General features: G+C 39.2%; 1 protein-coding gene and 1 non-coding gene across 5 annotated transcripts; one reads left to right on the forward strand and one right to left on the reverse strand.

Annotated features, from left to right (window-relative positions):
* Positions 1 to 309,103: 309,103 nt before the first annotated feature.
* Positions 309,104 to 814,785, reverse strand: SORCS1 (sortilin related VPS10 domain containing receptor 1). Of its 4 annotated transcripts, none has more exons than XM_047072706.1 (27): positions 814,210 to 814,767; positions 627,770 to 627,837; positions 544,567 to 544,666; positions 496,530 to 496,688; positions 480,192 to 480,265; positions 449,597 to 449,661; positions 434,338 to 434,456; positions 431,683 to 431,772; positions 425,121 to 425,300; positions 415,166 to 415,312; positions 406,765 to 406,867; positions 406,420 to 406,496; positions 404,348 to 404,439; positions 402,957 to 403,064; positions 401,421 to 401,538; positions 399,447 to 399,577; positions 396,221 to 396,334; positions 383,255 to 383,426; positions 361,153 to 361,339; positions 352,835 to 352,968; positions 350,816 to 350,939; positions 343,395 to 343,507; positions 340,562 to 340,693; positions 330,218 to 330,317; positions 314,294 to 314,399; positions 314,011 to 314,171; positions 309,104 to 309,183 (listed from the first exon to the last, which is right to left on the reverse strand). In XM_047072706.1, exons 1-27 carry the CDS (start codon positions 814,765 to 814,767, stop codon positions 309,104 to 309,106), a joined length of 3,612 nt encoding a protein of 1,203 aa, XP_046928662.1. The 4 variants fall into 4 exon arrangements, with proteins under 4 accessions (XP_046928662.1, XP_046928663.1, XP_046928664.1 ...); XM_047072707.1 differs by lacking the exon at positions 309,104 to 309,183 and adding an exon at positions 312,133 to 312,197; XM_047072708.1 differs by lacking the exons at positions 309,104 to 309,183; positions 314,011 to 314,171 and adding an exon at positions 312,176 to 312,197.
* LOC124507319 (U4 spliceosomal RNA) lies at positions 591,008 to 591,144 on the forward strand. The gene has a single exon (XR_006960976.1). It is a non-coding gene; the product is annotated as a U4 spliceosomal RNA (small nuclear RNA).
* Positions 814,786 to 1,153,433: the final 338,648 nt, after the last annotated feature.

A 1,153,433-nucleotide genomic window follows, 5' to 3' on the forward strand; every position in this document is an offset into this window, starting at 1 on the left:
CATTATTTTCTCTTCATTTATCATCCCTATTGCTCTTCCCCTCCGTTTTAAAGGTACTCACACTAGTGTTTTTAATATATATCTTTCCAATATCCCTTCTGTGTACCTATTTAGATATATGTGTATCTTTCAAAAATATATGGTGTTAACGTGCAGTTTTAATTTGCATAAATGGTGCTATAAATCTTATTCTCGCTTTCTTTTCTTATTAACATGTTTGTGAGATGTAGCCTAATTGCAATAAATCTGGCTCTTTGCTTCTGACTCTGCATCATATTTTGTTTTATGCATATACCATATTTTATTTAATCATTCCCCTGGGAATGGGCATGTAGGTTGCTTTCCACTACTCACAACCACCGTCAAAAAAGAAAGTTGCTGTGAAAGTTTTTGTACATGTCTTTTTGTAAATTTGCACAGGCTTATTTCGGATAGAAACCTGGGAATAAAAGTTCTTGATCTTAATGAAATGATTATATATATATATATATATATATATATATATATACAGCCAGTCTGTTCTTCACAAGGAATAGACAGCTTAATCACCTACCAGCTATTCACAAGAGCTTATATAGTCTCAGCTGTACGCCAACATTTGCCAACTTTGTGATTTTGTCATTTCTAGAGTCAAAGGAATTGTCTTTTGTTCGAAATTGTCTATTTTTATCAGAGTCATATAACACATGATCATATTTAGGCACATTTTGAGATTTCTGCAGATTTTCTGTGTATTTCTCACCTGTAGTTCATTATTAACTATGGTTCTATTTTTCTAGTGTTAAAACATGATTACATTTCTGGAAAAAAAAACTATTCATTGATGACGTATTATTTTCAACATATTATTTCTTCAACTGAATTAATTTTGAATTTTTATATCTATACTTAAAAATGAAGTCGGCCTTGGGGCGCCTGGGTGGCTCAGTCGGTTAAGCGTGCGACTTCAGCTCAGGTCACGATCTCACGGTCCGTGAGTTCGAGCCCCACGTCGGGCTCTGGGCTGATGGCTCAGAGCCTGGAGCCTGCTTCCGATTCTGTGTCTCCCTCTCTCTCTGCCCCTCCCCCGTTCATGCTCTGTCTCTCTCTGTCTCAAAAATAAATAAACGTTAAAAAAAAAAAATGAAGTCGGCCTACGGTTTCTGTTCTTGTACTACCTTTAACTAATTTGGATATCAAGACTATTGTTAATCTTATGAAAAATTAAATTACTTCCTTCTTTACTTATTTTACTTTTCAAAACCTCTTATTAAGATTGGGATTATTTATTTCTTGAAAACTTAGTGTAACTCATCTTTCAGCCCGATTTGGGCTTTTTGATGAAAATGGAGTCAGAAGTTTCATTACTAATTAATGTTTTTGTTGTTTTTATCATGTTATTCATGTTTATTCTGTATTTAGCCAATTTTGGCATTTTATGTTTCTTGAAATGTATCAAATTCACCTAGATTTCCATGTTTATTGATACTATGTAAATTAATAAAAGTACTATTTTATTTTAAAAGTTTATATTATAAACTTCTTATAAAAGAAGAAAATGCAAATATACAGAAAAAAAGGAGAAATTAATGAAGGACTGTATATTCCCATGTATGTTGACTGTAAAGTTCTAGCACATGATTTTCAAATCTCCTACGTGTTTACTTATTTGTCTTTGCTTGATCTATCACTTTTAGAAGATGGTATTTTTAATTATCGGACTAGAATTGTTCATTCATTTTTATTCTCATATAGTTCTTTCAACTATGAATTTTAAAATATTGTTCAATACATATACATTATTTTTAACTCTTTTATTTTTCTCTTTTACCTACTCTTATATTAAATTTTGTTTGCTATTAAAATTTCTAGCCTGTATTTTTGGGGGCTTATACATTATTTTCAAATAAATTAAAATATTTTCTTTATTTTTAATTATTTTTCATCACTTTTAATTATTTTTAATTATTTTTAATTTTCATACATATTTGAGAAAGAGAGAGAGAGCGCAAGTCAGGGAGGGGAAGAGAGAGAGGGAGACACAGAACCAAAGCAGGCTCCAGGCTCTGAGCTGTCAGCAAAGAGCCCCACACAGGCCTCAAACTCACAAGCTGTGAGATCATGAACTGAGCTGAAGTTAGACACTTAACCAAATGAGCCACGCAAGTGCCCCAAATAATTGTTTTAAATGAAACTTTTGTATAACTATTCACTTAGAAGTCTACCATTTGACCAATGAGTTGAGCCTATTTATAATTTTATAATTACTGATATATTTGGACTTATTTCTGAATCTTATTTTGCATTTCCCACTTGCATTAATTATCCTTTTCTATCTTTCCAAATCTGTCCCTTCTCTACCTTTTAAAAATAGACATAGGGGCACCTGGGTGGCGCAGTCGGTTAAGCGTCCGACTTCAGCCAGGTCACGATCTCGCGGTCCGTGAGTTCGAGCCCCGCGTCGGACTCTGGGCTGATGGCTCAGAGCCTGGAGCCTGTTTCCGATTCTGTGTCTCCCTCTCTCTGCCCCTCCCCCGTTCATGCTCTGTCTCTCTCTGTCCCAAAAATAAATAAACGTTGAAAAAAAAAATTAAAAAAAAAATAGACATAAATATTTTTTTCTGCAGATATGTTACTCTTCAATTATTTTTCTTTAGGTGATTCCTCTTACAAACAACAAAAAAATGTTCCTTATTAATGTTCTAAGCTCAAAAATATTTGTTTCCAAACTATAATTATAACCACGACCCTAACATACTCACCCCTCTCATTCTTTCATCCCTAATACCTTCTCCCCACAACACCACATATAGAACTTTAGTAAAATGTGATCTGTTATGCATTGAATTGTTCCTCCCTGCCATTAGAGGTGGTCCTACCAATTATGAGGCATGTGAATTTGGACCAGAAAATTAAATGTACCAGGCTGAGTGTCATCATTTGTAAAGTGTAACATTTTACTGATGTATCAACCTCATAAGACTTTTTGGTGAATCATAAGATGCCAAAGGAGGGAAGAGGATTTGTGTACAGTAATACACCATATGCAGGTAGGGTTTGATGCCCAAGGCCATGTGTTAGCTGGTAATATGGATTGACCAACTAGCTTCTGCAAGAAGAGAACAGTCACTTGCCACACACAGCAAAAAATATATTTGATGACTATGCTTGGCACTTTAACCCTAGAGCGCTACTCTAGAAGGGAAGGGTTTGATCCGGCCGTTGTGGCTGTGGAAGGCGATTGGGCCCTTTGAGTTTGGACAGCACCAAAAAGTTCACCTAGTTCACATTTTTTCCATAACGAACATATTAGCTTTTCATTATACTTTAAACATACCATGAAAACAAAAACATGATATCTGAGAGCCTCTAAATCTTTGTAGACTTGTCATACTTTATGATACCAGATAATTCTAAATAGACTGCTCTAGACATTTGAGGAGTGCTAAAAACCAAGAGCATACATGAATTGTTCTCACACTCCTCCTTCACCCCAGACCTAGCTGGCAGGTATACAGACCCATCTACATGGCCAGGTTCCATTCACACATGCCCTAGGGTCAGTGGTTATGCTCACTAACTGGGCACTCTGCCCACTACAAGACAGACTTGACAAGAGGTCCTCAAAGCGCTTGCAACAGACCAGAGACAGGTTGAGCTGAGAAATTTTTGGATCCCAGGTGATGGAACATGGTCTAGATGGGAGCATACATGCATACATTATTGGCAGACATATCTTATTAGCTGTGTGGAATCCTCATCTCAGAGAAGGGAGTGGGGCACAGCTAGGGAAGGGCAAGAGCAGATACTATAAAGCATGGTGGCCAAGACAGGTACCCCCATATCTCAGATGTAAGGGTATTATTCATCTTATGTTTCCCTGGTGTCATATTAGTCAGTAACTCCAAGAGGAATCCTCTCCAAAATCATTAAGGTTTTATTGCCTGTGAGGTAGCTTAGTGAAGCAGCTCCCATGTGTAGCATAAGAGAATAACCTAAGGTGTTTTGTTTTGTTCATTTGTTGGTACATGATTTTTTTTTTTGACATGATGTCTGAAAATTTTGATTCACTGGTTCTTACAGTTGGATACATATATTTTTAAAATCTCGTAGAGTGTTCTTCCTTTAAAAAAATAAAAACCTGTATTGACGAGATTGCCACACCAAAAAGCTGTACATATTTAATGCATAAAACTGATGAGCATGAAGATAAGTATACACCCATGAAATCATCACCTTAAACTATGACATAAAATATCCAGCACCACTAAAAGTTTCCTCTTGCCTTATTTATTGATGATAAGAACACTTAACATATGATGTACCACCTTAGGAATTTGTAGTATACAATACAGTATTGTTAAAGGAGACTCCAATTTTCTAAAGGAGATGTTAGTTGGATACTTAAAGATTCATTAAGAGGGTAGATTTCATGGTAAGTGTTCCTTTCACACACACACACACACACACACACACACACACAAGAGAATGGACACAAGCGATCTTTTGGAGGTGGTAAATATGGTTGTTTCTTTGATTGTGGCGATGGTGTTATAGATGTATGCATAGATAACTCATCAAAATTAAATATGGACAACTCATCAAAATATGTACACTGAGTATGTGCAAATTGTGTATTTTATGTATACCTCAATAAAGTTAAAAAAATTATAATAAGAGCATATGGCTACCCTCAAAGGCTAATTCAATCATCAACAAATTTTTAAATGATTACAGGTGGTCAGAAAGGTAGTACACATCATGGAACTCAGTACCTCATCAGATTAGCACATGTAAACTTATAAATTGTGGGGAGCCATATAATATTACATAGGTTTAAAAAAAGCCAGTAGTTTATGTTGACAGTGAGATTAAGTGCAAAGACAAAAGGATATTGAACCAAGGGTCAGAAGTTTCAAACGAGATTCTAGCCAGAAAATAACTTCTAGCTTTTGGCTTTTCTAGGGAGCTCAACACACTTTCTGCACCAACTTCCTTCTGTAAAATGAGAGATTACAATTAGATCATCATTCTTCTTTTATTTCTAAAATCTATATAATGAGTGAATAAAAGTCTGCAATCCATATCAAATCAAAGGCAAGTGCCCATTCTTTTTTTTTTTTTAATTTTTTTTTCAACGTTTTTTATTTATTTTTGGGACAGAGAGAGACAGAGCATGAACGGGGGAGGGGCAGAGAGAGAGGGAGACACAGAATCGGAAACAGGCTCCAGGCTCTGAGCCATCAGCCCAGAGCCCGACGCGGGGCTCGAACTCACAGATAGCGAGATCATGACCTGGCTGAAGTCGGACGCTTAACCGACTGCGCCACCCAGGCGCCCCACAAGTGCCCATTCTTAAGCCATCCAGCCAATTGCTGGAATCTGCACCTAGGTTATGACAAAAAAAAAAGAAAAGAAAAAAAGAAAAAAAAAAAGACATCACCTTCAAGTAGTCTACTTGATGGGACTGAAAAGGAGTAAAAACTAGTCTCAAACATGGGATTTTCCAAGGGAGAAAGTCTAATTATATTTTAATTGATCTGTGAACCACCTCAAATATATGTTTTTTTAATTTTTTTTAACATTTATTTATTATTGAGAGACAGAGAGACACAGCATGAGCAGGGGAGGGGTAGAGAGAGGGGGAGACACAGAATCTGAAGTAGGCTCCAGGCTCTGAGCTGTCAGCACAGAGCCCTACGCGGGGCTCGAACTCACCAACTGTGAGATCATAACCTGGGCCGAAGTCAGTCACCCAACCAACTGAGCCACCCAGGCGCCCCTCAGTTATGTGTGTTTAAAGTCAACAGACACCAAGAAGCACACATGTAGGAATTTCGGCACACTGTCCCACTCCAGTGTCTTCAAGTAGAATTCCATTAGAATTCTGAATTGGACTTTGGATTTCACAAGGAAAGATGGAGTCGTGAAAATGACACCTGTGAGTCAGGAGGCTTGGCTTACACCTGTTCCTTGCTGCTTGGTGGACAAAGGAAGTTACTCTGTCTAGGCTTCTGTGTCCTGTGTTGAAGGAAATAATGGCAATCATATTTGTAAGAAAAGAGGTCCTCACAGAAGATGTAATGATAAATAAAGAGAAAATGGTTTTAAATTATTTTTTAAAGCTATAGATATTTATGCACTAATGATGTCATTTTGAAACCTGGGGATAGTGATGCTTTAAACCATCCTGGGCTGTCTGGGTGAGGTCTTGCACACATGTCTGTAGGGAAAGGAGTGTAGGAAGAGCAGAAAGAGAAACAATATGATGGTGCTCATTATAGCTAACAGGCAGACTGTAGAAAGAAGTCATCATGATTTAAAAAATAGAGGCATGAGATCATGAATGGGCTGTTTTTACGTGTTTCTAAACCATCTCTGTTTTCTTTTCTACCTTTTTCAGTCATTAAATATGATGCTTTCTCTCCTTTCATTTCTATGAAGCTCTACTCCAATAGAGTACTACTGCATGTATAAAGCAAAAGGATTCATGTTACTATGCAATTTAGATAACATTAACCAGTTTTATATAATATATATAATCGGTAATATATTACATAAAACTGCACATTTTATATAATATATAATAGGCAATATATTATATAAAATTGCATATATATATAAAACACACATACAATAATTGATAGCACATTAAATCAAAATTAAATCTGAGTCACATGAAAGTAAAATTCTAACAACAAGAAAATTAGAGGTATAGAACAGGCATGTGTTTTAAATATAAATGCACTGTGAGGGATGGAGAGAAAAATATTTTTCTTTAATTTATTTTTTGAGAGACAGAGAAACAGAGACAGAGAATGAGCAGGGGAGGGGGGGGCAGAGAGGGAGGGAGACACAGAATCTGAAACCGGCTCCCAGGCTCTGAGCTGTCAGCACAGAGCCTGATGTGGGGCTTGAACTCTTGAGCCCTGAGATCATGATCTGAACCAAAGTCAGACATTTAACCTACTGAGCCACCCAGGTGCCTCAAGAGAAAAATAATTGTTGTTAAACATTTGCTATTTGGGGCAGCTGGGTGCCTCAGTCAGTTAAGCATCGGACTCTTGATTTCAGCTTAGGTCATGATCTCACGTTTCTTGAGATCGAGCCCCATGTTGGTTTCTGCACTCACAGTGCAGAGACTGCTTGTGATTCGCTCTGTCTCCCTCTCTTCTGCCCCTCCCCCCCTCAAAATAAATAGATACACTTAAAAAATTACTATTTAGTAATCACTAAATCACTATGCCTGATGCATTTTATACATTATTCCATTTTATCCTGCCAACAAATATATATTTCTAGATGATTCTTAGATGGGCTTAAGGTCACAGGACTATTCTACTGCATTCTACTACATCTGAGATTTGAATCCGAGTTCATCTGAAGTCGAGGGTCAGAATTTTTTTATCCTGCTATGTTGCACAAACTATATGCCAGTTATCTTCAGTTGTTGATGGCCACACAGCCTCCCTTTGCCTTTTCCTCAACCATCTCTAAGGAGAGGGTATTGAGGAAGAACGTTGTCCATTCCAGTTAACTCCCTTTACACACATTTTGATCTTTACCCTTTAATTTACCATGATGTTTATCACCACAGACAAGTGATTTGCCCATGTTTCTGCTTCTTGTCATCATAAGTAGAAAATTTTTGTGACAATTAGGACATTAAGCCACCGAACTTTCATTCCCTGTGAATCATACATTAATTAGTGTCAGACTGGATACAAATTGTCAGAGTAACCAGATGAATTGCACAGATACCAAGGCTAATCAACACCTTATTTTACCCACAATCTATTGAACAATGAGATTAACCATGTGCCGTCAAAATTTACTAGATTGAGAAATGTACCTATTTAACGTAGCTGTTGAACCTGTCATCTCATATTCTAAAGAAAGGCATTCTTCATCTTTCCGAAAACATTTATGCTTCAAATGAGCAATAGGAGTGGGCACCCCTCTTTCCCCTTCATATTAGACACAGTTCATAAAGCTATATGGGGCACCTGGTGACTCAGTCGGTTGAGCATCCGACTTCAGCTCAGGTCATGATCTTGCGGTCTGTGAGTCCAAGCCCCGTGTTGGGCTCTGTGCTGACAGCTCAGAGCCTGGAGGCTGCTTTGGATTCTGTGCCTCCCTATCTCTCTGCCCCTCCCCCACTCATTCTCTCTCTCTCTCTCTCTCTCTCTCTCTCTCTGTCAAAAATAAATAAACATCAAAAAAAATTTTTTTAAGTTATATCTTTTGGCTCTGGGTACTTTGTTGAAGGACGTCTCTGTTCTGATTATCTAGACCAAGAGCTCTGGATTCTATTCTATATCAGAGCCATTAGGTAGATGAATTTTTCCCAGAATTATGAAAAGTATGAAAAAATCACCTCACTGACAGCTATAAAACAACTTTTTTTACAAAAGTAGAAAATAGTACCACTCTCAGAACATGTTGTTCTTTCTCTTTTTCTCAATAACCTGGTAAATGCAAGTCAAATAATTAACTCTTCATTTAAACATGTAAGTATACACATTTTTACCCCATATATCAAATTAGACTAAAGAAAATGGATATGCAGTGGACATTCACGGGCAATTATGAGATTCCCTCAAAGTTAAGACTCTAGGTTGGGGATACATATTGATTGTGGATAAAATGGATCTTACTTGGGAGCAATGAGATGAAATTGACTTGCATTACAAAAGGATGTCTTATAATGCAGATTTAGGGGGAAAAACTGCCACGACCCCACCTGTCAAAACAGAATGGCAATGTGAGAGAGCCACTTCACACATTTTCCCATTTGGGGTGACAGCTGATTTCTTCTACAGATGGCAATACTTCCTTCATGTATAAAGTCATCAGCCACTCTTGCTACAAGGGAGGCACCTGCCATTTTTTTTCTAGTAGCACTGACTTCTCCATATGCTGCAGAAAAGAATTCACAGACTTTCTTCTTGTGGCCCAGTGGCTCCCTAGCCTGATGAAGGCAGGGAGTTAAGCAGCTGAAGTTGACACAAAGTTGATGTCATCATAAGAGGAACTGGCAGGGGGCGTGGGGGAGAGAGGGAGCCAGTGGAATCAAAACAGGTATAAGGTAAAAAAAAAAAAAAAGGTTATACTTTTTATTCTACACTTCCATTTCCAATATCAACATTTGTCAAAAACAACTTTATGAAACAATAATTCCAGAAGATACTCAGTTAGAAAACAATTAACTAAACTTGTAGCTATGGAGAACACTCAAAATATATAGTTCTTTTGTGAACAAATTCACATGACACTCTAGCCTATTAAAGGTACTGAGAATTCCAGAGATTTAAGAAAAAAATCTGTTTAAATTTTGCTACCACTCATTAAATGTTTTTGAACACAGGACTTAAAAAAAAGCCTGTAGAATCATTTTCTACCAAAGACAGTTGAAGAAATTGTCCCATACAATACAAGTATTATAAATTATTTCCATATAAAAATCTCACATTATTCATGTGAGGACATTTGATCCTAACTTAATTGTATAGATACGTTGTTTTCAAATAAGCTCCATGATAACAGAGATTTCTGTGAGTTTTTTTCTTTCTCTATTCATTCTATCTTTAATGCCTAGTGGAATTTCCAACACATCATAGGCACATCACAAACATTTATTGAATGCATTTATTGAATCCATTTTATCCATAACCAATATGTATCCCCAACCTAGAGTCTTAACTTTGAGGGAATCTCATAATGCATTCAATTGGTCTTCTATTGCCATTGGTTCTATTTATTCTCATCCCTTTTATCTTCCTCTTCAACATCTAAAGTGCTCTTGGTCTAAGTCAATTTGCCTGGCTCTTAGCTCTCTCACTTGCCTGAGTTTACTTTGGGGTCTTCTCTGTAAGTCATCTAATGGATGCTGACCCACTGTTTGCCCTGACTCTATTCTGACCCACTGCCTTACCCAATTCATGTTCTATTCTGACCCCTGAAACCTGTGCCATCTCTCTGCATCCTGCATCTTGTGTTGTAGTTCTGACTTCTGTCTTGATATCTCCCTCCCTGTCAGTTGTGAATACACCTAACAGTGTGAAAGTCAGCACAAGAATAAAGCCAACCCAAAGAAGATGGGCCAGATGGACTGGGAGACACAGCTAGGCGTGCTGTGGATCAGAAATTTCCCGAGCAGTGCGCAGTTTAGGAGCAACAACTGGGGCTTACTGAGCAGTGGGTCAAGCACCGGAATTAAACGAATGTCAATGTGCAAGGAGTATGAACATAAGATAATACTTAAGATAGGAAACATATCCAGAGAAAAGAAACTAATTTCAATTGAAATGAAAATTAGCTTTTACCTACCACGTGTAAACTTGTTAGGAGAGCCTACGTGAGTAACAAAGGGGCACAGGTATGGAGATAATGTATCGCTTAAGCTTGGAAGTGTCGAAGGATTGCTCCTTTCAGAACAGGAAAAATCTCTTATCATGTAGCAGTTTGTTGGCCTGGATGTATAGCTCTAGCACCTTAACTCAATCAAGTAGAAAAGCCTGACAGGCCTCTTTGTTCTTTTAATTTTCTTTTTTTTAAATTTTCTTTTCACAAGAAGAAAATCCATTTACCAAAAATCCACAGGGGCCCCACTCTATTCCCAGCATACCCACAGAGACTCTCAGTGTAAGCCAGTGCCAGCTACTACTGCAGGTAACAGTGTGTTTACAGAAACATGCTGGACCACTGCTAGGAGAAGGACGTGCAGTCAGGGTAGGATAGAGCCTTGATAGCTTTTCTATCCTTCTATAATTCAGGCAAACTAGATGGTGAAACATAATTAAGGTTCAGCCTCATTTCTGTTCCCTTACAGAATTGAGCTGCAATGAGAGACATAGAAGCAAGAATAGAAAGGATGATTGGTACCCTGAGGTGACATGAATATAATGAATTACTTTCCCCACAGCATTCTTATGACTAAATGTGCCACGCTGAATGTGGTGAGTCTGCGAACAAATGCCAGTCATTCTACTGCCGCCCCAGCTCTTTCATTATGTTTAAAATAGAGTAACTCCCATGTGCACAAAGACATATGTATGAGGATGTTGATTGCTTTATTGGCTTTAGTAGCAAAGGATCACAAACAACCTAAACGTGTAGCAGTAGACGATAGGTAAATGAACAATGGTACATAAACAGAATACTCTGCAATATTAAGCATCATTGAGGACATCTGTGATATAGTGTTACTGAGAGAGAAAAAAGGGAAGGCATAGCACAGTCTGCAAAATGTGCAAGTGTTTTTGTATTTTTAGTGTATACCTGTGTGTATAATACATATGCATATATATAAACATATATTTATGCATGGATAGTGTTATCTCTTGGCATATACAAAAGAAACTGAAAGTTGTAACCTCTGAGAGAAGGCGAATTTTCTCTGTATAACCTTTGGTACCTTCCTGTATTAAGAAAAATAACCCACCCTATTTAGACACCAACATGAACATTCCCTCTCAAAACCAAGAGAAAGAGGAGAAAGAAGGACCATACGTCACACTTCCATTATAGAATGTCTAATGTTTGCTATCATTATAATGAATCCATTTTATATTCTACAGAGTGGGAGTCCTAAGCCTGGAGTGCAGGCCAACAAAGGATTCGTGAAAACTAAGTGAAAAAGAATTGAGTGTCTCTGCTTATATCCATTTTTTCTCAGGAGAGGGTTTTTAGCTTTCATCACATTCTCCAAAGAATCTAAGAACTAAAAAAATGTTAAATACTGGTCACCTTAGGCAGGCTTTAAAGAAGGCTTTCGTCCATTTCTGTCAAATTTTGCCAATTCTTTAAATTTCATATGATGCTATTTGATAAAACAGCCATGTGGCACCTTTTCTTGAGAGTGTGATAAATCTTCATCTATTTTAATGAATACTATTTGTTGTAATTCGATCCCACAGTTCTGGAATATGCATTTATAGCAATGCTACCTTGCTCTGTGCTTTTTAAAGGAGAAATCACAGATCTCTATGGTACTTGCCAGCTGGCTAGAGATTCCTTGAGGCCACAGAACAAATAGAATGCCCTTTTGGGCAGCATCCATTCTACTCGGGAATTATGAAATTTTATTTTATAGAACAACACTGTTAGATTGATTATGTAATATTTAATCCTATTATTAAGATAACACTTGAGATTAAAACCATTTATGTACCAGGGGAAGAGTACAATTCTTGGCTGTAGCCTCTACACTCCTAGAATTTGTGTTCCTCTGCAGTAGTTTGATGAAAGCATTTGAGAAGGCCTGCCTTACATTTATTAATGTCTTACTGTTTACAGGGCATTTATATTCCTTTAATTCTGTCCTTCCTTTCATCATTTGACCCTTGGGTTGATGCCAGCCACAAACATACAAAGTTTTTGCCTTCTTGAAGCTACTATTCTAATCTAGACATATCATTTCCTTGTAGCAACCATACAAAGTACATTAGAGTAAATCTTTCAATAACTGTCCTCACCTAAACAGTAATTGAAAATAAACAAAAGACAAAACTTGGTCAATTTTTACTGGTCTGTAACCTAATAAGGCCTGAGACATGCTATTCCTATATTTATTGGAATTTATAATTTCTTAAATTGTATTCTTCTGATTGTTCCTTTAACCTCATTAATCAAAATGTTAGGAGGAGAGGAAGAATTCCAGCCCAGCATGTTAGAAGTCACTGCTATATCCTAACAACAAGAGCTTAACAAACTGAAGTATCAACAGCTCTTCATAGATCCACCAGAGAAGCAAGGTCACAGGGCAAACCGATGCCCCCGAAACTAAGGAGACACAGTTGCACACAGAGAATCACAACATAACCACAGTAGAAATCCACAGACAGAAATCCTTCTGGGAATAAATGCTGAGATAAGAAAACCTAACTATAATTGACAAATTGCTGGAGGTTCAATGTGGACAATTCTGAAAGTTAAAAACTCCAGGGGGAACCAGTCACATGGGATGTGGGGGGGGGGGTGGCTCACAGTTTTGTGAGTTTTACTTCCAGGAGCTACCAGGTCCTAAAAGCAAAATCAGACAAAAATCTCCGTATGCTTCTGGCAAGGGGGAATAAAAAGGAACCATATTGTAATAGGCCAGAGAATTCTATTTTTCTAATAAGGCCTGACCTCAAACAAAATGAAATAAAATAAAATACAAAACTGAACAAAAGAAATGGAAACAACAAAATCCCACTGTATTATTAGATACTAACCCATTATCACTTACATTAGCATTTATTGTACTAAATACTTAGGTACAAATCTTAAAACATGCACAAGATCTATATGAGGAAAACTGTAAAACTTTGATGAACAATACCAATGAATAACTAAATAAATGGAGATAGTCCAGGCTCATGATGAAGAAAACAGTATTGTCAAGATGTCAGTCTTTCCCAGCTTGATCTAGATTCAGTGCAATCCCAATTAGAATCCCCTCAAGTTATTTCTTGCATATTTAAAAATTGATTCTAAAGTTACATGGGGAGGCAAAAGATCCAGAATAACTAAAGCAACACCAAAGGAGAAGAACAAGTTGGAGGACTTATGCCACCCAACTTCAAGACTTAGTATGAAGCTGCATTAACTAAGATGGTGTGGTATCAGTGGAAGAAGAGACACATAGATCAATGGAACAACATAGAGATCCAAGAAATAGACTCACGTAAATAAAGTCAACTGATTCTTGACAAAGGCAACAGAATAAAGATAGTCTTTTCACCAAATGGTGCTGGAACAACTAGACATCCTATCCTTAGGTGAAAGACGGAGAGAGGAAGGAAGGAAGGAAGGAAGGAAGGAAGGAAGGAAGGAAGGAAGGAAGGAAAGAAACCTTATATCCTTCACAGAAACTAATTCAGACTAGATCACAGAACTAAATATAACACATAAAACTCCTAGAAGATGACATGGGAGAAAACCTGCATTTATACAACCTTGTGTATGGTGATGACTTTTTAGATCCACCACCAAAGGCAAGATCCATGAAAGAAAACTTGATAAGCTGTACTTGATTGAAATTAAAAACTTCTGCTCTACAAAAGACAATGTTAAGAGAATGAGAAGACAGGCCACAAACTGGGAGAAATTATTTGCAAAGATATGTATGATAAGGGACTGTTATCCAAAATATATAAGGAACTCTTAAAAATAATAAAACAAGTACTCAATTTAAAACATGGGCAATTGCCCTGAACAGATATCTCACCAAGGAAGATATACAGATGGAAAATAAGTGTATGAAAAGATGTTCAACATCATATATCATCAGGGAATTGCAAATTAAAACAACAATGAGATACCACCACACATTATTAGAATGAACAAAATCTAAAACACTGACAGCTTCAAATACTGGCAAGGATGTAGAGCAATAGGAAAACTCTCATTTATTGCTGGTAGAAATGCAAAATAGTACAGCCGTTTTGAAGACAGTTTGGCTGTTTCTTGCAAAACTAAATACAGTCATACACTAAGATCCAGCAATTACTGCTTGCTATTTACCCAAATGAATTGAAAACTTATGTCCACACAAAAACCTGCACATGGATGTTTATAGCAATTTTATTCATATTTACCCAAACTGGGAAGCAACCAAGTTTTCCTTCAGTAGGTGTATGGATAAATAAATGGTGGTATGCAGACAATGGCATATTATTCAGGGCTAAAGATATATGACATCTCAAGCTATGAAAGGACACAGAGGGACCTCAACACATATTATTAAGTGGAAGAAGCCAATATGAAAAGACTACATACTGTATTATTACAACTATATGACATTCTGGAAAAGGCAAAACTATGGACATGGTAAAAAAAAAAAAAATAGAAGTTTCCAGGGGTGGGGGCATAGAGGGATAAATAGGCAGAGCAAAGAGGATTTTAAGGCAGTGACTATATTGTATACTATACTACCATAGTAGATACATGTTATTATTCATTTGCCCCAATGCATAGAATGCATAACATCCAGTGAACTCTAATTTGAACTATGACTTTGGGTGATAATAATGTATCAGTGTAGCTCATCAACTATAACAAATACATCATTCTGATGTGGGATGTTGATAATGGGGGAGGTTGTACTTGTGTGAGAACAGGGGACATGTGACAACTTTGTACTTTACACTGTTTTGCTGTGAACCTAAGAAAGGTTATTAATTTTTAAAGATGAAATATGGAAACTGCTCTCAAGTAGGAGCCCAACCAGAGCACCTGGGTGGCTTAGTCGGTTGGGGGACCGACTTCGGCCCAGGTCATGATCTCACAGTTTGTGAGTTCGAGCCCCGCCTTGGGCTCTGTGCTGACAGTTCAGAGCCTGGAGCCTGCTTCGGATTCTGTGTCTCCACCTATCTCTGCCCCTCCCCTGCTCATGCTCTGTCTCACTCTGTCTCTCAATAGTAAATAAAACATTAAAAAAAAATTTAAAAAAAAAGGAGCCCAACCAATTTTTACATGGGTATATCTGATTTTAATTGATAGACAGATAAAATAGCCCTTTCAATCAAAGAGTTTCTAGTGGAACAAAAACATTTGGTTAATCATATACAACTTGGTCAAAAGTACATTCATTGGTACAAAGTTTTTACTGCTTGCTATAAACACAGAGAATCTAGTTAATTATATGCAAATAAGCCTCACTAACAAACACCTAAATAACTCAGCCTTGTCTTCATTAAGCTAGAAGATATAGTACATTTCTCAGGAAATTAGACAAGGAATATTAATCAAAGATGCTTGTAAGTGCTAATGAGTTTATTGATTGTTGACCTTGATGCTACCACCAGAGGCAGAAATCTAAATGACAAGTTCTTTAAGTAAGCAAATCTGATCTTCAAAATTTAGAATAAAATTTGTGGTTCATATTTGTGATATCCTGCCCAACACTTTTTATGCAAACTTTCCTTGTGGAGAGAAAACCTGCATTTAACGTTGTCCCTGTCCGCTTTATACCAAAAATCATGAGCAATTTCTATTTTGCAGCAATCTGGAGAGTGTTTGTGGCTAGGAGAGCTGGAAGTTACTCCGTGTGCTAAGGGCAGAGAAAAAGGTCAGGCAGCAAATAAAAGGCAAAGGACTGAGAAGCAAAACTGAACTTCTTCATTGCTAGCAGTTGACCTTGAAGCTGACTTCTCCCTTACTCCTGTATTCTCAGAATTCAATAGCTTCTTTTCACTTCCCCTTGGCTAAGTGGGTAGAGAGTATATCCTGTCACTAATTGGGCTTAATGTTAGCTAAGTGCTTCCAACACCGACAGCAGCTCCTGAAACATGGTGGCCTTTCTGTACAGTAGTTGCTTGGTTACTTTTCTGTAATAAAACACTCTGTTCTCTACCAGCTGATGACTTGATCGAAAGTTTTAAAGCGTACTTTAGCCCTTGTTATCTTCCATTTTGAATTTCTCCAATTACGCCTTTATCCCATTCCTTGATACTATTGATTCATCTCAATTAAGACTCCCCAAGTTCAAGCACCACAATTAGCTGCTGTTGCTATTGATTCCCAACCCCAGGTATTTGTACATGGTTTCAAAGTTGACCACTGACAGTTTAGCACTGGTCCATTAAAGCTGAATGGACAAAAAGAAAAAGAAAAAAAAAAAAAGCTGAATGAAAAGTGAAGGCAACGAGAATCTTCTAGCAAAGAACTTGTTAAAAGTAGTGTTAAAAGTAGCAGCTATGGAAAAAGTGTTTATACTGTAGTGGACATTATTCTGTGAACTTTTATATATGTTAACTGTTTTTATTCTCACAATAATCTAGTAAGAAGTTACTCTCATTTTCCTCATTCTGCCAGGAAGGAAACTGTAAAAAGGTCAACTGCTAATTAATGGATACAGTAAGTGATAGAGCCAGGATCGAAACCAAAGTTATCTGGCCTTAGAATTTCTATTTTTTACCAGTACAATCTATAGCTCCTATAGTTATATTGGATGTATGACAACATTATGATTAAAAATGGCTGTCTTTCCTGATAAAATAAGCTTGTTTCATAGGTATCTCCTGGCACTACAATTCTATGGTTCTTTATTTGTTCCAAGCTTTGAAAGTGAACTGACTGGTGGCGATCATATATGTAGTAAATGGGAGAATCAGAACCAGAACTCAGATTCTCTTTGTGCTTTTCTCAATGTTCTTTCTACTGCGTCACTCTTACTGGGCATGTAGAGGTTGAACTATGATGCTATTTGACTATTCTTGGTCTCCATGACAGTAATTTTCTTATGATTCAATCTAATGTGACGATGACGGTAGAGTAGCTCTTTTTTTCCCTGTAAAGAGATGACATTCGCTGTCAAAAGAATAAGGAATGACTCATTTGGAATAAACGTTCCTTTGAGGAGTTACCATCTTGGGCAAAGGAAAACTCCACATCATCAAACTTCTTACAAAACATGTCACATGCAGTGTGTGAATGCCAGAAACTATAGATCTGAACCTGCTCGTGCAGCTCAAACCTACAGCACACCAGTCCAGAGGCAAAGGTGCTATCTTTCTAAGTTATTGACTTCTTAAATAATACACTCTCCATGGGACTAACTGGTCACCAGGTAGTCACAAGGGGTTTGTTTTTATAATTGCCAACCCACATAATGAAGCAATGTGATGTAGATCTATGTGCCGCAGCTCAACCAATGTTTACAAGACAGTTGTAGGACGGAGTTTATGGCAGGCAGCTCTCACCCCCGCTTCCCCAACTCACAACCAGTTCTTCCCCTGATTTCTCTTAGTGTCATCTTTTACCACCACCACCCCCAACCACGCACTCCTTTTCAAATTCTTTCTTTTCTATGTATGTGGTTTTCTGACACCCTCATAGCCTCTCAATCTGCACTGTGGCTGTAGCCTGCCAACTGTTCCTGTGCAGCCCAACACTCAACGATTCTCCACTGATTCCCAATGCAAATGACATTCAGGCCCATCTATTCTCTAGTCACTACCTTCTTCCCACTTTCATTTCCCTTAATTGCCTACATGGACCAGATTGCTCATTGTAGCCCTGGTGTGCCTGTACTTCCTCGTCTCTATGATTTTGCTCATGCTTCTGTCCTAACCTATTGACATTATACTTACTTTGCAAGGCTTCCGTCAAGCGCTGTGTGCCAAAGCGTTAAGAAAGCCATCCACTTGACCTCTTGCTTGGGAGTGATTATCCCCTCCTCTGAAATCCATGCATCCTACCCCTCTGTTTCAGAAGTTCTCACACTTTTTATAACTTCCACATGTCTGAATTTTCTTAAAAAGACTGACTGTGCCATTAATCTTGGAATTCCCACGTGTAGGGGATGACACACAGTTGACAACAATAAATAGCATGAGATGGAGTGTGCACAGGCATAGTCACCCCAATAAAGTTTCAAGCCTCCTTTAAGAACTCCTATGCTATGGGTCTTCCTTTCTGAATTTTTCGAAGTTTTCATACTAAACACTATAATACATGAGATTCAGCTGTGTTCACTATATTGCCAAGAGAAACCACAGTAATGGAATATTCACATTAAAGATTGGGCTCCAAGCAGTGAATACCTGTTTTTAGTTTACACTCAAAATGGTTTGGCCATCTCTTTAGTTAGTACGAAAATGAGGACTTAAATTCAGGATGGAGGATGAGTATAAAACTGGCTAGTCTTGGGGTGCCTGGGTGGCTCAGTTGGATGAACGTCCAACTTCGGCTCAGGTCATGATCTCATTGCTCATGAGTTCAAGCCTCACGTTGGGCTCTGTGCTGACAGGTCAGAGCCTGGAGCCTGCTTCGGATTCTCCCTCTCTCTTTACCTCTCTCCTGCTCACGCTCTGTCTCTCAAAAATAAATAAACATTCAAAAAAATTTAAAAAAAAAAGAAAAGATAAGACTGACTGGTGTTGTCCTCAGAGCAAATCCCTGAGCCAAGTAAGAGGAAGGCTTTCACTTAAAAAGGCATTACATCTTTACTTGGTTAAATGCAACTGGAATTTTCCGTAACCAAACATGACAGAAAACCCATGTGATGTGTCCAAAATGTTGAAAGATTCATCACAACATGGGTAAACAAAATGCTGGGAGTAAAAGTTGATATCTTTTCATATATTGACTTGCTAGGACACTGTGATCAAACATGGCCAAACATTTATGCCCAATTTCTAAGAAATATTAACATGTTTAGTTTATTAAATAATATAATATAAACCAATATTCTGACATATGTAAGAGCAATTGTGAGCATCTCTCTCACAGGGCAAACACAGAATACCTTCCTGTCTTTTTCAATTCCTACTTTAACTTTTGAAGGAGGGCAAACACATAATTGCTCCCTGAAAGTTTATGCGATGAATAATAATTTATTAAAACTCACTTGGCAGAAGTGTTACAGGGTGGATTTTATGAGCTATTTTTAAAACCCATACTCATTTTTTTTTGTGCTTTTCAGCTCTGCATAAAAGGCTTACAGTAACTCCACAAACCTTGTCTTCTGTCTACAATAAAAGTGGTTGCTATTGAGAAGGTCAAAGTTACAGTGGCATTTGAGACTGTTTTGCAGAAAAACTTCTTTTAGAGATACGGGCATGTTTTGCTTTTATTCATCTGTTTTTTGTGCTCCTTACTCATATCCATAAAATATAAATATATATATAATATATATTTATATATTTGAAATATATATACAATATATATTTATATATTTGAAAGATATATTTATATATTTGAAAGATATATATTATATATAATTATGATTATATATATGTTATATATATATGTGTATATATATGTATATATGTGTGTGTGTGTGTATATATATATATATATATATATATATATATATCTTTCAAATTCAGGCCAAAGACTATTGGTAACTGCAGGTCTAAAAGTGAAAGAGAGAGCAATATGCTGTTTCCTCAAGAGAATAACTACCTGAATACTCTCTTTACCAGGTCATTATCTACCAACATGGTACATATAGCAGAGGGATTATAAATTTCAATTTGCCAGTTATGACCTCTTAAGTTTCAAGTCATGTTTATTATTCCTTAAACTAAATGTTTAAATGTTTAGTAAAGAAACCTATAATTTTTTACTTCTTTAATTTGGCTAGAATTTTTCTGCATTTCATAAAGGAAACACAGGATAGATTAAAGGGCCAAATACCTTGAGAACAAAAATGAAGATGGTTGCTTCTGTTTTGGTGAAAAGGGTATAGAACAGTGATGATGACGGGCCCCATGGTCAGATTCACCCTGATTTCAAGTCCTAGTCATTGGGCTTAATCCATTGAGACACTGGGAAGAACGTCAAAATCTCCTAAGCCTCTGTAGAAAGAGGGTAATGACAGTATCTACCTCAGTGTGGCCATGCAGTTCAAATGATGCAGCCCTTGTAAAGTGTTTAGCAGAGTGCCTGGCACAAAAGAAATGATCAACAGATGTTAACAACCATTATGTTACCTGACTACTAGGTAAGAGTGCACACATCAGGCCAGAAATAATGGTGTTCTCATCACTCTTAATAACCTCAGGGGAATGAAAGAACTTCGACCATATTCCATCTTCCATTCCTATGGGTCAATTTGCCCATCTCGTCCTCCACAGCCTTCTCAGTTGCATGACAGCCAACACTCAAGATGCTCCAAGTCACACTCATGTTTCTGATTTACTCTTCAATGTTTTAATGGATCATGCCAGATGCATCGTTAGAATAACCGATCATTATATGTTTAACATATATTCCGTATGCTGTTAAAATTTTCACACATACAGCTGCACTTAGTCTTAAGAACATTTTAAAATTAAACAGTATTAATCTCATTTCACAGATGAGGAAATTAATGTGTAAAATGCTTAAGTATTTGCCTCAGGCCACAGAGCAAGTACATGGACTTCTAATACAGTTCTATGTTGTAACGACATTGAATTTAGCACTATCTTTGAGTCCTTACAAACATCAGCTTCTTTGGAAATATTACCCAAACTTATTGGAAGAATTCCTCAATTAATCTGGAAATTAGTATATAATATCAACAAGCATTTAAAAGCCGAATAGTCTGAAGGCAGAATGTTAAAGATTTAAATACAATGAAGGCAGCATGTCTATCCCAAGAGACTCTTATTCTTTTACATTCATTATTTAACATACATGTAATTTTTAAAAAAAAATTAATGAGAATGGAATACATAGTCTGTGTATTATAACAGGGGATTATAACATTGCTGATAACATTGGGATTATTATTAATAATCACCAACCTTTTATAATATCTCCTATAAATTAAATTCTTTACAAAAATTATGCCATGCCATGCAATTCCCGCACCTAACCTATCTTACTGAGTAGACACTATTACCATCTCTTTTTTATAATTAAAAAAATCATCATGAGGGCTTCAATATGCTAAGAAACTTGCCTAAGGTCCTACAGTTAATAGGTAGCAAAATCAAGAGTTCAGGGTGATACATGGAGTTTTAATTACAAGCTTATATTGCATTGAATTAAAATCCTAACAGAACTTAAATGCTTTAGGACCCAGATCACGATGTATTTTTATTTGTACTTCCACATCTCCCAGTATAGTATGTTATACATTACAAACATTCAACAAGTATTTGTTGGAAGAACAATGAGTAACAATAAACTGATCTCTGATGACCACAGGGTGAATTCTGAGAAAGCTGTGGAACAAATAAACCATCTGTGTCACTGAAAAATAATTTAATTGAAAACAAATCAAGGGATTTAATGGGCAATGAATGATAATATAGCATGATAGAACTTTTCACAAATCCTCAAGCCGACTATATGTTTATAAGTTTATAAACTGTAGTGATAAATTGCCCATAATTATCAATCATCAACCCATACCTTTCATTTGTGGAATCAAACGTCTATGTCCTCCATTTAACCGGAAACAATGGTAGATGTAAGATGTTTTTTATCCCAAGAAGCATGCTATTGCTACATTTCACATTCGTCCTTGAAAAAGAGACACGCTTCCTCAGAAAAAAATTAACACAATCTATCCCAACGTAGGATTACATGACTGTACCCAGCATACGCTGGCACAACCCAATTCAGTTGAGAACAGCATAGCCTACACCAGCTGAGCCTATCCCAGGCCACTCACAGCACAGAATGGCCCAACCCACCTCAATCACAGGACTGGACACCCCCTTCTAACTCCATCCAAGAAGAACACTGGCAATACTAATATCACAGTATCCATGATTCCCATAGCGAGTATATTCCCCACCCCACCACCAAATTAAATCAAGTGCCAGTTCAGCTGAAGGATATGCCATGTGAAATCTGGGCTTTTGAAATCTAAAATCATGAACTAATCTAAAATCTGATCAGGATAAGATTCCATCATATGATACATCTTCCTTCTCTCGTTCAGGGTGAAGTTAAATAACAATAGCCAAACTTGGACTCCTCTCCTTTGACAATGATAGGAAAGTCATCCTGAAATTCTCAGCAAACTTGCCTTTTGATTCCATCTAAAAATTCCAAAAATGGCCATGTTGGTGGCAGCAGGCTGCATACAGAAGAGGGGACAAGAGAGGTTATCTCTAGGAGCTGCATCTGAAAGCCTTCTAACCCTTCTGCGTCCCAACCCATTTAAAGGGAGTGAGCTGGTGGTCATATAGCCACTTGGTATTCGCAATGTCCTTGTTGAGAGTTTTGAAAAATGACAGGTTATATAAATTTATATGAAAGAACATAGTGTGTGTGTGTGTGTGTGTGTGTGTGTGGCTGCCTACCCATTTGGTGTAATTCAGAAGTTGAGCCTGACATTGAGTTGAAAGAACTAGCATTGTTAATAAAAGACAGTTAAAGTATGAAAAAAAAATTCTATTGCTTGGTATTCTATGATGTTGATGATTCAGGGAAGTAGACAAAAACCCAAAGAGGGAATTTCTATACCTGTGTTGTTATATGGTGAATGCTGCAGGTAACAAATAAGGACTGGCTGTTAGCCCACCTGTAACCTGAAGAAATGCGCGCGCGCGCACACACACACACAAAACAAACAAACAACCAAAAACCTAAAACACCAATTACTAGGAGTCCTAATGCACAAATGAATGGAACTCCTGCAGGGAGATATTACTGGTGAGGGACTGACTCCCTCTGGTGTGTTTGCATGTCATTCTTACATATGGATCCAGGGCTTAAATGGTGAAGGTTTCCTAGTGCTACTATGTTTGGCCTCTTTTGTGTACAGGGAGGTGTTGGGAGGGTAGCCTCACCTGAAGACAAAGATCACTCTTGGGTGCAGTCAACCTGGAAGACAGAGCCCTAAGGTACCTGGATGATTGAACCTACTCTCTTTTCTGCTTGGGAACACTGAAAGCGTCCCCATATGGGGAAAGTCTGCCACATAGTGTGAAATAAGATGCTGAATCCTTTCATGGAAAAATCTGACAAGCTGAGAGGGGGTGGGGTCTAGGAAGATGTCCAATGTACCAGCCATTTGGTAGCAAATAGTGTGGTGGAAGGCAAAGGATCTGGCCTGAGCCTTACTGTCACAAAATCCTTCTAAGATTTATGCTTTTGATCCTACCTTCATAAGACACGGATATTTATAAAAAGTGCCAACTTCCTGAACGTAAAATTGGTTCAGTGGAAAATGTAAAGCATCAATGTATTAACTGGGAAATTTAAAAACACCTCAAGTTGCATACACTTTTCTCATCTTATAACGTGACAGAAGATTAAAAAACAAAACAAAACAAAAAAAAAACCAGAAAGTCTGCACCTTGGTTTATCTTGACCAGGAGATGGTGACTGTAGGATTTGTCAACGTCCTTTGCAAACTTGTATCAGCTGTCTCTATTTTCTGTAAATGCTTTTCTCAATGGTGAACAAAATTCTTTCCTAATGCCAGTATCTCAGGGTTTCTGAAGACAATTGGCTCAAAGATTCCCATTCATTCTTAGGCTAGCAAGTCGGGATTGGTGCCAGTGAGAGGGAGAACCAAAGAACCAGGATGTGTCAATCACAGGATCAAATGTGGGGACACTCCCAACAGCGCCTTTGCCAACTCAAATTTAGGTGACCCTGCGTGTCTGCTGCCATGAGGAAGGCTGCTACCGTATAGCTTCATCCTCCCACAGCTCTGCCTCGACAAGACTAAATCCAGCCGTTCCACCTGGCAGATAACACTGTATCTAAGCCATCCCCGCTTCGGGTTGACCATAGGGAGCTCAAGCCAGGGTTGCAACCTGCTCTGTGTTCCTCTGGCTGCCTTGCAATTAGATAACCTAAAAATCTCCTCAATCCACTCATAGGCAAGTAGGAAAAGCAGCGCAATTTTCTATTTCCCTTCTCTTGGCCTGTCACAGAACCACGGCACTGGAAAAAGACCGAATCTGCATAATATCACACCTATTACTTGGTACCTCCAAAGAAAGTTTGCAAAGAGTGTTTCTTTTAGAGGGCCCCTAAAAGGTATACGCTCATTGACATCTGGAGGAGATGGGCTGCATCAGTAAAGAGATGCAGCCTGGCTTTGGGGAGACATTTGTCACAGACAACACCACTGGAACTAAAGCTTACACGCTGATCCTCTGACAAGCCAAGCAAGGAGAAGCTCCCTATCTCTACACCTACCCCGCAGACTAGCTTTCTGGCATAAAACACGAGGCTCTTACTGCTTCAGGATAAAGCAGATCAGATGCTAATGCTTCTTGTCTGTGCACAGTGTCTCAGAGCATGTTCCTACAGAAGGGAGGCAGCTTTCAGCTCAGAGAAATCCGGCTTTATCTGCTCGGCTGCAGAGTGCCATTAAGTAAGTGTCCTTACTAAGGTTCCGAAGGAGGGAGGTGAGGAAGAGAGGGGGTAGAAGAGATGCAAACTGATGAATGAACACTGAGCTCTCAGACTCAGTACGCAGAACCTGCCTATAGTCAAATGAGGTTTTAAGAGTAGGAAGGACAGGCAGCAGCCCACTGGGATAAATCCTTTAGGAGGATAAACAACTCTTCACCCCCAAGCCGTCACTGACAGTTAAAAGACTCTCAAATATGTACAGGTGATCCTTGAACAACGCCGATTTGAAAAGTACAATTCCATTTATATGTGGTTTTTATTCAATAAATATAATAGTGTTGTAAATACATTTTCTCTTATGATTTGAATAACATTTTCTTTTCTCTAGCTTACTATATTGTGAGAATACAATATATAATCCATACAACATACACAATATACGTTAAATGACTTTATCTGTAAGGCCTCTGGTCCACAGTAGGCTATTACTAATTAAGTTTTGGTGGGAGTCTAAAGTTATATTGGATGTGGATTTTTGACTATATAGGGGGCTAAAGTCCCAGTCCTGCCATGTCACCCAAGGGTCAACTGTATTTGAAAGGATCTGAACTCAACTCTTTAATATTTATTGAGGGATTGCGGATTCCTTAATTCAGCTGCCTTTAAAATCAGTATATTTGAAATGAACACTCCTAGATGAACAACTCCACCAGAACTACCTGGACTTTAATTCAGCTATACAAATCATAATCTCTGGGGTAGAGCCCATACTTAAGCCCCCCTACCCAGGCACCCAGTCCTGGGGGATTAGACATTCTAATGCTGGAGATCTATTGCCCAAGAACTTCCAGAAAGGGGATTTATCCCTAAAAAACTATTTGGATTCTCCCTCATCTTTTGCCATTCATACCTTGCATTCTCCCTAGTTCCCTATCACCTGGTATCATTTCCATAATTTTTGTATCTTGAAAATGCTTATTTAGATATGAGTATTTTCTTTTTTCCTGATGTTTTCCACCCTGTGTTTCCAACTGCATCGTTAACTCCAAGGTTACCAGATAAGTTTCAGGTCTATCCTCATGGTGTCCAGGCCACACTCCATAGGAGCTCTAAATAGGATTATGTTCACAGCCTGCCTGACTTGGCACTATTATTCCTTTCAGCCTTAAAAGAAGTTTCAGTATCAAGAGTACCTCTATTCCTACTAGAAAGACATTCTTGGGCACCTGGGGGGCTCAGTCAGTTAAGCATCCAACTTCAGCTCAGGTCATGATCTCATGGTTCGTGAGTTCAAGCCCCACGTTGGGCTCTGTGCAGAAAACTCAGAGCCTGGAGTCTTCTTCAGATTCTGTGTCTCCCTCTCTCTCTGCCCCTCCCCACTTGCACTCTGTCTCTGTCTCTCTCAAAGATAAATAAATAAATAATAATAATAAAATTTTATTAATATTTAAATGCCTTTGCCATGTAATATGAGGTACAATTTTTTTAAGCAATGTTAAATCTGATCATTTAGTTTGGGTTCTCTGACTTTTGTTCCCAAAGTTAACTGTGTCTTTGAAAAATGAGAGTAACAGGGGCACCTGGGTAGCTCAGTCAATTAAGCCTCTGACTCTTGATTTTGGCTCAGATCACAATCTCACAATCCTGAGACTGAGCTCCACGTAGAGCTCTGTGCTGACAGTGAGGAGGCTGCTGGGGTTTCCCTCTCTGTCTCTCTCTCTCTTCCTCCACCCCTCCTCCACTCATGCATGTTCTCTCTCTCTCTCTCTCTCTCTCTCTCTCTCTCTCAAAAATAAATAAATAAAAAAAAATTAAAAATAAATAAATAAATAAATAAACTTTAAAAAATGAGAATAAGAGAAACTGAGGGGGAAAAAAGGAAGGAAGGAGAAAGAGAAAAAGAAAAGAAAGAAAAAAACATTAAAATTTAGAATGGGCGGTGGGAAGAAGAAAAGAGAGCAAAGAACTAAAACTAAATAAATGAAACCATTAAAAAATAAAGTAGGTAGAATATGATTCCAAAAGTTCATTAAACAGGATGTCACTCAGCCCCCACCAGCCGGCTCCAGAACGTTCTAACCTAGGCATAATTCATCAGGGACTCAGTGAAATCACTGGCCTACCTACTGGCCATGAAAGAGCTCTAAACTGTCAGCATTGACAAAGGCAGTGGAATTTTAGAAAAGAAATTCTAAAAAAAGAAAAAAAAAGATAAGGCAATAATGCAGTTTTTGGTTCTTGCCAAATAAAAGCAGGCTTTCCCCTGACCAAACACCCTGGTGTAAACATGGCTGCAGGAGATAAATTAGATAAATAACTCTAGAGAATCCATCTATGAAAATGAGTCTTAGACCACAAATAGAGAGATACAAAAAATAGAACATTCTTTAATTTTCTGTATTGCACTAAATTTCTATTTCAACCCCTCCTCTGCCAAGGTATAGGAATACTAGATCTATTTCAATTTATCTGCCCTTCACAGCTTTTTCTCTGTACACTGACTCTGAATACCAAGTCATGAGGCCTCATCATGCTGTTAGTTCAGCTTGTCATTGTTAAGTCATCTTTTGTGCCCATCCACAAAGCCCCTTTATATTAACCAGCTCTTTCTATTAATTTTGTGTCATTCATGGGTACAAAGGAATCTTCCAGACACTTCTGGGTCTTGCTAAGTCCTGGAAATATCTGCACGACTGCCTAAAGCCCCATTTGTCTAGGCATATCACATAGCAATTCCCTTTTTATGGTATCTTACAACCTCTTGGTAAATTCTTTTCTTTCCTATATCCATGAATTTGCAGTGTAACTTTATCTTTCAGTCCCTCGATTCTGGCCTCATAATGTGTTATAGCCGACATATATGTGGCAAACAAGATATAAGGAGAGACTTGGAAAATGCTTGTGCCCTGAGCCTTGTGTCTGTTACTTTACTTGGATGCTTGAGACTATCACGAGGACAAAATAATCGTGGGCTAGTTTTCTGGAGACATGTGTCCCCTTTACTGTTCACCTCAGAGGCTGGTGTGGACATGTTAATTAATGGAATAGAAAGAGAAGCGATATTCGACAAAAGGTGTTAAGGAAAGTCAATGAATGGTCTTTTCAACAAAGATGCTAGTACAATTGTTTAGCCACATTCAAAGAGAAAAAGAAAAACAACCTTAGACCGCTGTGACAAATAACTCAATAACTCAAAGACTTAGTATAAGAGCTAAAAACATAACAGTTACACAAGAAAACATAGAACAAATTTTGCACTTTACTTCATCAAAATTTTAAAAATTTGCCCTTCAACAACCATTTGAAATGAGAAGATAAGCCACAGACAAGAACACTTTTGTGGATCATAGAATCCGTGTTAACTCTACCATAGTAAAACAAAAACCCAATTTAAAAAATATTGACACAGGATTTAAATAGACATTTCACCAAAGAAGATGTACCAATGGCTCATAAGCACAAGAAGAGAAACTCAACATCATTAGTCATGAGGGCAATGCAAATTAAAATCATGGTGAGACACTACAAGAGTGGAGACTGTGGTGATAGCTCCCTGTAGTTTTGATTTGCATTTCAACACACTGACAGTACTATGTGTCAGTGAGAGCATGGAGTACAGGAAATTCTCCTACACTGCAATTTTGGGAAAGTATGGTAGTTCCCTAAGAAAAGGAAACATGTACTTCCCATACTGCATGACCACAATTCCACCCCTACATCTCTTTTCAAAGATATGAAGGCCTATGTTTGCACAAACGTTCATAGTAATGATTTGTAATCACTAAAAACCAAACTTCGAAAAATGCTTGTCAATAAATCAATAAATAACATGTAGGACAGCGTCATAAGGAAATAGTAGTGAAAAAAGAACTCCCTATTTGTACAAGCAACAGGAATGTGTCTGCAAAAATGTTCTGTAAAGTGAAAGAAGCCAGATGATATGATGTGATTCTGGTCATGTGAAATTTCTTGAAAAGGCAAAACTAGAGGAACAAATAGCATATTCATTTTTCCTTGGGGCTGGGAGTGGGTGAGGAAATGACCTCAGACACATGAGGGGGAACTCTTGGGTAATGAAACTCCTTAAGCAAACAAACCAACAAACAAACAACAAAGCATGTACAATTAACATAAGTGTACCAAAATTAAATTATCTGTACACTTACAATGTATAAATAATTTAGATAAAATGGACAAATTTTTAGGAAGACCCAACCTACTTAAACTAACTCAAAGACAGAGAAAATTTGAATAGATCTGTAAGAAATAAAGTGCCTGAATTAGTATACAAAAGAAAAAAAAAATTCTCCAAAGAAAAACCCAGAAACAGATAGTATCACTGGCAGACTCTATCAAATGTTTAATTAATGAATTAATTAACACCAATACTTTACAAATTCTTCCATAAAGCAATATAGGGAACTCTTCCTAATTCATTCTCTGAGGCCAAGTATTACCCTGATGTAAAATCCAGGCAAAAACATCATAAGAAAATAAAAGAGATCAATATTCCTATGATTGTTAATTTTATGTGTCAACTTGGCTAAGACGTGGTACCCAGATATTTAGTCAAACACTATTCTAGAAAGTGTTTCACTATTTTTGTGAAAGTATTTTTTACCCAAACTTAACATCTAAATCAGCAGGCTTTGAGTAAAGCAAATTGCCCTCCATAAAGTGAATGGGTCTATCCAATCAGTTGTAGGCCTCCCCTGAAGAAGAGGAAATTCTGCCAGCAGAATGCCTTCAGATTTAAATGTCAAGTCTTGCCTGAGTCTCCAGCGTGCTTTTGCAGTTTGGACTCACCAGCCTCACAATTATGTGAGCCAAATCCTTAAATCAATCTCTCTCTCTCATACACATCATATATATATATATATATATATATATATATATGTGTGTGTGTGTGTGTGTGGTGTGTGTGTGTGTGTGTATACACATACGCACATACATACACAGATACACGATATATTTATATACACACATACATAATAGTATAAGTACATTTGTTTGTACATGTATTTATCCTATCATCTCTTTTTCTGAAAAACCTTGAGTAACACAATCCCTTGTGAATGTAGATGCAAAAATCCCCAACAAGTGCTAGCTAAATAGATCCAGCTATATATAAAATGTTTACATAGCATGACCAAGTTGAATTTATCCTAGGAATGCAAGGTTGGTTCAATATATGTAGATCAATCAATGTAATACACCATATTAAAAAAGGAGAAAAACCCACAATCATCTCAACAGATGTAAAAAAAAAAATAATTTCACAAAAATCAATACTCTTTCATTATAAATACACTCAACAAACTAAAAGTAGGAGAGAACTTCCTCAACACAATAAAGAACATGTATGAATAAATCCATAATTTACCTATTTAATGGTTTAATGAAAGCTTTTTCCATAAGATCGGGAGTAAGAATGAGAATAAGATCGGGAATAAGAATTTAATGGTTTAATGAAACCTTTTTCCATAAGATCAGGAATCTCACCATTTCTGTTCAACACTGTCATGGAGCACTGTTAGTATCCAGACAGAAAATAAAGAGGTAAAATTGTGTCTATTCACAGACGATGTGATATTGTATATGGAAAATCCTGAAGACACTACACACAAAAGAAGCTATTCAAGCTAATAAATGCATTCAGCAAGGCTGTAGGTTAACGTAGAGAGAGAGACAGACTGGAAAAAGTGATGCTGCAAGGGCGCCAAGGGGTAGTAGCAGGAATGAAGTTGTTGGGTAAACCAGAAGCAATGGAACTTAGAGCCTGAGTGTCAGATCTGGCAGGTGACGGCAGCGGAGATATTCCACACGTGGCAATGAGAAGGAATGCCAAGAGTGTGAATGTGGTTGCACATACGTTGGTAGATTTGATGGTGGAAGACTATGTTTCTCATTCTTCACAACATCACTGTAAGTGCAATGTTCTCGTGGAAGATACAAGATTGGAAGAAAGAAGACAAGTAAAACATTCTGGAAAGAGGGAAAGTGATCTGACTAGGGAAATTTAGAAGAGTATTTGGACACTTCTGAAAAGTTCTGAGTCCTCGCTTTAGGTTTGCTATTACAAATTTAAATTAAATCTTAGCAGTACAGTTACGTGAATTCTCTAGACACTGCTTTGCAGGTGCAAGAACAGAGAAGGGAGAGTGTTAGGTTTAAGAAAAATTGAACTTTTGTGAGATTTATGGTGGTGGTAGGGAGGGGTGCAAGGGAATTGAAAGTATGTTAAAAACAAGTGACAATGACGATAGACTATGGAACCTAAGGTGGGTAAGAGGGGGAAATTAGTACATACATCAGGAGAGAGTGGAAAAATGGTATGAAAAAGATGGGTTAGGAGCTCACATGGAGTCAAGCCATTGTCATGGAAGGAATGAAATAAATGAGCATAAAATATAGGAGGCTGTGGTCAGAGACTTTTGAAAATTTTAAGAGGGTACAGTTATTACCAGTGATGTATAAGCAATGAATATAGGACTGGATAGCCAAAGTAGAGTGTAAAAATATAAGAGCCCAGGGCATACAACAGATCATCCCATTACTGTTAATGTCACCAAGAATTATTCCAAATTAGGAAAAAAAAAAAAAAAACAGTGAGTCTGGTGCTAAAATTGGAATGTTGGTAAATGACAGTAATGAGAAGGAACAGTAGGTAGTCAAGTGTGATGTCAAGTCCTTTAAAGAAACAGGAGTTTTTGAAGGAGAAAGGTCTGGAAATGACAATGACAATCAGAAGCAATCCTATATGTGGGACTTGTGGTGCAAGAAGTATACATGCAAAAATACAATGACAACTGCATAGAGCTGCAAGCGAAGCCGTGGTTTCAGGACAGGGACATCGTCTCATTCACAACAAGAAAATGAGACAATAACTGAAGAAGTTAAAGAGGTGGAGGGTCTCCATGCTGACAGATTATGAGATGTTGAGGGTTTTGAGTGTTTGGGAGAAATAAGGTAAAGTGTGCAATGGGATCAAATTGGGGCATGTACATATTCATAAGGGAAATAATCTATCTACATGTCGGAACAGGGAGTTTTAGACTTTCAGTGGTGACTGATGCAAGCAAGGATATTTAAAAAAAATGGATTATTTCCAAATAATTTACCAGAGAAAGATGGAAATGTTCTAATGATAGCCTCTCCTACAGATTAGCTGAAATAATGAATCACAGTCCCTGTGGCATGGCATGGATTAGTGGTTTACCAAGAAGAAGAACTAAGGAAATACCTTGTTTCTTACTAAATGATAGATGATATCCAGGAAGAACAGGTGGAGTTTTAAAGCTCCTGTTTAAATTTAGAATCTATTTGTTTTCAGTAAATCACCTTCTGTTGGCCTTTCAGAAGTGAATCTGTGGCCATTGTAGTTACAAAACCACCTTGGATTTTGCAGAAGAACTCCGAGTCTTGATGATTTGATCAGCAGTCCCTTAATTGGGAAAGACTTGGTTTTACTCCTTCTCCATTTTTTGATGAGTCTTTTCCCTTGCATCTGGGTATTGCAGAAGGAACAAACTGAACATTAGCACAGCTTTTTAGCAAAACAGTTCTGGTGTGCTTAGGGCAGTCTATGAAATTTAAAGAGGACCTAGGTAATTGGGCTGTGGAGTCCAAACATTTCCTCCTCTTCTCCTACTGTAACACATTCATTTTCAAATGTCAATGTTAATACTTTTCCACTTGAAGCCAATGGTGCAGGAGGATTATAACCTTATCAATAAAGTCAGAATAAACACACACACACACACACACACACACACACACACACACTGCAAGATTTAATTTTCAGATTCCATGAATTTCTATTGATTTGAGAGTACACAGTCAAGAGTAGTGAGAAAGTAATCTGCAATTTGTATCAAGGATGCCTATTTCAAATGCTTTTGTGTTCTCAAGCTGTTACATTGCAGAAAAATGGTAACCCTGCTGATGGGAAAACTCATGAGAATCTTCCTAGATATTGTGTTTTCCTAAAATTAGTTTTAAATGTGAGAATAAGAGGTAGTGATAGCCTAGTAATGCTATAAATACATATATATTTTTTAAAACTGTAAGTGAAGCTGTGAAGATTAAAAAAAAATCACATTCAAAATGACCTTACAAGAAAACTTACATGAGGGGGAAAGGTTTTCTTGTAATTTTATCTTAGAATTCACCCTTCAGGCTTGAAAACAGCCAATTATTAGAATTAAATAAAAACAACTAAAAAAACATAACCACCAAAAAAAAAAAAAAAAGAATTTTGCCTACAGATATGGCATTGTTTATTTTCACATGTGTCTGATTTTTCAAGTTGAACTAGAATAAAAGCAGATGAGTAAATTTAGAGAATCAAACAAGTGAAAATCACACAAATAGTTGCTTCAAACATAGTGTTTACTCAGCTTCCTTTACAATATCTAATTTGGGCACTTTTCCTTTTAGATCAAGGGTAAGTAGAACAAAGGGTGGAAGCAAGTGAACACTCATGCTTTCTTCCTCATGAGATTCACACATTGGGAAGAACACACAGGCAGCAAAAACATGGTATCTGCCAGCAGAGCACTTATCCTCCACCTGCAGAGACAACTTATGTAAAATGTATATACAGAAATCTAAAAGTTGCTCAGAAGAGTTCTTAGAGTTTAATACTGCTCAGGGTGCATTGGAAGAGGCTGTGGTCTAGAAGAGAGTGAACAAGTGAAGGGGCATGGTCTAGAGAGGAGGTCGTTTTGAATGTAAGAATTTGGAGAAAGCACAACCAGATAATGAAAACCCCAAGTACATAGGATATATCCCTGGGTTTGCTCAAACAACAGGTTTACCTCAAATTATACAATGGTATGCCTGGATTTGACAAAATGGAAACATGTTCTTGCTGATTTAATAAATTAGTTTGAAAACATAATGTTATTTATTTATTTTTTCATTTCAGTTGCTACATCATACTAAGGAAATCAACACTTCTCTGGAATCTCTCCTAAAAAAAAATAACGTCTATAAATTTTTTGTTCTGACAACTTTTTGGTTTATAGAGTCCTTTGATCTCCAAAATGCAAAAACACACACATCCAAAATGAATTTTGCCTACATTTCTGGACAGTTATGGATTCCCCAAATTGTTCTTGGATCAATACCCCAGGTTAAAAGTCTGTATGCTGCTACTCTGTAGTACATAGTTTCTATAAAAAATGAAAGCAAATATTCACAATGAAATACACAATTTTCTCTCTCTAAAAACATGTTAGGTTTTATGAAGGAATATTTATATTGATTAATATATTGGTTTTTCCTCTAGTATTTTCCAAGTATCTTTTATAAAGAATGTGAAACAAATACAAAAATATATTATATATGAACACCCATACACGCTTCACCCAGCTTCAGCAGTTATGAACTCGTGAACTCATCGTGAACTATGTTGAATCGATGCCCCATCTATTATATCATCTCCCATATTATGTTGAAGCAAATTTCATCTACTATACACAATTTCATTCATAAATATTTCACCACACATCTCTAAAAGATAAGGACCATTTTCAGATCTAAGAACAATACCACTGTCAACACCAAAAATAATTTATTATTTCTTAATATAATCAAAGTACAAGTAGGGCTCAAATTTCCAGTTATCTTACAGAAACCTTACTTATTTTTACCATTTATTGGAATCAGCATTCAAATAATACCCACACATTGGGATTAGTTGAAATATGTTTCAAATCTTTTTTACTCCAGATTTTCTTTCCCTTTTCTCTGTCTCTGTCCTACAATTTATTAATCAAATAACAGAGTCATTTTTTCTGTGGAGTATTATAAAATTAAGATTTTGTTGACTACACTCCCTGGTATAGTTCATCCTGCTCCTTCATTATCTGTATTTCTTACAAATTGGAAATTGCATCTAGAAGCTTGATCAAATTTAGATGAGATTTTACGTCTTTTTTAAGACTACTTTATAAATGAGGTATTTTTCCATCAGAGAGCAGAAAAATATCTGGTTCTCTCCCTCTCTCTCTCATTCTTTTGATGTAGGCAGTCTTTGATGTTGAATGTCTCGACTCATTTCTTGATGAGAGGTTGAAAATGATGGTATTTTAACATTAATATTCCTTTTTGTTCATTACTTCTCTTCATCTGTTTGGTTTCTCAATTACACAATAGTATAGCAAAAGCAGAATCAACACTTGACTCTCTTCCTTTATTTAGCAATTTCCAAAAATTAACTGGTTTCTACTGTCCTTTAGTGATAGTAATTTTTACAATTAACATCTTCTATTTAATCATCAGGGAAATGCATATCAAAACCACAATAAGATAACACCTTATACCTTTCAGAATGGCTAGTATCAAAAATGCAAGAAATAGCAAGTGTTGGTAAGAATGGGGAGAAACAGGAACCCTTGTGCACCTTGGATGGGTATGTAAATTGGTACAACCAATTTGAGGAAAACAGAGTTTCCTCAAAAAACTAAAAATAAAAATATCCTATAAACCAGTAATTCCAGTACTGGATATTTACCCAAAGAAACCAAAACCCTAACTGAAAAAGATAAATTCACTTTTCTGTTTATTGCAGGTTTATTGACAATAGCCAGGATATGGAAGCAACCTAAAGTGTCCAGTGATAGATAAATAGGTAAAGAAGATGTGGTATAGACATGCAATGGAATATTACTCAGCTATAAAAAAAGAATGAGATCTTGCTATTTGCAACAACATAGATTGCCTTTTACTAAGTGAAATAAGTCAGAGAAAAACAAATACCATATAATTTCACTTACATGTGGATTCAAAAAACAAAACAAATGAATAAACAAAACAAGTGAACAAACAAAGAGAATTATGAATATAGAGAACTAGTGTTTCCCAGAGTGGAGGGGACTGGGGCAATGGGAAATCTAATAAAGAAGCTTTAGAGGTATAAATTTCCAGTAATACAATAAATAAGCCATAGGGATGAAAGATACAGCATGGAATATAGGTAATAATATTGTACGAACATTATACAGTGACAGATGGTATCTATACTTATGGTGAGCATAGCATAATGTGTAGAACTCTCCACTCACTATACCATACACCTGAAACTAACATAGTATGTCAACTATATACTTCAATTAAAAGAAGGAGATTTCAGTTTAAACACATTTGGTATGCTTTAATTTATTTCTGTTATTGTCTTTATATATTTCTTAAATTTTTTAAATGTTTATTTATTTTGAAAGAGAGACAGAGAGTGAGCAGGTGAGGGGCAGAGAGAGGGAGACACAGAATCTGAAGCACGCTCTGGTCTCTGAGCTGTCAGCACAGAGCCCAATGCAGGGCTCAAACTCATGGACCCTGAGATCATGACCTGAGCCAAAGTTGGACACTTAACTGACTGAGCCACCCAGATGTCCCTCTGTTATTGTCTTTATACATGACCACATCATCAGCGAGTGAGGGTGTTTTTAAGTTGACTTCTGGGTGATTGTAACTTGATTCTTGCTAGTTAGTATAAAAATATTTTCACATAATAGGAACCTAATGAATAAACAAAGAAACGAAAGCTAGTCATCAATCAGTAGTCACTAATTGACACTACTTGTAAGCTTAAATTTAAGGACATTATAGAAGAATATGAAGACATAGTCCTTGACACTTCGAATGGAAAATAATTGTGGAAACAAAACATACATACATGGATTATATAAAAGATGATGCCTGCTTGAACTGAAAGATCAGTGCCCATGAGAGGCACAGATACCATGAACTCAAATACAGAGAAAGTTTCCAAAGCACTAGAGTACAGAGATGTTGTTGAGGTTCAAACTATATCCAAAACAATCAAGGAGCCACTTGACAGGATGATAAATGTGAGGTTCAGCTTTTGCTGAGAACTTCTTTCCTACTTGGTTAAAGTCCAACTCTGTGTATGATTTCTGTGATCAAAGAATATAAAATATGTAGCAATTTCCTCCCTGTTTCATCTCATTCTCTACAAGGTTTTGTTCCCCTGTATATGTTCCCTGAACCTATGACTTTGTATGCTATCTAGTAATTAACAATGGTTCATTTCTCTTCTGTAGTAATAGATTCCACCTCTGATTAAGCAATGTTTATTCCAGAAAGGCTCAAGCCAATCGATGTTGCCAACTCAAATGACAGTAGAAATATGCCAGTATGGGAGAGAGAACTACTGATCTAATATTATTAAATAATATATGTTTTAATGCAGCAGGAATTTAAAACGAGACTCTGTCTCATCTTTGGCTGATTACCCAAAGGCCTAGACTAATACAATAAATGTTAATCATCCTTGTGTGGAGAAATCAGGTGCTAGACCTGCTAGTCAGGACATAGAAAGAGATTATGTAAAAATGTCCACACAGCCTTTACTTTATATCCACCTCAAGAGTATAAAAGGCTTCAGGTGAGAAGGCTAGAAGGGAAAGGATAGTGTTTGAAGAAAGGCGTTAATGTTAACTTACTCTGTGTTCTTTTTCTCCATAGAGGAGGGGATTGGAGGGCTTTTCAAACACCCCGTGTCCACCCAGACAGGCTTCAAAGGGAGTCTTCAGAGCATTTGCTGAAATTCCTCTGGAGTATGGGGATCAGTGGCTTGGATTCTGATGTTCTCCTGACAGCTGTGGAGGCGACAGCCTAGCCAATAGGAACAGAAAGATGGAGAGAGGATTCATTTAGATAGAGCAGTCACTATGTTATTTATATTGCCAACCATGAAGAAAAGTAGACACAGGTTTCCTCAATTCAAATTAAGACAGATGGATTGCAGAGGACCATTCAGTGATCCTGAGAGATATCATCTAGAATATAAGGACCACGGTTACTAGCATTTACCTCACACTTGAGTGTCTAAAGGTGATAGTCTATGGCTACAAGTGCCCCTGCCTGAACTGTGGAGTATGGAGGGCTATGCTGAAAGTCAAAAGCAGCCTTTTCCCTCCACATTTTGTAAGTTAAAACCTGCATAGTTTCTGGAATTTGATGGAGATCACTAGAAAGTGGAGCGAGGTCTTCTTAAATTCCTGTGGAGAAGACCACAGAGAGAGACAAAGGGACTCTAATTATAGTAAGTTGAAGGTGAGGCGTAACTGACCACCTAAAGGAGAAGCAACACCCAGGCGAAGAAATCTTCAACCTACAAGATATTTAGAGACCCTTCAAAAAAAAAAAAATGTCCCTGAAGAAAAGTCATCTTTGGTCAACTCATGCCTAGACAACACTGATACCAGACTTCATCTGTGCTACCATTCTCCTCCTAATCTCTGCCTCCCAGGCCCAATCCTGGAGGGGTACAGATCAGCAGCTAGCCAATGGGAGAGGTGGTGAATGAGGAAAGGAAAGAAACCAACCAAGACCCCTTTCTTCACTACAGTCCTCCAATTTTGAAGCAGGCTGGATTATGGAGAGGAGGAAAGCTTTAACTGTGAATGATTTTATTCAAATTTTTTTCTTCCAATATTTTATTTAAAGTCAGGTTAGTTACCATATAGTGTAGTATTGGTTTCAGGAGGAGAATTTATTGATTCATCACTTACATATAACACCCAGTGCTCATCCCAACAAGTGTCCCCCTTAATGTCCATCACCCATTTAGCCCACCCCCATACCCACCACCCCTCCAGCAACCCTCCGTTTGTTATCCAGAGTTATGAGTCTCTTATGGTTTGCTTCCGTCTCTGTTTTTATCTTGTTTTATAGTTCCTTCCCTTCCCCTATGATCATCTGTTTTGTTCGATGTGGATGGAACTAGAGTGTATTATGCTAAAAGAAAAAATACAGGATGATTTCACTCATGGGTGGAATTAAGTAACTTTGAGTGGTTTTAGAGTTGTGACATCACATCACTAATGCTTGAACACGAACAAAGTTCTTTTTATTGTCTCACAATAACTGCGATAGCCAAGTGGTCTGCCTGAGATTAATCCAGGTATTGAGGAAAAGAGGAAATATAAGGCAAGTTGCGTGGGAAAAGGTGAGAAAGAGTAATGTTTTCAGATGGCAACTTATTAAGTTTAGCTCTTTCCAAAATCTGGATATGTTCAACTATTTTACCAAACGGGTGAAGAATAGAAGATGAGCCCATGGAGAAAACATAGGGCCTAGTATATGGCACTAACTGTTCCCAGAAATTCCTAATTTAGGCCACTTGTAGCATTGATAATTTATTAGACATATAATCATTCAAACTTTGATCATCTACTGTGTGCCAGGTACTGCTTTGAGATCTGGGGATATGACAATAAATAAGACAGACAGGCCTCTCTTTTAATAAAGCTTAAATCTTAGGAAGTGGAAATATAATAAATTTAAAAACAATCAAAAATTATGAATTTTAAATTGTGGTAAATGTTACGGAAAAATAACACAAAGAAATGAGACAGAGAGTGATGGTATGCGTTTGTGGGGAGAGAGGCTAAATAGGGCTAATCATGGAAAATCTCTCAGTTGAATACTGAGAAAAATCAGACACAGAAAATCTGGAGGATGGGGGCTTCTGGTAAAAATAATGTCAGATGCACAAGGCCCCAAGACAGGGAAAAACAGAATATGTTCAAGGGGTGAAAAGAAACCAATAAGGCTGGAGCAGAGGAATTAGAAGGACAGTGAAATAAGATTGAGAAAGGCAAAAACGTACATAAGATCTCGGAGACCACAGTAATGCTACACTGAGTACTTTTGAGATGTCAGAGTTAGGGTCATTGGGCAGCCCAGTTATAGAGATTAAAATTGCTTCAAATCACAAGATGGCACCACACTTGTGTCAGCCTTTTTTGAATTAGAATTGACCATGAAACATGCTCTAGTAAATCTATGAAGAAACAATTGCTTGTTGCACCAAGCACCATGTGACTCAAAATGCTCCCATTTTTATGCTATAATTACCACTGAACACAATTCAAAGCACATCACCATGCATCTATGTGTCACGGGCTTGTTGAAGCATGAACTCCAACTAGAAAGAAAACCATCTATCTTAGACATACTCTCCCCTTCTGTCACACAAGTTAATTTCTGACTGTAGCTGTGAGGAGATGAGTTTCCAAGGTATCGCAGACTAGCTACTGGATATAGTTGTCTAGACAATGAGGGCTGATGAGGTTCTAAAGCAGTCAAAGCAGCCTCTCCATCTAAGCAAGATAATTGCTCTGTTTAAGAGCATTGCCTCCCTATCAGAGCTTTTTGCTGGGGCTGTTTTAAATGATCTGTCATGGAAGGATACAATATTATTTTATTTTACATAATCTCAGATTCCATGCATCTTAATTGCAAAGTAAATATTTTTTAAAAAATTTTCAATAATATTCAAAATCTCTCTCATTTATAAGTACCTATATGATATATGTGTATGTATATATATTTTTATTAATTGTATATATTTCTATAAAATATGTTGTATATACTTATATATACATTGCCCTTGCACAACTACAAAATGCTCTTCAAAGCTCATTATGGGAAAGAATCAAGATTGACCTTACTATGTCTTACCTTAGGCAGACATACAGGATCTGCCCTACTCTGTAAATCTCTATTGAAGGATGAAATGCAAAAAGACCATACAGCATTAGCTGGGAATGGCAATATGCCTTCTAAGAAAAAAAGGTTAAGATTGAAAATAAACCACGATGAAGAAGTAAGCAAAATTCTCCTAAAGCCCAGACTGGTGTTTGACAAGGTTAGTGGTTAGAAAGGTCTTTGGACTCAGTCTATTGTATTTCACACAGAAGTAGCCTCAAGGGATCTAGAGATCTCTCTTGTAACATCTCAACTTACTTGAAAACTTAATCCCCCATCCTCACCCAAGTCCCAATAAATTTCCTAGGAGAGTCAGCCAGGGGAAAAAAATCTTTTGGAATGTAGACTTCTTTAATACTAGAACCTTATACCCCAAACTCCTCAAATTTTACAGTGACCAGTCCATAATAGCTCAAGAAATGTACAGAACCTAATGCCATGGATCCCTTTACAAAGAATGGTGAGGGATCATTTCAAGTTTACTACGTATGAAATCTGTGTGGGCAAGTTCACCAGTTGTTTGTTTATTTTAACATCCTCTTAATTCTTTGTTTTCTTTTTGGCATTCACTAAAATCCCATCAGTGCAGGAGACTGTATGGACATTTGCATATCCAGGTGGTAGTCCGTGGGTGCTTTTCAGTAGCCAGTGAAGATGATTCTATTCTTGTTTTTCCAAGCAAGCTAATTGAGCCCATGGCCCCCTAGGACCAGGGAGATGCATGAGTGCATTGTGAATCGTGCCGGTTCTCACCAATTTCCTCTGTGACCTTATCCTTGGTTTCCTTTTGTGTAAAATAAGGAGTACAGAGAGTAGATGCTCATTGAAAGTGTGTCTCCTCCCCCTTTCCTGAGATCTTTCTACTTCTGGGAGTTTCTGATTAGAATGCCAAGATGGGCACTAGTGAGGGACTGGTGCTGATGGCTACACTTACAACTGGGGGCAGATTTGCTATGGGAAGGAGTCAGCAGCTTTGCACATGCCTGCATGGTAGTTACTCCATCACTACCTACTGAGGAAACACATGAGCGGAGTATTTAGACTGTTGGTACCATTTTACACACACAGTACTTTCTAGCAAAATATATAATCCTCTGGATGTGTGCTTCAAAATTAAAATTACACATCAAATGTTTAATGAATCCAACTCAACAAGCATTCGTTAAATGAACAGAGATATTGTAAGCCACAGATAAGACCTAAGTGTAACTCTCACAGAATCCGAAGCTATGTCAGGAGATAGAAGTGTAAATAAAATGTGTAATGTGGTAGGATGCACACCACTATAGAGATGGAACAGTAGCAGAATGAAGAGGGAAATTTCAGCTTGTGAGGCTCAGGGAAGAAAGGGGTAAGTATCCAACAGGCAGATCAATGTTGGGGCAAAGGCACTGTGGTCATAGGGAATGCATGTGTCAAAGCACAGAGGCATGCCAGTATGACACATTTGAAGATTCTAAGTAGTTTACTATGAGTGGAAGAACTGAGAGGCATTGTTTTCTTTATTTTTAATGAAGATGAAAAAATAGAGGCTAGGACATAAAGTTCCTTACATAAAGAGTTTGGAGTTTATCTTAGAGAAAATGAGGGACCGTTGAAGGTTTTTTAAGCTGGACTAAGACATTGCTAGATTTGGGGTTTACAAAGATAATCTGGTAACTAAATATACATTAGAGGTGGTTAGACAGGAGTTTGAGAAATTAGTTGCAAAACTATGGGTGAGCTTAGGGTAATATATAAACTTGTCAAATCACTAAGTTGTATACCTAAAATTATACAGGGTGGCTCAGTCAGTTAAGTGTCTTGACTCTTAATCTCAGTTTGAGATTAAGTCTCTAATCAAGACTCTTCATCTCAGCTCAGGTCATGACCTCAAGGTTCTTGAGATCCAGCCCTATGTTGGGCTCTGAGTTGACAGCATGGAGCCTACATGGGATTCTCTCTCTCCTTTTCTCCCTCTCTCTCTGCCTGTCTCCCACTTGTGCGTGCACTCTTTCTCTCTCTCTTTCTCTTAAAATAAATAAATAGACTTAAAAAAAAACTTGGGAGGGGGGAGGCACCTGAGTGGCTCAACCAGTTAAGCGTCCCACTTTGGCTCAGGCCATGATCTTGCAGTTCCTGAGTTCAAGCCCCGTGTTTGGTTCTGTGCCGACAGTGCAGAGCCTGGAGCCTGCTTCAGATTCTGTGTCTCCCCCTCTCTCTGACCTTTCCCCATTCACTCTGTCTCTGCCTCTTTTTCAAAAATAAATAAACATTAAATTTTTAAATTTTTTTTAACTATATGGGATGTAATTATTTTAGTGCAACTTCACCTAAAACACTTTTTATTTTTTGTATATGTTGCCATATAATTTATAATCCTAGAGGATGCTTTTCAGAGTGAAATCGGGTGCCATTAGTAATAATTCCAAGAAAAACAGAAATAAACCAGAATTGTCCCAACAAACCGGGACATGCGGTGATCTTAAATTTAGAGTCCCTCAGGTACTCAAATGACAGCTTTTCTTGATGGTACATATTCCCATATTTTTCATGTATTGCTTTTCTTGTCTATATCCCTTACTTAACTCTATGATCACTAAAGACAGAGTCTCTTTCATTTCATTTCTAGTCCCTAACACTGTACCAGCCAATGGGAGGCTCCCAATAAATTTGATTGAAGATGACTGACAATGAATGAATTAGAATTCATTTCTAACTGGAATTAGAAGAGTTGATATTGGATTGCATCAGACTGAAAGAATTTTTCATATTAGGTTATTTACATCCTTACTTTTGACTACAACATCTATTCAATAAATGGCCTTAACTTCTCTGAGACATTAGTTTCTAGTCTGTGAAATTATGATAGGTATTTCTGACGTTCCATGTAATGCAGAATATTAGATAAGACAACAGATGGGAGAATGCTTTGTACATATGAGGGTTAAGTAGTTTTTTGCATCCACTATGTTCTTAGAATGTTGTTTCTTTGTTCTACTCTCCATAGCCATTTGCACAAATGTAGCAATGACTTAAAATTTTAAAAAGTCAGAAAAGACTTGGGAACTTTTTCCTCAAATTTGTCTTTCAGCCACCTATCAATTTTATACTTTGCTAACATAGCCAGGATGTCTCCAATTTTCTTAAAGCTTTGGAAAACATTAATTCTAAAAACTCCAGCAGCTGAGTTTTCCTTCCATCAGCATCTATTCAACCCAAACTACAAACTAGCAGCCGTTATTGCTTTGTCTCACCAGAATTCTGCATAGACTTTTCCTTCTCAAATAAAGTGTTTGATTTGCAAGGAAGACTACACATGCTAATTCTGCTGTGTTCTCATATGTTAGGAAACAAGGGTCCCTTGGGGTGGCTGGGTGGCTCATGCAGTTAAGTGTCTGACTCTTGATTTTGGCTCAGGTCATGATCTCATGGCTCTTAAGATGGAGTCTTGTGTCAGGCTCTTTGCTGATAGCACAAAGCCTACTTAGGATTCTCTCTCTCTCTCTCTCTCTCTCTCTCTCTCTCTCTCTCCCCCCCCCCCCCCTCTCTCTCTCGGTCTGTTTAAAATAAATAAACATTAAAAAATTTTTAAAAAGAAACAAGGGTCCCTAATTAAGCCAGCTAGTTATTTATTCTTTAAGAGAACAAAGAACATTTTTTTTTGTTTTATGTTAGTTTGAGGCTATAACAAGATCCATAAAACCCTAATGCAGCTTGAATTGGATGGGCTTGACAATATTAGTTTTAATTTTAAAACTGTTCCATACAGGGCTGGAGAGGAAAAGAAAGAAAGAAAGAAAGTCTGTATTCACTTAAAGAACAACACCAATACAGAAATTAGAGTTACCTTTTAAAATATCTCCATTTGATTTTTTTTTTTATCATGGCCTAAGATTATTTTAGGTAATAGGTTTTCCTACCATATTTGAAAATCTTCAATGATAGATATTTTGCTTATTTTTTGTGATTAAATTTCTTTAAATGGCCATCCATGCATTCACATTTTATGAGTCAATGAATGATGTCCTCAAAACTGGAAAAAAAAAATTCTTTCGGTGATGTTAATTCTTTTCAATAATAGCTTTTCCTATTTGCTTAGATTTTGGCCTCTGTTCATATTTAGGAACTAACTACATTTTCAATCTAGTTTGACCAGATGAAAATGATACCCCAACAATATTATACCCCTATATTATACTCCTTCTTTCACATGATCATGCTTGTGTTGTGATGGAATTGGAGAAGAATTGGTCAGGTACCCCTAGAAAAGCAAAAAAAAAATAATAATGTTTAATAGGAAAGAGATGAAGTTGGAGATCCTGTCCAATTTTTTTTTTTAATGACAACAAAATTGTCTTGAGATTATTGCCAATTAGATTACTAGCTCTTAACATCCAAATACTGCTGTTCTGCCAAGCTGTTACTTAACTGAAGACAAAAGGTTGGCTCAAAGAAGTTTTATAAACTTAAAGACAAGACTGATCTCTGCCTGGTTGGTTTTACAGCACTGGAGATGAGAGTTAGGTCCTCAAACCTGCCTCCACTCACAGAACCAAAATTAGTAAAAATGCCAAAATCCTCTGACATCTCACAGTAAGGATGGGGAGAGGAAAAGAAAAGGAGTGAGGGACAATTTCAAAAGCATCCCCTCAAAAGTAAATTTAAACCCCACCACTCAGATGTTCTCTTCCAAGCACTATCATTTCTTTCCCATTATCTTATGGGCAGGGGTTATAAGGGAGGGTGGTAGAAACTCCAGTCCTCAGGAACTGATGTCCTTCCTCACTGAACAGCAAGGTCTGAACATCCATAGTGAAGGAAGCCTTGTACTATCTGGGAAGAATCATATGAGATGAAATACTCATCTCTAACCTCATAAAGTTTATGATAATTTGGAAGAAGCACATATAAACATTTAAGACTTGTATAAGCCATGGGGCCTGGGTGGCTCAGTTGGTTGAGTGGTTGCCTCTTGATTTCAGCTCAAATCATGATCCCAGGGTGGTATGATTGAACCCCACATCGGGTGTAGGCTGGGCATGGAGCTGCTTAAGATTCTCTCCCCCCTGCCCCTCTCCCTCATGCATGCTCTCTTTGCATTCTCCCTCTATAAGATAGACAGATAGATAGATAGATAGATAAACAAATGAACAAACAAATAAATAAGTAGGCTTTTGTAAACCTCTACTTTGTTAAAGGCAGAAATTAATTCATGATCAGTTGTTTTATATTTAAATTATTTGCATTAACTGGGGTATAAGTGGGGAAAATCACTACTTTTTCCAGCTAGCAAAGCCACTAACAATGATAGGTGCTAATTCCAAATGTGGGGATGCAAACTGATTTTGAAATATATTGACACAGAAGACTGAGATCCCGGAGATCTTGATTCTAGTCTGGGCTTTGTCCCAAAAGAGCAGCGTGACCTTGAACCAAGCCACTTCTCTCCCTTGGCCCAAGATGATCTCCTACAGAGATACAGATTACAATTTACTTTTTCGAATTCCAAAAGTCTGTGATTTGTGGTGCCAGATGACAGTGAGCATCAGTCAATATCCAGGCTACGACATCTCGTTAAGGTCCTTTCAGGCCATTGATACACTACTTGCCCACATCAGGGTTGTTTGCACAAGGTAGACTCCTCAACAGTTCAGATACAATTTAGGATCCCCTTGTGTTACACAATACTCCTGGGTGATTAAATTTTAATTAATGTTAATGTATAAAATTCTAGGTGTCAGAATAATAGGACAAATATATAAAATTTAGTCCTCATTACTTCTTTAGGCGAATCATAGGTAAGAGGTCCCAAAGGAACAGCTGACCTTCAACTTCATCTCTGCATATACAACATTTCAATATTTTGAATATATCCAAAATGCCAGCAGAAAGAGTATTTTCATCTTCCATTACTATGTGTGAAACCAGACACCTCTTTAAATAGAAAAACTACTTTGGAATTCTGTTTGCTGGCTGTGGATACTGATTAGCTCTCTGTGGAAGAATTTTTGTTTCAAGCATAAGAAGAAAAACGTTTGCAGTCGCTAATGAGTGCTCCCATATGGGAATGATAAAAATCCCTATTACATTTGTTGCATAGGCTGCCCAAAGTCTGGGCTATGTCCTCTGAAGTTTGAGGCTGAGATCCCAGGCTGAGGCCTGTGGTAATTTAGACAAAGCATTGGAAATGATCTCAGCCATGCTAATACAAATGGATTTAATTGAAACATTTGGTTTAAGGGCCAAAGCAAATCAAATATTGCGAGATGTTTCTATTATAGTGATTGGTTCTCTTGAAAGAAAGGTTTCATATGCAATAATTTCATTCTATGTTCCATTTGCTTCTCTGAGCTCTTAGGAAACCCATTCGATGGCAAGTTTCCTTGCTATCATGATGGGTAATTAGATCTTACTGTGGTGTGGATGACAAGTACCATTTTACTGCAGCACATTTACCTGAGTTATGCATGTGGGCAGTGGCACTAATTTTGTCTTCAACCTGAGTTGTGCAAGATAGTTCACTGGAGAAAATATTAAAATGTATTAGTGCAGTATTTATTGTTGATCAAAAAATAAAAAGGTAAGTTTTACTAGTATTTATATTCCTTCTGTGGTTGCTGTTTTGGTTACTGTTGTGCTTACTCAGCGTATGTAGTAAGAGATGTCCTGATAGGAAAGGTGACTTAAAGTCAAAAGGTCTAAACTACTGAGTATTTACCCAAAGAATGCAAAAACACAAATTCCAACAGACATATATACCCCTGTGTTTATTGCAGCACTATTAACAATAGCCAAATTACGGAACCAGCTCCAGTGTCCAGCAATATATGCATGGAGAAAGAAGATGTAGTGTGGATACACGATGGAGTATTTTCAGCCATAAAAAAGAATGAAATCTTGCCATTTGCAACAACACGGATGGGTCTAGAAAGCATAACGCTAAGTGAAATAAGTTAGAATGTGGAATTTCAGAAACAAAACAAATGAGCAAAGGGGGAGAAAAAGAGAGAGAGGTAAACCAAGAAACGGACTCTTAACTTTAGAGAACAAACTGATGGTTACCAGAGGGGAGGAGGGTGGTTATAATGAGCAGTGAGTAACGTATAGAATTGTTGAATCACTATATTGTACACCTGAAACTAACATAACGCTGTATGTTAACTCTACTGTAATTTAAAAAAAAAGTCAAAGGATTTAATAAAGACACTCTTAAATCCTTGTTTATTTTCAGCATTTGCAACTTAATTCATTTATGCTTTTCCAGTTGAGACAAATAAGAGAGAAATTAACTAATTTACTAACTCTCACAAAAATGTTAATGTGGCTTGAAAAATTCATAGAAAGGCAATGCAGATTACATAAAATGTTTATAGTGTAAGCACAAGCAGACAAGAAAATGGCAAAGGACACTTCTCTTAGAATTAATGTAAGTCCCTTCCCCTCCACTTCTGTATTTGTACCTAAGTCTGAAAAACTTTACCTTATTCTCTACTATTCCAAATCAAAATTGTCTTTGACACCCACTTCAAGTTCCGTTCTGTCCATGATGTCTAAACTTCTGATTACAGATGTCCATGGACTGACATCAGCTCAGCTGAACTTAGGGCAGAAACCGTCATTCTTATGCCTTTGACAATTAAATATGCATGACCTTATGATTGCTCTTCTATTAATTAACATCAAGTATTTGTGTCTTCTTTCTCCAGTTGCTATGGAGGATATAAGTTTTATTTTCTTAATGGAGGACTTTCTGTCTAATAAAACTTTCTGCAATGAGCAAATGTTTTAAGTCTGCACTGTCCTATGTAGTCACCACTGGTCACAGGTGGCTTACTGAACTTGAAAAATCATTAGTGCAACTGACCTTTTATTTTATTTAATTTTAAATAATTTCAGTGTAAATAGACTCATTTGTCTAGTACCTATCACATTAGATACTCTAGCTCTAAAACATCTGACATCTTCCGAATATATTAAGTGTTAATTTCTACTCCTTTGCTCCAAAGACATGAAAAGACTCACCCAGTTGCTCCAAGTCACTGAGAGTTTAGGAACCAGTCTTCATTTGTCATAAAGACTCTACCACATTTAGCTATCCATTTTTCAATATATAAAGGATTCGTGAGAAAACAGTTAATTCTAAACTCTCCCTTCACTCTTAATCTTGACCTGGCCTTTTTCATATATTACCCCTGCAAAAACATTTTAATATCTACCTCATTAAAATGCTTAATTGGAAATAAAAATGTGGATCAGCTACACGCACACAGTATTTCTTATTATGTCATGACTCAGTTCAGAATATTTGTGCCTTTTCTCAGAATAAAAATGACTGCTACATTAACATTCCCATACCAACTGACTATTATCAAACTATAAGTTCACATACCAGTGAAATGAGATAGTAAAGAGAAAGACCTCAAGCAAGAGGAGGTAAAAAGGAACTTAATATCTTATCATTTTTTCAAAAAGTGAAAACACAGATACATATATCTCGACACAGGAAAATCTGGAAGTATATAAATGAAAATGTTAATGGTGGTTTTATGTGGAGGGTAGAATTTCAGTGGTTCTTTTAAAATGGTCATGTATTTCAAGTGTACCAACTTAGAAAAATTGAACATATCTTTCATGTGTAATGAAAACACTAAAAAAATTAAATAATGTATGTATACACATTTTGTAGTCTGGTATTTAGAGTATATATCAACATACCAGAAATTGAGTTATCTGATACTTGGCATTTTATTCTCTGATTTCAGAGGTCCTATCTCTGGACATATACTTCCATCGACCTCAGGGAAGCTCACACACATGTTCACAACACATCTGCGTTGGCCTTCTGATTTGAGCGTATTGGTAAAGCAGCCGTGTCCGCCACTGCTTTTTGCTGTATGACAGAGTCACCGTTTTCTAAACCCTACACTAAACTCTACTAGCCTCGCAAGTCTTTGAATCTCGGTCTCTGGTCACTCATCTCAAACAGTTTTCTCTACACCTGTGCCTTGTATTCAATCACTTAGCCCCACATTGTCAACTGCTTGACCTTCTGCGGTCCTTCATTTGGTCTCCTAGGCATCTCGTTCATTAGCAGGGAGGACTGAAAGAAAACCACAATCCAAGACAGGGAAACTAGGGATTCTGAGTGCTGGTACCAGCTATGCCATTACCACATTCATTCATGAGGTCATCCCCTACGGTACTGTCTACAAAGTACATGTTATGTACCAGGCATATGCTCCGTCCATACCTGCGGTGTGATAGTGAGAGGGAAAGATCATGTCTCTGCCCCACTGTTTGATACTGAGTAAGCCATTTCACTTCTCTCCATTCGTGCTCTTTCTTCTATTATGTAGGGCTTGGGAGGGTCTCAAAGTTCCTCTTCAGCTCTATATCCTGTGGATTTAGAGCTTCTTTCCTCTCCAATAACTCAGAAACAGAAGACTATGCTCCTGCCCACCCTAAAACAAACACACAGGATTTTGGAGAAAAGAGAAAGGGAAGAGGAATGTGAATTGAGAAGTTTTCAGTACTGCAGTGTGCCCTGTGAGTCCTCCATCTTCTCTAGAAATAAATGCAGCAATGGTAATGACATTTTCTGTTAATAACCTCGTAAATACTTTTACTACCTTGTCTTGAAATCCTAGCCATTATTGAGTCAAGTTAAAAGAAAATGAAATCATCACATGCTATTTGGTGTCTAGCTAGGATAATGGCCAATGGTGTCTAAGACCATGACCACTTGCAATGTACTGCTTTTGTGTACCCTTGTATTCTAGAGTACAATGGCTTCAGTACAACGCAGACACCTAAAACTGTGTATCTTTTGTTCACACACTTAGATACAGCCTTCAATTTCTATTGCTCAGAATGTCTATGTGATTGAAAGTATGGTTCCCACATAGGTCATTAAATGAATTTCTCCTTGCTGAGGATATCATTAACAGACCTACATTGCCAGTGTGGCAGTGCTAAAAAGTTCATGGTCATGTACATATATCTCAAGGGATCAGGTTAATGATCTGAGATGTTATGGCATTGAGCAAGGTGAGAAATGAGGGGTTTGAATCACAAAAAACAAAACAAAACAAAACAAAAAAACCCAAAACCAAAACCAAACCAAAAACAAAAACAAAAACAAAAAAAAAAAGAGAAAGAGAAATATTGAATATTCTATGGTCAGGCAATCTATTCTCCTTAAAAATAAACTATAGTAAGTACACATTCATATTTGGAAATGCATTGAGGAAAATCTCCCTATGCCTCATCTGTAATTAACTGGTGGGTGACACTTTCATGCAGTGTGGAAAGTATTGAAGGACCTGCCATCTCTAAACAGTGTGATTATCAGAGCCTGGTCTGCGGACTGGGGTCTTTAGTTAGCAGAATCACACCTTACTTACAAGGCAGCTGTTTCATGGTGGACATAACTTTAGGGATGTTACTGCATACAAAGGATTTTCAAGACATTTTGCTTTGTGCTGTGTTGTATAATTGCTCTTTGATACCCCCTTAAGAAAATCTTCAGTAAAGATGTATATGATTTTTTCAAACCTTTGGAAGTTGTTATGTGGCCATTTGTTTAGATTGCTGTGCTGAGACCAGCCTGTTTTTATGTTGAGAGCAGAATGAGCCAGTTTTATTTAGATTACCCATTAATGTTGGTGAGGTAGAACAATGAGGTAGAAATTGCAGTATTGACTTTTAAGTCTAATATGCAAAACTTACAAAATATCTTTTCTATGGCCCTCTGAACAGTAATGATTTCTGATCTGAAATTATATGCAAACAATTCAAAAGACTGATTTTATTATTACCATCTGTTCCTATAGTGTACTGGAGACTCTTTCTGTGCTCCAAATCCAAGGATTTCAAATCATTCCTGACCACCTTACATGTTCCTTTCCTCTCCAATCCATGGAGGGTCAAAGTGTTATTATTATTATTATTATTGCTGCTATTGTTGTTATGGTTATTATTAATTTTAATAGCATGAAATTAAAATGAAATTAATGTAAAGGATAGCAATTAAGAATGTTTAATTTTAAGGAAAGGCAAATCTATTTCAATTTTGATAAAATGACTTAAGCATTTGATGTTTCAGACTTCCTTTCTCTATTAAGTACATCATTCTTTTTGACTCATTGAAAATTGATTTTTCAAAATTATTTTTTGAAGTGATCTGCTTTATGGCCCTTCATATCAAATGTCTTTTACCTGGAAACTTCTGACAGACTACCCATCAAAACTTGTGTCTGAGGAAGATATGACATAATGGAAAGTGGCCTTTGGAGTTTTAGAGACCTGAGTTTGAATTCTGATTTTAATTTTAAAATATCAATCTCCTTATCTTTTTAACTATGTGAATCAAGGCATGCTGCTTAACTTCTCTGAGTTCCACTTATCTATAAAATAATATTTGGAGAGTATTAAGTATATAAATTTACATGTCTGTCTAGACGTATTTCTCAAAAATAGTTTTTTGCTTCTAAGATCACATTTTAAAATTCTAAGTACTTCTTGTTTATAGAAAATATAATTTTGATTCACTCTTTACCTGCTTTTTTGACAGCATTGCTCTAATCAAATGATCTTCTTTACAATTTGGGTAGTATTTTTCTTTTAATTAAGAAGAATTTGGGGGAATTTTTTTCTTTTGTGAAAAAACTGTTATCCTCTCTGGGGTGCCTGGGTGGCTCAGTCGGTTAAGCATCCGACTTCCACTCAAGTCATGATCTCAAGGTCTGTGAGTTGGAGCCCCGCGTTGGGCTCCCCGCGTTGGGCTCTGTGAGACAGCTCAGAGCCTGGAGCCTGCTTCCGATTCTGTGTCTCCCTCTCTCTCTGCCCCTCCCCTGCTCACGCTCTGTCTCTCTCTGTCTCAAAAATAAATAAAAACGTTAATTTTTTTTTTAAATGTTATCCTCTCAAATAGGAGACTGCATTGATTTTGATAATCCTATACTTTACATTAGCCAATATCCTCTATTCTGAATTAGCAGTTGAGTTACTCTCAATTTTTATTTAGCTCAAGATGAAGTTGCCTGTAATTTTGTGGAGCCACTTTCCACAGTAACATAAAAATGTATATTCACGGGGCGCCTGGGTGGCGCAGTCGGTTAAGCGTCCGACTTCAGCCAGGTCACGATCTCGCGGTCCGTGAGTTCGAGCCCCGCGTCAGGCTCTGGGCTGATGGCTCGGAGCCTGGAGCCTGTTTCCGATTCTGTGTCTCCCTCTCTCTCTGCCCCTCCCCCGTTCATGCTCTGTCTCTCGCTGTCCCAAAAATAAATAAACGTTGAAAAAAATTAAAAAAAAAATGTATATTCACTAACTGTATGCACTTGAGGCTCTGAGCATGCGCCTAATCTTTCCTTGGGGGCATTTTACGATTGTATTATTTAATTGATCCAGGGTCAACATACACCATGATCAGTAAATGAGATGATGTTACAAATGTCTGTTCCCCCTATTCATACAATGTGGGGGTTCCTAGTCCATAATAATCTGGATCTGAGTAACGAATAGTTAAAGTAAGGATGGGAGGAGGGAAGCAAGTGAAGAGGTAAGCCATGAGAGTGAGAAAATGAAAGTAACTTATGATACCTTGGAAGCAAGGGCTGGAAGAAATGGAGAATAAGATAAATTCCCCGAGGCAAACAGTTTCATATTTATGATGGCTTTTATTTCACAGATGTCTATAATCTTGTAGTCTCATAAAAAAATTTAAAGAACCTTCATGAAACACATATAGACATGACAGAGCAAAGGGGTCCCTTCCAACCTCCTCATGATATTCACCAAGCACGCCTTCTTTCCAAGTCTACTTACTGCACATGACTGCGGGTCTCTTTTCTTAGCAAAGCTAGACCCAGTAACATAAACACACTTATATATCCACTTCACCAGAGTATGCAGGGGACCACTAACTGCTTTGAAAGAAAAGCCACAATACAATCAGTCTGAGATTATGAAGAAACCATCTCTCTTCACAACACAGGGTGTAAAAATGTAGTGCAGTGATGGAGCCTTGCTCCATGGAACTCTTGAGATAAAATAAGTCTCCTATGCCTTTTAGATAAAGATGACAAATTAGGTAGCTCAGCCACAGAGCAGGTCACAGGGGGTGCCTCAGATCACCCCAGGCCATAATCTTTTTTTTTCCATGTTTTATAATGGTTTTTTTTTTTTACTTTTGAGAGAAAGAGAGAGAGAGAGACAGAGTACAAGTGGGGGAGGGGCAGAGAGAGAAGGAGACACAGAATCTGAAGCAGGCTCCAGGTTCCAAGCTGTCAGCACTGAGCCCCATGCGGGGCTTGAACCCACGGACCGCGACATCATGACCTGAGCCGAAGTCGCTCAACCATCTGAGCCTCCCAGGCGCCCCCTTCCCAGGCTATATTCTTAAAGTCAAAAAAGATATGTCAATCAGATCTTTGTTCCTGGCCTGCCTAAAAACAACTGGTTAAGTGCTTTCTTTAGAAGTCTTAAACTGCTTCCTCTGACTTTTTACTTTGTAAACTCAACAATGAAAATATCTCATGTATTTTCCAAAACAATTTGGGTCTACATAGATGCAAGTGTAGTAATTATTCCCCTTGCTTCTAGAGGGACTAAGGGAGAAAACTTTAGAAAGCAGATAATCAAACATAAATAAATAATTCTAGGGGTCCCAGGGTGGCTCAGTTGGTTAAGCAGTTAAGCTGTCCGACTTTGGCTCAGGTCATGATCTCACAGTTGGTGAGTTCAAGCCCTGCATCAGGCTTTCTATGACAGCTCAGGGCCTGGAGCAGGTTCAGATTGTGTGTCTCCCTCTCTCTCTGCTCCTCCTTCACTCATGCTCTGCCCCTCTCTCTCCTTCAAAAATAATAAATATTAAAAAAAATTTTTTTAAATGATGTTTGTATTAAAAAGACAATAGTGGTGTTCATGGTATAAATTACAGAAAGTAAAATTTAACAAAATGTGTATGGCTGGGGAAAGAGGCAGATTTTACTTTTCCCTGCTAGATGGTGAAGGATTATATCATAATCTGGAGGAAAGCAGAGTTCTTTTTCACCTTGAGGTAGATTGGATTAAGAACATAATCCTGTTACAGGGTAGCAAGGAGGAGAAGAATGTTTGCTTGTTGTTTAGTAACCCAGTGATAAGCATGCAAGTCTCAAGAAAGTACAAATGTTTGTCTGGTGAAGATATGGCCTCTGGACTCCACCATTAAATTAAAACCACACTCAGGGCATCATCTGAGAAGCTACCGGCTTCTTATGAGGCTTTAGCTAATTGGGCGACAGTTCTTTCTTCCATCAATGAATCACCCTGGATAAAAAAAAAAAGAAGAGCCAAAGGTAATTTTTAGACTGCCAGAGAGTGAATTTTAGTCGTTGTAGAGGTTTTGCTTTAGGATTTAAGAACTCCTTCTCTGCTGAATGGTGTGCTTGAGCTTGTTAGCGTCAAAGAGGCTGATGGACAGCCCACGTGTTTGGTACCTTTCACCTGGCTTTATCGTTACACCTGTCTTATTCCAACCACTACCAGATAACAAATGAACAGTGCTCAAACTTCTAATATCTTATTATTTTTCTAGAAGATGAAGATAACAATGCCTTCCTCAAAGATATGTAATCGGACATGTAGCAAGAGGACTTCAACTGCTTCCATTTTGACCTCAGTCTGTACTTCTAATTAAGTTCTTCTTTCCAGTTTATCTCTTAATTTAGGCCAAAGCCCCTGTGGGCAAAGCATCTCCTGATGGGTACTAAAACTACTCCTTCGAGCAATAAAAACTTTAGCCAGCAAGACTCTGCCCAGGATTGACTTCAAGAAGATGGATGATCAACTTGACCTTCGCTACCTACCTGCTATACCTACTGACCTTCGTCCCACATTTTCCTTATATAAACCTAGAAGTATTTTTGGTACCTCAGAGATAGTATTTGAGATGCCAGTCGGCTGCCTTCCCGGTGTTGGCCTCACTGAATAAATGCCTTTCTTATTTCACAGCACCCATCTCTCTGCCTTTGGATTTTGTCAGGGGCAAGTGGCTGACTCTAGTCTGTTTGGGACCCCAGGAGCTAGGGGCTCATCCACCCTTGTGCCCCAGTTAACAATGTGATAGCAAATGTAACTTTGTCCATCTAGAAAATGGCTTGCTACATTCCAACAGCTAAATGTGTTCCCTAGTATTGCATTTAAACAACTCTTGTAGACTAAAAATATGTTAATTGGTTTTAAGAATACCTATTTAGACCAGAGACACTAAGGATTGAAGATATGGCCGGGGGGGGGGGGGGGGGGTGGAGAACTAGCTGGACAAACCAATGATGTCAGTTTTTATCATTTTTTGGTTGATGTTTTTTAAGCTACCTGGACAAAGAACAAAATTCAAACTTACATGGGGTTTTAGGCCAAAACAATAAATTTTGAAAAGATTCTGTTTATGATAAGTTTTGGAGAAAGAGAACTCATTTGGGCAACAGCCAGGAGAACTGCAGTAGAAATTCAAAGAAAGTAGAAGCAGAGAAATAGAAACTAAAGAATTTAAATTTTACAAAGAAACAGAGCGAGAAGAATAGCAGAATAACAATAAACGGCATAGCTAAAAAATAGGTTTTATCAAACATTTAAAAAGGTGACTTTTGAGTTAAAACAATAACAAATAGATTCATCTAAATTTCTGGGAGCTTTTCCAAGCTACTGTGCAATTCAGAATTGGTGGCATTTTACTCCTTACACACTTTTTTTAATAAGTTGTTAGTAATGAAGATAATATGTTATCGTTATTTTTAATCTCAAAGTGAGTCACTTAGAATTAGTTCTCCAAAAATAGGTTCTATTGCCTCACATTAAACAAACTCTGACAGTTATTATTTTGAGAACCTACATGCGCTCTTGTACTGGCTGTTCTGTTACAGAAAAAAAATATATATATATTTAAATTTAGGATATGAAATAATTTTTTTTGGAACCAGGTGGCTTCTCGTATAAAAATGAAACCAGTGTCCAATGCCGCTTGGAGAATTACAGAAGAGAAACACAGGATGTTACTTTATTTTATTTATTTTTCAATGTTTATTTTTGAGACAATGCGAGAGACAGAGTACAAGTGGCAGAAGGGCAGAGGGAGACACAGAATCTGAAGTGGGCTCCAGGCTCTGAGGGGTCAGCACAGAGCACCACAGGGGGCTTTAACTCATGACCCGTCAGGTCATGATCCATGAGATTATGACCCCTGAGATCATGATCCAAGCCGAAGTAGGAGGCTTAACCCACTGAGCCACTGAGGCGCCCCAACAGGATGTTAGTTTAAAAGAGATCTTGGTCACCTGTGTTTTACAGATGAGGTCACTGAGGCCCAAAGAGATCAACTGTCTTCCAATAGGGGTACTTAGAAAAAAAGAGAGTAGCGAAGTAATTGCTAATCAATTTCAAGAAAACAAATTTGAATCAAAGACAAAGCAGAGACCAGAAGGGAACTGTCAAAATTATTAACAAAATCAGCCTTTAGAAGTCAGAACCATATCTATGCAAATATGTGGCTGAGTAAGGGTGGTGGGCATTATAGATTGAGTAGAAATATTAGCTTCTCTGCATGGCTCCAAGCAGAAATGAAAGAAACACAGATTTTTTTCCATAAGTGTAGAATATGTTTGACTAATCTCTGATTGCTATTTTGCCCCCATGGTCCTACTTACTATTAAGTTTCCTGGCAAATCAGATTCTTTCATTTGCCGTAGCTATAATCATATGAATTATAGGTTTCATTTAGATTCATTTCACCTCTCCCAGTGGGAAATATCCTTCTGTCATTTTCACCAGACAAAAATAACATTTGCCAATATGAATAAGGAATCAAATACGCTCAATTACACAGTCGATCTTTGTGAACATCCGAGAACCTTGTGCCTTACCCAGAGCTGTGTCCTGATGGAAAAATGTCTGATGCATATTTATCTCTAGAATGTCCTTTTGGGTAATACACACTTTGATAGTTATCAAGACCTGTTATAACCTGTATTCTGTCTGTTATCAGAAACTACACCTTTGCCTCCCTAGGCTATTAATCTTCCTGAGACCTCAAAATTGCTCAACAGTGTTCAAACTTGAAAATAGACTATTGGTTTTGCAAGAAGTTTCATTTCCCATTTATTCTGACATTTCCATTTCAACCCTGCATTCTAAATGTCTACACAAGAAGCTTAAGGAAAATGCTTTTAGAAACTAGCCAGAAAGGTGAACACACCTGTACAGGTATAGGACATACCTGTTAAATCATTGTGAGGATGAAGAGGAGAGAGGGAAATTGACCCTCTCTGTACATTGCTCTGTACAATATATGATCAGGTGGGTCTTAATGCCATTTTAACAGGTGAAGTATTTCAGTGACTTGTCTGAAGCCCTATAAATTAGGACCCTACTTATGTATCACCTCCTCCAAAACAGTCTCCCAAATACTTTATTTATATCCTTAAGCTGCAAACTAGATTGGGTGCTTCTGTTGTTACCTGTTCTTTCCTAAAAATAATATTAAAATTATATTGTGAAAGAAAAGAGTTCATCTATAATGAGCACGTTTCACCTCTCATCTTATATATTCCATAGAGCACACTATCAAAATTGTGTGTTGCCTCCGTTTATATATGAGGAAGGTGAGGTGTTGAGAAGTAGTATTCCCAAGATCACAAAACTAGAAAATTACATATTTTTTCAAAGCAGAGCCTCCCTCCCACCTATTTGTGTATTGTTCAGAGCCTGCGAAAAGACTGTCCCCTATCATGTGCTTAAAGAAATGTTTGTTTTCCACACCACACACCTTCTAAAATAGGCTTTAGAGTAAACTTTCAAAATGTAAAGTTCTATTTAAAAATAATAAAGTAGATGCTCTTGGGTTGGGTTATATTTGAAACTTTTCCTTTCTGTATCACCACAGAAAAGTCAAATTCTAAATAATTATTTAAGGGACAGAGCTCTAAGGATGGCTGCTCCATATGTAGCAGATTAGGCAAAAAGAAGTATGTATTTTCTTAAAAGAAAGAAATGTTTTATTTATTTTTTTAATCATCTCTATATCGGGGTGCCTGGGTGGCTCAGTTGGTTGAGTGTCCGATTTCGGCTCAGGTCATGATCTCACAGCTCATGAGTTTGAGCCCTGCGTCAGGCTCTGTGCTGACAGCTCAGGGCCTGGAGCCTGCTTCGGATTCTTTGTCTCCCACTCTCTCTGCCCCTAAACCACTCACATTCTCTGTCTCTCTAAAAAATAAATAAACATTAAAAAAAAATTAAATAATCTCTACATCCAACATGGGGCTTAAACTCATTACCATGAGATCAAGAGTTGCACACTCTATGCACTGAGCCAGCCAGGTGCCCCCATAAGAAACACTTGGAGTAGGGTAGTGGTAGAAGGGAAAGTATCGTGGGTGAAAAAATGATACTTCAGAAACTAGGAATAAGGTAGCTTCTTCTCGTTATGCAAGCTACTGCTTATTTTATTAAATGTGTGTGTTCTATAATATGAAGTAGCTCACACAAGTTTTTAAATAGCCCAAGGATTTAAACATTTAATGACAGAGAATTGTTAACCTAAGCCATAATCTAAAACCAAAGAGAATGGTTCCTTTCACTTCTAAGAATTTGGAAGCAGTGAGAGCTGAACCCTACAGGAAAGTAATGAGGTTCACATTTTGTGCATGTATTTTTACAGATATCCGTAAGGCATGAGAATTTATCCTTTCACCAGAGACTATAATTAATATTTCAAGGCTGAATTAGATCTGCTCACCAAAGATGGAACAGAAGACCCCAAGGAAAACACTGTCGGGAGAAGGGTATATAAAAAAGGCAAGATACTGTCTGAAAATGTACCTTAAAAAAGTATGGGAAACTTCAACCAGAAAGGAAAATGCTGCCAACTTTTTCCTGAGAAAACATAATAGAAATTTCTGTCCAGGTCCCTTCTGCCTTAGGTAAATATTTAAAATCTAGATGCAGTATATTCCTTTTGGAGATGGACTATCAAATCACTTGAGAGTCTTTGAATATAAAACACAGAACCAAACAAACCAAAGAATAATTTAAAACACAGTCTTCCTCTACAGCCCAAGTTAGTCTTCCCAGACCTCCTACTTAACCTAATTCCCCAGCCCATAAATAGAAAATCAGATGTCCAAATACTGATTCACAAGGAGAAAAATCAACCCCCTATAGGCCAATTCTACCCTGAAGATAGTTGATTCTTGAATAGAGTTCTTATATTTAATAATCACTTCAGAAATACCTTCAGATAGAGAAAGATCCAATTAGAACCCAGGCATCTAGGAATAAGGATAACCTTCTCATTTAAAATTGAGTATAGTGAAACTAACCTAAGTCTTGCTTAAGCCCTTTTCATTGGCACCGATATATTTGGCTCTAAGCTCGTGGCACTTCTATAAGTGGCAGACTATGACCCACAGGCCAGATCTGGCCTGCTGACTGCTTTTGTGTGACCCATGAATGAAAGATGGTTTTCACATCTTTAAATGGTGGATAAATATTTAAAAGAAGAATACTATTTTACAGCAAGTGAAAATTATGAGAAATTCAAATAGTATACCTAAATAAAGTTTTATTGAAACAGTCATGCTCGTTCATTTATATATTATGCATGATTGCTTCACCCCTACAATAGCCAAGCTGAGTAGTTGTAACGAAGAGTGTATGACCCACATAGCCTACTGTAGTTGCTATCTTGCCCTTCACAAAAAGTTTGATGATCCTTGATCTATAATTCTCATCTTCTAGAACAGAACTAATTTTCAATGTTATCTTCTTTGTGAATGCATGTGTCCTAATTGTTTCATGAAACATGTGCTAACTATAAATCTTCATCTGAATAGTATGAAATGATTTGACTCTCAAAATAATCAAATATATGACATTAAGTAGGCACTCAGAATGGGAGTTTATTATTCCCTGAGTCCTTATATCATATTTATCTAACACCAAATGGCCAGGAATCATTCATAGTACAACATCCCTAGGGATGACATGGGAGACAATTCATTCAACAGCTTTATACCTGATGTGAGCCAACGGCTGTGTTTAGGAAGTCATCCAGGTTCATATAAGTGTATGACTTTAGTAATCCAGAGAAGAATATGACTGTTTCTACAATCAAAAAACTTCCAACGTGTAGAAGAACACGTAAGGTGAGAAATCACAAGATGTGTCTGGGGAATAAACTGACTCTATGGTTTATACACCATTAAGGGAGTTCTTTACAGGTTGTTGCCCAAATGAGGAAAGCAAGCACATGATTGTGTTTTATGAAAACAGGTGGGTCCAATTTAAAAACAGCCATTTATTCCAAATTTGTAAACTTTATAATTTTTTAAACTTAAAAGTCTTTATTTTATGAAATAATGAAGATAGAATTACAGTAGTTGGTATTTTTACTTTTTGTTAATCTTCTATGTTATAATTTTATATATTAAGGGTATGTCCAAAGCCCAAAATCAAAATAGTAATTATAATAACAATAATATAAAAATCCATGAAATCCCAAAGTCTGGAAACTACTGGTCTAGTTGGCAAGACTAGAGCATCCAGGTAGTGGAACAGTTTGGTTCAAAAGTGAGGTTGGTGCATTCAAATTACCCAGAATCATGATAGCCAAATAGAAAACTTAACATTTAGTTTAGGATCCAAAAGGAAGGCATTCACTTTTTGCACTAGAGAATGACATAATGAGAGCTGTGCTTCAGGGTGATGAATTTGGCAGCAGGGAGGATGGGTGAGGAAGAAACTGGAAGCAGAGAATCACTTAGGAGAAGCCTGTCCAAATGAGATGTACTGAAGTCCTGAAACTGATAGTGACCATGGAGTAGAAAGAGAAGAACAGATGGAAGATACTTGTAGAGTCAGACTTGACAGGACCTTGAGACTAACTGGAGAGAGGAAATGAAATAAAAAAGTCAAAGAAGGTACAATGGTTTAGGGTTAAGCAACTGGCAGACTTGGGTGCCATCATTAGAAACAGAAAATGGTAAAAAAAAAAAAAAAAAGTAACAGATTTGGGAGAAACTGCAAACACAATAGAGATTCTACAATGAAGGACAAAAGCTAGTCTCGATTTAAGTCTTGATTTAAGGCAAATCTATTATTTATTGACTAAATAAATGCTGCAACATGGTTGTGACTTGTTCATTATAATTTCTGCCACAGGAACAGAAACCTGTATTTCCAGAAGACTATGGCATTTACAAATTTAAGTAAACAAATACAATGAAGGCTCTTCCTCCTTAATTGATAAAGTACCCTAGAGGAAAAGTAGATCATGAAAATTGAACATCTTTACATTTTCCTTAGTGTTCCAGACATGATAACAGCTCTTTAAATTCCCACAAGAAACCAGCACTTTCTGTGTATATGCTGCCTGGCTTCATCAGCTATCCATTTGGCTCAGGGAAACAGTCAGTGTGCTGCGGTGTAAAATTATCACTCCCAGTGCCTAGTTACCAGCACCTAAGACCACGGATCATAAATAATTCTAACAATTCTAAACTTCAAGAATGTAATGAATTATGAGCTTTTCATCAGAAGACACGAGGATCAATAGAAGCAGAAGGTTTCTAGATAAGCACATTCCATAATTACTGCTTAGGACTGAATAAATCAATTTAACACCACACTTCAGAAAAGTTTTCAAAATGTATTTTCCCCCAGATTTATTAGAGTAATGGTGTGTTGGTTCATGGTTCCATCCCGTCTCCTTAATATAACCTTTTAAGGAAATTTAATTTCTACTTCAAAAGGAGTTACATAAAACATCAATTCTCTGTAACTGGATTTGACACATTTCTGTTTTATATATTTTTTCCCCTGGAGGAGATGAATCAATCATCCACTTACCTCTCAATTTATCTTATTTTTTTCAGTGTGCCGCTAACTTAAATTTATCAGGCTTATTTAGCAATTAGATAATAAATAGGTATTTAAATATTCTTTACTTACGATCTAATCACCCAGGTAATGAGGCTGAAATAGATTGCATGATGCATGACAGGCTAGCCACTTCTTTTACATTTCATAAACCTTTTGTAGAATAATTAAAAATGCATACTTGCTGATCACCTAAACAGTCTACAAAACTGTAAATAATTGAACATTTTAATGCTCAGTGCCAATAGCTGTAAAAAAATCATTTGGGTTATTATTTCTGTCATAAGAAGCACATTAAAGATGAATAGGGACCATACTACATATGTATTTATTTGTTTTTGGGGTGTGTGTGTGTGTGTGTGTGTGTGTGTGTGTGTATTATAATATATACCATTAAAAATTCACTGGTCTTCTAAAGAATTGTCTGTGGTACCTAAAATAGGATTGTTTAACAGCTCAACACTGCAAAATGCTGCAAAGTCTAGATAACTGATGAAGTTTTCAAAGTGAAAAAAATGATAAAACTAGTGCCATCTAAATCTTCAAGGCTTTCTTATTGTTCTTGTCAAATGAATATTGTATTCATTAGTTTTAAGTGTGCACAAGTTTTTAAAAAAATATTCTATAAGAAAATAAACCTATGTCTATACAAAAAAAAATAATAAATAAATAAATCAGGGTGAATATCAGCAAGCTCTTACAGAAGAGATTTTAGATGTAAAATCAAGTTGTCAATAAGGCCCACAGAAGTTTTTTGCTATTGAATTAGAAAGTAAAGGTCTATTAGCCAAAGAAGGTCAAGAATTCACAGTGAAAAGGAAAAATAACAGACCATGGTAGTCATGAAAACTCCTTCTTCTTACCCGAAGATGTGAAAAGGAAGGAGGGGCAAGCTAAGGTCCTCTCTGCCCTCCTCCCTTAAGTCAAAGGGCCCCAAAGAGGGACACCTGGGTAGCTCATTCAGTTAAGTGACCAACTATTGCTATAGGCTCAGGTCATGATCTCATCACAGGTGGTGAGATCTACTTCTGCTGTCAGTGCAGAGCCTGCTTGGGATATTCTCTCTCTCTCTCTCAAAATAAATAAATAAACTTTAAAAAATCTTTCTTTTCTAAATCATATACTGAATAAAATAGGACCCTGGAATTGGAGTGTGATTCTTCATTTTTTATGAAATATTTCTAATAAACAGAGAATTTGGTATCAAGAATACGTCCTGGGGTGCCTGACTGATTCAGTGGGAAGAGCATGACTCTTGATCTCAGGGTTGTTGAGTTCAAGTCCCACTTTGTGTGTAGAGCTTACTAAAAACATATATATATAATATATATATAATATATAATATATATATTATATATACATATATACATATATATACATATATTATATATACATATACATATATAATGTATAATATTATTTATATTTATAATATAATAATATATATAAATAAAATATATATATTTATAATATAAAATATATATTATATATATATTTATATATATATAAACTTAAAAAAAGAAAAAAGGTCCTTGAGCAAAGCCAAGTCACAGAATAAGAATTTGGTCTAACCTTGGAAGTATTAGCCAAAATCCTGAATTTTGCTTGATACAAAAAAACAGGTTAGTCCCCCAAAGCACTTTACATATGACTTTAGAAATAACTTGAATTAAACAATTAGTTACTCATAGAAGTTCTAACCACAAAGTAGCAGATCCATATACATTCCAGTATTCAGTCTCTCTCTTTAATATTAAATATTAGAGGAGCACCGGGGTGGCTCAGTTAGTTAAGCGACCGACATTTGATTTTGGCCCAGGTCACGGTATTGTGGTTTGTGGGTTTGAAACCTGAGTGGGCCTCTACTCTCATGTTTCAGAATCTTCTTGAGATTCTCTCTCTCTCCCTCTCTCTCTGCCCCTCTCCTGCCCTTCCTCTTTCTCAAAATAATAAATAAATAAACTTGAAAATATATATATATTGAACATTAAATGTGATGATTATGTTAATTTCTGAGAATGACACTTAGGAAAATACCTGAGGGCAAACAAATAGAAAAAGATGGCTTTGAATTATCAATGTTCCAGTGATTAAGGTTGTAACTGGAGTTAAGGACTAATTTCTACCTTGAAACACTTACTAAAATTATTTGCTTGTCTTGAAAATGCTTCAAAGCATGAATGAAACTGGAGGTTTCTTTTTCAGAGACTCGGTTGGCATATTGAGTTTCCCTCCCCTTGTCTAGGCTCTTCTACCAAAGCATAGTTATTTCAGGATGACTTTTCCGGCAATGTTACAAGTGCAACTAATCTTACCAAAGGAAAGATTTCTGTGAAACCTTTTCACTAAATCAGGTGTCTCTACCTACAACATCCTTCTCAGCCATAGTAAACAATCTTCCCAAGGATAGGGAAGGCAGAGATAGAAACAGGAACATCGTAGAGGATGGTTCCTGCACTGTAGACACGCAGGTCCTTGTGCGTGGCTGCTTCTGACTGTGCACTTCATTTAAGACCTCTGGAGGAGTCAGGGTGATGAAAGCTCAGTACACAAGGCAGCCCAGTAAATGAAACACGTTGTAACTGGTAAACACGAAAAGCTTTATAAATAGTAAACACTTAAAGAGACAAACAGGAAGACAATACATTCTGAATTCCAGACACCATGATGAATTTACCTCTGGTATATCAAAAGTAGAATCACACCCCTTTAGGGAACAAACTATAACTTGAATAATCCTTGTTTGGAAAGGATACCTACAATATCTCTGATTATGAAAGAAGAAAGAGAGAAAGAAGAGAAAAGAAAAGAAGAGAAGAGAAAAGAAAAGAAAAGAAAAGAAAAGAAAAGAAAAGAAAAGAAAAGAAAAAAGAAAAATGGAAAGAAAGGAAGGAATGAAGGAAGGAAAGAAGGGGAAAGGTGGGAGGGCAGGAGAGAAGAGAGGAGGTAGATTCCAAAGAAGGCACACAGGTCAAAAAAATTTCAAATGATTAACACACAGAATATTCTTTCTTAAGTAGGTTTTAGGATACTGTCAATGGAAAATGCCAATCTGACCATAATAGCACCCAAATGCATTTTATCTTGTACTCAATATATATTTGGATGTCAGGTTCTACAAAAACAAACAAATTTAAATGAGTCTGAATTGTTCTAATTATTTTATAGAAAAAGTATTACTTTATGATATTTTCTGTTATCTGTGATATCAAACACAGTCATATACTTTGTGTTCCTTTTCTACATAGTCTTACCACTACTTTAATGAGGAAGGGAAGTGCAGTGCAATAATTAAAAGTATTACCTTTAAAGCCAGAAAAGCATCAGTTTGATGACCAAATCTCCTATTTCTGGATATGCAATCTTAGGAAGACATCTTAGGAAGGCTTTTTTATGTCTCAGTTTTCTCATTTATAAAATGATAGTAATAACAGCTATCTAAAAAATAAAAAACATTGTGTGTATTAAGTGAGATAATGCAGATACTTCCTGAAATGGATGTGTCCACTGATACTTGTAATTCTTATTATGATATTGATACGATTTTTATTGTTGAAAACTTTTTATGTTACCCATAAGAAGTTGATCTACTCCCTAGGGTAAGTATATTATACTATCTAAAGAAAATAGAGATATCTTTAGCTTCAGGCTCACACACCATAATGATCTTAATATTTTCCTCTTCCATCTTGGTTAAAAAAGGGAATACTGGCATTTGGGGAGAGAATTTCTGTACTATGACTGCCTTTCCTTATCTGCATCAGAGCACTTTTAATTATATCTTTCAGTGAAATGGAAGAATAAAATGAAGAATATTCAAATTAAATTCATCAGGGAGAGGATTAGTGAAAAACTCTCAGACCAAGTGATATCAACTGCAAACATGTGAGTGGCAACTTGACCTTCTTGAGACAGGAACGAGTGAGAGAAAAACAAAAGGCTCATTTTAAATAAAATGCTGTGAGATCTCAGTAAGTAGTCTCTTTACAAACAGTGCATTTCTGCTTGTACTACAAAAAAATATTTTATTCATAGTGCAAAGGCACCATAAAAATCAAAAATCCTCAAATCTGAGAAGGTCTTTGTCCAACCTTGAAAGGACATTAAGAATAAATCAATGTCTGTTCTTACAATTTTATTTAAATTGCAAATTCAAATCTCTCTTCACTATGGGGTTTTTCTTCTATTTGTTAATGTTATCCTTGCTCTAGAAGGAGAATTCATGACTCAAAACGCTCTACCTGACAGGTAGACAGACCTCTCCAGAGGTTACTTGAAACAGAGGCAGTGCAGAATAAATCTGGAAGCAATCCACTTGTGGAAAAGATCTGGAGAAACATCTAAAGATTTAGTGTTTGCATGGTCAAGTTCAGATCACTTCCATTTCAAAGCTTGTGCTTGATTGGCAGGGTAGCTACCTCTAAACATTTTCATCTCAGAAAGGATAAGTGACCTTAAGGAATCCATCAAGGCTGCAGTTACTATTCGCACTGCAGAACGGGAGACCTGAATAAGTTTCAAGCAGTAAATCCCAAGTGTTGCAGAAGAGACCCATCTACTACTCTTCAGTTCTGCCAGTCAAGTCCACGGTGCAGAGGCAAAAGAATCTATAGCCCATCACAGACACTGAGAGCTTTAATTTCTCCCCAATCTCATTTGGTAGATTAGGTAACAGCAGAGAGAAATGGACCACAAAGGACTTCTTCTTTTTTTTTTTTTTTTAATTTTTTTTTTAACGTTTTATTTATTTTTGAGACAGGGAGAGACAGAGCATGAACAGGGGAGGGCCAGAGAGAGGGAGACACAGAATCTGAAACAGGCTCCAGGCTCTGAGCTGTCAGCACAGAGCCCGACGCAGGGCTCCAACTCACAGACCGAGAGATCTTGACCTGAGCCAAAGTCCACCGCTTAATCGACTGAGCCATCCAGGCGCCCCACACAAAGGACTTCTTAATGATACACAAGAGGAATTGAAATACAGTCATTCAGTTCTCCCCAACCCACCTAACATTTATTGAAGACATACGACATATACGGCACCCACAGAGTTTATAATCTACTAGAAGACAGACTTATAAACATCCAATTATAAAGTAAGAAAGGTTTTTGGAAGTGTGGTTATTAATTGCTGCCTAGGGCTGTGGTGATGGCTTCTAATAAAAAAATTACATTCACATTCACACCAAAAACAATAAAAATAAGGTACCTAGGAATAAACCTAACAAAAAATGCACAAGCTTTTACACAGAAAATTGGAAAATATTAAAGTTACTTTCCTAATTAAATTATTTAATTAAATCAATGCAAATTATATTAAAATCAAAATAGGGTATTTCATGTATCTTGATGAATCTATCTATCCAGTGACCTATTTACCTGACTATCTAGCACCACAAGACCAATAATGATAAAGGCAATTTTGAAGAATAAGGGTGGAGGAGAAAATTTACTATATATCAGCACTTAGAACATCATTTTATTTTATTTTTTTATTTCAAAATGAAAAGTTTATTTTTTAAATGTTTTATTATATATATTCTCTTTTTTAATGGTGAATGATTTTTTTAAATACAAAATTTATTGTCAAATTGGTTTCCATATAACACCCAGTGCTCATCCCAACAGGTGCCCTCATCAATACCCATCACCCACTGTCCCCTCCCTCCCACCCCCCATAAACCCTCAGTTTGTTCTCAGTTTTTAAGAGTCTCTTATGCTTTGGCTCCCTCCCTCTCTAAACTTTTTTTTTTTTTTTTGCTTCCCCTCCCCCATGGGTTTCTGTTAAGTTTCTCAGGATCCACATAGGAGTGAAAACACATGGTATCTGTCTTTCTCTGTATGACTTATTTCACTTAGCATAACACTCTCCAGTTCCATCCACATTGCTACAAAAGGCCATATTTCATTCTTTCTCATTGCCACGTAGTACTCCATTGTGTATATAAACCGCAATTTCTTTATCCATTCATCAGTTGATGGACATTTAGGCTCTTTCCATAATTTGGCTATTGTTGAAAGTGCTGCTATAAACATTGGGGTACAAGTGCCCCTATGCATCAGCACTCCTGTATCCCTTTGGTAAATTCTTTTTTTTTATTATTTTTTAAAATTTACATCCAAATTAGTTAGCATATAGTAAAACAATGATTTCATTTTAATTAAAATACAAAATGATATTAGCAGAGAGACAAATTGACCAGTAACTAGACTAGCAATCACAGAAAAGAAAACCTCAAGAATGTGTTAGCAATATTTTTATTTGATATTTTCTTAATATAATATAATATAATATAATATAATATAATATAATATTTAATTATTATTGAGAGGCAGCACTATTTAATAAATGATGCTGGCATAATTACTCATATGGATCTGTACTCTTATTTTATTAAAAGATTTTGTTAATGTTTATTTATTTTTGAGAGAGACAGAGACAGAGCACAAGAGGGGGAGAGGAAGAGAGAGGCAGAGAAGACACAGAATCTGAAACAGGCTTCAGGTTCTCAGCTGTCAGCACAGAGGCTGATGCAGAGCTTGAACCCATGAGCTACGAGATCATGACCTGAGCCAAAGTCGGCCACTTAACCAACTGAGCCATTCAGGTGCCTCAGGGTCTGTACTCTAAATGGTACACAAAATAATTTCCAGACATATTAAACATCTACAGGTAATAACAAAAAAATTATTTTCAAAGGAAAATATAGGAACACATTTAATGGCCAGAACATTGAGAATGACTTAGAAAGACATAAAAAGTATAAACTACAGGAGTAAAGATTGATACACTAAAAATAAGTATGCAAAAATAAAACTTGTATATAATAAATAAAAAAAACTATAATCAGTTTTGAGATAATATCAGCAATACACAAGACTGACATTGTTTTCTGTTTAAAATATACAAACTTCACTCTCCATCATAGCCTATAAATCAATAATAAATAAATAAAATAGGCAAAGAATATCAATAGACAATTCACATAGGAGAAAACACAAATGACCAAGAAAAATGAACATACACTCTATTTCACTAGAAGTCTAAGAAATAAAAATATAAATAATATATCATGAACAAACGTCTTCCAGTTTTTTTTCTTAAATCTGAAAATGCCAAGTGTTGCCCAAAACAGAGGAACTTGAATTCTCATTCTCTCCTGGGGAGGAGTATAAATTGGTATAACTATTACTAAAAAGTATTCTAGCAATATTATGTAGAGCAGAAGATACAGAACTTCCATCTACAGGCAATTCCTTTCTTCTTTTTTTAAAATATAATTTATTGTCAAATTGGTTTCCATACAACACCCAGTGCTTATCCCAATAGATGCCCTCCTCCCTGTTCATCACCTGCTTTCCCCTGTCCCCCACCCCCCATCCACTCTTAGTTTGTTCTCATTCCCTAAGAGTCTCTTATGGTTTGCCTCCCTCCCTCTCTGTAACTTTTTTTTCCCCTTCCCCTCCCCCATGGTCTTCTGTTAAGTTTCTCAAGATCCACATATGAGTGAAAACATAGGGTATCTGTCTTTCCCTGCCTGGCTTATTTCACTTAGCATAATACCCTCCAGTTCCATCCACACTGCTGCCAATGGCCAGATTTCATTCTTTCTCATTGCCGAGTAGTATTCCATTGTATATATAAACCACATCTTTATCCATTCATCAGTTGATGGACATTTAGGCTCTTTCCATAATTTAGCTATTGTTGATAGTGCTGCTATTAACTTTGGGGTACATGTGCCCCTGTGCATCAGCACTCCTGTATCCTTTGGTGGTGCAGCCACTCTGGAAAACAGTGTGGAGTTTCCTCAAAAAAGTAAAAACAGGCAATTCCTTTCTTAAGCATGAACTCCTGAAAAAATCCAAGAAGAGTCAGGAAGATGTATGAAAAATATTTTTCACATCATTGTTTTTAATAGTGAAAAATTAGAAAAAGCCCAAATATCCATCACAGGAAAATGGATAAATATGTTGTGATAAAGCCTTACAATGGAGTACCATAAACATCAATGCAAATGACCTAAATCTTTATTGATACCTCCACCTACCTATATCATTACCTACTGGCCTAGATAAGTCTTAAAAAAGCAGTTTTAAGTAAATAAAGGTGTAGATTGAAAATATTCTGTGATACTATTCAAAGAAAGTGTAATAATGTGGAGAATGTATTATTATACTACACATTTTATATAATAAGTATTAAAATGTTTATATATTTTGTTCCAAATGATAAAATGATAAAAATATTTGTGAAGAAGATAAACAACAAATCCAAAACAGTGACTACCTTTGGAGTAAAAAAGAAAACATTGGGAAAACACACAAAGACAGAACCAACTGTAGCTATAAAGAGAGAACAAGAATAAAAAGCAAATGTGAAAGCTAAATTTAAAATGGCAAAATATAAGATTTGTTAAAAATTGGGTGATAGGCACAGGTGCTGGTAATATTCTCCATAATTTTCCTTATATTTGAGATAATTCACTAAAATTATTTAAACAGCTGACTCAAAATTATTAAGAACTTCCAGCGAAAATATTTAACTGGAACTACTTAATGCAAAACTCATGAAGGTTTTTAAATTATAGAGTAGCTAAATAAAGACCCCAATTTCCTCAGCTTAGCAGTAGAAAGTTTTCACTTCCTGCAAATAATTATGATCAGCCCTGACCTATTTTCTGAACTCACATATAGAACTGTATTCTTTACATCTGTACCTGCATGTTCTACCCAAATGTCCCAGATAGGGTTCCTGGACTTCCTTCTAAATTGTGATGCTTCTATAGTCTTCTCATATTCAAATAATGGCAATTCCACCTTTTTTTTTATTTTTGGGACAGAGAGAGACACAGCATGAACGGGGGAGGGGCAGAGAGAGAGGGCGACACAGAATCGGAAACAGGCTCCAGGCTCCGAGCCATCAGCCCAGAGCCTGACGCGGGGCTCGAACTCATGGACCGCGAGATCGTGACCTGGCTGAAGTCGGACGCTTAACCGACTGCACCACCCAGGCGCCCCGGCAATTCCACCATTTGAGTTGCTTTATAAGCCTTGGAATTATCCATCACACTTCCGTTCATTTGCCCTATCTTCAAATTCTACTGGTTCTACATCAAAATATGCTTGGTTTCTTACCATTTCTTAGCATTTCTATTATCTCTCTTGCCCTGATTATTGTAATGACCTCTACAGGTGTCCCTCTATTTCTATTCCTAATGTCTTATATATTAATACAGATCCAGAATGAGGCTTATGAGAAAAGTAAGTTAATTTCAACACTTTGTTCAAAAAATCACCAATACCTCCCTGAACTGAATGCCAAAGGTGTCACTCAGATATCTATTCTCATGCAATAAAAGGACACTTATTTCCCCAGTTGCTGGGAATGTGGGCTGCTAAGAACTTATTGGCTGAGTGTCTTTCCAGTAATTGTCCTTGGCCAAAGCAAGTAGCCTCTCCCAAGATTGGACTCCCTTCCCAGAAGCAGCTCCAATCTAATGGCTGGTTAATGCTTGAGTACAAAGGTGTAGCCTCCTTGCCTCAATTTGCAACAACTCTGAAGGATCCACTCATCCCCAAACCTCCTCACATGATTTTCAGAGTTTCTATTGCAATTAGTTACATCATGGTTCCACTTCTTCCTTTGCTAAATCCTACTTCTCTCACTTCCTTCAGGTTTTGTTCCTCAGAACACTCCCTAGTCAACCTCCTGTTCATCTCTGCCTTTAAATCCCTACACTATTTGCTTTCCTTCTACCCCCTTACTTCTTTTCTTTTACTCTCTCCCTCGCTCCTGCTCCAGACCACTGGTCTCCTGGCTGTTTCTGAGAGGTACAAGGCACATTCTTACCTCAGAACATTTCCACTCAGGCTTATGTTTGCCAGGAATACTTCCAAAATACATTTCTCTTCCCTTATTTTTCAGCTCCATGTGTTTAAAATGTACCCTTTTCTACGCATGTAATTTAATAATTGTAATCCTCCTCCACTGCCCCACTCCCACATCCTGTGGCCATTACTTTGCTTGATTTTTTGTCTACATTGCACTCATCTCCATCTTATATCAATATATCTTATTTAATGTCTATGTTCTACACCTGGAACAAAGCTCCATGAAGGCAGGGGATTTTGTTGTTGCTCTATTTTCTAGGGCATAGAACATGACCTAACACACACTGGATGAACCAATGGATTAAAGTGCATTCAGGACCAAATTAAAGAAGATAATTTCCATTCCAGAGAAACTTCCAAAGGATTTTATTCCCTGTCCCAAATGTCTCCATTCCTCCTCAAATGAATGGTTCTCTGAAGTAATACCCTTACCCCAAGGTAAACTAATGCTCTTGCCAAGACATTAATTGGCACCCACCTGGTCAAATGTAAGTAAATTTTCAGCAATCATCGATTCTCAAATGGGATTTTTCACTTTCTTTAACCTGAATTTTCGTAATAAATAAGAGTATTCCCCTTACCTCCCCAAATAAGGGGTTGGGGTAGGGGAGAGGCAGAGGGAGGGTTGATTTTAAAAGAGGTCCCAGATTACAGCCTTAGGGACAAGGACTGAAGCAAAAGATGGCAGAAGTTTCAAGGCTGTAAAAGTGTAAGGAAAGCAGATATCCAAACTTGCTCCCTAATAATGTATGGCTTATAGGACACAAGGTCATGAAAACTTACATTGCTTACCTAGCATTGATTTATATATTCCTTAGAAGAAAAAAAATATATATATCCCCAGAGACTCTTTGGTAATATTAGTATTCTGCATTTTGAATACATTTAATACATGTCTACAATGATTTTATATCCATTATCTCATGTCATTTTCACACAAAGCCACTAGCGAAATCAATACGACCAACCAACCTTATTCCCATGTGGCATAAAAGGACAGTCAAACACAAAAGCTTCGTTAAATGTTTAAGATCACACTAAATTCATCAAGGACTTTGAATCTTTCTACTAAATATATTGCTCCTTACTGTTTCCTGTTAGAAACTGCTGAGCTTTGAAAAGGGGACTAAGAAGCTTCAATAGATAATTACGAATCTGAGATCAAAAGGTGTTTTCAGGTTTGTGTCAGAAAAGATCTGTTAAGAAAATGCAAACTATAAAGACATTAAAGAACCACATAAGAAAAACCATAAGCTCACAGTAGGAAGGAAAAAAAAAAAAAGGACTTTCTTGAAAGGAGATAATTTAGTACAAGTAAAATTGTAGTTTATTGCACATTAAAAAAACATATCCCCTTTGTTTTGTTTCCAAATTACAAGTAACATCAATCACTCAGGAGAAAAGAAGCAAGACAGAGTATCTAAAATCCCCTAGGTTCAATAAAATCCTTAATTGGTATAATTCAGAGTACCCTCCCCTTAGATTTCTTAGAATCTCATTTTATTATAATTGAAATTTAATCAATATGCAGTTCAGATTACTTATACTCGTGAACAAGTTATTAAGACAGTGCTTACAGGATACCATAACTACCAGTTGATTAAGTAAAGGGGGGAAAAAAGGCAAACTCAGTGCTCTGGAGACAAAAATAACAGTGGATTGATTCAGAATTTCATTTTTAATGACTGTGTGTAGGTAGAGTTTAAATCATTTCTCAATTATCTTCACTCATCTGCCTAAGATATAAAAAGCTATAATTTCTTTGCCCTAAATGCACTCCACCAAACGAGTGTAAGTTTGTGAAATAGTGTGTAGCATGAGCCAGATTAACAGTGAAAGATACCTAGTACTATCTCACCAAATAGTCCATGATTCTTGTTACCGTCATTATGATTGTATATGTGTTTGGCAGGCCCCTAAGTTCTTGAATAATTAGATTTTTAATGTTTATTTACTTTCGAGAGAGAGACAGAGAAAGCTCATGAACAGAGGAGGGGCAGAAGACAGAAGGAGACAGAGACTCCCAAGGAGGCTCCACACTGTCAGTGCAGAGCCCCACGCAGGGTTTGAACTCACGTCCCAAAATCAAGACCTGAGCTAAAAACAAGAGCCAGACACTTAACCAACGGAGCCGTCGGGGCACCTCTTGAATAATTAATTTTTAAAAATTAAGAAACACCGTTAACAGTCCACCCTGTGTACATATAGACATTCTGTATAAAAATAAAACAAACACTGTAAAGAGAGAAGAAAAAAAATATGATGGACAAGGGCAGGCTAGACTTTAGCTGTGCCACTGTGGCTTTTAAACACAGGCTACCACATTCTTGACCTACTGGGAAATTAGTATGCAAGTGGGTCCCTAATTTCTACCTCTAGTCTCAAGCCATTTATGGTAAAGGAAAATGGTTCCTTTGTCTTCCCTTTCAAATCCACCACTGATGGATATTTTTGTAAAACACAGTAAATACAGATTACTAGAAAAATGAAATAAAAAGCTAGAAGCGTGTAAAACATAGCCCTTTGTCATTGGATTCAATAGACACAAAATTACTCTGGCAAAGTGCCATAAAATTATTTAAGTGCTTACTCTCAATTTTGGTACTTCTCATGGACTAGTAACAGTTTGAAGACTGACAACCATCTGAGGAACACCTACCAAATGACTTTATAGGTCATGATGAGAATGTTAACGGAGATGGTTAAGGATCATGAAAGTCTCACTGTATGTGAGGCATCGTCGCTGAATTATTTCTATACATTATCTTATTTAGTCCTCACAGAATTCCTGTGAATTCTTTATTTCTTTTTGATCAAATTTAATTATTTATTTTGAGAGAGCCAGCCTGAGCAGAGGAGGGGCAGAGAAAGAGGGAGGGAGGGAATCCCAAGCAGGCTCCGCATAGTGCAGAGCCTGATGGGGAGCTCAGACTCACAAACCGGGAGATCATGACCTAAGCCAAAATCAAGAGTTGGCTGCCTAACTGAATGAGCCACCTAGGTGCCCCCCTATAAAGTCTTTCTACATTTTAGCTTCATTTTACACATGAATAAACTGAGGCTCAGTCTTTAAGTTTTTACTGAAATTCCAGTTAACATACAGTGTAATATTAGTTTCAGGTGTGCAGTATAGTGATTCCACACTTCCATACAACAACCGGTGCTCATCAGAGTAAGTGCCCTCTTAACCCCCATCACCTATTTCTCCCATCTCCCCTCCCACCTGCCCTCTGGTGACTATCAGTTTGTTCTCTGCAGTCAAGAGTCTGTTCCTTGGTTTACCTCTCTTTTTCTCTTTGCTCATTTGTTTTGGTTCTTAAGTTCCACGTATGTGAAATCACATGGTATTTGTGTTTCTCTGACTTATTTCACTTGGCATTTTACTCTCTAGCTCCATTCATATCCCTGCAAATGGCAAGATTTCATTCTTTTTTATAACTGAGTAATATACCATTACACACACACACATTTTATATATATATATATACACACACACACACACACACACACACACACACACACCACCTCTTCTTTATCCATTCATCAGTTGACGGACACTTCCACACTTCCACAGTTGGGCTATTGTAGATAACGCTCCAATAAACATAGGAGTGCCTCTATCTTTTCAGAATTAATGTTTTTGTCTCACCCTCACCTTTGATGTCTAAATCCTTAGCCTACTTTTAGCAAGAATCTTGTTCAATTCAGAAAGTATCCTCCCAAGCTTAAGTTCTCCTCTTAGTCATTTTCCATCCACTGAGCCTCTCACCCTGCTGTCTATAAGCTCCCAGCTGTCTTCCTGTTATCCGGATTTGAGCCTGATCTCTCCCCCGTATTGTGATAGATTTGAACAAAGTCTTCCTTACCGTTTTAACAAGTGTCACATGATTTTTTTCTTTAAATGTAGGCAAACCCTTCTTATTCATAAAACCCAACAAACAGTCTTGGAAGGAAGAACTACAGAATGTGTATCTTAAGTGAACCACAGAAGAAACCATTTACATAACTCATGTAATTGTTTCTGACAATCAGGGACCATTTTCTTAATTCTAGGAAGTAGACCATAGCGGTTAAGAGCATGAGCATTGAAGAAAACTTTTGTTTGGATCCTGGCTCTTCCATTTACTGGCTGTAGGACTTTGGGCAATTATATACAGAGAGCACCTCTACTCTTCAATCATCAGTAAAACTGGAGTGTGGCACTCCATAACACTATTAGACGTTAATATGTATAAAATGCGTTTAAGATTGCCTATCACAGAGTAAATATTTCAGAGTTAATTATTTTTATTCTTGTCATACTCCTACTCCATACTCATACTCCAGTAAGGGTTTTAGATATCAGATATGAAACGTGATATTCTTGAAAAGCTTGGGTTTTTTTAGTTGTGTAAAATCTTGTCCCATCCCAGGTGGATTAATAATTGGGTTCACTCAACTGGATTAGGATAAAATAGCAACATTTTTTGAATGTCCAGCATCCTATTGGTATAGTTCATGAAAGGAGCTTTTCGGATTATCATGATAACAAAATGATGTAGTTATCACAACTAACACCTTTAAAGTGGCTCAAAGTCTTTCCCCCACTTCTCATTATCCAAGAACGTGACTGATGAATTCTCAGGTGCTCTAAAGATCACCAATGATGCTTTATCATTTATTTCAGGGCTTGGCTAAGGACATTGGATTTTTAACCGATTCTTGATTTTTTTTTACTAGGTATAAACTCAGACATTTTCCCTTTTGCTGTATTCCCATAAAGAAAACCAAGTATCAGAAAATAAAGCTTGCTTCAAATCATTATAATATGATGGTCCTTGAAATATGTCATAGTACATTTTAGTTTTTGGCAACATCGCTTAATTTTCTGACTAGAAGGGTAATTTGCAAACTTCAAATCCCTGTCAGTTATGGGTGAGAGGAAAATATACCACATAATTACCACTGACCATGAAATAAATTAATTCACACAAATAAGCAACTTATATGTATTTTTATTCTTTGTCATTACAGAATCACATGAGTACTAAAGTTGTAATGGTCAAAAAGGAAAGCGTCTCTACCCATAAATCTCCCAGGATATTATCTGAGATCCTGCAATAGATGCTAACTACCCTTTTAGAGAAAGAAAGAGTGTCAAGAAGTTTGTCAAGCTTCCGTGGCCACTGAACCAGATGAATGTATGACACAGTCTATCATTTGGGCAGCCAGAGGCATCTCATGAGGTCCAGGTGTAAATAGAGATATCTTAACCACACTTGGTACCTTTTGTGAGTGGGAAATAGAGACCTATTTTTCATGGGACTTGTTCCTTCCTTCCTTAAGAGATTTTTGGCACAGAGAAGAAACTAGTTTCACTCTGAGAAAGTCTTCATGGGACCAGTACCACAAATTCATGTACATAGCATTACGCTTTCTGACTCATCCTCCAGTATACAGACTCATTTTTGTACCTCTAGTAATGAATTGATCAGGGCAAGCCTTATTTCAGAATTAATTATGTCTTCAGCATTTTCTAAATGATACTTATTTCCAGGATGGCAGAAATAAACTTTCCTTTAGCTGTGCATCAACCACATTATCAAATCCTGATGCTTTGTGCCTAGAGGTATTATTTTCCTTCTTTCTTTCTTTCTTTCTTTCTTTCTTTCTTTCTTTCTTTCTATTAATTTAGCTGATTATTGTTCATCTCTATAGCTAGAAATAATGTGTTTATTTAGGGAAAAGAGGGCTTTAATGACTTAAAATCCTGAGATAAAATGTTATTTTGTTATTCCAGTCATCATGGCTCTGTGAATACAGTTACACAGAGATAGAGTTAACATAATCAAGGACAAGACATAATTGTCTTAATCCAAAATGCCAACATTTTGCAAATTATGTCAAAAAACTCACCATAGAAGAATGTTTGTGTTTTTTTTTTTCCTCCAAGAGCAATTTAAAGGAGGAAGAATACTGTTCACTTTCAATAATGAAAGTGGGTAGAATTTGTCCTTAAAAGTCATGCTGGAATTGTTTTTAAGGTTTGCGTGACTGTAATTACCCTGGGGCTGAATGTGGTAAATACAACCTATAAAACAAACAGACAAACAAAAAGGAAATAAAATTAGCCTCACTCCTTAAATGATTATGGCTTCTGATCATAGGGGGGAGGAGAGCATTATTTTTAAAAAGTACATTCTTCTTTGGATTGCTGAAGAGAATAGGTCATTAGAAGTACTTCTAAACAGCAATATGAACATCTTTGGGTGGCTTCCTATTTAAACAAAATAAACATTGAAAATACATAATTCAATGAATTTTTAAAGTGCTGATCAGAGAAAGAAAATTAAAATATTGAGTTCCTAATACATTTTCTGTGATATTTAAGATTTAACCCATTATCAAAAATAAATAAACAAAAATAATAAGGTTTAACCCATATCCAAATGATTTGCTTTTGCTAAGGCTTTCTGTATGTATATATGTACCATAAGTCACCACCAACAAAGCATGTCTTTGTGCTATCAACTGTGTGAGAGAAACGATGGACTCTACTGAGCTAACCAAATAGCCTACCAGTCCTCACTCTCACCTTATGAGACCATCTTCATGAATCTTAGCAACTCTGACCCATGCAAAGTTGGGCTAGTTTCTGGTTATGCTACTATAGCACACAAGTAGGCTAAGTCACAGGTACCTATGGAAATGGAGAGGACTTTGCCCTCCTCAAAACAGAGGTCAGAAACCAGAGTCTAATACCAGCAGTGGATTTGAGTGAAGCGATCCTACCTCACCCAAAGATCTTGGAAATATCATTACATACTGATGAGAGTTAGGGAAGACATACTGGCACAGAAATGATAAAGTAAATGATTTTGTTTTCTGTGGGCAGCGGATACAAATGGTTAAAAATGCTATGCCAGTACCAGAAGTTCTAAAATCTATTGTCCTAGGCAACTTAGCCCAACCTCATAGTCCTCCTATCCACCCACTCCCATATGTATATCAATTCTATTATATTCAACCATCATCTTATAAATATTTATTGTGCACCTACTCTTTACCAGACACTGTGAATCACAGAGAAAATGGTCTTCACTCAGAATCTAATGGTAACATATCTAAGAAAAATAATTGTAGTAATAAAAAAATTTATAATAGAGGCATACATAAGTGAGTAGCAATTCTTCACTGAAAGCCCATGGAAGACTTCCAACAGTCAATCAATCAAACAATGTATATATTTATAACTTGAAGAAGAGAAGAAGGAGGGTTTGTGAAACTTAAGAGTGTAACTCTCCAGCTTTAAGCCATCCATGGCTTCCCACTGCTCTGAGGACTGACTTTAAAGTCTGCCAGTAAGATCTTTATGGTCCATAGGATTTGTCTTCTCACTGGATTTTGTCCACTATAGTTTAAGAATACGCACTGGCAAGTATTTATTATGCTTCCACAATGACCCAGGCATTGTGTTAGGCTCTGGGAGCACAATTATGAATCAAAGAGACATACTGATAGAATGGCATTTAAAGTCTAGTGGGGAGGGCAGCTCACTTGGTCGAGTGTCCAATTTCAGCTCAGGTCATGATCTCACAGTTCTTGAGTTTGAGCCCTGCATCAGGCTGTCTGCTCAATGTAGAGCCCACTTCGGATTCTCTGTCCCCGCCCCCCTCTCTACACCTCCTAAGCTCATTCATTCTCTCTCAAAAATAAGCAAACATTAAAAAAATAAAATAATAAAGTTGAGTGGCAAAAATATAATAAGTGAGTACCCGAATAAAACCATGGCATATAGTAGGTGAGACAGAATGAAGAAGGTGTGGCAACAGAATGATGAAGTGGGAGTTAGGCCAGGGAAAGGAATAGGTCTCATTGAGTAAATGATACTTAAGGGGAGATTTGAAGTTTAAGAAGAAACCTGCCTTGCAAGAGCCTGAAAAATATTTTTTCCAGGCCTAGGGAACTGTTAATACAAAGGTCATGAGATAGAAATTAGTTTGTTGTATCAAAAAAAAAAAAAGTAATATTAGTCAAGGAGGGGTGAGCTCAATGACACAGAGCTTTGTAAGTCCCTAACAGCATGGGTTTTATTCAACGCACAAAATAGTATGCACCGTATTTTTTTTTAATTTTTTTTTTAACGTTTATTTATTTTTGAGACAGTGAAAGACAAAGCATGAACGGGGGAGGGTCAGAGAGAGGGAGACACAGAATCTGGAACAGGCTCCAGGCTCTGAGCCATCAGCACAGAGCCTGATGCGGGGCTCGAACTCATGGACCGTGAGATCGTGACCTGAGCCAAAGTCGGCCGCTTAACGGACTGAGCCACCCAGGCGCCCCATATGCACTGTATTTCTTACTCACACCATATGTGGTCCCCTCTACCTGATCTGATCTCCCCCTACCTTCTTTACCTACTGTTAGTCCCTAATATCAGAAACCACGTCTGAATTCATTTTTGCTTCTTCAAAGCTGGTTTATAATAGCTGTTTGATGACTGAAGAATGGAAATATGGAAAACATTCTCTTGCTTAATAAGACTTTTGTAACATTGTAGAAAAATCTCTTCAGAATTTCACTGAGAACATAGTAAATGATATTAAGATCTGATGGAATAGGAGGGGATTAACTCAAGTTTGAGGAAGAAATCCATCTGCCATCTTTGAAGAATATACACATAGTATATATTCTTTATCTTTGAATTAGGAAAGTCTAATTTGGTACCTTTTGCACTTGGTATTTTAAAATCAATATTTTCATCCTGATTTATCCCATCCCTTTTGCAAATATATATAGATATAGGTATATTTTAGTTTTATAATGTGAAAATAAAGAACACTTTTTCATGAAGTCACCAAGCATATTGAAGAACACCAATGAAGATAGTTATAGTGAACACTCAGGCCTTCTCTCCTTTGTGAAAATGATTTTTTAAATTATTAATGGGTCATTGGTTATTACAGAGTGTAGTCTATAGGATGCATGTTACCAACTAATGATACTTCTAATGATGCTATCATGGATCTCATGGATCTCAAAGATACACTGAGAATGTATCTAACAGTGCTGTTGTTGTCAAGGATATCTTTAACACATTCCACAAGGAATTTCTTAGCTCAAGGGTCATCTTCAAAGAGCAAATTTCCAGTAATAACTGGTGACCAGAAGCATCGCCCTTTTTCAATGCAGATAGCTCCTGTTGTGCAAAGTGAAAAAGAACCAGTTGCCACGAATAATTAGGACTAATTAGGAAAATTTTGACAAGGGTATAATTTCAATTCGTGATTCTCAGCACTGAGATAATTTCATGCTTTGTGAAAACCATTTGGTGAAAAGTTAATTCAAATCTAAACTTTAGTTTTGCAGGAATTCAGTGAAATTGATTTGACATTGGCTCATGGTTTTATAACAAGCAATCAAGATGAGAGGCCTTTAGGGAAAAATTTTTAAATCCCCCTTTTTCTTGGTTGGCCTCCCTTTTTCCACTATGATTGTTTGATTCTTAATAAGAGAAAACAAACTGATAGTGACTGGGGGGGGGGAGGGCGGGGTGATGGGCTAAATGGGTGATGGGGATTAAGGAGTGCACTTGTCCTGATGAGCACCAGCTGTTGTATGGAAGAATGGAGTCACTAAATTGTACACCTGAACTCACATTTCACTGTATGTTAACTGGAATTACGTAAAAACTTAAAATAATAACCCTCTTTTTCCCCTATGTCCTATGCGCTATCTTGGCAGTATAAGAAAGATTTTAGCTGCTATCAATGTATGGAAAAGTATATAACTCAATCTTGGCTAGGTGGGTGTGGGAAAAAGAAGCGTGTACATTTATTCACTGCTCCACAAGCAGCACACCTGTAGACATTCATTTGATTTAACTTATGTATTTTAACATCTCAATTTGCCATATTTAAGACTGTCTTTGAATCCCAAAGTGTGAAATAGATGGACCTCTTTACAAAATTTGGCATCCAAAAGTTAGTATCAAATTCTATACAAATTCTTTGCTTGAGATATTTGAAGGGAATTGTACCTTCAAAAATTGGTCCAGCTAATGTAATTCTTCTTCCCTTTGTAGCATCTATTTTCAATGTCAAACATATCATTTAAAATCCTTTGATGCAATGAGGATTGTGTTGAACATTAAAAAATTTCACAATTCCACAATATGATTCATATTCTATGTTGTAAAATAAATACCCTGTAATAAGTGTTCTAATCAATTAAGTAAAGAAATACTGTAAGATCTATTCATGTCCTAGTGGAGCAGGAATCAGCAAACATATTCCATAAATGGCTGGAAAGTAAAGATTTCAGACATTGTGGGCCATACAGTCTCCATCATAACTATTCAATGCTGCAATTAGAGTTCCATGCAACCACAGATAATATGTAAAGTGGTGTGTCTGTGTTTTAATAAAACTTTATTTACAAAAACAGGACACGAGCTGAATTTGACTCATGGGCCAAAATTTACCAACGTCTACTCTACAGGAGTAAGAGGTAGTTCGTATTAAAATGTTTTCAAGGCTGTTTTCTAAATCATGTGGAAACTGACAGTTTTTATTCAAGCTTCAGAAAGGGCCAAATACTAAATGATATTTCATAGAAATATTTCATATATTTATGAAAGCAAGTGTCAAAGAAATTAGTGTACTCTGTAGCCATTTGTGCTAACACACAGTAAAAATATTTCTTTAAAGTTATTCCATATTTGGGAAATTTAATAATTTAGACCATTCCTTGTGCACCATAACCCAGATGCACTGCCAAATCCCATAAATTCTACTTTCTCATTTAAATCTATTCACTCATCTCTATCCCTGCACCTGCTCATGTCAGCATCATCTCTTTTCTTGACCACAGCAACAGCTTCCTAACTTATATCCCTGAAGTCAGTTACCCATCTTGTTCCACAAGCCCCTGTCCAAATCTCCATTTAGTTGTAAGAATGATCTGTGATAAAGGAAAATCTACTCATATCCTCTTCTCTCTTCTGTTTAAACCTTCCAAACTTCTATGCTTAGGATAAAATCTAATCTTAATGTGACCTGCAAAGTCTTGGCTTGATTTTGCCTGTCCACTTCTGTACTGCTATTCTCTCTTTAAACTTATTGTGTGCTTTTGCTTAAAGACATGTGCACATATGATTTGCTTTGCCTGGAATTCATTGGTAAACAATTATCTCCCCACCAGGTTCCATGAGGGGAAGTGTGATAATGTATATTTCAGCATTTGACCCAGGGTTGACATAGAATAGATAGCTGATATAATAGGTGCTCAAGAAATATGTGTAAGGCATGAATAACTGAATGAATTGGTCTCCTAGATGTATTTAGATATTTGTTGAAAATACATCATGTTCCAGGGACGGAAATGGGACAAAGCCATTCATATTGCTTTTATCAGTGTTTAACTATATGTATACTTATATGTATAGCTATATGTATAGCTTTCTAGTTTGTAATGTTTTCTTCTATAAAGCCCTGTAAGAGTTCTTCCCTGCGTACCACCCACCCCCGCTGCCCATATAATATTTCAATCAGCTTTCACCAAATCCAATTGAGATTTTGTAACCTTTTTTTTCAGATCACTAATACTAATTATCAAGTAGGATCTTTCATTCCCTTAAAGCATTCCCAATCTGAGACCCCTGCAGAGATTTCAGAATAACGGAGAGCTGGAAACATTCCCAGGTCTTACATTCAACTCGCTGACAGGTTAAGGTTATAAACTATTCAGAGAAGCAAAGCTGTTAGATCAATTTGTCTTGTGGAAGTTCTAAGACAGTTGGTTCATGAACACTTTCTGATATGTTCAGCAGTCTACAGTTCTTCTGCTGAGTTGACAAGAGACGTGACTTCCCAGATGTTAAAACAGCTGTCATACCCCTAAGGGATCACAACAATTGCTAAATTTTTTGTTTTTTTGTTTTTATTTTTCCTTCTGGATAAAATTGGCAAAATGTTTGAAACTTTGTCCTGTGCTGCTACAAAGCCTTCTATGCATTTGTGAGCTGTGCAGGTGCGGGACCAGCTGTGGAATGAGAGTAGAAAGGTCATAAAGGAACTTGGGATAGGATTTGTAGGGGTGACGCTTATTTCTTGATGCAGTAGACTGAAGAGTATCTTCATTTCAAAACTCAGTTAAAAGGCCCATTGTTTAAAGAAAGTTCACTGGGGCAGGTGGCTGGCTCAGTCAGTGGAACATATGATTTTTTTAATCTCAGGATTGTGAGTTCAAGCCTCACATTGGTGTAGAGATTACTTAAAAATAATTTTTTTTAAAGTAAGTAAATAAAGAAGGCCCACTGGAAAGAAACATGAAGTACCAGAAAGATACCAACATGTATTTGGCTCAATGTATCCCCAAAACCCTATGAATTTTCTGAATATATGCAATTACAAGTTAAATATTCTTGATTAGGAATCTAAATGCATTCAATTATTTTTAATGGCTTTTAACAGCATTTTTTATAAGAGGAGAGGAAAACTAATTCAAAGACACACCAATTCATAGTAGTTATATGTATTTTGTGTGTGTGTGTGTGTTTGTGTGTGTGTGTGTATGCATATACATGTTCAAAAATCTTTTTGGAGAAATCAGAAATCATATCATCAAAATACCTTATTCTGTAGATAAACAACCTAAATAAAAACATGAAATGTTAAATCACTTGCCCAATATCACAGAAATAGTGGCACAATATAAACTAGCATCTAAATATGCAAGATATTTTCCATTACATCATACAGATTGTTGTTTTAAAAGAAAAAAAACCCCTCAATCCTATCATTCTACAAATAAATTTCTAGTTTAATTAAGATTCATGAGGATTTATTTTTTTACTGTACTTTAAAATTTACAACTCTAGGGGCGCCTGGGTGGCGCAGTCGGTTAAGCGTCCGACTTCAGCCAGGTCACGATCTCGCGGTCCGGGAGTTCGAGCCCCGCGTCAGGCTCTGGGCTGATGGCTCAGAGCCTGGAGCCTGTTCCCGATTCTGTGTCTCCCTCTCTCTCTGCCCCTCCCCCGTTCATGCTCTGTCTCTCTCTGTCCCAAAAAAAATAAATAAACGTTGAAAAAAAAAATTAAAATTTACAACTCTAAATCTCATGCAACTAAGACTTTCCCCCTCTCGTCTTAAGAAACTGAATAAGATTCACACATCAACTTATACTAATTAGGTGCATTTGACATCCAAAGGAATAGAAGCTTTCAAGAAATAAAGAAAATAAGAAAACAAGAAAAAGAATTCTACATACTTAAAGAACATTCATATATTCTTTTCAGAAAGATTTTTGTGCTAAACCAGAGTTGAACAAATTGCAAAATAACAGCCTGAGGCTTATTTACTATAACTAATACTTTATCTTCAAATGCGGTTTGAGCCATTCCTGCCTTCTGCTCTCCTCAAATTAGGATGGGTTACTTACAGTAAACCACCTGGATAGTTCCAAAAGCCCCCGCCCTTTTCTTTATATGTATAAGGTAAGCATAAACTCCCCCCTTGGATATTGAAAAAAGAACATTATTTTCTGGTAAAGATTTAAAGCGACAAATGAACATCAGCAAGTTTTACATACATAAAGGAGAAAGGTTTTAACATAAGCGGCGGGGGGCGGGGGAGGGTGACATCATCCCTCCTGCTAGCAATTGTAGTAATAACACTAGTACTTCTGGTAAGCGTGGCTACAGTGTTTTCCATTTTGCCCTAAACAGAAAGAAGTCTTGATAGATCTACTTGTTTGTTACACCGCTTCTGTGCAATGAAGTAGCTGGAGAGGATCCTTGACCTAAAGGGGGATGTGTATTATACTTTGCCACACAATTATGCAGTCGTACCGATTCACACCCTGAGCCAGAGGAAGTCAACTACAGACACAACATTAGCTTATGAAATCTCCTGGGATAAGAACTCAATCCAAAAGAGCATTCAGGATTGCATACTGAGCACTTAACCCCACCCTGTTAAGAGCTGCCTCTTAGGGCATGTGAAGTCAAGATGGCAGAGTTGTTCACAAAGCTCAGGACATGGTAACTGGTACAGAATGAATACTAATCATAAAACTTGTATTCTGAGTTGCTATAGGATCAGCCTAAGGGAGAAGACAAGCTGAATGATGAGAATGACTCATTGTTAGAGCTGCTTATGGGTTATAGGGACGTTCTGCATGAAAAGTTGTCTCTCTGATGACTTACTGAGGTCACCTCCTGAGCTTTCAGACCTCCTTTATTTCTGAAAAATTAGTCCCACCTCCTTAGTTGATCTCTGTTCTCACCACCTCAAAGAGCCTACCTGTGTAGAAGGTACCTTGAATGCATTATCATATGTCAGAGAAGACATTTAAAATGCTTGGAAAGAGCGAATATTATTATGCTGTCAACTTTCTGTCCCTTAATCTTACTTAGTGAACATGTAAGTCACTTTGATAGAAGTAAATGGACTTTTCTTCATAAATGTCTAATATTCCGAAGTATACCTTGTTTAAGGAGTCAGTATAGCCTCATGAACCTGCCACTTTTCCAGTTTGTCTGAATTGCCAAGAAATATTTTGAGAGAAAACTCAAGACTTAAGAAACATGAAAACTCAAAACTTTACAAACTGATTGGTTCTTTAAGGATGTACTTAGAAATGACTGTTGTTGCATTGTTTTGTTTTGTTTTTTCTTTTGATATTTGTGGACAAAGCTGAAAGGAATAATTAGTTATGGTCAATGCATCATCCTGTGCCAATAGTTCCTGTAATTGAGAAAAGCAGCATAATACCATTTGAAGGCAGTACCATATTATAAAATGTATCCAAACTGCAGAATGTCATAACAGCATCAGAGAAGAGCACCGCATTGTGATTCTTATCTTTGATAATAGTATGAAGACAACAGAATATCTGCTTTCTTTTTACCTTGAAAAAAAGTTGGACTAGAAAAGATCTAGGAACATAAAACAATCCATAAATCTGGATACAACACTTATAATGAAGAGGTTTCAAGTAGAAACTCTAAGGAGGGGAAAGAGCTAGGACAGACTTAATTGAGGGATTTAACCTTGTGAAGGTCACAAACTAAAATGGTTTCTATGTATGCTTACTCTCCCTCTCTCACTCTCTGATTCTACAAACCCATGGACTAAAAATTACTCTCTCAAATTAAAATCCTAACATTCAGGGAAGCTGAACTGAAGAATTTCTGTAAGCAGTATGTATTTCAGAGTTAGTTTTGGTAGATGACCTTGGGGATATGGTAGATATTCAGTAAGTATTTCCTGATTTGCAATGCTTAATTTTAGAACCTGAAGGGACTTCAGATAATTATCATTTATCAAGCACAGATGATGAGCTAGGCATTTTATTTAGATTATTTCATTTTATCCTCACATCAACCCCCAAGTAGGGACTATTATTATTTCTATTTTAAGGACAAGATATACAAGGTTTGGAGAGGTCAAGTGATTTATTCAAGAAAATATCAGTGACTGGTGGAATTGAACTCCACATTGAGGCTTCAAAGCCTGCACTTCTAGCTTTAAGTATCACTTATTCTAATGTCTATTCTTTCCACCAGGAACAAAAACAATTTTTTTCTTTCAAAACTGAGATTTTGAAAGACTAAGTAAATGACTAAGGTGATATGACAAGTTCATGACAGAGTTGAAGTGGAAATTAGTCTCAGTGCTATTAGTTCAGAACTCTATCCTTCTAGTCACTCGATGTTATGGCTGTAGTTTAAAGAATGCTGATGCTGGCCCGGAGGTCACGTGGCAAAAGTCTGCAACTTGCTAGGTGATCTTAGATAAGTAATTTCATCTTTCTGTGTCCCATTTACTTCATGTTTAGTATGAGGACATTATGCTATCAACCAAGACTCTTTTCATTTCTAAAATGTGATACTTCTATGTTTCTGTAGCCTATGATGCTATTGTCAATCTATTTAGCAAATACCTCAGCTATAATTTCAATTTGTTTTTTGATCAAGATGTTCAGGATAGTGTGATTTCTGAGACAATAGTCATGATCTAAGGAACCCAAAAACCTAGGTTTGAAACCCAGAACTGTTGTCTAATTATGAGAACTTGGGGAATTTCCTTAACAGTTCTGAATCTCTCAGATCTCTCCTTTGTAAAACAAAATATAATATCATCCCTACCTTAGAGGGTGGTAATGATAAATGAGATGTCTGGCATAAATTCTGAAGAACTGCCACCCAACAAGTAGCCAATGATGATCTAATGATTGGGACAATAACGGCAATGAGGTTGGTGGCATTGGGATGTGTCCTATGGTTACAAGGCTTTCAAATCTGTTTTTGTGCTGTTAAGTGCAACATAAATATCTTCCCAGTATGGACATAATCTTTGGTAGTATATTACAAAAAGACAAATAGAACAAAAATTATAGATGGGGATGTATGATTGCAGTTATAATTAAGGCCCATAAAGCCAGAAGTCACAGCACAAATAGGACTAGTTTCTTTGTCTCCGCCCCCCATATCTCTCCCTTCCTCCATATCCTGTCTTTTCTCTACCTTCCTCCCTTCTTTGTTCTCTGACTTAAATGGATGATTTCCCTAACAAGATAATAGTAATAAATTTATAAGGATATAAAATTACATATAGGATATGTAAAATTATTACAAAATATGTAAATTACATACACACTTATGAATATATATACATATGTATTCATTTGCATAAAAATTCCCTCAAATGTTAACATATATGGATTGTGGAATTATTGGTGATTTGAACTTTTTTCTCTACAAATTTCTGCCTTTCACAAATAAGTGTGCATTACTCCTAGTTTAAGAGGGAGACTTTAAGTCAATAAAAGAGCAAACAAGACCATAAGGAATCAAAGTCTCTTAACAAAGGCTATTTCTAGGTGGCAGGTTTAAAGGTGGTGTTCATTTTACTCTCTCATCTACTATTTTGTAAATTTTCTAATTGAGTGTACATCCTTTCAAAATTGCTTTTAAAGTGTTTAAAACCACATATAAATACTCTATAATGATATGGTAGAGAAGTTTCTACCAGTATCGAACCACTCGATTTATGAGCTGAAAGAGCTCCCCCCGTACACAGGTACATCTTCACACCTCAAAAGGTCTCCACTCATTTGACAGTAAGCAAATTATGTATGTCTCCCTTTCTCTTCCTGGGTAATGGAAGACAAACACATCCCTTTCAGAGTGATCACGAGGATTAACTGGGAAAGTATACATGGAGTGCTTGTAACAATGCTTGTCACTTAACCAACCGCAAAGCATCATCACTGCGCCTGATCCAGCATGCTCTCTGACCCCTGCTGATGTCTGCAGAAAGAAGATGGAGGCCTCCTGCCCAACAAATCACTGAACTCAACCTTCCCTGGAGTCTCTGGTACATCCCTGCACTCCCATCCCATTGTAAACTGTTAAGAGTTCTGCAGAAGATTATAACCATCAGGGTGACACCACATAATCGAAGAATTACTATGTAATTTAACAAAGCTGGTGTAAATGTCTTCAAAAGGAACAAATACAGGGTTGAATTATGATCCTGAAGCAAAGAATTGTTTACCATAGTGCTTGTTTCCAGGCTTAAGTGCAGGACAATTTGTCCACTCAGAGTGGTCTCAATGCAGTTTTTCTCATCAGCACTGGTGCCCTTCAGTGATGTGGGTTTGAAAAGAATTGCTTTGGATTAAAAAAACATCACTTCAATTCACCATGAATTTAAATCTCCTGTTGTGTTTTCACAGCCTCTGCCACACACATTCTACCACTCCATGTTTACTGACAAACCAAACAGCAGAATAAACTTAGAGGAAACTTAGAGTTAGCTCCTCAGTGTGAGCTAACCTTGAGATGCGGGGAGTGTCATCTCACATGGATGCCAGTGTCTGTCTGATCAGAGAAGATGCAGGTTTATCACACACTTCTTGCTGGCAAAGATAGTGTTACTAAATCAGGAACTGCAGTAATTATTTTGCTGGGCCAAAGGCAAAACAGACCGTTTCCCCATGGCCGATTATCATGGGCTGTATGAGAGGTCCTGGTACATAGTAGGCATTTGATAAGTGTTTATTTGGATGCGTCAGAAAATACACAAATAATTAATAGCGACTTAAATCTCATTTGGATTTTAGTTTCTTGAATAGTGAACATAAGTATTATTAACCATCTACTTTATCAAACATCTGAGCTTGATATCCTTAAATCCATAGTTCCTATTTAGGTGGAAGTGAGGCTGGGTGCATGGGGTGCTGCAGAGAAGTACAAAACCCATAGTACAAAACCCAGTCATAATGGAAAAAATCTGAATTGAGGAAGTATTTTCAAGAACAATGTATTAAATCTGCAATGTACTGTTTATTATAAATTGAGCATTTTAGTATTTTATTATTTCATTTAGTCTTCCCACACAATTGTCTTCCATTTATGACTACTGTTTCCATTCTGCACATGATGGAACAGTTTTTTGTTGCTAAACAAACTATTCTGATATTCAGTGGCTTGAAACTATAACCATTTTATTGTTCATTATATATTTTATCATTTACGGGAATGGCTTTTCTTGGCTATGATATCTAGGATCTCTTCTGGGAAGGTTCAAAAGCTGCATGATTCAACAGTTGGAAGACAGAATGATCTGGGGTCTCCTTCATTCTCAAGTCAGGTTCCACGATGACTTAGAAACCAAGACTGCTGAGTGGCTTGTCCTCCTTAAAGCATGTCATATTCATGTTGACAGACTCCTCTCCTGGTGGCTAAGGGCTTCAAGCCAAGTGTTCCAGACATCAAGGCAGAAGCTGCATCATCTTTTATGACTAAGCTTTGGGAGCCACACAGAGCCTTTGCTTTTGGTTGAAGAATCACAAGCCACCCAGAGCCAACGGGAAGATACATAGTCCCTGCAACTTGGTGGAAGAAGGGTTAAAGAATTTGGAAGCTGTAAGACTTAAAGGGATGAAGAAATGTGACAAGGTTTCAGACCTAGAATTGGGACCTAGGTCTTTTGAATTCAATGCACAGGCCATTATGTCTCTTATTCAGACGGCCAATTAAGGTTTTCATGGAGGACATTTTTGGGGGATCAGTTTCAACAACAAACAGAAAAAGTAGGGGGAATGTTGCAATCAACTTAATTTATCATTCAAGAGGGTTTAGTTTATAAGGTAAAATATTCCCCTATAAACTTTCTTTTATTATGTACATCTTCCAACAAATTCTTACAGAAAAACAAACAAACCAACCAACAATAATGGTATATTACAGCCCAGTCAGCCTGAATTATAACAAATATCAAGTTAATGAGGTCTGAACTAATCAAATTTAATGCAGCAATAATTGTGCAGTCCCAGTGAGAGAAAGGAGAATGGTTATTTAGGCTTTATTTGGCTTTAGAAGAATAGATTCTAGCTTTCAAGGTACTTGCTAAGTGACTGAGCATGTGCACATGCAAACCTCTCAATCCAGTGTTTGTCAGGAATATAAATGTGTCATATTCTGGAAGACTTTCACTGACGAATTGCACAGACCAGAGCTCTAATTAATATAAGAATCCATTCAAGACTTGTGGGTTATTTTAATTGCTGAGAGACCTAGTCCAGGGTAGGCAATTTTGTTTTATAATGGATGAATAGCAAATATTTTTCACTTTATGAGACATCTAGTCTCTGTTGCAACTACATAACTCACCTGTCATCACCCAAAAGCTGCCACAGACAATCCATAAATGAACAGGCATGTCTGCATTTAGTAACACTTTATTTACCAAGACTTGCAATAAGCCAGATTTGGCCTCTGGGCTATAAGTTTCTGACCTTTGTCCAAACCTTTCAGTTTATAAGCAAGAAGACTGAGGCCCAAAGAGCACAGTTTATTTTTCCATGTGAACCTTACAACAACGCGATGAAACATAAAAGATCTAGAAAAAATCCAATAACATAAACACATATGTTGGATATCCCCTGATTTTCATCATCATCAATGAATATTTATTGAATATCCCCTGAGTGTAAAGTTCTTTACATCGCTTTTGGCTTCTCAAGTGTCTCTTTAGCTAGGTTACATTCACTGTACTGTTTTGTTTTTTTTTTTTCTGTTTTCTTGCCAAAGATATTCAAAACCTCTCCAAATTTCATCAGTTTCAGTATGCATGTTTGAATGTATTCAGTTTTATTTTACTGAAGCTTCAAACATTCTTTGAATTTCTCCATCTATGCTTTATTAGAGGGCTCAAACAATGATAGCAGCCTATTAATGATGTCTTATCTCCTAGCTAAGAGCAGTTAATATTTTTCTGCTCCTATCAAGCATCAAACATCTCCATCTGAGCAACTAAAAGATAAATATGTTTGCACTGGCCATGGAATGGGCATCTATTTCAGCGCTCTGGCCAATGCCTGTTCGCCTAAGAATCAACATGTCAAAACACAACAACCTTCCAGGTGCATGGGATACTCTGCGCAAGTGAACCTCACAGAAGAGGGGATGACGTGTAGTTTTGCATCAACTCATAAGGAAATATATCTATCCCAGCTAATTGGTGAAAAAAAAAGATAACTACATAGAAGAATGTGGCAAAGATGACATACAGATGATCAACAGACCCATGAAAAGATGCTCAACAACATCACTCATCATCAGGGAAATGCAGATCAAAACTACAATGAGGTATCACCTCACATTGGTTAGAATGGCTAAAATTAAAAACCCAAGAAAAAACAAGTGTTGGTGAGAATATGAAAAAAAAAAAAAAGAAAAAAGAAAAGAAACCTTCATGTACTGTTGGTAAGAATAAAAACTGGTGCAACCAATGTGGAAAACACTGTGGAGGTTCTTCAAACAATTAAAAATAGCACTACCGGGGCACCTAGGTGGCTCAGTCAGTTAAGCTTCCAACTTTGGCTCAGGTCATGATTTCACAGTTGTTGAGTCTGAGCCCTGCATCAGGTTCTCCACTCTCAGCATGGAGCCCACTTCAGATCTTCTGATCTGAACTACCGCAAGACCCAATAATTCCACTGCTAGCTGTTTACTACCCCCCAAAAAAAACACACTAATTTGAAACAATCTATGCACTCCTGTGTTTATTGCCAATATGGAAGCAACCCAACTATCCATTGATAGATGAATAGATAAAGAAGACGTGGTAGAGATATACATTGAAATATTACTCAGCCATAAAAAAGAATGGCATCCTCCCATTTGCAACAATGTGAGTGGATCTAAAGTGTGTACTGCTAAGTGAAGTCAGCTAGAGAAAAATATCATATGATTTAATTCACATGTGGAATTTAAGGAGCAAAACAAATGAACAAAGACAAAAAGATATAAATGAAAAATAGATTCTTAAATACAGAGAACAAAGTGATGGTTGACAGAGAGGGTGGGGCAGGGATGGGTGAAGTAAGTTAAAGGGTTTAAGAGTACACTTATGGTGATGAGGGCTGAATAATATATAGAATTGTTGAATCATGATATTGTACACCTGAAACTAATATAATACTCTATGCTAATTACACTTGAATAAATAGAATGTGACACTTTAGAGTAAGTCATCTTTTTCCATCTTCAGGGATATATTGCCTTTCTTAAGTCTGGCTGAGATGCATAGAAAATTTTATCTGTAAGATATAATTGAATGAATGCCTGCACCATGTTATGGAGGCTCTGGGGCCAAAGAGGACATATGCATCTGCAGATTAATTGCTATTACTTCTGATAACCTACTTATATCCCATCTACTGAAAAGAGGAAATGACGAAAACTCATCGATTTGGCATTCAAGGTACCCAACATTTTTACTTTAGTCTCTCTTCTCAGCCTTATTATTTCCAATTTTCCTTTGTCAATTCTACATGTAACATAAGCTTTATACCCAAGCAGCTTTTTCAGCTTCAATGTACCATTTCCCTTGTCTGTAATTCTGTTCCTCCCTGCCCAATACCCCTTAAACTTTTACCCTTCCTGGAGGATCATCCAAATATCTATTTCATCATGGCATCCTTCTTAATGCATCCAGCTAACTTCTTACATATTTAACTCAGAAATCATATAAATAACTATCTTTGTTATGACATTCAGCATCTGCTGTTTCATATTGTAATTGTTTATACATACCCTTCTTCAAGATTTTTGTTTTATGTACCTCTGCATCTTATTCAACACAAACAGGTTTCCCCCCCCTCATGTAGACATTTATGAATTGGTTAAGGACCCTGGATTATAATTTATATTCTATAAAAATGTGTTCAGTCATGCCTAATGACAAAAAATTAAATTTTAATGAATTTTATCTTTTTCCTTTCACACAACATATCATCCTATTTACTCCTTTTTCTTTTTTATATGGTCAACTTTAAATACACTCAAATTCCTTGAGAAACTGGTTCATTTATAATAATAAATAATACTGTTTCTCTCATTATTTAGAAATAATATTTTGAAGATATTTTATATCTGATCTAGTAGAATCCATGTATTTTTATTAAGGCCAACCAAATACTGTTTAAATTTGTTGGAGTTCAACTAGATTTCAATGGCCATGTCACCACATAATATCTTCTTCTTGTCCTTAACCAAAGCTAAGTCCATGTCATTATCAGCCTTGGATATTCTTTAATTTTTTTTTCAGTGTTTATTTAGTTTTGAGAGGCAGACAGAGTCCAAGCAGGGGAGGGGCAGACAGAGAGGGAAACACAAAATCTGAAGCAGGTTCCAGGCTCTGAGCTGTCAGCACAGAGCCTGACACGGGGCTCAAACTCACAAACCATGAGATCATGACCTGAGCTGAAGTCAGATCCTCAACTTAATGAGCCAACCAGGCACCCCTCAGCTTTGGGTATTCTTAAATACCAGAAGGAAGTTTAGTTTTAATGCCCACAAATTGTAAATTACTCTGAATCCACCTGTCCCCAAGGAAGTTTACAATACGAATTTTGTTTTTTATTACTAATCAAGAGAATTGAGAATGTCAGGGTATAAAAAATCATGGGTCTTTTATGTTGAAGACAATTAGAAAAGTTCAAAAACTGTAAGAGAGAAGACAAATGCAAGCATCCTTGGAAACAAATTCTTGCTAAAGAAGCTTGGATTTTGGAGGCAGTTTTGTCTGAATGATGTACAGGGTATTAGCTGACTATTGGCTAGTGAAATGGAGAATACTCTTTATTTTTTATACTAAATAATGATGGTAAGTAGACACATTCTCAGATTGTCTGCCAGAGCCACAGCCCCCTTCTATGTAAACTGTCTCTTCCACAGCTACCATTTTTTCTTTGCAAAAATCTATGCACAGGCTGTATGACCCTGTCATATACCCAAGGATGATGGGATTCTAGGACAGTAATACTCCACAACAGTAAACTTTCAGGTTGGCCAGTTGAAGTGTTACAGCCTGAAAAAATAATGGACTGGATCAAATAGGATCTCAAGAATTCAAGCAAAAAACATAATAAAAAAAATAAGAAAATTAGCTGAATCAAAGGGTGCCCTAAAACAGAATTTGATCCATAAAAGTCCTCATATGTCAAAGCTGTGAGTGAACCCAAGTTATAAGCAGCATCGTAAAGGGAAAAATGATCGACAGGATATAGAAAGGGAAAAATACCAAAAAAGGAGAGAGCTCAAATATTTAAATGGTCCCAGAATTTCTGAGTTTCCTTCCCTCTGGTTGGTCTGGCTTATCAGTTGTGTCACATTGTACTCAGAGTTTAGATTCTATAGTGACTGCATACAACAGACATTGAAGATAGTCATCATTTCCCTTGAAAATCCTTTGGGAAAATGTCACTACAGAAACTAAAGTATCTTTTTTCCCCCTTCTTTTCCTTCTAGCTTCGGAGCAAATCATGGTTTCTTTCATTGAGTACCAGATGAAGTGACTGTCTTGCTTTCGGGAGAAATTTTAAGCGAAAAATATGCTTCTTTAAACATTATAATCTCCTTAGGGTTTCCTGTGATGTTCTTGCTATGACAGAAATGCCCATCTTCCAGCTCATGCTCATTCCTGGTTGTATATTTATTAAATGAAATAGTCAGAGGAATGCCCCACACATTTTAAGTGTTCCACTCCTCTTCCCTTTCAGAAAAGCAAGTACGGTGGAAATTGCACAAATTAACAATGCCTACCTTAAGATGTGCCCTGGGTTATAATACATGTGTAACTTCCTAAAAAAAAAAAAATCCTGGTGCTTTAAGTCAGTGAGAAAGCCTCAGTCCCTTGCAACCAAAAGAATTCAATAGAATGGGAAAACCATGGTTTTTTATCACTTTATCTTCTTACAGAGAAATATTCAATCAAAATACATAAATTTAGACCAGTTCAAAAATCAAGGAGATTTGGAAAATATGTAGCCTACAAAAATGTTATACTTCTGAGCTGTAAAATCGATAAGTTAGCTCATGGTTTTATTAAAAATAACCCCTTCTTGGGTGGCTCAGTCGGTTAGGCGTCCGACTTCGGCTCAGGTCACGATCTCGCGGTCCGTGAGTTCGAGCCCCGCGTCGGCTCTGGGCTGATGGCCCAGAGCCTGGAGCCTGCTTCCGATTCTGTGTCTCCCTCTCTCTTTGCCCCTCCCCCGTTCATGCTCTGTCTCTCTCTGTCTCAAAAATAAATAAACTTTAAAAAAATAAAAATTAAAAAAAAAATAACCCCTTCTTAGGGCACCTGGCTGGCTCCATCAGTTAAACGTCCAACTCTTGATTTCAGCTCAGGTCATGATCTCACGGTTTGTGGGATTGAGTCCCCTGCCATTGGGATCTGCACTGAAAGCACTGAGTCTGCTTGGGATTCTCTCTCTCCCTCTCTCTTAGCCTCTCTCTCTCTCTCTCTCTCTCTCTCTCAATAAGTAAATACATAAACTTAAAAAAAATAACCCCTTCTTTCCAAGATGGATTTGCCCATTATTTCATAGACACCTCTCTTCCACTTCACTTAGCCTACTTTATCAAACACACCATGTGCTCCCCAAAACCATCCCTTGGTCCACTTTTTATTCCAGCCACTGCTGTAGCAACCAGACTCTTACAGATGTAACTGAAGAGCATCTCACACGGAGTGTCATTGCTCTGACTCTGTGCCATTCTACCTCTCTGGCTTTGCAATGCTGGTGCTATTGGATAGCTTCTGGAAACCAACTAGCACTCACACATATGCAGACCAGAAGGGAGAAGGAGTTAACAACCCAATTAGGAGGGGTGGAGCAAAGTGCCCAAAGATCAATTCCCCTTACTTCTGTTCTTCTGGTGAGTAATCTCGAGGCACATTCAATGTGTTCCCCAGGCCACATCTGAACAAAAGCTTTCCCTCTTTTCCTAATTCCCTCTCTCCGGCCTTCTGCTCCTGTTTCCTGAGATCACTCCCAAAATACACGACCCACGTGCAAGCTCTTGGTGAAGCTTTGTTATCCAAGAGTCTTCAAAGTAAGACATACTGCAAAGTAAGAGAGAGGACCCTGAAGACAACTGCTATTGACTGAAAATATTCTATTCCCGGGGTTCTCTGCATGTATTATTTCATGTAATCTTCCTCCAAACCTTATTAGTTGGCTCTAGGACTCATTTGTTTCACCTGAGACAGCTTTGATTCTCAAAGGTAATGGGATTTGTGGAGGTCACAGAGTTAATTAGAGATAAAAGAAGGACTTCAAATCCTTATCTATGATTCCAAACTCAAATTCTTTCCACCATATATTGTTATGTTAGATAAAGCAGTTATGTAAATGAGCCAGGGTTGACCTCTGTGTATTTGCCTATTCATGGTTTAATGCCTTGGTGGACTGAGACCAAACAGTTCAACAGCCTGCAAGCACCAAACTCCTTTTTAAATATATTGTTGTTTTAAATATAAGCCAAAGAAGCAGATTTTTAGGTATTTAGAGCCTGCCTACTTTGCATACCTATGAAGCTCTGCTTAAAGTGTGCTAGCTATAGATAAGCCCTAGGGCTGTGCATACCTCAAGCTGCTGTCGCCCTTTGCAGCTCTGTGACCCAGAGACTTCCCACTGTGCTGCTAAGCAATATCACCTAGGTATTAGGCCTCTTCTCTGATCCTCCTCTTCCTGGGAGTTCCCTACCCTCTTTCCCTTCTCAGTGGTGTTCCCTTCTCCTGTAACTTCTATGTGTCCTCAGGCTATAAGGGATTTCTTCACCTGCAAACCTGTCACAGGGTCGCCAAAATAAACCTTGTGTGGGCTATTGCCACCTAGTGGCCATATCTTTTTCTTTGTTCAGTTTCCAAATCCCTCAACCCCCGTACTCTGTGCTCTCCAGCTTGACTACTCTTTCAGTTCCTGTGACACTATGATAAAAGTTCTTCCTTAAAGTCAAGAGAATTGTGGGCTGATAACAGCAACACTTATTTGAGAGAAAAAGGAATAAATCTACAAAATGTATTACCACAAGAGGCGACCCACACTGAAAACATAAACCTATATCAAGAAAAATTAAAAGATGACAAGACAGTATTGGCTTATTAAGACTGTGATTGCCATATACTCTTAATCTCTGAGACTTAATGAGGCTAAAAAGTTGAAAAAGAGGGACTTTTATTACACAGGCTTTCTCCATACCTACCTAGCACAATTCTTAGTAACAATACTTAATGGATGCTCATTAAGAAAAAACCAATGATTTTTCACAGCCCATTCTTCAGTGTTTCTACCAGAGAAAGATTCTGATTCTGTGACTAGAGGCACTTGAGGCTGGACCAGTGGGACAATTTTAAGATTTTGGGGTCCAATTTTGGTCCAAATCTAAAGCATTTGATTCTATGTAATGTATTTTACTAATTTTCATAAGGCTTATGTGCTATCCAAGAATTAACCCATTCAATTCAAGGACATCAGCTGAAACAATTTAAGATCTTCAATACTTTAATCGCTATCAAATTGTCCAAAGTATGCTGACATGCTCTAAAATTTTTATGACGTGACTTGAGTCACGATAATCCCCAAATTACTTATAACAATTACTTAATAACAATGATTAATATATGGATTTAGAATAGGGGGCATTAAGGAAGTTTGGAGTATGTTTTGGTTTATCACAATGAATGGGGTTATGACTGGAATCCAGTGGTTGAGTGGCAGAGATGCTAAATGTCCTACAATGCATGATTGTATCACCCAATAAAGAATTTTTCTACATCTTGCATGACTTTTAGATACAACTTACTTGAAAAGACTTAATGCTTTCTCATTTCTCCACTTCTAGATTTTCTAATTTCTCCTTGCATGTTATCCCTATTTCACATAAGCATTATCTTTCCTTATCTTTCCTTATTGTGCTCTACTCAAATCTAGTTGACTCATACTTAATCTGACATTAGTTTTTCTTCTAGTGTCTGCTCATATAATTTTATTTCAAATTCCTGAGTGTGTTGTATAGAAAAGCTTGTGATCTTTTACATCTAAATTAATTGATTACAGGTGGGTGCTACTTTTAGAATTATAATTTAATACAATCGTGCACAAGTATTTATATATAAACACATTTTTCTCTTATATTCTTTCCTCTTATTTTTTCTTCATATTACAGGGTTTTATATGAATTGTTTTATTATGTATTTAAGTAGGTTATTTATGAGTATCATCTTGTGACACTAGATGAGACATAAAAATATTTGTAACAAAAAAGGAAGTGGCTAGGTCTGACAGGTCTGAAAACCACTTTTAGAGTCTGTTAGAAAAAAGATCATCTTACCTCTTATGACTGTTGCTTAATGACTATGCGCTCTATATGTTAGGTTTGATCCCTTAATCTTAGATTTTTTTTAAAGATTACTTATTTATTTTGAGAGAGAGCAAAACTGTGCACAAGTGGGGGGAGGGTCAGAGAGCTAGGCAGAGAGTGAATTCCAAGCAGGCTCCATGTTGAGCTTGTGGACCTTGATCCCACAACCATGAGATCATGACTTGAACCAAAATCAAGAGTCGGACTCTCAACTGACTGAGCCATCCACGTGCCCCTTATCTTAGATTTTGTATATGTAAAAATAAAATCATGATACCTGCCTTATCAGAATAAGTTTAGGCTGAAATGAAATAATACATTCCAGAGTCCCTGGAACATAGAGATCATCCTTCCTACACTGCAGTCTCAAATTCTACATTAAAGAAGATATTTCCTCCAAAATAAGAACACAAATGACTCAATTTTTAAAAACAGTCAAGAGATCTAAACACATATCTTACCAAAGAAGATACACAAATGGGAAGTAAGCATATAAGAAGATTCTCAACATTACTTGTCATTAGGGAAATCAAATTAAAAAATGACAGATCACTGTAGACCTATTAGAATGGCTCAAATAAAAACAAAGACAAATTCCTAGCAGTGCTATTGCTGGGTCATAAGGTAGGTCTATTTTTAATTTTCTGAGGAACCTCCACACTGCTTTCCAGAGCAGCTGCACCAATTTGCATTCCCACCAACAGTGCAAGAGGGTTCCCGTTTCTCCACATCCTCTCCAGCATCTATTGTCTCCTGATTTGTTCATTTTGGCCACTCTGACTGGCGTGAGGTGATACCTGAGTGTGGTTTTGATTTGTATTTCCCTGATAAGGAGCGATGCTGAACATCTTTTCATGTGCCTGTTGGCCATCTGGATGTCTTCTTTAGAGAAGTGTCTATTCATGTTTTCTGCCCATTTCTTCACTGGGTTATTTGTTTTTCGGGTGTGGAGTTTGGTGAGCTCTTTATAGATTTTAGATACTAGCCCTTTGTCCGATATGTCATTTGCAAATATCTTTTCCCATTCCAAGGGATACAGGAGTACTGATGCATAGGGGCACTTGTACCCCAATGTTCATAGCAGCACTCTCAACAATAGCCAAATTATGGAAAGAGCCTAAATGTCCATCAACTGATGAATGGATAAAGAAATTGTGGTTTATATACACAATGGAATACTACGTGGCAATGAGAAAAAATGAAATATGGCCTTTTGTAGCAACGTGGATGGAACTGGAGAGTGTGATGCTAAGTGAAATAAGCCATACAGAGAAAGACAGATACCATATGGTTTCACTCTTATGTGGATCCTGAGAAACTTAACAGGAACCCATGGGGGAGGGGAAGGGAAAAAAAAAAAAAAAAAAGAGGTTAGAGTGGGAGAGAGCCAAAGCATAAGAGACTGTTAAAAACTGAGAACAAACTGAGGGTTGATGGGGGGTGGGAGGGAGGGGCGGGCGGGTGATGGGTATTGAGGAGGGCACCTTTTGGGATGAGCACTGGGTGTTGTATGGAAACCAATTTGTCAATAAATTTCATATATATATAAAAAAAAAAACAAAGACAAAAACAAAAAACTGACACCACCAACTGCTGCTGATGATGCTGAGCAATGGGAACTTTCCTTTATTGGTGGTGGGAATGCAAAATGGTACATCCTCTTTGGAGAACATCTTGACAGACAGTTTCTTACAAAGCTCAACATGATCTTACCTTATAACCCAGCAATTGTAGTTATAATTATTTACCTAATTTGAACCTGTAGCCACACAAATATCTGCAGGGGTTTAAAACTTACAGAAGCTTTGGGGCGCCTGGGTGGCGCAGTCGGTTAAGCGTCCGACTTCAGCCAGGTCACGATCTCGCGGTCCGTGAGTTCGAGCCCCGCGTCAGGCTCTGGGCTGATGGCTCAGAGCCTGGAGCCTGTTTCCGATTCTGTGTCTCCCTCTCTCTCTGCCCCTCGCCCGTTCATGCTCTGTCTCTCTCTGTCCCAAAAATAAATAAACGTTGAAAAAAAAAAATTTTAAAAAAAAAAAAAACTTACAGAAGCTTAATTCAAAATTACCTAAACTGGAAGCAACCACAAGATGTCCTTTGATAGGTGAATGGATAAGCAAATAGCAGTACATCCACTCAATGGAATATTATTAAATTAATAGAAGAGTTCTCAAGCTACCAAACACATGGATGAAACTCAAAAGCACATCGCTAAACAGAAGCAGCTGGGAGGAAAGGACTTCATCGTTTGATTTCATTTAGATGACACTCTGGAAAAGGCAAAATTATAGAGACAATAAGCAGATCAGTAGTTGACAGGCATTGGATGGGAGAAGTTTGAAGACAGGTTGTTTTTTTGAGGAGGTGAAACGATTCTGGATGATACTGTAGTGGTGGGACATAACATTATGCCCAGTCCAAGACCTACAGAACTTTACAGCACAAAGAGTAAACTTTAATTTATGAAAATTAAAAAAAATTATTTAAGAAGGCAGGGGATCTGAGATCTTGATCTCAGTTCATGAGTTCAAGCCCCACATCAGGCTCTGCACTGACAGCATGAAGCTGCTTGGGATTCTCTCTCAGCCCCTTCCCTACTCTTTCTCTCTCAAAATAAATAAACTTAAAAAAAAAAAGTCAGAATGCAGAATATGAAAAAAATCTAACTGTATTGGAAACGTATGAAACAATGTCATTGAAGAGGATGGAAGGAAAAATGTTGATATATTTGGGAAATGAGAGGACTCTGTAAGACTAAAGACAAAAGAAATTGTACATAAGAACTGTACTCCAGTTGAAAAGTTGTTTCCAGTGGGGATATAGGCTAACAATTCTGAAACTGCTGTTGTAAATGGGTTGAACTATATCCCTCCAAATAAGTTCTGTTGAAGTTCTAGCCCCCAGTACCTGTGCATATGACTTTATGTGGAAACACAGTTGCTACAGATGGAATCAAGTTAAGATGAGGTCATTTGAATGGGCCTTAATCCAGTATGACCAGGGTACCCATAAGAAGAGATGAGACAGGGAGAAGAAAGTGAAGGGAGCCTCATGAAGAAAGAAGCAGAGATTGGAGCTATGCTGTCCCAAACCAAAGAATACTTGAGAGACAAGAAAGGATCCTCCCCTAGAGGCTTTCAAAAGAGTATGTTCTTGTCAACATCTGGATTTCAGACTTGCAGCAACAAAGTAGTAATAGATTACAACCCAATGTGTAAAATAAATATCCATGAACATATACTAATATAAATAAATACATAGAGGAAACAATGAAGAGACAAATTTCCCATGAAGAAGAATTCCAAATAATTTATCTAGATAATTAATTTGGATACTTTATCCAAATAATGTATCCATCCTTAAGGAGGTGTAGTGTAACTCCCCATTCTAGAAGTGTGGGCTATCATAGTAACATTAAAGAAAACCTTAGGAGGAGCGCCTGCGTGGCTTGGTCACTTGAGTGTCCAACTTTGGCTCAGGTCATGAGCTCACAGTCTTTGATTTTGAGCCCACATCAGGCTCTGTGCTGACAGCTCAGAGCCTGGAGTCTGCTCTGGATTCTGTGTCTTCCTCTCGCTCTGCCTTTCCCCCACTCATGCTCTGTCTCTCTCTTTCTCTCTCTCAAAAATAAACAAACATTAAAAAATTTTAAAAAAAGAAAACAGTAGGAAACCTGAAAATAGGATGGAATGAATAGTAATGTTTCAATATTGATTAATAGTGAATACAACTTAGTAACGTAAAATAATAATAGGGGAATCTTGGTGTGGGGTATATGGGAAATCTATTACTTATTATTGTAAAATTAAAGTATACTACAAAAATAAACTGTTGTTTAACTCTCAGTTTAAATCTTGTTCCAGCCCTTCTTTATATGTGATAGGCAAGAGTTCAGTTTTGTATCTTTAATATGCTATGATCCCTAAGCTATCAGACTGGTAAGGATTAATAAATTAACCAATATGAAGGGTCTACCTGCTAAATTCTAACATAATGCCTTGAAGGATTCTTAAACATTTAAATATCATTTTTCTTTTGTCTTTCTAAATATATTTTCAGACCTAGAGAAGCCAATTAATTAGTAGGAAAGGGCGATAATATAAAAAAATAGTTAATTGTGATTTCAAAGCTAGGCATCCCAAACTATGTTTCAGTTTGATGTGAATTTGGTCACACATGAATTTCTTGTTGGTTTAAGTAGGAGTCTACTGGAAGTTGAATTCCTCTTGGATGAAACACAAGGTCGAGCTGTCTCCTACATCTTGGCTACTGGCTGCCCTTCGTCAATGTTTGTGGCTTAAAGTGATGATATCATGAGGCCTACAGATGAAATGAAAATGTCTTCTCACAGAACGTTCAAGTCACTTAAGAGTAAAGATGGAATTGTACTCCAAATCTAAACTTACTGAAGAGCTATTATCCAGTAAAATGGTATTAGCAATCAATATTTCCCACACAGAACCTCTTACAAACAATCTATATATAATCCTCAAAATAATAGAGAAAGGTTTTGTTTAAACCAGCTAGCCCAACTCGATAGTTGTGTAGACAAACATCAATTAATGTAATAGAAGTCTTGTCCTTATTTATCATCATCTCTGCCTACCCACATGGGTAATTATAACAGCATTATTTCAGTTTGAAAGAATTGTGCAATATGGAAAAAAAATCAAAGAGTCATTATGAGTCTGTGTACTTTTGTTTCCAATACTATCTGGACAAGCTCTAATAATGAACATTTTCAAACTATGTAGTCTCCAAAATACATACCATCATCAATGCCCTTAAGTGTACAATAACATAACCAAACAAAAGTTAGTAATATATGAGTGCTTCAAGTTCTCCCTTCCTTTGTCCATTAAAAATAATTTCGGCTTGGCTCTCTCACTGTCCTTCTTCATGTCCCTATCCCTAACATTTCAAGAATGGGGGTGGGGATAAATATAGGAGACTGACTCGTGGGATGGGCTTTGGGAAATTATCATTGCAGTACAGATTCTCTCACATGGTACTCCAAAACCCAAGGTAAGAACTTGAGTCATGTTCATATTATCCTTGGTTTATAAATTGTTTTATTTTGAAACCCTTGCATCACTGAGAAGGATCTAAGTAGCCAAGATGAGACCTTTACTGGGTAGCAGACTCTCAGTTTCACGTGTCACTGGTTACAAAGCCTGCCCTACTTCCACTACATTAAACATTATGGTGAGCTCATGTTGGAACTCACCTGACAGTATTTGGTTCCCAGCCCTTTCACTACTTGGGATTTAGATCCCAACTTTCTGGCCCTTGGTGAAATTGTTTCACATCTCATTATCTCACATTCCTCTAGTGTAAAATGGAGAGAAGAGTAGTGCATAGCTGGTAGGATTAGTAGTAAGAAGTAAACCTTATAACCAGTGTAGAAACAACATAACAGAGATGGAATAGTAAGTACTCAAGAAATGTTAGCCAAGGTTACATTTTCCTTTGTATCACTTCTCCCTGACTATCTCCATCTTGTTGTTTTGTTAAAGCTTTTTAATTTTAAAGAAATAAGATATTTACATTAAACAGATATGTATTAATTTTCATTTTGTTGGGATTAATTTTCATTTATTGGGACAGCTAAGTTTTAAAAGTGTAGTTAAGACGTGCAACCCGGTGACTGTGTGATTTTGTTCATTCCTGCTCCTGAATATTTTGTATTCAGTGAACGTAAAATGTAAAATAACCAATTTTCTGAGCACCACAATTTTTTTAATGTTTATTTATTTTTGAGAGTGCAAACAAGGGAGGAGTAGATACAAGAGGGAGACATAGAATCCAAAGCAGACTCCAGGCTCCGAACTGTCAGCACACAGCCAGACACAGGGCTCAAACCCACGAACCTTGAGATCATGTCCTAAGCTGAAGTTGGACGCCTAACTGAGTCACCCAGGGGCCCCCTGAGTACCACCATTTTAAGAGATGTGTCTTAATTTAAAAAAAGTGCTTTCTAATTTTCCAGGCTTTGATGAATGGTGCCCCTATCAAGTTGAACTATGATACTTAGTCTTTCTGATGCAGGTTGGCCATTGACACAAAAAGAAAATCAGCCACAATGGAGCTATCGCAAATGGTTCACCCAGCAGCAAGAATACTTTATGAGCTGAAAAATCAGCCAATAGGGAAAACATACAACAACAATAAAAAGATCTCTCATCATTTAGATCTTTTTAAAAAAGTATTAACTTTACAGAAGCAGCTGAACCACATTTTACACCCAATTGCTGACACTTTTTGCTAACCACATTGAGAATCCTTTCTCCCCAAGATACGTTTTTGCATCTTAATGCTTTTGGGAACCAATGGACTAAAAACAATATTATTTATGTTAATTTTGCTGTGAACTGCATTAATAAAAGAGTTTTAAAAACATTTGTGATATTATGCATTTAAATTCTGTCTGTATCTTCACCCTTCGGTGACAGCAGCATTTGCACAAATGGTAGAGGACTGAAAATAAATTCATTTTTTGTGACAAGCTTGCAAATATGAAGGCAAATATTAATGGCAAGGCATGGACAAATGGAAAGCACTGAATTTTCACAAAAGAGAATTTTGAGTTGCAGTGCACCCAAGAACAGAGTTTAAGGGTAAACAACTCATTCGTGTGAATTCCTATAAATCAGGACTATGGTAATACACCTGCCCTTGCTAAAATCAAGGGACATACTGAATGTTACTAAGGAGATCAACTATCAATCTCTTCTTAACTCAAATAAAGAGATAAAGATTCAAAAGCTCTAAGTGAAGAATCTGTCTAAGGTGGATGTATAATTAATGGTAGGTCACAGGGAGTAGAGGAGAACTCATTAACACTTCATATTTCCACTTAAATAGCTACCATATTATAGTTGTTATTGGCTTCCATGTACTAGGTGTGATAGTTATTAATTAAAATGATATCAATTTAATCTTATAATAATCCATTATGTAAGAAGGGCAAATATTACCTTTCTGGAGATGAGGAAACAGAACAAAGAAGTTGTGACTTGAGCAAGTTGAAAGGCAACTATTGTTCTGCATTCATACAATCAACTTTGTGAGAACAAACTCTTTCAGAGAAATGCATAGATACTGCTAAATCAACTTTCAGGTTGAATTTTTAGTCTTCCATGCATTTACTGACTGGTAACATTTAATCTGTTTGAACAGCGATCCTTTCTGCCATACAAAGTACATTTTTGGCATCGTCACTGTTGTATTGATCTAATCTTGCATAACATTATCACCACAAACTTAGAGGTTAAAAAAACACACATTCACTATCTCCCAGTGTCTGTGTGTCAAGAATCTGAATATGGCTAAGCTGGATCTTCTGTGTACAGTCTCACAAAGGCTGCAATAAAGGCTAATTTGTCAGGGGTTGATCCCCAGGATCAACTGGGGAAGTTTCTGCTTTCCAAGCTCACTCATGCTGTTGGAAGAATTCAATCTCTTGCAATTATAGAATTGAGGGCTTCAATTTCTTGCTGACTATTGACTAGAGACATTCTCAGCTCCTAGAGGTCACCCACAATTCCTTGCCATGTAGGACTCCCCAGGTAGGACCACTTACTTCCTCAAAGCAAGCAAGAGATGGAAAAACTCTAGCAAGAAGAGCATTACAAGCTTGTGTAAATCATGTAATCATATATGAATAATCATGCACATCCTATTACCATATTCTAATATAAAAAAATCATAGGTGTGGTCCATATTCAGGATCCCCACATAGGGGATCACATATCAGTATGAATAGCAGGAAATAGGAATCATTAGGGCTACCTTAAGAGCCTATTTGCCACGATCACTATCAACTTATGCAATGATATGAATAATACATTGTATTTTGCCCTTATGAAAAGATTAAAGAAATATATATGTGCACTGATGTTACTGATAACGACTATTAGGTTTATCAGTTCAATATAAAGCTAGAAATTGTTACATAAAAATTTAGGGGGCGCCTGGATGGCTCAGTCGGTTGGGCGGCCGACTTCGGCTCAGGTCATGATCTCGCGGTCCGTGAGTTCAAGCCCCGCATCGGGCTCTGTGCTGACAGCTCAGATCCTGGAGCCTGTTTCAGATTCTGTGTCTCCCTCTCTCTGACCCTCCCCCGTTCATGCTCTGTCTCTCTCTGTCTCAAAAAATAAAATAAAATAAAATAAAAAATAAACGTTAAAAAAAATTTAGTCTGACAGATGCTATAATTCAAATTGAAATGAAGAAAAAAAGAAATTAAATAACATGTACAAAATTCTAAATATATATTGACATAGTAACTGAAAGAAAACTGGTAAATTTATCATTTGTTGAAGCTCTTTTAGAACTGTTCTTATGAGGTGTAAGGACACAGTTTAATTTTTGCACAAATTTTATACAACTACACATACATTCACTGGATATGAAAGCATTGCCCCTAGTTAATAAGTGGCCAAGAACTCAAAAGTAGATTCTATAATACTTACTGGAGTTTTCATCTAAAAGTTTACCTGTCACAGATTAGATCTAATTATGGCAACAGTGTTTAAAATTGTCCAAAAGCTTTCTGTTGCACATAAAATAAAAATCCTTAACAGGGCCACAAAGAAATGTGATTTGGTTTCTGCTCACCCTTCCAAGCACTCTCCCTACACTCTTACCTCAACGCTGTTGGCTTCTCATATCCTTTGTATATACCACTCTGGCAGCAATGAATGTTCCTTCATCACTCTCTTCTTCATTTATCACTTTACTAAGCCAAGTTATTACTTTCTTGTTTAAGAATGATGCTCCTTTCCTTCATACAGTTTACTCAGTTCATAATTATGTGTTCATTTAAAAAATATAATGGCTTTATATTGCCTATGATATATGCCTATGATGAATGCCTTTCTAGCCATTGGTAAAGGCAAACTTCACCAAGTCAAATAATGTGCACTATTGTTTGCTTAGTGCTTGGGACCATGCTCAGGACATAGATGATCAGTAACTATGTTCAAAGATGAATCAACATCCAAATGAGCAATCAATGACTACCGGTGTTTTTACCCCTTCCCATCTCTTAATTCAATCTCTTTAATTTTTTGCCCCCTTTAAATCATTGATTCTTCTATGTACTTTTAGAAGTAAACCATATCCATTTTCAATAGGTAGAGTTAAACAGGATTTTTTTTTTAATTTGGAGATCAAAGGATGCAACTGTAACTTCTGAGAATAAAAAGGGGCTTTAGATTTTTCTTTGCTGTATTTTCAATGAAGATAATGGCATTAAGCTTCTACAATGAGTAGTGGCCTTTCTAGTATTAGTTTCATCATGGGCAAGTGGGACCTAATCGCTCTCATGTAGCTTCCAAGAAAGAACTGCTGGAATCAGGAGGTGGATTTTGTTTAGATTCTTTATTTTCTTTTCCATTTTTTGAATTGCAGTGAAGTAACAAAATACGTTGGTTCTTTTGTTTTTTTGTTTTTTTTAAGAAATAAAGGAAATTTCCTGAAAACTAAATATAGGAAGCAGTCCTCATGGAAGCTAAATGACCAAAGAGAATCCATTTTTAAACTAAAAAGCTAAAAGGCAAGTAAAAGGTTTTTTTTTTTTTAATCATGGTCTCATATTTAATCAGCAATTATGTTCGATATCAGAGAGAATAAAGAAGTTCACAGTGATTCTGGGTATGCATGATTTACCCATTGTTATTTCATGCCAGGTTTGACATGGAGTTAAATTTTATGTAATTCTCTTAGCATAAAAGCTGATTGTAAACAAATCTTGGGTAACTGCCCCCTTCCTCCTACATTATATAACTATTTCAGCTAAGAAGTTTTCCACTTGCTGGCTCTATAAGTGAACTGTATAGGTTCTGCCATTGCAAACTCTTTTGTTGGCCAGACTTAATCAAATATGTATTAAAATCAAGTGAGTATATCACATGTGAATTTTTGTATATCCCCTATAACTTTTAAGGAAATTCTGCAGAGACAATTTGGTTAAACTATCTCCATTAACACCAGAGTAGTGGATGTTGGAATCAAAATCACAGAGTAAACACATCTGCTATATAAAGGAAGCAATAGTATCTGGAATCAGCTATCCTTTTCTCCTACTTCTGCTGCACAGAAAACTAGAGCAAGACACACTTTTCCCCAAAGCATTAATGCTACATTTAATCCAAAGAAAGAAGGCTCTTAAAACTTCAAATTGATTTTAACATTTCCTCTACACATAGCATCTCTGCTAAATTCCCCCCATTGTAACAAGATATTTGAGTGCCTCAAACCATTTTTTATATAATTGTTCAAATCTTAGATTATCGGTGTTATTTGAAGTGAATGCCTAGATTTTAATGGGAAATGATGCAATTATGGCTGAGGTTTTTAATATTTTTGTAAGTAGTTGAGGTTTAAAGAAATCTAGATACTTTTCATGAGGAAACAGAAGATTTGTCTTCAGAGAGATCAATAGGGCACAGTTTTCAAGCTCCCTCTAGTTAGGAAACAGAAAGAAGCATGAAGGCCATTTATCCCTAGCATTTGTTCCAAGCTGGGTCAATCAAGCCCCAAGCACCTGTTTTCTCTATTAGCGCACACAGTGCCTGAATTACCCTGATTATTGTCTCAATTCTTCCTTTTACCTTGCCTGTGGGGACAGTCTGCCAACATTCAGGGCTTCAACCAAGAATGACAAAAACCCACAGGAGGCTCCATTTGGCTCTTGCTAGCCAAGAAGAGAACTAGAGCAGAAATAGGAGGTACTCCTTTGATTTTCCCAGTTGATTTCAGCCTTTGTTTGTCCTTCTAAAAATAACAGAAGGTATTTTTCAAATGTATATTATAGATCAGATCACATCCTTCACTTGGGGCTCTCTCTCTATCCCCTCTTTCGCTCGGACTATTTTAAATGGCACCCAAATTTCCAAGCAAATGAGGATTTGTTGAATCAAAGTTGCCAAATCTATCAATAAGGTGTTGCCAGTTTGAGGATGGAAAAGATCAATTGAGCCTCAACAAGACGTGCATCATCAGACCTGTTTTGGTAGATTCCAAAGAATCTGAGTGTGGGCTGAGGAATGCTGGGGCTGAATACTGCACAGTTCAACAACATCACTTCCATTTCTATATCCAAGTGGTTAAGAAGAGCCCATTCTACCCAAGGAGTAGAAGAGGCACTGCCGAAGACAGGACATACCTGGCTGGCTCAGTCAGTAGAACATGTGACTCTTGATCTCAGGATTGTGTGTGTGAGCTCCATGTTGGGTGTAGCTTTACTTAAAAAATAAAATCTCTTTGGGGCACCTGGGTGGCTCAGTCGGTTAAGCGTCTGACTTCGTCTCAGGTCATGATCTCACGGTTCGTGAGTTTGAGCCCCACGTCAGGCTCTGTGCTGATAGCTCAGAGCCAGGAGCTTGCTTTGGATTCTGTGTCTCCCTCTCTCTCTGCCCCTCCCTGCTCATGCTCTGTCTCTGTCTCAAAAATAAATAAAACATTAAAAAAAATTAAAAAATAAAATCTCTTTTAAAAAAAGACATAAAAAAGGCATTAATGACTTTATTTCTGCTCCTGTCTCCAACCTAGAAGAATATAATTTGATTATGAAAGGAAGGGTACATATACAATTGCTAAGTAAAGGATTGACTAAAAAGAAGTTCTAAAAGCAGATCAAGGAAAATGGTTTACATATGGAAGGAAGAAGAGAACATTTCTGACGATGTCATGTGGCAAAGTAAGAAATCAAAAAGATTTCAGAGAAATAAGTATATGCTTGAAGAATAAATTAGAAAGAAAAAGGGGACACATCATGAGCAAGGTCTTCAAAAAATCTGCACATCTTTGAACGTGATCATCTTTATTTGGTTATAGTAACTCAAATAAGTAATTTTTTAAGAAAAGCCTGTACTTAGTCAATACAAGGAATTTGGCATTCTTAAAGGATGCAATCCTGCACCAACAAAACGAGGATCTTTGCACAAGAATAGAGTGATTACATTTAATCACTGTGGGAAAGACTAAGTAGGACAAAGTCAAGAAAGAACAAATGTCTGAACTCCAAAGAACTGATACACTCATTTCCTTATGCTGTTTAACAAGTTATCACAAAGCTAGTAGCTTCAAACAACACATATGCATTTTATTACAGTGTTAGGAATCCGGGTTCCATGTAAATGGGTTCTCAGCTCAGTGTATTTATTATAAGTCTGTAATGATGGTGTCAACTAGTCTGTGATCTTTTTTAAAGCTAGGGGTCATCTTCCAAGTTCATGTACTCATTGGCAAAATTTAGTTCCTTATGGTTGTAGGACTGAGATGTTCTCAAGGGTTTACCCAGTTCCTTGCCATGTGCACATCTCCATAGGTAATTAACACAGCAGTTTGCTTCTTCAAGACTAGCAGAACAATCTCTCTGTCCAACTTCCCAAGATTGAGTCTTATGCAAGCATTCCATCATCTTTGACATACAACCAATGATGTCCAATTATCTTTGCAATGTTCTATTGGTTAGAGGTAAATTACAGATCCCATCCATACTCAAGGAGAGAGCTTTATGCCCCTTGGAGGGGGGCACCTTAAGATATACCCAATCCTACAAATGGAAATAACATAAATGGAATAATGGGGGAAAGTTCGTCCATGATAGTGAGCAAGATGTACAAATTGGGCACTTGTCTTTGCCTAAGTATGGACTACCATAATTCATTTTATCTTCCTTTGTGTATATAAAAGAATAAAATTTACACACAATAACAACCTTAGACTCAGGCAACTGGGCCACTGTCCTGGGTCTTACGCTGTTGAGTTCCCTGCTATAGCACTCTTCTAGCTGTATCCCTCCATGTAGGAAAAGGGCTTTGTGAGGCCAAAAAAATAAAAAAATAAAAAATAAGCCCAACTTGAGCCCACATACCTACTTTATGCTGCCCTCTGGATACTGAAGTCTGCAGAACTCCCTATCTGAATAACCCCAAGCCTGCTTCCTGCAGCATATAGTTCTTTCCCTCAGCCTGTACTCCTAAATGCAGAGCATGACAATGAAGTACCTTTAAATCCTAGGAGTCAAGAGGCAGCTCTTTTCAAGAAGGCACTGAATGACAGAACTGGGACTTATGGTCTGAGGTCTTCACAAACATGCTCCTGGCTCTCCAAAGTACAGCCTGGAATGAGGGAAGATAATTGAAAATGTAGGCACTAGATGAAACACTCTCCATTTGTCCTCTTTCCCCAAGCCTCACAAGTGGTATCAGTGGGCCTGTCTACCTACAGAAAGCAGAAATCCCACTTTAAGTATGTAATTTCATTCATGCTCATGATGTGAACTGACAGCCGACTTACATATTTTCACTCTTTGCTGAGTGAAGAATGGTCTCTTGAGAAGTTAGAATAAAAATGGTACCTCATCAATAAAAGCAAACACATGGAAAACAAACAAAACTTCACAACCATTTGGCAGGTGGGGAAATTCCCATAGGGTAAATGATACTTACATGTTTTATACTATGCATATTTTTTAAGGAGGCAAAAGGATGTGTGAGGATTAGTTTAGACTCTCATCATATAAGGCATGAGAGATACAATAAAATATTGAATGTAAAACTCAAAAGAGATATTGGGGAAAAAGAAATTTCTCACAAAAACACATTAATTGGAAATACTGTTCAGAGTTGAAAAAGACATCTCCGACTTGGGGTTTTAGTACTGAGCATACGTGCTTTTGTGCATCCTCTATTACTAGAAGAACATAAGAGAATCAGGTATTAATGCTACCCCTTGGAGGCTGTCCTGCCTGTTTACAATATGGTATTGGAGAGGTTTTAGAACTCAATAGCTCCCTTCCAAGTTTTCAGCTTCCAACTTCATGGCCATTCCAGATAAACATCTGTGCTTCATATCGTGTGCTGGGCACATTGCTACTGATGCGATATCAAATAGCTTTCCCTCCATCTGTTGCCTGCTGATATAACACTTGATTAAAGATTTTTTAAAAGCAGTTGAGTCAGATCTGCGCTTCCACCACGTTTGACCCCTAAGAGGTCAGAAAATCTGAACAAGAACACATTTAACACCAATAGCAAAACAAATTTGCATAGATTGGACTTACTGTAAGTTATTATCATTTAAGCGTCTTGGAAGGTACATATCACAATTGGCCATGGTTTTCACTTAGCGTATGCATCATCATGCTTAAACTTTCGTGGCAGAAAATATGTTTGATAATAAGGCCACAGGAGTAGTGTGGGTGTGTATGGATGATGTTACACAGAGTTATTAATTCACTCTCCTTGGTCTAGACCCATTTTTTTCTTTTACCATAAGCATCTTCTTGGAATATAGCTGGGTCACACCGAAAGTATACTGATAGTCAAGAAGATAAAGTCCAACGATGTTTAATTTTCCACTTTAGTTGCATCAGTACTGACTTCACTACCAGTTCAGCTTGCCAAACAATTTTTTTTTTATTTTTAAACTATTTTACTTTATTTTTTTAAATTTACATCCAGATTAGTTAGCATAGAGTACAACAATGATTTCAGGAGTAGATTCTTTAATGCCTCTAGCCCATTTAGCCCATCCCCCTCCCACAACCCCTTTGGTAACCTTCTGTTTGTTCTCATATTTAAGCGTCTCTTATGTTTTGTCGCCCCTCCCTGTTTTTATATTATTTTTGTCTCCCTTCCCTTATGTTCATCTGTTTTGTCTCTTAAAGTCCTTATATGAGTGAAATCATATATTTGTCTTTCTCTAATTTTGCTTAGCATAAGATCTTCCAGTTCCATCCACGCAGCTGCAAATGGCAAGATTTCATTCTTTGTGATTGCTGAGTAATACTCCATTGTGAATATATACGACATCTTCTTTATCCATTCATTCATTCATCCATGGACATTTGGCTCTTTCCATACTTTGGCTATTGTTGATAGTACTGCTATCAACATTGGGGTGAATATGTCCCTTCAAAACAGCACACCTGTATCCCTTGGATAAATACCTAGTAGTGCAATTGCTGGGTCGTAGGGTAGTTCTATTTTTAATTTTTTGAGGAATCTCCGTACTGTTTTCCAGAGTGGCTACACTAGCTTGCATTCCCTGCAACAACACAAAAGAGATCCTCTTTCTCTGCATCCTCGCCAACATCTGTTGTTGCCTGAGTTGTTAACGTTAGCCATTCTGACAGGAGTGAGGTGGTATCTCATTGTGGTTTTGATTTGTATTTCCCTGATGATGAGTGATGTGGAGCATTTTTTCATGCATTGGTTGACCATCTGGATGCCTTCTTTGGAGAAGTGTCTATTCATGTCTTTTGCCCATTTCTTCACTGGATGATTTGTTGTTTGGGTGTTGAATTCAATAAGTTCTTTATATATTTTGGATATTGACCCTTTATGTGATATGTATTTGCAAATATCTTCTCCCACTCTGTCAGTTATCTTTTAGTTTTGCTGATGGTTTCCTTCACTCTGCAGAAGCGTTTTATTTTGATGAGGTCCCAGTAGTTCATTTTTGCTTGTTTCCCTTGCCTCCAGAGATGTGTTGAATAAGAAATTGCTGCAGCTGAGGTCAAAGCGGTTTTTTCCTACTTTCTCCTTGAGGATTTTGATGGCTTCCTGTCTGACACTTAGGTCTTTCATCCATTTTGAGTTTATTTTTGTGTATGGTGTAAGAAAGTGGTCCAGGTTCATTTTTCTGCATGTCGCTGTCCGGTTTTCCCAGCACCACTTGCTGAAGAGACTGTCTTTATTCCACTGGGAATTCTTTCCTGCTTTGTCAAAGATTAGTTGGCCGTATGTTTGTGGTTCCATTGCTAGGTTCTCTACTCTGTTCCATTGATCTAAGTGTCTGTTCTTGTGCCGGTACCATACTGTCTTGATGATTACAGCTTTGTAGTATAGCCTGAAGTCTGGGATTGTGATACCTCCTGCTTTGGTTTTCTTTTTCAAGATTGCTTTGGCTATTCGGGGTCTTTTCTGGTTCCATACAAATTTTAGGATTATTTGTTCTAGCTCTGTGAAGAATGCTGGTGTTATTTTGATAGGGATTGCATTGAATATGTAGATTGCTTTGGGTAGTATCGACATTTTAACAATATTTGTTCTTCCTATCCAGGAGCATGGAATCTTTTCCCATTTTTTTGTGTCTTCAATTTCTTTCATAAGCTTTCTCTAGTTTTCAGTGTATAGATTTTTCACCTCTTTGGTTAGATTTATTCCTAGATATTTTATGGTTTTTGGTGCAATTGTAAATGGGATCAATACCTTGATTTCTCTTTCTGTTGCTTCACTGTTGGTGAATAGGAATGCAACCGATTTCTGTGCATTGATTTTATATCCTGCAACTTTGCTGAATTCATGAATAAGTTCTAGCAGTTTTTTGGTGGAATCTTTTGGTTTTCCATATAGAGTATCATGACATCTGAAAAGAGTGAAAGTTTGACCTCCTCCTGGCTGATTTGGATGTCTTTTATTTCTTTGTGTTGCCTGATTGTAGAGGCTAAGACTTCCAAAATTATGTTGAATAACAGTGGTGAGAGTGGACATCCCTGTCTTGTTCCTGACCTTTGGGGGAAAGCCTGTTTTTCCCCATCGAGGATGATATTAGTGTTGGGTTGTCATATATGGCTTTTATGACCTCGAAGTATGATCCTTCTATCCATACTTTCTTGAGGGTTTTTATCAAGAAAGGATGCTGAATTTTGTCAAATGCTTTCTCTGCATCCATTGAAAGGATCATATGGTTCTTGTCCTTTCTTTTATTGATGTGATGAATCACGTTAATTGTTTTATGGATATTGAACCAGCCCTCCATCCCAGATATAAATCCCACTTGGTCGTGGTGAATAATTTTTTTAATGTATTGTTGGAGCCAGTTGGCTAATATCTTGTTGAGGATTTTTGCATCCATGTTCATCAGGGAAATAGGTCTATAGTTCTCCTTTTTAGTTGGGTCTCTGTCTGGTTTTGGAATCAAGGTAATGCTGGCTTCATAGAAAGAGTTTGGAAGTTTTCCTTCCATTTCTATTTTTTGGAACAACTTCAAGAGAATAGGTGTTAAGTCTTCCTTAAATGTTTGCTAGAATTCCCCTGGAAAGCCATCTGGCCCTGGACTCTTGTTTTTTGGCAGATTTTTTATTACTAATTTGATTTCCTTACTGGTTATGGGTCTGTTCAAATTTTCTATTTCTTCCTGTTTCAGTTTTGGTAGTGTATATGTTTCTAGGAATTTGTCCATTTCTTCCAGATTGTCCATTTTATTGGCATGTAATTGCTTATAATATTTTCTTATTATTGTTTTTATTTCTGCTGTGTTGGTTGTGATCTCTCCTCTTTCACTCTTGATTTTATTTATTTGGGTCCTTTCCTTTTTCTTTTTGATCAAACTGGCTAATCAATTTTGTTAATTCTTTCAAAGAACCCGCTTCTGGTTTCATTGATCTGTTCTACTGTTTTTTTTTTTTGTTTGTTGGTTGGTTGGTTTGTTTGTTTTGATAGCATTAACTTCTGCTCTAATCTTTATTATTTCCTGTCTTCTGCTGGTTTGGGGTTTTATTTGCTTCTCTTTTTCCAGCACTTTAAGGCATAAGGTTAGGTTGTGTATCTGAGATCTTTCTTCCCTCTTTAGGAAGGTCTGGATTGCTAAATACTTTCCTCTTATGACCATGTTTTCTGTGTCCCAGAGGTTTTGGGTTGTGGTGTTATCATTTTCATTGTCTTCCATGTATTTTTTTAATTTCCTCTTTAACTTTTTGGTTAGCCCATTCATTCTTTAGTAGGATGTTCTTTAGTCTCCAGTTACCTTTAGTAACTCTTTAGTTACCTTTCCAAATTTTTTTTGTGGTTGATTTTGAGTTTCATGGTGTTGTGGTCTGAAAATATGCACGGTATGATCTCGATCTTTTCACACTTGCTGAGAGCTTATTTGTGTCCCAGTATGTGGTCTCTTCTGGAGAACGTTCCATGTGCACTGGAGAAGAATATGTATTCTGCTGCTTTAGGATGAAATGTTCTGAATATATCTGTTAAGTCTATCTGTTCCAGTGTGTCATTCAAGCCATTGTTTCCTTATTGATTTTTTTATATCTGTCCATTGCTGTGAGTGGGGTGTTGAGGTCTCCTACTATTATGGTATTACTATCAATGAGTTTCTTTATGTTTGCGATTAATTGATTTATATATTTGGGTGCTTCCACATTTGGCACATACATGTGTACAACTGTTATGTCTTCTTGATGGACAGACCCCTTAATTATGATATAATGCCCTTCTTCATGTCTTGATAGAGCTTTATTTTAAAGTCTAGATTGTGTGATAAGTATGGCTACGCCAGCTTTCTTTTGTTGGCTATTAGCCTGATAGATGGTTTTCCATCCCCTTACTTACAATCTGAAGGTGTCTTTAGGTCTAAAGTGGGTGTCTTGTAAATGGCATATAGATGGATCTTGTTTTCTTATCCATTGTTACCCTATGTCTTTTTTTTGGAGCATTGAGTCCATTGATGGTAAGAGTGAGTACTGAAAGATATGAATTTATTGCCATTATGTTGCTTGTAGAGTTGGAGTTTCTGGTGCTGTTCTCTGATCCTATCTAATCTTTGCTGCTTTCATATTTATTTATTTATTTATTTATTTATTTATTCATCTTTTCTCCCCTCAGAGAGTCCCCCTTAAAATTTCTTGCAGGGCTAGTTTAGTGTCATGAACTCCTTTAATTTTTGTTTGAGAAACTTTTTATCTCTCCTTCTATTTTGAATGACAGCGTTGCTGGATGAAGAATTATTGGATTCATATTTTTCTGATTCAGCACATTGAATATATTCTGCCACTCCTTTTTGGCCTGTCAAGTTTCTGTGGATAGGTCTACTACAAACCTGATCTGTTTTCCCTTGTGGGTTAAGGACTTTTTTTTCCCTTGCTGCTTTCATGATTCTCTCTTTGCCTGAGTATTTTGTGAATTTGACTATGATATGCCTTGTTGATGGTTGGTTTTTGTTGAATCTAATGGGAGTCCTTTGTGCTTCTTGGATTTTGAGGTCTGTGTCTTTCCCCAGGTTAGGAAAGTTTTCTGCTATGATTTGCTCCCATAACCCTTCTACCCCTATTTCTCTCTCTTCCTCTTCTGGGACCCCTAAGATTCTGATGTTGTTCTTTTTTAATGAGTCACTGATTTCTCTAATTCTTTTTTTTAATTTTTTTTAAGTTTATTCATTTTTCAGAGACAGTGAGACAAAGCATGAGTGGAGGAGGGGCAGAGAGAGAGGGAGACACGGAATCTGAAACAGGCTTCAGGCTCTGAGCTGTCAGCACAGAGCACAGTGCGGGGATCAAACTCACGAACCATGAGGTCATGACCTGAGCCCAAGGCAGATGCCCAACCGACTGAGACACCCAGGTGCCCCAGCATTTATTTATTCTTAATATCTCCATTGTTTATTACAAAGGCATATGTATTGCTAATCAACACGATTCATATGTATGAAATAATCACTGGTGACTGGAATCAAGGAAAAGAGAGAACAAAATTATTTGTCTTTCAATTATCCATATCTTAGATTTTGAAATATGTAAGAGACAATCAACTCTTGTCAATCTTGGATCAAAGATTAGGAAGAGCATCCAATTCTAAGAGTTTCATCACTGTGAAATAAAGAAAATTAAACAATGTAGTGAGTTTTTCATTCTATCACATGTCTACTTTAAGACTTTAGCATGAACACAATATCTATTGTGATATGATATTCTTTCCACTTCTGCTAACAACATTGTTTTCTTATTAACTAATGTTGATAGCAAAGCTTTTTTGTCTCCTCCTTTTTCTTCCCTCCCACTCCCACTTTACTACTGCTGGACTCTGGTGTCTATTCTTAGCTCAAATTCTTCATAGATAATTTAATTAACCAACTTATGAATTGATGCCAACCCTAAATCAGCTGTCCATTTATGTTCCAATCAGTAATGGCCACTGAAGAGAAGATCACATGTCACATACATGTTTCCTGTATGCCATTACAATTTTTTAAGCAAGTTGCAAAAATCACATGTTAAGAATACAAATCAGTGTGGACGTAATGATCACTGCTTTTTAAACAAATAGAATTGTAGAATAAATTAGGAGAGAAAGGAGCCCCATCCTTGCATCACCCACAAGAGAAAGGTAGCTTCTGACCTCCTTGAGTCTAGTTCCAGGGTACTAGGCAGTCACTAAGATGAATAAAAATTGATTAACACTTGACAATTTACTATAATTGTAGACACTGCTCTTGCCTAATGTCATGCTATAGCATCAATCCTTCAGTATTCTGACACTAGTCTTTACTGGTGGTTTGAGCTCTGCAGAGGTATGTGTTGGAAAAGGGTTAACAGGGGAAATCAAGCATGAGAAGGACCAAAAGGACAATATTTGTTGTCTAAGCTTAAAAAAAAAAAAAAAAAAAAAAAGAGGTTAGAGTGGAAGAGAGCCAAAGCATAAGAGACTCTTAAAAACTGAGAACAAACTGAGGGTTGATGGGGGGTGGGAGGGAGGGGAGGGTGGGTGATGGGTATTGAGGAGGGCACCTTTTGGGATGAGCACTGGGTGTTGTATGGAAACCAATTTGACAATAAACTTCATATATTGGAAAAAATAAAAAATTAAAAAAATAAAAAATAAAGGCAAAATTTGTAACTGATTTGTATAAGAAAGAGTTTTATGTTAATCTAACATCAAAGAGCCAGTTATCATACATTCAGAAATGAACACAATTCTCCATTATATATCCCTGGCTCCTTTGTCATAATCAATCAAATATATATGGGTATATTTCTGGGTTTTCTATTCTGTTTTATTGGTCTACATGTGTATTTTTATGCCAGTACCACACTGTTTTGATTACTATAGATTTGTAATATAGTCTCAAACAGGATATGTGCTGACTCCAGCTTTGCTCTTCTGACTCAAAATGGCTTTGGGTATTTTGTATCTTCATGGTTCCATATAAATTCTAGGATTTTTTTTTAAATATCTGTGAAGAATGCCATTGGAATTTTGATAGCAATTGAATTGAATCTGTAGATCACTTTTGGTTGTATTGGCATTTTGACAAAATGAATTCTCCCAATACATGAACACAGGGTATCTTCACATTTATTTTGTCTTTTTTCAATTTAATTCATAGTTTTTGGTGTACTCCTTGGGTAAGTTTATGCCTAAGTATTTTATTATTTTTGATGCTTTTGTAAATTAGACTGTTGTGGGTTTTTTTGCATAGTTTTTTCTGTTATAAAAATGCAACTGATGTTTGTATATTGACTTGGTGTCCTGAAAATTTATTTAGTTTATTAGTTCTAATAGTTTTTTTTTTTTTTTTTTTGGTAGAGTCCATAGGACTTTTTATACACAAAATGTCATCTGCAGAGACAATTTACTTTTCTGATTTGGATGTCTTTCATATTTTCTTGACTAATTGTTCTAGTTAGAATTTCCAGTACTATGTTTAATAGAAGTGGTGAGAGTGGGCATATGTGTCTTTTTACTGATCCTTATGAAAAAGGTTTCAGCTTTTTACCACTGAGTATGAGGTTAAATCTTGGCTTGTCATTCATGGCCTTTATTATGTTTATGTACATCCCTTATTTTTTTAATCAGAATATTTCAAAAGTTAACACGTTAGAAAAAATAATCTCAAGTATCAAGAACTAATCATATAATAAGAGACAGTTACAAAATTAAGCAACTCAAGGTACATCATTCTCTGAATTTGATTATTCTCTATTACAAACCTAGTCTTTAAAATATCATCTATTGGGCGACTTTAAATAATATTTTTTAAAAGAAAAGAAGAAAGTTTATTTTGCACCTGTGATATTGAGGCATATTCAATCTATCTTTAACTAGCTCCAGAGCAATCTTTAAATCAGTGCAAGTGAGGTCAATAGATTGCATGTTACATATGATAGAAACAATTATTCCCTTTGGGGGAACCTTGTTATTTATAAGTTCTACACCCATTCTTCATGAAGGACTGGCAGCACACTACTGATACCCACTTAACCTTTGGCATGTAAGCCAACACTCATGTTGTTGGAGGGATCCAGTTCCTTGTACTTGTCAGAAACACCTCCACGGGTTGCTGGCAATTCCTTATTATGTAAGATTCCCCAAAATAGCCACTTGCTTCCTCACAGTCAGGGTGAGAAATATTTCAGCAAGAGAGACACTACCATTTTGTGAGATATGATTATGTATATCCCATTCCCTTTGCTATATTCTATTGTTAAGAAGCAAGTCACAGGTTCTTCCTACATGGAAGCACACGAGATCATGTAATAGTGTGACCACCAGGAAGTGAGGACGATGGAGACCACCTCAATTTCTGTCTGTCACCTAGGGACAGAGCAAATGTTTGTTGAAGTGAATAAATGGTCCCCCAAAATACTCTGCCATTACCAATTAGTCCTCCAATGCAAAATCAAAATGGGGTAAGAAGTGTTCTAGACATTACATGCAAAGTTAGGGGTGAGGAGAGGATGAAAACATTCAACAAAACATGTAATTATAACTTAGGTTTGATCTGTTTAAAATAATATATTCTCTTATGTAACTATCTGCATGATACACATGGCTTAATTCAAAGGAAAAAAAAACAGAAAGTGAAAAATAAATAACTGAGGTAGTTTGTACGGATTTGCGAAGATCTGCTTCAGTCCTTATTTTCTTTGAGCTCATCTGTCAACATTCCCTATTTCTTTAAGATGAGCTAGAGAGACCTCTGACATTTCAAATGCATCACCCCAATCAAAACCTTATTCTCCAGAATGATTTCAGAGAATGTATGCAGGCCTAAGGAAAGTTCTGAATGCCTAAGATTTCAAGCACAATAGACCAACTTGGAAAAAAGAGACAGGGAGGGAAAAAGGAGGCCAGGGGTTTTAAAACAGGTGCCTTCACATTCCTCATGATAGAAGCAGGAAATTGTCCATATGTGCTTTGTAGCAAATGAAAGCATATATCTATACAGACACATAACATTAACTCTTTGAGTGATGTATTTTAGGTTTTGCTATTTGTAATGCCAAGCCAAAAGCTGTCCAGGTCAAGGGTGAAGCTTTGTGCATAAAACTTTCATTGGTTAGAAGATATGTGCCACATGTCTTCCTACACACCAAATGGTCATATCACAATGACTGGACTGCAGTTTTAGGCTGACAACACCTACTCTATTAAATATGACTTTGGGAAAATATTTTAACTCCTTTGGAACCTAACTTCACTCTGTGAAATGAGGATACATGTCTGCCATTTCCATAGTCAGCCCACTGATCTTTGGAGACATTGTTTGGGGAGCTTATTTAAAAACACAGAATCACCAATCTCTCCCTGGAAAGTCTGATAGAGCAGGTTGGGCTGGTCTGAGAATATGCATTTTTTAAAAAAATTCTCCCTCCAGAGATTACAATGCAGGTTTAGAAACTGCGTATCATTAAGTATATTTTGTAACCAATACTCCATGATTCTCCTATCAGCAGACTACCAGGTCTTGTAAGTCAGGGAGAAATGCTAATCATGAAAGTGTGAGCTCTAGGTTAACTTGATTTGGAAAAGTAAGTTACTGACTCTTACTGCAAGAATAATCAGAGGATTTCTCACTGAGGCAGACTTTGCTTCAATTTTAAACTCTTGTTACATATTGTAGGTTGTGATTGCTCTCTTTTATTTATGCATGCTATAGACTGTGTGGCCCTCCCCACCCCCAAATTCCTATGTTGAAACCTAATCTTCAATGCAATGTTATTTGGAGGTATGGTCTTTGGAGGGGCTTATTAGGTCATGAGGGTGGAACCCTTATGAATGGGATTAATTAGTGCATTTATAAAACAGATCCCAAACAGCTCCCTCACCCCTTTTTCTGTGTGAGGTCACAGCACAAATGATGGCTGCCTATGAACTAGGAAGTGGACACTCACCAGACTCCAAATCTGCTGGCACCTTGATCTTGGACTTCCCAACCTCTAGAACTGTGAAAAACTCACTATGTTGTTTAATAAGCTATCCAGTGTAGGATAATCTGTTACAGCAGCCTGTAAGGACTAAGACAACCCATTTCATTTCATTACCTTAACCTCCAGTCAGTCGTCATCATTTTTCTGGAGAAATGTTTCATCTTAGCTTCTGTTTTATCCCATGGCTACATGTTCCTTGTGACTTGGAGCTGATATATTTGTTCCAGGCATGCCTCTCACTATTCCATCCCTGGCTTATTTTCCTTCCACTTTGATTTACAGCACATCAACAAGGAGGATGCCAAAAGTCCCACTATATAATTTGATGTTCATAGGATCCAGGTTGCATTGCAACTGGAAGCATGGATACAGAGGGATCAAATGGGCAATACAGAAATGTTAGAACAAAAGGAGAAATAAAAACTGAAGCCTACTAAAGTGATAGAAACATACTTTCACATATGTAATAACGATATGAGTTTATGAAACTTGATTCCCCTTCAATGGCTCCTCCTTCTCTATGGACATAAGGCATTACCCCTTAGCAATTATTCAAGGATCTTTACATTTAGTCATTTTATCTGGTAGGTAGAATAATACCCCTCTCCCAAAGATGCCCACTCTCATCCTAATTCTAGAAGCTGTAAATATGTTACTTAATATGCAAAAGGGACTTTGTAGCTATGGTTAAGTTAAAGACCCTGGAATAAATAAATTTTAGTGGATTACCCTGGTATGCCCAATCTAATCACACGGTTCTTTAAAATCAGAGTACTTTGGCTGCAATTAGAGAACCAGAGAGATAGCAGAATAAGCAAGACCTGGCCTGTTGTTGTTGGCTTTGAGGATGAAGGAAGGTGGCCATAAACCAAGGTATGCAAGACCTCCAGAACCTAGAATAGTCATGGAAACAGATTCTCTCCTAGAGCTCCATGGAACTATGTGGACCTGTCAATTTCTTTGTTTTAGTCCAAGGAGGATTTCTAACCTACAAAATTGTAAACACATAAATTTGAGTTATTTTAAGCCTCTAACTTTGAGGAAATTTGTTTAGCAGCCAAAGACAATCTACCACCCAGGAAAATGCTCACCATTTCCCTTGAACCACTCTTCTTCAGTTGAGCTAGTAAAGTGAGCAAACGTCCCCCAGATACTTAGCTTTCTGGAGTTTTGCAACTTTTGTTCACCAATAGTTTAGCCATTTGTGATTTTGCTACATTCTCTGTCTCTCCATTTGATCCTATATTTCCTTTAAAATCCAAAGTCCTACCTTCTTTATTAAACTTTCTCCTATTATATCAAGTGTTGTATATGTTATTCAAACTTTCATAGCAGTTTATTCACCATTCAGTACATCTTTATTTTTAAGCTTATATTGTTAGTGAGTACTTTTGTCATTTTTTAACTCTTTAAAAAAAAAAACTCTGTATCTTTTAAAAGGCAAATCTATCTCATAACAATTTCAAATCCCAATTATGCCTCAAAGGGAGGTAGAATAGCTCTGAATTTCAGTACTATAAACATTTACTATAAAATCCATTCACCTGAGGGCAGATGTCTAATTTAAAAAAAGGTATTTAAAGATAAAAGATAAAAGGAAAAAAATATTTTATGATAGTTTCTTAAGCAGAAGGCGGAAATGGATGAATTACTGTTACCAAAACTCGCTAGTCAAAGAAATGAAGTATGCTTGAGAATTGGTAAAGCAAATGACAGGACCTTGACTGGAAATTCCATCTTCTAGAGAGCAAAGCAATCTAGTAGAGCAGTGGTTCTCAACCAGGGTAACTTAACCACTAACAAGACAGGTGACAAGGTCTGGAGAAACCAGGGACACTGCCAAACAACATGGAACGCACAGGATAGCACCTAACAAGAAAGAATTATCCAGCCTAAAATTCAGTAATGGTGAAGTTGAGAGATTTTGATGTCAGGAAACTGACTTTGGCCTAAAAAAAAGAATATTGACTGGTGAAATAAAAGTGACCTACTTTTAATGGACTTCAAAACAACAGGTAACTGTGAATAAAATTAACAATTTTACTTGTTCACCTCTGGTATATGTAGTTGTGAAGCCTGGCTATCAAATGACTAGCATGGATTTTTAAGAAGCCAACTTTTTACATGTTCCAGTTACAGATGCAAATCCACAGCATTTCACTCTGGAAGGATGATGGCTTGAGGGGATTTTGAGGTTCTAACAAACGTAATTTGAAATCACAGGTATAAAAGGTACCAGCATAGGGAATGTAGTCAATGGCATAATAACTTTCTATGGTGACAGGTGGTCGCTACACTTGTGGTGAGCGTAGCCTACTGGATAGAGTTATTGAATCACTCTGCTGTACACCTGAAACTAATACAATTTGTGCCAATTATATTTCAGTTAAAAAAATTAAGACATATCATTCTGACCATGCATTTGTAAAGTACCTCAGTGAGACAGAAAAAAGGAAACGGGGTGGTTGTGTAACGAAACCTGTGATAAGCTTCAATGAGTGAGGAAATATAGAGATAATGTAAAGAAGGATATCATGACAAACCAGAATGATGATTGTCAGTAAAACTAAAACTGCTTTGTAAACACTATTAATGAAATGAGAAAAAAACAAATAAACAAAAACAACTGTTTCAATGCTGGCGATCGACCGAGATACACTTGAGCTATTCAATATCTACATTGTCTGCCCCTTCTCTGAAGAAGAAAATTATATGCAAGTAATTGGGAAGTCTAAAGGGAGTGAGGAGATTGAGTGAGATTATAACAATTCCAGGCTGAGCTTTAGAAGGATACCCTGGGATACTGACGGGACATGTGAGTTATGTGACATACAATCAGGTTCTTGGAAGACTCCGAAAAATGGGAAAGATGCAAAGAAATTGGAGATGGACATATGTCTTTTAAGACAGAATAAAACAGGCAGAGTTTCAGATTTCTGACAGGCAAGTTTATGTAATTTCCCGGAAAACTTTGAGAAAGATGTTATAATGGAATGGTGTGTGAGCACTGGGAGACAAATGGGTTTGTTAAATACATGAGTAATTGAAAATGAGCACTATCAAACTAATCACATTCCATTTTCCATAGAGTTGAAAGATAGTTAAGTTAGAGAATATACACATGGGATGGCTGGGTTGCAGTAAAGCTTTTGAAGATCCTTCCTTGATATCTATATGTAATGCATAAAAATGAGTTTGAAACTAGGAAAATTTAGAAGATTCATAATTGATTAAAGTACCATGTTTAAAGAGTAGCAACTTAAGAATTGATTTCCCACTGGGCTTGTTCCCTAGTCTATTTGGATCAATATTTGGTCAGTGATATTGCTGAAGTTGTTAGAGACATTATTTATCAAATTTGCAGTGGCATCAGCCTGAGACTGTCATGACTTCAATAATAAAAAGAACTGGAATCTTAAATTAACTAGGTGGAACCATAGGAAAAAAAAAAAAGGCTGATTGTCTCAAGCACTTATGTAAACTTTAGTAATTTATAGCAGTAGCAAATACAGCAGAAACAAATTATCAAAGTCAAAATACCTACTGAATACTATTCTGCATTGGTAAAGCTCTATTTGTTGATGACAGAGGCAACTAATTCCAGATTTCTTCCTCTTAGTTTCACTACATTTAAAAAGTGTAATATAGCTCTTTATAGACACTATAAAGAAAAATCAGTCTCTCTGTACACCGAGGCTTTGTTTTTGAAAAAATGATTCACAAGAGACTAAACATATAAAGAATGCATTTATAAGGCAAACAGATGTGCTAGAAGTAAAACAAGAAAACAAAACTTTATTGTAAGCAAAGCTTATAGAAATAAAAATACACTTTGAGATTCTGGGTTCCTGGGTAATGTGTTGGCCTAAGAACTTGCTGTCACTACCAAATAACATCAGATCAGATGAGGGGTTTAATTACTTTGGGTCAATGTCTGTCATGCTGCTCAATAATGCAAAAAAACAAAAGTCATATATGGGCATCATAAGGACAAGGGACAGCATTTCTGACAGCCTCACTTAGAGGAAATGGATGACACTTTTACAGCTATCCCAAAGAATCTCAAATCCAAAAAACTCAGCCTATGAACCCACAGGGTTGGAATAGAAAGCTCCTGCTGCTACTCAGAGGACTAAGATTGGAAAGAATTACATGTTAACAATGGTGACTCTATCTGCTGATATAATTAAATGTTACAACTTCATGAGTATCAGACATTTTTCTTCCTATCCTCATTCAACAAATTTTGGTGAGTGTTTACCACATGTCAGGTACAGTGGTAAGTGCTGGAGATACAAAGATGAATGGAATTCAGCCCTCACACCTAAAGCTTTAGTCCTTTAGGAGACATACAAATCTCCAACAAAATTGTGCAACAAAGCATGACACATCCTGGAAGAATCACAACTATTAGGTAAATAGTGATCTGAGAGAAGAAGGGATAAGCAGATCAACGGAGTAAGAAAAGGATTTACTAAAGGAAAATCAGCACAAAACCAGTCATTAATAATCTCGGAAACTTCTGACTTTTATAGAAATCTCTGCTCAGAACAAGCAAAGTTGACATTTGTCATAATACCAGGGTATTGTTAGTATTACCTGAGCTTGTATTAGATGGAACCATAGCCATAGAATCTAGGAATCCCCAACCAAGTCCTATGCCAGAATGCATCTCCACTCCCAATTTTCTCGAGACAACTGTATAAACAATAAACAGTGGTATCACAAAGTATAATAGGACAAATTCCAAGTATAGTTCCAACCCCACATAAGAGGCCTCCTTCCCCCAGTGAGCTGAAACATGAATCTCAGATATTGTTGAACTCCAGCTACACACGTGGGTGGATAATCACAGAAGGAGAAAGACAACGTAATGAAGGTCAGGTCCATACCCAGGCTGAATCCTCCTAGCACTCAAGCCATGTAGAATACAGAGCCTGAGAGAGTCAGCTACAACCATGCATAATAATCAAAGTCAAGCAAAAATCAGACCAATGTATAGCAACTCCTCCTTGTAAAATCTAGGTGAGGATGAGGACAAGCGTGAAACTAGAGGAGGTATTCCTGAAAACCCTTCCCTCAAGGGGAACATTGACCAACAGGAGAGTGGCACTCTTCCTAAGTTGTCAGTTCAAAATGTGACTTGGAAGCAGTTCATTAATCCTTTGTCCTACAGTATTGCTTGCGTATTAGAGTCTACAGAGGAGAAATACCTAAGTCTCAATCTATTTTATAGTTCTGATCATCTAGAGCAGCATCCTATAAAATAGAAGTTTGGGGGCTTTTGTCATTTACAGACTTTTTTTTTTTTTTGGAATTGTATCAAGCATAAAGACATTGGCTTTTAAAAAGTTTTCAGGTAAGTGCGTTAATAAAACAAAAAACAGCAACAATAACAGACCTCAACAAGTACCGTCATGATATGCCCTAAGTAAATACTTTTAATGTCAAAAAAGTAGAAAAGAGAAAGACAAAAGAACCACTGGAAATTAATGGCAATAGCATTAAGAGTTGACAGCATTCTCACTTTGTGACACACCAGTGAAAGTAGCACCATAGAATTATAAGGGGCCAGTGATGGGCATCTGGAGAAAATTGCTCTCTAATCTTCATACCCCACCTACTCATCATCATACTGTTTAGAAAAAGCATCTTAAATATTTTGGAAATTATACCCTAATATATTGGACATAGGAGACCTTAGCATCTCATCCTTTCTTTGACAGAGGGAACTGTTCATTAAAAATCACTATTTTGGGGCACCTGGGTGGTTCAGTCAGTTAAGCACCCGACTCTTGGTTTCAGCTCAAGTCATGATCTCACAGTTCGTGAGGTCGAGCCCCACATCGGGCTGTGTGTGGACAGTGCAGGGTCTGCTTGAGAGTCTCTCTTTCCCTCTCTCTCTGCCTCTCCCGTGTTTGCGCTGTCTCTATCTCTCTCAAAGTAAATAAATAAACATCTTATTTAAAAAAAATCACTATGGTCACTCACATTGTGTATATTTGAAACAATTCTTGAATTGGTAGATTGACACCTCCACCACCATACAAATTTAAATCTCTTCAAACCTTACCTTCTCAGTCCTCAATGTGAGTGACATGGTTGGCAGGCAAGGACACTGACTTAGTGTCTGAGGGAGATTTGCAAGAATGTGGTTCTCTTCAAAGCCCCTTAGAACCATTTCAGTTATGAGAGATTATTTTGTTTTTGTCAGCGTTTAAATGTTTTCCATGGTAAGAGAATGGGGAATGGCATATTAGCTACAGAAATAGGAGTTTTGCCCAGAATAATCAAACTCAAAACAGGCTTAAAATTCTAAAAAAAGTTTTATGTTATAAGTATATGGCACACAACTGTCAAAATAAGAATAATTTCTGGGGGGGGAGGGGAAGGAAAAGAAAAAAAAAAAAACACAACGAGTCCCTTTAAGAATTTGCTACAAATCTATGTAGCAAATTGCATAATTCAAAGCAAGGCTCTCAAGAGCCAGTGTCCCCAAAGTATGAGCTGAATTAGTTTCCTAGTCAGAGCATCAGTTGGGAATTCACTTCATCAGCATGACTTTATGTGTAATTAAAACACGATAGCTTATGAATAACCACTTACACAAAGGGACTGGTGATCCTTTATTACATTAAAGACCTGTACCAGGAAGGAATTGCCAATGTACATCCAATCTGGATGCCACTGCAGGGGTTGTATTTATAAAGAATTCTATAGACAGAGCCGATCATATTTCATAAAATTCCTCTTCCAAAAAATATAAGACTCTCCCATAGAGAAGCCCCTTGTCACACATCATTCTTTTCAAGCTAAGTTCTAAATATATTTGCTATCTGCAGAAGGAAAGTAACTGGATTTTGGCCACTCAGCAGGACATAAGGCCCTAGTTGCACAACACTGACTCAGTAAACAGAGTCAAGTAAGTCTCAGCTGGATTTAAAAGTTGAAGTTACTGTTCACATGAAATTAAACAAGGCTTGATTAAGTACATATATATATGTACTTATATATACATATATAATACATACATATTTGTATTTGTATTTGTATAAGTACATACATATATGTACTTATATATACATATATAATACATATATATTTCCGGCCTTCATGCTCAATGTCTGTGTGTGGTAATGAACCGTCTTTCCTTATAACAGACCTTCTGTATCCCTTGCTACATTTTTAAAATACACAAGTGGATTCTGGAATCTGTTATGGTCTAAATGTTTACCTTGTATGACTAGAAATTATCACCCCTGTGCTGTATTTATGTGACACATTTTATTTCCCTCAAAAAGCACATTACTTCATTTCAATCTGCTGAAGTCATTAACTAGTAATCATTAACCCCACATCTGTACTCAACTCGCGTAAACAACTTGTCCATAACACTAAACAAAAAACTTCCTGGGAACCTCTACTTAGTGATGAAGACAGCATACTTCTTTCCTGCAAGTAAGGTCTTTCCAAGCATGTTGAGTGCCTCTACAGTCACGCCCATGCAATTCTGCCTGACAGAGTGAGCTGCTTTTCATGCATCATTCTAATCCATGTCATTTTAGGGAAAACAGCTTAGACTTCTTTGAATCCCTAATATATGCTGTAACATATTTGGCTTAAAAAGTAGCAATACTAATCCTGCCAAAATATGTCTATTTATTGCTGTTAGACAAGTAGCTGTCTAACTGCTGGAAAATGCAAAATGGGAACTCTTCTTTTAGTTCATGTTAAGATCCCAAACTTGAAGTGACTCTTCCTTTCAGAGTCAAGAAAACTCTCTGATTGGTAAGTATTGACGTCCTAAGTCATATGGCAGTCCTGCTCCAAGTTCGTTCAGAAATAGGACAGACACTTAGATGTGATGGATTCTATGAGTGAAAGAATCACACAAAAGAATGTAAACAATATGATTCTATGTGTATAAAGTTAAAAAAAATGTAAACAAATCTGTGGTGTCAGAAATCAGGATGGTGACTGTCTTTGGGAAGAAGCTTAGAAAAGGATGATTCGGAGAGGCTTCTAGAATGCATCGGTGTTCTGTCTCAACCTTTGTGGTGGTTATATGGGTGTGTTCATTTCACGATAATTCATTAAGCCTTCTGCCTGTAATTTGTGAAGGTTAGATTTCATTACAAAACTTAATATGCACAATTCCTACTAAGCCTACTTCCAAACAGTTCAATCAGAATCTCTAAAGTTGGAGCCCTAGCACTGGTAATTTTTCAAAGCTCAGAGCACTGATAATGCTTCATTTGCTTCCCCACTCCTGGCCATTCTCAGATTTGTACTGTGGCAGGCTAACAGCCAACAACTGCCCCCATGTTCACCCAGCCCCCATGCCCTCTGCACTCCCAATAGATTTGGAGGAAGGGGGAATTTGGAGAAGGGGAAGGATGTTGGAGGATGAGGTTCTTCCATGATGCTGTCCCCCTGCCTGTGATTCTGAGGGTGGCACTGATTCTGAGGGTGGCTCCAGTGATCATGACAATGACTTTCACCGGCCTCAAATTACACTCCTCCCTTATTTTCGCCTCTTCCAGTCTGGTAAAATAATGCCACCGGAGAAGTCTGGCTCTGGTTAAAAACCTACGTGTGAATTTTCAGCCCTGACTGTAGGCAATTACAGATGCTTTACCTAGATGGGCTTCATGGGGGAAAGTTGTACGGTTCACACTTGCCTTGGTGCACAACCAATACATTCCACTCCATGATGGGAGTTGAAGGCAAGGGCTCAGGTTTCTCTGGCTGGACATACTCTGATAGTTTACATTTCCACACTTTGTGACTTCGTTTGTAGGTCTTTATATCTGAGGCCTTGAGCAGGGGTCTTCTTCAAGTGCCTCTGCTGAGACCTCTTTATCAGGGAAAGGCAGGGAAACCTTGAGATGTTTTTCCACCCTACCTCAATACCTAACTCTTTTCATTCCTAGCTCTTCCCCCACTGCCACCCTTTCCCCACTACTCCCCAACTCAAGGGTCCATTAAACCGCCACAGGCTCTTGCTTGGGGATCCCTCAACATTGAGATGACCCCCACATCTGTGCTAATACATTTGACCCTTGACTGATGTGCCCTTCCATGGGGAACAATGGAACACTGAGCGTCTAGACTCTCTCTGGTTATAGACTCTTGCTTGTTTTACAATTTCCGCCAGTGATTAAAGGCTTAACTCTCGTTTTTGGCTTGTTGCTTAAATTGGCTACTTCAACATCTGGCAGTTCAGCTCTCCTTCTCCCAGCTCAAGGGAGTTCCTGACAGCATCTTGCTGCTGACACTGCTAGAGGCTTCACCATTATTTGGTTGTTCTCATAACCCTAGCTACACCTCTGTAAATAATAAGTTTATTAAATTCTCTTCAGTTACTCCCACGGAGCATGCCATGTGTCCTGAGAGCCTAAATGATACACTACCTAAATGGTTCTAGTATGCAGGCAGTGTTGAACAGTACTGACACAAACCTTATGAGCCGTTAGAAAGAATAAGCACTTGACCTTTACACTTGTTTCCCAAGTTTGCCGTAACAAGGTATTACAAAGTAGGTGGTATAAACAAAGTAAATGTACTGTGTCACAGTTCTCAAGGCTCAGAGTCCGAAAATCAAGATGCTGGCAGGGTCACGTTCTAACCGCAGGTGCTAGGGAAGGATCTGATCCAGGCCTCTCTCCTAGCCTCTGGTAGCTCCCTGGGTTGTAGCACAGTAGCCCCGGTTTTTAAATGATGTTCATTGTGCTTGGATGTCCAAATTTCCCATTTTCATAAGGCCACTAGTCACATTGGATTAGGGGCCCAACATTCTCCAGTATTGTCTCACCTAAACTAATCCTATCTGCAATGATACTATTTCTAGAGGAGGCCAAATTCTGAGGTAGGAGAGGGTAGGACATCAATATATACATTTTGTGGGGGGTATGTTTCAACCCACAACACCACTGTAGGGGAATGACTTCACCATGAACTTCTGTTTTGCTGTTTGTTTCTATTTTTTACTTCTCCCTTTGGGAAACGGATCTTAGCAGATGTGGTTCAAATGGTGCCGACACCATTCATTGGCTCCATGTGGAACAATGGCCCAAATCTGACTACTCCGAATATGCCATCTGAGGGACTACATTGATTGTTAGTTCAGGGATGGCAATTGATTCAAGAGAGGCTAAGGACAGTAATCCCCCTCATACTCTCAAGCAATCAGGAAGGGGAAAAATAATGTCCATGAGAACTTTCTAATCCTAGAATTGCCAGTGCCCTTCTTTATATATAAAGAAGCTACCTATAAATAAAATAGCCTTGAGGAAAACAGATCCAAGAGCTCAAGAAAAGCACTGCTATGACAACATTTGAATACTAGTAGAGTAAGTTTACCTGTGACTTCTTGGTTTAAACGCATTTGAGTTCCTGACTCCTGCAAAGAGCACAGTCACAATATAGGAGCCCAGGATGACACAAATAGGTATCAACTTTAAGGTACTGATTTTCAAACTTTAGCGAACACCAAGCTTACGTGGAAGGCTTGACAAAAAGATTCCTGGCTCCCATCCTCAAAGTTTCTGACTCCAGAGATTTGGGGACCATGTTGAGAATTTCATTTCTAACAAGTTCACCAGTTATGATGCTAAAGTACCCGATGCTGGTGATCCAGGAGCTGCATTTGGAGAACGACTGTTTTGGAGAGAACACGTAGCTGGTCGTTTGGTGGATGGAAAAGTTTAAGCCAGCAGAACAGAGAATTATACTAGTTTTATTGTTCCTATCAGTTTTAAAATTATAACTGATTTGACAAAAATGTTACTTGGTATCTGGCATCATGCAAGTGTTTCTCTTTTTCAGTGATGTCCAAAACAAAATCAGGTCCCAAGTTCCAGGGCTTCGTCTAATTTCCATGCAAATGACTGGATCCGTGGGTTGTTTTCTTGATATCAGAAATCATTTGCACACCTTTTTCAGAGGAGTACTTCATTGCTACTAAACTGATGAGATTTTCCACGGCAGAACTCAAGCTGCGACAAATCCCTTGAGGCTAAAAGGAATTTATCATTACCTAGCATCAACGCCAACCAAAAAATGTAATCACATGCTGCCTGTTCATGTATGATGGATCAATTCTGACACCAGGCATTCACCTATGACCTCTCTAATGTGAAATCATTCCTCCAGGGATATTCATTTGGATGACAACCTTTCTCGAGCCTTAATAAGGTCAAAGTGTGTGATCAGTGAATACATTTCTGGATTCAAAGTGCACAGGCTGTCAGGGAAGACAGAGGAGAGGATGTTATGGCAAAGACTCCAAATTCTCAAAGCCTCAACACTCAGTAGCATGGTCCAAAGGATCTAAGATCTAGGAACGTAACACTGGCTGAGGAATCTAGACACTCACTTTCAGAATGGTTTTAGCAAAACTGGGATGGATTACCTTGGAGAGTTACTTAACTTCTCTGAACTAATCTGAACAGACGATAAATTAAGAATAATTGAATTCTACATTTGCTTTCATCACTTCATGTTCTGCCTGTTGGTAGTTTTGACCCCAGATGAAGAGAGGACATTCTGACTTGGTATCCCATTTGATAAAGGGAAAGTGGGGTGAGGGAGCTCAGAGAAAACCAAATCAGGTCTGGATTCAAACTCAATTAGCTCTGAATCCTGGTTCTGCCACACGACTGTATAATCCTAGATAAATTTACCAAATCACTCTGAGTTACAAATTCCTCATCAGTAAAACTGAAGTAAAAATACTTACCTTGAGGGTTCTTGTGAGGATCAGAGATAATATATGCAAAGCACCATGCATCAGTTTTCAATCAAGGGTCGTATAAATCACTTGGCAACATAAAGAATTTCTGGAAGTAGAAGCTTCTGAATGTTGAACACATTTTTTTTTTCTAAGTGAAAATAAAATCCATCAGCATCAGGACCCAGTCCCACAGAGTGTTTTCTTTGCTCCTGAGGAAGCGTCTGACGTGTGCTGGGTTTGACCCACACTGGCTTTCTAGCTTCTGAATTGCCCTGAATTACTCTTACTCCTCAGCTTTAGCTTTACTGTGGCTTTATTTCTACTTCCCTGTTATGGCTAGCGCCTGGCTCTGCTCTCTCCAGCTTTGGACTTCTTTGAATGAATGAGAACCTTGATGCCTGATTCTGGCTTCCAACATGGTTGTTACATCCCTGGATACTGCCTCAGCCTTAATTCTAGTATATTTATACTGATATAGGTTTGTGTAACCAGTATTCTTAATAAAAATGAACTAAAATGAAACACTATGTTTGCAGTTTACTGCTTCTGAATGTAAAAGGGGAAAATGTTGCCATGGCAGAAGCAACAGATCATGGAAATAATCAGAAAATCAACACAAGACTCAAAGGGAGCTTTACAATTAGGCAAAGGCACTAATGCCAACACAGGATAGCACTGTGGGCCAGTTCTCCATTTCTATATTTAAATGTGAGAGAGAGAGAGACATAGATCTCCAGGGTAAAGATTATCTCCTATAATAAATAACAAGAGACTGGTAACCAAGACAAGGACAGGTTCTGCAAAATAACTCTAAAGCTGGTAAGACTATGAACATCTGAATGTAGCAGTCACTCTGGAATCACCAAAGCTAATGTTGCATTTCTGGTAGCTATAAACAAACTGGAATTATTCAGCAGGGCAGTCCAAATGTCTGAGCCACTCCTAAATCGGCCTAGAGGTAGGAAGATGATCTTAATGATGTATGACAAGACTTGCATTACACAATCATTTCAATGACTGGACACGTTAAAAAGCCACTTCGCAGCTGTTAGAAAAATTTACAAATAGACTTTAAATGCATGTAATGCAGAACAGGCTCTAGCCTTCCTGTTCCAACTCTAATTTCACTCTAACCTGCAGAAACAAGCTGGAGAATGGATCCAGCAATGAAGACAGGGTGCTCCCAGAGAGACTGGGATGAAACTGAGGCAAAGAAAGCCTTCCTCCAAATGAGAAGATACTTTCTCGACACATCATGGACCAGATGAAGATGTCTCGTTATATATGTTGTTTCCAATTGCACCAAAAGCCTAACTCAACTTAAATCTTCACTGTATGGGCAACTAAAAAACTTCTTAGAGACCCTTCCAGAGAATTCTCACTGGAGTACTCAACTCTCTCTGAACTGCCTCCACTTCACCAGTGCCATCTTCAAAAGTGCAAGCTCTGTATTAAGCCAGGAGTTGTATTTATTTTACTTATTATTGTGCCCTGTAAACCAGATAATTTAGGCATGTTACGGAACTGCATAAAACCTAATTTTCTGGATTGTACACTGGAAATAAATCCTTCTCTGAAAGTTTGTTTTGAGATTTGACAAAACCACATTCTTCAAATGACTGATTTGGCACATTATAGTAAGACTAGCCCATATTATTAAGGGACATTATGAGCTCCAATCCCATTGGCTTATTGTCCTCCAAAGACCCCAAGGTTTTGCTATTTGCTCCTCACCAAAAGTAAGGTCTTGAATCTTCTCCAACCACACACTGCCTATCTAAGCTTTAAGATCTAATTCAAGTCTCTAATCCTCCATGAATCCTCTACATACCCAAACCATATTGATCTGTCATTCTCTGAAGCATGAAATTCGATGGTTCTTCTCATTTTGACAACTATGGAAAGCAGTTTACCCCATGCAACTGCTTCACAAAAGCAATCCTATCTTTCCAAACGGAAATGAAAATTGGTATGACAAGATGTTTTGTGTGTTGCATGTGTTTTCTTCTTATTATTATTTTAATAGAGTTGGCACACAATGTTATTTTAGTCTTATGTGTAAAACTTAGTGATTTGACCTTTTACTAAATCTATTTACTTATTGAGAGAGAGAGAGAGAGGGAGCACAAGAAGGGGAGGGGGAGAGGGAGAGGCAGAGAGAGACTCTCAAGTAGGCTCCGTGCCCAGAGCAGAGCCCAACATGGGGCTTGATCTCATGACCATGAGATCACGACCTGAGCTGAAATCAAGAGTCAGGTGCTAAACCAACTAAGCCACCCAGGCACCCCCTGACCTGGTTTTCAAACCTCTTTGTTACTCCCTTCAAGTGCCAATGCCATGAGATCCACAAACTAGTGTAAAAAGGTAATTCTCAATAATGTATCTATGCTTAATAAGTATTTTCTCACCACAAAGACAACCATAAATACAACTTAAAAGCCAATACAAGTTAATTTATATTGTAGCATAAAAATGAACAGAACATTAAGTCTGTCTTCCTCAATTGCAATTTATGAGTTTCCATAACTAAGAAAGCCAGGAATACATACAGCAGAATGTCACAACTTGGTCTCTCTCTGTCCACTGGGCCCGTTCAGCTGAACTCTGACACTCTTTGAGTTACACTATGGAGTAGAGATACAGGCCCTAGTCTATCGTGATGAAGATGGCAAAACCAGAAAAGAGTGTTTTCTCCTAGTAATCCCAATAAAAGTCTTATTCATGGTATTGACTCTGATTATCTGCCTATCACTGAACCAAGTACTTCGGCCAAGGGCATGTGGTGTTCTCATTGGCCAGACTAAGAAATATACCCACTCTTGGAGCTGGCAACTTAGTGACTCCCCAGACAACCTGCAACCCCAAAGTGAGATAACAGGGTGGTTCCCCCCAGGAAATCTGAACCACTCTTAGTAGAAAAGTGATCAGTTTCTGGGTGATATAAACAATACAAGTCTCTGCCCTATATACAAAATTAATAGCTAGTTGATACTTAAATCTATAGATATGAAAATCTTCTACATCTCCCACCTCATACTTTTTTTTTTTTTTTTTGATTCATGAAGAAAACATCCATGAACACATGGCATAAAATTAAGAATAATTCTTTGGAGAACCACAGTTTACTCTCTGAGCTTTCTCAATTATGTGACCTGTTAACTTCCCCAGACCACTCAGTGGTATGACTAAAATTCCCCAAGTCGATCTGCCTGGACTAAAATTAGGGTCAGACGTGAGATGAAAGTACCAGTCTCGTTTAAATCTTCCCATAAAGAATATACCACAGAGCTTTGGAAAGTCATGATTAATGAGGGAGCATGAGGCAGGCTGAGGGGCAAAACACAAGCTAGCACCCCACACACACCCCAGGTGGGATCTGTGTGATATCCCTTGGAATACTTCCAGCTCACCAAGAATAAAGGAAAGAGGTTTAAGTTCTTGCCATGGTAATGTGGGAAACTAAGGCAAATGAAAAATTAAATTCCCTTACTCCCTATAGCCCATTAACAAATCCTTGAGACCAGCAGAGTGACCTCCCTCTGGGAGCTCAGCTGCCTCAAACATGACACTTTGCTGGGGGCGGAAGAGAACCTTAGCTTAATATTATCCCAAACTTGAGGATCCTGCAAGTCAACTTCCTTTATCTCAACTGCCCCAAGATATATGCTGGCAATCATACTCCAAGCTTATGGCCCTTCGATTTACACCTAAAGGGTCTCGTGACTGAGGTTTTCTAAATGGTAGTAAATGTTGTTTCCCTAGCAACACCTAGCCCCTCAAGGTCCTGGAAATCTTGCTTCCAAAATTCTTTAGAGACATACTCTATCCCTAACCCCCCTCCCTATATAAGGACACCAGTGCAGCTCTTCCTGCCTGTGGGTCTTGCCCCATGCTTTAATAAAATCACCTTTTTGCACCAATGACATCATCAAAAATTCCTTCTTGGCCACTAGCTCCAGACCACCACACCATCACCCCAAAACTTCATCAATGATCAGTACAAGAAAGATAAAGGTAATCTTCAGTAGATTGTTTTTTCTTTCCACTAAGATGTAAAAACAGGATGCTAAGAACTACAATCATTATGGATTCTCATCCCCACCCCATCTTCTGACAAACAGATTTCCATTTTGGTTAATTGCATGCTGCTCTGAAAATATTCAATGTAGGGTTCAGTTTTCTTGCTTTATTTTCAGTCACACTTTTGTACTCTGTCTTATTTATTCTAATTCAAATCAAATTAGATGTTCTTGTTTGTTCAAAAAACAAAATCAACGCATGCCACAAAATGTCAAAATGTTGTGGAAAAACATCAACAGCTAATATTTATGGAGAACATACCATAAGGCAGATACTGTTGCAGTCTCAAAAGGTAAGGGTTCTGCAGGGAATGAAAACAGAGCGACAAGGTAGAAAGAGACCTGATGATGGCCAAAGGAAACTTTGTTTTTTTTTTTTTCAAGAGGCAATAGTAATGTTGAAATCTCAATGCCAAGAAAGGTAGAAAGCCCAAATAAAGGGAACAAGCATTCCAAAGAACCTACTGCAAAAACCCTGAGTATGTGTCCTCCCTAAATTCCCAAGTTAAAACTCTATGTTTAAAACCCTATGTAAAAATCCTATGTTAAAATTCATTGTAATGGTATTTGGAGATGACCCATCGTGATACTATTTGGGAGATAATTAGGTCATGGGGTTGGGCTCTCATGAATGGGATTAATACTCTTATAAGAGGCCAGAGAGCTAGCTCTCTTTCCCTCATGTGAGAACATAGAGAGGATTCAGCTATCTACAAACCAGGAAGTAGGCTCTCATCAGACACCCTATCTGCCGTTACCTTGATTTTGATTTTTTCAGCTTCCAATACTCTAAGAAATTATTTAAGCTACTTAGTCTCTGGTGTTTTGTTATAGCAGCTGAAACTGACTAAGACCTTGAAAGGTGAGCAAGGTTAGTGTGTTGAAGAAATAAAGAAGCCATTTGAATGTGTGCAACTTTTGTTTTCTTCTTCTTGATTACGATATACTTGGGGAAGGTTACTATGAAATGAATTCAGAGACTGGTCAGAAGCTTGGTCTGGTAGAATTCTTTAAGTAAGAATAAGGGGTTAGAGTGAGATTCCAAATTCCTCTGGAGGGTTTTATTTTCAGCAAGAGGAGTCAAGTTATCTGTAAGTTTTTAAGAAAAATTTATCATAGAAGCAAATAGACAAAGGGTTGCAGGGAAAAAATTGAAAGCCATGTATTTATTCAAGATATATAAGCAAGATGGGCTGATGATTGGATGAGAGCTATAGCAATACAGAGACAGAAGTGGGTCAATAATTGAGTCAGTAGTAAAGTAAAAAAAAATGGTAGTGGATTTCATACGGTAAAAAGAGGGAAAAGTAAGGCTGAAGATTATTAACATAAGCAACTTAGTGGGTGATTGTAAGGTTTACTTGCATGGGAAAGAATACAGGATGAGTAGAACGAGGATAGGCAGCAATCAAGAATTCTGGTTGATAACTTTTAAGTTTGAGATGTCTGTTGAATATCTAAGCAGTATGGTAAGTAGATAGGTACATATACTGGTGTAGCATTGTGGGTGTAACTCATGCTGTGACTAGTTAATTCAAAGGTGCAGGGCAAATCGATGCTATTTATAGGCAGGAGGCTGAGTTCATCTAGGAAGACTGAGTAGTTACACAAACGAGGATCCATTACTGAACCCTGGGGCAAGGCAACATTACAAGTTGAAGAGGAGCAGTTAGTAAGGTGGGTCAAGAACAAGACGACACCAAAGTAGAAGAAAGCTGGGAAAATGTTCTGTCATGGAAAGCAAGGGGAAAGAGTTTGAAGAGTAGTGTAATCACCAGCCATGGCTAGCACTTATGAAAGTTTCAGATAAAGACAGAGAAGTAATTATTGAGTTAGCAACCTAAATGTCATTGATAGCTTTGAAATAACGGTCTCAGTGGAGTGGCTGGAATAAGAAAACAATCATAATGGGTTGATAAAAGGATGAAAGATGATCAAGTAAAAACGGAAACCATATACCACACATTTAGGAATCTCATAACAAAGAAGAATAAAAACAATAGGGTATTGGTAAGAAATCTGGTAAAGTCCACAGAATGCATTTTAAAAGCAGAAATATTTGAACATGCTTTAATAATGATATGGGGAACTAACCAATGGAGAGGGATAAAATGATGTTCAAGATAATGGGTATAAATCAGTATTGAGACCCTTGAGCAGGAGAGGATAGATTTAGGGGTCAGCCTTCCTTAGGAGCAAGAAAAATTCCAGTCATTGTAAGATAAGGGCTGTCAGAATGAGCAGAAATGCGAGTCATTGGTATATTTGATGTTGGAAAGATGAGGAAGTATCTATTGATTTATAAGGTTAATAAATTATGAAGGAAGTTATTAGCTGAAGGAAAAGAATTAGTAAAATGGAGGACACTTGAGGAAAGCCAATAAGGTTATATATAGTTGTCTGGAGAGTGGGAAAAGATATATAGTTGACCTATATAGTAGGATTGCTAGAGACTAGTATGTCTGCAATTGAGAGAAAATCAGCAGAATAAACAAAATCACCATTTGACTATTCTCTACCAATCCTGGCCATCTGCCTATAAGCAGAGAAAAAAGGAATCTTTTGAGGTAAGTCTATTATTTCTGTAACAAGAGGTATTAGTCATGAACAACCAAGGAATGTTTGTTCAGTAAAGGATAAAAAGGTGTAAATATTGACCATACAGAGCCAGAAGATACTTATAAAGGAACACAGCAGAGAGAACGGTAGGAAGCTGCATTGTACACAAAAAGCAAAGCCTTTCCCCAGTTAAGTAACTAACAACATGCAGGACTAGAGATTAATATACCAAAGGTGAGTAAAGCTCCTTGCAAATCACCCGAGAGACAAGTGTACTAGCAACGTGCACATTTTGCAGTGCCTGCCCATGCCACCAATGCCTGTCTGCGATATTCTTCGCTGCCCATCTTGAGGAATGGGACCCTGCAGCCCCTTTGCCCTAGTGAGGTTTCCATGGTCCTTGCTGATATGGGTATCTCATCCAAGGTGGTAAATCCACTTTGTCTTGGTTATTTGAATCAGGATTAATTGCTGCCTATCAGTTCTGGTTCATCATTTGGGCTACATCTATAAACTCAGGACCTAAAGAATGAAGGAGATATGCTGAAAAAAAAAAAAAAAGAAGAAGTGATGAAACTGGGTCTAGAAAGGGAATCATTCTTTCAGTATGCTTTGATTCTTGAGAGCTGTACAACCCCAAGCTTCAGAACCCCCACTCAGACTTGATTTCAGTCCCTGAACTCGGGTTCTGGGACAAAGTCCTATATCCTTACTATCAAGTCTGTTCTGTGGCTAAGCATTTTGAATGGATTTTTCTTATGTGTAACAAAGAGATTCCTAAGGCTAAAAATGAACTTTAAGTACATGTAATGATGAGAATTTCCTGAAAATTATTAGATATGATGAGGAAATAAAAACTTAAGGTGGACTGCCATGTGCTTAGTCATAGGACATGAAGCAGAAATGAAGTAGAAATGCAGGTTCTATCAAAACAGACTCTTTCCTCAGCCATGCCCAGCTGAGAGATTTCACCTGATACTATATTGGGAAAAATAAGGGGCACCTGGGTGGCTCAGTGGGTTAAGCAGTTAAGCATAGGACTTAGATCTAGGTTATCATCTCACAGCTCTGCTCCTGAGTTTGAACCCCATGTTCGGCTGACAGCTCAGAGCCTGGAGCCTGCTTTGGACTCTGGGCCTCCTCTCTCTCTCTCTCTCTCTCTCTCTCTCTCTCTCTCTCTCTCTCTCTCTCTCTCTCTCTCTCTCTCTCTCTGCCCTTTCCCTGCTCACACTTTTTCTCTCTCTCTCCCTCTCAAAAATTAATAGATATTTTAAAAATGTAAGTAAATAATTAATAAAAATGCAATATTCGTCTCTCTAACATCAGAGTTGCCTTAATCAAACTAATATAAAATATATAGCACAGTATATATACTTATTCAACAATGTGGATTCATACAGTTTCAATCTTTCAGCTGTTTTCATGAAGTTCTAAAACATCAAATGTCTTCTAGAAGATGTTAGAGAAAAATAACTCAATGGAACAGACATACTCTACCGGGCTATTTTATAGATAGGTTTCTTGTGGTCAGAGTTGGTAAAATACCAGTGTGTCTGAAAAACATGTTGCTTTAACCACAAACATCAATTTAGGTGCATTAGGAGTTACATCGCAACTAAATATTGCAATAAATCCTGGGCCTTGGAAGAGACACGGGATCAACAGGACTGATGTAATTGTCATTGCTGCCAAAATCTGCTATTAACTGAAACTTGCTCTTTGATTTCAGCATGGATGTCCCGAGGAACGCACAGGATCCACAGTATTTTCACTACCGGGTTTACCAACCCCTAGCATGCCACCTTCCCGATCGAGAACAAAAGACAAGACAGACTCATGGACAAAGTCCAAAAACATATATCAGAAAAATAAAATCTTTTTATTCCAACATGGCCAATGCTCCATCATTTTGGCTTCTAGCCATGGAGTCTGTAAGAACTTGGGGAGTTCTGTTAGTTTCTCCCAGCTACTAAGTAGATTTAGTTAATCTCTAGTAATCATTTGTGCTTTTACAGTTTATGACACTAAAAGTCAATGCAGAATTTCAATTTCCTCAACTCAAATTTGGCAATAAAAATATTTACTCAATATCGAGCTTAAAGATCTGTTACATATATGTGTAAGCTACCAGAGTGTATCTTCCAAGCAAGGATTGGCATTTAACTGAAAGCAGGGAGCTAAACCTGTATTTCTATTTTAACTGTTTTAATGCTTTGCATGAGCCCTCAAAGATGGACTGTTTAATCTTTTAGTCAATTTAAAAATCTATACAAGCAAATGAGTAATAAATGTGAAGGGCACTGTATTGATTCAATTCAATTTGACATACATTTATTGAGTAATTATTATACGCTGATCTGTGCAATAGGTACAGACTGCGACACGGTTCCAGATCATGAGGTATTCATAATCTTGAAGGGAAAGAGTTTTACAAGGAACATATACTAAGGATATATACCAAGGAACTCATATAAGTTAGAATATAGATATGTGTTGACATGTATGAATATACGTGTATGTAATTTCAGGTGAAGATAAAGAATGGCTAAAAGTAGAAGGGTAATGGGAAGAGAAGGTGGGTGTTCCATCTGTGTCAGTCAGATGAGAATTCTGAGGAGGAAACATTTTAAAAAGATATACATGAAGTGAGGGGGTAAGCCTTAGGAAAAGGTAGTAGAAGAGTTGGCCAGGCAATAGAATAGCATGCTGCTGAGATACAAACAAGTCGGCGTGCCCAGGAAACCATGAAATGGCCAGTGTGGCTAACGCAACACGAATGGGGAAGAGGGTAGAAATGTGGTCAAGGAGGTAATCCATGGCTAATCAGAGAGAGTCTTATTCAGTCACAGTAAGAATTTTATTCTGAGTATGATGGGAAACCACTGAATGGTTCTGAGCAGATTAGTGCACTGGTGTGGGGTTTTTTAATGTCACCGTAGTTAATGCGTGGAAAATTGATGTAAAAAGGACCAGGTGAAAATGCAGGAGACCAGATTAGAGACCAACAGAGTCTTCCAGGTCAGAGAGAATGTCGGCTTGGATCAGGGTGCTAATAATATGAGTGTTCAGACTGGGGATAGGTTTTGAAAATACAGCTCATGAAACCTGCTCACTGGATCTACGTGTGACGAATCCAGGATGGCACGCGGGCTTTTTACTTTAACAAGTTGTTGGAAAGTAGAGCTTGAAATTAACAGAAAGAGAAAATTTTTAAGAAAATTAGTGAAGTATGTTTGTCGAGGAGGTATCAGAAGTTCGGTTTAAGACATTCTGCTATCAAGATGCCTATCAGATATTCAATATAAGAAGCTGAATAACTCTATGTTTGTGTATGGAGCTCAAGGGAGATGGCAGAAATAGAAATTAAATTTGAGAGTCATCAGAAATAGGCGACACTGAAAGTCCTAAGACTGAATGAGATCACCTTGGGAGCAAGGATAGAATAAAAATAAAGAATAATGAGTAACTAAGATTAAATGACATGATATATGTAAAACAAAGATAGAGCTCAGTCAAAAATGACTTTAGGAGTTTTGTCATAGACAAAGGTATATAAATGATGGACAGTATACACACATGCGCACCAAAATTCCCTATAACCTCACCGGTACAAAATAGTTATTACTTTTGTATTGTCCTTTACTATCTTGTTTTTTTTTTTTTTTGCATACCTTTATTCTTTCTGCTAGAACTATAATAATACTTTACACAACCTTCTATTACTCAAGCATGTATCATAAGCATGTGACCCACACTGAATGAAGGGCACCAGAGTGTCATTTCCACATGATGGAAGAAACTACAGCAAAGAGCTCAATAGATATTTGCTGAAATAGAGAATGAGTAGGTGTACTCCATACCCAGTCTCCAAATCAGAAGTTATATTTATGGATCACTAAGGACAAAAAGGTCAGAATTGATCCTGTACTCATTCAAGCTCCTCAAGAGTATTATTGGAATACTTTTTCTCTTTCTTTAGGCAAATGTGCCACAGAGTCACATAAAGCAAGAAGGTTGTGCATTGTCTTACCAGGTTCCGCAGGCTTACTTCATTTAACTAAAAACCTAGCATTTTAATGGAACTTCCTCAATATTTTATTGCTTGACACTGAATAATCGAGAATCAGTTTCAGTATAGATCTGCCATGAAGGATAAGAAGGCACTTTCCTTATTCTGTGATTTCCAAAAGGATCATTCTATAAAAGGAACAGTAAACTTGAAGGACTTAGGGAAGGATGGAGCAGACTCATTCATGTTAATGGTAGAAGTCCTGCTGACCAGGTCCTACTTCACCCACCAGCTAATTCCATTTCTTTATCTTAGTTCTGTGGAAGAAGGGAGCTACATTTCACATGGTGTTTTCCTTACTATAACCAGGATAGACCCACATAAATTCCCTTTACTAATAATGATGTAACGGTAACTACCATTTAATAAGTATCTACTATGCACTCAGTTTAAAACAGGCTTAACACAGCATCTCATTTAATACACATGGCAATCCTATAATGTAATTTATATGAAAAACATATACATGTGTGTGTATATGTGTGCACACCCAAGGTCATAGAGGTTATAGGTGGCAGAGCTCATACTTGAACTGAGATCTGTCTGATGCAAAAGTTGCAATCCTAAGTACAAACGTTATACAAAAGTTCCCTTTTGGCAGAGGGCACTGGCGAAGGCAGTGGTACGGTAGAAGATGCGTGGATTTCAGAACCAAATAGTCCTGAATTAAAATGCCAGATACTAAACCTCTTTGAGACTCTCATTGCTCATGTGTAAAAACCGAAATAATAATTTCTTTCTTTCAGGACTGTTACGAGGATTAAATGAGAAAACTGATGCCAAGTCACATATTATTCATCTGAGATTACTGGATTCCCATCTCCTTAAAAGCCTCTAGATGCTTGTATTCTGAGCTCCTAGCCCTGTATCTGTGAAAAAAGTCTAAATACATGCATGTTGAGTCGTACACAGTAGCTGATCTACATAATAACTGCCCTCGTTTGCCTCAGGAATCAGCAAAACGGTCTGTGAAGGTCTCTCTGCCTTTGATAAGAGAGAGACATAAGAAAGGTAAGAGTTTTCACCGTTGTAACTATCAAAGTACAGCCTTCTAATTCAGGTATTTTGCTTTGTATTCCATCCCTGGGTGATTCCTAAGAAGATCACAAGTGCATCAGAGTCATAGAGATCAGCCTAGGCTGAAGCATTTTCCAGGCAGTAGATTAACATACTTGGCACACAGCCTTACCAACATTGCTTACGGTAAGTTGCTTTTAGTAGGGAAAATTAAGTAGGACTCTCCTGGGAGCACTATTTTAGATGAAGATATCCCCTGAGCCCTGAGGACACTTATAGAAATCTGTGGTGCTGGGACTAACTGATGTCATTCCATTTGGATAATAGATAATTTTCTCAGGAAACCCAAAGCAGAAAGACTCTGTGTGTGTGTGTGTGTGTGTGTGTGTGTGTGTGTGTGTGTGTAATACAGTTGATACAAATCACAAGAATGAGAAACCAGAATGGCAAGGACAACACTCAAACGACCTCCCAATTTGGTAGAATCTCAGATCTGACAACAAAGCGGGGGAGTCATAGGGACACTAGTTATAGTCAGAAAGCAATGAATGGAGACAATAATGTGGAGAAAAGGGACTTGCCACACTTGCCACAATGAACATATGTTAGGAGCGAATCCATTGACAGAAGACAGGGAACCAAAAGCCCAGCCAGAACAGACAAGATAGAGGCCAATGTTTTCATGAAGTCTCAGTCATTTAGATCATGAGAGTCAGACAGACATGGGCTTGAGTCCAGCTCTTTTATTTACCACTTGAATGACCTTGGGCAAGCAATTTCTAAGTTTCAGCTTCCTCATCTATAAATGGGAATGGTAAAAATGCTCAGCTTATAGGGCTGTTAGGTGGTTTATAATCACAATGCAAGCCTAACACTAGGCATTTATTAAAAACTTAATAAATGTTGGTGGAAGCAGTGATAGCAGGCAGCACTCAATAAATGTTATTATCATCTAAGAGCTGGGATAAATGCATTTAATCCTACCAATAACCTTAAGAAGTAAATACAGCTACTTTCCTCCTGTAACAAATGAAAAGACTGAGGCAAAGAAGCCTAAGTAATTTAACTGTGGATCTACGGCTTGTGTGAGGTATAGTGAGAACTGAAGGTAAGGCCAGATGGCTCTAGTGTCTGGGCTCCTAACAGCTAGGGCATGACAATGGCAGTGGTAGACCATAGAAGAGTAGTAGTTTATTAAAAGACATTAACATCACCCTTCTTTAATAATGCTTTCAATAATTCATTCGTTTACCCTACAATATAAAATTCCTACGATACAAAATTCCTACAATACAAAAATTCCTACAATAAAAATACAATATAAGTATTTTCTTCCTGTCAGATGTTCAGTGACATTTACAAAGCAGTAACTAGCTTCATGGGAGCTTGCCAAAAAATCCAGAGAGCATACAGACTCTGGGATTTGAATTCAAGCCCTGCTAGTGTGTGTGACATGAGTAATGTTGCTTAACTTTTTTAGCTTCCATTTCCTCTTTGGTGAAACTTCAAAGCATTGCTATGAAGATTAAATTAAAGAGGATGATCATATAATGCACCCAGCACATCATAGAGCAGGTGATAAATGTGAAACCTGCTGTCCTCTCTCTTTCCTGTAAACCAGCGGGGTAGATTTTTATTTACATCTGAAAAGTTAAGCCAAACAGTGGAAGTTTAGGAACACCTAAACATAATGCATGCAGAAACATTTTTCTTTCTTCCTTTGGTCTTTCCTTCTGCCCATCTTTCTTCCTCCACGGGACACCATATAACCATTGCATATAACCATGGATATAACCATTGCATGCCATGCTTTGTGCATAGCACCAAGGATATAACAGACAAGAAATATATGATTAAGTGCCACACTTAGTGTTCCAGAGGGAGAGATCACTCTGTGCTGAAGTGACCAGGGACAGTCTCACACATAAGATGAAACTTGATTTTGCCCTTGAGGATGAAGGATCTGGATAGGGAATAATAATGTAGGATAGGGGGAAAAGACAGAAAAAAAATGTAAAAAGCCAGTTTGTGTGAGATATTTGCTGGCCAGTCAAGAGGCATCTTTGATGAAATAAATAGTTCATAGAGAGCAACCAGTATAATTAAATAGTATAATAAACCAGTATAATAAAGCCAATATAATTAAAACACCTATGGAAACTTATTTTCAACAATAACCTTGCAGTGAAACCCAATGCATAAGCCAGATAAAGCTGAGGTATTCTAAGTGAAGTTGGGGAAAGAAGTCCAGAGATCTTTCCAGGACCATGTCTTTTGCTCCTGGGCATCTACAAACATCCCTTATCACGTTTTGGAATAAAATGTAAAGAAAAACAAAATCTCCCTTAAGAGAATAATGAAAGTTTAAAAATTCATGTGAGAACAACCTAGGAGAATTTTGAATACAAGTCTGATTAAGCCTGTACACAACAGAAATTGAATCACAAATGTGAACAGGAAAACAATATAAGGAAAGTCACGTTGAAGAAAAATAACCCGACTTAGATGAACAGTTTGATTTGGGTTACTAAAAGACTGCCTGCAAGGTGACTAAATAGATATTACTCCAGTCTAGTTTTAATGTGTTCCCAAGATTCAGGTAGAGAAATCAAAATGGCCTGAGAAGCAATAAGGATCTAACCACAAATTTATATAAAACTGTCCTTCAAAAAGGAAAAGGGAGCCCTCCAACTCTCTCTCCATTTTTGAAGCATGAACCCTTTTGTATATGAAATCAAGTGCATGAAACTGTTCTTCCACAATGATTTCCTCAGATCCACGACAACGTGAACCTCCATCAGCAGTTTATGTCTTTACCCATAAATCCAGAATACCAAATTCAGGCAAAATTGTGCTCAGTAAGTAAGAATTTGATTTACTCAAAACACATATTCCTGAACAATCTTAATATTCTGTTGCTTTAGAGGAATGATGCTGATTGGTTTACTTCTTGAGGAATTCAAATAAAGCCTCTGAGGTATTTTCCCAACTTATTTTTATTCTCTGTATGGACCATGTAGCAGGTGGAATAAGAAGCCCCATGTTCTAATAAGATAACCATGTTCTAATCCCTGGAGCCTGGGAATAGGTGACCTCATATAACAAAAGGGACATTTTCATTATGACTAAGATAAAAATCTTGAGGTAGGAAGTTGTCTGGATTATCTGATAGGCCCAAGGCAATTATAAGAGTCCTTCTAAGTACAAGAAGGAAGAAGAGTTAGAGAGAGAGAGAAGACTGAAAGCTACAGCCACAGTTATGCCACCTGAGAAGGACTCCGTGGCTATTGCTGCTTCAGAAGATGGCAGAGAGATCTCCAGTCAAGGAAGGAATGGCCTCTAGAAGCTGGAAAAAGAAAGGCAATAGATCCTCTTCTAGTCTCCAGAAGAACACGACCCTGTCAACACTTCCATTTTAGCCTAGTGAAAAACCCATTTTTTCTTCTGTTATTCAGAACCATAACATAAACAATGTGTGGTGTTTTAAGCTACCAAGCATGTGGTAACTTGTAGCAGCGACAGGAGATTAATACAGAACAATCCCAATACCTAACTTCAAAGGTAGGTAACTAGACAGAATATCTTGAGGTCAAAGAGGCTCATTGACTTGTTCCTAGACTTAATTTTAGAACCTCTCTTTTCTGGCCATCTTATATTTCTTTAAAATTTCCAGTGACGGGGCGCCTGGGTGGCGCAGTCGGTTGAGCGTCCGACTTCAGCCAGGTCACCATCTCGCGGTCCGGGAGTTCGAGCCCCGCGTCAGGCTCTGGGCTGATGGCTCAGAGCATGGAGCCTGTTTCCGATTCTGTGTCTCCCTCTCTCTCTGCCCCTCCCCCGTTCATGCTCTGTCTCTCTCTGTCCCAAAAATAAATAAACGTTGAAAAAAAAAAATTTAAAAAAAATAAAAAATAAAAAAAATAAAATTTCCAGTGACTAATTATGTCCTCAAGTATTCAAACTACCTGGAAAACAATACTCTAAGACACTCATCAGTTGTGTGTTTATGGGAAAGTAGTAATCTTTTCTAGATTTCAATTTAAATTTCTTAAAAGAAGGTCAGTAAAAGCACTTACTTCCTAGGTTTTTCTAGGGAGGAGGGGGACTGAAAAACAAGAATTGTATAGCTTAATGTATTAATTTTAAAAATGTGTACACAGGAAACAAAATTACTCTATACTAACCATTTTGTTCAACTTAAACAACACAGCCAAGGCCTCTACTTCAATGACCTTACATACAGTCTTACACATTGCAGGTGCTCTGTAAATATTGGCCCTACAGTGTTGGCATAGAGTAAGTGCTTATAACAATGACATGTAGTCAACTTTTTATGATTCTGGAGACAGTGAATGTCAGCAGATGTTTACCAGCATTGTTAGTGAATATATGTTTAGCTAATAAAGACATGGTGGGTCCCTCAATACTATCACACAGTAACTAATTATCTTATACACAAGCAAGAATGGTATATAAATGTACAAATATTTTCTCCATGACTGTACACAACTCAACTGACTAATTATTGAAAGTTTACTAAAATATGGCCTGTGTCATGTTGCTAGTGAATCCCACCATGATAGTTATTCTCTGCTTAAAGTCCGTTGCAAAAAATCTTTTGTAGTTGTGGTATACTATGAATGGTCTTTTCTGGTCCATGGTGTTATGCAGAAGTATGAATGTATCATCAATGCACTAATGCTCAAATTAATGAGCTGTAACAACTTGCCCTATATGTCAAATTGACATGAGGCATTTAGCAAATACAAGGGAATTTCTAAGCAAAAGGGAGATTCTTTACTCACCTCCTGATTTTTTCCGATGTTCAGGTCTCCCCAGTAACACGCACTCCATAGAAGGTGCCAAATGAAAACAGGACTACAAATAGATTGGTACCCTGTCACTTAAGTAAATCACACCAGCCTTGAAGGCTGGGGAAGGTGGCAGGGCAAGCTGGACTTTCGTGAAGATAAGATTAAAGTGCAGTTCAGGAGAAAGTCACTGAAATGAATACTTCATATTCGAAGGCAACATATATTTACAGAAAATGAAATCTTGGTTAAAACATTTTTGAATCATGTCTAAGTGTTCCCTATAAACTAGAAAGATTTTGCTTGATTTACTTGGTTCAATTTCTAGGCTTTTTCCCCCTCTGTGCTAATGGCAAGCTATCAATCATCAAAGCTGTAATCAGATTTTGCAGAAGGCCACCGGCATCATTTTCAATCATTTAAACTTTGCCAGCCTGCCTCCCTTCTTTGTGAATCACAGAGATTAATGTGAAAGGATTTTTAAATGCATTTTGGAAAAATTAGCAAATTATGATTGTTCTTTAACTCACAGCTCACCATTTCACCAGGCATTATGCATAGTCTTTATTGTGGTTCCTAACAGCTTTATTGCTGGGAGGAAGAAAAATAGAGAAGGCATTCTATACTAAACACTGGGATGGCTCTTTGGACAGATAATCCATGTATTCAAAATATAAAGCTTTAGATAAATGTGCTTTTGTGGTTATATTTTTCCTCCAAGTTATTTTCCTGAAAAAAAAAAAAAAAAAACCTCCCAAAGTAGACTATGGTTTAAATACCAACTTTTTTTTTCAATTATGTATTTTTTTTTCCTTTAGTTTCCTTTAGGTCAAAATTCACCATTTGAAATCCATAAGCCCTTCAGGTGTAAGATTAAATTGTTTCAAGTTAAAAAAGAACATTTTTAGATTTCAACCATAAATATTTTCTTTCAAAAAGTTTTTCCAATCCATTAAAATCAGATTTATTATGTTTTCCTGTTAAGTTTATTTATTTATTTATTTATTTTTTTTGAGAGTCAGAGAGGTGGGGGAGGGACAGCGAAGAGGCACAAGAGAGAAAATCCCAAGCAGGCTCTGCAATGTCATCACAGAGCCCAGTGTGGGCTCAAATTCACAAACCATGAGATCGTAACCTGAGCAGAAACCAAGAGTCAGAGGCTTAACCAACTGAGCCACCCAGGTGCCCGTTTTCCTGTTCGTGTAAACATTGCATGCTCATTTTAAAATAGGAAATGAGGGAATAAAGTATAACAATAAATTTAAAATGACCTAAAATCCTATTAGCCTGAGATACCATCCATTAATTTTAAGATTATTAGATCTACATATATTTCATTCTTCATTGTTCCTTCTCTTTCTCATTCTCTTTTTCTTATATATTTTCCCTTTTGTCCTCATACTTCAATACCCTTCATCTCTTTGTTCATCTTACTTGAAACCAAAGTTAGCAACTTGATGGATTCCTTCATATTTTCCTCATATTTAAATAAAACATACAGATGATTATGTAAAATATACACATACATATGCACACATGTAGCAGACAAAAAGTAAGGACATAGTGGAACTCAACAATAACAGCAATCAATTGCATATAATTGATATCTATGGACTAATTCATCTAACAACAGCAGAATGCACATTCTTCTCAAACTAATATTAAATATCTACCAAGATAGACCACATTCTGGGTCACAGAACACACCATAATTAAAAGAAATCATGCAATGTATTTTTTTTTCATACAACAATGGAATTAAACTAGAAATCAGTAACAGAAATCCCAAAGAGAAAATCCCATGAGAAAATCCCACAGTATGCAAAGAGTAAAAAACACAATTCTGAATAACACAAGAGTCAAAGAAGGAGTCACAAGAGAAATTAAACATTTTTAATTAAATGGAAATGAAAATGCAACTTATCAAAATTATTTGAATGCAGCAATAGCAGTGCATAGAGGGAAATTTATAGCACTGAAGGTACCTTTTAGAAAGAAAGAAAGATCTAAAATCAAGCATGTAAGTATCCATGTTGGGAGACCAGGAAGAGCAAATCACATGGCAAGTAAGCAGAAGAAAATAAGAACAGAAATCAATAGATTCTTAAGAAACAGAAAGAAATGAAACTAAAAGCTGGTACTTCCAGAAGATTAATAACTTTGATAAGCCTTTAGCAAAGTTAACTAGAAAAAGAGAATATACAGATTACTAATATCAAAAACGAGAGTGCGAATATCACTGCAAATTCTACAGACATTAAGGGAATAAAGAAACAAACAAACAAACAACAACAAAAAAAAACAAAACTCTAGGCTCACAAATTTGATAGCTTAAATGAAATGGACCAATTTCTTGAAAGACACCACTTCCCAAAACTCACAAAAAAAGAAACAGACAATATACCTGTATCCAATAAATAAATTTAATCAATGATTAATAACTTCCTAAAATAGAAAACACTAGACCCTGATGGGTTCACTGGCGAATTCTACCAAACATTCAAGGAAGAAATTGTATCAATTTTCTAAAATCTCTTAAGGAGAATAGAAGCAGAGAGAATATTTCCCAACTCATTCTGAGGGCAGCATTACCTTTATATCAAAACCAGAAAAAAAAAACTGACAAGAAAACTACACATCAATATATCTCGTGAACATAGATGCAAAAATCCTCAACAAAACATTAACAAACCAAATCCAACAATGAATAAAGTTAATTATACACTATCATTAAGTGGGTTTTAATCCAGGTAATACAAAGCTGTTTCAACATTTGAAAATCAATTAAGGTAACTTATCACATATACAGACTAACAGAAAAAAATCACATGATCTTATAAAAAAATGCAGTAAATCATTTGACAAAATCCAACACCCATGCGTGATAACAACTTGAGGTAAGCTAGGAGTAGAGGGGAAATTTCTCAACTTGATGGATAATATTAAAAAATTTATAGCTAACATTAAATTTGATGGTAAGAAACTTGCACTTTCCAGCTAAGGTCAGAAACAAGGCAAGGATGTCTCCTCTCACCACTTGTTTTCAACACCATACTGGAGTAAAAATAATGCAAAAAAAGAAAGATGAAAAAACATTCATATTGGAAAAACAAAGACATAAAACTGTATTTGTTTTTAGATGACATGACCACCTATATAGAAAATCTGAAAGAAGTAACAGTAAAACTCCAGGTACCAATAAGCAATGATAGCAAGGTTATAGAGTATAGATTAATACAGAGAAGGCAATTGCTTTCCTGTATACCAGCAATGAAGAAGTGGAATTTAATTAGAAATTGAAAACATAACATTTATATTTACATCTCAAAAAATAAAGTACTTAGGTATAGAACTAATAATATATATAATACCTGTATGAGGAACACTGTAAAACTCTGATGAATGAAATCAAAGACCTAAATAAATGTAGAGATAATCTATGCCCATGGAGAGTAAGGCTCCATATTATCAAGATATCAGTTCTTTCCTACTTGATCTATAGATTCAATACACTTCTAATAAAAATACCAGCAGGTTATTTTTGGTATATCAACAATCTGATTCTAAAGTGTATATGGAGAGGCAAAGGACCCAGAATAGGCAATACAATATTGAAGAAGAACGAAGTGGGAGGAGTGATGCCACCTGACTTTGAGGCTTACTATAATGACACAGTAATCAAGACAGTATGATATTAGTGAAAAAGTAGACAAGTAGATTGATGTAACAAAAACAGATAACCCTACAATACACTCCCATAAATACAGTAAACTCATATTTGACAAAGGAATAAGGTCAATACGATAGAGCAAATGTGTTCTTTTCACCAAATCGTGCTAGAACAACTGGGCATCTACATGTAAGAACCTGAATCAGACACAGACCTTATATCCTTCACAAAAATTAATTCGAAATGGATCACAGGCTTGAATGTAAAATGCATAACTATAAATCTCCTAGGAGATAACATAGGAGAAACCTATATGACCTTGGGTTTGGCAAAGACTTTTTAGGTATATCATTGATGGCAAGATCTATGAAAGAAATAACTGAGAAGCTGAATTTCATTAACATGATAAACTTCTGCTCTGTGAAAGACAGTCAAGAGAATGAAAATACAAGCCACAGAATGGAAGAAAATATTTACAAGACACATGGGATAAAGGACTGTTACAAAAAAAAAAAAAAGACAAAAAACAAAGCTCAGCAGTAAGAAAATAAACCAGATTAAATAATAGGCCAATGATCTTAACAGACACCTAATCAACAATATACATATGACAAACACATGAAAAGGTGTTCCACATTATACATCATCAGGGAAATGCAAATTAAGGTAACAATGAGATGCCAGTACGTATCTATTATAATAAGTCAAATCTGGAACCCTGAAAACACCAAATGCTGGTAAGGATTTGGAGCAAGAATAACTCTCTTCATTGCCAGTAGGAATGGAAAAATTGTACTGCCACACTGAAATACAGTTTAGCAGTTTCTTACAACCAAACCTACCCTTACCATATGACCCAGCAAGTGTGTTCCTTGGTATATACCCAAAAGAGTTGATTACTTATGTCTACACAAAAATCCGCACTTGAGATTTATAGCAGCTTTATCTATATTTGTCAAAATTTGGAAACAACCAAGATGTCCTTCAATAAGTGAAAGGATAAATAAACTATGGTACATCTAGACAGTGGAGTATCTTTCAGTACTAAAAATAAATGAGCTATTCCACCATGAAATGACATGGGGGAACATTAAATGCATACTATTAAGTGGAAGAAGCAATTTCAAGAGGCTACATACTATATGATTCCAACTACATGACATTCTGGAAAAAGCACAACTATGGAGACAATATAAAAATGAGTAGTTGCCAATGTTTGGGAGAGTGAAGGAGAAAAGATTAGGAAGAGCCTGGAGGAATTTTAGGGCAGTGACGTAATCTTTATGATGCTACAATGATAGACACATGCTGTGTCCAAACCCACAAAACACACAACACCAAGAATGAACCCTAATGTAAACTTTGGAGAATCATGTTGTGCCAATGTAAGCTCGACAACTGTAACAATTGTATAACTCTGATAGACTGATGTTGTTAATAGCGAAGATTACGAGTGTGTGTAAGGGTGGGTGTATTTGGGTAATCTCTCCACATGAAAGTGCTTTTAAGTAATAGTCCTTTCAAAATTTTTTCAAGGGTAATTTTGAATCTATGCACAAAAGGATTTCATTGGCTTTTGTATATGTAGTAAGGCCAGAGGCCCACTGTCTTAATTCAGTGTTTGAATTTGTTTATTCAAAGCTTTGTTTCATTCCTTTTAGAGGGCTTTCAATTTCCAGTTTACTTTTATTCGCCAGATGTGGCACACTGGGGATCAAAGCCTACTTTGCATACTTGTGTTCCTCCTCCTTGGTGGACCATGAATTGTGATATTTTGTTCCCCTAGACATTGTGAGATTATTTAAAGCTCTGCTAAGTTTCTCAGTCATGAGGTTTACTTTCAGAAATAGCAGGGATAGGGCGCCTGGGTGGCTCAGTCGGTTAAGCATCCAACTCCTGCTCAGGTCATGATCTTGAATTTCATCAGTTGGAGCCCTGTGGTGGGCTCTGTGCTGACAGCTCAGAGCCTGGACCCTGTTTCAGATTCTGTGTCCCCCTCTCTCTCCGCCCCACCCCTACTTGTGCTCTGCATCTCTCTGTCTTTCAAAAATGAATAAACATAAATTTAAAAAAAAGAAATAAATAGCAGGGATAGCCAGCATTTAGAAATGATCTGAAGGGGAAAACAGCATCAAACAAATGTCAACTTTTTTTTTTTTTTCAACGTTTTTTATTTTTGGGACAGAGAGAGACAGAGCATGAACGGGGGAGGGGCAGAGAGAGAGGGAGACACAGAATCGGAAACAGGCTCCAGGCTCTGAGCCATCAGCCCAGAGCCTGACGCGGGGCTCGAACTCATGGACCGTGAGATCGTGACCTGGCTGAAGTCGGACGCTTAACCGGCTGCGCCACCCAGGCGCCCCACAAATGTCAACTTTTTAAATCTTCTTGTCTTCTAAATTTACCCAGTAAATTATCAGTGTTTTTGGTAAGTCTCTCATTCCTTCAAAGAAATTCCTATTTAATACTTTATTTAGTTTAATACTGCTTAGTGGGAAAGCTATCTGAAACAAACAATACTCTGGACGCACCATCCTTTTGTAAATTTCTTAGCCATTTCCTTCTTCATTTTTTTTTTTTTTTTGCTTTTGGATCATTTGCCTTGTAAAATAAATTTTAATTAATATTGCATAATTTTGCATATTATAATTTTATTTTTTTTTCTTTTATATATATATATATATATATATATATATATATATATGAAATTTATTGACAAATTGGTTTCCATACAACACCCAGTGCTCATCCCAAAAGGTGCCCTCCTCAATACCCATCACCCACCCGCCCCTCCCTCCCACTCCCCATCAACCCTCAGTTTGTTCTCAGTTTTTAACAGTCTCTTATGCTTTGGCTCTCTCCCACTCTAACGTCCTTTTTTTTTTTTTTTTTTTTTTCCTTCCCCTCCCCCATGGGTTCCTGTTAAGTTTCTCAGGATCCACATAAGAGTGAAACCATATGGTATCTGTCTTTCTCTGTATGGCTTATTTCACTTAGCATCACACTCTCCAGTTCCATCCACGTTGCTACAAAAGGCCATATTTCATTTTTTCTCATTGCCACGTAGTATTCCATTGTGTATATAAACCACAATTTCTTTATCCATTCATCAGTTGATGGACATTTAGGCTCTTTCCATAATTTGGCTATTGTTGAGAGTGCTGCTATGAACATTGGGGTACAAGTGCCCCTATGCATCAGTACTCCTGTATCCCTTGGATAAATTCCTAGCAGTGCTATTGCTGGGTCATAGGGTAGGTCTATTTTTAATTTTCTGAGGAACCTCCACACTGCTTTCCAGAGCGGCTGCACCAATTTGCATTCCCACCAACAGTGCAAGAGGGTTCCCGTTTCTCCACATCCTCTCCAGCATCTATAGTCTCCTGATTTGTTCATTTTGGCCACTCTGACTGGCGTGAGGTGATACCTGAGTGTGGTTTTGATTTGTATTTCCCTGATAAGGAGCGACGCTGAACATCTTTTCATGTGCCTGTTGGCCATCTGGATGTCTTCTTTAGAGAAGTGTCTATTCATGTTTTCTGCCCATTTCTTCACTGGGTTATTTGTTTTTCGGGTGTGGAGTTTGGTGAGCTCTTTATAGATTTTAGATACTAGCCCTTTGTCCGATATGTCATTTGCAAATATCTTTTCCCATTCCGTTGGTTGCCTTTTAGTTTTGTTGGTTGTTTCCTTTGCTGTGCAGAAGCTTTTTATCTTCATAAGGTCCCAGTAATTCACTTTTGCTTTTAATTCCCTTGCCTTTGGGGATGTGTCGAGTAAGAGATTGCTACGGCTGAGGTCAGAGAGGTCTTTTCCTGCTTTCTCCTCTAAGGTTCTGATGGTTTCCTGTCTCACATTTAGGTCCTTTATCCATTTTGAGTTTATTTTTGTGAATGGTGTGAGAAAGTGGTCTAGTTTCAACCTTCTGCATGTTGCTGTCCAGTTCTCCCAGCACCATTTGTTAAAGAGGCTGTCTTTTTTCCATTGGATGTTCTTTCCTGCTTTGTCAAAGATGAGTTGGCCATACGTTTGTGGGTCTAGTCCTGGGGTTTCTATTCTATTCCATTTGTCTATGTGTTATAATTTTAATAAGTTAGTATCAATAACTATACCTTTCAAAGATGAAAACTTTTCTTTCCTTTTAATTTTTTAACCAAAAAAGATTAAATGATTTCATATTTGTGAAATACTACACCAGCTGCTAGGAATACAATGAACAAGGGAGTGACAGGTCCTGTGTTTATGCAACCTCATGTCTAGTGGGAGAGAAAGAAAACCAATGTTAGCCTAAACATTTAAAATAGAACTAGTACTATGAAGAAAATGCATGGTGTGCAGAGAGGAATCTTGCATAGACAGAGCAGTCAGGAAAAGTTCTGAAGAAGTTACTTTGAAGAGAAATGAAAATAGCTTTATCTGGGCAATGGAAGAAGATAAATGCATATGCAAAGGCTTTGAGGTGGCAAGGAGCAGGGTGGGTTCCAGGAACCAAATAAAGAACAGCTAGGTAGAAGCTGTGGGTGTCAGGAGGAGTGTGCCGAAAGATGAGCCTCAAGGAGCAGATAAAAGAGAGAGAATTTGGGTCTTATAGGACGTGGGTTATTCATAGGTCACAGAATAACCAACTGCTTAACACTTAACACTTTAAAACAATAAACATCCATCATCTCATATAATTTCTGTGGGGAAGAAAGCTAGGACTGAGTTCACTTGGTGATGCTTGTTCAGATAGGTCATGAGGTTACAGACAGCTAAAGATTCTACTGGGGCTATAGCATCCACTCCCATGAGACCAGGCACAGGTGGCATTGTTGACACAGGAAAATGATTTTTAGTACCAATGTCCTAATCTTTTCTTTCTTAATATATTCTGCAATCCCACAGTTGCCAGGATATAGAAATCCTTTCCTCAGACAATATCTCCATTAAATTAATTGTGTGTATACTTATCCACATACATACATGTATATTTATATATGTATATGTGTATGTATATGTATATGTATATGTATACGTATATGTATATGTATACACACATGCACACACACATACATATATATATAAAGTAGAAAATGCATAACCCTTATTCATATTTTAGCCAGCTAGTTCCTGGCCTGTAATGTGCCTTTTCATGACTTATATCCTCCCTAGATTTACAAAGCTCTCTTCTGAAGTACTATTTCTTGAGCATCAAGACTTAACTTGTCAGTAAAATTACCACAGAGCAGCTAAATAAACCTTACATGTTTGAGGGTCTTTGATTTATTGTTGGTTTTTTTTTTTTTCAGTTTCAAGGGGCTTCTCAAAGGGCATTTTAAATTTGGTTATTAGAATGAAGACTGCCTTTGGAAAAGTAACTTTTATCCACAGATGTACCATTTGTCCTTGTTCTGAAGCAATATCGTATAAGCATAAAATAATCTTCACTGAGTTCTCTTAGACTATATAACATCCTGGACAACTGGAAAGACTCTTTCCTGGAATTAGATATGGAACACCACAGAACATTTCTGGCTCTCTTTGGTTGCAGGGGTACATTATGTACTAGGGCCAACACTTTTATGGCTCAAGAAAGTCATGATCTGAATCATCTGGAGTTCAGAAACTTGTTTAAATATTTCAGAGAAGAAATAAATTGTAGGCAGGATGTGATATGAAGGTTAGTGTGCAGGAGCTTATCTAAGACACTGATAGCCTCTCATCTCATTTGTTTTAAGGATAAATCTATTACAAATAGAAATCCAATGCTTTTAACGGAGCAGATGCTGACAATCTAAAACTAAGTAGAACAAACCACCTCCAATAAATTCATCAGTCAGTGATCATTATTCTTTCATTTTATCATATTCCCAGAAATAAACTTGAATTTAATTCATGGAACTTCAGGAATCAGCTATTAGCAGAGTAAGAGCAGCAAGAATCTGGTCTTACAGGTACATTATTCACTGCTATAAAATGAGTTATTCGATAACCAAACCTTGAATTTCATCTCAAACTAGGCACTTGATGAATTTAAAAAAGAAAAAAAAAATGAAGGATAGTGTCTTCGTTTATGTATTTACTATTTTAAAAAATAAAAAAGAGAAAATATTTGCAAATAATTTTTAAATGCTGTTTTGGGTAGAGTTTTAAATTGGGGAGTATTATTTTGAAGGCTAGAATTCACCTGGTTGAAGTTTTGGAGTCACGCAGAATTCTTACCTTCTTTTTAATCTGGAAAAGTTGCCCAGAAACCAGAGGATTTTAGGTGAGCTAAGAGCCATATGTGGGAGAACCAGAAGGATTTTTCCACCATGTCCACTTCAGCAAATTGCCACATTCTCTAAAAATTACGAAGGATAAGAAAGTAACCCCAAATAGGTTGACTCCTGTCCAGGCCTCTTAACACCCTCACATCCTCAAATGAAAGTTAGTTCATCCAAATAGCACAATTATTTTAAAATGAGTCAATCAGAGGGTGAGTATTTTGGGAATTTAATCAATCTTGTGATAAGGTAGCATGGAAAATAGGCCATCAATGTCATTCAGGCAACCCAATTGTTTTGTTTATAAAAAGCCTGAGGCCCACATTTGAAAAGTCATATGGTTAGTGATCTAATTAGAGAGAAAAACTTGGTTCCTTTATTGTTAAACCAGAACCCTTTCTACCCCCCAGCGCAAAAGCTTGCTAGCTTAAGCTGGACCTGATGAAAATTTACACGCTGTGTCTTCCGTTACATGTTGTACATTCACAAATCTGATCTGATCTGGAGAAACTATGCTGTTTCTAGAGATTTTTATAAGTAAATAAAGATATAAACAGATTAAGTGATTTTGCCTGAATGTCTTATTGTGATATTTCTCCTAAAACCTGTTTCTTTTTATCACCATTACATTCAAATATAGTTACAATTTCCAGAAATTACTTATTTGGGGATCCTCTGGGTTTACTTGATGAACTGGGATTCTGAGGGCTCAGGAGGAATAGCCTTTATTTGTTCATTTAAAAAAATTGTTTAATGTTTATTTTTGAGGGAGAGAGAGAGAGAGAAAGAGGCAAGGGCAGAGAGAGAGAGAGAGAGAGAGAGAGAGAGAGAGAGAGACAGAATCTGAAGCAGGCTGCAGGCTCTGAGCTGTTAGCACAGAACCCAATGCAGGGCTCCAACTCACGGACTGCAAGATGATGAACTGAGCCAAAGTTGGATGCTTAACCGACTGAGTGCCCCAGGTGCCCCAGGAGGAATAGACTTTAGATAGCCATATTCCTCATGGCATCATTTATTTACCTGACTTATAATTTAATATGTTTAAATAAGAGCCATTATGAATTGTTCAATATACCAAAGAATAGTTAAGCAGTCCATGTGATATGTCAGCATATTTGGGAGGGAAGTGAGATGGGATCATATATACCATATTCTTGGGGAAAATTATTTCACAATTTCTATTCATTTTCATGCAATTTTTTAATTGTGCCAGAGGCCAAAAAAAAGAAAAAAAAAAGGACAATGTGAGAAAAAGTAATCAGATATGAGCTACTCTTCAGAGAATAAAACCTATGGAAGATTTTTAATAATCATGAGATGGTATGAACATTCCTACTCTATAAAAGCAACAGAGCTCTTTTCTCTTTGATCTTTCACCTAAATTTTATTAAAAAAAAAAAAGAAAACAAAACTTCTGAGGTTAAAGTAGAATTTATAATTTGTCCTTTCCTTTTTCCTCAATAGTAGACAATGGTCTAAATACTGAGTCCAATTCCACAGTTTTGAAATATACAGATATGGCTCTCACTTTAAGTTAGCAGGAAGAAATTTAACTAAAAAACCTAGGTATCCCAAATGATTGTACATTATTCTCCATTCAAGAACAGACACTTGTTGTGATGAACACTGGGTAGTGTATATAAGTGATGAATCACTAAATTCTATTCCTATTCCTATTTCTATTCCTATTCCTATTAATTAATTAATTAATTAAAATCACCAAATGCATATTGAGTCTCTGCCATGCCCCAGACACTATTCTTTCCATATTTTAGTAGGAAGAGACAAAATATAGACCAAAAATATATCAGGTGGTAGCACATAAAAACAAAGCAGTAAAGGGGACATGGAGAGTGAGGCATCATGTGGGTGCTATTTTATATGCAGTCATGGGGAGAGAACTCTCTACTAAGGTGGTATTTGTATAGAAATTGGAAGCCAATGGGGGAGTGAATCAAGTCTATATATGGAAGAAGAGCATTGTAGAAAAGAAAAAGTCAAGTGCAAAGGCCTTGAAAGGAGTGTGTGCTTAGCATGTTAGAGGAAAAACAATGGAGACCAAGGTAGCTGAAGAGGAATGACTGAGGGGTCAAGTGGCAGGGGATGAAGTGGGAGAGATGATAGGGTTTAAGTCATATGGGACTTTGACTTTTCCTCTGAGATAGAAAACCATCCCACTGGTTTTGGAGGGTGTTTAGCATAGGGTTAAGGAAAAGTGGCTGATGGGTGGAGAATAAACTAACAGGATACAAGTGGATACAGGAAACCAAGTTAGGAATCTACTATAATGATCCACTTGAGAAATATGGCAGCTTGTATTAAGTAATAACAAATGAATATGTGGTTTATTCTTTCTCAGGAGGCCTTTTCTCACCTGGCTGAGGCTACCTACCCAAGCAGCCTGCTCTCTGCTAAATCTGCCATAGAGAACTCCTGGAGATTGCCACCTTGTCTTTCTCCCCTCTGGCCTGGCCTGTCACCACTACTGTGATGAGCACTGAGTCAGACTCTCAACTCTATTCAAATATTTGGAGACCTAGGTAGGGTCACAAGTGCAAACCATTAAATTCATTCTGTTCTCACTATGGACACCCCTCCCCTCTCAGCTCTGCTTGGGTCTCATGTTATTAGGTTTCTCCCAGAATATGGGAGAAAGCACCTGTGCTACTTGCTTTCCCCTCCAACCATCCCTAGATGTAGACAAGGGTACATGTGTGAACAACTCTTCCCCCACCCCTTCCTTTTAATCCCTTCTGGGATAAAAGGGCTAACTTTCCTTTATTGGCCTTTAGGGCATATTACTGTAGTGTTTAAGCAGCAAGAGTTTGCCTGAGTGTAATAGAGATACTTTTTCTGAGAGGAGAAATAGCAAGGCCTGAGTCTGGGCTGTGTTCTTCACAGATATTTGGGAAAGTTTCTGTTGCCTTGTTAATGACTACTAAGTGCTTTACTGTAGAAGTCAGGTACTTACTTTCTCATTATTTGGGACAAAACACATCATGGTTCAAACCTGTTAGCTAGGTTTGAAATACTGAGATACTATTATTGACAATATCTTAACAGTCCAAGAATGTTATGCTATTGTCACCAACTGAAAATAAAGAGATCACAAGTGTTATTCGAGAATTTGGTGAAAGCTAATACACATTAACACATCTCTCCCCCAGTCTCTCAAAACTATCATCTCTAAATATGTTGTAATCACCTAATACAATTTGTGGAAAAGCCATAAGCATCTTGTGAAACCTTACATAAAAACATTCATGGGGCGCCTGGGTGGCGCAGTCGGTTAAGCGTCCGACTTCAGCCAGGTCATGATCTCGCGGTCCGTGAGTTCGGGCCCCGCGTCGGGCTCTGGGCTGATGGCTCAGAGCCTGGAGCCTGTTTCCGATTCTGTGTCTCCCTCTCTCTCTGCCCCTCCCCTATTCATGCTCTGTCTCTCTCTGTCCCAAAAATAAATAAACGTTAAAAAAAAAAAAATAAAATAAAATAAAAAAAAACATTCATACAATGATGCAGATTTTTGCAGTCAGGAAAAAGGGTGGAGTAAGGACTAAATTTGAAACAAATCATCTCCATAAAAGCAAAAAGAACACCATCAAAAAAAGAATCAAAACTTTTTTTAGAACTCTGGAAATTAACCAAAGGTTTGCGGCAATCTGGGGAATGCTTAGTCAAGAAAAACAGCTGACTCTCTGTAAGAACTCCAAGGTTTGTGGCAATTTAACTTGCACTATTCCCAGGTCTCCCTCCCGATATCCGCGGTATCCTTGAAAACCGATATTCCACAGTCACAGTAAAAAAAAAAAACAAAAAACAAAAAACAAAAACCAACCTGGGAAAGACAAAACAGTGTTAGAGCGACTTCAAAGCTCGATTCCCAGGGAATTTTCTTTATTTGACCTGTCTTTTGGCTTCCTGGGATATCAGGTTTGCAAGAGTGACTTTATTTGACTTGACTCAGCGCACACAATATAAAAAGCCTTTTGCCTCTAGGCATTTATTGAAAAATCACACCTAATCGTTAAATTTAGTGGCTGCTTAAAGTTCTGTTTAACAGGGCAAACAACTAGCTAGCCAAAAAGCTTAATAAGAAGAGCTGGGGAATGAAATGTCCATAAGTGAATTTGAAAAGCTCAAAAATATTTCCAGGAAACTAGCAGATCGCACACATATACAGGACAGTGCATATGCTGAGGAAAGACCTAGGAAGGCCCTAAACTCTTACTTCTAGCTAATCTTGAGGCTCTGTGCAAATAGAAATTAAAGGTTAGTATGGAGCTATAAACTGCCTGGCTGAATGCAAACACCCAACACACACATGGATCCTCAACAAAGACTAAGGGACTAATTGACTGTAGGTATCAAAGGAAATAACTGTCTAATCATTGACGGTTGAATTAACTGAGCAAAGGCTTTAATGGCCTTAGATGATTAAGAATTCAGACTTCACATAATTCAAAAAAGTCACTAACGAAACAATAACAACAACAGTAGGAAATGTAAAAACTCGAGAATTGTCGCGTTGTCATTTAAAATGCCCATTTTCGGGGCGCCCGGGTGGCTCACGTGGTTGAGCATCTGACTTTGGCTCAGGTCATGATCTCACAGCTTGTGAGTTCAAGCCCCGCATCAGGCTCTGTGCTGACGGGTCAGAGCCTGGAGCCTCTTCAGATTCTGTCTTTCTCTCTCTCTGCCCCTCCTCCGTTCACACTCTGTCTCTGTCCCTCAAAAATAAGTAAACATTAAAAAACTTTTTTTAAATGTCCATTTTCAACAACAACAACAAACAGCAAGTCTTGCAAAGGAATAAGAAAGAATGCCCCATAGAGACAAAAATAAAGCAATCAATAGAAACAGAACTTGAGGAAGTCCAGACATTGATTTTAATGACAAAGATTTTAAATCAGGTATATTAAACATATTTAAAGTCCTAAAGAAAACCATGCCTAAAGAAATAAAGAGAAATACAAAAATACCATCTAACCAAATAAACAATATCAAAAAATATATAGAAGTCATGTAAAAAAATATATAGAAGTCATTTAAAAAACAAATATAAATTATGGAGTTTAAAAATATAATAAGAAATGAAAAAAAAAATGACTACAGGGGCTTAACAGCAGATTTTAACAAGCAGAAGAAAGTATCAGCAAAATAAAGACAGTCAGTTGAGATGATCCAGACTGAAAAAAAGAATGAGAAAACTGAAGAGAGGCTCAGAGACCTGTGAGACATTGTCAAGTACCAATATATGCATATGCATTCTGGAGGAATCCCAGAACAGAAGAGAAAAAAGAATCTGAAAAAGAATTTAAAGAAATAATGGCTAAGATATACCAAATTGGATGAATAATATTAATCTATGTTTCCAAGAAGCTGAACAAATTCCAAGTAGGATAACTCAAAGATATCTACACCTAGAAATGTCATAATCAAACTGTCAGAGACAACAAATCTTGAAAGTAGCAGAGGGACATTTCCCCATGCACAAGGGCTTCTCAGTAAGATGAACACTGATTTAGTATGGAAACTTGCAGAGGCCAGAAGACAGTGAGGTGAGATTCAAATGGCTAAAAAAACAAAAACTGTCAACCAAGAATTCTATATCAAACTGAATTACCCTTTAATTATGAAAGTAAAATTAAGACAACATATTCAGGAAGGAGGTAAGATGGTGGAGGAGTAGGGAGACCCTAAGTTTGCTTTTTTCCCTCAAACACAGTTAAATATCACATCATTTTGAACACCCAAGAAATCAATCTGAGGACTGAAAGAGCAAAACTGCACAACCGGAAGTAGGAAAACAGATACATCATGGAAGGTAGGAGCTGCAGAGAGTAGATTTGGGGGAGGTAAGAAGTCCAAGTGCTGTGAAGTGGAGGGAGCCCTGGTTACAGAGATAGAAGAGAGAGCGAGAGAGGGAGAAAGAATGAAAACGTGCGCAACGAACTGCACCACAAAAACACTTCCCCAAAACAACGAACTGGGAAAAGGAGAGGACCTGACTGCCTCAAGCTATTATAAGCAGCGGAGCACAAAGTCTGAAGATTTAGAAGTGCATGGCATTGCCGGGGTCATGCCTGTCAGGCTTAGCAGTGTTTCTGTGAGGAGGAAAGGCAGAGACCTGGGAAGAGGCTACATGGTGTGAGGACCCCCAGGGTCACATGGGGACAAAGAGCTCCCATGCCTGGAGTGCATTTGGGAGTGGCTGCCTGGCCTCTCCAGGGACAACAAGAACCAGCAGTCCCAATATGCTGCTCTGTTCCCTAGCATAGGAACAAAGACATCGGCTGAGGGCAGCAAAATTTGACACAGGCTTTGTGCTGCACTCAACCATAAATTTTGAACCACTGCATGGTCACGCAACCACTTTTTTGGGACAAACCAGCAGACGGAAAAAGTATGGTGAGACCCTCCCCCAGAGGATCGGTGCAGGTCCCTAAAATTTGGAGTTTGGAGTTTTGAAACCCAGCTGTGTGTGTAAAATAAAACACAGGAATCCTTCACTCCCTAGCAGGCAGTCACCTCAGATGCAGGCAAGGTGAAGGCCAGGACCCGGTAGAAGGTGGGGACACAAGAGAGCTGATTGTTGGCTCTTCTGTGAGGGCTCACTGAAAAGTGGCATGCACAAACTCTTCTCTTTGGGGAAAGAGAGAGCAGGGCAATGCAATTCCCCTGTGGGTGCATCTCTACCAGGCAAGTCCCCCTAAGAACCAGCACAGAAATCCCCCCCCCCCGACACACACACAAGACCAGCACAAACCCCTTGCTTGCACCAAGTCTACTGATCATAGAGTGCTGCAAGGCTTCAGCTTTAAGAGAAATAGGATCTAGCCATCACCACCACCACTACCACCTCCCCCCCACCACCGCCTTTTTGCCCTCCTCTTAATATAGCCATTACTCTTAGAAGCAAGAATACAACAGACTTTTCTATTACACACAATAAAAAATAGTGACTGAGGAATTCACCCCAAAACAAAGAACAGGAAGAAGTCATGGACAGGTATGTAATCAATACAGATACAAGTAAGAGGTCTGAACTGGAATTTAAAACAAAAGCCATGAGGATAGTAGCTGGCTTTGAGAAAAGCATAGAGGACACCAGGGAGTCCCTTACCACAAAGATAAAAGACCCAAAAACTAGTCAGACAAAAATTTTTTTAAAAATGTTGTAACTGAGATGCAAAACCAAATAAAGGTGATGACAATGAGGATAGATGAAACTAGAGTGAATCAGTGATATAGACGATAAAATTATGGAAAATAAAGAAGCTGAAAAAGAAAGAAAGGTATTGGATTACTAATGTACAAGTTGGGAACTCCGTGACTCCTTCAAGCATAATAACATTCATGTCATAGAAATCCCAGAAGAAGAAGAGAAAGAAAATGAAACAGATGGTTTATTTAAGCAAATTATAGCTGAAAACTTACCTAATCTGGGGAAGGTCACAGACATTGAAATCCAAGAAGCACAGAGAACCCCCATTAAATTCAGCAAAAGCTGGCCGTCACCAAGACATAGATAGCATAGAGAAATTTACAGAATGAACAAACAAGGAAAGACTCTTGTAAGCAGCAAGGTGGGGGAGAGGAAGGGGAGAGTATTTAACCTGCAAAGGAAGACAGATCAGGTTCACAGCAGATCTGCACACAAAAATGTGGCAGGCCAGAAGGGAGTGGCAGAATTTATTAAAAATGCTGAGTGGGAAAAATAGGCAGCCAAGAATATTTTATCCAACAAAGCTATCATTCAGAATAGAAGAAGAGAGAAAAAGAGTTTCCCAGATGAACAACAACTAAAGGTGTTTGTGACCACTAAACCAGCTCTGCAAGAAATATTAACGGGGACTCTTTCAGTGGGGGGTGGGGGGAAGACCAACAAAGACTAGAAAGAAACAGAGAACATCATTAGAAACACCCACTTTACACTCTGAATGTAAATGGACTAAATACTCAAATCAAAAGACATATGGTATCAGAATGGATTAAAAAAAAAAAAACAACAAGACGCATCTATATGCTGCCTACAAGAAACTCATTTTAGACGTAAGGACACCTACAGATTCAAAGTGAGGGAATGGGGAAAGATCTATCATACTAATGGTGGACCTCAAAACAAAGGCAGAGTAGCCATACTTATATCAGACAAACTAGATTTTAAAACAAAGACTGTAATAAGAGATTAAGAAGGTCATTATATCATAATCTATAATTTATCATAATTTATCAATATGCTAAATTTATCTATAAAAACCCATAGTAACTTCATACTAAATGTTGACAAACTGAAAGCTTTTCCTCTAAGATCAGGAATAAGGGATAGATGTCCATTCTCACCACTATTATTCAACATCATACTGAAGTTCAAAAAATTAGGGAAGAAAAAACAAAAGCTATTTTGGAAAGACAAATGGAAAATTATTACTATTTTCAAATGACATGAATTTACACATAGGAAAGTCTAAGCATTCCCTCAAAAAAACAAAAACTATTAGAATAAACGAGTATAGGAAGGTGAAGGATAATAGATGCATGCACAAAATTCAATTGTTATTCTAAATATTAGTAGCTGACAGTATGAAAATGAAATTTAAATAATGACCTCTGATATACCATCGCCAATAACAAAATACTTATAAAATTTAACTCATTCCTGCAAAATAGGAGAAGTGCAAGACTTGCACACTGAAAACTATAAAACATGGCTGAAATAAAATAATGAAGGGCTACATAAATGGAAAGACATCCTGGCTTTATGATTGAAAGACTTAACATTGTTAAAATGGTAATGAGATTGTCAAATTTTCAGTTGCCTTTTCTTCTTCTTTTTTTTTCTTCTTCTTCTTTTTGTAAATTGCCTTTTATTTTAAAATGGAAAAATTGATCCTAAAAGTCATTTGGAAGTGCCATGGACCCAAAATAGCCACAACTTGAAAAAGAATAAGATTGGAGGACTCACTCTACCCGATTTCAACAGTTTCTATCTACAAAGCTATAGTAATCCAAATAATAGTGGTACTGGCATCAGGACAGATATATCGATAAATGGAATAAAATTGAGAGTTGACAAACAGGTAGATAAACAGGGAAGTAGACAGATAGATATCCACACATCCCTTATCTCACACATCCATTTGTATATATGTGCTAGTAATGTGTAGTGTAGTAAATTTTTTAACATACAGTTTGCCCTTGCACAATACAGGGGTTAGGGGTGTTGACCCTGCAGATAGTTGAAAATCCAAATACAACTTTGACTCCCCCAAAACTTACCTACTAGCCTACTGTTGACTGGAAACCTTGTCAATAACATTGATGAATGTATATTTTGTATGTTATAATGTATTACATACTATATTCTTACAATAAAGCTTGGAGAATGATGTTAAGAAAATCATGAGAAAATACATTTACAGTAGTGTATTTATAAAAAAAATAAAAAAGGCGATGTATACGTAGACCTGTGCAGTTCAAACCCGGATTGTTCAAGGGTCTATTATATTATTTTTGAAATACGGATTTAGGCTATGACTGAGGAACAATGGCCACCTGGTAAAAGTATATCTAAATTTCAATAGACATATTTTATATAAAAAGAAAGCTGCTTTCTTTTTATATAAAACCAGCAGAGGGGCGCCTGGGTGGCGCAGTCGGTTAAGCGTCCGACTTCAGCCAGGTCACGATCTCGCGGTCCGTGAGTTCGAGCCCCGCGTCGGGCTCTGGGCTGATGGCTCGGAGCCTGGAGCCTGTTTCCGATTCTGTGTCTCCCTCTCTCTCTGCCCCTCCCCCATTCATGCTCTGTCTCTCTCTGTCCCAAAAATAAATAAACGTTGAAAAAAAAATTTTTTTTAAATAAAAAAATAAAAAAATAAAACCAGCAGAGTGGCACAGTTAAGTGTCAGACTCTTGATTATGGCTCAGGTAATGATCTCAAGGTTCATGAGATTGTGCCTTTCATCAGGCTCTGGATTGACAGCATGGAGCCTGCTTGGGATTCATATTCATTCTCATTCTCATTCTCTCTCTCTCTCTCTCAAAATAAACATTAAAAAAAAAAAAGACTAAAAAAATAAAACAATCCTGCCAAAGAATATAAGTGCTTTTATGCAAAAAATAAACCTACATGTTGATCCAATTAGACTTATGAAAGTACTTTTTTTTTTTTTCTGTCTTGGTATCCTCTCACAGTCTTAAATGTTACTTTATTAACTTTTCTGCAGTTACAGTCCAGATGATTGCAGAAAATAAAGTTAGCAGTATCCTAGTAAATATACAAAGAAAAAAATTATATTTTTAAGAGTGGCAAAATAAATATGACTAGACAGATAAAGCCATGGAGTCATGTCTCTCTGACAACTGGGCAATCTATCCATATGCAATAATGCAGAACGTCTTCTTTCATAATCAATGTGCCTAATTGGCTCTACATTATGTAGGCTCCAACCCTCCCTCTATCCACTGATTGGAAATATATTACATCATTGTCCTACTTTAAAGATCGAGACACCTACCTGCCTTGAGCTCTAACAACTGAATAGTGAATAACAAGGCAAATAAATTATCAAGCCCCAGAAGCCTGGCTTCTGTAACGAAGTCTTTTGTTACTTTTCACAAGTAATCCTTGGGGTATGCAGAATGGCAAACAGCACGTTCATTGATGAAAAATGAAGATTATTCTCTCTTTCCTATGATGAAAATTTCTGAGAACAAAGAGCACAAAGGAATTGCATAATGCCAACGTGTTAACAGAAACATTTGGTCCCCTCACCCCCAAAGTATGGTGTCTAGTAGGAATGAGTGAAAGTTCTTCATTTTCATAAAGCCCACTGCCAATCCAGAAGATTAAGATGATATTGCAGATTTAAGTTGCTACCTCTTAATTACACGGCTCATGTAATTAAATAATTAATGCCAACTGGGATTATTTATTAGTTTAAAAGCCCCCCCCAAGGTTTTTTCTTATTTTATTCTTATATCACTGCATAATGAGTTAGCACAAATTTAGTGGCTTAAAACAAAACACGTTTTCACAGTTTCCGTAGGCCCAAAGTCTGGATATTGCTTAGCTCAGGCCTTTGCTCTGGGTCTTAAAAGGCTATCACCGAGTCCGTTGGGCTCATTCTCATCTGAAGGGTCGACTTGGAAAGAATTAGTTTCAAACTCATTCTAGTTGTTGGCAAAACCCTTTCCTTAAGGTTGTATGACTGATGAGTCCAAGCTTTTGTTATTGGCCAGAAACCATCCTTTAGCTCCTAGAGGCCATGCACAGTTCCTAATGGCTCCCTCTAGTTTCTTACCACACAGACTTCTGTAACATGGCTACTTAGGTCATAAAAACCACAGAGTCTCAATCTGCCAAGATGGAGTCTCACATAACAAAATGTAACATCCCATCATCTTTGCCATATAACATAAACTGATTAGTAGGAGAGTGAGATCCCACATTTTTGTTATATTGGTTAGAAAAAAACAAGCCCAAGTCGGACCTACACTCAAGGGGATCACACAAGCATATATACATCAAAAGACAGGGATGAGTATGATTCTAGTCTGTCTACCACACTGCTCTTTGGCTACTTCCAAACTCAAAAACTTATTCCAAAAACCTAGAGGGTTAAAAATCTATCCTTCAAATAAGGCAGACATTCCCGTGACTCATTTTATGCTTCAATAACTAATGGGCATTTCTTCCTTCAGGAATATTGCTGCAATAACCACCAGTTAATTGGTGCCAACATGCTGGAACTCTAATTTCCTCATCAACACCTCCATTGGTTAAATCCATGAACCTTGCATCAAAACTACAGTGATAGGAATACAAATACAACTCTTAGATGGGGGCCAATTTAAAAGATAGCAACCACAAGCTGCATTGTAATCTCCCATGGGAGGATGATGTGTGCATCCTTATGCCTTTGTATTCTGGGCATAACTTTCTTTTGCTTCTGAAACTAGAAGGCTCAGCTCTTGATGCCTTGAGGACCCAATTAATCAAAGGCCAAAATAGAACATTCCCTCCCAATTTCTTTTTTTTTTTTCAACTGCAATTATCTGAAGCTGAAAACACATGCACCTGTGGTATATCCTAGGGATGAGTGGAACCATACCTGTCACCTGTACATATCTATAAGGAGGCAAACTCCAGAAATCCACCCAGATGCTTAGCTCACTTTAAGCAGTATATATGTATACATACTATGTTCTCTTTCATTTTGAGAAACTAAATTATGCATCAGATTTCTGCTTCAAATGGATGACAGACTGATTCAAACACAAGCACTCATTGCTGCTTTGACTTAGCACTGAATCATTTCCAAAGCAAATTTCAATTCTGGCAAAAGTGATAAATTCTCAGGGAAAAAAAAGGCATGAAGATCTCAGGTGGGAAAAAGGCAGTTGCAGATTGAGGGGGAAACAGGCAACATATCAGTATTTGTTTTTCTTTCTAATTCTTGAAACTAATGCTCTATGCTGATTTATTTGAGACAAAGAATTAGTTCCCACTACCATTTAAGCACAGGCCATTATCTTGTTAATATAAGGCATTTTCAAAGATTCCCCCCCTCCCCCTTGCTCATTAAGAAGATAGAGAATGGTAAAATCATGCTATAAATACCTCCTAACCTACTCCTCTCCCCCTGCAATCAGCTTTCAGAGGTGAACTCAGCGAGCTACTATGCATTTTCATCAAACACAGATTCTTAAAAACAATGTGGTGGTGGAAAATGGCGGGGTAACTCCACAAAAGAAGAAAGCACCTCCTGGTTTGGGTGGGAGGAAGAGTGGAATAAGAGAGGGGAAAGAAAAAGCATGGTAAATGGCTGAGAGGCCACAGTGATATATTTCCAGCAGTTTTAATGAATTGAATTTTAAAAGGTGTAGATTCCAGTAGTTCTCAATCCTGGCTGCACATTAGAACTGCCTGGGGAGCTTTTAAAAATGCTAATACCAGGGCCTAATCTAGACTAATTATACCAGCATCTTTAAAGGTGAGACCCTGGCATCAGCTTGATTTGAAAGCATCCCAGGTGGTTATAATGTGCAGCTATGGTGGTAAGCCTTTGCTTAACAGAAAATACCAGTTGCATTTGAACACACATGCCTTCCTCAGGGCTAACTCTCTTGGGCTACACTTGCAAATTCTGGGGTACATCCACAAATCCACACCCGATTCTCTGAGGTGGTGCTCTGAATACTTTTTTTTAAGCTCTCACAATTATGATGCAACCCTCTTGGCTGATCCATGATTCACAGGCTTTTAGAAAGCAATTCTCTAGACTGATCATCTTGCTTCTTTTTTTTATATTAGCCAATAATCATTTGGGGTTTAGGATAAAACAATGTCCTGGAAAAACTGTCATTTACTAGACCCACAAATGTTCGTATCACATCAACTTTGGGCTCTCATATACAAAGATACATAATACTTGGTTCTTGTGGACATATTGCCAGCAATCTGGAAAGCCTCCCATTTGTGGTATGAGTTATTGCTCGAGGGATTCAGGAAAAGGAAGTTGTCATGGGGCAGTTTGTGAAGGTAGAGAAATCTGCATAAGGGGTACACATAAAAGGTAGCTAGGATTAGAGCTACCAGTGAAAGAAGTATGGAGAGGTGTTTAAAGAACATAAAAAGAGGTGGGGCTCTTGGATGCCTCAGTCAGTTGAGTGTCTGACTTCAGCTCAGGTCATGATCTCATGGTTCTTGAGTTTGAGCCCCACATTGGTCCCTCTGCTGCTGTCAGCGCAGAACCAGCTTTGGATTCTGTTCGCCTCTCACTGTTGCTCCCCTGCTCACACTCTCTTTCAAAAATAAACAAACATTAAAAAAAGAACAAAGAGAGGAATAAAGATTAAGACATATTTCAGAAATAGTAAACATGGCTTATGCCAAGCAATAGGATTAGAGGATACTGACAATGGATCCCCAAGGAGGACTGAAACCAGCACCTAGGGTTTTATCCTAGAGACAACAGATTATGGTATTTGATAAGTTTATGAAGATGTTTTCATGTTTATTAAGGTGCACAACAACTCTAACCACAAACAGGCACAGGTTGTGACTAATTACTGATGAAGACGTTAGCCAAAGGTGAAATGGTTATCTACAGACTTTGTGTAAGCTTGACATTTTTTCAGGGTGCAGATTTTGTCTATTTACTAGCATTTTCATCTGCCTGTCCTATTTTTGCAAAGCAAATACACATACATATATGCCTACACATGAACACACATAAAACTCCATGTGAAATGAAAAAAATAAATTCTACATGTGGCTCATCCTCTGGAGAGGATCATGCCAAGAGGGTGCAGTAAAGATATTAAGAACTCAGAGACACTGAGATTGGGTGGAAAGATTATCAAGATTTTCATTTCTTTCTGGTAGTAGTAAGTAGCGTCACTTGAGGAAAACTTCCAGATCAAGGAGTAAATTTCTACACACAGAGAGAAAGGGCGAGGGTGTGGGAAGTAGAGAGGGGGAGAGACAATGACAGAGAAAGTCCTTCACATTGCTAGAATTATACAGCATAAATGTTTTTATATGTAGTAGATGTACTTGGGCCCTTTCCAGTGAATAAACCTTACCTTCTGACAACATGAAGATGATAAAATATCTATTATCGAATGAGTTATTAGAATACATGTGGAATCAACTGGCTGACATCACGATTATTTGCAGTTTGCCAAAAACTCAGCCTTTACCCTCACTACGGCCACATCCTAACACTCTGCAAAACATAGGTGCATAAATAAATAAATAAATAAATAAATAAATAAATAAATAAATAAATAAATAAAACCAACTAGTCATAATTCATCACAGCACATCTGTACAGCAGTCTCGCCCTACTTCCAAATTAAAACCAAGCGATTTTCACCATATTTAAGGACTTGTATGGATTTACTATGGGTTTAAGCAGATGTTACCATCTTTCAAAACTGCACAAAGTTAAGTGATTGCTTACCACAGTGAAATTTCTAGAGAACTTTTTTTTTTCAATTCCACTATAATTATTATACAGTGTTATGTAGGTTCAGGTGTACAATATACCGATTCAACAATTCTATACATTACTCAGTGCTCATCATGGTAAGTGTAATCCCCATCACCTACTTTACCCATCCTGCCACCCACCCTCCTCCCCTCCTCCCCTCTGGTGACCATGTTTGTTTTCTATATTTAAAAGTCTGTTTGTCTCATTTTTTCTATTGTTTTGTTTCTTAAATTCCATATTTAAGTGGAATCATATCTTATTTTTCTTTATCTTATTTCATTTAGCAGAATACCCTCTAGATCCATCCATGTTGTTGCAAATGGCAAGATTTCATTCTTTTTTATTGTTGAGTAATATTCCTGGTGTGTGTGTGTGTGTGTGTGTGTGTGTGTGTGTGTGTGTGTCTACACTTCTTTATCCATTTTTCTGTAGACACTTACAGGCTGTAAATAATTGTAAATAATGCTGCAACAAACATAGGGATGCATATATCCTTTTGAATTAGCATTTTTGTATTCTTAGGTAAATACCCAGTAGTGAAATTACTGGATCATATGGGAATTCTTTTGTTTTTATTTATTTTATTTATTTATTTATTTTTTTTTTGTGGAACCTCCATACCATTTCCCACAGTGGCTGTACCAGTTTGAATTCCCACCAACAGTATATAAGCATTCTTTTTCACAAAGAACAACTTGTATTCCACATACAGATATAAAAAGATGTTTAAGCAGAGGAGGATAAGAAAGTTAAAAGTAACCAAAAAGAAGTGATGTCTGCATTTGAAGAAATAACATCAGGCTCATTGATGAAACAAAAACTTGTACTGCATCCATTTTCATGAACTTTTTCAATGGATTATAAATCAGTTGGTAGACCAGTGCTACAGATGAGTTTGAGACAAAAACTCTTTTGATGAAATGGCTCAAAACTAGTCAAATCAAACATTTTCCAGAGACTAACCTTCCCTTTGCCCTTGGAAATCATCCTAAATGTGAGCAGTACATTTCTTTCTAGACATCTAAAGCCATTTAGAACATCAACTTTCTCTAAGTTGGATAGAGTTAAGAATAAAACTCAGAATATACTTGTGCCACACCCCCTGCAACCCATGACGGTGGCTTTCCAGGTTTCCTGCTAATTCTTCCTTCATTTTCTTGAACATACATGTTTCTCAATCTTAAAAAAAAAATTCTAAAATATTTAAAATACAGGAGAATATGGCAATGAACTCCCAATACGTATTACCGACTTTCAACAATTAACACATGACCAATCTTGTTTTATGCAAACTTCCTACATTCCCCTCCCTCCTTCCTAGCTGACTTAATAGGTCATTTCCTCTCTGAACACTTCTCTATCTCTAAAAATATTTTTTATTAAGTCATTAAACTATTAGCATGCCTAAAATAATTCAAAATTATTGGCATCAAATATCCAATCACTATTGAAATGTCCTCTTTTTTTCTTTTGTATAGTTGGATTCTTTGTATCACAATCCAGAGGTACCACATATTTAGTATAATTATCTCTTTTCTTAATTTTTAAATATTTAGTAAAATTTATTTTTAATTCTTTTAGAATATAGAGAAAATTTGAAAAAAATAGTACAAAATTCCTATATATGTCTCTTTCTCCTATTATTAAAAATCCTACATTACTGTCGTACATTTGTTTTGATTAACAAACCATAACTGATATATTATGAGCTAGAGTCCATGCTTAGAGGCCTTAGATTTTTCCTAAGGTCTTTTCTTGTTCTAGGACCCCATTCAATTACATTATGTTTAGTTATTATGTCTTCTTTGGCTCCTCTTGGCTGTAAAAACTTTTCACTTCCCTTTGTTATTGATGACCATGGTAGTTTAGAGGAGTCCTGGCCATGTATTTTGTAGACTGTCCCTCCACTGGGATCAAATGAGGTTATGAATTTTAGGGGGAAGATCAGAGAGATCCAGTGCCATTTTCATCACCTATCAGAAGCATACACTATCCACATGACTTAAATTACTGTTATGGTTAACCCCAACCACCTTGCTGAGGTAGTGCTTGTCGGGTCTCCATTGTAAAATTACACTCCCTGTCACCACCATTTTTTCACACTGCACTCTTTGCAGTGAAGACCCTCCAGGCAGCACACACTTACATCATGAACAATGACGCTCCATCTTCTTGAGGACAGAGCATCTACAGAACTATCTGAAATTTCCTTGTATGGCATACTTTCACAACTTTCCACTTACGGATTCATTCAACTTCTTAATTATATCAGTATGGACTCACAAATATTTTACACTTGGAGTTCCAATGTATTTTGCTTTATGCTTCCATTCCAATACTACTTTCTTTTGTTACTCAAAATGTTATAGGTATGGCCCTTGGGCCTTCCTTCAGGAGACTTCTCATCATCACAGGATTTTGTTTTTAAACACTTCCCTACTTTCAGGCACTACAACAGGCTCTAGCTTCACCCTGTACATTTCCCAGAGCAGTCCTACCATCAGCCGTTTCTCTAAGGATTTTAGTTCCTTTTAATGGAGGATGGTATTAGCAATCAAATTCTGGGCACTAGGGGTACTCATTGTTACTGAGGTATCATTTTGTTTAGGCCCTCTTAGCTGATGGAGCAGAGAACCATATATGTAGTTATTAGCCCATGTACATACCTCTACCTATATAGATGTGTTTCTATGTAGCCATCTGCATATTGAGCTACATGTAAGTTCATACTCTTGTCTCCAACTCTAATTTATTACAAGAATTACTCCATTCACCCCCTCTCATCTATAAATTCTCACTCTAGTGGTGAAAAACCTGGTTCACATCATCTGCTATCTATTTATTTAGCTATTCAATTCCATTGTATATGTACTGTAGTATCAGATTCATCAACTTACATCCCTCTGGGAAATTTTATCAAATGGCATATAGTACTGAGTACTATGGGTAGAGTTTCTTTTGCTTTGTCTTTACAAACCTCATTTCCAAAGTTATTTGTGTTAGCACTTTTCCCATTGCTTCAGTGAGTTCTTCCATATTTTTATAATACAGATTGTTTTGTTCCATTTTGCATTTCATCATGAAATCCCCCCACTTTCTATATGCTTTTGTTTGTTTGTTTGTATACATTAAGGTTTACTCTCTGTCATTAAGCTCAATTTTGACAAATGCATACAGTCATATACTTACACATGGTATCACAGAATAGTTTAAGCACCCTGAAAGCCCCCTGTGTGTCACATAGTTAACACTACTCTGTCCTCCCAAATTCCTGACAACCACTGATTTTTCTTAACTGTCTCCAGTTTTGTTTTTTCCAGGACATTAGCTAATTGGAATCATATGGTATATAACCTCTCGTGCTGCCGTCTTTTATTTAGAAATATGCATCTAATATCCATCCATGTCATTTCATGACTTGATAGCTCATTTATTTTTATCACGGAGTGCTCTGTTGTAAGGATATACCAATTTGCTTATGCATTCACCTATTGAAGGACATCTTGATTGCTTTTAGTTTTTAGCCATTATGAATAAGGCTGCTATGTGCACAGAAACTTGCATGCAATGTTAAGAAGTTTTCAGATCAGTTGTGTAAATACCTAGGAGCGAGAGCACTGCATTGTTATAAGACTTCACTGAGCTTTAAAAGAAAATGACTGTCTTCCAAAATGGTTGTAACATTTTGAACTCCACCAGCAACAAACCAGAGTTCCTGGTGCTTCACATTCTTGCTAGCAAGTAGTATTTTCCTTTTAAATTCTCTTTTATTCAATATGCTCCTCTTTCTTTCTTTTGTTGCAATTAATATGTTAAGGAAACTGGATTGTTCTTCTCTAATATTTTAGAGATTTTAATGATTTGTCTCCCAATATTTGTCTGTCCCCTATATTGCTTACAATTGAATGTTACATCTCGAAGTATCACCAGATTTACATTTGATTCTTTTGCTAAAAACACTTCTTAAGTTGTTTAGTATGTTACCTACTGCAACCCAACTGGTGACACATCATTTTTGGTTGACAATTTTTGTGACCTCAAGCCCGATCAATAAGCTAAGGTGTAGTCATTCTAACACACGTGTATAATAGCCCTTATCAGTTTATTTTTTAATTGCCTCGATCCATTATTAAGTTTGCCTCCCATTTGTAACCAGTGACCCAATGGAAATTATTCTGACTTCAGTATTTTCACACCTGTTCTCAGGATTGTTTCAACTTCTCTTGTTATTGCAAAGCAATAGCATTCTACCAAGTATTAATTTTAAAATTCCAAATACTTGTTTTCAAACCATATGGCACTCATTAGGTTCAGATATCACTCTCTGATGGGATTTTTTTTCCACGCGCCACTGTCCCATGACAATTCAATATCTTCCACCAATTTTACCTGCTCTGTACTCTTTAAATGATTGTGTCATTTTATGTCCTTACTTTCTCTCTTTTGGACCACATTTATTCCTGACAGAACTCTCTATAAACTGTCTCACATCATAAATTACCACCTGAAGCTTTTCATCTGTCTTCTCTTTTCTAAACTGCCTCTTATTTATTCATTTGGTAGCTTTTAATCAATGTGTTACCCCAAACTCAAACCATGATGCAAAGGGACAATTAAAGTTGACATCAATCTCAAAAGATTGTCTTAAAGACTGAAGGAAATAATATACATAAAGTTCCCATTTTAACACAATATTTAATAGCTTGCTTTGATGTTCCCCAATTTTATGACTTCTCTCAAAAAAACTTCACTGGTACATATAAAAATCTGTATTTTTTTCAGGAGGGTGTTTAATACTATATTGCTATTTCATCACAGAAAATTTGAAAAAGTCATATATATATATATATATAAAACTCCCAATCTTAACCTGCAATAATAAAAATGATTGCAGTTTCAACTTATCTCCTTCACTTTTTTCTGCATATTGTTTACATGGCCGAGCACATGTTTTATATACAATTTTGCATTCTGATTTTTCATTTAATAATTGGTCTTACAATTTTATAATGTTTTAACATACTTGGTAAATATCATACTTAATGCTATATCTTTTATGCAATACATTTTACACAGTGCTGTCTCAGTTACAATTTTTCATGCCTATGGTCTGATTTCACCTTCTCTCCCAACCCAATCCCTAACTTTTTTTTTTTTCATTTTTTAACGTTTATTTATTTTTGAGACAGAGAGAGACAGAGCATGAACGGGGGAGGGGCAGAGAGAGAGGGGGACACAGAATCGGAAGCAGGCTCCCGGCTCTGAGCCATTAGCCCAGAGCCCGACACGGGGCTTGAACTCACGGACCACGAGATGGTGACCCGAGCTGAAGTCGGACGCTTAATCGACTGAGCCACCCAGGCGCTCCTCAATCCCTAACTTGTATCAATACAATTCATCTCCTTTCAAACTTAAACTTTTTTCTCTATTGGATCAAATATTCCCAAGGCAACTTCTCTTAAGAATCAAATATACCTTAGAACTAGGAAATGTCTTTTAAAATATCTTTCTTTTAATAAATGAAAAACTAAAACATCAGAGAGCCTCTTAAACCAAATACAGCTTTCAGAGCTAAATTAAAGCCCAGGTCCAAATGTTTTGTTGTACTTTTAGCTACTAGATCACTTTACTTCCAAATTTTATCACATTCCTACTTCCCTTAAAAATAAATAAATAAAGGCAAGAGGAAAAGGACCATTATGTACAGGTCTCATTGGCATGCACTTTTGTGTTACATTTTTCATTCTTCTAAACTGATAAGATTTCTAGTAACAAAACTGTCTCTTTAAGATCTCACATGAAGTAATAAAATTCAGCTTCTCTCAAAACTGGGAAAAAAATTACTTTCACTTTAAACCCAAATGAATCAGAATAGCATAATCTTTCCCAAACGATATAATTTACTCCCCCCCTTTTTTCTTTTTTTCTCTTTCTTTCCTCATTTTTTTTTTTTTTTTTTTTTTTTTTTTTTTTTTTTTTTACTGTTTGAGAACTTAAGCAGTTTTTCACCTACAGGCACTACTCACTACTCATTTTCCAGAAAATTTGAATTGATATAAATTTCACTAGAGACTATCATGTATAATAAAATAAAAACATATTACAATCACTTCCTTTCCATAGTCTATTAATTTGGTAATCCTATCAAAAAGTTATTAAATTCCATCTGTCACAATTTTTTTTATAAACCAATTCTATTTATTGTTCGTGATTTTGTTACCTTCGAGAGGTTTTTACAGGTTCTTCCTTTTAATAGTTGTCCCATTATTGAAGGATTTAAGTTACATTCACTGAACCATAATTACTATAATAGCAGTTCTTTCTACCCTGGAAAATTGATACAGTGTTGGCATTCAGTTCTGTCATTTCCCAGTTCTCACTAAATTTTCATAAATAACCATCAGCAGTGGTTCAGTAAGTTTTTCAACAAAATCCATTAACACCTTAGATGGTAGATCATTCAGACCTTCCACGCTTATTTTGCCCAAGTGCATCCTTACCTGCTTTTAATCAACAGCTATTTTTAAAAGCATTATGTTACATTATAATCCTAGAGTAAGAATAATGATTTTGTGTAAAGCAATTTATTTGCGTGAAATAGAATTCTCATATTTGTCCTGCACAGTAAGAGTGGCAATATTCTAAGGAGATACACAGGTAGGCTTATAACGAACAGTTTGAGGTTTGCGTTTAGAGAGTATCTCCTCCCTGGATATCAATGTTCCAACTTATATCTTTCCCTCTAGATTCCATGAAACACATCCTGTTCATACCCCCAAGGCATCCTTAGTTTCTGAATGTGGAAATGAACCACACTTATCTGAATATATAATGGACATTTTAGGTTGGATAGCAAACCCCAAAAGAGAGATGCTCGTGCCCTTACCTCCAAAATCTGTGAATTGATCTTGTTTGGAAATTGCAGATGTTTTTAAGTTAAGGATCTTAGGATGAGATTTTTATTTAAGTGTTCTTATGTAAGAAAGGTAGGGTTGGGGGGACTTGGACAGGAATACATAGAGGGCAAGATCATCTGAAGAGTGAGGTAGAGATTAGTGTTATGTTGCTATAGCCAAGGGATGCCAAAGATAGCTGGCCACCAGAACCTCACATAGAAGCATTGAATGACAGTCCCTCTGAGCCTCCAGAAATAACTAATCCTACGGATACTTTGATCCTGAACTTCTAGCCTCCAAAACTTTGAAAGAATACATTTCTGTTCTTTTTAAGCTATCCAGTTTGTAAATTCTTACAACAGCCATAGGAAAACTGGTACAGATCTTTTGGGGAGAAATGATAATACTGGGGTCAATAATATTTAAATATACAAATCTATTTTTAATCAATTTGTGTTTAAGTTAAAGTTTAAAGTTTTATTTTCCCTATAATCTGATATTGTTTGTGTTGATAGTTTCTAATGTATATTTATTTTCCAGATTCCTACTCTTCTACCCACAAGTCAACAGATTTACCTTAAGGGGTAAATTGGAAAAGTGGATCCTTCCCCAGAAATGGCTAACATTATTGGTGCTCAGAGTCCATTACTTTAGCCACCGAAAAGTAGGATTAGTGAGGAATTTCAGAGTTCAAGTATTTGTTGCCCTCACTAGATATTGACACGATTCTCATTTCTAGCCTATGGACTTTAAGAGGGGTTGACTACAAATGAATACTTGTAAAACTTTAAAAGTGATTGATGGGGAAAAAATGAAGGCCTCAGTTGAATGTAATTGTTCTATGAAGAAACTAAAATATTCATAAGATGCACATATTTCACTACAAAGTAATAAAATAACTCATCCAAAACTATTTTTCTAGGTCTTTAAAACATCGTGGATACAATCTAGTGCTCTTGATTCATCACAATTCATTTGGAGCAACATAACAGGTACAGTCATCTAACTGGATTCCAAGTCAAGGTACTTCCTTTGAGCAACACCTTTCTCTCTCACTAATGAATGAGAATCTAGAAAAACATGTCCAAACTAGTATAGAATATTAAATAAACCAAATATTTAATATTTAATATTAAATAAATAAAATAAAATTTTAACATTCATTGATGGCAAAGGCACAAGGATACTCCCAGATAGAGAATGGAGATGAAAGGGGAAATGGCAGAGCTAAGTAAGAGAATAAGGACTATTTTAAAGCGATCTATGATGAAAAGCTCATTTTTGTGGACAAGACATCAGACCACCATTCATAAATAGGTTCAGTGAAGAGAATCAAAGAAAAACTCTAAAGATAGTCAATAAAATCTATAGACATAAGTGCATAAAGTAGTGATGTCTACCACCATGACACGTGAAACATACTAAAAATAAAGATATGGAAAAAATACCATAAGGCTGTAATTGGAATTAGGTTTAGGTAGGTAACAGAAAACCTACAACAATAATACTTACGCAAAATAAAAATCTGCATTACAAATATACTTGTAAATTGGGGTTGGTCATTCCAGGCCTGGTGTGTATGACATTGTTCCACCAAATTTTCAGGAACCCACATTTCCTTTGGTTTTCTATTCCAGTATCATAAAGGACTGACCCACATTCTTAATATCTAAGATGGAATTTGGATGATAAAATGATCAGTAATATTATATTCCAAGCTTTACAAAGGAAAATAGGCCAATAATGCCTGACATCTACCTCTTCACGAAGTTCCTCAAGACTGATAGATACAGCTACATGGAGGATGAACATATTGTCCTTATTCTAAGGAACAATGGGCCAATTAAAAAGTTATATTATAGAAGGGATTAATGGGCAGTTTGTAGTGTCTGACATATATACAAATCTTGAAATAAGAGAAAATATTGTTTCAAGTATGTATCATACATATACTAAAATTGACTACACACTGATCAAAAAATGAAATAGACTGTCTAAAATAGAAATAGAAATAGCATTCTAAAAAATTGTATTCAATACAGTTAAAACTTACTATCAAATGATAGAAAACAGTATTTTTTCCAACTTTAAGGCTAAAGGAAAATTATATCCAAAATAATGCAAATCTATCTCTGAGCAGATAAAGCAGAGATCAATGAAATAAATTACAGCCTTCATTATTTACATTGTAAACAATAAGTGATGAGAAAAAATTAAAGGGTAACATTTAAAGCAAGGAGACAGCTGGACTGGCTATACTAATAGCAGACAAAGGAAAGGGTAGAACAAAGGAAATTAAATAGGAAAAGGAGAAACATCGCATAATGGCAAAATATCAGCTTTCCAAAAATAGGTAACAATATCAAATGTATATCTACCTAATAACAGAGTTTCAAAATACATGAAGCTGAAATAAAAGATCTGAAGGGAGAAATGGACAAATCTATAATTATAGTTGGAGACTTCAACATTTCTCTCCCAATTACCAAGACCATGAGATAGAAAAATAGCAAAACTATCAAACTGAACAACATCAACTAATAAGATTTAATTGACATTTATAGAACATTCAACAGAAGCAGAATACACATTTTTTTCCCAAGTACCCATGAAATAGCCACCAAAATAAGGCCATATTTGGGGCCATAAACTTTACTAAGTATAAAAAACTTGACATCATACAAAGTATGTTTTCTGAGCATATGGAATTAATCTAGAGTAAATTACAAAAAGAAAACAAATCTGAAAATAATTTGGACATTATGCAACACACACCTAAATAATCTATGGGTCAATGAGTCTCGTGGGATATTAGAAAATATTTTTAACTAAAATAATATGGAAGTACAGCATGTCAAATTTTGTGGAAAGCTCCTAAAGCAGTAAATAGGAAGAGCTTGATAGCAACAAAACTCTCGTCAGAAAAAAGAGGGTGGAGGAAATGGGAATATATTGGTCAAAGTGCACAGAGTTTCAGTTACCCAAGATAAATTAATTCTGGAGATCTAATTTAGAACATGGTGACTATAGTTAACAATATTGTATACTTGGAGTTTGAAAGTAACATCAATATTAAGTGCTCTCATACAAGAAAAAATAGGTAACTACTTAAGGTGATGGATATTTTAACAGCTTAATTGTGGTTATCATTTCACAATGTATACATTTATCAGAATATCAAGTTGTACAACTTAAGTATATACCATTTATATTTTTTAATTATGCCCCAATAAAGCTGGGGCATGGGGTTTCAAAGTTAGCTCATTTTTTTTTCTTTCAAGTTTTTATTTAAATTCCAGTTCATTAAGCTACACTATAATACTAGTTTCATGTATAGAATCTAGTGATTCATCATTTGCAAACAACACCCAGCAAGTGCCCTCCTTAATACCTATCATCTATTTAACCCATTGCCCCCTCCACCATCCTTCCGGTAACCCTCAGTTTGTTCTCTGTCATTAAAAGCCCGTTTCCTCGTTTGACTCTCTCTCCCCCCCCCATATTCATATTTGTTTGTTAAATTTCACATATGAATGAAATCATATGGTATTAGCCCTTCTCTAACTGCCCTATTTCACTTAGCTCTATCATGTCATTGCAAATGGCAAGATTTTATTCTTTTTGATTGCTAAGTCATATTCCACACCTTTATCCATTCATCAGTCAATGGACATTTAGACTGTTTATATAATTTGGCTATTGTAGACAATGCTGCTATAAACATTGGGGTGCATATACCCCTTCAAATAAGTATTTTTGTATAATTTGGGTAAATACCTAGTAGTACAATTGCTTGATTGTAAGGTAGTTTAGTTTGTGTTTTGAAGAACCTCCATACTGCTTTTCATAGTGGCTGTACTAATGCATTCTCACCAAATAGGGTAGGAGGGTATCTCTTTCTCCATATCCTCCCCAACATCTGTTGTTCCCTGTTGTTAATTTTAGCCATTCAGACTGGTGTGAGGTGATATCTCATTGTGTTATGGATTTGCATTTCCCTAATGATAAGTTATGTTTAGTGCCTTTTCATGTGTCTGTTGGCCATCTGTAGGTCTTTTCTGAAAACATGTTTATTCATGTCTTCTGCCCATTTTTTATTTGGACTGTTTTTATTTTTATGTGTTAAGTTTTATAAGTTCTTTATATATTTTGCATACTAACCCTTTATCAGATATGTGATTTGCAAATATCTTCTCCAATTCCTAAGACTGCCTTTTAGTTTTGTTGATTGTTTCATTTGCTGTGCAGAATCATTTTTATGAAATCCCAATACGTTATATTTGCTTTTGTTTCCCTTACCTTAGGAGACATATATAGTCCGAAGTAGTTACAACAGATATCAAAGAGGTTACTGCCTGTGGTCTCCTCTAGGATTTTGCAGGTTTCCCATCTCACAATTCACTCTTTCCTCCATTTCGAATGTATTTTGTGTATGGTGTAAGAAAGTGGTCCAGTTTAATTCTTCCAAATGTTGCTGTCCAGTTTTCCCAACACCAATTGTTGAAGAGACTTGTTGCCCCCCCCCCCCCCGCCCCTCCACTGGATATTCTTTCCTGCTTTGTCAAAGATGAGTTGACCATATAGTTGTGGGTCTATCCCAGGGTTTTCTACTCTTTACATTGATCTATGTGTCTGTCTTTGTGCTAGTACCATGCTGCCTTGATCACTATGATTTTGCAATATAACTTCAAGTCGAATTGGGATACCTCCAGCTTTGCTTTGCTTTTTCAAGATTGCTTTGATTTTTCTTTTGTAGTTCCATCTACATTTTGGATTGTTTGGTCTAGCTCTGTGAAAAAATGCTGGTATTCTGATGGGGAATGCATTAAATGTGTAGATTATTTGGGGTAGGATAGACATTTTAATAGTATTTGTTCCTTTAATCCATAAGCATGGAATGTTTTTCCTTTGCATCATCTTTAGTATCTTTCATCATTGTTTTATAGTTTTCAGAGTACAGATCTTTTACCTCTTTGGTTAGGTTTATTCCTGGGTATCTTATGGGATTTGGCACAAGTGTCAATGGGATTGATTCCTTGATTTCTCTTTCTGCTGCTTGATTTTTGGTGTATAGAAATGCAACAGACTTCTGTACTTTGATTTTGTATCCTGTGTTTTAATGAATTCATGCATCAGTTGTAGAAATTTTCTGGTGCAGCCTGTTCGGTTTTCTATATAGAGTATCATGTCATCTACAAATAGTGAAAATTTGACTTCTTCCTTGCCCATTTGGATACCTTTTATTTTTTTTTCTTTTTGTTGTCTGATTGCTGAGTCTAGGACTTCCAGTACTATATTAAATTATAGCACTCTTAACATTGTTGAGAGTGGACATTCCTGTCTTGATCCTGATTCTAGAGGAATAGCTCTCAGTTCTTCCCCATTCAGGATGATATTAGTTGTGGTTCTTTCATATGTGGCCTTTATGATGTTGATGAATGTTCCTTCTATGCCTACTTTGTTGGGAGTTTTTATCAAGAATGAATGTTGTACTTTTTCAAATGCTTTCTCTGCATCTATTGAAAGGATCATATGATTCTTATCCTTTCATTAATGTGATGTATCACATTGATTGATTTGCAAATACTGAATCACTCTTGCAGCCCAGGAATAAATCCCACTTGATTATGGTGAAGGATTCTTTTAATGTAAAGTTGGATTCAATTTGCTATTATTTTGTTGAGAATTTTTACATCCATATTCATCAGGGATATTTGTCTATAGTTATCTTTTTTAGTGGAGACTTAGTCTGGTTTTGGAATCAGGTTAATGCTGGCCTTGTAGAATGAGTTTGGAAGTTTTCATTCCATTTCTATATTTTGGATAGTTTGAGTAGAATAGGTATTAACTCTTATTTAAATGTCTGGTAGAATTCCCTGGGACACCATTTGGACCTGGACTTTTGTTTGCTGGGAGATTTTTGATTACTGATTCAATTTCTTTGCTGGCTAACAGTCTGTTAAAGTTTTCTATGTCTTCCTATTTCAGTTTTGGTAGTTTACAGGTTTCTAGAAATGTATCTATTTCTTTCAGATTGTCCCATTTGTTGGCATATAATTTTTCATAATATTCTCTTATAATTGTTTGTATTTCTGTGGTACTGATTATTCTTTCTCCTCTCTCATTTGTGATTTTATTTATTTGGGTCCTTCCTCTTTTCTTTTTGATAAGTCCAGCTGGGCATTTATCAATTTTATTAATTCTTTCAAAGAACCAGCTCCTGGTTTCACTGATCTGTCCTACTGTGTTTTCGTTTGTTTCTTTATCATTTATTTGTGCTCTAATCTTTATTATTTCCTTTCTTCCGCTGGCTTTAGGCTTTCTTTGTTACTATTTTTCTAGCTTCTTTAGGTATAAGGTTGGCTTGTTTAATATTTTTCTTCCTTCTTGAGATAGTCTTATATTGCTATGTCCTCTTATGACCACTTTTGCTGAATACCAAAGGTTTTGGACCACCATGTTTTCATTTTCACTTGTTTCCATGGATTTTTTAAATTTCTTCTTTAATTTCCTGGTTGACCCATTCTTTCTTATTAGGATATTCTTAACCTCCATGTAATCATCGTCTTTCCAAATTCTTTCTTGGTTGACTTTAAGTTTCATATTGTTGTGGTCTGAAAATATGAATGATACAATCTGAATGTTTTTGTCCTGGAGGCCTGGTTTGTAACCCATTACATGATCTATCCTAGAGAATGCTTAATGTGTACTTAATAACAATATGTATTCTGATGCTTCAGGGTGAAATATTCTGAGTATATCTGTTAAGTTCATCTGATCCAGTCTGTCATTCAAAGCCATTATTTCCTTGTTGATTTTCTGCTTAAATGATCTGTCCATTGTTGTTCTAACTGGGGTGTTAAAGCCCCTACTATTATTATTACCAATGAGTTTAAGTTTGTTATTAATTGATTTATATATTTGAGTGCTGCCAAGTTGAGGATGTAAATATTTATAGTTGTTAGATCTTGTTGGATAGTCCTCTTTATTATGATATAATGCCCTACTTTGTTTCTTGTTACAGTATTTGGTTTAAAATCTAGCTTATCTGATACAAGTATTGCTACTCTGGCTTTCTTTTCACATTCATTGCATGAGAAATGTTTCTCCATCCCTTCACTTCCAATCTGCAGGTGTCTTTAGGTCTAAAATGAGTCCCTTGTAGGCAGCTTATAGGTGTTTTCTTTTTTTCTTTTTTTTTATTACTATCCATTCATACACCCTATGTCTTTTAAAATATTTTTTCAGACAGAGAAAGAGAGAGGGATCGAGAGAGAGAGAGAGAGAGAGAGAGAGAGAGAGAGAGAGAGATGAGAGAGAGTGTGAGAGACAGAGAAAGGACAAATGGGGTAGGGACAGAGGGAGAGAGAGAAAAAGAATTTTAAGCTTTTCCATGCCCAACTTGGGCTTGATCTCATGACTGTGTGATCATGACCTGAGCTGAAATCAAGAGTCAGATGCTTAAACAATTGAGCCACCCAGGTGCCCCATGACATCCTACATCTTTTGATTAGACTATTTAGTCCCTTCACATTCAGAGTAATTATTGATAGATATGTATTTAGTTCCATTTTATTAATTGTTTTGTCATGGTTTCTGGAGATTTTCTCTGTTCTTTCTAGTCTTTGTCACTTTTGGTTTTTCCTTCCCATTCAAAGAATCCCTTTAATATTCTTGTAGAGCCAGTTTAGTTTTTGTCTGGGAAACTCTTCATCTCTCCTATTTTGACTGATAGCCCTGCTGGATAGAGTATTATTGGCTTCAGATTTTTCCCATTCAGCATGTTGAATAAATCATGCAACTCCCTTTTGATTTGCCAAGTTCCTGTGGAGAGATACGCTAGTAGCTTTATGGGTTTTCCCTTGTAACTTAGGGATTTTTGCCTTGATGCTTTTAGGATTTTTTTTTATGTGTGTATTTTGCAAATTTAACTACAATATGTGTTGGTGTTGGCCTGCTTCTGTTGATTTTAATGGGAGTTCTCTGTGCCTCCTGGATTTGGCTGTCTGTTTCCTTCTCCAGATTAGAGAAGTTTTTAGCCATGGTTTCCCCAAATAAACCTTCTTTCCTCTCTTCTCTCTGGTCTTCTTCTGGGACTCCTATGATTTGATGGAGTCAATGAGTTCTCTATGTCTACTCTCATGATTATTCTTTCTTTCATTCAGCTTCATTATTTTCCATAATTCTATTTTCTATGTCACTTATTCATTTCTCTGATTCTTCCATCCTTGTGGTCATTACATCAGTCAGTTTCAAATCTCAATTATTCCATTATTCATTTCTGCCTGATTGTTTTTTAGCTGTTTTATCTCTGCAGTAAGGTTTCCATGTTTTACATGCTTTTCTCAAGCCCAGTGCATATCCTTATGATTCTTTTTTCTTTTCAAATTTTAATTTAAATTCTAATTAGTTAACAAACAATACAATATTGGTCTCAGGAGTAGAATCCATCCCTTACATACAACACCAACTGCTCATCATAACAAATGCCCCCCCAATACCCATCAACTATCTAGCCTATGCCCCACTCGCCTACTTCTATAACTCCTCAGTTTGTTGTCTATCTTTAAGAGTTTCTTATGGTTTGTGTCCCTTTTTTTCCTCTTTCTTCTCTCTTATATGTGTTCATCTATTTCTTTTCTTAAATTCCACATAAGTGAAATCATATGGTATTTGTTTTCTCTGATTGACTTATTTTGCTTCGCAAAATACATTCTAATTCCATCAGTGTGACTGCAAATTTTGGAATGAATTCCTCCATCTTGGCATTTTGTCTAGGTCTTTGTCTATGTGTGTTAGAGAAGCCTGTTAATTTTCCTGCTCCTGAGAGTAACGGCTTTATGAAGAAGAGGTTCTCTAATTTCCAGGGCCTGGCACTCAGGGAGTGTCTCTGGTATGTGCTACATGCACTCCATTGCTGTGTTTTGGGTGCACCTTTAGGTCAGTTGTTTGCAGAGGTTCTCCTTGCCAGCAGTGGGCAGTGTTTGTACCTTGGCCAGATTGTGGAGGTTTTAACTAGGTTTGCTCTGGTCTGCTTGTTAAAAGAGACTTGATTCTATTTCCACTAGAACTAAAGCATTGCGGAATTCTATGGTCAGTAGACATTGCATGTGTGGAGGGTTGTGCTGGTCTTCTCAGGAAGGGGCCCACTGCACTGGTCCTCAGGAATACTTGCCTGATAAAAGCAGTACCAGTGGAGTACAGGGGTGGGGCTTGGTATAAGCAGGTTAGGCATCCCGTGTTGGCAGTGTGCTGTTTAGCGAAGTTGGTTTATACTGAGGGGTGGGTAAGTGAAATGATGCCAGCCAGTTCCTTTGTCTCAGGAGATAGGAGTCTATGCTTGCTACTCTCAGGGAAGCCCTCCCAGAGGAGCAAATGATTTCCCCTAGTCTGTCCTAGGCATTTTTTAGATCAGTGTTTTCACACTGTCTGTCTCCGGATTGCTTGCCTGCCTGGAGCAGTGCAGTGCACTCTGACCTCTATCCAGCCAAGTCTGATGACTTTTATAACACCAAACTTTAGAGGTACCTGGTGTGGTGGGGAGCTGTGCTGCTCTTCTGGGGAGAGTCTCACTGAGCTGGGACTGAGGCAGGTTTACACCAGAAAGGCCAGGGCACAGAGGCATGGGATTTGGAGCAAAGCAAGGCTAAATAGTCAGTGTCTGGGTTAGCTGCCCTCAGCAGGTGTCTGTGCCTACCAGAACAATAATCTCAGATTTCACCTTAAGAAATAAGAAAAAGTAGAGCTAAATAAATCTAAAGCAAGCAGAATAAAACAATGAAGAGTAGAAACCAGTGAAGTTGTAAAATGAAAAATAGAGAGTCTTAAGAACACCAATAAAATTGATAAACTTGAAGCAAGGCTTACCAAAGTAAATACACACAAATTATTCATATTAGGATTGAAATCAAACTATTGCTACAGAAGCTGAAAATATTAAAACTGTAACGAAAGAGTACTCTAATAACTCTATGTACATTTAATGATTTATATGAAATGGTCCAATGCCCTGAAAGCCACAAATTGCCCAAACCCACTCAGGAGACACTAGATAACCTGAATTGTCCTGTAATTATTAAATATATTAAAATAATAGTTAAAATCCTAAAATAAGACTGCTCGGGCCCAGACCGTTTCACTGATGAATTCCACCAATCACTAAATAAGAAATAGAAGTTCTACATGCACTTTTCCAAAAAGTGTTAAAGAAGGAAATACTCCCTTCTCATAAAATGAGGCCAAAATTAGTGATACCAAAACCAGACAAAAGTGTACAATAAAATACTACAGGTGAATGTATCCTATGAAAAGATTCCAAACACATCCACCAAATACAAGTGAATCAAATTAAGCAACATATAAAAATAATATATGACAATCAAGTAGAGTTTATCCAAGAATGCAAGACTAGCACAACATTCAAAAATCAATGTAATCTACCATATTAACAGTCTAAGAGGAGCAAAACTGTATCATCATATCAGGTGATCATAAAAAAAAAAACTTTTGATAATTCAACATCTTTTGGTGATAAAAAATTTTCAGCAAACCATAATTGCTAAAAAACAAAAACAAAAAAAAAACAAAAAAAACCACAAAAACACAAATCATCAAGAGCATCCATGCAAAAACAAAACCTATAGCTACCATCATCCTTTGTTGTACAAGACTGAACATTTTTCTTCTAATATCAGTATCAAGGCAAGGTTGTCTAATTCCCACTATTCCTAATCAATTTTTTTAAATTTATTTTGAGAGACAGAGAGAGAGTGTGCGCATTAGGATGTGCACATCAAGCAGTGAGTGTAGAGCATGGCATGGGGCTCAATCTCAGCATGAGATGAAATCAATAGTCAGAACCTTAACCTACTTAGCTACCCAGGTGCCTCCCCGACAATAACTTTTCTATGACAAGTCCCAACCTAACAATGAGTCAAAAAAGAAAAAGAAAAAACAGAAGAAATATAGATTTGAAGAAATAGGTATCTCTATTTACAGATGACATTGTCTCTTTGAAAGTTTCAACAAATCTACCAAAAAGAAACTTTTAGAACTTATCTGAGTTAAAAGGTCACAAGATACAAGGTCAACAATTCATCATATGTCTATATACTATTAATTTATAAGTATGAACTGATATATAGTAAATAATCTCATCTAAAATAGTTTCAAAATATTTTGTTATAAATCTAAGAAAACATGCACAGGATCTATACGCTGAAAACTACAAAAGACTGATAAAAGAAATCAAAGAAGATCAAAATTAATAAAAGGATATACTATGTTGGTGGATTTGAAGATTCAACAAGGTTCAGTATCTTGTGGAAATCTATGAATGGGTCTAGATAACTGAAGCTCAGTTTCTCATATTCTCCTTTCTGCCTTCAGTCCAAATTCAAGTCCTGATTATGCAAAAAAGGCAAGAGAAAAGGAAAAGTCAGCCTCAGTAAAATGTTCTGCAACTGCTTGTGATCACTGACAAATGTAAAATGGTTGCTTTTGGTTGGATAAGGTCAAGTTAAGAGCTTTGGAAGCATTTGTGAAACAAGAAAATCAATAGTTTTGTGTATTTAATGTCTCCTCTGCAAGCAGTCACAGAACAAAAACAATGCCACTTTGTATGTAGTGTTCTACAAGAGATAAATCCTTTCGAATGATCTAGCTGGAGGTATACATTATCTGAGAATTGGCAATTTAGCATGAGCTGATAAATCATTTCATTTGACCTAAAAACGTGTAGAGAAGATGTGATAAAATGGCACACAAGGCACACTCTCCTGACATGCATATTTTATGTGGATGACTGATGACTTTTTTCACTCCTTCTCTGTAACATAAATTTAATGTACTATTTCAGATATGCGAAGCAATTTTTTTTTACTCACAAATCAACTGCATTGAAATTATTTAATGTCAACGTTTGTTGTTGCTGTTGGTTTTCAGTTACTAACAGTAATGCTTTGCTCATGTGGTTGTCCCACATCCAAGTGGAATGTCCCCACAATTCACTCTAGTATTTATTTCAACATGCAAGTGTAGATCCAAAATATGTATCTGCAAGTGAGAGTAATTCACAAATCCTTATACAGTCTCCCTTTACCATATATCTCACATTCATTATGCCCTTTACATTCTAACCCTTACTATCTTAACTCAGGTCTGACATGTTCCTGTCTTATCCTAATACTAGCCCTTCGATGTTCCCAGTTTATATTTTCCCAACTCCAGTGCAACCTACACATAAATGCCAGGTTTTTCTTTAAAACACCATTCTATTAACAGTCTTCCTTCTTGGTGTGCTTGGGTGACTCAGATGGTTATGTATCCAACTCTTGATTTTGGCTCAGATCATGATCTCACAGTTCATGAGATTGAGTCCCATGACAGTCTCTGTGCTGATGACACAGAGCCTTCTTGGGACTCTCTCTCTCCCTCTCTTTCTGCCTCTCCCCCAAACACACATGCACGCACTCTCCCAAAATAAATAAACAACAAAAAAAAACCCACCCCAGACTTCTTTTATTATTTTGTTATTTAAAATAATTATTCTTCATTATTCTTTTAATCACCCCCAATGCATACATTCAAAACCCTCTGTAATCTGGTGAAAATCTGTCCCATACATATGTACACTCCAAACTCAGCCACACAGAACTGTTTTTCATTTCCTGAACATAGTTGGTTCATTTTCATGTTACTGCTATACACAAAGTTCTCATCCTTCTAATATAATCCATATCTACTTAAATGCTTCCTATCATTAAGACATATTTCTTAAAAAATCTTTTTAAATGTTTATTTTATTTTAGAGAGAAAGAGAGAGAGAGAGAGAGAGAGAGAGAGTGCAGGGGAGGGGCAGAAAGAGAGGGAGGGAGGGAGACAGAATCACGCTCCAGGCTCTGAGGTCTCAGCACAGAGTCTGATGCAGGCCTCAGCCTCACAAACCAGGAGATCGTGACCTGGGCCGAAGTCAGATGCTTAACCCAATGAGCTACCCAGGCACCCCCATGAAGACATATTTCTAATGCACCTTCCCCCATGAAGCCTTCTGTAATCATATCACAGATAAAGGTGATCTTCCAGGTGTTATTAATTCCATAACACTTTCCATTTAAATTCTGTGATAACCACTAGCCAAACACTGAACACAATCAGATTCTTGCCCATTTTCTATCTTTAGTGATTACAAAGGGCACAGTCTCCTTTCTAGAATCTAGGGATGTTTAGTTCATATCTGGTACACAGAAGTGTTCGATAAAAACATGTGGAAAGATGGAATATGAAATCAGCCATGATCTGCCCAGTTTTATGATTTCTTCCTAACATATAAGATATTTAAATTAACATCTACATCTTTGTTTTAAGAAGTTTTCTCTCACAGAAAGCCCATTTTAAAATATAGATCTTTCTGGGAGGGGAAAAAGATTAAGGTCCTGATATTTTATATTTATCAGATTCCTGTTTTTGATAAAAATTGAGTTTCTTCATAGGAGAGCTCTTTAGAGGTATATGAAGGGGATCAGAACTGACGTCAACCCAGTAAAGGGCAGTCCCTGAAGACAAAGGTCTTCTGGCTTCAACACTAATGAGAGGTGTAGTATAATACTAAACAGACATTATACAAAATGAGTGAGGAGAGCTAGAGAAGGATAGAATGTTAACCCATGAAGGAAAGTAATAGCACAAGTAAACCTTCAATTCTTTTTTTTTTTTTAAGCCTTCAATTCTAAGAATGGCCCATGATGGGAGTATGTCCAAAATTGCCTTTGTGCATTTGAAACAAGTGGTCTTTCCCAAATAGTAGGAAACTGGAATTTAAAGAGAGCTAATGTTTACCAAGTTCCAACCGTATACCATTAACTTGTATCTATTGTCCTATTTGGTCGCCATGGTATATAGCCATCATTACCCTCCTTGTACAAAGACAAGTAGTGATGTTGATGTACTTTCTAAAGTACATGCAGTTAGAATGGATGTAACGGAGTTTGAAGTCAATTCTGTCTGATTGTCATTCTATGCTCATTTCAGTACATCATGTTGATCTAGCAGTCATTTCTCCAAGACAGTTTACTTAAGACATGACCAAATTTGGGCACATTAGGGTTAGGAGGGGGTAACTATGTATAGTAGACATTAATCGTTGATCATAGTACTACAAGTCAAGATTATGCATCAGCATTCTTAACACAGTATTCTGAGAGACCACTAAAAATAAGAGTTCTTTGTATAATTTAAACTTATTTAACATTCTTAGTGCCAGTGAATCTTCTAGAAGCAATGAAATGATCACTGTGATCTTTGACAATCTCTCTGGCCTAGAGATTATAACAACAGTAACACCAACTCGCTAACCTAACAAAACTTCAAACTCATTTATGATTAAATACCATTTTTTTAAACATGTACATCTGGAGAAATCTATTATGGAGGCAATTTTTTTTCTTACACACTTCAAAACTAGTTCACTACAAAACTCATTATGAGAGTTTACAATAATAACTATCAATTACTCAACACATTTTAAAGGCTGAGCACTATACCAGACTTTTAAAATATGTCACTGCTATTAAGTCTTGTTACATCTGCCACTCCCTGATGTCCAGATTGGGATGGTTCATTTGAGAGATCATTCTGACCACAAAAGTGTTCCCTTTTTCCCAAGTTTGTCTCTTTATATTTTCTTCAAAATCTGCACAAGTGTTTGAAGAGGGCCTTCCCAAATAGAAAATATTCTGCTGTGAAAGCTACAGGCTATCCCCTGGAAATTCCCATATGGTTTCCTCAAGTCTATTTGCAAGAAATCTAAGTAGCAGCCCCATGGCAGCTTGTATACACACTTGAATCAACTAAGACACCATCCCAGAATTGTTATTTGGCAGTTACAGAATATATGGCATTTGAAAATTGGTCCCATTTGTTGACTAATCAGTCTCCCCTTTATTGTTCGTCTCTTTGGGGTATAAATAAAATTTATCAATTCGCATTGCTTAAAATATTTCCATGTACTCCTTGTTTTGTCAGAAGATCTAAAATACAAAATGTCTTCCTGATCTAGCATTAGCCTGCTTCTTCCAGCTTATCTCCACCATTCTTCCCTTTGCTCACAATGCCCTCATTTTGTTCAATCCCTGCTGCCATCACTTTCACTGTGTATCTTCACTTCTTATTCCCTTTGCCTAGAATACTTTTTCCTTGTTTCTTCTCAAGGCTGACTTAGTCTTTCCCTTGTAGGCCTCAGAAAAAAATGACATCAGCATGCCTAATGACTAGTCTACCTTATGGCCCCGCTTACTGCCTTCAGAGACTGTATTACAATGTCTATGTTGTATTCCTAGATTATTGTATTTCTCACCATACTAACATACTATATTTGTCTCAAAATAGCATTATCTTTGATTACATCATTATTGAGCACTCATTATCTGTCAGGCACTGTTTTAAGTATTGGGCATGTGGGAGCAAACACCAAATCCTTGCTCATAAGTTTCTATCTTGGAGGTGAGGGTGGGGTCAAACAAAGAAACAAAATTCAATCAATTCTCATTATTAAGCAGTAATTACATTCTATAAAGTCACCACAAATACTGAATTAATGAAACCACTGCTCCTAAGGGGAAAAAGGTTAGGTACCTGCAACCCTCTGGTCACAACATTTTCATCAAGCAATCAATACATAACCTTTTCTTTATGTATGTTTCTGTTTAGAAACACCTTACTTAATATATATTATTAATTCATTTACATTGAACTCACGGCCAGCAGCACTAACTCATGCCTGAACAAAGCTTATCTAATAAAAGTATTTTCTCTTTCAGGAACACTATAGAGACACAGACCCCAAAATGAGAAAAATCTGGCACTAACAGATTACAAGAACAACAGTTGTTTACAGTTTGAGAACTGAAGTAAGCAGAACATCAGTTGTCTGACCTCAGCTAGGACATGCATTCATCAGGCACTCCAATTTTTCACCACTTTGCATATATCTGTGAATGGCCATGAAAATGTTCCAAGTATCGATTTGGGGGTTACAAATGCATTTTAGCAAGTAGGAGAATTGGTAAATATGGAATCTGCGAATAATGGAGGCTCAACTATAAGAACAGATGATTGGACGGATAAAAAATACTAAGAACAATTTAAAGGCAGAGTAAGGAGGATACATGTGTAGTCCAGAAGGCTTGGTCAGGGAAGGCCACTCAGAGAAAGTAAAATTTAAGTAGTTAAATAAAATGAAAGACAAGTTATACAGGTATTTATGGTGAAGTACATACCAAGCAAAGTGAAGCCCAAGTGAAAAATCTGGTGGGAGAGATTTGTTTGGAGTTGGAGGTGAACACAGAAGTGGTAGGTGAGAGGATAGTTTGGGGGAATGTGATCAGACCATGTGTGAGGCCATTATTGGGACTTTGATTGTTACCTAGAATAAAATAAAAAAATCCCAAGAGTGTTTTGACCAAGGTTATACCAAATTCTTAATTTGTTTTTAAATGTCCTTGCTGGGTGCTTTATGGAAAATAGACTATAAGGATCAACATTGGAAGCTGAGACCAATTGGGATGAAGTACAGTTTCTTATATTCCAGGTAAGAAAACTTGATGCCTTAACATAGCATAAGAGAAGAGACAATAGGGGCTCCTGAGTGGCTCAGTCAGTTGGGCATCCGACTTAGGCTCAGGTCATGATCTCACAGTTTGCGAATTTGAGCCCCGCATCGGGCTCTGTGCTGACAGCTCAGAACCTGGAGCCTGCTTCGGATTCTGTGTCTCATTCTCTCTCTGCCCCTCCCCCACTTGTGCTCTGTCTCTCAAAAATAAATAAAAAATGTAAAAAAAAAATTAAAAAAGAGTAGAGACAATATTTGGAAGCCATAGAAATGGAAATAGACTTCAGATTTACCATTAACAGAATATACTGTCAATTGGATTTAGGAAAATACAGTGAGAGAAAATGAGGGAAGGAAGGAAGGAGGGTGATTACAGACGACTGCAAACTTTTTAGCCAGATCAAACAGAATGAAGCTCACATCCTGTGGGTGGAGAAGGGAAGAGGAAAAATAGACTGGCAAAGACATGGACAGTAAGAGGGAAAAAGTTCCATTTTTGACAGTTAATTCAAAGTACCAAATCATCAGCCCCTTCAAGATGTTGTCATCACAGAGTTGGATGGAGATATATATATATACATATACATATATATGTATATGTATACATATACATACATACATATATACGTATACATATACATATATGTATGTGTGTGTGTATATATGTATATGTATGTATATGTATGTGTATATATATATATATATATATATATATATATCTGACGTTAAAAGTAACAGGTCGACGTCAAAGTAATTTGAGAGGCAACGGTTTACGCTTGATATTAAGGCCCTGAGGTGGAGGACATTGACTAGGGAGTAGCAAAGTGGCAGAGGTAAAGAGGTCAGAGGACAATGGGTTGCAAGTTTCAAGAGGGAAGGGATCTTATCTGTCCTCTGACCCTTAAAACCTATTATCACTTTCAGTGTCTACCCAAAAATATCCTCAGTAAATGACGTTCAATTATTTGAACATAATTAATACTTCATACCAATAAAAAACATAAAGCAGATTTTATTTTGCTTGTTTCATATATCTGGTAAATATGTTTTCCATAGGTCTATGGACCCAGAAAGAATAATTCTGCAGTAGCGTAGTACTTTGGAATAGGTTTTTCCCCTTAATTTTCTTTTATTTTAACAGAATTTATATATTCTTGGGCCTTGCTTATGATTTTTCAGAGAGAGATGGATTCTATAAATCTAGGTTGAGGATCAGGGTAAAAAAAAATGCCTCCAAAAATGTCACTAGGATAGAGAAGGTTTATTCTCTTGTTTGACTTTCCACACCCACTTTGAAACTAACAGCTTTCTGAAATAACAATGATAATTACTGTTGTTGTTACCAATGTTGTGAGCTGGTACAGAAGCAATTTGAAAATGTTAATTCCTATGTTGGCTCATCAGCATTTCATCTTTCTTTCTCAAAGGTTATCGTATCCTCCTAATTGAGCAGCCTTCTCAGGAGAATGAGCCCATCTGACTCATCATTAGAATACAGCCTGAAAGGCATCAAAAGGAAAAATACAAGAGACAAGGCAGCACATGGCCCTGCTGTAGGCTTTTCCCTTGTTGCATTGTACATATCAGAGATCTAAAATTTCCAAAAAAAGAACTAAATGTTGCCCTGAAGACTTTGAACCAAAATTGCAAGGATCAATCTCCCTGCCCTGGTGTCTAAATTGTCTTGGGCAGCTGGGCACCTTTCAACATAACCCAGACTTGTACTTAATTACTGTGTTTCCAACTCAGAACTCCAGACTAAATTACTTTCCCTGGCTTACTCACTTTGAAGAAAGGTTCCCATTCAGGGCTGGAGACGGAGAGTTAGTCTAAAGTTATACCACTTTATCTGGAGCTGTAGAAAAGCAGGGGTTTTTGTTGTTGTTGTTTTGTTTTGTTTTAAATCAAGTATAGTTACTGAATTTGGTCCACTTACAAGCTCTTAATGAGTAGTATTTTACTCTTCTATCCCTAAAGCTCTTGACAAAGCACTCTTAAAATGTTTGTCAAATGAATGTATGTTTAAACCAACTATATCATCATTTCACTTTGACAGTTCTGTTTTCTCCAACAAAGTAGCCTAGTTCCTGTTATCCAATAATCCCTAATCAGTCATTTCTCATGAGATTACAACAACTAAGGTAACAACTTGAGACAGGTGGGCATCATAATTACTTATTCTCAAGGAGTTCTTGAAATAGTGCCATGGCAAGGCAAAGTTACTTTTCCTGATGTCAGACAGAAGATAAGTAAGATATCACATAGGTCTTCCTAGATATCAGTATTCTGAGACACAGGTGCCTCTGAATGACTCACAATTACTGTAATTCTTCATTCTTCAATAAATATCAGTTGAACTATGCATGTGCCTTAAAGGTATATGTGCAAATGTTTTGTCATAGACATTATTTCATGGTGAAGTTATCTCTGACCTGTGGCACTATCATTAGGAAGGATTTAACAAAGGCCCTTTATTTCTTAGAGTGAATAGAGAGCATCAGCAGAACTGAAATATTAATCTATCCTTCCAAATTAGCTAAGGATAAAGGTGTTCCTCTGAGTAAGAAACCCAAGTAGGACTGAAGGAGTCTGGGTAGGGCATCAAGGTGACCTTAGATGTTTGCAGCCAAATGAGTTAGAGGTAAAATGAACAATTGATAAACTTCTAGGTGCAGGAAATAAGCTATGAGCTGTCTCACAGAGAAATTTACTAAGAGGGAAAGAAATCCAAGAATGTCCATGTAAAGCTGTTCTAAACCTAAACTCTAAATTGTGTTTACAGTAGCAGCAGGACCTTGTGCTGCATAACCTTAACTAACTGAATGACTCTTATCTTATGTCCTTTCTATTGTTGCTTAGCATTTAAAATGATACTTTTTAAAAATGTTAGCCTCTCCTGGACTTGTTAGTAGAAGGATAAAAGAGAGGCTGGGTATAGTGATGGCAACAAAAATTAAGGGGAGGGAAATCCCGTGCCTACCTGGGTGGCTTGTTACAAATTCCTATTATTGGCCCTTCCCTCCAGACCTACTAAATCTGAATGCATGAATAAGATAACCCAGAAATGATTTTTAAAAAGCATCCTGAATCTCCAGGTCATTAAATCTTGATCCTTGTACCTGAGACGAGGTTACGATTCAGCTTCCCTTTCTACCCAGCTTATTACAGATTTTCCTCTGCCTAATATTCTAGGCTTAATGTTTTCTTTACATAGGTTTTTTTCTCTTATGAGTTTTTTAATGGATCTTAATTTTACCACATTTCTATAAATAGTAAGAATTCTAAGCTTCTAAAGAAGTAAATTTGCCCAACTCTTTACCTAGCCAACATCCACCTATCGTTTGAGACTCAACTCAGATCTCAGAAACTTTCCGTATCTCCCACCTCCATCACAGTCTAAATTAGGTATCCCTCCTCTATATTCCTAGAATACTCTGTATTTACTACTGAGACACTCGGGTAGAATCATCTATTTACTTGTCTGTTTCCTAAAGATCCTTCATATCAGATTTTGCATAATTTGTCATCATGTTTTTACTTTCAGCTTCTCAACCAGCACCCAGAACACGGTAAGTACTCAGTAAGTGTTGGCTGAAAACAAACATGCATGCATGCATGCATGAAAGCATCAAAGTCTGATTCTGAAAGAAGCACCAAAATAAGTAAGCTTGAAGCTGCAATTTTAGGAACTAGAGCTCCAATTTCTATTTGACACTTAAGGACATAGAATTATCTGGGAAACAGATCAGATTATTGGGATTCTAGGACCTTGAGGAAATCAAACCTAATAGTTAACTTGCCACAGCATCTATTTCACAAACCAACTGAAGGAAACAGCCAAACCCATTATTCTTTGTGGTGGATGCAAGATAACTAATGTCTTGGGTGTTTTACTAACAGTGCTTTCATACTAATTTTTTTTTTTCCTATTTGTCATGAAGTATGCAGACTGGAAAATATAATTAACCAACTAACAGCTATAGAGTAATCAAAGAGGAACCAAAGACACTAGTAGGAGAAACTTTAAAATATTAGACTTCCACAGGCCCCTTATGCTCTGGCCAAGATGGAGATTTTCCCAATCAAGGCAAAACAAATGTCATGGCTGCATACATATATAGTGAAGCAGTACATTTAACTTTACAAAGCACAGACAATTAAGAAAAACAAAGTATTTTCCTTAGTATTAAAGGGTTTTGTTTTTTACATGGTATGGGGTTACATTATACTAGCAGAGTAAGTTTTCAGTGGAGGGCAACTTTCTCAGCTCATTTCCAGCGGATGGCCTCAGAGTCACCAGCTCCAACACTAATGAGCTGCCATCTAGTTGCTTCCCTACAAATCACCAATTAAAGGCAGCCTCTTGTCAGTCCAGGTACAGCAGAGAAAACAACACAAGTTTCCCAGCACCCGTCTGCTGAAATTAAGTGGGATATAGATTGACTCATGGTGGCTTCTAAAATAAACCCATAAATAAAGGATGTTTATAGAAGATCAAGATGAGAAGAATGGCCTAAGTTAGCCACCTAGCTAAGGATTGCCCCTTCAAGACTAATTTTTCTGCCCTAATTTAACACTAAAAAATTTAACTTTATCCAGCACATAACATTAACATTTTCAAACCATCTATAATGATTCTTGTTTTGTTTGTTGGTTGTTTAATGTCAACAAATCAAGATTAAAGAGAATTCTTTTTTGGTTACGTCTTTCTTTGGAGGAACAAAACTTGTACACTATTGGCTCTAAAGCACACATTCCTCTTATGTGATCTCCCCCCCTTCAACTGAAAAGTTTTACTCAAGTACACAACTCTCCGTAGGAAAGCATAGGGCCAGGAAATCTCATTTTAGTGGAGAATCTCTGGGGCACTTGGAGGACCATTCTCTAAACTCCAGTCTGGTAACATGAAAATGGGTGCCCTGGCAAAACTACAGGTCATTAGAAGATTAGGAAACCATGGAGATGAACCAACATTAACCATGCATGTAAACCACACCATACAAAGTGTGGTTTATCTTTCCCCAAAATTGCAAGCAGCGAAGTGACACAAATAGCATAACTTAAAATTCTAACACCCCATTCTTTCACTCATTTTTCATCCATTCCATAATTATATTGAAAGCCAAAGGAAACCCCCTTTCTTAATAATCATCACAGTCAATGTTTTAGAGAGCTTTTTAACTGTGAGGCCAATGGTAACTTACATATAATCTCAATTACACATTGCAGGACAGGAACTCATACTTTCATTTCTATTTTTGTTTTTCATTGAAAAAAGTACACATAGGGGCGCCTGGGTGGCACAGTCGGTTAAGCGTCCGACTTCAGCCAGGTCACGATCTCGCGGTCCGTGAGTTCGAGCCCCGCGTCGGGCTCTGGGCTGATGGCTCAGAGCCTGGAGCCTGTTTCCGACTCTGTGTCTCCCTCTCTCTCTGCCCCTCCCCCGTTCATGCTCTGTCTCTCTCTGTCCCAAAAATAAATAAACGTTGAAAAAAAATTAAAAAAAAAAAAGAGTACACAAATGATAAAATTTTAAATGTAACAAAGAAAAATACAGTACAATGTGATTCCTTTTACTTATGTCTATGGTGTCCCAGACAACGTCCATAGAGGAATGACTATAATCATTTTTTTATTCTGCCACAGATATGAAAGAAAATGTATCATTTTTCATGCAAATGGGAAGACATTGTACACTGCCTCTTACAGTTTGCTTTTTTGCATTTCACTGTTGACTTTGAACACCCTGCCTTTTTGGCACATGAGGCTCTACCAGATTCTTTTTGATGGCATCACACATTAGGTGTACCATCTCAATAGATGCCCAACACAATAAAAACACAAGGATAAAAACAAGATAGTGGTTTTGCATATTAGCAAATTTAATCCCCATAATAATTTAAGGAGATGGGGGCTATTAATTTCATTATAGAGATGAAGAAACAATCTTGAGAGGTCAATTACCCTAAGTCACAGAACTAGAATCTAGGCACTTAATCATGGTGCCTATCTTTTTTTTTTTCTTTATATCCCCTTTTTATTGCTTTTTCTTCATCACTTGTCCTCACTCCTCTATCACACACACATACTTGCATTTATTTTCTCTGCCTTCTCTTACCATGGTTGGTCAGGTGTGTAGGCAAAGCCCAGTTAAATATTAAGTCCAGAGTTAATGGACTCACAAATCTTACCACAAGAGCCCCTCAAGAATAAATTGCACTGATATAGGTTCCATCACACCTTCCTGAGGAATTCTGCCAACTGTCTCATTCACAGTGGAAATGATCACCACCTATAGGCTGGGCTCCTTAACACATACCTCTTTCCCCTCCTCCCCCCTCCCTTCTTCTATTCTGTCTATATTCCTCCTTCTTGCAAATGTCTTCAGTTGTAGTCAATCCCATATAAAAATAAGATACTTTTGATTCAGGAATAAATAAAGATACACAACCATGGAAGCAGACCTTTATCTTACCAATACATGCTCAGTTTCCACTTTGTCCACAATCAAGTCTTTGTTTTGTGTTTTGTTGATTCATTTGTTAGTTGGCTTTCCTGAAGATGTCAGTCTAGACTATTAATCTCTAAAGCCCTTGCTCTTCTCTGCTGGTCTGTCATGTCACCATTCCAAACCTGCCTTGGACTGGTCAATAACTGGTTCTAGTATTTCCTGAATGACCCTGATTTATACACATATCTTTGCGGTACCTGTGCATCACACATTGCATTGTACTTCTGGCTTTCCTCCTCTTAACTCCTAGAACAAGGCCCACTCACCAAATGACCAATGTCAGGTAAGGCAGAGTGAGTAGCAAGCCAGGGCTGTGACAAAACAGTATTAACATCAATAAGGAAAACTAGTAATAATTGAGAACTTATGAGTCAGGCAGATTATGCATATGTATTAGTTCGCTAAGGCTGCTGTAATGAAATGCCACAAACTAGATGGCTAAAAACCATCTAGTATGGCTTCAGAGTTCTGGAAGCTAGAAGTCTAAGATCAAGATGTCAGCAGGATTGGTTTCCTCTGAGGGCTGTGAGGGACAATCTGTTCCATCCCTCTTTCTTAGCATCTGGAAGTTTGCTGGCAATCTTTGGTGTTGGTTAGCTTGGAGATACATGACCCCAATCTCTACCTTCATGTTCAGAAGCTGTTCTCCCTATGTACCTGTCTCTATGTCCAAACTCCCCCTTTGTATTAGGACACCAATCATATTGGATAAGAGTCTTCCCTAATGAATTTATTTAAACTTGATTACCTCTGTCCAGACTATTTCCAAATCAGGTCACAATCTAAGGTGATACCTTCTTAGGGGTTAACGCTTCAATATATTTGGTGGGGGGTTGGGGGCGCACAATTTAACTCCTAACAATATATTATCTAATGTTAACTATTCTTGAGAAGTGTGTTACCATCCACACTTAAAAAAAGAAAAAAAGAATACAGAGACTTAGATTACGTCATTTACCAAAGGTCACAAAAATAGAACATGACAGGGCTCAGACTTAACCCAGGGCACCAGAATCTACATCCTGAGTCCCTAACCATCATGCTCTATTGTCTCTATGGATAATAGAGTTCCTCTAATGTGTAGACTGAGCTATGCTGATATATATTCTCTGAAGTAGCATCACCTGTGCATGCTAGGATATCTTTACTCCAAAAGCATAAAGCTTCAGCTCAGGTAAACATTACCCATTAATCTTATCTATTGATTTCAGAGAGGAGACTGAGTTCTTACAGCCAAAGGCGGTTTCACTGTCATCCACAAAAGAACCAAGAATTATGTTTTATTCCTTAAACTGCAAACTGATTTGATGGGCAAACATCTCCACCACTTGATACTATTACATTTTAATTATATGCCATCTCTGGCCTGAGTACATTTAAAACAAATCCTTTTGTCAACCTTCCCTTTGTTTTCAGTACAAAGTCTGCAGTCCTAAGTATGAAATCCAAAGGTCTGCTTTTTTTTTTATCTAGACTTATCTTCAGAATCACCTAATATGTGTTATCTCCAAAAACCTCACTTTGCCAGAAATGACACTCCCCATCCCATCCTGCTTTCTCATCTTCCCAAATGCCCCTGTCCTAAAGGCTGCTCACCACTTTAGAATCCTCTGTCTTTTTATCTCCTTCAGAATTTATTTCCTGACGCTCCCCACATCCCTGATGCTAGGCTAGATATTCTTCCTCAGGGCCCACGGTAAGTACTTTTCACATGTTACTGGTCAGACATAGGTATCTATTAGCTTCTCTCTATTTTTTACCCAACCATGAGCATCTTGAAGGCAGGACCCCCAGGACTTTCAGGACCAGATAGTCTTCATGTGGCAGGCGATCACTACTAAATAAATATTATAACAACTAGACTCAACTCAAGTTCCTACTAACTGCATCAGCTCTGAACATTGGGGAGTAAGTTTATTTTCAAAGAGGTAAAAAATACCACCACTAACCAAACATCTGTACATCGAAAACTACAGGACATTGATGAAAGAAATTGAAGACAAATGAATGGAAAGGTAACTGGTGTTCATGAATTGAAAGAACAGTTAAAATGCCCCTATTATCTAATGCAGTCTACAGATCCAGTGCAATCCCTGTCAAAATTCCAATGTCATTTTTCACAGTAATAAAATTAACAATCCTAAAATTCATACGAAACAAAACACCGTGAACAGCCAACACAATCTTGAACCAGAGGAACAAAGCTAGAGGCACCACACTTTCTCATTTCCAATTATATTACAAAGCTGTAGTAATCAAAACAGTATAGTATTGGCATTAAAACAGACATGGAGACCAGTGGTGCAGAATAAAGAACCTAGAAAATGGACCCACACATACACTGTCAACTAGTCTTTAAGCAAAGGTGCAACAAAACAAAACAAAAAATACACAACAGGGAAAGGATGGTCCTTTCAACAGTGGTATTGGAGAAACTGGATATCTAATATGCTTAAGAATGAAATTAGACTCACATCTTATACCACTGACAAAAATTAATTTGGGGGCGCCTGGGTGGCGCAGTCGGTTAAGCGTCCGACTTCAGCCAGGTCACGATCTCGCGGTCCGTGAGTTCGAGCCCCGTGTCGGGCTCTGGGCTGATGGCTCGGAGCCTGGAGCCTGTTTCCGATTCTGTGTCTCCCTCTCTCTCTGCCCCTCCCCCGTTCATGCTCTGTCTCTCTCTGTCCCAAAAATAAATAAACGTTGGAAAAAAAAAAAAATTAAAAAAAAAAATTAATTTGAAGTGAATTAGAGACTTAAATTTCAGACCTAAAACTATAAAATTCCCTGAAATAAACATAGGGAGAAAGCCTTTTGACACTGTTTTTGGCAGAAGATTTTTGGATATGACCCCAAAACACAGGCAACAAAGTAAGACTGTTGAAAAGTTTCTGTACAGCAAATCAATCAACGAAATAAAAAGTCAACATACAGAATGGGAGAAAATATTTGCACACCAAATATCTGATAAGGGGTTAATGTCCAAAATATGCAAGGAACTCAAACACTTTAATAGCAAACAAAAACAAAAATTAAACAAATCTGATTAAAAGTTGAACAATGCACCTGAACAGAAATATTTCCAAAGATGATATACAAGTGGCAAAGAGGTGTATTAAAATGTGCTCAATATCATGAATCATCAGAAATATTCAAATCAAAATCACAATGAGATATTAGTTCACAATTCTTAGGATGGCTTTGATAAAAATAAAAAGGCAACAGATTAAAAAGTGTTGAAGTCAAAGGGGATCCCTTGTATACTGTTGCACAGAAACGTAAATTGGTACAACCATTATGGGAAAGAGTATGGAGGTTCCTAAAAAATTCAAAGTAGAACTGCCAGATGGTCCAACAATCCTACTTCTGAGTATATATCCAAAGGAATTGAAGTCAGGATCTTGGAGAGATAGCTGCCCACCTATTTTCATTGCAGCATTATTTGTAATAGCCAAGATATGGACACAACCTAAGGGTATGTCAATGGATGAATGGATAAAAATGTGAGAGGACAGATTATAGATAATGGAATATTACTCAACCAAAAAGGGTAAGGTCTCACCATTTGCGAGAACATGTACGAAACTAAGAAGTATTAAGCTAAATGAATTAAGTCAAAGAGACAAACACCACATGATTTCACTTACATGCAGAATCTAAAAAACAAAACAAATGAAAAAACAAAAACAGATTCATAAACACAGAGAAAAACTGGTGATTGCCAGTGGGGAGGTGAGTGGGGAGGGGATGGGCAACATAGGTCAAGGACATTAAGACATACAAACTTCCGGTTATAAAATAGTCATAGACTTGAAAAATATAGTACAAGGAATATAGCCAATAATACTGCAATAACATTGTAGGATTACATATGATGACTATAGTTATCATGGTAAGAATTGTGTAATGTACAGAATTGTTGAATCACTATGTTGTACACTTAAAGCTAATATGACATTGTATGTCAATTATGTTGCAATAATAAAAAAATTAAGTTTTTAGAAGATGTGGTACACACACACACACACACACACACACACACACACACACACGATACACAGGAATATTAGCCAGGATAAAGAAGGTAACTGTACCTTTTGCAATGCCAATAAACCTGGAAGGCATTACGCTAAATAAGCCAGACAGAGAAAGACAAATACTGAATACGCTCACTTCTATGTGGCATATAAAAAAAGGGGGGGAAATCTCCCAGAAAGAGCTAAGAATGGTGTTTATCAGAGGCTGAGGAGGGAAGGAAATGGAGATGCTTTTCAAAGGGTACAATCCCGCAGCTGTAACATGAACAAGTTGTGGGGATCTCCTGTACAGCACGGTGAATGCAGTTATTAACACTCTACTGTCTACCTTCAATCTTCTGAGAGGAGCGTAAGCATCCTCATCATACACGCAAACAGGTAGCTCTGTGAGGTGATCAGAGTGTTCATCCACCTGCTTGTGGTAATCATTTCACGATGTACACATATCAAATTATCACATTGTACACTTTGAATATATGTAAGTTTATCTGTCACTTTTACCTCAACAAAGCCCAGGGGAGAAAAATGGGCAGGGACTTGACTGGGTTAGAAATTTAGCAAAGGCAAATGAGATATCAAGGCAAAAATGAGGCAAATGGGGGGCTACTTCATGCCAGCTAATCTCAAACTTCATTGCACATAAGCTTCAGATTCCTCCTTTAGCAGTTCTTAGGTGGGACAAAGAAATTTGCCATTTTAATAGGCATCAAGAGGGACTATTATAAACACTAAACTCAGAATAACTGCCGTGGGCCTTACTATAGAGTCAATAACAACAACAAAAAAGCAACACAAGTTCTGGCTTTTTTTCATTTTTTTTTTTTTTACTCCTTTTCTAGGTATAATGTTATAATTTAAAACCACAGCAGGTTCATTAGTCATTCTGGCTACACGATTTTCTCCCTGTCACACATCTCCACTTTTCTTTGTGCAAAGCCTGGTTAAGTCATCTCTCCTACTTCTAATTCAACACAAATCCCTTCCTAAAAATCTGAGCTTCATTACTTAATTACATGTCATGGGGGCTCTGATTGAGAAATTCATCCGAAGACGTTTTATTAAGTTGTCTTGAAATAAAGCAGAGCTATAGCTGAAGACAGGAGTTTGTGAAAAATCAGGTAATGAATGCAGGCTAATACCTCCCATCTCTAAATAGCATAGTATAAAAGCTTCCTTCTTAAAGATGATCATGGAATTTTTTAAATGTAAATTTATCCCTGGCCTCGATAAAAAAAAAGAACCACAAACAAAGATGTAAGAGCATTTGTTCAAATAGTTCTGTCTCAGAGAAAACAAGAAACCTGACCTTGTGTTAGCAAACTATCCAAGCATCCACCTCTCAAATAGCCTACAAATTCTCTATCTTTAAGGGTGTTAAAATAATCAAACCTATTCCCTGGATGAAAGATATTGCCATAAACTACAAGTGCTGTGAGAAATCACAGGCCTCAGAAGGCTACCCTGTCTACTATGGTTTACTAGTTTTATCATGCTAACAAATCACATAGTACTTACTCCAGGTCAGTGATATTGTGTGAAAGGAATTTCACATCCAGAGATTTAAGAGAATTAGGAACTGTAACAACCTCTCTGGCTATACGTCCAAAGTAAAGTTAATCATCTTTCAGGAACTGGAAGTGACTTTAAGAATAAATATAACCCTGATGGAAGATTAAAGCCTATCAAAAGAACATGTTGGCTCTATACCCAAAGACTTCACAACTGCTTCAAGAATTTTTGCCAGGCTATACCGAAGCAAGCTGGCCCTTCTGACTTTCCAAGAGGTGTACTTAATTTCTTGATATAGAATGCTGGAGAGCTCTCCAGAGGGGATTTGTGGACTCCTATCCACTTAGGATGGAAAGGTCATCAAGATTGCTAAGATTTAGGCTTTGATGATTTGAACGAGTCTAAAGATGTGCATGTTGCCTATTTTTTAAAAAAAGAAAAAAATATGAGTTAGCTGAGAAGAGTAAGCTAAGGAATTTCTTAATAATAAACTCAATTACAAGAGCCATTTAAAGATATTGAATATTAAGTGTCAGGGACTGTTCTTTGTGTGGATCAACTTTGTTAACCGTCCTGACAACTCTAGGAAGTGGCATTATCTCCAATCTGAATTTGCTCTGAGGTGAACAGGGGTTGAGCAACCTGTCCAAGATCCTACTACCAGTATTAGCAGAACAGAAATTCCAGCGAGGCAGCCTGGTTTTAAAGCCCAAACACTTAAGCACTGTGTATACTGCCTCTACCTACTTCGATGGGTGCCTCGTTGTCCCCATCTCCTTCATGGTAGAAGAATGAAAAGTTAGGCTTCATGATGATGAGATTTTACAGATATTGCCAACTATTTCATTTACAAAGCACCCTGAATAGGCTTGAGTTAGGAATAGATTTATAAACTCCTGTGCCAAAGTCAATGTGAGCTATTTTGAGCTTCAAAATCATTTACACTCTTGAAGTTTTCCCTCGCCTCCTATCTTCAGAGCAGTATTTGTAGTTCTGAGTTTTGACAGAAACCCAATGAGCCAAAATTCAGTTGGAGCAGCTGTTGTTGAAGTATTTCTAGATTGACTGGAACCAGGAGACATTGAATACACCCTATTTATTCATAAGCATTAAAAATGGAGGCTTTTTGTTTAAAATCACCAGTGACAGTTCATCAAAATTTACCAGTGTGATATATGCGGATGACAGATTTCTACCCTTTTAAATGTGTTTCCTTGAATTATACTTTATCCAGAGGCCATCCCAAACACTAAAAGTAGTTAGTGAATTTTTTAGTATATAATAAATACACTACAAAAAAAGTGAGTATTTGTTGTTATCATGTGTACCAGAAGAATGCTAATACTCTTTATTCCAGATGTTGAGATGTATTTATTAAACTGTAATAGTCTCCTTTGATAATCTGGCATACAGACTAGCATTATACAGATGACAGGTTTTTCTGGCCACTGTGTTAGTGGGTAAATGAAATCCCAAGCTTGCTGGTACTGCATCAGCGTTTCAAATTATGATCTTCCCTTTAGGTATTTTAAATTCATATTGAATATGTATTTTATAATTATTTGAATGAACTTTTTTTCCCATTAGAATTTTGGTGAATGCTTTGCTCAAAACATTCAAGGGCTATTAAATTCACATTTAACCTATTTCTGCCAAACGTATCTTGCTTCATACCAGAATTTCTCAGACAAAATTAAAGCCCTCTGTGTTCTAGTTTGGTCACTAGGTGTTCTGAGGAAGACTGCACATTCAAAGGCATATAAGCTTTTCTCTACAAAATATTCAGATAGAATAAATCAGAATTCTATAACCTAAAGAAATATAAAAACACATCTAGTTCAGAGCTTTTCAAATCATGTCTGGTGGAATTCTGCTGGTTTTGTAAAGTAGCTACAATGCAAAGCCAACTTCTCAAGGAATGCAGAACCAAACTCTGGAAAGAACCTGAATCTCAAAGGATGCCATGGAACTTGTCCTAGGACAGCTTATCTCTGTATTTCTTGTCCATTTTGAGTTGCTTCTTCCGTGACCCATCAAAAGCATGCTAATTGATATTCCCTCTAAATCTATATTGTCCAATATAGTAGCCCCACCTCCTGAATGTGAATATGATGTCGTGACCAAAGCTGAATATACACTTGAAACTAGGCCTCAAGAGGAACACTTCTCCTTGATATTTAGCAGTGCAAATGCACACACACATCAGAGATTCAACTTCTTTATTCCATGCTTTCAACAAGTGATTAACTCAGCCTTTAAAGGGAAAGAGATTCTGAGTTCTGAACCTTAACATAAGGACTGTCAAATTAAAAGAAAATTAAACTGAAGCAATGTGAAGTGTTCTCCATTCATCAAGCTGGTGTAAGAATCGGTTATTCGTGCTTTTAACTTGCATCCTGGTGTCAATGTTGTATTGGGTTTTCTTTGTGCTTTCTTTTTCTAGAGAAAAATATTTTCCTTACTATTAAGGAAAATAACTCCTAAGAAAACACAAGGTAGGGCAGCTCCAATGTAAATGACTCATTAGTTCAACATCAAGGACACATGTATCCCCTCTCTTTTCCCTTAACCATTTTCAGTTTGTTGGCTTGGTCTTGAGGGTCATCAAATGGCTTCCATATATATATAGCTTTTAGACATCGAGATTTCCAACAGAATAGGACAAGGTCTTTGTGTCTGTTATTACAAATAGAGCATACTTTCCAAGAAGGATCTACCTTGCCTGCTATTGGCCAGAATTCTATCATGCACCTATTTCCAAACACAGGGAGAGGAGAAGGAGATTCCTGGGACTGGCTTAGTATGATGTAGAACCATGCTTAGAAGAGTGAATTACTAAGAAAAAGTATTGTTTTATTAGAATCTATTGGAGAAGCAACTGGCCATAGCTTCATGTCCATTGAGGTATGGAAGGGTAAAGCTGGTTACTTTGCTTTTACTAAATAGCCCAGAATTCATGTTTGATTGCAAACTTCAGCAAAAAAAAACAAAAAATAAGACAAAACACACACACACACACACACACACACACACACACACACCGCACAAAACACCAGAAAAAGTTTACTAATTTTTTAAATCTCTCAGAGTAACTACTTGACTAGCAGAAGATAAGGCCAGTCTAAAGAAGGGGAGGCAGTAAATTCATTTTAGATATGGCAGGGTTGTAGTCAGTATTTTCTTAATGCTTCTAGGAGTCAAATCTCAATAAAGATGCCAAACACCCAGAACCACTCTAAGAAAGAGGCAGCAGGCAGAAGCTTACCTGTGATTCAAGGGGCTCTGCAAGTCTTCTCCAAAGCAAACACGGTTCCCCAAATCCTGATCATCAGGGACTCCAGATTCTGAAAAAAATGCAAATATGGTCTCTTTAAAAGTAAGTAGTAGCAGGTTGAGAATTAAACCTCACCTTTTACCTCTATTTACATTTTAATGGGCCCTGCTCCTAAATAACTTTTCAACATAATTTTTAATGTAATACTAAAGTACAAGGAAGAAAATGTAGTTTCCATAAATATCATGGAACCATCTAAGGTATGCTTGCTGTATTGGGATTTATTAGTTCCTCAACAATGTACAGTTTTTATAATGATGAAAAATGAAAGCACAAATCTATCATCCCAGATAGATAATGACCACCATCATACCTACATATTGTGTGGATACCTAATACTCCTGGTTTTATGGTTATTCCTAAGGCTGCCATCAGCCAAGGGATTCTGGGAAAACTCAAGCAATGCAAAAATACACTTTTCCCCTTTCTGGAATTTTCCTCATGTATAAGAGAGGCAAGAACCTAATGATCTGTTACATAACAGGAGCCCTCTCCTAGCCTTCCCCTCCATTCAATTTGACTTCTGAATTACTAGAAACAATTTATTGAAAGAATGTGTGAGTTAAGGGAGAAATTGTGGGAGGACTAAACTTTTTTTTTTTTTTTTTTTGGAAATTCAAGAGTAGTTTTTTTTTTTGCTTTGTTTTGTTTTTAAATATCTAGGTGGTCTTTAGTGGATCATGAGCAAACTGGGTAGAGTTGACAAATCCTTTTGGAGTTCAATCTGAAGTCCATTTTTTCAAAGAGCTCAAAGTCCTGTCTGAGGAGAAGAGTTTTAGCTAGACCAAAAGAATCCTCAAATTCTGCTATTAATCATTCTCCAGGCACAACTCAGACTAGCTCATAAGAGCACATTTTTTAATTTCTAATTTCATTAACATCCTAAGTATTATTGATTTTCCTACTGTTTGCTAAACCAGATTTTTTTTTTTTTTTTTTTTTTTTTTTTTTTTGCTTTCCCAACAGATTCTTAGGGCAGAAGGCAACTCTGAGGCACTTAGCCCGTTTCTCAATTCTATTGAACTTCACTCTATTCCTAAATCCCCACTAAAAGTGAATTTTCCAGCTAAATCTCCACATCACTGAGTCTTCTAACTGCTACAACCTTATCAATTAGATAAAACCAGAGTCCCTTTTTATTTCGGAAACAGACCACCAAAATCCATTATCAGATGTCAGATAAATGCTGCCCAACTGTTTTAATTAAATCAGCCAAATGAATTAGTTCCGTGGGTGTCCAATGGATCTGGTCACACGATAGGAAGGTGATCCACTGTGATATTCCTGTGTTGATGTACAGAACGACTCCACTCAGTTTAAGGTCCCAGGGAGATTATTATTAACTCTCAAATGCAGACACCCCAGCTCAGTCAGTTAAGCATCTGACTTCAGCTCACATCATGATCTCCGAGTTTCTGGGTTTGAGGCCTACTTTGGGCTGACAGCTCAGAGCCTGGAGCCTGCCTTGGATTCTCTGTCTCCTTCTCTCTCTGTCCCTCTCTCCTCACACTCTCTCTCTCAAAATAAACATTCACATTTTTTTAATTGGTTTTCCCAAGGTCATGGAAATAATTCCGAATAGTGAAGATAAAGAAATTATCAAAATTGTCTTCAGCAAGGCTTCTTTCGTTGACTTTCTATGAGCCCCAAGAGACCACGGTCACTGTGCACATGTACTACAAACAGAAAGAGCAGTAACTTTTACAGAGTTCTTTACAGTTTTACCAAGTACTTCCATGCCCGTTGCATTATTGGACTCTCACATAAACCTGCGAAGTAAATGGTTTTATGCTTCCCAATTTACAGGTAAGTAAACTTGACTCAGCTAAAAGAAATAATTTACTCAAGCTTTAATGCTCGTACCTTGAAAGCAGGGTTGAAGATTTTGCCACTGCAGCACATTTAGAACATCAAAGATTATCCCTGAACCTCACTGTGATGGCAAAGACTGTGTACAGCCCTTTCCGTAGTCTGGGTGCCATTATTTCTCCGATGACTTCTTTGTCTCGTTTGCCAAGCTGTTATGCAACTGAGAGAGAGGGCATTTTTCAACACTGTCTCACCATCAAATAATGCAGACTAGGTCTCTAGTTTCTAGTATGTTTGTGTCTCAGTAGGGTTTTTCTTTTTTTTCCCGTTCCATGTAATTACAATACAGTTTTTATTTGAAGTTTTAACAGAGTATTAGAGGGGGTCCCTGGGTGGCTCATCATCTCATCATTAGTGGGATCAAAGCCCTCATCGGGCTCTGTGCTGACAGTGCAGAGCCTACTTGGGATTCCCTCTCTCCTTCTCTCTCTGCCCCTCCCCCTTGCTCTCTCTCTTGCTCTCAAAATAAAGTTATTAAAAAAAAAAGAGTATTAGATTTCTTTACTACTGTGTTCTCCAGTTTATTACAAGTATATGGAAAAACTACATATTTTCATATATTTGCAGTTAATTGTTTTAATGAAATAACTGCTTGTTCTTATCAGTTTTCATTTTTTACATCTTATTTCACATCTTTTATTCTATTGTTTAACAACAAAATTAAACCTACTTGTTATAAAATAAATCCATGCCCATTTTAGATGAAAAATACTGAAAACAGGAAAGGAAAGCAAATTTTAATCCCATCATTCTGAAAAAGGTCATTTTGAGAAGTATGTGGGTACATCATGATATAAAAAGTTTTCCACTTTGTTTTTATGTGTGTTTGTGGGATATTTTTTTTTCCTTTTTAAAATTTCTTTCTACAAAAGTGGAATTTTAGACCATATACCATTCTATCTTCCTGTTTACTCAATATTCTTGAGGTAATTTTCTCATACCATCTAAATGTGATTTCAATGACTTTATTCCAACAAATGGATACACGAGAACTTAATAGCTGGAATGAGTTCAACAGTGGTCCTCAAAAAAGATTCATTCATATCAGAAAACCTGAAATCTGAGAATATTACCTTATTTAGAAAAGGGGTCTTTTTGCAGATGTTACTAAGTTTAGGAGATCTTGAGAGTAGGGCATCATCCTCGATTACCTAGTTGGGCCCTAAATCCAATGACAAGTGTCCTTAGAAGGTCAGTATAGAGGGGCACCTGGGTGGCTCAGTTGATTGAGCGTCTGACTTCAGTTCAGGTCGTGATCTCATGGTTCATGAGTTCGAGCCACGCGTCGGGCTCTGTGCTGACAGCTCACGGAGCCTGGAGCCTGCTTAGGAATCTGTGACTCCCCCTTTATCTCTGTCCCCTCCCTAGCCCATGCTCTGTCTCTGTCTCTCAAAAAATAAATAAACATTAATTTTTTTTTTAAAAGAAGGTCGGTATAGAGAAAGGAGGCACCATGACCATGAAGGCAGAGACTGAAATGATGCAAGCACAATTCAAGGATTTCCATCAGCCACCAGAAGATAGAAGATGCAAAAACCAAATTCTCCCCTAGAGCCTTGGCAACACTTTAACTTCACTCTCCTAGCCTACAATTTGAGAGATTTCTGTTTTTGTAAGCCACCAGGTTTGTGGTATTTTGTTCAAGTATGGACTCAACAAAAACAATGGCCAATGTAATATTTTTAAGTGTTGACATTAGTTTCAATTTGGAACATTATAAATAACACTATAGTTTGTGTTCATCTGATTTTGCACTAGATACGTAATTACTAGGTGAAAGGATATGAACAGGTCAAAAATCAATTCCAGCAAAGTTGTACTCACAACAAATAGCATTTCCAAAAGCAATAGAGGATGGTACCTATTTTGCTGTAACCTTGCCTATAATGTAATTTTGCATGTTTGAGGACAAATCCTTTGATATTTTAATTTGAAATACTCCAATTATTGGCATATTTGCATCTATTTTCATCAGCTTATGAGCTCTATCTCTTCTTTGATTTATTGTTATGCAAAATTATTTACTTTTGGGTTGTTTATAAAAAAAGTCTATATATTAATATACTAATACTTTGCCTTGTAAATATTGCCAATTTCATTTTACTGATATTCTCTTTTGTCTTTCAATTTTATCTTAACTTATGCAAGAAAACCTTTTTTTTCCTTTTGAAGGATTCAGTATTATGTTATTTTCCCCATTTTTTAGACATGGATACAGATGCATATTTCACACTTTTATGATCATATCTTACCATCAGAGATACCTTGATTCAAAAAATGAAATTGCATAATATCCCACCAATACGTTAATGGGTTGAAATAAGTTCTGTGATAAGTTTTGGTTTGGTCTGAAAAAGGGAGGGAGTTTACAGGCACCTGGGAGCTGTATGGCAAACTGATTAACAGCATGGTGTTATTCAGCTATTTTTAGCTGGCTGAACTCAGTCTTTGAGCCCTGTGAAGCAAAGAACTGCAGATACCAGCTTCAAGACAGGATTCATGTTTTGAGGGATGCCAACACAAGTGTGACAGCCTCTGGAAAAGAGATAGTCTCCATTTTCTGTATGGAACCTCACAGCCTCTGACACAGTGAGCCAATAGCTTAGGCCATCAGGAGGCAGTCCTGGGGGCAGGTGTGTTGGGGTCTCACAGGAGAAAGCAGAAAGAGTGGCACTGCTGCATCATGTTCCAGAGGCTTCTTGGTCATCAGGCATCATTTGAGGGGGAGGGGTACCTACATAGGAGAAGAATAAAACTGGATTCTCCATGGCATGTGCAACTAACCAAAGGGTCTGTGAACACATATCCACTCAGGTTTGGGCAAGGCTTTTTAGGAGCTGAAAGTCCTATGGGGACTGGGGGGGGGGGGGGAGGGGGGATTGGAAGCACCAAGAGCCAGCCAAGTTTGAGTTGGTTTCACCCAACTGAACCCAATTAGTGAGTCGTAGGGAAATTTAACCAATATGAACATCATTCCTCCATGGAGCCCTCTCAGACCCCAATGAAGTGGCAAGAACAAGAGTTTCTCCTATATTGGCCAAGAGTCTCCAATGTTGACTAAATAAATGTTTATTGAATTGCTAAGATCTCTCACTCTCCCTACCAAAAATAAGGGACTATAAAAGATCCAAGTATGGGAAGCTGAGGTCCTGCCATAAATATTTACACAAATCAATATTATGTCAATTAATGGAATCTCTTGGGGGTGAGGTAGAGACAATATACGATACTAGAACAATTCTACAATAAAAAAACATACAAGCTTAAATTAGACATATATGAATCTGGGTGTTTTTCCCCTCTATAATCACTAGCCACATTTCTTCAATTTTTACTTTTATTCAGGAGCACATTTGATTTGAGGGTGGGTAGGTGGTACTTCTGCACTTTATACAATTTAGGAGAGGGGTTGTGTGCATTCTCATTGGTCAGGAGTAACCTGACCAAATACAAACGAATAATCATTTGTATTTTTTTTTCTTTTTAACATCAGAAATAATTGCCAAACACTAACCTGTGACATGATGAAAACAGGCCACTCTATTCTGAAAGTGTTCTCTCCAGGGAAAAGATCATGGCCTCCCTTTTTCTGGCAACTAAAAGGATATTTTTTTTTTTAAGGAAACCTCTGTCCCATAGAAGCCAAGGAAAAGGAGAGTAAATTTTCTTTCTTTGCCATTTCCTGAATGATCTATGTATTTGAAGCCAAGAAATTTTTGTTTATTGGGGACTTTTGGTGGGCGTCAGTTAGGAGATTTTTGCAAATGAAAGACACAGTTAAAAACACAGTTATACGTGTGTGTACCACAATGTTGAGATCATCATGTGCTTACTGGAGATCTTTTTCCCATCTGTTAGAGCGAACTGGTTTCTGGTCAACTTCTAATGCTTGCAAAGACGGGAATAAACTAATTTTTCTGCACTTTACATCACCAATCATTTCCTTCTTAAATTCTCTCTACCTCTTTGGCACTGGATTTTCCTTCTCTCTTTTCTAGGACTTTGGCTGCCCTTTCTCAGTTTCCATCACTAGATTCTGTTTGTATCTCTCCTCACAACATGTAGCCATTTTTCAAAGTTTTGTTCTCAGCCTCTCCTTGTGTTCCCTCCCCACCCTCTCTCCAGTCGCTCACTGGTCTTATGTGCCCCCAAACTTTGGCATTTGTCTCATGGAGGATAGCTTCAGGGTCTCTAGCCCAGATTATATCCCAACTGCCTGTGGAGTAGCTTCTCTCCGAAACTGTCCACACAAACTTTAACCTTCTTCATGTGCATTTCACTCCGTGTTTCAGGTACAGCACTACCTTCTTTCCAACCACTGGTGCTTGAAATCACAGTGAATTCTGATCCTCCCCACTTCCCTCAGTTTCCAGCCCATGACTCAGCATGCAAAATCTTTTACATTTGGCCCTGGTGGGCTTTCCTATCTATCCCTCTTGCTGTATTTACTACTAAAAGAATTACAGGGGCACCTGGGTGGCTCAGTCATTTAAGTGTCTGACTCTTGATTTTGGCTCAGGTCATGATCTCACATGATCATGGGATGAAGCCCACATGAGGCTCTGTGCTCAGTACGGAGCCTGCTGGGGATTCACCTCCCCTCTCTCTCTGCCACTCTCTGCCCCTGCTCATGCTATCTCTCTGTCTCTAAATAAACTTAAAAATTTACATCTTATTAAAATTACCATGACAATTACAATAACCTGTCAACTGGAACTTGTATCTTCTCCTGAACAAAATGGGCTGATGTTCTGTAAAATTCTACATTTTTACACAGTATACAAAGGAAGTTGTTGCCCAATAAGCCCTTGTATAATGTATAAAAATGTGGAGTTCTGATTTTTTGACAGCTCTACACAAGAACTTTCCATTGCTCTCTATCACCTCCATCCTGGCATATAAAGCTTTCTAGTCTCAAGCTCTAATCTATCTGTCCAGGCTTATGTCTCTGTACTCTCTTAACTATTGCCTCAATTTTATTCAGATAAGACTAATTTTCACATATATCCCCTGTGGTAGAGTTCTAAAGAAGTCCCCTACCTCCCACCTCAGACTTCTGTCCTCTGGTTATTCAATGAAACACTAATCTAGGTACTTCTGAAAAACTTTGCAGGTGGAAATTACCAACTGGTAATTACCAATCAGCTGATCTGAAAATAGGAAGACTATCCCACATTATCCAGTTGGGTACAGTGTAATTATATGAGCCCTTAAAAGCAGAATGGGGAAGCCAAAGAGTCTGCTGGAGAGGGAGGAGGAGAAGACAAACTCCCCCCCGCCACCAACCACCCCAGCAGGAGGGAGGTCTCATGCAGTCAGAGAGGAAGCAAGCAGCTGATCAGTCCCCAGCTGACAGCCAGCAAGGATGTGAGGACCTCAGTCCTACAACTACAAGGAATTGGGTCTGGCCAATAAAATGAGCGTGCCTGGTAGTGGATATATGTCCAGAGCCTCCAGAAAAGAACACAGCTCTGCTTCCCTTGCTATAGCCTTGGGAGACTCCAAGCAGAGAGCCTAGCTAAATGAGGTTGCACCCAGACTTCTGGCCTGCACCACTAGATGATAGATGGGTATCGTTTGAAACCACTAACTCTGGGGTAAAGTGTTATAGCAGCAATGGAAATCAAATACATCATCCCATGCAAATACTGCTTTCTTTCTCAATGAATTCTGCCCTCCAAACTGAAATATTGTTTTGTGCCCTGGCCTCAGCCCTTCCACAGTGATGTTATTGGCTAGAAATGCCTGGGGGCACTCACCTAGGCCCAAGGAGAACCCTCACACATATGTCCCCTTGTTGTGGCCGGACCAACCCTTGTGCTGTTTATTATGATTGCAAGACTCACCTCAGCCACAACCATCAAATAAATTAGGGAAAAAGAAAAAAAACAAAACAAAACAAAAAAAAAAACAAGTCTTACTACTCACCAGTCCTGGAGAGTGCATCGTAGGCTGGGCTCACACAGCAAGGGTGCCATGCACACAGGCCTGGCATTCTGCTTTTATGGGGGGCGGAAGGGGGGGTCCTCAGGGTTTCTTCTCAGGGTGCACTCTGTATTGGTGAATGTAAAACATATGAGTGGGAAGGGAAAACAAGCAATCAAATGGTCAGTTACTAAGTCAACCAGAGAGCTCTCAAAGACACTTCGGCACAGGCAGCCTGGTTGTTTTTCTAGGCCAGTATCTGGCAAAGTGTTTATGGAGGACAGCTGTTTTTGAAGTGGATGCCTCATCGAAGCAATCAAAAGCTTCATGTCAGGCACTTGGGTTACCAAAAAAAAAAAAAAAAAAAAGCAACTTTTAGGTATTGTCAGATACTTTCTCCTTGCTTCCCTTTTCTCCCCACAATCTGATCAAATCTTATCCTTCCTTTAAGAGTATGCTATCATTTTCATGAAATCTTTGTAAACAATAGGCCTCTTACCTCTCCTGTGAACTCTCTTCCCCACAATACTTTATACTTCTTTCAAGACACTTATCCTACTTATTGAATAGTATAGTCATTTGATAGTATAGATATTTAAATCAGCCATTATTTCCCCTCTAGATTAAAATTCTTGTGAGGGCCACCTTAATTTCTATTTTCTGTTTTTCTCAGTGTGCTTTTGCTGTGTAGCCAAAACTCCAATATCTTAGTAGCTTATACAAAACATGTATTCTCCTTCTCTCGATCAGGTTAAAAATAAATTAGCTGAGCTCCAAAGAGCTCTGCTGGTGAGTTGTGCTTTTGCATAATGGGGTCCAGCTGTTCTAGTGTTGGGCATGGATCTGCTCCATGGATTTTCTTTTTCAGATCTGGGAAGAGGGGGAAATATTTCAGCAACGTGCTTTATATGGCAGACCTAAAGACACAAGAGCAAGCCCAACTAGACCAGCACATGCCAAGCTTCTGCTCCCATCACATCCATTAACAACTTATCTGCCAAAGGAAGTCACATGGCCACGACCAAGGTGAAAGGAAGTATACAACCCCACTACATACCAGTTCTGAGTGTAGATGTAGAATTCTATCATAGGAAAGTGAAAAATCAGGACCTTCCATTCAATTTACCTAGGTATTCCTCACAATGATATCCTTATTCTTCCCCCATCCAACATAAACAAAATGTTTAGCACATAACCTTTTTTATGTTAGATGGTCAGGAAGGAATTGATTTAATCTCTCCTGCTAAACCCACTTCTTTCCTCCATAGTTCCCTTCCTGATCACTCAAAACATGCATTCTCTTCACCATCCATAGTCATGCACTTGCCTATGTTGAATTTAAGCATTCAGTTAATTCATGATCTTTTAAAATGTTTATTTATTTTTTTTAGAGAGAGAGCTCAAGCAGGGGAGGGGCAGAGAGAGAGGGAGGCACAGAATCCGAGGCAGGCTCCTGGCTCTGAGCTGCCAGCACAGAGCCTGATGCGAGGCTTGAACTCATGAATTGTGAGATCATGACCTGAGCTGAAGTTGGATGTTTAACCCACTGAGCCACTCGGGCGCCACAGTTAATTCACGACTTAAAAAAATTATTTCCAGAATATATGCTTTACCTTCCCAGAGAAGTGATGAACTCCTAAAAGACAACTCTGCTTCATTTACTTATTGTAAGGTTCTCGCACAGTGTCTAGCCAGGGGCTGAATAAAGTGGATACCCAATACATTTCTGATGACTGCTATTGCACACTAAAAATGATGGCTCTTCTTCTTTGGGAATTTTCAGAATGTGTTCCCTGCCTTACTATACAGAAAACATCAATGGTGTTCATCTCATTACAAACCTGAGTGTCAGTTTTAGCTGTATTTTATTTAAAGGTGAATAATGATATATAAAAGCTTCACAGACCCTTGAGAAGCTGATGTGTGACATTTCCTGCCAATCAGAGCTGGTTCTGTCAGGGTAACTGACACCACTATGGAAATTCCCCCCTGATAGAGAGCACACCTGTACTGTTGGAGAATTACAGGAATTCTTCCTTGTAACAAGCTATTGGTGATAATCTAATGCTACTTTTTGATTGCTGGGCACTGGTGTTGGTTGTTGAGGGAATGCAAAGGAGCAAGGCAGGAAGCACAGGGGTTGGAAGAGTGTGGCTGCTGCATTTGATTACATTCTACAGAATGGAAGTGAGAGCAGGAAAAGCTCTTCAACACTCCCTTTATGCTGCAAGGTAATATCATCTCCTGGTTTCATTATTATTCAAAGATATGCTTCTGACAGGTTAATAAACCATCGCAAAAGGCTCTGGCACTGTAATCCACGCTATTAGGAAGAACCATGACATTAGAAGTTAAGCTGAACACGTTTCTTAAAGACCCCCGGCTATTTTATCCCACAGCAGGTGACTGAGTCAGGCTCTGGCTCCGTCACAAGATCAGCTGACACCAGAAGTATCGGCACAGAAATCACTTTGGCAGAATGTATATGAAAATGAGTGGCTCTCCATAAACCAGAAGAGCAGAATCACATGGGTGTAATGCTCTCAGCAATACATCAAGGTCGCATGTTTAAACTGACTTAAGTAGACTATAATATGATAACATTATGTAGGCTTGCAGCTACTATGGAATCAGAGAGAGAGAGAGAGAAATTTAATGAGTGGCTGCCTGCCCACTAACTTCAAAGCTTCAACTAGACAGAAACTCTATAAGTATCCTTATATTTGGGGAGATTCTAGAAATCGTCCTACAAACTGTACAGGAGTTTATGCCACAAACATTCGCATTGAAGTCATGGTGTTACAAAGACTTTGGGAGAGTCAGTTAATCTCTCTGAGCCTCCGCTGTCTCATCCATAAAATGAAAAACAGTCTTACCTGTGCCCTCTACCTCCTAATATTGTTTGAAGGTTGCATGATGTCATTTTTTAAACATGTTTATTTTTGATAGAGAAAGCATGAGCAGGGGAGGGGGCAGAGAGAGAGAGAGAGAGAGAGAGAGAGAGAGATACAGGCAGACAGAGAGAGGGAATCCAAAGCAGGCTCTGCACTGACAGCAGAGAGCCTGACATGGGGCTCCATCTCACAAATCATGAGATCATGACCTGGGCCGAAGTCAGGCACCTAACTGTCATATGTCATATTTTGAAAGGATTCTGTAAACTAAAAATAATCATGTATAAAGACCAATGGTGCAAAGTTGTCATTTATAAGAGAGGCAACTAGAATTCAGAGAAACTGACTTTTCCAAAGCAAATAATTTTTGGTATCTTTGCATACTTATGGGATAAAAATAATAGTAATAATAAATAGCTAGCATTTAGTGGAAATTTACTATGTGACAGACACTCTTAAGCATACTATGATATATTAACATATTTAATCTTCTCAGAAACAAAGTATGAATTAGCTACTGTTATTATTCCCAATTTTCCAGGTGCAGAATCTCAGAGATTTTAAGTAACTTGTCTAAAGTTATACAATTAGCAGATGATGGGGTCAGTATTTGAGCCAAAAAGTTTAGGTTCAAAGTCTCTTCTTGCAGAATGAATTACAGTAATATTGTTTTTACAGATATGCAAGATCTGCTTTAATTAATTGGTAAGAGTTTCCTGAATCTCTGTTATGAATGTTAGAATAGTGCTTTCTACTTTCCAGAAGTCCTATTTGGTGGTGATGAGTTTGTTTTGTTTTGTTGTTTTGTTTTGCTTTCCTCATGGCTCTGTCAATCAGTTTGCTGAGTATTATATCTGAGCAATAAACAAACTGATTGATCAATCAGCTGAATGTGAGCTAATTCATACGGTCTGTGAATCAGCCACATGGAACCCTGACTTCTCATGCCAAAAGCACCTTAGAAATGAAAGACATTTCAGTCCTAACATGGAATTAATTACCAGGCTCAACTACGTTACAGCTCTAGTACCTTCCCTAGATTAAAAATGTGTATGAGGGGCGCCTGGGTGGCTCAGTCAGTTGGGCGTCTGACTTCGGCTCAGGTCATGATCTCGCGGTCCGTGGGTTCAAGCCCCACATTGGGCTCTGTGCTGACAGCTCAGAGCCTGGAGCCTGCTTCATATTCTGTGTCTCCTTCACTCTCTGCCCCTCCTCCACTTGCACTCTGTCTTCCTCTCTCTCAAAAGTAAATAAACATTAAAAACAATTTTTTTAAAAATGTGTATGGATTTCTATCCAAGTCTTAGTGACTACCCGACCCTGCTAAAACAGCATTTAATCCTTTTTATTTATTTTTTTTTAAGTTTATTTCTTTTGAGAGACACAGTGCATGCATGAGTGGGAGAGGTTCAGAGAGGGAGGGAGAGAGAGAAGCCAGAGTAGACTCCATGTTGTCAGCGCAGAGCCAGATGTGGGGCTCGATCTCATGAACCACAAGATCACGACCTGAGCCAAAATCAAGAGTCAGGCCACCAGGCCACCCCAATTTAGTCCTTTTTAAATGAAATACCTCTCCCGGTCTCCTCCTCACTCTGTCTCTGTCTCCCTGTCTCTCTCTCACACACACATAGGGAATTTCTTGAAGTGTCTTGCTTTTTGACTAAAAGAATTAGGCTTAATCTTAGAGACCAAACTCTCGCTTAGTTATTAAATATTTGAAATATAACATGCTTTTTGGTGGGAGGAAAGTTCTCATAATTTAGCTCATGCCTGTACACTGCCAAAACAAATGAGAGAAGACATAAGGCTAGAGAGAAATAGTTCTGCAGAGTTGCTTATAAAGCTGAAGATTGCCGGGAAGGGTTAGAAGACATTGAATCTCTTCTGTAGACACATGGATTAGGTCAGTTACAAAAAGTCAGCTGCACCTTAATGACTTCCCCTACTACTACATCGCATCCTGAGCTCCTGAAATATGTGTTAGATAAGTATATAGAGAGAATTATGTTATATAACTATAACTGTTAATATTTTATTTCTGTTTGACAAAGAATGAAAATACATATATCAAAGTGACACCAAGTGGTTACTTTGCAGATTAGCCATACGAATTACTGGCATAGAGCTGCATTTCCATGTATATGCAAATCTGTAATTTTCTCATATATTTTGTTTTTGTGGAAATTCTAAGTGTGCTAAGCTTTCTAGGTAAGTATAATACCTATAGTAGTAAATCACCGTTGTCTGGGTAAAGACCTACCCAACATTTCTCTCCTGTTTTGGACCAGGATCAGAGATTTTATCTGAGGAATCACCTTTCTTCCAGTATATATGCTGTTGTAGGACGTCCAGTCAGGTGACGTGGCATGCCCTTTTGTTGTTTTGTTTTGTTTTGTTTTGTTTTGTTTTGTTTTGAATATAAAATTTATTGTCCAATTGGTTTCCATACAACACCCACTGCTCATTCCAACAGATGCCCTCCTGAATGCGCATCTCCCACTTTCCCCTTCCTCCCACCCCCCATCAACCCTCAGTTTAGTCTCAGTTTTTAAGAGTCTCTTATGGTTTGGCATGCCCTTTTGTGACTTGAGTCAGACAAGACTGACTCTCTGTCCCTGGAATTCATCTCTTGAGAGGAATAATATAAGGGCAAGACATGGATGGAGCTCATCAGTCCCAACTCTGGAGATCTAAATCAACTTTCCATGAAATCTGGTTACTTCTACCTAGTTTGTCCTTTTCTATGATCTATTTATTCAGTTAAGTCTTTGAACTGCTCCATATCTTCTGTTGACTTTCTCTACAAGTTTTTGTCAAATCAAAAAAAAAAATTAAAAACTAAAAATCTGGACTTAGGAGAGACTTCATTCAAAAGGACTAGTGTAAGGCATTGGAGATAGTGAAGGGACTGTTACAATAAGGAGAATGCTCAGACCATAATATATGCAAGTGTTCCCAAATATTGGGCAACAAAGTTTTCTTTTAAAGAGAGGAGTAAACAAGTTTAGAAAGAATAAACAGGGGCTCCTTGGTGGCTTAGTTGGTTAAGCAGCCAACTTCGACTCAGGTCATGATCTCACGGTTTATGGGTTCAAACCCCGTGTCGGGCTCTGTGCTGACAGCTCAGAGCCTGAAGCCTGCTTCGGATTCTGTCTCCCTCTCTCTCTGCCCCTCCCCTACTTGCGCTCTGTCTCTCTCTCTCTTTCTCAAAAATTAAACAAACATTTAAAAAAAAAGAAAAAGAATCAGCCATAGGAAAGTGGAGGGAAAGGCTGGGTTGATGGACAGCAGGTTAGAGAATGTTTTACCCTGAGAGCAGCCTATTCTCTGAGGGCTGTAAAGGAGATGCTGTCTGAAGCTCAAGCTGAGGATAGGTCAAAGTTCAGGGACTTGGAGAAGAAAGCAAGTTAGCCAAATTTGACAAATGAGCATTTTGTTCCAGTTGATCAGTGGCGACAAACATTTCAGCTGATCGTTCAGGAGGGAAAAAGAATAGGAATTTGGAGTGTCTGTGTCTGGTCTTATCATAAGTAAACAAGAGGGACATCCATGGGTCTATTTAAGTCCTATGGGGAGGAGTCATTCTTTAACCTGGTTCCCAGAACATAAAAGGGTTGGAGGATTTCCTAAAATTCACTGTTTTTCAGAATCTCAGAATGCCCAAGAAGTTCAATATTGTTAGTTTCCATTGCCTACCAAAAAAAAAAAAAAAAGAATACAAATAACACACTACCTAAATCCCCAGATTATTTGATCTACAGTTGCCATTAATCTGGTTCAGGAAGGAAGGAAGGGAGAGAGGAAGGAAGGTAGAAGGAAAGAAGACAAGCATGCTAACTTTAACCACATGAGGCAAACTGGAGAGAGTGACTCCCCCCCCAGAGCTCATATAAGAAAAATGTGTACTCCTCACAATCTGCAAAAATATGCCAACCTGCAAGGCAAACAGAGACCCAGCTTACTACTCTACATGTTTTATCCAGCTGGGGACACCGTTGGGCACATTCTGACCATTCTCTGTAGTACATCTCAGAAGTAGCTGCCAGAAGTCTGCCTTATGCATTCATTCTGGTGTAAGAACAACACACATAATGTAATGAACTTCCCCAAATGGCTCATCCTCCAAAATAAGAAAAGAAAGGACATGAGGTGTGAGATACACTGATAATAAAAAGAGCTTTACTCTTGAGTTCATTTTCTAGTCTCTGCTCCCAAGCCTTGCACGGAAGCCACCGTAAATTTTTCAGTATCATTCCAAATAGGATTGTATGCTAAGATAATCATTTAGAAAACCTGAGGAGCCCATTGCATGATGATCCATAACCACTCTAGAAACAGAACAAAGAACAATTTAACACACCTTCTGTCTTGAAATAGAGCATACCATAGTGCAGTATCTTCTTGAAAAAGATACAAATATGATAATCTCATCCTCACTGCTACGACCATCATTGTAGATGTCCTAACTATGGAAATTGATCAGCAACAGGAAAACTTGGTAAGAATATTCAAAGAACCCTGTAACATCAATATGTTTCTTTAAGAAAGGGAAAATAATCATACTTGGCTTGAAATACCTATAAATTTCTCATTAAGATCTCAAAAGTACATTATATATTCCCATGTCTCTGAGGACATGACTCAATTGTTCCTGGCTTCTAACTGTTCATCATCTCCTTATGCCTATTTTAACCTCTTTATGCCTATTTTATGGAGTCCCATCATGAACAACAATCTGCTTCTCTTAATAGCACCTCTTTCATGGAGCACATCATTTCCATTTATCTGCTCTTGGACTGTGTGTTAAATCCAACTAAATCAATTTTAACAAGCCCCTTCTTCAATTGTGAAGAAGCAATTAGCACCCAGTGATGTCACCCAAATTCCGGTAATTGTGAAGCAAATGTCTTCCATCTTTTCTCACAGGTTTTAAAATTCTGACAACTTGGCATTACTGATCCATTTGCAAATGGGATTTAATTTGTCTCTTAAAAAAAAAGTCTCATTTTCCTTAAGAAGTGTGAGTTACATAAGAAAAAGAAAATATCCTGACACCCAGTGAAATATCTAGGAAATATCTTGGCTTTTTGACACTCTAGGCTCAGAGGCATTCTTTGTATTAAAGATGGGGACCGATTCTAAGAGAATATAGAATCTGATGGGCAGCTCTTCTCTCTCCTTTCGTTCGTGCCTACCCTGATCTGAGTTGCCTAAGTGAAGAATCTTCGTTACTCTCTTTACAGTTTTCTGGTTCCTTAATTCCGGTCTCATTACGTTATGCTAATCCTCATCTTGCTGAATTTGTTGCCTATTAGACCACATGCTGAAATAATCAAAACCCTTCAGTGCTTCAGTGTCATGGTCTTTTTATCTTCCCTTTTACTGAACCCTTCCAATATAATTTTAGGCTGCAATCTTTCCGGTGACTGGAAGTCTCCCTTCTCATCCCAGCATCTCCTGTATCAAATGTCATGGCAATGACAGTGAGCTTTTTGAAGATGTGATGCCTTTGATTATTTAAGAGTGACCCTGTTCACAAAGTTCCCATTATTTCGAAGAGCAGTTAAATTTGGTTTCAAGTTGTCTCAACTCCACCTCTAGAGAAAATGGCCCAGGGTATAAAAGCACATCCCTTGCTTGCACCTACTTTCATTGGAAGCTTCCAATTTTTAAATCATAGAAATATAACCATGACTTTCTATTTGGAGGAGGAAAAGCCATGCTTTCTTTTATTTGAAAAACAATTGAAATGGTACTTTTTAACGTGTTGGCCCTTAGAAGGGAAGTAGAAAACATGCATTACACCCTTGAAGACTATTCGATATTGAACACTTAATGCCAGGTAAGCCTGGAAAATGGAGTGAAGGGTAAAGGAACACAAAGGTGAGTTCACACTGCCCCCCTTTGCTGGCACTAATACTCCAATAGGAAGACAGAGAGAGAGAATGAGAGAGAACTTTAGAAATGACAGAGATTTCTTGAAAAACCTTAAGAGTGTTTAGAGATTCTTTGGGTGAAGCAATGAAGGGCCAGCACAGCTAGCTTGTGAATAGCCTCCTGAGAAAGGTTAGTCTGCATGCTTTCTGCACCTCTGAACTTTAAAAGATCTTCTCTCTGTATTACGTCTATTTGTTCACTTATCCTCAAGCCATCTGAAATTCCACTCATTCAATATACTTTGGAATTAAATAATTTTTGAATAGAAGTGCATAGGGAGTGTTGTCACTCTAGCAGCAGTTCTGAAGTTAGTGTAAATTAGGCTTTTTGTTTGTTTGTTTGTTTGTTTGTTTTTTACTTTTCCTTTACAAATAGGTTAGACCAGAAGTACTGTGGAGATAGAACATGAGAGGGATATATACTCCTGGTGCCTAAAGTACCTTGAGGTGGAAACTAGGCAAGGGTTTAGAGATATAAAAGGCTGGGGTGATAAATAGAAGGAGAAAGAGCTAGAGAGACACAGAATGCTTCCAGAACAACTCTTCTTACTCAACTTTCTTGGGGTGAGCCATCTACTCTGGAATTGGAGAGACGTTGCATTCCCTTCTTTTTATAATTTCTGCCTTTGTGTGCTTTGTTTATTTGCTTTCTATTTTCTTTCTCCATGTCCAACTCATCCTCTCCTCTCTTTCTCTTCTTCTCCTGCCTTGATTCTTTGGTTCAGAGATTCACAAACCAAGCCAGTGTCATGTGTATTCAATTGCATTATAAGTTAAATCAGTTTGGGGTCCTGGCTTGACATAAAAACAAACAAACAAACAAACAAAAAACATAAGTCTGTAGGAAAACTATTAAGAATTTTCAATAGCCAATTCACAACTACATTTTGGAACAAAAACAGTGTGGAAATTGGGTCCTGAATTCTTTTGTACTCTAAGACACAGACCATTCATCTGATTATACCAATCCTGATGGAATAGTTTTTGCAAACATAGCTGACCCTTGATGGCATGGTCCTGGCTAGTGCCTCAGACCCACAACAAACATGCTAGAAAAAAATTTTGAAATATAAGAAATCAAACACATTTTTTCCTCCCCAAAATTACCATGGCTTTGACCGTTTCTGTTGACTATAATCATCAGATGTAATCACATTGGTATAACTGTATCATAACTACTTCCCTGTTTTTGTTTCATTGAATTTGTTTGGAATCACTCCAAAATACTTTCTATTCTTGATCACTTCATTGAAACCACAAAAGAACATTCTCAATGCTTAAATGCTTTGCCCTGAGATTTTATGCATGAATGTTATGATCCCATAGGTTGGCCAGAGATGAAAGAAATAGACTTTACCCCTATAAAGAAGCTAATTCAGTGAAACAGAATTTTCCTCTCTGAACATAACATTTCTATGAGTTGTTGGTTACTTCAAGGGTGTGTGGCCATTTTTGACTTTGTCACATGACATCAGTTAAACAATAACTGATGACTACCCATTAGCTTATCAAGGTTCAAATACCTATCATGTAAGCCACACTACTTGACACAAAAGTATAAAAACTCCCAAACTCTAGAGCTACAGTAAAGTTCTGCACACTAGTGGTTTGATAAAGAGTTCCAGATGTGGGTCCCTCTTGTAGAGCTACCATCCCCATTATAATGCATTAGGCCCAAATCCTGACATTAAGCAGCTTTTTTCTTCTCATCGTTGCTCAGTCTTTCCCACTGCCATTGCATTTTCACCTCCAATCACAGAGAAATACACATAAATCCATGATTTCATTTGGGTCATTTGACTCTTCTGACTCCCATCATAAATTGGCATTAAGTGAAACAGTAGACAAAAGATGGTATTGCTCAGGAAGAGGGATTAGAGCACAAGAGAATGATAAAACAATGTCTGTAGTTTATTCAATGTGGTAAATATTAATTGTGAATTAAAATAAAAATAAAATAAATTTACCACCATTTAAGAACAAAGTCAGCCCTCAAAGAGCTGGCAGATGATCAAGCTTGGATTTTTAGGTCTCAGTATCATCTTGTTAATTCTTCTAGGTCCTTCTTGATGCCCTCTCACCTACTCATTTATGTATGCACGATTCATCCCACCCACAAGATGCTTTTGGAAGCACTACTTAGAGGGCAGCATGAATTTACACAAACCAATGAGCCAAGAGAATACAGAATTCACTTTTAGCCTTAGCTACAGAGGTCTATTTATCTCTAATCTCTGGCAGTCTGATTACTAGACTTCCCTGCAGACTGACCCCATAAAGCTGAACCAAAGCTCAATTCCTCAAATGCCAAAAGAGCTTTTCCCGTTTAGAGTTCTACCACTGGACTACTCTTCAAACTTCACTCCTACTTAGGCAGGTCAGTTTATTCATTAAAAAAAAATATTTTAATGTTTATTTATTTTTGAGAGAGAAACAGAGACAGAGAGACAGAGACAAAGAGTGAGTGGGGGAGGAGCAGATAGAAAGGGAGACAGAATCTGAAGCAGGCTCGAGGCTCTGAGCTGTCAGCACAGAGCCCAACACAGGGCTTGAACCCATGAACCATGAGATTGTGACCTGAGCCAAAGTCGGAAGCTTAACTGACTGAGCTACCCAGGCACCCCTAGGCAGGTCAGTTTGAATGCCCCTTCCTGGACTAATTTAGATCCTATGGACTAATGATGAACTCTCAAAAGCATCTTCAATGTTTCCTGATAACAACTACACACATTATAAGAAATTCAGTTCATGTAACAGTACAAATGGTTGGAAGATACGATATTATTAGGCTGACTTCTACAATTAGATAACTGCCCTCAGAGGGTCTCTGAGTTTAGTTAAGTGTGGCAGCCTGCCAACTGGCACTGTCTTTGAACATTCTGTGGCCACTATGAAGTTCCCCAATCATTCTGTGACATATTCCCAAGTGTGGCCCTTAATGTTGATGGAGATATGGGAGAAAGAATTTCACCCAAAAGTGGAGTTAAGTTCCAAGGTGGACTAGGCACATTAAAGGAATTCAGCCTTGAAGGAGAGAAGCAAAGAAAATCACCACGTATATAGACATTGATGGTACAGAAATGAACGGGTTGAATCACAGGGCCAAAAGGGGATAGTGATTCCAAATATGGTGTGCGACTGTCTCACCGCCTCCTTAACCCAGGCTCCACTTCTATCCATGGAGGCTCATGGGACAAATGTCTCATGATAATGCGATTCATTCATTCTGAGGACTTTCATTCACAACATATACTATCTTGGCAGAAGATAGTAAATATATTATCAGGTATGTCACAAAAGGCGGTTACTTCTGCTCTGTCACATTTGATATCATCTCTTAAGTACCCATTCAGTTATCTGCTTTTGTTTTCATTTTTTTCAAGGAATTTACTGGTCACTAAATAATTGTGCTAATCAGCCTATTCTTAACTTGAGACTTCTGGAAACATGCCAGGAGCAAGTTCTACATTTTTTTGGTTGTAGTTTCCATTTTGATCTCCGTCTACGTGGCTTTCTCTTGACTATTAAAGACTCATTTCTGGTCCTGATCATCATCAACTATTGCAAGGACATAAAAAATTCCTAGCCAAGGCTCCTAATCCCACATTCATTAATGTATTCATTTTATGATATCACACAACATTCTGTCAGGAAACTTTTCTCCCAAATAATAACATTTATTGAGACTTTACTATGGAAACAGCACCATTTTAAGCACTTTCTACATATTCAGTGATTTGATCTTTGTAGCAACTTTGGTGAAAGCAATCTGTACTCTATAAATGATGATACTGAGGCACAAATGCAGCTAGTAAGTGGTAGAATAGGATTCAAACCCCAGTCTAGTTTCAGAGCCCAAATCCTAGCTTCATCATTTTAATAAAATTTAAGTATCCTTTAAATACATGCCAGCTCTATCACCAGATACTTACAGCAGAATAGCACCTCAAACAAAGTTAAGATTCAAATATAAAGTTTGTGTTAAAATCACTTAATTATCAATTTAAACTTCTGAAATATAAATTGGACTACAATAGATCTTAGTGGGAAGTCTTTGTTTCATTCTTCAGGGACAGTAATTATAGTCACCAACAGGATGGCACCTAGAAGATAAAAAAACAGAGGCAAAGATTTCTATTGATGATTGATGTTGTGGAATGACTGCTGTATTTAGTGTCTTTAGTGGATTTAATTTTATCTCCAACACTTGCTACCTGTATGATCTCTAAAAGTTTACTTTTCTAATACTCTGTTTCCTCATGGTTCTGGAAACTAATGTTGTGCTGATTATCTACTAAATGCCAGGCTCCCTGCTGGTCCTGTACGTGCATTACTTCATTCAATTGTCAGATCTGTTGGGTGTTTAATGTAATCTACATTATCTAGGTTGGGAACCTGAAAGTCAAAGACATTATGTAACTTGACCAAAGACAATAGTTATTCAATAGCATCGTTAGAATTTGAATCTAATTCTACTTTGACTTCAAGATCTCTGGTTGGTACCATGCCAGTTTGGAGAAATAATATATGAGGGCTGCCTCAGAGAATTTTGAGGTTTGAACACCAAAGTGTATAGGAAAAGTAACTAATATTATAACTGATACCTACTAATCAACCAAAGAGGGATATCGATTTGACTGTACAAACAGATCTCCAAGTTTTGTATATTGCTTCTTTAAAGCAGAGACTTGGTATATTAATTAAACTTAATTTAAAATCATATTAGTCATATAAACAGATAGCTTTCAGGGGATCTCAATGCCAGAACTTCTAAAGCCTGTTTCACTTGAGGGGTTCAATGCCCACTACACAATTGACCCTAATAAAGCTTTCATGTCCAGCTCTAGAGCACTGTTAAGCCCTTTACATAACACTTACCCTTTTCTATTTCAGTACATATGGGCTACAATTTCAACTTCCAGCACATGAATAATGTTGCTATCCATTCCTGGCTATGGCTCCAGAACCTTCTGCCATACTGCAGGCCTGAAGTGTCAGAGAATCAATGCTCTTCAGGAGCAGCTCCCAAATCATAACTGATGGAAGGTGTTGTATAAATGGCCCAAGTCTCTCACATCTTGGTTGGGGTAGCCCTAGTCTGTTTCCAAAGTTCCCCAGCTGGATAAATGTCAAGTTGATCATCATGGACACTGGCTTAATAACATGTCCTTTACCCACCTCCCTCCCTTTCCCTACTAAATTATATGCTCTCTAATCTTCACTCAGGGTCAACCTCTGTGAGACTATAAAATGAGACAGATCCTTTTAGGCAATCCCACTGAGGGAGTTTGAGGATGCCAAATAAAAAGCTCCCCTGTTTCTAGCAGAGTTCTGAACCAATTGAAAGTTGTTATACGAAACTCAATTTAAAAAAAAAAAAGTTATGGGGTGCCTGGGTGGCTCGGTCAGTTAAGCGTCCAACTTTAGCTCAGGTCATGATCTCACAGTTCATGAGTTCAAGCCCTGCATCAGGCTCTGTGCTGACAACCTGGAGCCTGGAGCCTGCTTCAGATTTGTGTCTCCCTCTCTCTCTGCCCCTCCCCCCACTCATGCTCGCGCGCTCTCTCTCTCTCTCTCTTTCTCAAAAAGTAATAATAAACATTAAAAAAAATTTAATTAAAAAAAGTTGTTATAAGAGAACAAAGGTAGGGACCATAAATATTTTTATTACTGATGAATCTGGTCAATATCTTGCAAACAACTAACCACATCTAACTATACCTGGGCCTCCTAACAATGACCTCCAGGTAGCCACTTAGTCTCAGGTATCCCTGGACATGGTTTGTCTTGCGTCTCTCTGGTCAGAGGTAACCCTGATAGGAGATATGGCATGGAGAGCAAAAGAGAAAGCGCAAAACTTTAGGTATATCATCTGGATAGAGGGAAGAGAAAGGTGTGGGGGAAAACATACCAAGCTTTCTTCAGCCTCACAAGTCAGTGTCTCTGTCTCCTGGGAGGAAAGTGAGTCAAGAGGCAAAAAGAAGTGAGGAGTATACTAACTGCCAACCACCCATATGGAGAGAAACAGGGGAAACCATGTTTCTAAGTATGTGTTCCAAAAGTTTAGAGCCCATCAATATGCAAGACAACACTTTAAACTTTGATGCCAGCATCCCTTTTAAAAAATGCTTGATTAAAATTTTTATCTAATGTCACTCAAAAAACAATTAGATTCAAAGTACAACTTTTCCATTTCCTGTATTTCTTGAACTGCCCTGAGAAAATGATCAAGAATATAGAGAGATTACCTGATCTCTTGTTAGCGTTAGATTCTACAGGTGCCAACCAAATCAAGTTTTATAATCTCAGTACAAATACTAAGCTGGTAACATGTCTCAAAATCTGCCTCTTTAAAAAACTGGGCAAACATTATATGTATAAGTTACATTATAATGCAAAATGCCCATCTATGTCTTAAACACTCACCCCAATATTTAAAATTGTATTTAAAAAACTTCAGATAACTATTATCATTTAAAATAATGTATTCCTGGTAGAGCACATAAAAGTTAAGAATAGTTTAATGATGGGCCGCCTGGGTGATTCAGTTGCTTAAGTGTCCAACTCTTGATTATGGCTTAGGTCATGATCTTATGGTTCATGAGATCGAGCCTGACGTTGGGCTCTGTGCTGACAGTATGCAGCCTGCTTGGGATTCTCTCTCCCTCTCGCTCTGCCCCTCCTTCTCTCTCTCTCTCTCAAAATAAATAAATAAACTTAAAAAAAGAGAACAGTTTAATGATGGTTTGTGATTTCATAATTAGCAACTTAGGAAGTTTCGAGATATCTTAAGATATTGTTCAGTGATAAATTAGAGTGGAACAGGAGATTTTAACACTTGTTAAATTAAAAATTTTTAAATGCATTTAGTAGATCTTCTCCAAAGAGCAAATGACCATTGTCAAATAATTTTAATTTTACTTGAGAGAGAACTAATGGTCGTCAACGTCTTGCTAAAAGGCACAGCATGATTCAGGGATTTCAACACCAGATGTTCTACTGGAAACCACACAGACCCCCCTCGCATAACCTCCACCCAGCTTTTGCCCACCAGTAAACCCTTATAGGGTCCCTTTGACCTAAGTCAAAAGTCAGCTGTCCATTGATCCCCAACACAGCCACCAGAGACTCTTGAAACCACCGTCATCACTGTATATGACAAACTCTATTATATCAGCACCCTGTACCGTATTTTCAGGTCTCTGATGACAATTACTATGTATTACTCATCACCTGAATGAAAATTTATTATCAATACATTTTTTTCAATGATCATATAAGCCCCCTAAATACATTCATACAGTTGACACATCTAGTTTGAAACACATACCATTAACACTGTCATGTATGAACTATCTTTCCTAAATCAAATACCACAAAATTCTGGGAGTCCTAACTGAATATTTACCCAGGAAAATTTAAATGTAGTATTTTGATTCTCCTATTTCTTTAGTCAATCAAGAATATAAATAGAATATATGTGTAGAATATAAACTTATTCTGTCTAAACATGTGATATTCTAAAGTATGTGCCTTTCTCTTTAATCAAAATTGAAGAATTTAGGGCACTTAACACATTTATCAGACATGTGTATCACAAATTTACTGTGATCCTTTCTTTGCAACATTTAATGCAAAGCTTAGGGAATTACCATCCAATTTTTCAGCCTTCTTTTTCTCCACCGTGTTATGATATAATGTTTTAAGGTAATTATTATATTATTTAAAGACTATTCCTTTATCTTTTGAAAATTCTAGGCAAAAAGATTATTACCTATTGAATTTTGTATGGGAATTAATACAATAGTATATCCAAGAATACAAGGTCATTGCCAATGTAAATACCACTAATTCAGAATTTAAAATAGCCATGACCAGAAGTCGATTTGTAGTTTATCTTTACAAACATTATATAATCACACACATAGATATACACGCATACACACACATACACATTCAACAGGGTAATTATTGATAAAATTATATTTGAGTAAATATGAGTAATACAAAACCAAACTTTCCCCCTTTGGATTTTTCTAAAACCTGCCCTTTTTTCTAACTACATGAGAGAATATATCTGGGGTAGAAAATTAGGAAATGAAGAAATGTCATCTGTTTTCACCTTGAGACAGATTTGATGGTTGGTATTTTAGTCTATATCACTAACATACATATTTAGCTGAGTTCTTTCCAGCCATCTCTAACATCACAATATATTTTTCCCTTTGATTTCTTGTGTTGCACACTTTTTCAATATGCCATACATTAACCAAGCATCTATATAATTGTTCTCAAGAACTGCAGAGGAATAGAAGGTAAGTTATGGTATTTTAATGTAGTTGACTAGAGAGGATATAAAAACACATAAAGTGGTGTTAAAATAGCAAGAAAGGATGTTATTAACACATTTAATAAACAGGCAATGATCTATAAAGACCAGGGTGCCTGAGAAAGACTTCATGGAGGAGATGACATGAGGTTTCCCTTATTGATTTAATAAATCAATACAATCTTAGAAAATGAACAGTAAAAGTAAAAACCCTTTATACAATCTTCTCAGAGGAAGGAAAACCAGAACTTGAAGTGAGGGGGTAAAAAAGGCAACTAAAGTTCAATAGTTTAAATAGATGAGAACGAACTATGAAACCACTTGTACCATTTTTATTGAGACTCTACTATGGAGACAGTGTTGGAGGTTATACAAGATAAAAAAGGACTTTTTCTCTGCCTTCTTGGATCTCACATTTCTATAGAAGAGAAAATGTCTAAGGAAATAGTAATGTCAATGATCATTATGTGGCAGTATAAAAAAAGGCTATGGTCAAAACACCTATGAGTGCCATGAAAATGCCAAGTGGTAAAAGATTTGTTCTGCCCAAGGACTGAAAAGAGAAACACTGGTTAAAGCATTTCAAAAGCTGGTAGATTTTTTTGACATTATTTGTATGTGTCTCTCATCCATTCACCCATATACCAATAATTGTACCCATAAAGTATTAACTGAAATAATATGTTTTTCCAATGGAAAACCATCCTTCTTCTACCTCTATCCCAAGCTTTGACAAATGACCCATGTCTGGTCAATTAAACACCCTCCATGACATCTAGTTGGAGTAACTGAGTCAGACATGGGCCTGGGATCCAAGCCAATGAAAGGCAGGCATGGAATTGCTGATTATGCTCAGCTAATGAGACAAAAGCCTCGAGCTGCGAACACCATCATAAAGTGGAAACCCGCTTAAGAATACAGCCCAAGAGGGGCACCTGGGTAGCTCAGTCTGTTAAGCATCCAACTTCAGCTCAGGTCATGATCTCACAGTCTGTGAGTCCAAGCCCCGTGTCAGGCTCTGTGCTGATGGCTCAGAGCCTGGAGCCTGCTTCAGATTCTGTGTCTCCCTCTCTCTGCCCCTCCCCTGCTTATGCTCTGTCTTTCTCTGTCTCAAAAATAAATAAAAATATTAACAAAATTAAAAAAAAAAGAATACAGCCCAAGAGAAGGATAAACTGACAAATGGAGACAAATAGACTAAACTCTAATCACATTACTCAAGGTCTGGAATATAGTTGTGAATAGAACAAACTCCAAACTGGGCTTTTCAGTGATGCAATTCTGAGAAGAGAGGGTGTGTGAGAAACTTCCTTTTGCTTAACCCCCTTTGAGTTGGGTTGCCTTCAGTTCAGAGTGGACAATGTTGAGTGTTGAGTGTTATAAGGAATTAATGATGAACAGGTTATTCTCAGTGAGGAGTCAAATACATATATGTATGTACGTATATATAACAACGTTAGCCTGCGTGAACAAAGAAAGAAATTTTCTGAGACAACCTATCATTTCAAAGTACTGTCACCAGCAATGCTTGGCATGGGGTCGTGTATTTTGCTTTAAGATACACCTACCAAGAACCAGAAGCTCTCTATCACTAATTCCGTGAATCATTATCACCAAACGGACACTGTTGTGCTGATAAAAAAATGCTCTTAGAGCCCTTCCTTTGTTTGTTTTGTTTCAGACATAGGTGTTTTTTATCCTCCGTGCAATTTTTCTTTTCATTGATGTGCCAGTGGTGTTAGAGACAGATTGGTGTGATTCCATTCATTGGCACCTCCTGAAATGAAGGCTGCCACAAAGTAATTACTGGTGAGAAGGTGCCTGGTTTTAGAGTCATCGCCAGTTCTAACAAAAATAGAAATGAATTTTACTTAATCTGCCTCTCAGGAGGCAATTGTCTCATCATAGAATCTGGAAGCTACTTTTTTTTTTTTTTTTTTTTTTTTTAAGGCAACAGGATAAAGACACAGTGAAGATCTGCATGTTTTCAATGAGTGTAGGACTAGAAATTGTTACTGAACTGGAAAATGACTCTAATAATACCAGTAAAAAAAAAAAAAAATGAGTGAAGATAATAAAAGGTATTTGTCACTATCAAATGCAATGGTTTTCTTCAACTTGTTTGTAAATCCCCATTAGGGAATAAAAAAAGTGCCTTTAGCTACCACCATCATGGGGTTAGTTCAATGAAACAACTGATTATTTTAAAAGTAACTAGGTCAATGGCCACTGTTAAAGGGACACTAGAGGGGCGCCTGGGTGGCTCAGTCAGTTGAGTGTCCGAGACTTCGGCTCAGGTCATGATCTCGTGGTCCGTGAGTTCGAGCCCCGCGTCGGGCTCCGTGCTGACAGCTCAGAGCCTGGAGCCTGCTTCCGATTCTGTGTCTCCCTCTCTCTCTGACCCTCCCCCGTTCATGCTCTGTCTCTCCCTGTCTCAAAGATAAATAAACGTTAAAAAAAATTTTTTTTAATAAATAAATAAATAAATAAATAAATAAATAAATAAATAAAGGGACGCTAGAAAAAGCCATGACTGTGGTAGATTATGGGGACAATTATTCTCACATTATTCCCTAGGATCTTTCAAAAGGGCTAGAGAATGAAACCAAATTGAGAAGAACTGTAGAAAAGAAATGATTATATCAGCATCAGTTTCATTAACACAATTCAGAAATGTGCTCACTGTAAATAAGGGCTACCCAAATGCCAAGTACGAATACCCTCTGAATGCATTCCAACAACTGATTACTAACTACTTGTGTAAAACTGATTGTATAGGAATTCATGACTTCAACTGCTTTCTTGTATGTTTTGCTTTTGTCTTTTTGGGGGGGGGGGAGGTGGAGGTGGGTGGTTGCGGGGTTGTCGCCACATAACAATGGAGGGTTTAGTTTTGCCACCCTAAATAAAAGATCATGGTGAGGAGGACCATCTGACAGTTAATTTAACCACAGTCTATTGTTAGTATCCCTTAAATTGCCTAGTGGGAAACTAGACTTATACCCTTATACCACTATTCTATATGCCACCACTACTTGTGGGTATCGGACAAAGGTTAGCAAAAAAATAAAAATAGATTTTTTGGGGCACCTGGGTGGCTCAGTCGGTTAAGCGTCCGACTTCAGCTCAGGTTATGATCTCACGGTCTGTGAGTTCGAGCCCCGCGTTGGGCTCTGGGCTGATGGCTCAGAGCCTGGAGCCTGCTTCCGATTCTGTGTCTCCCTCTCTCTCTATCCCTCCCCCATTCATGCTCTGTCTCTCTCTGTCTCAAAAATAAATAAACGTTAAAAAAAAAATAAAAATAGATTTTTATAAGTGTAGCTTTCCCAAAGCAGAAGTACACATTTTTTAATGAAGCAGGAAAGTAAAATGAAAAGGGTTGGCCTGGGGATATTTTGAGAGAGAAGCAAAGCCTATACCTTTCTTGAATTACTAAGTGAAATCAGCAGACGTTTGTTTGGAAAAAAATGACAAGTACGTTGTAGTTAGTCTTGAATTATCTGAAAGGAGAAATCAAAATCAACCAGCCAACCAAACAAACAAAAAACACAGAGGGAGCCCTCAAACATTAGGAGATGGTGTATACATTGAAGAGAGAGCCCACACTTTTCTAGTAGCTTCCCATCCCTTGAACGTACACAATCCCGTGTCCGGTCCTTGGTGACTTTGAGGCAGTGACCCACCACGTATGGATCAGTCTTTTGTCATCACACTTCCTAGAAGCTTGAATCAGGAAATGGGCCTGGAATCCACTGGTGGGTCAGTGGGTATGTGGGCAAAACGAAAACCTCTCCTCCTTCTGCTCAATTCCAACCCAAAGAGTCACCCACGCCCTCTTCTTTCCCTAACCTTCACCTCACACACATCTCACCTTTCTTTAAAGGTCCTTAACAGATAATCTAACTTTCATGTTCAAAGTCCTCCCTGCTCCAGAACGAGGAACAAAGCCACATCTTCTCCTACCAGCTTTCCTGACCTGTTTAATTGAACTAACATTCTTCAGCCATTCAAGCTTGAAAAATATGGTGGCCTTTGATGCATGTTTCTCACCCTCCTTTCCTTTCAACTAGTCATTTGCTAAACATTATCAATTCTACTTCTCTGGTGTCTTTCATATACTTTGCCACTATTCACTTCAAGAGCTTCCTAACTCACCTCTTTCCTTGTCAACTTGGCTGCTATACTAGTCTACATCAAACACCTGAAGGAATCTGATTGTGCACATGTTCATCTAAGAAACTTTTCCTGATTCCCAGCTACCCTCAAATGTTACTCCAACTCCTTCAGCCTTCTCTTATCTACACGGTTTCTTACAAGACCTTCATTCAACACTGTTCAACTCTAAGTCCACAGAACCCTAGGAAAAGGTGCAGAGAGCTGTGTGGGCTTTTTGCATACTTTCCCATTTTAAAATTTAATATTTGACTTCTTCACATTTTTGGCATCCATTCACCTTGAGTAAATAAAAGAAGTATATCAAATGTATCCACCATGAAATGAGAAAACAAAACAGAACAAAATTAACTAGCTTTCTATGGCACATGGATCTGCTCTGAGAAGTATTATGTAAAACATGCCCCTTAATGCACACAGGTAGAGAAAATCATCTTACCTTGGCATACAGTTAGAATAGATTAGTGATTTCCTACAGTGAAGTTGGCTTCTTGCACAATCAAGTATGTCCTTTGAATTTCCTTGACTTGACCAAATCTTGAGCCAACAGGAAAGGAAAAGGTGGTAGGATATCTCTGCAGGGAAACTTGCTCATGGTTTCTCACAGTTACCCAATTCATGGAATTGCAGGATTCCCACTTGGTTTTGATTAATTTTCACATTTCCAACTACCTGCAGGATAGCTCTGCTCTGAATACCTCCAAGAGAACATGGTCGAAAGAAATCGACCACAAATCGACCACAGCTTCGCCACTAATCACCTCCTCCTTGAGACCTCCCGACTTTTGTTAACGACTCCACTGTTTAGAAAACACTGATGTAGACTTTTTATTTCTTGCCATTTAGCCATCCTCTGCTTCGCCATGGTGTTGAACTTATCGAGGCTCTTAAATCTGAGTTCTCCTTTGTACGTCTGATACCATCACTGTGGTTAAAATTCTCACAGCTTCTTAGCTGGAAAGCTTAACTGAGCTCTGGTTTCCTGTCTCCTATTTGAATCTATCCAATGTTCCACGGCTGCACTTCCAGGCACTTGGTCTTGCCTAAGCTCAAAACCTCCTATGGTTAGTTTGCAAAGGCAGTGGGCCCAAGTTAAACAGTTTGTGGACAGGCTTAGTAATGCACTAGCATGACACTGACAGGCTTGCCCCCACCTCTTTTGCCCTATTTTCAAGCATTAGCATTTTTGTGCCCTTAACATCAGTACAGAATGTATGATGCAAATACATCTATGATTGTCTTTTAGAGCTATGTTGCACTAGACAAATCAAAAAAAAAAAAGATACTTGTTTAAAGGTTAGATAATGGTTTCATATCATTTATGGAACAATGACAATTCCTGTACAGTTCTCACCCTTTGCCAGACACTGCTCTAAGAGCTCTACTCTATTAACTCATTTAATCATCACAACAACTCTATGAAATGAGTAGAAGGAACAATACCACAATTCCCTCCCCCCACTGTCAGATTCATTCTTCTAAATCACAGCTCAAAATATAGCATCACCTCTACAATCCTCAAATATTTCTCTGTTGATTTATAATAGGTTCCACTATGTAACCTGGGAATCTGATTCCTGCACGTTGTGACTCTAAGCTGCAGTAACACTTTCTGTTCCACTAGCACAAGGGCGAATGAAGCCTTCCTCCCTAAACACATTTCCTGCTTCCCCACTTCCCCATCTTTGTCCAACTTCCTTCCACTACTCCTAGACCTGCAAGGTGAAATTACACCCAGCCTTCAGGCACCAGTCTTACTACCAGCTGTTTCCCTGAAGACTTTTTTTTAATACTTTTTTGGGAGGGGGGAAGGGGGAGGACAGAGGATCCAAAGCAGGCTCTGTGATGACAGTAGACAGCCCGATTTGGGGCTCAAACTCGTGAACCGTGAGATCATAACCTGAGCCAAAATGCGATGCTCAACTGAGTGAGCTACCCAGGGGCCCCATTTTCTGAAGATTTTAATTAACACACCTGAATGTGATTCTCCCTCCCTAATACCTAGTATATCGCAGCAAATCTTTTAGCAAGGACCAGTTTACCACGTTCTGAAATAAATTCCTGAAATGTAGCAGTTTATGAATATACATATTTTTCTCCACTGTGGTGGAAATTCAGTGAAGACAAGTCCGTGTCATTTTTATCTTTGTCTTTCCCCACAGGAGAATGAAATAAGTTGATGAATAGAAATGATTAGAACAGCACTTACTATATGGTAAATGCGCAATAAAGTATTATTTGCTAGGGAAACTACTGAATTTTCCTGAGAAATTCAGCAGCACCATGGTCCCTTTGTCACCAGGTAGAACCCAAGACCTGACCTTTACTGCCCATATGCTCTACCCTTTGCCCCAGGAGTTTTGTTAAGCATTTCTTTCCAGTTTATCTCTTAACTCAGGCAAATGGAAAGCAAAACTGCCCCTCGAGGGGGTATCAAGTGCCCTGACAAGACCTCCAGCCAGGCCAGACCATCCAGACCACTGGGAGCTTACGGTCTAGGTCACTCCACGGTCCATCTGCAGGGGCGCGAGTCTGCCGGGGTGCGAGTCAGGGCCTAAGCTCAGCCTCGTTTGCATAACATACAGTGTGCGTAGGCATGTTTCCTCAAGGCGCATGCGCCACCTTTTGCTCAGTCACAGTATCAGATGACAAGGCTTTCCTGTCTAAATCTTCACCCTAACCCTGAACAGAAGGAACCCCCCTTCACCCTTTCTCGGAGTCACAGCTTTGGAAGCCATTCCCTGTGGTCTCCTATGTGCTGCAAATAAAGTTTTCTTTGTGCGACAACTCCACCTGGAACAGTTTCTGACGCACCAAGGAGCGAACCGAACTCTCCTTGATTCGGTTACACCCTGACGTCCTAGCCTTATTCCTATTTTAGAAGTGAAGACGCTGTGTCTCACATATGCTGAATGCTCACATATTCTCATTTTTATGCAGCAAATCGTGGCAGTGTAAGCAAGGTTTCGAACCCAGATACTTTTTTACTTTAAAGCTGTCACCAGCTAGACCCCAAGACCTGACCTTTACTACTCATCTGTTTATACTCGCTGACATTTGTCTCACATTTTTCCTTAAGCTTTTCTGTCCAGCTTATCTCTTAACTCAGAAAAAGGACCCTGTGGGGGTAACACCCCATGAAGGAAACCGAAACTACCCCTCAAGCAAGAATGACTGCCCACAGGAAGACCAGTTTGAACATAACCCCAGACTCACACCTGCACAGATGGACCCTGCAGTGACCTCTGGAATAAACTGCCTTTACCTCATTGTGATTCTAGAATCTCCGCCCAAGGAGGAGCACAAACCTCATTTACATAACAGACAATGTGTGTGTTAGGCACATTTCCTAAAGATGCACGGCCTTCTGCCCACCTCTACAAACAAGGACAAGGCTCTCCTTTCTAAATATTCACCTTAAGTCTAAATAAAAGGAACTCATTCACCCTTGCTCTCCGAGTTACAGCTTTGGAAATGATTCCCTGTGATCTCTTTATTTGCTGCAAACAAAGTTCACTTTGTGCAACAGCTCACCTAGTGCATCTGTGACTTGCCAAGGAGTCAGGTCACGTTGGTTCGGTTACAAAGCTAATGCTCTCTTTAGTATATTCTGCTGTCAGCACATCATGATGGACGACCATTTATTAAATTAATCACTGATTCTGAGGCGAAAATTAGTATTGAATCCAAATCCTTAATCTCAGACCACGTACATTTTAACATTGTTCGTGTTAAAAAGAAAAGCATAGGTCCAAAATGAGTCATTTAGGCCAAATCACCAAACCGGGGCTTAGTACTTAACCTACTCAATAGTTCAACCTCCCCCAGAAAGGCTTGTTCCAGAATTTCCTCATCCACACCAAAGAGGCAGTTCGTCACAGGGGTCCTCTCCAATACCCACCTCAACAGATGAGGTCATCTGCAAGGTAAGAGCCCTGCTAAGGGTAAGAGCCCTAAGGGAAAGCAACCTTGTCGGAAACAATCCTTTCTTTTCTTTGGTTAATTATTTCCTTGCCCCACCCTCTTTCCTATAAAAACCTCGCATTTTGTACAACTCCTTGGTGCCTCTCTCTGCTTGACAGATGGGATGCTGCTTGATTAATGAAATCAATTAATAAAGCCAATTAGACTTTTAAAATCTAGTCAGCTGAATTTTAACACTGCCTTTGGTTACTGAAAGGATTATGGAACCTAATAACAACTTGTGTGTGCATGGGAGGAGGCCCCATATCAAGCGATTTTCTGACATAAGCTGGGGGTCCTACAATTCAATTCAATGCTGATACTCTTCGCCCAGAGGCAGCATCAGATTCTATGGGTTATGTGCTCAGCCCCACAAGACCTCCCCTCCCTTCCCACTTTAAATGCCAGTCACAGTCTCAGGTCCTTACCTATGCTTCTGACCCACCAGCTATAGATTGAGGGTCCAACGACCCCCTCCTTGGGGTTGATTAATTTGCTAGAGGGACAGAACTCAGAAGAACATTTTATTTACTAGATCATGGTTTCTTATAAAAGGATGTAAATCAGAAACAGCCAGATGGGAGAGAAGCCTCAGGCTATATGTGGAGAAAAGGCACAGAGCTTCCAGGGGTCCAAGCGTGGCACCCCCCAGATCTCATTTTCATGAATCCAGAAGCTCTCCAAACCCATCCCTTTGGGATTTTATGGAGGCTTCATTACATAGGCACAAGTGATTAAATGTAGGCCATTGGTGACTGATTCAACCTCCAGGCCCTGACTTCTCCCCAGATGTCTGGCATCCTTAAGTACATTCAGAAAGTCACTTGATTTATATAACAAAAAACACCCTCATCATTTAGAAAATTCCAAAAGTTTCAGGAGCTCTGGGACAGAAATGAGGACAAAGACCAAATATTTCTTATTATAAATCACAATTTCACAGTTGCATATAGAGTTTTACCAGGATGCAGCCATACCCCTTTGTTTACATATTGTTTATGGCTGCTGGATGGCAGTTACTTAGTTATTACAGAATTGTGTGGTTGTGATAGGGCCTAAAATATTTCCCATCTGGGCTTTACAGGAAAAAAAAAAAAAATGAGAAAGCTGACCTTTGGTCTCCGTCAGTGATTCTCAACTCTGGTGTATATTATAATCACCTGCCACGGGGTCCTCCTACCTCTAGAGACTCATTACATTACTCTGGGGTGGAAATGTGGGCATTTATGGTTTTTAAAAACCTCTCAGGTGATTCTAATGTGCAGCCATGCATAAGAATCAATGACTAGGAAATGATTTTACAAGCTGATTGTGATAACAATCAAAACCACTGGAGACAAAATTGGAAAATACGACCAAGTCACAATTCAGAATTTTGTAATATGCCTGGTTGGTAAAGATACTGGTATGATTTACTCAGTGATTGCATGGCACTCACAGTGTATAAGCACTAATTTTGTGGCTCTGATGATAAAGCCACTGGAAAGCAAAGAGAGGAGCCCTGTAATAAAGTCTGGGATGAGTCTGACACCTACTTGATTTCCCTAAACAAAACTACATTTTATTCCAGAGGATCAGACAAAAGGCAGTTAATTAGAAGATCATTTGTGCCTTGATTAGAAGCCTCACTCTGTGAACAGTACAGAATGCCACTTGTATTAAACACAATTGAAACAAAAGGAACACAACCACAGTACGCTTGTGTTGTCAATTATCTACCTAATCGGCTTATAATTGTAGCTGCTGCTGTCATCTGTATCTCATAATAAAGAATAATTCTTTATAAAGAATAGCCCCCCTCCACACACGCATGTAAACTCCAGTTCACATTTATGTAGAAAGGCTTATAAATCATTCAATCACAATTTTTTGGCTGTATGTGTGGTGTGTGTGTGTGTGTGTGTGTGGGCGTGTGTGTGTGTGTGTGTGAGAGAGAGAGAGAGAGAGAGAGAGAGAGAGAGGGAGGGAGGAGAGAGTGAGAGAGAGGACAACCTAAGCACTACTAAGATTAAATTCTGTAGCTTGTGCCCTTCTAATTTAATAGAAATGTGGCTGTTATTGTGAACTACAAAAAGAGATCCAAAGAGGAATCAGTGTGTGAAGGGAATTTCGCTAGAGTTTTCATACTCACCCATCCCATAAAAGATGCTTTCATGCAATACTTCCTACAGAGTTTGAGGAGCTCCTACAGATGTAAACTAGTAGGAAGGATATTCAGAGTATGACACAACCAGGGTCCAGAATTTACTATCCAGTGTCATTAGAATGAGTTCCGGTAGCCAGAGAGAAATCGTGTCCAAAGCTCCCACCAGGTGCTACTCACTGTGAAATTATCTGCCGACTTGCCGTCACTGAGCCTGTGCCCCTAAGATCCTCACAGAGAGTTGAATCCTTTGCCACTGAAAGAGAAGGGATGATAACGGAGACGATAATATTTATAGAAACCATTTCCTTCCCCTTCACTCTTGCCAACCTGTATACAAGGAACTTCTAATACTCAGAGAGAATGGGGAAAAAGAATCTACCCCTCTTCCCTCTCTCCCTGTTGGCAGAGGGATCATTTATTTGATTGGTTAGACCACTGAAGTTACTACTGTCAATTGTCCTTACTTCTCTCTCAGGCAGGGCTAATATGGTAAATGCTGATTGTGCTGCTTGGATCTCGGGATCTTGCCCTTTCTACGCTTGATAAGGTGGGGGGTTGTCTGTCACCTTCCATATATCCAGCCAGGTGAGTGTGTGCTCTGCAAATGCAGCCTGCCATCCCACCTGCTTTTTACGTTTAGAGAGGAGAAAGGATCTGTTAGGAAACCTAAATTCATGTTTCTGCTATGTTGTTGTTGTTTTAATGTTTATTTATTTTTGAGAGGAAGACGGAGACAGAGCACAAGAAGCAGAGGGGCAGAGAGAGAGAGAGAGGGAGACACAGAATCCGAACCAGGCTCCAGGCTCCGAGCTGTCAGCACAGAGCCCGACGTGGGGCTCAGACTCACAAACTGAGAGACTGTGACCTGAACTGAAGTCAGATGCTCAACCAATTGAGGCACCCGGATGCCCCGTCCTTCTAGGTTTTTTAATCAAAATAGGCAGAAATAAAGCTGGCCCACTGATTCAGAATGTGGAGAGGAAAGGCATGTGATGAACTAGTAGCTTCAAATTCACAACAACACTCTTTGATGTATTTATCACTATTCTTCCTATGATTCAGAGCACAGGCTCTTCATACTAACCCGATGAGGTCACTGAAATAGGTATTTGTTTCAGATCACTTTTGAACCCTTCTGGCTATCCCTTCTTATTGTGTTCATTCATCTGCTAAAGGATCTACTGCAATGTATTCCTCTCTCTGTCCATCCTTCCACCACACCTCCAACAAATTCTTTCTTTTTTTAATGTTTATTTATTTTGAGAGATAGAGCAAGCAACAGAGAGCACACTAGCAGGGGGAGGGGTGGAGAGAAAGGGAAAGAGAGAATCCCAAGCAGGCTCAATGCCATCAGTGCAGAGACTGATGCGGGGATTGATCCCATGAACTGTTAGATCATGACCTGAGTGGAGAGTAAGAGTCAGACGCTTAACCAACTGAGCCCCCCAGATGCCCAGCATTTATTTATTTTTGACAACACCCATTGTCCCAAACGTTGGTGTTCCTTCTCCAACAAACTCTACCAAGCAGACCGGTTATTCCTCCTAAGAAGATTTTTCAGTCCTTTAAATAAGCATAAGGAGTCACAAATTGCTGGTAAGAATACACTTAGGTGTAGAGAGGGGAAGAAAGTGAGATTGTCAGTTTCATTCTCTAAATAAAAATTCTTGACTCCTACTATGTGCTAGAGCACTGGAGATACTAATGCAAAACACCTGTGGTCTCTACTTTCAGAGGGATCATATTCTGTTGGCTAGTTTAGTGGTACAACGGAGCCTGGATGGTTCAGTGGGTTAAGCATCAGGCTCTTGCTTCCAGCTCATGATCTGTGGTTAATGAGTTTGAGCCCCACACTCACAGTGAGGAGCCTGTTGGGATCCTCACTCTCTCTCCCTTTCTCTCTGCCCCTCCCCCACTCGCACTCTCACTCTTTTTCAAAATAAATAAATAAACTATGAAGTTTAGTGGTACATTACCTTGGCCAACCATTGGATCCTCTACAGGCCCCATTTTGTGCCTTTGTTGCCCCATGACTGTGCTGCCCCAGGACAGTACATGTGGTACTGTGGAAAGAAGGAAATGCTGATAATAACACAGCTACAGAGAAGAAAGGCAAGGGCAAAAGCCATTTGGGGAACCATCAACAGGAGTTCTATTTCTTGTACCTTTTCTTCTTTGCCTCATTCTAAGTAAGGACATGAAGGGGATTTTGTGAAATCTGTTCCCCTTCTTCCCCAAATCACAGAACCAGAAAAGTAGCCATCAGATAGAACAAAGCAGCTCTCATCCTCATGGCAACTAGGGATAAAGACAGAAAGAAAAAAAAAATTACAACCTCAAGTAGAAATAGGGTACTATCATTTAATAAACTTTTATTTATTTATGCTTTTAATTTTAATGTTTTTATTTATTTTTGAAGGAGAGAGAGAGAGAGAGAGAGACATAGCATGAGCAGGGGAGGAGCAGAGAGAGAGGGAGACACAGAATTCGAAGCAGGCTCCAGACTCTAAGCTGTCAGCACAGAGCCCAACGGGGGGCTCGAACCCACAAACTGTGAGATCATGACCTGAGCCGAAGCGGGACGCTCAACTGACTGAGCCACCCAGGTGCCCCCCATTTAATAAACTTTTAAAAGCAAAAATTATTTCTCTATTCAACTGTCTTCTGGAAGAATTACCTAAAAATTAAAAAGTAAATAAATAATGAATATGAACAAGACTGAATGTAGTAAATAGCCAGAATTGTTTCAAATTACTGCTGAACATTTTTGTAGAGATGGCCCTGAAGCATCAAAGACTCTTAATGATGCAGCAATCAAATAAATGCAATTTGCACAACACTCTACATTATTATTATTTCAGTAATGAGGAGCACTTCTCAGAGATTGGTTCTACATTAACATACTGGAAGGCAGATGGCCATCATAATTTTAAGAACATCATGAGTTAATCTTGGCCTTGGCTTCCTTCAAACATTACAAATCATGCAACTTTAAAATCTGTCAGTTTGAGTGCAAATTGTATCTTTTATGTTCTTTTTTTTTTTAATAAGCTCTAAAATTTTCTTCTTGAGAGGATTCATCAGTCTCTCATGGATTGTGGAGAGAGCAGGGAATCTCGAAGAAGTCAGCTCAGTTTGGATAATTGCAACAAACACTGTAATCTTTACTAACTGACTCATAAACGTTAATCTGATTTTTGAAATGAACTAGAAGACAGCCATCAAATTAGGTAGGTCCACAGTTTGTTGGCATGTTAACAATATATTAGTGCAATTTTTTTAAATTTCTGGTCGTTGTTTCCTTTTACATACGTTTCCTTCTATAACTTTTATCACGACATTCTCTTTATGGTTTTTAAAAATCAAGTCTGAAATCACCAATGGTCCTCCTCTAAGAGCACACAAAAAGGTAGAAAAATCTGTTTTGAAATACTAATGCTGCTGTTTCTCAGCTGAATGTCTTTGGAAAAGTTATATAGCTTCTCTGAAGATTTCTTGTCTGTAAAATAGGAATAATAGTACCTACCCTCAAGGTTAGCATCAAGAATAAAGAAATTTTACAATATTCTCACTTCTGCAAGGCAACCCACATGAACCTAATCTCCACATATATTCATTCATTCATATAGTCAACATTTTCCCAATTATTCTGCTCTGATATATGTATCAGTTCTCATGCAAAAAAAATATATAATTTTGCTGAAAGGTATTTGAACCCTGAGAAAAATGCTAAAAACCAAATTATTCATGGTTCTCCTGCTGAGTTCAGGTTTTAGACTTGAGATGTGAGTTTTGGCACTGGCGTGGGAATGGTTAATGGCTGCCAACAAATGCTGCTGGCCTCTAAATATATTATCGTTTGCCCATGTGAATTATCTCCTCATGTTTTCTGAGAGAACAGTGCTTACCTGAAATGCTGCAGTATCATAAAATCATTCTTCAATAATACATTCTGGGTGAAGGGGGGATATATCAGTCAGACAAGATTCTCAGGCCACAAGATTTAAGTAATCAAGTCAAGTAATCAATGGGTTTTATAGCTCATAATGGACAAATTCATCTTTCACTTAAATAACCTGAGTAGCTAAAAGCTTTTGGTAATTTTCTCATTATAAAATTCAGTTGTTTAAAGACAAACTGTTTTTCTAAAATCGACCAGGCATATTCTGTAAATCACAGTTCTGGCACCTTGCTCTTACAACCCCCTATAAATACCTTCCTTTCTGAAGTAGATTTCGGATTCATAGAATATTCATTTGTGTGCCTGGACACTCCATCAAACAAAAAAAAAAACTCTGCATGATTAAACAGAATATATTATTCTGCCTCTGTATTTGCATAATAAATCAGACCTACACTGTGGGTCACTGAGTGCTAGTTACAGCATCTAACAAGTTGTACCTTCAACTAGCTCTCAATTTTTAAATGAAAATAATTTTAAAGGAATACAAAGTTTCCATAATTATTGAATTGCAAATGGGTATTCAAGAATATGTGAGCTATTTTAATATGAACATTGCAGCTATGTGATGCCAAAGCAAATAATTCTGTCCATTGTACAGATCAGGGTTTGACCTATCATACAATGGCTCATACACCTACTTTTGCGATTGAATACTGTGTCAGGGTATCATAGATATAAAATTCTTTCATAGTCCAGGCTCAAGTATCAACAATGGGATGTCTTTGCTTATATCACTCTGTGTTCTCCCTATTGCCTGTTCAGGTAAAAAGATATTAACCATAATATCCTCAATGGAGGGATATACAAAGATAACCGGACTCAAGTCATAAAACATCCAACCATTAAATGTTTAAATTGTTAAAATATTAAAATTGAAAGTAACAATGATCCAAAACGATCCTTGGGGTCCCCCGGGTGGCTCAATAGGTTAAGCGGCTGACTCTTGATCTCGGGCTCACATCATGATCTCATGATTGGTGGGATAGAGCCCTGCATTGGTTGGGCTCTGCACTGACAAGTGGAGCCTGCTTGGGATTTTCGATTTCCCTCTCTGCTCCTAATCTGCTTACGTGCATTTGCACTCTCTCTCAAAATAAACATTAAAACAAAACAAAACAAAACAGATCCTCATTCTGTTCATAATTAGCTATATAAATGCCTTATACATGAAAAAATGTTATTCAGAGTCTCTGTGATGATATGACAATTTTTATTTGTGTTTTTTTTTACATGTGGATACTTGTAAACAATGGAAAAATATATTGAATGTAAAATACACAAACTAATAACAGTGCACATATATATTAGAGTGGATGTTTCCAAGCAGGAAGCTAAATTATATTCTCTCAATGTTTTAGATTTATCTGATCACGTCTGAAGATGGGTGAGGCAGGCCCTCCAGAAGACTGTTTATATAATGGATCCAGTAACCTTCTGAGAAATATCTTATCTCAAGAGAAAAGAGAGTTGAGCAGTACTAAATTGGTCCAAGAACGATAAATTAATGCCAAAGAGCAAGAGTGGTCTTGAGGAGAGAAGAGTATTGATCATTTATAATCCAATCTTCATGAATTTATGTCTGACAGTTGAGTAGATTGGCTAATTTTTTTTTTTTAAATCAGTAAAATAAAAGAACTGTCTTAGTGAACTCTGTAAAAACATAGAGGAAATGAAGTAGTTCTACTTTGTACCTGGCAAACAGAATAAATCAAAAGTAGGGGAATGAACTACCATCTCTCTAGGTCTTATGTATGTGAATATGAAATATGAAAGTTCGTGTGAGCAAAGATATAGACCAGAGAAAGAAGGAAATAACATAGAATATCCATAGCCTCAACAGAAGACAATGGAATAGAGCAGAAACAAACAAACAAAAACAAAAACAAAAACGGCATATAAGATGCCCCCTGGAGAGTGTGATAACTATTTGGGTTGAACTACATGTTTGTAACTTTTCTCCCTCTGATTTTATCATATATGAACAGTACAGGAAAAAAGAATAGAAAAGGCACAAATTATAGCAAAAATAATTCACTTTTGACCTTACCAAATCAGGAAGAATTAGAGGAAAATGGAGTTCTTGCAGGTGAACACAACCAACAATAACCACAACAAAATTCTACTACTGTTATTGTGATCTTCTGTTTACTCTTAACTGGGATAATCTTATTAATTTCCTATGTTCCCATTAGAATACTGTAGTTTCCCTAAGTATAATACTCCTTGTGTTACGGAACCTGGTCTGGACCACCTGGCAGAAGAACCAAGCAGCACTTGGAGCTCTTGGAAGGCAGGAAGTTTATTTTACTTTGGTGGGCTCAGAAGAGATCACTCTCCAGAGGTCTGAATCCCGTAAGCAGAGGGAACAGTTTATAGTCTGTTACTTCTGCATTCGCATTAGAGCAGCGAGTGGAGTGGGAAGAAAAGCCTGGAAAGGGAGTCTTTGGTTGGGGGCTGGAATTTTCCTATCAGTCCTGTTGGCCATCTTATAACAGATTTTTCCCTATCATTCCCCTCTTTGATGTCCCTTTAGACAGATCTAGGCTGTATTAGAGGGCATCATCTTCATTTATTACGGGCTCGTCCTTTCCCTTAGTTCCCTGACTTTGGTTGTGACCATTCCTGACTACTTTACAAAGTAACAGCATTGTTCTCCAAGGAAGATGTTGGTGTCCCCTTTCCTGGCAACAAAAGTGCCTGTCTGTTTTGGAGGGCAACTCCTGCCAGGGAACTTATTTGACTCTGTAGGGACACTAGGGAGTCGGCCACTCGTTAGTCCCACAGAAGAGCCTATGCCCCTTATGTCAGTCCCTATCCCCATGGCTATCCCTGCCCCTGGGAGGACAGGTAGCAACACTCCTCATTTAGCCTGGGCCTTAAGGCTGAAGGTTAATCTAAGCACCAACTTTTATCTTGAGAATCATTTAATCTCTTTTTCCTGAAGCTTGAGGCACATACATCAGTGAAAACACTTTCCCAAAATGGCATTAGTAACCTTCTTACTGGCAGGCAAACCAGCAGACCGATAGAGGTTTACACATTTAAGCTTTTCAACCCCTCAGATTCTTCCACTGAAGACACCCTGCTCTTACAAATGGGGCCCAGATCAGAGGCAATCAATACCAACAAAACATCCTATCCATAAGAGGAAGGTGAGTGCGAGCAGGAACCTCTCGCTGTTTCCCCAGCTTTCTGGGGCAACCTCTGCCAATCCGATGGCAAGGAGTAAGGACAGTCTATTCATTTCATCGGACCAGTGATTCCTCAAGCTTCTGCCGTGGGTAGACCAGCCAGCTTCCAGCGTGTGGCTGGAGCAGGGCTGAGATTGGATTTGGGCAGTCTTTCAATTCTGGGGCTCCTCAGGATTGGCACTCTTGACTCTGGAGTGGTGGACCCATGGAGTGATACTTGTGACCTTGAGGGCAGTAGGGGTGGTCGGAATAACAGTATGAGGCCCAGTCCACCACGTTTGAGAGGGTCTTTTTTCCAGCCTTTGACCTAGACCGAGTCCCCTGGTGAGAAGGGGCGTACAGGGGATCCTAAAGAGATTGGGGCCCTCTCAATGGTATATCGTTGTGTTCTCTTACTCCCTTATCCCCTATTTGGTGCAGGTTCCCTGGGAGGCTCCCTAGACATGGAGGGGGCCTCCCATATATTAGTTTAAAATGGGAGAAACCTTGAGTTCCTGATGTGTAACGGACACGCAGGAGGGCCAGGGGCAACAGGTCCGGCCATGGGAGGTCTGTTTCCTGACATAACTTGGCTAAGGTTCCTTTGAGTATGCAATTCATCTGCTCTACTTTCCCTGAGCTTTGAGGCTGGTTTGTATAATGTCAGCCAGGAACATAGGCCTGTTATCCCTGTGGATTGTGGCTGGCAAGCAGAACCGGGGACAGGGGACAATTTCTTCTTTGAACTCCTGGTGGGGGTCTCAGTGCAGATAAGGGAGGGAGCTATGTCTACCTCCTTATTAGCTGCTATCTTGGCTGCTTTGTCTGCTAGACAATTTCCTCATGCTGTAGGGTTGTTCCGCTCCTGGTGTCCTTTGCAGCGTAGAACTGTAACTTCTTTTGGACGCCAGAAGTCCTCAAGGAGCATTAGTATTTTCTCCTTGTTTCTGTTGGTCTCTACCGCGGTGAGGAGGCCCCTCTCTTTGTGGATTGCCCCACGTATGTGTCTGGTAGCAAAGGCGTACCGGGAGTTGTTGACGAGCTTGTCTTTACTAGAGCTGAGCGCTTGGATTAAGACATGTCACTGCATACCGTCACTTGAATGCCCTCTGTGATGAAACTGCTACCATCACTGAACAAAGTGAGGTCTGGGTTCTGTAGGGCCTGGTCAAGCAGATCTGGGCAGCTTGTGAATACCTTATCTGTCACCGCAGAGCAGTCATGATCTGATGTCCTTCAGAAGGTAGGAAAGTTGCAGGGTTCAGTGTCCATACTGTTTTAAGAGTGACCCGTGGATTCTCACAGAGGATTCCTGGTATTGTGTTAGCCAAGAGTTAGAGAGGCATGAGAGACAAAACAGCATGAGGAACCTTGACATTTAGTTCTTGTCAGGGTGAGTTTATCTGCCTCCTTAATGAGCAGAACTGTGGCTGCTAGCTAGTGCCCTAAGGCACAGTGGCCATCCTGCCACCATCGGGTCCAGCCTCTACAATAGGTATGCTGTTGCCATGGCCAAGGGCCAACAGTCTGTGTGAGAACCCTGAGGATGACCTTTACCTTCTCATGCACAAAGAGATTAAAAGGCTTTTTATATTTGGCAGGCCAAGGGCTGGTGTCTGCCCCAAGGCGGACTTTATCTCTAGGAATGTGGCTTCAGCCTCCTCTTTCCAGACAGGGGTTTCTCAATCCGGCCCTACCAAGAGATTATAGAGGGGTATTGCCAGTGCTGAGAATCTGGGAATCCGGATTCGGCAGAATCCCGCAGCCCCTAGGAATTTTCATAGCCCCTTCTTAGTTTGGCGCTGGGGTAGGGAGGTCTCTGGCCCTAGTGCTCATTTTCCTTGGGTAAGGAGGAAGCCTAAGTATCGGACTTGCTCTTGGCAGATCTGTGCCTTTTTTCATGAGACCCGATACTCTGAGTCTGACAGGAGTTGGTGGAGGGCCCTTCTGCCCTCTGTACAATTCTCTCAGATATTGCTGGCAAGGAGGAGGTCATGCACATACTGGAGAAGGGTGCAGTGTGTGGCCTCCCTTGGAAAGCCAGCAGTCTCCAGCCAGTGCCTCCCCAAAAAGGGTGAGGTGAGTTTTTAAACCCCTGTGGGAGGCACATCCAACTCAGTTGCATCTGATGCCCTGTGTCTGGTTCAGTCCATTCAAAGGCAAACAAAGGTTGGATCCGTGGGGGGAGGGGGGTGCCAAGAGAAGGCAGAAGAAGGCATCCTTTAAGTCTAGGCAGGTAAACCATCTGGAAGAGCCTGGGATCTGGGTGAGGAGGGTGTACAGGTTCGGGACCACCAGGTGCAAGGAGCTTGAACTGGTTGGTACTTTCCTACCGGCTTCTTTACTGGCAAAAGCAGGGTGTTCCAGGGTGATTGGGACTCAACCAGAATGCCTGCTTCTTTGAGTCTGGTCAGGTGTTCTTGGATGCCTGCCCTTGTCTCTTGTGGGAGGGGGTATTGCCGCTGTCTCTGTGGTTGAGCCCCTGGGATTAACTCTACAATGACTGGGGCCTGGTTGTGGGCAAGTCCGGTGGGGGAGGGGAGGGTTGTCCTTGGTCCATACAGTGGGAAAGGCAGTCCTGAATTCGGGCGGGCCGCTTGGTTGGGCTTGGGTGCAGAATAGCCTCCCTTTGGGTCCAATTGGAGGCTGGTGCATCCCATTGGCTCAAAGGTTATTTGGGCCCCCAGTTTTGAGAGTATATCCTGGCCGAGGAGAGGGATAGGGCACTCAGGTAGGTAGAGGAATTCATGCCGTACCGTGTGGCCCCCAAATTCACATAAAAGTCATAGTATGGCCCCCTACTTTTATTTTGACATGGGTTCATGGGGGCCAAGAAGTAGTGAGCCTGGTCCCCCTCAATATGAATCTATTCCTGCTAGGCCTATGAGGTCTTTTTTGCAGGGTTCTTGTGCATATCAGCTGGGTTTCTGGGACTTTCCCCAGTTGGAATATTTATTCTTTTAATGTCCTTTCTCCTTGTAGTAGGAGATCCCTTGCTAAAGAGGTTTGGGGCCTCCCCACATTTGACGGCTGGACCTTCCCTGTCCTTTTGTCGTGTCTCTCTTCTGCCTCGGATCAGACAGGGTATAAGCCTCGAAGAGACCCTCAAAATAATCCCCGGGATTCCCCTTGCTGCAGGGCATATTCATGGGCTTCTTAGCCCCTGCTCAGATGCCCTGGAGGACAGCCTCTTGGTACCAGCAGGTGTGGACCAGCATCTGGAGGATGCCTGAATCAGGCCGAGGGCAGAATTTGGCCACTGATCTGGGGGGGAGAGAGGATCTGCTGAGTCCGGAGGTGGTGGGGAGACTGAAGCTGGCGGAGTATTGGGATACCGGGGGGTTCATATAGCGGGGTAAGATTGGTTCTTCCTCTGGATCACCAGCAAGAATTTGTGGAGGTCAGGACTTCTGTTGACCTTCCTTGGACCACTTTGTCGAGGCCACTAAGACACTAGCATGTCCCTGTTTGTTGCAGGTAACTCACACCCAAGGGGGAAGGGTTTGTGCAATCTCTAACCAGGTGTCGATATAAGGGAACTGATCAGGATAACCTGGGTCTCTGTCAACAACATGCCAGATGCGGTGCACCATTGGGACACCTAAGGTTCCCTCCGAAGGCCATCCTACACCAAAAGTAGGCCATTCCAACTCGCATAGGGTCCTTACTTGCCGGGTGTCATCTTAATTCCATAGTCTCCCAAAAACCCCTTCTTTGCTCTGTCCTGACCCTGCAATGTTCCGTGGGATGGAGTCAAAAAGACAGACAGACGGGTAGGGGTGACCCCTCTAATGAGGAGATCAGTCAGATGCCCATCTGGCTGTGTCCCAAAGGAACCTAGATGACACTTAGCCATAGCGGTCTCAGCTTTGTGACTTACCACCGGAAACTATTCCGATGCCGCCATAGACTGTATGCCATTCACCACAGAATCACAGACAGGCCCACTCAGACTCCATGGGCTTCTGGGGACCTTAAGGGTGCCCGCCCATGGAGCCACAGAATCGAACCTGGCAGGCAAGCCAGACCCAGTCGCATATTCACTCACATACACACCAGAGGTTATGACATTCCTTCCCACGGAATTTCTACCTGTGAGACCTCTCAAGTCTCCAGGGAGTGATCAGGACCCCCTTCTGCCCCTATGGGTGGGCCAGACTGAACTGGGGCCCCAGGCCTTACCTGTATCCGACGTCGGGTCCAGATCCTCCAGGGCCAAGTCTCCTCCAGTCCAGTGGGAACGGCAGACAGACTGGGGCCGGCCTGAGGCCACCGAGAGGGAGACTGCCGAAATTCAGGCAGGGCGCGCCTTCTCGGTTGCGATTCCTCGTTCCGTCACCGCCTCGCCATTTTCCCAAACCGGTGGCAACAATGGGCCAGCACGGTTTCCCGGTCAGGAAACCAAATGTTACGGAACCTGGTCTGGATCACCTGGCAGAAGAGTCAAGCGGCACTCGGAGATCTTGGAAGGCAAGATTATTTCACACTGGCAGGTCAGAGGAGATCACTCTCCAGAGGTCTGAGCCCAGGCATAAGCAGAGGGAACAATTTATAGTCGGTCACTTCCGCATTCCGTTATTAGTAGTCATTTGGCGCATGCGGGGAGCGGGGTGGGAAGAAGAACCCGGAAGGGGAGTCTTCCTGTGGGGACTGGAATTCCCCTGTCAGTCCTGCTGGCCATATTGTAACAGATTTTTCCCTATCAATTGTACTCACTGACTCATTCCTTGAATAAACCATTTTGCACGAATTACTTAGAAGTCAGCTTTTCCTGTCATGTCTATATTTGCAAATATAGGCAATGGCATCCCTAGAAGCATAGGTCATGAAACCAACACAGTATCTAGATAGTCGCATATATTTGTTCTTCTCTTTGTTGCGTGCTGATGATCTGGGCTTACTTTTTTCCCCCTTGATTTTTTTTTCTTTTTTTTTTTTTTTTTCTTTTTAATACATACTACAGCGGTCTACCTCCTCCGGAAGAAATCAACACAATGATGAATACTGACCCTTGGGGCATAATTTCATGTCATTAGCACAGTGAAACCAATGGCAGTAGCAAAATGATGCATTTTTTTAAGGCTCTCTGCCCCGTCCCATTTCTGTGGTTTTTAATATGCTATTAAAAGTCAAGGTTTGTCATTTTCTCAGAAAACTGAATGTCTGGGACGATAATTGCTTTCATTTATTATTGCTTCAACAAATGTTCATGTCCACAATGTCATCAGACAGAACCCTTAAAATTGCACCATGACAATATAACACAACTGAGTTGTGGGTTGTGGTATAAAAGACATCAACCCAAGGCATTACAAAAGGAAGCATCTTTTGTTCAAAAACTTCATACATAAAATTACTTAGGGATTTAAACTGAACATTTTGAGGCACAGTGTTTCAGCTCCATATCTTTAACCAGTTTCTAAACATTTGTATCCCCACAAATTGCATATTCCCTGACATGTGACAGATTTTTAAAAAAATATGTATTGAATAAACGAATGAAGAAATCCTTCAAATTTGAGAGTGTCACAGAGTTGCAAATACCTACTTTCATTAGACTAAAGAGCGTTTGTAAGATGGACCATAGATGGTACTGCCAGAATACCAGAAGTCATTATGTCACTGCCTGATTGCTGGCACCAGTCACATGGGATCTGTCTGGTTGGTTTTCCTGTTCAGTCTGCCCCTACGTGTCTATCCAACTCCATTCTTGGTCATTGCCTCTTCTGTCTCACTCCTCTGACCAAAGCTCTTCATTCCCTATTGCGGTACCTGTGAATTATAATTTTTTATACTGACTTTTAAAGATTTCCATGATTTGTGCCTTATTGAACCCCATTTTCTATCCATCTCTTTCCTGTGAATTACGCTTTCCTTGTCCTAGTGCTCTGGCCTTACTGATCTGTGGCCATTCAACAACCATTCCTACCTCTGTGATTTGCATCATCAAGTTCTCCATTGCTACAAATACTCTGCTCCTTTCTGTCCTTTCAAATGCTAATCAGTCTTCAATAGTTAGTTAGAGGGCTTCTGTGAAGTCTTTTCAAACTCATTGATATCTCATTGATCTTTCAATCATTCACTGCTCATTTACTACGTGCTGAGATGCAAAGTTACCAGCTGCCAACAATGCATATACTAGTATAATTCAGGTCCAAGTTTTGGAATTCTTATATTCTAGTGGGAAAGATGAACGTGTAAATAAATAATTACAACGTAGAGAGATAAGCACAAATCTGAATATATACATATGGCTACAAGAGTACATTTACAATCCTTAAATATCTTTCACATATTTGAGAACACATTGTATATTTATTGCCCTGTTGTTTTTGATGTTGTACATGCATTCAGTATGGTTTTCAGGACATGCAACTTGAGGACAAAAACAATTTTGGATTGCATTATGTGTGTGTGTTCTTCACACAGCCTAACATAGGGATTCTTATTAGTTGATTTTTCCTTTCTCCCTGGGCTTACCTCAATTTATAGAAAAAAAATTAGCAAATGAAAAAACATTATTTTTTGACATTATTCTTCAATATGTTCTCTTTTAAATTTTTTTTTGACTTATTCAAAGGGAATAAGCAGATAATTCATACAAAGAGAATAAAAGTAGGAGAATAAAAGTATAGAAGGATATTCAACCATACAAACTATTAAAGCTTTCTAAAAAAAAATTGACAAGAGACCATTTGATAAAACATTTTATAGCTTTAGAATATTCTGGGTTATATAGCATATAAATTACACTATATTCTTTGGTAAATAACTGACCACCTGAGTAAAAGCCATTTATTTATTTATTTATTTATTTATTTTTAAATGTTTATTTATTTATGTTGAGAGAGAGAGCACAAGTGGGTGAGGGGCAAAGAGAGAGGGAGAGAAAATCCCAAGCAGGTTCCACTCTGTCACACAGAGCCTGACATGGGGCTCAAACCTACAGTGAGACCATGACCTAGGCCAAAATCAAGAGTCAGAGGCTTAACTGGCTGAGCCACCCAGGCACCCTGTTAAAAGCCATTTAAATACTAAGGGTTTCTAAGAAATCTAGTAACAGGTATAGCATCTCAACAATGTTGTCAAAGAGTCATTCATTCATTTATCCCCCTGGGGATTCAGCAGTAAACACAATAATTGTTATCCTCTTAAACTATTATTCTAGCTCTATTTGGGTTGGAAGTAAGAGACAAATGGAAATAGTAGACAGGTAAGCAGGTAGATAGATGACTGATGGATAGATAGATTTGCAGATGAGAGATGTGTTTGTATGAACACACACACACACAAACACACATAAGCACACACATGCAAATTAGAGCATATAGTGATAACTATTAAGAATAATAAAGCAAGGTAAGATAGATAGTTTGGGGCTTTTGACTTTCTCGGCTTCCATATTAGTTAGCAATATCTCTGTTCCATATTAGCAATATCTCTGTTCATGTTCACAGGATGGCTACAGCAATATTGTTCACTACAGTAGAGGCAATGACCACACATGGGAGTTGGACAGGCAGGTAGGGATGGAAAGAACAGGAAAACCAACCAGAGTGACATAATGACTTCCTATAGCCTTTAGCAGAGAGAGAATAAGAATCAAGCGATTCTTTTCTTGAAGCTTTCTGTTTTCATGGGATGTAAAATATTTCCCAGAATTCACTTAGCCAACATGCCCCTATTTCTTGTTGGGCAGCAGTGAGTCACATGCCCTCCCTGACACTGACTGACTGAAAATGGTGGGATTATCATGAATGGCATAAAAACGATTCGTCCTCTAGAGCCACACAAGGAGTTTCCCTTCCCACCAAGCACGTTACCCAGTTTGACACAGAAGCCAAATCAGTCCTCTGTTACCAGGGAAAGAAGGAAGCAGATGGCTTTAGGGGAACTCAACCAACATTGTCGGTCCACAAGGTTAACTTAAGAAGTTAAACTGGCTGTCCATAGTCACAGGGCTATTAATTTGCAGAGCTCTGACTGCAACCCGAGTCTTTTGACTCAGGTCTTTGCTTTTTCACTGCTGAGCAGACTGTAGCCTCCAGTTGTTTTGTTCCAGGCACAAGGCAAGCATAGTCACAGAGTAGATGTGTATGGAAGGAATGGGTGAAGGCACAGAATACACTAAATAAAAACACTAACATGTTTCTCCAGAATGTGTTTGGGTTTTTTTAAACGCATTCCAGTTTTTCAACTCCCTTCTTAAAATGTGTACACAGAGCTGAAAACACTGCTGAATTTCAGTTCTTTTATTATAAAACAAAGGGCTAAACCTTATGATTTCAATGGCCTCTCAGCTTTATGTCTCCCAAGTGAAGATGTATTCTTACTTTATCCAGTAAATAAATTCTTATTCCTAATCCATAGACCTCTAAGGACCTTAATATTTATTTAAAATGCATCATTTCAAAATCATTATAAATTATTAAATAACTTGATTTTCAAAGGGACATAGCATTATAGGAGCTTGTACCCCATAACAGGCACACATGTTGATGTATAGAGAAAATACACATCTCATCCATGGACATTTTTTTCAGCTAATCCCATCCATACTGATTTCCCCTTGGCTTTGGGTTGACTTTCTCTATGTGTAAGAGATTTTCTAGAAGAGTGGGTAGACCTTGAGCTCTTGATAGTCACTGTCCCACCTCTACCACTAACTTGGCAAGTGGTCTTAAAAACCATGTGATCAGGGGCGCCTGGGTGGCGCAGTCGGTTAAGCGTCCGACTTCAGCCGGGTCACGATCTCGCGGTCCGTGAGTTCGAGCCCCGCGTCGGGCTCTGGGCTGATGGCTCAGAGCCTGGAGCCTGTTTCCGATTCTGTGTCTCCCTCTCTCTCTGACCCTCCCCCATTCATGCTCTGTCTCTCTCTGTCCCAAAAATAAATAAAAACGTGGAAAAAAAAATTAAAAAAAAAAAAACCATGTGATCATTTATAATCTCTATTTCTTTCCTTTAGAAAGAAACTAGTTGCATCTTCCTTGTTGAATTTTGGTAATGATCATATGTGATTTTCATATGTGATAATAAATGCACAGTGCCTGACACATAGCTATCATTTATTGATAACTCTTGCTTGTTTGGTTTTTTTCAATGTTTTATTTATTTTTGAGAGGGACAGTGTGAGTGGCTGGGGGGCGGTAGAGACAGAGGGAGACAGAGGATCTACAGCGAGCTCTGCACTGACAGAAGCGAGCCCGATGTGGGGCTCAAACTCATGAACCGTGAGATCATGACCTGAGCTGAAGTTGGTGCTTAACCGACTGAGCCACCCAGGTGACCCAACTCTTGTTTTTAATAATACGTTGCACCATTTCCATCTATAATTTTGTTTTATTCCTTAGTAACTTAGTTTTACCTGTTAATCATGTCTTATTGGACCATCTCTAAGAGCTTAGGAGGCAAGAAAAACAACAAATTATTTCTTTACTATGTTTACTCTTCAGATTTCTCAATGCATAGTAATTAATAATAAATATATATCAAGTGAATCTATCTATGTATCTATCTATCATCTATCATTAATCTATCTGAATATAGTGCTTGCTGTGGACATTCCATAAAGAAATGTTGAATAAGTAACATTGAAACTCAAAAATCTTATGATTTGGTGGTCCTAAAATAATAGACTTTGACTTCCTGTGAATCTGATAAATTGTATAGAAAGCCCTGAAAATAATTTATTTTCTTCTCTTAAAGCCAAAATAGGGATAAATAAGCAAAATAACATGAAGTATGTTCTCAATCTGCGAAGACTGAGGTTAGCTAGTATAACTTCAAAGAGGTTAGCTAGTATAACCCCTCATGAAGTATTGGACAGGAAAGGAAACTATCAGATTTAGCCAAGGTATTTGAAATTAAGTCTGGTGTGAAGTAAGGGGAAGTGCATTAATCCGGTTAAGTCTTCTCTTATTTTATCCTGGAAGAATAAAAATTATTTTTATCAAAAGCATCCTTTGATGTTGATGCTGATGTCAGTTCAATTGCCCTTTCAAAGCAGAAGTTCAGAGCAGGGGCCCAGAAGTTTGTATTTCCCATTCAATTATCTCCAAGGAAGATATATGAAGCATATATTTGCATGAGTCTGAAACACCAGCCTAAGGGAAAGAAACTGAAGCCTATCTGCTTGTGAACAATGGACTTCATTTCATGCTTTGTTCTAGCGGGCAATGGACTTTATTCAATCACTGAGGAACAGTAGCTAATTTTCCCTTCTAGTCCCCAGGGCACACTTGGTATTAAATGAAAGCAGTAAACTGGCATATGGAAAGCATTCAATAAATGGTGGATAACGTCTTATCTAACCTTTGGATCAGTCCTTTTGAAGTAGGCTTTATTATTCTCATTTTGTAGATAATGAAATGGAAGCTCAGATACATTATATACATTTGGCATCCAACAGCCCTGGATTTGAATCACAGTTCTGCCAAATTCTAACCCTGTATCCTTGGGCAAAGTCTGTCCTATCTTTACTAAGCCATAAGAAGTCCATTTCCCCCTCTAACAGCCAGTCGACTTCAATGGAAGTCATATTTTGTGGACCTTGCACATCTATCACCTGAACTTTACTTGGGGTTGTACAGACTGGGTACAGACCTGCACTGTGCTCTCTGCGGATTTACCCCCGTCACATCAGGATGCACACCCTTGCTCTTACATTGTTAGTGCTGAGGGAACTCAGAGCTTATTGTTCTGCTTATGCAAAGCTTAAACTTATGAGCTAGGGAATTGTTTCAGCTTTTCATAAATGATTTGTCTTTTTGATAAAATTTCATTTGATAATTCATTAAAAAATGACGAAAGGCCATCACTACAGGGCACCTTGGGTAGATCAGAGCCTAATATCACAGAAACCTTTCCCCAATCTTTTTAGATCATCAAGCTAAATAATGGATCTGAAGTTTCCCGATGTCTTTTCTGCCATGAAGTTTAAATTAGATGTGGTCTCCCTTGGGTACCATTCAAAAGAGTTCTAATGACAGTGTAAAAATATTGAAAGTAGCTAAACGAGATTCTTTTATTTAAATATACATAACTATATATGTACTAACTTCACTTGATTGAAACGAAAAGGAAAGAGCTAACTTCAGTATTAATATCATTCCTTCATTGCTCGACTTTATATATAAATGCCAATAATTCTGAGGTTTTGCAAGATGGATATTTATAATTACTGCAGATTTCATTAGCTAAAAAGCCAGAATTAGAAGGTAAAAATTAGATTTTAATGAACAATTCTTTGGAAGGATGTCATGAATTGGTATCTGGAGGATATAAGCACAACTTAAAAATCAAGCAGATTAAGTGAGTGTGAGTCCAGAAAGGACTGGATAGAATAAAGATTAAAATAACTTCAAAGACAGGTCCCTCTTGAACCACTTTTCCCACCCCCTGAGGAAAATGACATAGTATGCAAAGAAATAAGGAAGAATATGAAATGCATGCTTGAAAAGGTAATTTGTGTTTTAAGGCTTCATATTTGATGGGGAAATTTTCAGTTGACAATTTTTACAGTTGTGATTTAACACAGCAAATTAAAGGCTTTGGCAGCAAATAAATAGATTCACAATGATTGGTGCTGAAACTCAATGGCCTCCACGGGATATTGTTCAAACTCTGCCTTGTCAGACCTCATGAATCCAGCAGCATCTCGGGCGAGGTTAATGATCAAAATAAATTTAGGGTATGGGTTTTCCAATCCAGCCTGGGAGGAGATCTTCTGCTGAGGATGATAGAAATAATAACAAGTAATATTATTATCATAGCCAAATGCACAGAGCAGTTTTCTATGCCATGCACAGTGCGAACATTTTATATACCTAAAACACGTTTACTTGAAGGTATGATTTAACAAGGAGATCGAAGAGACAAAAATAAGGAGAACTTTTGCCTTGCAGTCTTGGTTTATTTCTGTTAAGTAGTGTGTATTGGAAAACAGTTTCATATCAGTTAGACTTATAATGGCATTTATATTTTTAAAATAATAAAGTGTTTTTAAAAATTTCCCTTAATGTTTATTTTTGAGAGAGACAGAGCATGAGTGGGGGAGGGGCAGAAAGAGAGGGAGACACAGAAACCGAAGCAGGCGGCAGGCTCCGAGCTGTCAGCACAGAGCCTGATGTGGGGCTCGAACTCACAAACCATGAGATCATGACCTGAGCCAAAGTCGGATACTCAGCCGACTGAGCCACACAGGCACCCCAAGTTTTTTTTAATATAAGAAAAGGGAATAGAACCACTTTTATTTATATAATGGTATTCATTACACATGAACACTTTATTCTGGGAGCCAACACTTACTTACAAGAAGTTATGGAATCACTATGACCGCCTAACAGTATTGTGCTTGGCAATAGATTACAGCAAGTGTGTGTTACTCCGGCAGAGGACTGAGAATTATAATTCAGTCTAGGTAGTGGGCCAGTAATTCTCAGCTCACATCCATGGCCATTCATAATCTCCTTCCCTTTTGCTAAAATATATCTTCCTTTCTGTGGACTCATTCTGAAATATCTCTATCTCCTATGATTTTTATTTTATAAACGAAGCAAGGAAAGGAGATTCTTTATGGCTCTTTGATTGTTCACAATTCTATTGTGGGGCACTAATAGCAAATCATTTCAAAAACTGACCTTGCTCACTTGTCTGAAATATTTTGGCCCTTCTGGAAACTTCATGTTAGTTTGGTGTTGTTATTGTTTTTGTGAAATTGTGTGTGTGTTTGTGTGTGTGTGTGTGCATGCGTGCTCATGTGATGATTAGGGAATGGACTTAGAATTACAACAGGGGGAAAACAGAACACATTAGCATCCCTATTTAGCCTTCAAATGTCTTTCCACCTTCTTCTATTCCTCTGTGAATCCTCCTAATTCTAGAATACCTGGAATAACTGGGCTAGTCCTGGCATTTTCTACAATGTAGTCTCTTCTGCCACAAAATCTCTGCTTACACAGACACCTAGTACTTTCATATGTGCCTACTGAAATGTAACCTATTTGGGGGATGTGTAGGTTAAAATGTCACCATATTTGTCAAGTTACCCATTAACTGCTAGTCAAAGCTTCCATTCTAATACCAAAAACCTTTAGAAACATCCTATGGAACTCATCTCTGTATTATGATGCTTTGCTAGTCACACACTTCCTCTTACTAACTAAAAGAACCTTGAAGACAGCAATCCATGACTTATATATCTTTATTCTTGTCACTGCTTCTTATTTAGGGATCTGCATTTTGAACGTGTTCAGTAAATGTTAGTGAATGATGTATGCCTAAAATAAAATTGAAGTCCTATAGAATTTCGTCCTTCAAGACTCCATTACAACTTTTTTTTCCTTTTTTAAGTGTTTATGTATTTATTTTGAGAGAGAGAGAAAGAGAGAGAGCGAGCATGTGGGAGGGGTAGAGAGAGAGGGAGACAGAGAATCCCAAGCTGGCTCCGTGCTGTCTACACAGAGCCCAATGTGGGGCTCCAACTCAGGAACCGTGAGATCATGACCTGAGCCAAAACCAAGAATCAGACACTTAACCGAATGAGCCACCTGGGTGCCCCCACCCTTGCCCTACAATGGTTTCTATAATTAAGAATTTCTTAATTCATTCTGCAAACCCCAGGTCAAACGCAAAAACTTTGCCATGAGAATACCTACCTCCAAATCTTAGTTCTGTTGCTAAATCTGTGTGAGTTACCTAACTTCTGTTATTATACACAATATGTTTTAGTGTGCTTCCAACATGTAAAGGAGGATATTTTACATTAACTCCAGTTTCCTGGGTTTTCTTGGGAAATCATGGAAGGTTTGGTTAACAAGAAACCTTTATTTACTCAATGAAAATAACTAGCTGGAAGCAAATAGTCCTGCCCTGTGTAGACACCATAGGTGTTCTCCAGTGTTCTGGGCTCCACAGCTGTGTGCTGCCTCCCTGACCAGGATCCTGAATACCACCTGCCACTCCTCAAATCACACCTGATCTGGGACATGTTCAAGTTATCTAGCTGGAATGTGTAGGCACTGGATTTAAAACACTCCAAAACTTAAAAAATAATAATTTGTGAATAAGGGACTTATGGTCACCCCTAGCAAAATGACAAGAGCTGGATGTGTAAATATTACAATTGCAATAACTATGACCTTGACTGCCTGTCCTATTACTTGTCCATGTTTATTGAATACACATTATTTACCAGGCACTGTAATAGATGCTTTACATAAATCACTTCTGTTGCTTATGAGACACTTGCGAGGTAGGTGTTATTAGTTTACTTATTTTACAAATGAGGGAATGGAGGCTCAGTAAAATACAGCCACTTGCCCAAGGTCAGTGATGGTGTCAGCAAGAAAACACAGGACTACCAGGCTCCAAACCCAATGCTTTTCCACCATACTAACCTACCTTCCTCTTGTCAATCTTTCCAGTTTCTCTCACACAATATTTATCTACCTCCTGAGGAAGACTGAAAAAGGATGATTTTAGCTTTACTGTATATAGGAAGAATGAAAGTACAGACTCTTAAGGAAGAGAGTGACAGAAGTGAGTCACCATTGTCCTAGGACAAATGCAGACATGGTTTCTCTATTAGAAATATTAGGAAAATTAACTCAGGAAAAAATCTTGCCCCCATCCATAGTAGAGCCTCTTCCAATTGAATCCTCTGAGGTGAGACAAAAGACTTTAAAGATATAATTTTCCAACTGCTGATGCTCAGCCTTATTTTAGAAAATATAAAACTTCTGTTTTGGAAGCATAACAACCCCTTTCTAATGAGGCAAAGAAATAATGCATTTCCATTAACATTACAAACTGAGAAGCGTATTTCAAACCAGGGAAAACTCACTATACGTATAAATAGTGAATTAGGTATCCATTATTCATTCTCATTAGGACACACAACAAATATTTTCATAATTTTACTAAGACTAATCTTTAGTTCCTTTTAATTTTTGTTTATAGTTTTATTGAGCTCCTTGGAGCTCAAATGTTTATTGTTCTGCCAGATCATTTGTAAGATTACTAAAAATTATACTTTACGATGTCTGCTGGGGACAGAGGATCCATATTTTTACAAATCCTGACTAAATTTCTGATTCTCCAAAAAGCAAAGTACTCAATGCAATGCTTTAGTTTCAGAATAAATTACTCAAGATGCCCTGAAATTCTGCTTTCTTTTCTTCTCTCTCTGGAAAAATAAGAAAGCAAGGCTATATTGCCACAGTAATTGTATGGCAGCTCTGATATTCAGTTATCAAATCATATTTATGATAGGGATTAATTAGTAATATTTTTCCAAAGATAACATTAAATGTAGATGAGCTGGATAATAATATTTAGGAGAAAAGAAACAAACAAACAAAACATTGAAATATTGCACGGAAATCACTTAGAGACCAATTCCTGAAAGCCTCGGAATAATTGTATCCAGACAGTTCAAGAGCTCTGGAATGCTGATGGGCATTTCACCATGACAATCACTAAATAAATTCACCCAAATTATTTACAGATAAATGAGCTTTTCATTCAGAAAGGGGAAAAACTATATATCCCAATTTTTTTTTTATATTTGTTCTAATTTCCAAGCTTGCTCTGCTCCAAGAAGGCATAAAAGGAAGGAAAATCCTAATAAGTAACATAGAGGAAGAATCCCTTTATTTCCACTTATATGACAATGAGAATTGATAGCCTTAAGCAAATAAGCAAAGAAGCTCTGGGTTCTACTGGAATTCACTCTGATTTTACCAACCCATTGTATGGTAATTGAAAATGCCACAAAAATAATGCTCCCCCCCCATAGTGTGAAATTAAGCAATTACTGTAAATAAGGAATAATCAAGTTCAACTATTTTAACAATAAATTGTCACAATGCTGTCTTTAATCCATATGTACAAAATAATTTATCATTTATATAGCACCTTCTCCCTTGAATATGTCAACACATCAATCTGGCTTTCTGTCTCCTGCAAGTTCTCAATCATCTTTACATGAGCAAACAGTAACATTCTAAGAGAAGCAAACATCCTAATATATTCAGGCTATTATTGTTCCTTGGAAGAGATCCAGAGCCTCAATAAGGCAGTGATTGGAAATGCACAAAGTATTTTAATATCCTAATTATTTTGATTTAACTTCCTCTAATAGTTTAAATTGATACTGAATTTATTTAGAACCCATTAGGTTTTTTTTTTCTTTTTTTCCAACAGATCATAAACACAGACTGAACTTAATCTCAAGACAAAATTAATTATTCATGCTTCAAATTGCCGATACACTTTTCCAAAAACCTGCCACCCCCTTCTGCATTCAGCCTTTTATTTTAATTCCTTTTCCATTTTAGGAAAGTAATTACTGGCAATGTATATGTCATTCTGAAGAGAAGTGAAGCTTTCTACTCACTGATCTGAACACAAAACCGATACTTGGAGCCACAAGGAGAGAAGTCATTAGGTGTCATCAATTCAGGCTTATTATTGCAGCCTACCATCATCCCCTTGAAGCTGCGCTACCCTGGTGAAAAGGACAAAAGTTACAAGAACCATCTCTCCTGCATTAGTAACAGGAGAATCAATTATTAAATTATCTCACACACTGCAGAAGACTCAAGGCTGTGTTTTCAATGAACACAGTACACTTCTGTATAAATTAACCCTCACCTTTTGGTTGTTTTGCTCAGTTCAAATGGCTGTTTTCAAGAGGAGTAGGTGCGTGATTCAATGGGAGCATTACATATTCAAACTTGTTAATAACCAACGATGGCACTGCAAGTCTTTTTCACTCCTGCCTTCTCAAACATGAGTAGTTAGATATTCACAGCTACGATGAACCAGAAACCTACTAATACCACAAATGGTGATAAGCATTTCACATGTATTAATCTCCTTCAGTTCTCGGAGAATCTTATAAGATTAAGTTCTATTAGTATCTCCATCTTACAAAGGAAAAAAAAACAAATCTAAAAAATCAGAAAGGTGAAGTAACTTGCTCAAAACTCTACAAACAGCAAAAAACAGAGCCAGGTCTGTTTACCTTTTAACTACATCATGCCGCCTCTCCACTTCGGGGACACATATACATTTTTTACACTTAAGCAGGGCATCCTTGTGTAGGACCCTGGTATATGCCAGGGGCTGTGAAAAATATGAAGATGGTTAAGACATGACCCCAATGCTCAAGAAACCCCTAATGCAAGAAAAAAGAAATACTTAACAAATATATATTTTGATTGTAAGGAATGAAAGTAGTCATTTTGAAGAAAATTTATTTTTTCCTTAAAATAAGAGACAGCCAATAATGTAAGTGGAAGAAAGTTGAGAGTAAGGGCATAAACCATCTAGTTAGATCCTGCAGAATCTAGACCTGTGGTCCTGCTTAGCTCTGTCACTCACATCAGCATCATCCTGGCAAAGTTTTTGACTCTCTTGGCCCAGATTCCTCAACTGTGAAGAGGAATTACTGGATCACAGTAAGAAAATATATCTAAAACCACACAGAAAAAGAATAAAACATGATCCAATCATGAGATGACATGATCTTAGTTTCAGTGGTATAATTCATTTCATCTCTGTCGTCTATTGAACACTACAAGAATTGCTTTAAAAAAACTGCAAAGCTGATTCGTTTTGTGTTGTTTTTCAGGCAAAGAGCATCTTTACTGAAGGCAAGATCTAATTTTTTTTTGTCTTTTTTTTTTTTTTTGTCTCTCTCCAGGCTGATTTTGCTGACGTGGAGAGAGTCTGACCAGTGATATTACCTACAGCCCAGGGAAGAGAAAATGATGAAGTAAAAGACAAAGAACAGGATGATTCAAACAGGCTTTTCTTTTGTTCTAGTGGAGGTAGCAATGGAGGAGTGACTCCATAGGCCGTCTGTCTTGATATGGGATGTAATCAAATTCTGTGTTTCCGGTCCAAATTATTCCAAACCACTGCCCTGTGGGACAGTGCTCGAATACACAACCAGCCTATCCATGATATGATCCCAATAGATGTGACTTTGGCATAAACTACAAGTTCCCTGAATCATTGAGTTCTCTGGCCCTTCTTCTTCCCTCCAGTGATGGACCCTTCTCTTCAATCCCCATCTACTCAAATCACAAACAGCCTCTGGTTCACTTCATGCCGTCCATGCAGGCTTCCTTGCTCAGAGTTTGGCTATTAATTAAATTCCCTGAGGCTGACTTTCGGCACTGACACTTCATAACTGCCGTAAGTTGGGACTAGTTACTTAAAACTAACCAAAGTTTAGTACCTTCGTCTCTAACAGGGGAAATATATAGTCCATTGTAAGAATTTAAATAAGCTAACAATAACTTTTTTTTTTTTTTGAAGTGTGCCTTCTAGAATTCAGGTGTGGCTTTCTAATTCAATTCTGAAGATAAAATATATGAGCTATGTATTTCTGCATTCTCCAGAATATCTAATAGATTGCATTCAAATAAGAGGTGCTCAGTGATATTTTTTTGTATGAATAAATGAATAAAAATGTGGTTCACTTGGCTCCTGGAGTATGACCAGTGGCTAAGCTTCCTCTGAATATTGTACTTGTTGGTTCTTCCACCCCCACAAGAGTCTGATATTTGGATTATCTCCCAGCCTGTGAACAGTTCCTTCCCTTTTCATATTCCACTGTGTGCACTACTCTGCCAGTATTCAATTCTTGCTCCACTGTGGCCCATTAAGAGAGGACAAAATTCATACTGGGAGTGCTCAGGCCATTAGACTCCAGGACATACAGCAAAGCAGGAGTCTGGACATTTGGTTGATTGACAAGAGAATACATTAAAATTTCAAGAGTAACTTTGAGGCAAGTGTGCAAAATAATGTAGTCACCAAACATTTAAGATATTCTTTCTAGAGGGAGCAAAGCAAGCAGTCTTTTCTTGCATATAGAAGAGGCCTGTCATGCAAATCATCCTGGCCGGAAGGTGAAAGCTACAAAGACTAGAATTCCTGAGAGGCTTTCTGTGAGCTTTGGGAAGTGACTTCTCTCTCTCTCTGCAGCTCAGCTTCCCTCGCAAAAAGGAAGGTAAACCAGATGTCCTCTCAGATTCTTTCAAAATGTACAGTTGTATGAACATAAAATGTATAACGCAGAGTAATGCATAACATAATAAACCAAAAATGTATGAAGAAGGGGGTGGTTAAAAATAGGGGTGCCTAACTGGCTCAGTCAGGGCAGCACGCGACTCTCGATCTCAGGGTTGTGAGTTCAAGCCCCATGTTGGGTGTAGAGATTATTTAAAAATAAAATCTTGGGGCGCCTGTGTGGCTCAGTCGGTTGAGCGTCTGACTTCAGCTCAGCTCGTGATCTCATGGTTTGTGGGTTCGAGCCCCATGTCAGGCTCTGTGCTGACAGCTCAGAGCCTGGAGCCTGCTTCGGATTCTGTGTCTCCTCTCTCTGCCCCTCCCCCACTTGTGCCTTGTCTCTGTCTCTCAAAAATAAATAAATGTCCAAAAAAAATTTAAAAAAAATAAAAAATAAATAAATAAGAAAAGTATGTTCTTACTTTTTCTAACTTACAGTAAGTCTACTGTAAGTTAACTTGGTTTTTGATTAAAAAAAAAAGTTTAGCAAGCTAAAAAAAAATCTTTTACCTTGGAGAAACAATGTGCAGTTTTTCTTACAGGTTTTTGGATAGAGCAAGTAATGAAAAAAGGCTGATTTTTTTTAAATCATTTCTGTCTCAAGGAATGTGAATTCAGGTGTAGGGATCTGAATTTAAGAAGTTCCTATTGTTTCAAATCTGGGAGCTGAAAATCCTTCGTGTGAAATGCAAATAGAAACAATCTAACAATTTTCCACAGTCACCCCAGGCCCCTTTGATGCCTAGCATCTGCCCCACCCCCTCCAACACCCACAGAGATCCCATAATCCCTGTCTCTCCCAAGGGAGATGCTCTGGGGGACAGGGGAGGAGAAGGCGGTGGAGGAAGCTATTTGCCATTCGTAACAATTTCCCAACAACCTGCAAATGTTCCAAGTTGCTTGGCAGCATGCTGCATTTAAAATTAAATTTGAAGTGCTAATTTGGCACAATTTTTTATTCATAACACCAATTCTCAACATTAATTTTGACATGTCCTTTTTTTGTGTTTTTTTTGTGTGGTTTTTTTTTTTTGTTTTTTGTTTTTTAATTCTCAACTGGAACTGAAAAATCTCTTGGCGAAAGAAGTATTTGGTAAGAAGTGTGATGATACCTTTGCTTTCTGGCTGTAGGTGAGCTGTGTTCCCTGCCCCACCTGGGTAGGTGGGAGCTATTTCTTTATCAGGCTTAGGAGCCAGCTCTTCAATGGCTTGCCATTGACTCCAGAAAGCTGATAAATGGCATTTATTTCCTACTCATGACCTAGTTTGTAAGCTCATAAATCACCAGGAACACACTGAAACTCATTTGCTGGAGCCGCCTCTTGATAAACCAGAGTTAGGTACCTATGAGAGCTGAGGGGATCTGCTCAGAGATCTGGGCTCCATTCCTGAAACCCGTTAGGTTCAGGAGTCAGTCATTTCCTTCCTTAGACTTTACCATTGGAAGTGTGTGTATGCACAGCTGTCACCAAGGAGAGGGTTTGTTAGTGCTTGGAGCACGGAGGGAGGAAGGGCGGAGCAGAGGGTGACTGTATAATGTAACGCTAAAAATCAGAGTTATGTAATAAACCCTAGCTTGTGTCTTAAAGTAGTTTCCCCCACCCACAAAATGCATTTCCATATCACCTTGCCAATTGTGCTTACTGAGTTTGGAGCAAGACCAGTGTGCTGTGCAGGAAAGTAGCTTGATGGTGTCCTTTTAGCTCATATCATAAGAAACCCTGCAAAAATGGGAGCTTTATGCTGCATACAGAGCACAGGTGGAACGTAGGTGGCTCAAACTCAGCTTTAACTCTGGGAAAAGTCAGTGCTCTTGCTCTAGGGTTAGAGAGGAAAAGAGGAATATTCCTGAAAGTCCTAGAGGCTACTAGGCCATATGTTGAACTTTACTACAAAGACTTGGATGGCCTTTAGTTACATGAAGCAGAACATCTCTGACCTTAACTATTTTTTAAACTGGATTCTGTTTTGATTTGTAAAAAAACAACTTTACTGATTTAAAATTTAATGAAAGCTTGTATCATCTGCATTGTAATATGTATACTGTAACAGAAATTATATGCAATAAAATGTATCCATTTAAGTGTATAATCAGGAGTCCAAGCTATATATTTGTGAAACTAACACCACAATCGAGATAAAAAATATCAATACCACCAACTTTATCTCCCTAGCAGCACTTCTCTGTGGATTTATATTTTAAATGGTTTTATTGTAGATAGTTTACAGTTGGAACTCCCTTTTGTCCAGTCAGAAAAACTTCTGCCTTTCAAACGGAGTTGTCTATATCATTCAAATCATGATTTTCAAATATGAATAGGATCCAATCTATAATCTTGTTTCTTATTTATCATGGCAGTGTCTGTTCTTTTTCTCTTTTCCCTTGCCTTTTATTGGATTGATTTATTCTATTCCGTTCAACTTCCTCTGTTAGTTTAGTCAGGCCTCACAGTTTGCAATATGTATCCAAAATGTAAAAATGTATAAGCCTTACAGGAATATTCTTTAATTTTCCTCCGCTTGTCCTTTGTGATATTCTTGTCAGACATTTTTCTACATATATTATAAACCCCACGATGCATTGTTGTTGTTATTTGAAATGGTCAATTTCCTCTGAAAGACTGAAAAAAATGAGGTAAAATGATTTTTGTACTTCCCATTGGTGGTGATCTTCATTTACTTAAACCCAGGTGTCCCTTGCGTGTGACTTCCTTCCACCTGAAGAACTTTAAAAGTATTCTCCATAGTATGAATCTGCTGCCTTGAAATTCTTTCAGCATTTGTGGTCAGAAAATTACTCATTTCACCTTAATTTTTGGAGATTTTTTTTTCTTGGCTGGAGATACAATTGTAGGTTATCAGATCTTCCCCACAGACACTCGCCAGATTTGCTCCACTCTCTGCTGACGTGCATATTCTATAGGAAACCTTCAGTGATTCTTACCCTTGTTCTGCACTTGCTCTATCCTTTTCTCCATGGTAATTCTGACCTTTGTTCCTCAGAATTTCAAATGTCTCTTAATAGCCTGGTGCCTTTATGTTATTTTTATTTCATCACTATTTTTTATCCATTTGATAATGATGTCCCTTGGTATGTTTTTCTATAACCTGTGTGTTTATAGTTTGCATCAAATATGGAAAAAAATGGTCATTATTTTTTCAATGCTTTTCTGCCCCTCTTCCTATTTTCGGAGACTCAAATTATATGCATGTTATACCAATTGGTATTGTTCCAAAGGTCACTGAGACAATGTTCTTCCTGCAGTGTTTCTTTTTGTATCTGTGTTTCAGTTTGGATAAATGCTAGAGTTCCTTGTTGAAGTTAGATCATATTTTCTTTTGCAATCTCCCATCTTGTATTAATTCCATGCTGTGAATTTTTCAATTCAGATATATTATTTTTTATTTCTAGATATGCCACTGGTCCTTTTATATATCATTTTTTTTTCCTCATGCTAATCTTTAAAAACATTTACATATCCATAAAAGCTACTTTGACATCCTACTGAGTTACTTCTGTTATCTCTGTCATTTCTGGATTTTTAAAAATTCAGAGTTCAGTTTTCATAGCAGCTTTAGGTTCACAGCACAACTAAGAGGAAGTCACAGAGATTTTCCATATACCTTTTGCCACTACACATGCGTGGCCTGCCTCACCATTAACATTCTGCTCCAGAGTGGTACATTTGTTACGATTGGTGAACCTATATTGACACATCATTATCACCTGAAGTCCATAGTTTATATTACAGTTCACTCTTGGTATTGTACATCTGTGGATTTAATGGCTGGCATGTATCTATCATTATAGAACCATACAGAATATTTTCATTACCCTAAAAATCCTCTTGCTCGATCTATTCATCTTCCTTACCCCGAGCCTTTTGCAACTACTGATTTTTTTATGGTCTCCATAGTTTTGCATTTTCCAGAATGTCATATAGTTAACAATCATATAGGGTGTAGCCTTTTCAGATTGGCTTCTTTCACTTGATAATATACCTTTAAGATTCCTTCATGTCTTTTCATGGTTTTGACAGTTCATTTCTTTTTATCACTGAGTAATATTTCATTGACTGGATGTACCATAGTTTATTTATCCATTCAACTATTGAAGGGCATCGTGGGTGCTTGCTGATTTTGACAAAGATGCAAAATGCTGGTATGAACATCTTGTGCGTTTTTTTGTGCAGACATAGGTTTTTAACTCCTTTAGATAAATACCAAGGACGGTGATTGCCGAATCACATGGTAAGAGTATGTTCAGTTTTGTAAGAAACTGCCAAATTGTCTTCTAAAGTGGCTGCACCATTTTGCATCCCCATCAGCAATGAATGAAAGTTCCTGTTGCTCCACATTTCTCCAGCATTTGCTGTTGATAGCGTTCAATATTTTGGCCATTCTAATTAATGTGTAGTGAAATCTTGTTGTTTTTATTTGCATTTTCCTGTTGACATATGATGTGGAACATCTATTTAAAAATTTTTTTTAATCTTTATTTTTGAGAGAGAGACAGAGTGTGAGCAGGGGCGGAGCAGACAAGAGAGGGAGACACAGAATCCAAAGCAGGCTCCAGGCTCTGAGCTGTCAAAACAGAGCCCAACATGGGGCTTGAACTTATGAACCACGAGATCATGACCTGAGTCGAAGTCGGGTACTCAACCAGCTTAGCCACCCAGGCGCCCCTGATGTGTAACATCTTTTTATTAACTCATTTGTCATCTGTGTATCTTCTTTGGTGAAGTGTCTGTTGAGGTCTCTGGCCCATTTTTTAATTGGGTTGTTTGCTTTCTTATACTTGAGTTTTAAGCACTCTTTTGTGTATTTTCGGATAAGAGTCCTTTATCAGATGTGTCTTTTGCAAATATTTTCTCCTATTCTGTGGCTTGTGTTTTCATTCTTTTGGTATTGTCTTTCCCAGAGCACAAGTTTTTAATATTAATGTGGTGCAGCTTATCACTTTTTTAATGGATCATGTCTTTGGTATTGTATCTAAAAATTCATTGCTGTACCCAACTAGGTTTTCTTTTAAGTTATCTTCTAGGAGTTTATAGTTTTGTGTTTGCATTTAGGCCTATGTCCATTGTGAATTAATTTTTGTGGAGGGTATATGGTCTGTGTCTAGAATCATGTTTTTGCATATGGATCCAGTTGTTTAGTACCATTTTTTTTTTGAAAAGGTTATCCTTACTCCATTTTCTTATTTTCTTGTCCTTGCTCCTTTGTCAAAGATGAGTTTATGTTATGACTATATTTATGACTATGGTAGGTTTCTATTCTATTCTATTGATCTATTTGCCTATTTCTTTACCAATATCACAATGTCTTGATTACTGTAGCTTTATAGTACGTCTTGAAGCCAGGACTTCCTACTTTGTTTTATCCATCAATATTGGGTTGGCCATTCTGGATCTTTTGCCTTTCCATATAAACTTTAGAATAACTTTGTCAATATTCATAAAAGAACTTGTTGAGATTTTTATTGTGATTGCTTTGAATCTATAGATCAAGTTGGTAATAACAGATATATTGATAATATTGAACATGGACTATCCCTCCATTTATTTAGTTCTTCTTTGATGAGTCTGTTTTTAATGGCAGATCTTTTTCCTTGGTTGCAGAATGCCTTTACCTGCTTTTTGACGTATTTGGTACTAGCTCAATGTTGAGTGTCAAGAATTAAAGAACACTTGTTGATACATATGATTTATTCATGGTGTGATTTAAGCTTTTTTTTTTTTTTTTTTTTTTTTTTTTTTTTAGGTGGGTCTAGAGCTAGAGTAGTTCTCATTCCAGGATAGTTCAGCCTTACTCCTACAACACGAAATTTTGGGAATTAATTCACTGCTCTGGGACTTCACAAAGGACTTTCCATTCTGGCTGTTTGAAGCCTGGATATCTCTTTACCCTCTGTGAGATTTGCCCTATGATCACCTTACTGCTCTGTGATCCTTATTTGTTCATCTGGTTTTTTCCACCCTATAGAAGGGTAGCTTGTTACTTAGCAATTACTCAAGAGAACCCTTATGTAGATTTCTAGAATTCTTTTTTTCACATTACTCTATCTTTTCAGAGTTCTACTCACATTTCCAGAGGCCTCAGCCTCCTTCTATATTGACCTCTCTGTCTTTCATTCAGCAAGTTCCTCAGGCCCTGTTTATCTGCCCTTCCCTGCACCATGGTTCAAGAACTGTCCTTAGACATTTATCTAGGTAAATTGTAGTACTCAATTCATTTATTTCCCTTCTCTCAGGCATTATATTCCAGCATTTCCTAGTGTCCAATGTATGAATGCAGTCAGTTAATATATTTTGCCCAGTTTTATAGTTGTTTATGGTGCTCTGTGTTTTTTAATTTTTTTTAAATATGAAATTTATTGTCAAATTGGTCTCCATACAACACCCAGTGCTCATCCCAACAGGTGCCCTCCTCAATACCCATCACCCACCCTCCCCTCCCTTCCACCCCCCATCAACCCTCAGTTTGTTCTCAGGTTTTAAGAGTCTCTTATGCTTTGGCTCCCTCCTTCTCTAACCTCTTTTTTTTTTCTTCCCCTCCCCCATGGTCTTCTGTTAAGTTTCTCAGGATCCACATAAGAGTGAAAACATATGGTATCTGTCTTTCTCTGTATGACTTATTTCACTTAGCATAACGCTCTCCAGTTCCATCCACATTGCTACAAAAGGCCATATTTCATTCTTTCTCATTGCCACATAGTATTTCATTGTGTGTATAAACCACAATCTTTATCCATTCATCAGTTGATGGACATTTAGGCTCTTTCCTATAATTTGGCTATTGTTGAGCTATTGTTGAGAGTGCTGCTATGAACATTGGGTTACAAGTGCCCCTATGCATCAGTACTCCTGTATCCCTTGGGTAAATTCCTAGCAGTGCTATTGCTGGGCCATAGGGTAGATATATTTTTAATTTTTTGAGGAACCTCCAGAGCGGCTGCACCAGTTTGCACTCCCACCAACCGTGCAAGAGGGTTCCCATTTCTCCACATCCTCACCAGCATCTATAGTCTCCTGATTTGTTCATTTTAGCCACTCTGACTGGTGTGAGGTGGTATCTCAGTGTGGTTTTGATTTGTATTTCCCTGATGAGGAGGGACGTTGAGCATCTTTTCATGTGCCTGTTGGCCATCTGGATGTCTTCTTTAGAGAAGTGTCTATTCATGTGTTCTGTGTGCGTGTATGTGTGTGTGTGTGTGTGTGTGTGTGTGTGTTTTAATACTCCATTATAGCCAAGAATGGAAGAAATCCCTTTACCTCCCGTATGTACTTTAAATTTTGATAAAGTATACTGTGGTTGAGTATGTTCACAAGGTAAGGTAGTTTGAATTTTCAACTTTCTGGATCTCCTATAAAACACTGAATTTTGTATTTATGTCATGCCAAGTAACTAATAAACCATAGTCTTTATCTTTTCCAAAGCCACAGAGAAATTTTACTGCTAGGAGAGAATAAAGGGAACATTTAAGTTAATCTTTGCATGATGCCTGGATGACCTTCTATCAAATTCTTCTGTTTTATTAGGAGCTTATATTTGAGCATTTGTAATGTTGTGAAACTCCATTCTCCCAGAGGAATCATATCACATGGTAAGACAGCTCTGTTACAAAGTGCCTCCTTAAGTGGGTCTAACTTCTTCCCTCTGGTACTTCCCAATATCTGACCCTTATGCCAGACCCTGGAATCATCCGTAATGTAATATTTTTAATCATTCATATCCTACTTGCTTCCAAGTCAGATTTGAAGCAGTCTATTCAGAAGATATGCATGGCAGATATTTGATGCATGACAATAGCTCTCAGGTCCCTTAGGCTTTAAGTGTTGCTGGTACCTCAATTATTTATCATATGAATAGGGATTAGGGCCCTTTTAAGAGACATCAGAGAGTAGAATGGTGGTTGCCAGAAGCTAGGGGGTAGGGTAAAAGGGAAAAACACAGTTTTTGTTCAGTGGATATAGAGTTTCAGTTTTGCAAGATAAAAAAGTTATAGAAAGCTGTTACACAACTGTACTGTGGACTTAAAAATGGTTAAGATGGTAAATACTATGTTATTTTTTTTTTTACCAAAATTAAAAAAAAATGACAATGGATCTATGTAATAAAGGCAGTTGAAGAAATATGCAAAAATAGAAGTCTCTTCCAAAGCTCATGAGGATGTTTTCATTCTGTAGGCATCAACGGTAGATCTTATCATTGGACATTGTCAACTTGAATTTTGTTTTAGAACTCTGTTGAGTGGGAGACAGGAAAGAAAAACGGAATTCAGACCATGGTAGGGGCTCCAAAAATGAGGCAATCAGTTAAGGCAGCTAGGTCTGCAGAACCAAAATTATAAGCCCTACTGTTGCTACTATAGTGACCAGAGACTTAAGTGTTTTTATAATGGATAAAAATCAACACCTTGACTTGAAGTTGGAAGCTGACCGAGACCCAGTTTATATTAAAAAGTTAACGTTGTTGGCTGGGAGTCAGTCAACTAGCTCTGGGATAAGTAAGCTGCACCCCAGACTCATCCCAAAGAAAGCCTCTATGTCATCCACAAAGTGGGCTTGCCTTTGAGGCTATTAGTGTGACAAGCCTGAAGGTCACCGAATCGGGCCACTGTAATACACCATGGTTCTGCGGTCATACGGGAAGATTATGTTGTTCTGCCCATGCAGCATCCATTTCTCCCTCAACTATTGAGAGCATCTGATTTTCATTTTAATTCCCAATCTTAATGCATGAATGATGCTAAATCTACTCCAATACTCAGCTAGACAAACAACCTTGGCCTTGTCAATCAGAGAATTTCTTCTTACTGGCCACAGAGATAGATTCAGGGATTGCACATAATCCAAGCAAGAACTCCAAAACTCAAATTTTCTGGAATTACTGAAAAACAATTCCTTCAGCTACAGTTAGTAAGCTAAAAGAAGATAAGGTTCTAAAAGCCATTCTAGAGACACAGAGTGAAGTAGAACCATGAGACAGGTAAATTTCAGGTGACGTTTGTGAGCCTCTCTATTTGGCTGGCCCAAGTCCAAGGGTTCAAAATTCCCTTTTGTGCCTAAGTCAGTTTGTGCTGGTATTCTGTCATTTATAACAAAAAGTGATCTGAAAACAGTACCATACCAAGGTAAATTATTCCACGGATCTTTCTCCTCATAGATATATACCTATACCTCATGCCTCAACTGGTTTGTAAATGCCCAGAGCTCCAACAGAAGGACTTGTTCTCCTCTGTTATTTATCATAATGCATATATAATCCCTGGAACATGATAGATACTCAATAAATAATTGGTGATTAAGCTCTTTTTTCCCCTCACCATCCTCAGGTTAATTGCATTATTCCTGAGTTTGAAAGCTCAAGGTTTTAAGTGGAGTGCATTCTACTCGTAGTGTCTAGGTATTTTATTTATTTGTTTCTTCGATTTCTGTTTGTTTACTTTCTCACGAAAGTGAAACTCTAAGTGTGTGTTTTTAGAAGATGTTTTAGAAGTTGTTTTTCTTTTGTATCAAAACCAACTCCAGGGTGCCTGGGGGGCTCAGTCAGTGAAGTGCCAGACTTCAGCTCAGGTCATGATCTCACGGTGTGTGGGTTCAAGCCCCATATCGGGCTCTGTGCTGATAACTCTGAGCCTGAAGACTACTTTGGGCTGTGTCTCCCTCTCTCTCTGCCCCTCCCCCACTCATGCTCTGTCACTCTCTGTCTCACAAAAATGAATAAACATTAAAAAAAAAAAAACTCCCCCCCCCCCACCAAGGAAAAACAAGCAAACAAACACAAGAATAAAATCAATCTCTTTGGACATCTCTGTATCTTGGTACACTTTCTCTCTGTCAAAACCTCAGATCATATGTTCTAGAACTTCTATTGTAGACATGACCTAAACACTGTGTTCCATATTAAGAATTCAAGGAATCCTAACCATGAGTATACAAAGTCTGGTAATTACCTTTTAACTGTGCTGCATGTTTCCATTAAATGCTTTGAATATTTGAGATAACATGCTTTACTTTCTTATATCTCTAGGAATAAGTAGGAGGTGATAAATTGATATTTTAATGTCAAAAGGAAAGAGTAGATTGCCTAGGGCATAACTTGAATCTATCTATTGGCTGTGATGGGTGAAAGAAAGAAAGAAAGAAAAGAAAAGAAAAAAAAAGAAAAAGAAGGAAGGAAGGAAGGAAGGAAGGAAGGAAGGAAAGAAGGAAGGAAGGAAAGAAGGAAGGGAAAGAAAGATTACAAAAGACATGGTGGTTGTCTTAAGTAGTGAAGTGATTTAAGCAGGAAGGGTATGTCTGGTCCTATTCTATTCTGGTGATGGGATTGGGAGTGTTAAATTGTAAGCTGCTAGGGTTTGAATCATCACTGATTAGCTGTATCACTTTGAGTGAAGTATGTCACCTCTCTGTCACTTTGTATCCTCATATGTAAAATACATTCATAATAGAATCTACCTCACTGGATTATTATGAGTATCAAGTAAGCCACTACATATAAAACTTCTAAAACAGTGCAAAAAGTAGGCTTTCAATAAATGTAAGCTTTACGTTGTAGAGGAATGTAAGGATGAGTAAAGGCTCTTTGTACAGGGCAAGAAAATCCTCCTGAATGAAAGATGAATAAAACAAGGGAAGCAAACAAAAACAAACAAAAAAAAATTCTCTCATTTCCTCTAAATCATTCATTCCTTTTTTCCCTCACTGTGTGGAGAAAGGAAAGTTCTAAAACCTAATGAGCAAGAGATGTGTTTATGTGGGTAACTTCTACATACATCTTCCCTAGTTGCTAAGAACTTCAATGCTGATGCCCCACATTGGGGAAAATCATTTCATGTCTATCCTGATGTGCCAAGTTTATCTTCTCTGTTGATATCTTAAAAGAATGGTAAAAGTCAATACTGATGGAAACTGTATACATTTTTCTCATTGCTTGGCTAGTAAAATGCTACTCACAAGAGGGTAGAGTAAGTTGGATTCTTTTACTTTGAGTGTGAGGGACGAGTGGGACACGTATGAAAATAGGCAACCCATTTAGGCAGAAGAGTACCTTCATCAGTGCCAGCTCCATGGTGCCAACAAACTAGGAAAAAGCCTATGTGTACAAATTGGTCATTGAGTGGATGTGACTGCCGGTTGACCAGTAAGCCAACTGTGCCACTCTGGAACTTTACTCACTCATAAGAACTGACTGAAAATTTATAGAGGTTGTTGGGGGGGGAGCTTTGCTGTTCAGCCTCCAACTCGCCACTAAGGAGTCAATCTCTGCCCTTTTCAGAGCTGAGTCCATCAGGCCCATCAACAGTACTGCCTCTTCATTTGTCCACAAACTTGAACTTTGCTGCTCCAACGCTTATTTACAAAGCCAGTGTTTTCATTCCCTGTCTCTATTGTTTCCTTTTCTGTTTTACTGGGGGCAAATCACAAGAAAAAAAAATAATGGAGAAAGAAAAAGTTTTTCTATGAGAGAGCATAGTGTAGATTAGTTGTATCCAAATTTAAGTTTAAAATGAGTCACTTTTTTATAAAAGACACACACACACACACACACACACACAGAAAAACATTTCTTCCAAGTCATTGAGATTCAGCTCATATCTCAACATGAGAATCAACAATAGGAGGAAGAAGGAAAGGGCACAGGAATTATCGGCTTCAAAATCAACAGCTGGATTCTCTTGAACCCCTACATGGTTTTTTAAAACTTGTACACATTAAGGTTCACTTTTTGTTCATTAAAGTGCAATGGTTTTGAAAGATGCATAAGGTATGTATTCACAATTGCAGTATCTTCTATAAGAGTTTCACCTCCCTATTCAACCCTCCCTCCTCTTCCCTAGAATCCCTCGCACCCAGTTTTTTATAATTATGAATCAAGCTGCTACAAACATTTGTGTGCTGGTTTTTGTGTGGACGTTAAGTTTTCAACTCATTTGGGTAAATACCTAGGAGCCTTATTGTTGGACATATGGTAAGGCTATGTTGAGCTGAATAAAAACTGACAAACTGTCTTCCAAATGGCTGTACTATTTTGCATTCCACTAGCAATGAATGGGAGTCCCTGCTGCTTTGAATCTTTACCAGAGTTAGGCATGGTCCGATTTTGGGGGATTTAGGTATTCTAATAGGTATGAGGCCATATCTCCTTGCTTACTTTGCACTTTCCTCATGGCATCTGATGTTAAACATCTTTTCACATGCTTATTTCCCATTTGTTTATTTTCTTTGGTGAGAAGCCTTTTCAGGTCCAAGGTCTCTGTTGTCTGTCTTTGGGTTTTCCTAAGAAGTCTTCCTTAGACAGGGTCTGTGTTTGCAGTTCTCTTAGCTGCAATCCCCTGGTATTATGCTGCTGCAGGGGTTAGTTGTCGGAGTGGGAAGCATTCTACAATCTTTTGTTTCAGACTTTTCGTGGAACTGTGTCCCTGGGCTGTGTGACCTGAACCATGTTGCTTTTTCCCCCTTAGATGAACAGGAAAGCTAGAGGTGTCTTAAGTGACCCCTAAACCTAAGTCACTTAGGGTGCTGGTAAAGTACTTTCCTCCTGAGAGCCAGCCTTTGTTACAAAGGTTCTGGGTGCGTTCACAAGGATTACTTTTCTCCTACCCCCGGCAGAGCCATGAGAGTATCTTTCTTAGTTCTTGACCATGAGAACCCGGTGTATGTCCTGGAGGTCAAACTCACAAAACTTTGGGGGCCCCCAAAACTCAGCACCTCATGAGTCACTCATTTGCAAGTGAATCCATGCTCATCCTCAATGATTCATCACGATTACCAGTGAAGTGCTCCTCCCGCTTCATGGCTCTAGTGGATTCTTCTCCAAGTAAGCCTGTTTCAGCTGTGACTCTTGGAGTTCATCTGTCTCATCAAGTTTGGGAAGGGCAGTTTGCCTGTGACTTCAGTTCTCTGATGGGTTGAAGAAAAGTCACCTTTTATTCCACCGTGTCCAGTTTTCTATTGTTGTTGTAAGGATGGGAGTGACAATGTCCAATCTCTTTACATGTCAGAGCTAGAAACAGATGACTCACTTTCATTTACTACATTCTTAGAAAAGCCCTTTTATATAGTTTTCCCCATTCCTACTTACCTCTAAGGAAGAGCGGTTTTGACCAGGGCAGCTGATGGACTCGTAAGCATTTAAGAGCAATTCCCACACCCAGGATTCAGGGTTCTAGCCCAGTGTTCTTTGTGGCACACCATCATCTTCCTCAATACCCCTTGCAAAACAGGTTAATCATTTATCTTTTCTTTCAACAAATATTATTGTGTATCTAGCGTCCACCATTGTTTTCCATGCTGTGCTTCGGCAGTGAACAAAAAGACAAACGTCTCTGCAATGGGGCTCACATCCTAATGAAGGAGACAGATGATGTATTTTACTTATCTTATGTTTATTTTCATTGATGTTGCTTAGAGAGCTATAAGTCATAAGAAAGATAAAGCAGGGAAGGATTTTAGGAAAATTTGTAGAGTATTGGGTATCCTTCCAATGGAAAACTGGGTTTTATCTGGTGGAGTGTCTAGGTATTATAGGATTCTAAAGGAATCTGAGCCTTTGATTGACCTTGACTGTATGAGGGATAGACTGTAAGGTGCACCCACCGATCCATCCCTCTGGTATTCATGCCTTTCTATAACCCCCTCCTCTTGAGTGTGACTGGACTCTGTAACAAGGTAACAGAGTGTCACTTCCAAGATTATGTTCTATAAATCTCTGTCTTGCTAGCAGACTTGCTCTAGAGACTCTCTCTGCTGGCTTGATGAGATAAGTGGCCATATTGTTGAAACCCACATGGAAGAGAACTAGAGCCAGTCTCTAGGAACTATAGGTGGCCTTGAGGAACTGAGGGAGGACAGGCAAGAAGTCGGGGTCCTCAGTCGCACGACCACAGGAAAATAATTCTGCCGACAATCTGAATGAGCTTAAACATGGCTTCTTCCCCAGTTAATATTCCGTATGATGATCTAGCCCTGGCCAATGTCTTGACTGCAGCCTGGTGAGACAGTAAGCAGACAACCCAGACAAGCCATACCCAGGTTCCTGACTCATAGAAACCATGAGTGTAATTTAAGTTAGAAGCTGTCTTCACATCTTACTGGTTCACTCATTAAAATTGATGAGTTAAATAAAATATTTGATATTTGTTAATTTGGTGTTGTATTACTCTGGGCTCTCCCAAAAAATAGAACCAGTAGGATACACACACACACACACACACACACACACACACAGATTGGGAGAGAGAGAAAAAAAGAGAGAGAGAGAAACAGAGAAATTATAAGGAATCGACTCACATAGTAATGAAGGATTTCATGTTCAAAACCTGCAGTGTGGGCCAGCAGACTGGAACACAGGAGAGTGGGTGGTACAGTTCCAGTCTGAAGGTCAGCAGCCTGGAGCTCTACAGATGCTGGTTCAGTTCCAGTCTAAAAGATGGCAGCTTGGAGAGCCAGGAGAGTGGGAAGTGCAGTTCTGGTCTGACAGCAGTCTGCTGGAGAATTCTCTCTTTCTTGGTCTTTTTCAAAACTTCAACTGATTGGATGAGGCCCACCCACACCATGGAAGGGAACCTGCTAACTTGAAGTTCACCAATTTAAATGATAATCTTTCCCAAAACACCTTCCAAGTTAACACATTAAGATTACTATCACATATGTTTATATGAGACTTAAAATTTTAAATAAATTGTCTCATATTAAGAAGGATAGGAAGGGCCAGCTGTAGTGAAGTGATGAAATTTCAGAACACCTCACAGATTTAAGCCCTGGAGAAAATCAGGGGAAGAGCACTGCAAGAATAGCTACCAGTGAGTGCAGAAGGCTAGTGTAGAAGTTTATTTTTCAAGGAACAGGGGATAGGTCAGTGTGGCCGGAAGAGCAAGAACACAGGAAAGGGGAGCGGGAACCGAGGTCAGAATGGCAATACAGAGTCAGATCACAGACCATGGAAAGGACATGGGGTTTGAATCTGAGTGAAATAGCAAGCCATTCCATGGTGGGAGCAGAGAAATAACGTAAGTTAATTTTATAACATGCTTTTATTGATATTATTTCAAGTAAAATAGTCCTAAATGGCAGAAAGGTAGGCACTGTTTCAGGCATGTCTCAGACTGATGTCATTTGAACTAACACTAAGCATTTAAGTGAACTATTAAAGGTCACAAAGCTAGCAAGTGAGAGCCAGATCTGATTCTATTTTCTCTGTTGTAATATGCTGATGTCTGGGTCACTCTGCACCTTCTAATGACCTGTAGGGCCTCCAGGTCATTATTTGGTGATTTGGGGTAATGCTTGTTAGATCCATAATTTAGAATTTTCAGGAAGAAGAACCAAATTAGTCCAAACATGAAATGATCCAAATCCTCTTTTCTTTTTTTTTCTTTCTTTTCTTTTCTTTTTTTTTTTTTGTGAGCTCAAAACGAGGATTTATATGCAGTTATGGAAACCATGCCTACCTTCTACTAATGTCCTCTGCTTAAAAATGTCAGCCTGTTCATTTCCCCAGATTTCAATCTACTTAGTGGTATAAAGAAACATATATTTTCCCCTTTCCTCTAGTCAGAAGGGTAAGAAATATTTCCCTGGATGATGCTATTACAATATTCAACAGCAGCTCCCTGGAGAGAAAGGATAATTCAAAATCTTAAATAAGATATTCAATTTGAGATTAGTTAAGTGGTTATTTGGCTAAAAGGGATTTGACAAACAAGAAACACTTCTATATCTTCAGGTAAAGGAAATATTCAGTTGGATTTAATTAGCAGTGGGATTTTTTTGGCACCTCTCCATTAGGAACCTTCAAGCATTGAAAGGATAATTACAATTTCTGCAGGTTAATAATCACAATAAAGTTTCATTTTAAAAAATGAGGATTCTAAACTCAAATGCAAAACACTGGTGTGAGATTCCCAAGTGTATTTCCTCTGAGATCATAGTTAATATACAGACTGTAGTCATGCATTTTATTAACAGTTGTGGTCTTGATCAATTTGCTTTAAACTCACACAGCTTTCAAGTCCTGTAATTTTAGGCTTGGAAGAACATACATCATGAATAAATGTTGGCACTGAGTTTCTTCTGAATTCTCCAATAAGCACATTATCCTCTGGCACAGGAGAAACACTTACAGTTTAGAAGAGCACCCTTTTCTTTGTATTGTCTTTGTTGGGATTCCTTTGTGGAGAGGTGGTGGCTCAGGACCAAGAATGCCTTTGTCCAAACTCCCAATAATCATGAGAAATGTGAGTGTTCTCGCAGAGAAGTACTGGGTAGCTAGTCTTCCACCACGAGATCTCACGTTCTATATTCTGATGTCCTTCCTCTTTTGTCCCTTTATCCCTCACTGTTCTTATCCCTGGTCGGGGAGAAGGCTTTAAGCATGCCATATCAAAAATCTACTGAGAGATGACACATATTAGAAAGTTTTTTTTTTTTTTTTGGTACTTCATCCATGAAGAATGTGAGCATTCAATGCAAAGGACTTGTACTGAAGAACTGTATGTGAGCTGCTGTGAGATGAAGTCAGCCCGAGGGGGAGAGTGATGGAAAGGAAGGAGGGAGAGACACTAAGGACAAAGGAGCTGTAGGTGGACATGTGACACCAACAGCTAGGGACACATACAGTGGAGGAAAAAAAATTCCTCTGTCCTTCCTCCCTCTGGATATTGTGAAGTTTTCTGGGATTATGCCATGCCTTTCCATAGTTAGAAGGGATGGGTGTAAGTTACCATACCTATTTCCAAAATGTTCAAAAAGAATACCTAACATACACCCATTCCTCTTTTAGTCCTCCAGTGATATTCTGCAACTTGCTCATATAGACTCATGAGAATCAACTGTCAAATTCTCAGGAATTTTGTGAGTCAACTGTTAAAGCGTTGATAGCTTATAATTGGCTATAATGGAAATGTTGACACCATGAAGTCCAACGCATGCTACAAGTCAGGCCCTCCCCCCACCCCCCACCCCCAGAAAGCCAGTTGAAACCTTTTTCAGCACATCACTGAAGTCTTGCACTCACTACTTGATGCCATACCATGTGGGTTTTGCCTCACATTCCATCCCACTTATAGTCCTCCCTTAGATGCCACAGAAGACATAATTTCCAAATACAGTGTCCCACAGAGTCTACATCCTTCCTGACTTCTCAGCATTTGAGAGTATAAGCTGACTCTGTCCTCCCACAGCACTGGTATCTCTTGGGGCCCATGCAGTTCTAAACTCTCTTCTTGGGCAATTTCACCAGCTCTCCTTCCTTCCCTTAAATATAGCTATTTCTCATGAGTCTGAACTTGGCCTTCTTCGCTCTTTCAACTCATACATTGCCTGGTTTATGTTCCTGCTCAGTGCAGATGATGGCCACATCCACCCTTACTTCTCAGGCTCAACATTCCATTCCAGATTAGTATTTCAACGGCCTGCTAGTGTTTGCACATGGGAGGCCAACTGATCACCCAAACTCAGCCTTTCCAAAAGCAAAAACATTATCTCCCCATCTTTCCTCAGCTCATTCTCAGACTTCATTTATTCAATGGCATCATCATCAGACCAGTCTAGTCTATCATATCTGATGATCACGGGTAATTAAAATTGTAAATATTTAATTTATAAATTAAAAATATTTTGGATATCGTTTGTTCTTCCTTCCTGCTTATGAAATTTACTACATGTCTTCCTAAAATCTTCCTTCATAATGTACCTCACATGTGCTGCCTCTAACATTTCTCTTACCACCACATTGTGTTAGCTAAGATCTGCTCATTTGGTGTTCCTTCACCTCTGTACTAGCCTTCTGATGTTGGGATGGGATGGGTGGCACCAGATGTAACGTAGAAAATCTCTAGAATGTCCTGATGCTAAGCTACCTTTATTATTATTTTAATTTGGGTCCTTAAATTCTTTGCTATTTCTCTAAGAAATGGAGACTAATTTCCCTCCCCTTGAGTGTAGGCTGGACACAGTGACCTGCTTCTAATGAATGAACCAGAGCAGAGGTAGCAGCGGGAGACTTCAGAGACTGGATCTCAGAATCTCCAGGCTTCCTCCTCACTCAGGTTCTTTTGGGTCATCCATGCTAGGGGAAGTCTGTCATTACGTCATGCAGACAAGGCATTTAGGTAGTCTTGTAGAGAGGTATACGTGATGAGAATCTAAGGATTCTTGTGAGAGCCATGAGTTTGAACTACCTCTGTGTATCTTCCAGCCCACTCAAGTCCTCATATGGTTATAGTCCTGGCCAACACCTTGACTGCAAACTCATGAAGAAGCCTGAGTCAGAACTCTCTAGCTAACTCACTCCTGGATTCTTGTCCTTTGGGAATTATGAGATAATAGATGTTTGTCATTTTAAACTGGGAAATTTGGGGATAACGTCTTATGCAGCAATAGATAACTAAGAGAACTTCTATCTTTAAACCTGCTTCAATGTAAATTTTATAAGTAGAAGTATAACTATGCCATTTTAATACTGAAAAATTCCAAAGGCTTTGGAGATGAAATTTCTACTAAACACAAGTCCTGTCATTTTAGTCTGGTATTCAAGGCTCTCCACAACACATCACCAACCCATCTCTTCAGTTTTATATCCCAAAAAACTCACTGTTGGAGTCCATGTTCCAACCAATCTGGAAGATTATCCATTCTCTGTACGTACAATGGGCTCTGTATTTCCTCTCCCATTCCTATTCCTAAAGAGGGATGCCGTGGCTGTGTGATGGTGATTGCAGAGACTTTCAGCTTCACCATCTTTTCAAACTCTCCTCCTTGAGGAAATCCAGATATTAATGCTTCTCTTAAGCACAGCGGAAGGACAGAACTTTGAAGGAAGACGAGGACTAGAATAGACTTCAGGCCATCTGTCTTTTCGCATGTGAAAACACTGGATCATTCTGGTTTGATTGCTCAGGAGTGTGACTCTGTCTTCTTTCTCCGCTTTTATCCTCTGCTGCCTATGACTTGGGCCCAGTTCTCTAGAGCTGCTGCTTTCTGCAGTCTCCTGTCTAAATGACCACTGCCCTGGCTCCTGCTTGGTCATGGCAGTTCATTCCAACCTCCCAAATATTAGAGAATTGCTCCATTCCCAGTTTGACAGTAGGAATGACTACCTTTTGTTTCCTTTAATGCCATTCTCTAATTCCAAGGCTCCTCTACTTAGACTTCTAATACATTCAGTTTAGCATCTTAATTTCTTAGAAAGCAAAATATGCAACACGCACTCCCTCCTTCTCAGAGGGTCTTCCAACCACCTCCACCCTGCCTGGAGGTTCAAAGAACGCTCCACCCCTCACCGCACACGGAGTGATGACTTGGTGGTTTGATGACAATTATTGCACGTGTCATCTGCCTAGAAACATTTCTTTATGCTCCCTTTCTTTCTCCCCTTCTCCTTTTCCGTGTTCTTGTGTTATTCTTTATTCTCTATCTTTTCCTTCTCTCCTGCTCGAGTGTCATTCTTCATGTTTGCAGCCTGTGGAAAACGTGAAAAACTGTTCATATTTTTTAAATTTAGGGAAAACAATACAACAGTAGTTCAGTCCTTGTGGCCCAGCAGCTGCTGTTGCAAGGGCTGAGCTTTGAGCTCCCCTGCCTGCTGCCTTTGGGTTTATGATGGGAACGTCTCCGGTCCTGATGTGCACTGCCCCCTGGGCCATCTTAATTTATTTGTAGGAATGAATTAAGGCCTATTTTTACTCAACGCTCCCTTGAGAACAGAGTTGTCAGGTGTGAGCTAGCCATCTGGATACATCCTTAAAGTGGGCAGTGGCTTGCCAATACTTCTAACCTCCTGAAGGACCCAACTTTACTCATTTTCTAGCTGGAAGAGTAAAAAGGCTATATTTACTTGTTCAAGACTATTACATATGTGCGTGACATTTTTTACACAAGACAATCCCTAGAAAGGGGCATGAAAAAATTGGAAAAATACTCTACGGGAGAAAACTGAGGCTCAGAGAAGTGGCTTGACTAAGGAGACTATAGAGGAAAGGAGAATGGCAGGGAAAAGTACAGTACCTAATTGCCAGACCAGTTCATAGTCCAGGGAATTATGCTGCTGACATGCGATGATTAATTTTATGTGTCAATTTGGCTAATGTGCTCAATTGTTTGTTTAAAAACAGTCCCAATTGCTCTGTGAAAGTTATTTTTTTAGACAGGATTAACATTTAAATCAGTAGACTTTGACTAAAGCAGACCGCTGTCCATAATGTGGGTGGGCCTCATCCAATCAGTTCAAAGCATTAAGAGGAAAGACTGAGCTCCCCAGAGAAGAAAAGGATTGTGCCCCCAGATTGCCTTATGAGTCAAGACTGTAACCTCAGCTCACTAGAATTTCCAGCCTGCTGGTCTGCCTTGCAAATATCAGACTTGTCAGCCCCAAGAATTGCATAAGCCAATTTAAAATCTATGTACATATCTCATTGATTCTTCTATTTCTCTGAAGAACGTTGATTAATATATGGCAGTACTACATTTAAGCCATGCTTATCATCCATGACCTTAAACAACCAGATACAGGAACATCTGGAACATTGTATTACTATTAGTACGACTTACTACTACTAGAGTTCCTGGCCAGCACTTATAGAGTTCTTACTATATGCCAGACTGTGCACTAAATGTTTTCCATAGATTATATTTCTAAACCATGCATTAATCATTTGAAGTTGTTGGATATCTTATTTTGTACAACTGAGCTTAAAGAGAAAAATAATAAAGGAAAAGAAATGAGAGTAGAGGAAAGGCAAGGGAAGAAATGAAACACCTGCCATGCCACATAGTCAGTAAGGGAAAGATCCAGGACATTAATTCAGATTAACTCCAAATTCACATTGAGACCAGTGCACTGAACTTGAGGGCAGGAAAATCCATTAATAACTTGTGAAGTGAAGCTCTGATACCAGGGACTCCGAGCACACTGATAGAAATCCACTTTACTAATCCTATTTACTAGCATTACTATGGCAATGTCTAAGTAGCCAGCGCTGGTGAAAAATGGGTTACACCTGAAATGAAAAAAATAAGGATGAACAGTCTTTACCAAAAGACAGTTATGGCTCAAATGTCCAGATTTGCTGGTTTCTTGAGAATAATTGAAACACTCAAGTGTCACCCCCATTTAGTTTATTTATGTGGCAACTTTAGGGCATCGGGAGTTTTGCCTAAGTGAGGTTTTCTTATTTTCCTTTTAAAATAACTGAACCGTATCACTGTAAATGCCAAACTATTTTTTAACAATTGTCAGTGGATTTTTCTAAAATATGCTATACTTGCCACCCACTTCCTCCGTAAAGAGACTCTGAATAATACAAATGCATCTTTCTGACGTAGATCACCATTACGACTATACGCCTTTGTTCGGAGAAGTACCTTCCAGAACTAAGTAATGATGTACTTAGGATTTTTTCCCTGCACTAAAGAGCCCTGGATGTCTAGGTTTTTATATTTTTTCTACTTCTTATGTTCCAACATCCTTATACTATCTGCTGGAACTGCTCAGCACTGCTGTCAGTGGGTCCTTACCACCTCTTGTATGCAATGTATCTAAATCTGAAATCATTAGCTTTGCCAAGATCCTCTCTTTCAAAGAGCATTATTATTCTCCAAGTTCCAAATTTGGCATTACTGTTTAACACCACTTTATCTCTTGTTTTTGATGTTTGACATGTTGCCAAATCACATTGGATCTACTTCCTCCTATTAATACATACAATTCTCAGGCAAGATTTATGGAAGCATAAAGGTTCCCTCTCTTCCTCTCATCCACCTATCTAAAATACATCATTTGGAAGGCAGAATCAAGTGCACAGGGAGAGATCTGGCCAGGGACTGGATTTTAGCAGCAATCTGAGTTGATTTACACCACAAAGAGCCTGGAGGGGGGATACAAGCCAGAATGGAGGGTACAGAAAAAGTTACCCAGAGTTCCGTTTTTGCTGTGAGAAACTCCAAAGCAATCAGGAGAAGGAGAAAATTGGGACAACTCAAAAGTGTTTTTGAAAATTGTTGCTAGGCTTATGAATCATTTTCCCAATAATGGTCCTTGAAAGATGCAAGCAAAGGTTAGAATTGCTTTTTAAAAAATTACTGGTTGATGACTTGGCTGCTGCTTTAGAAGCCATCCACCTCAGAGACTGTCTTGTGGTTCAGTAGTTATTCAGATTGTTTGCTGAATAAATAAATGAATAAACAAATGCTTTATTTTTCATGGAGTGAGGACCATGCCACACCCTCAAAGCTGGGGTTAGAGGGTAATCATTTTTCTCACATTTACTGGATCCTGTTCTATTCATTCCAAGGATCCTGGCTGTGTTCTACATAACTGAAGACGGGAGAAAGTATCACAGAGAAAAGAACAGATGAATCTTTGCTCTGCTGCTAACTTGCTATGTGTCCATGAGAAAATAGCTGGATCTCAAGCAAATGAGGTAATTGGTCAAGCTGATAGTCTAACATGATGCAGAGGACTTAATCAGTGCTTAAGAAATAGTTAGAGAATGATTTTTTAAGTTCCCTTCCAGCTCTAGAATTCTATGATTCTAGCAAAGCATTTTTGGCAAACTTGGACTCTTGACAGAGATATCCTCTGAGTGCCAAAAATATTGGACGCAGGTTGAGTTTTGTGCCTCTGCTTCCCATGAGTGGATGGATAGCAGTCCCATGTGTAGTGCCTCTGATATTATGCACAGCAGGCCACTGTAATATGCTTAATAAACCATCCTGGTGTCGCCTTGGTTTTGTTCCTAAAAACTGCCTACCACGCATTATACCAAAAAGAGTGCATCTGCATATACAGAATAAACAAATGTGCTTGTTCACTAAAAAACTTTCCCTGAGAAAGAGTTGAAGGTGAGTTGATTACATGTTCACTGACTTTATTTGTTGTCTCCTAAAACTACACAGACATGGGCCCCATCTCAGTGCTGATGGTAAAGAGAGGCAAATAGTGTGAACGTGGTAGGGAAGAGGGGGAGAAAGTGCAGACGAAATCTACTTGAACCTGACAACAAATGGGTAGTTATTTTCATTCACTTAGCTCTTCTTTCACGACAATTTTTGGGAAATTGTCAAAGAATCCCAGAAATAACCAGAGAATCCATTCCCAGAAGGTTTGGAGAAAATGGAGTCCATTTTGCCCCAGAACCAAGGCTACTGGGATTGAACAATATAGAAGTTTCCAGCCCACTTCCTCAGTCTGAGAGAAAACGTCAATGCCTTTAGCTGTGGGTCCAGTGTGCTTGGGATTAGCTTTTAATTCTTAATGTTTTCATGAATCCCCACTATTCTCTGGTCCACCACATGGCTATGCCTAGGTATTTAGCCTTTGGCCTCAGTTTTTTCTTAGACTCCAGATGCCCTGCTCTGTCCTGCTAATAGCCCACTGAAATGGAACCCAGATGCTCTGATTTGTTCCTGCCATTCTGTCCATCAGGTTTAGACCTTGTTGACCTCCCAAAGCCAGGTGCCTCAGGACAGTCTTACTCATCATAGACTAACACTGATGACTGAGGACATGTAGGGGCCACTGGGATCATGGCCGCCAGCCTGCCTTCTGGTATAATCACTGAGTGGAATCTTCAGGTACATGTTTCACCTATAGGATTGTGCCTAACACAACCTAAAATTTTTATACCTCTTTGGATACCACCTTATATTCGAGAAAGAGCCATTCAGCTGGGTCAGTCCTGTCTCACCAGTGTCCTTTCCAGTCTTGTTTTCTTTGTCCTTCCCACTCATATCTCATGATGACTACTCAGGACATCCCAACCAACTAGTTTTTTTTTTTTTTTTTTTTTTTTTTTTCCTATTTGCAGTAGTACTGTGGATTCTCATCAGTTAAAAAAACAAAACCCAAAACCACATTTGGTCAAATGTGTTCATGTATAATAGAGCCACGAGGCTTCATTGTGAGTTATTACAAGAAATGTCTCACTCCATGGGCCACAGCGGGGAAAGAAGGTCTTGCCCTGCAGTGAGGCTGTGACAGGAAACCTCATGCAGAAGCATGAAGATCACAGTAAAAAGCCCAATCCCCAATGGGCTAAGCGATGTCTATGGTTTACTCTCAGTGCTGTATGAGCTCCTGGGTTTCAGATTTCTTAGTGTTGGTATTTGGAAAACACTTCCTCTATATCCATTTGTTTGCCCAAGTTAGCAGCAAATATCACTTCTTTCCTCCGGGAGAGCTTAGATGGCCTGTCTTCCCTATGTACCACATCAAGTAAGGTCAAAAGGAATAAGTCTTCATTTGTGTAACTCAGTAGCAAGGGCTGAGAGATTTGAGGTGTGCTTTCAAAGGAAGGATAACTCTTTTCCTTGTGTAAACTCTTCCCCACAAGTACATTTGGAGCAGGGAGCTGCATGAACAGTTGCTGTTTTAAACCATCTCCTGTTTGCACCTTGCCTGTGGCAAGATTGTAGGGGAGGTGGGGTCGGATGGAAGGAGGAGTGGGCATGTCCTTTAGGAGTCTTGGGTTGAAATTCTGACTTTACTACTTTGCCAGTTTTGCAACCTTGGATGTGCAATTTAAACTTTCCAGACAGAGGTTTCTGCATTATTAGATGAACCTACTACCTTAAAGCATCATCATTTTTTTTCCTTTTCATTTTAGAGAGAGAGAAGGGGGAGCAGCGAGAGGGAGAGAGAGAATAACAAGCAGACTCCATGCTCAGTGCAAAGCCCAAGGCAGGACTCAATCCCACAACCCTGGGATCATGACCTGAGCTGAAATCAAGAGCTGGGTGCTCAGCTGACTGAGCCACCTAGGAACCCTGCATTTTCACGTTTTAAATCATTTATTCCTTATAACATAGCAAATGTACCATGCATCACCACTTTTTTCCCTTCTCCTTTTATACCTTATTGCCCCCTCCTGTCCCAAAGCCCCAACACCCTTGTATATGTTGCATGAAATTAAGTGGCTAAAAAGAAGAAATAATACATATAACACATTTGGAAATACATCTAGAAATTGGTAATGATACACTCGGCAGAACAAAGAACTGATTTGTTTGTCTGCCATATTAAAAAAAAAAATCAGTAATAGTTCTCTGCCCTTCTAGATTTCCTGGAAGCATTTTCACATTATTTCTATCAGAAAACTCTTATGTTAATTATTTCCCTTGTTCTCACTAGTGTAGCAATTCACCGCCCTCTCCAAAGTAAAATGCACATGTGTGATAGAGATCCATTTTACCAACTTATGTCCACCTTCCCTCCCTGGATGCCCAGTGATTTGATCCCATAAATCCCCAGGGACATCTATCTGATCCCAACCAGGAGAAAAGCTCTGCAGTGCTAGAAGGAAGAACTGAATCTTTCTGGGCATTCCTCCAGACTGCAGCTTGGCCAGGCATGACACTGAGGATGACCGTGTCTGCCTTGTTTTGAGCCATCTGAAATGCGGTGCACTGCAGGGTTCAGAAAACAGTCCTCATTGCATGGAGCAGCTTTCTTTTCTTTAATCCAGCGCATGTGAGGGCTTTGATTTAGAACAGATCTGGGAGCATTTCTAAGCTTCCCGAGCCCCAGGCCTGTCTGGTCTTTGAGTCTCGACTTACCCTTTGGGTCAACCCAGACCACCAATTACCCAGCCACCTACTAACCACAGAAATGAGTCTAAAACATTGCTCATCTTGTAGGAAGCACAGCACAGAAGGAAAAGTGAATGTTTTGATGTCATACAGACCTGCTATCCTGTGATCGCAAGTGAGTCATTTTACTTTTCTGAGCCCTGTTTTCACCAAATGTAAAAGAAGAAAACCTTTCTTACTTAAGAACTTGTGTGGATAAAATGAGACAATGACTATACAGTGCATTATGTAACGATACATAAATAATGTTGCAAAATGGCAGCTGCTTTATTACTGACATTAATCCATTTTCCATTCACAACTTCCTCATTCTATACTTTGGTTCCATTCATATCTTTTATTTTTATGTAACTGAACTCTTGGCTTAGGAATTAAAATCATGATAGCCTTTGGCCCTTTGGACTTAGTGTTCATATATATTCACATCAGTGCTTGGACCTAGACTTACACTATGAATTTGGTTTGCTTATACCTCTGGCTGGCAGTGTTGCCTCTGTGCCCTACCCTTGGCCAATGAGAACATCCTGCGCGGTTATTTAGGGAACACTTGGCTAAACCAGTCCCTGCCATTCGTCGTGTGTGTGTGTGTGTGTGTGTGTGTGTGTGTGTGTGATATTCTCTGCTGGTGCTATTACTGGGTATGGTTGGCACCTTCTTGTGGCCACAAGATGGCAGGGAGAGTGAACAACTGCTGGTTGAACAATTAACAATGCAACTACATAAACTAAGTCAGGGTATCCTCCAGAAGCTTCCAGATGTTTTTCCTCCAGAAGTAATTCTTCTGTTTACACATACCCTCCTCAGTGTAGTTCAGGTGCTGACCGTGAGTACCTAAGAGTGTGAAACATTCTTCAGAGAGCGCTGGCTTGCGATACTCAACACACAATCTAATTTTATGAATTAGAAATAGGGAGTGTTACTATATTTCAATCTCTCTGTCCCTATATGTTTTCTGTATAAATTGTTTTCATACTATGTAAAGTCTTAAATTCTGCATCCTTTTAACATCACAGGAGAATGTTCTCATGCCACTAAGTATTCTTTAGAAAAATAGTTTTAGTGGAAGCATTCTATTTTATTCTATGGCTATATAATATTTATCACTAATTAGTTTATAAATACTGTTTATTGCATCCCTTTTCTGTATCTGCAAGCTGTATAATGCTTCTGTTGGCAGGAAGATTTCATGGAGATATCTCTACGTGCATATATTGAAATATCTTGCTCAGGATTGTTCATAAAGTGTTTTCATGATCTAGATAGCTTAAGCTTATTTTTGAATATATTTTAAAACTTCCAGTTTCACTTTTCATGGGATATTTATAAATGCCTTTTCATACTATCTTATTCTTTAACAAAGAGATTTGACCACAATTTAACATTCTTGGGGCCAAAGACACATTTCTTTTTTTTTTTTTTCTTTTTAATTTTTGTTTTTGTTTTTGAGAGAGAGAGAGAGAGAGAGAGAGGGAGTTCTGCATGCGAGCAGGAGAGAGGGGCAAAGGGAGAGACAGAATCCCAAGCAGGCTCCACACTCAGCACTGTGCCTGATGTGGGGCTTGATCCCACGACCCTGGGATCATGACCTGAGCTGAAATCAAGAATCAGACACTTAACTGACTGAGCCACCAGACGCCCCACAAATATATATTTCTAAACATGAGTTGTTGAGGTTGGTGGAAATTGAGTGGTACTCTGAGGTTTGTGCTATGGGCAGGCTGCTGGTCTCACACTAAAAATGCTCAGGGTGAGAGTGATGATGATGAGGACTGCCTCGATCTTCTTCTATTTCCCCTCTGCAGTCAAGTTAGACTTCTTCCTTCTATCAGTGTATCCAAATTACTTTTAAACTAACATCAGAATTACTGTTAATTCTGTGATAAAAATTTTTTGAAGATGTACATTTGTTCTAATGGGGTATATTAGAGAAAAAATTGAAGATAACGCAAATTTTGTATTTATGTGTGATTTTCCCTATAAGAAACATTAGGTGAAGAGACAAAACTATACCTAGCTGAATTCAGCTGTGTAACAACACAACACACACACACACACACACACACACACACAATCCTCCAGCATCTACCAGTTACCTCCATTTGCCTCATGTGATCCAAGCCACAGCATCCATCTGGTTTTAATAACTTTCTGTCAGATTTCAGGTAACTCTCCTTCTTTATGATAATTCACTTTACAATAACTCATGTCACAATAACTCACTTTGCAATAACTCAATAACAATAACTCAATTACAATAACAATAATTCTATAAGCACTCTAATGCCCTCTTTCACAAGCCAACCTCAGGTCTTTTCAAGGTGTTTTATCTGTGTATTTCTTTTTTTTTTAAATTTTTTTTTAACGTTTTATTTATTTTTGAGACAGGGAGAGACAGAGCATGAACAGGGGAGGGTCAGCGAGAGGGAGACACAGAATCTGAAACAGGGTCCAGGCTCTGAGCTGTCAGCACAGAGCCCGACGCGGGGCTCGAACTCACGGACCGCGAGATCATGACCTGAGCTGAAGTCGGCCGCTTAACCGACTGAGCCACCCAGGCGCCCCTTATCTGTGTATTTCTTAGCCATTTAATACACATAAAACTGTGCTACCATTTTTACTAGGTTTTGCTGTGGTCTGATTGTGTATATCTCCTCCCAAACTCTTATATCCAAAACCTCACGCCCACTGTGATGGTATTAGAGGGTGGGGCCTTTGGGAAGTGATTACTGCTTTTGCAGAAAAGATGCGGGACAGTTTCCTGCCCGATGAGGACCCAGTGAGAGGGTGCCACTTACGAGACAGAAAACAGGTCTCTGAATCTGCTGGCACCTTGATCTTGGATTTCTAAGCCTCCAGAACCCCGAGAAATAAATTTGTGTTAATTATAAGCCACCCAGTATCTGGTATTGTGTTATAAAAGAACAGGCTGAGAAAGGTTTGTATCTTTTATTAATGTGTCACAGACACATTACACATTAAGCTGACACATGGGAAAGTTTGTGTATGTTGTGTATTGTGTCCTGGTCCCATTTCTTTTTCTAAGCCTTGTGTTTTTATTGCATTATTTAGCATCATGAGGTGATATTTTAGGAACTCATATGTCACATAACAGAACGGACTGTATATACAGCTCCCTGGGAAGATTCGTACGCATGACCATTGTGAAAGCTGCTTTTTCTTAATCTCAGAACCATTTCTAATTGCTGTGCTGAAGTCCAAAATTTTGTTTTCTGGTTGAGGTTTATCTGAGATAGACATTGAACAAGTTCAGACAATGTATATGTCTCCCAATGACTGGTTCCTTTTCAACTTTCATTTTATTTTTTTTTAATGTTTATTCTTGAGAGAGAGACCGAGACAGAGAGTGGGGGGAGGGGCAGAGAGAGGGGGAGACACAGAATCTGAAGCAGGTTCCAGGCTCTGAGCTGTCAGCAGAGTTGGACGCGGGGCTTGAACTCACGGACCGCCAGATCATGACCTGAGCCGAAGGCAGACACCACCCAGGAGCCTTTTAAAGTATTTTATTTATTTATTTTATTTTATTATTTTATTTTTATTGTATTTTTATTGTATTTTTATTTTATTTTATTTTATTTTATTTTATTTTATTTTATTTTATTTTATTTTAATGTTCCTTTTCAGCTTTCAGATCCCAGGGAAGCCAGGGACCAACTCCCATTCTCCCATCCCCATCCCTGGTCATTCTGCTCTCTGCTGTGTTTATTTAATTTTTACTTATCAAATTTATCTTATAGGTATTATAGCATTGTATATGTTACATTACATTTTATTTGTTCATGTTCCTTTTAGAAATATATGCTCATAAAGCCAGATAGCTTATCTGCCTTGTTCACAGTTGTATCGTCAAATGTGCAGACCTAAAGAAGTCTGCAACACATAGGGATTAACAAATATTTGTATTTTTTCAACAGAAGATTACTTTTCTGGTATTTAACATGAAAACTATAATGCCTACTTCCTTTATGTGTTCATCTAGAATTATTTTGGGATTTTCCCTACTACAAAAGCATCAGCCTCACATGCATTTTCAAAACACTATTAACTCCTGAGAACTAGGTAAACACATAATGATTCAGAAACCAAACTTAGGCCTTTGTTTCTCACACTATTTTCTAACCTTTTTTTTCTTTTTCTAAACTACAATGATTTCACTTAAATTAATATGTAAGAATAGGTCTGTGAATACAGCAGCTTGAGTGGTAAGAGAGATGAAGGGCAAGGATTTGTTGGTTCTTGACAAGCACCAATTTAACACGTAATTAGAAATGCTGGGTAAGGGGAGTCTGACAGATTGCGATTCAGCTTGTTGATCGCGACAGGGAGCTGAAAAATCCAGGTTGAGTTTCAGCAAACATTTATCTAGTGCCCCCTGATGGCGATGTCCAGCGCTAGAGGCTGAAGCAATGAAATGAAAGAAAAAAATAAAGATCCTCTCCTACAGGACTGTAGAATTCGGTGAGAAAGGTGTAAAAAGTGGTGCACAAAAACATATTGCTAAGTTTTAAATACGTGCTGTTCAAAGGGAAGTATGTGAAAGAGGATCACAGGGCAAGGAGCACCTACTATTTAACTAATTGCCTTTCAACTGTGGGACAGTTTGGAGTTGAGGTGGTCTGAACTTAAAAGAGGTGCTGTGCCAGTCACTTGCCTGTGTTTTCTCAAGTTCATTCCCCTTCCCCCTATTCTGCTTTGTACTTCAGGAAACTACATTTCCCAGGGTCCACTGCCCACTGGCTCATGGATGGGTTTGGCCAATGGGAAGCTTCGGCTGAAGATGGGAAGGCCAGCACAAGGGGAGTAAGTGTCCTCTCTCCATCTTCTTTGCTTGCGCTATGGCTGTGGCTCCTCTGTGTTTCCAGAAAGTGCCAGCCATGTCCTCCATGACTTCAGTGTCAAGCTGGTGGTCCTGGTCCTGGGCTGTAGGAATCCCTGTGTCCTTCCAGCCTAGGCAAGGTAGAGGCTTCCTATTGATGCTAATCTTGGCCTTGCCTTGCTTTCCCCTATTTGGCATCTTGGCTCTTCAGTTACTCATGCAAACAAATTTCCTGTCCTCAGTTTGAAATCTCCAGGGGTGATTTTTGTATGACTGCCTGTACGCTCGGGGAAACAGGAGATAAACTCCTGATCGGGAAGGACAGCACAGGCTCTGGCCTGGAAAAGAATGAAGGGGCCGGTGGAAGATTAGCTTGTGGGAAAAGAAAGGTTAAAGGCCACCTAAAAACAACAGGGATTCTCAGGCGTGTTGAGGACAATGCTGTTGAGGCAACATCATTCTGAGCCTGGTGGGTCTTTGGAAGGTTAAGAAAGGTTCTGTCTATACAAAATATAAGGGCAAAATGTTGCCTAAGAAGAGATGCCACCCAAGTAAGTAAGCCACAAGGCTGGAGGATTTGGGATCCAGTCCACCTCGTTGTTTTCCATCAGGTTTAAATCAGCTGTCGAGGCCTCTCAGGAATGACTCACCCACTGACAATACCAAAACTGGAAGTTATCTTCTTCCTTCAGATTACATGCATGGGGACGCTGAAGCTTTCGTATGTGAAAGTCTTTGATCAAGGTCACACAGCTGGCATAGCCAGAAGGAGAGCTCCACTCTCCTAATTTCAGGGTGGGAGCCTCTTTTATGCTGTCATCTGGGTCTCTACCACTCCCCGGGTTTTTCAGGTCATTGTATCACATGGAGGTTCGCTCCTTCAGTAACTACAAGATTTTAAACAATTTGAATGGGTTTGTCCCACATTAATAAGTTCTAATTTTGAACTGAATATAATGAGCATGTTACGCATTCCAAAGTAACCAGTTTGGAGTGATTTTTAAGTAGAATCATGTACTTTAATAAAGCAACAACACTATATAGTCCACTAGAATACAGGTAGAATTTAGGTATTTGTACTCTCCTTCGTTAGCAAAAACGAAAACCAAGCAAGCAAGCAAGCAAGCAAACAAACAGAAAAACCCTTGGAGACTGTGGTATTTAGTCTATTGTCACGTCATTAGCCTTAATAAAAATCCTATAGCTGCATCACTTGTGTATCAAGACTGAATGTCACAGTTGGGTTCGAGATAAAATACACTCCTTGAGGCCAAGACTTTAGAGACATTATCTGTTTAATAAATATGATTGTAAAAGCAATAAACAAGAGCAATTATACATTACACTACATAGTATTTAACAAAAAAATACATCAAAAAAGTCATTTGAAAATTAGAAGTAGTTCCGATACTATAAGAAAACTTTCTTTTTTTTTTTTTTTTTAAATTGGCTTCCTATAAAAATAAGTTGGCAAATGAGGGATTTCAATGCTCAGTTGGAATCCTGGAAAACACAGAACAGCTGCCAAACACCCCATTGCTCTCAAAGTTGCTGTTTGGAACTTCTGAAAAAAAAAGCAAGGCAAACCTCTGCATTTTGGACAGTGAATCCAATTAGGAATAAGGCGAAGGAGAAAATGTTGGCTGGGTATTTCAGGGTAGAGCATGCACAGTTTGCCCTCTGGGAGTTTTGGAAAACATCACAATATCAGATTTTTAGCTTGCCCTGAATTTTCCCTTCCACGCCCATCCCTCGCCACTCACTCCTCTGGCCCACCAAACTCCTCACTGTGTTTGCACCTGCTGTTAGTGAGTAGGTAGGCACTTGGGTCCCTCCCATTTGTAGGCTCTCATTACTACGTTCTCTTTGGGATTGAGCTGGAATGGCAGGGTGCAGTGGTTCCCAAACTTCTGTGTGCATCACAGTAACCTGAAGGGCTGGTAAAAACAGACTACTGGGCCCCTAGCCCCCCGGAGTTTCTGATTCAGTAGGACTTCAGTAGGGGGACCCCAAATTTCTAATAAGTCTGAGGTGATGCTGATTCTCCTGGTCCAGGTACCACACTTTGAGAACCATAGAGCTAGATTGTAAGAACAATGAGGTCCCCTCTGAGCAGTACCTAGCCTCACTAATCTCCTACAGGTGGGAGGGAGCTTGGAGGAGAGGCACATGAGGACTGGAGATGCTCACTAGAGAGCTGGCCATCTGTGATCACTTTCCAAAATGCCAGGTATCTCATGTCTACCTCGAGTTTTAGGACTTGCAAGCCCATCCTTCCCTATGTTTTCTCACGTAGTCTTTTCATGTATCCCTTCAACGAGTGGTTTTCTTAATACCTACTCTAGGCAAGGCACTGTGCTAGATTCAGAGGGTTTTTCCATTTCTCATAATTTTCCGATTAAAATTACTTGAACTGCAACTCCAAGGACCCCCTGTGCTGTTTTGAGGGAGCCTCTTTTGGTTTCCCAACATTTTGTCTTCCAGATTAAACTTGGGCGGCTCCAACTGAAGCGGATCGATGAGGATGTGTCCTATGGGATAGGAAGCCTGGCAGGTTGGGGATCAATTGAGTTCTACAAACAGATGGTTGCCGCAGGCATAATCCATTTCCCAGATCCACACTGGGCATCCTCAATCACAAAAACTTCTGCTTGGTTAACTTCTGACTGCAGCTTTGTCACTCTTCTCCTGCCCAGCTACATAAGGGCAGGGCTCCTCAAGACCTTTGGGACACCCCCATTATCACTGGGACCCTGTTATAAACTGTTACTGGCCTGGGAACATGGCCAAGAAGGAGGCTGCTCCCTCTGAGTGGTTTTTCAAAACTGCTTTCTACTATATTTTAGAGTGGGCTTTACCCAACTCATAATCCTCCAAGGGCTTCTGCTGGACATGCTTCTGTGTCATTCTTTCTCTGGTGCTTCTTTCATTATTGCCCTGGGCAAACAGGGATTTTTCATGCCTTGAGTCATTCTGTTTTAGTTAGACATCTACCTCCTCCCCTTGAAGCTTATTAATTTTTCCTTTGCCAATACTACGATACTCAGAGATCAGAGATCACACATGTGAAACGTCTGGGTTCCTTCATAACCAAAATTGCATCCTTATGTAAGACAAGACCTCCATATGTTCTCAGACTTTTTGACACTCTTCAATATTAAATCCATTAACCTGCTTCTTCTTCTCGTTAAAATCAGTTTTATTTTACAAATAGTTTTACTCTACGGTGAGAGAACAAATACTGGGTAATAGCAACCATTACAGAAGGAAACTGCCCTGCCACACAGTAACATGTCAAAACATTTCTCGCGAGAATATTCTGGAATCTGCACACGAGAGATTTTTATTAAGGTGTGAGAATACCACTACGCATCTGTCTGCTTTCTTTTCCAGTGTACATGGCCAGGTCTGAATTGTTTTGCATGTATCAACTCTTTCACACACATTGCACGTTTCCAGGTGAGAAAAGGCAAGGCTATTTGCAAGAGGCAGGTTCTCCAGGAGGAGACAAAGGGTACATGGAGCTGAACCCTGCAGGGCAGGACAGCCTGGTCAGTGTGTAGGGAAGCTGGCATGCTGACGGATCAGAAATTTGAATGTGACAAGGGCAAGGTTGGCAGGCACCAGGCCAGTATTTAGGAAATACCGAGGTTCATGTCCAGAATCTTGCAACATGTTTGGGAAGAAAAAAGTAGGGGGACTTGAAAGACCACTTGGAAACTGGAAGGAAGAGGTACAAAGACATCAAGAGGTCATGATCGCACATGGATAGCAAACACATGGGGAGGCCAGACGACGGGTAACTGGGATTCTCTTTTCTATGTTGGTTGGGGTGAGAGTAGGGAAGCTGCAAGGGAAAGCCTGGGTGAGGGAAAGGTCCATTTCTCACATGCCTGCCCCCTGCCTGCCTGCATCACTCTGCCTGAGTATATGGAACTTCAACTCGCTTCTTCATCCCTGTGGCCATACAGAATGCAAAAAAGCAGCCCTGTGGTCACCGCTGGCCAACGGAGCTACCAGAGATAACTGAGAACAGAAAAATGGCAGTAAGGAAAGTGGAACAGAGAAACAGCTCAGGGTTTCACACTCCTGTGCATGTCTTTGTGTCTTATGAAAGGGGCTGGGGTGGCTAATCCACCCGTCAGCCCGTAGAGCTAAAATAGCTGTTAAATCTAGAGCCAAGAATATTTCCAAAAACACATGCAGATTTCCTTGGCCTCTATATGTTATGAATGTTCTACAAACACGACCGATCAGAAAAAAGAGAGAGAGGGAGAAAGGGGGAGGGGAGTGTTTTTTTCCATTAAAATAGAGCACCTGTACACTGCCCCTCCAAGCATGTTCTCAAGGTATTGTCCACATGCACAGGCTTAAAGCTAAAAACCCTTGTTGTCTGTGTCTGAAGAATTAAAAAGTCCCGATGCAGTGAGTGTTTGTTTGTTTGTTTGTTTGGATTTTGATTGTTTTTATTTTATTTTTTTTGTTTGTTTTTGTTTTTACTGGCGTCCTCCATTCAAACATTTACATAGGTAGGGATTTCTTTTGTGCTTTGATTCTCAGCAACTATGGAAATACTTCCTGGCAAAATAGGAAACAGAACAACAAAGGAAAGAAAAAAAAAAACATAAAGTTAGTGGTCATGAAGGATGGTGCACTTGACAAGAGCGAAATTCTTTCCTGATCAGCAGGTCGCCTGTAGCCTTTGGGGGTTTTCCTTAAATTGCAAATTGCGCCCCAGCAGATCCCCGCTTTGGCGTTGAAGGCGGAGTGGCGTGTCTTGCTCTTTGCAATCGGAGAGATGAGTCACCAGGTTGAGTAGAAGGGGAGGGAGGGGAGGGTAAAGCTACTCTCCTAAGAGAAAACGTGTAACACTTACTCACTTAATGACACTGGAAATGGGAAGGTGTCAGAGACTGTGCAGTGTGCTGCCGGACGCTCCTGGCGAAGGAGGGATCGCCACTTTAATAAAGTCAACGGCGCTGTGCTTCATACCCCGTGGAAATGGGATTGAAAACCAAATGACCCACAAAAATGCGCTTACAAGCTTTAGAAGTAAATAGACAGGGTGAATGCTTCTCTGGACTTAAAGACAGAAAAGCCTTTTTCTCCTGAACCTAAAGCAATTACACACTTATCACCCTGTCTCCCCAAATAAAAGAAAGCACGCTCTGAAAACTGGACCCCAGTTGTGGCTACAGTTGTTATTATTACTTCTGATACAAGCCAGTCACTGCACTGAAATTTTCCCCAATACAGCCAAGAACTTTTCCCCCATCCATTTAAAGAGAGGGCTATGTTTCCACTTAGGTGCTCATTTCGTTTTCTAAGTAGCAGATACAAAATCCTAGGCAATGAATGGCCTTCTAGAAGGTTTGGTATTCTGACATTAGAGAGAGGCATGAATGGTTAAATAATAATTTATCCACCCTGGGCAACAATACAGGATCTAGATGGCAATATTACAACGTCAACTCCTGATTCCTGATGCCAACTCCTGATTCCTGGCAAGCCATGGATCCCAATGGCGGTTCCATGGGTTTGTCGACCTCCCTTGGCAAGTTTCCTCTGCCACAAATAGTCGGGTTCTACACCTAGCTGTTGGGATTCCCATGCTTAATTCATAGGCAGAGAGACAGAGCTCTACTGATATAGAGTAAGGTCCATTTTAAGACTTCTGATAGGGGACAGGTATAAATGAGGAAAAAATCTGCTGATCTGCTCTGTAACAGTCTAGCCCTCCAGTGGTCTCTTTCAGGAAACGTCACTCCTGGAATGTTCTACAAATTTTATGCCTCTTGTCCTCAGAATTCCCAGGTTCCGTGTTTCCTGGAGGACAGTTTTTAGATGACTGCCAAATTAAAAAGAAAAAAAAAAACCAAACAAACAAAAACCCAGGGTCATCAGCCCGGTCCTCCTCTATCATGTCACTTCTCTACAAGTATTTTGGAGTAATTTCTCCTCCTTAGAGTTGTCTCTAGGTGAGGCTGTCCTGTCTTACCCTGTCACTCCATAGCCTGCTCCTCATAAGCTGCCTGGCCCTCCAGATGACCAGATCCAGCCTCTGAGGCCCGTACTTCTTGTACATTGTTAGAAAAAATGCTTTGCTCTTTGCCCATGAACATTTTTGGAGCCCCATATTTAAAGGAAAAGTTTTTGCAAAAAGAAGAATAAAGTCACAAGAGAGGGAGGGAAAAAAACTACATAGGAGCAAGAAGGCTTTTTTTCTTTTTCTTATTCCAATGGGAGGAAGCAGGGAAAAAGACATCTTAGCTGTTTCTCTCAGGAATGTTAGAGCAGAAGAAAGTGGTTACGTCAAGCCAGAAAGGGGTTAGGCAGAGTCAGCCATTAACTACCCAGGCTGAACAGCTGAGGGCTACTGGGAGTCATTTACCTATGAGCTGGGAATCCACCTTCTCATCTATCAGTTGGCCAGGCCTCCTGAGTTCAGTCTGAGGGATATGGGGCCTGCTTTCAGTGGGACTGACTCGACTGACCATCTCTCGTTCTTTCTCATTTTGCATCTGGGCATAAACATTAATCCCCGGGATCTTCCTAAAACATTAACAGACAGCATCATGGCTATGCATGGGAGACGTACATCGCGGCATTTCATGCTTCTGAACCTGTCGGGGAGAAGGACAGGGGAGGGGAGACATGGACGGAAGGACACGTACCTTTTAAACTTGTAGATGACGAACACGGCCAGCCCCACAAACACCACTGAGAGCAGCATCAGCATGGCAGACCCACTGTGAGTTGGAGTGAGGTCCACCAGCGGGGCTAGGGGAGAATACAAGGCATGGTCACCGGCAGAGATGGGGGCATGCCTGGCTCTGTAAGAGGCTCACAACTCTCCCCACAGAGGCATGGTGAGTGCCAGGAAACCAGGTGGAGTCTGCACACAGATGGATGTCACACAGCTGACACGTGAGGGGGGCATCGGAGCCTGTCCTAGCCCCTAGGATGTTCCAGCTGGCCTATTTAAGAAGTGCAGTGGATGACTGGAAACACAGACCCTGGAGCCAGACTTCGGGGATTCCAGGCTGCTCTCCCACGTGCTGGCTATGGGATTCTAGGCACGTTATTTCACTCAACAGGCTTACGTGGTGAGATGAGAACAGCAGTACATGTCTCACCAGGTTTTTGTAGGGACCGGTTGAATTAATGTACGTAAAGCACTGATAACAGTACTAGACGTGTATTAAGTCTTCTGTAAGTTCCACAGTTTATTACTACTGCTGCTATTATTTTTAATCAACACCTATAAGACTATAATTACTATACTTTCCTATACTCTCGAATGCAAGCTTTCCTCGCGCTAAGCAATGCACATCCCCAGAAAAACCAACAGGGAGATTTTTATGAATTATCCCTACCCCCCTCTGTCTCTGCAACCATCATGTGAGACAAAGAACTAGAGAGTAATGGAGCATCCTTATCTCTTCTGCACACAGGAAACTGATGGCTAAGTGAGTATTTCACAAAATCAGCCACTGTCATGCAGGCAGAGGGGTGTATGATTCAGGGTCGTCTGTAGAACTTCCCAAAGCCCTGACAGCTCATACCAGGAAAGACCAGCCTCTCAGATGCAGTGAGTTCTCCTCTTGGACCAAACAGATGCATTTGCATCCATAAAAGTCCTCCAGCCCTGAGTTTGCTCTCAGAGCGTAGCATCTCTCTCTCCACCTCCAAGTCCTCTGCAATCTTAGGGTCAAATCTGTTCGTGCTTTAAGGGCTTTGTTTGCAATTAATTTTCAATCTCTCAAAAACTGACATTTTGCAAATATAGCGTAGCTCAAGCATAAAAGCCAAACCACATGCACACCTTAGAAGCCTGGATGCTGACCTTTATCTTCCATCATTTAAGTCAAGTCTGGTGGTCAGAAATGTGGGTGACCTTCAAGCACCATTTCCCGTGGCTTTTCTCTGTTGGGAGCCAAGAAGGCAACCTTCTCATCACCCGGGTACAAAGGTTCAGGAATGGGGACTGTATACTGACATTCTCCAACAAGACCCGAGGAAGCCTCTGCTCTGTCTGGTTATTGTACGATTGAGTTCCAGCCACTCAGCGCTACTGAAAAGCCATGTTCCGGACACCAAATCGTTTTGGTGGGAAACACAGGTCAAGCCCTCTTTCTCAGAAAACAGGTTTAGTTGTTGTAGTAGAATCAGCTTTTAGAAAGCAGGCAAATTAAGCAACCCCTGTGATTCTCTCTCCTGTGTAAGTTGAGCAGCGCATGTGCTTGTGGTGCCCGTGGGTGAGTCTGTGTGTGAGGAGGCTGTGGTGAGACAGCCAAGGCCAAGGTGCTTCCGGGTCAAAATGAGAACATGAAAGTGTCTTTCATTCACTGAGGCAAACACAGTGCCATCAGCAAAGGAGTCCAGAAACACTTGGGAACACACACCAGAATTGGCAGGCTGTCCCTGGAGAAGAGGCCACCTTTTGTTTTTCATGGACATTATCACGACTGACTCGCACAAATGTAAGGCGGGGGCAGTGTGACCTCTGCTGAACAGAAAAGAACAGTGAGGCTCTCACTGGTTCATGTCGTTCCAAAGGACACAGAACCAGGAAGTGGAAGTACTAAGCCTTAAACCCGAGCCCCATCCCAAACACACACCTGGGGCAAATTTCAGCAGAAGATACCAGAAATTTAAAAACATACTTCTGTCTATATACCAAGAAATGTATCTTCTATATATCTATGGAAGAACTACAGTGTGAGAAGCAAATTAAGTGGCTCCAGCTAAAATATTATCAAGCCTTAACAGGACCAATTAGAATCACAGAGCATGCACTCTTACACTTGGGTGACATCTATATGTTCATACATATGGTATGTGTGTGCACGCGTGCATGGTACATGTGCATAGAGAAACGCGCCCAGCACCTGGCTTCAACACACACCAATCCACAGACAACATTATTTTATTTTGCCCCATCTAGTCCCGACAACCTCAACTGTTGGGTTCTTCTGAAGCAAATCTTAGCTATCATATAATTCCATCTGTAACTCTCAAAGAGAAGGTCTTGCTCTGTCTTGACATTATCACAATCGTGTCATCACACACAAGGAAATAAAAGTGGGAAGATACTTTATAGGTAATCCTCTAATGCAAACCCTTAGCTTGACAGGGAACACATGCAGGTTCAGGGAGGGGCCTCTGTTTAAGACGGTGTAGAGGCAGGTTAGCTGTATGAGGAAACTTCTCCTTCCTAGCTGCATGCTTTTTCAAAAGCAGCAGAGATCAGTGCTATGCAGTTACCAGGAAGGATACTGGTAACTGCTTGAAAGGGCTGGCATTTGGAATAAATGGAAAAGTAAAGAGAGGAAATTGCTTCGGCCAGGCTCTCGCTAGCAGAGAAAGTGTGCGTGCGCACACACACATGCATACACACACACGCGCGCGCGCGTGCACTCCCGTCCCTTCCTCATCCTCTATCTCCACATCACAGGCTTAAATCATTCAATTCCAAATCATTCCTCATTAAATCATCATTCGTAAATAAGCAGCAATAGCACTGGTAAGTAATTAGCAAAGTATTTTGGGAAAATGAACTTCTGTAATCTGAGTTCTAAAGCGCACGCTGTCTGCTGCCCCCATCTCTGCCTCACTTAGCAGCATGCGGGTGGTGGTGGGGGGCAGCAGCAGGCAGAGCAGGGAGAGACTGGACGCCACTGCCCTCTGTGTTCCGTGGCGCTCCTTGCTGACCTGGCCCGGGATATAAACGGGCCTATTACCGCCGCACAACAGCAGCTGCATTATCGTAGTTTGCCTAACACTTAGGTGCGTGTGTGTGTGTTCTGCTGAGGAATGAAAACTTGTGATAAATGGGTTTTAGTTTGTTGTGTGGAATTAGCATAAATTAATCCCTCTCCAGTTGCAGCCTAAACAAGGTAGAAAAGGGAAAGAACGTGCTGAGCAGTTTATTTGCCATTATCCACACACAGAGTAAAAGCAGGGACATGTCCGTTCTGTAAGTGAGTCCACATTTTCTAAGCCTGGGTGCTGGCTCACATTGTTTCTGAAATCCTGCGAGGACTCAGAAGTGCACTGAATTATGTTCTATTCATGAGGACCTAGGCTGATTATAGTAATGGCATTGCTTATGAGGATAACAAGTCTTCCTGTGAAAAGTGAATGATGTATATAGGGTGTGCTGAATAAATGGTCATGGCCTGTGTGCATGAAAGCAATTTCAAAACTCCATGTCTGGGGTGAAGACATTGATTATAGTCCCTTTTTGGTACCAGGTTCTGAGTCTGCCACTTCTGGGCTTAAGTGACTTACCCTGAACCTCAATGCCATCATCTACATAATGGAGCTAAAACTAAGTGCTTGTTTTAGAAAGTTGTGAGGATAAACCAAGACGGAATTTTTATAGCACTTGGCATAATACCCAGCACATAGTACACGCTCAATGTGTGTAACACTGTCCTGTCTTTGCTATTGTATCCCGAAAGGGTCTTCTATAGAAAACAAGCCCCGATGGATGATGGAATTAACCATGCTAGATAATTTTGAAAATTCCCCATCTTAGAAATTTGCAATGCTCATCAGTAATTAAACTTTCACAGCAGTCCTGCAGGAAAGAAACTCATTGGACTCTACCATAGTGTTTCCCAAAATCATATGGCCAAAGACCCTTTGCAGACCTAGGTCCCATGCAACATACTTGAGGAAGAGCTTCATACTGGGCACCACCTCCCCCTTTGCTACAGGCTTGCCCCTTTGTTTGGTCTATTTCCATGTTGTAAATATGGTGGCATCAGCCAGTGAAGCAGTGCTAGAAATCCATAGTGCTGTCTGTACTCTCGTCCTAGCAAAGGGACTTTCTTGGAGAACTCCTACCTGCACTCTGACCCTGAAACCCTGAACTACATTTCAAATTCATTTGTACATTTCTAATGCAGGACTTAGTGCTGTCAAGAAACTCACAAAAGCAAGTTTGCCAAGCTTTGATTTTCTTTTTGACTCTCCTGCCTCCAAAGCAGACCTGAGCTGGGCTTTAGTAACATGCCCGGATATCATGAAATCCACGTGATCTGAAATCTCTTTTCCAGAAATTAAGGTGATATGGAAATGGTACAAAGATAATCTAGAATGCAGAAAGAGCAACAGGTTTTCATTTACAAAAACACTTTTTGTTTCTGTCAGTTCAAATCCAAACCCAATCATGAGAGCCATAAGGACTGCCATACTGTAATGAGATAAAGCCACAATCCTGGAGGCCTAATGGCCAGATTGTGTGAGAATTCCAGGGAAGGCACTAATGCCTTCACAATGTGAAGCATTGCTACTATTTTTAAATTGAAGATAGTCTTCAGGAACGTCCAGCCATAGAGTTTAGGTCACTTGGACACGTAAGGATAACTATGGGTGACTCAAAGACAAAACTTATCACTGTAGTTGACAGAAAAGAAGAGAAAGGTGTATTTTCATTTTCTAGGGTTGAAAGTTCCAGGGTTGAAAATCTTGCTTACTTTGTAAAGTGTTTCTCAAAGTATAAATTTATAGACTACCCGAATCAGAATCACCTGGAGAATGTGTGAAAATTCAGTGCCCTAGGCTTCACCTGAGAAAAGAAAAATCCGTATGTCTTTGAGAATCGATCTCAGAAAACTATATGCAACATGCTACACAGGTCACTGTTGTGCACAACAGTTTGAGAATACTGCATGCAAGGTCCCACCTACTATCACTCATAAAACATCCAGTCCTTATCTTTAGACTGTGCCTGACCTTTACATTCTCTGGGTCACTAAAATAAGACAACATAAAAGACATACCCCTTGATTGCTAAAAGTAGCTTAACCTCATTGTAACTTTGGGAGAGCTTGTTAAACTACCTAAAAGCATTTCCAATCTCCCCTAAGAGAGTGGGCAGCCTTGTGGAGATTGACTGTATTACTGGATAAATTCTCTACCCATCTTTGTATCCAAGCCCTCTGCAATTTGAGCTTGAAGCTTTTCATAACAAGAGGTGAAATCTGTTTCCTCACCCCTTGAATCGGGGCTAGTACTCCAACATGATATGGCCATGGAATGAAATGGGAGTGAAAGTGTGTCAATGTGAGCTTCAAGGCCCCTGCACTTTTCCTCTATCTCTTGGAATCCTGTCATTGTCATGTATAAACACACCTAGAGTAGCCTGATGAAGCATGACAGTTCACATTGATGAGAACTTAGTTCTAGAGCAGCCTACAGCCAGCAGACCTGGCACATGGGGCAGCCCAGCTAAGACCAGTAGAACTCCCTCCCCAATGATCTGTAGCTGATTGCAGACACACAATGAGTAGAGACAAAACCAGGACCACCAAAATGATCCGCAGACTCAACAGCAATAATAGATGCTCACTGTTAAACAGCCACTGAATTTCTGGGTGATTTGTTACGCAGCAATAGCTTACTAATACCTTCTCTCTTCAAAATTCCTCTCTACTGGTTAAACACCCAATTAGTAATTCTTTTTTTTTTTTAATTTTAATGTTTATTTATGTTTGAGAGACAGAGAGAGACAGAGTGTGAACGGGTGAGGGGCAGAGAGAGAGGGAGACACAGAATCTGAAGCAGGCTCCAGGCTCCAAGCTGTCAGCACAGAGCCCGATGCGGGGCTCGAACTCACAAACTGTGAGATCATGACCTGAGCGAAGTCAGACGCTTAACTGACTGAGCCACCCAGGCGCCCCACCAATTAGCAATTCTTATGTTTGGGCTCTACATTACCCAATTCTTGCCATGGAACTCTGCTCCCACGGGCAGACTGGCGGGACATAAGTAAGATAACCATAACTATTCTCTTCTAAACCAGAACACTTTACTGATGAAAAGGAGTGCTCTTAAAGCTTATGCACACACTACAGATACAACCCAGAGTACTCCTGTTCACCTCTAGGTAGAAGAAACTTAGTGTCTAAAAGGTAGCTTGTCCTAAGTCTGGTGTCTTCTCTGTATTTTATATGTGTTCTCCTGCCTTCCATCTCATGCCAATCTCTCTGGACTATGTGCCTTGCCTTCTCTTTGGGGAACTGTGTCTCCTGCATCCTAACTATCATTTCTATTTCCAGCCTGATGCATATTTGTACCCTGTATCTGAACTGTTCGTATGATCCCTCCTCCTGACAATTTTCCACCTAAGAGTTTCTAGAAACATCCTCAGGCCAGGCCAACTTAGGCCAGTTACCATGTAGACATTTAAGGCTTTTTTCTTTTTCTTTCTTTCTTCTTCTTCTTCTTCTTTTTTTTTTTATGGGGCCAGAAACATCTCAGGAAAATATGGTGAAGAAAGAATCTATTAGAAGCTAAAGAGCAACCTCAATGCTGGCCTCTGATATATTTATGAAAATAACACATTCATGCGATCACATTGGGGAAAGGAGTATGTTTAGATATGCTGGCACCCGTTATTACCTGCCATAAAGCCACAGTGGCTTAATAGTTGTCAAAAGCCACTGAATCCACACGACGGTGAAAAAGCCTAAATATTTGCAGAGGACAAAAAGCGTTTATTTGGGGGAAAAATAGAAGAAGGGAAAAATACTACTGGGATGACTTTACTCACAAAGATTTGTGAATGATAACTGTGTAGATAACAAGGCAACCGGAGACTAAAGGGATGGATGAATTTATTGGCTGTGGAAGAATTTCACTAGTACTAATTTCATCCTAAATGGAAAATGTTATTGCAACAATTTATTTCACTTTACAGTTCAGAGCCCCACAACTCCACAATATGGCATCTGCATCCATAATGATGTCACTTAGATGATATTGTACTTTCTAAAGCTTCTCAACTGATGCTAATTCCACCTTCAAGTGGAAAGTCTCTTTCTCAATGTGAAAGTGTTGCACACAATTCACGATGTATCCTGACCTAGGCTGAAGTTCTGGTTCCTTACCCCCTCCCATATTTACTCATAACATATCCAAGGGTAGCAACTGAAGCCCGGAAATATTAATTCTCTAATATCTCTGTGATAGTTATCTTTTTATTACACCTAAAAAAGAAATTGAACCAGTCAGCAGCAACGATGGAGGCCAAGATAACACAAGATAACAGTTTTATTAAAAACCCACACATATCCTTGACAAAGGACAGCTTTCCTAAACCTAAACAGCTTCAACAAGGCAACTGCTAGACAGACAGGATGGGGTGGGAGTAGTTTGTATTTAAAAAAAAAAAAAAAAAATATATATATATATATATATATATATATATATTTAACCTGGAATTTGAGGTTCTTCCTTTGAGCAATATTAACCTTTCACATTTTTTATCATCTGCATCCAAAACTCTGGAAGAGCAGTGACCCCGCTGGAAAGCTGAGGGTAGAAGATCACCCTGGTTCTCTAACGCATGCAAAAAATACAGTGAAATGCAGAGGCATCATTTTCTGCTCCCACTAGCACATTAATAGCATCTAGATAATACAATTTGTTCAACTTTCATAAAACTCATGGCTATTCAATTACATCTGCCACCAAGATTCTAGTTCACACTTTAATCATTTTTCAACTGCCTCTCGGCCACAGCTCTTGGCTGGCCTTTGCCATTCATCTAGATAACGGATATAGTAGATCTCAGATTCACAGACATGTTTCATTTTTCCCCCCTTCCTCCCACTGCCATCTACCCATTCTGCCAATTAGGTTGGCTCCAGATATGCGGAAAAATTAGATTTTAATGTTTATTACTAATTTCCTCCTACACTTAATATCACAGGCCTTTCTTTTTTAATGCGTGCTTCTGTTTTAGTGGATGCCCTGAGCTATAAATCAGATTTATTGCTGGCGACAGACACGCACATTCCCTTGTTATACAGATGGAGTTGTGTCTGTAAAATGCTCTATGGGAGTGGTTGGTGAGCCTGGGGAAAGACCTGGCTGTATACACATCATTTGGGGAACTTGTTAAAAATGCACATTACCAGTATCACTCCTTGGGATTTGATTTATGTGCAGGAAGACCTGAAAAATCTCTACTTTTGTGAAGCTGTCTAAATAATCAGAAAGCAGAGTTGGGTCAAGAACAGATGCTTTATAACTGGGTTCGTCTACACTGGCTTATACAGAGTCTTTCCAACCATACATGTTTCCAGGGAAGGATCAGTTCCAGCACTTCTAGCTCTTGTAGGTCCTCTGTGTGGCAGCCACACCACGTAAGTTTCAGTTTATTTGTCCAATAAGTCATTCCTGTGAGATGCAAATCATCCCCGTGGTGCTGTTGTTTGTAATGTAGTGTGAATCAATCTAGTTAGGTTTTCTGTTCTCAAATAAAATAGTACCCCTTGCTTGTTCAGCCTTTAACTTCCATTCTCACGCAGAACCTCATCTCTTCTACCTTGAAAGAATCAACACATTTTTAAGCTGTTTTCCCCCACTTGCATGGCCAAATCACTGAATTTACTCATGACTGTGAGTTCTCACCGCAACAAAGATACAGAGTTTGAAATAGCTTAGAAGATTTGTACCAGCAATTAGGGCTTTGATCTATCCACTGTCAGCAGACCCCTCCTACCCAGGAATCAGCTATAAGGTGGTACATTCTAGCTCTGAATTGAATGCGCAGTCTGCTCCTGGTCTCACCAGGGTATCAACCTTCTATTTCCAGCTACCAGGTAGAGTTTTCCTCTCATCTGCTTTATGATATCAAACCCGACATGAACCACTGATCTTTGGCAACCAAAAAAGAGGCTCCTACTTCTAGGGCTCCGTCTCTATCAGATAAGTTACCATCTCTTGCCTCGTGGGTTGAAAACATCTTCTAAAATGTGTAAAAAAATGTTGTTAAAAAGAGAAAGCTTATTGACTGTTGCCCAAACTTATTATTTAAAAAAATCCTTCTTCCATCTGCCCCTTCTTTCCTTTTCCATATGCATCATACTTTGCAATTTCAAGGATGCATTATTGAGGGTTTTCTCACTAGCAAGCATGGGTGATGAACAACAAAGGTTGTAACATAAATGGAGTATCAAATAATGGCAGATTTGATTTCCCTGAATGTATCCCTCTCTCTTGCCTCTGCTCATAATTTTACCTTCAGTAGATATATCAATTAAGGATATTTAAGGATATATATCTAGATACCCCAAACCACATCAAATTATGCATCACTTTATACATAAACCACACAAAGTCACCTTGCTCTGCCTCTGCTCAACACAGCCCCTCAACCTGGCATGCTTATTTTCTCTTTGTTTTGGTGAGTCCGTATTCAACCTTAAAGCTCATCTTTATTGAACCTGGCTGCTGCATGGAATATTTTTCATCTTCTTTATTTAGAATTAGTAAAGCTTCCTGCAAATCACTGTTGTGCCTCAGGTTCAGCCAGTGTGGACTGAGTGAGGCTCCTAGCTCATCTCACATCACCAGATGAACCAAAGGTTTAAAGGACTAATTGCAAAGGAAGGCACAGTGTCTCGCGAGGAATAAGGTGATAAATCTGAAATGGACCTCGCCCTTGAGTAAATTCCAAGTACGAGGGGCAATGAGAAAAACCGCTGGCATTTTAAGGATATCTTCTTAACAGCTTAACTTTGTCTTTTCATAAGCACCAACAGAGATCAAATGCTCTGCATCTGATTTGAAGCCTTCCTGTGAGTCATACTGGAAAAACTCTCCCTGGGATGACATCGTAGCTCTTAAGATGTGAAAGAATGTAGGTAAATAAAAATAATACCAAGGAATAATAGAAGGCCAGGGTAAAACCATGGATGAGAGAGAGCTCAAGGGAGATGTCACAAAAGATGTGAAGAAGGTCTGGTTTGACAAGGTCAAGATAGTGCAATCTAACGTGTTGACCCTGAGCTCTGCCATGAAGTGAGGCACAGTGTGACCTGGGAAACACTCCTGCCAGTGACCAGGGCAGGGAAATAGGGCTGCTACGTATACTTGGTGCAGTCTCCTTCTGGAACAGCTCTCCTGCCAGTCCTTCTCCTCCTCTCTAGGTTTCCTTAATATGGGACACAGAACTCTAATTTTTCTTCAACTTTCTTATTTCCCACAACGTGGATATAAACAATTATAATGCCTCTTGAAGGGACATGTGACATAAGAAAAACACAAAGATGTGCTTTCCGCAGACGCTTATTGGAGAAGAGAAGGCCAGGTCTACCTCACCAGTTATTTGTTAAGAGGCAGGATGTCATGGAACAGATTCACAATCCAGTAGACTGAAGCTAAAGGTTCACTGAGGGAATGGGATATTGAATATATCTCTAGTGGTTATAAATTATTTACACATCTAATTATTTATAAAGGCAATAGTTATTGAGTACCTGATATGTGCAAGTTCTCTGCTAGATACAATGGTTACCATCATCACTAGACAAATATAGATTTAAAAAGTCCATGTGAGTTGAGAGAAGGAATAGATGATATCCTGGGTAAAAAGTCTCTAGAAAGACAACCATGCAAATGTTGGCATTGATTTAAGTCTTAAAAATCAAACAGACTTAGGAGATGCAGAGAGGTGGCGAAGGTGTAGATATATTCTAGTTGAGAACAGCATGAACAAAGGTACACTTCAGTCAAAACACCGGCGTTCTACTCCGGTACCTGGCTTGATCGATTTCTACTCCTTTTTCCCACTCTCTGAGTTGTTGCGGAACATCATGGCCTTTGTCCACTAAACACGGCTGCTTTCATGTCTCAAAAGCCAAAGAGAGCCACTCTGGCCACGGCCCTCCCTCAACTTCTTGTTAATAGTCTCATTCTCTCCCTACTCACATGCAATTTCAAATCCCTTTTTTCCACAAAGAGAATTTCAGAAACCTAGCTGTCATGAGTGGCTGAGCTCTCAAGAGGAAGTGAAAAGAAACGGAGAAGCACAGGAGTGGCTAAGAACAAAACACGGACGGCGTTCAAAGTTTAGCTCAGTGTAGATACCAAAGCTAATGAATTCCCAGGTAGAACATGTAGGGGGAAACAGCCTAAATCCAGTCTCTAATGACATCCAGACCTAGAAGTGCTTACCTTGTGTTCCCATAAAAGCAAACAGGGAACTGAATTTGAAAAACAAAATAAGGCCAGTAAATTCCTGAAAGGAGACAGTTCTTTTTCCTTGGAGACAAACCATATTATGCACTGCCTCTCTCACCAGCAACATACTCTGGCTCAAACATTTTTAAAAGAAGCCTGCTGAACATCTGCTGGGCAATTAATGGAATGCAGCAGTGTGCTGGAATGGTCCCTAAGAAGGTATTAGCAATCCTGCTTAGGAGACATGAAATGTTGCAAACAGTGGTCCTTTTTCCTTTTTCTTTTTTCTTCTTTTTCAATTTTTATTTCCTCCTGCCTGCAGGGGGGATGAAAGGCAGGGAAAGGGAGTGAGGTAGACATTCTACCTCAAATACTCTTCCTCACTGTTTTGCTCTTTCCCCCAGGGACCTTCGGCCTTCTCTTCCTAGCCACCCAAACAGGAGTGTGCTAATTTCAACTTAAAGAAAGTCTTGGCAGACACAATCTGCTACTCTGTTCGAACAGTTTACAACATCGAATGGCTAGGGCTAATTTAGGAGCAATCTCCAATGGGAAACTGATCCATCACACATTTCACTTCCTGGTCACAGTCATTAAAGAGAGCACACTTTAACCTAAATCTTGTCTTTTGCAGTCAAAGTGAGGCCAAGAGTGATGTTGCACCAGTTCTAATGCAGTGATGGGGAACATGGCCACATTCAACACAGCAAGTCTCCAACTCCGTTATTCCATCAGCCCTTGACATCCTCTTCCTTTACTCTTCAAACTGGAGCTGATTATCTACATAGAAGTCTACATCTACTCCAGTCACTGGGCCAGTCATAATTGATCAATAATGCCACTTGATCAATGTCTGGAAGTCATCCTGTCAAAAGGCCCTACTCTCCAATCTAACAGAGAAGAACCCTGAATAAGCCACAGTGGTTGGAAGTCAAAGACTTCTTCACTCTCTTCCAACTACCTAGTCTAACATTGGGGTTTTGCCTTGAACTACATTTTTCTTTTTCTTTTTTTTAATTTTTTTTAACGTTTATTTATTTTTGAGACAGAGAGAGACAGAGCATGAACAGGAGAGGGGCAGAGAGAAAGGGAGACACAGAATCTGAAACAGGCTCCAGGCTCTGAGCTGTCAGCACAGAGCCCGACGCAGGGCTCGAACCCACGGACCGTGAGATCATGACCTGAACCGAAGTTGGACGCTTAACAGACCAAGCCACCCAGGCGCCCCGAACTTCATTTTTATTTTATTCTCTTAGTAATCTTGCATCATATAGATCTACATTGCAGGAAGTTCTTCTTCAAATGTCAGTGCGCTTACCTGAGCACCGGTAACATACCTTCCTTTTGCCACCACTTCTTCCCAGAGATCCGCCCCCCAAATTCCCAGTGGTGGAACGAACTATAAACATTAATTGGATAAATTTTCCAGATCCTCCCAACTTTGCATTATTCCTTGCCTGCTGGAACTTACACTAGTGTAATTAACCCTCGTGGTTATCAGGAATGGACTTTCTTTCCTATCTGCAACTATGAATCCCACACGGATGCTTTTGGATGCCTTTGCCATATAGGTTTCCCTTGGCCAAGCTGTGGCCAAACCAGTTTCAGCTAATCGCCCATTTCTTTGATCCCTATTTTTCAGCCTGATCCCAGCTCTACCAGTTGTCATTACAGGAAAGCCTCCTCAGGTAACATTTAAAATAAGATTTCGAATTTAGCAAAATATTCTGAACCATCTCTGGAGTGTGATGTGATAATCAGTTAAATAAAAGTCGGGCACATAAAATAACTGCTAGAGTAGAAGCATGGGAGGAAGCAAAGGTGGAAAATGTAGGTGGCCTCCAGAGCTGAAGGAGTGGGGTTAGTTCTCTGCCTCATTTAACCGAGGACAGTCCCCTTACCAACAGAGGTCCCAGGTAAACAGTAAGGGAGGTTTTTTTTCTAATAAATGAAGCTACTCCACAGAAAAATATGTTGCTTGAAGATAGTGTTCGTTTAGAATCTGAGTAGCTGTAAAGCAAATTTTGCACTATGGGGGATGGGCTAGTTGGCCACATCCCTTCAAACCCAGAGTTCAGTGTGGAGTATGGCTCAGTTGTCTTTAACCTCTAAACCAAAAGGGAACAAGGAACTCTAGCTGTCATAGGAGAGGATGGTAAGGTTCAGTCTGCCACCTAAACAAGCTGGACTGTCTAATTAGATTGATTGGTTAATCTATTTATTTATTTTTATTAAAAAAATAATGTTTATGCCTTTTGAGAGAGAGAGAGAGAGAGAGAGCACAAATGGGGGAGGGGCAGAGAGAGAAGGAGACACAGAATCTGAAGCAGGCTCCAGGCTCTGAGCTGTCAGCACAGAGTTCCATGAGGGGCTTGAACTCTCGAATCATGAGATCACGACCTGAGCTCAAGTCAGTAGCTTAACCGACTGAGTCACCCAGGTGCCCCAATTGGTAAATCTATTGAAAACAATTTGAAGTTGTTACGTTTCAGTCATTTGAAAAATGTGTCAATGGCGTGGCTATGATGCCACATGGGAATGAGTGCAACTGATATCCTTGTACTTTGTTTTCCAGTACAACCAGCCATGTGTAACTGCCCTGTGTCACCACCATTCACCAAAGACCACAGGTCAACCTTTTGGGAGGAAACAGCTCATCTAGATTATCAAATGCCCTGGGATAAGTTGGCAGCTTTCTTTCCTGCCTGAGGCTTAACAGTTGCTCTCACAGGTGTTACTTAATTGTTCTCGATGTTCTCACACTTTCTCATTTTCTTCATGGCATTTTCATGAGCAACACAACTCAAAAAGGGGCATTTGTTAATTTGTTCCTTGTGTGGCTTTCTCCAGTGATGGAAGCTTCATGAAGGCACAGACTCTGTCCTATGCTGAGGACATTGCTTGGATCAGAGTTGGGAGGTACTCGGTACATGCCTGTTCAATGGATGAATTAGGATGACAAGCTGGAGAATAGAAAATCAGCCCTCCTCAATCCTTCTTGCTCTGAAGGGTCATCTGAAGTGATACTCTGACTCGGTTATGTCTCCATTCAATCACCTTGATGGCTTCCCAGAGCCCACCAAAGTAAGTACAAATGGCAGCCTGGCATATTTCCATACTCTACTTCCATATCTCATCCTCACAACAGTGACTTTTAAGTATTTTTTAAGGCAGTGGGATTTTTTTTTCCTAAATAAAATAGTTCATGAAACCCTAATAAAGAATAAAAAAAATAGAATCCAAGGAGAAAACAGGCCAGTGGCCAACCTCATTGGCCTTCCTCTAGACCTAGGCACACCTCCAGAATCTCCAGACAACCAGAGAAGGGAGGTGGAAGTTGCTGTTTTATGTCCCCACTTATTCAGCATCTCCCAAACCCTGGAGACTTTCATGATCCTTCCTTGGGGCTTTGGTGCTTGAAATGATCTCTGGAGGTCAATCCTTCCTATCCATCGAGGTTCTTCCCAAAGACTACTTTCTCCGTGATGCCTTCCTGTATCATTCTGACTACACACCATTTCTTTCTGTTTTACATTTCCTATACAACTTTGATTGTTAACAATAAAAAAAAATAGAGAAACAATGGCTTACTATTATTAGTGCCAGGCACTACTCTAAGTACGTTACCCGAATTAACTTAATCCTCACACAATCCCATGGACACAGGTAAGAGTGCCACCTCTAAGCCTCAGAGATGTTAAGTCTCTTCTCAAGGTCTATATGGCAAGGAAGTGAGGGAGCCAAGATTGCAACCTATGATCTGGCTGCAAATTTGCAAAATCTAGTGCTTAAGTACACCAAGTCTCTATTTAAGCATTTATGCATTTTACTCATTGAGATACCCCGTTACTGCCCATTTCCCAACCCCACGGCACCATCACCATTGCTGCCACCAAATTTTGTCACACCTCAATCAGATTATATGTTTTTTGAGGACAAAGACCATTTCCTATTGGCCTTTGTATTCCATGGTATACCAGAACTATACTCTGTAAAAATACGTACTCGGTAAATATTAATTTATTATTAATGTAACACAAAAATATGTATTTATATACACTTGGAATTACCTGAATTATCACTGAGATTTCTATATAGACTTAGCAGGAGGATCCCCCAACCACCTTTTGCAGGTGAATAGACAGAAGCTCAAGGATACTGAGATCATGCATGACCAACTTAGGGTTGATCTTGGCTATGGCCCTGTACAGCTCTTAAGTCCCGGTTATTTCTACTCACTATCCCAAAACTGAAAGAAAGAAAACTCTTGGTAACGTAAATAACTGAAAATAAAGTTTTGCAACAAGATCAGAAAAAAGGTTATTTGTAAGGTTAACTTTATTTCTGAGACTCCTGCTGAGACAGAGCGTGTCATCATTTGAGGAGTGTGTATCCAGGTGATTCCCTGACAGTTTTTGCTGGTGCCTAAGTAGAAAAGTCACCTTACTCTTACAGGTCCTCATTAGGGCAAAAATGCCAGGCAAGGGAACCTCCAAAGACTGATGCCCTATTTCTCGTTAGCAGTGGTAACACCTCGTCTTGCTAAGATGAAAAGACAGACTGGGATCCCCCTTTGCTAGAGCCACTAGCCCGAAGCCAGGGACCTGTAAACTGACCTGCTGTTAAGTGAGCCGCATGGACAAGGATTTGGACCCCAGGCTTCAGCTCAAAGTGCACCGAGTTTTGATTGAGCTTGTGGATCAGCAGTTCTGATATCTGAAAGAAGAAGTGTCAAAATGAGTGCCACCAAAACTGTCATACCAACTACATGTTGAGAGATATTTACTGTAGTTACCAAGGCATCCCATGAGTTATATAAATGAGTCTTGTATGATTCTGAATTTTTATTCCAGAATACGCAGACATAACGGTGTTTTAAGCATGATCGGAATTTACATCCAACAAAATAGGACAAATAGTAAATATAAAAATTTCTGTTCTTAAAACATTATCCTGTATTATCCTAGAAAAAGCCATGCCCAGTTTTTTGAAAGAGCATTTGTTAAACATAAAAACTTAAGTGGTTTTGTACAATTTACATATTCTGGTGAGGTTTGTATTCATTTATTTTACTTTTGATAGTAGACTCCATCTCATCTGTGCTCCCTTCTCCTTCCCCCAACTGTATACTGTGGCTTCCACAGAATACTTTATGAATATGTATTGAATGGTAAATATAGTTCTGCTTAAATAATACAAAGCACAATCTAGGTAATGCATTGGCTGATCCTTGTTTCATGCTTATGGACATCAGCTAAACAACTCCCCAGGCTGACACAGGTGTACTGGGCAGACTCATGGAATTCTGGACCACAAAATATTTAACCCTAAAAAGAGGCAAAGGACCATGTTTCAGTAGGAATAGCAGAAGGACAGTTTTATAGACAAGGCAGCACTGTTCACTTGTTCAAAGTAGAAAACCCAGCTCAATTTTCTTCTTCTTTCGAACAATTTCTGAAAAGATATTAGGGAAAACCACACCCCTGTTATTTTTATCTGGACTCCTTGCCTTACTTTTAACATTCTAATCATCAATTTAATATTTTACTTAGTATGCTATTTAAGTCCAATTAGATGCTTTCTGACCCACCATTTTTTTCCATTTTATATTTGTTGAGTTTTATGGAGTCCACCGATTTGCCAAAATGACACCTTTGATTGATCCTTTTATCAATTAAGCAGGGGCTCATGGCTTTGTTTTGAAGCAGAGAGTTCCTGGCAGAAGCCCCTGATGGGTAATGGAACTGAACTGCCCTGCACATGAACTTCTTTGCTTAACAACGGGAACTTGGGAGGACTGTCAGTGACCCGCGGTTCAACACCTGGGATCCAGTGCAAGCTCAGCGTCTCAAATGCTTTCATTTGGCAAACCATGCAGAAAAACAAGTCTGTGATACAATTATGGTGAAAACAACTTTATCCTCTATATTAGGCTACTCTTTTTCCTGGACACGAAGGATCTTCCAGAATGCTCCAGGTTTATAGGAACAGATTTTTAACACAGACTATATAAGATGTTTTTCCTCTGTGATCTCTAAAGTGTTGCAATGTATATGTTCCTATCGTATCTTATAATTCAATTGGTAAGGTTGTTATGGGACTCTGACAGAGCATTTTTAGTAGAGGTCAATCAGAAAAGTTTTGGTTATGAAACAGACACACAGACACAGAGAGAAATGTGTACAAATATGTGTGAAATATATGTGTTTATATACATATGCATATATGTGCATATATGTGTGTGTGTGTGTATATATATATATATATATATATTTTTTTTTTTACATTTGTAGTAAATTATTTTAACTCAAATAGGAAAGACTTGTCAGAAGTAATTGAAGAGCTGCCTTATTTTGCAGAGTCTATCTTGTGGCCAAAAGGGAAACATTTATTTGCAAGAGAAAGACTTCCCTCTTTCAACCAGTTGAAGTGATATTTATTTCTTATTCCCGAAGATGTTTTTTCCTCAAGTGAGAGATGCAAATAACTAAACCAGAAAATAGAGTTCATCAGAACAACAAATTTCTAATTTATAATCTCCAGGAGAGTTCCTTGTGAGATAATTAACTTCCAAGATTTGTTTTGGTTTATAACATTACTTCATTGGATTTATCTGTATCATTTACAAAATTAAGCAGGCTATGCCAAAATAATCTGGTAGCAGAAAGTAAGTTTCATGTAGTTAACTTGCATCAAAGGACATGCAATAAAGAACACATATCTGTGGGAAAGAAATTATGCACAGAAACAAAACTAAATGAAATGTACATTGCACACAAGAATAATCTCAATCATAACCATGCAATTCTCTATTCAAATAAATTAGTATGAAACTGTTGACAGATTTGGACAATATTTAAAATTTTTTCATGCCGCTTGCACAATTATTTACCCTATATTTTTCATCAGATCCTAAGCTAAATACTTTTTATTTATATAATACACAGATACATAATATACCATACAATTCATATGCATGGAACACTTTATAGTGGCAGAGTTGTATATTTGTTACTATCTTTCTAACACAGCCTGCTGGTGTCTCCACGGAAAGGACCATGGATCTCACCGGACATACCTAAGTTTACCCAGTTAACAGTTGAAGAGTTGACACCTGACTTCGGTTTTGTTTGACTCCTAATCCTGGGGCATTTTCATTAAAAATGTTTTCCTCGAACCAGGTGACAAAAAGAGAGAGCAAAAGATACCTGGAAAGAGGTCTGGCTGATCAGGTGTAGGAAATTAAAACAAAACAAAACAAACCAAACTGTAGCATTTCAGTAATTATGCTGCCATCTCTTATTCATCTGTGAGGTGCACGGCTTGTGACAGCAGTCCCATGTCAGCTGACCAGTATAAGCTGTGCGGACAGGCAATTGCCAACCCTCTCCTCTGGTCTGCCACATCCTGTTCACCAGTTAATACAATTTGTAATGTTTGGAAGAGACTTCGGCTACAAAAGGAGTGGAATAAGCTGGAATCCATAGGGATTGGCATATCCATAGGGAATCCATAGTGGCAGCAGCCTGAATGAGAAACACAAAACCTGGCATGATACAAACTAAGTGGAATAATGTGTGGCTGCTGGGACACTGAACCTGCTGAAGCCAGTTCCATATATTTATTTTTCTCTTACTGTCCAAAGTGTGTTGTCTTAGCAAATTTCATGTATCCTTTGTGCTGTGATCCCTCTCCTGCTGCTCTCCTACACAGTCCATTTTCTATTCTCCTTCAGCTAAATAATCACGATCAAAGAAACAACATATTATTCTTGGTATCCGCCTCGTGGCGGACTACGCGTGTGATTCAAGTTTCACTTGAAGTACCAGCTAAAAACACAGTGGGGACGCGATAAAAATGCTGGGAAAGCTGCCATCAGAAGAGCATAGTGGGAGGGACCTGCTACAGAGAGAATGCCAATTCTCTTCCTTATCTTCTTCACAACATATAACATTAAGTATAGCAATCAGAATAGGCTAGGTTAGGCAGAGGGAACAGTGTTCGAATCTCAGAGGCTTCAAACAATGAAGGCATATTTCTGGCTTACATTTCCTACCCCTTGCACGTAGGCAGTGGTACTCATTATGGTTACATAGGGACACAGCCTGGTGGATGCTTCTATCCACAGCACTACAGGAGGGAAAAGAGCCCTCAAGGGTCTACAACTGGCATTTGAATACTTCAGCTTGGATGTGACACAAATCATTTCTCCTCCCAGCGCATTGGCCAGAATGAGTCACACGGTTCTGCCCGCAGGAGAGACTCCAAGGTACAACCCTATCATGTATCCAGAAGGCAGGGAACTAGAAATATGTTTTTTAATGTTGATTTATTTATTTTGGAGAGAGTGAGGGCAGGGCAGAGAGAGAGAGGGAAAAAGTGACCTGCAAGCAGGCTCCGCGCTGTCGACACAGAGCATGACGCCAGGCTTGATCCCACAAACCATGAGATCATGACCTGAGCTGAAATCAAGAATCAGATACTTTAACCAACTGAGCCACCCAAGTGCCCTGAGCTGGACATATTCAGTCTACAGAAGTGATGGTTACCACACAAAGAACACATTTAACATACAAACAATTTTAAATGAAACCAACAGGGGAAAACACACTCTCAGGTTGTAATGGAAGTGTCAAACACTGAAACACGAAAAAAGAGAAATTTAAGGACAGAGAAGTTGGTAAATCTATGAAATTTATAAGCCAAAGAAATGGTACAAGGTCAAACTACAGACGCAAAATGGTCTTTGGCAGATGTATCAATGATAAAGCTACACTGGGCCAAAATGTTAATGTTTATCTCTGAAGTTGGCAGGAGGAATGCAAAGCCTACTGAACGTAGACAGCATTCTGGTGCCATGTTCAGTGATACTTGCCTGTATTGACCTTGGAGCTGACCCAAGTAGATCACTCCTGATCCTGTTACATTATTAAGGTCCTTTCAAATAGCAGTTGAAAAATCATCTTTTTGGAGTCAACAAAGAAGGATCTCTTTGAGGGATCCCTCAACAAAGAGGGAGACCTTTCCACTTCACCCAGCATAATTTTTGGATTATATCATGGAGAGGGCAATGGAACCAAACACTAATTCTATCTAACACCAGCATACTCCATTCCCTTCCTTCTTAGCCCAAAAGAATCAGCTTGATTAAAATGCCTGAGAAGTTTCCTGCATGATATAATGAAGAAACATTGGTTATACATATTTCCTTCCCTTGTATTCCCCATCACCAGCTCTAAGTTTCTGTCTCCCTTTGCCATACTCCTTCTGGTCCAACTCTTACCTAATCAACTTTCAATTAGAGTTTCCTGCCTTAATGCTCTTCTTCGTAAACTCCAGAGTATCTCTATAATTCATCTCCCCATGTTAAAAAAATCTGGACAGGGCAGATTATGCAGGTAATAGTCTGAGATTATCAATTATATTTCATAATGAATCTTTAATTCCTTAAAATGCTGCTAGTAGACTGTTCCATTTCCAGAGACACCTTTCCTTTCTCTGGATTTTGAATTTTTTTTTTAACACTTATTCATTTTTGAGAGACAGAGAGAGATGGAGTGCAAATGGGGGAGGGGCAGAGAGAGAGGGAGACAAGGAATCTGAAGCAGGCTCCAGGCTCCCAGCTGTCAGCCGAGAGCCTGATGCAGGGCCCAAAGCCACCAACTGTGAGATCATGACCTGAGCTGAAGTCAGAAGCTTAACCAACTGAGCCACAGGTACCCCTAGATGGTGGATTCTGCATCTGTCAAAGGTATATGGTAAGAGAGACAGTTAAGGAGAAAATTCATTGTTGATGGTTGACATTTTTTTCCATAATCGTTTTGTTTCTTCTAAATGTTTTCATGCCCTTTAAGATTCTGCAAGACAACATGTAGGCTCCCTATCTCCCCAGCACAGCATCACAAACAACCCTGGCAGAACATGATGGTCTTTCCTCCTTCCAGGAGAGCCAGATACAAATCAGTTCGCTTCCAAGGACTCAGAAGCAAGGGAGTACAGGGTGGGGGGCGGGGGGAAGGTTGCTCCATACCTGAGAAGCTGAGGAAGCAGGATGTGTTATCCCTGATGAGGCCAGCTAAGGGCAAGTGAGCCTTTTCTTACTCCCCAGAGATCTGAAGTAAAGACTGGTAGAACCCTCCCAGACAGAGGTCACTTGATTAACCCTGCCCACGTTATCCTGATAACAAGGTCAAGTACTTCTCACTGTGAGGAATTTTCAATTTATTTCACAGACAAGATAGCTTGATCTGAGCCAGCATCGCCGTTCCCCCGGGGAAGCTAAGGGAGGAGAGCCAAGAGCCCTTTGCTGGGGCCTCACCCTTACAATCTTCTGGGTCCATCTGGCCAGGGTCCCACTTCTTCCCCTGCTGGGAGATCTGTGCTGTATATTTACAAGAAAGCAGCTGGAGCATTAAGAGAGGGGTAAGGTCAGCCCTTCCCAAGTTCCATCTGGGATTTGAGTGCCAGACTTCAGGGCGCAGTGGGGAGGGGCGGGCGTTCCTTCCTGTTATTTGGATCTGCTTTGCATTCATTTAAAATTTCTGTGGAATTTATTACAAAGGGAGTCACTTGCATGTGTCTCCCTGGTGTTACTTCTCTCTCCCTATTTTTCTTTGAGGAACCATGTCCTTCCCCATCTCTGTCCAGTGGATTCTGGAGAGGCTTTCTGAACCCCTGATCCAGGCAACATATCAAACCTCTGAGTTGTCGGAGGCAGCACTCTGTCTGTCCGACTATAGGGACTTGTAAGAGATGCCTACTTCACCCAGGCTAAGCCAGTGCAGACTCCTGTGGCGCTACTGGGTGAGAGGCAGTGCTTCCTGAATGGGGCTGACCGGCCAGCTGAATCGAGGCTGGAGATTCCTGTGGCCACCCTTGCCTTCCTGCCCATTGGCTTCGTTCTCATATGGTAGCAAAGAGATGGGGAAATGAGGGAAGGAGGAGCGTGTTTGGTGACATTTTTGAGTGGCTCTGAATTCATCCATGTGGGCACTGTATCCTTGGACCTTCCAGTTAAATAAGCTCATAATGTCACTGTTTTTCCTTAAACTGGTTTAAACTGGTTATCTGTCAGTCGCAATCAGAAATAAAAAGAAAAAAGATCCCCAAACTCAAAACAAAACAGAACACTTCTCATTCATTTGGTGCAACAGCCTTGGTATTTTCAGGCCCATGGAGCAGAGTGGTATCTGATCCACGTCTGCAGCAGGGCCGTGTGGGGGACAGCGGGCTTGAGTTCCTTGTAGAAACAGAAGCTGTGTCACCTCAGGCAAGTCACTGACTTCTCTGTGTTGGGACCTCAAATTCCTTTATTTTAAAGGGACTGAGTCAGAGAGAAGCGTCCAAGCAGCCTCTTAGGGTTGAAAACTACAGGTTTCTAACGGCAGCCCATGTCATGGCATCTTGACCCAAGGCTCAGTTTTATGTGTTGATTTTGTTACTGGACTTTTTAAATCAGGATGAGGACATTCCCTAATATAAGGACACTGATTTCCCATGTGCTGGGTTTGATATTTGCTTGCTTTGAGTCCTAGATAAGCTGGATACACTTGTAGTTTCCTTAAACAGACTGACAATTGCTAGCCTGCTAGTCTGATTCCGTTCTTGATACAAACCCACTTGAAAACTCTGATGGGTCTTCCTTACTCCTGCATAGTTACTCATGTGCACGCTTTCTATCTCTGCCTGTCCTCCTTCTCTTCTTGATTTTGTGTGATTTCATTCATTTCTCTTTTTCTCACTCCCACCAGCATCTTTCTTCAATACATGCCCTTGACCAAGCCCAATAGTCTCTTTCACAAGCTTAAACTTTCCTTTTGGGGGCATCTGGGTGGTTAAGTTGGCTAAGTGCCTGACTCTTGGTTTCAGCTCAGGTCATGATCTCGGGATTTTGTGAGTTCAAGCCCCACGTCGGGCTCGGCACTGGCAGTGTGGAGCCTGCTTGGGATTCTGTCTCTCCTTCTTTCTCTGCCCCTCCCCCACTCACACTGCTTCTGTCTCTCTCTCAAAGAAAACACAAAAAACAAAAAACAAAACTTCCCTTTTGCATTTCCATATATTCTCTTGTTATCATAAGATGACCACACATGTATCCATCATTTACCTACCATTTAATGAGCATTTATTATAAAGCCAAGTACTTTGCATATCATTTCTTTTTTTTTTTAAGTTTATTTACTTTTGAGAGAGAAAGAGAGAGCATAAGCAGGGGAGGGGCAAAGAGAGAAGGAGAGAGAGAGAGAGAGAATCCCAGGCAGACTCTGTGCTGCCAGCCAGCTCAGAGCCCAGACGTGGGGCTCGAACCCACCAACCAACCGTGAGATTGTGGCCTGAGCCAAGACCAAGAGTCTGACGCCCAACTCACTGTGCCACCCAGGCGCCCTGCGTATCATTTCTTTAATGTTCTCTCAAATACCCTACAAAATGGGTATTACAGTTTGTGTGACTTTGGGGAACTTGCTTAACTTTCCTTATCCTAAATTACTTCATCTATAAATAATGAAAATAATGGGTATCAGAGCTGAAACTAGAAACGTGGTTTACATGTTTCCACTCCCATGTGTTCTAATAAAATGGCTAATTTCCCCACAATGTGTGCCAAATGCTAAGTCACACAGCTTTCAAACAAGCCAGCTGCCTTGAGACCTCTGATTCGATGGTTCATCGGTGACACCAGGCTGCCTCAGGGACAACCACTCATCTCTCAGAATGTCTCTCTCAGACGAGAGAGAGAAAAAACAAAACAAGAACTCCAGAGAAAAGAGTCAAAACAAGATACATTCATAAACAAGCAAAAGAAGCTTCATAGAACGTACCCCTCTTCTGTCCACATTTCTCATCGAGAAAATAGGATCCTTTTAGGAAAAAAAAGAAAAGCGTGAGAAAGAGAGATGCACAGATGATGTGATAGGAAATTAGCTGGCTCTAAATCTGGACTCTCTTCCATACCTGAAAACATGAGAATCTGGATTTCATGGAGAACTGGTAAGATTTCCAGAGGAGGAACAAATGTACGCGTTTCTACCTAAAGGCTGTGGACACTGATGTACCTCCCGCCCAGCTTCTCAGCAGTGCTGGCAGAAGAGGCAATCCGTTTCTTGCTCCCACCAAGTCACAAGTGCAGATGATAACTTGTGGAAAATAATGGGAAACTGAGTGCCAGGGCTGAGCGGGGTCAGAAGCAAATCTGATGGACTCCCCCCACCCCCCTACCCCGCCCCACCTGCTCTTCAATTGCAGTTCTCTAGGAAATGGACTTCAACAGGGCTCTCCAGGACAGCTTTGTTCTTCCCTACTTGTACAAGGAGGAAATTACAGAGGTGAGCCTTCTGCCAAGTGAGAAAGCAGGGTCAAAAGGAGGGTGTGTGCTGGGAGGTGGGCCTGGCTGTAATGTGGGGTTGTTGTTATAAGGCTGTTATAGGAGATTCTCTAGTCAGCCTGGCAGACTACAGATCATGGGACTAGATTATGGGCTCATTCTTTTTATTATTTAGTTAATTTAATTTATTTTTTTTTTAAATTTACATCCAAATTAGTTAGCATATAGTGCAACAATGATTTCAGGAGTAGATTCCTTGAGCCCCTTACCCGTTTAGCCCATCCCCCCTCCCACACCCCCTCCAGTAATCCTCTGTTTGTTCACCATATTTAAGAGTCTCTTCTGTTTTGTCCCCCTCCCTGTTTTTGTATTATTTTTGTTTCCTTTCGATTATGGGCTCATTCTAAGCAAACTGAAAAACTCCACGTGCTCGAGGGGACAAAGCCAGTATTTATTCAGAGCCTGGGAAGAATCCTATTTTTAATCTTTCTGCCAGAAAGAACTGAGAAACCAGAATCGTGCAGTCTCTAATGAGGTAACCAGCTCCAGACTGATCATTTTATCTCAACAGATGATGAAGAAGGGGAGCAGGGGGAAGGGGAAGGAGAGGGAGAATAGGAAGAAGAAGAGGAAGTAGAGAAAGGAGAACAACAGCATAATAATAATAATAATCCTCACAACACAGATTAAAGAATCTTTTGAAGTTAAAAGGAAGAGAGGGAGAGACCAAAGATCAAAGGGGGCAGGAAAAAGAAACACACACACACACACACACCAGTCTAATACTGCAGGAGATGGTGGACATGAGGAAAAAAATGGACCCCACGGACCACTAGAGATTATCTGGAGCTAATATTACTTCATTTATTACAAACACAAATAAGTTAATTTCACATAGTGGGGGTACAGAGGATTGACGATTTGTATACAAGTCATACCTTTTAAAAAAGACATCATGGGGGCACCTGGGTGGCTCAGTCGGTTCAGCATCTGACTTCGGCTCAGGTCATGATCTCTCGGTCCATGGGTTCGAGCCCCGTGTCGGGCTCTGTGCTGCCAGCTCAGAGCCTGGAGCCTGCTTTAGATTCTGTGTCTTTCTCTCTCTCTGACCCTCCCCCACTCACACTCTGTCTCTCTCTCTCTCTCTCTCCCAAAAACATAAATAAATAAACATTTAAAAAAATTAAAAAAATAAAAAATAAAAAAGACATCACGTGTGTCACGCCATTTGATTCTCGCGACGCGCTCGTGATAAAAGTAAGAAACAAAAGGGGTAAATGGGTTCAACCTCCATGCATTATTCAGCCACTTCCTTTTTCCCCCACTTAGTATCTTGGACAATTTGTCACACAGATTTATCTAATTCATTGTAAATACCGTGTTCTCTAGTGTGGAGATATATCCCGAATGGTTTAGCCACTGCCTACAGTCACCACTCCTGCGTGGGTTTTGTGGTGATGCTGTAGTTAGGATCACCAGATCACGGATGAGACACAGAGGACCACAATGTTGAAGACTCCACAAGCAGCCAGTGTGCTCCCTCTCAGGTCCAGCGCCCTGAGAGCTGCTGTGCTGGTGATCGGTACCAGCAGGGGTGTGGCTCAGACTGCTGCGGAACCTGAATGTCACCTGGGGGACTCACCTGCTCCAGGTCTTCCGCTGACCTTTTGCTTTCTCCAGTTGGATCCTGATAGGGCAAGACAAAGAGTTCAGCTGCGGTGGGCAAGCCAGGGAGCACTGCCACCAAGATGTGCTCGCCTGGGACCCCTGTGGCCTGAGGGAGAGACAGAAGCTCCGATAAGTCCCATAGGAAAAGGTGGTGAGAAGCATGGAAAAGCACGGAGTACTCTGAGAGGGTGGGGGGTGCAGGCAGGCAAGAAGGACGTGAGCTTTCTGGAAAGGACCTGACATGGTGCAAGGCCGCTGAAGCCCGTGCCAATGACACTCCCAGGGGCGAAGTTAGCGATCTGTCCTCAAGGGATGTGGGTGCTGCATCTCTATTTCTGCCACAGGACACGTGGCAGGTAGAAGAAGGTTAAACAGTGGCCCAAGGCCACCCAGGCAGTGTATGGTGATGCTGAGTTTGGAACTGTGGTCTGACCACGAAGCCCGTGTTCTCAAGCACGGCTGTACTGCCTCCCTTCGCCTGACGCTTACATGCAGGAGCCCCTATCCCAGCTAACGTCCTCTTTTAGGGCCTTCCTCGATTTGAAACTCAGACATTATATCTGAATCATCCTCATTATATGCAAAAATGTTGACTGAATGACGTTTGCTTAAAGATTTCACTGTGAAGTGTCAAGAGAAAAATCCCATTTGATGAGATCGAGGGAACTGGTTTTTAGATAATATTCTGTTACATAGTAAATTGGAAGAAAAATGCCAAAAAAAGTTGACCCCAAGTTGTATCTCTTATAGGGTTTATTAGAGTCCAATTGATAGTACGGTACCTTAGGGCTTAAGGAATTAGCCAAGTGTAACTACCCATCTCAAAGACAGGGTGGGATGCTAGGAACCAGGGGCTGGGTCAGCTGCCTCCTGAGATTGGGTAGTCAAGGAGTCTTTGAAATTGGAAGGGATTGGCCCCTCCACCCTACAACACCCTGTCCTGAGAGATGTTGAGTCAACATGTTTATTCTGTATTTAGCTGATTATGCTATGCGGCAGCCTGGAAATATTGATGAGCAGGAGTTTCTAGCCTTCTGGACAGCTGGTGGAAAGGTAGACGCCCAGGGGATGTGATCCCTAGACTATAAATGTGAAGACAAAGCAGCCTGGAAGACTGGTCACTGCCGGGCTAATGCCTAGTTGATAAATCACCTGGGGGAGTCGGGCAGCTACCTGGGAGGCCTATAGGGATATGGATCCCCAGAATGCTACAGATGGAAGGAAGGTATCTGTGGACTCATTATGGGGTGTGAGTCATCTCTCTTGGACAGCGGAGGAGAGAAACCAGTTGTCACCCCAGGGACAAACAGCTCCAAGGGCAGAAGGATCCATTCCAGGGGGCCTGTAGTCTAGTCGCTGCGCCCCCTGGTGGCCATGATATTTAGCCACCACCAAGGTCTCGGACGCTGAGTCATGAAGACAAAGGTGAGGTGGCATTTACACAGAGGCACATGAAGGTAGTCCTTCTCCACCCCACTGTTCCATGTATTCCTGTTTCTCCATGTAATAAAGCAAAGGATGGCCATCGAATGGAGTGGTTGGGATCCCACGAGGGTGGTCTGATTCGAGTCTGATTTTTAACAGTTTGGCCTTGGGCAGGATACCTAAGGTCTCTATTTCAGTTTCCTCAGCTGTAAAATGGGAATTATCAGAGTACCTACATCAGAAGCTAGTTCTTTTGTGACTAACAAAGGAAAAGCACTGAGAAGAGTTTTTGGAATACTGTTAAGTTCTACATAAATATCAACACAGACAATGGCATGAATGAGGACAAGGCCGGCCCTTTGTCAAAAGGCTGGACATGAGATCTGTTTTCTGAGCAGGGGTTATCTGAATGCCTTTAGCCCATCAGCTTCTTTATGTCACAAGGCATGATGTTCCTGGGTCCAGGAAACAATGGCTAAAACACCCTCAACTGATTTTCCTTTTCAGACTAAGAAGATCCCCTGGGGAAAGACAGCTCATCTCTGATTTTCTGGGTTTGTGCAATAAATCCAAGCAGCTCCATGAGATGATATCCCCATTCCTCTGCTTACTCACGAAAATGGCGTATGCAGGGGAAGATGTGCCTAAAGAGACTGTTTTCCCAAATTATCAGTGATACTCAGACAGGGATAAACCACACCATCTTGGTATTCTCCCAGAAAACTTAGGGGGTTGTGTTTCATGTGTACAAACCCAGACATTGGACTCAGACCCTTCACTTCAATGCAGGAGCTTCATCACTTATTAGCTGTGAGACCTAAACAAGTTATTTAAAGTCTCTGAAACTCAGCTGTTTTGCCGGCAAAATGAGGACAATAATACCCTCCCATTGGGGTGGTTGCAGGAAAGAAATGCCTTTAAAAGAACTGAGACACAGAGAGACGGCTGACCATCACGTGCCGAGGGCTCACTGCCTGTGGGGCTGGAGGCCAGGGTTGCTCTCACTAATCGTATTCATGCTGTGTCCCTTCAGTGTTGAGCAGGTGGCTGATCTTACACTTACTAATGACCTGATCATGAACCCTGCCGTATGAATATGATGGTCATAAATTTCCATGTTTCTCTTCTCTAAGCAGAAAAAAAGTTTCACAAGGCGGAAGGACCATGTGTTTGTTCCCAGTCTCATCCCCCTAACCCAAGCGACTGTGCTGTGTCTGCCTGCATGGGGATCCACTACGCAGAAAGCAGGTGTTTAGCCAGACCTCCCACGGGCTCTAGCTCGTGCGCTGTCAGCTCTCTGCACAAGAGGCCCTCACCATGCAGCTCTTGGAAGACAGAGAGAAAAACGTGTCGGGACAAGAGAAGGAACTGTCTGCACTCACTTCCACCAGGGACTTTTTGATGACTCGGCTGATGTCCCTCCTCCACTCGGGGATATCAGGGTTGTAGTCGTCCAGGTTCGGAGAGAAGGACAGGCGAAGGGACCGGAATTCCTCTGGGGATACAACAGTAGGGTGATCACCGTAAGTCCATGAGTTTTCTCAAAAGTGTGCTGTACTTTATGTTTTATGCAAAGCCTTCGTAATGTGTCTTTTTCCTCCACACTTGCCAGAGAGCCTTCTGGGAGGAAAATCTGCTATTCCCGTTCTAAGCCTGCTACCTCTCCCAGCCTTCGTTTTCTAAACCAAAGCCCTAGGTCTGGCCCATGCCTTGCTCTGCAGCCTTTGCCCACGGTTCCTAGTTCTGGACTGTGCATTCCCAGACACGAAAGGCCCGGCATGCCCTGAATGCATGGCAGGTTTCTGACCCTGAGCTTCTGCATTTACTGTCTGTCCCTTCCAAGGAGCACCCCATCCTTTCTATTGTCCACACACACAGTATTCAAGCTCTAGTTCGAGCACTTACCGATTGAATCCTTTCCCCACCATGTTTCATTGTCTTTTTTAAGGGCACTACTGTGAGTAGCACCTATCCCCATTATCATTATATGATTGTATTATTATTATTATTATTTGATTACATGATTATAATTATTATTATTGTCATTCTGTTGCTATGTTTTGTGTGTATGGAACTGTCATTTGATGGAATTTTAAGCTCCTTAACCCAAATAATTTGTTCATTCTCTCTGTAGCTCCTGAGTTCATCGTGATCCTCAAGATAGGATGGGATGACAAAAGCAAGGGTCTGATGGGGAGAATACGGGAAGCCAGAGGAACTCGGAGAGCCACAGCATCAAGACAGACGCATATGTGACATTTATGGAAGAGAGGGGGCAAGGCTTGCTGACCACCCTGCAGTGTGAAGAAGGTTCAGCAGGACCGTCAGGGAGTCTCCGAAGGCACATCAGTGATGAAGGAGTACCCTGCACCCTGGGAATGGGTCTGCTTTAATATCCCTGTCACACTCTGTCATTAGCTGGGATTGGCACATGGGAGGCGTGGCCTTGGCCCAAGCACAGTGACGGGTTTCAGAGCCCAGCCCTGGATAACTTAGCTGAGTACAAGTCAGGTCATGTCGCTGCCCTAAAACCTGCTAGTGGCCCCACATGGTGATTAGAATAAAAATTCAGCTTTTTAAAAAAATTTTTTTAATGTTTATTTATTTTTGAGAGACAGAAACAGAACACGAGCGGGGGAGGGGCAGACACAGAGAGGGAGACACAGAATCCAAAGCAGACTCCAGGCTCTGAGCTGTCAGCACAGAGCCCCATGCGAGTCTCGAACCCACAAACCGTGAGATCATGACCAGAGCCAAAGGTGGTGTGTAACCGACTGAGTCACCCAGGTGCCCCTAAAAATTCAGCTTCTTAACCATGTCCTTCATAGCCCCACATAACCCGGTACAGGCTTTCTCTCCTGCCTCACGTCCACAGGCTTCCCTGTGCTCCAGGACCCTGTCTTCCCCCTGCTCCTGCATGCTGTCATGCTCCTTCCCACATTAGCACTCTTCCACTTCCCCAGAGACAGCACAGGTGGCTCCTTCTCATCATGCAGTCTCTCCTGGGAGAAGCCTTTGCCACTCGCAACCTGAGTTATCCTCTCTTCTGCAGCCTCAGACACCTTTCATCATATGACCCTATTTGTCATCTTCAGACTTCTGGCCACTTAAAGTATTTTGTTTTTACTGTCTGTCTCCCATACTGAAATACTAGGTCAATGAGGACGGAAACTCTGTGTTCCTGGTCCTGTGGGATGGTGCCCTGCACATGGTAGGTTTTTCTAGTCATTTAATTAATAAATTTTTATTCAGTGAATGAATGCGTAAACTTCTCTAGAGGCTCCCTGTAATCCGTGCATGTGCTCCATTTCTTTCTTGTTTTAAGCATGTCCTCATGTTTCAGTAGTGGCTCAGTGACATCAGCAATGCCAATTACACATTCAGAAAACATAAGAGCCCACTTCTGCATTTCCTAACAATGCTAAAGACTTATCAGACACAGGCTTTGAAGATTCTTAAATTATAAGGTGTGTATTTCGGTGGTTAGCCTGTTCCAAAGTCCTATTTTTCAAAGCTTGTCCATTTTATGAGACACTGGTCACCTATATGAGTATCACCACTTCAGTTCTGATGGAGAATAACGAAATGCATCTTAATTAGCAGCATGGAAAATGGAAGCCCCAAGGAATCACTCACTGAACCCTAACTTTTCACTTTAAAGATGTAAGGTAGGGGCGCCTGGGTGGCTCAGTCGGTTCAGCGTCTGGCTTTGGCTCAGGTCATGATCTCGCGGTCCATGATTCCGAGCCCCACGTCGGGCTCTGTGCTGACAGCTCAGAGCCTGTAGCCTGTTTCAGATTCTGTGTCTCTCTTTCTGGCCCTCCCCCACTCATGCTCTGTCTCTCTCTGTCTCAAAAATAAATAAACGTTAAAAAATATTAAAAAAAAAGATGTAAGTTGATTTTTTTTCATTTTCCCTGAACCTCTTACCAAACCATAGAAACCAAATCTATAAGGGAAGATGTTTATCTTAATAAAAAGACACAAACAGAAAAATGATACAGCTCTCTCTGTAATAACTTAGCGTGCCCACTAGCAGGGGACAGGAGTTGCACACTTTAGTTTACTCAACAAGCAGGGGGTGCATGTGGGAGCAGTGGAAAGCATAAGTAGCTGAAATACATACATACATACATACATACATACATACATACATACAGTTAAGCCTTGAACAATGTGTGGGTTAGGATGCCCTCCCTCACCCTGGTACACAAAAACCGACATTTAATTTTTGACTCCCCAGAAGCTTAACTATTCATTTAAAAAATGTTTTGTTTTGTTTTGCTTTGCTTTGCTTTTGACAGAGAGAGACAGAGTATGAGCAGGGAAGGGGCAGAAATTGAAGGAGACACAGAATCTGAAGCAGGATCCAGGCTCTGAGCCGTCAGCACAGAGCCTGACGCAGGGCTCGAACTCACGAACCACGAGATCATGACCTGAGATGAAGTCGGATGCTTAATGGACTGAGCCACCCTGGTGTCCCAAAGCTTAACTATTAATAGTGTATTGTTGACCAGGAGACTTACTGATAACAGAAATAGTCGATGACCACATATTTTGTATGTTATGTTTCATATACAGTATTCTTACAATAAAGTAAGCTGGAGAAAAGAAAATGTTATTAAGAAAATCATAAGGAAGAGAAAATACATTATAGTCCTGTACTGTATTTATCAGAAAAATCTGTATATAAGTGGATCTGTGCAAACCCGTGTTGTTCATAGGCCACCTGTGGGGTGTGTGTGTGTGTGTGTGTGTGTGTGTGTGCGCGCACATGTGTTTGCAGCATATTTACATTTTTTTAAAGCAAACCTGTGCCCTGAAGCAAATTAAGGAAAACAATACAAATTAGATTTTCTTTCCTACAGTCTATTTTGTGGCTTTGGGTGGACAATCTTTTCCTGGTCCATTTCCCAAATATAATGCTTCCTTCAGTCTGACCATGATGGCCTTAATGTTCCCCTCAGCTTGACTAAATTTAGGCAAATTTCTTCCTGACCACAGCCACTGACCTCCCTTTTCCTAGAGCATTTACTACTTTCGAAAACTTGCAATTGTAGATTCCTCCTCTGCTCTTTTGAGATGCACATCTTCTCCAACCCAGGAATGTCTTTCTTAAGGACTTGGGAACCATATCTTTGAAATGCAACCATCAAGAAAGATAGAAAAATAGTATGGGGTTCCTCAAAAAATTAAAAATAGAATGACCAGATGATTTAGGAATTCTACTTCTGTGTATTTACCTGAAGGAAACAAAAACACTAACTGGAAACGATATCTGCACCCCCATATTCACCACAGCATTATTTACAATAGCCAAGATATGGAGATAACCTACTCTCCGTAGAAAGATGAATGGATACAGAAAGTGTGGAATGTATATGTGGAATGTAGAAAAAACAAAAACAAAACAAAACCTCAGATACAGAGGACAGATTTGTAGTTGACAGAGGCAAGAGTGGGAAGGTGGGCAAAATGGGTGAGGGTAAAGAGGTACAGCTTCTAAGCATAAAATAAATAAGTCACGGGGATATAATATAGGGCATGGTAATCATAATTATTAATGCTGCATTGAATGTTGAAAATTGCTAAAACAGTTAAAGTTAAAAGTTGTCATCATGAGGGAAAAAAGAATTGTAACTACATACACTGCTAGAGGTTCACTAGACTTGTGGGGATTAATTCACAATATATACAAATACTCAATCATTATGTTGTATACCTGAGACTGATAAAATGTTATATGTCAATTGTATCTCAGTACAAAAATAAGATTGACATACTCTTGCCATGTGTACCAGGGAAGGAAGGAAGGAAGGAAGGAAGGAAGGAAGGAAGGAAGGAAGGCAGGCACAATGGACCTCTGTCCATGACACGGAAGGAGCCTACCTTTCATGAGCACCATTTAGCAAACACAGTCAGCCTAATGACGGTGATAATCCCTCACCTCTGAATTCCTCCACTAGTTCATCCCCGGGTTTAAAAATATTCCTGACTTTTATTTTAGGTGAGTTCAATCTTGCCTGTTTAACTCTGTGTGATATAATGTATCTTTAATAGATCACACACTTCATTAAGATTTTCTAGTAATACAGGGGCGCTTGGGTGGCTCAGTTGGTTGGGCGCCTGACTTCGGCTCAGGTCATGATCTCACTGCTTGTGAGTTTGATCCCTGCATTGGGCTCTGTGCTGACAGCTCAGAGCCTGGAGCCTGCTTCAAGATTCTGTTTTCATCTCTCTGCCCCTCCCCTGCTCATGCTCTCTCTCTCTCTCTCAAATATAAAATAAAACATAAAACAATTAAAAACAAGATTTTCTAGTAATATGCCTGAAACTCTGACACTTGATCTAACTTAAGATAAATGAAGGATATTTGCTCAGAAATTTGGTTAGAGGAGGGAAGACCACTTCCTTGCTCAAGCTTTTGATAAAGAGATGATTTTAGTGAAGGTTGCTCATTTGATGGAGGGCGATCCACTCTTGGATGACACCTTTAAAGACATTTTAGGGAGAAAGATAACTAAGCCGGGCAAGTGGGTGGAAAGTGGTTAGAAACATTTCCTCTGGATTCAGATTCCTAGGCTCTATCTGTTTATTATACTTAGCTCATATTTCTACATTTGAAAAATAGGAGTAAATATAGCCTATTGTTCATAAGTCTGCTCAGAGAATTCAGTAAAACATCGTATGTATCAGGTGCTTTGAACAGATGTTGGTAAGGGCTTTGTCAATGTTAATTTTTACCACTATCATCCCCATTATTATTATTACTGGAGCTGTCACTGAAGAGCAGAATGACTCAAAGCCAGTAATTTCCCATTTCTGGGCTACGATTTCCTCTCTGCGAAATGATGGCATGAGCCAGGTCAGGCCAAAGACCTTCTAGGTTTAACGTTCTCTCTGTGGTTCTGATGAGGTTGCTGATAGGCTTAACCAAGAGAACATCTGTTGGGAGTCATGGGTCAGTGCCCATTAGTGTCACCTATGACATCCAGGAAGGAAAGAGAGGAAAGGGAGTCTCAGATGGAAAAGACATGAAAGCTATTTAGTGGGGGTAATTTCAGAGCATGGGCCCTGGGTCTAGGTGGGCAGGGTTAGAAGCCCAGATCCACAACATACTAGCTGGGGCAAGTTATCTGTCCCGCTGAAGTAATGAGAGTATTAACATCACCTACTATATGCTAGGTTGTCATGAGGATTCAGTGCATTCACTGAGCATAGAAAAGAGATGAAGAAGGAAAGAGAGGCAAAGGCACTCCCCCATTTTGGCCACCTGGCTAAGAGGTTGCCTCACTGACGGGACCTTGTTAGGAAAACCACAGCCCTGGTTTGCTCTCACTGTTTGGGCTTAATCAAGCTACTTTCAGGGGCCTGTGGGGGTGGGGGAGGGGAGGGGAGGAGGGAGGACACATTATGACTCTTAACACCCAGCCATGCGAGGCATAATGTCCTCAGACTTGTTCAAAAATGCTTATAAATTGCTTTTTGAATTTGAAGGTCAAGTTCGCAAGATGAGAAATGAAAGCAGTACCTGCATCAGAGCCAATTAATTCTGGGACTGGGGCAATTGATAATATTTGGACCACTAGCTAGTTTCTCTTTGTCTCTCTCTTTCTGTCTCACTCCTGGTCTCACCCCCCCTCCCTTCATCCCTGTCTTTGGTTCTCTCTCTCTCTCTCTCTCTCTCTCTCCACAGCATTTACCTTTCCTATCTACTTTTAAATTTTAATTTTTCATGATGCATATATACCACTTTCATATTAACAATAATTTTCACATTTTTATCATCCACCTATAACACTCAGTGCATACCTATCTATCTTTTGGTGCAGAAAAAAAAAATTACCAAAATGAGATCGATATGTATAAACTGTCTTTAATCCCCCATTTGAAGTCAGTGATCCTATCTTTCCATTTCAGTATATTTTCATTCTGTGCAATACTCTGACTACATTCAACTTCCCCAACTGATTAGCAGACTGTTCTGTATCATTGCTTGTTCAACCAATATCCAATCTATGATGATACATGACATCTGCATGGTATTGCTTTTAATTTAATCAGAGTATTTTTTTTTTAATGATATGTATTTCTGGAAGAGATCTTCAGAATATTTACATATTGGTAGATTCTTCTTAATAATCAAGACTCTTAAAGTTAAACTTTAAATTGTTTGAAATTTATTGTGTGTGTGTGTGTGTGTGAGAGAGAGAGAGAGAGAGAGAGAGAGAGAGCACATGAGTAGGATAGGGGCAGAGAGAGAGGGAGAGAGAGGATCCCAAGCAGGCTCCACATTCAGCGCAGAGCCTGATGTGGGACTCAAACTCATGAACTGTGAGATCATGACCTGAGCTGAAATCAGCTGTCAGATGCTTAACTGGCAGAGCCACCCAGGCACCCCTTAAAGTTGAACAAAAGCCTAAATATTATCTATTTTCTTTTATAATGGGGGTTTTAGTTATTCAAACACCACCAGAATACCAAATGGAATGGATCAGCTTTATACATAATGAAACTCATTCCACCCCACCCAGGTGAATGGGTGTAGAGTTGCCCTTTGTGCCCCAGAGCCACTTTCAGGAAACAGTCCAATAAGCGCCCCCAGGGTCTTATGACAGCAACTATGCTGGGGAACCACCTCTCCCAAAAGGAGGAGATCAGACTTGACTCAGCTCTTTCTCTACCACTACGCTCTTTTCCCTGGTTAGAGGTCATGAGCCAGGGTGGCCAGTGGGACAAAAGCACCAGGCTAGTTCATCTGAGCTTGGGCCCAGCGACGGGTTAGCGTAGACAGGGCACTCACCATACACCGCGATGCTCTTTGTGTCTTGCAGGATGGCATTCCCAGCAGAGACCTGGACTGTGATGGTGTTCATCCCTTCAGAAGTAAACTTGAATGATATGCTTCCCTCCAAGGTGATCAGAGGCTAAAATGGGTAAAGGCCTAGAGTCAGGGGACACTTGCTCAATTACAGATGAGACAGCCACTAGCTCTGATCCACCAACAAGCCACTTAAGTCAGCATAGGCTCTTCCTGGTGTGGCCCTGGGTGACCGGCTCCACGTATGCCTCCCCATCATCTTAAGTCCAGGCTAGAAAGGAGCTACGAGAACCACGACCCTAAGTGACTCTGCCCATTCCTTGTGAATACGACACCTCTCTTCCGGTATCTTTACACAGCAGTCTGGGGACACTGGTAGGTCTTGCTGGTTGGTGGGATATAGCTCTCTATCTGTAACCTGCTCAGAGCAGGCAGATCCCTTAACACAAAGAAATACTCAAATCAGACCAAAACAGGCAGTTCATATTAATCCAGATTTAAGCAGTAGTCATTGAAAATCTGTAAGCTTCCAGTTGTTCATCTCCAGGGTGTACCATTTATAGAAAATTACAATGGAACACAGTGACCGTGGACACCAAAACTGTACTATTTAGACTGGAGTGGCCTTGTGTGGCTTGGTTCCTCCGAGAAGCCCTATCAGCAGTTTTTGGAAGTAGCTGCTATGGAAACAAGTACTAATTGGATAGTGGTTTGAGGACTGAAAAAAAGAAAAAGAGAAAAAAAAAAGGATTTGGAGTAGTGCCTGTAATATAATCAGATGCTGGGGTCCTGGAGGAAAAGATTATTAGCTTACTGACCTCCCTCAACTCACTCCTCACAAACATTTTTCTTTCCTGTCTTTTCTTAATTAATGTTAAAATCTAAATTCATGTTCCTCCCTGTATGGCAGAGGGAAGACCAAAGCCCGGCGTAAGAAGTCTACTCGACACAATCTGTGGAGAATTTGTTTTTTGCTGATGAGAGCCAACATGAAGCTCTGGGGTAGAAACAGATTTGTATTGGAATAAGTTGCACTATATTTGAAGAGCAAAGCCCCCCCAGTGCAAGAAAACGACTCTGCTGGAGGAAGATGAAGGGTTCTAGTCCCACCAGCTCATCCCTGCGCCCCCTGGGGAGGCCTGAGGCTGGCTGCCTGCACGGACATCTGGAAGCCAATTTGAATCTCTGAGAATGGAGTCAGTTCAAAACGGAGCTTGCAGCCTAGTATGAGGGGAAAACAATTCCCGTGGGCACGGGGAGGCCTTGGATCTGGCCTCTGGTGAAGCCGCTGAATGAGGCGGGGAAACCACCTCCTGTGTGTCCTCCTCATTTTTTTCTGGAAAATGAAGGGCTTACAGTAAGTGAGGTTTATGGTCTCTATGGAGTTTAAAGGTGCTGCTGACTTCTGGTCACAGGCCATGGTTTTTCACAGGGAAAACATAAAGGGTAAAGCTGTGGCTACGTCTGATTAGGCCATTTGGGGGCTGGGTTGTAGTAAGTATTTGTTGCTTCAGACTCTCTGTTATCCATTGGCTTTTTTTTTCTTTTTGTGGACCGTTTTCTGCCCTCTCTTGGACCATGTGGTTCCAAGGAGACTGATTTCATCACCTCTTTTTCCATTCCCACCACTGGGAAGGCTTGGTCAATAATACTCCATTCTGGGACATCTGTAAGAACTTCTATGAAAGACAGTTCATTTTCCCTGCTAGGTGGTGACAGTTAAATAGCTCAGGTTGCTGCAAAGGGTCTTTGCAAAGGCAAATCTCACTGGAGAAGAAGGCCAATGTGGAGGAAGATAAGGGGTAGGGGTGGTGCAGTGAGAGACAGACAGAGAGACAAAGGCAACAAACTGTTGAGATGACTGGTGTACTAAGAGCCTGCTCTCCCCGAAACGAGGACTACCCTAGACCCTTGAGTTACAGAAGCCATTTCATTTCCTCTTTTCCCTTCAGCCAGTGTGAGCTGAGCTGCCATTAGATGCCGCGTGGAAGGCTGACCCACCTCTGTGTTGTTTCCATACCACCATACGTAAGTGAGGGTGCCCACTTGGCTGGGCCACAGCACTGCAGTTGCGTTGACCTCTTTGTTCTTTGTGGTGACAAAGGGAAGAGACAGGTGTACATGCTCCAGGGGACCTGAGACACAAGAGAAAAGACGAGTCATGGAGAAGGAAGACCTTTCTTGGCTTCACCTTTCCCTGCTCTGAAGAGAATACGTATTAGTTCTGGAAGTCTCCAAAACGTGACAGTCGTATTCCCTGAGGAAAGTGCCAGGGGTTGCCCCTGCTTTGGAGAAAAATATATATCGTGACCCATTGTATCTCAATATTTTCCACTTACTGGTCTTTCTTCCAGGCCTAAAACCTGAGTTATGCATGTGTAAAACTTTAGAAATTTACAAGTAATGTATGAAGTCCTTAAAAGAAGAGCCATGATACGAGACTTCATAGGAAGATGCAAAGTCTTTCCAAGAGGTCATATCTGTGGCGGTAAACAAGGATGAAGGAAACCTCACGGAGTCCAGGTGGGTGGCAGGGGGAGCTGGTGGTGGTGGTGACTTCACAAATCCCCAAACCATTTTAGATGTGATGATTCTTTACTCTTTGTTAGATTTTAAAGATCTGTGTATGTGTAGACACATATGTGTATGTGTGTGTATGTGTGTGTGTGTGTGTGTGTGTGTCGCTGCCCGAGCATATGTAACACCACATGTTTGGTGTTAAGGTCAGCTTGTCTAGGACAAAGCGTGCATGAGCAGGTAGAGACAGCCCTGTGGTTCTCAGGTTCTCAGGATGTGCTCAACTGAAGAAAAAAATGGGGGGGGGGCACGATTCTAACTATGGAGGCCCGCTAGATGGACAATATCATCCACATCCTGACCTTCAACTAATAAAGTTCATGCTTAGAACTCAAAAATCACCGACTTGACTCTGGACTCCATTAGGAGCCAAATGTTCCTAAGAAATTCATCATTTCCTACACGCCCCCCACCCCTTCTGTAATCTCCATATCTTAATGAAAAAAAAAAAAAAAAAAAAAAAAAACAACGTATATCCAGGGCACCAACCCAGAAGCATAAAGTCAATGTAGATTCCTTATTCCTTGCCACTCATTCTATGTTAGAAACCACGGATCTGGTTTCATAAATACCTTTCGGTTAGAGTTCCTCTCACCATCCCCAATCCTTCCCTGGCTCATACACCTAGACTGTCACGCTCCATACAGATCTTCTGGCTTCCAACCTGCTCCCATGCTAATCCACCCTCCCGCTCTGTGTGTTCGCTGCCTGCCTGCCTCAGTAATAGACAACCTGCACCAAGTGCCACGGTGCCCAGAACAAAACATATGCTCCAGGGTGAAGGTAGAGCAAGTGTAAAGATCCTGAGGAAGAACTGGATCTCCATGTTTGTGGAATAGCAAGAAAGTTCAAGTGGCTGCAGTGAGAGGTGGAGGGAAAGAGTGGAAGCCATTGAGACCTAAGAGGTATTTGTACATATAGCATGTCAGTCCGTGGGCTCTGAACTATGCATATGTGGGTTGTATGAGTTCATTCTTGCATGTATACAATTTATATGTTCATACAATGTATGGCAATGACTACGTACCTCTCACCCTACAAACTGTTGTGAGAGTGATTTTTCTAGAAAGCCAAGTTGATCTTGCTTACTCACTTGTTCAAAACTAAATTTCACACTCCCTAATTATAATGATGATGATAGTTAAGAACTATTGATCTAACATTTGTGAGACAGAGAACACAGGCTGCAAACTTTTGGAAGGTAAGAGTCTTTCATATTTACCTTTATACATAAAGGCTAGCATAGTTCCTGAGATGTAGCAGATAACCGAGTGTTTTGCTGGGTAAATAAACAGACAATGCAATTTCTTGTTTCTGCTTTTGTCTATGCTTCTCTCTCTTTATAGAATTAGAGTCTTGGTGACCAGAATATAGGCAAGAATTGATTTCCTGGTTTATAAGCCATATGATAAGAAGTAGTTGTTCATAAGTCAGAACGGTTCAATACAATAATAAAAGGGCAGCATTCACTGAGTGATAACTATGTGCTACGTATTCTGCTAATGACCCTTTTGAGTCTCATTTGCTCCTCTCCACAGCCTTATGGAGTAGGCGATACTATCACATCTGCTTAGAGATGAACCAACAGAGGAAAGTGACTTTCCCAAGGTCACGCAGCCAGGAAACATCCATTCTGGGGTGTGGACCAAAGAAGTTTGATCTTAGAGCTCATGCTCTAGCCAGCTGACAAATGCTCAAAAGACCTTTCCCTTTTTAACAAATTAGCTATTAAGAGTCAGCATCCACTGATTACTTAAATACATTCCAGGCACTGGCAAATGCACTTTATACATGTTACCATTTCTTACACGGCTCTTGCTGTTTTGCTCCAGCAGGCTAGGCCCTGTTCTGCCCTGAGGCCTTGGCTTAGACACCCCTCTCGAGGCACCTGCCAGTCTTCAAGTCTCAGTTCCAGGAACCACTCTTCTGGAATGCTCTTCCTGACTCCCCTGATCTGAGTTAAATGACTCAGCTAGAAGACAAGGACTAGATGAGCTTTGTTAGACATGCCAGTTCCATTCTAACGGGGTTCATTGTCTTTGTCTCTCTCACATATGAGTACTTAATATATTTTTATTTTTTTATTTTTTAAAAAAATTTTTTTAATGTTTATTTATTTTTGAGACAGAGAGAGACAGAGCATGAACGGGGGAGGGTCAGAGAGAGGGAGACACAGAATCTGAAACAGGCTCCAGGCTCTGAGCTGTCAGCACAGAGCCCGACGCAGGGCTTGAACTCACTGACCGCGAGATCATGACCTGAGCCGAAGTCAGCCGCTCAACCGACTGAGCCACCCAGGTGCCCCATTAATATATTTTTTAAGTCAGAATATCAAAGTGAGGATGGTGCCTGTGTCCTCTTAATGGCAACAGTTGAATCTTCTTAGTGAAAAATGGTCACTAATTCATTCAATAGTTTTAGAGTGCTGCCATATGTCAGACATTATTCTAGGTGCTGGGGACACCTGGTACTTGGTGAGGCTTATGTATTATTGAGGGAGGCAGGCACTGAACCCACAAAGCAGGGGTACGTGATAGAGTGCTAGTTTTGTGTCTCAGAAGAAATGACATTGGAGCAGTGACCTGAATAAAGTGAAGGCGTGCACTATTTGTGATGCATCGGGGTGAGGGTAGAGCAAGTGCAAAATCTTGAGGAGGAAGTTTGCTCGCCATGTTTGGGGACTAGCAAGAAAGCCCAAGTGGCTGCAGGGGAGAAATGGAGGGAAAGAGTGGAAGCCAAGGAGACCTAGGATTCAGGACGCATAGCATGTTGGCTTGTAGGCCATGAAGTACCCATATGTTTGCATGGTTCATTCAAATGTGTGCAATTTACCTTTCATATTCCCACCTTGTCCTCTTGTATTCATTTACTTTTTTTTTTAAATTTTTTTTCAACATTTCTTTATTTTTGGGATAGAGAGAGACAGAGCATGAACGGGGGAGGGGCAGAGAGAGAGGGAGACACAGAATCGGAAACAGGCTCCAGGCTCTGAGCCATCAGCCCAGAGCCCGACGCGGGGCTCGAACTCCCGGACCGCGAGATCGTGACCTGGCTGAAGTCGGACGCTTAACCGACTGCGCCACCCAGGCGCCCCTTATTCATTTACTTTTTGTGCATTTGACATACCTAGTTTCTGCTGCCCCAAACCTAGCTTTTAAGCATCTCTTCTATGTACAGAGGGTGCAGTCTGAGCTAGGGGAGCCGTGGAAGCGAAACTCCAGTCCCTGGAGGCCCCCAGCTGGCTGGCTGCTCTAAATCCAGAGCTGAACAAGCTGGCAGAGGTAGCTCCATGGCAAACGTGCCTGTGGTGCCGAAGAAGGGCGGCAGGTGGCACTGCATCACTCCATATGAATCTTTGCTGCAAGGTGGTTGAGGGAAATGGGAAATTGTGTGAATCGGGTTTCCCTTCTCTTTTCTTGTTTAGTCCTAATGTGCTGCAGGAAGCAGCTGACGCCTGTGAAGCTGGACATTGTGCACGTGTGTGTGTGTGTGTGTGTACATGTGCAATTACACACACAATGATCGTTTGGGACTGACTCTACCATTTGTCCTGGAGACCTCTGACTGTAGAATTGAATATTGTGTATGCATTACATTGATGTTTGTCTGAAATGTAAAAAATGCTCTAGGAGAAACTAAAGTAGTTCAAAGTATAAAGATGAAATCCTAAAACAGAGTCCCTTAAACTGCAATGTGCATACGGATTATACTAATCTGTTCAAGGCAGATTATGGGCACGTTTCTAGAAATTCCAATACAGCAGGTCTGGAATGAACACTGCATTATTATCATGCAGTTCTGGGGTGGGTGACTCATTCAACCACGCTTTACAAAACTCAAGTCTAACATTTGCCAGCCAAGATAACAATCATGTGAAAAGTTGCAAAACTACATAGGTTTTCAACAAACTGATCACTTCACCCTAAGGTAAAGAGCAGAAAGGCATCTGTAAATGGTACCTATGTTAGGAGATAATTGCAGAGAGATCTAGAAATCTGGCTCAACTACTTATTTTTAACCTTTCATTCTGCTAATCTGCACAGTATTCGGTGACTTTTTTCCTGCAAATCTGGCTGAGATGGGGCAGCTTTCTGAGCAGAAATGTGCGTGTCCTCTAAATTCTACCCGCTCCCACCAGCTGAGGCCAACACTGGCTGCACCACCACGTGTCCCGTTAGTTTGCAGACTAGCAGAGCACAGTAAATACTATCCCCAAGAACTTTCTGTCAGGCTACCACAGATTACCCAACCTCCCAGTGGGAATGGCTCACCCACTCCTGGAAACTTTACAGCAGGCACATCCTCTCCACTTGTTTCTGATGACTTCTGCAAACCCGTATTAAAAACTAAAACAAGAACAAAACCAAAACTCTCTGATTTGGACTCAAATCACCTTTCCGACTTGAAGGGTAGAGAGAATCTTTCTTCAAGACAGGAAATGGGGGAGAATTCTGGGCAAAGGGGAGGGTGTTAGAGAAGCAGAGGGTAGGCTTGGCGAAATGACCTAAGGGTTGCTGCTCAGAACCCACTAAGTAGAAACGCACGTGCTACTTTGTGATGATGGGAAATCAAGCTTTGCTAGTTGACAGGTCACAGCATATTTTGCTTGAAAGAACCTTTGAGAAACAAGATGTGCATTCCTCACATGACAGCAGAAAATCTAGGCTCAGAGAAATGGAGTGACTTGGCCGGGAGTTTGGGCCAACTCCCAACTCAGTCCAGTGTTTGGGTTTCGTTTTTTCTACAAAGACCACCCCCAGCCCTGCCCCCATACCCTGGTACTGTGGCCCAAAATGGCCAAGAGACCCTTCAGGTTTGAGATTTGGGGGAATGTTAATCAATTACGGTCTTGTTCTGACTTCGTCTTAGTATACAATGGTGTCAAAGCACTTCTCCCATCTTCGTTTGCTCCATCTGCAAGAAAGGGCCGATGTTGCCTGTCATGGTACAAGTGTCAGGAGAAGCAAAGGAGGGCATGTGCCTTTGCACAGTGACATGAACTTTAGGAGAGAAGTGGTGACGTGAGCAAATATGTCAGACCTGCTGAAACTGCTTATGATGGGGGTTTTAGATGTATGTGAGTTAAAGAAAGTTTAGAAAAAAATCCTGTTTTGATGCAGTTAGTAAAAAAGAGTTCATTCTTATCCCCAAGGCCAGGCTTAGAAAGGGTTCCATTACATGAAGTATGCTTATCCAACCACTTAACCCAAGATAAGCCTAACAAAATTGCGATCAGAACACAAAACTTTCCAGGGGCGCCTGGGTGGCTCAGTCAGTTAAGCATCCGACTTCAGCTCAGGTCATGGTCTTGTGATTTGTGAATTCGAGCCCCGCGTGGGGCTCTGTGCTGACAGCTCAGAGCCTGGTGCCTGCTTCAGATTCTGTGTCTCCTTCTCTCTCTGCCCTGCCCCAACTTGTGCTCTGTCTCTCTCTATCAAAAATAAATAAATGTAAAAAACAAAAAATTAAAAAAAAAAAAAAGAAGAACACAAAATTTTCCATTACTAACCATCTGCCATTAAGGTGAAAGTCAAAGTACTGAGCCACTCACTCAACTAGGCTAATGCGAAAAAAAAAAAAAAAAAAGCCACTGAACAAAGCAGTACATTTCTTCTAGAAGCCATGGCTTCAGCAACCTTTAATCTCTGTGCTGTTTTCCTTCCCAGGGTTGAGTAAGGTTGGGAGAAAACCAGGTTAGGGAGCTAGCTCTCAGAGGATCTGATCATGTTTAAGGGGTGAGGAAGAATCCACAGGGTGACCAAGAGACCAAGGTGTGGATGATCTATGGGAGACCCTGAGAAACTGCGACACAAAGCTAGTGCTGAACTTGAACTCGGTATTTACACATGGTTAGCATGTGGTAGATGTTTCATACATAGGCGAGATATGGAATAAAATCACTGTAATTCTTCAGGAGAGCCTGAATGGCTGTAAGGATAAAATCCCCCTTACAGAATAAGCCATGGAAACATGACAGGTTGCTAGGTAGGTGGCCATTTTCAGCAAAGGTACCAGCATTTGTGTGGCAAGTTAGTTTTGCTACTAATAACCAATGTTGGTGAGGTACTTCTGAGAGAGTTTCTGATTATTCCTTAGTAAGAAAGATTATTTCTTAGCGAGAGGCAACTCCAGAAAGTCCATACAGGACAGCCTGGGGTGGGGCAGTCATGGAGTCAGCAGGAAGGGAGCCTATGGAAGGCACCTTGAACCTATGTAGTGGTACAGCAAGGAGTTCATGTTCCTTCGGGACAATCTGTGAAGGAGTGGAGGGGATAAGGGTTGGTGGAGACAAGCTGCATCACTGACAAGACTGACCTCAGTGATCAAGAGCTGGCACTCCTGAGTCTGCAGCCTGGCTTTGCCAGATAGTAGGTCTACAAATGCATTACTCAAATTCCCCGACACCCACAGCTCTTTGTAAGTAGGGTTTCTAATAGTGCCTACTTCCTCAGGTCATTTTGAGATGTGAGACCATACATGCAAAGAGCTTGCTTAGCACAAAAGTGGGCACATAGTAATTGCTTCATAAACTTTAGCTGAAAAGAGGCAGGAGGAGTGGGCACACTGGGAATCTTGTACAACTTTGCTTCAACCCAAAGGAGGGAGGATGCGTTTCTTCAAAGCCCTTTTGTCATGAGTGTACAGGAGAGAAAGATCAAGAATTACTGGTACTGCTGAAATCCTCAGTAATTAACAATCACTTGGGGAATCCCTGGATACTCTTGTCCTCCCACTAGACCAAAGAAGCTTAAGAAAAAAAGATTCCAGTTGGTATGTTCTATACTCAGTTTAGTTTCATGGGCCAGGGGCAGGTGGGAGGCATGGGATACTGCCTGGCCTTAATATTCTTCGCTTAGAATTTGGAATTAGTTTGGACCAGGCTGTCCATAAAAGGAGCTTTCATTTTAGGAGGCCAGTGCCTTCTCCATTAGGCCACCAGGGCTTCACATAGCTACTTCCATTCTAAAGCAAAGCATTCTGTAGCAATCCAAAGATGTCCTAAGCCTGTTTGGGGATGCCCCCACCCCTGCCACAAGGGGCCTTCATGGCGCACGTTTGTACTACACGCAGCTTAGCAGCAGTCATGATGTCGTCAGACTTAACACATCTTTAGATTCCTCCGTGGGGCAAGCGCTTCGACACCTCTTGGAACTGCTTCGTAATGCAGCTTCCACAACACTGTTTACACTCTTCCCCTCTCTTGACACCAACTTCTCTCTAGCACCGAATCATCACGGATAAAAGCCCAGGAAATACACTTTCAAAACAGGAGCACGAGTCTAAAAGAGTTATCAACAGTGAGGTGTATCATGGGAAGAGAAGAATAATGAGATGGGGAGAAATCCCATCACTAGTGCTAATTCTCAATGCAGTAGACTGAGCCATACATGGGAGTTGTTTTCAAACGTTTCTCGCTTAAAAAAAAAAAAGACAAATCCATATTCAGTCAAATAGCTCAGCAAATTGCTTAGGCCCAGCCGTAGACACAGGTGTTTGATCTCAGAAGCATCTGGAAGAGGCACAGGAAGTGCCATGAGACCAATTTCAGGCAACGCAAATTCTAGGATTCTTCAAATTCTGTCCCCTGCTTTTATTTTCTCCCCATTTGGCTCTCTTATTCTCCTCTCCCCTTCTACTCAAAGATAACTTGTGAGCTGCTTCTAGATACGACATTTGAGGTTATATGTTAAAAGGACACAGCATTTAAAATATGTCATAAACCAACAACAGTAATAACATACAAGTTACATGTAAGTACAGGACGGCGCTGTCCGACCCCAGACCGTTGTCCACCTGCACCGTCACTCGGAAAATGCCCACGTTGTGATAGACATGTTTGATGCCATCTTCCATGGAGCTGAGGTTGACGTAAGACACTGCCACGCCATCACCAAAGTCCACTTGGATGAGTGTCCTCTGGACGTCACCCTGAAAAACAGCCCAACATCAGGAAAGGGGAGTTGGTACTTGCTGCCTCCGCTCTAGGGGCTTCTCCTGGTTCCTGGCTCCGGGAAAATGGCAGACTCTGGCTCCCTCCTACAGCTGGGAGCATCTGTCTGTGTTTGACAGAATCCCTGTGACATTCCCTAGCAGATAGGAGCTTACCAAGATGGACGGTCTCCAAATTTGAAGGGCACTGATGACCGAAAGTTTCAAGGTTTGGAAAAATTCAGTGTTCGTTAATCAGCTCTAATTTGATATTCAATTTCTCAGAGGGATTTGTTTATGCTCTTAGCATCCACGTGAATAAAAGGTATACACACACAGCTTTAAAAATTCAGCCTACCCCACATGGTCACAGACCTCTTCCATGTGTTCGGAACCCCTGGGCCCCTTATTTCTGGTTCCCTAACCATACAGGGAGAAGCATAAAAGACATCTTGCCTCGCACCTGATATGACATTGGACTCAGCCCTGTTATTAAGATAATAAAGGTTAATGCTTTCATACTTCAGCATTTTGTGCTATCAGAATGATAACATTTTATTCTTCACAGAATCTTAGTTGGGAGAGAAAAAACAGGCCAATATTTGTCCATTTTACAGGTGGGGAAGCTGAACGTTTTAATTATCTGTTCAAGGTTAACATGGCTAATTAGCAGCAGACCTAGATTTGAGCCCATCTCCCTGGATTTGCATCTCATTCATTACAGGCGGGTAGAACACTGATGGCTCCCTGTGCTTGGATCTCAGTGTGCCAGTAACAGGCTGCATGACTTTATGCATTCAGCCTCCTTGGGTGTCCATTACCTCATCTATGAAATGGGCATAAGAATACCTTACTTTCTTAACTTGAAAGGTTGTTCTAAGACACATGAGTTAATCAGTCATCTGTAAAACTCTGCTTCAAAATAAATTACTGTCAAAACAACGCAGCTGTAAAGGACCTGCCATAACCCTTTTTACGGCTGGATTGGAATCCTATCATTCTAATATTCCCACCGGTAGGCCAGGAGAGGGAGGATCAGGTCTGCTTTATGAAATCCGGGACCTGTAAGAAAATTGCCTTTTGGAATAACAGCAGAGATTATTTAGGAACAAAGTTGCTTAGACCTTAACCACAAAAAACAGCTTCCTTCCCATGCAGCCCATCCTTTATCAAGTTTCAAGTTTTCTGTTTGTTTTCTTAGCGTTTCGCATTTTAACTGGGAGAAAAAAAAACCTAAAAACAAACAAACAAACAAACACCTTTTAAATAAAAAAATATTTTCGATTAAGTAAGGTTCATCTGGTATCATATTTTTTTTGAAAACGCCAAGTTTAAAATGCTGACATTTAAAAGGCTAATTCACAAGGAAAGGAAAAGCCGTTCAAATCCTATGAATCTCCATGACCTACTGTTCTGTTCTATGCCCAGCCAAGCACTGTGTGGGGGGCACACTAGCTAACTCTCAGTAGGGCATGGGCAAGAACTCTCCCCTAGGGTGGGAGAAAGAAACTCCATTCAGAACTACAAGACAGATTAGCCACAAGCCCAGACATGGTGCAGTTACCTGAATTCCCTTCACTAATAAATATAAATGTCAACCATTCTTGCTGACTTGTCCTTCATTTGCACAAGTCAGACTGATCAATTTCTCATGCTGTTTCTGCTCATTTCTCTCATGTTTTCTGGATTTTCAACAGAGTTGCTGCCAGACAACCATAGGTATGGGCACAGAAGAAGAAACCACCTTAAGATCTCACATCATTTGGGACAAGTGTCCCGGGAATTATCAGGAATAGCTAGGGTTAACTGGGTTAACCGAGGAACAAGACAGGCAATATAATTTCTGAGAGGGCAAGAGGGAGCTAGCAGGAGAGCTCAAGCAAACTAGTGCGCAGGCACTTGAGTAGGAGGGAGGGGCAGGAAGGGAGAAAAGGAGAGACTGAGAGGGACAGTGAGGGAGGGGGAGAGAGAGGGGAAGGGGTGAAAGAGAGGGAGGGAAGGAGGGAGCCAGGGAGGGAGGGAGGGAGGGAGTTTGAGACAGAGACTGAGAAAGAAAGAGAAGTTTAGGAGCACCTGGGTGGCCAGTCAATTAAGCATCAGACTTTTTTTTTTTTTTTAATGTTTATTTATTTTTGAGAGAGAGAGTGAGACAGAGTGTGAGCAGGGGAGGGCCAGAGAGAGAGGGAGACACAGAATCTGAAGCAGGCTTCGGGCTCTGAGCTGTCAGCACAGAGCCCAATATGGGGCCTGAACTCCAGAGGTGCGAGATCATGACCTGAGCTGAAGTCGGACACTTAACCCACTGAGCCAGTCAGGCGCCCCAAGTGTCCAACTCTTGTTATCAGCTTAGGTCATGATCTTGCGATCAGGAGATCGGCCCCCCATGTGGGAGCATGGAGCCTGCTTAGGTTTTTCTCTCTCTCCCTCCCTCCTTGCCCCTCCCCCACTCACAAGCTCGCTCTCTCTCTCTCTCTCTCTCTCAAATAAACATTTAAAAAATGTTAAAAAAAAAAAAAAGAAAGTGAGCTAAAGGGTTGGTTCTTTGTGGAGACAGAATGGACATCAGGTAACAGTCACCATTTGCAAGAACACAGAGGGGAGATTCACAGCTCAGCTGATTCTACCTTAGCCCCCATGCAACTGGGAAAAGTACAACCTTGGCTGCCCCTGCTGGAGTCTACCTGCCTTGCCCTTCCTGGCTGGTATTCACCGCTCTGCTTTTGTGGGCCTGGATTTAAACCTCTTTCAGCACTTAAAACTCTTCCCAAGTTCTGTCTGGATGACTACTGTCTGTCATGTTAGCCTTCTGGCCTGACAGCATTCTTAATTATCCAGTCACGACAATGCTCCCCATGCATTTAATAGACGAAAGAAGAGAGCCATGGTGTTGGGTCTAATGTATCAGCAGGGCTGACTTCACAGGGGAATCATGCTTTTAGGGTATTAGGTCAGGTATTAGGAAGATCTTTCTCTCTCTCTCTCCCTCCCTCCCTCTGACACGAGTGCAGGCCCCCGGGCTTGGTACTCTCCACCGGGAACCAAGAACTCTGAGGGGCCAAGGTAGCAGATTTTATTCCTGCTGTTGCAGCTTTGCCCACTCAAGCGGATCAAACCAGATGCCACACTTTTGCCCTCAGAGGCTCTCAGGTGCTTCTCAAGCCTAACACAGCTGTACCTGGTTCTCTTTGGGGCTCATCAGTCATCAGCCTCTGACTTCCTTGGGCTGAAATTACCATCTGAGACAGAGCTGCCAAGTCGTTTAAGAGAATGAGAAACAGGGCAAGGGCAAGAGAGCCTAAGTCCTCTATCACCATTTGATTAGGCATACTCCCCTACTTTGACTGGCTTTCTGGTCATTCATTCAACCAACCAATGAACCAACCAACCAACCAACTAACAAACCAACCAACCAACCAACCAACCAACCAACCAACCAACCAATTGAATGGTTGCTTACTGAATGTCTATCTTGTGTCAGGCATGAAATGGGAAAATGATGGCAAGTAAATTACAACAAACCAAGCAGAACAGATGTGGCCTATCGTTTCAGTGAGACAGATTAAATAATCAAACCTAAGTAAAAAGTTATTACAGGGAATGACATCGTGTTGCAAGTTGTACAGTCGGGAAAGGTGGAGAGCTAAAAATTGGATCGAATTGAAAATTTCCAGGAAAGCTTCCCAGATAAAGTTATATCTGAGCTGTGATGACCTGAAGGGAAGAAATAACTTATCTAAACAAAGGACACCAGTGACTGACATGGAGGTGAGGAGTCCAGGCAAGGGTGACAGAGGGAACCAGATGTGCAAACGCCCTGCAGCAGAAGGGGGGTGGTATAATCAAAGGAAGTTAAAGACACAGGAGGGACACATTATTAAATCAGACTGAAGGGGAGAAAAATTACATTTGGGAACTTGGGGCCTAGTTTCTGATTTTTATTTTGAGCAATGGGAAGCCATTAAAGTGAGGTTTAGTGGAAGACGGCATGATGATGGTTTAAATTCAAAAAGATCACTCTGGTTACAATATGGAGGGTGAATTGGAAGGAGGCCCAGGTATTCTGGGAAGCTAATTAGGGGGTAGCTCAGGGTAGATGATGGGAGATTGAGATATGAGTTGCAACAGGAAATTACATGTACCTTTCTGTCAAAATTAACTCCCATCATTTATTGGTTTTGAAAGCAGTGAATCTCAGATTTTGCTATCAGCATCTCTTGTAGAAATTAAAAGAAAAAATGCTGATGCCCAGTTACCACTCAAGACCCCTCCCCTCTTGGCTCGGGGCCTCTGGGGAAGATGCTCAGTGCTGCTGGGGTCCGAGAAGGTCCAAAGAGGATGTTGGGCTGTGCCGAAGGTTGAGGCCCGTGGGATCGGATGGTTGAATAGTAGGTTTTCTTGTCACTTAATCCATCTGCAGATGAATACAGCATGGCACCAGCTGATGCTATTCTCCTTCCATCTTGGCATGGTGGCAAAGCCTTCCCAGGATGTCCTCGAGGTCTAAGTGTGAAAGGTGCACCAACAAGGCCAGGAATGAAAGAACCGCACTTGTTGTTCAGTGTCTGGTGCACAATTACGTGCAAAAATTCCACACTATCTGTGGCGAAGATTAGTTAACTTCTGGAGGAAAACGAGTTGCTGGCTAATCCATAAGTAGTTGGTATGAACTCCTCGGTGCTGAGATGTGTCCTTACTGGCTGTGCCCTCAGTGCCTGATGCAGGGCCTGCAGATCATTCTTTTAATTCAACAAATTTGGACTACTGTCCATTTGTTTGTTCTCTGGAGTGCTTCCTTATATATTATCTCGGTTGGCTGTCAGGAGTCCAGGGAGATAGCAAGGGAAGATGTTCTTTTGCTCTGCTACACCAGGAGGACTGGGGCACAGACGGGTTAAATAAGATGCCTGAAATCCCACAGCCAGTGAGACTTAAGGGTTTAAGATTATCTGTGGTTGAACTTTATCCACGCAGTTCAGTCCTTGGTGAACTTCCTTAATTGAAAGTTACTTGTAATAGTTTCCAGCGACAGAGAAAGACGATAACAAAGGCAAGGCATCACTTTCTTTTCCTGTTAGACTCCATCCCTGGCTTTGGCTCCCCACCCCCCCTCACCCTGACAACAGCTTTGTTTAGAAGGGGAAATATGGATCGACGTGAACACCATACTACATTCTTATGTCTTCCTTCTGGTGAAGCAGTGTCACGTTGAAGCCATAAAGAGAATAGACAATATGGGGAACAAGAGGTACTCATAATTCAGCAGTCAGGAAAATGTGTGTATAATTGAGAGTTACCTCAATTCAATAAACCACAAATCATCATTCCTGAAATGGAACCTAGGCTGGCAAATATCTAGGCTACCAGATAACGTTTTTTAGACCTGCTGCCCTTTCGTCATGTGCCCTGATATAGATATAGAACTATTAGCTCAAAAGATGTGCCCAAGAAAAGCACAAAAGCCACATGAAATCCATATGGGGATTCTACAAGGGCATCACTGACTTCTGTAATAGAAAAACAAATATATCAAATGGCCACTAAGGAGCCGAGATTAACCTGAGGAATGGAAGGTGTATGAACCTATCAGTTCCTGCAACATGGCTTGAGAGGAAAATGGGAAAACAAATGCTATAGTAACTCAACACTGACAGCCTCGTCCCAAGATGAGATTCCAAGACACTCCTGAAGGCATTATAGACTCACTGCAGATAGAAACGGGGCTCATATGTCAGAGTCTGGCCCCTGCAAAGCTCCAGCTTGCCTCAGCCTTCACGAAAATTCAGTTTTGAAAGGGAGCTTAAAGTTCATGTGGCAAAAAGTACGATGCGGAGAATTGACTTGAGTATAACCCATTGTTGTCACAAACAGAAACACAACAGATAACAGTATACGTACTATATGCGTGTGTTCTTACGAGCATAAAGGTGATGGTAAATGCAGTGCAGTCTGTTAACACTGACTCCATGGGGGGCAAAGAGATGTGAGGTGCAGACAGAGACCAGCATTTAGGATTAAGAGAGGGAGGGAGTAAAGAAGAGAAAGTAAAGACTTCACCAAATTTCAAAGGCGGGGGGTGGAGTATGGTACGACACAAGAAATACCACAAAACACACCATTCTATTTCTACCATTAATGTAAATGTTTAAATATTGAATAGGTATATGAGAAACAACCAGAAGGGGACACAGATTGATCATAGATTGATGAGGGAGTACAGCCAACTTTGGTCTTAGATTTCTGTTCTTTCTAATGCTCTTTGGATGACAAAGTACAATAAAAAAATCATCAGACGACATTGAATGACAGAAACAAAAATAAGATACTTCAGCCCTTTCTAATACTAAAAATGTTTAGCAGAGTGGGGAGCACAAAGTAAAAGTAACCCACCTGTGCGTTGCATAGCCTACTCCCGGTAGGTTTAGTCAGACTCAGGTTAACAGAATCTCAACAAGAAACAGGAAAAGAGATCACTATGGTACACTGAGTCCTGGCTATCAAACAGAAGGTTTCTTCAGCTGGTGGAAATAAGTTCATGGGAGCAGTGCTATCCACCTTGTGCTTATTCAGTAAGAGTGAGCTCTGGCAGGTGACTTCTTATATAAAATATGCAAGTAAGACTATTCTAGAACATCTCCTGGTAGTAGCTAAGAGAAAAGACAGCATTTCTTGAAAGTTCACTGTGGCAGAAATAATAACTGCTCTCTGTATAGTATCTCATTTAATCTTCAACCCCAAAAGACTGTTAAGATTTGCTTTGAGTCCCAAGACTAGTTTGAACCAAACTCTCTCTTCTTAACTCCAAGTCCAGCACTCCTACTACTGGTTCACAACTGAAACTATTTTATTGTGCTCATTCCCAGTGGGTGCTCTTGAAGAAAGGATTCACTCATATGTGAAACCAGAAAGCTTTTGTAAGTTCCAGTAGCTAAAACCCTCTAACGGAATGCCAACATGGATCAAATTCTTCATTAAATAGCAATGTAAGAGGAGCTCAGTATGATATGCAGGTTCTGTAAAATACCATGGAAGCTGCAAAACTTCTTTGTGAACACCCTGCTGATGTGAGTGCTCAACAGAGTGAGAAGAACTCTAAACAAGAATCAACTGACATGACTGTGTTGAGCCTGCCCTTTTATAATGGTAAACTGAGTCCTTCCAGCACAGGATAACACTAGTCTATAAGAAAAGACAGTTGCAAATGCCCTATCTTCTGTTCCTAAGCAAGTCTTGGTTCTCTCCGGTATCCTTTTCAAGAGATGCTAGCATTACTGAAAGCTGAGACTGCCTCACTAGATCTGCTGGGAAAGTGTTTCCTGAATATGTGGTTCAATTCATGCTCTCTGGGTTTCTCTTCAGCTTAAAAACTGAGCTCTGGACACAATCTCAAGATACTTCCATAGTGGCATGATTGCATAATTATAGAGTCAGCTCCTCCCCTTGTCTACTCAGAGATGGTTTTCTCTGGCACAGGTGCCTCCCCAAATGTGCAGACCCCCACACCTCTTTCAAGAAAAGGTAGCAGCAGTAAACTTGTACGCTCTGACCCAGAGGGAGAATATTCACACAAGGGAGGAGGGCAGTGAATATGGGGTTTTACATTTCACCGGAGAACTCAGGTCCAACAAGGTCAGTGATGCCAGAAGACCAGACTACGGATCCACCAAATCATTTGACTGGATACATATTTCACGTTCCCTAGGATGAAATACAGATGGCTGGGCCCTTCACTGAGGACTCTGATCCTTGGGATTTGCCTAGCTAAGTATCCAAACACTTCGGGATCTAATGCTCAGACCAAGAATTTCCAACTGGAACATTACAAAATGGTTTAATCCTTCATTTCCAAATGAGCCATAGCACCATGTGTTTGAAACGAACAGCAAATTTCCACATTCTCTTTTTATGTCTTCTGTACTTGGTGTCTGGCTTAGAATGGAACAGAATACCATAAGGCAGGAGGGACATTTGGCTTGTGTAAGCAGATCAATAACTATAAGCCAAGGTCCGCTTACGGCATCTAGACACTGTGGTAGATAGAGCTCATACTTGTGACCCATTATGTTTTAAAAACACTTTTTAGGTAATATAGGACATCAGTACATTATTACCACTACATGGTGGCTTTAGGAATCAACACAGCAAGCTTTGGTAGGAAAACTAGGGTGCCACCAAATGACAAAAATCATGTAAATATTTTTAAATAATTTTAAAAAATCAGCCTAAGCATTCAGGTATGGGATAAGAGCAAAATGGTGCTTAAAAAAGGAGTAGGGAGATTCCTTTAGGAATAAACTTATGCAATGAATTTTTCCAACGTATTTTTATGTAGTAAAATATACAATAGAAATATGTTAGGTTTGGGGCACCTGGGTGGCACAATCTTTTAAGCATCCGACTCTTGATTTCAGCTCAGGTCATGATCTCATAGTTCATGAGATCGTTCTCCATATCAGGCTCTGTGCTAACACTGTGGAGCCTGCTTGGAATTCTCTCTGTCCTCTCTCTGCCCCTCCCTTGCATGTGCGTTCTCTCTCTCTCTCTCTCTCTCTCTCTCTCTCTCTCAAAATGAAAAAAACTTAGAAAATACTTTATAGAAATATGTTAGCTTAATTAGAAGAAAGAAGAAAAAAGAGAAAGTCATGGAAAATTCATAAAGAAAATGTAGGAAACACATCAAATGAGGAAAAAGAAAATTCAAATTGCTCATAATTGTATCACCCAGAGATGACATTGTTAGATTGGTAGAATGTTATAGTAACCAATGAGAAGCACTTGAACATGTGCAAATGCATAGACACACACACACACACACACACACACACACACAATCCTGGAATCATTGTACTGTTTTATGTTATGCTTTCAAAATTTCTAAATAGCGTTCAAAACTTTTTTATCTAGCATCACTTGCTAGACTTAACCAAAATCATAAGATCTTATCTCTGAAATGGATATATGATTTCTTGCCCCAGATGCTTACTTCCTCACTTTTCCAAATTATTAGGTTCTTGAGAGATCTAAGTGACTTTATAGAGGTCTACAGAGTACTGTATGAAGAAGAAGTGCCCTACAGAGTCAGCTGGTAACTTGGGAGTTGGAAGACTCTGGTTACATGCCCTTTGAAATGCAATTTACATTTGAACCTCAATTTCTTTACTTATAAAAATAGGCAGAATGACCATGAGCCAAATCATCAAATTTAGGGTAGGTGACCTGTTATTTTTCATAATTGTATTATTCTTGTTATGGGCATTAGTGAAGATCCACTCATATTCCAACACCCCTTCAGGCTGCTAAAATGATCTCAGCTCTTAGGTGAAGATGCATAGTTCATTCAAGTGCTACTGGTCACAAGGTGGAGACTGTCCACGCACACAAACGGTGGATCACACTAGGGGCGCCTGGGTGGCTCAGCTGGTTGAGCGTCCGACTTCGGCTCAGGTCATGATCTCACAGTTTGTGGGTTCGGGCCGCACATCGGGCTCTGTGCTGAGAGCTCGGAGCCTGGAGCCTGCTTTCGATTCTGTCTCCCTCCCCCTCTGTCCCTCCCCCACACGTGCTCTGTCTCTCCGTGCCTCTTATAAATAAATAAAACTAATAGAAAAAATTAAAATTAAAAAAAAGTGGTGGATTACACTAAGGAAGGAGCTGATAAGACAAAGTCATGGAATAATAAATGACAAAGTGCAAAGCCAGAAACCTGAGGAAGCTGCACACTTGGGCAAACCTTGCATGGTTGGGTGAAGTTCTCCTTCAGGGGTAGTGGCCAGCCGTGTGAATGAAATGGGGCACTGGTGTTGTAGGGCCTAAAGCAGACAGGCTGAGAGACTGAAACGCTCGGTAATGAGCCAGGTGTCGCTCTTTGCTTGTCAAGGCAAAGTGCTTTGCAAACACTGATTCCCTGAAACCCTAAAGAATAGCAACACCCCAATGTATGTGGACCAGTATTGAGGGAAGGAAAAGTGGAGCCTTAGAAAGAGCTGCTAAAAGGGGCAACTGGGTGGCTCAGTCGGTTAAGCATCCGACTTTGGCTCAGGTCATGGTTTGCGGGTTTGAGCCCCACGTCGGGCTCTGTGCTGATGGCCCAGAGCCTGGAGCCTGCTTCAGACTGTGTGTGTGTGTGTGTGTGTGTGTGTGTGTGTCCCTCCCCCAATCACGCTCTGTCTCTCTCTCTCTCACTCAAAAATAAACAAACATTAAAAAAAAAAAGAGCTGGTAACCAAGTCAACCTGAACTTCAGATGCTAGGCCTCTGGCTAGAGACAACCTATATTGCCCGCCTCATTTCCCTCTTTCTTTTTTAACTTGAAGCAGCAAGGGAGAAGAAATCAAGTGGCTCAGTTACCTTGCTAGAGTCAAAGAGAATAAAGCTGAATAGAGTATGGGATAATACATGAGAAAGCCTCTTAAGTCCCCACGGCTCATTGAAATCAGCTCCTGTTCCTTTGTGTGAAAGGAGAAAACAGCCGACGCTTCTGAGTCCGCCCTGGGCTGGCTTAGACACTGATACCTGTCTAGACTGAACACTGCCTACTAACTCTTTGTGCCACTTCTAAAGGCCCCAATTTTCCCCCAGATGAAAAAGTAGGTCAAATTCCTTTACGACTTCAACAAATGAGGTTCTCACAGAAAATTTTATCAAGAGTCATGTTCTCTATCATCCGACGGCTGGGAGCATCCTGCAATATTTATGAAGTGTTATTACACTGTGGTTACTTTTATGCTGCCATAAGTCTTTCAATGTATGTGAAATTACAGATCATTGAAATCCATTTAATGAGGACACAGCCTTCATGTTTTGAAGTTAAATCTCACCGAAGAAGTTATAATCATGAATTTTCCTTATTAAGTTCCAGTCTTTGTATGTAAATTGAAGTATTAAGACAATGAGATACAGATCAAAGTTTTAATTTTAGTCCCTTGCCTCAGATTTAATTTAAAAGTCTTAAATTATGCAGCGAATTGCATCTCCTTATTCTTACAGCTGTTTAAAACAGATTTAATTATCTTCTGTAACAGACAGACACCATTTCTGCCTATAGTCCTCTCCAATGAATGCCTTCCAAATAGGTTTTGTTGAGTTCTTAAGACTGATTAGGCTCTCTGCCATCCATCCTATGCCTTCAGGTTCTTGCATTGGATTTCTCCAGGAAGCCGAGTTATTGCACTGAGAAGTCTATAGGCTTATTAGGTGCTCATTAGTGGTCCAGAGAACATCCATCTTAAACAAGTCTCCAGACAGAGGGATGCCACCTGTCATTGGATACTTGGATCTCAGGGCAAAACACCTTTGATAGGCTCCCTTAAATTCAGGTGTGGTTGGAAAATGTTTGGCTAGTCAGATATAACTTTATGGACAGTTTCTCTCCCCTTTTGGTTGGTCTCTGGATTAACTATTCTTTGTCCCCAAGGAAACAGTGATGCATAAATGCAGAGTGTATATGTATATGTGTTCTTTAAAATTTGTTTTTAACACTTATTCATTTTTGAGAGTGAGAGAGACAGAGCATGAGCAGGCGAGAGGCAGAGGGAGTGGGAGACACAGAATCCGAAGCAGGCTCCAGGCTCCGAGCTGTCAGCAAGGAGCCTGACGCGGGTCTTGAACTCACAGACCGCGAGATCATGACCTGAGCTGAAGTTGGATGCTCACACGACTGAGCCACCCAGGCGCCCCTGTGTGTTCTTGTATTAGCCACAATGAGGGAGTCTGCAGTGGAAGAAATATTGTCTCCTTTGCCTTGTTGCTTCTGGTGAAGGATCCTTCATTAGAGTACTTTGGGAGAGAACATGAAAATGGCAGTGACGGAGTTTCTGACAATAGGGGCTTTTCCTCAACTTTAACAGACTTATGTGGTTCTCTGAGTAACAGGTGGGAGAGCCAAGCTTTGGGAGTTTGAACCAGCTGTGTTACACAGCCCTTTCTGTCACCTAGATGTGGAGGGTGGCCCCACATGCTATTTGAAGGACACCTTCCATTTCTTGCACATGTCAAGTCTGCACAATTTTTACTCCGACACATACAAGCCAGCATCAGTGTACCTAGCCTTTGAGAATCTTCCATCACTAAGACGTTCTCTTCTTCGCTCTGATGTTAGCAAGGTTTTCATTGATATTCTTATGTTAGAATTAGGACAAGCATTAGTACAGAACAAAGGACGGGATTTAGATTTCAGATGAACAGTTAAACATGTTTTGGATGTGATGGAAAATTTAAGAGTCTTTTCCTTTTAAGTTTGGGCTTCATCTCTATACTCCTTGGGGAAGCCTATCCAAATCCACACACGCTGACTGAGTTCTATCCATGTGTTAGACGCAGTGAGAAGAGATGTTGGGCCTACAACCAAGCATGGCATGATTCACACCTTAACGGCATTTATTGTGTGGTGGGGGCTGCCAAGAATATTATTACAATATAATGCAGTAAACTAAATTGTATGTTTGTTTTCAATGAATATAAAATGTTTACTATTTTATATTTCATGTGGTTAGATTGTTATTTGAAACTTGATACGGCAGAGACCCTTGTTCACCAAAAACACGGATCTCTACAAAATGAAATAGGTCTACTCATAAATGAAAAGTACATGCTGTAAACTTGGAACTTAGTAAAATATGTGTTGGAGAACCAATAAATACACACGATAACTATTTGGTGGCACAGTTGATTCCTCAGGCCATTCAAACTTCACTTGATATGTACAGGAGGTGGAGCCTACATGGAGGGGCTTGTATGTAAATAACTGGGGGCAAAGAACAGGGCATGATATCAGTCTCTAGACCTACCCAGTCCAATAGACAGAAGACAAGCCTATAGGAGAAAACTGAATTATGAGTAAGCCAGGAGACACATAGGCCTAATCCGTGGTGTCCAAATGACAAAATATCATACCAAACTGGAGAGTCTCATGCCTATTTCTGCATTAATCACACTGTCGTGTAATTATCAGAATGTAGTGGGGACTTCTTGGCCCCTTTGGTAACTTGAGGATTTGTTACTTTAGAAGCATCAGAAGCTTGGCAGAAATGTCCCTACTGTTGTGAAAAATTGGCACTAGGTATGGTGGCAAGAGCCTAATACTGTATTTAAAGCGAATTTAGGAGTGTCAAATTCAAATGAGAAGCGGATTCAGAGACTTTGAGGGGGATAATACAGACCGCGTGTGGTGCCAGTGGCATATGTCAGGGGTTTTGTTTGTTTCTGTTTTGGATTTGATTAAATAATTCTTCTAATCTAATTCATACCCAAGACTCTGGAGAAGTTGGGCATACATGGAGGACAAACTCTCTGAGTCCTGCATTCATGTCCTATATTTCCAATATTCTTTAGAATGGATAAAGCAATACCAGATACATAGAAGCCATTCAATACAGATAGACTTTTACAAAGAGAAGGAAACCTAGAAAGGATTTGGGATCTCTGGTTGCTAAAATGGTCTTCAACAAATTGATCGCAAGCCATAATAGTCTCAGAAAATCCAGGAGGAAAATTTGGCTTTATATATGACGAGTGTGTAAGAATATAGCAGCAGCCATAAGCCAGACTGGCTAGGGCATAGAAAATTTTGCCTATTTTTTCTACTTCTTGGTCTTTGTTACCATGTGTCTCCAGGGAAGTATTTCTAGGGAACATTAGGAACTACATGAGGTCCGTTCCCAGAACTTGGCGCTTTCCACCAGAGAGAAGTAATAAAAAGGCCAGATACCATACAGCCTGGATCCGACTCCTGACTCTATGTGTAAGTAGCTGTGGGATCTCAGGTAAGTTACTTTGCCTTTCTGTGCTTTAACTGGGCTATCTATAAAATGCAATGAGGAGGGTAACACCTACTCCCCTAGGGTTGCTGTGGGATCTAAATGAAATAATACAAGAAAACATTCACAAACTGGACTACACTCAGTGTTCATTAAAGGCTGGATATCCAAATTGTTGTCACTGTGTTACATTTATCAATGCTCCCCAGCTTCTCAGCGACACTACTTTCCTTTACTTTGTATGCCTGATCATGTGCATCACCCAAGCCTATGTATATAACCCAGAGATTAATAGAGAAACCGGGTGTTTCTGTAAGGACAGTTTGTGAACATCAGCACAGAATCTCACAGCTGCATTTGAGGTCCCCAGGGCCTCTTGATGTGGGGACAGCCTTTTTGGCTTGTACTTTGCACTCGGAGACAAGAGCATCAAGGGGCCAGGTCTGACAGCTGAAGATAGCAGATTTCTTTCTCGCTGCTGTAGCTTTGCCCACTCAAGTGGAATGAACTAACTTGTTATTTTTTTTCCCCTTCGTGCGCCCAGAAGGCATGAATTTACACATCTTAGAACCAGATTCCCCAATCTGTTCTCACATCACTCAGCCAAGTCTGAGATGCCTGATGATCTTTGTTACATAGAAAGCAAAGGTGAATGGATGAGAGCCTGGCCTCTGTCCCTGGAGGGTGTACAAAGGCCAGAGCCGACCAGGCGTGAGTTCTTGTTTCAGACCTTGCGCTATTGTGCTCTTAGAAATGGAACAAAACTCTGAATTCTGAAGCCTGCTTCCACACAAACATCTGCTGCTTCAAAAGATCATGTCCTTCTAAGTCATCATAACCAGGTTCCTTATATCTCTGGGAAAGATGACTTCATGCTCACTATACAGGGAAGTATAGAATATAGGATTGACCCAGGAAGTACATCCTTTCCTAAATGTCCCCAAAGTTTTCTTTCCGTTTTCTTTTTTTTTCCCTAAAGACCTAAATACAAAATGTACAGACAAATGCTATTTGAATTTCTCAAATGATTTTTAAGTAAGCTGTTTGTCGAGCATTAAAAGACATAAAGAAAAAATAAGTAAATCAAATATACGACTTGATTTTTTTTTACAGAATGAATGTATCCATTAATCAATGAAAAAAATTGAAAATTTCCAGTACCCCCAAATCCCACCCCCCCACCACCTCCTCTCCAAGGGTAACTGTCACTGTCACTTCTGTTACCATAAATTAGCTTTGCCTACTTTTGCAGCTTAATTAAACAGAATCACATGATACATACATATATATATATGTATACATATATGTATTTTTTTTTCTCAGTCTGATTTCTTTACTGTAATAGTGGATATGAGATTCATCCAAGTTTATGTAGGGAGGAATAGTTTGTTCTTTTTCATTGTTGTACCGCATTCCATTTTATAAGTATAATGTAACTTATTTCTTGATGACACTGTTGATACATGTTTGTTTCCAGTTTGACCTCTTATGAGTAAGTCCGCCATGTATATTATTTTCCACATATTCTGGTGCATATTTGTATGCATTCTGATGAGTGTACACTTAGGAGTAGAAATCCTGGGTTATAGCCTGCACATATATTTACAGAACAGCACAGTGATTAGTAGTTAACGTCAAACAGATCTCTAAAACTGTAACAATCCATGCTCCAAGCACTATTGTATGAATGACCAGTTACTCCAACAATAATACTTGGTATTATTAGTGTTTGAAAATGTTAATCTTCTGATAGGTAGATAGTAATATCTTATTTTAGTTTTCAGGTGTGTTCCTGATGAGCAGTGATGTTGAGAATTTTTTCATATGCTTATCACCTATTTGGTTGTCCTCTTTGAGAAGTCCATTTAAGTCATTTGTGCATTTTCTAGCTAGTTGCCAGAATTTTTGTAGAATTGATTGTAGAATTCATTTATAATTTTCTGGGCATGAGTCCTTTATTGAACTTATGTATTGCAAATAACTTCTTACCCTCCAGGGCTTACCTTTTTATTTTCTAAATAGTGTATTTTCAAGAAAAGAAATTCCTAATTTTAATATAGTCTAATCAAACCATATTATTCTGTATATTTAGTACATTTCATTTCCCGTTTTAAAACAATCTCTGCTAACAATCTTCTGCATTTTCTTTAAACACTTTAGTTTTATCTTTCAAAATGAGATGGACAACCCAGTTGGAATTATTTTTGTGTTAAGAGAAATCAAGATTCACGTATTCCCACGTGGACTTTGATGGCACTGCACTGTGTATTGAAAAGATAATTTATCTACTCTACTACAGTGTATCATTTGTCACAAAGAGTATGATGTGTGTATATACACACACACACACACACACACACACACACATGCATATATATGTATGCGTGTATTTCTTGACTCACTATTCCCTCTCTTGATCAGCTTGGATATATAGGATATATATAAATATATATATATATATATATACACACACACACACATATACATACATACATACATATATACATATACATATATGTATATACACACCACATATACACACATATATATGTATATATGTGTGTACATATATGTGTGTATATATGTATACATATATATATCTTGACATGTTCTTAATTACTATAGCTTTATAATAAATTTTGATATCTGTAATGTAAACCATCTAGTTCTGTGAGTCATCTTTAAGATTATCTTTGCTATTCTTGAGCCCTTGCTTCTTCATATAAGTTTTGTGATCATGCAATTTTTACCCACAAATATATTCTGGGACTTCAGTGAAATCGCCTTGAATATAAGACCAATGAGGGGGAAATTGGCATCTTTTCATAACCTTGCATGTTTCAATTCACAATCATGGTATATTTCACTACAAATTTTATGTTTTTAAAAATTTTTTCCAAATGTGTTGTAGTGTTCTGGGTAGATATATTGAAAATAAGGTGTTAGTTTTGTTTGTAGGTATGCATTATATTTTAATGTCATTCATTCCTTTATTCATTCATTCGTTAATTTAAATTCAAGTTGGTTAACATATAGTGTAGTATTGGTGTCAGGAGTACAATTTAGTGATTCATCACTTACATATAACACCCAGTGCTCATCCCAACAAATGCTCTCCTTAATGCCCATCACCCATTTAACCCATCCTCCCACCCAAAACCCCTCCAGCAACCCTTAGTTTGTTCTCTATGTTTAAGAATCTGTTATGGTTTGTCTCCCTGTCTGTTTTTTATCTTATTTTTCCTTCCCTTCCACTATGTTCATATGTTTTGTTTCTTAAATTTTTATAAAGTATATTATATATAATTATATATAATATATGATTTTTAATTGGTTCAGAGGATTTATATGCCCAATTATCAAGACTTACTCTAAATCTAGAGTACTTAAAATGTGTTTGAATGATCAATTAACACAGGTTTGAAAATCAAAACCAATGGAACACAGTATTTAGAAACAAATCCACAGAGGTACATTTAATTGATTTATGACAAAGGCTCACGGCAATTCAGCATGAGAAGAACTGTCTTTCAGTGGTGCTGGATCAATGGATATGCAAAGAGAAAAACCTGTTTCTACCTTGGTTTTATTCAAGATGGTATAGACTTACATGTGGGAACTAAAGAAAAACTGTGGCATGATTTCACAACCTTGGGTTAGACACAGACTTCTTAAGCAAGCCACAAAAATCACTATTTATTTTATGTAATTAATGATAATATTTGGGTTTATACCTACTATTTCTGTATCTGTTCTATTTGTCTTGACTGTAAGAATGTTTCCTCAGGGGCGCCTGGGTGGCGCAGTCGGTTAAGCATCCGACTTCAGCCAGGTCACGATCTCGCGGTCCGTGAGTTCGAGCCCCGCGTCGGGCTCTGGGCTGATGGCTCAGAGCCTGGAGCCTGTTTCCGATTCTGTGTCTCCCTCTCTCTCTGCCCCTCCCCCGTTCATACTCTGTCTCTCTCTGTCCCAAAAATAAAAAAAATAATAAAAAAAAATGTTTAAAAAAAAAAAGAATGTTTCCTCTCCTCTCTTTCTTTTCTTTTGGATTAATGAGGTGCATTTAATATTATTCCAGTTCCTCTGTCAATAACTTGATAGTTTAATGTCTCTGACTATTCTTTTAGCTGTTTCTCTAGATATTAAAGCACATATTCTGGACTTGCTGGTGTCTAATATAAATTAGTACTTTTACTTCTTTACAGACATTTCATGGAACTGAAAACACTTTAATGCCATTTAATACACACTGAATTATTGTTGTCATGTATTTAAATTCTACATATATTTTAAACCCATAGCTGATCATTATTGGCCTGCAAAGTTATTATTAATTGCAATTTACCCCCGAATATGCCTTCTTTCTTTCTCTTCACTCTTTCCATTATTGTACTTTTATCTGGCATCATTTTCTTTATGCCTGAAGAATTACCTTTAGTATTTCTTTTTATAGAAATCAGCTTATACAACTCATCTCGGTTTCTGTCTGAGAAATGTCTTTATTTTACCTTCACATTTGTTTTTCCTCCAGAACTTCAAAAATGTCATTCCATTTTCTCCTGGGCTGCTTTAAAAAATTTTCCTCTGTGTTTTTAGATTTCAGTAGTTTGAATATGATACCTACATGATTTTTGTTTTCTTTGTATATCTCCTGCTTGGGGTTTGTGGATTCTCTCCCATCTATGTTGATATGCTCACACCTTTTGTCAGTTTCAGAATATTATTAGACATTATCTCTTCAAAAATGATTCTGACTCTATATCTTTCTTCTCTCCTCTGGGTCTCCACTTACATTTATGGTAGTCTTTCATCATTTTCCCTTATTATTCTTTTTTTTTAAGTTTACTTATTTTGAATTTTTTTTAAAGTTTATTCATTATTGAGAGACAAAGGGAGACAGAGCATGAGCATGGGAGGGACAGAGAGAGGGGAAGACACAGAATCTCAAGCAGGCTCCAGGCTCTGAGCTGTTAGCACAGAGCCTGTCTCCGGGCTCAAACTCACAAGCCACAAGATCACGACCTGAGCCAAACTCGGATGCCCAACTGCCTGAGCCACCCAGGCGCCCCTAAGTTTACTTGTTTTGAGAGATAGAGAGAGAGAGAGAGAGAGAGAGTGAGTATGTGTGTGAGCAGAGAAGGGGGACGTGAGAGGGAGAGAGAGTATCCCAAGCAGGCTCTGCACTGTGGGCAAGCCCAACAGCAAGCCCAGTGCGGGGCTTTAACTCACCAACCATGAGATCAGAAGCTGAGCCAAAACCAAGAGTCGGAGGCTTAACCAACTGGCCACCCAGGTGCCCCTTCCCTTCCTATTTTCTCTATTTTCTATCCTTCCTCTCTTATGCCAAATGCTAAAGTTCCAATTGTCCTTTCTCCCAGTTAACTGATCCTCTATCTATATGGGTTCAGTCGGCTGTAAATCCATCTAACTTCTTAATATCAGTTATTACATCTTTATTTCTACAACTTCCATTTGTTGACTGCCTCCTACTGATTGCTGCTGGTGGGTTACATTTTCTATCTTAACCCATATTCATGAACATATTAAATATATCTCAGACAACTGTTCTTTTTTCTGATGCTTTTTTTCCTCCTCATGGTCCTCTTTCTGGATATATATGTAATATTTTAAATTAAATGTTCAATATTTTATATGAAAAACAAATATGATGGAGTTTTCTAGAAGTCTCAAGAACCCAGTGTTGTATTGCTCACCAGAGCTTCCTTCCCTGATAGTCCCTGAACTCTAATTTTTGTTTCCTCAAAATATAATCCTTCTAAAAACTATGCTTGACTTCTCATCCTTTTTGTGACTGCGTTCTATTTTTTCTGTATCACATAGATGCTGCCAAACAACTCAGAGAGGGACAAAAATGCACAGAATTGTGCTACTTTTCTATGTTTCTCTTCTCTCTGGGATTTGACCTGAAGTCAACTTTTATCTTCCCAGCCTTGTGAGCCAACTCTTTAGCCAACACTTTCTGTTCGACCTTCTAACTGGGAATCTGAAATCTGACCTCCTCTACATGTGACGTATGAACTGGCAAAGTTCTTGAGAGGAATTCAGCATGAACTGTTGGACTCATGGCAATGAATGTCCTATCTATGAACAAAAGAATTTTGTTTTCCTAAATCCTCTTGACAATTCTGTCACAGTCTTCTTCCCCCTCATCTCTCTCTCAGAATCTTATTCTGGCTCTCTCTTTCTCTCTCTCTCTATATATATAAATTTATTTGCTGTGAGCTAATACGTCATAGCCTCAGGCACTGGTCCCAGTTCTGTGAAATGCAAGCAACTCCAATTGGCCTAAATTGGTCTGCATCTTTCTAGATCCAACTGAAAAATTTGGGAAAACCTTAGTATCTAGGCGATTAGGTATGGTTGAAAGGCACTTATTAAGGAGATACCAGAAAGGAGTATTAGGTTACAAGAACGGTTCTCTAAGTGGTCCTTGGACCAGAAGCCTCAGCACCACCCTGAGCTGGAGTTTCAAACTCATTAATTCACAGTTGTTTTTCCTACAGGAATTAAAATACCAATGATTTTGATCAATCCTGACAAAGCAATCCTAATTGCTTCATCTTTCCCCCTTCAAGTCACACTCCAGAGCCTGTCAGGCTACACTATCCCCTTTGACTTTGCCCTTGTTTTGTTGCTTATTCTTTTTTTTTTTTAAGTTTACTTATTTACTTTGAGAGTGTGTGCGTGTGTGTGTGTGCATGAGTAGGGGAGGGGCAGAGAGAGAGTAAGAGAGAGAGAATCCCAAGCTTGACGTGGGCTTGAACTCAAGAACAGTGAGATCATGACCTGAGCTGAAACCAAGAGTCAGATACTTAACCAACTAAGCCACCTAGGTGCCCCTGTTTATCTCAAAGCACAATGCATAACCTATGATCCTGTTATAAATGTATATTCTTAGCCCCTGCCCCCCCAACTTACTCAGTCAGAACCTTTGGAGAAATGGCCTGGGAAAACTGTTTTGACATGTTCACCAGGTAATTTTTCTTCATATTACAGATTGAAAGCCACTGAGCTGTCAGAAGTTGATGGAAGTCAATGATGATGATCTTAATCCTGGTGTTGTTATTAACTTTTTAAAAAAGTTTATTTATTTCAAGACAGAGAGAGTACACATGCACGTGCAGGGGTTGGAGTAGAGAGAGAAAGGGTGAGAGAGAGAGAGAGAGAGAGAGAGAGAGAGAGAGAGAGAATCCCAAGCAGGCTCTGCACTGTCAGCAGACAGCCCAATGCAGGGCTCAATTTCACGAACCCTGAGATCATGATCTGAGCCAAGATGAAGAGTTGGACGCTTAACCGACTGAGCCACCCAGGCGCCCCTCATTATTAACTTTTTAAATCCCTTTGTGTTCACAAGGCCTAGCACAGTGCTTCCCATATTTTAGCACTCAGAAAACACGGCTAGATATGGCACTGCCTGGCTTCATAATTGAGATCATTTAATGAAATTATTTCTCCTTTAAAGAACATCTTCCTCATTTGCAAGATGAGAAAAATGCCTGTGTGTATTTCAAAAAACACAGTATAAGTTTCATTTTATCTAGTCTACATTTTCAGAAATCTCAGGTAACCATAATTTGTCAAATAGTAATTGATCCTCATAGTGATATTGCAGAGGTGCTACAAAAATACAAACTCTCAATTGCCGAAGACAGTATACTTAATTATATTCAGATTAGCCTTTGTGTTCCATGTATGGCCAGCAGTCTGCCTTCGGAAAAGAAAAGCCAAGACTTCGGGTTGAGAGAGGAAGACAGCAGTAATACCTTTTAGGCTGAACATGTGTGTGTGCTTAATTATTTTAGGAATACCATTAATGTATTCTGAGGAACCTTTTTGCCGGAAGTGCCAGTAAGGCACAATTAACTCCAAAAAGAATTCCCAAGAAGTGATAGATTAGGTCAGCATGAAGAACAACTTGCACTGAAATGAAAATAATTGAGGAAATGTGTCAGAGAAGGCGAAGTCGCAGCAGCAACAACCACAAACCAAAGACCTAAAGGTACAAAAACATAAAAAGTTTCAACGACGTGTAAAAAAAAAAAAAAAAAAAACAAACAAACAAAACAAAAGCACACCAAACCTGATTTCCTAGGAAAAAATCACTGGCCCTAGAAGACAAAAGGGATTCGGGCTTTGGTCCTACCTCTTCCAGCTGCACCATGAGAGTAACGTTGTGCCCCTGTTCTGCCGTCAACTTCCCATCAGCAGTGACGATCCGCAGCCCCCGCGGGGCCTTCCCAGGACACTTCTGCGGTTTGGCAGTGTACTGTTCTCTTACTCCATCGGTGCAGTTATTGGAAACCACTTTCCTATACCTAAAACGAGAGAAGCTCACGTTGTAATCCGGCTCATTACCATTCAAATCACTCCCAATTTTTTAAAGCCAGACCTACCTACCACTGTGTAGCCCTGAGGGCTATCAATAACTACACAGCATGGTTCTCTGAGGATTAGAGCTAATTCCTATAAAGCACCCACCAGAAAGACAAATCATCAGAGGAACATACTGTACATATTATTAGCACTTTAATATCATTCTTTTATTCTGTCAATGAATCATTTCACTTCAGAGCTACGGGGAGTGCGCAGCAATAGAAGCCATGCTTCTTGCCCTCACCATGTTTATAATCTTGAAGATACATCTGTCAGTAGTCTAGGAGATACTTTAAAGGCTATATGATTGAGGGTTAGAATGAGTAATGCATATTGCAAGGGAATTTGCAATTCAGGCAAAGAATAGATTGTTATAGATTATGTGACTTAACATTAAACCCCGTAGAGGATGCTATGGTAATGGTGTAGTACAGAAAGTTCGCTAAATGTGATCGTTTCTACTTGATATTTTATGAAGAGATATACTGGCTAATTATTGAAAACTCATAATAAGGAGACCAGTATGCAGACTGAGTAAATCTTCCCTCTTCTTTCGCTTCTTTCTTCTTATTTTCACTTTAATAGAGGAAAAAAAAGGATTATTCCACAAATTGGTCCTATGCAGTTTATCAGATTCATAATTAATTAGAATCTGTGCTTTTAGGACAATTCACCTTTAAGACTTTGAGCTTCAGTGTTATCTGTTCATCATCTTTTTGGGTGGGGGCCATAGTAACCACTTTATGAATTCATATAATAGACTTCCCAAGCCCACTTACCTAGAATGAGTGGTGGAGCTCAGAGTGGAAGCAAAGTCTAAGGTCTTTCCACTCTTCTAGACCAGAAGTGGAGACACTTTTAACACAAAGAGCTAGATAGGAAATATTCTTGCTTTGCCAACTATCTGCTGTTTGTCACAAGTACTCAACTCTTTGATTGCAGCATGAAAGCAGACACAGGTAATGCATAAAAGAATGGAGACAGCTGGCTTTCAGTAAAACCTTATTTCCCGATGCTGGCAGTATGCCAGCTATGACTCGCAGGCCATAGTTTTCCTACTCCTTCAAATCTAGCCCATGTCCTTTCCTGTGCTTTGAGTCTCAGGACTGACTGCTTAAGATCATGGTTGAGAAAGTCAAATTAAACACTGTCTGGGAAAGTACTCTGAACACCACGGATCACTCTAAGGTCAGTTATTAGTATGTAATTCACCTCACAAGGTAGTTGTACAAATTAAATGGATTGATGTACACAGAGTATTTAAAACCGCCCTGATGATTAGCAAGTGCTTATGAAAGGTTACCAGTTATTTTTACTTAATATTATTATTTCTGTGACCTGTTCATAATCTTCACAGCTTCCAAATGTCCTTAGGATAAGCCATAAATCCTGTCATCTTGTGCATGAAGCCCTCCGCAAGCTCACTTCACTACGTCTCTGAATTCTTTCTCACCAAAAAGCTCCTTCTGCCCTAGCCAAACCTCTATTTTCAATCCTTTTGAGAGTACTTATTTTCTTTTGCTCATTCTGCTTCTCTGTCTTCGTGCATGCTCTCTCAGCTGCCTAAAACTTACACTTTAAGCAACAAATCCTTTCATCTGTCTTTTCCTGACAAGGATAGTAAAATAAGAAGTGAGATAATAAAAAGTTCATATAGAGAGAGTGCTAATTATACTTGTCATTGTGCTAAGTTCTTTACATGACTTTTGCCATTTATCTTAAAAATACCCTGAACTGTTCTGCTTAAGGAAAGCATTATTCTCAATATATAGATGAAGAAGCTAAGATTCATGGAAGTTAACCAGTTTTCTCATGATCACATAGTCAAGACCCCAGAAAATGTGTCTCTAGAACACTTCCTCTCTTTACCACGACTGTACTGACTCTTTAAATAGAAGGAGATTGTCCCTCCTCTGAACTCTTAAAGGAATCCTTATGATTTGCCTGATAGGAACCCATTTATGCCTTGTCTGACTGTCTTCCTGTGTGACTTGAAGTTTAAGTTCCTTGAGGGCATCCTTGTCCCGGGGCACTTACAAAGCTGATAGCAGATTCACACTGGGATGACTGTACTGTGTGTGTGTGTGTGTGTGTGTGTGTGTGTGTGTGTATGTTTTAATTTAAATGTTCATTTGCTTATTTTTGAGAGAAACAGCATGAGTGGGGAAGGGGCAGAGAAAGAGGGAGACAGAGAATCCCAAGCAGGCTCTGCACTTCCAGCACAGAGCCCGATGTGAGGCTCGAACTCATGAGAACTGTGAGACCAAGACCTGAGGTGAAACCAAAAGTCGACACTTAACCGACTGAGCCACCCAGGAGCCCCTGACTGTACCATTTCAAATGCTAAAATATCTGCATAGCAGTTGGTTAGGACCACTGCCCCAAACCCTTCAAGCACCTCACTCACCAGCCCAGCTGTGACCAATTCCTATCTTTGAAGTCCCTGCTTCTCCTTACAATCCAGAAACTAAGGGGTTAACACCTAGCCCCTCAGGCAGCCTCCAAATCTCTGCTGCTGCACTAGGATCCTTACCCATTCTGATTGGTCATTATCTTGGGTGAGCATTTTTAACATCACTCCATTTGATATTTAAGAAAATCCACTGTGCTTCAGTGCATACTGATTAAAAGAGAAAATGATGGTAGATGGGAGAAAGAGAGAGAGAGAAAAAAAATGCACTAGCATTGCAGAATGGTGACATTCTGGTACCAGCAAAGGTAGCAAGAAAATGACCAGTGATGTCACACGGTAATTATGCCATCCCAGTGAGTTTGTGCATCAGAAACTCCCTGCACGTTTCACTGAAGGCAGGTTATGATTTTTAATCACTTAGCATCCAAGCACACCTGTGACTCTGTCTTGGCGAGCAGCTATAAAGACATGGGCTCACCATCACCACTGGCATCATCAGCTAGAGTACATTCCTTTGTTTGCCGCCGTTCTGACCAATCATTGCCCCAGGCTTTCCTGAATCCAGCAGCAACAGTTCTGCTTAAATCCAAAGCACGAATCCATCCCCCCTGGGATTCTGCCACCGAGAAGACTGTTGGTAATTTTTTTTAAATGCTCATTAAAAACCATTCTGAAACCATTTTATTTCCTGGATGAAAATGGCATCACATTAGCCCTACCAGACCTGTCCCTGAAATTTAGAAGAAAATTGTGCAGAAATATAGAGTTCATTTACTCAAGTAAGCACACACCTGCTTTTTGCATTAGAGAATGGTTCTATTTTCATCCCAGCAGCTGTCCCTGGGTCTGAGTTACATAAATGAATAATGCATTTAATATGTTATTAAGTGGGGCTGCTACCTCCATAATAACAAGGCAACTTATGATTATGTTGGACCTAAGCTCTGAATATTACTGGGATGCATTTAGTTGGTAAAGCATTCTTCAATCCGCCAAGAAGAAAAGTGCTTTGTAATGGCAAGGGAGTCTTTGTACAATTACTGAAAAGGAAACATTCTGCAAATGTGCCTTTGATATTACCGACCGCTCATCAGTAGATAGTGTCTTATTACTTCAACAGCCCCGACTTCAACCATTCTCTTCCTTCCCACCTTGAAACCCCTTTGTCACCTTTTCCTTTTTACCCTTACCTCCTTTGATTTTTCTTCGTTGCTGCCTGCCAGTCTTAAAACAGATGAAGGCCATAGCTTTTCTCTGAGAGTAAAACTGGAAAAAAAGCCATTAAAGTCCTCATTTTCTGTGATTTTACTATTTCGTAGTTTGTTTCTTTTCTTGCGATTTTAGGGTGGTGGTAGAATATGGATGTTTATAACTATTCCCTGTATGTTAAGGTGACACTGTAGTCTTGCTCAGTAGACTGCAACTCTGTCTGTCCTTTAGAATCACTTGCCAGCACTTTTAAAATAGATGCCAAGACCCTGTTCCCAGGGGTCTTGATTTCATTGAGAATTGATTAAATTGCGATTTAACTGAGAATTCTGGGCATTAGGGTGGTTTTGTTTTTGATTTAAGTTCCCCTGGTGATTCTTGTGTGCATCCAGAACTAAAGACCACTTCCCTGGGGTTAAAACTAGTGTTGCAGAACCAAAGCGCCTGAGTTTAAATCTGGGCACTTACTGTATGAACCTGGTCAGTTACCCAACCTTTCTCTAACGCTTGGATTCTCCACCTGTCAATTAGGGAGGGATAATTACAGCATCTTTCTTTTCAATGACGTTCTTGAGAAGATTAAATAAGATACTGCATTCAAGAGGGCTTAGTTTAGACTCTGATGCCTTGTTAGGACTTAATAAATACTAAAATATCAGTAGTTAGTTAAAAAGTTAGCATTTAAAGTATTAAACACGAACTTGCTATTACACAGCAAGTTTCCAGAAAACAGAAATTGCACTCTCATGATCTTAAAATCCAATCGGACTATGTCAATTTCTTTCTTAGACTCATTCAAAACTTCCTGTAGGCTTGTTCATAAAGGATCCCACTGAAGTTTTAAGTGCAGTCCCCAATCTATCCTCAGGGGACTTTTGTAGCTTCAGCCCTTTTCAATGTGCTTCTTGAGCCCAGGCCACGCTGAAGGCTACATGCCTTCTTTCTCCCTGTGCTCTTCATTCTTCCTGGGCTGCTCTTTCCTCCTGTCAACCTTTCACTCATTCTGTAAAAATCAGCTTAGAAATCATGTCTCTCTGTGGCGTGTGGTGTTGTCTCTTGCCTTTTAAAGGGTAGTCATCACACGTCATGACCAAGGCAGAGTTGTAACTGTAGGTCTTCTTATAGTCTAGGCAAGGCTTATGGTCACTGAGCTATGGTATCCCTCGTTTGTGCTCACAATGAGACTTTAAATGATTTATTTTCTTGGATCATACTATGTGCCTTTGCTTTCAAGGGAAAACGGCCTTGTTACAACACTCAACAAAACAAAGGGCAGTGTGAGTCTTAGGGAGAAGGCAGCTAGCTGTGAGTACAGTGCATGACTAAGACTTAAAACCTTCCTAGACCCATGTTCCCATGTTTCAACACAAAACCTATGTAGTAGCCATAACATCAACATTCAGGAAGAATGGGGTTCTGTGGCTGACTGAGCAGGTTTCTCCAAGTTTCTCCCCCTCAAAGGAACAGTTCTCAGGACTTTTCCTTTAAACTGGGTAAGCAAGCTTGGGATTAGGAGACCAGGAGGAGGAGGAGGCTAGCTGATGGAAAACAAAAACAAAAACAAAAACAAAAAAGCAAAACAACTTTCCTTGCACTAAGCAGTAATTTATTTTGACTAGTAAATGGAATGTGACTTTATTTTGAATGTCAACGTGATGAAATGTTACATATGGCCCGGTTAAATGACTAAAAATCAAGAATCATGAGAACGACTCGTAGAATCCATGATCTGAGCCAATGAGTTGTACAACTAATTTATATAAAGAAATTTCCCCTTTTTTTGAGCACCTGGAGTTCTAGGAATCCTAATACTGATCATTTCAAATTGGTCATGGACATGTCAGAGTCTGAAGGGATCTCAAATATCATAAGTAAAAGCGATACAGTTCCGAGTTCTCCAAGGTCACATGGGAAGCGGTTAACAGCTCCGGGTCTCTAGACTAAGTTTACTGTCTCCTGCCACCGTGCAAGACAACCTGGATAAGAATCATTAATGCCAATACCACTGACGTGGGCAAGAATAGCTATATGAGGACCTAGGTCTCCACACAGCGACATTCACCCTCTTCATTTCTCAACCCCAATGTCATCCCATAAAAACGTGGAAAACTATATCCTAGCAAAGGTACGTACTCTAAAGAGTCAACTTCATGGCAACAAACAATTATTGAGTATCTGCTGTGAGACTGCACAGCTCTGCTAGACAACAGCTACACAGCCCCCTGTAGTGTTCAGTCTGTAAACTATGCAAGTGATCTCCTTTCTGTGGACTTTAAACACATGCACCACTTTTAGGACTGCTTATTCTCCATGGTGCACACTGACAAATCTTGCTGAGGAGATCACACTGAATATCAAAATCCCCTCCAAGCCCAGGAGTGGGGTCACTTGGGAGAAGACCACAGCCCTCAAAGCCCCTGGAAATAGTAACTCCAGGGCAATGGCAGGTTAGCCAGGGTCTAAGTGTTCTTATGGCTTATGTAGAAAGGAATATGTTTCTAGAAAGAATTTTTAAAACATTCCAAATGTGTGTTGATAGTATGGAGATTGCTATTTTGCTAGAATTTATGTGTGTGTGTGTATGTGTTTGTGTATTTGCCAGACACATTAAATGTTCTTACATAGATACTGAATTAATGTTAAAAATTAATGCTAAAAATCTATTTAGGCCCCTTGAGTAAATATCCTCATTGCATATATTAACAAACTAACCCTGAGGGACAGTAAGAACTATTATTGTACATTCTTTCAGAAGGGATTAATGGCTTCTCAAAAGAAGCTCCACAGACAGAAATTTCTATACACAAACTTTTTTTTTTTAACACATCTAGAAATATCTCTAGCTTAATAGCAAGAAGAAATCTGTCCCGTGAGAAGATTATCTTGGTTTCTTATAATAAACCAATCCAATGCCCACTTTATTTTATATTTACAGAATCTTTTACGGTTGGCATGAAACAAGCGATGTCCTAGTTAATTTAGCAACTTGAATTTGCAGCATGTTCCCTGGATCCAAAATCGTATAAACAAGATTTAACCGTATAGAAGTACAACTAGAGACTATGTTTGTGTATGTGTAAACTGAGATATTTATAGACACAGATGGAGAAACAAAAAGAAACAAATTTAGGGTAATTTCAGTACGAAAATGCAGGAAAATATACAAATGAATACTGATTTCATTCTATTTGAAAAAAAGGAACTTGTTCACTAATCAGGTAAAGGTGTTATCTGCCTTGAGTGGTAGAGAGAAAGAGACATGTGTTTTGATGCCTAGTAATCCTGTAACTTTATGAGTGTATACAGGTGATTATTTGTTTTACAGATGAAAAAACAGGGGCTTAGATTAAACATGTCCTAGGTCACAGTAGTTGATACTATTAAGTATCAAATAAATGCCTGGGGCTTTAGATACACCATGAAAGGATGTCTCCCCTCTTTTTTTCCTTCACTCCAGAGTAGCCCTTAGATGCTGACTATCGGTGATAGGCATATGCATTTTGCAAAGTGACCATTATCTGCTAGGCATTGTGCTACATGCTTTTTATATAGTGCTGCATTTAAGTCAAACCCCAAAAGCAAATAGCACAATCTTATAGGTTAAGAGGCTAAGGCTCAAAGAAAGGAAGCCCCTTGCTAAGATAATAGTAAATGGCAGAAGTCATTTAAAACCCTTACTTGTTTCATTCTAAAATAACTCCCTTTTAGAACATCCCCCATTACATTTCACTCTCTATCCATAATGCCTGAGGCCTTGGTCCAGCCTCCTGGCTTTCCATGGAATGGCTTGGGGAAGGTGTGAGGGCAAAGGATGAAAAGAGGCAGGGGGCTTACCATGGAGAACATGGTGGAACTTTGCTTACATGAGGTTCCATGATGTGAACCTTAGAAATTGGACACCACTGGATCAAGAACTAAGGACAGGTAGCGCCAGCCACCTGAGGGACATTTTTCACCCATTTCCGCTCTTATTCCAATTATCTTTTCTCAGATGTAGCTAATTGCTAAAACAAAAATTGTTCACGTTTCTACAGTGAAGCTGATAAAAATGTCGGCATCTCCTAAAAATAGTAATTCTGTTAGGCATAATCATAACTGATCCTAGACTGTTTCCATCCTGGTGAAGTAAGCAAACCCACGAACACTGCTATATATACAGGGTAATAAGCTGACTCTGAAGGCAACCATAACCATTTGTAAGGGTGAAGCAAAATAAAAGGAAGAGGAAGGTTTATCTGCATGCTTTAAACCAAACTCTCAGAAGGTGCTGCTAGGAGATTTCCTTGTCAAACCCGACTGACAAGGGGCAGTCATTCAGTAGACCCTTTCAGTTCAAGTTCTGACTGTGTGTCTGCACCGTGGGCTCTGCTGGAAGGGGTGCCGTGATGCGGGCAGGGCACCTGGCCAGTACAACTGATGGAGTTGTCTCTCTTACCCACAGGCTGCCCTTTCCCTTGTGATTCCTCTGTATTTCATGCCTGCCTGATGCCAACACGGAATCCAGACTGACAGAGCACGGGTGCCCATGGATAGCTAAGACCAACTTGGGAGAGGCTTAGGATGCACTGTGGCTCCTTGGTCTGTCATCAACTTCCAGGCATTGGCATCACGTGACCCTTTCAGCCTGGTCATCTCTTATTCTTTTTGCCTGAAGTGACCTTCCTCCCCTAGTGAACTTGGGAAATCCCATTCGGCCTTCCTCTCAGCGTTCCCTTAGATAAGCCATTGGCATTTTTATTTTAAAAGAAGAGGACAGTTAATACAAATGAATCTCTAACACGTGGGACTCCCGGTAGTGTGTGAGCAGGAAGCTAGTGTCTTAACCCATATGGGGCAATATTTGGCATGGACTTGGCAATATTAGACCTGGATCTGCAGGTCTAAGAAGCAAGCAGTTGGCTGAATGGGATTTGCTTTACAAGTCAGCAGAAACACTTCCAATTGCCAAAAGAGAATCTAATTATCTTTGGGTATTTTTATAACAATTATTACGGTACGAGCTTGTTAATTCCAACATTGACTATAGTGGCAGAAAATAGAAAATAACCCCAATGTCCATGAAAAGGCACGGTGAAACAATACCAGGTACTTTAATATTCTGGAATTAAAAGAAATTGTATGGAAGGGAGACCTACATATTCTGTCTTGGAAAGTTGTTTAAGATCTACCTCTGAATGAAAAGGAAAAACAGAATAATAATATCTCCAATAGGAAATGACATATAAGAACAACCTCTCAGATGAACTTTGTACATTCTTTCTTGGCATAATTATTTGCTGGCAAATGCAAAGTGTTCAGAAGCATGAATACCAAACAGATCGCAGTTGTGTGGGAAAAGGGGGCAGGAGAGCGGTGACGATCTGAATTGTTTTTTTAAACACAGAAAAACATATGTATATATTTCTTTTGCAATTAAATACTTTTAAGTGAAAAGCTAAATTGTTAATGGCGGCCCTGTAGTGGCTTACATCAAATACTGAATCTGTGTTTATAAATTCCAGTGACTCAACACAAAGCCAGGACAGTTCCAAGGTGAGGGGCTGGAGGGACATTTCATTCTTTTTCAATTTCATCTATTCTTTACCACTTGCCAACTTCTGAGCTGGCTCCAGATACAGCAAATGGGAATTTGATGGGAGGAGGCTTTCTACGAAGATGATTTCAGGCACCTGCTCCAGCTAAGGATCTTCTTGTTCTTAATGCAGAATGTACAGACAGCCAATACGCCAATCAGCAGGGTGACTATTCATACCCTTCCTCCTGACTGTAGCCCACAGGGCCCTGTGAGGGTGGTCACTCCTCCACCTGAGAGCACCTTGCTTTTGAGAGCAAGATGCTTATGGTACCAGCCGATGGCTGGCATTTATCACATCTCCTCTTTACACAAGCCCATTCGCTGATGTGGATGCTTTTCTGGAGAAAGTCTGCATGGAACAGAGGAAACTGGTAGACGTGGTAACTTTTTTTAAAAATTTTTTTTAACCTTTATTTATTTTTGAGACAGAGACAGAGCATGAACGGGGGAGGGGCAGAGAGAGAGGGAGACACAGAATCGGAAGCAGACTCCAGGCTCTGAGCCATCAGCCCAGAGCCCGAAGCGGGGCTCGAACTCACGGACCAGACCGAGAGATTGTGACCTGAGCTGAAGTCGGACGCTTAACCGACTGAGCCACCCAGGCGCCCTGGTAGATGTGGTAACTGAACAAAAATCTTTTTGGGTCAGATGCGATCATGCAATACTCACGTGAACAAAGCTCTGAGAGAGCAGGTAAGTTGTAGGCAGTAATGTCTGTGATTCTGTGATTAATAAACACAACTGCATTGACTAACATTTATATACCTGGACACTTACTGCTGAGTAACATTTTTAATTGACATTTTAATTTTATAAGATATAGATGAAAAATACTATTGAACAGACTCTTTATTATGATTCAATCATCTCTGAGGTTTTCTTTGATAGGGGTCAGGGTTTATTTGAATTTTACATATTAACTTTACCAAAGAGAGGGTGCAACCTATTTAGGGATAGCCTAAAATATGTGTGTGTGTGTGTGTGTGTGTGTGTGTGTGTGTGTGTGTATTCTCAATAACCTGAAGAGTGAGGGTCATCGCCTACACTTAGTCTTATTCCAGTGACTTGAATAGTGTCTGGAACAATTTAGACCCTGTGTACTGGGACCTCCCCTCATCAATACCAAAGGGAAAATGATATAACTTCCTTGACTGAGTTAGTGAGAAAAAAATCAATTCTGAAATTAGCTTTAGGGGTTTCCGATGCCCTTTACAATGTCTAAACATGCTGGTACATGCACGTAATAAAACTCTTTTCTTGGGCGTTCCTTCACTGGTAAGTGTGGATATGTCAGCAGCCCTCTGCAGTTTTCCACGCTGTGCACGCTGACGGCCTCACTGACCCCCTGCTGTAAAAATGTCATTTGTATTTTCCTCAGGTTTTATGCTATGCTTCGAATAAATCACAGCTTATCCCTGTTTTCCAAAGTTCTAGGAATCCCTAACATCAGAGATAAGAGTATCTGAGGGTACAAGTCCATGTTGTTTCCTTCCTTTAAAAGAAAAATGTAGGCTGTTTTGGTAATTCTTGTTCTTAATTAAAACACGTTGTTACAATCTCAAATACGGAAGGGCTCAAATGGAAATGTGGAAGTCCTCACCTGTGTACTGCAGCTGGCATGAGAGGAGAAGAGGAACTTTCACGTGGATCTGGCCCTGCTGGTGAGGCATCCCTCTCCCTCTCTCTCCCTCCCTCCCTCTCTTTTTCACATTTTAAGATCAGGATATTCAAACATGCACAAATGAGATGGAAGGGTATAATGAATAGCCATGCCCTTCATTAACTCACTTTCAAAAAATTTCAATACGTATCTGTTTTTTAACATTTTATAACACATTTCGGGATACCTGGGTGGCTCAGTGGGTTAAACATCTGACTCTTGATTTCGGCTCAGGTCACAATCTCATGGTTTGTGAGATTGAGACCCGCTTCAGGCTCTGTGCTGACAGCGTGGAACCTGCTTGGGATTCTCTCTCTCTCTCTTGTATCTCTGCCCTTCCCTTGCTTGGACTGTCTCTATCTCTCTCTCTCTCAAGATAAATAAAGTTAAAAAAAAATGTCACACATCGTATATCCTTAAAGCATAAGGTTTCTTTTTTTTAAGTCAAACCAAAATACCATTGTCACACCTAAATAAGTAGCTATATTTAGTTAACACAATAAAAGTAATAAGAATATTTATATTTAGAAATAATCTAATACCACCTTGATAGTTAATTTTATGCCTCAATTTGACTGGGCCATGGGGTGCTCAGATATTTGGTTAAATATTATTGTGGGTGTTTCTGTGAGGGCTGTTTTTGATGAGATTAACATTTTAAATAGTAGATAGAGTAAAGCAGGTTGCTCTCCCAATGTGGGAAGGCCTTGTCCAATCAGGTAAAGGCCTGAATAGAACAAAAAGGTTGACCTTTTCCTGAGTAAGAGGGAATTCTTCCTGCCTGCCTTCAAACTGGAAATTCGCTTTTTTTTTTTTTCTGCCTTCACATTCAGGCTGAAACACTGGCTTCTCCTGGGTTTTGAGCCTTCTGGCCTTTAGTAGCAGCTACACCATTGGCTTCCCTGTTCTCATGCCTTCAGACTTGGACTCAAACAAACCATCAGCTCTTGTCAGTGTCCAGCTTGCAAAGTCACCCTGCAGATCTTGGGGACTTAGACTTGCGATCCAATTCCTACACACACACACACACACACACGTACATATATGTACATGTATATACATGTGTATATATATAGATGCACATAAAAATGTATGTAATTTCCTATTTGTTCTGTTTCTCTGTCCCTGATGAATATATCACCTTATCACCAGTCCATATTCAATTTCTCCAAATGGCTGAAAGATGTTTTTATACATAATGTTTGCAGTAGAATCCAAATAAGTTCCATATACTATTTTTAAAGTCCATACACATCAACTACACTTGTGGAAAAGTCATGAAATATTTTCTTTTATGGTATTTCTTAGATGATATTGGATAAGCCCCACAACACAGAACATTAAACACAAACTTTTAGAATGTAATTCCAGATTTACAAAGATCAGGATGCATGCCTTAAATGTGTCAAGACTGGACACAGAAAGAAAAAGAAAGACACTTCCACGAACAGCTTTATACTTGTGATAAGTCACTGAGCTTCTTTGTTCGCTCTATGTTCCACATCGATAAAACAGGAAGTGCACCTATGAAATATTTACTTGGCCTTCTTCACAGAGATGCAATGAGAGTAAAGGGTAGTTTCACAGAAATAGTTCTGAAATGAAGTATCATAAAATGAAGAAACTTATTATAATCATCATCATCTTCTCCATCCAAGGAACCCATTTTGTTTCTTTATTTGCAAGTGGGGTCTCATTCTCAGACGAAATTTGTACTATTCACACAAATCTGTGCGACATTACTAAAAGGACGAAAAACAAATAAATCGTGCTGTAAAGCAAAAGCCCTGGTCTTCAAGCAGGAGTAATTCTGCACGTTTCACACAGGCTGAAAAACAGCAGAGATTGACCTCTCAAGGTCATCACTTCAGAAACTCACCCGGTACTGTTGAGATAACTCTGTCCTAAGCTGCAATCCTTTGACAGAGAAGACGGATTGAACCAAAATGCTGGCAGACACTGACCATTGCTGTGTCGCTCATAACCGTAGTCACTGTGGGGGGAAGGGCCAAAAGAAACCTGTCAGTAGGTGGCAAAATTACTGAAAATGGTTTCATGGTAGTCCACAGCCAACTTCTACTCTAGCCAAGTGGTCAACAAACAAGAGTTCACCAAATCAATACCTTTCCAAAAATGGAAGTGTTTTTCCCCTGTGGAATATCTGTCAATTACCCAGGCTAATGCCGGAAGAGATAACTTGAAAGCAACAGAGATGCTTGTGTAGAGATGAAGACTCAATGACCAATAGTTCCAATTAAACGGCTTTAAGCTGAGAGAGCAGATTATGTTCTCATTAGGAGAATACATAACACTGATGGTGGCTGGGCCCCAAGACAGCTACAAAGAGAAAACACACAGTGGTGGGAGCTCAACCCTCAGTGTCAACATCAGTGATACAAACACAGCCACATGTGGTACGATTCCCATTACTGGTGATGTCTTTGGGGTGCTTTTCCAAGACATCTGGATCTACCAAATAGAGCTGAGCCAGGTCTCTCTGTGCACAAGCCATATGCTTCAAAGTCACAGCAGAAAAGGAAATGTCCTTCAGGAATGTCATGAGCATTTCTCTGAGGAAAATTTTGTCCAGTCAGTTAGCATTGTCAGTGGAGACTGACGGCTTGAAAGCCTCTCTCTTGCTTGGCAAGAGTCAAAGATTTTTCTCCCAGCCTCCTCTGTTTCTTGGTTCCAGAGCCCTCTGTGTGGCCTGATATTCTTGGCTTCTGGAGGATGAACTTGGGCACAGAGATTGACAACAAATTGACCTCCACATGCACAGACAAATCACAGGCAGTCACCAGCAAGCATTAGTATGAATCGGCCCATCTGTGTGATGGAGGTGAGATGTTGGCACACAAGGGTCGGGAAGGGAGAAACAGGCTTAGCCATGGGGCCTGTCACCAGGCAGCTGGCACTTAGAATCCTGCACATATCAGCTGGATTTGGTGCTGTTTCAACACAGCATGGAGAGGAAGACTTCAGAATGCTGCCTGCAGGATACCCGGTGTTCATTTCAGGGAATTATTTTACAAGTGCTGGGGATGGCAGGCAAGGTCATCTGGGGGAACGTCCAGGGGAGAGCCAAGCCGAGAGGGAACATTTAGTGACAACCACCTTTTATTATGCTATAGTCAAGTGGACTCATTGAGGCTTTGGCTACTGGTAGAAACTCAACAAAGTCATGGTGAGTCTTCCAAAATATTTTTAGAAATCATGCAGTAACAAAACCCCCTTTTTTTTTGACCAGAAAACCTTGCAATGGCCTCGTTTATGATTCATTGACCACTTCTCAGAATACATTTCAGTTAGAGGTAGATTCCAGTCACAAATGAATATAAGAATTGGGCCAACACTGTAGGGGAGGCAGAGATACGGGAAGGGCAAAGCCTAATTGCCTTCCTCACCCTGTGTTCCTTTTACTCTAGATTAGCTTAAAATGGAAGAAGAAAAACAACACATGACAATAACAAAAGACTCATTTACTGTGGAACCTTGTGGAAAAGACTGCCCCAAAACCCACACCTCCAGGAGACATCAGGGAATCAAGACATCTCATCTCATTTTTTCTCTTTGGTTTTCTACTAGAATACATTTGCTCTTTACAAAGGAATGACTATTTGGTAAGGCCAAAGCTAAATGACTAAGATAAAATGTCATCCTTTACAAATCCTCTTTGAATAGAGGGGATAAAGGAGAAACAGTTGGAAAGAAGGATGGGATAAATGACTTTAAAATTCCATGGAAGTTTTCCTTATGAATGCATTTCAGGGTGTCAGTCCTGAAAGGTGGGGCAGGAAAAATATATTTTTTATCATTGTAATAATGTTGCATTGGCTACAATGGAAGTTACAGCTGGGGAGGCCCCGGCAGAATTCCTTGTGAGCTCCAATGTAACTGAAGTTCTCTTGTCCTCTGGCTGAGCCCGAGAGATCTAGCACTGGCTCTTGGCTTGCCTTGTCTACCAAAAGAGGGAAACAGCCCTGGGTTATTGGTCTGAGACCTGGTGGCCAATTTTGGCAGGCCTGCACAGAACTATTCACTCAGAGGATGTTTCCAGAGGTCTACCATGAGAGAAGACTTCCATTTTCTAAAGCTATATAATGTGTATGTGCACAGTATCTCAGCCCAGCACTGATATTTTGACGGTCAGATAAGTGATCTATGATTGCTACATAGGTAGATATCCAATGTTAAAGGAATAACTTTGGTTCCGTATGCACGTCAAGTTTTAATCACTTAACATTGACATATATATTTAACAATTGTTTCCTCTAAACCGAAACATATAAATAAATTTAAGGAAAAAGGAAAAAAAAGAAGAAAGGAAAAAGGAACAGAAAATGAGATGGATATGATGAAGGGAGTTACCACCTACTCATCCTTAATAATTTCCAACCTCATTTGAATGCCAACACTGACCTGGAACAAAGTAAGGGCATTGCTGACAACACAGGCTAGCTTTCTGCTTATCAAATGCTTCAGGAAGAATGCTATCGTGCTCAAATATCTCAGTACTTTTCTGGTTTATACTAGCTTAATCCTGGTAAAGGGAGAGGTCTCCCATACCACCACATCCACAGAGCCATAGACTGCCAATGCCACTGAATCCTTGCCTTGAAATCAGAAAAGTCTTCCACAGCTTGCATACACAATCATCAGCTAACTAACCACTGACTGAAAACTCCCAGTGACAGCAAACTTACTTTGCTTTATAAGCTCATTGTTCCACTAGTAGGAACCTAGATTCTAGGAAGTTTTTACCTTGAGCACAAATATGTCTGCTCTCTGAAAAGTCAACTTACTGTTTTAAGTGCTGTGGTATGAAGCAACTCAAGGGGGGGATCTGGTCTCCCTTTTTGTCCTGAGATCTAGCAAACATGTGGGGATAGCTACAAGACATCTTCTGAATCCTCTTTCAGTCCAAAGAAATTCCTAGTTTTTTTCATATACACATGCACATAACCAATAAATGTTGTCCTCCAAAGGTAATTTCATAAGAATACGAGGCTTGTCGCTTAGCTCTGTATATGTCACTATTATTTCAAACCTCAGCTTTCATTAAGACTCACACAGATTTGATACACTGAGTATCAGCACAAGCTTACCAGTCAAAATCGGCCTCCGTGCAGACACAAGGTTCAGATTCCATAGCTCCTGCATATTTTCCTTGCATACACTTCCTCTCTGATTTTCGCTTCTTATATACCCTTTTTGCTCCCATGATGCATGCTTCCCCCTGTAAGGAGACAAGGATCTCACTCAGTTGGGCACATCACTTGGACCTTCCCTACTGCAATTCAGGACATTCAGAGAGATGTTCTCAAACCTTAGTGTAATGTGGACATAGGTCACCTACTTTGTACTAATGGCATTTTCTTTTTGATGTCGAAAACTCTGGTGTAGAATGCAACTATAAATGCAATCCTAAGAAGCAGTGAGGGTGTGTCAAAAACCATCCTTCACTCCTGATGTATTCAGCAAACCTTTACCTGGCGAGGTTTGAGGTCCAGTGCTATGAGGGACACACAGATAGCCAAGACTCGGCTTATAACAAATGTATTGCCAAGAAATCTCTGGTAATTAAGTTTAATTCTTCTGTAATAAAAGATTTATGCATTTGGTCATTTATGAGCATATGAAAGAAGGGTATTCCTAAGAAGTATAAAGATCCATTTGTCCCAATTTATTATGCCTCTGCCCACACAGCTTTATGGCACTGATTTTATGTCCAACTACCAGACAAGTGAGAGAAGTAAACTCAGTATTTCTCCACAAAATAAATAAAAGCTTTGAATAGCATAGTGATTGCACATCTCAAAAGGGAAAGTAACAGCAATGTACGTAATACTTTTATTATTGAGTCTGCGAAGAGTATATGATGCTAACTGATGCAGCCCTTACTGTCAAACGCAGCTTTCTTTGTGTCTCAAGGACAGAAAAAAGTTTTGTCCAGGCTAGTATACACTGTGTTTCTTGAGCAAATTCACTTTAACTGGCTCCACGACACATCTATATGTAAATATATTACTTTGACCCTTGAACAACACAGGAGTGAGAGGTGCTAACCATCTCGCACAGTAAAAAATCCATATGTGACTTTTGACTCCCCCAAAACTTAATTATCAATAGCTTACTGTTGACTGAAAGCCTTACTGATTACATAAGTAGTTGAATAACACATCTTTTGTATGTTATGTGTATTGTATATGGTGTTTTTACAATAAAGTAAGCCAGAGAAAAGAAAACGTTATGAAGAAAATCGTAAGAGAAAAATACACTTAAAGCATTGTACTGTATTTATTGAAAAAAAGTCTGCTTGTCAGTGGACCTGCACATTTCAAACCCCTGTTGTTCAAGGGTCAAGTGTACTTAGTCTCGGTTTGGGGAGACGATGGGTTCCTCCCTGAGTATGGCGGTGGCTGTGCAGTGAGAACCTCTGCCATGTCCTCAGAGAGACCTGTAGAATGACTTCCACCTTGGGAAATCAACAGAAAAATGCTTTTGGCCAAGCATTCTGATACGAGCTGATCAGGGGAGGGGCCAGAATGAAGGAAAGTTTCGTATTAATAATTCTGCCCCCTTGTACCGAGAGTACCTTTGGAGGAGGCAAGAGGCACTACCCAATCCCAGGGAATCACAGGGCAACAGGAGAGGATTTTACTGGCACTGCTCACCGTGCATAATTTTATTATTTTACATCTCTGCATTGCTAGATAAAACTGAAGATCCTTTTGTCACCCCTGCCCCTACCCTGCAACCATATGACATGCTCAGATAAATTATGTTTGGATCTGCATGCTGAGTTGGTATTTCATTTTGAGTTGTAAGTCTAAGCCAAGCACATTTGAATTTTATCTCATTATCTCCTAGGACAATAAAGAAAAAAAAAAGAAATTACTTCACCACAAGCTATAAATGTTGAGTTTGCTCACCGCTGTGGAACACAAAACATGCAAGAAAGCGGTAGATGGGCACTGTAACCTAGAGAACCCCCTATTCCTACATTTTAATGGCCAGCTTTCCCCCAACATGACCCATGCCTCCCACCCAGGACTTAACCTCAGCTGTCCTCGTCCTACCTGGCTGTGCAGCTGCCAGGGTCGGTAGTCCTCCTCGGCACACCGTCTATCAAAAATGGACTTGTAGTCCACCTTGACCAGCTGCCATTCGGAGCGGTGGCTGAAGTGTCCAAACACTCTACAGAATTCAAAATGATAAAAATAATCACAAGAGTAACAGGGCCCATAGCTAGCGTTTGCCGGGTGTTTGCTATGAACTTAGCATGATGCTAAACACGTTACATTGATCATATCAGTCAATCCTCAAAGCACATGTATGAGGAGGGTTACTATTATTGGCTCCCTATCACATCTGAGTAATTTCAGGCTCAGAGAGTATTGTTAATATGCAAAGAAACAACTAAGACCTGGCTGATTCAGAACACAGGGTGTCTGACTTAAAAACCCACTTCCGCATATCGTACCACAAGAATGGTTGGTTGACAGAAAAGAAAATAAGAAAAACATTACAAATGCTGCATTCTACGTGGTCCAAGATTACACTTGTAGGTTCTCTTGCTAATATACCTGGTTCCCATGGTTTCCATGCTATTTTACCTTCCCACCAGTCCCTAGGGAATGTGGTCAATGGGGCCAACTAGTTAGAACTGCTTCCTACACTGTGCACTCCACTCTCCTTATTCAGAGAAATTCGGGTATATAATGAGGCATTTGAATCACCAACCATAGATATCCACGGATAAAAGCCACAAAGTAGCCTTTTCAGTCAGCGTTTTTTCATCCGAGTTTTGCAAATATGAAAACTGAATAAAGATAAATTATGGAACAAATTGCTAATTGAGCTATGTATACCAGGGGCAAAGGGTAGCTATTAGGCATATTAAATTTATGTTGATCTTTTCTATCATTAAAAAAGGGGAAGAAAAAATTAGAAAATGTACCAACTATTCACTATGATTTTTTATCACAAGGTCGACTACTTTAAAACCTTCTCTCTGTTTTCCATGTCTAATTTTCCAGGGGAAGAAAAAAAACTCACCGTTTCATATTTCAAATTCAAAGCTCATGTTTTGAAACCCTTAAGCAGGCAACTCATTAATCAAGTCTTTCACAAATTAATGATCGTCACTTTCCAGACAAGAATGAGTGCAAATGCAATTTCACAAGAACAGGTTGTTCTCACAGTTTTCCTAATACGCCTCACAATTGGGTTAGGTAAAGAGCCAGGGAAAAATAAAATCCTTTGTGGGGTTTTGATCAAGCTCTGCGTTCTGCCTTAAAGTGAAATCATTCTTATATGCCTGTGATTTTCTACATATTGAGTTTATTATTAAAGTTTTAAATTTATAGTTTTATTTTCTGTTGAAATAATAATTTCTAATTTCCCTAAACCCATTCAGCATAGGAAAAAATAGACTGTGCCCTTGTGCTGCCAGTCCTCAGTATGGGTCTCCTAATTAGTAAAGAGCCAAGAAATTGGCCACGCCCACATTTTTCTTTCCCCTTTGCGGAGGAATCATGAAGTCAGGTGTACTGACCTTGCTAGCAATTTCAAATATAAGAGTAGCAAAGTGAATAAGCTTTGCTAAAACTTACGTCATGATTAGAGTCTCTTCCCCAGGCTCGCCCAAAACCCCATCCACAAAGAGTGGAATAGATGTGAAACTGTATTTGCTCCAAGATCTCCCTTCATCAAAACTCAACCTAATGAAAGAAAAAAATAACAGGCATCAGATCTCAAAAGAAAAAGAAATCCTTTCAGAGGAAAAATACTATCAGCCAGGGAAGAATACATTTTAAAAGTACTGGGGACACTGTCAAAGTGAGCCTTTTATGTGAATACGTACTCTTAATTACATCAGAAGGTAGAAATACAGTTAGCCAAGCGATTCAGGACCCAGATGTATTATAACAGCCATAAGGGGAGAGCTGCATGAAATGGGAATGATAATAAGTCTTTGATAGAATTTTTTTTTAATTTGGATATTTTATTAGATCTTAGATCTCAATGTGACTCTCTCCAAAACCTCAGTGCAATCTAGCAGCAAGTCTTACTGGTGATTCTGAAGAGCAATGGCCTTGTAAGACCTACTTAGATGGACTTGAACCAGCTGCCTCCAAGAGATCAAACCCTTAGTGACTTCCCTCTTAACACTGTTTTGCATCCTGGCTGACTCCTTGAGTGAATGGGTACAGGACTGGCTCTTGCGAGTAAGAGAAGTCTGCAACTCTGAAGGTCACCCAGGATGTTTCCTTTGTTCTGTGTTTCCCTGCGGATGCCTTCCCCCACGCTAAGCCTCCATTTCTCTTATTTCCACAGTTTTCTCTTCAGTCTCCTAAGTAACTCACACCAGGAGGAAAATCAGGCTTTTGGTTTTGAACAAGCTTGTGCTGTGGAGAGAGCCCTTTTCAGAAACAGAGATGAAGGAGTCTACTAGAAACCATTCTGGAAGTTAGGCCTTAAATGTCCATCTGGGCAAGACCTACCGGTAGAGGTGCAGACTGGTAACCTCCTTCCCCCAATCGAATCAGGGGGAAATGAGATAGGGACAGATTTGCCCTGAACTGCTGATCTCTGTGCAGAACACACATAACGGACACACGTTAAGCCTCTCTTGACTTCTACCTATTTTACCTGACACACCACTGTACCCACAAGTGTGCTCAAAGAGTAAGGTACTGGGGAGGGCACTGTCATATTTGAAAACCATAATGCAGCTCTTCTCTCAGGGGTAGAATCTCGGTCTTTCTCAATATCGTTCCCTCCAGCCCTACCCCCACCTCCTTCCCTCCTTCTCTCTGTCTCCTTTCCTCCTCTTGTGAAACTGCTGGCGATGCCTTATTTTAATAGAGCAAAGGCATAAATGCTGTTCTAGTAGACTTTGACATTTTATTGTAAACACCGTCACCAACTGATAGCCTGACTCCTCAACTGGTCTTAGCAGTATGGAACCATCGGGTGCATGACTCATGATCAGTGCCGTTACCAGAGATGTCGAATCGGGAGAGACGTGTGCTTCATAGCAACCAGGACTCCACCTTGATCCAGATACAAAACGCTGTGCTCTTCTTCAAAGATCTGCAAGAGGAAAACATCCACATGGACACACACCCAGAGTTCAGAGAATTAGCCTTCATAAGAGGAGGAAAAGTCCTTCCCATGATACACCAAGGTGTCCCCACCTCTTTGGAAAGACACTTATAAATAATGCTTCCCAAGGTGGGCTGCGTATACCAATGGCACTGCACAAAATGATTTTAGGTGTGCCACAAATGAACCTGAAGAATTAATAGTTATGTATTCATGCTTCTATTCCCATATTTTTATGGCAAGTTCTGTTGATTCCCACTTAGGACCCACTTCTCAGAATGCAGGGTAACCATCATATTGTGTAACATCTTTGGATGGAAGAAGCCTTAGAGATACTTTACCCCAGCATTCTCGTTTCTACAGATGAGAAAACTAAGGTTTAGAGAGATGTGGTGACTTACCCAAGACCATGTGTGTAGTAATTCACGGGTCCGAGACCTGCGGAGTTATAGGGCCCTTTCCAGATGTAATTATTTCAAGTTTTCCAAGTATTTCAGAGGAAAGCTGTTCTGGTTCAATTCATAGATTCTCTAGCAAGCCATATAGGAGTTCTGATCCAAATGGAATCATCTTTGGGTACATGTGTCATTTAGGTTTTTCTCCAAAAGTGGAGAAACCAATTTGAAGTCAAATGGAGATGGGCTACAAACAAGTTTCGTGTCCTCACTATATGAGATATGCGCTGTTTTTTCATAATTGCTTTGTTGGTGTCACCTTGTCTGCAGTTACACTACAGACATGATTGTTTTTCCCTTTGTTTATTTCTTATATCTAAGATTTACCCCAGGATTACAGATGTAAAAAGTCCTTTTCTTTGTTTGGGGTGTTGGAAGACACAAAATGGGATCCTGGCTTTCAAGCTGTTCTCCAGAGGAAGCTTAACAGTCCATGTTCCTACATACCTCCAAGATCACTAGCCCTGGGGATTCTTTTTATTTTTTAAAATTTTGTTAATGTTTATTTATTTTTGACAGAGAGAGACAGAGCATGAGTGGGGGAGGGGCAGAGACAGGGGGAGACACAGGATCTGAAGCAGGCTCCAGCAATAGCCCTGGGGATTCTTAAGCAAACATCTTCCTGCCTTGCTCTCCTCAAACCATGTGAATCATACAGAGGGTCCATAAGGGGTCAGAAGCTAGGCAATGGTAACTTGGACTGTAACATGGGCATCTCTATCTAAAACATAAAGCAGGGAGTTCTCACTTCTGTGTGATTACCTGTGCATTAGATTTCAATTTACGGGGCTAGTTACTGTATGATAATTAAACGTCAGTAGGTTATTAAAACATATTTATTGAAGTGTAACAACCGTGCATTAGGCACATATCTTGTTATGATTGCTAAATCTCATTAAATGCCTGTTTTATAAGCTATGGGTATCTAATTTTCATTTAGAAGAAAGAGAGGAAGCATTTAAGCTAAACATGTTGGTTTACAGTGATTCCATTTCTACTTTTCCTAACATATGCACCCTGATGGTTATGACTCTGTCTTCTGCACATAACATATAGACATTTCAGAACACCACCTGGGTAATGGCTATTTCAGAATCATTGCTTTCCTCTATATTCTGACTCTGAGGCAAGGGGAATTTATGGGGGCAGCTCAGTGCTGGGTATACAATCTACCCTCCAGCTTCCATGTTCCCAATATGATAAACTCTTTAGGATCCTGGTTTCCTTTTATGGAAAAAAAATCTGTCAGATCCGATTTGGTTTCATTGTCACTTATAAGCTTTCTTACATAGAGACTCTGAAAAAGGGTCATTTTTACTGAATGACAAAACAAACAAACAAATTGTACAAATATTTGCTAAACTTTAAGACTCTCATAAAACAAAACAGGAAAATAACACATTGACAAGCTTTAGGATTTATGCACAGCTGAATGAGTTCTCAGAATTTAACCCAGTTGAACAATTTTTATGTCATTTAAACTGCAGCAACTTGACCCAGGATACTTTCTCACCTGCCTCCAGGTGTTCCCTGCATCTGAAGAGACAAACATGCTGATGTCGCTGTCTGACAATTCGGAACCTATGTTACCTAGAAAGAGCACATCATCAGTAGTGAAAGGAGCTTTTCACAAAAGCTAACAATAGGCTGTAATGGCCGTTTCCACTGCTCGAGATAGACTTACACTGTAAACACTATATCTGAGCAGGGTTTTTCTGCAGAGTTGCTTCGGGGTCAATGGCTTTAGGTTGACTTTCAAAATATCTTTTTGCTTACTCATTAAGTTTCCAGCACAGATATCTAGCTTCTGAAAATAAATGCAATCTTCCACAGCAAGCCAACCAGGCAAGCTTCTTACCGGAAGCCACTATGATGCTGGGGGCTGTGTCTCTGCTGGCGATGATCCCTGAGGTGTAGGGGTTCTCAGAGACCTTCAGGTGAAGGTGCAGTGAGCAGTAGGGCTGAGAAGAGGAGAAATGAGTGTCATGAAAGCATATGATCAAAAAGGTCATCTAAAGTCCAGTTTCAGGGCATCCATCCATCCCATTCATCCATTCATCCATGCACGCACCTTTCATTCCACAGATACCTGGGGTCCACTAAGTATAAGACAGCTGCCAAATTGGTGAAGGTGGGGGCCCCTTTGATTTAGGCCTATTCTACTGCCTTGATTGCCATTTGGTCATTCAAGAAATATTTCAGTACTCTATCTGAAAAACACGAGATGTAGCTTATGAAAGACTTACACTGACTAAATTTTGGTCTTTGCCATTATGAGATATATAGCTTAAGATCTTTCTATTGATTACCATAAAGAGAGACTATTTTAACAGTCATAAGATCAATACAGACGGAATATGAAGTTTGAGAGGCTGACACAACTATGTTCAACGCTGGATCAGAAAAAGGCTTTGGGGAGAAAATGGTGCCTGAGGCAATGATGTGTAGCATATGAACAGCAGGTGAGATGTTCAGGAGGATGAAGGATAGTTCAGGCCTAAGTGATATCAATAACAAAGAAAAGAAGCAGAATGAGTTTAGCTATAATACAGTAGGCAGCCAGGTTACAGTGAGGAGGAAGGATGGATATGAAGTCTGAAAAGAAGGTTTGGTCAGACTGGGAGGGTTCTGAAGAAGTCAGATGGCACCTCCCGGCCACCCTCCATGGGAGAACTTGGTCTCTGTTGTACAGAAGAAGCTGCGTGTGAAACTGTCCTAACATCTATCAGATGACTGACATAGTATCCATGTCAGAGAATTATCAGGATCAGTATTATTCAATATAAAAGTCATACCTGTAGACAAAATGTACTGGTAATAACAAGTTAAATGAAAATTTAAGGGACTTGATGTCTGTGTGTAACAATCTCGATCAAATTCTCTGATGAAGCTATCAACAGTTTTCAAATACAGGATAATAAATCTTACACGAATTTCATTCAAAATAGTTCTGGTACTGAGTTGTCAAAAACTACAAGTTTGTGTCTGAACCCACATCTCTTTTCATCTCTCAAAAAGATTATTTTCTAATCTTATCGACTTGAGTTTTTGGAATCACCAATGTATCTCTGTTATTACTTTCATTCTGCTCCGTAAGTCTCAGCCAGCAGATATTCAGAAAGCTACAGAGATACAGTGATTAAATTTATATAGGATAGAGTAAATGACAAACAACAAATGAATCTCAGGAAGAAAAGCAGCCCAAATACTGGTGAAATAAAACCGTGGGTCACAACAGGGCCTTCCTCACGGCCAACACAGAAGGTAAACTCTCAAGGGAGAAAGATAATAATAAAGACCAGTTTTGCATGGAGATTTCATAGAAAGTTTTCACAAAAGGAATTTTTACTTTATAATGTTCCGTAAGACGAAGGAGGGCTTCCCTTATAAAAAGAGTCAGTGGCACGAGGTGGGGGGGGGGGGGCGCGCCTGGGTGTCTCAGTCAGTTAAGTGTCTGACTTTGGCTCATCCTATAGTTTGTGAGTTTGAGCCTCACATGGGGCTCTATGCTGACAGCTCAGAGCCTGGAGCCTGCTTCGGAATCTGTGTCTCCTCTCTCTGCCCCTCTCCTGCTTGTGCTCTTTCTCTCTCTCTCTCTCTCAAAAATAAATAAATATGAAAAAAAAATTAAAAATACAAATAAAAAGAATCAGTGGGAACTAAATGCTTGGCTTCCTTTTGCCCAAGAAGAAGACGAGGACGGGTACTGCTACATGTTCCAGAAGTTCCAGGACAGTGTTGCGTTGCACTCAGATAGATGCTAAGACAGGATAAAGAAGAGATATCAAACCATTTTTCCATGAAAGTTTTCCTGACAACTACAGCCTATCAGGTTCCCCTCCTTCTCTGATTTACAGCTGTTTAACTTGACCACTTGCAATCTTGTCTTATCTGTCTGAGGTACCTACAGTTTTATCTCCCTAAGAGATAAACTCAACAAATAAAAAGAAACCACCTCCCTAAGAGAGAAACTCTACAAACGAAGAGAAAACTTTAAGTGCTACTTTGAGTCTTCTGTGGAACCCAGCACAGAATCTAAAAAAGGCAGTCAATAAATGCTCAAAACATGAAGCAATGCTTTACGTTAGGTCTTGAAAGACCTTTTGAAAACAGGTCTAGGAACAATTCCTAGGAATTGACCTAGGAACAATGCCAGAAGTATCTTGGGTTTATTTATAAACCACATAATCAGATTAATGTGACTATCGCCATAGCATTCCAAGACATGCCTAACTCTTAGGGGATTAGCCTAGTCCCATGGGCTTTATGGAGGGACTTTTATGTCCCCCACAGAGGGAACATCCCTGGCTAAGGGAGCACCTGGTTTGTAATCTTGAACCAGATGCTTGCCACCTACTTCACCACCCAACAGTCTAGAAGATTGTGATGCTTCCTCTCCACCCGGCCTGATCAAGGATTATTTGATATCTGGTCCTGGCTGTTCCAAAGAATAGAGGGTATTCTGGCTTGGTCACCTCAGCACTGCTCTGTTGCTATGGCTTTCAGAGCCCCGAGATAAATTAATTTGAGAAGAAAAGACACCAGTTCAGGCGGTAGCAGCAACATTAGACGCGCTCTTTCTGGTGCACTTTTTCCTCCACTCTCACATTTGCAGTACTGGATTGCCCCCAGCTGGTGTGAGGAGAATATTCTGTGGCTTTTCTTTTTTCCTTCTTCCATTTGTGCAAGGAAGTTATAGAGCCTACATCAATGCTCAAAGAAAAACAATGTTAAGTGGTTTATCTTTACTTTTTTAAGTTAAACTTTTCTACCTGACCAGCTTTGAACATCTGTCAAAGTCAAATCACCAAAACTTAATAGAGAGGTTTATTATAATGCCACTGCCAATTCCTGCAGGACACAGGACAGGGCTCGCTAACTGTTATGCACATTTTGCCCAGGCAGGGGCACTTTGTCTACCTCTCCCTTCCTTCCTTCTTTCCAGCCTTCTTCCCTTCTTTTCTCCCATTACCTACCATGTCAGAAATACCGGAGTATCTTTGCAGAGTTATCTCCAATTCGGAAGAGTCAAAGTACAGTTTGTCACAAAGGCATCTATTTTCCTTATCTTTCCACATTAAGAAAACACAGAACTGTACCTTGAAACCACCAAGGCCTAGCAGCTGACTTACAGACAATGAAGGGTGCAGCATACATGTTTGGAAACCATCCTTTGTGTATTTACTCACACACAGTCACAGGGCATGGCATATCATCAACTGGTCAATACTAGGAGCAACTAGATCTCTCGTCTTTAATCTCTTCAGGAACAGGTTCAGATTTTGAGCATCTGAGGCAAGTTAAGGACTCTATCCCAAGGAAAATTACACAAAGGCATATGCACACAGAGTTTAATGTTCAATTTTAGGGAATTCACAGATTCCCGAAGCCCATTGTGGACCTCTAGCTCCAAGTTACCTTTCTCTTGTCTTATTCTTATATTTCTTATTTTAACCAACAAAATCCTTTGGCCATTGTAAGTGTTCAATAAATGTCTGTTGGATTTAACCGATCCATTAACCAGCTACTATCTTCTGAGCATTGTGGTTGACCAATGGAAAATTACTAAATGACAGGAGATATGCCCCCCACCATGAATTAAATCAACTAAAAAACTGTGAGATTATTTAAGAGTCAACCAGCATCTCATTCTACCTCTTCTATTCCCCATCCTCTGCACTGACAGCCTTTGGGTCTCATCTTCATGGTACCCTTATCCCTAGGGTCCCTAATCTGAGTATTGTACTGAAAAGCCAAATCAGACCTTTTATCAATAAGGCAGCAGCTAAGGTCTTAAACAGTATCCTCCAAATCCACACCTGAACTCACACATTTGTGCTATGTATGACCCTGAACTGGAGCTAGAAATCCATTAGATTCTTAGTAAAGAGTCAACAGCCTGGGAGAGAGAGGGCTCTGCACCAACAGGCTGACTCTGGGGGCATTGAGCTGCACTCCAATCCAGCACAGCGTGGGGAGTCACGGCCAGTGCAAAGGAGCAGAAAGCAGAGTCAAGAATCTCTTGGGGGTAGCTGGCTTCTTAGCTCCACTAGAGAACTGTCAACTGAATCCATAAAGAAGTCACAGCCTCTCTCTACAGAACACTCTGCTTTCCCTAGGGACCCAGGATTTGTCACAGGCTCAGCTCACATCTCGCCTCTTGGGAACCCAATTCTGAGGCTTTGGTGGCAGGTGGACCATGACCTGTAATACCCCATCTAAGTGTACAATGCACTCTTCAGAGAAAAGAAATCCTAGCTGAGCCCTCCAGGCAATCAGTCTAAAAGTCCCAAAAATACAGCCCCAAATTACTCTGGATGTCTTATTTCTATAGAATACATTTTACCAGGAACATTCCGTTTGGGGCTGTAATTCTGAACCTGTTCCACTCCACATTTGTAACAGCCCTGCTGGAAAATCTCCTTTCTAATCACTAGGCTGTACTTTTGGTGACACTGTCACTTTCCAAGTACTCACAATCTAAAATCACTTTTTATCTCCTCTCTGCCACCAGCTCCCAAGCATAAAGAAGGTTCTTAACAGTCTGGGTCTCCTGTAGCTCAAAGATTTTCTTTTCTATTTTGTGCCTTCGGCAGATTTTTATAAGTGATTTTGGTCCCTGCTCCCCACTCCCTTTGCCATTGCCTTTCCTCAGCATGTTTTCTAAAACTCAGATTGAAACTACATCAGAGAGTTAATGAGGGAGGCAGGCCAAAGACTCCTGGGTGCCATACATTTAGAGCCCATTAATTCATCTCTCCTGGATCTTAATGAGCCTACTGATTTTCTTAACTGTGGGGTCAACCTAGGCCTCTTAGTTTCAGGGATGGATATTATGAATCGCTCTGTGTGGCTGTCAGTGGCAAGGGAAAGTTTCCACTCAAGTTGAAATGTGAAACTCAACCAACACCTGTCAGTGGAACATCGACTTCAGACAAACAACACCCATAACAACACATGCTGAACACCTACCACGTGGCAGGTAAGATTCTTGAGCTTATTCTTTGGAGTGGCCAAAAGACAGCTCAGTTCCTATACTCGAGCTCATATTTGAGCAGGGGAAGGTAGGCAAGACAGTCAACAAACATATGTGCTAATTTCAGAGAACGAGAAGGATCATGGATAAAAAAGAGTTGAGTCAACTCTTAGAGAAAACTTAAGAAGCCTCTTAGATTAAGGTAATCCGGCAAGGATCTGAATGCCAAGAAAAAGCCAGACGAGGGAAAAGGCATTTTAAGAGAAATAATGGTGAATGCAGAGCCTAAGACATAAATGAGCAGGGTGAGTTAAAGGTATGCAAAAAAGTGCTGTCCTCCCCCACAATGGACTATATAGAGAAGGAGAGAGAGAGGCGGGAGAACAAGCAGAAGAAGAAAACAGGGGCCAGACCATACTAGACTTGGCAGGCCATGGTAATGTACTTGAACTTTATTCTACCTGAATTAGAAAGTCATTAGAAACCTTAAGAACAAGATCCGAATTTTTAAAGCTCAAGTTGATCTCACTGACATAAAATTTGAGAAAAGAGAAATCTAATCTACAGTAAATGAAAGTAGATTTGTGATTGCCTAGGACCGGGGGCGTGAAAACTCACTGCAAAGGGACACAAAGGAAGTTTTGAGTGATGAAAATATTCTATCTTGACTGTGGTAGTGGTTACATAGGTCCATAACATTTGTCAACATTCGTCAAACTATACTCTGAAAGTGGGTATTTTCTTTTTTTTTTAAATTTTTTAACGTTTATTTATTTTTGAGACAGAGAGACAGAGCATGAACAGGGGAGGGGCAGAGAGAGAGGGAGACACAGAATCGGAAACAGGCTCCAGGCTCTGAGCTGTCAGCACAGAGCCCGACGTGGGGCTCGAACTCACGGACCGTGAGATCATGACCTGAGCCGAAGTCGGACGCTTAACCGACCGAGCCACCCAGGCGCCCCGAAAGTGGGTATTTTCCATGTATGTTTTACCTCAGTAAAGTTGGATTGAAAAAGAAAAGATCATGCTGGTTGCTGTGTGGAGAAGAGACTGCCAGGTAGAGACGGGAGGACCAGTTAGGAGCCTCTCATTCCAGGGCAGGTGAGAAATGATGGCAGCTTAGATTGGAACAGTCCCAGTAGAGATGGGTAAACAAGTTGATACTGCGTTTATATTTTGGAGGCATGGCAATAAGACTTCCTAAAACCGGGCTGAAGTTGTAACAGGGGGCCCTTCACTAAGTGCTTTGTGTCAGAGGCATTTCCACCCACGCATTTATGATGCCACAGCGGTCACAGGCGAGCCTCGTCAGGTGATGTGGTGAATTCGCTCTCATGGGCATTTTATCTCCAAAATGCACGGTGGGATGGAGGGCCATGTTGAAGCACTGGTGCATCCCATGCTTCTTTGGCTAAATACCACAATGCCCCGACTTGGAATAGCTAAACTTGGAAGGTGGCTCTGGTTTTTTAAAAAGCTACTGGAGGGGCGCCTGGGTGGCGCAGTCGGTTAAGCGTCCGACTTCAGCCAGGTCACGATCTCACGGTCCGTGGGTTCGAGCCCCGCGTTGGGCTCTGGGCTGATGGCCCAGGGCCTGGAGCCTGTTTCTGATTCTGTGTCTCCCTCTCTCTCTGCCCCTCCCCCGTTCATGCTCTGTCTCGCTCTGTCCCAAAAATAAATAAAAAACGTTGAAAAAAAAAATTAAAAAAAAAAAAAAAGCTACTGGACAATGAATACCCTGTATACAGTGGGTATTCAATAAATAAGTGTTACATTTACTTACTGTCACTGGCTTTGTGCACTTACTACCCCCCCCCCGTAAGTTGCCAGTAATAAGGATGGTAGCTGAGTGGGAGGCTGAATTTTAACCCGCTTTCCTGATGCACAGTGACAACTGTGATATCCTTTGCAACTAATAAGGTCAAGCTATGGCTGCTGGCATCTTCTCGAGTGCAAGGGTGACCCGCCTATAGCTGTATGAGATGAACCTGCAAAGTGACTGTTCAGACTTCCTGGGACAAAGCAAGCTGAGTGTGGATAACATCAAAGTGAGAATTGTATGAAGACTGCAAACACTGATATGTGCATGTGTGTGTGTGTGTGTGTGTGTGTGTGTGTGTGTATACAAAACTTTCTTACTAAAACTAAGAAGTCTCCCCTCTAGGTTTACATACTGATCTCTCCTTTTTATAAATTGTTTCACAGAAATTAGCACTAAATTATACTTTGTTTTGCAATTAATCTCATCCTCCCCTCCTTCTGCATTCACTCAGTATCTATCCATGTATCAAGCACAGGGCAGCCCCAAAACCACTATGAAGAGTGAGATGTGACCCTCTACTCTCTCATTTATTAATCGAGTGTCTTTCAAGTGGACTGCAAACTCCCTGAAGGCAAGACTCAGCTCTGATCCTTCTCTTGGACACCTTCATATAATCAAATATAGAAATAAATTCATGCGGATCTATCTACACAGTGTCAAATGTTAGGCAACTAAAATAAAGCTTTACTTCAAAGCAGGGTACAGTAAACTTTCTTTCTTTTTTCCTTAAGGGCCAGATAGTAAATACTATAGGCTTTATGGACCACATAGTCCCTGACACAACTATTCAATTCTGTCATTTAGAGCAAAATCAGCCAGAGTCAATTTATAAATAAACATGACTGTGTCCCAGTGAAACTTTATTCAGAAAAACAATTGGTGGGCCATATTTGCCCCACAGGCCATGGTTTACCAATCCCAGCTATACAGAATGAGACATAGATGAATGGAACACATTACAAAGGGTACAAGTGAGGGTTTAAATCAGTGGTTCTTACCCCTTGTTTGAGGCATAAACTCCTCTGAAAATATGATTAAACATCTCTGTTGGAAAATACACCTATACATTCTGCTGTCAGTTCATCAATTTTGCAGCTGAACTTATGCATCATTGGATATGTAACAAATCATTCATGCAAAAGTAAGGGTGTATCTTCCCACCATAGATGGAAAGGATCACATTCTCCCTTAAACTACAATTTGAGGTCTTCATCAGAACCTGGTCACAACTCAAAATCCTTGAAATGAGCAAGGAACTTACTCAAGTCCTCTTATCTCTTTGGCTTATCACACAAGGCAGCACAGCGCCCCTTTTCTACATACTCTGCCTTCACTCCCAGCCCTGTCCCCTTTTGTTCACCAGTTAAGCAACAAGCCCTGGAACGATCTTCATCTGCTTATTTAATATCCAGTTCCAGCCCTTCACTGTGCGGAACATTCCTCTCCAATGTGAACACTCACCAGTAAGCAGTGCACGGGGTCCCCCCTTAGATCTGTGTCAGGTGCCTGCAGCAAACGCCAGTCTCGGCCTTTGTTATACGTGATGAAAGTCTTCACTTGGTTGTCAATCTTCTTGTTAGCCAAGAACATTCCCTTTATCCCTGCTACCTGGGAAAAATTGACATGGCTGAAAAATACATCAATTTGAGATGGGATATATTTATTTACTTTACAAAAAAAAAAAAAAGCAGATTGTCCAATTCAGCTGTGAGCACTTGTGGAGGAAGGAGAGGGTGGGGATAGTGGAGAGGTGGTAATCCTCAAGCAGAATGATTCCCTGAACTGTGGGACACACGGCAATAGGTCTATGCCCCTTATGGTATGGCTATTGTATTGTAAATTTGATAGAAGCTTCTTGTTTCCTCTCAGGTAAGTTGGTGGTATCTTACAGTTGCCTAGAGTTAAAATCTGGTGCTTTCATTTGTGGTGCTTGGTAAATGATACATAAATAGGACTACTTTAAGTTTATGTTAGGCATAGCACCCATGGTCTTAAATACTTTATCTCATTTAAACCTCTTGGCTAAGTATCACTTATTCTGTTTCATATAAGAGGAAACTGAAGCTTATCCAGGTAAGGTGACTTCTCCAAGGTCATGCTACCTAAGGTCACACAGATAGTAAGTGGCAGACCTGGAAATTTAACTCTACTTACGGCTCCACAGACCATGCTCTTAACAACTGTCTAAACCATTGAGCTATTTACAGCCTTAGGCAATTGGAAAAGGTCAGTTAAAGCCCATGATCCAAATTCTATTGCTTTTTCTCTCCCTTTTTTTTCTGTAAAAAGATCACTCTATTAAGTCACTGAAGTACACTGAACAAAAAAGAACAGCTTTTAAATATAAAGACACAGTGATTTCCCTAAACTGTCAAATCATTCCCTCCTGCATTCCTATAGCACCTTGTTCCCACTAGAAACAGTCCTTGTTAATTCCTTGGCTCTGACAATATGATTGCCTTCTCTCTTCCATACTTTAGGAAAGAGGTAATAATTGGTAAGTCGACAAACTGCAATAACAAATCATTAGTGTGTACCGTATTTTTCAAGTGTTTTAGAATGTATTAAATCCACTTATACTTCTTTTATATTCTACTTGGAATTATGACAACCCAGGGAGAGTGGTGGCCAATGGGAGAAAGGTCTGAATGTGTGGAACAGCACATTCCAGGGCTGTGCACAAGCCACCTCCCTTAATGTTTGCAGTAACCATGAGATAGAGTTATCGGCAGCCATATCTTGAGGATAAGGAAACAGGAACCCAATGAGTGGCTTTGTGAAGCACAGACTGGGCACTATGCCCAGTGCATAGTGTTTTCATATATAAAATGTAGTATTTATACATAAAACATAGTGTTTTATATATAAAACATCCGACACTCACTACAAACCTGCCTAACAGCTAGGACCTGGGTTCTATGGATGAGGAAATTGAGGTGTAGGCAAATTTTAATTGCTTATGATGACAGAGTTGGGGTTCGCATGTAGATCTGACTTCCAACGCCCTTTTAACAAATACAGCTCTGAATTTCTCAACTTAAAGATGTTGGGTTTCAATCAACAGAATATGTACATTTTTACCTTGGCTTTTGACACAGTCAAACCCCATTAGTTTGTACCTGCTGATGTGGCATCTGGGGTAATTTAGAGTTGGGCCAACTTCGTACTCCTTTGGAACGACAAGTTTGTTAAGCAAATAAATGGTATAAATGAGTAGCTGGGAGGAATACTTTGAACTACTTAGGAAAACAAGCCTCATTTCGAGAGCAAGCAGACAATTTCTTCTGCATTGTTGATTCTCGACAAATGCGGAAGACATAAATTCCAGGAGCACTGTACCTCCCGACAATGGTACGTCAATTACAAATAATATTTAGTTATTCACTATCCTAGCTCTACAAGGACTGCTCGCCAGGGAACCCCATATTGGTTTTGCATATATTCCAGAGGCTGTTACATGTTTAAATATGACTAAACTGCCAGTTCTTTAGAAATTAGATTTCATAAATCAGAATTTTCACCAAGTCCTATTTTCTCTCCACAGCATACTCACACATGAGAAGCAATGCTGTCTTAACCACGCGACACTCTAGGTTACAATAAGTACGGAAAGAATAAAACGATTACCTATTCCAGTAGTTTCATTGCCCATTTGCCTTCCTGCCCTCTCCCTTTTTTGGCAAGAGTGTCAGAACAGGGTTATATGTGTTTAGGAGCTGGTTCATTTGATTTGCAGAAGCGGTGACTTTATTGGCCCCCGACTGCGTGGCATTATCAAATGCCACTTGAGCAGAGAGCTGCGTTTTGTAATTCATCTTTGGCAGCTTGGCCTTCAGGTTTATCTTGGGGAATAAAAACGTGCCAAGGCAGAGGCAACGTGTGGCAATAAGGGACGGATCTGGAGTGGGTCTGCTGATTTTCCTCTTGTGGCCAGGGCGCTTTATCTGTACAAATCCCATTTGTGGTGTCTTTTTCATTTGTCTTGCTTCTTTGGTCTGCAGAGATGGTCACCCCTGCTCTTAAGTTTCTTGTGCTCATCCACTGCTCCTTTTGCTCCGAGCCTGAGAAGCCCATCTCTGTGTGTGTCCAATGCGTGACACGCTTTCCTCAAGGGCTCTTTCGTGAGGTCTCACGCTATGGTTCTTGCAACCGCTACCCTCTTACTTTGGCTATCACTTTGGAAATCAAGGGAGTGGTGTTAGTGCCCAAAATATGGAATGTGTGTGTAGTTGTACGTACAACAGTGCGTCTGGGGTTCCACTGAGGATGGGGGTACATGTTTATGTTGTGAGAAAACCTCCCTCAGTATTTACAGTATGTGCTGCTTTGGAATGAGGTGGGGCTGAAGGATGGAACAGGACAGGAAAAAGTAATAGTCCCGAGGAAGACATGCCTTCACATGGATACGGTTTCTGAGGAAGATGTTCCCCTGTGGGAATGACACAGCTCACTGTTGGGAGTTCGTCTTCCTTTGGGGAAAGACCTGTTACGTTTTCTACCTTTCTGAATTCTGCACAAAAATGCTGAGTGTATTGAGAAGCCACTTATCTTTCTTTGCCTTGCATATGGGGAATTTGATACCAGAAGTCTCAAAGGTAATCAGTTATTATTTCTTCTTCTCTAATATCATATGAGCCCAAATACCATTTTGATTAGACTTTAAACATGAAGTGTTACAGCTCAAACCTCAAGCCGACACAAAGCACATTGGCACATTCATTGTGCCCTAGGATGATAGCTTTGGAGGGCCACCCTCCCTTCTCTTATTTTACTCTCCTTGTTCACATAGGCTGTCCCCAACTCCCTTGGATAATATCCAGAAATGTCTCTACCCAGGCATACCTCAAAACCCAGCTCCATAAGCTCTTTTCCCAGAAACAGAACTCCTAACTGTCCCCAACTCTTCCTCTCTTACCTCCATTTTGTCCCCCAGATGACATCATGGCTCTCAACAACTGTGTAGGTTTTTAAGAGCATCAGTCTTCCCACAAACTTCTCCAGGGATCCTTACATTCCTTACCATTGTATAGTCATCAGCACTTCTCCTGACAGATCTCACACTACAGTCTCCCACTCTAATGTAACTTTTGGATTATCATTCACTCCACCATACTCCCTCACGAAAATGAATATTAGAAGAGTCACTTTGTATAAGACTTATTTTGCTTTTAATAAAATAGGTAGTAAGAATTCTGCATTAGAAGATAGGACAGCAATAACACTATCCCATATTTACTGAGTACTTATGAAGCCTGAGGCACTATACGAAAGGTTTTGTAAGCATGAGCACATTAATCTCTCATGCACTCGAAATGGCAGAGTCAATGATGTCCTCATTTTACACGCATGCAAACCAAAGTTTGGATGGGGTCAGTTACTTCCCTAAGATCATTCCCCAGAGAACCTTATAGCTGGACTCCACTTCAATCTGTCTAACTCGAGAGCCCACACACTTAATGCTTTGGGCCCTACTATTTCTTCAAATTTCTCAGTCATCCTAGAGTATTCTGAGAGAAATGTCAGGGATGGGATGTCATACTTACTTGAGGCTACCTTTTATTCGTTCTTCAGTACGTTTCCTTAATAGTTATCCCATAAATATTGTTTGAGTATCAACTATTTATCATGCATTCTTCCAAGCACTGACGATAAAGCACCTAGAATGTCTAAGTAACTATACGTTCATTGAACAGATTGTTTTTGACAGTGGGAATGTGTTCAGTGCTGGGACTTGGGTTTCTTTGGTGATTTTAATGAAGAACCCTATATTCTTCCTTTGTTTTTTTAATATGCATCTCTAGAGGGTGCTCTTCTCTCCCAAACTTTCTTTCACATGTTGCATGTGGAGGCTAAGCTAGGAAAACCCTTGCACGGGAGTTTTTGCTTGTTTCTGACTCTACTGAGGATTGGGAGATGATTCCTCCTACCCTCTCTGTCTCAGACATTAATTACAAATCCAAAGTGTCAAAATTTGGAAAGAATAAAAAAAATATGAATCAACAAGTGTAGCTAGAAAGAGAACATATCTGTGACCATAATTTCTTTAGGCTTTGGAGACAGAATATTTTTCTGTTCTAAAGAGAGAACTGCAGCCAGGAGAGACACATACTCAGGGAGAGCAGGGTCAGGGGTAACTCTGAAATCAAAGAGCCCACTCCCCCCGAAATGTCCAAGTGTTCTTTTCTTCCCTATTGCCTTAACCAGGCAACACTACCCTACTAAGGAGAGAGTAAGTAACCTTAAATACAATTAGATGGTACATTCTGTGCCCAGTAAGAAATATATCTTGGATAGGAAAGCATTTTTCTTCTCTAATTCCTATGTCAGTTATAAGAGGCAGCCTTTCCCTAAGAAGTCAAGGTGTCAGTACATCATCGCAACTGTTCGGCTTTCTCTCTTAAAGAGGTGCACTCATAGTGTGAAGAAGACACTATGTGTGCAATAGAACATGCGCTGCTCATTGGTTATGTCTTCCATCATGCCCACTGTGCCCACTCATGTATGCACACATTCTGTGCATCCCCAATTTGCCAGCCAGGTGGCTTGACTCCCAACACAGCCCTTTCCACTTGGCTGGGATAAACTGTCATTGCCCATTAAGCCAAAGTGCTCTTCATCATCATTAATTAATATTCCCTTCCCACAGGAGGATGGATATTGTCCAAAGCTGTCAGACCCCCTCTCATCATCCACACCAGACGGATACACTAGGAATCACACGTCTCAGACACACTCGTCATGTCTTTTTTGCTCTGGCCACCGTCAGGCATGCGGTCCTCTCTTACCCATCCCCACGTGATGCCCCTGGAGGGTTTGTGCTATTCAGGAATGACAGAATTTTAGAACACTTGTTTCTAGGCTTCTCTGAAAGAAACACATCCACCAGACAAAATTGGAAGGGACATGACAGTGCTGCCTGAATTTAGCTCTAACTACAGACTAAGGTGGTTCAGAAGGTGGTGAATAGGTCCAGAGAGATCATTTGCAGATCCTGAGTTGGCCTTTCTCCAAGACTGTTTTCTTTTTTCCGTCTGGTTTCTTCTACTTCTAGGTAAAGTCTAGTACTATTTATCCTACCTTTCAATGTCTTTTCTTAGGGATATTGCTGGGCCACAACCAAATACAAGCCCAAATCTTTCTAGAGACACAAATAGTTTGTTGTTAAGAGTTTGCATACTCTAGGGACACCTGGGTGGCTCAGTCAGTTAAGTGTCCGACATTGGCTCAGGTCATGATCTCATGGTTTGTGGGTTCGAGCCCCACATCGGGCTCTGTGCTGACAGCTCAGAGCCTGGATCCTGCCTTAAATTCTGTGTCTTCCTCTCTCTCTGCCCTCCGCCATTCATGTTCTGTCTCTCTTTCTCTCAAAAATAAATAAACATTAAAAAAGTTTAAGGGGCACCTGGGTGGCGCAGTCGGTTAAGTGTCCGACTTCAGCCAGGTCACGATCTTGCGGTCCGTGAGTTCGAGCCCCGCGTCAGGCTCTGGGCTGATGGCTCAGAGCCTGGAGCCTGTTTCTGATTCTGTGTCTCCCTCTCTCTCTGCCCCTCCCCCGTTCATGCTCTGTCTCTCTCTGTCCCAAAAATAAATAAACGTTGAAAAAAAAATTAAAAAAAAAAGTTTAAAAAAAGAGTTGCATACTCTAGGATTTAGATCTTAATTCTGCCACTAGCTTTGTAATCTTGCAAAGATGATTGCATTCTTTCTGCCTCTATTTACTCATGTTTAAAATGGGAGTAATTATAGTCCTAGTATCATAAAGTTAATGTATGGATTGAATGAGATAATAATGGGAGGTTCTTTACACAGTACCTGGCACATACTGGCCCCTAAAATATTATCCATTGTTATTATGAACCTTCATCAACAAAAATCCTTATCTAGCATTTTTGCTCTGTGGACAACTCTCCTGGTTCACATTTCTTGACTCTTTCAAATGTGGTACACGTTCAATGGCCAACTGACACTGAGGGAACATTCTAGCATTGCAGTGATTAAACCACGTAAGATGGTCACCCAACACTTGGTCCCCAGCACTCCCTACGTCATCACATACACACATGTGCTTCTAGGGCAGAAAGGGCCACATTTGTTGTAAGGTTCTAATGTGTGTATATGAACATAATGATTGATTTTAATGAGACATGCGCTTCCTTTTGCATTTCCCACAAAGACTCATCAACAGTACATTTCCTTGATACACGGACTCCTATTGTTACACATTACACAGTTGGCCTCTGCTGAAACAGCTTAAAGAGCAAACAGCAATGGCAGGTAGTTGGCATGCAGAAGCATACAAGCAACGGACTCATGCCGTCCTCCTCAGTCACCCCCAAATGTGAGCAGACGTGCACTCCATATATTCTGTCTTTGTTACCCCTACCTCATATGTTGCTCATCTCTGCTCCTTATTAATTCATTTACGGATTTGCTTACTTTTCATTTACCTCTAAGCACTCATCATTCACTGCAATTCTACTGGGAAATTCATGCTGGATGGCTTTCAGCTTTCTGCTAGCCAGAACAATCAGAGTTAAGGAACATTTGTGCCAGGTTCCACGTCAGCCAATATTCTTTCTATCTAGGTAATCAGCAGATACGGCACCGCCGTTCTGATCACATCAAGTTCAATTCAAGTTGCTGTGAACTGTCAGGCTAATAAAACCAAAGACTCTTCTTCCCCGGCCCCAGGACGCAGAACACCTTTACATAATGCAGTCACACCACCGCTCAAAGTGATGATAATAAGAGCCAGCAGTTTCCCTACAGACAGTCAACTGCAAGAGAGACACAAAGGGGAAACACAAGGATTAACCAAGAAATGGTTTGCCGTGTCCCGAAGACACCCTGTTTCCTTTTCGCATTCCGTACCTGTTAGCAATGTTTGAATTCAGAAAATCATTCATGAAAACAAGTGTGAATCACAGAACATTGCAAAGTCATTTCTGTCCAAAGCTGTCATCTTTTCCATCATCAAGGGACCAATTAAAATGGTCTCTGTTTTGGCAGAAGACAAAATTTATCCAAAAACAAAACAAAACAAAAAAACCCAAAAAACAAAACAAAACAGAACAACAACAACAAACTATTCCACAGTAGATTGAAAAGAGGGGAGCAGTTAATCAGAAAGGGAAAAAAAATGCAATCTGAAAACCAGAAAATATTTTCGGGAGAACAGGACAGAATCAAGACCAGGGAAACAAATTGGGTGATTGATCTGGGGCAGCTGCTTTGACTTCTTATGAGACTCTTGAAGCAAGCTATTTCCATCGTAAGTGCTGGATCAAGGCATGAAAATGAATGACATTTCCACAAAACACATTTAAAGTTTAAATGTTTGTACAGCATTTAGAAGTGAGGAAAGAAATGTGGCAATTTACGCTTGTTTATAAGAAGACAAGTAGTTGGTGTTCAAGAATTACTATGGCCATGCTAAGTGCAATATGGGAAGCAAGAGAGATCCAAAATAGTAGAAATGTGTTGGGTATTTAAACAATATGGGTAGATTTTAAGACTATAAGAATATAGACTTTAAGACTATAAGAATAGTCTTAAAGCTTAAGTCTTATAGCTTAAACTCATTGGACTATAATATTAATTATGCTATCTATAATTTGTTGAGCATTGATGTATTTCTGGAACCATTTTACAGTACGTTAAGATTAACACAAGTAATCCTCAGAGAAATCCTATCAAGTAGATACTATGTATATCTCCATATTTTAAACAAGGAAACTAAGGCTTGGAAATTATTGGCTTTGTCTCTAGAATACATACACATGGGTATAGCTAGGATTTAAATCCAGTCAACCTGACTCCAAAATTTATACTTTAAATCACAAATTTTATCCAACACAAATTTGAAACTAAATCACCAGAATATGTAAATATTTTCCAGAATACATTTTCAGATTGAGACTGAGATATATGATACTATATTTATCTGGAACATGGGCAGGAAACAAGTGGAAAAAAACTTGTGAATGTGTAAAAAAGTTTGCAGTGCATTTTTCTAAATATATACACACAAACTATGTCCCATACTAGTCTGCACTCTGAATGGGACATACAGTTTGTTAATGCGCATTTATACATACAGAGAACTTTAGATACTAGAAGAAAATCCCCAAGAGCCCCTAAAGGAAAAGAGAGGTAGACAGCATTAAAAAGAATTACAACAGTGGGTTTAAATTTCTTAAGTGAAATTGGATCCTTTCTTTGATATACTGGATATTATTCCCTTGCTTCTTGTTATTTAAGCAACTTCTTGACTTTCTGAAACTCATACTCAACCAAAAGATAGCATCATTATGACTGTACATATTTGAATCCATTCTAGATTTTTTTTCAGATAGGATATAGGTATATGATACAGACACTTCCCAAATTCTGAATACACTTTGTAATGGCTCATTATAACCCATTATAAATCTTTCATAGTGGAAGGTAAGACTGACAAATGGCTAAAATCCATCCCCAAACAGCAGCTTTCTTTCTACCTAGCTGTGCTGTAAATGGCAATTCAAGTGTTGGCATTTGTCATGAAAGCTAAGTGATCCAACATGTATGATTTTATTTTGTACCTTGGTCATTTTGAGAAGCAAAAGGCCGTAGTTCTCTTAGGGAATTATGGTAAACTTTGTTTTTTGTCTTTCCTCTCCCCTCCCATTTAGGAGAGTAAGACCTACATGTTTGTCTCACTCACTGTCCCTCTGAGAGGATGACAATTAGCCAATGGAAGTTATCTAATGAAAAAGGTATTCAGGTCCAGGGCACCTGGGTGGCTCAATTGGTTAAGCATCTGAGTCTTGATTCGACTCAGGTCTTGATTGACTCTCACGGTTCATGAGATAAATCCCCAAGTTGGCCTCTGTGCTGACAGTGCAGAGTCTGCTTGGGACTCTCTCTCTCCCTCTCTCTGCCCCTCCCACCCCCTTTCCAAACAAATAAATAAATATTAAAAAAAAAAAAAAAGGTATTCAAATCCAATGGGAGCATCTTCTGATCCAATGCAGAGTTGCCTCTTTCTTTCTTCAAAGAAGGAGGGAACATGCCCACTACCCCTTTGCTCACATTGGGACACCGTGTCTGTCCTTCAAGATTATTTTCAAAATTCACATTAGGATCACTCTTGTTCAAACCTTTCAATTGTTTGACTGCTTCTCCAGATACTCTCTCTAGGTCTCTGGGACTACATGGCCTGTGGACTTCATGAAAAAATAATTTTTCCCACAGGTGTTCTGTAGATTAAAAATTAACAAACAAAAATGCTCTACAAATCCCTTCTTCTCCCGAATGACATGAGGCCACGTAAGGAACTAATAATTAAGATGATCAAGGCAACAGCCAATGGTAGGTCTTTACCTCCAGTCCAGGCACTACAGGGGCTCAGGACTGCACATGCCTCGTGACATACCTCATAGAGGTCAATCATGATGTTTCCCTCAGGACCTCTGCTGCTCTGAACATTCTCCAAGGCCAGCGTGAAATAGACCCCACGGGTGTCTGAGATATAGAGGTTATAGGTGTCATTTTGGTTCCATTCTTGCACCGCTGCAAACACTTGATTCTCATCTGTGCTGATGACGTGCATGTCCTGAAGAAAGATACAGAGGATGAAGAGGTTCGAACATTAACATGGCATGTGTCCGAAGAGAGTGGAATCTAATGAAGACCAACAGGATAGGCACTTAGGCACTGTAGTGGAAGATAGAAATTTTCCTTGTGTATATTTGTGAACTAAGAATTGATTAGGTTAGCATTAACCATGTATTTCCTTTGTCATTTGTGAAGTTAAGCAGTAAGGCCATGAGAAAATAGGGCAGAGAAATGCTTGGTAGCTCACTTATAATTTAATTACTTCATTAGATAAATGAAGAATACCTTCTCAAATATGTATGACTTTGGAGAATCAGTCATCTTGATATACTTGCCAGGCACAGACATGGTACATGTTCAGAAGGCTTATGTGGGGTAAATGTGAGGAAAAGTCAGAGACAGCGAGAAAATAGACAAGCCCTGTATCTCTCAGTGTGGTTCATGGGTCACCAGCATGGGGGCATCACCTGCAAGCTTGTCGGGCACACAGAATCTCAGGCCCACCTATTGAATAAAAAATCTGCATTTAAATAAAATCTTTCACTGATTCAGAGTTCTGTTAAAGTTAGAGTTAAAGTTCGTTAAACTTTAACTGTTAACATGTGAAAGTTTGAGAAACACTGCCCAAGGCTCAGCAACTCCCAGAAGCCCACGAGGAAAACGTTCACCTGAGAACCCCAAAGCACTAGCTGTCATGTCAAGGAGGGCTCAAGCATTTGGTGGTTTATCTAAACCTTTACTCTGAGAAGTTCATTGGAAAACCTTAAGTGAGAGAGGGAAAAAAGTAGACTGCTTAACTGATGACACTTTCAGACTCTGATAGTTCTGGAAGATAAAAATAAGGCAAAGATAGTATGGAGGCAGTGAGTAGATGTCCCTGGGGTGGGAATTCCAAATCCTTTCTTCCCCATTCAGAACTCCAGAGTAGCGAATATTCAGGGAGAGGCTGACATAAACCAAGGCTTGCTGTCTCCTGCGCACAAGCTCTTGGAGGCCTTTCACCCTTTGCCCAAGGCAGCAGACACTGGTATAACTTTCAAAAACCAAAAACAGAAACAAAACGAAACCAAAGCCAGAATTATATAGAAGCACAAAGACAGAAGAACAATAAGGAAATATTCTTGGCCTTTGTGCAGCTTAATACTCAAATCTTTCCAGATGGATCATCCTCCATTCTTGAAAAGCTTCGGGAGATTGTTCAATGCTTTTTGGCAAGAATATCAGTGCTAGAAAATTCTACCTAACTTCTATCCTAAAGTTCTCCTTGTATACACTGACGTTCTTTCAATCAAACAAAGGCAATTCAGCTTGGATTCTGCTCTAATGTATAGGAACAAGTCTTTCTCCCCATTACCGGGATCACAGTGAATTCCTATGACCCCAGAAGGAAGAGATCCTCATGCAGACAGCTTCATATTCCTTCACCCCTACTAGGTACCACATGCCATACTCCAGAATTTGATAACGTTTTTATAAAAAGAATACAGAGTAGGAGGCCAAAAATGAATCCTTCCCATTAATTCACTGCAGGTCAATAATGCAGACTTATGTTTTGTATGGAAGTTGGCCATTGCTTATATCAGCCAAATGTCTATTTCCATTTCTTCAGCTAACTGTAGCTTGATGTTCTTTGACGAACACCCTCATTGCTCTCCGAGAAATTTCCTCCCTGTACTCAGTCTTTGCTACTTTCTTCTACCCTCAGCACCAGAAATGAGCATGTTGAATATGCAATGTCCCTGACCACAGTGGTTGGATCAGTGATGGTATGTAACAAAAAGCCAGTAAGACAGAATTATAGGATGACTGCGGCATTATTAGAAAAAAAAAAAATATATATATATACACACATACATATATATATCTTACTATTAGTTTATAAGCAGTAAGAATAAATAAAATAATAAAAAATAAAATAAAATAAAATAAAATAAAATAAAATAAAATAAAATAAAATAAAATAAAATAAAATAAAATTCTAGATCTGATGGAGACATATCTTAGGGGCAGGAGATGAAGACAGTCCTGAAGAAAATAGGCTCAAAAGAAAGAGAGGCCACATTCTGTGAATGTCTTTGAGTCTTTGATTGTGGACAGCTAAGAAGCCTGCCCCACCTGTAAACCTTTCAGCTAGAGAGAACACTAGGGAAAAAAAAAAAAAAAAAGGTTAAAAGAATGGACTTTCAAGTAAAACTACTTGAGTTCAGATCTTCCCTCTGTAACTTAGCTGTGTGAACTAAACTCTGTGCCTCAGCATTTCTACCTGTAAAACAGAGATAACAGTGTGCCCTCCATGGAGTTGTAAGGATTAAATCAGTTACTAAGTGTTACACATTTATAGTGCCTGGCATGTAGCATTTGTTTCATACGGGCTAGCTATTTTCAGTGACACATGCCCTTAAATCTCTTCTGTTGACTAAGCAAGGTTGATTTGGCCTTTCTTTTCACCACAAATGTTGGAGTGTTAACCAGTATACTTAATAAAAAGTAGTTCATGCAAGTATTTTGCTTCTTTTGAATGGAGGGGATTAGGTATGGAAATTAGCTCAAAGGCCATTCAACCACTGAGGGCAAACTTTCTATGGCTCCCCATTTCCTAAATTAGGACAAAGACCCAAATCCTTATTGTAGCATTTAGAATCCTCAAAGAACTACTCCTAATTCATGTTCACTCATCAGCAGGATGCAGTATTTTTCTTGAATTCATGTTATGATATTTAAACACAGATCTGGCCCCTCCATAACTACTTCCTACCTCTGTGCCTTGGAGTGAATTTGTGCACTGGTGAACCCCTGAAGTCTGGGTCACCACACACATCTCCTTAATAAATGCTAGGGACTAGATAGAGTACATTAACTGTACTATCCCACTCAGACAAATCTTTATTTTGTAGATTCAGAACTAAAACACAGTGCCTCAAGGTCACATAGAGAACCAGTCACATAACAATAACAAATTCAAATGGCTACCTCTAGATAAGGGCCAAGATCAGCTCTCTCTCTCTCCATATAATCCAATTACAGTGAAGAGACTTAAAAAATGATGTTGGCCTTAGGTATTTGAATTGAAGGACCTGACATATTTCAATGGTATCTTTCTTTTTAATTCATGCCTATATTCTCCTCTATCAGGTAAATATGCTTTTTCTACCAGAATGGCACTTTATATTGAATGCTTTTACTGACACACAAACTTTTAGAACAAGAAGTAGCCTTTTAGATCTTCTACGAGAGTGTTTTCCCAAGTCTGTTCCATAGCACACCAGCAATGTTGGACTTTTAATAGAATTTTTTTTTTTAAGTGGATCTCTTTGGGAATGTTTGATCAGTGATGAATTATATAGTTTTCTTGCTCAAAGGACATCCTAGAAACTTCGACACCAGTGACCTACCATTACTCTCAAGGCAAAGAACATAGAATGAAATTTAGGTTTCTTCTTAAACTCATTTGATCATAGAGCCAAATTTTCATGAGGTATCTCTAAGGATATTTGATTCAGAGTAACATTTATTTTATTTTAAAAATGTAAAAACAAAACAAAACAAAGCAAAAAACCCAAAACAACAAACAAACAAAAAACAGAAAGAAATTGATAAGCCAGTCCATGGTTCCACAGCAAGTTAGTGACCTATGTAGGTCTGGAATCCAGGCCTCCTTCTGTGAATCAAACAGTCTCTGCACCGCCCATGCCCTGGGTGCCATCGATCTCCCACCACACAGACAACGAGATCTATACTGATAATAATATTACCTTGCTTTTATAGAGTATCTGTCCTCCAAAGTGCTTGAAGCACTTTCATATGTATTGCCTCGTTTATCTCTCTTGAGGGGCTCAGAATAAGCTCCAAGTAAGTTAAGGGAAGGAAACCTTCACTGTGTCTCCTGGTCTAGGGCTTTCATGCTTTTAATAGCAGCAGCAACATTAAAGTCTCCCCATCCCCCTCTCTGGTCATCATTACCATTATATTATTATTATTATTATTATTATTATTATTATTATTATTAACTTTTTTTAAACACAGTTCAGGGTAACCATAGTCTTTCAAGAGCTGATACAAAGGCAGTGGATGATTACAGAAAATTTGACATCAAAGTGCTGGTTTGTCTTGATTCCTTTGTTGCGCATGAAGCTTTGTTCCTTTCCAGCCAAGGCAGCCCTGGCTTTGATAGAAGGCCACGAAATACATGTGCCTTTCCCACAAATCACTCCACCCAAGCTGGGGCTTCTCTTTGAAGGTGTAATGGGTTGTAATGAGGCATCTCATTGCCTTAAGTAAACATCTCCTTGGACTACATAATACATTCATTTGCTGTACTGACTCCTATTTTTCCAGGGAAAAGCTAAATTAATCCTTGCATTCTACCCTCCTATCTCACATCAAGCTAGTAATGGAGCGTGCTCATCTGGGATAGCAAGGGGAGAGGACAGACAGCAGATTCAGGTTCAAAGTACAACTGGCTAGATGTCACTGGGGGCAACTGTCAACAGCAATCTATGTGATGGCCATGAAGAAGCAATGCAAAGTACGTGTTTTTCCTAACACTCCAGTGCCAGGTCTGATGCTCCTTTGGTTTTAAACTACCATTTCTGGGCTCCTTGGTCCATGTTTTTTTTTCTTTTGATGGCCCTCCAGTATATCAAAATTTGTGGGGGATCTGCTATCTTATAATAGTAAACTATTCAATTATTTCAAGAGAAGAAAGGTATAAAGGATCCTAGTTTGGGAGCTCAGGGGAGTTCAGTGCTGGCCTCAGTCCTGCTGTAGACAGCATTTGGTTTGGCCCAGGCTTATTCCACTCAAAGAGTATATTCCCAGGAGCTAGAACAAGATGATTGACTCACATCTGCTGCTCCTGATTTGGTCTCAATTCCCACATGCCTCTTGAGCAAGGGCATCTCCCTGCATTGACTTTAACTCTTGTTTTTAAAGGTGTAAATCTTGCAAGCTAACTACTGCATTTGCTGATCAATCAAAGAAATAGCAATTCATTTCAGCACTTGAAGGGGGAAAAAAACCCAAAACGGCTCCATTGGACTTACTGAGGAGGCATGATCATATCCCTCCTGGGCCTTTCCAAAAGATTATCCAAGGTACTTTTAACAGCACTCAGATTTAGTTTTACATATGGACTCTCCCCATGTCTCATCCAAGGCACAACTCCAAAGTTGTAGCTTGTCCTTTTGTAAAACACGTTAAACCGAATCAAGACCAAGGAGCAGTTAAATGTATACAAGCACAGAAATAGTTCTGGGCAATTACCACTGTCATTAATTTCTTAGCTGCTGGAAATATTAGTAAATACTAACATGGATATTGTTCATGGAGTCAACAGGGAGATTTAATGTGTGTTATTATCCCAAATGTGTTGATGTCTCAGCCCACCTTACTCCTGTTAGGCTTAGAGCCAAAATGATGGCCCAGAAGGAGAATTCTGCCTGGAGAAGCCACAGCAACTGGCTACCATTTACTTTCCTGGAAGAAGAGATCTGCAATGACCTTGTGCTGTGTCTATCACACGATTCCCTGGCAGCTAGCTGGTGTTGGGCCACGATAACATACTACAAAGTCATGGACAAAAACACAAGATAAAGAGTCATGAAAACTCAGTCGAAAAAAGTTCTCTACGTTCTTTGCCCAACCCAAAGGTTTCAAAACTGAGCTACAACTATATTTAAACCTACGCTTCCCCCTTCCTACAGTCATACATACCTCCCTTGCTCTAAGATCAAGGCACAATGCGTTAGTTACTTCAGACCACAAATCCACAGCTTGGAGCGCCCAAGTCAGTTTGACCTCCACTAGGTGGTGCTCCATATCAACACAGTTCTTCAGTGTTTCTGGAAAGAGCCCAGGGAATGTCAGCAGTTGAGGGTCTTTAACTTCTGTCTGTCATTATTTCCAAAGGAGTAACGTCTTTGGGAAAGTCCAAAAAATTTAGCTGTGCCTCAGAACTCTAAAGACAGCCAGTATCGTAAGTTCTATTGAGAGAGAAAGCAAAGGTTGGATGCCGTATAGATGTACCCCCTCTCAAAAATTAATCACAGTAGAATGGGATAGAAATGTGTCACCCCCGTCGTACTGACATAATATCCAAAGCATGTTTTATGTTTTGCTAGAATACCAGTACATATTTCTTGAAAAGTAAAAGCAAATCAGTTGACAATTTATTTAGATGCTCCTATAACAAGAATTCCAGAGAGAGAGACAGAAAGAGAGAGAGAGAGAGAGAAAGAGAGAGAGAACGTGAAAAGCAGTCATGAGGGATGAGAAGAGATAAATGAATACGAAAGACTGAAAGGGTCCTTGGGAAAGGGGTGAGGTCAAGAATATGTGAATTGAAGAAAATACTAAAATGAAGAAATCCATTCAGCTCATACCTTGGGCAAAGCATATTTGGGCAGCTTCATTTGGGCAAACGCATTCCTTCGGTAGGACACGTAGTAATGCGGCCGTCCTCCTGATGTCAGCTGGATCATAAACACAAGAGTTGTAAGAAGAGCTCCTATAATAGTTCCAGGCCCTCGAACAACAGCCATGAATGGAAGGGGGTAGCTGCCAACCCAACAGTGTGAATGACTATGGTGGACAAGTGTGAGAAACTAGAGCTCCATTCAAAAACGACTCATACAGTGTATGTGAACTGGTCTGAGGCCCAACCTAGCCCACTGGGTGAACATAAAATTCTTGGATTTGCCCTGTAGCTCAGAAACAAGGAAAAATTTTCATTTCCTTTTTATTTTTCTTCTCTTTTGTGTTTCTAACGAGAGAAGCCTTAGGGTATATTGGCTTAACGTCCATCAGCCGTCCCCAGCTATCCAGCCCAAGACTATGACCACGCAAACAGGTCCCCATGCCATATCAGAAGGAAACAGCCCGGGTGAAACAGCGGCAGAGCTGGAGCCTCTCATCTCTGAGCGCTGAGTTCCGTTCGATGCTGTACCCTAGATGAATGCGAGTATGTCTCACATACAGCCGCGCTGCTGACACATTAGACAGAAAACTGGCCAGGATCATAGCCCAAAATCATTATAGATCTCTATCTTCCAGAAGAGAACTCTGAGCTACTTCCTCCAAGTCTGTCCAGCACACACAGCCCAGTGAACCCTGTGGGTGCGAGGGAGGGCAAGAAGGGGTGCAGTCTCCACCCCAGCACGAGCACTGTTTCGTGGAGTGGCAACGGCTCTACTGTCAGTCTCCCTCTCCTTTGTAGCCACTGTTTTTTTTTTTTCCCAGTTTGGTTGAGATGTTCACATATAAGATAGGTAACTTTAAAGTGTACAATGTGATGATTTGATAAATGCATATACTGCAAAATGATGATCATAATAAGGTTAGTTGACACCTCTATCCCCTCATTTAATTATGATATTTTGTGTGTACTGAAATCATTTAAAATCTACTGTCTTCATAACTGTTGAGTATATAATACAATATTGGTAATTATAGTCACTATGCTATACATTAGATCCTCAGAACTTATTCATCTAATAGCTGGAAATTTGTACCCTTTGACCAACGTCTCCCCACCCCCTAACCCGTAGCAAGGACCATCTAGTCTGTATTTCTATGAGTTGGTGGAGTCACTCTTAATCCATATAAATATCTGGAGTTGGAACATCAGTTGGAGTTTGCATACTCAGATTGTGTCAACAAATGCTGTGGGTGAAGGTCCATCAGACACGTACGAGAGTGACTGACAAGTTATCTTGTCCACCATGATTGGGCCAGATCACCTCCTAATTCTAGGGATGGGTTATGTTCACAGTGTTCACAGGATCATGTTCACAGCGGTATGGGTAGAAAATACATAACATTTAAAAGGCATAATTGATTCTCATTGGTTAGTCACATATGTGGATTATAAATCATTATTAGAAAACAGAAAAGGTTCCTGGCAGAAACAGTGATTGAGAAATGAATTATAGATACAACCAATACGTGTAACCATTTTAATGTCACTTGATAATTTGATGCTGAAGTTATCAGAGTACTCATTATTCATTTCCCCAACAAAGAAATGAAGTGTATGTGTATGTATAATCATTTGCAAAACATTTTAAGAGTACAGAGGTTGATTTTGTGCATTTTGAACATTTGCTTCCTTAAAACATGGGATTGAATATTCTGAATTATGATTTCTTGTCCAAATAAATATATTAGTGTTAAGAATGTGTCTCAATCATAGTGAAATTGTGTGTGTATGTATATATATATAATGTGTGTAAAAATGAATATATGTAATAAATATATGTCAATATATTCAATGTATACACACACACACACACACACACACACACAGAACTATTCAGCAATTGTACCTTTGTCACTCTTACCATGGGAAGCAATAAGTGAAGTCTGTCTAAACTTACCTAACAACTAAGTAAATCACTGTTCAAACAAACCTAAAACTTTCCTGAAATGCTGAAAAGCAGCAAAGCATACTTGCTCCCTGTCTCTTCTAACCACTTTACCTCAAAAGGTTTCCCACTCTCTTTAGGAGAGAAAAACCCGACTGCATACATCTTCACTTCTCATCCTAATCATAGTCAGAGCATGACAATAATGGCTGATTACTCTCCACCTCGCCTCTGCCTCCCACTACCTCCAGTCACCCCGCAGCTTCCTGTTGCCATCTGTTTCTCTATTTTTAAGGTAAGTATTGAGGAACAGGCTGATTGGCTGACTCTTCTGATAGGAAGAGAGTGACATATCCACTCAGTCTCACTGAAGGCAGAGGAAGGGTGAACAAAAGTGCGCATCATTCTGGAGACAACCTTCATACTCTAAGCGGTGCCTCCGTGACCACGTGTTGATAAGGTCCTCCAGACGCTGCTCAAAGGAGCTAATTAATATTCCGTGAGCATAGAAGCTTCGACACTTGGCAATGTTCCTTTTGTCAAGAAGATAATGATTTTATTTTTCTTCCTTTTTTTACCCTCAAGGGAGTGTAAGCAGGCAAAGGAGGCTGCATTAGGGACGGAAGCAGGGAAGAGAACTGTCTGAGACAATCAACAGAAGTGGATCTTTCATACCTGAACAAACACATAATCATCCTGGACAATCAAAGAGTCTGGGTCAATGTAGCCTGGGAAGGGTTTATTCCTGTTGGCCTCTGTGCAGTTCTGCATTCGGCAAGTTAGGTACTGTGAATCTGAAAGAAAAAAAAAAAAAAAAAGGTAGGGGGAAGGTATACACACTGAGTATTACACTCAGAGTCGACCTTTTTTCTTTCCCTTGCTATCTCCAATTCTTGAAACAAATCTCACATTCTTTAGCTGCATTATTTTTACCATTATTATCGTTCAAAGTGGTATCATTATTATTTTACTCATTCTTTTTTTGAGAGAGCACAAATGGCAGAGAGGGGCAGAGGGAGAGACAATCTTAAGCAGGCCTATGCTCAGCGCAGAACCTGACACAGGGTTTGACCCCACCCCCTGGGATCATGACCTGAGCCGAAATCAAGAGTCGGACACTCAACCGACTGAGCCATCCAGGCACCCCATTATTTTACTCACTTTCTGTCAACACCATCACCAGCATGCCCCCTCACCTCCACCAAACCTTGCATCCTGGAATACTAAATCCTCATTAATTAATTTTCCTCTCCCAAACCTAAATGAAAATATTTTTAAAAACTGGCAATAATATTTACGATTTCCTAATTATTTTTTTGCATTTGTAGGCTCTTCCTCCACACTCTGACCTTTGACCAACAAGCAGGGAAACATGGATATAACATGCATTTACCAGCCATCTCATGCAAGAAGTTATAAACATTGTTATAAGCAGTAAAATTCCATGTCAAGACAAAGGACTTTCTGCTAATAATTTTAAGTGAAATAGAATAGAGAGGAGTTTCCTTGGGTCCAATAATTTGCTCTTGGGTCAATTGCTCCTTGGGTCAATAATTCTACAGATGAGAAAACCAAGACCCTGATCTTACCTGAGACTTGACAGCAGATGGTAAACCTATCAGTTAAATTAACTCTTCTATACATTTGCTATCTATGGCTGGAAGTGCAATGTATCAGGGTGGCTGCCTTGGTTTTTCAACCACAGCTATTCTGCTCTCCCTACTAATCAGACGTCATTTCATACTTAAAACTCCTTTTGCCTCCTTGTATTTAAAATAAATTCAAATCTTCTACCACCCACCACTCCAATGTCCCCACATGTTAATCTCTTCTTCTCTCTGTGAGTCTTCTAATCTGGCTTCCTTTACATGCAGAAGTTTGGCTAAACTTTCTACTACTTACGAGACTTTTTGCTTGTATTCCCTCTGCCTAAAATGCTTTTCCCCTGGTTGTTCACAAAGAAAGTTCTAGATTTCAGCCTACTATTATTTCTGAGGGTCTTCCATGATTACTCTGGATCACACACCATTTTGTTAATTCCCCCCCATGGAATTCATTTCTGTCTGTCTCTATTAGAATATAAGCTACTTGAAGATAGTGACTCCTTTTTCTTGTTGTTCACTGATGTACCCTCAGGTTCTAATACTGTTCCAGGGACATATTGGCCAATGAGTAAATATTTACTAGAATGTGCCTTTTTATTGTAATATATCTTTTTCAATGAAGAAGAAAGTCATTTTACCTTTTTTTTTTCTTGATGCTTAATAAATGGATGTTTGATTTTAGGATATCAGGGATGTATAAAGAAATCCACTATTCCAAATTAAAACAAAATAAGGAGATGAAGATTTACATTTAAATGGGGGTAGGCAATAGTATAGCATTGGATGCAAGGATTCACTAATGACTTCTCTCAAGGACATTTCCAGGACCATCTTTACCTATGGAAATTGGGTAAAATCTGTATTCTACAAGGAGGACCACAAGGGGGCGGCATGCATATTTGCTCCATCTGACCAAGGACATGTAATTGCTGATAAGCTCTTATGAGACTGGAGGTGAACTTTATTCACAATATTCCTTCATGCCTCTGCCGTCTGTGGGGATGGGATGGCTCTGAAGTTCTTTAAGCCATCTGGTTGTAGTGAAACCATCTCGTAGATGAACTAAAGAAGAGCCATCTACTCACTCTTACTTACCACCTTCTTCAAACATTCTTTATCATTCCATCTTAGGGCATAACTCAAGGTCTTTCTCCTTGAAGACAATTTCTGGGAGTCAGTCCTTCCCAGAATCGTCCCCCTTCCCACCACAGCACACAAAATCTTCACCTCACAGTTTCACACTCCACCAGATTCTTCCACATCTTTTAAACGACTTTTATTTTTCCAAAGGTAGCTTGGGGTCACAGCAATGGACACTGGTAACTATGAGACCGGGGCTTGAGTTCTTATTTGGTCACTTACTAGCTACATAGTTCAAAAGAAATTTCAATCTCCTGAGCCTTGCCACCCTCATCCATTAAATGTGAATGCCAATGTCAACTCTCTTGAATTTTGGCTCTAAGGATTAACTATAATAGCATATATGCTGAATGTTTTAAAACTCAAATGTGTACAGATACGAGCTGTTATCAATAATGATAACATTCCTATTTTCTCTTTTGCTACCTTTCACAATAATTGGATCAGTTTGGGGGCCTTTTAAAGGCTAGTTAAACTGAATTTGAGTACTCCAGTTATGTTTCTGTATCAGCTATGTTTCTTTTGGTGACCTGCCCGATACCCATTCCTCCCGGCCTCTTTGATGGAAAAGCCAATACTGGATCGGTTGACTTATCCTTCCTCCTGCATGACTAAGAAGTGCCCACATGCAAGGATTAATCCTCTTGGGTCTATGCCCGCAAAAGGTCTTCTGACTCCCCTTGCCATTGGTTGGTTCAGGAAAGAGCATTAAAACTGAGTTCTAGTAAATGAGAAGAGAGGGCAGTCTTGTAAGGGGCTACAGGGGAGAGACCAGGAAATACAGCAGAAGACCCTGTTCTGCCTCTCTAGAATAATGTGATGCTGAGAACTGCTCTAGCCTTCTTTTTACATAGAGGAGCCAGTAAGCTTACAGTTAAGCTTACCTAATGAGTATGCAAAGAGATGAAAAGGACCTATTTCCTGATGACACTGAGTTACTGATTATACTGAACTTACAGCTGCTCTTTTTCTGCACTTCTTATGTGAGATAATGAACAAAAACAATGATTAACCAAACTAAATCAAAGATTCCTGATTAGGAGGTCTTGGCCTTCAAATTACAAATACAACTTCCAATCAGAATTTCTTGGACAGTCACCTGATGAGAACTTTTGATAAATACACAGTGCTTGTTTTCTTTGTATGGGGTCTCAGAGTTTAAAGCTTTCTTAAGACTTGAACCTCCTCTTCAAAGGTTCCTGAACAAGTATAAGACGGAAAATATAAAGATACACTTCTCATATTTATAACTCAGCTATTGAGAAACTATGAAGCTGAGGGATTTGGGAAGAAAATAAAAGAGCAGGGAAACTAACAATTGTTGAATACCAATGTGCCAGGTTCACATTTATTTCATACATTTAATCTTGATAATACTACAAAGTACAATATATCGACTATTTTTTTAGATAAAGAGAATGAAGCTCAAATACGTAATGTTTTACAGAAATAGCATTATGGGTTTCAAACTTGGTTGGCTCCAAAGCTGGTTTATTTCCACTACTCTGTATTGTGTGAAGAATGCTGGTAAGTTTGGGGCCAACTTCTGTTAATTATATTTCGTCTTTGATCTAAGTAGCAATGCATACACCCAGATACAAAAAGAAAGACAAGTAAATTTATATTTTGTGTGGAGTAATTTGGCAATAGGATCAAGATCCTTGAAAATACTCTCTTTGACCTCACATTTATTTCTGAGAATTCTAACCAAGGGAATAAGTAATGATCTATGCAAAGATTTAGGTACTTCAATTTTCATCAGTGTTGTTTATAACAAAACTAAATAGAAAAATGGTCAAACATAGAGGAATAACTTTTTAAAACCTCAGAACATGCATAGTTTGTTATTAAAATCCTGATTCTAAAGAGTATATGAAGATTTACGGAAGTGGTTAATGCATTTCATATAATAAAAATAGGTTTCTAATTAATAATTTGTATCAATGCTTTAATTTCTTAGTTTTAAAAAACAGACCTTGGTTATTTAAGAAGTTAACATCGGGGAGAGCTAGTAAAGCTGTACTATCTTGGTAACTTTTCTGTTTACCTAAAACTATCCCAAAATAAGTAGGTTACCAAAATATGTGCATATCAACCCGATTTTCTGCAAGTTGTATATATAGATATCTACATATGTATGCTTACACTGGAAAAATGAATAAAAGATATACATGAGATGTCAACAATAGTATACAGGTAGTGATATGAGAGAAGGAGACAACTGTGTGCAGAGCCCTGGAAAGCATGTCTCAGCCAGGAGGTGGAGGGGGCGTGTGAGATCTGTCCCACAAAAATCAGAGAAGCTTCTCTAATTCCTCTGCTTCTCCCACTCCCCATGACACATACTGAGGCAGAGCACCACGAACAATATGTGTAATGAGCCCGTCTTTGGGCTAAGAAATACCAAAGGTTCCATTGGGCGACACAAGCAAAGTCCCAGGAAGAGGCTTTGAAACCACTGCTTGCTTAGAGAGGCTCAAAGTGAAATTTGCAAGCTGAAGGGGAAATGAACAATTTTGAGCTGCCTGCCCCTGGTAAAGGGCTCCTGGTTTGTTCTCTTTCTCCTCCTAATGGAAACAGAGAGAAATTGGCTGCACTTCATAATGAGGGACCAATCACTCTTATTCCCCTTGGGGCTTACTATAATAGCATTAAGTATGATGAACTCTTTCCATATTCAATTCTAGTCAGTGTATGATGCGATTCCATAGGAAGTATCTTGTAATTTGGCATTAATTAACGTCAATTAATGCATGCAACTGCTAGACTTTAGAATTAATTTCATTACTTTTCCCACACAGATGTTTTCCTTGCCATAGGTAATTAGGGCCCTGTGCTGCTCTTCTCAGGCATCCTCACTCTGTATAACAGCTGCCGCTTGGCATAATGCAATTCCCACCCCTGCAGAATCTGTGATGTAGACAAAGGCTGCCTTTCGAAGGCCAGGCTTTGAGCAGAGGAACAGGGCTTTAAATGCAGGTTCAAGGCCTGCTAGCTTTGTAAACGTAAGCAACCGCTTCACCTCTCTGCACGCTGATCTGTAAAATGGAAAAGATGGGAGCCATCTTGCCGGTGGTTGTGATGTCCAAAGACTTCAGTCATGAAATGTGTTCAGTCTAGGGCTGGGCTAGACCGTGCTCCAATAACAGGAGCAGTGATTGCTACTGAAGTCCTCTCTCTTGAATCACCAGTACCATCCACTGTGTCTCAACTGTAAAGTACTCCAGACATCTCTACCTGACACATCTTTCTTCATATTTGATGTTTGGTTTCAATTAAAGATTTTTTAAAGTCTTTTTCAAAGCACCATGAAAAGTATTCTCCTTGTATAATTAATAGGTGTTTGTGTGAGTCAGTGGGCAGTGGGAAGAAATGGAAGATAACCAGGGGTATGAAGAGGACATGAGAGTTGGCTGGGTGCCCAGCACACGGGGCCTGTCAGCCTGCAGCCACATTGCTTTGCAAATGCTTCCTCCTGTTGGGAATGATGTTCTAGGTCCTAGCTCTATCTCCAACATGCTGCATGACTCTGAGAAGGTCACTTACCAAGCCAGGTTTCAGACTTTTTCTCTTTGTAATGAAGATTATTAGAACTTTAGAACTATAGGGCGCCTGAGTGGCTCAGTTGGTTAAGCATCCAACTTCGGCTCAGGTCATGATCTCACGGTTTGTGGGTTCGAGTCCCCCCCATCGGGCTCTGTGCTGACAGCTCAGAGCCTGGAGCCTGCTTCAGATTCCGTGTCTCCCTCTCTCTCTGCTCCTCCCCTGCTCCACTCTGTCTCATTCTCTCAAAAATAAGCATTAAAAAGAAAAAAAAGAGAGAACTTTAGAACTAAAAAAGGACATTAAGAATCAGACTATTACTTTAAGATCTGACAGGTCTTCACTATACTTTACCCATTGAAACCTGTCTCCTCCCACCCCTGCCTGAAGAAACGAAGCTCCGTGATGTTGCTGGTTAAGTCTACGTTTTCAGGACTTCTGCTATTTCTAAACAAAACGTTCATTCCTGGCTGACACCTGTGTCCATTCAGGCAGTTACTCGGGTTTGAATTTCCTTTTCCTTGCCTGTTACCCTGCCCAAATACTTGCTGGGCTTTCTTCTGTGGGGTTTTGCCTGAGGCTCAGGCTGACCTCTCCTTTCCCAGAATCTCTCCAATGATAGCAGCAGCAGCAGCAGCAGCATTAACCTCCAGAATTACCACAGTGACCTCTTCTCTGGGTCAGGAACCATGCTAAGTGGATCGCATGCTTTTTCTTTTTTAAACTTTGTAAAAAAAAATTCAGAAAGAGGTACTTTTTACAGATGAAGAACTCCAGACTTAGAGACGAGATTTGTCTAAGCTCACATGCTAGTAAATGACACAGCAAGAAAAACATCATAGATCTCTAGAACTCTACCAGTGATTCTATTATTCAAAAAATATTTAGCACCAAATCCTTTTGTATGCCTTAATATTACAAAAGTTTCATTTTAGACAAAACCATAAACTCTGTAGGCAGTCAGTCATGAGCACTTTAAAACTCACCCTAAACTCCATTAATTTTCAACCTTAAAACAGGGAAGTTTTTAAAGCCCATGCATCTGCATATAAATCTTTCTTTTGTCCTTTATATTGTTCCATTATTTGTTTGAGAACTTTCATCTTAAATGTTCCCACCTAACACACGCACACACACACACGCACACACACACACACGTACACACACACCTGTCGAGCCCACATGCTTGTGCTTATATAACCTTCAGTACCATCAGGGTTCTAGAGCCCTCTGTGGCATGTACCAGTCAGAAATTGGCATCTGCAAAAATGAGACTCTAGCCATGGCCCCTGAAAATACTATGCAGAGTTCAAAAAATTTCCATGAAAATTATAAACTTAGATCAAATGTTCTCCCTTGGCATAACAAGATTGTGGCATTGTTTTCTTCTATGAAATCTCTTGATTTGGGTCCAGTATGACTTTCTAAATGTTGTCCTCAGGAGGTCATGACTACTCCAGGAAAAGTTCTGAGATCATACCTTTTTTTTTTTGCAAAGTACAGGACTAGGAAATAGGGCCATGAGACAGAACATAGAGACTTAATAATTTAATAGAAATGCAAAAAAAAAAATAACTTGCCAACTATAATGCGGTATGGTAAGTGCATCCCAGGAAGGATCAGGTGCTGGGAGCCCACAGGTGAGGGTCACCCAAATTTATACCTCTCCACAGATGGTCTTCTTTGTGCCAGAAATTGTCCTGTGACAGCATTTATTTTAGTTTGCATCACACAGAACTGTGGACCTGTTATGCCCACCTGGCCAGCAGATTTTTGGGGATAGAGACTATTTCACTATTCACTCAAATATGACATCTCCCCTAACTACAAGGTAAAGTCGAGGAGAGTGAGGCCTTTGCAAGGTTCCCTTCCATCTCTCCTTTGCGTCTGGGACAGCACCTGGCACAGCATTCAGGTCCAATGATATCTGTTGAATGAAAGAATAGTATGTCTGAGATGAAGCAAACCTGGCTTCATATTCTAGCCCTGAGGCAATGGTGAAAACATTTAATCCTTGAAAGCCTTGTTTTCCTCAAAGTTAAAATGAGAAAGATAACAACAGAGCCTATTTCCGAGAACTGATGTAAGGGTGCAGCGAAAGATTAGCAGGAAGTGCCTTAGTGCCTGGCCAATGATATTGGAATATAATCCATGACACCAGCACCATTGTTGCTCGAGAACATAGAGGACAAAGGAAGGGAATGTAGGAGTCAGTGCCAAGATCTTTAGAACACTTTTTTTTTTTTTAAGCAGGAGTCAGAAGCACTAGGAATTTTCCAGATGGCTGGAAATTGTCACACATTATATGGACTAGTGCTGCTGTGTCCTGGGGGATCCTAAACACCCAGTAGAAACCCAGACCTCTGTCGTAGAGTTAAAGCCTGGGGATAATAGGTTTCTCTTGCGTACCTCTGTCCTCTCCTCCTGAGGATGGGAAGTCAGGGCACAGACCTTCCCACTGCGGCTGGGCATACAGGACACAGGGGAAGTAACACATAGCTGGTACAAAGAGCACACTTTGAAAGCTGCCCAGCTGAGCCTGTGGCTGTGTGTCACTGTCAGGTGTTCACTGCTGTGTGGGGAAGCCTGTGTTATCATGTTTCACGCTTTTCTGGTTAGTTTTCAGGGCTGTCTTTAAGGCTACTAACTCAGAGAGGCCGAGCTGAAATCACAAGTAGTTGAAATGAAGTGGCTTTTGCAGTACGAACAATGGGATCAGAACGAAACAGCCAGGAAAAAAAGCCAACGGCAAGGTGCCGCCATGCCGCCTAATGCCTGACGCCTGCTGTGGGGACAGGAAAAGAAGGTAAATGAAGATTATAAAACATGGCGTCTAATAATGCCAGTTGGTGTGCTAGTGTTGGGACCTTAGCTGGAGGGAGGGTGGCGAGGCTGATCCTTTTTTAGATTTATTTATTTATTTATTTATTTATTTATTTATTTATTTATTTTTGATCCTTTTTTAGATTTATATACACACGCCAAAGTGTGAATCTTCCCTAGAACATTAAAGAGATTTGGTATCTTTTGAAGGTTCCTTGATGAGGAAATACAAATAGCCAATAAATAAATGAATGAATAAATAAATAATCTTGATCTCGTTCATAATTAAATCGATGCAAATTAAGACAACAGGGCATGGCTCTTTGCTCATCAGATGGGTTATTATCGAAAGATCTCTGATAATGCCCTGGACTACTGAGGGCTTACAAACACAGGCAGGCATCCTCATAGTGAGTGAGTGTGCACGACACAAGCACCTCAGGGGACAACGTAACAAGGTCTGCTGAAATGCTAAATGTATATACTTGCAGACCCAGGGATCTGCTTGCAGTTATTAAATTTCTCTTTTCAGCAGTGCTTGCTGCCTGCACAAGGGTGAGTGCTTACTAACCAAGTAAGTAACGTGTGTGCATGTGGATGTATGTATTGGCACCGCTTGAAAGGGCCAAATACCTACACGTCTGTCAATGAGAGAATGGCAAACTAGCTTACAGCTGCCTGCACGGTAGGGTTTTTTGTAGTGATCGGTCATGAAGTGACTACATTTATATGTGCCGATGTGGAAAAATTTAACTGGCTATGGTATTCACCAACAGTGAATTTGGCATAACGGTTTTACAACGTGAACATTTCTGAGTGTGTATGTATGTGTATGCGCATACGTATTCACCGGTATGGGCCCAAACGATTTCTGAAGAAATGCAGGATAAATATTAAAAAAAAAATTACCACCTCTGGGGAATGGGAAGGGAGGTCAGGAAGTGGGTTTTACTTTTCACTTGATGCACCTGAGTGTGGCTTATCCTTTTTTTTTTTTTATTGTCATGGCTGCTACTTTTGTTGTTATAAAAGTCATCTATTTTTATAGGAAGAACTGAAAGCGCCCCGCAGATAACATCCTGAGGACTGATGAGAACCGAGGTCTCCATCACGACCCCAGAGCATTGCGGCCGTGCTTCCTCTCTCCAGACACTGCTAGGCATGCTATTCAATATGGAAATCAATTGGAGCGCTGGAGAATAGGAAATGGAAAGGGGATGTCCAGTTCTCACCAACGACCAGAATTTGTGGTATGGTGGTTATATAAAGTTGTGAGTCTCCTTTGATTTTTATTTCACCTTGGAAAATGCTGGTCTGTGGTTCATTTCAGCAAGAGTTTTTGGGCATTTTCACAGTTGGTTGAAGGGCCAAGGTTGTTTTTCCCCAGTGAAAGAGATTAGTCCTTATGCAAGTTGTTACAAGGTTACTTACTCATGCAAATAGACAACGAGCCCAGTAATTGTCCCCTGTCCCTTGTCCATGGTAGCACGGATCACCACCAGTACGGAAACACTCATGTCACTGGCGAGGCTGTTCATTTCAGAAGTGAAAGGGAGGAGCAATAAAGTTTAAACTAGGTATTACAGGTTTCCTTCCAAGGTCATGTTTGCAGATGTGTATGAAAATAGAACTATGCATCCCTGCATAATTGGTGTGTGAAGAATTCTGGTAACAGTTCTGTTCTTTTCTTCCACAATCACATAGACAAACACACGGCATACAATTACAGGGAGTTGGACAGGTTCTCACATGCCCCCATTAGCCCTCCAGGCCTCTGCTGACCCTCCAGGACTCTGCAGGCCCTTAAAGCCCTTCTTTAAGAAGACGTGCTTAACGTGGATGGAACTGGAGAGTGTTATGTTAAGTGAAATAAGCCATACAGAGAAAGACAGATACGATATGTTTTCACTCTTATGTGGATCCTGAGAAACTTAACAGAAACCCATGGGGGAGGGGAAGGAAAAAAAAGAAAAAAAGAGGTTAGAGTGGGAGAGAGAGCGAAAGCATAAGAGACTCTTAAAAACTGAGAACAAACTGAGGGTTGATGGGGGGGTGGGAGGGAGGGGAGGGGAGGTGATGGGCATTGAAGAGGGCATCTTTTGGGTGAGCACTGGGTGTTGTATGGAAACTAATTTGACAATAAATTTCATATAATAAAAATAAATAAATAAATTAAATAAATAAAGAAAGAAAGAATAAAAAAAGAAGACATGCTTATACAGATAAGGACATTTATTAAGTCAACAGATGGGTCAGTTTCTGAGCTTTGTTTTGTACACAGAACCAAAATAAAATAGGATATGGCTTTTCACAAAGCTTTCAATCCAATGGTTTAGTTAACATTTTCTAACCCCATGCATTACATTCACAAATGCATTTATATTAGGTGAATCAGTAGAATATAGGTTTCATTTTTATTATTTTAGTGCACTGGGTGCATATAATGCATGTGTGAAAGCACATTCTCTCTCTCTCTCTCTCTCTCTCTGGCTCTCTGGCTCTCTCTCTCTCTCTCTCTCTCTCACACACACACACACACACACACACACACACACACACACGAGATATTTAAACAGCAAAATCTTTATACCTGGGGTGAGGACCTGTCAATTTGTTCCGAGTTAGATGCAAGGGCCAATAACAAATGCCACATCCAATAAATACATTCAAAATTTTCCAGTAATAATTCCTGTGATTGATTGTAATTGAGGTTGCCTCCCAAGGTAGAGAGGTAAGGCAAGGAATAATAGCAACGTTGTCACAGTGTAAACCGTAAGACATCCAGATTCTAGAGCCCAGTGGCAGAAATGTCTATGCTAGTCATAGACCATAACAGAGCAAATGCTTTCCAGAGCTTACTTGTCCTCAACTGTGGAGACTTCGGTTGAAACAGAAATAAATTATAAAATGTAACCTAGGGAAATTTGAAATGAGACTAAAACCAAACTTTGAATATCAAACCCAGATAAGTATTTGTAAGCCTCCCTGTGGGGAGGAGACACATAAACTAGTATAGGATTTTTCCTGTGTCAAAACTACAAAATTCCTGAATCCATTAACATCAGAAAGAAAGTACTTATTCAAAGTAAAAAATATCGTATTGATTTGGTATACAGCCTACAAGACGCATGACCTGGAATATAAACAATGGGTTCCACATACTTAAATTGTGTCCTAAACAACCTTGAAGGCACAGAAAAACAAGAAGGATCTCCATCAGAGAATAGGGAGAGAGGTAACATCAGACATTGGAATTTCTAGAGCCACTGACCAGCCTGGAACCTGAGTTTAATAAATACACTCTCCATAAAATAAATAAATAAATAAATAAATAAAAAATAAATACACTCTCCACTATATTTGTTAATAATACCTTACTACTCTGATCTCTCTGTGGTCTTTCCTACTCCCCTCTTCCTCTCTGTTTCTTTGACCTGAAGTAGGTACCTTAAGGAAGAGGAAGAGAGAAAGAGTGCAAAAGGGGTAGGAGGTAGAGAGCGAGAGTGAGAGCGAGAGAGAGAGAGAGAGAGAGAGACTGAATATGATATTGAGAAAATCTCATTTTTTTATACCCAGTCAGGTCAGGCATTATGCTTAGATCCTTTATTTCAATTGGTAGGTAATTTCTTTTTTCCTGTTTTGTTTTGACAGGGATAACTTTTCAAATTAAATCCCTTTATTGAATTTTCACTCTTGGGTAGTTTCTGAAGATGCTGCCTTTGCAAAAAAAAAAGTAAAATAAAATAAATAAAATTAGAACTGATCTATTTCATGCCATGTGAAAGCTGAGCCTGAGATGACAGCCTGGCGTTATCAACATTCATGGCTGCAGGGAGCATAGGAATAATGTTGGGTGAAAGAAAACGTGCAGATCAGGGAAAGCGACAGCCTTATTGTTTTCAGGATAGGGGGTTATGTGCATTAGATGCCACAAGCCAGAAGCAGTATTATCCCCAAAAGCTTGAAAATTAAAGCAATCTGGGATGTTACCAATTCTATCTGTGGCTTTCTAAACAAGAGGTGCAGTCATGGGAGACAGACCCTAAAGCTCTTTCATTAGGTTTTCGTTATGGGACTTTGTTACTCTAAACATGTTTCACTGACCAGCAGCATTGGCTTCGCCTGGGAGCTTATTAGGAATGCAGTCTTTGGGCCCGTATTGAATCAGAATCCACGTTTTAACAAGATCCCTAGTTGGGTCAGGTTATGTCCAAGCTTGAGATGCAATGCCCTAAAATTTTCCGACAACTTAGTAAGTGACTTGGTAACCCTGACAATGGGTCAACTGTGTGTATTCATTCATTCAACAAATATGTATTAAGCTCTATCTACATGTTGACACTGAGGCATGTGCTGAAGACACAATATTGAACAAAGATACACACGGCCCCTTCACTCCTAGAACGTCAAGACTGGTAAAGGAAAGATACTGTAATCAAATAATCATGGAAAAGGAATGTAAATAGATTGAGTAACGTCAAGCTGAGATGAGCACAATAAAGACAAAGAAGAGTTTTGAACGAAAGCAAATAAAATAAGACACTGGTTTAGACTGGAAGTTTTGATATTATTCTGTGGTTACACTGGTGCTCATCTTTGAGGGAAGCCAGGTGCAAGGTGCAGGGCAACTCTCTGTACTAGTTTTTGCAACTTTTATGTGAGCCTAAAATTATTTCAAACTAAAAAGTTAAAATAAAAAAGAAATATTTACATCTGAAACATCCCTACTGATTAATTACAACGAATGGGTCAGGGAAGGCAGAAGGGAAGTAGATATTCCAAGCAGAGGAATCAGCAGGCCTCAGAGCCTTGTGGTGACACATAGGACCCTGCACATTCCAAGAACTCACAGCAAGCCCACAGGCCTGCAGACAAGGAGTGAAGAGAAGACACAGGGAGACGAGCTAAGGAAATGGGCAGGTACCAGATTACACTGGAACTGTAGGTCAAGGTCAGGTGTCCTGAATCATTCTACCTGAGGGAAAGATTATTCTGGCTCTTGTGTAGTAAAAACTGGACCTTGCCATCCAAGACAACCTAATCAGTTCTACAGCAATGGGGGAGGGGGGGCGGGGGTCGTGACCAGAGAGAGCCCACTGAAGAGATAGGAAGAAAGCTCTAAACTGCTGAGTTCATTCTGTGTCAGGCATAGTGCTGGACATATTACATGTGGCAGTCCTGCTTGAATTTATAAAGGAGGAAGGTGATAGCTTGGACCCTGAACTGTGCCCCCGCTGATTCTGCCAAGGAATATATTGATTCCCCAAAGGGGAAGTGGAACCGCTGGAGATGAAAAAGCTCATGCTGTGTGCACAGTAATGAAGTAGGTGTGGTTTCTGGAGAGTCTGGAGTGCAGGGGTGACCCGCTTCTTTTAGCTGTAAGCTAGTGAAGTACAGCTACCTTCCGCTTTTGTGTTCAGACAAGCTAAGGGCAAGTGGACAGGTACAGGAGACAGTGATGATGAAGTTTTTGAATTGCGAGGGGTAGGTCTCAATACTTAGATCATCACCCTCTGGCTCTGGGCTGGGCAACCTCATTGCTCTGCAGTAACTGCGGATATCAGTTTGCCTTTTCTTCTCTCTACTTGAGACTAGCTTCTTTCTTCCCCCCATCCTTTCTTACTTCACCTGTTCTTCTTCTTCTTTTCTCCTTCTTTGATCCCTTTAACCTGTGGTGCCCTATCGTAGGCCTGGTGGTACTCCTCCACTCCTTAGACCTTCTGGAGATCCTCTGGACCAAAGAAGGGAGAGGAAACTTAGGTTATTGCTGTTTAAATATATTACTTAAACCAGCTATGCCTTGGTTTCCTCGTCTGTAAAATTAGGATAATAACCTACAAGTTCTTGTGGGGATTACTTGTGATAAAATATATGCAGTGATTAGCATAGTTCCTGGTACAGGGTACGTGCTCAGTGAATGTTAGCTAGTACAAGAATTGTTATTATTTTTTAAATATTTTTTTAATGTTTATTTATTTTTGAAGGAGAGAGAGAGAGAGTGTGTGTGAGCGGGGGAGGGACAGAGAGAGAGGGAGACACAGAATCTGAAGCGTGCTCCAGGCTCTGTGCTGTCAGCACAGAGGCCGATGCGGGGCTCAAACCCACCAACCATGAGATCACGGCCTGAGCCGAAGTTAGACACTTAACCGACTGAGCCACCCAGGTGCCCCAAGAATCATTATTATTATTTCATTTACAGATGAAGAAGCTGAGGCATAAAGAACTTAAGCAGCTTTTTCAAGTTATTAATTTTTCATAACTAGTGAGTGAACTTTTGAGTCATTGAGATATGGGTGTAGATCCTGGACTGCAATTTTCTTTTTCGGTTTCATGTACTCAAAGCCCCAGTCTCTACACAAAGCATAGTCTCTCCTTGCAGCCGGCCTAACTGGGTTGCTAAACATTACCAATACGCCAGCAAACGAACTCGATCGGTGTGTCCTTCAACCTGTTTATGATGAGGGACACACAGAATGGTTCTCTTGTCCCTGTCATTTCCAAGTGCTTTGTGACTTCCCAGACAAAACATTGAAATATTGCCTAGGTGGTATCTGATAAAATAAGGAAACTGGAAAAACAAACGAAAACAAAACAGCAGCAATAACATAATAATGACAATAACTACAAAAACTTCAGAAGTAAGATACTGGGGAACTTTCCCATAACCGGGAAAGAAAAACACCTTGATTGGATGAGAGACACCAGAAGTGATTAAGACAATTCTGGATTATGAAGGACTTGGATTATTGCCACTGTGATTTCCCTAAAACATAGACTCGGCTCATGGTAGGTTGATAACATCATGGAGGAGTTGAATTACTTACGACCATCTATAGTTCTGGCCTCGAGATGCACAAGATCTGGTTCCTTGTTTGATCCCATCACAGACCTAAAACATGGAGAAAGAGGAAAAGGAACACCAACATGAATGACTTCATATGTGTCTTCGAGAAACTCAGCTGAGCCCACAGACTATTAATGTCCACAGGATTTAAACACCACAAGCCTTGGAATATGTCTACTATGTTTATTTATACAACCTGACAGTGAAATTCCCACTTCAAATAAAAACTATAATGAAACCTTTATTTGACGAAGGCCGGGCTTAACTCTGGCAAAGATGCTGTATGTTATTAGCTCAGACTTGCAAATAAGTCCTACACATGGCATATGTGTCTTCCTGTGGGCTCAGCTAGTGACAATCTCACTGACAGTATATTAAACTTTCAAGACTTATCAGGCAGATGCCAAGTAAGCTGCTTGCTTTAGTTGGGTCATTTGAATGGTGATTTACATTGCTGAGTGATCTAATTAATTTTTTCATTTGAAATGAGCAAAACTACGTCCTACTGTCCTGTGAACTAGGAACAAACCATGTGATTGAACCGATGCAGTGGCCCGTATGGCACAGAGCGACCATTCTCTGTATATTGAACCAGGGTGAGAGGAAAATGCAGATGTACCTCACTTTAGGAAGGGTGCCTGAAACCATATGTGTAAGTAAAATAAAATAAAAAGTAAAATAAAAGTCTATTTAAAGTGCCTTGGAGGCGTATATTATTTAGTGTAATCTTGCAGTGAGCCATACTAAATAGAAAATAATTATTCTGTTACCTGAGCTATAACAGATAGTCAAAAGTTGAATGAAAGAAGGAAGGAAATGAGAGGAGGGAGGGAGAAAGGAAGGGAGGATATAACAGTATGTGAGCTCTTTGAAATAAGTAAATTAATCACTATCCTAAGGGCATTCCCAGAGCTTTTTCTTATTTGAACTCATTTTCTCAGCTCAAAGACTCTGAAGCATAGCTAGCTTAGTCTCTCTTCTTCTTAAGAAAAGGAGTCTCCTGGGGCGCCTGGGTGGCGCAGTCGGTTGGGCGTCCGACTTCAGCCAGGTCACGATCTCGCGGTCCGTGGGTTCGAGCCCCGCGTCGGGCTCTGGGCTGATGGCTCGGAGCCTGGAGCCTGTTTCCGATTCTGTGTCTCCCTCTCTCTCTGCCCCTCCCCCGTTCATGCTCTGTCTCTCTCTGTCCCAAAAATAAATTAAAAAAAAAAAAAAAAAAACGTTGAAAAAAAAGAAAAGGAGTCTCCTAACGGCCCTATTATCACTGTCAGTAAGTTTTCTCTGATTGATACATGGTCTGAAATTCAGAGTCTATGCTCACAACATTAAACCCTGCTTTCTTCTCTCCGGAAGCAGAAATGTCCTCATAAGGGTTTTACGATTTCCCCCAAAGAGACAGGGGACACACACTTGGACGCTTCCCATCAGTGCAATCTGAATACAGGCAGTCGGTGACATCCTGACCATCATTTCAGTTAAATGCTAGAGCTCATAGGGACGGTGGCTCTCTACTTCCCACACTGAAGGGCTGACGGGATCCACAGGTGACCTCTTCTGACAAGGCCACAGTCCTGAGGCTGAAAAAGAAAACAAGCTCCCTAAAAACCTTCCAACTAGAAATCTCAGCAGTTAACTGCTGAGTTTTTGCAAATTATTAGCAGGCAGCTGCACGCTGCTCACCTCCCACCTTGCCTGCTGCCCTGAGTTCCTTCCTTGACGTGACTAGCTCTTCTTATTCCCAGGAGAAGGCTGGCATCCCAGAAACACATTGTGAAAGCTAGCATGCAGACCTATCTGCTCGGCTAATGGTGAATGTCAACGGGAGACGAAATAATTACCCTGCATCCAGTTGCAACTTTCCATGTGCTCATAGCCCCAAATCGATAACAGCAGTTTTCTTTTAAGATCTTTTATACCACATCTAAAGGCAGGAGCTGTTGTGTCAAGTGATGGGTCCCCTCTTATCAATTCACAGAAAGAGACAGGGACAAAACAGAATCATTTGTTTCCGCAAAGTCTCCTGTGGCTAACCAGCTCCTCTTACCCTGCCTGTTTTTTTCCCTACCTGTAGGAAAACAACTGCAACAAGAAAATAAAACTTTAAAGTCAAACTGCAATGTTTCCAACAACTTTTATTTGCTGATAGGCTCGCCCCTTTTCCTGGGAGTCTAGGAGTACCTCCAGATCTGCAGTCACAGATTATAAAGAATTATTGCTGCTTTTACTTTGTGGTCCCGGTACATTCTCAAAAGCTGAAGCCAAACAAGGCTAAATGTCTGCAGACGTGCTGGTTTTAACGGTCCTGTCACTGACCAGACACCTTGCACAAGCACATCACTGCAGTTGACCACCAAGCACTGTTGCCTAGCACATTTATACATTTTACTTGTAACTGTGGGGTTTGATGCTTATTTGTGTATAGTAAGACCAATTATTGTGCTTAATAATGGTGGCAATAATAATAATGGGGGGTTGCCAGGGGTTGTGGGGGAGACAGGGATGGTAAAAGGATACCAAGTTTCAGTTATAAGATGAATAAAGTTTGAGGATGTAATGTACAACATGACTACAGTCCATGACACTGTATTATATAAATGAAATTTGTTGAGAGTGGAACTTAAATGTATTCACAAAGAAGAAAAGAGAATAAAAGAAAGGAAAGGAAAGGAAAGGAAAGGAAAGGAAAGGAGAAAGGAGAAAGGAGAAAGGAGAAAGGAGAAAGGAGAAAGGAGAAAGGAGAAAGGAGAAAGGAGAAAGGGGAAGGGGAGGAAAAGAAAGAAGGGTAAATATATGAGGTGATAGATATGTTAACTCAGTGTGGAAATCCTTTTACACTGTATATGTTTCTCAAATCATCACACTGTATACTTTAAATATATTTTAATTTTATTTGTCAATTATACCTCAATAAGTCTCAAAAATAGTAGCAAATCAAAAACAGCATAAACATAAAATTTAACCTAAAATATTCCCTTGATGATTTCCTTTTCAGAGTGAGATCTCAAGAATGGCTTCAAGTATCACTATCCATCATGATAGTAAGTATGACTTCTGGTATTAGGCATAAAGGGTTGGGCACCCTTGTTTTATGCTTCCAGACCACCCTGTACATAACCTGTCATGGTTCATAATGGTTTGCTAGATCTCTTTATATAAATGCCTCTCTTACTTCATTGAGCTCTCATGAGGCAAGTCTTCTGTTTTCTTTATCACTGAGCTCTCTGCGTTCACTAGAGCATAGAGAAGAATGTTTCCTCAGTAAGTATATAGACAACATTTTCACACTGGTCAATATCTGCTGTAATATCTGATATACTACTGGGTTGTTCAGTTCTGGGGCTCAAAAAGAACCTCTCTGGAAATGTGAGATAAAAATGTTTGATCCAGGATCCTTTAATTATACAAAGAGGCAATAAGCGGCTGTATCTAATAAATCTTTATATTGTCTCTCTCTCTATATATATATATTTGGGAAAATGAATTCCCTTCTTGAAATGAATTTCACAGAAGGGCGGGGAAACTTCATGCCTTTGCATGTATGGGGGGGGGGTCTCTGTCTGGAATTCCCTCTTATTCTTCTGCCTTAACTCTGTTTTTAATTAATTTTTATTTTTAAAGATTTTTTAAAATGCTTATTTATTTTCAGAGAGTCAGAGAGACAGCGAGAGAGGGAGAGAGCAAGCATGAGTGGGGGAGGGGCAGAGAGAGAGAGAAAGAGAGAGAGAGAGGGAGAAAGAGAATCCCAAGCAGGCTCTGTGCCATCAGTGAACTATGAGATCATGAACTGTGAGATCCTGACCTGAGCCAAAATCAAGAGTCAGACACTTAACTAACTGAGCTACCCAGGTGCCTCTTAACTCTTAAAAATACACACACACACACACACACACACACACACACACACACACACACATACATATTTAGTTTGAATATAATATTTCAACAGTCATATACATTGCTCAGTGCTCATCAAGGTAAGTGTACTCTTAATCTTCTTTATCTATTTTACCCATTACCCCACCCACCTGCCTCTGGCAAACAGCAGTTTGTTCTCTGCATTTAATAGTATTTTTTGTTTGTTTCTTTTTTTGTTGCTGTTCATTTGTTTCTTAAATTCTATACATGAGTGAAATCATATGGTATTTGTCTTTCTCTGACTGACATTTAATTTAGCATAATACTCTCTAGACCCACCCATGTTGTTGCAAGTGGCAAGATTTCATTTCTTTCTTTTTTTAGGGCTGAGTAATATTCCACATTATACATACACCACATATTTACCCATTCATCTATCAATGGACACTTGTGTTGCTTCCATATCTTGGCTATTATACATAATGATGCAGTAAACTTTACAACTATCAGCATGTTTAAAATAATTGAAAAAAAACATAAGAAATAATCAAGTGTTGGCAAGGGTGTGGAAAAAAAAAGAACCATTGTACAATGTTGGGAGAATCCAGATTGGTGCAGCCACTATAGAAAACAGAATGAAGTTTCCACAAAAAATTAAAAATAGAATTATCATATGATCTAGTGTTCCATTACTGGGTATTTACCCTAAGGAAAAAAACCCACTAATTCTAAAACATATATGCACCCCAGACCTTCTTAACTCTTATAGTCTGTGCACTTTTATAGGCTCAGCAGCAGATACATGAAGTTGAAAATAGACTTTCCAGTGAAGATGCCACCTATGCTAAGTTGGTTGCCCTTCCAGAAACTTCCAGAACGATGCACATACTTTGGCATAGTATAAATTAGCCTATGCTTCAACTGGTGACTTCACTGTCTATCCTTATTAACTCACAAACTCAAACCTTTCTGTATTTCCATGCCGGGTACCATGCATGCCATGTATAGATAGTCAATAAATGTTTACTGAGAGCTTTTAGAAAAGCAGAAGTATAAACCAACATGCAAACATTTATCAATGTATTTATTTATTTATTTTTTTCTTATTTTTTTAATGTTTCTTTTTAAGAAAGAGAGAGAGTGCGAGCAGGGGACAGGCAGAGAGAGTGGGAGACACAGAATCGGAAGCAGGCTCCAGGCTCTGTGCTGTTAGTACACAGCCCAACTGGGGCCTGAACCTGTGAACTGTGAGATCATGACCTGAGCCAAAGTCAGACGCTTAGCTGACGGAGATTCCAGATACCCCTATCGATGTACTCGTATATACGAAATTTAGCAAGTTACTTAACGTCTCTGTACTTTTACTATTTTTATTGATAAAACGAGGCTAAAATAGGTTTTCCTAGAATATATATCTTAAAGCACTTAGCAGCTTCCTTGTACATAGCAAGGGCTCTGAAATGCAGCTGAATTCTTCACTTTTTTTCCCCCTTTCTTATTTTGGTAAGTAGGTGGGGAATGTAAACATCCATCTGAAAATTAAAACTAATGTTGGTAATAAAAGTTTCTTGAGATTTCATGGGTACCCCATTAGCAAAAATTATTTATTAAAATTATTTATCATCAATATCATATATCAATCATATATCATATATTTATCATCATATATCATCATATATCAATATCATCATATATCACCAAAAAAAGAGTCAACAGCTCAGAGATCAACTATATGAACAAATAAAATCCATTTTTTATTTAGTGAAACATTCTAAGAATAAGGGCTAAAAATTCCCTGTTCTCAAGAGCTTTAGAGCTAAAGAGGAGAGAGTCACCCCATGTAACAAGATACTCAGGGTGCTAGCTAAGGACGTAAGAGGAGTGACCTTTTACTTGCAGATGGGAACCTGTGGGAGAAGGAAGGTCTGAGAACTCTGTAGAGTAAATGAATTAAATCTTCAAGGATATGCAGTAATATGATCAATGGACAGAAGAGGTGGAAGAACATTCTTTTTAGAGATAATAGCAGATAAAAAGGCCCAGGGTCAGAGAGAATGGCCCATACAGGCATCTACTAGCAAGTAAACAGATCCGTTTGCAGAGTAGAGAAGTAGGAAGTAAAATCAAAAGTTAGCCAGGGGTCCATTCATGAAGCACCCTGTGCTTTTTAGTCGATCCCAAAAGCCATGGAATGCCAATGAAGTGAGTTAAGTGGGCAAGGCTGTAAATAGCTAAAAAGAACTTCCATCCCAGTCTATCTATGTGTGGGTCTCCCCGTGCAGGCAAAGTATAAGGTTAAGGCCCTCAGGCCATGCTAGATCCAGCTCTGTTGTTGAAAACAAGACAAAGCCAGCCTCTCACACCTATGCTTCTAGTATCTTAAAGTGGTGTTCACATGCAGAAATCATTTCTGAATAAAAATCTAAGGGTAACTAAAGCCAAGAATGCAAATAAAACAATCAGTCCCTGATATAGTGCAACGTCAGCCTTCTGAAATGCAATCAGCCAAATGCAGCCTTTGCAGACATTTTCTACAGAGAAACTCAGAAATGTCACTAGTTTATCACTCGCTTGGCATTTTGTCTGAGTTTATACCAGTTTAATATAGTGCTCAATAAATGCTGCAGAGCCACAAAATGTCCTGATATGGGTAACCGCAGAGCAAGTATTAAAAAATAAACACCATGATGGGATAGCACCTATTTATTCAGATTTAGAATTGCAGTTAATGGCATAAGGAGGAAGGAATAGGGATCTGCAGAGTAACAGAGGCTGGGGAGTTGGAAACCCCTGCTTGCTTTTTGTTTTGCAAGAGCATTCATGTTCCCACAGGCTCTCTCCATCAACAAAGCCCATAGAAGCAAGTGATTCTACCTTTCAGGGAGAAGAAACAAATTGCTGGCAGGTATTAGTGGCTGGATCCCCTGACTTCCTCTTCTGTAGCCAAGGGTTCCCTCTTCTGCTACCCTCACAGCTTGCTCTCAAGACAAAGGTCATCAGGAGAGTCCTGGCTAATGCGATAACTTTTATTCTAGAACAAAGCAGCTTATCCTGAGGTCTCATCTCCTGCCCCTCTGGAGAAAATGGGCTAGGAAAAAGTAAATAAAAAGCATCCTAAACGCGTCATTTTAGCCTCTCTCTGAATCCTAAGACACATGCTTGCTTGCTTTCTTCTGTCTTCCACACTGTCACACTCATTTCCCAAAACCAAATATAGTTGCTACAAATAACAAATAAATAGAAAGACAGACAAAAATAAGTGCTTAGTTTTTTAAATGCATAATGGCTACCATGAATCAACATGGCCAACATCCTTAGCCCCATCAAATTCTGCATTTTGCCATCCTTACTCCCCCCACCTGGAAGCCCAACCGTTGAGTTATGTGATATCTGCAACAAATGTGTGTGTGTGCATGTGCTTGTGTATGTGTTTACAGAAGCAAAGTGAGGAATGGAGAGGGTATCTGACTCAGTTAAGAGATACATAAAGCTCAGGAAGGCAGTAGGGGGATGAGGATGTTTGTTAAACAAAGTGCATGGTAGAAACAAAGCCGAACACAGAAAGCAATACTGAGCAACTAGCACTATGTCTCTCTAGTCATTGAAACAACCAGATCTAAATTGGTCAGGAAAATCCATCTTGCCACAATGCTCCCCCTCCCTCTACTTTCCCTTTCTCTCATTTAATGGCGTTGCTTCTAAAACCATTGATTAATTTCCCACTTTCTCACTTCCCATTGTTTGGGCCCCTCTCCTTACCTTTGTTGTTTCCTGAATACAGATGAGGGGATCTAGAGAGGCACCAGGGAAGATGACTACATGGTCAGTGGGGTCCCCAAACAGAAGTCAGTGAGCCAATGAGATACAGAGAAGTATATTTTAAATGATCCAACAGTTTGGGATTGAGGTAAAGGAGTAGCTCAAAATATTTCTTTAATAAAGTTTATTTTTATCTTTTTATTGGTTTTAATTTTTTTCATGATTATTTTCGAGAGAGAGAGTGAGCAGAGGAGGGGCAGAGAAAGAAGGAGACACAGAATTGGACGCAGGTTCCAGACACCGGGCTGTCAGCACAGAGCCCGACGCGGGGCTGGAACTCACAAACTGTGAGATCCATGACCTGAGCTGAAGTCGGATGCTTAACCGACTGACCCACCCAGCCCCCCCTTCTTCCCCCCCTTTTTAAAATCTTTTTAAACTGTAGTGCTATCATACTCTATGTACTTTTAGCAACTTGTAAATTTTACTCTAATACATCTTAGAGACTGTTCCATGCCACATCATAAAATTAATGACATAGATCTCTACTTTATTGCAACTTATTAAATGAAAATACCCAATTTGTCTACCTATTGTCTACTGATTGACCTGAAACAGAAATGTATGATAAAGGAAAAAAAAAAAAACCCTGGAAATACACAGACAAAATTTATCACAGTAGTCATCTCTGAGAGAGGTTTTAGAATTGGGGGTGACAGTCAAAGAAATCATTGTCCCTATCAGTAGTTTAATTTTTTACAAGGAATGTGTATTTATGCATTATTCTTATAATTAATAATAATAAACCTGTACTATTATTAACAGAAAGAATGTTTATTCAGTCTGGAAAACAAAGTCTATGAGGAAACATAATCGATGTGTGCAAGTCACAAAGGGATTGAGAGAAGCAATGAGTGAGGTTAGCATGCAGAGGAGACCTGGAATTTTCTCGAACCCCAGAGCACTTGCACTTCTGCCACCAACTTACTAGGAGTGCTTGGAAGGTAATGCCATGGAAGAGCAGTGGCAGGACGCACCACTAAAGACACAAGGGTGCGTGTGGGTGTGTGTGTGTGTGTGCGCGTGTGTGTGTGTTGGTCTTAAATTCTAAGTGAGAGGAGGAAGGTGTGAATGTCCAGCTTGAGACTAGAGGGGCCATATTAAGAGAAGACAAGGAGAGGACAGAACTTCACCACTTCCCCTTTCTTTCCATTTCTGTTAAGGGCAAAGGACTTTAGAGAGAAGAACAAGTGTAAAGGAAGTGAAACCTGAGCATTTTGTTGCTGGATACAATTTGGCTCAGAGAAATTATATTCTAGAAGAGAAGTCCAACAATAGCAAACTTCACAGTTTTTGTTTGATCATACCAAGGAAGGAAAGCAAAAATGAGCACATGCCAATATACAATGATTTGTTAGCTGTAAGATGAGGAAATGCACTAAGATGCTTACACTTTAACTCTAGAAAATATACACAAAATAGAAAGTAAAACAGGAGCAAAATACCCAGGAAATGCAGTATCTTCTCCCTACATCTGAATGAATCATCTTTTACATCTCTGGGGTGCTGCTGCGAGTAAATCACCATGGAGACTATTGGTCTAGATTAAGGATTCCTGGATTATCCTTAGTATTTAAACCTCGGAGGGGCAGACAGGCGATTCTCAATTAAGTTTTTCAATGAATGAATGAATGAATGAATGAATGAATGAATGAATTCAACAAATATTTACTGGATATGGGACCATGTGCCAGAGGAAGTTCTAATGTGTTAAGGGTTTAGTAGTGAAATTAAACAGGATAATCACTGCACTTCACGATGTTCCATTTCAATGCAGAAGGCAGGGAAGATATAAATAAACATAAATATTTATCAGGTGGTGATAACAACCTTCTGAAGAGTTGTGTAGGAAAAATATATACAAACTATACGAAGCTTTAACTACATCAAAAACACCACTGTTATACGGTGTTGATCAATGGCTGGTGTCCATCTGTTAAGCGCAGAATCGATACCACACAGGACTTGCAAGGCTGTGCCCTTGTTGGCTTCCTGCTCATCAACTGTCAACAACTCTGATGAGAATACCTATTGTGTGTCTACAAAATTCACACATGACACAAACTGAGGAAAAATAATGATGAGATAAGAGAAAGGCAGTGTCAGCTCTGAACGCAATTTACTTGCCTGAGGGCATAGAGTTAATAAATGACACAATCAGATAGGAACTTAGGATTTCTAATTTTTCTACAGTTCTATGTATCATCTGTAAAAAAGAATGTTAGCAACAAGATTTCATTAAAAAAAAAACAAAACTGTTCCGAAGAGTTAAAGAAAGAGTAGGTGAAGCTATCACTCTCGTCAACAGTATAAATTAAGGGATCGTCTTGAGATGAAAAGTCTGTTACAGGTTAACTAATTCAAACACCATATGTCACAATTGAGGACACCAAGGCTTCAAGAGAGCAAATACCTTGTCCAAGGCCACATCACTCAGACAGTGTCAAGATTGAAACTACTAACCCAGGTTCTTAACTTACTCCAATGGTCCTTCTCATGAAAAACAATTCATTTTCTTTTTACTCCTTAGTATCTCAGCAAAGATAGTATTAACATAAAAGATAATGTATGTGTCTTACACCAAAAAGGTAAGGAGAGATGATGAGAAAACTTCAGACCATGTGACATCCTGCGAGGGTTATGTGATGCTATGGCTTGAATGTTTGTGTCCCCCTCACCCCAAATTTATGTTGAAGCCTAACTTCCAGGAGATGGTATTAGGATGTGAGGCCTTGGGTAGGTGATATGTGCCCATATAACAGAGACCAGAGAGGGCCCCCTTGCTCATTCTACCATATGAGAACACAGCAAGGAGGTAACCAACCACCTGTAACCCACTCAAGAGGGCCTTCATCAGACCCCCATATCACTGGCATCCTGATCTCAGACTCCCAGCCCCCAGAACTGTGAGACAGCAACTTCTGTTGTTTATAAGCTATCCAGTCTGTGGCATTTTGTTATAGCAACCCCAACGGACTAAAACATGTTTAATGGGCATTAGGGTAGTGTGGACCTAGGCATATTTGTGTGGGTTCCATATCCTAGAATCTGAAACTAGCCTGGAAATTAAGTCTAGCTTAGATCCGCAAATATCAGGGCCCCTACGTGGCTTCTCTGCAGTTACTTGAAAAATGACAATAAGTTCTGATCCTTCTGAGAAACATAATGTTAGTTTCTACACTGGACCGGTAGGTCCCCGCCCCCTACCTAAGGCTGGTTTAACCATTCTCATAGCTCTGCTTTATTTTTTGAACCTGTTATGAAACAAAAACACTGCTGGATATTGACACTGCAGAAAAAGTACCCCAGAAGGCTATATCTCACAAGTCCCTCAGTGGAGAAGGGAAAGTAACCCAGTCAGTAAAGCGTGGAGGGAAGCAAGGACAGAATCCAGTTACACACAGGAAGAAATCAGATTCATCACAGCAGGGGCACACATTCCTGGGGTGTCACAAGGCAGCTACTCTCTCCAGTACTCTGCTTATTTACAAAGAATTTCTGGAGTTCTGATTACAAGGTGTCCAGGGATTTGGAACTGGGCAAACACAGCAATGATACCCCGTGAAAATACTTTGAAGGCCAGTGCCAATGTGCCTTTGAACTCGTATTGACTGCCTGGCCGAGGAAACGAATGTGATGATGGAAAGCATCAAACATACATTTTGATTTTTTTAAATTAATAATCCACTCTGGGTGAAAATTCTAAAGTTAGAGTCAAAAACATCTCAGTGTGACAGAAAGAAAAGAGAGGAAGCAGGGAGAAGTTAAAGTAGAGGGAAGGGAGAGGAGCAGAAAGGAGAGGCCATGAAAGAGGAGGGGGGACGAGCAGGCAAGGAGCAAAAGAGGCCTGGATGGAAGGGTGAAGACCTGATAAGGAGGAAGAAAGGGGCAGGAAAGGAGAGCTTCTGTCCAGTGGCTTCTCTGCAGGTCACCAAGCCTTCCTGTTGTTTGTCTCCAGCCACCACCAGCACCCACCCTGAATTCCTCCAGCTGGAAATTATCCTTGAATGCTCTATTATTATTGTAATTGGTATAATTTATTTAAATAACACTGCTTTTAGAAAGCTAATGGTAAAAATAATATGCGTTCACTTGTAATGGAAAGCGGACCAAGGTATACAAAGGAAAATAAAACATTCACACAGTGCGTTCATCTGGAAACAACCAACTTTAACATTTTGTTGTTGATCTTTTAGGGTACTTTTTCTCTGCTTCTGTAGGCATTCCTTTTTAGAAAAAAAAAACAACTTTTGCATAACATAATACTGGAACATAGCATAACATACCATAATATTGGAACGTACTATTTTGCCAGCTGCACCAGTATTCTGTAATTTACTTAACTGATAGGCTGACTACAGAGTATTGGTAGTGTCCATACATAATACTGTGATGATTATCTTTGTAGGTAAATATTGGTCTCTCTTTCTAAACTCTTGATTTTTTAATAGGCAGAATTATTCAAGGAGGGAATTTCACTAACTCAAAGAGAATGAGCATTTGTTTAAGACTCCTGCTACACATTGGGGCACCTGGGTGGCTCAGTCGGTTGAGCGTCCGACTTCAGCTCAGGTCATGATCTCGCGGTGAGTTCGAGCCCCGTGTTGGGCTCTGTGCTGACAGCTCAGAGCCTGGAGCCTGCTTCAGATTCTGTGTCTCCCTCTCTCTCTGTCCCTCTCCTGCTCATGCTCTGTCTCTCTCTTTGTCAAAATAAATAAAAACATTAAAAAAAAGACTCCTGTTACACTGTCCAATTGTCCTCCGGAAAGTTTATATAAATTATGCTCCTAAGAACAGCATACGCAGTGTCCATTCCCCAAGGCCTCACCAAGGCTAAGTATTATCTTCTTAAAAAAATCTATCCCTGTGATAGTTTAATAAATTGTATATCTTGTTTGTTTTGTTGCTTTTATTTCTGATTTGTGAGACTCAACATTTTCATTTTGTCTTTTATTTTTCTTTATAGATTGCCTATCATGTTCATGGGCCTCATATCCACAGAGATGATTTTACTCAAGTTTTCATTTGTAAAATGGATTAAATTGTTTAGGATGTTTACCCGTTTATTGTACTTTCTTTTTCATACATTTTTTAACAGGTTAAGTTTGGAACCTGGATTGTTTCTTTTGGTAATTAATTTTTTTTTGAGTAATCTCTGTATCCAATGTGGGGCTCAAACTCACAATCCTGAGATTATGAGTCACATGCTCTACAGACTGAACCAACCAGGAACCTTTGTTTTGGTAATTAAAATCAGTATTGAACAACAAAGGTCAGTACTCTTTTATAGAAGTTTGGGTTTTGGTGTGAAGCAGAAAATCTTGCTTTTTCTTTGATGGGGACAAAGAAGATGGGGAAAGGAAGAAGTGTGTGTGTGTGTGTGTGTGTGTGTGTGTGTGTGTGTGTGTTAATGATGATGAGTACCTCCAAGTCACCCTCCTGATGATGAAGATGCTGTGAGATGCCCAACTGAACAAACTGGGGGAAGCCCAGAACCGTGGAGGGAAATCCCCTCCTCCAGGGCCAATAAAGGAGTTGTGTCACTAGGAAAATCCATTTCCTTCTGAGATCTTTATCCCAGGTCAGACCCTAAAATATTCCTTTAAAAGTGATTTTACTAGACAGAGTGATCTTGCCTTTAATTAGCAAGTGGCACTTTAATGGCATATTAGTGTCTAATGGGATTGTGTTCCAACTAGCCCAGAACAAGGGCACAGAGATATCTAAAGAAACAACAACCCCAGTAAGATGGGCTTATTCATCATCTTTTCTGGTCACTAACCAATGGTATAAATAGATAAATGATCAAGATGGGACAATTATTCCTTATAGAGGAATTCGAATTAATACTGATAATAAGAAATGATCAAAGTAGGAAATTACCATCAGAATACCACAGAAATAACTGTTACAGGCAAGATCCACTGAGGAATACTTGAATTAGTGGGCAAAATGCATAGCCTCAAAGAATCTTTCCCAAAATATTTATTAATTATTTTGGTGTTTTTAACATATGTTCACAAAATTTTTGATACTCTTCTTGCCAAGAGTTGGAGCTTAATTCTCTTTCCCTTGAGAATGCACTGGATTTAGTAACTCGCTTTTAACAAATAGAGTATGGAACAGGAAAAACAGTAATTCTGCAATGGAAAAACCTGGCAAACCCTACCTTAAGTGATCAAGGTTAACATCACTGGTAATAAGACATATTGATATACTATATTGTTTGATATGATGCCATGAGAAGGGGACATCATTTCTGTGATATTCTTCCAAATAATCTATAACCCTGTAATCATGAGAAAATATCAGACTAACCTGATTTCAGGTACATTCTAAAAAAATCTGACTAGCACTCTTCAAAACTGCCTAGGTCATCAAAGACCAGGAAAGTCTGAGGACCTGCCACAGATTGAAAGAGACTAAAAGATACGACAAATAAGTGCCATGTGGGATTTTGGGAAAAAAGCACATTTTTTTATGTAAAAATTTTGGGGGAATCCAAATCAAATCTCCAGTTAAGTTGACAGCCTTTTACCAATGTTAATTTCTTCGTTGTAAATAGTGCTCCATGGTTATAAAACATGTTAACTTAAGAGAAGCTGACTGAAGATGATATGGGAACTCTCCATTCTATCTTTACAATTCTTTAATGCCAAAATTACTTTGAAATAAAAAGTTAGGGGGGAAACTATACCCAAATCTCCCAAGGATGTACTCACTTAGAAGAAAACTACTATAAATAGGAAAGTGATCTGCCCTTTCTAAATCATTGGCGTCACATGGAATGGATGGGTCAGGTCATTCTATCACCTAAAGTGGGTAAACTACTGTAGCATTCCAACTACTGTAAATTTATGATTCATAGATTTCAATAATCACAAAAAATAAAGTTATACTATTAAAAAAATGATACGATTGGAAAAGTGGCTCTAATTACTGAGATGTTCTTACTCTTCCTTTATTTAGAAGTAGAAATGCATGTGGACAGCCAGAGTTTTTTCTGATTCTAGAGCGGCCCTGATTACTGTGGGAGGAGTCTGACTGCAGCTGAAAACATAAATCTGTTGGCCCAGGAACTGTTGAAGTGTGAGGGTGGATGTGAAGCTCCGGCTGATGTGCCTGTACACTATGCCTGCTTTGGGTTCCTCTCTCTTAGGCACCTTGCCTTCCTTGGCTTCCGAATACAGGAAGGCTAACTGCCCATAGGAGGCACATTCTGGAAGAGCTAGTTTGTTCTCTGGGTTAGTGATGCAGAAGCTCTCCCAGGCACATAAATATTCTAACAAGTTTCATCTTGTCACAATAGAGTCATAAAATTGCTCTGTTCAGCACATGATAATGGCTTTGTAATTCAATTATTGGTAGAATTTGTCTTCTGGTATTTATCTGCCTTAAACTTCAGGCACTCATGGAAAACCCTTTACCATAAATTTCATAAATGCTGCAGCAGGTTCTGTCCTCCACCCCAGGGCACATCTTGCCATGCCTGTGAAAACCTTGACAGCTTTCTCTAAATTATGGAATTGCTTTGTTTAGAGATGTTGATGTTTTAAGTGCCAGAGCCAAACGATAAAAAACAGTGGGACAGGTCCATTTCCTCTGGTTATTCTCTGTAGAGAAAGAGAGATCCTGACAGACAGAAAAAGTTCATTCTCAATCCAAAAGGCTGTTTTTAGCCATTTATCTAGAATTGTGTAGAAGGGATTCCTTCAATTCATAGGAGGTCATATGTGATAGCTTCAAAGTTCTCGAAGAATCCCAGTAACATTCTGAATACATTCATAAACACATCAGGGCTGGCCATCTACACGGAATCCCTGGTCAAAGAGTTGGTTTAAGGATCTTCTGTCTGCTCTGCCTTTCTTTCCTACCATGTCAAACAAGCCAGTTCATAGATCTTCTCTACCATTCTGTTTAGGATTTACCATCCCACATCTTATTAGTTACCTATTAAGACAACATTATCTAACCTTCGATTTGAAAAGTAGGTATCTGTGGCTGCCTCATCCCCATATTCATTCTTTAATTTTCACATATTTGATAAATACTTATTGAGCATCTACTTCATCAATCCCAAAATGCTCACTTTTTTTTTTTTTAAATTTTTTTTTTCAACGTTTATTTATTTTTGGGACAGAGAGAGACAGAGCATGAACGGGCGAGGGGCAGAGAGAGAGGGAGACACAGAATCGGAAACAGGCTACAGGCTCTGAGCCATCAGCCCAGAGCCCGACGTGGGGCTCGAACTCACGGACCGCGAGATCGTGACCTGGCTGAAGTCGGACGCTTAACCGACTGCGCCACCCAGGCGCCCCCAAAATGCTCACTTTTTAAAAAAAAAAATTCAACATCTCTTAAATTCATTGTTATCTTATAATCATTGAAATGATAATGTTTAGGGGCACCTGGGTGGCTCAGTCAGTTAAGTGTCTGACTTCCACTCAGGTCATGATCTCGTGGTTCGTGGGTTTGAGCCCTACATCAGACTCTGCTGACAGCTCAGAGCCTGGAGCCTACTTCAGATTCTGTGTCCCCCACTCTCTCTGCTCTGAGAAATAATAAACCCCCCTCTGAGAAATAAATAAACATTAAAAAAATAAATGATAATGTTTAACTGGCATGTTTTTTTTGACAATACATAAGATAAAGGTATCATCATTCAATGGGATTTTAGAGGTGATGAGATATGGTATGCTCCAGGCAGTGTTCTAGGCATTTCACTCCATTAGCTCTTTGGTCAATTTCTTCTCATCTTTGGCCTATCAATAGACAAGTCCCTTTCCTTAAAAACCATTCCCCAGGAACACCCTCCATCATAACTTAATATGAATATATATTTGTGTGTGTCTTTTATTTATTTATTTTTTTAATTTTTTTTTCAACGTTTTTATTTATTTTTGGGACAGACAGAGACAGAGCACGAACGGGGGAGGGGCAGAGAGAGAGGGAGACACAGAATCGGAAACAGGCTCCAGGCTCCGAGCCATCAGCCCAGAGCCTGACGCGGGGCTCGAACTCACAGACCGTGAGATCGTGACCTGGCTGAAGTCGGACGCTTAACCGACTGCGCCACCCAGGCGCCCCAATGTGTGTGTCTTTTATTTTTTCCTTCTCCTCTTCCCATTTCTCAATGTTTTAACATGAGATAATAGTGGCTGACCTTACTTCTTGGTATTTTGGTTACAGAATACAAAAAGGAGAAGCATGACTCAGTTAAAAGAGGTATATTACTAGAAAACAATGTGGAATATGCAATTTTTTCTCATCTTTTTGGGGAGGCATTTATCATGTTTTATGTTATATGGGGGACAATCACATCACTGTCAGGTGAAGCATAATTATGTTTTTGTTTTTACTTGGAGATTATATATGGTTTTACAAATGTGCCAGGTACCAAGTTCTCAAGGGGTAGACTGTGGTGATTTTGTATTGGATCGACTTGCCCAATCTACAACCATATTTTCCACAGTCTCTATAATTTCAGATTACAACTGACCAAAAGGAAGTACATATGAGATGCAGAAGACAGCAGGGAAGCAGTAGCCATTTCACTCTGAAGGTCGTTTTGGTTCAAGGTGCCAACAGACAGCAAAAAATTGCTGGCAAGTTACGGTCTGGTCTGTCCTTGCCCTTCCCTTCCCAAGTTCTATGTCCAGCTATTCTTCCAGATTGCCAGCCTCGCGCCCTCAGGCCCCAAGCCAGATGCTGGTTTTCAACTCCCAGAGGGGGTCATGCTACAGTCCCAACTCAGCAGCTGCAAACTCCTCCAGGACAGGAACTGTGTTTCCTCTAAGTTCATGGCCAAGAGTTAGATCTAAAAATTACTCACTCAATTGATATAAATTAAATGAACCGAGTAACAAGGGTTTCTAAGTAATTGAGAAGCTATAAAATTAAACACTAAACTGATTTTCTATCCATTGTTCCTGATTCTGGGGCAGCAGGAAAGTAAAATACATGTCTGCATTAAAAATTCCCACTGAATTCACAAATCAATCAACGCGATACCCCACATTAATAAAATAAAGGATAGGAACCTTATGATTCTGTCAACGGAGGGAGAAAAAGCATTTGACAAAATACAGCATGCATTCTTGATAAACAACCTCAACAAAGCAGGTATAGATGGAACATACTTCAACATCATAAAGGCCATATATGAAAGACCCACAGCTAATATCATCCTCAATGAGGAAAAACTGAGAGCCTTTCCCCTATGATCAGGAACAAGAAAAAGATGTCCACTCTCACCATTATTAACATGGTCCTGGAAGTCTTAGCCTCAGCAGTTAGACAGCAAATAAATAAAAGGCATCCAAATCAGCAAGGAAGAAGTCAAACTTTCACTAGTTGCAGATGACATGGTACTCTACACAGAAAACCCAAAGACTTCACCAAAATTGTCAGAAAAATACATGAATTCACTAAAGTCACAGGACATTAAATTAACGTGCAGAAATCTGTTGGATTTCTATACACCAATAGCAAAGCAGCAGAAAAAGAAATCAAGGATTCGATCCCATTTGCAATTGCACCCAAAACAATAAGATGCCTAGGAATAAACCTGACTAAAGAGGTAAAAGACCTGTACTTGAAAACTATAGAACACTTATGAAAGAAATTGAAGAGGACACAAAGAAATGAAAAAGTATTCCATGCTCACAGATTACAAGAACAAACATTGTTAAAATGTCTATACTACCCAAAACGATCTACACGTTTAATGCAATCCTTGCTAAACTACCACCAGCATTTTTTGCAGAGCTAGAACAAAAAAATCCTAAAATTTGTATGGAATCACAAAAGACCCCAAATAGCCAAAGCAATCCTGAAAAATAAAAACCAAAATGGAGCTATCACAATTCTGGATTTCAAGCTATATTATAAAGCTGTAGTCATCAAGACAGTATAGTGCTGGCACAAAAACAGACACATAGATCAATGGGACAGAAGAGAAAACCTAGAAATGGACCCACAACTCTATAATCAAGTCACCTTTGACAAAGCAGAAAAGAATATCCAATGGAAAAAAGACAGTTTCTTCAACAAATGGTAATGGGAAAAACTGGATGGCAACAAGTGGAAGAACAACACCATACACAAAAATAAATTAAAAATGGATGAAAGACCTAAATGTGAGACAGGGAACATCAAAATCCTAGAGGAGAACACAGGCAACAACCTCTTTGACATCAACCTGAGCAACTTATTACTAGATACATCACTGAAGAGAAACAAAAACAAACATGAAAGATTAGGACTTCATCAAAATAAAAAGCTTCTGCATAGCTAAGGAAACAATAAACACACCTAAAAGGCAGCCTATAGAATGGGAGAAGATATTTGCAAATGACATATTGGATTAAAGGTTAGAATACAAAATCTATAAAGAACTTACAAACTCAACACTCAAAAAAAGAAATAATCCAGTGACGAAATGGACAGAGGACATGAATAGACACTCTTCCAAAGAAGACATCCAGATGGCTAAGAGACACATGAAGGTATGCTCAACACAACTCATCATCAAGGAAATACAAACCAAAACCAAGATGAGATACCACCTCACACAAGTAAGAAGGTAAAATTAACAACACAAGAAACAATAGGTGTTGGCAAGGACGTGGAGAAAGGGGAACCCTCTTGCAGTGTAGATGGGAATGCAAACTGGCGCAGCCACTCTGGAGAATAGTATGGAGGTTCCTCAAAAAGCTAAAAATAGAACTACCCTATGATCCAGCAATTGCAGTCTTAGGTATTTACCCAAAGGATAAAAAAAATATAGATTCAAAGGGGTACATGCATGCCAATGTTTATAGAAGCATTATCAACAATAGCCAAAGTATGGAGACAGCCTAAATGCCCATCAACTGATGAATGGAGAAGATGTGATGTGTATGTGTATACACACACACACACACACACACACTGGAATATTACTCAGTCATCCAAAGAATGAAATCTTGCCATTTGCAATGACATGGATGAAGCTAGAATGTATTATGCTAAGCTAAAGAAGTCAATCAGAGAAAGACACATATCATAGGATTCACTCATATGTGGAATTTAAGAAACAAAAACCAATGAAAATATGGGAAAGGTAGGGGGATAAGAGACTGGAAAACAAGCCATAAGAGACTCTTAAATAGAGAACAAACTGAGGATTGATGGAGGGAGGTAGGGGCGGGTGGGCTAGATGGGTGATGGGTATTAAGGAAGGCACTTGTGATGAGCACTGGGTGATGTATGTAAGTGATGAATAACTGAATTCTACTCCTGAAACCAATATTGCACTATACGTTAGCTAAAATTTAAATTAAAAAAAAATCCCATTGAAAATATAAATTGTGAAATTGGATGTCAAAATGAGATTGCCACATTCCAGAAACGAATGCCCAACTCTCCCTTATTCTGCTTTTAGATGATAGTTCATATTTACTCATCATGTATTGTATGTATCTAGAATTTAACCTGAGTTCTCATTTTTATCCTGGTAAGTATATACAACCCTACAATGATGACTGATACATAGATGAAGACTATAAGGCTTAATTAAAGAGGTTAATTAAACAGCTCATTGTCACACCCCTTGAGAACAGGATTCTAGCAAAGTCTTTCTGACTCCAGAGCTCTCAACTGCAAACCGTAAACACCATCTCTTTTTTTTTGTAATGTTTATTCATTTTTGAGAGACAGAGAGAGACAAAGCATGAGTGGGGGAGGGGCAGAGAGAGAGGGAGACACAGAATCTAAAGCAGGCTCCAGGCTCTGAGCTGTCCGCACAGAGCCCGACACGGGGGCTCGAACCCACGAGCTGTGAGATCATGACCCGAGCCGAAGTCAGACGCTTAACCGACTGAGCCACCCAGGCGCCCCTAAACACAACCTCTTATTGACTGAAGACAACACACAAAAGTGACATATGAATGAATGAGCAAGAGAAACCACACACACAGACACAGCATAAACCCAGAGGCTCTTGAACTTGAAGACTAAGTGAAGTCTGATCACTAGAGCATAAGTCAATTTCTTTTAATATTGTTCTAAATTAGGAAGCCATAATAATGAGGATGTTCCCCTCGCTCTTGCACTCTGCTATCATAATAGTTCTTAGTGGGAATCTGGAGAAGTGATGGAGTCTCAGCTGCTCAGAGATGGAGGAGCTGCAGCCCATGGAGACAGGAAATCATCAAGATAAGGAGGACGGGGATCAGTGATGGCCATTAGTGAATGAAGACCATGAGAAAAGTGATGGGCTCACATGCAGCAGCAGGGGGAATTTAACTTAATGTGGAGGGAAACTTGCTAATCATACGGGGAGATTATGAAGTGGAGGAAAGTGCAAGAGGATTAGAAAATGGCACTCATGTGGAGGTCATTAACAGAAGAAAAAAAAAAAAAGATAAAACATCAGGCCTCTCAAGAAAAATGAAAATCCTCTTATCTAGCACTCACAGCACAGGTACCAGAAATGCCCCAGTGTAGCTCTGGGGATGGGATCTCAGGAATGACTTCCTGCCTCTTCTCCCTGCTCCTGACTCAAACCACAGGCATGATTCAGCTCAGACGGTAGTTTGGTAGGGGGCTCAGGACCAGAAAAGATTGTCTGGGAGGAAGGGGGAAAGTGTAAGAGAAGAGACAATGAAATCAATACTCCAAAGAAAGGGCGGTCTGGGGTTCTTCTCCTGAGCCCATACTCAGAAGTGTATCAAGGATCTGTCAGTTTGGGCAGTCTGGGGCAGAACTCCCCATGAGGGCAGTCCAGGGTGCGGTCACCTCATCCGTGCTTACACAGATCTCATCATCCCCCAGGACAGCCTATTAGGCTAATAAGCAGCCTACCACATAGAAAAGCGTTCCTTTTACTGATCTAGAATTCTTCTCCCTTCAATATGTACGCAGACAGCTTAGAAGTCTAGCTTTTTCATTTTTTTAAGTGTATTTATTTATTTTGGGAGAGAAAGAGAGGGCACAAGCGGGGGAGAGGCAGAGAGAGAATCTCAAGCAGGTTCTGTACTGACAGTGCAGAGCCCAACGTAGGGTTTGAGTTCATGAACTGTGAGATCATGACCTGAGCCAAAACCAAGAATCGGATGCTTAACTGACTGAGCCACCCAGGCATCTTTTATGGCTCCTTGACTTAACAAATGGAGTCCATGCAAGACGTGTTTCAATCTGGATGTATTTGCGGGTTCATGCACTGCATATACATACATGTGTGCATTTGATGAAGTCAGTACCTTGTGTGTGTGTGTGTGCGCGCGCACGCGTGTATGCACACCAAGTTCTGCTGTTCCATTTATTGCCCTACATAAAATAGGTGGAAACATGTTAAAGACAGTATTGGTCCTTAAGAAATTATCCATTAGCAGGAGAGGGAAATGAGGAAGTAAAAAGACAGATATGCAAAACCTACTAAGTGCTAAGTTACTTAATAATAATTATCGTATGCCCTTTTTAATTCCCAAAATAAGCCTTGGGAGAAGGAAACTGAAGCTCAGGCAGGTGAAGCAGTTTCTCAGGATTGCTCAATCAGTAAAAAGCAAGGCAGGAATCTGAAGCTTGATGTGCTGACTCCAAGCCTGTGTTCCTTCCAACAATCACATAGACAGATTTGCAGTACAACACATTTTATGATGCACTGCATTTTATTTGTGACATATTTAAATTCACATTAACCACATTTAAATTCAAAGAAAGAGATTCTTCTTGCCTAGAAAAACAAGAAGCACGTATCGAAGAAGGTTCAGAGAGTAAAGGCAGGCATCAGTGTAAGGCCATAAAGATCCAACATTGTGATCCTAATAATGACAAAAATCCTCATCCATTATTTTTGTATTCAAAGATCAAAACTGTCCTAACACATAGTAAGTGCTAAAAAGTAGTCACTGCTAAAAATAATAATGATAATAAGGACAGTTTATCCCCCAGGTAGGCATATTTATAAAGCCAGAGAGATAAGAGGGATAAACTGGTCCATAGACTAATCAGTGCTTAGAATTATTTATCTGGCCTTCTGGAATTTAGCACACAGAATTGGGAGGATGGGGAGGGGAGGTCAGAAAAATGTGCATTCAAACTCAGGTTGGCAAGAATCTAGTTATGTTCTTACTCTTTTTAATTTTGTGTTGTAAGCAATGAGGAACAAGGCAAATGCTTGATCAGGGAAATGCCTACAAGATTCTTTAGGCATTAGTATGCTATCAGGAGAGGGGGGCTTTTTCACCATTCCTAATGAGCCAGAGTAATGGGAATAGAAAAGAAAGTGGGCAGGTGTAACTTCATGGAGGTAGAAGTGATGCGGATTGGAAAATCAACATATAAAAGGGAAATATGGCTCAAAAATGCTAAGGCTGGGTTACAGGATACACAGAAATACAGACGCCTAAAAATCAAAATCCGATTCTGAACTGTGAGATGTTCCACCTCCACCTGGACATAAAATCGAAAGCTAATGATGGTGTTTATTTAGAAGTTCCTGGCAAACGAAGACCCACTTCAGAGCTTTGGGTGAAGGATGAGGCAGAGTATCTTCAAAAAGTAGCCACACTCCCTTACTAATAAAGCACACCCAATTTTCTAGCTATTTTGATAAGACAGAGTTTTACTTTTTACTTTACTAGTTTATTTTATTCTATTTATTTTATTTTTGTAATATGATTAGACCCCAATCCATTTCCACTTTGCAAGACATGGGGAAAGAAGAGTGCAGAGGAATCCATTAAACCCATCTGGGGAAAGAGAGAAGAGTCACAGCCAATTCATGCCACATCCTCAATGTCCCTTTGTTGAGAATGGCTTAGAAATCTCGGAGAAGCCATGCTGAGTGGCCAGCATATCTGAAGGAGGAAGAAGAAAGGTCATGGTGGCCTGGTGGTATAAAAAACAAACTACCAAACAACAACAAGGGTAAAAAAAAAAATTCCTCGCATTGGCCCAGCAGCAATATTCAATAAAGAGTTGGGGATGAGTGTTAGTGATATGAGTCAGAATCACAGAGAGATTATTTTAAGCGCTGAAGTGTTTTCTGACATAGCCATATAACACCAGCCCAAGTTTATGCATCTGTGTCTCATGCCCGAGGTTGGATGAGGGAACTCTGGATGGGAAAAACAGGCCAGGTATATAGACAAATGTGACTCTAACTACTGGACATCAGGCCCAAAGGGTATGAGGTCAAAAGGAAATGCCTGCTAACTTTACAGCTGTGAGTGAGAAGAAAGCTTTGTGGAGCAGGGTCCTCAGAAAAGCTTCAAGGAAAGCTGGTGTTCCAGCCAGGGAACAGAGCGTGCTTACACAACACAGCCTTTTTAGCCAGTCGGATCTGGGTTTAAATTGTGTCACCATAACTTATTAACACATAACACGAGTCAGGATTATTTAATCTCTCTGGGATTTTGTTTTCTTATTTATCTTCTCATTTATTTCTCATCCAAAAATGGGAATTAAAACACTTACCAGCAATGCAAACCTCTTGCTGATAGTATCCCATTAACCTCACTTTCTTTGGTAAAAGTTACCGAGTCTTTCAGGGGTATCATCATTCCTTACTTTCTGTCCATGTGGTTTACTGGAATTGATTCTACCCCCGGGGTCTAGATGTAAGTATGCTACCTCATCAAGGACTATGAAATTTAATCCCGGGACTTCTGTGGGACCGCCAAGCAAGGAGGTATTTTCTTTTCCACTGGAGTAAATCTGGGAAAATGTTAGCTGCTAGAGATTGCCAGGAAGAAAGCCTGCTTGAGAGTGAAACTAACATCCAGGAGGGTGGAGCTGAAATATCAGGATCTGATCAACTTAAGGAGCCTCTGAATCAGTGGAGTCTAAATACAGTTGGACCTTTAGACTTTCTAGATCCATGACCCCATATCTCTTAAAAAAAACAAACAAACAAAAAAACAAAAACAAACAAAAAAAATCAAAAACTTTTTTTTCCCTTAAAACAGGTTGCATTTTTCTATTACGTATCTTGAAAAAGTTTTGATGACTAAATTATTTCTGATCATTGATTTGAGGACTGACTGAAACAATGTGTGCAAGGCACTTAGCATAGGGCTTGGCACATAGTAAGTGCTCAATAAATGGGACTTGTTGCCAAAGACATGGAATGGGGAGTCATTCTTATTGACTGGCACATGGGAATGAATGACAATGTGTATACATGCTCAAAAGCACTGAGTATAGACTTGTGAGTATTCCTGTGTCTCTGTGCTGCACAGTACAGCTGTCATGTGTCCCCTGAGGGACATAACTGAAACAAGGCTGGCATTCCAGAATACAAAGGCTCATTGTTGAGTCAACTTTTAATTTTCTGTGCGTGAATTAGTCACAGAAAATATGTAATCACCATTCAGCTGTCCCTGCTTCCAGCCAGCCCCCTCTATGTCAGAACAACATAATCAATAAGATAAGTCTGAACCTATTTTTAATTAAGTGAAACAGCTCTAAGATTGCCTTGTCTTTTGCATAGATAATAGATTGCTGAGTAGCTTATAATGAAAACTGCCTTCCAATGCTTTGTTCAAAAGTTGAATCAGATCCCAACAAGGCCACATTCAGCAACTACTATTAGTGAATTTTTGGCAGGAACTTCACTCTATTCAAGGCATTTGGGTACCAGTGATCTTCCAACTCTGTGTCCTTGTTCAATGTCAAAGCAAAACCTTGGCTCCTGCCTAATAAACTATTAATCTGTTATTATTGAAGGAAGCAGGTCAGAGATAAGTGTTAAATACAGGACTGATTTTTACTACTGTAAGCAAAGGCCATGGGCCGAGACGGACCAAGTTTCAAACCTTGGCTGTATTATGTATTATATATATTATGTTGGATAAAATACATCATCTTTCTATTTCATCAAAATGAGGACAAGAATCCCTACCTCACAGTCTTGTTATAAGGATCAAATGACATGCTTTTATCAGGCGTCCAGATCATTCTAGTGACTGTATACAAATCCCTATTATGGAACTTTATCTTGCTGACACTCAGTTCTCCCATCTCTATTTTGTCTCTCATAAAAATCTCTTCTTGCCTTTTATAACAGAATCCTGTTTTCCTCCTTTTTAGCAATCCTATCTCCCCTAACTTTGAACCATGCAGTTTGCCTGGGACTCAACCCCATCTCCTGTTTCAGTTCCCTGACCTACGTGAGTAATGTACTGCCTTGTATAGCCTTAATCACACAGATCTGATCCCTAGAAATGTGAGGAAAGAGGTAGGCTCATTTGATAGGGCTTCTAAACTGTTAGAATGTAGAGTAGAGCTGATAATATCTGTCACTACCACAAGTGGGAGAACCAACCTGAGAATGAAGCCAGCATGGTGGGGGCTGGGGGGAGAATAAAACCAATAGATGTTGAAGGTCAGCCTCTATTAAGAATATCATTACGATTAGTCAGTGGGCACTTAGTACAATTCTTAGGTGCCAGGTATGTAACCAGCTCATAAGAAACATCTCATCTAATGAAGCAGGTATTAATTATTTCCACTTCAGAGAGGAAAAACCTGAGACAACCAGGAGTAACTTCCCCGGGATCCCTTACAGACTAAATGGTAAAGCTGGAACTCCTACCTCAGTATCTCTGGGCCCCTTAATCTCCAGGTCATCCTGCCTCCCAGGGTAATCGATTCCTGATGTAGCGAAGAACAAGACTGCTATCACAGTTAGGGAAATAAAAAGGACACCTACTCTTTTAAGGGCAATATTGTACTAAGACGTGTTTTATAATCTGCTATGTATTCGTGTAAATCTGTAAATCTGTTTTAAAAACAATATGAACTCCGTGGAGGACAGTTCATATTCATGTTAGTTATGGTCGTACTAACAGGACCACCGTGATGACATAAGAATAAGGTCTTATGTTCCATAATTATTTTCTAATTGCCATCGACTACTTTCGGAGAGAGCACTGCTATTTCCAACCAGAAGAGATGTTTCTCAAGTGTACTTGGTGATGAGGAAAAGATATGAATTCATCTTCATTTCTCTCTATGGGAAATGCTGTGTTATTACCCAGAGTCCCTCACACTAGATAATTCATCACTAGAAAAGTTGCCCTCAGGCCTTTCCACACCCCCGCAGTCAGGCTCCAAGCAAAAATGATTAAAGGGGGCCTCTTGTAATTAAGCTTGCTGAGCAATCCTAGATAGCCCCATGGTTCCTATGTCATTTGAAGCAATTGGTTTCCAGGAGTGAGTCTAATAAATATTGCTTTGACTGACACCTTTGCTGCCAGCCTCAGGAAGTTGCTCAGTCAGATATACAGACCACGTGGCCAGAGATCAAGAGATTTTCATCAACAGTCATGTGCACTGTGCAATTTACAAGGTCTCATGCCTTCTCTGGAAAAACCAAAGAGCTTAAAGGACCCATGGGGGCCATCTGCCAAGCCCAGTTGGAGAGATACTCATGCCGGCACCATGGCCAAAAGAGCTTAAGGTTTTCTCTCCTCATCTGCCTGAATGGGCTGAATTTCCAGGGCTCATAGCCTCAGCCCAGAAAAAAAAGGCCACGAGGCAGCGGCAACGGAATCCATTGATTTAGGAGAGCATGGGCTTTGGAGCCAGACTGTCTACCTTTGAATCCCAGCTCCGCTACTTTCTGGCTGTGTGACCTTGGCTAAATTAGTTAATCTCTTCATGCCACAGGTTCCCTATCTGTTAATGATGATAATGCAAGTCTTACTTCATTACTTCATTAAACTGTTATAACAATTAAATAGCTTAAGTCTGAATCATACTTATCACTGTGTGGGGCTTGAATGGACAAGATGTGTCTCTCTGTTCCCAAAGGTAGAAAGAGGGGTATTATTTATTTTACTTAACAGATTAATCAGGATTCATCCACAATCATTTTTATAAAGATAATAGTATTACGACATATGGTTAAAAGGGCTTTGCTAATCAGGCTTTCAGATGAAAGACTTCTATTCAGAGAATAGATAAAAATGGACTGTAATTAGCACCCGCCAAAGAAATGATTGGTCCGTTCACCTCAAAATGCTATTTGTGAATAAGACCTTCCATGAGCTAGAAAATAGTGTGTACCATGTACCACATGCATGGGAAATAGTCCCATCTTAGTTCTTTGTTCTTGTCCATCTTTTCAGTCATTGTTTTTCTTTGTTTCTATTGGTAAGAACATATGTCTATCTAGTCCTTTGTGAATTGCAACTTCCTACTTTCTTTTGCTGGGTCCACAGGCAGCTATGTGAAGTCACTTGGAAGCAGGACTGAGGAAAGATCTGTCCCTTACACTTCTTCACTGGCAAGCTATGCGCATGGAACATCAAGTCAAAGAGAGAATGAAAAAAAAAAATAGAAAAAAAAATGGACCCTCTTTCCAAAAAGTGATTTCATGATTTTCCATAATTTATAAGGCAAAACAGATGGAGGTACAAGGTTGACACCTTGCATACTTGTGAGTAAGGGATAGCATGAGTAAGACAGCAAGAAACGCCCACCAGAGAAGGGAGACTAAGTGACAGCTAGAGGGGGATTCCCGGAGAAGAGAAGGGCCGATGTGGACCCTGAAAGCAAGGCTCAAGCCACCTCTGAGCAAGAGAAGCAGGGGGAAGGAGGTGAAGAGCTCCTGTGTAATAGAAACCTTCTTCAGTTATCAATGTCTCTCTTTTTTGAAAAAAAAAATTAATGTTTATGTTTGAGAGACAGAGCGACACAGTGTGAGCAGGGGAGGGGCAGAGAGAGAGGGAGACACAGAATCGGAAGCAGGCTCCAGGCTCTGAGCTGTCAGCACGGAGCCTGACCCACATGGGGCTTGAACCCACAAACCGTGAGATCATGACCTGAGCCAAAGTCGGATGCTTAACTGATTGAGCCACCCAGGTGTCCCTTTAGTTATCAATGTCTCTTCATGAGGCGGACAAAGAAGGTGTTGTTCCATACATAGTTCTCTAGGTGTTCTCTTCGAGCCAGTTTGTTTGCAAATGACTTGTCCTTCACTTTTTCAGGCAGTTTCACAAGTATGTTAAGAGACTCCTCTAATGCATTTCTTTGGGCTTTCAACTCCCACAAGGGTTTTTAGGGCAGGGTTTGAAAATGAGAAAGATGAAAACACATTGCTCTTAGAAGTGAGAGAACTGGGTTGGGTGTGGGGAGCCATCAGGTGCCTGGAAGCCCAAAGGCTGGTGAGAGGCAGTGTGATTTTGGGAGGAGTAAATGGGAGACGCACAACAAGCAGGGAGCTTGCTGGCTCCTTGCAGGTCCTGGTTCCAATGATTCTGAATGATGTGGACATGAAATATTGAAACTCTTGTTTGAGCCAGTTCTTATAGTACTGTTGGTACCAGCAAAAGTCTAACATCAATCTAAATGTCCTTTCTAGGGGCAGATTAGGTCAAGTAAGGTAGTCACATCTTCCAGCAGGGGTTAGGTTGTAAACTCAAAAGTGGCTGATAAGTAAAGTCAACATTACACTAGAACACTTCCTACTCTTCTTGCTTTGCCAGGATGTAGGCCCTTGGAAACAAAAAACGAAAGGAACTTCTTTATTCCCTTTTTTTTCTTTAAATTTTTTTTCTAATTTTGTTTTTTATTTTTCAGTTTTTTAATTTTTTTTAACATTTATTTATTTTTGACAGACACAGAGAGACAAAGTATGAGCAGGGGAGGGGCAGAGAGAGAGAGAGGGAGACACAGGATCTGAGGCAGGCTCCAGGCTCTGAGCTGTCAGCACAGAGCCCCACGCAGGGCTCGAACTCATGAATTGGGAGATCATGACCTAGGCCAAAGTCAGACACTTAACCAACTGAGCCATCCAGGTGCCCCCCAATTTTTTTTCTAATTTTAGAGAGAGAGAAAGAAAGATCAAAGGCACAAGTGGGGGAGAAGGGGAAAGAGGAAGAGAGAGAGAGAGAATGAATGAATGAATGAATCCCAAGAAGGCTCCACACTCAGCATGGAGCCTGTTGTGAGGCTTGATCCAAGGACCCTGGGGTTTTGGACTGAGCCAAAGTCAAGAGTTGGATGCTCAACCGACTAAGCCACCCAGGCACCCCTCCCTTCTTTTCAATCGGGGCCACCCATTCCCATGGAGGGAAGCCACCTCTAGTATCATCAGGGGGATGGGCATAGGTGGTAAAGAAAAGAAAGAATATCACTTTCCTTGCTTCATTCTTTCTTTCGCTATTCCTCTCTTCCCCTCCCCTGTGTGCAGACAAAGCGAGAAGGCAGCCCTCTGCAATATCCTGCACTATCCTCTGAAACATCTTGCAATATCCTCTGAAATATCCTGATCTTCACCAGGAACGGAATCTGCCAGCACCTTGATCTTGGACTTGTTGGCCTCGAGAGCCATGAGAAAGAAATGTGCTGTTTAAGCTACCGAGTCCGTGGTATTGTGTTATAGCAGCCCAAGCTAAGAATATACATATGTTTGGTAACTCATAGAAAATTCACGGAAGGAGAAATGAGAACCGAAGAAAGCTGGTTGTGTCCACATGATGAGATCTAGGAGACATGAAACCAGGGATAGGAGGAAAAGCTACTTTTGGATGAATAAGATCTATTTATCTACACTGAAAACCTTTGACTTTGTAATATATGTGCATATAATGCTTTTAGTGATAAAAACCAGTATTAAAATGTTAAAAGTGTCTATTTCACAAGTTCCATCAAAACAGAATAAAACAACAGTTACAAAGCCCATGCTGTTCACTAATCTCAGTGATCTATTTGGGGCTTACTGAGCAGTTTGTGACAAGGCTGTAACTTTCCCTTAAGGTGCTGACTATTCCAACATCACATCCTGCTCTGTAGGGGGATGTAGGCATGTATAAAAAGGACAGACCTCATGTGAGAGCTTTCAGTGAGAAAAAGACTCCAAAGCTCATTTACTAGGTGATCTCTTAATGTGTTACAAAAACAACGAGACTTACCAGTAGAACCTGTTTGGTACGACACCCTCCTGGATAAGCTGCCATCTTCTCCCAAATTCGGCAGAGCTGTATAACTGTTGAGAAGAGAAATTGTTCAGCACTATGACCCGTGGCACATCGGATATACAAATATTAGTTCACGGGATCAATAACAGTAAGAATAACAATGACAACAACACTAGTGCCTACCATTTGTTGAGTACCTGCAGGGTAAATGATCCACGTGTCATCTCTAGTCCTCATGTACACTCTGCAAGTCAGATATTAATATCCCCCCTTTACAACTGAGGAAGCTGAAGTGCAGGAAGATGAAGTGATTTGTTGGAAATCGCATACCCTCTAAACATTAGAATCAGCTGGGATTCATACTTGGTTTCACCCGGTGACAGAGCCAGTGGTACCTTGTGACCTAATGATATCACGTGCAGATCATTGTGTGGAATATGAAGAAGTGCAAAATCGAGACCTGTCTCTCGAAGAGCCGATAGTATGACCTGAACCTGACTAAAGTCATGAGGAATGCATGAGGCCACCAGGAACAGAGGAATGCCAAGGAGGGAGACTCAGAAATCAGGGATGCTTCACAGATGTGTGCGGATTCAGCCGAGGTCCGAATGAATGGTAGCATTCACACTGACAAAAACAGAACACTCATTGCAAAAGGAGTGATGTGGTCAAAGTGGTGAGATGTGCAGGGACAGTATACAAATAAGCCTGGCTTATCTACATAAATATAGATGTGAATGTTGAGGGCAACTTGGGAAAAGGCTTTGAATGGTAAGTCAGGGAGCCCGGAACTGAACCTGCAGTCCAGGGGAGCCAGTGTTGTTGTTGGTCTTTTCCACAACAGCCAGAGAAGCTTCAGGCTATTCCAGCAGCCCACATGGACTACACCTTCACTTTGATCCAAGGGCTCCCCATGCATTATTTCATTTCATCCACACATCATCCCTGTGATATATGAAGTTAATTTACAGATGGCTCTACAGCTGGTAAGAGTTCAAGTCCACATGCCACATGGCTTCAGTACTCTCCCGAGGCCACTACAAAGAAACACTGCTCATGAGACAGGGTCTAATGCTCCACATATTCCATTCCTTCCAAATGTCATTCTTCTCTTACATCTTGCTCTTTATCCTGGCTCACTCCACACCTCTGCTCCTCTCCAATAATCTTTACAGCTCTAGAGAAGTGTCCTCATGGCAGCCCGGAGATTCCTGTTGCTCTAGGCATTCTGGGTCCCATGGACATTTGGCTACCGATGTGATAAATATCATTGGAAACATCTCCTTTCTACTGTGTGCCTGGTCTGTAACCCAGTCACATCCCAATCTTCCACCACTGCATTCGCCCAATCCCACAGTGAATGGATAATGAGTCATACTCTACTGAATACCATGACTGCCCAGCCTTGTCTTGTCTCCAGCTTCAGCACTCAGTGAAGGGTCAAATGACTCACCGAGTGATTCACCAAGGCTGCACATGCACTGGGCAAGTCCAAGGAACAGGTCAGCTCAAGTGAGTATTTACTGACCCTTGGAAGAGCTTCCTATGACAGTATGTCCAGTGGGTCAAAACAGACTCTAAAGCCAAAAAGAAAAGGCTGAAATATGTGATTACTAAGCAAGTGGCTCAACTGAGTCCAACGACACAGTATTTGGGTATTTGGTCAAGGAGAATTTATGGCTGTTTCTTTCAAGTCTTACTATTTTTCTCTGCCCCATCATGCCTGGGGAAAGGTTGCCTGCATACATTTTATGCTTGATTCCTTTTAAGAGTGCCATGCAGAGCTGGGGACACAGTTCCCATCACAGAGATAACAACAGATGGGACAGTTCACTCTCTCTCCATTCAGAACCCAAGCAGCCAGGGCACACACGTCCTGCTACTTGTTTGCCAGCGTGTTGCGAACACTTGGCATCTGAATGCACAGACTTGGGGAACAACAGCAAGCACCTGGAATGGGAGGGTCTGCTCCTCCTTCTCCCCTTGCTCTATCTTTTTTAAAGCCCAGAGCTACACTTCTTTCCATGAGTTTAAAGAGAACAGAGTCCACACCATTGTCTGTGTCTCTGTCTCTATATAAATGTACGTTAATATCTATCTTTATATATAAGGATTTATGCAACTGTAACAGAAGAAGGATGGTTTGAAATAATGACAACTCTGGGTGTGAAGCTGGACTCCCAGATATCCTGAAAACCAAATATTAACTCTGAGGGTTCATATGGGGCCACCCCTGCCCCCATAGAAAATTCATCTCTGTGAGGAATCACTGGGTGCTGGCGTGTGTGTGTGTGTGTGTGTGTGTGTGTGTGTGTGTTTTCTATGTCTTTTTTAATTGATCCCTCTAGGCTTGGATTCAGAATCTGTGGACCAGTCAGGTATGTCCCATGATATTTGTTTTTATCGTCTTCATGGGCTGCTTTGTTATTTGTGAACATCCAGAGGCCCCTCAAGCAATAGATATACCAGACAATCCAATAAACCAAGCCTCTTATTCAGCTTGGTGACATTACTTCCAGCCTTCTTTCTCGAAAGGTCCCCTTTGGTGTTGGCGGACTCCACCTTCTCACTCTCTCATCCACACCTGAACACATTTCCTCTGCTGTGTCTTCACTGATGCTACCCACTCTGGTTGCGGTGGCTTCAGGACTTGCCTACCTCAATGTCAGTCTTCTTTTTTAGGCCCAGATCAAAATATACCTTTCCTATGAACTTTCTCCTACACACTAAAATTCCCAGTGGCCTCATTTCCAAAGATCTATGGTTCCACAGATGGTATCAAACTACAGGCCACCTATTTATATTTAACTTACTCAGTAGCCTTCCAAGAGAACCTTCTAGGAATGCAAGGCAGGAGTTCCTCCCTATCTTAAATCACTCTAAAATATCTGAGACCACTCACTGCCCCTTTGACAGAACTACAAAGCTCATAGGTATCGGGAATCCTTTCCTTCCAGAAAGCGTCTAGCACATAGTGATGATAAGAGGGGGGAGGAGTATTGATTTTATACCATGCAAATTCCCTAGTGATGAATCTACCCAGTAAAGTACCACCCAGGTTTCCCAGTGGGCGAACAAAGGTCACTTATCAGAGGGATATGTTTTATTTCCATAGATCCACAGTAGAGGTCTAGATCTAAAAAATAAACAAATGAACAAGCCAAAACTATAAAAAATCAGTACATTTGAAACTGCCAAGGATTTGGAAGCAGGGTCTTGCCTATTTACCCTTAGCCAAAGCTGCTCTGTGTACTTCACCTACTACTTTAAACATTTTCCCCCTAGTGTCCAGGCTGGAGTCAGAGCAAGAAAAGTTTACCAACTCAGAGCCACTCAAATTAACGTGTTAATGAAACCTGCAGAGCCTGACAGCAAAATTCTCCTCCATAAAGCAGAGAGAGGGCTCAAGGCCTTTTACTCAATGACACTGTCTCAGCCGCCAGTGGAAAGCTTTTTGTGTAGAACGAGTCAACGTCCTTTAATACAATTCATAGTGTTGGTAGTACCTAAATAAGATTTATTTCCCTGTCTGTCTCTGGCTCTAAGGTTTCTTTTGACTGTCAGAACACAACACTAAGAACTATCATTACTATCTGTCACATCAGAGAAAACAGAACAGCTTTCTCCAGGAATGCTGAGCAGAGAGAAAGAGAGAGAGAGAGAGAGAGAGAGAGAAAGAGAGAGATCAGAGGGAAGACACAATATTTGTTTTAGGAGGGCAACATTCATCTACTAACCTCTGTCGTAAACACCAAAACACCATTCTTGAAGGGCTTTTGGTTTTGTTTTTATTAGGCTAACACTGGTACAAACTATTGGGGGAAATTGGGGAAAATTTTTTGAAGGAGTAGAAATTTTAGAAAGGGAACATGGAAAGGATTCTGGTTGACTAAGAATGCAAGGCAGAAAGCCCTTCCTGTCTCAAATCATCCTAAACTACCGGAGACCTCTTTCCTTCCTCAGTAAATATAACTTAATGAGCACAAACCCAATGCTCATCTACACTCCAGATCTACTATTAGCCTCAGGGCCTGACCCTCCATTCTGTCATTATGCTGGTCTGGGCCTGTCAATACTTCTCCCTCCTGCCAGGCTCCTTTCCAGAATGGTCAATCCCTCTCTTTTCCTCCCCCCACCTCCTCCCTCCCCCCTTCCCTCCTTCTTTCTTCTTCTTATTTTTTTTCTTTTTTAGACATCTCTCACACTGGTTTGTTTTGCCATCTGCCGTTGTCTGCTGTGAGAAGAGTCCAGATAAAAATACAGTTAATTGCAAAGAATACAATGGCAAGGGTTAGTTTTGCTGTGAGCTTTTAACCAGTTCAGCCATCTTTGGGGCCGTCCTCAGGAGGCTGCAGAGATGCAACTGGATTAGGGCTGCAGGCTCAGGGAGAACAAAGATGGATGCCACAGGAAGACAGAGAGCTTGCGGGTGAGAATGGTGAGAGTCATTGGCATTGCTCAGCGTCCCTGCTCTTCAGCAGACTAAGCCGGGGTGAGAGAAGGGAGGTGTGAGCACAGCTGATGGCAACTTCCGTTTTCCATCTTCTTACCATTTGCATGGTGGCTGAAACCCCAGCAGGGAAGCATCTTTCTTTGAAGAGAAATCCCACTTCCGTGTGCCGATGCAAAAGCCTGCAATCATCACTGTCCCTGGAAAGTCTTCTCAATATTTCTAAATCAGATCAATGCAGCCACTCTTTCAAAGTGAGACAAGTGCACATTAGGGATTTTCTTCTGCACTTAGGATATTGGTGCGAGGACACAATTTGGCAAAAGGGAAGAGCGATAACATCTTTTAGATCTGTGGTTGACAGGATTGAATGCTTCCTCCACAAAGCTCCTCATGGAGACTTTCCCAGTGAGGAGGCAGGCCCCTGGGTCTCCTCCACACAGACTCCTCGAGAGGCTTCCATGTTGGCAGAATACTTCCTGCTGGGGGCTCTTTTCAAGGTTGCCTGCTTGCTCCTTTTTGCTTCTCTGCCCTTAACATTCTAGAGGCAGGAGGCCTGCAAATTGCACTTCTTGAGATGGCTGACAGAAAACCCTGCCAGTTTTATTTTATTTGCCTCATCCTAATAATGCCCTGGGGATGGTCTGGGTACAAAGCACTCATCTACCTCATGATTCTCCAGTTCTCAATGCTGTTACTGAATTCTTCTTAGGAAAAAAGAGATGGCACCTTGAGGACTTCAAATGAATTCTTAACGCCAGGCCCGAGGCACTGCAAATATCAAGCTCTTTCGTCCACCAGCTTCAACAGGAAGAAAGAGAATCCATCCACAGAAATCCATGGTCGTCAGAAGTGTGCCGGATACTCTGGTTCTACGGCACGGAACAAGGCCTGACCTCACTTGAAGGGAATAGCACACCCAGAGGTACCTAAAGTAGTTTGATAAAGCTTCCCTAAGCGTTGGCACAAGTCTTCTTCCTGGCTGGTGGGTATAGGGATAGGTGGTGAGAGACGCATCATGGCTGTCTCAGACCAGCACTCCTGTCGCCAACACATGCAAATTCCTCACACCAAAGGCTAGAATATCACGGATAACATATAGTAATCATGTATAATGTTCAGTTCAGAGTGCTATGGTGGCCTATGCAGGAGAGACTCTTCCAGATTGGGAATCTGGCAGAACTTTCAATATGGGCCCAGGAGGACAGTTAAAATTCCTTAAAATAAATATGAAGTGAAAAAGTGTTCCAGAATGAACGGGTTAGTCTGAGCAAATAAACAGAGCTGCAAAGCTTAGGGTCGTGTTTTTGTTCTTTGTTTGTGAACTGCAAGAGACCCAGCTTGACTGGGCTATGTGCAGAAAGGTGAAGCCATGGGGGCCGAGAGGCTATAAACAGAGCCTGGGTGCGGGATGGATGCGGATGGACAGATGCAATCCTACTGAAACTTGCAGGGAGCTAATACAGACTGGATCCAAATGTCACCAAGGTCAAAAGACAAGAGCACCAAGGCTGTGGATTCAGCCTTTGCTGATGAACAGTGAGCAGGAATGATGGCATATCACTGGCTCCATCAATCTCTCCTGTGGCTGGATTTATCAAATCTGTCACTGGCCATTCCCCAGCTGTCACTGAAGTCTGTCACATGCCCCACAGTTGGGTTTGGCACTTTGAGGCAGGCTTGGGAGATTAGACATATGGAGCTGGGGCTGTCTGGGAAGGAAGGTTCAATATGTGACCGAGGGCCACTTTCATTTATAGATACTTCCTGTGCACCTGGGTCTGGAGGGTGTGTGTGTGTGTGTGTGTGTGTGTGTGTGTGTGTGCGTGTGTGTATAATATGGAATCTTGGCCTTAAAGATGATCTAATATAGATGGAGAAATAAATATAAGATAAATAAAATAATTAGATGCTGAAATAGAATCTATGTGACAAATCCCATAATATCAAGGCAACTGATGATAAAAGGAGTAGCTCTCCATAGCCATACGATCATACCATTTTTTAAATGCACAGATGATAAAGCTCAGAAGTTGTGAAACATAAAAATAAGCAGGAGAAAATTGTCACTTGGAACGTAATTGGAGCTGTGTCTCTGTAAGACCAATGCATTAGGACCATGAAGATGGAATGGGGGAGACAGGCCAGCTGGAAGGTGCTGCACCAGGGTGGGGGACCAATGAGTGCCTGATTAGACCGGGCCCCTGGGTATGAGACAGAGGGAAGGGGAGGCCATTAAAAAATATAAACAAACAAAACAACATTTAAAAAGAAAAACATCTGACCAGAAGTAGAACATTAGAGTGGGTCACTTCTTTTTTTTTTTTTTTTAAGTTCATTTATTTATTTTGAGAGAGAACAGAGAGAGAGCAAGAGGAGAGGGGCAGAGACAGGGAGAGACAGAGTCCCAAGCAGGCTCTGTGCTGTCAGGACAAAGTCCGTGAAGCCCAATGTGGACTCATAAACCCTGAGATCATGACCGGAGCCAAGATCAGGAGTTAGACACTTAACCGATTGAGCCACCCAGGCGTCCCCATCAAGTGGGTCACTTCTGAAAGCCCCATCACTTGGCCTGGGCAGGGGGAAGTTTTACAAGCAGACTCCTCTCTATCACAAGGAGTGCGGGTGTCTAGGAACCAGTGAGGGCTGGTTTCCCTCCGGCTCACAGGTCCCACCACCCCTCGCTTCCTCTCCCGCGTGATCTTCAAACAAGAGTCCTCCCTCTGCTGTGAAATCAGCTCTTGATATGGGGACCGCGGTATCTGTCAGAGGGATATGTGGTAGGTCGGACAGAGAAGAGACAACTACATAAAAACAGGGGGAGGGAAATGGCAATTAAAGAAAATTTAAAAACCATAATGGCTTTTCCAGGGAGGCAAACATTTTTTGGGGGGGGGTTTGGATTTTTTAATGCAATGACAGAGCGTGAAGACATTCAAACAACAACTATACTCTGGTTCTAGCAATTGCTTGACAGGCCATCTTAGGAAATTTTCTTAACTCCTTAGACCCGCAGAGTCCCCAAATGCTAAATGAGCATAATAACATCACTAATGCTTGCTGCAAGAATAAAGTTGAGCAGTTGGTGTGAAAAACCCTGCAGAAGGCTTGCTACAGGATGAATGAATGGTCAGTGCTAGTTCTGTCTCGCTCCTCTTTCTGCTACTGATTATTGCCATCAAGCTTCAGTATCCACAGACCCTGAGGAAGGCAGAAATGATAGGGAGAGGCAGATGTGACTGTCTTTTTCTTCCAGACTTTCTGGAAGCAAGGAAGGGTCTTAGATAAGAATTCCAAGTTCCCAGCCTCTGAGGCTGAATATTTTTTTATCATGGTCTTTCCTAGGGCAACAGAAGCTATTTGGCTTTGAATCACAAGTCTTCTTGTTCTGGGATATTTTCTTGACATGCCTGTAGTTGCGTCGGCCAGGCAGGCATTGGAGTTAAGTAAGTGGGGAGAATGAGAGTCTTGAAGGTCTGTATCGGTGCCCTTTCATTTGATTTTAGGAACCTGGCAATTTTAGGAGGGTGTGTAACTTCCGGTTTTTCTTCTTCTTGCCAGCTATGTGATCGTGGCCTCTGAGTCCCTGGGAACAATGACTGTGCCATTTGTAATACGTACTTATAATATCATGGTAAAAGGTTGGCCAAGATCACATTTTTTTTAAATATGAAAATCATAGTCATAAATTCACAAAATGTGTCTACTCACAAGGCCAAGCCTTCCTCCTCCCCAAAGCCCTGACCTTCTTGGCAACATCACTGCTTGCAACCACTCTTGACATGGAAGAATGCAGAAAATCCTAGCATTATAAGATTTCTAAAGGGCCCCCCTGAGAGGCAGGGCTTTCTGGGCATCTTACAAATGAGCTCTATAAGGAAAGAAATCCAGGTTCTCTTAAGCAGTCTAATGTCCTACAAACTTTTCCAGACTGGGACCTGGTTTAAGGAGGTGACAAACTTCATTCAGACAAGTACTGGTGGACAGAACAGATCAAAAGAGCTGGCTAAAAAGCGGCACAAGGAAAAATGTTGACTTTATTTCAAAGCTTAAATAGCTACCAAATAGCATAATTGTGCCTGTCCAAACCTTAATCCTAGCAACTCCTTTCGATATGTCCCAGTTTTCCTTCTTGCAGCCCCTTCCATTCAAATGGTTAGGAACAGGTAGCTCAAAGTGTTCCAGGTCGCAAGTGAAAAATGACGATACCACCTAGTTAAACAAGGCATCTAAGGTGAACAGAGGCCTCTCTTGTTTACATATTATGGCATTTCAGCTAGAGAATTTGTTTTATAAACAAGCACTGGGGATGACATTTAGCAAGCTCCCTGGTTTCCACTCTAATTGCCAGTTTTGTAGTTGGATACTTACATTATTTACATATTCATGAGAATAGAAATCAGCTCTGACATTGGAAAATTTCAAGCACATGGAAATCCTACCAAATCAGCAAGGACTATAATGCTCAACATATTTCATATACATAACTGAGTGCCTTTTTACTTACTGTCGTGCCTTGGAGAAACAGGATGGCATTAGGTAGCTATCTGTTTGCTAAGTGCACTTGTGCAGAAATTATTTGACTATCCCCGGGGAGCTGAGTTTCAAGGATCTATTTATCATTTATTACAATCTTGCCCTTTTGACATTTAGGGGCTAGCAGGTCTATTAAAAAACAAACAGAGTTACTGTGAAGACAAATGCTTTAATATTTAATGGTTTACTGTTATTATAATCAATACTTTGAGTACTGCGCATCAGTTCTTCCTTGCTCCATTCATTCTGGTTCCATGGTACCTTTCAGCGATTGAATGCTAAGGGGGCATCTGACATTGACCTAAATGTCTACGACTTCAGGTACTGGGGAGACACCGAACTGCCGCTAAGGCAGCCCCGTGTCTAAATCCAGTGACGCCACACCAGGTCAGCTCGCTCTCAGGCCTCTGAATCATACACTGGCTGGCAGTTCTACGATGCTTACTCTTCACCAGGCTCTGTGGTAAGTGTTTTACACACGTTATATCAGCATCCTCACACGGTCCCGTGAGGCACATTCTCTTATTGTTACTTCTACTTTACAGTTGTAGAACCCATACGGTGACCTGCCAAAGGTCACCCCGCCATTGGTAGGACCTGACAGAGTAGAGAGCTCATGATCTTATCTGGCTTGCTGTATTGTCTCCTACTGGCGAGAAAGCACTACGACTGAGTTTTGGAAAATTCTGACCTTTATTCCTTTTTCAAGCAGTCACAGTTTGCCAAGATCCAGAACAACCAAGATCAGCAAAGGCTTTCTGTTAGGACGTAGGAAAGATTAAAAAGGAATGGAGGGAGGGAGGTGTTTTGTTTTTGTTTGTTTTGTTTTATTTATTTATTTATTTATTGGTTTTTAGGAATGGATATGAAACTAAAAGGAGTATTTTTTTTATTTACTTTTATACAGGTTACTAAAATTCTATCGTATGCTATTGAACACATTGGCAGTATAATTTTCCTTTTCCTTTTTTTTTTTTTTTTTTTTTTAAATTTTTTTTTTTTCAACGTTTATTTATTTTTGGGACAGAGAGAGACAGAGCATGAACGGGGGAGGGGCAGAGAGAGAGGGAGACACAGAACCGGAAGCAGGCTCCAGGCTCTGAGCCATCAGCCCAGAGCCAGACGCGGGGCTCGAACTCACGGACCGCGAGATCGTGACCTGGCTGAAGTCGGACGCTTAACCGACTGCGCCACCCAGGCGCCCCTAATTTTCCTTTTCTATCAATATATCATTTTAGCTCAAAGTTAGTCTTCACTCATGCAGAGAATGCCGACTGTTAATATTTAGGGTTTCAATTATGTGTGAAAAGAGCCTCCTTATCAAAACATGTTCGCCCCCTTCAAAGCTATGATTCGGTTTTGTGTATATCTCACACATACACATAAATGCCAAAATATTGAAGGTGAGGTAACATGCAACCCTTAGGATTTCTTGCTTCTTTCATAAACTGTGATTCTTTGGAATACAGAGGAGTCAAGCAGGCTCTCACGTGATATTACTTGGAATGCTGAATCATCGAGTTCCGGAATAAATGAAACAATATAAACTGGTGAATATTCTAGAACTGTCACAAAATGAAGGGTAGCCCACCAAACTGTCCTGAAGGTTCTCTTACGGCCACAGAATTGATCCCCAATTTGGATGCATTTTTTTAAAAATTCACAACACAGGGGCACCTGAGTGGCTCAGGCGGTTAAGTGGATCACTTTTGACTTTGGCTCAGGTCATGATCTCACGGTTTGTGAGATCGAGCCCTGCACTGGGCTTTGAGCTGACAGTGCAGAGCCTGCTTGGGATTCTCTCTCTCTCCCCCTCACTCTCTGTCCTCCCATGCTCTTTCTCTCTCTCAAAATAAATAAATAAAACTTATAAAAAAATCACAAAACAATTTAATGTCTGAAATAAAACTGACAGGGAGATCCATGAACAGGAGAAAAAGAAAACTGATGGGAAAGACAGAAGGGAAAGAAAAGTGATTTGGGGACTAATGCAAGGCAGCAAGATGAAATTTATTCTCCCCTCACCATTTTCTGTTTTAAGTTTTTGAGCTGGTTGGGGCGCCTGAGTGGTTCATTCAGTCAAGTGTCCGACTTCAGCTCAGTTCATGATCTCACGGTTCGTGAGTTCGAGCCCCATGTCAGGCTCTGTGCTAACAGTCTGGAGCCTGGAGCTTGCTTCAGATTCTGTGTCTCCCTCTTTCTCTGCACCCCCCACACACACGTGCTCATGCTTTATCTCTCTCTCTCTCTCAAAAATAAATAACATTATTTTTTTTTTAATTTGAGTTAGTTGTAAATACTTAAAAGTATGAAAATACCATATCTAATAGACCAGGATTCCTTCTCTTGAGAAAATATGAAGGTCTGGTGACACTGGACGAGCTACCCAAGGCTGCAAGAACAACAGGGTGGAGCCTCCCAACACCTCCCCACCCCCACCCCTCTAAATGTCTACATGAACACCTGCTCTCCACCTCACAGCCCAGACCCAGCCGCTTTGTTCGGTACCGTTTCTTGCTCGTTGTTCATGGCCTCAATGAACTTGGATATCCACAAGGGCGGCAAGAGGAAGTACACCTCCTGGGACCAGAGAAAAAGGGTCAGAGCCAGCAGGCCCCCCTGCAGATCTTTGCCAGGGGGTTAAGTGGAGCAAGCAGGTGAGGGGGCCTTTCCTCTAGAGCTGCTCACTGGCCTGAGCCCCAAGTGGTCATGTTGCTTTCCCAACACTGCAGACCCCCCCCCTTTAAAAATTGTCCCCCAGTGCAACCCCTAATGGAGAGGCCGGGGGCCCAGTGCCACGGTGGTCTGCAAAGCTGAGGTATATGCACATTCCTATAATTTTCTTCTTCTTTTTTTTCTCTTTCAGTCACATCTGCGTTTTGTTTTCTCTCATTTCAAATGTTTCCCAACACATCATGTTTAGTGAGGTGTTTAAGACAGACTGAGAGATGCCGTTGGAGGCAATGTTTTACAGCACAGTTTGTACACTAGTTTATTGCCAAATTAAAATAAAGATGTAATCTGGCAGACTCAGCCTGCTGCTAAGCCTTCCTTGGGTGGTTTCCTGCACTGAGGCAAGCAAGTGAGGGGAAACTAGCAAGGAAGTGAAGAACTCTCTCTCTGCTTTCCGGTGCCGGCTCCATTTCCGAATGCAAAGAAACAAACAAACAAACAAACAAATGTACAGAATGTTTGCTTTGCGGACTGCTTAGTTACGGAAATAAAAAAGATAATAAATAAATAAAGGAGAGCAAGATCTTGGTGGTCCTGCACTAAATGCTATGCATTCTTCGTTGTGTCCATTGTGACTGACTGCTATTTTGTAAGAATTCTTAGTAGTGTGACATTATGGGACCAGTATCCCTCTGTCCATTTGACAAAATTTCCATAGTATCTATTATATTTACATTTCTGGAGATTTCAGGGCTTTCCAAAGGCACACCTTCACAAAGACCCATTAGAAGCCAAGGAGGCTAACTCCTTTGTCTATACTGCATTAGGCCCCGGACAGGGCTCCCTAAGTAGCCAGGGTACTTCAGGACCTTAAAGGGAAAAAAAGGTACTGCTTTCTGCTTCAGTCATTCCTGTGGTGTTTGGAAAGCCGCATGTTCATTCAAAAAAGCTTTCACCTCTTGGCAACCATCTAGACATTGAATATCATAGTCAGATTTCTCTCAGAAAAAAAAAAAAAGACTGAAACATCAGAAGGCCTGATTTTATGAATTCTGAGGGCCTTGGTCCATACACATTTGTCCGTGATGAAAAGCTATTTTTAAGAAAATAAATCTGATTTCCTATGGAATTGGTGGCCAGTAAAACTCTCTCTTGGGCCAGAAAGGACAACAGGCTCAACAAAACACTTTGGGTCCTTTAAAATGCGCACATCAAAAAACATCCTCTCGGTACTGAGGCACACAAGATGAAATGCAGTCAGAGCAGAACACCGCAGCTCATATGGGCTCTGTCCTGCAAGCCAGGGCTCCAGACTCTGTCCTCAGGGCCTTAAAAGTCTCCTGTACTGAAGGAGAGAAAAAGCAATGGCAGGGAAGTAAGGGGAAAATAAGGGTGGCGAAAGAGGGAGAGTATGTATTCAAAAGAGGGAGGGCACGTCTGAGAAGACAATGGGGGCAGGAGACCAGGAAGAGGGGGGAGAGGAGGACTCTGTTCACGGGTGAGTTCTCAAGGAGTGGCCACCTGAAGAAGATTCTTTCAAAGGGACAGCACCTTTTACTTGAGGATTCTGTCCACCATAGGCTGGCGTAGAAAAGCATCCAGCAGCGTGAGGACCAGCAATGAGACTAAGATCTTCACGGGGAGTTCTGCCGCAGTAGCAATAGTAGTTGTCACAGAAAAACTGATGAGCAATCCTTACATGAAAGAAGAAATGTTCCCTTTTCCTGGGCAAATATAGTCATTGGCCTGCCAACACCAGCACAGGGCTCTCCTTGGTGCTCAGTGCAGCATCTCATCAATGTTAAAAGCTCCATGATTCATGGGTGTTTGCTGGCTATTATTTTCATATCACTGACCCACCTGAGTGGCCACCACCCTTTCCACTTGACTTCCAGCCAACCTCATTGGCCAATGGCTCATCTTATGGCTGCAGCCCACTTGCCTCCCAGCAAATGCCCCACTCCTCATTCTGTGACTTAAGCCCTAAGATATGGAGTACTCTATCCCCGACTCATCTTAGAAGGCTATCTACAATTTTTTTTTTCTAGGATGATTTCTCCTTCACTCTAGGAAAAACAGAGAGCTCAACAGTAAGGTTGGTATCTTTCTGCCTAACTGCTAATCTCTAGATGTCATAATCAAGGATGAGAATGCTACCAAATTTCATATAAGCCTTTATTCCATTCACTGAACTTTGACATGTGATACCAATGAGTAGTTTTTCTCTTTGGGGGAAATTCATTAACTTCTCATAGTTTTGGTTTGTTAGCTACATACCAGCAAAGACTGTTAAGGCTCCTTCCAGCTCTAAAGTGATAGAATTCATTTGGTCCATGGTCACAGAAGGTATTTTTGGTCCAGACCAGGACTACTGCCATATAATCCTAACCGGTCTTCTTGCTTTTGACCTCATATTATCCCAGTTCATCCTAACTTTGCTACCAGAATAACCTTCGTAGTGTATACCTCTGAAGACATCATCACACTGGCCAAATTTTTCAAAAGGGTCCTAATTATGAAAACAAAACTTATTTTGCCTAGAAGTCAGGCAGTCAAAACAGCAACAAGCAGTCAAGATCAGATTCCAAAAATATATACAGAATTAACTTTACTAAATTTTAGTTTCAGTCAAATGGACGCATTCTCAACCCTGTGAACACTGTTTTTCTAACTTTATATTATTGCTCAGGACATTCCTCTTGTGTACAGTGTGGTCCTCCAAACAGAAATATGACATATATTCTTTAAGGTCAAGGTGAAATCACTTCATAAGATCTCTATCTCCTGAACTTTGGGCTGCCAATTTCATATAATCCATCCAGCTACTTCAACTGGGTATCTATTATGTGTGAATGAGGGTACTGCCTTTTTGGCTTCTCTTAGGCTATTAGTGAACTCATGTACATTTATCTTCTCTCCCCGCATGGACTGAACGCTCCTTGATAAACTGATTTAGACCAACATTGCACCATGAGGAGCATCTACAACAGAGCTGGAGTCTAATGTATTTTTGTCCATCTCATTGGAAGTGCACCTGCAAGCATACTTATTTGTGTAAACACGTGTTGAGGCAAAGACCAACACCAAGTACCATTCACCAAGTACTGTGGCTGAGTTGGGGCCACAACTCAGATGTCCACAGTCCTCCAGGGTTGTTCACTCGGCCACAGTGGCTGTGGGAGGCCCTGTTTGAAGTGCTGGAACATGAAGGGTTACATGTGTGGGCATCTCTTCCAGCACAACTGTAGAGTTTCTACTTAGCCAGGTAAATCTGGTCCTCACTGTGCCTCTGGCATCAGGGGGAAAATTAACCAACTGTCAAATAAAATACAGTCAACCCAGTGGATTAAATGACTAATTCTCCGTGTCCCGAGCTGCTCAGCCTCGCCTCTGGTAACTGCACCATCTTGGACCAGATGCACTGTGGCCTGACTCCAGGAATGAAATTTTACATTCTGCTGAAAGGGTAGCCAGGCTGCTCAAGAGGAAAAGAAGATACTAATTGTAAATCTTTTCTATTTTTAGTCTCAATGTGCATTTTGTTAGGCAGTAAGGGCAGCATGAATAAAACTCCAATCCTAAGAATTTTAATTTGCCACCTCCAAAATGCCCGAGTCAGTAGAGATCTTGGAAGGTTGCGTCTACCCTTCCCCTGCCTTCAGGAAGAACCCCGCACATCTACATCTGCTCGACAGAAAAAAAAAAAACAAACCCTAGAATAACCTCCTCACTCACAGAAGTTCGGTATCTCTTTAAATATATATAATTTCTAGCACAAGATTCCCATAAAAAGATTTTGCAGAATAACTTCACTGAATCATTCACTTCACAAAGAGCATTGCAATATTTCACCTATTTTCTCATTGGCTTTTATAGCTAGAGTCTCATATTTGCCTGTAAATCCTTTGTTTCTTTAATTGTATCTGCTGTTGCTCACCTTATATTCTACCTGAAAATTTAAGCTTCTTAAAAGCAGGGACTAGAGATATTTTATAGTGTATGTGTAGTATATAGTATATATCCCATAAAATATATACACATATCTCTCTCTCTCTTTCTCACACACACACACACACACACACACACACACACACACACTAGCACAACCTCAGTCAATGTTCTTAAAAAGTAGACCTCTCCTTCAGCACAACCACCAAGAGAAGACAGAGTTGTCTTGTCAGTGTGAAATGACTTGGTTCTGAATAATGTCCTCTATGAACATTATCACTGCTCCTCTGGCCATGTCTCTCACTGTTTTAGCAAATCACTAGTGTTCTTCACCTTTTTAGAGTTTTCCTTCCCAAGAAGGCTCTGAAAAAAAAGCTCTGGGTCCTTAATCCAGAAAAATGTTCACATCTCCACATGCACAAAACACTGTCTCAAATTCCATGGGGGGTAGGAGCCCCTGATGGCCCATGGCATCTATTAATAACTGCTTCTCCACCATGTCTTCCTTAGTGTCAGGCTCTTCCCTTGTATGTTATTTCAGATATTTACACAGCTCAAGCAAGCACCTTGAAATCTTCCTTGCTGCTCCCGATGCCCTGGTTCAGAGTTCAGGCTACTGCACAGAACAAAAGTCACTGCTGAGAAGAAAGGTAGAGACAATCAACTCCTGGTCCGTTCCCTGGAAAACCAGGCACTGTTGTCTCAAATGAGGTAATTATGCTCACCTTTTGGTCTTGGCTGTATGCCAGAATCCAGTCCTCTTGCTTGGGGTGGAAAAGCAAGCTCTGAATGTAAAAGTTCAGCCGGTACTTCTGATAGGTGGCCCCTTCATCTGAGCTGATCAGTAAGCTGCTCTCAATCTCCGGGTCTGTGAGTAACATGATCTGCAGCCGAGAATTGTTGGGGAAAGAAGACAACAAAATGTTAAGTTTCCAAACTTACAAAAACTAAAGAAAGGAGCTAACGGTTCGGTAAGACAGCAAGAAGGACTAAAGAATGCTTGGCTAAACAAGGACATTGGCTCTGTCGCTTTGTTCTCCTGGACCAATGCCATGAAACTGTTTTCACTAAAAAATCAAAGAGGCAGACAAGCTGGAAGGGAGAGGAAAGAATGAAGTGCATTTTATTGTCTTCTATGGGTCTCCTTATATTTTCTCAAGGTTATGTCCTTAATCTGAAATATGCCCTACTGTTCCTGTAACCTCAGCCCTCTTTCCTACTGGGCCTTGTCTACTTTCCATTCAAGACTTGACATAGTCTGCTGTGATTAAGGTGGAAAGAAAGAGAAAGAGGATGGGGCCCATTCCTTTTTTCCTCTAATCATAAGCCCTCTTATTCACGCCAACAATATTCTGTGTCCTCCTACCTTTAATCTGATTTTCTGAGTCTTGACTCAAAGGCTGAGCTTTCTAAATCCCCCTCTGGAAATTGTATAAAGGCCACATTTTATCACCTTTAAACCTATTTTATAATTTGCTGATTTATTTTGCTTCTCATCTACATACTCCCTACTAGTACATCAACTCAATGAGAACAGGGATCTATGATATTCCTCTCTTTTTCTCCCCCACAAGTATATTCCCAGCAGCTAGAATAAGGCCCAGCGTATTTTATAAACTCAGTGAGTACTTTCCAAATGAATGGATGAATAAATAAATGGATAAATGAATGAATGTATACATGAATGAATGAATGAATGAATGGAGTTTTCAGACCAGTCACGTCCAATAGAAAGATGCCCAGAATAGTTGGAGCAGATATGAATGGAAGTGCCATGGAAAAGTATCGGATGTTCTTCTCAATCTTTAGCCTACTGACCAAGAAATATGCTTTACATGTATAAACACTCACAGCTTCAGATGCTTTGTCCTTTCTCGTGAGGATGGTTAACCTTGGCCAGAGCAGTGTGAACAATCCACAAGAGCAACAAGATGGAGGGGCTGCCCTGAAAACGGACTTTTATTCTCTCATTTTATGCCTCTAGGAATGTGTGATAAAGTGCCTCATTCCCGACTCTCTGCAGGTCTCCTTTCACTCAGTCAACGGGCACACCTAATGCCTCCAGACAGGTGGCCTTAATGCTACCCATTAACTTGTTCCCCATCAACTTATTAATTGGCACTTTCTGAGTTTGGTTCAGAGAAGCATGAAAGATATGCTTAATGTGTGGTCGTATGAAGAGAAATCACTGCAGCCCAGGGTTTAAAGACTGCCAGCTGAGGACGCAGCAGTTCCAGGAAAAGAAGAGAGAGGAAGGAAAAGAAAAAAAAATAGGGTCATGTCATAAAAGATCAAACACATGGGGCTTTCTCAAGCGTGCGGAGGCAATCATATTAAAACCTCAGAATAGTCAGCGTCATCTTTGCAAGTGGTGTCCTGTCACCGCCAATGGCACATGACCACCGCACGCCAGACACACTCAGCCTGGATTGTGTTTCTGTAACCCAGGATGAATTTAAAGCTCCTTGCTATTCCTTCAACCCGCCCTTGTTGAAGGAGAAAAAGGGATGTGGTGGAGTAAGCGGGATGCTGTGGCCGTCAGCCACACTCTGCACAAGATGAAAAGCACACCTAAAACTGGAGACTAATTGCCTCCTTCCATGTTCCGAGGAAGCCGCTGTCCACCAACCAGAAATTCTGACAAAGGTACACGGGCCTCTCTGTCTTGCACTCACCAAGCAGACAGGGTTCCCTCATCGGATGGCGGAGACAGAACCGCCAGATAATTGACTAAGTACAAGTCACGTGGCTTCATTAAACTCTACCTTATGCACTAAGAAAGGACATTCGGATGGTTCCTAAATTCACAAGAATACTTGCAGGTGATTTCATATTTATTGGCACATAAAAGCTGTCATTTTCCAAATAACAAATAAGTCATCAAATGATCGCACTGCTTTGTGTCTCCAACCACAGTTGACAATAATACATAACAACCTTTCGGCTCTACCGCCAGAAAGTAATTTCCATGATAGTATGAAGAGGATCGATTCTGTAGAGCGGCCATTGTCTCAGGCAAGGTGATTTTTTTTTCCTCCTCTGACTTTCTATTTCCCTGTCAACCAAAATATGTTTTCCTTTCTTCCCATGAGAGCAGATTGCACCACCTGCTTCCCCTGGCAGACTGTTTCACCAAAATAAAAACAGTGGGCCTACAGAATATCCTCAAATCAAGCTGATTTTCATGTGTCATCTAAAATATTTTTGAGACTCACTAATGGTGTAAATCATGAGACCATATGAGATATTCCAGATAATACTGGCTGAGGGGAGATAGAATAACACAAGCATTTTCAAATGCAAGGATACTTAATATTAAATAAACAAAACTCCTGACCCCCTTGGTTTTTTGTTCTGAATGCTAAAAGTATATAGACCCAAATCTCAGCTTCTCTCTCCAGTCCTCACCTGAAACCCTATCTGAAAATCTGACATTTTGGAAATGATGGAAGATGTCAGGAAATTCTCCCCTGTAAGATTTATAGGTGTATCTGTATGACACAAACCTTCCATTGGTTCCTCTCTCAAATCTCTGCTCAAATCCAGGCAAAACAAACAGGTCAATCTGGACCCATTTTTATTTAGCCATTTTTTATTGCACAAACAACTTTGTAAGGCTGCCAGAAGAATTTAAAATAAAAGAAAAATAAATTGCTCATGACCCTATTCCTTGAACAAGTCAAACCATGTGTGTGCTTCCCTCTACTTCTTTATTCGCATCTATATATAATATCATGGAGGTAGTGGGTTTTTCCACTTAATATAATGGCCTATGTTCATTTCTAACTGAACCAGAAACACACAAATGCATATCCACACACGAGTATGTACCATTGTGTATAAAATATTTCAATTACTTAATCATAGCCTTCAACATAATTAGGTTACAATCAGTGCAGTGGTTGAGTAGCGATAAGTACTTGACAATTTACTGTTAACTGAATACATAGAATCCTATTATTTCAGTCATTAAATTCAAATTTTTTTAGTAATTTGTTCAAATGGGTTGAGGTTTATGGTATCCTTTTGAAGGTTATTACAAGTAAATAAGTTAAGAAGTAAATAATGAATTTAAGCAACATCTAAATAGAAAAATGTTTAACATTTTTGAGAAAAAGAAACAATGTAAAAATAAATGTGATCCAATCTTTAGACATAAATGATGGCATTTATAAATAAAGTCCTATCTTCTCAAAAGGTGTTCTCCTAGGAAATATTATCAAAATAATACCTTCAAGTTACTTAATACTCCTCAAAAAGTAACAGATTGCACTTCTTCTTTTAAGTTTATTTATTTTGAGAGGGAGAGAGAGTACATGCCTGTACATATGAGTAGAGGAGGGGCAGAGAGAGAGGGAGACAGAGAATCCCACTTAGGTTCCACTCAGTCAGTGCAGGCAGAGCCTGATGTGGGGCTCAAACCCATGAACCATGAGATCATGACCTGATCAAACATGAACCATGAGATCATGACCTGAGCTGGAATCAAGAGTTGGATGCTCAACTGACTGAGCCACCCAGGTGCCTCAACAGATTATATTTCTTAAATATGTTCAATGATCCCTGGTTTTGCTGGTTTATGCTGGCTCTCTGGCCCCTTTTGGCTTTTAATGTTTAATCCTCTGCATTCTAGAATAGGATCATAATGAGGGAATTTTAGGAGGACTTTGTAAAAGGCATGAATCTAAACTTTGTACAGTTCCTCAAGTCAGTTCTCTAACCAGAGAGGACCTTGTTTGGCTGGCATAAAGCTTGGTCCATAGTAGGTCCATAGATCTTTGTAAATAAACAAATGAGTGAATAAATGAGTGAGTAAATGAGTAGGTTCTTTTCATACCTGACTTTGGCTGAATGCAGTCCCTGGACCCCAGTGACATTATGAGTCTGAGTCCTCTCAAACAAATCCTTGCTTTTGTACTTGGAGGTAAGGACAGTAGAGACAAGGGGAAGAGCCTGTCTTTAACAGGAGAGTAATTATTCTCTGTTCAGAGCAGCCCGTGAATGATTAGAACCAGTTTACGTATGCCTTGCTGGGTGTGCACACACACCACGCTGACTGCATCTGTAGATGAATTGTTTTCCATAGAAAGTCAATAACAGTGACACAGGCTCCCGCCACCCAACCCTAAGCAATCATTCATCATCCACTTTGGGAGAAGGAAGAAACTTTATTTGCTTTTCCTACAGGTGACAAATGAACACGAAATACAATTTATAGATTTAAAATATGTCACTTCTCTCTTTTTTTGGTATTAGTCCTTCTGACAACTCAGTGTCATCAGAAATTAAATACATCTTTATTCTCTTTGACTTGCTTCAGACTCAACATATGGCTACATGATGTAATTCTACAAAAGTTTGCCTGGCAGCCTTCTGATTCTTCCAGGTGCCTACTGAGGACATCCCCCTACTATTTAGTTTTCCAGATTCTCCTAGATGTGTTGTTCTTGGAATTCCATCATTTACCCATTTAGACAAAGTGGTAGTTAATAAGGGGCAATTTCACCACCTCCAGGAATACACCTGTCCCTACCATTCCTCTGGTCCTAAAGCACAAAGTATTTACTTTAGGTGTTGTTCACTATTTGTTTGCTCATTTGTCTACTCCTTGTCGTTCATGGACTCTAATCATGAAGAGGTAATATACTGGGGGTATCTCTTTTGCTTTGCTTAAGGCTTAACTGAGATTTAGACGCCTGTATCACAGGTGCAAAACAAATACTTTCCATAATGATAATGACAATGACCAAAAAAAAAAAAAAATACCGATAGTAGCGATTGGGCACTCCAGTTACCTAACCACTGTATTGAAACAAGAATCTGTCTATAAACACTATAAGAGGCTATTTGCAAACCTCTGGCTTCAATATTAAAAACAAATTAGGTAAAATTGAATCGGAGCAAGTAAATGATGTGCTATCAATATAGGTGGAAAAGCTGCCTTTTCCCAAGGCGAGCTGAGCATTTATCCTTACCAGATGAGTGGAGAGTGACAACAATAAGTGCTTACCAAGTGGCTGCCGTTTGGAGGACAGTGTTAGGGAAAGCTATACGGGATCCTAGAGTGACCCATGAAAAGGAAGTCACTGAAGTACAAACAACAGCAAGAAAAGGAGAGGGAAGTGATTAAATAGAAAAAAAAAAGCTCAAATAAGTATACACTGATAGAATCTGTAGAAAGGTGGACTCAGTATACAATCCGACTCCTACTCACCGCCCCCCTCTCCCAAACTCAGTGAAGCTCCTCTAACGCACGATCCATGTTCATTAACACAAAGTACGGTCATTAAATACTAAGAGGCCAAGAGAACATTTGGGCAACAGACCGTTTACTCCTGACCTGAAAGTTGATTCAATGAAATTGCAGGGAAACTGTGGCATTATATTCTAAACAGTTTGTTCTGTGACCTTACTTTTATTTTAACTTTGTTTATGTTGAGAGAGCAGGGGTGGAGAGAGAAAGAGCATGCACATGCAGGGGATGGACAGAGGGAGAGGAAGGGAGAGAATCCCAAGCAGGCTCTGTTCTGTCGGCACAGAGCCTGTCATGGGGGCTCAATCCCAAGAATCACCAGGTCATGACTGGTGCAGAAATCAAGTAACAGACACTTGACCCGCTAAGCCACACAGGCACCCCTCAATTTTATTGTTCTTAATGCGGACCCAAAGGCTTTGACTTTTTAGGGGCAAAAAGTATTTTCAAGAAGTATATAGAATATTATCATTCCAGTCCTTCATACATCTATTACTAGCCTTGTCAGAAAACTCCAGTTCTTAATTATTATGTAACAATAAACTGTGCTCCTTTTGCCCAACCGTGTAGAGTACACAGGAAATTAATGATGTTCACTGGGAATGACAATGTATAGGTTACACTCCTTGGAAGACAATTCAAGAAAAAAAGCCTACGATTGAGTTCTTATTTCTCTTGGAACCACTGGACATAATTCTCTCCTTTGAGTCAACTTAGAGAATATCAAACTAAAAAACACCATTTCATGGCAAGAATCTGCTTCCATTACCGTGGATGAAACTAATCGTTCCTACAAAGGAAACATATGTTCATGTACACGGACAGGTTGATCTCCAGGGCTGAGCATAGGGATCGTGAACCACAGATCTGTTTTCCATGTGAAGACTCATGATCAAGTCCTAAACCTGACCCCAGTCAATGTTGCTGTGAATGTGTGTAATTTCTCAGAAAAAAACAAAGAAAGAGAGTACACGTTGTGAAGGTCATTCATGTCACAAGAAGAAGGAAAAACAAACTATAAACATAAATTATAATCACAGGAAATAACAAGGGGACTGACTCCAAAAATGGATTTGAGTTTCATCTCTGCTATGTATCAGTTATGCCACTCTGAAAAGCTCATAGCTCACTTAATCTTTTTATGAGCCTGTTCTCTTGTGGAGAGTAGTAACACTATATAAAAAAAGTTTACATTTACTGAGTATCTGTTGTGTACAAGACACTCTACTAAGCCATTAAAATATTACTTCCTTAAATTGTTTAAAAATACTTCAGGTAGATACTATGTCCATTTGGCACATGAGGAAATGAGGCTTAGAGAAATGAGGTGATTAGTTCAAGGTCACACAGCTAGTCAGTGGTAAAGCTGTCTATGGCATATGCTGCAAGGGTTTATGTGTAGATTAAGTTCATCTGTGTGAAAGCAATGCTAAGTTTTATGCTAATGTTAATATTAGTACTTCACAAAGAATGGCACATTTAGTACTATATGTTTTATAAAAATGTGGGAGTTGAGTTCAAGAGAGGGGAGGAGGAGAGAGGAAGGAAGGAGAGAGGGGGAGAGAGGGGGAGAGAGGGGGAGAGAGGGGGAGAGAGAGAGAGAGAGAGAGAGAGAGAGAGAGAGAGAGAGAGAGAGACGGACTATATTTTAAGTATCTCACAGAAATATTGCCTAGATGAGGAAAGGGGGTTGGCAATAAGCAGTTAGGAGTTAGGTAATGGAGACTCTCAATAACAAGATGACTGATGAGATATTCCTGAAGAAATAAAGGTAATGTTTTGGCTGTAAATACAAATCTATGAAATCAAAATACCCAGACCTGCTTCACACTCAGATTTCTAATAATGACCCTGGCCTTCTTTTCTCACCCTTCTAGCATCATTCCTCCGGAAGACTGGTTTTATGCTTTATCACAAGTATAGGTTAGAAAAAAATGACAGAAATGAGCAAACAAGGCCTGACTTAATCATAGCACAGGTGGGGAAACAAACATTTCCCTCACAAGTAGATTCTCGAAGAAATTTATGCTAAAGCCAATAAAAATTGTTAACAGTGTAACTGATTTTATGATAAAGAGATCATATGACTCATTGGCACCTAAAAAATGAAGTCATTTTGCCAGAGAAATAGCTATTGTCATACAAAGGGGAAAGGAGGGAATATGGAATATTCATGAACAGTTAGCATTGTATCATCTGGTTCTTAAAAAAATAAGATTTTAGGGGTACCTGGTGGATCAGTCAGTTAAAGCATCCGACTTCAGCTCAGGTCATGATCTCACACTCCGTGAGTTCGAGCCCCATGTCAGGCTCTGTACTGACAGCTCAGAGCCTGGAGCTTGCTTCAGATTCTGTGTCTCCCTCTCTCTCTGCCCCTCCCCTGCTCATGCTCTATCTCTCTCTGTCTCAAAAATAAATAAAAACATTTAAAAAATAAGATTTTAAAGGAAGAGAATGATGGACAAATTTGAGAGATATTTTTAGTATTGCAGCCACTATGGAGACTGATTAAATACCTTGAGAAATTTGAGCTTCCTTCAAAATTCCAGCATTATCCCATAGCCTCCACTCAAACTCAGTCAGAACACACTTCCATGGTCATTACAAGTCCCAGAGTAACTTCTCTCTTAAATCCCCAAAGATCTATAAATGCCAAAAGGTTACATCATTTTAAAATGTTAGCTGCTATCAGACAGAGGAGCGATGCTGGGAGAAACGGACATTCATCTTCTTTGCTCCTGGGAAACTTTACAAGAAATGATGTTCATTTAATGATAAGAAATCTCTTTATTCCACCAGAAACGATAAAAGGAGAAGAGGTGGGGAGGAAGAGAGAGCAAGAAAGAGAAGCTATCGGTATATTTTAACATTGATTTAGGTGAGGGACACACCATTTTTGGTTAAATCTCTAAGTTGTGCATCTGATTTTAGAGTTTGAGTAAATGTCAAGTTGAAAGTCAAGAGAATGAAAAGAAGAGCCCATACGAATGAACCTATTCTAAAAACGAGTGAACAGAATGTGCCCACATTCTTCATCCCTTGCTTTACCGTACCATCATCCTGACAAGCATGTTTCAGTTTTACTTACTTCTATTAATGCTTCATGGTAAATGGGCAAATATACCAGGGTGGATCGGGGAAGATTAATGAGGTCTCAGCCACACGAGACCCCGCTAATGCATTTGGCTATTAAAGCTTTCCTGAGAAGACTGTGGAGACCACCAGGGGTTTCCCTCAAACAGGATTTGCAGATTAGTGAAGTGAGAATCTCCCCTGCAGCATCACTGCAGAGCTCCCAGGAAGATGGGGAGGAAAGGGAACATCCAGGAAGAAGTGCCTCCTGTTAACACAGAGATCTGCTTCATGTAAATTTTTTTTTCCTTAGGTCTTCAATTATTTAACGACAGACACTGATCATTTCGAGTTGTTTTTGAGAGGGAGAAAATGGTGAATATGCTTAATCGACATGCCCCTGGGGATAATTACACGATCTGCTGCTTTTCCTCCCTACTTTCTTCTTTTCCTTCAGAGCAGGCGGTATAGCAGTGCAGTGTTTTAAGATGATGTGGTTTTTTCCCCCCAAGACTGCATTTTCTAGGCCCTTCTATATCTCAGGTTAATTCCACTTGAAAATGCATACTCATAAATAGCAGAACGGGTACAATATATTAAAGAGAAAAGGGTCTCTTGGGGCGCCTGGGTGGCGCAGTCGGTTAAGCGTCCGACTTCAGCCAGGTCACGATCTCGCGGTCCGTGGGTTCGAGCCCCGCGTCGGGCTCTGGGCTGATGGCTCAGAGCCTGGAGCCTGTTTCCGATTCTGTGTCTCCCTCTCTCTCTGCCCCTCCTCCGTTCATGCTCTGTCTCTCTCTGTCCCCCAAAAAATAAATAAACGTTGAAAAAAAAAATTTAAAAAAAAATTAAAAAAAAAATAAATAAAAAAAAAAAAAGAGAAAAGGGTCTCTGTTCCACTTACTGCTGTTTAACAAAGTACCTCAAAACTGTGGCTTCAGACAACTATTTATTTTGCTCATGGTTTTGTGGGTCAGGAATTCGGGAAGAGCTCAGCGAGGTAGTTGGTTTCAAAGCCACATGATGTCAACAGTGAGTCTGGAACCAGTGGTTCTACTTCCAAGATGGCTTCTTCACCCGTGTAATTGGCCTTAGCATCTCTCTCTTTCTACATGGAAGGGCATTCTCTCCATCTTGTCTGAACTTCACAAAGCATTGAATTTTCATCATTCTTGGATTTCTTAATTGGTGACCAGCTTCCTCAAAGTGTGAGTATCCCAAAAGCAAGTAATTCAAGAGACTCAAGTGGAAGGTGCAATGCTTCTTATGACCTGGCTTCAGAAGTCCCAGCACATCCATTTTGCCACGTTCTATTGGATAAACAAGTCACCAATTCTGGGCGAGATGTAAAGGCGGGGTGGGGAATAACTCCACCTCTTCAGGGAGGAAGAATACTTATACAGAGGAAAGAGTGGCAAGAATTGGTGGCAGCCATTTTGGAGATACATGATGACAACTATTTTCTGTACAATTTGTCACAAAATTAAAAGGAGAATATGATTCAAAGTTTGTTATTATTGTTATATTCAATATGAATACTAAGGTCTTCTTGTGATCAGAGCATATTTGACATACAGATGATTTGAAGTTGTCAGATTTTTCATTGGGTTTCAGCTACCTTAAACTTTTTGAATGCAGTACATTCCTAATCTGGTATCACTTCAAGGTGAGTATTTATTGAAGACCAAATGAATTTTATTGTTAGTCACAGAGACATCAAGAGACCCAAGGTCACAGAATTCCAGGCTGTGGATTTTTTAGGGTGTATAAATTATCCAGATTAAATTACAGAAGGATAAATCTGTTAAATGTCCATTATAGTGTGCATAACTAAGTCTTTATTAAGGGAGCCCATATCTAGGTATTACAGTCTCATCATTTAATTAAGGATACGATACTTTTTAAAAAATGAGTTTCTTAGGAGCAAAATACTCTTTGTCTCTTTATGTTGACAACAAAAGCACCAATACCAATTACAATATAACCTAGCAATTGAAACCAAGATACTTACTGTTCTCTTGGGTCTTAAAAAAACAAGTGACTTTTAGGTAACCTCGGACTAACAAAAACAACACAAGACCATTTGTGTCTGAGGGTGAATGGATGAATAGTAAATGTGTCTCAGACACATACAGAAATTTCAATTTTTATCATGGTGCAGGCCCGTGTAAAACCATCCAAAATTTTTATTTTATGTTTTTTTAATTTTATATGCATCCTGCCGCATAACTCAATTCCTACTGATACTATGCCAACTCTGTAAAACACTCATCTGCTCCAAGATACTACCAACAGGGAATCCACACTTTAAGAAAATAACCACAAAGTCAACTCTCTTGACTTCAGTGGTATTTCTCAGCACCCCAATTCAAAAGGAACAAAAGGGCTCTAAAAAAGTGTTCAAAAAGAACACAAATCTTGCCATCATAGAACCTCTGCAAACCACATGATCTTTTATGGGTCTGTGCCAACATCATTTACGAGTCTTGTCATCACGATTGCTCAGAAGTTACCACGCTTAACAATTAGACTGATTCTTTAATCAAGGTGCTGCCATACAATCCAATTATAACGGTGCAATTCTCTTTTGTGACTGTACCAAAGTACTTTTAGACTGGGATTCAGGTATGTGATGAGTTAAATACACCTATAAAGACACTACCATTTGCAAAGTTGGCTGATCTTGATTTCAGAGCTGCTTTGACCATATGACAGTTCACAGCCAGTTTGGCTTTCTCTGAATGGATCCCAGGGAGAGTAAACATATGTCCTGGACAGATTTTGTCCTAGACAGTCCTGGTTTAGTCATGTTGTATCATCATAAATATTATTATTGACACCCAAAAATGTATTGTTTGGGCAATAAATTACAATTCAACCTAGTGGGACAAAGATTTATCTAAAACCCTCAAAACATTATTCCAAAAGTAGGTAACCAAGCAAATTAAAAACAAACAAAAGAAAAAAAAAACAGTTACTACATTTAATGAGAGAAAAAAAATCTTCAAACACATGGGTAGACCCACACATTCCTTAACAGAATTACACCACATATCCTTTACTTACCTTTCTCTGAAACTCAGGGTCATGAAAATATATCTCAATTAATTCATTTTACTATGATATAATAATGCTTTCTAGAACTACTGAAGTGTGCTGAGCTCTCTGCTGAACATGAAATAGTTTTCTGAAGTCAGACCATTTTTCTTAACTCACCCCCATCCTTCCACTGTCAGACAGGCTCTTGCTAATATAATAGAAACCTCTCTTCCACCTTCAGTCTAAATAATTCTCCCAATGACATATATTTATTAAATTAGGAACGAATTTCCCAAGTTAAACCTATCTTAAAGCAAATTTATGTTTTTCTGGAAACCTTACCCAAATATATTGATCACTAAGCGAAGCCTCACCTGTGAAATAGTGAGTGACTACCTCCCAGTTCTTAGACACTCTCTACTTGCTTCAGCCTCTGTGGAACAGCTGACAAGACTAACAGGTTCTTCGTTAGTATCCCCACCAATCATGATCTTTTCCTCTAAACGTCACACTTTTAACTATCAAGTTGCAGCTCAGTCTTGCTACTGGGGAGCCCCTCAGACCTGGTCTCTCTTCAATTCACAAACAGCTGGTCCTGGACCTAATTCCTTCAACTCAGAAGAAAAGGATAAAGACAAAGATGATAGGAGTACAGGTTTTTAACCTACTTGGCAGGTGTCTAGTGTGTGCTAAATATGCATGTGCCAATGGTATGAACATGTTGGTTTTTTTTTTATTATTATTCATCTTTTCTTAAAACTTAGTAATTTTTTTTCAAATATGAGCAAGAATTAACATGTATGCATTACAGTAAATTTTGAAAAATGCCCCTAAAACATACTTAGGAGAAAGAAAAGAAAAATCACTCAATCATCATGAGGCAGAGATAATTATCACTAATGTTTTGATATCTGCTTTCCCAATCCTTGTTTCTATGCAAACATAGATACACACAAAGATACAAATGGGGGAGGAGAAGAAAGGACAGGGGGCGAGACAGAAAAAGAGAGAGAGAAAAGAGATTTATAAAGCGAGAGAGTACGCATGATACTTTTTTAACCTGCTTTCCTCACTTTAAAACTACACTGCAAACATTTTCTAGGCTATTAAATATTCTTCGTGTTATCATTTTTTATTGGCTACACAGAATTTGATTCTATGGATAAGCCATTACGTAATGTATCCCTTATTAGAAGGTACCCAAACTTCACTGGTTCATAATCTTATGAACCAAAGTATATTAATATTTCTGTACATCAATTATTATTTCCTCAAGTCGTTTCCTCAATGTAGAATTTATGGAGCAAAGACATGAATTCTGTAACTTCTTCTGATTCATATGACCAAATGTCTTTCAGAAAAAGAAAGTCCTAAGTCATAGTTCCTTGGCATGTCTTGGGAAGTACCTGTTACCAACGCGAGATTTTTCTCTCTCTTTTTATAATGTTTTCTAAGCTGACTGGGTGAAAAGGCATGTTTTGCATCAAGACACATTACTAATGATAGTCAATTTTCCTTCCTCCCTCTCTTCCTTTTGTCATTTGTGTTTAGACATTTGAATATCCTCATTTGGTAGACTGCTGGTTCATATTTTTTCTCCACTTTATTATTTATTATTTATTAGTATTAGTATTTTAAAGCAAAACAATTTAATGGAGAAAAGATAGCTAAAACAACTGGACATCCACATGCAAACAAATGAAATCAGACTCTGGCTTTACACTTTCACAAGAATAACTCAAACGGATCACAGATCTAAATGTAAAACATGCAACTATAAAACTTCTGGAAGATAACATAGAAGAAAATCTTGGTGACCTTGGATTTGGCAATGAATTTTTAGATACGACACCAAAACACAACCATAAAAGACTCTTAATGACAGTGAACAAACTTAAGGTTGATGGAGGGAGGGGGTGGGGGATGGGCTAGATGGATGATGGGTATTAGGAGGTCACTTATGATGAACACTGGGTGTTGTATGTAAGTGATGAATCACTGAATTCTACTCCTGAAACCAATATTTCACTGCATGTTAACTGAAATTTAAATAAAAATTTGAAACAACAAGGAAAAAAAAAAGAGACACTTAACGACTGAGCCACCTATGTTCCCCAAAGCAGTTTTTAATAATAATGAAATCCAGCTTAGGATTTGTTCTTCCATTTTATTATTTTAAAAGTACTTTTAAAGTTTATTTATTTTTGAAAGAGACAGAGACAGCACGAGCAGGGGAGGGGCAGAAAGAGAGAGAGGGAGAGTGAATCCCAAGCAGGTTCTACAGGGTCAGCACAGAGCCTGATGCAGGGCTCTAACTCATGAAACCGCAAGACCATGGAAAGAGTCGGACACTTAACCACCTGAGCCACCCAAGCGCCCCTTTTCTCCATTTTAAATCATGATCGTGCCTCTTTTTCTTGTTGATATGTATAAATTGCCATTCCTACCTTATTATCTATTTGTAACAGTGCCTAATGTGCTTATACATATTTCCTATCCTTATCTAAGTTTCTGGAAAACACTCTGTACTATCATTCTGCACATACTATACACATACACAAGGGTGATCCCAGGTGAGTATTTCAAGTTTGAAAACAAGTTCCAAAGAGATTAGAAACTCTACACTGCACAATATTTCAGGAATTGTGTTCCCTGAATAAAGAAGCTGCAGAAAAGCATTATTTCTCCATTTTTTACTATGCCATCAATTCACAGGCAAGCCTTTCTTGTCACCCATTTATCGTAAATCATAAGATGTTAAAAAATAGTTCACTCACAAAGAGATTCAAATTTGTTAAACTACTATTTAAGAAGATTTTATACATACACGATGCTTCCATTTAAGCATGATATAGCACTTTACAAACGCGAATTAAGATATTCCAACTAGAAAGTGAAGCAAACCTCAAGGGGGTGAAATTAGGCAGGGAGGGTATGAGGATTTCACCAAGATAATGCCAGAGCATTTTTTGGCATTTCTATGGCTCATAGCTAAGGACCCAATTCCCAGGACTGTATTCTAAACATGAGACCACATAATAAGCAGACTTTCTATCCAGTGAGCATGAGCTGGGATTGAGTATTAACCAACTTTGTCTCAAACGTATGAGAAAATGTAAATTCGGCATTTTTTCCTCTTTGGTACAATTTACATTCAAATGATAAGTGAGGCACTAAATGGAACATTATAATCTTATTTATAAGATATTTCAATAAAAATGTAAAAAATACTCTCAATAGTTAAAATGCTTAGAATCCTTTTTTAGGCATTTCAAGAATAGAAAAAATACGACTTTTGGAATATAGAGGGTTTTTTTTTTGAGAGAGAGAAAATTGTCACTCCTTGTGGGGTGGCCAGATGCTCACCATTCAGCCATTTATTTCTCCTTCTTTCTTTTTCTTCTCTCTAATTTATTTAGGTAGTTTTAGGTACCAAGGGCTAGCTACTAGGCTTAAGACTGGGGAGGAAGTGATGAATGAGACACTGAATGCCTTACTAGACTGCAATTTTCTACAACCCAGCTCTGATCCAGAAACAACAGATAAAATTCAGTGGGAAAACACACAGGTGTATAGGTCCTGGGATGTACAAAGTAACGTGAGGGAACAGGAAAGCAGCTGTGCTCCTGTTCTTGGAATGAGGGAACGAGACACAGAACATGTGACACTAAAAGGGGTTCTGAAGGCTGAGTAGGTATTTGATAGAAGGGGCGGGAAGGATCTCATGGCAGAGGAGTCAGCATGCAAGGACAGAGAAATGCGAACACACATGACATGTTCAGGAAATAGCCAGTCCCTCAGGATGGCAGAAGCTAGGTCAAGCAGTCTACAGCCAAGTTCCATAGCTTCATTAGCCATGGAAAGGGATTATGACTTAAATGGCAAGAGAATCTCTTTATTCTGAGTCATCCATACAGATTCAATACAGGACAACAGAAAGACTATAGCTCACTTAGAATCTTTACCGTGGAGGTCATAAAGAGGTTGGCTTATAGAAAAGAAAACATTGGGGCACCTGGCTGGCTCAGGTGGTTACATGTCCGACATCGGCTTAGGTCATGATCTCATGGTTCATGAGTTTGAGCCCCACATAGGGCTCTGGGCTGGCAATGTGAGGCCTGGAGCCCACTTCGAGTTCTGTGTGGGTGTGTCTCTCTCCCTGCCCTTTCCCCACTCACACACTCTCTCTCTCTCCCTCTTTCAAAAATAAATAAACATTATATAATTTTAAAAAAAGAGCGACAAAAATGTGGAGTCAAGGAACTCACTTGAGAGGTTATTGCAATGGTTCATCTAAGAAAAGTTTGTCAGGAACATACCCAGACAATCTTAGACCAACTAAAAGTAGTCCTAAAACTGGGCATTTAAGCATTACTACAAGGATTCCAATCCACTGAGATTCCAATCATACTTTATAGTTATTTCCAGACATATTTTTAAGTACTGCAGATTATGAAAAAAAGACTTTTTAGAAGCACACCACTTAGGAAATTATAGCTATATCTGACAAACAATACTCTTCAAGGATCCAACAGGAGGGGAGAATAAACATATGTCTCCCCAATTTAACACTTGCCCATGTAAGCGAGCACATGTGCCTTTTCAATGTTCAACACATTCCTCAAGCCACAGAATGTGGAACTGCCACAAAGGAAACCATCAGGATAAAAAGAATCATTTCAGCGAGATTTTTTTTTCCCCCTTGGCAAGTAGCACAGTGCAATGCAGAGGTTAAAACTCCATGGTCCCAAGCTGACTCTGACCAGCAACCAACTTCCATTTGATTTAGATAATGTTAGCCTAAAGCATAATGTTTATCAGCCTATTTTCTAATAACTTCCAGACTTACAGAGACCCTATTCCCAAGTGGCCATAACCAACAAGAGCTTTAGAGCTGTCATCTCCTACAGAGAGAGGTCATATGGTTTCCAGTTTACCACACTCCACCTCACCCTTTGTTGACTTCTCGACACTGAAAACTGGCCTCTGTTGGCCCTTGCCATTAATATAAGAAAAAGAAAACAGCATAAACTCAGAGCTAAAATAAAAGAGAAGTATAGCATCACTGTTGCTGTTCAAAATGGGACAACAAACAACAGATTGTGAGGCCAGGGAGCACATTAGATACTGAAGCTATTCCTCACTTCCCCCAACTCATATGCTCTTTTTAATTTTTTTTTCCTTAAAATAAAGTGCATGTGCTCAAAAAGTCCCTAGCCACTTAACTCATCAATAATTAATGGTTCAAGCGAACAGGTATTTAAATTGAGACTCCTATGTAGGAACCAAAAATACAGACTTAGCTTTGAGTCCCAGGTGGGCTGCTTCTTAGCAGAGGTGGGAAACCACCTCTTCTGTCTGATCCTTTATGTCCACGGCTACGAGATGGGGCTAAAAATGCCCACTACACAGAGTAGGTGTTCATGATGATTATTAAAGGGAGCCAAAGCAAGGAGCACAGCATTTTCTTAGCAAAATTGTTATAATACTATAAAAATGCAATTGTTATGTAAATCTGAGAAATACTAGTGTAAAGAAAAAAATGTTTACATTTCCTTTCTTTGGTTTACTAAATAAAGTCTCTAGAGAGCACGTTCTGAATCAAAATGAAGGAGATTTGTAACATCTGTCAAATGTATTAGAAGACAGAAATCGTTTTTGTTCATGGGGGTTCTGGAGAAGCAGGACTCTGCGAACGCACTTTGGGAAGTACTGATGAACTATCTACATTACTGGTCTGAGATGATACATGGCAGGTGTTAGTTCCCTCTTACAACTCCTTCCAGTTTCTGTGGCTTTAGATCAATCTCAGGACTTTCAAATTTATCTGTGAGGACAAGAAACAAAACAATCAGAACGGGAACACTGAGGAACAGATCCGGTGATATTGTTGCTGGCTACAGACGTGGAAAGAAGGCCTGGCTTTGATGATCCTTCTTGTTTGAAGAGATGACCAAAGGGTTATTCTGAGCCCTTAGAATAATGAACTTTTACGTTATCTTTGGCATTTGTAGGGAGCGAGATGTTTGCTACAAGTACTCAGGTTATCCAATATGAGGGAGTTAAAAAGAATGCTACAACTATAGGACTAGGAAAGAGGTCCGCTGTTCCCGATCAGAATGTTCTGTAAAGGTAGGGGAGCTGCAGGAGAGGTCATGGGGAAAGGCAGCGTCTAGCTGGATAGGAAACTGGGCTCCATTTCTGCCACTGTCCAGTTCTGGGACATTGGGAAAGATACTTAACCTCTCTGAGCCGTAATTTCACCTCTTAAAAGTCTGGGTTGGAAAAGAAATACAGTTTCTAGTGTCTCTTTTGATTCAAACATAACATAATCATTCTGGGGCAAAAGGAACATTCTAGTGAGATTATGGGCAAATCAAATTTTAGTCAATCAAAATACCATTCTTTATCTTTAACTGATCTTTTCTTGGCACTAGATCCTGGCATTTGAGTCTTAAATTTTGTTCTTATTTAGTAGAACGTATAAGGATCGCCTGTTATTTAAAACAAGTCAGTGCTGTTTGTGTCTAGTGAAGAATTGACTAATTAACATGTTGGCAGTTCAGATTTTTCTGAAATCAAGGTAAACCTATGGTACCAAAAACAGCCAAAAGAAGTTTGTGCTAAATGGGAGCTTTAAATTGTGGAAAGTTCAGCAAGCTTCTATATCTAAGATCACAGATTTTTAAGAAGATGTATATCTTCTTGACATAACGGCATTTCTCACCAGTCCCCTTATCAAATTTGTTTTCTCCCTGAAGGTAAATTCTAGTGCTGCCTTCTCCCCTTAAGTCCCATCCCACCCATGCTCAGTTGTCAATGATACCTATAAGATTATATTTATTTCTTTGAGCTAAAATGTAAAGGTCACTCTGTTTATTAAAGCTCAGCCTTGAGGCTAAATATTTTTCTTCACTTTTCCTGGTGTAAAGGAGGGAGCGGGAGACAGAGACAAAGAAGCATGGGGAATACAAACTTTTTACTGATTAATTGATGTGAAACTGAGTTCCCTGGATCCCAACCAAATTTAATTTGGCTCATCCACAGTTGAATCGGAATTTTTATTTGAACCGAGAATAAATCATACATATAAGAGATAGCACCTTTCTTTTTCTTTTTCTTTTTCTTTTTTTTTCTTTTTTTTCTTTTTTGATCCGATAACCACTTTGCTCACTGATCTATCACCTTCACTCTAAGAGATTCAGTAAGATTACCTACTGGAAAAAAAACAGTGCCATTTTGTTCTGGCTCTTTTTGTCCTCATCTAGTGCATCAAATACCTCTGAGCATTTTGGAATTCAAAGGCAATAGGATCCAACCCAAATTTCCATCTTTCAAATATAGCATTTGGCTAAAGGATGTTTTACTCTAAGACTGATTGAAAAGTAAACTGCATGGTGCTGCTAATTCTTGGGAATCTTGACCTGAAAAATACCCTATCTTTTCAGTTTACAGCACTCTGCTTAGGTAATTTTCATGAAAACTGCACAGATTTTCTTCTAAGCTCTGAATACAACCCTTTTCCAATTTAGTCTCTTGCTGAGGATGTTTTTGGCTGTACCACAATATGTGAAAAACAGAGAACAGGAACAAACAACCAGGTGCATCCATGAATTTTTAAACCAGGTCTGTTGAAAAATATGCAAAACAAACCCCCCTCCAACCACCCTTGGGGTAAAACATCAATCTGAATATTATCCAGTATCATCTCTCTTATGTGTCTACATGGGCCCCAGACAGATGGCCAGTTTGCTTTTACCACCTTCAAGTCCATGCAATCAACCATACTCAGATGATGGCTTTGGCGGGCTGGGGCTCTGAATGAGCAGTCTGGACACCTAGGGAAACGGTACTTCCCCAGAGTGGTGTAGGGTTGTACAAAATAAAACTAATCGCACAAGCCTCCAAAACATGCGCACGCGCACACACACGCGCACACACACGCTTTTTTTTTTAAAGAACAGTAGGCAGATTAGCCAAGAAGTAAAGCTATAAGACACAAAAAGTTTATTTGACCTTTCTTTGAAATATGAGGTACCATTTCTTAAGGGTCCTAAAGGGAGAAATGCCTTCAGTCACCTTATTTTTCCATTTCCTGCACGGAAGCCTGCAATTCCTAGATTCAGGCAAAGATCTATAGGACCGAGGGCAGAACCATTACATGCACTTCCTCAAATGCAGCATTGGCTAAAGGGATCAAGCAGGCCCTTTTATACACAATCAGAGTCGGCTGCCAACCCTATTGTGCTGCATCTTAACACAGACCTAGCTTCTGATGATGATGCGCTGTTGCACTGGATGTGTTATCTCATTTGTAACTGACCTACAGTGAGTACTGTCTCCCAACACTTCAGCTCTGAGCTACAGCTCCAATCTCCCAACCAAGAAATGACGCTCTATGAGTGAAGAGATGCACAGAGGACTCACATCCCAGAGAAAGTAATTGCTCACGTCCATGAATCATTTTGAAAGCAAAAAAGTGCTCCCCTAAATAATACTTAAATAAAGCCACCATACGAATGCAAGACTTCCTGAAGGTTGGCATCTCTGTTTTCCAGAACACTTCTAGGACTGTAAACAAAGCTACCCATGAGAGGTTACTGTGTCTACATGTTCTCATTCATCAACAAACCACTGACACCACAAACTGAGAGGCCAAAACGTAAACAGGTTATAGGTCAACCTTGAGAAGAAAGAGAGTCTCCTATACTCCCAGTAGACTGGGCTGGGCGACTTTCCTCTGTCCTTCAAAACCACACTGGATGTAATACTATTCCCAAACCAATGACTCAGTGTTGTTGCTGCTTCACTCGTGTGTCTCCTTTACAGACTGGGGTATCCATGGCACACACAGCATCTTTCATCCTCTTCTAGTGTCTTCTGAACAGTAAGTTGTTAATATGGTGACGGAATGCACAGGAACAGAATTTTGTTTTGTATTTTAGAATAATGTACTCATAACTCATAAAGTGTTTAAATGAGCACTTAATATTCACATATTATTACACTGCCTAATATATGTGCCACTGTTTGTAATTCTAAAGAAGACAGTTGGGACAAAGGAAGAAAGGGAAAGAGGAAAATGAGGAGGGAAACAGAATAGGGAGGGAGGGAAGGGGGGACAAGAAGGACAAGGAAGAATGCCCCTAAACAGAATTGTTTGGGGCATTAAACTGAATCCCTGTATACATGTTATGTATTAACCATAATTAGACTGTAATTTTGATATCTTACTAATTCACAAGACGTCATATTAATAGCAATATGTACTAGCCTTTCGTATCTGCTAGGACTTGTTCTAAGGGCTTTCTAGATCTTAACTCATGTACATCTAAAATGCTACGAGGCAGCTCCTATTAGCCTTATCATTTTACAGATTAATATACTGAAGCACAGACAGGTTAAATGACCAGCCCCAAATCACACATGGTAAGTGGCCAAGCCCAGATTTAATGTAAACATCTAGCTCCAGAATATGTTTCCATCCATTATGCTATACGGCCTCACTGTGAAGTTAGAAGCATGTACTGAGCACCTTCAAAGGTCAACTCACTCAGTCAGGCACATGAGGGATAGATACGTCTAAGTCACTGCCTCAGAATACCTTCTGCCTGAAGTTCCTTTACTGAGTACGTATCACATTTTCTAAAATAGAAAGTAGCAACCTGAGAGTAAAGACAAAATCTCAAATGGGGTGCAGATACTATAGAATCCAAGGGTTAGAAGAAATGTGGGAAGATTGGCTAGTGGCAGAAAGTATCACGAGGCAGGTAATGTAAGCCTGGCTTCAGGGAAGCCTTGCCTGTAGAGGAGGCAAAGCAAAGCATGTGCAATGGCGTAGATACTCAGCAAAACTTGACGTTATACAATTAAAAAAAAAAAAAGTCCTGCAGGAAAATGCTGCTTTAAATGCTGATGACACAGGGGACACCTGGGTGGCTCAGTCAGTTGAGGTCTGACTTCGGCTCAGGTCATGATCTCATGGTCCGTGAGTTTGAGCCCCGCGTCGGGCTCTGTGCTGACAGCTCGGAGCCTGGAGCCTCCTTTGGATTCTGTGTCTCCCTCTCTCTCTGCCCCTTCCCCACTCATGCTCTCTCTCTGACTCTCAAAAATGAATAAACGTTAAAAAATTTTTTTAAATAAAAAAAATAATAAAAAATGTAATAAATGCCGGTGACACAGGAAGGAAAGAATCATCCTTTATTTGTGGATAATTTTGTCCCTTCTGATAAGGAGGACTGGGCCACTTCTCTTTTTACCTGATCATGTGCAAGGGCCTTACCATCTGCAACATAAGTTGAAGCCAACCTAGAGCACAGATCTTGGGCCCAGACCTTTGTTCACCAAAGCAAAATCACCCAGATTGCAAGATTTAAAAGGAGATGCTTAAGCAATGTGCCCGTAGATAAAAATCATGGTTTTGACAATGAAGGGTAGTATTCTTGATGAAACAGATTTAATTTTTTTTAACGTTTATTTATTTTTGAGACAGAGAGAGAAAACATGAATGGGGGAGGGTCAGAGAGAGAGGGAGACACAGAATCTGAAACAGGCTCCAGGCTCTCAGCTGTCAGCACAGAGCTCAAAGTGGGGCTCGAACTCACGGACCGCAAGATCATGCCCTGAGCCAAGGTCGGACACTTAACCGACTGAGCCACCCAGGCGCCCCTTGATGAAACAGATTTAATGACACATCATTCCAGGATATACCCATGCCTTTACAAAGAAGTATATTTTATGTTAGAAGAGGAGAACATGCTTACTTAGAGAATATTGAACAGTGGGGAAATATGCAAAATTGGGGCACCTAACTTACCAGTGCATGTTTTACAGGACACTATGTGCTCCTTCACCTACACATGCACACACAGAAACACACACACACACACACACACACACAAGCCTGATGCCTAACAGTGGTTTTCACTGTCATAATACTCTGTATGTTTGCATGGTTAGATTCTGTCTTCTTGGTAGCATGGCTGCAGTTGTGAGAATCCAAGCTGTAGTGGGTACTGGTAACACTCAGTATCTCTTCTCTAACATCTATCAGCTCTTTAGCCTTCCTTATCTCAATGACACATCTTGGCTTATCTCCAGCTAGTATATTGTTTATTGATTGATGCGAATAAGGACGGGAGGGAAGAACATTCTCTGAAAGTTATGAACAACTGATAAAAGAAGTCCTGAATGCAGTATCTATGGAATCGTAACAGCCAAGGGATGCAATGAGATGGATGGCCTCACATCCTCTCCCTGGCTCCCAATCTGGGTTTGTAACAGAGAATGGCTACAGAAAGTTCCCTATTACAGCTGATTTCTACAAGGACATTTTTCATATCAAAATCTCCAAATATCTACTGTATAGATGATTCGTGTGAGTGAAACTGACATGCAACCATTTCACAATTGGCCTATCGTACAGGTTAAATTTGAGGAGAATATAGGACCAATTTGTGGCGACTGTGAAAAAAGGAGGGTATTTAGAAACCTGGGGTTTCATTAGAAAAAGGAAGTCTGTTGGGCAAGGCACAGGTCAGTCAAACAAACTGATGGGAAAGAGTGAGAAAGTATTTGTCATATTTGCTTCATCAAAGAAAATCTCTTATTCAAAAAAGAGGACACTGCCCAGAGACTAATTCCACTAGACGCCAGATCAGCAGTAGTTTGGAAACATAACTACCAACCATGTGTATGGAAATAATTAATCTCATGCTTTTGGGGAAAATGTATAGCGAAATGCTGTTTTTCAGAAGAGACAATGGAGGATGATGATTTGGAATCTGGACATCTGGAAGCAATGCTTACTTAGATGTCAGTGACATCATGGATACAGCCTGCGTGTTTCTGGGATGCCAAAGGAAGGTATGCTAGCTACAGACACACTCTAAAATCCTAAAATAATTCTATTTTAGGAAAGCAAAACATCTATAGATAGCCCTGAAATCCCATGGAAATCTAAGGTCAGGTAATACTATTCTCAAATTCAGAAGACTGTGTATTTAAATCACCAAAGCAAAATCTTTTCCCAGAAGTCTCTGAGTAAAACCTTAGGTATTTAAAAAGTTTTTAAATGGAAAAAAAAAATCTTAGAATCTCTGAAAGACAATGTACGAACGTGGGAATTCTTGAAATTCTTCAGGCAAATTCCACCTGTCTCTTGGCCTTTTAAATCAGGACTTTACTGAATATAATGGTATTTTCTTCCTGGTTTTCTCAAATCTCAAGTTTTCATATCTCAGTATGTTTGGACTTTCACTCTTTGATCAAGTCTCTGGTTTTAGTCCTTACACGTATTTCTTCCTGTCTCATACACAGTGCATATTGTAGACTGGTGTTTCCACTAGGTAGTAGGTTACATTAGCTAATTTCTTTCAGGTTGAGTTGCCTGGGGATTAGAAATGCATCATCTTTTTCAAACATTGCTGCCTTGGGCTCCTAAATCTTATCCTGTCCTGCCTTCACCCCTGCGCTCTCTGATTTTCCAAAATAAATGTCTGTTCATGTCCATTTTCCACCTAAAATTTCCAGTGTATTTCCATCCCTTTCAGTATGATGTTTAAACTCCTTTATATGGCACACAAAACCTTTCATGATCTTACTCCCACCTCCCTCTTTAGCCTTGAATAACTATCCCCCTCCCCAAACTCAAAATTCTTCTCATAAACTGTCTTTGAGTCTGTGAGTGATCCTTCCTATTGGTGTTTAATATACATACTTTTAGCTAGACATGCTTTCTTATCTCCTTGAATTCTTTAATTTCTTAATCTGACACCTCTATCCTTGGAATACCTTTCCTGACCTTCTGCCTACCTTAAATCTGGCTCAAGTACTCTCCATGGGCTTTTATTTAAGGAACCCTGACCTATATGTGGCAAAACCCTTAGAAACTATTTATTCTATAATCCGCAATTTTTTTTTACTAGAATTAAAACTATGGAGAAGAAATATCCTGACCATCTTATCCCATACCTAGATTATTGCCTCACATATAGATGCTCAATAAGTGATGGCTGAATCAATTAAAGAGCATGACCTTGTCTATGACAGAGCTGGGAGCTTGGCAGAGGCCAATAAAACCTTGACAAATAGAGCTGAGTGGCCTGAACACAATTTGAAAACCCATGGCAGAATGTCTCCCTTCTTCAGATATATTTTCTATTGCCCTTCCAAGCCCATCACGAACATCCCCACCCCAGAGTGGGAGCCACATCAAGTCATCTAGCCCAGTGTCAGCAGTAGAGGAATGGGTTGTGATTTGGAGCCATGTTCTTTCTTCAACAGAAGGTTCTTACCCAGCCTAAGAATGCCATACTAATAGAAGTCAGACCCATCTCGGTGAAGCCCTGCCACTTTCATTTTGGAGGCAAAAGGGAGGACGGAAGTACATGCAAGGAGATGGTTCCTGTCACCCCCTGCCCCCGCCCCCCCCCCCCCCGCCTGCCACACACACACTCAGAAGGTACCCATTTCTTCTTTGCTTCAAGTACATGTGGTGACTCTACTCTGAAGAGCCTATATGGACCTTCAAACATAGATATCACTCTTGCAAAGCTGCATCCTTGAAGTTTGGGTGAATCAAGCTAGAATTTCACCCCTGATGCATTAGTGATAAGCAAATACCACCATCTGAAAGGGTTATAGGATAGAAATGAAAAGTCAGGCAAGGGAAATTTATGTCATTTAGAAAGCATGCAACTTGGGGTGCCTGGGTGGCTCAGTCGGTTGAGCGTCTGACTTCGGCTCAGGTCATGATCACACGGTCTGTGAGTTCGAGCCGTGAATCAGTCTCTGTGCTAACAGCTCAGAGCCTGGAGCCTGCTTCAGATTCCGTGTCTCCCTCTCTCTCTCTCTGCCCCTCCCCCGCTTGTCCTCTCTCTCCCTCTCTCTCTCCCCTTCCCACTCTCTCTCTCTCAGAAATAAATAAACATAAAAAATTAAAAAAAAAAAAAGCATGCAACTTGTTGCTAGAGAGCTGCTACAGGCTAGAATGCAAGGCACTAGTTGTTTGTTTGTTTGCTTGCTTTTGTATTTCAAGTTTTTATTTAAATTTTAGCTAGCTAACATATAGTGTAATAATAGTTTCAAGAGTACAAGTTAGTGAGCCATTCACATATAACACCCAGTGGTCATCACAACACGTGCCCTCCTGAGTACCCATCACACACTTAGCCCATCCCCTACCCACCACCTTCTGTCAACCCTCATTTTATTCTCTATCGTTGAGTCTCTTAGGGGTGCCTGGGTGGCTCAGTCGGTTAACCATCTGACTTCAGCTTAGGTTACAATCTCATGGTTTGTGAGTTCGAGCCCCACATCGGGTTCTGTGCTGACAGCTCGGAGCCTGGAGCCTGCTTTGGATCCCGTGTCTTCCTTTCTCTCTCCGCCCCTCCCCTGCTTGTTCTCTGTCCGTCTCTCTCAAAAATAAATAAACATTAAAAGATTTAAATAATAAAAAAATAGTCTCTTATGGCTTGCCTCCCTCTTTTTTTTCCCCCTAATGTTCCTTTGTTTTGTTTCTTAAATTCTACATATGAGTGAAATCATATATTTGTCTTTCTCTGATTTATTTAGTTTAGGATAATACACACTAGCTTCATCTATGTCCTTGCAAATTGCAAGATTTCATTCTTTTTGACGGCTGAGTAATATTCCATTGTATGTATGTGTATGTGTGTGTATAACACATCTTCTTTATCCATTCATCAGTACTAGTTAAAAGGGCCACAGAAGTCCTTGACTTCTATAATAAGCTAATCAAAATACAATTGTTTCAATTTAAGCCATTACAAAATTTTCATTTCTTTCCCATTTAGGGTCAGAAAATTCCTTATTAAAAGTAGCAAAATGGAAGCCTTGACAGGACATTATTTATCCAAGGACAATTTTTTTCCATATGGTAAACAGAAACTAGTAAAGTAAGTTAACCACAACAACAAAGGTAAAGAAAAAAATTGAATCAAAAGAGAAAATTCATATACTACTATTACAAAGATAAAAAAATATTTAAAGTTCATACAATGAAGGAAATAACAAATCTAGAATACTTTGTTTAATAAGGAAGGTGAGCATATAATTTTGAAATATTTTTAGGTAAACTAAAGGGAAGGAAGGCAGTACTGTCTTGTAAAGATAAGCTACAGTTATGTAGAAACTCCACTTGAACAGAGTAATGAAATCTCCCAGCATGATACACCCGCAAACAATACTGAAATACACAGATGTCTTCATGAACATAGCATATTACGGCAGATCCCGGCACAGAGGTGTACTCAGAATTAAAGTTCTGGGGAAAAACATCACTGTTTTGAAGATAGATAACCCATTCTGTGGGATATGAATGCACTAAGAAAAGAGGATTCATTTATATTTTCACTTTGCAAACTAGCTCCAGCTATTCAGTGTTTTCAGAATGACCTCTCGCTGATGCCCTAAGATTATGTGCAAACTATAAATATAAGAAATTGAATTTCAAAACCATTTGTATCAACCTCAGGATCCAACTGTCATAACCTTTTAAGCCTTCTTGAGCACCACAGATTTATCACTCCCCAGGCCATCCAAAGGACTTGAAAAGGTATTTTATCTCAATTTAAGTTTATTTACTGTAATCACTTGCTAATGGACATCACTGCTGCAAATTAGACTACAATGGTGTTCAGAGATAACAAATCAATTGGTTAGATTAAAGGATATTATCTAACAAGTATCAGAAAGCCTGATAAGGATGATAAGGCACTAACTGTGGAGGTTTTAAAGGATTAACTTACTCCTGGAATAGGTAAGGCTTGGAATCTATTACCTTCAGGAACCCCATGCAGAAGCCAGAAGCTACAAATTACTACTTAGTCTTACAAAGTAAAGGTCAGGTAAAGAGAGCAGATTGTAGTAGACATCAAAGGAACTGGAATATGTTAAGTAGAAAGGACCCCATGGCATTTATATGAGATCTTAAGGTTACTATCCATTTAACTTATTAAAAAAAAAAAAAAAGAATCTTATGATGCTATTTTATTCCCACATGCCAGGAAGATAAGACAAGTTGCCCAAGGCCACTCAGCCTATTGACAGGCTTGTCGTTCAGAGTTTCCAACAGTGAACTCATGCCATCAGAGCACTGATTTATATGTCTACGTTTGGGTATTCAGAACAACACTGAAACTACACATTTAAAGCAGGCAAAGTCCTGTGGGACTACAGCCCATTTGATGGAAGAGGAAGCCCTTTAAATAAAGAAGACAACTCCTCCTTCCCCATTACCCATGACAAATGCATAATTGCTTGGCTCTTTTCAACATCCTGTCCCACTCACTTACCATCATGCTATAAATGGAGCTGAGAAACTGTATTTTAATTTTCAAAGTCCTGAACGGAATATCAATAAAGCCATGGGAGAAAGGCACATATGTTTACCATCCTTCTTCCCTTGGAACGTTAGCACAATGAGATTAACTCAAGGGAACCCAACTAGGTTTCCCTTTCTTTCCCACTTTCTCTTGAGATTACTCCCGTAGCCGCTTAGCTTGTACTGTAGTATAGGTCAGTGACACTATCAAAGGTGTTCTGCTAACATGACCATCCGCTTTGGAGGAAGGAAGAAAGGGAGGCGAGGGAGAGAGGACTTCTATCAATAAGAAGAATGTAGGGCTGGATTAAAACAAAAACAAACAAGCAAACAAAAAACCTTTTTTTGTGTGTCGAGAGAGAGACCAAAGAGCAACACTGAATGAGAAGGTGCCCCTCTTGAAAATATAAACTTCTGTTGAAATGACACTTAAGACATGTTATAATAAACTGTTTCACTGGCTTAGCACTAAAACTGCCTGACAGCCTGCTCCTCACCTGCGGGCTCAGATGTTGAATTTGCAGATCTAGGTACCAACAGTGATTTCTCTTGGCTGGTGATTTCCGGCTGTGTCCTTTTGCAGGCTCTTCACTGAGATGTAAAAGAGAGGTCCTGACCACTCAGAGCCATGAAGGCTCCCTGGAAACTTTCTGCAAGGGTAAGTGATATTAACAGCAACTGCCCTGGCCAGATTCCATTCCAAGTAATTGCATTCCACCAGGAACTTTGTAACAAAAGCCTCTCCCCATGCTGTCTTCTTGGGCCCCTCTGCCAATAAAAGACCAGCTGCTGGGCTCCAACTACTTTTGGGTCAAAGCAGTTTCTGGAGTTAAGTGATGCACAGAATATGTACAGTGTGCCCGATCATCACAGCCTCCTTTGTCATCGGCCATGATTCCCTCATCAGTTTACAGTGTCAGGACATTCTTTAAATCTTCCCTTTTTGTCAAGGTCCAGGCTCAAAACTTTTTCTTTTCCCAAGAGTCCTTCTAGAGCTTGCCTGGAGGGATTGATCACACCCTCTCCGAAGTTTATTCCCTGTGGTATTAACACAGTTTTAAAATAATGAATTTAGCTCAAAAAAATATGTATCCCTTTGTGTTTGTAATTTCCTGGTCCTTGCTCCAGTGCAATGAGCTAGGAGGATCTGTGCTATTATCCCTATTCACAAATAAAGAAATAGTAGCACCCAACATTGTGTGGTTTTGCGTATACATCACACAAGAGAATACTTAAGGCCAAGTGGTGAGAGGGTGCCGTGTTATACGGGGTGGTAATTAAAATCAGAAGAGTCTGCGGCTTCCATCCCAGTTAGGGATCTTTGTTCTCTTTCTAAACTCCCCTCTGCTCTGTAGGTGGCATTTTCACAATTTTGCAAAAACTAAGCCTCTTGTCTCTCCCTGCCAAAAAGGGAGAGAGAGAGAGAGAGAGACAGAGAGAGGAGAGAGAAAAGACTGCCAGATGTGATTGTAGAGTAATCTGCTTCCTACTTTTTTTTTTTCTCACATACACGTTTCTCCATACCTCAAAGAATGCCTTTTTCATATAAACCTTCTCCATCATTTCCCCAAGACATTGTCTTGGAAATAACTATAAAAACACTGATCTTGTACCTCTAAAACTTAGTTTTGAAATATAAAGCTATCTTTTCATGTATGATTGCATTTTACTCTTTCACTAATCCTGAGGTGGGAGAATTAGTACTTTCTCCATTTTCGAGATGGAATAAGATGCTTGGGATTCTTTTGCTGGTTCTGAAATGAACCAACTATAGAACTCAGAATGAATGGTTATAATCCCTCTGGTCTTCACTTTCCCCAAGGCTGGTCCTACGAGTCTGTACTTGTCTAGAATAGTAAACTAGGACCGTCTGCACCCCGTAGCAAGAGTGCCCTGCAATAGCAGGTATCGTCTGTCTTCCACACACACATGTACACACACACAGGGGAAAAAAAAAAACAATAGGAAAACAATTCTCCTTTGCAATTGCGCTTTGAGTTTATCTACAAAAAGTACAGCGGAATGAAAGTCCCATTGGCTTTTGAGTTCACAGAAGGCAAAGCCTGGCACCTTGAAAGACGAAGAGGATACAGAACAAAGTTAGTAGTCAGGGGTATTCACCACATAACTTGTGTGTGTTGTTTCATTTAATGGTCAGCACACAGCTCACCTACCTCATTTTCCCTATTGCACGGAGAAGTACGTCCTGAGGCACACACACCAGCGTCACTAAAGCTGGGTTATTGGTGGAGGTTGGTAGCTTCCAGAAGCTGCACTCTTAACTACCCTTCAGCATTGCCTAAGTGTTAAGTGGGACGAACATACCACATCCCCTGATTTATTCCACACGCTCTCATGTCACATACACTAGTCACACTGCTTCTTGTTTTTGGACAGGACTTAAGGGTTAACCCAGAAGAGCAAAAGGAAATAAAAAGGATATTGAACTTGTTCAGAGAAAAGCTGAGATGGTTTTGAAGCAGTTGTCTGTTTTACCGCCAGTTGTACAGAAAACAAGATATGGGATTTGAGCCAAGTCATCAGACTCAAATTCAATCTTTGCATATTTTTTTTTTTCCTAGCCAAGGCATATTTTCTCCCTTCCTCCCTTCCTCCCTTCCTCCCTTCCTCCCTTCCTCCCTTCCTCCCTTCCTCCCTCCCTCCCTTCCTTCCTCTCTCTCACTCTCCATTTCTTTCTTTTCTTTCTTTCTTTCTTTTTTTCTTTCTGACCTTGTTTGCTTGCTTTCAGGGGTGGGAGTCGGGTGTGGGGAAAGGGGAGGGAGAGACTATAGAGGTATACAATTAAAACAAGCAAATCCCCCCAAGACTAAAAGTCTCCTCCAAGTTCTTGGACATGGGAAATGAAGCTGGACTGGGTCTTGGCACAGAGACACCAGGTGCCAGGGATGAAGGAACTTACTCATCCCTTGGCTGATACGCTTGCTCTGGAGCCGGGCTGCCCTTTGGAGAAGATAGCAGGCTCCAGTCTTACACTGGTCTCCCAGGAAGGCGTTCTTGTGCCAGGATCCCCCTCCCAGCCCTGTTCAGTTCCACTTGTCACTGCTGGAGCTGGAAAGACATGACAGTCAAACTAGAAGATGGGGATGAGTGACAGCTAAGCTTTGGCAATACTGGGGCACGGGAAGTCTGAGCTTCTTGGTACAAAGGAAAGGGCTAGAAAGGGGGGCATCTGGTGGTCTCTGAACAATTTATTCTTCCTTTTGTTCTATGGCCTTCATAGATTCTCCTTCAATATGAATGAGAGCTCCAGAATCTGTATGAGTGTCTGGCTCTAGAGTAAAGTAAGAGAACCCTCCGAGCATTTGTGTCTGTCTCTTTTCCAACTCACATTGGTCCTTTTCTTCCTTTATTTTTTATTTCACTTACCTAGTGTTTGTGGGTACGGAAGGGGAGGCATCAGAGACGTGAAATAAAAAGTCCTCATGTTCACTACCATCTTTCTTTTGGGAGCTGGGGAGGGTTCAAGTTCACTGACAGGTGAGAGTTCACACATCCATGCTTCCGTAAAACCATGCTTTCCTTGGTCCAAACTCAAAGCAAGGATACTTCCTCCTGTCACTCTTCTTACAATGACATACATTAGAGTTTATACCCAAACCTGTTTTTCAAAAAATACCTGCCTCATTTATTATTATTTTTTAATGTTCCTCTCTCTTCTGGGCTCTCTGAACAGCAGCTTTTACTAAGTCAGGCTGTGTGGGCTGCCTGTTTTTCATACCAACACAGAGCCACTTGCTGTGCAAAGGAATGAAGTCAGAACCTGGGGATAATGGAGTGGAACTGGCACAAAGCAAAATTTCAAGAAGCGCCCTTCCCTGAGCTAAACAAACACTGTAATAGTAGCCTCCCACAGCTCGGCAAAGTTGAAATGCTAGGAAGCAGCTCTGTGCCATGAAGTGCCTAAGAATTACCATCCCAGTCCCTGCTTACTTCATTCTTAGGTGGAAGAGAAGAAGAATGACACACGCCTGTATATTATTCTTTCCTAATTTACTCCCAAGTCTCCTAAATCCATTTCCTTAAATCTCAAAACTGCCCCGGGTGCGTCTATGTGCTTGTGACCTTTATCCACCCAGCAGTCAAATGTATATACAGTTGTCTTTCTGGGAGGGAAATGATGAATCCAGTTTTAATGTCAGGGACAAATGGAGAGAAAGTCTCATTTCACATCAAATCTTCCAGTGTCCAGCAGAGGGCAGCCAGTTCCAAACACATAACTTAAATACACTTGTGTGTCACCAACACCAAGAACTGTACCTACTTACTTTACTTTTCTAAAGAGAAATGAAACCAAGGGAGTCACCGGAAAATGATACCTCACTGTTAGGCCAGCGATTCCCTGTTCAGCAGTGTAGCCCTCAGCCCATGTGCCACCGCATCCCGGGGAGACGAGGAGGCAGTCCCTGCTCCTCAACATGCACATTCTTGGAGCTTCTGACCCAGAATCTACATTTCAACAATCTCTCTGGGTGATTCTAATATCTAATATATTCACAGGTTTAGAAAACTCAGTACCAATTTGGCCACTTCATTCCACGAATTTTCTGAAAGGCAGGTGGACATACTTTGAAGGATTTGCATGTATATCAGGTTACAGATAGCAATGCATTCAAGCTAACAGCATTCTTCTATAAACGGCTAAAACCCAGAGTTATGGTTACTGCTCGCTTCCTCAAGCAGATGCTGTTGCCCTCCACGTCCCCTGGAGGAAATAACGGCGGCTCTAGGGAGATTATCCTCTTTAGTTAGTGTGTAGGGAAGGTGAATATTAACTAAGAAGCTTCCGAAGATGTTTATGCTCCTTGCCAACTCTATGTGTGGTTACCTCCTACAGGACCTGGACAGCCCACTTTTTGAGCTTTACATATGTCAATGTCAAAATGGAGTTTACGGTGCTTTCCCTGTTGATTTCAGAGTTGTTTTTTGGTTTTTTTTGTTTGTTTCCACATCAACTATCATCACGCGTGGGAATATTCTCAGTACATTTCATTCATATGTGATTATCTTACAGTTTACAGTTTATTATACGCATGCATTTGAGAAACAGGAACCATACTGTTCTATTACTTCTCTGGCAAATATGAGCCTGGGTTATTTCAAATGCCACTTAGCCCAAGAGGCAAAGGGAAATTTCGAGTTCCAATTTAGGTCTAGTTGGAACAACTTCCTTTCTAATGCTTCTTTTACATCTCTCCCTCTTATAATTTTTACACTTTCTACTATCCATTTCATATAGAAAAAAATGTAAAAAAAAAGTGGGGGGCAGTCAGGAAGTTTATTCACTTGGGCCCATGTGTCAACTCTTAACAAGGTAATTTTGTTGTTTTGTTTTGTTTCATTTTGCTGGCAATGCTGCTACAGAGGAAATTGCTTGGAAGAAGAGGATCTCTAAGGAATTGAAAGGGAGTAGTGGCCTCTGCAGAAAAAGCTGGTGTCGAGAGATTGAATGATGATATATTTCAAAGTTGAAAAACAATGTCACAAGGTCTAATCACAGCCCACGCTAGGGGAAGACCAAGTCCATCCCAGTGTGTATATGCAATGATGTTAGAACCATTTCTAAGGTGTGATTTCTCCAGGGACCACCCTTTAGGATAATGGGGTCTACTTTTATCTATCTATCTATCTATCTATCTACTTACTTATAGTTTATTTATTTATAGTTTATTTATGTGTTGTGAAAGTGAAAGAGAGAATGATCAGGGAGGGACAGAGAGAGAGAGAGAATCCCAAGCAACCTGCACAATGTCAGCAGAGCCCAACACAGGGCTTGAATACATGAGCCACTGAGATCATGACCTGAGCTGAAATCAAGAGTCAGATGCTTAACCGACTGAGCCACCAGGTGCCCCCGATGGAGTCTAAGTAGATCCCTGCACCAAATATTGGCTAGTTGTCCCACTTCTCAGGTCATTGGCCACAGGTGTGATGGCAGGACAGGTGCATGTCTGATATGCATTTCCTCTAGTGGAAAATAATAACCCCGAGTACACAAATACAGACTGTGAGTCACAAAGGCAGCATACCGGGCTACCACGAAAGCCCAGGGCCAGCCCGAGGAGTACTGCCAGTTACAGGATGGAAGGACAGAGCTAACAAGTGCTAAGATGGTTACTCTGTCCATCCTCCTGCCAGAGCTAATCTAGTCTGATTATTGCTGGCCACTCTCATCTTAGAAATATTTAGGGAGAGAAATATTTAGGAAGAAATATATTCATAACCTTTCTTTTATTTACTCATTTATCTATTCATTCCCTTGTCATTTATTAGCAAGTATTTCCTGAGTTCGAACTGGGAAGCAGTACTGGGACCTGGGGTTAAAATGAAACTTCCTTGGGACCCTGTATGGAGTCCTTTTCAGATTTCTGAAAGTATCAGATTTAGCCTGTAAAGGTGTCAAGGCTATTATCATGAAATGATAAGCAGGAGGCTGAATTATTTTATACAAGCTGACTTCAAATGTGACATATGGCTTGCCTTTACATTTTCTCCGTGCTTCACATTTTATCCAAGATTATATAATTCATACTTCAAACACAAAATTTATTAAAGGTCTATAGAGGAATCAGCACTTCGTCTCAAGAATACTATTAAAAAGTAACCTCCCAGACAAGACAACTGGAGAAATACTTAGGAAGTGGTGATAGAAGGAACATAGGTAGACCAGGGTACCTGGATGGCTCAGTCAGTTGAGTGTCCAACTCTGGATTTTGGCTCAAGGCATGATCCCAAGGTGGTGGGATCAAGCTCCACATCGTACTCTGCACTGAGTGTGGAGCCTGCTTGAGATTCTCTCTCTCTCTCTCTCTCTCTCTCTCTCTCTCTCTCTCTCTCTGTCTCTCCCTCTTTCCCACCCTCCCTCTCACAAATAAATTTAGAAAAGAAGGAACACAGACCAGAAATGCAAAGACCTGGGTTCTGCTTAAAGACTACCAGTCACTAACAAGGTTTCAAGTAGTAAATACTTTCTCCACCCACCCAATGTTTTTGTATGGATGAGACGATCACACACACATTTTGTAATCATTTTGAGAATATATTCTGTGTCAAATACCCAAGGTGCTCTTGTCTCTCTCTCTTCCATATAAATGAGTTTGGGAAAGAAAGAGAGAGAATATGAAAGGAAGGAAGGTGGAAAGGGAAGGTTTGGGGAGTGAAGGAAATGAAAGCAGCAGCAAACTAAGCAGTTGTAGACAGGTAATATCCCATTTCAACACCGCTCTCTCCCACGTATTTATTTCAGAGTTCTTTGTAATTCCCCTGAGTTGGGTTTGTATAGGAGGAACATAATGAACCATGGATGAAACTTTGTATTTGTAATAAGTGGAGCCAAATGCTTTGGGTTTGATAATCTTCTGGGTTTTGTCATATGAGCTTAACCAGTTTCCAGTGGTTTCTGGGTAATGAAATGCTGACATGGATCTCCAGGGAGCCAGATGGCTTCTCACTTGCTGCGTTACCCACCACCCCCCCCCCCCCCGCCCCAGGCTCTACCAAGGTCTGCGGGGCGGGGAAAGTGAAATGTGGTGGCTCGTGGGAAATTTTAAGCCCTCATACAAATATAATCTTTACAAGTCTATAAAATTTCAAATAGTAAGGAGAGGAGAAAGGGGGGAGCATAATATAACTGCAGGAACCGTTTGCTCTGCAGATGCAAGAATTAATTGCATTCTCTCAGTGTGGTTCACATTGTCCGTGCAGGGAGAAGGTGGGAGGGAGAGGCCATTTCTACAAGAAGAGGACAGTGCTTTCCATCAAGCTTTAACTTGCTTACCTCTGGAATTTTAAACTAAACAGGGAAAGGCAAATTTCAAGCTCCATTTACTCTCAGCAAATCAGGACTTCTGGTCTCAATCTGAGTATAGAGACTTGTTCCTGGGCCACTTGTCTCTATGTTTGCACGACAGCCATTTCTACTGAAATAACTGGGTCACTAGAATTTGTCTTCAAACACCATTAAAATGTCAGCAATATCATACTCCCAGCATACAGAAGGGGGGGGGGATACGAAGAGCGGAACGAGTGACAAAGGAGGTGATACACGTCTGAATACACTGCCATGCCTGTTTCCCTAAATAAGCACATCTTAATTTGCTGGTCCGGCAGAAATATCAATCTTTTTATGACGAGCATCTGTGATCTCATATCATACAAACTACTTCCAGCCCTAAAAACCCTGATCTCAAAATCCTTTATAGAAAGGAACTTAAGTTGACCATCCTGGCGCTGTGCTGGTAACACACATAATGTGACATATAGAGGGCTGGCGCCTGATTTCCTGCATGCTGGGATTGTGGTCTCTATCAGCTTGCTACAGAGCAGGTCCAGCTACGCTTAGGGCACAGTGGCCCTGCAATTAGTAACAAATCACCACCACCAAGTAACTGGAGAGCTCTGCTGATATGTGAATCTGGGATAAACCTGTAGGCAGTGACCCAAATTTCGCCTAATTATACCATTCATTTAAGGTCTTCATTTGTGTCAACACAAAAGGTGATTTAATTGAAAACTGCTGTCCACCCTGGTGGTCTGCCTCTTTTTTCTTCCAGAAGAAGCATGCGTTTCCATTTGCAGGCCATTCTCTTCTTGTTTGGGGAAGAAAAAGAAGAAGATGGCACTAAAGGAGAAGGCCTCCTAACAGTTACACTGGGCAGTCAGCCAGAATTACGGCAAGCACTGCAGGGGTGAGTAGCAGTAGATTTTAATTGGTGCCTGGGGGTAAAGGTCAGCTCTCTTGGAACAATGGATATCTATGGTGGTAACTGACTGAGTCCTCTGTGGGAGTTTGTAAATGTCAGTAACACACTTCCACATGGAAGCACAAAGGCGTTGGGCCCAAGGAACAAAGACAGCATTAGCTGTCGGAGAAAATATGTGAGTCTGTCGGTGAAATAGTGAATTAATAAAGCATAAGGGGCAGAGTCACACAAACATACCACATAACATAAATTCAAAATAAAGCAGACTGCTTCCCCTATCAGACAAGTGCCTTCCTAAGAGCCAACATCTTTTTCCTCAGCAGAAGTTCGGCTGTCTTCCCGGGCATCCTCTGAAATTCAAACTCTACCGATTCTTGAGTCAAGCTGGTTGGGTTTAGCTCCTAAAGCTACTTCATCCGAGTGAAATTTGGGTTTGCTGAAAGAGAACACCAGCATGTTGCTAAGAAGTTGTAACTCTTCCCTCTCTCGAGAGAGAAAACCGCATCCCTCTTAGCAGTAGTAGGGGAAAGGATGAGTCCCTGTCCCCGGAAAAGATGAACACCAGAAGTGTTCAGTGGGAAGGGGATCGCCCTCCCAACCCCCTACAAATGCTACACTGGTTCTCTTACTGCACTGTTTCACTCGATACTTCTCACTTCCCTGTCATCCCTGACAGTCACCTACTGCCTTAACCTGGGCGCTCTCCTAAGCATTCAATACATTTAAAGACACTATATTTTCGAAATCCACAATTCAGATAAGCAAAGGACCACTTTGAGGAGCACTTTTAGAATGCAAAAGAGTAGGATGTGTAATTTATATTATCCAGTTATTAAGATTTCAGGAAATAAAAGCTGTAGTACCTGTGCCAATGTAAACCCACGTTCATCTCTACCTATGTACCTCTCCCCTCAATCTCCATTTTTGCAGACAGTGCCCTGTTTTATGCACGTGTGTATCTCCACCACCTAGCACTAAATAATGTTGGTTCAACTCGATTACATTTTTCTGTTGTAAATGTCAGAACCCTGCATCATACCAGTCTGCTTCACTGAGCAATTTAAGCCCCTCTTATGCTGTTTTCCTGACAATCCCAGACTACATTCCTCTCTAAACTCTTAGAGCCTTTGTCATTTGTACCATGCAATCCATCATCTTCTGACTCTCACTGTTCTTTAATTGCATCCCTGCAGCAGGATGGTAAATTCCATAAGGGCAATGCAAGGTTCACACTTCTTTTTTTTTTTTTTTTTTTTAACATTCACCAATGTGCTTGCAAAGAACTGGGCACAAGCCAAGTGTTCAATAAAATGTGTAAATTGATTTCTTAAAATTGTACCTCCAAATCTCATCAGTAGTTCTGAATGACAAGTAGTTAAGATAAATGCTGAATATATCAGTATTGATCAACTACAATAAGGTAAAATTTACTTTTATTAATTCAATCTTAATAATGTCACCACTGGCCATTTACTGATTTCATAAGCAAGACAGGAAAAAGGTTTATAACAATTGAAAAGACACTGTGTTATTATTTTAGAATTAAAATTCAGCTGGGTCATGAAAGCATTTTTTTGGCCTAATTAGTCAATATAGTCAGATGGAAATGGAAATTAGCATGTTTAAGAGTCAAAATAGGCACATGCTTATTCATTTAAAATCTGCAAACCAATCAAAGCTATATGTATGCACTGTGGTCTATGAACACTGGTTTCTCTCAAGACATACAATGAAAGACAGTTTTCATCTTTCTCCCTTCTCCTTTGACAAATATTTGCTTCTCTGTGAAGCCTTCATTGAATCTCCAAAGACAGAGTTCTATGTACACAGCTATTAGGATACGTAAGTTCTGTACTGTAGTTGACTGTTTATACATTCATCTCTTCTACTGGACTGCACGATCCTTAAGAGAAAGGACAATGTCTTATATTTTTATTGTACTTCCTAGCTCTTAAAAAGATCTGGCACAAAATAGACATTTAATAATTTTGGTTGAGTTGACAAATGACAGCGTAGGCAATGCCATGTCATTTGAAGGCGATAATAGTGGTCACAATGAGACTAACATTTATTGAACACTTGCTATGTGTCAGGCACTGTTCTTCTTTGCCTGTTTTTGATTCTTCTCACAACTGCTTTATGATCTTGACGCATCATTCTATTTTATTTTAGACATGAGGAAACTATCACAGAGAGGTTAATAACACACACACCAACAAATAAAGCTTTGTCTAAGGGCATACAACTAGTATGTGGCTTGGCTGGAATTTAAAGCCAGGCAGACTGGCTCCAGGGTCCATTACATGAACCATTATACCACAACTAATGATTCCACAAGGCAAAAATTTACAGTGACCACCTTCAAATGACAAAATGTAGCTCCACCGTGACTGTAAATAGGTGCTGAGCTGGAACACCTGACAAGTGCAGAAATCACAAGGTGTCCATGTAAATAGAAGAGGCCATGACACAGAGGGATGGGGAGCAGCTAAGAGAGGCGGCATTAAAAGGACAAAAAATCATTAAGTTGTGGGCGGCAGCAGTGATATTTGAATCTACCGCTGGGGAGCTGGGGAGCTGATCGAGGCCTCCTACTCCCCCACACTTGAGTCATAATTGTGTTTTCCCTTCTGGCAAAACCAATTTCGGCCACGGCCATCAACATCCTTTACCCCTTTGAAAGCACTCAGGAAGAACAGAGAGATAAGGCTAAATTGTACTCCCTTGGAAAGTCTTAATAAGTTCCCAGTAAATTAGCCTTCCTCTCTCTGAGAGATCTCAAGAGATTCTTAATCTACTGTTGAAAACATTTATAGTTTTATTATATTTTTTTCTTCTAACTTATGCCTTCACTGTGTGCTTTGTATTAGCTTTCTCTCATCAATGCTTTGTTACTTTAACTGCTGTGCAGTCGTCTCTGCCACCTTCTCTCTTGGGTTGACATCTATGCCTTTCCTCCTACACCTCTTCTTGTATCTGTGAAAGACTGTGTATTCGGAGGTTTTGTTTTTCCTAACTTTAGTTTTTGGATTCATCCACATCATCCTCTTCTTCACTACAGGAATGCTCATTCTGGGGTGCCAGTTGCCAGGCAAGGAAATACTTAGTATTCTAGCCCCCAAACACACCTGCGCACACGCACACACACAGCCCCAGGAAGCCAGAAGAAGAGATTTCTCTCTCCCAGTCATCAAAATCTATATCCCATAGTGCATGCCTTTTTACCTCCGAAGATCTAAGCCCATCCTCTTACCTACAAATTACAGTATTTTTTCTGCATAAGTTATTTTCAGTAGTTGACTTGGAAGGTTAGGGAATGAGAAGTACATGAGCAGTTAGGGACCCAGTAAAATGGGAGGTGGATGCCTAGAACAGAGGAACAAAACCAACAGAAAAAGATTTGGTTAAGAGAAAGGTCAGGTCAGAAGAAGGAATGTTTAAATGGAAGCGATTTAGCCTCTGAGGCTGGTGGTATTCTCTTAATTTCTCCAAGGGGGGAGAAAGTGGTTTTATTAAAGGCTCATTGACATTGACTTTGTTTTTCCTGACAGCACCGAGAAAGCTTGAGGCAGATCTGATATATTGGAGTGAAACATCCCCACCCTAGTAAATATGGCAATTTCCTGTAGCGGCCGGCATTCATCTCCATCCATCATGAGAGCAGCTCGGGCTATTCACTAGAAACAAATGTTCTAGATACAGTATGTCAAACACCGGATGATGGAAACCTCTGAGAAGCCACAGGGAGTATGCTGGAAGCAAACAGACCAGAATGTTGAAAAGACCTCTGACCATTTTCCACAGCAGAGCATAACTTGGAACCAACCTGAAATGATGCATTTGACCTTCATAAAAGGGTAATGGATGGGCATTTAACATTAGGCCAGGCAGACTTCAGAGAATACAAGTTCTAATAAGGACAGATGATGAGGCAAAAATAAATTAAAAAAACAACAACAGATAGCTAAATTAAAAAAAAAATCTGATCCTCAAAGAAGGCTGAGCAGGGGGTCTATTATGTGTACTTGAAGAATGATCAGTGTCTGATACAGTCTTCTTTCCCTTTTTGAAAACTTCTGCTCACCTGGCCACAAAAGCAACCTACCTTTTCAGACCCAGTCAGTGGTACAAGAAAAACACAATCTCCGGGCCAGTCTTACTTCATCATATTTGGAGACCAATGCAGACTAGATCCATCCTGATTAGATTCATTTTTTAAGAAAGAACAACCAAAACACAGAGTTCTAATTTTTTCCTCAGTGTGATAAAGAAACACCACCTGATGCCAACTAGAAAGCATTATTTAAACTTAGAAAAGGTTGATCTGTGGATCTATCATCTTTCTACCTACCTATTTAGCTAGCTAGCTATCTGTGTATTTTTTAAAAAATAATCATAATAAACTCTGAATTTTGAAAGCAATGTTGTGTAAACTTGATCCTCATACACATATAACTTTTTAAAGCAGCAACTCATGATTAATATTTAATGTATTAGATGCTTATTATATGTGATAGACACAACATCTTACAAATGAGGAATAAGAAATATATGATGTTAATTATGCAAGAAGCTTCTTTCCAGTAAAAAAGTACTTAGCAATACTTAATACTACATGAAATAAAACAGTAATATACTACATAACTGGATCAGTTCTGAGAAAATTGGTATATTATTAACTTGCTATGTTTTTTTACGTTAGTGTTAGACACAGATAAGGTTTAATAAAAATCAACTAGGTGCTACTATAAACATAATGTGCTGAAATCAAAAAGATTATGGTTTCATTCATATTTATTTATTTATAAATGTTATCATGGGTGCTTTGATTCATATAAAATTGTACAAGGTACATGGCTATTTCAGCTGTAGTTTAGTATACAGAGGATGGATGGCCTAGATGAGTGTTTTTTTCCCCAACTCTGCTCTATGGAGCCCAGGAGTCCCAGGGGGCTCCCCAGGGCCACCTTGGGGTACTGAGAGGGTTTGCTCGTGGGCCCAGCTCCTGGCACCCTGCTTGTTTTAAACAGAGCACTTTGCACTTAGTATTCTGTAGCTTGTCTGAAACCCAATGGCTTGGATGACTCTTGGAAAATCACCCAGAGGGGGCGGGAAATGTACATGCAGCATGTTTTCTTGCACTTGATTTTCTTTCTGAATGCTCAAGAAGAGAACAGAACAGAGATTGATGGACTGAAACAGCACATACACTCAACTGTTCCCAGGAAGGATCAGAGGAGATGATCTCTCCCTTTAGCCATCATTGCCCAGGTTAAGCATAGGGAAGTTTGGAAAATGCCACTTCCACTATGTCTCTGAGTTCATGGGCTGCACTTCTTCATGAATGAAATATATGTTATTTTTAAAAGATTAGAGGCAAATGCATGATCTTGTGTACAAAGGGACAGATAAAAGAGTTAGGGCGGAATGAGCAACTGCTGAGTATCTGCCAAGGGAAATGTCATGTACCCCCTTTGATGTATTATACAATAAACTGGTTCCCCTTGGCCTCGCCAGATAATGTTGAGGGAGTGCTATGCAAAGTCCTGGCATTTTAAATATTAATCATGCCCTTCTTGGCTAGAAAAGATAAAATTATACATTTTGGCCTAGAAATAACTAAAACCTACAGGGATTTTTACCATCCTTATTTATTCACTTGAAAGAATTAATTTCATAATTAGAGAAAAAAAACAAGCGAAAGCTGGTTTTACAATGTCCTTTGCTTTTCAAGTTCCAGCCGAGGAGCCCAAAAGCCAACCTAAGTTTGGTTCAAATCCTCAGCCATGTGCTGGACATCTACCATATGCCAGGATGCTGCGCTCGGCCTGTTACAACCTAGGAAGCTGATGAAGGTACTTTATCCTCTCTATGGCCTTTCATTCTAGATGGGGCATTAGACAGGGTCAAGACCAACTACTCAGGAGTGACAAAAAAGTGCTAGAAAAGAGAAGCAGATGCCTGGAAAAGAAAAAAAGAAAGAAAGAAAAAAAAAAGGAGTGAGAACATTTCTTTAATGGAATTGATTAGATTTTGTGGAACAGAGGATATTTGACATTTACCTTAAAGGTCTAATTAATGATCTTAGATTCTTTTTTTTTTTTTTTTTTTTTTTCAACGTTTATTTATTTTTGGGACAGAGAGAGACAGAGCATGAACGGGGGAGGGGCAGAGAGAGAGGGAGACACAGAATCGGAAACAAGCTCCAGGCTCTGAGCCATCAGCCCAGAGCCCGACGCGGGGCTCGAACTCCCGGACCGCGAGATCGTGACCTGGCTGAAGTCGGACGCTTAACCGACTGCGCCACCCAGGCGCCCCAATGATCTTAGATTCTAATTTGAGTTGCATGCGACCTCAGGCAAGTCACTAAATTCTAGGGACTCAGTATCCATATCTGTTAAATGAGAAAGCAGAATCTGAATACCTCTAACAACTTTTAGGCTCTGATTCAATGATTCCATATTTTTTCCTAAGAGAAGCTGGCAGATATTATCAACTGCATCTTTTCTCTGTCCCCAGAAGTCACATGCATGACATCTATATCTATATCTATATCTATATCTATATCTATATCTATATCTATATCTATATCTATATCTATATCTATATCGTCTATATCTATACCTATCTATATCCATATTTATCTACATACACACACACACACACACACACACACACACACACACACACACACCCCTCCCAAGGAAATGTCAAGAGGAATTAAGCATGCCCTGGATATAAAGAGAAAAGACAAGGAGTCAATAACCAAACGCTTATTTAGAAAGTGCCACGTACAGTAAGGTAATTAAAACCTAACATCTGGAGAAAATGCAAACAGTGTTTAATGCTGGCATATACCAAGAGACCCGCAAAAATGATCAATGCGTCTGAGGAGCTGGGGTCCTATTTATAGGATGAAAGTCTTGGAAGGCTCTCTCAGCAGGAATAGTATTAATTAAGTGGTGATAACACAGAAAGGAGAAGAAACTGGGGTGTGGGGGGGCACAGGAAATATAAAGAGCAAATACTCTCTAGGTTTCTTCTTTGCTGAGAACAAAGTGCATGGAGAGGACAAGGATATAACAATGAAACGAACTGTATGTTCCAGGTTAAAAAACAAAACCAAACACCTTTTTTTCTTATTTTTCCTCTCAATGAATTCCACTTGGGATTTTGTATTCTTTAATCCTCGAAGATGTTATACAACACCTCATGAAGGGAGAGCAGCTAAGGCTGGTTGGGGGGTGATGGGAAAGGTATTGCTGATAGACACACACAGAGTTTAAAGAAGTTTTCTTTTTAGGCAGAAGACCAATAAACTCAGTGAGAATTTAAGATTGAGACGAAGATTTCAGCATCGATTTTGTCTTTCTTTGTTACATTTGTATTAGTTCTTTCCATCACCCTCCACATCCTAGCTGCTCATTTCAGGTGCATGTTAAATCATCCTTTCCCATAGACGATTACATGTATGTAGCCAATAAACCATTGCTGACACCAACAAGCCTTGGGATTTATCATGGGCTGGGTTGGGGAGCGCTCTCCTCTGGAGACGTGGTGATAGACAGCTAGCCTGCCTCTCCTCCGGCACCAGGATCCACTTATCCTTATTCTTCTGGGCCTATTTAATCTACTAGGTGCAGGGCTCCTTTGAAAGAGGGAGCTAGGACAATACCTGGGAGCAGGCTTTCTAGGTCTCTTAGTCAAGGTTTCCTAGACTGCCCTATGACGAGATTACAGTTTTTACTGTAACAGACGTATCCAAGGAAAGCTGCTGTCATTTACAGCAGGCTTGCAGAGAAACAGCCAATGGATGATCATTAATTTAAACTGTAAATAAGGGCCTGTTTTGTTCTGGACTCTGATCCCAGGAATGCCCCTAACAAGCTGTCTGCAAAGCCAGGGTGTCATGCCCGCTGTTGGAGCCACGTTGATTGAAGAACTGTGCTCGTCCTCCCAAGCAGCTAAAAATAGCAATAAGGATGTGAAGGCAAAAACAGTTTCTGGGAATGCAAGGCAGTTACCCTGATGTCAGTTTTATTCCAGTTGCTCCCACTGATGTGAAAAGCAGAGAGACATATCTGGTACAAAAGATGTTAACTTGCTCGATGGCACCCTAGAGACGGAAAAGAATTAATACAACCCTACAAAGGAGTCTGCCTTTATACTGGAGGACGCAGAAGTCCGAGGAGAATCGGAGCGAACTTGAATGCTTTTGTCCTGCATAATTAATTGAGTCTGATATTTCTTTATTTCTTCTTCTTCTTTCTTCACCTTTTTAAAAAACATAAACTCTCATTGATTGGGGGAAATATGTTCACACTTTAAAATGTTGTGCAGGTACTATCTCTTTGGTTGGAGTATGTCCCTTTTGGTGGGGGGGAATACATATTTCATGGTGATAAATTCACCTCATAAGTAGAGAAACTGTACACAAATATACTGCTATGTCAACATTATTGATTTCTGCACCATTGTAAAGACCTTCATCGTCCTCCAATATTTCTTAAATCTATCAGCGTCTCAGAAAGTGACCCTGAAGGCCTCATTTATCTGTATAGGAAAAGATCCTTCGGCTCAGGTTCACCCTTAAACGGTGTGAATGAAACAGCACAGGCCCGCCTCTGCTTCTAGATGGTAAGAGGCCCGGAGAAAGCTGTTCTCTCAGTCACGGACAATGACTTCTCTTTCTCTGGAAATAGGGTCTGCCAAGTTTTAATTTTAGCTAAATGCCATGGCCGGTGACTTTTCACAGTCTTGCAGATAACAACAGACTAAGTGTGCAGTGGCTGATGCTGCACACCGAGGGACGTGAGTGGATCGGAGGGCAGGGCTCCTGGCTGTGTTCCCTCTAAGCTTCCCTTCCCACCTTAGGAGCCACACCTGGGCTTGAGAGGCTCACTTTTCAAGCTCTGCTCCTGCCGACAATGTTGGAGCCACTTGCTCTGCTGCTACAGAAAATCCTACGCTCACACTCACTAGTTGGCATCTTATCTTTTTTTTTTTTTTAATAATACGCCTCTCTAACAGCATCAATAAAACAGGGACTTATCACTAGATTAGAACAATTCTAAAAACAATTTTGAGGTCTCTTTCAGCTATAAATTCCTTTGTTTTTGCCTCTATCACTTTGCAAAGGGGAACATGTAAATGTCACACCCAAAGTCATCTGTTAGGTGGAAAAAGAGTCAAAGGAACTTTCAATGACAGAAAGTCACATTCCATTTATTACTAGAATACAGGACCTTTGAGGGTGGAATAGTGATTTATTTCTCTTTGTAGCCTGTGATGCCCACAGATTGTTGACTCTTAAATGAAATTAATTAAAAATGTGAAAGTGGAGGAAAAATCAATAGGGGATATAAGAATTGATTCAAAGCTAACCAACAACTAAATCTCATTATAAAACTAAAGGATATAAGTTCAGTTGCTCACTTTAGGACTGTATACACTAGGTCAAATTGTTTGGATGTAATTGCTGATGATGGACCAGTAATTAGCCAGTGAGGGGAAGAAGGAATGTTCAACATACACCTCTACATCCGTGACATTGACATTACTGAGCTATGCTGTTCAGTATTGGGGCCATCAGCCACAGGTGGTTTTTCACATTTAAGTTAAAGCGAAATTAGATTTAAAACCCAGTTCTTCAGTCACACCAGCTATATTTCAAATACTCAATAGCCACAAGTGGTTAATGTCTCAGGTGGTGGACAGATTAAAGGCACATTGCTATCATTACAGAAAGGTCTACTGAACATTTCTATTTAGGGAGGATAGTCGCTACTATTACTTCTAATAATTATATGAAGAAGGAGGAAGAGGCAGATGAGAAACAAATAATAAAGAGAAGACATTGATAAGAGCCTTAACTGTTCTGTCCTAAACACCTGAAATGCCTCATTTCATATGATAGTTACCACTATTCATATGAGGCAGGAATTGGAATTACCCCTGTTTTAAATTCTATGACACTGCTTGGAGACATTAAGTAAATCACCATAGTTTATACACTTGTTAACTGGTTTAGCTGGGTTTGCATTCAAGCCATATGACGCCAGAGTCTATTTCCACTGCTTCTACTGAAGCACTTGAAATGCTTAGGGCCAGAGGGAATGTTACACTTGACAAAACTGGTTCTCAATCCTAGATACATACCAGAAGCATCCAGGGAGCTTGCTCAAAGTACAGTTACCTGGGCCCTAATCCAGAGCAATGGGGGTAAGACCAGGGCTTGCACATTTGGGAATCAACTAGTGCTTTGGATATGCAGCCAGAGTTGAGGAATGATGGTCGAGAGATGTTCTCATCTACCTCCCATAGTTCAGATAACAAAACGCAGAACCTAGCCAAGGTCACTAACACTTAACTATTGACATATCTAAAGTGAGAACCTGGCTATCAGTGCTACCATCATAAAAAAATATGGCTTATGACATATTAATGGACAACAATTTTCTATTTCTGGATGGATACTGTTATTTCATGCAGTTCGCACAACACTTAGAAACTGTATGTCAGAATTCAGAATCTGACAATGCAAGTTTACAAACACCAAAGAATGGATGTGGTGCCGCTCTCTCCTCCTGAGACAAATATGTCTTTATCATTTAAAAGCAAATGTTTTCTTCTTCGAGAAAGTCACATCTCTTTCGAAAAGGCAGATAAACCCTCTTACTAGGAGCAGTAAAATGCAGAGGCAACAGTATGGCTGACAACCAAGAAACCTGAATTCTAGTTCCTGTTGCACCCATAACTCTGCAATGGGGCAAAGCATTACCTTTCACTGAACCTTAATTTTTCTCATCTAGAAAATTAGGGTGCAGTTTATGACAATCTCCATGGTTCCTTCCAGCAGCGCCTCCGTTCTGACATTTGTGTGCAGGCTGAACATACTTAGCAATTAAATGCCCATCCTGCTACCAGAGGACACATTCACTTCAATTCTATTTAATTTACTCACGTCAGGGGAAAACAGGGGCACTTCAGAGGAAGACCCCACCTCTTTTTCTATCTTGTCAAGGCTGCTTCTGATTCTCGTGACTGGTCGGAGCTCTTGCAAGAGAGTCAGCAGCATCCACTCAAGGATTCCTTGGAGTTGCCTTTCAGAAATGGTAATGAGATGCCTACCTCTCACCCTCCTACATTCACAGCTGTTGCTCTGGGAATTATGAGAAGTCAGACATTTTACCCCCTTAACATCTGTCAACTCATCTTTACACCTCTCCTCCCAGATTAATTGTAAAATCATGGATTTTTAGCTAGCTAGAGAGGCTAGCCAGCCAAGACACAAGTCACGTCAAGAAGAAACAGTGCACCAAATATACATATCTTACCTTACGCTTGTTGGTAGGACACACGTAGAGATAGCTTAAAATTGTTTTCAACCCAACTTTATCATTCAGCTTCTCATAGGTTGTTCCATAATCAGTTGACCTATAATTCAAAAGGAGCATTAATGAGGACAGAAGTATACGTCACTTGGCCGCTTGTCAGTATAATGCATGTTTTACGTAGTAGAATGGCTCTCAGGAGGTTTCTAGATGATTCATGTAGTATATAATGATGCTTAATTATGTACACAGTGGCATCATGTGAGTGGTTAACATTTGCATTTAAATTGAATTGGTAAAAATTAAAACTCCATCTCTTTACTGCTCCTTAATGTACGTACTCTGCATAAAATATGTGGTTGGTTTTAAAAGATTAAGAGATGAGAGTGTCTCTCGAATTGACCACATAAATGAAGAGTTTTGGCAGATTTGACATTTTCAAACTTTTGCTTTATGTCTGGCACCGTGGAAAAGCAGGTTCTCATGATTTATCTACAAATCGTGTTTCCTTTCATGAGTCATAGAATATATGGTGGATCAGTCCCTTCAAAGGTCATTCAGTCTTTTCCTATTATTTAAGAGTAAGAAAACATCTTAATAATAAGTGAAATTTCACAATCTTATTTGGTGGCCTTTTCTGCTGTTAAGCAACCTTCAGCTGGGAGGACATTACTTCTTGGCACTGACCCTATCTATTTTGGAGATTCTCTCATCTTTATCTAGCCCTTGGTCAATAACTTATTAATTCTGACTGAATCAATAGGCTTTAATCACCTTCTCTATCAAAGTTTATTACATATTTCAGAATTGTAATCTTATTAGATCATTACAACCGCGTGCAGGAGGGAATATTATCTGTATTTCAAGAAAGAGGTTGACAGAATTTAAGTGACCTATTCAAAGAAAACAGCTGACAAATTGCCAGCTAGTATTTGAATCCAGGTGTTCTGGCCCTAGGTCCCGCATTACTTCTATTAAACCACAGTTTGTTTGTTTCTTTGTTTAAAATGAAGGAAACGTAATTTCCTCTTTGCCTTCTTTTTACATATAGGAGATTCCCAATTCATTCATTCATTCATTCATTCACATTTGTAGAACTAAAATGTACCAAACCTGTGCTATGTACCAGGGTGCAATACATTGCCCCACTTTCAAAATCTAACAACTTTATTTGAGAGGCAGAAATATAAGGTTATCATGTGTTAAGTTCAATGTTACAGACAAGAATTAACAAGGCTTAGGGGTGCCTGGGTGCCTTAGTCAGTTGAGCATCCGACTCTTCATTTCAGCTCAGGTTATGATCTCACTGTTTGTGAGATCAAGCTCCTGACAGCATGGAGCCTCCTTAGAATTCTCTCTCTTCCTCTCTTTCTGCCCCTCCCCTGCTCGTGCACACTCTCTTTCCCTCTCAAAATACATAAATAAACATTTTTTAAAAAAGAATTAACAAGGCTTAGAAAATAAAGTTGGTGTAATTGGACACATAAAAATGTAACTATTTTAATTAATCTTTGATATTAATAAAAGATACAAATCCCTACAGGTCATGAAGACTACATAGAAGGCGTTTGTGTTAACACCCACATCATCACACATTAAGAACCCACCCTGGACCAGGCACTGGAGCAAGAAAGCTGTATACATGATCTTGGAATTAAGGAATTAACAATTTATTCTGGCTGGGGATCCAGGGCATTTTATCCCTAAAATTTATACACATATAAACTATATATATGTATATATATATACAAATATAAATGCATATATATAACTATATACTATATTTTAATATAAATATTATATATATAATCTTATATAATGTATTATATATTTATAATTCATAATATAAATCATAATTTGTTATATAATAAAATATCTATAAATATCATATATACATTATAATGTATATCTATAATTATCTGTAATACCTATCTATTAATTATCTATAAATAAACATTATAGATATATTACTATATAACTATATACTTTATATTATAAATTATAAATATTATATAATAATTAAATACAATTCTATAATAGTCAACACTTTATAGAGTTTAGATGATGCTCCAAATCAGTGAAGATTGGGGTATTATGTAAAGTTTCTTGGAAGAACTAATGCACTTGAAAATGGAAAATGGGTAGAGCTTTAGGAAAGGGAAGTAATCAGAGAATGATGAACTAGAAGGCACCTTGTGTTACCCAAATAAATAACTGGCTTTCTTCTGGACCAGCCTGTTCTCTAGCCCAATCAAACAAACATTGGCTTGATAGCCAAGAATATTTGAAGAGCAATCAAAGCTTTCACAGATCTTATCCATGAACTACAGCACACTTCTTTAGATCTTCCTTCCATACTCATCTTTTTCCCCTCAAACTCAAGCTGATATGAAATTTCCTCCGGCTCTCTGAAAAACTTCTAAGACTGCTTTCTCCACTTGCCCAATCCTGGTGTTTGGTGTATCCACCCCCCCCCCCCCAATCCTAACCAGGCCTTACTAGATCAACGTCATCTCTTTCTTAAGACTTTCTTGTCTCTAAAATGTCACTAGCCTTTCTCTAGCTCTTTTCTTCAGATTACTTCTTCTAATCATTATTTTGAACAATACTCACAAGTTAAGAACAAACAAATAGAGGCAAAATCTATCATGGGGGTGGCTATGCCAGGGGGACAGGGTGTGCTACACTGACAGGTGCTGCCTAGCCATAGGTGGACATCAGTAGGACAATGTTGGAGATGAGAGAATGGTTCAGTTTTACTGGTGGGATAATGGAAATCGAGGCCAGAGAAGCAGGAACAAATCTATAGAGGGGCAATAATGAGTTTCTCATCATTTTTACCAACTCAACCCTTAAGATATTCAATGAATATGTTTACATTCAAGAAGTATACTTTACAGGGCAAATGAGGATGATCCCTTAAGGACACTACATGGACTCACTCGTGTGTGTGTGTGTGTGTGTGTGTGTGTGTGTGTGTGTGTGTATGTGTGTATCTGTATGTGTGTGTTTAGCTGAAATCTCAATGTAACGACAATATAGAGTTACTAGCTTACTTATACATTGGTAACTTTTTTTCAGAGAGTTTACAGTATGTTATTGGATATTTTCCTTTTATTATAACATCAGCAGTACAGATCCTTCAAGGTATCTGCCATTACTGTTTAATGCCACCTCTTGCCCCTTGATTTTTCAAAGCTCAGAAACTGAATAAAAATTTGTTAATTCTCAATTTCAGCAGAGCTGCATGTTTAAGCATTATGGCATCATAATAACTGATAGATGGAGAGAGGGAAAAAAATGATGCATTTCTACACACACAAAACAGGACATACTAGCAGGTGTTCGAGGTTGTCCCACAGAACTAGAATTAGATGGAGTGTTACATGTGTCCTGGGTAAAACTAACAATCAGCCAGGATAGATTGGTTCAAGGGTACATAAATAAAAATATTTACTATTTCCAAACCAATTGGTAAATAGTTACTGCACTAAGTTCTCTGAGTATCACTTCTGACAGTCTTACCACATGGCCTCTCCCTTGGAGGCCTCCTAGATTTCCTCACAGTCCAGCAACCAAAAGATTGAAAGCTGGCACAGCAGAGGTCCTCAAGAAACTTGCTCAGCGCTAAGATGAGCACCTGCTCTGATTGGTTAGTGCTCATTCCAATCAGACTGAGCCCTGGTGGAGGAGACAGTGACCTTGGAGAAGGCACTGCACCCTGGAAAGCAATTCCTAGTGCCCATCTGCAAACTCTCCTTCGTAGCTAACAGATGCTTACAGTTATCCTAACATGGTCAACAGTGGGGACTGCAGCCCCCTAGGGACCTCGGCTCTGAAAGAACGGATGAGAGACAGACAGTTGAGCAGCAGGCTGGCTGGTGAGCCAATATACTGGCTGGTAAATATTTTAAGTATCATTCCTAGCTATGAGGGAGAGGAATGTTATCCAAGATCAAAAAAAAAAAATAGGAAATGCTTTATTAGGCAAAATTTAATGTTCCTTTACTTCAGAACATATAAATTTTATTATTCTCACACACATATATCTATTTTGCTAGTTTAATATATACTGTGAACCTCTTAAATGCATATTCCATGAAGCATTTTCCAAACATATTTGATTACAGGATTCATTCTTGAAAGATAGCTAATTAAATTAGTGTTCTGAGCAACATGCTTTGGAAAAGCATATCAAAGGCAAAAAATAAAAAGCAAAAGATTATGAACCTTGGTTTTATAAGAAAAGGAGAACAATAAAAATATTTAAACCAATCAAATCTTCAGAGAAAAGTGCCAGCCTATGCTAATAATAAAGTGATTGCCATTACAATATCCAAATTATAGAAAGAGCCTAAATGTCCATCAACTGAAGAATGGATAAAGAAGATGTGGTTTATATATACAAGGGAATAATACTTGGGAATGAGAAAGAATGAAATCACGCCATTTGCAGCTGTGTGGATGGAACTGGAAGGTATTATGCTGAGTGAAATAAGTCAGTCAGAGAAAAACAGGTATCATATGTTTTCACTCATATGTGGAACTTGAGAAATTTAACAGAAGACCATAGGGGAAGGGGAGGGGGAAAAAAAGGTACAAACAGAGAGAGAGGGAGGCAAACCATAAGAGACTCATAAGTAGAGAGAACAAATTGAGGGTTGATGGGGGGGGTCGGGGAGAGGGGAAAATGGGTGATGGGCATTGAGGAGGGCACTTGTTGGAATGAGCACTGGGTGTTGTATGTAAGCAATGAACCACGGGATCAACCCCGAAAACCAAGAGCATGCTGTACACACTGTATGTTAGCCAATTTGACAATGAATTATATTAAAAAATAATAATAAAATTTTAAAAAGTGACTGCTGCTGTCAAGGCCAAAAAAAAAGTAATGTTAAAAAAATATAACACGCAGAGATGTATTTAAGATGCAATAGAAACAGCCTTGGCTTCTCAACTTGTATCATTTTTTAAAACATTCAAAGCAATTTTTTTCAAGTTCTGTTTATAGGTTGACTTATATACAGATGAAAAACAGGCTTTCTGTCAACACCTATGCTGTGCAAGAAAAAGCTGAAAACTTAAAAAAATAAGCATTCCAGGAAAGTAAATATGCAAGTGATTAAATCAAGGTGCCATTGGTTTTGCTTTTGATCCTTAATCCTTACACTACCTTTTTTGCAAACATCTCTTAAATAGTGACTTTTAGAGCATTTGAAAGTATGTCTTTATTTAAGTGTTTACTATATTCGAAGAGCTGAAATGAGTTTCCTTGATGGATGGAGAAAGCACATTCAGTGTATGGCCCCACCTACCTTCCCAGAGACCTTATGATCTCTTTCAGAGGGTAGTGTCCCATCACACTCAAAGAAGGTAAGGACACAGAGCATGACTAGTTTCCACAGAAGTGGTCGAAATAAAATGTGCGATTGTATTTCCTGTGCTATAATCTGATACCATCAAATGAGATAATAAATAAGCACAGAATCATTTGTAAACTAAATTATTCCATAAAATCCATTCATTGTGCTGAACACAATGATCGGCATGTAATAGGCAATCTCTAAATGGCAGCTTTTGTTTATTTATCACTAATTTTTTCTTGATTGTTTTTGGTATTCTTTACCCAGTACTCACCAAAACCCATAACATGAACCCTCAAGAAGAATCCTAGTCACAAAAAATAATTTAGATTTAGCTTTCTTAGAAAATATTCATGAAGTTACTACCATTAAAAAAATAGCATTTATTTATTTTTGGAAACAGAGAGAAACAGAGCATGAGCTGGGGAGGGGCAGAGAGAGAGGGAGACACAGAATCTGAAGCAGGCTCCAGGCTCTGAGCTGTTAGCACAGAGCCCGACACAGGGCTAGAACTCACAAACTGCGAGATCACGACCCGAGCTGGAGTCGGACGCTCAACTAACTGGGCCACCCAGGCGCCCTCCCTACCATTTTTAAATGTAACCAAATCTAGTCTATCATATTTTAAAGGTTATGTGTGCTAGTAGCTTTGTGTGGGCCTCAAATTGGAGAAGTAAGGGTAAGAATTAGAATTTGGAAGTAAAAGATCCCACACTCTGCTTCTATAATAACTGTTCCAGGATTTCCACTGTTGAATGGACTATTATGCTTAGGAAACCTAATAGGGCACAAAAATGAGTGTTTATCGGGTGCTTAAAATGTGATCTAAGCTCTTCACATGCAGAATCCCATGAGATCGACACTGATACTAATCACATGTTACAGATAAGGAGAATCCAGGAGTAGAGTCAAACTGCTTAATGCCAGAGAATTTGGAAGATGACTTCTAACTTAACTCCATGCTGTACTGCCTCTCTCAAAAGCCACAAAAGAAAAAGAAAACGTATTTACAAAATTTGGCTTAGCATTTCTTTGTAAAAGGAATATGAACTCAAAATCTTTGATGTTACATGGTGCAGACCAAAACCTGGCTTTTCTTCATATCAGGTAAAAGGACAGAGGGCCAGCCAGAGAGAACTGATCTTAAGAAAAGCATAGACTGCTTCGGGGCGCCTGGGTGGCGCAGTCGGTTAAGCGTCCGACTTCAGCCAGGTCACGATCTCGCGGTCCGGGAGTTCGAGCCCCGCGTCGGGCTCTGGGCTGATGGCTCAGAGCCTGGAGCCTGTTTCCGATTCTGTGTCTCCCTCTCTCTCTGCCCCTCCCCCGTTCATGCTCTGTCTCTCTCTGTCCCAAAAATAAAAAAAAATTAAAAAAAAAAAAAAAAGAAAAGCATAGACTGCAAACTGGTGCAGACACTCTAGAAAACAGTGTGGAGGTCCCTCAAAAAATTAAAAGTAGATTTACCCTATGACCCAGCAATAGCACTGCTAGGGATTTACCCAAGGGATACAGGAGTGCTGATGCACAGGGGCACTTGCACCCCAATGTTTATAGCAGCACTTTCAACAACAGCAAAACTATGGAAAGAGATAAATGTCCATCAACTGATGAATGGATAAAGAAACCGTGGTTTATATACACAATGGAATACTATGTGGCAATGAGAAAGAATGAAATCATGCCATTTGCATTTGCAGCTGTGTGGATGGAACTGGAAGGTATTAGGCTGAGTGAAATAAGTCATACAGAGAAAGACAGATACCATATTTTTTCACTCTTATGTGGATCCTGAGAAACTTAACAGAAGACCATGGGGGAGGGGAAGGAAAAAAAAAAAGTTAAAGAGGGAGGGAGCCAAACCGTAAGAGACTCTTAAAAACTGAGAATAAACTGAGGGTTGATGGGGGGTGGGAGGGTGGGGAAAGTGGGTGATGGGCATTGAGGAGGGCACCTGTTGGGATGAGCATTGGGTGTTGCATGGAAACCAATTTGACAATAAATTTCATATTAAAAAATAATAAAAATAAAATAAATAAAATAATTTTCAAAATAAAAAAAGAAAAAACATTAAAAAAGCCTCTCACAATGATAAGAGAAGGTATGTCTTTCATCCACCATAGCTCCTAGTAAGGTTAGAAAAATGGAAAAAGTAAGTGGGCCAACTTGTTAATTATTTGACGATGTCGCAGGAAGACTACCAAGATGTCATAGCTTAAGAGAAATATTAAATACTTGGAGTCAAACAGAAGTGGACACAGAAACTCAGTAGCTGAGTAACCAGTCAGTGCCTGGTTTCCTGAACAAATAAACTTCAGACTTCCTTTGGACAAGTCATATTTACTTATTTATCTAACAAGTTGGTGATAGAATAGATGTCTAACTCTTAATCTCCCTGCCTTCTCTGCCTGCCCCTGCCCTCGCCCACTCCAGCCTTGTTATTCCATGTATCTGGAAAGCTCTTTCCCCAAATGGCCCCTCATTTCTTTCTGAACATCAGTCATCCTGTATCAAATAGCATCTTCCCACACCCCCAGCACACTCAATCCTCCCTGGCCTCTTTTATTTTCTCTCCATAGTATTTATCCCCATCTGATAGATTTCTACTTACTTTTTTATTTTATGTCTTCCCCCACCAGAATGAAAACTCCATGAGAGTAGAAAAGATGTCTGTTTTGTTCACTTCTGTCTTCCTAGCTTTCAGAGGAGTGCCCCGGACACATCAGGCACTCATAATTTGTTCTTGACTGACCGGCTGACTCAGTGGAAGCTTGCTCCTCTTGTGTGGTCAGTTGGACTTCTACTGAGTCAAAATTAAGAAGCTTGCATAATCTGGCCAGGGTGCTGCAGTCCTGCTATTAACAGAGTCAATCAGCTGTGTGGGGTACCATGGGACCTGCATTGGGAGCATGTTCTATGCTCTTCTACTTGTTAATGAAGAAGCGCTTGGCTAGCATCTTAGACTACTTGAAGTGCCAGAAGGGCAGGGGGCTTATGTTTGGTCAGCCCCAAATCGCCAGGACTCAGGACAGTGCTGGCACATCAGGTGTCTTCTCCATATGGAAGGTGAATGAATGCATGAAGCCTGATGGACACTCAATGAACCAAGGATGAGTCAGACTACTTCTTCAAAAAGCTTTAGAAAGTATCCAAATAACCTGACCTCCTCCTCCTCTCCCTTCAGACCCCAGAGAGGTAACATGCCCTATCCCAGACCCATCAAGCCATACTTCCAAGGTCACAAAGCAAAGACTTGAGCTGTAGAGGGAAGCCTGGGGACAGGAAGCAAGGAAGCATAGGAGCATTACTCAAATCGGTGCCAATGAGATATCCTGAAAGTGGAACAACATTCACCTCTAAATCAAGCAGCTGCGGCTTCTGTGTTTTGTTTCTTTCCTAAAATCATTAAGAGCAGCCACTTTCATTGCTCCTCGTGCATTTGGCGGCATAAAAATAGCTTCCAAAGCCAAAGGCACATTGGCTGCATCGCAGACACTGCTCCTTAATAACTTAGGATGCATGAGGTTAAAGCAGTGAGAATAATTTAGGGTTTGGAAAATGTTTGCGAGTGAGTCGACATTTAAATAACTTCATTATCATGCATTGACAGATTTTTTTAACCTGTCAGTGCAACTGATATTTCTATTACCACGTTATAACAAACCCCTGCACATTTTAAATACAGTCACCAGATTCCATTAGTCTACCCACTGTCAAGAAAATATCTCCAAATCCATTTTTCATAATACCTCAAGAATATAATAGGCAATCTACATCAAATGATGACGTGGACCTGAAGGAAATTGTCTCCTGCTTTCTAAGGATTCTGCCGTGAAATACGTTTGCCTGTCAGCCTAAACGTATAATTTAAACGTGCTGCTGAGACGTTATGGTACATCCTGAGCTGAACAAGCTTCCCTCTGTTTCTTGGATACCCTGAGCTTCTCAGGTTAATTGGCAGAGTTAGAGAGAAGGGGGTTAAATAGTAGATTTAGGGACAGGAACAGCAGCGTGCTATAAAGATATTTCCACTCTGCCAGAGGTCACGGGATTTCCAATTTATTTTGATCTGGAATTTTTTTTAAAGTTATTTTTTAAATGTAAGGGATGGATACCTTTGTGTCCATAAGGTATAAAAGTTCTTGCTCATCTTTCTGGTCTTTCGGTGCCATTGTCTTCTTTTCCTTGTGGGATTATCACATTGTGTTCCTGAAGTTTCTTTCTAGCCACACAGGGTAGTTGAGGTAAGAACCCGGAATGCATTTCAATGTGACTCTATGTATCACGGAAAGGAAAGGGCGGCGATGTAGTAAACAACACATTTCCACATATGCTTCTGCTGGGGGTAATAAGACCGTTGGTCTACAATACAGCGAACACCAAATATAGGGGTTACTTTTACCTCTGAAATATCTTTAGATTCATCTTTCGAGCATAAAAATAACTAAAATTTGAATTTTAGCTACTTTAAGTTGTCAGGTAACACTGATACCTGGATCTCTATTTTGGCTATATGTTGTATTGAAACTATCAATGCTCACAATTTTCTGTGTTAATGTAGACTGTGCTCTCCAAAGGCAGGAGTAGTTCGTATTTACCCTTTCAACCTTCTTTCTGCCCATTTCTCTTTTCAAGGCTGGATTCAAACATCCTTCCTTCACTGAACTTTCTCACATCCCTCTGCAGAACGGAGCTCAGACTCAACTGAACATCTCCTATATTGTTTCTATATTCTGCCATATATAACCTTGTCTGGTTCTCCTCTCCCCATCTGATATCACCGACTAGAGAGCACAGTTCATTTATACTTACTCTTGTGTCTCTCTCCAACATGACAGCTACTTCTTGAAATCTAGAACGGGCTCAAATCATGTTGCTGAGTGAATTGAACCCCACCTCTCTTAAATGTTCTCCCGTCTTATCAGAAAATATAATTGGAGAAATTCCACATTTGGTTTTTGTATTTCTTTTTGGAGGGTAAGGGGGCAAGGAAATTTCTGGGCTACCACGCCCTGAGTTTATGTCAGGCAAGAGTCATTAAGAGACATAAATATAAGAGAATTTAGGGGCTTACTTAGGAAGAACTCATACAAATGTGTACATAGAATGTATTATGCATTATTAATGTATTCTGTATAAATATGGCAATGGAAAACATAATATATATTTATTAGTTACACAAAGATAAATTTGGGGGGGAGGCATGTCTGTTCAGCTTTACCGAGGGCTCTCTCTTCTGATAGGACCCTAATCCTCAGGCATTTCTGATCCATTGCAAAGGGCATCTATCCTCATGCTGAGGCCACATCTTCACAGGCCGCGTTACCACACACTCATAACTACTTGCCAAATTGCTTATGAATAATAATACTGAACACTGACTGAATGCTGAAAACATACCACACTCTGGCTGAGCACTTTACAAGGATTGGCTCACTCAGTTCTCATGGCACTCCATGAGTTAAGTACTGGTACATCTTATGGACGAGGAAATCAAGACTTAGAGAGGATGACTGACTTTCCCAATGCTACATGGCAACAGAGCCCAATTCAGACCCAGGCAGTGAGTCCCCAAAGCCAGCATGCTTAACACAAAGATGTAGCAGCTTATGCACTGGAGTTGTGCTCTTTCTAAGGAAGATAGTCTGGGGGAGAAAAAGAGATGGGATTTCCCAGTGAAGCACACGGAGCTTAGGTCACCTGCCTCTCACACAATCAACCACTACTGTATAATCTCCGCCAGTTATCATCCTCAAGTCAATTTTGTGTTTGAATAAGGACCCCTTAGCCCAAGCATGTAATGAACTAAGACTCCAGAGGTATTGATGGCACCAGGGGCCACGGTGGACTTTCGCCCTGGTTGTGTAGAGTGTCAGACAGGAAATGGCACGTATGTGTGTGTGTGCACGCACACACACACACACACACACACATATGTATATATATCGCTTCTTTTACCATCCTTGTCAGTAAAATAATTTGAGCTGCGATTGCTTATTGTCACATGTGATTTCTGCCAGAGTGCTTTACTCTCGTACATGACACACTGTTTTTCTAAAGAAGCACTGTATCTGTCCTGCCCTGGGAATATGCAAACTTTAGTAAATGTTTCATTCATTGTGAATGAAGCCAATGTTACTCGGTCCTCCTAGCCCTTCAATCAGCACATGCGTATGAAACTTGTGAAAAAAATGTATTCTGGAAGCCTAAGCAGCTACACATTTAGCAGTGACAATGGGCTTGACTTGATTCCCTGATATTAAACGATCCAATTATCCTGAGGTGTGAGTTGTTCTCTGGTGTCAGGTCTAGGGTCAGATTGTCAGGTTTTTTATTTGTTATTTTGTTTTGTTCCCCCCCCCCCCCCATAGATGGAAGGAACTGCAGCCTCACATGATGGTGCATAACTGAGCTCTTGCCACCTTCAGTATCCTAACCGTTAAGTGACTGAGAAATGAATGAGTGCTTCTCCATGTGTAATTGGAGAGGACTGGACTAGCTGATCTCTAGCCTTGTTTTCTAACATTCAAGAATTCCTGTAGTTGGAGGAGTATGGGGGAACTCTGATCCATAGAGGAGCCAACAACATACTTCTGAGAAGTAAAGCTTAGAGAAAACTCTCATCCCCAAATTGTAGGAGACAGCCAGGGGTTGGAGTGTTAAGATGGAGGTATATCCTTCGCCTGTTATATCTTGTCTATTTTCTTTTTAGTTTCTTCAAAAGTGAAATGACTGAGCCTGGTCAGAAAACATAGTTTGTTCACTGTTGCATATCATTGCAGTATAATATCACCATTTTTTTGGGGGGGGGGCTCCTTGTTACCTTCAGGAGAACTAAAAATGCTACACTGTTAGAACTTCAATAAGGTCTTAGAGATGATTTCATCTCTAGTCAATGATTTCCTTCCTTCTTTCCTTCCTACCTTCTTTCCTTCCTCCCCTTCCTTCTTCTTTCTTTCTTTCTTTCTTTCTTTCTTTCTTTCTTTCTTTCTTTTTCTTTCTTTCCTTTCTTTCTTTCCCTTCCCTTCCCTTCCCTTCCTCTCCCCTCCCCTTCCCTTCCCTTCCTTTCCCTTCCCTTTCCTTTCCTTCCTTCCTTCACAGTGGAAGAGTTTAAGCCCTATTCTATGCATTCAACAGATAGGGAACTATCCTCATTGAAACACCTGTGGTCTGTCCCAACCCATCAAATCTCTACACACACACACACACACACACACACACACACACCCTAGTCTGCCAGTTTTACTAACTCTTTAACATTTTCAAACAACTTCTGGGGATCAATAAAGGAGTTTCCACACAGTGGAATAAGCCCAGCCTCATGATTCTGCAGACAAAGGAGCTAAGAGTCAGGAGTAAAGCAAGCCAAGCATTTAACTGAGTCTCAAGTCATGAAGAGAACCCAGGTTTTCAGATTCTCATACCAAGACACTTCTCAGAATTACAGGTTATCAAATATGCAAAAGCACTTTAATCTCATCAGAGAAAAAAAAATCACTTTACAAAGCCTATCCTTCTTAGCATCACTTAATAGTGTAAGGAAGGGACATAATATTATATGTGAAAAAGCTGATTCTCCCCCAAAGCAAAACAAAGAAACAGAGGCTTAGATGTGTAAGAAACTTATACAACTGTACTTTGGAATCATACCAAATTGAATATTATGATTACATTTGGGAAAGGGAGCAGAACTAGAGCTGGAGTCAATCAAAGAGGATATTAAAAAAATTTAAATTACATACAATCCTTACAAAGAAAGTACTCCAGTGTCCCTCATGGAATAAACAAACACAAAACCCAGAAACACTTCAATCACTGATGTGTACTCTGTCCAGTCTGCCTGCAGCGATATATAACTGACCCACAAGCAAAATCCCTTCAACAAAATCTGGATGGACTTTTAACCTACGCTATTATTCCAGACCACACTGACATCCACAAGCACCCAGGAGAATTTCCAGGTCCTACTTCCCTCAGATTTTCTGATTTTATTTAAAAAGCAAAGTAATCTAGGAAAAACTGGCAGTCCCATCCATGATCTTAAAATAGCCCCTTCCCTGAATTCTTACATACTATAAATTAAAACACTCACATCCTTCTTGGCTCACATCTTTCTGTAGCACTGATGGTACCTGAATGCTTGGTAACAGGGGCTACAAAATGTTCACCAAAAGTCCAAAACTGATTCCTCATAACCAGGCATAATGTGTAGCTACCATGAAGTTAATCTAATTATTAGAAATAGTATAGCAAGCAATACAGTGCCATGGTCCATTCATTCACTCAAATAACAATTATTTAGGTGATGTTGTGTCTCCCACGTTCCAGGCCTCGTTCTGAGCCCTGGAAATAAAAGAGACAAACGAAGAAAAAAATACAAAATTGCTAAAATTTTGTGGAGCCTAAATTCCAGTGGGGACAGATTATAAACATATATCCAAACGTATAAATTTTCAATTGACGGTAAATACCATGAAGTAAAATAAGAGAGTTAAGGAGGACAAAGAGTGAACATGGCATGTGCTACTTTACATAGAAAGTCCTCTTTGATAAGGCATTTGAGAATAAATCAGAATCATAGAAGGTGGGCAGGTATATATGTTGAGAAAGAGTGTTACGAACAGTGAGGAAAAACAAGTACCAGGGCATTAAATGAGGTCCGAGTACATGACTCGGAAAGGAGGTGAGCAGTCTACAGCAAAGGCTATAAACAAGGAGGAGAATGGTATCTGTTTCTCATTGGATTGTTGGAAGGGTCAGAGAAGATGCTCCCTGAAAAGTTTTTGGTGTAGCAAGAAATCCTTTTTCAATGTAAGCAGTTATTATTGTGGTTGGTGGTTAGTTTCAGAGAATTTGCTTCCAAGGAACAGAGTAAGGAGATATAATCTGAAGCTGCAAAGGATGAAAATTATATAGAACATAATAGATCATTGACTTAGAACAACTTATCTTAAATCCTGAAGGAAGAAAAAAAACAAAGAAAAAATGTAAAGGGAAGTGAGATGCAGCATGGTTTCTTAAAACAGATCATTTTTAGAAGATATTCAGCAAGAAAAGGATGGGACCTGTGTAATTTGTAGGTTGGACTTTAGGGAATCAAACACTTGAAAGCAGGTTTTACCCTCAAAAAACATCAGAAAACACTGCTTGCTGCAGCTGAGAGGGTGGCATATTATTCTGGAACACTCAAATTAGTTCTGGATGGAACTTACGCCTGATACCCTAACCCAGACTCTTCCTAAAATATTTTGGTCCTATAACTTCTTATTTCTCAACCTCCAATGCCACCCAAATTAATTTTCTACACATAGCCCTGCTTTTTACATTCCTACTTCTTCACATTGTAATTTTCTCATTCTCTCAAAAATAATGTCCTCTAATTCACCTCCATTAAGCACCATTTTCAATTTTCAATAGCTGGCTCCAGTTTCTAATTGCACCAATAACTCCTTCAACTCAAGGCCTTTACTCTTCTCTCACTTCGGAACACTTAGTGTTTATACGCCTACCTTACAAGAGAAGCAATTAAGGGTCACCCTTCCAAGAGGAGTCCACGCCAGGGCTTGTCATAGTAATGGGCGCTGAAGTTGCCAATGCAGGCTTTGCCAGTGACCTGCTGAGTGACCTTGGGCAAACTGCCCAACATCTCTGGGCTGTTCTTTAATAATGCTGATTGACCTCACAAGGTTGCTGGGAGGAATCACTAATCAACCTTATTGTGAAACACTTAGTCAATACAGAGCACTTTATAAATATTTACTAATATACAATGAGCTCATGGCATCTGAGAGCCAAAGAATTTGCATAATCAGAGAAAATGCTATCTGGACTCCACAATGACAGTCAACGTTGTGCCTGAAATCGTTCTTTTCTCTTAAATATAAGTCTGCTGGCATTTGGGGATGGTCTAGGTTTCCTACTGTTAGTGATAGGAGTGAATCAGATCAGTGAGGCTTTAGTTACCTATCAAGCAAAAAAAAAAAAAAAAAACCCAAGAAAAAACAACAGTGATTCTAGCCCATTAAAACAGTAAAAGTATATAACACTTCTATAATAACGTATGTGTACAACTGAGCTTATCAGTCAACAAAGCAGATGACTTGTGGACAATATATGACAGACAATGTGCTGGATACTGGGGATAAAATATTCAATAAAACCAGCAAGAATCTTGGGATGCCTGAGTGGCTCAGTCTGACTCTTGATTTCAGCTCAGGTCATGATCTCATGGTTTGTAAGATCGAGCCCAGCATCAGGCCTCATGATGACAGCACAGAGCCTGCTTGGGATTCTCTCTCCCCTGCTCTGTCTCTGCCCCACCCCAGCTCATGTGCATGCATTCTCTCTCTCTCTCCCTCTCAAAATAAACAAACTTAAATTAAAAAAACAAAACAAAACAAAATAAGAAAGGATCCTTGTTTCAAGGAGCATGCATTTTAGCATAAGAGGCAATCAATCCCATGAAGAAGATTATTTGATATTTTACTGTTTATATAAGTTCTCGGATGAAAACAAAACTGGGTATTGCTATAAAAAAGTGACAGCCTGGTGACTACTGGATGACCTTGGAAGACCTCTCTGGGCAGATGACTTAAGCTGCGGAGGGAAATGCCTGTACATTTGAAGCAGAACAAATGACAGGTTCAAAGGCCTTAAGGTATATTCAAGGGACCAAAGAAAGTTGTGTGGTTATAGCTTCTAGACGGTGATGAGTAGAGAGAAGCAGGCAGAGGCTAGATTATGCAAGGCCTTCCTTGGAGTATAGCCTAAGAATTGTGGATTTTCTCATTTGTGAGATGGGAAAGCATACAAAGGATTTGCTCAAAGATATGTCAGAACCTGACAACAGTTTTTAAAAGCTAATTTTGACTGCTGTTTGTAGAACAAACTCGAGAATGGCAGAAGTAGGAAAAGCAGGGAGTCCAGCTGGGGGATAAGGATGGCTTGGACGAAGGACTTCAGTCAGGAGTCATCCTTGGGCTTCATTTGTCAGTGGGGAGTATTTGAAGGTCATCATCAACTTATCAACTGCACCAAAACACAGTAACTTAACAATGATTTCTATTAACAATTTATAATAATTTCAATTTATTCTTTATAACATTTTCTAGTTACAATAATTTCTTTGGTTCATGCTCTTTTTACCATAACACCGAAAGTATGTGAACCTTCCTTTTCATTTAGGACTGGGTAATTCCTGTGATTTCTGATTATAGATACACTGTAGGGGATGTGGCTTCTTTGACATTGAAGGCGCAGTTTTTATACTCAACATGAATAATTCAGGAGTATATTAGTTGTGCTTTATTATTATAGTTTACTTCAACTTGAACTATAGTTTAAGAGTTATGGACTTTTTTTTTTTTTAATCAGCAGAAGCTCATCCATCATGTTGCATCCAAGGGAGCTACCAAGTTATAAAGTTTGCTATTTATAGCAACTATTGTGATTCAAAATGAGAATCAGTATCTTGTTCCCCTGCCATCTAACCTTAGGTCAAGCACAGGATCTACAGATGGAATTTGATGGAATTTTACAGGAAGTGAAATGAAAGCACAGAGCTGGAGATTAATACCTGAGCAAGTGCTCAAGGGAATGCACTCTCTGGCTTCCTCCCAGAAGAAAAATGGTCAGCCACGTGGATTGTGTGTCAAAACTACACAGAGGGGTGGCGGAGAAATGACAGACAGGATGCCCCAGCATTTCCACATCATGCATGAGCCTAATTCTCTCAAAATGAAGGATGATCTCCCCAAAATTCTGTTCAGAGACTGCCTTGGAAAAGAAGTCTCCAGGACTCATTGAATCTTTAGCTCTTTCTTGAGCATCATTTATGTGGTTAGCTGTGAGCTATACTTCCCTCCCACATTGCAATGTAATTTCTTGTGGCTCCTGAAAATACCACCACCATCAGCACCCATCCTTGTACCCAAAGATGCGGTACTTTCGTATTATTAAGAGCGTTTTCTAGAGCAAGCGTCCCATGGACAGAGACTGTGCCTGTACAGTGTCCTCTGCATAGCACCTGGCATAAGGACTTCAGTAATTAGACATTTACCAATTTTTTTCTTACAGTGATGAGGCTAATGAGAATCGGTTGCTATTTTCATACCTCCGAAGACATTTCAACCCTTGTTTGCTTTAAAATGTGTTTGAAAATCCTGAGATCTTTTCTTTTTGCCACAGCTGGGATTTTATACAAATTATCAACAATAACCAATCTTCCCTAAAACCCAGGGAAGAAAACTCAGGTTCTTAATGGGCTGTAGGAGAAAATTCAAACATCAATCTATTTTTGAAGAGATAATACTCTAGTCAAAAAATGGATAGAGCCCTCAGCAAGAACCATGGGCAAAGTTTGGTGAGCAGTGGAAATTAAGTATTTGAATATTTGATCTACTCATCATGAGACACTTTGGGGACCTTCTGGACAAGAATTTTGGAGAAGGACACGGGAATCTGCAGATTCTCGAAGAATCCAGTCCCTCTGGAAAGCCAACCTCATCTTGCAGTTTCAAGAACTTATACCCTAAAGATGAACCATCTGCTACATGCAGAATCCTGCTCTGGTGCTGAGGTACAGGGAACAGAAGCAAAGGGAGAGGGCATGCCTGAAAAAAGCAGAGGCTTCTTCCATAGCATCTGCCAAGGTACTCTTACAGACAGACTTTCCTATTTACAGATGATGCAAGTGAGTCTCCAGCAATTAAGGGAACCTGTCCGTACCTAGATAACTGATAACGGGTAGAACCTACTTTCAAATGTCAATCTGTCTGACTCCGAAGTCCATACTTGTAACCTCTATCTTACATTCTTTCTGTAACACACTGCCCAAGAATGAACTGAATACTGCAGGTCTGACCCTCATTCCTTGTCTATGCATGACCCTATGGTGTAAGTGGCCAGATTGTATGATACTTAGTGAATTTGTTTTTGAGGAGTTATCTTTCCTTTCCTTGTCTCTCCTTTCCTTTCCTCTCCTCCCCTCCCCCGCCCTCCCTCCTTTCTTTTCTTTTTTCTTTTCTTTTCTTTTTTTCTTTTCTTTTCTTTCTTTCTTTCTTTCTTTCTTTCTTTCTTTCTTTCTTTCTTTCTTTCTTTCAAACAAGTAGGGGAGGGGCAGAGAGAGAGAGAGGGGCAAGAGAGTCTCAAGCAGGTTCCACTTTGAGCACAGAGCCCAATGCATGCTCAATCCCATGACCCTGGGATCATGATTTGAGTGGAAATAAAGAGTGAGACACTCAACCAACTAGCCACCCAGGTGCTCCAACAGAGCTTCCTTTAAAGGTCCAGAGAGAACCAACCAGTATTTCTAAGCTGAAAAATTTCCCTTCTCACTCTGCTAGTGTTTTTCATCTGGGGTGTCATCATCTGTTAGGGGAACCTTTGTAATTTTTGGATGTTTTAGAATTGTCATAATGATTGGGGGGATATAGGACATGGGCCTAGAGATGCTAGATACTGTCATACATCATTTTCAAATATTTTACTAGGCTTTCCTATAGCTGGAAAAATATCTCTACTGTCAAACTCCATGTACATATGAACATATATATTTTGGAATTTTTAATATATACTAAATTTTACAGAATCTGACTCCCATTTAACTCAAGGGAATTCTTTTTATTCTTTTTCAAAATTCTATTGGGAACTTTTCCAAGAGTTGTTCACAGTTTCTTAAAATCACATGCTGCTCATGGAACTTGGATCCTCACCATTTGTATCAAGCTTTCATCACACTCTTCCTGTGGACAGTTTCTAATAGTGTAGGCTCTATAGTCTTACATTTTAAAATACATGAAAAATATATTCATTTATTAAACACGATGCTTCTTTTATCTTTATATTACAGTTAGACAATTTATTTTTTTTATTAAATTTTAATGATGTATGTGGATGTGGTAGGCAGACTTTTGCCTCCCTCTCCAAAGGTTTCCTTCCCTAATGAATATGTTAGACTAAATGACAAAAGGAACGTTGCATACGTAATTGAGATTACTAATCAGCTCACCTTAAAATGGGGAGTTTATCGTAGATTATCTGGATGGACCCAGTACAACCACACGTGCTTTTAAAGTCAGGGGGTGGAGGCAGAAGACTAAGCCATAGAGTAAGCCTGAGAAGGATGCCAGGTGCCACTGCTGGACTGAACGTGGAAAGACCATGTGTGAAGACATGTGGCCTGTCTCTGGACACAAAGAACAGGACCAGATGACAACCAGCAAAGAAATAGTGACCTCAGACCTTCAGCCTCAGGAACTGGATTTGTCAATAACCTGACCATTAACATGGATGAGAATGTTATCCCAGATACCCCAGGTCTGAGCCTAGCCAGGCGATACCTTAACTGCAACCTTGTGAAACCCTCAGCAGCAAACCAGCAGAGTTCACCTGGACCTCTGATCTACAAAACTGTGCTTTGTTAAACCGTTAAGTTTATGATAATTTTTTTAGGCAGCAATAGAAATCTAATAGAGTTTCATGGGAGATATTAGTTTTAATAAGATTGATAATGATGGCACTTGGTGGCTAAGAGTTTGGAATTCAAATTGTAATGGGTATCCTTATTTGGACCCTAAGACAGATACTGATCAGGCTCCCAATGACGGTCCAAAATGAAGTCTTCATGTGCAAGAGTTCCATTTTACTAGTTATATAAGCATGCTCTATTCTTCCTGACAGAATCATAAAGAGCCAGCCATACTGCAGTTAGAAATATTAACTAGACTAGATTTGGAACTAAAGAACAACAAGGTAATCTTTTTTATGTAAAAAAATAAAAAAAAAGAAAGAAAAACTATATCTATAAGCTTAATTAGGAAAACAGTTCAAAGTTGAGGAGTTTCTAAATCATAGGTCATTGAGGGGCATTAAAAGGCCAGTTCTCTAAAGGACAATCTGCCTGATATCTATGACAGAGGGTGGAGGAAGGAAGCCTGCTAAAACTTCAGATTCCTGGGTCTCTTCCCCAGAGTTTCTAGACCAACAGGTCCTAGAAGTATTCAGGAATCTTTAACTTCAAAAGTTTCCTAGATTTAGAACAATCTATTTTGAGAAAGGTTTAGAGTGTTTAAAACTCTACAGGATAAACAAAGAGGAGGCTAACAAACAAGCAGAAGAAAGAAAATGGAACAAAATATCAGAATTCCTCTTTGCATCAGTGCACAGAATCAGATGCTACGTTTAAAACCAAGCAGTAGCTCCACTTTCCAAAATAGAATAAATCCCTTCAAAAAGGACAGAAAGGACCAACTGGGAAGAGAGGGGCTATGATGGTCCAGTGGAACTGCCTTAGGCTTTGAAGATAGCTAGACCTTTATTCATAACCCGAGTGGTTCACTCACAAGATGACTACAAGTAATTTTTCCAACTTCGTCAAGTTTTAATGTCTTTCCCTACAAAATGAGAATGGTACCTAGACCTTAGGGTGATAGTGAAGATTAAAAGAATTATTATCATTTTGGCACACTGTGCCAATTTAATAAATATCTATTCTCTGTCTGCTCTCTGTTGGAGACAAAAATTCCAAGGGTGATAAATATATTTTAAGTTGACTAGTCCCCACCCCTGGTCTTTAACCTTTTCAGAGAGCAGGCCTTGCATCCCATTATTTTTAAAGGCCAGAAAAGGAAATTCATTAACATCTCTTAGTCATTTGTTCCAGTAACTTCATTTATATTAGGAATGTCTTCTTCAGATCCCATCTAATAAAATTCATGCCTATGATCCATCCACAACTTATGTACTTATGGAGAAGAGACAAAAGAAATCGAGACAACTAAAGTAGTTAAAGACCAATGGGATTAACAGCAGGAGCTGAGAAGATTACAATTTGCTGCCATCCTACTAACCCAGCATTCTTAAAACATATTTCTTACGTGGTGCCCCATCAACCCCCTGTGAACTGGTAATAATTATGGTGCCAATTGCCCTATGGTATGTTTGTATTCATTCAACGGCAGGTACTGAACATTTGATTATATATTGCAAGCCCTGTAAATACCTTGGACACAGAAATGATATGAATTGGTCCATTTCTCTCTAGGATTTCGAAGGGAAATCTCATCCAAAGTAAAATCTAAGTTAGCATCTCTTTCAGATGCTCAGTGAAAGTAGTGAATCCCTAAATTCTCTGCCTATAGGTTTACTGTGGTTGCTCCTGGGTTGTCTATGTGTCATTCTCATCTTCAATTTACCGAGTTGTACCAACCTGATCCTGGGAGCAATGTTTGGAATATTGTCTGGATCAGGGTTTGGCAAACTTTTTTCTCTAAATGGCCAGACGCAAAATATGTTCAGCTTTGTGGTCCATACCAATCCATCACTGTAGCAGGAACGACGTCATAGACTATATATAAACAGATGGGAGTGGCTGTGGTCCAATAAAACTTCATTCACGAAAACATGTGGTAGGTAGAATTTGGCCAAAGCTTGCTGACTCTGTTCTAGATTCTAGATTCTTCAGATTAGAATTCCTCGTTGCTGACTCAGCTTTTTATCCTGAGATTTTACACACACACACACACACACACACACACACACACACACACACACTTAATGGAACAGAAGGCGAATGGCAAAACAAGATGAAACACAAAGCACAAGTGCCCATAGAAGGCTTTCCTAAAGAATTTTAGTAAAAATGGGATAAACAACAAATTATGTTGTCTAGAGATGTAGTCCAGGCAGGGCTGTATTGGGAGTTCTGTAGTAAATGACTTCTTGATGACTGCTGAAGTTAAAGGATTCAATTGAAAAACAAAGAACAAAATAAACAAAAAGCCTCCCCAACAGCAAAACCTGGACTCAAGTTGCATTCTGATTATAGTGAACAACTGCCATCACCATACGTTAGAAGCCATATCATTCTGCCCACAAAAACCAGATGATATGCAGACATGGCTGCTGAAAGTCCCAGAAGAGGTTCCATATAAGGTGTCCCAAGCCTGCTTAGGTAATATCCAACCAGCCTGCTCCCCTTGTCATTTGTAGAGTCATTGACCTTTCAGAGTAAGCAGATGTCTTTCAATTTGATTTGATTTTAGAAGAGCCACTTACCACCAATCTGAGATATGTGTCTGATCTGCATAAGCATGTTATAAGCCCTAAGAGTACCTCTGAATGAGGGGTAAGGTTCATAAGTTTAGAATAAATTATCAGCAATATAATAACACCTTCACATTTTCCCCCTTTTACCCTTTGATACAGTTTTCATTTCTCTTTCATCTTGCAGGTTCTGTCATGCTCAAATGTTGAATGGGGCACATAGGAGCTAATATTCACAATCATAAAAGATAATTCGCAAATCTATTAACCAATGATCTTGGTTGCATCTCTGTTACCAGTTCCACTCATTTCTTTGACTTAAGATTCTCTGACTCATGAGGAGAAAGAAAATAATGATGCTTCTGACCTTGCACAGGTAAGGTGACCCTTCATATAGTGTCACCACAGGAAGAATCCAGTTCTCTGTTTTTACATTTTGGCATCTCTAATCAAGGCTCAAACTTCACAGTGTACCCATAGCTGGAGATCTGAGCCAAATACATTGTTATTTTCCCTGCTGAACACGTCAGCCATTTCTCAGGCCACATCTCTTTAATACTGCTTCTTCTCCTTAATTCTGTGAGCTACTTAGCATCTAGGAAAGTTGTCAAAACTTACTCCTCCCTCCCTTGTTCCTTCTCTCTTACTCTCTCATTCTTTCTTTCTCTCATTTGAAACATATTTTCATCACTGTCACCATATGCTAGGAGATGTGGGGCTCTTGGTTTCTAGTGGTATTGGAAACTTAGCATTCAATCCCATCATGCAATACTGTAAATAGTCCAGCCACAGCCTACTCTTTCCCTCAAATAGAGTTCCAAGATAATACAAGATTATCCACTTGGTGGATAAGGCACCTTAACCTTCACATCCTTTTTTTTTTCTTTTTTCTCTTTTAAATTTATGGAACCATTTAGGGAGATTTCAATTCCCATTAATAATATGTGCAATTGATCTACATTTAAAAGAATTTAATCATGTCTTGGTGACAAATTTAGCTTAAAGCAGAGTTTCACTTAGGACTTCCAAGTAAATTTCTGTTGAAAAGGTCAATTTTTAACATTTGTCAGTTAAAGCCCATACCAGGCAAATTAAATTTCCCTCCACTTGTCTGGAGCACAAACACCTTCAGTGCTGAATATCACCAGTGGTTGGAAATTAGGAAAGTCACCCGAAACAACAGAGACCGAGAGCATTTTTAAAGACCTGGATATCTATTTATTCATTCAAGAATTAGATTTCTTTTTCATAATAAAAAGCTATCTCAAGATGGTAATGAAAAAAAAAAACGAAAACATGATCTTACTGGATAATTAAAATCATTTCAGGGGCGCCTGGGTGGCGCAGTCGGTTAAGGGTCTGACTTCAGCCAGGTCACGATCTCGCGGTCCGTGAGTTCGAGCCCCGCATCAGGCTTTGGGCTGATGGCTCAGAGCCTGGAGCCTGTTTCCGATTCTGTATCTCCCTCTCTCTCTGCCCCTCCCCCATTCATGCTCTGTCTCTCTCTGTCCCAAAAATAAATAAACGTTGAAAAAAAAATTAAAAAAAAATCATTTCAATGCTACAAGCACTTAAACGTCTATTATTGAGGAAAGAAGCATGGGAGGTTTTAAGCTCACTGCAGCTTACAAATCCCACTGAGGATACAAAAGTACATGAACAATTGGAAACTAAGATGTAACCATCATTAGGGACATGGTTTGGTAAAATTATGGTCCTCGTGTTAGGCTGAAGACAGTGCTTTGGACAGTTTTGGATTTCTGGGAAAGCTTGATGGAACTGGCAGGATATCATAAACAGACAATTTAGACAGACACAGATAGGCAGTGCTACAGTGATCACATCATTTTTCCCCCTTTTGGTTCTCTATGCTTTCTAATTTTTACACGATATGTCAATTATTTTATTAAAATATAATAAAAAAACTTTAAAGAGAGAGAACTTGGAGAAAAAGAGAGAAAGAAAAAATAATCCTTTTTTCACTTTCCTCAGGTCAATCTCAGATCAAATAGGACTGCATGTCCTGGTTTCTCTACTTTTTGGCCCTTAATTATTAAATGGTTCCTAATTTTACTCTAAAGGAAAGGACTCATGGCCGAACATCTAAAGATGATTTTTGCCCGTGAGGTCAGCAGCAAAGGACTGAGACTTGGCAGGTCTTAGGAAAAGACTGTATCCATTGTTCTAGCAAAGATGAGAAACTAATAAGGGTGTCTCTGAGCACCACTCTGGGGGAAAAGTACAAGACAGTCTCCGAGCAGCAGCAGCAGGGATGCTCGCTGTGCTGTTTACACGCTTATGTTCTGATAAAGAAGAAAAGGCAGTAGGAACCATGAATTGTTGCTGTTGTTTTGTTCTTAGAAATACTTAAAATCAACTATTATACACACACATACACACAAACACACACACACGCACACACACACACACACACTCATCTTGTGTTGAGTGGCAACACTAACTAAGCTGTCCCAAGATTATAGAGGAGGCTGTCTTTTCCAAGCACCCTGTGATTACTATCGATCTGTTCAGCTCATTGCAACTCAACCTTACCAGCCTGGGCATGAAAGAAGGATGGATGTTATTAAAGATCCTGAGTAGCTGCTCTGCAGGTATCATTCATTAGAAGTAAACTAAATGTACTGACTTCCAAGCATACAAAAAGATTATGTGTCAGATCCATTCCCTTTCCGGAACCTAGAACCTCTAATGCCCGAAAGCACAGACAGGTATACGTGGAAACACCTGCTCTCAAAGTGTGACGTTGGGAGCTCAGTTTTAGTAGACAATATGAGGATATGAGCAATGCTAGAGCTGCAGTAGCTGCAGCTAAAAGCCAGCTTTTTGCAGCTGCATCCAAAAGCCAGTGGTTAGTGGGGCACCTGGGTGGCTCAGTCGGGTAACTGGCTGACTCTTGGTTTTGGCTCAAGTCATGATCTGGCAGTTTTGTGAGCTTGGACCCCGTGTCTGACTCTGTGCTGACAGCATGGAGCCTTCTTGGGATTCTCTCTCTGCCTCTAACGCTGCCTCTGTCTCTCTGCAAATAAATGAACGTTAAAAAAAAGAAAACAGTTTTTTTTTTTATTAAGTATCATGTGTCCAGGGCTATGCCAGTCACCAAACACAGAATACTTGTTTATTATTTTTTAATGTTTATTTTTGAGAAGTGGAGGAGGGGCAGGGAGAGAGATGGAAACACAGAATCTTAAGTGGGCTCCAGGCTCTGAGCTGTCAGCACAGAGCCCGACATGGGGCTCAAACCCATGAACTGCAAGATCATGACCTGAGCCGAAGTCAGATGCTTAACCGACTGAGCCACCCAGGTGCCTCTAAATGCAGAAAGTTTAGAAAGGGATGACCCAGAACATAGCAGAGGCTTACGACCTTGAAAACAGAGTTGTCTGCATAGAACCAACAGTCAAAGTCCTCTGAAATAAGGTAGAAATATCAGTTACAACAGGTATTACAAATAGATTCAAAAACATCAGTGAAATACCAATATCAGTCACACAAGAAAATATTCATGTTAATTCATTTTAATAACAATATTGATTAATAATCGATCATGATTATAACATTTCAATAAATCCAAAACAATTAAATAAATAAAACTATGGAACCGTTGACAAGGTAAAATGAAAATGAAGTCAGAAATGTGTTAATTTACACTATTTCAGGATAACATCACTATTTTCTTCAGGAATTATTTATATAACCATTTTTATACTATTCTGGGTTAAAAAGAATAGAGAGATCAAAGTGGCAAAATCACACCTGACATGCAGTAATCTTAGATAGATTAAAGGGTTATTGGAAAATTTAAAATGTTATTACTGTGGCACAGTCATGAGACTCCAAATTTAAATAAAACCTCCCAAATAAGAAGCAGATGTGGGGGTGCCTGAGTGGCTCAATCGGTTAAGTGTCCAACTTCGGCCCAGGTCATGATCTTGCAGTTTGTGAGTTCGAGCTGCACTTCAGGGTCTATGCTGACAGATCAGAACCTAGAGCCCTCTTCAGATTCTGTGTCTCCCTCTCTCTCTGCCCCTCCCCTGCTTGTGTGTGCGTGCACACTCTCTGTCTCTCTCTCCCCACCCTCTCAAAAATATATAAAAAAAAAATTAAATAATCAGATGTGAAGCACTTAGCACATAGTAGGCTTTCAATAAGTGATAACTCTTACTATGTGGGACAAATAATTAGCTTATAAAATTTGCCCACATGACACACAATCTAAAATAAATAAATAAATAAATAAATAAATAAATAAATAATAAATAAATACAAGATGATCTAGTAATGATCACTATAGAGGTTTACTTTCTTTTTTAACATGTTAAAAAAAAAAACATAACCTAAAATTTACTGTCTTGACCATTTTTAAGTACAGTTCAATAGTATACTCACACTGCTGTGCAACAGATTTCCAGAACTTTTTCATCTTGTCAGACTGAACCTCCATATCCATTAAACAATACCCCCCACCCCCTCCATTTCTCCCTCCTGCTAGGCCCTGGAAGCCAACATTCTACTTTCTGCTTCCATCAGTTGGACTACTTTAGACAGGTCATACAAGCAAAATTGTGCAGTATTTCTTTTTGTGATTGTCTTTTTTTTTATTTTAATTCCAGTGTACTTAACCTACAGTGTTATTTTTTTCAGGTGTACAATATAGTGATTCAACAATTCCATATATAACTCGGTGCTCATTAAGATAAGTGTGCTCTGAATTCCCCTCACTTATTTCATCCATCCCCACACTTCCCCTCTGGTAGCCATCAGCTTGTTCTCTATGGTTGAGAGTGGTTTTTGGTTTGTCTCTTTCCTTTTTTTTTCCCTTTGTTCATTAGAGATTTACTTTCTTAAGTTATGCTCTGTAATGTTTAAGTGACTATAATTTTCATTACAAATGCATTGTTTCCTAATGTATGGGTAATTTATTACACACCTTGTATTTCCATGTTCTTTCTCTTGCAGACGGAAACACTCTACCCGAAGACAGAAGAGCTATGCAGAAAAAACTAACAACTATGTGCTCACCAAGATAGGCTTGTGTCGTTTCCTCTATCACAGACCTACTGGATGACTTGAAGCAAATCCTCAGCTCCTCAGGCCTTTGTTTGATTAACTATAAATGGGGAGAGGGTTGGCTCATCCCCACCTTCCGTGGCGTCACAAAGATAAGTGAAATCGAATCTGAGAATGTTCTTTGCATTCTTAAAGGAGAACACAGGGAACATGAGCACTTTTCCATTCTTCAGAAGCTGGTCTGAGGTAGTACGTATTTTATGGAAAGGATGGAAAGAATAATATGTTAGTGGTCAAAAAATAGGTAAAGTCTTAGGTCTTCTAATAAAATCAAGCTCACCATGGCCTAGTCGACTATTAGAAGGTATGGGAGGTTACAGCCCCCCCATCTCTCTCTCTCTCTCTCTCTGTAGAAACAGCACTGAAAGAAAGTCAAAATATGGAGGCCAGAAGCAACATGGGGGAAATAATCAAGACTAACCTGTTTAAAACAGACTTATGTGTTTATTCCAGGGAATCAGTGAGCCTTGGTTACATAAACTGAGGGGAGCGATATTTTGTTTTGTTGGCCTCACAGGTTTTCATTCCATGACCAATTCAAGTGTCACTTGAGTGATGACTTCAGATGGAACTAATCTATTCTCCACTGGACTGAATGTCCTATTTGCATACAAAATAAAAACACAGCCAGTGATACAAACCACTGAATTATATCTCATCTCAATTAGATTATAAGCTTAAGGGTAGAGGAACCCAGTTCTAGGTCTTGCTCCAGGCATCATGTCTGGCACTGGAGCAACAGAAGAGAACTCATGTTTGATAAATTAATTAACCACAGATGTGAAGGCATCTGAGAAATCTGAAGGAATTAAAAATTACAAGGTGCCGTTTTTAGGGAGAGGCCTATGTGCCGCAAGAACAGTGGGAGAATAATGACTTGCCTAACATTAAGGTCATTCCAATAAACTCTTTCACTGGGAGGTACATTTTTTTTTAAAGACAAAACAAAAATTCCTGTCTTTGTGTTATGTATTTAGAGATTAGATATAATCCTCCTACAGCTTCAGAGCATGTTAGAGGACGTCAAGATGTTACTGTGACAGGCTGAGGCATCCTGAGGCTAAGCCCCATTCGCTGGTGCCGTCCGCAACCCAGACATTGGCAGAAAGCCTCACCTCCTTACCTCATGACTTTTGGTAGCTCTAATGGGAAGACAACCTGGCCCCTGGCCCTGTCAACTTGCCTTCTGCACTGAGGAAACCAAGAAAAAAAAGAACAGGGTCCAATGCACCCCAAGTGCATTCCACTGCCCAGGAGCAATAGCATCCCTCCCTGGAACTTGCTAGAAGAGCACGAGTCTCACAGCACACGTATTCCCAATGGGAGAGAGCACACAGGTGATTTGTGCACACAGTAAAGTGTAAAAAGCACTGCCTTTGACCTAGCTTGATACTAGGCCGCCATCTTCCGATATCTTTAATGTTTCTCAAAGTGTCCTGTGCACAGGACCACCTTCTGGGATGACTCATCTGGGGGAATGTTTTGTAAAAATACAGATTTCTAGGCTCTAACAAATATCTACTTAAGTAGCTATGTGTGAAACATTTTTTTTTCCATTCTGTTTTATTTCAAAATAATTGACATATAACATTGTGTAGGCTTTAGATGAACAATGTGTTCATTTCATACATTTCTTTATCAGCAACAATCTAATTTTTAAACCATCACTCCAGTGATTCTGAAGCACACTCACTTCTGGGGACCACTGCATTATTTTTTGATGGGGTCTGGCTCTGAAAACCCTCTACTATATTTCTGTCTGATCTTCCTCTCTCATTCAGAACTCTGACATTTCAGGTTATCTCTTTCCCTCTATTTATACAGATTGAACCTTTTTTTCTATCTCCAAATCATCTAGGGATTGTTCTCCTCTAATAAAATGGCTACACTCCTGATTAAGGAATGTGATAAACCTGCTGTCAATTACCTTAATTGATCTGACAACCTGATTAGACCCAGAAAGGGGAAGATCTCCTCAGTGGAGCCTTATTAAAAAGGAGAAAACAAAACAAAGGCCCATGTAATTAAAATGTGATCGCTGGTGATTAGTATGTAAAATCAGCCCTAAGAGGTATTAGTGATGGGGAAAACTTTTGTAAATGGCATATAAGGCAGACAAAGGAACAGGCAATGGTCAAATAAATCAGTGGGTTACAAGGGAAGAATGTTGAACAGAAACAGTAAGGGACTTTTCTCAATTCTTAACTCAGCAGTGGCTGTGAAATTAACAAAATCCCCTCTTGGTTTATGGTGGGAAAAGCCTAGTTATGGTAGTTACCGACACTATGAACCTAAGTAGAATGCCAGCTACTGGCGCCATTTGTGATCTATCTATCTATCTATATCTATCCATCTCTCTCTATATACATACATATACATATATACATACATATAGATAGATATACATACATATATATGTATGTATATGTATACGTATGTATACGTATATATATGTATACGTATGTATATGTATATGTATGCATACGTATGTATATGTATATAGATAGATATAGGTAGATATATCTATCTAACACACACAGAAAACACACACAGAAACACACACACACAACTAGATAGACAGATAGATAGAGACAGATACATAGATATCTATATATATATAGATAGATAGATAGATAGATATCTATATATATCTATAGATAGATAGAGATAGATATATCTCTATCTATCTATCTATCTATCTATCTATCTATCTATCTATCTATCTATCTAGTTGTGTGTGTGTGTTTCTGTGTGTGTTTTCCCCTGGACAACTATGCTGAAAGTAGAATCGTGGGCCCATGTCTCAACACGGACTGAATAAATTGTCCTATGGAACAGAGTTGAGAGCATCGATACCAGGTCATAGAAACTATGACTGCTCCAGCAGAAAGGCCAGCGCTTAGCATGTGTTCCAGATTCAAAGATTATTCTTTTAGTATTATTTATGATGCATTTTCCTCTCTGACTCACTCTCAGTGGAAAACATTTTCTAAACTTATCCCACATTTGGGTAGCCCCCATGCCTTCAGGAATAGCAAGGCAATATGGTGACTGTGTTATTTTACAAAACAAAAATATCTATGTCCCAAGAGTGCTGAGAAATAGAATATTATTAGCTAATTAGGATGAACTGTCACACTGGAGTGTTTGATTAAATTAATTAATCAAGCTGATGATTGGTCTGGAGGGGGTAAGAAGCTGTTTTTACACAGTGCACCTGGTAAATTGTGCTATTAACCAGTGGCCCTTAGAAACTTAAAGAAAAAAGTATTTTTGGATGAGAAATAAACAAGTTAGCAGAGTGATCACAATGAACAATAATGCCTGTGTACAGTAGGTGCCAAATACATGAATGAGTGAACAGATTTAAGTTTACAGTTCCCTTGATCCATATCAATATACTAAAGTAATCCTATGTTTCAATTTAGATCTTTAAACTGAATATGATTTCCTCTTCGACAATTACACAGAAAAGATTTAAACAGAGAAAAAAGAACTACATCATAGACTTTTGTCTTAATTTAAGGTTTCAGCTAAACCAATCCATCCATCCATCCATCATTTTTTTAAACACATAAAGGAGAATTAAAAGTCATCTAGTTTTATTTGACGATCTCCCATGCTTAACTTACTTAAGAGATGCATTGTGATGTCATTTCTTTTTGGGCAGCAGATAGACTATTCCTTCCACCATAGCTTGCCCAATTTGGTATGCATCAACACTGCCTTAATTCTGATCAATTTGCTCCAAATTTAACATTCAATGTCAGACTATATTTACATATGACCCTGAATATACTTGACACAAATCCTTCTCTATATCCATGGGCAAAGTCTCTTGGCATTTTATACCCTATATGGGTTTGCTAGTAGGCTAATCTACAGATGTGAAATTGAATGAAATGCACCAAGATTTCCCCTGTGGTCAAATCAACCAGGGTACCTGTCAACTTATCGATACTCCTTGGTGACCCTAGAGTTAAGCAACAGTTCAAGTAGGATTGCAACTTAGACTATTTCTCTGATTCAAAAACAGTATATTATTCTTGGGGCGCCTGGGTGGCGCAGTCGGTTAAGCGTCCGACTTCAGCCAGGTCACGATCTCGCGGTCTGTGAGTTCGAGCCCCATGTCGGGCTCTGGGCTAATGGCTCAGAGCCTGGAGCCTGTTTCCGATTCTGTGTCTCCCTCTCTCTCTGCCCCTCCCCTGTTCACGCTCTGTCTCTCTCTGTCCCAAAAATAAATAAACGTTGAAAAAAAAATTTAAAAAACAAAAACAGTATATTATTCTAAGTCAGAGTCTGACTTATTTTAAACAGATGTGACTGTTTATCCTAGACAATGTCCTCAATCACACCATAGCTGGGAAAACCTAGGGTCTGTGTCATTCTTCTGCTCTATAGAACGCCTAGCACAGGTGACCATTCCACGCCAACATTTACCAAAGTGCCCTCTCAGTTCAAAGCCTTTAAATCTGATGATAAAGGTTGTAGGTACAGATGTTAGGACTTTATCAGCGCCTAAGTTGCAGCCATATATTTATTCATTCATTTATACATCCACTCCAATTATTCCACAGACTCTCCAGAGTTTTCCTTCAGGTAAGATGTAAATATAAGTAAGAATAATTCCTATTATTCTAGGGTTCACAGTGTGCAGTTCTAACATTCTAAAGAGCTTTCGATAATTAAAACCCCATATATTATATACTAAACTCCAGGTTTCAAATGACAAAATAATGTCTTTTTGTATAGTTTGCAAATCTCCCTCAATAAAACCACAGGAAAACAGAAACAAGATCCATTTCAAAAATTTATCAATTGTCATTCTCCTACCCTCATCCAAGGACAGAGTTTTGTCATCAGTTACCAAATATGATCACATTCAATGAATACTCTATAAAAATTATAAGTCAACAAAATAAATGAGAAACACCTCTTTTGATCTATACATATCAACTTTAGCTCAGATTTTATCATGATACCTTCATTTAAAGCTACTAACCTTTTTTTTTTCTTTCCTGTTAGCTTAAAAACGCCACACAAAGGCCATGTGCAAGGGCCACATGTACCTGTGATCATTAGTATGTGATCTGCACCTGGCATAGTGCCTGACCCATACTGCACTATTTATGGAATGTGTACAATTAATTAATGAGTGAAATAAATTAATGAAATATGATCTTACACACCCAAATTTATGAATATCCCTAAATAGCCTTCAAATTAAAAAATGCTGTTGGGGCACCCGGGTCGCTCGGCCAGTTAAAAGTCCTAATCTTGATCTTGGCTCAGGTCATGATCTCACAGTTTGTGGGATCAAACCCCACTTCAGGCTCTGTGCTGACAGCTCAGAGCCTGCTTGGGATTCTCTCTCTCTACCTCTCTCTCTGCCCCTCCCCTTCTCACACTCTGTCCCTCAAAATAAATATATACCAAAAAAAAATAAAAGATGCTGTCATCATATGCTGTATCTAGTCTAGGGAAAAATAAGTAGAAAAAATAGTAGAAAGGGTCAGGAAGTGTCATTTTTCCCCCTCTAAAAGAGTCACAGATGAAGAAAAAAAAAAGTAGGTGGGAAAGAAGAGGAGAAAGAAGGGTAAAGGGAGTGTTCAGCTCAAAAGACAAACTGAATGTTTTTATTCAACACTTCACACTCTTCCAAAATGGGTAATTATCTCCCAGCTCTTTTGGCCAGCAGCATGAGGTTGAATACATCATCAGTTCTGATATAAAACATGAGTTTGCAAGTAAACAGGAAGTTTATCTTATAAAATGGGGCTTTTTATTTGCATAGAAGTTCTTCATTATTAACAGAGATGGACTTTTCAACGACTCACTACAGCTGTGGCTCTGTCCCTGACATATGGAGCTTCTTAAAGAGGAAAAAAAAAATACAAGTCGGGGGATTTCTCAGCAAATCCAATTCCTTTTATTTTCCAGAGGGGCAGGGGTGAAGCAGCAGGTGGCAAATTCATTTTTATCTAATAACATTTGATCATGTGACATATTTTATTTCCACAGTTAATATAACTTAATGAACAGCAAACTGGGAAAATCTGTCAGCATGCAGCGAGTTAATGGTGTGTGTGTGTGTGTGTGTGTGTGTGTGTGTGTGTGTGTAGAGGGGGGAGGGAGGAGAGAGGGAGAGAAAGGGAGAGAGAGAGAGAGGGAGGGAGAGAGGGAGAGGGAGGGAGAGAGGGAGAGGGAGAGAGAGAGAGAACAGGAAGTCTTTTGTGGTGAACGTGAGGCAAGAAGGCTGAAGTTATATGGTCTGTGTAAAAAGCCATTTAAGCCACAACTTCCAATCCCTGTTCATACAAGTCTAAAGCAATTACATGGGCTGGAGAGACCATCACTGTTAAGTAAGATGTGGTGATCTCAGGCCAGGTCCTTAAAGGATTGCGCTTAGAAAAATAACGAGAATGACAGCAGCAATGCTGGAGACCTCTGAGGTGGGATAAAAAAGATTGTGTGGAATAAACCTGGGAAACCCAGGAAGGAAGGAAGGAAGGAAGGAAGGAAGGAAGGAAGGAAGGAAGGAAGGAAGGAAGGAAGGAAGGAAGGAAGGAAGGAAGGAAGGAAGGGAGGGAGGGAGGGAGGGAGGGAGGGAGGGAGGGAGGAAGGGAGGAAGGAAGGAAGGGGTTGATGGAGCTGTCAATCTGACTTTTCCACCAAGCAAAGTAGTTGCTCATGAGTTTGGATGCATAAAACCAGCAAAACAAAGCTTTCTAGACAGGTAAAACAAGAAGTGACCTGCTATTTCATCACATTATTGACATTATGAAGAATCCCAAAATCTAGCAGAAGAGCCAAGAGCTCTAGCTGGATTCAGAAACACTCTTAGTAAAATCTTGGGCAAGTTGTTTTCCACAAATCTCAGTTTCTCAATCCACAGAATGGGGATAATCTGAGAATATGTTTCATACAGCTATTAAGAGGATTACATGAGTCTCTTTTTTTTTTTAACGTTTATTTATTTTGGAAAGAGAGAGAGAACAAGAGGATGGGAGGGGCAGAGAGAGATGGGGACAGAGGATTTGAAGTGGGGTATGTGCTGACAGCAGAGAGGCTGATGCGGGGCTTGAACCCACAAATTGTGAGATCATGACCTGGCTTAACCGACTGAGCCACCCAGGTGCCTCAAGTCTTTTTTTTTTTTTCCAATATTCCAACTTATTATCTTTTCTCCTTACAGATATAATCCAGGTATCAGCTGGGAGCCTTCCTGACAGGGATCCCCAGGTAAACTTGATCTACTTAAGCTTTTTATATTTTTTCCTTATTTATTTTGAGGGAGAGAGAGAGCATGAACAGGAGTAGGGACTAGGGACAGAGGGAGAGAGAGAGGGAGTGCTGTTAGCATGGAGCCCGACACAGGGATCGAACTCACAAACCACAAGATCATAACCTGAGCTGAAATCAAGAACTGGATGCTTAATCAACCAAGCCACCCAGGTGCCCCACTACTCCAGCTTTTAAACTGAAACCACTTGAGGCACAAATTTCCACACTGGAAACTTGCCGTTGTGTGTGTATGTGTGTACGAGCACGTACCTGTGTGACTCAAAATCCATTCTTCCTTCCCAACATCCAAATTCCCTTATGGGGGATTACCTCTCCATCACTGAGAAGAAGGTTGGGTGGGAAGGTTAAAAGAAGGTGTCTTCTCTGTGTAGAATTCAAAGGGGTTCGAATCCTTTTCCTTCCACTATGTAGAACCACAGGGTGATCCTGTAGCCAAAGCTTAGCCAGGGTGACAGGCTAGCCCAGGATTTTGAACTTTAAGTGAGAAACATAAGAATGGAAGAAACCATTGCGTTTGGACATTTCCTATCAGCATCCTGACCTGATGGTACTGAAGTTCCTTTTTGTCAGACCTTTGGTGCAGGTCTGGCCACCGTCAATTCCTAAGCTGGGGCATCACTCCTATTGCTTCTGTGAGCACCAGTTTTCCTGCAAGTAACCTCCACTTCAATTAATTAGCCAGAGCTGATTCCCACTGCTTGCAAATAGAAAACACTACCTGACAACGTTATTTGCACAAATAACTTCAAACGAGCAATGCCCACACTGACATCTCAACAAGCTACGAGAGCCCTGTGAAAGCCTCTCCTCCCTTTGATTCTTTTAAGGCAAGGTTTTGAAAATGTCCCCATGTTCCCACTTCCAGTCTTGTTATTTTGCTCCTCAGATTTCTTTCAGTTCATCCTGATCAGCTGCAGTTCTGCCCACTGATGTCCCAAACACTATTAAAATAAGCTCACCTACAGCACTGAGCCTGCTAATCATCCGCCCATCTAATTAGACGTCTGACAACCAACTTCTTCAGCAAGATTTCTGTTCTTCTGTTGGACTTTCCATGCGGAAAGTTTTATAGGTAGATTAGGAGCTAGTGAGCCACCCACATTCATAATCCTCCTCCTCTGATTATTCATGAAAGAACAACCATGTCAGCCATTCCAAAAAGCCACGTGGCCCAGGAAGCCACAATTCCAGTGTCACACAAATGGCCACTGTCACTAATCAAAAGATGAGGGTTTTTTTTTTGGGGGGGGGGAGGCAGAGATGGCTCTCAGGGTGCAGATCCAGGCGATACTGCTGAGAAGGTGTGGGTGGTGTGTCTGACAGGAGCCAGGGCCAGACTTGTGGGGGAGTGAAAGACGGGTAGGGCTGCCAGCCTGATTACATCATTCATCTTAATCTCTTTGTTTTCCCCTCCTTATGTTTCCCCTAGGAAAAAGCTCCTGATTTTATTTACCATTCTGATGGCTTCTTCCCCTGTTCTAAGCCACCCATTTCTGCCTTGGTCTTTATTATCACCTTTTCCCACAAACCTTAAAGGACGATTATTTATATTCTGTCCCCAGTTCAAAGGTAAGGGACCTACTGCATGGTCTCGCCTATTCTTGTCAGAGTAGTGTTTTGTTTTAACTGAATTGATTTCCCTTATTTTATGGATTAATTACTTTTTTACATGGTCATTAAGGTTTTACTAAGCATATTCTTTACTTCCTATGTCATTCATTTCTCACAACAATCTCTCCAGGTAGTGAGGGAACCATTCCGAAGTCCTACTGGTAGGTGGGAGGGCTGCTGGGAAGAGAAGCCAGGGTTACATCATTTTTTTTTTCTGTAGTAGGTAAAAACCCACCCTAATCCAACTCATTTGCTCTCACTTTCACATGAACCAAAGAGGCAGCCATGAAGTTCCCCATATGGATTCCCCATTGAGTCCTGAGGATTTCACAACATGGGTTTGGCAAGAAAAGTGAAATCTGCTCCATCAAGACTGATGATTCAACTAGACATTAATGGGGAGGAAGGAGGGGGAAATGACGGACACCAAAGAAAGAAAGCAACACCGTGCCTCATCACATCATCGTGTCCTCCACCCGCTAAATTTCCATTCTCTCTCCAACATCCACTTGATGAGCGGCACAAACATGCAGTCAGTGGCCTAGTCAGAAATCCTGAAAACCATCCAGACCTGCTCCATCTCACTCATCTGGCTCCTCAACCCCCATAACCTATCTCATGTCCTTTTTTGTGGTTGTTGTTAAGGTTAATTCCAGTATAGTTAACATGCAGTGTTTCATTAGTTTCAAGTGTACAATGCAGTGATTCAATAATTCTACACATGACTCAGCGCTCACATTCTTTCGATTTCACCTCGTTACCATCACTTAACTCTATTCTGCCACTAGGGCTTACTACTGTTTGGCTAAACTTTCTACAGTTGCCCCTAAACTGGTCTCCTTGTTTCCAGAGTCATGTTGGTACAGAGTCTCTTCTAAATAGCACTCAAAATGCTTTCTGTGCAAAGTTTTTCCGTGACTCCCCAAGACTTTCAAAATGTCATCACTACTTCCTTCACCAGGTTCTCTATCGCCTGCCACTGGTGTGGCTCTCAAGACTCCACAACTACCACTTGGCCAAATGAGCCCTTCCTTCCAGGAATATGGAAGTACTGGTAAATCCTTGGCTAAACCATCTTATTTCATCATCCCATGATTTCACTCATTACATTATATAGATTTTCTCCCTGTATCCATCTCATCTTTCCTTGAAAGGCTATTACCTGCTCATACCTCAAAAGGAAGCTCAAAGGTCACCTCTACCAAACCACCCTCCAAACCACACACTACATAGATGTGACTTCTCTTTGTGAGTTCTCACGGTTGTCTCTCTCAGAAATCTACATCAACCCCTGATTTTGCATGTGAAGTGGCATGCATTTATCACACCGTTGGCTTACCCCCGCTGTGTACAAAAACAGGATTGTGAGCTGCTTGAGTCCAGAATCTATGTCTTAGTCATTCTATCCCCCGTGGCTTTCACAGTGTCTGGCAACAATACTTGTTGACTAGAACTGAAATCAGATGTGACATTGCTTGTGTTTGAGGTAGGGCGTGAGGATCACAGCAGTGCTCAGGTACCGACTGTCCAGGGATCTGTAGTCTCCCTGGTACTGACATAGCTGCCAATTCTCTACCCATACGTCCTTGGCCTCACTACCATAACGTATTCATAACCCTACTTCTAGCTGCCTGTGGATTTTCTAGGGTTTCAGGGGTTCCCGCCCTCCAGGAGCTACCAGGGAATGAACACCTCCTGCAGCAGCCTCCAAACAAACACTGATAAAAGTTGGCATATAAATAATCTAAAACCCTCACCCCTTGTACACGATGCCTCAGGGGTGGTCGTTCTACAGTGACTCCTAGATGTCCCCAGTGAGATTAAGCTCCAGTCACCCACAGTGTTGACTGATTTGGTAAAGTTCGCTTACATTGTACCCTTCCCTTCCTATACCTGTCTCCACTGTCCAAATTTGGTGTCCAGGGATTGTCTCACAATGAATATCTTGTACCAGAATCCTACTATCTGAATGTGTTTCTGGGGGAACTCACCTAAGACAGTATCCAATACTATTTTTTTTTTAAGTTTAAGAAGTCATATAACTCTATGAAGTAGGAACAAATATCATCTTTATTACATACGCGAGGAAACTGAGGTGTAGAGAGTTTAATCTTCCATTAAGTTTACAGCATGTAATTGAAGGGACAGTCTATCTATAGGACTTCATGGGTTTTCCCCCCACTAGCTTTGTTTGTCCATTAGCCCTTCTAGCATCCTTACTTTAAAAGCTCACATATCAGTTGCTGATGGTGCCCCTCTATCCAAAGGCTGCTCTCTAGAGAAAGTTCCTATGGAGTTGCATGCTAAACTCCCTCCCTAAGAGAATATTAGGACCAAACACAGAGATCACTCTACAGCCTTAGAAACAGTGTTGCCATCACGATGATCACCCAGGATACAAGAGATTCTTCCACAATAACTAGAAAACAGCTCAATACAGTACAGTGTACAAATGTAGTACACAAATCTACTGTTTTCTTTTTTAATGAAAACCAGACTAGGTAGAAAACTATAGAAGAGATACGAATTTATCTACAACATTAAGACAAGGAAGAGAACACATTTAAATGTTCAACTTCCTAAACAATTAAAGATACACAAAGTTTTGAAAAGGAGATTTTACTATTCTATTACAAAAATAAGTAGAGATTAAAATAAGATAATGTGCAATGCTTGTATAACTTTAGTAAAATAGGCACTTGGTATAATGTCAGTGGAAGTGTAAATTGGGAGAACATATTTGAAAATTAATTTGGCATTTTGTAATAGAAGCCTTAATATAGACCTTGAAATTGGACCCAGTAATTTTAAAAATATTCCATAACCTTTAATATTTCCCTCCTACAGATTTACCTCAAGGATATAACTCACACCCATGTATACCACAAAATATGTCCCCCAAATCACCACATTATGATTTATAATAGCCAATTAAAAATCACCTAAAAGCCAACTGAGAGAAAAAAAAATAACTATTCAACCATATGTTAGGATACTTAAAATAAACATTAAAATTTTAGCTTTTAAAAGCTACAACATGCCATGGAAATTAATGTATAATGCTTAAAAAGACACAAGGTTCATAATTTTATATATGGTATGAGCTTACTTTTTTAATGTTAATAAACCTAGAAAAATAGGAAGAAACACATCAAGTGGTTCATAATTATTAGAATCGGTAATGGAATTATGGGTGACCTATTTTCTTATCAACACTTATGAACTTTCCAAACTTCCTGCAATACAGATGCATAATATTTATATTTATGTGAAGTTATTTTGAAATCTAGATTGGCTCTACTGGGAAAGTGACTCTACGGATGGTTATTCCTGTAGGACAGGGCATATCAGGCATTGAATCAAGAACAAGTACTAGCAGGTGAAATAAAATCATTTACACAGTGTTCCTTTTGTCTAATTTATCCTCCAGATTTGGTGGTGCATGTCTCCCCTTCCGTTTTAATGTTTTCAGTCCTTACATCCATCATTGGAGAGTCTTGTGGTTAATGGGCATGTGCTAATTCTAAGGGCTCATGGATCCTTATGAAAGCTTTTGTTTCTGCAATTTCAATAAGGGCAACAACTGACAAGCATAAAAAGCAGCAAAGCCAAGGCCATGCATCTGATAATAAACTGTCTTCGTGAATTGAGAAAAAAAGAGGTTCATCGTGAGTGCCAATTGCTTCTTGTCATTTCCAAGAGTTGAAGCAGAATAACTGTTAGAAAATTAAAAAAAAAATGCAAGACAATTCTGTTTTGACTTGGATCTGTGGTGATTTCCCACACCATCATCTTTTAACGCTTTTTCCTAAAATATCTGTAAGTTAACAAACATTGTTTATTTTGGAAGATCAAACTGACGCAGCAGGACTTTCTCAGAGACAAGAAAGAATGAAGACTTTGAAGAGAAAGTAACAACTAAACCAAATGTATTTTTAATTACCTTTAAATTATACTAATAACAACATTCTCAGTGGGGCAAAGAAATCAAATCCTACTTACTGTGAGATGCCTCAGCTTGGGAAAAGGTTTCCTTTCCTCATTTGTTTGGGTTTTGTCTTAGGGACTGGACTGTAGCTATATACAAATCTTATAATTTACATCCATTGTATGCAAAGGACTAGATGGTTTTATTTGCCTGTTGACTATGATTTCTCCAAGACTAGCGATGGGTTTTGCATCACTGCCATTGTTTGCTTTGTAATACCTTAGAAAAATCACCTTTCTTTCTCCAGCCCTAACTCAGAGTTTAGGAATCAGGAGTCTTAGCTCTAGGAAAACATAGCTTCTTTTTGCTTGTGGATGAAGCAGAGAGAAGTGAACTGACATTGCCAAAGTTCACATATTTACTACTGGAATCATGGATATCATCCAGCTCCTGTAAATTCCTCCTTGGAATATTATCAATAGTCGACACCAGGGAAATGTGCCATATAGTAAATGTATACTTACAGCTCTGCCTTTCCCCACCAGTCTCATAGGCGGCCATGAAATGTGCTGAAATTTGCCAAATCAAGTAATTTACATCAATTTTAAAATATAAAATCGGTCTCAAGATTTATTTAAAAAAAACTTTATTCAGAGTTTATTATGTGTGTAGTATATGCCCATGTCTATATTAAGACATATAAAAGAACATATAAGAATGTCTTCTAAGAGCTTACTTTCTAATGGAGAAAAGGAGGTCCATATTCAAAGGTTCAGCCCCAGAAAGAGGAGAAGCAAGAAGTACGAGAGAAGAAGGCATCTAAGGACCACAGGAGTTTGGTGATTAGACAAATCACAGCCCAGGGCTTGAGAGGAGAGTGGAGGTCCAGCATCCTGGGTGCTAACACTGAGACTTGAAGTAGATCATTAACTGTTTTTAATAGAACTATTAGTGGCATCGCTATCTCCCTCCCCTTCTGTGGACAAACCCATAAAATCTTGGAAAGGTACACAGCCGTAGAAGTGGAAACATAAAATTACAGCTTAACTATGTCAAATGTGGAAAAAGCCTACCTAATTATCTTACAGATGGGTCCAACCGAGTGGACTCCTATTGGCCAACTTGTATGTAGACATCTGGTGTAAAATAAAGAGGAACGTTGGGATCTGTGACTTCTATACTGTGCTACATAATTTGCTAACTTCAAGAAGTAAAGTTAGATTATTAAACAATTTTTTTAAGTAAGAGTAATGTTATACTAAGAAACCAAAAACACTCTCCAAAGAGAGGTATGGAGTGAAAGAAGAAATGAAAACTACGATTACAGACTAATTAGAAAATAATGAAAATGCAAACACTATTATCAAAACATGGGATATACCACAACTCCACTGTGCATCTAAAATAAATGCTTCATTTCAAACACTTTAATAATTAAGTAGTTAAAATGAAGGCCAAAAAAGTGATTATTAAATTTAAGAAGGTAAAAAATAACCATAATCTTTACAAACAAAAGCAGGGGGAAGGAAACCATAAAAATAAAGGTGGGAAAGGATGACATAGAGAAGAGAAAAAATATATTAAAATTTCTCAATAAATCCAGGAGTTGCTTCTTAGGGAAACAGAATTAGTATATGAATATTAAGCATTAATATGTGAATCTGGTAAATTCACTAATAGAAAAGTAAAGAGATAAAACTGGAGAAGAAAAAGGTAAATGCAGTGTTTAAAGAATATATAAATTCCTCTATTCATATAATGTTGATATATTTGAAAATCTAGGTCAAATTAATACATTTCTAAGAAAATTGATATTACTAAATGCAATAAAGAAAAATCTGAAAAAAATATATTTAATTGTAGCATATTTGATATACAATGTCTTATTGTTTTCAGGTATACAACATAGTGATATGACAATTGCCAGCATTATGAAATGCTGACCATGATAAGTGTAGTTACCATTGTCACTATGCAATGTTATTGCAATATTATAGACTATATTCCCTATGCTGTACTTTTCATCCCTGTGATTTATATGGGGCAAGATTATTAAAAGTTAATGAACTATTAGTCGTTCTTCCATATCTCCCTCTTCCTCAGTGAAGGCTCCAGAGTTAGGCTATTTTGTGAGTGATTTTAAAATATATATATATAATTTCACTCCAAAATGTTAGGGAATGAATCTGCAAACAAGCTAGGACTTAGGACTCTGGTTTTCCGATAATCTGCTGTCTGACTTTTCATCAAATTATGCTACTTCCCTGATCTCACTTTCTTTGCCTATAATACAAGCACTGGTTCACGTGTGCATACATGTGTGTATGTGGGTATATTTATGGGTGTGTCAGAAGAATGACTTATATGGAATGCAGCCAACTCTACTATCAACTGTGCAAACACAGAATTTGAGGGTTAGAAAGTCCCAGAATGCTTTAAAACACTCTCACAATTTATTATTAGTAACCTCCCATAATTTACTATAAACTCTTTGTATGGTCTCTGAGGTTATAACTAAGTCAATTTCTTTCCTGTTATAACCCAATCTCTTCTGTCTCATATCAACACCTCTCTCTCCTTTGGGGAAGCATTTAGGTTCAACAACTATATGTTGTAATAACAGGTGAGTCTACTTTAAATACAAAGCTGAGGCCAGAGTACGGAAATCGACATTCTGCTTGGATCCCAAAGCATCTTTAAATTAATAGAGTGTGGAAAGTTCAGCTGTAGTGCCCTGGGGAAGGGACTGAGTACGTGACTGAGGGATGTGCCAACTGACCAACTTGCCATAATATAAAAGAATCAGTCTCCAGACACTATAAAGGTCATACAGACCCCCCAAAATGCTATTTCACCACACCTTCTTTCCAAGCTAGCTGAATGACAAAAATTGAAAAAGAATGATAATACCCATTTCTGCCAAATGTATGTGGGAGACAAGCACTTAAATAACTTGCAGGTAGGTGTATGTTCAGTGCAACTGTTTTGAAGAGTAACTATGTACATCATTTTGTGTGACTCTTTACAGGATTTCTGGCTTCTTTCCTAGCAGTGAAATTGCTAGGTCAAAGGATTCTATCCCAGTATTACAAATAATAGTAGCACATTAGAAAGAACCTCATGTCTGATAATGGGTGCACTGGCACACAGTTTTATATATTCAATAAGTGAGTATTGTCCCTTATTAAAATAAAGAGGTAGATTTATATTTACTGACATGAAAATATGCTTAATACATACTAATATGAGGAAAGAATAAAGGATATAGGTCAAATGTGCTATGATTAAGCTAGCCCCCTATTTGTGCCTACCCATACAGAAATAAAGAAGCACGCATACACAAATATCAAAGTTTTTATCCCAGGATACTGGGATTTTGGTAGATTTTACATATTTTAATTGTTTCTAATATTTAAAGAGTCAATGTTACTCTGGCAATCAGAAAAGTAATCAGAGTATTTCCATTTTGATAACAAAAATAAATAAGCGTATCTATGAATAAGATAAAAAAAAGATGCTACCTATACCTATCAATGCAAGTACAGTCATGTCCAAATGTCCTAGGAAAGCTTAATGAACAGCCAGAGACCACTGTCATTCCTCTGAGTGTGGAATGTATCCATAATCTGACTCAAAATATGTAGCCTTAAGTTCTTATTCAACGTTTTTCTCTGGGCAGAAGTCTGCCTAGAGGGTCAGCAATCATGATTTATACGTCTCTTTCCCCAACCCTTGAACCTGGCACGGCAGCTTATACACCATTACACCCAAGTATCTGCACCCCCATCATCATTGTCAGGCAACAGAGCTTATGACCTCTGGGCATATGCTAGTACTCCTTGTCCTAAGTCCCCAACAGCCTTAGAAATGTTTAATGTTTAGGATAGGTGTTTTTACCACCGAGTAGTACTAAGAAGTTCATGAACACACAATTACACAGAATTTAGATGCTAAACTTGAAGCTGATGTCACTTGCTTATCAACACTAAAGGCTTCCAGGAACTCTTAGCATTGATCCTCTTTTATTCCAATGATCAATTTTGTCCTTTCCCTGGACTGGCATGGCTGATAGGAGGACTACTTCTCTGTTTTAGCTGTACAGCTGAAGAATTTCCCTGTGTAGTTAAGTTTGCTACCCCCAAGGGACAAGCTGGATGCATCTTCAGTAGGATACACTGTCTACCCTTTCCCATGGGCCCATTAGTCCTTATAGACAGCACACCCCGAACACTGGAGGGACCTTGCAATAGAATTGCTCCCTGTGTGGCACTAGAAGCCATCCTAGGTAGGTAGACTGCACTATTCTGCTTCTTCTAGTCAGTCCTGGGTTGTTCATTTATGATTTCAAGAATTATCCTGATCTGCATCTGTGGAAACCATTAAAATCTGCACTAGGAATCTTTAGGCTCCACCACCTAATTCCTGTCCCTCCAACCAACTTTAAACATTCCATGCACTCCGTTATTTGCCTTCATGGTACTTGTACCCTTCCTGTCTTCCTTGTTCCCTCAGATGCTTTGGACGAAATATATGCCTGACTTCCAGGTCAGCTTTTCCCTGAGAGGCGCACCTCAGCTAATCATCCAACATCCACTACGCAAGCAGTATCTTGCCCTCTCCATTCCCTCTCCTCCTAGAGTGTAGGATCCTAGCCCCCTTGGTGTTTGGGAAGAAGGCTCTGGCACAACCATTTGAAAATCCACAGACCACACAGACTTTGAGGGCTGCATTCAGTTTTATGCTGGCTGCATGGCTGCCTTGCTTGCCCTCAATCCATAGCTCTCATGCTGAGGACCCTTGCTGACTTCACTGAGGTGAAAAGAATGTATTTCCTTTGGTCATAAGTCATCATCTTTTCCCTGCAAAGTGGCTATAGGTAGAGAGTAGGAGAATATAAAGTGTGGCACGAGCGGGAGAAAGAAAATATATTCAGGAATAGAAATTGAAATAGAGAAGTGCAGACTCACACATGTACATACAGAGAGGGGGATTCTTTGCTCCCAGACCATGGCATCATATCAACTCTGAAATCCACATGTCCATGTCCCTCCTTCACCTCTGCCAAGAACACATAGATATGCCTTTTCTACCAACTACGTGCTATTGTATAAATGGGGGTGGGGGGGAGGGTGTGCTGTTCTATCCCAGTTAATAGTTTAATCCCTTTACCACACATCCTTCCTGGGATTTTCATGCATCCTCAAAATATTTAATTTTCAAAATTACTTCCAATTCCCAATTGGTTTCTCTATCTCTCTCACTTATTACCTCCAGTGGAAATTCCTTTCCCTCTTATCTGTGAAATCCAGTCCCCTTTGCTTGTTATCTCTCCACACACACACATACATATGTGTATATATATCCACACAATACATGTGCAGGTATCACTACGATATGATTGCTGATTTGCAGGGAGTTAAGTCTCCAGAGCTCAGCACAATGGGGAGGAAACCAAATTGCGTATCATGGCAGGAAAAATGACTTTAAAAACTTTTTAGCAATTTTCACTCATAACTACTTACTGGCATTTTTTTTTCCTAGCCAAACCATTCTATTTTAACAAAGTAAAACAGCTTTGCTAAATAAATAGTGCAGAACAATTCTGTTCTCTGTGGCCTCTGCCTGCAAACATAGATCTGACCCTGCTCTCCTTTACATATGCAAAGTCTGCAACTGGTGGAGGTGTAGGGATGACGTTGAGGACTGGGCTCTGGATGCCAGGAGTCTGGTTTTCTACAGTGTGAAACTGGGGTAGGCTACTACACAACTCTGTGCCACAGTCTCTTTACATATAAAATGCAGCTAAGGAGATAATACAAAAGGACATCAAAGAATATGATACTGAGCCATGGGGTTTGCGTGAGGCACACATGAAATGATGACCCAGGAAAGGTGCTCATCACGTGCCTGGCACAGAGTAAACCCTTTTTAGTGTTTGCCCTAGACAGAGGGCCATGCACGACTTTGCTTCCTAACTCGTCCTAACAGTCACTGCACGGAGCATAGAGGGTGGGGATGTATTACTACCAAGGACGTCAGTTACGACAACTATCTCCTGTTGGAAGGCAGAGGAAGCTATAGTAAGTTGTTTTTTAACTGCACGGTTTTTAGCTTTGCGCAGTGGCAGTATCGTAGCCAAAGAGGTTTATCCGAGGCGCGATTATTGCTAATTGAAAACTTAACTGCACGGTTTTTCTGTGCTTAACCTTTCCAATGATTAGAATCTGCTAGAACATACATACGCACGTAAAGAAGGCATGACTGGAGCAGCACTGCCCAATCCAGGGTCATTCATGTGCCACCACGATTCTACCAAATCGCTGGACCACCACATGTGCTATCCTTCACTCCCTTTTCTTTTTTCTTCTTTCAATTAACTCAACTATTTTTCTTAGCCTGATCTAAGATAACAACCATTACATCATAGGTCCGATGTGCTGTTGATCACTGACTACTATTCATAAAATAAGTAGCAATGACTAACATCTTAAATATGTCTATCCACGTCCCGACTATGATAACTGTCTGCATTTGGAAGCAGCTTGATTACTGCACCCCAATATTGTTTGGTCTATGCCTATTGTGTGCGCTTGGATAAATCATTTAAACTCTCTGAACCCCACTTGCTTCATTTGGTCCCGTTCACAGATCTCTTGTAAAGGTTAACGGAGAAAATGTATGTGAAAGGGTTTTATAAACTGTAAAGCACTGGGCAAGTACATGGTGTTAATTTTCAGTTGATATCCAAGAACTTTTTGTTGTTATTGATGATGTCTGTAGATTAGTTTTGAAAAGCAACAAGGTGGCTTTTCAAAGAAAAGAGAGCTTCTTTTATCCATAAGCTACCTGGTTGATGTGTCACTCGGGATTCCACAAATGACTATAATCCCAGCCAGTAGCACATTGGGATTCCCTACTGCGGTAACCGATTATTGACATCACCCTTGGAGCCCAGTAATGAGAACAAAACCTACATATGTCCTTTTTGCTTTTTCTTCTCTTGACATTTTTTTTTTAAAGTCACAAAGTCTCGGCCCAATTCTCTACAGATTAACTTCAGGACATCCATATCAGGAAGTCAGGATCCTCACCTCAGTATCAGGTAGCATGGTCCTCAAGGTTGGAAGACCTGACCTCAAAAGCACTGTCAGTATCTGCAGTCATAGTAAAGCTCTTTGCATTTCTCTGCCAATCCAAGAACTCCTGGGCTTTGCACATTTTTCTAGGACAGTGGTTCTCAATCTCAGTTGCACCTTATAAATCGTATGGGGAAATTTTTTAAAGTACTGGTCTGAGTGCCAGCCCAAACCAATTTAATTAGAATCTCTTGGTGGACGCAGGGGCTTTGGCATCCATTTACATTAAAAGTTCCTTAGGAAGACTCCTCAGGGACCACTGCTTTAGGTTAACCATGGCCAGAAAGTAAGGCTGCACCTACAGAGCATGGAAAGAAGTAGGAATGAAGTGCAATCAATGTGTTTAAAGTAGCAAAATCCTATAAGTCAGAATAACCAAACAAGAATAAAACAAAAACAAGTAAAACGCAACACCAATGGCACCTGCCAGTCTACCCATGCCACTTTTTCTCACGAGATGACCTTTTCTGTCTTGCACAAGAAGATCTTGTCAAATTGTAGATGCCTGGTACTTACCCCTGACCTAGAGGAATCAGAATGTCTGGGGGCCAGAGAATTTGCATTTCAGTGGGTTCCCCAGAGCATCTAAGTCCACAAAAGATAGAACCACTGCACTCTATGTGATTACATGAGAGAACTGAGCAATCCCTGCTAGGTAGCACAATCCTGGTTCCCCACTCTGGTTGCATAAGGAGAACCAAACTCTTTGAGCTTTAAAATCTAGACACCCAGATTCGACTCCAGGCATCCAGATGTGGGAGCTGAACTGCTGAAGTTTTTAAAGATTCATATGGGATTCTGATAGGCAGTTGGATTATGAGCCTCTTCTGTGGTGGCAACACCACTGGGCAGTGAAAAAAAAATTGCAGGGACTACATTGCCAAAATGTTTTCCCTTTGGCCAGGTGTCATTACCCAAACACACTTCTCTATGTCAATTCTCTTTAGAATGAGAAAATGAAAATCTCCTTCCTGTCAATTTGCCTTTTGCACAGAAGGGAATCCAGATTTAGAAAGTGTTTAAAGCAGTGAGCACTCCCAATGTCCATTACTCAATGCTGGAACCAGAGGCTCCCCAGGCATTATTAAACAAATTGATGAACACTGTGGCTGGATATAGAGGGAAGGACAATGCTGCTGGAACTGAAATACACTGATTCTTCTTCTAAATGTCTTGTAAGGAGAGACCCAGGAACTGACTTCCTGGATTTTCATGCAGAGGCGATAGTTATTTACATCTGAAAAGTCCAGTTTTGCTGGCCACTGGGGATTCTGAGAATGAGCACAGGATGAAATGCAACTTAATTCTGTCTACAGGAGAGGGGTTTCACAGCTCACCCCACTGGGACTGTGCACGGTGAGGCAGTTATTATGGCCTGAACAAATGAAGACCCAAGCCAATTACTGCTTCAACCGCCTGGTTTACTTCTCAGTAGGACTTGGCGGCATACGAGATGGAGTGCTGGTTCTTGTCTGAGTTCTTGGCTTAACACAGAAGGATAATTCATCCTGGACATCTTGAAGGCAGGGTGAAGACCCCAAAACAGGCCACCTCCATTCCTACTCAGTAGAAGGCTACTGGAACTGGGCATTTGAGGGACAGAAGCCTAAGGAATGTCCATGTGTCCAAACCATATTCTGTTAGGTGACAAATGGGAAAAAGAAGAACCACCTGGCACTCCCAGAGAAAAGGTAATGAAGAGCCTCTGCTTTGCCTGTAAGTCCCCCTCCCAAACCGAACAAACCAACAGGCACTGGAGTCAAGGGGAAGACAGCAATGAATTCCCTGTCTCTCCCAAGTTTGTGATTGGTTTCAAAACACTGTCATCAATCATCCTAATAAGCACTTAAAAAGTAAATCAAAGGCTATTAAAACACTTTTGACATTGAGCTTGCTTCCTCAAGCAAACCATAAATGCCCAGAATTTACAACATTTGCTGGGAGGAGGGAGGAGGACCTTGGTTTTAAAAACAAATTTATTAGCTTGTTTCTTACAGTGTTTCCCCCCCTTTCTCCCCTTGGGACAGTAATAAACTAAAATTGCTGAATGCCATAACGGACTGCTAAATGTGTAGCTAAGGTTCATATCATTATCTAAGCTATTCTGGGTTTCAGTGGGGTGATTTATAAGTATATGCCAGCAAAAAGTAACAAAACACTTTCTCCTCAACCAAAGGGGCCTAGGGCTATTTGATCAACGTCTACACTCCAAGTGCAGGGCAGTGAAATAATACTCTGTGTTACTCTCCTTCACAACCAGAATTCCTGGGGAGAGTGCAACAGGGCAGTGAAATCAACTGAAATGGCAGCCACCCTACGTCCTTAATATGTAGGATGAACTTGGGTAAAAGCCATTTATCCTCCCCGGACCTTAATTTCTTCAACCCCAAAAGGCAAGGATGGGTTTTGATAACTCTGAAGATCCCTTTCCAAAAGACAGTCCTGCCATCCAATTAGCTCATTAGCCAGCACAGCATTAATCAGCTATTTCGGGACTTATATGAATGGCTAATGCGAGACTCCATTCCCTTCTATCCAAATCATGCCGGGTGGAAGTGTTCCCCCCCTTCCCACTGGCATACCTGATTGCTAACCCTTCTCCTTCTTTCTCCCCTAAGCATGTGTTCAATGACTGATCTTGGATTTAAACTCTCTTTGGCTCCTTGATTTGCTTCTGATCAGCAGTACTGTCAGCTGGAAGGGGTAGGCTGCCCCCATTTTCAAGCCTGCAGGTCAAAGGAGATGGAACTGTGAGGATGGGGTGGAGGGGTGGGGCAAGGGACCAGCCTCTCCAGAGGAAGGAGTGTCGGCTTTTAAGGAAGTAGGAGCAGGGTGGTTGCTTATCTGCAGCCCAGACCTCTTCTCTGAATTCCAGACCTGCATGTGAGAACTCCTCTAGGATACCTCAAACATACCCCAAATGCAACTTTTCTAAAACTGAACCTGTGATCTTCTTCCCCAAGATGGATCCTGCTGCAAGCCTCCCTCCCTCAGTGAATGGTACCATTATCTATGCCATTAGGCAATTCAGGCACCTTGCCTTCATTCTTGACACTCTCATCTCCTTCAATGGCTTTATGCCCAAATCTTAGATTTTGGCCCCCAACACCTGCTGAGCATTTCTTGAATGTTAACAAACCAGCGCATGTTCCCACTGTCAAGACCTTAACCAAGACGCGCTATCCCTCTCTTGGTTCTCTGCAGTATCTTCCTACATGATTTGACAGCACTTTCTCCTGGATCTTCCAAAATGCACAGTTGCCCATTTCTCCCCATTCCCACCCACATCTATGCCATCTTCCCCCCAGCCTTCCCTACCAGTGGGTCTCCACCCATACTCTACTTCCCATACCCTTCCCTTCCAATCACACTGGAGTTCCTTGAGTTCTTCTTGTGGGCCATGACTCCTCCCTCCACATGTCAGTGCCCTGGGTGAGGTGTTTCCTCTTTGCCTTTCCACCCCACTTCATTGGCCAACATCTATATGCTTCCTGGTTGCCACTTTCTCAGAACAGTCTTTCCTGTCACTGCCGTCTAGCTAGAATCCTCTAGGTATTGGTGTGTATGAGGACAAATTTCCATTCATTTCAGTACTTAACTCTGTGAAGAGTTACTTTCATTATTTTAGTGGAATCTCTTGTGCTTAGTTTTAAATTTCCTGAGAGCTGAAAACCACTTCTGATTTTGCTCACCAAAATGTTCTCAGGGTCTAGCGCATCAGACACTCGAACACATTTATTGAACGAAGTGGGTAGCTGCTGATAGCAATACATTTTATATTTTTCCATCCCACCATCAGCCAATTCCAGGCCCACACACTTGCTTCTTTGAATTATATGACTTTTCCCTGCTAGAGTGGTCTTCCACATAAAGTTGCCTGTGTCAATCCCTTTACAAACAAGGGTCTACTTTCCCAAATTTTTCTTTTTCTTTTTTTTTTTTTTTTCAATCACTCACATACAATGTCACCAAAGAAAGGGCCCCATTTAAAAAATACTCTAATAAGGGGCTCCTGTCTGACTTTGGTTAGGTGCTCAACTTCAGTTCAGGTCATGATCTCTTGGTTCATGAGTTCAAGCCCCTTAAGCACAGAGCCTGCTTAAGACCCTCTGTCTCCCTCTGCCCCTCCCCTGCTCTCAGTCTCTCTCCTCTCTCTCTCTCTCTCTCAAAAATAAACACTAAAAATATATAAAAATAAAAAAAAACACTCTGATTGAAAGTCAAAGTTCATATCTTTTTTGTCCTACTTTAATCCAAGAAGGCCAGACTGTTTTGTCTTTATAAACCAGACATTTTTATTTCTCTCTCCAAACCATTGCCTGCAGATCCCTCTCTCCCGCCTACTAACTTGCTATTTTCTCCTCCAGATCTTCCCTGCTGACTCTTACCTGTATTTATTTCTCTCTTCCTTGAATTATTACCAGGTTAATTGACCTGACTGCACCCCATCTATACGTTTTGGCACACCCAAACTACCCGAATTACTTACAACTACAAGCTTTTTTCTGCCTTGGGACCTGGGGCCACTTGGCTTTCACCGCCTGCTGCCCTCACCCCCTTCACTTCTCACCTGGCCAACTCTTTCTCACCTGAAATACCATGTTCTCAGGGAAGTTCTCCCTGATCACGCAATCTAACCTTCTTGTTATTCTAAGGACAACATGGATTTCCCTTCCAATTATGGCTTATCTCATGATACGGTGAATTGTAGGTTTTCCTTTACAACATGTGTCCTCAGTACATTCTACGCTTCGTCAGTGCAGATGCTACCATGACTACTAGTGATGCAAAAACCTTGCAGACTCCCTGGCACGTAGTAAGTGCTCAGCAAATATTTCAGAATGTAGAAGTATTTCAACTAATGAACATAGTGTTCTGGTCTCTGAATTAGTTCTCTAAATCTATTGAGGGCAGCGATCCTATTTATTCCTTGTTTTGTATCCCCCATGGTGCTAAATCCACAGGAAGGTTAGGCCAGGGTTTGTCGTCTCCGGCACTGTTGGTATTTTGGACCCAGGGATCCTTTGTCATGAGGAGCTGTCCCGGGTACTGCAGGATGTTCAGCAGCATCCCCAGCCTCCCAAGGACTAGATGCTAGTAGCAACCCCCACCCTCAGCCATAACAAACAAAAATGCCTGCAGACATTGCCAAATATCATGTGTGGGAAACATTCACCCCTCGATACCCCACTGAAAACCACTGGATTAAGTGTTTAATTCAACCAGTGTTGATTAATGGATTGCAAACCAGCCTGACAATCTCTAGGTTCTTAAGAGTCCCTCAAATTCTGGGAGGAATGGTTCCACTCAAGCCAAGGAACACAACAAATGTCTAAAAATACCTGACAGCTTCTATGAGTGGTGTTCACTTCAAGGGCTAGAAACTGCAGCCAAATTGGCTGGAGGCCTATGCTAACTTCTTCCTTAGTAATTGTTTTCTCAATAGATACAGCTCATTTTGAACATCCTCGGATCACTAGGTGGATTTATATCTTGTTTACTATTCCCTGAACTCACCAATTAAGTTTTCATCATTGTAACTACCTTTTGTATTTTTTATCTTCCTGTCGACTACAGCCTCCTGAGAGGGAAGAATCTGCACCTGGTTTATTACAGTGCCTTCTGCCACACACAAGAGCACCTGAGCAAAGTGGCTTCTTAATAATGAAGATATGGTTGAACTTTCCCATTTGCTGCGCATTCTCACACACGTTACCTCCTCAAACAGAGAGACACAGAGAGACACCCAGAGAGAGGGAGATATGGAGAGAGACAGAGACAGACAGAAATGAATGGTGTATTCAGTGGCCTCAAATCTGTGATCAGCACTGAAAAACAAGTAATTAATTACTCCTTACCAGAAGTTTCAACATCTGGGCTCAGAGGCAGAGAGAGGAAGAGGCAGGGCTAAAAAGTTTCATAGTTAATTTTAGTGGTAAATGAAAAGAAGTGACAGGAGCTTTCATGATGACTACCTTGGAAGTTGTACAATATAGTGTGTATTCTATGGCCTTTTGTAATATTGACCACTTAAACACCTCTTTATAAAGAGCGGCTGGAAAGGGAGCAATGCTCTTTTCATGGGGAAGGGTTAAATACCTGCTAAATCTTGTGCGGTAAATACCAGAATGAGGCATTTCAGTCAAGGTCTCCTGATTTTAAATCTCATACACTTTCTAACCCAATCCCATGGACTCTTAGGAGGAACACACCTAGTTTCACTGACACTTCATATAGTATCGTGACAGTTGTGGTCATTTTTTCCCCTATTACCTTGAACGTGGTCTGCCTGGGTAAAGAATATCTGCCAGGACCTCTAACCAGGGGCAGGTACAGATTCCTGGAAAGATGTGCATTGTTTCATAATTTCATACCTCCGTTTGAGTGCCTTGACTGGATTCTGATGGCTGTGTGTGTGTGACCCATAATATCATTGAGCATGAAGTGAATAAAAAGTAAATTCTCTAAGCTACTTGATTCAGGGAATGCTTAATGGCGTTACATAGTAAATGTCATGATGCTGCACAAAAGCAGGGTAAGATTTTAGCTCTGACTTCTAGCAAAAAGAAGAAAGGAAGAAAAGAAAAGAAAAAAGAAAAGAAAAGAAAAGAAAAGAAAAGAAAAGAGAAAAGAAAAGAGAAGAGAAGGAAAAAGAAAAGAAAAGGAGGGAGGAAGGAAGGAGGGAGGGAAGGAAGGATGGACCTCTTTTTTCTATAAATTAGGAGCAGAATATGTATAGAATGACCACATATGTACCGGCTTGCTCGGGATAATCCCAATTTATTCCTGTTGTCTCAACATGATTATTCCTAGCGTCCCCTCTCAAAAGGATTACAGTTTGAAAAGTTAATTGTATAATCTTGCTAAATTGTACATTGTCCAGGTTCACAATGTATGTGACTAGGTTAGTACATTAAGTTTCATGTATAATCACATTTAAAATAGTTGAATACTTCCTCCCACAGGTTGTTCATGATATTCTATAGGTTTAGGGACTAGGTGAGTTCCTCCCTTCTCTTCAGAGGCTACAATATCACTTCCCAGGAGAGGAATTTTACACTCCCACCACTGGACACCAGAGAGCAATGGCCAATGCAAAGAAAAAGGCAGACACTAAGCATGAAATAAAGTGACCCAGCCACCCACTGGGACCCAGGGCCAACTTCCATATTCAAATCTACAGGTAACACCTGTAACCAGAGTGTTAAACGCACATGACTTCTGACTTAAAATATGGTTTTGTTTTTTTCTCTTCTTAAAATTTATTCTTTGAGTAATATTTCCTGGATGAAACCCCTGGCAAACCCCTGAGCTTTCTGTTTATTTTAATATAACAGCCCCAAAGTCAACGTAATGCCACATACTGCATTAATTCAGTAAACTGTCCCGTTGAAGTTAGTAATCCGAAAGCTGTATCTGACTGCATTAAATCTTCCCCCTTCTCTCTCCCTACTCCCTACCTTCCTACCTCCCACACCTGCTTTCCAGTCCCCATTACTCCCACCTTGACTCCCCCCATGCCTTCCAGCCTGAAGCCTGCACTGTGGGAGGGAGGCCTTCTGCTCTCTGAGCACTCTAACCAAGCCTGCTGAATTCTCTACATGCTGCCTTGTTCCAGAAGGGCAGGAGAGGAGGCAGGGCAGGAATAAGGGTCATTCTTACTTCTGGCTGGTTCAGCAGTCTGGGCAGAGAGGATGGTAAAAGTGACTCTTTGGTGACGTCTTCAGAGCCCTCTGCCATCCCTGCCTCCTATGTTCCCGGGGCCTGGACAGTTGTATCTCCAGTCTAACTGGGGACCCTATCCCAAGCTGGTGGTCACCTGGAAGCCCCCCTTTCCACTGTGAGGTCTCCTGGCCTTGTCAGACAGGTCTGCTGAACAAGACCCAAGAGGACATCAGCGATACTCTCTCCAGCCTGGTTTTTGCTAAACACTCCCACTTCCCAGACCCAGGGCACCAAAGCAGCAGCCCCTTCTGTGACCCATCATCGAGCAGGTGGTTGGCTCCTGCCTCTTGCTTTAGATTTGCCAGGCAGGAGTCCCACCCCAATCCACAAACCATTTGTTTCAGTTAAGAGTCAGGTGCTAGTCTTTGTATCGCCAAATTTGGGGAGACAGAGAGGAAGCTCTCTTGAAGCCCGTTTCTTCATCACCATGTGATGGTGATAAGAAATAGCTCAGTGCTTTGATAACTCCTTTTCTTTTCTTTTTAATTTTTTTTCAACGTTTATTTATTTTTGGGACAGAGAGAGACAGAGCATGAACGGGGGAGGGGCAGAGAGAGAGGGAGACACAGAATCCGAAACAGGGTCCAGGCTCCGAGCCATCAGCCCAGAGCCCGACGCGGGGCTCGAACCCACAGACCGGGAGATCGTGACCTGGCTGAAGTCGGACGCTTAACCGACTGCGCCACCCAGGCGCCCCTGATAACTCCTTTTCAAGAAACCTTCTTCATCTAGCTCCTCACACGCAAGTCCTACTGAATGCCTCTGCCTCCTGATCCCTACCAGGCTCAAGTGATGTGACAGGCACCAACCTCCTGAAATTGGGAAGAGAGGGCTCAGAGTATACTTTTCTCTGGCTCTCTTTGTAATGGTACCCACCTTACAACATACTCTCGCCCTCCTGACATATTTGTGTATCTTCTATCCGACTCATCTACTTGACCGAAGGGTGTGAATGTAGAAACAGGTTACAACAACCATTTAACTTATAAGTCAGAATACGGTAGGGAAGGCAGGGGTTGAGGAGAGAGGGGAGTGTTCACCTCACAGTTAACCTTGGAATTGTAATGCCTGCCTATCACACTGGCACCTCAGTAGAAAGTGTACAGATTCATTGGAAGCTATAAACCTTCTGTGAGTATTAACATTAAGGGTCTAGTGCCTAGGAACACAAAACCAGGTTAGCAGGCTGACATCCCGCCTCCATCCATTACAAATTCAATCTGAACAGTGCTTATTTCTTTTCTTGTTGCCTGGGCTTTCCGAAAAGCTCTCTCTAGGGTCCTTCTTCATACGAGCCAAGCACCTTACTCCCACAAGGGAAATCTAAGAAATTGCTTTCCTGTGTGCTCTTATATGGAGTTGAGAAATCCCCTCTGATCTGTTGAACTTTTGAAGTCCCAGAAGCAGAAAACACTAAGAAATATATAATAAGGTCAAGAATCTGAAAATGCCACTTGTAAATGGACAGTCATATTGAGTAGACAGGTCTCCTCAGGTGGTGAACATTAGGGCTTAAGAAAGAATGAAAGGGATAAGTTACTTTGGGCACTTAATTTTGTTCCAAGGACAAAGTTTTGATTTCCTTTATACAGGTTCCATGTATCATGGGCTCAAAATGCAACCACCACTGGGCGCTAATACAGAACCTCAACAGAATAAGAAATTGTAGGATTGCCTCACAAAGGACAGGGAAGATGAGACTACTTGGTTTCAACTGCACATGAAGACTCCAGCAGCTTTTGTTACCTGGGCAGACCCATAATTCCTCTGTGAAGGGCTTATAAGAGTAAACAAACACCACAAATGGATAAAAATGTTGATCAGAAAGTCAAAGAATTGGGACCATCAAGTAATAGAATTTGTCAAAGGAGTTTTTAGGTGTTTTTCTTATTGGCTTTATTTCATTTAAAGTAATTTTATATTCACAGAAAAATTAAGTGGAAAGTATGAGTTCCTATATCCTGGCATCCAACACAGTCTTCCACACTATGAACATTTGCACCCAATGTGTAAATTTGCTATAATGGATAATCCTACACTGGCACCTTATCATCTCTCAAAGTCCATAGTTTATAGTAGGGTTCACTCTTGGTATTGTACATTCTACAGGTTTTGGTGTATATAATGACATGTGTCCACCATTATGGCATCTCATAGAATAGTTTCACTGCTCTAAATATCCCATTTCATCCCTCCTCTTCTCCCAAAATGCTGGTAATCACTGCTCCTTTTATAGTCTCAATAGTTTTACCCTCTCCAGAATGGCATATAATTGGAACCATGTAGCCTCTTCAGATTGGCTACTTTTACTTTGAAATATGCACTCATGGTCTCTCCATGCCTTTTCATGGCTTGGTAGCTCATGTCTTTTCAGAGTTGAATAATACTCCATTGTCTGAATATACCACAGTTTATTAATCCATTTACCCACTAAAGGACATGTTGATTGCCTTCCAGTCTTGGCAATTATGAATGAAGCCGCTGTAAACATCCATGTGCAGGTATTTTATGTAAACGTAAGTTCTCAACTTATCTGAGTAAATACCAAGTAGCAAGACTGGTGGGTTATATGGTAAGATTATGTGTGCTTTTGTAAACACCTGCCACACCATCTTCCAAAGTGGCTGTGCCATTTTGCATTTCCAACAGCAATTAATGAGAGTTTCTGTCACTCCACACCCTCCCTAGCATTTAGTTTTGCCAGTCTTTCAGCCACTCTAAAAAGTGTGCCATGGAATACTGTTGTTTTTATCTGCAATTTCCTTATAATAGATGATGTAGAGCATCATTTCATATGGTTTCTTTGGTGAGATGTCTGCATACATTCCTTGGTGAGGTGCCTGTTCATATCTTTTGCCCATTTTTTAAGTGGGTTCTTATTGTTGAGTTTTAAGTGTGCTTTGGAAATTCTGGATAACACACCTCTACCAAATGTGTCTTTTGCGAACATTTTCTCTCAGTCTGGTGGCTTGTCTTCTCTTTCTCATGAAAAAGTCTTTTAAAGTGATCATCTACTTTTTCATTAAAATCATTGGTTATAGTGAGAAATGCATGATGACAGAGATGCCCGATAAATTGCTCAAGGGATGGAAAGGGATCTTTAAGCCTATTGGATACAATAAAACTGCCTGATATGGTAAAAAATGAAGTCAAAACAAAGAAACAAAGGCTCTGACATTTGTTAATATTATGAAAATTCCAGAAATTTCGCTAAATATCCATATAGAGATAGAGATAGAGATAGAGATAATATGTACACTGTAGACGTATATGTAGGAGCTAGTCCAAAGGTATGCAAAAGGCAAAAGAGAAATTTGAAAAGAAAGTATAAGAAGATGACAGTGAGTGGCATGGAAGGATCTTGTTAAAACAGTTGACCATCATCCTTTCACTTCTGCCAATGTTAATACTGCGGCTGGATATCCCCTGGAGTGAATAGGAATCCTCCACCCATTAAATTTTACTTTTTACAAAGTGAAATAAGCCATACAGAGAAAGACAGATACCATATGGTTTCACTCTTATGTGGATCCTGAGAAACTTAACAGAAACCCATGGGGGAGGGGAAGAAAAAAAAAAAGAGGTTAGAGTGGGAGAGAGCCAAAGCATAAGAGACTCTTAAAAACTGAGAACAAACTGCGGGTTGATGGGGGGTGGGAGGGAGAGGAAGGTGGGTGATGGGTATTGAGGAGGGCACCTTTTGGGATGAGCACTGGGTGTTGTATGGAAACCAATTTGACAATAAACGTCATATATTGAAAAAAAATTTACTTTTTACATTTAAGTACATTTTATTCTGTTTTGTTTTCATTTCAAGGTAACATGATTGTAACGTGAATTCACTTTTTCTACAAAGACAGACCAGCCAAATGTATTTCTTGTGTAACTTTCATAAGTATCTTGAGTTTTATAAATCTTCGTTCTGCTTTCAACAAACTTTGGATGTTCTGATCTATGCAAAATGATAATTATTTTGCTCACTCAATAGATACACTAGAGAAATACACACATACTTTTCCAAAACATATCTACTTCAAAAGTTATTTTAAAATTATATTTTTACTCTTCGATTCTATATTATGCATCATGTCATACACATTAAAAATATCCTTTTGCAATCATTGAGACCTTGCAAATTAAAATATCAAAACTCTGGCAGAATGGCTAATTTGAAGCAGGAAAAGCCTCATAATCCTTGACAAGTGATTGTCTTCTCTAAGGTTTTCTGCCGTATCTCACAAAGGTCCCTTCCCCAATCCTTTCTTGCTCTGTAGTCAGAGCAGCCTCAAAAATCCCCCAGGGCTTATTGCTGGCCACTACTCATGCTACACACTCTGCATGACTCATTTTCCACAAGACACAGCATTCACTATCTGCTTTTGGACTCCTGGGTGGGACCACCACCGCACTTAACTGGCTGTCCCTGCAGCAGAAACTGAACACCCAAATTACACAAGCTCCCTGCTTAGCATGAAATTGACTTGAAATACAGGTGCTCATAAGCAGCCCCTCTTGCTGGCCTCAAGCTCATTTCCTGATGCGTAACTGGCTGAGACCCCAGGACAAGAGTCAGGGTCTTTCCAACCCTAAATAGCAATCTACCCCCACTTCACTGTCCCCCCCCATCAAAAATTGCTTGAGAGAAGAATGTCTCGGTTCAATTAGTGTTCCCTTTTGTCTGGATAACCTGAAATTTGTTCATGTAGCATTTCACATATAATTGCTTCAAGTCTATTTCTCTATTTTTATGATAAAATTGTTCCTTCCCAGTGAAACGACACAATACAAAACAGTCGCCCTACATCTTTGGGAGTAATACTAGAGCCGGAGGGACATCATGTTCTAGGGAGTAGTAAAGCCAATGACTCTGTTAAGATTTCCTTGATGATGGGAAGGAGAAGCAATTACAGGTATATCAGGCTCTCTAAAATAGTTGTGTTCCTGGAAATTTGTGCACAAACCTAATGTTTTATATAAAGACATAACCAGAGCTCTGCTGTTAAAAATATTCTAAAATAAAACACTTTACAAGTAAAAAATGACTTAAAAAAAGGTATCCTTTTTTTTCTGTTGGTATCTTGAGGCTGGTATTGGATATTGTCCATCTATGGAGGTCACAGGATTAGATACAAGAAAAGAAAATACATTTAGTCCCAGCTACAGCATATGGTTATATGTATACTAAGAATTATATTCACCACAGCATTCTTCATAATAATGAAAAAATATTAACAATGTAAATGTTAATCAGGGGATTTAACATTTTTAAGTTAAAAATATTAAAGCAGATCTACATAATGAGCTATTACATTGCCATTAAGAACATGTATTTTTTTAAATAATGTGTTTGCCTTGAATAAACAACTGGAAAGTCAAAGAGAACTGCATGTTAATCCTGGCTTGCTTCCTGGTCTGACATCTAATAATGAATAGTCACTTTGTCTTTCTGAGCCTCAATTACTTCATCTGAAAGGTGGGGATTAAAAGAAACAATCCTGAGTGGACTGTTTTGGGACTTAATGGGGATGATACATGGGAAGTGTTCAATGAATGATAAAGTCACATTTTACTGAGCACTCACTATTATTGTAAGATCAAACCATTTGTAGTTCAAAAATGGTCAAAAAATCACAATCCCATGTGGTTAAAACCAAAAAGAATACTAGAGAAGAAGACACAATACAAAAGTAGACTGAAATCTCAGATACTCAGAAGTATAAAGAGGCACACATCCAACAGTTCACTCTGAAGCAGAAGAATTATTAAATAGTGTTACTGATATTAAAATGATATTAGATCAAGGGTCTTAAACTACAGCCATCTTTCCCATCAAGAGACAGTGACTAATGCTTACGTCAGTGATAACATGCGTGTATCTATGCTGGTACCAGGAACAGAACATAAAAGAAAAATAATATATTTATAGGGTTGTAGCCAGGGTTCTTCTGAGCTAGGTACATAGACCAGAGAGAGACCACAGAGCAGGGAGGGTGGGCAGGCTCCTGTCCTGGCTATGCCCTGGGCTCACAGAAACAGTGGCCCCATTTGAGCATGTGATCTGGCATTTCAAGTGAATGTGGGCAGAAGTAATCCATTCTTCCAGGAGAAGGCGAAGAGAAGTCAGAAAAGGGAGACAGCGAAGAGGAGGAGCTTCTGCCCACCCACCTCCACGTCTACTTTTTCTTCTGCCTTTTTTCTAACCAAATAAACTTGCTATATTTTTAAATGTTTTTCTACAGTGATTGTGATTGCATGTATGTGTAATTTTATAGGAAAAAAAAGAAAATTTTCTTTTACTTGCAATTATATCCAATTAGAGAACACTATTAAAGTACACTGATGACAAAAAATAACAAAATAAAATAATAAAGTATACTGATGATGAGAAGCATTAAAACATCCACAGGAAAGATAGACACTCTCCCAGGTGAGATTATCAATGGCTCCTTCTGTGCTGCTTTGTCTCCATGAATATGCTTTAGTGGTTAAGAACCGCTTCATGTTCAAGGGTGGCTTAGCCTTAGAGGACAGACTTAGAAGGGGATTACGATTATATCAAAGATCAGAAGAGAATGAATTTTTTCAGAACAAAAGACTTCTAAAATCTTCTAAAATTGCTCAGCCTTTTTACATCTCCTTTCCACTATATGTTATATGGAGATCTCCTTGTAACAGTTAATAGAAAAATTCAAATCGTAAACAAAGGAAAGAAAAAAAAAAGATTTGGGATATTAGAATAGAAAAATATGTGAATTGTCCCATTATAGAAAACTAAGATCCCCAGAGATATGGACTGTGCTTACTTTCCATCCCTATTAAAATGGCCTTTTTTGTAAAGAAAAGGCACTATTTTCTTCTTCCTCTTTCCCTGTCTCTAATAATGAAGCCGCATCAAGACAGATCAGAGCCCTCATCAGCTTCTGGAAAAGTAAATCACTGAAGAAAGGCTATTTTGCAGTCTTTCTGGTTCATTTTCCCTCCATTGTTTTAGTATCCTGAGTGCATAGAAAATCAAACTTTGTCACTTACAGTGCTGTTCTTGGCTGAATTTTGGAGCAGTCAGCAAGGTTTCTACAATAAACGAATGACCACACACACTTGTGAAGGTATATGCGTGCACGCGCGTGCACACACACACACACACACACACACACATACACCAGAATAATCAGAACCCTCCGTTGCTGATATTCCAGCCAGAAGGATGAAAATAAATGGTGTACGGTCATTAAAACTCCCAAACCAATAATTTTGAGTATGGTGTCAAATGAATGATGGCTAAGCGAAAAGAGGTCGAAGGGTTCCCTCTGCTTAAACAAATGAATTAATTAAAGGGTTAAGACCAATTGGTTAGAAAATCATCACGAAAGGTCACTCTTAACAGAGTCATTATGCTTAGAGTAAACAGTTATCAGCTTATCCTGCAAAATAAGTGTCAGGGCTGCTGTATGTTTGAATACAAATTATTTACAGAACCCTCTGCTAGCCTTGCCTCATTTTGCCTCTGGGAATATGCAGAAGCTGGCCTGTGTAGGTTTATGCATGTATGTGCACACTTGTGCATCTCATTAAAAATTACCATCTTTGCATGAAAGAGAATGGCCAGCTCCAAGGCCATAGACAGGAGAGCTCTACTGATGGTATCAGTACTTAGATCAAGTGTGTCTTGTTTTGTGTTTTGTTTTTTCTTAGAATCTGGAAAGACACACTGGTTCTCAGAGGAGTAAGGACTCTCGTTTTAAGTTTATTATTTATCTTAGAGAGAGAGAGGAGAAAGAGAGCAGCAGAGGGAGGGAGGGAGAGAGAGAGAATCTCAAGCAGGCTCTGTGCTGTCAGCACAGAGACTGATGTGGGGCTTGAACTCACGAACTGTGAGATCATGGCCTGAGCAGAAACTGAGCAGAAACTGACTGAGCCATTCAGGTGCCCCTGTTTTGTTTTGTTTTTTGATCACACTGTTAGGTAAGGTTTCTAAGTGAAATTTCTATCAAAAGTTTAGGAGACCTAGTGTCCTAATGCTTCCCATGACCTCGCCAACTCATATCTGCTCACAGCTTTAGTAGCCAAAGGCAGACAAGAGGGAGTCTGCCTTTCAAAAACAGGATAATCTTATCAGATTTCAGTGGAGCTTTGAGATCAGAACTTCCCGGAGTTGAACTGTGGTGAAGCTGGCTATGTGATATATTAAAATGCAGATACTGTGGCCTTTGGATCCCCCCAAAATATACGTGTGTGATTCTGGAAAAGCCATATGCTGTGGGGTAGAATCCTGGGAAGATAAACACTGTATGGTTTCTTTCCTAATTCTGGGAAGACCTGGAGATTCTTGTCCTGCTCTTTGTCTCCTGGCGGACTCTGAAGGTTCAATAATATTTGGGAAGAGGGTTCACTCAGATACTACCCAGAACACTCCAGAAATATTCTTTTGGATCTTTATTCATTCACTCAGCTGGTCATTTAATTTTAATGAGCCTACTTGATGTGGCAGGCACTCTAGTAGGCGAGGGACACACAAAGCCACATTGTCCTACCATCAAAGGGTTTACAGTAGAGGCAAGACAGAAAGGTGACAAAATGCATCTAATGTGATGAAGCTAAAAGCAGCTGCAAGAACAGGGTCTCAGAACTCATTGGGGGGGGCATGGAAGTGGGTAGGGGGAATACTTGGTCAGAAAGGCAGAAAACTCTGTTTCACCATGCTGGACTCCAGCGTGAAGTTCTTCCTCTGGAAGTTGGCAATCGCTCCAAGTGCACAAATACAGATGTTTGCTTGTTTCTAACTCCTGAACCGGAGAGCCACCAGCTCAGAGGCATCATCACGGGACAGCCTCCTGCAGTTTTCATGGATCATGCCTTATGAATAATGGAAACTTTCAAGAATGATTTTGGTTTAAGATCAGGGATAAGCCCTTTCTGTGGGGCTGTGTATGTCAGCACTCTGCCCTGGTAAATTATCTGTAGACAGCATAGTCTATCAAAATGAGCACACCACTGTTCATTTTTTCCAGCCTGCCATGCTGTTTATTAACCGCCATCCATTATTTTAAAAACATTTCTGGAATCAAAGGTAAGAGGAAAGAGAGAAACAAAAGGGTGATAAGAGATAAATGCACCACAAATCTAGATTGCATATGCCAGTGAGATAGCACAAATGTCTGGGGAAAAAAATGCAGATTCTTCCAGAACAGCAGGAATAGTCACAGGCTTGCATGGTTCCAGGAGGTTCAAAAAAGACAGGGTTTAGGGACATTGACAGTTACAGTCGGGAGGTGTTCTCATGGGGAAATGATGTGTCAAGCAGATCAGTTACCCATCTGATCCCTCATTTCTGGAACAGTGACATTATGTGAATTTTTGGTCCACCCCCATGTTCCCTTAAAAGCATACTAGGTATGATATTAATATACGCTACAAGTATATTATTATTTTTGAGAAGTGTGTGACATTTTTTGAAATACCTGGAGATACCCTAAGGTTTTTAAAAACAGAGTAGAAATCACTGGCTTGAGTAAAAATGACTTCACATGTAGCTGCTGATAGGCCCCCTGATACCATTCATCTGGCATCTAATCACCCTTCCTTGAAGCACCTCACAGCACTCCTGTCACCCTGTGTTATTACTGGAATTCTGAGTTGTTATCTTACATTGTCACTCAGTGGCAAAGCAAAGGTATGTGTTGTTGCCTTGGAGTGATAGCAATCTTTCCCCCTCCTCCTCAACACATGTGTGTGCCTACTGACTACAGCACAAGGTATGTTAGCTTTTTAAATAAAAGGACACATTAGTGGGACTCAAGAAGTAAAGAAGAAGAAAATGTCAACGTCCAAGAAAAACAAAGCAACATGGTTTCGAAGAATTCAGACAAAGTTTTGCTCTAAGGACATCCTCAACAAACACCCAGAATGATCCTGTCTCCTCTCCCATTCGAAGAATCGGAAGTACCTTCAAGGTGAGCACTCCCCCCTTGGCGGCAATGGCAGTAGTGAGCTGGTTTGCACCAACACCGTTGCGAAGCAAACACTTCAATAGGAATTAGCGTCCAATTCAAACCACCTTCCCAGGGCTGCCTCCTCATTTCATAATGTTATGGAACAATTACCAAATGTTGCAATTCTGAAACCAGTCTGAGACCCAGGCCTCTGCAATTTACAACATATCCAGAATCTTCGTCAACATTAATTTTCTCCGTCCTAATTTACATGTTTTCTTTCACACTACAAAAGGATCTAAGTTTATGATTTACATGGAGAGCACGGCTGCATTTCAGGACTAGATGCAAAAAAGATTACACTCTTAATGTGGATGATAAATTTGCATCCTTGTTAAAGTAGAATATTTTAGCCATGACAAATGACAAGATGGGAGAACATGCTCACTGAAACTTGGATGCCCAGAAGTAAGTAATTGGCAACATTAGCAAGCAGCCCGGTCATGTAAAGCCCGGGAAAACAGTGGATCAAGGGTTCATTGATTCTGTGTGTCTCTCACACATTAAAATCCCTTGGGTAGCTTTTAAACTACCTATCACCTGGGCTCAGTCCCAGAGATTCAGATTCCATTGATTTGGGGTGGGTACACACACATATTTTTAAAAGCTGCCCAGGAGATTCTAATGTGCCCAGCATTAAGAGCCACTGACTATGAAATATACTTAGCATATTGCCAGGCGTATGATCAATAAGACAGAAAATAAAATGAAATCAGTGATTTATGAATTCACTGATTCATTAAAGAGATACTTATTGAGTATTCACTATGTGGTAGGCATTGTTCTCTGTTCCAGTGCTACAAGGCAAAAGTTGCAAACCAAACACTGATTCTCAAGGAGCCCAGGGTCTAGAGAATTGCAATGACACTAGGTACATCTGGGATGTCCCCTGCCATGTTGGAGCAAATACAAAGGTCAAGTTTTCCCTGCTCCAACTTCTAACTAAGAATAACTACCTCCAGATCACTTTACAACTTGAAGAACATGTGGATCATCATGATATCTGGTTACCAGATAGTTAGAACAACCGTAGCTAAGGAAAGCATTTTTAAAATCCTCATCTTACAAATTTACAAAATTTACAAAAGTGAGGCCCACAGCGGCTTTTCAGTAAATGATACTAGCTCTTTTCCCTCTTTTCCTTTACAACCAGAAGACCTGAGTTTCCGTTGTTTCTACCTCTTAAAACGTATCAGACAAGTCTTAAAAATTTTTATTTACTCCTTATAGTAACCTGATTAACGGAATTATCATCATCACCAACCTGACATGGAAATCAAGGTTCAAAGACATAAGGTGATATAGGCAAGCTAATTATTTGTTCTCTGCCATTTTTTAAATGTTTTTTTTTTTTAACGTTTATTCATTTTTTAAATAGAGACAGAGCATGAATGGGGGAGGGGCAGAGAGAGAGGAAGACACAGAAAGTTAAGCAGGCTCCAGGCTCTGAGCTGTCAGCACAGAGCCCAAAGTGGGGCTCGAACTCACGGACCGTGAGATCATGACCGGAGCTGAAGTCAGACGCTCCACCAACTGAGCCACACAGGCACCCCTGTTCTATGTCATTTTAATTTCGAGTATGGGGTTTCTAATTTAGTGGCCATAAAACCAGGTTACTACCTGCAAACCCAGAGTGAGTTTGCCTGCTTCTGTCTACTTCTAATAAGCTAGCAACAAGCTATCATGGAGACATGTAAGGCGAAAAAAATCTAAAATAAGGGTATTAATATCTTCTCATTAGCATTCCAAAATATATGAGGACACGTGCTTTGAGCAACACAGCTATTCAGAGCAACGATTCTTAGACATATGGAACATCAAAGCTATCGTGACAATCAGAGTCCATCTAGTACATATTTTCTTCTTATAAATGAGGGGCCTGGGACTCTATGGAATAAAATGATTTGGCTAGGATCACACAATTAGTGGCAGTGCTAAGATTAGAACACACGATGTGTTCATACCAACTTTCAAACATGCACGAGACATACTATTTATTTTCATAGGAATGACTAAAGTAGTGGTAAATCTTTAACAGATTTAATACTTTGACGTATTTGCCAAAGTTTGAGGGAAGTCTACGATGAAACTTATTCAATTTTCATTTAGAATTTCTAACATTTCTGAAAACTACTCTGAAAGGTAAGAGTTAAAAAGTGAAAAATTGGCAGCCTGGAAACGCTGTTCTTTTTTTGGTTTTGTTTTCTAGGTTTGTTTTGCTCTTGTTTTGTTTTTTTAAGCTTTGTTCTTTTTTTTCTCTTTTTTTTTTTTGCAAAATTTATTTATTTATTTTGAGAGAGACAGAGACAGCACAAGTGGGGGAGGGGCAGAGAGAGAGAGGAAGACAGAAGATCTCAAGCAGGCTCCACACTGTCAGCGCAGAGCCTGACATAGGGCTTGAACTCATGAAACCGTGAGATCATGACCTGAGCCAAAACCAAGAATGGGACGCTTCACTGACTGAGCCACCCAGGAGCCCCTAAGCTCTGTTATTTTGAATACACACTTTTATCACCATCTAGGGCCACATTTGAATGTGAGCTACTCTCTTCTACCTCCTAAAAATCTGCAAAAGTGTTCTGTGTAGTATGATGCAGGAAGCTAACTATTCTTAAATGCAGATTAATTGCTGAAAATCTCAATTCCCCTTGTTTCTTTCAGTTTGGTCTTCCAAAGCATCCGTTGTGACATGGGCACTTCATCAAGCTCTTTCCCTCCTATGTCCAATTGGGTCCTGAGTGGTAGCTAATGGCCACTAGTTGTGTGATTCTCTGAGGAAAAAACAACAGGATTGGTACTAACTCACAACCCCAGAATCTTATGCCCAGAAAAGAGCACAAAACTGAGATGAAATGCAGTGAGAAGACACTCAAGTCCACAATAGGAGCCAAGATTGGGTGAGCCCATCTGAGAGGCTTTCTCAGCCCTGGTGCGATTTTCAGCAGCTTGAAACCAAAGTCTTCAGCCACCAAGAAAAGAACAAAGTATGAAAATACTATTGATAGAGGAAACTTACACTTACTGAGCCCTACTGTACATCTGCAGCTGCAAAAATGATTTTTCCTCACAGCAAACCTACACGAGATGTGCTTACAGGGAACTAGGTTTTCATGGACACTGGGAAGCCGGAAGCTGAGCTCTTGTTCAGGGATTTAGTGAACCCTGATTTCCTCCACAGATCAGATGATGACAGGCTTGGCATTAGCCCCGGAGGAAAATGAAAACTTACAAGGAAGTATCAACTACAACGATTGTTCTTGAATATAATGTAAGCCTCAACTCTAAAAGCATCATCAAAATTCAAAATACCAGATTCTCAGACATGGCAGCAAACTATCCTTCACGGACAAAATCACTAACAGTTCTTTGTGACCACCCTGTTTTTGATCGATTTTTGCCTTTGGTTAAATACAATAAAAACTCAGTCTAATCTTAAATTAGCATATTTGTGTTCCTTTAAATCTGAAATGCTGCAGGTTATCAGCCCCATGTATCAGATGAGGGAAATGAGGGCTCAAGAGGGTAATTAGACATTTCAACTCTACCTTCTCCACAAGGACAAAGAATCCGTAAGAAAGGAAGGGTAACATTATTTCCGGTGGGTACAGGGACTCTTGGGTGACATAAAGTGCCAAATCTACAAAGAAAGCTGGCCCTGGAACTACAGGGAAGAGGAACCAAAAATGCACAATTTAAATCTGCTCTAGGTTCTGAAGCCTATTTCAGGGGCTTTTCACACCCCACATCCACTAGCTTGATGTTTTCCATTATTAACTAGATTGGTACCTGTACCTTGACCTTCGCCCAACTACAATGGGTCTCTGGAATAAGAGAAATCACTCTAAGTTTCAGTTCGAATATGTCCTGCAGAGCTGTATCTGGAACAGATGAGGAACACAGATGAATCAGTACCCAAGAGCAAAGGGCAAATTGATGTACCCCAGGCTGCCATGCTGGCTAGTGAAACTGAAATCATTAGAACCATCAAGGAGGCAAGACCCTTAGCTGTTCCATGCTGGCCAAAGCCTGGACAGTAGCCAACTCCAGTAGCACCCCCTCCCCAGTCCCAAATGTTTCCTGGTGACCGGGGGAACAATCGTATCATGTTGGTTTTAAACAAGCCAATGATAAGTAAGAAGGGCCTTTTTGAGCAAGAGTCTTCCAGTTTTGCAGACACTCTAAAACTGACCCAATTATTTTAAAGTAATAGATATAGGCAGAGTCCACAGATTCCCAGGTCATCTCAGCATCAGAGCATCAGCTTCTTTGCAGAGCTTCCAAGAAGGGGAAATTAGAGGCCAGACCTCTATCAAGAGTACAGCAGTAACCACAATCACTAGATGTCAGCAACACTCTGATTGCTAAGGCCACTACAGACTGGGATCAACTGTCGCCCGGTAAAAGTATAGTAACCATGTTATAACATCCATTTAAGTTTTGAAGAGACAGGTTGTTGGGATGGCTTTCTGCCACCCAACAAGAGGAAATGGCCCAAGCAATGGAGAAGGGAGAGGGTGGTTTAAATTCTCACACTTCTTTGGGGTCAGATGTGATAGATCGCCAACTGGGAGAAGGGAATAATAAACCGAGAAAGGGTGATCTAGGAAGTTGCCAAACGACAATATAAGTGAGAAAACAAATTTCAGAATCATTACCAATCAAGTAAGGGTTTTCAGATGAAAAACCTCCTTGCCCCACCAAAGAAAATAATTTATACATCAACTTATAACAGGCCTGGCTAATCCCAGGCCCCAATTATTTCCAAGTGTATCTTTCTGGTATAACGCAGCAAGCATAAATTTCCTGATTAATATAGTGTAGAGTTGGGGATGGAGAAGACAGACTTCTGTCAAGCCACCTTATTTCTTTCAAACTCAAAGAGTTAAAGCTAAGTTCACACTGGTCTGTCTCAATGTTCGTATTTGAAAGGGATGATGAAGCAGGACACTCAAAGATAAATTCTTTTCAAAAAGCTCTTTTAAGTCTTGGTCCCCAGAAATGCTGGCAGAAATAAATATACATTTTTCAAAAGAAAAAAAAAAGTCCTGTGCCTTTCATGAATTGATTGCATCTCCTGCTTCTGCAAGCTAAGAAGTCATAATCCTCTGCAATCACAGATTGTTTGAAGCCAATAAACCAAAGGTGATGACCTTGCTAATACATCCCAGCAGGAGGAAGAAATAAAGCCGTGCTGAGGAATAACTCTTTGGCACACCATTTCCCTTTGGAAAGAAGAGAACGGAACGGAAAGTGCCCCAGCTTGATTTATGGATGAACAGCATTTCGGGAAACCTCACCTGAAATCAGAAAAAGGGTTTTCTCAAGTTCTCCAGTAATGCTGCTTTTGTTCCTCTTGTCCTAGGACACACAGGGCAAGCCCCCACCCCTGGATACCAGCTTCATTGACATGTACAACTCCCCTAGCCTCTGCTCCCAGTGAGGCCCGTCTATCATGATGTCCCATGTCCCTCTACCTAAAGTTAATTCTCTGGTGACAGCACAGCACTCAGGATCAGGAACTCCCATGGGCCCAACATATATTTATTTTATACAACTCTCTAACGCTAACAGGACAAGTAACTAGGACACACGGATGGGAATAAATTCATCTTCCTTTTATAATCATACCCACTTCTGACACTCACAGAGGCATCGCCACAGACGTGCAGCATAAAAGTGTCAATCTACATGCTGAACTCAAATTAATATTTGTCACCTCCTTTATGTGCAATGTCAATAAGTGACAGCAATAACTGACAATTGAATTCAATGACAGAGGGAAGTTAACCTTTGATTACCTATGATATATGGTATGAGACAAGCTTTACATAAATTAGTTAAGTCCATAGATAATTTTTTTTTAAATCTCCTTTCCCCAATACATTTACCCCAGTGCTCCATTTTACTGAATACATACAACAAGCCAAGAATTGTGCTTGGCATCAGGGATACAAAATTGAGCAAGACAGCAGGCGACCTTCAAAATATTCCCAGTAAGGGAAATAAATATAAAGAAAGTACTTACAATTCAAAGTAATGCATTCAAAAAGGAAAATGTGTCTAACAGTAAGAGTTAGCACAGGAGTAGTAATTTATTCTCTGTATGAAGGGGGTGATCAGGGAAGGAATCACACAAGATTCCCCATGAGGTTCAAAGTCTGGGCCCTGGACCAGAAAGCCTGGATCCAGATCTCTCTTCTCTACTGCTTAATACCCCTGTGACCCTATGGACAAGTTTCCTCATCTATAAAATGGGTATAATAATAGTACCAACTCATAGGGTTATTGGAAGAATTTAATTTATATGTATAAAGCACTCTTAAGAGAAGTCCGTGGCACATCATAAATAGCCAGTATAAATAGCTATTGTTTTTATTTATTAGATAAATCGAACACAGGAGAAAAGACAGTTCAAACAAAGATGACCATAGAAGCATAAGATCCAATGTTTCTGTTTCTTTGTTTTGCATCCTTTACTGAGTGGTCAGTAGATGATACACATTTAACCTAAATGTCACCATAGTCCTCTGATAGTCCTATGAGATAAATACTATTACAGCCTCTTTTTTTTTTTTCCAGATGAGGAAATGGAGCAGAGATTAAGATGCCTCCCCTGCACCTCAGAGTTAGCAAGTGGACAGAACCTGGATTCATGTGTGGGCAGTTCAACATCCAAGCCCAAGTGCTGACCTGTTTGTGGACCAGCCTTCCAAGAGGAAACGTCGTTTGGCAAAACCTTCAGGGAGTTCACCATGGTGGGAACATATAATGATCTTCCTTTATTTATTAAGAATTTTTTAATGTTTATTTTTGAGAGAGAGAGAGAGAGAGGGAGGGAGAGAGACAGAGCACAACTGGGGGAAGGGCAGACATGGAGACACAGAATCCAAAGCAGGCTCCAGCCTCTAAGCTGTCAGTACAGTCCCTGACGCTGGGCTTGAACTCACGAGCCATGAGATCATGACCTGAGCCGAAGTTGGCACTTAACTGAGCCACCCAGGCGCCCCATGATCTTCCTTTATTGAGAGTTCTAATAACTGGAATGACCAAGTTCAAGGAATATGGTTATTTGAGAGGAGGGAGACAGGAGAAGCCAAAGGCAGAATTGAGAATCCAGAAAATTAAATCCCAGAACTAGACTTTTAAAGAAAAAAGGAACAAATCATTGGCATGGGCTCCAGGGGACACTGTGGGAAGAAAAAAAAAAAAGTGACCAGAAATAATCAACATCGCTTCAGTATGACATGTGTGGGCTGGTCTCTGTCTCTGTTTCTCTTTATTTCTCCCTCTCTCTCTCTCTTAAACACAGGTAAGGCAGTGACTACCAGATGTGGCTAATAGACAAGTCTTAGGTCTTGAATGTAAGACCTGCCTGGAGGAAAGCTACTATAACCAGTTTGAGGATGCTGCTTAGTGTTCCCCAAAGATGTGGAGGTAAGTTGTCACTCACAAATACCTAGGAATGTGGGGGACCTCACAAGTATATCCAGTTGTTTCATACACATGCAGAAAAATAGAAGCTCGTTCTCCCACAGAGCTGAGTGGATTTCTTAACAGCAACTTTAAGAAAAGGCTTTTCTGATAAACTCCACCTGCTCCAGCCAGTTCCTTTTCACAACATCCGCTGGGGGCGAGATATGTTCTAAGTTTAATATTATAAAAAGTCACACGCCTCTGGGTATTATTTCTTCAGTGTTCTTTAAGCTTATCAACATGCTTGGATTGGGGGTTCTGCTGTTTCACCGCTTGTCTTCCCCCAATCCCAAACTTCCTTTCTTCTCGATTTGGCACGGACCCCCTCATGTACTGCTGCAACCTCCCCTCAGCTCTCACGTCCTGTTGTCCTTCTTCAACAACTCTCAGGAACTACATAAGCAGCCGCCTTCTTGAGTATTGCACAAGGCTCACGGTAGTGAAAGCACAGCCACACTGAGCGTAGTCTGTAGCCTCAGCTGGGATCTGAGCATGCCCAGCACTGCACCTGCAGGCCCCTGAGAAGTCCCGCTTCCTGCCTCCGCAGCAGCTCTTCCAAATTATTGAACCCCATCTCCAGCCCATTTCCATTCACCGTAAAGCCAAATGTCAGGAACTCTCTCAACTCCTGGTCTCCCAGGAAAGCTGATCTATGCGTGCCCCACTCCGGCTTCCCTGTGTGGTAAAAGAAATGCTCCCGCTGTGCTCACCCCTCAGCCCATTCTGATCTACATGGCTGAACAGTCCCCCATATGAGCTCCCAACCCATACCCTCTCTGCCACTCGATCTCCTACCAGTTTCATTCACTCTGAGGTTTTCCTGCATTTTCAACATCTTATTTATTCCCCTATAAAACACGGTCAGCATCGCCCTCTCTTAAGGAAAGGAAGGCATTCCTTTAGCCTATGACTGCCTTTATGGAAAAATCAGCTCCCTTCCTTTACTTCCCTTCACAGCTGCTTTCTTGGAGGAGTTGTCTCCATACCCTTTTCTCATTCACACACAGTTGCGGGTGCTCAGTAGACAGCAGTGGAGCAAATGTATATGCAGTAACAGCCTCACCATCCACTGCACTACGCAAGACACTATCAGGAAAGTCATTGTAGAAATGCCTCTTCTTCACACCTTCTCACTCCTCCTGTTGGTCCTGTTGGTTTTCACTGTATAAGATCCACTGGAATCATCACCCCCTGCCAACCATATCCCGTACTCCATTTCCTCATGCTTCCCCACCAAAAAACAAAACAAAACAAAACAAAAAACCAAAAAACAAAAAACAAAAACAAGTCAGCTTGTTTTCCTCTCTTACTTTACTGACTACTGTTCTCATGGTCAACAGTTTCGCTCTTTTCCAACTGAATCCTCAACATGATACAGAGGTCAGTTTTTCCCCCTAAAATTTACATTTCATCAAGTCTTTCCCTTGCTCCAAACTTTCAATGATGCATTACTTCCTCTGGGATAAATGTCAGAATATCTAGCACAGCTGAATATGGACTGGCCCATTTCAATTTTTCCAAAATCATTTCCATATACTCCATCCACACACAAGACCATGTCGTGATCTTGTGTAGTCTCCTTAAGACGCCATGTCAACAGCATGTACAGGTGCCTAGAATACGGTACACAATAAATAAATAGCCTCTTTTACTGGCTTGATTCCTACTCGTTCGTCAAGAGTCAGATCAGGTATCGTCTCATCCATGAAGCTTTCCCTTCCCCGACACAGAGCATGTTGTGGTGCTTCTATTATGGTACTTGACACATTAATCTCTCATTTATTTATCTGTCTCTCCCACCAGACTGTGAATTGCTTCAGGGCAACAATCAGATCTTATTCATATCTGGATTCACACCATTTAGCATCATTCTAGGTGTGTACTTATTTATACATTCAGTTAATTTGACAAACCTCACTTGAACGTCAATGTGCCAGGCACTTTCCCGAGCATGTGAGAAAAAACAGAAAGCAAACCAGACAAGGTCTCTGCCCTCAGGGAGCTTATATTCATTCTAGTAGTGGGCATGAGCCAATGACAAGTAATGAATAAAATCATCACAGATCAGGACATGTACAGTGAATAAAATAAGCAAAGAGATGTGATGGACAAAAACAAGGGTCCTCTTTAAAATAAGGAGGATGTAAATGCCTTTTCAAAAATAAGGTGGTGTTCAGGCTGAGACCTGAAAAATGAGAAGTTAGTCATGTTGACTGAATAATGAGACTGTATATAGCTACACATGATAATTAAATCCTGTACCTTGTGAACTTCTTGGGGTCTAGTACACAGTTCTTTACTCAAAGACAGTGTAGTAAAGTGGTAATTAACATTGTAAGCACTTCCTGAATCTCTAACTAGTTTTAACATTGGATGTTAGTTCCTCCACTTTCTCTAGTAAAGTTTTCTTATTTCCTGGGCTCATATTGATAACGTTTCTAGAATATCAGGGCAATGAATGCTTTTGCATGTATCTCATCTACTGCTTGCTGAAGAAAGAAATAGGAAACTCCACAGAGAGTCAACCGTTGAGGCAAACGAGGCAAATGATGAGTGCAGAGGTACAACCAGAGGCTGACTCTCACAGAGAGGTCAGGAAGGTCCGCAGAGTCTGCAGGCAGAATGCAGCCAGATCCTTGTCGAAACAGCCTCCATGTGGGGATGCAGGAAGGTTTTGTCAGAGCTGAGGGTGCTGACAAGCATTCATGGTGCTCTATGGACAAACTGGGTTCCCACAATTGAATCTGGGCTTTTCACTCTGGGCGCTGGCTGTGTGCTTACTCTTTAGAATGCATGTCCTGGGGTTTCACCAGATCATGCAACACATTATTCGAAATGGCATCCCCTAGATGGAGGGCATTAGGGTAAAAGTTTAGGATATAAGCAAGTATAAGACATAGACCTGGCTTTCGGAAACCCTGAACCATTTCTTAATATACTGCTTATTTTTAAAATTTTTTTTTAATGTTTATTTATTTTTGAGACTGAGGGAGACAGAGCGCGAGTGGGGGAGGGGCAGGGAGAGAGGGAGACACAGAATCTGAAACAGGCTCCAGGCTTTCAGCTGTCAGCACAGAGCCCGATGCAGGGCTTGAACCCACGAACCGTGAGATTGTGACCTGAGCCGAAGTCAGACGCTTAACCGACTGAGCCACCCAGGAGCCCCAATATACTGCTTCTAAGCAAAAAAAAAAAAAAAAAAAAAAAAAATTAATGATATTTATTGTGTGCCAAGTTCCGTGAGTGTCAAACAAACAAAAATAACTAAGACCTAACCATAGCCTTTGAGTTCAGAAAGAGGTCAGAATGGAAATAGGAGAACACAGACACTAATTCATGCATAACTTTTGCATTGTATTTGCCACGCTTCAGAAATCACCTGCTGAGTGTCTGCCCTTCACTAGATTTTCAGTTTTTGCAGGGAAGAAACAATTACTTACATGTTCCTTCCTTGCCAGTGTCTGCCTCGCACAGTGCCTGGCACAGAATAGGGGGCTATTTGGTATGTGCTAAACTAGACCAAATGAATATATATCTAATAACCATCCTAAGACAAAGATAGGTAACACACTATGGGGTTACTGAGTAAGCAACAATTTACTTTTGCTTCAGGGGGAGGCAGGTGGGAACAGGAGGTCTACAGGTCCACAGAGCAATAAATATATGAAAAAGTGTTCAGCATCACTAGTGGTCAGAGAAATACCCATTAAACCACGCAGAGATTAAGACACCATTTCTACTAAAAAGACCAGCAAAATTTTAAATGGAATTAAATTAAAACTAAAAATTTAAGTTCAACTTTTAAATTGAAAATAGCCGGCACTGGTGAAATCATCAGGAAGTATGTAACTTATTGCTGCTGTTTGGTATGTGAATTATTCCCATCTTTTCAGAAAGTCACGTGTTTGTGGAAGCACTATATGTAATCGCAAATACCATGGAAATGAGCTATAGATCCATTAAAAACATAACAGGAGGTGGGGCGTCTAGGTGGTTCAGTCGGTTAGGCATCTGACTTCAGCTCAGGTCATGATCTCACAGGCTGTGAGTTTGAGCCCCATGTTGGGCTCTGTGCTTAAAGCTCAGAGCCTGGAGCCTGCTTCAGATTCTGTGTCTCCCGCTCTTTCTGTCCCTCCCTGGCTCATGCTCTGTCTCTCTTGCTCTTAAAAATAAAGAAATAAAACATAAAAAAATTTTTTTTAAAAAGCTAACAGGAGGCACAGGCTAGCCACGATCGGTTCCTGGCTGCATGACGCTGAGCATTACTTAACTCTCCAAGCCTCCCTTCTCTCATGTGTAAACTGGGGACACAAGGAATGTCTATATTGCAGTGTTGGTAGGCAGGTAGACAGCACTGAGAACATTTTCTGGTGCACGTGAAACAGTGCATAAGCTGATTAGGACATCGTTGCTTAATCCAGCATACAACCTCCACACTATTTGATGCTTACAAAGCTGACTTTTCTTTTTCTAATGTATTCATTTAAACAGACACCCATGACTCATTATTAAGTAAAACAAACAGGTTATCAGAGTCCTGTGGATACTTACTCTTATTTTCTTAAACAAATGAAAAAAGTGATGCTGAGAAAAAAAATTTTATATATATATATATACACATATATATACATATATACATATATATACATATTTACATATATATACATATATATTATATATAATACATATATATGTATATACGTATATACATATATATTATATATAATACATATATATGTATATACATATATACATATATATTATATATATGTATATATGTATATACATATATATTATATATAATATATATGTGTGTATATATATATATATCTAAATATATATAAAATTTTTTTTTGAGTTGGGTCCTAATGGTATGAACAGAATCACCAAAAGCTCTCAGCATCACCTACCTCAAGAAAGCTGGACGTGTGTGAGGAGTAAGAGACTATTAAAATTTTTATTAGTCTCTGCATTGTTTGGCTTATTATAATAAGCATATATTACAGTAAGGTTTAATGCAATAAGCTTATACCTCCAGGAGCCGCAGCAACTCCACATGACACAAATATGGGAAAGGGAGTGAAATTTAGAAAGCTTAAAAGAATCCAGAACCTAAAGCAGCTCCTGGTCCTGCTGGGGAGTGTGGCTCTCCCCGTGGGGCCCCTGGAAAGGCACTAAACGTTCGCCTGCACGGGGCTGAGGGACAGTATCAGAGCTGCGTGACATAAAGAGCCCTCCTGAGGGGAAATCACCACACTCGAGCTTGATTCTTTTCATTGTTTTTTTTTCCTTTTTTTTTTAATTCTTTTTCTTTTTTTTAGGGTGGGTATTCCTATTTTATATCCTTATTTTTGTGGTTGACAGGATTCTGTAGCAAACCATCCTACAAAGCAGGGACTGAGAACCTGTGCCAAGCTGCCCCCTGCTCTTCCTCTGGATGATGAGTGGGAAGGCCAGACACGCTTAGCTAATGTGCCTCAACCACAGGGCTGGCAGAGTCACAGACCTCAGGTCAGCTGCTGTCAGCCTGGACCCCAGGCGCTCTCCAGAGACCCCTCTCTGCAGCCAGCCCCACACAGACGCTGCCCCAAGGCACTCCATGGCCATTCTCTCCACAGACTCCACTGGGAAGCCTCTCTTGATAACTGCAGTGTGAACACCCAGGAAGAAACAAAGATACTCCTGTGATGAGGAGATGGGGCTGGCTCCCGGACTGGAATCAAGCAGAAAGCCTAACCATTGTCCCTACCTTAACCCCACGCACCTGTCCCCCCAAAGCAAGTAGTGCTCCTTGAAAAGTACATCATTTGAAGATGTGCTCGGATGCTGGCTTGTGTTTCACCTGAATCTGAACTGGGATACTGGACTTGAAGAGAAGTCAGCCATGTCAGCCGACCTCTAGGACAGAGGCACTGCAGGCTGCGTGTCCCTTGAAGGGTATCCTTTCAGCTGCTTCCAGAATTGCCTAGGGCTTTCTCACCAGCTAAGCCTCTCTCAGCAAAGTGCTGATTACCCTGGCACAAGAGGGAAGAAAGATGAATGTATTTATTCTCAGAGAGACTGTATCTAGATTGTGACATTTTATTTATCTCGACCTTTAAGCTTATCTTGCTCCAATATGGTAAAACCCCCAGTTCCACCAAACCTCAAAGCTTAATCCACTGTAAAGCAGAGAAGATTCTAAGGTGTAGTTAATTGTTCTGTGTCAGATCATCCCCCTTTCCTCTCAGTTTGGTTCCCTGAGTGAACGGCAACACAAAACAAAACAAAATCAACAACTTGCTCCAAGATTAAGGTGTAATCAACGCCAAGACCATCTGGGAGCAAACGCTCATTAATTTAGTAGAGCAGCGTCTCACCCCATCATCCAGGGCTTGTTGATACAGCAAAGTGTAAAGCCCTAGTACATCACTACCAGGACAGCTGCCTCTTGGCCTCTTTCCTGTCCTGACACCCCAAGGCATTTGCAACTTGAGCCCTTCTCACTGATCAGAGGGAAAAAGTTGTATAGAACAAGGGCTCACCTGAAAAGCGCATTGGATCTGTTTGTTGGACAAGAAGCCATTTCCCGGTTGCCCAGGATTTTTCTGGAATAGGTAACAAGCTGCTCAGAATGTCACAGTGCTTTGAAAATGATACTCATTTCATATATTTACGATTAAAATGTTGTTTGTTCATTTGCTTAGGTACAGAATGAGCCACCAGGAGGCAGATGGGACTCCAGAAGACAGGTAAGCAGTGAAATGATTGAACTTTATGACTACCCCCGTAAGTGTTTGCACTATTGTTTACTAATTGGATGACCTTGAATACATCATAAAAATGAATTAAGGGGATGCAATAATGCATGTGTAGCACTTGATATCGTGCCTAATGCATAGTGACCACTCAATAAAAGTTAGTTTTTGCTACTGTCGTCATTATCACCATTATCACCAGCATCATTGCCGTTATCATTAAACCATAAAGGTTGATCATTAAAAAGGATGATCATTAAATCATAAAGGTGCTGAGTTTAAGGATTTAAAGTCCAGTTAAGACAAGAAAATATACACATGAGCAAAGTAAAGACGGAACACTTATCTTGTGTATGACAGTTTGTGTATTTACACTAGGTTTATCTTATCTTCTTCTGGGTTCTGGCAGTTCTAGGGGGCTGCCTAAGAACCTGATTCATTACCCTGGTTATACACAAGTACATTTATCTCTCATGTGAATGATCCACAGAAATTTGCCCCCTCTAGACAATGAACATCCGAAGGACAGTCAGACAGAGCTCACGTGCTGCCGATCCATGTATCAACCACATTCCTCTCCCTGGGCCAGAACAATCTAAGACCTAAAGAAGTTACTCAGTACATCTTTGTTGAACAAGTGAATAAGAAATAATATAAAATCATAGATTTCACTGGTCTGTTCAAAAACGGTTACTTACCGAGCATCATCTATGGGATAAATCCAGTGCTCTGGACCGTGGATGTAATGAGAATACCTAAACCCTGGTGTGTCCCCAGCAACTGCCCCCCACAATTTTTGGCAGGTTTTTTGAAAAGCAAGTAAGAGCTGACGTAGGAAAAAACGAGTCCACACTTAGCACTAGTTTCCTTCAAGCAAGGCTGACCCAGACCTATCTCTTCTTCTATATTAACACCCCCAAAGAGATTCCCTAAAGACCAAACATGGGCATCACGCGGCACCCAAAAATGCACACCCTACCAAAGCATATATGAAGTATTCTAAATATCTTTTTCTTTATCCTTGCCTCTTTTCTAAATTATATTTTCATTAAGGCATGGGTTATTTTATCAAAGTATTAAAATGATAGTTCTAATGGTATAGAGCACCCATGATAGTTATTTGCCACAAATGACAAGTATAACATAGGACATACATGGCAAATGATTATGGTGGGTATATCATAAAATTAAATATATGTGGGTATATTACTTGTGTATACATGCTTGTGTATATATGTATGTGTATTTGTGTGTGTGTATATATATGTATATATCCTCCGCTGAAATTGAGGGGTTTGATTGAAGGTAAGATTGAAGGGTCAGCAGATCGCCCCTGCCACACTTTCCTAAGCTTAAGGCCATTGGAGGTTGCTCCTTCAGAAGAAAGACCTGGTATTACTGGTCGTCATTTTTATTTTACTAACCCTCTCCCCTAAGGTGAGAGAGAACTATTCTCCCTCGGCTGGTCACAGTGGCCCCGTGAGAGGGAAATGGGTGGGGCGAACCTGAGTTTCTGTAGTCTAGGGCAAGCTGTTCCTCCTGGCCCTGGGCATGCCCTTCCCACCACTCAGGTTGAGACTTAGGGCTGCTGATAGCCTCCGTCCCACTGAGACAGAATTGCATATCTTTTAATTTTCTAATATGCTGACAACACTTTATACAGCAGATGCACTGAGGAATAAAAGTTGGCTTTTACTTTCATGTATGTACATGCATTAGAGAAATCTATCAGGGAAGCAGAACCCTACTCAGTCACAGCCTGACGAAGGGGTACTGAATTCAAACAACAGAGCAAGTGTCAGGTTCTTTTTTTTTTTTTTTTTTAATTTTTCAACGTTTATTTATTTTTGGGACAGAGAGAGACAGAGCATGAACGGGGGAGGGGCAGAGAGAGAGGGAGACACAGAATCGGAAACAGGCTCCAGGCTCTGAGCCATCAGCCCAGAGCCCGATGCGGGGCTCGAACTCACGGACCGCGAGATCGTGACCTGGCTGAAGTCGGACGCTCAACAGACTGCGCCACCCAGGCGCCCCATTAATGCATTAAAAGAACTGTACTTTTTCAAGCTCCTTCCACATTCCCCACACTTTAATTTAGTGACATAATTTCCTTGGGACAGAAACTCTGCATTACTGACCTTCCAGTTGGAGGAGGAGTTCAATAATCTAAACACCTCACAGCCAAAGCATAAGAGACTCTTAAAAACTGAGAACTGAGGGTTGATGGGGGGTTGGGAGGGAGGGGAGGGAAGGTGATGGGCATTGAAGAGGGCATCTTTTGGGATGAGCACTGGGTGTTGTATGGAAACCAATTTGACAATAAATTTCATATATTTAAAAATAAATAAACAAACAAACAAACAAACACATCACAACAAACACAAGAACAGGATTCTATCCTTTTCTTTGGTCCGCTGGGGTTTTCCTAAAGCACACAACAATTTATTTTTGGGCTTCTTATACATAGTATGAAGTCTAATGGAAAATAGCCATCAGGTTAAAACAAAATTCAATGAACATCCTTTTTGTGTGGTAGATTCCCTTAGATTTCACAGGGGCAGGACCTGCGACCAAACTGTTACTATGTAAAGTAACCTCCTCCCCACCACCCCTGTCATTGTTCACTATAGCAGGCATGGACCCCTGGCATGAAGGGCAGATTGGAATCTCTCTCCCTAGACTTTAGCCCTGAGACTGAGGACCAGCAGCTAGTCTCTTCTGGTCATGTTAACTGACAGGTGATGAAATTCCCCACTGGTCTTACATGGAGGACAGTCGCTAGCTTGTGTCTGCCCCGAGACTACTCCCAGTGTCTCTGTTATTAGTATACCCCTTCCCCCTTTATCTGTGCACACAAGTGTATGTATTCAGGGATGGCTGATCAGAAGTGATATACGCCATGTTTAAGCCATCGTTACACCCAGGGCACTGACCAATCAGACTCTGGGCTGGACGTCAACCCCATGATCACTGAATATCACCCCTGAAGTCATCTCCATCCTCTTCTAGGCCCGGGGACTGTCACAAGATCCAGGCCTAACCAATCAGAGCCAGTGCTCTCCTGTTGGTTTGGGTGTGGACACGAGACATAGGCTGGCAAAGACCCCATCGGGATTAGATCAATAAAGCAGATTTTTAGAAACAAACAGAACATATAGTCCCCAAGAACAAAAGGGGAGAATAGCTGCCTGGATTTCTGAGGACGTTTCTGTCCCTAGTTTCACCCCAACTGCACATTCGTGCTGGTGTTCAGTGAGTTTGTGCTAGCCTGAAGGATCTATGGCATGGCATTCCCCTGGAAAAGAATTTACTGCACCTTCTTACATGTGTGAGGCAACACACTGTGAATCCCAGAGATGAAGGCATGTATGCGAGTGTGTGTGCACACCTGTGCGCTGGTAAGCTGAGGGCCAGGAAGGGAAGCAGTGCAGAACCTACACTGGAAGGTTCCCCGGGCACTGCAAAACCAGAGGTGAGGTTGATCTCCTCTTCAAAGACACCTGCATCCCCTCACTGCTGCTCCAATGAGCTCAAAGATCAGCGAGAACTGAGGGGAACCCAAATGCGTCAGGACAACCTGATGAACAGTTTTGCAAAAAGACCTGTGACCAATACAAACTTAGAAAGAAGGAAGGATCTGGCCTGCCTGGAGATAAATCCCAACCCATGACTAAGGCAAACAGCAAAAAGGGGAGGCAACGAGAACACATAACCAAAAATCCTCCCACCAGGGAAAAGGGGGTGAGGGAGAGCAGTCTTGGGTGCGATGCTCAAGGAACACAGTAACCGTTAGCTCACTTTATCTACGTACCTCCAAAGCGAGCTCTCAGTGATGCTCCCCAGGTTATAGTCATACAGCTTTGTCAAAATGAGAATCACCTGAAGGCAAAAGAAGAGATCACGGTTAGTCTCCAACAATTACAATCTCATAGCTGTGAAATGGCCCAAGGGAGAACTCAGGATTCCGTTAATAGGTGCTTAACATAATTGAATGAATTGTTACAACATTGCTTATGCTGACTGGGGAAGGGTTTTGCCAGTGCCTTCCTTTAAACCGCTCAGACCTGATCCCCTCCCCAACTTCTCTCTGTATCCTGCAGGAAGCGTTGCCTGCCCATCCAGGCAATCCTTACCCGAGTGGGCTTAAGGCTTTCAGGGAAGACTAGCAAAGCTGTCAAATGTGCACCCTGCAAGGGGCCAGTGAGCAGATGGTCAGGAAAGAGAAAGGCCAATGTTGTAGCTCCCAGCCCTAGTAGCTGTACCACACTGGGCAGGATGCTTTGCTTCTCTGAACCTCAATATTCCCGACTACTAAAGAAATGGGGGCAGTAATGCTATTGCCTAGAAAGGGTTGCTGTGCGGAGTTAAATTAGGTAATACATGCTAATTATTCTTCAATTTGCATAGCATTTTTAAATGTCAGTTCCTTCCCTTTCTTTTGCTTTGTAGGTTTGGCTTTATCGATGTCTCCTGATTCTCCACAATTTCTGGGAAAGCCACTGGATGGAATCCATGCTTCCACAGGGCTCAGCAAGAACATTCTAAAAGGAGCATATTTATGCTCTGTGGGGTCCTGAAGCTTACAGGATTTGGGGAACCCTCCATAAGGAGCAGAATATAAACAAACTTATGAATTTAAACTTAGGGACGGGTCCCAGGAAGGGGCCTCTGCAGTTGAGGGATACTGACATTTCAGCTTCATTAGCGTCACAGCAAACCCCCATCTGATTTGAGCCCAGTGCTGCTGTCCACATCACTCAGAGGAACCCCAACTACTTAGTTCTTTCTTTCACAATTCATTAACTATTTATTAAGAACCCAGGATTCCCCCCCCCCGATGCCCAGGAGAACATAAATACAGATGGGGCCTGCTGCTCTGTGATCCAGTTACGACAGGACAAGCTCACCAAACAAAACCTAGGTTGAAAGACAGCTGATCTACCCCTCCTCGGTCCCACTGACACTCAGCACGGCAGCTGGAGAAGGCTGCTTCTCCAGGCATCTGCAGTTACGCCAAGGGTCCCCCGGGTACCTAGAGCTCATGAACACCAGGACACTTGGGAAGATTCAACAGAGCAGTGAGTTCCTAACCAGTGATTTCCCAGCCCTCATTTATTCTTCTTACATAAGGACCAGAACTTATAGGTGTGATCCGTTTTCTGTTGAGATTTCCATTTCTCTCCTAATTCTCATAGCCTAGAACATTTGGCCCAGGCTTGCTGTTTCCAATTCAGCAGAAAAATGTTGACATCGACTTCCAGGATTTCCCGGAAGACCAAGGGATCAGTTCTAGTCACAGTGAGCACAAAACATTCTAACCTTGAATTCCAAGGCAGGAAGCTGCCAAGGAATGCTGAATCCTTCCAAGTTCCACTCTGCTAGCACAGGGCTTGATTAAGGCACAAACTTTAATGAGCAGATTCCCAACGCTTCTTTCACAGCAAGCAAACTGGAACTCTACAACCTTAGGTTTGTTCCAAGTTCACAGGAAGGAAGAAATATGGTAACTCAAAGATGGGCAGAGATCTCAGGACCCATGCTCTAAGGCCACCCCTGTCCTAAACCACAGCACAGGCTTCCTTCAAGGAACTGTTCAAAACTTGCTTACTTTTTTTCTTAATTTTTTTTAAGTTTATTTCTTGAGAGAGAGCGAACACAAGCAGGAGAGGGGCAGAAAGAGAGGGAGAGAGAGTCCCAACCAAGTTCTGCACCATCAGTAAGGAGTCCGACCTGGGGCTCAAACTCACAAACCATGAGCCAAAACCAAGAGTCAGGAGATTAACCAACTGAGCCACCCAGGTGCCCCTCAAAACTTGCTTCTTTAGTAAAATGTGAGCATGTGTGAAACACTGGGCACCCTATGGGTACATCAGATGGTGTACCTATGGTGGGGGGCATATGCTTAACAGGTCTGCGTGCCAATTAAGTTGCTCTAAGTGCTAAATTTCAATCACCACTATCCCAGGAACACTGATCAGTGGCAGCAGGGTGGCTGTTTGTTGGAAGACACAGAGTGATGTTGCCACTCTACCTTGGTATGATTTTACCTAAGAGGCCTACGAATCCTCCACCAAGAAAATGGGGGTGTAGACTTAAAGCACTTGTGGGTAGTTGCTCTCTTGTTACAATACAGCAGGAAACTAAGTAATGAAGTTCAGCTGGGCACAGGCTGCATCTCTCATCCATCTGACAAGGGAATTCAGAGAGGCCCCAGAGAAGGAAGCTTTTAACCTAGCAGGTAATGGTGCGGAGCCCCCCCCCCCCCCCCCCCCCCCCCCCCCCCACACACACACACACACACACACACACAGAAACTGTTTAAACAATTCACAGGCAGGTGGGCAGGGAGGTAAAAATCCACTCCCTGACTCTCTTTGAGGGGCTAGTAAAACTAAAATGCCACTGATACACTCAGGCAGTTTATCAATACTGCACCAGAAGAGGTGTCCTTTCTGGCATTCCAAAGCATATCTGCTTGAATCAATCTCATCTTTCTGTTCTCAGAATGAGAGCAAGAAAGAAGGGGGAACTGCTAACCTTTAGTTGTGTCTACAATGGATTCTTTGTAATCTCTCTCTTCCTCTTTTTTTCCCCAGTTCACAGTCTATGTGCATTATTTACCCCCATATTTACCCCATATTCCTGGATAGTGATCCGTCATTATGTTTAATCTGGTTTGTTGTGGGTTCTTTGTTTTTCTGTTCTGGTTAATTAGCAATACTATTTAATGTAATTAGTACCTGTTAAAGGGACCACAACTTAAACTGCCAGTATGAGATGAGAAAAAGGGGAAAATGCAATGGCCTGCCTCTTCTGGACCCACTGTCTAATATGTTTTGTGCATTTTACAAACGTTAAAAGAAAAAAAAAAGATCAGTGAAGTTTTTTCATCAAGTGAACTGTTATATGTACTTAAAATACATAAATAGTAATTTATTTTTATTCATTCAGTAAACAACTTTCCTGTATAGATTTAATTCTGAGCCTAACTGCACAGCTTTTAATTATAAATCCAATCAATGAGAGCAAGACTGTTTTGATGGATACACAAACAAAATGGAATGCTCATCAGCATCGCATTTCTTTCTATATCTTTTTTTTTTATTATATAGTACCAAAATATCCCTGATTCCAAACAATAAGTGATGACCATATGGTAAAGGCTTTTTTTTTAGGTTCCTCTTCAAATCTTAGGATACTTTCTTTTTTTAAATTTTTTTAATGTTGGGGCGCCTGGGTGGCGCAGTCGGTTAGGCGTCCGACTTCAGCCAGGTCACGATCTCGCGGTCCGTGGGTTTGAGCCCCGCGTCAGGCTCTGGGCTGATGGCTCGGAGCCTGGAGCCTGTTTCCGATTCTGTGTCTCCCTCTCTCTCTGCCCCTCCCCCATTCATGCTCTGTCTCTCTCTGTCCCAAAAATAAATACAAAAAAAAAACGTTGAAAAAAAAATTATTAAATTTTTTTAATGTTTATTTATTTTTGAGAGAGATAGAGACAGAGGGCGAGCAGGAGGAGGGGCAGAGGGAGAGGGAGACACAGAATCCGAAGCAGGCTCCAGGCTTCGAGCTGTCAGGATAGAGCCGGACACAGGGCTCGAACTCACAAACTGAGAAATCATGACCTGAGCCAAAGTCAGATGCCTAACCAACTGAGCCACCCAGGGGCCCCAGGATACTTTCTTTAAATGGCTATAATCCAGCTGTCAGTGGCTTAACCACCTCTACCTACACTTTGCCAGGATCTCAGCACCCAGTTATTTCTGGGACTTTCCACAGTGGCACATTAAAGGATTCCCCAACCAGTCTAGGAGCCATCTGTCCTGTTCTTCTGCTGTGGCTCCTTCCTGCCATATCCATTGCTTACAAAGCTACTGGGGGAAACTTCACGTTGTCCATATGTATAAAGAGCGTGTTGAAGCCAACCTTCCAAGCTGTTACATTAAATCCTTAGAAGGTTTAACCACAGTGGTGGTAGTGGATATCCCTGCAGTGTTCCTAACTGTAGGGGGCAAGTTCTCAGTTTTTCCCCATTGAGAATATTAGCTGTGGCTTTTCATATGTGGTCTTTATGATGTAGAGGCATGTTACTTCTATCCCTAGTTTCTTGAGCATTTTTATCAGGAAAGGATGCTGTATTTTGTCAAATGGTTTTTCTGCATCTACTGGAAAGATCCTATGGTTCTTCTCCTTTCTTTTATTAATGTGGTGGATCACACTGATTGATTTGTGAATATTGAACCAGCCCTGCAGCCCAGGAATAAATCCCACTTGATCATGGCAAATAACTCTTTCAAAGTACTGTCGTGGGAGGGTGCCAGAAACAATGCCAGGGTCTGTGCAGGGACGAGTGAGGTTCTTTGAGGAAGTGATCATGGGCTTCCTCCCAGGACTGAGCTAAATTTATACTATTTGGTCTCACCAAACTACTCCCTCTTTTCCCACAGTCTTCAAAGAAAGCTCCTGCTGAATAATTCCACCAACTCAACAACTCCAGTTCTCACCCAACCCTCTGTACATAGGTGCCAATAAATCATCACATTAAAAAATGTGGTAATATACACATATACACAATGGAATATTATTAGGCCATTAAAAAGAAAATCCTGCCATTTCTGCCAACACGGATGAAACAGGAGGGCATTTTGCCAGGTGAAATAAGACAGTGGAAAATAGCGTATGGTATCACTTATATGCAGAATATAAAAGAAACAAACAAAAACTGATTTTATAGAGACAGAATAGAATGGCAGCTGTTAGGAGCTAGGAGGGAAGGGGAGATGGGGCGATCCAAGTCAAAGGTACAAACTTTCAGTTATAAGAAGTTCTGAGGCTCTGGGGGCACCTGGGTGGCTCAGTGGGTTAAGCATCCAACTCTGGTTCAGGTCACGATATCACAGTTTGTGAGTTCAATCCCCACATCGGGCTCTGTGCTGACAGCTGAGAGCCTGCTTTGGATTATCTGTCTCCCTCTCTCTTTGCCCCTCATCTGTGCTTTATCTCTCAAAAATAAATAAAACATTTTTTAAAAAGAAGTTCTGAGTCTCTAATGTACAGCAGGGCGACTATAATTAATTATACAATATTGTATATTTGAAAGTTACTGAGAGTAGATCTTAGGCATTCTCACCGAGAGAGGAAGAGAGAGAGAGAGAGAGAGAGAGAGAGAGAGAGAGAGAGTGTTACCTATGCAAGGTGATGGATATGTTAATCATCTCTATCTTAGCAACCATTACACAATGCATATGTATATCAAAGCATCATCACACTGTGTACTTTAAATATATACAATTATATTTGTCAATTATTCCTCAATAAAGATGGTCGTGGGGGGTGAACAACCATCACAATGGACCCGGGGGGGGGCAGGAAAAGGCCAATATGCCCCTCCCCTCATCTAACCTCAACTTCCCTCTGCACTGGGTTATGAAACAGGAACATTCATAGAGATAGACACACTAGTATATGGATGGCTATTAACAGTGTTCTAGTGTAAAACAGCAAAACCCAGGAAAAAATATTCTGCTGCAGCAAAATGTCAGGGCAAGTCTTATTTCCAGGTGTGCGTTCGGCTGTCTTAACATGGAAGCACCCTAGATTTACACATTGGCAGCCTCCAGTATGCCAAGTAGCTGGCCAGATGACACCTTTGAATGTGACGGCATGTTTTTTTTTTTTTTTTAATTAACTGAAAAACATCATTTAGAAATGAAAACCCACACATTTAAGGACCCCCCTAAAATTCCTTCCTGGTAACCTGATTCTACACAATATATTTGTGAAAACAACTGTATTAATTCCTAGACCAACGTTTATTCCACACTTCTCAAGTAGAAGGATAGGAATTCTCCATTTCTTTTCCTAAGGAAGAAACACAGTGTACTGACCCTTTCCCTTGCTAACTTAAAACAGTGTATCCCAGAAGAAGGCAGATGGAAGGTTAGGGCATCAATGAGTCTCCCATTCCCCCTACTCCCTAAGAAGAATGTAAATATTCCCCCTGTTAGTGGTCTCTTCTAATTCTTTAGCTAAGGAGCAGACCAGCAACTTGCTTGATAGAGGGCTGCTGAGAATGTTTTGAAGGAGGAGCTGGTCTAACAAGCTTACTATTCTTCTTAAACAATGAATTTTGGCCAGGTAACTGTGGGAGAACTTATGGACATTTAGGGAGAGGTGAGTTCTTTTTTTTTTTTTTTTTTTTAATTTTTTTTTTTTTCAACGTTTATTTATTTTTGGGACAGAGAGAGACAGAGCATGAACGGGCGAGGGGCAGAGAGAGAGGGAGACACAGAATCAGAAACAGGCTCCAGGCTCTGAGCCATCAGCCCAGAGCCCGACGCGGGGCTCGAACTCACGGACCGCGAGATCGTGACCTGGCTGAAGTCGGACGCTTAACCGACTGCGCCACCCAGGCGCCCCTAGGGAGAGGTGAGTTCTATCAGAACCCTTGGCCTGGCCACTGCCCTTTACCTCAACTCGTCTTCAACTCTGGCAAATCCTAGAAAAGCAACACATGTCCCCTTGTTTTTCAATTATTAATGATTTGCATTCCTTTTTTTCTTTTTTCCTTTTTCTGTGTCCAATTGCAGAAGTAGATTCTAATCCCAGGGAAAACAAAAGGGTGGCCTTGGCCTCCTTGACAGTGAGCTGTTTGGGCATTAAGATCCTAAAGTCTCTTTCATTCCTGAAGGTCTACAGTTCCAGTTCCTGAATAATGTAGATGGTGACACAGGTCCTGGTCTATAAAACAAGGCATTTTCTTTTGTATTTCTCTCTGTTACTGGTGCTTCAGGGCTGGCCTGGGCAGATGTTTCTGTCATTGTAACACATGGGGAGGTTCCATAGAACTCAACCATGCTACTGTTCATAATTCCACCTACCTGGGCTGGGCCACAGTCCTGCTTGGGTGCACAATGGCAAAGCCACACTGAAGATGCCGGCAGGTTGGTTCAGGGATGAAAGCTGACTACCTTCGTCCTTTCTCCACCAGCTTCCAGCATGCCCTGGTGTTTCCTCACCTGGTGTTTGCTGTATCTCAGATGGCCACCTCTCCTTACTACAGCTGCTTGCCAGGGACCATTTGGTTGGATATTTTTAAATATGTGGATAGAAGTGATATGGGGACAAAAAATTGTAAGGTCTGAAGAGATCTGGAGCAATCTTTCAGGGGACTGAATAACTGGATAAAATATAAAGAGGGGTGTTCAAGAGCCAGAAATCTGTTTTCTTTTGGGTTGTTTTCTTTACATTCCAGTTTTAGGGGAAAAAAGTAAACTTACAGCAGTTTTCCTAAAAATATGCATATTCCAGATTGCGTCTTTGGCTCAGAAAGCATTTATTCAACTTTCTAACTTAAACAGAAGTTCTAATTCTTTTGAGTAGCTATGAATTCTTTAAGAATCTGATCTAATAAAATCTATGAGCATAAAACAATGAATATAACTTTAATGATATCACTGATCTCCCGAATCCTAGGGGGGTCATGAATGCAAGGATAAGAGCCTCTTATAATTCCCAGAAAATGAGAGCTTTCTTCAGAAGAAAGAACTTTTGGCTTTAAAATTCTACACATTTAATTCAATAAACATTTATTAAGCCATCTTAAGAGGCAAGGATAAAATATATATATATATATATATATATATATATATATATATATATATATATATATATGTGCTGTGAGGACACAAAGGGAGAATGAGACTCAGGACCCGTCCCTGGAAGCTCACAGTCAAGTAGAGAGGCAGAGTTGTACACAGATGGTCACTAAGGTCACCAAGGTCACACTAAGTTGTACACAGATGGTCACACGCAAGAGAAAAGTGTTTAAATCTCTGAGAGAGGAAGAAAGAAAAGTATAATCGGGTATAGACTCTTACAAAAGAAGACAGTCAAGACAAATCCCAGATGATGTGTATGATTCTGTTGGAGACGAAAGGCTACAGAGCTGGTTTTCTAAGGGAAGGGAGCGAGAAGATAGAGGTCCTGAGGTGTGAAAGCTCACAGAGGAGTCAGCAGAGAGCAAGTCCTTGAGTTTAGCTAAGGCTTAAATTAGGGGTAAGGACGCAGAGAATATCAGAATAGACACATACATCTGGCTATTCTGTGGAGGCCTTAATTATAGGCTGACACTATGCTCTCCCGAAAACAAATAAATGAGCAAACAAACACTTTGGAATCAGAAGACCAGACTTTGAGTCTTGGTTTAGCCACCATATCTGTTAGCATGTCTCTGGCAGCAAGCAACAGAATAGTAAAAATAACTCAAATAATAAGGGATATATTGTCTCATATAACAAGATGTCCACAGTTTACGGAGTTCCGGGACTAATGTAGCTTCACAATGCTGTCAAGCAGACACACGATATATGTATGTATTTCCTCTCTGATGGAGTCAATACTTAGTGCCGGGTGCCCTCACTCACACGGCGGCCATAATACTTCTTTGCAGCATATGCAGACCCAGTCACACTCAGTGAAGTAAAGAAGGACCTCTAGTGTATATCTGCTTTTGTTTTGTTTGGTTTGGTTTGGGTTTTAGCTTATAAAGGAAACTCTTTCCAAAGCCCTCAGAGCAAAATCTCTGCCGTCTCAATGACCAGGATTCGGCCACATCATGGCTTCAATGAAAGTTGAGAAAACAAGGAGGTTAGAGGTCTGGGGATAGACTTGCTGTTTTCTATGGTAAGAGATGGGCCCTGCCAGTAACAGAAAAGTGGGTAGAGGCTGCTGAGCAGTATCTGTCACTGTGTGACCTCAAAGAACAACTAGCAGTGTCTGTCACTGTGTGACCTCAAAGAAGTCACTTAAATATTGAACAGACTCATTAAAAACAAACATTAAAAAAAAAGAGATAATGTTATCTCTCCTTAGTCTCTTAGAGATGGGAGAAACAAACAATAGAAGTGGACAAATTCTGTGAAAATGTTAAAGTACTCCGCAAATTTAAGTAGTTGCTATTATTAATAACATCTAACATTTACTGGATGCATAGTCTGTGTGCCAAATTTAAATATTAAGGGCATTTCAAGTAATTCTCTCTCTCTTTCTCTCTCTTTCTGTCTCTCTCTCTCTTTTCTGATGAGGAAATTGAGGCACAAAGAGGCTAAGTGATTTAAATTATTTAGCTGGTAAGTGGTGGACAAGTTTAACTCACATTATACATAGACTCTTACGGTGCTTCATTACCCTCATGGTATGTTATCCTAATTAAGTGTTCCGGTAACTAAAGGCAAGACAGAATTGGGTCCTCACTTTGTGTCCAATTCAAAAGTATTGGAGACCTATTGTCCTTCAGACGTGTTACTGGCCACAGACCACTCCTTTACTCTTCCTTCTTTCAGACATCCCTGGGATATTTTTTTTTCCTCATTGAGACAAACTTGAGTTTTAATTCCTCACTGACTTTACATCAATGGCATTTCCATTTGCTGTTTTTAATTTATTTTTTAAAACTTTTGAACCTTGGCGAAATTCATTGTTAGGAGATGATCCTTCTACTTCAATCACAGAACTTGGCAGCCTCCAGATGAGGGTTCCGGACAATGAATGCATGCACATCTAAGTGAAGATTTCAACAGAACAGCTTATGGTATCTTCATTTTCGGAAGAGTTAAGTGAATGTGGAATTGAGCTCCATTTGAGTCATCAAAGGGAGGAGAAATCAATAATAGCTAAATCAGAGTAAGAGACCTCAGAAGGGAGTTGAAAGATTAGTATAATGGCGCACACAACAACCATACACAGGAATTTTTTTTTTTTTTTTTTTATGAAGTTTATTGACAAATTGGTTTCCATACAACACCCAGTGCTCATCCCAAAAGGTGCCCTCCTCAATACCCATCACCCACCCGCCCCTCCCTCCCACCCCCCATCAACCCTCAGTTTGTTCTCAGTTTTTAACAGTCTCTTATGCTTTGGCTCTCTCCCACTCTAACGTCTTTTTTTTTTTCTCCCTTCCCCTCCCCCATGGGTTCCTGTTGAGTTTCTCAGGATCCACATAAGAGTGAAACCATATGGTATCTGTCTTTCTCTGTATGGCTTATTTCACTTAGCATCACACTCTCCAGTTCCATCCACGTTGCTACAAAAGGCCATATTTCATTTTTTCTCATTGCCACGTAGTATTCCATTGCATACACAGGAATTTTAAGTCATCAGACGGAGGTAATCCAGAACATACAAACTCAGTGTGAAAAGAAAACCAGTAGAAAGGGTGGGGTGAATTTGGGGTGTGGGGCCAGCCAGAAAGCAATCAGTAGATTTTTGCCCCTGGAGAGTCCTTAATCCCAAATGGTCTTCACGTTTTCTAAGAGCCCACACCTAATTTAATGTAATGCTTGTTTATGTAATATCCTCTGAATGACACTGAAATGGTGTGAGTTAGATGGCTACTGCACCTCTCCTGGGGAGCTTACAAGACCAGACAGCCAACAGTGCTGCAGACACAGGGATAGACAGACAACTGACTCTGTGCCGGGAGACACAGAGCAAACCACAGCATATGGAACAGTCCTTGTGGAAGGTAGAATGTTTTTAAGTAAAATTTGCTATATTCTCCCTCTGAGTCTGTTCCCATCTAGAGGTCATTTGCAGCTAAGATGTGCAGCCACTGATGGCACATGATCTGAGGAGCATTGTCCCAGGAGTTTCCACGTGGGGAAAACTGCAGCTCTCACTCAAGGCAACTCACATCTCTCCCCACTCCGTGTGCTGAAAGTCAAGTTCTCTCCTGGTAGTGACTAACAAAGAAATGCATGTAATAAAAGGCTATTATACTCTATTCCTAGAGCTAGGTCATTATATTTAGCAAACAAATCCAGTGGACTTAAGTTGTTCTTTGAAGCAAATCTTGAAAATAGGACTTGTTCTTCTATTCTCCAAGGTGACGGATACTATCAACTCCAAAAAAAGAAAAAAAAAACAAAAAAAAAAAACAAAACAACAACAACAACTCTCTCCAAAATCTGTTAATCTCACAATGCTCACAATTCAGTCCTACATATCCTTGCCTCTTTCTCTTACTCCTCCTCTTCCTTTTTTAAATAAAAAATAGGCTTTGGGCACCTGGGTGGCTTAGTCTGTTGAGCATCCAACTCTGGATTTTGGCTCAGGTCATGATCCCAGGGTCGAGGGTTGTGGGGTTGTGGGATCAAGCTCTGTGTCAGGCTCTATGTTGAGTGTGGAACCTGCTTAATATTCTCTCTCTGTCTTCCCCTCTCCCCTTTCTCTCTGTCTCTTACAAAAAAAAGAGGATAATTCCCAAAGCATATATCCATATCTAGTGGATAATGTTAACCATTTCATAGTCTCCTTCCTCTATTTAAATTATTCTGCTCTAAATTATACTCTATTTTAGTCATCTGCATTAACACCAGGGGAACTAGAGAGATACTAAATTAAATGATCTTCTTTTTTTTTTCCCCTAGAAAAAAGCATGATACCAGTACCAGTGTAATCCTCAAAGAGTACCAAGATAAAGTGTACAATATATGAGAAAATGCATATTCAAGCCAAGCCCTCTTTATATAGGGAGAGTAAAATAGAAAAATTAAACAGACCTGGAAAGACCTACAGGCAGAGCTTCAAGACATGAACATAAATGGGGCTAGGGAATGGGGGAACAGAAGCAGGGAATTAATTCAGTGGATAGTTTGGAGAGACACAGTTCAAGGAAAACACATAGGATAACCCATGCAAGCCAAATGTTTCTTAAAGAAACAAAGTATTTACCATGATCTCCTCATTCCCCTCCATTATTTTTAGAAAGGAATGAACAGACCATCCTCCTTTGACTTAATCCCTATTTGAATTATGTCATTTGGCACAAATAAGGAGTTATAAAACAGTAAGAAGACATTTCTTTCAGTATCTTCTTTCTAGAAATCTAGAAAAGAAAGAGAGGAAACCCCTATGTTTCAGTAAAAGTGGAAAAAACCTGAGTTTGTCAGGAGAGAGAGAAGGGAGGTGAGGAATGGAGAAGTTCCCTTTTAACATCCCTGATACACTGATCTGAGGAATACAAACCTCCAAGCTCTCAAATCATTCTCTGTTTGAATTAGAGACACTATCTAAATATTAAACTCTTCCTATGTGAGAACCCACACACGAGATGAACACACCATTAAGCAGCAAACTGTGTGTTAATGATGAGGGGCCCTTCTGTTCTTATGCTTCCTGATATTAAGCTTCAATACAAAGAAATGACCCAAGTCATTCCTTTTCCACTTTTGCATCTTGGTTTTTATGTTGTTATTCATGGGTCTGAAGAGGTTAACTCAATTTTTTAAAATATTATTTTTCAAGGTTAACATAACATACTAACAGGAAGCTAATAAATAGAGACATGCATCTTATGGTGATCCAAGTGTCAGAAGAGGAACCTCAAGAAAAATGAAATTAAAAAATGAGAATACAGGCTGTATTTTTTTTTCATTTTCTCTTCTCCTTTACCATTCAGTGAAACTAACAAAAGCAGTAAGAACAAAAAATCAGAGATAGTTAACACGGTAAGTTCAAATATTTTCCTTTACCATGGGGAAGTCTTAAGGTGAACCAGGGAGGAAGAGAAACATTTTACTGTCTTTTATAAAATAAATAAATAATCAATAACAACTGACCTTTATTAATAGATCTTTTGTTTGCCTTGTCTGAGTGCTAAGGTGTCATGGGACACAATTTGCCTGAGAGGAAATTCAAAACTTAAAAAAGCTGGCTTGAAAGTGAAATTTAAATAGCATCTGGAAATCCCAAGTAAAACTTATTAATAAGTAATAAAGTGTTCTGTTGGAAGAAAAAAAACCTATGGAAGTTAAGTGATTCTCATGCATTTCTTATAATTTAATCACAGAACCAAAATGCTTCCATAGGATTCCAGTTCTAATCCTCTCCAGTGGCATCTGGATGACTAAATATTTAGCATTTTGTCACTCTTTTAAAGGAAACTGATGACAAAATTAGGAAGGACTGCAAAGATCATGTAACTCTAACCACCTTGTCTGACAAATGGTGGAGGTTATACTTTTAGAAGAATCTGTTCTTAATCAGGAGCTTCTCAGAGTCAGGAATAATCTTAGCATGCCATATGCTGACTCGGTTATAGGAGCAGGAGCTCCTATGAACAGAAGGACTGGAGGGGGCCAGTTCTGACATGGGGGAGAGTTACAAGAAGTCAACTGAGGGAGGCATCTGGGTGGCTCAGTAGGTTAAGCGTCCAGCTTCGGCCCAGATCATGATCTCACAGTTCATGAGTCTGAACCCCGCATCAGGCTCTGTGCTGACAGCTCACAGCCTGGAGCCTGCTTCAGATTCTGTGTCTACCTCTCTCTCTGCCCCTCCTCTGCTCATTCTCTCTCTCTCTCTCTGCGCCTTCCTCCCTCCCTCTCTCTCTCTCAAAAAATAAACATTAAAAAGAAAAAGAAAAGTCAACTGAGGAATGTGACTAGTAGGATCAGGCCTAGACACGGTTTTGTGGGGATGACAGTCCTACAATTTGAGGGCCTCTCTTCAAGAAACAGAATACAAAATTATGAATAAAACGAGATTTACCAGACAGCACTTATTAGAATGACAAATTAGATCACAGCAAATTGCCAGTGCCTTAAAAATCTGCACACTTTTTTTTTTCTGAGATACCTTTAGGCAATTTTGGCAGAAATGAGAAAAGAGAACTGTTTACTGTTTTCTGATTGCACCCTAGCTTTCCCTCCGTGCCTGAAACAATCGAAGCTTCCCCCGCAAACACCCAGCCTGCAAAGGAGCCCATGCCTGTGAAGACTCTCATTCTTGACCTTCATTGGCTTCACTTATTGGCCACCTTTGCATGGGATTCCACATGAGATGCTCATTAGACCTTTTCGAAGCAACTATCGTTTCAGTGGTCCTGGGCTGTGAACCCGGACACATGGACGTAAGCCTGAACTCTGACACTGAGGGCTTCAGTCTCCTCCATGGCTACACTACCCATTTGTAAGGTCTCTTCCCATTGTAATACCATCCACTGTCGAGCACCTCCATCTACGCTATTGGTGCTGCCAGGCTTAGTAAATGCTACTGTCGTTGCTCAAGCTAGAGCTCTGAGCCTGCCTTCACTCGACCCCCATGTTTTCTCCCCAAACCTCATCAGTCACTAAGCCCTAACCGCCTCTATCGTTAACCCCCCTCACTGCTCTGGCCTGCTCCAGTGCCTCTAACAATGCCACCACCCTCTCACCTCAGTTCCCTCAAGCCACCCTCTGCCCTGCTACCACTGTAACCTTATTATTTTTTTTTTTTTAAAGAGCAATGTCGTTTTTTCCCCACTCTCTGGAATATCTGTGTGGCCTCCCATTGATCTTAAAGTTTAAATTTCATAAAGTAGAACATGGTTCCTACACGCACATTCCAGTCACTACGCTTCCAATGGTCCTTTATGCTCACAACTGCATGTGAACCCAGACGTAATGTTCTCCTGCCTGACCTAAAGAACTTCAATATTTGTTAGTGGTCTGACTGACTGACTGACTGACTGACTGTAGTTATATTGGTAATGGACTTTTCCAGGCATAAACAACACGTTCCAGTTACGTGAGCAATTATTGTAGCAAGCATCTAGAAAAGCAGGATAAAAAAAAAAATCTGAGTAACTGTAACACAAGGGCAATGCTATTTCCTGAAATTGTTATCTTATGGATGACATTCCAAACACTGGATTTCCTCTTGAAAGTTTAGGCTGATTAAAGGATTAAATGCTACAGATAATTCAATGTTGTGTATCTCTTTTGGGAGGGCTGGGTAGTTATAAAATATGCCTAGGAAGCAATCCAAAGGTTTACTGATTTTTTTCTGTGCTATCATTCAAAAGTGTAAGCTTTCATGCAAGATACCCAAAAGCTGGCCAGGAACTGAAGAGATCTACTTCCCCTTGTGTGAATTTCTTCTATCTAGAAATGGGGAGCCCTGTATAAGTACAAGAACATCAGGGTACGTAGTTGGAATCAGAATCTAAATTCCAGGTTTTTCAACTATTTCCTAAAGGGCACTCAAAACTGCATCCTCTGTACAATGGGACAAAGCCAAATCAAGTATGGTGGCAGGTTGGAGACCTAAAGTTAGAAGATGAGAGGGCTGGATTCTGGTTACAGAGCCAATTTTAATTCCTTGTATGAGCTTAGTCAAGTGAACTCTTCCTCCCTCCCTTTTCCTATTGAATAAGATTAATAAAATTAGAATTCCATTTCTAACTGGATTGTTATCACCAGTTTACTTTAGGGAGTACTTTAAAAAAATTGTCATTGTGCTAAGCATTTTAAATAATATAATCTATATACATTCTTAACTATCCTATAAAGCCAATGCTTGCGTTTGTTTATTTGTTTGTTTGCCATTTTCAGATGGCAGAATTTAAGGAATTTGCCCAACATCAGCTAGAACATAAGTGGGAAGCTGGTATCTGAACTCAAATAAACTTAGACCAGAGCTCAGGTGCTTAACCACCATGCTGCATGGCCTCTTTGGAGAGGGAAAGACAAGAGATTCAGAAAGTTTCAAAGAGTATACTTCTTGCTTTTAATCAGCCTGATGCTAAACTCTGTCTGTCTACCTATCTGTCTATCTATCTATCTATCTATCATCTATTCAACTGTTTTTCTAGGTCTACCACAATTCATAATTGTTCTTCTAAGTGCTACTGAGGATACAAACAGAGAAAACAAATACCTCCCCTCACTGCACATAACAGCTAAGGGGAGACTCACAGAGCTGAGTGTTGTAGATACTAAGTACTGTGGGAACAAAGAGAAAGGAGCAATCCCTAGCTGGATACAAATGGGATCTTTTCAAGTTCTTACAAGCCGGGTGCTTTACACACAGTATGTCATTTAATTCATTTTACAATGCTGGAGGATAGTATTTGCTATTCTTACACATGAGATGGGATGGCCTGGGGCTTGGGTCACACATATGTAAGCTTAGATCTTCTTGGCTTCTGATCTGGAGCAAAGGCTTGAAGGATGGGCTGAGTTCGTTTTTCTACCGTCCTGAGCTGAGGGATCAATCTTTGCGTCTCTCTTGCTGAGACCTCTGTGGACGCCACAGGCCAGAGAGCCACAACTTTCCTCATCCCCCAGCAGGTACAAAACATGGAAGGGTCATGTTCAGAAAAGAGGAGAGAAACTTCTCAAGAATCTACAACAAGACTGTCTATATCCCCCTCTGCTAATGAAGAATCCTGAAAGTCACTCAAATGACCCCACTGCAAACACAAGAAACAAGGCTTCAGTAAAGAAAGATAAGACTAGAAAAAAAAAAAAAAAAAAAAGGTATCTCTATTCCATGTGGGAAATCAGTTGCAAAAATGTGTAAGTATGTCACTGCTGCTCCTCTCAATTTTTAATCCTTTAATCCTATATCAAGACACTCGTGAAATATAGAAACCTCACACCCTGTCTGCCCTAGGAAATGCAAATCTCCCAGGAAAGAATCAGTGTCTGGCCCTGTGACAGGGAATGGGCCACAGCGAATGGCCCTGTGTGGAGAAGAGGAGGCGTGCTGTTCACAGAGCTGAACAGGAGGGTGAGGGCCTCTCTGGGTCCAGTCGTGGGGGAAGGGGAAGCCCATCTACCAGAACTCACTGCCTGGCTGCTGCAGGGGGGGCTAGAAGAAAAAAAAAAAAAAGCAAAAAAACATTTTCTTGAAAATGGAACCTCTTCTTTAGATTTCCTCCTATTTTTTTTTCCTTTAAATTGTCCAAGATTAATGTGGCAAAAATAAAATGCCCCACAGGCTGCTTATTTTGACGCTTACTACAGCACATAAAAGTGAAGAATTAGCATGGAATGAATAATTTATTTAGTGCTTTACTGTTGTTTTAAACAAATCACTTCCATGAAAGCAATGTGTATTCAAGCAATAAATCACTGTTTAGCACTCTGTCGTGAGGAAAAGATACCACTTGGCAGAATTATTGAATGGCAGTGCCTGGCGGGGAGGCAAGTGCAATAAAGATAAAGGTGATGTCCTTGCATTTTGCTTGGGATTTCATTTGGATCTGAAGGGGGCTGTGTTTGAGTGAGATTCAGTAAGGAGACCCTTCCCTTTATTCGCAAGGTTTAAATGAGTACCTACTTCTGCTAATGCATCTGATGCCATGACTAGGAGGGTGTCACTTATTATTACGTCAGAGCTATTACTATCTTTTTCATGCAACAACTGTGGGCCAAGAACAGAACTTAAGAGTCTGGCATACACTATGGATATAAAAAGCAATGAGTTCTATGCCCTTGAGTTGATCACTATTTGAGGGGTGGGGGCTTCAAACCCCTTTATAAGTACAGTGTGATAAGCATTAAGATAGGGGTGCATACAAAACACTCTGAGGATTTGCCTGGTAGGACGATGGGAATCTGAACACTCTTCTCAGAGGCGGTTACACTGTATCCAGAGCTTGTCCAGCCAAGGGGGCTGCAAATCACGTGGGACCAGAGGAGTGCAAGCCTGATGTGCACATGCCCTCTGGATGGAGAGGGTGTGTTTGGATGTGGTAGGGCTCAGGGAGGCAGGAGAAGGAAATGAGAGAAGGGAGGAGTGACAAAAGGCTTATGGAAGGATCAGCAGGGATGCAGGATGACCACGGACCCTTGGGAGATGCTGTGCCTCCAAGATAAGTTGGCCTCAAACACCAGAATCTGAAACCAGGGTTAGTAGTGAGGCAAGGCTACTGAGGCTGTTCTTTACCGGTCTTACTAATTACCAAGTTTGTCTGCACTGGAACCACAGCAAAGGAAACTGGTTCGGGTCACAAGAGTGACTCCAGTTTGGGGTGTCTGGGTGGCTCCATTCAGGTGAGCGTCCGGCTCTTGATTTTGGCTCAGGTCACAATCTCGTGGTTTGTGCGATTGAGCCCCACATCGGGCACAGAGCCCTCTTGGGATTCTCCCTCTCTCCCTTTCTCTCTGGTCCTCCCCCACTCACACAAGCACTTTCTCTCTCAAAATAAATAAATAAACTTAAAAAAAAAAAAGAATGGCTCTGGTTCTCAGTCAAATCGGAAAGTGGAACTGCCCTATCGCCCCAACTTTATGAAGTTCTCAGAATGAAATCATAACTCTAGTTTGGGTTGGGGAAAGAAGTGAAACAGTTCCCACAGGGCTAAACTAGCTCGGGTTACAAATTTTTGAAATGTCTTTTCTTTGAGAAAAAAAAAAAAATCAACGTCACGAACATAATGACCTGAGGTCTGACATTTAAAGCTGAGACGCCTACAGCCCTGCGTTATTTCTTGCAACTGGTGACAATGAGTACAGGCTGATAATTCCTGTCACTCACGGTGCAGAGGGCTGAGGGCTCACCGTTTACACACCCAGAGGGAGAGCAGAAGCCTTCCATCCCATGAACTTCATCTCCTTTCCCTCTGGCTTAAATAGTAATAATTAATAACATGTCACCCTCAAGGAATTTAGAAAACCGATATTCCCCAGCCCGGCCATGAGTGGTTCAAGAAAGAATAAATTTTTGGCCTCTTTTAGGTAGTTTCAATTTTGTCAAAAATTTGCTGAAAGCTGAAAACAACACTTCTGGCCACTGGGGTGAAGATGATAGGCACAGAGAAATGTCATGAATTTGATGCTTCTTGTCAACTTAATGATATTTGCCTCTTCCCCCCCTTTTTTAACTATCTTGGTGTCAGCATTTTATCAAGCTCAGACAAAACTCAAAATGTTGTTGGCTACCAGCCAACACAAAAATGTTTCACCCTCAGGAAGAAACTAATCAATGAACAACTCTTTATTGAATGTTCACTGTGTTCAAGAGAGAGCCAATAGACCCTATGGGGGACAAAGGGGTATAAAATGTAATTTCTGCCACCCAGGAATTTATGATCTAGGCAGAATCTGATTATCAGTCTCTTATTTAGAAACACTCAAGGTCTGCCTGCCCCAACAGGATTAAATTAATCCCCTCTTCTTCCACAGGACATCGAAGGTCCATTCTATATAGCACCCGCTCTCTTTCCAGTTTTATCTGGTGCCACTTCTCCTTGCCACCCTGCCTTCCTGGCCTCCCTGCTATTCTTTGAACCACCATGGATTTTCAGGCTTCTGGGGCTTTCTCAGTTTCCAGTACCCAGCTCAGATGCCATCTCCTCCGTGAAGCCATCCCAGGCTCTCTGTGTAGCTTCACCTGCGATTCTTTAGCGTAGCGCGTTTCTACTATGGCTGAGGCACACCACTGTCATTGCTTTTTACCTGTCTCTTCCATCAGGTTGTCATCTAGTTGTTGAATTTTTAAGTATAATTTCTTGTGCTAGGATGGAATAGGACACAAAAGAACCCCTGGTAGGTGGACAATGAATAATTACACAATGTGCAGACGCGTCTGGGTAAAAATGTGAGTCAATTTACAACGAATGAAATTATTTATACGTGCAAGCCAACTGCCATCCCTGATGCGCGGTAGATTCTCAATACCAATTAGCTGGGTTAGAACTAAGTGCCCGTTGAATACCACAGTTCGAAGAATGATGGGCTGCAAATTATGCCGCTGGCAGCACCTTCTCACAAGTTCAGAGTTCGGGTGAGCACGGCATATTTGTGGTTCATCATTTAAACCAGCCTGATCACAGATTACAGTGATGCTTGAAAAAGATGGTTGTAAAGACACACTGAGGTAATTTTTGGGTGGTCTCTAATGCTAGGTTGAGAAATCTCTAGAACTCTTCTTGTGTGTGTACATGGTGAAATATGGAGCACAATTTAAGATTCTGAGCCCAGAGGTGACGCACGCAACACTGAAGATGCAAAGATGTATTTTAAATCTGACACCTATGTAAGCAATGGATCAGCAGGTACTACCAAACTTTTTCCTAAAGAACAGGATAGTAAATATTTTAGGCTTGCGAACCACAACATGTGTGTCACAACTACTCAATTCCACAGCTGTATCATGGAAGCAAACCATAGACAATTTGTCTACAAAAGGGTGTGGCTGTGTTCCAAAACCATTTTACAAAACCAGGTGATGAGCCATATTTGGCCCTAAGACTTTAGTTTGCTAAACCCTGGATTAGAGCAGTAAGTGTCTGAAAGTTAAGGAGACATTTAAGAGTCTATTTAAACGTGCTGGTGCAAAAATTTGGAGGCTTGTACCAGGGTGCTAGGAATAAAAATGGAAAGAAGAGAACAAAAGGAAGAGAGATTACGGGGTGCTGGGGGGAAGGGGGGAGTCCCTGGATGTTGTAGGAAAAAGAACAAGGAATAATCTAAGGGGGTTACTCTTTAAAGTTTTGAAAAAAAGAGGACTAGAGACATCTTTGACAGGACAGGGTCTACTATGTTAAGCATCTGGGAGAAGCTCTCCTAAAAAGTTTGGAAGACAGCAATTTGAAAAGACGCATATATAGAAACTAGAGGCTTGAGATAATCAAAGAAGTATACAGAATTTTTACGCTAGGAGGCACCTAGAGATGACTTAGTCCTAATTTGCCATTTTATAATGTAGCAGGGGAGGCAGTGTTTAAGTCGTAGATCATTACACTGATGATGGTCAAACCACAGCAGCCCCAAATCATGGTTTGTTTGCCCTACACAATACTGGCCATCAGCCAGATTTAAAAACAAAGTGGATCAAATTGCCAGCATTTAAAAACCAGGAATTTATACACAGAATTGGAATTCTCACTTCTCTTTGAAAAATATCAGAAAAACTAGCAGTATCAGGTTCATATCCCCACAAAGCATAAGTAGCCAGCAGGATACAGCAGTTGACTCCCCCTTACGAAACATGGGCTCGCCTTTCACTGGAGCAAACTCCTTGCTATTACTCACCGACACCACTCACGTGGTGCTAGCATTCATGTGAGTTTGTGAGCTCTGATATCAACGTCTGAGTTTTGGAACTGCCAGGATGGTGCCCTGGTTCTCCCACTTTCTCATGGGAGGTGACCTAACTTCTGTCCGCTCCAATTTCTTCATCAGGGAAGTGTGGAATAATTTCAGCTCCTCAGAGGATCTCAGAGCATTATTATGAGGATTAACTGAAATATTCTATGTTAAGCACTGACACACAGTAGACCATCAAGCGTTAAATAATTGTGTTTGAAATCATGAGGGGAAATTGAAGCCCAGAGAAGTCACGTGAATTGTCCAAGTCGACGCTCAGTTGGTGACAGAACCAGTGACAAAACTCATTTCTCATGACTTCAGGGCTACTTCCAATATTCTGAGGGTATTCTACCACAAATACAATTGGGATGTTTGAAAAACCTAACAAAGGTGTTCCCTGAATCAAGAGGAAAAAGTACAAAGAACAAGTCCGATACGATGATGGGTCAATATGATGAACCATGTCCGTGGGTAATATCCAAATGCAATATATCAGAACAAACATATACTACTTGTGTGTCTGTGACTTACCTTCCCCCCCCGCCAAAGCCACATAAAAAAAGTCTCAACGTTTATTCTACCATTTGTGACAGAGTAAAAACCAACCTACATCTCATATCCAAGTTTTAGCTGCATTCTATCCTCAAGAACAACTGTTGGTAGAAGGACCGGTGGAAATACCCTGGAGCTACTTTGTCCTGCTTATGAATTCTAAGTCCCTGTCTGTTTCAAAAGTGGAGGAGAAAAAGTGCTAAGTCAACCAACTTCGGCTAATTAGTTCTTTCTATTTGGTGACTGTAAATCAATGACAAGCAAACTTCTAATACCTTCACCCTGGCTGAGAAGTTTGCTGCCACTCACCATCCATCACTTCTGCCTGTAAGTGGCCTTGCTGAGCTCTTTCTAAATAGCATCCAGTTCTCCGGTTATGCGCATCCCCTCTTTTCTGCAGTCTACAAGAAAATGTGCTGGTGGCAGCTGTTTGTAATAAGCCAAAGGCTTTGTGAGACCAGTTGTAACGCAAAGGTCATATTTTCTACACTGTTTGTAGATTGCAATTTGTAAGGTTATAATGTCATATGCTGTCAATAATTCAAGGTGGAGAATTATAACTGTTAATAGGTCATCAATTTTTCATTCTTCTCCTTCAATGCTCATTCTCTTGAGAGATTTAATTTATTTCATTGAAACATGATTCCTTGAACTTTGAACTAAAGGCTTCCTTTGTTTATTAGAAAAAAAACCAGGGTAGAACATGGTAAATAATTCCTTAAGTTTCAAGGGATTCGAACCAATCGAAAGATCACAGCTCAGATAGCAGAGATTCATCAAGTCTATTTTGCAGGAACCCACTGGTCCAGAAGATGTTACTTATGTTGTCAGTATACAAGAGGTTTAACCCCCATCCTTTCCCTACCCACCAAAAAATAAAATAAAATGCGAGCCAAATGTTGCCGAAATGCACCAACTACTAGAAGCTAAAGGAGTTTCAACCTGTTTGCAAGAATGCGTTTGTTGTAACTGTGGCCTGCCAGGAGTCTGTCCAAATGCTTCAGTGGGGGAGAATAATTAAATCTGAATTCTAGTGAGATTGGGAGTTCTGAGCTTATTGCCCCTGTTTTTTTTAGGCGGGGTATAAATTTCTTTGAGTACCTGATAAAACCTATGGCCACTACGAAAAACCCAAAAAAACAAAAAAACAAAAAACAAACAAACAAAAAAAAAAAACTATGGCCACTAGATACACGACTTCCAATGAACCATGGCTATGAAGAAAATTCTGGGGCAACTTTCCGAAGCTCATTTATTTAAACTCTAGGTAAAGAACGTCATCAGAGATGATGTCAATGTTAGGGATGCAGATGATCTTTCTCATACAACCAATGTGCCTCCAAAATAGAGGATAGAGGCTGCTGATGTTATCACTTCTCCAGGTTACTTATAACCTCAGAGGATTCAAAAGAATGGATCTTTCATCTTTGAGAATTCTATTCCTGCCCCTAACTTTAGACTGAGGCATATTAAAAAAGGTAGTGTTCAGAAAAATAACCAGTTATCCAAAGAGAAGACAGGTAGAACAGGGCTCCTCATTACCAAACAAGGGGGGCATTGAACAGCCTATTTGTTTTGTTGTTTGTTGGTTTTTCCTGTCATCTTCTTCTCTGTAAATGCATTCTGAGCTGCTTGATTCTTCTATGTCCCTTAGAGTTTGAAAGTCTTATGGAAATCCTGTGAGAAGCTCAGAAAACGTTATTAGCACCGAACATTCACTGAGGGTTACTAAGTTTCTGACCCCAAGACCCACTCAAATCTATTGGTTTTCATCATTTGTGTAGAGTTTCAAATCCCATCAGCAAGACTCAGGCATCAATACATTAGCCAAAGCATGGTAATTATTTATCTAAGGATTTTGGTACCTGGAAATGGTCAGGTATAATTACAAGAGATAGAACATAGTCTTGGATTAGACTGTGTGTAAGAGGCTAAACTGAATTCTTTAACCACAAGAAAGGCTATCACTAAAATCTGATCAAGGGAAATGCAATATTCAGATTCAGCCATGACTTAATGCCTAAGATTCTCACTGTGCTGTGCTGACTTATAAGAATAACATTAATATATATAAACCACTAGGGGGAATACACACACACACACACACACACACACACACACACACACACACACATATATGGAGCTAAATAAATATTGATATGGAGGAATTGCTAACAAAATTGTGCTTCTGTCTTCCAAGCTAAGAATCGTACTTTTTCAACATACTGTATATTCATTAGCCAAGACAGCTAGGCTTGAAATTTCACAGTATGTTAGTCCATGGAATGTGGAAATGTAAACAGAGGACTGTGTCCAGTTTCAAGGATGAAAAAACTAATTTAGATTTTAAAGTGGGGGGGGGAGGGAGAGGAAGGGGACTTCTCTTTCATCAAATTATTACCATTTTAGTAATCTATCAGAACTCACAGTTAAGCAAATTATCTTTTCAAGGCACTCAGTTGTGCTTTTGACTTTATTCCCAGTCCCTTAAAGAGGTCAGGATCACAGGTAAAAGATACAAACATGATAATCAAATATTCTAGAAAAGACAAAGTTTGGGTTCCTGGTTGTAGCTTACCAGAGTTTCATTAAATTAACAAAAAAAAAAAAAATAGAGAGAGAGAAAGAGTGCGAGCAGGGGAGGGGCAGAGGAAGACAGAGAGAGATCCAACAATCCTGGGATCATGACCAGAGCCAAAATCAAGAGTCAGACACCCAACCGACGGAACCACTCAGGCACCCCCAGAACTTCATTTTAATATTATTGGAATATCATCAGAATTTGGTTAAAATTTACCCATTAATATATTGTTCTCCCAGAGTTCATATTTTTTAAGGAGATAAAATAACCAAATAAAGAACATTTGATTATTCCTGAAGGTAGTCTGGGGAGAGTTCTTTGATATCAGAGACCTTATTCCATTTATCTTACACCATGAGTGACTAGCTTCCTGGCACAGGGTTATTGTGACCATTGGTCAAATTAATGAAATACCAAAGGTGTTACTAAAAAAGAACACTCAAACTTGTGCTGACTTTTCAATAGCTATTTTGACAATATACAGCTTACTGCCTAATTCAGAATGATTATGTATACCGTTACACCCTGATATTATTTTCTTATATAATCTATCCTATAGGTAGCAGGCAACCCAATGCATAGAATTTTGAAAATCAGAGGTTTTTTCTCTTTCCTTAAGACAGTGGGGGCCCTACCAAAAACAGCATTGCTTTTTTTTTTCCTTGTTATGTAATGGTCGAATATGGTCAACCATTCAAGTAAAAAGTGCTTACTGCTTCCCAAGGATTTACTGCCTTTAATCACTACTAGAGTTCCATAAGCAACACTCCCCATGGTCTTTGCAACCAGCCTTTGCCAATATTAATAGCCATTCTTATGAATAGTAACCACTGGTAAACATCGATGTACCTTCATACAGTGCATTGCCATCTGTGTGTTTGACTTTACCACAAACTTCCAGATTGAAAAACTCCATACAAAACAGCAGCAATAGAAAAACAGAAGCCTAAGTCACCTAAACAGCAGCAATTGTGACATACCCAATATTTGGTAGAATACCCAATATTCCAGTAGGGGAATCAATGGCAAAATTCTTGTTACCTATAAGTTGTCCTCGGTCCTAATGACAACTTGTAAAGGTCACATCTAACTTTCACGCATAGGGTGATAATTATTAAGAAAGATGACATTTTTTAAGGCCAGGTGTTAAAAAATTTTAAATGCAAAAGCTAATAACTTTTACCAATTTCTGTGTTAATGGAAATTATCAATGTATTTTATATATCAGAGGAACGGAAGTGGAATAAGGGATCATATATTTAAACAGGCTGATACATTTTAGTCAATTATAAAAAAAGAACCCTAAAACAAGTCCCACCAAAGTGTTATCTCAATAATTTAAAGGTGAGATTTTTAAGAGGATGGAATGATAATTTATAGCTGAGAGTGATTACTTTACTTCTTAATCAGTTTAGAAATATTTCCAGTGACACAAGCTTATTTACTAACATGTAAATTGCCTAAGCAATGTCTCAGGTACTTCCCAGATCTCCTTGCAAAGCTTCAGGCATAGCTAAACCAATTAACTCTACAGAAATGAACATAGTGATCACCATTCGTAATCCCAAGAATTACTGTTCTCACCATCATTCATGTGGTACTGAAAGGCATGGAAGTGAATTTTTTTTTTAACATTTATTTCTTTTTGAGACACAGAGAGGCAGAGCATGAACAGGGGAGGGGCAGAGAGAGAGGGAGACACAGAATCTGAAACAGGCTCCAGGCTCTGAGCTGTCAGCACAGAGCCCGACGCGGGGCTCGAACTCACAGACCGTAAGATCATGACCTGAGCCGGAGTCAGACGCTTAACCGACCGAGCCACCCAGGCGCCCCATGATGTAAATTTTTTTTAATGTTTATTTATTTTTGACAGAGAGAGAGAAAGAGAGAGCGAGCGAGCATGAGCGGGGGAGGGGCAGAGAGAGAGGGAGGGAGACACAGAATCCGAAGCAGGCTCCAGGCTCTGAGATGTCAACATAGAGCCCGACGCGGGGCTCGAACTCACAGACCTCGAGATCATGACCTGGGCCGAAGCTGGACACTCAACCGACTGAGCCACCCAGGTGCCCCCGTGGAAGTGAATTTTATCTCTACAGGCACATACTTATAAACATACGTCAGAGATGCCTTTGATCCTGAAACCTCACAGACACATAAATAAGAATGAAAACATTAGCAAACATGAACCACCTTCCTTCTGAGTTGCTTAAAAATACGGATCAGCAAATTTTCAGAGTTCTGTGTTTTCCATGTTTGTCTTCCAAACCCTTGTAAAGTGGAAACATGTCTTGCAACTGGAAACATTATATGAAATATTTAAAAAATCAAGGTGAAATGACCAGAGGCCTCTGATTTGGAATTAGAAAGTTAGTTTTTCACTCTCATAAAATATACCCTTATGTATATGCCACAGAATAGCCAGAATCGTGTATACTCAAAGGCGCTCTAAATGCCTGGAGAGAAGAAAGAAAAGAAGGAGGTGAGCATTTACAGGCTGCTTTTCATGAGGCCTTATGTTAAGTGAGTGCACCTCCTATTATATCATCCAAGCGTCACACAGCCTTATGCGGTTACTATGGTTACTGACAATATCACATATGAGGAAATGTGACATAGGGTGCCCCTTTCTCCACGGGTTCTGTCATTTACCATCAGAGCCAGAATTCAAATTCTGGTCTATTTGTTCATAGACCTAGCAGGTTCTTCCCACATCCTGTGTTCTGCTGGTAACAGTAATGTAACGATGAAATGCTCCTTAAGAATCAACTCCATATTAGATAGCAGCCTTACCCAAAGTGAATTTTGAAACACAATGTTTTTCAGTAGCTTGGCTATGATATAGCTAACTGTGGTTTCCTTTGTATCTATCCTACTTGGGGTAGGATACTTTGTGGTTTCCTTTGTATCTATCCTACTTGGGGTTTGCTGAGCCTCTTAGATATTTAAATATCTTGTTCAAATTTTGGGGCTTTTTTTCCCCCTCACAGTTCACCAAAGCTCTATTTTTTTTTTTAATTTTTTAGTGGAGAAGTTTTTGTTGTTTTGTTTTTACTTTGCTCTTCGGGTTAGATAATTCCTGTTGATATACCTTCAAGTTTATGAGTATTTCCTTATTCTCTGTACAACCTTCTCATCTAATACTTGTTTTCATTTTATATAGGATCTTTTCCCTTTGGCTCTTTCTTTGATAGTTGTCATTTTTCTTCTAAAACCTCCATCTATACTCTCTCAGTATGACCACCTTTTCTCTTAAGTCCTTGAACGTATTTGTAAAAACAACTTTAAAGTCTTTGTTGTTAATTCTAACAACAAGGATGTTTTCAGGTGGGTTTCTCTTGACAACTTATTGCCTTCACCATAAGTGACATTTTCCACTTTCTTTATATGACTAGTAACTTGTTATTATTCATAGAACATCATGGATACTATATTGGAAGGAATTAGATTTTGTTACCCTTGTATGAAGACTTTTTTTTCCTCCCTCCTAATAGGCTGTTAAAAAATTACTAACCAATCAGCTGGGGTTTGTGGAACCTTAACTTTATACTTTATTAGCATGAGGCAGTTTAGATATTCCCTTAGACTTCTGGAAAATTCCTTAGTTCTCATATATACTCTTGATCACTAGGGTGTGCTCCTTCTGTGTTTGAATGGAAGGCTCAGGTATTTACTCCCTGCTTGGGCAGAATACAAACCACAAACTCTTCCCCTTTCAGTAAATAGCAGGTGACACCCGGTTTTATCTGTTTTCATCTTAAAACTGTTTGTGTCCACTGGCTCCTTAGAATCCAGGAATCAGCAAATATTTGATATAGATTTTGAGGTTCCCACCACTGTGGCTTCTTCATTTCAGAGGCATGATCAGTCATTAGCCTCTTTGGATGCCCCCAACTCCAAACACCACACCCTGATCGTAGCAGCTCTCTCCGTGAGGCCGACCCACACTGTGCCATTCGGATGGGGGTGTGTTCTCGGGGGAAAACACAGGTATCGCCCAGTTTGGTTCCTTCCTTTCCCCAGTTAAGTCACCTTCAGTCTGCCCATGGTTGATCCCTCTCCAACGCCTTCAAGTAATTTCTGCTTGTTTCCTCTTCAGAGTTTGCAGTTATTATCTATGGAGGAGCTAGTCTGCTAGCCACTACTCCTCTAACAACCTGGGGCTCCTCCTCAAAAGCAAACAAGCAAACAAAAACGCAACACGAAACAAAAACCCCAAAACTCTGCCTGTTACAAGTGTGTCTCCTTTTTTAACTCAATTTTCAAACAACGTTTGGAACACGACGACGATGGCGGTGATTACAAAACCAGTCGCTTGCTTATGTTCTAGAATGCTTTCTATTCTTTTCCGATTTTGTTCAAGGTGGATTCCAGGGCCACCTTGAACAAAACAATGGTAAAAACAAAAATATACTAAACGGTTAGAGAAAGGCCATTTCATCAGAGTCATCCTCCTTTCTTCTCACCCTATTACAGAGGACTATGGGAAGCTATCCATCTGCCATTTCTTTCCATGCTCAGTGAATTTGCTGTAACGTGTCAAATTAAGTCATCAAAAGAAGCAATGGGAAAAGCAGAAGTGGACCTCTGTCTCACATGTCAACTTTATTCTATAAAATTTGAGTCACACCATACCCACGTTCACATGGGGCAAAGGGATCGATCTGGCTACTCCCAAGATCTAAAATAGTGGTGGGTTTAAAATCATTCTTTGTTCAGAGAGGTACCAGGGAAAGGCAGTATCCGTATCTCAGCTGACAAGAAGAGTAAGAGATGAAAAATATATTACCTCTGCTTACAGCTGACTAAGGTAAGGCCACTTAGTCCCCACATACAGCTCGAGGGCTGATAATTATGCCAGCCCCTCATCTTAACTTCTGTGTATCCAAGAAATCTGTCCACTTTTGGAGAGAAACTCATTTCTAGGGAGCCACTGGGTTACAAAGTGGGTAACCATTTTAATTTTTTTTTAATGGATCTTCTGCAAGAGGGCAGTCTTTTAAGTGTGAAGTAGGGCAGCTCCTAGGAAGCTCTTGAATGCTTTTCCAGAATTATACATTCGCATGATGCTTAGGTATCAGTAGAGTAGGAAAAATGCATTAATATTTAACACACATGTAGCAGTATAAATGCTTGCAATGCTCTACAATAAATAAAATCAGGTCTCAAAATGTGCCTTTTTAACACAATTGTAACACAGAAATATCTTCAGACTTTGTAATAACCTCCCAGGGGAAACAGCCAGAAGTCCCATCATGTGAAACTATAGTATACTGAGCAAAGTGGAAAAGACTATTCTATAAAACACAATCTTGTACTGATAAGACAAGGATCAGATGTCCCTAGGAGGGGCTTTTTGCCTCTAATTTAAATGATGTTAGAATATTGCAAGCGCCTTCCCTAAAACTCCCCTTCGGGCTGTCTGTCTCCCTTGGCACCACCCTCATTCTGTCAAGTTCACTAATAGTAAGCAATAACCTTGATGTATGGAAAGTTAGCTCTCTCTTACTTCCTTTCTCCACTACCCATCTTCAAGCCTCATCTGTGCCTTGTCTCCATCAGCAGGACATTGCTGACGTTTTAAAGTTCACCCGGAATGCAGTTCCCTAGCAGAGCCCCTCCCTATTATCCACCATCACTACCCTCTCTTAATGGCAGGGACTCTCAAGTTGAACAGGCAGTACTGAGCATGCCTCCATTGATACCCATTCTAAGTCAGAACTTCTCTACGTGCACACACTTCCTAAATTCAGCTTCATCTAAGTTGCTCTTAATCTTAAGGGTCATTTATTGAACATGTACAAAAAAGGTTCACCTTGTAAAAAATTCTCTTGCAACGAAGACGTCTCTGAAATAGCACACAGCTTCCTTTTTAGGATCGTCTGCTCAGAAGCCAGCAGTTAGGGGGAGAGAGTCTCCTTAGGTCCCTTCGAACCCAACACGTCTTATCCAGTCCAGACCTGATTGTAGCAAAGATTCGTTCACCCTCCTGTGAAACCTGAAATCCCTCTCACAGCTTTGGGAGTCTACAACATGTTTCAAATTGTTCTTTCTTCAGAGTGAATGCTGCTACCAACGTCATAGTGAATGGTAGCACAAATCGCAAGGGCAAATGGAGACCAAAATCATTGAGAATTAAGAACAACAGTGGGGCGCCTGGGTGGCTCAATTGGTTAAGTGTCTGGCTATGGCTCAGGTCATGATCTCGCAGTCTGTGGGTTCAAGCCACGCATAGGGGCTCTGTGCTGACAGCTTGGAGCCTGGAGCCTGCTTTGGATTCTGTGTGTCCCTCTCTCCTTGCTCTCCCTCTGCTCACACTGTGTCTCTTTCTCTCCCAAAAATAAATAAACATTTAAAAGAAATGACAGGATTGGGGCACTGGGTGGCTCAGTTGGTTAAGGGTCTGACGCTTGATTTTGGCTCAGGTCATGATCTCACAGCCTCACAGGTTCAAGCTCCACAATAGGTTCTGTGCTGGCAGAGCAGAGCCTGCGTGGAACTCTCTCTCCTCTCTCTGCCCCTCCTCCACTAATGAGTGCATGTGTGTGTATATCTCTCTCAAAATGATAAACTAAAAAAAAAAAAGAATAAGCAGACTTAAGGAGATTGGAGAGAACCCACGCCTTTATTTGCCACTTTCCATTCCTACTATATCCTATTCTTTCTGCACGTACACATAAAGTTAACGCAATGGGTCTACGCTTAAGAGTGTGAGTAAATTGATTCCTAAAAAAAAAAAAAAAGAATAGACAAAACTAACGTATTAAAAATGCAAATATGATTGCAATTCTACCAAAAGAGTGTATAATTTAAAGAGATTTATGGACACCTCTTTTAATTGGGGCAAATTACCCTTCTGCAAAATGAGTTAATGACCTTTTAACTTGTGCTTTCCATGGTTATAATTGTTGACACAATAAGTTTGCTTAAAGGGAGTCTCATCCGTAGCCACTGAGTACTGGAGGTCAGTTATTCTAAATCATGTTTGAAAGAAAGCTGTCACTTTTTCACCCACTCAGTACTCCGTGAGCCTAACTAATCTGACTTATGTTTAGCCATTTGTCAAATACCAGGTACAGCACACAACTTTATGTTCCATTGCCCTTGACTTACGTTTTCTATTTGACATGTAAGGCCCTTGGGATACAAGAGAGCTTTCCACCCAAGCCAATGCCTACTCAGCATGTGTTCTAGAAGCAAGAGTGTTATTTCAGCTTTCTCGTTTCCTGGTTACAGAACTCAAATGGCTCAATAATTCTCCCCACAGAGATATGTTTGACAAGCTGGACGGGGGGATGGCACCCTCATTCCGTCCTTTCCATTCCTCAAGTAGATGAAATCAGAACCCGAAACAATGAGAGCACGATTAGCTGGATTTAACAGGCGAGCTCGGGCTGAAATGTTGGAAAGTGCACAGATCTTAATTGCAGTGGGCAATTCTAACTTGAAAATTGATTTTCTCTGAACAGATCTCTGTGTGAGTCCTCAACGTATGCCTGCCAGCTGTACCGACAAAAGTAGTTACGCCTTTTGGAATACAGTCAACAGAATCAAGGGAAGGTGAATCCGTGATTTTCAGCCTTGAACATCACTAATAATTATCTGTCTTTGATTAAAAAACCATTACCTCAGGAGCAGCGCTGGATCTTAAATCCCAGGCAGGCTACAGAAACTACTAGAAGGGGGAAGGGGAAAGGATACACAGAGAGAACGAGAACGGAAGAAGAAGAGAAAAAAAGCAAGAGCGAGGGACAGAAGAGAAGAGACAAAGCATGAAACGGGGGTTGTATAAAGTCATTTTTGCATTTTCCGTTTGTAACTTCATTTTAAAAGTATGCAAACGTCTCATTAGTTTCTACATTTAGAATCTGATTCTGATGGTAAAAGTAAATTAGTCTTTTGGGTCTTTTTATCCCCACTTCTACCAGTGACAGATCTGAAAGAGAGGAAATATTTTATGCAATTAAATATCATCTGTTATAAGGTGGCTCAGTGTGAATACTGTCTCAATAACTTAGAGTGAAGAAAGGAACAGGGAATAAAAAGGCGAAGACTGAGCAGGCAACACAGGATCACAACAGATAGGCTGCTGATGCTTGTCTCTAATGTGCTTCTTGGTACATCTCTCAAGAACTACAGTCTGCAGGGGCTTGAAACCACAGGCATGGACAAACGAATCCCCGGCTCCTGGATAGGCTTCCCCAACATTCCTGGGGCTCAGATTCCCTTTCCTCCGTGATAACGAGGAGCTGGAGGGGTCTTCTGTGTAGGCTCAAACCAGGAAAATAGAGGCCAATTTTGGACCTACTAACAACAGATTATAATCAAGTGAAAAGTATCATACATTTACCACAGTTTTTCCAAGATGAGAAAACCATAAAGTGGTTTCTAATATGTTTCCCAGACTCTTCTATGAGGCTTTGCTGTCCAACTCTAAGATTCCACTTATTTCTCACAGCGCTTTCACATTAGGTCAAGATACTACTCCTGAGGCCAAGGTTCTAAGCACTTCTTCAGTTCCCCATGTGGGGCCAGAAACTCTTCCCGTGTGTGGACGCTGACAGCAGACTGCTCACTTCCTGTGGTTTATGACACCAACTTCACATGAAGTTCCACTGGCATTTTTTTTAAGTTTATTTATTTATTCTGAGAGAGAAAGAGACAGCACAAGTGTGGAAGGGGCACAGAGAGGGAAAGAGAGAATCCCAAGCACGTTCTGTATTGCTATTGCAGAGCCCAATGTGGGGCTCAAACTCATGAAAATGTGAGATCATGACCCCAGCCAAAACCAAGAGCTTGACACTTAATTGGCTGAGCCACCCAGGCGCCCCCATGCATTTTTAATTAATATAACCCTCAAGGCATCCTTCTGACTATTGGTCATGCCCATTTCATAGAGGAGAAAATTGAGGCTCAAGGAAATAAAAGATCTAGCTGTCAATGCCATAGGGCAGTGATACAGGCTAAAGACTGAATGAGAATGTTTGATTTCTAGAGGAGTGTACAAAATTTATCTTTTTAATGTTTGTTTATTTTTGAAGGAGAGAGAGACAGAGCATGAGCAAGGGAGGGGCAGACACAGAGGGAGACACAGAATCCGAAGCAGGCTACAGGCTCTGAGTTGTCAGCACAGAGCCCGACGCAGGGCTCAACTCACAAATCGTGAGATCATGACCTGAGCCGAAGTTGGATGCTTAACCAACTGAGCCACCCAGGCACCCTCAAGATTTATCTTTTTTTTTTTTTTTAATATATATGAAATTTATTGACAAATTGGTTTCCATACAACACCCAGTGCTCATCCCAAAAGGTGCCCTCCTCAATACCCATCACCCACCCTCAAGATTTATCTTTTTAAACAAATAATTTCCTCAAGCTAAAAACTAGATATTTTTTTGTTGTTGTTCATTCTGTAACAAAAAGGACTGCCCGTCTGGAATTGTATCATGCCTCACTGTTCACATTTGAAACTATCAGCACTTTGAATGTGCTTTAAATGAAGGGGGAAAAAATGCTCTTTTGGAAGCCAATAATCAACCAAGTAAATTTTATTCATCCAAGGATGTTATAGAAAGAAGGGGAAATAAGTTATATAGTAGGGGAAATTAGAGACAAACATACTAATTCATGATTCTGATAAGAAAAATAAACCTATTTTGCTATTAATATAGGTCTATTAAAACTTAATTAAAATCTAGTCCCAACGAGTTTCAGGGAACCTGCATGATATTGAAATTCTTCTAGCTACAGAATTGATTTTTTTGAGGTTAGCTCTTTATGCAAAATGACCACAGCATGACAACAATCCTTAGGAAATAGGCTGAATGTCTTAAAAAAGAGGGTTTGGAGGAAAATAATATAATCAGGTATCCATTTGCCTGCCAGTATGCTCCTACTCAGTATATAATTCCATTCTAAGTAATCAGGGAATAAAAAAATAGGATTGTATCATATAAATAGCAAATAAAAATTACAGAGACACAGTTATAGCAATTGACCCTATTTAGGCCAATAGATACTTTGGGAAAAGATTCCAAAACCATTTTTTGTATTGAAAACGCTATCAATGTAAATGGTGATTTTGATTTTATTTTTAGCCGCTGATTAAAACTACTTTGGACAGAAGTCTATGCCACTGAGCTGTTTTTGCCCTGAAGTAACAGTAATAGTTCAGATTCCATTTCAATTTTGCAGGCAAACGTGCTATTTAGCATTATTTGAATGTGAAATTACTAGTGAAGGTTTAACAACTCAGGATATGGCATTCTGAAATGGTGCCGAATATTTTTGAGGAGAAGGGTAAGATTAAGAGGCAATAACTCATCAATAGCAATCGGGCTGGGAGTTGACAGACACCCTAGAGGCAGGCGCCTAAATGTGTTTTGTCTCCTCTCCACTCTCTGAGCCCAGAAAGCGAAGTAAACCGACCAGTCCATCTTGTGAAAATCAAATGGAAACCTTGTCAGTAGAACGGCTATTAGTAATTCCTGAAAGAAGGGCTCGAATTCACGTGGGAAGGGTGGATATTAGGGGTTAAAAAGTGAGAACAGAAGAGCAGCCTTAGGAACGAATTAAGAATTTGAACTGGTAGTGAATCCTGGAGTTATACATCAGCTGGTGGGGGGGGGGGGGCGGTGTGCAGAGAAACTAATGGGATCCATTCAATGAGTTGTATTTTTTCTGTTACATTCTGGCGAGGATTGAAACAGATGGTGCTAACATCAGTTTACCCTATAAGTTGAGAAGGAGTAGAGAGTAAAAAGGCTGTGCAGGTACGATATGTAGCCTTTGCTCTACCAGGTGAGGTATGCTAATAAAAGTTACCTCAAGCGTTGCTTTTCTAGAATGTTGCATGGCTCTTTTCTTCTGAAGGGAGGGCTACATGGGAAGTTGTACACTGATCTTGTCCCCAACACATCCGTCATGGTAGATACAGAACTTAGAGCTGTACTGGTCGCAACAGCAGCAACTATGGCAACACAGCACTTTAGAAATAATTTTCCATAATCGGAAAAATCATGATTCTCATACAGATACAAAAAGAACATGCGTTCAACATTTCTTTTACTCACAATGAAGGAACCTGCCAGATGTTGTAACCAAAGCGAAGTCCAAAAAAGCATCAATTCACAGAGATTACAAGAATGTTGAAACGAATGTGCAAATGCAGGCAGAACTCCCTCCCGGGTGGGCTGGGGGTATCAATGGACCTCCACAGGTCAGGTCAGAAGTTGCCTGCCTGTAGACAAAAATGATTTTTAGTGTGGCTACATCGTTTGTCTTCAATTTGAAAAACTATGGAATGGCTTTCATAAAATCAGAATCAGATTAACTACCAGAAGGGTGTGCTATAGACAACGTAAAGTTTTCCAACTGAGGAACAAATTTTTCACAAAAAAAGTGAATTATTTGTGGGGCACCTAGGTGGTTCAGTCAGTTAAGTGTCTGACTTCGGCTCAGGTCATAATCTCATGGTTCATGAGTTCGAGCCCTGCGCTCGGCTCTGTGCTAACAGCTCAGAGCCTGGGGCCTGCTTCAGATTCTGTGTCTCCCTCTCTCTCTCTGCCCTCCCCTGCATTCATTCTCTCTCTCTCTCTCTCTCTCTCTGTCTCTCTCTCTCTCTCTCTCTCCCTCTCCCTCCCTCTCCCTCTCTCTCCCTCTCTCTCAAAAATAAACAGACATTTAAAAATTTAAACATTGAATTATTTGAGCTACAGTTGGAGACCCAAGATCCTCAGAAATCAGTGTGAATCACACACAGAAGTCACATGGATAACTTCTCTCAGGCATTACCCCAACCACCACCTGCCTTTTCTTTGTATCAAGAAATCACAAGCATATTGTTTTCAGAGCTACAATTTTCCTATTTGCAAATGAGGCATCCCAATGATATAATAGCAGATAGGCAATGATCATTCTAGATGACTTGACCAGAGCATGTCACCTACATAAAGTGATTGGTGTCAATACTCTGGGGAAATGGTAAAGCCCAATTTGTAAGAAACTTAAACTCAATGTCTGTAACACTCAGGGAAACTTGCCCAGTGCCTACATGACAGCAATAAAAGAATATCTATGATGTTTTCTAAAAATGAAAAGAAGTATATTTAAAATCACAAATGAAGCATATGGGACTCCATTTCCATTACTATTTTTTTTCTTGGATTTTCTTCTCATTTAGGGAGAAGGAAAGAGTAGGAGGAATGCATAAAATCCTTTTCGCATCCCGTTTTTCTTTATAAAGCTGCACCAGAAGAGCCTGGGGCCTTTAGGGTGTTGGATGCAGCGTTATGACCACAGAGCCGGTACCACAGCAGATAACCCTCTGTCACTTTTCCACAGCAATTTTAACTGGGCAAGAGCTATGCATGATTTACCCTCATCCTCAGCCCAGTGACTGGCACCCACTGGTATGTCACAAATGATTGGCGAACTCAGCGTTCACCTTGTTCTGCCTTCATCCTGAGCACTTGCTGTGTTTCCCAGCCTTATTCCTGATGGTCCCTGCTTCTGAGTGTCTGACTCATTTCCCTAGGCTTCCAGCTTTGCCGTGTTCTTAGAACTTCTCTCCTGGCAAAAGATCTCTGAATCTGACCCGGTGCTTTGCTCTTTGACTATAGCTGGAGTATACTCTCATAGATATGCTGCCACAGAGCAACCCTCCAGCCCAGCCCCCAGCAAAACACCTACCCCAGTTCATCCCACGTCCAAGCACTTTACTCTCACGCAAACAGGGACACGTTCCAAGTCATCCAATTATAACCAACACAGATTTCCCATATTCAGGAAACCTCCCAAAAGGCATCAAATGTCAAAGAAATGTGTGCTACTCTACTGAAGGTTTTCCCTAAATGTCTACATAAAAGCTTGAGAATATGATTTGGCCATTTTTGAAGAAAGAAAGAAAGAAAGAAAGAAAGAAAGAAAGAAAGAAAGAAAGAAAGAAAGAAAGAAAGAAAGAAAGGGAAGGAAGGAAGAAAAGAAAAGAAAAAAAAACATAAACATATTTGAAACTTTGCCTCCATTTGGTGAACTATGCATCTCCCCACATTGAACAACACCCCTTCTCAGCTCCCCAGTACCCTTATTCACAGCTGCGTAATTGGAGAAAGGAGAGAGAGAGGACTCTGCGTTGGAGACCATTTATTCTGGTCACTTTTTAGAGCTTCAGCAGATACTTACAGTGTCTGCTTTTAATTTAGGAGAAGACTTCCACCGAATGCAACGTATGAGCAGCCTTGCAAACATAAGCAAGAACAGAAGCCTAATGCACAAAACCTCCTTGTACTGATCATGTCAAGCCCCACAAGTTCATAAGCACACACTCATGCATGTGCATATCCACTGCCTTCACATGACTGTCAGTCTTTTATTAAATTGTGCCTCAGCTGAGGGGCCTAGAACTTGTGGTGCAGAGTAACAGGTACAAGAAATAACTCAGGTTCTGAAAACCCATGCGCCCACAGCGTTAGCTTCACAGGGGGCTGGCCTGGTTACGTGAACTACTGGTTGGGGGGAGGTCATTCACGTTGGCCTTTCCTGTCATCAGGATTCCCAACCTCTGGCTTCGTTCATGTCTTTAATGTTCAGTTAAGACACACATTTTGGGGGCACCTGGGTGGCTCAGTCGGTTAAGTGTCCGACTTCAGCTCAGGTCATGATCTCACAGTTCGTGGGTTCAAGCCCTGCATCGGGCTCGAGCCTGGAGCCTGCTTCTGACTCTGTGTCTCCCTCTCTCTCTTCCCCTCCAGGCTTGCGCTCTGTCTCTCAAAAATAAATAAACATTAAAAAAAATTTTTAAAAAAGACACACATTTTGTCTTTGCAAGGACACCTGGGTAGGGGAGGGAAGGAGCATTCAAGCACAATTTCATCTCAGACTCCTTTTATTTCTAAAAGTGCACTTTAATACGACAGCCAGTCTTAAACTACTTTTAAAGGCTGATAACTTGACCTGGAATAAAAATAAGCTGTATTAGATACTTTCAGATACAATGTTACAGTGAAACGGCCATTATCTTTTTTACATTAAGAGAAGGGCAGAGAGCCATCTTCCTTCATTTCTCCAGTAAATCAAAGTGAATTATTCATTAGCGCTAAATGTTTCCACTCCCCCCCCCCCCCCGCCCTCTAAACACATACCATTACCTCATTTTAAACAAGGAGCGATTTCCTCTCTTTTGGAAATAACCTCTCTGATGCATGGAGCTCCTAAAGTTTTGGACTCTGCAAAAATTCATCTCCATGGTTAGTAAAGCTAACAGTCTCTAGAGGAGACTTGGACGGTAAAGACAATAAACAGGCAATTAAAAGCAGTGCCTTGTACTGTTTTTCAGTTCTTGCATTTGTCACTGACTATCCAACTTCAGTGCTGAAAAATTCTAGGGATCTGATGTCCGCAAGGAATGACTCCAAGCGAAATCTTCAGAAATAACTAGTAACAAAATTTCTAAAGTGCCTCAAATGAAGCAGATCCTTGAATGCTTTCCCAAGAGCCTGCATCCAATGACGGCTTTAGATTCACATTCTCCAGTTTTAACAGAAAAAAGGATGGCCCAGCATCTTCAGACCACTAAATATGTACTTATATACACACACATCCCATGCACGCGCACGCGCGCACACACACACACACACACACCACCACCACCACCACCACTACCAAACACACACTGATACACACACATACATGAACAGACAGACATCTTTTTTTCTTCCCTAACATCAGATCTCCAGGCATGAGGGTCTATATTTCACATGGAATCCCATCTCTGGTCCTCTACTCTGATCATTTTGCGTCTGCTGCGTCCTGTTTCATTAACAGCAGCTCATCAGAGCCACATCACACAGGGAAGATGCATTGTTTCTATTACCATTTATAGCACCATTTGTTTCATTTAAGAAAATGTGCTTCGTCCCTGGCCTTAAATTACGCAGCAGAAACAGGATTCCAGAGTTCAGGGTACATATTTATTCTCCCATCTCTGCACTTTGTCAGAAGAGAAATCACCTAGACTTGACTTCTAAGACAAACTGTTTCCATTTGCACCAGCAGAAGCTCGGCTCTTTCAAACAATAACTTAGCTTCAGGGACTTCTGAGCCATTCTTATTTCCAGATCAGGCAGTAGCCTGGAGAATACACCTCCTTAATTCAGGCCTTACAAATTTAGGCAAAGGCTGAGCTTACATTTTACTTATGCATGATGAAAATGGGATTTCTCAAGTGTAACAATAGGGGAAATTGTATTATCTTAACCATTGACACCAGAATTCCTCTCAGATTTGGATCCTGGGTTTTTTTGTTTTGTTTTCTGTTTTGTTTTGTTCTATTTGTTTTGGTTTAAAAAGATCTCAGCAGACGATGGCTGGTGGGGACATTTGGAGTTTCCAGGAACACTCTATAACAGGGTAGGTAAGGAGGGGAGATGTGTGGAGGAGAAGGAAGAGAGAAATCAAACCCAAGTCATGATGGAAACCTGTGCTCCTGGGTCCCTCCTTTCTCTGCTCTCCCTGCCAAATCTTCAGTTAAGTCCACAAAACTCACAAGGATTTGAAATCAGTGGGTTTTTTTTTTTTTTTTGGTTGTTTGTTTTTTTAAAGGCTGTTACTGAGAAGGCCAGAGAAAGATTTGTATTTCCAAATCCACAGGAAGTAGATGCCTAAGTGGTGCTGAGAACATACATATTCCTACTTTCTTCCTGAACTAGCAAAAACCTCGGACAGGTCATTAACTGTAGGAGTCAATTTTACCTGAAAACTTGAACTTCAGTAAGCTTAAAGCAAATACCTAGCTTATCCAATGTGAGTGTTTAAATTAGATTATACACTGGGGTGCCTGGGTGGCTCAGTTGGTTGGGCGTCTCACTTCAGCTCAGGTCATGATCTCGTGGTTCCTGAGTTTGAGCCCCATGTTGGGCTCTGTGCTGATAGCCCAGAACTTGGAGTCTGCTTTGATTCTGTGTCTCCCTCTCTCTCTGCCCCTCCCTCACTCACATGCGCGCGCTCTCTCTCTCTCTCTCTCAAAAATAAATAAACATAAATTAAAAAAAATAAATTAGATTATACAGGTAATGTTGAGTAAATATATACAAATTAATAAACAATACTCATAGTTTTAAGACATTATTCTCAGTAATGTGCTTGCTTCAGGGGACCCATAGCATGGGTCACCATGAATGATGGTCCCTGTCCTCAGGAGGTATTATAATCTAGTTGGGGGGTGGGGTGGATAAGATAAGGACACAAGTAATTACACAGATCTTCCTCAACTTACGGTGGGATTTTGTGTCAATGAATCCATTGTAAATTGAAACATCCTAAGTCTACAATGAATTTAAGACACATAACTTACCAAATGTCATAGCTTAGCCTTGCCTACCTTAAGTGCTCAGAATACAACATCAGCAGCAAGGATCCTACTATGCATGGCTGGCCCCTGGGGCAGATCTAAATTCCAAATAGGGGTTCTACTGAACGTGTACAGCTTACATGCATCACTGAGTTGAAAAACTGGGGACAGTCTGTGATCTGAGGCAGAATATGATGATGTCCGGTGGGAACACAAATCCAGAATGGCCAATGCCACTTTTGGGGAGGGTAGGAAAGAAAGATGTCAGAGAAGAAAAGGGGATGTAATTTGCATGGACAAAACAATGGGAAATGGGGAGAGGTTAGAGCTTCTTACATAATTACCTCAACATTTTTCACATTACATTTAAAAGTAGTAACAATGTCTTACCTCTACAAGGTTAAGTCACTCTGGAGTGAGTAGCTCACGGTCTTGAACACAGCAGTGTCTTAAATTAATGTTGAAGCCTAGGCTGAGGCTGATATTAACATAAGCAGAGATACAGAAAGGAGCTAGGTGTAGACAAGAAGTTTCAGAAGTCCAGCTTGTCTGGAATTTAAATGTGTAAGGGGGAAAGTGCAAGAGAAATGAGGTTATACAGATGGGGGCCAAGTGTGGAGGTGTCTAAGTGGCATGTCACTGTTTCCATAGGCACTGGGGAGGGCGGTGGCAGGCTTCTGGGCAAAGGAAATACAACGCAGGGCACATTTCAGACCAGTTGTTGGGTAGAAGCCATTTCTGCAGTCCAGCTAAAAGCAAAGCTGTGGAGGGTCAAGCTTGGGTTGGGATACACAGGAATGAAAGGAAATGGGACACCATAAGAGACAGAATTTGGCTGTTAGTAAGCTGGGACTGGTTTCAAGTCAGCTTTGCAACTATTAATTGAGCATCTAGTGTGTGCCCTGGCTAAGACAGTTAAATTTGGGTCTAAAAAAGTTCATGCCAAACTGTTATTAGTGGTTATTTTTCAGATTGGACTTAAAAGAGAGGGTATTTATTAACTCTTATCTTCAGATCATTTCTTTTCCTTTGACTTCTTATAGTGGTGATGTGTCACTTTTATGATTTGGGAGGAAAAAATCCCAAGAATATATAAATTTTAAAAAAAGGAGTTGCATAGAAAATGAACCCAGCAAAATACTACTGGATTTGTATGCCAAATCAGGAAAAAGAATGGCCCTGAGCAAATTAAAAATCATCTTTATCTCATCATTAAAGCAGGCCCAGGAGCATCACCACAAAGGTGTTAAGCAACTAGTTTGTGGTTTGGAATGTAGCCCCAAGTAATAAAGCCGTGTTTCAATTTAAAATGTTATATTTTTCATGCTTCTCATTAAGCCAAACTAATATCTCTCTTAATAATTCTGAATTAGTAAAGTCAAAACTATATTGGAGCTAAAAAATAATTATGAAGCAAGTGAACCTTCCCAGCCTCCTTTAATTACTCTGTCAGACCAGGGCCCTGGGAAGCTCCTACCTGAGACTAATTTAGGAAGCCTCGAGAAACAGTCTCTCTTTTACCCCCCCTGAGTGCCCTGCCCCCCTGTATGCAACTCCTTCCAGCTCACAGAGCGCCCGCTCAAGCCGACACTGTAGCTAATGAGTCTTCATTTCTATAGCTGCAAAAACCTGGGAGAATTTGAGAAAACACAGTGTAACTCTCCTGAACACTCTATATCACATGATTTACATGCACGCTAGAGTTGCCTACACATGAACTAAGATAATTATGTCTGGCATTTCCAGGCTGCATTTTGTACAGAGAAACTCATCTGTACCTATCAAGAGTTCAACTAGTTAGGTTCCACTATTTTCTCTTCATAACTTATTACATCTGATTTTAAATCTTGGAGGAAATAACATGTGTTATTCTCAAACACAAGTGTAAAGGCTCTACATGCCTGTGTCCCACTATTTGCTGACATGCATCACTCAGCGTGGGAGTTGTAACTGAGATTGAGTTAGAAGACTGGCATTTTGACAGAAATCAGAGTAGGGTTGTATTGCTCAGCTCACCCATTACTATAAAAAGTTGTCCTACAAAAGGCACCCATGTGCACAAATAAACTATCTACCCCTTGCACGCTTCCAATGGAGCAGCAATATAAGAACATATATATCTATGTAAAACTGAAGCATATATGCAAGTAGAAATATAAATAACATATTTATCTATCAATCTACCTATTGATAAATTTGTTTCCTTAATCTACTATTAATTCTTTAAATAAATATCCAAGGGAGAATATTAGATCTGATGCTTTTGCGGTGACTTTTCCATATCTAAAATTCCCACTACAAAAATGTGCCATCACAGTGTACCACACTCCACAAGGTCAAAGACATTATCTGCAATACCTGTGCAATGCTGGATGGAGCTTCTGGCCAGCTGTGTAGGATGGAGGCCATGTCGTAGACAAGACCCTGCCTCTGGCTCAGGACCCTGGTGCCTCTCATTTACATAATTAATATGGCCCTAAAAATTTGGGAGGAAGGTAGGAAGGGAGAGGGTGAAGGGGGAGGGAAGGAGGGAAACATGACTACAGAAACGCAATTAAAAGGTAACCCATGGGGTGTCCGGGTAGTTCAGTAGGTTGAGTGTCCCACTCTTGATTTCAGCTCAGGTCATGATCCCAGGGTTGTGGGATTGAGCCCCATGTTGGGCTCTGTGCTGAGCATGGAGTCTGCTTGAGATATTCTCTCTCTCTCTCTCTCTCTCTCTCTCTCTCTCTCCCTCCCTCCCTCCCTCCCTCCCTCTGCCCCTCTCCCATGCTCATGTGCCCTTTCTCTAAAATAGAAATAAAATAACATAAAAGGCAACCCACGTAACTGCAGTTAATCACCCTGTATTGTATACTGGAAAGTTGCTCAAAGTAGATCTTAAGCATTCTCGCCACACACACACACACACACACACACACACACACAGACACACACATAGAATTAATATGGATGTGTTAATTATCTTGACCTTGGCAATCATTCTACAATAATTATGTATAGCAAATCATCACACTGTACACTTTAGTACATACAATTGTATTTGTCAACAAAAGATGGAATGTGATTCAATTATACCTTCTATTCCTTAATTTATTTTAAATGTGTAATTTACCAATAAGTTTCCATTATAAATACATACACAAGTATTTACCATAATCCCCACAGTATGTTTTACTGTATGAATAAACCTCATCATGAATTTACATAACAATTAAAAATAAAAGAGTGTCACTGAATGATTTACCTGGTGACACTTTCAATACCATCAAGGCTATTTTATAGAAAATTGCATAGAAAGGACAAAGTTAATAGAGATATTCTTAAAACCACCCCCCAAAATTAAATTAAAAAAATTTAAAATCCATGCCATACTCCTTTTTAAAGCAAAGAATCCTACTGTTCTTGTATGTAATCACTTCCCATATATAAGCTTGGATTTTTAAACAGGCTGCTACAATCAATCTCCAGTTTCCTTTTTCAGTTAATTTCTAATTACTGTTCACTATTCAGTTCAAGTGTCTGCTCTTCTGGAAAGTCCCTCTTAGACTCCCCCTCTAAAGGCCCATACTTTGGGTTACAGGCAGGGTAGGAAAAATGTGGAATATATCTCTTCCATTATAGATGAGGTGTTTGTAATGGATGGAATAGATAAATCCCCATAAGTATGCTAGTGTATGTGTGGCAGGGAGAGACAGATGGGGGGGTGGGGAGGAAAAGAGAAAGAGAAAGAGAGAGAGAGAGAGAGAGAGAGAGAGAGAGAGAGAGAGAGAGAAAGTGATAATATAATGCAAACTTCAAGAAAAGAATGTGTCTATTTATCTAAAAAAATCCTAGAATGTTTATGGCTGTCACTAGAATATCACAGATATAGCAAAAAATCCTAAGAAAATAATTGAAATATGGTCAAAGATACACATGTAAAAGTTCATCACAGCATTATTTATAATAGGAAAAAAAACCCAGCTGAACACCAAACAGACTTTGAAAATAGAGGTTATTAAATTACAGAAATTTTATACAATGTGATGATATAGATGTAGGAAGTTATTTTTTGAAAGGCATTTCATGAATAAAAGCTGAGTATAGAATTTTTACTAAAATATGTAGGAATTTTAAAAACCACATAAAACCTTATAATCCCCAAACTGTACTTTCTTTTCTTCTATATGACTACATATATATGTAAACATAGTTATTTCTTGCTGAAATTGTAGGTAATTTTTTTCCCTTTTTGTACTTCTCTGTACCTTACATATTTCCTACAATAAGATTATTTTGCTGTGGTAGTCAGAGAAAAAAATTTTAATGAGGTGAGATCATGAAAATATAGATGAATGGCAAAATCAGCAATGATCCTAAGATACCATGTGACATTAAAAATAATGGAAGCTACAGGTCCCCTTTTTAACCTCTCTGTTAATACATGATGATAATTACCTGAATGAAGACCTAGAATTAGTTAGAATCAATAAATAGTCCAGCTTATGTACTACTATGATCGAAAATTCTATCAACCGTCCATTCTTGATTGCGTGGTGATTTGTTTTGGTTGGGGTGTGTAATCTCAGGCTGGATCTGGGGCCCCCCTTTACATGTCCCGACTGTAGTGCATATCTATTAGAATGCACGTCACAGTGAGTTTTAATTACTTCTGTATCTCCTATCAGGTTTTCAGTTCACTGAACACTGTGAACTCTCATTCACGTACTCAACACTTATCAACAGCTTACCTCACAAACCCTGTTCTAGGTCCTGGTGATAGACCAGTGAGGCGGAAAAGAGACAGTCTAACTTATGTCCTTTTGTCTCTGTATCCCAGCTCACCCTGTCCTTAGCACCTAATAGATATTCAATAGGCGCTTGTTAAATGAATGAATGGATATAAATTAAATCAGAGCACCAAAAGAACAGACAGCACAGCAACATACTCTATAAACAATAAAGAAACTGGAAACCCAGGAGGGTGACAAATAGAACTCAGAATATCTTTGGAGAAAAGACAAAAAATAGATTTTGAAAGAAGAGTCGACGAAAATATGTTTCAAATGATTTTCCACAGAATTCCAGATTCTTCTATCATTCTCATCCCTTTTAAAACTACATTTTCAGTGTTTTCACTGATTATAATTAAAAAAACAAAACTCATTTGCTCAAATATATTCCCTAGCAAACACTAGCATTCCAGAGGCAATCAAAGTTGTTCATTTTTCTTCTAGGTTAAGCCATTTCCCTGTGTTAACCTCACTCTAAAACTTCTCCTGTAATCCCTGGGTAATTATTTGGAATTTCTTGTAAAGATCCATCCACTATCAATGTGGTAACTCTCTCTGTATGGTGATCAGGGATGGTCACAGATTCTTTGACACTGCTCCCAAGAAGGAGGTTCCTTGGCTCATCCCTCTGTATCTGTGTAGGTCTCTGACAGCTCTGAAGAGAAAAGAATAGAGCAGAAGTGATAGTGTGCCTTCTTCCAGACTACGTCTTAACAAACTGTCAGCTTCCGTTTCCTGTCTCTTCAAACACTGTCTTTTGAAACCCAGCCTGCATGCTAAGAGGAAGCCCACGAAACCCTACAGAGAAGCCCCGATGAAGCAGGAAGGCCCCCAGTTGAGTGTCCAGGCACCAGCCGTCACCACCTTGCCAGTCAGTACGTGAGCCATCTTGAAGATGGATTCTCCAGCCTCATTTAGCCTCATCACTGACACTGCTTGGCAATGCCACCGTCGAGCCATGCCCAAACTGCAGATCCATAGCCAAGATAAGTAATGTTGGAGTTGGAGGTCACAATATTTTAGAGCGGTCTGTAACTCAGAAACAGCTAAGTAGAATATTCTACATAACTTAAAAAAAAAAGATTTTAAAAATCAAACCTGTGTTGGCCCATTACACAGGAGTATACTAAAGTGAATGAACTACTTCAGCACATCTGTTCCACATCCAGTTGAGTACCATTCGAGGCCCAGCCCCTTGTCATGGGTGTTTTCTAAATGTGGACTAGCAAGTGAATACATAGTTGGTCCTTGAACAGTGTAGGGTCAGGGACGCTGATCCTCATGCAGTCAAAAATCCATGTGTCACTTTTGATTCCCCCAAAACTTAACTACTAATAGCCTACTGCTGATGGGAAACTTAACCCATAACATAAATAGCTGATCAACACATATGCTTGTATTTATATTAAATACCGCATTCTTACAATAAAGTAAGCTAAAGGGGAAAATGTTATTAAGCACACATTGACAATACTGTACGGTAAAAATTCCACACGTAAGTAGACCTGTGCAGTCCGAACCCAAGCTGTTCAAAGGTCAACTGTGCAACATATTCTTATAAAATGTCAGTGCCTATTTAAGTTTTAGGTCTTCCCATGATAACTACTATAAAATTTTTGTATGTTGTATAAATTTCAACAGCATTGCATTTATTTACCACAGGTTAAGTAATTATATTAGAAACATGTCATGACATTTATGGATAATTTTTTAAGTATATTTCTTATTTATTTTGAGAGAGAGAGAGAGCGAGCAAGCAGGGGAGAGGCAGACAGAAAGGGAAAGAGAGAATCCCTCTATGCTGACAGCACAGAGCCAGACACAGGGCTTGATCTCATGAACCATGAGATTATGACCTGAGCTGAAATCAAGAGTCAGATGCTTATCCGACTGAGCCACCCAGGCACCCCTGGATAATTCGTTTTTTTAATTAGAATTGACATGATGACATTGATCATTCATTGATCAAAACGTGATAGCAATTTCTACTAACATCATATGACTCTTCAACTAGTGCTAATGACAATCTCAACAGTTCATAAAACAGCAGTGTCCCCAATATTTTTCATAAAGTCATTCATAAAAGGACAGTACAATAAGCATTTGTCATTGGTTTCACTTTTTAAGGTGATAGATGTCCAAACCTCAATGGGATTTATGCGGTGCAATTGTGCAAAACAGTGTTTCAGCCAAGCCACAAGGTCATTTTTCTATGAAGTAAAAATCTACATCCTAGATTCTCTCAGAGACCATTACACATGCAAATGTTATTGAAGACATGAATGCAAAGAAAATTCAAGTATGTTGATGAAAACGTGTCCAATATAAATTGCTTCACCACCTGAAGAGGAGGTATGTCCACAACAGACAAGAAGTGGATTAAAGCCTGACTGTGACAATGCAGTAGGTAGCCTGAAGAATAGATCATGTGAAAAAACAAAACAAAACAAAATTCACAGTCAGAAACATTATTTGTGAACGGAGTGCAGAGATGGAGCAAAGAAAGTGAATTCCACACATGGGACAAATCTGCCCAAAGGTCAGGTATATGGGATTGTCAGAGTCCAGCTGTAAATGATAACGGTCCCTGTAGACCTCTCTCTGTTTCGCATATTCAGGTGAGTTGTGAGCAGGCAAGGAGATATCAGGAAGATATCCTATTTGATTATTCTAGGTTTATACAACAGATACTCTTAAGGGTCTGGATCTGTTTTTGCAACATACAATCCAGTACAGCAAAAACATAGTTCCATCTGTATAGATGCTAAGAAAAGGTAGGAAAATCTGTAAAATACCACGGCCCTTGTAAAAGTTACTCCCTCAATATGTTCAAGTAGTCTTTGTATCTTGCATGGACTAGCACCACTTTTTAAGATGCATCGTCTATCAACACTGTGGCAGATAATGCACTGTGCACTGTTCACTGAATCACAGATGTCTTAACATTATTTGGGCAGTGAGTTTCAATTTTTATTTTTTCACTGATGTTCTTCAGCTCTTCTGATCAATGCAAGGTGCAAGGATGAGTATTTCAAGTAGACAAGAAATCACTAATTTTTGCTTGTTTCTCTCAAACATACAATATGGTTCCAACAAGATTCTTGTGAATCTTGTGGAAGTTATTAGTAAGCAGAACATGCTCAATTTGGCAATGCAGGGTGTAATGTTACCGAGCTTACAACTATGGGCAAAGGGACGGGAATGAAATGGAAATTTAAAGTTTGTAATGAGCATGCAAAGCAAAATAAAATTTCCTGTTTTGAACTGTTGAGTCACTGAGAAACTTGACAAAATGCGCACAATTAAAAAAAAAAGGATTGAAAATGTCACAATCTCATACACAGCAGTATTTTGCAACAAACATAAAGATTTTAAGCTTCTGAGGAAACGTTTTTTTTTTTTTTTACTTAACCTTTAAAATAGGGTTTTATCTTGGGAGATGTAAATAATTATTAAATGATGGTAGTGATTCAAGACATTCAGTGAGTTTGACTAGAAAAAAGATAGGAGGGAAACAGAAGTATATCTTGAAATTGAGATTTGAGTTGTTGAAAAATTTTTATAAGCTCGTATATTCCCACTTCTAGAAAACCACACTAGCATGAACAATCACAGAATCAAATATATATTTTTCTTTTCTTTTTTTTTCTTTTTTTTTGATTTGAGAGAGACACACAGAGAAAGAGAGAGCGAGAACATGCACATGTGCAAGCAGGGTGGAGGGGCAGAGGGAAAGAGAATCTTAAGCAGGCTCCATGCTCAGTGCGGAGTCTGACACAGGACTTGATCCCACAACCCTGGGATCACTACTGGAGCCCAAATCAAGAGTCGGATGCTCAACCCCAACATCGAACATATTTCTAAATGTAGTAATAGTCAGCCATAACATCTGTTTTCAAATTTTTGTTCATCTAAATAACCTTCATGTTTGAAGTTACAGATTTTAAAAGTGCATGTAAATCTGAACTGAGAAGTTAGTTAAATGAAATACTATTTAATTTTTTACAGGACAAAGGAGATTTCGCAAAAAGTTTCATTTATAAAATGGGCTCCTAGCTAAATAAGTCTGAAAATCCACCGGGCCAGAAACATTTCAAATAGCTGCTCTGCAGGAAAGAATATAAAAGAAAACTCCAGCCATACTTGGCCATGCTCCACTGATCTGAGGCCTAGTTACCTGCTCACAAGGCAGAGCATTCCCCCCCCCCCCCCCGTTTTCTCTGAATGACTCTTGAAAAGAAAACGCCATTTGGTTACACATCCTGCATTGGTGAGCATTCATCACTCAGCTCGTCTCTCCTGCAGATGTGTTGATCCACAGCTCGGGGATGTCAAGTACCCTGGCATCAGTTTCGATCAGGCTCTTCCCTTACCACCAAGCACAAATCTTGGAAAATCAGCCTGGCTCAAGAAAGTTTAGTGGAAAAAGATGGAATAATGAGGTTAACATCAGGGCTGTGGTCAGTTAGGGAGGGCCCATACCTCTGAATAACTCAAATGTCCCTTTTCTTCTCTAAGGCAGAGCTCAGAGTTCTGGTGGCCCCTGTGGACCATGACAGCATCTATTGGCAGCACTGTCCTGATTCTTTTTTTTTCCTGCTGTATGGAACATGTCTTGCAGATAATGTTTTAGCTTCTCTCACATCAGAGCCTTCAAGTCAGATGTTCCCACCAGAGACAGATACACCATGACTTTTCTCATACCCCCACCAGAAAATGCGTAAGTCAACTGAACCATATGGGGCTGAGCCTTGTTATTCTGTGACATGCTATAAGATCTGTCCAGAATGACAAAGTCGAGTCCTGCATGCTGGGCCTGGACGGAGGAAAGGGGCACAGGAAGAGAAAAAATAAGTCTGCCCTCATCACCAAGACATCCCGACAGGCACCCCCATGAAGAGAAGCTCCTTGTGTCCACCTCTCCACCTTCTTGGCCGTGGACAAAATCAAGTCCCCTTTATGGATTGGTATTAGTTCCATTCTCCCTTTCTCAGATCAGCATCCACAGTGGGAAAAACTCGCAATTCTTAATTCTAGAACCACTTTTCGCTCCTTATTCAAATGCCACCTCCTGCAGGAAGAACATGCTCATTGACAATCTGAGAGAGAAAATATATCAAATTCACCAAGAGCAAGCAGATGGCAAGAAACAAGACCTTCCTCGTTCAAGAGAAACACACATTCTCGTTTTCTTAATAGAAATCTATGTAAGCCTCAGACACTGCTCTTTCTCTCCTGCAAATGCATATCCTTGCCTCTGCCCTGCCAGCCACCTGATGATCCTTCCTTTAGATGCTACGTGGATTCTCATTCAATGTTCATGGGTACAAGGTTTACCTAGCAGCCAGCCACAGCCTCCCACGGAATTCCAACTCTGTGTAGATCTTAAAAATCCCCACCTCTTAGAAACCTGGTCCATGGAGGTGTTTAAAGATTTATCAGATCATACAATGGAATACAACAGAGAACACAACGGAATGTTCCATCCATCTTCTACAAAGCTCCCACCTAGTTATTTTTGACTTCCCTGAACACCAAAAGTCACTGCACAGGGGGTTCTCTCTCCCCAGTGTCTTTCAGTGCATGACACAGACGACCAGTTAATTTAGCACACTTGGGGTATTTTTAGCTTAGAAGGCACTGGATTGAAAAGGTGAATTTGTTCAAACACTGATTTATCTTTACAATAACTAGTGGGATTAGGCAATACTCATTTCTGAAAGAGGGGAAAATCACCACATATGTTTACTATTTCATCCTCTTTTTTTGGCAACATTTAACATCAGAAGCAGAGGACCACACAGACACCACACGAATCTGGCCAGGCAACAGGGAGAGGGAGCTATTACGGAGCGGGTTTGGATTCCATGAATTCCTATGCAATGTTGCCTAAAACTGAAATGGGGTTGTTGGCTTGGCTTCGATTGTACACCTGCCTTCCATACTCCGCGTTGTAGTCTAGCTTCAGGGAATAACCTTCAGGTTCGATCTGGTTTCATCTGCCCCACTCCCCTGCCGACTTTTTGGCTGAACACTTGTGGCATTCCAGTGGCAGCTTGTAGAACTGTAGTCTAGTATTAGGATTAAAAGCCAAAGTCTTGACGTACGAGTTTGGGGAGAAAAATCCAAGCCGGGGCACTAGCAGCTCATAGGATTGTTGGGAGAAGTAATGGAGATTATGATGATGTTAAACATACTAAATATTTAATAATAATATATAATAACAAAGCTAGCACCATATTTCTTTAGCTCTGACTCCGCTAAGCACTTTCCATATATTAACTTGCTTTCGCAGTAACTCTGTGAGGAAGACAGTATCATTATCCCTCTTTTACTTGTGATGCCTCAGGCACAAAGAAGTTAAGCAACCTGCACAGAGAGATGAAGTTACCTGCCCAGGGTCACACAGCTAATTGTGGAAGAAATCAAAATTTGAATCTAAACCATCCATTTCTAAAATCCATGTAGTCAACTACTGTTTTGTACACAAAAAACAAATGTGCATTAAGAGAATGACTGCCAACTCACCATGATCCTTTCTTCTCCATCCCTGTCTTAATGTTAAACTTCACTAAATCTATTCGGTTACTCATCATGTTTATGTTTTTTAATTTATAATATTTTGTAACATGCACTCCCCATGCTCTTCTCTCTACCTACTTCCCTAACTAACTCCTATCAAATAGCAAGGATGCACGTCAAGTTACCACCCCCACTGAGAAGGCTGCACCTGCCCCTTCTGGCTGAGATACTTGCTCCTCTTCTACAGTCATGTCTCTGTTCATGTCTCTGCCATTATCTGTCAAGGTGTCCAATTTAGTTCCTTTATTTGACCCCTGAAGATCAGGAAAAGAGCATTCCCTCCCATATCTCAGGGGCTTGTGGAGTAACTGATACACAGTAGGTAGCTAGTTAACGTTGAACTAGCGAACAAAAAGGATCTAGGTACTGCCCCCAGCACTTGGCGGGCTCCCTTGGCAACACGACACTGCATCTACCTTGAGTAGGTTTGGAGGAAGTTTGGAGGCAAGGAATCAAACTTGTAGGAAAAACTGCATAACTTGTGTGGCATTTAACCCAGAGCCCAGGCCTTGTTGAAATTCAGTAAGAAGCCCTACAGAAGTTCAAGTAAATGGCGTGGAGCTGGCCAGGAACTCCACGGGGCACTGAGATGGAACCTGCCAAGCAGAGGAAAGGAATTAGTTCCGAGGTAACTGTGAATCGCAAGGAACCGCAGGAGACTCACTCCGACTTTGAAGGGGCTAATAAGAGGCCCTTACCGGTACAATGTTTCACTGCTAGTCTCCCCTTCCTGCACGGGCACCGGGCACCCACACCAACATCAATAACGGGCTGTCTGCATATTTACGTGTTGTAATTAAGTCCAGGTGAAACCTGAAGAGCTCTTTAGGATTATTTATTAGAATGCAGCACCACCTCAGTTTGGAGTCTCCCTTTGGCTAGTGGCCGGAAGACAGAATTAAATAAAACATGGAGTCTGCAATGACACTGTCAGCTCCCTCTAGGCCTCCTCCTGCCAACGTGCCTGACCTCCTCACGCTACAAGCATGTAAGTCCAGATTGCTGAAGATTTTGTTTCTAACAAGCTTATCAGGGCTAAAAGGTCTGCAAAAATGTGTAACCTGTGTAACGCTTGACTCCTGCTCTTGGTAATTCAGGATCTCTAGATTCCCACAAAGAAGGCCCACTTAGTTATTTCCCATCATCCTTGGGGGCAGCTTAAATGTGTACATGGAAGGAAGGAAGGAAGGAAGGAAGGAAGGAAGGAAGGAAGGAAGGAAGGAAGGAAGGAAGGAGGGAGAAAAAAAGGGGGTTAAGTGAAGGAAAAAGGAAATATTTCCGTCACATGGCATCCACTTCTGTGTAACCTTTTCTGGCTTTTGCTTAGTGCTGCAGAGCGCTGGCCCTCTTATGGGTCCCATTGTTGATTCCAGTGGATACTTCATAGCTGTTAAAATGCTTCAAAGTTTCCAAGTTTAGAAAGTTTTTCTGTGGCAAACTGAGAGACTAGGGAATGCAAAACTGCTTCTTTCTGTCTTAGGGTCACCTTCAAAGGGTCCAGCTCACTTGCTTTCTGATACCTTGTAACACTGGCTCTCAAAGTGCTGGCCTGGACCAGCACAGGACACCTGCATGGGATAGAAACTTGTTAGAAATACAAATGATCTTCCCTTATGCCATTGACAACAGCCACAAAACAATAAGGTTGGAGCCCAGGAGTCTGTGTTTTAACAAGCTACCTAAATAACTGTAATGCACATTCACGTTTGATAATTTCTTTTTTATAGCATTTCTGTAGAAAAAAAGGTTTCATTTTCTTTCTAACTTGCTTCTTCCCTCCCTGTAGGATGCCGACGTGAATTCTTACAAGAAGCCAGTGAGTTCAGAATCATCCTTCCCCTACAAACACTACAGCGATATATTGCTGGATTACAGTGCCATGTTTATGATTAGGATGGGTTCTTTCCAGAAGGCTCCTCAGATGCTTGTGCATGCCAACTGACTTTCTAGCGCTGCTACACCCTTTTGCTAGACTGTCCCATACATGTCTAAACTACATGTAGAGAGGGATTAGCTTAAGAAAGAAACCTTCTATTCATTCAACTTAGTCTACAAGTATTTGTGGAGTATCTACTATGTGTAGGGTACTAGTTTCCCCTCAGGAAGAGTGCCAACACCTCTGATGATATGGAAAGACAGACAATACATATGACCCTTAACCAGAAATACGTTAGATGGTATGTCAGGAAGCAACAAATGTTACTGTCATCACACACACACACACACACACACACCCCACAAATATAATAGGGAAAGTGGGGTAAAAGTCCTAAGTTTACCTACAATCAGTTTCATTGAGAAAGTGGTATTTAAGCAAGAACTGGAAAAAGGTAAGGGAGTTGGGCATGCTGGTATCTGGAGGTAAGCATTCTAGGCCTAGGGTACAGCCAGTGCAAAGGTTCAGATGCAGAAGCACTCCTGACTGGAATAAGGACAGTTCTTCTGTATCAAAATATAGAGAACTGACAAAATTTTCATATTTGAAAATGATATGTCGACTTTGAAATAAGTTTAAAATAATAACTATAATAATACAGTAACATATGATACATGGCCTGCTGGTCTTTGAATGAACTATGATCTTAAATAATGAGGACAGGTGCCTGGCATGGGGTCTTTCCTATTGTCTCCTGAAAAACACGTGCATGAGTTAAGAGTTTCATTTCTATCATTTCTGAGTGCAGCTGACAAATCTGTAAGTGTCTCAAAGAAATCACTTTGGGCTAGAAAATACCCAAGTCAAAATAGAACATTAGGAGTTGATTATAAAATAATATGGAAACACAATTGGCCAAAAGGATCCATGAATACCATAAATACAGCAAGGAAAATTTAGAGAACTTACACTACTAGATATTAGGATTTTCTGTAGATATATAAAAATTAAACAGTGTGAAAGGATAAGTCAAAAGAAAAGAACAGATAATTAAGAAAACTGTCTCATACTGATAGAAATGTGATTTGTAACAATGGTGCAATGTAGAAAAGAGGGGAAAAGATGGTCTTTTCAATAAATGATGCTGGCTCAACCGGATATATCCATATGGAAAAATAAATAAATCTTGAACCTTAATTTGTATCAGACACAGAAATCAATTCTTGGTGGATTGTAGATCTGAATTTGAAAGGCAACAAAATACAATTTCTAGAAGATCATCTAAGAGAATATCGGTCTGACCTTCGGGTAGACAAGAGATTTCTTAAACAGGACACATACACCACTAACCAGAAAGGCAAGGAATGGTAAACTGACTATTTTAAAAGAGAAACTTCTACTCATCAAAAGAAACCATTAACAGAAGCAAGCAAGGTGTTAAGTGGGAGAAGATAGTTACAACATATATAGCTGGTAAGGGACTCGTATCTACAACATATAAGGAATCCTTCAATCAAAAGGAAAGATTACTTAACAGAAAAAAAGTGGGGGGGAGGGAGGCTAAACAAGGGAGGCTAAACAAGGAGTTCACAAAAGAGGAGAGATCATGAAAAAAATACTTAACTTCATGATTCCTTAGTAAAATGCAAATAAAAGCGCTAATGATACACCTGAACATATCCACTAGAATAGTTAAGATCACAAAGACATGAATATATGTACTGTTGGTGAAAAGTGGAGCCCCTGGAACTCTCCTACGTCACCAGTAGGGATATGATTATTAGTTCAATTACTCTGGAAAACTCTTTGGCAGTGTTTATTAAAAGTAAACGGTGCAAGGGGCACCTGGGTGGCTCAACTTGCTGAGCGACCCACTTCAGCTCAGGTCATGGTCTTGCAGCTCGTGAGTTTGAGCCCTGTGTCTGGCTCTGTGCTAAAAGCTCAGAGCCTGCTTCGGATTCTGTGTCTCCCTCTCTCTCTGCCCCTCCCCTGCTCACACTCTGTCTCTCCGTGTGTGTGTCTCTCTCCGTCTCTCTCTCAAAAATAAGTAATGAAACATTTAAATTTTTTTTAAAAGTAAGCAGTGCTTACTCTATAACCCAGAAATTCCACCGCTAGATATATCCAACAAAAATTATTTTGATACCAAAAGACAGGTGCCAGAATGTTCATCTCAGCATTATTTGTAGCAACCAAAAACTAGAAACAATTCATATGTCCATGAACAGTGAAACTGATAAATTAACAGTGCAATATTATGCGATAAATATCATAATCAGTGAAATGAGAAAACCACTGCTACATGAAACAAACAACAATAAATCTTAGAATCACAATTCTGATCCCAAGAAACCAGACATGGAATAATACAAAGTGGCTAATTCCATTTACAACAAGAACAAGCACAGGCAAAATCCAAAACAACGTACTGAATTCGAAGTCAGGAGAGTGGTTAGTTTTGAGGAAAATGGTAGGGACAGACCTGGGTTCCTTGCATGCTGGGAATGTTCAGGTGTATACACACATTCCCTTTGTGATAATTCATTGAGCAGTGATTTCGAGATTTGTACATTTTTATCTGTATATGTTATATTTTAATCAGAAAATATCTTTTCAAAACTGAAAAAAATAAATAAATAAATACAACCTTCGGACAAAGCACTTTGGTGGAAAGAACACCAAACCAGGTACTGGGAGTTCTAGGTTTGAGCCCTAGCTCTGTTACTGATCTGCTGTATAATTTTGGGCAACTCACTTTACCAATCTAAACCCTGGTTTTTGTGTCTGTTAAGGGGATCCCTGCCCATCTGACAGGGTAGTGGTAGATACTAAATGACATAATAATAGTCAACCGTTTCGTAAACTCTTAAGCATCGCATAAGTATATGATGCAGACTGGTGGGGGAAATTGTAGATTTAGAAGGTAGCTCTACATGATAAATATAAACTTGCAACAAACAAATGTGATTGTTTTCTTTTTTAATTTTTTTTTATTGAAGGCCAAGTTAGTTAACATACAGTGTAATAATGTTTTCAGAATTTAGTGATTCATCGCTTACATATAACACCCAGTGCTCATCACAACAAGTGCCCTCCTTAATACCCATACTTAGCCCATCCCCCTACCCAGCACCCTGCTAGCAACCCTCATGTACTTAAGAGTCTCTCTTATGGTTTGTCTGTCTCTCTGTTTTTATCTTATTTTTCCTTCCCTTCCCCTATGTTCATCTGTTGTGTTTCTTCAATTCCACATATGAGTGAAATCATATATTTATTTGTCTCTGACTTATTTTGCTTAGCAGAATACATTCTAGTTTTATCCACATTGTTGTAAATGGGAAGATTCCATTCTTTTAGATCACCGAGTATTATTCCATTATATATATATATACACACACACATATATACATACACACATATATACATACACATACATATATACACACACACATACACACATATATACATACACATACACACACACACTCAAACACACCACATCCTCTTTATTCATTTTCAGTCAATGGACATTTGGGCTTATAAACATTGGGGTACATGTGCCCCTTTGAAGCAGCACACCTATATCCTCTGGATAATACTTAGTAGTGCAATTGCTGGGTCTCAGGGTGGTCCTAGTTTTAAATTTTTGAGGAACCTCCATACTTCAATAAACAAACTTTGTAAAAATCAGATCTGTCATTATAACTACCAGTTGCAGAGTATTATTGTTGTTGTTGCTGTTTTAACATTTGAGTACTTGCAATCTTTAGCTCAAATCCTTGATGGCAACAACTGAGTCAAGGTGAAAAACGGCTGTTCCTCCTTCAATGACCATATATTCTCAGGCTTATCACAGTCTCCGCCATTCATTTTTATTGCTAAACTGGTTATTATAGGAATATGAGTTTGTGAACCACAAAACACATTATTATAAAGATTGTTTTTCAACTGGTCCAAATCAGAAAAGGCAACTGGTTTGCAGCATTCCAGAGTCAATCAGGGTTCAGTCAGTGTCTGCTCACTGGGAGCTCATTCACTCTGCCGATCCCTTTCCCTGTGCCACATGCTTCAGTCTCTGCAGGCTCCTTCTAGAAGTCATCCTTTTTAAAGCCCTAACAGCCCAAGTGGGGAAAGTGCCATTCAATCAAAAGGTGTCACTGGAATTTCTCAAATGCTAAAGGCAAGTGCAGAGGGGCTGTGCATTCTGTCCCAACAGCCGGTATCTGTCTCCGTGCACCACGTGGAGTGTGCCATGCCAAGCCCACCGGGGCGTGACTCTGCCCTCTTGGAACTTATGGTCTACTTAGGGAGGCAGCTCCAACACAGGACTCTGTGAAAGTAAATGCCAGAACAAGAGCTACAAGCCGAGCGAGTGCTCTGGGGTTCCAAGAAGGAGCAATCACTGTGAACCACAGACAATCTGAGAAGGCTTTTAGAAGTAATGCAGTCATTGAGGATACGGACCCAAAATTCAAAAAGCCAAGGCCATTCTGCTCCCTCTTCCTAGGGAGAGTCACCCCATGTCCCTATGGTGATGACCACTGAGTTGAAGTCAATTTGGGATGAGTGCTTTTATCTCAAATTATCCAAGTCACTCTGCCCAGACAAGAATGACTAAAAGGAGGCATAAATAGGACAATGCCTTTACCTTTTATGCTCACTAAATGGGCAGCCTCTAATCTCAGAATTTCACTAATGGGCTTTAAAAAAAAAAAGCTCTTTTGGTTAGACTTATGTGTAGTAAATGGACTGCAGTATGGAATTAGAATAACCCCCAGATGACTTGGCCTATAAGATTTTGTTCAAAACCGATGCCCGGATGTGTTGCCTTGATTGCCTGTCCTCTGCAATGCTGGGGTGGGGAGAAAGGAGGATGGAGAGGGGGAATGTGATATCCGCATGTTTGAGACATTTAACTTTTGTTCCTCTAGATTTTAGCATATACTAAAGATGCAAAACAGTTCTTCAGTGAGGAAACCTGTTTAGGCTTCACATTCCTACAACTTTTTGTGACTAACGTCATCATCAATTAACATGGATAGAATCAATGTTCCTCAAAGGCACTTTAAGGAAATTCTGTTCCAGGGTTTATTTTTGTACCTAAGCCCTAGGACAGCATAGAACACAAATGCACTGAATTGATGTGTCATATTTCTGTGCCCTACACATTTAGAGACAAACCTCTCTAATGGATTTTGGAAGCTATGCAAAATTTCATACTTTTGATTGGGTGCTTGACTCAGAGAAAGCAATTTTAAGAAATTTTGAACAAAAGAGTAATCCTTAAACTTTCTTGGAAAAAGACTCCCACCCACCCCAACCCCAGGGAACTAAATTCCCAACTAAATCTACCTTACCCCTCTCTGCATAGATACAACAACACACACACTTACAAGATAAGGAACTTTCATTTGGGTAACTAAGCTTTCTTCTCCATTAAAAGTAAAAAGGGAAGATGATGCTGATATTTATTAAGTGCCTACTGTGTGCCCAATGTCTTGTATACAAAATTTCAACTAAATGTCACAACAATTAAAGACAGTAGAAACGGGGAAACAGACCCAGAGAGCATGTCTAAAGCTATCAGAATACCAGTCTAGATTAAAGCTGAGGATTGTGTCCATGCGTATGCACACATGTGTGGGCAATTCAGCCAGTCAGAAGAACAACATAGCAGTGGGTCAGACTTGAGGATGCCAAAAACTTGAGGATGTTAAAATGAAGATTCCAGGGGTGCCTGGGTGGCTTAGTTGGTTAAGCATCTGACCCTTGATTTCAGCTCAAGTCTTGATCTAATGGGTTTGTGGGATCGAGCCCTGCATCAGAATCAGTGCTCAGAGCCTGCTTGGGATTCTCTCTCTCTCTCTCTCTCTCTCTCTCTCTCTGCCCTTCCCCCTGCTCACTTGTTCTCAAAATAAATAAACATTTAAAAAAATGTAGATGCCTAAGCCCCACCCTCAACATTTTGATTCAGGGTGCAGGGAGAGAGGAGCAGAAACACGCCAAGTAGTCTCTCTCAAGTTCAGCAGACAACAAGTGAGACAATTTTCATCAAAGTGAGAGCCTAGTAATGAAGGGCTTGGCCTCTAAAATCAGAGCTCTGGGTTTGAACCCTGATATGACACAGTCTCAGAGAGGTTAGGTGGCTTATGCAAGTTCACAGTGAAGTATGCCCTCAGGAAAATGAAGGTAGCAGTAACTACCTGCAGTGTTACTGTGAGAGTTGTACCAGATGATGGATGTCAGCCACTGCGTCTAGAGCATGGCAGATCTCTAGCCACCATCTGCTGGGCTCCACCACAGGTCACAAGCCAGGCAGCTCACCTTCTCCATGTCAGGGCAACGCCCAGGTCTCCTATAGCAATACCACAATCTTGCCCACACACAAAGGTTTCCCAAAAACGGTGGCCCTCCTGCCACAAAGGGAGGTAATCAAAGACCCTCTCGCTAAGACTAAAACCTTTTCCATCCTTTTCTGCCACTCCCTATCCCCGAACTACCTTTCTTGGTTTTAAATTGGTTGCGCTCATTGTAGCACGTCCAAGTCGAGGCAATATCTACTTTTCCTTCCCCCACCATGAGGCAAATCTAACTACAGAAACATGTGTTAGAGGGAACACGGGTACAAAAGACACACAGCATGGTTGGGACATGAGAAGTTTTGCACTCTCAGGAAAACGGTAACACATAAATTGAAACTTACAGTTCGGAATACCATATGATTATATAGCAATACATAGTAGAGACTAGAACGCCTAGTAAAGCTCAAAACAGGGGGAAACCAATCTGTTCTAATATGAGGAGAAAAAACGTCAAGGAAGCCATGGAACCTGAGTTAGGCTGAGATGGGTGGAAGCGGTTTGTTGTTGTTTGGAAAATTCTGAATATTTACAAATGAGAAGAACATACTGTAATACTTTCTCAAAGCTTTCAAAACTGTGGTCAGAGGATCAGCACATCAGTTTCACCTGGTGTTTTGTTAAAAATACAGAACTCTGTGCCCAACCGCAGATTTCTCTAATCGGAATCTGCACTTTTTTTATATTTAACTTTTTTAAGTTTTATTTATTTATTTTGTGAGGGACAGAGACAGCGAGTGTGTGTGTGTGGGGGGGGGGGATTGGGTCAGAGAGAGAGGGAGAGATAAAGAATCCCAAGCAGGCTCTGCACTGTGAGCACAGAATCCAAAGCAGGGCTCAAACCCACAAGCCATGAGATCATGACCTGAGCCGATAACCAACAGTCAGACACTCAACCATCTGAGCCACCCAAACACCCCATCAGTATCTGCATTTTAACAAGATCTTGAAGTGATGTCAATGCATTTAGTTTCAGGACGTTTGAGTATAATAAGCACCCAAGTAACCAGCACCCAGGTTCAATAGTTACCCATAGACCGTCCAGTTTAACGTGTACCTCAGCCCACTTGTCTCACCTTCCTCTTGGATTATTTTTTTTTAACGTTTATTTATTTTTGAGACAGAGACAGAGCATGAACGGGGGAGGGGCAGAGAGACAGGGAGACACAGAATCGGAAGCAGGCTCCAGGCTCTGAGCCATCAGCCCAGAGCCCGACGTGGGGCTCGAACCCACGGACCGCGAGATCATGACCCAAGCTGAAGTCGGACGCTTATCCAACTGAGCTACCCAGGCACCCCTCCTCTTGGATTATTTTAAAGGCAACCCAATATGCACTATTATTTCATCGGTAATTGTTTCATAGGGTACATCTTTAAAAAGGCATGGTCTCTTACCAAGAATAATAACTGTAAGACATTTAAAACTGTTAAGACATTTACCACATCTAAAAATACAGTAATTCCTGAATATCATTAAATACTCTAGGAGCATCTGAATAGGTAAGGAAGAAGAAGGATATTCTACTTTGGAAGAATCTGCAGAGATCTAACTAGCCTGCTTAGAGCTGAAGGGTAGGTTTCTCAGTACTGGGGAGTGGTTTAGCTGAATAATGCCCACAAAATGACCTGACGCAAAGCGCAGTGTGTCACTGCTAATACAATTTATGTCAAATGACTTTTGCCAGGTGTTGTTGAAGAGGTCACAAAACCAGAACCTAAAAAAGTAAGGAGGGGTATAGTGTTATAAATGGTTTGCCAAAAAAGCAAAACAGATTGGAAATGTTACAACTAAAAAACAAACAAACAAACAAACAAACAACAAAAACACACCAAAATTTATAACACCTTGACTGAAATCTCTAGATTTATTTGAAACTATCACCATGGTAAAGTATGTCTGAAAGAAGGGATCAAACCCAAGAAATGCCAGCATGGGTATAAATAGTTCTTGAAGGTTCAAGCATACCCCAGATGTGTGGCTAAGACTTGTAGGAAGACTTAAAACCTCAGGGAGCTCCCAAGGGTTGTGTCCCTCAACTGAAGCACATGACTGCAACAATGGAAGCCTCACCATGACATGAATGGTTGTGAAGTATGTGTGGGGGGGGGGGGCAGGGAGGGTTGGGTGAAAAAAAAGTGTGACGGTATTATGTTTTATAATGCTCCATGTATCTGAATATAAAGAAGATGAAGAAAATCAGATCCACTGGAAACAAGACCCAAAACAAAACCAACTGATTATAAAGTATAACAAAATGGTTAATTTCTGTGTCTCGAGAGGACTCCTAGGGGGAATGTCAAAACCAAGGCACATTTCAGGAAGGTCAACTCAGTCAGGGGAAGGTTAATTTCTGGAGTACCCTAGATGTCAGACGGAGGAGCTGGAACTTAATCCCACAAGCAGTAGGAAGCCAGGGGAGTCTTTGATGGGATAAAGACAGCCCTTCAGGAAGGTGCATCTGACAACAGCAAGAAGCAAGGGGGAGATCCTAGAAGTAGGAGGGCCATGGGAGGGATTGCTGAAATAACCCTGGCATGAAGAGATAAGCCCTGGAATGGCTGAAGGTCAGCTGAAAGTCAGCCTTGAAAATCACATCAGCTTCTCTTCACACAACTTAAAAGCCCTCCCCTCCCCCACCCAAGACCTTGTGGTTGCCAACCTAAAAAATCCGCCATCTGCCACAGGGCTGTGACCACCCACAATAAAAGGAAATCTCCAGCATCGTGGTAAAGAATAAATGACTCCAAATCTCTAAAGTCTTTCCAATAGGTTGGAAATAAATTTCATTTACACACTGAAATGTCTATGGAAAGTTTAACAAGATGGACAGAAATGCCATTTAATGAAATTTCTTATACCATAGTTATTTCTTTCATACAGCGATGCATTTATTTGGAAGAGCAACAGATTTGTTTACAGGCAGTGCCCTGGTTAAAGCTTGAAGCAGAGGCTATCCCTGAAATATTTTTTTTTTTCCCCAGATGGGAAGAGAGACACAGAGAAAGGAAGAGGCAGGGAAGGGAGGGAGAGAAAAGACCCAGAAAAGAGAAAAGAGAGGCTCGAGCGTGGTGGTGAGAGGCAGTGCACTGTGTGATGTGGCACCACCCCAGGACACTTGACATTGGCAGCAAAGTCGCCAAACACACAAGACAATTGATGTGGATGGACCCATACATCTCTGGGTAGAAACCAATTAAAGAGCTGAGTGTCAGCAAACTGGAAATCTAGCTTATATGTGCAATTAAGTTTCTGTAAGTCAAATGTGAGAGCATGTCTTAAAGGAATCTCTAATGAATCCTTTAACAATATGAATAACTCATGCCCCAGTTTCTCTGCTTGGCAATTAAGGTGCCTGACTATCAGGTTCTCTTATTCTGGGCTGTTCTTTTAACTCCTCCCTGAAGGCATGGCAAGCAAGAGAAAGCCTGGTAACATGATTTGTAAAATATTTACTGTTGAAAACAGGGCTGGGGGTGGGGGCAGGGGAGGAAGATCTGGAAGCCTTCCAGAATCTGGCTGAGTGACGTGCCTCCTGTCACCTGGATAATGATGTTGTCAGGGGCTGACTGAGGAATGAGCAGGGTGGTGGTGTCTCTCTATTCCTCACTAATGTCCCCACCCGAGCATCCATTTTCTCATTTACGATCTCCTTGACACTGACTCTATTTACATGGCATCGGGATTAATCAGCCAGGAGTTTTTTAGCTGCAGGAATCAGGCAACCCGTGTAACTCAGCATGGCAGCATGACATTATCACCAGCTAAGCAATATTCATTCTGTATGATCACCATCTCCAGGGAACTTGCTGTGTGATAGGACTTCAGGTGCTGAAGTCATAAACCATTACACTCAGCCCTGAGCAGCTCTACGACACCTTTCCTCAAGGACAGCCACGAGAGCCACACAGTGATCCTGCCTGATTTATTAGCAGGATCGGCAAGGGCACCGCAGAAGTTTCAGTTACCCAGTGCTGCAGGGGAAGGTTCCCCTCCCTCAACTCCTCTGGCAGGTCCTTATACACAGAATTACCTGAGCCCCAAACACAACCCACCGGCTCCGTGGCAAGTGGATTTCTGTCAAGGTACCGAAACCACTGCATCACAATTCTTTGTGCACCTGTCGGTCCTCCCTCAGTGAGAATGTGAACACTCTGATGAAAAGAACAGACATTTATTTGTATCCTCATTTCTCCATGTGGTGTCTGCTACTAAGTGAGTTCTCAAACTATGTTTCGTGAGTGAATAAAAGAATAAGTAAATGAGTTTTAGTGAATGAGATAAAGGTTACCAAAGAAAACAGAAACGTGGGGTTGAATTTATTTCCCTCTCGTTTTTAAATTTTATCCCTCACAAATTGAACTGGTCAGTTTTGATGGGGAAGATGGTGTTTTCTGGATCAATGGACTCCCACCAGGTGGATCGAGGGCATCTGTATCTTTACCTGGTAAAACTATTCAGTTCAAAAGGAATTTCAAGATTTAGGCTAACAGATCTTAGATGATGGCATTAATGTTTTCGCATCTGACTATCCTTAATGTTGAATTTCCCATCCTTTCCTCATGTGAAACAGCAGACAAGGGACAGAAAAAAAAAAGTGGTGCAGATTCAGGCACCATCTGTACCACTTCCTAGCTCTGTAATTTTGGCAATGTGTCGATCACCTTGGAGACTCCGTTTTCTTATCTGTCCTTAGTGTAAAGGGTCAAACATAGCAGGTGCTCCTTAAGTGGAAGAAACCACTGTTAAACCGTGTTCTTGAGACAGATTAGCAATACCTGGTTTGTGTGAATAGTTGGCTATATTCACTAAATCCTCAGGAAACCCTCTACAACTCAACTAAGCATTGCTATAGAAAACGACCGACCAACCAATCAACTGTGAGAAATAGGACTTTGAACTCTAGTAACCATGTGCTACATCTGCTGGTGTAACTCCCAAGATTCTCGTCTCCAGGCAATTCTTTTTCTGTCTCTCCTCACTTCCCTTCACTACAGGGAGCATAACAGATTACATATGCTTACTTCTAAATCAAAGAAGCACATGTGTGACCTTTGCCAAGTCACTTAACCTCCCCTGGCTTCTCTTTGCTCATTGTTAAAATGAATCAGTTGGACCCGAGAATCTCTAAAGTCATTCCGGCTCAATGGTCTGTGATTCTAGGAAATGAACACTCACAGTCACTAGATAACAAATCAAGAAGTCAGCCCAGTTAAAGATATTAAGCCAAATGAAGCCCTATAATTTTCTTAACTTTGCTCTAATGGGAAGAAGATTAATATATATTAAGCCCATAGGATGTACAGATACTGTGCTAGAAGTTCTCATAAGGGATTTCAATCAATTGTTTTACTTCATTAAAGCAAATCCCCTAGGCAAGCCTGAAGTTTAATTTTGTTTTTATAAGATAATGTTTGGGTCATTCACTGGTATATTGCCATCTTTGTGTAACAGTACTGGGAAAGTACCATAAAGGCATTTGCATACTGGTCAATACTCCCTTTCAAAAGTCAGGAGGATGGGTTTATGGGTTTGGGAGCACATTAGTCAGGAAAAGTCTCCCTAAATCTACCTACTCTCCTGGGCGCCCACAGCCTCCTTAGGACACACTATTCATTCAAGCATCCAACCTCAAAAATCAGTCTGCATCTCCCTTGCCCTACAATTTCTCCAAACCACAGTATGTGATAAACATGCATAGTGTTAGCTCACTCACTCCCAATAAAGCCCCATGAATGAAAGGAGAGTCTCTCCATTTGAAGCCTATTTCTTAAACGCTCAATGGGTCATTCAATTAATCCAGTAAGTACATATTGGTCTCTTTTTTGTGTGTCAGACCAGAACTAAGTATTCAGATATGGGATAAGGTAAAGAAAGTATGCCCTTGACTGACAGACATTACAGTTAAGATGGGCCGGGGGGGGGTGGACATTAATGAAATACAAGCACACACAGCTGTATACACATGCAAACACATTCTGTCTCTGTCCCACTCTTACCCAAGTTCTCTGCTGGTAGGTAGGCTCTTTATTCCTGTATCAGAGACTTAACTATTGTTGAAAACATAAACTACATCCTAGGCAGAGTGAACAGCTTGGGTGGCGTCTCTAAGGCAGGAAGGAACATCGTGGCAATGGAGGAGTTGATAGAAGGAAGGTGTGTTTGGAATGCAGCTAGTAGAAAATAGAAGCACGTAAGATGAGTTTTGGAAACGTATGCAGGTCCAGAGAGAATTACCGCAGCATACAAGAGCTTACAGATTCTAAAATTATTTTAACCATTTTGCCACTTGAAAAAAAAATGAAGGACGTCAACAGTGGTCTACTCTGTGTTACTTTTTTTGGTCATATGAGTATCTCTTTTGTTGGTCAAATGCCAGTTCCCACATGTATTACTTAGTACTAGGTGAACTCAGACGAGTCTAATAAGAGCATTATTAATAATAATAGCAATCATTTATTGAGAATTCCTAAAGACCTGGGCTAAGTACTGTACCTACATTCATAGTACTTTATCCCGCTCTCTACACCATGAGGTAGGTATCAGTTTGATCCCAAAGTCACAGATAAGAAAACAGCGTTAAATACCTTATTTGAAGTCCTACAGCTATTACTAAATAATGGGACCACACCTAAATCCAAAATTTGTACATTCCAAAGTCCACTGTGCTTTCGTCTATGCCCGCTTTGTGTCTCAGTTCTCCACACCCATAGCTCTGCTACGCAAAGAGAAATCACAAATATAATAGGTATTGACATATATTAATAAGATCCTTTTAAATCCCAATTCACAGAGGTGAAACAGCAACTTTACGCATTATGTTTTTCTTTGCTTGGAGGGATAGTGAAAGATTGAGGTAAAAGTCTAGTCATGGCCAAACTCATTTTTGAACAAAAACCAAGCTCTGCTCAATTAATATAATAATCATTTTAAGGGCAAAACTCATTTTTACATTATATTGAAAATATTTAAAATATATAGAAAAAAAGAAATGGACATAAGAGAGAAAGACAATAGAAGATAAAGTTTGGCTGATAAAAAAAAAAAAACAAAACTCAGGAAAAGGCAGAGAATCACAAACACAAAAAGAGAGCAAGAGACATGCGAGTAGGAGAAGGGCCACGATGTGGAGACACACAAGACACATTCAATCTTCCAAGTATTCTGTGCAATTCACCTGAATCTCAGAATCTTGCCTCTCCTGGCTGTCCTCTGAGAAACAATTAGAGGGCTGACTGCTGTTCAGAGCTCTCAAACTGTTCTTTCCTCAGAAACTGCCTTGTTTCTGAATGGGAAGGCTTAGTTTAGCTGGGGGGCATCATCACCTAGGCTGAGGCAGATGTCTTCAACACATGAAATCACACTCAAAGTTAGAAGTTTCCCACCTTTGGCTGAATATACTGATAGAACAAACTCTTCTTTCCCTAACCCTTGAAATCAGAGATCACGAGAGATCATGAGAACGATTAAGCATATCGATAGTTTGTCCTTTCATTCATTGCTAAGCTACCTCGTTTGGTTTCATTAAAAAGTAACTTTTCAGTGATCCTTCCCAACCCCTGCCAGGCTTTTTTTTCCCCCTCCCATTTCTAACACAATTTTTCTAGCCCTGGTCTATAATACTCATCAAATTAGCAATCTGAAAGCAATTGATCATGTCCAGAGTCATTTTAGGAATCAATGCCTATGGCTTGAAGGCAAAGAGTAATATAATTTGGCAAGCTGCCTTGAATGACTTTATTTCCATTCTTATTGAAAATGATTGACTTTTCTGGAAGGTTTCTGTGATATTGGTAGGAAAGAAGAACTTTGCATGAACAGCCTCAAAATGTGAATGACACCCAATCTCCATTTAGCCCTGGCTTTCAGGTAATTATGCTTAACTGCTTAGAGGCCATTCTCTGGGCTTCTCTCTGACACTTGAAAGCGTATCTGTGTTCCACACTAGCCTCGGCATCTCCTCTCCTTTCTTCTGGTTCCCTTTCTCAACATTTCTGCACTAGAATCCTGTGTAGTTCTGCTTTCCAAAGCCAGAAATCTGGAATAATCCCGAAATGTCATTCTTCCTCACGTGTTACTCGATCGTGTTCACAATCTCAGATCTATGCACAATCCAATGGTGCCAAAGGAGGGATAGGAAAGCCCCGTTGAATCAGTGGTAGCCTTTGTGATGTTTTGACAGACCCAAGAGCAGGGTCTCACTGCTTCTCTGTGGGACTGAGACTCTGAAGGATTGCATTTTGAACTGGATCTGTTACCCAGAGCTGCATTCCAGGCACATAAATACACATAAGACACACAGACATATATCTATTAGCATAAGGACTTTTGTGCTTGCAACGATTAACAGACACCAGATGGAACTAGATTAAGCAAAAAAGAGAAAATAAAGGGTAAGTGATTACATGCATAAAGGGGCATAGCATGGACTGAAAGCCTTGGGGCTGAAATCGGGCATGAGAACCATGAAGATCCAAGGAGTGTTCTTCATCCATATCTTTTCTTGATTTCTCTCCTTATTTGAATTTCTGCCCCCCTCTCTTGCTCCTTATTCCACACGCTGGGTGGAAAATAGCTTCCCGAGAACAACCAGAGTTTCTGTCTGTTCAAATGGCTGCTCTCCCTTGGTCCCAATTCTAGTTTCCTAGGGTGGGAAACTGCATTGATTACACAACCAGCTATAAGTTAGGAGAGGGAAGTCACTTACTATAAACAAGCCTGCTAGGAACCTCCTCTTTGCCCCATAGACATGTTGAAATGTCTCCAGAAAAAAAAAGGGGGGATATCTTGTGAGTTGGGTAATTCTCCACGATGTCCAATGTCAAAGGAAAATGACAACACATCTGCTCTGACAGAGGCAATGAAACGAGCTGGAATAACACACTTATGCCTCCTTCCCAACCCCGCCTCACTCAGGACACTTCAGACCACATCAGATCTTCAAAGTCACTGCTGCAACCATTAAACTAGAAACAAAAATTCACCACTGGAAGGATTTTTGTCACAATCGCTACCAAACTTGTCCACCTCAAAACCTGCCAACGAAACAAGTTTGTGGTCTTCATTTTAAAGGAAGGAGCAGGTCCAAGAACCCACATGATATGATAGGCCCTTCTCAAATCCCATTTCCCACCAAGCCTTCCTCTTATAGCCACAAAACAGTACTGGTTCGATTCTTGTCTGGAGCATAGCACAGGCTGTACATGTATCTGGTTGCTACAGCCAACAGGTGATGGTGAAGGCCTTGAACACAGTGATCTATCTACAAGTAAACACTAATGTCCGTGTCCCAAGAACTAAGTTCCTACTTCAAGTAATTGAATTGAAATAGTAAACAATTATGCAACAATCCACCAAGATAGGGAATCCCTCCTTTTACAGACAGAAGACCTACAGGTGAACAAGATTAAATACTCCTGTAAAGAGTCTAAAGAAAGCTTCTAGAATTTAGCAGTTGTTTCTTCCCTCCTTGAGGTACAGGAAGTTTTTGCTGCTTTGTTAAAATCCTTACCCCCACTTCCTTGTCTTCTGAGTTCTGTTGTTAACAGTACAAGTGGGTTTTCTGCTTCCAGGAGAACTTTTCAGCCATGTAGAGTGAAGGAGCCTGGAACTGGTAAGCCTCTCGGATAATGAAATACAGAGTTAGGAAAAGCAGCTGCATGTGGCATGTTAATCACCCCTGACGCTCTGGGAGAAGGGAGATACAATTCTAAGTCAGCTAATCCCCTAGCTCATTGGTAGTGGGTTGGGGAAACTGTTAATCAGGATCATAAACACATTTGGAAAGAGAGTTCCACAGGACAGCTTGGAGAGAAGAGAGATAGGCAGATCAATTCAACAGGAAAATCTCTTATTTGTCACATCTGGAAGCACTCTAAGTCTTAATTAGACTGTGTAGTAAAGAAGGTCTCATAAACAAAACTGGTGAGAAGGGGCAAGGAAGGAGATGGACGTGGTTGAGTCAATGCGTCCAGTTGGCCTCACTCCAAGGATCAGAGACAAGTCAAGAGTGAGGAGCCCAGAGGCTGCTTGAGAAGTGTGGCTGAGAGGCATTCAGGGGGTGCTAACTTTGCTTCCTTTGTACTTCAGTGTAAAACAACACCCATGATTCTAATGGAGAAAACTGAGCCTCTCTCCAGCTCCATTCACAACCTAAAGAATGGAAGACATACCTGTCTTTCTGACAGGTCAGGTTAGTAGGAACTTAACTCCTATCTTTTTTGATTTTGGTTTTTGTTTCTCCCAGAACACCATTCACAATGTTCTTCCATAAACCTCATGTCATATATATAGATAGATAGATAGATAATATATATATATATAATATCTATATATATACATATATATAGATACACACACACACATACATACATACACTTACAGTGGCTTATCTATTTACTCATTTTTATTAAGTACATAAAAATGCTAACCTGACTTCTGAATGGCTTTGATAAACTGAGTGTGATCCTCGTCATATTAAAGGAATATCAGCCAAAGTTGAATGATTTAGCTCTTCTGTGTAACTAAGAACACACATATATGTACACTTTCAACTGGGCATCTATAACATAAAACAAGTTTAGGATATTTATTACAACATTTATAATCCCAACCAATCTCCACATTAAATGGAAGACAGTGCTGCACACGGTACCCGATTCCCTACATCTTTACACATGTGGAGACTGACATTCTGATCCAGTGTTACTGTAAGGCATATTATTTAAAGAGTTTTTTTAAGTTTAGAGAGATACAGTGAGAGCACAAGCTGAAGAAGGTCAGAGAGAGAGGAAGACAGACAATCCACGCAGCCTCTTCAGAGTCAGCATGGAGGCTAACATGGTTCTCGAACTCATGAAACTATGAGATTGTGACCTGAGGCGAAACCAAGAGTGCTTAACCGACTGAGTTACTCAGGTGCCCCTTACTGTAAGGCATCTTAGAGTATCTTTCTTCAGTGAATTCCTCCAGAAAAGAAGGATGACAAATGATGTTATGCAGGGTTACTCTTTGAAAGAGAAGTCCAGGGTTTCAGGGTGCTTTGCTTCCCACCAAGAATGTCTCTTTCCCATTATGAAAACAAAACAAAACAAAACAAAACAAAACAGAACAAACCAACCTTCAGAGTGAACCCAGTGACCTAGAGCCCCACCTTTTGGCCAACTCCATAGCAGCAGAACCATGCTTTGGTAGAAGAATGGAGTGAGAGCCTCATATTTATCATTAGTAACAGGATACTACGCATGGCGCTTCATCATTCCCAGTGGGGTTTTACACAGATGACACACAGGCCCAGCTGAGTGATTGCAAACATCACCCATAATTTGGGCTTTTTTGCCTCTAACTTGTTTTTGCCTGCCAATGGTAAATCTTGTATCTCAATTCAAAGTTATTTCACATTTAAGAATCATTAAATCTTGGGGTGCCTGGGTGGCTTAGTTGGTTAAGTGTCCAACTTTGGCTCAGTTCATGATCACACGGTTGGTGAGTTCAATCCCTGCATCAGGATCTGTGCTGACAGCTCTCTCTCTTCTCAAAAAGAAATAAATAAACATAAAAAAAAAAAAGAAAAAAAAGAATCATTAAATCTCTAGTGTGTTTCAGAACAGACTAATAGTTACAGGGATAACACTTCTAGAATTCTGGCCCTCTTAGTGCTTGACCTGTATGCCTTCAGTTAATCCTCACAAACTTCCTATGAAATCAACATTATCATTACTAACCTAATTTTCAGTTTATATCTCAATGTCATATTTATTGTAAATGGCAGACTCAGGATTTGAATGCAGGCGATGTGATTCCTGACCCTGTATGTTTATACTGTGCCAAAATGCTATACCTGTTAGGGATAAAGTGAAATTAAAAGCCTGCCCCAAATGCATCTTTTTGTTTGTTTGTTTGTTTAATTTAGCCAGTATAAAAGGGAAGTGTTTAATGCGTTGGTAATAAGAAATTCTGGGATTTTGTTTTCTTCATTTTAGACCTCTCTTAGAGGGAGTATTTGTGAGGTACAAATGGGGAACCTTGAACCAATGCCAGTATACTTAATGTTCACACGTGTACATGAACACACACACCCGAGGAAGGAGTTATTGACACTTATATAAGTGGACCTAAATTCTTAGCCCATCACACAGGTAGATGACCTCATCAAGTAATTCAGGTTGCTTTGTCTAGAGATTCACTGTTGCCCTCTGACCTCATTCCACGTGACTGTTCATAATGGTGATTTCAACACAAGCGAGAACTCCAACTGTTCTAGGCAGCCATAGCTTCAGATCTAAGACTTGAGAGCTCCTTATGCCACGCTTCCTCCTCTTATGCATCTCCTGAATATCTCCTGTTAAAATATCTAGACTCACATGAACCCACTCACATTTGGGTAAAGAAAAAATCCCTTGGTTAAGAAAAGTTCAAGTTCTAAAATATTAAATTGGATGTTAGAGTCACCTTCATTTATTGTACAGGGCTCTATGTAAAAAGAAGGCTCCACTTCTGCTAGTTTTCTGTCTGGCCATTTATGGTTGTGTGGGTTTTTTTTGCTGTTTGTTTTTGGTTTTGTTTTTGTTTTTTAAGTCAGGAACCAAAGAAACGAAGCTGGTCTTTCCAGGTTCGATGATTGTGATATGTTTCCATGTTGACACAAGTTATGTGATTAACTTTAGTGCATGAGGACACGCTCCTCCTGGAAAGGAGGAAGGGATCACTGTGCTCATTTTAGGACTGTATTCAACCTGGTGATAGCTCAATAAGAACTAAACAACTATAATATGTTTGCATTTTCTATGTGGCTTCTGGACCCAAAAAGCTTGAATGCGTATTGGCATATTTTATAAATGAGTTATGGGAGTAGGGAAACCCAGTGTTTTTCTCAGATAAAATCATTTCCAGGCCAAATCGTGGGGAAACTTGGTGTAATTCTCAAAATATTGAATATTATACTGTTATTCCAGCAAACGACTCATCTAATTCTTTTAACATCCCTTTGAGATAAACACCAGAAAAGGATCATTAGTCCCAACTGCTTCAGGTAGAGAGGCTAATAGGAGAAACTTGCTTATCAAGTCCCAAATCAAATTTTAAAAGAAGGAACTTTCTTTGCACTTCTGAGGACACTTTATTCATGTGCTCATTCTCCCACATAGATAGTTAGGGCCAGGTGTCACCCCACAAAGCTACAGAGGAAAGAGAACATTTGTTAAAGAGTACCAAATTGAGACTTCAGAAGCTTCTTGCAATGGAAAAACAAAACAAAAATCAGATTTCTCCTAAAGGTGTAGAAAATATGTAGGGGGAAAAAAAGGCAGGGAAAGGAAAGCAAGCATTTAGCAAGGGAGCGTAACGAGTCCTAGAATCAGACAAAAGCGAGTTCCAGCTCTCAGTCAGCTGCTCAATAACCATGGTCCCAGGGGGACTGCTTAAACTCTCTTTTGCTTCTGTTAAAATGGGGGTGACGGTGAAAGTACAAGCTCCCTGAGACCAGTGGGCAGGTGGTGTTGGTTAAATGACATAATGCATATTTAACAGTGCCCAGTGCATGACACACATTTCCAGGGCAATAAAGGTTATAAATGTTAGTACTTCAGTCAGAAATGGGACATTAACTTGCTATGACAGACACTGACTACTATGCTCCAAATAAATATTCACCATCTACAGGAGGAGAGTCGGCCTCCCATTGGCTGAGTCAGTTAAGATATTTACAGTATTGGAAAGATGCTCTACCTTCTAATCCGTGCCAAGAAGTCAACAGTGATTGGTTCTTCTTTTGCAGACCTTGAGGTATGCAGAAAAAAAGACCAATATTAAAACATTATAGGTTCAGAATGTTAAAAAAAAATACTAAAGACATGTCACAAGAATTTATGCCAAAGCAAAGAGGAGTCATTTACAAAATCAAACAGAGTCAAACTACCAAACATGATTAAGCTAAGCAATGTGAAGGTAATCCAAAAAACCTATAGTAAAACGTTTGCCAGACCTCTTTATAAATTGACTGAAAATTCTGGCCTGATATATGCTGCTTTCTCATTTGTTCTATAGAAACTTCTAAAATTCCAATGTACCAAGACTATTTTAATATTCTCTAGTATGAGCTGAACTATCTTAAATTTATCTGGTCTGATTATTTCCTTACTCTCAGAATAACTGAGCTCAGCTCATTCTTTCTGGAATAGTTGGAAGCAGCCTTCCTTCCTCTCTGGATCTCCTCCGGGTTCAGCTGGGAGGCATGGGGTTCCTCTTTGACTCAGCAGCTACCAATTAACCACCTCCTAAGAGCTCAGCAGTTGATCTCCTTTTTAAAGCGACCAGACAATCTTCCACCACTGCAATCTATGTTAAATAAGCTAAACATCTGACCACAATAACTGGAGGTTAAATAAACACATTTCTTCACAAGATTAAGGAAAATCAGGGTACTTAATACCAACTGACTCCAGCCAGGAAGCCAGGGACAAAGTCACAAGGCTTATATCCTTCAAGAATTCCTAAGTCACTATCATCACCACATTAATCATGTTGCACAATAGCCAATGAGTCCACTGTTCTCCACATGCCCTACTCTGAAATGTGTGTTGCTTTAACCAATGTCCCCACTATTTCCCACCCCAGTTTTTCTTCTCGCCATGTTAATTTTCTCTAGGTTACTCTCGATCAGTAAGAACCTCAGTAGCAATTTTCTGTTATTGGCTTTGTGTTTCACTCTACGTTTCATTATGCCAGATAATAACTACAGAAATACTGTACGGGATCCAAATCACATATATGGAACACAGGGATAGAACATTTGGGAATTTGCTCCTTAACATATGTGGCCCAAGACATGGGGCCAGATTTCTTCCCTGACCACTTGGGATGGCCCAAGTAATATGCCCTCTAAATTTAGAACATGAAGTTCATCTTTAGTTTATCAAGACAATACAAACGCCTTTCTAAACTTAGCCAAGTGACTACAACTCTCTGAGCTGCACATACTCTTCTGTAAAGCAATCCCACTAAAATTGGCCTTTATCGCGTACACAGGGGTAACCCTCTCAGGGCTTTTGTAAGGATTAAAAGAGAATACTTGACAGAGTACCTGAGAAATGGTGAGTATTCGATAAGGATTTGCTATGAGCAGCAGCAACCATTATCTTAACTTGAAGAACTAATCAGATTGGTGAAATTTTTAGAGGTCAAGTGACACTCATCAAAGGTGGAAAGCTCATAGCTTTTAGCACAGCAGATCTACCTCCTGACATCTATTCTAGAGAAATAATCTCATATGTAGTCCAAGGGGTATATGAAATGCCATTAATATGATCTGTTATTTGTTAAGAGAAATACAACTCACATAACTTAAATGTCTGCTATTGGTAAAATTCTTAAATAATCAATATTGTATTAGCACAATTCAATAATACCATGCAACAGTAGAAAAGAAGAAGAATCTACATGAATTCACATGCACCAAACATCTAAATGTCTTGCTAAGGGGGTGGAAAAAAGCATGTTCAGAACAAATTTATAGCATGACATAATTTGTATTTGTGGGAGAAAACACTAAAGTGCAGCATATCTTACCACATATATTCCTATCTGATGATTCTTCCAGGAGCACATGGCCCTATCTAATGCACAGAGGCAGCCATAGACCTCTGGTTAATGCCCAACCTCTGATTGGGAAAGAAGGTCTCGCCCTCTGCTGTGGCTTAAGCATTTCTTGACTCTTGGCTATCTTCGCCACCTTCTGGAAGATCCTGGCCAAGAACGAAACATACTTAGAGAAATGTCCAGATGAAAGCCTGGAAGGGAGATTTCTGATGACTAAAGCACCAGGCTCCAAAGGGGCTTGAAGGTAGGGATGCCTTTTGATGTGGTTATAGAAGTGGAAACCCCCTCAGCTCTGGGGTCAGTGGGGTCCCATTTGTGTTATTCACTTGCAAATGAAATACACTCAGGCTTCCAGCTCCTTTCTCCTTCCTTTACACCAATGGTTTTTAAACATTTTTTAGTTCTACATTCAAATAGAATTTTACATAAAAGCCCAGTAAATCCAGCTATGCACTGAAAAGTGAGGAGGAATGAGATCATAGACCTCCGAACCCTTAGCCAGCAGGGATGGGGCACTGCATTTCAAACAGTGCTTTCAGAATACATATCTATGTTCCCCTAGACAAGCCAATTAACCTTCCAATGCCTCGATTTCTTTATCACAAATGGGAATAATAATATGTTCCTACCTACCTTTTAGGTTTTGATAAAACAGAAAAGAACAGCTCTTAAGGCATTTTAGAAAAAATGTACAGCTTTTTAAAATTAAAATCCTTGTTCCGGTTTCGAATCTGAGTCCATAACAAAGAATCATTAACCTTAAAATGCACCATATCAAGCAAAGAGATGACAGCCTTCAAAACTTCACAATGCTATCAACCCTCAAGTACAGCAGACTCGTAAGCACATCCTCTGTAACTATGCATGGGACAACCACACTAAATAAACTGTGCTGACAAACCAGTTAGCCACAGATCTCCTGCTGTGGTTTAGAACTTGTACCTATAAATTTCATTCTGTCTTTGCGTCTGGCATATCATTTTCGGCACTGTACTGGGCAAAATTACCCAGGAACTTAACAAAAACAAGAACGATGAACCAGAGTGATAATCATGAATAACTCTCATCTGGCAGGAAGGGGCCTGATAACTGAATTCTAAAACAGACTCACATAATCTAGACTTCTAAAGAACCTTGGAAATCATCTAGAGCCATGCTGGCAAATAAGTGTTCTCTCTTGTGCTCACTCAAATTTCTTGGTGGTATTTTTCAAGGCCATCCTAGGACAGTGTGAATGGTTTGAGATTGATTGGAACTATCTGCTTTTGGCATGGTAAGGGAGAATTGCAGCTCTCATGCTGTGTGTATGGGTCAGTGCAGACTTCCACTATACTAGTGGGGAGGTGATGACTGACCATTATACAGTGATGCAGCTGTGGTGGGCTCCAAATTACAAATTCTGCAGCAATCTCCAAATAAATGTGTTAAAATATGTGTGATGGGGGCAGCTGGGTGGCTCAGTGGGTTGAACAGCCAGCTCTTGACTGTGGTTCAGGTCATGATCCCAGGGTCATGGGATTGAGCTCCATATTGGGCTCCACTCTGAACGTGGAGCCTACTTAAAGATTCTCTCTCCCACTGCCCCTCTCCTTCACTTGTGTGCTCTCTCTCTCTCTAATTAAAAAAAAAATGAGCTAGACTTCCCAACTCTTTTCCCAAAAATGCCAGGCTCTTAAAAAAATTTTTTAATGTTTATTTTTGAGAGACAGAGAGAGACAGAGACAGAGTGCAAACAGGAGAGGGGCAGAGAGAGGGAACCACAGAATCCAAAGCAGGCTCCAGGCTCTGAGCTGTCAGCAGAGAGCCCGATGTGGAGCTTGAATTCACGAACCATGAGACCATGACCTGAGCCAAAGTTGGATACTTAAACAAATGAGCCACCCAGGCACCCCTCAAAGACCCCAGGCTTCTAATATATTCCTCTTCATCATCTGTCATCCTTCAAATCAAGAATTAAGTAAAGAGGGGAAAAAAAGGAATCTGCAAGATAATCAAATTTGATAGTAGGAAAAAATTTTTCCAGGGAAATGTTGAGACCTCATTTGATGATTGATGATTTAATGATTGATGATTCTCAATCATTAAAATCTAGTCCAGGCAAATCTCTGAAAAGCACCTAAGGAAAAGCAAAAAATCCTTTTCTCATATCCCCAGAGAGGAGGACTTAGGAATGGGTAGTATCATAGGTCCTTATTGTCACAAGTTTTTATTCAACCTGCGTGTTTCATTTTGGCAAATGTCTTACAACATTGACTTTGTCGTTTGAAAGGTACACGTTCTCCTTTCCCAGATGAAACCAATAGGGAAACTGAAGGGATCGCATGAGGGATTGTTTTGCTCCTTTTCCTGCTTCTGTTGTTGTAAGGACCTAAACTCTAACTTACACACACCTGGTAGGACAGCTAATGTATGTCCTCCTTGTAAAGGGCAAGGAATTAATGATTTCCTTGGAGTCTCCCAGCACAGCGGATAAGGAGAGACTGGGTGGCGTTGTCATGAATGCTTTCATAGACCACTGACTCACCAAGACCCCTGGCTCCAGGGTATAAGTGACTTATGGAGGACACTTAAACACTCTGGATGTGTAAGAAGACATCCATTGAACCACAAACCTCAGTAAAAAGTACAGTCCCCAGCAAAGATAGAGACTCATTCTTCTTTCCTTTCTGAGTCTCCCAGAAACTCTGTATCTGTATTCTCTCTTTGCCTTCAATAAACTCTGCTCTCACTTCCTCTCTGTTTGTGTTTGATTCATATCCTGTGTAAAGCCAAGGACCCTCCTGACTGGTCCTTGGGACCCAGCCTGGATCACTGGACCCAGTGAGCCTGCATCCAAATGATGCTCTTTCCATGAAGACATAAAGTAATAGGAAATACCTGTATTAGAATCATAGGAAGAACAGCCCTCCAAACACGCAAAGCAACCAAGTCTTTCTGACTTTCTTGAAAATCATTAACAAGTTGTGGGGTACCTGGGTGGTTCAGTCAGTTGAGTGGCCAACTCCTGATTTTGGCTCAGGTCATGATGCCAGGGTCGTGGGATCAAGACCTGTGTTGGGCTCCACACTGAGCATGGAGCCTGCTTAAGCTTCTCTCTCCCTCTCTCTCTCTCTCTCTCTGTCCCTCTCCCCCGCACACTCTCTTTCTAAATTTAAGTTAATTAATTAATTATTTAACAAGCTAATGAGTCTTTCTTGCAGTCCTTGTGGTGGTCTTCTTCCCTTCCTTCCATGGCCCCAAAACTTTCTAAGTATGTATTTTCTCCATTGCCATGGTCTTTAGGCCATATTTCTCGCTGTCAAGATCTGGTCCCATATTATCCCTCCAGCCTCATGTTTCACACCAAGCCACCTTCTGCCCCTGCCCTTCCACAACAAACTGCCTAAGAGGCTTACCAGAGTCGGCAATTATATTTTTAGTTGTAGGATTTGATGTTTACCGTCTTTCCATCTAGTAGAGTAAAATGTTCCATGATCTGTGTCTTTAGTTCAGTAAATATTCAATGAATGGAGCTAGACTATCCCTACAAAAGCTCTGCTAGTTTCTGTCTCTGGGCTGTGATAATGCTGTCTGCATTCAATTTTAAGTTCCACAAAAGAAAGGAGTACATAGCTTACCCCTTTTTATATTCTCCCAATTAGGCACTCGCTTTTTGCCACATCAGCTTCCCCACTTTTGCTCACACCAACAGATCACACAGTTTTGTTCTAGTTTTGTTCTTCTCCCTCTTGCTGGAGCAAAACCACAACAAAACAAAGCAAAAACAAAAATGTATTATGGAGAACTGTTTATAATGAAGTCTTATAACGAAGCCAGGAGATCCTTCATTTTTAACTGTTTGCTTTAAATATTTTTCTGGTGATTTTCACCTTTCATCCTAATCTCAGTCGTATCGAACCCAATACATGCCTGGCTATTTTTTCACTTAAAAAAGAAAGCAAGCAATCAAGATATCCTGCCCTGTCTAACATTAGACAGATACTGTGTTTATTCTTAAGGATTTAAATAAATAAATTATACGCACACATACACAAAGCAAACAAACATAAATAAATAAAAAAATGTACCCTGCTTTTAATAAAGTCAATGTAATTTGTAGGAACAGTAAGAAATAGGCCCTACTCTCAAGAAACAAACATTCTAACTTGTAAGGGTAAAGTCACAATTAAACAGACACAATAATGTGTCACAGGTGGTATATCAGATATGCAGGCAGGGTACAAGGAAAGGAGAGGCTTTTATACCAACGGGTCAACACAAGCTCAGGAGAAAGGATGGCATTTGTTAGGGGTCTTTCGAAAGGCAAAGGAAACTCACAGGTCTTGGAAAGAAGGGGATTTTAGCCCAAAGAGAAGACTGAGCATTTGAGTAACTTCAGGTCCTTCAGCATGGCTGGAGAATGAGATGCCAGGCTTTGAGTGCTGTCACACAATGTTAGGAAGGACAGTCGGTGGCAAGTTAAGAGTTGGGCTTTCTTCTATAATGGAGAACCACTAGAGGGGAGGAACCCAAATAGGTTTTTGTTGGGACAGTGGCTACCAGCCCATGTGTGCATGACATTTCCATGTTTTGTACACTGGGACTCTGGTCTAAAATACTTCATCCTATTAAACAAGCCCTAAGAAATTGGAAGTCCATTTAAAGGGGCCCAGTTAACGGCCCCTTGTGTTCTTATGTAAGTATTCTGAAGTTGGTGGGTCTCATGGAAGTGCTCTATTTTTCCCAGATTCCCTGAAAATAGGAGATTATAGCTGCCACCACTGACCAGAATGAAAAGGTCAGTAAAATGAATCTGACCTTTCCCCAAGTTCCTACTGGAGAACTGGGAGACATTTTCAAAGTATGCAATATCTGACTTGAAGTCCATATTTGTAGAGTCTTATGGGGCATGAACAACGTTGGGCCCAGCCATGCGTACTGGTTTTCAATTCGGCTTATCGTCAATTGTCCACAGAAAGGAAGAAGGACCAACCAACCCTGGAGGCAAAGCACATGGTGTCCCTAAGGCTCACCTTAGTTTTAGGAGACCATGGCTATGGTTTAATTTATTTCAAAGTCACAAGAAAAAATAAATAAATTTTAGCTCAAATACAATGTTCAAATAAACAACATATATTTGCCTTTATATCAACTCGGTCATAAAATGTGATTTTAATATATTTTTATAGGGAAACGGGCTCCAAAGGAAAAGTGACTGGAGCCCATACAAGTCCATATGCAGCCCAGAAAGAGAGGGTGAGAAAACTCAAAAAGATGAAAGAGTCTTTACGTTAGGCACCGGCACATATCTTATTATGTATGCCAGGGGGTGTGAAAGAAGACATATTTATTATTCCAACAGGAAACAAATAATCTGAAAAGAGGAAGGACTTTGATTCCAAGGAAGAAATCATTTGGATTTCTAAATTCCTGTATTAATTGCTGGGATTTAAAATCCTTCCAGAAAATGCAATCTTTAATTAGGACCAGTCTCCCTTGAGGCCGCACAACACTTCGGACAACCATTTAGAGTACAAGGTGCAAGAAAGAACATTTAGCCAAGAAGCCTCGGTATCTGTCAAACAGTCCATAAACCATGATGGTGGCTGCATATTTGAATTTCTTTTTTTTTTTTTAAATTTTTTTTCAGCGTTTATTTATTTTTGGGACAGAGAGAGACAGAGCATGAACGGGGGAGGGGCAGAGAGAGAGGGAGACACAGAATCGGAAACAGGCTCCAGGCTCTGAGCCATCAGCCCAGAGCCCGACGCGGGGCTCGAACTCACAGACCGCGAGATCGTGACCTGGCTGAAGTCGGACGCTTAACCGACTGCGCCACCCAGGCGCCCCATTGAATTTCATAAGATTTCTGGAAAAGGCCCATCTGGCATTCACTTTTATTTTAGCTAGAACCCAGATGTCAGCAGAACAAGTAATTCAAAACCAAAACCAAAACTATTGTAGGTAATGTCAATAAGCTTACACGATATTTTGCAAACCCTCTACTCTCAGCTTGTCTATATGCTACTGACAGGTTCTTATTTTATTACTAAAGCTCTGATTCAGTCACAGTTCTGTCTGAAACTTCATTAAGAACTGTCTGCATTTTATCCTGAAAACGTGTTATTCTGATAATCAGAAAAATGTTAAAATATATATATATCTTATTTTATATATATATATATGTATATATATATGTGTGTATATATATACATATATATATATATTTTTTTTTTTTTAAGTTGCTCTTATATTCAATTTCTCAGGCTGGCATCCAAAGCCCTTCAAAATTTGGCCACAAGGAAACTTGATGCTTCTCTTTCAATGGTACCCAACTATTTCACTGCACTCTAGCCAAAATGGATCATTCATTACTTCAGTGCATTGCCAGTACTTTCCCAATGTCATGTCCTTGCTTATGTTGTTCTCTGTGAATGAAGCCCAATCTCCTACACCCCTATTCTGGGTTGTTTCTCTTTTCCAAAGCCCTTGGACACTGTGCTAAACCTCTCTTATTGGCTTGATTATTTTCAACATTGTTTTAACTACTTTTATGATTTCCTATCTTCCTCATTACACTGAAAATCCATTAGAGGGAATGGGCTATTAGCACCAAGCATTGCATCTAACTGGCACGCAGTCATGCCCAAGGAACTCTTCAGTAACAACACAAAAAACCTTAGCATACCATCTCCCTGTCTTTCCACCTTTTCTGCCTTACTTTCCTTCATAGCACTTAACACCAACTGAAATAGTACAGCGTGCATCTCTGTGTTGTCTTTTGATGATGAGTGAGCACCGCAAAAGGAGGAGCCTGCCATTTTGTTCACTGTTGTATGTCCAGTGCCTAGGGCCTCGCCTGGGGTGTACTATTTGCAAAGTAAATGTTTTTTGAATGAACTGACAGGGACTCAGAAATAAACATTTTAGGGAGTATGTGAAGATGGAAAGTATCTCATGACCTTTGGAATTGACCGATATCCTCTACGTAAGTTAAGTACAACTTTTCATACCTACTTAGAACATAGGTGAAAGAGTGTTATTTGATAGAGTAGAAAAGTATATCTGTATTAGGTCTAAATGAAAAGCATAGAAGGGACATAACCAGCACACAGAGGGACAGGTTTCATGGGGGGATGTATTTTGATAAAGCCACACAAGATCACACTTAGTAACAGTAACAGAGACTCTGTGTTTGAAAAACCTATTGTAGAACTCTTTAAAAAGGGCAAAAAAGCAACAGAAATCATCAACCCAATGAAGATTACACACTTTAAGTATTTTAGAAGTCTGTAGACATTGAGCCTGTGGGTCAGAGAGCCATATACATACAGAGCAAAACAGATGGAATGTAAACTGCACCGACTTCTAGTATTTGATAAGAAGAAGGCACTAGTAGCTCGGGGATGTGTGATAGCACTAGTTGGCACAGCAAAGGGATCCCTAGTTGCAAACTGAGCAAACACCTGCTGAACGTCTACTGGTGTCGGGGACTCTGCTGGGCACTAAGTGAACGATACTGAATGAAACAATAGTGTTCATACCGAATTTACAATCTAGACTCCTAATGAACTATTCTCTCCTTGAGCCCTTCCTGGCACATAGAAAACAGGACCTATCGGGTGTGACAGAGAGGCATTAAAAAGACAAGGTGGGGTAGCTCAGAGAGGAGCAGGGGATAAACACTCCAGGGCAGGCGGTAAGTTCAGCTGGTTGAACCCAAAACCCCAGTCATCTAAGAAGACACTGCCTATTTCACTTCTGGCTTAAAATCTGTGGTAAGTAAATGCTAAACCATACTCATTTTTACATGTCTATTAATAGGAAAACCCACCATCTAACATAAGAAAACTTTCCCCTTTGTTTTTAACTAAGCATTGAAGTTTATCTTTAATGTATTATTCAGGTTGGGCAATGATTAATTAATCAGAACCCTTTTGTACTGGGAGAATAGAACTAGGCTCTTGGCTAAATAACACCAGATGCTCCAAGTTAGATTCTGTCAAGAGGATGACAGTGTCAGACATTATTGTTAATTATGCAGTAAAAATTACAAGAGTCTAGAAATGAACCTGGATTTTTAGGAAAAAGATTTTTCCAGTACTTTTGGCATATGTAGGATGATGCTGATATCCCAGCCCTGACTAACGGTTTGTATGATGAGGGAATAACCAGTCAAAAAATGCAATATGCCTCAGCTTAGGATTCTGGCTTCAAGCCCATTTAATAAAGGATATTAGTATATGAAATTGTGTTTGTTGTTGCATAAAGTACGCATGTACATCCCAAGAGTTTCAAGAAACCTGGCCCATTAACACGTGCTCCTGTGGGAAGAGGCCTAAGCAACCAGAATCTTTAAGTTTTAAAAACTAGCCTAAGGGAGAGATTTAGTCAAAACAAATACATTTGTTAATTAATCTCTCTGAATCTTAGATATTGGTAGATTTGGCTCAATAGCTGATGCTTACATATAAGGGTCATATATTTTCTTTTATTCTGCAACTTGCTATCCAGGGCTGACAGGCTTTCAGAGAAAATGGCCACTTTTAAACACTTGACAGAGCAAATGCAATGTGAGCTATGAATCAATCAAATAAGAACAGGAGTATAGGCTTCAGCCATAAGGAAAATTCCTTTTCCACAATCAGGGGAGGTTGATTCCTATGAGGAGAAGAATCTAAGACATTGCTTTCTGATTCTGAAGGATGTATTTTGATTGCAGGGCAGTTCAATAGAAACCCCAGTGATAAAAATGCCACTCCATTTAGGCTTTATTTCTGGAACCTTCTAGTCCTGCTGAATAAAAGGAGGCACAGAATGCTTTTATTGGAACCTCTCCTCAAAGCTGAATTCCGGATAGAATTCAAAATGCCAAGAGTTCATCCTGTCAGCAGTTGAACCAGAGTTCCTGCGTGTATCCAAGAAATGGACGGATCGCTCAGTCCATTCTTGCAGTACAGGAGATGTGTCTGGGATCCTTCTTTTTAGAGCCAAAAGCACCACCTTGATTTACCTAAGGACTAGATAATGGAAAAGGTTTTAAAGGTGAGACAGCAAAAACTCTCTACTGGGCCAGAGAAGAGGACGGTGAGTTTTGCATCATTAAGGTATCCTCCTTCCCTCCACATTTCTACAACAATCTCAGTGAACAGTACTCATTCATTCACGTACCCTTCCAATCTTTTAGTCATCGAATCATTTAACCTATACTATGTGATGGTTTCCACATGAAATAAAGGCTTGTTTGTTTGTTCCTCCCTGCCACAAATAACCACTGATCACTTATTATGGGTCACTTTTAGGTACTAGGCATATGGCAGTGAGCAAGAAAACCAAAGGCACTGTTCTCAAGGAGCCTGTAGTTTAATGGATGGCAGCACACAGGTGAGTGAAATAATAATCGAGAAATTTTCAGGGCGCCTGGGTGGCTGTCAGTTAAGTGTCCGGCTTTGGCTCAGGTCATGATCTCACTGTTCATGAGTCCGAGCCCCATATTGGGCTCTATACTGACAGCTTGGAGCCTGCTTCGGATTCCGTGTCTCCCTCTCTCTCTGCCCCTCTCCCACTCATGCTGTGTCTCTCTCCATCTCTCAAAAATGAATAAACATTAAAAATTTTTTTCAAAAAAGTAATTTTCACACTTTGGCTGGTCTTGCATTATGAGGATAACAAAACAGGGCACAGTGATACAGAGTACCTGAAAACCTTTCCAAGGAGCTGGGATTTTCCCAGCCATGAAAATATCTGGGGGATGGCAGGAGACAGCAACTTTCCAAGCCCCGAGCTGTGAGCCATTATGGCATGTTGAAGGTAAAGAAAGTTCAGCATGTGGCTAGATTACTCAAAAGGAACTTACAAGAAGCTCACAGCGCTGAGGTTCTTATGTGTTTCTAGCTGTCTACATCATTAAATACATAATGAAAGCTATAGACTTTCCCCAGAAAAACACCCAGCCACCCACCGAATATTTGGTATATCATCTCAGAGGGTTTGTGGATCCTGTGAAGCCCTATCTATATATTTACTAGAGACTCATGGACTCTTGATATAGAAGAAAGAACAATTTGGGGGGTTATGATGCTGCACTTAAAATTTGATTCAACCAGTCTGTATTGAGCTACATATGAGTACCAAACATTTTCAGATACGTAATTATTTTAACATGTATGAAAGGAGCTAAGAATCCCAGAGATTCAGTAAGTTGTTCAAAACCTGCTAATCCATGAAAGGGCTGGAATTTGAACCCAATTATTTTGAGGCTAATCTTCTGTCTTGCCAGCATTCTCTCCTTGATTTAGAGACTAAGGGAATTGTGGCCACAGACTTTTCAATGACATAAGTCACCTCTGTGCTCTGCCTCACTTTGGTCTTCTGGACTACTGATATTGCATAAAACTGCTTTACAAAGTCACCCTAAACAGACTTGTAGTTCTAGCTCCTGCCTGGCTTGGAACCTTTTTTATTCATGCTTCAATTGTTGCTTCCAACACCTACAAATTTAGTATCATCTGCAGGTTTCATTAGCAAGCTGCTTATCACAGCTCTTCCAGTCATTAATGGAGCTGTTAAATACCTCTGGTCCCTAACCCACCCCTGCAGATACCTGCTGGTCACAGGACAGACTCATTTATCATTTCTCAGCAGTTGGGAATCTATGGACAACCTCAGACATGAGGATGACATTTTAGTCCAAATCAAGGATCATTTTCAAATTTCAAGATGTGTCCAATGCGTTACCTCTCAGGTAATCAAGCCCAAGGGGTAGGACTTACTGCTTCTAAAGAAAGTGACCATATGAATTAGCAATGAATAGGGGCGCCTGGGTGGCTCAGTTGGTTTAGCCTCAGACTTGGGCTTAGGTCATGATCTCACGGCTCGTGATTTCAACCCTCAGGTTGGGCTCTGTGCTGACAGCTCTGAGCCTGGAGCCTGCTTTGGATTCTGTGTCTCCCTCTCTCTCTGCCCCTCTCCGGCTGGCGCTCTCTCTCTCTCTCTCTCTCTCTCTCAAAAATAAACAAACATTAAAAAATTAAATTAGAGGGGTGCCTGGGTGGCTCAGTCGGTTAAGCGGCCGACTTCGGCTCAGGTCATGATCTCGCGGTCTGTGAGTTCAAGCCCCGCGTCGGGCTCTGTGCTGACAGCTCAGAGCCTGGAGCCTGTTTCAGATTCTGTGTCTCCCTCTCTCTCTGACCCTCCCCCACTCATGCTCTGTCTCTCTCTGTCTCAAAAAAAAATAAACGTTAAAAAAAATTAAATTAGAAATGAACCAAGATGTTTTTGAAAGGGGCACTGTGAATAATTACCCAGAACCACAGATGTACACTGAAGCTCTCCAGAACAACTTTCGTGGATGTATGCTCACTGTAGTTCTCTGTATCTTCAGATTCAAGTACCATTTACCGAGCACCCACTATTGGCAAATATAAACACATGTAGAGATATGGATAGACAGACACACAGATAGATATCACCTCCTTAAAGGATAATGCAAGGACAGACACAGAATTCTAGCCTCTGCAATCACAGGAGAACTTTTCGAAACAACAGTATAATAGAAATCCTGAATCTGCCCCTCGCCTCCTGTGCATTTGTCTTTGCTTGTCTCTGTGAATTACTTTCTGGCCACTTGTCAACTTCTACCCTACAATGGGCTTTTTTTTTCATCAAATTTTGTGGATTATATTCTAGTAAAATAGGCCTATTTTAGAACATTAGTGATAGGAAAAGACCTGAAATGCATGGTTGCAGAAAATGATTTTTTCCCAAATGAACTTTATTGTTCCAATAGTTTCCCAATTGAACCCATAACAAACAAAGGAACTTTCAGCATTTTTACTGAAACCCATGTGGCTCACTATTATTCTAACATAATCATAATCAGTACAAAGTAGGAGTCAACTATTATGTAGGTATGGTGAAATCTTGAGGCAATGACATGTGTAGCTTGGGAGCACATTTTCTCTGTAAAGTTAAAAGCTTACAGAAATAACCCATTGCTTTTTCTCACTTACAGCCACTCAATCATTCACTCAGATGCTAAAGAAACCCTGTCCCAAGCCAAATTCTCTTATTTAAACTTTTTAATTTTGATTTCCACTAGCAGAGTCCTGATGCATTAGTCTCTTCAAATATGTACCCCCCTACACACTTAAATTTTAAAACTCATACTTCCAGGGAAATCCACGTTACAAATTTATGATTTATTATATTAAAATAAGAAGAGCTTTTAGCAGGTTTCTGCCATTACTGAAAGCCTTTAAAAATCTCTGCTTCTAAAAAAAAATGCAGATCACATTTTACCACAGGTAAATGAATTTGGACAGGCAAAGGTGAAGTACGTAGTCGAATATGAACTGCACAGTGAGCCAGATATGAATATTTATCCTTCACCGTTTGTGTATTTTTTCCCCTTGAATCAGAAAAAAAAAATACTTTTAGTCAAGTGACTCCAACTGAAAAAGAAGGTTGACTTGCAACTTTGAAGAGCCATGATATTTAAAAACACACTTGGATAGCGACAGAAAGTCCTCCTACCGAGTTCACTGAAAATGCTTGTAAAAAAATCTGCTTGGAGCAAAAAAGAAGAGGTAAATCAAATGATTCAGAAGTCGGATAGGTTTCACTGAAAACAAAGCTAAGCAGCAATCCTGGGGTCTCGTAAAGATTCTGGTGTCTTCCCGTCACATGTAAGTGCCTGCAGTTGCTTCCATCAGTCCCACTGCACATAACTTGTCTACATTTACGAAATGCATGCACCTGTTTGGAAAAGAGCAGTTCTACACAGAGTCCCTGTGGTGTGCAATCACCATTCAAATCAGTAGTTCTCAACCCTTGTTGCACTTGAGAAGCCCTTAAAGGAACAAAAAATGTCATTACCTGGCACCTGCCCCAAAAAGATTCCAATTTAATTGGTCAAGAGTGGGGCCTGGCTATCGGAAATTTTAAGGCTCCCCAGGTGACTCTGATATCCATCAGGCATTGAAGACCTCTCATATAGCTGGTATTTATTTTGAAATGCCTCAACAAATGGTTCCAGAAGGATATGCAATATGGTGCAGAGAGAGGAAATGGGAAGTGGAAACCTCACAACGGGTAAGAGGCAAGTGGAAAAGTGAACAACAACTTACGTATTTTTTTTTTTTTAACTTCAGTATCTTCACTGTGATGAATGGTGAGGATATAGAGATGAGCAGATCCAGCCAAGGGCCCTGAGACAATAGAGAACTCTAACTGTGATGACTTCTGAAACATAAATGGTGGGTGCTACTGCGAGAGCGTGTAACTGGAGGCTGTGGCTGGGAGATGTCCTGAGGAAGTTTCAGTTAATGTCCAAAGGAGGAGAACAAATGGGTGAGGTGGAGAGGGGATGATTCCAGACAGAGAGATCAGCGTGTATACCTTACCCGTGCAACAGACACAGTGGGGAACATTTGGTGGACAGAAAGAAGGAAAGTCTGGTTGGAACTGAGAGCAAGAGAGAGATTTTACCTGGGAGTCAAGGATAACCAGGGAAATGTTACATTCACAGCCTTGCTAAAAGACTAACATGACAACTCAGGGCATGGGGTGCAATGGATAGGCTAAAGGCAGAGAATTCTACTCCCTCAGACATTTATTAATCAATGGCCAGGTGGCAACTGCAGGGTACAAGCTATGCACTGGCTAGAGTGTGCGGGGGAGTTGTCAAACTCAATCCCAACACTTAGGAAATACTATCCAACTTGAGCAAATTATTTACTACATCTCTTCGCTTTATCTGCAAAATGGAATAAAGAGTAGACTCTCCTCCTAGTGCCTTCTAAAAAAAGACCAGGTGAGATCACACTTTCTGAGCCCCTGTCATGACTCTAGGCCCAGTAAGTGTTAGCTGCTCTTTTTTTTTTAAATAAATGCTTATTTATTTATTTGGGGTGGGGCAGAAAGAGCGAGACAGAATTCCAGCCAGGCTCCATGCTGTCAGCACAAAGCCTGATGTGGGGCTTGATCTCAAGAACCAAGAAATCATGACCTGACCCAAAATGAAGAGTCAGACACTTATCCAACCGAGCCGCCCAGGCATCCCAGTGTTAGCCATTCCTATTAAGATTCACAGAACCTACCATGTAGTCGGAGGCCAGACGTGAGCACGGCTACCTCGGCTCCAAAAGAGAATGCGCTAAGGACCATGCAGGAGCCAAAATAAAATGCACAGAAATAAAGGAAATTGCTTTTGAATCACTGGACCAGAGAAGAATTCATGGGGGTAAAGATGTCAGAGGGAAACCTTGAAGAACAAAGAGCATCATCTTCCTGTTCCCATCTGGTTTATTTCACCCATACCACCAGTTCCTTCATCCCCGTTACCTTCTGTGTTCGAAACAAGAGCAAAGCACTAGCATCTTTTCATGTGAAGCCAGGATGCAGGAGAGAAGCAGAGGTCTGGCCCAGGGGAAAGAGAGGTGGACATAAAGTAGTTGGTAAGTTCAATTTATACAGGCAAGATTTAATATGGAAGAGTGCTTGATACACGTCGAAAGATTTCTTACCTTACTTGCAATGACGATGACTGCAATTCATACATTTTTATAACTTATAAAAAAATAATTAAAAAACATTTTTTTAAAAAAAAATGTTTATGTTTGAAAGAGAGAGGGAGACAGAGCATGAGTGGAGGAGGAGCAGAAAGAGAGAAGGAGACACAGACTCTGAAGCAGGTTCCAGGCTTTGAGCTGTCCGCACAGACCCCGATGCGGCACTCAAACCCACGATCCGTGAGATCATGACCTGAGCTGAGGTCGGAAACTTAACTGATTGAGCCACCCAGGTGCCTCCCCCCAGAAAACACTTTTTAAAAGCAGTGTCCATCTTAGATTTTTACACTCCCCTGGTGGGCAGGGAAGACTGCTATCAGCACGTAATTGCTCTTGCTGAGGGTGCTCTGCAATGGTGACGACCTTGTTTATTAATACACAAAGTTCTGTGGGTTCTTTTCCTACCAGATATAGCAATGACTGTTGGGTTCAAAGGGAAGACTTGCCCATTGGGGTGATAGGAGACAGGGAAAATTAAACAGCTAGACATTTCTAGTTAACATCTGGAGGTGCCTTGTGGTTGCTTCAGAAATAGGGAAGATACCAGGACACGCCTGGCACCAGTCTGCTGAGAGTGCAGCCTGCTTCAGTATAGGCTGTATCAGGACAGAAACAAGGAGATATGTTCTGTTCAAAGGAGTTGCTCTCGGACCCAATCCGTAACTCCCTTTTCTCTTCTGAAGGCTGAAGTCACCCGTGAGGGATCACTTTGAGAGATTACTCTTCTTTACACACCCCCTTTTGACAATTTGAGCTCCAGCCGTGGAGAAACAAAGCTATTTAATTTCAGAAACCAGTAGTTTCTTTATGACATTTGGCAGAAAAGAATGTTAGAAGTTGTGGAACTAGCTCCTTATAGACATTGGTTGTTACAGAGTACAGACGTCTGGGGGGCTTTAATCACGACAAACAGCCCATCAGCCATTATAAAAAATGTGCTCGGGAATGGGAAAGAACCTCATAAAAGAGCCTGGATGAAGTGATGTACTTGTATGGTTCAGTGAGCTGAACAATGGGCCAGGACTCGAGAGATCCCAAACCACCACCATGTCCTGGAAAAACAAGTCACTTACCAGACTCCGCTCTCTTGCCTCATTGGGAAAGCACAGGGCACGACCACTGTCCCACCTTGCAAGGCACACGGGAGGAGGGCTATGGGCCATCAGTCTGTGAGACACATATAAAACGTCCTGCCTCTGCCACTGAGCTTTTCATTTTAATTGTTTTCTGCCAATTACTGGGAAATAGAACGATGTGCCATGCATTCTGGTGGCACAGAAACTTGAGTTTACAGAAGGAAATGACTCATGAGGGCAGGAGAAGACAGTCTCCAACCATATGCTCAGCATATAACCACTGACAGCTAATTCAAAGATGTATAGAAAGCAGAATAATGTTTCCCTTTTTCATCCAAATTATTTATAAATGACAAAGGGCAAGAAGGCAAGAAATAAGAGAAATAAGTTGATCCAATTGGCTAATGTACTGGTGAAATTTACTCTTTCCTTACCCCAAATTTTTCCAGGCCAGACAGAAAACACTGGAGCTGTGTCTGCAATCTTACTATAGTCTTAGAGTGAATATCTATGGCCCAATCATGTAGGGGGGGTTCTTGTCACTAAGAAGCCACAGTTAACTGGTATATACCCATAAATGAGATATTATAACTTCAGCTTATTATCATTTTCTATTTATGTCTTTTCTGTTTATCCCTCTTTCACCATGTGCTGGGTGGCTTTCTTGTCACTTTATGCTCAAAAACTTTAATTATCAGCTCCCGCACCCAACCTTCACTTTCCCCAACCCCACATTTGACCACTGACCTCTCTTTGTTCTAAATGTCATCATTAAGACTCCAAAGAACATGGCCGGAACACACAGAGAAGTGGGGGAAAAAAAAAAAACTCTAGAACTCAAAGGACCTGAAAAGGATGAAATCTCCATTGTTTACTCTCAAATAATCAGTGTATAGCCACTTTATTAAACAGATGTATCCCCATAGGTTAAAAAAAATGCCCCTAAAATGAGTTTCTTGAACACAAATCTCAACCGTAAGTGATCATCATTATAAAGCCAGCCAGTGTATTCTTCCTTACACACACATAAACACAACTCACTAAGTTCAATTATGAGAAAACACAATCAATTAAGATAATGGTCTATCCTTCATATAACAGGCATTATACAACATTATCAGTCTCTGCCTCTTGGGAGTTATAAGTCATAGGCTCACCTTTCCCAATCCACACCCCCTGCAAAAGGGTCCAACTGCACTCTACTCCTGAACCCACACAAAGGAATTTTTTCTCATGTTTATTAGAGTCAGGTGTCGATTTTCTGCCCATGAGCTGTGGCTGTCTTTTCCTTTCTTTCTTTCTCTCCCTGTCTTCCTCCCTCCCTCTAGAAATCCAGATTCTTACAATGTCTGATAGAACTGAGCTTCAATATCTTATTTGCCCCCACAGATTCCACCAGTAACAAGGGCAATAAAAGAAAAATATATTACATTTTAGATGACATTTGTTCTCAATTTACAAATGCCAAATTCTGTACAAATTTAAGATTACACACTAATAGAAGTACACCACAATCAACACATTAATACTAATTCTTCTGCCAGCTCCCTTCCTCAAAGGTGTCCTTACCTGGTGGAAGAGGCAAGGGAAGCCGCCTGGGGACTGTTTAATAAGGGCACTAACCCCATCCATGAGGGTTCCACCCTCACGACCTAATCACCTCCCAAAAGACTCACCTCCAAATACCACCACTTTGGAGATTAGGTTTCAATATATGAATTATGAGGGGACAAAAATATTCAGGCTACAGCACCTTAAATGAAAGAAACCCATCTGATTTGCAGAACGTTTTGGTTGCTTGTCGAGGGAAAAAGAGTAGGATCTTTTGCAATGCAGCTACTATGGCACAGGAATCACAACCTTCTGAGAGTGGAATGTGTTTGCTGGACCAAATTCAAAAGTGGGGCATCGAAAGTCAACGTTTGTTCAACTTGACAGAGAAATAGGGATTTCCAGTTAATAGATATTCTGGCTAACAGAGGATTTTCATTTAAAGAGTCAACACGGGTGGCATTCAAAAATGCAGCATATGTTAGATTAAGAAACAATAAAATTATCTTTGACTGTCATTTTCTTTCGTGATTCAGAAAGCACTCCAGGTTGTTTGCTGTCTCAGGGAACAAGGACTCCCAATTCAGAATGCTTGGGTTTGAATCCCAGCCCTGCTACATACCAGACTGGTCTTGAGCAAGTGTTTCACCATCTCTGTGCTTCGGGTTCCTTATGAGTAAATGGGGATAATAATCATACCTCACAGGAAGATAAATTCATAGATAGAGAGCTATGCATGACACATGGGAACCAGAAAATAAACATTAGCGGTCACACATGTTAGCAATTACAAATATTAAAGATCTTTACCTCAGAGTGTGGGTTGACACAGAGTTTTGGTTCCTAATTCTGACTGCCTAAGACTGCCTTATTCTCAAGTAGTACAATTTAAAGCACTACAAATCCGAATCTGTTTGCTATCAAAATGACATTGGAGTAAATGCAATTTTTCAACTTTTCACAAAAAATAGGGAAATCACCAACTGTAAAAGCACCCTGCTAACAGTGGATTTATTTTTTTTTTCATGTGCTGAAACTCTTCCTCATCATGCATCTTGTGACAGAAAACCAATAAGCCATTTTTATGTTTTCATTGATCTGAATTTGTTTCCTATGACTAATGTCTGTATAAAAATTCCTTAGCATAATCTAAATCATCTCTAACACAGAACATAAAACCTGTCTTTGTTGTTTTCTCATTGGAGCCTAGGGTTACAGGCAGGCCAGCCAATAAGCTCAAAACAAGGGACTTCACTCCACAGAGCTAGCTCCTAATATGAGGCCAAAAGCAAATCCCACGCACACATTATAAAGACACTCTTTCAGCAAAAGTGACAAATGCGAACAGTCTAGTTTTGCTGAAACCATGACATGATATGGCTATAGTTTCCCACACAATCTTATTTTTCAGTGTTTTCTCTTCCAAGATAAGGACCTTAAAACAAAAGCAATTACTTTGCTGTGTTTTACACTGTTTAAAGGCATTATCTCTGGTTGAGACAAAGCCTTTATGCTGCCTGATAACTGCTCAGATGGCAGAAGAGATGTTCAAATTCCCAGTAAAACAAGAAGCTCAGATTTCCTGCGAGGTCATAAATGACAATGAAAGGAAAAGTCTCAGAAACACTGTGGATGTCAGATTCAAGGACCTGCAGTCCTGCTGTTGTAAAGAATCCAGGGGATTCTGTATAAAGGATAGGCCTGTTTAGTGCTTTGACTATGAGCTTTATTATGAAAGGACCTTTGGAGCAGTCGGAGATGAGACAATACTGAGTTCTGCAAAATGAAAGGGACCTCAGAAGTCCATCTGGCCCACCCTCCTGCCATCAAGCAGGCTTATGCTCCACAAGCCCAGACAATGGAGATAATACTTTATTTCAAGTTTTTGGGTGTAAAAAAAAAAAAAAAAGTAAATTAAAAAAAAAACCCTCAGTAATCTACTCAGACTCTAGAGTAGATGTTCTACGAAATGAAATAAAATTCAATTATGAAGTATATTAGAATGCCAGAGATTTGATATTTGATTATCATGCGGGTCAAAGAATGCTTCTGACAAACACAGTGATCTTTAATTTATCATTTGTCCTCATACACAGAATCCTTACCAGTAACAGAACGCAGCTCTAGTGTAACTAAAAGTCCCCTGCAACCTTGGCACACACACACACACACACAGACACACCATCACACAGGAACACACAGTCACTGCAGTATTAAAATGTACACAGCAGGAAAGAAATGGCGACAAGGATGGCGAAAGGCTGAGTTCTAGCCCTGTCTTCTGCGCTTTTATCCATCGGATTCTCAGTAATTTATAACCCATCCAACTGATTTTTTTTTCTCATCTGTAAAACTTGGATAATGTCTGAAGAGGGTTCTTGTGCGGTTAAAATTAATTCCTGTATGTGAAAGGCCTTCAAAGATGACAAAGTGTACATTGAGGTAAGTTTCTGTGCTATAATGTTTATTGTCGTGTACTTAGGGAAATCTCAGATGCTCCAGACCTGCAAATGTGAGGCTGCCCGACCTCCTCGGCCCTCTGTCCTCACACAGGGTGGTTCCCTCCTTCTGTGCCCCAAGCATGCTTTCAGCCCTGGAGCACCCCCTTTTGATCAAAGGCATCCCTTGCGTGATCATGAAAGGAGGTGCCCAATTCAATATCTGCCAACAACCCTTTTCCTTTACTTTGTCATAACTGCCACCACAAGCCCCAGCTCACAGTCTTCCCCTCTCTTTTGACATTTCTAATTATGTTTACGCTTAGACAATATGTTTTTAGTTGAAAAAAAGTTACCAAATATAACTTATTTCATTATTCTTTATTTCCTCGTATCATGGTTGTCTTTCTAGATTTTTAAGTGGCTTAAAAATCATATTTTAGTTCATGTTATATAATCAGTAGACCCTAAACCAAAGCCTTAAAAATGCTCAACAAATGGATACTGAATGAAGTACACACATTTCCAAATACACCTTCTATTTCGCTTACCAAGTTAACTCACGAAAATTTATCTTCTCTATTCCACTTAGATACATCTAAGAGTGAAAAATAACAGTAATCGCACCTGACAAGTGTAAGAGCTATGCTAGTGATGTATTCCACCAAGAAAAAGGCAATTTTAAGGAAAATTAGATATAAAAATGAACCAGTTCAGACGCTCTACCAAGTAATCTAATGATACTCAACACAAAATTATACTACATATAGTAGCCTAACTCAGGCAATTATGTACACAAATAATCAAATGACAAAAGAAAACAGCATATTCAAAAACATCCATAATGGATGCTTATCATATGGAAAATAAATTTAATAAGTAAATTCCCAAGCAAATATCACTAGAATATCATGACAAAAGACTCCATACCTAATTAAAATGCTTACCTCTAGCTTATTAAAGGCAAAGAATATGACTTTTAAGACCATTCATGGTATCTTTTTTGTAGTAAAACTGCTAATAAAGACACCATCCACTGGGTGTTTCAACGCCCCTTATGCAAAGGCCAATGCAATACGCTTCATTTAGATTGAAGTACAAGAGAAAAAAACTATTTGAAAAACCAACATGCTTCCCCTTATAAGATAGTAAAAGCTCCATAATTCATCGCTATCCTCTTTGCCTTTTTGTGGGCAGTTCAGAGCAAAATCGAGCCTCCAAAGTAATAGCTTTATTAACCTAGGTTCTGGTATAATTATTCTATCATTGCTTCAGTGATTTGGTTGTTTTATTTGATCCATATAACTTATTATTTCATTTTATCTATCATATTATGTAAGATACCTTAAATTATTTTGGAAATAAGTAGGGCACGGTACATACATGCATGAATAATTGCAAATTGCAAATATGGTTATTGTAATGCAATAGAGAAATACAATAACAGAATAAGGTTTAGTCAATAATAACTATAAAACAATTATTAGAAGCTAATCTGAACCTTTTCTTTTTTTTAAATTTTTTTAACGTTTATTTATTTTTGAGAGAGAGAGAGACAGAGCATGAATGGGGGAGGGTCAGAAAGAGAGGGAGACACAGAATCTGAAACAGGCTCCAAGCTCTGAGCTCTTAGCACAGAGCCCCACGTGGGGCCCCAACTCACGAACCGCGAAATCATGACCTGAGCCGAAGTCAGACGCTCAACCGACTGAGCCACCCAGGCACCCTGAACCTTTTATTTCTAACCTTATTATTATTTCTAACCTTTACTGAGTTTTTACTCCGTATCGGGCATTATTAAATGTACTTCCCATTTTGTTATATGAAGGAATCCTCACAACAAACCTGTAAAGTAGGTATAAGCAGCCCCCAGTTCCTCATCTATTGATAAGGAAACTGAGGCACAGAGAAGTTAAGCAATCTGTCCAAAACCACACAGCTTGCAGGATGCACATATATAATTTTAAATGCAGGCTTAGTTTCTTAACTTAAAAGAGCTTATTGCATTTATAACAGTAATAGTCCTAAAAGGAAATTGAATTTAATTTCTTCTAAAGTCGATGGAAAAATCAGGTCATCTCTTCTACCCTCACCTTATTTTTTTAAATCAATATTAACATTTTAAAACGTATTCAGACCTCTGTAGCATTGTTTTCTATTATTTTAATCACACTATTGCACAGTGAGTGAGGCACGTAAAGTTAACTTGAGGAGGGGACTCATTTGGGTTATAATCAGAGCTAACTAAAGCCACTGCCTTCATTAAAATACTCATAAAAACAGGAGATGTTAAAACACCACAGGAATCTAAAACTATTCATAACCTACCTGCCACAGCTCAGGACAACTAGTCCAGCTCCGCTGGGCCATGAGGTCTGAATTTCAGGGTCAGGAAGATAGAAGTTAGCTGTTCAAACGCTCTAGAGAAACCACCACAAAACGAAATGTGGCCACTCCATAAGCACATGGGGACTGATTCGCAGATCACTTGGGTTTATGCCACGCCTTTATCACTTCCTTTTCCTTTAGTTAGTGCCCCTTCTCTCTCTAGTTCCCAAGAGTTCAACAAGGTCAGGGATAATGCACCTTAAAATGTGAAGTCGGTGGTAAGAATGTGTGAAGACCTAAGAGCTTTGCTGTGCTTTCATGTAGTGCTTTGGTTTTGATTTTGACTTTTGTTGTTTCAAGCAAGTCTTTCCGGTCAAGGGAAAAATTCCATAGAGCATGTTTCAAATTATACAGGAATAAATATGGTTCCATAAAATCAGACATTCAGACAGTGAGAGTGGATGACCTTTCCTTGAGTGACCGCTAGACACTGGGAAGTAGCCTAGAAGGGGTGTGTGTATGTGATTAGTCTCACATGTTTGTGTATATGTGTGTGTGTATGTTTCTATGTGTGTATACGTATATTTTTGTACATATTTATGTAAATGTGTGCGGGTAAATAATGAAATGCACCGACATATTAGGAGTTTTTTCTTATCGGTGAGAGAATGGGAGCTTTTGTGTTCTTCATATGATTCTCTATTTTCATGTTTCCTGAAATGAGTAGGCAATAGTTTAATAAAAATGTATATAAAAAACTTGTGAAAAAAATCATGACAGTTGCATAGTATTATTATTTCTATGAGAGGAAAACATTCCAACATGACAAACAGCTAAGAAAGTTCTATAGAACTAACCATTTAAGACCATTTAAAAGCTGGTGGTCTTCTGGGGTGCCTGGGTGGCTCAGTCAGTTAAGCATACAACTTGGGCTGCTCAGGTCATGATCTCACAGTTCGTGAGTTCAAGCCCCACATAGGGCTCTGTGCTGACTCAGCCTGGAGCCTGCTTCCGATTCTGCATTTCCCTCTATCTCTGCCCCTCCCCCACTAATAGTCTGTCTCTGTCTCTCTCAAAAATAAGCAAACATTAAAAAATTTTTTTTAAAAAAGAAAGAAAAAAAGCTGGTGTGGTGTTTTTTCAACTCTGGTTAATAACACGTAACCATGTGTACCATACGCAATCAATTCCCAAACACTAGCCTGTGTGACACTCATAGATGTTTAACATGATTTAGTATTGGTTTGATAATCTGAAAGGCAATCCAAAATCCCATGGTGCCTCATCCCATGTCATGGTCATAACAATATAAATAAATCCTCATCGACCATGAGTCTAAAGTAAGCCTGGCTATGAATTTTCATTTTTGCATTCTTAATGAAAGGAACTTAGCTTCATATGTTTGTTACCCCACACATTATAAACATACAAATAGAGATGGTAAAATTTTGATATCAATCCTTAGCTTTCTCATGCTACCATCAAGTACCTACATGAATTTGCAACTTCTTCCTCAGTAATCCACATTCTAAATCAAAGATGGAAACTCAGTGGGATCACGCAAAAGTTAATGACGATAACTCTTTAGTTGCAGTGAAATCTTAGTGAATTTTACAATACTTGAAATAAATGAAGAAGAGGAAAAACAGTAAGGAAACCAGGCTTAAAATGTTCAGTAGAGTTCAATACTTTCTAAACCTCACAGAGTTGAAAGACATTTATCCAACGATCTTCAATGTGTCTTCACGTTACCTCACTCCCTCCACTAACTAATATTGTTTATTCACAAATGTTACAATTCTTTTAGGCAGATACCTGTGGCTTTAAATCCCCCCTACCAAGTAGTTCAACTTATTTCTAACACTTAAATAATTACCTTGGCTAATAATGGAAAAGATTGAATAAACTACCAGCATCTGGACCTACCACCTTAGAATCCTAAAACTGGAAGGGCCATTAAAAATTATTTATACAGGCGCGCCTGGGTGGCTCAGTTGGTTGAGCGTCCGACTTTGGCTCGGTCATGATCTCGTGGTCTGTGAGTTCGAGCCCCGCGCTGGGCTCTGTGCTGACAGCTCGGATTCTGTGTGTGTGTGTCTCTCTCTCTGCACTCCTCCCCCCACTCATGCTCTGTCTCTGCCAAAACTAAATAAACCTTAAAATTTTTTTTAAGTTATTTATATCTATCTGTCCTACCCCTGTCTCCCCTGACCCCCACAATCAATTGAAATATTTGTCCTGATTGATTTTAGGCCTCCAAAAGCCTGTTGCTCAAAGCTATACTTTTTGTACCTGAAGGAGAGAAACAGTGAAGAGAAGCAGATCCACTTTGGCTCAATGTTACCAGTTGTTCCCATGAAAACAGTGCTTAGGGCAAGAAGTGACAACCAGTAAAGTGACCCTTCTCTGAAGCCTTCTCTCTATCCTGCCTTCTATTGAGCCCCAGTTAATGTAAACAGCCTGCTGCACCCTGACCTACACTTTATATACTGGAATTTATATTACGTAATCTCTTTGAAGATTTATATTACGTAATCTTTTTGAAGGTATGTTTATTGACAATCTATCCAGAAGCAGTATCTACCTTCCTGATCCTGCCTGTCCCCCGGCAGACACAAATTCTTTCCTCTTCTCTTGCTGACAGCGATCTTTTATTGCTGATGCACTGAGTTATATTTTTGTATAATTATACCATCTCTGTAAGCTCTGTTCATAAGACTTTATTATACACCTCCAGTGGTCTTGGTACAGATTAAAGGAAGTAGTAATTTTATAGTGCTATTTTTGCAAGTAGCTTCCATCCACCTTCAAGACAACCACAAAGTGTCGTTTACTATGATTCCCATTTAACAGAAGAAAGTGAGTCTCAGGGTTCTTGCATAAGAATGAAAAGATGTTCAGCGTCGCTCCTTATCAGGGAAATACAAATCAAAACCACACTCAGGTATCACCTCACGCCAGTCAGAGTGGCCAAAATGAACAAATCAGGAGACTATAGATGCTGGAGAGGATGTGGAGAAACGGGAACCCTCTTGCACTGTTGGTGGGAATGCAAATTGGTGCAGCTGCTCTGGAAAGCAGTGTGGAGGTTCCTCAGAAAATTAAAAATAGACCTACCCTATGACCCAGCAATAGCACTGCTAGGAATTTATCCAAGGGATACAGGAGTACTGATGCATAGGGGCACTTGTACCCCAATGTTCATAGCAGCACTCTCAACAATAGCCAAATTATGGAAAGAGCCTAAATGTCCATCAACTGATGAATGGATAAAGAAATTGTGGTATATATACACAATGGAATACTATGTGGCAATGAGAAAAAATGAAATATGGCCTTTTGTAGCAACGTGGATGGAACTGGAGAGTGTGATGCTAAGTGAAATGAGCCATACAGAGAAAGACAGATACCATATGGTTTCACTCTTATGTGGATCCTGAGAAACTTAACAGGAACCCATGGGGGAGGGGAAGGAAAAAAAAAAAAAGAGAGAGGTTAGAGTGGGAGAGAGCCAAAGCATAAGAGACTGTTAAAAACTGAGAACAAACTGAGGGTTGATGGGGGGTGGGAGGGAGGGGAGGGTGGGTGATGGGTATTGAGGAGGGCACCTTTTGGGATGAGCACTGGGTGTTGTATGGAAACCAATTTGTCAATAAATTTCATATATATATATAAAAAAAAAAAGAACACCATCTAAATAGTGGGGAAGCAGAGTACTAGATCCAAATAAAGGCAGCATCACTTTGTTTTGAAATCTTATAAATGTCTAATTTGAATGAATATTCTCTTCCCCACCAATAAATCCTAAGAAGTTCTGCATACATCAGCATTCCTAACAAGCATTTTTGGACTCTAAGCCATAAGAATGCAGCAAAAGACAGCAATAAAAAGATCAATGGTCAACATTCAGTGAGTGTTTCAAGCTTCTAACGCATAATCTCATTTTAATTTGTCAGAAACTCTAAAGATGGGTACTATTATTTCCCTCATTTTACAAATACAAGAAAACTGAGGCCGAATCTCAAACCTAGTAAATTACAGAGACAAGATTCAAATCCAACCTGTTTGATTTTCAGATCCAAAACTTAGCTATCACCTTCTTCTTATAATGAAAACAATTTTCCCAACCTTCATAAAGAAATTTCTCAGTCCTAGGGAGCCTGCGCCTTTGAAGACAAGTGGAAAAGTTCATGGTGATTAATATTTTTATGATTTTCTCCCTCCATGTCCTAAAGTTACATAAAATCAATCCAGATGGTTGATTTTCCCATTCTGTCTGAAACTGAGAGGGCATTGGTAGCTTGGAGTTCACCCCTGGGGTTCCAAGCATCATGAACACTTTCTACTGCCATTTAGGCAGGAAATAGCTCCTACATTTTACTCTCAAGTTTGCTCTGTACTCTTGGTTCCAAGAGCCTCAAATCCCTTCAGGCAGAAAACTATGAGCTGCTACCGTTTTTGTCATTCTTCAATCACTTTACCAAATAAAAATGTTTTTGAGTGAAATGAGAATGCGTATGCAAACCACCACAAGGAAATCTGGAAATATTTCTTAGGATCCTTACTTAGTCTTCCTTTTCAAAGGTAACAGCCATCTGAAAGTGAAGAGCCAGCCATTTGCTACAAGGCTCCACAAATGACTCTACTGGAGACCCAAGGCTAGAGAGAAATGAAGTTCAATGATCAAAAGTCATTTAGTTAAAGCTGATTAGTCCTTGACTCTTACATCATAAGATTCAAAATGCCTACTTTGTTATATAATTTAATCAGGTCTATCATTATTTTCTGAACACTACTGAAATTTTTCTATGGAAGAAACTCAGGACAGGACTGGCTCCTTTATTAAAGGTTAAGAGAGATTAAAGGAAAAAGAGTAAGTAGTGTATTCCCAACTACTTAAGTAGAAGGGAAGGAGAAATGACAGGTGTTGACTTGTTGCCCCTGGAATATGAAACAAAAATCTGCTTCTGGCCACAGTGGGGCCCTCGGTAACATAACCTTGCTTGCCTAATTAGCCAACTCTAATACTGAAAGTGTGGCGTTAATACAGAAAAGTTGTAACACCTACTATGTTGGTAAAACTATAAAGAACTGATAGGGTAGCATGGTTTCATGTGAGCTGGGCAGAAACTCACAGTCATTCTGGACATGAGGCAGTTTCAGGGATTTTAGCTGTGGGATTTTGAGGTCATTCCTCCTGGATTGGGCCATTCATGGACTCATCAGCTCTATGAATGTAGCCTGTCTTCTCTCCCACCACAGACTGACACAGTTTCCCTGGATCCAAGTCCAAATCTTGGGGAAGAAAAGTGGCCAGCTGGTTCAAGAATTTTCCCCAAGACCACAAGTTTCTGGCCAGTCTCTGGATGCCCATTTTGATGACATTTTCTGATCCTTGCCCAGTGCTCTGAGAGATCATATTGGCCTCCTAGACTTGCTCCTTCTGTAATGTGCAAGTCAAGAATATTTCATTTGGAAAGGGGTATCAATCAGTCTAGCACTCCAAAACATCTTAGTATAATTTTTTAAAGGTTTATTTATTTTTGAGAGACAGAGACGGAGCATAAGCAGAAGAGAGGCAGAGAGACAGGAGACACAGAATCAGAAGCAGGCTCCAAGCTGCTGAGCTGTCAGCACAGAGCCCGAAGTGGGGCTCAAAAGCGTGAGCCGTGAGACCATGAAACGAGCCAAAGCTGGACACTCAACCGAGTCATCCAGGCACCCCTCTTAGTATAATTTTTGTATGCATATATCAATAAGGTTTATGAAATGCCATGTGCCTTCTTAGGCACAGCAGATATGAAATCTGGTCCATAAAGGCAACTATTTAGGAACTATTAGTTCCCTTATTGTATACAATATTTAATTCATCATTATGAGACACATGTCACATGGTACCTAAAAGCCACTGGCATCAGACTGACTACTGTTCAAATGCCCATTCTCTCAATTATTAGCTGTGTTACCTTGGAAAATTCACTCTACCTCTGTGGTCCTTTCTCAGTTTCCTTATTAGTACCATGGAGATAATAAAGAGCACCTACTTCAGAGAGTTGTAAGTGTTAAAAAAAGCATTATGTGTAAAGTGGCTAGAGAATGTCTGGCACAAGGGCACCTGGCTGGCTCAGTTGGTTAAGCGTCTGACTCTTGATTTCAGCTCAGCTCATGATCTCACGGTTTGTGAGATCGAGGCTCACATCGGGCTCTGCACTGACAGCATGAAGCCTGCTTGGGATTTTCTCTTTCGTTCTCTCTCTGCCCCATTCCTGCTATCTCACTCTTTCTCTCTAAATAAATAAACTTACAAAAGATGTCTGGCACATATAGAGCACTACCTTAAGTGTTGGCTATGATGACAATGCTAATCATGATGCTTCTATGCCCCCAACCCACACAGCTGTCAAGAGATAAATAAATAAATAAATAAATAAATAAATAAATAAATAAAGCAAGGAAAACAAGTAAAGCAAGCTTTTTGCTGCCTCCATGGCAAGCGTGGTACTGAATGATTTCTCTGGCTCTCTTATGACCCCATCCTCATTTCCTCTCCAAGATCTCGCCACCATCACAATGGTATTGCTGAGAAACATAACAAGGACTGCCTTGCTTTATGGTGACTGTATTCCCCCACCTCTCCCTCTCATCTCTAATCTGTTCTAGAAAGGCCTGTTACCACAAATCCTGACTCCATTCTGGGCCGGGGCTTTTGGAAAGAAAGGCCCGGAAGATCTGTAAAGCACATCTATCGTTTTTCCTACCAATTTCCTCAGAGAAGATTCCTCAGCAGCAAGCACACTGTGTGCTTGAGTTTGGTGAAGCAGGTACAAGGTACCAAGGAGAGACGAGAGTTTAATCCCTCAAATATTATCAAGCCACATGTGCATTTCACCTTCTAAATATTAGGATAAATCATAAAGAACTGGTTACTAAAGTGGTTAGTAGTTTTTGAAAAGGTCACGTAACTAGTAAGTATTTGAACATGTGTTACTTTACGCACAAATCAGTCTGACTCTTAAACTTGAGTTTTTTTTGTTTTTGTTTTTTCTCCCTAGCTCACTATGATCTTTGGCGGGGTGGGAGGGAGTAAGTGGGCATTATCCATGGACAACAATAATTAATTACATATGAAACCTAGCTGGTGAGAGAACACACTGCTAGCAGAGTCCCTATAGTTCCTATGGCACATACTGGCTATTTCATTGTTGTTGTTGTTGTTGTTGTTGTTGTTGTTGTTGTTGTTGTTGCTGTTGTTGACCTCATCTGTCCTTCTGATTATAAATGGAGCTCTCAATCTAAAGTGTGTCCTTGACTTTGGTTTGACACTGTAGATATAGCACTTGATGAATAAGCACTTCAGAGGAGCACAACGTTGTCCAGCTGAGCAGATCCTCCAACGTGAGCACGGAGTGATCTTATCCAGGGAAGGGAATGTGGTCAAAGCTCGAGATATGCACGCTGACTCCATCTACAGCCCTACCACTTTCATGTGTTCAGAATCCCATTGCAGACTAAAATTTTAAAACTCATATGCGTAGCCCTAAAAATCTCTTTTGAATTAGACAAATTAAGCAGTCTTTATTTGAAAGAGAAAGGAGTACAAAATTCAAAAATGTCTTCTGCAATGATTCTCGTTCAATGCAAAAGATTGATTTTTACCAATCCTTTTTCCACTTTTCTAATGAGACGTAATTTATACACCCTGAAATTCATCATTTTAAAGCATGCAATTCGGTAAGTTTTACTATATTCACAGAGTTGTGCAGCCAGCCCTCACCTCTATCTAATTCCAGAATCCTTTTATCACTCGGCAAGAAACCCCATGCCCTTGTCAGTCCTTCCTCTCTCTCCCCTCTCCCAAATCACTTATTTTGTTTCTATTCTCCATGGCCTGGCCTATTCTGGAGATTTCTATAAAATTGTATAGAATATGGCCTTTTCTATCTGGGTTCCCTGACTTAGCATGCTTTATTTTATTTATCTATTTATTTTTTTTTAAATTTACATCCAAGTTAGTTAGCATATAGTGCAACAATGATTTCAGGAGTAGATTCCTTCATGTCCCTTACCCATTTGGCCCATCCCTCCTGCCACAACCCCTCCAGTAACCCTCTGTTTGTTCTCTATATTTAAGAGTCTCATGTTTTGTCCCCCCCTCCCTTTTTTTTTATAGTAGTTTTGCTTCCCTTCCCTTGTGTTCATCTGTTCTGTATCTTAAAGTCCTCATACGAGTGAAGTCATATGATATATGTCTGACATAGAATGTTTTAAGATTCATTCAAGTTGTAGCATGTATCAGTACTTTGTTCCTTTTTATGGCCTAATAATTTTTAAAAATATGCTATGGATTGACTACGCTTTCTTTACCCATTCATCAGGTGATTGACACTTGGGGTGTTTCCACATTTTGGCTATTAGGAATAATGCTGTTGTGAACGTTCAGACACAGTTTGTGGGTTGTTTTGGTTTTGTTGTATTTTTTTTTGTTATTTTTTTGTTTTTTGTTGTTGTTGTTTGTTTTTGTTTTTTTCATGTGAATATTCCCTTGGGTTTACACCTAGGAGTGGAATTGCTGGGTCATATGGTAAGTCTACACTTAACTTACTGAGGAACTGCCAGACTGTTTCCCCCAACAGCTGCATCATTTTACAGTCCCACTTAAATGCCTCTTTCTACACTTGGAAAGAATACGAATTGCTAAAAAAATGAGAGAGCAGGATTGCAGAATTTAAAACACAGTTTTGAGCACTTATCCTCCATTGAAAGCATCTCTTCCTAGACTTCCTACGGTGCTCAGATATGGCGGATGCAAAATCAGTCTCAAGAAAGACAATTACGTTCCCCTCATCATTTTTAAAAATCTCTCTTTTCAAATCCACTATACCAACTCTCATAGGGCATGAGTAATACAGAAAAATTATACATGTTTGTAATGATTGCATGGATTGTTGGAAAATTCTCAAAACAAAAATTATCTTATTTAGCGATGATATTGAATATTTTGGAGCATTCTAATTCATACATACATATATATGAGTATATATTTACATATATAAATGCATATATTTATAAATACCTATATATTTATCCTGTGAATATATGTTATATAAGGAGAGTGATATCAATTTTCCAATGATTTTAAGAAAAAATATGCCCAAAAAAAAGCCTGATAAATGAGGCTTGCTATTGACCTGAGTCAAGTCCCTAGGAAGGTTCTTTGTTTTTTTTTGTTTGCTTTTTTTTTTTTTATCCTTCCCTTGGCATCTACTAAGTGTTAAGAGTGAATAATGCAAAAGATGTACAATGTAAACATTTGCTTTGGCTCTATCCAGTCTGAGGTTGGGCACGCTGGAATGACCAGCACAAGTCAGAATCACAGCCCATCTGGCTCAGAATCACGCTGCCAAAAGAGGGAGCATGGACCTTGGCAGGGAGGAGGAGTTGCTCTTCCCACATCAGCCTCAAGGGCAGGAAATATCCCACTATATATTTTATGTAGTTATTTTTATTTATGTTCATTCCCAAAATATTTCTCAGGCTTCTTTTAAAAAGCCATCTATATTTTCTTTTTCAAATAACCCCACTGCAACTGTGTTTCTTAAGTTTTTATGGGTCAGGGCTCCATGAAAAACCTGCTGAAATGAAAAAGCTTCTCCTTCAAAAAGTGTCCATGCATTCAATTTCTGCACACCACTGCAAGGGATTATGTGAACCCCCTGCAACCTATGAACCTTCTTAGGGACACCCGCCTTAGGGTGAGTCATTTCACCAGTGTGGCAACGGTTATGGGCAGAGAACTTCCTCTGCAATTAAGGTTCCCATCAGAAAGTGAGACATCGAGGGCACCACATCCCTGGAGAACCATCCTTCCAGATTCATACACTTCCTTGTATCTAATAACTATAGAGTACTTAGCAAGCCACTGCCCAGCTGGCATTTGCCAGCTGCACAGGTGCACTGACCCACATGGCAGCCCCCCAGCAGGCAGAAACCACACTGCTCCCCTGGACAGGCAGAATTTCAAAGAGCTATGAGCTGGGTATAAAAATGTTAACAGGTAACTGACCATGTCTGAAGGGAACTTAAAGTATCATGAGGTGATAATGCAGAAAGCTGAGAGAAAGATGGAAAGAGGCTATAATTGACGAAACCCAGAAACTCTTACCTGAGAGAAGCAGGTGCTGCTTTGGCTCACGGGGCATCTCTAAGGTTCACGATGAGGTCAGTTCTTTAAATGTTGGAAAAACTGCAATTCGGTTAGACTGCAGCTACAGGAAGGCAAGCACTCCGGCTGTCTAGGTGAGCAGCACTGCCATGGTGATACTCACGGTAAAGGGAAGACAGGAAGTCCTGACCTCCTTTCCAACCTTGCAGTTTTGGTCTATCACCCTCTAAGGGCGGAGCTGAACACAGGGCCCCAGGGAACGTAGACGGACAGTTAGGGGAGGTTCAGCTGGTCCTTCCCAAAGCCCACAGAGGGGTGAGTCTGGAGCTAATACTAAAAGGCAAGCCATACTCAGCCAATGAAAGCCTCCAGACTTTTTTTAATTTCCAAATCAACAACTGAAAAAGTTTCTAGCTACCTTATCCACACAGATGCCTTAGAATGCCAATCACATTACAACGTGCATTAAGCACCTGCAAATGCCAGAGTGTGATTTAGTTAATCGGTAGTATTTCACTTCAACTCTATACCATGAATTTTTCTCTTTATATATGTCTATTAATAATATATATATATAATAGAGACACATATATAGATATATGTATAAAAAGAGAAATAGAAAAGAGTGAGCACTTAATATTGCATAAAGAAAGAAAATGAGAGCACATGCATTATTTGGATCAACTCTAGACAGCCAGTATAATACTCGTTTCTTTCTTTTTTTTTATATGTTTATGTGTCTTTGGGGGGAAAGAGCATGAGTAGGGGAGGGGCAGACAGAGAGGGAGAGAGAGAATCCCACGCCAACTCCATGCTCACAACAAGGCTCAATCCTGTGAACTGTGAGATCATGACATGAGGCAAAATCAAGAGTCAGACACTTAACCAACTGAGCCACCCAGCCACCCCTAATACTCATTTCTAAACAAAACATAACATAACATAACATAACATAACATAACATAACAACAACAACAACGAGAAGCTAGCAAGACTAGGAAAATTTGAATAATTACCCCAGAAGCCATACGCGGACCTGACCCTCAACCCTAGGCTTTTAACTACTCTATCTAGACTACTATCCAAAGCCAGCAAGGGACACACAGATCTCTGTGTAAAAGGTCACTTCCCCAGTAGGGCACTCAGTGACATGCAGTGACACTGACACAAGGCCCCATTGTGCCCCAGTGCCGCAGGGTTACTAGAGTTCAGCAGGCTAGGACAGCACCAGGACGCTCTGTCTGGTTGATGCCTGCTGTGCTCCCAATAAAGCCCATTCACTGTATGTTCTCAATTACTTTTAATTACAATGAGCTACTGCTTCAATTAATGTAGCACACATATTCTTACATAATTCTTCCCTAAGGATACCACTTTAAACAGAGGAAAAGATTTGGAGAGATGGGATCAGCCAAGGTGGAAAGGCCAGGAAAAACAGGGAAAAGAGATGCCACTAATTTTCTAAGGAGCACTCACCTGATGGTTACAGTTCTTTACAAATACGTGAAAACTGCAGCCAAACTGTGAGGAAAGTCTTCGTCGCCATTCATTCGGCACATTTATTCAATAAAGAAATATGTATCCAGCGCCCATCATTTGCCAAACAGGGATGAATGAGGCATGACCACTACTATCTTTAAGGACCTTACAATCCAATTGAGGGTAGGGACACGAATTCAATTACAAATCCCATTTGTTAAGTACTAATGCTTGCCAGTCACCGTTCAAAGTGTCAAATACACATGAACTTAATAATACAGCAACTTATAAGGCAGATACTCTTAGTGTCTCCATCTTACAGATAAGGAAACTGAAGCATAAAAATCTAAGCTATTTTGCCCAAGTCACATTGCCAATAAATAGTGCAAGTGGCATTTAATTCCAAGCATTCTGACCCCAAGTCCTTTGTGTTTTCCTGGGCCATACTGCCTCTTGCAATGACAACAAAGAATGCAAGACATTCTTTGGACAGTTAGGAACTGGAGAAATATCTTCTAAGTTGGGGGACCAGGGAAGATGGCATGGAGAAGGTAACATTTAATCTGGGTTCAGGTATCTCTTTAATAAGATGCATTCTATAAGTGTTTTCACTGATTATAGTAACTCATATTTAGTGAGTGTTGATTGTTAGGCAGTAGATATTCAAGGCATAAATATCCAAAAATGGCACAGTATGTATCTGTAAAGATCAGCCCTATTAAGTACATTCGCCTGGAAGAAATCTTCAAAATAATCCCTGGGGATTTTACAAACTGGACAGTTCAACTTCATAATGACTCAGAATATATTAAATTTTATATGTTAAAATAGAGGGCTTGAAATTCTGATACCAGAAACCAGTAACAGTGATTCCTCCGTTAACTTCAATCTAAGAAAGCAGCATGGTACAGCACAGTATGACAGCAGGCAGGCTTTGCTTTGAATCTCCAAAAATGATGGGGTGTAAGCGCCTTGATCTCTCTGGACCTCAGTTTACTCATCTGTAAAGTGGAGTCAATGCCTTCTTTAGAGTAAATGTTCTTTGCACAGACACCTGGATAAAACATCACCACCCCACAAAAGACAGATTGTTATTATGAAGATCGTCAGGGCACCTAGGTGGCTCAGTCGGTCAAGCGTCCGACTTTAGCTCAGGTCATGATCTCGCTGCTCGTGAGTTCAAGCCCTGCATCGGGCTCTGTGCTGACAGCTCAGATCCTGGAGCCTGCTGCTTTGGATTCTGTCTCCATCTCTCTGCCCCTCCCTTGCTCATGCTCTGTCTCTTTCTCTCTCTCAAATATAAACAAAACGTATTTAAAAAAAAAAAAATGAAGACTGTCAGAAATCCCCAAGCTCACAAATACAGAATACTTCTTCAGATTCCTGAATCCTCCCATTCATGTCTCTGAAGTCACACCTTTCCTATGTATAGCTTCACACGCAACCCATCTAGCTTTTTACCTTTCGGTGAAGTTGTTTTTGTTATATAGAGAGCAACATGCACCCTAACTGGAGAACTTAGTAAAATCTGTTCTTGAATCATTCCAGTTTCCATATGGATCACGTGTCGGACATGTTACTATCAAGAATAGCCACAGTTGAACTCAGTTTTTCGCTCCCTAGTTGTCTCTACAGTTTCTGTTTTCTGGCTAAGAGTTCTTAGCCTCACATTCCCTTTATCACTGTCGCCAGCCGTATCAGCTGACTCTCTTCTGCTGCCCCCTCTTTTTCCTTTCTTTATAAAGAAACAAAGCTTTATTGCTTCAAAAGGGTGAAGCACCAGGAAGAAAAATTAAGGAGGTAGACCACCACTGTCCTCATTGATTAACTAGAGACTTTCTGCACAGTGCCTGAAACTCAAATACTTGGACACAATCAGTGGGCTGCCACAGTTGGTGACATCATGACATCAAAGTCTGTGGTTAGGTTTGTGGCACCATGGTTAACAGGATGCCAGGACTCTGAGATACTCTGAAAAACTTAGGCTGGTGTGAAGAAGGCAAGACAACCTTCATGGTTATTTGCCATGCACACTTAGCATATTCAAGTCTCTGAAGTCCTACAGTCCAGAAATCTACTTACTATTGCGTTAGCCAGCATACTGCACACATATTTGACTACGGAAGCCTTTTTAACATTTTTGTTAACGCATATTAATATCCTACAGCATTGATATTCCTTGTAGCAACCTCTTCTCAACAATAAGCACAGTGCCCCAGTGAATTCAAAATTAGCAGTACCCAGCATACTATCAATGTTTGAACAGGGTCTAATTCATTCATCCCACAAATATTTGCCAATAATTAATAATATATAAAGGCAAGTTGTTTATTCCCTTGGTTCAGTCGAAGCAAAATAAAATCCACTCTCCTTTTCTGAGTCAACACTTAATGATGTTGTTGGAACTTCTGAGAAAGCAACATCTAGTTATTTGTGAGGAAACAGAGGTCAGTATTTTATTTTGGTTCCTGCTGAGGGGAAGAACACGGTAAGGGAGACCCTGCAAGGTGTCCCTCGAGTTTATTGTTCTGCTTGTTCTGATGACGGTAGCTGCTATTCCAGGTCATAGCCCCGGAACCCATTTCCCGTAATACTGTAGGTATCTGGGACATCGCTATGAATGACAGATTTGCATCATGAGAGTAGTTGGTGTGTTTATCCAATATATTTAACTCCTCTGTGAAAAGTCTTCTATTGTAGCACTCACACTTGACATGCATCCTTTATCTGTTATGCTTTTTCAAGATGAAAGCGGCTTGTTGATTATATGCATCTGTTACTTCTAATAACTCCACCTCCGAGGGATTTGCCCTATTTTTTTCATTTCTAATGATGCTTTTCTTCCTTCATACTCTCAGTCTCCACTGACCTAGGCTTTCATGTGTTCCTGTTTCATTTTTCCCCTCTGATGTTTTATTACTTTCTCCCTCCCCTGTGGTCTCTGAGGTCTTCCATGTGGTTTAGCTATGTTTCCAGTTTTTAAAATACTTAAACATTTAATTAGGTAATCAAACTCTCAAAACTGAATACCATTTTTATAAACATTTTCAGTTCAAATTCGGTGGCATAATGAATGTTATTTGTTGTATACATTCCAAATTCAGTCTCAAATGTTTAAAACATACATACTTTAAAATCCTACCATTCTTGCAAACTGTTACTACTTATCTACCACTAGTTATTGTCAAATGTGTAAATTAACAGACATGATTTTATGGTGGTAGTTTCTGCATGCTTCTATGAAAAGAAGTATAGGATAAAACTCAGGAAAACATATATGAAGATCTTTATTTTATGTATTCCGTTATTAATAACTAAGTTGATGGATATTCATTATAAGCATTGTATTTAGCATTTAAGGGCCATCTCTTAATTCTCACAACAATCCATTAGATAGCTACCATTATTGTATCCATTTTATACTTAACAGAACTGAAACAAAGAAGAGTTGAATCAATGGGTCAAGGCCACACTGCTGTGTAACAGACAGCTAGGTCTCAAATTTGGATCGCTGTCTCCAGAGCTTTCCCTCTTAACCAAGATGCCTTGATGCCTCTAGAGAATGATGGTCTGCTCACTATATGCTACCAATAGCAAGAGGAAAGGAAGAGGTTTAGAGGAGAGTGTGGCAATTAGGGGAGAAGGGAATACTTAGGAAGAGGAGGGTGAGAATTTGGGAAGTCAGGAAACTCGTTTTCACTGATTTTGCAATTCCAAACCACCGTTTAATGCCTGGGAAACTTATGGTTCCCACCTGTTCAATGTAACTGCTATTCCTAGATCACCTAAAATCAATATTAAGTGTTATGTGAATAAAAGGGAATTAGAAAAATTTAGAGGAAGCCCAATATTAGCAATATTACTTTTGAAATGGCTTTCCTATGTGATGTACATTAAATACTATTGTAAAATGCTTTGAGGCAGGGGTTCTACATCATTAATCCTAACAACAAAATATTCCACTGTAGCAATTTTAACTTTTCTGAGGACAGGCCACACTGCTAGATAACTTACAGCCAGAAAACAGGGGATTCTGCCCTGGAGTAGTAGAAGTGCTTGGGATAAAAAAAAAAAAAAAAGTGTTCATTCAATTCAAACCAGTTCTAGCTCAGCTTGCAGAGAATTCAAAACAAGATTAGAAACAAGAAAGTAATTTATCACCCAAGGGAGAGGAGCCTGTGTTTGACACTGAATTATGGGGTAGGGACTTTGCATGTGAACTCTTTCTGTATCGAGAAGTCTTGCTCAGATCCCAGACTAAAGTGTTTTCTGGGAATGGCAACAGTTCCAAAACTAACGAATGCCTTGGGTCTGGATGTACCTCTTCCATTCAACCCAGTTCCCAAGTATCCCCCCAGCACCTGGTATTCTTGCAGAAGCTGCTCTCTGCATTTTTCTCCACTAACTGTGTTTAGGAAACTCTTCACGGATGTATGTACTTGGTACAAAGTGTTCTTTGTACTTGGTCATTCTTCTAGGACCGCCACTGAGACTCACTGTCCTAAATTCTTCTCTTCTGAGCTTCCAAAGCAATAACATCCCATATCTCAAAATTTAGCACCAAGCAATAGGAAGATGATCTATTGTTTCATGGCAGTGGCATTTACGTATTATCTACAACAAGCCTTAAATTCGTTGAACACAAATGCCATGTTTTACTATACTGTATTCCTCATGAAATATATAAAAGGCGCTCAAGAAGTTAATTAATTAGAAATGGTGGGTGAGATCATGAGGGAATAGTCTAAAGGAGATAACACCTCTCACCGTATACAGAATTTTCACCATTCTTTGGCAGAGTTCTATAGTTGTGCCAACACAGATTCTATCTGGAATTGGGTCACTGGGATTAAGGCAGTCAGAACTACGCAACTTTTAAGTGGCCACATTCTATAACACCGGCCAGAACAGAGGGCTGTTTTTTAGTGCTTAATCCTGAAGGAGATAGTGAGGAAGTAAACAAACATCACTTGTTCCAACAGCCACCATTACTAAAGACTTTTTGCTACATCTTTCACTGTGAAAAGAGTAAGGAAAGAAAAATGTGCTAGATGCCAAGACATCAACTAACTAACCCTCCAAAGAGATTTTGCACACTCCTGCCTCTGATTCTGGAAAATGGATAAGAGAAAATTGAGGCAAAAAAAAAATCTCTAGAAACAAACCAGGAAGGTCCTGTGTGAAAAACTCATTCCATCTGACTAGCATCCTTGGTGGAGTGACAACTCTGTGGAAGTCAGCACAGATGCCACACAAACATTGCCAACGGGAGAACTCAGAGTTATCACAAAACCTGGATTTACTGGCCAATACTGAAGGTATCTTGGATGGACCCCAGTGTCTGCCTTTGGCTGACTTACAATTTTCCTATGAGCTGCTCCCATCTAAGAGATTAATAAAATAAAATGTATGGTAAAAACAAAGAGAGATTTAGTTTTCAAATTGTAACATGATTATGCTCATGCAATCCAAATAATTCTCACCAGCCTGAAATTCCTCAGAGACCCAACTGAATATATGACTAACACTCTAGTCTTAAAGACCATGTTTCCCAGCAGTAAAACTGTGCAATAAACATTTGGGTTCTTTTCCATTTTTAGAACCATTTTGAACAACCTGCTTTTCATGTATTTGATTAGCACCCTCAAAGCCTTCCAATGAATGACAAAACCCCCAGTGGTATTGTGAGTGGCGGACACTAAACAATACTGTTATTTTTCAACGTGCCATCTTGTCGCTGCCAAAGAAGAGCTTTCTCTCAGGTTCCCCGGCACTAAATCTCTCCCTCTGAGATACCTTCTGCAATCTACAGGCAACTAATAAAATGAGATGATCTCCCTTAAGCCCATGTCATTCCAGCATTAGCCAGAAGGGATTTTGAACACCAATAATGCTTCCAATTTATCTAAGGAACGCTTCGCTTCCTTAGATTAAAAAAAAAATGTACTCTGAGCAACTACCCACAATCCTTTCTCCTAGTCCCTGTGTCTAAGTAGCAACATACTTACTGATAGATGATTGTTTTCAATCAAATAGTGCATCATTTTATAAAGAGCTTTGCACGTGAAGGACTTTTAGCAGTTCTGTAAGCAAAGTGTTAAGAAATTACTACACTTCTATCAGAAGTGCTTTGCAGGCATGGGCTAAAAGTTGCCCCACTGCTAGAATAATTAGAAAAGCAAATTTTTGCAAGTTCTCCTCTTTATTCATCCTCAAAACATGATTATTAAGACAGTAAAAATAGTATTCAATCTCCCAGAGTAATTGTCACCTGAAGAAACTGATCTCAATGGTCTAAAAAATGTAATATTTAAAATAGAATCTTGGAGAAAAATCAAAGGCATGGTTGGTCCCCAGGGTTCTATCCTGCACCTAGAGCCTTCTCTTGATTCCCCCACTTCCATTTTTCATGGTTACAGCTAATATACTCTTGACCAGATCGTGTGTTAAGCACATTACATTTATCATCTCATTTTAGTCTTGCAAACTTATGAAGTATTATCAATATTCCCATTCAATAAGTGAATCCACAGGGGTTCAGAAAGGTCAGTCAATCTGGTCACAAAGCCAGTAAGTACTCCAGTCACAGTTCAAAGTCTTTCTGATTCTAGAACCTGTATGCCTAAGTACTTTGCTAAGCCATCTCATTAATCCTTCCCTCTGTTCTATATGAGTCCGATCTTCCTGTAACTTTAGCACTCAGTGGATCACGCTAAAGTAAGAAAACATCTCCTGAAATAAGTGCCAGGTCACTGAGTCACAGTTTGACCCCAAGAAAATTATCTATGTGAAAGGTAGCACATGTTTCTTCACAAGGGGTTTTATAAAACTCATCGAAATAAAAAGTTGACTGGATCGCATTTCCTATATCATGTAAATAGAATGTGAGTTCAGGGACACGCCTACCACTATATGAGACCACTGTAACATTGAGCCACAAGTTTTGCCACTTTGAGAGCTATTCTCAGCTAGCTCACCCCCCCATCTGCCTCCTGTGGGTCAAACACTTGAGAAGCTAGTTCCTTCAGTGCTGCTTTCTGTCTTTGCCTTCTGTGACAATGGCATCCAGCACACTCAGAAAAAGTTAATCACATGTGATGTGTTGCCTGCCCATGGATAACACTTAGTCAATTCCTAGATGAGCAGAGTTTTAGATCTAGTAAATATATAAAGACAGAGAGAAAGAGAAAAAAAAATACCCAGAATGTATGATAGGAAGAAAAACAGATTAAGAAGGAACAGAAGGAACAACATGAAAACACCAACAAACAAAAACCAATAGCTATGCAACTGCCATCGGCCTCTTTTGTGGGGCCATCTCATGGGTGACTAACATGACCCAGAAAACCAGTGAGAAGAAGTCACAAAGTAAAACACTTCCATAAGCTACCTGGACTGACAGGAAAGCATTAGAAAGAAATTCTCTTGGTGTTCCAACTCCCAATAAATTTACATGGCTTTGTTTCTGCGTGAGTGAAGAAAAAACTCAGTTTAAAACTGATAAGAAGAGATCCCACAAAGAGACAACAGCACTTTCTCACTTGGCGTGTTTGAAGCAACAGCACAATTTCTAAATTGTCCAATTTGTTGTGAAATTGCACAGTTTTCCTTCATTTTAATTTCAGGCTTTGTTTGTTTTTTAATCACACCTGCACTTCCAGAAACTCTCAGAGCAGGAAAATCTCATGGTTTCCCAGCTGTCTGAACAGGGCCTCTGGCCTCAGGGGCTCTGAGGTGGAAATGAAATGGCCTCAAATGTTTGAAACTTTACTTTCACTACTCTTTAAAAAGAGCTTGTTTTAATTAACTTTTTTTCTTCTTTGTTAACATTTTTTAGGTATACATTTTTTTCTTTTTCATTTTATTAATTTATTTTTTTCATTTTATTAATTTATTTTTGAAAGAGAGAGAGTGTGTGCGGCACAGAGAGAGGGAGAGAGAAAATTCCAAGCACGCTCCGCACTGTCAGTGCAAGGCCCAACATGGGGCTCGAACTCACGAACTCTGAAATCATGACCTGAGCCAAAATCAAGAGTCAGATGCCTAACCAACTGAGCCACTCAGATGCCACTCTTTTTCATTTTAGACACATTTCTGTTCAAAAGTGATGAGGTCTTTTACTACAAAAAAAGAGTTGTTTGTTTGTTTAATAAAGATCCTTACAATCCAAGAGCTGGATTTTCTGATGTCAGAAGGTATCTACAGGAGATACTTAAATACTTAAAAGGAAAGTTTTAAAGGAAACGCTCATTGTCACTAAGGGGAACTTGGAATTTCAGTGAGCATTTTTTTTTAACTTTTATTTTTTTTTATTATGACATTTATTATTGGTTTCCATCCAACACCCAGTGCTCATCCCAACAGATGTCCTCCTCAATGCCCATCACCCAGTCTACCCTCCCTCCTATCCCCCCATCAACCCTCTGTTTATTCTCAGTTTTTTTTCCAATATATGAAATTTATTGTCAAATTGGTTTCCATACAGCACCCAGTGCTCATCCCAAAAGGTGCCCTCCTCAATTCCCATCACCCACCCACCCCTCCCTCCCACCCCCCATAAACCCTCAGTTTGTTCTCAGTTTTTAAGAGTTCAGTGAGCATTTTTAAAGAGAAGAATATTTAAATCTAGGGGCGCCTGGGTGTCTCAGTCGGTTAAGCGTCCAACTTCAGCTCAGGTCACGATCTCGCGGTCCGTGAGTTCGAGCCCCGCGTCGGGCTCCGGGCTGATGGCTCGGAGCCTGGAGCCTGTTTCAGATTCTGTGTCTCCCTCTCTCTGATCCTCCCCCATTTATGCTCTGTCTCTCTCTGTCTCAAAAATAAATAAACGTTAAAAAAATTAAAAAAAAGAATATTTAAATCTAAAGCAAATGACGAAAAATCTTGGAGGACTGTTAATCTTATATATTTCAAAACAGACTTCTGGTTTTGTTTCATTTTCTTCCATTAGACTTTCAAATGATTTCATTTCAATTGTTAGTTTTATTTTTTCTCATATTATTCCAATCTTATTTCACATGCTTTTTAACCAGCACCCTTCTTACTTATGACCCAGCCATTTAAAGTACAAGAGTATCATGGGTCATACTTTTTTTTTTTTTAATTCATTCCCTCAGAAAGCTTAGTAGTGTTCATAACCATTTTGTAAATTCGTGTAATCCCTCAAACCGATTTCTTGCCCAATTCTAGGAAATGAGACACATTTAGAAGAATCCTAACTGGTCCTTACGTTGAAAAATGAGTTAAAACTGCTTTAAGAGAAAGCCTTTCTTCTGGACAGGGGATCTACATCTTTATGAAAAAGAGGCTGAACAGGGCAGAGCTGCATATTAGCCTCTCACTGGGAACGCAGGGAGGAACTGGGGCAACCTGGCATTCCATTTAGATTCTGACTGCAAAAGGATCTTATTGAGGGTTTGGACACGACACTAGCACTCCACCATGTGGCCTTTTGTCCTGCCATTAAGGGCCTAGTATAAGGAAAGGTGATATATCCTCCCATATTCTAGCTCAGGGTGCTTTTAAAAGTGTACAAACTAAAACTGTAAGGAATAATACCTAATGCTAATGTGAATTTCTATAGCAGGGGGAAAAAAGGTTGTAACTGAACAAGAACACTCTCTCTCTCTCTCTCTCTCTCTCTCTTTCTATATATATATGTGTGTGTATATATATATATATATATATATATATATATATATATATATAGTGAAGTCACAGTTTGTATACTGAGCACAGAATCAGTGTGTATGTACGTGTATGTATGGAGAGAGAAGAGAGGAGAGACAGAGAGGGAGAAGGAAGGGGGAGGAAAATATTACAATGAATTTCCTGATGTAAAAAAATATGACTTGGAAAACGGAAATGTAATTTTATCTGTTAATGGTCATTAATAGTCTACAACAGAGTTATAAATGCACGCTAATCAAATGTACTCTTTGGCGTCTTCATCTAAAAAATAAATAGAAGTATTATAATGCATTCTTTGATGTATTGCTCAACTAACTTCCTACCCCATAATGAGACCAAATGAATGCTACAAAGCCACAAAGACAAATTATTCAAAAGACATTGTGAATTGATCTAAAAGGAATATAGCTTACAAAATTAATTGGGGCTCTAATCTATTCCATTTCCTGAAAATTACTGGGTCCATGTTTTGTGAGATCCTGATAACAAGCTTATTAAAACATTGAGGATCCACCTCATATAAACTCAAGGGCATGTAGGTTTCCAAATCTCAGCATCTCAGCTTCTGAAATTGTGTGCTCATCTCTCAATACCAGTATCAGGTCTTGATGAGAAGTTAGAGAAGCATGAAGCCCTCAGAGCCTCTATTTTATTGAAGAGACCTCTGGTTCCAGATACATAAAATCTTCCAGGCACAGGAGGCAAGTCCTTTACCCTATTCACATTTGAACAGAGACAGGGAGAGACAGAGACATGCCACTCCAGGTCACTGTGACTTTAGGCTTTTCTAAATCATCGTATCTTAGACAACTCTGAAAACTACACTGTCTGAATTTTAAGAAAGCCTTATTTGTCCTGAGGTAATCATTTGAACACAACAAAACAAACAAAAGCTGGCCGGAACATCAACATATCATATCTGAGCTGACCCACCATGGGTCTCCTCAAACTGGAATGACTTATTATGCAGAGTTTTATGGTTAGTCTTCTGCAAACAAATGGGAAATCTCCTTCCAAAACACAGAAACATGATTAAAGCTCGTTTTACAGTTTACTCTTTATGGACAATTCATGCCGTGTTTTATTTTATTAAACTCTTCAATAATTTATTTACTATCAAAAAGCATCCTAATTAGAGACTACAGTAAGGACAACACAATGTGACCATGGGGAAATGCGGGTGAGAAAAATGCCAGGGGCTCTTTCGAAGGGAGATAGGGCAAGTAAATCAAGTTCCCAAGTGCATTTGCTCCATTTCCCAAACCAGAAAATACTGAAGTTTGGTGACATCCAAACGTATGTCACACACTGAAGACGGATGTAACAGATCCTCCTTGGCTGCACATTCTAGAAGTATACGCAGAATCCTTTTTAACAGCCATCCAATGTTTTTCTCAGGAGGAGTCAACAATGAGCATTTTGTATTATGCTGAGGCAATTGCATTACAGACACTAGCTCCACATTTTACAATCACTCACAAAGCAATTGGAATTTGACAATAAAACAAACCAAGGCCTTTTCCCCATTACCAAACAAATTTCTAAGCTGTATTGTTCAAAAGGAGAATGTGACTGAATAAAGAAGTTCAAAGCCTGGAAGTGACTTGGGGTTTAAAGCACTTCTACAGATGCTGTCAAAATAAGAATTTTCAAAGCTTACTTTCACAGGGAAGAGAATTCAGACACCGGAGAAGCATCTGAGTAATCTCATAGAAGCACAATACCTAGAGGGCTCATTGCTTTCTAGAGACATATAATCTATTTAACAGCTTCACAATTCACACACAAATCCTAATCCATTGTATATCATAGTAAAACCTAGCCAATACTACCAAAAGTCCAATATGTGAATATACAGAGGCGAAATTAATCCACTCTCAAATCCCCAGTGTGAGATGATGCGTTTAATAACACAGGTGGATTATTTTGAGGGAGTGTGGGAGGGTGTCTAAACTCATTAAGAGACTATAGTATGTAATAGCTAAAGAAGTTCATAGGGAACAACTTAGAATGTTAAGGTATTCTAAAATTTTTATGCTAGATTTTTTTTCTCTCTTTAAGTAATACATTTATCAAATTAGAAGTAATATGTCACAGGGGTGCCTGGGTGGCTCAGTCGGTTAAGCACCTGACTTCAGCTCAGCTCACAATCCTGTGGTCTGTGAGTTTGAGCCCCCCATTGGGCTCTGTGCAGATAGTTCAGAGCTGGAGCCTGCTTCAGATTCTGTGTGCGTCTCTCTCTCTGCCCCTCGCCCACTCACACTCTACCTCTCTCTGTCTCTCAAAAATGAATAAATGTTAAAAAAAATATATCAGAATGAAAAGACCATGAATTAGGAGTTAGGTAGGTCTAGATTCAACATTTCTATTTTGTCACCTGTAAATGTGTGACATTATGCACTAATCAATTACTTCATTTGTTTGTTTGTTTCTCACCTAAAAGAAATTATTCAAGTAACATGTGTATCATTGTTATCGGCTCGATGAAGTGACTCACTGGCGTGGTTTCGAATAGTGCACTGGTAGGAGATCATGCTATTTAATTCCACCTAGAAAATAGCACCAGTAATCAAAACAGCACTGAGAGTCACAAAATTTGCATTTCATTTTTATTCCTCTGTGACTTCCTCTCTTGTACTTTAAGTCCGTTTTAGTCTTGTTCTTGGTAAGGACAAATCATTGTCCTCTATAAAATTTAAAAAGCTCAGCGCATTTAACCTGCCACCTGGTGGCTGGCTGGCCCTTAAAATTTGGGGCATTGTCAATCACTTAGAACAGCTTTGCCCCCCGCCCCCTTTCTCTTCCCCTAGAAAACATGGCACTCCAGAGTGGAACTAGCTAGTCGGGTTTTATTAAGCAGCTTCATCCTTGTTCCATACGCTCAGTTTTCCCAGAGAAAAAAATGTCTTTATTTCATAAATAAAAGGCAACATTGTATAATGGAAAGATCCCAAAAGACCTATGTACATTGGTTCTATTACTTTCTATCTTAATACTGGGCAAAATTTTAATGTATCTGAATAGCTATTAAATTCTCTATAAATAACAACAGTCTTTTAAACTGTTGTAAACATTGAATTATATATACACATAAAACTATATATATATAACAATACTTATAACTATATATCTGTATGTCAAGTCTAATGCCTAGAACCTGGTGGGTGTTTAATACATAGTAGTAATGATGATGAAGATAATTACAAGTACAAAAGATGGAAGGTTACTAGAACCTTATACGGGCAGGGCCACCAAAAAGCCAAATGTTTAGAGAATAAACATTTCATTCATCATGAAAACATGGCAAAACTAAAATGAAGAGTAGAGGAGGGGAAAGGTAAATATCAGCAAGAGACCCCTGTCTGCAGAGATCTTCCATAGAGCCCGTTTCAACCTCTGTCTCTTCCTCTTTTTGGTTCCTAGAGTTTCTCAGTTGCCGTGGGTTGGGTAATTGACTCAGCAAACTAAATTTCTTTTTTAATGGTTAGATTTTGTCTATACAGATTGCAGCGGTGATAGTTAAATTCATCTTTTTTATCCCTGAGTCTCAGGACTGTGAGACAAGCACATCACCTAGGAAACTCAGTGACGGACAAGCTGCTTTTCCAGTGGTTCCTCGTGCTGCATTTGGATGCAGTCTCTGGTTGAGATTTTGGGTTTTTCCTGGTTAGGTAGGGGATGGGTGGCACTCTTGTTATCTGTGTAATAGCTGGATAGTTCTAAGCTGGGGTATCTTCGATCCACAGGGGAAATGGTATACATGGACATGAGAGACCCAAAGATGTAATGAAGCAGGCATGTTGGTTGCTTGTCTGACTCACCTTTTCTAGAAAGTCAGCTCTTAGGGTCAGCACTGGGTGATCAGTAACCTTCTGCCTCTATTCCTCTGGGCACAGTCATTTGTAATACAGATGCAGTGTTTCCATCACACTAGTGGTAGGCCTTATAATAAAGTTCCTGAACAATTTCTTCTGCAGCCGCTGGAGCGGCCATGGTTCCTCCTTTTCCTGAAACCTTCTGGGTCAGCTCTTCCTTGGCTTACTGGAGGAAAATCTAATCCCTTCCAACTAATGCTCCCTGTATCTAAGCAAATTTGAGAAAATTACTATTAATGCTACTACAATTTATTACTGTTAACTAGTATCAATTGTTGCTAGTAACCACTCTCAAGTTGCAAAAGGAGTTTGACTCAGGATCTCATGATGTGAAAAAGCCACTCCAGAAGAACAGTTTGTATCAACCAATGGCTAATCTCTAAAACATCAATAGGTATAATCACATAAAATCATATCCCTAGGTTTCTCATGTAAGTATATGACAAACCTTGTCAGTTTTGGAGCATTTTACTTGGTAATTTTGTTTTGTTGGCATCCTTGTTAGACTAAAACAAAAACCAAAGACAAAGTTTTCACAGAATAAACTAGCAAATAACAAGGCTGATGTTACTTGACATCAACTGAAAATGTTTATTGGGGTAGGGTGCCTGGGTGACTCCGTGGGTTGAGTATCCAATGTAATTTCAGCTCAGGTCACGATCCCAGGGTCTTGGGATCAAGCCCCATGTGGGTCTCTGCACTGAGTGTGGAGCCTGCTTAAGTTTCTATCTCACTATCTCTCTCTGTCTCTCTCTCCCACGGCTCTTCCCTCCCCACTTGCAGACTCTCTCACTCACTCTCTCTAATAAAAAAGAATTCAATCTCTTTTAAAAAGAATGTTTATTGGGGTTATCAAAAAAAAAAAGAGAGACGTTCTAGTTTTTGTGTGATTTCCACCCAAATAATACCAATACTGTATGTAGTCTATTATTCTGAGCTTCAGGGAAGACTAGTCTAAGCTAATGCAGGCACATGAAAATCTATCTTAACACATACTATCTCTGAAGATTTTGTGGGTGTCCTTCATACTACCTGTCCCCATCACTAAGCACAGAGTGAAACCCTGAGCAAGGGCTCAAACCAGTTATTGTATAATTAAGGCAAACAATAAATGCATGAAGTAGGGAGGTAAAATAATCTAACACAACAGGACTCAAGTGTGAGGCAGTCAGGTAAAAGCAAACCAGTTCTCCCAAGCATAAGAAGCAGGTAACACTGTCACCTCTACATCTTGCCAAACCCTATTTCGACCCACCTAAGGCACAGAACTCAGAAAAATGGCACAAAACTAACTTCAAGTTACTGTAAGTTCTTATAGCCTCAAAATAAGCCCACAAAAGTCTAGCCATACTTATTCCATCCATCTTTACAACTTTCAAAAGGACTTTAAGATTGCTGAAGCTCTTTCCAGATTTAAAATCCTGAACAGAAAACTAGGAAAAATGAATCATCCCTAGAACCACCAAATCCCTCAAGTCTGTGTTTATTTCACTTCCTAACTCAGCCAACAATGACAGAGGGAAAAGAAGTGGAGAGCCCTGAATGATTCCACACAGACAGGCTCAGGACTTTCTCTGGGGTAAATAAGCCTTCTTGATCTCCAACCCTCTGACTCATGGGTCCTTGTAAGGGGTGGGGGCGGGGGAGGAGAAGCACCAAAAGCACTTTTGCTACCAGTGACCCGTCACGGTGTATCCACCCATAGAGAGAACCCTGAGTCTAATCAGGCACCCTGAGGAAGGAAATAGGGGAGAAAAGAGAATAGAATGGGAGGCATCAGCTTCCAGTGAGAGGTTGGGAAGAAATTACGGGTTTCCCTGGTATGATTAATTTTTTAGCACTGTCCCCATAGGAAGAGCGAACAGTGTGGTTTCGATTTGTAATTTGGGCTGGGTCACTGCTTCACTGACCTTCCCTTTCTCCTATGTAAAATAATGGTAGTAGTGATGATCATGATGATGGTGATGATGAGGACTGATGACAACAATAATACTTTCTATCTTCCACTATTTTTGATGATATTAAGAGAGAGTATGCAATTACTTCACACAATTTAAAGTTGTGGGTAGCTGTTAGTTATTCTTTTCCAACTGTGCAGAGCCAACACTAAACCTGGATGCTTAGTGGGGTCGGCAAATTCTGGACATGGGAGAGGTGGTGAAATCATAAATACTAATAGCCTCATTGACCGCACACTTAACATGGACCAAAGCCTTTACTCTGATGAAGCAAGGTTCGGGAAAGATTGGCCAGTGAGATACAGAATTGAAGTCTGTCTGACACACAAGCCAAGCTTTTCATCCTATATACCCCTGACCTTCACTGTACCAAGATTTCACAGCTGAAATGATATGAGGAAACACAGTCAGGAGAAACCCTTTATATAGGATCGATAGGCCAAAAATTATGGCCAGAAACCTATTCTAATGTACGCACACAAGTGTGTTTTGTGCCATTTTTCTGAGCTCTGTGACTTAGGTGGATAGAGATAGGGTTTAGCAAGATGGAGAGGTGACAGCATTGCCTCCATTTTACACACACACACACACACACACACACACACACACACACACACACACCAATCTGCTGAGTGGAAAGAAAGGAGAAGTAGCCAGCTCCTAAAAGAGAGCAGTCATATGGGACAAAAGCATCCCCTCTATAGGGTTTCTGGAGGAAAAAGCAAGGGATACCCAAACCCTCAGGTATGGTACAGCATGGAAAAACACCAACAAAAGCAGTTAATACAGCCATCCTTTGCCACAGTTTGTCACACAAATCTTGCCCTGCAGCTGCCGAACATAACTCCTCTACTAACCCATCTTGCCTGTGCAATGGAGCTGGTGAGGAGTGCCATCTGAGCTTTTTCTGGTAAATCCCATAATCCTCACCACTTGTTTATGGGTCCCCAGCATTAATAATGCCAATGTCTTAGAATTCAAAGTCAACACTGCTCTGCCTCCCTTTTTTTATGGAGTCAGCTTTCTGATGATGACTACGATCCACTGTTTCATCACTCAGTGGGGTCCTATAAACAGGAGGGGGATGTCTGAAGTTAAGATGAGACATCAATTTCCGTTTCTGGCAGGATAACTCTTCTGATGTTTTTCTATCTGTGCCTCTGGTCTTCTGATAATCCTGTAAACTCAGGGAGATGAATGGAGTGTCTCTTTTAAAGTCATCTTTAACAGTTTAAGCATGGGCATAGGCTTAAAATTCCAGAGACTGACTGAGTTCATCTGCTGCTAATGTGCCAGGTGGAGAGTAAGTCACTGAGACTCAATCACCTTTTGCAATAATGCTTACCTCAGAGCCCCTTGCCTAAAAGCTTTTGAATGCTGAAGACATAATAACCACCAGAGACCCCCACCTGCTGCTAACAGCTGGACTCTGTTTCCTCAAAGCATAAATGGTCCATATGGCTGCCTATTTTCTTCAACTCATTTTACTTTTTTGGATGGTGATGTGGAAAAACCTTAGGATCCCCCAATAGCCAAGTATCTGCCATATGGTTTCATGACCCATCCCTCACTTTCTTATTATCCTGTCTTTGTGTACAAGTGAGCCCCTTCAGTAACGCCATCAGAATGCACAACTCTCTGAGTCTCACTGAATATGGGATCACCTACAAGACACTAAGATGCCAGGAAATCCAAGAGAATTAGGTGATAAGCAGCAAGGATGATTTAAGAGTATTGAAAGTTGATTAAAGAATATGAAAAGATATCCCAATTAAGCCACCTATGGAAAGAGAGCACATGTAAACATATGAAGTTTAGATATGCTCCTACACAGAAGCACTAGAGGCCATGCTAAGTGCAACTGAAAACAATGTGAGCTCAGAAAAAAAGGGGACTTATTGACAGTTAGCAGGTTTTAAGATGCCAAGAACACTTCAATAGTTGATGCTGCCCACGACTGAAGTAAGCTACCTTTGCAATGAAAAGCCAGGATGTTAAACAAAGATTCCTCAGTAGATGGCTGTTTATGTTATGGAAATGGGTAATGTTGAGCCTCACTTCTCTAGAAAGCAGGAACAGCATCACCTGTTTTGCAGGATGAGAGTGATGGACGTAGTACAGGGCTTGGTACACATGAAGAGCTGAATGTCCAACAGCTATTAGTGTTGACTCTTGATGGTATCATCCTCCTGCCTTGGATATGAGAGGGCTGCAGCCCAATAAGCCCGCTGGCCAAATGGCTCCTAAGATCTTTCATTCTCCCTACTGAGTCATCCACTATTTGGGAACCAAACTTGTACTGCATATCAGCAAAGAGCTGGCTTAAGGTGATGTGAGAGACCTATCACAATTTTCTTTTTACAGTCTCTTTTCACAGTAACCATAAGATGCCAAATGCATGTTTTTGTAGCTTTCAACTTGAGAACCAAGTGTAGGGCTCAAGAAACAGAAGTCTCTATATTTTACTTCTAAGCACCTACACCAGACAAATCCGGAAAGCACTGAAAGCTTTTTGGAAAACATCCCCAGATGCATGGGCTGAAAACAAGCCATGAAAAATAAAAAAGAAAGAAAGAAAGAAAGAAGAAAGAAAGAAAGAAAGAAAGAAAGAAAGAAAGAAAGAAAGGAACCCTAAATGTTCTGATTCCAACTTTGCTTTTTCAAGTTCAATGATAAAAGTAACCATGACAATAATGATTTCAGGCGACAGTTTGAGTTTTATGAGCTAGGTACTGTTTTTGTTGCTTTTCATGTCATTTCTTATAATCCTTTTAAAAGCCCCCATGTGGCTTAGACCTTAGTAGAATTCTCTGAGATTCCAGTTAGTCAGTGCTTCAACTACAGCTTGGACCCAACCAGTCTGACAGCAGAATCTGTGTGTGTGTGTGTGTGTGTGTGTGTGTGTGTGTGTGTGTGTGCGCGCGCGCGCGCACACACACACACACGCACATGCACGCAGGCATGTGGTTTCTTTCCGTTTTTTCTTTATTTGTTTTGAATCATAATACTGGCTCCCAAAATGCATGGGTGATTTCCACATGCAACACATGAGCACCTTCCTCATCTATATGCCGTGTACCTGGTCTGAACCAGCTGTCACTTGCTTCATTTTCTGAAATGAATCCCTAAATGGAATCTCTTCCTTCTACACTGCTTCACCCCAATATAATCTCAACTAGAGCAATTTTGTTACAAAGGGAGCTCTTTGTGTCACTCCTTGTTTAAGATCTTCCACTGGATCCCCACCTCCCTCAGAATAAAAGCCATGTTCCCTACAATGGTCTGCAAGGCCTCATCCTGTCCACCTGTCACCACCTCTTCCTCCAGAAGCCCTCTGACCTCATCGTTTTCTATTCTCTCATTCACTTGCTGTTCCAGCTACTGTGTCTCCTTGCTCTTTCTTCAACACAGCAGGGTCATTCCTGCCTCAGAAACTTTCGACTTGCCATTCCCTTGCCTAGACCACTGTCCCTCCAGAAGCACACCTGGCTCATTCCCTGATCTCCTCAAGATATGTCAGCTTTCATCACTGCATTTAAAACTACAGAAAGCCCTGCTTCTCCCAGATGTTGTACCATCCTTGTTGCTTTCTTTTCTATTTTTTTAAAATTTATGTAGATTTTTAGTTTTTTATTATGTTTTTTAATTTTTAAAATTTATTTATTTAAATTCAAGTCATTTAACATACCATGTAGTACTGGCTTCAGGAGTAGCATTTAGTGATTCATCACTTACATATAACACCCAGTGCTCATCCCAACAAGTGCCCTACTTAATGCACATCATCCATTTACCCTGTCCTCCCACCCATCTCCCCTCTGGCAACCTTCAGTTTGTTCTCTTTCTTTTTAAGAGTTTCTTATGGCTTGTGGCACCTGAGTGGCTGAGTTGGTTAAGCGTCTGACTTCAGTTCAGGTCATGATCTCACATTTCATGAGTCTGAGCCTCGTATCAGACTCTGCTGTCAGTGCAGAGACTGCTGTGAATCCTCTGTGTTCCTCTCTCTCTGCCCCTTCCCTGCTTGCTTGTTCGTTCTTTCTCTCAAAACAAACAAACAAACAAACAAACAAACAAACATTAAAAAAAGAGTCTCTTATGGCTTTATTTTCTCCATAACACTGATGACCATATAATGTCCTTCATATTTTGCTTATGCATTATACATTATAAATTTTATATTTCTTCTCTAGAATATCAACTCTATGAGGGGAAGAGTTTAGTTCCTTTTATTTTATGCTACAGTCCTAGACCCCAAACAGCAATGTATGGTGAATAGTTGTTGCAGAATGCATAATCCATAGTCTTACTATGTATAGGGAATCTTAACTCACTGGGAAATCTTTTCTATTAAGTATTCTTCCAAAATGGCATTAAGCAGCTCCTATCTATTAATAAAGCTGGCTAACATTTCTAAATATTACCTAAATGATAATCTCGTTTTGTAATTCTTTACCCCTTAAGCAGTCCTTCTTCCTTAAGAATAGACCAGGAGGGTGAGGGATATAGTCTCAAAAGAGAGGGCAACAGTTACAGACTAGAGAGATAATTTCACCATTCAACTGTAACTTCCCAAAAATATTTTTTTTATTCTTCTAAAGCCATGACCTACACAAGTGATTTCAAGCCCAAAACCTTTGACTGGGAATATGTAAATGCAAGAAATAGGGAAGAGGCTTTTGTTTTTATTTTTATTTTATTTTTATAAATCTGCATGTATCAGTGGTTGGCAAAATCACAGAGTAGGGCAAGGACTTTGCCAGCCAAAAAATGAGAGAAACATCTGACCAGGAGGGAGTGACCTGGAGACTTAGGGAAGCAACATAGTTAGGGTTAGGTATGGCCCCTGACATAGTCGGCTCTGCCCCCTTCCGAGAGAAAAATCTTCAGTTGGTAAAACAGCAGAAGTCTGACAGACAGGTTTGGTGATCTGTGGGTAGAAGGTACTCCATTTCTTTCTGGACATAGGAGAAGGCAGCCTTTCAGAGTGTCTCACATCAAGGTGGCCCCATGGTGTGAAGAGATGTGGAAATTGCCCCTGGCCTCAGGGAGGACACGGATGTTTCCTAAGGACACCGGTTAGTCATCAGGCAAGAGGTGAAGGGAACCCAGAGAAGAAACAGGGTAGGCGGTCCAAGCCAGGGATTAAATGGCAGCCACAGTCAGTGTTAGGTAAAAACATCACATGAGTGGGGAGTAAGATGGAGACCTGCTCCACCAGGGCAGGGACCTCAAGGCGTTAACATACCAAAGGACACAGAACCAATTTACCTCATCACCTATGTCAGAATCAGAGTCAACATCAAAGGCCAAGGGGGGACGTTCATCAGTGGAAGTGTGTAAGAACCAGAGTACAGAGTGACTGATGCCTACCCCCCACTTGACAATGTTCCCTGCGGCCCTTGAACTCATGGGCCCTCTGAACCCACGTGAAAGAGAAAGACAGAGGATGAGTAAAAAAACTCTGAGAGGGGGCGCCTGGGTGGCGCAGTCGGTTAAGCATCCGACTTCAGCCAGGTCACGATCTCGCGGTCAGTGAGTTCGAGCCCCGCGTCGCGCTCTGGGCTGATGGCTCAGAGCCTGGAGCCTGTTTCCGATTCTGTGTCTCCCTCTCTCTCTGCCCCTTGCCCGTTCATGCTCTGTCTCTCTCTGTCCCAAAAATAAATAAACGTTGAAAAAAAAAATTAAAAAAAAAAAAAAAACAAAACTCTGAGAGAAGAGTATCTTCTCTAGAGGGTTGGAAGGTTAGATTTAACCTGAAAGAGACAGACCAAAACTGGAAGTGAGGGAGATAAATTCAAGCGGCCTACGAGTATTCCTTCCTTAAGCAGAAATGCGTGCTGGTGAGCAAGCGATATTCAGTTATGGAGAAATAAAGTTATATTTCTACCCACCTGAGTCACAGTGTATAAATTTTAAATCCACTCAATATGTAAGGGCCAGTGATTTATCAGTGCTGAGTTGCACAGTAAAATAAAATTTTAGAAAGTTACCAAATGGCTAAGTAGATGGCAGAAATCATGAGGAATAAAAAAAAAAAAAAAAAAAAAAGAAAGAAAGAAAAAAAACTTACTCCTCATCCAAGGAAGCATGATAAAAGTGATTCAGCCAAATGTTTTAAAGCCAAATATGAAAAAGTTATGTGTCCTGTTTACAATAAACCACATAACCCCAACATAGTTATTTCCAAATGGTGTGTGGGATTCAATATGCAAAAAAACCCAAGAATAAAAACACACTTCCCAACTTGCCCAGGAATTTCCCTCTTGTATTTATGAAGCACTCGCTGTCTCTATCCAACTAGAAACAACCATTGCCATTATAAAATATACTAAATTGGCACACTTCTGTCTGCTCATAGATGAATTACAGATGAATTTCCAGTGTCTTCAGCCACCTTCCATGTAGATAATATATCGTTAAGTTATTATTGTACTACAGAAGACAAAGTTATGTTTCACCCCACTTAAGAAATGAGGAGTAAGAACCTTAAGGCTTTGTGTGTTGCTTTAATAAATGTTAAAAAGTAGAAGGAATTGGCCACAAGGTAAGCCAGATGACTAGATTCAAATCCTATTTACCATATATTATTGGTATGGCTTTCAGTGTCTTTAATGCCTCCATTTTCTCATATATAGCACTTCTCAAATTGCTAAGGAACACAGAGCTTATGTATACAAGCTTTAGAACACAGCTTGCCTTATTATATGCACTCTCTTAAGTATTTGCTGGGGTACCTGGGTGGTTCAGTTGGTTGAACAACTGACTCTTGATTTCAGCTCAAGTCATCCCACGGTTTGTGAGTTCGAGCCCTGCATTGAGCTGTGTGCCCACACTGCAGAGCTTCCTTGGGATTCTCTCTCTCTCTTTCTCTGTTCCTCCCCCACTTATGCTATCTCCCTCTCTCTCTCTCAAAATAATAAACTTTAAAAATTTTTAAAAATAATATAAAGATTTACTAAAATTATCAATATTTTTATTTATTTATTTATTTATATTTTTAAAGGAGTATTTTTTACAAATTTTTATTTACTTTGTGTGCGAGAGAAAGAGAGAGAACAGGGGAGGGTCAGAGGGAAAGGGGGGGCAGAGAGAGAGAGAGAGAGAGAGAGAGAGAGAGAGAAATCCCAAGTAGGCTCTGTGCTGTCAGTGCAGAGCCTGATGTGGGGTTTGAACTCACAAACTGTGAAACCATGACCTGAGCTGAAACCAAAAGTCAGAAGCTCAACCAACCGAGCCACCTAGGCACCCCAATTATCAATGTTTTTAAAGGCCCAATTCCTAACATAACCAGTCGGAAACACACTCTTAACCCAAGATTCTTCCCATGAACTCCTCACCCCCCCAATTCCCAGTTAGACCTCCCATCTGATATTCCCCATTCACTTTTCTATGCTATCCCAACACTAATTCTCACCAACTCGCATACTGTATTAAACAATTCATGTACTCTAAAGACAATACCTTTTCTTGGTATTGAGATCTGTGCTCAAAGATGAGGAAATACACACTACTCTCACCATATACTCTGTGATAAATGGAAAGTTCTGGGAAATGACTGGTCAGTGTTAAGATGTAGTCTTCAAGCAAGGAACTGAATAAAACTCTGTGCTGAGAGAATACAATTCATAAACCTAGCCCAATAAAGTCTAACCTAGCACTTCATTTTAAAATGGAAACTTATGGGGCGCCTGGGTGGCGCAGTCGGTTAAGCGTCCAACTTCAGCCAGGTCACGATCTCGCGGTCCGGGAGTTCGAGCCCCGCGTCAGGCTCTGGGCTGATGGCTCAGAGCCTGGAGCCTGTTTCCGATTCTGTGTCTCCCTCTCTCTCTGCCCCTCCCCCGTTCATGCTCTGTCTCTCTCTGTCCCAAAAATAAATAAACGTTGAAAAAAAAATTAAAATGGAAACTTAAATAAATAAAATTTCTGGAATCAGAAACCTTTTATTTGATCCCTCCGTTGCATGCTATTAGTCAAATCATTTCTTCATTCTGGGTTTCAAGTTCCCTATTTGCAAAATAAAGGCAAAGTATTGGCTGGATAATTTTCATTTGTCCCTCCAGATTCTTTCCTACCCTCCTTCTTCATACTGTGTGCCAAAGGATGCTGACATTTGGGGCTGTATCAACTGGGCCCCCTGGTTTCTGGTTGGGTCAAGGGGAGGAAATGGCAGGAGTTGCAACGCTGGAGAGAGACAGACCAAAGTTTTTATTCCTCTCTCCTTCCCATCTGCTTCTCTCCCAGGCCACTGATAAGCAGTGGCTCCGTTCCTCTGTCTGTGTTTACCACTTTCCTATTCCCTTCCTCTGCCACTGCTATGACTCCCTGTCCATTCTGGTCACCATATTCTCTTCTTGTCGCTTCAGGCCTAGGAATGATAGTTGTACACTCTTGCTAGTGTCTATGTGCTTCCTCATTGCTGATTAGTTTCCTTTGAGTCTGACAATAAGCCTTGAAGAGTCCCTTCATTAAACGCTTCTCTATTTCTATTTGAGTGGGCCATCTCTTAGCCTCCAGGATCAACTCATACAAAAGTCTACCATCACTGCAACATTGTAAAAATGATAGGAAATAAGTGAAAATGCCCCATTCTGTGCCTGTTGCACAGTTAGATGATCAATGAATATCTGCTAATCCTACTGTGTAATAGCATTTTCTGCAAACCACTATCATGACAGGATCTGTGCAGATCAGGTCCTGTGTCGTAGGTAGACAATCATCAGATAAGCTGAAGAGCAAACAACTTTTGTAATATGTGTATTTTCTGGCTACTACCCAGGTTGTTCTTTATATTAAGTTACACAACTATTGGCAAGCAGTTATGATATCTCTTGTTAGGCCTTTCTTTGCCCGCTTGTCTATATTTCTTTCCATGTTTCTTCCCAAGTCAATCCATATCAGCCCCTTAATCCTATGGCTCTTCTCTGAACATCCAGACTGCCACTCAGCAGATACCTAGGGACCCAGAAACAACTACCATTTTCCAGGGGCTCCTTGCCACACTAAAGAACTAGTCATTTTTCTGAATGTATTGTGGTGAGTTCCTTCTATGATCTAGATCAATATTTTTGTTTTGTTGTTTCCCCCATGAGGTTTCTAGGCGATCTTTATCTGTTATAAGAAGAGAGAGAGAGAGAGAGACAGAGACAGAGACAGAGAGAGACAGACCTGACAAAGGAGTGAGTATCACAAGGCAGGGAGGTTTTTCCAATTAGAAAAGGTGCAGTTCTCTGCTTGGGCTCACCCAACACCTTGTTCTTGCACATGACATCATTTTATCAGGAATGAGGGAATTTAGCTGATGTCTTGTGGTCTAACTCCCAGTACTTTTGAATAACTTTTTTCCTGGAATTGAAGTCAGTTTCTTGGAGATAATCAATCTGAAGTTCCAGACTGACAACACTTAGATCTACTCTTGGTAACCTTCATACATGTATGTATACTTTCTTCCATGCAATCCTTGAGCATTACTCTTGGGAAGCATTTGTTAATATTCTTGTTTCCCAAATAAGAAAACTAAACTGAGAACTCTGAAGTATTAGACCCAAGATCTCTAAGTGCATGGCAGAGACAGCACTAAAACTCACATCTGCTGACACCAAATTTCTTTTTTTTTTTTTTAAATCTGAAGCGTTTTTTTTTAATATATGAAGTTTATTGTCAAATTGGTTTCCATACAACACCCAGTGCTCATCCCAAAAGGTGCCCTCTTCAATACCCATCACCACCCTCCCCACCCTCCCACCCCCCATCAACCTTCAGTTTGTTCTCAGTTTTTAAGAGTCTCTTATGCTTTGGCTCTCTCCCATTCTAACCTCTTTTTTTTTTCCTTCCCCTCCCCCATGGGTTTCTGTTAAGTTTCTCAGGATCCACATAAGAGTGAAACCATATGGTATCTGTCTTTCTCTGAATGGCTTATTTCACTTAGCATAACACTCTCCAGTTCCATCCATGTTGCTGCAAAGGGCCATATTTCATTCTTTCTCTTGCCATGTAGTACTCCATTGTGTATATAAACCACAATTTCTTTATCCATTCATCAGTTGATGGACATTTAGGCTCTTTCCATAATTTGGCTATTGTTGAGAGTGCTGCTATAAACATTGGGGTACAAGACCAACTTTCATTCTTCTTCAGTAACTATTCATGAAAGACCAACCACGTGCAAGGTACTGAATTAGGCCCCCATATAAGTTTTTGCAAAACAAACAAAAAAACAAACAAACAAGATATAGTGTCCATTCCACTAAGGACATTTTGATACAAAATGTTTTCTTCCTCTATTAGCTACATGCACATAATATTTCAACTTAGACTCAAAGCCCATCTCCTCTTGAGGGAGGAACTACCAGAAGATACAAGAGGCCTGTACATTCACCTCCTAAAATATGACCCTTTCCATAAACAGGTCCAAACACGGAGCTCCCAATCAGTAGTTTAACATTATTCTCTAAGTTAAGAAATGGTCTATGTGGCAAGCACTATGACAACCACTTGCCACATGTGGCTATTTGTATTTAAATTAAGTAAAGCTAAACTTAAGCTTAGTTAAAAATTCAGTTTCTCAGTCACGCTAGTCACACTTAAAGTGCTCATAGCTACATGTGGCTAATACCACACTGAACAGAGTAGTTATAGAACGTTTCTATTATTGTAGAAAATTCTATTGAACAGTGCTAGTATGTGTTTGAAATGCATTCCCCTTAAAATTGTTGAACCAAAGAACCATAGGATTGTATAAATAAAAAGCCATAAGGCCATTATAGATGAAAGTAAATTAATTCATTCATTAGTTCTCTATGGGTTTAACAATCATGCATTAAGTGCCTACTATTTGCCAGGCATTGTATTTGTAGTAGGAGATATAATTAGCAAAATAGGTATGATTCCTGACCTCATTTACCTTACAGACAATAAAATATGTAATTTCAACAGAATATGATTATTTACTGCTACCTCTAATTTTGTTGCAATCACAACAACAAATGACAATTCTTTCACATTTATACCTGCCAAGGGGAGAAGACATTTTGTCTCCTGAGAGGTTACAATCCTTCTGAGTCACACAACCCCCATACTAACTTAAAGCAAGTTTCCTTCCAGACATTTCTGTGGATTACTCAGGTTTAAGCTTAATAATGAGCACTTAGGTCTATTTACCTCACATAGATTCAAATATGAGTGTTTCAGTCTTTGTAATCTATAATAACAGGTAACTAAATAGTCTCTGGGACAGGCTTTATGACAGAGTCAAAGCTATGTGTCTGGGGATACAAAAGAAGACAGCTTTGAGAATGTCAAAAAGAAAGCCCAAAAATCCGCCTTCAGCTGGGTTAGTTTAAGTCATCCTAGTTGGTAGGGGAACATTTCTTATCTGTAGCTATTCAAGCTGAACATTACCCAGAGGAGTGAGCACTAGTCTGAACCCACGATTTCAGTGGTTAGTGGGCTGGATCTTGATCACTCCCTCCTGAAATTGTTTTAAGATCTAACTCCTACAGAGGATTCAAGAGAAAGATCAAGAAAATACCCACATAAGAGCCAAAGTTTATCTGCCAAGATTCTTAATGTTACTTCAAAATTCTCCCTCCTTAAGAAAATACTAATTCTTTCTGCTGAGAAACAATGAACATATATTCTTGAAAGAAAGCAATAACCTCAAATTTAAGAAAGTTAAATAAAATATTTCCTGAAGTCTGTCTTCATCGACTAAATGTGCATATGTATGTGTGTATGTTTTATGTTCAGGAAAAGTTGACTCCATTTTCTTTAAAATAAAAATAACTTGAATGTCTTTAAGCATGACATTCTCCAGTTAATGACGAGTCACATCACACCCTATCAACCTCAAGATGACCTACTTTGTACATATATGTAACTACTCAGTTTCTTCAGTCTTTTGAGTATGCAATTCTTAATTTACCATGACTCTAATTATTATCTTCTTTCCTTCCCACGGAATGGTCAATGTCTTCAACATGGATTGGACAACACAGAAAGGGAGCTTTCCTTTGTAGATCTTAAGAAACCATACATATCTTGTTGACCATTTTCCACTGATGACTGTCATAATACATCACAAAATCTGTATTTGTTATAAGTACAGAATGAATGAATTAATGAATGGTTAACAGCGGCCATTGCATTTTAGACACTTGTCATTATTAAGGCTAAATTATTTTATGTTATTAGTCTCTCAAATACTGTGGGTATGAGACAATGTAAAGTTCAGAAGGAAAAACCTGTGGCCTTTCTCATAGAAACCGATATGCATATCTCACTTCCCTGGAGCTAGAGCTGGATCTGAGAAGACCTCTGAATTCTATGAAGTCATGGGAATGGGAAAGGTGTTAGGTAGGGTTCTGGGCCAGGACAGCAGGAACAAGCAACTTGTACCACGTGAAGCCTGGTTTCCAGCAGCAGCATGAAATCATAAGTGATTCACAATTTTAATGGTATCACCTCTTTTGAGTTACACATAAAGAGGGAATTTAACTGGGATTTGTTAAAGGTATTTTATTTTGCTTCCTATATCTCACCGGGCATTTCATTAGCGTTTTACTTCTGCTCTAAAAAGAAAAAGGAAAGAAAGAGAAAGCCTTAAAAAACCAGAGGAGTCTGACCATCTGTCTATTAGATGCAAAGCTACGGATTGTGGTTCTTTGGCCTACCTCAGCTTTTTCTACTCTGAAAACTGAATAGGCTAAAAATGCACACACAATTAGAGGGTCAAGTAAAGAATGAATATACAGGTACACATACTTACACACACACACACATACATACTTTATACACACATATGCACAACTGCAAAGAGTAATATAAATCTTTACATTTTCTGAGCTGAAAGATGTCCTGTGATCACTGCCATCATAATGAGTACCCTGCTGAGAAGCCCCAAAAATTGCCATAATATTGCCTCCAGATGCTAGCTATCAATGTTCCCTCTTCAGTAAAATAGCACCAAAATGGTACAGAAGCACTTTTCTGCCTATTGTATTCTTTCTGTCCCCATACCTCTCTCTTTCCATACTCCTGACTGGGCAGTTGTCCAAAGTTACAATGAGCTCAGGAGAATATGATCAGAAAGTATTGTATAATTTTTATAATTCTTTAATCACTATACCCTGACACAGCTTCATAATTTAAACTCGGGCATTTGATTTAACCTGATCATAAGCAGAAAGAGAATTGGGTCTGCTCTGTAATTAATCATTTCTGCATTACATTTCCCAAAAAACAATATACGAAACAAAGGAACAGGAAACATCCTAACCCAGACCTTGATGTGCAAATAATTGGCCTGGCTTGGCTTTTGTCATTGTAGAGGACAGCAGCCCTGACTAAGGTTTATTAATATATGCTCTCTAGACAGACATAGAACACTGTAAGTCCTGCCCATCCCAAAGCCCCGGGAAATTCACAGAGCGTGCCTCACTTTTCTACTCATTCCTTTTCCCTACAGTTTCCTCTGCATAAACATTCTTTATCAAAAAATGCTGGTTTTGATCTTCCTACTTTTAAATACCACAGAGTGCCTAAGGCTTGAAAACTACATGTTTCTTTGCTCTTGGTTCAATATGCTCAGTGGGAGAAATTTGTCATCGGAGTTGTTGCTGTTGGAGAAATATAGAAATCTCCTTTCCCCTCAGTCCCTGAAGCATCTGTTGCCTGGACTTCTGTTTGTATTAATGAAATATGCCATCTGCATTGTGTAGGCTTTTACATTTCAGTAGGAAGCAGAGAAGGGAATCCCAAGGAGGAATCCATTAGCCATATAATGCCCCCTTTGTGCTCCTTCATGCATGACTCAAAAACCAAATCCTCCTGACCACCTGTGACCACTGCCATGGGCACAATTTTAAAGCAGGGAAAACTCAAGTTCTAAACAGGCCATCATTTCACTGTGGGTTGACTAACAGTCCACTCATCTATTTGGAAATAAAGTATTGCAGATATAGTTTTTTCCTCTGCCTTAATAGGTAGAGCCTTAGTTAGAACCCTTTTAGACATAAATGACAGAAACCCAACTCTATCAAGCTTCAACAACAAAGAAGATATATTGCCCATGCATCTGAGAATTTTAAGGGGAGAATCCTCAGGTCTGACTGCCTCCAGATGCTCAAATGTTGCCAGGAATCGGCCTCTCACCTCTCAGCTCAGCTTTCATTGCTGTTGGATTATACTTAAGCAAATTCTCATCAGGCTGCTATACTTTTGTCCTGGGTTTATATCTGACCTGCTCAGCAGCCCTATGATTCATTAGTTCCAGCAAAAATCTAGAAACTGAGTCTCTTTGGCTCAAAAGAGACTGGCCTTTGTCACCTCCCTTCTTTTGAACCTGTGTTTCTGGCCAAGAGGGATGCTATGCCCTTACTGACAGACCAGAGTCTGTGTCCCTCAGGATCAGGTGTGTGGGATCTACTCTACTGTAACCACATGGTCTGGAAGTGGGGAAGGGACCATCAGGGTCACGTTCCCAGAAGAAAGCATGCTTAAACAGGCCAAAAGCAAAAATGCCTACCCCAGAAAGGGAAGCCCAAAATGCATTCCAAGACCTGGCATTTTAGAAGACTACTTAACCTCATCTGGTCGTAGTATTGGCAGAGTCCTTTCCTCCACTCCCTACCCCCTACCCCACTTTACCAAATTCTCTGAAGAATGCAGAGAAATTCCTTTGGGATACACAGGTATTGTTTACCTTTTAGGGGGTCACATCAGGGTCTAGGTTTCAGAAAAGGACAGGTCAGGAGTTAGTGACCAGACCTCAGAAATAGGGAGCTGGCAAGTTTGAAACTACCTCAGGTGTGTGGGAGAAAGAATCAGAAGGAGAGAACTAGAAGAGCCAAGAATGACCTGAACGGCAGTGGTGCATCCAAAATAACCAACCAGGGGAAGATATGCTGGACAGAAAACTCAATTTTAGTTCTCAATAATTAACATATATATTGAGGTATAATCGTACTAAGACTAGGAATCAAACCATTAATGTGTGTTGAGTAAATGCTATGGGTCAATTACCATGCTTAGCATATCTAACTTAATGAGGAATCAAATTGTGGGGGTGAACAGAGGAGTGGCTCAAATTAACCATGTGGAGACTCAAAGAAGTGTAAAGGCAGAAGGTGATATCTCAGTTAAGATCAGAAGGACATGTAAAAGGCAGAAGGAGAGGGAGACTGATTTAGAAAGTGAACAAACACAGTGTATCCAAAGCCCTTGTGATAGTTCTGAGAATGCAGAGATCAGGAAGGAAAGAGTGCTTCTTTATGGCTGAAGCACTACATGAGAAGGGCAGAAAGAGGGGAGAAAAGAGTATAAAAAGTCCAGAAGGTTAGAAGGGCAAGAAAACAAACAAAAACATCAACAAGCTGTACTGGATTTGGACTTCTTTGGCCTCCAGGACTGGTCAAAGCAAGAAATGGTTATGCCTCTGCCGCTGGATGCAGTTAATGAGAAGTTAGGATTAGGATCTCATCACCAAATTGCTGCATACATTCAGATGATATAGATGAGACTCCCTCTTAGGGTAGCTTTATGCTGAACAAATTCAACCTTCACTCCACATTTGACAAGAGCAAGATGCCCTCCCTCAATGGTAATTATGCAATAGGTCAATCCAGCTACACAATGAGCATCTGATCTTGGTATTTCCCAAATCAAGCACAGTGCCCAGCATATCACAAGCTCAATAAGTGTCTGCTGAATGGCTGCTATGGACAGATGAGTACAAGATGTCTCTTACTGGAACCAAGCCAGACCTGAGAACTATCTATTTACCCTGTACTTAGTTAGCTACCAAAGAAGTGCCACTCTTCCACAAGCCATCCATCTAAATATTGGATGGCATTATAAGGAAAAGCTGTTATAGCTCTTAAAGGAAATGATTCCTGCAGAGTTTCAGAGTTCTAAGGAAAAAAAAAATCACACTCAACTCTCAGCATCAGGAATAAGATTTGTCTTCTTAACTACATTTTTTAAATCAAATGAGCATTGTTAATCTTATAAATACACGTGTATATATATTTTTTGCTTTAGCTACTAGAAAGTTTGTAGTGAATGTGGGGAATAATATATTAGCTGAAGAGAATAATACCATATACAAATGCCCATGACAGATTTATTCTAGGACTTTATCATTTTCCTTCACTGACTTACTTCACATCCATCAACATTTTTGTTTTAAAAATTGTCCTTATCTTATTCCCTAAGGTTGTAAGGGACTTTATGAAAATCTATATAATGTGAAAGGATAAACAGATCAATGGGGACTACACAGATGAAGTGATAGCTAGGTAAACAGTACCTATGAGGTCTTTATGCCCTTGTCCACTTCTACTTCCTTTTAATTTCTGAAGATACCTGCAATATCAATAACATCTTTCTCTTGTAATAATAACCATATCCTGAGTACAGCAGCATCTTGATTGTTTCTAGGCACCTAAGGACACATGACTAGATGTGGGCAATGGGCGGTGACAAGAAGTGACATATATGGCTTCCAGATCAGAACACTTAATTATAATGTGAGACCCTCCACAGCTTTCTTCCCCAGCCTCAGAACTTGCGGTTACAGGTGGTGAACTCCTCAATGTCTGGGTCCCTGAATGATAGTCACGCAGAGCAGGGCCCCCAGATGACTCACACTTGTCACATAATGTAAATAAGATACAAACATTTCCTGATTTAAGCTTCTGATAATTCAGAGTTGTTACTGTGGCATCAGCTAATCTTTCCTGACTGCTGTAGACGCTAAGAAATGCAGCACACAGCCAGTAAAATGAAAGCAGTAGACAATCCTCCAAAGGAGCTGAACCTGCTAGTACAGGAAGTGAAAAAATAAGGTAAAATATCAAAAGTTTATTATGGGTTTTGAAGTATGCCTTCACAACTGTGCAAAAGAATTAGAGTTCAGAGACGAATAATCAAAGTTATTCAGATGGACACATACAACAAAGAAATATTGAGATGCTGTTATTATTTACCTACAGATTCTTGCTGCTTTGTACATTTCCGGCACTCAGCTGAGGCACACATCTGGTTTCAGAGAAAGGATATGGTTTATATAAGGTTTTATTTGAATGGTCCCTAGGAGAAATCCTATTAAACCCATTAAGGGAATTATAAAGCAGACACACCTTACTATGTCTAAGGACTTGAGAAACTTACACTGCCTTGCTTGGCCTTATTTTTGTTTTATTAGTAAAATGGAGAGTGTTGTGCCTGTCTTACAGCATTGTTGAGACAATCAAATTAAACAGTCCAAATAAATCCTTTGCCAAAAAAAAAAAAACAAAAAAAAAACAGAACAAAACAAAACCTCAAGAATTGTTAGAAGCCTCGTCAAACTTTTCATTTTACATATTTAAAGTCTTATGCCCAGAGAGGTTAGCCTAGTTGTCCACGTCCCAAAGCTGGTCAGTAGAGCTAAGAAGAAAGTGTTGATTCCACACAGCTGCTGCGTACTCGTTATATTCCCTAAGGACCAAACAAGTAGCTCTGTAACAAATTAAATTGAATTAATTTGTAGATAGATAAAATAATGTGTCTTGATCATCAAGACAGCACAGTTGTGGAAAAATGAAGAAATCTGGAGAGTGTCTGTGTATGGAGTTACCCGTTGAGAGGCAAGACTGCTCACACCTATCCTGAAACCTACCACTTGGTACAGCCTTTTATGGTCTTTTCCAGTTTATTCTGTCTACCTTTTCAGAGCACAAAGCATATGCCATCTAGGATAAATACCAGGCTTTTAATCATGGCCTGCTTTGTAACCTATCTCCTTGTTATCATTGTTATTAATTCCACTTCATATCGGCATTACCTTTGCAAGTGAGTATATTTAGCATCAGAAATAAACAATTAGCTGAACTCTTTGAGGGTGGGTGTTGGATGCTGACTACCTTGCATCATCGTATATCATAAACCACATCACATAATGGTAGGTCATAAGGTATTTCTTATAGTGTTATACACATAGAAGGCACTTAATTTGCATTTGCTGAGTGAATAAATAAATGCATGAATAGAGAAACAAACTAATAAAAGAAACTCACCTGCCTGTAGCCAAGTGCCTGGGAGAGATGATTGTATAGTACTATATTATTCTATTCTCTGATGGTAAGAGTCTGATTTAGACTGGCAGATTCAAAATAAGTAAGAGGCCATTCAGACTAAGCAAATCGCAACAGTGATACTTATTAGTTTATAGAAAAAGACCAAAGACTTATAACGTGGGTCACTCGAAACAGGGATAAAGCAAAGACCCAGCAAATTCACAGCAGTAAGCAATCTCATAATGCAAAGGATAACCTAATAGATCTTTCCCACCTGTTATTTCTCTAAGGGAGGATTCTTTCCACGAAACCAGAGATGACTAACTTGAGAGGCAAAGCACGATTGCTTAAACCAGCCATGCATCACTGGCACCAAATTGCTACAACTGAAAATGCGAAAAGCCGGCTAACCGCATTCAAGAAAACCCATTTAATTTCCATAGAACATCCCTTCTTGTAACACGCTCCCTTGTAGGGAAGACCACAGTGAGAAAATCCCTAGGTTCCATATTTCAAGTCTCCAGCGCAAAAAGCAGCAAGCATTGACTTATGCAAAGGAGCAGAGGGAACTGGGGGTATGATAGCTTTGCTTAGGGGTCTGTATGAAGAAATGAAGAGGTAAAGAGCAAAATAACCAGCACTTCGAACATGAAGTTCAAACTAGAAGGTAATATGGCATAGTGGAAATCACAAATGTCTTTGGAGCCAGAGTATTTAAATTTATAATGCACCACTTACTGAGTATCTGCGTGCAGTCTCGGGCAGGTTACTTCATTTCCCTGAGCCTCATTTTCCCTTTTCAACTGGGGTCATTATCACCTGTTTCTCAGGATTGCCATAGGATGACATGAGCTCATCCATAACTGTGGCTGGCATATAGTAGGAGCTCATAAAATAGAATTCCTTCCTGGCTATCCTCAGAGACATTCCTGATTGCACAAAAACATGTAGAATGTTGAGATGATCCATAAAATGCCCAGATTTAGGTAGAGCAGGGGTTCAGAGCTAAGCTGCCGCAAGAACGTAAGCATTCTCCCTGCTCTCCATGAATTATGCAAAATCCATACGATGATGTGTCTGGGCCATTGCCATCTGGCTTCTCAGGTGTTTCAAGAAAAGCACGACAGGGAAGGCTAGGTGGTGGTTGTTATCACCACGTTGTTAAATATATTAATGGTAATGTGGCTAACTGACTTAACCACATTATAAAACGCGATCCTATAGTAAAAATCACAAAGTGTTCTTTCCGTAACATCATGGCAATTGTCCATGAAATGTCATTTAGAGAAAAGACACAACTATGGAACAGTACATACAGGATGAAACTAGTTACTTTAAAAACAACACAAAATAACATTTTTTGTTTCCTTGTATATGCATCTCCAGTATATGTAAACTATCTGAAAAAAATACATAGTATTTTGCCATAGTAACGTTTGGCAAAAGAACCATGGTTTGGGAACAGACCACAGAACACCAATACTTTTATCATTTTTTAAAAATCTTTTCCAACAAAAATTTGCTCATGTGTGATTTTTATAACAAACAGGAGGAGAAAAGGAAATGAAGGCAAGCCCATCCTCATGGGGACACTGGCTGGTGTATGGGCATCTGCCAAGGGGAGAAAGACAACCACTGGACGCCTCCATGAAGGCAGGTGCGCCAGTCTGTGCTCAGTGCCAGACTTGAGAAGTGCTGTGGAGCCTGGCTGTGACCTTATACACTCCAGAGGGCAGAAAGATGTCATCTCCTAAGGGAAAATAGTTTTCAAATTACATCCTTATTTTCATCTCTCCATTCTCGCCCCCTAAGCACAATACAACCAAGTGCCTGCCTTTCCTGGCCTTGGTCAATCCTGATATTTCTCCCATGTTTGTTTTCTCCTTCAAGCAAAACCATCAGAAGTCTGTTTTTTTTCATTCTCGCCCCCTCCCCCCCCCCCCCCCCATTTCAGAACAAGAACTGCTGAGCATAAAGTTGACAGAAGTTCTGGTCTAAAGTCAGGGTTCTGCTTCTCTGATCGCTAAACCAGGAAGGGGGAAGAAGAAGCTACTCAAATTAATTACAGATAAAAATAGGACATTTGACTCTGTGTGCATGTATGTGTGTGTGTGTGTGTGTGTTTGAGAGAGCGAGAGAGAGAGATTCTGAAGAAGGAAAGAACACAAAATCCTAATATTCAGTGATTCATAAATGAATAGCTATGGTAGTGAACGAAAGTATTGACACTGACAGCACAATAGCCCAATAAAAACAAAAAGAGGAAAAATCCTGTCTCATGGTCCAAAGTGAGGCACCAATTTAACACTTGTCTTACAGCCTGAATTTATAGCTGGAGATAAGCTATGAATTGGGCATGAAGGGAAGCAGAAGAGAACACTCAAGTTGGAATAATGCTAAGTAAATCCTCAGTGTTGTTGATGTCATTTTAGACATTGTTAGAGATGCACAGACAACATCAGTCATTCTGACAAGCCCCTTCTGTTCACTGTTACTGCTTTCCCTCACATTCAAGACGAGAAAATATATTGCTTTACACCCACAATATCCCCTCTCTCTTTTTCACTTTTTTCAAACTTCTAAAAATCATGGGGCAGAAACAAACAGACCAGGAAAAAAAAGAACAAAAAAGGTAAGACAACAAGCAAACAAACTGAGTGAGGCCCAAAGTGTTTAATTAGATAACCAAAGCATTTTCCAACTTACAAGTGGGCACGTGGTAAAAGATTCTAAATGAGGTTACATCTCCCCATTAAAAAGTGAAGCGATTGGTCCTTAAAATCACAGTTCTCCCACAAATGATGCTGAATTCTTAGAACAGATGAAATACTGTGCATATGGTAATGATGCAATATGGCAGACAACCATACTTGTTCAATAACCAGTAAAAAAGAAACTAAAATGGACTGCAACTGTGTGAATACTAATTATTCAAAGTAGGTTCAACTAGAGAATCTTGAAATGAACAGATTAAAAGTCACAAGGCAGAACACTTCGAGAGCAAGAAATATAAAAAACGTCTAAACTCATTTTTATACCCCAGCAACTAGCACAAGGCACATTCAATGAACATAATGTGTCATAAATTAATGCCAAGATTATAAACAAATCTGGGGTCTGTCCTGAGTTAAAGATGATATTATGACTGGATAATTTTTATAATGTTTAATTCAAACTGTGAGAATCTTCTTTGACCTCTAAGATATAGTTTCATGTTTAAATGTGGGTGCCCTGGAGACAACAAGTCAGAGTTACAATCTGATTTACCATTTTATTAGCTGGGTGATGTGAGCATGTTGCCCTTTCAAAGACTGACTCCCCATCTGCAAAATGGAGACAGCACTTACACCTACCTACGATGGTCACAGTGAAGATTAAATAATATAATGTATGAAAACTCCTTTGCACCATGCCTTTTAGTGTTAGTGTGCTTGTGAAACATTTGTCACCGCTGTTCTTGTGGAGCACAGCGGCCCCAAGAAGACAGAAGATGTGTTCGGTGGTCCCAATAAGCATGGCATGTTCCAACCTAGAGTTCCCAACTCTGACCACTGTCTGAAGTGGAGATAAGCCTCTATTGCATGTACCTAAGTCTTACTGCCTCTGCAAGTCTGATTCCAATGTTAGGATCAGGTATGCCATGGGAAACCTGCCAAATAGCTAACATAAAACAGAATCGAGGCTGATCAGTTTTGAAACGTATGTCTTTGTCCCAAACTGGAGACTGTTCTTAAGCTAGCTCTGAAGTGTTCATACCTGAGTACAAAAGACTGAAAAGGACGGAAGTGTATAATTAATAGTGTCAACTCTCCTCTGGCTACTTTTTCTTGGGAACTAGTAGCCAGTTTGTTCTGAGCACTGGTGTAGTTACCAGTGGTGGGAAGTACAAAAGAAACAAAAAGGTAATCCAATCTAAGAGTAGGTGATCCATCAACTTGCAAAGTTATGTTCGAGCAAAACCAAAAAATAATAAAAACAAAAATAAAATAGGAAAGAAAAAGATCCAAACTTGATAAACAACCAGTCAGGGTATGTATAAAATGCGTCATTTTTTTTTTTTCTTTATGAAACTCACAGAGCAGACAGCAGTTCTCCAACCTGATCAAGGGAACTGTCAGCCTTTTGGCCAGCTAACTGCAATGGTTGAGAGCTAAATTTTCTCTCACTGTCCACTCTTTCCAGCTCTCTCAAAACAAAAATGACCATTTTCTTTATTTCCATAAAGGCCTGGAAGCTTCACCAATTAGCTCAGCCAGAAATTTGCAAGGATTATAGTGATATTTGGCCACTTCAACATGAAAATCGCTTTGGCTGTGCCATTGGAAGTCAGGACCAACTTCAAGCATCCAACCTTACAGCATCTGCTCTTACTAGAAGGGCATCCTGAGAAACATTAGGTCAGAAGAGGCTGCCTGTCTGGATCTCCCTCTTACCAATGACACAGACAACCAATATTGAGCTTCATGTAAGCTCTCTAGACCAGTCTGATTTTATGTTGCCAGTGTAATATCAGTCAGTTATGAACTAATGACTAATCAGAATAAATCCATTCAAAGTCCTCAGTATCACAATACAATTAAAATCAAGCTTGATTTTCTCCAAAATTAATAATTAAGGGACATATAGACACAAAGAATGACAAGAGAGTCATATAAGAATTATCATTATGGGAAAATCTAGGTATCTAACATGCAGATTCTAAGATTTTTGTGCGTTTGTTTGTTTTGGTTTTTCCTGGTGTTTGTGGAATCATTTCACAAAATTATGTAACATAGCTGCTAGAAGGATCTGTAGAAATCACAGATCACTCTCTCTTAAATTTATCGAAGAAAAAACCACTGGTGTTCTCAAGGATTAAGCACTTTACCCACCACTGAACGTTAGCAAAGCTGGACCTAAAATTCAGCATTCTTTGGAGGTGATTTTCTCCCTTTTCCAACAAACATTGCAATTGTGGCTCATTTTGCAAAAGATTTGGAGATACACATGATTTGTTTCTTAGAAATTGCTAGTAAGCTATACACAAATGTGCTCTACACATGAGTCAGGAAGTTTCATGCAGTCCCCTAGTCCCAAAAAGCAACATCTCAAACATGGGCAATGTCTTCCCATCCACACTCTGGTAAGGGGATGTAGATACTCTGTCTTCGACACTACTCGCCAGGTGGTGACTGTATCATGTTTTTATACAGAAGAAATGGCTTACTGTGTTTGGATATGGGCTAAAACTTTGAAAATCTGGCAACTGGGGTGGGGGGGCATGAGAGGGCTGGGAAGCTAAAAATAATAGTGAATGAGGGGGAAAACAGGCTTTAAGCTAAGTTGAAAATCAGTATTTCTTGGTCATAACAGGAAAACTAATTCAGTGCCACAGACATCTGGTAGCTTGTCTTAATTGAATCACTCAGTTGTGTGTTTCTTTTTTTCCCCCTCTGCACTAATAACCGAAGTTTAATGGGATTTTAACATTTCCAGCAAGGTGGCACATATCCCCAGCTCTCACAGAAAGGTAATTGACCAAGATTGTATTAAACCATCATTATGGGAAATGCTTCAGGTCCCAGAAGAAAGGCTACCAATGCTTCTAAATTGGAATGTTCTTCCTTCCTTCGTCCCTAAGGTGATTTGCCAATAAACGAACATGTCAGCAAATGTCTATAACACATGATTAAACATGATCCAATCTGATTAAATACCTATTTAAGGTCACATTTATCTCTGCTTGACTTTATTATCTCCTCTTTGACCTAATTGTTTCTTTTCTTTCCTTATTGTGTATGTCATTGCTTTGGTAGTCTCTTGAGTGATACCATAGCCCTCTTCATTTTAAGCTCACTTTAAGCCTGACCTCCTCCAAGGAAACCAAGGCTTACTTCACCCTGTCTAAAACAAAACAAAACAAAACAAAAACAAAACAAAACAACAAGCCCTCCAATGCCTGCTTCTAAATTTAAAAACTGCAATTAAACACTTAGATCATCAGCCTAGAAAAGGTGACATGCTAGGACTTTGAGGACACATGGTCAGCATCTTTGAAAATTTCCCTGGACCACTCAGATTACTATGGTTCTTAAATAAGAAAATCTTAAGACAGACAGCTTTCCACTTTATTAAAATTCTGGGACTCCAGACTGTAATCAAATTTTAATGAGAAACAAAAACTAATCTGACCTCCCATGACCTGTAAGAGGGAAGAACCTCTATGATCTTTTGCATCCCAGTAATTTGATCTAAACCATTTTCAGCCTCTGGGATGAAGTCGGAAATCTTCCTTCGGACCCATTCCCTGCACATGTGTGGACAGCCTGTCTCCATGTCTCCAGCCTCATTATGAAACGCCAACAAGAGGGGACACAACAGTTCTGCTCATTGCTGGGGCACTTCTTTTGATGGATGGGGATTTTATCTCCTTTAATTGTGGGCATTTCCCTGTATCCCAGTTATGAGGAGGATCTGTGACCTCAACATAATTGTATTAATGAATCAATTCCAAGCAGACGGGACACAGTCTGTCCATGACAGAATAAAGAGTCTAAAAGATTTGTTAGGAACTAATGAGCAAATTGGGAGAATACTTATAAGCACTCTGCTTGCCATAAATAGCAACAGCAAGAGAGCAGTGTACAACTCAGCGCCATGGGCAAGTAGCCTTTTCTTCCCCCACCCGCTCATTTGAGCCCAGCAGTGGTTAACATGATTTACAGATCTTTGGTGGCTTGGACAGCAAATAAGATGCCAACCTGAATCGTGTTCATGACAGACTGATTATTCAGAGAAGATATGTAATTGCAAAAAATGCCCATGGTACATTGGCTCTTCAAGAAAGCTTGTTGATAATGAGCCAGATCTTGCCAGGTAAGAGAAATTAACTGGTTCAGGATTCTATGTTGTCATTTAGGGGATTTCTTTTCCTTAGATTTCTTGGACCAATGAATGCACTTTCCTTGCATACAGTTCCCTCTGCTTTCAGTCCCATGCTTCAAATTCTAATTTTCCAGGATATATCTGCTTAACCCTGCATAGGTTCTGACCCCACCATTACTTCGATTTTCTTAGAAGACATGTTCTTTGTAGTTAGTCATTTCTATGTAACTGGTATGTCTTTTAGTTCATTTTCTTAAGTGTCTGTGTGTCCTTTCTGGGTATCTTTCCCACATGACATAACTTTGCCTACTGTCTGATTAATTCTCAAGGGAATAGAAAGATGGAATCATTTCCTTGAAGACACAGAGGCACCCAAACAACAGAATAACCTCTGATGATGTCTTCCGTATACACCCCTTGCCTTTCTGATTCACTGTCACTTCATTTATGCTTCCTTCCTGTGTGGGCTGATCTCCCCTCTGCCCTCATGCTCTAATTCTACCTTTCCATATGGGTTGCTTGGTTCAAAGCCATGCCACCTTGCTTGATTTCTTGCAACTAGTAGGTTGGACCCACTTCTCCCTCCAGATCTGATGTCACACTCTTATATAATAGGGAGTTGGGTGAATATGGCAATAAAGATTGGTTTTGGAGTCAGGCACACCTGGATGTAAATCTTGCCTCTCTCATTTACCAGTTGTGTAACCTTGGGCCAATAATGTATCATCTTGGAACCTTTTCTCACAGCCCGATGCCAAAATTCCATCAAATGCACAACTCACCCTTGAAGTGGAATTAGTGGATAGTGACTAAAATAGCAATGCTTCAGATATAAAGACATCAACAACAATAAAGCATAGCCTTGAAGAAACATGTAACTAATCAGAGCTCGTTAATATTGTAAGGAAAGAGTCAACTTGAAAATTCAAGATTTCAGATACTGTTTACCTGATTCCCAACTTTTCCTAAATGTAATCCATTATAATGCCCTAAGGTCTGAAATATTTTCCTACAGCTGTGTAAAATAGTAGTTAAAGAGTACTGACTTTCCTTTCACCTCATGTTGTAAACTAAAAGGCTCAATAAAAATGTATTTAGTGTCTTGAAAATAAAAAGTTTCTTCAGATGTTTCAAGGATTGCATAAAAGTAGTTCTGCAAAACAGCTAGGAAAGTGACTGGAACTGAAGAGGTTTTCAACACATCTTCCTTTACTTTCTGTCGATGTTTCCACTAGACTGTAAGCTCTTCAGGGTAAGCAGGAAGTCTTACAAATCTCCATGGGCATCAAAAAAAAAAAAAATTCACCACACTTGTTTTTCTGGTCAGGAGTATTAATTCCTTCTTCCAGATAAACTTAACTTAAATCATGCTCTCCATGAGGAAGGATTTACACACGAGCAATAGGATCCTCAAATGGGAGAGCAGGATCAAGGGCTGACACTATGCTCCATTCTCCTTCCACAATTGGGGAAGTCTGCCCAAAGCAACAGTGAACTTTCACTAGCAGAGACAAGGCAAATGGGCAGTGTGGCTAATATTTTGAAATCATCAGGCCTGAAGTGGTTGACTATATCTCTGCCATGTACAGTCGTTTGGCTTTGGACAAGTTTCTGAGCCTCGATGAACCTCAGTATTCCTTCTGCAAAATGAAGTAACAACGTTGCTTTGTGAGGATCAAATCTAATGACAAAATCCACATAATGTGCTTAGCAAAAAAACAAGCACGCAGACAAAAACCCCAACCACAACAGAGGGGATTACCAAATGATTGCCAAATCATTTTTCCAGGACGCATTTTCCTAGCTGGGATTTCATTAACTCTAACATCCCTTTAACTTGGAGTCGGAGCATTTCCCCAAGGCTTCTCCTTGCCTCATAATGCGGATTAACATTAGTTCTCTGGCATTTCTCCTCACTGCCCTTTAGCTATCAGCTCAGTATTTGATCAAGTTTCCTGAGTTTTACTCCCAGGTGGTGCCACTATTTCTAGTGACGAGACTCTGAGGAGGAACCCATTTCATTTGTGCCAAGGTGTTCATAAGATGGCTGCTGAAAACATATCACACATCTAAAGCCCCTTTAAACCAGTAAATTATTTGCAAATGAGGATGCTATTTTCCATCACCTGTCTCCGAACATGAACTTGTAAAATATCGAGGCAATATCAAAAGTTTCAGTCACGATTCAAGATGCCAAGCACAAGTCCAGCGGAGCAGGTGCCTTGAGCTGGTTGCCACTGACAGCACACTGGGTAAAACTGTTCTGAAGTACCACATGCATGATAATAGCTGTCTAGATACAGCAAATAGATATAAGCAAATGAATGGTCTTAGAACCGTCTGCTGTCATTCATTCAAAAGAGAATCTCTCAGAGGCTGACTACCTTTGTTGAAAAATAAATTTAACTAGAATTTAGTTGCCGCAGGATGAAAGAACATGGAATAAATCAGTCAGTCTCAAGCAAGAGCTGCCATTTCCTCCAATGGTAAGAGAAATACAATGATTGGGCTCAATTGGGCACTAGAATTACGAGGGAGGAAAAAGAATGTACAAATAACTCTTGTCAAAGGCTCCACATGAGCCTGAATGATAACGCAACTGCCTTTGTTCATTAGGGAGAAACCAGGTAGAGATGGAGTAAAAGTTGTTAACTAGGAAAATATTTCACACAAACATGATTTAGGTTTTTGTGTTTTAGCCACTTTTTCCAACTTGCCATTTAATTTGAAAATGGGAGTGTAGACTTGTCATCTTACGTTCAAGAGGCTTCTCTGAACAAGCCCTCAGACAGAGATCTTTAAGACCCTCTCCAACAGCTCTTCTAATTCTCCTTTCTCACTGCCCCGAATAACCTCTTTGAGGCCTTGGCTGAAATCTCTTTTCTTTATTGATTTTGGTTTCCCCATCACTAGCACTAGTGCTATTGTTGGATTCTACATGAGAGACCATTGATCATTTTCTGAAGTTCACAAAAGTTCTGCCCCGATCAAGTGGGAGTTTCTGTGGGTGTCAATGTCAGTTTATTTATTGGAGATGGAATTATGCTGTTCTGAGTTACAGAGAAGATCCCATCCCCTAGAACTGCAGCAGACTTAAATGATTTCTTCAGGAACATCCAAGAATTCTATATATTCTAGAAAAAAAAGACCAAACGATCAGGGGAGACGGGAAGAGTTTCACAAACAACAAAAGAATGATTAAAAGAATTGTTTTATGATCCTGAAACTGAGACTTTATTGTGAGTCAAGAGAATGCAAACATCCTCAGTAGAACCACCAACAGTGAGAAAATCTGAAAAACCTAGCCATTCAACAGCCCTTAGAGGCAGAGTAAATTTTTCAAAAAAGTGGGAGGCTTCATCTTATGGTTGCTTTTATTTGCAGAGTCACAAATAATCAGCATTTTTTTTTAAATCAAGCTTGATATTTCAAGTATCATTAAAATGGAAAATGCAAAAAGGTCTCCAGGCAGTGACAGAGTTAAATAACTTGAAGAGATAAATTGTAATTTAAATGATTAACCAAAAACCTTCCAAAGTCTTCCCACAGGAATAAAGGCTGGGAGCAATTTATTTAGAATTGCAAGAGTAAATCAACACTACAGTGGTGGCCTTGCATGGCTGAGAAATCCTTCTGTGCAACACAGAACTGTGACATGACCATAAAAATAAAAAGATCTTAGGACCTGTCTGATATCAACTTCTACTCACAGTTTGGCCTATACACAACACAAGATTGAAAAGATTTCTTTATAGACTTTGAGCCCTAGAGTTTTTTTTCAAGCAGGTAGTGTTTCTGGTAATCCTGAAAGGGCTGTTCTTTTGTGTGTGTGTGTGTGTGTGTGTGTGTGTGTGTGTGTGTGTGTGTGTTAAAATAAACATAAGATTTGCCATTTTAGGGATTTTTAGGTGTGTAAGTCAGTGGCATTGAATGCATTCTCGAGATTGTTTAACCATCACCACTATCTGTTTTCAAATGGTACTGTCATTCCAAACAGATACTCTGGACCAATGATGTAGTAACTCCCCATTTCCACCCCCCACCAACCCCAGTAACCTCTGTTTCACTTTCTGTCTCTATGGATTTGCCTATTCTAGGTACCTCATAGAAGTGAAAAGAACTAGAAGTTGAAATCACTTTTCAAGGCTCCCTTGTTGCAAACACCACACAGAGGTTGCTGGGCCCTGGAGACTTTCTCCCGCTCCTTACCCTACCTATTCTAATTACGAGCTATCTTGTACTGCAGCTCTTTATGCATTCGTGTCCACGGGTGTTGGCATGGCCATTATTATCGGCATGCCCTCCTCCCCCAGGCCTGTTACTGCAATCTTTCAGATCACACTGCGGCCTTATGTCCTGACTGAATTTCAGCTCCTCTGAGCCCCACCTCTCTGTCCTGTAACTCATCTACCAACCGCAAAGCCTTCTTCAAAAACAGTCGCTCCCCATGGCGTGGTTTCATGCCCTCTCTTGGATGTTGTGGTACCTTAGAAAGGGCACCTCACTCTTCTTTCATTTAGAACATTTCTAGCCAGTGCCTATACTACACAAAGGACACCACCATGATAATCCTTTGTGACCGAGTTATCTCCCATCCATTTTGCAAACTGGGCAGCTGAGGCACAATCAACAGGTGAGAAAAACCCCCATCCTTGTCTACTCTCCCCTGTCGCCTGCCCCCAGCCTCCTTCCAATACGTGTGCTGTTGACCCAAAATAGAAAAACCATGTTCCATCAACGTTTCTTTCTTCAAGAAGAATAAAGTAGTAAAATCAAGCCTCAAAAATTAAACATCTCAGACTCCATTGAGCTGGAATTTATGATAATTCTCTTCTTCATCACATTGAAAGGCTTCCAGTACGGGTCAGTCTCCCTCTCTCCCCCCGCCGTATATCTTCTCTTCCTCTTCTCTCCTTCATCATCCCCAACCCTCATCTATCCCACCTTACCAGGGTCAAGTTTCTGTAAACTGCAGGAAACCCCATTATTTCTTCCTATAGCCAAGTTTTTCCCCAATTATGAGAAACTCTGCATTTTTCCTACCCAAATATACCTAACCTAAAACATCCAGTGAGAACCCACAGTACTCTGCAAAGCACTATGCCATTCTCTCTGTTCTCATTTTGCATGCTATGTGCTCATTTCCACAAGGTAGCATTTAACTTTTATATTAGCTAACATAACTCCTCAATCTCCTTCGAAACTGGAGTTATTATATATTATTTATGTGATGTATCCACCACGGTGCCTAGCAATCCTTAGCACACAGACAGGAGACAACAGATACTTGTTGCTTGATTGATAATTCAGTCACAGCTGGGCTGAAGCTTATCTCCTTACTGTCAATGAAATAAAGGGCTTGCTAAGCAAATTAATACTGTAAACAGAGAGAGTTTGGCCTACTTTAATGTGAAAATCAACACACTATTTTAAGCAGCACTTCCGTGGCTGCTTCCATTCAAAGAATCAATGTGCTGATTGTGATTATTGTCTGTTTGTTAAAGCATTAACAAGATTCACTAAGATTACCATCTTCAACAGCCCTGTTGTTACCCTAAGCGCGCAACCACATTCCGGCTATTATTTCTCCTCTCATACATTTTAAGAATAAAATCTAGAAAAATGAGTCCTTGCACAGCTTACTTGGGCGAACACATGCAGGCTTTTTCTTGTCTTTGAAAACACGGTCACACTTTTGGAAGAGCCTTAGAGCTGTGTTGTTTTGTTTTGCCCTTGTCAGGAATAGAAGATATCTTTAAAGGAGCTGGAAATCTAGACAGTGGGATGGACTTTGTGGGAAGAGTCCTTCCACGCAGCCCCACTGTTTTGTTCACAGCCTTCTCTCTGCGTGTCTTTGACTACTCTTGGCACTTGATCACAGCCACAGTTTTTGAAACTCTCTAATATCATGACTCCAGGAATTTGAAAACTAAACGGGTCTAGAAAGGAACAGAAATCCTCCACGGGTCCCCTGATTTCAATTCTGGTTAACTAATTGTCTTCTCCTGCCTGTTGCTATCTCAGCAGCAAACATGAACAGCTTACTCAAGAGCTTTCCATGTGTAACAGAAGAGCTGCTGAAAAGGACAGCATTCAGAACTCCAGATCCCCACCACCTTTGCCACAAATCACTACAATTTCCATGTGCGTCATTGAGATTACTGCCCCTGTGCATTGCTGCTGCTCCTACTCCTAAAGATAAAAAAGGGGTCAGAGGATCTTAGTGGCCCTGGGCAAAGTCACTGGCATACTTTCACTCGAATGGGAGGGAGGTGTGGGGTGGGACACAGATGTGAAGAAGGAAGAGGGGAAAGTATGTGGGTATGATTCACTCCATAAAGAAATAGCTGTCATTTCACTATAATATTTTATGACTTTTAGACTCTGTACTATCAATTCCTACCAACAGCTTTCCCTCCCTCCATCGCTTACTGGAGTAGACCACTGACGTTTGACATCTTGTCATTCTACAGTAGTTCCATGTAGTTGGACAAAAATGTGAGGGGGAGGGTGGAGTGGGCCATGGAAAGGTCAGCAGGGATGGTCATTACTGTTCCCATTACTGTTCCCTATAGAGAACCCCGAAGGATTTTAAGAGGAGTGAAAAAATAAAATCTTTGAAAACCTAGCTCTGGCTGTTCAGGTGATGTCTTGGGCCATGAGTTGATGACTTTGGCTTTGCCTACAATAAGGAGCACACAACATGGTGGAAATCGGAAAAGGAGACGTTCCTTTGGAAATCACACTCTTACTATTCCATGTGTATATATGTACATCTTTTAAAAACAATTTAATGTTTTTATTCATTTTTTGAGAGAGAAAGAGCGCAAGTGAGAGAGGGGCAGAGAAAGAGGGCGGGGGGAGACACAGAATCCAAAGCAGGATCCAGGCTCTGAGCTGTCAGCGCAGAGACCCATGCAGGCTGGAACTCCTGATCTGTGAGATCATGACCTGAGCCGAAGTCGGACGCTTAACCAACTGAGCCACCTAGGCGCCACCTAGGTGCCCCTATGTACAATATATCTTTTTAAAAAATTTTTTTTAATGTTTATTTATTTTTGAAACAGAGAGAGACAGAGCATGAGCAGGGGAGGGGCAGAGAGAGAGGGAGACACAGAATCCGAAGCAGGTTCCAGGCTCTGAGCTGTCAGCACAGCCCGACACGGGGCTCAAACTCACAGACTGCGAGATCATGACCTGAGCCAAAGTCGGACGCTCAACCGACTGAGCCACCCAGGCGCCCCATACAATATATCTTTGATTGAGGGTCCTGTCTTATTTACCAGTGTAAATCCTGTACTGAACAGAGAGCCCAACACATAGATGTTCCTTGAATATTTGTGAATTGATTTAAAATGCAAAAAAGGGGGCCATGAGAAAGAACAATTATACAATGGCAGGTAAGTCTCTGTTATAGTAAATTTATTCTAAAGAAAGTAAGGTCCTCAGCCTCCTTTAATCATGGCACATCTCTCCTAGGACTTAGCACAATTATAAGATTATTTGTATTATTCATGTATGTTACTCTCTCTCCTGCTGGAATATGAATTCCAGAAGGCTGCAGATTATATCTACTCACCGAATCTGGCACTGAGTACAGTGTTTTGCACATAGTAGGAACAAAACTGAATGCACTGAAGTATAACTGTGGTTTATATTCTTTTCTAATTAAGCATTGTAAAGGTAATAGTGTCACACACACAGATCAGGATTCCTTTTGACAAAGAAGATATACAATTATGTGACCAAACACAGCTTTAATTGTATAAAATGAACAGAAGTCACTGGAGAAATCATGAAAGGGCACTGATAAAACTGCCCTCCCCTGCCTAACACCTGCCAATCCATAAGAGTGCTTCTTCTAAGAAGGTCAGAACATGCATTGGGAGTTACCTAATGGCTCCACCTATAAGTGCATCAGATTAATACTGTATTCTCCCAAAAGAAATATATCCTACAGTGTTCTAGAAGAAACCAGAAAATTACAATGAAATTACATATATTAACACCCAGTCAAGTATCTGGCAGGCAGGAGACCCATGTTACTTGATAGCCATTGTTGCATTTCTGTTTCTTTTTCAGGTATTGTTAAAAATCACGTGTCCTTTTGTAAAATGATCCCAGGTGACTTTTATAACCAGAAACCAAAAGATAGATTAGATACGCTACTAAAAGCAAAAAAGAAAGAGAATACAGATATTACATATGGTTGTTATAGCAACTGAAAGTGTCTCCTGATCTCCTCATTTGCCCCCACTCTTTGCCACAGTCCTGTTTCTAGATAAATAATGTCTGGTTTTTCTTTTAAGTGGTTCATCAGGATGAAAGTAAACTGTGGCCTGTTTAGTAGCAAAGACTCTGAAGTCTTAGGGGAAACTAGAGAAAGAAACAAAAAGGCTGAAAGGAACAGACAACTTGAGATCAAGAAGGCAGAAACCAGAAATCTGTTTATGCACAACTTATGGGGGCATTTATCAGACATTTCACAGGAGTGGCTGGTGAACCCATATGCAAGGGAGAGTGCAAGGAATCCTGGCTTCACTTCATGCAAATTATCTGTTAAAATATTAAAAAATCAAAAGGGAATGAGAGAATAGAAAACATGCAAAAAATCTTTATTTTTTTCTGATCCCATCTAGGGATCTACATAGTCTTCAATGAAACCAGAATGCATTGAGTCCAGATTGAGTTCAAGCCATCAAAGCTTGAAAGCAGTGGCTTTTGCTAGGCAAATCTGGGGCTCTATTGTCAACATCAAGAGCATACAAAACATACTTCAGCACCATGCTGTGTGGTCATACCATTTTAGTTCTGGAGAATCACAGATGTTACTCTTAGAAGGTGGCTTGGAGACCTCAGAGTTTGGGGTACAGATGAAGCAACTGAGGTCCAGAGAGGGAATATGCTTGTCCAAAGTCACAGCTGGTAAGTGATGGTGCCCAATTGATAATAACTAACACAAGATCACAACAGACTCTTAAACACACAGAAATGAGTGTTGCTGGAGGGGTGTTTGGTGAGGGGATGGGCTAAATGGGCAATGGGCATTAAGGACGACACTGTTGGGATGAGCCCTGGGTGTTATATGTAAGTGATGAATCACTAAATCCTATTCCTGAAATTGTTATAATACTATATATTAACTAGCTTGTATTTAAATTAAAAAATAATAATTTTTAAAAAAAAATTAAAAATAACTAACACAAGATGCTGAGATACAGCAGACTGTGTTCTACACGCCTTGTATATTATCATTTAGTCATTGTGCTTGCCTTTACAATGTCTGTGTTATATATGAGCAAACAGGAACATGGGGAGGTTAAATGTTATGCCCAAGATGACCCAGCCAGTAAACAGACATGTCAGGATTCAAGTCCATGCCGTTTGATCTCAGGGTTCATTTCTCTTAGCCTCTTTGCAACACTGCCTCTCCTGAGGAACTAATACCTGCTGAGTAAGCCACTCAGTCATTTGTCCTTGCCCTGCATCCAAACAGAAATAGATGTGGGGTCAAGTTTCTAATAAAACGCTAATATTCTCTTGGCCTTTCCATACTTCCAGTAATCCAGTGCCCACTGCCTGCTTCCCTATACTTCACTGAGCCTCTGCCTTCCCTTCTTTCCATTTGCAGAACAAATTTGGGACAACCAATCAGTTCCATCTAACTCTATTCAGGAACAAATTCCCTTCAAATCACTCCACTAGACATGTATAAGGCCATGGTCTAGCCAACTCTCTTAATAAAAAAAAACATTTCCAATGTTCCATTTTGGAAAGTGTTTCATCAACAGAATAATCTGGGACTTTGTGGTTTCATGGCTCTTGTTGTCTCCCATCAGAGAACCCCTGCATTCTGTAGTTGCCAGCTGGCCTCTCAGTCATCATCCCTCCAGCCTGGGAGCCAGGTGGAGAAAGAGACGGCTGAGAGGTGGGAATGACAGAGAGGACAAAACAGACCTTGGCTGTTGCATGGGAAGTAGATGATGTGGGTTCTCAGGGAATTCTGAACCCACTGCACAGATCCTACTCAGTCCCTAGCCATTCTTGCCCTAGAGGAACCCTTGAATTTGCTCCCTGTCCTGAATGTTGGCATATACCATTCATTCTGCCTGGACCGCATTCTCTCTAAGCCAAATTTCACTTCCTTATATAGTTTCTTCTGCCCCATTAGTTTAGGTTAAACCTCCTCTATATGTGCTTTCACAGAATGTATTGAAATTGTTGCAATATTGGCCTTTACAAGAATGTTCACGGCAGCAGTATTTGGCCCCAAACTACAAATTACTCAAGCACATATTATGGGGAGAATGGATAGATAAGTGGGGGTTTATTCACACTGTGGAATACTATATGGGAACAATAATGAACAAACTGCTGCTATATGGAGTAATGTGGATGACTGTCACAAAAGAAGCCTGTTACAAAAAAGTATATACAGTATAGCTCCATTTATATCAAGTTCAAAAACAAGAAACATTATTTTTTTTTACCTTTAAGAGCAATATAGTGATTATCCCTGTGGGATAGTGACTAAGAGAGAGCACAAGTGCATTTTTGGGTGATGATAATATTGTTTCTTGGTCTAGTGCTAGTTACACAAGTGTGCTATGTGAAAATGTATCATTTATGATTTGCGTATGTTATGCTTCAATAATTTTGTACCAAGAAAAAAATCAATACTGTACTGTATTTGATATCTTTCTCTACCTACTAAACTCTGATTTCCATAAGGGCAGGGGCCATGTGCATCCAGTTCATTATAGGACCTCTGGCTCCTATTTTATGTTCCTAGAATATAATTTTTTATTAATCTTTTTTTAATTTACTTTTGGAAAAGAAAGAGACAGAGTTCAAGGGGCAGCGGGGTGGGGTATGAGGAAGAACACAGAGAGAGGGAGACACAGAATCTGAAGCAGGTTCCAGGCTCTGAGCTGTCAGCACAGAGCCTGGCATGGGGCTCGAACCCAAGAACGATGAGATCATGACCTGAGTCAAAGTTGGATACTTAACCAACTGAGCCACCAGGTACGCATGTTCTTGGCATATAATAAGCTCTCCATATATGCTTGATATGTGAGGTATTGAATAGATGGATAAATAGTTCCTTTCCATTCTCATTATCACCAAAATGTTCAAAGCTATAATCATCTCTCTCGGGTTTTGATGTCTAAAAATTCTCAGGGCAAAATTCATATTTGCTTTGTTACTGTTGAATCTCCTGTTCCTGGTATGATCCCTAGTGCATAGTAGGTGCTCAGTCAATATTCTTTAAAAATAAAACAATGAATGCTTGACCTCCTAAACAATCTCCCCATCTCTATAATATTTTTTTCTGAAATTCATGCTTGACCACTCTTATTTTAATGCACTTTCTTTAGGTCACTTTTTATTTACAGCATTTACCAGATCCCTAATACCCATGAGAGAAAGAGAACACTTAGCCTCCATGATCCAAACTATATTTGCACAATTTTTGCTTATTATTCTTCATGAGAATCCATCTTTCCACAGAGAATGTTATTTCCTCCTTCCCATCCTTCCCTGCCTGCTTCAATCCTCATAACCATATCTGCCTGTAAACTCCTTGCAAGGCTGATGGTCTACGCTATTCACCAAGTTTTACTAGTCCCTTCTTTTAAGGTGAGCAGACAGAAATATCAATTCATATTTACATTTTACTTCTCAAGTAGACTTGCACACTCTGCAAATCATGTATCTTTTTATTTAAATCTTAGAAATTACTTTTAACAGTAAAGGTCCCCAGGACAATTTGATTGTTCATGGGCACACTTCAACATGTGCAAAGCACATCCTAAAATCTTAGAAGACTTTCCACTTAAATCAAAGAACATATTTGAAGCAACAATCATGCGCCGGGCTCCTGAGAAGCACAAATCTTAATGCCTCTATTTGCTCCACACTTTGTACTGTCCTTCAATACAGACTGACCCTCAGGAAGAGGCCAGATGAGAGTTCATTGCTGTTAAGATTTAGTTCTAGAGCCAAAAGCATTCCTTCTCTAGACTTTCCATTCATTTCCTTTTCTCAAGCCGTACAAGATGTAGCTTTGTGTGAGACAGAAATTCCTTTGGTGCCAAACACATGAGGGTAAACAAAATCCATCTCCCCTGGCAAAGTTTCTCCAATCTAATTTGTGTAATTACCTATCTCCCTAATGATGTGCTTGTTTACAGATTAAAGCTATGAATCTAAGCACAGAAATAAGATTAAATCTTATGAATTAAATTCTCATTTGCTTAAATCATCTGGATATTCTTTCTTTCTTTAAAAGACATTGCAGGTAAAAAGGAGGACATTTAAGTTGCTGCTTCTGGAAAGACACACACAAACATAATTTTGAAAATCAGAAACCAAGCAGAAGTGTACTCTTAGTTTTAGCCTTGTTGATATAAGATGAGCTTATTTGGAAAGTCTGGGGGTGTTTGGAGGGGAAACCAAAACAAAATATAGTTTCCATTATCGTTTATCTTTCTAAAATCTTTCTAAATAAATTAAGGACACCACGGTCTTCCCTTGAAATCAATTGGTGATTTAGCAGTGAACTCCTAGTAAATCCTAGGGGACACAAAGGAGAGAACAAGAAGGAGAGAGGGAGAGAAAGAGAAAAGGAAAGATAGAGGAGGAAAATGGAAAGTAGATCCTTTAAGGTACAGTCAGGCCTTACACATATACACCAAGATTTAGGAGTTCGCCAAGCCTGTATGCACAAGGCTGTTCCATTGCCACATGACTGCCATGATGTAAGCCACGCTCCAGAAGACAAAACGTAACCAATCCACGTGCATTAGTCCTTCAGCAGGACTTTTTAAAAACTATTTCCAGTGAGATCACAGTCCTTTCTGAGAAACATAGAGTCACCAAAACATAATAATAATAGCCCAGAAATAAAGCTAAAAATTATAACTGGTAGGTATTCAGAACCTCCACACAGCTAACCAAGCGCAAAGTGCTTCACGTATGTTCTCCCATTTGTCTCTCACAACACTTCCGTGGGGTCGCCATTATCAGCCCCTCTTTATGAAGAAACTGAGGTCTAAATTGCTTAAGTGATCTGTTCAAGGTCACCTGGCTGGCAAAAAGTGGACCCAAGACGCAAACCGATGTTTATGGGCCTGTGGATTCTCTGAACCACTGCATTCCACTCCAGGATATAAACAAAGATAATGCTGAGGCAGCCTTCAAATTAATCCGGCAGTAAAACAAACTCAGTCTTGATCTAATAGTCATCCACAATTTTCACTTGCCTGACATCTGAGAAGAGAATAAGCCTATGGCTGTGTTTATCTGAACACGTACTATCTCAAACTTTGGCAACCAAATTTCCTCATAAAATCTGTGAAGCTACATTTGCTACCCTCACAATTCTCTCACACATGTGGATTCCAGCAACACAGGTTTTCAAAGAAGACTTTAAAAGTATGCTATGTTAAGAAGCTTACCACCTATGTTTTCTTCTAAGAGTTTTATGGTTTCTGGTCTTACATTCAAGTCTTCAATCCATTTCGAGTTGATTTTGTAAACCACATAGCGGGACACTTTCATTCTTTTCTACAAGGCTGTCCAGTTTTCCCAAACCATTTATTGAAGAGACTGTCCTTTCTCCTTTGTATATTCTTGCTTCCTTTGTGATAAATTAATTGACCATATTCCTGTGAGTTTATTTCTGAGCTCTGCATTCTGTTCCATTGATCTATGTGTTTGTTTTTATGTCAGTACTTTGATGTTTTAATTACTATAACTTTGTAATATATGTTTTTTTAGCAGACTCCAAAATAAACACTATGGACCACATCAACTTAAAAAGCTTCTGCACAGTGAAGAAAATCATCAACAAAATTAAAAAGGCAACTTTCTGAATAGGAGAAGACACTTGTAAATCCGGTATCTGTAAAGGGGCAAATATCCAAGATATATAAATAACTCAAACAACTCAATAACAACAGAAACCCATGCAGTCAAAAATGGGCAGGGATCCAAATACACATTTTTCCAAAGAAAACATAGAGATGGCCAACAGACACATGACAAGATGTTCAACATCACTCATCATCAAGGAAATGCAAATCAAAACCACAATAAGATATTACTTCATACCTGTCATAATGGCTTATAATCAAAAATACAAGTGATAACAAGCACTATTGCGAGAGGTTGTAGAGAAAAGGGAATGCTTGTACACTGTTGGCAGGAATGTAAATGGGTTACACTATGGAAAATAGTATGGAACTTCCTTAAACATTTAAAAGTAGAACTACCATATGATTCAGTTATTCCACTTTTGAATATTTATCTGAATAAAACAAAAATGCTAATTTGAAAAGATATATACAACCCTATGTTAACTGAACCATTATTTACAATAGCCAATATATGGAAACAAACCTAAGTGCTCAAGACCGGATGAATGGATAAGGAAACTGTGATACATACGCAAACACATGCGCATGCACACACATACACACACACACACACACACAGGAATATTTTTTGGCCAGAAATAAAGAAAGAAAGCTTATCATTTATGACAACATGGATGGACCTTGAGGGTATCATGTTAAGTGCAATAAGTCAGATAAAGACAAATATCTAAGGTTTCACTTATTTGTGGAATCTAAAATAAAAAACAAAACAAAATTTGGAGATTCAGAAAACAGATTGGTGATTATCGCAGTGGAAGGGGGTTTGGAGCTGGGCAAAAAGGTTAAAGGGAGCCAATTTTATCTCAATAAATAAATAATATAGATTTTTAAATGTGCTAGGTTAAAAGCTGTGAACATTCAAACTTCTAATTTCATGACATGCAGTTTTACTGTCAGTGATGATTTCACACTATCATTGCTGTGGTTTGCTTCTTTGTGGTTGACTTTTAAGTGTTGAGTTTCCAAATAAGCGAACACACATTTGTTCTTATTGGGCCGTGTTGTCGCAGATGGAGGTAACACTCTGAATATTCTCAGTGAATGCCTATAATGTTGCTTTTTAAGTGAAATCCATGCTACAACTGCTTTTAATAGAAAATTCTTCGGTTAGAAAAGTCTGCTGTATCTTCAACCTTTGTGATCGAGAAAAAATATATACGCACATATATATGTATTCCTGCAACAAACCATTTTCAAGACATCTATAGTTACAACCTCTCCAAAGGTCTTTCAATGTCCCAGCAGCTAACATATATTGTACTTAGTTTGGACCGGCATTGTGTAAAAGTCTTTACACACATGACCTCTTGCGAGACTCAGGTAAATCCTTTTAGGTACATGCAATATTAGTTTCATTTTGTGGGTTAAGAAACTCTCTTAGACAAATTAAATGACCTACCCAACGTTGCCCAACTAGGAAATGGCAGAACCAAGAATCCAAACTTAGTCTTTATCCTACATATAGACTACTAGTGTTTTGAATCCTTTGAAAAAACAAAAGCATCCACTCTGAAGTCCTTCACAGTATATATAGTTCAGTTTCCACAGCCCTGAGATTTCTTATCTGTAAAATGAGGGCATCAGAAGAAATGATCTCAGAGATCTTTCCTCTTCATGAGGGACCCAACATTTAACAACACTCAATTACCAAAATCAGACTGGTGGAAAAGCAAGGAATGGAAGTGTCCAGCAAAATCCCCACGTGCACTCAAATTCAGCTCCTAAGAATCTGTACTGAGCATCTTTTGGTCCAACTTTCATCTTGTCCAGTTTTCCAGAGATGGACATCATGGAGGGGAGGGGCACACACACATTATTCAACATTAGAACAAATTAAAATTATTACTGTCTCCTCTAGGTAAAAACATAAACTTCAACATTTCCTCCCTGAGCCAACTGTTATCACTGTTACAATTCTCCAAGCCAGAACAAACTGAGAAAGTATGTGGTGTGTTCAACAGGGATTATTGGACTGCTCTTCTAGAAGGTGGTAGTTATGTAATGCAGACTTGCTTTGGGGCAGTGCTCTGATCATTAACTCAAAATTGCCCCTAGCTCTTCATCATATAATGCGAAGTTATTATTACTGTTTCTTGTCTGTGTGCATGCAGAAGTCTTAGGTAGTGTGGAGTGGTAATGGGCATTGGGCCGAGGAATCCCTTGGGCTCCTAGTTAAGGGGATTAATTGGGTCTATTTTAGAGGCTGGCTGTAGCAAAGAGGAGTTTTTTTGCCTTTGATCACAACTCCCCAGATGCCTGGCTTCATGCTGAACATAGGAGCTTCCCCAGTACAGTCCCCAGTGGTGGGTCCTGCACTCAGGGAGCTATGCTGAGGCAGCAGTGTCATTTTCTGTCCTCAACACCATTCCATTGAATTCACTGAACACAGCACGATAAAAAATACCAGCATTCACCTTCTTAAAAAATAGCCCCATTCTTCCCCCCCCCCACCCCCGCCAACTTGCAACACAGTTCTTGCTAACTTAACACACTTAAATAAAGCTCCTTGATTCTAAGGAGATGGAAAAGATGGTGGAGGGAAAGAGATAGGGCACCTTATATTATCCTCTCCTGCTTTAGTCTTCCAAAGCTTTCCTGTTCAGTTTTGGAAAAATGGATCCTGGGGTAGCCCTCTCATTTGCTGCCTCCCAGGGGCATTCTCCATTTTCCTGTGCTGTTCAAATGCAGCAGAGGTTTGGGAGGAAGAAAGATATTAAAATGTGAGTCCAGGCAATACGGGTTGTAGGAGAGCTCCCATTGGGGATTGCTTTCATGAATCCTACTGGAGATTGTGTGGGAAGCTTGAATTTTGTGGCATAGGGAACCAGCACTGCAAGAAGCAGCTGAAACCATTGTACTACTCCTATATAAACACATCTAACCATGTTCAGAAAGAAGAAGGCATTTTAAACTGTCTTGATTAACTGACATTTCTCAAGCACTACTGTGAGAAGGGCACTGCATTAGGCATGAGGACAAGAGGAAAACAGGTGTCATCTGTTAGTTAAAGCTACTTAAAATTAATTTGAATATTTATTAAACACCTCCTGTATGTTTAGCAGATTCATCCATAGCATATATTTATACATCATTTGTGTAGTGATCTATATTAAAATGTTTGAGCATAGTTCCAATCCATACTGTCTATCCCTACAAAGTCCTCTCAACCATTAGTGATTCAGTGTAAATTCCAGTTTCAAATGTGGCTTCTCTCCAAGCTTTTCCTAAATACCACTTCAAATCCTTCTTATTACTAGATCATAGGTAGGATAACATTTATAGGTCCATAAAATGGACAAGACCTTTGCTATTGTCCAGTCTGGCATTTCCATTTGGCAAAAGAGAAAATAAGCCCCCCAACCTAAAATGACTCATGTTAGGTACCCCAAAAATTTGTGATGGAACTAGGGCCACACCTGGACATTCTGAATCCTACCACAGGCCTCCTTCTAGCTAGTTTCTGCCAATGCTGAGGCAATGTATGTTTCCAAAGGTGAAGACTTAAGTATATAACAAAAGATATCACTAACTGATCACACACATTTTGTGACACGCTGTGTGCATTGGCCCTGCCCTCTGCAGTGTTATCTTAAAGAGGACATGTGAAAATCACAGGGCACAGTCAGACACTCAGCTGCTCATACTATGCCTCACAAATGGGCTCAATGGACAAATGAATTCTATAAGTCGCTTTCTATCCAGGCCCTCTTTTTCCAATGTTTTGTCCATCCAATTCATTGTCACCGTATTTATTCTTCCAAACTTAAATGCTGATCACGTCACTCCCAAATACATTCAGAACAAAGCCCAAATTCTCCAGTTTGGTTTGCAAGGCCCTTCAGGTTATGACGACAGTTTGCTTCTCTAGCCTTATCTCCTTCCCCAGCCTCCCACACAGTGCTAGTGGCCCTCCCTTCCATTCATGGGCTGTTCCCTCTCGTGCCTCTGACTTGCCACATGTACCAGTTCTTCCATGAGGAGCATATTTTCTTCACTGCTTCAGCTGACAATTCCTATTTATCCTTTTTATTTACCAGAGACATGATATGTTACCTCTTCTTGAAAGTCTTTGCTGATGTCATCACCTCACTCACCCCCTTCTATCTAGATTCTTCTCTGTAAATACCTGTGTATTACACATACCAAAAGAATTTTAACCATTTATTTCCCCCATAGAGGGCCAGCCACTTGAGAGGAGGACTACTTCTGTATTCCCAGCCGTATCAGAAAATTAAGCATATGGTAAGGTTTCCCTGATACTACAAAAAAGGCAAAGAATTAGTAGATATAAAACAAAACCAGGAGGCAACACAGTCCATGTTTTCAACTACCACACTCTCTTCCTCTTAGTAAGTCTTTACTGACCACCAATGATATTCCTGAGAATCAGAATGGTCGGCTACAGAGCTAGGCACATGTTGACCCTATCTCATCATATAAAGGGATATACCCATGTGGAACACTGTCTGAGTTTAAAGAGAGCATAATCCTACAGCTAACTTGTCCCGGCCAAACAAATAAGAGCCCTCGGCCTTGCCTAGGTGGGCACTCAGCAGTGAGTGGCTGAAGCCTATGTCAAGAGCTAGGTTCAGCACTGCCTCACAGAGAACAGCTCCCCCTGCTGAGTTCCTCCACATTCCTCTCACCCTTCAGCATAGTGTTGTGTGTAGGTGTGGTCACAATTTTTGAGGAACAATAGCCTCACAAAAGGGACAAAGGCATTTTGCATTCAGTCTCTTGCCCACATTCTGTACATGATTATAAGGATATATGTGTAACGAATAACCACACCACCTCTTGAAAAAGAGCAAAACAAAAAGAAATGGTTATTTCAATATGCCATGACTCTCTGTAGTGCTTCTTTTAAAGAATTAAGTTATCAGGGTGCATGGTGTTATTTAATCTACCTCCCTCTTCAGCCAGGCGGTGATAGTCTCTATCTTCCCGTGGATAAGGGGGAGGTATGAAAGCATTCTGATTTCTCTGCTCATATCCATCCCAAAACAATGTGATAAACACCAATGTGGGTGGGAGGTGGTGTTAAAACATGGGCAAGCAATGAATAAAGCAGATTGTTTGGTAGGAAAATCTTGGGCAAACACATTAGGCATTTCTGGATGGCACAAGATATTTAAACTACCAGGAATAGTGAAGTGAAAGTTGCTGAATTAAATCACCTACAGAAGTAAATGAGGAGACTGGAGAGAGGCCAGAAACTAGCAACTTATGGGAAGGAAACATTTTGTCAGTCATCCCAGACGGGCACATTGCAGAAATGGTCTTGTCTAAAGGATGCAAAACCCATTTACTATCCTGGTTTTCTGTCTCAATTGCAGTCGAAATATTGCATTTTAAGATACACTGTCCAACACAAAATCACTGTGCAGGAAAATTAAGTAGCCCACACCAAGTGTTTTAACAAAGAAAGAGAATAGGTCTTAATTAGAAACTCAGGATTTTGCAAGCAATTTAGCATAAATAAAATGCAAGCAGGCCTAAAAATAAGGAAGTCCATTAAAGACACACAAAAAAGTTAGCTATAGGGTAGTTTTAATAATAAATCAAGGTCAGACCGTTCAAATGTGTCCTGATTGAATTAAGGCGACTTAGGTGTTAGGTTGAAATATAGCAGTTGCATACAACACAATCTAGTTTAAATGGCCCCTGATTTAGAGAAAGAAATCAAGGACTCCTTCTTAAATAGATAGGATCATTTCCACATAAGAAAAGGAACTGCTGTAAGAAAGAATCCCAAATTATTTGTTAAATAAATGTCACTTTAGCTCTACTTTTAACTAAGTGCTATAGCTGCATTTGAAATAGTTTTATAATTTTTCTCCATCTATAGAGAAAATCTTTGCTTAATCATATAGCAGGGGCAAGCATTTTTGTTTTCATAGAAAATCAGCCATATGGTTTTTTTTATCTACCTACATAATAGAATTGGCTGCAAAGTTGGAAAACAAAGCAGAGACACTGAATGAGACACTGTCCAGCTCTATGTAGAGGTATGGCTGGTGATTTAGATATAAAGGCAGAAGCAGAGATGTGTATTATAAATGTCCTTTATTTATACAGTAATTTGCCAAAGCCCGTGACAAAGAGAACCCCTAAGTGTTTATATCCCTTTAGACAAAGATTTCTGTGAGTATATTATTTTAACCATGACAACCAGAACTCTACCTGTTGCCTGTCAATGTTTAAAAAATGTTTTCCTAGATATTTTTTTTTCAATTAACTCCTGAGGAATGCGTAAGCTTTGGGAGTTCTGAAAAGGAGTCTTGGATCATAATCTCTCCACAGAGAGTACATGGATGGATCACCAATCTCTAAGCTCCTAGAGGGTCAAAACTCTGCTGGTTTAATCACAAACAAATTCCCAGTGTCTGCCATATGCCTGATGTGTATTAGGCACTTAATAATGATTTACTACATGAACAAATTGAATTTACCAAATAGATGAAATGTTCTAGCGTTCCAAATGTCACGAATGGATGCCATGAATATAATGTCAAAGAACCGAGCTTTTTAGACCATAACTATCTGGATTAAAATCCCAATTCTACCTTTTGCTATCCTAGTGACCTTGGGTGGGTTATTTATCCTCCCGTTTTTCAGTTTCTTAATTCTAAAATGAGGATAATAACAATGCCTACTTTCTATAGCTGACACGTGTATTACCAAGAATAGTACCTGGCACACTGCAAACCCCTCGTAAGTGTTGACTATTATTTTATCAACTATTGTCTAAGATCTCGATACGTAGGAGTCCTTACCCACCTTTAATTGAATTCCCACTCTGTCCAAACTCACTTAGGAAATCCACCAACCTTCAAGGTACCCTTTCAGGTAAATGTGCCTGAAAAAAACATGTCCATTTAATCCATAATTCTTTTCTCATTGTCATGGTGCTCTTGGTTCAGTCCATTATCACAAATGCAATTTTATCTCTCACAATGCAATATGTCTTCACCATTTCTCAAATGCTCTGGCTTTGCTGAGACTTCTGTTATCATGGGGGCTGGTTCTCAATCCAGCTCCTTAAATTAGGAGCATGAAGTTATTTTCTCCCTCACGCCCGAGGCAATGCTAGCCCCTACCAGCCATCAGCACATCTTGGCAGCTAGAACATCAGACTTCATTAAGACACATCCTTACCCTTCATGATAGAAGGATGCTGTAACTCCAACACAACTTGATTTATTTGATTTGAATTTATGTTTTCCCTCTCAATCTCTCCCTCCCTCCCACCCACCCTCCCTCTATCTGTTTCTATGTCTCTCTCTGTCTTTCTGTATAATTTTGGGTCATTTGATTCGAACTATTTGCATGAGGCAATCCAGATAGTTTATATTTCATGAATCAGGACAGTGAAAAATATCCAGACAGCCTATCATTACAGTGTCTCAATGCTGACCAGTAACCTTCTTTATCAAAGAAAGCCAATGAAATGATCCAATACTGCTTTAGTGTTCTGATATTTTAATGTACATTTATCAAGTACCTCCTGTGGACCAACTACAAGAATAAAAAATGAATAGAATGGAGCTTTGTCACATTGACTAGAATCTAAGACAGTGCTTGGAGAGAGGCATAAAGAGAATAACTTGGCACATAAGATCTCTTCTTATAAGATGCAGGTATCTCAGTACTTCTTGGAAGTATTGTGGAAATTCTCAGAAAGGAGATGATAGCCAAGCAATGACTTAAAGAATGAAATGGACTTAACTGGGCAGAAACAAAGCTGATTAACTTTCTTTCTTTCTCTTTTTCATGGATGATTAAGTTTCTAAGCAGAGGAAGTAGTATGAGCAAAGGGACAGGAACAGAGAACGAAAGGTCTGCATTGGCAGTGAGAATTTGCAGTGGCTAAGAGTATGTTCGCCTTTGAGGCAGGAAAGAGAGGGTCAAAGGACCATCTTCAAGTTAGTATGCAGGTAACAACTTCAGTATTTTCATTGTGCCTCACTGCTTATATTCTCTCCAATCTCCTAAATCAAACAATGGCAAACCTTTCTCAAAAAGGGTAAGAGGATAAATACTTTAGACATTATGAGCTATACAATCTGTCACAACTACTCAACTTTGTCATTTTTGCCCCAAAGCAGCCATCAAAAATACATAAATGAATGAGGATGGTTGTGTTCCAATAAAATTTTATATCAAATTATTTTCAGGTGTCATGACCCATCATTATTTTTATTTCTCCTAGCCACTTAAAAATGTAAAAACATATAAAAAATAATAAAAATGTAAAAACATTTTTGTGGGTCATATACAAACAAGTGTTAGGCCAATTTGGTACATAGGTCATAGTTGGCTAACCCCTGCCTTAAATAAACTACCTCAAATCCCACATGCAAAAGAAAGATAAACTAATGCCTCTCCCTAAAATGGTAATATAACTGTTGCTTCTTTACAGATATTTTCAAGACCTACATTTAGGTTGAGTGAGAGGCACTTGGGCACTTCCATACTTGATGAGCTTTTAAAGCAAATACGATTTTTCCTTTTCCTTTCCCTAAGATTTTAATCTAACTTAAATGAATATCAAGGAGAGTCTAATATAGGAAATGAGCCTTAGGTAATTGGCAGAGAACTTGTCTTAGTCCATTCAGGATGCTACAAAAAAAATACCATAGACTGATGGCTTATGAACAGCAGACATTTCTTTCCCACAGCTCTGGAGTCCAGGGAGTTTAGGACCCAAACACCATAAAATCCAGTTTCTGGTGAGGGTCCACTTCCAGGTTCCACAAATGGCATCTTCTTGCTGTGTCCTCACAAGGTAGAAAGGGTAAGGGAGTTTCTTAGATCACTTTTTTTTTTTTAATTTTTTTTTTAACGTTTATTTTATTTTTGGGACAGAGAGAGACAGAGCATGAATGGGGGAGGGGCAGAGAGAGAGGGAGACACAGAATGGGAAACAGGCTCCAGGCTCCGAGCCATCAGCCCAGAGCCCGACGCGGGGCTCGAGCTCACGGAGCGTGAGATTGTGACCTGGCTGAAGTCGGACGCTTAACCGACTGCGCCACGCAGGCGCCCCTTAGATCACTTTTATTAAGGCACTAATCTCCATTCATTGGGGTTCCATCCTTATGACCTATTTGCCTCCCAAAGGCCCCACCTCCTACCGCCATCACTTTGGGGTTACATATCAACATATGAATCTGAGGGTAGGGGGTGGGCAAGGTTGCATTCAGACCAGGGTAGAGTTCGTCTTATTCTTTGAGGATGGTCATTTATATGTCTCAGAGTATATTTATGCATAGCTAAAAAGCTCATTCTCAAGTCATTTCTGCCTGAAAAGGATGAAATTCCTGAGTCATTGAATCTACTACAGTAGCACAAAAGCTGGGTCAAGATTCCTAAGTCACAATACTCCAAAGCCAGATCTGGACCTTGTAACATCATCTCAAAGCTCAGTGTGACTGAAAATTCGATGCACAGAGATGGTGGAACTCAAAGGCTATGGAAACATCTCTTCAATTGATCATGGGCTCGTGATCCAGTTCTGAGTGCACACGTTTCCTGTATCTCTGGCCACTCTGTGGCCTTCTCTTACTGCCTTGAGTCATACTGCAATCTTAAGTGATCATCCAACTCATCCTAATGCACCCAGTTCCCCATATTGATTTGGGAAGCATGTCCAAGAGAATGACATGAACACCAACTTTTAACTCTTTAAAAGCAGAAATATATACAATAACCTTGAAAAAATTCCATCATTGCTTAACCAAATTCTGTGAATAGAAAAGACAGAAATACCTTGAATCTGTGTATGTATGTATGTATGCATCTGTACACATTTGTGTACAAGCATACGTGGGTACACAAAGATTCAGGGGAAAAACTTTCCTCTTTTGGAAAATCAAGTTCCTTTGGTCAGGGTGAGGCCAAGCACTTAACAGACATTTTAAACTGGGGAGTCTAATCTGATATTTAAACATACCATGAGCCTAGGTTCCAAATAACTTGGACACTGAGATGATGGAGAAAGACAGTGCCATTCCTGTCACAGCTTGTTGACCACACTAGCAATCTAAAATGAATCCAAGACCTAAGATTTGGGGAGTTTAAAAGAGTGAGGAGTGGCCTATTCTGTCTGCAAAACTCCTCATGTTGTGTAAAGACCAGCTTAAATGTCACCTCCCTTTAAAGCCTTGCTTCCCACTCTCACAAAGAATTAGTTGTTCCCCACTCATCTTTGCTCCCATAGCACTTTGCACAAAGCTCTATTACAGCTATTATGCACTTATCATACTAAATTGCAATTTATCTGTTTATGTGTCTGTCTACTTCCACCAGAATATGCGCCCTCAAGGGCAAAGGGCAGGTCTTATTCAGCTCTGTATTCTCAGACTCAGCACAGCGCTGACACAACAACCACTTAAAACATGTTTTAGTATTTTTATTATTAAAGAAATGCATGCCCCTGTTAAAAATTCAAAACAGCACATTCTGGTATAAAAGGAAAGGTTACAAGTTGCCTTTCTACCATCCAGACCATCAGTTCCATCTCCCACAAGGAAGCACTCTTAAGACATGCTTAAAAGTGCATAAACACTACACACACCCCTTCCACCCCACACCCAGCCAACCAACACGAGTGGTTCTCAGAGCTACCACACACGTAAGATTGGCTGTGTCTGCTGGCAACATGACAGGGCTGGGTATGGACCCCCCAGAGCAAAGGCCAGGGAAGTGCTGTTGCCAAAGGACAAGGGTACCATGAGACTAGGACTCAGTTCTGTTCTGCATTCTTGATGAGCTGACAGTGAGTTCTCTCCACTCACTGGTGTGTTTCCTATTTCATCTCTCACTTTCTTTCTGTGATTTACTCCACGCTTCCATGTCTCTGTTACAATTCTTTGTCTCTCCATCTGCTTTTCTCTGTCTCTGGTCTGTCTCTTGCCTCACCTTCTCTTTATCCTCCTCTTTCTTGGTCCACCTCTGCTGTCTCTGTCTTTCTCTCTCTCTCTTATTCTTTCTATCTCTCAGCTTCCACTGTCTGTCTCTCTTCGGTTTCTTTTTCTTTGTTCTGGAGATGTTCTTCCATTCAGCTCTCACAATCAGTAAGCATCCTTACAGCAATATCTAATATTCCACTTTTGAGAGTAGAGACTTAAGTGTAGTACATCAGTGTTTAAGCAGTTGTGAGCATATGGGATGCACACATTTATTATGTATGCGCTCATGTGTACATATATGATTTAGAGATGGAGACTAAGCTCAAGACAGAGACAAAGATTCAAAATGGAATGCATGTTCTTTTAATGGGAACTGAAGCTACTACAATTTCTGGAAGGGGTTGTCAGTTTGGTGAAATGGCCTCAGATCTCTCTTTCTGGGATCAGCAAAAGGGAAGGTAAACAAAAGCCGGCCCCTGCTGCTGCTCACCCGGAAGAGAGACACAGAGTGATCTTTCTGCTTTGCAAAAACCCTGGGCACTCGCTCTCTCCCAACAATAGCGATTGGAAGCAAATCAGGCAACTTGAACGTGGGCTCTTTGTTTAGTTCAGTTGCCTGGAATTCAGTTCTAATGAGGCCAAGTTCAAAATCTCCTTTGCTCACTCTTATGTTTTTCATTTTTCAAGTAACTTTTAAAAGTAACTCAAGCAATGTATATTTATTGAGAAACAACAGCATAACTGGACAAACAAAAAGCATCACCTATAAAGCCAACATTCATTATAATCACAGGAAATGTTTTGAATCATACCTTTCCTCTTTTGTAATGGTATTTTATAGCATACAATAAAATTTTGAAATTATTGAGCCCTTCCATGTTCAGGTATATTTCTAGAGGCTTGAGATATATGAGGGAAATCCATAGACAAAAAACCCCACGGACTTCATGTGTCTTATATTTGTACTATTTTTCAATCTATTTTTCCCTTTCTGGTATTTTGTGGGTGGTTTCCCAATTATATACTTATATATATATGTATATGTATATGTATATGTATATGTATATGTATATGTATATACGTATATGTATATACGTGAATATACACGTATATATATGTATATATATTTACATAAGCAATCTTTTTGTGGCTGAATATTCTACAACACTTGTAAACAAGATCATGGATTGCTTAAGTGAAAAGCCATTTTCCCCAAGGAACAAGCAAACAAAATAGTATAGTTACTAAGGGCTGCTGGCCCCAAAACGTATGACTTTGTGTGCAGATTTCAAGCTGAAAATAATCAAAGTCCAAAAGACTTGGGAAAAATCTTTGACCTTCCCCCTAACTGCCAGAAAGAATCTGGATGGAGGACCTGTTTCAGGAAGGGTGCTATCACCATAGACAACTACACCTATAATACGAACTAAGTGTGAGAGACAGGGAGGAACCTAGCAAAGCATTTGCTAAAATTCCTCTCTGTATCCTATTGTTTCTATGTGGTTCGGAAAATATTTCCTTTACTAAACATTTGATCTTCTTTATCTTCCTGTAAATTGTCCTCCTCCACCCCCTTTCAAGTCTCAGACCCATACCCCTTTCTCTTTAGTTCAGAATGATGTATATATACCATTCTGCTTTACCGTCTTTGGAATTTCATATTTATGTGGATTCCCTACATGTAAGAATAAAATAGGATTTTCTCCTGTCATTCTGTCTCATGTCAATTTAATTCTTAGACAAGAACTCTGAAGGGTAGAGGAAAAAATTTCTATCCCAACAACAGCAAATATTTAGTAAGCAATTTGCAATATTGTGATTTATAATAAATGTATATTTGATCTTCATTTCATCATTGGCACCAAATTCCGAAGACTCTTAGAATTTCCTATATGATGAGAGAGATAAAGGTGTCCTTTTTTATGTTAATGAGATGACTGTGGGACCACACCTAAGGATGGGAGCTGGTTGCCAGGAGAACCATCCACCTGATTGGAAGGTTGCGAACTTTTAGTCCCAGTCCCTAACCTCTGAGGAAGGGAGAGGGGCTAGAGGCTGAACTGCTGGCCAATGATTTAATCAATTGTGCCTATGGAATAAAGCCTCCATAAAACCCAATAGGATAGGGTTCTAAGAGATTCTAGGTTGGTAAACATGTTGAGATTCAGGGACAGCAGCATGCTCAGAGAGAACACGGAAGCTCTGCCTTTTCCCCAAATCTTGCTCAACGCCTATCTTCCATATGGCTATTCCTGAGTTATATCCTTTTGTAATAAATTGGAAATTTAGTAAGTAAAATGTTTCTCTTGAGTTCTATAAGCTTTTCTAGCAAATTAATCAAACCCAAGGAGAGATTCATTGGAACTTCTAATTTACAGCTAGTTGGTCAAAAGCACAGGCGACACCCTGGGCTGTGAATGGCATCTGAAGTTGGGAGGGGGTGGCAGTCCTGTTGGACTGAGCTCTTCACTTCTGGACTCTGAGGTGCTGCCTCTGGTACATAGTGCCGAAGCTGAGTTGAATTGTAGGACACCCACCTGTTGTCAGAGTTTTGCTTGTTGGTGTGGAAGCCCCCACACCAACCAACCCACACACACACACACACACACATACACACACACACTGGAAATCACGTCCAGACACTTATTACAACTATTATGTGCAAATAGCTGGAGACATTGAGAAGGATGACAAAAGCATAAGACAGGGTCTTGGACTCATTACAAGAAAATGTAGCTGAAATAGAAAAACATAACTGCAGAAACAAGAGTATTATCATGAGCAACATATTAAAAACACCATTTAGTAGGTCATACTTGAGCATTAGTAATACTAGTACTAATACTAACAAAATAGTGATAACACCAATAATGATGATAATAGCTAACCTTCAATGATTGGTTGCTATCTGCCAGATGCCGCTTTCAGCACTTTTGTATCTAGTGTCTCCTTTAACCGGTAAGAAACCATATAAAAAATATAGCGTTATCGTTACCATTTTACAGCTAAGGAAATGAAGGCACAGAATTATAAAGTTCACGGATCTAGCACACAGCGGAGTGGGAACTCAAACCCATAACTAAACATTGTGTTCTAATTAAAATAATGTACTCTTTCAGCCACTGAAGACATGGTTTGCCCGTGGTCATCTGGACATCCAGGAAAGTTAACTGCCTAGGATATATTCAGCGATAAAAAACATCACCATCTGGCAAAAAAGCATCATCTTCTTCCTGGGGAATCTGCACTGTCCCACGTAACTGTCTCTCATTCTCCTAAGGCACCTTGTACCAGGTCTTTCCCACAGGGGTCACAGTTTCCGTGGAGAAGCTGATAAAAAAGCTGTGGGCTCCAGCCTACCACAGGGAAAAGTGAAGCATATTGACACAAGGTTGTACAGACAACAGAAGGGGTTCATAGACCCCAAAACTCACACATGAATTTTAGGAAAATGATTTTCAAGCTTTATAGACTTCCTAAGGGAGTCTGTAAAACATAAAGATTCCTAGTCCCCATCAACAGATGTAAAAGCAGGTCCCATGAGGGCAAGCTCTTTAAGAAATGCTGCCCGAGGTACCCACAGCTGCCCAGTTTAGAATTCCCCCATCAACTCGGCAAAACCTACGTCAGGGTAAACATGGATACAGATAGATTTCTAAGCAGGCGACAACCATGCCTAAAATAGCCCTTTCTCCCCAATGATTCTTACCAAGAGTGTATTTTGGGAAGTGCTAAGACAAGGGGAAGGCCTATTGCTTTTAACTCCCCTCCCCTCCCCCAAAGACCCTGAAGCAGAAGGATCTATGGTCCACAGTTTGGTGTCTCAATAGCCTCTGCTACTCTGGTTAGGGAAAGATGACTAAAGGCATCAATCCATTGGCTTCAGGGCACAACATGATTAGTTGGTAGCTTCTGATAGCATGATTTTTATTAGCAGTTTCTTTAAAAAGTGTACACGTTGTCCATACTTTCACTCAAGGTTCATTAGCCAGCAGGGAGAAGCCAAACAGCACATCCCACACATCCTCCCAGAATAACAAGAAGACACGTTTTAATAACCCCAGGAGAGCCACTCAAGGGGACGGATGGCCCTTGAGGCTTTGATTGAGCTCTGTCATGAAGCAGCTTATTACCAAGTAAAATATATCAGGTTAGTGCCCTGATCAGGATGATATGACAGGGAAAAACCCTGAGGTGGGGTCCTCATGCCAAAAGTTCCCCTACCATCCCTCTGCACTGACTTGTGAAGTTCTTGCTAAAGAAACTCAGAACTAAACCCTTACAGAGAGTCAACGTGATCAAATGGAAAATGCTTTGGAGCCAGAAAGGACAAAATTCCAATTCCAGCTGTGCCACCTTCTAACTGGGTGACCTTGCCCAAGCAAGTTCTTTAGGCCCTGACTTCCACAATTCTAGAATGAGGACAATAATACCTCATTTGTATTACGATGGTGGGAAGATGAAGTTAAACAGTGTGATGTTCTAGAAAGTTCTTTCAGGGAAGCTTCTCACAAATTTGGTGGTTATTTATATAATTGTCAAGAGGGGTTTCTGTTATAATCAATATATCTTATCTGGCTATAGAGAGCTATCCCTAGTGTTCAGTGAACTCCCCTTTGCTCCATTCCCCCACCCATGCCCCAAAAGTCAGAATAAGCAGTGAAGGCAATAGCTGAGAACTCTGTTATAATCTTTGAGCCAATAAACCCCATCAGTATCAACAGGCACCCTTCAATTTGACTACCGCTGCTCCCAAATGTTGACACGTTAGGTTCCCTTGACTGAGATCACACTTACTATTATTTTAAACTACATTTAATCTGTATCAGCCAATTAAAGAGAGGAAGAAGTGGGTATGCCCCTCTTCCCCCTCAAGCTCCTTCTACAATTAGCCCAGTTGTAAGTAATCTTACCTCTCAGGTCCATTAGCAGTGGAATATGGAGAATGGGTTTTTGCCAGAGACCTTGCTTGCAGAAAGCCCCATCATCTGTCTTTAAGGTCCCCTTTTAAAGGTTTAAACAATGCCATGAGCCTTCTGATGAGGCCACCTGCTCTGAAGCCCAGGACAAGTCACTTGAATAGCTGAGCACAGAACTCAGGATCTCCATGGCCAATACCCACACTTCTTCCCACAGTGGAAAACATTATGGACACAGGTGCACAGGCCTCAGATAAACCAAGGGGCTAGGATGTAGCTGTGTTCTAACTCTTGCCTGTGGAAAACCAGCAGGGCACCAAGCCAAGAATCAGTCACATGGTGTGGCAAAACACTGTTGACTCTCTTCTTCCACTAACTGACCTGCTTAATAGCAGTGCCTTCATTTCCCTACCTGAGAAATGTAGATGATATTTGTCTTTCTTATCTCATAGGCCCACGGGGAGAAAACCAACTGAGGTAAGGAAAGAAATGTTCCAATCTTTGAAAGCTGAGGCATTTTGCAAAGGAAATGGCTATAAGGGATCTAAAGTGCTGTAACAACATTCAGGAGGGCTATAGAAACAGACACAGTATCTCTTATACACAGGGAAAATTTCATGTAGGATTTCCTACAGAACATTCGTGTCCTTTTTCTCTCTACTTACAGTTTAGAAGAGGCTCTGTTCTTTCCTTATGAACTTTGCACAGCAAGGTTCCACTTTGTTTCTTGCCAACCATCTGACTACTCGATCCACCCCACGGAAAAGAGTGTGCATGCCCCTCCAGAGTAACCACTCCACCTCCACGGAGCCCGGCTCCACCTCCCATGTGCCACACTTATTCCCTGCCATCCCTGTTAGCCACGGCACTGACACCATTTGGCTTGTTTCCTCCCTAGGACACACAGATGCATTCTCCACCCTTTCTAGCCAGAGATATAGAATGGTAATTGAGATATCCACAAAGACAGAACACATATTTTACGTATGTTGAGGGACTTAACATAAGCTGGCAAGGAGCCAAATTAATTTACCCTCTGGGCAGCCTGGCCAGTGATATTTCTGACCAAGGACTTAAACAAAACAAAGGCCTTTACGGAAAACTGTGTGTGGAAAATGTCTATGTAAAAATGAAACAGTGATGACTCCAGCTGAGATCTAAGGTGCCAACAAAGGCAATCGTATCTTTCACGTATCTTTCACGAAGGTAAAGAGTGCATCTTTCAGTGACCACAAAGGTTTTATTTTCTTTTGGGGGGTGGTTGGAACATACCCAAAGACACTAGAAGAAGAATTTGCATATCTTGGCTTAAATCATATTTTTAAAATGATTTCTAAGATTAACACATCAGTTAAACATAGTTTACATTTAAAGTAGGCTAATTTATTGGAACACACAGGAATATTTACATCTCTACTCTTGACCTTTACTCTTGCTATCCATTCAGTTCAAAATATCCTTGTAATAACCTCCATCTCTTAATAAAAATTTTCTCTACATTTCAAGGTTCACTTGAAGTACCTGCTCCACCAGGAAGTTTGAAGGCCACCCTAGTCAGTAGATGTCTGATTCTCTTCTGAACTCCGATAGCATCCTCTGCCCTCAGTGGGTTCTCAGATTCTCTTACCTCTTCAGAGAACTCTTTAAGTACAAGACGGAAAGCTCCTTGAGGGCAGGGAATAATTACTCCCACCTTTGGGCGTCGCTGCACATATATCTGTATTAGAAGTGTCTAACAAATATTAGGACTCAATATATATTTGTAGAATTAAAAGTCAATACGACAGTTTGTGCAAGCTTCTTAGCACAATGCTGCCACATGGCAATCTCTCCTTGAAGGTGAGCAATTTTTATTCTCTTAGATAAATCATTAAAGAATTATTAAATAAATAATTCCATCAGGTTTTGTGCCTTAGTCTAGGAGTTTCTGGGGTCCCTCCGTAAAAAGATGTGGATAGAGTTCCCAGATTCAACATTTATGTCATTTTCCTCTAGAAAACCCCATTGAATATATTAGGGGAAACTAAATTCCCAATCTCATATGAAGCAATTTTGTTGTCCAAAGATACAAAGTTCCTTAATGAGAAGATGTGACACAAAAAAAACATAATAAATTAGATTTTGCTGCAAGTCAACATTGAAATGAATGCAAGCTTGTATCTCAAATGTTTTGATTTCCTATGAATGGATACACATATTAACCATGGAAAAAGGAGGAATCATGTGGAACAAAAGGCTTGCTGCTTACAGGTCAAGGGTACAGGTCATTTTGTCACTCATGTGTCCCCAACTCTCCTAGTACACTTAAATGTAGTAGGTGCACAATACGTGCAGGCTGAACAAACTATTAAGCTACTTCTAACCTGTAAGAGATTTCCATGGCATTCTAGTCTATCTGCATCATTTTACAGAGGATGAAATTGAGGCCACATAGGACACATTATGACTACATATCTAGTTTGTGTACACAGTTGGGACTATAACTCAGCATTCTTATCCACCACTGGAGAATTATTTATTAAAATAAAATAACAAGTAGCATTTGTTGAGCACTTACTATGTATCAGCAACTTCATATACATGATATCAACTGTTCAGGAAAAAAGCCTGCAAAAGCTGTACTATCCCCGTATTTCAGTTGAGGAAGGCGAAGCTCAAAGAATTTAAGTGTCTTGTTCAAGGCAAAGTGTGGTAAGCAGGAGACCTAACACTCAAACTCCAATCTCTCTGCTTCCAAACCCCCTGCCTCCCGTGTCACACCACATTAACGTTCGCTAACAGCACAAAGCACCGATCAGAGAAGGAATTATGTGGGCTTGTTAGAGACAGCTAAAACCCTTTATCATTTTACTTTAAAAAACAAGCCAAAAAATATGTCTAAATGTACAATCAAATCAAGTGTTTACGTGCAACCTCTCTATAAATCAGATTTAGAAGTAACTTCGAAAAGGAATCTGTTCCTGAAGAACACTAGATCTGAGAGCTGAATGATGGCAGGTTACCTCGTGCTCAATGAATCACCAGGTGCAGATTCCATGTCTCACTAAAGACGGAGAGGTAGGCGGATAAGAGAACGAGCAAATCACTACTTAAGGTAAAGAGTGCAATGTGACAGGCACCTGTTAAAGTCCTTGCTTTTCTACAGATGGAGCTTACAGCTAGGACTGTGCCTTCCTCCACCATCATCTGAAATCCACCCCAAGATAGGATGATTTAAAATTCTGACTCCAAAAGGCCTGAGTTTTTCTGTTCTACCTTAAAGTCTTTAAGACCAGCCATTCTGTGAGGTTGGGAAATGAGCTTACTCAGGGTTCCAGCCCCTATTTGACACTGACCTTCTGTAACATCTTAGCAATTCATTCAGCTTTCTAGAGCCTCGGTTTTTCTTCTCTATGTAATGAGAATAAGAATATCTCCTCATAGCAGGCCTGTGAAAATTAAGTGAGGTGATGGAAGAGAAGACATCTACCCAAAACCTGACCCAAGTTGGGATTCGGTGTATTCACTAAGGTTCCGTGGTAAATGTCAAGTCCTGGAACAGCTAAAGGCCTCAAGGAGGTACATGGAAATCAACCAGACCATCATGATCTATGACAAATGCAGCATTAAAGTATCAGAATGGCAAAATGTAAGTGAAAGCCTCTGTTAACAAACCTTCTAATACTATTTCCAGTGAGAAAAGGACAAGGCACTAGGCTGAAATATCCAAGTTGACTCCAGCATTAAAATGTGAAAAATAGATATTAACACTTGCCATTCACATATTACCTAACAAGGATTTTTATAAGGATTAATAAGTGTAGCACTTTGAAATTTCTTGGAAATAAGGAATAAATACACGCTTCATCACACATACATATACAGACAAATATATATTTTAACAAACTAAGGATTACTGTATAAATTTAGATCAGGGCACAGCATGCCTAGGATGAGTAGGGTAGGAACAATATGTTCTTGCTTAAGACACCAAGCTCATGACAAATGATTCATCCCCAGCACCTTTCATGCCAAAAGATCCCCCCAGGTGTTCCACCAACTCCAGCAACACTTTCCATCAAGCTAGACGGCAGTGGAGAGGAATCACATCACTCCCACGGATGAGGCAAAACAGTCATGTCTTTACACAACTGCACAAGTCCAACAGCGAGGGGGCAGGAAGAAGGGAAGGAGGCGAGAGAAACATCCAGAATTCCTCACAAGTTTGACAGGCAGCCTATAATTACCACACATTTACACCTTTAAGGCAGGGGTTATTGTGATCAGAAACCCTACTTAGCAAAGGCTTTTAGCTATAGGTCAGACAGATTCAGAGGATGTGTATTGCCTGTGGCCCTGAGCGGGTTGGGGGCGGGCTTAAGGGGGGGGGCTGACACCTAACCATGAAGAAAATGAGAGCTGCCCAATGTCACCCTCCAGTTTAAATTAGTGTATTTGTTTCCTCTGGGGAGAAATGAAGGGCTGTGAGTTGAGAGTTCCAAACAGGTGTAGTCCTCGACAGTCACAACCCGCTCATGTGTAACCTGGCACGTAATGAGCTGGCATTGCCCCCATTTTAGGCATGAGGAAATTCACACTCACCATGCAATCAACTTGCCAAGAGCAAACCACAAATAAACCACCATTAGAACCCAAGTCTCCACACTGCTTTTTACATGACAAAGTCGCCCAGAAAAGTTTTTTTTTTTTATGCCTTCCTTCATTTATTTTTTGTTTGTTTGTTTGTTTTTTAAACTTTGTCTCTCCTATGACTCTGGGCCAGCTTTGTTTTGTGGGACCTGGATAAAGACGATTGCTCTCCCTCTCTCTCTATACACACACACACACACACACACACACACACACACACACTAAAAAACCTGTAATTTGTGTGTAAAAAGGCAGCGCTGGGGAGCAGAGGGGTTCCTTGCAGAATTAAAAACTTCAAAGAGTAGAAATCTCATTAGCAACAGGGTTTGAGGGCTCAAGTCTTTAATGTGCACCACCTTGATTTCCTACATTATCTCAGATTTCCCTGCATGTTGGCTGTCCAAGCCCTGACCCTCATAAGCCCTACTGTGCTTATAAGCATCATTAAAAAAAAAAAAAAAGAAAAAAAAAGAAAAAGGCTGGCAGTGCTTGGCGCCATTTCTTAAATGGAGTTTAAAATTTGCCAAAGATGTACTCTCCTTTTCCAGCTCTTTCCAAGATCTTTCAAGAGATGAACTAAAGTAGAGGTCTAATGGGTGAGTGATATTTTACAGCTTGAATTACATTAAAAGCCAGAAATATTTTGAGTCCAATGTCCTCCACTTCTTGATTCAACAAGATGTAATATGTTTGATGTGTTTAAAATCTCCCCTTAAAGCCAGCAGCTTTGAGTTAATCATTTAAAGCAGTGTGAAAGTTATTCAATCAGTTTAAGAAGAATCAAGTTCAAATTGGGGGATGAATTTTAGTGGTTATGATATGAAAGATATGATAGTTAAGGTAAGAAATGAGAGCAAGGGTCTCCAGAACTTTAACGGAAAGAATTTCAGCTTCAATTATTTGATTAAACCTTTCCTGAGAACTATAGAAAACCATGGCCTCAGTCGTGAGAGCTGAATTGTAAACCTTGCTGGTGCTCCCAGGACAGAGACACAAATACAAAATATTGTTTGTCAGGATTTGCCTTAATACAGTTTATATCTATATACTCAAGGAACCCATAATGACAGACTATTGTTTTCAAATGTTCACAACTTTCATTAAAAAGCTGACAATGAGCACAACTCACTGAAGTGGGAAGTTTTCTGGGAAGATTTCTGGCAATGACATCACAACTGAAAACATTTTGAAAGGTACCAGGCTGCACAGAGTGTGCATATTACAAACGCTACAATCTCAATAACCTGATGGAAGCTGAAACTTTGATTTTTTTTCTCGTTTTACTCATCCTTGGTTTTTGTGTTCTTTTCTGCTTCATGGCAGCCTAGAGAACTTTCCACACTTTTAAATTATCTTCAGTTCTTCCCATCAAAGCTAGTTCTTTACTATTTCAGCTCATTGAAGTTTCCCAGGTGCATTTTAAGCTGGAATAGCTACCCCAGATTCAGAACATGCAGGCTTTTCCAAAAATCGAAAACCTTCCCTGACGTGGCCAAAGGTCCTGGACTGCACCCACTCTCCCTGGTGTCACTCTTCTGGAATCCAGCAATCCCCCTGGTCCCTTCCTAAAGGGAGGGCTGAGTCTTTATTTGTGAGCTTCTCTAGAGGAGGTCAGGCAATGGGGAAGAACAGGGGGTTGTTGTCACTGGGATATATCTGATCTTCCTGGGACTGATCAAGCGGGGAGAACAACCACACTCATTCACAGGCTGGAAAGCCCCAGCTCTCAAAACACACTGGCTGGTGCTGTTAGAAGATGCTAGAGAGTTCCTGTCCTGAAACTTGCATCCACTTGGTCCCCAGAAACAGAGAATACATTAAGGGCACCTTAGTTTCCACTATGTATCTCTTCCCTTGTGAGGAAGGGGGGGTTAGGAGCTTTGCAGAAAAATAGAAAGCTTACGAATAAAGTCTTCTTGATCTCACTTGTGCTCACCCTGAGTCTAGCAAGTAAAGGGAAAGTCACTTAAAAGAATGTCATCCTGCCTGGAAATTTAACCCATTCACCTCCGCATTAACCCCCTCTGTTTGCCTGGGTCTTCAGCTCTGTTACTACACCCATAAGACCAGGAAACAGGTATCTGCCTGCCCTGATTGAAGCTTTGGGGGCGGGGGGAGGGGGTTTGAGAGGACTCTGATGGTGTCGTGGGTCTCCTGGTGGGTGACATTAACTCCTAGGGGAGGTGGGCAGGGAAGACTTTAGTTTGCAGCATCCCTCAAGTGCAGAAACCCCGTTTCTCCAAATTATCCATCAGATCACACAGCCTGCTTTTAACCCTTTCCCCCTGTCACCCCTTGCCCTCAGGCCCCGTCTACTCACGCTGCTGTTGTGGCCGGACCAGTGGACCATGGCTTGGTTGTGTGCTGAGTCGCCCGTCAGCGCGAACGTGGTGCTGGTCAGCCTCAGCTCCTCCATCCGGAAGCGAGTGGCTTTGTCCGGGTCCCGCTCCAGAGTCTCAGGCCCCGGCTGCCCTCCGTCCCTTAGCATTCCCCGGGGGCTCCGGCTCGCGCCCTCTCCGCGGTCTGCCTTCCCCGGTTCCGCTTCACTCCGTCTCCGCCGGCCAGCGCGTGGGGCCATCGCCACGGACGCCGCGGTGCCCGGGGCCCGCTCCAGGGACAGCGCTCGGTCTCCGGGGGCCACCGCGAACAGCGGGCGCCCAAGGAGGGGCAGGGGTGTGGCAGCAGCTCTGCCTCGCGGTCCCCGGCCAACGAAGCCCCCCGGGGGGGCAGCCCAGCGTGGGGCCGAGCCGGGGGGCAGCTGGGGGCAGCAGGAGCCGCCGCCGCAGGCGCCCGGGACGCAGAGGACCAAGAGCCCCGCGCCGGCGAGGAGCGCGCTCAGCCCGGCTGGGGAGCCGCCGCCGGCGCCAACTTTTCCCATCGCGGGAGCGGAGAGCAGCGGAGAGGGGGCCGGAGCGGAGGCGGCGGCGCGGGGCTCTCCGCCGGCGGGCCGTGGAGGGGCGGGCGCTCAGGACCCCAACTCCATCCAAGTTGGGCCGCGGAGGGGGCGGGCGGAGGCGGCGCCGGGCAGGTGGCGGCCGCTTGCCCAGGCTGGGCTGGTGCCGAGCGCGGCTTCGGACCGAGCGAGCCGCCGCCACGCGGGGGTGGAGCTCGACTGAAGTCACGGGCGGAGCGGGCGCTGGCGCGCTGGCGGGCGACGCGGGGGGGGTGGGGGAGGAGGGCGCTGCCGGGGCTCCGGGCGCCGCGTCCCGCTGCCGAGCTGCGCCGCGCGGGTGGCTGCGGGGACTGGATGCGTCGCCGACCCTCACCTCGGGCTCGCGGGCGCTGCCGCCGCCGCTCACTCGGCGCCCCCGCGGCCGCGGTCTCCGGTCTCCGCGCTGAGCCTGCACGCCCCTCCCGTGGGGGCGGCCAGCCGGAGCTCGCGGAGCGCTCGCTGTGTTGGGGACTTCCTATTCCTGTTTTATTGTTTCTGTCAGTCTCGGCTGCCTTTTCCTCCCCCCGCCCCCCCCCACCCCCGGGCTCCTCCAGTTTAGATGTTAAGGCTGGGTGGGCTTCTGGTCCTTGCCTCCTTAGTCTCCGTGAGTTGGCGTCTTGACCTCAGCTTGAGCAGAGCCTGCGTGTCCCAGCCTGGGGGAGATCCCGGGAAGGCAACAGCAGAGAATGATGTAATTAAATGATCCTGTGGTGTGGTGTGGTGTGTGTGTGTGTGTGTGTGTGTGCGCGCGCGTGTGGTTAGGGGGATTTTTCGATCAATTATTACGCTTAGATAGCTTTCCGGACCCCCTATAGCGCTCACTGTATTTGAAGCCAATCTTCCTGCATTTTGTGGGCGTATATCTTGGCTTCCCTAAGAGACCACAAACTCACTGAGGACAGGAATTGTGAGCAACTTGGAAGAAGTGACCAGTTTATTCTTTTTGCCATTTTTATCCTCGGTGCTCGCCCCACTGTCCTACGCGGTAGGAAATCTGTCCGTCATTAATGCAATAAATACCTGTTGTGAAACTATTCTATGTCTGTATGCAAACAGATACAGGAAAAGAGGCACGGTATTATATTTATCCTGTGTCGTTGGTGCCCAGCCCAGAGCTACTAGCACATGCCTGGAGATCCTTACTAGCAAACTTCCAGGCTTTGCCGGATGTTCTGCCACTAGTTTGCTGTGGGGCCTCAGACAAAGTGGCAATCTCTCAGCTTCCTACACTTTAAAATTAAGCGGTTGCATTAGATGACCTTTAAAATCCTTTCCACTCCTAAAATTCTATAATTGTATGATTATAATGTCTGCCCAGCCCAGCTCCCCTGCTACTGTTCAAAAGTTCAGATGAAGATTTATAGCAGGTGAATGGGCTTTGAAAATTACAAAGAATTTCTCAAAATCCAAGCCTTTTTCAAATGGAAAGTTTGCTTCTAAGGGTTGAAATACCTTCAGATTTCTTTGTAGTCTTCATGTGCCTAATAACACTTTTCTTATCGTGTGGTAGCTATTAAAGTCTTCAATGCATATTTACTGATTAAATAAATGAATGCCAGGAAAAATAATACAATTTTCAGTTTCTAATTACATCTTTTGTTCATTTTCACACTTGCAAAAGAAACCTCACTGAAAAATCTGAATTGTGACGTTGTGATGGGACCAAGTTAAAAGTAACAGTAATTATTCTTCAATTAATAATATCCTTTTTGATACTGTCCAAGAGGAATTTCTCTTAATCCAACCCAGAGCAGTGTTACCCAAAAATTAACTGAAATCATAGTTCTTATCACCAATCTGAGAAATATGCAAATGAAGGGGAGTCAGCCTTCTTAGCCATTAAATGTGAGGACTTGAAATCAAAGAATGTGACCTGTTTGTAAGGGAGACACAGACTACTCTTGCAAAAGCACTTTAACTCCCCAAGCCTGGACCCTCCTACAAAAGGAACACTGCCTGGCAGGCTTCTAGATGCAGAGGAGAGCCAGAGGTCCTCCCTCTTCCCAAAATGCAATGTTTGTTAAAACCCAGGGCAGCTGTTTTCCTCTCCTGAGAAAGGTTTTCAGAGCTTTGCAGGATTGTCTACTTAATGCCTTCTTTCTATGCCCTGCTAACCTCCTTTCCAATATGGATGAGTGTGGGAGAATTCCTCCAAGTAGAGGAAAACCAGATTAGAAAGTCAGAACCCAAATAAATTCCCATCCAAATATAGGACTGGAAAAAGCAAAATGGAAAAAAGAAATTAGTGAATGAGAATTTTCTGGTAGTCTATTATTGCCCTACCAAAATTTAGATTGTTTTGATTTCAAAATACAGTTATTCCTGAAGAACTGGTAGAAAGAGCTGATTTTTCCTTCCCAAAAATTTCAACTCCCATCTTTTCAAACAGACTGATTACAATAATCCCTTTAAAATGAAATCATTTGCAATCCATTTGCTGAGAATTCATAGAGGGCAGCCTCTTTTTAAATGCCTGACTTTAATTATTCATTTGAGAAAAAGGTGACACAGATATGGGTGAAATTGGGTCCAAGAATTTTTTCCGTATAAGTTCATTTTATTTCTTATGTCTCTGATCTTTAGTCAACAAGCAGAAAAGGAAAGTACCAGTAATTCCCTAAGCCACTTTTGTTTTCCAGAAGACTTCAAGAATTGGGCTAATCACGGGAGAAAGTGGGCTAGCCTATTTCAAGGTGTTTCTTATCCAGCAACTCACTAAGCAACCCGACAGATTTTATTAATGCAGTGCATTAAGAATGGGTTATTTGTTAGGAAAACAGTTGCTATCAGATGCCAGTAGAGAGCATAGGTTTGTAATTCCAATAAGGAGTCTTTTTATTGTGCACATGAAAAACAGGCCACCACCTAGTCTGTGGTCGTCATTTCTCACCTGGACGAGCATAACAGCCTCCTGACTGCTCTCCCCCTTCCACGACTGCTCTGCTCCATCTTGTCCCTTCATTAGTCATCTCCAAAGTGGGGTATAAGCACCCAAATTGTATCACAAGGTAATTCGTTGTGTGCAGGAAGAAAATAGCCTCATTAATATTTAATTACCAATTAACATATATATGCACGCTTCCATCTATCTAACTATATACAGAGAGGAGAGACAGAGGAAGAATATGAACATTTTGGAGCCAAGTGCTGATTGGTGTTGCATGGTCAGAAAAGTTTAGATGTTTTGCCCTGCAAAGCAGCAAAAGGGGTCTTTGAAATGTAAAACAAAACAAAATAAAACAAAAACTATTGTTCTTTGCCTCTATTTAAAACTCTTCACTGACTTGCTGCAAACAGAATAAAACCCACATGTGATCCTTGCATGGCCAATTAGGCCTGAAAGAGGTGAGTGCTGCTTTCTTCAACCACATTTGGCAGCTCTCCCCGCCCACCTGGCCACCCCCCAACCCCCCATCACCCATATGCTCCAGCCACTCTGGGCATCACTTCCTCCAATGAGCCAAGATTTTTTCCAACTCATTCAACTTTGCATATGCTGTTCCACCTGCCTGGAATGCCCACGACCACACCTACTTCACATGGCTGACTTCCTCACTTTAATTGTGCTTCCTTGGAGAGGCTTTCCCTGACTTCCCAGCCAAGAAGAATTTCCTTTCATACTTTCCATATCATCCCCCTATTAGTTTCTTCTTAGCATATATAGTAGTCTTCAGTTATTTTATTTGAGTGTTTTTTGCTAAAATTCCCCAGAATACCACATGTAGGTATGGATTGCATCTCCCTGATACATTTCTTCTTTCCCCAGTGCCTCCTTCAGTGCCTGGCTCATTGAGAGTACTCAGTAAATAATGATTGGCTGGCTGAGCCACACGGATATAGTAGCCCTATCTGTACAACTTCCAATATTATCACTTTGTCAATAAGATATGTGTGTGTGCCAGAAATGCTGAGGATTTTACATGTATCAGCTCATTCATTCATTTCTACAAAATTCATCTCAGCTAAGTACTATAATTGTTCCCACTTCATAGATCCCTTTATACAACTACACGGAGTCACACAGCCATTTAGGGAAAGAGGAAGGCTTCAATACAGGCATCTTATTCCTAATATGTTCTTGACTTTATGCAATACTACTTTTTCTCCAAATCCAACTAATAAAAAAAATATGTTTATTGATGATTTATTATGTGCCAGGCACTACAATTAGCACTTTGAATAATTTCTAATAATGTTAAGCAATTTTGGAAACAAGTTGTTCAGGCTGAAGGTGAAATTTGTATTCTCCAATTTATACCTGCTTCTACTCGGTGGGCATGGGGGTTAATGTTAAAGACAGTGGTGTATTCACTACAGACACAACCTTACTGCAGGAGTTACAGAAGCTGTCACACTGGTTTCCTGTCTTCCCCTTTCCCTAGGTCCCTCCATATCTAGTGGATAACTTGGCTTCAGCTGCACTAAATCACATTATATGCTTCATCATTAGAACAATGTCTTTTAATAGCTCTCAAAATACTTGGCTCCCCTTGGATACCATTGAGACAAGGTGTCTTGCATTTCAGATCAATTACATGAGGAACCATAGAAAGAAAGAGGGAGAATAATATGCAGACTCTTCCCATTATCTACCGAAGGGGATAATGGGAATTTACAAAAAACAAAAACAAACAAAAAAAACCCCCAAAACACCGCTCTTTAAAATACTTCCAGGTGCCAACACATACTGGCCTGGGTCTGCATCCAGTAATTGTGTCTCTTCTCATATCCCCATTTGAAGTGGCTTTAACCAAAGGGCTTAAACCCTCTTATCCGTAAAAATAGGTCTAAGATTATCTATTTGACTCACAAGGATGTTGTAAAAGTTAATTCAACTTCATACACCTCTTGGAGATAACAATCCAGCCTTGTATTTATGTAACTCCTGTCTTATCAGACCTCTAAACAGTTTTTGGGTTTCTTTCCCCTAGTTTAATAAATCTTGCAGCAGCTCCAAAAGATAGGTAGGGGGCAGTTTTTACCTGCATCATACAGAATAAAAAGAAATTTATCCAAGGTCATAGAGTTTGAGAAAAAACTTAAAACTGAATTTTGTTATCATTCACCTCTACCATTTAGTCCAAATCTGCCCCCAATTTGTACATACATGAATTAAAATCCCACATCATTTTTGTTTAGCTATGATGCATTGCCTACACAATCATTTCAGGTTTCTAGAGATGGTTTGTATAATTAAATAGGCAGAGAGAAGCATGAAATAATATCACTGTCATTGTGTGAGCTCATATATGCATATATTTTTCCCATTTAAACAGTCATACTTAATGTGAAAGAGAGAAAATGCGCACTATGACTAAGTAAGTTTATTTAGAGGAGTATTATTAGACTTTTAAAAATATACCTTTACCAAAAAGTATTAGAATATATTTAAAAATTATCATCTTAAAATTATCTAGAAACTGTAAAAGGTAACTTCTGTCATCTCTCTCCCGTCCTCCTCTTGTCCGTTAGTCCAACATAAAAAGGCTTTACCACAGTAAATCATGAAACCAGCTTCATAACATTTTTTTTGATTCTAGTCTCCTTGAAAGTACAAATAGCAAGAAATGAACTCAGTTGGAGCTACACTTTTCTTTCTTTGGGAGTACTGGGTAGAGGAGAGAAGAGAGAGAGACCGAAAGCTACTCCCCAAATCTTTAAGGGCCACTGAGATGACAACCAAAAGCTCTCATGTCACAAGAAGCCTTTGGTTATTTTTGTCTCTTTTCCACAGAACTGATCCAAAGATGAATTAGGTTAACACTGAAGCCAAATTCAGTCGATTTCTAGGGCATAATATTCTAGCAGAATACAACTCTATAAAATGTACAGTAGCCATTGAAAAATAAGATCTTTGGGACTTCTCTCTCAGAGCACAAGAGTAGCTTGCAAAGAAAAGGAGGAAACAAATCAAAGAATAAGCAGCACAGTTGGGTAGACATTAACTGCTCTGTGCTGCTTCCCATTTCTCTATTTTATCTGGACAAAGAGTAGATGTAGTCCAGCCCCCAAGGGTCCAGATATCCCCAACAGTGTGTTAATCTCTGATAGGTGCACAGAAGCACACTAGAAAAGCAGGAAATAGAAATGGTCAAAGGCCAAAGTTTATTATGTCTGTCTACTCCTGCTGCTGCTTGAAGGTAGTACAGTGTGGAGCTTAAATTTCCAAATTTTGAAGTCAGAATCCTTGTTTTCAATCCAATATATATCACTCACTAGCTGTACAATTATCATTTGACTTTCTGAATCTCAGTTGCCTAACCTGTAAAGTGGACATTCCATCACCTTCTACAGATAAGGCTGCTTGCTCTATATGGCACAGAGCAAATGCACACATCTCACACAGCAACATGTGTTAGCTCTTGTTAAAGTTATCTCACCGTTCTAATATCACCTTCCACTTGACATTGGTTTCCAACGTGCCTCCCTAGATGGAAGACAAGAAATTAAAACCCAGCCAAAAATAAATTTGTCTCCTGCCAGAAATAAAACAAAATTTTAAGACCACTATACCCATAAGATATAATAAGAAAAGTAGAGTACACTCGTTGAAACTCAGGCATTTGTATTGTAATTAAATTGAAAATGTGGAATGAACCATCGCCTTCTTCTTGTCAAACCAGTCTTTTATGTGCATCGTTGTACAAGGAATCCGTCTTTGACCTTCACAAGCTTTTAGGAGGTAAGCAGTAGACTGGGTGGTAGTCTGAAATTTTGATTATGTACTTGAATTATTCTTTGCAATGTGAAAAATTAACTTTAGATAGGTCAGGGGGAATCCCCCATTTAATGTATCATGGAGTAAATATGTATAATTTATTGGGTAGAGATGTTATATAGAGTCTGAAGACACGAGTAAGCTTAGATCAATGCTTAGACAGAGATCTATGATTGTTTGCCTTAAACAATGTTACCAGGAAGCTCTCAGGGAGCTACCTTTATCCACTTAGTTACCGTTACCAGGTATGACTCTGAATCGCACTGTGGGCAAAGCCTTGTCATTTTCTCAATTCAGATGTGGTCTTAGCTGGGGCGCTCTTATGAAACCCTATCCAAAGAGGTGATTGGTTCATTATTAATCTGGTGCTGTGTGCCTGCTGGATGCTGGACTTCTACAGAGTCTTTTATGCCATTTCTCCATCTTCTAGTCCAATTCTGATATTTTCTAGGTTTGCACTCCCTTACCTACTTAGATTCATGTTATCTACTTTTGTTTCCTGGCTGTCTGCTAACCACGGATTTAAGCCTGAACTGATAGCCTCATGGTTCCTACCAGTCACCATTTTTTATAACCCAATTCTTGGTCCCTGCCTACCATGCCCTATGCTATTATCCTCAACATGCTCACATTTTCCTAGGGAATGTTTGGGATTTATCCATTGACTTTTAAGGGTTCTTTTTATGCAAATCATCTTATAATTTATATTTCAGTACTATTGGGTTAGTGATAAATAGGTAACCAATATCTATTTTCTATATGCTTTTGGCATCCTGCACCTATTCTGACATTATACTTTTGTTATTATAATCATCTGTTTTATCCATCCATCTGGTCCGTCACACTACTCCTGTGGATTAGGGGTCCCGCATGTCATATTTATCTCCTAGCCTTAGTATCCAACCCAATGCAGGCACACAGTAGACATTCAGTAAGCATTTGTTGAATGAATAAATGAATGACAAAACTGAGTCCTCATATCTTTGATAGGCTTTCTTTCTTTCCTTTTTTTTTATTAGCTTTTCTTAATATTGTCAGATAATCATCACTGGGATGAGTCACAGCCACCCACCACAAATGTCACATAAAGCTAAATTTACACCCAAGACAAAAGTTGAATCAATAAATAAGCAATTAAAAAATCATTAACTGAAATGTTAATGTCTTCCAACCTACTGCTATTAGCTATAGCTTGTTTGAAGGGAACCCTGCCCAATAAAAATGACAGTGCTTTTTAGTGTATAAAATGGATTTTATTTTATTAATCAAAAATTGTTTTAATGTTTATTTATTTTTGACAGAGAGAGAGAGAGAGAGACGGAGTGTGAGCAGGGGAGGGGCAGAGAGAGAGGGAGACATAGACTCTGAAGTTGGTTCCAGGCTGCTGAGCTGTCACCACAGAGCCCGATGTGGGGCTCGAACTCATGGACCATGAGATCATGACGCTTAACTGATTGAGCCACCAAGACACCCCATATAAAATGTATTTTGATAAATTATTTTGAAATTTAGCCTACATCTACAAGAATGTCAAAATTTTAGCTATATTGCTCAGTGATTTTACCTTTACACACACACATGCATGTACACCCCCACACACATACACACCCAGATAAAGATAGAATTCTTTCCCGGAATCCCAAAGGCTTCTTGAATCTTACCAATGAATAACACCAAAGCGCATCCACTCTGACCAAAAAAAAAAAAAAAAAAAAAAAAAAAAACTTCTGTTACCAAAAATTAATTTTGTTCTTCTTGAACATATTTAAGAGAACTAAACAGTGCATACGCTTGTGTCAAGGTCTTATAACTCAATATCATATTGTGAGATTCGTCATGCATGTAGTGTGTACTAACAATTGGTCCTCTTGCCATGTAGTATTCCAGTAGTATGAATATACAACCATTTACTTTTTCATTCTACTAGTGACAGATCTTTAAGTACTTTCCACATTTGGGCTACTATGGATACAGTGGCTTTGAGCATCACTGTCCATGTCATTTGGTAGACATAACACTCATTCTATAGGATACATTCTTGGGCCTGGACTCAAGAAGTCCTAGCAAGGCATGCGTTCACTTGTATTATATAGTACCAGTTTTTCGAAGTGTTTGCTACAAATAGCAATGTATGAAAGCTCTAGGAATTTTACATCCTCATCAACATCTTATCAAAAAAAAAAAAATCAGCCATGCTAGAGAGAGTTAGAGGTATCCCACGGTCATTTAATTTACGTTTTCCTGAAGAATAATGATGCTGAGTATTTTTAAAGTATTTGCTGGCCATTTGGATATCCGATTTTCTAAAGTGCTTGTTTCAGGGTTTGGCCATTTTTAAAAATATTAGGTGGTCAGTCTTACTGATTTGTAGAAGCTTTTATATAATCCTTTTCCTCATATTATTTAGAGGCAGTCGTGATAATTTATATATAATGTCCCCACCTGTGGCTTGCTTTTTCTGTATCCTATTTTCAGATGAATAGAAATTCTTAATATGTATGTAATACAATTCCTCAATTACTTCACAACTTTTCTTTATGGCTAATGCTTTTCACTTTTAGTTAAGAAATCTATTCTTTTTTTTTTTTTTTTTTTTACATTTATTTATTTTTGGGACAGAGAGAGACAGAGCATGAACGGGGGAGGGGCAGAGAGAGAGGGAGACACAGAATCAGAAACAGGCTCCAGGCTCTGAGCCATCAGCCCAGAGCCCGACGCGGGGCTCTAACTCACGGACCGCGAGATCGTGACCTGGCTGAAGTCAGACGCTTAACCGACTGCGCCACCCAGGCGCCCCAAGAAATCTATTCTTACCCCATATTCATGAATGTATTATTTTTTCTTTAAACTACAGTGTTTTCCTTACCAATTTATGTCTATACTACATCTGTAATTTAATTGTTATATATGGTATGAGGTAAGGATGAAAGTTCATGTTATTTCATAGGGATACTAATTAACCCAATACCATTAATTAAAAAGTCCATCTTTTCACCCATACACTGCTGTGATGTAATTACTGTAAATCAGGTGACTGTATGTATGTCTGTGTCAGAGTTTTCTATTCTCTTTAACTCAGTTTGTCAAATTCTATGCTAATAAAACACTTATTAATTACTGTACTATTACAATAAATCTTGATGTCTGGTGTGAAGTCCCCTACTTAGTTCTTCCAGATTGTTTCAGAACTACCTTGTTGATACTGAAAATGTTGGACTTTTTCATAGGATTGTATTGCATTTAGAGATCAATTAAGGAGAAATTAACATTTAAAAAATATTGAGTTCTTCAATTCATGAATATATTATTTTTCTTTCTTTATGTAGAAATTTTATTTTTCTCAGCAATATTCACTAGTTTTCAGTGTAGAATTCCTGCACATTTTTCAATAAATTTATTCCCAGATATTGAAGGTGTTCTATGACATTGTGCATATTATATCTATCTTAATTTTCAATGAACACTTATTAGTATATAGAAACAATTAATTCTTATATTAATTTTGCACCTAGTAACCTTGCTAATTTTACTTATTCTAATATTTTTTTAGAATCGTCTGGAAGATTCTGAAATGAATTGCACATAGTATCATGTGCAAATTGAATGTCTATTTCTTTCCTTCAAATATTTCTTTCATATACTTTTTTATTTATGCTTTGCTTATTGCTTTGGCCAAGAAGACAAATATGATGTTGAATAAAAATGGTGGCAGTGGACTGCTTTATATGATGGCATTGGGCTCAGAAAATCAGGGGGAAGATTTCATTATTTCGCCATGAAGTATATTTAGTGGGATTTTTTTTACGTTTATTTATTTTTGAGAGACAGAGAGAGACAGAGCGCAAGTGGGGGAGGTGCAGAGATAATAATGGTGCAGAGATAATAATATCTCATTATATTCATGAGATATCTTGTCCTTTAATTTTCATTTTGTGTAATATATCGGCCAGATTTTGCGATCAAGGTTATGTTGGCTACATAATACAAAATAAGTGTTCCCACTTGCTCTATATTATGGGGGGATTTGTATAAGATTGGTGTATTTTCTTCCTTACGTGTTTGGGGAAAATAACCATTAATGTGTTCAGGGTTTGGTGTTTACTGGACAGGAAAATATGATTTACATGCACAATTTCATGTGTATATATACATACATATACACAGTGTGTATATAAATATATATATATACACACTGTGTATATATATATACACAGTGTGTATATATATATACACACACACACACATATTTCAGAAATCAAAAGAAATAAAAAATCTAAATAGTTACAAATTTTCAATCTAAAATATATATTATAATCCGAAATTTAAAAGTGTATATTTTTATTTTTGCATTTATTTTGGTAGATTGTATTTTTCCAATTTATACATTGAATCTGATTTTTTTAATGTTTACTTATTTATTTTGAGAGAGACAGAGACAGAGATAACATGCCAATGGGAGAGTGGGGGAGATGGAGGGGGAGAGATAATCCCATACTGACTTTGTCAGAGCCTGTCACAGGGCTGTATCTGGAACCATGAGATCATGACCTGAGCCCAAATCTAGAACCAGACACCTAGCCAAGTAGCCACCCAGGTTCCCCACAATCTGAAGTTTTAAATCTGTTTCATAAGTTTGTTTCTGTTATCCTCTTACACTTTTCTTATTATTTTGCTACCTATTAGATTTATATTAATGTTCTGTTTTTGATTCTTAATATTTGTAATTTTTGTTTTCTTTCATTTTTTGCTCAGTTTTTCCATAAGTTTATTAAGTTTATTAAGTTTATTAATTGTTAAAACAACTTTTGTCTGTACCCATTTTGTGTTTTTTTCTTTTCTTTTTTCACTATTATTACTATTTTACTTTATTTACTACTATTTTTTTCTTCTCATGACTTAGAAGCTTATATTTTTTTTTCCAAACTTTTTCACACACACACACACACACACACACACACTGAAAACTTTATATTTCCCTTCTGATCACTGCTTTAGCTGCATTTCACAAGTTTTGATATGTCCCATTCATTATCATTCACTTTAAAATGTCCTAATTTCCATTATAATTTATATTTTGATTAATGATTAATTAAGAAGTATTATCTTGAATTTTCAGAGATTTGTATTTCTCTAATCACTGTTTTATTTTAAATTCTTAGGTTTCTTCTATTATGATCAGAAAAAATACTGTATATGATTTCAATTATTTGAAATTTTTCAAATGTTGCTTAGTGGTCTACCCTATGATCAATAATGGCATGTGTTCAGAGCATGCTTGAAAAAATGAGTTCTGCAACACTTATATTTGGTGTTCTGTATATATACCTTCAGTCAAGTTTCCTAATCATGTTTTCAAATATTCTGCTTAATTTTTACTTACTAAGGGATATAGTACCAACATTTCCAATTACGTTTGTGCCTCCTTGATTTTTTTTTTCAATTTGTCTTGTATACTTTGGAGATGTTTTGTTAGGATCAACTATATTTAGAAGTGTTTGATCTTCCTGTAAAACCCATCTTTTTATCATTTTGAAATGTTCCTTTCCGTCTCTAGTAGTATTTCTTGCCTTAAGATTGACTTTGCATCTTACTAATATAGCTATGCCTTTCTTTTTTTACAAAAAGCGTTGCATTGTATTTATGTTACATCCTTTCACTTTTAATCTTCCTGAGAGTTAAAGTCTTTTAAAGCAACATATAGTTTTTTTTCCTGTCACTCTTTGTGTTCTTAAAAAATAATCTGTAAGTAAAGATCCTAAGATTTCTATTTTTTCTAAAGTGTATAGTTTTAAACTTTATATTGAATTCCATCATATATTCAAGTTAATTTTTGCATAGAATGTGAGATTTAGGTGGAGTTTCCTTTGTTTACTTACTTATGGATGTTCAGTTCCTCTAGCACCAACAGCTGAATCTGTATTCTTCTTCCATGGAATTGCCTTTTTACCTTTGTCGGTGCAAAATACATAGTCTACTTGGGCTGTTTGATTTTCTTTTTTTACTACTGAGATTTGAGAGTCTTTTAAAATATATTTTAGGTTCTTGTCCCTTTTCAGGTGTATGGTTTACATATATTTTCTCCCACTACAGAGCTTGTTTTAATAGTCTTTCACAGAATAGTTTTTAATTTTTTAGATGTCCAACTTATCAGTTTTTCCTTTTATGGGTTATGCTTTTGGTGTCAAATCTAAGAATTCTTTCTTATCCCTGGATTCCTGAAGCTTCTTCTATTTTTTTTCTAAATATTGTAGTTTTACATTTTACATTTAAATCCGTGATACATTTGGGGTTATTTTTTGTATAAGGTGTGAGACTTAAGTTGAGAAGTCTATCTTTTCTTCATAAGCTTTTGCAACTTTGTAAAAAATTAGTTGGGCATATTGGTTTTCATTTCTGAGCTCTATTCTTTTCCATTGATTTGTGCGCCTACCTCTCCATACAGTCTTTTTTTTTTAAGTTTATTTATTTTAATAGGGATAGAGAGAGAGAATATCCCAAGCGGGCTCCGTGCTGTCAGTGCAGAGCCCAATGCAGGACTCAAACTCATCAGTCAAAACATGAGATCATGACCTGAGCCAAAACCAAGAGTCCAACGAATAATCAACTGAGCTACTCAGGCACCCCCTTTATAGTCTTTATTACTAAAGCTGTATAATACATCTTGAAATTGAGTAGGTCAATTCTTCCTACTTTGTATTGTTTTTTAACACTTTATTCATTTTAAAGGGGTTTTCAGCTTAAAACAAAATTGAAAGGGAGTTACAGAGATTTCTCATATACCCCACATATATATAGCCTCTCCCATTATTAACACCACTCACCAGCCTGGTACTTTTTTGTTGTTGTTGTTGTTGTTTTGTTTGTTTGTTTGTTTGTTTTACCAAGCATGAACTTACAGCGACATTTTGTAACCATTTAAAGTCCATAATTTACCTTAGGGTTCATTCCTGGTGTTGTGCATCCTGGTATTGAGCAATGTATACTGACATGTATCTATCCATTATCATAATAACAAAGTATTTTCATTGACTTAAAAGTCCTCTGCACTCTGCCTATTCATCTTTCCTTGATGCCTCTGTCTATGGCAACCATGAAATTTTTTATTGTTTCCATAGTTTTGCCTTTCCCAGAATGTCATATAGTTGAAATTATACAGTATGTAGCCTTTCCATATTGGCTTTGCTCACTTAGTAATATGCATTCGAACTTCCTCCATGTTTTTTTCATAGCTTGATAAATTATTTCTTTTGAGTCCTGAACAGTATTTTAATGTCTGGGTATAGCAGTATATGTATCCATTCACCTATTGAAGGGCATTTTGGTTGCGTCCGGTTTTGGTGATTAAGAACACAGATGCTATAAACATCCTTGTGCAGGGTTTGTGTGGGTATAAGTTTAAACTCCTTGAGTAAATACAAACAAGCACAATTTCTGGATCATATGGTAAGAGTATGTTTGGTTTTATAAGAAACTGCCAAACCGTCTTCCAGAGTGGCTGTACCATTTTGTATTCCCAACAACAATGCATGAGAGTTCCTGTTGCTTCACATCTTTGTCAGGTTTTGGTGTTGTCAGTGTTCTGTATTTTGGTTGAGTATTGATACGTCATTGTTGTTTTAATTTACATTTTTTGTGATGACATATTATGTGGAGCATCTTTTCATAAACTTATTTGTCCTCTGTATATCTTTTTTAGTGAGGTCTCTGTTGTGATTTTGGCTCACTTTTATTTGAGTTGTTTGTTTTCCTATCATGATGAGTTTTTAGAGTTTTAAGAATGTTTTGGGGGTGTCTGGGTGGCTCAATTGGTTGAGTGTCTGACTTTTGATTTCAGGCCAGGTCATGATCTCATGTTCATGGGATCAAGCCCCACGACAGGCTCTGTGCTGAACATAAAGCCTGCTTAAGATTCTCTCCCTCTGCTCCCCACACCCCCCATCTTGTGCTTGCTCTCTCTCTCAAGAAGAAAAAAAAAATTTGTATGTTTTGTAAAGCAATCCTTCATCAGATGTCTTTTCTTCCAGTCCATTACTTGTCTTTTAATTGCCTTTATTTTGTCTTTCATAGAGCAGAACTTTTAAATTTTAATGAATTCCAGCTTATTGGTTATTTCTTTCATGGATCATATCTTTGGTGTTGTATCTAAAAATGCATCACCATACAGGGTCATCTAGGTTTTTCCCTATGCTATCTTTTAGCAGTTTTATAGTTTTGTGTTTTACATTTAGATTTATGATTTGTTCTGAATTAATTTTTGTAAAGTGTGTAAACTCTTTGGATTTATTTATTTATATTTTGAATGTGGATGTTCACTTGTTCTGGCACCATTGGTTGAAGAGATTATATTTCTCTATTATATTATCTTTGTTTCTTTGTCAACGATCAGTTGGCTATGTTTGGGGGGGAGTTATTTCTGGAATCCCTATTTTGTTTCACTGATTTATTTGTCTATACTTTTGCCAATATCACATTGCCCTGATTACTGTAGCATTATAGTAGGTCTTGAGGTTTGGTAGCATCAATCTCCCAGCTTTGCTCTTTTCCTTCAATATTGTGTTAGTTATTTAGTTATTCTGGATGTCTTCCCTCTCCATACAAACCTTAGAATCATTTTGTTGCTATTCACAAAATAACATGCTGGAGTTTTGATTGAGATTGCATCGAATCTACATGTCAAATTGGGAAAAACTGACATCTCGACAATAATGAGTCTTCCTATCCATGAATATGGACTATCTCTCCATTTATTCAGTTCTTTATTTATTTCATTCATCAGAGTTTTATGAATTTCCTCATATAGATCTTGAACATATTTTGTTAGATTTATATGTAAGTATTTCATTTTGAGGGGATGCAAATGTAAATGGCATTGTTTTATATTTCCAATTCCATTGTTCATTGTTAATATATAGGAAAGCAATTGCCTTCTGTATACTAACCTGGTATCCTGCAACTTGCCACAGTTGTTTATTAGTTCCAGGTTTTTTTTTGTTTTTGTTTTTGTCAATTCTTTCAGATTTTCTACATAGATAATCATGTCATCTGTGAACAAAGACAGTTTTTGTCCTCTTTCTCAATCTGTATAACTTTTGTTTCCTTTTCCTGGCTTATTCCATTAGCAGAGACTTTCAGTGTGGTGTTGAAAAGGAGTAGTGAGAGTGGAGATTCTTGCCTTGTATCTAATCTTAGTGGCAAAGTGTTGAATATTTCATCAAGTATGATGTTAGAGATTTTTTTTGCAGATAGACTTTATCAAATTGAGAAAATTCCCCTCTATTCCTAGTTTGCCAAGAATATTTATAATGGGTGAGGGTTGGATTTTGTCAAATACTCTTTCTGCATCTATTAATATGATCATGGGATTTTCTTATTTACTCTGTTGATATGATGGTCACATTAATTGATTTTCAAATGGTGAACAAGCTTTGTATAAATAAAATAAATCCCAATTGGTTGTGGTGTATAATTCTTTTTATACTTTCTTGGATTTGACTTATCAATAGTTTGTTGATAATTTCTGCATTTATATTTTTCTTCTCTATTCTTCTTCTAATCCCATCCATTGAGTTTTACATTTCAGTTATTGTATTTTTTAGTTCTGAAATTTTAACTTGGTTCTTCTTTGCATCTTCTGTTTGCTGTGTCTTTCTATGTATGTGTTGAGAGTTTCTATGTTTACCTTGGTTTCAGGTGTGCTCACAATTGTTCATTGAGGCATTTTTTTGAGGAGTACTTTTAAAATTATTGTCAGATAATTCTAACATTTGTCATCTTGGTCTTTGCAACTATTGCTTGTCTTTTTCTTCTTCTTCTTCTTCTTCTTCTTCTTCTTCTTCTTTTTTTTTTTCACTTAGATTGTGATGTTCCTGGTTCTTGGTATGAGGGGAGATTTGTAGTTGAAAACTGGCCATTTATGGTATTATATTATTTAAACCTCTGGTTTTGCTGCTTCTTCCCAACATGGAAAAAGGACTACTGTCTCACGACTGCCTTGTGGGAGAAGAATTCCACACTGCCCTCTCAGTTTCTTTGACACTCACAGGGGTGTCTTCCTTGTTACTGCTAGGTGGGGTTAGAGTTTTGGCTCTCCACTAGGTTAGCACTGATACCTCACTGCTTGGGAGACTCAAAGTTCTTAGCACTCCTGTCTGCATAGCCTCAGTAACACCCAAGTGAGGGTTGCTTTGTTACCACTGGACAGACAAGCAAGTTCTGTCACTCCACTAGACCTCTTCTACACTACCTCAGAAGGAAGATAGAGGATTCCTCGTTACTTTCAGTACATGTGGAAGTCTAAGCTCCCTATATGGTCTTTGCTATGGGGAAGGAGTGCTTTATGGTTGCCTGGCAGGGATGAAAATTTTGACTCCCTACTCTGTCTTTTCTGAAACCACCCTGGTGGGTAGGGGATTTGGCATACCTTGTTACAGCCTGGCTGTAGGGAAGCCAGGTAGGGAGTCTAAGATCCCTATTTGGCCTTTGTTGGCATGGCTGAGAATGAAGCCACAGATAGTTTTTGTTTTATTTTGTTTTGTTTTGCTTTGTTTTGCTTTGTTTTGTTTTGTTTCTGTTATGTTTGGCTTGAGTAGTGCAGTTATTGACTAAAAGATTTGTGTCTTGCTAGTGTATACCTTTCCTTGTCCTTTGATTGGAGAGAACAGTCTTTTGTTAGCATTTTTTTTTTCTGTGCCTGTTGGTATTTTTTTAAGTTGCCAGCTTTTCCAACTTGAAATCTGTGATATGTAAGGCAAAAAGAAAGCCTAGGGAATTCACCACTATATTGTTCTTTGGGCCTTAAGGTACCCAGCTGATATATTTTCTTGTTTCCATCTTTCAAAATCATCTTATGTTTGCATAATATATAATGCCCAATGTTCTTGAATGTATCACTGAGAGGAACAGAGAAAAGTATTTCTACCCCAACTTCCCAGCAACTTTCTTGTAATTGGAGAATTTAGTAAATTTATATATATATTTTTAATTTTTTACAATTGTCATACTGTCTTGCTTAAGAAACTATTCTTTTTTTTTTTTAATTTTATTTTTGAGACAGAGCATGAGCAGGGGAGGGGCAGAGAGAGGGGGAGTCACAGAATCTGAACCGGGCTCCAGGCTCTGAGGTGTCAGCCCAGAGCCCGATGCGGGGCTCGAACTCACGGAGCGTGAGATCATGACCTGAACCGAAGTCGACGCTTAACCGACTGAGCCACCCAGGCGCCCCAAGAAACTATTAACTAAAGCTAAAATTATAAACAGCAGTCTTTAATTCTTAGTCATGCCTCTGCATGTTGGCTGCGGTTGGGTGATATTTGGTGTTTGCCATTCCCATGGTGTCAGCAGGCTGTCTGAAATATAGTCTTTCATGATGATAACAAGATTGGGAGAAGACGCCTGAGTGTGGAAGTGTTCCCTAAGTCACCTCTGTGTCTTGTATGCTATCATCTAACTAACCTAAGCAAGTCTCATGATTGAGTCCAAAGTCAAAAATCAAAGATGTTAATGCCATCCTCCATGAGATCAACACAAGGCATATAAACAATCTGACTCCCAAAGTTCTAATTAAGTAATAGTATCTCATAAGAAGTTCACAACTGCATGGTAATCATTTGTTGTTGATGCTACATTTATTTTTTTCTTTTCTTTTTTTTTTTGCCAATTTTGAAGGGTTATTTTGGCCAGTATTTCTTCAAATATTGCCTATGAATCTTTCTCTCCTCCCCCTTATAGAATGTAATTAGAACTGTGTTAAAATTGTTATACTCTTTTCTATGTTTCCATCTTTTCCCCTCTAAGAAACAATTTGATTACATTAATCTAACATCATTCCCAATCAAACATACTCTGTTCTTCTAATACACTTCCCTATTGATTCTTAGGTTTAAAATTAATTTTTTTCAGTATAAAATTTATAATTGACTATTTTTATAGCTTAAAGGATTCTTTTGCCATTATTCATTTTTTCTCTGTTTTTTTCAGAACATATTAATTATAATTATTTTGCTTGCCTGTTTATGTGACTCATCTTCAGGTCTGTTTCTATTCTCTGTCTCTGTCTCTCTCTCTCTCTGTTTCACTGCATGTTTTGTACTTTTATTTGGATCCCAGACATAACTATTTAAATACTCTGGATGAATTATCTTTATCATAATTGTTTTAACATTTCTTCTGGGGGTGCCTGGGTGCCTCAGTCAGTTAAGAGTCTGACTTCGGTTCAGGTCATGATCTCATGGCTAGTGAGTTTGAGCCCGCGTTGGGCTCTGTGCTGACGGCTCAGAGCCTGGAGCCTGCTTTGCATTCTCTGTCTCTGTCTCTCTCTCTCAGCCCCCCATCTTGCACTTTTTCTCTCTCTTTCAAAAATAAACATTAAAAATAAACATTTCTTCTGGGTGATGGATAAAATACTCAAACTTTATCTGGGTAAGATTTGTTTTTAGAGTTTGTTAGAACTGCTCTATGTCAGCTTTATTTCTGCTATGATATGGTAGTTCTGGGTTCTCAAACAAAACTGGGGAAAGGCCCAGTGTACCTTGACAGGCCTTGAAGTTCACCTTTTGGTTCCCCAGAACTGTATGGTGGCTGAAATCAATGTGCAGCTCAGCTCTTTAATTTCCAAGTAGCTGCTGTTTTCTGCTGTTTTCCTTGATGTTTTATCCTGCAATGTGCAAATCATGAGTTTCCAAGGTGAGGTTACATGCATATCATTTTGCTCACTTTAAATGTTTACTTTACCTGCAGAATCTTTCCTTTACGTCCTAGTTGCTTTGTCCATCCTAAACTTCAGCTTCGGTCTCCTTCACCCAATATGACTGCTACTTTTTTAAGGAAAATAATTCCCCAAGCATGAATTGATAAATGGACTCAGGAGTAAAACTCTGGGTATATGGATCTTAACTCATTGTATGAATTGTAGCCCCTTGAGTCCTCTGTGTATAGTTTATTTCCAAGGCCTTTAAAACAGTCATTTTATGCTACTGCCTACATTTTACAGTTGTTTTCAACAGGGGGATTATTCTGATTCAAGTTCTTACACCTTGGCTATAATCAGAAGTTTAAAATATTGTAGTTCTCTTTTGTTTTTGTGTGTCCACTGGACCCTTTTAAATATGTCACTGAATTTTAGTCATTGCCAACAGGACTATGATGTCTTTATGCTGGGGATTTATTTTGATTGGCAGGATTATAAAAATTCTTGTCAATCGCTGTCACCTATAGCCTTTGATTTCAAAAGAGCTAATTGCAGGAAAGAGCATAATAAAAAAAAAGGAGAATATTATAAATAAAATTGACTGTGAACTGTATTTGTAGTTTTTTATCATTAAAGATGGTATGTTCTGTGATGCCAAAAATAAGCTTTTTTCTTTAGTTGGCCAATAATTCCAAAATTATTTAGATGGTGACTTTTATTTTTAAAGAAAGTCATTGTTTCTACTTAGTTTTAAAAACTGGAAAGGGCAAACAGAAATATCTTCACGACAGTTTAGATTCGTCTACTGACACTTGTGCGGCAACTGGGAACCTGTTAGAGATGGAAATTCTCATGCCTCACTCGGGGCTTCCTGCATTAGAAACATGGAAGGTGAAGCCCAAAACAAAACAAAACAAAAGAAAACAAAAAAAAAAAACACAGCTCATGCTGGTGAACCAGAGGCCACACTTGGAGAAACACTGTTTCAGAATACAATTATCTGGCACATATAGGTGATCAATAGATGCGTATTGAGTAATTAAATAAATAGATGGATTGGTAAACAAAGTGAATCATACTGCTACATGGAAGCATTTGTAATTTGGAAACAAAGTTCCTAACTCTATGACACTAGATCATAGATGATGGGAGGAAGGATTACACTTATTCGATTTTATGTAAGAATTTCACATGTATGAATTTTCTGTATGTCCCAACTGTTAACTCCAAGAAAGTACCAGACCAGGGATACATTGGCATCCTGTTGTCCTATGTAGTGGTTCTCAATGTGTGGTCCCTGGAACCAGCAGCATTAGCATTATTTGAAAACTTGTTAAAAATGGAGAAACTCACTGAATCAGAAACAAAGTTTACAGACTTTCCAGGAGAGCCCAATGCATGCAAAACTTTTAAGGACCACTGTTCTAGGATTTGGGTGTTAGTAAGTTGGCGATGAATCATATGGAAAAGTTAATTAGAGGTAATATTCCAGCTAAGCACCAAGGCACAAGAGATGGAAAATTGCAAAGTAACTTTCCAAATTAATATACGCGAATGTTCAAAGGAAAGTCTTTAGACTAATTCTACAATGTTAGGAACTTTCAGTTAGATAATATATACGTGTGTGAGTGTGTGTGTGTGTGTGTGTGTGTGTTCCTGAGAATATAGGAAACTTAATATATGATTTCTGTGATAAAAAATTATAGTCTAACTCCTATCAGTGAAATCTTGGTGGTGCTAGAGGGGCTGCTTTGTGGTTATTTTGCAATAAACCAGCACTCCTCCAAGAATTAGTCAGTACAAAGGATATGTAGGTGTTTCTGTTTGGCCAGTGGCAGGTCATGTGGGAGAATATTGTCCAGCCTAGAGTCACCTTGGGTCATCTAGTACTGCCACTGAGAGAGTTCAGGAGTGATTTCAGGTCTCAGCAGCAAAAAACTAAGGATAACCCTGGATCCTAGGGGTTTCCGAAGTTAGTAGGGCAATCAACCAATCACAGTCTGATGCCCAGGGCATGAAATATATGGACAGAGAGGCCCAGTAAAGAAACCCTAAAGGTCTCTAACAGCATCCAAAGAGAAAGGATCAGCTCAGTTGCCCAGGGAGCAGAAAAGTAGCTTGTGAAACTAGCATTTAAACAAAAGATTACACTTCTTTTCCACAACACTCTCACTCTGCTCCAACTCTATAGGAGTTAGAAACAGTCTAGTGAGGTGGGATGAGGGCAGTGAAAGCACAAGGCAAGGAAATACAGAAGAAGTCAACCATGCTTCTCTTTTCCACTGTAGGGTTCCAGGAGAGGCAGGCTTCTGCAGGCTGGGAAGGTGAGAGCGTTTTAATGCTAAGTCAGATCCAAAGTTTGCATCAGTATCTTGAACTGGACATTCTACTTCCTGAATGAGGGCCAGTTTGTTGCTTAAAGTGACTCCAAGATATTTTAACTAAAAGAAGCAAGCAAAAATATCATTGACTTGAAGTTTTCATCCCGGGGCCGAGAAACATTATCACAACTGAACACATTTTGGAAAGATGGTGAGAGACAAAAATAAAGTTGTGTTTTGATTATGTCAGGAGTCGTGCTTGCTCAACATACTGGTTACACACAGACTGAGCCTTAAACAGTTTGGTTCTAATCCAAAAATTCTAAAAACCCAGAGCTGAGCCAGCTCTGTGCACGTGAAGCCTAGTCTATAGCAAGTCCACCTGTGGACAAGTGCCCAGATGCCCACAGAAACGTTGACTGTGAATTTTATGTTTAAAATAGTTTGTAAAGATACGGAGCAATTTTGTAAGGCCAAAGTGGTGTAATAAATATAGATTTTCTGCTTCCATTTTCACCTAGCATTTGGTACAGAGTAAGCCACTCATTCTATAGATTTCAGTTTCCTCATCTGTGTTATAGAAGACTGGGCTAGATAATTTTAGATGTTGGCAATTATGATTCCATGACATCATAAAAACAAATTAATGTGTGAAATATACATTTAGTTCAAGCTTTTGCTATTAGCCTGAAATGAAACCTTTAGCAAGTTTCTTAATTTCTCTATGTCACAATTCCCTTACCTGTAAACACCTGCCTTGCATTTCTACAGGTGCTCCCTTAGTTAGAATAATGGCTTCCAAAGATGTCTATGCCTCATCCCTGGAAACTGAGAACATATTCAGTTACATGGGAAAATGGACTTTGTACATGTGATTAAGGAAAGGACCTAGAAATGTGTACATATTCCAGGTCTGCCTAACCCAATCACACAGGTCCTTAAAATCAGATAACCATTCCCAGCTGTGGTTAGAGAGAATGATGACTACAGAAGAATGATCAAAGACACGCAGAGTTGCTGGCTTAAAGATGGAGAAAGGGAGCTGCAAGCCAAGGAATGTGGGAGGTCTCTAAAGCTAAAGATGGCAAGGAAACAGATTTTTCCCCATAGCCTTCAGAAAGAAGCACAATCCTGCCAATGCCTTGGTTTTAATCTAGTAAAGACCCATTTAGACTTTTCACCTCCAGATAATACATTTGGATTGTTAAGCCATTACATTTGTGGTAATTTGTTACGGCAGCCACATAAAACTAATACAAATGTGAACATTTTTAAAAAGTTCAAAACCCTATGCAAATGTAGGCTCTAGTGGTGATAAAGCTAGATATTCTAAAAGGATGTGAAATGAACATTGATTTTTTTTTTTAAACAGCAAAATGCTACCAAGGCTGGGGAAAAAATTCTAAAGGTTATCCAGAGAACCTGCTTCTTCCTCCACAGCTCATTCTTCTTCTTATCCAGATGGCATATTCTTTTCTTAAGAATCTCATGTGCACAAATTCAGCAAATACTCTTAGTCACCAATTTCAGAATCTCACCATTTTTTATTACTGCAAAAATCATTTCATTTTAATTAGGACAGATTTTTTTAAAGCACGTAATTATGTTATTCTTAGCTGTGCTAACATGAAGGAAAACAGTCTTCTCTGCACACTAATATGGGAAACTATAACCACATTAAATAAGTTTTGAGATAATGCCAAAGTAGCTTTTTATTCTCATTTTTAGGTAATGCCTGCAATACGTTTTGATTTGAGAATTATTCGACTTATTCAGCATGCGGTGATTATCATGGTAGTGTCTCTTCTTTTAAAACCCCCCCTTTTTATACTCTGTGATGCTGGGCTTTGGAACTGTGCACATTCCATTTCTGCTGGGCCTGCTGGCTTCCTGTTACTCTCGGCCAGGAGGGGGAGCTACACTGAGTCTGTAAGAGGAGAATGACAAATGAACTTGCGGCTGGCATTACCACCCAGGCTGTTCATCCTGACTGTGGTGGCTGGCTTCTGTCTTAGTCTCGTCCTCCCTCGGAAATATCAGCACAACTTCGGTCTTGGTTTCAGTTCTATCTTGATACGAGTGCTTTTCTGAGATTCTGTGACAGAGGTTCCAGTCTACTGGAGCCCCTTCTTCAGAGAGCTGAGTGTCTGGGGGGTGGGACTTCTTCCCTTCATTCTTCCTGTTGTTCTCCCAAGTCCTAGGGGTGGTAGCTGAAGCCACTACCTCAGTGATACATCGGTGATCTCTTTTGCCTTTTGATTATCCAATATCTGGTTACACTTGTCACACTAAATTTGTCCTGTTAAAATTCGGTGAGCTGTTTTGCATCCTGACTGGAAGCTGAATGATGTAAAATTGGTAATTTGTGTTCCCAGGAAACAAAACCTTGAAGATGACGATTTGAGATTGGTTTGTCTATGCCTTCAGGTTTGAAAGCAGTGTTGTATTCCTTGAGATAGGAATGGGGTGCTGGTAACCCATGGCATTTGGCGGTATGAGAAGCAATTAAATGATCACCTATGGTTGTGATAAAGTGACTTCTGAAGTCAGGTGTTCAGGAGACTCAATGCTTTCTGCATTTGACTATGATGGCAGTAATGATGATCACAAGGACTTTGGGGTGGGGAAACTGCTTCTGATTGTCTTAGAGTGCTTAAAGAAAGAATTAACAAGCTGAGACTGTTACCAGACAGACAATGGGTTCTGAACTCAGGTTCAGCTGCCTGGCAACCTGGGAACATGGTGGGACTAACATTCCAAAGACCATCTACCCTATCTAGGTGAAGCTGGAGGGTTTTAAAGGGGAAGACAGAGGAAAAGGGAAGGGGGGCTACGTTCAGGAGAATCAGGTGCCCAGGCAGTTAGTCATATATTGATATGACCCTGAACAGACTTGCTAGCAGCAGTGATAGCTGTTTTCAAATGCAGCCGGGTCTTATCTTCTGGGAAAGCCTGGTCCTTTACTTCTCAAAGCCAGTGGTCTGTAGGTTAGTTCTGCTACAGACCAATGAACTTAGGTCAGAAAGCAAGAAGTGCATAAGCTCAAAGCAAGTTAACCCTTAGACCAGTTGAGTGCTGTTACAAGGACACGACTGAGCAATCAACAACTACTCTGGTGGCCCCTCAGAGAATACCTTATTCTTATAGCCACAGAGTTAAGCTAAATAAATCCAGACATAAACATTAATTGTGCAAGTTGCAGAACTATACCTTATGTTGGATTCACAGCTTTACCAAGTATCTCATGTGAAAATTAAGATATTTATTAGAAAATATTGGGGTCCTAACATTTGGAATGGGAATATACCTGTAGACTTAGATGAAGCTAAGCATCTTGATTATCAAGTTATTTTGAGTCTCTTTTGCCAATAGATTCAGCATGCTTTCTTGTTTCTGAGGAGTCTAGTTATTTTTCTCTTGAATACCCTGTAATAACTTCATCTGGGGTGTGCCTTACAGGGGAATGTTATTATTCTCAACTTGCTCTGTATACCTATATATTATTACCATTAGAATCATAACTTAGAATCCCTGGGTAATCTTAGAATCCTTTAGGGAAAAAAAACTTAAAATTTGGTCCAGCAGAAAATAGCTAATCCTCTTAAAAATTCTCAAGACTTTGCTCATTTATACTAGCAGAAACCTGGGAATATATATGAGAATGGAGTCTAACAGCTTCCTTGGAGCCCCTCAAAGATAAAGAAGTCTCTAGTATAACCTCGATTGGGCGAAATATGTTGATATGGATGTAGTTATGAGAGATTCTGAATTTAGTATTCACCAATCTAGAAGAGTTGGTAATAGTTTTGATAGTAGACTGAAACTTGAATATAGTGATTTCCCTCATTTAATACGATTGAGATGCCTGAACTTCCATGGAATAAGGTAAATTAAAGAATCCAAAGGTTCACAGAGGTAGAAATGTGGGATAGAATTAACATTCAAGGCTTCCATTTCATTACATCCCCAGTATATCCTCTAGGACTGCCCCGAAGGTAATAGCTTCAATAAGGCATTGAGAAATACATTAATGATGAGATCATTAGTATCCTTGGAAGCTCTGTGGTAGCTTCCCTGTCTAGGTTGGTTAGGACAGCAGGAAATAACTGCCTGATTTCAAAGGAGATGATAGGATCAGAGGAACAAGAGACAATTGGCAGTAACTAACCATCACAGACAAGCTGGAAATATTTGTTATAACCAACAGCAGGGATGTAGTAGAAATCAGACTACTTATACCCATAGAGAACTTTTGATGTCATTAATTATGATGCTTTTGGGAAAAATTAGATGGTTGGTCTAATAAATATTACTTGATCCACATTAAAAAAAAAAGAAAAAACATACTCCAGTTCTGGTGATTTTTAATTACCATCATGTAAAATCACGGCCATTCACTTAATTTTCAGATCATAGTTAGCTTACAAATCTGGAGCTGCTTGTCCAGAGGGGGGATCCCTTCTTAGGAAAAAGGGACACACTGCCACAAATATATATGTAAATATCCCTCCAAACTCTCTTCAAAGGAGCATGAGCCCCTTTAATAAAGGGAAATGGAATTACTTAACACTTACCAAGATCAGTAGACACTGTATTTGATCTGACAGTAATTTCTGTGAATCCCAAATGTGATTATGATCTGTAAGTTAATTAGGGGACAATTGTGTTTAGGCAATAAATGGAGTTTTGGACCAAATTTGCATTAAAATAGGCCAGAAGTTTTGTCAGTACACTATAACGTATTTCCCTACTCCTCAAATGAATAATTGTAATAGGCAGACATAGCCAATGTCAGAATGCACATAATATCTCTTAGTCCATTGACCGAAGGCTATTGTAAAAGGGAAAACTAAGTGGAAGCCCCTAGAATTCCCTTCCTGTACCAGAATAAGATAGAATCATACCATACCCCCATGAAGACTGCGAAGTGTAGTGTTTCTATCAAAAAGTTGAAATATTAATGAGTGCTGATACCTATCATACCTCATTTAGTCTTCCTGTTTAACCCATGATAAAGGGAGAAGCATCTCCAAGAATGACTGTGATTATCCTAAACTTAATTAAGTGGAAACTCCAAATAGAGCTGCAATTCCAGATAAGGTAAAGTAACTTTCGGAACAAATGAACACATTTCCTGGAAACTAGAATGCAGCTATTTACCTAGAAAAACCATTCTCCCCCCTCTATACCAGTTTGCAAGATCTATCCATTAGAGGCAGATCTGTTTTACCCCACAATTAATCTTAACAAGTTTGCCTCATGGCAACATCCAATCTCATATTATCTATGACTCATATTATAGTCTGCAGAAATCTTGAATATCTTAACAATTGTCCATTGCACTGATGACATTGTGCCAGTCAGACCAGAAGAACAGATAATAGCAATCACTTCAGTTGCTTTGGAAAAATGCCTGCAATCCAGATGGTGAGATGAACTTTCTGATGGTTCAGTGACATACTATCTTTGTGAAGTATCTGAAGGTCCAGGGAAGTATGTTGAGCTATCCCCTCTGAGGTAAATGACAACTTGCTTCATCATGCACTGATACCATTAAATAGGAGGCACAGTGCTTAGCAGGGCTTTTGGTGTCCTATAGGCAATTTGTACATATTTTAGTATGCCACTCTAAGACTTGCACTGAGAAACCCATGAGGCTAGAGATATGCCAGCTGTCCAATACCTTCTTTTTAGCAGTTTGAGTTTTACCTCCATGACAGTTGACCTCTACGCTTCTTAACTATGACCTCTAGTCTAGAAGGTCAATGGTCTTGGTCCTAGCTCTACAAGAACTTGCTCTGAGCTTTTGAGCAAGAGTGGTAATCAAGCAGTAGTGGTTTATGTACCAGTACCAGATTATGTGTGGTAATCAAGCAGTAGTAGGTCCTCCTGAAAGACCTGAGTTCCAGCTCTCTGTAGTCATTTCCCCAAACCTGTGCATTTAATAACCCAACCTCTTCCATTTCTTCCCCCTCTCCTACAGGTGGTAGCTGTTTCCTCAATCATTGCCTCTGTCATACCTCAGATTTCTCTTTTTGTTTTATTCAGTTCTCTAACACATGGTTAACGATATTTTATAGAAGTTATTTCTGTGAAAATAGAAGGTCTTGCTTCTGCCTCCATATTGGAACTTGACGGACATTTAAATGGAAATATGTTTGTGAACTTAACTTTGCTAACTCAGAGACCATAGTAGGAAAATGTTTCCAAAGAACAAGATGAGATGACTCACTATTCATAGTGCTAAAAGAAAAAGACTAGTACTGATATTGCATGTACAAAATTCTCTCATCTAACATCTTCAATGTTGTAAATATATAAAATTTCATAACCCCAAAATGGCTCAGCTAGCTCCTTTACATTTTTATTTGATGCTCTATTTTGCTATAAAGTCTCCTCACCATTCCTAAATTTAAAAATCTCAATATTTGTTCTCCAGAATTTTCACAGAACTGGGTCTCCTTTCTCTCTAGTATCTGTGACTTCAAATTCTTTCAGCCAACAAACAATAATATTTTCATCATCTGAATTGCCCCCTTGTAGCTTTCAGCCTAGAAAAAAATATAATAGTGAATGCATTTGTTTGTACAGCTTAGACATCTCTCAGAAGGTCCTAATTTTTACCTGATCTCAATATGTTTCAGATTTTGTGGGTTGATGATGGTGGTTGTCTGTTGCTAAATTTTTTTTCAAATTAATCCCGGGTGGGATTTCAGCATATCTGTGTGGTGTAATACTGCTAGCATTATTGTTTGTTTCATGCTGTCAGTAATATAATCCATAAAATATGAGAATGTACCTGGTTTTCTAGCTTTCAACTCCCCCCACCACACAAAAGATTCTCTTTCCTCATTCTAATGGAAAGGAAATTATGCTGCCTACAGAAAGCCATGAAAGCAGCTGAAGTGTAGCATTCCCAAGATCTTTCTAGTAGACATGAGCCTCCATGATGAGGAAGCAATTGTGTTCACTTCTGTCGTCTCCACCACTAAAGGTTCTGGCAGTAATTCTTAGACCTGCACCCAGAAGATTCAGGGAATGTAATTATGACATGGGAGACCACCTGCTTCATGGAGTTACCATTTTAAAGAGAAAAGTGTGAAATGAGCCAAAGGGGAAAAAAAGTCTCAGACACTCAGAAATGGCCCCTAGATTTGCACTTAAAGGAATAAAGAAAATAAATTACTTTGAAGGTGTATGAATGTTACTTTCCAAAAAAATAAAAAAAAAAAACTGAGGAGAGAGTTACAGAGGAACCCAGATGGAGACAGATAACTAAGCAGTCTAGAAGAATCGTTTTATGCACTTTTCACACACACTTATGTTTTCATTCAATTTGTTGGAAATGTGTCTATGACTGAGAAGCTTTGACTGATTTAGCACAATAAAGAAGAGCAAGGGGAGTTAAGTTTGAAGTTAAATTGGAATTACTTCGACTATGGAAATGTGTATCTTCTCTGATACAGGAGAGAACACACAGAGTGAGCAATGATAGGAAATGTTCTCCACACCTTATTATTTAGGATAATGAAGCTTGGTGATTAAATGCTTAAGTTTTAGAACCACACAAAGGTCAGAAATTCAGGACAAATTCTCCAAAAAAAAGGTCCCTATTCAACATTTTTTAAAGGTTACACTTTATTGGGATAACTGTTAAGATGTTGATGAAAAGATGTTAGGGGAAACCCTACCTACACTGGACCAATTCCAGGCAATCCCCCTCATTCAGAAACTTGCTGGTGTTGCACAGGCTCAACTATTATAATGTGTTCTGTGCTAAAGAGAATGATTAACTCAACTTTCTGCTTCTGAGATCCAAAAACTCTTGTTTCAACTCTAGTTTACTTATCTGGAGAGTAGAGAATATAATAGTGCCTGTATCATAAGTTTTATGTGAGAATTGATGGTGATCATTCCTTTAAATCATGATATACTATGTGTATCATGCCTGGAACATAGTGTAATCTCAGTGAACATTAGTTGTCACTATTATTATTTGTAGAGAAGGAGATTTACCTAACCCTTTTCTGACACAGGCCATACAGAACACTGATACTTGGGGTTCTTCATCTAAAGTAGATTAATGGGCAGAAAATATTTTTCAGCGTGTCAATCATATTCTTAATTTTCTTTTCTTTTTTAAAAGTTTATTTATTTAGCTTGAGAGAGAGAGAGAGAGATAGAAAGAGATAGGGGCAGAGAGAGAGACAGAGAGAGATAATCCCAAGCAGACTCCATGCTGTTAGCACAGAGACTGATGTGGGGCTCGATGTCATGAACCATGAGATCATGACCTGAGCCAAAATCAAGAGCCAGATGCTTAACCGACTGAACCACCCGGGTACCTCATATTCTTAATTTTCTATGTCTTATGATTTTTGACATTTTGGAGGGCCCTTGCTGGCTGAAGAGAGATTGTCCTTTCCAGGGCTAGCTACTTGTTCCAGACAGTAAACAACTTGGTGACCTGCCTTTCATATGCAAACCAACTAATCCCTCTTCCATACCCTTTATTGACTCTTTTATCTAACTTTCACACAACTAAGCCAATATTTCTTTGGTCCTAAATCAACTCAGGGACAGGTACCAGACACTTAGGGACAGCTTCTATACCCTGGAGCCCACAGGAATTATTCAAACTAGCCAGTCCCAAGATGGTCACTCTGCTCTGCCTTGTCTTTCTTGCAGAAACCCCAATAAAGGCTATAACCTATGTATTTCTCTTGGACCTTTCTACCCCTGGTTGACACTGGATTTTCTTTCTGTGCCCTGTGTGGTGTTCCTTGCTCCTTATTTCTAGGGAAACAATGAGTTGCATTAAATTTGTCTTTCAATGACAATGGACTTGGTCACTTATTTAAAATCCCACATGTACACTTTGAGACACCCACATATTTCATCAAGAGGTGCATTCAAGTCCCCTCAGACATTTACTCAAACTTGGCCATGTGACTTGTCTCAGGTAAGGGATCATCAGCAAATTAAGATTTGCAAAGTACATCCTGGCACTTTCCCTGTTGTTAGGTTGCCCTGTGATCTTCATGCTAACTAAAAGCTATTCTTTCCTACCCGAAAATGAGAGGTATCATAGTAAAGAACTGAGGCATCCCAGCCCATGGGCAACACAGTGACAGACAGGTGAATGAGGTCATTTTAGACCATCTACCTTTCAAGCCATATCTGATTTCAACTGCACAAGTGAGCCCAGTGATCTATAAGTGTGATCAACACAAGAACTGTCCAGCACACCCACAGCATAGGGAATAACAGTAAAGCATGGTTGTTTCAATTAACTAAATTAGGGGGTGATTTGTTATACAGCAATCAAGAAGTGAAACACAAAAGCAACTTGTGATGAAATTTTATATGTTATTAAATGTCTTCTGCACACATCCATGGAAACACACATATACACATATTTCTATATATCAACCAATTAATATGCAAACCGAGACAAATCATGAAAAATTCAAAAAATGACAAGTATACAGAAAAACAAAATGGTCTCTTTATTAATCAACATAACTTTGGTTAGTAAAAGTCAGGAATGGGATTAGTCCACATGGGTAACACAGAGCCTTAGGCAAGACCTTAAGGAAATACAATAGCAATTTCCCTCATAAGGTTGTTTTGAGGTTTAAAAGAGATAAAGTACAGAAAGCACACAGTTCAGTACTCAGCCAGTGTTTAATAGTCCAGTACAGCAGCCATTATGATCCCATACCACTTACCTGAGATATAGTTATGATGAATTTCTTATAGTTCAGCAGTGAGAAGGCCAATAACCTAAATAAAACATGTGGACAAACAAATTGAACAGATGAACAGATACTTTTTACAAAAAAAAAAAAAAAAAGATATCTGTATTAGCCAGCCAGGGCTGCCATGACAAAAAAAAAAAAAAACAAAAAAAAAAACCAAAAAGACAAAAAAAAAACAAAACACAGATTGGGTGACCAAAACAACAAAAATGTATTCTCACACAATTCTGAAGACTGGAGGTTCAAGACCAAGGTACCAGCAGGGTTATTGTCTGGTGAGGACTCTCCTCTTGGGTTGCAGTTAGCCACCTTCTCACTTTGTACTCATGTGACCTTTACTCAGTACATGGATGTGGAGAGAGTGATGAGGCAGGAGGGAGGGAAGACTCCCTGGTGTTTCTTCTTTAAGGACACTGATTATATCTGAACCAGGCTCTGCCCTTATGACCTCAGTTAACGTTAATTCCTTCCTTAGAGGCTTCATCTACAAATATAGTCACATGGGGCTTAGGGCTTAAACATAAAAAATTCATAGGGATACAAATAGTCCATAACAATGTCCCCATTGGCAAATAATCTCATGAAATAATACTGAACATCATTTTTTCCCAAGTAAATGCAAACTAAATCTTCAAAGATAGAGTATGTCACATCTACTATAGGATGGCAAAGACAAAAAAAAAAAGGTTTATAACACGTGGTGCACCTGGCATTCTCATTCATTGATGGTGGTACTGAAGATAGAGAAATATTTGAAAGGTTTCTTATAAAGGTAAACATGAATATACTTCTAGGTACTCGGCTAAGTACCTAGAATAAATGTACCTAAAATAAATGTCCACATGAAGGTCTGTGCAAGAACATTTATAGTAATCTCATTCATAAAAGTTAACAACTGGAAACGTGGGAACAACCCAGATTCACATAAATGGAAGACTGTATAAACAAATTGTCATGCACTCAAATAATAGAATGGTACTCAGCAATAAAAAAAAATACATTACTATTTTACACAACAGCATTATAAATCTTAAAACATTATATTAAGTGAATGAAACTAGACACAAGAAAGCGCATGTGGTATTATTTTATTTATATGGCATCCTATAATAGGTAAACTTAATATTAAAAAAATATTTTATTTTGGTGGAGGCATGATGGAGCGAGTGATAAGAGGAGCAAGTGAATTTTCTGGGGTGGTAAACATTTATGCATTATAAAAAGTCTTAAATTTCACACCTCATATTTGTGAATTCCATTGTGTAAACATAAATATTCTACCAAAAAGTGGGGGGGAAAGAAACACAAGTGCTTAACTCTAGTAGGTTTCTTTTTGTTGAGAATGCGTTTGCTGTTATCAGACTACGTCCATATATTCTAGGATTGAGTAATTGAATAAATATATAGAATGTAATGGGAGCAAGTGCTCTCATTGTTGGAGAAGGGAGTTACAAATATGGAAGAGGAGAATACTTTAATGTACCATAGTGTGTTAGATGGAATTTGAAGTTTATACAAGTGTATACACACACACACACACACACACACACACAGATATTTACTAGTGTGCCCCCACCTCGATGAGCTCAGAGTGCCAGGATGTAATCCTTTTGTGACACTGCAGCTTAAACGTTGTGCTCTATAGCTCTCTAGAACTGGAAGCCAAACCACCCATGGAACTGCCTGCAAGCTGCCTACCTATGACCTAAGTGGTCCACAAATTTGCAAGCCCCCATATGGCCTGCATGCTTTGATGGCCTCCTATCTCTGCCAGCCCTCTAGAGAATGGTGTATTGTTTACCCAGCAAGTCTAAACCAGCTCCAACTTGGCCAAACCAGGAAACTTCTCTGCTATCTTGTGGCATGAACAATACCTTCTCCAAAGAGGTCTGAATGTCTAAGTTTGTACTTTCATGGGTATTCTCCCTCCACCTAGAATACTGTATAGATTTCCTTTGTAGTTATAGTTAGTCTAATATTTACTCTTTTATCACAGCCAATAATTCTTTATGTTAAGCTCTCCTGTTTAACCTTCTCAAATTTTGTCTCCTGATTGAACTCACACTTCTACATGATCAAAACTAACACCATCAATACAGGAACTAATTGACATGTTGTAATCCTTAATATGAGGTACTGGGAGAGACACAGAATCTTTTCTGCTGTATTTCTGCCAAAATTACATAACCTGAACCTAATCATAAGAAAACACCAGACAATCCCAAATTATAGGGTAACCTACCAAATAACTGTTTTCCAAAAATATCAAGGTCAAGAAAAAAAAAAAAAGAAAGACTGAAAAAGTTTTTCAGATTAAAGAGAACCAAAGAGACATGACATGTATACGATGTTCAATCCTTCATTAGGTCTTGGACCTGACAAAAAAATATTTTTGAAGAACATTATTGGCACATTTGGCATAATTTGATTACGGACTTTGCATTAGTTAATGATATTGTATTAATGTAGATTTCATGATTTTAAAAATTATACCATGGTAATGTAAGAGAATAAACTTAAGAATTATACATTGCAGGGGCACCTGGGTGGCTCAGTTGGTTAAGTGGCTCAGGTAATATCTCACGGTTTGTGGGTCCGGGCCCCGCATTGGGCTCTGTGCTGACAGCCTGGAACCTGCTTCAGATTCTGTGTCTCCCTCTCTCTCTGCTCCTCCCCGACTCCTGCTCTGTCACTCTCTCTCAAAATTAAATAAACGTTAAAAAATAAAATAAAATAAAAAAAATATTATACATTGCAGAATTTGAGGGAAAGGAACACAGTGCTTCCAATTTGCTCTCACGTGGTTCAGGAGAAAGGTGTGTGTGTGTAAACCTATGCACGCACATACACAGCGCAAATGTGACAATGTGTTTTCAAGTTAGAGAATTTGGGTTAAAGGTATATTTTTACGCAAATTCTTTTAAATTTTCTAAGTATTAAATTATATAAAAATGAAAACATTAAAAAATAAGTAAGCTCAGGGTCTGGCCTGATAGAAGTCCTGAACCAACTTCTCCCACTGCCTCCCCTGGAGGGTCTCCCGTACACCCTGTCTCTAGATAAAGGGTTATTTTCACTAGACACTAGGCTTGGCCTTGCTCCTGCATTTTCTAATTCCCTCTGTCTTTTTCTCTTTTTCTACCTGCAGTGTCTTCTCCTTTCCCTCTGATGATCCAAATCCTTTTTTCATTTCTTTTCTTTTCTTTTCTCTTTTCTTTTTTCTTTTCTTTTCTTTTCTTTTCTCTTCTTTTCTTTCTTTTCTTTTCCACAATTGTTTTTCTTCCACTAAGACAACAGAAGAGATGCTTTATTGAACACATGTTACATTCAGCCACAAATGAAAAGAATTAGTCCTGAAAGTCACAAGTCCAGGGCAAAGGACAAGAGGGACTCTTTTAGCGTGAGCAAAGCAGGTCTCTGAAAGGTGGTCATTGCAATCAGACGGCAATGGATGTTCAGGATCCATTGAATCAAGTTCTAGAAAGTAAGCATACAGTCCAACAATTTGTACCAGTGTCTCTGGCCGCTGGATTTCCTTATTTCTGCTCCTGTGGTTTCCATGGGTGCACAGGCTAGCAGTTCACTTGGACCTCTCCCTCATCTTTCTTCATGTTTACTTTAGCCTGTGCATTCACTTCTTCCTCCACTTGGCTCTCTCATGGCATGGAGGATTCCAAGAAGTTGACACTAAGGTTAGGAGCCTAAATTCTTATTTTCAAAGCTAAAATAATTTTCGTATTATTGACATCTATTAAAGGGCCTTCCCAACTCTCCAGCTTAAATCATACTTGTCTGTCTTCTATCCAATTTTATTACACTCTCTATTTTATACCGTGGAAAGTAGTTCTAATCTATCAGGAGTGATTTTATCTCCTTTATTTTGGAGGTTCTCATGCTTTACCACATAATTGTAGCAGAATCTTTATGTCTATTTGATGTCATAACTCAGGTCCATAATTTATTAGCTGTGTGACTTGTGGATGATGCCTAATCTCTTTGTACCCCAGTTCAGTCTATAAAATGGGAGTTATGAGAGTAATTCCAGAACCATACTCACCATGCTATTGGAAGATCAAAGAGGGTGATGTTTGTAAAGTACTTAGAACAGTGTTCATCGTATAGTAAATGCTATAGAAACATTTCCATTTTTTGAAGGAAGCACAGGCCCTGGTATAGGAAATAGATGTTTATTACTTCCTTTTTAATAAGTTGATGGATTTAGGTACTTTTTCTATGCGCTGTGAACTTTTAAAGTCCATATCACAATCTCTGTATTAGCTCTTTAGAACAACTATTTATACCAGAGAGTCGAAGTTTTTCTCACGCGATTAATGAAACAAACAAACAGCCAATAAACAAAAGTGAGCCTTGCTCCTTTCATAGTGCCTTTCTATGAAAAGAACACAAAGCTATCTGTTTAAAAAATGGAAAAGAAGCCCTTTATACATAGTAATTGACATTCATTGTTATTTTTGGCTATTTTCACACATTTTAACACTTGGGATTGAAATCATTTCAGCAGAAAAGCTTCTCTCAGTTGAGAATCCTGGATTTATGTTTATTATTAGCTTGGCAGCAGGGAGACCTGGCCCAGCTTTAAAATAAGAAGTGTGTTTTTCCACACAGTCAAGGCAACGTGGGAAGATCCTGCCTCAAATTAGGGGTCTCAGAGATGTTTCTTAACTCTGTTAAACTCAATGTATTAATCATCTATAGTATACTGCTCTATGTACTTCTGGGGGGGGGGAATCTCTGTCTAACTTAACATCTAACATGTTTGAGAGGCAGAAACACTTGAGGATTCAGAGGAGACAACCATCAGAACCACCCAAAGAGCGGTATTCGGCCAAAACTCAATGAATGTTAGTAGCATGACCTTGAAGTTTGGGTGGGATTTCAACTGAAGAAAAGGACAAGGAAAAACCACCAAGTTGCATTTGGACTAAAAACATGGTAGAATTGAAAAATAATGAGACTCTATCCTCAAGAGATAGTATGTTCACTATCGGAGGATAGAAATTAGGAGTAATAGGCTCAAATATTTAATTAGAATGCCTTGGACACATAGAGAGTACTCATAGCTAAATTATAATCCAAACATCAATCTTATAGACTATGAAAAGGTGATTAAAATCATGATTGGGTAAGATCCTTATTTATTAAGCTATATAACATAACAGATAGGTCTGTAGCATGAGCTAGAAGTTCAGAACTCTATTGGGTATCATTGGCATTAATGTCCTAGATGATAAGAAAATGCACTGTTCATTATTTATAAAAACAATGCCATTGACCTATGCTCAATAAGTCATATGTTCTGAGGTTCTGCAGGGATGGTGGCACTCTGCCAACTGCTCCTCTTATAACAAAGACCCACATTCACAAAATGGTCATCATAGTAAGGAGTCTGGAACTTAACAACAATGGGAAAGTAGTTAGCCCATGAACCCATGAGACTCTGCCCACCAGATGCCTGAGTTGTAGTCGCCAGTTCATGCTGAATGAAATAACTAATTACCAGTGACATAAGCACCATGCTTTCAAATATCTGGTCACATAATGCTGACCTTTTCCACATTATTTTCTTCTTTGTTGTTCTCATGGAAAAGATAATATCTCTGAGAGCCAAACGGTCAGTCAGGGGTTAGATTGCCAAGGATATACTTGCAACTAATTTGAAACGGACTTTTCTTTTAGTAACGGTATGACAATTTAACAAAATGAAAGGCAAACAGTAAGAGATAAATAAATGAATATTATTACTATCTTTTGCTTAGTATGTCTCTCTTCTGACCCTGAAGTTCTACTGCCTTCCTCCCTTTATATCATGGTTGTCAAAAATTTCCACATTAGTTTTAAAATTCCAAATACTGGTTTGAAATTCAAGCTGACCATGTTTCCCTTCTGCTTAAAATCTTTCAATAGATTCCGATAGCTCTTAGACTTCAGATCCTGGAGTACACTTAGGGGCTGCATCATCTGATGCCACCATCCCACCGTAGCTGGATCCGTCATCATGTTGACCCCGAAACATCCCACATGGGCTGTCCTCCATAGTTGGAATGCTTAGTTCCTCCCTTCTTCACATAGCCTTGCCCCATTAATCCTCAGGTCAGAGTTTAAACGTATTTTCTCAGGGGGCGCCTGGGTGGCTAGGTCGAAAACATCTGACTTCGGCTCAGGTGATGATCTCATGGTCTGTGAGTTTGAGCCCTGCCTCTGGCTCTGTGCTGACAGCTTGGAACTTGGAACCTGCTTCAGATTCTGTGTCTCCCTGGCTTTCTGCCCCTCCCCCGCTCACACTCTGTCACTCTCTCTCTTTCTCAAAAATAAATAAACATTATAATTTTTTAAAAATAAATAAATATATTTTCTCGGGAAAGCTCTCTCAGACCTTCATGATGAGCTTTTGTCAAGCCTCATAGCATCACATGCCTCTCTGTTTTGTCACTCATCACAACTGTAAATCTCCATTTCTGTGATAATTTGACTACTATCTGTATTCCCCACTAAATTACCATAAGCTCCATGAGGGCAAGGGCAATGTCATTTTTCTTAATATTGTACCCCAGAACCTGGTGCAAAACCTAGTACACAGTAGTTTTCATAAATAATGTTCTATTCATTTTATAAATATTGATGAAATACCACGTAACTAAATTTGTGACGACTGCTTAAAATGCAAAGAGTAAAGAAAGAATAACGGTTATAGAACCGTAAATCAGAATCATTATCATATAAAAAGGTAAATATTTACAAGATAAAAGTTAGTAAAACAATTTCAATATTCTACAAAGGAAAGTTTCCTCTATCACTTTGTGTGTGTGTGTGCGTGTGTGTGTATATGTGTGCGTGTATATGTGTGTGTGTGCATGCATGCACGCATGCCAATTGCAATAAACTTATGACTTCCCAGGGACTACAAGTGCATTTATATAGCTAGAACTAGAAGCACCAAAACAGTAGTGAAGAGTTTTTTAGAACTCTAGGAAAATCAGCTTAGGGAGAATAACGATATCTGTATCTCTCTATTTATAGATAGATAAAGCTATAAATATACATGTTTGAAAGTACACCTAAAGGTAGCTACTTAAATTATGTGTCGTGGCATGGCAGAACCATACTATATCTGGTAAAGAACAGTTAGGTCATCTTATCTCTACAGAAATAATAGAACCAAAAGACTGAATGCTAGCTGGAAAAAAATCTTTTATAAGCTAGTCTTATTTATGTTATTTTAGAAGTATCTAGAAAACAGTATGTTTTTGAATGAAAAAATTTTCCAAATAAAAAATCAACTTTTAAAGAAAGGTTTGTTTTCACTAACATGCTTGAAAGCATCCATCTGAGTGTTTGCATCCATGATTTGCTGAACTGTGGAAGGAATGTACTATATGACATCCGCCTTAGGCATTGGATTGTAAATATTTCATGGCTCTATAAATGTAGCACGATTAAATGTGTTTTAGTAGTCAACTGAATAATCTTTTACAACATCAAAATGAAAAAGTTTCTTTTTTTGTTTGTATCTGAGAGCTTTGAAAATACATCCCTACGTTCATTTTATTTCCTACATATTAGGACCAAACCCAACGTACTCCCAGTGATACCAGAGAGTAAGAGTCCTGAGCTGTGATTTGCAATTCTTTCCTATTCTAGGAGGAGTTGCTATAAAAATTCCAATTACAAATCCTCAGCTAGACCACACATTTATTTTGATATCTGTTGTTGACAGAATAATGGAAAAGATGTGCACATTTTAATCCCTGGAGCTGTTGTTATGCTACCTTACATGGCAATGGAGATTTTGCAGATGTGATTAAGAATTTGGAGGTGGCCCTGGATCGAATCAGGGATCATAATGTGTGAGAGAAGTTAGAAGATGCTCTGCTGCTCACTTGAAAATGGAGGAAGAAGTCACAAGCTAATGAGTGCAGATGACCTCTAGAAGCTGGAAAAGGTAGGGGAAAAGATTCTTCTCTAGAGGCTCTAGAAGGAATGCTGTCTTCTTGGCACCTTGATTTTAGCCCACTGAGACCCCTTTCAGACTTCTGACCACCAGAACTATAAGCTATTAGATTTTGTTGTTTAACTACTAATTGGAGACAAAAGTAATAAGACATTGAAACAGTAACAAATGATATGTATGTGGTATCGGTTTTAATTAATACATTAACAAGGAGTGAAATAATTTTAATGTTATAGTAGCCTCAAAAGTCAAGCAAGAAAACAAACAATTAAAACTCAACAAATGCTTTTGAATACCTATTGTCTCAAGGGCTCTTTTTACTGTCAAGCATACTTATTTAGTCAGCATGTAGCTTGGTCTCCAGGACTTTGGAGATACAGACGTTTGCATTGTACCCCTAGTTCTATGTCCTGTAGAAGTTCAGATCCCTCTAGAAGAACATAGCATTCAATAGGATGGTAAAGTAAGCTCAGAAAAGAATACAATGTAGGAAAGAAGTAATATGGCTGCAAAAGTTTAGGGGAGGGAGGAAAGGACAGAAGGAGGAAGGAAAGCTGTGAGGAAATGACATATAAATGCCCAGCTGAGAGAACCAGGGACTGGTGTCTAGGAAGATGGCAGTTATAAGGGTGAAGACCATTATAGAAAAAGGAAATAAGGTGAGTGAAATGTAATTGTAGGAAATCATAGGGCAAAAACAGAGAAAGATTCCAGTTGTGAGGATAAGACTGGAAAGCAAGCAAGAAAAACCAATTGAAGGCCCTGAAAGCCAAATTCAAGATTTTGTTTTTCATTCGGTGGCGATGGAGAAATTACCCCAAGTCATGTCACATAAAATCCTTTATTTATGCCCTTCTACTACTGTTACAACAAGCACTTCTGACTGCCTTGAGGGAGCTATAAAGGAGAGAACACTGACCAATTTCCAAGTGCTGTTCCCAACATCTCACTTGTGGATGAACCTCGTAAAGCAGAGCAGAATCATCAGTTCTGTGACAGTGCAGATTTACATACATGCTTGGGGCTGTTAACAATATATTTCTCAAGAAATTCTTCAGTGCTTTGTGTCTCCCTCCATCTTGACAGGAAGTAGAAGACCATAGTGATGAAGACGAGTGTGAGCATGACTGACACTTTGTCAGTAGGTGTAGCCCAGGATTGAGTTTTAGTCATAAAGTGTAAACACAGTGATCAAGTCATTACCAGCAATGACCCATATAATGATATCTCATGCCTACTCTTCTCCTCACCCCTTCTGGTGGGGTGGGATCAGAAAATCAACACAATGACCTGGAAGGCTACATGCTGAATATGGCAGTCTCCATCTAGCCTGCATTTCAGTAGGAGATGTGAGCTTGTATTTGGTAATCACTCTGTAGTCTGACAGAGGGAATAAGGTTAACAGTTGCCATTTCTCACCAGAACTTCCTTGTATCTTCTGCTAAACCAGGGGAAGGAGACCTCAGAGGCCTGGAATTACATCACTGAGGAGTACGTGCTTTAAGAAAATGACTTTTACATTTATCAACTAGTATATACTCATTTACACAGTAGGGCTGATATTATGCCTAATAGAACAAAACTGTGAAAATTAAATGAAACATGAAGCAGGTAGCATTGTGCCTTATGCATGGTAGCTATTTACTCCAATGCCCAGAAAGAATCCCTTCTGTTGAAGGACCCCTGATGGTCATACATCTATTTGTCATCTGCATCTTATAACTAATTATTACTCTTTTTTAAGACCAACTCATATTACGTTATACTTAAAATCTGCTACCAAGATACTTCTAAGTTTGTCCAAAGGAAAAAAATCAAACCTCTTTTTTACTTAAAGAACTCTCACCATTCTGATTTACCTGTCCAATCCTACCCATCATGTTCTAGCCCTACTCCCTCCAAGAAGCCTTGAATGATAGCCTTTATTCATAAAAAATTCACTACTTCCTGATTACCCAAAGAATTTATTGACTGACTTATATATTTTACTTAGAAACATCTACTTTGTGGGGGCTCCTGGGTGGCGCAGTCGGTTAAGCTTCCGACTTCAGCCAGGTCACGATCTCGCGGTTCGTGAGTTCGAGCCCCGCGTCAGGCTCTGGGCTGATGGCTCAGAGCCTGGAGCCTGTTTCCGATTCTGTGTCTCCCTCTCTCTCTGCCCCTCCCCTGTTCATGCTCTGTCTCTCTCTGTCCCAAAAATAAATAAACGTTGAAAAAAAAAAAAAAAGAAACATCTACTTTGTATATATACTATTTCTAGCTTTGGCTTATCTTGAAAAGATAAAGTTTAAGTGGTTATATAATGTATTTTGAAAAATTTTTGGTGATTCTGTAAATATACATAATATACATTCCTTTCTCCTACAATTTAATTACCTATTTTCTTAGAAGCCTTTGATTGTCTCTGTGGCTGATTTTTTGTTGACCCCTAATTAGTCATTCCTCACTGATTTTTGGGTTGTATCCTAATTATTCAATCTCCCCTTTTTAGATAAAATTAGAGTTTTGGTCCATTATGGAGCCATTTCACTAAAGACTTTATTTTCCTTCCTTCCTTCTATTTGGATATCATCAGGAGACTAATGAACTATTTTCCAATTTTATCTGAATGGTCAATTAAGAAAGAACTTGTATTCTCTTTGTTGAATAGCACATGATTAGAAGTCATGAAATCTAGAACTGGCATCATCAACTTGTAGCCAGGTGTGAGTCATTTGCCTAGGATAGCTTGAGTTTCTCAATTGTAAAACTGGGATAAGAATATCTATTTTTAATTCTTTGAAAAGTTGTGAGTGGTCAACTGGTATGGTCAGGTAATTCACGAGTATTAAGGACTGCAGCTATAGGTCCACAATCTTGTTAAGCCAAAAAAGTCTTTTATTTTTTTAAACATTTTTTCATTTCTTGGGAGACAGAGAGAGAGAACAAGCAGGGAAGGGGCAGAGATAAAGGGATACACAGAATCCAAAGTAGGCTCCAGACTCTGAGCTGTCAGCAGAGAGCCCAATGCAGGGCTCAAACTCATGAACTTCAAGATCATGACCAAAGCTGAAGTCAGCACTTAACCAACTGAGCCCCCCAGGCACCCTAGAAAAGCCTTTTAGAAGTTACTTGTTCAAGGCTGTCATTTGACATGTTAGAAAAAAATGGAACCGAGTAAAAGAAAACCAAAAAAACCTCTGAAGCCCACCAAGTTGAATGATTTGTCCAACGTCACAGGACCCTTGAAAGCTGGGTCAAAAACTCCTCCAGGTTCCTGACTTTGGGCCTGGGCACTTTCAAATGTATCACCCTCAGCTTCAGTCCTGAGGCTCAATCAAATCCTTTGTCCTTTCTCCTCTTATTGGGAAACAAACAAGACTGGAAACTGTATGTATGAGCTAGTTAAGCTCAAGTTTATCTCCAGTCTGGGTACTGTGTGACCTTTCTTGAATTCCATTCTCCGAGTGTAGGAGGGAAGCCTAGCCTTCCCCCACCCCCTTGGGAATTCTCTTATTTGTATTTCTGTCAATGCCACTTTTAATGCACCAAAGCCTGTGTTTAGAGTAATAACCAGTCTGAAGTTTATGAAACAAAAGATTGATACCAGCTTCATAAAACTCAGGCAAATACACTACCTCCTGCATGTCTTTTTATGCCTTTATTCTATGAACCTTTATACTTGTGGCTACCCAAAACTCTTATAATTAGAAATAAGAAGGGGAAAAAGTGAAAACAACAATTGGAAATGTCTTCCAAAAGCCACCATTTTTAAGTGTTCTTTTTTTTATTGATTTGCAGACAAGGAAGGGTATACTTACTACTTTGTCTAGGTTACAAGTATCGTTCCTCTTTTTTAAAAAAGCGAAAGTTTCTGAGTGTATGGCTTAAGTGTCAGGGTGTTGTTTAAAAAACATGTACCTTACTTATGCTTTGGAAATGTGGAAAACTAAAATGCATAGCCACAGTTAACCCATTCCTCAAACCGGAAGTGATTTTGTGAGAAAGACAATTTTTGTTAAAAGTAAACTTCTAGTAATTAATCCAGCTACACAACTTGCTAGAAGTCTATCCTCCCTCATCTATTGGGCTATTATTTTTTTCTCATAAAGACAAATAGCAAATGTAAAGATTTGGCATTTTAAGATAACCCCTTTCACTCCTATGATTTGGTACCATGGAAACTTGGCATTTTCTTTCCTTTCTCTAATTAGCAAGCATGATAAATTAACCAAATGGAAAAAGTCATCATTTCCTATACACTTATTTGCACTTTTCTTTGTGAGGCAGGTTTCTTTTAAAATTAAAAACAAATTAATTAATTTTATTTTTTCAGCTTTATTGAGATATAACTGACGGATATCATTGTGTAAGTATAAGGTGCACATGTATTGATATGATATACTTATATATTGTAAAATGATTACTGTAATAGATTTAATAAGAACTCTGTGAGCACAATTCACTTTTCTAAAGTAGAGAAGTATTGAGAACCTACTATGTGTCAAGCCCAATTTTAGGATTTTGAGATGGGAAATTACACCATTTGATTTATCTTTGTTAAATTAAAGTTTGTATTGACAAAAATTCGTTGACAGGTCATTGTGATCCAGATCATGTGACAAACACTGGGAAGAAGACAATGAAGGAATGTATAATTCGCGGTCCTTGCCTTTGAAGAACTCACAGCCTAGTTGAGGATTTGACATGGCAAATATGATGGAATCAATAAGTGATGGGTTGGGAGTCATATGAGCAAGAGATGGGTTTCCTAGGGGAGGTAACCTTTAGATAACTCTTAAAGAATGAGTTCTGAAAGAGAAAAAATAATGGCATGTAAAGGTCAGTGTTGCTGGGTAGAAGCAAAGCTTTATTTATGAAATTTGTGACATCTTAAATCCTCTTTCAATCTTGAGTTACCCATGTACATATTCTTTACTCTCCACTCTTTATTAAAACAATAAAACACTACCTACTCAAAGAACCTATTCTGATTCCCATAGGAAAAATGTATTAGTATCTATACTGTGTATCTAATGGTCTCTAAATAGACTGAAAAGACTTTGCCAGTATATGTATACCCATTTAATAAGTGTTCCACTGTTTTGTAGCTTGCACATAGCCAACAAGTCTTCCACTGCAACTTTGACTTTATTTACCTGAACTCAAATAAAATTTCATCAGGTTTGGTTCAGCCTCACAAATATTTTATGAAACTTATTAGGTCACCATAACTGCTACTTGTTACACACCATTATCATTGGCCACTTTCAGATTAGCCAACGATATAACTTCCTTTTCTTTACACTGTAATACCTATTATCTTGTACCTAGAATCTCAGACCTGAAAGAGAGCTTAAAATTCATCTCTAGCATAGTTAACAACTCCAACTACACTTTAAAATACAACAGGTGCTGGAGTGCCTGGGTAGCTCAGTTGGTTAAGCGTCAACTCTTGATTTTGGCTTAGGTCATGATCTCACAGTCATGAGATCAAGCCCCATGTCAGGCTCTGCACTGAGTGTGGAGCCTGCTTGAGATTCTTTCTCTCCCTTTTCCTCCACCCCTCCCTTGCTTGCACTCTCTCTGTCAAGAAAGAAAAGAAAAGAAAAAGGAAAAATGCAACAGGTGCCACTGAATGCAATGGGCAAACGATTTTTTTTTTTATAAACAGAGCTGATTTCAGTTAGATATCCATATTAGAAAAAAAGTAACTTTGACTTATGCTTCATATCATATACAAAAATTATATACCTTATAAGGCTTAAAGGTGACAGAAAATTTTAAAAGCTTCAAGAAGAAAACATAGGAGAAAACCTTCATAATATTGAAGGAAGCAAAAATTTCTTAAACATAACACAAAAAGCACTAACCATAAAATGAAAAATGTATGTTTTGGTTATTGGGATAGGCAGAAAGATGTGGCACTTGGATCCCCCAACAAGGACTTGTCCCAGCTGCTGGCAGGGCTGTCAGTGGACAGTGTTCAGCTATCATACCACTTTAGGGATTGCCTCAGGTGCAGAGAACTTAAGTTGCCCAAAGTCATACTCTTCCAGGGTCAGATCAGTGCCCTGATCCAGACAGAGTTATAAAAGTTCTGCCATTTTGGCCCAATTCAGGACAACTCTAAGAAATTATATACTCTCCCAGAGCTCCCTGTATTCAGCTAAGACTGTTGGTCATGCACCATCAACAGACATCTCCTTTCCTCCCCTCTTTCCCATTGGTGTTGGTCCAAAGGAAAAGTTAGAAACATCCTGAACACTAACTCTCTCAGAACTTGCTGTCTGGAGAAAAACTGTTAGAAATAATTCAAACTAGAACTTCTGTTCATCAAAAGACACCATTAAGAGAGTCACTGCCTATTTGTAATGCATATATCTAAAAACTTTCACACATCTAGAATAGATGAAGAACTATAGATCCGTAAGAAGGTGACAATTATATTAAAAATTGAGAAAACTCAAAAGGGACTTCACAAATAGAATATCCTTATGGCCTGTAATCATAGACAAGGTGCTCTATTCTCCAGTCAAGTGAGATTAAAACAAACTACAAAAACAGAAACGCACTCTTAAACAAGGCAACAACACTACACACTCACTAGAAGGCCTAAGATCACAATGATTGACAACAGAAAATGTTGATAAGGATGGGGAATAATTGGTTAACCCCTCTACTGCTGATGGGAATTAGAGTGGCTCAACTACTTTAAAGAATGTTTTGGTCATATCTACTAAAGAGAAATAGAGAGCTACCACCCTGTGCTCTAACAATTCCTCTACTAGGTATACATCCAAGAAGAGTGTGTTTATCTTCCAAATGACCTGTATGCATATTTTCACAATAGTACCATTTATAATATGCAAGATTTGGGAAACAATTCAATATCCATCTCCCATAACATGGATTAAAACTTGCGATCTATTCAGGGATACCTGGGTGGCTCAGTCGGTTAAGCATCCGACTTTGGCCCAGGTCATGATCTCACAGCTTGGGGGTTGGAGCCCTGTGTCAGGCTCTGTGCTGACAGCTCAGAGCCTAGAGTCTGCTTTGGATTCTGCATCTCCCTCTCTCTCTGCCCCTCCCCCACTCGTGCTTTGTCTCTCTCAAAAATAAAGAAATATTAAAAATTTTCTTAAAAAATCTTGTGATATATTCAAATAATTGAATACTGTGAAGCCATAATAAATGAATTAACTACACAAAAAAATATGGATAAATTGTACATGCTTAATAACAAGTGGGAAAAAAACAGACACAGGATAAGATGTACAGTTTTATTCCAGTTGTGTTAAGTTGAGAAACTAGCAAAACTGATCTGTGGTGTTGGAAATCAGCATGTTTGTTACTTTTGGGGTGTGTGGAGGGAGATTGGGAGAAACCCTGCAGAAGTCTTTTTTAGTGGTAGAATTGTTCTATATATTCGATGCAGGAGGTAACTTCATTAGAGTATATGTGGTAAAAATGCATTGAACTCTACATTTAAGGTTTGTTCACTTCATTGCATGTAAGTCATATCTCAACACCAATAAATGTCACTTGGGGGTATACATGTATCTCCAGACTCCACCCTCCAGAGACTGGTTTAATTGGTCTGCTTTATCTTTGGTCTTGGTGCTATTTGACTTTAGCAAGCTCCCTTGGTGATTCTAATCTGCAGTCAGTATTAAGATCTGATGAAACTTTCTCGTGCTACCAATTACAGGCAAAGAACATCAGCTCTGAGAGTCAGGTGACTTACACAAGGGACACACAACAATTCTGGTGGAAGCCACAGCTGGCTCTGGAACCACGCATATCTAATGGTGTACATTGTACTTTCGATCATGACCACCCTTTTTCTTGTGTTACCAAGTAAAGACATCCTCAGATAATGCATTCTAAACCCTCTCCCAACTCCCCACTTCACAGGAGAGCAAGCACACCCTCCTGGGCCTGTCACCTTGGTTGCACTAAGTCCATTCTGATGTGCTCAGCTTTGATGGACAGAATTTGTTTTCAAGCAGGATTAAAGGACATTTCACAGCAGAAGTGCTTTCCCTTGTCTGGATTCAGTAATCAGCTGGCTGTAATCCCAGAGATGTCCACACTGGAAAACGTTTACAAGGACAACACTACCCCGGATTGTCTCTCTCTCTGGGTTTTCTGAGGATTGAAGGAAACAATGCACATAGAACCTTTAGCAGAGCACGTGTTCAATAAATGACCAAGATGATAAGAATGATTTTGCTACTACTAACAATGGTTATAATTTTTCAATATAACCACAATAGTTACCCACCTCAGTAAATTTCACATTAGTAACATGTTTTCATTTGACACCGTTTGTGCTTCAATTTCACCAGGTGACCCACTACATCCTTTACAGCAGTATTTGCCCCCCAAACCAGAATCCAGTCTACAGTAAGGTGTCATGTTTAGCTGTTATGTTTTTTAGCTTCTTTTAATCTGGAACGTTTCCATAGCCTGTGTTTGTTTGTTTTTTTTTTTTTTCCAACGTTTATTTATTTTTAAGACAGAGAGAGACAGAGCATGAACGGGGGAGGGGCAGAGAGAGAGGGAGACACAGAATCGGAAACAGGCTCCAGGCTCTGAGCCATCAGCCCAGAGCCTGACGCGGGGCTCGAACTCCCGGACCGCGAGATCGTGACCTGGCTGAAGTCGGACGCTTAACCGACTGCGCCACCCAGGCGCCCCTGTTTTTTTTTTTTTAATAACATTAAATTTTTGAAATAACATTGTCACCCTCTCCCTGTATTAATAAAGTATTGTTTATTTTGTGTTTGCCTGATGGTCACTTGAGATTCGATGGGGATATGTATTGTGTGCCAGAACCCTACATAGATGAAGCTGTGCTTTCCTCCAGGTATCGCATCCCGAGGCACGTGATATCCTATTTCCCTTGTTGATAGTGTAAATTTTGATTACTCAGTCATAGTCTTGTCTGATATTTTCACAGTATAATTTTTGTTACCCATTGCAAGGAATAAACATTTGGTGAGGAGTAACTTTAAGGCAATGCAAATATCCTGGTTCTCATCAAAATTTCCCCTCAGGTTTTGCGTCAATGGATGATTTTTGCCTGATCCAATTTATAGTTGAAAAAGTAGATTCACATACCCACGTTATTCCAAACATAATTTAAAAGTTTCCAATAACTGAATCAAGTAAAAAATTCCTTTAGCGTTTGCATCTACATTGACAACATTGATTCATCTTCTTTTAGAAAAATTGATTTGAGGGGCGCCTGGGTGGCGCAGTCGGTTGGGCGTCCGACTTCAGCCAGGTCACGATCTCGCGGTCCGTGAGTTCGAGCCCCGCATCAGGCTCTGGGCTGATGGCTCGGAGCCTGGAGCCTGTTTCCGATTCTGTGTCTCCCTCTCTCTCTGCCCCTCCCCCGTTCATGCTCTGTCTCTCTCTGTCCCAAAAATAAATAAACGTTGAAAAAAAAAAAAAAAAAAGAAAAATTGATTTGACTTTGAAGCAAAGGTGATCCATTTCAAAACTATACCTGTCCGGCTTAAATAAATTTATCAGTTCTTGTGTCAGGTTATCATCATAACATAAAATTCAAAGGTGTATAATACAACAATTGAAAAGCAACTCCAAACTTATCAGCAAAGAATTTCCAATTTGTTTTTTAAATATTGAAGTGAATTTATACAGTCAAAATCTGCACATTGGATTCCAGTTAGAAACAATGTGTAAAATACGTTTTTGTTAATATAAAATTTTTAATTTCAACAAAAATGACCACACTTGTCTAAGTAGTTCACAAATAAGCTTTTCCTTCCTTCAGATCTTCAAATTTAACTTCTTCATATGGAGTGTAATATCAGTGAGAAAGGCATAAATCACATCGCCAGGTTTGTCTTTGATTACAGAACATTTGACAAATATTGTTGCTCAAAACTGAATGTTTATATATCCAAATTCAGATGTTGAAACTCTAATCCACACTGTGATGGTATTTGGAGGTTGGGCCTTTATGAAATAATTAGGGTTAGATTAGATCATAAGAGTGTGCCTCTCATGATGGAATTAATGTCCATATAAAAAGAAGGAGCTCTGCTTCCTTCTCCCCAACACCTCTCTTTCTCTCTCTGCCATATAAGGATACAAATACAGAGCCAGCTGTCTACAAGCCAAGACAGGTTCCCCCCGAGACACCACATTGCTGGCACCTTGACCTTGCACTTCCTAGCCTCCAGCATTTTAAGAAAAACATGTTTATCGCTTAAGTCACCCAGTTTGTAGTACGTGCTATAGCAGTCCAAAATAAGACAGTTACTTTTATTTCAAGAAAATCTTGAATTGGAATTAATATAATGCATCTTGACAATATTATTTCTTGACTCAACCAGTTCGTATTGACAGACAATATAAAATTAATAAATTCATTATCTTTTAATTCTTAGAAAGGTTCTACAAACTGGTGGTGATTCATGGCATTGGTACCTATATAGTGAGAAAATTTTAAAAACTCTATCCATGATATTTTTCATATAGTCTGCTTAAAAAAACAACTATGCACTAATTATTTCAATATCTGGCATTCATTGGAATAACAGTCTCTTATTTTAGGGAAAATAGTACCTCATTTTAAAATCTAATACAACTGGACTTTAGACCTAACAAAGCACAATTTATTGTGATAGAAACAAAATTGTTAATATCAATCTGAAATTCTCCTTGGACGGATGTGAGAGAGAAAAAAATTCTGTGCTCTGAGCTTATTTTCTTAGGCCTTAAATTGACATTTCTTTGTATATTTGCCCTTTGAGGCAAAACACATCCAACATATTAAGGGGCTATGTTTCTTATATCAAACTAAACATCTAAAGCTAAAGAAAAGTGAAATTTTTCAAATTTGAATCAATTCATCTTTTATATTATTGTTAAAATCCAGTATTTGGTAAACAATTACTTGGTGATTCAATTGAGGAACTTTTGTTTTTGTGAAATATCTGTTTCTCACAGATTTTCAACAAAATTGTGTAAATGAAGTCATAATCCTTCCATCTAATGTGTGTGTGTGGTTGTATATGTGTGTGTGCGTGCACTCAAGCGTGCATACCATTTTATAGTAGGTAAAGTTATAATTTCAGAACGTTTAAAGAATTGTTAAAAAAATTTGTATTTGGATGTTTAATTCTGTTATCAGTTGCCTCATTTTGATTGACTTTTTTATGACTTGAGAAGAAACTTCTTACCAAATTCACTATGCATTTTCTGAGAATGTCTCTTAATACTGTTCACTTTATTACCTCAATTGTTTTTAATACAAGGCACAGACGGACTTTTTATTTTGCTCCATTTCAGAAAATTACAATTGCCATTCAATGTGAAATTTATGACATACTTTCTTCCCATTTTTAAAAGAGAAATGGTTTTATTTCTGCCCCACTCTATTCTGCATTAGTACTATGTGTACATTTTAAATATTACATTTTGTTCATACTTATTTTTTAAACATGAATAATAATTTAATTCTATTCTTATAACTATAATAGGTCCTTGAATTATCTATTAAAATTCACACAGGTATCTCTTAATTCATGCTGTATGTATAACATATTGAAATAAGGATATTACAATTTTACATCAATGGATAGAAAAAAATACTTCCAATTAAGTCAAATTACTGATACTGCTTAGATTGGTCTTCTGTTTATGGAATACTAGAAATTACACCACAAATGGTAAATGAGCACTATAACAAAACAATATCTATGTGTTGCACTCTTAAAGTAAAATGCTACCACCCCAGAACAGTACGGTTTTGTTTCACACACACACTCAAAATTTATACTGTTTCGGTTTTTAAATTTAACTTCCAATTTAACTGCATTAAAACGAAATAAAATTTAAAATGCTCTTTCTCACTTGCCCTAACCACATTTCCAGTGCTCAATAGGCATGTGTGGCTAGGGACTACCATATTGGACAGTGTAGGAGAGGTCCTGATTCCATGAGGGGGGATGCTTACACTAGGAGACACATCATAAGTTTCACTAAACTTAAACTGTCACTGCAACCTGTTCAGTTTGGTCCCCTCGTGACAGTGGACCAGTAGACAAAGAAGGGAGGTACCATTCTGATTAAAATAGTTGGCTTTCATCATCTTGAGGAGACAGGGTTACTCCTACAAGAAGGTGGTAGTGGGAATGTTACTCAGGTGATCGATTTGGTGTCTCTTGAGGCTTCCTTAACCAAGCTTCCCCCTGAATAAGTAATAGGAGAAGACACAGCCTGAAAAGTGAAAAGTAACTAGGGTAGATGCCTCAGTAATTAGGCCTATATGATGCCATATAAGTCATGTAGACCAACAAAAGTACAAAGAAAGAGCAAGTAGAATGTGAAATGGGTTAGCTGATTGGGGGGGAGGGGCAAGGCAGAGAGTGTGACTATCAGTGTTATTCTGGAGATAAACCACAGAAATAGGGGCTTTAGCTCATCTTGCTAAAATTCCTTTTGAAATTTTGAAAGATAATTGAACAAATCTCACTGACAGCAGTAATTGAAGAGGTGCGAAAACGGAAATAAAACAACCACATGAAAATATACTCAACATCACCAATCATCAAGGAAATACAAATCAAAACCACAATGAGATACCATTTCATCCCTATCAGAATGACTAGTATCAACCTCACCTCCCCAAATAACAAATGTTACTGAGAATGGGGAGAAAAGAGAACCCTGTACACTGTTGGTGGGAATGCAAAATGGCGCAGTCACTATGGAAAACAGCATGATGGTTCCTCAAAAAATTAAAAATAGAAATACCACACTACCAATCAATTTCACTTGTGGGTTTTTATCCAAAGAATATGAAAACACTAACTCAACAAGATACACGCACCTCGTGTTCATTGCAGCATTGTTAACAATAGTCAAAATATGGAAACAATCTAGGTGTCCATTGATGGATGCATGGATAGATCGTGTTATATATATACAATGGAATATTATTCAAGGATAAAAAATTAAATCTTGTCATTTGCAACAACACAGTAGACCTCAAGGGCACTGTGCTGAGTGAAATCAGAGAAAGACAAATACCATTATGATTTCACGTATATGTGGAGTCAAAAAAAGAAACAAAAAACAGAAAACAAAACTGACTGTATAGTTAAAGAAAAGAGGTTGGTGGTGGCAAGAGGCAGGGAGTGGGGGATAAACAGGTAAGCTGGGGGTTTTGTTTTGTTTTACTTTTAAAAATTTGAATAAAAATTCTAAAAATAAATAAAACCTAGACTATGATTCATCTAAATACTTATGTATGTAAAAATTGTTAATCTCTTGACTCAACTCCACCTCCTCTGGAAAACAGGAAATACAAGACCTGTCTTATAAATCCTGGAGCTTGTTTTTACTGAAATCCCTCGTTCAATCCCTTGTATAAAAGACCCTCAGTAAGTTATTTGCTGTGATTTGGTTATTATGTGCACCATTCCCAGGGGTATTGAAGAGTCAGTTATATTTTAAGTAATTCTTTTCAACAAATAAAACAAAACCAGTCACGTACATCAAGCCGTGTCAAGCCATATTAGAGCCCGAAGCAAAACAAACAAACAAACAACAAAAAAACAGTAATTTGATTACTCTTGATTTGGGCTCAGGTCATGATCTCATGGTACCTGAGAGGGAGCCCCACATTGGGCTCTGTGCTGAGCATGGATTCTCTCTCTGTCTCCCTCTGCCCCTCTCTCCTGCTTGTGCTTGCTCTCTCTCTTTAAAATTCAAGACAAAACGTTGATATCTGGTTCATCACTGTTTTTACATTAATTTTTGTTATAAAATATTGAGTTAAATATTTATTTTGATTATTGGCTTTTTGTTCCCCCCTTAAATTTTGCTTGGGAGGCCTCACTGGCCTAGTCCCAATGCTGAACACATTTTCATTATCTTATTGATCTTTCTGATCTTACATTGAATGTTGTGCTGTGTCTAGATTCTCCTGGTTAAGCACTGGAGCAATCATTCCCTCAGAGGCTGAGAGCTACTGGCAGATTGTCGTTTAGTCCCCCCTCAGAGATTGCCCTTCATGAATGGCAGCTGTCTGGTCTAGATCATATGGCTCTTCCCTGGGGATATACAGGAATAATGACTGGTCGATGTAGGAAGCAAAGGTACTTTCCCCAGTTGGGAAAACTCTAAAGGAATCACCAGAGTTTCCTGGAGGACTGGCTCAAGCCTTTTGCATGATGATCTCAGAGCTCAACTTCCCTTTGTTCAATTTTATTTCTTTCACCTCCTCCACAGGAGCTGATTCCAAGAGCATTCCCCAATACATTTCATGAACCTCAGTCTCCATTTCAGAGTCTGATTTCCAGAAACAAAATCTGTGACCATTGTGTCCAGGAGGACAGTCTTGTCTCAGTTCTGAGAAAGCCCGTACTATGATGAGATTTCAGAGATCAAGTACCCACTAGAGAGTGACAATGAGAAGCCATCACTGGTGTTACATTGAGCATGGATAGTCCCTGGCACAAGACTGCAGGACAATTTTAGAACTTTCCAACAGTGAAGAACTGGGATGACACTGGGAGAAAGGAAACACACAAGCAGGAGCAATATAGCCAGGATTTGAGAAAAACTTGGAAATAGGAACTAAATGATAGTGTTCCTAGATGCAATAGATGCTTTGAAAAAAGATAATAAAATACTGAAGACCAATTAAACAGCAATTAAAAGCTAAGGATGAAAGCCAGAGGGCCTTGTTGGTACCATATAAAGAGATTCATATTTCCTATAGTTGAAAAAGAGGAGCACAGTTTTCAGCACTTACTCCTAAGACCACAAGAGGCTACCAAGAGGACTGGGTATCCCAGATATGATAGGTTTGCCAAGCCAAGGTCAGGATCCTATTTGGGAAGGAATAGAATCCTGGAAAATTGTATTGGTTTGATGAACTAAAAAAAATATTGACTTCTTAGATTTCCCTCAAATGATCATTGAGATTCCTTCAAATGATCTGTGCACAGAGAAGTGTACTATTTCTCTCACTTTCTGCTATCCCAGGGCCCTCAACCCCAGTCAGTTGAGTGTCTGACTCTGGATTTCCGTTCAGGTTATGATCTCATGATTCATGGGTTCAAGCCCCACATTGAGCTCTGCACTGACAGTACAGAGCCTTCTAGGTATTCTTTCTCCCCCTCTCTTTCTCTGCCTCTCCCCTTCTCACTCTCTCCTCTCTGTCTCTGTCTCTCTCTCAAAATATATAAACTTAAAAAAAAAAAAGAAGTGCTACCCTGAACCTCACCCCTCTTACTTGAAGATTATGTAGAAGCCTTTGCCTTGCTGGACAGAACATCCACTCTTGCCTAATAGATGGATAAATACAGTGAATACAGAACATAACTCAGTCAATAAATGCTGTGATTATTAAGGGAGGAAATTAACTATATTTTTAAAGAGCTGCAAGACCTACTAACCATATACAGGCAGGAGTACCCAACAGTACATATGGAACAAGATTCTGAAGGTGTTGGATCAAGGGTTGCAGAATGCAGAGCTGAATTTTGGAGTATATGGGTTTATCTTTCTCAGGAGTCAGAGAAAGCAATGACCCCTACCTAATTGGAAAAGAAATGCCAGAATTTTTGTGGGAGAAGGTAGATTAAGGATTCAAAAGCCTCAGAAAAGTGAATTTGTTGGAGTTATATGCCATGTAAATATTGAAAATTCACCAGATGAGTATTTTTCCTTGGGAAGACCATCTACTTACCAAAGCAATAAGGAATGTGCTGGTGAGCAGGGAACCAGCCCCAGTGAGATGCTCAGAGATTGTTACCCTCTTTTATCCTGTGTTATTATACAGTCTGAAGATACCTAGGCCATCTGGACACCCCACAGAGCATCACACTGATGAACTTATTTATGACATCATGCTAATCAGACTAGATAAGAAAGAAGTGACAAGTTCACTGGAGGACTTGGTAAAAGGCATGCACTTCAAAGATGGGAGATAAAGTCCATGAATATTCAGGAACTAGCTACATCAGTTAATGATTTAGGATCCAATGAGGCATGTGAGGACATCACCTCCAAAGGACAAACTATTGCATTTCACAATGCTTATCATGAAGAAAGAAACATGATGCCTGGTAGACCTCTGACTTTTTGGAGGCAGCATCTTCCACCTTTGGGAGTACTGCACTGACCCACATATCAGGTCACATCAAAGGCATCTGGAAAAGATCCTGTAGCAGGACCAGGATCTGGGCAGCCCTGTGACCTAGAGGAAACTGTGGCAGAAAAAGATGCTCAGTAGATTCTGGTAAGCACAAGTAATGATTCCATGATGTGTTATTCTGGGGTTCTGAGCAATATCATGTAATTTGTAGTAATGTGTCAATCTTAAAACAAAACAAAACAAAACAAATAAAAACAAACAAACAAACAAACACATAGCCCTTGACCTCCTGAACTGTGAAAGCAGCAGGGAAAGAGTCACCACCATGACAGTGGTCATGATCCTGTATGTTGGGAGGAAGTGGAGATAATGTGCTTGGGGATTGGGGAAAATATGATTTTCACCCTACTGATCCACATAGATGTCTCTTGATACAAATGTTAGTAATTACTAGACAAGCACAGTACTCTCAGCCTGACAAGTGTCTCAAGCTCGAATGAATAAGGATATGGGTTACTCCACTGGTAAGTCACATAGACAAGAACAAGGGAATCTAGAATGGATAATCATGAAGAAATGGTTTCCTTAAATGAAGGAAATGAATTGGAGTGACTCATGAGGAAAGCTGCCATGATGTTACATGGAACCCTCCAATTCCCCTATCCCCCTACTTAAGACTGAAACCCTCATTCGTCCACCTGCCAATGATTTTGGAGACTAAAATTTTGCAGGTTTGCATCTGCAAGATCCTGCCATGGGCTGAATAGAAACACCTTTCTTAACTTCACATCCTCCCCTCTGGGGATATGATGGAGGTTTGAAGGGCCAGCATTCTCTTACCCTAAACTGTAACAACTCTGCAGGGTCATCTCAGTGTCAAGATTCACCCCTAAGATAAACTGAGTCCTTTATTATGATTTCATCATAATCCAGTTTCTCCCTGAAAATTATCTTCCTTTCACTTCTTCCGCAGGTGTTGACTTGAGTGCACCTTCAAACATTTCTTACAGAGTCTCTTCCTGGGTGCCCTGATATTTGGCAATTCCTATCCACACACCACTCCTACCTTAAAACCCACTATCCTAATACTCCTCTCATTTGTTTACATACAGGTTAAATTTTCTGAAATTCCCATTTTCATCATTGCCTCCCCACAGCATGAAGTCTTGTTTTCTATCTGTGGTGCCAGTTCTGCCTTTTCAGTTGAGTAAACTTGCCCTTTGCAATTAATTCCAAAGTTACCATCCTTGTCTCCAACAGAAAGTGAGAACATGGTATGTATTTGCCTATTTCATTACTGTCAAACCTCTTGCACCTGACATGTTTGATGGATTCTAAATTGAGAAGCATCTGAATGGAGAAGACCTGAGTCTTGTAAATGTACTTGTCACTGCTGAGATGTCATCCTCAAAAGACTGCATAAGCTGGGGATGCACAGAGGGCACACTGCTTGAGCAAGAGGAACATGAAGAGGGATTTTGGAATTTTGTTTTAGGCATCCATAAATAAATAATCCTGAATTGGCCAATGTGTTACACTGAAATCAGGGGAAATGAGGAAAAATATTGTCTGAAGTCCCCACCCGGAGTGTAATTCCCAGGGTTTTCCATGTAAAGTCTTGAAAAGGTTAAACAAATTAACTATTTATTCTCTTCAGCAGAGTTTAATGTGTCACCCCGGGCAGGCCCACCAGTCATTGTGGCTGACATCCTTTCTCTTACAGTATTTAGTAAAATTAAACTGCCAGTCTTCATTTTTACTGATGGCTTCAGTATTGTACCCATTTCTGACTAAGAGGTTTTATTTTTATTTTTTTTAATAATTTTAAAGAGTCTTGGTGGATTCAAAGCCCTTATTTTCATATTGACATCTTCAGATGAGACCCGGGATAGAAAGACATCAGGACAAATGAAGTTTGACAGCATAAAAGCAGAAGAAAGCATTTTCCCCCTTTGTTGACTTGACATTCTCTAATTTGGAAGCTTGGGAGAGATCCAGGCCCAGAAATGGCCTCGTTGTTGCTGGGATGGTTTGTAGGATAGGCCTGTCACCATGCCGGAGAAAATATCAAAATGACCAGAAAAGTGGAAGACTCTTCCTACCAGAGAGGCTGGAGCAGGCAGACTAAGATCAGTCACTGAGGTGGTCACCTCCCCAACTACTCAGCCATGGGCATCCCTGGAGGCAGTGTTGCATCGTCCGTTGTATTATTTCAGCAGCCTGAGTTACATCAGGACCTGACCCTGTACTCTAATCAACTTGACCCTCCAAACAGAGCAACACAGACGAGACGTACTTAAAACTGACATTGTAGGGGCCCCTGGGTTGCACAGTCCATTAAGTATGTGACTCCTGATTTCGGTCAGGTCATGACCTCACAGCTTTGTGAGTTTGAGCCCCTCATCAGGCTCTGCGCTGACAGTGTTGAGGCTGCTTGGGATTCTCCCTCTCCCTCTCTCTCTCTGCCCCATCCCCGCTCATGTTTTCTCTCTCTCGAAATAAATAAACTTAAAACAAACAAATAAACAACAACTGACGTTGTACTCACTCACCTTCTCACCAAATCTGTTCAGCGTGACTTTGATTAAATCGTCCAATAGGTAAGTTTGCTATTGAAGGCCTCCTGGTTCAATTTCTTTATCTTTTCTCACCTCCCACCTTCTCATTTACACAGACACCCAGTGTGTTCATGCTGCTTTCTCTCAGTCCCAGCCCAACCCGTATCCAATTCTTGTGAAAGACTGTGTTATTCCCTGACTCAAAACTGTATCCATTCACTCTCCCAATATCCACATTTACATTCTCTGAGTATGTCAGAAACTGCTACAGCTATTAATCAGTTGCACCTTTACTGAAACCAGTTTATTTAGCTAAGTATTAGAAGAAACAAAACAAAATTAGAGATGTAGTGTGAAGTAAGAACAAAGTTGTGTCATTTGTGGAGTATTTATTTTTTAAAGGACAGAACTTACTACCCCAAACTGAGTTTCCTAAAGACACATCTGCATCTCGTTCATGTTTCTGTATCCCTCTGTATTCACCACAATGACTTGAGTAAGTGAAGGATTCAAATACATGTTGAGTTCACTGCAATTAACTGAATTTAAAGTTATTAAGTGGCACCCTATGGAATACACTCCTTTTGTAGTTAAAATCATCAGCTTTTGGGTCAGAAAGGCATAGACTGGTTTTTTGCTATCATGTACTTGAGGAGGCGTGTTTTGTGAGCAAGTTATGAGGCACTGCTGGGTTTTAATTTCGTCATGTAGAAAAGGGACATAATAACATTACACAGAGCTGGGATAGGGATTACAGAAACTTGGAAGGTGCTCTGCATAGTGACATTCACATAGGTAATGCATGTTGTTAGTAATAACAGTAATAGTAACACTAATGCAAGTAAGTGGTTTCTTTTTCTCATGATTGTAGACTTAGGGTTAATTTAGTGCGCTAATTCTCAACCATTTCTTTGATCCTTTCGAACTACAAGAAAACAAAGGTTTTAATATGTAAACTCCAATTATTATTTTATTTCTGTGAGAAGTAAAAGAGAGTGAGACCTTACACCTGAAGATGTTTAGAATAGAGCAGGAATTGGCAAACTTGTACTGGATAGGAGTAGATAGTAAATATTTTAGGTTTTGCGGGAAGAATAAGGCCTCTGTTAATAACTATCCAACTATGTCATGGGCACATAAATGAATAGGCTTGACTGTGTGCTCCAATAAAACTTTATTTACACAAACAGGCAATGGACTGAAGGGAGTAAAACCAGAGGAAAACATTGAGATGGTGAATTTCACCCTTGAGTGATGCCTTATTTGAGTGTTTTCCATCCAGCATCCATGAGACACGACTGTATCCTTATAATAACCTCTATATACGTGCCTAAACAACAATCAGAAAGCTAACACATACATACATACACACACACACACACTCACGCGCGCACACACACATAGAAGAGACACTTGGCTAGTTTTGGCCCCCAGACTATAGTTTGTAGAGAATATCTGAGGTCACGGTAGAGTAGATAAATGCGTCGATTCACTATTATTTCCATCAAGAACTGACAGGTGGAGCTCTGAAGAAGGCCATTCTTTCCCTGCACAGAGATAACCTAGTTATATCAGGTAAAATACGCTCTGCACGGAGGCTAATAAGACATACATTGCAAGACCATCCTGGTGGTTAAGGTAAATAAATTCAATAAGTAACTTCAGCAACTCATCAATCTTGTGTTTCCAGTGTGTATTTCTTTGTTGGGAAAATAGCTGGTTAGGAAATCAGTTACCGTGCCAAACTTGCAACTTAATCACATTTTAGAGACTAGAAGGGTCTTGCTTTTTTCTCTTCTTTTTTAATGGTTATTTACACTGGATTTTGTTATACGGGCAAATGAGAGAAAAGCCAGGGAAGGAGATGATAAGTCTTTGTTGATATGAGTTGTTCCACAGCCAGAGTGTCTTCTTTCATTGGGTTATTTACAGAATAGGTGCACAGCAGGCTTAATTACAACATACAATTAGCCACTGGGAAAAACTCACCCTATTATGATAGATGAGAGGAAAACCTGAACTCCAACCATTGGTGGCACTGAGGAGAGACCTGGGAGACCTCCAGCTATGCTACCAAACTCTCTCATGTTCTTTTCCTCCAGCTTTTCAATCTCAGTTAAAAAAAAAAAAAAAGCTTCAAAACAATCCAGTAGCTCCCACTTCCAACCAGATTTCATCCCCTTTATATTAAAAATAGAAAATCACTGGCGCCTGAGTGGCTCAGGTGGTTAAGCACCCAACTCCTGATTTCGACTCAGATCACATCTCACAGCTCATGGGATTGAGTCCTGTGTTGGGCTCTGTGCTGACAGAGTGGGACCTGCTTGGGATTCTCCTTCTCCTTCTCTCTCTGCCACTCCCCCACTTGTGCTCACTCTCTCTCCTCTCAAAATAAATAAACCTCAAAAAAATCTTTAATTAAAAAAAAATGAAAATCAATGAGAATGAGACCATCAGCCCTGGGTAAGATTGCATAATATCTAATCAATCTCTGAGAAGTAATAAAAGAACCAAGTTTTGAGCAAATTGCTTTTCAAAGGTTGCTTACACATAAACATATGCTAGTTCAATTTGAGCCTGATGATGATAATATATTGAACATGAATATAAACAACCCGGCCCTCCTTACCCTAGCCCTAATAGTTTGTATATGACCAGATGACAGTACATGGGTTGGCTGTCTGCTTTTAAAAATTTAAGAATGTGGATGTGAACATAAATCGCCAAATGAGCCCAAATTGCAGAAGCCAGTTTATCTTAACTTCCAGAAAATCATAAAGCACATTAAACTTGAATGAATATAACGAGACCTGAACTCAGCTTGAATTGATGCATTTTCATTTGCATTGCATTTGATTATTCTTGTTATGTTATTACTATGTTCATAACTATTGCGATTTGTCAGTACAGAGCAATTTCTTCCCAAAAGTAATGTGGCTTAAAATCAAGAATGCCAATGATGGTTTGTTCTGAGCACCCATTTTAGAGGCAATTGGTCAGGCACTATTTTATTTAGGAAGCCCAGAGTTTTATTTGACCAGAGTTTGAATACTTATAATTGGGGGAAAATATCTTGTAGAAAAAGCATGAATTTGAACCTAACTTTTGTCTTTAAATAGTTTCATGACCTTGGGTGTTGCAAACTGCATAATGCCCCCATTATTTGTGTTGAAAATGCCTCCCTTCCTTCCCCAAGGTCTTCTTGGAGAATTCCTCCTCTTTATTCAAGTTTCACCTCTAGTATACATTCCCGCTGATTTTCCCATGAAGAACTGATCATTGACAATCCTTGAATAATAACAATGACATAACCTTTAATATTTTTGTGCTTGCACAATGGTATGGTATTAGTAGGGATCCTGTACCATTTTGTATTTTAATTTTCTGTTTTTCTATCCCTTTTCTGCCCTGAACTATTAATTTCTTGACATGAGGAAAGGTTCTTTGCTCAATTTTATGTCTGCAGCATTCGTGCCAATGATGACACAGAGTAGACTTTTAATAAATATCAGTTACATATGTTTTTACCTCTGTAAAATGGAGATAATGGTATTTTTGTTTTCCATCTTATAGAGTTGTTACAAGAATCAAATAAAACAATGTGTATGAAAATTCTGTGTCAAACAAAATGTACTCTACACATATCAGAAGTTATGATGATCTCTCAACTAGGAAAATATGATCTATATGAGAAATCACAAAGATTTGCATCAATACCACTGGCATTTGGGGGTGGTGAGAATCCAGGCTATTCCTTTACCTGTTCAACAAGAATATAAAAAAATTAACTTATCCTTACCAAATGTATAAAACTTACAAAAATCAGTAAAATTCCTGACATATTGACTTCTATTTTTCAAATTTATACAAAATTACTTCTTTGAATTTACAGCAAATCTCTGTTTTCATGTGAAACAATGTATCTTTACAAAGGTATTTAAGGGCACAGAAATCACCTTGGAAGCTGAACCATGTTTAACCTTTAAATTCCAATGTTTTCTGCATTATCATCAAACCACCTGAAAGTTGGTAAGCTCAGAGCCAGATGATCTCCAAGGCCTCAAATTGAAGCTGATGATTCTTCCCACCATTGCCCCTCCCCAACCCCCAAAAACAGATTGGCAATTAGTTCTCTTCTATGACATATTCTAGTCCAAAAATGGTTCTTTGATTAGTAACTTATGGGCCAGCAACCTTAAATGTATGTCTTCAATATATCTTCAAATTCCTAAGTTACTTTATTTATTGATGAAATTCATGACATTTTGGTCATCCAGCATTTCCAAAATCTGATGAGTTAGGTTGACATCAGTCATTGAAAGTATTCTTCTGTTTAAAAAAAAAAATCATGCCATGGTTATTTCTTAGCATTTATGACAGGCCACTTGTTAATAATCAGCTGTTGAAAAATTTCATTTAAACTTTGTATTCATTACTTTCAGGTTTTTATTTCTCTTAGTAATTCAATTTATAATGGCAAGATTTGCTTCAGCAGTGGTAAACAACTGTGGTTTCTATTGAAGAATACCAGAGTTTCTGAGGATTAATACATGATAACAAGTACCAAGATAATGGAGGAAATTAATACATTCTACTTCTGAAGTTGCTGGAAATACTTTGTCAACTTTCCTCCTCTACCCTCTAGCACTCATTAATGCCTTCCCAGGGCCAAAAAATTTTTTTCTCTAAGTTCCAGCCCTCGGAAGAACCCTTCTGTAATGAGAACAAAGAAATTGCAGAGGCCTTAAATCAGAATGCTATCTTAAATGCTATCTTAAATCAGAATTCTGTCTCAATCTCTTAGGACAGGAAGGGAGGAGCCCCCCTCCCAGGTGGGTGGATTTACTTGAAAATTATTGAAAGTAAGAACACAATCCTCAGTTTGAAGGACCATCTCAAGGACACATCTCTTACTCATCATAGATGACAACTGCATGCCACAGGAAATAATTTTTCAGTTCCAGAGCACCAAATCATCAGTATGTTGTCTTTTGAGAGAAACAATTTCACATGAGAAATGGGAATTAATTTCAAGGGAAAAATTATTGTTATTCTTGCATTTACATTTGACAGTATATACCATAATTACCATATTGAAATAGATTCCCAAATCCCACTTGTTTGTCATGCAATAGTGTCTTAGTCCTTTCAGTCCGCCATAAAAAAATATCATAGACTGAGCAGGGCTTATAAACAATAGAAATTTATTTCTCACAATTCTGAAGGTTGGGAAATCCAAGGTCAAGATACCTGCAGGTTTGGTATCCAATGAAGACTTGATTTCTGATTTAGAGACACCTCTTTTTGTTGTGTCCTCACGTGGCAGAAGGGGCAAGGGAGTTTCCTGTGGTTTCTTTTATAAGGCCACTAATCCCATTCAGAGGGGCTCCACATTCATGACCTAATCATCTCCAAAGGCCCCATTTCCACATGCCATCGCAGTGGAATTAGGATTCAACATAAAAATTTTGGTGCGACCCAAACATTCAATCTGTAGGAAATAGCAACCTGTATTTATGAATCATGGCTAACCCAGTTCTTCTAACTACATGGATAGAATCTCCTTTACTGAATGGAATGACTTCTTGGAGTAGACATAATACATTTTTCCTTGAGCTGACTAAAAATAAGTAAAAGCATGAGACAGACATCAACTATCCTGGGACTTTAATAAATCTAGAACACTATGCTTGAAATTAGACTGAGGGAGGGTGATAATGTCTTGGTTATATTTGAAAATAGAAATATTAATTTTATTTCTGGATTTGAATCAGAAATTAATTCTCTTATGGGGCGCCTGGGTGGCGCAGTCGGTTAAGCGTCCGACTTCAGCCAGGTCACGATCTCGCGGTCCGGGAGTTCGAGCCCCGCGTCAGGCTCTGGGCTGATGGCTCAGAGCCTGGAGCCTGTTTCCGATTCTGTGTCTCCCTCTCTCTCTGCCCCTCCCCTGTTCATGCTCTGTCTCTCTCTGTCCCAAAAATAAATAAATGTTGAAAAAAAATTTAAAAAAAAAAAAAAAAGAAAAAAAAAAAAGAAATTAATTCTCTTAATGCTAAAAAAATACAAAGGTGATCATCAAAATGGGAGTTGTTTGTTTCCAATTGCAGGCAGGGATTCTATTTAAAATGAGTATAGCTGTAACTGTATGGTCAACCAATCTTCAACAAAGCAGGAAAGAATATCTGATGAAAAAAAATAGTCTCTTCAAAAAATGGTTTTGGGAAAACTGAACAGCTACATGCAAAAGAATGAAACTGAACCACACACACACACACACACACACAAGTATATTACTCAAACATAAAAAAGAATGAAATCTTGCTATTTGCAATGACGTGGATGGAGCTAGAGTGTAATAAGTCAGTCAGAGAAAGACACATACCACATTATTTAACTCATCTGTGGAATTTAAGAAACAAAACAGATGAACACGGACATAAAAAAAAAGGCAAAGTATAAAACAGACTATTAACTATAGAGAACAAACTGAAGGTTGCTAGAGGGGAAATGGGTGAGGGATGGGTGACATGGGTGATGTTTAATAAGGGCACTTGTGATGAGCACTGGGTATTGTATGCAACTGATAAATCTATTGTATGCAACTTCTGAAAACTAATACTACATATATGTTAACTAACTGAAATTTAAACAAAAACTTTAAAAATTAAAAAAATAAATAATAAAATAAGTATAGCTACATATATACTGAAACACATACACAGTATATGTAAATGTATGTATATATACCTGAGTATATTGAAGGACCTTTCAATTACATGTTACCAGTGAACAAAAAACTTACCGAAAGAATCAATGGTCACTATTGCTTGATAAATGTGGGGATGTTGACTGAGTAGCAAGGGTATGTAGAGAAGAGCAAGAGAAGAAATTAATGAAAAATTCACTTGTTTTTGAAGAAAACAGCCTGTCAGGGTACTGCATGTCTTTTTTTCCTCCAGATATCTCCCCTTTTTGTCAGCTTTTTTTGAGGTATAATTGACAAATAAAAATTGTCAGGATCATACATCATAATACAAATATGTAAATATGTTGAACTTGTTTACACCCCAACCAATAATGGCTGAGGGTACCTCTTTTTCTGTATCTTGACAATAACAACTACTAACAAATTTTTAAATCTTTATCAATTTGATAGGCGAAAATGGTATCATTTTTACTTCTTGTTTACTGGTAGGTGACATATGTTCCTATATTTCTGTCCATTTGTATTTTCTCTTTTGTAACTTGCTTAGTCCGACAAATTGATTTTTTATCTGTTTATAAATATTTTTTACATTTATTAAGTTTATTAACTCTTTTTCTACAACATATTACCCATGGAATTTTATTTAATGTTTATTTTTAAAGGAGAGAGAGAGATAGAATGTGAGCAGGGGAGAGGCAGAGAGAGAGGGAGACACAGAATCCGGGGCAGGATCCTGGCTCTGAGCTGTCAGCACAGAGCCGGATGCGGGGCTCCAACTCACGAACCACGAGATCATGACCTGAGCCCAAGTCAGACACCCTGCTGACTGAGCCACCCAGGCACCCCAATTCCGATTAATTTTAAATGGTGTTTGAATGATCTTCATCCCTTCCTTCCTTCCTTCAGCAGTCTCCATGCCCAGCATGGAGCCTGACAGGGGGCTCAATCCCATGACCCTGAGATTATGGCCTGAGCTGAAATCAAGAGTTGGATAGTCAACTGACTAAGCCACCTATGTGCTCCTATAAATACACGATGATGCAGTTTTCTATTATTAATGGACATTTGAGTAGTTTTCTTTGGTTAATTTTAAATGGTGTTTGAATGAACATCTTATATCTCTAGTTAAAATATATATTATATGGGATGCAGAGGAATTAAGGACTTTATTAAACTGTACTTTGGTGGGGGGGGAGCAAATAAAGAGCTATCAAAACATTGTACAACATTAAATAGGCAAAGGAAGATTTCAATCAAAACTTCCTGAAACAAAGGAAGGCAAAACAGAAAGCAGGAGGGTTTTTAACTTCTGAGGTGTAGAAAGTTCTGGAGAGAGAGGTTAGTCTGTGGCTCTTGTTATTCTGTCTCTGGCTATTATTACTTCTGATATAACTGGGAGATAGGCTCCTGCCTATCTTTCCTACGATTACATTTCAAAGGATGGTTCCCAAGTCATTGAGAAAGGCATTCTTGGCTTATAAAACCAGCAAGGGACTGGGAAAAGATTTACATCTCAAAGGGAACGGAAAGAATTTACAGTTGCAAGTTTTCTCAAGTAAATGCACTAAACAAATGGAGGGCAGCGGTTATAGTCTTGAAGAAGTCTGAAGTTTGGTTCATCTGAGGGGAATGGACATTAATGTCATCTTGGTCACAGGAAACAGGTCAAAATATTACCTAGCACCATTGCTGTTTGATGTCGTTTTCATTGTCTTTATTCTATTGTGCAGGTTACCAGTTGTCTATTATATGTAATGCATATCTTAGTTTATTGATTATTAACATCTATTGATATTTCAAATGTTACCAGGTAAAGCCAGTGGTGCCAAGCAAAACCATGCTTCTCTGAGTAACATCACTCAAAAGCAAGAGAGAAAAGTAAGATCCATAGAAAAAAAAGATGTAAAGTGTAAGTTTATGGATCACCCTAATTTCAGCTCAGAGAAGGGAAGCAAATCATTAGCCCTCACATCTCCCCAGTGCTTTTGATTACAAACAAGAATATGTGCCGTTCTCAAGGCCTGGGATCATTGTAATGTACAATATGGGGGATAAAGAGAAACACACAAAGCTGACACTTGCTCAAGATTCAGGTTATATCCAATGCTGTGTTACTACTGCAGAGACCTTCAATTCAAGGAATGGCATCAGTAATGTAGGTGGGTTACTTTCCCTAAATCTCACTTTTCTTGAGAATCCCACATACATCTCACATAATTATTTATACCCACGTGATGCCGAACATTTTCTTACTCTTAGATTACTGTTTTTTTAATTGAAATTTATTTTGAAAAATGTCATGGTATTTTAAAAATTTCAGATTACTTACTAATTCCATTCTGAAGCCCTGTTTTGGAGAATGTATCTAAGCATTAGAAATATAACACATAAATAAGCTCTTATGAACTTTTCTTTCCTATGAACCCACAGGTGTGTTTACATCTATACCAGCAGACTGCAACTATGTTGTATACTAACACCCTTTCTTAGCAGTGGTAACAAACCTTCTTCAGGGAAAAAAAAAACACTTGGAAAAACTGGTTGAAAATAATTTAAAAGACAGGTTTCTTTATTTAAGCATTTCTTGGAGATGTAAGTCAATTGAGATACTCCAGGAAGGGGAAGTTACAGTTTAAAGAACTTCCAACCGTTTTAGCTGAGTAATATTTTGTGTGTGTATATAATTCTGTGTGTGTGCGTGCGTGCGTGTGTGTGTGTGTGTGTGTGTAAAACCTATTTAACATATCATGGAACTAATGCTATTGTATTTTGATGTTTATTTGAAAGAGAGAGAGAGAGAGAGCACACGGGAGGGTGAGGAGGGGCAGAGATTGGAAGACACAGAATCTTAAGCAGGCTCCAGGCTCTGAGCTGTTGGCACAGAACCCAACACAGGGCTCAAACTCATGAACTGAGAGATCATGACCTGAGCCAAAGCGGGACGCTTAACTGACAGAGCCACCTAGGCACGCCCGATGCTATTTTAATACACATTCATTAGAGTCCCCTAATTTGAATTCCTTCAAAGACCAGGCAAATAATGCAAATGAGTAAAGGAGACAAGGTAAAGAGCTTGACAAATAAGAAAGTTTATATTCATAAAAAAATGGTCAGCTACTGCTCTGCTCCAGCTGATTGCTACTGTGGAGAAGTTTAGGTATCACATATTCAGATCTTTTCATTTTCCAAGAGAAGACAATAATGTGGGTATTTACGTGAGCCGGTCTTATTTTTAGATATTGGCAAATAATTAGAAAGTTTTAAAAATACTGTATAGGCCAAACAAGACAATCTGCTGACCAGATTCAACCCACATATTGACTATTATAGCCTCTGAATAACATGCAGCTGCTACTCGGATCTGTTTTGCATGCCACAGTGTTGTAATGATAGGGTGCCACACATTTTCTTACTGTATTTTTGTGTGCATACATAAAACAGTATTACTTTAGTGAGCAGTGCTTACCAAGCACTGTGCTGGGCATCCGATCTGTAATATTTCATGTAATCTTACTTTAGGAAGGTATACATGGTTCCAATTTTAAGACCACAAAATGGAGGCCTTAAAATAAGGTAAGCAGCTTGTACAAGTTCAAAAATTAGTAGTGGAAGAGGCAGGATTGAAGTTGTGCTTTACAGTAAGTCTGGATGCTTTATCACTAATGCTGTGTGTTGTGTAAATCTTCTCTTCTGTAAACCGGAAAATACTTTCTTTACTTATGTCCAATTAATGTCTCTTTTGTTTCTGAGGTTGAGTGTAACTTGTTGAGGACAGGAACCATGCCTCATAGATTTTGTATCCCATATCTTAAAATTTTCTTTCATATAGAAGATTTTTAGCAAATGTTGATTCAAAGAATTGGTGTTTGGGTATAGGCTCATTTATTTGTTTTTCCTCTACTGCATTAAAAGATACGTAGAGATAAGCATAGTGTTGGATCTCAAGAAATCAAATATGAAAGTAGTATAGAGTGGTGGACAATGTACTAGTTTTCTGGTCAGTAACATTACATTTGAAATGTAGCTTGAAATATAATACCCAGGCACCGTGCACCTTCGTCTTCTCATTTCTAAATTGAAAACATTGGTTTATGGGCACCTGGGTGGCTCAGTTGGTTGAACGTCCGACTTTGGCTCTGGTCATGATCTCGCAGCTCATGAGTTCGCGCCCTGTGTTGGGCTCTGTGCGGACAGCTCAGAGCCTGGAGCCTGCTTTGGATTTTGTGTCTCCCTCTCTCTCTTCTCCTAACCCACTCACATTCTGTCTCTCTCAAAAATAAATAAACATTTAAAAAATTTTTAAAAAGAAAACATTGGTTTAAAAACGCTTAGTTTCAATTACTCTATTTATTATTATTATTATTATTATTATTATTATTACTTGGAAGCCAAGCTTGCAAATTAACTTTGGCCCAAGTTTCCATGCCATTGTATCACTTAGGACACTTTCTGTGGCAAATTTTAGGAAATCCAACCCAAGCTATCTTAAGCCAAAAAGTAATGTGGTGACTCCCAGAATTGTAAAGTCCAGAGATAGAGATGGTTTCAGGTGTGGCTTGAACGATGTCACCAAGATCCCTTTCTTTCTCAACACAGTGTTATTCTCCTTTGTGTTTTGGCTTTACTCTCAGATGACACTTGTTTCATGGTTACAAGTTAGCTACAGAAGCTCTACATGTTGTATCATTTTGTCATGAGGTCTAAGTGAAAAGATAAAACTTTCTCTTCCCTAGGCCATGACAGTTGTGTAGGGCCAGGATCTCCCTGGCCTTTTTTTTAGGTTGAATGCCTACCTGTGAACCAATCACTCTGGACAGTGAGATTATATCAGCTGATAATCTTATACCAGAAACTATAAGATATGCATAGACCCACATTCAAATCTCTTAGGAGATTTAATTACTTAGGTATGTTTATTACCCTAGAGAAATTAGGTCAGAGTGGGAGTGAGACCCAGGCATTAATTTTTTGAATGCACCCTAGTAATTCTAGTATAAATCCTGGTGGGCAAATTCCAGTCTAGACAATTTAGGACCTAACCCTGGAGGTCTGACTAATGTCAACTCATTTCGAAACTTGTGAGCTAAGCATTGGTACAAGGTGATTCCCCAAAGAAACTTTAAGCAATGCTTTATCAGAAACTATTTGATGGGTGTTGGTTGGGCTTAAAAAATATTGGCCTTCACTATTTTGAACCAAACAAAATTGGACTCCTTTATTCCATAATGCCTCCTTATTTTTTCCTTGGGCATCAACAAAAAGATAAGACTCCTATGAGCTCCCATAGCCATGTCGTCTGGCATATTTAATAACTTGAAGGTTGGGAGTGAAAATCTGAGAACTCTGGATGGTCACATCTCTCTTTCAAGAAGTTATAGTGTCTACACTAGCCACCAATGGGCCTTTCTCTGAGAATGCTCCTTAAAACATCACTCTCCCAAAGATTTATGTGTTTGTGACTTTCAACCATAGTATTCACATCATTCCCATGTTCTCATGAGGTTTATTTCTTCTTACAAGTAATTGATATGTGCTCCTGAAGAAAAATGCATCCCTGGTTCATGAAAATGTAAATTAGGATCTTAATTCCCAGCTTCACAGGCTGAGCATACTCTCAGGCAGTAAAGCATGGCAGAACAATATAAAACTAATAGAAAAAACAATATGAGCCTTGAAATAATACCCAGACACCTGAATGCTTCTTTCAGGAAATAGGGACTCTAAATGAGCCCCATGCTTAAGGGTCTTAGAAATTCCAAATGCCCCCAGTTCTGAGGAACTATTTTGTCATTCTTTCAATGCTGTGGCAGATTTCTCATATGAAAAATAATGCCCTTCACAGACTGAAAAATTCTAAGTTTTGTACCTAAAGTTATACCTGGGTCTGGCTTTCTCGGCAACTTTACCTCGAGCTTCTGTAAAATTCTTGAAACAGGGGTCCATCTCTTTCACAATATCCTTTACAGAGGTCTTTAAACATATAACAATTAATGATAGAAAAAAAATAAACTAAACCTCGTGTTATGGTAGACATTGTATCAGGGCTCTGTAGTTAGTAATTTCACTATAACCATACCAGGTAAATAGCATTCAAACCTGCTTCCAAAGATAAAGAAACTGAGATAAAAAGAAAGTAAGTAATTGGTTTCAATTTTACACAGCTAGTAAGCTGTAAAGTTAGGCTTAGAACTTGAGATTTTTTTTATTATACCAAGCCTTAAGTATTGACCTTCCCAGAAATCCAGTACAGTTTCCACAAAGATACTCACTGTCTGAGGTTTAGAACATTTTGAGAGTAGTGTCTTGTTCATTGTGGAGTGCCCTGAACTTAGTCCACTACTAAACACAGACTAGGTGCACATTAAACAATGGCTGAATGAAAGAGGTAGGCAGATGGATGGTGAGGATATTTTTGCTGTGGAAGGATATTTCAGTCTCCTACTATCTTAATTCACACTCAAATCTGACAACTTGTTGGTCAACTCTCTGTTATTATCAAGGAGTTAAAATATCCATGTTCCTTCTGGTAGGATAGGGGTACCAGATCATCTCCTTTTACTTGCTTTCAGGCTAAGAGGGTAACAAAGAACATGTGTAACTACTTGCTCCTTTCCTGTTTTTACCTGCTGACCTTGCTTTGGCCCTATTGCTAAATCAGTGCTTATAGAAAAATGTATGGCTTTAGATGCTTATATTACAAAATAAGAAAAATATAAAAATCTGTAATTGAGACTATGTCCTGTGAAGATAAAAAAATAAAATAAACTCACAGGAAGTAGTAAAAGAAAATAATGGAAATGAAAATTCAATAAAATTAATATTTGGTTTTTTGAAAAGAGTAATATTAGTAATCCCATACTAGACTAATGAAGTAAACAAAGAACACAAAAAATTACCAATTTCAAAATTAAAAGTGGGAAAAAAATGAAAAGTGGGATATTACTACAGATCCTATAGTCACTTTTAGGGTAAGTGGAATTGTTTCACTACTGGAATGGTTGTGTGAAATCTGTAGACACATTCCACCAAAACTGTAACCTGTGAATCGTGATATATATTAGCTCCCAGCTTCTCCCTGGAGAAGGAAGGAGTTGGACCCTGCTTCCCATGCCCCAACATTTCTGTAGGCTGGTCAAAGGTTTGGCTTCCATCTTGCCTATCTCAGAGCATTAACATGACCAGTATACTCTAGCTTTCTAGCTTCCTGGTGGCCAGTGAAAACAAAGATGATATTGTGATTTAGCATTATTGGAGTTGTTATAGTTTCTTTCTGCTTTGTGAAAAGCCAACAGGTGAAAAACTCTAGACCTCAACTAATCTCTGGGGAGGGAAAGAGTTGGACATTTCAAATTAGATGAGCACAAATCAACACAGATTTATTATTATCAAATTGTAAAAAATCAGAGAGAATTTTGAAGCGGATTGAGAAGAGAATTGTCCCATCTGAGGGAATCCTCAGATTATCAGTGAATTTTTTAGCAACAACCCTTGCAGTCTAGAAGCTAATGGAGTGATATATTCAAAGTGCTGAAAGAAAAACAAAAGCCTGTCAAGAATACCCAGCAAAACTGTTTTCAAAAATGAAGTGGAGATAAAGATTCTTCCAAAGAAATAAAAGCAGGAGTTCATCACTAAACCTGATTTGAAAGGAATGTTAAAGGAATTTCTTCAAATTGAAATTAAAGGATGCTTAAACATCATAGCATAGTAACATGATAGCATAAAGAATGTAAAACTTGTTGGTAAAGTTGAATATATAGATAAGTGAAAGCTAGTCTGGTATAACAGTGGTAGGTAAATCACCTTTAATTGTAGCATAAAAGTTAAAACACAAAATTAGTAAAATAAATATAAATAATTGTTTTCAAACAAATGCACAGCATAAATAGATGCAAATTGTGACATCAATAATACCAAGTACATAAATTCTGGTATCAATAATAAAGTGTGGAGATAAAAGTACAGAGTTTTTGAATGAGCTTGAAATAAGTTATCAGCTTAAAATAGACTTATAAGATGTTTTATGTAAGCTTATGGTAACCACAAGGAATACACTTATATTCTATATTCTATAACCTATAGAATATACACTTTGTACATTATAGAAGTTATACAAAGGAAAAAGAGGAAGAAATCAAAGCATATCAATACAAAACACGAAACACAAAGGAAGATGGGAAGAAAGGAAAAGAGGGACAAAAGAACTACAAACCAAACAGAAAACAATTAATAAAAGGATATACAGTAAATACTTCCCTACCAATAATTACTTTACATATAAGTGGATTAACCTCCCCAAAAGACATAGGGCAGTCCAATGGATAATAAAACAAGATCTGACTATATGCTGACAACAAATGACTCTCTTCAGATTTAATGACACATATATGCTGAAAATAAAGAGATGGAGAAAACATTTCCTATAAGTAGTAACCAAAAGAGATCAAGATGGCTATATTTATACCAGACAAAATAAATATTAAGTCAAATACTGTTATAAGAAAAAAAAGGGCATTACATAATGATAGTGGGGTCAATCTACCAGGAGGATATAACAATTGTAACTATATACACACCCAATATCAGGGTTCTTAAATACACAAATCAAGTGTTAACAGAACTGAAGAGAAAAATAGTCCAAAATACACTGATAGTCAGAGACTTAATTACATTACTTTTAATAACTAATTAAATAACAAGACAGAAAAATCAATAAAGACACAGAAGACTTCAATAACACTATAAAGAAATAGACTTTACAAACATATACAGAATATGCAACCCAAACACAGTAGAATAAACCACTCTTAAGTGCACACAGATCATTCTCCATGGTAGACCATATGTTATGTCATAGAACAAGTATTAACAAATATGAAAAGATTGAAATCATACCTAGTGTTTTTTCTGGACACAGTGGAAAGAATCTAGATACCAATAGCAGAAGTAAAACTGGAAAAAACACAAATATGTGTACATTAACACACTTTTGAACAACTGATAGATCAAAGGAAAAATTAAAAAGGAAATTAGAAAAATCTTAGTTTTTTTTAATGTTTATTTATTTTTGACAGAGAGAGAGAGACAGAGAGTGTGAGCAGGGGAGGGGCAGAGAGAGAGGGAGACACAGAATTGGAAGCAGGCTCCACTCCAGGCTTTGAGCTGTCAGCACAGAGCCCAACGCAGGGCTTAAACCCATGAGTCTTCGAGCTGTGAGATCATGACCTGAGCTGAAGTTGGCTGCCTAACAAACTGAGCCACCCAGGCACCTCAGAAATTAGAAAATGTCTTAAAACAAATTAATGTTAATTTATTTTTGAGAGACAGAGACAGCATGAGCGGGAGAGGGCAGAGAGAGAGAGGGAGCCCCAGAATGTGAAGCAGGCTCCAGACTCTGAGCTGTCAGCACGGAGCCTGTCGCAAGGCTCGAACCCACGAACCGTGAGATCACGACCTGAGCCGAAGTCGGACGCTCAACCGACTGAGCCACCCAGGTACCCCAAAACAAATTAAAATGAACACATACCCATCTTAACATATATGGAATAAAACAAAAACAGTACTAAGAGAGAAGTTTGAATGATAAATGCTTAAAAGAAAGATCTAAAAATACTCATAATTTTAAACCTCAAGGAATAAGAAAAAGAAGAACAAACTAAGCCCAGCATTAGCAGAATGAAATAGTAAGGATTATATCAGAAATAAATAGAGAATAGAAAATTAGAAAAAAACTCAATGAAAATAAGTTTTTTTGAAGATGAAATTGACTATTAGAAAAAAAGTATAAAAAAGTGAGAGAATCCAAATTAAAGAAAAAAATGGGAAGAGACGACACTACAATGATACCACAGAAATATTGATCATAAGAGAATATGAACAATTAATTATACACCAATTAACTGGATAACTAAAAGAGTTGAATAAATTCCTAGAAACATGCAGACATATAACTGGTAAGGAGATTGAAACAATAATCAAAACCTCCCAACAAAGTAAAGCCCAGTACCAGATGGTTTCACTGGCTTCACTGGCAAATTCTACTGTACAATTAAAGTAGATTAAAGGCAATCCTTCTGACAGTCTTCCAAAAAATTTAAAAGTGGGGGAACACTACAAAACTCGTTTTATGAGGCAAGCATTACCCCAAGTCCAAAGCCAAAGACACTACAAGAAAAGGAAATGATGGGCCCACATCCCAGCTGAATATAGATGCAAAATCCTCAACAAAATATTAGAAAACCAAATTCAACAGCATATTAAAAGATCACACACCATGACCATTTGGGATTTATCCCTGGGATGCAAGGAGGATCAACAAATGAAAAAAACCAATCCATGTGATACACCACATTAAAAGAATAAGGATACAAAAAAAAAGATTATTTCAGTAAATGCAGAAAAAGCATTTGACAAAATCCAACATCCTTTAATCATAAACACAACAAACCAGGAATAGTGGGAAATGACTTTAACACGATAAAGCCTGAATAAGAAAAGACCAAAACTGGCATGATTCTCAAAGAGTGAAAAACATAGTTTTTCCACTAAGATCTAGAATAAGACAACGTTCACTCTTGTCACTTCTCTACAACATAACACTGTAACTCTTACCTAGAACGATTAGCCAAGAAAGAAAAGTAAAAGACATTCAAATCTGAATAGAAGAAGTAAAAATGTCCTTGTCTGGAGATGGTTTGATCTTATATAGAAAAACCCTACAGGTTATCCCCCAAAAATGTTAGAACTAATAGATCAATACAGTAAAGTTTCAGGATATAGAATCAAAATATCAAAACCACTTGTGTTTCTTTACACTGATAATGAAATATCTGAAAAGGAAATTAGGAAAACCATCCAACTTAACAACAGCATCAAAAATGATCAAATACTTAGGTGTAAATCTAACTAACTTCCTAAATCAGGAAGTGAAATACTTGTATACTGAAAGCTCAAAACACTGATGAACAAAATTAAATAAGATACAAAAAAGGAAAGAAACCCTACATTCATGTATTAGAAGACATCATATCATTAAAATGTCTATACTACTCAAAACTACTGATTCATTACAATCCCTATCACAATCCCAATGATATTTTTATAAGAGTAGAAAAATAATTCTAAAATTCATATATAACAAAAAATACCCCTAAAAGTCAAAACAATTTTGAAAAAAAACAAAGGTGGAGGTATTACACATCCTGATTTCAAAATATATTGCAAACCTGCAATAATTAAAACAGTATGGTACTAGCATAAAGACAGACATACAAACTAATAGAACAGAGTAGAGAGCCCAAAAATAGCCTCACACAATGTGGTCAACTTATCTTTCACAAAAATGTCAAGGATACATAATGGGGATAGGAAAGCCTCAAATAAATGGTGTTAGGAAAACTGGGTATCTACCTCCAAAAAAATGAAATTGGACACTTATCTTACATCATAAATAAAAATTAATTCAACATTCACTAAAGACTCACACATAATAGTTAGACTATAAAACTCCTGGAAGAAATTGTAGGAGGAAGCTTCACGACATTGGTCTTGCCAATGATTTCATGAATATTTCATGATTTCACCCAAACTACAAGGAACGAAAGCAGGAATAGACAAATAGTTTTGCACCAAACTAAAAAGCTTCTGCTCAGGAAAGGAAACAACCAATAAAGTGAAAAGAACATCTATAGAATGGGCAAAGATATTTTCAAACAATGTACCTGATAAAAGGTTAATTTCTAAAAAATATAAATAACTCCTACAACTCAATTGAAAAACAATAAAAAATTAATAACATAATTAAAAGTGGCCTAAGACTTGAGTAAACATTTCTCTAAAGAAGCCATCCTAGGGTCACCTGAGTGGCTCAGCTGGTTAAGCATTTGACTCTCGATTTTGCTCAGGTCATGATCTCACGGTTCTTGAGATTGGGCCCCACATTGGGCTAGTGCTTGACAGCTCAGGATTTAAACAGAATGGAATGAAATTAGGAACAATTAACAAAGAAGTTTCAAAATTTGTGGATATTAAACACCATATTAAATAATGAATGAGACAGAAGTAAAATTATAAGGAAATTAGAAAATACTGAGCCAACCTAACTATAATATACAACATACCAAAACTTAGGGAATGCAGTAAAAGCAATACTTAAATAGAAAATCGTAGCTATAAACACTCTCATTAAAAAAGCAGAAATAACTGAAATTAATAACCTACATGTATACACTTAAGAAAGAAAAATAAAGCAAACAGAAGTCAGAAAATAGTAAACTAGAAATTCATGAAAATCATGAAATCAAATCATGAAATCAACTAGAAATTTGTGAAAAAGAAAAAAATGTTAAGCAATTGGTTCTTTGAACTGTTTGAATAAATTTACAGACCTTTGTACAGACTGACAAAAAAAGAAAATGAGAAGATTTCTATTACTAAAATCACGAATGAAATAGGAAATGTTTCTACTGACTTATACAAATTAAGAGATACAAATAAAAGAATACAGTGAAAAACTATATACCAACAAATTAGATAATTTAAAAAAAATAAGTTTATTTTCAAGAGAGAGAGAGAACAAGCAGGGGAGGAGCAGAGAGAGAGGGAGAGAGAGAGAATCCCAAGCAGACTCTGCACCATCAGAGTGGAACCTGGTGTGGGGCTTGAACTCACAAACCATGAGATCATAACCTGAGCTAAAATCAAGAGTCAGACACTTAAGCAACTGAGCCACCCAGAGATAATTTGATCAAATGGAGACATTCCTATAAGACAAAAACTACCGAAACTGAAGAAGAAATAGAAAATCTCAATAGAACTAGTGTATTAATCTCTATACTAACTGCCATAACAAAATACCACAGACTGAGGTTTTAGAAAACAAAATTTATTTTATCATAGTTCTAAAAGCTAGAAATCCCAGGACAAGTCTCTGCATTTGATTTCTGGTGAGAGCGTTCTTTCATGCTTGCCAACAGCAGTCTTCTCACTGTCTCCTCACATGATCTTTTCTCCATGTGTGGATAGAGAGTGAGAGTCAGTCTGATGTCTTTTCCTCTTCTTAAAAGGATACTGATCCTATTGGATTAGGACTCCATCAGTTTGAACTCATCTAACGTTAATTACTTAATTAAATCATAACATGACCATTCGGGAACATGATACAGTAACTAACATGAGTTAAAAAGCAAGATAGAAAATTATATAGAGAGCATGATCACAACTATACATAGGACTATATGTAATAAAAGTAATTCTAAAATTACTGTTATCAGAATAGCAGTGATCATCTTTGGGTTATGAAGATGCCTTTCTGTATCTTTCTTTCGAGTGTGTTTTCTCCCAAAAATTCTATGATGAATACAATATGCTCCTATAATACAAAACTAACAATGTACTTTATATACATAATAAACAGCAAACTATGCTAATAACTTCTGAAAAGTCAGTCATGTTTTATGAAAATATAGTCATATTTTGGTTAGGGCTTCCACATATGTATTTTGGTTGGAAGACAATTCATTCCCTAATACCCACAAATTTAAAGAGCTTTTATTAGTTATCTGAACACTACCTACCAAAAAAATTACAGGTCCAGCTGACTTCACTGGTAAATTTTTTCAGAGATTTAAAGAATCAATCCTAATTCTTCACACACTCTTCAAAAAAATAAGATGAGGCATTTCCAAAATCTTTTTATAAGGCTAGTATTCCTTGACACCAAAACTAGACGAAGATGTCAAAAGCAAAGAATATCATAGTCCAATATTATTTATAAACATAAATGAAAAGTCCTCAACAAAATACTCATAAACCCTACGAAGCAACATATAAAAATGATTATACATTATGACCTAATTGGAATTTTCCCAGGAATTCAAGGCTTCCTTAACATCTGAAATCATATCAAGAGAATAAGGAACAAAAACTGAATAATCATCTTAAAGGACATAGAAAAATAATTTAACAAAATTCAACATGCCTTATGATAAATAATTCAATAACCAGGCACAGAAGGGATCTACCACAAGTTGAAAAATTATATCTCTAAAAAATTCCCATCTAAGATCATACTTAACAGTGAAAGACTGGGTTTTCCCTCAATATCAGGTACAAGAAAATAATGACTGTGCTCTCCACTTCTTTTCAACTTTGTACTGGAAATTCTAGACAGAAAAATTAGGCAAGAAGTGTAAATAAAAGACACTAGTGATGATAAAAGACACGTGATATTCTTGGTGATGAGCTCTGCCGATACAGTAAAAACAAACAAACAACCCCCCAAAACCCACATTGACTTGTACATTATATAGGGATGAACTGTACGGTACATTAAATACACCTGATTAAAGCTGTTATTGAAATGGGAAAGTAAGTAAATATTATGAAGAAAGGTAACCGATAAATGTGGTAACTTAAATGTATCAAAAAAGAAATGACTAGAAGAAGACAAAATCCAGAAAGTAAGTACAATAGATAGTAAATGCATTGAATCAAGAATACATTAATGTTCAAAAAACAAACTTTCAGGGTAGGTGGCTTCCCAGGTGAATTCCATCAAACATATAAGGGAGAAACATTTCGAAATCTATACTAACTCTTTCAGAACATGGAGTAGAAAGAAATCTTCCCCAACATATTTTGTGAGACTAAGGTCCCCCTGATAGCAAAACCAGATAAAGGCGTTTCAAAAAATAAATATTACCAACCATTTTTTCTCATGAATTTAGAGAAAAAAATCTTTAAGATAATATCAGAAGATCAAATCCCATGATATAATTGAAAATGTATAACATCTGAACAGGAATTATACAAAGAAGCAAGATTGATTTAACAATTGAACAACAATCAATTCTATTGACCATGTTAACAAAATGAAGGAGACAAATTATAGGATTATATCAACATATGCTAAAATTGCATTTGACACAAGTCAACACACATTCACTACACAAAGAATAGAAAAGAACTTTCTAAAAATGATAAAAGGTATTTATCAAAAACCCACAGCTAAAATCATGCTTAAAGATCAAAGAATGAATATGATCTGCTTAATCCTGGGACTAATACAAGGTTATATACTCTCATCGCTTGTATTCAGTTTTTACTGGAGGTCCTAGTCATGAATGATTCAGAAGAATAAAAGCATATGGATTAGAGAAGAATAGTTAAATCTTTCTTAATTCATAGATTACCGGCCAAGGAATTTACAAACAAACAAACAAAAAATCCCAGGGCACTTGGGTGGCTCAGTCTGTTGAGCATCTGACTTTGGCTCAGGTCTTGATCTCACAGTTCGAGGGTTTGAGCCCCACAGGCAGTGTGGAGACTGCTCTGGATCCTGTCTTTTTCTCTCTCTGCCCTTCCCCCCTCAAAAATAAACATTTTTAAAAAAATCTACACCCCTCCCCCTGCAAAACCCTACTAGACTAAGACATACAATTGTAGTCACCTGATACAAGTTTTATAATTACTAATGAATTTTATTAAATATATTAGTAATAAATACTTGAATATAAAATTTAAAAGTAACAGCATTGATAATAACATCAAAACGTTAAATACTTAAGATATAAGTATAGCAAAATATGTGTTTGAACTACAGAATGACCCTACAAAATATTGCTCTGGTAAATTTAAAAAGATCTAAATAAATGGAGATACAAGCCATAGTCGTAGATTGGAAGACTTAGTATTGTTAAAATATCAGTTATGTCACAATTTGTCTGTAGATTAACAGAAGTCCTGACACAATTTTGAGCAGCGTTAAAAAAAAACAGATATTATCTGATACTATTTTTTTATGAAAGTACAAAAGATTTAAAATATACAAAATAATCCTGAAAGGGAAAACATTGGAGGAATCACACTACTTGAACTTCAGCAGTTAAGACAATGCTATATTTACATTAAAATTGACATATAGATGAATTTAACAGAACAGTGAGACCAGAGGTAGTTTGTCTGATTGTTTGTTTATTCAATTGATTTTCAGTAAAGATGTCAGATGTTAAAGTAATTCAATGTGTGAAAAAAAAAAAAACTTTTCATGAAATGAAGCTAGAACAATTGGCTATCTATTTGAAAAATAAAAACAAAAACAAACAACTTTGATCCTTACCTCACACTATGTGCAAAAATTTCCTCAAAATGCATCATATAACTAAAACCACACAATGTTAAATAATCATAGTGTGAAGCAAATCTTTATGGCTGTCGGGAAATAACAATTTTCTGAGACGGGACCTAATAAGGAAGATCTATGAAAGAAAAAATTGATTAAATGGACTTTATGAAATTTAAGAACTTTTGTATTTTATAAAAATGTTTAAAATTAGTATTATGCTATTCTCTTAGAATTGAAGGTCTACCTTCCTAGAAGGGTGTTGTGACAACAAGGGAGTACAAGGTAGGGCTTCCGCAGCGCTATTAATGTTTCCTGTGGCTAAATATTTCCATAGACATTAACAAATCTTGGATTCCATTTTCTCAGTTTTCACTTTGCTTGTATGGTGCCACATGGGCAGGGGCGCTGGAGGTTTAGAACTCAGTATTTTCATGACCCTGTTTCTGAGGCTCATTAACCAAAGGAGGAAGAGGAACATTTTTTCTAAGCTTTGTCAACATGGATGTTACTTGCTATTCACGTGATTACTGACTCTGAAATCATAGCTATGTTCAAAACCTAAGGAAGGCAGCAATGTATATTAATATGCTTAGACACTGTGCTATGTGATTTATAGTTATTAACTGACATAATCTTCTGGAAACCTGGGGAGGTAGGTAATGTCCCTAATTCAGAGACAAAGAAGCTGAAGTTTAACTAGGGCCAACCCAGGTGCTTTATGACTCCCCATATTTGGTTCTATGACACCCTCATTAGATTACTTTTTCATTATACCATGTTCATGAAATTAGCTGGCTAAATAAACCCAATTCCATTCATGAATAATTAACTCATGTCTGGCCAAATAGATGCCATGTGGCAAAAACAGTGGCAATGAATCAGGTCTATCTCATCCTTAGAAAGTTTTAAGATTATGTGAGATCTTATTTCCTTTGGCAAACTCAAATCCCCGAAATATCTTTGAATATAGAATCACAAAAAACTTTTAGTTGAAATGGAAATTGATATTTCTATCAGACTCCTACCTTTTAGAGATGAAGGACTTGATGTTCTGAAGAATAAAATGCTTTGCCCAAAGTGTTGTTGGAAGACTATAGCCTTTGGTTACCAAATTACAAATTCTGTTCTCTTGCTGTTATTCCAACTGTTTCCAGTAATATTGTAGGTAAAAATCTAGGGGCGGGGATGACAATGCATAGTGAATCAGAAGACAAGCAATTCTGGTGAAATTTCTGACTTTCCTTACCACACACCAAGAACAGTGAGGATATAAGAGACATTGGCAGCAAGGCAGAGGAGCCTGCTGTATGGAGGAAGTGGGTGAACCAGAAGGCAAATACCATTAACATCAGATGTGGGATGGACAACTTATTGATTTCCTTTTCATTTCAGTCACGATGCACATCAGTAAATAGCAGATCATGTCATGGGAGTCAAGCTGGAACCTGGCAACACTGGGGAGAAATGAAGCCTGGAAGGGGGGAGCTGACTGTTGTGGCAAACGTGTCACATCCGTAAGTCCCTTTAGGTCAGAGAAGGTAATTTATTCTGGCATTCTTACAAGTACTGTAAAGTACCACAGCTTCCTGCCTGTAGTTCTATAATTCTCTTTAACACTCATGGTAAAACAAGAAGAATGAGAAAGCTTGGTGATCTCCTTCCAGGTACTTCTGTTATCATGTGGCAGATAGAGGATGATTTTGGACAGCCATGAATCCTCAAGTTCCTGCCATGATCTCAGCTCCACACGGCCTACCATCTGAGAAAAAACAATTCTGGACTCGATAAGTTTAGAGGCCTTGACTTGCAGACAGCAAAAATGCTGCTAACTTGTGCACAGTAACTGCCACCCAAATGTTTTTAGCTTCTCAAACCATCAGGCAAGGAAAGGAGTTATCATGGCACATCTCATGGGCTCTGATCACTAGAAAGAACTAAGATTGATGTTATAAAATGGGACAGGCAGGGGTGCCTGCTTGTCTCAGTAGATTGAGCATAGGACTCTTGATTCCACTCAGTGTGGAGTCTGTTTGAGATTCTCTCTCTCTCTCTCTCTCTCTCTCTCCCTCCCTCCCTCCCTCTGCCCCTCTTCCCTGCTCACATGTGCACACTGTATCTAAAATATTTTTTTAATGTGGCAGGGAAACATGAATTTGGCATCTGAATGATCCGCATGGGAATCTTTTGGCTTTGTTATCAAATGAACAACTTCATCCAGAAAAAGTCCTGGTAATTCAACTAGGACTAGGGGTCTGTCTCCCCACCTCTACCAGCAAAGACGCTAGTATGGGAAGAAGATGTAATCCAAGGTCGATGAAAAAGATGGTAAGTATCATTTTGGGCCATGAAACCAGCTGCAGTAGTTAGGGCTCTAATTAATACCACAAATATTCCCCTCACACAACTCATCCAGGGTGGAAAAAGCCTACCAGAATCCTGAGGAGATTCCTCCTGGAACTTATAGGATATAAATAGATCCAAGTGCCAAAGAGGTGATCTGTAATAGTCATGGTGGTACACTGTCCAGATTTAACTTCTTTAGGACTGAAACACTCAGTCAGCTGCTGGTAGTGTTAATAACCAAAACACACAACTTGGTTTCCCTTTATAGCATTTGCCCTTGGTTGAAGAGAGCCATCTTTTCCAAGAATCACCCCACACTTCCTGGAGAAGGCCTCATGCAGAAAATGAAAGAAAAGAGTACTAGGCCTGAAGGATCAGCTGAGGCCTTTGTCGGCCTTGAATGGCAGCCAAATTCCTCTGCTCACTTCTGCATCCTGACTTCCCCAGGGTATTGATTCTGAGAGGGCTCCCCAGCGAACTTTCTGTGTACTTCCTGAAAAACCTAACCTGTGACATCCTCATATTTTCCTTTCCTATGACTTTCATTCTTTTTTGCAGTTCCATATTTGTATCTGGGATAATTATTTTTTAGCTTTTAGCATATTTTATAGGCAAATGTATGGGCAACAGATTCTTCCAGATCCATTAATCTGAAGATGTCTATAAATTGCTTTCAATTGTGGGACTTATCCTCCTTGGGGTAGAATTCTAGGATGACACATTCTTCTCCCCTTTCAGTACTTCAGATACATCATTTAATGGATGTTTTACTTCTGTTTTTAACCATTCACATAATTAAAACATCTCATTGGTTTATTATTATTTTCTTGGGCAGCTCATCATTTTCCCTCCCCTCAGGATGCTCTTAACTTATTGACTTTGGCTTTTAATTGTTTGTGTATCATTTGTCTCGATGGAGCTTTCTAAAATATGTTTTCCTCTTACAATTCTTGTAGTTTCTTGAATTATGTCAGGTTAAAAAAAAAAAAGGCTAGTATTTCTTCACATTGTTTTCACCTGAGACAAATTCCATGCTTTGCATATCTTTTTAACATATATCGTGTGTTTTTTACAATTTTCTTTTTCAATTTTGTAACACATTTGGTCTCCTCCTTCAATTTGGATATTTTCTACAGGCTTTCTGCTGTTTCTTATATGATATTATACCCAATACTTAATTTTAGTTACTGAATTTTTCATTTCTATAATTTTTGGTTTCTGCATTTTCACATTTTAAGTCTTTTCTCAAGATTTCTCTCCTATTTTCTTGAATGTATTAGTTATAATTAAAAATTATTTTCTGAAAAGTCAAATTTCTTCTGGTCTTTTTCTCTATTCATCCCATTTTATTATTGATTTGATGCTAATCAGTCTTCATTTTTGCAGTGTATCAATTTAATAATTGGATGCTTTATAAATTTCAAAAAAAAAGGAATCTTGATAATGTTTTCTTTCTGCAAAGATGTTTGCATTTTCTTGTCAGACAGGTAGTGTTGCAACAAATAAGCTTTATTCTTCCAAGAATGGTTTTAGCGGGGACCTGTGTGGCTCAGTCGGTTAAGTGTCTGACTTCAGCTCAGGTCATGATCTCATGGTTTGTGGGTTTGAGCCCTGCATCAGGCTCTCTGCTATCAGCATGAAGCCCTCTTTGGATCCTCTGTCTCCCTCTCTTTCTCTATGCCCCTCCCCAGCTCATTTTCTCTTTCTCTCAAAATAAATAAATAAACTTAAAAAATAAAAGAATGGTTTTAGGCTTTATTGATCTATTTCGTTTTTGTATTTAATCCTAGGTAACCATCCTTATTCCTAAAGCCAAGCAGAAATCCCTAGGTGTTTGAACTCCAACTTCCATCCCCCACTCTGAGTGACATCAGAAACCTCTATTCTCGTCTTTCAGTTACTACCTAATGTTATGTACTGGGTTTCATGGAATTTCCCCTAAGACTTTAGGTAGCTCTGTCAGTTAAGCTTATGACTCTTGGTTCAGCTCAGGTTATGGTCTCACAATTTGTGGGATCGAGCCCCACATCGAGTCGAGTCCCCAATGAAGCTTCACATCAGGCTCCATGCTTACAGCAAGGAGCCTGCTTGGGATTCTCTCTTTTCCTCCATTTGCTCCTCCCTTTCTCCCTCCCCCACTTGTATAAGCGCATGCTCTCTCTCTCTCTCTCTCTCTCTCTCCCAAAATAAATAAACATTAAAAAAAGACTTTTGGAGTTATTCAATGACTTTAGAATATATCTTTACAGAATTTGAGAATTGTTTCTTTGTGGTTCTCTCTGCCCCAAAACTTTGCCCCTTGTATTTATGCTGTTTGGTTGTGGGGAGCTTGGTCTCTGACTCTTCAGACTTGTCAGGCCACTAAAATTGACACTTAACTTGGGACTATTCTCTGCCCTGCCAACCAGAAAATGTCCCCAGAGAAAACTCAAGAATAATGTGTCCCTCACATTATGTATTATCCTTATCTCCAAGTTTTGAAGCCCCTTAGGTAATATTTGAGTTGGTTGCCCTTTCAGACAAACATCTAACCATAACCATATATGTGCGTATATACACATATTTGTCTGTGTATGTATTTATAATTATTTTCCAGGGGAAGATTAATGTAATCCACATGTCCATAACTGTAATCTCTGCCTCTTGTGGTAACTTCATTTTTTTAACTGCTACTTCAATGCAGCCTCTACTTTACTGAGATATTTAGTATTCTCTGAACACTGCTCTATCTTAATTTCCTGGTTTTACATATGGTATTCCCTTTTTCCTTGACACCTTTTCCTACCTCATCAGCTTTGTAAATGACTACTGGTCTTTCAAGTAAGTACTTATTTAACCATCCTTAACTGTCAGTTCTTCACCAGGATGAATTGGTTAATTCTTTTAGATGACATCTGAACCTGTGTCCTTAACTCTTCCCATACCATTTTCATAATACGTTATGATCAGATGTTTATTTGTCTGTTTCTCTCCCTCGATTGTGGGTTTTCTTCTGAGAGGGATTCTGTTTTGCACATTTCAGTATCTCTGGAGTCTGCTAGTATAGTGCCTGACACATAACATGTGCTATGTCACTTCTTAGTGGGTTTACACATGAATATTTTTGCTTCCATCACTATAGACTTCATACTTAGAAAGAGGTGAGTGTTTGAGCCCTATTATTCATAAAGGGAAAAGTTTGTGAGATGGAAAATTCCTGTCACTACCAGTGCAGAGGACCTCCCAATAGGAAATAGGCAGTAATCCCAGGTATTTTGTTGGTTGAATTACTTGAACACACTAATTTTAATTAGATTACTGGATCCCAATATCAGGTTCCCTCTGTAAAGCCTATTTCCTACACACCTCACTTGTACATTTCTATAAAAATGCAACATACTTATTCCTCCTGGAATAACACCAGTCAGTCTCCTGTATTGTTTCTCTCCTCCCTACCCAGGCAAATACAACATATCCTTCAAGGGCCAGACCAGACTATGCCTCCTCCATTCCCTGAAACCTCTCTGGACACCTGTGCCTCTAAAGGCACTATTTCCTCCTCTAATATATCATCAGTTCCTCTCAGATTCACACTCAATTTGTTTTTGCCAATTTTCCTATGCGTTTTTACATCTCCTCACAATAGACTATATGTTTCTTGAGGACAGACAGGAGGTATTTTATCTTCCCCTTGTTTTGTCAAACACTAAAGAAACAAGCACATCGGTGAGCTTATAACAGCATCACAAAAAAAATATTGCTCAATAAAATGTGTAGTCATTTGTCTCTTTTGGTTGGGAATACTAAATTATATTGATTAATAAAGAATTAAAAAAATTCTAAACATTATCTCCATAAGAGCTTAATAACTTCTGCCTTATGCAATTTGCCATAACTTTACCACCTATTTGACTTAGGGTTTTTCCTTAAATTAGCTTTAAATTCTTTCTTTTATTTATCTGTCTGCCTATCAATCACCTATCTACCAAGCCTCATATCAAACATGAAAGGATGAGTTAAGTGTGCTACTTAAGCTTTATTTTTCCTCAGAGCAATGAAAATAATTTTAAATAGTCTCTCTCTGTGCCACCCAAAAGTTTCCACAAGTCACCAGAGCTAGACTGTCCATATGGAGGACAGGCCAGTCTTATTTTATTTTTAAATTCTGTTTTATTTTATTTTCATCCATCTTCTTAAGCCTTAAAGACATGTTTTAATTTTAATTAGATATATCCTGGTGCCAGTCAGCTAGGGGAGTTAATCTAGGCCCTACCACTTTCCTTCTGCCCTAGCCTTGGCTCCTACCCCATTGGGCTAATTTCTATACCACTAGTTTTGAATCCAGATTCTTTCCTCTGGTTAAACCTCTTGGACCAATCACTCAACTTAGCAGTCTGCCTGGCTTTTTGTAATGGGCTCCTTTGCACATTGACCATGATCTTCACCCACTTTCCTGGAGCCTAGTCCTTGCTAGTTGTGCAGAGATTATGAGATGGGACAGAATCAGACAGTGATGGCTCAAAGAAGTCACCAGTAAGAAAGCCGGTTACACATTCTCGCCCTGCCCAGTCGAATAGAAACACTGTTTGGTTATGAGTCAAACTGAGGTCTATGTGCATGTGATCTTCAGAAATACACTTAATTTCTTTAAGCTCATTTTTTTTATCTGAAAAAATTAAGTGAATATTAATACATGCATGTAGGGGTTTATATGATGATTAAATGAGAATATGAATTAATGTTCTTACTATTTCTAGCATAGGAAACACTCAATAAAAGATTATACCATTATTATTTTAATGCTATTATTATGCTTATTACTATACCACTACCACTATTTACAATGGGCCTGAGTAGCTGGACCAATTCCAAATACTCCATTTCTTGGCAACTTCTAGAGAATCCAAGGAGTGTTGCTTGCTGACTCACTCTTCCCTGGCTCTGTTGGCTGTCTGTGTTGGCAGCTGTTGCTTACAAAGTCTTTTCTGAGGGAACCATGAGAGCAAGGACCCACAAGACAAAAATCAAGAGAAATTATTATTTTCTGAGATGAAACGTTGCTAACAATCAGAAAGCAGAGCCTGATAATACACTATTGTTACGTGGAAAAAAAGAGATATACAGTAGATTAGGGACCCTTTGTCTACAGGTGACAATGGCATAACTCTTATGTTAGGGAAACCTGAAGACTGAATGTAGAGCAGTCCACTCTTGAAGGACATCTGAGTGGAGATCTGATTAACTTCTTTACTGAGGAACATTTTCTCCTGAGCAATATTCACAATATTCTGACTACTCATTCCATGTCCTCCACTTTGCCACTTTTACACTTGTCATCCATTAGGCCAGGGTTTTGAGGCTTTTGGTGGTTATCCATGGCCAAAGGAACCAATCAGCCACAGGAGACAGCACACTCTTGCTTGTAATAGTGGGGTCATAAACATTGCTTGGCCCTTCTGTTAACTCTAGCCAATAGCGAGCTATTGCTACCCACGCTAAGGAACTATCTTTCAGTGTTGTGACCTGGTGGTAGTAGAAGTTGATTGAATTTGTAAGGGAACAGAGTATTGCAAAGTGATCACAGAAATAAGGCACAGGGCTAATTTCTTCATCCTAGTGATATAAAATCCAAGGGAGATTTCCTGATTGCAAGAAACCAAGCAGTAACTGCTTCTTGGGTCCTGATTGAAACGTTGCATTTATGTGTGTGGTTATTTGGCCCAACATATATAGAGGATTGCATAAGAAATAGGCAGTGTTTAGCAATGTAACTCATCTGAGCTTTTCCAGAGGCTGAGGTCACAAAAACTCTTGAGAGGGACAGAGGATATAATACAAAGGAGACATGGCTTGGATTCATACAGGTCTATGTTTGTGCTCCAGCTCTGCCCCTTACTGGCTGTGCAACACCAAGCAAATTATTTCCCCCATCTGAGCTTTAGGTAAAATGAACATTCTAAAGTTTAGAAATAGGAAATAACTTCAAATAGAGTTAATAGCAATTATAATAGCTACTTCATGAAACACTTTTGAGGACCAAGTGAACAGAATATTTATAATATTTATGTATCAGTTTATCATTGCCTCTGTAAAAAAATGACTTGGGGTGACTTAAAAAATGAACATTTGTTATGTTACAATTCTGTAGGATAGAATTCCAACACAGTTCTCAATGGGTTAAAGTCAAGGTGGTAGCAAGGGGCATTCCTTTCTGAAGGTTCTAGGGAAGAATCCATTTCCTCACCTTTTCAGCTCCTAGAGGCTCCAACATTCCCTGGTTCATGTCCCCTTCTTCCATCTTCAAAGCCAGAAGTGGTGTGGTAAGTCTTTCTCTGGTACATCAGTTTGTCTTCCTCTTTTGCCTCTCTCTTCCATTTTTTAAGAACCCTAGTGACTACATTGGGCCCCTCTGATAATCCAGGATAATCTCCCTATCTGAAGGTCCTTATCTTATCACATCTACACCGTCCTTTTTGCCATGTAATGTAGCACATCCATGGTGTGCAGGGATTAGGATGTGGATGGTTGCAGGGGGAACATTATTCTGTCCACCACAGAGCTGTATAAACTGTGAGAGCTATAGGCATGACATTATTGGCTTATCAGAACATTGTGGCTTTTAACTGAAATTCTGGGGAAGGATGGGGATTATATTTATCTAAATTTCATCATAGGGACATTGATTTACCTCAATGACTTCATTCACATATGTCATATATTTAGTATCAGAAAGATTTTCTGTAATATTATTCAATACCAGTGTCTAGCTGCCAGGTGAGGAGACAATGAGTCAAACTCACAGTTAGCAATCAAGCTTTTATTCCCTTAGGAAACAGCACAAGCAAGAGACAAAAGGCAAAGGGGCCAGCTCCCCAACGTTACATTTCCCCCCACAGAACTGCACCAGGCGGGGTCAGATGACGTGTAGCACAGATGAGGGAATCATCTTACTGCTGAAGAGCCTTGCAGAAAAGGCTCGTTCCTTTTTATAGACCCAGGGACCAGAGGAAGAAAGGAAGGAAGAGGTGTGAGTGGAGAAAAACCAAGTCAGAGTGAAGAAAAGTGTATCAACCAAGGCCCCTGATAAGCAGGTCTTGGCCAAAGTGCCCCTGGATGCAGCTGCCTAAGTCCGAGTCCTTGACCACAGCTTTCTTCCGAAAACTTCAATGCACGGAGTGTGCATCATAAGGGCTGCCTGGAAACCCTTCTAAATGCCCAGGGTCAGGCCTGAAAGATCACATAGGATTTTGGCCTGGAGCCAGACTTCTCAGCTGGTATATATTTAAAAACAAACAAACAAACAAACAAACAAACGAAAAACCCAAGAGATTAAGAAATATATAAATAGACCTCAGATCAACTGTTATAATAACCTGCTGTTAGAAAATAGGTGCTTTTTTGATGACAAGAAAGTATTACTCATTTGTAATTAAAAATGACACTTCGAAATTGCAGGAAGTGATGTTTAAGTAGGCACATTTGTGGAAATGTTTCATACAGACCTTTTCCACATAATTTCCACGTAATTACTATCAGACATAGAACAAGCCTGAAATTAGAACTTGGGTCCTAAAATTTTTACCTGTGACTCTATGAGTCTTGATAAACAAAGAAAGAATCATCTTTTTTTTTCCTCCTTTTGTTTAAGGAATATACAACAGAGAGCCAGGGAATCTTTTTGTCCATGGATACAGCTGATCTTAGCAGTAGCTACATTATTCGCCCTAGAGAAAAATTGGGCTGAGGATGGAAATAAATCTTTTATGTTCATTTCCTTCGTTCCCATTTGGCATGAGCTGTGACATTCTGGTAGCACATATTCCATGACTTTGTCCAGTTGAGTTTTAAATAACTCAGATGACTGCCCTCTTACTATTCCTCCTGGGATCTAATTCCACCATAAAATGGAGCTGACTGTTAGGGAGTTCTTGATACAATATTCTTGTGTTGAATTCTGGAGCAATTTTCCTCTACTCAATTTTACCTCCATAAAGAAAATCAATAAGAATACAAATAGAAAAGGAAGGAAAGAAAGTGGTAGTGAGACTGGAGCAAGGGAGTGTTTGTTTGTCTGTTTTGTTTTGTTTGGATGGGGTTGGAGGGGCAGGGAGGAGGCCAGCTGTACCAGAACACAAAAAAGAAAAGATGAGTTGAGGAGAGACACGATTAAAACATGCCCCCTCAGAATGGATCTGAGGAGGAAGCAGCAGCCGGGAATCAATAGCAAACCGCCCATCTGATTTCCCTCACTCTGTGTGAAACGAGCCTCAAGGTGTTGACTTTGGGTGTTTCTGTGGACTTGGTGAAGTCTCAGGTTGTTAACTTTAAACTGATATTTAACCATTCACAACAGCTGCACAACAATAGTGTGAACATGTGTGCTAGTGGGGCTGGGAAATCCTAGTGAAGAGATTAACTCTCTTCCAAATTGTAATATTGTAACCTATCCGTTGCTTTTCCCAAGGACAACCACAACGCCCCTTCTCCATCCCAGAAGACATTGTCCTGTCCATCAGTCTTGGAACTCAGATCTCCAAGTACACAATTCCTGCAAATAGCAACAAGAAGCTGACAGGTAGTAGTCAAGAAGTCTCTAGTCTCCAGGGGCAAAAAGCACCAGATTTCTCCCCACCCAACTGTCAGGGTAGTCCTTCTGGATGGGTACCACAAAGATAAAAGATCTGATGACATTCTTAGGGTTGTTTTGTAAAAATGATATATAGAAATAGGAAAGATCTTCAAAGAAGTATTTCTTTATGTCATCCCAAAGCAGAAATGTTTTAAATGGAATCAAGACCTGTTCTATGTTACATACACATAATGCCATGGTTTTCAGGCCCTCAGGACACCTTAATCATATCACTCTCTTGTTAACCTCCTCTCTACTTCCCAACCCAATGACGATCCTAGTTCTTGAAATAAAATTTAAAATCCTGAACACCATCCATTAGACCCAGCCCAATCTGGCCGTTGTTCATCTCTCTAGCTTCATCTGTGGCCGTCTTCCCTGCATCCTGTACATACTGAACAACTTTTTAAAATGAGTCACACCCCTCCACACCTCAGATGTCTCAACATGCTACAGTTCCCTTGGCTTTTACTGTACCCTCTAACACCTTCCCCTCTCCCTCATCAAATTCCAGTCACTTTTCATATTATTAGTTAATTGTCACACCTTTGGAGAAAAATTTCTCTGTACCCCTATTCCCATACTAAGTCAATTTACCAGTCATGATCTCTCACAATGCCCTGCACATACCTTCTATAGCAGGTAAAATCACACAGATGTATAGGTAAATATGCATAGGTGTCTTTTCTCCTTTTCTTCCCCCACTGGACAGTAAACTGCCTGAGGACAGGAAGATCTTGTCTATATCACTCTATTGTAGCACAGGTCCTTAGTACAGTGCCTGGTACACAGTATACATTATGTAGCTTTTTGTTGGATACATAACTTTCTATATTACAACCCTAAATGAGAATGACCAGACAGTAACTGGAGTAACTGTCCAACTTCAGAGACCTTTGGGTAGCTGTTCTAAATAACTGAATTGAGCACACAAAACATTTTCCATGTGAAAACTTGTTTGCTGCCTTTTTAAGTCACCAAAGCAATCTCTAAGCATGTGCAATTTATCTTGTGAGAGATTCCTAGTGTTATACACAACATGATAACACAGATCTTACTTCACCATACAGTTGAAATATCCTCACTAATAGTTATCTTTCCATTGTGGATTCTAAAAATTTTCCACTTGATGGTTTGCACATGTGTATGTACATGTTTATGTGTTTGTGTAAATTTTTTCTGATTCAAATTGTAAATCTACGGAAAAATGATGACATCTTTATTTTGTTACAGCATAAAGTGCCGTGTTAAATAATACTTAGTGGTGTGCTGGAGGCAGCTAATATTGGCTTGTAAGCGCTGATTGTGAACTTCTCTTACCAATTCTGTGTTCAGTCATGTCAAATCTATAGCTTGAAGTCTGACATGGTGGGAATATTTACACCAGGAAAATCAGCAAACACTAGAAATCAAGGCTGTCTTCTATGGAGGGTTGGTTGTTAAATATTTACCTAAAAATGGTTATGATGCTAATTAAGGATAACAACTGCCTATATCATGAGAAAAATTAAGAGGCTCTCAGAACGTCTGCAGTTAGTGGAACACTAATGGTGTATAGTTAACTGTGATATTGAAATTCATGTAGAGGTAAGGACTGACTTAGAATAGCGAGGAAGTTCCCTATTACAGGTAGGAACAATTTCTCAATCATTCAGAAGCTGAGCCATTCAACGATATGAATAAAGGGAAATGGGTAAATTTAAAATCCAGCATTAGCAGGTGTCAGTGACAAGAAAAAAAGAGAGTGATGCTAGTTATGTTGGGAGGAGAAACCCTTTCCAGAGTTATTGCTGGGGAGAAAGGGCAGGGATATCTTTAGGAAAAAGAGCCAATAAACAGTGTGAGATGGCCTTTGCTAGGATGACACAGAAGTTTGGAAATTATGTAAGAAGAAGCATAAAAACTATCAGTGTGCTAAGTATGGATTGGGAAAGAGAATTCCACATAAATTGGTACCGATTATTGAAAACATCACGAGGCAATCTCAGAAGTAAGGCCTTATGGGCATGATATTTAGAAAACTTCTAAATCAGAATTGAATGTTTAGCAAAGAGTGATACCCCAGCAAACTGATACCACACCTAAATTGAGCGTTCAAGGTCAGGGCCCACAGACCCAATGAAGGATGACCAGAAAGGGAGAACAGAGTTCAGCCTGGATCTGCAGGGCCAAGGTGAACTGAGCCCGGTCTCACTTCCTAAGTGTCGTCCTTCATCCCCCCCTACCCTCATGGTCTCTTTTCACTTAAGACTATACTGCTTGCATTGCCTGTTTTGTTCCTGGGGCACTGAGGTTTTGATGCTTCTGGTGGCCATTTTCTTCAAATGTAACACCTTGAGCCATTCTCTTTGCTCCCTCTGTGCCTGGCAAAAACGAGATGCCTACAGATGCTTCTGCTTGGAAAACGGTCATTCTCTGCATGTATGCCACATGCATTATTCCACCTACTGTGTGCCAGCATTCACCAGGCACATCCTGCCAACTCTCTTTATGTGTTTTGGTCCTAAAGCTGAACTCCCAACTGCACGGATGCGCATGTTCAGGCCTGACGTCATCCAGGCACCTTCTCATGTGGCATTATAGCAACCAGAACATATCTCTCTTGGAGCTAAGTACAGCTTTGGAATCTTCTTTTTCTCTTCTTTTTTCTCTTTTATTCTGTCTGTTTTGAACAAATTCCAGGTCTCTGCGATGCAGGTGGTCCAACTTGGTACACTGCTGTGTGCTTTAATTAAGCTTGCTTCTGGGTCATACTGTTGACTCCCTGCTGAGTGCTCCCAGATCCAAAACTTGGTGGGGGTTCTGGGAAGGCCCTTCTATTCTCTTGTTGGATCTTGTACTGGATGACTATTGGTTTTTAGAGATATTTGGACTCAATAAACTAGTTTACACTGATTTCTGAAGTCTACCCACGGTTATTAGCATGTATGTCCCCTGCTCGTGAAGCTCTAGACTTGATATATAAGTACATTATCTGGAGCTAAGAAAAAGTCAGAAAAACACATCTTTTTCCATTTTGTATTCATTATCCTTATTTTTTAAATTTTTGTTTAAATTCTTGCTGTGGTTTTACCTAAGAAATTAGCAGGAAACTAACCAGAGAAATGTGTACATTCCTTTATTTTCTTTTATTAGTTTGGATGGGAAAGTGAAAGGTAGACTAGAATAGAATGTAATTTCAGCCTTTTTACTACCTCGCTGAATGACCTCGAGCAAGCCGCCTCATCTTTTCAGTTGTCTGCTTCTTCATCTGCACAATAACTCCAACGCTCTTTCTGGTTGTAATATACTATGGAGAGATAGCACAAAAGCCAGAAAGCCGTGGAGAGGGACAGAACTGCTTTAGTCCACTGAATACTTGGTTAAAGACTGAAGTCAAGATCAATAGATATTAAAAAGTCAAGAGGTAATGCCTTTATTTTCTCCTTAAAAAAAGGTATATTATCCATAGCTGTCCATTTATAACACTACTGCAATAAGGCAAGATAAGAGAAAATACAGGGAGATAAAAATAAAACTTGCTATTTGCCAGCCACTGTGCCAATCAATTTGCGTGTATCACCTTCTTATAACACAACAGCTCTATAGATAGGTGATATCATCTCCATCTTACACATGAACCTTAAAGAGGTTAAGTAATTTGCTTAATGTCCGATTACTAACAAATCATGTGTATTGTATTCCAACACCAATCTCCTTTAAGTAAATAACGTTGCCAATGCAGGAGGACTGGAGACAGGTGCCACCCCATATTCTTTAGCAAGTTTCTGGGTTTAGTACTTGGATGCACATTGGGGAACTCCAGAGTCCAACTGTGTAAGGAAAGAGCAGAGGAGGTTTTTTTTCCTAGGGTATATGAAAAAATCTGGAGTGATTCTCCAACTTGCTATCCAGTTTTCTGAGGAAGTGAAGAGTAGACTAAGTTGATTGGATAAATAGTCCTGTGCCTTGAAAAAAATAAACAAAATAAAACAAAAACAAGAAACAAAAAACTATTTTACCCTGAAGCAATGTTGTACACCCAGGTCATTGGTATCTGCCAATATTACCATCTAAAAGCAAACTCATGTTGCTCCCTGTTCCTTCTTTGGCTTACCGTTTTCTTTTCATACTTCTATTAAAGAAGACAATCTGGAGTTAATGTGCTCATTCTGGACCGTGAAAGAAGATAGACAGTAGATGTTTAGATGATTGTTAGGCTCTTCCAGGAAAGTATATACACACTGAGTTGTTTGTGTAGCATTAAAGTATGCTCAGTTATTCACCTAGTTTGGGGTGTTTTTCACTGATATTAGTAACATGTGCTAGTGTGACGAAGGCATTGATTCCCCCTGACAGCTGGATCCCTCAAAGGAAGGTCCCCCGACATTGTTAAGCTAGGAGTGACCTGAGAGACATCTAGTCTAGTTTCCTACTCATCAGGGCTGGGATGTTGAACACAGTTGGGACCTAATATAGAATTTTGCCCTCATTAACATCCTTCTGTATTCACTGGTAATGTCTAGTTTCAAATTATAAGAAAACCACTTGATCTAGTTTAAGAATAAAATTGAAATATATTTAAAAAATTTTTTTAATATTTATTTTTGAGAGAGAGAGAGAGAGAGAGAGAATGAGAGAGAGAAAGCATGAATAGGGGAGGAGCAGAGAGAGAAACAGACACAGAATCCAAAGCAGGCTCCAGGCTTTGAGCTGTCAGCACAGAGCCTGACCCGGGTCTTGAACCCACAAACTGTGAGATCATGACCTGAGCTGAATCCAGACACTTAACCAAATGAGCCACCCAGGCGCCCCAAAATTGAAATATATTTTAAGAATAAGATAAGAGTCCCAAAGAAGCAGAAGAAAGCTTCTGAGGCTCAGGAAGGAATATGGGAGCAAGAAAGGGGAAGATGTCAGGAATCAAGGGAACCCTCTGTGCCTCTCACATTTCTGCTTTATGTGCTCATTTGGCTTCCTTCTTCACTGGCTTTACCCTTACCCCCACATTCAATAACATGGTACAAAGGGCTGTTCTTTCACTTCTTTTGACCAAAAATAACTGTTCAATGTCCATGAGAGTTTTCTGGTTTTCATGTGTTAGACACTGTGGTAGATTAAATCATTGGCCCTAATTCATTATTTCCCTGTAGAAGAATAATAACATTCCCACACTTGTGATAGCTTCACAGTGGGCAGAGACTTTGGGCTTTGGTAGGTGATGTGCTTTGGCTGATGGGATTTAAATTGATATAATGGAAGCAGAAGCTTTAACTGTGCTCAGAAGGTTGTCCTTTTATGCTCCAGCGATCTGCCATTAGAAGAGCATGCTGGGAATAGCTTCTGTTCCTTCAGCATGGACCTCAGAATATATATATGAAGAGCAGACATACACATGCAGCCTAGTACTGAGCTAGTCTAGGTAAGCCAAACTGCATCCACTGTACAGACCCATAAAATAAGTGCTAGTTGTTGCATGATGTTGACAGTTTGCAATATTACTAGACAATTGCTGACTGATAAAGACATTGACATTGAAAGCGGTGTGTTACCATAACCAAAGTAAAAAAATACTGTCTTTAATGCTGGGAATGATCAGCGAACAAACATGTAGAGGCTGTCGGCAAAGTGATAACCCACATAATGTAGTGGCAAAACATTTGGTAAATCAATCACCTGTGCCAACTTGGAATACAGAAGACATTAATAAGCGAGCCTTCAGCTGGGTGGTTTTGAGTCACAACATTGCTATTGTGAGCTGGTGGTTCGTAGGTAAGTCTGAGAAGGTATTGTTACAAAACAAATGAGCACACACACACACAAAAAGATTTGTAAACGTAATTGAGAAGAAATACAGACAGCCCACCTATTCCAAGATTTGCAAGATTAAAAAAAAAACCTAAAAAATAATTATTTAATTATTTCAAAGTTTTGGCTATTTGAACAAAGCTTTACGACAAAGTCCCAAACTGGACACTACCATTAAAATGCAATCTAAGGGCAAAGGAAGTCTAATATGTGGTTGTCCCATTCTTTGTTAAGAATTTCTGGAAGGATTAAGGTGATCTAACTCAATTCTTTCAGCAGAACAAAAGGATTCTCAGAAGTATTAAGGGCATGACCTAATAGAAGCCTGATAAAATGTGTCCCTAATTAACTCTGGATTCTAGAGACAGAGTGAGATATGTCAGAAAAGAATCGTGAATGTGGCTTTTTGATATTCCATGTATTCTGGAACTCAACAGTACACATTTAGAGTAATCTCAGACTTCAATTTTTAATTTAAAAAATATTTATTTATTATTTTGAGAGAGAGAGAGAGAGAGAGAGAGAAATCATGAGTGGGGGAGGGTAGAGAGAGAGGGAGACACAGAATCTGAAGCAGGCTCCAGGCTCTGAACTGTCAGCACAGAGCCTGATGCAGGGCACAGACCCACGAACTGTGAGATCATGACTTGAGCTGAAGTTGGACACTTAACTGACTGAGCCACCCAGGCACCCCAAGTTTCTTATACACAGATAGAAAATGAGCATCTCAAAATTGCAATTGATCAAAGCATTTCAGGTGAGGTCCATTGGTTCTTAATCCACTGATTTCCTCCCAGCCCTGTGCCCATCCCAAGTTCGATGTGGGTTTCCCAGACACACACCCAGAAATTAACAGACACAGCTGGATTTCTTGTGCTAGGCCACACTGCTCAGTCAGAACCCACACCTTGCCCGACAGGTCTTTCTTAGGCCTGAATAAAAGATAATACAGTGGGCTAGAGAACAGCTGGGGAGCATTCCCTACAAGTTGCCAAGAAGGAGACAAAACAGAGGAGACAAAATCTCAGCATTTTATTGTGTTCACAGAAGTTATCAGAAACTACAGAGACCTTTAAAATAATGAGATCTGGCCCACAAAATGCAAAACAAAGGCAATGTGACCTTTTTATCCCCCTTCTTATGTAATCATTAAATTTGAAACATACAGCATTATTAAGAAGGGTCTTATCAATGCTTAATGTTTCCAAGTAGATTCCCCAACTTAAAAGTCGGCCGTGGGGATCACAGAGGATTCGAGTATAAAGAACAGGCAACAAGGTGCTCTCATGTCCTCGCACCAAGGCTCCGCTGATTTAATGTGCAGACTTTGAGAGAGTGCTGCTCTGGGGCTCCTGCTGGCTCAGTTTACAGATACCCAGCAGATGTCAATGCTCAGATCTTAGTGCAGGTTAAAGACATCCCTTTCATCTCCAAGAGGAAAGAAAAGGGATTAACTAAGCCAGTCAAAGTAAGAGTAGTTTGGTCCACACATAGATAGCTGGATTTGGAGTCAAAGGACTTGGTGCTCTGGGATGAACAGAATCTAGTTCTATACAGAGCACATACATGCTTAGGTTTTTGCCTTGTTTCTCCAGCTGTAAAATGAAGACGATGAGCGGTCAAACGAAAACGTTCCTGTATTAAACTAACACACAAAAGGACCCTCCCCGCCCCCCGTGTTGTGCTTCATTTCTATCCTAACTCCCGCATTTACTCTGGTTGTAAAGTATCAGATGCAGCTATGCTTGCCTTGTGTCTGCCGATGTTGACTCATTTTGTTGATGCAAAATGAGGAACTTTCTCTAGTTCCCCTCTACTGTACTAGTGAGCAAAAAAACCTATTCTGAAGACCTCATGAGGATATAAGGATGGGCTGGGAGCAGCAGGGATGTTTTATATTGTACATTTTCAGCAAGACACTCTAAATAAAAGCCACCTATTGGAAATTGTATTCTCCTAAAGATATCTTTTGACCCCTTCACCATCAGGGGAAACACTGGAATATTCTGGCATGCTTCTTCACTTTTTCTTCTTTTATATATTCTTTTCTACTGCCTCTGTCAGTAGCTACATGTTTTATATTTTGCTATAACAAAATACTGCCGTGACTATAGTTGCGTACTTGAGCTTGCATTTGCGGTCTTACTTTCTAGCCAGACATCTTACCCCTAAGAAAATTTCTAGTGAATAACATATTGCCATCCCTTAGAGTCTGCATCCTAGGATTTGCACCTGTAAGAGACCCAAGACTGACGACTTTCCTGAATTCACATTAAGACAAAGGTCCCTAGGTTCTTAGTTTATATTTTTTTAATTTTTTAATTTTATTTTTGATTTTTTAAGAAATTTACATCCAAATTAGTTAGCATATAGTGCAACAATGATTTCAGGAGTAGATTCCTCAGTGCCCCTTACCTGTTTAGCCCATCCCCCCTCCCACAACCCCTCCAGTAACCTTTAGTTTGTTCTCCATATTTATGAGTCTCTTATGTTTTGTCCCCCCTCCCTGTTTTTATATGATTTTTGTTTCCCTTCCCTTATGTTCATCTGTTTTGTCTCAAAGTCCTCATAGGAGTGAAGACATATGATTTTTGTCTTTCTCTAATTTCACTTAGCATAATACCCTCCAGTTCCATCCACATAGTTGCAAATGGCAAGATTTTATTCTTTTTGATTGCCAAGTAATACTCCATTGTAGATATATATATATATATACACACACACATATACACACACATATACACACACACATATATATATACACACACACACACACACACACACCACATCTTCTTTATCCATTCATCCATTGATGGACATTTGGGCTCTTTCCATACTTTGGCTATTATTGATTGAGCTGAAGTCAGATGCTTAACTAACTGACCCATTCAGGTGCCCCGATATTTTTTTCTTAAAAGAGTTCACAATGTTTTTTAGTTCAGGCCCCATAAACCTAAATTCAACCTTGTGCTCCTCCTATATATAATTTTTCCTCTAATGGCTAGAGTCTGAAAATTCAGTGAGGATGTCCTTCTGCTTTCCTCTTTCTACCCAGATTTTCCCTGAGGTCAGGTGGGAAGTTTTATAGCAACAGAAAGCTACTGTAGATGACTATTGCCAGTGTCCCAGGGTGTCAGAAGTTTGATTATTGTTTTGTCCATTGGACATGAATGATGGTTAGAGGCACTGAAGATAGAATTCTGGGAAAATGGGATTATTTTGGAACTAGCAGGAAATAAAATAAAGCCATTAGACCCTAACATGTGGTGGGAGTTAGCAGCAAAATTACTTGATGGAGAAATGCTAAAATCCACGGAAAAGAAAACTGACAATCTGCTATTGTTGGGGCACTGAAGACATTTGAAATGGAAAATAGAGCAGAGCTATCTAAATGGCTTGACTTGTCTCTGCTAGCAGTTGTCCTGAACTAAAATAGACTTTTTTCTTTTTTTTAGATTAACAAAAAATGCATTTCATAGAGAATAGCTAACTGTGTTTAAAACCACTAAGTACTCCAAGAGGGAAATCTGAAGGCAAAAACTATCAATTTTAAGTGAAGGGATGAAGAGAGGAATGGCTTTCTGATGACCAGTGAGATGTTATGAGTATTAATGACAGGAGTAGACTCGTTTCAAAATGTTCCAGTAAGCCAGATATTGTGGCTTATTTAATAACAAATTCAAAGCAAGCACCTGTTGCTTTTTGGATTTCATTGCCTGTCGCCTAACTTCAGCCACATCCTGTCCCTCGATTAGCCACAATGCAGAGGTGCTTGCTTCCCAAAGAATGAGCTAAACTACTGAAAAATACCTCGGGAAAGAGTAGCCTGCACTCCTTACCATTTTTACCACATGCATTTTGTATTCCCATGTATTTGTATGTTTCCTTCTAAATGTTCTAGAATGTTTTCAGTGTTTGTTTGTGCTACTTGTCCATAAAGTTACAAGCTCCATTAAGAAAAAGGAAATAGGAATTATATTTCTTATATTGCCTTCAACCATGGAATTGAGGTAAATAAACATTTTTTATCATTTCTGAATTATTGTTTTGCATTTTTTCTGTGTCTTTATAACATTGGTAAAGTTTTTCAGGAAGTTTTTCTCTGTCTTCTGAACACAAAGTTCATTTTAACAAAAATGTATTAAGTTGCAGGCACTTGGAGAGATGTAGAGTTGGTTAGGACCCAGTCAATCCTCTCACAGAGCTTTTAGGTAAATGAGAATAATACAAGAGAAATCTATTTATAACTTTGTTATTTGTTTCATCTAAAGCTGTTTATAATGCTTAAATGTGAGCATACAAATTTGTACGCTCACTAACAGCAAGTATAGCTTCATCATCATCTCTGTAATCTCCAACATCAAAAACAATTCTTGGCACAGAGTAGATGTCCACTTATGTTTGTGTGTGTTTTTTTCTTTCTGAACTGTCTTACAGTTCTGTATCCAGAGAGTTGGGCATATAAAGATGCATAAGACACAATCAATCACTCAACTCATTTGAGGTGGTGAATGACTCATAATTCATAACAATGTAAGAATTTTTTTTAAATACGTCCTTAAAAATATTGCTGACTCACTACCTCCTTGAAGGTGAGAATGTCCCTGATCTACATCACATTATTCAGTGGCTTTTAGACAAACACTTCCCACTTATCCCAAACATAGAAGCCAAGGTCTAAATAGAAACATAAGACTTATTAACACTAAAGGGATGATGAAATGTGAAACTGTGGCTTTAATTTATATGTTATTTTCATTTATATTTTAGTAATGCTGGATATGAAGCCTTATATGAACAGAGTTACAAGCATTTCAACATTCTTAGTCATTTGAATGCATTTAAAAATAATACCTGAGTCACCGGCATTTTCCTTTCCGCTGTTTTCCCGGATGCATTTGCTTTGTTGAATAAGAATGGACAGAGTGCAGAATGTGATAGTATACTAAGAGACATCACAAAACCAACTCACAAAGTCTCAGGGGGGGAGTAAGACAAGGTAGCAGATACACGAAGCAAGGAAGTGAAATCATTTGCCACATTTTCACATGTACATATCATGGACCTTCTGCTGCAGGGTTCTGAATAATATAATGTCATTAAGATAATGTGGCTTTTTAAAAAAAATCTGTTTTTCTATCTCAAACTAAACAAGTCTTTCTCTTCAGTTTCTGATTATGCAACATGGCTTTGTAGTCTCCTTGGCAACTGACAGCAGTGATTACTATGACGGGGAAGCCATAGTTCCTATGATCTCCTGAGCAAGGACTGGCCTCACCTACTCCAACTCTGCAGTTCATCTGTGACTTCTCTCCACATCGAGTACGAGTTTAGTTAACACCCCACCAATCCAAGAATGCTCTATACATGTCCCATCCTCCATGTTTTTGGACTTGTAGTCTGTGAATGATTCAGAGTCTAACATACTTAATGCCTTATTTGTCCCTCCGAATATACATGCTATTTTGCACACATGTTAACATACTCTATGGGCTCCCATAAAATCCAAAGTTTTGACTCTGTTCTACGATGTTCTGAATCACATGCCCCTGTTCACACCTTATCTATCAGTTCAAGGTTTTCTGATAGCCCACAAGGCTACGGCCACACTGACCTTTCAATTTTCCAAAAATTAAGCACCTAGGGTTGTGACAATTCCATTCTCTCCACGTGCAACACATTTCTCCCTATTCTTCACGTGTTCACTTCTGACTTTGCCTTCTATTGTCAGCTTCGATTACACTTAGAAGTAGCCTATGAGGGTGTTTGGTGGTGGGTACTCTGCAAAATAATGACAAATTCCTATCTCACTTCTTTCTCTTACCAGAGACTCGACCTTGGAAAATTTGTTTAATATCTAAAGCTTTATCTCTTTTGCCATAAAATGAGAATGATAATGTTAAATAGCTTCAGGGATTGTGAAATAAATAAGATAAACTAAGGCAATTCTTGGAAATAGAAATGAAAGCATAATTTAAAACACTTTCCAATGCCCCATGAAATAGACAGTATCTATATAGCATCAAAGACACAAACAAACAACATAGTCAAATTGGAAAATGTGTACCTTAACACCAGTTAAATGTTTTTTTCAACATGAACTACATAGAATGTGAGGATAAACCGCCATCAGTCATAGTAATTATATTACTGTAAAATTGGCAGGGTAAAGCAAAGGGAAAAGGGAAATAACTAGTCATCTAGTGGACTTGACTCCCCCAAACACAAAAGTGGATAAATAAACATGTGCTCGCTGGGAACTTCAGACAGTCAACTTGAAAACAGCTGCTCAAACTGGAGTGGCTTTGCCAACTCAAAAGGAAGTGAATGCAGGGGATTGATATGAGCTCTAAAGGGACTGAGTAGTTTGAATCACATGAACTCTTAAATCAGTCAAGAGAAGCTCTCTTTCAGGAAAACCCTTGCCCTGAAGAGACATACCATAGACACAAAAGAAAGTCCATGTCAAAGTGGAGGAGAGGAACAGGGGTAGGAGCCATCAAAAAGAAAACATATTTTGACCATCACACCAAAACAACAGGAGAGGTTACTCAAGAGCCATGAAGTGAGGGGAAAAACCCTATTTTCTTACATTACAAATAACAAAAAGATTTACATAGAATTTTATATGGCCTTATAAGAAAAAGAGCGTAAGGAGAAGAATGATATTCCCACATCAAGGAAGCATGCCAGAAAACATGACCACAAAAGAGATGAGAATTGTAACATATTTAAGGAAGATAACTACATAAAGAAAACGGCACAAGATATGAAATCCAACATAAATCATAATTAGAAATAGTTTTGTAAATATGTATTAGATCTTAATAAAGATTTGCAAATAAGATGTAAAAATAATTAGTTCAGAAATTAAAATTATGAGTGAACAGAAGACTGAATTAAAAAAAAAACAAATGATTTGAGATGAAGTGGTAAATTTAAACATATGTAAGAAGATACAGAATGACATAAAATGTGTCTCCCAGGAAGAATAACAAAGTAGAGAAATAGTGAATTAAAAAAAAAACTGTAATTCTAAGTAATTTTTCTGAAAATAAAAAACAAAAACAAACAAAAAGACTTAAAATTACATCTTAAAACACCCATTACATCTGTAAGAAAAATTGATCTAGAATATCCAAACCTAAGACATATTTAGTAACATTTCACAACTTAAAAAAAAAAAAAAAAAGGAAGAAAGAAAGACCAACCAACTCTGGGCACCCTGACAGAACTACCACAATACACATAAGTGAAAGAGAATCCGTTTATCATCACTATTGTCTATAGCAACACTTTTAGAAGAAAGTGTAATGACACTTTCAATATTTCCAAAGAAGGAACACAGAATCCAAGGATGTTACATCCAGCCAAATAGATTTCCAAGTATAGAGATGGAAGATAAATTTTCACAAACAATCGTTAACTCAGAGAATATTGTTCCCATGAGTTATTCTCCAGAATTCGACTAAAAACCCAGCTTCAGACTATCAAAAGCAAATATCTAAAGAGACGTTAACATAAAGGCATGGGAACAGAAAAAAAATATATTGGTCATTTTCATCAACAAGCACTATGATATTTTATGTGTAACTGTGCTTGAGTCTTTTAAATTTTTTCCATCTTCACTGAGATAAACAGATGAAAATTTGCATATTCAAGGTGTATGCAATGTTGTGATAAATGTATATATTATGAAATAATTACCAAAATAAAAGGAATTAACATATCCATCAACTTATATTATGCACCAACTTTTTTCTTTTGTGGTGAGAAGACATGAGATGTACCCTCTTAGCAAATTCCAAGTATACAATACATGTTTGGTGTTACCCTGGTGGACATTAAATGTTTAAGACATGTGCACTTTATCACTGAAAGTTTGTTCCCTATTACCAACATCTCCCCATTTTCACCCACCCTCCAGTCTCTGGCAATACCATTCTATAGTCTGCTTTTATGTGTTTGACATTTCTTAGATTCCATGTTCTGAAGAGAACACCCAATATCTGTTATTCGGTGTCTGGCTTATTTTACTTCATGTAATGCATTCCGGTTTTATCCATGTCATTACAAACTGAAGGATTAACTTCTTTTTAAATGATTGAGTGGTGTTTCATTGTTTCATCAAAAGATTTCAGAATATTACTGTTGTTCATCAAAATATTCAAATGAAATAAAATATGTACAATAGCCAGAGTAGTCATAATAGAAACTTTTCCCAACTGTTGGGAGAAGACAGGGTGGAGATGGGGAAGAAGAGAAGCTTTCCTGTGAATGGGGGCAGCCACTCTCCACCCCCACCCCTCCACAACCAGCCGATCTGCCCTTTTGGCCAGGGGTTGAGATCTAAGGGGTTAACTGGACCACAAATCCAAAGTTGGACACAGGAAGCCAAATGTATGGTAGAACCAAGAGTCTGGAACATAGAGTTCAGGAACAAAGCAAGGCCTCAGTAAATAGAAAGTATTCTGTGAAGCTTTTCATAAACATCTTTGAAGTCTTCTCAAGTCCTCCTTATTTGCAAATGTGTGTAGAGCCCACAGGAATATCAAGTTGTTTTGAAGTTTCAGACTTAACTTCAAAAATGTGGATTAAATGGTACCTAAAAGAGAGGGAGGGGCGTTGTATTCATCACTTTTTGTTTTCCAGAGAAACAAACCAAAACTGACAGGAGATAGATATATAGATGAGAGAGAGAGAGAAATGATATATCTACAAAAGAGACTTCTTTTAAGGAATTGGCTCATGTGATTAAGGAGGCTGGCAAGTCTCAAATCTGCAAAGTAGGCTTGAGACCCAGATAAGAGTTGTAATTTGAGTCCAAACACAGTTGGCTAGCATATTTCTTGCTTGCTCGGAGGTGGTCAGTTTTGTTGTTGGCGGTGGTGTTGTTTTTCCTTTTAAGACCTCAACAGATTGAATTAATCCCTCTCAAATTATGGAGGGTAATCTGCTTTACTAAAAATAAACATTTAAGTTTTAATCTTATTTAAAAATTTCCTTCACAGAAACATCTAGAATAATATATCTTGGTACCATGGCCTAGCCAAATTGACATGTGACATGAACCATAAAAGCATCCGATATCATGTCAACACCATCACCATAGTCAAGGTTTAAGATTGGAAATACATGGGACGGGTGGTTCTGCAGAGAAGTTTTCTGACTCCTGAGTGACCTTCTAAGTTGTCTGTCCTTCCAGATCATTTACCTGCTATTTCCATTTTACTAATTATACAACCTACTGCAATCTTCAATCCTTTGATGTTATTTTTTTATCCTTACTGTTTCATGTCCTTCTCACCACTTTTACCCTGCTAGCTTCTATGATTCATTTTATTTTATCCTACAAACACTATGGATTATTCAATCCACCCCGCCCCCCCACACCTCCTCCATTGTACTCAAACGGACAGACTCAAGTCTGGTCAAACCTTGTCGATTACTACAAATCTTGTCTCCAGTTCTGACCTTTCCTAACAATTTCACCTGACTCCTTAGTATTTCCACTTAGGTAATGGGCACTACAAATTTAAGATGATCAAAATAGTGCTCGCTTCGGCAGCACATATACTAAGATGATCAAAATATAATAAATTATTCCTTCCAGAAACTGCTCTTCTCCCATTGTATTTGTGTTAATAAGCAAAGCAATCATTTCCTATTTGATTGCCCAAGCTAAAATCTTGATTCTTTAATTTCTCTTTTCCCCTCAACTACCACCACAGACAAATTACCAAATTCACTGAACTTTTTTTTTTAAACTAATTGTGTTGACTTTATCTAGTCCCCTCTACTTCTACTACTATAATTCTGTAAATAAAATAATTATCTCTCTGGAGTTTTACAATGGTCTCCTAAGTAGTCTTTCTGATCTTACTCTTGCCCTTAACTCTTCCTTATCTATTTTTCACTTGGCAGCTAAAGTGATCATTTTAAAAGTGTAAGCGAGTTGATGTCGTTATCATACTTAACCTCTCTAATGCAATTTCTCATATACTGTCGGTGAATGTAAAATGGCATAGCCACTTTGGAATATATTTTGGCAGCTTCTTATGTAGTTAGACATGCTTACCACAGGACTGAGCAATCACACTCCTGGGTACTTATTATAGATAAATGAAAAGTTATACCCATATAAATACCTATATACAAATGTTCATAGGAGCTGTATTTGTAATAGCTAGAAGCTAGAAACAACTCACAAATCCTTTCATGGGTGGATGAATAAACACATTATGATACAACCATGCAATATAAACTACCCAGCAATAAAAATAAACCATTGATACATACGGTATTTAGATGGACCTCAAGTTCATATTTAAACGTCTGACACAATTTTTGACGTTTGACTTCTGCCTCTTTCAAGCCCACACTTCCTTTTCCCCTTTTGTCCTATATGTGGGCAAGCTGATAAGAAGGCTTGGGTTCTCTTTCCTCTGGTGTTGGTGGAAAGTTCAAACCACATGAGCCCTGGACTACATTTGGGAATCCTTACCACAGTCCCACTTCCTGATCACAATAAACAACAAAGGTAGTTTCCCCTCCTTGCTCTTGGAAGACAATTTTGGACCTGCTTGCGAACATATTCTGATTCTTCCACAAATTCTTATTATATTAGGAATAAACATTTTCCTACCCTCTTGGTGAATATGTAGCATCCAAACCAAATTCTGGGTGAGGTGTCCTTTTCATCTGTGCAAGATGACCACAAAGAAGGACATTATCATGAGGGACAAAAGCCAACTGCAAAAGTTACATAGTATGTGACTCCGTTCACCTGACACTCTAGAAATGACAAAATTATAGTGATAAATACTAAATCAGTAGTTGTGCCATTATAGGGTAACATGAGGTAGTTTCTTCATGGTGATGGAATCATTCTATATCCTGATTGTGGTGCTAGTTATATTAATCTATACATGTGATATGATTTCATAATAATGCACATACACGCACATGCACACACACAGTGCATATAAAAATTGATAAAATCCAGTCTGTAGTTAGTGGTACTGTATCATTGTCAATTTATTCATTTTGATAATGTACTTATAAAGGTGTTTTCTGCTTGAAAGGTATACAGGGAATCTATACCACTTTTTCAAACTAAAAACTAAAACAAAAATCCACACAATATTCCTTTCTAATGATTTATCTTCTTACAGTAAATTGGGAACTAGACCTTGAGGTTCCTACAAGTTCTGTCCCTGTTTTCTTCTTTGCTCTCATCTTCTGCTATTCCTCCCTCTTGCTCACTGGTCATCCATATTGGCTCTCCTCTGTTGGTTGGAACATGTTAAGCTGTTTTTTACCTTAGGGCCTTTAGCATAGCTTCCCTTTCAGTCTAGAATTTTTCCCTCCTAGATTTTCATTTAGTATTGGGAAAACAACATGCGAAAAGCATGTAAACTTCCAGATTCATGTCATTATTGTGCAGGGGAAAAGATGGTCATTGATGAAATGATAACAATAAGAAAAAAAACAACCGTATGAGAGTAGTAAGGGTGTAGTACATGCTGCTAAAAGCACTAATAGCTGGGAGGCCTGACTGAGTCTGGGGAGGCAGGGAAGATTCCATGAAGGAGTGACATTCGAGCTGAGATATGAAGGCTAAGCTGGACTTAACTATGCAAAGAGCCTAAGAGAGTTCCAGATGAAAGAAGAACATGTACAAAGGCCCTGTGGGTGATGAAATGACAGTTTGTGAAGGGAGAGGAGCATCACAGGTAGTAGTTGAATTGAAGTCAGAGACCTGGGAAGAAGTCAAATAATTTAGGATCTTAGAGATCGTATCAAGGGTGATTTCAATGGACTCCACTGATTACAAATTGCTTGTAAGGCTAGAGAATATCTAACTTCTACTCTTTGTAAATGATTCTTTTAGATTTAGGGTTGAAACACAGATGGGAGTAAAATTCACTGACATCTTGGTGTAAATGCTGTCTCTGAGAGTATCTTGTATGGGGAGAACGGTGGATGAATTCTCCTATGAGAGCCTTGAGTGAAAGAATCAAAAATACTTGGGGGCTGCTTCATAATTTGGCCTATGAAGGCCCTTATAAGAATACCTTGGTAAAAGTAGGGGAGCAAAACCTCTCTCAGTTGGCCTAACCTTTTCTCTTCTTTGGAGGATGAGGAGCCATAGATAGTTCCTGTGGGTCAGAAAGCAGCAGTCCCAAAGCTGCCATTGTGTGGTCAGGGGAACCAGCGGGACTCAGGCCAGCGTGACATGGAATGTCTGCTGATCTGCCCTGGCATCTGGTTTTTCATTCCCCTAAATTACAGGGGAAGGAACAGATATCTCTTAGATCTCTGAGCATTGTTTGAAAATAAGAGCAACAGTAGATATGGACCAGTTTTCCAGAGTGCTGAGCAATCCAGATTTCAACTTCCTCTGTCTTTCTGGCTCCCTTGAAATGCCAGTGTTTTTCTTTCAGTCCTCTTGTGCTTCCTCTTGCTTTTCTGTTTCCTCCAATGTTCTTCCTTCCCTGTTCCTATATTCTGAAAAGGAGAGGCTTAGGTGTCTGATAACTCCGTGTGCACTGTACATCTCACAATCCCCTACTTTGACCATCAGCCTCAGGTTTCTAAATCTTAAGGAGCACCACTGTCCATAGGCATATGGTCATTTATACTTGGAGGAAGGGTTAGACAACTTTTGCAGTTAGCCCCATGAAATGTAAACCTCATATTTCTTCTCATATAACTTTTTTTTTAACAAATCCCAGCTCGTTTATAGGTTTTGGGGGCTCTGATTGCAATGACAAAATTCATAACAATCCCCTGAAAACCTATGGCAGTGGTTGTCCAGGTGCACTTGACCTAGACCCTCTAGTTCAGTGGGATGAACTGGCAGGAGGCCAACAGCTCACTTTAACGAGAAAGATGTATTTTCTAGTGATTGATCACTTCCTCTATAAATTAAGGAAAAGCACCTTTGCTGAGGCCAATGACTTATTAAGAAGTCTTTCAAGCAGTAAATTCCTTCTTTCTCCATTCTCTAGGCAGTAATGGCAACAGTTAAGTCACAGAGAAAGGCAGGAATACCCTTTGCTGAGGTGACACCTTAAAATGCAAAATTTTACTTACTAAAGCCACAGTAGGGAGGACTTTGGTCAGGATCAGCAACCTCCATCAGCAGCCATATTTCTCTCTGTTCTCATTTAGCAGAGAATCTTTGGTTTATCATTATTATTATTATTAAAGTATAATTGATATAAAACACCTTTCATTTATGTCTTCTAGTGATTCTGTATTTTTATACATTACTAAGTGATCCCCACAATGAGTCCATTACCATCTGTCTCTCACCATACAAAGTTATCATAATATTATTGACTATATTCCCTATACTGTGCCTTATATGCCCATGACTTACTTATTTTGGAACTGAAACTTTGCACCTCTTAATCCCCTTTACCTGTTTTGCCCACCCTCCAACCCCTCTCTTCTCTGGTAACTAAAAATCTGTTTTCTGTATTGATGAATATGTTTCTGTTTTGTTTGTTTTGTTTCGTTTTTTAGATTTCACATGTAAGTGAAGTCATATAGTATTTGTCTTTCTCTGACCTGTTACACCTAGCGTAACACTCTCTACGTCCATTCATGTTGTCACCAGTGGCAAGCCTTCATGCTTTTTTTCATGGCTTAGTAACACTCCATTGTGTGTGTGTATGTATGTGTGTGTGTATCACATCTTATTTACCCATTCATCTATCAGTGGACCCTTAGGATGTTTCTATATCTTGGCTATTATAAATAATGCTTCACTTAGCAAGGAATATTGAGTGATCAGAGTTGGGTTCTTTGAAAAACCAAAGTATGGTTAAATGACTCATCAGGGTACCCAGTTGCATAAACCAAAATATACAAGTTTTGCTTTGTTAGGTTTTGATTTGGGCAGAAGTATATTTGATTGTTGATTGATATGGGAGGAACAGACAAGGAGAGGAGAGAACTTAAAACTTTTCAGCCTCTTCTCAGTGCCTATGGAACAAAACCCAAGTATGACTCATCATCTCAGGATTGCCTAATCTCTCTTGCCTCTCTTTCTACCATTCCCACATAAGGTCACCTTGCTACAACAGCACTGGTCTTCATTCTGGTCTTTTAATATTCTAAGCTCATTCTCACCTCCGGGGCCTTTGAACTAACTCTCTCCTGTGCCTGGAAGGCTCTTGCCAGAGATTGTCTCACAGCTGGACTCCCTCATCATTTAGAGATAGTGAGTTGAAATATTTATCAAAGAAACTCATCAATAAAATTGTATCCCCCACCCAGACATTGTCTCTTAGAGTTTCCTGTTTTAGTTTATAGCACTCTTGACTTTCTGTTATTATCTTGCTTGTTTGTTTATTCATTCTAACTCTCCATCTTTAGAATGTTAGCCCTCTGAGAGCTGGAACATTGACTATCTTACTCAGTACTTTTAACAGTCCTCAGTCCACAGCAGGTGTTAAAAATATTTTTTTTCAATGCATCAAATAAATAATATCTCAGCATCCTAATTATTGACTGGGTACAAGAGTGTCTCATGAGCAGTAGAATCTGTGAAGACTTGAAAAGGGAGGCTTCTGAACTTTAGCTCAGATTTGGGGCTATTGTTTTCTTATTCTATGTTGAATACTGATATATGAAAGAAGTAACTTCTTTCTCCAGATTCCAGCCGAAGTGAAATCTGAAAACAAAGGAAGGTTTTGAAATCAGGCCAGTAAAAGTAATGTTTATTGATTGCCTACTTGATCTAGGCCCTGCGCAAGGCACGTTAGTAATGTTACCCCCTTTACTCTTCACAGCAAACCTGTCCTACCGATGTTTTCGTTCCCATTTTTTTTTAATGAGGCAACTGAGACTCTAAAGCAATAAATCACTTGTTCAAACTTCACAGCTAGTAATTAGCAGACTGGAGGTAAGAAGTGAGGGAAATCCAGACTTTGATTCTCTGTCACCTAGCCTCTCACATACTTTATATGTTGCCGCTACCCCTGGAAAAAAATTGGTTTTGTGACATTTTAGGTCCAAGTAATCTCTGTCAAGAAGTGCAATTTGCTTTCTTCTACTTCTGGCAGACAATTGAGAGAAGGGAGGTGTTGTCATTTAGAGGACACATAAAATCAAGGTCTTTGCCACTTATAGTCAATAAAATCTTCACGATGCATTTTCCATGGCTGTTCTGGATAAATTCCAGTTGGAACAATTAGTTTTAATGCCTTTAAATGTCCCAACACTTTAGGTTGCTTAGAATATTCCAAGTGTCCAGCTAATTTTCAGTACATTACTGACTGTGAACTGTGAATGTCAACTTCCCCCAAACCTCAAGAAGAGAACAAATTCCAAGGAGAAAGACATGCATGTGGTCAATGTATTATAGCAAGCATGAAGGACAGAACCCCATGAGGGCAGAAAGGAGGGAGGCAGTCAGGGAGGAAGAAAGTATGAAAGCTAAAGAAGGAGCAAAATATAATAATTTTAAGTATACTAGTCATAATAATCGTAATGGGTTTGCTTATTATTTTGTATGCACTAGTCTGTGAATTTTTTGATTCTGTGAATTTTTAAGCATTCGTTCATTCATTCCTCAAAACAACTATGAGCTTGGCAGTATTTTCCCCATTGTTCAGATGTGCAAACTGAGGTATACAAAATTTAAGTAACTTGTTCTAGGTCACTGATCTACTAGAAAGGTGAGAAAGGATCAGAACCCAAATTCACTGAATCCAGAGTCTATAAAGAAAATGATACAAAATATGTTGACATGATCAAGCTTCAATAGGTTTCTTTGGGATAGAGAGATGGGGACGTAATAGTTTTCTTATGTGTATGGTGCATTGAAGAGATCTTCTAACCTTAAATATCTTTTACATTGGTCTATCAAATCATTAAATAAGATTTGTTCTAAGTTATTCATTGTGATAACTAAAACATAACTTCCCATTTCACTGCGAACACTGCATACTTTGCTGTGCATATTGGGTATTTCTGAGTATCTCTCCTCTCCTCTGGGTTCTAAAATTCAGCGAAGAATAGAGAGATACACCATTAAAAGTAAGCTTGAAATGAAGAATTCAGCTTTAGACAAGAAGACCAAGCAGGGCTTTCTATTTTTTTCCATATTGTAAAGGACTGAACCCTCACCCAGTGACACAATAAGAATGCAGAAGAATGCTTGATTTACTCAATCAGGTCTAACCTGGTCTGCTCAACAAATGAGCAATGCAGATCGATCCTCAGCACTTCTCACTCCATAGATCATGTAGGGTAGGCAGTAAATTAGGGACGAAATATTGGACTTACCAAGGCAGATAAATCACTCCTCCTGTTGAAAAAAGGGTGAAGGATGGAGCCATGCATGATGGGAAATGTGTTTTCAGTAACTTTTCCTCATACCCCAAAACAAAAGATCAGGATAACCAGCACTTTCATGAAATCCACCAGTCCTTTTCAACTGACACCCATCTAGGAGAAGAAAACAGTGAAAGGGCACAGGTCTAAAAGGCAGAATGAGTTGGTGTGGAGGGTATCCAGAATACAACGTGAAGGCAACATTTGACGGTGATGTGTATGTATGTGATACCATGTGGAAGAGAAGGTTTGAGAGAACTGGGCAATTGCTATGCTAAGCTTAGCTCCTTCTTAATTTCACTAATGGCATCTTCCTCCAGAGTGAAAAAGTAGACCAAAAGGATCACATTAGATTTTTAAAAGTAACAATGTCAGCTGCAGAGATTTTAGTATTTTTTCTAAGCAACCAACATTTGGTTACTTCTGTGTGTGGCTACTGATACATCTTCATAGCAATCAAAGAGCAGTTAATCTAATCACAAATAACTCTTAAGGTATTCATCATGGTATTGTTGATACATTTGCTACTTTTAGTCTTAGGGTCCCAGAGTATAAGGTGCCACTCTGTAATATTACATTGGCAGTCTGTGATACTTAATTGCAACTGAGTACAAAACTTGAAATATTCCAAGGTTGTTTATGATAGTGTGAATGAAAACAAGCTAGTCAGTATTGTTGATGTCATTAAACATTACTCAAGTAGGAAAACTATTATGACTGTAGGAAAGCCAATTTGCCTCACTGAAACATATTGAGCTTTCCTTTTCAGAGAAGATTTTATAATCTCAAGTGGTGAATCATTTCACTAAATATATTTGACGATCAAGTGTTGCTCAGATTTTTCTTTTAGAAATTGATACGCATTATTTTGAGATTATACATGCAATTAAGGACAATTAGCACCTTTCCCCCCCTAGCTTAACACTGTCACAGAAAACCATTCATATTACCATCTTGATGAACTCTTTTGGTAGGACTGGTAATTTCAGATGACAATGTATGGATGGATTAATGTGGCCACTCCATGAAGTTATAATTGTGGATTCTGATGTTTACAAGCTCACAAACACTGAAACATCAGCTTTTCTTTCTCTTTTCCTTGATTTATCTAGGCAATATGAATTAATTTCACACCTGGCATCCCAGTTAATGGGAATGTTTGCTCTATCTGCTCAATTTCATAGATAAGGTGGGATAAGAACATGTTTGGCTTTCTCCATACTTGACTACCAGAAGTTCATGTAATTGAAAGGCACTAAAGCCATTTTATTTTTATAGATTCTGTTTATTAATAAACTCTGACCTTTTCCCCCAGTTTTCTTCTTTTGCTCACCTATGTACTCTGATCAAGAGGATTATCAAACAACCAGAAGCACTGAATGCCAGATGTTGAGGAACCTGGTAAGCCCGCTGGCTCCTCAGGTTGCAAAACCCTCAGTGATCCAAGATCACAATTTAAGTTGACAGCAGAACAGAAATTAGGACTCAGTTCTGTGGACTATGAGGTATTTCTATTATGCAATTCTTTTGGGGATATTTACTTAAAGCCAAAGTCGGTAAACATGCATTTACTTATGCTACCAATCCCTACTATGTGCCCAAAACTGTACTGTGGCCCTGGGGACACAGTTGTGAGCAAGATAGACACAATCCCTGTCCATGAAATACGAGGCAAGATAGTAACATATCAAACATTATGATAAATGTAATCAGAATCTATTTAAGGGTCTAAAGCAAAAGTTTGAGAATATCAGAATTGGCCTCTTGCTGGCTTCTGGGTAGAGAATTAAATAGACCTACAAGAGTGCCATCAGAGAGCATGGCAAAAGATGAAAAAGAATCATCATATTGGAGATGGAAAATAGTTGGGAAATATTTAGGAAGGTGAAGCCCTAATTCGCCACGTCCTAACTTGGAAATGGGGATGAATAAAGGGAGGAGTCAAAGCCAACTTCCCACTTTCTGAATGTTGCAGCTGTGTTGATGGTGTTGATTTTCACTGTGTGGGGAAAGCAGCGTAGTCAGTTAGGGTGATACACCCAAGGCGAGATAGCCATTCAGCAGTGGGAAGTTAACATCTTGGCACAAGGTATGGAATCATTAGTGGATGGACAGCAAATGAGGCCATAAAAGTGGAAGCGACCACCCATAGATCAGTATGGAATGAAAAGGAAAATGGCTGAGAGAACAGTCCTCAGAGCATCCATAGGTGCTCTGCACAAAGGGAAAAAAGGGAGGAGATCCTGCAGAGGAGGGTGAGGAGTGGTTAGAGACTTAGGGGGAAAAGCCCTAAAGGACCAGTTATGAAAGAAAGAATAATCAATAGTGTTAAATATTGCCAGAGTAGCAGAATAAGGATTGAAAAGAGCCCAGTTGTTTTTGTCCAAGATGTAAAAGGTTTCTGTGACCTTATGGGGGAAATGAGCTGAATTATAATGGGGTGAAGAATAAATGGCTATAACAGGCAGACGAGTTTTTCAAGAACCTCCTTTGTGAAGAGTAGTGGAGAAACAGGGTGATAGGGGAGGCTAGGTGTTGCTGGGAAGGCATTTTAATCACTTTAAAAAATATTTTAACCATTTCTCTCACATAGGGTTAGACTTTTGTATTTTTCTTAGTTTTTATACTTAGCACTAAGTAAATAACTTAGTAACTTAATTATGATTAAGTACTTGAAAAGAGAAAGCTGTCTGATACAATTCAAGGCCAGGGACTCTACCAGGCTTAAGCAACTGGAACCTGAAGCTTTAACACCACCAGGGGTCTCTTCTTCTTGCTTGACTCTGATCTCCTCTCTGTAGCTGCTTCATTTCCCCCCTCCTCTTTTATGTAGCTTGCTCCTTCCCTTTGTGGGAGCCATAGTCCAAGTTCTTTGTTATTTCTTCCCCAGACATTAGAATCACACAAAAACTATTATTATCATTTTTTTTTTAGTCCAAAAAATGAGAGGAACAGATTAATATGGTTTGGCTTTGGTGTCCATCCTGAATCAATCAATTGAATCAGACCAATGTGTCATGATATCGTGCTTACTCTATGGTAACCATGAGGCTGATGAAGGTGAACGCACCTGTCTGTCAGGCATCTCAAAGACCAGATTTACATCCGATCAAGTATCAGCCAGAAATGGCTTCTATTTGGGATGATTTACACCTCCCCTCAATGCAGCCTTTGGTGCACATTAGGGAATGGCATATTTTTAGAAGAGCAATTAGAAAACCCTAGGGTGCCTGGGTGGCTCAGTCAGTTAAGCTGCTGACTTTGGCTCAGGTCATAACATCACGGTTCGTGAGTTCGATCCCTGCGTTGGGCTCTATGCTGACAGCTCAGAGCCTGAAGTCTGCTTTGGACTCTGTGTCTCCCCCTCTCTCTTCGCCTTCCCCACTCACACTCTGTATCTCTCTCTCAAAAATAAATCGACATTAAAAAATAATAAAATTAAAAAATAAAGACAAAAGAAAAGAAAACTCTACCCCTACAGTGTGAAGAAATTCCCATCGGTGTCCACCTTTGGAAGCAGGGGGCAATGGGTCAGAGCCTTCAAGAAGAGTAAACATAGTGTACATTTTACCTCTGTTCTTTGTCCAGGGAACCTTTGTGCAGTGTCCTAATTCTGCTCAGAGCATAGGCCACAGGGCCCAGCCTACAGGACACAGCACCATGTTTCAGAAAATCATCCCACCTAGTGTTTCTGAAAGATTAATATAAGGCAGAGAAGGGTGAACACAGAGATCATGAGCTTTTTCTGCTACAAATTGCAACTTTACCAGCTTCTTTTTATGGAGACTGTGGAAATTTGTCTGGAAGGGAAGTCAGTGGCACTTTAACAGATAGTTCTGTTCCAAACACCTGCAAGAAACAAAACCATTCTTCCCTCCTCAGATTACATGGATCCTTATTTCCCTAGTTTTATTACTGCTTTTCCAAAAAAAAAAAAAAAAAAATGGAGGCTCTTGTTGGGATAGGGTCTTTGCTTTCTGGATGCTCTATCATTTTACTGTAAACATTCCTACCTCTCTAAATTTGAACCTGAAGGTCAAAGCAAAGATTTGAGAGCACAGAAAACAGAGTTCCATTCTACCTGTTCTGCCAGAAAGTCAGGAACAAACTGGGACAAGAAGAGCTATGGCTTCTAAATATATGCTACTGTTTTCTGATATCTTTGGGGGATTTGGCAAAGATCCCGTTTAATTTTCTGCACTGAAACTCAAGTTGGCTCGATGTGTAATGTTTCCATCCCTGCTCAAGAAACTTATAGCTCTTGTTGCCAATTCTATCCAGTTTAAGATCCTCTCCCTGGATGCCTAGGTTCTCCTTTGTTTTCTTTCTTTTTCTTTTTTTCCAATTCTCTCTCTCTCTCTCTCTTTTTTTGTTTGTTTGTTTACTCTGTTCAATCCATCACTATTTTTTTTTTTCTTCTCTTCAGAAAGCCCTCTCCCTTACAGTCTGGTTTCCTCACTGCCAGATTTCTTTTTTCAAAAAAAAAAAAAATTCCCTTTTATCTTAAAAACTAAATTTAGTTACAACAAATAATACATGAATATTTGCTATGGAAAAAAAAAACTATGAAAACATTAGTAAGCCTATGTGGAAGAGAATGGCTGGCTGCTCACCACACCTATTTCACCTACATGGCTGACTTCCCTGCATTGGATTCCTATCCATGATGTGCTTTCCAGCTGGAGGCAGTGAGGAGTGGGTGGGCTTCTCAATTTTCTCTGTTACCCCATTTGCCAGTTGGCTGATGACAGTGTTTATTTCCAAAGCATGTGTTAAATATGGTGGCACCATAACCTGGATAGCTGTGATCCCCGAGCCACTGAGGGGAGTTACATAGTTAGGAACATCTCTGTTGGGCTTTTCACATAGGACGTAAGGCCAAGAAACATTTATTGCCTTAGGATCTGAGGCTGGGAACCATTTGCTACAGAGATAGTCTATTCTTCAAAACACAGGCTATTTCAAGAGATAAATTTATTATTATAAATCATTTATTTATTTATAATATAAATTATAAATATAAATAAATTTATTATTTGAGAAAATAAATTGACACTGTATCTCACACTCTTACCCTCAATTAAATGAGCAAAATTTAACTCCACCCCCTAAAAAGTAATTATTAATAGCAATCAAACAAAGGGGAAGACAGAGTATAATGCAGTGGCTCTCAAACTTGTCTACTTATTAGAATTTCCTGTGTAATTAAAAAAAAATAATAAGGATGCCAGGATCCCACTCCGGACGCAGTAAGCAGATTTTCTGAAAGATAGGACCTAACTGTTTGCTTTTAAAAATTCCCAAATGAGTCTAATATGCATCTAGGATTTAGAACTGAAATTGACAGTCTTCAAGACAGTTGTGCAGGAAAGAAACAGAACCCTCTGGAGGGAAGCAGGGAGCTACAGTGACACTGATTCTCACTCAGATCCCCACCCCCACCCCCAAACAGTCTTTGCTGCAACAAAATTTCAAGAATTCTTACTAGAATACCTAACTGGGACCAAAAGCCCAATTAATATTCATGGTTTCCACCTTTTTTGACTGAAGAGAATTGCAAGCTGTTAAAAAGGGAACATACGGACTACCTCTGACAAATGCTGAGATTTCAGGGCGACACGCTGACAGGCAGAACTGATGTAATTTCAAAGGTTCGCTCCCTCAAAGTAAAGTAAGAAAGAAAAAGAAGGAAGTGTTACAGACCGGTGGGAGAGACACTGGTCTCTGTCTCACAGAGTCAAAAAACGAATCTCAGGGACAACAGAGAGTGAGCAAAGTGATACAGTTAATTGAGGGAAGGTATAAAGCTCTCAAGAGCCAGAGGGGACCCGACTGACTGGCCTGACTTTTTATTCGGACCTTATTAGAAAATTTGTGAGACTCCACTCATGGCACGTAGCCCAAGAAGATCTGGAATACCTTCATCCTTTTTTTCCCTCCCCCAAGCCCCTCTTGCTTCTTCAGCCTCCCATTGGCAGCTGCAGTCTCTCTCCTGAGACTCCCTTATCTCTCCTTTCCTAAGGTTAACTCTTTCCCTATTCAGAAGGAAGGAGAGAAGGGCATCACAGAAAATAAAAACGATCAGATCTAAGTGACAAATCTATCTCAAAGAAAATAGGGACAACAGCCACAATTTCTTTATTTTAGGCCACTACATAAAAGTAATTTTAATTTGGGGCGCCTGGGTGGCTCAGTGGGTTTGGGGACCGACTTAGGCTCAGGTCATGATCTCCCAGTTTGTGAGTTCCATCCCCGTGTTGGACTCTGTGCTGACAGCTGGGAGCCTGGAGCCTACTTCGGATTCTGTGTCTCCCCCTCTCTCTACCCCTCCCCTGCTCATTCTCTGTGTCCCTCTGTCTCTCAATAATAAATAAACGTTAATTTTTTTTTAATTTAAAAAAAAGTAATTTTAATTCTATGAAACAAGAATTGAAAGATGAGAGGAAAGGAAGACAGAAGGAGATAGAATTGAAAGCTGCAGATCTGGGTAGAAATTCTGAATGATAATAGCAATAGTAAAAAATGAATGAGGACAAAAAAGGTACAAAATAGAACATTATTATTGACAGAAGGGGGCAGATTTAAGCTAATTGTAACAGAAGTATATTAAACAAAGGAAAAAAAACTTGATAAATGCATTCCAATGCAAGAATAACTGGAGTATTTGAGTAAATGCAAAAGAGAAATTCATTCAATTATGTAATAAAATGTATCCTGAATTTAAAAAAAAATGAGAACAAAAAAAGGGGAACTCTATCTAAATATTGAAAGATTATAAAGTATTTCATGAAAATTTGATAAAAACATTCCAGGTGCCAGTTAAGCTCTTGAGGATCAAGAATAACCCCGAAGACACTTTGGGCATCAAAAAAAGGAAAAAAAAAAAAAAAAAGCACTTGTAAGGTAAAAAAAAAAAAAAAATCAGATGGGCTTCAGATTGCTCTACAGAAACAATATTCTGAATACAAAAAAAAAGTGATCCAAGAATATCCAAATTAGAAGGCAACAGGCTGGCAGTCTCAAGCATGAAATATATCAGAGAACAAAGTACCCATGGATCCTTCTTGAATTAAAATGTTCTAATGTTCAAATCCTGTGATTTATGAGATTTTAAAAACACTCTTAGGAACAGATAAACTGAAAAGGATTAATGGTGGGCAGTTAATAAGTTTCTGTTTTATATCAAATGATGCTTATAGAACAGGCTACTAAAGATGGCAGAGGAAAAGAAGAGTGTCACTTAAAACATGTGACGGGAATAGATGCGGTGTGGGTCGTCACCTTCCACCAGAGGCAGGAACGAGGTCACATTAAAGTGAAACAAGATGTTAAAGAAACACAGTATGTTCGTTTCCTTATTTGGCCCCTTAATCTTTTATTCCTTAGCTTTTTTTTTTTAATTTTTAACGTTTATTTATTTTTGAGACAGAGAGAGACAGAGCATGAACAGGGTAGGGTCAGAGAGAGGGAGACACAGAATCTGAAACAAGCTCCAAGCTCCGAGCTGTCAGCACAGAGCCCGACGCGGGGCTCGAACTCACGGACCATGAGATCATGACCTGAGCCGAAGTCGGCCGCCCAACCAACTGAGCCACCCAGGCGCCCCTTATTCCTTAGCTTTAAGTTGTAATTTTGGAGCTAGTATCTCTCTGCAGTAATGTATCATGTGTTTTTAAATTCAAGAACGACTGGGGCGCCTGGGTGGCGCAGTCGGTTAAGCGTCCGACATCAGCCAGGTCACGATCTCTCGGTCCGTGAGTTCGAGCCCCGCGTCGGGCTCTGGGCTGACGGCTCGGAGCCTGGAGCCTGTTTCCGATTCTGTGTCTCCCTCTCTCTCTGCCCCTCCCCCGTTCATGCTCTGTCTCTCTCTGTCCCAAAAATAAATAAAAAAGCGTTGAAAAAAAATTTAAATTCAAGAACGACTTCAGTGGACTGTCTTCTGTTAATTTACATAAAATTTAAATTAATGCTTTTTGTATTTAAAAAAATTATCTATACAATCTGAAGTCATACTTAGAAAATCATCCTGTCTAGGTATCTACTATCTCTCTGTATATGCTCTTAAAGTTTTTGGGGATGATGTCCACCAAATATAAAAGAGAGCTATTTTCTGGGTGGCATAAAGATTTTATTTTTGTGTAGTTTTCTACATTGTTTGAAATATTTCTAGTAAGCATTATTTTTACAAAATATAAAGTGGACGAAAAAAGCAAATAGCTTAAAAAAGATAAATAACTGTGGTTAATTATCATTAATAGTGTAGCAGGATTCTAGCACAGACAGTCATGATGCTGAGGCTTTTTTTTCCAGGAAGCAACTTTATTCGTGCCAGCATGGCTCAGTTGGGTTCGTATCTGAAAAACTGAGCCCTGAATGCCATGTGGTGTGTTTTTTTTAATATATTTTCTACTTCTTTGTCTCCCATATTTGGTAACACACAAACATGTAATAGTCTAATTAAGTGGTCTCATGTTACAAGGTCATGAGGGATGTTGTCACATATGCATATAGCCAAGTTGCCTTGAGGTTGTTTTTTTTCTTTTTTTTTTTCTTTATGGAGGGGACCCTACCACAACAGCAATATGGATGCTTACTATTTTATTTTTTTCTGCATTTCTAATGATCTCTCTTAACAAAACAAAGCAAAACAAAACAAAACAAAACAAAACAAAACAAAAAACAGTATCCGGAGTCTCCTTTGATGACATTGGAAATCTTGTTCCTTTCCTGGAGATATTTGTTGTTAACCAGTTTGGTGTGTTTCCTTCCAGATTCTTTTTTACTGCATGCACTAACATATTTACATATATAATTTCATTTTTATTTGTGTTCATGTAATATTTCGTGTTGCATATTTTGTTCTACGACTTTCTCTTCTATTACCAAGATCTTTACAAAGAAGGTAAAGATCTACCTTATTCTTTAAACTGTGTTTAATATTTCCTAATACAGTCAGGCCACATTTTAAACATTGCTTCATTGTTTGTCATTTAGTTTTTTCCAGATCTTTGCAATTTAAATAGATGCTAAAATGAGCGCCACTGTGCATGCCTTTTGAGTCACTAGTGTGTTTCTTTCAGGTAGATGTTGAGACATGAAAATGATGGATCATTAGGAACATAGACTTTTTTTCTTTTCTTCTTCGAATTGCTATCCAAAGTGTTTTTACAAATTTATAACTTCATCAGCAGGATCCTACCTTTCTAAATGAACTATTTTCATTCTCTTATGCTTACTCCACATAACCTCCCTACTTCAGTTCACATTTTGCAAATCTTATATTTAGAGTGAATTGATTATCCAGTAAATGTTTATGACTCAGTCTCAGGCTGTGTGTGTGTGTATGTGTGTGTGTGAGAGAGAGAGAGAGAGAGAAAGATGGTCTTGTGGAGGATAGAGAAATACTAATAAATAATTGATCAGAAAAGTAGAAATGAAATAATCAACTCAAGCTTTAGAGTATGTCCAAGCATATTTGTATTGTCCTAAAAGATAAGAATGTGTTCTCTCAGTATGGCTGGATGATGAGGCATATATTTAAAATAAGGTATTCGAAGGACATGGGTTGTGATCTCAAGAAACTTCCAGGAGCCAGGGAAGGAACATAAAGAAGTGAAACTGGCCAAGGATAAGGCCAATAGCCTAAGAGCAGGTAATGTTTTGGCCGTGTCATTTGGAGGTAATAGACTCGGAAGGATGATGGACTGAAGGGCTCGATAGCTACGTAGAATTTCTGACTTTTATATGTAGGAGATTGATTTGAAAATGTTTTCTAAAATATATAAAATATTCACAGATAATCACTGGTAGAACCTTATTTTCTAATTACCAAGGGTGCGGCTACCCTGTATTCTTTCTTGTGGGCCTCTCTGTCCCCTGCCACAGAGGCTGTCAGCAGACTCTCCAGTCCCACCGGCCATGAGCTCTCTGGCTTCTCCACTCCTCACAAGAGGCAACATGAACGATAAGTATCATTTTTGATGAGAACAAAATTTGGCACTTCTATCTAAGGAATTGAGTTACACTGATCACCATAGCAACTAGACAAAAATATAATTTGTGCTGTATATTTGAAAATAATATGGTGCAGAGGTCATGCCTGGGAAGAACAGGGAAAGAGGATGGGCAAGAAAAATGTTCTTTTGTAGAACAACACACCAAATTGAATTTCAAAATACCAGTTTTGCATCATAGAGTTCCTCTTATAGTAGTACAAAATGAGGCCCAGAGAGGTGATGTGACGATTTCAAAGTTACCCAGTAACTAATGCTGAGGTATTAGTTCCTATATCCTAAACTCAAGGCTTTTCTTTTTTTTTTTCTATTTTTTTAAAAAATAGTGTTTATTTTTGAGAGAGAGAGAGAGAGAGAGAGAGAGAGAGAGGTGGAGGGGCAGAGAGAGAGGAAGACAGAATCCGAAGCAAGCTCCGGGCTCTGAGCTGTCAGCACAAAGCTCTAGGCGGGTCTCCAACTCACAAACTGTGAGATCATGATCTGAGCTGAAGTTGGATGCTTCATCAACAGAGCCACCCAGGCACCCCTCTAATTTAAGTAAATTGTTGCCCCAAAATGCTGAATAAATATATTTAGTGACATATAGTCTTCTCTTCTTTTCAAAAATATACTGGGCAATATTGCATATAGCACTCTGTCTAGTGTTCTTCCAGCAGCCAACTTTGGTATAGGAATTTTGTTTGGGAGAAGATTCTAGGACACATTGGTAGCTAACTGAGGAGATGATATAAGGGAGAGGAGGCAGTCAACAGGATGCATTATCAAGCATGGTACCATTTTGTGTACAAGGCTTAAATTTTCTGGAGAACTCTTAAAGCCAGGGTAATATACACGTCTCAGACTTACTTCACCCAAAGAATGAGAACGCATTTGCAATTACTACTATCACTCATTTGTTGAATTTTGCTCCCAGTTGGTACTGACTCTCTGGAATGTTCAGCATACTAGACATGTAGGCCGAGCTGGCAGAGGTTTGCAAAGAACATTTTCAAGCAAAGAGATACATTTGATGGTAGTTGGAGAAGAGTGCGGTTCAGGGAGCAGAGGCTGGGCAGCACGGCTTCCGCTAGAGTCCAGCTTCTGTACTGTGCATCCAGTTAGCAGCATCCTAAGTGTGTTCCAACCTGTCATGAACACTTCAGTGTATGACCTGTCACTGAGCTTCTGTTGCTGCAGTTGTTGCTAAGGTACTTACTGCTCTTCAACCTGTCTCTTCTCTACCAAGCATTATAAAATCCCCTTCAAGCTTGTCCAGTCCTTGGCTACTCTAGACTGACTAGGCTGTGCCTTAAACCAGACCTGTATCCCGATAGGATCTGATCTATTTATCATGCCCTCGCTAAGCTCTCGTTCTAACTGTGCGTGGTTGTAACTGGGGACAGAAGAAACAAAATATGTCCCAGCGAATATTCCAAATTACAGACATCTCTTCTGTCTCATTATGTTGCATCAACCAGATCTCATGATAATTGGGAAGATTACTACTACCAGAATAGCAATTCCTTTCTTTGACTGCTCATATAATGACAGTAAGAGACGAAATGACCAACAGTAGCTATATTCTCAGGTTTAATATAACTTTTATTTTATCCCTTAGCAGGAGCATTCTCATCCTGAAAAAGCAAACTTCTTTTTTTTAATTTTTTTTAACATTTATTTATTATTGAGAGACAGAGAGAGACAGAGCATGAGCAGTGGAGGGGCCGAGAGACGGGGAGACACAGAATCGGAAGCAGGCTCCAGGCTCTGAGCTGTCAGCACAGAGCCCAACGCGGGGCTCAAACTCACAAACCGCCAAGATCATGACCTGAGCCAAAGTTGGACGCTTAACTGATGGAGCCACCCAGGCGCACCCCCCCTTTTTAATTTTTTTTAACATTCTGAAAAAGCAAACTTCTAATTCAGCAGAGAACAGAGTCCCCAAATATATTACTAAGAGTGATGGAAGTAAACCTGTTCCTAATTCCACCTTCTGGTTTCCCACTCATGCTTTTCACATATTAGGGAAATTACCCCATACAATGGCTGTTATTTAAAGTATAAAACAGGTTTTCAAGAACAGCCTCTCAAGCCCTCAGAGGATCATCCTCACCTGGTACCTTAGATAAGCTTTCAGGAGGTCATTTCAAAATTGTATTAACTGGTAATGTCTGAGAAATACGTAAATGGTAGGATGAGTGGATTCCATGGCCATTTGCATTTTTTGCATCTCCTTCACAGTGAAATGGGCACCACGATCGTCAGCACATTATGAGCAACTCCAATCATGTATTCACGTGACAGGCAGTGGTCAGGTGCTTAATATATACAAGATGAGGTAACATGTTGCCCTATTCTCTCATTTATTCAATCATTTATTCATTAATATATTCCTACTTCCTTCATTCATTTAATTAAGTGAATTATTACCATGCATGGTAACCTGATCTTATGTGCCAAGCTCAGTGCTCTTTTCATAAGTAGGCACCCAGGTAAACATGACATCAAGATGCAGACTATATCCAGAACCCCAGAAGGTCTCCTGATATCCATTTCAAGTCAATACTTCCACAGAAGGAAACTTCTTAGGCTCAAATTTAGATAAATACATGGATTATTTTAAACTTGTTCCTAAGCGTAAACAGAATCTCATAACTCATCTCTTTTGTTTCTGGCTTCTTTAGTGGAACATAAAGTTTGTGAGCTTTATCCATGTCGTTAGTTGTGTCAATAATTTGTTCTTTTTAAGAATATGCAACAATTTACCCATCCTGGGTTTAATGAGCATTTGTAATATTTCTAGTTTGGAATCAGTATTAAAAAATGCTTATATTTTGGTAGATTTATTTATTTATCTGGGGTATGTTTCAAGGAGTGGAGACCTCAGACTATAGTATAGGTATGTTTAGCTTTAATAAATTCTACAAAATAGTTTTCCCAAGTGGTTGAATTAATTTGCACTCCCAGCAATATTCAAAGGTTCCAGTTGCTACCATTCCTGCCATCATTAGTATTTTAAGTCTTTTTATTTTATTCATCTAGTGGGATTGTGGTGGTATCACATTATGCTACTATTTGCATTGCCATGGTAAGTAGTGATGTTGAGCAACTTTTGATACACTTATTAGCCATTTGATTATCCTCTTCTATAAAGAGACTGTTCAAAATTTTCCCTCATTTTTTAACTGGATAGTTTGACTTTAATACTGATATTTGAAAATTATTTCTGTATTCTGGATATAAGATCTTTTTCAGATATATTCTGTTACCAAAATTATTCTTGGGGTTCCTGGGTGGCTCAGTGGATGAAGCATCCAGCTCCTTGATTTTGGCCCAGGTCATGATCTTGTTCATGAGATCAAGCCCTGTGTTGGGCTCTGAGCTGACTGTGTGGAGCTTGCTTGGGATATTCTCTCTCTCTCAATCTCTCTCTCTCTCAATAAGTAATAAACATTAAAAAAATATTCTTGAAATCATCATTTATTTCTCTCTCTCTCTCTCTCTCTCTCTCTCTCTATATATATATATATATATATTCATTTTAGAGAGAGGGAGAGCATGCAAGTGAGGGAGAGGAGGAGAGTGAGAGAGAGAATCTTAAGCAGACTCCAGGCTCATCACAGAGATGGATGCAGGGTTGGTTTCCACAACACTAGGATCATGACCTGAGCCGAAATCAAGAGTTGGATGCTCAATCAACTGAGCCACCCAGGCTTCCTGTATCTATTTTAATGAGTGCATTAATAGCTTGCTTAAAAATCCTTAGGATATGAAGATATGTTACATCTTATATAAAGATTTAAAACTGTAATAATGTTCATATTTAGGTGTATGATTCATTTCTAATTAAATGTTTATAACAGGACTTAAGGATATGGTTCTTACATAATTGCTTCCCCATGATTTAATCCCAAGCACATTGTTTCCACCATAAAACTGTATACACACACCTTTTGTCATAAATTAAGTGCCCATTATATATTAATATGTTTGGGGATGCTATTATAGTCTATCAGTCCATTTGTTCATGTTTCTGCCAATATAACATTGAAATAATTGTTGTATTTCATAATAAGCCTTGGCATCTGGTAACATAATTACTCTTTCTTCATCTTCAGGATTGTCTTGGGTCTCATAGGTCTTTGTATTTCCCTATAAATTTCAGATCCAACATGCTAATTTTCACACATTTATAAATCAGTATCATAATTCTGAGAGGAATGTTTTGAATCTATAGATAACTTTGAAGAAAACTGACATCCTAACATTGTTTAGATTGTTGATTCCTAGGCATCAATTATTTCTCAAATTATTTAGCTTTTTATCACAGCAATAGGCTGTAATTTTCAGTGTAGAAGTATTTTTTTAATTTATTCATAAATATTTATATGGCGTGGTAAATGTAATTTTTTAAAACTTTATTTTCCATTATTTTTGACTGCTAGTATGTAGGAATATATTTTGCTGTTGAATACGCATTCAGAAACTTTCTTAAATTTGGTTTTAATTTTCATAGTTTGTCAGTAGATAAAAAAAAAAAACTTCAACATAGTCTTAAGATTAGTGGGCTAAGAGAATTTTCTTCTTTCTGGTACCTTGTCTCCCTTTCTTATATATCTGTCTATCATCTATCTACTTTATTGCTTTACTGCAGTCACTAAGACATCAAATACACTATTGAAAAGAAACTTCTTTCTATTTTGCTTCCCTGTCCATTACCACTATCTGTCCTCTGAGTGGCTGATACCTCCCTTTCCATATCACTGGCCTTCTGAGTTTTCTTTCCAGACTCATGGGCCTCATATTTCTTAGCTCTGCAAATCTTGAAAGAAAATGCATTCTCTTTAGACCCTGTTATTTTTTTCCTTACCCATGTATCATTCCACCCCCTGTTCTCTGTGCTGTTCTCTACATGGGGAAACATGATTTTGCACATAGTAGATATCCAGACATAACCCTAAAGGAAGCCAGAGGGTTTATAAGGAACCCCAGAGCCATAAGAATACTTCTAGAGATAGAGAACGAATTTGTCCACCACAGGATCTTTGTGACGATGACTCTCTTCAAGGAGCAAGAGGGAAGTGAAGCCTGGCTATACCCCCAACCCCCAACCCACAGACTGGTAGAGCCATCCATCTCTCTTCAGTCAAAGTATACTTGAATATGAGGGTAGTGGTGGTTCTTGCTCCTTGTCTCCACGGATCTGACACTTTCCCAATAGCTGTCTTCCATAATCTACCCAGGGTTCATGTGCTGATAGTTGAACAATATCTCACCTTTCCCCAGGATGACAATTATTCACACTATGAAATACCTATGTTACTTGTATTGCCACTCTTAAAACAATTTATCTTACCCAAACTACTTATTAATGTAATGGGTAATTCCCAAATGCCTTGGATAACACTACTCTGATTAAATGTTATTTAAGAGCATGCTTTAGAAAAAAATGCCACAAATTATTCCTCCTTGGTTATTTTAATTTTTTATCATATCTTGGCAATACATAAGAAGCATACATTGAAATAATGAGACATTATACAGCATGGATTCATGATCACAGTATTAACAGATTCTGTGGCTGTGATTTAGAGCTAACAATAGCCATCTGGGACAAAACTTGAAAAAAAATTAAAATTACCTGCTATTTTCCCTCCCAAACAATACATGTATTATAAATGTTATGCAAAGATTGGCTTTTTCTTTTTTATGCATTTTCTTTAGTTCTTCTAGATAGAGCAACTCTTGTCCTAGACAAAAGACATGAACTGATGACCTTCTAGAATACAGAAGCTGCTCAAGTGACTACCACAAGTGTCACCTACACATGTGATTTATTTCTTGGCTGATATTCTTTTTTTTTGTTCTTGTTTTAGATTCTATTTTTTTTTTCTTTTCCTTTGTGGCAGGAAAAGAGAATCATTGAAAGGCTTTTTCAGTTAACCCTTGATCCCTGTTTTGATTTGTGTAGTCTTTCTTCCAATGTCATGTCTACTTGTCACACGTCCGTCTAGCCAGATGTAGTAACATATTGAGATGCATCTGAATAGTGGTTACTTGTGTTCTGGAATCAAACTTCATAATTTTAAGTCCTAATTCTGCTATTTACTAGCTCACTGCAGGGAAGTTACTGAACACTAATTTCCTGATATGTATCCTTACACAGACAAATCCATAGTATCTATTTAGCTACTCTAATATATATATATATATACACACACACACACACACACACACACACACACACACACACATATACATATACACACCTTAACTTCTCACCATAGACAAAATGGAAACAAATATGGAAGCAATGATGAATTCTGTGGGAATGGACTGAACTAGAAGTTTTAACTATTCCAGCTGGTAAATGCATCTCAAAGTAAGAAAGGATCCCAGTTTATGGTTTCTTCTCACCCTACATATTTTAATATATACATTCCTAAGAGCATTACTCTTCCTGGATGATGGGATGATACCATTCTTGTGTCCATTTTTAAGTTAGTATGTAAAAGTGCTTCTACACGATACTACTTATTTTTTTTTTTTATTGTTGGAATTCAGATGGCCACTGAGGGCCTCACTATCTCTAAGGGCCCAGGTAAAAATTTAAACAAATTTAATAACTAATTTAAACACCTACCAATTGCGGGGCGCCTGGGTGGCTCGTTTGGTTAAGCGGCCGACTTCGGCTCAGGTCATGATCTCACGGTTCGTGGGTTCGAGCCCCGCGTCGGGCTCTGTGCTGACAGCTCAGAGCCTGGAGCCTGTTTCAGATTCTGTGTCTCCCTCTCTCTCTGCCCCTCCCCCACTTGCACTCTGTCTCTCTCTTTCTCAAAAATAAATAAACATTAAAAAAAAAATTAAAAAAAAAAACACCTACCAATTGGATGTATGTGTCCTTCTACAAGATTTTAACAAAATACCGTGAGACTTCTGATTCTGCATTACTTCTGATTCTATATTAGGGATCACTAAGTTTCTGCTTCCCTGTGATGCACTCTCTCTCCTAAGAACTATCACCTTGACATGAAAATACATTCTCGCGGCTCTAATAAACCTGTCGGAGGGTTTTTTGAGTTCCAGAGGGGACCAGAAAAAGATAGGATTAACATAATGTCTTATACAACTTTCACCAAATTTTGGCTCTTCTCTCTTCTGTCTATCAATTCAATCTTTATTTATACTTTATTCTGGATTATTCCCAAGAATTCAAAAATTCTTCTCTGTAATTCAGTTTCTCCTCTATTTGACATCTTGATGCTTTGCATCCATTCAGAATAGTGGAGACTTCACAAGAAATTTTTTTTGGGGGGGTGGAAGAAGTAAAGAAATGAGTGATATTATATAATATAAAAAGGGTAGACTTATACAGAGGGATGACATAAATATCTCTTTTAATTTGTGGAAACACGTTCATATATATATATATATATATATATGGAGCTTTGGGATGGCGACTGCAACTTTTGCTCAGCAAGATAATAATCATATTTATAATCATAGTTAAAGATTTTATAGAAATTACTCTTATGTAGTATTCTGAACAGCTAGAAATATCTTCAGACTTTCATCACTGTATGAACTATTGTTGTAGATTGCTTTGGAGAGGTTTCAAGGATAGGAGAGGCTGAGTTATATTTTCTGAGGATGGTTTGAGTTTCGGCATCTAATTTCCAATTCTGTGTTTCTATAATATGATTCACAGCATAACTGTGAGAGAGTTATCAAATTAAAATTCTTGCATCTATGATCAGACTTCCTTCCCAGGAACACTCAATAGTGCCTCTCAGTGCCAAAGAATACTGTTCCAGCAGAGCTCAGCACATTACTATCCCATAAAATAACACGTCCTGCATGGACACTGTGCCTACAACATTTAAAGGATTTTTGACTGTAATTAACATCAATATAGTCATACTAATGAAAAGAATAATGGCCTAAACTATAGTGACATTTAAAATTAAACTTGAAACTTCAGATTTAGACACCGGTAGGCATGATATGGTTTCACAACAATGCCATAAAGGACCCACTTTTTTTTTCTTCTATCCCAGTATGTTGATGAAGTCACTCCTTATATTTCCAATATGATTCCCTCCTCCAGGTATCATTATCTCATGCTATAGAGTCCAGAATTGGAAACTGAGGGCAGGAATAAAATATGGATTTTCCTTTACAAATAACATTTTATTTTGGAGTTAAATATTTTTTATATCAAATGCTCTTTATATTTTAGCAATCAGAATTAGGTCACATTACCTCCTTTAGATTGAGAAAAGGCTGGTAATGTATCTTTTCGACCCTCAAACTTTTATAAACATCCAGCATGCAAAAAGGTAAAATTCACAAAGTATGATATCCAATTAAAAAATTGTCAGGCATGAAAAGAGGTAGTAAAAAAAGACTCATAATCCGGAGAAAAATTAATCAATACAAACACATCTAGAAATGACCAAAATGACAAACTTGATATACAATGGTATTGTAACAGTTATTATAAATATTATTATTATTAAAATACAGCATGTATTCAAGATGCTAGTGTAAAGGGTGTACATGTTAAATAGAGGCATAGAAGATACAAAAAATACCCAAATCAAATTTTTTTGAGATGAAAATTACAAAGTCTGATGTGAAAATTTTAATAGAAGAGATTAATGGTAAACTATGACTGGAAAACTTAAAGATGTACGAATAGAAACCATTTAAAATAAATCACAGAGTAAAAACTGATGAATTCAAATATACATCCTCTAAATACAGGATCAACATACAAATAATTCAGTTGCGTTTTCTATAGTAGAATGAAAAATAAACGTTTCAAACTAAAAAAATACCATTTATAATAAATCAAAATACAAAGTACTTAGGAGTAATTCTCACAAAAGATGTACAAAACCTGTATACAGAATACCAGAAAATTTTGCTCATTGAAGTTATAGTAGACCTAAATAAATGGAAATTTATGTCATGTTCATGGATTAGAAGCTTCAGTGTTGTTAAGATGTCAATTCTCCCCACAATTATCCATATGTTTAACACAATCCTAATCCCAGCAGGCATTAGTTGGTAGAACTTGATGAACTTTGTTTTAAAATTCATAAGGAAACACAAAGTATCTAGAATTGCCTCTACAACTTTGAAAAAGAAGTTGGTCACCTCAACTACCTGACATCAAAATTTTAAAATAGGGGCACCTTGGTGGCTCAGTCGTTTAAGTGTCCCACTTTGGCTCAAGTCATGATCTCATGGTTTGTGGGTTCTAGCCCCGTGTTGGGTTCTATACTGACAGCTCAGAGCCTGGAGCCTGCTCCTGATTCTGTAACTCCTACTCTCTCTGTCCCTCTCCCACTCATGCTCTCTTTCTAAATAAACATTAAAAAATTGTTTTTAAAAAAGGAGGGGTGCCTGGTTGGCTCAGTCGGTTGAGCGTCTGACTTCAGCTCAGGTCATGATCTCAGAGTTTGTGAGTTTGAGCCCTGCATCAGGCTCTGTGCTGACAGCTCAGAGCCTGCAGCCTGCTTCAGAATCTGTGTCTCCCTCTCTCTCTCTCCACCCCACTCATGTGCATGTGCTTTCTCTCTCTCTCTCCGAAAAATAAGTAAATCTTAAAATTCTTTTTTAATTTAAAAAAAGATTTTAAAATAAATCTACGTAACCCAAACAGTCCAATATTAGATTAAATTTAGATAATTACATAAATAAAACAAAGTAGAAACAAAGTAGAGTCCAGAAATTGATTCAGATTCATAAAGTCAATTCACTTTGATAAATGTTCAAAGATAATTCAGAATAAAAAATATAATCATTTTAATAAATGGGTCTGGAACAATTGAATATGTATGTAAAAAAAAAGAATTATGGCTGATAACTCATGATATAAAATTCACTCTAAATGAACTGTTGGACCTAAGTGTAAAACCTAAGACTATAAAAATTATAGAGGAAACCATAGGAACAAATTTTTGTTTCAGAGAGTTTTCCTCGATATAGTACCAATAGCAAGATACATAGAAAGAAATATTAATAAATGGGACTTCGAAAGATACAATTAGGGAAATTAAAATATAAGCCACAAACTGGGATAAAATATTTGCTAATCTGATCAATGACTTATATCTAGAATATATAAATAACTCTTGAAATCCAATAACAAGAAAAAAAGTTCAATTAAAAATTAGTTACAAATTTTAAGGCCAAAGAAGCTATATGGGTATCAAATAGGCATATGAAAATATTTCCAACATAATTATCTATTAGAAATGAAAACCATAATGGAATACCACAGCATAAGGAAGTGTTATATTAATAAGAACTCATTATACCAAGTGTCGGTGAGCATTTGGAACAATTGAAACTCTCATACATTGAAAATGGGAACATCAAATAGTACAAACCATGTTAGAAATGTTTAGCAATTTTTAAGAAGTTTTTTTATACACACACATGATATAGTATTTATCTCTATTTTATACAGATAGTTATATAGACATAATACAGACACGTGGAATATTATTCAGTCTTAAAAAGAAGAAAATCTCAAATCAAACTTGAGGCCATTATGCTAAGTGAAATAAGATATACAGAGAAAGACAATGTCTGCACACTATACCTCATATGTAGAATCTTTAAAAACAAAAACTGTCAGAATGGCCAAATTTAGCAACACAGGAAACAACAGATGTTGATGAGGATAAATGGAGAAAGGGAAAATTTTGACACTGTTGGTGGGAATGCAAGCTGGTGCAACCACTCTGGAAAACAGGATGCAGGTTCATCATAAGGTTAAAAATAGAACTACCCTGCGACCTAGCAATTGCATTACTAGGTATTTATCCATGGGATATAAAAATACTGATTCAAAGAGTCACATTCACCCCAATGTTTATAGCAGCATTACCAATAATAGCCAAATTATGGAAAGCGCCCAAATGGATAAAGAAGATGCAGTACACACACACACACACACACACACACACACACACACACACACACACTGGAACATTACTCAGCCATCAAAAAGAATGAAATTTTCTTAAAAAAAAAAAAAAAAAAAAAAAAAAGAATGAAATTTTGCCATTTGCAACAATGTGAATGGAACTAGAGAGTATCATACTAAGTGAAATAAGTTAGTCAAAGGAAGACAGATAAATGATTTCACTCAAATGTGGAACGTAAGAAACAAAAGAGATGAACATAGGGGAAGGAAAAGAAAAATCAAGAGGGAAGCAAACCATAAGAGACTGTTAACTATAAAGAAAAAGCTGAGGGTTGATGGAGAGGAGGTGGGTGAGGGATGGACTAAATAGGTAATGGGTATTAAGGAGGCCACTTGTGTTGAGCACTGGATGTTATATGTAAGTGATGAATCACTCAATTCTACTCCTGAAACAGTATTACACTGTATGTTAACTAATTAGAATTTAAATAAAAATTTGAAGAAAAGAAGTCAAATTTGTACAGAGTAAAATGGTGGCTTCCAGGTGCTGGGGTTGGGAAAATGGGGAGAGGCTGGTAAAAGGGTACGAACTTTCAGTTACAAGACAGATAAGGTCAGAGTGTCTGATGTATAACATGATGATATAGTTCATAATACTTTATTGTTTAATTGAAATTTGCTAAGAGTAGAGATTGAGTGTTATCCAATAAAGTAAAAAAAGGAAATATGTGAGGGGATGTGATGGATGTGCCTATTAAGTTGGTTGTAGAAACCCTTTCACAATGTATACTCATATCAAATCATCATGTTGTATATTTTAATTATAATATTGTCAGTTATATGTCAATAAAGTGAAAAAAAGAATTTACATATATGCCTATGATCCATTCTACCTAGTTATTGCCTTAAGTAGGATGAAAATGTATATACATGCAGAGCCTTACAAAAATGTAAAAATGTTTGTAATAGCTTTATTCATAATAGACAAATTCAAAAGCAATGTAAATGTTCATCAGCATGTGAACAGATAAATTATTATAGATTCATAAAAGAGCTTGCCACTCATTAATAAAACAGAAGAAATTATGGATATATTTAGCAACATCTTTAATAAATTTAAAAGAATATATTAAGAAGCCAGCTAAAAAATACAAATATATGATTCTATTAATACAAACTTTTTGGAAAGAGCAAAGTCATAATGAAAGAAATCATACTGGAAGTAGAGAAGGGAATTACTAAAAACTGAATAGGAAATATTTTGGAGGTGATGGAAATGTTCTACACAATGATTAGTTTCATGGTCAAAACCCATTTACACACTTTGAATTGTTGAATTTTATTGTATGTAAGTTACACCTCTATTGAAGCAAGGAAAAAAAAAAGCGAAAACTATTCCATCAATGGATGTATAAGCTAGCTGGACAAAGGATTCATGAACTCACCATCCAGCCAATTCCAACCAATTCAAAATAGAATTAAATAAAGAATAAGAAAATGGAGAAGATAAAAAGAAATTAGAATGTATGATACATTTGGGGGCATACCAAAAATTTATAAGAGTAAGAGGAGTCACAGACAGAGAACACAGCATGGATAATATTTGAGGACAAAATGTTAGAAAAATTATTAAAATTAATGAAATATATAAATCTACAAATTTAAGGAGCTCAGTAAACACTAGACAGAATATAGACATCACACACAAACACAATACACACTTTGGTATATCATTCAAGCAATGCTGAAAAACAAAATGAAAGAAATAATACTAAAAGCAACAGAAAACGAATAAAAGACATTATCTTCAAGAATAACAGCACAACTCATTTATCAATACCTCAGGTTGAGAAAATAGTCAATTAACCTAGTGAAAGAAAATAATTTCTAACTTAGAAACAGATAGGCAATCAAAAAATAACTGAAAAATGTGGAGAATGTACACGCTGTTTAAAAATGTTGAAGTTCTAATAGAAAGAGTAAATAGTAAAGTAATGACTTTCATTAGGTTGTGATCAGTTAAGGATACATTCGGGCATTTTCAATATACCCAATCAACATAAAAAAATAACTAACACATTACTAGAATAAAGTAGATTAATTAAACTATATTAACTCACATGAAGAAAACAAAGAATGGGGAAAGGTCGGAAAACATAAGCCAAATAGAAAATAAAAGTGGGAGTCACAAATTCATTATATCATTAATTACATTAATTATAACTGAATGCATGATTCCAAGTGAAACTAAGATTTTTAGACTGTTGAGAAGCAAAAATCATCGGCATATTGCTTATCACTGACAAACTTCATATATTAAGTGTTACAGCAGAGTCTAGGGGAGAGAAACTCCTACTTTCCCTCATGTAGACCAATAAACGTATCTTACAAAGAAAGCCAATGAATACAAAGCAAATAAACAGAATAAAAGTTAAAGATGCTTTTGTTTATTGGAAGCAAAAGCCTACATAATATGCTTCGGCTAAGTTTTCTTTCAACGTTCAATCCTTTTCTTCCTTGGGGTATTTCTTTATTTAGATATTTTTTTACTTGCTTGTTGTAGACATTTAAAACTCCCTCATCAAGAAAACCCAGATGACATACTATGTAGGCATAATGTCTCCATCGCATCCTTCCCCAGTGTTTTAATATTTCCTTCATGTATATAATTTTCTATTTTTGTCCTATTAACAAAAACAACTTCATGTGCAGCTTAGAGGAATAGTTTGAATTCCATTTGAAATTTGGAATGGTAGCTCAAATTCCATATGGAACTTAGAAACTGAATGGGATATATTCCAGATGACCATAGAGCAATTTTCAGAAAAGGAACTTGCCACCTTTTCTCTCTGTATCTAGACCAGCTGAAGTTTCTCTAAGAAAGGACTTAACAAGGGACTATATCTTGTGACAAACACAGCAGAGGGCTAACACTTGTCAATTTTATCCATGCAACTGTTTACAAATGAAAGAAAGATCTCTGATGTCCCAGTCTTAGCAATATGGAAAGAGATAGTTGTGTTTTCAAATACATTTTTTCCCATGAATACTCTAACATGTTTTTAAAATTATACTGACAGAAAAACAATTGCAGCAGCTTTTAAACTAATGATACAATCCCATGGATAATTTCCTCTAAATAGCTCAGAGATGTGAATGAATGAATCATATATCATGGCAGGAAGCAATTTCCCTCAATGAGATTTACCTGCTGGAATCTCAATTCATTACAGATTGAGTAAAAGCTTTTATTTGAAATAAGACTCTGAAACTGGCTCTGGAGCAAAACCTAAACCCTGAGGGGGGACAGCTGCGAATACATCTAGAACTTCTCACTCTCTGGGAGGGCTTGTGTTCCAAACATCTCTCTTTTATTCACAGAAACTTGGTGAAGTATTCCGGTGCCATAAGTGATTTCCAACAATCGTACACAGATTTCAGGCTCCTTAATGTAGCACCACGCTTTCCTGATGAATTGTCACCGTCCAAGTGTTGCCGCAATATTTCCCTCTCATTTTATCTCTGTCTTCCCTTTGGTATGGCACAGGTAGCTGAATGTTTGTCAGTTAAGTAAGGAATCTTAAAAGCCAAATGCCTGACGAGGATGCAGAGAAAGAGGATCTCTTTTGTACTGCTGGTGGGAATGCAAGCTAGTGCAGCCACTCTGAAAAACAGTATGGAGGTTCCTCAAAAAATTAGAAATAGAACTACCCCATGACCCAGCAATTGCACTAGTAGGTATTCATCCATGGGATACAGGTGTGCTGCTTCGAAGGGACACATGCACCCCCATGTTTATAGCAGCCCTATCAACAATAGCCAAAGTATGGAAAGAGCCCAAGTGTCCATCGATGGATGAATGGATAAAGAAGACGTGGTATATATATACAATGGAGTATTACTCGGTAATCAAAAAGAATGAAATCTTGCCATTTGCAACTACGTGGATGGAACTGGAGGGTATTATGCTAAGTGAAATTAGAGAAAGAGAAAAATCACATGACTTCACTCATATGAGGACTTTAAGAGACAAAACAGATGAACATAAAGGAAGGGAAACAAAAATAATATAAAAACAGGGAGGGGGACAAAACAGAAGAGACTCATAAACATGGAGAACAAGGTGAGGGTTACTGGAGGGGGTGTGGGAGGGGGGATGGGCTAAATGGGTGAGGGGCATTAAGGAATCTACTCCTGAAATCATTGTTGCACGATATGCTAATTTGAATGTAAATTAAAACAAATAAAATTAATTAAAAAAAAACAGATGCCTGTAAGTTTCCTGGAAATCTACAAAAGGAAGTTCAATGTAGTCCAACTCCAGAGAGCATTCTGTATCTTCAGATTGCTTTTGAAATATGTTTAAAGAAATAATGTCAAGCAACTTGCTTTTACGCCAGAATTAAAAAGTTAACAATGTACATACATTTCTCCCCTCAAGTTATAAAAGAAGCTAGGCTGGAAAAGCTGTTCACTTTTCATTGGCCAGCTGTTTCTCTGCTTGACTTGGTGCTACATCTGAGGGAGGCAACAGGACAGCTTACCTGAGGAGCTTAAGATTCCAAGAGAGCAAATGACCTATGCAAAGTTCAAACCCATACCTTGTGGTTTCAGAGTTCAACACTAAGTCCTTTAATGTTCCATCTTTACACATATATTCATCCTTATGCTGGTTTATTCTTGTCCTTGCACATAGAACATGGGCTGGTTCCCCAGCGCCTGCCATGGCAAAGTGCCACAAAGCTGGATGCCTTAGAACAATAGACAGTTATCATCTCCAAGTTCTGGAGGCCAGGAGTCTGAAATCGAGGTGACAGTGAGGCCACGCTCCCTCTGAAGGCTGTGGAGGAGCACCCTTCCCGATCTCTTCCTAGCTTCTAGGGGAGGACGTCGGTCCTGCTGTTCCCTGGCTTGTAGCTGCATCACCTCCATCGCTTCCTGTCATCATATGGGATTCTGTACCTTTTCACAGCTGTCTTCTGAAGACACCTGTCATACTGGATGAAGCCCCACCTAAATCTTCATCTTAACCTGATTAATTCTGCAAAGGCCCTATTTCCAAGTAAAGTCACATTCTCAAGCACTGGGGTTTGGGACTTACCACATCATTTTAGGGAGACAATTCAACCAGTAACAGACTATAAGCTCTTTATAGACAAAAAAAAAAAGGTGGTCTTATCCTCTCCTTCATCACCTATGCCTTCTAGTATAGTGTTGATGACATGAATATCTGATGTTTGGTGTGCTATACAGAACATGAATTTTGTTTAAAAAGGACTTCAAGATGAGAAAGCTGCTTTGGAGAAGCGGATACTAAGTTTAGAGGATGCTCAAGTGTATAATATGGTGCAGCCATTAATGGGAGAACCAGCGAGGTGGGCAGAGTCATATGATCTGGGCTCTGGCCCTTCTGTGGTTCTTACCTAATTTGATTACCTTGTAACTGTGTTTCTTCGTCAGTCATAAGAGAAAATATCTCTTCTGACTATCTTACTTGGATATTATGAATACAAAAGACATAATAGATGTAAAAAGTGTGTAATGCCATGCAAATCCTCAGGCATCAGTATGAACCCGAGCCTATGGTGCCATGGCGTGCTCTCTGGCTGCCAGAAACACTTCAAAGTACAGCAGATGACTTTGTGCTCTTCCCAGGTCTGTTTTGATCCCCCTTACTACTCACCTCCAATCACATTATCAGTTCCTATTAGCTTTCCTGCTAAGGGCTTCCACCCATACCTTTCTTCAGAGTATACTCTTGGGCACTTGTTTTTACGGAGATCTCAAAGTCCCAGAGAATTGTACTATGCTGCCTCTTCCACAGCAGCTCACCACCAGTAAATACTTGGTAAGGGGTAACAAAAGCTCAGCTTTCTTTCTTCAACTAGGACAGACCAGAGTTTTTTAGATTCTAGAACTCCTCAAGAGATCAGATAAAGGATGGAATTTCAAATGAAATTGATTCCATGGGGCGCCTGTGTGGCTCAATCGGTTGGGCATCCAACTTTGGCTCAGGTCATGATCTCGCGGTTCGCGGGGTCGGGCCCTGCGTTGGGTTCAGTGCTGACAGCTCAGAGTCTGGAGCCTGTTTCGGATTCTCTACCTCCCTCTGCCTCTCCCCCACTCGTGCTCTGTCTCTCTCTGTCTCAAGAATAAATAAAATATTAAAAAAAGTTGAGTCCTACCTTGGCTTCTCTTTATTAACATACCTTCCCCACTCACCAGTGTCCCCTGGGAACACTTGCTTCCTAAACCTCTCGAATATGCACTTTAACTTTGCAGACTTCTTTTAGAAAATCTGACCTGAGACAGCTAGTACTTCTAAGAAAAGGGTTCTGGAGTTGGAGCACTCCCTGGGCAGCTGGCAACGAGGAAATCAGTAGGGGTAGAAAGGGAATGTTGGTAACTACTGGCATGTGATAGCACTGCAATCGCTAAGGCTTTTATCTCTGCTGAACTGGGGCAGGGTCCTGATGAGACAGGTTGTGGGGGACCTCTGGGATTTGACAGGTAAAGGAAAAGGAAACATTATAAGGGCAGCTAAAGATCACCGAAGCACTTAAGAGAGAACATGAAAAATGTGACCCAATCTCAATTTAAGATAATACATGAAATCCTGGGAGTTTAAACAGTGGTGTTTAAAGGGTCTTTCCCCAGTGGCCAGAGGGCGAAATGTAGTGACCACCGAGGACAGAACTGAATTATAGACGTAGCAGAACTTGAGACAAGGCTGAATTTGCAGGCTTGGCAAATCTCTAATGTCAAAGTCAGGGCTTTGACAAAGAGTAATTGGAAAACTTAGACTTGGGGTGTTGATAGTTGGTTACATTTATCAAACTTTAAAACTCCAGATTCCCCCCGGAGAAGCTGGGCCTAGAGAAACAACCTGTTCCCCTCTGTGCAGACTCACGGTCAATCTTTTGGCCAAAGACTTTGCAGAGGCCTCAGGGGAAGCAGATGGCTGCAGAATGTTCCCTCTGGATAGCAGACTAATAACTAAGGTCAAGTCTCAACATGGCCTTGCTGGGGAGCACCATATCAGCTAAGGAGACAGAGGGAGTATATTCAGGGATCATACACTGAAGAAGACCTGAATCATATAACCAGGCAGGACCTGAGAGATCATGCCTATTAGTGGATTTTGTGTCTGTAGGGGAACTCTCCTGAATCTCAAGACTTGACACCCCGGCCAGCACTCATGGAACTGGTTCTGATATGCCTCCATAATGACTCTTAGAAGGTTGGAAAAGGGGCTCCTGTGTGGCTCAGTTGGTTGAGCGTCCAATTTCAGGACAGGTCATGATCTTGTGGGTTCGTGGGTTCATGGGTTCAACAAACCCTCTGTGCCGACAGCTCAGAGCCCAGAGCCTGCTTTGGATTATTTGTCTCCCCCTCTCTCTGCCCCTCCCCCACTTACACTCTGTCTCACTGTCTCAAAAGTAAATAAAATTTTTGTAAACATTTAAAAACAGTTGGAAAAAAATAATAGCCCACGTTAAGTGAAGCAGAGATGCCAGAACTGCTTTGGCAGAGATGAAAAGACTTGCTGGGTAGAGATTAAAAAACTCATAAATTGGAATGCTGGAATGGAACTATTATACAAAAACTTGAAAAATTATCATCTGTGCTCTTCAAGAGGGCTCCAAAGACATCCCCCCTGCTAAGATGATAAGGAATGTGCTGGTGAAGAAGGCGGAGGGTATTGGCACTGGTGAGAAGCTCAGTCGTGGGTATCCTTTGCAGGCCAGAGACAACAGTAGGTGAGACCATTAGGAAATTGGACTCCCTACTATCAATGGGGCTGATAGGGTTCTAGAAGAGCAGAAACTAGGTGATAGCACAGAAACAAGAAAAGTAAGGTGGATATAATTATTGTAAAGAATATTCAGTGGACCCTGATCTGCAAGGATTTTGCAGAGATAACTTAAAAATGATGTATTCCTGGGTTTAAGCTAGAGGGGTAATTGACAAGGACTTGAGGCTATATATCTTTAAAAGAGATTAAAAATGGATTAACAAAAGCTTAACATCAGTCACACCAATAAAAATCTTGATGCTTTGCCTGGTTTCCAAATCAGAGCCAGTTGTCAGAAAAATAAAGCACATCATTTGAAAGATAGGCAAAACCAACAGGAAAGAAAACAAAACAAAATCTGCAATGGCACAGCTAGTGCAACTGTAGTGATTCTTTCTAAAATGCAACTTTCCTTGAATTACCCATCCAAGTGTATGTAAGAGAGAGTAAGATGCCCAGATCTTTCAAGAGCTGTTACATACAAGGGCTGGCCTTACAAATATAAGGGTAAACAAAATGCCAAAAGGCTCCGTGGTGGTTAATTTTTATGTGTTAACTTAGCAGGGTATGGTGCCCAAATATGTGGCCAAACATTATTCTGGAAATTTCTCTGAGAGTGTTTTTAAATGGAATTAACATTTTAGTTGGCGGTCTTTGAATAAAATAGATTATCCACCATGCCACAGTCCTCACCCCATAATGTAGGTAGGTTTCATCCAATGAATTTAAGACCTGAATGGAACAAAAGCCTGACCCCTGAGCAAGAAGGAATTCTGCCATCAGAGTGCCTCCATACTTGAACTACCACAATGGCTCTTCCCTGGGTCCTCAGCCTGGATCTCAAGCCTGCTGGCCCACTCTGCAAATTTTGGACATCCTATTGGTTCTGTTTCTTTGGAGAACCATAACTAATACATGTCCCCTCCAAGAACTTCTAGCATATGGTGTTGAAGTTATAGATGGAGTCCACACCAAAGTCCCTTGCCATAGGTAGTCATTTCACTTGTTCATAAATATCTACTTGTAAATTAAGGAAAACTGAAGTCACTCAAAAGATGTTATAACACAACACTGAGCATATAAGACAACCTCAGATATTAGGAAAACAAAATATCCTTAGACCTCTGATGAAGCAAGAGCATCTGAGGGTCAAAGTAATCAATGGATTCCTGGCTTAGACTGGAAAACAGTAGTCCTTTCCTGTTTCCCAAGTGCAATTGTGCAAGATAGGTTTTGTTTTGTTTTGTTTTGTTTTTTTACTGTAACTGATCAGCCTGAACTTGAGTGTATAAAATTCAGCTATTGATCTGCTTAATGCATTATATTCAATATTCATCATTTCATAACCTAGCTATATTCCCTGTGAAAGACATTTCCTTCACTAAGGAATTGATAAATGTATTTGTGAGGGGAGCATTTTCAACACTGAAATTATCTGTGTTTTCCCTCCTTTGTAGGCCAGACATGACCTTGGGAAAGTCCTCCAGTTAGAGATGAGCTTTCTTATTTTAATGGTAACAATGACATCTTTGAGTAGCAGAGGCAAGATAGTAGAATATAAGTGCTACAGATAAATGGGCATGTTTATTATTAAAAGAAACAAAGAAGTATTATAATCAGGGTCATTTTGGACTTGAGAGATCTGTGGCTGTGGTTATTTGCTCAGTTTCTGTAAGAATTAAATAGATAGTAAGCTTAATAGAATTTTTTAAATCTATATAATAGAAATAGTTCTAGTGGCCAGCATCCTGACTTGAGTCAACACAATTGAGAGTTGTTAGTTCTCTCCTAGTTTCCAGAGTTAAGCTAGTTTATTGATCTGAAAGCCTATAGTAGCATTGTTACAAGTACATAATTTACATTTCCCCCCAAACCTTCCCTAAAGGAACCTGTGGCATTTGAGCAATGGTTTACAAAAGGAAATGTCTAGATATTGCAGGTATTAACAGATAATGGCTCTGCATTGGTGTTAATTGCTTGATATCCATAGTGTCACTGGAGTTGGCCAAAGTGGCAGATCATGGTGGTCTTAGTTTACATCTCAATTACAGTGGTCCTGTTTGGTCCAGAGATATATCTAGCTAATTTCCCTAATTCTTGAATGTGTGATTAGAAGAGACATAAGTGACCACAAGTGAAATTCCTACATGGGCCCTTTGACCTATGGGATGAGAGGCATTATCGAAGGAAAGGCTAAGAAATTCCCTGGGATTTCTCCTCTGTTACAATGTAGTAAATCAGAAACAATGATGCATCCCTGGAGAAATAAGAAATATGTGCTCACTAAAGACCTGAGGGATGCAGTGCTGCTAGTAATTACCAATCTTCCTTTAACCTGTTATTTTGCCTGTGAACAAATTACATGGGGCTTGGGTTATTGACCATGAGCTACATGCAACCTAACTCAGTGGTAAGTGCAAATTCAGATTTACTAGAGTAAACGCTCATAAATCTTGACTCTTTAATAGTAAGCTATTGATCTTGTTAATGCTTTCTTCTTCTAATCAACTTCTAAGAGTCACAAAGAAGCGATTTCACTTTACTTGTCAGATGATACGAAAGAACACACTCCAGTGTGTTATGTGTTCCCTTCAGAATCTAAAAAGGCCCATCAAGTGTTGTGCCTCTCTTTATCATGGTAGGTGTTGTGAGGTGCCACATCTAGTCCTTCACCTCTGGGACCCTTTGGGCACCTCTACATTTACCTGTCATCATATCTGATCATTGGTAAGTTTCTGTGGATTCAGAGTCAAGCATCTGGTGATGGGCCTGGAGACACTGTTGGTGAGCAAGGTAATGCACCTACAAGATGAGCAAAGACTAGAGGAGAGCACAACTAGAGCAAGCAGGGGCCACAGGGACACTTTCTCATCTGCCTGTGTCTCCCCTTATCTAAGGTGAAAAGTCCCAAGAGAGATGTTTGGTGCCTCCTTCTGCTCCCGATATCATGTTAGTTTCTTTATTTGTCATCTGCAACCCAAAATGATGCACAAAAAGGGGTTCTGGAAAACACAGTTGCCAATTTTGGATGAGTTGTCCTCGCATAATCCAGCCCACTGATTTTTTTTTGGTTGGTTCCATCAGCTGTTTGCAGAAATTTGTTAAAATTTCCCACTGCGATTATGGGTTTTTCCATTTTTCTTTTAGTTCTATTAATGTTTGCTTAATATATTGCAAAAATAGGTTATTGGGTAAATTTGAATTTGGTATCTTCATGTTGCCTTAGCCATTTATTATTATGAAATTATCTTTTTTTTAATATTTAAGCTTATTTATTTTGAAAGAGACAGAGACAGCATGAGTGGGGGAAGGCCAGAGAGAGAGGGAGAGACTGAATCCCAAGCTGTGCTGGCAGCACAGAGCCTGATGTGGGGCTCCAACTCATGAAACCGTGAGATCATGACCTGAGCTGAAACCAAGAGTCAGACGTTTAGGGACTGAGCCACCCAGGTGCCCCTATGAGATTATCCTTTTTATGTTTAAAATAATTCTTGCATTAAGGTATACTTTATCTGCTTATAAAAAGTGGTCCCAGGCCTCCACCAGATGCTCAACATTGGACCCACAGAGGTGTTAGCTGCTTCTCATAGATGCACAATTTCCCACATCTCTTCATGGAGTTCCTCTTTGTGGTCCTACATCGGTGGCTGGAAATTCTTGGCTTTTAATTTTTTTTTCCTATTAATGTTTCAACTTGTCCACCTACACCTGTACGTGAGACATACTGATTAGTGACTTTTTCTGATGCTGTGAAACTCTCTTCCAGATTTTATGTTCCTTAGCTTCTCCCACCTTATGCCTTTATGCACCTAATATTCACAGTGGCTGTTTCTCTGACAGACATTTATAGCTGACTTAATCAAAAAGGTATAGAAGATATGAGGGGCATCTATGTGGCTCAGTCAGTTAAGCGTCTGACTCCGGTCATGATCTCACGGTTCATGAATTTGAGCCTCACATCTGGCTCCGTGCTGACAATGTGGAGCCTGCTTTGGATTCTCTCCTCTCTCTCTGCCCCTTCCCTACTTGCTCTCTGTTTCTTTCTTAACACATAAATAAACTTTAAAAATTTTAAATATATAGAAGATATGAAACTATGTACATATATACGTGTGTGTAACAATATATAATAACACTAAGCCCTAATCCTCAATGACAAATTTAACATAATATGATCATCTGAGCAAGACAGAGCCAAAAATTTAGCAAAATTTAACACTCTTTAATGATAAAACTCTTTAGCAAATTATAAATAGGAGTGAACGTTCTTATCTGATAAGATATATTTATAAAAAAAGTATAATGAACACCATATATTGTCATAAAATAATTAAAATTTTGCTCCTCTGAATGAGAACAAGAAGAAGATAGAATCTGACCAGTATACATTTCTTCAATACTTTGCTGATGGTCTACCCAGTCCAATAAGGCAGGGAAAATAAAATAAATTAAAAAATGGGCAAGCGGGGCGCCTGGGTGGTGCAGTCGGTTAAGCGTCCGACTTCAGCCAGGTCACGATCTCGCGGTCTGTGAGTTCGGGCCCCGCGTCGGGCTCTGGGCTGATGGCTCAGAGCCTGGAGCTTGTTTCTGATTCTGTGTCTCCCTCTCTCTCTGCCCCTCGCCCGTTCATGCTCTGTCTCTCTCTGTCCCAAAAATAAATAAACGTTGAAATCTTAAAAAAAAAAAAAAAAAATGGGCAAGCAAATAAAGCAGTTCTTGCTTGTGGGATACATGATTACACATGTTTACCAAATCCAAAAGAAATTATACTCAAATTTAAGGTAAATAAGTAATTTTAGCAAAATATCAGAATAACAGGTAAAAGATAAAAATCAATTTTGTTTTTATGATTTTACAACAAATGGGAAATGAAAAAAATGTATACTTTAAAAGTTGTTTCAAGTTTTATTTTTACTTGAGAGAGAGAGAGAGAGAGAAAGGCCAGGGGAGGGGCAGAGAGACACGGAAACAGAATCCAAAGCAGGCTCTGCACTGTCAGTGCAAAGCCCAATGTGGGGCTCAAACCCATGAACTGTGAGATAATGACCTGAATCACCCAGGTGCTCTCAAAAAAATACATACTTCTAATACATTAAAACATAATAATTTAATAAACCTTAAAAAGGAAAAAAATATGCACATCTCTGTTCTAAATATTATAAATTTTCACTGAAAAAAAATTAAAGAAGACTTCAATAAATTAATATATCCTGTTTATGAGTTGGAAAACTTAGTATAATAAAACTATTAACTCTCCCACAGTCAATCCTGATCAAAAGGATCACTTGCTTTATTTTTTAATATCATGCTGATTTTAAAATTCATATGAAATGTAAATGACCAAGAATGGTGAGGGGATATTGACGGAGAAGAAGAAACCCAGAGGCCTTCCATTACCTGAGAGAAAGACTCATTGCACAGAGTATGGGAGGTGGTATTCTTCTGAAACAAGGCTAAGCAACTGAACAGGAACAGAATGATCCAGGAACAGTTCCACATAAATCCAGCCAATGATTTGTGAAGGAAGATGATACCACCATGAGGAAATGATTTTATTTTTCAGATTAACACACAATACTGGTTCAATGGAAATACACATGGAAAAAAAATATCTTAATATATCTTACCTGCCCTTCACACTATTAATAAGTATTAGGTTTTTAAAGGAAAACATAGGAGAATATACTCATGATGTCAAAGTAGGAAAATATGTATTCAACAGGACAGAGAATTTGCTATCCAGAAAAGGAAAATATGACAAATTGAGCTATGTGAAATTTAAGAAACTCTATTTATCAAAAGGTACTACTAAGGGAGTGAAAGTTGAATCCCAAAAGAGAGAACATATTTATAATATAAATGTATATAAAACAAAGGATTTGTCTTCATTATATGTGTATACACACACACACGTAACTTATAAATCTATAAAGAGAAGAGGAAACAGTTGAATATCAGGCAAAGAAACAATAAAAAGTATGTCACAAAGGGGCCTTTTATAAACCTACAAACCTATGAGAAGTTGTACAACTTCAGTTATGAATATGAAATATAAATTTAAAACACTGAACTAGACCTATTATGGTAACAATTTTGTAATACATACAAGCATCAATTCATTATGTTGTACACCTGGAACTAACATAGTGTTATAGACCAATTGTACCTCAATAAAAAAGCACAATGGAATACTAGTGTATAACCACAAAATAGGCAAAATGATGAAAGTTAAAAATATGAAGTGTTGCAGACGATGCAGAGCTACCAGAACCTCCTATGCTACTGGTAAGAGTATACATTGGTAGAGCTACTTTGCAAAAATTTTTGGTAGCATCTACTAAAATTGAATATAGTATTGTATGTATATATACAATTATACATACACAATATACAGATTGTATATATTTATTTCAGATGACCCAAGTCTATACTTCTCTATGTTGCTCAAAATATGTGCATAATTGTATAAACCATGAGACCTGAGCTAGAATGCGCCTAACAGTATTACTTGTAATAGCCACAAACTGGAAATTCCCCAGTGGCTAATCAACAGGTGAATGCATAAATGGTGAAATACTTTAAAGAATGAATAGTGAACGATCCATAGTTATCCATAACAATATTGATGAACTACACAAACTACTAAATAAAAGCCATCAGACCCAGAAGAATACATACTATATGACTACGCTCATGTCAAGTTGTATCCGGTAGGGCTCAGTGACCGGAAAAGAATGTTGGTGCTAGTGAAGGTCTGTTTCTTGATCTGGGTGCTGAATGCTTGTGTTTAGCTTGTGAAAAATCTGTGAGCTCCATATTATTGTGCACACACGTATCTGGGTCTTCATTACACGTTTAACGTACAGTCCATAGAGTTTACACACATAAGAACAGTTAACTTCCTAAGGCCTAACAAACAGGATTAACCTTCTGTAAGGGAAATCCAATATGTGCTGTGCTGTACTACCTGGTTTTCCCTAAATGTAACACTGCACACTGATAAGGCAGTTGCAGTCAGTCACTAGGTGGCTAATAGAGTCAGTGTGGTTCTTCCCTTATGAGTCTTCTTGGTGATACCAAGCCTTCCCAAAGACAATGTTTGAGTGGCTGAAGATCTACAGTCTTAGATCTGCCTTTCCCCTACAGTCTAAAAGCAGAATAACAAAATACACCTCAATATTTTCCTTCACCGTATATTGTACGGAGAAGCTAAATCTGCATGTACCATTCTTTTGTTCTGAGCTAGATCATCTTCATATTTCTTGTGATTATTGCTCTTCTTTATGCTTTGCAGCAGAGATGACATTTATAGATGAGACAGAAAAGCTATCATTCCCCCAGAAAGGGGGTAAGGAGGATCTGTGTGGAAATATTTCTTAAACAGCGACTTGTGGCTGATGAATCCTGCATGCAGCAAACAACTACACTCTACCTCCCCTCACGCAGACAGCCAAGGCCACAGTCCCCATTTTCTGGCTTTACCTGAACGGGGACCCTAGCTTCTGGGGAACGAAAGTCATCTTATTTTAGAGTCACTATCTTTCAGGAAAAACCTGATGGAAGTCTACATCAGAATTCAGCGTGGCACCCTATGAGCAACCTCCAGTAATTTGGCATTGTGACACTCACTCATACGTGACTGGAAGCTCTTTTCTCGAGAACTATGAAGACCCAGGGTCTCAGCCCAGTGCTGCCACAAATTAGTTGTTTGACCTTGCCGTTTACCCAAACTGGGTCTCAGTTTCCACTTCTGAAAAATGACTGAAGTTTAGGGTGAGAGATCCCTAATGTCCCATTCTCCTCCTACTATCTATAAAGCTAATTTAACAGCAACATGCATATTATTAAGTAATGTACATGTGCTGAGGATAATCACATTAGCAGTGTTAAGCTACTCCTATGAATTCCAGATGTCTAATTGGCATTTAACAAAAGAGTAATATTATTATTGCCATAATCTGTTTCAGGGTTTTCTGTCTGCTGTTTAATGATGATGGACATCTTTAAAAATATGAAAAAAAATCATATGGATTGCACATTACTCTCTATTTGGTTTTTACGGATGGGTACATTTTCTCATTACCTTCACACAGTCTGTAAAACAATGGCTGAGTGTTTTTCAGATACTGTATTTTGGTAACTGCTATTCTATGAACACTCTCCTTCCTCTTTACCTGCTCTCTGGTATCATTCACTAATCAGCAGAGTGGACTTGGATAAATCACTCCATTTCTCTACGCTTTAGTTTTCTGTTTTACATATCAATATGGTTGGCTTAGACCAGTGTTTGCCAAAATGTGTTTGGAAAGACAAAGCAATACGCAAGGGAGTTCAGTGATCATAGTAACCTGAACAAAATGTATTAAGTATCCCCTGTATCTATGCTTAGAGAGTAAACATTAATATTCTAAAGGCTCTGAAAATTCCTGCAGCACAGAAACATACTTTGCATTATTTCACTGTACTTATCCTAGGCTCATTAATTCACAGAATTCTTTATCATTGACTGCCATTAATAATGACTTTCAGATGAAATGATCTAATAGAATTTCTTTAGGATACCCCATACTTGATAATCTCAGGTATTTGTCATAGTTCATATTTTTCTCCAGACTTATTGAGATGTAAGAGAAAAATACCTTGTACTTTTCTTGTCTCTTAGCATTTGGAAGCAGGCTCGTTTCAAAGTTTGAGCTCAGTTAAAAAAAAAAAAGCATGTATACAGAATGAATGAATGAATGATGAATAAATAAATATGAGAAATCTTAATTTTATTTTTTCAGATTAAATTTTTAAGATTTTCCAGTGAAATATGTCAAATGTGTAAACATTTGTAGAGAATAGTGCAAGTTATTAAATGTGCCATCTAGACACCTAGGTGGTGAGCATCTCCATAACACAACTCCTTTCATGCTCAGAAATAACTATTATATTGTATGTGGTGTCAGTATCATTCTTATATGTTTAGTTCTTCTTTATGGATGTCTAACAATGCACATTACTTTTTTTCATGTTTTTAAATGTTGCACAATTATTACATTGCATTTTTCTCTATTCCTATGCAACTTTTTGTATCAACATTATGTTAGGAAATACTATCATGTTATTACAGGCTTATCTGGATGCTCTGGTATGCTGCTCCGATTTTCTTTCAGAACTTCCAGAATTGAGCTACTCATTCCCTCAGCAACTGGGTATGTTGGCTGTGGACTGCTCTCAGCTGAGACCTCTCCAAGGGGCGCCCTCAGTCAAAGGGATCTGCCTTGGCCCTGGTGACTTCACTCCAGCAGCCAACCATCCATTGAAAGGCTGATTAGTACACAAACGTGCAGCTCCCTTGTCTGAATCGGGGATGACTTTGAAAAGATTTCCCCATGTCAGAGTGCCACATGGGATTCACTGAGGGGTTTGATGAGAATGCAATACAGCAGAACATCTCCTTCTCAAGAGTAGCCCCTAGGGTTAAACTTCTGTGGGAAATGTGGGACTCCAAGTCTGTTTTCTGGGGAGCCCCCAACCTTGAATATTGCTCTTCTACTGAGATTTTTTTTTCTCTCTGTCGAATAGCGTTCCATTGCATGGCCACCCTCGAATTTATTAATCCATTCTAGCATTAGTGAAGATCTAGATGGTTTCAACGTTTAAAAAAATATTGAACATAGGGGCGCCTGGGTGGCTCAGTCGGTTAAGCGTCCGACTTCGGCTCAGGTCATGATTTCGCGGTTTGTGAGTTCGAGCCCTACGTAGGGCTCTGTACTGACAGCTCAGAGCCTTGAGCCTGCTTTGGGTTCTGTGTCTCCCTGTCTCTCTGTCCCTACCCTGCTTGTGCTCTGTCTCTCTCTGTCTCTCAAAAATAAGTAAATGTAAAAAATATATATATATTGAACACGCTAATGGATGACTTTGGGTGCACACATGGGCAGGTTTCTCTAGGGATACCCCCAAAATATAATTGTCAAGTAGCAGGTTTTATCTTCCTCAACTCTTCAACAAACTATGAGGCACCAGTCTAAAACTGCTGTATGATTTGCTTTCCTGTGAATTCTCATATTATAAACTTCGGTTTTCTAACCCTTCATTTTGGTATTTTGGACACTGACTTCTATCAGTGGAGGCTCCTTGCTGCCAAGCTTGCCCCAGTGCTCTGCCTCAAAGCCCTGAACAAACCTTTGTTGTCTGTTCGGTGGGAGAGTCTCTGCCCTAACTTGATCCAGAAGCTCTGCTACTCTCCATGACAGGTGCGTGATCTGAGACCCCTACCATCGTTGCTCAGGGTCTGGAGTATAAGAATTCATTTCTCTTAACTGTAAACTGTTCAGAGATTTTCAATTCAATACACAGGCTCTCACATAACTTGTATTTTTCTTTTAGAACAAAAAAAATGCATTTATCTGAATGTTGTCTGTTTTAGTAGGACTGTGCGGCATCCAATTCATGTTCTCCTGGTCTGCCTCTTGTCTGACTCCCGTAATATCCTGTTCTAACAGCACCCCCAGCAATAATTTACTATTAAGATTCTGTGGTCATTTTAACTAACTAGGTTTCAACTTAGTGCCTCTTATCTTCAATTTATTAATATTCTAGTGTTCAGAATAAAGTTTATTAAAACAATTTGCACCCTGTGGGAGTCAGGCTATATTTCAAAGAGAAACCTATATTAAGTAGTCATTTAAAAATTTACTGCCTGGAATAGCCCATCCTATTTCAGAGCTGAGGGTATTGCTGAAATTTCTGTCCTTACGAACAGTTACTTTTGTCTCAAGAGTTCCAATATCAGCTGGTAATCCCTACAAGTACAGAATTCTCAGAAGAATTAGATATTTATTTATTTTCCCATGTATTTATACCTGGCCTTTTTCAAATAAGTATTTCATTTTGCTGGATTTGGTCTGAAATTTAAATTGATATAAATGTGAATTAAACTATTTTTTTTACATGTGACTCCATGAGACCCAAAGACAAGAAACCTCCCTCCCCTCAGGCAGTTAGTGGAAATTTTAGGGATAGATCACTGGCCTCCTAAGGCCCTGGTCATTTCCATTTTGTTGTGTCTTGTAGCTACTGGTACCTGACCTTCTCTTCCACTGAAATGTAACAAGGAATGTTCTGATCTTTGGAATGACACCACTTTACTTCTTCACTATGGAGGCCAAAATTATCCACGTTCTACTTACGTGGGTTCCTTCCTTGTCTGGCACCTCTCTGAGAAGGAAACTATCCTTCTGATGAGGATAGACACATCTTTTATTACTGTATGGTTAAAGAGTAAAATATGAAAAAAAAACTGACTACAATTTTCCTTAACTCATAGGATAGAAATACTATATACTGTTTTGCTCTATATGCCTTTTCCTGCAAAACAATAATCAGACATGTAAACTATGGGGGGAAAAACTTTCAACAATTTATGATCTGGAAACAGGACACATAGAATACATGTAATTTTCCTGAAGCCAAACAAAGCCTCACTGTGAACCAATCTCTGAATTTTTATGAATTGAAATTTCAGTGCACAGTGGTGCAATAGGAAGTTATTAAAATTTCAGACAGATACACTGGAATCTTAATCCCCATTCTACCATGTATGAGCTGAGGGATCTTAGGTAAGTCACCTTAGTTCTCTAATTCTCAGGTTCTCAAAAACAAAAACAACATTTACTTACAAGTGTGCTATAAGGAATAACAATACTAGACAAAAATAATTTAGCCAGTGTCTTGCTCATAAAAATGCACTGGTAAATGAGAAATACATTCAGAACTAATAATGTGGATATAATTATTTCCATTGCTTCAATGAATATTCCAATTCTATCCTTGAAACTCAAGTAGAAGCTAATATTCTCCACTCTTAGCACCTATCTAAAACAACGGCAAGGGCCATTTCTCATCTCCAGCAGAGAGATTCAGCTGACAGAGTGATATATTCCATGTAAACAAGAAACTATGAGTATTCAGTGCCTCTAGGAATACTGACAGAAAGAACGCTCATGGGATTTTTAACAGAAACCATGCTTGATTAGCAACTATCTAGAGGCAGTGGGCAACTAGAGACATCCTTTGAGTGATTCCTACCTTCCTGGAATCAAAATGGCAGTCTGAAAACAGACAAAATATTTTGAAAAAAGTGTATGTACCTTATGTGTATTGCAGCATTATTGACAAGAGCCAAAATATTGAAGCAACCTAAGTAGCCAACTATTGAAGTATGAATAAGGAAGTTAGGACACACACACACACACACGACTAATAAACAGCCATAAAAAAAAGGATGGGATCATGCTATTTGTGACAACATGGACGGACCTGTAGAGAGTATTACATTAGGTGAAAGAAGTCAGAATGGGAAAGACAAATACTATGATTCCCGTTATACATGAAATCTTAAATAAATAAACAAACAAACAAACACAACGTAGAATCAGACCTCGAAGTACAGAGAATAAACTGATGGTTGCCAGAGGAGAGGGGGTTGGAGGATGGATAAAAAGGATGAAGGGGAGAAGGAGATATAGGCTTCCAGTTATGGAATGAATAAAAAGCAGAACATAAAGAATATAGTCAATAATATTGTAATAGCATTGTATGGTGACAGATGGTAGCGACGTGTGGTGAGTATAGCATAATGTATAAACTTTATATAATAAATGTATAAGTGTTTATGTTGTATAACTATGCTGTACAGTTGAAACTCATCTAAAGTTGTGGTTCAACTATATTAAAAAACAAATGGGGGCACCTGGGTGGCTCAGTCGCTTAAGAGTCCGACACTTGATTTCGGCTCAGGTCATGATCTCATGGTTTGTGAGTCTGAGCCCTGCATCAGGCTTTGTGCTGACAGTGCGGAGCCTGCTTGGGATTCTTTCTCTCTCCCTCTCTCTCTGCCCCTCCCCCATTCCCTCTCTCTGTCTCTCTCTCAAAAATAAAAACAGTTTAAAACAATTTAAAAAATGGCAGCCTTGCCTGATGGGGCCCGCACACTGACCTGTAATCATGACTGATGTGGGGCCTACACAGAGTCCCATAGAAATGTCTGACCACCAGAGGTGCTTCTCTGCTGTGTGTCCATACAAATATGTGGATCAAGTCACTGAACAGTGGATAGCAGCCCTTTTTTCTTCCTCCTTTTTCTCTTTGTTCTCCCCTCACCCTTCCCTGAGGTCACAATTTTACTCTGGGACCACACGTTGGTTTGAGACCATGCAGGAAACCAAGAAACCTCCAAGTGCCTATAAACTCAGGCAAGAAAATCATTAGGGGCTGACTGGAGTAACAAGACAGTACTGGCTCACATTCAGGGGAAAAAACATTCATTTCCCACCTTGCCTGCCCTGCTGTGATTTCCCAGAGACACAATTCACAGTCCAGAGAAGGGAGATGCTGTAAGAGTTTACTAAGAGTCACAGACTGCTCTTTGCTCAATTAACTCATAGTGAACTGGGAGCCTGGAGCGTTTTCGAGCATTTGCTGTCTGTAGTCTTAACCTATTGAGTGTTACACACACGCACACACCATTTCCTCCCACCTTTAGAAAAGAGAGGGCCATCTTAGGACTTTCTTTTCCGAAGGGTGTGCCTCTTCACACACTACTGACTAATTGGTCTTTCTCCAAAGGGCAGTGGCCTTGGAGTGAGGGGCTCTGGGATGGACCTCAGCTTTGTTTTTCACTTGCTCCATGACCTTGGGAAAATTACTCAGCCTCTCTGAGCCTCAGCTCTCTCAGCTTTGAAACAGTGAAACTCCCACCCACAGGATAGTTGGTTGGTATAAATTATGTCTATGAAAATGTCTGGTATATAGGAACTAGTTCATAAGAATTAGCCGAAGTTGATATCATGCCATTCTTCTGCTCAAGAGCGTGCGGTGTCATTTCTTGCTAGTATGGGCCCAAATCCCCTTGCGTTCATTTTCCTGGCAAAGGAATCTGCAACCACAGCTCGTACTTATCTGATCGTGGATCTCACATTTCCCCAATACACATATGACTCTCCACTAGCTGATCACCGTTTTCTGTTTTACATGCGTACTATGTTCTTTCCCCCTCATTACCTTGGATGATCTCCCTGTAGTCCTGATGAACCCAGGTGTTTATTGACTAAGAGTATCATAAGGCCAAAGACTCTAATCACTTCTACGGGTGGATGATATTCCCCTAATCTAATCATTAATTTTGTATTCATTCATCTACTTTTCAATAATATATTCCCAGAATTATATGCCAGACATGCTATCGGGAAAACAGGAGTGGCTAAGGTGGACACAGTCCTGATTCTCAGGTAGCATTTGATCTAGGGAAGGAGGTAGGAGAATGGAACGAACCATCAAAAATTGTTTACTTTGACAATAAGCATCAGCCTCCCTCTTGATGGGAGACTGATTAGTGGGATCATATTTATTAGGGGCTAAGTGTAGAAAGTGAGACTTTGAGCGCCTGATGCCAGGTGAGTATATGCTCAGCTTATAAAGGAAAAAAAAAAAAATTGGAACTTCCAGGACAGCCCTGGAGGCAGGAGATAAAGAGCTTCCTAAGATGGCTAACTGTGCCCTCAGATCTCTTTTCTGATGCCCCTAAAACATCTGTAAAGTATATTTTACTTCGAAATATGTGTGGTGAATTTTGTTCTATGGTGATGTTTATGCTGCTGGTCTAAAGAGTATATTGTGAGAAGCACTGTCCTCTGAAGGAACACAAATTTGTTTCTAAAAGAATGAGCCTCGATAAGCCTTTCGAAGACTCTCAAGATAGGGAGGAGGTCTGGCCCCAGAAATTTTGAGAAATTAGCCAAGTTTGGTTTTGGTCACCTGTTTCCACAAGCAATATTCACTAACAAGTGGCCAATACCCTATGCTTATCCATTGTAGTTCCCAGAAGCACATGGGCCCAAAATTTATGATTTTGACACACCATCCCTCAAAGCTCCCATGGCTCCTGTGAATTATTCTCCTCCATTGGCAAGTACAGAAGATCTGATAATTATGATCTCATCGAGCATTGAAGATCTGATCCCACCTCCCTGTGACACCTCTCCAAGGAGTGTTTCTATTAACACAAAGACATTTCAGGTACTGAGATAGAGACCGGAGAAGGATATTATGGGACATGGGGTCAGGGTGGAAAGCATTCATGCCACAAAGACAACTACTCTTCACAATTTTTGGCCATTGAGATTCACATGTATAATTATTCAACCTCAGGCTACCTGTTGGTAAAACACACTTTTCTTTTATGAAAAGCAATATTCTCTTTGTACACTCACACACACACACACACTCACACCACATGCGCACACTCACAAATTAAAAACATACATACATGTTCACATATATTTGTACTCCACAGGAAACAAGGCACATAATCAAGACTGCCTCACTTCTTTTAAAAAAAAATTAATGTTTATTTATTGAGAGACAGAGCATGAGCATGGGACGGTCAGAGATAGGGGGAGACACAGAATCTGAAGCAGGCTCCAGGCTTCAAATTGTTAGCACAGAGCCTGACGCGGGGCTTGAACCCACAAACCATGAGATCAGGACCCGAGCCGAAGTCAGAAGCTCAACCAACTGAGCTACCCAGGCTGCCTCACTTCTTGATGACAGATGAGGTCTGTCTGACTTGTGCCACAGGAGATGACATCTAAAAATAAACACTAGAGCTTTTTGTTTTATCTAAAATCTCTCCCTTATACCTTAACTAATTTGAGAGGAAATTATAATACTTATTAAACCAAATATATTATTTGTTGGAAAGATCGTAGATTTTGAGCATGTAAAGCTAGTAATATTTAGAGAAATAATTGTGGACTATACACGTATGACTCCCTAGTAAATAACTATTTTACCTAACATTTAAAAGATGACTTTTCAAGCAGAGAAATAAGATGAAGTTACTGAGAATTTTACTAAATCAACTGAACAGTTCAAGTTCCATGAAAGAATAAAGAGAACCTAACTACATTTTATTTGAAATCAACAGCAGCAGGTAATGAATTTGGGGAAAAGTATGATCTGGCTGAACTCTTACTATCACTCCTCGCACAGCATTAACTGGGACTTTAATGAGTACAAAGCTGGTATCTGTCCTCCTTCCCCACCTACTTGTCCAACATCACTCTTGGCTTCAAGTTAGGATGGAGATCTTTATTTCTAGATTTACTGCCATTACCCCTGGTGAAGCCACCACCCTCCCTTATCTAGGCTCATCTGCCAGCTTCACCCAGCTGGTGGCCTCACACACCATCTAGTCCATTCTCCTCCCCAGGACTCGAGTTTCCTTTTCCAAACATAGACATAATTATCACAGGAAGAGTAATGTTCAGCTTATCAAGGAAATGGATTCAGAAGTTCCAAACAGCCCGAGGGAGGAGATAAGGACAGACAGTAGTGCAGACCTTCCAAAGATGGCCAAGCGACTTCACACGGACCCCTTTTTCTGAAGACCCCTTAATGGCTTCCCATAGTTGTTAGGATAAAAGTGCCTACCCTTAGTAAGCTCTCCAAATCTCAATATAGTTTCATCCCTGTATCCATTTGCATCCTTAAACGGCACAAAATCCTCTGGCATTCAATAACTGCTCTTTGTCAGTGTTTTCAATGGGAACTTGTGCCAGGGTCTTATTGACCTTTGCAAGAATTTTTCCTCTGTTGTAAGGAATAGTTTTTTATTTGCCATCTACACCTCCCTTAAGTTATTTTCTCATTATCCTCTAGGTCTTTGTTCAGTCACTCCTTCCCAGATAAGCTTTCTCTGAATTCTTCACCTAGGTCATATGCCCATTGTACATTCCCATATTTATAAGATATATAATATATATTACTTAATATATATTAATATATAATAATACATTAATTATATATTATATATAAATAATATGTATTACTAAATATATTAGAATATATAATAAAAATAAATAATATATTAATTATTATAATATGTATTAATAATATATATATATTATTTAACATGCTTCTCCTGTAATAGACTATCATCTCCATGAATCCAAGCACATGTCTGTGTGTCCTCACCATTGAATCCCATTATCTACTGCAATGGCTGACACAGAGAATGTACCTGACAAAGACTCCTGGAAAGAACAAAATGGGTTGGTTCTGTCATTGGCGACTTCAGAGGATGAGGACAGTATGATCCTACTCTTCATCTTTGAGAGAGAGACCGGAGGGAAAACCACATTAACAGTTACGTATAACCTCTCTTAGTAACTATTCCCAGTTCTGTTATTAATTAATTCAACATATTCTTTCCAAAGTTACATGTAACAGGCATCTGTACTCATCTGTCTGTGAGGAACTTGTAGACTCTTAAGTACAGAAGGCAAATTTCACTTCCCAGTATAGGGATGAGATAGAAAGCTCACTCCTCCGACTTCTTTTACAGCTAGGATGCGAGATGTGACTGAGATTCTTTAAATCAGGGGCAGCCACACTCAACTTTGATTCTAAAGCTGGTGACACAAAAAAATCAGGAAGACAGGAACACTTTAAAGTGCATTTCAGTGAGGTCAGCAGCAGAAAGAGCCACATTCAGGTTCCAGAGCAGTATTGGTCACAGTAATGACAGTCCAGCTCACTATTAAGTACCTGAACACAATGGCATTGCCATGGGACATGAGGCCTGACCTCGGCCGTTTTTTCTGGAAGAGCAGTAATCATTTCTTATCCGCCATCACCCACAGCTGTAAAATTCAGAGGCTAGATTTCTGGTGAGTGTGGCCCAAAGTGTGTTTCTTCTTCTTCCTACAAATAGAGCAGAGGCTTCACCGGAGGCATAGCAGGGTAAGAATAATTGGGCCCCAACTGTCTTCACTCACTCATAGGGCAGAGGTTCTGCACTGGAAGAGGCAGGCCTAGAAGACCTAAAGCTACTGTCCCCACACAGCTCTCTTCTCATCCAGTAGGGATATAGCTACCAGAAAAGCAGAACACTGATCTGGGGCCTCCAGCTCCACATCTGTAGCTCTCTGAGAATTTCCCCAGGGATGGAGCAGAGAGCCCAGAAACTACTAAGCAGAGACTGCCCCCCAGGTCAGAACAAATTTCAAAGATCAGTCTCAAGAACCAGCCTCAGTAGAAGGACTCAAATGTAATTGACCCAGACCAAGTAGCAATTTGTGCCCCAGGGCATTGTCAGTAACAACAGGGCAATCAGCCAGCAAATAGTAGAGATTAACAGGTGATGTGATACTAAAAGAAACAAAGAGGAAAAGAGATCTGGAAACAGACTCCGGCTAAAATCACCCTCATTTCAGGTGATGATGCACAGGCCCAAAGCAGTACCCTATAATGACCAACTTCAGACGCTTGGTTATTTTTGTTTTGCGTAACTTAGTTTACGTTGTTTTGTTTTGCAGCCACATATAAAAGGTAGAGTGTTTATGAGATTACATGAATTTTGAAAATATTTAGCATAGTGCCCAGCACGGAGTAGATGCTCACTAATGTCAGCTGCTCCCCGGAGTCCCTGAAATAAACAGTTTACAGATTTAATGCTAAAAGTTAAAACGACCTATGCCCATATGCCAAGTATTATGTTGGATCTCAGAAAAGGAAAGAAGAAAAAAAATTTGGTTCCTATTCTCTAGGAGCCCGCATTCCATCCAAACCAACAGAAAAATCCACCCTGTACACACTTCTTCCCCGGAGTCAGCCTCAGTGAGGTCCAACACTCTTTAAACCTACACAGAATTAATTCCAATGTCTATGTCTTATTTTTCATCACTGTTCATCTTCTGATGATTAGAAGAGTAAATGCAGAGGAAAAATGAGACTTCTATTTGCTAATAGACATGGAGAAGATGGTTCTTGTGCAGCTATACATCTTGCTCAGGTCTGAGATTCTCAACCTCTGATTGCACAGGGCTCTCTACAGAGCTACCTTTCTTCCTCCAGGGGCAGAGATGGGGGAAGGGTGGGAGTGAGGAAGGATTAGAAATTGTTCTCCACACTTGACAATGAGTATAACAAAACAGAATATAATTGCCAAGAATGGTGCCAGGCCCATCAAATATACTCCTTTTAATTTGATCTTTAAGTAAATAATATACCGGAATAATTAAGACTAATTAGGTACCTGTGTTCCATTGGTTTCCTTAGAAGCAGACCCTGAGACAAGGACTCCAGGAGTGAATTTGGGAAGTGATCCCAGGGGGTGGGGAGTGAGACAGCTATATAGGGAAATTTGCCAAGGAAGTTACCCTATTTCTGTTTACTGTGTCTTACTACACATAAGGATTCAATCGCATATAATCATCGATGCCATGCAACCACTTACATTTATATCCCCATCTATCTATATACCACGTATCTATATCACATGCAATTATAGCACATATAATCACATATAACATTATTTATTTTTTTTTCAACGTTTATTTATTTTTGGGACAGAGAGAGACAGAGCATGAACGGGGGAGGGGCAGAGAGAGAGGGAGACACAGAATCGGAAGCAGGCTCCAGGCTCTGAGCCATCAGCCCAGAGCCTGAAGCGGGGCTCGAACTCACGGACCCCGAGATCGTGACCTGGCTGAAGTCGGACGCTTAACCGACTGTGCCACCCAGGCACATATAACACCCTCACGTATAACATTAAAAACCCTGTTTGTTTTTATGATATGTGCTATTCTAATATGTGTTAGAAAAATTGAAAGGGGAAGTGAAGTGGGTGTGTATAGGGTCGAGTATGTAATTGGTAACAGAAGGAAAATAATCTGAACGAGGAAAGCTATATATCTTCAATTCATAAAATTTTCTAGTTATAAATTTATACCCCTAAACCATGAAGGTCATTACCATAATAAAAAACAGAAAATATCAAGTGTCAGTGAGCATGTAGGGAATTCGGAACCCATGTGCTCTGTTGGTGGAAGTACACAGTGGTGTGGCCACTATGGAAACAGTATGGTAGTTCCTCAAAAACTTAAGAATAAAATTATTATATGCTCTAGAAATCTCACTTCTGCATATATACCCAAAATAATTGAAAGCAGGATTTGAATGAGATATTTACACACCCATATTCATAGAAGTATTACTCCATAATAGGCAAGATAGGGAAACAACTCAAGTGTCCATCAGTAGATGCATGGATAAACAAAACACACTCTCTCTCTCTCTCTCTCTCATACTACCCAGTCTCAACAAGGAAGGAAATCCTGTCACAGGCTACAAAATGCATTTACCCCTAGGGCATTACCTTAAGTGAACTAAGCCGGTTACAAAAACACAAATATGTAAGATGCCACTTATATGAGGCATTTAAAGTGGTCCAATTCATAGAAACAGAAAATAGGTTGGTGATTACAGGGGTTAGGGGAAGGAGAAATGGAGTGTTGTTTAATGGGTAGAGAGTTTCCGTTTTGTGAGATGAAAAAGTTCTAGAGATCAGTTGCACAATAGTGTAATATACTAACACCACTGAACTGCACACTTAATGGATAAGATGACCAAATACATTTATCAAGTTATTTATTTTAAATATGTGTAGTTTATTAGTTGTCAATCCTCTTTCAATAAAGCTATTTTTAAAAGTTTAAACTACTTTCTTAGCTGTTTTTTTTTTTTTGAACTGTATGAGGTCTTGTTTTGCACCTTGTCATCTCACCCATCAGCTTTAGGAATCTTCTCGATTCCCTGTCTGCAAGACAAGCTACCTCACTCTGGATAGCTCCAATTATCCAAAAACAGTATCATCCTTATACTGAGCTGAAATTTGCAAATAGCTGACAATTACCACCAGTAGGAAGACCTAAGAACAGTGTCACAATCCTGGCCCATTAAAGGATGCTCTTGTCTTAGCCCCACCTGAGAACACATCTTCAGTTTTGTGGCTTAGTTCATATAATTCCCCAAATGTATCTGGGGCTCCAAATCACAGCCATCCAAACGTCCAACTAGGAATCATTTGAAAGTTGACCAAAACGTTTAAGGTTGTTCAGAAAAGAGATACACACTCCATACTTCACACGTTCCACCCTATTCCACAACTGCATCCTATCAATGAATACAGAAAGGAGGATAGGAAAGATTATGCAGGATTATGTTTCTTTTATGGAAACGTGTTGAGGAATCAAAAATCCAAAGAACTCCTTTGATGTGCAAGATGCATTTTTGAAGTATCAGACCACAGCGTTTTCTGGGTGTTGCTTCTTATTCTTTCGTTTAGTAACTCTGTCTCCACCATGAAACACAATTACCAGCAGGCCATGACTTCGACCCTAAGACCTCACATTTGCTTTCTATTCTATGCGTTAGTAAATTTGATATACTATTTATGTCCTCAGTACAGTGAGTGTTAATTAAAGCACATCAAGTACGTCAAGGCCCTTTACTTACAGATGTGAGCTGAGTACAGAACTATTACTATAATCGCAACTGAAAAATAAATTCACATGCCTCCTTTACTTCTCTCTACTAGAGGTCATTGCTTCCAACTCTTCCAAGTCATGATAAGGTGATAACATATGCAATCTAGCATCCAATTTTAATTTTATCTTTATTCTGGAATAAAGATTTAACCTCTTGAGGAACAACCCAAAGTTAAAGTGAAAAAAGGAGTATTTTCCACATGCCACCTCCATGTAGTTTGGTTCAGGATACGTTTTTTTTTTTTCATCCCTTCCATTCCCCATGGGAAGAGAGAAATCAGGATAGAGACTAGGTCTCTTTTGTACCAAACACATTTTATTATCTAATCTTAGTGGTTGGGATATGATTTGTACCAAGGCCCAAGAAGTTATTCCAACTGCAAAAGGCTCTGTGCATGCTGAGATGAATTGAAAATGCAATGTCATAGGAGGAAACAATAAAAAGTTGAAATTGAAACCCAGAAACTGATCAAAACTAAATACCCTTAAAAGTACGAAGATCCAGTTTTCACAGTTTGGTTGAAAATTGGGTGTTATCAGGGTGATTTGGTACATGTTGCATCATCTCTGTAAGCCTCATTTTCCTCAACCTACCCTTTTTTGTGTGAAAATGAAATGAGGTCCATGGCCCAAGGGCAAATGCTTAATGATGGTAGCTATTACTGGGAACCAATTTATGATCGTGGCTATAATGGTAGGTCAGAAGTTAGGCTGCCCAGATTCTAATACAGACCACGACATTTACAAATGGTATAATCCTGGGGAGGCAACTTAATATAGCCTTTCCTTCTTTTCCTCTTTTATAAAGTGGAATAGTGCTATTTCCTATTTCCTAAGATGACAAAATTTAATGAGGTAGTGTATGGACAGACCTAAACCAATGCCTACCACACAATAAGCATTCACATGATGCCATCTGTCACTATTATCATTGCCATCATAGCATTATAAATGCAGTTGTTTTCAGGATTAACCAGCTACAGCATTCTATACAATGGAATAGTGTCCAGCACTACAAAATAGTGAACTATGACACACAATGTGGAAGAAGCTCAAGTGCATTATTTTAAGTGAAAGAATCCAGACCCAAAAGGTTGTATACTGCATAATTCCATTCATACAACAGCAGAAGCCAAACCACAGGAAGAGAAAACAGATCCGTGGTTTGCCAGGGGACTGGGATGGAGAGATGGTTTTATTATAAAGGAACAGAACAAAGGATTTGGAGTTGTGGTAGAATTGCTCTGTATTTTCATTGTGATGGTGGACACAAGACCAAATGTCATGGTAAAAATTCACGTTCGTCTACCTCAAAGAGAGCAAGTTTTACTTTTTGTAAATACATTTAAAAAATCAACTAAAGTATTAAAAATTTCCCATTGCCAGTGTACGATAACTCATTGAGAAATGTCTTTAAAAAGAAGGCTCTAGGCTTAAGTTTAAAAAGTAATCATATAATAACATGTAAGTTATGTTGTCAGACATAAAAACTCTTTCTTCTACAAGTAGTTACAGTAATTTCCTCAATTCTTTGCAGTTGCACTGTTGACACTCCAATTCCAAATACCAGACAGTAGATCCTCAGTGCAGCTCTCTTGCTCTCTCCAAGGGCCTACATTGGGACCAAACTAATAAAACAGAACTTTCAGGATGTGTGTGTGTGGAGGGGGGAGGGGGGGTGAGGGAGCTCTTAGGTTATGGTATCTCATGCATTTAGTGAATTAGCCATTTTTAATATAGAAGTTCCTAAATTATTAACATTTCTCAAAGTGATATTTGATGGCCAAAGTAATATCTTTGTGAAGTATTAAGTGATTTTTATGAAAAAGTAGAATAAGCTGACAGAGAGTCATAATTACACTGTCAAAGAATACAAGATTCCATTTTCTCAAAGCCAGCTATATTGCCTAGTTTCAGTTGCACAGGCTGTCATCAAGATGGTAAGATTTATTTCTCCTCTAATTGAACCGTAGCAGCCAGCTTTATGCAAGAGATATCTTCTATAGTGCTCACTTTTTCAGAAGGGTGCAAAATCCATTGCTTATGTAGGAGATTATGTACACAATTAACACCATGGCTTGCATGCCAGTGTAACTAGAGAAGAAAGCCTTCCACAGCCCTGGGATGCTGTTCAGATATTTCAAAATATAAAACAACTGGTGATTTATTTATTAACTGGAAAATGAAAAGTATTCTCCTTCTATAATAGTTTGTTCCAGACTCTAAGCTCAAAGGAACTGCCCACCAGAGATGTGAGTTCGCCCTCTTTGGTGCAATTCTTGTGGTTTGCTTTTTCATGCATTGAGAATAAAGGGTGTGCTATTAACCCATTATGGTTACATTAAGGTCTGTGTGTGGCCTATTCTTATCACCTTGGATATTTCACACACAAATAATTAGAGAAGTATAATGATCTAGCACTTAGAACCAGGGAGCATAGTCAATAGTTAACATTGCTCTTTTGATCTGTTACTTGTGTCATTGGAGGACAGTCTGACTGGTCTGCCCTTACAATAACAATGTAAATGCTCATTTTTCTTCAATATCAATTATTCATGGGACACCTCGGGGTGTATCTTGTTTGGGGCTAAAAACTCGTGGAACACACAGAAGCAGATGGTATGTCTCAGTCCTGAGAATGCTCCAGAATAGAACTGTTGAGTTAATATTTGTGTTTATGAAAAATTGGAGGACAAAACTTCCACAAAATTCTATAATGTCCAATGCTGAATTGAAAGTAATTAGATGTGTCAGTGGGTGGCACAGTAGAGCTTAGTTGTTCAGAGTGCAGTTTTCAGCATTGGCTTTCCTAGGTCTCAGTCTGAGTTTTACCACTAACTAGATGTGTCTCTCTGAGTCAGTTAGTTAAGCTACTGTTTTTTTATCTGTAAAATGAGGATTTTATCACCTGCCTCATAAACTGTGTCTGATTAAATGCAATTCTCCCTGTAAAGTAATCAGCACAGTGCTGGGCATTGCTCTGATCATAGCTATGGATGACTTCCTTACTGCAAATCCTATCACTTATTGGAGCTTTGTCACTTAACTCTTCATGTGTTGAATTACACTTCCTTCCTGAACAATACTTCAGTGGACTCTTCTAAGTCATTCTTATCTATTAACCCTTCACACCACGCTGAGGATGACTTCAAAATATGCTTCTTTCTCAGGCTCCCCTCTTTCCATCTTAAATGCTGGTGTTCTCTAGAGTCCCCTGAGGATTCTCTCTACTTCTCATCTACTTAGTCTCCTTGAGTGGTCTTATGTACAATGATGACATAAAGAAAGGGCTAGAGATAGAGTTGTAAGTTTCCTACAGATTCGGTTATAAAAGAAAGAAAAAACGGTAATACCTTGAGTATTATTAAACAAATCATTAGTGTACCTTTATTCCAGGAACTATGAACTCAAAACTGATGTATACCTTTTGTAATTGACATATAAAAGTGTTTGTGAAAGTGATGCCTGGGTGGCTCAGTCAGTTAAGCGTCTGACTCTTGATTTTGGCTCAGGTCATGCTCTCATGGTTCATAGGACCAAGCTCTCCGAGGGATTGAGCCTGCTTGAGTTTCCTCTCTCTCCGTCTCTCTCTGCACCAACCCCCCCATGCTTGCACATGCACTCTCTCAAACATTTTCTAAAAAAAGATGTTTGTGAAACATTATTTGGTAATAAGATTAAGTTACTACACATGGACTTCCCTACATCTGTTTCACCTTATTTACCAGTATTTTAGTTTTTTGAAACTTTCAGTTTAACTACCACCTTTGCATGAAAATACTGACTATCCCAGTCATCTTCTGGAGCCTCAGACCAACTTAATATAGGAAATTTAGCAGACATTTCTAATATTACTTTTGAATAAATTTTAGATTTACAGAAGAATTATAAAAATAATACAGAGAGTATCCTGTATGCTTTTTTAGTGGTTGTCAGCTTAAGTTACCATGGTACATTTGTGAAAGTAATGTCACACACTGAGTGATGAACATGGTTGTTGTAAAATATATATATATATTGGAGCTCTCTGAATTATCTGTATAGCACAGAGCCTCCCCATCTCACCTAGTACAAAGCTTGTCTCAGATGGGTCACCTGTAGAGAATTTCAATTGCTCCCTTATCATTTGTGTCAAGTTACCTTAAGTAATGTTTTCCTTGACCTCGGTTAAATATATTTCCACTAACAAGTAGTTGCTGTGGGTAAAGCATTTGCTACTTTCCAAGTCTGTGTCCCTTTTACTGCATCCTGTAAAAGGGGAAGAAGCAAGGTCTGCTCAGTAAGTGAACTTTGCTTTAAGAGATAATCGCAAAGAGTTGTTCAGTCTTTTCTGCCCCAGTCAAGGGCCTGGGCATTTACTTCCTTTGTCCAATTCTCTAAGTACAGTATTGATCAGTGGCCCTTTTCAGACTCTTCTCACAGGTAACAAAAGCAAGTAAATTAGTCAATCAAGGATATTTGAGGGGCCGGTAATACACAAGATCTTGTGATTTTAAGCACAGCTTTTGTGAAGTTTATAAAGTATGTATACTTAATTAATCCTTTGTTTTATTTGTATATAAATGTTTGAATCAAGTTATTAATTCTTATTTTTGACATTAACATGAAGAGTATCCTTGCCTTAGACCTGAATAGGCCTCCAAACCAATATTTTCCTACGACCCCTAGAAATCAGCTACATAAGCGCTTAGCAATATTGACCAAGCACCTGCCATGGGAGCAGCCATGCACATGTGCTAGGAGAAGTAATCTTAAGCATAGAAGTTTCTTGCCCTTGAGCACAGAGCTAAGTGCTGGCAATCACTAGACTCTTCTGAGATTTGGTATCTTAGTCTATATATTGGGAATTAAAAAGTCTTCTGTCTCTTCCCAGGGTATTGATGTATGAATTAAATGAACTAACAAGTATTGATAAAAACATTAATACTAATAACAGCTAACATTTACATAGGTCTTATTACATGCCAGGATTTCTTTCAAGTGTGTTCTGTATATTGATTTAATAAGAAAATATCTGAACTGCCAAATATTATAAAATTCAAAGTGTGGTTGTTACCCTGAGCATGTGAATACATCAAGCAGAAGTTAAGTCCTAGAGAAAGTGGAGGCCAAATAAGCTTGGAGAGACTCATCAGGCCTCAGGTGCTATTTTGGAACACAAAACTGTGAGATCCCACGTCTGCCTCCTCACCAAAGTCACCTGTAGCATCATCATCATCCTCTTGTCATTGTTGTCATTACCACCATCGGTATCATTGCTGCCACAATCACACTCAACATTTTATATCGCCTACCCCCTATCAGGCACTTTGTATGCATTATTTCATTTCATCACAGCATGAAACTCCTGGAAAGTCACAATTATTCTCATTTTATGGATGACACAAACATGTTACTTGCACAAGATTATAAAATTAATAAGCCTGGGTGTGTCAGTGGGTCAGTAGGACCAAACTTTCCATCAGTACCTGGATGGCTTTGAGTCAAGGTGCTTTCCAGTGTTTTACCTGGCATTTTGTGCTTGGGAAAGGTGATAATTCTCACCACCTAATTGTAGCTCCAATAATAAGGGCATCATCAATTCTAACTTCCCTCAAGAAAGCTAAAGGATGCCAAAAATAGCAGGGCCTGATGGACATAAGGTAGTCTGTTTTTCTAAAGAAGAATGAAATTTATCTTCGTAAGGAGTAATCAGCTCTCCATGAGAGACTTCATAGCATCTACATTTATACCACCATCATTACAGACTTGCCATTATAAAATTCCTCCTCTTCCTTTTTTTCATTTGCTTTTCCCAAACAAGCAAAGATAAGAATAAGGTCTAGTCCTTAATTTTTCTGTTACTTCATACTTTGTCATATTCACATAAACTTCTTAAGGGCAAGAACAGTATTTTCATTCATATCCTTATCCTTACAACATCCAGCACAAGGCTGGAAATATATCAAACACTTCCACCCATGTTTTTAGTTTTATGAACATTGGGTGTAGCGTGTATTTCTCAAAGGCAAACAGGCATTTGAGTCAGAGGATATAAGGTTAATCCTGCTTTTGCTATGTATTGTGTGTCCTTATACAAAAATATAACTTAGCAATTTAATTCTTCTCATTTGAACATTGTGGATTATTTTCCACAATGATTGTAAGAGTAAAAGCTATAGACCAGTTTTAACACAGTGCCTAACACAGAACAGGTGCTCAGATATAATTCAAAGATATTCAATAGTATTCAGATAAATGATTGCTTCTAGTGGAAGAAATGCAAATATGTATCTGTTGTGGTCTTGTTTGGAGCAGACAATAATAATAAATGTCGTATTTTCTTCAGCAAATCCAACCAATCTTCAGAAATCTAGTGAACACAGAGCTTCATATAATATCTACCAACTAACTGAATTTGATATGTGGGTCATGATCTTCATATTCTCCTTTGTCTAATGGAGAAACCAGCAAGTAAAATAGACGAATTCAACACTGAATAAAGGGAAAGGAGGTTAGAAGAGAATACTTACTACATAATACAAGAAAAGGAGAGAGGTTGAGAATGGCCTGCAAAGATCAAGATTGAGGCAAGTTTAGTGAAATAAAAATGATCCTTTAGGAACATGGGAGTAGCACAAAGAGAAACACAAAGAAAGCTATAGAGTGGATCACAGGCCAGATGACAAAATACTTATAAACTGAGCCGATGCATGTTTTGGAAGCTGGAAAGTAGATTGTTATTGTGCTATGGTAAAATTTGTCCACAATGTGGACAATGGGTTGACTTGAGCCTGAGTGGTTTGCTCATAGCTTGCAGAAGAAGTATAGTTAAGAGAGGATTTTAGGCCTCAACTGAAATAATAGTGGTTCTGGAAATGGGGAAAAATTAGAAAGACTTGAAAAACACTACCAGGTAAGAAAAGAGTAGGTGTGGGGATTGACTGGCTAAGAGAGATAAAGAGATAAGAGAGAGGCTTAATGGCTTTATGAATAGCCAGGCTTAATGGCTTTAACTCTAGGAGATATGATAGAAACCTAAGGACAAAGGGAAAGAAAAGAACAATAGCATCTATTGTGATGATTTTGAGGTGGAGTGCCATTTGACAGCCAGTTTGGCAAGCCCAACAGTCTTATAAAGTGGTTTGTCGCAAACTGAGAAAGAGCTTGCAACCAAATCTATACTACAGGATCTATTATAACATAGACTACAATTAAAGAGTGTAGATAAAATTGTCCAGGATATAGATACGGGGAAAGAAGGAAAAAGGCTGAATATTGAACCTTGAAAATACAGTATTTAAGCAGAGGTAGTAGGAGAGTCTCTCTTGAAGGATTCTTAGAAGAAAGAAGAACTATGGAATAATGGAGACCAACTACACAAAGAGCTTACTGAGGGAAGAGAAGAAAAAAGAAACATTACTTTTTTAAAAAATCTATGAAGGGGCACCTGGGTGGCTCAGTCGGTTAAGCAGCCAACTTCGGGTCATGATCTCACGGTTCATGGGTTTGAGCCGTAGGGCTCTGTGCTGACAGTTCGGAGCCTGGAGCCTGCTTCTGATTCTGTCTCTCTCTCATTCTCTCTCTCTCTCTCTCTCTCTCTCTCTCTGCCCCTCCCCCACTCACGCTCTTTCTCTCTTCTCTCAAAAATAAATAAATGTAAAAAAAAAATAAATCGATGAAGAAATTTAGTAAAGGTTATATATCATTTGGAGACGTAAAAGATATAAAGTAGCCAACACAATATTAAAGGAAAAGAAAAGCGTGGCACTTGAAAGACTGGCACTGTCACGACTTACTATAAAGCTGCAGTAATGTGGGCACCTGGGTGACTGTCAGTTAAGTGTCTGACTCCTGATTTGGGCTCAGGGCATGATCTCACTGTTCTCGAGTTCGAGCCCTGCATCAGGCTCTGCGCTGACAGGGCTCAGACTGCTTGGGATTTTTTTTCTCCCTCTCTCTCTCTGCCCCTCCCCAGCAAGTGTGCACACACTCTCTCTCTCTCAAAATAAATTTTTTTAAAAATTTTTTTTTCAACGTTTATTTATTTTTGGGACAGAGAGAGACAGAGCATGAACGGGGGAGGGGCAGAGAGAGAGGGAGACACAGAATCGGAAACAGGCTCCAGGCTCTGAGCCATCAGCCCAGAGCCCGACGCGGGGCTCGAACTCACGGACCGCAAGACCGTGACCTGGCTGAAGTCGGACGCTTAACCGACTGCGCCACCCAGGCGCCCCTCAAAATAAATTTTAAAAAGCTGCAGTAATCCAGACAATGTGGTATTAGTGAAAGAACACACAAATAAAACAATATAATATAACTGAGAGCCCAGAAATGGACCGAAATATAGTCAGCTGATATTTGACAAAGGAGCAAAGACTAAGTGATGAAGCAAATAAAGTCTTTTGAACAAAATGGTCCTAGAAAGAAATGGATATCTGACACGCAAAAACAAAACACAACAGTCTGGACACAGACGTTACACTCCTCACAGAAATTACTTCAAAATGAATCCTAGAAAACATTTAAAATACATAATTATTAAATGCCTAGAAGGTAACATATAGAAAAAATGTAGACGCCCTTGGGTATACTGTTAACTTTTTAGGTATGACACCAAAGGCATGATCCATGAAAGAAATAATTGATAAGCTGAACTTCATTAAAATTAAAAACTTCTGCTCCACAAAAGACAGTAAAGAGAATGAGAAGACAAGCCACAGACTGGGAGAAAAGATTTTCAAGACACCTCTGATAAAGCCTGGTAACCAAAATATACAAAAACACTTTAAAACTCAACGAGAAAACGAACTGATTAAAAAAAAAAAATGGGCTAAAGATCTTAACAGAGACTTCATCAAAGAAGATCTACACAAAAGTGGCCAAAAAAATCCTATGTAAAGATGCTTTTTTGGGGCATAAGCCATCAGGGAAATAAAAATTAAAATGAGGAGATTTCACAGCATACGTAACAGAATGTCTAAAATCCAGAATAGCAACAACATCACCTGCTGAGCAACGATGTGGAACAACAGGAACATTCATTCATGGCTGGCGGGAATTTAAAATGGTTCAGCCATTTTGGAAGACAGTGTGTCCATTTCTTTCTTTTTTTTTTTTAAACTTTTTTATTTTTTAAAATTTACATCCAAATTAGTTAGTATATAGTGAAGCAATGATTTCAGTAGATTCCTTAATGCCCCTCACCCATTTAGCCCATCCCCCCTCCCACAAACCCTCCAGCAACCCTGTTTGTTCTCCATATTTATGAGTCTCTTCTGTTTTGTCCCCCCCCCCGTTTTTATATGATTTTTGTTTCCCTTCCTTTATGTTCATCTGTTTTGTCTCTTAAAGTCCTCATATGAGTGAAGTCATATGATTTTTGTCTTTCTCTGACTAATTTCACTTAGCATAATACCCTTCAGTTCCGTCCACGTAGTTGTAATTTTTTTTTTTTTAACGTGTATTTGTTTGAGACAGGGAGAGACCAGGCAGGGGAGTGTCAGAGAGAGAGCGGGAGAATCCCAAGCAGCCTCCCCACTGACAGTGCAGAGCCCATGGTGGGGCTTGATCTCACAGACTGGGAGATCATGACCTGAGCAGATATCAAGAGTTGGACACTTAACCAGCTGAGCCACCCAGGTGCCCTGGTTTGGCCATTTCTTACAAAACTAAACATACTCTTATTATATGATTCAGCAATTGCAACTCATTGGTATTTTACCCAAAGGAGTGGAAAACTCATGTCGGTACAAAAGCCTGCATATGGTTATTTATATCAGCTTTACTCATAATTGCCCAAGCTTGGAAGCAATTGAGATGTCCTGTAGGTGAATGGATAAACTGTGAAACATCCAGACAATAGAAAATTCAGCGCTACAAAAAAAATGAGCTACCAAGCCATGAAAAGACATGGAACAAACTTAAATGCACATTAATAAGCAAAAGAAGCCAATCTAAAATGCCTACATACCTTATGATTCCAATTAAATGGCATTCTGATAAAGGTACAACTATGGAGAGATTAAAAGATCAGTGGATTCCCGGGGCTGGAGTTGAAGGGATAGTTGAATAGGCAGAGTACAGAAGATTTTTAGGGCGATGAAAATGCTCTGTAATATACTATAATGATGGATACATGTCATTATATATTAATCTAAGCCCATAGGATATATAACCAGAGTGAACTCTAAACTGTGGACTTTGGGTTATTTTTATGTGTCAGTGTAAGTTCATCAATCTCTGGGAAATTGCTATACTTTTTGCTGTGAATCTAAGTGTTCTAAATATATACATATCTTAAAAAAAAAAAAAAGTTATCCAGGTAGGTGGGAAGTGAAAATTCAGAAACTCTGACAGCTGGAAGTGGGATAAGATAGGAAGGAATAAAGGTAATTGAAACAGGTTGAGCAAAAAATGAGAGGAATTAGGAAAATCTTCATGGCTTCTCAATCAACTAACAGCTAGTCCTATTAAGTGAATGACTCATTGGCAAATTAACTGATTGTAAACTAAAACTGGAATCTTCCCACTGTAAAAACTATGTTCACAATCCACCATCATGTGCAAGAGTATCTCTAACTACAAATTTGGCCCAATTATCTACCATTAAAAAGTTCCAAAATCATATGCTACTGAAAAATGATAACCCACAATCAACATTTTCCAAAACTTTTCAGAGGACCCCTAGTGAACAGCAGTTGCTCTACACACATAACGGCTAATATCATTCATGGGGCTGGAACTTGCCAGTACTATTTTGAGGTTTCTATTTTGGATAGAAATGTCAATTATATTCAAGCGATTTTAAAAGCTAATTTAGAAGGTTTTCTTTCCAAGCTAGCCTCTATTCCTCAAAACCTTTCAACATCCACTCTTTCCTAAATTGTCTCAGTAATAAAGAGCACTTACTTCTTAATAGGACTTTCTAAAATCATGATTATGTGATCAAAGTCTTCCATTAATAACTGGGCTTTTCCTCTTGGCTGCAGGGTGTATGTTCTTGTGCTGCAAAGTAATTTTCCAAGACTAAGAGTATATGCATGGAAATGTGGCTTATAGGAACAGTATTGGATGCAACTTTGACAACTATGGAGCCAGCTCTGACCCACTGATGGCTATCGTGTGGCCTGCACAATGTTAGCCAGCATAATACTTAACGTTCTTTTCCAGTAAGTGATGAGCATTTACATTCAGGACACAGAACTTTGGATTTCTGTTGTCTCACGAAGAATTTGGGGATCTAGCAATACTGGGCTCACATTCCTCCCTTGTAACTCTATCAGCAGGAGTCATCAAGTCTCAATTTTAGTATGCCCTCTCCACTTTGTCACTTCCCATAACTCTCCCTACTTCCCCTCAATACTGAGTTCAGTGAGTTGTCTTTTTCGTTGCAATTGTGCTCAAATTTTCCAATAATGTTAATGAAAACGCGAAATATTGATACATACATTTAGCAGACATGAGTAAATTAGATCAGTGCAAGAGAATCGCATGTTTCAATTTAAAAAAAAAGGAAGAAATAAAGAAAGGAACATAAATCTGTGGAAGTGGAAACTATTACATGTTCACTATGCAAATTGGAGTAAATGTGTAAAAAAAACAGTTACACCAAACCTACTTAATTTCTGTTTCTGTATTAGGAGCCAGTGAGGCAAGGAAACCCATACAATTGTAAGAAGCAGGTGCCATCTCTGGAGTTTGGAGAAAAACAGGGAGTGGTTGTGCCTGGTAAAACGTGGAGGTCTCCAGAGCTGAAATAAACCTCTGAGAAGCAACACTCTGAGGGGTATGTGGGCTTTTGCAGAAAAGGGTACCGGATGGGGTGCCTGTCTTTGAAAAAGCACTGTAAAGCTTAACCTGCAAGGGTTGGACAACTGGCACCCTAAGGATAAACTGCTAGTTCTGGAATGTACAGCTTTTACTGGGGGTGGTGAAATGTTTTGCTCACAGTGATAGAAAGAGCAATCCAAAGTAGGAACAGAATGAAAAGAGGAACTGGAATCAAAGAGAAAAAGGAAACAAAACTGAGAGGGGCAAATGCTTCCCCTCTCTTCTGGTCCCCCAACCTCCCTGTAGCGCCCTCTGTAGCCAGTTTCCTGTAGCTGGCTAAGCCCGAATTTGGTTTTTAGACCCTGAAGTCACTAAGTGGTATAAAGAAAGGTGTGTTCAAAGTTGATCGTCAATAGTTTAATAGCTGATAAAACTACCTAACTGGTCCTTTGGAGACTAGAGCTTGTGATCTTTGCCTTAAAGAGAAAACGGAAATTTTAGAAACTTTTATATTTTATGTAGTACATTATGGTTGATAATGTCATTTCATATATATATATATAAATAAATCAATTGAGTACAGTTCAGCTCCACAATTATGAAAGGCAGGAATGACAGACATGATCACCATGATCAATTTCCCATATGAGGACAGGGAAGCAGAAAGCCATTGATTGATATGCCAAAATTGCCTATGTCACAAAGGCTGAATTGGAAACAGGACACCCTATCTACTAGCTCATTGGCTAATCACTGCCACAGGTGACTTCTACAAATCCACAGGTAACTGGAATCACTAAAACTAATCAAGCCCATGAATGTTGCTGCTTTGGGGGAAAGAACTCTGGTGTTTGGCATGGCTCTTTGTCCCAGGTCAGAGATAAAACCCATCTGTTTGCTGGCTGGTTTTATTGAGTTCTGAAGAGGGGGAAAAATGTGTCTCCACTTGAAGGTATTGGATATCTGAGGGAAAATGAATTTAATGTTTTGTGGAACACCAATTTTATGTTTTTTAAAAACCCTGAAGGAGTACAACTCAGCTTACTACCTTAAAGGAACCGTGTATTGGATCGCACTATTTCTTCTAGTGCCCGTGGAAAGCATAACTCTGAGATGGATGGTGATATTCTCTTAGCTCCAATAAAAGGTGAATTCAGGTGAATTGGCGGGGGGGGGGGTGAGAAAGAAAGTAGAAAAGACATCCCTTTCTTAAGAAACGTTATCGCCATCTGCCGGGAAATTGAAATAATGGCTACACAAATCTAGGAGAACAACAAGGTGAAAGGCATCCTCTTGACTTGCGCAGCATGAAGAATGGTAAGTGGTAACTTCTGTTTTCACAGATACTAGTTCTACAGACTAATAAAAATGTTATATGGGGGGATGGGTGACTGATATGTAGTGTTTTCTTTGTTGTTGAATTTGCCATATAGTTTCATAGATTAATGGGTCTTATAGATTTCTAAACAGGAGGATAAGTTCATTCTCCAGAATTCTAGGCTCAAAGAAGGGGAGGTGGAGAATAAACCCTTTTCTTAAGGAACAAATTACCAGGAAAATGTTCTGTGAAAAATCTGGAATAAAATTTATCTGAAAAAATAACACCCTTTGGAGTGCCTGGGTGGCTCAGTTGGTTAAGGGTCTGATTTCATCTCAGGTCATTATCTCATGGTTTGTGAATTCAAGGCCCACATCAAGCACTGCACTGACAGAGTGGAGCCTGCTTGGGATTCTCTCTCCCTATGCCTCTACTACCACCCCCCCCCAAATAAATAAATAAACAAAAAAATACCCTTAATTTATTTTTTCCACCATCATTTACTTCAACTTTGCTAAGCAAGAAGAACCCTACTGCTTCCCATGTGATATGTGAGTATCTGTTGGTGTGGGGGTGAGGCACTTACTTTCCACTTAATTCTCCATGATTCCCTGAGGATATTTTTGTTTCAGCTTCCTTGACCCACACCTGTGTACATATACACATGTGCACAGGTACACATGCACATTCCAAATATGCCATTTCTGAGGGAGTATTTTCATTTCATTTGCAAATTCCCTCCCTCTCTGTCCCTCCTAAAAGGGGAATTTCCTAATCTGAGAAGTACTGGGGGAGAATCTGGCATCAGTTGAATTATCTCCCACAGGAAGGCATGGCTACTGAATGGAAATACTGGGAATGGGGGTGCATCTGACAAACTCTTTCTCTCTTAAATGTTGAACATTCGCCCCATATTACAGAGCTTCACATGACCAGATCCTTTCGCTCTTTTTCCCTCCTTCCAACGAATTAAGTCTCCCATTCTCAGGCTCCTCATTTCTGCTCTGGCAGGTCAGTTTAAGTCAAGGTCTGAGATAGGAAGCCGTAAACAATTCTCCAATCCAGCTTTGCCAGGAACAAAATGAATGCACTGTCAACCCAGCCTCCATGAGGTTCTTGTGTTTGTTACCAACTTACTGGCAATGAGATGGTTGATTATAATACTAGCATGCCTAAAAGTTCAAGATAATCCATTAGGTTTCAACTTCATTATGATTATATATCCTAGAAAGGTCATGGGCTTTCTAATAAATCCATAAGCTATCTTATTACTGGAGGGATTACAGAAATAAACAAGTGAGTGCTTTTCAGGTATATTGAAGAGAAGTTTCAAACTTTGGATGCTGAACCAGGTGACATTTAAAATTGGGTATAACCCTAAGAATCTATTTCTGTGGATAGATTCCACTAAATTTTTAACTCTAGAATAATGAACTTGGAATCAGACAGTCTTGTGTTTGAGTTCCAGTCCTGCTACATTTTTTTTTGATACCTTGAAATGTCACTAAATTTTTCTGAGTCTCAGGATCCTAGACTGTGCAATGGGAATAAAAATATTTCTACATGAAAATGAGAATTAAATGTAATAACTAAAGATGTGTAGCATAGTTCCTGCCACATTGGAAGCACTCAATATCAGTTGTTATCATTAGCCTTGTTATTGAATATAATTAAAAGCAGAAGGGACAATAAACAATCTCTCCAGCAGAAGACTAACAAGCAAACCAAACAGAAGCAGAGCTTTTGAAAGAACAAAGAAACGCAGATCTTTCCTTGGCTTGGAACATGGGGATTTGGGCAAAGGTTGTCACTTCAGCGTAATCTGTAATAGTCACACGTTTGTAACCTGCGCCCTACCCTGCTTTCTTCCTTCTGCAAATCTACAATGACCATGATCTAGGGCTGTTTTCTACACCTAAAATGGGAGTTATAAAATATGGACCTAAAAACTTATCAACATTAGTCATTCATTCCTTTCAAAAACATATATCAGTATCTATGATACGGTCAGTAGACTTGGTTCTAGAGACATGTTGGAAAATAGCAGGTTTGTTCCCTGTCATGATGTAATTCACCTCACAGCGGAGTTGTGGTAAATGGGGAGGTGATATATGGACACATCTCTCCCTTTCTCTTTGATTTAGCAGAGCAGGGGCATCCTTTTGTAATGACTGACTTTGCAGATCCTCTCAACAAAAAGTGGAGACTCTTGCTCTGCTCTTAATGTAGGTCTGCTCATGTTACATAATTTGGCCAGTGGGTATTAAACAAAAACAAAAATGTTTCTCACACAGAAGCATGTCAACTGCTTGTCAGCGTCCTTGCTACCTCTTGCTGCTATTGGGAGCCCTGCAGTACAGGTTTATACAAGTCAGAATAGCATTGAATTCTTTGAGAAGGAGTATATTGACTGGGAGGTGACAGAAGGGAACCTTCTGACAATATTTTGTTTCTTTATCAGGATGGTATTTACACAAGTATGTGGTTCATGTATGCAAATGCATTGGGCTCAAGTATCATTTACTCTTGTGCATATTGTCCCTACTCTTTACACACAAGTGTGTTCATGCACACACACATGTGTGTAACTGGAGGATTTGCCAGGAGTTATAGAATTGGGTGAGTAGAAAAATCTCAGAAGTTTACGATAATATGGGGCACCTGGGTGGCTCAGGCGGTGAAGCTGCTGATTTCGGCTCAGGTCATGATCTCACAGTCCATGAGTTCGAGCCCTGCGTCGGCTCTGTGCTGACAGCTCGGGGAGGCTGGAGACTGCTTCAGATTCTGTGACTCCCTCTCTCTCTGCCCCTCCCCCACTTGCATGCTGTCTCTCTCTCAAAAATAAGTAAAATGTTAATATTTTTTTTAAAAAATTAAAAGGAAGTTAGCGATAATAATGGTCAACTCTGTCGATGTGGTCAAAAGACTGAGTGAGATAGAAACTGTGCAGGATCAAGCAACATGGAGGTTGTTGATAGACTCAATGAGAGAGTATTCCTGGAAGTAGTTGGGGAGAAATCTCATTTTATAGTAGGTGTGCAGTGAATAGGAGGTGAAAATTTGAGATGGTATCATGTTTATCATGATGCGACATTATTATATGCTTGCATATGGATACAGTTCAGGAGACAAGAATTTTGAGATGGTTAAAGAAAGATGATAAATGAAGGAGGAGTGTTTTTCCTTAAAGCTGAGAATTCTAAGAGAACCTGACTTTATCATGTTTTATTATTAATGATCTGCTCTTTTATTATGGGTTTAATACATGTCAGGTGTTATCCTTTTTATTAGTCTCGATCTATACCTTGTTGTAGCACCTAGACCCACTCAACCCCTCTGTAACCTAAAATGTAAAAAACAAAATGAGCAAAACAAAATACAAAAACAAACAAAAAAGCAAGAGTTGTCATCAAGATCTCTTAATTCTGTGACAGAGTTACAAACTTTAGTTTCTTATTCCATCTTGGTTACTGCAGGTAACATGCAGGCACAGTTTTCTCATAAAGACCATCAAAGATTACCGACAGAAAATATGCTAAAGAGCACTCTACTGCCCAGGAATCTAGATTTATCAGTAGCGTTGTCTTGTCTTAGGGTAGACTTATCTTTAAAATTTCCTAAAGGCCCTTGTGTCTCTTCAAGTTTTTATTTCCCCCTTCCATTCCCACAACACATTTCTTCCTTCTCCTATAAAATTGTCTTGTCGCTTGTGACATTAATGTAGAGAAGAATTATGTTAAAAGCAGTCTTTGCTTCTCTTGATATTATAGCATGCCTCAGCTCCGGCATCCCTCAAGAAATACAGGGGAGACAATAGACTTTGCTTTCTGGATTTCAAGCAAGGTGAGGAGAGGGAGTGGGGAAGGGCATTGGGCAAGATGCTGTATCTTTCCATTTCATACCACTTTGTCTGACCTACATCAAAGAATATTAGAGCTGAAGAGGCTGTGGAGATGATTTAAATCTATCTCTATTCATTTACAGATAAAGAAAGAGTGGCGAGTGATTCGCCTAAAACCTCAATTATTGACAGAGAGGGTGTCCAATATCCTCTTCCATGCCTGCTGCTGTGTTTTCACTGGAAAAGTGGCTTTATGAACCTTAGCCGCAATGAACTACAAGTGATGGTTCTCAGACCTGGGTGATCAAACTTAGCTATAAATCTTAAAAAAACAAAAACAAAAACAAAACACACACACACACACACACACACACACAGATTGCTAAGTCTCACTCCATATCTTAGGATATCTGCACTTATGCCGTAACCTCTAATTAGACAGGAAAGAATTAATACAGCATGCCTAATCTTTGGAAAGATCTGTGTACATGTTGCCCTTTGACTGGTGTCTGGGAATTTGGGTTTTGTCAAGTTCTCTAAGTGATAAGAATATTTTGCCTGCCAGGTATACCAGTCACAATCACCTGATTTCCTTCCAAGAGTCTGAAGCATGATAGTCATGGCCAGCCATCATGTCTATGTAGCTACTCCCTAATGAAAATCCTGGCCCCTGAATTTCCAATAGTCATCCCTTGGCAGAAGAACTGTGTGTGTGTTATCTTCTCCATTTCAAAATTCGGAGGATAATGTGTTCTCTGTGGTCTCTTTAGGGAGAACCAAAGAAGTCTTCATGTGAATATAAACACTGGAACTGCTTGATCTATTTTTCCCCTTACTGACCCAGTTGTGTATTCTTACTAGGCTGTTGCAATCAATGTATCTTGGCCATGAAAACTACGTGCAGAGTCTCTGTAATCCTTCTAGAGAAGTGCCATGCTTGTGGTGATCTTGGTTGGGGCTGCTTATACAAATTTAATCAAAAGTGGTTCCGTAAGTAGAGACACATTGTTGAAAAAGGAATAGAAACATGTCTTCTTCTGTGTCTGTGAGAAGCCAGGTTTGGAAACTCCTAGAGAAGACCTGTTTCAAAGTCATGAGTTGATAACATTTGCTCCAACCTTGTCCGTATATAACCTTATTCAATAGTAAGAGAAACCGAGGGGATGTTCTCCATTTGATATAGGCATTTCAAACTTCATAGTTTTAGCAAAATTTTGATTTTTCACCTAAAATCATCTCCACTGATATTCTTGCTCTTTCAATAAATGGCAGGGTCAACTTTGTCTTAATTTTCTCAGACCCCAAACTTTAAAGTAATTCTTTGTCATTACAACTACGTGGATGGAACTGGAGGCTATTATGTGAAGTTAAATTAGAGAAAGACAAAAATCATGTGACTTCACTCATATGAGGACTTTAAGAGACAAAACAGATGAACATAAAGAAGGGAAGCAAAAATATAAAAACAGGGAGGGGGACAAAACAGAAGAGATGCTTAAATATGGAGAACCAACAGAGGGTTGCTGGAGGGTTGTGGGAGGGGGGATGGGCTAAATGGGTAAGGAGCATTAAGGAATCTACTCCTGAAATCATTGTTGTACTATATGCTAATTTGGATGTAATTTTTTAAAAAAATAAAATTAAAAAGAATAAAATCAATAAAGTTTGATGTCTAACTTGAAAAAAAAATAAACTCTTAATTCTCTCCTTTTTCTTATCCCACATGAAAACCTTGATTATTGCAGAGACTAACTTCACAATGTATCACAAAAAGCAATCACTTCATACTAACTCTGCCACTACCACTATGGATTCAATTATCCTCTCTCACGTGAAGTATCACATTACTGTCACACCTCACTGTCACTACGGTCTACCTACCTGTTATCACTCCTTGAGGACCTATGGTTACATACTCCATGGTCAACTGATTTGCCCCAGTGTCTTAAACCAAAGGTCATATCATGTCACATCTCTCCTCAAAAATTGCCACTGGATTCCCACCTCAGTCAGTATAAAATACCAAAGCCATATCATGGCCTACAGGCCTCTTTACAATCTGGCCCCAACTACTGCTTGAACTTACCAATTCGGTATCTCCCTCCACCATGCCCTTCCCTCCAGCCACATTCTCCTTCTTGTAGTTCTCATGCCCTCTTACCGAGTGTCTTTGTAATTGTTGTTCCCTCTGCCCAAAATGCTTTCTCTCAAACATGGGCCTGCCCCAGCCTCACATTCTGCAGGCCTCAGTTCTTTTGCCATGGTGTTCGAGAAACCTTTCTTTTTTTTTCTTTTTTAAATTTTTTTTTAACATTTATTTATTTTTGAGACAGAGAGAGACAGAGCATGAACGGGGGGAGGGCCAGAGAGAGAGGGAGACACAGAATCTGAAGCAGGCTCCAGGCTCTGAGCTGTCAGCACAGAGCCTGACGCGGGGCTCGAACTCACGGACCGTGAGATCGTGACCTGAGCGAAGTCGGACGCTCAACCGACTGAGCCACCCAGGTGCCCCCGAGAAACCTTTCTTGAGCACCCTAAGCAAAATAATCCCCTATTTTGCTCGTACTTGTTGCCTTATCTTGCTTCCTTTTTTTCTTCACAGCACTTCTGAACCCTGGAAATAGGTGTATGTTGCTTAATCCAATACTGATTTTCTTTTCTTTATTTTTGCTCCTGGCTGTATCCACTGTGTCTAGATTAGTAACTGACTCAGAGGAGAAGGTGACAAATAGGATAAATCCATGACTGAGCTGAGATTTAGAGAGTGAGCAGTGCCTGTCTGGGGAAAAGGGATGGTCAAGGGAAGGCTTATTGAAGCAAACTTCAGAGCGAATCGGACCCAGGGGAAGGACACAGGAGACTGATTGTTTCAGAGACCAGAAGATAAAGCAGTTAAAGCGGTAACTTATACCACAGGGACTGCAGAGAAGTCTAACTCCCTTGGCCGTTCTCTCTCTCTCTGTCATTCTTTGGAGTCATCAAGATTTCCTCAGTCCTCAGTTGCAAGACTGACCTGACACAGTGGATTGACACCAAGAACATGGGAACAGCTCTTTCCAGTTTGTTCTTGCTATGGAGCCTTTGTTAAGTCAGCAAACCTTTCCTTTGCAGGGCTCATCCATTGACAGAGCTGGGTTTCAAGGCCTCTCCTCTGGGGTCCTGCAGAGCTACATGAATTGATGAGAGGAATGGCCTTTGGCCTTCCAGAGAAAAACAGGATAAAAAAGCCTATTTCTATTTTTTTTTCCTTTTTTTTTTTTTTAAATAGGACTCTGAATTCCAAATAAGCCAAGACTATAGAGAAACTTGCAAGTGATTACAAAAAAAAATCTTGGGCACAGGATCCAAAAACTCCTCAAAGATTGAAACATTTGTTTGAAAGGGACAAAGTGCCATGCATTTTAAAAGCAGAATCACACAAAATAGATCTCTCTCTCTCTCTCACTCTCACTCTCCCCCTCCTGCTGCTTAAGGGGATACTAGGACAAGTGACATTTCTATTACAGATAAAAATACAGTTTTTAACTATGTTTTGGAGATATTTGCCAGCTGGCCTATTATGGCTAGAAGGAAACTGCCATGGAAAATGAAACTCCACTCAGGTTATTTGGGCATTTGCATGCTTTGCAAGAAAGACATATGTGTAATTATGGAAAGGATATTTTGGACTAAGCTGGTGGGAGCAGGTATAAAAGTAGATGCATTCAACGTCACTTTTTCTTTCACTGTAGATTTGACAGTATCTAAACTAGATTAGACATCTATTGAGATACAATTACATTCCAGGAATATGAGGTTAGAATGGCTTTCGTCCTTGGCATCTTGTGAGTCAATGCTATGACCAACAGCAAAACTCATTTATGAGTACCTACTTTATGTAAAGAAATCCCAGGCCAATATAAAACCAATATAAAGTAGTAGTTAAAAGTGGTGAAGTCAGACCTTCTGAGATGAAAGTTCAATTCTACCATCTTACCAGATGTGTGCCCTTAGAGAATGTACTTAACTTCTCCTCCTCTGCTTTGTCATACATTGAGTTATTGCAATTATAAGATAGATAATCCCTTCAGAACATGTAGAATGGTACTGGCCAAAAATTGAAGCCTGATACATGGGAAATATTATTTATCCAAGACACTAATTCTGTGCTGAGTCAATCACAATGCCAAGAAACAGGATTCTCCTTTTACTTTAAATTTATTATTCAACAGGTGATGCATGTTTCAGAAGACTTGGTAGATAAAAGCCTATTTACTACTAATAATAATCTTGTGCTGATAGAAGCATGAGCTAGGCAAGCCCAGGTTCTTCCTCTTTCAAGAGAAGAGAGTGGATTGGATCTATCTTGATCAGCCTCAGCCCCTTCATCCTTGGGAGAGCAGATGCATCAGTATCTTGCCTGTGGGATGAGCTAGGCAGAGCCCACATAAGGAACAAGGCCAACAATTTCCCTAATACCTGTGGCACCCACTTCCTTAACATTTACTGCACACCAGGTTTGCTCAGTCGCTATGGTCTGGAAACCTGTTAGCCTGCAAAGAGATAGCCTGTTCTTGAAATCTAGATTCCAGAATTAATGATGGTAAGAGCAAGGTCTTTCGAAGAGAAAGCAGGAGCATAAGCAAGGTCAAGAGGGTATGCTTGTGGTTACTACAGGCTTAGGAATAGGGTATACAATGGTACAAAACCCAGCTCTGTGATTCACGGTCTTTGTGGTTCTCTGCAGGTTATATAAGCTTTCCAAGTCTCAGTGTCCTAATCTGTTCAATGGATATAATAATGCCAGCCTTTTTGGTCTGTTGTGATTTAATGTTATTAAATAAGATAATATACGCAAGGAAATGCAATGAAATGAGTGTTGTGATGGACACGTACTAAATGTTCAAATTTGAAAGCCATTTATTGGATGTTTTCCTTTTGGGGGAACATAGACAAAAACACAAAATATGTTAAATCTCTGCCTGCTTGTGTCAAAATGAATGGCTTATTTAGTGCTAATCTCAGACAAGGCAGTTTGCTAAAAGCTGTGGGGAATAAAAAGATGTGTACTTAGTAGCCTTGTCTTTAAATAGCTTCTAAGCCAGTAAAACCAAGCAGGAAAAAAAATGAGTTGCAAAAGGTTTCACACACATGGGGCCTAATGAACAGTCAAACAAGAAAGTACTATAGGAATTCAGATGAGGAACTGGAATGATCTGGGAAAACATTTAACAAAAGGGTCATTTTGGGGGGGCTTTAGTCTTTCATTTTAACAGTCTGTCAATTACTAATATCAGTGTTACAACTCTTGTCTCAAGAGCTGTGCTAGAGATCATGTTAGGTTGGGCCTTCAAAGATATTTAGGTAATACACACAGCAAGAGGGGCAACTGGGGTTAATTTCTCTATGGATTTAATTGACTAAAAAGAAAGAGAATGTTACTCAGTTTTACCTTAGCTGTGGCTTTAACTACTTACTGACCATTTCTTTATGTGTCTTCACCCTCTCCCCCAACTCTTCTCACTAGTTCTTGGAAAGTAGCTCTCTAGATGTCGTAAAAACATCTCAAACTCAACACATTCTTACACATAATGGGAGTATCATCTTTTCTTGAAGAATGGGCACTGCATATGGTTGCTGTTTTGACTAAGGCCATCACTACACCTATTAGGAGAGGCTGTCTGTCCTTGCCCATTCTTATCGAGTGTGCCAAAGCTCAAGACCCAATCATCCCCTGACACTGTGCCATTTCTATTGCTACTCATGTAGGCAATTAAGTAGGCCAAGGCTGCTGCATCATGTACGGTACAACTCCTCACTCCCTGGAGCCTGGGGACTCTTCTGTTTACTGCTCGCTATAAAACGTACTGGGCCATTGGCCATGAGTTCTAAAGTTGCAGTGAGACCTATAGAGTGTGTAACTGCCATCTGGGCTCATCACATCACTCTGTGGGCCTTGGGGGAACACACTGCTACTACCATGCTCACATTCCTGCTTTGTTCTGTGCAGTGACTAATATTCTGACTTATTCTGATCAATGGAGTCTCAATGCCTACATTTTGCACCTATGGAGTTACTGAAAACAAACCTGCTTGCTAGCATAGCCATGTCCTTGAGGGCCTTGTTACTCCTCCCTATAAGAGATTGGGTTCTTCTGATACCATCCACTATAGTTCAAGTTGAAAGTTTAACATGATTCCCAATTCTTTCCTCTCCCTGGATCTTTTAACATAATTGTCTGATGTGAACATCAGAACCTTGTCACTCTCAAGTTCTATCTTCTATCTTGCTTCTTCACATTTCTCCTATGGTTGCTCTCCTTGGTGGAGACCTTATTCATCTCGGAGGTTTCATAATTTAATGATTGCCTGAGGGGGAGGGGTGGAAAAAATAGTCTAGATTTAAATTCCAGCAATGCTACTTGCAGTCTTTAAGCCCTCTACCAGTTTCTTGTTATCTTAGTGCCGTGTTTTCCTCCTCTACAGAATGGCGTTAGTTAAGATTAACTTACAGGGTTGTATGAGGATTATATGAATTAAAACATGTAAATCACCTGTAACAGTGCCCCAAAATAGTGGGAGCTCTGTAAATGTTTACCATCACTTTGATTATTTTTATCATGAACTCCAGCCTTATGGTATCCAGTCTACCATGCAGTTTTCAGAACCTTGTCACTCACATACTTGAAAACTTATCTATGGTCATGTCCAGGAAGGAAGGCAAACTCTCCTGTCTTTGGCCTTTCAATACCTGAACACATTCTACTTCTTTAGAATACTCCCTAATCTCCTCTGTGCTGACAGCTCAGAGCCTGGAGCCTGCTTCAGCTTCTGTGTCTCCTCTCTCTGCTCCTCCCCCATTCATGCTCTCTCTGTCTCTCAAAAATAAATAAACGTTAAAAAAAATTTAAGAATACTCCTTAACTTCATGCAATGTTTAAGTCCTAATAAATGTCCTTCTTCAAACATGATGCACTTTTTTTTGTGTTGGTTTCCTTTCAATGAACTTCTTGGTTTTCTCAGGTTTGTTATTGTTGTTGTTGTTTTCTTTCATTTTAAATGCCTATGACTAATCTATGCCTCAGCATAGATTAAAGATTCAGTCAGTATTTCCTGAATGAATGGATGAGGAAAAAGCAAGAAAATGAAGAAGGGAAGGAAAGGAGAGAAGGAAAAAAGCAGCAGAGGACAGAAGAAAAGGAAGGGAAGGAAGAAACAAAGGAAAGAAGCAAGCCAGCAACCATTAGACATGCCAGTTAAGAATTTGTGCATTGAGCAAGAATTGTTTTCTAAAAGATCACAATGACTGGAGAGTTTCTTATGACCATTTTCTTATGAAAATTCAGTGTTTTATATATAGATTCACAAATGATTTTTTTAATCTTAGAGGGAATAATAACACTAGATAATAGTTATACTGACTTTTTTAAAACATACTCCTAGTTCTCTATTATTCTTTATTTTCTATAGAGAAGCAGTCAGAATTGGGTATCATTCCTGGGATTTGAATAAATAGGTTCATATATGAGCTTCTGTCAAAAATCCTTATTTACATGTAGGGAAAAATATATATCCCCAGCTTTGCCCAGGAAAGTCCCAGTTTATGCATGATATTTTGGTGTAATTATTAAGAGCTCCTTTTTTTACTCTCAAAAGTATCTCAGTTTTGAGGAAAAATCTTATTTTCTTATTAGTCATAAGGATGTGTTATGATTAAGATTGCGTAAGAAATTAAGGAATTAGAATCAAGTATTATTGACATGGTATAGGATATTCAGCAGACCCATCAAAAACATTTATTGAGTGTTCTCTATGTACAAAGCTCAGTATTTCTTCCTTTGAATGATAACCAGGCAGGGAGATATCCTGACCCATGCATCTTCTCATTTTTACCTTTACCTGGAGCCACTTTACCCAAACTTCAGATGCAGGGTAATAGGAGATGAGGTAAAAGGGTTCAAAACAACTATTTTAGTTCTGATTCTCAGAAATCCCACTTGGACTTTTTTTTTTTTAATTTTTTTTTCAACGTTTATTTATTTTTGAGACAGAGAGAGACAGAGCATGAACGGGGGAGGGGCAGAGAGAGAGGGAGACACAGAATCGGAAACAGGCTCCAGGCTCTGAGCCATCAGCCCAGAGCCCGACGCGGGGCTCGAACTCACGGACCGCGAGATCGTGACCTGGCTGAAGTCGGATGCTTAACCGACTGCGCCACCCAGGCGCCCCCTTTTTTTTTTTTTTAAATTTTTTTTTTCCACTTGGACTTTCTTAAAGGAAAAGTGAATTTATAGCCTACAAAAAAGTTCAAAACTACCTCACTTTAGGAAGAGTAGGCTTTGGGTATTCAAACAATGTTATCAAGAAGCTATCACTACCTCTCCATTTTGCTTTCTACTGTGCTGGCTTCATTCTCAAACAAGATTTTCCCTCATGGACACCGCCTACCCCCTCAGAAGATCCAGACTGACATTCTTATAACAACATATCCGTTAGAGGATTGTCTTTCCAGTTGGCTCTAGCATGTCTCAAGATTCATTCTCATTGGACCATTTTTGTTTATGAATCCATATGTCACTGAGAGGCTAAGGAACTGAATATACTGGTTATCTAGACCTGAGTCCTATGCCACCTCTGAATATGGCAACCATTGGGGCCAACCAAACCACATGAAAGGAGATTGGGAATGGTTTTCTAGGAATGGGGAGTTTTAAACAAAGTTAGGAATGCAAAAGCAGGAAGATCACAACCAACTTATGTTCATTCTGATCAATCTTGCTGCCAGCTGTTCTATGATCCCAAACTTGTCATGGTAGACTAATCTCTGTCCATTGTTTATTTTCTTCTTAAAATGAACGCTTAGCTCATGTTCTACAACCTCACCAAAGTTTCCTTGGTACTTGTGATTGGGTGTATATCTTTTTTTTCTTTTTTATGAATGACTCTCCTTCAGCTGCCTCTTAGGCTTCCAGGCTTCTTTTTTTAATGTTTATTTTTGAGGGGGGTGGTGGTCAGAGAGAGGGAGACAGAATCCCAAGCTGACAGTGCAGAGCCCAATGTGGGGCTTGAACTCACGAACTGTGAAATCATGACCTGAGCCAAAAATCAAGAGCTGGAAGCTTAACTGACTGAGCCACCCAGGCAACTCGCCCCACTACCACCCCCCCCCCCCCCCCCCCCCGCCTACCTGAGGCTGCTTCTATCCTGAGACTCAGCATCTCAAAGTTTTCTTCAATTAGTCACCATCAGGGAAGCTATGGAGATTGGGAGCTTGCGTGCGATAGTCATACAGGGCAGGCCTGGAGATATGTGTAAGACTTCTACCTTTCATTTTATTTGTCCTAACTTAGGAACTTAGCTAAGCCTAACCATAGGGTTATTGGTGATGCACTGCATGTGCACCTCCAAGCACAGAAAGAACTTGGACCTCATTCACTGAATCTAATAAATGACTTCTGGGTTCCTAGAAAAAGAAATCTATGCCCCAGTCCAAAAAAAAAAAAAAAAAAGAAAGAGTCTCTTTCCTCATTCTAAGTATCTGGGTTCCAGCCTTTATTATGGTTCTAGTACTTTGAAACAGAAGACTCTGATATATTTAGAAAGATCCTTTAGCCACTACTTATCCAAATAAGATGTTTGGATGACCAAACCAGCTCTCAGATGTTGCAAATTCTAGCTTGGATTCCCAAGTAATGTTTGTGTGATCCTGGAGGTGATGTCTCCAGGCCAGGTGACAGGCTGTTCTGACAAACCTAACCTTGTATCACAACTCTATCTCCAAACTGACCACAGTAATTCTTTTTGCATTTGTTGCTATTTGCCAACTTGTTTTGAGTGCAGGATCCTTTAAGTATGAACTCTCCCACGTTCAGTGATTCTTATGGCAGTATTTCCAGCCTTGCTTTAGTTAACAGGCCACCAACCCCTTGAGAGCAATCCCTATTTATCACTCAGCTGTAAATATTGTCTCCAGGCAAAGCTTGGCCTACATGGTCTGAGCCCTAAAGCATTTTTATTTTTATTCATTCTAAATAAAACTTGAATTACTCAGTATGTGTGGGTGGGTGAACAGGAAAGAGGAGGGTGACAATGGAGGGGGAAGGGGGGAGAGGGAAGGGGGGGAGAGGGAAGGGGGGGAGAGGGAAGGGGGGGAGAGGGAGGGGGGGAGAGGGAGGGGGGAGAGGGAGGGGGGAGAGGGAGGGGGGAGAGGGAGGGGGGAGGGGCAAGGGGGGAGAGGGAAGGGGGGAGAGGGAAGGGGGGAGAGGGAAGGGGGAGAGGGAAGGGGGAGAGGGAAGGGGGAGAGGGAAGGGGGAGAGGGAAGGGGGGAGAGGGAAGGGGGGAGAGGGAAGGGGGAGAGGGAAGGGGGAGAGGGAAGGGGGAGAGGGAAGGGGGAGAGGGAAGGGGGAGAGGGAAGGGGGGAGAGGGAAGGGGGGAGAGGGAAGGGGGGAGAGGGAAGGGGGGAGAGGGAAGGGGGGAGAGGGAAGGTGGGGGAGTATGTGTATGTGCATGTTGTCTTCACCATCTTGGAAATCTTTCAAAGAAGGATTAGGGGGAAAAAATGAGAGGAAGTGAGAATAAAACAGGTAGGAAAATAAAATAGAGGTCAAGAAAGGATGAGGGGAACTTGCAACTTAAAAAGTGTGCAGAGAAAAAAATAGATAAGAGAGGGGTCATTAAGAAGCCTATTTAAGTATGTGTCTCCATTTTTATTTGTTCTCTTTCTCACCAGTAAGAGAACTGATCAACAAGTGTTGAATGAGCATATACTCTTTTCTGTGTATACAGGTCTCCTCAAGTTCAGGTGCATCTGTCATTTGTGCAATGATGGGTAAGTGGCAAGTGGGTAGGACAGATTCTCAGAAGAAGGGGAGATCTGTTTCAGCTGGAGAACACAGGAAAGGATTCATTACAGAAATGAGGGTTCAGCTGATAGTGCAGTCTGTGTAGGACCAAATCACTAGAAACAAGGGCTGAGAGCACGGTCAGCAGGGAGAGAAGCAGAGAGATACAAAGACTGGACTCATTTGGGAAATCACATGAACTTGAAATTATAAAAGTATTTGATGGAGGCAAGGCAGAGAGTGAAAACAGAATCCCATGTGCTATTTTAAGGAAAACTAGAAGTGAAAAAAGAAAGTAATATAGAGGGATTAAAGGGAAGATCGATAAAAGAAAGAGGCGTGGAGAGAAAAAACAGCAAATGAGCTTTCAGGTGCTTACACATTTTCTGGGCCAGAACCATACTGTTGGCCTCAAGGGCACTCCAGGAAAAGTCAGGCCTGCCTTTGGCTGAGCTTCTATATCTGTGTGCTTGGTGAGATGTGGGCAGAAAACCTTCAGGTCAAGCCTTGGCTGGATGTCCTGAATTGCAGTCCCGTGGGCAATAGAGCCATGTTATACAGCTGAACATACCCGACTGAAATGCTAGTGTTATTATAGGGGTACAGAAACCCAGACAATGATAGGCAAGGAAATCGACAGTCCAATTGGATTTCTCCTTGACAATGTTTCTGGAGAACTTTTTTTAATGTGGCCCACTGAACGTCTAAATCATAACACACGAAATGCATTTTCCTCAATCCAAATAGGATTAAAATAAATTTGGGAGTTATGGCTTCATGATTTCTTGTGCACTCCGTAAGTTAAAGTGATTCTTAGTTATAGCAATTATATGGCAGTCCGCAACCTTCATATGGGACAAATGCGGTATTCAAATTCCCTATCCAAAGTCCAAGTATCATAATGTCATCTATAATCCTAGTTTTTCATAACTGGACAAAAGCCTAACTATGCTTGCCTTATCCTTCACTACTCAGTGATTCATACCCAGGACTCATGCTGGTTGAACCACTTTTGGTAACATGAATAATTTCCTGCACATCTGTGGTTTGTATTCAGGCTGCTTGCTCCCCTAGGAACGTTTGCCCTTACCCATTATTCCCCTCCTCAAACTCTCTTGCTAGGCTACCTCTGTTCAATCATACTCCTGCAGGTGATTAAGTTAAAACCAGATTGTGAGGGTTGGGCTAAGTCCAGTCTGACTACTGTCCTTATAAGAAAAGGAAATGTGGACCAAGAAATCTCCTTCTCTCCAGTCTCTGTATCCACTGCCCTCTACCCAAGAAAAGAAATTGTTATATTGGCTTTTAACAGTATAGATTATTGCTATCTGTGTTCAAACCCGACACAAATGCACTCATGTAGCATGTATTTGTTTGTGTCTGGTTTCTCTTCCTCAGTGTTAGGACTGTGGGACTCCTCTTCGCTACTGTATGCAGCCCAAAGTTCATGCATGCTCATTGGTGGGTGGTCTTTCCAAATAACAATGTATCACAGTTTATTTAGCTATTGTTGGAGATTCTTGGGTAGACCTTTTGGAATTTCTATTGGGTAGATACCTGTGACTAGGATCATTGCACAATAGGGTATGCATGTATTCAGCTTTAGTTGATGAAAAGGTTGTTTTTTTATTTGTTTTTTCTTTTTATTTTAACTTCATTTATTTTGAGAGCCAGAGAGCCCTAGTAGGGGAGGGGGAGAGAGCGAGAGCGCGCGCGCGTGAGAGCGAGAATCCCAAGCAGGCTCCATGCTGTCAGCACAGAGCTGACATGTCATGTCAGAGCCCAACGTGGGACTCAGTCTCACAAACCATGAGGTCCTGACCTGAGCCAAAATCAAGAGTTGGATGCTCAACTGACTAAGCCACCCAGGAGCCCCAAAGCTGATACAAAGAGTTTTAAATCATATTTCAATACATTTACACCCACACCATCAGTTGAGTATTCCAGTTCTTCATTACCTATGCCTAGTATCATCTGTTGTTATCATTTTAGTCATTTTGGTCAGTTTGTAGAGGTTTTTCATGGTGGTTTTAGTTTACACATCATGAGGACATTCATTTGACCATCTCTTCATGTAGTCATTTGTCGTATCTCATTCTGTGGAGGTGGTTCAATTATTTTAAGCATTTCCTATTGGGCTTTAGCCTCTCAATCATTAATGTGAAGGAGTTATTTGTATATTCTGGTGATGAATCATTTGTTATATAAATGTATTGCAAATATTTTCTCCCCGTCTGGTCTTTTTTTTAATTCCCTTAATGTTGTTGAATGAAACTTTTAATTTTAATGTCTCAATTAGTTTTTCATTTTGTTTGCTCTTCTTGTTTTACATTTAGGTAAACTTTGCCTTTCCCAAGATCTTATTTCTCTATATTTTTAGAAAATATACTTTATAAACAATTTATGATCCATTTCAAATTAATGTTTTTAATGCAAGGTGAAAAGATTGTTTTATCCCTTTCTATCTACCTATATATCTATATTTAATATAAATATATACACAGATATGATAAATTGGCTCTCCTTTACTCTTTTGATTTAAAAACTATTAATGTGTCCAGTTTAACAATATTTACTTTTTGAAAAATCTATTTGCCTACCTTAAGATCACAAAGATATTTTCCTATGCCTTTTAAAGACGTATTTATTATTTTTCAATTTAAATTTGTACTGCCTACAACTCAAAAAAAAGTATTCTGGGTAGTAGAGTTCTATATATGTATTTTTTGCAATATTGATACCCCTAATTTATTAAAATATCCATTCTTTTCTATTCACACCACATTATCTTTTGTATAGAGAAGAAAATGTAATTGTGGGTCTATGTTTTTTTGTTTTTATTGTGTTTCCATAGTCTACATGTCAATCCTTGTGCCAATCCACACTACCTCTATTATTGTAGCTTATTAATAATATTGTGATTTGGTAGTATAAATTCTCTGGCTTTTTTTGTATTGTTCCAAAAGAATGTCTAGGCTGTATTTTTTCACTTTGAATTCCCAAGTATACCTTACAATCAGTTTATGATTTCAAAATATCCTGATGTGACCTACAGTGTGACCGTGTTCACTTTATAAAATGTTTTGAGGAAAATTAAGATTTTCACACGTAGCAAATATGTACACTCATATAACCTTAAACAGTTTACATCAATAACATTTGTGGTTTTCTGTGTAGATTTTAGACATTTTTGAAAAGATTTATTCCCAAGTATTTAATTCTATTTGTTGCCATTTAAAAGAAGATTGATTTTAAAATTTGTTATATTTCTTTATTGGTGGCATATAATTTTATGTTTATATATGGGCCTTACTGCTTTGTTAATTTATTAATCTCTGCACATTTGAATATACTATAGGCATATTCATCATTTGAGGATACTGAGAGCTATTAAAAAAATGAACAAAAAAGTTTCCAAACTGGTGTCCTTTATTTGCTTATCTTAAAGAAATAGTTCAAATATCCAGTACAATGTTAAATCAAGTGATTATAAAGGGCATTTTTCAAGGTACCTGGATCGCTCAATTGGTTAAGCATCCAACTTGGGCTCAGGTCATGATCTCAGTTTGTGGGTTTGAGTTCGTGTTGGGCTCTGTGCCGACAGCTCAGAGCCTAGAGCCTGCTTCAGAGTCTGTCTCCCTCTCTCTGCCCCTCCCCCACTCATGCTCAGACACCCTCACTCTCTCAAAAATAAAAATAAACAAAAAAAAATTAAAAAGGGCTTATTTTTTCTTTTTCCATTTTTCTATGATAAATTCATTATTTCACCACTGATAATAGTAAATACTATGAAGAAACATCATTATTTTTAATACCTATATAAATCTGCAATGATCTACCATTCTATAATTTTCACATTGATAGCTTTTTTCTGTCTTTGGTTGTTTGATTCAGTTTCACAAACCTTGATGACGAGTGATATAGTACCATTGTTAGTGAAGAATGGAGTCTTTTTTTTTTAAATCTTATTAAATGAATTTTTTTTTTATGCCGGTGTACTTTCAAGATTTCTTTGTTACATCCTTCAAGTGTAATTTGCTGTTCTTTGATCCGAACTCCTCAAAATGAAAGCTTTGCTAATGGCTGTGACTCAAACAGATTTCCCCCATGCTAAATGCCTAATGCCCTTCACTTCTGAGTAGCTCCCATTTTAGATTCCTCTCTGCTGTTTGAATATCCGGAGTAGACATTTTGCCTGGACCATGGCCTTCTACTCTAGCTTTTTTTTTTTTTTTTTTGAGATGTAAAGACTGACCTCCCAACCCCTTTCATCTGAGTGTGTACTCAACCCAGAAGGCAGATCTACATTTGGAGTAGCTTAACCCTTCTGCTGGAAACTGAATTTCTCACCCCGCCCTCTATACATATGTAATATTCATCATGGTAGGAAAGCAAAGTATGAGCTCTCTTTTCTCTTAAATATAAGCATGACACCTACTTTTTCCACCCTCTGTCAACAATCAACTCTTCTGAGACTACACACACACACACACACACACACACACACAGTTGACTTTAAACAGGGATGTGTTAAATGTTTGGGATATGCAGTGAATAATTTACTGTCTGGCACAGAGGAAGTACCCCAAATAACAAGAATGAAGGAGTAAATAAATTTAAAAAACCTGGAAGGATGGGACGGTGTCTTTTTATGCTAAGATTTATTCATTTATTCAACAAATACAGGATGAGTGGGAGATGTGCGTTCTTCAGCTTCAGGCACAGAAGTGGAAAAAGGTAAAATATGTATAAATATGCACATGATGTAGGTTATTTCTCCAATTGATTTAGTGTTCAATAAAAATAAACAAATAATACATAGCTACATGAGAATATTACCATATGGCTAGTGTACAACATGCATGTTGGCAAGAAGTTTATTCATTAGGGTCTTGCATTTAATCAATTTATGTTGAATTTCTCATCTATGTGAAGAACTGTGCCAATCACTGTCAGAGAAAAAGAGGCCAAGTACAGAGTTACCATTGACACAATCCTTGGCCTAAACTGGCCTAGCATCAAATAAAAAAAAAGAAAAGACAGAAAAAAGACAATGTGTATCCAAATAAACATAAGTTATTAAAAAAAGTGCTATAGGTAGATAGACAACAGACACAGATCAATGTCATGTTTTTTATGTTAGAATCTATCCATTGATTCTTTAATGCAGCCAGCATCCCTTAGGTCCCACTTTACATTGGACTTATGTGTTAGGCACTAAAATAATGCTACTTATCTGAAAACAAAGCCTCTTTCCCTCCTGTTGGAGGCAAGGCAATCAAGTCTCTGGGAGGGAGTACTTGCATTTGATAGGATAGAATCTACATAAGCAGTGTGGAAGGGAAGGGCACCCCAAGTACAATGAATGGTGTAAGTGCAAGTGCAGGGACAGGGGAAATAAATTTCCTAACAGACATAATGTCTAATCTGTATATGGGAGAATTATAAAATAGAAGTTAGAGAGATTGGGAGTAAGGTGAAAGAGTGTCTTAAGTTCTCAGCCTTTTCATCATTATACAATTTTTCACCTTTAGGTTAATCTACTAGTTTATTCATGGCATTGAGCATTGTCAGATCAGTTCAATTCAATGCAATCTAATACAATCAATTCAGTGCAAAATGATTAAATGCAACGTTATCGACATCAATGAATTAACTTTCAGCCATGATGCATGTTTTCTACTAATAGCTTAGCTTTAAGTAGTTAGGGTTCTCAGATCATTTGAAACAAGCTGGGATCTGACTCTCAATCAGATATTTACTCACAGTGACTGAAAGTCAGAGAGTGAAACACAGGGACCCGAGACTGCGATCTACATTTGGGCAAAGAGGTTTTCTGTTGGAGTTAAGATGATCAGAGTCATAGTTCCTCCATATGACCAGGTCCTATTTGATAGAGGAACCGATTTAAAGGAGAATACTTTTTTGAAGTCAGAACATCACAAGAAGGAGCCCCCAAGTGTATTTTCTTTATGAGGAAAGAGGCATGAGTGGGTGTGGAATGATCATGATGAGGATGAATGTGACATTCCTACCTTTGCTCCTATCGAATTAAATACATGGTCTGTTTTCTAATTTACGTCAGCCTGTTAATGGGTACAATGACCCTAGCAGGGAAGCATGAAAAACCAGTTTATGAGTTATTCAGATGGTCACATTTTAATTCTAAAAGCTGGATGTTAGCATGACAGTCACTTATTGGAAAAAAAAATTGATGAGGTGCCTGGGTGGCTCAGTCAGCTGAGCATCCAGCTCTTGATTTTGGCTCAGATCATGATCTCAGTTTGTGAGATTGAGCCCCATGTCAGGCTCTGTGGAGCCTGCTTGGGATTCTCGCTCTGCCCCTTCCCCACTCATGCACACTCTCTCTCTCAAAAGAAACTTAAAAGAATTCCCAGACCCTAGGTTTCATAATTAGTGGAAGCAATAATTACAGCAAAGCCAAACAGAAAAATATTTTAAATGCTTAAAATCTTCACTGGTAGGTATTTGTCTCATTTTTTTTTATTGTACAAAAATTGTATGGATATTGAAAGAAAATAAGAATTCAAGGTAAGCATGAAGAATAAAAATTATCCATCAACCCACCATCTAAAAATAATACCTGTAAATTTTAGTTTGTAAGCCTCTGCATCATGTCCTTAATCTACAAATTTATTCCTTTTAAAAATGCATTTACATAATATCACCTTTTTGTTTCTTAATTATTTGTTTATTTATTTTATTTATTTTTGAGATAGAGAGGGCACGAGTGAGGGGCAGAGAGGGAGCGAGAGAAAGAGGGAAGCAGGGTTCACTCAGAGTGGGGCTCGCGCTCACAAACCATGAGATCATGACCTGAGCCAAAGTCAGACACTTAATGACTGAGCCACCTAGTGCCCTACCTTGTACCTTTTTAAAGCAACTAAATGTAAATCTATTTATACCTCAATATACTTATATCATTTTGATAACTTTACTATATTCTATTTTATAGAAATCATAATTTATTTAACCAATTACTATTGTTGGACATGTGTGTTGTTGCAGATTTCCCAATACTCTGACCAATGCTGTGATCAATTTTTATTAAATTTTTCATTTTAACTCCAGTATTAATATACAGTATTATATTAGTTTCAGGTTTATACTAGTGATTCAGCAATTCTATGCATTACTTAGTGCTCAGTGAACATACTTAGACTTACATCTTTGCATATTTCTCTAATTACACCCTAGAGTAAATTCTGAGAGTGGAATAATTGGATCTAAAGGTTTAAAACATCCTTTAAGTTGGAATTTCAACTAATTGATCTATTTCATTTTCTTTCTTTACTATATGCTACGTCTATGGCTTCAAATTATTCCATGAGTTTATACAGAAATGTGTAAAGATACCTAAAGTTGTAAGATTCCCATGTTCATTGCAGCATTACTCACAATAGCCAAGATGTGGAAACAATTTAAGTGCCCATCAATGGGTGAATGAACAAAGGAAGTATATGTATGTATTATTTAGTCATAAAAAAGAATGGAATCTTGCCATTTGCAGCAACATGGGTAGACCTAGATGGTATTATACTAAATGAAGTAAGTCAGACAGTGACACATGTTGTATGATCTTACTTCTATGTGGATTCTAAAACCAACATAACAGCCAAACAAAACCAAGCTCAAAGATACAGAGAACATATTGATGTTCACCAGATGTGGGGAAGAGGGAATGGGAAAATGGGTGAAGGGAGTCAGAAATGTCATGTAGAGCATGGTGACTATACTTAATACTATATTCCGTATGTTTAAGTTGCTGAGAGAACATCACAAGAAGAGAAACTCTACAACTAAGTATAATGATGGGTGTTCACTAGGCTTATTGTGGTGATTATTTCATAATATATACAAACACCCAATCATCATGTTATATACTTGAAACTACTAGGATGCTGTAGTTCAATTGTACCTCAATAAAAAGCATAAGTAAAAACATTAAGAACCAACCAATACATGACTAAACTCTTATTTCATTTTTTTGTCAGATTATGAATAGGCTTGGTTAATTTATTTCCAACATTCATCTTTCTCTTTGTTAAATAGGTGAGATACCCCTATCCTAACAGCTGCTAATATAACCAGTGCTTGTGGCAATATTTGGACTTAAAGAGCTTTTGACGGAGGTGGGGGGGGGGGAGGGGGACTTAAAAAATCCCTACCTACGTCTGGAGTACTTGTGACTTGTGACTCAGATTTTCATGACTTGCATCAATTTCAAATTTCTCTTTGAGATGCTAACGTAACTCGTAACATCAATGAATTCCTGGATTCTTGGCAGAAAATAAAAAAAGGTTAAAACTTTAAAACTTCAATACAAAGTTTTGTATGTATGGACCAGCTATGCACAGTTTTTTGTTTTTTTTTTCTTCTACTGTGGTTTAACACCTAAACATGAAGTTTACCATCATAACCTTTTTGGGTATACAGTCAGTGTTATCAAATGCATTCAAAATGTGCTACCATCACACCGTCTTTTCTGCAGAACTGTTTTCATCTCGTCAAACTGCAACTCTATACCTATTCATCACTAACTCTCCAATCCCCTTCCCCACTTACTCCCTGGAAACTACCATGCTATTTTCTCTGTACTATATGATTTTGACTACTCTAAATACATCATGTAAGTGGAATCCTATAGTTTGTCGTTCTGCACCCAGTTTATTTCACTTAGCATACATATTATCTTCAAGATTCATCCATGTTGTAGCATGTGTTAGAAATTCCTTCCTTTTTTAAGGCTAAACAACATTCCATTGTGTGTATATATATCAAATTTTGTTTATCCATTTACTTACAGGTGGACACATGTGGGGCTTCCACAACCCTATGACTATTTTTGATGAGATTAAAAAGGAGATAAAACTAAAGCAAAAACCCAAGATTATTACTGTTCACATAAAAATATCAAGACCAAATAAGATATGGGATTGTTATCTCCTATAAATCTTAATAAATCAAGAGCTAAAGAATACAAAAAAGACTACAAAATCACTATAAAATTGTCAAATAAGAAAAATTCCAAATGTCCACAGATTTAAAAAAGGCTAAAGAAAAAATAATGTAGTTGAAAAAAGTTGTGGAAAAATGTAGCACAGCTTAGTGCAGGAAGGAAAGAAGGTAAAAATAACAGATTGCAGGAAGAAGGGGAAGAAGTGAGAATGGTAGAGCAAAATAATAAAGTAAAAATATAAACACAATAGTAAATTAGTAAATGGAAATTATAGTTGTATGTTTCAAAAATTGGTCTCAAGATTTTTAAATAAGTATTTTACATAAAAACAAGAGATATACCTAACAAAAAGAGGATAAACCATAAATATTAGGCAAAGATCTGGTATATTAATGTCGGCATCAGAAAAAATTGATTTGAATGTAAAGTTTTGCTATATATAAAACATACATTATGAGGTTGCATGTTTTATACTCTTACTTTTTAGTCCCAGAGATCCTGATATTAAAATAAGTATAGACATATAAACTCATTTGTGTGTAATGGTAATACCCATATTGACTATGTCATGTAGAGTATATTGGGCTCTCCAGGGATACTGCCTATTTGGAAATCAACATGGAAAAAAAATTCTCCATCAAGAATCCTGAAGATATATTTTGTTTGATGATATCTGAGCATTCCACCCCACCTAAGAATTCTTACATAAGAAAACACCGCAGCCCAGGGACTTGAAAGAGATAGTACTCATTCTGAGCCTCACCAATCACTGTATTTCCACAGCACTTAAAATAGTGCTGTGTATACAGGGCTTTGATCATTCATGCATTCACCCATTTAACCCTTCGTTTATGCATCCTGGTCTTCGGCTGTGAAGGACTCTAGGTTTTGTTTTCCTCAGTGGTGCCAGTAAGGATTTAAGAAGCAGCCCCTCTGCAGAAGTTTCTAGCAATATAAAGGGTAAATGGTTAACTCTGAATAAGATTAGAATCTTGTCTAGTTCAATCTCCTTATTTTACATGTGGGGCAGTTTTATGTAAACTTCTCTTTCACTGAACTTCCACCTTACTGAGTCACCTCATTGATTTGCAGCCATATGTGGAAGGACTCTTGTTACTAGTTCAGAGATGGACATGATGGTTAGAGTTTGAGCGATGAACCGACGCTTAAAATCTCCATGACTTGAACTTGCTTTGTGACTTCACTCGTTTTTATTTCCATGTTGCAGATTTATAACTGAAGTCTCAAGAAGTTAAGACTTTTGCAGAATTTATAAGGTAATAATTAAATCACAGTGCTTACAAAGCCCATGGTTCAGTGCATGAGACCATAGATTAAGGCACTTGATCGATGAGAGTCATTACCAATATCCTGATTATTTTATTAACATTACTACCATGACATCAGCTGCTCCTTATTAGTTGGTTTAACATCTTCCAGTGATCTGTGTTGCCTCTTTGTTCCTTCTCAAGTACACAATGGAGAATACTTTCTCAACCTGATTTCCATTTCTGAGTCACATTCACTGCCTTTTAAAGTCAATCCCGTTTGTGCCCCCAGCATCTTGGTTCCTGAGCCACTTCTCAGAGGCTTATGAGTCGTGCTTGTTAGATGTTAAATTACTGCCACCGGAAAGTGACAAGTCTCACTTTGCAACCTTTTTGCCACAATAAAATTCACTCAATAAAAACAAAAAGTCATAGAAATGCAGGGTTTGGGGGATCATAAAGCATATGTATGTTGTAAGCAGTATGTGTTATCCAAGTGGCAGCATTCAGTGAGTTAATGCTTAAGAAGTAGACAGCTCCTGTTAATGAGATATATTATTTAGGAAAACAGAACTGTCACTATTGCTTGCCGTGTAAAGCTGTGGATTTGTTACTTTTGAATGTTGGTTGCATTAGTAAAAACATCATTTATTCATATTGAGATGTTCCCCAGAGCTGCACTTTGGTTAATAAAGATAAAACCCTTATGTTGGTTGTCAGATGTTATCTTCTTATCCTGGGAACCTTTCCAACAGCAACATGGGAACTTAGTCTGAGATTCGTTTAGTGGGGGATCTTCAGAGCCCCAGGTGGGTTTTTTAAACTGATCTCTAGGGGCACCTTCTATGAGAACCTAAGATCCACACCTGCATAGTTAGATAAAGCATGGCATTAAAGAGGGAAAAACATAGAATCTCAGACACATAGCAAGCTTGTATGTTTTCATGGAAAATATTATGCAACTTCCGATTTTTTTTTTCTTTTGACAATCAAGCTTCCTAGTTCTTCTCCACTAGGTCACCTCACCAACACTCTCCCGTTTTCACTACGATCAACAAGGGGCTCCTGGTCAGTAAATCTAATAAGTAGTTTTAGTCCTTTTCTACTCTAGTAGAATATTTGACATTATCAATACACCCCTGCTTCTTTAGCCAATTAGTTTCCATGATTTGTACCATTCTACTTTCCCTCTCACCCCTCTTGCCAAATTTATCCACCCCCTCCCCCATAGTCACTCAGTGCTGGTGTCCCTTGAGGAGACACCACCTTTACTCAGTCCAAGCTCTGCTCTTTCCTCCTATTCACTCTCCCTGGAGGACCTCACCTGCATCAACATTTCGAATGCTAGCTCTTTGCAGCTAACTCAAACCCCCTTGCATCTCGGACTCAGACATCTCCTTGAGCTCTGGACTCCCCTGACCAGCTGAACCTCTAATACCTTCCAAGAGAGGTCTCAAAATCTTTCAATTCTCAAAAGGTCCAGTCCAAATGTTTCAATTTCCTCCCCAAACATAGGTTTTCTTTTAAAGTCACTATACACATTGCTGCAAATGGCCAGATTTCATTCTTTCTCATTGCCAAAGTAATATTCCATTGTATATATAAACTGCATCTTTATCCATTCATCAGTTGGACATTTAGGCTCTTTCCATAATTTGGCTATTGTTTAAAGTGCTGCTATAAACATTGGGGTACATGTACCCCTATGCATCAGCACTTCTGTATCCCTTGGGAAATTCCTAGCAGTGCTATTGCTGGGTCATAGGGTAGCTCTATTTTTAATTTTTTGAGGAACCTCCACACTTTTCCAAAGAGGCTGCACCTGTTTGCATTCCCACCAACAGTGCAAGAGGGTTCCCTTTTCTCCACATCCTTGCCAGCATCTATAGTTTCCTGATTTGTTCATTTTAGCCACTCTGACTGGCATGAGGTGGTATCGCAGTGTGGTTTTGATTTGTATTTCCCTGATGAGGGGGGTATTATGCTAAGTGAAATAAGTCAGGCAGAGAAAGACAGATACCATATGTCCTGAGAAACTTAACAGAAGACCATGGGGTAGGGGAAAGGGGAGAAAAAAGTTACAGAGAGGGAGGGAGGCAAACCATCGGAGACTCTTGAATACTGACAACAAACTGAGGGTTGATGGGGGTGGGGGAGAGGAGAGAGTGGGTAATGGGCTTTGGGGAGAGCACCTTTGGGATGAGCAGTGGGTGTTGTATGGAAACCTATTTGACAATAAATTATATTTAATTAAAAATAAAAAACAAAATAAAAATAAAAATCACTATACATTTTGTTTTCCATAAGCCAGAGTTGAGTGTTATCCTTAAATTATTCTCTCTGGTTCTCCATATAGAAACTACCAACATGTCTTGCCTATTTTAACTCTTAAATATTATTTATATAGGTTTACCTCTTTCCACTTCCAGACCCTAACGATGAAGGGAAAAGCTGACATTAAGTTTTGAATTAAAAAATCTTTATCATCAACACTCCAGTTAAAGCCTGTCCTGTTGCAGAGCTTCTGAATTCATCTCCTCAAACCAAATTTGCCGCTCTGTAGAAATTCTCCATTTTACCACTATGGTGGATGCTCTCCTGAACCAAATAAGACCATGTCATCTCTCTTCCCTCAGGTTGAGTCATTTAAACTGTTGATCTTCAAGAATCACATCGATTAGCCACTCTCACTTTACAGACCCTTCACACCCAACACTGTCCTTTCTCTGTTTGAGACAACCACAGGTCTGTTCTCCGCTCTTGATGCCTGTTGTATTCCCTGCACAGACTCTTCTGTCTAATCCTCAGTGCCCCTTGCCCTTAGTCACCTAATCAGCAGGCACTCACCCTTTATAACAAGCTCATTTCTCACTCCCTTAGGAGTATTCACAGTTACCTCCTTGACAAGGTCAATCATTTCTATTATATGCTCTCACAATACAGAAATTAAATTATAACTAGCTGTAATATAATTTTTCAATTTTTGATTGATATTTGTAACTTCCTCTTAAATTTTATTTCCCAGAGTGCAAGTCCATTAGAGCTAGGATGCCTGGTTATCCTCCCCATTTTATCTCTAGAAACAATCAGCTTGCTATCATTTATAGCAAGAGATATGTATTTAATACATCCATATATAGGATTTATTTATCCAACATAATGTGAGTGTGTGTGGAGATATTTATCTTGACTTGGACATTTCAATTTCCTCATCTATTTTAGGGGGTTAAAGTCATAATACCTGAAGTCTTTTCATGTCTAGATATTTAACCTCCTTCATAATGGAAACAACAAAATTAAACCGGATTGCCATTTCTCATGTCAGACTGGAAAAATAAATATGACAACATGCGCTGTTGGTGAAGAGGTGGAGAAAGTCACTTTGATGCTCATGAGATACTCTTTGGAATATACTTGGTAATAAACTTATGGAGATTTTGTCAGTATTCAACAAAACTACTTGTGTGTTCATATTATGTTCCCGAAACCCAGTATCTAGGAATTCCTCTGAAGATGCAGCTCCAAAAATAGAAAAAAAATGGTATTTAGGAATATTCATTGCAGCATTGATTATGAATGAAAGTATTGGAAACCTATGTACTTATATGTAGAAGAGGGTTCAGTAAATTATCATGTGTCTACATAATGGAGTACAATGCAGTCAGAACAAAAGAATGGCGATGAGAAAGATTTCTAGGATATGGAATAATTTTCAGCGTACAAATTCAGTAAAAAAAGTCAAAATAAAAAAATTACACAAAGCATGCTATTTATTGTGTAAGAAATATGAGGAAATGAAAATATGCTTCTGTCTTAACTGTACATGTAGAACCACAGAAAGGACAAACTAGAGCTTAATGAGACTGGTTACTTACAGAACATGGATGAACAAGATGGAAAATATAGAAGCATAGGGTAGGGAATGATGTTTCTCTGACCATTCATTTTTGAATAGTCTGACTTTTACAACTATGTTCGTGTTTCTAGTTCTCAAAAGGAAAATACCGAAATGTACCAGGAGAATATTAAAACATATTACAAATAGAAGAACCTTTTATAAACCATATTTGAAGAAATAATTTAGCCCTATTGGAGGGAAACAAAAAAAAATCATCAAGTAACTTCTCAACTTTTCAGTATTTAGATTATATGCCTCGGCTAAAGGCAAAATTACAAAATTCTAAAATATGTTGGACTCTGGCCCATAGGTTTCTTTTTCACAAAGAAATGGCTTAAAAATTCTGAAAACTACCATCTGTGTATTCTTGGTCTAAGCAAATAAGGATCTATATTGTAGCAAACAGGAGCCAGGTTTCTCTTGGTCCTAAAAAGAAATTACGAATACTGAGAGGGAGAATGACATTATGAACTCTCTGGTATTCAGTTGAAATTGGAGGCATTGGTGTCAACTGATGATTTTAATATAAATAAAGAAATAGTTATAGATGTTTTTGGTTATATATGTATGTTCACACATATGTATGGTTGTATGTATACACACACATCAATAAATACAGGTATGTTGAGAAATACATAAATATATAAATGTGTCAGTGTATACATTGTTATATACACACACACACACACACACACACACACACACACACACACACATATATATATTTAATTCTTGATTCTGTGCACTGAGAGAGACTATAACCTAAGCAGCAATGAGCACACCTAGTGGTCAGATCTCAGTTTCACATACCATCTTCCACTTAAGGAATCTGGGTACTTAAGAGAAAGGGCTGATTTCAGGGATAGGGTGGAAGAAAAGGAGTTGTGCCTAGAATTTTATTTTGTGCCATAAAGTAAAGCAGTGCTCAAATTATGCTAGATTTAGCATGTGGGGCCCCATGAAGCTGGTACCCTTTGTATTATTTATTTAGACAGGCTCAGAGTTTTTAATCCATACAATAAGATAATATTCCATGAGTCCAGTTAGATATGAATAAAGTTTTTCCTTGCAATAAAAATTTAAATCACAAATGTAGAAGGAATGATGGAATTAGAAAAATCACGAATTGGCAACCATCATTATCTTCATTGCTTCAGACAAAAAATCGTTAATGGATGCTGAAACTGGCCAGTGAAAAATTGATGAGTAAGGGCATATTTACATATTTTCTTAGTCTGCCTGGGCTACCACAACAAAACAGTAATGGCCGCGTGTCTGAAACGATAGACACGTATTTCTCAGAGTTTCGCAGGCTAGGAATTCCAAGATAAGGTTGCAGCAAATTTGGTTTCTCTTGAGATTCATTTTTCTGCCTTGCACATGCCTATCTTCCTGCTGTCCTCACGTGATCAGTGATGTGGGGGATGGGGAAAAGACAGAGGATGGGGAAGGAGGGTTAGTTTCTGCCTCTGTTCTCATAAGGACACTAGTCTCACCATGAGGGCTTGCACCCTCATTTAAAACACCTCTCAAAGGCCCTACCTCCAAAAGCCATCACATTGGGGTTTAGGTCTTCAACATATGAATTTTGGGGAGAGACACCTTCAGTCCATAAAAGTTTCCAAGTGTCTGTTACCAAGGGACCTTCAAAGGGGAAGAGTAGTGACTATACCTTAGAGACACAAGGATAATAGTTAATATCACCAGAAATGTAATAGATCAACATCATGTGCCTTGGTACAAGATATACTGAGAATAGAACATCACTGGTATAGAATTCCAGCCACTCATTATCTGAATCCAGTCATTAGGAAACATCAGGCAAGCCCCAAATTAGGGCAATTCTACAAAACAATTCTACAACTTATTTTGGAGTGTTCAAAACCACCAGTGTCCTAAAACAAAAATTTAGGAGAACATCCAGATTAAAATAAGCTAAAGAGGTATAAAAACTGACTGCAACAAATGATTTAAATATTTCCTTTGGACATGACTGGAACAGTGGTGAAACTAAAGAATATTCTATCAATTTTAATTTCCTGATTTGGTAACTTCACTGTGGTTATATAAAAAAAAAGTTCACGTCCTAAGCCAATGTATTGTGAAGGGATACAGGCACATTACATCTCCAATTTATTTTTTTCTGTTTTATTGAGGTACAATTGGCAAATAAAATTTTACTTATCTGAGGTATACAACATGATGGTTTGATATACACATAGGTTATGAAATTACCACTATCAAGCCATTTAAAATATCCATCACTTCACAGCACTTTTTTTTTGTTTGTGGTAACACCTAAGATCTACTCTCTGCAAAATTTGAGTATATAATACAGTATTATTCACTATAGTCACCTTGCTGTATACTTCCCAAACTTATTAATTGTACAAGTGAAAGTTTGACCAGCCTCTCCCCATTTTCCCCACCCTCAGCAACTGGCAAACACCATCCTACTCAGTGCTTCTCCAAGTTAGACTTTTTTATATCCCACATATAAGTGAGATCATGCAGTATTAGTCTTTCTGTGTCTGGTTTATTTCACTTTGCATAATGCCCTCCAGATTCATTCATGGTGTTGCAAATGGCAGAAAGCCCTTCCTTTTAAAGGTTGAAGTATATTCCATAGGAGTATGTTTTCAAGGTTCATCCATGTTGTAACATTTATCAATATCTCCTATCTTTTAATTTCCACAGACTATTCCATTGTGTGGTTATATCGCCCTTTATCTACCCATTCATCAGTTAAGTTTATCACGAGATAAACATCTGGATTGTTTACAAATTTTGGCTGTTATAATGAATGACCCTGTGAATGTTTACATACAAGTATTTGCATGGACATATTTAAATCTCCTTGGTCTACACACTTAGGGGAGGACTTCGTAGTTCATATGACAGCTCTGTGTTTAGCTATTTGAGGAATTCCCAAGTTATTTTCCAATGTACCATTTACATTCCCACCAGCTGTTTGTGAGGGTTCCAATTTCTCTGCATCCTTGTTAGAACTTATCTTCTTAGTACTTTTGCATTCTGAACAGCAAAGACCTTAAAAATATTTGAATTTGTTTGTGCAAGTTTAGATTTTCAATTGGAATAAGAGCGTCTATTCCACTCTAGAATGGACACTCTAGCATGTCTATTGGAGTAAGATGTGCCCAGTGATGGGGTGAGGGTTAAATGTAAGTATTTGTTTCAACTTGCGGCCACACATTTGTGTGTAGAAATGCAATCCCACAGTTGACACCTGTGGGAGGCTTGCGTCCCCTTCAGGACATGAGAAGTCCCAAGTGAAAGTTAATCCCACTTTGAAAAAAAATTAAAAAAAAAAAAAAAAAGCCCCTGGAGCAGACACCATATGTATTTTTTGTTACTTTTGTGCATTTGCCAGTCAGAGTTGTTAAAGCCGATATAGAAAAAAACAAAAACAGTCAAGTCAGACAGGAAAATCTGGGACCCAGAAAGGAGGATGGTGACATCAGAGCAGAAACACAGTTGTGTGTCCTCTGTAAGGAAGGCTAACCAGTCCTACTGGCTGGGGCCCATCAGGGAGTCCCTTATGTGGTTGCAGGAAAACACAATCGACTCTCTGAACATCAGGCTGGCTAGTGCCTAAGAATAGACAACAGTGCAGGTTTTGCAGGATGGCAAAGATACTTAAGGCTCAGTCCAGTTCGAAAACACACAGAAGGCGAAGGTAAGAATAAAAGGACTGGTAGAGACTGATTTGGGCTTGGAAAGCTTTTCAGTCAAAATAGCTTCTATCCAGTCAACCACATGTGTCCAAATAGATATGAAACTGAGCTTATGGAAGCTGTGCAAGGATTAACCTGTGGTTCTGTTCTCAGGGGTTCCAGGTCAGAGAAGCTCACATGTGATCAATCTAACATCATTTATCAGCAACCTTTAATTAAAAAATGTCAAGGATGTTGAAAGGATGGGAGAGGTAGGAGGCATAGAATCCCTTTACGACTATTTTGATGAAAATTCATCTGAGTGTATTTGTTCTTTAAGGAGGTTCTCCACTATTATAAAATGAAGTCATTACATGTGGTCTCAAAAAAGAAAAAAAAAATCAGAATAGAGAACAAAGAGGCTCCAGCTCTGGGACCTGGTAACAATGAGAGTGTTGAGTAGCCTTCAGCCACAATCTGCCTTTTCCGAAGGGTCTGCAATGTTACCACTCTTTCTAAATAAGTGATTCAGATTCCAGAAAGAACATTTCCCTTTAGAATAGTGGTATTCGTGTTTTACCAAGTACAAACCACAAAAATATATGAATAGGTCATTAATAATTATGTATGTGCATGATAAAACATAAAAGCCAAATTTTGATGTAATTGACCATCTATTTAAATATCACACAGGGGCACCTGGGTGGCTCAATCAGTTGAATGTCCCTTGATTTTGGCTCAGGTCATGATCCCAGGGTAGTGGGATTGAGCCCCACATTGGGCTCAATGCTGAGCATGGAGCCTGCTTAAGATGCTCTGCCTCTCTCTGTCTCTGTCTCTCAAGTAATTAATATTACTGAAATCTTTTTAGAACTTATATTTTTATTATTTTCTGAATTCCTGTAGAAAACTCCAAGGATAATGTAAACATTAAAGAGATGTTATTGGGGGCATCTGGGTGGCTCAGTCAGTTAAGTGTCCAACTTTGGCTCAAGTCATGATCTCACTGTTCATGGGTTCGAGCCCTGCATCTGGCTCTGTGCTGACAGTGCAGAGCCTGGAGCCTGTTTCGGATTCTGTGTCTCCTTCTCTCTCTGACCCTCTCCCACTCATGCTCTGTCTCTATCATAAATGAATAAACATTTAAAAAATTTAAAAAAGTTATGGTCAGCAAACTATTTTAATAATTAGTGAAACAACGAGCATTTCCTATTACTGGGGAGTCTTGGTCAGGGGGAAGTTCCACGGGACTCAGTTGTGTTGCAGCTAATGGCTCCTTGCTTCGGATTGACTTTGGTTCCAACAACTGGGACTTTTCTGCATGTTGCTTTTCATGCCCCAGCAGATTAGCTAGGACTTATGATGGAACTGAGGTTCCAAGGGACGGAGTGGAAGCATGCAAAGCCTCTAGAGTCCCTGGCTTAGAATTTCTGGAGCATTCTATTGCCCAGAGCAAGTCAAAGTTTAGTCCAGATTTAAGGGTTGAGAAAATATGCACCAACTGTTCATGAAGATGGGTGGAGCTATAAACAAATTCATACACATCAAAGTGGAAATGAATACAGGTAAGAGTGGAGAATTGGGAATCATTTTGTTAAAATCTTGTGTGTAGTAACATCAGTATTTAAATGTAAGTGTAAGCAGATATGTTACTAGATATTCTGGGACTGCAACCTAGCCTTTAGAACATCACCAGTCAGTATTTGTGGCAAATAACCCAAACATCCATGAGATGATTAAATTCCATCTCTACATCTCCACAAAGGCAATCTCTCCAAGGATAGGAGTCTCAATCCATCCTGAGTCCTCTCTCAACTGAATCCTAGACCCACATATTCCTGAAAATACCTTTACATGGACGACGTAGAGGTATTTTTGCCTGGGCAAAAAATAAATTCATTATTTCCTTCATAAAACTGTCTCTTTTCCTGTTTTCTGTATTTCATTGAAGGCATGACCAATTATGCAGTTGCACATAAGATTGCTACTCTCACTTATCTTCTGTGCACAACTATTCAACAAGATCTATAACTGTACCTTTAGGTGGGTTTTAGTTCTAGTTTCACCCCTCCATTGTACTGCCCTGGCTTTATTTCAGCTTCTCCTTATTTGGATTATATGACAATTTTTTAAACTTATCTTCCTGTCCCTGGTCTCATTTGTCTGTAGTCCAGTTTTCCACAATTCCTCTGGAATAAGCTTATTAAATTGCAAATCCAACTGTGACATCCATCTAGCTAAATGTCACTGGCCCCAGTTGCTTTCCATTTTAAGAACCTGAGTTCATTACTGTGGCATTAAGGTCTTCTCTGATCTCATTCCTTCCTGCCCCTCTGGTATATTGTCATTTTCTTGCTTTGCTTTTTCTTGCCCAACTCCCTATTATTTCAGGTACTGTTGTTTGCCTCCAGTGATCTTGCTCCATTGCAATATGGAAGGCAAGGTTCATGGTAAGGTGTTTTAGAGTTAGACACCCTGATTCTGAATGTTGTGTTTGTACTTTAATTTCATTGAATTGCCATTTTTTTTTGTAAAATAAAAATAGTAGTGACATCTATCCTGTATGGTTGTTTACAATATTAAATGTAATGATGCATGCAAGTAAGTTAGCATAGTTCTAAAAACAGTCACTCCACAATATTAACTATTGATGCTAATATTTCTATCCCCTCATTTTTCTATCTCTGAAGGTACTATTCCTGTTTTAAGACTTTAACCATACATCTTTGAGGACCCATTTCAGCCTGGAATTCTACTATCCTATTCTATTCTTACTCCTCCAATCGATTCCCATAAAACCCTGGCTATACTTTTATTGTAGCGTTTGTTATGTAATGTTGGACTTTCTCCCTCCTTCTGTATGCCTAGCTCCTCTTAGAAGACTGTAAACATCCCGAGGGAAAGGACTGTGCCCCATTCAGCTTTGAATGCCTCCCATCAGTGTGTGGACTACCACAGATGTTCAGTGAACAGGAGTTTTCTTTGTGAAGATGTGGGAGATCAGACCGCAGTGTTAGGAGGAATGAGCATGCATAGCCATAGATGAAAAGGTCAATAGGTGACCGAAATCTGTCAAAGTGGAGCTATTCACTCAATCATTTGGATTATGTCATGGCAGGTGAGAACTGACCTGAGTAAGAATTGCTAATTCAAACATGTCTCAAGTATCTTGGATTGGGTGCCTGGGTGGCTCAGTTGGTTAAGTGTCTGGTTCTTTATTTTGTCTCAAGTCATGATCTCAGGGTCCTGAGATTGAGTCCTGCTTTAGACTCTGTCCTGGGTATGGAGCCTCTTTAAGATATTCTCATTTTCTCTCTTATAGCCCCTCCCCCTGCACTGGAACTTTCTTAAAAAAAGAAAAGAAAAAGAAAAGAATATTCTTGCCTTGAGCAAGGACAGCGAGCTTTGATCCTAAAACATTTAGTTGATTCCAAGCCTATTATCAGTCAAGGAATGCTGTACAGATTATGAAAAACATCAACATTGAGAAACCAAAATTTTGGCAACTTATCAACATATGATGGAAAGTAATGGTAAAATTTTTTGAATCTGATTTTTCCCCCCAAATTTCCCAGAGCAACAAAAATGGGAATGAGTTCAACTATCCAACTTAATCACACAGGAATTCAAGTGAGTCCTTTATTGGTTTGACCATATTGATCTTTCAAAAAAAAATCACTATTTTTGGTGTTAAGAATATGCTCTTAACCTTGAGACAGTATCTACAATTTGTAGAGGGGATGGTCTTCTATCTTTTGTTTACTATTCAAATCCCCTGAACTTGTTTCTCTATCAGGGTGAATTCACTAGAGGGGTGGAATTTTAACAATACATTGAATTTCCAAATTTCAGAGCAGGACTTTTAGCACAAGTCTCATTTCATAATTCTTTGCTTTTGATTCCAAATTATTTCTGTAGCTATTCCTCTTGACTGCTCTGGGTTATCTGGCAATTAGTGCTGTAATTATTTGTAGACATAGGAGCTTGAGAGAAATCCAGAACTGTCTGCCAATTTGTAGTTTGTCAAAATGTAGCTCTTTGCTTTCCCTCTCATCTCTTAAAACCTTTTTAGTACAACCCATTTTCCCTATTTGTCTTTCTGCTAGAGGTTGTCATTTATAAATACTATTTCAAAACCACTTCTGATTCATTTTCTTTTTTTTTTTTTTTTAAATTTTTTTCAACGTTTATTTATTTTTGGGACAGAGAGAGAGCATGAACGGGGGAGGGGCAGAGAGAGAGGGAGACACAGAATCGGAAACAGGCTCCAGGCTCTGAGCCATCAGCCCAGAGCCCGACGCGGGGCTCGAACTCACAGACTGCGAGATCGTGACCTGGCTGAAGTCGGACGCTTAACCGACTGCGCCACCCAGGCGCCCCTGATTCCTTTTATTTTCTATAGAGGCAATCTTTTCCTTTAGAGGGAATCACCATCTCTAGTGGATTTTGTGGTTTATACCAGAAGAATATGGAGACCTAGAAGGATGAATTTCAAATGGCTCCACTTTTTTTTTATTACTAGGGACATGCCATTGCATTGGAGTTTCTATATACTAGCTCATTAGGCAAGATTAACCATTTAGAAAAAAGGAGACCTCTTGCAAGGTAATTTCAATAAGGTCACTATCCGAGTATTTTTTATGTTTCTTTGATAACTTTATGTAATTATTTGTTGTATTGCTTTGACTTCTACTTAATTTTATTACAAAAATGAATGAGGATTTAGTTGACTTGGAATCAATGTGTGCACAAGTTAAACTTGCTGTTTAAGCTCAAATATGATAAGGATAATAGAGAAACATACATGCACATGTATACCTAGATTCTTCTACATGCATATGTGCCAGATTTTTCTTAGGTAGGGTCATCGAGTAATAAAACCATACCAATACATATTGTACCTCCATACTATATATAAATATAACTAGATTATGTTTGTGGTTTCTTCCCTATAACTACGTTCCATTCTTTTTCCTTCAGTTTATATATTCTTCCTATATTTTACACAAAATATGGTCCAATGTGTCTCTAAGACTTTAAGCCCACATCCATTGGAAATTGTTAGGCTATTTCAGCAATCATCATTGGTTAAATTGATGGAGGCTGGTCATGCCTATTGAGAAATCATGAATCTCCTGGAAGCCATGGAAATCGAGGAATCCTATACCCTTTAGAAGGGTATTTCTTTTTTCATCCATGAACCTTATTGGGTGTGCACATAAAGGTTAGGGAAAATTTTTAAGCAGTGTCTTTTATGATACAGAGCTGGGAAGGGCACAAGGAGTTCAAGTAGATGAGACAATTCTTCTCCCCTATCTCCTCTAGAGAACAAAAGTCTTCATCTGTGTAGGGAAGGGTAAAAAGCAGTGTTGTACTTAGGGCATTGGTGAAGATCCATTGTAACAGAGGAAAAAGGACAGGACAACAAACAAAAGAGTCCCTATCATAGGGAGAAGCAGAAATGGATGGTGGGCTCAGAACTATAGCCAAGGTAGGAGCAAGACCGTAGTTTAGGCTACATCCCCAAGACCCAAGACACAGTACCAATGAGACACAAGGGGGAGTAGCATTGGAAACCAGCCACTTCTTTCAATAAGGAGTAGAGTTATCTGAAGAATGTGAGGCACTGACAGTAACCATAGTAACAAAAATCTCAGTATCAGTGGGATTTCTAACTACATTAAGTCAAAGCCCATCAATAAAGACCAAGCAGAAAGAAAAATGTGCCCATTTCCAGGCATAAAAGCTGTTTCTCTCATCTCCATCTTTACTACTCTGTATAAAATACCTGGCTTTCAAGAATGAAACATATTAAGGAAGTGAAAGAACATAAAGAAAATCAGCACTACCAAGAACACAGAGGTTAGGATTATCTGACAAGATTGAAAATATCTCTGCTTGGTAGGATCCAGAGTCTTGTGGAAATGTTGGACAATGCAGAAGACTGGATAGGTGGTTTCAGGAGAGAGATGGGAACTAGAAGAAACCATCACATTTAAGTGCTGAAAATGAAAACCACAGTAACAGAAATGGATCATCCCTTCCACTGTTCATCAGTAGACAGGACACAGAAGAGTAAGGGAACTTGAAGATTAGTCAAAAGAAGTTATCAAACTGAAATTAAAAAAGCAGAGAGAATAAAACATCAAGACATAGATGCAAGATAAAAAAAAAATCTAACATGTATAATTAGAATCCCAGAAGAGAGGAAAATGGTGCTGAAAAGATACTCGAGGAGGAGCTCAAAACTTACCAAAAATAATGGTATATATCAAAAACATACCTGAGAACCTCAGTTTACCAAGCAGAATACCAAGAACACTACATCTAGGCATATACTGTTGAGATTGCTAGAAACAAAAATCGAAGACCCGGAGAGGTGGGGGGTAGAAGGGGGTGACAGCAGGGGACACTTAGCATTTAGAGTAACAAATAGAAGAATTCTACAAGACTTCGAAACAGTGTAAGATAGAAGGAAACGAAAGGACATCTTTAAAGTGATGAAATGAAAAATACAAAAACCAGAGCATCAAACCAGAATTCTATACTTAGAGAAAGGAATTTTCATAAATAGAAGTAAGGATTTTCTCACACATACAACTGAAATACTTCATTTTCACCAAAGTTTACACATGTGAAATGGTAGAACAATACTTGAAAATCTGATAAGTTAAACCGTTTGATGCATTGAACTCCAGGGCAACCTCTAAAAAGCATTTTTTTCAGAAAGTTCATTATTTTAAAAAATACTATTTACAATGGTAACTGTTCATTACAATCCTGCAAAATACCTGCAACCTGAATGCTGAAAACAGAACTCCAATAAAATAAAATAGATATATAGACATCTGTACAGATTTTAGGTTGTGGGCCGAATTCAAAGCTTTGTGGTCCTAAGACAGAGATCTCTGCTTTCTTGTAAAAAGGTGTCTCTATCTCCAGAAGATCACCTGAATTCCTCAGCACATTAAGCTCCCTTATCTTAAAACAAAGGTTGGTGGGTCAGGCAGTTTCATGTTTCAACACTGTCTGCCTTCACCTCTTCTACCTCTATTCTGTTGCCAGCCAGAGAAAGTTCTGTTTCAAGGGCTGTGTGATTTAATTAGGCTCACCCAGATAATCCAGAACATGCTCTGTATAAGGCCCTAACTTCAATCACATCTTCAAGGGTCCCTTTCACCATGAAGTATAACATTTTCATCAGTTCGGATGATTGGGTTATGTACTTATCTGGGTGGCTATTATTCTGCTTAACACAAAAGGCATCAATAAAAGATTGAAATAAAAAATGCTAGAAATAACACATTTTACATATACACACAGATACATATATAGTATTTTCGAAAAAAAATTTTCCAGACTCTGATAGGTTTTCAATGATCTGATCACAACAAAAAATCAGCAAAAAGTAGGCCAACAAATTAGCTAAGATAAAACAAAAAGATGAACAACTGTGAAGTACCCAATGTGTATCTAAGAATCATGAGACAGTATCTCACATCCGTATATATGTAACTGAATTCCCACAAAGCCGAGAGGCAAGGAAGTTTGCTCAAGAAATATTTGAAGTGTTAATGACTAAGAATCTTCCAAAGTTAATTAACAAAACAAACCACAGATCCAAGAAACTCAGGGATCTCTATTGAGAATTTGAAAGAGAAGTAACAAAAACACCTCACCAAGATCAAACCAAACACATAGACACACAGGCTTATCGTAGTCAAATTCTTGAAACACGAAGAAAAAGGAATAACCTTGAGTGTAGCCAGAGGAAAAAGAAACATCCAGAAGGAAAAAGCTATGGATTCCTACACATCCCTTTTCAGAACTTGGGAAACTAGAAAACAAAGAAGCAATATCTTTAAAGTTTTAACAGTACTGAAAGCTGGGAGAGGAAAGCAAAGAACAGAAAAGCTGTCTGTTCAGAGTTCTATAATCATAAAAAATATCTCCCAAAAATAAATCAAGTAAAGACTTTCTCAAACAATAAAATATAACTTTAAGAATTAATTCCCAGCATATCTTTAAAGTTTATTTTGAGAGGGTGGGGGAAGGGCAGAGAGAGGGAGGGAAAGAATCCTTAATAGGCTCCACTTTGACCCTGCGGGGCTTTAAGGGAGCAGAAATTAAGAGTCAGATGGTAACTGACTGCACCATCCAAGAAATAGTGCAGTAATTTGGTCAACTGTAGGTTTGTTTTTCTATTCGCAGAAAATTTGAAAAGCTTAACGTAGATCCATCATAAAAACTCTCAAACTAAAATTACGGGGGAATTTCCTTAATATAATCAAGAGCATCTATGAACCACCTGCAGTTAACATCCTACCCTGAATGGCAAACTACCGAACACTTTCTTCTCAAGATTGTGAACCAGACATCTGGGATCCCTGTCTCCTCTTTCTATTCATCATTACACGGGAGGTCCCAGTCATTGAAATAAAAAAAGAAAATTATTTTCACTAACACTTTCATAAAACCTACAACACTCCTGGAACCGGTAAATGCATTTAGCAAGATTGTAGAATAGATCTGAAAGTCACTATCTTCTAGTATACCTGTAAACAATGAAACAAATGAAGTATTTACACAGATTTTAGTCAAACTTCCTTCACCTTGTTCCTCTCAGTCATCTAGCTCAGCACTTCTGGTTTGCCTAGGCCCAATTCAAATGGATTTTTGCTCAAATAAACTCAAAATTTATAATATTGATCAAGTCTATCTTTCAAAAATAGTCTTTCAATTTTTTTTTCAAGTTTTTAATTAAATTTCTTTTAGTTAACAATGTAATATTCCTTTCAGGTTTAAGGTCTCATTTCTAAAGCCTCCTAGTTCATGTTCTCATTTCTGTCTACCACCATCCAGATTGTTGTTTTTTTTTTTAATTTTTTTTAACGTTTATTTATTTTTGGGACAGAGAGAGACAGAGCATGAACGGGGGAGGGGCAGAGAGAGAGGGAGACACAGCATCGGAAACAGGCTCCAGGCTCTGAGCTGTCAGCACAGAGCCCTACGCGGGGCTCGAACTCATGGACCGCGAGATCGTGACCTGAGCTGAAGTCGGACGCTCAACCGACTGCGCCACCCAGGCGCCCCCAGATTGTTTTTGAGCAGGTTTGAAGATGTCCTCTCGAGAGCTCATATATTTTGTGTACCACAGACTAGGTCAATACAGCCCGTCATGGTTAAGTCATGTTAAAGAGAAAACCCAACTGGAGTCATGTATGTTCAAGTTCGAGGTCAGTAAACCAAAACTGAATATAACCTATCACTGCAATTTCAACTGCCCCAGGAATATAACCATTAACCAGTCAAACTGGAAGTTCTCCGTCAACTTATTAATCCATTGTTAAGTCCCTTCCATTTCCCTTAGGAGGGTGAACTTTGTACTCCACCTTTAAAAACCTTTTCTTTTCTGCAGCTGGACAGAGCTTCTTTCTGTTTGCTGAGTAGGATGCTGCTCAATTCATAAATCATTTAATGAAGCCAATTAAATCATTACATTTACTCTGTTGAATTGTGTTTTTTTTTAACAAGAGAGAACTGTCATACCACGCCTGAGAGGCCATCTGGCTTCCATTGTTACAGTTATTTTAGAAGAGCACAAAACACCTGAGTAAGCATAATTGTATAATACAATTACCCCACTGTTATTTTCAGGAAGGTCATTATCTCTAATGTAAATGGTATTATTTAAAACAGTGAAATATAATTGTAATGGTCTTACGTGAATACATAGGTCATGCATACATGTAATAATTGGCTCTTGCGTCTGTTTAGGATTCTGGTAATGTAATGCATTTCTCCCTGAGCCCTGCTGATGGCATCTGCCAAGTATCTTCATTTGGTGAGAAATGCTGGAAGCAACAACACTGGATGCTGATTTTGTTAATGAAGAAAGGGCTCTAAGATCTGACCCGCTTACTTATCCAGAATCAGTTTGGATTTTTTTTAAAAAAATGTTTATTTAGTTTTGAGAGACAGACAAAGACAGAGCGTGAGTGGGCAAGGGGCAGAGAAAGAGGGAGACAAAGAATCCGAATCTCAAAGTCATGGGGCTCAAAGTCATGAACTGTGAGATCATGTCCTGAACCGAAGTCAGACGCTTAACCCACTGAGCCACCCAGGTGCCCCAAGAATCATTTTAATTTAGCAAAATTTGGTCTGCTTTGGGTTGGAAAAAAAAAACTGACTTACTTCTATTGTCCTATCTTGAAGGGAAAAATAAATCAAAGAGGCAAATAGAGCCATCTGATCATCATAAAACACTCATGCTGCCTTTCTGCAGCTGAGAAGGCATCAGAAAAGGCCATTTATAATACCGTAGGCACTGCCCCTTTCCTGATGCTGGTCAAGTTGATTGTGCTTGTATTATTCAGTTTGCTTTACCTATTTGCCACATTCCTGCTCCCTCAGCTCATTTTGAGTAAATTCTGTGTGTCTCTAAGTGCTGATATGCATTATATTTGGGCAGGAAGCCAAGGCATTAATCAGATAAACACATCGAATTTCGAAAATCTTCCCCCCCCCCACCCCTTCTCTCACAGTTCCCTTCCCCATTATCCCTGTCCCTTGAATTAATCTCACATATATGGTACAGGAGGCATTTAGTACTCAGGTGTGGGTTGGAAGATGGGTAACCACAGTTGCTGTGGGTGAGGTGGAAGGCTTTCCAAGAGCCATTGCTCCCAAGACTTGCCCAGGTGTTATGATCTTCCTGGAGGCAACTTCCTTCGGCTCTCATGGATCCTCTGATTCCAAGGGGGATCTCTTTTGAGACCCAAGGAAACATGCATTGGGCAGGAGGTATAGAAATCTTCCACTTCATCACTGCATAGCCTCAAAAATATTACTTTCCTCATTTGTAAAAGAACCATCCCCATGGAATAGGACAAGCACTACACAAGATCATGAAAGGAATGCAAATATTTGTAGTCCACCGTACAACGTGTGTGCTCAATGCAATGTATTTTATTTTATTTTTTTCAACGTTTTTATTTTTTTATTTTTTTAATTTTTGGGACAGAGAGAGACAGAGCATGAACGGGGGAGGGGCAGAGAGAGAGGGAGACACAGAATCGGAAACAGGCTCCAGGCTCTGAGCCATCAGCCCAGAGCCTGACGCGGGGCTCGAACTCACGGACCACGAGATCGTGACCTGGCTGAAGTCGGACGCTTAACCGACTGCGCCACCCAGGCGCCCCAATGCAACGTATTTTAAAAGCTATTTCAGAGAATCCTGAACCTGAAACAGGACTTTCAGGGATATTAGTGGTGGCTACAACAGAGCAACCGGGCGTTGCTTGCTCAAAACACAAGTCTGCAAGCTTTCCCTGCATCTAATGCATCAGATTCTACTGTTTGGATATTTAATATCCTCCTCCAGGATTCTGAGGAACTGCTGGGCTTGTGCAGCCAGGTCACAGGAACCCCACATTTTAAAACTCCCATCTCTTTCAAATCATCACTACTTCTAGCTTCTCTTTAGAGGTTTTCAGGAATCAGGAACCTGGTATCTCTTGGGTGGGTTTGACAGCTGTGAAAACTGCTCCTCTTTTGCAAAAGAAAAGCTGCCTCCAGATGCTAATTCTAACCCTTGGAGCTACTAAGAGCAAATTTAACCCCTTTTCTCATGAGAACATCCTTAATTTCTTTGAAACGACTTATCTTCCTGATTCTTCTCTCCTGTGACCCCGCACCCTGACCAAGTTTATGTCCCAAAATCCCAGCTCCCAATTTACTAAGTTTTGCCAAATACATACCCACTGCTAGAGTTTCAGCTGCCTTATCCTTACTATTCTCTCCTAACTACCCCCTTAGAAGTTACTTTTTAAATGTCTTGTTCTTTCTCAAATGCATAGAGAATATATTCCTTAAGCTTTTGCAAAAGGAATCTCAGATCTTTTTATCTATGTGATCTCCATATCCTCAATCATATAATCTGGATACAGAGGGGTTTTTTTTTCCCCATAGAGAGCTCAAAGATTTAGAAAGATAGAGTTGAAGGCATTAAGACAACATATGGCCCAAGTTTCTACCCTCAGACCCATTTTACAGAGAAAACATCAGAGCTTCTACAGAACTAAGTAATTTCCTCCTGTCTCCTAGTACAAAAGCTACTTCTATAAATGAAACTATGTTTGCGTTATGCGCAGAATTCAGGCTAGCATTCTGGAGACTTTTTTTTTGTTCACCATAACCTTTTCCTGGTTAATTTTTTTAAACTAAAATATTTCACCTTCTACTCCTGAAGAAACTATAAGAGACCTTACAATTTCCACAAGACTGTGAGAGAGAGAGAGAGAGAGAGAGAGAGAGAGAGAGAGAGAGAGAGAGAGAGAGAGAGAGAGAGAGCGAGAGAGAGAGAGAGAGAGAGAGAGAGGAGAGAGAGAGAGAGAGAGAGAGAGAGAGAGAGAGAGAGAGAGAGAGAGAGAGAGAGAGAGAGAGAGAGAGAGAGAGAGAGAGAGAGAGAGAGAGAGAAAGCTAAGCCTAACCCAGAGAATCTTTTCAAAATAAGCTCCAGAGGCCAGAGAGGAGGGAATTTATAGACTTTCTCATTGGAGGAACCGGTGGATCTTTCTCCAGCTGCAAGCCCTCAACCTGAACTGAATTCCGCCCCCACCAGGACACCTGAATCCTTTGCATTCTTTGAAAGGATCCAACACCGTTTGACAAGTCTCAATCACTCCCAGGTAATTTTTATATGATCCTGTTTCAATGTTTCAATCCCTGTTTTGCATACAGGGCCTAAACGACCTTTGGCTTTAAAAATCTGCCCTCTTCAAGTTTCTAAGCTGAATTTGTGTTTCCTGAATTGCAATTCTAATTCCCCAAATGCATGCCTGTTTATTTAAATTTTCAGTGAATTCTTTCTTGGTTGACAAGGTAAATGTCGAATTACCTGTTCCACACTACCTGTCTGGACAACATAGACCTTTAATTTTACCTCATATTCTCTTGTATGCACTTTTTTTTTTTTTAACTTGAACTGCAGGTTAATCCTATGCAATACCCAGAATTGGCATGTGCACACACATATATCACAGATGTTTATAGATTGAGTTATCTGAGGTCCCTAACAAAAGAAGCAGTACATAGTTTTTAGTAGTTTGGAATAGTTTCCAGGATCAGCCTGCCAGCTTTAAATCCTCATTTTAGCACTTACAAGCTCTGCAATATTAGGCAAATCATTTCATCTTCCTTAACGTGGTTACTTCCGCGGCAAATGAACAATGTAACATTATTTGGAACCTCAGATGAGAAAAAGAATGAAAATTTTTAGCTGAGAGCTTGATAAACATCACTATCCTTATTTTGTACATGCTGGGCACCAGAACCCATGTCTCCTGTTTCTGTTTTGCCCCCCTGCTACACCTGTGGTCTCACGTGCCTCCTGAGTCCATGGTTTCTGGAGCTTCACAGGAGAAAACCACATTAGACTTGTTAATGGGCACTGATGAGCCCCTGAAACTACTCACTATCTGCCCCACCCCAGAGCTTCTTATATGGTAGACATGCAGAAGGCTCCATCTGTGAGATGACCCTGATCATATAAAAAGTCTGGACTGTAAATAGGATTGAATTATTTAATGACCATTTTCCCAACAACTGGTAAGGGATCAAAATGAGAGTAATCAGATTACTTAGGTACCTCATCTGTTAGGTAAATGATGGCTGGAATTTCAGCTGGTCATGACTTTAGCAAATCTTAGAGTGTTGCAAAACATATTGGCCACCCAAGTGTATGGCTTTCTTCTGTGGCATCATTAATCTGGAAAATTCACTTGTAAAAGACCTGTGCTACTTAGCACCTCCACGTCCAGAGGTAGCAGCTAGGTGTCTTCAAACCACACATCCTCAGCAGCGATCTTTTCTACTGGTTTTCACTTTTTTTTTTAAGTGATTAGGATTTTGAGGGATGTGTGGTGAGCAGAGATGTTCTCATTTATTAGGACAGCATTTACTAATGATTTAGGAACACCCTGGAAAGAATCAGGTAAAAGTTCCTCACTAACATTTTTTCAGTTTCATTTTTTTCTCACCTGCCTCAGAATAATTTGTGTTAACATTATGAAAATGGAAGTAAAATTCCTGAGTCTATCCAAGATCCTCTACATTGAAAACTCTTTACATACATAATCCCAAACTCCCTAGATAATATTAAGATATGGAAAATTTGAGAATTAACACATCAGTAGTTAGAGAAACATGCTAACATACGTGGAAATAGTTGGGCTCACCATAGCAGCAAGTATTACTAGAAACTTTTGTGTAAGGAATACAAAGTTGTGAGCAGAGCTCCTCAGGGGTATGGAGGCTGCTTTGGCTCTAAAAATGTAAACATAACAAAACAAAACAAAATATGAGAAATAGGTAAGAAAAAGAGAACTCCCATGAACAAGTATTAAAATGAATTATGTGCATTTAAGTGAGAAATGATATGGGGTTTCAATGGTTGAGCAATGAACATAGTGATGGTTTGGGAGGGAAGTGGTAAGATAAGAATTAGGTCTTAAAATGTGGTCAGGATTTGGACTGGACAGATGAAAAAGATTTTTGTGGTAGGGAAAGATTTTTTTGTGTGAATAAATGTGAAGTTGTAATAAATACAGGGCTTAGGTTAGTAAAAAGTTGAGAGAATATTGAAAATAAAGGGTACACACATCTGTGCATGTCCAAAGTAGTGACGGCAAGATCTGAGATCCAAACAATTTAAAAGTACATTGCGTTGTAGAGAGAAAGTCATCTCTTGATCCAACATGGAGAACATACATGGTTTTTGTTGTTGTTGTTTTGTTTTGCTTTTTGTTTTGTTTTATAATAGTTAAATGTTACTGGGCATCTGACAAACGGAATCCCTTGTCCCCACCAAAGGCATGGGCTGAAAATATGTGGACCAGCTTCACTTTGGGCAAAAGGGATGGTAAACACAGTCACGGAAGAATGAACCATTTGTGACAGCAATGTGACCCTATTCAAAGAACAAAGGGAAATGAAAAGGGGAAAATAAGTTGAGAGTCAAGAGATTTATCTGTCTCTGCTTGTCTCTTTAGTTGTGTCTCAAAGGACCACTCCTCCGCTCTGGAAACCCGAGTAGTACGTCTCTGGTAATCCGTGTGTGCAGCAGGACCAACCTACAAAGCATAGCTTTAGAAAATATTGTTGCTGAAATGGGAACTGGCAGCCTCATTCATTTTAAATAAGTCTAAAACATAGAATCACATTCTTTCTCAAGGTTTTAGATTGAATTTAATATTTCTTATGCTAAATCCCAGATCGGTAGGAAAAAAACACAGAAGATTAAACTCATATTCTTGTATGTATATACATACTCTTGTTAACATTAGAAAAATAAAGTTTTTGCCATTCCTTTTTTCTTTTCTCCCCAGCATTGAAATAAGTCTGTGTCATTAGCCTACACCTCCCTGAAACTATGCTAGGTGGATGGACAGCGTCTAAGGCACTGTGTGGGCAAGATTTGGCTGCTAAGGAGTTTGGTAGAGATCCGACTCAAATATTTCAGTTGTAAGGACAGTGTTGTGTGAGAGAGGCCTCCAATGGGCATAAAAGACCTACGTGTTGTAGCAAGGCCAAGGTCTCCATAATTTTGGAAAGTCTTATCAGCCTTATTTCATGAGTTATTTTCCAGCATAGATTAAAATAGAATATGCATGTACATGCTGGATAAAGTGTGTATCTGTTATTATTTTAGCCACGCAACTTGGAATTCCCTTTCTCTAGTAAAAATACCCTCATTACTCTGAGCAACTGAAATTCATTTAATCTCAAGCTGTGTGCTTTGGTGGAACTGACCCCAACAAAGAGAGAGAGAGAGGTACGCAATTTAGGATTGAACACCTCCCTTGGTCACAAAATTGGATGCGCATGTAGTTAGGGAACCGAACTGGAACCAATAAAACTAATCTTAGGAGGCAGTGGCACACCCAAGAAAGGGACATGCTTTTTGTATTTCCTTTTCCTCCTGAAATTTCTCTAGCCTTCTTTTCATCACAAAGGGAGATCCTGTCTGAAAGTGGGGCCCATGCAGAGAAGAAAGTGGAGCCCACGCAGAGAAGAAAGTGGAGCCCACACATATATACGGAAAAAAAATGATATTGTACTCCTGGACTCATGCTACACATGAAGATAAGTTTTATTTTTGATTTTTTTTTTACATGTGTTCATGAAAAAATATGTTTTATTTCAAACCACTGAGGTAGGATCCAGTAGTATACTGGCAAATATCAGTTGTACCCTGGCAAATGTTTGTAACTTCTGGCAGGGAGAGGAAGTGAAATGAAGGTGGAAATCAAGTTCCAGTTTGTAGTGTTTGGCAACCTCTCTCGTGTAAATGCTCTATTATGCCGATTTTAAGCTATTAGTCTGATGCCACTGACCATGGACGTGGAAAGAAATTTTGTATAATTGGCTCATGCACGTTCACAGGAACTGTTTCTAAAACACCATATTTTTTTTCTCCATCTGTAAAATGTTTCTGTGACATGATAATGCCTGGAATACTTTCTTCTTAGTTTGTCAGTAGAGGAAGGAGAATAACATCCCCATTAAAAATTTAGTAGGAATAGATTTAAAATATTTTTATAAAACTCTTATTAATAAAAGGTAAGATGTATTAAGAGCCACAAACATGGAGATTAGACAGACTAAAGACATGTGTGGCAGTATTTAGGTTTTTCTGTCCCTCTGGGACCTTGGGGGAAGCCAGTTAAGTTCTCTGAGTCTCATTTTACACATCTGTGAGATGGGAGTGTACTAATACCTAACACATGGGGTCAATAAGAGAACTAAATGTACTACTCTGTATGAAATGGTTTAGCATAATGCCTAGAACATGGCAAATGCTTAATAAATATTAGTGATAATTATCGTAAGGTTGGTAAGAAATCACTACTCTTTCTCTCTTTTTCTTGTAGAGTTTCAAATACACAGATAGTAAGTCACTGGATTATCTCCTGGGTTACTGAAACTTTCCTCATCTGTTTTCTACATTGTTTTTCTAATTGAGTATTTTTTATTGATCTGTTTTCATTATCACTGACCCTATCTTTTTTTTTGCTGTTCAGTTGGCTCATAACAGCATCAGTATGTTTTTCAATTCGTATATTTCATTTTGAGATCCTAGAATTTCGATTTACTTCTTTTACAAGCAGTTAATTTATCTGTTGCATTTTCGCCTTGAGATTTCTCCTTTTCTGCTAACTTTAACACCTGTGTAATACTGACACTTTTTTTGTTGACTGCTATTTTTTTTTTAAATCTTAACTAAAATTGCTCTGTTTCTTCACATTCCTAGAAAATTTGGTATACTGGAGAAAATCATATGTTAGATATATTAAATTGTAGATTCTGGCTTCAGCTATTTTCCTCTGAGGAGTGATCACTTTTATTCTAATAAACAATTAGTAGGTAATCACACTGACATTGTGCATTCTTAGGTTTATGCTCTGTAATGGTGTTTTTGTTTACCTACAGGTTTTCCCTTAGTCTTACGGAACCTAAGAATTCTTAGTTCTGGAATCTTGTCTATATTCCTAAGGCTTAATGCCTCTGGAGTCTCAATGGAATCACAATGTTTTTACCAACTATATAATTTAGTAGGATTCAAACCTCAGACTCCCCTCTACCTATTGTGGTTTGAGCAGCCCAAATTTATGCTCAGTTCTTTCACTTTTGCACTTACTGCTTTCCTCTGGGTTCTCTGGAGTTTTCCCTGTGTATGTGAAATGCAGAGTCAGCTGTGGGTTTGAGGAGTTAATATATAAATTTGGGAGATGCCTCAACTATGGCCCTTTCCTTTTTAGGATGATTCCTTCAATTTCCAGCCACTATTTCAACTACAGTCTGTCTTCTATCACCTCAATCTCGTAACCCTGCCATTTACAACATGAGTTGTATACCAGAGTAATGCAGAATGCCCCAATGGTAAAATCCATAAAACACTGATCTCAAAAAATACCATTTTACTCCCTCCAAAGTTCAAATGGCTTCGAGTTTTGGCCTGCTTCTTGTCAGTCTTCAGGATGGCAAACAGCATTTTTTAATAATTTTTCCAGAGTTTTCATTTTTTATTTAAGAGGGGTTAATAAAAGGTACTCTGGCATTGCTGGAACTGGAATCCACTCATTCTCTTTTGATTTCTACCATTTTTAGGATGTCTCTGTGTCTCTCATCTGAAGTCCTTTCTTCTTGTGTTCAAGAAATATTATATTTTAAAGATATTATCTCTGGGGATGCCTGGCTGGCTCAGTCAGCAGAGCATGTGATTCTTGATCTCCAGGTCGTGAGTTCAAGACCCATATTGGGCATAAAGCTTACTTAAAAACAAACAAACAAACAAACAAGCAAGCAAGCAAGCAATAAAAATACTAGCTTCGGCATTTCTGATAACTTTGAATAGATGAGGTTATAGCTTACGCTTAGTTCTTCAGAGGAACAAAACTTTCTAAATAAAGTTATTAAATGGCTTTGATAAACGTTTACCTCTAATTGTACTTAAATATTTTTTGGTAATGGGTTTGGTTTATGTAAGTATCAGTTTTTCCTATGGTTAGAAGAAAGAATTATTTTTATTATGATTTAGGGTCTTTTTAACTAGCTCCTAAAGAGGGGGTTCCTAAGGGTCTGGGCGGAACAGTAACTTCCCTTGTGGTGTATGGAGGGCGCAGAAGGAGCTGACATCATTGCGTTCATGACTTGTTCCTTGAAATCAGTGACAGCTGATCCTGCATATAGATAATAATTGGAAAAGCAAGACAGAAGCAGGTTTAGGCTTTCAGAAAACAGCTGGCATCCGAGCCTGTCTTCCTTTTGTGCAAATTATAGTTTGGTTTGTGCTTTTCCACCAGCCTAAGCTTCCCCAGTCACCCTCAGTAAACCTGGGCTTTGCCCCAGTGGCCTCCAAATCTGCCAAATGTAAATCAGCTCAGGCTGCTAAAGGGCGGTGGGGGAGGGGAAGCAAAAAGAAACAAAAAAAAAAAACAGCCACTAAGAAAAAGAGCACAAGAAACTCTTCAAAACTCCCTACCCCACTGATTTATGAGAATCTTCTAGAATGAGGAACTATAGTTTCTTTCACATTCCTGGTTATGTAAAAGAATGCGTCAAACCTACCTCAAATAAAAGTTCAATTATTCAGAACAGAAGGGAAACTCTTATCTCAGCTGTGATCTTAATTAAGATTGATTTGAAATCCAGCTAAGAGTTCTCTTTGACCAGAGGTAGAGAGTGAGAAAGTGCCAAGAGGACCTTTTAGAAGGTCTCAAAGGAGTTCAGAATCCCTTTCCACTTGAGATTAGCAGGGAGAAATGATCATAATTTTACCTCCTTATGTTTTGCTTAGGATACATATGCGCTCTGGTACCCAAACCCGGACTATACTATGCTGTCTGGTTCCTTTCAAATAGAAATACAAATTAATATTCTTCAGAATTCTGTGTGTTAACAGTGATTTGATTTCTCATCCTATGTTTTCAGAGAAGCCTTTAAGTCACCTTAAGTCAGGTGTCATTGTAGATGTTTTGTGTTTTCTAAGTAAAGGAAATTACGAGATATTTTGGAGACAATAAGAAATGAATTTATGATCACAAACATACAGTCTATCAATCCTTGGGCATCCTGGGTATATATTTTACTTTACTTTGTTTGTTTGTTTGTTTGTCTCTTGGTTTGAGATAAGGCTGATTCAGCTATAGGTGCCCTAAAGTATGTGAATGTAGGCATGTGACTTTTAAATCCATCAGTTCTATGTATATACACTGTACATCAGGCTTTCCATTCATTAACTCATTAATAACTAGTAGACAATAAATGCAGGGCACAATGGGTAACTTGGACAAAGCTAGATTTGGTTTGAAAGGATAGCTGGTTATGATGGTAAGCCAGTTATGGGCAGTTTTCCAAATCAAATATTTTCCTCTTGATAATTTCTCACTGGAGCCAGATTTTGTTATTCAAATCTATTTCTCTTGGTTAAGATAGCTCCTTTGAATAAGCATTCCTTTTTTTTTTAAGTTTATTTATTTACTGTGAGAGAAAGAGAATGCATGCAAGCTCAGGAACCCTGAGATCATGACCTGAGCTGAAATCAAGATTTGGACGCTTAATCAACTGAGCTGCCCAGGCACCCCTGAACAAGCATTCAAATATTTGTGGTGGCAAGGGGAAATTTGGAATAAGGAGGTGACCAGTTACATTTTTGACATGTTTATCTGTAGGCGCCCAAACAAATATGCCAGGTGGATCTATCATCTGGACTAGGGGGACAGATTGGTGTTAGAGACTTAACGTTCAGAAGGTCTGCCAATGAGAGGCAGTAGAAACCCCAAGTACTGATACAATTGGTTAAGGAGAGGTTTAAAGGAAGATGAATCACTTGTAGCAAGCCTATGAGGCAGATAATATTATTATATTTTCAAGAGAAGAAAATTAGTCCCATGGAATTTACTTAATTTTTACATGATCAGTAAGTTGTGAAGCCAAAATTAGAATCAATTGCTTCTCTTAATTTAAAAATATTTTTATTACACCATGCTTTGTTTCTTGCCCATGACTACGTGTTGAGGGCCAACCATGTGCTGAGCATGTGGAAGGCACTATAAAGGCAAGAAAACAAGAATAAGGGGAAGGTGTTTGACCTGCCAACAAACTGAGACTTTTTTTTTATACATATAAATTTGGAATTAGTCTCATACATATACATTTCCATCCCACCCCTCTTTTAGGACTTTCATTGTGCAATTTGTGAATCATTAGAGTTTTCCAATAATTTTCTTACCCAGACTTAGTCACCTCTTTCCAAGTCTTCGTCTGCACACCCCTGCCAGGAATTATCTTCTGAAGATGCCAAATGCTTTACTTTCGTCGAAGAGAAAATACTGAACTTTTCAGCACAACATTCAAGTTTCCCTTGGGCTAGCCTAACCATGCTTTCCAGTTTTGTTTCACTCTTATCTCCAAGATGATATACATATATATTTTTTTCTCCAGCCAGACTGATCATACAGTTACTATTCTCCTATTTTTGTTATCTATTGCTATGTAATCATATACCCAAAATTTAGAGACATGAGCAACAACAATCATTTATGATTATTGTCTCTCATGGCCCTTGGGGTTGTCTGAACTAAGTTGGGTACTCTTTGTTTGGTCTTCTCATGCAGTTGAAGAGAGGTGGCTGCTTGAGGTCTTCTTTAGTTCCATGTGTGGGACTTGAACTGGGAAGATTTGAAGACCTGGGGGATAAATCAGCAGATCTCCTTAGGCTTCTCCATTTCCTTCCATGTGGTTTCTCCATGGGTTCCCCAGTAAGGCAGCTTTAAGGTAGACAGCATTCTAGATGGCAGTTTAGAGTTCTTTAGTCACATCTACCCTAAAAGAGGGAGCCAGGCAGAAGCTGGAATGCCTTTTATGATTTAGCCTTGGAGGCCATGCATCATCATTTTGCTACATTCTATTTGTTATAAGCAAGTCATTAAGGCCAGGATATACTCAAGGGTATGGAATTAGACTCCAACTCTTGAATGAAGATGTGTAAAAGTGCTACCATACCAAAATAAAACATGTATCTCCATCTCTATCTCTATCTCTATCTCTATCTCTATCTCTATCTCTATCTCTATCTCTATCATCTCTATCTCTACCTCTATATCTATATCTGTCTACATCTATCTCTATCAATATAGATTGACATAGATAGATATAGATACAGAGGTAGAGATAGAGATATAGATGATGCAGATTCTGCATTAATAGAGATACCATTTTCCAAGATTACCTCATTTTTCTACTCCCCTAAATCCTATTTATTTGAACATCACAGTTAGCCGTCACTTTCTCTAGGAAAACTTCACTTATCACAGAAGCCACTGGTGAAGTCAGAACTACTTTCTTCAACACTTGTTTGTTTGTTTTCTTCAACGCTTGTTACAGCATGCCATACTTGGTATCATTTTGAATGTATACATCCTACCTCCCCAACGAGAAAGATACAGTGAAGCCTTAAAAGAGAAGAGAACAACTCTAAATGGCTAAGTCATTGATTAATTCATATATTGAGGGTCACTTATTATATCAATAATAAAAACAGAAACTATTCCATAATTGATAAGAACATAGAGCTTTCTTAATTATCTGGCAGAGTGGGGCTCTAGGTAGAGGCTCAGTTTTGAGGATAAGGAAGACTTAGCTCTAATTTAGAAACTTTTGACAGAACAAATCCCATCTACCCTGAGTCTCAACTCTGCACAATCATAAAATTCAAATAAGATCCCTTGGGTGACTTGGAGAAGGGAAACTAATCACCCTCCAGCTGCATTGTTATTTTTGGTATGATATCCCTTTTGAATCCAGCAAATCTTGGAGACTGTTGTAGACTTTAGACTCTTCAGTCTTTCTTCATTGTAATGGGGTGGCAGTAGCTTACAGAAAACTCTAATCTTGGCAAATACTTATTAAAATAAAAGGTCTCTCAGAGCCCCTGGAGGAAAACTTTATCAGGAAACCAATTACTTGAGGTCCAACCCTTGACTCTCTCCATTTAGAAGTTGAAAACTACTACCTTATTTCCTATTTTATTTTCTTAACCTGTAATTAATTACTGCCCATTATGAATTCCCAGACCACAGGAAGCATTTATCTGCAACATTAGGTCACTTGGAAGAAAGATTAAATCTGTGAAGAGAGGATGCTAAGTGATTAAAGAATTTCAGGACAAATATTCTAACTCCAGAAACGGCTCCCTGATTTGGGAAATAATCCAAGACCTCCTGCCATCCATCCATAGAGAACACGATCCTGTGAGCCAGTTGAGAACGGCAGGTGCTTGTGAAACGTGTGTTACTACCAACACTGGATTTTGGGTGGTAGGGAGGTTGTCAAGGCTTAGCCTTGATTCTGAAATGACTCTGACCTTCTCCTACCAAAAAAGAACTAAATAAAGACAAATACACTTATATATTTAGGATTATGACAAATCAGACTAAACTTTGTTAAATAGTGATTTTTTTTTCAAATTTGACTGTTGAATCTTGGCATCTTAGAATCCTTAGGTTTTAGAGACTTTATTACTTATTTCCTACCTTACATACAGACCAGGCTAGTGGCATGCATTATTTCATTTAAGCTTACCATGAGGTAAATATTGTTACCCTGTATTTAAGAAGAGAAAATGAGGTGCAGAGAAGTTAAGTATTTTTTAAGATCATAGGTTATGGTAGAGATTCGATTTAAACCTAGGATCTGTTACTTCCAAAATATATGTTTATTTCATTATATCCTATTTTTACAAATAGATACTGGTTAATACATAAAACACTTGTGTTATGCAAAACACTTGTCCTACAGAACAAAAGGCAGGCTGGAGCATGGGGGGATTTGCTTTCTCAGACATCAATACATCCTGCCCCCATTTGCTGGAGAAAATTAGTACTCAGAGAAATGAATTGGTAAAGGTACATGTCACCTGCAAACCAGTCCAACACTTCCAGTTTGGTCCTCCCCTTTTCCAACTTATTCAGTACATGTTGAGATGTGTTCCACGCTTTAGGTCTCTGTGAGCCTCGCAGGATGACAAAATGAGCATCATACCCGAAGGCCAATGCCCTGGGAAAACACAAAGGGAATCAGTTGGTGAAACAAAAGGAGAACTGAAGTCAAGGTCATACTGTCTTACTGGCTGTAAACCATGATAACTGTTCTTTAAATGGCACTTGCTCCTATATGTATTTGGTGAATGAGTGAATGAGTAAATGAATAAATATTATTTTTGCCTCCTCTCCCTCCTCTTCCAAGTATGTTAACTGAGCACCTACTCTGTGCTGTGACTATAGTAAGATCCTATCTTTGTCCTCAATCTAATAAGAAAAGGCGATGTGAAGTACTGTGTCTCAGACTCCAATTAGAAGAAAAAGAAGATTCAGAGGGAGGTTCAGAACAGCGAATGATCATGACAGTGTGCCCACAGGATCCTACATAAACTCTCAACTCAATATTCTAGGAGCATCATCCCCATTTTCTAGATGAAGGTGATAGAGGCACAGAGTCTAAGATACTAAGTATCTTTTCTCAATAAAAATCCTCCTAGTTGTTAAAGAAGGGCTAGAAACTCATCATCTGGCCTCTGTTACATTCCTACATATTCTTTCTCAAAAGATAGAAAATATAAAAACAAAAGAAATCTACTATAAACAAAAATATTCTGTTACAGTATCATATGCAGCAATGAACACATAATACCAGCTCCTATCTAGTTAAAATTTTCAAAGTTGGGGAGTGACTGGGTTGGGTCTGGTCATAATCTCACTGCTCGTGGGTTCGAGCCCCGCATCAGGCTCTGTGCTGACAGCTCAGAGCCTGGAGCCTGCTTTGGATTCTGTGTCTCACTCTCTCCCTGCCCCTCGCCTGCTCTTGTTCTCTCTCTCTTTCTCTCTCTGTCTCTCTCTCTCCCTTCCCCTATCAAAAATAAATAAATATTAAAATTTTTTTAAAAAATATTCAAAGTTGATTGAGCTTGATACATGACTTACGACTCAAGCAAATCTATTAATGCTGGGATAATTTAGAACGTTAGCATTAAGGATTCTTTTCAATAAAAACAAAACTCTTTCCCTCTTTCCAGATTCTATATCCTCCTGCACTGCAGCCAGAAGGGACAATCGACCATCTTGTGAAGATACCAATATTTGCATACACTGTGCTGATAGACCCCAATCCTTGGTGTCCCCTTGCTCCTGGCAGTAATCCCACCTTAGGACTTCCGTTCTGACAGTTTCCCAGCTCTGTAGCAGAAAGGCTGAGTGCTCAGCTTTGAAAAAGTCAGGGTTCTTGGAGCCCTATGATACCTTCCATTCATTTTCATAGCAGACATCATGAGGAATCCAGTAAATACAAAGCCTGACGCCACCTCCTGGACAACTTCACCTTTCTTGCAAAGACAATTACTCATTCCCCATGAAATGGGCAGAGTATGTGAATAAATATTTATTCACATTTCAGATATTTCATCTTGTGGCTCCAGACACACACACACAAAGAAGGAGAAAAGGAGAAACAAATCCTGCTCTTAGGAAATTCTCCTCTGGCAATCAGTCATGTGTGAGCTCCTTGAGGTCAAGTAATGAATCTTTCATTTCTATCTCCCCAGTGCCTAATAGTCTGAGTTCAATAATTGCTTATTGAATAAATAAACAAATAATTCAATGCACATTGTTTTTACTATCCACTTATTCATTGATGGGACAAATATTTATTGAACTCTGTTTGGTGAAGATAACAGCAAAATCATAATGATGGAAGACAAGGAGTAAGCTGTGGGCTGGACTTATATGGGAAAAATTTACTGGCATTTTCCTGAAGAGGTAGAAAGGGATACATTAAAGGAGGAAATGGATGTGGCATGGAAGGAGTAAATATTTTATATTCTACACAAGAAGCCAGTTTATATCATTTTATGTAAATGAAGATGTTCCTTTCTGCCCCTAGTAGGCATTTTGAACCATCCTGCTGATAGTAAATATCACTCTCGCTTATTTTCTCATTAACATTTTGTTCTATCTTATTTCTTTGAATTGATTTATTATCCAGATAATTCAGCTTTTCTTCCTCATAAACATATGGTCTTTATTTGTTACACTAATTCTTGGGAGTTTTTCCACCATTTCACTTTTGCAGTTAAGGGGTGATGAGTGAAAAAGAAAAATGTGAACATACCAATAACAAAAATGTTCCACCACATAGCTGTCCCATTAAACTGTATCTCCAATCTTTCTCAATTTTTCCCATTGCCAAAACCTCTATCTTCTTTCATATTAACATAGGGGTGCACTTGTGCTTCCTTTTCAAGGCTCACATGACATTCTTTTCCTAGCTGATCATGACCAAACACTACTCTCTGAGAAGATATCTCTGGCTCTAAACCCAGTCTGAATTAGGTGTCCCTCATCCTTTAGTACCTTGTGCTAATATCAAAATGGTCACACTTCAGACACAGCTGATCAAAGGTCTCAAATCATGCCAACAAAATCTATATTTTCCCCCCTCTCTGTCCCAGTGTTAAACTCATTATGGAGAAACATTCTTCATATATTGAGTTCTGGCCCACCATCTCTGAAAGAAAAAATAGCCTTCTCTGAATTTGCTTTAAGGAAAGCACCAGTGAAAGCTTTCACTGGCCAGGGCCTGAGTTATGCGCTTACCTTTGGAACCAGGATGTACAGTTCACCCAACCTGAATTTAATGGACAGAGAATGGAAAAAGTGATGATTTCTCAAGAGTATATTGAAGTGGGGGTGTAGGGTACCATTACTCAGAAGAAAGAATAAGTTAAACAATAGAGGTTGTTAAACAATAGAGAGGCAATAGAGGTTGCCAGATGGGTTGAAGGAGAATAATCTTGAAATTGGTGGAGAGCCCTGCTCAAAGCACCATACACACACACACACACACACACACACAAGGGGAGAAATGGCAGCCCCAATATCCTTAGTATTCAATAAAAGAGGGGTTTTATCCTGTAGAGCTGTTCATTTGGAAATTAACAAGATGTCTTTGCTGAAATGATAGGTTTGGGACTCAAATTAAATCTTTCTCCTGGGTGATGCTAGAGGGTATTAGTCATGGAAACGACTTTGGTGAACAACTACCTTGATGCAGACATTTAGCCAGAGTGTTGTGGACATTAAAATTTCTCCTTTAACTGTCACAACAATCCGGACTACCATTATCTCTGTTTCAGAGATGACGAAAGAGCCTGCAATATTAAGTAAACTGCTCAGCAGTCTCACAGATGGTAAATGGTCAATGGAGGACTGGATCCTGGGTCTGTATTTGCGATAGTCCCTGCTTCTCCCACTGCATCATGGGGCCACTTTGCCTGTCTTCTGTTTGGCTTGTAGGTACAGTTCCAACTTTCCATTTGGCATACTGACATTACCCCTTTTCTGTTAGTTCTTATACACAAACCTTTCTGACTCTAAAAAAACTGGTACAGAAAATCAACCCCTTTTCTGCCAACTGAGGGTACTTTCTCTGATGTCCACACTATCTGGTGAAGCAGCCATGCTAATAATAGGTTGAAATCATACAGCATTGGAAAGCCTAGTTGTTGCATTTCCCGAGGGGACTGATGTGGAGGTGTATACATGCAATCAGCTCTTAGGCAGAATGTTGACTTTATTACCAAGATGTGCTGGTAATAATTTGAAGGCTTGTTTACATGGTCTGTTGCCTACTTGTGTGAACTATTGACCATCTGTGTGTGTTGCCTAGGCAATGGATTGAGAATGAGGAGTCCAAGATTTATCTGTGCTGGTCATAAGCAAAAAAGGGACTTTTCCAAGCAAAGGTTTGATAAAAAATAAATCAGTCTGAAACTGATTCTCTAGACACAAATTACTTAGGGAGGGAGAAGTGGCTGATGGGAAGCTTTGCTAATACTGTAATTTTTATGAATTTGTTGTCCTTTAAAATAAAGCGTAAATAACTGACAGATGAGAAATGAGCTACACAATGAGTTATAAACACAAATGAGTTCATAAAACATTTACCTGCAGTGAAGTAGATTTGACACTCTTTGACAATAAATATATACAAATATAGCATTCCACTGCAAACAGATTTTTTTATTTGTCCCTTAAAAAAGTTCTTTTTGGAAATAAACCATTTTGAACCTTAATACGTACGTGCAAATATGTTTGTCTTCCTGTTTCTATTACAGTCTTCTCCAGATGCCAGTATCTTAACTATAGGGTGGGATATACTTGAATCTCCTTGTTATTTTGGGTTATAATGGTCACAATTTTTACTATTTGCAAGTGGTTCTAAGGTGCATATTTAAGAGTAATTACAGCTATCCCACAGTGTTGTTGTGGACGTAAAAGAGACCACGAGGGATCTGAATCAAGTTAGCAGTGAGGCTGGTACAAAGGAGCACATATGGAGCTAATAAAGGTCTCTAGTTGATTGTCCAGCATTCAGGTCTGTTAGTGTTAATTCCCTACACTCTGGAGTCCACACAGTGCAGGACTTGAAAGTACTGGACTCAGATTGTCTGGCCTTGATTCCCAGTTCTTCCACTCCCTGGCTATGTGATCATGGGAACATTACTACTCAGTGCCTCAAGTCCTGACTTGTAAGTTAGTAGCACGTTCTTTGTAGGCTAATTAGTGGAGGGTGGGGGAGAGATAGGAGAGGGAGATGGAGAGAGAGGATGTGTTGAGCATAGTTACATATGTTGAGTGTCAGTCATATTCCGAATGACTTAATGCCAGTATGGGCGCAGTGGCACTCCCCAGGCTCCTGTTGATAGAACCAGCAGTATGCATAGAATGGCAGTATGTATAGATACATGTTGGTAATCTTTTCTCTTCTAGGAGAGTCAATAATGTCAACCTTTGCCTTCTTTGCAAATAGATTCTAGACAAAACCCTCAGTCCTTCTCAACACCTATTCTAGACAGCACTATTAATCCATTCCAGTGCCTGAGATGTAACAAATTTGCCAACTCCAGGCTGACATAATGCTGAATTGAAGCTCAGATATAGAGTTAAGCTGGATAAAGGACTGGAGGTTCACTCAGATGGTCAGAAAGAGGACCAAGACTGACTGCTATTGCCCGCAACTTGTGCTAAACTCATTTCCTGTCATTCTTCATTAACCCAGCATTGTGATTTACAAGACCTTAAAATTAGCTAATTTTGGAAATTTGTCAATGAAAAAGCTAACATAGTAAAAGTTTCAAATTCATATAGATGCTTCCATTAAAAATGACAGAAGAATTTATCTGTGCAACTCGGGGTGTAGAGGAGAGAAAATGCAGAGAGTGTCACCTGGCAGTTATTCTTAATGAGTGGGAAAAGACTATGAAATTTATTGTTTCACTTACGGGAAGGTTGATTAACCCTCAATGCAGATAATTACTGGATTAATGCTGGGTATATTTTTTAACTGAGTGGGATTTGGTGCATTCCCTGCAGCCATGGTTTTTTATTTGAACAGGAAGTAGTGGGAAACTTTTACACACTGACTCCCCAAGAAAATTCTTAGCCTAATGTAAAAACCAAATGTTTTCTGATGGGAAATTGAAATATGAAGGTAGTGATGGAAAAAGTCTCTAATCCCCACTTCTTCTGACTGAGGAAAACAACAGTCCACCATATTTCTTCCTCCAGACTCTGTCCAGTTGAACATTTCTTCTCTTAGCATGTCCCATTTCCCATTGCTTCACTTGAAGCAAACCAGTGAGAAAAACTGCCACTAAATGCCCTGTGTAAAGTGGGGGACTCTTTGGGCAACTATTGCTTATTTACCTTTTGTAGTACCTACTAGCTCATACTGTTTTCTTGCCCGCAGTATGACCCTGACCCTCTGGCCTCTGGCACTTGCTGCAAGTTAGGTAAGTATCACCTCTCTAATAGGTGTTGTGAATGCAAACCAGAAGCTGATTTGGCCAGAGGGAGTCTGTGCCTATGTGTGGAATTACAATATGTGCATTTGAGAATTGAGGGAAGCTGTCTACTACCACCATATGACCTCTGTAGCAGAGAAAAGTTTTCTGAAAGAGGAGAGAGAAACCAGAGAGAAACCATGAGAAGTAGAAATAAGGAATATAAAGAAGAAGCTAAGTAGCCATGTCCTGGATTTCTGCAAGTTTTAATTTTCTGGGATCTGGAAACTTCTGAAGATCTGGCTGCATGGTTTCATCATGAAGACAGGTCTGAGTGAGTGTAACAGAGGCAAACACTGCTTGTTAAGGTGATTATTTGATAAGTTTATTTTTCCTGCTTGCCCTACCTTTTTTACAGGACACTCACATTAGTAGCTGTCAGCTCTAAACATGCAACAGTTTACTCTGTTGTTTTTTTTTTCCCCACCATCTCCAGCCTTTAGACATTAATTCCACTGCCAATGAGAGATGTTTTTCAGTCCCCAATTAACACGTCAAAGAAATTTTTGCACCTTCTGATCAGGGATTGATAGTCTGTATCTGGACTATTCATTATCATCCCACTTTTTTTAGCCTAAGTCAAGAGGTAGCATAAGAAGGACACATAGTCTTTCCTTATTCTCTTCCTATAAATCATTCCTTTGCATGATTAAGCTGCTCTTTTCTAAGTATTAAGAATAATCCTTACAAGAGCCACAAGGTGGATTTATTATTTCCATTTGCTGATGGGCAAGCTAAGAAAATTAAAATGGCATATCCATTGCAAAGAGTTGGTACATCCAAGGGCTGGAATTTTAACTGAGGGCTGCCTATCTCCCAAGCCAAAGCTCTTTTTAGGACCCTCTACTGCCTCTTGCTCCCCCTCAATATCAAAAACTTCATCTTGGATTCTTTGTTTACCTCATTCCTATGGCATTTTATAATATTCAATGCCAAGAATGATAGTAAGCACTTCTGCATTTCATTCTTCATTACAATCCTAAAATGAATGCATTTATTCACATTTTAAAGATATGGTAACCGAGTCTTAGAGAGATTAGCGAACTTGGTAAGGGCACAGCATTTATGCATTATTGTGTAAGACATCACACCCAGATAGGTCTGGGTGCCATTCTTTTTTTTTTTTTTTAATTTTTTTTTCAATGTTTTTATTTATTTTTGGGACAGAGAGAGACAGAGCATGAACGGGGGAGGGGCAGAGAGAGAGGGAGACACAGAATCGAAACAGGCTCCAGGCTCGGAGCCATCCGCCCAGAGCCTGACGCAGGGCTCGAACTCACGGACCGCGAGATCATGACCTGGCTGAAGTCGGACGCTTAACCGACTGCGCCACCCAGACGCCCCGGTCTGGGTGCCATTCTAACCCACATCACATGTGCTAGATCTTTACTTTTTTCAGGCATAATCAGCATATGTCAAACTGGGACACACTTGGCCCAGCCTCATGCTGCTCTCAGAATCTGACGATTTGATGTACTAATTTTTTTTTTTTAAACAGAAAGGAGAATGGAGAGAGGGTGAGGGAGAAGTTACCACTACCAACAGATTACAAAAGGAAGGAAGGACTTATTCAATTAACAATAAACCTCTCAGGTCTACGTTATCTCTTGACTCTAAGAAAAAACTAAGTTGGTTGACTTTGTATCACATCTCTCTCCTAGCTGTCACATACTCCAGCCCCCGTGCTGAAAGTTGCCACCTTATAGCACAGTTTCTGGTTTTTATTTCTTCCATACTGTTGATGCTCATTTCAACCTGATGACACTCATCCTGCAAGTTACTGAATGATGGATGCATCCACTGGGAACTTTCTTCCTGTCTTCCCTATTCCTTTCTTCTTGTCATGTCTCTTCTATGCTCATTCATTCATTCATTCATTCACTCACTCATTCTTTCCACTACCCCCACCCCATTCTCCCAATCTCTTCTCTCTCTCTTTCTCCTCTATACTGTGAATTAAATATAGGATGAGGGGGAACTAATCTCTTTCTTCTATCTATGTCTTCTTATTTTTCTGACATATACCTTAACATTTATTTCTGTAATGAGAAGAAATCTTGCAAGGACATTTTTTTAACCACAAGTGGTAATCTGCCCTTCTCAGACCTGGAGAGATGTGACTTCAATTACTACTGTTTGGCCTCCATTCTAAAGCCTATCCATCCACCTGGCTCAAAAGTTTTAATTCTGCCTTGTCCAAATTCTTATAGGTACATGGCCAGCTCATTCCCACTTGCTTAGACCACTATTTATTAAGGTTAGTGACTAAACAATTTATCCTACATAACAGCTACTCACATTGAACCTGAAGCTTTTCTCAGAGATCCACTTTGCCCTTCTTTAATTCCACTGCCAATGAGAGATGTTCCTCCCACCAGACCTCTCTACATTCCTGATGACACTTGAGAACAGAGTTGATTATCAAATGGGCCCTCAACATGCTTCACCCTATTCCCCCCTACCTGATTCCTGAAACAGCTTCTTGACAAGAAAGGCTACATAATTATTCTCTAAGCTCAGTCTTAGCCTGGCCTCAATAAAGATCTGTTACCAGGAAACTTATGTAGGTTTTTATGAGTCCTGAGATGCTTACTTAATCACTGCCTACACAGAGCACAAGATCTGTTGGGAACAATAAAGGATCCTTCTCATTATAAACTCAAATTTACCTGTATCCCACCCATGACATCAAGTTTTATGAGTGTAAATTCTGACCATGAGAAACCAAAGATAGTAAAGCAAGGTTAATCCATTTAAGATATGAGGGCCGGCATGTCACTGCTTTTTGTTTCAGTGTGGGATGAGGAATAGAAAATGTCAGTCAGTGGATGTATAAAAATGATTCAATCTCTTTAAGAGGATAATTGTCTTGGCAACCTATCCCTTACCCAGTTCAGAGTTAGAAGGTTCTCTTTCTGAGGTGGAAAATGTTGAGGAGCAAAGGCAAAAAAAGCAACGCTCACACAGACTGGCTGAGGGACTGGTGAAGGAAGAGAAGGGACAGGAGGAGTGGGGGGGGGGGCAGCTTTCTCAGAAGCAGCAGTATGTGAAATTACTCCCGTAAAAGAAATAATAAACCAACAGTGCAAGCTAAATATATGACATTTGGTTATTGAAAAATGCATCTCTTCGCAGCTCCTCACACACTTTAATATTTCTAAATAGGACACAGTGGAACAGCTTCATTTTGGATGTTTTGTAATAAATATCCGTGTTCTCCTGATTTACCTTTTGTTTAGAGATCCCAAAATCTTTTGCTCAATTGTATTTAAAGTTATTAAATTCTCCTTCATGCAACAAAAACAATTCTGCCACCACCAACAAAGGGAATTGAAGTTGTTACTTGTGGGAAGGGCTGTATTTGGCGGTTCCGATATGCCACCAGGATTCTGTCTCTCATTCTTGGTTCTGTGGCCTCTGCTGGATTCTCTCTAAGGCAAACTCTGTCCTGTGGTGGGAACACCGTGACTTCCAGTATCTGCATTCCTAAGTGCTCCTCAACAGTCATAAGCGTGACTTGAGATGGTTCATCTACCTCTGTCTTCAAAAGAGCTATTAATGGCTGGACTGGGGCCAACCTTCTTTCCCAGGATGAAGTGTCAATATCCCTTGATTCACAGCCATAGCAGAATCACAGAGAGGGGAAGAAAAGTTGCAAAAGAGTAACAGTCCAGGACATGTCATTTTCTGCAGAATTCTTTCCCGATAAACCCTCATTTCCTTAAATCTAGTCCCTCCTTCCTAATACTGATCTATGCCACATAATGTACATCATTGAACTCGCAAGGCGGTTATTGCATTTCTCCATCTGAATATCTTTCCTTGTACTGGTGCCCATACAGGAAAAGCTCTTCCTTTATCGTGTTTCCACAAGACCTCCCCTAACACTACCCCCCTACTTAAAAAATCATTAACAGCTTTGAACACCCAATTTTGTACTTAAAATAGAATACTTTATGTTTATTGACATTTCCTGTCATACTTAGTATCCCTTAGTTCCTACCCATTTTGCCTTTATCAGCCACCACACCTAACACACTGTATGCTATATACTCTGATTAGATAAAAACCGTATATCTTGAATCAATTGTTCAGTGATCCATCACATGAGGATAAAAATACTAACCTGGTATGCCTGGTGTGAGATAATGTCTCTAAAGAACTTACCATTTAATAGATACACGACTCAAAATCTTATACACATGCACCCAATTTTTATGAGAAATTACTCAAGAACAAGGCTTTCAAACCCAGAGGTAGCATACATTCTTCACTCAATATATGCATTTACTGCTTCATTCTAATACACAGGTTCCACTACTTTTACCATATTTCTCATGGTGGTAACATATAGAATGACTGCCACTATAAATATATCTTTTCTGGGGGCACCTGGGTGGCTCAGTTTGTTAAGTGTCCAACTCTTGATTTCAGCTCAGGTCATGATCTCATAGTTTGTGAGTTCGAGGTCTGCATCAGTCTCTGCACTGATGGTGCAGAGCCTGCTTAGAATTTTCTCTTTCCCTCTCCTCTGTCTGTGTGCTCTCTCTCTCTCAAAAAAAGTAAATAAACTTTAAAATACATATATATTTGTTTTTCCCGAATCTCATTCCTCAAAATGAGTAGAAGTCTCCAAATTATATTTGATTTTTGAATATATGAGTTAAGGTTAAAGAAAATATTTGCAAGTATGTTAAAGAAACATAGGCAAGCAATATATGTAAATTCTTCCAGCAGTCCTCCTTCCGGTTCCCGTCTTTGGAGAGTAATTTAAGATTCCTGTGCAGTTATCTGTGGAACTACTTGCTTTCCTCATCTTTCTGTGGTACTCTTGAGGAAATGACCAGCTGCAACATTTTGTAAAGAAATGGAAGTTAAAGTTAGTATGACTAATTTCCATTTTCAAAGGCTTGCTCCAAGGGGAAAAATGTCCATGGGTCTTGTTCTAATGTTTGTTTGCAAGTTGACAACATTCACACACTGGCCACTCTGAGTTTTGCCTTTTAATTTATGGATCACCCTGCCCATAAATTAAATTTATGAATGGCTAAGTTTATTCTTGTTTGAAAACTGAGAATCCTATAAAAGCCATAAGGGGTTTAACATAGCAAAAAATGTTACAAATTATGTATACAGGAACACATTATACATGTATATTTATGTATGTATATTTAGATGTATATATATGTGTGTAATGTATGTAAAATTTCTAACATGAAAATTAAGGTCATACTAGCTTCTTAATGAGAAGGGTTCAAAACTAAAAATAATGCTATAAACACTGGGGGACTTGGGCCCCTATGAATCAGCACTCTTGTATCCTTTGCATAAATTCCGAGTAGTGCTGTTGCTGGGTCTTAGGGAAATTCTATCTTTAATTTCTAAAGAACCTCTACACTATTTTCCAGAGAGGCTGCACCAGTTTGCATTCCCACCGGCAATGCAAGAGGGTTCCCTTTCTCCACATCCTCATCAACATCTGTTGTTTCCTGAGTTGTTCATTTTAGCCACTCTGACCAGTGTGAGGTGGTATTTCAATGTAGTTTTGATTTGTATTTCCCTGATGATGAGTGATGTTGAGCATATTTTCATGTGTCTGATAGCCATTTAGATATCTTCTTTGGAAATATGTCTATTCATGTCTTCTGCCCATTTCTTTACTGGATTATTTGTTTTTTGGGTGTTGAGTTTGGTAAGTTCTTTATAGATTTTAGATACTAACCCTTTATCCAATAGGTCATTGGCAAATACCTTCTCCCACTCTGTTGGTTGCCTTTTAGTTTTGTTGATTGTTTCCTTTGCTGTGCACAAGCTTTTTCTCTTGATGAGTTCCAATAGTTCATTTTTGTTTTTATTTCCCTTGTCTTGGGAGCTGTGTCAAGTAAGAAGTTGCTGCGGCCTCTAGGATTTTGATGGTTTCTCATTTCACATTCAGGGCTTTCATCCATTTTGAGTTTATTTTTATGTATGGTGTAAAAAAGTGGTCCAGTTTTATTCTTCTGAATGTTGTTGTCCAGTTCTCCCAGCACCATTTGCTAAAGAGACTATCTTTTTTCTATTGGCTACTCTTTCCTGCTTTGTCAAAGATTAGTTGGCCATACATTTGTGGGTCCAATTCTGGGTTCTTTATTATATTCCATTGGTCTATGTGTCTATTTTTGTGCCAATACCATACTCTCTTGATTACAGCTGTGCAGTACAGGCTATCAACAACAGCCAAATTATGGAAGGAGCCCAAATGTCCATCAACTTATGAATGGATATAGAAGGTGTGGTGTGTGTATATGTATGTGTATATATATAAACACACATGCACACACACACACACACAAATATACACATATACACACTGGAATACTACTTGGCAATGACAAAGAATGAAATCTTGACATTTGCAACAACATGGATGGAACTGGAGAGTATTATGCTAAGTGGAATAAATCAATCAAAGAAAGACAGATATATGTTTTCACTCATATGTGAAAGTTAGGAAACTTAACAGAAGACCATGGGGAAAGGGAAAGAAAAAATATATATAGTTATAAACAAAGAGTGAGGTAAACCATAAAAGACTTTTAAATACAGAGAACAAACTGAGGGTGGAAGGGGATGGGGAGGTGGGAAAATGGGTAATGGACATTGTGGAGAACACTTGTTGGGATGAGCTCTGGGTGTTTTATATAAATGATGAATCACAGAAATCTACTCCCGAGTCCGAAAGCACACCATATACACTGTATGTTAGCTAAATTGACAATAAACTGTATACAAAATATGAAAGCATGTACGATGACCATTATACTTGGCATAATAAATTGGAAAGTATAATTTAAAAAACTAAAAATAATGAAAGGAAATATTTTGAAAGTATAAATGTTGAAATCTTAATATTACCAAGTATCTGAGATTATTTTTGTTGGATGGGATAAGATATAGAGGCCAGGTTTTAAAGAACATAGGAGCTATGTATTGGTTGGGATGGAAATAATCAAGAAGGGAAACATCTGTTTCTTCCATGTTTCTGGATCTTGTAAAGAATCCTGAAATGGCTCAGTCTTTGATTGCTCTTATGGAGCTTAGTGGACAAGAGCATGACGTTTGAATCTCACAGACCCAAACCTAACCAAGATTCTATATTTTTGCAGTTATGGGACCCAGAGCAAGTTCCCTATAAGTTTCAGAGTTGTTTTTGTTTGTTTGTTTGGTTTGAATGTCAATTGTAAAATTAGGGTAATCAAATATCTCTTACTGAATTTTCTAAGAGAAGAGGAAATGAGCTTATGTATGCCCGATACATCAAAAGCATTCAGTAAAAGATTGCAATGATGTCAGTGATGATTCCAGATGTTGCGCCTACAACATGTCCAACCACAAAGATTTTCAAAGAACATTATAAAGTTCTCTGACGTGCATCATTTTCACGACAAATTGCATCAGGGTACTAAATCCTGGAAACAAGCAATGTTAAAACTGGAAAAAGCAGAGTCTGACATCTTTATTTATAGTAGTTGAAAGTGAGGATCAATAACATAGTTATTGGCATGTATGGCTCTAGAGTCTCAGTCCTGTGAGTTATACCACACTGAAAATTTTCCATGAGTTTCCACCTTTCCCCCAAACTCTCTAAGAGATCCTTTCAGTAAGGTTGAGCCGATGACACAACACAGATGGAGACAGTACAGACAAAACCAGAGGGAGAAAGCAGAAGCACAGTTAGCATGCTTCTGCACTGCACAGTGTATTGAACACTCGGCTGCACACACTGGCTATGAACATAGGTACTACATTCATTTTTTGAAATGTAAGCCAAGTTAATATGTGACTGAAGAAATATATTTCATGGATTACTAAGTGTTCTCTACACCAGTGGCTATGGGAAAATTTCAGAATGTGCCTTTTAAAATATCCATCTTCCCCAATTATAGAGATGTAATCTTGGTTTTCAGAGGTGTTTGGACAATAATATTTACATATATCTGCCATGTACAATTCCAGACCTGCAAGGAAGGTCACTGTGATTGACTGAATACCAAAACGTCCCAACGTTCCAACCCACAACATTCCGCAAAGTGACTTGCATATTCCCATACTTCCCTCTTCCCACCATTAAAGATGGAATTTATTGCCACACTTTTCAGCCCCATTAAAAATCTTTTTGATCAGTAGAAGGCAATAGAAGTGACAGTGTGCCAGTTTTGAGCTTAGGTCTCAAGAGGCCTTTTCTTATTCTGTTCTGACTCTATGACTGAATCTGATATGAGACTAAGCCTCAGCTGGTTTACTAGAGAATGTAGGACCATTTGGAGCAGAACAAAATTGTCTTATCCAGGACTACCCTAGCCTACTATCCAATAGTAATGATAATAATGATGATGATGATAATAATAATAATAATAATAATAAATTGAAAGGGGACTCCTTTTCTTGAGAGACATGGAGGAGGGAAAAGCTAAATATCTGCTCAAGAATTTGGAAAGATTTCTCAGAGAGGTAACCTTTTGACCGACGTACGATATCACCAGTCACAGAAAACCATTTCAGAGAGAATTTAAAACATGTGTAATGGCATCAGTGAACATAATATATTTGGGAAATGGCCAGAGTGTGATTATATGGTTGGAATATCCAGTCGGGACAAAATTCTGAAATTTTTAACATGACATGCCAAGAATTTGGATGTAACCTACAGGCAAATGCAAAGTCAAGAGAAATGTTTAATCATAGTGGGGATACAGTGTGTGGTATTTAAATCTGATGTCAGTGGGTATAAATTTTAGTTGGGGAAGAATAAATGTCCTCAGATATACAAAAATTGGAACTCTGAAAAATGGTAATATAATCCTTCTGATAGAGTCATTTAATGAAGATCCCACCTCGAGCTACAGAGGAAACCAATACAAACTCTTTTAAGATTTCAGAAATCCATCTTCTTTCTGTAGCTATAAAAAGGGATGGGGGTTCTGGCAAGAACATCTTGTCCACCTGCCCATGCATAATCATGCTCTAATTGCTAGGTGTTCTTTACCTTGAAAATGACATTCTTGAACTTATCATGAATAAATCATACATGTTGATTTCCCTAAAATTAGTGTAGGTCCATATGCACTGACCTAAATATGCTTTCTCCCTTCCTTCATGTTGTGACAAAGCGATACCTCTTTATGAAATGATTAAATAAGAATTTAGCCACAGCCCAGGGACAGGGACTGAATTTAACTAGGACACCCAGGAAGTGAATCCTTCCCTGTAGACTCTGTACTGGGCACTAACCATGGACAACTTTAATCATCACAGAGGCGATATCATCCAGTCCTTTGACATGAGTTGGTAGGAAAGCACCTGAGCCAATCAGGGATAGTTGAGTTTTCCCCACTGCACAGCTGATAAGCAGCAGAAAATAGAGATTTCACCTTTCCTTGAAATTCAAGGTAGAATTGTTGCATGACCTCCTGAAAAATGGATCCATTTTCAAGCCCTAACCTTGTGCAGTAAACACAGAAAAATAAGAGGCTCTGCTAGACATTTTAAGCAGTATCTTTTCCCTACTCCCTTGGCATTTCCTCCATCACCCCACCTCATGTGTCCTGTTAGTTCCATGATGAATTGAGCAGTCAAAAAGCCTCAGCCTACTTCTCAGTTTATTATAGAGACTCCCTGGTACCTGACAAAATGCATTGGTGAAGCTCTGATGACCTCAGTAGGCCTCCCTTGCTGCTTAAATGCTCTCACACACAAAAACAAATGGTGTTAAATAAGAGTGATGAAGTGAGTGACTTTCCCTGAATGAAGGTGCTTGAAAGAAATGGAGAGGCTCACAAAAGCACTGGAGACATATCGGCAGACCTTAGAGAAGCTGTTCACACCTAAGCACAGAGGCAAATATAAAAACTAATGGAGGGTTTGTAAAGGGATGTGCATTTACCAGGAAGAACAGTGGAAGAAAAGTGGGGATCCTAGCCTCCCCTAGAGGGAAGGCTATGTGTTTTGTTAAGGAGTAGAGGGTAGGGCAGAGAAGAACACAAGCTCCCAAGTTGTTTTGTTTTGTTTTTGTTTTATGAAAAGGGGATGGGAGTAAGATTGCAAGGACTGCAATGTATAGTGGACCCTGTGTGTTTACCTACCCAACATCTCTTTTCTTTTTAGCACTCATTGCTTTCTTATCTTCCTTGGTGAACCATCCTTTTCCTACTCTCAAACCATGTGTTGAGTTGGGGATGTGGTGTCTCCCCTGTCCTCTGTTCCAGGGATGGAAAGATATAGTTCAAGAGCCAGACCATCGCATCATCTCAGGCAACAACTGGCTGGGACGGGGTATAGATACAACCCATTGATCTAACACAATGATGTGATGTATAATTCCAAGCCTTTTATTGGAATTATCAAGAAAGAAAACATGTCTTTCTGTTGAACTTGAAACTATTTTCTGTATGTCTATAGCTGCCTGGGGTCACCGTGCCTGGGGAACTGCTTCAAAATGAAGCTACCACAAGAAGCAAGCAGAGGGGAAAGATGCTCATAAAATTATCTAAGCCCTTAGATCCAGACTTGCCTAGATTTAAGACTTAATTTGGCTAATAAGTCACATTGTGTGTTTAAACCATTCTGGGTTAGATTTCTGTCACTTGCAAGCAAGAGTTCTAACTTCCATAAAATACTAAGACATTGATTTTAGGATAGGTGATCCCCTAACTTCACCTCTACAGTCCATACATCAGAGCCTGAAGCAAGGCTCATGTGCAGGTAATTTATTCTGGTAAATAATACCGTGGGACAGGTGTGAAACAGAAAAAGAGGGAAGGTAAATCCAACAGTGGGTTTTCAAGCTTCCTCCACTAGGAGCATAGAGGAAACGGAACTGGATCCCATAGGGGATTTTGTGAAAATTTATGCAGAGTGAGTCTCAGCATTTTATATATGGGGAATGGGGAAAGAGAATTGGCTTCTGTCTCCATGGGTCAGAAGGAAGAGTTTTAACTTCCTTCTACTTCCAGACATAGGTATTAGACATGGCTAAGAAGATTCCTATAGGTGTTGTCTTAAGCAGGGTACAGGAAGTACCTGATAATAGTCCATCCTTGGGTGACGCAGATCCTCTAATGTTCACATGAAGTCCAATCCATAAAAAGGTTCTTAATCTATGACAAGCCATACATCTCTTCAAAAGACCTAACACACCAGGCTTAGTGTAACAAATTATAGTAACACAGCTGAGGGCACAGCTGTGAAGGCACAGCTGAGGCACCAGGTTGAGTTGACAATCCTTGAGTGTTGGTCAACATTTTAAAACTTAAACCAACAGTCATGATGTAGTATTGTGGTTCTAATGGGTCTGGGATTTTAAAGGTAAAGACAGGAGTGGCCCTTCTTCCCAACCCTCATAGTAAACAACTTGAAACATTTGTGCACCATGTCCCCATGGATATAGAAGTACTTGTTCTTAATTAGGGAATCCCTTGACCAAGTGTAGGATGACCAACTTGTTCCTAGGTTGCCTAGGACTATCCAGGTTTTAAAACTGAAAGTCTTGTCTCCTAGGATCTTCCTTCATCACAGACTAAATTGAATCGTTGTTCATTCTAACCAGGCAATAGGAGTTCCACTAACCTTGAAATCTGGATTGGTCACTTTTGCTTCCTGAGAAAATAAAGAAAGAAATTTTCATATGAGCATTAATAACTGACCTTGATCATCAAAAGATAGGTGCTACTTTATTATGGGACATAGAAAACTGTGATTGACATCCAGTTAATATATTTGAACATCTATTGTTATTTCCATGCCCAGGTTTAACTGTAAATAGATAATTTCAGCAACCATGGCCTGATAAGCGCATGTCACGGTAGGCTCAGACCATTCAGGAATAAGTGTCTTGGTTGCTGTTAGGTGACAGGTATATAACCCAAATTTGCTTAAGAATGCAACTGGTTGCTTAGCAATGACTAGAATAAAATATGACCTGAGTTTGGGTAAGAGTGGTATACCATAGAGCATTCCTACCCATCTGTGTGTTGAGTACTGGGACAGGTGCTTTTCCCTTCATGGTCTTTATGAATGAAATTCCTAGGGCCTGTTTCAGGAGTTTACAATTGCCTACATGTCAGGAAGTCAAGGAACCACTCTCTTCTCTGTTGCCTGAAAGTCTTCACTTCACTTTGTCAGGATATCCACATCTTTCATGATTATTGGCTTTCCTCCAGCCAGTATTGATTTCTCCATTATTAATTTCTTTCAACAATTTCTTATGGTAAACCATTAGTGTGCAATGATGTTAAGAAGGACATAGCAATTAGCCAAAACTAAACCTCACCTTCATATTCCTGTGAAATAACTTGGGAAAAATAAGTATCAGAACTTCCATACCATCATAGTTTTCTCTTTCTTACTTCTGGAAACAATTTTTGTGTCTTTGAGTTAAAGGACACTATTCTAGGTTTTCAGAGATGAAATAAAATTAATTGGAGTCAGGAAATGAAGACGTAGTTTAGCATCTCCAAGGTTTAAGTTGGTAAACAAGAGACTAAAAACAGGGATATTCAGTTGGAGAAAAATGATCAGATATTGAAGTCCGGAACTCAAAAATACAGATTCTTTGGGAGAAGATAAATGAAAAAGTTGACATTATTCTAGGCCATGGAACAAATGTTCTTGAGCAATATTTTTAAATGGTAGAAACATGGTATTTTCAGAGTTGACATTTGAAATTTCAACTATTATCAATGGTTCTGAAAAGCCAAAAATGATTGATACCTTGTAAGACAGAGAATTAAATCCTAAACACACCATTGACATGCAGGAAAGAGAACTGAACTGAGGAGTATCTTAGCGGCTGCACAGTGTCCCTATCCAAACACATGAATGGGTAGAGGACTACATGGTGAGTAATGGAGGCCTTAGTCTTTCATGCACTTCTAGAAGGTGGCTGGTTCCAGAAAGAGGGACAGAGCCACATGTTGACTATGGATTCCCTTGGAACAGAGGCAGAGGACTTAAGGCAAGAAAGGGTAATATGTGCCAAATTAAAATAAGTAATAAATCTAACTGGACATTGTACTTGAAAGGTTTGTGAGGCCATTCCTGGGCTGAGTGCAGAAGAGTTCCATGATTCATTAGTGGTGGGTAATGGAGGAGAGAACATCAGCACAAGTGACTTATAATTAACATCTTTGAAAAAGAGTAAGAAAAATGTTCTCTTAGTATGGGTTCACCTTATAGCTTAGCATGAGAAAAAGTGTTCTGAGAAGGTAAACTCATAGAGCACATATGAGGTACAGAGGAGGTAAAGTAAGCCAACACAAGGACAAGCTATTGATTTGGCCGCTGTTAGGGGTAGTTGATCCCATGCACCTTCTGAGGAGATTTTGAAATGGCTCTCTAAATTTATTATTCAGGGGATGAAAGGGGGAAATGTATTCATAAACCCCTCACCTATGGGTCAAGGGGTGGCTCCATGGGCATTGATTGGTTGAACTTCCACATTGTGCATACCTGAATGCCAAATAAATTCCCATCAGTTTTCCAGGGCACAGCTTCATTAAAAGAGTATGTGGCCCAGGGCCTGAGGTTGAATTTGAACAAAGTTGTTCATGGTCTGTGTTGAACTGAGAACTATAGCTATTTCTGGAATCAGATTAACCTCTCAGAGCAAAAAATGTTGCATGGGAGATTATTGATACATATATCTTCACGTCCTTCTTTATGTTCCTGTTTTCTGCAAGCCTATGCTGACTCTACAAACAAAACGCAACCAAATATCACCAATTCGAGGGGGTATGCACACAAGCCGTGACCTTCTCAGGAATGATATTGCCTGGATTTTTTCCAAGTCCAGATTTAATCTTTGAGTAGTAAATCATGCCGTTCATGCTTAGGACCCAGCTGCTACAAAGGCAACAGTGTCAACAAAATAAAATTAACAGTGCAGCATGCTAATAAAATGGGGAAATCCCAGTGTTCCCTATTAAAAAAAAAGATATTAGCCTGACCCATATTTATTATCCTTTTCTGCAAAAATTAGTTTTCCCAGAAGCTTTTGAGGAGCACACGAACAGTAATGAAGCAGAAAAATGATGGATGTTAAGAAATTAAGGTACTCCAGAATGGGTTATAAACTTGTACCTCTTTGTTGCCCATGCACTTTTGATGAGCTTGCAAAGTTTTAGACCTCTTTAATTTAAGATGGAACAGTTTTATTTCTTTCAGCTACAGTGGAAATAATTTCCTTATCTATCATTAGAATGGTTTAATACTTTCATTAATCCACACATCATAAAGCAGAAAGTGATTTTTATACCTACTCCAATCAGTCATTGGGCCTGCTTCAGAATAGAAAACGGTTGTTTTCTGCTGATTCCAAAGATAGACTTACGGCCAGTATCTTCATGAGCCATCACAATTACAGGGGCAATACTGAGACATAGAAATGCTGCTGTCACCACCTCTCCCTTGGCATAATTTGGATTATTGCTATGAGCAGCAGAATGTTTGCAAATACATCAGAGACCCTTGACTTTGTGGCAGTACATAGATGTGGGATATCAGGAGATGTCTATGGGATGTAGGGAATTTGTTTCATCACATCTACAGGAAGCCTGTGGGGGTTTGTATCTTATTCTGTTCATTCTCTCAGTGGCCAAGACGGAGGACTGGGATTGAAAACAAATAAAACAAATCCTAGCATAGGAAGTCATATGTTCTCCATGTTAGATGTCCCCACTGGGCCTAGATAAGTCCCACCTAACGTTCTTATCTCACCAGTCCACTACACATATTCAGTATACTCTCCCTTTTCCCATACAGAGCACTTGTGTTTCTATTCAAAACACGCTAGAAAGAGAGAAGAAACACTTACATTGTTATATTAAATTTGTCAGTCCCTAGTGACATGGATACCAATGGAATTTTAGCTTTTCAGGTGATTATTTGGTCCTGTGCAATTTAGACAGAATGCAGTATGAAGAAAAGACACTGAGGAGACTGCCAGACTGGTTGGAATTCACAACGGCAAGGCTCTGAATACTGGAAACATACCACTAATGAAATCCTGTGTGATTTGTGACCTCACTGGGCAATTGTGAATAATGTGCCCTATGTGTCCTGAGAAGCAATATGGGTCCTAACACCAAGGAAGAAGAATGGAGACCTTAGAAAAGAAGAAAATGAATAAGAAAATGCAGAAGAGAAATGGCAAATGCACAGCACCCCATCCCCATCCCATGCATGGGATGAAGCATGTTTTCTTTTCTCAAAATCCCAGATATGCTAAATCTTAATCCTTGAGTGATACTGAATGTCTAGAAAAGGATAATTACATAAACTACCAATACTACTTAATTTTCTCCATTTTTAGAACCCTGGTTTATAACACAATTTATTACTTAAAAATGTGCTAACTTTGTGCTTTTGTTGTCATGCCCTAATAATATCTTAGAGACATGTGATATTTTTCACGGTATTTTCACATAAATTACCTGTTTGATTTTTATAACACTCTGTGGAGTAAGACAGCTGTTATTATTCCGATTCAAATATTAAAAATAAGTGAGGCTTAGAGAAATAAGGTGACTTTTCAATTTCACATTTTTAGGAACATTTTTACCTAAGATGAAAATTTGAATTTCTTATCAGAGCACTTGGCTTCTATGTATTATTTGTGTTGAATTAATTGTCGAAGACTGACTTAGAAAAAAATGTCAGCAGCCAAAAGAAGGTTGTAAATCATGAAAATAAATGATGTTGAAGTTCCTTTCCAGAGAGGAACTAGAGAGATCACAGAATTACTTACCAGGTTTCCCAAAGTCTTTGGTGTAACCTATTTGGATTTGAAAGCAACCCTGTGTAATGTAGCAATCTTGTCCCCAGACTGAACAATATCTCGGAAAATTAGACAATAATGTGCCATGGTGAAAGAGAATACTTTCTGGTCCTCCAAGGCAATAGTTTTATTCACTGAAACTTGATTACTCTTTTAGCTGACTTCAGTGGAATGGCTAAGAATGATATTAAGCACTAGGATAATACCTAGCCTTGTTAAAATTACGGGACAAGTTCCCCATAACCATGGCTTGCACATATACACTTTTTATCACTCAAATGCACCATTATGTTGGTGGGGACACTGTTGGGTTCCAGTCTCAGGAAGTACCTGAGGTCAAAATTCATGAGTTACTTTTTGTCTGTAAATTCATTGCTGGTGCCTCAAATTGTGTGCTCAAGTTTTTTTGCGTGTGTGTGTGTGTGTGTGTTTTTTTTTTTTCTGGAATGAAATGACACTACATATTTTTCCTAAAGAAGGGGGAAAAATCCCCACCCTAAATCTTTAAATCTAATGGGAGTGCATTGTTCAATGAAATCTTGTTCTGATGAAGAACTTAAATCCTCTTGGTTTATCACAATGGGAGCAGAGTTATTCTGAGGTACACGTTTGCCTAGCTAGTCCTCTGAGCCTTAATCATTAAGCATGTATATACGGACCATCTGTTGTATGTGTATTGTAGTTGGTTCTGTCTGTACTTTATCTCCTGAGATTATCAACAAGTTTTGATACATTGTCTTTAGGTTTCTCAGGTGACTTCTTCCACAGGACAAGTGTTTTGAAGTCTTAACAATGTTTTGCCTTATTGGAGTGCCTGGGTGGCTCAGTCAGTTGAATGTCTGACTCTTGATTTCAGCTCAAGTTATGACCCCAGGGTTGTGGGATCCACGCTCAGCATGGAGCCTGCTTAGTATTCTCTCTCTCTTTCTCTCTCTGCCTCTCTCCTTTCCTCATGCTCTCTCTTTCCCTAAAAAAATATGTATATATGCATATATTTTGGGCTTACTTATTGACTTAATGAGGATTTTGTCTCCATATTACAAAATAAAAGTATAATCTATATAGTATTATAAAAATAATCCTGGCGTAAAAATAGGGAGACTGTAGTAACGAGGTAGAATGAGGAAGGAAGAAGTAAGTTGTATCTAAAATTAAGAATGAAGCTGAAATAAGTGAAAATTAATGAATTTGTGGCATAAAGGTTTAAGACAGATTGTTAGGATATTTCCTGGCTATCTCTATCTCTAAAATTATAGACTAATAAAGACCAATCAGATCTTTCACATGAAATTTAAGAACTAATGCCAAATTGAAGGGAGATTAGGCTCTATGTTCATGTACACACACACACACACACACACACACACACACACACCTTTTTTTTTCTCTCTCAGTGGGCTGCAGAATTTAGTCCAAATGTTGTAACTTGGCCATCAGACTTATCCTCTGCCACTTCTTCCATTTTTCTCCTTATGTTTCAGCCCAGGAAGGGGGCCTGCTGGGAAAGTAGTTGTCCAGGACACTAAGCTATAAAGCACACTAAAATAGAGCTCAAATCTTACAAGAGGAAAATATTCACTAACCACATCTCGTGTGGGGCTAATTTTACAATGGTTGTAAGTAATAGTTTTCTGGGCTTCTTTGGGTCCATAGGGAGACTTCCAAAATGCAAGGCTGAATTTCATCATCTGGTCTCTACACTAGACCCTATACTAAGACAAGTGTAACTATGGAATGTAACTTTGGCTACAGGTGAATTTGGGATAGACGTGAACGTCTCACAGTAATAAAAACCAGGCAGATTCCCAATAGTCCTTTTCCTTGAGCTTGATGCCAAATGACAATAAGTCACATGTTTTAAAATAGATAAATATGTATGTGTGTGTATGTATATTAATACGCATTTATTTATAATGGTCTAAATGAACACCTAGATATTAGCTTGTTCATATCTCTACCTGTATTTTTCTGTTCCTACTCTAGTCACATTGAAGGGCCTCCTGTTCCCTCACCACTCTGGGCACTTTGTGTCCTTGCCTATTCTCTTCTCTGAGACTGAGACACATTTAAATGCCCTTCTGCTCACTGCAGCTCAGCATTTTTATCCTCAGTGACTTAACTTAAAACATGCCAGTGTTTTCAGTTTGGCTCAGTTACTTGCTTCTTCTTCTGTAATCTAATTGTATTTGGTTCAGACCCTACTTACTGTGCTGACTGCAAAGCCCTTTTTCCATAACAAGTTTTCAGTCTTCACATGCAAGGTGTGCCTAACCCAGGACCTGGCATTGGAGAAGTACTCAATAAATACTTGTTAAATTACTCATGCTAAGTTGTATGGTGTTGGGTTTTAGTCCTGAATAAGTTACTAATCAGCTGCTTAACCTTGGAAAAGCAGCTCTATTTCTGATGCTTCAGAAAAGTAAGAAAATTGCCACTGTCCCACTTACCTTGAAGCATTCGTTCCAAATTCAAAGGAAACATGCTTTAAAAATAAGTATAAAAGCCCTCTGCAATTCACTGACATGGAGTGAAATGGAATACAGTGGATCAGTGACAGATCAATGTCCAGGCTGGTGCAGAACATATTACTATAAAACTTCAAGGTTTGATTACAGTACCTGTCTCCTGACTAAGACGCTTTGAAATCCATAAGCAACACCATTGGAAATTTTCATTCTTCCAAGAACATCTCCAAGATGTGGCATTTATTGTCAGTTCACATGTGACGCTCCAAGGGCCTAGCAATAGTTTTGTGCCTGAGCATTCTTTGAGACACTCTGGAAAGCAAAACAAAATCTTAGGTGCTAGATTTTAAAACTAAGGTTCAATATGGCAAAATCTGCTAAAGGGACTATACAGAGAAAGAGTGTCAAGGAAGGTCTTTGCACATCCTCGTTTGAAATAATATATAAAGTGAAATTCAGTTGATTGAAAGGACATACGGGTTTGAACCAACATTTCTAGGTTTATTTATCACTTACATTCCGTACTTCCAACACACCCCACCAAAAAAATTTTTGGGAAACAAATAAAAAAACACATTGGTTTCACTTAAATTATTGTATTCCTTAAGTGCTGGTGGTGGATATATGTTGTTTTATTTGCTCTAAATTGCAAATAAATTTCTTTTCTATTTTAAATTGCTGTGTCACAAATTATACCCAAACTCATTTGCTTAAAATAGCTAATTTATTATTCCTGTGGATTCTGCAAGTTGGGAATTTGGTGATTGTTCCTGAGGTACTTTATTTTTATTACCGAAGCCTCAGGTGGGTATTCTCAGAAACTGGAGGTGACTCTGTAGCTGACGGCTAGACTCATCAAAAAGATAATTCACATGCATTCATGTGATGGAAATGACTCAAAGATCAGTACTGCCAGCCTTAGAGTTTATATGTGATCATTTTATCTGGCTTGGCTTTCTCAAAGCATGGATTCTTTAGGGGAGTTAAATTTCTTAAATGGTAGTTCAAGTCTCCAAAGATAGGTGTTGCAGTGAAGCAGGCGGAAGCTGTAATTAATCTAAGAGTCGTGCAGTGTCCTTTCCTCTGCATTTTATTGATTACACGCAAGTCATATGCCCACTTGTGAGAGAGGGCATCTCATTGGAAACAGTGGCAGTTCATTCTCTTGGGGGAATCCATTGGTTTGTCCTTAGGAGGATATATGTCCAGAAATTGGACACTTCATTTTTATTACTCATATACCAAATCAAACACCTTCGTCATCCCTGGCAGACTCCTTTGAAATGAAGCAATTGAAAGTGAGGATTTGGGATGGATGTGAAAGTTAGGAAGTTGGCATTTTGTCTCAGTAGATCATATATCTCCTAATGTCCTGTGTGTAAATTACTTTCCTCTATTCCCCATCTCATAACCCTGCTCTCTTGTAGCTGATTACATTGGTCTTTGATAGCTTTAACATTCAGAAGCCCTCATGTCCTAGGTCCCTATCAGGCGGCTTCCTGAAAGCCTCTGTTTTTGGTAAATTCTCTGCTGTTTCATGGTTTTTTTTCTGATAAATTCCCTGGAAATGGGACCTGGAAAGTGCCTCACATTATGTGTTCTATGAATAAAGAAGCTCCATATAATCACAATGCAACTGAATACTTTTTAAAATTAATACAAGTAGAATATTTAAAGATCTGGACTAGGATATGTTGGATGAATTTTTAAAATATGCCAATACTTTAGAAATTAATGCACTTTGGCTAGTTTGTGAAGAGATGAGTTTTCTTTTGCTGTGATTAAGAATACATTTAAATTAAAATTCACTTATCAGGTAGAACAGAAAAGCTTAAATGCCTCATCCAACTGAAAACATCTCATGGAAGTAATTTCTTCTGCCTACTTAGACATGGTTTATGGCATGTACATTGTGCTAGAGGGACAATAACAAAGTTTGCAGCTCAATGAGAATATTGAGATTGATTCACATTCCTTTTCATTGGAGCATACATTTATTTCAGTCGCCATGAGAAAGTAAGGGCTTAATTTTCTAACTGTAACTTTTTTAAAGCAGTCAAGAAACTTGTTTTCTTCTGCAAGAAAACTTCCCAGTAATTTTCAATGGCATAACATTCTTCCTTGAGAACATTGAAAGGAACTTGTATAGTTTGTCTCGGAAATGAAATGGTAGATTTCAATTAAATGGTGAATGCTATTGGAAAAATATTAAATTTTCTATAAAACTAAAGTTCTAATCTATTATGATGACTGTCATCGTTAATTATTTTGCTATTAAAATCACCTGACATTCTTTTGACAACAAAGTGAAGAGAGACAGACAGAGAGAGACAGAGAGAGAAGCATAAATACTTAAACAGAAGAGACTAGGAAAAGCTAACATGTTTACAGTTCCACATGCCTGTGTCCTTGTATATAATATGGCACTAAAATGTGCAGCGTGGCATTGGCAATGATATCCAGTAAATAATAATGAATAATAGAGCTGTGAACATTCAAATCGTCAGAGTTCTTGCTAGATAGAGCACGTGGGATTTGGGCCAACCCCTGGTAACTAACAGAATTTGAATGAGTGGAAGAGAGGGCACAAAGTTTGGACTGACGATGGTATGGGGTGGAAAGGAATGAGGCATGAGCCTAGAAAACACCACAAGTATGCCAAACAAGGTGTCCAGGACTTCAAAGAAACAAGTATGGTGTGAATAAATGTGAATTTGTTTCCAATGAACATGATAGGTATTGATACCTCCACCACACTTCTCAAATTTCTGGACTGAGTGACACTGACTGAAACAGTTTAATATTAGCTTAGTACAATGAATGAACATACACCCAAAGCTAGGAACCTATTTCAGAATTTCAGAAGGCCAGGGATAAAGACAAAATCCCACAAGAGACGTTAAGGATCCTATGATTAGAAAAACCTTCTTGAAAAAGTGAGAATGATCCTCCATCCAGAAATGGATCAAATCATCCCACAAAACTTGAAAATACTGCAAGATGAAACATAGCCAGGGCTTGAACTGTCACAAAATAACCTATTTTGTTGCCTTATCCAAAGAGATGTGTTAATGGGATGACTGTCTTGAGATTAGAGTGGTCTGGTTGGCGCCAAGCTGGTCCAAAGCTTTCATCCTCATTAAAACTAATATTTTTGAGTTTGTTTCCTGACCTCTCTTTGGACTGCTTGCCCAGGTCCCTCCCATGATTGTGTTGTCTACTGGAGCCTCAGAATCTGCCTGCCCATGCCTGCTTAGTGATTCTTATTCCCTAGGCTCTACTGAGACAAAATGGATCTTTATTGGGCTTTTCTTGGAGTTTCTATCATTGTTGTTTCATTGTTCCCAGTGGATTAACCTTTGGTGTATACAGGAGCTGAGATCCAATGCATTCTAAAGAGGTCATATTAAGTCCATTTAAATTGTTCTTCATCAAGAAGCACACATTTTAATAGTGTCTAACATATTTTCTTCAGCTTTCTTGAGGTACAATTGACAAATAAAATTGTATATATTTAAAGTGTACAATGTGATGCTTTGATGTGAGTATATTTTGTGAAATGGCTACCATGATCAAGTTAATTAACAAATACATCACCTCACATAGTTAACATTATTTTTTTATGTGTGTGTGGAGAATGCTTAAGGCCTACTCTTTTAGAAAATTTGAAGTACACAATACAGTGTCATTAATTACAATTAATTTTTAATTCGCATAAAACCTAGTGATGGAGCTCTTGTGGCTTGTAAGCAATTAGGATACAATTGTATTTAAATTGAATTTAATATAACAAAAATGTATAGCTGTAATGGATTTTCACCATGACCCTGCCCAATTTCCACATTGTACAGATGCAAAAACTAAGGTCCAACAATGCTGTATCAAAGAGCTCACACGGTTTGTGTGGGTGGAAATAAAACAGAAATCTTGGAGTCCTATCCTCTTCCTTTTTTTAGGTAGTGATCCTCTAACAGGGTTTTGATCCAGAATATACAAAGACACCCAAACCCATTAAAGCCTTAGTAGTAGAATGACAGGCATGCAGTTTGACATTAGATGATCAGAGGCCAGTCCTGAGGGACGTCACAGCACAGGACTATGTTTCTGCAACTGTCACTTCCTTTTTTTAAATGTTTATTTATTTTCAAGAGAGAGAGAGAGAGAGAGAGAGAGAGAGAGAGAGAATCCTAAGTGGGATCCACACTGCCAGCGCAGAGCCTGGCGCTGGGTTTGAACCCATGAACCGTGAGATTATGACCTGAGCCAAAATCAAGAGTCAGATGTTTAATAGACTGAGCCACTCAGGCATCTGGAAAGCAAAATAATGAATTTGAGTTGGTAGAAACAGAGAGGAACATAGTAACTGAAGGGACACAGAGCTGCGTCTGAGAACAAAGTCTCCATAAGTAGTGTGTGGGTACTGTAGATTACTAACAGGGTAAGATTTAAGACTATATATAGATCCAAAAGCATTTTCAAATCCTTAAAAAAAATAAAAAAATAAAGATCCAATGAGGAGAGATTGGCCACTACACGGATGCCATAGATTATCACTGGGACTTGATAAATTTTATATCAAATTATATGGTTAATGACTTGATGGGACATCAATTAATGCTGTAATACAGTAATTATAAAATGATTATAACTAAATCCCAACAATGAACTTTACAGGCAAAAAGGAAATGAAGAAAATAGGATACAAAATTCAACAGTAAAATTGCATAATTAATCAAAAAATGATGGTCTCCCCCCCCCCCCCCAAATAATCTCTATACTACCAGCATTCATTGCAGGGAGAAGGATGAACTTCTGGCATGCAGCTGTAAAAAACAAGTGATTCCACCCTCAGCATGGAGAATTCTTTATGGAAAACAACTAATCCCATTAAACTCATCCCTGTCCTGATCCCAGCATGAGGTAACACTGAAGGACTCTAAGATGCCTCTCATTGGGCCACCTGATTCTGCTATTCACAAATACTTCTCCTGCACAGCTTCTAGATTCTGCCTACAGGATCCTCAAGCATGCACTTCTTATGCACATGGTCTTTTACAGCTGGAGCATTGGAAATGAGGATAATACAGTTGTAAAGTAAGAGTAACAGTAGGAAGCCTACTGGGCCAGCCAATTTTGCTCATACCTTATCTTGATTGGTCTCTCCTGCCATCCACAGACACAAATTGCAGAAATTTATATGGCTACCTGTTCTGGGCTGAGCACCCCAGCCCTTAGCTCTCAGCACTGTCCTTTCACAAAAGCCAGCTCTGTCAGAGTTACATTCGCTCAAACTTTAAGCTGTTTAAATGTACATGAAGTTCATTCCTTGGCCCTTCAGAAACGTTTTCCATATAATTAACACTGGGACTATCAGATGTGTGCTAACAGGGAGTGCCTGTTAACGTGGACGTGCACTGAATCCAGAGGAAAAAAATCCAGGAGAAAATATCTAAACTCTTGATTACAGAGAGAGAGAGAGAGAGAGAGAGAGACTCCATGACACCAAATGACCTTCTGAGAACAATTTGAAAAATATTCAGGGATAAGGGACATAACAATTTCCCTAACAAGAACTTGGATGAGAGACTTCTAAGGTGGGGGGAGGAGGTATCTAAGAAGAGTGACAATTCTGTCAGAGTGGCCAAGCCTCAGTTTCCTGAAGCAGAGGTCAGAGAGTGGTTGTTTTGCCAGACTTGGAGAATAACTGCACTGTTTGCATAATTCTTTTCTGAGGCAGGTCATCAGCCCCTGGAGCACTGAGCTGCCACAGAATTGTCAATCTCTGAGCTGCCGCAGAATGCCAGTCCCCGAGCTGCCACAGAATGCCAATTCCTAGCACACTTGGTGATTTGCACATAAGCAGTACTCCACCAAACGTCTGTTGGTGACATAGATGCAAATGGAATAGGTTGGATTTGTTAGCGTCTTATGACTCATCCAGAAAACAATCTGAAGATTTGAGAAGTACAAAATGAAGCAAAAAGTTAAGTAAATTTTTGTTACATATTTCATACCAAACTTTATTCTGGAAAATGAGAAATTGATCTTTTATTTGGACTACATTAAGCCCAAAGCACACACCATCTATTTAAATCAAAGTAAGTTCATTCTTGGACCAGGCTGTTGGCTAGAGAAGTTAGACGTTGACAACCCCTTCCCTTTTCTGCCACAAACGTGAATGGTTTTGTAAAAGGGAACTAGATTAATCATCTAACAAAGATGAGCTGAACATTTCCTTGTGTTTTTTTTGCCAGATAGGCAACCACGCTGTCTTACTTCACAATCAATCTTAACTATATTTTCTAGCATGTACTTCCGGTTGTTCCAGACAAGACTCATTTATTTTATGCAAGTCACTGAGCAGTCACCACTAAAATGAGATTGATTTTGAATTTCTCTCAAGCAACCCCTCCTTGTTTTTATAGTTTTAAGTCAGCATTAAAAAAAACAGAGTCTTGCAAAATTCATTTTATGATTATTTTTCACCTGCAGAACTTTAGACCCCTAAGAAATCTTTCATTTGTGGAACATAAAAATAAGAGACAGGATTTTTTTTCCTAAATAATTTTATAAAATGAAAAATCTAGAAATCATTTTGAGAAAAAAAAAGAGGCATATGTCTCTTCACATGTATATCCTCCTCAAGGAATCAGTAATACTCGGTATTTGAGAAGGATTTCATAACCATTATTTGTTAAGTCTTAATCTGAAACAAAACAGTTCACTGAAAACTTTTTTATATTATTTTATGAAAATGAGTATTTGGTATATGATTCAAATGCAATACTTTTTTCCTTCTGTTTTTCCTAGAATGAAACATCATTTCAGATATTATTTCTTAAATAAAATATCAAGATGACATTTAGCCAGTGCTAGATGAAATTTCGTTCTGTAGTAAATGTTCACATATTACAAAAACAATAGTTTAATACATTGCCATTTTCCTTTATTTAAAAAAAATTACATTTATTCATTTTTGAGAGACAGAGAACAAGTGGGGGAGGGGCAGAGAGAGAGGGACACACAGAATCTGAAGCAGGCTCCAGGCTCCCAGCTGTCAGCACAGAGCCTGATGCGGGGCTTGAACTCACAAACTGTGAGATCATGACCTGGGCTGAAGTCGGACACTTAACTGACCGAGCCACCCAGGCGTCTGCCATTTTCCTTTATTTAGCCATCTATTAAATATTTGCTTGGCATCTACTATATGCTGGCCACTCTTCTTGGTGCTGTTTATTTTTACTGTTATATTTACTTTTATAATTATCTTTTTCATACATAATATAATTGACCCTACTCCCAAAACTAGCTTTAACATATCTTTAATACTTAAAAATAAAAATCAGGTTACAGTGTCTTGGATATTGGGGTTTTAAAGATCCTTCAGTTAGCATGATATATTTCCTGCTAACCATATTCATTCTGAAAATCAAATGGGAAATAAGACCAGTGCACACTATAAGGGGTATATCTGAAAGCGTTTCTTATGAGTAGAGTTTGGGTAAAATAACTATATTTAAGCAAATGTTAGTAGGATTGTGTGCTGGCCCTGTCTGTAGTGGCTTTCTTCAGCTGGATTCTTGAGTCTCTGGCACACAAAATGCATCATAACTTTGTTTTCATGCTCTCGATTTGGAGCCTACAGTCATGTCTCATAACTATTCTTGGTGACAGTCACCAAAAACTTTCAGAATTTGGTGGGAGAAGGTTAATGAAGTCAATAGCCTAGGCCCTCATTGGATTTCTCCTATTAGAACGTACTTTCTCCATTCTCTCACTGCAATTAGCACCTGCACTACAGCACTCTCCTGCATGATGGGAATGTGCATGCCAATGTGCATGAGTGAGTGAGCGTGTGTGTGCACACATACATTGAGTTGCATAGAGGGTTAAGAGCTTCGTGGTAGAATAACAAAATAAACTTCTCTCTGAATCATGGCTCAAGAACTTCCAGAGCATGGTTTGTAAATTCCTCTGTCCTCATTTACTGGAGCTGTCCAGCGGGCTTGTTATATAACCCTTTACAGGATTGTTTTAAGTATTATAGACTTTAGGCATTGGACCTAGGGGTCCTCAGTAAATAGCAGGTGTTTCTTTCTAAGCTTATTTCTTTATTCTGAGAGAGAAAGAGACAGTGTGAGTGGGGGAGGGGCAGAGAAGGAGGGAGAGAGAGAGAGAGAAGAATCCCAAGCTGGCTTCATACTGCCAGCTGTGGAGTCCAGAGCACAACTTGAAATCATGAACCATGAGATCATAACCGGAGTCAAAACCAAGAGTGGATCACTTCACCAACTGAGCCACCCAGGCGTCCCAATAGTAGGTATTGTTATTCTTGAGTAGGAATCGACCAGCAATCTCAATTTTCTAACTGAATGAGTGTATGTGGGGACAGGAGGGATATCTCATCAATACAGGAAAGGCCTAATAACTTTTGTTAAATCGAATGCCTTTACTCAATATTCTATGTAAAAGAATTCTTAGCACTCCTGATATCAAAATAACTCTACTGATTACCCAATTACTGATGAATATATAAAATATGTTCCCATCCAACACTGACACTTCACCTTTCATAATTCTTCCTGGGAGAAGACACTCCAACTATTTGAATAATTGCCCAATGATTTCAGCATCTAGACCTCATTTTCGATAGTTCATTAATGATAGTATAAGGATTGTGTCAGTTTAAGAAGTTAATATTTATAATAGATAGTTCAGCAAAATCATAAAAATCACTTGGACATTTCATTAAAAAAAAGTTGTGCGAGGACATATACTTTTTATTCCATCCTTTTACAAACTTGTTCTTCTCAACATTTTAAGAAAAATATTGTCAAGTTCTGACTTGCCTTAAGATGGAAGCAAATTACCCTGTCATAATTAATTAAAAGAGAAGACGCTTGGAAACACTGTTTGTTTTTCAACCTCAGTCTGACACGCTGATGAAAGCAATTAAGCCGTAAGGCCTGCTGCCAGGAAGCACAGACCAGCCCAGGGGACGCAGGGCATTTGTGAACAAGTTACTAGTTATATTCTCTTCATTTCCACTTAACCAGGCCATGTTTTCAGGAATAAAATGCACATTTTAATTTTATTTCAATAGTAAAATGGTCTTTCTTTTTGTAAAGTATCAAACTAATACTCTAAAGCAGCATATTCAACATGGTTGCTCATAGCGAAAGATGGACAGGACACAGTGAGTTTCCTGGAAGTCAGCAAATGTGAGGCAAATACCACTTTCTTTTTTTTTCCTTTAATTTTTTTAAAACATTTATTCATTTTTGAGAGACAGAGAGAGACAGAGCATGAGTGGGGGAGGAGCAGAGACAGGGGGAGACACAGAATCCGAAGCAGTTTCCAGGCTCTGAGCCGGACACAGGGCTCGAACTCACAGACCGCAAGACCATGACCTGAGCCAAAGTTGGATGCTTAACCGACTGAGACACCCAGGCGCCCCAGCAAACACCACTTTTAAAAAAAAATTTTTAAATCAGAAATGCTCTTTGATGAACAAAACATTAGCAGGTGATAACTGATTTGCCATTTTCAAATTCCTCAAATCCTTAAAAAGAAAAAGAGCTGTGCATGAACTTAAGTCTAAGGAAGGTACCTGTGTATTATGAGATATTGGAGGAGAGCAGTTACCATCTTTCCGCTTATTTCCATACTGCTAGCAAGAGATAATTTGGTGGCAAACAGGTAACTAAACAAAGGTTGCAGTTTGGAAATGTGGTTATTATGACTTTAATGAAGTTTCCAGTTCCCTAGACCTTTGTGTGCTGCTGACAAGAGCCAGGAGGCAATGAATAATGCTTCCCTATTTAGCCACATTTCAATTACCCTCAGCCCACCCAGAGGACCAGCTACGGGCTTTATAGTCTGCCTGATTCAAATGTCAGGGTTGCGTGAGCCTTGGGTGTCACTAGCCTCTGTGCTAAGCTATTATTTTGTAATAGGATGTGTTTATATCTTAGTTCTGGGGCATGGAGGGTCCTATCTGACCTTTCCTAGGTTCAAATTTTCCTTGACATTATTTCTACCTTAATCAAAGTTGTATGTTTTTATACAATTGCAGAATAAATAATTCTGATGTATGTTTTAAAATTTAGTCATTCCATGTACTTTTCACAGTCCAGTTTTAACGATGACATCTAAAGTTTCCTCCAACTGTTAGAAGTGAACGAGGATGTATCATCTCCCTTCTAGTATGGTTGTGAATTAAAACATGGTACAAAATTGGGGCGCCTGTGTGGCTCAGTCAGTTGAGAGTCCGACTTCGGCTCAGGCCATGAGCTCATGCTTTGTGGGTTCGAGCCCTGTTTCGGGCTCTGTGTGGACTGCTCGGAACCTGTTGCCTGCTTCGGATTCTGTGTCTTCCTCTCCCTCTGCCCCTCTCCTCCTTGCTCTCTCTCTCTCTCTCTCAAGTAAATAAACATTAAAAAAATAAAAATGTGATACAAAAGACAGCGGGGTGAAAAAACCCCAAAGAGTATATGTTGGGCTTGAATCAGAAAGATTTTAGCTAATCAAAATAGCTTAGAATAAGTGTGTTTCTTTTGTCACTAGGCAAGATGTAAAAAGGTCCAGGGTGTTTTCATTAGGTGTCACAGTGGTGTCAGTAACCCATGTGTTTCCAACTTTCTTCCTAGCCATCTTCGGTTTGCTGGCCACAACTCTCATCTGTGCCCTCCAGATCGTGACAGATCACACGCTGGCTGCCCTTGCTCCAGGGACGCTCTTGCACATCTGTGCTCCATGGCAGGAAGGAAACTATGTCCTGCAGCTCTCCCATAAGTTCTCTGCCTACATCTCCCATCTTCCCTCTGGCCACTCTTGCTTTCTCTTAGTAGATATCCTCTCACCTATTCTAGGTGTCATTCACCAACTCTAGGTCCAAACTAACTTCAAAATAGGGTAGGAAATCAAATATATTATCTGAATTTTTTAGCCTTTGTGAGCGATAAAGGAAGCAGAGAGAGTCAAAAGACATGGCACCACTTCAGTTCAAATAGTCTCATCTTCAGAGTCCTAGACATTCAAAAGCCATCTGTCTATACAGAGGGTCTAGTACATGTGCTGTCGTGGGAAGAGTGGGGATAAGCAATAGAAATACAGAATGGAGAAGACACTGAGGGATCTTTAGGCCAGGCTGTGCTCATAACCCAGTTTTATCAACGGGCATCCAAGAACCAGCCAGAGGCCAAAGGCCAAAGTATTCCATTTGCATAGGAAATCATCTGAGAAATGGCCCTGGAGGATGCTCAAAAATGAAGTTCAGAAGCTTCGTAACTGCGTGGCAGGCAAGGATTTTAAACACCTTGTGTTTGCACCATGAATGTCACCCATGGGACATCCAAAGAAAGTCACTGAACTTTGGTACTTAACTGCCCAGAGTTTGGAAAGGGAAGCTGTAACCTTTCAAAACAGATATGATTTTAATGCAATATTATCACTAGTTTATTTCTTTCAAAAGGCAGAAGTTCTGTTTCCAAAATTCCATAGCTTCCTCCTGATTACTGCAGAATTCTAGAAGTTTTTTGGCTTACATTATGATTTGGGAGGTAGCTTAGAGCTTGAGAGCTTTTTTTTTTCTTTTTCTGAAGATTATTCATAGTTTTTTAATAAGATAATTCACAGAATCGTAGACTATCGGGAAAGAAAAACGTACTCATATCCAACTCCTCTGGTCCTTGGAGCATGAAACCTAGGCTGAGACAGAGTGGCGACCTGGGGTCTTCAGTCTTGGTTCTGCACTCAATTGTATGCCACGAGGAAACACCAGATTGGAAGATGCAGACTCTCGCCTTAGGGTGTATACATTCTACCTGGAGACATTAGAATCACACATGAAACAATTTAATGGTGAACCTCACAAGACTTTTAGTGCAATATTTCAGAGAAGGACCATGGGTATAAGGGGAGAGCTATTTGCTTCTGCAAGTTCTCCCTGAGACAGGACACAAGTAATATAAAGATGATTCTGTCCTGCCTGGAAATCATAGGCACTGTGAGGGCTCACTCATCAGTAGTCAGTTTTGAATTATTATTATTTTTTCCATAGGCAAAGTGCATAACAAGTAACTTAAAGGGTATCTCTATACCTACCTCCCAGCCAAAGAAATAGAACATTACCTATAGATTTTAAGCCATCTATAAACTCTCTCAATATTCCATGTTATTATTTCCAATACACAGTCTTGACCATCCCAAATACTGGAAACTAATGGTGTCAGTGTCATCAGAGGCAGGATTTCCTAATTACTTGGAGAATATGAATGACTAGTCACTCATGAAAATATGTTGGTTTACATCAAAACAGCCACACGTGATAAAAAATTATGGCCTTTTATCTGAATTTTGGTACAGTTTTAAAGTTCAAGTTAATAGTTGCTTACCTTAATACCAGGTAATATACTGTGCATTTCCTATTTTGCCTTTTGCCTCCTCTTCCAAGATAAGGAAACTGCACCTCTGAGAAACTAGAATGTTTGAGTAAGAGCCACTCATGAAAATTAGGGTAATTTGGATTTAAACTCAGTTCTCCTCACTCTAAATCCAGGTCTGTTTCTCTACTGTTACCAAATTTTCCATAGACTTTTCTTTTTTTTTTTTTTTTTTTTTATATATGAAGTTTATTGACAAATTGGTTTCCATACAACACCCAGTGCTCATCCCAAAAGGTGCCCTCCTCAATACCCATCACCCACCCGCCCCTCCCTCCCACCCCCCATCAACCCTCAGTTTGTTCTCAGTTTTTAACAGTCTCTTATGCTTTGGCTCTCTCCCACTCTAACGTCCTTTTTTTTTTTTTTTTTTTTCCTTCCCCTCCCCCATGGGTTCCTGTTAAGTTTCTCAGGATCCACATAAGAGTGAAACCATATGGTATCTGTCTTTCTCTGTATGGCTTATTTCACTTAGCATCACACTCTCCAGTTCCATCCACGTTGCTACAAAAGGCCATATTTCATTTTTTCTCATTGCCACGTAGTATTCCATTGTGTATATAAACCACAATTTCTTTATCCATTCATCAGTTGATGGACATTTAGGCTCTTTCCATAATTTGGCTATTGTTGAGAGTGCTGCTATGAACATTGGGGTACAAGTGCCCCTATGCATCAGTACTCCTGTATCCCTTGGGTAAATTCCTAGCAGTGCTATTGCTGGGTCATAGGGTAGGTCTATTTTTAATTTTCTGAGGAACCTCCACACTGCTTTCCAGAGCGGCTGCACCAATTTGCATTCCCACCAACAGTGCAAGAGGGTTCCCGTTTCTCCACATCCTCTCCAGCATCTATAGTCTCCTGATTTGTTCATTTTGGCCACTCTGACTGGCGTGAGGTGATACCTGAGTGTGGTTTTGATTTGTATTTCCCTGATAAGGAGCGACGCTGAACATCTTTTCATGTGCCTGTTGGCCATCTGGATGTCTTCTTTAGAGAAGTGTCTATTCATGTTTTCTGCCCATTTCTTCACTGGGTTATTTGTTTTTCGGGTGTGGAGTTTGGTGAGCTCTTTATAGATTTTAGATACTAGCCCTTTGTCCGATATGTCATTTGCAAATATCTTTTCCCATTCCGTTGGTTGCCTTTTAGTTTTGTTGGTTGTTTCCTTTGCTGTGCAGAAGCTTTTGATCTTCATAAGGTCCCAGTAATTCACTTTTGCTTTTAATTCCCTTGCCTTTGGGGATGTGTCGAGTAAGAGATTGCTACGGCTGAGGTCAGAGAGGTCTTTTCCTGCTTTCTCCTCTAAGGTTCTGATGGTTTCCTGTCTCACATTTAGGTCCTTTATCCATTTTGAGTTTATTTTTGTAAATGGTGTGAGAAAGTGGTCTAGTTTCAACCTTCTGCATGTTGCTGTCCAGTTCTCCCAGCACCATTTGTTAAAGAGGCTGTCTTTTTTCCATTGGATGTTCTTTCCTGCTTTGTCAAAGATGAGTTGGCCATACGTTTGTGGGTCTAGTTCTGGGGTTTCTATTCTATTCCATTGGTCTGTGTGTCTGTTTTTGTGCCAATACCATGCTGTCTTGATGATGACAGCTTTGTAGTAGAGGCTGAAGTCTGGGATTGTGATGCCTCCTGCTTTGGTCTTCTTCTTCAAAATTCCTTTGGCTATTCGGGGCCTTTTGTGGTTCCATATGAATTTTAGGATTGCTTGTTCTAGTTTCGAGAAGAATGCTGGTGCAATTTTGATTGGGATTGCATTGAATGTGTAGATAGCTTTGGGTAGTATTGACATTTTGACAATATTTATTTTTCCAATCCATGAGCAGGGAATGTCTTTCCATTTCTTTAAATCTTCTTCAATTACCTTCATAAGCTTTCTATAGTTTTCAGCATACAGATCCTTTACATCTTTGGTTAGATTTATTCCTAGGTATTTTATGCTTCGTGGTGCAATTGTGAATGGGATCAGTTTCTTTATTTGTCTTTCTGTTGCTTCATTGTTAGTGTATAAGAATGCAACTGATTTCTGTACATTGATTTTGTATCGTGCAACTTTGCTGAATTCATGTATCAGTTCTAGCAGACTTTTGGTGGAGTCTATCGGATTTTCCATGTATAATATCATGTCATCTGCAAAAAGCGAAAGCTTGACTTCATCTTTGCCAATTTTGATGCCTTTGATTTCCTTTTGTTGTCTGATTGCTGATGCTAGAACTTCCAGCACTATGTTAAACAACAACGGTGAGAGTGGGCATCCCTGTCGTGTTCCTGATCTCAGGGAAAAAGCTCTCAGTTTTTCCCCGTTGAGGATGATGTTAGCTGTGGGCTTTTCATAAATGGCTTTTATGATCTTTAAGTATGTTCCTTCTATCCCGACTTTCTCCAGGGTTTTTATTAAGAAAGGGTGCTGGATTTTGTCAAAGGCCTTTTCTGCATCGATTGACAGGATCATATGGTTCTTCTCTTTTTTTTTGTTAATGTGATGTATCACGTTGATTGATTTGCGAATGTTGAACCAGCCCTGCATCCCAGGAATGAATCCCACTTGATCATGGTGAATTTCCATAGACTTTTCAAAGCTTATGTTCTGTGATCATTCTGAATTGGTTTCTAATATTGATTTATTGTACATGTGTGTTCAAGGGCAAGCTAAGTAACCTATATAAACCTCAATTTGCTTACATGAAAAATAGAATATCATGTGTCTTTTTGTTATAGAGTTGCTATGGATAGTAAATGAAATTATTGTAAAGTGCTCAGCCCGTTGTCTGACATCAGTAAGTGTTCAATAAATGATTAGCTACTCTTGCCTTTATTCTTGAAGAAGAGGATTTGAAAATTCCAAAGCAAATAGTGCTTACATCTGAAATGTCTTTGTAAGTGGGAGGGTCTGCCCATGGGGTATGATGTGGATGTCATATGGGAGCGATCATTTCTGAGTGCTGAGGAGGTAGGTTGATGCAATTGTAACTATGTTTGACATATGGTCTTGCTTATTATTTATCACATAATTCTCTCTATGTGTCATATAAAATGACATATGCATGTATTAATATATGTACATGTATGCACATGTATGTTTTGTTAATAAAGGGTGAATCTTGGTTCTTGCTTATTCTTGCCTCAGCTCAGAATTAATCCAGGCCAATTCAGGGGCAGGGTGGATAACGTTTGTCTCCTCAAAGCAAAAATGTTTCCAATGGCAAACATGAAAACCACTTGAAAATGAAGTCTTAAAGTTCATTCTAATTCATGTTTTGGATGCAAAACCTTTCATTCCCAGGCAGGCTGAGGAGACTCTGGTGCCCTCAAGTAATGAGTTGCTTGCCAAAATCTCTAGGAAGAACAATCTCATGGTGCAGATACTAAGATTTACAGTCTTCCTGAATGAAACTCTAAAAAATCAACACATGTAAAGTACCTGTTCATTCACCAGTCCAGATGACCAGTGAAAGAAAGTTTGAATCAACTGAGCAGCATTTTAACATAGACCTTTGAAAATTGGATATTGCAAATGTTAACTTCCACAAACCCCGCAGGCCTTCTCTTTCAACCAAACACAAATACTGAAGTGGACAGGAACATCTGAAGAAAAGTAGTTTAGAATATTATTTCATATGGGAAGCAAAGGAAGATTTACAAGCAAGCAGCTGGCCTTCTCTAAGACACTTTTTGATTTAATCTGTTTCACATTTTGCTTTTCTAAGGCACTTCTTTGAAACTTTCTCCAGTATGGATGCCAATTATGAAACTTGTTGGTATCACAGACCATTGCTAGGTTTTATGTTACCTCAAGAGAAAGCATGGGTAAGAGAAGGTGAAGCTTGTTCCCTATCAGAGAAAGAATACTTTCATAGAAGCTACAAGGGGTGTCCGGGTGACTCAGTTGATTAAGCATCCAACTGTTGATTTAGGCTATGGTCATGATCTCAGGGTCATGGGATTGAACCCCGCATTGAGCTCTGTGCTGGGTATTGAGCCTGCTTAAGAGTCTCTCTCTCCCTTTCTCTGTCCTTACCCCCACCTCCTGCTCAAAAAAAAAAAAAAAAAAAAAAAAAAAAAGAGAGAGAAACCCAGAAGCATCAAGACTCAAACTCTGCCTCTTTCATAAAACCTCTGCCTAACTCCCCTCTCTTAACCTCAACCACACTTATTTGCTCCAGGAGCATACTCTAGTCCTATTTGTCTTCTTTCTGTCTCTTAAATGTACCAAGATTATGTCTCCCTTGGGTCCAAGCTATATCTTCTTTCCAGTTTACCCCTCCCCCTTTCCCTCCCTGTTTCATTTATTTCCATTATTCAGAATAATGTTCACGTCTGCAGACAGAGTATCTTGAAAGTCCAAAATAAATTAAGTGCCCCTGTTTTTCATAGTAGTCTGGACTATTCCTTCATAAGAATTTGATAGTGCATTAGTGTTTGATTGTTTAGTGTTTGGACCCTCATCACACTGGCAGAATAGGTTTTTTATGACTGTCTTGTTACATGTATTCTGTAAGCTCCATGATAGCAGAGATGTATGTTTAAGCCTTTTGGAGACTAACTGTCTTTTTCACAGAGGAATCCAATGGTATTTGTTGATTGACATTTGATGTGTTCTGAGTATAAACTTTAAATATCTCACAGGGAAGTTTACAAACATTATGGAGAGTTCTGGTTCCACTAGGATGTTAAAACCTGTTGGAAATGCAGTAAGAAATAGCTACATTGAAACAGAGCGAGTGGAGTCTCCCTGCACTTATATGTGGGACTCCAGGATACTATAGTACACTATGAATTTATGCCAAGTACTCTAGCTCTCTGTTTGTCTGATCTACATGCCTATCGGCAAGAAAAGTGATACAACAAGCAATGAAAAACGATGAAACAACAAGAATTTCTTCTTCAGAAAACTATAATTCATTATTATCATGAAACTGAAATAAGAGTTTGAGAAACACTTGGGTAAATATTGAGATCACAAGAGGTCAAGTGTCAGATCTGGAAAAGCAGAGACCAAAAAAAGAGCCAAGGTTTGCCTCAGGGCCCTAACCTCCACATCAATGGCAGAAAATACTCCCCCCCCTCCCCAACTCTTGCACCTGACCTTTCATTTAAAGGCAGTTTCTATCTCTGGATTATGTGGATTTAATAAGGCACAGGTCAGTAATTCTGCTCTCTCTGTCTCCCTCAGGAGTGCTCCTCTGTGCTGAATAGTGATGAATCTGCTAAACAATTTAGCCAGGCATTTGCATGCCGATTGTAAGTCAAAAATGTTCTAATGAAACTGTTGAAGTGAGATTTTTTTCCCCTCATAAATATATTAAAAATAAAATAGAAGAAATGCTATGTCTATTCACATGAAGCTGAGATTTTTGTTCAGTGATTTTAATGAATGCACGGACTTACTTTAACTCCCCCTTCCGGGAACTGATTGCCAGATAAGATCACTGCCAAGTCTCTGCAGTATCCAGTTCTCCCATTACACACACAAAAAAAGGATTTCATTTCCATTCCCATTTTATAGGTATGACATTCCAGTGCTTCATTAAGAAAACATAGAAGCTATACATTTATAAACACATCCCAACATTCTTGGGCTTTTCTTTCTAGAATATGTTCTCCCTTGAAGAGATATTGCTGTCACTCACCTAGAGCTCAGAATAAAATGAGTAAATACGAACTTTAAAATGGTAGGGATACCCAGAAGGGTAAAATTAAGTGCTATTTGAAAACAATTCTGACCTGATCATATATCAGAGCTTTCTGTATTTCTTTTCTTGCTTCATTTCAATGAAACTGACATAAAACAAACTTTGTTTCTCCAATACCCAGGGACACCGGGAAAAGATGTTTGGAAGATATTGTGTCAATTAAAGACAAAACTGAAGGATCCAGACCCTTTCTCTGGGATAGAATTGGTTTATTCTCTGAAGACAGCTGCCTAGAAAGTCTCAACTGGTACTAGAGCCTTGCTGGTAATAAAGAATCGGGACAATTACAGATTCCCATTTGTCCAGAGAAACAGAACATACATACTCCCAGAAAGGCTCGTCTGCCCATTTCGTATCCCAACATCAAACCACTCTTGGTTTTAGCCATGTCTCTGGACATGTTACTTATTTTAGAACAATCTTACAGAAGAGTAACAAGTAGGTCACATGCATTTTAAAAATACTATAACCCTAAGAGTTTTATAAATTGGGCCATTAAATGCCTCTTCCATAAAGAGAACAATGACAAACTTCTGTGATTTCAAAATTGGTAAAACGAATGAAAATCTGACTTCAGTTCCTTTTATTATATAGGAAGAACCATTTTCTTTCTTTCATTATGCAATTAGAACTCTGTCATATGTCCCCTTTGACTTTTTGCTTTGGTTCTCTGGAAGATCATTACTGAGTTTTATATCTCATGATCTTACAGTTCTGAAATGTAGACTTTCTGATTTCAATCCTGTCATTATTATTCATTATTGCTTAATTCTTTCTTTTCCGTCGGTGATTATATTTACCTTTGTTTGAGCTTTGTTTTCATTGTTTTGGGATTTTTAGTTAGTGAATTTTGTCCTGTTTTGGTATTTGTACATTTTATTAAACACTACTTTAAGTGTTTTTGAAAGCTCTTAAGGAAAGAGGAATAAAGAATACTTATAAGGACACTCAGCACTTCTGGAGAGCAAAATAGTTTCACATAAAAATCAAAGTTCCAGTAAAGAGAGCATCATGCATAATGCATTTCTTGTGTTTCACAGTGCTTTCAACACAAGAGGTACCCCAACTGCTTGAATCAGACCACCTGGATGTGAAGTGAAGGGAGAGAAAGGCCAAATTACCCTAATTTGATGACTTTGTAGAACCAACACATTTTCTTCACAGGCATTGTGTAAACTTTATAATGCACAGTGTAATCTATACTATTGGATGTTTTCTAAATCCTGTGGTAGAAGTTGGGAAAGCATGAACCAGGTGGATTTTAGAGTCAGATGCCTTGGGTTAGAGACCCCAGCTCTTTCACTGCTATGAGACTATTTATAAGGTACTTGACTTTTGTCAACTGCATTGTCCTTCACTATGAAGTGGAGATAGTGGTAGAGTCTGCATTCAGTCTCACGTTCAATCAACAGTGATTTGGTACTTATTAGTGCAAGTTAATTTTATTATCTTATTAGCTCATTTGATCTTTATGCTAGCCGTATGATTTTGGTAAAACAGCATTGAGTTCCCTCAATGCTTAGAAAGATCGAGCAATTGGACATTAATAAGAAGCACATGGGCTCTGAAATTTTCTACCTTTTAATTGACATGATATTCAAGGCCATCCTTTGGAAATGTAAAGTGTAAGTGTTCCTTCGGCGAGCACATCATCTGGGAAGTCTTCACTTACCTCCGTCCTGGGGGCCCACCTGCCCTTCCTTCGTGCTTCCTTAGCTGCACCACGGTTCTCCTTTCATAGTGGGTACCCCATGGCAGTGCAACCATCCATATGTCTGTTTCACTGGACCATATGTTTGAAGAAAGGGATTGTATCCACGTTTTGTACCATCAGTACCACTATTATAATAACTCAACCAACATTTGTTTAATGAGTATGTGAATGAATTAATATAATTTGCTTCATATTTAGTTTCCCTCAAAGCAGGAGCTCCTCTGCATGAGACTATCATAGGTATAATCTCTTTTACGTAACCTTTATTTTAGGATGGTCAGTAACGTGGCAAACTAGAATATTCAATTTCCCAGTTTTTCTTGAAGGTAAGAGAAGCCAAATGATAGTACTTTCCTAGGAAATTAAGCAAATATCTACTGGGAATTTCTGGAAATACTTTAGTTTTCTAAGGTAAGCATTACCATTTCTTGTTGCTTCTATCTTTTCTTCTACCTGGAATACTGACATGAGCCAAGAGGTGGGGAAGCCTTCTTGTAAGTTGAGAAAGAAATCCCTGAGCTTAGTTATAGGAAAACAGAAGAAGCCTGGTTTTTGGATCAGCTGAACAAACCCAAGATTATCTAGCTCTGGGTTTTCATTACACAATGAACATCAATAATCTCCACTTAGCTAAGCCATTATAATAGCTTTTCTGTTACGTATAGTCTAATAAAATCCATAACTGACAGCATCTAAAAGATTTCTTGAACTAATAGCTTTGTAGGAGAACAAATGAATAGGCACATAGTTATGTTAGTGAACAAGACATTTTCGATTTCTTTTCCAAAACTTAATTAGTATAGGACTTAGGATCCATTTCTAGGGAGAAATGATAACTTTTGTATTGCACTTTGCTGGAATTAAGGGATCACTTGTGTGAAGTTCTAGAATGCCGGCATTCCCATGGACTGCTATGGCAGATAGCTCTCATATCCTCTGTAAGAGTTTGTCTTTTCAACATGCACAAATTCATGTCCAATCCCAGCTCCAACTGGAAAGAGAGATATGTATGGAAGAAAGTAACACTGGACTAAAAATTAAAAGTCATCTGTTTCAGACTTAGTTTTTGCCACTTGATGGCCAAGTTATGTAATTTTTAAATGAATTTAAAATCACTGAGGAAAGCAGCCACCACCTGTCACCCATTTTCCACTGCAATTGAGACCTTAGCCTGAAATTAAAACTCCTCTGTTTCCCCATTTACCCTTCCAACTGCTGCCTACTGACACTCATGGAACTGGCATCTTAAAGGAACCCACACATCCCTTCACACTCTTGAAAACCACAGCCAACCACCCCTGCATTCTCACAATTGTTCCCAGGATGGCTTGTCTTGAGCTGTCACCCTTATTCAGGCAACACCCCCACTGAGCAGGGATCAAGGGATTGAATTGTCTGAGCTTGCTCATGAGTAAGTTGAGCTGTAAACTCAGGAAAATTGAGTTTTGCAAAGAGAGCGAGCCCAGTTTTACAGATTGCACTTCTGAGAAAGAAGACTTGGAGACAGCTGCAATCTCTTTGCTCATCATTTGGTGAAACATAAAAACATCCTCTGTGAAGATGACTCCATAAAGGCAGTAACTGGAGAGCCCATGCTTTTAATCACACATCATATGTAGGGACACACTCTCAGTGGCAAATATCAAGAAAATTATAACTAAATTAGATGGTTGCTGGAGCCTGTGGCCCTGAAGATGTAGGCAAAATTGCCTTAAATGTAGAACACATGCAATTCCATGGCCTGTGGGGGCCCATGGCTCCCCAAAAATTTCTGCAAATTTCATGTGGGCTTCAGTTTCCTTGACCTCTCCTGCTTCTTAGGGCTGGTGCTTTTGTTTGCTTCCTGAACTCTTATCCAGATTTTATGCCTAATCCTCTAATGTATTCCCTATCAATGCCACAATTGCAGTTAATTCACTTATTTTACTTCACTGAAGACTTAGGCATTATGAAGAAATCATTAATTTTGTGAAAACCCATACAGTAATCAATTTGATAGTTTTCATTAGACATTTTTCCTCCTGAGGTCCTTGTTAGTACCTTACAACCCAGAATCTAGACCTCTCCCTGCCAACTGCTCTTCTCTTGTCTAGTTAGCCCTTTGCTTTGCCTTGGACTCACTATCAAAGAGTATCTTGGGATAAGAAAATTGCAGCCATGCATCATCAGATTTCCAAAAATGCAAAGACCCTGAAATTCTGGATATGTGTGTGTGTGTGTGTGTGTGTGACTGATCTACAACATGCACACACACACACACACACACACACACACACACACCTATGAGTTTTAGAAATTATGATCTATAAGGTACCAGATATTCTAATATGCTGACATCCAAACCACTTTTTCTTTTTTTTTTTTTAATTTTTTTTTTCAACGTTTTTATTTATTTTTGGGACAGAGAGAGACAGAGCATGAACGGGGGAGGGGCAGAGAGAGAGGGAGACACAGAATCCGAAACAGGCTCCAGGCTCTGAGCCATCAGCCCAGAGCCTGACGCGGGGCTCGAACTCACGGACCGCGAGATCGTGACCTGGCTGAAGTCGGACGCTTAACCGACTGCGCCACCCAGGCGCCCCCCAAACCACTTTTTCTAGATTAACTTTTACCTCTTGAAGGGCATCAAATCTATCATCAGAACAAAGTCTTGACATTAGTCCAACCACTGGAGTCCTTCTGAATCTTGAGTGTTTGTACAGCACCCTACATCAGCATAATATGGAGGTACAAAGAATTTGAAGGTGTGTCTTATCAGTTAGCATGCATTATTGGAACATAAGTCATTTTTCTATATCCTAAATTAGTATACAAATAGTCTGCCTTAAAAAAATACTCAACCCAAATCCCCAAGCTTATACCCTCAGAAAGCTGACAAATAACAAGTGTAATAATTTTAGCACCTACTCCATACCAGGTATTTTCCTAAGCTTTCACAGTAATTATATAATGTCACAATCCAATCCAATGAAATAGGTACTTTTATTTTATATATATATATATATATATATATATATATATATATATATGGGGGATTTAAGTCCTGGGTTTTAATCCTTATGCTGCGTCCCACTCTTTATTTTTTAATTTTAATTCCAGTATTGTTAGCATACAGTATTATCTTAGTTTCAGGTGTACTGTATAGTGATTCAACAATTCTATAAATTTATCAGTGCTGATCATGGGAAGTGTATTCTTAATCCCCATCACCTATTTCACCCACCCCCAACCCCCCACTGATCTTCCCTCTGGTAACTATCAGTTTGTTCTCTATAGTTAAGAATATGTTCTCTAATTTGTCTCTTTTTTCCTTTGTTCATTTGTTTTGTTTCTTAAATTCCACATATGAATGAAATCATATGCTATTTGTCTTTCTCTGAGTTATTTCGCTTAGAATTGCAAATGGCAAGATGCCATTCTTCTTTATGGCTGAATTATATTCTACTGTATATATACCACATCTTTATGCATTCACCATTTGATGGACACTTGACTTGGGCTGCTTCCATAAATTGGCATTTGTATATAATTCTGTCGCAAACATATGCAATAAACATATCTTTTTGAGTTAGTGTTTTCATATTCTTTTGAGTAAATACCCAGTAGCAGAATTGCTGGATCATATGGTAATTCTATTTTTAATTTTTGGAAGAACTTCCATACTGTTTTTCACAGTGGCTGCATCAGTTTGCATTCCCACCAATGGTGCATGAGGGTTACTTCCTCTTTACATCCTTGCCAAAACTTGTTTTCTCACCCCTATGTTTCAGATTAGGAAACTGAGGCCCAGAGATATTAGGTCAAAAAGATTATAAACAAAATTGTGCAAAACTGAGATGTGAATAAAGGTTTCTCTGAATCTGTATTGTACATCTAACATTTCTAGAATTTGGTTTGTGTGGATTTTTAATGGATATAGCTATTGAATAAAAGTGGCCCACATAGTTAGATAAACGTATAATAGTTAAGGGAATTAATGAGTGGGATCAATATAGGAGTTGTATGTTCAAACCAAGCCAAGAAGTATGTTTCCAATAGCACACCCATTTCTATAATCCTTGCCAACACTGAATACTCAGACCAGATGAGTTCCTAATCCAAACTGAAGCAATGGTAGGTGTTCAATATTTTAAAGCTTCTTGATTGTTATACCCAATAGTTAGCAACTGCCCCACCCACAACCCCACTGCCAACTGCACTACTCTAATGGGGAAGCCGTTCAAATGTTAACAGTCCATCTGTTCACTTGAGAATAAAGGACGTATCTGCTCTCAGTCCAATGTATGTTGCTTTTACAACTTTAAATACAATGCCAGAGGTAGGCTCTTATATTTCCCTCACTCTCTCTGGCATTTCTAGTTGGAGATCCTAAAATGGACTACATCTGCATCTCAGATGCAATACACATCAACTAGGAACTGCACGTAGATTTTCCAAGTGTGCCTTCATTAGTTGTGTGACTATCTGAGAAGAAAAGTGTCCTGGAGTCTAATAGATGATACCTAAAAAATAACAGGCTACACTCTGCTGTGATCATGTCTTACTTTCTAAAGTCTTTGCTCCACACAGGCCCTACTTCTCTGCTTCATTTGGCTAGGTAAATATTCTCTCCTGTTGTGTTCTCTTTGGAGCATAAGCATTCTGTACGAATGTGTGTGTGGGTGTGTGGGTGTGTGTTTTGGAATAAAAACTATTCAGTGTTCCATTAATGAGATAATGTATTTATGTATCATGACAATAAACACAGCTGCAAAATGGACCATAAAGAAGTAGATGACATGCAGATTTCTGTGCCCAACGTGTCAACTGTAATTGAGAAATAAATTAAATGATCCATCTGCTTCCCATCATTTACTCCTTTATTTTTTTTCAGTATCCATGGTTTTTAAAACCAGTCAGAATTATTTATACTAATTACTCACTAAAAAAAAAAGAAAATCCATATATAAATTAAATGACTTTGTAATGCAATTTTGCCAGCCCTTAACATACAGTGCTTCTTTCCAGCCCTCAAATCTAATGACTATGATGAACTCTTTCTCCTTATTAATAGTTTTCACTTTATCATGCCAATACTATTGAATTTGCTCTTCATTACTGTCTTATAGGCACTGCTAAAATAATGTATCATATAATAGACTTCACAGCAATCTAATCTATTACTCTGGTAGTGCTTGCCAAGGAAAAAGAAAACAAACAAACAAGAAATAAAAATAAAATAAGCAAGTGAACTAAAAACCTATTTAATGCAGCTTACAATGGTAAGATTCAATCTGCTCGCTAATAATATTCATAGGTTAGGGTTAAAATAGCCAACAGCCACTGGAACAAATTAAATATAATTGTACTATTTTTTTTTTTATCCTACTTCAGTGTTATAATTATCCCACTGAGAAACCGCAAGTCAGTGCTGGCGAAAGCAAAAAAAAAAAACCTTCATTGTTTTCTCAAACATTTTCATGTTCATGCTTCTCTGCTCTGGAAACTCCGTTTGTTTTCCTGAGCCCCAGGGACATCCCTGAGATAATCCTATAAAATATTTGTAGCATTTGGGGTGAGATGGAGGGGAATAAAAACGGGAAACTCTCTTTCAAAAGGTCTTTATTGGCATCATTTTCTTTTACTTTTTTGTTACGAATGATTTAAATCTGTGTTCACCATAAAAAAGGAGTGAAGGGATAGAACATATAGAAAACCAAAAAGAAAAGACGTAGAAACCATCCATATCCTAATCCAGCAAATATAACCACTGCTAACACCTTGTTGTTTATTCTGGCAGCATTTATTTATGCATTGTACACATATTTTTTTTTAAAAAGTGAGATGCTGTGAGATTGTTTTGTAACCTATTTTTCTCAACTAACAAGATGGTACATCTTCCCATGTCTGTAAATATAGATTCACATCATCATTTTAATGGTCACAGAGATACAAATTATGTTGCCAATTTTCCATTGCTAGGTACAGCTTACCCTTTGAACAACACGGGATTTAGGGGCACTGACCCCCACACAGTAGAATATCTGCATATAACGTTTTACTCCCCCAAATTTAACAACTAATAACCTACTGTTAACTGAAAGCCTTATTGATAACATACTCAATTACCATGTATTTTGTGATATATATATCATCTACTGTATTATTACAGTGAAGTAAGCTAGAATAAGAGAGAAAATGTTATTAAGGAAATCATAAGAGAAAATACATTTATGATACTGTACTGTATAAAAAAAATACCCCGCATACAAGGGGACTCATGCAGCTCAATCCCGTGTTGTTCAAGGGTCAACTCTATTCACTATGTGGGTGTAGCCAGTCTGGTTCAATTTCTTTCTGATTGCTCTTCCGTAGCCTAGTGGGAGGACTGGTATGGGATTTCCCTCAAAAATGGGAATGGTTCTGACCCATGTTAGAGGCCTTATGGATCTGTGACAGCAACTCTCCTACCGCAGTCTTGGAAGTTACTTTTTCCCCCTAGTTTCACTGAAGTATAACTGATGAAGAAAAGTTATACATATTTGAGGTTTATAACTTGATATTGTGATATTATACATACACAAAACATATCCACAATGCACACACACACACAGTGAAATAATTACCACACTCAAGCCAATTAAGATATCTGTCACCTCATATAATTACCATTTTATTTCTTTTTTTGTGATGAGAACACTGAAGAATTACACTTTCAGCAAATTTCAGGAATACAATACAGTATTGTTAACTAAACTCACAATTGCTGTGCAAAATTTCAGTTATGCAATATGGCTTCTAGATGTCACCCTTTTTAAAAAAATAACTGGATAAACAAAGGCAAAGCTATTTTTAAGAGTTTGAGGGTAAGTCTTGTTCTATGTCTCTTGTCTCAACATTTCCTGTTGTACAAGTCAACTCCCCTACCCGGTTAGGGTCTTGAGATTTCTGTCTGTGACATGGGTTATTGTGGTGGGTGTAGGGGAGAAAAGTAAAGCCGCTTTCTAATTAACACTATTCCTCTGCCTTAACAGTTACTCTTACCTCAGCCTGGGATGTCCTGCAGAAGAACTTTTCCACTCAGGATGTGTGTGCTTTGGGGTAAATAGCTTAACCTGTCTCTGTCTTCCTTTAGCCATTTGTTGTAATGGAATGATAGTAGTCCCTACCTTATGAGACATTTATAACAAATAAAGGAATTTACACAGCACTTACTAAAAGTGCCCTGCCACTTACCAAGTACCATGTCTATTCTTATCAGTTAAACCCCAAATATCCCCATCCTTCAAATTCCAGTTCAACCATCTCCTTTAGGAAACTTTTCCTGTATCCTTAGATGGATATGAGCATTCTCTCTTTTCACCTCCCATTTCCCTAGTATTTCTCTTTTTATAAAGCAGTGTAATTAAATATATTAATTTTCCTTGCTAGACCATATAGCTCTTAAGAAGAAAGGTATCACTTTCTGTTTGTGGCTGGCTGAACAGTATCCTCACCACCACCACCACCATCACCCCCTGCCACACACACACAAATTCACTTCTTAACTCCCCAAAGCTATTAATCATACCTCATATGAAAAAAAATGGGTTTAATAGATGTAATTAAGGTAAGGATCTTGGATTGGGGAAATATACTGGATTATCCTGGAGGGTATGATATAATCACAAAGATCTTTACAACTGGGAGGCAGAGGAAGACCAGAGCCAGACACAGGATACTTAAGACAGAAAATATGGCCAGAATAATCTAGTGATGAGCCAAGGAATGCCAATAGCCTCTGGAAGTGGAAAAAGCAAGACAAAGATTCTTCCTTGAGCGTCAAGTGGGAACCAGCCCTGCTCACACCTTGATTTTAGCTCAATAAAAACCATTTCAAATTTTGACAGTCAGAATGGTAAGAAGATATATCTGTGTTGTTTTAAGCCACTAAATTTGTGGTAATTTGCTACAATGGTGATAGAAAACAAAGCATCTAATAGGATGCTTAGCATATTGTGGACCTTCAACAAATATTTGATGAATAAATTCATTAGACACATAACACAAACAATAAGAAGAGTCCATTTAGGCAAGCCTTGGCTCAGTCAGTTAAGTGTCTAACTCTTGGTTTCAGCTCAGGTCATGATATCTCGGGTTTAATGGGTTCCAGACCTGCATGGGGCTCTGTGCCAACAGTGTGGAGCCTGCTTGGGATTCTCTCTGTCCCTCTATCTCTCTGTCCCTCCCCCACTCCTGCTGTCTCTGTCTCTCTCAAAAACAAATAAATAAACTTAAAAAAAAAAAGAAGAAACCATTTAATCATGTCAATTGAGAAGGTCTTAATCAGTTCATACGAAAAAAAAGAATATAGCAATTTCAGAGCTATGTTTTCCCCCAGGAAATAAAACACATTTTAAAACTGTGGAAGTTAAATTACAATTCAGTTTCACGTGCCCATCACTTACAAGTCAGGGTGGATTCAACTGTGGTACTTAATTTAAATAATAGAAAAAAAATAAATCACGACAAATGAGAAGACATTGACAAGCTTTTTCCATTTTATTTTGTTTTAATGGTACCACAAATCCCTAGAAAATGTGACAATTGATTCTGTGCTATGTTTATCAAACATACCTCAGCTCTAAGGAGCCAGAACTTGCCCAAAGGAGCATGAGTAGTGTCCAACCACATGTCTCTTCCCAGTCTCTTCTCTGCTTCCTGATTTAAATATCTGTTCAAGGCATGCCCACACAAAATAATCACCACATTAAGATGGCAATTTAGAAAGAGTTACATGGAACAGCTTCTGCTTTATAATTTATAATTTGTAAGAGATGCACTCCATTCATCCACATGGAATCACAGAACTCTGAGTGCAAGTCCCTGTCAATATTCACGCTCTCCCTGACAGTATTTCCAAGTAAAAATTAGGATGATGTTTCCACCACAGGAATGAAATTGGCCAAATTTTTCTTTCTGTCCTACATTTCTCCTTCTCTCCCTGTGCTTCTTGGGATTAGTTTTCTCTGGAGTCACACAGGAATCCAATCACCTTGTGTATATCAAGTGACTGAGAACCTATCATTTACTTCCTACACAGCACTGTTGAGATTAGAAACAGAAAAATCTGCAGGACATGCATTAACAGTCTGGACAGGTCAATTCTCAGGCATTTGGTAAGAATGAAAGATACTTAAGGATAGAATCTATGTTGTGAATATTGTTTTACTATTCCAAGAACAAGGAAATGCTAAAGAATCTAGCATATCCTTTCCTAAGCATTCAATCTATGAAGTAGCTGTCCGAGTGATTAGTGTTTTCCATCAACTTAGGCCAGGCCCACAAATCACATGGTTTTCAGGCTCCAGGCAAAGTTTTTCTTTCTCACTAAGTGTCAAGATCTTTTGGACAAATCCCTGAGCTGGGAATCAATAAACTTACATTCCATTCTTGACTGTACTCATTAATGAAGGTGCTTTTGGCTACAAATAATGGAAAACTCAACACCAACTGGCTTAAACAATGAAAACATTTATTATGTGAAGAGTTTGGCAGTTCAAGGATTATTAAGACAGAAGCTTAACAGCCTTCTCACAGCCTGTGCTCTGTCTCTGCTCTCCAGCCTCACTATGCTCCTCTTACCCATCAGACAAACTCCTCTCATGGTCACAGACTATCTGCTAGAGTTTCTTGTATCATATAGGTATGAAAAAAAATCTAACCAAAGAAATGCTACCAGTCTCTTCTCCTGTGTTTCTTTTTAGGAAAAAGACATTTTACTCAGAGAGCCCTCCAGAAGATCACTCATGTTTTTATCAGTCATATAGATATCTTTAAACTAATCACAGGAGAAAAGAAAAAAATAAAGTGAGAAAAGAAAAAAAAATGGCTAATTTGGCTTAAACTAACCAATATTTCCTCTCAAAATCACATGTGAAGAAGTAAATACCCAGGTCTGATTTGAGGTAGGAAAATACAGTGGTTATTATACTATACCTTTGCCTAGTTGTACAAATTTACACAGAAGTCTTGTATAAAATTTAAATATATATATAATTGAAGAAGAATTTCTTTCTGATAATCATGGGGTCACTGAACTCATCTAATTCGACAGATCTTTATCTAATGTATCTGCTAAATATAGGTTACTGACCTTTATCTTCAAAGGCATCAAAATTTCTACTCTTAAGAATTATACATGCTTGTGGCACCTGAGTGGCTGAGTCACTTAAGCATCCAACTCTTGATTTCAGCTCAGGTCATGATCAGTTTGTGAGATCAAGCCCCGCGTTGGGCTCTGTGCTGACACCATGGAGCCTGCTTGGGATGTACTCTCTTTACCCCTCCTCTTGCTTACACAGTCTCTCTCCCTCTCTCTCAAAATAAATAAATAAACGTTAAAAAATAATTATACATGCTTGTGGAAAATCTAAGAGAAGTGCAACAACAGTTATAAGACAGGCTGATTATATAAAGCCACACAAGAAATTTAGAATTCAATTTAACCTAAATTAGGAGGAAATCTAGTTCAGGTGGTTAAAAGAGGTGAATGAATCAAGATAGATTTCATGAAGGCAGTGGCATTTTAGACAGAACTGTAAGGTTGGGTAAGATTCAACAGGTGGAGACGGTAAGTGACGGTCCTTCATGTGAAAGAACAGCCTAACTGTGATGGAAAGTTGTATCTGCCTCTTAGCATCAGGTCATTATTTTCTTGGTAAAAATACCACTACTGTTTTCTATAGAAATAACTGTCCCACTCATATGCCTTTTGAATCCAGATAGTTTCATACACTCCCTTGTTCCAGGACTGTATGTGATCATGAGCATGTGATCTATGTGATCTAGGCTCATTATTCTATTTTCCTGTCCACAATGCTGGTTCAGATCCAATCAGAACTAATCCTGGGACTTTTTTCTTTTTTTAATTACTAAACAAATTGGCATCTTTGCCAATGAATTTGAACATGGGGGTATACAGGCCTAAAACATCTTACAGAAACTTTGCCATTGCAAAAGCACTGAATGAACATAGAGTCTGAAAATGGAGATACTGAGATCTGATCACACCATTTGATTCCCTAGTTTAATCCTCATTCAAAATCAGGTGACTTGTCTCTTCCATTTTGGAGATCAGAAAGTTTGTTCTTTTGACCAAGAATATTTTAAAATGTTTGTACCTAGGACACCTGGGTGGCTCCGTCAGTTAAGAGTCTGACTTCAGCTCAGGTCATGATCTCACAGTTTGTGAGTCTGAGCCCCACATCAGGCCTTGTGCTGACAACTGAGAGCCTGGAGCCTGCTTTGTTTCTGTGTCTCCCTCTCTCTCTGCCCCTTCCCTGCTCACCCTTTCTCTCCTCTCTCTCTCTCTCTCTCTCTCTCTCTCTCTCTCTCAAAAATAAATAAACAATAAAAAATTGTAAAAAATAAAATGTAGGTCCCTGAAAATATGATTTTAGTGAGACATTCAGTCACTTATAATAAAATAGATCCAACTGATCATTGAACAAATGTATAAAATTGGGAAAACACTGGGGTTTAATAGAAACAAACAGGTTGGAGAAGGGAAAATTCTTTGGAGAATGAAATATTTTCTGCAGTTGACATTTACATCCAGTGGGAGCCCACACTTCACATTCTCATGAAAAACAATCTCGAAGGGAACTCTAGTATGATCAAAGGTGCTGACAAATCATTTGTTACTTTTCCTATAGGGAAGTGGACTCTAATTCTCTCTTGTTGAACCCAGTGTGGTATTAGTGACTTGCTTTAGAAAACCTATACAGTGAAGGGAAGTTCTGAGGCATCTGATGCTAGGTCATTACAAGCCTTGGGGCTTCCATTCAGGCCTCTTGAAAAAGTCATTGAAAGTTGTAAACCCATAAGTAAGAAATCCAAACCTGAAAATCCATGCCGAAAAAGCACAATGTAAGTATTTAGCTTGAGTTTCCCATATGAGCCCAGAATTCCTGTCATCTACATCCAGGTACAACAAATATGAATGAAGTTATTTTGGAGCCTGCATACCAACTCATTCTGCAGATGAATATAATCTGTCGACCTACATTAGTGCTATGTGAACAAAAGTTTCACACAGGACTTGCTTAAAGTCCTGACCCATAATATTTAAAATTTAAGCCACTAGGTTTTGGAGTAGTTTCTTACTCAACAACCACTTCTTGGAATAGAATTTGGTACGTGGAAGTGGGGTGCTTCTGTAACAAAATCTAACACTGAAATAGGACTGGGCAGCAGGCATGCTGGAAATGTCTCAGGCAGACTGATGATGAAGGCAGAAAGGACAAGGAGAAAATTCTTGTTGGAATGTACATTAACACTTGTAATGTGGTGGCAGAAAGTTTGGCCACACTGTCACCTATGGTACAATGGAAAATATAAAACATACCTAATGAACTGGTGATTTGGCTAAGATGATAACTACACATATCTGGTCTCTCTCAGTGACAGATGATAAAATATGGATATCTATCTATCTATCTATCTATCTATATCGAGTTTAAAAAAAAGAGCTATTTAGACCTTAGGCAAACTTCATATGAAATATCAATGAGCAAGGTTAAAACTATTTTTCATTACCAGCCTATCCAGAAAGCAAATACCTCTTGAAATAAGAAATGACATCAGGATAAAGAACACTTAGAAGGTTTAAAACCTAGGCCCTTTGTTAATATTCCAAAAAGATATAAAGTTATGCTTCATAGACCCTCTTAACCAGATAAAGGGGCTTTTAAGTACTTTAGGAGCTTTGTCTCTAGCATTCTGACTCTCAGCCCAAGCATAGAGGAACCTGCCTAGAAGAGATTTGCAGGTATGACTTCTTCTAATGTATTGAACCCCAAAACATTCAGAAGAATCTCAGAAGATTTTAAGATAATTTCAATTAAGGAAAAAAATGAAAGAATGATTCACAGAAATGAACTAGGGGCAAGGAGGTAGACCCCAAAGCTGCAGAGAAACATTCTCAGGTAGTAGAGTTGGAACTTTAATCCAGGAACAGATACCATGTTTCCAGCTGGATTTGAGAATCACTTTGGGTCAATGACTCCTATTTACCTCTTACTGTACTCCTTTTTTAAAAACAGGATTATCTATTTCAACTCTTGTTCTTTGCAGGACTCAATGTTCCTTTTCCTCATACCAAGAAAGGCCAGTAGTATTGGTCAGAGCTGTGGCTGAAGAAAGTGGAGAAGGATTTTGGAATCAGAAACCGTGTATTTCCATCTCATCTCTATACACCAGCCCTATTGGTCAGGGAAATTTTCACTTAAGTGATATATGCTTACTGAAAGGGGTATAGTAAGACCTATCTTGTAGAAGTATCAGGAGGACTAAATGAAATACCACCCATCAATGTGCCTGTTTAGCACACTGCCTGACATATAGCAGGTATTCAGTAGATATTAATTTGTCTCAGGAATGGAAATAGTGCTCTGTAAGTCAGATTCTACTAAAATTTTGGCAACATAGACATTTGGATTTCTATCACTTTCCCTTTTCTTTATGGGATTGAAGGACTGATGTAAATGCCTTTGTGACTGATAAACTATAACAGTGAATCTTAGTGACTCACTGTTTCCCATACTTAGGTTAGCATTACTGTAGAAATCTTGCCTATTTCTGAGAAGTTTAGTATTAACAACCTACTAACTCTTTAAGGGAAGAGAGAACTCGAGAAAATAAATAGTACCTGCTATTAATGTAAGTACACCTTTACTTGGATGGGCAACTTTCCCTGGCACAGGAAAAATGTGTGGCCTTCTAAGGAGAGTTGCTGGAATTTATGTGTTGCCAATTGGTACTTTTTGATAAAGCATGCTGAATGTTGCCAACAGAACTAGAATTCTGAATAAGAATGGCTCAGTTAAAAAAAAAACTTTTAAAATAGGTTTCTTGGGTTAAATAACTTTAAGAATCGGTGCATATATTATACTCCTCCTTGAACAACAAGAAGTTCTGTTATACGCATTTTCAGTCAACTTAGAGAAAAACTGGAAACTGTTAATGCTAGAAACTTTTTCACAAGTAATATCTATTAATATTCCCAGGAATTAGCCCATTGGACAAATATTCACAAAATGAAAATCTATGCTGATAGTACACAATAAATCTCAAATATAAAAGTAATGCATCTGCACTTGGTTGTAAGAAGTGTTTTTTTTTTAAATTTCAACTGGCTTGAAATTTCACTGGGTTTCAGAGACAATCTGGAAAAGCATACTTTAAGAAAACATAGGATGTTGTTTGTTTCTCATCCACTACCTTCATTTTTATAGAATCAAAGCCTATTTTTAGAGGTACAAGAGATCTAAACATCTACTTAATCCAATGTGAGAAAATAAAAGGCAAGTAAGGGTCAATGATTTGTTTGAAGTTTACAACTTGAGCCTCTGAAAGAGCCAGAACTACAAGTCAGATCTCTGGACTCCAACCAAAGGGAATATTATGTAGTGTTTTTAGGCTGCTCAAATTTAAATCTCAAGCTCTGTATTCTAGCACATATAATTCATTCTTTGTAAGCCTCAGTTAACTTATTTGTGAATTGAGGATAATAATCTTAGTACATTGATCATAGAGTCATTATGTGGACTAAATGACACAATGACATATGAGAATACTTTGCCTATCTTTTAATGGGTACATTTATTAATGGTTATTATTTTATTAACAAGCCTCATGCTTTTCCACCATGATGTTTTATAAAACATTTTACTTTAACATTTTCCTATTCGTTAAACATACCATTTTTCAAGTATTGCTCTAATATCCCTTCTTCTAGCCATCAAGGAAAAAAAAAATATTGTATTTGCTGACAGTGTGATTTGGCAGGCTGGAAGGGACCGGTTGAAACCAGAAGCCCTGGGTTCCCATCTCAAATCTGCCATTTACAAGCTCTGTCATTTGGGCAAACATTTAATTTTTTGAGGGTTAAGTGTCTCGTGAAAGAGAATAGAAATTTTACCTTATTAAATACAATACTACCTATGAGTATGCCAAGCATGGAAGGCCAGATTTTGAGTATACGATCTATGCCATCATACAAGGCCCCATTCTTACAAGGGTCTTACACTTGGTTTTTAAGCTCTGCTTTTGCTTACTTTAAATTCTTGATAATATTGGATAAATGAACCCACAGTTTTTGATGTTTACTTATTTATTTTTAAGACAGAAAGAAAGAGAGCACAAGTAGGGTAGGGGAGTGAGGAGGGGGGAGATAGAGAATCCCAAACAGGTTCCACACTCAGCGCAGAGCTGGATGTGGGGCTCCAACTCACAAACCGTGGTTATGACCTGAGCTGAAATCAAGAGTCAGCTTTTTAACTGACGGAGCCACCCAGGTGCCCTGAACCCACATTTTATTTTTAACCCTTCAAATTACTTAGCTGGTCCTGGTTACCACGTCATCTTTCAATATTAGGTGCTCAATAAATAGATTAAATTGGGGGATAAATTATTAGCATGTTTTAATTATTTTTGGCAACACAGACAACTCTGAGTGTTCATTGTCTCTATCTTTTTTATGAAATTTAAAACCCTTTTGAAAGTCTTTGTAATTTATTATAACATAGCTGATTTTTAGTGATATAATTATTTGCCCTTTCAATTACTTGAAGATATTAGGGAAAGTTTCTAATAACCATGAGATCTGATTTTTAATAAACTTCTAAGCTTGTGGGGGGTGAGCTGAGAAGGCAATTGGGCCCTCCTTTATCATAAACCCATCCAATTGATCATGGGCAGGAAACTTTTACCTGGCACATAGAAGATCCATAGTCTGTCGAGAGTGTGAAATTCCTATGTTGTTATTTAGTGACACTTTGCTAATTCAGCTGTAAGTACCTAGTGAGAATAACCAAGATCTGCTTATCTCAGCATTTCTCAAAGTATATTTTATGAAGTACTCATCCTATAAACAAACAAACAAGCAACAAACCTTCCAAATACAAAATCACATAGAATCAAATAATTTGGGGGAGGATTTCCTTATATTAATCCCTGCATGGAAAGTCCCACTGTGCATGAACAGATCAAAACTGTGGCATGAGCCATACCATATTCAACACTGGCCAAATACCCAATAAATATCATTATTTGATTCTAGATTTTTTAATTAAAAGCTATTAATATGAGAAACACATCCAGAATAATTGAGTCAGGTTTGCCAAAAACATGTTTCTCCTTAACGCCAATCAGATCATTGGCAAACTTTGTCAAATCAAATTTTCAGAATTCCAGACATATTATAGCAATCTGAGGAGACCTTAGTTGAGAGAAATGGCTAACTCTTGGAAGGAACAATACAATTTGCAGTGCTGTAACTCACTCTACTCCCATACCCCTCTCCACAGTGCTGTAACTCACTCTACTCCCATACCCCTCTCCACAGGTTCAAGGTAAACTTGAAAGCTAGTAGCTTCAGAAACCATGGAGGCTGTGAAAATCAGCACTCTAGTAATCACCTCAGGGGTAGAATAGATTTGGCACCGCTCCACAAAATTGTCATCCCTGGGGAATTTTCACAACTTGACTCACTGGAAAAGTTCCATTCAAAGGGCTAGTCTTGTTTCCAGAGCTTGCTCATAGAGGAAAGCCTTACCCTAATGTTTGTTGAAAACAACCAGCAGCAATTGTTTAACATTGCAGCTACTTGAAATAGTGGCTAAATTAGGTCAGACAAGAAGCTAGGCAAAAAACCTTAAAATGAAAATCAGGAGAATGAAATGTCTACTGAGTTTTTAAAAGCACTGGCATTTTCCTAGGGTTCTAGGAGGTCAGAACTCATCCTAAGGGAAAAAAATCTATGAAAGCCAAATATTTCACCTCTGGCTGACCTTGAGACTCTGCATAAAAAATAAATGAAGACTAATGCAGTGATTTAAACTTCTGGAATGTCAAAGGTGTGCCCCAGTGCACACACAGAGGCCAGCAGCAAGGGTGGGAGATTTTCTGGTTCAAGGACTTTAATAAATCTCTGTTCAGTTATTAGTTGACTACTAAGATTACCGAGCAGAGATTTCAATGACCATAAATGACAAGAATACAGACTTTACAGAAAAATGTATGGAGGGTGCAGAGGGTGTGGGACTGAGTGTTTCCCTTCCTGCACCTTAATTAGGCTTTGGCGAAATTGTTTCCCTTTATGGAATGTGAGAATGGAGTACCCTGGGAATATTTTTAAATGATTACTTTCTGATAGAAATACAGGGGGTTTTTCTCTGATCTTCACTGTGAGAACCTGGTTAGGCTGCCGGAAGTAAGACACAAAAGTGTAGAAGTCCTCAACACCGAGCCCCCAGCAGTCTCCATCTCTCAAGTTAGTCCATGATTAACCTCCAGAAATTAGTCAATTATGATTTAAGTATTCCTATCAGTTTCTGCCTCCAGCAGCTTTATATCCTAGTATGTTCCAATTCCCTGTATTTATCCGTCTCTCCAGTTTTCAGGGCATTTGTTTGTTCTGAGACCTCAATCTCTACTGCATTTAGCAGTTGCTGATTTTTAGTTTGGTCACTTTTTTCTTATTGTAGGATGGGTATGGTGACTTCCAAGTTCTTTACATGTTGGAGGAAAAGCAGAAGCCCAAGTAACTTTTAAAAATTTAAAGAACAACTAGGCACAAGACCAAAAAAGGAAATGGAAAACCTGAACCACACACTGTAAATCAAATAGACACAATAGATATTGATAGAATAATTCACCCCAAAACAGCACAATACACAATCTTCTCAAGTGCATATGGAATCATCTTCTTATTGGATAATACTTGGGATAATACTCATAAATATAAACAATAGATAGAAGCATATGAAATAAAAATTGTGCCCATATTTGACTATGGTATATACCGCAGCAAATTTCATTTGCATGAAATTTGAGACTGAAGAAATTGTACTCTAGAACAATGCTGTCCAACAGAATTTTCTGAGATGATGAAAATATTGCATATCTGCATTGTCTAAATGGCAGGCACTACTGAGGCCTTGAAATGTGGCTAGTGCCAGTGAAGAACTGAATTTGTATTTTTATTTAGTGCACTTTAGTATATATTTAAGACTCTACTTAAATAGCACTAGTGTTTCTGGTATTGGACAACATAGAGAAGAGGGAGAGGAATGGTTAATTGGCTTCTTTATTCTACTTCCTTAGCAATTGTATGTCCCTTCTGCCCTCCTTACCATAATTAAATGGCATCCGTCATTAAACGAGTGCTAAAAAAAGGTGATTATCTCTTTATAAACCTGTCTATATATGTCTTATTTGTAGGCATGAAATAATTAGTGTTGACTTTTATATCTTTCTTTCAAATGGCTGCTGGCCTAAGGATTCAAAATCAGAGGTGTGCCATGTGGGGGTAGGGCTTAGTAATTAGAATATTAGCAAATATCAATAACATTTTAAAATTCAAATCTTTCTATAGGAAAATGAGAGAAGTTAGCCATTCAGCCATGTCAAGTAATTTTCTCGTGACAATTTATTAACAAAACAAAACATTAATAGTTTATTTCCCTTTTATATACATAAACATTTATAATATGAATTAGTGAGCATGGCCTGTAATTAACAAACTATCAATTAAATTCGGCATATTTTGTTAAGGTATATTTTAATCTTCCCCCTATTGATTTAGACCATAGGTTGTTTTGGTTTCGGTTTAGTTTGTTTCCCCGAGCAGACATTGACATTAGCCATCTGATGTGAGCTTGAGACTTGTCAGGGTTTTCTGTGTTTACAGAGTTTACAAGATTGCTGTTGCCTTCTGTGAATGTGTCAGGACAATATTTTGCTATCTGCCATACCTAATCAAGGAAATATAAAACCTAGCTCTTCTCTTCTCCCAAACCACAATCCACTCAAGAGAAGCTTAGCCCCTAAAGTGGGCATGGTATTAGTCTTATTTATAAACACAGTTATTTTAAACCACAACTGAGAGCCATATCTCTTATATCACCATCATATTTCCATCTTAGAGAAAGCGCTTTTCCCCAAAGACAAGCATCCTTAAATATTATGGTCGACAGCAACCTAGCTCTAAAACCAGTTGTAACCAGTTGCTGCGGCTGAATAACCAGCAGACTACTGGAGTAAGGCACACTGTATGTGAAATTCTGCTTTATAGACACAGAGGAATGAAGCGGGGAGAGAGGGGGGTGGAGAAAGAGGGAGAGAAAGAAAAGAAAGACCGCCTGCCTGATACCATTCTTTGGGTGGTTGTAGCTCAGGATGAGAGGAACATCCAAATTGCACCCGAGAGTGAAATCTTCTGGTTTGACTTGGATAGAGGTTGCCCCTTGATAGCAGTTTTCGCAGAGTATACAGGAGGACAGAATCTTGTAAAATTAAGACAGTGCCATGCTTAAAATATTTGCCACTACATTGAATTCATTAACTCTCTCTTGTGCACTGTCCTAGTTATTGGCCATACAGCCATGAGCAAGAAAAATGAGGCTGCTGCTTTTATTAGGCTTATATTCTAGGAGTCAAAAAATATGCATAAGATCTACATCTGTTACTGTATTTCCTCATTTCTATGAAGCAGTTTCTGTATCAGTTATCTCTTGCTATGTAACAAACCACGCTGAAATTTAGTAAAAAAATTAGTAAAAACAAAACAAAACACTTTTTTTTTTTTAGCTCTTAATGATGAGAATCAGTTGGTCACTTCCTCTGGTTGCTCTCAGCTGGGCTCACTGTGTAAGTCTCTAGTCTGCTGGCTGTAGCCAGCAGATTGCCTAGCAGTTGGGTGAACCGGGATCCAGTCATTCCCAAGTCTGGCACTTGGCAGGTTGTCAGCTGTGGCAACAGCGGGGGCCTGGAAGCCTCAGTTTCCTCACACAGGGGTGCAGGAATCCAAAAGCAGCAGTAGCCAAAGCTACAGGCATCGTCAAGCCTCGGCCCAGGACCTACCTTCACAAGGTCACCTCTGCCAGAGGGCAGTCAAAACACCACAGCACAGCAGAAAGAGTTGGGGATTCAAGCCCCATCTTTTAATCAGAGGTACTATAAAGTACTGTGACCATTTTTATAATCAACCACAGTCTCCTTTGCAGATTTTTTCAGCATTCTGCAACCATTATTTATTACTAATGGCTATTTCTATTCACTCAAAGGCTGATAATATTTCTAAATTAAGAAAAAAAATGAAAACAGGAAATTATGCTTCTATGGAGCAGTATGTGCAGGAGAGATGAAATAAACAGGCAGATGCCCAAATGGCCCACAATCATCTCCAGGCAGATTAAGAAAACCTCAGCAGGTGCTATTTTTAAAACTAAGATGCTTTTCTGTGGCAACAGACGACGCTGCTCTGGGAATGTCTTTCAATAACAGAGCATTTCCACCAGAAAAAGAATTTCAACCAGTGTGGTTTTGTCCCCAGAAGAAGGTGCTCCAGGAGTTAAAAGGCCCCAAAGACACTGTTGTTACTGCTCTCTGTTTACTCCGCTAATGCATCCACGAGGAAGAGAAGCTTCGCACATCACAATACATAACATTTGTACGGCACTTTGGAGCAACACTTCAGGAACGTTTAACAACAAAAGTTTTATTGGTTATGGCCTGACTTCCGTGGTGTATTCCCTGATAGAAATCCAATAATCAACCACCATAACAGAAGAAAGTTTTATTCAGTTAGCTTCTAGGAAGGCAGGCTCCTACCACATTTCTGGGAAACCTGAAAATTCTGCAGGGTGAGATGATCTGAAAGAGAGTAAAGGAAAGGGCTTTTTAATGTCTTGAAACCATTGTAAAAGATTCATCTAGGGGCGCCTGGGTGGCTCAGTCAGTTAAGTGTCTAACTCTTGATTTCAGCTCAGGTCGTGATCTCATAGTTCATTCGTTTGAGCCCCACATTAGGCTCTGTGATGACAGAACAGAGCCTGCTTGAGATTCCCTCTCTCTCTCTCTCTGCACCTCCCCTGTGCACACACTCTCTGTCTTAAAATAAATAAATAAACTTAAAAGAAATAGCTCCCACTCCCAAAAATTGTTCCCTTCTTAAAAAAAAAAAGATTCATCTCATGACCCCAGGATAAGAAATCTATCTCTCACACATACAAAAAGTTTTTTTGTGGTGCTTCACAGACGGTGGGGCAGATTTTCCTAACTGCGCAAAGGGTAGGCAAATTAGGTGCATCCATTTAATGGAATTCTAAAATATCGTGTCAGAAGGGGAAAAAAGTCTTATAAATCATGTAGTTCAAGCCCTACCCGATGCCTGCATCCTTGTGATGAGATAGACAGTGTGTGATCGTTTGGGGAGTGTAAAAAACTCCAATGATGGGGAACTCATAGCTACTCATTAGTTAGTAGTAGCTAACTCACTACTTCTATATGTGAAGATTTCTGAACTTGTTCACTTGTGAATGCATGTAATTTTTAAAAATATCTCCTATTTACAGCCACTGTTCTAGCAAGAGAAACATAACGGTGATCAAGGAATATGTGATTCCTACCCTAGAGAAGCAATGATATATTAAGAGAGAAAATTGTATCAGCCAAGATAACATTTTTTCTTACTTGAAACTGTACCCTCCTGTCTCAGATTACACTCACTGTTCTGAGGTAAATTCTACCATTAAACACAACAATTATAATTTTCTCCCATTGAACATATCCATTCTCTGTTCAAAATACTGACTACAACACTATGCTAGAGATTGGTTTATAACCGTGTTTCCTAACTGAGGGACAATTTTGCCCCTCGGGGGATATTTGGCAATGTCTGAAGGCATTTTTTGGTCATCACACCTGTGTTGCCACTGGCATCGATTGCAAGGATGCTGCTAAACACCTTATCACACACAGGACAGCCCCCAACATCCAAGAATTATCAGTCCCAACATGTCAGTAATGTCAAAGTTAAAAAAAAAACAAAAAAACAAATCCTGATTTACATAAGAAAGTATAAAATCCTCTGCTTCAAGGAATTTACATTATGCCTACAGAATCTTCCCTGTTCCATGTATGTTCATCCACACCATTTGTTATTCACTGACCAGGATAATATGTTATATAACATACACCAGGTTTATATATTTCCCTTTACCAGAATTACTGATAATGTCTGAAAATATGGAAAAAATACTTTAATGATAAGGCTTGGTTGACATAAATACAGCACAACGCGTTTGTCCAATAAGGAACATTTGCTGTAGACCGTGTCAAAGGACGTTTCCTTGAAAATCTGAGCCCGGTGAAAGTGGAAGTCCCTGCTATCCGCTTAGCCCTTGCCAGCCTTGGTGGCGTTTGGCTGCACTAGCACTGTTAGTGTCTATGAGCTTTCTATCTTGCTAGACTGTCCTTTTCAAGGTTCTTTGGCTCGAGAGAGCAACATTTTGCTGGACCTGTTTAGTCTGCATCCATGAAAACTTCTGGGTTGCCAGACAGCTGGTGCTGGCTCCTTATTGGAATGTGATGAGGCTCTTCATGGGACTGTGGGGAATAGAGTCAATTGTTGTATTCTATAATGAGCTGTTGCTTCTAGGATCAACTCCCACTAGCATGATGAAAAACTTTGGCTGAGACGAGGCTGGAAGCAACAGAAAGGAGTGTGTCTCTTCCTTTCTAGAGATGTTCAGACTCCTTTCCACGCCACTTATTGGCAGAGCCTAATAAGGAGCAGCTGGCAAAGTAAATACACGGTTTGCGTAGCTGCCGCCCCCAAATCGTGAAAAAGAGCATAGAAGGCTGGGTTCAAAGTGGAGAGATGCTAGTTTAAAGCTGCAGGCTCCTTAGAGAGGTCTCCTCTGGCCACTCATTCTAACAATACATCCATGGTAACTCTTTCTTACATGATCTTGTCTTAGTTTTCTTCATAGTTGCTTTTGATTTATGCTATTTTTTTTTAAATGTGTTCTTTATTTAATTTCCATGAAATCCTACACCCGGCTAGAATATATGCTCCATGAAGGCAGGCCAGGTTGTTTTGTTTACCAAGACAGTCTGTATTTGTTGAAGGCATGCTTGAAGTGGATATATATTTGCTTTAAATTTTACTAAGTTCAGAAAAAACTACTAATTAATCAGGTAAATTGCTCCATTTCAGAATTCACTTGTGCTGTAAATAGACTTATTTCATGCTCCGATTTGCCTGACAATTATAGTGACATGAACTCAATTACTTTCAATAATTAATTAATAGTTGGGTTGCTTAATCACTAAACATATTCTTTTTTTTTTTTCAGTATGAAAATCTAGAGTTTGGATGCCCGTGTTTCTGTAGCATTTCTAATATTTGTGTGAACAAACACTCACATATATGTATGAACTCACACACATATACACATGATTGGTAGAGAGGAAGGACAGACAGGGTTATGTGAACCACAGTAAGTTCCTTATTCAGAATTTCAGACTTCAGAAGAAATCCTCAACTCACTTCATAAGAAGTACACATCTTCTCTACACTTTCAGAAATACATATCCATCATTTTTGTTCAATGAAACTCCTTTCAAGTGAGAGTTTGAAGTATAGGACGATATGAAGAATTAACCAGTTCTAAAATCTCTTTCTTGGAGATAACTTTGTATTTTTTTAAACTTTATTTTAAATCATGTTAGATTTACAGAAGAGTTTCACAGATAGTACGGAGAATTCCTGCCCTCGTATAACCCAGTTTCCCCTAATGTTAACATCTTACAAAACCATAATGCAGTTATCAAAACTAAGATACTAGTATTGATACAACACTATTGACCTGCAGAATATTTGGATTTCAAAAGTTTCTTCACTAATGTCTTTTTTTTCTATTTTAAAATTCAATCCAGGATACCGCATTGCATTTAATTATCATGTCTACATAACCTCTTCCAATCTGTGATGATTTCTCAAGTTTTCCTTGTCTTTTATAACCTTTCTATATAAATATTTAGGTACATATTTAGGTACATGAATATGTACATATTTATATAAATATGTAGGTAAACTTTATTCCCTTATGTTTTGTTAATGCTGAATCTAGAATGAGCCATAGTAAAGGTGGGTACATTCTCCTACATTAGTACAACATTGGGAAGATTTGAGAAAATGGTCCCCTTTTGTCAGAGTGAACACGGGGCCAGGATGTGGTTCTAAGAAACAAGGAAAGTAAAGAAAATGAAGACATTACTGGGCCTGAGCTGAGGGTCTCACTACTTTTTACTGCCCAGCTAAAAAACCATGACCCTAAGTGAGCTACATCATTTTCTACAAGGTTATCTATATGAGCAAACCAAAGGCCTATTGTTTTGGGTAAACTGTAAGGTTATTGATAACATTTGTTCTGAAGTACAGTTTGGGGCAGTGAAGAGTTTAATTTGTACAGCTCCCATAGTTATTTTCTTTCTTTCTTTCTTTCTTTCTTTCTCTTTCTCTTTCTTTCTTTCTTTCTCTTTCTTTCTTTCTTTCTTTCTTTCTTTCTTTCTTTCTTTCTTTCTTTCTTTCTCTTGCTTTCTTGCTTTCTTGCTTTCTTGCTTTCTTGCCTTCTTGCTTTCTAGCTTTCTAGCTTTCTAGCTTTCTTTACTTCTATATTAAAAATAGCTCCAGGGAACACCATTATTAGCTCTTAGGCTTTACTATTGTTTTTAGATCCTAGAACATACAGGATGATTCTCCTACATGTTTCTTGTTGCAGGTAGAGACCATATGGAGGAAGTCTTATCCCAAACTCTTGATGAAATCACAATGACTGACATAAAGAGGAATGTCCTGAAATCTTAACACACCTAACAATTATTGAGCACTCACATTATATAAGAACTTGTGTTTAGTTAGCACTTCACCTTACCATATCACCCTGGATTCTCAGTCTTTGAAACATTATATAAATGCATATACATGTATGTATATGCACACATGGATGCATATACGTGCACATATAGGCACACATGCAAATACACATATGTATATATACATGGATAATGTGTATTGTGCATATATACATGGGTGTATATAAACCAATTATATAAAAACACATTCCTAAAATTCTAGGATTTCCATCAGCTTTTTTTGCTCTGTATTTCCCATACGTGCCCCTTAGGTTTTGCCTAGTTCAAAGGGAGTTATCTTTCTAACAACCTTACACACTGGAGATGGATAATAGAAACTTAATAAAAAATCACAGTACCCCAGCATATAAGGCAAAAATTAAAAAAAAAATAGGACTCACACCATATCATATGTACATATACCTATATATCTTATTATAACTATTTGCATGATGCTAGCTGAAGTTTCTCAAAATTACAGAGTGTATGTGTGAAAAGAGAGAAAGAGAGAGAGAGAGCTTGAGAAGAATGATAATAGATTATGGACAATTCTACACAAAATAAAAGGAAAGAACCCTAGAACTGAGTACACAAGGTGTCCCCTGAAGTATGGAAATGCAGCAGATACACATCATGTCTCCAAGTACATCTTCAGTATTAAAATTAATAGTTATCATATTATTATCTATGTTTCCAGACTCAGTGGATGGTTGATTTGCTGTTGAGCAATTCAGCTTGTTCCCTTGATGAATTCCTAATATTTCTGCTTCTGAAGGTCATACACGAGGGAATAATTATTACAAGAATTTTTCTCTCATTCTTTTTTTTTTTTTTTCTAGAAATGCTTCACAACAACCACTTAACAAAATGTCATCATGAGATTGAGGGTTTATAATTAAAAAAACAAAAAACAAAAAAACATCAAGTAAGAGCCCTGGCCAGTATGATTCATAAAAAATGCAATAAGATGTTTGAGAATGAAAAAACAGGAAGAATATGTATGCTCTCAGCAGGCAAAATATTGCTGACATTTAAATAGTAATGAAATCCAAGAATTTAATCAATTTTGCATGTCAAAGAATAGGCCATTAATTTGTATAGGTTATTTGGTTAAGTTTTGTGTTTCTTATGGAATAAGTGCTAGGGTATGAAAACTAAAACAAAAGCCTAGTGATTGTAGAAAAGTAACTGATAATGGACTTTTAAAACCACACTGTAAAGATATTTGTGCAACAAGTGACTTCTTAGCTCCTTCAATACAGTTGTGTTTCACTTGCAGAAGGCAGAAGGAAAAACCCACAATTAGCCAACTTACACTAATATGATCTATGTCCCTGTGGCTGTGCACAAATTAGGGCTCTATCTTGCTTCTTGTTCTCACTGTTGAGATTTAACTGCCTTGAACCCCTGAAATTTAAATGTGTGGAGGTCATCTAACGTTACTGAATCTCTCTCCCATGGAAAAGCTAAAGGGACAGGACTGTGATTCAAGGTGAAATACAGCTTCACAGGACAAAATTCGTGTTCAGGGATGCTGATCTCATAGGTGGGAGGCATAGCTTTTAATGCTTACATATTTTGACAGAGAGAGAGGGAGAGAGAGAGAGAGAGAGAGAGAGAGAGAGAGAGAGAGAAAGCAGAGAGAAAGAGAAGGAGATACAGAACCCAAAGCAGACTCCAGGCTCTGAGTGGTCAGCCAGAAGCAGGGCTCAAACTCACCAACTGTGAGATCACGACCTGAGCCAAAGTCGAATGCTCAACCTGTTGAGCCACCCAGGTGCTCCTCGAGCCATAGCTTTTTATATCAATAAGATTTGGATCTTAATCATAGGTTTAGATGATCTGTTATATTAATTTCAAATGAGGATCTATTTGCCATTTGCCTTGTGAAATCTGATAAAAATTTTCTTAATATCACAATTTCTTGAGTACTTTCAAAACATATCTTACCAATCTCTTCTAACTATTCACGGGTCTCCTCTGCGGCATTTTTGAATCTTAATCTCCTCACTTGTCTCCGAATTCCTGGTTCTACCTCTCATTTTATTTGAGAGCTTGGAAAAATTACCTACATTTTCCTGGCAGAAGTATACTAATTTATGAAAGGCAGACACTACATTCACCTTTAAGTTATAAAAATCAAATGGAATAATATATGTCTAATGCTAAAAATGAGACCAAGTCTCTAAGAATGTGACAGTACAGCTATTATTATTATAACTAATACATCATAATATTTTCTCAAAATCATACTCTCTTAACAGAAACAAATGAGTTAACTGTAAACTCATGTCTCCTGGTGTTAGTTGATCAATTGCTTATCCCTAAGATAAATACCTAATGTAGGAACTATGTGTTATTTCCATTTTTTATAGATCTTTGAAATAAAATCTTTTGGAATTACAGGAATTGCAATTTTCATAAACACCTGTCTTGTTGCTGTTTAGTTTATGTTTTACATGTAAGAAAATATGCAATATAGGGAAGCATGAGTTTTGACATAGCATGTCAGATCAGCCCAGAAAAATTCAAAATATACAATGATATATATTTTAAAGAATAAGTAATAATGTACAAATTATAACTTATGTTACCCAAGGTTATAGAAAACCTTCAATTTCTTCTTTATTTCATTAGGAATATATTATAGGTTATTTCACTTATTATAATAGTAGAGTAAATTTTGTTGGACTAGCTCTCCCATAGATAAGAAATATAAATTCTAATAAATATTGTATTTTTAAAAATCTCTTTGAAGCCATGAGAAAGCAAAAAATACAAATAAAAGTGAACAGAAACTAGAAGACAATTGAACCTTAAAATTAGGGAACTGCAATGGGAAGGATTGCTACAGAATTTCAGCTGGGTGTATCCTCTATAGTCAGGGTATGGGGTAGTTGAAATGCAAAAATAAAGCAAGAGTATTACTGAATTGAGACATTACAGGACTGACTCTAAGTCCACCAAATAGACTAGAAAATAAGGGAAAATTTCCTAGAAAGGACCAAGAACCAGGAGTGAGAGAAAGAATGAAAATCTAGTTCTGTTGACTGAACCTGAAATACCTTTATTAGGGGAAGGGCCAAGGGACCAAGTTCAACTTATAAGGTAAAGGATGAGGGAATTAAGCAGACATTTCCACTGCTTCCCACTGCAGAACCAAATTACCTACCTACCCTCAGAATTTCTACTATGTAGTCTACATGATATTTGGTATACAATAAAAAATTATTAGTCATGTAAAGAAATTAAAAAATGTGACTCAAAGTCAAGGAGTAAAAACAGTCAGTAGAAAGTGACCCTGAGATATCTCAGCTGTTAGAATTTGCAGAAAAAGATCTGATAGCATCTATTAGAAGAACATTCAAGTGTATACCCAAAATAAAATGAAATAAGAAAATAAGTTCATCATGCAGGAAGAAATATGATATGTCAGTGCACAAATGTAAACTATAAAAATTCTAATCTGGCAATACTAGAACAATAGAGTTTGTTATCTAATAGATAAACGAATAAATACAGAAGTCTTTCTGCATGTTGGTTAGTATAAATATGTGTAGTGTTTAGTTTCATCCACTGAGCGGGCCTAGAAAAAGTAAAACCATAATAGCAATAAACATACCTAGAACCCAGCTGTTGGTTTCTAAATACCATTCTCTATAAAACAAATCAGGGATCCTGGGAGAAATGGCTGGTTCTGGAGATGGGGAAAGGAAAAATATAATGATCCTGGAGCATCTGCCAACACCAGAAAGTAAATAGGTGCTTTGGATAAAAGAAAGAAAGGATGGGAATATTCCAGAATGACAAAGCTGCAGCAATATGAACAAAATAAATATCACACAGACACTGGGTAATTTTGAGAAACTTCAGCTAGCATCATGCAAATAGTTATAATAAGATATATAGGTATATGTACATATGATATGGTGTGAGTCCTGTCTTTTAATTTTTGCCTCTTATGCTGAGGTACTGTGATTTTTTATTTTTTATTTATTTTTAAAAAATTTTTTTTAGGTTTATTTATTTCTGAGACAGAGAGAGACAGAGCCTGAGTGGGGGAGGGGCAGAGAGAGAGGGAGACACAGAATCAGAAGCAGGCTCCAGGCTCTGAGCTGTCAGCACAGAGCTTGATGCAGGGCTCAAACTCACAAACTGTGAGATTGTGACCTGATTCAAAATTGGTCACTCAACTGACAGCCACCCAGGCACCCCTATGGTTTTTTAATAAATTTCTATTATCCATCTCCAGTGTGTAAGGTTGTCAGAAACACAACCTTACTCTTTGAACTAGGTAAAACCTAAGGGGCACATATGGGAGATATAGAGCAAAAAAAAAAAAAAAAAAAAACAAAACTGATGGAAATCCTAGAATTTTAGGAATGTGTTTTTATATAATTGGTTTATATACACCCATGTGTATATGCACAATACACATTATCCATGTATATATACATATATGTATTTGCATGTGCGCCTATATGTGCACGTATATGCATCCATGTGTGCATATACATACATGTATATGCATCTATATATTTAATGTTTCAAAGACTGAGAATCCAGGGTGATATGGTAAGGTGAAGTGCTAACTAAACACAAGTTCTTATATAATGTGAGTGCTCAATAATTGTTAGGTGTGTTAAGATTTCAGGACATTCCTCTTTATGTCAGTCATTGTGATTTCATCAAGAGTTTGGGATAAGACTTCCTCCATATGGTCTCTACCTGCAACAAGAAACATGTAGGAGAATCATCCTGTATGTTCTAGGATCTAAAAACAATAGTAAAGCCTAAGAGCTAATAATGGTGTTCCCTGGAGCTGTTTTTAATATAGAAGTAAAGAAAGCTAGAAAGAAAGCTAGAAAGCTAGAAAGCAAGCAAGCAAGCAAGCAAGAAAGAGTGTGAGAGAGGGGGGTCTGGGTGGCTCAGTCGGTTAGGCATCTGACTTTGGCTCAGGTCATGATCTCACAGTCTGAGTTTGAGCCCTTCATCAGGCTCTGTGCTGACAGCTCAGAGCCTGGAGTCTGCTTCAAATTCTGTTTCTCCCTCTCTCTCTGCCTCTCCCCTGTTTGTGCTCTGTCTCTCTCTGTCTCTCAAAAATAAATAAACATTAAAAATAAAAGAAAAAAAAGAGTGTGAGAGAGAAAAAGTGAAAGAGTGAAAGAAAGAAAAGAAAAGAAGAGTTCTGTACAAATAAACTGTTCACAGTCCCCAAATTGTACTTCAGAACATATGTTATCAATGACCTTACAGTTTACCCAAACCAGCTTTGTCTTTGGTTTGCTCATGTAGATAACCTTGTAGAAAGTGATGTAGCTCACTTAGGGTCAAGGTTTTTGAGCTGGGGAGTAAAAAGTAGTGAGACCCTCAGCTCAGGCCCAGTAATGTCTTCATTTTCTTTTCTTTCCTTGTTTCTTAGAACCACATCCTGGCCCCGTGTTCACTCTGACAAAAGGGGACCATTTTCTTAAATCTTCCTAATGTTGTACTGATGTAGGAGAATGTACCCATCTTTATCATGGTTCATTCTAGATTCAGCATTAACAAAACATAAGGAATAAAGTTCACCTTTCATCCCCACTCTCATCTGTTCCATTTCTCTCTCCCCTCCTCCCATTACCATTAATGATGCTTCCTAATCCTGAGAACTTTCTAGCAAATGTTAGACTCATGGGAACTGCCACTGGAGAGGCAGGAATGCTTAAATTTTTCCATTTAAAGCTCTCTCTTCCGATCAAAACTAAATTCTGGGTATGGTTTTCCTATGAGTTTTAGCTCTTACATTTAGATCTATAATCTGTGTTGAATTAAATTTTGCATATGATATTATTTCACTCTTTTGTATGGGTTGACCCAGCTGTCCCAGGATTATTGAAAAGACTATTCTTTCTCCACTTAATTTTACTTGTAAAATATGGGACAAATATTTAAAAGGTGGTATTTGAACAACTTGAGTTAGTGCAGTTTAACATAGTAAATAAATAAATTGTATTAGTTTTCTAGCCTTATCATAACAAAGTACCACAGACTGTGTGGGTTAAGTACTGGAGATTTATTTCCACACTCTTCTAGAAGCTACAAATCTAAGATCAAGTTGTCAGGATTGTTTTTGTTTTTTTTTTTTTGAGTATTTTTCCCCCTGACTTGTAGATGGACATTTCTTCCAGTATCTTCTCATGGACTTCTCTCTGTGTATGTCCCAATCTTCTCTTAGTATAAGGACGTCAGTTGTATTGGAGTAGGACCCACTCCTATGACTTTGTTTTACTTTAATTACCTCTTTCAAGACCCTATCTCCAAATACACTCACATTCTAAGGTACTATGGTTAGGACTTCAACATAGGAATTGGGGGGGGGGGAATGTAACGTAGTCCCTAACATACATAAATACATATTATCATATTCCCTCATAAGAAGACTTGTCTAAATTCAATAGGCTACAGAAATCAGGATGATGACAGCCCTTTAAGGAAGGTTCTGTAATCTCTGATCCTTTCAGATTCTGAGCACTTGAACCAGAGGATTAATAGCACTCACTATTATACACACAGATTCCAGTTCCCAGTGGATGTTCAGCCCCTTACATCAGTAGTTAACTAATGTGAAGTGGTTAACTGACAGTGTACTTACTATGATCTCAGCCAGCCCAAATAGCTCGGGCGCTAAGAAGGAAATCATATTGCTCACCTCTGCTTTATTATCTAACCCATTTTCAATTGATTTTCTCTGATCATTTTTTTCAAAGTAAAGCAAAGCTATAAAAACAACAGATAACTCTCTTCTAACTTAGAACTTTATAAGACTGAGAGACTCCTAAAAACTGAGAACAAACTGAGGGTTTATGGCGGGTGGGAGGGAGGGGTGGGTGGGTGATGGGAATTGAGGAGGGCACCTGTTGGGATGAGCACTGGGTGTTGTATGGAAACCAATTTGACAATAAATTTCATATTAAAAAAAAAGAACTTTATAAGACTGGAACCCAAATACATCTGGGGGAAACAAGACAGGATGTGAGCCCTGTTTAAAAATAATGTGAGGATAGGGATGAAATCAGCAAGATTTATCATGTGTGGACATCAAAGTACATTTCTGAGAAATTCATAATATGTCAGAAAATGAGCTCATAAGATACAGACACATAATCTTGCATGTATGTCAGCCTAGAGATCCAAATGTCAAAATTATATCTGTATCCATTTCTATAGTCATTTCATGTCTATATCTATATATTTATATCCATTTATATTGTCCCCATGTCTGTCTCTGTCTCTGTCTCTGTCATCTATGTTTTTACTGCCATAATTTTAATCCTTCACTATTTAGGTTAGACTTAAAGGGCATTCAGGTTTATTTTAAGTACAGAATCAAATATTTTCTTTCTGGATATGTTTTAGTTTGTAAATTTTTGATTTTTATTTTGTTGTTAACAATGAAATAATTTTAACAAACAGAATCATTTTAGATCACAGTTGTGGTTTCAAGACACAGCCTAGTTTATACACAGCACCCCCCCCCCCAAGAAAAAGGCAGTAAAAAAGGAAAATAACAAATGAATAGAAAACAAAGAAGAAGGTAGGCTTTAAACTCACTCTTATCAATAATTACGGTAAAAAAGATTAAAAAAATAAATAAATGGCTTCAAGAGTCCAATTAAAAGACAGATTATCAGGTTGGAGCAAAAAGCAAGTTATGGTTGTTCGTTGTTGATATGCTGGGCAAAGGGTACAAACTTTCAGTTATAAGAAGAGTAAATTCTGAGATCTAATATCTAGCATGGTGACTATAGTTAACAATACTATGTTATAATACCTTAAAGTTGCCAAGAGAGTAGATCTTAAATGTCCTCAACACATACACAGTAAAAATATAATTACGTGAGGTGATGGATGTGTTACTAACCTTACGGTGGTAATCGTTTTGCCGTATATTCATGTATCAAATCACCACACTGTACACCTTAAACTTACACCGTGTTATGTCAATTATATTTCCATAAAGCTGAAAAAACGCTTACAATATAAACACAAAAGTGAGTTAAAACTAAAAGGATGGGAAATGATGTATGACCTAACACTAATTAAAAGAAAGCTAAAGGTGAAGAGGTTATATAAATATTATAAAATTAGATTTCACAACAAAGAATATTGTCAGGGATAGAAAGGGCATGTTATAATGACAATTTATTAAAAAGACAAAACAAATCTAATTGATTATTATTCTCCTGTGTGCTGTCCTCTCTTCTCCTGTATTCTGCCCTATAAGCTCTAGCTGCCTTGACCTCTCCTGCCTTTTAACTTTGTCTCCTCAGCTCAAGGAGACCACCAGTCTCTCCCTGGATTCCCCTCATGGTGCCATGGCTCAGACATGTTCTCTAGACAATAAGCAATCAATCATAACTGACTTTATCCATTTTCTTATTTTCAGGGATTACTATCTCAGTTACCTGATGCCCAAGGTGTTAAAAACTCTTGTTTCATGTGTTCCATTTTTTTTTAATTAGTTTGTGCAATAAGGTAAAATTTAGCTCTGGTTACTCTTTCTGGGCTAGAAATGAAAGTATCCTCTTTTATTATTTTTTATTTATTTATTATTTATTTTTGAATTTATTTATTGTTGAATTACTTCATTGATTCTAATATTTTCTACCACTATAAACTCATAGTTATGTGGAAACATCAGAAAATATCAGATTAGAAAATAGTGCCATAAGGAGTAAAACTTAAAATGCCAAGGAAAATCGTTAGTTCACAAGGTGAGGAGGGAAGGAGGTGATATTTGACCCTTGTTTTGAGGTCTGGGTATGAATTTATCCAGAGAAAGGAATGTGAGTGAAGCATTTTAGGGCAAATAGTATATATCTTGTTGCAAATGATTTGGAAGCATGGCACTTTAGAGGGGCAAAGAACCAAGAGGCAAGAAAGGGAAAGACTAACATATAATTAAAGATAGCTGACAAATCATGAAGAGCCTGGTATGTACTTCCAGTTAAGGAGTTTGAGCTTTAGAGTCTGAGATTAAAGAAACCACCCTGGAATTTTAAACAAGGAAATTCTTTCCTGCTTTGTCACGTGGATGGAACTGGAGGGTATTATGCTAAGTGAAATACATCAGTCATAGAAAGACAGACACCATATATTTTCACCCATATGTGGATCTTGAGAAACTTAACAGAAGACCATGGGAGAGGGGAAGGGGAAAAAGTTACAAACAGAGAGGGAGGGAGGCAAACCCTAAGAGACTCTTAAATACAGAGAAAAAAACTGAGGGCTTATGGGGGAAGGGAGAGGGGAAAGTGGGTGATGGGCATTGAGGAGGGCACTTGTTGGGATGAGCACTGGGTATTGTATGGAAGGCAATTTGACAATAAATTATATTTAAAAAATAAAAAAGAATAAAAAAGAAGAAACAACATCCATTTGCATATTGGTAAAATCATACTGGTGACAGCAGGGATATGGATGAAAAGGGACAAGACTGGAGTGAACAGTTCAAGGGTCTTGCAAGTAATTTAGTTGGGAAAAAATACATTAGGAACTTACATGGTTGAAAAGGCATTGGCAGCTTGGGAAGTAACATTGAATGCAAAGTCAACAACTACTGGTGACAATTAGATGTGAGATTTGAGACAGGAGAAAATGGGAAGAAAAATGTTTGTGCTTGGATGGCAAAGGAGATAGTAATACCATGAAATGGGATGATGGGTGCCGAAGGAGAAGATTGAAGAAGAGGAAGAGTTCTCAAATCATGCTAATTCAAGAAGCTAACAGACTTTCTGCTGTAGACAAGCAGGAGATCATTAGAAATACAAGTATAGATGCTCATTTAAGACCCAAAGCAATCATTTTTTCCTAACAGCAGTAGTATATACTTCACATCAGAAATGGAGTATAGAGGGCCTGCTTACATGAAATTACAAAGAATCACAGGAGAGTAGGTTGCAAGAAGACCAGGGACATGACAGAGGGAGGAGAGAGGAGAAAAGACAGAGAAATGGAGAACATATATTTTCACAAGCCTTGCTCTGAACTATTGGGGTTTGAAGGCTGTGGACCAATTTTCAGTAAGTGCTCTGTTTTCACCAGGAGATCTCCTTTAATTGGAATCTCACTTTCTCTAGAATCTCTTGAGCTATGTCATTGTTCATAATGGCTCCTTATGGCTAACAATAAGCAGCACAGAGTATGGATGACAACTTCTACTGTAAGGTTTGTTGAACAACCACATATAGCTCAGCAGTTAGCATTAAAACCCCATAAAAAGCAAATCAGCTGCCTTAGTATATGTCCCTATCTGTGCCACCCCCTCACCTTGAATCTTTTTTGGGCGAAGCTACATGGAGCAAGGCCAGCAAACAATGCCAGAACACAGAGCTCTTAAGGGGAATCAAGCATGTCCTCATGGGAAAGCAGCAGCCCATAAAGTCAAGGAGAAGTTACAATTATTATAAATGGTGGGTGAAGAGTGAAGGGGAGATCTCTTACCTCTCAGTCACAGCTGTGACATCAGTCATCTTTTAGCTTTCCCCAAAAGTTTGAAAAGCAGCAACGACACCTGTTCTCAACCACTAAAATGACGTATTTTCTAATTTTAACTTAAAAATAGAGTAAACAAGTCACAGCAGTTATATTCATCCTTTTGAGTCTTCTTGGTTGGGTGGTGATCTGGGAGTGGGATGAGGAGGGCATATTGCTTGTGAACTGTGCCAGAGCCAACAGGCATAAAGGATAGAAAAATATAAGCTAACTTCCTTCCTTCCTTCCTTCCTTCCTTCCTTCTTTCCTTCCTTTCTTTTCTTTCTTACCTTCATTAAATAAAAACACTACCCGAGAAGGGACTTAAATCAAGTTCTTCACACTTGTAAGTGGTGGCATACAAGTTCTTCTCAGAATTTTCCTGTAGTAAGTATAAGGAGAAAAGTTGGTGCTGATACAGCAGTATCAGTTACTATGCTTAGAAGTCTCAGTCCATCTAGAAACAAAGAGCTGCAGTGTGGACAAAAAGAGTGGAACATCTTACATGCATCCTGATGTCTGTATGACAAAGTAGAAGCAGAGAGAGAGGGAGAACAGTGAGGAAACGTGGCCATAGGCAGGCCTGTTTCATATGAAAGTAAGAGGTGAGGGCCAGTTGATTCTGAACAAGTGTTTTCAGCCACCCAGAAACTCATGCATCAAAGTCAGCTAAAACCACAGGCTCCCCAACAGTACTTCTGAAGGACACTTACATGAGAATAGTATAGAAAGAGCAAGTCAAGATCCACCAGCCTCTCTAGCTACACAAAGATTGGTGACAAGTGCATCATAAATATGTGTCATAGACCAAGATCAATAACCATCTCAAGTGTGGAACAGAGAAAAATAATGCCAAGTCCATTAGGCACACTTCTTTCTATCAAGGGTAATAATTTGTTAACAGTGTGATGGTCTATCTTAATTAAGTCATTAGTGGCCATTAAAATGTTTTTTCTGTGCTCACTTCTGTTTTAGCGTCCTATATTTTATTAGTTCACAGTAGGACTTTCCTTAAGTTCTATTTCTACAAGTAACTCTGAGCATTTGAAAAATAAATTAGCTTTCACAAGAGATGTATGAGCAGACCCTTACTTCATTAATTTGCTGAATGTTACCTTCTACCCTAAATTATATATTTACTGAATGTTTTTGACTATAAATACAGGAAAGAGTTTCATCTTAAGCTTCAATATTTTGTGACATCAAAATATGGATGCACTGGATTATTGGTTGTTGAATAAAAGTTGTTGAAGGTTACTCACACTGCCCTATTTTAGAGAGCAAAGGCAAAGTATATCTAATTGAAAACAGCTTGCATGTTGTCTATACCTTTATTAAGTAAATGCCCAGCTAGTATTTTTAGCACTCCAGGCAGTTTATATTCTCAAGCACAATTTGTTGCCTTTTTCATATATCTTCATAATAAAGAGATAAATAGTATTGTTGGCTGGTTTTCCCGGAAAATAATCAGGGTATTCATTTCTTCCTATATAGTAACTATTTCCTCAGCCTGCTTTCTAGAAATACGTTTTAAGGGAAAGTAGAAGACTAAATCTCTTTAGTTGAATGTTAGCTGCAGTAAAATGCAGACGGTCACTGAGGTAGTGATCAGCAAATGGCTTCACTCCTGAGGACCCTGGCGAGTGGTCCTTCACCAGTCTTTCCTGTGTCAGTGCTGGCATGTCACGTGTGGGTGACGTCTGATCTGCCTTAATTCCATCGGGGAAACAGTGTCTAAATGTAGTGCTTATAACTGAACCCTGGCTTTCATGTGTGCCCAAGGAGCCAATGTCATCAGACAGCAAGGTTATACTGAGGCTGTACCTACCCCTCACTAAGTCCACCACCAAGACCCTCACTGATTTTTTCACAAAAAAAAATCTAAATATTTCAGTTTCAAGGTACTATACAAAGCATGTGTGTTTATATTCATATTTTCTGACATTCTTATTTATGAGTGAGGATAACAGAAAGCAAAAGCAAAAAGAAAAGATGGACCTTTGCCTTTGTTTATGCCCATTTCTTCTTGTCCCTTTACCCTGGCGGCATAGCATTAATCAAACTGGAGCCCTTGGACGTAACTCAGCTTCCCTGCATCCATCCTCTTCATGAATATTTCAGTGTTTACACTTGTACTCAATGTACCAGGATTGATAACACTGTCCCCTGATAGATAGCCACCTAGGTTCTTCTGCTATTGATATGTTTATTCCCCCTTCTAATTTTCTATTATAATCTGAAGTTCATTTCACTGCTCATATCCTTCTAGTGTGCTCGTTTTTCAAATATCCATCTTCCAAGATCATATTGTCAGGGTAACAGCATTTACCCAGAGGAATTATTTGATTAGTGAAAACAGTGTACTGTTTCAAATGCTGCAGCCTGCACAGGTCAGTCGGCTTCTGTCTTGCGTTTTCTCAGGTAGGACCTCTCTGTGAGTTCACCATGACCTATGAAAGAGTTCATACAAGGTGGGCCAGAGTTTGGAAGTATAAAGAAAAGAGGGAGGGAGGGTGGGAAGGAGACAGAGAAAGAGAGGATATGAAGGAGGGAAGGAGGGAGGGAGGGAGGGAGGCAAGGAAGGGGCAAGGGAGGAGATAGGAAAGAAAGAGACAAGGAAAATGAGAGAGAGCCTCATCTGGTGAAAAACGATGCCACCAGAATGCTCTTAAGACCCTAATTTAGCCAAGATGCTGTTTTATTTTTACTGCAACTCCCCAGATAAGAAAGCAAAATTTATACATAAAAATAAATCCAAGCACACATCATACATGATTTAAAATCTAACACTGTGAACACTATGGCAAAAGACAATGAAATGTACCAATAGAAAATCTAAAGGTAAATGCAGAACAGCAATAACAACCTATTTTTTAGATAAGCCATGCCTTGCAGGACATGAGGATTCACTGGAAGAAACAGTTTTAGGAGATGTAATACAAGAAGAAAAGCCTGGAGAGAAGGCCCTCCTGGGCACTCCTGCCATCATCAACGGAAAAAAACAGTCAGCTATTAATCGTGTTTACATTTGCATGAGAGTCACATTTATCTTTTATATTATGCTTTACCAGTGGTGAGATGAGAGAGAAGTATGCAAAGACAGAAACTAAGGAGTAAGATAAAAGCACAATAGGCAAAGGGCAAGAGGCAAGAGGCAAGAAACTAAACACAGATATATTCATATTCACCAAAACCACCTTATCATTCCCCTCAGCTTGACGGCATTTTATACTGAATTCTTTCTGCCTCTAGGCTCCTGATTTCCCTTCTCTTAGAGTACTTCCTTTTGAAAACTTGTAATTATAAATCTTTCTCCTGCCCCTTTGGGATGTAAATCTTTTTTTTTTTTTTTTTTAAAGTCTGTTGCCAATTTTAGGAGCCAGGAATGTCTTTCTGAAGGACCTGGGAGCCATCTGTTTGAGGAGATGTCATCATCAAGGAAGACAGTCCTTCTACGTCTCAGTTTCTGTGGAAGAGTAGGAGCCTAACTTCCCCTGGGGATGCCTTGCCCCAAGTAGTAAAATTGCCTCCTGTCATGAAGATATGAGAAAGCTTACTTTTCCTTTGGGTAAAGTCAACTAGCGAACACAGATGGCCTATGATCTAATCCAGCTCTTAAAACCCTACTGTTTGTTTCCGTGGGGTTGAATTCAGACTCAGTTCTGGCTTCTTTTCTCTATTGCAGTAGCCTGAATAAAATCTTATTTTTTGTTTAATATTGTCCGGTGTATTTTTCGCTTTGACATATGTAATAAATATATCCCTCCATACCTTTCTTCCATTTTTATCTTAATGCAATGGAGCATGGAAGAATGTAAACAAATATTAAACTGGTGGCAATCTCTGGTGTATAATACACCAGCTGTGTATCCTGAGACAACTTGTTTAATGTCTTTGAGACTTTTTCTCTTAAGTTATAAAATGAACTCTCTTGCAGTGTTATTATAAGAATAAGTGGAAAGTTCCTGGAACAAAACGATCAATAAACAGATCCTGGCCCCATCTTCATTCAGCAACTGTGTTGTGTGGTCTGAGACACATGTTCTAAATGTGATTCTTCATCGGGAATGTTTGGTGTTGGTGATGTTAGTGAGGTGTGTGTGACCAACACGGAGATTTACTGAAAGAAAATATATACCTTCCTCATGGGAAGTTGACTTTTTTTCTGGAATTAGAATAGATTCCGTGTTAAGATGACCTGCCTAAAGTGGGCATTACTTTATTATCCGAATGTCATATAGAGGTCACACACTTGCGGTCAACAACACACCTATTCTAAATAAAATATACCTTCTGTCTGGTGTTTTATGCTGCATTTTACTTTCCTTACAGATATATATACATTCACATACACATGTATATATACACGTGTGCATATAAATATACACCCATTTATGCATATGTATATATCACATGAAAAGCAAAGCAAATATGGGGTTATGAAAATTGCCCCAAAGCTAGCATACTGATTTTGTATGAGTAATTAAGTCCAAATCCAACAGGTGTAATGCAGCAGCCCAATGTTACTCAATAGGAAATACAGAGAAACTATTAAGCCATAATAACCATTTCTATGTGGATTTAAATTTTTATTTATAGCAGGTTGTTTTCTTAAGTAAATTTTATTCAAACTATTATGACAAAAAACCAAAACACTGTTTCTAGAACACCAAATTGTGGCATCATGTTTGACCAGAAATACATTGGGGGGTTGGAGTGAGCCTCATTGTTACATCCTTTTACAGGGAATTAAGATCAGTTAACATTCCTGTGTTGAAAATCTACTGTGTGTTAAGACCTGAAAACCTTCCCTAAGTTGCAAGCAGGTGTTCTGACTAGAGTCACTATGTACTTGTCCATCTGTATGAAGCCTTGATTCTATTACCAAGTGTGTACCCAAAGGCCAGGGTGTTTTTGGGAACAGTATTGGTTCTATGTCTGACTCTGGCAGGAGAAGTTTAATGCATTAGGTTGAAGTTTTCTGAGAGATTTGGAAACAATGTAGCCGTATGACCATCCTTGGCTGTGATTTACCCTTGAACTGGGTTGTGGGGTGTACCAAAATGACCACACAACATCTGGGATCTGAGAGCAGGTAGCTCCATGTCATACTTTATGGACTTAACAGCACCCTGAAATAAAGAGGTGCCTACAGATAGAGGAAGGAAATCTCTAGTGCATCTGGAGTTAATATTTATCTATCCTAATGATCAATCTGGTTTGAAAAACTTTCCTATTGCACTCCCCAAAGATTAACTATTTTTTAAAAGAGCTACTGAAAACATTTGACTCCTTTATTTTTTATATTGTCATTTTCCTGGGGTTGAATTTTGATTGGAGTCCCAGGGGCCACAGTATATATTTACATGTGATTAAATTTGTAATGGGGTGATCATTAACTGTACCCACACAAAGATGTCAGAATGTGGCAGGTATTGCCCCCAGTGAATTACTCCTAACACCTTTCAAGGTATTTAACTAACATAATTAACTAGTGACAGATCCAATTTTCCTCTGGTAAAGTAAAGTTATATAGCTCAATATCAGTGGGCTGAATAAATGTCCATTTCAATGGCAGAAGGAAACTCTCTTGTTAAAAACTAAGCTTGTAAGATGCCACCCACAATTTTTATGATACTTCCTGATAGTTCTTGGCACTTTGTGTCTTCTTCTCTGCCTCTTCTTTTTCTTCCTCTTCTTCCTCTTTGTCTTCCTGCTCCTCTTTCCCCCATCTCCTCCTTCCGCTTCTCTACCACACGGATAAGATGTAAATATACATCATATACTAGATACAACATATACTAGGCTAAGCTGTTTATGAGCATTATCTAATTTACTTTTCAGACAAATTTCTATGAAGTAGGGACTCTCACCATAACCATTACACATATAAAAATTAATTAAAGATATCTGCAAATTTCAGAACGCTAAAAAGTTTGCAAATTATCTTTCTAAACCTAGAGCCTGAGTCTTTAACCATTATGCTTTGCCACCTCTCATCTCAAAGCAAGTCTGAACTCTTTGATGCAGAGGTCTTGATACATGCAGAAGTGATTAATAAGCTTCGTGTTTTATAGTAGCATTAATGTATAGAGAATAAGACTGTCTTATTAATGCACAGAAGAAATTTTCTTAACTAAAAGTAACAAATCAGTGTCAACATAGGAAGGAAAATCCTGATGTATTTGCTATTATTGTTAATAAATATTTTAGTGCATTTTAAAATTGCTGATTACATGAAGTATTTTGGGGGTTGGGGGAGACCAAAATTACCAAGGAATTAAAACTCACCTAGCAAGGACTGGAACTTCTGCTTCTGACCTTGATTCCATAGCTGGAAATAGACTCTCCCTCCTACTGTTAACAGTGAGAAAGCAGAACAAAATATGGGAAATAAATGTTTTCAGATACTGATCCACTGGCAGTATAAGACTATGGTCTCTGATAGCAGGGAAACTAATAATGTCAGTCCTACAATTATCCTGGTGAGGAATATTCTGCAAATCACTGTCTGAGGGGTCAAAAGTAACCCAGTAGAACTTGACAGATAATGGGGTGACTGGGTGGTCAGTCCGTTAAGCGCCCAACTCTTGGTATTGACTCAGGTCATGATCTCATGGTTCCTGGGATCAAGCCCCACTGTTATCACAGAACCAAGTTGGGATTCTCTTTTTCTTCCTCTCTCTCCACCCCTCCCCCACTCTCACTCATTCTCTCTCTCTCAAAATAAATAAACATTAAAAAAAGAGAATTTTGCAGATATAGTGAGTTGAACTCTGAGATAGAGTTTAGAATTCAGGATAGTAGAGGCAAGTAGAATTTGAGTTGCTGAATGCTAGAGATTTCTTCCTAGGGAAAGAATACCAGAAATCGACACTTGAGTCCCTCGACTTTTGGATTAAGTACTAAGAAACCTCATGTGAAAATCCATAGTGCTAGGCAAAAGATTATCAAACAGCTGCAAGCTGAACATTCCTAACTTTCACACAGGGCTGGAAGGCGTTGAGGTTCCAACTAGTCAGAGTGAGGAATCATTGCTAAACATCTAGCACATTCAAGAGAAGCCCAAGTAATGCTTGTAATGTCAAATAAAGGCTACTCTACCCTAATACAACTAAAACATTAATCTTGAGAGTATGAAATTGTTCCACAAGTAATTTAATTGCATTTTAGATCAAAGTCCAATGACCTATAAACCTGGGTAGAAAATAAAATCAAACACAAACTTCAGAAAACTCACAACATATGCAACCAATCAAAAATGAGTAAACATAAGAAGAAATTAAAAATGTCACCCATAACAAAGAGTAAAATCAATCATTAGAAACCTACTAATAACGAGAGACAGTCTTGGATATGCAGAGAAATGTTTTACCATATCTGTTATAAATATAATCAAGGAATTAAAGACAAAGTATAAATAGAATTTGAGGAAATGGGTAATTTAAAAGGTAATCTTACAGAATTTCTAGAATTGAAATATATCATATCTTAAAATTAAAAAAAAACCAATAACATTCCCAGATTAGACAGACACGGCAGAAAAAAAAGAACAATGTACCTGACCTCATAGTTATAGAAACTATCCAAATTGAAGCAGTCAGGAAATATACATGACCAAAAATAAGCAAAGAATCTGTGACAATAGCACATTTTTCATATATGTATAATTGGAGTCCAAGAAGGAGAGGAGAGATGTGTGGGGTTAGACACAAAAAAGAAAGGAGGAGAAAGAGAAGGGGAAGAGGAGGATGAGGAGGAAAAGGAAGGAAGGAAGAAGAAGAAAAGAAGGAGAAGAAAAGGAAGAAAGGATAGAAGAGCCAATTTAAAATTAATTAAAAAACCATTAATCTACATAACCAAGATATTAAAATAACTTGAACTAAGAAAATCATCATAAGGAGGTCATATCATAATAAGATTAAAAAAATAAAGATGAAAACTTAAAAGAAGTCTGAGGGGAAATTAAAACATTATTCACAGGGGAATGAAGATTAAAATTGCACCTGGGTAGGGGCGCCTGGGTGGCGCAGTCGGTTAAGCGTCCGACTTCAGCCAGGTCACGATCTCGCGGTCCGTGAGTTCGAGCCCCGCGTCAGGCTCTGGGCTGATGGCTCGGAGCCTGGAGCCTGTTTCCGATTCTGTGTCTCCCTCTCTCTCTGCCCCTCCCCCGTTCATGCTCTGTCTCTCTCTGTCCCAAAAATAAATAAACGTTGAAAAAAAAATTAAAAATAAAAAAAATAAAAAATAAAATTGCACCTGGGTAAAGTCAGGGAGAGTGGCAGAAAAAGGGCTTCTGAAAGTTCTTTCCTCCCTGAAGTAATGGGCACAATGGAAAAAATTGAGAAAATCAATATTTTCAGAGCTCTGGGAATTAAGCAAATGCCTATAACTATCTGAGTGGTATTTATTAGAGAGAAAGAACTTTGGTAATAATAATGAACTTTATTGCATTTAACTTGCCCTATTACCATCTCTCTCTCTTTGCCTCTGCTGTAGCCTTGAGAATCAGCATCCCCACAATCCAGGAGGTCAGCAGCACTGGATGGGGCAGAATGGGACTGGAGCTTCTCCTAAGCACCATTCCCAAAGAACTGCTATTTGATCTGGCTAGAAGTTCCCTATCAAACCTAACTCGTTTGTCTTTATTGGACCTGGCTCGGAGTTAAAACCACATGAACATACTTTCTCCCAGGGGTGTTTATAAAAGAAAAAAAAAGTGTCAATTGTTTAATATCAAATAGGCTTGATATGATAAGAAAGGGGTACAGTGGGGCTCCTGCGTGGCTCAGTCGGTTAAGTGTCCAACTCTTGATTTCAGCTCAGGTCATGGTCTCACAGTTTGTGGGTTTGAGCACTGTGTCAGGCTCCACACTTGCAGTGCAGAGCCTGCTTGGGATTCTCTCTGTACCTTTCTCTCTCTGCTCCTTCCCCACTCATTCTCTCTCTCTCTCTCTCTCTCTCTCTCTCTCTCTCTTTCTCTCTCTCTCTCTCAAAATAAATGGATAAACTTAAAAAAAAAGAAATGGGGCACAAAATAAGCATTCACCAAAGAATAAAAATAATACAATAAAAGAAAATGCTGGTGGGATAGATGACTAGATGTTCACAGGGGGCTGTGAAAATCTCAGACACATTTTTGGGGACTTAAAAGGCTATACACATACACAGGGATTTTTCATGCCCAGGGCTGAGCACATGTGCAGGAAAAGACCTGAAAAGTCCCTACCCTCTCACCTCTGGCTGACCTTGAGACTCTAATCAAGAAATTAAGACTCAGGCAGAGGTATAAACTTCCTGCCTAAGCATCAGAGATATGCACTAACACACATAAAGAACCCATAAGCAAAGTCTAGCAGGGTTAATTGCAGTCTTCACTACTCTACTTTCCATAATGTACAGAACAACTAGATGGAAGATCAATAAGGAAAAACAAAACCGGGACCACAGTATAGACTAACTAGACCTAACAGACATGTATCTATATAACATTCTACCCAACAACAGCAGGATTCTTCAAAATAATCCATGTGTCAGGTCATTTAAAAATTCAATAATTTGAAATTCAATAAATTCAATAATCTGAAATCATACAAAGTATGTTAACCAACCACAATGAAATCTAATTAGGAATCAGTAACAAAAGGGAATTTGGGAAATTCACAAATATGGGAAAATCATACAATGGACTCCTAAGTAACCAATGACTCGAAAAATGAGATCAGAAAATATTTTGATATAAATGAAAGCAAAGACACAACATCCCAAAACTTATTGGATGCAGCAAAACCAGATACAGAAGAGAAAACTGAACTTAAAGCAAGGCAAAGGGAGGCAGTAATAAAGATTCAAGTGAGAATGAGGGGAATAGAGAATAGAAACACATACAGAAAATTCGTTAAACTGAAAGGTTGCTTTTGGAAAAGATCAACAAGTCTACATGGTAGGTCTATTTGAACATTCATTTCGTGGATGCAGAAAACAAAATCCTGAAAAGATCTACAGTTTGACCAAGGTCTTTTTGGAGAGTGTCAGAGTCAGAATCTGAACAAAGGTGGTCTGACCGCCAAACTACACAGTACCTCTTGTGACTGAGCCAAGTAACCGTGGCCATGGATTTCAGGGACGCAATGCTAAGATCAGAGATACTGGAAAGGCATGATGTCAGTAAGAGTAAATGAAGATCTACACAACTGTTCTGAGGATGGAAAGAAATTATTCTCAATGGGAGGCAGGAACCATGTTTTCAACAGTCTCCCTCCTGCCTGTCCCATAAACTTATGTTGACCGATTGGCTTCATAAATCACAAGCTGGCACCCTCCCATTGAGATTGATTTCTTTATCTTTAAATCTGTGGCTCGGGAATATCTGTTCTTAGGAAGAGAATTCCTTCCTAGTTCCATATTCAGTTACCCTGTAAGGTATCTTCTATATAAAGAAAATGGATTCTTCTACCCCTGAGCTGACTAGCTAAATTAGATTCTTCATTATATAAAAGAGTTACAAGTTGTGCAATAATTTATGCTGAAGAATTTATCCCACTAAGGCCCCCCCTGCCACACACAAAATATAATGTTCTGGCCTTTTCACAAACTTTGGGGAGGAGGGCTTCCTCTGTTTGTAGAGGCTGGGGGGCATGTCCAGATCTGCCCAAGAATAACTATTCCTGCTGTGAGCATTCTGTTTGCATTATGACTTCATTTGGTACTGCAATATAATATGTACATACCAATTTTCAGTTTCTCTAGGAACATTATTTGGTGCCCAAGCTTAGTGTAACTGTCAAAAGTGTTCATGACTCAGGAATCAAGTTACAGTTTCCTGCTTAGAGTACTCAAATCATAAAACTAAAGGCAAATAGGACTGGCTTTTTTTTTTTTTTTTTGCACACATTTTTCACTCATATCCACTACCACTTCTCGCTTTCATTGAAAAAAAATGTTTTTCTGTTTATGTTATGGCAGAGTTTATCAGGAAAAGAAGGTGATAACAAATCCATTTCCTGATGATTGGAAAGCTCCATACAGGTAGTTAATATTCCTGGTAAGTGCCCCAGGATATTTAGGTTGGACAAAAATAAACTAATAGGCTGTTTAGGACAGAGGGCTATCATTTAAGCAAAATAGTCCTTATAGCCAAGGTCATGACCTCTGTAAGGTTGCTGTGGATGGTTATATAAGTTTTTTTTTTACTGCACAAAAACAACAGGTTAAGGGGTGGGTACGTGGAGACTATAAGATATTCTGTGCTCCTTTGATGAGTCCTATACTTACAGGGCAACAGGAGGGAATATATTTATTTTAATTTGCACAATGGTGCTGTAAGGACAAGAATAGGCTGAACTTTGCATCTCCAAATCAGTTGTTAAATTGTCGTCTTCATCCATATGTGCTGCCACAACGAAATACCACAGATTGGGTCACTTATAAACAACTGAAATATATTTCTGACAGTTGTGGAGGCTAGAAGCACAAGATCAAGGTGCCAGCATGGTAGATAGAGGGCCCTCTTCTGGGTTGAAGATTTGTATATCTTCTCTCGGCAGAAGGGGCAAAGGAGAGATGTGGGGCGTCTTTTATAAAGCCATTAATTCCCTTCACAAGGGCCCTATCCTTATGGCTTCATCCTGTCTCTCAGGCTCCACTTCCTAAAACCATCCTGGCAGGTTAAGATTTCAACATGAATTTTGGGGAGGGGTGCAGACATAAATATTCAGAACATAGCATTTGTTAAAGAAGAAGTATCTTTTTACTTGCAAGTACTAAAAAGGTACGGTAAGGACAAGATTGTGGTTGGGCTTTAAATAGAACCATCAACATACTCAAGATGATCTCTCTCTCTCTCTCTCTCTCTCTCTCTCTCTCACACACACACACACACACACACGTGCATGCATGCACACTCATTTGTCTCTGTGTGTCAACCTCATTCTTCTCTCCTACCACAGAGCAGCTGTTTACACCTGGTTAAACATGAAAGTGGTAATAGCTTCCAAGTTTCACATCTTACAGATGCAAATAGAGAAAGTGATCTAATGATCTCCCTTGTTCCAAGATCAAAAATCTTGTCTAGGAGACTCATTTGTTAAACTTAGTTCAAGGTCTATTCCTGAGCCAATCAAATATGACCAGAAGGTATATACAGATATTTTCTAGGGGGAAAAAAGTCTCTAGAAACTATACAGATTGAGCTAGGGAGGAGTATTCCAAGAAGTAGATTGCTATTCTAATAAATATTAAATATCAGACACAGCAATAAGATCCAATGAGACTGCCTAAATTGGGAGAATCCCAAATCATTGACATTAATGAATTTACCTTCATTTAAAGCAAAGGATAAAAAAGAGTAGCCTACTATACTAACTCTCCCAAAGGCATCAATAGTTCAGCCCTGAAGTCACTTTGAAATCTTAATGTCAAATCTCTCTTCTCACATTTTATTCTATTTATATCCTAGTCACACACAGCTCTCACCCTCAGGCTCAATTCATGCCTCACCTCCCTTATGAAGCTTCCCCCCAAGTATTATATCCTATCTTCTCTATATTCCCATGAACACTGACAACGGGATTCACAAATTGCTTTCCTTAATCATATACTGTCTCTGTTGCTCATTAACTATTTTGGGCTATCATTCATCTCCCCAAAAGAACTATAAGCTCCATAAATCTTGTATAATGACTATTATTGGTACACTAACAACTAAAATTACCTTTATTCTGCCTCTTACAGCAAATAGCACTGTGCTGAGTGTACTGTTGGTAAACATATGAATAGGAACAAATTTGGGGAAGATAACATTAACACTAATTGTGCAAAGCACATTGAAGATCCTCAAAGTAAGCAGAACAGATGAGTGGCAGGGGCATAGTCTCTTTCTTGAGACATAAATGGGCTAATAAATACTAAATAATATGTTAAGGGATAAACTCAAACACCCAGTATTTGGAAAATGCTTAAACTTGGAATGAGGAATCAGAATTCTATTTTGCCTTTTCCTTATTTATGGAGTGTCTCAGAAGCAAAGGTAGTTAATAAAATTTACAGAGAAAAATAATTTATTTTCTAGAAAACTGGAGTTTCTGCATTAACACAAAATCCCAAGCATAAGGCTTGTCAACTCAGACCATGAAAATGGCTGGCATACAAGCTCACTAATTTGGCTAACAGAAATGACCAACAATGGAATTGGGTAAAACCTCGTTGCAAAGTGTACTTTAAAGCCACAACAAATAAAATCTGAATTAACTAAGTTAATATTCAAGGGAGAAACCTTTGTTAATGAACTAAGGGTGAACACATGCCATTTGTGAATTCTGTTACAATATAATTTATTCTTTAAGAGTAATTCAAAGAGACTTGTATTTGGAAAGTAAATTTTCTCTTCCATAGTTGTTTACATTATTGTTTGTTGAATTCACGTATTGAATATTTTCCCACATAGTGTATATTGCCCTTGTTAAAAAATTCATTCACATTCATTCATGATCCCATCTGTAAAAAAAACAAAAAAAACAAAAAAAAAACAAAACAACAACAAAAGAAAACACAACAACAACAACAACAACAACAAAAACATGACCATGACTACCTTTCAGAAGAAAACAATGTAAGGTTTAAAATGCTTCCAGATTTGCCTCAGCTTGCAGTGTAAATACGGAACACAGCAGGAGCAGAAATCCATACGTGAGATGTCTTTCTAATACCTCTAATGAACTAACTACTGGCCTGAACAGCAACACTTCTAAGTCAGTAAGATTTGAAAAAAGTAAGATTTTACTATATTTGAGTTTTTAAAGAGAAAAATATAAGCTGATGTGCCCAGAGGTGAAAAAATCACCCAGACAAAAGATACCTCATCTCCTCCAGATTAATGCCATAGATGTTAGGTGCAATGTTTACTAGATGTCTGCACAGAAAAGACACCTGATTTGGGCTGAGCTTGGCTGCAATTACAAGCTATTTTTTCTATCATTTACCTGGTTTACTTGAAAATGCATATAGATAATAGACACATATTGTCTGTCTCTCTCCTTTCTGAAATGATAGAATCACACGCTTGTAACCACATGGATAAATGGGTGAAGTTTGGGGCTTACACTGCAGAATCCTCCCTCCTTACCCTTTCATGTACACCACATTTGCAGAGGGATGTTTATGGAAGAAATTGGATTCACTGTTTGCATACAGAAATATATTTAGCTGGTGGCTGTAAGCGTAGGTCCAATTAACTCTTTTAACAATATGGGTGAAATGAGGTTATTGGATTATGTTTGTAGCCAATTATAATTGTTTTGGTTGAATACTCCCTCTTGTAACCTTATTTACAGTTAAGAAAACAGCATTGAAAAATATTTCTTAGCATGGAAGAAAAAAGCCTAGGGAAAAATTGAAAGAATAATTTCTTTTCTCTAGATCATGAAACATGACCTCTTATTTATGTTTGGGCACAAAGGAAAGCCTACTTTTTCAGAAATAAAAATAAAAATGCCAGACATGAAACATTTTGAATACATGTCATTATCTTCATTATCATCATTATCTCTATCTCATCATAAAAAGGAATGTCATAGATGGGAAACAGTGCGATTCAAACCGAGGAACACAAGACTGGGACCAAGTCGACCTCAGTTCTAATGTTAGCCCTGCAGCTAGTGAGCCACAACCTCTCTGAATTTAATGTCCTTCATCTAGAAAGTACAAATAATAAGACTGTTATCACAATGATCAAATGAGGAAATGTTCATGATGTGCTTTAAAAACCAAAAATCATAAGGCATTGGTTGTGAAAAAGTATTGAATAATAGGTATTTCCTCTAAAGTTATTTTAAACTATGGTGCCAGGAGATTTTATTCCATGTATTAAAATTATCCTGGGGCACCTGGGTGGCTCAGTCAGTTAAGCTCAGTCAGTTGAGCATCCTACTTCGTTTGGCTCAGGTCATGATCTCACAGTTCATGAGTTCGAGCCCCACATCGGGCTGTGTGCTGACAGCTCAGAGCCTGGAGCCTGTTTCTGCTTTGGATTCTGTGTCTCCCTCTCTCTCTGCCCCTCCCCTGCTCATATTCTCTCTCTGTCTCTCTGTCTCTGTCTCTGTCTCTCTCTCTCTCAAGAAATAAATAAACACTAAAGAAAAATGTAAAAATTATCCCTAGGGTAATACTAAGAAAATTTTTGTCAACTCATCACCCTCTTTCCTTACCTATTGCAAATATCTTGTGAATGGGATTTCCTAAAGGCATGAGAAAGTCCATGCTACTTGATTGGAAAAGCAAAATCACTGGAATGAATGGATCACCATGAGAAGAACAAGTGACTCTTTAAAAAACTAGAATCACATGTCCAAGACCTGGCAAGTAAGTGACTAGTAATCTCAGAATCTGTTAAAAAATGTAGGTTTCATTATTTTACGGGTATGATGAGGTCAACACATCAGGAGACAATTGCACTTAACAAATAATTTGTTATTCAGAGTTCCTAAAAAGAAGGGGCATGCCACACCTCCTGGGGCCACAGGGGAACCAATGGGGTCAGTGCAGAGGCAGAGGGATCACTCTTGGGAATGAATACAGTCTGTAGAACTAGTCCCCAACCCAGCTCTCTCATAGAGAAACCCAGGTTAGAAACTACAGATTATTCAGTGGCACCTGGATGGCTCAGTCAGTGAAGCATCTGACTTCAGCTCATGAGTTCCAGCCCTGCATCGGGCTCCGTGCTGACAGCTCAGAGCCTCCATGCTGACAGCTCTGCCCCTTCCCCACTTGCACTCCCTCCCCCCACCTCTCTCTCTCTCTCTCTCTTTCCCTATTTCTCTCTTAACATTAAATAAACATTAAAAAAAAAAGTAAAGATTATTCAGAGCAAACCCATAGCCACTATTAGGGGAAACTTCAAGGAGAAGTTATACTGGCAGTGAGGCAATAACATCTTTTATTTAAATATAGAAAACACTGATAAGTCTTTTCCATAGAGCTAGTTAAGTCTACGTATCCATGTATGCATGTATGTATTGCCCTGTAAGTAGAAATGGTGGTTACATGGCATTTGACAAGAACTGATTTACCTATAATTTATCTATATTAATCATAAAGGGTATATTAATAAGAATCAGGATAGCTAAGTATCTGGCTCTTACAGTTTCATGAGGAATATTTATAAAAGGACTATTTCAGAAAGTATGTAGTTCTATATATGTGCATCACTTCACGACCTGCCATAGTTCCCGGAGGGAGTGGCCCAATTTACCTTGTCACACATCCATAGTCTCATAGCTAATAAGTGGCTAAGTGAATATTTAAACCTCAGCAGTCTGTTTACAGGGTCTGTGCAGGGAATCTCCAGTCCACACTGTATTGTTCCATCTGATCTTCATATCAACCCAATTATTCTCTCTGGTATTTGGGTGTTGTAGGATTTATCATACATATGGGGATACTTCTGAGAGCGAAACTGAGCAGTATTAAAAACTATGTTGGAAAAACAACCATAAAAAGGGCTGCCTTATTTGAACAAGGACTAAGTTCTTATTATTACTGATGTGCAATCTGAGGCCTGGAGATGCCTGGTTCATTGGTGCCAGAGCCGGGACCAACCAGGTTTCCACGGTCCTCATCAGGGCCACCCCACCTCACTTCTATGGTGTCCTGCCTCCCCTTTCCCAGCTGAAACTGGTACTCACAAAACACAAACCCAAACTGCCATAAGGAGAAAGCTAATCTACACCTTCAATTAAATAGTTGATAAAGAAGTGAGGCCAAGAAGGTAAAGGGATGAGGACAGATTTCTTGACTTAAGAAAAGGAAACAGCCTGTTGCAAAGACAAGAATCTCCTTTTGGCTCTAGGTCACTGTTCACATTCAGGCCTGTATTTGTAGTATCTACTCCTGACACCATATTCCTAGGAATAGACAAATCAGACAACTGACCATGACATTGCTGGTGTCCTCTCTGTTAACTCTGGTGCTTGGCAGGTGACCTAGCAGAAGAAATGCACCATGTCACATCTCAGTGCTTGTCGCTTGGAGGGAACTGAGGATTTGAACATTCAGAAGGACCACTCATCTCTGTGCATGGGACAGTGGTAAAATGGCACGGGTCTGTGGCCAACATCTTGTGACATTCACAGAGTCTCTGACACGGAAGAACAGGGTGATAAGAACGTTACATCTCCAACATCAATGGAAAAGACTGTGCTTTGTCACTTGTGTGTGCCAATGTGGCATTGTTGGCAGGCCAAAGGATCTGGGAATTATCTTTAAGATCAAAATGTCAAGGTCTACTTCTTAATACCAGTATAATCATTAATAGAATGGATTTGGAAATAGCGTAACCTGGATTTGTAGCCTCACTTTGACACTTACTAGTGGTGTGACCATCAATGACTTATTTAAAATTTCAAATCCTCATCAAAAAATGGGGATAATGACTATTCATATTTCATAGGACTATTTGAGGATTAAGTGGTATAAAGCATGCAAAGTACTTCAAATAGAACTTTGGTTATTTTTATTAATACTTTTTAAGTTCAGTATAAAATTTAGGTGAACCCAGGGAACATTTTTCAGGAGCTGAATACAACAACAATATACATTTTTTTAGTCTTAAGGAACATGATGTTTTAGTTTTTTTTTTTTCAATGGTTTAGAGAGGGTATCAATCTTTTCTGACATTCTGTCAGACTTAATTGTCAGAGCATGCACATAACAAAGGCATGGAAATCAAGGGGGCACAATGTCTGTCTCTCTCACAAACACAGACACACAAACAGACACACAATGTTTTTTCAGAAAGATTTTACAGGAATTTGGAGACATATCTTATTATCCTTAAAATACATCAAAGTATATTCTTAAAACAAGGACATTCTATCACATAACCAAAGTACAACTGGCCCAATAATGAAATGTAATGTTATATAATAATATTATGCAACCCATAGTCTGTATTCAAATGTCTCCAATTTCTGGAATAGTTATCTTTATAACTTTATTTATATGTTTGCTTCCTGGTCTAGTATATAAGTCAGGATCACAAACAGCATTTAGTGGCATGGCTCTTTAGTCTCATTTATTCTGTAAAATTCTTCAATCTATTCTCATCTTCCATGAACTTGACATTTTTTTTTGATTAGTCTAGTTCTTTTGTAGAATATCCATGAATTTGTGCTTGTCTGATGCTTCACTCATAAATAGATTTGTATTATGCATTTTTGGCAATAAAACTATATTGGCAAAGCCTCAGGTGGGTCTCTCTTGGTCTGTATCACGTGGCCCTGTTGCCCTGCAGCCACACCTCTCCCATCCCTCTCTCTAAACTCTGCACTCCTGCCATATTGAGCTATGCTTCTCACCATATCAGAATCTCTGTGTCATATGCCTCTGCCTAGAACACTTTCCTCTGCCTGCCCCTTTGTCGTCTCTCATTCTCCATCATTCTTCTTTCTGATCTGAGCTCCAAGGTCTCTCCTTCCCCAGAGAACATCTCCTTAGACAAGGTTACATTCCCACCCCAACCCCTCTTTCCCTATGGCACTTATGTCTTTTGTAATTGTGTGTCTATGTCCACTTTGGGTCTGTGAGCTCCCTGAGGAGACGGGGTACTGTGTCTCACAACCTTCTATCCCCCCATTTAGGCTATTGCTCAAGATACAGAAGGCACAATGGATATGTGTTACATAAATAAGTTATACTTTTACTCCTTTATTGCTTCTGTAATTTCTGATTGACTGGGGTGCTTCACACTGTCTATCACATGGTGCTATTCCTTTTAATAGGTGTTAACAGAAAATAAATTACTATCGATGTAGTTGTTACTTATAAGACTGGACCTTAAGCCCAGCACCATGCTAACAGGGTTTAAGGACAGCCAACTGTAGGAAAAAATTCCAAGAAGTAAACCAATTATTACCATATGCTTTGTCTAATATTGTATCTGTTTTTTCTGCCTTAGATTTTAAGGACATCTATATCTTTGAGGCACAATGGTTACTTGCCCACAAATTATTGGTTAAGCTCATAGTTTGGTTAAAAATGCAAGCAAAACTAGGGTCAGAGAGGTGATGAACTTACATAAAGTAAAACAAAAAGAATAAAAGAAAGAAAAGAATAAATTTTAAATTATTTTAAAAGTTAAAAGATTGAGCTCATTCAACAGTCTAAACACATTACTGCAGCTTGCATATATTTATGATCAATAATTTATTCAATGATATGGCAGAATTCAGCTAAATTATCTTCTAGAGACAACCAACTAGCCCACCCCAGAGACAATCCTCTCCTCAGGAAGAGGTTCTGCAACAAGGTAGACACTGGATGCTCCTTTGTTTCACCTGGATCCAGAATCTTCCCGTCTGCCTGCTCCTCAAGCTCTGAGGGGAATTTTAGATTGATGTCAGTGATTTCATTAAGCTTCCTTGGACATGTCAACATACAAATTGTCCTTGAAAACACAGCTCCACATGCTGTGGAGAATTTGCTGAGGAACGCCTTTCTATATATAAATATAACACAGCTCTGGTGCTGTGAATGTAGCATCTGTTAGCTGCTTCCCATTGGGTGGACCGCTGATCATGGGGCCAGGGGAGAGACTATGGTGTGGCAGACTGTAGGAAATAAAAACGAAAAATACTACTGTTCAGTGTAGACCTCTGTGCAGATCAAGAGGCAGCTAGACCATGAAGTCCAATAGGAACTAGGGGTCCATGCCGGATGCTTAGGATTGAGCACAGAACTGGGTTTCTACATTTAATAATGTTAAGTTGAATTAATTAATTCCCTGTCTTGGTTTTAACTCTATAAGAGAGAGGTACTGGCCCTGAAAAAAACTGTCATGTGTAGATACCTGGTAATGTCTTACTACCTGCTCTTTAGATTGTGGAATACCAACTTTAACCAAAGTACTGTTTAATGTCACCGTATTACCAAGGTGGCCATTTTATTGTCAGTGATAAAGCTGAAAATCTCTCAACAAATCACATTACTTTGGGGTTGACAATTGTATTATACAAAAATCCTCTAAAAGCCTTGGTGGTCCAATCGATGCTGACAAACCAAAACAGGAATAACCTGAGTAGTCTGTGGGCACTCAGGGAAGTGACAGTCTCATCACGAGACAGTTACTGCAGGAAGAGAAAAACAAAATCAAAGCAGAGGCCAAAGCTGCCATTTCGCTTGTGCAAAATGAACTTTTATTGCTCTGAATATAAAAAGTGATTCTAATGGTTGCCTTTTTTAAAAAGTAGTAATTTAAGCTCTCAGAGAAGAAGGAACTTATGTATAAACTGAAGCTGTACCAACTTTAAACCATGTTATGAACGCATGAAGGAAAATTAGAATGGAGGTTAAATCTATGTGTATCCTGGATTGCATCTTTTCCATTGACCCACAGCAATTGCAAGGACAATGTTTTGATTCAGTCCTAGTCCCTCAGAGAGGTAACCTAGTCGGGGAGTAGGGGATGTCTACCTGAAAATGTGACATTCAAATTTGTATTTAGAAGATGAACACAAGGTAGCTTAGAAAAAAAAGGGGAATGAGAAGAGAAAGAGAGAGAGAGAGAGAGAGATGGGGGGAGAGAGAGAGAGAGAGAGAGAGATGGGGGGGAGAGAGAGAGAGAGAGAGAGAGAAAGAGAGAGAGAAAGAGAGAGAGAGAGAGAGAGAGAGAGAGAAAGAGGGAGAGAGAGAGAGAGAGAGAGAGAGAGAGAGAGAAAGGAAATGGGGGATGAGCCCAGGCTCAGGGAACTGAATGTTCTTTGGCTGTATTGAGTAAAACCAAAGTCCAAAGGGCGAACTGTGGGAACTCCTTGTTCCATTAAAGTGGCCATAGGGAAAACTGACCTCTTCATAGCTTTCTCCACACAAGGAAAACTCCCTACAAACTCCTTTGGCTTCCAGTGTGTTCAACTTACACTACTTGTGGAAGATTCATTTCTCTAATTCCCCTTTGCATGCTGGCTGGAACTTCCTCTCACTTTCTTCCCATTGATTGTGACCACTCTTAATGCTAAGTACTTACTTAGTCCCTTGATGTCTTTCTCTTTCTCGCCCCACTAATTCCGCCACAAGTGCCCATCAATGTTTGCATCTTCCTGAGATTCATCCCATGATTTCCCACTGCCTCATTATTTAATATTTAGGGTGAGCTTATGATTTATCAGCAAAAGTAGGAAACATGAGAGTACATGACTACTACTATTATTCCAAGGAAACAGATGTAAGCCATTATTGTCTCTGGGAAAACTTAAATGTATGGTCACCCCCCTTTCATTGAAAAGACACATATACACAGGTATACACGCACACACACACATATAAATGTAGCAACTTTTTACTATGATCTCTGGACTTTTCATTAACCATTTAATATACGGTTGACTTGAGCCTCAATCTAAAATGTCATGTCCTAGAGACTAGAGACCCTGTATTATGTCTTTCATTTTCCAATCACTGCTTAACCCTCTGTTAGCAGGTATACAGCAGGTACATAATGAACACCTAGAATGTGATTTTAAAACAAAATAAATGATTCATGGCTGATTACTATACAATAGTCATTCTTGACCTTAATTGCTCATTGGAATAACCTGATAAATCACATACACACACACACACACACACACACACACACACACACACACACATGCCTCAGTCCCATCTCCAAAAGTCAGGTATTCTGATTTAATTTCTCATGGGTTTGGCTTGGGTGTCAGGGCTTTTAAACACTGCCAGGTGATTCTGATGTCCAGCCAACATTGTAGACAAGCCCCAGGGAGGTCATTTGTCAAGCACTGTGGTGATGAAAACACATACTTTATGAATGAAGAGGCCAGGAAAGAACAGCCCTACAGAATCATAGAATACTAGACCTAGAAACCATGTCAGGATTGAAGCATTATTATTAAGCACTCAGACTTTAAGCCAGATTGATTCAGATTCAAGTTACCTAAATAGGATAGATTCTGCTGGACCCAATAACAAGGAAACAGTAATCTGATTTACTTCTCATAGAAAACATTAAAAGGTATTAAATTAGCATAGATTGCCTCCAGCTATTTTAATTTAAAATATGCTCGCTTGTGGTCAGGCATAAATCCAAAATTGCTCTGAAAACATGATCATCAAATTCCTATACTTCTAGTAAATCACTCCATTCCCCCTGTGGAGGTATGACTTTCATCCAGATGACAGAACAAGGCAGTGTAGGAAGATGGTTTCTTTCATTGTCTGCCAATTGTGGAGACTGTAAAGCAAACAACAGAGGTTGAAGTTCTTGTTTATTGCTTAAATCCAAATCCCTTGATGTTCAACTTACTGATCTGATTCTTGCTCTTCCCTCTAATGGTACCCTGACATCTCTTCCCCATATATATTCCAGTCATTCAGAATTGCTATACTGTGCTTCTTTTTGCTTCTGCCAATGAGATCTTACTTAATTGTATCCTAATCATCCTTGACTTAAGGAGACAGGGGTATCAATGAAAATATGTTTCTCTTCATATTGTCATTTTTGTTGTCCACATCTCTTTACCCCACAGAATGTGAGACTTGCAAGGGCAAAGAGCATGATTAATGTTCCTTTATATAGCTCCAAGGATGAGCAGAGAACTGGTCTCTAGTAAGTTCTCAAAAGGGTTGAACCAGTGAAAGAAAGAAAACATATTGATTATACAATGTTAATCGTCAGCAAAACACAAAATTGAATCATTCACATCTATGAGAAAAATGTCTCCTTGTTGACGATGAAAAGGAAAAGATCCCATACAGAAATAGAAAAAAAAGTTGATACTTTTATTTTGTTATTTGATATTTTTACTTTTTCCCTTTGCTTGGGAAGAAAGCAAAAACTTGCAGCAAAATGGCTCGCTCATCATGCAAAAAGGCTGTTCTGCCTGAGTAAAGAAAATAAGTTTGCTTAATACAGGAGCTTGAAGCCCTCCTGCTATTACAACAGAAGTAGTAGCATGTTGCTTCCACTGAGAGGGGACAGGAAGGAAGTCATGACTTAGAATCCACTGGTCTCAATATCTATTGGCTGTATAGGCCATGGAAAAATTTTGGATATGCCTGAACCCCTATTTTCTCATTTTTAAATCAGTTATAATAACATCTGCTTTATTTGCCTAAGTTGTAAGTGAAGTGACCAGAGTAGTTCAACACATAGGGCAGAAGAATACTTTAGTTTCCTACTCTTCTAAGTCATTCTGGTGCAGGATGTTGATAATGGGGAAGGCTATGCATATGCGGGGATGGGGGGTGCACTATATGGGATATCTCTGAAACTTCACCTCAATTTTGGATGACCCTAGAATTTCTCTAAAAATAAATCCTTAAACTCCTAATTTTTTTAAAGTGGATTCCAAAGTATAACACTTGAAACTTTGCCACTCAGAATGATTTTCTGTAAATGCTGTCTGAGTCACTGGGGTGGATCTGTAGTCAATCTACCAATCATTTCAGTATCTATCAACATACTAAGGTAACTCACCTATGAATCAAGCTCAAAACTTTTTGTTGTTGTTGGCTGGTCTCTGTTAGCAAAGAATAAGGTAACTAAAGCAAAAATGGCAGATGGCATGGCTATCTAGGAAAGCTGATTGATCAGCTTACTTGTGCCTTATTCCTGCCTGACCTTGGATACACCATTTCTATGTAATTGTATCCAAGTTTATAAACTGCTGAGTCTGAGAGAAATGAATTCATGATGAACATTTATGGTCACATAGTCATGTGATATCATGGCCTGACTCAAGAAACATAGGGAATCTATATTCTGCTTCTTTAATGGATTTGCCCTTAAAATCTATATGACATTGTTGCCCATTATAGATACATCTAATACCAACATGTGTGATGGGTCATATGGTAGAACTTGAACCACATCCTGAATTTGATTCAGAGCCTTTATACAGTGCAGGGTCCACTCAAAGCAGGTAGTCTTTTATGCTACTGGGCAAATGCTTTGAAATAATATAAAGTGTAAACTACACTACCCTACAACATGAAGAAGATAATCAAGCTGTGCTTCTTTCTTAGTGGTGGGAGGTGCAAGAGAAGCAACAATTTGTGCTTTATTTTCAAGCAGATACTCTGTTATGTCAAGCACATGTGATCCCTAAAAACGCCACTTTTGTGCCTGGCCCCCAAACTCTTACAGAATTTACCTCCCACCTTAAAGTGTATACGACTACCCAAAGCTCCAACATATTTGCGATTTCCTGCTCATCTGGTCTGATTTACATAATGTTATTAAACTAGTAGAACAACATAATGTTCTGTAGACTGTCCAGACAGTGAAGATCATTTGAGACTATATTATACCAAAGGATAGTAGAATAAATATAGCCCTAAAGCATAAATATAAATGTATACTGTTGTGTACCCTCCATGAAGGCAAAATATTTTTGATAATTCTTGGTAGGGATGGGGAAGAATACATTTTCCAGATCAATGACCTCATAATATATAACTGGGGTTTTGTCAATCTGCTCTAGCAAAGATACCTCATCTGGCAGAGCATCTGCATATAGATTTATTACTTCATGGAGTTTTGTGATAATTTGCTGCCATCTTCCCATATCTATGTTTTTTTGTGGAGCCATTAAACATGGTTACAATCTGGGCCATATTCCTGGCATCCTTTACATCTTCAGGTATGCCACTAATCTTTGCCTCATAATTCATGTTCAGAGTCAGGGCTAGAGTACGTGATCTTGAAAGTGCAAGTTTTCTTAAATTTTGTGCCTTAGGTCCCTCACTTATTCCACCCTAGTCCTGGCCTTCCTTGGGATACATTATTGTTTTTAATTTAAAATCTTAGTCTTTGTGGCTTTCATCACTTTGGTAGTTCTTACCCCAAAGGCCAAGGAACTGGTGGAAGCTCCTACCAACAACCACATATGCTTACTCCAACTACACATTTGAGGACCAAGGGAATGATCCCTGGGAATACTCATATCCTACTTTAAGAAGGGCACAATAATGACATGTCTGATTCCTGGGCTTTAATGTCAAAGTGGATCATGCAACTAATATTCTTCAAAATGCCATAGTATTCCCATTTCTCAAGTGAAAAGTTATCTATTTGTAGTTTTGACTCTCTTTGAGAATGAGGGACTACATTATTGTATATACTTGTGGAATTATATGATCCTTCCTCCTGAGAACACAACCTATTCACCAATGTATTAGTTCAGTTCCATAACATTGAGCAAATGTGGGCCAAGAATTATGATTTTATTATTAGGGTATCTTACATTTGCCCCTTGATTGTTCTTGATTTCTTTGGATTGAACAGATTAAGCAACACTCTTGTTTCCAGCCTAACATTCTTGCCCTTAGAAATACTATGTTTTATTAATTTTTTCCATAGCTCTCTATGAGTTAGGCTTCCCTGGCTGTCATTCTGCCTGTATAACTCATTATCAGTTTTGTGCCCACCTATCTAATGTTTTAGGATGGCAACCTGGCCCCTGTGATTTTAGCATCCCACCATTTCACTGTTATTAGGCAGGTCAATTTTGTAACAGCATCTCCCACCGTAGCCTCAACCTACAGAGGACAGTCAATGTGAACTTACAAGTGATGCTGGGGCTCCTCTCACCAGGGCATACCTTATCTCTTTGAAACACAAAGCCCTCTAGTCCTGTCATAGAACAAATCCAGCTAGTTTGTAAATAGCCTTCCATAGTATACACACTCTAGTATTTTCATGCCTCTGAACCTTTATTTTTTTTTTTTAATTTTTTTTTCAACGTTTATTTATTATTTTTGGGACAGAGAGAGACAGAGCATGAACGGGGGAGGGGCAGAGAGAGAGGGAGACACAGAATCGGAAACAGGCTCCAGGCTCTGAGCCATCAGCCCAGAGCCTGACGCGGGGCTCGAACTCACGGACTGCGAGATCGTGACCTGGCTGAAGTCGGACGCTTAACCGACTGCGCCACCCAGGCGCCCCGCCTCTGAACCTTTTAATCCCTTTTTCCAATATCTACCTCAGTGGCCCTGACATTTCTACATCAGTTTATTATGAACCATCACATTATTAAAGACTTCAGGAGCTACCCTGGCAGCATATCAGCACTGTCT

The sequence above is a fragment of the Lynx rufus genome, unplaced genomic scaffold, assembly GCF_022079265.1.
Source record: "Lynx rufus isolate CCGP_SWC_20201006 ecotype Redwood Valley unplaced genomic scaffold, mLynRuf1.p SCAF_11, whole genome shotgun sequence".
NCBI classification, from domain to species: domain Eukaryota; kingdom Metazoa; phylum Chordata; class Mammalia; order Carnivora; family Felidae; genus Lynx; species Lynx rufus.

What these genes read in the sequence shown, in the direction of transcription:
- SORCS1 (XM_047072706.1), bottom strand. Translation starts at nt 814,767, where the DNA reads ATGGGAAAAGTTGGCGCCGGCGGCGGCTCCCCAGCCGGGCTGAGCGCG. An exon ending in CATACAGCCAAGACCAAAAG is followed by an intron (nt 480,266 to 496,529) that starts GTGAGCATAATT and finishes TCTTCTCAACAG; the next exon opens with TTATACAGCTCTGCCGAATT. An exon ending in GTACCAAACAGGTTCTACTG is followed by an intron (nt 449,662 to 480,191) that starts GTAAGTCTCGTT and finishes TCCATGTTTTAG; the next exon opens with GTCTGTGATGGGATCAAACA.